Raw genomic sequence first — 1153433 nt, forward strand, 5'->3', positions numbered from 1 at the left:
ATGAGCTAAGGTGGTTTCCCGAGGTGAAGACTGAGCTGTTCAGAACACGAATATGGCCTTTGGGATATTTCTCTGAAATGAAATTGTCTTTCATTTCAGATCTTTGCCCCAATCTACATACACGTTCTCTGCCTTTGTACTTTCATTGTCCTCCACCTCTTATTCCTTTCTCTAGGGGGAAAAAGAAAGAAGCAGGTAGTGGTCGTGGTACTGCTGGGTTATGTGTGTTTTAGGTGGCTAAACGGACAACTGAGAAATACCAGACATAGGAATGAAATCAAATAGGTGAGCGGCACCATTTCCAGGGAACACTTCCACTGACCTTTCCTAAGGAGAGTTTTAGACTTATGAAAAATTTGTGGCGATAGTATAGAGTGTTCCTATATATTCCACACTTAGTTTCCCCTCTACTAACATCTGACCTTAGTATGGTACATTTGTTATAATTAAGGAACCAATACATCATAATTAACTCAAGCCATACTTTATTCAGATTACCTTAGTGCTTACCTAATGTCCATTTCCTGTCCCCGGATCCTCTTCAGGATACCACCTTACCTTTACCTGACATGTCTCCTTTGGCTCCTCATGGCCGTAACAGTGTCTCAGATTTTTCTTATTTTCAAAGACATTGACAATTTGGAGGCATAGTGGTCAAATATTTTGAAGAATGTCCCTCAGTTGAAATTTTTCTTATGATTAGACTGAGGTGTGGCGTTTTGGGGAGGGACGCCACCGAGGGAAAGTGTCATTTTCCTATGTCATATCTAGTGTAAGTACTATCAACATTTATTGCTTTTGATGTTGACCTTGATCACCTGGGTGAGGTAGTGTTTGTCAGGCTTCAACACTATAGTTACTTCTGTTTTCTGCATTTCTGTGCTGTGCTCTCTTTAAGTCACTAGGTGCTGCCCACACTTAAGGTGTGGGGAGCAGTGCTCCAGCCTTAAGGGTAGAGGATCTACCTACATTATTTAGAATTCCACACAGAGATGTGTCTCTTATCCCTCACTTATTTTCTACTTATGTATTCAACCATGGATTTCCATCATAATGAACTCAGGGTTATTTATTTTGTGCTTTGGGTAAGTGGCACCATTTCTTAGCCAAAGCACAACATTGCTTAATTTTGTTGCTGTCAGTTGGTTCCTGAGTCCCTCTGACTTTCCCCATCAATGTTTGAGTTTTTTAAAGCACTTCCTTATTTTTTTCACTACAAGATGCCGTTCCGCGCTGAACTTGTTTATCTGCTGCCCCAGGCCTAGCATTAGCCATTTCTCGGATGAGCCAAGGCTCTTTTCTTTGGAGAATGGTGTGAGAAACCAAGTTCAGGATGCTGGGGTGCTCCTTACGTACTGGGTGTTGTTGCATCTAGACCCTCTCAGCTGACAGAGCAAGGATTTACATGTGTGTGTGCGAACCTGTTTATATACTATAACTCTTTTGGTAGGCAACTGCCTGTATCTATATTAAGCTATATATGAGTTCATGCTGAATTCTCCTACTCTAATTCATCACCACACGGGCCGTTCTAGCCTTCTCTCCACATTTATCTGCCAGCTCCCTTTCCAACACTGAGAAACCTGCCCCTACCACCTGCCATTCTTTCACTTAATTGTTTAATTCCAGCGTGCATGGATAGCAGTATCAGGATTATTAGCCTGTACTTCTGGGAAAGAACTTTATCAATGGGAGTACAGGGCTTACGTACAATTTACTTTGCCTTTCCTCTTACAGACTGCACACATTTTCAGAGTTACTTAGATTGGCACTTTCTCCCCCTTCCCCTATGTCACATTCCCGGTTCCATCCTGGAATCTCCAACCTCTTAACTGATTAAAAAAAAAAAATTAGTGTACGGTGCTCGCTTTGACAGTGCACATGCTAAAAAAATTTGTGTATATTAAGGTTCACTGTTTGTGCTCTATTGTTCTGTGGTTTTGACAAACGCACAGTGTCAAAACCAACGCCAGCCATTACAGTATCATACACAATACTTTCACCATCCTAAAAAGTCGCCTGTGCTTCACCTAGTCAACCTTCCTCCTTACCTCCTGAACTCCTGGCAGTGATCTTTTTATCATTGCTATGGTTTTGACTTTTCCAAAATGCCACATAATTGTAATCATACGGCATAGAGCATTTTTATAGTAGCTTCTTTTGCGTAGCAATATGCATTAAGATCCATCCATGTCTTTCCATGGTTTGATAGCTCATTTATTTTTATTTTTGAACAATATTCTGTTCCATGGATATACCACTGTTTGCTTATCCATTTAACTATTGAAAGACATCTTGGTTGCTTCCAGTTGTTGGCAATTATGAGTAATGATACTATGAAGATTCACAGGGTTTTGGTTAGAAATAAGTCTTCAGATCAGTTGTGCAAATGCCTATGAGTGCAGTTGCTGGATTGTAGGGTAAGACTGTGTTTAGCTTTGTGAGAAGCTGCCAAACTGTCTTCAAAAGTGGCTGTTCCATTTTGCATTCCCATCAGCAGAGCCAATGAATGAGAGTTCCTGTTGCTGTTGCATCTATCAATATTGTCAGTTTTTTTAAAAAAGTAGTTATTCTATTAGTGGTAACTCATTGTTGTTCAACTCGGACTCACAATTTCCTAATGAGAGATGACACTGAACACATTCTCACACGCTTCCTTCCTTGTATGTCGTCTTCGGTGAGGTGTGTATCAAGATCTCTTGACTCCCTGATCAACTTTTCAGACTCTGATCCCTTGTTACTGTGGTCCTTGTCGAATTTTATTAATGGTAAAAACACCACGTTCTTGGAGATGTTCAGGATTGTTATGTACCTGATTGGAATGAGTGGGTAGAAAGAACCTGTTTGTAACCTGATGATCTGAAAGAAAGAATCAGTGCTAAAACTTAGTTTTTGGACCTAAAGGGAAAAAGGCTGTGGATCTAGGCTAGGTAAGACTTATGAAGATCTTTCAGTAATCCCAGTACCTTCTTTCCTCAGTCTCTTTCATTTTTGTATTCCATGACATTTATGTCTCTATTTGTCAGTTAGGGACTATTTGGCCATATATTATGTAGGTCAGGAAAACATCTCTGGGAGCCTATAATCCTGACTCAAGACTTAGGCAGTTCTAGGGTTTGAACCATCTCCCATGAGAAGCAGCCCAGCATTGAGACAATTATTTCAGAAGACCCAAGTATCATCCTTCCTTTTGTATTTGTAGAGATTCCAGTGTTTGGTACATTCTCACTTGGCTCTAGTTTGATGGATTGACTTGCTTAAAACCTGGCAGGACTATTCAAACTCCCTGGCATTGAGGAGGCTGTGGCTCTTCATCTAGAATATGGGCTGGTGGCAAAGGAAACTCTTGGCAGGCTGCTTCACTGAGACGTGTAAACAATAATTATGTGGACATATGCATCCTAATTCTGCTGTTTCACTTCCTTCTTTCAAAACACATAAAGGAGTTTTAGTTCTGGATAATAAACAGCAAGAATCATAGCACCCTGCATTTAAACCAAATGAGCTCAATGAGGGTATACAATTTTTGCAATTACAATTTTACTGTTTTGCCTATACTCACAATAGAAGAAGAAAACAAGGAATCACAGTTTTCTTGGTATGCTGGGAGCTGGGAGCTCTTAAAAAGCTTTGTGGGACCTCTGGTTGTCAGTTTGGAAGGCAGTCGACTCCGGCTCTGCCTGTGACTGGCCCTATAATCTTAACTTCCGACATTAGTCCCCCTGTCCAAGATGCGTAAGTGGAGGCAGATGACAGCTGATTGACCTTTGGGTGCAATATGTGATAACAGGACATCCCAAGACAGGTTGCGGTCTTCGTGTAAAGGGCAGAGCAGAAGAGCTGGTGCTGGGCTTGGATTCACTGCCTTATGAGACATGTATTGACTCTAGTGGCCACCAGGGGACAGCCGAGAGCACATCTACACAGTAGCTGATCCATAGGTCAGAGCTGTTGGTACATCAAAGTTGTTCTGTCAATTGAAACTTTCTTTCCTATTGGCAAAATTTCAGAGATGTGTTCCCTCAGAAAAATAGTGCCTCCCAGAGCAATACAAATGATGCCCAAGGATAGAAACAGCTTTAACAGCAGTATTTAAAGGGAACTTACTGAATAATATATATTTAATATTTTTGTGCCTTACATTAAATTGGATTTGTGGTAGGGCAGCAATTTTTAAGTTAATGGAAATAAATAAATTTAGTTTGGCTCTACATATTTTAATGTCTGCCTTGCTTTTATGCAAATATTAAATTGATACCTTTTTTTAAAGGTTTTTTAAAAATTGATTTTGAGAGAGACAGATTGATTTGTTGTTTCACTTATGTATGCATTCCTTGCTTAATATTATTTGAAAGTAAAATAAAGCTTAACAGAACCAAGATAACACACACATATTCATATATGCATGCCAACTTTCTGTAAAAGTACAAAATCTTAATTCATCAAACAGGTTTTTTGAAATAGGTTTAAAGTTTACTTTATATTGTATGTACTTTTTTTGACTAGTAAACAGGAAGTAAAAAAATAATTTTTATTGCTTGCTGGTTTAAAGTTAACATTTAAAAAAATTTATCTTTATTGTTGAGAGTAGTATTACCGATGTTCCCCATTTCTCCCCCCCATTTCCCCCTCCACTGGGCTCCTGCCCCCACCCAGGCCTTCCCCACCCTATTGTCTTTGTCCACGCACCTTAACTAAATGCAAATAAATTCTTTGGCTAATCTCTTCCTACCCGCCTTCCCCTTTCCCTCTAAGATTCCTCAGCCCCTTCCGTGCTTCCATGTCTCTGGGCTGATTTTGTTCATCAATTGGTTGATTCTTGTATGTGCCCTGACCAGGGATTGAACCCACAACCTTAGCATATCGGGCCAGCGCTCTAACCAACTGAGCTACTTGGCCAGGGCTGGGATTGTTATCTCTTAATAATATATGATCATTATACCATATTTACGTACCCCATCTCTCCATTGGGTTTAGTGCCCATGAAGGGCAAACAAGAAATAATGCATATAATCACAGAGTGACAAGGCTGAAAAAAATCAGAGATTATCAAATTTACTTATCTTATTGTACTGATGAAGAAACCAAAGTGAGACATGAAACTATTTGCACAAAATCATACAAATAATTACACTGAGTTGAAACTACTACATGTGGTTATTCTGAGGTCAATAGTGAGGAGCAGCAGCCTTGTGAAAGTAATAAAATACATGCGCAGTGGATGGAATTATCCATCTGAGGGAGCAAAGCAAAAAATGATATAGCAGGGCTGAGAAGTTAGCAAAAATCCGATCAGAGTGGCCTGCATGTCCCAGGAAGTAGGATAGAGCAATGGCTGTAATGTAGCAAGTGGAAATGTAATCAATTATATTTGAGTGGAGAAGGGTTGTAAGAAGGGAGTGGTCATAACAGAGCTGGGACAGAGAGCCATGAGCCAGATGTGTGTCCAGCACCTTCTAGCAGCAAAAATGAACTCTTAACTGCAGTTCCCACTTTCACACTGTACTCTTTAAGGAAGTCACCATGTGCAGCCCAGCCTTAAGGTGTGGGGAGTGACACCCCACCTCCTTGAGGGCAGAGGATCTACATGCAGTACTTAGAGTTCTGTGTGGAGATCTGTCTTCTCCCCCGTTTGCTATTTATTAGTGTGTCAACCACTGACTTCCATCAGTGGGGACTCATGTATGTGTTTTCTATCAGCCCTCAGCTTTCATCTGCTCCTCTACACTTGAGGACAGATGGCATCTGCGGACCCTTGCCCTCCCTCTAGCGTGATTGCTGCGGTGTCTTCCTCAGGCTTAGCCTCAGGGAGGGGTAGGAAGGGTTCCCGGTGGCCTTGGTCCAGCCTCAGGCTCACACGGGCCTGGTGCGCCTGGGCGTCTGGAGCAGTGCCCTCCCCTCATCCTGCCTTCCTTCCTCAGGAGAACTGAACTCTCGCTTGTACCTGTGGTTGGTCTTCGCCGGGAGTTTCCTGCCTCACCTTCAGCCACGCCAGACCTCCGCTTGGTGTAGGACTTTTGGCCCAGGACCGTTTTCAGTCCTTCCCTAGGGGCGGACGTCTCCTTTACCCACCCCCCCTTTTGCAGTGGTTCTTTGCCTGTCAGTCACAGGGCTTGCTCTCCCTCTCCCAGCCCCTTAAGGCTTTTGCTTTGTAAGAGAGAGAGGTCTGAGGAAGTGAAAAGGGCTTTGTTCCTGTCTCCCAGCAGCCCCCATCAACCCCCATATGAAGGGGGAGTCCCTGTGGCACCCTTTTCTATCCCCTATATTTCTTGTGAGTTCCCAGCAGAGGGCTGTGGGAAATAGCTTGCGAGTAAGTGGATTCCTCTTTTGTTTGGGGGTCCCTAGGTATCGCAGACTGACACTCAGTCTACAATTAGCCTTTAATGAATGAATTAAAAGTTTAGCTTATTAATTTTTACCCGCTTGTGTGGTGGCTGCCTCTTCTTTCCATGCTCTGCTGTGGGTGAGATAGTTTCTGTTCCATTTCTCCTGGGAGGAACCTCTCTCTCCTTGATCACTCATTGCCTTATATTTCATATCTGAAGATGGAGACAAAAGTGTGAAGGCACACGTCTTGGTTTTTATTTCCATGTGCACTTCCTTGTATTGACTCTAGTTGCATTAACAAATGTGATGTTCCCTTATATTATTATGATTTTCCTAAAGTATCTTCCACACTTGCCACTTTTCGGCCAATTGTGTGGAGGCATTTCTTGATTATTAATAGATTAGGTTTCATGAAGAAAAGTTCGTCTGCACTTGTACAGACTCACACACAAGGAAGAAAAAGAAATCCCCTTCGGCACAAGGTACACGGTGTGGTGTCTCCCCTAGAGAGTCACAGGCACAGAGTAGAGTGGGTATCGTGCCAGGGATCCAGAATTAAGGTGTCTGCTCCTTCTGTCATTGTTGAAAAATATTACCTGCTAAGTGCAAAGTAGATATATATTATTCTACTACAGTATTATATTTTCAAGCAAAGTCAGCTCACGAATGCATAAAAGTGAGATGAGGACTTGCATATAAGACGTAAGTTATTTTATATGTAAAGACATACGGGTTCAGGAAGAATGCATAGGAATGTGAGAGCTGGTCTGAGGGGAGGGTGTAGGTGGGGAATGTGATGGACAAAGATAGAATATGACTTCTCCTAGTTACGTAGATCAGTGGCAGCTATTGACCTGTTACCATCTCAGATTCTTTCCCCTGTTGTTACCCATCTTGACCTGTGAAATTCACCAGGGGGTGACATTGCCTGCTCTCTCAAAATTAAGGCTCAAAATGTAAACGGGTATAATGGAAAGATCATGGAATATAGGTTAACTGGGCTTGGATCTGCTTCCCAACTCAACCACTTTCTAGCTTATAACTCGGGTCAAGTTCCCTAACTTTTCTGAGCCTCTGTTTTCTCATCTGAAAATATCCCAACCCTGCGAGAGAAATGAATCAAATTATGGATGTGAAAAAAGCACTTTTGAGCTCTAAAGTTCTGTAAAAATTTTTATTTTTATTGTGGCATTGCATTCTGTTCCCCTGGAATAATGGGCCAGGGTAACAGACACATTCAATTTGAGAACAAATTTCCTTTCAGTGCTCAAATGGGCTCGTTCCCACAGTAAGCATAACACTTGGATCAGGAGCTTAGTTTGTTAATCTGTGTCTTGAGATATTTGCCTGACTAAGACAATTTTCTTTTCTTGCAAACTGAGAAATGGTAAATTAGAAAGCTGTGGGATCCCTGACTTAAAACAGTAGTCAGTGGAGGAAACATGAACTTAATATGGATACCACAGAGGTGTAGCAAAAGCTAGGCTGTGGGAAAGCAAGGGAGTTACAGCCTGAGAAGAAAACATATTTGTATATTTTCAGAAGAATTGCTGGTCCCAAATTTACCTTCCGGCTGAACGGTTTTAGAGTGAAGATTCATTTTCTCTGCTATTTTTAAGTAACTCTAGGGTTTTCATCTTCAACCCAGCTTCTTTCTGGTTGAAACTGAAATTCCAGCCTGCAAACAATCAGAACCGTGGCCACAAATCAACACTTCGCTTGAGGCGCCGGTGATGAGATGACTCTGTTTTCACAGCTGGAGCTGACAGTTTCCTTTGGTTATAATTCTCATGGATTCACGCTGATATCTGTATGTTCCTACCTATTCTTCCTTTTGACCAGGAGAGTATTAAAATTGAGACGTGTTTGCATGTACAGTGTGCACAAACAGCTGCACTGGGAGACAAAATCGGCATCAGTCAAACATTGAAATTCCTTGTTTTATCTTTTATTGGGACCCAAAGAACTTTGTCTATGTCTCAATATGTCATCTCTTAAGTTTACTTGTCTACCCCCCCCCCCCCCCAGAAAAGTACAGGAAAAGACTTCATCTCTTCAGTATACTGTCAGAGGACCTAGAAAAATTGCTTCTATATAGTAAGTGTGAGTTAGACAGTATGGCTATATAATTCATTATGCAAACTGGGGCATCTGCATCCATTATGAATTTCAGGAAAACAGAATCCGACACAGACCCTCTAGGGAAGATTGCAGTGTATTTTCACCCCTCACCAAGCATTTACTGATGTTAGACTCGACTCAGCAATGTGTGACCTCTATGATGGTTTCATGGCTATAAGGTAATAATTTCCTTGGGTGCGAGCTGTATTCTTTCAAGCTTCTTTCAAATGACAGAGATAGAAACTCATCTTTACCTCTCTTAAACATAAAAGGGAATTGTTTTAGTTCAAGTACTAGGGAATCCTACTAGCCCATAACTAGTTTCATGCAGAGCTGGAAATGGGTTCATATAATGTCAATCATTTTCTCTCTCTCTCTCTCTCTCTCTCTCTCTCTCTTTTTTTTTTACTTGTCTTTCTTTATCTTAGCATGTGGCCTAATTTTCCAGTGTCACAGTCAAACTGTTTTTATGTGGTAGGAAAGATGACCATCCTGTGATACCAAGCCTAAATTAAATACCTTTTGAGTTTCCAAAAAAAGATATAGTCTTTCCTCAGAATTTAGTGGAACACTCAACCTGGCCAACTCCTGGACTCCACCTCCACATCTGTATTTGATTGGAATAATAATGTCAACCAACTTTATTGAGTCCTAATGTGCCAGGATGATCTCATTTAATCCTCACTATGCCTATTTTCTTCTATCTTATAGATGATAGAAACTGAGGCTTAGGGATACTGAGTAAGTCCCAAGATTACACAGCTAGGTTCCAAGTGCTGGCTCTAGATTCAAACTACCCATGTTTGAATATCAAATACCAAATGGGCATGAGAACATAATTCAAAACTATCATGAGCATCAATGAGCCAATGTATTTCAAAGTTTTTGCAAATGGTAAATGATAAATGTGAGTTGTGTACCAATGTGTGGTCCATTGTAAGACATAGTGCTAGAACGGTGGTTCTCAATGGGAGGTCACTTGTCCCCGGGGAAATTTAGAGTGTCTGGAGACACTTTCAGTTGTCACAACTGGAGGGGGGGTTGCTACTGGCATCTAGTGAGTAGAAGCCAGGGATGCTGCTGTGCATCCTACAGTACACAGGTCAGCCAACCACAATAAACATAAAGAGTTATCCAGTCAAGAATGTTGAGGTTGAGAAACCCTGTGCAAGATGAATGCAGATAATATGTGGTCTTTGGCTTTTAGAAGCTCACAGTTTAGTTGGGGAGACAGACATGTAGACAGATATTAAAAAATACTATGCAGTGGTTCAGTAGATTTGGAGACATTTTGGCTAGAGAGAGAGAGAGGAGGGGCAGAGTCATCTTCATGAGCTGTCATGTGACAGAGGGAGACGTCTCTTTATGTGTAACCACAAGTAGAAGACAGATTTCAGCTCCAGAGAAGATGTGCAGATAAGCTCCTTGTGGGTATGGAATGAGTGTCTCCTTCACTGTTGTATATTCATGTCTAGAACAGTGCCCGGAAATGAAGTAAGGCTCAATAAATGCTTGTTGAATGGGTAAATAGATATATGAAGGAATGTAAGCATCTGAGGGCAGATTAAAAGTTAGAACCCTGTACCTGTTGGAGATCACTTGATTTAATGATAGTAATTGTCTAGGAGTTGGAGGAGAGAGCTCTTCTTGGTGGCTGGAGTAACCACGTAAAACTTTGAAGAAGGGGAGAAGATAGAGCCTCTCTTTGACATAAGATAACTTTGTGAGCAAAGGTGTGGGCCTTAAAAAGCAAGAGATGCTCATGTCTTCTAGCAAGGTGAGCCCTAAAGACAATTCTGGGGGTGAAAAAAAAAGGAAGGATGTCAGATGCATGACTCATGTGGGATGGGTGTCATAGTAGCCATTTCTCTCCTGCCAGTTTGTTTTCTGTGGAAACAGAAGCGTAGCTGGAATGAGCAATATGGAACATGTGTTCATATTAAGGGAACTGCTTTCTGTCATTAGTGCTATGATTTAGTCATTGTCACCAGGTATGGTAAATGGAAACCCTAGAACATTCTTTCAGCATTCACCTTTTCTCAAGTAATTATCAAACACAAGAACACAATGGTAGATTTATTATTTCATGGTAACAAACAAACATGGCGGTAGTTATAAAATCCACCTACTGGAATTACAGTATCGGCCCGGCTGGCGTGGCTCAGTGGTTGAGCATTGACCTATGATCCAGGAGATTGTGATTGGATTCCTGGTCAGGGCACATGCCCGGGTTGTGGGCTCCATCCCCGGGGTGGGGGTGGGGGGGCGGTGCAGGAGGCAGCCGGTCAATGACTCTCTCATCATTGATGTTTCTCTCTCTCTCTGTCTCTCTCTTCCTCTCTGAAATCAATAAAGACATTAAAAAAATTATAGTATCTATTTTTTGTAAAGGCATCTGGAAATGGTATAAAATCTTTGTTCTATACAATAGACCTGACCACTCTCTATTTTGCATTGTGGGACTTTATGATACCTATTGGTTACCCACTCAGCAGTGCCAAAGTCCCTGGTTTTCATTAACTTGTATCTTTGGTTTTGTTGTGAGTGTGTAGGGTTCTGCAGTAACGTATTTACAGGGTGTAAAGATGACTTGCTGATTCCCATGTTGAACAGTAGCCTCAGGGCATGCCAAACTTTGTTTGATGTGAAGGGATGTTTTCTGCACTGTGCAAGTTTCTGTAGTTTCTAAATGATCAAGATGGTTCTTGTCTTGCTCAGTGTGTGGCAGAAGAATGTACTTTGTTAAAAGATCAGAAGTAAACGAAGATTGAAACATCCAGATGTTTAACATGTTCAAAGAACAATGTGATGTGTGATTTGTGATCCCAATACAGAACAGGGTGTCATTACCTGCGTTTTATTGTTTATTCCATATAATACTAATAATACAATTATTTTTAATCTCGATGATGGTGGTGGTTATGATAGTAGTGGTGGTGATGGTGATGATGATGACGATGATGATGGTTGGTGTGGATGTTATTATTATTAGGAATTTAAGAGGAGACAGAAGCAGGCAGGAGAATTGTACTATCTTAGCGATATAAAGGAGCTGGACAAGTTTATGGTGAGAACAGTGGGGATGAGAGTGAGAAGTCAGGGAGATGGAAGGAGATAAGAACTAGAGAGAGGACCAAGAAATTTAAAGAAAGCTACTGACCCGTGTCTGAAATAACAAAAATCCTAGCATTGGTATGTTTAAATTACATGGATTGAGTTTTGATCCAAACAAGATGTCATAGACCCACTATCTTTGCTCTTCTCTGGTAACAACTACAGACCTTGGAAATGGTGCAAGAGACAACCAAAGCAAAACTCTGTTAGGTGGTAAGAAAAGGGTGAGCTTGTTTGGGACCCTAGGCTTGGAAGATCAGCACAGAGGTAGGTGTTTTATCTCCCTTCACCCACCAGGAAAAGGTCACCAGGCCTGAAATTTCCTAACTCCTGATGCAGCAACAGAAGACAGCCCAGGAAGGCTTTTTCCCCTGGATTAAATAAAAATCCCCCTGATAGCATCGGATGGGCCTGGCAGCACTTGCAAGAGGGATAGATTGAGAGCTCTGCCCCAAACAAGAAGCCACTTCTCCTTTCCCACCCGGGCTGGGACTCCCCTGTATTACCAAGAGATACAGAAGAAAGGTGGCGAGCTGGCAAGCAAGGCCCAGGACAGGGAGCTGCCCTTGTACTTGCACACGCTTTCCTCCCTGATCCCAGCACGCCAGGTGAGCCGGCAGAACCAGAGACAGGAACGCAGTTACAGCAAGAAGCTTAGTCCAGGCAGCCTTTTTGTCCCTAGTGACTCAACACTCTACTCTTTTGCTCAGATACACTGGGAGACTGGGGGACATTGGTAAGGGGATCCTGCTACACACCTTCTCCCATTAAGAAACACTTGGTGGCCCAGCTGGGTAACCTCCTTTTGCTCCCTTGGGTGGCACCATCAGGGACCAGAAGGAGCCCCCTTGTTACCAAATAGATCAAGCAGCCCAAAACATAACCATGAAGGCTCTGAAATTTGAACTGTGATTGAATCCACAACTCACAAAAATAAACCAATACCTGTGTGTTAAACCTACATTGGGTGACCATCTGCTAAAATAAAATAAAAAAAATTAAATAAGATCCAGAATCTCTTACCATAATAGACAAAATGTTCAGGATACAACCAAAAACTATCCATCATAATCAAGAATCAAGAAAATTGCAATTTGACTGAGAAAAGACCATTGACACCAACACCAAGATGACTCAGATGTTGGAATTATCTCACAAGGACGTAAAAGCAGAGTGAAAAAATGGAACATCCATATTGGTCTCTACCCCTGTTTCCTGGCACAGAACTCCTGAAACCCTTGCAGTTTCCTGGGTGATAGAAATATCTTTTGTTCTAATGAGGTGTCGCTGGGTGGGCTCCTGGATGGCTCCTGGATGAGGGCTACTCACCAGAAAGTCCAAGCCAGGATTAGGAGCTTGGGATTTTCAGCTCTGCCCCCATTTTCTTGAGAAGGGAGAAGGGCTGAAAATGGAGTTCATACCTACATGATGAAATCTCCATAAAAATCCTTAATTATGAGGCCCAGAGAGATTCTGGGTTGATGAATATGTGGAGGTCCTGGGAGAGTATCACTCTTTCAGCATGCCTGGAGGGGCCATGGAATGTCTGTGCCCCTTGGTGGGGAGATGGGAGTGGGTGTGATGAGGTGAGTGGGAAAGCGATGAGAGAGGTTGAGATCAGAATGGTAAATGAAGGACTGATGACAAAGACTCTTATATGCTCTGCAAAGGGTCTAAATTTTATCTGATAAGCAATAAATAGCCAACAGAGGTCTGAGTGGAGGGCAGGAGGCAGAAGGAGGTAGGAGTACACTTTGTGTGCCTGTCAATACAATAGCATGGACACCAAATGAGGTACTTTGACTTTCAAGTTGAACGATCTTGGGCAAGTCATTTCATCTGTTTTATGCTTTGTTTTCTCAACTGATTTGGATAAGAACATATCCCCATACTATTTAATAGGCATTGCGTGAGACTCAAAGACCATCACATGAACGAAAGCCTTTTGTTGGCTTCAGTGTGCATTTCTCATATATGGATGAATATTGTTTCACTGGTACATTTCCATGGTTCAATTAAGATTCTATTACATATATCAGACCTGACATCATGCATAATATGGTCATTAATAAATGATTTGATGATCTGCTAATCTATTAATTGGTTTCACTTAATTTTTAAAGAAGTGTGCAATGCCAACACACAGCCAATTTTGTTTCCCTCTTGTGATACTGGCATATGCAAGGGAATATTTGAGTTCAAAGAAAATTAAAAGAATTCATCACGTTTCTCCCTCTTGGCTGGAAAAGTTTCTCTGCTCAGATTTTTCACTTTGCTGCAATGAAGTTTCATAAGGGTTGCCCCATCACAGCAAATGTATGTTGCTTATTTCCACACATAACAGATATGCTTTCATTAACACTCCAGCTGCTGCATTTCTCTTTTTGCTTTTGAACAGCTATAAATTCATACCTTTACATGCTCTTATGGTCTAGATTTTGTTCCACAAGGCAACAGAAATGCAATCTGTTTTTAAAATTCCAAAGTAATTTTAATGTGGACAAAGGCATATCTAAGATAATTTTGCTTCCTATGTATTATAGTCTGCAGAGTTATTTTTCTTTAATGCAGTTGTGTCACTATGCTTGTCTCACACTCTCCACTCCTTCCCCATTTCCCATTTCTGTAAAATTAGGGGTTTTTTCTCCTTATGCTCACTTCATTGAGAATCTCAATTCCTTCTTCATGTGGATGGCCCTCAATCCTCCATATTCAGATCTAGCCTTTCTTCCCATTGTTAATCAGACGATTCCAACTTCCAGACATTTCTACTACATTTACATCAAATATACCATGAGACCCCATATCATACACAAAAATGTTCTCCCATCTTCCAAGCTTGCTTCACTCCTTTAAATGAGCAATGTCTCCCAGATCTTCTGCTCATTCAAATCTGAGGCATGAGAATCATCTTGGCTTGCTTCTAGCTTTTTCTGCCTGTCGTCATTATTTCCAATCATTCATTAAAGTCCTCTTGGTTCACCCTTCAGAGAAAATCCCCCAGCTCTTTGTTCCCTCAGTTACCATTGTTACATTAGTGCTAACATTCTTATTAACATACACTTGAACCCTTGTTGCACTGCCTTCCCAAGTCTGATGCTAAAAAAACTTCAAGGGATCTTAATTGCCTGGACCATAAATTTAAAATTCCCTGACTGGCTGTGATAGACTAGGAGCCTGTTTTCAAGTCTTCACAATAGGGTTATAAATCCCATGCATTGCCAGGTAGCTTTGCCTAACCTTTCCACGGGAGCAGAGTATACTCTCCCAGGGATCAGTGACCATGATGCAAACAGAAATGTGCTTGTGTGGCTTTCCCTTGCTGTGGTCTACTAAAGATAGCTGCTATCCCCTTGGCCTGGACCCCCAGAATGAAAACACATGAGTGAATCTGAGCCCAACCCAAAGTCTGAGGCACAGCTGCCATAGCTGAACCAAGAGTGAGAAAAAAATGAATTTGTTGCTGTAGAGTCCCTGAGATTCGAGGGTTGTTTGTTACACAGCATTATTGCAGCAATAGTAAACCGATACACTGATGCTCAAGGCCTTCTCAAATACTTCTCATCTTTTAAATACTCCAATATATAAAAACAGCACTGGTCAAGTGGTCCCTATAACACACTTTCTTCACTTTTGGGGATATTTTTTCTCACCTTTTATATTTTTACCTGTTCTTCCAAAGCCAATCTATTCTCTCTAGTCCCTTATTCTCTGATAAGCACAGTTCATTGGGAAGTCTTTAATTTTCAGACTACTTAGTATCCACATCTTTTGTTTCGCACCTCAAACTTGGTCTGTTGTTCTTAGTTATCAGGAAGCATATATCTGATTATTTCACTCCCCTGTTCAAAATGCTCCCAAGATATCTTATTGCCCTCAGGATAGGACTCAAGCTCCTTACTAGGAACTACAAAGCTCCAGCCTTCTTGATCCTTTCGCTCACAAACTCTGCCATAGCCACATTGAGTAACTTACATTCCCAAACACAGTGCACTCTCTCTCGCCCCCAGTGCTTTTGTATTCTCTCTCTCCTGCCTGGACCACTTTTCCTATCCCCCTCTCTCCTCAACGCATACCTGAATTCAGGTATATTGGACATTAAGTTACAGGGACTCTTCCTTAGACTCTGGGGCTAAATGAAGTTCCTTGTCTCAGTCAAGATTGTCTATGCTCTTCTGTAGGAACAAGTTAACACCAGAGTCGCAGTAGCTCTGCCAACAAAGGTGTATTTCTCATGCTTGTGTCTAACATGCCAACTGCAGGAAGGTGGGAAAACTGCTTCACACAGTCCTTGCAGGCCCAGGCCCAGAGGAGTTTGCCTTCTTGCAACTGCATCACCTAGAACACATGGCCTCTACCCTCTCTCTCACACTCCACAGCCTCATCTAGCCCCAAGATCCCAACCTGACTGCCAGAGAGGCTGTGAAGTTTAGTGAAGCATGTGGAAAATTTGGGGAGCACTAGCTGGCTCTGCCCATGCCTCCCATATGTGCGTCTATGAACGTCCAGTGCTTATGCCTTCCATAGGATCCTGGAATCTTATTATCTTGTCTGTATCCATTTGAACTTAAATATCCTGAGGGCAGAAGCTGTATCTGACTTCACGTCATCCATCCAGAGGTAAATGAATGCAGGACCTGGCACGCAGTAACCTGCGTAGGAGCACCTGTTGAACTGATGCTGAACCTTCAAGTCACCCTGCACTCTGAGAAGACCCCATGCTCCTTGATGACAAGAACCACCTCTTATCTCCCACAACATATAGTCAGCGTCTTCCAGAGAACAGACAACCAGTACACATTTGTGGCACCTTGTATGGTTGCTTAATGTAAATTTTAACAACTAATTATATGTGCCCGTTCTTGACACACATGTTTCTATGGCACACAATCAGACACCTTCCCTGCCTTTCCACGTGGCACCCTTGGAAGATTTTTAACCAAGTTTACTTTGCATGTCCTAAATGGGCCAGGAAAAAAAGAGAAAGGTTTGCTTTTCAAAAACTTTTTTATTTCTCAATGTACAGAGGTGTCTGGCACAGAGTAGGCATCAACCAACGCTCATTCAGCAAATGTCAGAGCTGCCTGCAGTTCCGATGGGAGCCTGTGAGTCCGAACGTTTCTCCTTCGCTCGCAGGAACTGACAAAGATCTGGACTGTGTATTTCTGAGACAGCATCGTGCTTGTCTATTTGTACTACATGATTTTCTGAGTTCATTGAATACGTTGTCACAGAAGATTTTTATTCTGCTTTGCCTTTTGTGACAAAAAGAATTGCAGTTCATTTTGTATTTGAAGACTATGGTAATACAATGTGAGGAGAATTAGAAAGAGTGTTTTTTTAAATTCTCTCATTTTAAATAAACGTCTGAGGCATCAGACCTTGGTTGCTACAAAGGAGTGTATTTTTCTAAGGACTCTGCTCTCTTGGTTATTTTGCGTTGAGGTGTAGGTGTTCCTTAGGCAACGGAGGGGGGAGGGGGGATCAAAGAGGTGGGAGTAAGCAGAGGAAACAAAATGCTTCTCCTGCTACCTATCTTCTTGCTTAGGGAACTTGCCATATTATATATTTTTCTCTCTGCACTTTCTATGCAGAGAGCGGCCCCCGCCTGATGGATGACGCCATGCAATTCGCCTCACTTGCTTTCTTCCCCCAAGAGGTGTGCGGTTTCGCCTTAATAGATTCAAGGGCAGCCTTTGCTGTGTCCGCACTGGCATTTGTAATTATTCACGGTGAAAATATAGTGGAGAAAGAGTTTAACTCTACTCCCAGATTTTACAAAAGTTTCCTGTGTTAATGTTCAGACACCCCCACCTGAGGAGCTCAAGCTCAAGCTCCGTTTGACTTCTTTATTCTGTATGATAATCATGTTTTCTCGAATTAAAAAAAAAAAAATGAGTGTGTGATGCCTTGTCATGTGCTGCACAGAACCTCTGCCATGAATGCTCGTAACCGTTCCTCCTCTGTTATTTTCCAAGCGACTGGATGTCCTCAGCAGCATTAATTGCACCGAGGTCTAACAGGTTGTAATTAATCTGCTCAGACCTCCCTTTGTGAGGCTGAGTCGGGCAAACAGTGGGCATGTCTCAGTGCAGAGGCACCGATGACAGCCAGGAGAACACATAGAAACAACCCGCAGCTTTTTCCACAATGAGCAACACGGTAGCCTGATGCCTGTGTGGACAGGCCATTTTACCTTCCTAGGCCATAATGTTCTGCCACCACCTTCCTTAACTTGTTTGGAAAAAACATAAGCATAGCTCATTTACAGTAACTAGAATTACTCCAGTTAGGCCGACCACCAACAGGAAGTGAAAAAAGAATTTCCTCCGTTGCCACAATGAGGATTTTTGCTTCGTGATGTGCACTTGATGCCGCTCTTGATCACAACGAAAGGGAATGGGTTAAAGCTTTAGCAAAAGAAGCTTAAGTGAGACAAAAGGCAGGACTTTCAGAACTGAAGTTTGTTAACGTCAGTGAACATTTGTTATTTTTCCAATCCCTGTCCCTCCTTTTTGGGTGAAAAACTTCCCCTACTTTTAGTTGGGGAACAACACCTCACCCACTCTTAACTCAAGTGACTTAACCTTGACCAGTCCCCTCTACTCCAGGGATGGCCCAGCGTGGCTTAAGCCAACGATCACACCCCCTTCCCCCGAGCATGCGATCGGCTTGGATGGGCAGACGCTCAAGTACGGCGGGTGAGCTTCACACCCGGCACTCATGCCTGAGCACTGTGGGGACAGCAGTGCTTTTTCCAATGGATGGCAAGCGGAGAGGGTGTGAGGTCTGGAGCTGTGGCAGCCATCTTCACACCAGGAGGAGAGAGACCCCGAGTGAGAAAGAAGTCACAGGAGGAAGAAAGCAGAGCTGATCTCGGAGACAGAACAAAGTTCTTGGGAAGCCATGTGAGCCTCTGTTTTAAGCTGAGTTTAAATATACTGCCAGCCCTAGAATTTCCTGGTTCAGAAGTCCAGAACTGTCCCTTTTCCTCAAGGAGGGTTCAGTTTTATGTTACTAGCAAAACAGAAGACTTCTAACTGAGTCAGGCACCAAGAAGACTGATGCTCACCCTCTGCAGTGGTGGGGCCCGTGTTTACATGGGCAGGCATCCGTCTGGCATGGCTTGTTTTGGACGACTTGGCAACCCAAGGCCTCTTTCCATGTGGTGACTTCTACCTCTTTTCTCCTCGCGATTGCAGTTTTGGACTTCATTCACTCTCTCATTGCGTTTTTCTAACTTTTATTTTTATTTTTTATACAAGTAAGTTCTGGTGACTGATTACTAATATTTCGCCCCCTGTTTATTTCCACCCTTTAAGTCTTACCCAAGCCTCATGTGAAAGGGGAATTTTATTTCAACACATTGTCCATTACAGTCTCTTTCCCAGGTCCAAGTTGCCCTGACAAATTTAATAATCGTCTTTGTGACTGTATTATAAATCTCCTTTAATGCTCTTCTTTATTGTAATACATTTAAATCTCTTTGCTTCAGGACTTTTTTCCCTCTTGGGCTAATGAGATTTCCCAGGTATTTAAAATGATTCACTTGCTTGACTAGTTTATTACCCACTACTCAATTTTCCCAGTTTCTGTAAAGAATCATAGCTCCTTATGGATATTGCCACGTTCAGATTCAGGCTCCTGTAATGTTGTCATGGTCTAAATTCTTCTGCATGTTGTCTCCAGAGTTCACACAACCTTGTAACAGTGATATATCAACTTGTGAACACTGCAAGGCCACCCCCAACACTCACACACACACACACACACACACCCCTCCATCATTCCAATGAGAAGTTTCCTTAGACAACTGCTCATGGCCTTTACCTCTTCTCCTTGTACCTGTGTGCCCACATGGTTCTCTCATTACTTATCTTAGACCTTCCAATCCATGAATGGGTCCTTTCTCTGCCTCTAGGCAAACCAGGGCTTAAATCCAAGAGAAGCCTACCTGCTTTAAAGAGCCTTCAGAAAAAGAAATCCAAAATCTCTTTTGTCTCTACTACCTCCCTCCATTAAAAAGCAATTTCCTCTCCTAATTTCTATGTCCTGTACCTGTGCATCCATTTCTCAGCTCTTCCATTGGATCCACTACTTTGGTTTACTCCTGAAATATGAGAGCATCTCCAGGACACAAACTACATCTCATTTGTAGAGGGCCACACCCAAACTTCCAACTGTCAATTGAATAGACTCAGCAGGGTATTTCATGGGTACCCCAAACTCAGTATGTTCAAAGAAGAACACATTGACTTTCCTCTCTCCTTGACCCTCAAAGATAAGTTTGTCTGCCCTCTTGTGTTTCTTGTTCCGGTTAGTCACCCCGCCTTCATCCTAATCACTCTAGCTGGACACTTGGATGGAATCTTTGGCGTCTCCACTTTCTGACACTGCCCCCTTATGATGTCTGATATGTACCAGGTCCCATCCTTCCCTCAAATGTCTTTCCTCTCTGTTCCCACCTTTTACTTAATTTTTCCTAGGTCAGGTACTCCAGTGCTGCTTAACTAGTATTGTTGTCTCTAACTTTTTGCTTCTCCAGTTCATCTTCTGTATTGTTGCAGCAGTGATCTGTCTAAAATATAGATCATATAATGTTGATTCCTTGCTCAAAAGGCATCAGTAACTCCCCATTGCCACAGACTAAAATCAAGCTTCTTGGCACGGCGTTCAAGGTCAGCGAAATTCGTCCTCAATCCTGTGTGGTGATTCTGACCTCTGCTGTCATAGAACTTGGTGCAGCTACGCAGAGCCCAGGCTTGATACCGCATTGACCTGAGTTCTGATATTCACTCCGCCACTTACTGATTGTCTGACTTGGGAAAAATCTCATAGTTTTTCTAAGCCTCCCTTTCCATAATATAAAAATAACAACTACCTTTCAGAATGATCATAAGGATTAAGCCACATGATGTCTGTAACGGAACAGCACAGTGCTGGATGCCTGCACAGCACTCAGCCAGCGGTCGTTGCTGTCACTGTGATTACTGTGGTTACTGTTGTGCAACAGCGTAGTGTAGGTGTTATCGGCTTGGCCTCTGAAATCAGTCACCCACCTCCACCTCCTACGGGCTGTGTGACCGTGAACAAGTCACTTATCCTATCTTTGCCTCTTTGCCTCAGTTTCCTCATCTGAGAAATGGGGAAAATAATTTTAACTACCTTATGGAGTCCTTGGGACAATTTAACTGTCTAATATGGAGCAGTGTCTGACCCATGGTAAAACACTGTAACAATGTCAGGGCTTATTCTTGTTATTTTTAAACCTGTCATGAAGTCATATTTCTACACCATTGTCTGTACTGTTCTGTGACACAGGCGTCTCTCCAGCCTCCATCTTCTGTCTGTCACAGGTTCCTAGTTTCCTTTGTGCCCTGGGCCCATTGGCATCTGGTGAAGTCTATTCCGCTTTTGTCAGAACAACCACATAAAAATCCACAATCTAAAATTCATAAGTTTACAAAGAAAGCCCATTATATTTTAAAATAGTTAACAAAATTTGAAAACTTCATTTGTGATATAGTAATGTATATGTTTTCTGATGGACTCAAACAGCAGGATCTACCATTTGGCCTAATAATTACTGTGATTTCAAAGGAGCGATGAACATAAATAGTGTTTCAAATATCGGTAATGTAGTAGCATCCACGAGGACACCTGTGATTTCTACTGGTGACAGTCCTGGGTTCTATTAATGCTACTGTGTATATCGCCCAGATTAGTAAGTGAAGAGAATGTTAAATGCCAGAGAGAGACGGATGAAAATAAAGATGTAATTGTTTTACCCACCCAAGGCCACTGACTTGGTCCAAGGGTCCATTGAGTTCAACTTAAGAGACCCTTAACCAGATCCTACTTGTATTTGAAAGCTTAGTTTAAATACGCTTTTCCAGAGTCTTCCCGGATTCTACCCAGTTGGAATTGACCTACGCCTTTTATCCACTAATGGCACTGTGACACTTTGTTTTCAGGGGCCCCTGTGTTCCTCCCCCGGCCCCCCTGTTATTGTTGGCTATATGCCTACGTTCCTCCGCCTCGGATGCCAGGCCCACGGGCAGTCTTCACACGGGCACCCTGCCTGTGCCTGCGGAGGCCGTGGTCGGGCAGAGCTGCGAGAATGCAGTGGGCAGCCATTGCTTCTCTCTATTTCCCTAACTGCCCATTGCTACATAAAGTACAGCATTTCTGAGAATGTAGCTCATTTCATTTTAGTGTTATTTACTACGCCGGTTCTGCCGCCTGGGCTGACTAATCACCCCTCCAAAAGGCAGGTTCTAATCCCATATGCAGTCCCTGCTCAATGGCAATTTATATGACAAGCTCTCTGAGTTTAGGCAAATATCCTGATATTTTAGCTCAGTTATTCTGACAACAACAATTTCTGCCTTATGGAGTACATATGTCACCAGAGAAAATCAGCTTCCTGAGCTTCCTGCTTGTTGCAGGAGCATAAATTTTCATGGTGAACTTGAAATGCAAATTATGTGCCTTGAGAGTCTCTGCAAATCTTTGCTTTGCAGCCGTCTTTACAGAGCTCTGGGAAACAGAAACGAGGGGGAAGAGAGAGAGAAGCAGAGGGGAAGAAGGAAGAAAGGAAGGGATTGAGGGAAGGAGGGAGGGAAGGTAGGCTTTATTTCCTGTCTTTCCTGGTACCCAGCACTGACTAGAAAATAAATTTTCCTGAGTTTTGTGTATGGTAATTTTAATAAAAGAAAAGAGAGCTATTCAGTTTGAAGGATAGCAAGAATGAATATCTTATATTTAAAACTTGTTTCAGCATTTATTCTAGCGCTAATTTAGAGCAGTGTCTCTCAACCTTGACACTATTGACATTCTGGACTAGATAACTCTCTTTGGTGGGAGGCTGTTCTGTGTTTTGTAGGCTGTTTATCACCATCCTTGGGTTATGCCCAGTAGATGCCATTCGTGCACCTCCCCAAGTGTTGACTACTATGTGTCTCCAAATATTGTCATATGTCCCCTGGAGGGGAAAAGCCCTTCTTCCTGCCCAATAAATACTCACTGATTTAGAGGATAATAGACATCAATTATGTGTCAGACTCTGGTCTCTAACTCATCTTGGTTATCTAACTCAATCTCTGCACAGTCCCAGGAAATGCTATTATTACCTCGAGCGTACAGTTGAGAGAGAAGCGTTAAGGAGATGAAGCCTGGTGAATAAAGAGGGAAAACAGTTTGAAGAGAGGGGAAACTAATGCAGAGAGGCAGTCACTGCCCGATGCGCTCTAAGGTGGCAGAGTAGAGGTAGCAAGTCTCCAATATTTGTATCATTGTAGTTCCTGTATGCGTAGCAGGCGTGACATGTCAATCTCAAGGGCTCTATCCTGAAGAGCCCAAAAACCTTTCATGTGGGGATTACCAACAGAGTAAAATTGGCAACGGAGGTGACTTTTTAAACCAAATTTGGTTAGGTGAAGTCTTCTCCAAAAATCAGTTTTTTTATGTGGCCTGATCTCTGTATTACTAACACAGAAGGAGGGCCTTTAACAGTGACCCTTAATATAATAAGTGTTTGCATAATAAACGTGTGGTGCCTGTAATCTCACCACTGGCTGAGTCCTGCCTTTGGATGCAACATTGCCATCTTTCTCTGTTCTCCTTTAAATGCACACTATAGTAAATTAAAAAAAATAATAAAATATATGAATGCATTATACTCTTAATAAATGTATTACCTGGGGGCGATGACTTAATAGTAACAGACTTATGGGACATTAGGAGGTCAAACCATGGAGATCCATATTTTCTTTGGCAGATGAGGAAACTGAGGCACAGAGGGGAGAATAAACTTTTTCAACATAAATTATGGACTAAATCTGGATAGAAAAGTAATTTCTTGAAATTAAGTCCCAGTGCTTCTTTTTACTGTATTACCCATCACTTAGCACTTTACAGTGGGCACATTATAGGCTATTTTCTGTGGGAAAGGGAGGCCCTTGGTGAACTTGAAAGGCATAGAAAGAAGCTAAGTAAGTAGGGCAGAGGGAAAAGAGTGCAGACAGGAGCAGGGAGACCCATGGAAATGCTTCCTCAGGAGCATCATTGGCTTGGGTTCAATTCAATTATTTCTTATGTCTTCACTTAATTTCCGTTTTGAATCTCTTGGAAGCAGATAAAAACATTGAAGTCAAAGACTTAAAAAAAAATAGGTCAGAGACAGACTAGTATTTTGAAGCTTTAGCAGCACAGGACAGAGATCCTCTGCATTTAGCCCTATTCTGTTGAAACCTTAACCCTCAATATAATTATATCTGGAGACAGTATCTTTGAGAGGTAATTTGGATTAGATGATGTTATGAGGGTGGGGCCCTCATGATGGGATTAGTGCCCTTATAAGAAGAGACGCCAGAGAGTTGCTCTCCCCCTCTCTCCGCCATGTGAGGATATAGTGAAAAGGCATCCATCTCTAAGACAGGAAGAGAGATCTCACCAGAACCTGGCCATGCTGGCACCCTGATCTCAGACTTCCAGAATGAAGAACTATGAGAAAATAAATTTCTATTATGGCAGCTTGAGCTGATTGAGACAATGTCTCACCAAATAGGGAATATTAATAAAGGGATATAAATGATTTAAACCAGAGGTTGCCATGGAGGTTGGCCCACAAAGCCAGATGTTTACTACCTGGACCTTTACACAAGTTTCCAGCCCCAATTTCTGTATTGTGCCTTGCCCCAAACACAGCATTAAGGACTTGTCACTTATTTTAAGAGCAAGGGAAACTAGTGAATATTTTAATTTTGGGAGGATCTTTCTGGCTGCAAGAAATAAAAGGCATATAGATAGTACATGCCCCAGTGGAAATTAGGGCCCAGTGAGGACTCACTTTTGTCTCCCAAATTGATTTTTCCTTTTATGTGGGAGATGACTATGTTATTAATTTATTTGTTGCTGTTAATTCCCTCAGTGCCTGGCAGAGTGCTAAGTGCTTAATCAATGTTTTGTGCTATTTAGTGACTCAGTAAGTAAGTGTTTAGCCAATGTTTGGTGCTTTTTATTGACCTTATGACAGTTAATGTTGACCACTCTTAGGAACTTATTTTATGGACACTTGACACCTGATCTGCTTTCAACAGCTTTCTCAACATCTCAGCCCTATCTTTAGCATGGAACATAGACCAATATAGTAGAAGCCAAGCCCTTAGCCAGGTTCCCAGGAGAGCCTGGAGAAGTGGGAATCTGATTCTAGTTCCTAGCATGGATAGAACTTCTGGAAGAAACCTCTCTGAGCTTCAGACTCTATCTCTGTGACACGAGGAATCTGGAACAGTTTGTCTTGACAGTTCCCCAAAGCCTGAGCATCCTTTTGTCCTGAGATTGCGCGAGGTAACAAAATGGGGATACACAACAAACCTCTGGCATCTGACTCAGCTCCCTGCATCTTTATTTTATGTAGATGGAACTCTTTACATATTGTACACAAACCATAGTTGAATTGAACACTGCAAAAAATCAACTCTACAGTCACAAAAGAGGTTTTGAATTATGCATTGTTTCTGATTTTACATGCTTCCGCTGCCTTTTATTCGTACATATAATTGAACATTACTGGCTCAGTCACAATGAGACCGACCTTGTCTACCAATTAGACATGATACTGTAGACTCTGGCTGGTTAGTTTGCTTTTCATGTCATGAGTTTGCAGTACTTGAATAAGCTGAATATTCAGTGAAGAGATGTTGGATGTCTAGAAGCTCACATGGCATATGGACATGCCACCAAATCCACAATGCAACTGAAAGAACGTGTTTTGAGGAAGAGGTGTGTAATGGTTTCTGGAAAAGGTTGCCACTTAGTGTACAGAAGGAAGACAAAGCTTTGAGGGTAATAAATTGTTCTGAGCACAGATAGGTTTTTAGCATCTCCTGGGCAATATGCCCGCCACAGAAGTGTTATTTCAACGCAATAAAAAAAGCAGTTCTAAGTTAAGCAAAGTGTCTAATGGACAGTAATAAAATAAGGAGGAATATTGTGAAGTCAACTCTAACATTTGGTGGATATTGTTGCTTGGCATCACCTCCCATTGATTGTCATTGATGGCATTCAATTGAAACAATATTTTGTCAACTCATGCTATATTGAGTGCTGTGGAGAACAGTGAGGCAGTGCCAGTGTCATGGGCATGTGATTTGTGCAGTCATGCAGGACTTCCAGACTTAAAGGACCCTGCTTTTGATTTAATGCTCTGATGTTGCCATCTTGAAATTATTAATAAATTTTGGACAAGGGACCCTGCACTTTCATTTTCATAGGACTGCAAATTATGCAGCTTGTTCTGTAGAGATGGTAGAGCCTGTTTTGTGCCTTAAGTTGTTTACAATAGTGTGTCTTAGAATCACGTTGGGACAGAATAGGAATTGATTGATTTTTCTGAGGCTTGCCCCCCCTTTGTATATAAAGAGACTGCACGGAATGTGGTCATAGGAAATAAACCAAACACTTAAAGTATTAAGGTGATTTTTCCAAAGTAAGCAGTAGAGTCAGGACACTGAGACTTCTTCCCTGACCTCAAAGCCAATGAGAAGGAACTTTGTGAGCAAAACTGGTTGCCGAGTTCAAGCTATGATTCAGCCACAGGCAGTGGCATCAGGTCTCCACTTACTAGAGAGCTCTTACTAAGAACACCTGCGTGTGTTGAAAAAGTGCCCAGTGGAAGGTAGTTGGAGATCTGGGCAAAGCTATGTTTGGACGATTAATCAGAAATGGGAACCAGGACGAGCAGGCAAACTAAAGGTCAGGTCTACAATACCATATTAAAAACTCCTGGGACCAGAAGTGTTTCAGAATTCAGAATATTTTACTTTTGAAAGGTAATATGTCTTATTCTCTATTGATTATGTAAAATCCCCCAGCATGTTTGGGCAGGACTTCATCATCAAGTGTGTTAATTTCTTTGTGGTGAAATGTATATTGTTTATACTAAACAATACAATTTAAAGCCTATGACTAGTTTTACATCAGCTCATGACAGGTTTTGCTGCCAAGTGTAATCAGGTCAAGTTTCACCTTAAATGGTTTACAGACTCTTGGTTTTCAGAGAGTTTGGATTTTGGGATTGTGAATAAATGATCATAGACCTTTGTCAAACAAGATTCAGGTAAATGAATCACCAGAACTCAGGAGAGAAGAGAGAGGCCAGGCATTTCCCAAGTGAGGCTAGGCCTAGAGACCTGCTCTGAGGGCTGGCTGGGAGGCCTCGAACCTCCTTCCCATGACAGTCCGGAGCACACGCGTTCTTTGCGCTGAAGCAAATGAAAGACCTGAAGTACAAAGCTGTGAGTGTCCATCCTTAGCCTAGCCTTTCTTTTAAGAGCACCGCTGCCCTCTTTCTCATCCCGCTTCAGCTTGACAGCGTCATGGACACATGGTCTCTCTGGCCATGTTTTCACAGTGGAAAATAGCACTTTCAGAACTGGCTGTCCCTCAGATTCATCTGTCATTTTTTCTCTCTGTTCCTTCCATGGCAGTTGGCATAAGTGGCTTGCTCTTCATTTCTGAGATGGGGATGAAAAACCATGGCCAAAAGCCAGCCTCTTCATTAGCACCCTTCTGGTCCCCAGACCAAATAAAGCCAATGAAACAGATTGATATTTATGTGGCATTTTCCCTAGGAAAATAGAAATGAGCTCCATCCAGGTTTAATATAGGTTTCTTATTTATTTGCTGCTTTGCTTGGACCATAAAATTGACCCAGTAGAAGCTGTCAAAGACCAAGCAAAACTAATCCTATCCTGAGGCAAATCTTGAGGCCAACTTCTATATTGAGGTAGAGTAGGGACAAATGTAAATTGTGAGGGGACTGAAAGTTATAATGTTTTAAGGGTCCTCTTGGAATGGGTCTAGTAAAATGAAGGACACTTACCTTTACAAGAAATCAATTTCTGTTTCAACCCCTGTTGTTAAGACTAACCATTTTCTAGCATCATGTATCATTCCTATGTGAAAACTTAATATACTGAAATACAAGAGACCAAGATTTCGGACATTTTTTTTGGAATCTCAAACCTATTTGTATTTTCTCATGGATACTACTGGCTTTAATGCAAGGAACAGATGGTTCACTTCATAAATTTGGCAAATTCCTTTTGTTATATCGCTATTAGCAGGTGTTGGACTTGGGCTGGTGACAAGTGGTTGTGCAGTTGAAATGAAATACTTCTGCAATATGACAGTGATTAGAAACACTTTGTCTAGACTCACCCTACCTAGATATAAGTCTTAGCTCACAGTCCCCCAGCTCTATGAATTTATATATCAGTCTTTTAATCTAGAAAACTAAGATGATAATAGTACTTATCTCAGAAAGATTATGTGAAAATTTATAAAAATAAGCCATGTCCAGTATTTCCTTACCAGGTATTTGGTAGATAGCTAGTACTCAATAAAAGTTGATGATGCTTCTTACCACCCCTAATCCTAGCTGTGTGATGTTAGAAAAGTAATTTCTTAGGCCTCAGTTTCCTTCTCTTTATAATAATGAGAGCATTAAATTGCTCTCATGGTGCCTGACTTAGAAATAAAAAATTCTATATTCTCACATGCCTGCATCTATATGTATTTATGAGGTCACGTGCTGTGTCAGTTTTGTTCATATTTATTTATCTAGTCCATTGCATAATGCCTGGCACACAGTAGCCCTTCAATACATATTTGAGTGAATGTTTGCAAATATTTAGCTTCTTAAGAATTAGACTCTATGGCTTATCCATGCAAACAACTGCACATGTGACATTGTAAGCAAACATTTCTCAGGAGAATATGGGCATGGTAAAGGAGAGCACTCAGTCCTGCTGTGTCAGAAATTGGAAAGGTGGTGTGGTTTCACTTTCATAGTGTTAACCTTCAGGGATGATCTAAACCGTACTCATTTCCAGCAGGAATCCAAGTCCAAAGTCTTGGGGACTCTGGAAGACAAACAATATCAACACCTCTTATGCTTCCTGTTCACCCTTTATTTGATAACACATAGCTTCATGTCTTTGTGACAATGTCATGGTCACTATTGGCTTTAATCCCAACATCAAGTTTCTCTTGCAATTTGGCTATCAAGGTGGACTTCCTCTGATATCTGTCACTCTACATGTGGTCAAGATTAATCCAGCCGATCTAGTTAACCAGGCTGACATTTTCTTTTTCTTTCCCTACTGTAGATGTTGGGGCCTTTACTAAAGATGACTTTTCAGAGAAAAGAGATTCCTTCTCTAGTTGAGGGTGGAACGTAGTAAAGTTGCCCTTAAAACCTTAAAGCAGGTCCTCAAGGCCCCTTGCCATGTCTGGAATGTCACAGTAGGCTGTTCACAGAGCAGTTCTGAGAGCGAAAGCAAGGACCAATCCATGGTGCTTCCGCAGCTGACCCCCATGACACTAGACTACAGTGACTATGAAAGAATGCCTAAATTGCTGGTCCTATAATGTGTGGAAGGCTTTTTATCTCTGAGAAGCAGATAGCCAGAACTCACTGATAAAATTCTACGGTCAATCTTATTTTCCCATTGGAGACAATACTGACATCGTCATGACAAGCCCCAGTGAAGCCTGGTTGCATCAGGAACAAACAGCTAGATATTGGGAAGCAGGCCACAAAATTAAAACTGTCCACCCACAGAGATCAAGCAGGATGCAAATCTCTCATTTCATCTCTGGAAAGAAGACCATGAAAGTAATGAGGTGGAGACAGACCCACAGGACATCCTCTGTGCCCCCACCCCACCTGTCCTTGCCTGGCTCTCCACCAGAAATAAATTCCCATTCATGATAATTTAACATTTTAAACAGGAATCTGATCATGTAACTCCCTCTTTAAATCTTTCAATAGTTTTTCCCTTAATATAAAATGTGAACTTCTCCCATGGCCTCCATCTATAGATGAAGTGTTTTTATCTTTCTTTTCTTGCCAGTTTGAGAGCTAACCTTACGTGTGGGGCAATGGTGTGATTCTCTTCTGTGAACCCCAGAATACTACAGAATTTTCTACCTGAAGCCAGTGATGCACTAACATAGCCCGCCTCTTGTCCCACCTGGGAGCCTGGCCCTGTGTCACGTACAGTCAGGAGGAGACCAGAACTTGTCCTCCTAAGAGGAAAAGGAAGCTGGGGAGCAGGCCATGCAAGCCCTGTTTTTATTGCAGATTTCTCACTGGGGAGGAGCAGGTTGAACAGCGTGTGGAGAGAGGTTAGATATCCACGTGAAAGGGCATCAGCAGTGGAAAGTCTGTCACCCCCAACAACACAGAGTCATGGCAGCACAGAGCAGATGAGCTCAGTATTTGAACAAATCCAGCGCAATCCAAAATTGCCTTGTCGGTTTCAACTAAGGCACGTTGTAAGTCATGCGATCTTTACCTCCCTAGCACTCCTTTCTTATTTGAGATGTCCATCCCGTCACTGGGAATCAGTGCATTTTCTCTCAGTTGATGTATTTAATTTGTCCCCTCTGTCAATAATGGAAAATAATGTTTTGGCTAGTATTAGGTTGAATTACATGAAATTGATGATATTCAACCATTTCTTACCCACCCAAAAAGGCAAATTTGCATCATTCAATCTAGAAAATATACTCAGAACATGTTGCAGAATATTTATAAGAAAAAGAGGGAGATAATGAGAATGAGTGCTTGAATTCTAATCAATTAATCAATGATTATAGATTATAGATGTAGGTAATAGATTAAGTAGGCATTGGCAAATCCATAGGATTACATTGTGGAATCAGACTTGAGGGGTCCAGGTTTTGGTCTTTGTGAATGTTCGGCCTGATTAGGAATTTCTGGTTGCAAATGAGAGAGTCAACTCAACTAGCAGGAGGGGCAGGAGGAAAGGGAGTGCATCACTGGGAGGTAAGGCACCAGGAGGAGGCTGGGGTCTGGGGAGGAGGGAGGAGGCCTGTTATATTTATCTGTGGCTGCCCGTTAGGATTTGGCTTCAAGCCCCTGTCTGCTTTGTTTACAGGCATAGGGGAAAAACTAAAAGGTGTTTCTTTCTCTGGAAAAGAATTTAAGACAGTGGTCATCAAAGCCTGGTCAGTAGTCCCCTAGAGGTCCCTAAGGCCCTTTCGGGGCTTCTGAGAGGTCAACACTCTTTTCGTGGTAACACTGAGATGCGATAGTCTTTCCCACTGGCGTTTGCACTGCTGCTGCTTTAGTACAAGTCAGGGCCCCCGCATCGGCTGCACGAGCCGTCCTCCTATTCTCCACAGCCTGCGTTACAGCGTAAAACATGCCAGCTCCACTTAGGAATGTTCTTGATGAAGCAGTAAAATTACTAACTTTATTAAATTTTGACCCTCGAGTATTATTCTGGGTGAAGAAAAAAGAAACACACGTGCAATATTTCTGTCCCAAACCAGGCATCACGGTGGTCTCGAGGGAAAGCGCGTCAGCAATTGTTCGAGCTGCGAGCAGAACGAACTGCTGTTCCCATCGAGCGCAGTTTTTCCTCGAAGGAACTGGCAGACGAACTGTGCTTATTTAGACCTGAGCACTTGGCAGGCATTTTCTCTAAAATGAACGAAGTGAGCTTGTTACTTTAAGAGCAACCCTGACAGCATCGTAGCCAAAGACAAATTCGAGCATCCGTGCGGACACTTAGAATTTAGGAAAACGTATCTGCCAACCTGAGTGCGGCAGCTTTCCAATGTTTGAAGCCTTTGTTTTTTCACAAAAATATGTCATTAGTGTTAACATGTCACGAGTTTATTATTATTTAAAAAATTAAAATATACTTTTTATATTTCTCAATTTTAATTTCAAATATGATAAATACTGAAAGATAGGGCTCTCATAAACAAGTGATTACGGGATCTTTGATGGTTTTTACGTATATGAAGATGTATTGAGAGCAAGAGAGGTTGAGAATGACTCATGTAAGAGCTATTTTTGCTTTAGATAAACTCCAAGACTCAGAGAACCCTTTTGCTAAACAACTTTTCTCCATTGTTTCTGAACTTGTCTCTCAGCGATCTCTTCCCTGTGTAGCTCTCACTGTCTCCTTCCATTATGAGCATTTAGGACTAGACAGTATATTTTTATGGTTAGATTAATGACAATACTTCTCAAAAAAACAATGTCCATTGTGCCTGGAGTTGTTCTATCTCCCTGGCTGAACAGCTCCCAGATAATTTCCGTCTCTTTTGCTGGTTCAGTTTTATGCTTTTGATGAATCCACGTGTAGGGCAGTAAAATGAGAGAACAGCGTTATAAACTTGTGTGTCAGGAAGAAGCCAGAGAGAATAAAAGCATAAAAAGCGATGTCAGTGAAAATAGAAGCCACATACACAGAATAACAAATGCAAGTACTAGAAGTCATTCTATTTTTGTAGGGCCCAGGATGGGTCCGTTTTCCCTAAAATATTTATTCTGTTATACTGGTGGCAGATTTGCTCTGATTACTGCTGACAGCTATGTCTGTGCGCAGACTGCATGGCAGAATGATTGCTTATGTGGAGGAGACACCTAAGACACCCGTGAGGAAAGTGACACAGGCCCACACACTGAGATTCTCAGTGAGTCACTGATGGCTATTAAATTATACTTTCTAAGTGATATTATTAGTAAGGCTGCTGAATCAGCCTAACAAGAATAGGTGATGTGGAGAAGGCTCTGGAGGCTGTTCTTTTAATAGAAACCCAGACTTAGGTCATGTAAAAACTTAGAAAATATTACATTTGGAGGAGATTAGCATTTCACTTTTCTCATGTGTAGAATTCGGCTGTGAGTTTTCAGGATCCAGTTCCCTCCCATATCTGGGTTATCCTCGCTTATATAAAATGATAGAGTTAGACCAGAGCAGTTGTTTTCAATCAGTGAAATCTTAACCTAAAACCTCAATATACAAAACAGAGAGAAGACCTGCCTGGATTAAAGAAAAAACAAGGAAGCGTAAAATCTCCCCTTTGACTCACCACGGACCTGCTCTGTCTGTTCAGCTTCTGTTATACTGCATTGAACCCTGGTGGTCTGGGGTACACAGTTTGAGAACCCTTGGACCAAGGATGCTATAGCTCCATGTGCTTGTGGAGGCCTTGTCAGAAATCTAGGTAATTTCTCTAGAGAACCAGTTGGCATCAAGTTTAGAACTAACTGGTCCCCTGGGTAGAGTTGGCAAAGATGGTGGAGATAGTGGAACCCTACTGCAGTGCTGTGAAAATTAAATAAAGTCACATCTGTGGCAGTCTCAGCAAGTTGCCTGGCCCAAAGGAAATGCTCAGTTAACAGTAGAAATACATTCAATGAAATGTCACAGGTCACATCCGGACTGTGGGGCTTACAAGCTGTATATTAGTGAGTCATTTCATCTTGCTAAGCCTCAACCTCTAAATCTGTAAAAATGGCTATAATGATGCCTTCCACATGGAATTTGGGGGAGAGGGTCCCATTGAGAAAGGAGCTATGGAAATGCTGAGAATTGCTATCCAACTATACTTCTTTTAAGGTCAGAGCCAGGCCAGGAGGAAATCTTTTCTTCTTGATTAGCTGCTGGCCTGGAAAAAGAGAAAGCATTATATCCATCCTGGGCTGGTCGCAGAGCTACATCGGGCCAAACATATGAAGGGGGAGTGAGAGGGTTCAGTGAGCAAGCACCGAGCAGCCGTGGCCAGGAGGAGGTGTGATGTAACATGAGCACGGCCGCGAGGACTCAGCTTTGAGTGCCGGGCCGCTGCAGAGGACAGCCGGCGAACAGCATGGGCCCCGGGGCCAAAGCTTGGGCTATTGAAGATTCTTAACTATCACCTTCCTTCCCTCCCACACTGTAATAGGATTTTCCATCCATCCATTAGCCGTATAACTTTTCAGCGCCTCCCACAGCGGAATAGACAGATTCTACAGCTTTATCCCGTCGACTTTGTATTTAATCAGCGATTCATTTTGGATGGTGGCAGGCTATTGGATATGTCATGAGCATAGCCTCAGTCGCTATTGCCATTAGCCATGAGGAGATCTTGCCCTGGTAGCTGCACTACCTTCAGCTTAGGTCACAAAGGACTAGCACCTGGGACAGACCCGAACCTGACCCACCTGGGACAGAGTCAACTCAACCCTCCAACCGATCCCTTTATATGTGAAAAATCAATGTTGGTGGTTGGGAGCCATTGAGATTTTGGGGTCGTGTGTTATTCAGTATTAATGTAGCAATAACTCGCGTAACACAGCAAGTTCCTTGACTTTAAATATCCTCAGTTTATAAATATCTTTCATAAAATGAAATTAATAATGCCTAATTATAGTCACCCAGTAGGACAGTTATCAGGAAAAAATGGGGTGATATGTTAAGTACTTAGCACAGTACTCAATGCCAAGCAAGAGAAGAATAGATGAAAGTTACTGCTCCCAACATAGTGGGTTAGGAAGAAATTTTTAAAAAATGTCTGCCTCACAGAGTTTCGGTTTATGCATATAAATACACTTACCCCACCTCTCTCTCAGGGATGCCCATAGGATCCCATGAGGTGATGGATATGAAAATACTTGCTGTCTGTAAAGAGCTATCCAGGAGCTAGGCATTACTGTTCTTTCTAATACAGAGAACCCTCTTATGCCTGTATTACTGATTACCTTCCCCAAAGTTACAGTTACAGGACAGTAGGAGGAGAGGCAGGAGGGCGTGGCACCAGGTACTAAAAAACCGGCCGCTCATTAGAATTAGTCTCCACTCACATATTCCTCTTTACTTGAAACCCCTCTCTTGATATCCACAAGGTTGTACCTTGGTTGGGCTACACTCAAACACCTGACAGCCCAGAACAAGGATATTGCAATCTGATTGCGAAGGGAAACTGCAAAACTCGAAAAAATATGCAGGATTTTGCAAAGATGAAAGGGATGATAGAGAATTTCTCTAATCACATGCAAAATGATTGACAAGTGAGGATCCGACAGAGCCGGGCCACTTAATAATTGAAGAAGAGAAAAATTGACAAGGATATAACATGATAGGCTTCAAAAGAAAATAATTTGATGGTTTGAATATCAAAAGATGCAGCGAGGCTTTGAGAAAATTGATGAAACCTCAATTCTTTTTGTAAAAAAGACCCTCCTTATGATTGCACACTAAAGGGTATTGTATCATACCTACTGTTACATAATTTCCTTGGAAAAGGAATTCAAAAGTTATTTAATTTTAATTATCAAATAATTACAGTATAATCTGTTTTATATTAAATATAAAATTAACTTATCTTAATACATTTTAGTTTTAGTTTTTCAAGATAAAATCTCAACAGTTTTTTCTCCTGTTTTCTAGGAAATTTTGGTTCCTATTTTCAGTTGTCTTTTCTGCTACCATTTTTTTCCATTTGTTGTTAGGATCTTTTCTACTTTTATTATTATTATTTTTCTTTCAGGCCCAGAGAGCCCTTGGGACCATTTCTTATCTAGAGATTTGGGGGGCTGAAGCTTCCAGGGGGTTAGTGAAAGCAGGAAACATCAGTCCAAGGCCCAGAAGGCTTCCCCGGCCACTTTGGGCTGAGTTATTTCATGTGACCTGGCGAATAACCTAAAAGCACCCCGAGTGTGGTAGGGCATGGCGTGAAAGCAGCGTTCTGTCACAGACTCGGTCTCTTTTCATAATTTACTTCTTTGTGACTTCAGCCAGGGGGCGTCTCTGAGTCTCTACAGAGGGACCGAAGGAGCTTTGCGAGGACTGAATGCGATGACAGACGTTTAAGTTTGCTGAACAGTGCTTGCCCAACAGACATTCAAAACACATGACTGTCATCATATCTAATACAGCCATGGTGACCAGTATTCTATGGGATCTTTTCCTTGCTCCCTCATCTCTAACTTTTCTTTTCTTGAGCATATCTGTGGACATAACGTAATTTTTCCTCCAGATTTCCCGTGTCCCCTGCTTGGCCCCACAAGATGTACATTCTGGCAGGCAGTGTTTTGTAGCTAAGTTTTGTTCTTCCAGTGGGCAGTGCGGAGGAAGACCTACTTTGCAATCTCACAAAAACTTGAGCTCACTGAAGGGATGGTGGGGAGGGGAAGGAGGGTCCAGTGGTGAATTCCAGCACAGGGATGCAGAAGGGAACTTTCTTCCTCTGATTTGTTTTTAATGTTCCGCAAGTTGACGTCTTTTCAATCTTTTGAACAACCACTGCGCCACATGTCACCAGCATGTCCAGAATTAATAGAATGTCTGGAAGTAGAATCAACCTAGCAGTGTTAATTTTGTCATCTGTGGATCTAACCTGACAATAACTATGAGCCAATTCGTTTGTAGATAAGGGAAAGGTTGAAAGCTAAGTGTGAGTGACTTACCCGGGGTCACGTACACAGTCAGGGTTGGAAGTGGGATCTAACCCTGCGGATCGCCTCCAGCACCCTCCCTTATGTACGACCGTGAAGCTCTACTGCTGTCAGCCAAGCGAGGGTGCCAGGGAAGCACCTTGAATTTTTATCCCTGGTGGACTGAATATGATAATATTTATCAAAAAAGTTGCATGGCTAATATCATTTTACCACTTAATTGGTCCCCGAGAGAAGTAAGACAGAAAGAATCTCATTTTACCAATGGGTTTATGTGATTTATCCAAGGTGTCCAATTTAGATAGCAGGAGAGTTAGGACTACAATGGAATACTCTGACCTCTTTCACTGTTGAAATGTGTTTTTTGTTGTTGTTGTTGTTTTTAAATCCTCACCTGAGGACATGCTTTTCATTGATTCTAGGGAGAGGGAAAGAGAGAGAGAGAAACATTGATGTGAGATGGAAACATTGATCAGTTGCCTCCCATATGTGCCCTGGCTGGGGATCGAACCCATACTCTGGTGCACGGGAAGAACTGAGCCACACTGGCCAGAGCTCACTGTTGAATTTTGTTTGTTTTGTTATTTCCCATTTCTTTTAGAGCACTTTGTGGTGGCTCAGAATCTTGAGGCTGTGTTTCAGGGCTGCCAGCTGTGAGATGGTATACCTTCAGAACAGATAGATGGCGAGGGGGAGCTCTGCCCTATGGGGCTGCATCTCCTCTATCCAGAGAGCCCCATCCATCACCTTGTCAGTGCCGAGCTCCAGCTGGTGCGTGCCCAGCAAGGGCCAGGATGTATGCATGTAATAGAAATCAGTCGGGGCCAGCTTTCCCCATCAGAAAGGGAATTGCATTTCTAGGCATAGGGGCCGAGAAAGGGTCACTGAGCATAAAACATTTCCACAAATGGGGTAGCGTAAAGGAGAACTCAATGCCTGCATGCTCAGAGAAGGAATCCTCTGACCTTAAACACAACCGAGTGCCATTTGTGCTCCTGATAATTTCATCCGACTGCCTATCTTGTTACAAGGTTGTGATTTGAACAACTTGGAGGCACTTACTTGACCCATTACCTGATATGTCGCAAGATTTTGAAGTTTCCAAAACAGATGTGAAATGTGAAATCAGTTAGAAGGCAATGGGCTGTTTCACCCTACATTTAGTCATGTCACTGGATGCTGAAAGATCAATAGTTTCATTTAAAGACGGTGCCCTTGAGCATTGAATGCTACTATGTCTGAGTAACTGACTAGTTTTTGTGACTGAGAGCAGTGGGTGGGAGGAAAAATTAGTAAATTAGTACTTGATATTTGCATAACTAACCTATTCACCAGACAAATACATGAAGAATCTAGAGGGTTTGCACCATGAGAGATTATTCAGAGCCATTCTGAGAGGGGCGTATGGGGGAGTGAGTGGCAGTGTTGATTTGAATGTAGACCTTCAGTTCCTGAAATCTAGCATTTTTAAAGTTCTATTATGACACCTCTCATCCTTCTCATACTTACTCTCATCAAGTTTACTTTTTATCATTACTTTCTTATGATTCTGTTCATATTTTCTTTCATCATTTGCTTCTTTTGTTCCAGCATTTTTTAACTGCTTTTATTTATTTTTACCTTAAATGCGACAGTTGCAATTATTTTCCTAAGTCTGTGAATCATTACTCAACAGTTCCCAGCTCAGTGCCAAATATATGATCATGTCCCAAAAATATATTTTTATTGATAGATTTGTTGGTTACCTGGTTCTTTTGTTACTATTGTTCCTATGTTTGGCTTTCCAAAATCATCGCTCATTTATCCATCAAATAATTCAATAAACATTAGTTGCGTGCCTACTGAGAATATAGAGATTAATCTCATGCCTTCTAATCAAGTGCAGACAGTAGATAGAGAAGATAAGGCAAGCCTCAGGGGATACAGTATAAGTTTTGGTGAATTAGAAGATAATACACTAAGCATATTTTTGTCTTATACCTATTTGAAATTCTTATGTTTTGCCCTAGTCTATTTTTTCTTTTTCAATTACAGTTTACATTCATATTATTCTGTATTAGTTTCATATGTACATCATAGTGGTTAGAAAATCATGTACTTTACAGAGTGGTGCCTCCGATGTTTCAAGTACCCACCTGGCCCCATACTAGCTATTAAGATATTACTGACTTTATCCCCTATGCTGTAATTTACGTCTCTGTGACTGTTCTGCAACTACCAATTCATACTGCTTAATTCCTTCACTTTTCCACCCGGAGCCCCCAACCTCTCCCTTCTGACAGTTGTCAGTCTGTTCTATGTATATATGAGTCTGTTTCTATTTTGTTTATTTATTTTGTTCTTTAGATTCATATATAAGTGAAATTACATGGTATTTGTAAAGGGCCACAAATGCAAGTTGAATTTTTACATTGTATTAACCAGGGTTTTCCAGAGAAACAGAAGCGTGTCTCTCTCTCTGTGTCTTTCTCTCTGTCTCTGTCTCTGTCTCTGTCTGTCTCTCTCTGAGTGTGTGTGTGTGTGTGTGTAAGAGAGAGAGATTTATTTTGAAGAGTCAGTTCGTGTGGTTGTGGAGGCTTGGTGAGTCCAAAATCTACAGGCTAGACAAGTAGGCTGGAGACTCAGAGAAGAGAGTCTGCTGGCAGAATTCCTTCTTGTTTGAGGGATCTCAGTGTTTTTACTTATTTATTTTCCTTGAGGCCTTCAACTGATTGAGTAGGCCCACCTATATTATAGAGGACAATCTACTTTACTCAGAGTCCACCAACTTTAATGTTGATCCGGTCCATAAAATACCCTCACAGAAGCATCCAGAATGTTTGACAAAATAACTAGGCACCATAGTTCATCCAAGCTGACACATAAAATTGACCACCACAGACATCCTTTAACAACACAGACTCTCTTGCATGGTACAGATTTGAATCCCCAGGGAGGAGAAAGAACTCTTTAGTCTTCCCTCACTCCTGCCACGAGCACCCTCCACCCTACTCTGCCAGTAAAAGGAAACAACATAAAAACACACCGCCATGAGAGTGAGTATGTAAATTGTGGATTTAAACGCTTCAGTGCAATTCAGTAGTTTTAAGTGAATGAAATGGAATGTTATTTTTTCATGTTTTAATAGGGCTACATCTCAAAATAGAATAGTTAGCTAGGGAGAAAGAGGGAGAGAAAGAGAGAGAGAACAACTTGCAGAAAGAGAGTATGATAACTTTATACACAAAAAATGAAAGTTTGTAGACAATAAGAAGAAAAGCTTCTATATCAGTGTAAGCCCCGCACTCGGAGAGTAAATACCTTGGGGAAAGAAGGTAGGTGAATGAATGGAATAGGTCTGGTACTCAGGAGCTTCAGTCAGGTCTCTGATGTTTCCTTTCTGGGCCTGCCCAATGGGCCTGCCACACGGCAAAATACTGAGTCTTGACACAATTTGTTAGTGGGTGCAAAGGTGTTAGTGCTATTATTCTGTAGGGATATTTTTTTTTAAATCCTCAGGGAGGGAGAGAGAGAAACATGCATGTGAGAGAGTCAATTGCTTGCCTCCTGCACTCGCCCTGACTAGGGCTGGGGATTGAGCCTGCAACAGGAGTACATGCCCTTGGCCAGAATAGAACCCAGGACCCTTCAGTCTTCAGGTCAACACTCTAACCACTGAGCCAAACCGGCTAGGGCTGTATGCATTTTTATATGCTTGAAACACTTGGTAGTAAAGTTAAAGCATCTCCTTTGTCTCTCAAGAGTCCCTGGCTAGGGCAGAATGTCCAACCCTCCCTCTCTACCACTGCTTGATTTGCCAAGGCCTCAGCCACACAGGAGAGTTCCTGAGTCTGTTCATGGTGGGGTGGGAACTTGAGCTGGAGCCCTTCACCAGAGGAAAATTCCATGCGGCCTCTGTGTATTAATCTATTTCTGAGCCTGGGCCCAGTCTATTTAGTGCTCAGCAGTCAATCTTGAACATCCCAACAGACACACTATGTAAATGTTCTGAGGAATAAGCTAGGAATACATAAGTAGCTGACCCACGTCTGCTACCTTCTAAAGGCCCAGCCAAAAATAGCTGCCATGCATCAGTAAGGAAGCCTTATTTATGTTTAGTAAGCAGAGTATTGTATAAATTACTGATACAACCACCTAAGCCAGGGTATACGATATTAGCCCTAATTCTACTAGTCATATGGAATTATGGGAGTTACATACGTAATTAACAGAAGATTGGAAATAAACCATCATCTTTGTAATGAACTACTATGTTTGTAACAATGCTGAATTGTGAATTGATCTTTCATAAAGTAGATTTAGAAAGAAAACACTAAATTGGAAAGGTTAAAAGGGATTTTTTTGATTTGTTTTGGTGCCATCTGCAAATTTCAATTTGTCACTCAGATAAAACAAAAAGGTTTGCATGCCTTTAAGATGGAAATGAAAAGGTCTACTTCAGAAGAAAACAATAATAAGGTAAGGCTCTAACAAAAGGCAGGCAAGTCACTTGGGACACTCCTTTAGCCACATGGGCTAGAAAGCTTAGTATCTACAATAGCCCTGCAGGTGACCACTGGTCTATTTGGGGGCAAGTAACAGTTCTTCAAGTAGAAAATAAAGGTTGATTTTAATCATGCACCTGGAGCTGCTGATGAGAGAAAGAATGTTAACTCCTAACAATAATACGGAATAACCATCTGTTATTCATTTATTCAATAAATATTTATTGAGTGCCTACTATATGCAGATACTTGTAGGGATTAGTGATAAGATGATACATAAAAACAGGGTTTTCCCTGCCCTGAGAGAGCATGGGTAGTCACAGAGCAAGTATAAAATTGAATCTCTTAAAAATTCTGTGAAGGAGAGAGGCACTGGGTGTATAATTCGGGAAGTGATCAGGGAGATGAGGGAAGACTTTCTGAGGAAGTGTATGAGCTACACCCTCAGATTCTGAGGGAACAAAAGAAGACCCTCATGACAAGAGCATACACTTAGTTAACTATTTATTAAGCATTTGTTATATGCCAGGCATTTTTCTGGCTCATTAGGATACATGAACAAGGCAGAAAAAAGATGGCAGCCTTTGAAGAGCTTATGTGTTTGGGGAGGGATTATCAATAAAAATAAACATAATAAATAAATGTTATATAGGATATTAGAAGGTGATAAGTGACATAGGAAGGGAGAGGGGCAAAGAGAATCATGAGTATCTCCCGGTTGGGGACAACTCACACATTTGAATAGAATGATTGAGGTGAGCATATTACAAAGGCAAAGAAGTCAGTGGTTGAGTGACAGCCTGCAGGTGAGGGTTTGAGCTCTATAGGTAGCTGGAGGAGAAGTGTTTCAGGCAGAGGGAACAGTCAATTCCAAAGGAGGGAGTGTGCTTGTCATGTTTAGGAAAGGGAGGAGGCCCACTGGGCTGGAGCAGAGTGGGCGAGGGGGAGAGTTCTAGGAAACAAGGCCAGCAGGGTCTGGGTTGATCCTGAAGGGCCTCCAAGGCCATTGTTGGACTTTGGCTTCTGGTCTGAGTCCAGCGGCCACTGGAAGGTTTTGAGCTGAGTCAGGACATGATCTGACTTCTGTTTGAAAAGGATTCTCTTACTGCTGCATTGGAAATGTGGGGGTAGAGGGCAAGGGTGGAGGCCAAGGCCAAGATGAGAGTCCTGCAGTGATTCTGATGAAAGATGGTGTAGCATGGGCCAGGTGGAGGCAGTGCACGTAGTGAGACGTGGTCGCCTTTCAGTGGCACTCTGAAGGTGAGGCACAGGATTAGCTGATGGATTGAAGGATGGGTGAGAACAGTCAGAAATTTCTGTAAGGTTGCCAGCCTGAGCTACCAGAGTGTTGGAATTGCCATCAGCTGATGTGAGAAAGAGTCCAGGGCAAGCAGGCTGGGAAGGAGAGAGCCGCGACTTCATTTCTGGACGTGCTGAGATGAGAGTTCTATTATATATCCCAGTGGAGATGTCAAGTAGGCAGTTGGATGGGTAGGAATGGAAGACTGTGAATATGGGCAGACATTTCAAAGAGTTTCCTTGCTAGGGAGAGCAGAGAAATGGGCCTGAGGCTCACAGAAGTGAGATCAAGAGAAAAACATTTTTTTTTATAATTTGGGAAAAACAGCAGCAGGTTTGTATAAAGATGGGAACGAGCGTAGTGAGTAAATGATACTGGGTAGCCAGCGGGAAGCCAGACATGTAGGCCCTCACAGACATTTTAAGAAATTGGGTTTTGCTGGAGCAGTGTGAAACCACTGATATTTTAAGTGAAATGGTTTGACAAGATAGAATTTACATTTTGAATGGCTGCAGTGGACAAAATGAATTGGAAACTAGCCACAGGAGTTACAGGTAGAATGCTGGATATGCACTTAGCGATGTGCTAAGCATGGCATATATCTTAACTTATTTAATTCTCACAACAAAAACTCAGGTGGGTGACATTCTTACACACCTGTTACAGGTGAGTGTGCCAAGGCTCAGAGTGGTTCAGTGCTTTGCCCAAAGTCATCTCACAGCTAGTAAACCAGTGACAGAGCCAGGGCAAGAACCCAAGCTGTTCATTTCCAGGATCCTGGTCTTTTTTGTCACTATATGCTATTGGCCATAGATTCATGGAGCTTTTAGTTTGGAAGGGCTCTTAGAAACTGCCTGGCCCAGCTCCTTAGGTGAACTGAATTTGTGGTGGTCAGAAGAAGTAGCTTGCAAATATACTCATGTATTATATACACTAGGGGGTGGTTGCTATTTAAAGTCCTACTCTGGGAAATCCTTTGTAAAGTCAAGAATCATTTTGTAAAGCAAATAATCCACTTTCCAATTTAGCTGTGGAGAAAAGATGTTCTTCAAACATCAGGTGTATCTATAACACTAAAAAGTGCCAGAAAAATGTTCTAATTATTCAGGGAGAGCTTCTGTGGCGAGGTGGCCTGGAGAGATGTGGGAAGAGAAGGCTGCCGGAGGACCAGCAGAGGCAGCCCTTGGTTTTGTGTGCCGGAGGGTACGCCAGCTTCCACGTGGACTTGATGTTGTAGTTCAAAGGTCTGCAGTCATTTCACCACTTGGGGCTCTTAGAATCCGCTCTGTGAATCTGTGAGCCATTGCGGAGAACATACTGCTACTGTCTGCCAATACTTCCTCTCACAGAACTGCTCCTCCGCCGTCCCATTCCCACCGGGGATTCTGATGAGATTGTCATTCACAAGACTTTGCCTGCTCCCTGGTCCCTAAACTGGGCACATGATGAGTTCTAGTCAACTAGAGCCTCCCTAAAATTTTTTTTTTTAATAATTTTTAAAAAATGTATCTTTATTGATTTCAGAGAGAGGAAAGGAGAGGGAGAGAGAGATATAGAAACATCAATGATGAGAGAGTCATTGATCGGCTGCAGCCTGCAACCCGGGCATGTGCCCTGACCGGGAATCGAACCCCGACCGCCTGGATCCTAGGTCGATGCTCAACCGCTGAGCCACGCCCGGCCGGGCCGAGCCTCCCTAGATTTTCGTCTGAGCTTTTTTCCTCTCTGGATTATGAGCAGTAAGTATTAAGTAAACACGGGGCTGCAGGTAGCCAGTATGTGTTCACATGGAGACAGGCTATGCATATCAATCTAGGCAGGGGCAAGTAGAGCCAAAATATGGAGAAAAAGTAAAGCAGAGCCCTGGTGGTATTGTCTATACCTGGATCCAGCAAGATTGTCCCCTTGGGATAATCCAGTTACATTAAACAATAAATTCCCTTCGTTCTGTGCCTCAGGTTCTCAACTCTACTTTTGCGTGTGTGTGTGTGGGGGGGGGGGGTGCAGTCACATTGCAAATAATACTATCTACCTCAGCATGTAGCAAGGATTACGTTAAGTAAATACGTGTAACGTATTTAAAGCACCACCTGGCATATATCAGTTAACTATTGCTACAAAACAAACTACCCCACAGCTAGTGACTTCAAATAGCCATCAGTTAAGCTCACAATTCAGTGGCTTGGCCATTCGGGCTGGGTTCTGCTGGGCGGTTATCCTGATCTGAGTTCTGCTCACTCATGCATCTGTGGTCAGTTTCTGAAATGGCTCAGTTCATCTCCACGTGGTCCCACATTCTCCAGCCAGCTTGCTCACACCCCTTTTCCTATGGTGGCTGGACAGAGCACCAAAAGGAAGAGTGGAAGCATGCAAGGCCTCCTGAGATGTAGGCTCGAAACTGGTACACTGTCTCTTTTGGTGCATTCTATTGAGCAAAGAAAGCATCGTGAGGCCAGCCCAGATCCGTGAAGTGGGGAATTGACTCTACTCTTTCATGGGGGGTGGTGCAGTCACATTGCAAAGAGTCAGAATAGAGGGAGAGCTGTGCATGATTATGGACACTTTTTCAATCTTCTACACTAAGTGTTTAATAAATCTCACCATATGTTGCTGTTAGTCGTATTAGTATTGCCTAAACTAGTCTAATTTACCCTCTGCTGATTGCTATAGATCATTTCTATTAGACTTTTGTAAAGAGTATTAATAATAGCTTGGCCATCACCTAAATTTCTTTCTTGTACTTCTCATTGAAACCCAGATATATTTTACTTCTAGAAATATCCCACACGGCACCCTGTTTCTCATTAGCAGAGTACTACAAAAGTAAAGGACTGTAATCCCTTGTGTTGTAATATTTTATCTGCTCAGCAAGACCTTGGAAATTACTAGGCTTTAATGATCTACTTTAAGCACTCTATTATTTGTTTGTAAGTTTATCCTCAATGGTTTTTGCTTTGTAATTATTTATATTTCTTCTTGGGTGGTTCATCTTTAATTGCGTTAGACTTGAGGGGGGAAATGTTGAGATTATGCAATTGTTCTTATGAGACCACAATATTTATTCTTTTCAGGAATAAATACATTGTAGATTTTCATGCTTATTAATTTTTGATTGCTGAGAATATCGTATTATGCAAGGTGTGCAGTGAATACATTTAAATTCATTACTTAAGCAAATTCTATCAAGAGTATTAATACTGATTTGATGATTTTCATTATTATGTCATTAAAGGTATTTCCAAATTTCAGTTTCTCCTGTTTCTAAATCCAGCTGAGGATTAGCATCAGCTTTTGCCTCTATTATTGTGAAGACAAGCAAGGTGGAAAAGATGTGGATTTTTTTGCAGGGAGGAGGTGGTTTTATTACAGAGTTATAGTGGTCTATATTGTGCTTGTTATATCAATATGTCAAGAGCAAATGTAAGCATTGCAATTTGCCTAGTAACTAGAAGGAAACTGACATCATTGCCAGCCAATGGTAAAAGCGTACTACCTGTGTATTTATAAGGTATGGCACTATTATCATTTACTATTAGCAGAATCCCTCCTTTTTATTTTTTAAACAAAACTACCTTTTGTTTATATTGGATTGAATATCAATGTCAGTAGCAACATTGTAGTTCTGGTTGATAATGGAGTACCAACTCTACATGTTGGGCTGTGTGTTAACTTGCTAAATACTGGATTACAAATTATTCTAGCATTCAGTTGCTTACATAATAATAATTTATTATCTCTTACAACGTATGTGAGTCAGGTGTTCTGGAGCAGCAGGGCTGTGCATTGCAGGCTCAGGTATCTCATGAGGTTGCAGTTAGATGTCAGCCAGAATTGCAGTTATCCGAAGGTTTGACTGGGGCTGGAGGATCCAGTTCCAGTTTGGCTCATTCGTCTGAATGATGAGTTGGTGCTGGCTCTTGGTGGGAGGCCTCTCTTCCTCTCCACATGGGTCCTTCTATAGGGCAGTTTCCTTGAGTATCCTTTTGACGTGGTAGCTAGCTGGGTGAACAATCCAAAAGACTGAGGCAGAGGCCACAGTGCCTTTCATGGCCTCACCTTGGTAGCTACACATCATCACTTCTGTATTCTATTTGTCACACATGCCATCCCTGATTCCACGTGGGAGGAGAGTACAAAAGGGTGTGAAAACCTGAAAGCAAGGATCATGGGTTGCCATCGTGGAGGATGGCCACCACAAACTGTTATCAAGTGACCATAGAATATCTACTAAGGCCGGCTTTATCAACCATCAGAGACTGGGTACATTTTTATAATGTATCAGCTAGGTGTTTCCTGTCCCATATATAATTAGGAGGCCAATGACTTATATCTTAAGGGTCTGTGCATGCTTGTGATTGAGTCCTACACTGTAATAATAATGCTCTTGTTATCTTCTCCAGAAGAGTCCAGACCTTTTCTGGTGCTCTCTGCACAGTCACGGTATCTTTTACACAAACAACCTTTTCAGAATCTTATGAAAGTTACAGAATATTTTTCAAGAAAAGTATATTCACACATGATTTTTCTTAGAGTTTTAGTAGATTTAGGAACAGCCCTTTCCATAAAGGGAATTAATACTTATTAGAGTGAATTAAGATTTTTTTCCAGAAAAGGTTAAGAGCCTGTCTATACAGACATTAGGGGAAAAAATTGTACACGCCTCTCTATGCCCAGTCTCACAACTCCCTCTCCCCATGTTCTCCTCTTTTCACTCATTTCTCCTGCCTTTAGGAGAAAAATTAGTTCTTGCCTTTTCTTTTACCCTTCTCAGACATCCTGCACCACCTTCTCAAGTCTTTAGAAAGCATTCCTCCAACAATTTTAAGTCTCTCTGCAAGGTGATGTCTGGTAGCAGGTGTTACGATAAAATGTTAATTTGCTATTAGTTACTATTAATTTTATTATATATTAACTATTCATTTAACTTTCCAACACTTTTTGTTATTGCGAATTCTCTGAAGCTCCTGGAGGTTCTTCATTACTTTTTCATTTTTCCTAGTTTTCTTACCAGAATATTCTAGATGAGGGTTACTGCAGACGATGTACCTTCCGTTAATGAAAGAACCAATTCTTGATGCATTTTAAAGATCTCTGCTTGTATCTAAGAGTTTCTTCTACTTCGTCCCTCAGGAAAGACAGAGCATAAAACCTGGCCCATCCTATCACAGATGTCGCCAGCCCAATTTGGAACCACAAACTAAAGGGATCACCAATGAAAAATTGCTCAAGGAAGGATTTATCTGAGAATCCTGTCAGCTTCAATATTAGATGCCAATTTGTACTCCCAGCCCTGTCTTCCCTCCTACCTGTTGACCACACTGTGCCTCCAGTGCCTAACAGAGTGTTTTGCACTGTGGCACTCAACAAACATTTGTTAAATGTGTTCATGGAAGAAAACATGCATTGTAACTAATGGGCTAGATAGATAAAGCTTTGGAGAAGCCATAAAATAGATATCCTTCTATCTGCTATAGCTCCCATACTGACTCCTGTGAGGGGTAACTCATCAGCTGGTCCCTTGGAAAGCAGGGTTGGAATGTGAACTGGCTATTTGTAGCATAGTATTTGTCAGGCACCCCAGAGCAATAGCTTCAGTTGATTCAAGAGAAACACTACCTCACTTAGTACTGTTTGTATCACAGAGCTGTCTGGGGAGCGGCTGGCACCAACACATTCATTCCAACTACCAATTCTGGGAAACAACCTTCCTTTTCTCCTAACATGCTTTTTAGTGAAATCTCGTGCATCGCCAAGAGTGTGAGGTGTGCATCTACTAGCGTGCCTTGTGTCACTTCTCGTCAGTGTGGCGTTGTCAGGTTTGATGAGGAGCTGGGGCTGGGGTGGTCATGGCCTCCCTGCTGCTGCTCACTGAAGTGACAGGCAGTCAGATGTGATTAGGGTTTGACGAGCATTGGAGGTCGTTCCATATCTGAAGAGATTAAAAAGGAAATGTAACTGTAAGACCACATCTGGGGAAAGAAGCTGGATCATACTCAGCCTCAGATAGGTCAGCTGCCCCTGTGTGTGGTGGGAGGACTTGTGCGATGGCCCTGGAAACCCCAGTCTAAAGGTTTTACCACCTATAGTCACCTGGGCGCTTCTGTGTCTGTGATGGGATCAGTTAGAGTGAGTATTACATGGTCTGTTAGTGACAGTTTCCCTCCCTCTCTACTTTCCATGTCTGAGGCATACACACATTATTCATTCATTCCTCACTCATTGATTCATTCATCCAGTAACCTTGTCTACCCTTCCCTGGGCCATGCACAGCACTAGGCACCAGAACTACAACATTGAAAGGCACAGGAGTGGTCCCTGTCCCCTTGTCACGTGCAGTCGAGACTGGAAGACAGATTCAGAGATGGAGGGTCATAAAGCAGGGCCGAAGTGCAGGGGCAGTAAATTTATGGGGCTCATGGAAAGAGCACATAACACAGCCTGTGGGAGACTCCCGGGGGTTACTGAGTTTCAAAAGACAAGGAGTCAAACAGGAGGATTAGAGGAGGTTGGCAGGAGGAAGGGAAGGCAGAGGAAGGATCTTCCAGGGGGAGGGCCCAGCGCCGGCAGAGGCTCAGGGAAGGGGGACGTTAGGGTGCACATGGAGACACACGCAGTGTGGAGCTGCTGTTAGAGGAGAGTGGTGAGAGATGGCACTCAGGCCAGTGGAGGAAACATGTAGTCCATGTAGGGCCTTGTAGGCCACCCTCCAAAGTGTGGACTTTATCTCAAAGGCCAAGGGGAGTTGCAGACGTGGCCTCCAGAGCTCATCCCCTAACATGCCTCTCAGATGGCAGCGGGTCTTCTCATGTCTTAACCCAGCTGGCTCGCTCCGACCCCGTAGTGCTAGGGAAGTGTGCATAGGCTGAAGGCTGCTGACATCATCTGTTCAAGGATTTCAGTCTTGCTGTGTTAAATCCCCTGGCGAGCCAGGCCTATGGGCTTGCTGTTTCTCTTCTCATTTCACAGCTAGACTCTGAGAGCCTATTTTACTTAGTGGCCCCCACAGAACTCCAGGCAGACTTCTGCAGGCTCTAAGTTCCAATTATTGTCCTAGGAAAAAAACAGACTTATCTTCTTTATCTCTCAGGTCCCCCTGCCCCCAGGATAGCATCTGTAAGTTACAACATGCCAAAGATTCCAGCCCCTCTATCCTAGCCTCTTAACATCTATAAAAAAAATGCAGGAACTTGTAACATCATTTTAGCAACATGTGATAAGCCTTTAGTTTATACCAACTTTCTCTGCCCACATTGTTGGGAACAAAAATCAATATTTTGAAAAACCTTTTTGCATATATGCCTTTGTAGTTTTATCACTACTGTTAATCGTGTTTCTAACTGTGGAAAATGTCATGAAGTCTTATATTCCTTATGCTATAGATATAACAGGATGGGGGAATAAAATAAAATTAACACTGAGAATGAATTCTCTTTGCTCCTGGGTGGTGTCTTGATGCTTTTCATACTGGAAAATAAAATGAACCCATGTTTATTGAGCACCTACTATGTGCCAAGCATCATGCTAGGTATTTTCATATGTGATCTTATTTAATCTTCCCAATCACACTATGAGGAAGATTTCATTATTTTCCATTTTTATACATAATACAACAGAGAATCGGAAAGGTCAGGTGAAATCTCCAAAGACCAATAGATCACTACTGAGTGATAAAGGTGGATTGAGCCCAGGTCAGTCTTAATTTCAGAGCAGACTAGAGGGGGAGCCTGAAGGTGGGGCAGAAGATGGGGGCTGGTGGGGTAAATTCAGGGAGTTATTAGCAGAAAACTCAATACAGGATCTAGTACATGAATGAACAATGGTTTCATATCTTTTTTTAACCTTGGTCAATTAGTAGTGGCTATGTGAGAACTTGATTAAGAAGCAGTGCTGAGACTGATTAGCTAGATGTGGAGATAGACGGTGTCTACTCAAATGCCATCATGCATTTGACATCTTAGTTTATTGATAGGCAGGGTATGATCACAGTGTGGTCACTGGGAGGGTATGGTGAGAGCCAGGGGACTGTTGTCAGAAGACCTGGCTGGATTCTCCGCCAGGGTGAAGGGGCTAGGAGAGCTGCCTTCCAGGGTTGCACCTACCAATTCCTTAAGACCTATTGATACACTAAATGGCAAAGTGCTTATAAATTACCCAGAAAGTATCTTTATATAGACATTTTTGTAGAGAACATATTTTAAGAGAACATATGCTTTTCAGTGCTCCATGCTCTATAGAGTTAGGTAATAAGCATTCAGCCCAATCAGGCTTAATGTAGAAAGCATAATAGTGAATCCGAATGTATAACACCCTCAATCCTATAAACTCTCTCATTTCTGAGCCCCACTGTTATTATCTACTGAGCACCTTTTTCTCTTAACCGCGTGGTTGGGGGAGTGAGTTCCGCAAACATTACTGGCTTGGAAGGCACAGCCAGAATGCTAATAGAGCCATCAACCCAGATGCTGCCTTCTTGAAATCCGACGGAGCAAGGTGAGCCGCGCAGCTCATACCTTGTACCTCCTCCTACATGATTGCAATTAACATTTTATCTGCCCTGTGTCTCAAGTCAAAGCTTTGGCACCATTCCCTGGAGGGTGAGGAAGGACCTTAATTACAGAACAGATGCACGTACCTCCGCCTGCTGTATCCTGATGTCCCCACCTCTGAGCTCCGGAGAGAGGTCAGGTGAATCCCAGGATGTCATGTATCTCAAATAGAATATTTTAATTTAGAGACTCAGTAAGTTGCTCCATCAATTAAGACTGGATGTACTTGCAGCCTTTGCTGGGGCGCAGCCAGGGGCCTTGGTTCATTTCATTTCTTACTGACCCCATCGCACAGTGAAGCGACGGCCAATATTTCAATGGGCGGTGGAGAGCTGCCCAAAGTTAAAGGAAGACTGGTGATTAAGGAAGATTTTAAAGGCTAGGATTGGCACTTGAAATGACAGCACATATGTCATGCTGGGTAAATGATGGCGTCGGGTGGGAGTCCAGGGACAAAAGGGGTGGAATATTTTATACTTTGTTAGTGACTAGTAAATGCCTCATCTCAGCCAATTATCACAGGACACGTTTGCTTTTCGCTCAGGTAAATTTCAGTACAAGTGGAAGGTGCCATCTCTCCTGATGCTGTTAGTTTGCCGCGTCCTCCAGGACGAAGAGGGTAGTGGAGGAAGGGGCTATGTTTTAGAGGGCGGGATTGGGGCCAACTCTTTGCTCCTTTCATCCTCAGGGCAGGATTAATCCCAGAGCCCAGGATGCACTGAGCCTGCAGAAGGGCACATATTGTCGGGGGGGCTGAGAGAAGGAGGTGGAAGGGGGGACGTTGGTAAAAGCACGGGCACAGATGTGGAACTCGAGTCAGGCAGCATCCAAACCTCTCTCCCTTCTTTCCCAAAGTCACAAGATCCTGCCCTGACCAATATGCAATGAGGTTATGAGCACTTCTCCCCTGTTCCCAAGTGTAAAAACCTTGCATTTCAACAGGTGTTCAGTCCATGGAGGCGGCTAACATGAGGCCTGTGGGGACAGTTATTTCTGGCAAGGGGAGCATCCCGATGGCTTCAGACGGCAGCTCTGGGCTTTAGCTAAAGGTAGGTCTTTGGAATCAATATTACACAATCAGCTCTTTTCAAAGGAGGCAGAGGCTAATGACTCACTCCCCGCGTTATTGGTCTCCGATGAAGCATAATTTAGAATAAAGTATTGTTTTAGCGGTGACACCATAGCTCCGTAAAATATGAAGCGGGTCTCATTTACATTCGCCGCCAGGTTATTATCTTGCTTATTTACAAAGAAAGTGGTGAGCAGTCACCCTGGCTTTCTTCCATCGTAAACCATGAATAATTTCTGTTAAAGTACGTACTTTGAATTTAAACATAACTGGGCCATTAGGGCTGGCTGCCAGCAGACACACACCTATGATTTGCGTGTCTAGATGAGCAAATCAGAGCCTCAAACAACGGGCGCCACAGGACAATCTGTTACTCTGCCTTCCTTCCACCTCTCAGGGACTGCCAGGGACATCGATTCATAACTAAATGCCTAATGGAAGACTTAGGACAGGGTAATACACAGCTGCCAAAGTGAAGTTTGATATGGAATTTAAATCTTGTCTGTGGCTCGAGATGCTGCAGTTGGAAACGCAAATCGTTCCCTTTATCACTCACTTGCCAATGGAAGGAGTGATCCCTGAGTTAATGGGCACGATGGGAATTTCACCCTCCCACCTGCAATTTGAGGCGCGTATTTATTATCAAGTTATGGGGCCCATGACTCCTCTTTTTGCTTCCACTGCCATCCCCAGCAAAGGGACTCTGTTTGGATTCCATCAAGTCTTTAAACGTACACCTTGTATTAACTCTGAGTGATTGTAGTAGAGCGTGCCACTGGCTGCAACAGGATTATTCATGAGTAAATGATTCTGACTCAGCTAGAAGAACGCCCAGGCTTCTGGCCCTGGTGACAGGAAACTGAGTCGACAGCCTGGCCCCTCAGGGAAGCACGTTTCGTGTGCCTTTATTCCTGGGTGCTTTCCCGGAGCTCTGACAACACAGCCTGCAGGGAACGGGGGTTTGGCAGAGGGCCCTGCTGTGGGCACTGCTGATGGGTGTATGTGTTCATTCATTACCATGCATTTCCCGGTGGCCCGTTTTGATACCCCCATGGGTACATGCTTAGGTATTTACAAAGTGGGGGTGGGTGTGCCTCCAAAATTTTCAATGGAAAAGTTTTAATATGGAAAAGAAAGCATTCAAGTAGCCTCTCTAGGAAAAGCAAGAGCTGTCTCGGACACTGTCATGCCCTTTTCCGGTTGAGTATTTGGGTTGTCATTGGTGGGATCAAAGTACATATGATAACCTTGCCAGTGCTGAGACTCCACACATCTTACTCAGATCCTGCCAATGGCCCAGCTCCACGGCATGAACCAGCGGCTGGTGGGGTGGCACCAGGAAAAAGGAAGGGCAGGAGTGGTCACTGATGAAGAACACGGGTCAGAGCCCAGAGGCGGAGCCCCTGTGGCTCCCCGTGTCACACTCATGCTACACTCGGTAAAACCACAGCACTGTGGAAGGGAAAGGCCCCTGCACCGAGGAGGTGGGATCTAATTTCTGTCTCTATGTGACATAAGACCTCAGACTGTTCATGACAGTCCTGTGTAAATAGGGAACCTGTCTCATCTGCAGCTTGTCCCATTTCCCTCCTTGGGCTGTGGTGAGGCTCTCTCGAGAGGGAAACTCTAAGAACACTTTGCAGAGTAAAGGATGTTTGACAGCGTAGGTAATAACCCTCCTTAGGAGTGCAAGCTAGACCCTCTGAATCCAAATCCTCCACTGCAGCAAATATAGAGGAGAGAGGCTTTCATTCATAGGCAATTATTGAAAAAATGTTTTCATTTTCCCTGTTACGTGCAAACGGATGTGACCTCAGACTTGCAGTATGTCAGAACAACTTCTGAAATGATTTAAAGATGAGGACCAGATAGAGACTAGGCTGTATCTGCTTTTTTGTTGGATTTCTTCTCTCTCTTTTTTTTTTGGCAGGAGGTTGTCTCAAAGGATAGTTGCAATTAATGGGGATCTGGTCTTTTTCCTATTTAGATGACTGATTTATGTGATAGAACAAATACAGACCTGGGCAGTGACGTCGTGACTTGGGGAAATAAATGATTTCAAGCCAGCAGCCTGACAAATGGTCAGAATAAGCATGCACCTGCTGGTAATTACAACCCTTATTATGAAATAATATTAAGCAAGTCCATGTTTTATATGATGCAGAAATTGTTAACCCACCAGAAACAGGAGGGATGCTGGGTCTTCAACTTCCCTGAAAAATTAAAGGAAAGCAATTAGGCAAACTTTTTTATTATGACCTGAGTAACTTGTATCTTCCTCCTTCTTAATATATATGGAAAACAAACAGTAGGGTTGGTCCCAGGTAGGAAGAAACCTTAGAGAGAAACCCATCCCTCTTTTTACACAGATGAGAATACTGTGGCTCTGTCAAATAGGGGAAGTAGAAAACTTGAAGAGATCTTGAGCTGCACAGCTAAATAAGTGTTTGCCACATAGTGGATGCTCAATAAATGCTGAATAATAAGCCTTAGGGACGAGAACCTTCCATAACAGAACACAGTCTAGTGAGAGAGTAAGACTTGGCCATGGCTTGTTGGGGGCCAAGAGGCCTGAGTTCTAGACCCAGTTTTACCATTAATAGCTTATACAAGGTATGTCATTTGCTCTAAGTTTCCTCTATTCCCATTGTAAATAGTATTTCCTTTAATAGCTGCCTTGGCTTAGTGCGTTAGAGTAAGTGGGAAAAGAAATACAAATGCACTTTGGAAATGTCAACTAGTCTGCAGCTAGTAGGCTTTGCAGATGTAGTAAGCTTTGTAGCAAGATCAGACTGTCTTTACGGTAAGACTTAGGAAGCAGCAGGAAACAGCAAAGTGAGACATTTCACTGATGATTGAAGTGAATGATTGTTATTTATTTCTCCTCAAATTCCCTGCCATAGGGGTGGACTTACTTGTCTGGGTCAGAGCTGTGGAATGGAAATCAGTGTGGGGCACGGTGACCATTAGGGTATACTTCTTATGAGCCTGTAAGATAGAATGCTAGGCTAAGGTCCAATTTTAATTTTCTAGGAGTTCAGAATCTAAGACACTCAGAATAATACTGCCTGGAGCAGGGGGCAGCAATAATAAGCCCAGCAAAGAGAGAGAGGAATCATCTGTTGTATGTTGTATTTAAAGAGTCCTCACTTTTCTGTCTCCTCTCAGAGCTTCAGAAGTCAGTGTCAAGCTCTGTTATATGGAAAAGCCAGATGTAACAAAAAGTTAATGGAGGGATGGATATTCATGTTTTGCCATAAAATTCAACCAAATAACCAACTGTGCTAGAGTATTTTGAAATATGAACATGTGTATTAAATTCTTACTGACTTTCAATAATTTAACAGTTGCATACCTGGCTATCTCTGTTTTAGTGGTATAAAAGTCCCATAAAAATTACTTAATTTTTTTCTTCTTGAAACAGGTCGGATAGCCACAGGTTTCCTTAAAGCAATTAATGTAGAAATAAAATAATTACCATGTTAGATTTATGCAAAGACCACTCTCTATGATTGGCAATGGAGTGAAATAGTTCTTAGTATCTTGTCTTCCGAGCATTATGATAGTTGGTCATGCCATCCATGATCACAGCAAGATGCCCACTTTAGAATTCAGCCCCATCTCCAAAGATAAGTTCCTTCTATAGGAAGGAAAACAGTCCACTTGACCACTGTGTGTGTGAACACTTTTACTGGGAATGGCTTTCTGAAGACCAGCATGATTGCCAAAGTCCCATTCATTTCCATCACCATTTCACCAGACCGAGACGACTCATGGACACTCACCGTAATTCGGTAGGAGATCCAGTTTTTCCAGGATAAGCCAGAGGTAACCCATGTGTCAGGACTGAAAATTTAACCCTTACCCCATATATTAACTATACTTTGTTAATGAAAGAAAATATTTATCTTTCTCCTTTTGCTCCCTCCATGTGTGGAAGGGGTAAATTCTGCCCGATATCTGGACTTCCCAAGCATGCATGTTTCCAAGAAGGAAGAATAGTTTCCTTAGTCCAGTGTTTGTCATATCGAGGTTCAGGAATTCCTTGCAGTAAAAATGCAGGGTCTTGGATTCTATCTCAGACCTACTGAATTAGAACCAGTGGGGTTGAGACTCAAGGGTCTAAATACCTAACAGACTTCTCAGGGATTCTTATGCATGTTAATATTTGAAAGCCACAGCTATTGGCTTTCATAGAGTCCCATGGCTATAGGGTTCCACGTTGCAGAGGAAATTGACGTTGGGGAGGGGGAGAGCATGGCAGGGGAGGGGGCTGTGCTTCTGTGTACTTACAGGGAGGACTTCTATTCTCTCTAGAGAGTTCTCTTTTGTTTGCTGGCCACCTTCTGGTCATACTTCCATTCAGGGAGCCGCCATCCTGATTGGTTGGATTGTCCCATTGCTGCAGGTGCCTAAGGGGTGTGTGTGTGTGTGGGTGTGTGGGTGTGTGGGTGTGTGAAGGAATGGGTGTAAGAAGACCAGCACTCACCTCTGGTTTCAACAGAGCATCACCCTTGCCAAGAATTCTCTTCATCTCGAGGCTTTACAATTGGAACATTCTCCTCTTGTGTGAAGACTCCCATCGAATGCGAGTGTGTGCCTTCTATAGGGGGGTGAGTGTGGCTGCCTAGTGTGCTAAAGTCCTACCTTAGCTTTGTTACACTACTTTTGGCTCTCACCCAACACAGATCCATCAAAACCTATTCTTTTCTATCCTCACTCACCCGTAGAGAGCTAGGGAAGAATCCCACTCCCCTTAGGAATGTTTTGAATCTTTTCTATTCCCCACTCAGAAAATGTGCGGGTTGATTACTCTGGTTGCCATGGCTGCAAGTCTATTTCCCTCCAGATCTCTTTTGGTGTCACATGTCCCCTATATATTTGATCTTTAAAGGAGCTTTTCAGAAATTCATCTAGTCAGTGTCATAAGGAAATAAGATATTACGACATCAAAGAAGGCTGTTTGTAAGCATAGTTTCGGAGAATATTTACTAGAATTCCTGATGGTATATTTTTTAAAAATACTAGAAAAATCCATCCATCTTCCTGAATTCTCCCATTCATTCTGTACACTTTTCTTTCTTCTTTGCTTGTGTATTTTCAGGTTTTCCTCATAGCCTTTATGGTTATTTTCTATCTAATAGGTTTGGTAAACCTCTTAAATGTTTCCCAAAGCATCTCATATCCACTGGCAGGTAAACTGTCTTCATTTTGATATTTCCTCTCCACTGAGATTTTGTTTTTAATGTGAGAGTACAGATTGTCTTTGCACTACTCAACGATATCCACTGTTAACAAAATATTAGCTGTTTTTTTTTAAAAAATTAGCTTTATTGTTGAAAGTATTACAGATGTCTCCCTCCCCCCATTCCCCCCCTCCCCCCTCCGGCCCCCTCCCCAGGCCTTCACCCTGCTATTGTCTGTGTCCATGGGCTGCTCATATATGCATATCAGTTCTTTGGTTATTATTAACTGCTTTTAAATTGCCATCTTCAGCCTTTGCTTTACTGAGGCAATCAAGTGGCCTAAACTGTTCAGAGGATTCCCTAGAAATTCAGTTAGAAACAGTGATTGCTGTACTGTGCTTTTATATTTGGTACAGTCTGGCCCTAATATGTTGCTTCAAAAACATCTCAGGTACTAAGAGAATTTTTGCCAGGGTTTCAACCCACTCGAAAAGTCAAATTTAGAAACACAAAATGAGTTGCCACTGCACACGGCAACCTTTCCGCGAGGCAAGGAGTTTCCTGTGATTTAGATACTTACCGGTTTTGTAAAATTGCTGCCCTTATTTTTTGTCCCTCTTTTAGTGGCTCATTTTAAAGAAATCATCCACGGATTTAAAAAGACACGGCAAACTGAATGGCAAATTCATGGGTGATTTGGGTTTGGGGTATCACGGAGGGAAGACGTGCTGCTGTCCTGGCCGAGTGGACATGAGATTCAGTTCTTTATGGAAAGATGTTTCAGCAAAGGTGCAATTGAATAATTAGCACAGTCATTTGAAAACAGCGCAGCCTTTTTTGAAGCTCACCTCGTTGTCCGTATAGATCTACCTATTCGTGCACTTGAGTAGAGCCAGGCTGACGCTTGTCAAACTATGAAAGGCATCCGGTGTAAGGCTTTTTAATGCTTGAGGAAACATGAATGCAAACAGAATAATATGAATAAATTCATGCTTGGGATGTGTAAATAAGTTCATTAAAATGCCTTGGATATTTAATTCATGTGTCCCTAATAGTACATGTTGATATGGAAGATGGTAAAGTGTAACGACAACCTCCTAAATGGCAGCAATTCCTAGGCGCTGTCATTGACGTGGGACAATTTTAAAAAAAAGGTTGGGTGTCAGTGGTTTATAATAAATATGCCATCCCCCCTGAAACAGTGTTTGATGGATATCACAGCCTTCTCTTGGAAAAAAAAACAGCTTAGTATTTGTAGACTCCTTAAATGCTGTACTTTTCCACTTTGTGAAATATCTTTTGCCCATTGTATCCACTGCAGATTTTTTAGTATCAGAATGTTAATTTTAAAAACAACCACAAAAATGTAATAAAAGAACTGTATTTGAGAAAATATCTGAAAAATGCAGCACACTAAAAAGCATAAAATGTCACTCTATGAATGAATTGATCCAACAACAAAGCAAATTGTCTTCCAACTCCAATTTTCTAACAACTCAACTAAGAAATTCAGCAGTGGTAGAAGACCTTAGCACTGTGGAAAAGAAATAACTGTAGTTGCGGAAACCAAAACCTTGTTCTCCCTGTGTCGATACAACTTTCTAGCTGAAAAATATATCTGAGTCAAAACTGAGAGAGACCCAGATGCTCCATCACTCTTGTTTTTTCAATGGCCGCATTGAGGCCAAGTGTAGTTGGCTTTCCAAGACTCCTGGATGCTGGCTGACCTTTTGCAGAAGCTTGATCTCAGGGGGCAACAAAATCAGAATAAAGGAATAATTTGGCTTGTTGTATTTCTCTGAGTTCCTTCCAGGCCCTGAGTCACACCAGAGAAAGTAAATTATCTTGAGTGTATTTAATTTTATCACATTTCTTTGAAAACTAGACATCTGAATAGGGGATAAATCTCTAGTTAATCAAAACATTGGTTAATCACAAGACTTGCTTTTGGGCCATGATGAAAGAAGAATTTCCCTTTGTGCTTTTGTTTCTTTCCCCCCAGGTATCTGCTTCCAGCAGGGACTTTCTTGTATTTTTTCATTTACTAACATTTACAGTGTTTTTTGGTTGTTTTGCTGGAGGGTTTCTACTTTTTCTCTTTTTGGGTGAGGAATTGTTGACCTTTTGAGTACACAGCATCTAATGAGGTTTCTGTGCTGCTAAATGAACTGATATCCAAACGCTGGCCATTCAGGTGCTTGAAAAGAGCTGTGCAGTGAGGCTCTGTGACTCAGACTCCAAAGAAATGGGTCCTCTGAAGGAACCAGAATTACTTCTGTGCGACTTGCAGTGTTCTTAAATCTAGGCCTCCATTCTGCATTGTGTCAGTGATATACTCTCTCTTTATAGTCCCTGAGATTGTAGAGATGATTGTATCTTAGAGCAATTCTTTGTAAGTTATTTGGGGAGGTAAACCAAAATAGAGGGGGGGGAGGGATCCTATTTTGTTTGTGGTTTTTGAAGTCCATACCCAGGAAATAGTCTTTGAAATCTATATTATATTATTGCTGTGTCTCACCATTCTCTGAAAGTACAAATCTATTGTAATGTTCTATATTATCACAACGGCTCAGACATACTCTGGGTCAAATTATGGCTGCTAAAACTACCTCCGTAGAAAACTCTTGTGTATTTACTTGGAAAGAAAATTGCTCTTTTTTCTTATTTTCAGAATTAGAAATGGGTTCCATTGTGCCTTATCAGAAAGAAAGAAGGTCTCTGTTTTAAAAACAGAACACTCCTTACATTTTATAATCTCTTTTGAAATAGCTGGGTGTCGTGGTTTCAGAGCTTCATACCTTTTCTGGAAATATGAGACTAAATAGTATCTATCCTTTCTAGACCACTTATTTTTTATGTTATCTTCTAACTAGGTTGCCATTTTGGATATTAAATATGCCAAAGACCCTAGGCTGATTAAAGGCAAACTAATCTTAATTTATTCAATAAACATTTACTGAGAGCCAAATGTCTGCCAATTTCTGAGCCATAAAAGCGGAATCAAAGAAAGCATAGTTCCTTTTCTTAATGAGCTTAGAGTGGAGATAAAATCAGCCAGTGGTGACAGTAACATGTGATGCGTGACAGTGGGAAGCACATGGGCCATAGAGAAGGGACGTCATCCTTTCTTGGTGAGAGCTGAGAAGAAAGGTCAGCAAAGGCTTCCTGCATGAACTGACACTTAAGTTGGATAGCAAAGAGCAAGTAGTGAGTGGTGAACAAAAGAGTGGAGCATGGGGCGATTTTGTGCAAAGGACCACCTGCTGGAGAATATATAGGAAAACACAGTGGTTCAGCAGGATTGGAGGGTGACTTGCCTTAAGGGGAACGAATGGTAAGCAGGGGCCACATCTTGATGATACTATTTTCTTTGCTGCAGAATTTGGGCTGTATTCTTGGGGCAATGGGAGGCTCCTGACAGGGTTTAGGGTAACATGACCAAACTTCTGTCTTCGAAAGACCGCACTGACTGGAATGAAAGGGGGCAGGATTAGAGGTGGGGAGACCATTAGGAGGCAAGAGATGATAGCAGCTTACACTGGAATAAGAATAGGTTGGATGTGAGGAAGCAGGGAAGGAGGGTTCCTAGGTGTTGACTAGGACATCTGGGTAAGTAGTTTGAGGAAACTTCATACTGTTTTCCACATGGCTGCACCAATCTGCATTCCCACCAACATTGCACAGGGTTCCTTTTTCTCCACATTGTCTCTAACACTTGTGATTTGTGGAGTATTAACCTCTTATCGGATGTATCATTGGTGAATATGTTTCCCATTTAGTAGGTTGTCTCTTTATTTGTTGATGATTTCTTTTGCTGTGCAAAAAATTTTTGGATTAATGTAATCCTATTTGTTTTCCTTGCCCGAGGAGATATGTCAGAAAAAATATTGCTAAGAGAAATGTTAGAGATTTTATTGTCTATGTTTTATTCTAGGATTTTCATGATTTCCAGTTTTTTTAGTGGTTTCCAGTTTTACATTTAAGTCTTTAATCCATTTTGAGTTTATTCCTGTATATGGTGTAAGAAAATGGTCTAGTTTTGTTTTTTGCATGTATCTGTCCAATTTTCTCAGCACCATTTATTGAATAGACCATCTTTACTTCATTGTATGTTCTTGCCTCCTTTGTCAAATGCTAATTGACCATATAGAAATGGATTTGTTTCTGGGCTCTCTATTCTGTTCCATTGATCCGTGTGTCTGTTTTTATGCCGGTACCATGCTGTTTTGATTAGTAAAGCCTTGTAGTGTTGTTTGATAGCTATACCTCTAATGTTGTTCTTTCTCAATAATGCTGAGGTTATTTGGGGTTTTTCTGTGGTTCCACATAAATTTTTGGATTATTTGAAGAACTTTCTTAATGATAAAAGAATTTCCCCTGTGTTTCTAGAAGTTATTTTAAAAAAATAGATTAATACATCACACACACAAAATAGAGCCATTAGAAATCTGTTCAAAACCTATATAAAGTTGCCAACAAATTTGGAAATATCATTTCCATCATCTAACTCAGTGGTTCCCAGAAGAGCAGAGTATGCCTCTGGAGATGGACTAGTCAGGGTGGGACCCCGGCTCCCCACTTACCGCTGTGTGCCCTCAGGCAGGTTTCTCAACACATCTGGGCCTCAGTTTTCTGCAAGATAACCAGGATACCTGGCTTATAAGGTCATTGTCTAAAGTACTTAGCAGCTGCCCCACACATTAGCCATTATTGTGTTTTTCTTTTTCCTAAACATGTATCCATGGAGAGGCTTTGGAAAATATAATTTCCTGATTTCCCATCCCCAGGATTTTGGTTCAGTAGATTAGAGGTAAAATACTACAGATATATGAACTTTCAAAAAACACAAACCAGTTCGGGGTCTAGTGCACGTTACGGATGAAGAAACTTGACTCGGAGATGTTAAGTTACTTATCCAAGGTGAAATGGAAAACTGAGATGGAGGCAGGTCCAGGAACCATGTCTGCTCACTGTGAGTGCTGAAATTCCCATACTCATGCCCACTCTGATCTATCCAAGCTACAGGAAACATTTTAAGTTTAAACAAAATTATTATGCATAAAACATAGAGACTGTGTTAAAGCAGTCATCATAAAAAAATCAATTTACACCCCTCAGAAAAAAATATGATGCTAGAAGTAATTTAATCCCAGGTGGCAAAAACATAGGTATAACTAAAATAGAAGAACACTATCAGAAAAGGCTCCCAAAGTGTGTAACAAGCTTAGACTGACTGGATAAATGTTAGTAATAATGCTAAGCGAGCTATGGAAGGAACATATTGCTTCCTGATAATACTCAATTTCAAGGCACTTTTCAATTAGAAATACCTAAGTAGAAATTGGGAGACTAACCATGTCTGTTATGACATTTACCGCAAACGCCACTCGTAAAAGAGAGTATGTGTTTGGTTTAAATTGTATGTATGTGCTAAAGTTAAAGCGGAATATCAAGAGGATTTTCTTTCTTTGCTTTCAAAGGATATCTGATTTCAAGGAACGCTTTTGACAAAGTTTCTGTCGATAATCCTTTGGATAAGGTGGCACATACATAGTAGATGCTGCTGTTATTCAGTGCGCGTGAGGCTATTTGGACAGCTCTTCCCACGAGGTGTTTCTGTCTTAGAAGGGCCCTGGTTTCTGGCGCATGATAGGAATTTATCGATATGTTTGGGTGAGTGAGTAAAGTTCATAACCCAACGAGTAAACAAATGAACGATGCCATGCCTTTTTGCCATTGTTGGCCTTTTCTTAAACAACGTAATCCATGGCTTATTTGACAATTGTATTATCTTGGGTTCTTTGTTTTTTAAGAAAAAGAAACTGACTTTGGCTAAAGAGATTTATTGGAAGGGAAAATATCAAGGCTAAGGAGGAGGACCTAGGTGAAGGCACAAATAGAAAGTCTGCCCCCGCTCCTCTCCTGGGAGGCATCAGCTCCTCCCAGCCCGCATCTCTGCTCAAGGCTCACATTCCCAGGAGAGAGCCCCTGATGCTTTCCCGCAAGGAAGCCACTCGAGTAACAGTCTCATCAAGACTACTCTATTGCGGGAGAGCAACTCTCCAAAACATAGTTGGAGTGCTTTATCAAAAAAAGGGGGAGTGGACACCGGGCAGGAAAAACCACAGAGGTCCAATACACCAGTGAGTATAAAATCCTGACTTTAAGCTCAAAGAAAAATTGAATTACCAAGTAAAGGTCGAAATAAATACTGTTTTTGCTACCGGCAATTTTCAAACATATTTAGAAACTTACTTCGCCCATACATGACTAGGAACGCTTTTATGGTGTTTGAAACCCAAATTCTAATGAGATCAGGGTCCCCACACATACAACAAACAATTCTGCAGACATGGGCAGGGTGTCCAGGAATTCAGCTCAGTTCTGACGCCATCCAGGAGAGAGCTTCAGGTGAAGGTTCAGGCCTGCAGGACTGCCCCCCCCCAAGCGCAGGCTGTTACCTGTGCTTCTGACCGATTGGCTCCACACTGGAGGCTTCAACAACCCCTGGGGCTCAGGATGCCAACTGCACCTCTGACTGAATGGTTCCCATGACCCCCTTTGTGGGTTTGATTAATTTGCCAGAGTGGCTCACAGAACTCAGAGAAACACTTTACTTACTAGAGAACCAATTTATTATAAAAGGATTTAAATCAGGAACAGCCAGATGGAAGAGATGCATAGGGCCAGTTATGGAGAAAGGGCCCTCTCCAGGGGAGCCACTCTCCCCAAATCTCAATGTGTTCTCCATCCAGGAAGCTCTTCAAGCTCTGTCCTTGTCAGTTTTTATGGCAACTTCATTGCATAGTCAGGATTGATTAAATCACTGACCATTGGTGATCCAGCCCCTCCCCCTTCCTGGGAGGTCAGGCCAGTGGGACCGAGGGCTTTAACCCTCTAATCACATAGTTGGTTTTTTTGGCCACCAGCCCTGCTCCAGAGGTGTGGTCCAAAAGTTGCCTCATTAACATAGCAAGTTATGTCAATAACTTTAATTACTCTCAATACTTAAGAAGTTCCGATGATTTTAGGAGCTCTGTGCCAGAAACCAGAATGAAGATCCAATATATATTTCATATTATAAATCACAAAATCACAGAAGGTAGGATAAAAACAATAGAAGTGATAGTCCCAGAGTCCCCTCAGTGGTCACGTTGTATCTGCTCTGCTCAGGATACATGCTGAGTTCTAAGAATAACATGATGACTTAGAGAACATCTGGGGGAATGTTTACCCCAAGAGTGAAGGACCAAGAATATGCATCACTTGAGAACATGTTGAAGACACCGCGCGTTGACACTGGATGGGAGGGGGAAGTGATCTGTCCAGGCAGCTGATCACAGACCAGTGCATTGAAGTTAAAAGGATTCAGGCAGGGCTTGGATGTGTCCCACCATCAGAGGCTCAAAACAGGGATGCAGGAATTTGAGGAGGGTTGAATTTAATGACTCCCGACGTCTTCATGACCCTGCAGTGGAGAAATAGGAAAATAATTTTAAAAAATACTTAGTGGCAAACTTTTTGGTATTAAGAAATTATTATTTGGAAAAGTTCTATAGGACATGGTCCCTGAGGGGAAAAGAAGTGCCTTCCACCATACCCTGCATAGATTATGTTTCTTGCTAGTTCTGGAAACAAGAGGAACCAAGCAAAGGATGGCCAGATTTCATCAGTTTAACCAATGCCTAATGATTAATGAGCATGGAATGAGAAAAGTAATCTATGAGGGAAGTAATAAATAATTGTGAATTTTTCAAATATGCTTTTTGGCAGCACTTACAAGGTGTACGTGATAAGCGTTAATTTTGTTTCTATCCCTTTACCTCTGATTATGGGTGATTCAAAGGCCCTGTTGGAACCTGAGGGGCTCAGCATTGCTGGTGAATGAGGCTGAACCCACACTGGGTTGCTGGCACTTGTGGTCATTTGGCTGTTTCTCAGTGTGTGTTGATGTGGAAACCATCGTTTCTCCACCCCCAGGGGTCCGTGGCATCTGAACTGAAGCCAAGGATTGTCTTTAGTTTTACTGCCTCCTTTTGTTTTCTTATGAAACACTGTAGGTGTTCAGAAGATTGCAGGGAATAGTAAATTCCTGTGTAATCATCACCCACATTCAATATTTCATTGTATTTACTTTCTCTCTCCCCCTTTTATTTCCTTAAAGGAATAAAAAATTATAGGTAGAGTGTGACCTACTTGGAGGAACACTTGTTGGCAACCAGAAATGAGAAGCAAAACCCAGTGAAACGTGTAGCTCTTTCAGAGCTACTTCAATTTCAGTGAAGGAAGAACATGCGTGTTGTAGAGCCCCTTCTGTAGATTTGAGACTAAGCCAAACTCACGTCTGTTCAGTGGCATGCTGGGAAAATGGCTCTCAGGGGAAAAAAAGAAAAACCCAAAGCCTGACTTGCAGTGTTTGTTGATTTTATAGTGTGTAAAGACTCCAGCCCTGGCTGCTTTTGAGCTACCAACAGTTTAACAGCTGGCTTGCAAAATCTCGAACATTTAACAATCTGCTCTCCTGAGCCAGGACAAGCTGGCTCCAGCGTCTAACCACGTGCATTCATTCGTTCATTCAACAGATATTTACGGGGACCTTTCATGTGCCGTAAATGTTGTGAAAATAGCAGCCTTTCTACTAGACTCTAGTCCTGAGAGATTTAGGTATTATTATTATTCCACACCCTTTTAGGATGTGGAAACAGGCCCCGAGAAGTTACGTGTTATAGAGGCTGTTATTGATGACATGCCATGTCCACTTGGCATTTACCGTATCCAGGCTCGCAGCCTAATTTACAGCCGCCTGTGCCTGTGATTCTCTGTGGCTCTTTCTGTCCACCTGAACTCTCTGTGCCCTTAAACAGGGCAAGTAGGAAAGTCTGGGAATTAACGTTCCCTGGGGGCTGCCTTCGTCCAATGGCTGATGGCAGTTGCTGGGAAAATACCCCATCTCTTCACCCCTTGAATGGGTCAACCGTGAAGTGCACGTTCCCCACTGAATTCCCCAGCTGGATTCCGCTCCCAGGAATTAGTTCCCCTCAGTGGCAGCTGGCTTCAAATCATTCCCTTTATTGTCTACTGTCCCTTTCTTGCATCCCATGCCCCTACCTGTGTTTCCTGCCATCGCCTCCCAGATACACTACTTGTGCTGGAATCCTTGCCTCTGGCCCTGCTTCTGGTGGAACCCAAACAAAGACAGGCTCCAGGTCGGTCAGACTCCAGAGCCATGCTTGCTTTTTCCACCCACCACCCTGCTTCCTAGAGCTCTTTCCTTTCCTAATACTTCTGCTTCACCCTGATATGCAAGATCTCAGTGGGAGGCGACGGCCCCGGAGAACCGACTTCTCCCCCTGGGACTCCTCGTGTGCCCCTATCCCCCTAGGGAGGAACCAGATTCTCCAGAGATAGAGACCACAGGACCCTGCAGATTTATTCCTGGTCCGTGCATATAAAATGGGGCTTCTTACCTGCTGGACTGAGCCCACCTGGAAAACCAAGGAGGGTGATGAAAGCGAGAATTAGTTTCTTACCTGTAAATCTGGAGCCCAGAGTCACCTTGAGGAGCCAGGCATTCTTCCATACTAACCATCCTCCCCCCTTTTCCACTGCTCCCTCCTAGCCCCACTCAAGAACAGAGAGCAGAAAGCACCTTCTAAACAAGAGGCCTACCAAGTGGATAACCCTCCCTGAGTTTTACTATTTCAAAGTGACTTTGCCCATATTCTGCTCTTGAAGCAGCAGCTACCTTTCTCCTATGGCACTTACTATTGTTTTAATTTCATATTATTTCTGTGCTTATTTAACATCTGTGTCCCCCCAACAGACCGAGAGCCCACAATGGAAGATCTCTGTCTGTTTTTGCTTTCCAGGGATCTTTAACATCTAACATGGTGTCTGGTACATAGTAAATGCAAAATAAATACTTACGAATGACTACATAGAAGAGGGAAAAAAGCAAAAAATAGCTCTGCTTGTCCTGTGTTCAGGGTGAATCCAGATCCTGACCTCACCCATGTCCTTGGTCTTCGTGTCTCCCTGAGACCTGCCCTTGGATCATTTGAGTATCAAAGAGCAGCAGCCTAGCACGATGTATTAGAGCAGGGACTCTAAAAAATGCCAAGGTTCCAACCCTGGCTAAGCTATTTATGAGCTGTGTGACCTTTGGCAACTTACTGGACCCCTCTGTTCTTCAGTTTTCTCATTTGCGAAATGAAAAAAAGACTCTCCAGCTCTAAGACTTGTTTTGAGGACTAAAAGCTCTAATATAAATACAATGCTTACAACAGTTTCTGGCACATAATAATAACATAGACAAAGTGTTTGCTCAGTAGCAAATACTCAGTTAACATGTAGCTATTATTATTTTTTAAAATAAAAAAAGGAAATTGTGCATTTTGTCTAAAGAAAACTCTCATGTGCTCTAGGATAAATTTCAAGCTCTGATCCCAGGGACATGATGTGCTCCTACCAGCCTCTTGGTTTTATCCGTCTCTTCTCTGCTGTCTCAGCCCCAGACACCCTGGCTGCTTTTCTTTACCTCACACATGGCATAGTGTTTCCTGTGTCTGAGCCTTGGTCTGCGCTGTCCTCTCTACCTACAGTGTTCCTGACTTTGCCTATATGAGCTGGTTCTTTCAGGAGTCACCTCTTCCGTGGGGCCTGTCCAGATCTAAAGAAGCCTAGTCCCCAGCTGCTCTATCTCAAAGCACTATGATTAAGTGTAACTGTCTAATTTAGTTAAGTTTCTCTCTCCCACAAGAATATCAACTCTATAGATAAACTGCATCCCTGAACCCAGGACCCAGTATCAATGCAAATGTTGAATTAGTGAGCTCTAGGGAACTACATTAGCTTGCAGATTCCAAGACCTTCCCTGGAACCCCATGTTGCTCCCACAGGGCCCTTCGGCCTTTCCCTGACTTCCTGCTCTCCAGCCAGCATCCCACCTCACAGCACTGGCCACATGCTCTGGCTGCTGCTCTCAGTTCCCAGCCGCCAAGCCCTGTGGAAGTCCTGTTAGCCTCCTACTTAAAACCCTCCACTGCCTTCTCATCACACTTATCTCCAAATGACAAGGTTTTTTATTTTTTATTGTCACTTGCCTTTTTCTTCCTCTTTCTTGCTCATTGTGTTTCAATCAGACCAACCTTCTTTTCTACCTCAAGCATATCAAGCCTGCCTCCACCTCAGGGCCTTTGCACTTGCTGCCCCTGCCTGGAATGCACGTCCCTTACCTCATACCCTAGCAGCCTCTTTCTCTCATCTTTCAGCTCAGTGAAACCTTCCCTTGCCTGCCCCACCCCCCTCCGTGTTACATGGTACTCCAATATATCTATGTTGTTACCTGTTTTATTTTCTTCATAGCTCTCAATGCTATTTGAAATCATCTGCTTTTTAAAAATCTGTCTGTCTATCTACATAACTCTTGCACTAGAACATACACTTGTTAGAGCAGGCAACTTTACCAGTTCTCTTATTTATCACTATATAGCTAGTGCCTGGTACAGTACCTGGCACACAACACATGCTTAACAAATATATGTTGAATGAATACATGAATGAGTGAATGAATGAAGGAATGACCAGATGAATGAACTAATGCCCTTGTCTGTTCCTTCTTGGAGACACACTGGCTTTCCTCATAAGCCCTGTTTGCTGGGTGAAGTCTCAGTTCCCAGCCTCTAAGCCCTGTTGGAGGCTTGGATAAAGCCTGATAAAGCCCTTGCCATTTGTAATTGGCTCAAGGCCAGGGTCCTCACTGGACTTTGCTTCCCTCCCTTGCTCTTTTTTCCTGGATGGTGTCCTGCTGTCTGAGTCTCTTTCTCACCCTCCGAGCCAACAGTTTTAGAAGGCAGCCCAGTATGGCGTTACACACTGGCAAATTTCTAGATTCAAATCCAGGCTCTTTCACTTAGGAACTCTGGCCTGACCAAGCCACTTCACCTCTTTGAACTTGAGCCTTCTCAACTACGAGTTGGTAATGCAGAGAGAAACAGCAGATAGTCATTGTCTCACAGGGTCACTGGGAAAGATGAAATGCAATAATATATTAAAGGGGTTGGCACAACAGCAAACGCACAGTAACAGTTTGACACTTTGGTAGTTGGCTACGCTTTTGATTTGTCTTATTTTCAAGTTCCTGCATCTTTTCTGCTCCATGAGTTTTCACCCTCCCTCATACCACAGCCTGGTTCCGCCAACCTCCTATACTTGCACTGACCAATGAATTAATGGCCATGCATCATTTTGAGTGACAGCCTTGCAGTTCTGCAGAAACTGTAAATGTGACCAAACAAATCAGTTGCTGGATCAGAGGGCTCAGAACTATAGCCTGTGTGTCATCTCATCAAAGCACCAACCTCAGAGTTCCCTCTCAAGGCCTCCCTGGAAGGGAGGGCATCAGATGCTGGCGAACCGGGGTCAGAGATGGCCGACTCATAGTGCAAGCCCATCTCTGATGATAAACGTGGAGTTTTTATAAAAATGTTCTGGTGAGATTATATTTGCTTTCTGCAAACCCATAAGGGAAAAAATAAACCCTTCAAACCTAATGACAAGGTCAAATAGGAAATATGGGTCTATTTACTTAGCAAGCAGGCCACAAGGAAGCTGAGACATTTTTTAACACCCAGTCCTTTCTAGAACTGAATGTGGAGACCACTCACCTGGGACACTGGGTCTCGCTTGCTCCCTTAGAGTTGTGTAAAGTGACTACTAAGTCCCAGACCATCCCACCTTCTCTGTCTTGATGTCAGTGAAGCAAAATCTTCACCAATTTCAGGTCCTTGCCTTTCTGAAATAAACTGCTATAATTCAGACCTCACACCATTCAAAGTGAATTTCTCACCCCTCACTTTTGAAGCAAGACCTTAAATATAAGTTAGAAAACTCTCAGAAGATGGAAGCAAGCACAGGAAAATGGAGTAATAAAATGCCTAAACATCCAGACTCATTAGGATTTGTGGAGAATATAAGTGGTTATTGCTTAGGGCATCTCTCTCAATTCATTAGGTTGGAATAAAAACCATGATGTTAAATAAACTATTGTTTAGGAATCAACAGTCACTCATTTTCTGTGCTGGCTAAAACCTTTGGAGGAGCTCGAGAGCATTTAGTAAAGCCATTTACCTGTCATTGGCCTCTCTTTAATTCCATGGTTAGGAGATGATGTATTTCCAAACATCCCATGAAAGGAAATTAGAAAGAGTCAAAGATGCTTTGTGTCAACAGGAAATAAATCAGACACATTCTGGAAACAGCTACATTGAGAATATCACAGCTCCATGCTAATTACTTTACTATGGACAAAAAGCTTGATGATTGAATGTTCAGGACAGTCCTTAGTCGGCATCGAATGCAAAAATCTCCTGCCTCTAATGACTTAAGAAATATTCCTAAAACAATGGAAAACCTTGTTTGTGAAAGCCCTTCGGCTAAATGCATCACCTAACTAGAAAGTGTACAAATTTCATGTTTAAAAAAATGGATTATTGCAAAAATTTTATTCTGACTGCTTAGGGATAGTCTTGGTGGAAAGCCCTTCCTCAACACCCTCACCTGCACAGTCATGTTGGCTGGTTTCCTGTGGGTTTCATAAGCCCTGCGGATGTGTACATGTAGGAACACTGCTACATTATCTACTGGTGTTTAACACAGTACCTACCCCCAAGTTAGTGACTTAAGCCAATCCACATTTACTATCTCACAGCTTCCGTGGGTCAGGAATCTGGGCATGACTTAGCTGAGGCCTCTGGTTCCTAACACGGCTTTAATCAAGGTATTGGCTGAGACTGCTGTTTCCATCTTCAGGCTTGACTGGGGGTGGACCCGCCTCCAAGCTCATCCAAGTGATGCCAAGGTTCCACTCCTCCTGGGCTGCTGGACCGAGGGCCTCAGCTCCTCACTGGCTGTTGGCCAGAGGACTTCCTTGGTTCTCTGCTCCGTGTGCCTCTTCATAGGCTAGCTTCCACCATGGAGCTTTCATCCTCAGAGGCAGCAAGCAAGATGGCAGGGCGGAATATAAGCAAGATGGAAGACATAGTTTTTTGCTACCTGAGCTTGGCACTGATATGCCATCACTTTTTCTGTATTCCGTTTGGCACAAGTCACTAAGTCCACCTACACACAAAGGGAAGGGACTTCCCAAGGGCATAGATACCAGGATCCAGGGCTCATCGAGGGCCGTGTTAGAGATTGCCTGCCACAGATATCATGGACAAAAATCTTAAACTATTATGAATTCATGATGACCCTCTAGATGCAGCAACACCGAACCACAGAGTGAAAGACAGCATACGATGGTGTTTTTACCCATAGACCTAGATGACACACTGATGTTGAAACTCTAACTCTGCTTTGCCCAAATTTAAGAATTTGGGAAAGATATTCAGTCTCTATCTATAAAATGGAGATAATTCCTACCTCACAGGGTAGGAAATATAAATTTTCAGCACGTTGCTCACTACATAGTAAGTAGGTACTAGTAATAGTCACAGTATTTTGTGTGGCCTATGTAGACCAAATTATCTTTTTGCCATTGACTTGCTAGTTCTATGAACTATGACAAATCACGTAATCTCACTGTGTCTATTGTGTCTGGAATGCATTTTTCTACAAGTTACAGAAAATTATAGTGGCTCAAAAAAAAAACCCCACAACGATTCTTTATTTCAAACAACAAGACATTTAGGAAAGGCAGACTAGGGTTGGTAGGGTAGGTTACCACTGGTATTGGGGACCGAAGCTTGCGTTTTCTTCTCAGTTTGTCTTCCTTGGCACGTTGGTCTTTGTGCTCTGCTTCTTGTTTGATGGGTGTAGAACTGCCACTTCATCTACATTCTCATCGCCATGCTTCCACAGAAAGAAGGGAGAAGGGCACCCCAAGACAATGGTAAGTTCGAAGTGTTAGAATGGCAGGCGTGCAGTAGGCCTAGACAACCACCTGTCCAAGTTCAAGGAGGATAGAAAGAAGGCGCCAGGATTTTTCCAAGAAAAAAGTCAGAACGGACAGGCTGCTTGATATAGTTGATGCACATTGAGAGGAGATTTATGGTTATGCTAGAAAATCAAGCAATGACTTACTCATATAAAGATCAAAAGCTAGATGGGCTACAATAACAAAAAGTGAGGCGCTGGTTATTTCCAGGGAAAGTAAGGGTTATCTAGGGAGGGCAATGCATAGAATACTAAAAGGACTGACTGTGAACACTGTTTACATTGCCATACCTCCAAATATTGGTTTACTATACAAGAAATGCAATGTAACTATTTCAGAATGATAGGGGGAGAGAAAATGTGTGTGTGTGTGTTTTGGGGGTGTCATGTAAAGGAGTCAAATGTTCATTTTTAAAAAATACTAAGGAGGTCAAATATATGGTGTCAGAAGATGATTTGACTTTGGGTGGTGGGCACACAATGCAATATACAGATGATGTATCATAGAATTGTGCACTTGAAACCTACATAATCTCATTAACCAATGTCACCCTAATAGATTTAATTTAAAAAGTCAACAAATAATGGAAAAAATGTAAAATCAACAACTAGCAGATAAGCGTGATAGACAGAAATGCAGAGGTAAACCTTAGAAGTTACAAGTGGTTTCCTGTGGGGAGTGGGCATCAGAGGTAAGAAAGGTTGCGTAGAGCATGTTTACTGGCCCTAGCTGTATCCCCACCTCAAGGCAAGAAAAGTGCAAGGATCTTGCTACAAATAGATGTGGCAAGGGGATAGAACTGAAAATTTAACTGTGCTATATTTTTTTGTTCACTTATGATAAAAGAATGAGAGCTATGTTTCTTTTCTTCTTCCCATGGGCTTCTCAGGAGAAAGTTAAATTAAGTATCCCTTTGCCTGAGAAAGGACGAGCTAAAAGAAATTTGGCCTTATTTTAAAGGGAGATTTAGAGTTTCTAAGACTAGACCAGGAATGTAAAGATGCCTAGTCTTGAGATTGATGTAGCCTGTTGTTCCACTCCCGTGCAGCACCCAAGGACAGTGTAGGTCCTCTAAGGTGGGGACTGATCATAAACTCTGCAGCATCGAAAGTTCAGTAACTAATCTGAAGATAAAAGGCCTACATGCTGGGGAATTTGAGGCCTACAACTTTAAAAGAACCAAATGGCCTTGATCAATAAATACTTCAGTGAAGACCAAAACACCTTTCCTTAAATTTCTTACACTGAATTTGCCTCTTTGGGATTCCTGATCCAACAAGGAGAGGAAAAGAGCCCCTCTGATGATCAACATTGGATCTCTTGTCAACCCTAGTGAGGGGTGTTCCAAACTGGGTTTAATTTTTTTTGGAAAATATCTTCGATGTGAAGTTTCTTGTGGATAAAATTTCATTGTACTGTATAATCTTAGAGAAGCATACATGAATCCAAAGGTGAGTATGTAAGAGGGGGATAGAAATAGGACTTGAATGCCAGCCTTGTAAGAGCAGGGAACCACTATTCAAGAACAATGAGTCCCAAAGGACCCTTTACGTAGCCAAATAAAACAATAGCTATGTTCAAAGGGTTAAAAAGATGCTAAAGTGTCACTAGAATATTGTCCAGAAGTTGGTGAATCTGTGAATTCAGAGTGGTCTAGATAGAGGTAAGCTCAGGACTGAGGTTCCTCTCTGCCCATGGTAGACCTTTTGGCCTCCTTGTACTCCTTCTCCCCCAGCACATACATACAGAATCACTTCTTTTCTGCCATCACAGAAGACAGAAGTTGGACTTATTTCTGAAGCTTTTTTTGCTTCCATCTTGTCCAGTCTCATTCCAAATGATCCAAGCGGCTCCTCACTCCGGACATCTGGTAGACCATCAGTGACGAGCAATACAAGACCTATCACGTAGTGGTAGATGATGGGCTATGAGGTGTCAGTTTCAAATTCAGTTTGAGAGTTTATGAAAAATAGCATCTACTCTGGCAAAGAGCAGTGAAAGCTTAAGCAATTTTCTAGTACATTCTGTCACTCCTCTTGGTCAACAAGGGTTATTAAAGTCAATTAGCTTCTTTCTTGTGGCTGATAGAGATAGCATAGTTAATAGCAGAGCCTGGAAAAAATGTCATTCAGATCTGAGATGTACCACAAATGATCTCTATGACCTTGGGCATATCACTAAAGTTCTCTGAGTCTCAGTTTCTACATCTGTGAAATAGAGATGAAATGGTACTAAAACACTAAGCACCTCTTACAACACGCTGAACTCACAATCAATATTTATACTATTAGTATTCCTCTTCATAATAACCTGTGTTCTTGGTTCTCTCCTGTCAATAGATGGATGTTGGCTCAGCCCTTCTTTTTACCTTGTCTTTGAAACCCAACTTTAAGAGAAGAAACATTTGTACAAAAGTAGAGTGTAATAAAAATAAAAAAATAAAAAAAACACACCAGGATGTAAGGTCATAAGTTATTGACTAAAGGAAAAAAATAGAATGTTTCCAAAATCTTCCTCCATCTAAATGTGATTCCTTCACCACAACTCTGGACTTGCAATTCCCCGCAGCTGTGCTCATGACTCTTGGCTCTAATGGGCTATTGACTCAAGCTTAATTTGCTTCCAGGGTATGGTTTGTGTGTATGATGTACAGTCTGTGAGAAACATAGGGCTGGTTTTGTTTTAGGAAATGAAGATTAATAATTAGCAGCTGGCCCATTAATAATCTTGGGTGTGTGGTACAAAAAAATTTTTTAGATAAATTTGTAATCCCATAAATATAGGTGAAGCAGTAAAACTTTTGATTCTAAATTAGTTAAGTTTCTAAGGCCATAAAACACTTTTTACTGCTCCATTCCTTTTCTAAATTATCCAACTAGGACCTTCAAAGAATAATGTCGACCATCTTCTTTGAAAACAGCCTTGTTTTTACAGTATTTTAGAGGATGGGTTTGGATGGATACTCTACCTCATTGTATTTGAAGAATCAGCATAAAATGATGACTGCAGAAGTGTCACCAACATTAACACAACACATTTTCTTCATGTACTTACCCTTTCTCAACTCTATCAAGTGTTGTAGAAGCTAGAGATTCAGCAGCAAATCATGAAGCGAATCCTTTCTTGTGTGGACGAGCACACTGTAAAGGTGACTTTTGAACAAAGACCTAAAAGAGGCATTGGTTAGGTATGCACCCATGTGGGAGAAAGTGCCGGCAAAGGGAGCAGCAAGTGCAAAAGCCCTGCACACACACACACACACACACACACACACACACACACACACACACATTTGGTGAGTTCAAAAAGTAGAAAAGGAGTCCAGTGAGGTTGGAGCAGGATGGATGAGGGGGGCCCGCAGATGAGGCCCGAGAGATGAGGAGGGACAAGGGGTGGATCACCTGGACGCAGAAATGATTTTTATTTTTATTCTTATGGCCATGGAAAGCCACTGAAAGATTCTGAGCAAAGCAGTGACATGTTCTGTCATCTGGTTTCCGAGGATCACTTGGGCTGCTGTGTGAGGTTGGCAAAGTGCAAAGATAGAAGCTGAGATGCCTTTGGCACGATTACAAGTGCAATAGTTGGTTATTAATCTGTGACATCAATTAGCAAGAAAACAAACTTTAGCAAAATAAGTCAATAGATTCTCCACAGGGGGAGGGATAAGCCACTTGAGTATGCTATCATATAATTTCTTTCTCTACCAGAAAGGAGCTTAATTGCACAGTGGCAGCTGAAGACCATTGTTAATCAAATAAGGAAACAGTTTCAATCAAGAGAGAGGACACGCCATGCAATGACAGGGTCAAGTTCTCACAGGGAATCTCCTTGGAAGCCAGACTTGCTGCTCTGCTTTTCTCAGAGCTGCCCTATGTTGTATGTGAAATAGAGTTTGTCTCTTACTGGCATGGGGAAATTGAAGGACTCAACTGAAGGACTCAGCTGGGATTTTAGGGACCTGGGCTCTCAGTGTGGCTGTGTCACAGCCTCATTAGGTGACCTTGGGACACATTGTGCAGCTGTCTGCAGGACATGGGGGTGGTAGTGCCCCTCCTGCAGCATTTCATCCCTGTGTTTGAGGGCCTCCTGAGACAGCACTTCTGCAAGTGCCAGCGGCCAAGAATGCAGACTTGTGCAGGGACATTGTCATTGCTTTCCCCTCAAAATGAAAAGAACAGTGGGTTCCACGGGGAGGGGGTTTGACAAATTGACAAGTGGAAAAAAGAAAGTGATAGCTTGGTATATACCTTGTTTTATACAGCAGGACAAGCACTGTCTTCTTATTGAGGTCCAGAAACATCACATAACACACATAAACCTATAAAAAGCACCAATTGAGAATGTCGAGATATTTCCAGCTACAAGTACGAATGAGCACACATGGAGGGAGCGCTGGGGGGCTGCGATGGACAAGTCCCTCCAGCTTGCCTGGAGGTGGGCTCTCTGGAAGCCACACTTGGGGTGGAACCTGAGCTGTGAGAGGAAGTCATGGTAGAGTCTCGGGGAGGGGCACTGAGGGCAGGGGATAGTTAGTGCCAAGGAGCACATGTCACTTCGGGAGTCGCATCACTTTAGGAGCCATGCCACTGATGTAAATGTGCACAGCAGCCATGAGATGATAGTGCAGCAAGTCAATAGAGATCCATAGAGAGAATGGAGGTGTAGCGAGGCAGATGCCCCTGTCATTGGCCTGCATCCCCTTGGCCCACTTCTCAGTTACCTGCAGAGAAGGGGGACAGTCCCCCTAACATGCTAAAAGCTTCTCACCTCAACTGCTTGCATCTGTCTGCTGCTCTGCCTGCCTGGCTTGCTCTCCCACAGCAGGGGGTGCTCCATCACTCAGGGCAATCGGAGGGGCAGGGGTGTTCATGCTCCTGGGCAGCCCTCAGCCAGGGCCATTGCCAGATAAAGGCCTCAGCCTCCCTGTGCTCTGGTGGCGTCGCTCTGAGTGTGTCCCCTGCAGTTTCCCAGAGGGTTCCCGGCAGGACTGGGCCCCACAGTGGAGACCCCTTCTTCATACACATGGTATTAGTTTCCTGGGGCTTCATAACAAATGAGCACAGGCTGGGTGTCTTAACAGCAGAAATGTTTTCTCCGGTTCTGGAGGCTGGAAGTCCAAGGTCAAGGTGTCAGTAGCGTTGGTTTCTTCTGAGGCCTCTCCTTGGCCTGTAGATAACCCTCTTCTTGTGTCTTCACATAGTCTTCTCTGAGTATGTCTTTCCTAATCTCTTATAAGGACACCAGTCATATTGATCTGTGGCCACCCATATGACCTTAATCACCTCCTGAAAAACCGTATTTCCAAATACTGTCACATTCTGAGGTATTGGGGGCTAGGATTCCAACATTTGCATGTTGCAGGGACACAATTCAGCCATAACACACCCTTTCTCCGCATTTCTCTCCTTCCTGTCTCAGTTTCCCCACTCCACTGCCTCCTTAGATCGTCTAGATCAACTGCCTGGATCCAAGTCCTTGTCTTGGGTCAGCTTTGGGGTAGGGTGGGTGGGGGGAGACCAAATTAAAACAATAGGAATTGGTAAAAAACTGTGGATAACTGGAGAGTGTAAATCCACCTAAAAGCATTTAAATTTAGTTTAGAAAAATAGCAAATAAACAAGCAAACAACACTGACTGGGCCATGCAAAGCACTTCCACAGTCCAGATCTCGCCTGTTTGTCTGTTTGCAATCTCTGTGCCAACTGTTACTCTATATGATGTGTGTGTATGTGCGTGTAAGGAGGCAATTCCCTGAAATGTAAGGCACTCACAATTTTCAATAAAAGGGGGTAAAAGTTATCTGAAATATAATTCTGTGCCCTGAGACTTTAAGGGAGCTCTTACATCCTAATCTGAGAACGTCACACAATGTTGCAATAATGCCCGTGGTTGATTGATGCCCAGGCAGACTGGAGTTTATGCCTGGGGATTGTTGCATTCACCATGTGGAAAGGGCTGTGAGGGACATCCCTTCTCTCTGCACAGCTTTTCAGGACATAATGCCAGCTTTTCCCACTAGAGGGCATTGCAGCTGCAGAAAAAAGAAAAGAGGTGGCTTTTTGGCCCAAAACTATTGAGTTAGGCAGCTTGCTGCACAGGGATTGTATTTCCAGTTGAGATCACAGACTTCCCTTTTGTACTTCAGTGTGAATTACACCCATCTTAGCCATGTGCGGGATGCTGGAACTGATGACTAAATTCATAACGGATCCTCACTGGGTGGAGAGTGTGCTTTTCAGAGACAGTAGGCAGGTTATATTGATGATATGTCTTCTTTTTCTAAGCAGTCTCTCCCCTAGTTACAGCTGGATACAATGAGGTGGGAAGGGGACTGGACATCAAGGCTGAAGATCAGGGTTTTAATTTTGGCTCTGACCCCTTTTGGCACCTTGAGTTTAAATAAGTGGTTTAAACCTGATGTGCATTTCCTGTTTCCTGATGTGCAGAACAGGAATAGTGAATTCAGCCCACAGAGGAGTTTTGATAAATCAAAATTTCAAGGATTTTGTAAATTTTAAAAGACTAGCAACCATATGGAGAGATGTTATTATTGGGGCTGACCACATTTGTCTACATGTTGTAAGAACCCTTCATGAGTGGTATACTTCTTTAAATTCTACTATTAGACATTCATTTCTTTGGGTTTAATTGCTTCTTTTTTCAATGAGCATATTCTCCTGGAATGACACATACACAGTAAGCAGTTATGAATCATCAACCTTTTGGTGTGTTAATTTTGGGGATTGGTACATTTGGCTGAGTACCTTTGGCTGAGAGCATATGCTGACTTGGGGTAAAGTAGGAGACATTCTACTATGGGACAGGGGTTCTCTGCTGGGCTAAAGAGTATTAGGCCTCTAAAACTGTGGCTGAAGAGAGGAACAAAGAAAGGGGGAGAGACCTAGCCAGAAGAAGATGACCTGGCCTCACAAGTTTGCCAAGAGTAGTCAGGTCTTAGAAATTTTCATTTATTTCTTTATTTTTTACTTTTTTTGAACCTCTAAATTCCTAATGCATAGCAAATATTTGAGATTATGTCTGTACAATGGCCAACTTATCATCACTTCAACTGCTAAGCATTTATCAAACATACCTTATATGCTATGACTAAGTTTCTGAGTTTCATCTTCATCTTCCTCATTTCTATACATTGACACATGGTAGGTGCTCAGTACATAAAGGAATGAATGAATGAATGAATGAATGAATGAATGAATGAATGAAACCGTATTAAGATGAGGGCTCTCAAATGTTCTTTGGCCCACTCCCATCAGAATCACCCAATCCTTTTCTTTAATAATAAGTACTTTCTATGTACAAGACACTGGTCTAATTACTTGTCATAAATTAACTCATTTAAGCTTTACTCAACCCTAGGAGATGGGTATTATTATCATCACCCTCATTTTACAGATGAGGAGACTAAGGTTCAGAGTGGCTAAGTCGTTTGCTCAAGGTCACACAGCTAATAAGTGGCAGAGATGAGATTTGCACTCAGTCCAGCCCCAGACTCAAGGCTTAAAACCACTTTACTGTGTTGCTTCCCTCTACTTAAAACCAAAAGAGATTTTGCTTAGGGGGATGGGCGCACGATGCAGTGTGCAGATGATGTTTTATTAAGTTGTACACTTGAAACCTGTAGGGATTTGTGAACCAATATTACCCCAATAAATTCGATACACAAAACAAATGAGACACATCAATATAGCAGATGAGAAACAGTCATCAACTTGTATTTTTAAGTGAAAAAAAAGAAAAGCAAGATACCAGCCAATGCGTTTAATAAGCTGCCATCTGTGTCCAGGGAAAAAGAGGCCCAGGTGTGCTTGTATACGAGAGACTCTCTCTGGAAGGCAAGAGAAGGCAGCAGGGCCCGTGGTGAGCTTGGAGAGGGGAGTCTGAGGGACAGGAATCAGAATGGGGAAGGAGACACACATTTTGCTGCATGATCTTCTGCAGCGGTTCCAAATTTTTAAATTTTATTTTTGTAAATTTCCCTTCCTGTCATGTAGCCTTAATTTATGCGTGTTTATTTATTACTTATATACAAATACTACTGTCAGTTCATGCATTATTCATTAGTAAAGTTTACTTCTCTGGGAGGAGGAAAGATAAATGCCAGTGGACTAACATTTTCCCCCCTGCATTCCTCTTGGCAGTGCATGCACCCCACTCTAGAGACGCCTTCAACAGTTAGGTTGCTGGGGGGTTTCCAACACTTACCCTCCCCCCACCCCATGGCCATCCCTGTGACCCATCCTGGACCCTCTCAATTACAACCTCTGGGAGCTCTTCCTGGGTAACTGGCATGGTTAACAAAGGCCAGGTGATGTTTTGTACCTTCATGTTTGAGAGCCTTACCCTAGTTCTGGGCCAGATAATTTAATTCCATTGGGAGGCTGAGGAGCTTTCCTACAAGTGTGTCCCCTCACCCACCTTTCAAGGACGTGAATTCTGCTGGGCAGACCGGAGGGAGATGGGCACAGCACTGGGGCAGCCTCTCTCTCCCTGTGGTTAACTTGCTCTCGAACCCGCACAGCAGCTGCATTCCACCCTCGCTCCTTCTCTGCTTCTGCATTGTTAAAGGACAAAATAAAAATTCTCTTTTTGTCACTGGTAGAAGTTTAACCGAGAAACTTGGAATATTGCCATTTGACCCTATTTTCATTTTGGGATTGTTTTATTTAATAGCCTCTCCTTGCATCTTTTGTGTGAGCCCCTTTTCATTTGTGAGCTCCATGGAGTGCTACCCATGGGCCCATGGTGGCCGCTTAATGCTTTTCCTCCTTTTACCCCTCAGGATTTTTTTATGACTTCAATATAACATTGTCATTTCTGAGGCCATCCTATTCAACCTACATTTAATGGGGGTGGGGGATCTCAGTAACTGCCCTGTCCAATATGATGGCCACTAGTCACAATTCCCCAAGTCAGACCAGCCACATATTAAGTGCTCAAAGCACATTGAGCTAGTGATTTCCATACTGGATAATTCACAATGCAGAATATTTCCATCATCACAGAAAATTATATTGGAGTGTGTTTCTCTAGAAACTTCCTATCCACTAACCTTTGCTTAAAAAAAAGTTTAAATCGGCCTTTTACAGCCAAACAAGAGAAGGTTCAATCTATCTTCCCTCATTTCTAGTTATTTGGGACAATAAATGGCATGAATCTCCCAATCCCAAAGCTTATTGCTCTTCCTGTCTCTGGTCAGCTCCTCCTTGTGGATTGTAACATGACCAGGACCTCAGGTGCCCTTTACTTTTACTTCCTTTGGAGACTGGATGGTTTTAAAGAATTTGAAGATATGCAATTTCAGGCATGAATGTTTATTTGCTGCATTTCTTAGGAAGTTACTTGAGGATGTACTTCCATAAAATGAAGGAGTATAGTAGTCATTACGGTTGTTCACAAAGATTCCCTTTCTCCTTTCTTGCACATGGAAGGACTGTGCTTATCTGCCCCCTTTACAGTTTGAATTAACATGTGACCTGCTTTGGCCAGTGAAATGTACTTGGAAGTGACATGTGTCAACTCTAGGTGGAATTTTTTGGAACCAGTGCATAATTAGCCAAGTTGTTTCCTCTGTAGGCAGCACGCTGGTCTGTCTGTCTGGGTCCTGGACCGAGGGTGACACGTGGCAGAGCTACCATCAGTCTGTGGTACACGTGGACACTCTGGGTTTTGAGCCACAGAGACTGGGGGTTGTTGTTACTTCAGCATAAAATAATCTACCCTGAGTGATACAGAGAACATTCCAAGGAAAGGGGAGACATGGGATCCAGAAAACAGTGAGTCCAGCACAGAAACAACTTAAAGGCAAATCCCAAATGTGCAGTAAACTTTTCTATTCAGGGCAGCAGTTGGAAAGCCCAAAGAGTCAACAGAAAAATGTGATGCAAAGAGAATCTGGGGAAAAAATAGACACTTGATAAAGGCAAGTAGAAATGAGTAAGGATAATGAGAAACTCCAGGAATAAAACATTAAAAAAAAATACAATAGTACAACCATAGTGCACAAATGATCTCCATGGTGAATAATTTTTCCAACGTATCAAAAAATACAAACATGGATTATTGATATGCAATTCTAAGATCAACCTCTAGATACAGCAAGGAAACTGAAATATAAAAGTCATTTAGCTGAACTGACCTAAAGTGGAAGTATAGGAGGCAAAGATTCAGGGTAGGAAAAGGGGGAGACCTGAAGGAAAGAGGAGGAATGTTTACACCATCATCTGATAAGCCATGGAGTATCCACCAGAGACTATCAGTTGTCAATAATCCTAGGGTATTATTAAAATTAAAAGGCAACTGATAGTCTAAAAATGCTGAAGTATCTAAATAGCGAAGGGGAGGCAGGAGTAGTATATGTTAGCTAGATCTCACCGTGTTATACTGGCAGACATTAATATTAACAAAATTTGATCTTGATTATCAAGTTTGGGCCTTCTGAAGATAACCACCAAGAGAGACAACCAAGAGTTGGAAATGGGTGTCTTTGCTGAATGCAACTGGGGTTGTAAAGGGTGAGCCAGGGACTTTGCTTGCAAGTAGTGTATTACTCTGAAACTTTTTAATTAACAACCTTAAGGAAATCTTTACCTAGGAGGTCACTAATTGATCCCTGCTTTGGTTTTAGTGAAATGAGATTCCCAGAGGTGTTTTACTTCCCTGATCTCTACTCATAGACAATATCCAGAAGGGTTCAATCTCTTATCCTCTCTCACAGGACAAAAGATAAAATAGGTGGACTGCAAGAGACCTTTTACCACTCACTCAACTTGGGCTCTTGAGTCAAATCACCTGGACTTCATTCTTAACTCCTTCATTGCATAGCTGTGTGATGTTGGACAAATCACTTCACTTCTCTGTGCATTGGTTTCTTTTTTTATAACATGGGAATGTAATAATACTCTCATGTATATTATGATTATTGAAATCATTCATTTAAAGTGACAAGTATAGCCTGGCCAGGCATCGCTTAGCATTCGAGAGTCAACCTAGGATCCAGGCGATTGGAGTTCGATTCCCGGTCAGGGTCCATGCCTGGGTTGCGGGCTCGATCCCCAGTCGGGGGCGTGCAGGAGGCAGCCGATCAATGACTCTCTCATCACTGATGTTTCTCTCTCCCTTTCTCCCTCTCCTTTCCTCTCTATGAAATCGATAAAGATATATTTAAAAAAATAAAGACTAAAAAGATAAAGTGACAAGTATAATAGCTGGAATATAGTGATCGTTCCGATAAATACTAGCTGTCTTTATCATCAGCAGCAGCAGCAACATCATCATCACCATTATGTTCAAAGCATTTTTCTGGGCCTTGGGATTTCAAAGGTAAATAAGAATCATTTGGTCACCATCCTCCCAGCAGTTAGAATCTAGTGCAGGAAAAAGAGCCAAATATAAAACAGGAAGGTAACTGCTCATAAAGACAATGCCCAGATTGCTGATGGGTGTCACCCCTTTGTCACACACTGAATACTCCCATCATCCTTCTACCTCAGGTTCGTGGCCAGATGACTGTCTTTGACATTCAGTGAAACAAAGAATTTCTTTAGCTACCTCCCACCAAGCATGTGTGGCACCTATAAGACCTGCCTCTCCCCTATGTGTATAATCTCAAATTTCCTGAAGCTCTCAGGCCTTTCGAATTACATTTCTGATGCTTCTCTAGACATGCACCGTTAAAAGTATTGGAATTTCAGAATAAAGGGCGAGCCACGGTGTGGCCCCTGTGAGAAGAGCCGATAAGCCCTTTCTGGACCTTTCATTGCATCCCATTTCAGAATGAATGCAGCCTGCTTATTTTCCAAGCCAGAAGCCACTTGCTTTGCATTTCCTTCAAATCTATGCACTTTAAAAATACCATGACATTTCACTCCTGAGACAAAAGTCAAATGCCAAAAGAAATCACCTCTACAAATGTGAGTATTAAAAACATAATTTATAAATGCAAACAAGATCAGCTGCCAAGATACCATCACAGCTACTTAGCTTGCAGACTTGGAGATCATGGGCAATATTCCTCATACCTGCTTGACATCTGCGTGTTTGCTGCCTTGTAGGGACTGAGAGAGCTGTTCCAGAAAAAAGCCTCCATTGGCCTCCTTTCCTGCCTGAAAGCTTAACTGCAGCTGGTGGGCTTGGGGTAACAGCTCTGGAATGTATTAGGAGGGACACAGGAAGCGAGATGGTGTTTGGGGCATTGGTGGTTCTGTGTGCTCACACACCCATGTCACTTGAAGCTGTCCCTCCTTTATTCCGTGATGTCTGAATAGGACCTTCAATCACAGTGTGCACCCCCCCCGCCCAAGGCCTCATGGGGGTGAGAATCTGGTTCAGAATGCTCCAGACATGGTGCCCCTGCCTTCTGGAAATAGCACTGCACACAGATCGATGGCTTATAAGAGCAATGGGTTTGTCTTGTTGGCCCTAGAACAGCGCTTTGAAGATCATAAGAGCTCAGTAAGCTCTTACGGGATGGAGAAAAGTCTCAGGTATTGGTTGAAAGACCGTCCGTGAATTTGGATGGGGACACTGGGGGGAGGCATCCTTTTTCCCAAAGGAGTTGCCAGGCCAGTGAGGGGTAGAGTTGGGCGCACTGGGAAGGACAGTCTGCCGAATACGTGGAGGTAGACGGAGGCAGGGCTGGAGGGAGGGACCGGGCCCCCCTGTCACTACCTGAATCTTACCCTGCCCTTCCTAGTCGCGTGACCCAATGAATTTCCTTTTCAGTTAAGTAGTTTGAAATACGGTGCCGTCATTTGCGTGTGTGTGCGCACGCAATCTTGCCTGTTCTTTTCATTCCTATCATCTCCACCGTCCAGGCCCTCCCAGGGAACTGGGGGGAAGGGACAGGACTGAAAAGTGCGTGTCCGAGCTGAGGAGGCAGCCGGATGGGCAAACACCTTCTTTCCCAGGCCTCTGGGCTCGGCTCAGACTCCCAGACGCGGCCTGTCACTCACGGGCGGTCCTCGGAGTGGACACCCGGGCTCTGTTCAAACACCTGCCTCCCGTACGGTTTCCCCGTTGTTTTTAATGTTCAGATAGGGTGTCTTTACTTATTCAATGGCTGTGAAATGTCCTCATAATTACAGAATTACCTTGAACGCTTAGCCTGATAGGGTTTCTATTTTTGTCTCGAAGTTCGCGAGGAGGATTATTAAAATAAGCTCATCTAAACCGGGCACTCGACACCTAAGCTATAAAAGCTGCCCTCTGTGTTCACAAGTCCCATGGAGTTTCAGTGGCTCTTACATCTATCATTGACCTGCCCCAAGTAGGCCACTAAAAATGTACTAATTTCATGGTTGGCTGGAGCTCCGTCAGCGAGGGCTTTGTGGGCAGACCCGGAGGCTCCCGATGTCACCTAAGGGCATCATAAAACATGACAGGATAGTACAGTTTCTGGGTAGGGCATTGCCTTTTAGAGCCTGGTGAGGTCTGAAGTCATCTCTCCAGATGCATTTGATTTATTTTGCAGGAAATACATCAATTCTTAATTATATGTTAGTGTAAAAAAAAAAAACAAAAAAAACAACAAGCAAAAAGCCTAGGCATGAGGAATTATTTAAAAATCATGAGAGAGTTGAACAAACCTTTTTTTTTTTTTTTTTACTTGATTTGACTTTTTTGACTACATTTCTTGCCTTTTAAGAAATTCTCTTTCTTGTCTGTGAGGTGGAGTAGAAAAGACCCAGCTAGGTTTCAATCACAGCAGCAGGCTCACTGGTGTCACCTGGGGAGTGCAGCTCCCCTGTCAGAGCGGCGGCTCCTTGTTTCCAGCCTGGACGGCTGCTCTCCAGTCCCTGAGGATAATACTTACCTTGGAGGACTGAGCAGAAGATTAAGTAAAAATTCTGGTTATTCAGGTGAGAAACAAAGGGCAATGCCATCGCTCCCTGCCCTTTCCCCTAACTTCCTCCCTCCTGCCTCCTCCCTAGGACTTCCTAGGGATACCGAAGTCCCTTTCCCCTGGGCTCTGGTCCTGTCCTGGGGGATGAAGGCAGACTTCCTGTGGTCACCTTCCTGAAGGCAGATTTATCGGTCAGGGGCCGGTCAGGGAACCTGAGCTTGCCTGCAACTCAGCCTCAAAAAGTAGATAGAAGCAACTAGTTAGATGGTTGCAGGGAGGGCTCAAACCCCAAATCGGATGGAGATACCTCAGAGTTAACAACTGCAGGAAGCCACTGTCAACCTGAAGCTTGAAGAGTGCATAGGGGAGGTAGTGTCCCCAGAGCCCCGGAGCCAGGGCCTCCCAGTGCAAAGGGTTATCATGGTGGAGGCACAGCCCTGCCAGAGGCACTGCCCAGCACAGAGAGAGGGAGTCAAATGCCTTGGCTTCTCCCACTGGAGCCTCACAATGGCTGAATGGACTGGAAGCCACTTGACAGGGAAGCTTGAGAAGTGTAGGTGAGGGTCAGCCCGAGCAGTAGACAGAAGAGCAGGGAAGGGCGAGGAATGGATGGGAAGGCACAAGGCCAAAGACTGGCAGACCGCCCAGGGGAGGTTGCTGCTTTATTTGTAGCCCCTACTTTATTTTTAACCTCTGCATCAGGTTAAAACCCCAATCAGAAAATTCTTCCCCAAAGCATCACTCTTTGTGAGACCCTTCCTAAGACACTTTTCCTCCTGAGTGTGTTGATGTAGGGTGCTGCCTGCCAGTGGGACAGCTGCTATCGCCAGGGAGCAAAGAACGGGGGCCTTGAAGGACAGGGATGCTGGATGGGTCAGTTTTGATGGAGGGGACTCTGTGGTCCTCTGTGCTGTGGGAAGGATGCTGTATGTCCTCTGCTGACTGAGAAGGTCCTGCAGTGGTGGAGAGGTGGTCCAGAAGCAAATATCATCCAGCTTCTTAATCAGCTCAGAACAAGTCCCGGCTGTACTGGGTAATCAAAGGAGGGGAAAAGAAGGGCCCATCACTGATTTAATCTACCTACTGTCCCCCTTGATTTAAGGCCATTCACCCACTATTTGTTGAGGCCCTGCTGTATGTTTTCAAGTGCCCCTCACATAGAAGTCAGCAACTCAGTCTGAGCTCTTGTTGCTATTATTAATTATTATATTATTAATAGTGTACAGTGAGGGTGTAGAGAAAGGACATCCAACTTCACCTAGGTGTGGTCAATAAAGGCCTCCAATGGTTCTGAATCTTAAAGCTGGACAGGAGTTGACCAGGCAACATGGCAAAAAACCTTCCAGGCAGAGAGAACAGCAGGCACAGATGCTTGGAGATGTTGTAGAAAAGATTAAAAACGTGTCAAAACTCTTGCTGCTTTCCAATAACTTTGGAGCTCATTGCTCACCCTGATTTTATGTAACCATAGTAGGGTTGTCATGGCAGGTAAATAAGAATACAGGGCACCCAGTGAAATTTGATATTCAGATGAACAACAAATAACGTTTTAGTGTAAGCATGGCCCATGGCATAGTTGGGACATACTTATACTAAAAGGTTATTTGTTGTTTGTCAGAAATTGAAATCTGATTGGGCATGCTCTATTTTATCTGGCGACCCTGAACCATAGGCTGATCACAGACCACCTTTTGCAGACCCAACACCTTAAAAAGAAGAACAAAACCGCAATTCTTAGCCTCAGATGCTTTTTCAAAAATAGCCCAACCAGATGGCATCTTTAGAAGAGTGGTTGACAAGCTTTTGGTGTGAAGGGCCAGATAGTGGATATTTTAGTCTTTGTGGGCCATGTGTTCTCAGTGGCAATCACTCAACTCTGCACTTGTCATATGAAAGCAGCCATAGACAATACATCGAGCGATGAGTGTGGCTGTGCCGAGATAAAATTTTATTTGCAACAATAAGCAGAGAACCCATCATCACAGTTTGCCAACCCCTATTTTAGAAGTAGGTTCAAAGTACAGCATAGGGAATATAATCAATAATATTGTAATAACTATATATGGTGCTAGGTGGGTACTAGACTTATCAGAGGGACCACTCCATAAGCTATATAAATGTCTAGCTACTATGCTATACACCTGAAGCTAATATAAAATATTATTAAATGTCTATTATAATTGAGAGAAAAATTTTTTTCTTTGTTGTCAAAAGCTATTTGAAAATCATCAACAACACAAAACAACTCAGTTAAAAAAATAGGCAAAGGACTTGAATATAGACATTACTCCAGAAAAACATAAGCAAATAACCAGTAAGTACAGATAAAGATGCTCAGCGTCACCAATGATTAGGGAAACGCAAATCAGAACCACAAGGAGATCCCACCTCACACCCATCAGACTGGCTGGTTTCCAAAAAACGAAAATGAAAAGCTGTGGATAAATTAGATCCCTTGTGCACTGCTGGTGGGATTAGAAAATGCCGCAGCTACTATGGGAAAGTATATGGTGGTTCCTCAAAGAAAAAAACAAAGCATAGAATTACCATATGATCCAGAATTTCCACTTCTAGGTGTATGTATCTAAAAACTTGAAGCAAGGGCGAGGACAGATATTTGTACAGCAGTTTGTAGCAGCATTTGCACAATAGCCCAAGAGTGAACACAGCCTAAATATCTACTAATGAATGACTGAGAAACAAAATGTGGTACACACACGCACACACACGCACACACAAACACACAGACACACACACGCACAGATATTGTTCAGCCTTAAAAAGGAATGTAATTCTGATATATGTCACAACATTGATAAACCTTGAAAACCATGCTAAGTGAAATAAGCCAGACCAAAAGGACAAATACTATGTGATTCCACTTCTATAAGGACCCAGAGTAGTAAAAATCATAGGCACAGAAAGTAGTGACCAGTGGCTGAGGAGGGAGGCGTGGAGGGGCACAGTTTAATACACACAGAGTTTTCAGTTTGGGCTGATGAAAACGTCCTGGAGACGAATGGTGGTGGTGGTTTCACACACAATATGAATGTACTCAATGCCACTGAAGTTAGTAAATTTGATGTTGTGTATATTTTACCACAGTAGGAAAAAACTGCTTGCAGAAGTTCACCTGAATAATCATAAGCTACTCGAAGATAACCAGTCATACGATATTCTATTTATTTCTAAAGTAGACACAATGGCACAGATTATAGCTACTTATAAAATTCCAGTAAATCTAGATATAAATAAGATGTGATGTAGCAAAATTTTAAATGTTGTTTTCCCAGTGCATAGACAGATTATGTCGCAAAGGCTTGCTGCAGAACTTTCTCTCTCAAATCCTATGGGAGGAGATCGTGACTTTGTAAACTGGCTACTGAGGAATCTGGATAGTTAACTCGTTTCTCCGTATTGAGGGGAGAAACGGTGTCCATCCAGTCAGAACGTCTGGGTCAAGGGCCACAGTAGATGCTGGAGATAGTGAAGGTTATAATTAGGCCCCAGCCCCTCCTCTCAAGGTTGTGCAGAAAAACATGCAAATGAATGCTTCTCTGAGAGACAGCTACAAGCAGTTGCCTTTTCATTACCGTGTCTGTCACCACGATGCCTCCTCCCCAACCACCACTTCTCACTTGCTTTCTAGCCTTTATCAATACTTAGAATTTTTTTGTTGATTTCTTTTTAGCGCCTGCCTCTGTCCACAAGAGCGTGAGATAAAATGGAAATAAAAAATCAAGGTCAAAAAAAGAGAAGCTTCGGAGTTCAGTGGCATCAGACACTCCCCACCCAAAGCAACTTATTATATGTGTCCCCCAAGTTCAGATTCAGTTTCTTTTGAAATGGAGGCAGTGAGAAAGTTGCCTTTAGTTCGAGCAAGTTTGATTTTCCAGCGGGTTGAAATTATTCAGAATCGTTGCTTTTGGCTCTTGCCTATGGATGAAGCATTGTAGATGGAATGTGGAGATATCATTATGTGAAAATGAATTTCACTTGTAGTAAATTGTCAAATAAGATAATCTGCCTTTGAGATATGCTAGATGCTTGAGCCGTTGACAGAGTCTTACGTGGACAGAGAAAGGCTAATTTGGATTTATTGATTTATTTGGCCAGAGTGCTCCCTATTATGTAATAATTAACCTAGCTATATATTACTGATGCCAGGAACACAAACAGCAAGCGCGCACACACACACACACACACATGCACACACACACACACACACACACACACACACACACACCATGTTTTCATTTTCATCCTATGCACAGTTACATGATGGATAGTTCTCAAGATATTTGTTCACTTGATTTTTACCACTGTCTTGACAATGAAAGCTTTTCTTTCTAAGAGAAATAAAGCTTTAATTGATTTTCAGCCATGGAAAACAAGAATTGCCCTATGTTTTGCTGAGTCCCTTCTCTACACATCTTGCCACCTTTTTTATTATCATCGCTGTGCCCTAGTGAGGGACCCCAGCCTGTCTCCCCTGCAGACAGCTTCCCTGCCTGCGAGTCCACACCTCCTCCAACAGGGCTGACGACAGAGTGATCGTTATAAAATACCCATCTACTCCTGCCACCCTCTGGCTCAATACAGGGCAATCTGTAAAGAATTCCTGATGTTTGCAGAATCAAGTGCCAAGCCATTGGCTTGTCAGGATCTGACCTTGGCTTGTCTTTCCAGGCTCCCCTCTCACCACCTTCCCACATGTGCCCTTTATCCATGCAGACATTTTCCAAACGTCCCATGCTCTCTTGCTCCATGTATTTGCTCATGCTGTTCCATCTTCTTGGAATTCTTTTCCTTTGCCTGTTCACCTGGTTAAACTCTAGGAGCACAGTGTAGTGGAAAAGATCAGACTCTGGATCTGGCTACACTAGCTGAACTATTTTCCTGTTGCTCAATGTTATATGCTTCTGGTTCTTCCATCTGCAAAAGGACCAAAACCACCTGCCTAGTTGGGACTTAGCAGTAGGTACTCCTAAACAATTGTTTATATCATTCATAATATTGCTAGTATTCATGGTATTAACATTTTTATTGATTATACTGCTCTTGTGTCACTTTTCTTGAAAGCATTTTCTGACATTTCACAACAGGATTAGTTCTCTCTCTTTGTACTTATACTATGACATCTCGTTGTATGGGAATTATTGGTTCACTTGTCTCTTTCCTTGCTGGGTAGTGAATACAATGTGTGAGAAGACTGTGTCTTCTCCGTAAGTAAGTGAAAGAATGCTCAGCTTCTACTGTCTTCCACAGCATCATCCAAAATGACTGGTAATTACTAGTCAGAAGTAATCTCAAAACCAATGAAATGTCAGTTTAGAGATTTTTATCAAACCAGGGAAACCATGAATGTGACAAGGAAGGGATTAGCTGGAGATGGTAGAAGGAGATGATGACTTCTTCATCCATCAGCATCTAGTCTTGTCTCCTCTAGTTAATTTTGCATTTGTGACATAATTTATCTATGCACTGGGAAAGCAACATTTTGAATTTTGTTACATTATAACTTACTCCTGTCTAGATAACTGTCATCAATGATAAATCTGACACCGGCAATCCCCTGCTTTAGACACTACTAGGGTTTCTTAATGCACTTAGAATAAAGGTCATTGCCACCTTCATCCCAGCTCTCACCACTCTCTACCCACCTCTCAATGTTCCAGCCACACAGAGCTCCCTCCAGGTCCTTATATCTCCTGGCCTTTGCACACAGCGTTTCTTCTGCAGGATGTTTTCTCACCGCTTCGCTGGCTCCCTGCACCTTACCCTCTGGCATTAGGTTCAACATCACTTCCTCTAGAATGTCTTTTCTGACGTGCGAGGCTAGTTTTGGATACACTTCTCCGACCCCACGTGCTATCCACTAAGGTATTCCTTATATACTTTCCCAATGACCATAGTCACTGCTCTTTATGGTACCTAATTGCTCAATGCCTATTCTCTTGGCTGGACTGTAATCTCAGGAAGACACAAATCAGGTCTGTCTGGTTCACCACTGGATTCCCTAACCTAGTAGTAGCTGATATATCTCTCAAACCATAAATGTTTGATGAATAATAAAAAAAAAGCTGGTGATTTAGATAGCAGTTGCTTGGGAACGCAGCCCTAAAGCTTGATAAACTTTGTTGGGAGATAAAAGTGCATTTTCAAACTCAGATAGTCAGCACATATTTCCTCTCATCACCCAAATCAGGGCCTCTGAGGGGCTCTTTATTCGCTTTGATACATGCCCAGTTCCCTGGAGACTAGCGCCAGGTTTTCTGGCCAGGGTGATGAATCAGCGGGAAAAGCTTTGGGCCCAGGATACTCGTCACGTGATCATGAGGGTGTACAAGCTTGACTCTTTGTAGCCATTTCCATGTTCACGCACACATCAATTAACAGGTATCTAGGGGGGATCAATTAAGGTAAACCACTTTTCAAATGTACTTTTTCTAGTTTTAGGTCTGTGTATGTGTGTGTGTGTGTGAGAGAGAGAGAGAGATCCTGATATAACAATGGTTTATTTCAATTATTATATAATTATATAGTTTATTTATTTTTACTATTCTTTATTTCCAAAAACATTTAAGATGGTTTTATATTAACAGTATCCACTCTGCTTCATAACCACAGATAACTGAAAAATACTGTAATGATACCTTCATGTGATCCTTTAGAATGATGGAGACACTCTAGATGATAGTCCTGTTTTTCCTCAGAAAATCAAGGCTCTTTCTACTGAGATGGTTCTTCCTCCTAGATCGTTCTTTTTGTTGGTACCAGAAAAATATTCCCAATTCATAGGCTTGCAGAAGTCACTTAATAAATACAAGGTTTGGGGCTCCCAAATACCTGTAGGATGAAGGCCAAATTCTTTAACCTAGAATTTAGGATTCTTTAGCTATATAAGCCCAACCTCCCGCATTAATTTCTGTTTTCTTTCACATACATGGATTGAGTGTCAGCTGTATGCAAGGCTGTGCGCTAGGGGCACTGTGATGAGCATGGCTATGGTTCCAAGTAGCTTACAAATTTAAAATGGGAGACAAAAACTGGGCCAAATAGATATGATCCAAGGAAGAAGAGGGAGAGATCATTTCTGATTGTGTGCATATGTGTGAGGGTGTGTGCTGACCAGAGGACACAGTGCCTGGCACATAGTAGGTGCTTACTTAATGTAATGGGTGCATGAATGAAAGATGGTATGACCCGAGTAAGTCTCTCAGAGGTTAATATGATAGAAGGAATTGCTGTGAGTTCAGGCTGGAAATAAAAAAAATAAAATATAATTGATCAAAGGAGATGCAAAGGGGTATGAAACTTGGGTGTCATTAGGGACTATCAGTGGGCACAGGACACAGGCAGTCACTAAGGGAGGAACTGATGGAGAGTCAACAGGGCTACCTAAGATGAGAAGAGTACAGTTTCCCATCTAGCACGAAGGTGCTCCCAGTATCAGAGAAAGGAAAATCACGAGGGGCTTTAGAAGAGCTTTATACAGCTTGACTTTGAGGACCCAGAGGGAGGAATATGCCAAGGGAGATGCCCAGTGGTTGTATGGGGTTTAGTGTAAAAATTTGTTGGAGTGGGATTTAAGTGACAAGTGAGAGTCTTTGGCATAGAAGCCATGGCTGAGCCATAAATGAAACTGAGATTGCTTAAGGAGAGAGTGGGAAAGAGAATCCTTTTCCTCTCATCTCATGGACCCCCTGCTCCAAGCCAGCCTTCTGTGTTCCAGAGCCTCTGCTTTGCTTTTGTGGTCCACCCCAATTGGATGTCTTTACTTGACTAAGTACACCTTAGGTCTGTTGAGTTCTCCAAATGTTTCTTTAGCATCAGCTACATACCTAGTTAGATTCTACAGGTTACAAAAAAGGAGCCTGAACCCTCCAGGGAGGTGTCTTTAAGATCTTTTCCAAGCCCAGCCCACACTGACCTTTCCTTCTTGTGAATCTTTGGAGCACATCCTGCTACATGTCTGACATTTAGCACAATGAGTCCTGGTATTTGTATTTATCTTGTTAGAACACCAAGGCATCTCTGCATCTAGATAACGGATTCCTTGAGAATAGACATTGTCATATTCTAGTTCAAGTTCCTTAAAGGCCTAACACAATGGTTTGCACACACAGTAAGTATTGTTTTGAACTCTATGTCACTCTACTTTTATTTACCATTATTCTTCCTCCCAGACTTTGATATCTATTGGCACCATTTCTTGCATTGTAAGTTTCAGTGTGATGACTCAAAAGTCTAAATAAAAACATGACTTGTTATGACTCACAAATTATAGAGCAATTTTAATAGAGAGATGCTTCGGCTCACCTTGTCATTCAAAAGAGCTACAGTGCTTTCTACATGCTATATATATGAGGAAGCTATAAACACTGCAGTGAAGAATGAAGTGATAATTAATACTTACCTAATTAACCACCCAGCTCAGTCCATGGTGGGTAGTTTGGTGTAGTTGCTATGTTAAAATAATTTTCATCTTGTTACAGTGACAGCACTTCAAGAGGAACCTAAATTATTTTAAATATTTCCATTGAGTTGGGACCATGGAGTCATCAATTTAATAGCTTAGAAGGCAACATCTATTTGTCTACTAAAGAGTAAATGTTTCCTTTTCAAGGGCCAACTGTGAGTAACTGGTAGAACATCCAAGACACTGTGGTTATTTTAAAATTGGGGCCACATCCTCATTCTAATGATGAAGAAACAGTCTTGGTAGAGCGGCCTGTTGAAAAGTGAACATTTATTGAAGCCTACTATGCAGTAGACAATTTACCATATAACATAAGCTTCCTCAACACCTACATGCTGTATTCAGAAGAACTGCTTCAATGGCCCTTGGTACAGTGCCTGTGGGAAAGTGCATTTACATCCCTCATGTTTTCTCATGCCCTAGAAGGAAGGAAAATACACTTATGCCTTTATTTTAAGTTTACCCACTTAGCAGACAAATTGATTGTTGACTTCTTAACCTACCAATCTAAATGTAGTCACTCTTCACACATTCTGATTTGCACAAGCCTTGAATCTTCCCCCAGGAATCACTTCAATCACAGTTTCAAATACGAATGTCTCTGACCAAGACAGAAATCCCAAATCTAGATGACTAATACTGAGTTTTTTGAATTTCAGAGTAAGCAGAGGCTAATTCATGAATTTGTTCATTTTTCTTTCTCAGCTACAAAGGGATGTGTAGGCAATAAGTCTTCAGTTATCTCTCATTTTCACATCCCTAGAGTGTCTTTAGTCTGGATATTAAATCGTCTGATGCAGATGGCCCAAGAATTCTGGCTTTAAATTTAAATTTTAGATACTTTAATAGGCATGGTCCAGGTATATAGCAATGTGATTAATGGAGCATCTGGAATTATCCATTATGTCCATGAAATTTAGGTGGGTCTATTTGTTTGGATCAATGATCAGTTATACCTGAGGGAAAGAACTCTGCCGAAGGCCCAAATTTGAGGCTAGGCTCTGTCTCTTAGCTACTGTGTGACTTTTGGAAAGTCATACTTAACTTTTGTTTCTTTACCTAGAAAATAGGGGCCATAAAGAAGCATACGTGTTAGGGATAGTATGAAAATTATTAAATATTGCAATGGAGATCACATCCAACAGCTTCTCATCTATTTTGGTCATCTGTTGCCATGTAACAAAGAACCCTTACTTCATAAATGAAGAGATTACCATGTAATTATCTTCCATGATTCTGTGGGTTCCCTGGGCTTGCCTGGGTGTCTCTTCTTCTCTCTGCTCTGTTGACTGGGGTCATCTGGGACCTCTTCTGGTATGAAACATCCAAGATGACTCCCTTCCTTGGCTGGTAGTTGATGCTTCTGTTAGTTGATGCTTCTGATGGGGCTGTTGAACAACCACCTGAATTTTGTGTGTGCCCTCTCCATGTGATATGGTTAGCTGGCTTCTGAGAAAGAGTATTGCAAATGCTCAAAGAGGGAGGAAGTGAAAGCTGCCAGTCATCTTGAGGCCTTGACTTGAAGTCCCCAAAAGTCACTTTACCATACTCAATTGGTCAAAGCTCTCACATGGCCAGCCCTGACACAGGGGCATGGGAAATAGCTCCATCTCTTAACTCGAGGAGTGACGTGTGTGAACAAGGAGGGGGAGGAATCTTTGGGGCTACCTTAGGATATTAATTCATTACTTCCTCACATATAGGATAAATCTAAAGTCCTCACCATGGCTTATTAGGATCAGCCCTCATCTCTCACTACACCCACCCTCTCTTCAACTTTCCCTTCTCTCCAACCACACTGATCATCTTTCTCCTCTTCAAATATGCAAATCTTGCTCCCACTTTAGGGTCCCAGCATTTTCTGTTTCTGGAATGTTCTCACCCTAAATTTTAGCCTAGCTCACTGACCTCATTCAGGCTTCAGTTCAAACAACTCCTCTCAGGGAGTTCTGACCCAACCATCTCACCAAAAAATGTTATGCACATCTCTCTTCTATCATAACATTTTAGTTTTCTTCACATTCTTTTAGTTTCTGCAAAAAGAGTTTGGGACAAGAATGTGTGGGGTAACTGAAGACTTTCATTTTCTTCCATTGTCATTCATGAAAGAACATTTAAATTTTTTAAAAAATTTATCTTTATTATTGAAAGTATTACAGATGCCCTGTTTTTCCCCCCATTGACCCTCTCTACTCCATCCCCCCACCCCCAGGCCTTCACCACACTATTGTCTGTGTCCATGGATTATGCCTATAAGTTCTTTGGTTAATCTCTCCCCACCCACCTCTACCTTTCCACTGAGATCCCTCAGTCTGTTCCATGCTTCTATGTCTCTGGATCTATTTTGTTCATCAGTTTATTTTGTTCATTAGATTCCACATATGAGTGAGATCATGTGATGTTTGTCTTTCTCTGACTGGCTTATTTCACTTAGCACAATACTCTCCATGTTCCTCCATGCTGTCTCAAAGGGTAAGAGATCCTTCTCTGTTACAGCTGCATACTATTCCACGTCCAAATGTACCATAGGTTTTTAATCCACTCATCTACTGGCGAGGATCTGGAGAAAGGGGAGCCCTAGTACACTGCTGGTGGGAATGCAGACTGGTGTAACCACTATGGAAAACAGTATGGAGGTTCCTCAAAAAATTAAAAATGGAACTGCCATTTGACCCAGTGATCCCACTTCTGGGAATATATCCTAAGAAATCTGAAACACCAATCAGAAAGGATATATTCACCCCTATGTTCATAGCAGTGCAGTTTACAATAGCTAAGATCTGGAAACAGCCCAAGTGATATGCTATTTTTTTTTGCTTACTGTCTATCTTTTCCACTAGAAATAAGCTCCATGAGGCAGGGACATTGTCTTATTTACTAAATATTTCCAGTGTGTAGCTCTGTGTCTAATCATACTAGATCTGTGTGTGTGAGCAGACATACATATATATATACATGTGCAGAAATAAAATGAATGAATGTGACAGGGTTCTGTAAACTGTGCAGAGTATTGTTATTGGTTTTGAATAAAGACACAATTCACTCTCTTTTTATAGTTGGTGTGTTCTTATTAATAAAATCATTTACTGAATTGCTAAAGAATTAATGTGGATTCATAACACTTGACTTAGAATTTCTTTGTTAGATCACATTATAAATGACAACAAGGTCTGGGTTGCATTCTCACAGAGAGTTTTTACTTAACTGTGCTCCACACATTATCCTTTTAAACCCCGCATTTCAACCTTGCCATTACATGCCAAAAATCACAACTTTGCAATCAAATGCCGAGTGTAGTTGTAGCTATATAAATTATCCTGGACTAGGGGAGATAAAACTACTATTTATTGAATATCGACTATGCCCCATGTGTCTTCTATAGCCTTTCTCTTTTTGTCAGCATGACAAACCTATGATGCAGAACTTACGATCCCCAGTTTACAGATAAGAAAACCGAGGTTCAGAATGCCTTGATTCTTTCATTGTTCTAGTGCCGCACATAGTATCTGACACAGAGGTGTTCAAGGAATATTTGTTAAATACTGAACAAAAGGCAAGCTAACTAAATTGTTTTTGAAAAATATCACCTAGACGGCAACAGACCTGAATCTGAACCCAGGCTGATGAGCTCCAAAGCCCAAAGCCAGTCATAGTGGTCTTAGTATCATCAATGTCAAGTCTAAAAATCTGAGAAGGGGAGAAATCTTAGAAGTGAGAGTTACAGATCCAGTTTGTAAGTGGGGTTGAGGCAGGAAGTAAGATAATTATTTTAACAACATTTTACATTAGATGCTACAGTTGGTTTGATGTGGAACATCTGTTTAACATTGCATGCAAAATAAAACTTTCCCTCTGATGTTTTCAGTTCTTGAGTCTCCTTGAAAATGCTGGGTGATCTACATCCTTTGAATATTAATGAAGCAAATTAGCTCCAAAAATGCCCTACTGTGTCTCAACTCCAGGAATCAACATTGCTCATTAGACTCCTGTTGATTAGAAATGTTAAAGTGGGTTTTCTTCCTTTTCATTTTAATTAAATAAAGTTGACAGGCTTTCTTGATTCCCAATTGGCCAAGACTCCCCAATTATGTAATGAGAGGAAAGTGGAACCCTCTTCTAAACAACCCTTGCTGGGCTGTGTTCAATTTTATTTTATTTTTTTTTAAAGGATGCCAGGATGTAATCAGAAAGTTTTAAGACAAATGGGACCCAAAGGTTATGTTCTTGGGAGAAAAGGGAGAAGAATAGAGAAAAATATTTTCTATACTATTGCAGATGAATGGGCATGGAGATTAATATGGGGTCAGGTCGGTTTACTTAGTGTTGCAATACTGTGTAAGTAATAAGCACAATTTTATTCTCAGCACCCGGCTGAGCCATACCGAAAGGCTGCAGTGATTCAAGGGCAATTAATTTTTCTATCTTGGCGGATTGATGCACAGCCATAGAGACCCTGTGCATGATCATAGCCGAGAGCTTTATCATCCAAGCTGCACAGAACCAAGGAAGACATATACTTTGATTTCAGGCTTCTATTTCCAGTGTCACATAAAAGCCTCCTAACCTTAAGTTGTACCATTTTTTGGTCAGTTTATAACCACATAAATAGCTTCTGGGAGTGCAACCAACAGGGGCGGGTATAGAGACCTGGAGCAGGACAGCTTTGAGATATGCAGGAAAGGGAAAGGAACTTGTCTTCACCTCGTACTTACTCTGCACGGAAACAGTAGCCAGTGGTGCCTGGACCTACTCACCACTCCTGCTGTCAGTGAAGCCTGCCATCAGAAGACTGAAGGGATTGAAAGATTAGTAGAAGCTCCACCATTTGAGACATTGCTGGCCTATAATAAATGAGTTAATTTATGCAACAACAAAAACTCCCAAAGTGTGTAATGAGGGGAAAGGACCCAGGAATCGATGAGTAAATTTTAAGACAAATGGGATCCAAAGGTTTGGTTTTGGGAGAAAAGATACACAGAAAAAAGGTATCATTTTCTCTACTGTTAACAATGAGAGGTAGAGAGCTCTGAGCTAAATTGGACTACAGAAGATCAGTTAATACAGTCTCCTACCTTCAGGCACCATCATCCCCATTTTACAGATGACCTAACTCTACTAAAGAGGGTAAAAGGGACTTCCTCATTGTCACAAATAAATAATTGATTAAAATATATTGAGTATCTGGGCCTGGTACTGGGTTAAATGCTATGGAAACAAAAAAGACATAACTACCTCCCTAAAGAACTACTGTCACTACTGTGTGACCTGGAACATTCAGTCCATCAGTTTACAATATTTATCCAGTTACTTCTCTGTGCCAAGAAGTAGGTCAAATCATTTCCTTCCCTAGGGCTCTGTTTCTTCATTCCTCTTACCCTCAAAGTCTATCTAATCCTAGAAAGAGCAGTAGGCAAGGAGAGAAGAAACTGGGGAGGGAGGTCCTTTCTCAATCAATGACCAAGTATTTAGCCACCTAGAACACATCCAATGCTACAGGAGGTTTGTAGAAAAAAATACAGAGAGAAATACAAATGATAGCTAAGCTATGCCTTTTCTCTGGAAAACTAGATTCTGGATTGTCTAGATCAGGGGTGGGGAACCTTTTTACTGCCAAGGGCCATTTGGATATTTGTAACATCATTCGAGGCCCATACAAAATTATCAACTTAAAAACTAGCTATGAAAAAAGCTCCTAGATTTATTGAATTTTGAGTCCTGCCCGCAGTTGCCTTGGCAGGGTCAGACCACATGATTTTGGCTGCCATATACCACTGGCTACATCCCGCTAGCTGGATGTCCCCTACCCACCATCTAGACCCTGGGCATCCCTATGGGTTATTTAATTCTATGGAAGCTATTTTACAATTGCTTACATACACACACTTCATTTGTAATGTTATGTCTGAAAAGTATTATGTTTAGATGACTCTCTTAATCATCTAGCTGGAACTCTCTAGATTTAGACAACAGGGATCTCTCTTTTAAATTTTGGGTTATAGGGTTATACATCCCCTTTTCTAAATTCCTTGCAGTAAACTTCCTCAAAAGCATATATAAATATTTTTAGGCTAGAGAATATAAACTTCCATGATTTTTAGAAATCTGGCCAGTCTGCCATGACTCTTACTGAAGGTATCAAAGAGCCCCCTTCCACAATGACTAGGTGGGTCCATTTCTTTCTAAGTGCCAGCTATTAATGCATACAAATAATTATAGGGTGTGATCCAGAGCCAGTGTGATCTGTAACTGTATAACAGGAGACATAATTAGCACCAGGCTTGGGAACTGTTATTCTAACGAGCGTTTGATATGAAAGGATCATTATTTTTAAAAAGTATAGAAAGAGAAAACTTAATATGTCAGTTGGTTTCTGTAGACCAGCTAAATGTCTCATTCTGTAGACAAGCTAAATGGCTTAATTATCACCATTAGGAATCAGGTGTTGAAACTGCAGTACAAATTGCCTAGGACTGAACTTTGTGCGCAGATGGCAGATGGGTGTCATCAGAGAAAAGAAGGAAAAGGGGGGAGCTGGGGAGCTGATGCATCCTGTGAGGTTCTTTTCTTATTTCATCTCATTGAACCCGCATGAGAACTTCATTTGGAGGTGGCAGAAGCAAGGAGTAAAGAGCATTCAGAGCACCAATGAGAATGTCATGGGGTTCTATGTAACAAGGGGTTCTTAGGGCTCCCCTGGAGCTGTGCCTGGTGATGGCCAGGAATAAGGGAGCCCTATGAGAACTAGTTACCCCTTCCCCCAAGCCCCACTGCTGCATTTAGAGCACTCTTTTCACACTCACCATTCATAGCCCACTTGCTACTCTTTACCATCTTCCTGTGGTTCCTCCAGCTGCTCTCTTCCTTGAATTTCCTGCCCATCTCTTTGTTACTTTAAATCCTAACTATTCCTCTTGACTCCGCTCATGTCACATCTTTACCAGGAACATTTCTGCAGAATTCTAGCTCACTGTGGAGCTCTAGATCACTTTTAGTCAGTCAGGGCTTGGTTCCCTGCGCTTAATTACTCGTGCATGGTTTCCTCACGTCAGCTCTGCCTCTTTCATTGAGATGCATAAGCCTTTTGGTATCCAAAACGGATTTAAGCAGGGAGGAATGCACCAGTTAGGTGAGACTCAGTCCTGAGTGACAGCAAACTCAAGGTGGCGATGGCATGCATAACAAGACATTTGTTTCTCCATCTAAACACAGTCTAGGGCTTCCAGAATTTTTGGAGACCCAGGTTCCTTGTATTTTGTTTCTCGAGCATCCTCAACATATGGGTTATATTATTAATTTTGTGGAAAGTTGGCACAAGTGAAGCCATTTTAAAATGGAGTCAGGGCCTCCTGTTCAGGGGAACTGCACTGCACATCTGACTCCTTGAGCCTTTGGAATGCTTGAGCTGGGCAAAAGAACCTCTGGACTGGGCCACAGCAGCATTGTCTTCCCAGCAGCTGTGTGTAAAGCTAACAGAAAAGCAGAACTGACTACAGGACTGAAAATTAAGCACATTCTTTAGAATTAGCACCACCGAGTACAGATAAAGAAGAATTTAGCCTATTTGGACCTATAGAAATTCCTTCCTGCTATTCATGTAATTATTTCCCTTCCCTTTCTTATAAAACCCCTTCCCTTCACCGTCTACTCTGAACATGTACTGGGTTCCGCCTGAGTCAGTGCTTCCCAAGTATCTATTCTTTGATCTCAAATGAACACTTATTGTCTCTCACTTTTTAGATTAACGGTTTCAAGATTCCAATTTATTTTACCAATTTACCCAAATAATGGCTGATATTTATAGAATAACTTACATGTTCCAATGTCTTAGCCCCTGTCCCCAACCCATTCCCTACTCCTCAAAGCAGAAACCAAGACAAAACTTGCATACAGGTAGTTTACTTGGGAATATGAATTAAGGAGCCAGGAGAGAGGTGCAAAGGGTGACTGTAATGGGGAGGCGAGAAAACCAGTATAAATTTGTGTTACACACACAGGCTACTGGTATTTAATCCCTTGGGACATTCCAACGAACTGTTAAAAGATAATTTTGCAAGTAGGATAAATCATGATTCTTATACAGACATAAAAAATAAATGCATGGTAAATATTTAGGTCATAATCCATAAGGGAACAAGACAGATATTTTACCTACTTCCAAAGAGGATCCAAAGAACAGGCACATTTGAAGATCAGCTTTGCCACAGTGGGAGGAGTCTTGGATAGGACAGAATTTCCTTGTCTACAGCCAAGAATTATTCTGCATGGCTCTCAGTCATTTATAATTTAGAACATGTAAAACAGTTTCTGTAGAATCAGCTCAGAGGGGTGCCCTCCAGGGTCTAGACAATCCAAGGTCTAGTTTTCTAGTGAAGCACACATTTTCCCTCCAAAGCTCCGAGGAAATGCTCAGGACTGTCACTTCCCCCCTCAGTCAAGGGTAACTTCCCAACTCAAGGTCGCACTCAGAGAAGTGAGTGTGGACTCAGGGAAGAAAGATTCATTTAATTCATTTGATGTGGACCCCAAGAAGGAATTTATCTCCTGAAATGGAATCATCATGGTCATCCAAGGGCCTAAATTTTATGAATAATAAGAGTCTAGCATCATTTGCTGATGGGTTCCTCATGTACCCTGTACCAGGAAGAATCTCAGACTGCACTGTTTCCCACACTGTGCTCCATTTGTTTACACTGAGTCAACCAGGGCAGGGCAACATTGGTTTAGTCTTTCTACCAATGGACTGGCACTTGCCCGGGCCAATCAGAACTGCACAATTTGGAAACCTCATTTACATAAAATAGACCTAATTGAGAACCTGGGTGGGAACTTTCTCTATGAAAGACGGCCTACCCTTAGTCTCAGGGGAACACAATGAGGTTGCTGCCTGAATCTGACCTGTGTCTCCAGGGGTGCAGCTCCTTTTGCTCAAATAAATGCTTATTATTCTTGATTATAGCCTAAAATTTATTTTGGTTTATATGTGAATGCCAGTCACTTTCCTGCACATGTCCACACCATTGTGGCAATGAGAAATAGGAGGCTAGAGGGACATGGAGTGAGCTTCAGGTAGCGTTTCTGCAAAGCTGGCCCCAGCTTAAATGACCTGTTTGCCTCAGCAGTGGCTAAAGTGAAAGGTGGGGCTGATAGTATTAGTGTTGGAGCTCTTTCCATGTGCTCTATCAAGCCTCCAAATAACCCTATTAGACAGATGGGAAAACAGGCTCAGGGGCTGAACTCAGCCTATGTCGCACAGCTAATTTAGTAGGAGATTCAGATTTCAAATCCACACGGTCTGACTCTCCAGCCACCATTCCTAACTCTCACATTCTACTTGCTAGTTGTTTTTTATTTGAGACCAGATCTCAACTTGAGCATTGTTTAGGGTAGAATCCTGGTGCCAAATGCTGATGATTGCCAGAGGAGATTTATCTGAAACAAAGAAAAAAAATCCCCCATGGCCAACTTGTAATACTATCAATGGCTCAGCTGGGGCAAGAAATTACCAATTGTTTGTTTAATGTCATTGGTATTGGCCTGATCTCAGAACCCTACAGAAATGTGTGCCACCCCCTTCCCACTCCCCACACACTTGGCCTTCACTGAACAGCTGTACTGTTTTCTCCTCTATTCACCAAAGCCAGACTGTATTGGAGAAGCAAGTTAGGAGTCCTTTGGAAAAAGGGAAAATTGCCTTACACAGAATCGCTCTGGAAATTTAGTAAGATTTGATGAAAGAGACACGTGAAAGCAACTTGGCCCCCACTGTCACCAGCTGCACAAATTATAGTCCCCACTTTGTGTGCAGTCGAGCTGGGATGGGGGCATGAGTGCTCAGAGGGCTACAGGACACTTAATCACAGCTCTCTGGGGATTGATAGCCTACGCCAGGGATGCATTTAAGCCTGATTATTGATTTCTGTGGTGTACCTTTGAGGCAGGTTTCATATACATATGTTCCTGTAATTGTAACTTTTTCTCTGGTCATCTTTCTGTGTCTAAAACTCCCTTTCATGCCCCAGTGGAATGCCTCATGTGGAGCCTTCAGCCAGGTTCCTTCGACAATAAATCCAGCAACATTTGTGAGTGCCTCTCACTTCTGCTTTAGTTTAAGTAAACACTAGTGATTTTGAAATTTATCTGGAAGAAGAAAGATGCCACCTGGAGTGTTATGGCAGGAAGAGTTTGCAGAGTTTAGTTCTCTACATGTCTCTCATCCCTTATAAGGGCTCTGTGATCTTAGACAGGTTGCTGAACCTGGAATGTCCACTTATTTCAAATGGTAAACAGTTGATAATTCCCACCTCACTCAAAGGGGCTCAGGGAGGGTGGAGTGAGGCAGATGCATTGGAATGTACCTTGTAAACTGTTAAGTGCCCTGCTACCTAAGATTCAGCAAATGCTAACATTTTTCTCTCTGACCTTCAGTAAAAGAAAAGCTGAGACTGTGAATTTCCATTCTAATTCAGCCAAGGTCATAACATAGGGGATAGGCCGATGTCATCCAGGTGTGTGCTCACGTTGTCCATGGCTAAATCTGGAGGAAAGGAGAGAAACTATGTCTTACTGCTTGTCTTGGGAACTAGCACATGGTAGTAAAGTCTTTTGGTTTTTTGCCATGGTCCACTTTCTATGCTAAGTGTTTTCCGTGCCTTCCTCATGCGTTTGGCCTGACTATCAGTATGAGCTGGAGGGGTGCTGGATGGAATGAGGAACAATCAGGAAGCAGACGTCGGTGAAGGAAAACAACATAGAACTTCTCTGCATTCATTCAGCTGACATTTGTGGAGTCCCTACTATGTGCCAGACAATATGCTGGGTAAATATAGATCTTAATGTTTGTTATTGAGTCTGTGGCATGACTACATATGGCATTGCAAAGAGAGGCAGCTGGGAGGCTATCTGGTAGATAAATTCTGGAACTAGCATATACTTCCTACCCTAGGCTGGGGGGCCTTGGCCTTAGCTTTGCACATCAAAACCCAGGCCAAGTGCTTGGAGCTGCTTAAAGACTGATCCTCAGAGATCACTAAAAGCTGCTCAGTGAATGTTCCCACTTTCCGTCTGTCCTCTAATCACAACCCCTGTGCTCCTTTTAGTCAGCAAGCTCCCACAGGGAGACCCACCTTTGCCAGCTCCTTTTTAAAGGCCATTTTCCAAAGGCTCCTCCAAACTCAGAAGGAATCAGGAGCTGCTGGCTAGGCCTCAGGCTCACAGAAGTAGCAACTGCAAGACACCATGTGGACTGCTCTAATTAGACCCACCAAACCCATTACCAAGGAGAGCCAGAGCGCTTAGGCAATTAGTGATGGCCTGGCTAGTGTCCACCATTGCCAGATGGCCTCTGCAAGTCCTTTACATTCTCAGGGAAATTACACATGGAAGCAATGCTGATGTCCTGTGAAGGCTCGGACAAAGTGAGCATCCTAGACTTGCAGTGGGAAGGTAAGATAATACTAAAGGCCCCAATCATAAATATAGGTACTACTTATTGAACTGAAACTATGTACCAGGCTTGGGGCTAGACATTCCACATTATCAATTCAATTCTCAACATCTCCTCTATGCAGTAGATGCTAAGATTTTCCTCATTTTACTTGAGAAAAAAACAAGACTTTGAGAGGTTGTCCAAGGTCACCCAACAAGAGCATTTAAAGCTGTATTCAAACTCATCTGTCTGGATACAAAGCACATTCTAAAATCACATACACCTTTTTGTGATAACTGGGAGGAAGAACTTGCTTAAATATATTACTTCCCCAGCCTAGATTATGTCCCCCTTGTATACGCTCTTATAACACATATTAGGCCCTTTATTTATATCCATAACTCTCATGTGCTTAATGCCTATATGCCTTATTATACTAAGTTCAACGAAGGCAAGACTTTGCTGTTTTCTTCTCCACATTATCAGCAACTCTTTGCACTGTGCCTGGTACATGAAAAGTGGTCAATTACTACTTGTTTAGTGAATTAATGAAAGCAAACAGTCAGACAAGAGAAAGAATGAAAGAAGACAGAACTCAGAGAATAGGGAAAGATCATTGGGTTTTATATTTACAAATATATAACAGTGGCATGTTGGTAAACTGGTCCCTAGGGGGCAGAGAGAGAGAAAGCACCCTAATTTGTAGCATTTGCCAGTACCCGTGGTATAAATATTCCCACCATGGCTATTTTCAAGCTACCAACATGATATCACTGAATGTAGACTTAAGAGAGGTGCAGTGTTTAGTGACTTTTGTCAAATCCAGTAGAACTTTCTCAATTTGTTTGGAGCCTAGAGAAAGTCAGTCTCCTCTCTGATTTTTCCCCATCAGTGGAATGAAGAGTCTGGACTAACTTCCACATTCTCTGTAAGCTCTGACTCTATGAACCTACATATGATGATGTCTCATGATTTTCTCCTCCCACTAGATTGGGATGATGAGGGTGAGGAGGAGGGCACGAGATGAAGGACTAGTCCCAGGAATACAGAGTGAAGGGCTCAGACCAATAGGCAGTTGTAGCCCATTGAGACCTTGCTTGCCTTTCTCCGAAACATCCCCCAGTGCTTTCGAAATAGGTCACTTTTTACATCCAATTGAAGGAATCAATCCATTTGCTTCCTGCTGTCCAAAAGTTTGCTTTCCAACGCTTTGCTTTTATGAAAGACCCACATTGGTACCTGTTTGTTTTGTTAACAAAGAAATCCGAAGAGGATTTTTGCTTTTAAGAAAAAAGGCGAAGGGCAAAAAGTAGTGTTCAGCGTTTGTTTTGTGGGGGCCCGTCCAGAGGCAGAGCAGACCCTGGGCAGGGAGAGCGGCCCCACCACGCCCCTTCCCCGGGAACTGCCCTCGGCCTCGCAGCCTCTCAGCATCAAGCACCACAGCTCTGAGCTGCATCTGGGAGCATCTGGGCTTTATCTCCGCTTATTCCGTGCATCTGTTCATAAGGTGCATCCTAAGGTAATTGCTTCTTCGCTTTACGCCATTTCAGCCTACAACAGCTTTCATAGGAATGCTCTGCTTCTGGATAGCAGGGGAAACCCATATCTCACCAATTTCAAGCACCAGTGAATTTTGGAAAGCTAGTACTTAGCATTAGAAAACAGCTAAAGATGAAGCACCCTCTCACACGTGTTGGAGAGGTGTAGAGGGACTTACACGCTCTATATTTGTGAAAGACAAATGGATGCAATGAGAGAATGAGACACCCCTATTTTACGCTCTTCTGCTTACTTGGCCAATCCTCCTTCCTTTCAACATTTACTTTAAAGTACACAGCTCTCCCTCCCAAGGTAAACGTAAGGTGACACAGAACATTCTAGGAAGAATAGGAAGCTGTTAGTGGGACTCTAATCTGCCAGAGCTGTATTTTTGTCTCCTCAGTATTTTCAATGTGTGGTTACTTGGTCTTAACATCTCAGCATTACAGGGTTGCTAAATCACTAGTTGAGTGTTCATGCTATAGAAAATTGAAAAACATAGGTTTCTATAAACAGAAAATATTTTCAAGTAAAGTTACTATAATTTGGTTAGTTCGCATAGCCTATTTCAAGAGGGTTAGTGATTTAGAGACAAAAATGAGCTGTAAGTACTTGTCCTCTTTCTGGGACTCCTGGGTGATTTCAGAATGCTGGCAGCCACCCACAAAGTCAGGCTAATTAGATCTTTCGCCTTGAAGTTTCTCTCCACCCCTTAGTCAATATGTATGATGTATTTATTTCCGATTCAGATGCAGAGAGCACTCGTTGAACCATGAGCATTTGCCAGGCATGTTAGAGGGGTGAGGAGAAGACATCAATAATGAAAACATAGTTCCATTCCTCCACGAGCTTTCAATATGGTATCAGAGGGCACAGTAGCCAAGTAGTAGTCAAAGAGGAATGTAATATGAATGGAAACAGATATATGTGGGAGAACCATAGGACTTTGGGGCATGTGGTAGGGAGAGAAGGCTCTGGAGTCAGATCAATTTTATTTAATGGCCATGAGACCTTAAAGAAGCTACTCAACCCAGTACGATTCAGTTTTCCTATATGTATAAAAGGGGTAATAATCATCATACTTATCTATCAAGTTGTTTTGGGGATTAAATGAGACAATGCATGTGAAGCACTCAGCATAGTCTCTGAGGTATAGTAAGCACTCAATAAACATCAGCTACTGATAGAGTTTCCTTTGGAGTAGCATTTGGAGTGAAATAAAGGTGAGTGATCATGAGTGGGTCAGGCGGGTGGTAGAGAAGGGCATTGTAGGCAGAGTAAGAGACAGGAAGGTGTGGAAGACCATGGTATATTTTGTTGATATTTAGTAGACCAAATTAATCCACACAGATATTGAGGAGTGAGAAGGGATGGAGTTCGAAGAAGACTGGAGCAAGCTTGGAAAGGGCTGATAGGCCTGGTGAAGGGGGTGGCCTCAGCATGAAGGCAAAGGAGACCCACTGGCATTTTTAAGGCAGGGGGCAAATCTGTGAATTAGAGTTTTCTCAGGAATGCAGTGAATTGGAAGGAGAACAGTTTGGAGGCAGGGAGGCCTAGTAGGGAGTTTTGTCTAGAAGTGCACATCAGGAAACCGTCGATGCTGGGCGGTGGCCGCTGACACCGTGGGGGTGGGGAAGGACTCTGAGAAACAAATGCAGGATGAGGCGAGTCAGTGGTGAAGGCTTAGGGAATCCCACATTTCAGGGATGGCAGAGAAACAAGCACTGACAGAGAGGAAAGGGATAGCGGGGGAGCCAAACAGAGCTGGGAGCAGAAAAGAGAGGTTGGCTTCAGGAAGACAGGGAAAAAATGACATCTCTGGGCAGGTTACTACTCACATGCCAAGAAGGCTGAGGCTTGAAAAGAGGCCAGGAGTTGGAGCAATTAGTGGTTCATTGATGGTCTAATTAGAGCAGCGTGAGTGGAATCTTAGCTTGCCGCTGAAAAAGAGAGGTTAGGAAATGAAATAATCACTGTATGCAACTCTTCCAGGAGCTGGAGGCAATGGATGAAGAGCCTAAGTTAATATATTGAAAGGTAAGGGACCAGGACCCAAAAGGCAGGGGACATCAGATGCTAGGGAATTTTAAAAGATTGAGATAGTCCAACTCTGGAAGGGGGAAATTTAGTTAAGAAAGAGGAGTTGAGAAGACAGAGAAGAGATGCTCACAGAGCCTAGGGAAGGGCAGGTCAAAGACTGCAGGCGGAGAAGTTGGTGTCTGATGGGGCGGAGACTGGGACAGGAGGGAGCAAAATACGACCGCAAAGGAAGAGCGCTCACCCTGGAGGTGGTGGCACACAGGCCTGCATCTTCTCTGGAACAGGTTTCGTCTTGCGGAGGGGGTGCAGGTGGAGCCTGGATGCTTGACCGGATTAGTAAACTTGGAGCAGCCCCATGGACAATGGGAAAGGGTGTGAGAACGCTCATGGAGAAGACTTGAAAGCATCGCTAGCACAGAGAACATGCTGTGGCAAAGAGGGCGCGGCTGTGATTCTCCCCAGCACGCGTGCGGATCCTGGGAGCAGCTGCAGAGAAAACATACGTATAGGATAGACCCGGGGTTGGGGCTGCAGAAAGCATGTGGCAGGAGGGCCATCGGGCAAAGGAGAGGGGACCGCCAAAGGATGCTCACTGAAATGGCTGTTAGTGGGACCAGGCTAGCAGGGGAGGAAAGAAGGGTAGGAGGGCCGAGAGGCTGCTTGTGGCAGGCCAAGAGGGCGTAGCTCAGAGGTCTGAGAGTGTGCCCCCTGCCACCGCCCCATCACTCTCAGGTCACCAGCATACCTCCTGCGTCTCTCTTTCCATCTGCAGTGGATGTAAGTCAGTAAGCAAGATAACTAATGCTGAGAAATAGTAGTGCTTCAGAGCATTCTCTGTTGGCCGAGGTGCCCATGTTTATTCATTGGGTAGCTTCTATGGTGGCCATTGGAACGACTGGAACCTTTTAGGGTGACACAGAGTTTCTGTGAGAATGGAGCAATCCCTGCATCCAATCATCTTATAATTTGATATCTAGTAGCTCTGGGGGGGGGTGTCATATCTTTTTATTTTCCTCTTCATTTTTTCCCCAAATTAGAAGAATATCCATAAATTCTTGCCAGCAAAATATTCTAGTTAGGTATCTTAATCATGGTCAGAGGAGGAATTTAAGTAATTTGGAAGGTGCCAGGGGTGCTAATTGGCTCATGCACATCTTTCGCCTTATCTCAGAAACTCCTCTAAGAGTAAGTTCCAACACGAGGCTCAGCAATATCCTCTCGCTGTTCAGAATTGGATGCGCCCGAGTGGAGTCATACCTCCATGCCTTGGTGTGAATGAGTTCATCAGATAACCTGTGGAAGCCAAGGATTATAGGCTTTAAATTCTTTGGCTGACTCTATTAAAGAAACATAATTGTATCTGATAGGAAGATTTGAGAATAATCCCACTAACAAAATCCTCAACTGCTGTTGAACTTGCCCTTTTTGGAAGGGAGAGGGAGGAGGAGTCCTATAAGTAGACTGTCCAGGAGGGGTAAAATCCAGCCTTACTGGATTTAATCTATGCATGCTTTATTTTTCTCTTTAATATTTACTATTTAATTAAAACATTTTTGTGCAATCTCCAAGGAGTATAACCTTTTACCACAAGGCTGCTATTCACAAAACTTTTTAAAAAGAATTTTTATAGGAAGATGCATCTGTTCATATAAACTATGAAATACGATTGTTTTGGAAAGTTAAATTTGCTCTCTTAGGTTACAAATGAACTCAAAGCCTTGTGGTGATTAAACCACCACTCTGAGTATAGACTCAACAAACCATAGTGACTGACCCACCACTATAGATATTGGTTATGTTTTGCTTTAAGGTAGCCTTTTTCTCTCTTGCTCCTCTGGGGAGTGGAATGATCTGGGGAATAAGAATTTAGTGTTGCCCACAGGGGACTTAGGGGTTGAAAACTGAGCTAGGAGTTAACAAACCTCCCTCTATGTACAACCTTAGATCTGGTAAGAGAAGCAAGTGTTTGGAGAGAACAGTGGATTATATCATGCACCTTTGAATAGTCTTCTGTCCTGAAAGTTCATGGGTGGGAAGACAGGGTTGGTTAGTACGAAGTCCAAACTCTTCACTGATCAGAAAGGCTGCTCATGATGTGGCTCCTGCACAGTTTTTCAATCTCCTTGGTCTGCAACATTCTAACCATACTGGTCCTTCTTCAGTCCCTCATATAGCCTACACATTTTTCTATCCCAGGACCTTTGGACATGTTCTTTCCCCTACTTCTGTCATGGCTTTCATTTCTCTTTCTTAATTTTCAGCTCAGATGCCACATCTTCAGAGTTGCTTTTGCTGACCTACCTACCTACCTAAATTCAGTCCACCACTGTTGTTTTATCTCACACAAACCTCGTTTGACATCTATATGGACTTACTACAAAGTGGGATTATTTTATTTCTGTTTGTTAACATGATGGGAGGAGTCTTATTTTTTTTTCCCTTTTACTACTGTTATCCACAACGCAGATCATGGCACACTGTAGGCATCCAATAAATATTTGTGAAATGAATGAAGTAATAGTAAGTATAACGATAACCTTTTATTGAACTGTTTCTAGGTTCTAGGCAACTTGTTAAAGTGCAATATATATAGTGATGTCAAGCAATTTGTCAACACGTCTTCAGAAAGTTATTTCTACTATATAGATTAGTAGGGAGATTAAGTTATTTACTCAATGATTTTTAAGTGACTAAACTGCAGTTCAAATCTGATGGTTGTGACATAATTTGGTGCTATCAGCCATGACTTTTTTTTTCCATTGCTATTTTTTAAGAATAGTAGATTGGGCCTGACTGGGCGTGGTTCAGCAGTTGAGCATCAACCTATGATCCAGGAGATCGTGCTTCGATCCCTGGTCAGGACACATGCCTGGGTTGTAGGCTCGATCCTCAGTGGGGGATGTGCTGGAGGCAGCCGATCAATGACTCTCTCCCATCATTGATGTTTCTATCTCTCTCTCCCTCTCCCTTTCTCTCTCTGAGGTCAGTGGAGATATATTTAATAACAAAAGAATAGTAGATTGGGGTGTCCAAATTTAAATTGCCCAGAATTCCTTTTAAACACATTATAATTGGTCAAGTATTTAAGTCCTGCAATTAGTTCTGTAATTTCCCCAAATCTGCACCTCATTTTGGGGTCCCTGAGCTGGAGTTTAATTATTTGGGAAGTTTGCTGAGGCATCTTTTCCCTCTGATTCAAATCCCATTGCTCTGTGGCCTCCATTAACAATGTACTGAGATGCAAACAATCACCGCAATGTATGTATTTTAACAGGTATTATTTCAATTGCGCGGAAGACATGTAGAACTCTGAGAAAACAGAATCCCAGCCTCTGCAAAAGCTAGTCACAATGGTCTTTCATCATCCCAGATTTTCCTTCCTCCCCAGGAACTCCAAGTCCCTGGAGCTGTTTTAATCTCGGCTCATTAAAACTTAACGCGGTTTGGATTGGAGCTGTTCATTTTGTGCCTGGACACCTCATTTACCCAGCTCAGGCTGGGTTCTGTGCACCCAGCCTACGTGGAAAGTGTGTGTATCCAACTTACCTTCAATCACATTACAGGCCCGGATGGGAGTAATCAATAGCTGATCGTTGATGAATGGTAATCGGTGCAACTATACAGATTCAAATGTCAGCAGCAGAATGGATGCTGGCTATTTGTTGTTGGGTAATTCAAGACTGTCAGGAGGTAGCAAAGAGAGATGGCTGGGCCGCCAGCATTCCCCAGCCCAGGGAGGGGTGTTAAATATCAGTACTTGAGCCCGGAAAGTATCAGAAACACGAAGGCCAGGCCAGGCAAGCTTTGTAACGGGGGAGGGGAGAGGGAGAGTTTAATAAGCCCACGTTTTTCAAGCACACACTGCAAAGGACTGTCCAGAATCCCCATCTTAAGACTTAGATTTATCTTGTTTGTCTCCCATAGTAAAAATTGGACAGAATTATGATCTGGAGAATGGTTATTCCGGGGTGGCGAGGTTGCATAGGGTTTGGAGAACATGGGAATAGGCAGAGCAGTACTATTAGGTTCAGGACTGATCTATTCACACAGTAAACAGCTTCCTGGGTGGTTACCCTCATTTCCTTTGGAACCCATGGTCATTTAATTGATTCTTTCATTTTTTTCACTCACTTATTTATTCATTTGTACAAAACAATCCACTGAGCTCCTACTATATGCAGACACTTGCTAGAATAGGAAGGCAAAAATATACAAAAGACTAAACTATGGACTTTGCCCCTAGGGTAGTTATACTCTATAAACGTGAAAGACAGATATCAGAATAATAGTTATTAAAATACAGTGCGATAACATCTATGAAATAAGTTTGTGGAGTTATAAGAACGTAAATCGCAGAGTATGTTTGGTGAGTGATAAGGGGGTGGGAGAAAGTGTCATATATGAAGAGATTTTTTGATATTGCTCTTGAATGATGAAACCTTCATCATTCACCAGGCGGGAAAGGTAGACAACGGTTTAGGAAGAGAGGGCAACTGTAAAGGCTGTCTGGATAGGAGCAAGTCCATTCGTTTGCTTGAAAAAGAATGGTCTGTGAGTTGATACAGTGAGAATTGAAATTGGGATAAGCATGGAATAGTACCATGCTGAGAAATGTTGTATTTTTGTCTTCTGCCCAGTGGCTTGCTCAGATTTTTCAGAAAGGGAGTCATCTATATGTTTCCATGTTTATATAGAGTCCTTTCTGGAAGTATATGGTGAATACATGGTAGAGTGGAAATATTTAAGTCTTTGAAGTGAGGACTTTTGTAATAGTCCGGGTAGGAGGTGTTGTGGGATGGACAGGAAGGACCGATGGCGGCGGTGTTCACTGACGTGGAGAACATCGAGGAAGAACAGGGGTGAGGCTGTGGACCAGGAGTCTGGGAAAAGAACCTGCTGAGTTTGAGAGCACTGCAGGAATTCCTGGGGAGGGTGGAAGAAAGAATTGGAGGGATGGGGGTAGAGCTTAGTAGAATGTCAGGCAGGGAGATAGGGTTTGAAACAACTATATAATGGGTATTCTGATAATTGGTACAATCATGAGGGCGAGGACTCATGGGTAGGGTAAAAGCACGGTGGATGTTCACATTGGGTGGCATGAGCAGGGGAGATGAAAATGTTCAGAAAGGTCAGAGGGCAACTTTGAGGGAAACCCAAATGAAGTGCTTTTGTCCAACAACTACAATAACAAAAGCCTCAGTGAAGAAGAACCTAAGTTGGTCCTTATAATGAATGTATTGTGTTAACTATTTGGCTTTTCAGTTTAAATTAATAGACTCTATTAAATTTTAGTGGACCATCTACATAATGTAATGGGTGATAATGAAACTTAATTGTGGCCCTGCTAGTAATTATTTCAGAAGAATGTAGGGGCGTGTTTGTAAATCAGGATGGAATAAACCTGCATCATTATTATGTGAGTGGTATTTGCTCCTCACATAAGGAGAAGACCTTGTTATCATACTTATTAAGGTGATGTGTTTTAATAAAACACTTTTTAATTAATGGTTCCCACATTATATTTTATAATTAAGCTTGAGCTTAAAACGGAAGGGAACACTTGTCTCAGTTTTACAGGTGGCCTATTGGTGCTGAGTCAAACATGTGTGTTGAGTTGCATGTATACATATTTCATAGTTGAATGGGGATGCTGGTTGAGGAATGTCTCATCTCTCAATACCTTCATTCACTCAGCAAGTATTTATTGGAGCTCTAGACTCTGGAAATAAGGCAGTAAAAACTAGTCAACATCTCTACTGGCACGGGGAAAGAAATGATCTATCACACAGTGAAATGTCAGCAGATACTGATAACAGCTTTGAAAAACTAAGGTGGAATAAGGGACAGAGATGAAAGAGAGCCTTGCATTGAAGAACAAAAGCCTCTGGGTCTCACACGCTGCGTGCTGTGTCAGTGGAGACTTCAGCAAGCAAGTTCCCTGCGCATATGACGCTGCTGAGCCCTGGTTCCCAGCAGAATCTTCTCTCATCCATGCTGTCTGTTCTGTTACTCGAACGAGTGGACTCCCATGGCCAACAGCTGGTGGATCCCAGGAACTCTCAAAGGTCCTGCTGTGTCTCCTCAGGGTCTTTATGGATCAACTGTTCTGACTCTCTGCTGCTAGACAGCTCTTCATCTGTAAACACCCCAGAGGGAGGACAGCTCCCCGTGGGCACTATGGTGCTCTCTAGCTGCATATCCTTGGCTACCCAGCTTTCTGGTTTTTAGTATTTATTTATGTTTTAATTTAAAATAGTTTAAGCAATTGTAACAGTAATTCATAGTGTTGTGGAAGCATTCAATATGAGGAGTACTAAAACGTATTTTTTTCTCTTACGCACTTTCCCCAGTTTCTCCAAGTTCAACCTACTCCCTGGAAGGAGTAACCTTCAAAAATGTTTTTTGTATTTTTCCTTCTGTGTAAGAGTAAGAGGCGGAGGCCCAAACCCCAGCCCTACAATAGGGAAGTATCTTGTCCGTCTTTTTATATCAGGATATAGACTCTACTAAGCTTTTGTCTCAATTGCTCAAGAAGTTCTTTGGGTGCCTGTGGGTAAGGCATCAGGCTGGAAGAGCAAACTATATACTAAGGACCCCATTTACCAGCACTGCAGTGTGAACCAACACACTGATAAGAGACCCAAGACATTTCAGAGAAGGAAGCAACAAGAATGTGCAGTCTTGTAGTGGCAAAGTTGATCCGGAAGTGGCCCAATTCCAGAACGCAGTGTGACATCAGTAGTTAGCTTTGTGCTTCTCACTGATCCCCAACCCCCTGAGGATGCTCGTCTCTGGAGCTGGGATGACTACCCGCGTTCTTGAGACAGAGTAAGCTCTTTCTCTATGGATATTGTCCGTTTTTACTCTAGGCCACTAAGGCTTCTAATTTGCATTAAATTAAATAGGCTCATTTTACATGTTTCAATTAATTGCTCCTTTTTAAAAATAAGTTTTTATAAAGAGAACTATATAAACATACACAGAAAATGAATGCACATTTTTATAAGTGGAATACAACCATAAAAAAGAAGCTCAATTACAAACAAGTAATATTATTAAATTTTAGCTAGATTCTGTTTCCTGCTGAGTGCCTAAGCCTACTATTTTTTTTCAAGGATGTGTTTATTGATTTTTAAAGAGAAAGAAAAGGGGGGAGAGATAGGGAGAGAAAAAACATCAATATAAGAGAGCAACATGGATCCATTGCCTCTGGTACATACCCTGACCAGGGATAGAACCCACAACCTTTTATTGTACAGGATGACGTTGATAGACCACCCAGATCTTCCAGATCTTCCTTCAAGAACTCGGGGATGTGAATCTGCGGAGAGTGTGTTCAGCTGGCAGCCTCCGGCTATCAGCTCCTTCAGGGTCTGTTTCAGCAGCAGAGAGTTGCCCTGCCCTAGTTCATGTCCTTCCCAGAGCAGCCCACACAGTGACTGAGGGAGTAAGGGGGGAAAGACCAGACTATTTAGGCCTGAAGAGAGATCATTCTGACACATTTCCACTAGAGCTTCTTGTCCAGTTGGCCAGTTCTTTGTTGTGTTTCATCATGGTTTGACCTTTCACTCTGCTCAACCTTAGTTTCTCCCCCTTTCTTTCATAGATGTTAATGTTCAGTAAGCATGCTGCTTGGCAGATTTTATCTCAGCATCTGCTTTGGGAGAATCCAACCACAGAATAGGATTTAATGTTATTAATATTAGGTCAGTTTCACCCAAATGCAGTTTGGTCCAACCAAAAAGATGGAATTTGGAGTCAGATAAACCCAATATAATGTTTGAGGTATCAGTATCTGAGGTGCAGAGGTTAAGCAAATGCCAAGGTCACACAGCCAGTTGGGGATAGAATCAATGCTCCGCCTCAGGCAGTCTTTCTAGAACTGCGCCCCTAGTTCTGCTTCTGTCAGTACTAGAGGCTAGAAGAAGGGATCAGATAAGCATATAAAGAAATCTGATAAAAGATCATGTAAAAAGTCTGATGGAAGGAAAAAGTTCAGTGGGAATTCCACAGAGCACATGGAAGTAGCAGGGCTTCCTCCTTATCTTACAGATGAGGAAATTTGAGCCTAACAGTAGTTCATTAGCATATCCAATTATTAACCAAATCCTGTGTTACCTGGAAGTAAGTGTATTGCACGAATCTTAGTATAGTCTCTCCAAAGTGGTGGCTATTGTTTTAATAATACCAGATTTTATTTTGTTTCCCTTTATCCAAGTGCTTCATGCACAAATGTTCTAGTTTGTTAAGGTTTCCACTTTGTTGAACACTTTTTATTAAGATTGTACTGTGCCAAATCATTTGCAAATTATATCACTGCTACCCAAAAGTAATAATTCAGAAGGTAAATATTGTAGTATGAGGAAAGAAAACTGTCACTCCTACCCATTGTACTCTATTCACTTGAGAATATGTGTGGATAAGAATGGAGAGATATTTCTGCTGAAAAAATGGGAGAATTTATTGCTCTCAGATTGTCATCTTACATCTATGAGAGTGGATTTTATGTTTTTCAAGATATCTTGCTCATGAAGATAACTAATTTACAATGCAAGCATAGTTCTTCTGATTATCTTGGGAAATATATCTGCAGATGTTATATGGAAACAACTGGAGACCCCAAGGCCATTTTAACACATAAACACTCCATCATTCCAAATGACATTATGTCACCCACAATTGTTCTAGTGACTTATTCCAATACTGAATGGCAGTATTTCCCAAAGTGTCCCCAAGGTTTCCTGTGGGGGAAATGAGTTCCAAAATCAAAGACATTTGGGAAATGTGGTTAACTGGTTGATTTACTCCAAATCTTCTCAAGGATTTTAATATGTTAACGTGGATGCTTAATCTATAAGGATTTACTTAAAATATTTGATCAAAAGCTTTACCCCCCCAACCCCTCTTTATTTTTATTTATTGAGGCACATTTCCTAGAACTAGGGTTGGCCTAAAAATATTAATTTGAACAACATTAAATTGCCAATATTTAACCACTTTTATCCTACAAAAATAGCAACATCATATAGCTCTACTTAAATACTTTGGGAACACGGAATTATAGCCTAATTCTGAGATCTGTTCAGTGATTTGTACTATATTTTAATTTCTGATTCACAATCCTTCCTAACCCTCACCCTTAACTTAATCTAGGTCTGTTCTGATATAAGTACTAATTCTGTTTGCCAGAGTGGCTTTGTAGGTATTGGCCCCTCATGGTGGGTGTCCCATAAGCAAGAGTAACTTTGTGATTATTAATATCAGATTAATTTAATTTTAGCCTCATACCTCTAATGATCTACTTTACCCGAAAAATAACATCCTCAGTGCTTGAGACAGTTAGCTGAGTATGAGCTCAATGATCCATTGATAGGTGCATTTAATTTACAGGAGACCAAAAATCTCAGTGCAAAGGCCCGTAGAGATAATAATTTGCAAGATATACAAAATAAACAAAAACTAGTGTTTACGTAGTTTTAAAATCTAAACCTAAGTCAAGTGTCACACGAAGGACTGTGATTTTACTGTTTCATGGTAAACAAGTCTGGATTGGATTTTCCGATGTTGGAATTTAGGAAATATTTTGATGGTCTCTGGATGAAAGTGTATAATGCTTGAAGTTGGAACTACTTCAGGAAGTCCAGCCTGTGTGCTCCCAGAGCTTCCTCTAAAGCCTGTGTGAGACCTTGGGAATGGCCCTGCAGTTCTGAGCAAGTTGACAGCAGGACCACGCATTCTGGACTCTCAGTCTCTCTATCACCAATTGTAGGATGTGTCTCCAGAGCCTTGCTCTACCTAACTCTACCTAACCCATCTATACTCTACCTATTTGTCTTTTGAGTCTCAGGTGAAATAGCCATTAATCTTTATCATATCTCCCTATCTCCCTGTCTTAATTCTTTTTAGAGTGCTTCTTAATTTCTTACATTTTCTGTCCTGTGTAGGACAAAGGTATATAATATGCACTCACTAAAAACTTGTTAAATTGAATAAAATCTTCCTTTCCTTGTTCACCTCCCTGTGGTTATGTTGTTAGCAGTAAATTAGGAAGAAAAAATGGAATTTTTTCTGAGGAAAAAAACAGAAATACATTACCCACATAAACAAGAAGAGGTGTGTGCGCTGCCTGCCTTGCCCAAATTGCTTCCCTAATCACCATTTTACTTAGCATGTGTTAGGGAAGCCTTAGTCTAACAAACTTCTAATAGCTTGGCTGCAGGAAACTCCTCCTTTTTGTCCTGATTGAATGGAGACAGTGCAGCTGTAAAGCCCTGGTCTCCGAGAGTTCCACTCAAGGAATCTATTACCACTGCCAAATACATGTAGTCATTGAACAATTCTTCCCGACTTTGATTAAAAACCTCATGATGCCATGAATAGATTTGCCTCAGAAAGTACTCTGCCAAGGTTTACAAATCAATTTCACTTGCAGAGTTTGGGCTTTTATTTGGAGAGGGGTTTTCAGTTTTTGCTCATTTTGTTTCTTCTTGGCTCCAATCTGAACAGCATCCAGGGAACAATGGTACACCTGCAAATGAGGACAATTAAAATAACTCTACAAAAATGATGGAGGCTCTCAGATGATTCACAGGCCAAGAGTGAAGTATGATGTCTCTGTTCATTCCTTTATCATCTGACTTACGGGTGGCCCTGGAATGCATTCCTTTGGAGCAATAGTACTGCATAGAGAAAGTGGATGCTATCCAGGACTTCGTGAAAGTGTGCCTGGAAGCCAGCTACCACGTGAGAAGGCTGATCACCAAGCAGCCCATGCTTTCCTGTCTCACCATGTGAAGAATGGAGGGTCCATGCCTAAGTTAGACCACCTGAGGAGAGCATATCTGCCTAATGGATATGAGGATGAGAATCAGCTCCTCGACTCACAGGATTGTTGACCAGGAGGTTGCCACCATTGTGGTCTAGATAAATAATGTGGAGTATTAAAGTTATATGTTGATTGTAGAAAAGAAAACAAAATTGGGATGCAGTTTAGGTATCAAGTGCTTTCAGCCTAGTTTTGAGTTGCACGGTTTGTCCTGGCTTCTTACTGAGACATACAGCTGTTGGCATGACCCCTAGTGTTGGAAGAAATGGGCCAGCAATGCCCCAAAGCAAGGTCATCTCTATCAAAATCGCATACAGCCAAATACAGGGATCTGCTCTTGAACTGGGGGCCACAGCTCAGGAGGAGTTATATGTGTATGTCTGTCCTAACTGTCTCTGAGGACAAAGAGACATAGCATGCCTAGTAGAAAGAGCATGATGAGCTACATTATTTGATAGTCCTGGATTCGAATGTAACTTTTGGTGCTACCATTGGGTTCCTTGAATCCGTTACTTAACCTCTACGAAATTCTGTTTCCTTAGACATGTGCTCCAACCTTCATGAGGGTTTGGCCTGTGGTGTTTTCCTTTCCACTTTACCTCTCCCTCTCCCTGACTCACTGTCTCTGCTATGGCTTAACTGTAGTGCTTCCAACAGGCTGAGGTCTCTCCTACCTCATCGCACTTGCCTGTCTTGTTCCTTTTGCCTGTCTTGTCCCACCTCTCACCTCCCTTCCCACCTGTACTCTACCTAACTCACCTATTTGTCGTTTGAGTCTCAGCTGAAATGGCACTTATGTACTTGGGTCTTTTTTGACACCTCCCTCCACAGTCTAAATTAAGTTTGCTCTCATTATATATTTCTTTATAGCTCCCTCACATTATATTGTCATGGCATTAATTATAATTCGCAGACAAATCTGTTTATATCGTAGTTGCCCACCACTCTTTATTATATCTCCCCCCTCCTTGTCTTCGTTCTTTTCAGAGTGCTTATTGTATACCTTGCCCAGAACATAAGCTTCATGAGAGTTTCCACCCCTGGTCCATGCCATGAGCCCCCTTTAAACAAAATCATCTTTGTGATAAATCATTAAAGTGGTTCCTTGATCCAGCGGTAGCTTGCTGTGCTGACCTTGCTGAAGCAGGCTGGCAACTCAAATGCCCGCAGGAGTCAGGCTGGTGAGGAATGTGAGCGATTCTGCAAGGTTTAAGGGAAAGGTTTATTTCCTCCTCAACTCAATTACAGTAAAAAAGAGTGTCCATTCAATGATAAATTGCAATGAACAATTGGCCTCTACGTTGGGGGATAATGGGTAATGGCAGAGATTGTGGCCAATCAGGACTGCATGCTTCACTGAGAGAAGCATCTACTATTGTATCAGCTAAGCGCTCCGAGAGGAGCTTGATGTTGTCAGGTCTTCACGTGCTGCAGTATTAGCTAAAAATCTAGATTTGAGAATGAGATTTCCCAATTTTAAATACTGTTGTCAGTTAATTACACTTACTTACAATGTTTTTATTTGTAAATATCTTTAAGTACTGTGAATGCTCTGGTGTCACGAACTCTTGCTCAGTCCCTGTGTCATTGATGTTGAGTCCAGAACCTCCACTTGTGCCTGCTGAACTTGAGTTCTTGTAAAAGAGGCCAACTGGCCCCACGTGAGAGCCAGGAGCAGTGCCGTGTCCCCTTGAGCGGAGGCTGCGCACACCGCTCACCGCTCAGGAGTGATTCTGGCCTAATTCACTTCATGCTGTTCCCACCAGTGTTCCCCCCACTCAGGAGGCTGGTCTGAGTCTCTGAGATGGCTGTCTCAGTGGGCAGTTTCATTCTGCCACCTCGAGGCTACGTTCCCTAAAATGTGGTGCCCACCTCCTGCCGAATGCTTGGATGCTCACTGGACTAGTCCAGTTCTTCAAGAATCTTCTTCAGCACCAGTGTTCTGAACGGTGATGCCAGGGGCCTGGCGTGGCACTGTTTTCATACAGGGTCCCGAGCATTCTGTGGGCCCTATCAGTCCAGGAACTCGTGGTTTTTGGTTCTGGATAATCTCTTTCCTCCAGATTTTTAGCCTCTTTCTAGAGCTCCTGTTAGTGGAATGTTGCGCTTGTTGGATAGGTCCTCCCAATATTCTTATTTTTCATTCCAGTTTTTCATCTGTCTTCCCACGTATTTTATTTTCTGAGAGATTTCACCATCTTTGTCTTTCAAGTCTTCTAATGGTGTTTTAAAATGTTAACCATTATGTTGTTAATTTTTAAGAGTTTTTACTTGTTCTCTTGTTCCTTTTTCCCCCTCTTGTTTCTCTTTAAATATAGCATGATATTCTTATTTCACAAATCAAGGCCTGTTCTTTTCTCTAACATGACCTTAGTTATCTTTTAGGTGATTTTGCCTCCCTGCTTTTTCCGCTTCATTGCTCGTCACTTTCTCCCACGTTACAGACTTGCCTTAAATGCCTGGCGGTCTTCTATTGTCTGCCCACATTAGGAGTTAGGCAAGAAAACAAAACGCAGCGCATCTCATGTGTGCAAGGGAGCAGGGTGAGGGGCCTATTGAAGAGTTGGCTTCTCAGTAGAATAATTAGGCAGGGGACAGCCTGCTTTATTAGGGAATCTCCAAAAAGACAGTTGGCTTTTTCCCTGGTAGGGTCCCTGGAGAACTGGCCCCTACTTTCTTGTTTGGCTTTCTTTCTCCCAGTGGCGATTGGAGGTGGGGGACATGGATGTGACTGGCAGTGCTCTTGGAGCTGAGTTGCAAAGTGCTGCTGAGGTTGTCATCATTCAGTGAGTGTTCACTTAGACCTCCTGCTTTCAGTCACAGGTCACTTTCCAGTCTCCACGGAGCTTGCATGTCAAAGTTCAGAATATTTCCGATTCAATTTCTCCGGAGATAGAGCTTCCAGATTTAGCCAGAGAAAAATAAGATCGAGGCTGCCTAGTGTATTTGAATGTCAGCTGTACAAGGAACTTTTGTAGGATAGGTATGTCCAGTGAAATCATCTGTTATCTGAAATTCTAACGTAAGCGGGCCCCTTGTGTTTTATCTGGCAATCCTGCCCTATCCTATGCACAGCCCTGGAAGAGAAGAGTATTGACCTGGTCACCTGGCTGCAGGAGGTGACAGGGATCTGGGTCCATAGTTCTGTTACCAACTCGCCACCTTTTCCCTGTCAGCCCTGCTCTTTACCCCCATCCTCTGGTACCTGGTGCCCCAAGTCCTCCGTCCCTCCTGGGGTTCTGCAGGGCAGCTCTGGTTTCTGCTCAGTGACACGCCCTCTGCAGACTTTTGGCATTTGGATTTCTCTGTGCTGCTCCCGTATTTCATTTCATCTAAGAAGAGACAGGTTATCGGGTGCACCATCCGTTATCTAATGAAATAGCAAAGAAGAAAAACGCTTGCCAGTTACAGTGGTAAGATACCACCAATGGTCAGAGTCATGTCCATTTCAGAAATGTTAAAACGGGAAAAATATGCACATTTTAGAATTGAAGAAACACTGTAATCCCTCCACTGTTTCTCAGTCTTCCTGAACTTGCTTAACGCGTCTTACTGACTGTTACCTCTTCTTCTCCCTTCTTTGTCCTTGCAGGCTCATTACTATTCCATAGAGGAACCTCAGGGGGTAGCAGAGATTCCTACACAGGTTTATGCCTCTTTGTTCCTCTTCTGTTCTTTGATTTGATGGACATTTCAGATAAATCTGTTGCTGGCATAAAGAGGCGCGAGCTCTGGCTGTGTTTCCTCTGGTTCCCATCAGGTGTTTTGGCAGCGTGGTGGGAGGGACAGTGAACAAAGAGCCCCTGGGCCCCGGGGGGGCTCCAGCCTCACCCGGCCCTTGCCAAGCCCCTGCCAGATACACAGCGGCCACAGCAGCCATAGCCCAGAGCAGAATTCATTCCCACCCCTCTCTGTCGCGATGTTGCAACTATTTCAGGCAGAACAGAACCTTGGAGACCCGAGCAGCTCATTTCAAAGGGCAGGAGGTCAGGCAATCAGCCCACATGCCAAGTGACACAGTGGGGGTGGCAGGAGCTATTCACCTCGCCCTGTTCTCTATGCACCCCCCTTGGAACCGCTCCGCTCCCCTGTCCTCTCCCCTGTGGCTCCCCCTTGCCCTTTATCTTTCGCAGCTGATCTTTCCCCTCCTGCCTCGTGTTCCTTTTGCTTATGTTCTTCCCCAGAGTTGGACCTTTGTTTTCTTTCTTTCATTCATTCAACTGTGTGCCAGCAACTGTTTGGGACACAACAGTGACCCAACTAGACACAATCACCACTCCTACGGAACTGATATTTGGGAGGGGAGAGGGAGGCAGAGAATAAAGAATAAATATGTGATATGTTAGAAGGTGAACAGTGCTATAGGGGGAAAAGCATGGAGGAGGGTGACCAGGTAGAGGGGCAGGGGGGTTGCTATTTGAAATAGGGCTGTGTAGGAAAGTGTCACCTAGTGAGGGACCTGTGAGGAAAGGCTTGAAGGAGGTGAGAGGGTGAGACAGGCATGAGCCCGGGGCATGGAGAGAGCATTCCAGGCAGAGGGAACAGCAAATACAGCTTTGCTGAGGCAGGGGTGTGCCTGGAAAGTTCAGGAAAGGGCAGGGAGGCCTCCTGGGTGGCTGGGGGAGAGTGGCTGGAGGTGAGGGATGGGGTATCCAGGTCAGGTGGGACTTTCACATCATCCTCATGTCTTGCCTGCTTCTACCTGAGCTGATGTGAGGAGCCTTCTGCCCTCCCCTCCCATTGCTCTCCCAAATGCAGAGCCCTGGGCAGAGAAAGGATGCGATGTGACCTGTGTTTCCTTAGGATCTCATGTAGGCCATTGCACCTTCTCTCACTTTTAAAAAAATCCTCCTTTCTAGTTTCCTTTGTAACATCCAGTCTGGTGTCATGACGTCCCTCATCTGAGGTCCTCCCTTTCAAGCCAAATCCATTTCCTCAGCCATGACTCTAAGTTCGGGATCTAGAACTGTGTCTCTTTGTTCAACTCAAGGATTGAGAATCATCAAAAGCCCAGACTTTGTTCTCACTGTTTAATTTTTAGCACAGGGATTTAATCTTACAAATGACCCTTTATCTCATTTATGACGACTGAGATTCCCTAACTTGCTCGTGAATGAAAGGGTAAGATAAAATATTTCTTTGGGGAGGAGTGAGAAGTTATATTACTTCCCAGGGTGTGATTGTTAACCGCAAACCTAAAGTAATCATCTAGAAAATGCCAAGGATAACCCCATATGTTTACAAACGTGAGCACATCTTTTTCTTTTTTATCCCCATTAGTAATCTCATACTACATGAATTGTTCTGAGACCTGTGCTTTTCTTTGAGACACTTCTGATTCAGAACATAGAAGTCTGCCTCTTTCCATGTAAAGATTCAATAGCATTTTATATTATGCACGTATCATATTTTATTTAACCACTTCCCTGCATGAACTATTCTATAATACCTTTCCTTTGTAAAATGAAACGCCAAGGGCATGAATTCTAAAATGTTATTTTGTATGTGCCTTCTGTATGTGCCAGCATTTTGCCTCTAGTAGTCAGGTAAGGTTACCCAGTTAGGGAATCTATTTATGAAAAGTGGAGGGGTTTCTTAATCAAAATTTAATGAAAACTTGTCTATAACACTGGACCTACCTTCTCCTCTGTGTGCTCTACAGATATCACGCATACACAGTAAGCTACAGCTAATAAACTAGAGGGCTTGGAATGGCAATTATTTCTTTATTAACTATTAATCTGTATTAACTAATGCGATTAACTTTGTTAGTTATTATTTATACGTTATTTCATTAAGTCTGGTTTCCCACACTTTGACAGTGAAAGGTATATGATTTTGTCTATATTGGATTGGGGTGTTTGAAAGCTCCTTTCATGGAAGATCATGTCCTGCTGGGAGTCAGAAGTGAAGACAGAATCCTTCACTGCCTAGAACTGGGGCACATTTGTATCATCATTAAAATTCTCAGAGACGAAGTCTCTGAAGTCTATTACTATTTCATCACTTCACACCTGACATCATGCTGCTCACATAGCCGGAGGCAGTTGCAGTTGGAGATATAATCATAAAACACCTTTCCCTGTATTTGCAAGATCTCCTTGTTTTTAAAAGACACTCAAAATCCATTTTAATCACTTTTCTTTTTCTAATTTATTTTATTTTTTATTTAATGAGGTGACATTGGTTAATAAAATTATATAGGTTTCAGGTGTACAATTCTATAATACATCGTCTGTATATAATGTGTTCACCACCCCAAGTGAAGACCCCTTTTTTCTCCATTTACCCCCTTTACTCTCTCCTACCTCCCCCACCTCCCTTTCCCTCTGGTAATCACCATCTTGCTGTCTGTCTATGAGGGGGGTTTTTATGGTTTGGTTTTGTTCTTTTGCTTAATCCCTTCACCTTTTTCACCCAAACCCCCTGCCCTCTGACAGCTATAAGTCGGTCTCTATGTTTTTTGTTAGTTTATTTTGTTCATTAGATTCCACATACTATATAAGTGAAATCGTATGGTATTTGTCTTTCTCTAACCAACTTATTTTTCTCTTTACCAAGGCAGTTTAAAAGTTTAATGTCTTCCATCAAGTGTCTCTGGAGAAGGTTTGTTTCACAATGATTATAGTAGTACTTCCTCACAGGGAGATGTGTGACTTTTTTGAATCTATATTGAGGTCCATCTACGATTGAAGGGAAGTTAGAAAATTTACAAACTGGGTAGAAAGGCCCAAAGCGGTTTCCTTTTCTGTTTGTAAAACGAAGCTCCAAGGGCATTGATTTAAATAGTAAATTAATTGAGAATGAGTCTGGATTTAGCTTAGTAGTGTTTGCCTAGCATGTTGGCTGGTCTAACATGTTGGAAAGTGGATGAAGGTACATTAGCACCTGGGTACCACTTAAGGTGCTGAGCTTCCTTGAAGGATGTGAAAAAGCTGTGTGCTCTTTTGGAATTTTCTGTTTAAAGACCCCTATGATCCATTCCATACATTTGGAAGGCCTTTCACCTTTTAAATCAGATTCAACATTGCACTTGAGCTCAATTGTCACCTCTTCCAAGAAGCTTTCCCTGACCATTCCTAAGGACAACCAGCATTGAGGCCTCGCCTGCTTTCTCTGTGCTCCCCTCACTCTATGCATTTCATTACCTTTGCACTCATCACAGTGTCCTAGAATCATTCACTCATTTATCTGTTTGCATCCTTTCATCTGCCCAACCTGATTGTAATGAGGGGACTGTCTCTTGTTTTTCTTTGTATCTGCCATTCATAACCCCATGTTCTATACTTCTGCAGATGTCCCCACATTGTTTAATGGATGAAGAAATAAATGCATGAATAAATTAAAAAGTCAGGCTGCAGTGGAGATACACTTATATTAGCAGATGTATCAAAGACTCTATACCATGTGTGAATGTAATGGAATTACACCAAGACATACTGTTGGGAGGGACTTTGTAATGAGCCTGTCTTAAGCCATGTTCTCAAGAGTTTGTTTAAATTAAGTTGCCTTATCCCAATTTCCTGTTCTCTGCCCACAGGCTGCCTAAGCAGTCGTGGCTGGTTCTTAGAGTAAGTTCAGATTATCAGCCAATTTGCCCTGACTTCCCATCCCAGGGTGGGCATGTCTGCCTGCTTCTCTTTGCTGCTTGAACTTTGCCCATGGCGTGGTTCTGTTTATTATCACTCAAATGCTTTCCCCCTTTCATTTTGGTGCGAAGTATTCATCAGGTTGGCACAGGGAAGTTTTCTTGGGGAAATTCTTCATTCCCTGTGGCTGTTAATGTGTTTATTTATGACTGTAATAACCCTAGAACTCCTCTAGATAATCCTTAAAAAGGACATTAGACATCAGGCTGTTTCCTGAGGTAGGGAACCATGAAGAGAACTCATTTCTCATATCCAGGCCTTCACATCCAAGGTGTTGGAGGGATTCAGTTTTGATCAGGGCCATTGGAAGAATCAGATGGCCCATACATTGTGCTGTTTGAAGATAATTTTAGAAAGGGACTATTTACAAGGCCTGGCCAAGGTGTAGGGACCAAGTGAGACTGGGTATTAGTCTGGGGCTAGGTTTGAAGGGGAAATGGGAAAGAATGGTTACTGATATCTAGAGAAAAAACCCAGAGAGAGAAAATGAGAGCTGTGTAGAGAGGGTTGCCCTTGGTTTAAGCCCATGGAGTCTGTACAGAGAGGCAGCTAAGCAAATAAGTGCCCTGACATGCTCTCCTCTCTTCCTCTGGCCTCCTGATGTGCTCCAATGGCCAAATCCAATCAGAACAGAGGAGCCTGAAGTCATGGTCCACCCTGCCCAGCCTCTTGGGGCACAGAGCACGATGGAAAATAGTGGAGACAAGATCTAGAAAGGCAAGTGGAATATACTCAACACAACCACCCAGAAGGAGTGCAGACATAACAGGTCCTGTAAATGGATGCCATGTTTCCCATAACTTCACTGCAAATTTTTTTTTTTTTTTTGGCGGGGGTGGGGGTGGGCATATTTTGACATTTATTTATGAATCTCCAACTGTTTATATAAATATTCCTTTATCAAATTCCTCATTGGCAATAGCCCCTTACTATTTTTTTTTATTTAAGGGCTATAACACTCTATAAAAAAACTACTACCGTTCTTTGGCCTGCTATAACCTCAGGGATAAAGTCCTCCTTTAGGGTGGCATTTGAGAATCTTCAAACTCTGGCTCCAGTCTTACCCTGTCTGGGTTGCCCTTGTTCATCTTTCAGTACTTACTAACTTGAAACTTGACCAATCGGAGAGTAGTTTCTAATTTCTTTGCAGTGAAGGGCAGAGAAATGCCCCTGAGGAACTCTTTTCCTTAAGGTTGAAAACTTCCTTGGGCTCTCTGACTTAGCTGATTTGTCAACCATCCAAGGCTCTTTGTGTTCACCAAGTTACAAATCATAGATCCTATGACTTTTCTACCAGCATAAGGAAGGAATTTAAAACCAGAATAGACAAAGTACTTTAGTACCCTAGAGATATACTTCATAACTTCCTTTACCTTATTCAAGAGAGACTCATATTTCTGATCTCATATTTTCCCTTCCTTTTCTCTCAAAGAGGGTACTCATAATATTTTGTTTCCACAATTGCAAATGTTAGATGGGTTTCAAATTAATTACTTCATCATTGTTCCTTTGAAATAATTTTTTCCTGTGAGTACCTAACTCGGAATCTTTCTGTATGATGGTTTCCGATTTGTAAGAGAAATCAACAGCCACAGGGGTGTTTTGAGAACTCAATGAGTTAAGATATATAAAGGATTTGCAATACTGCCTGGCACAGCCTAAGTACCCAACGTGTGGCCCCTACTGCTGTGGCCACTGCTATCTGTGTTGCTCTCACTCCTACCTTTAGTGCTCTAGGACCGTCTTGAACCATAGTCTTGCAGGAACATGAAGATCAATAGACTACTTTTGTAGACCAACTAGTAGGATGCTCTGTGAGAAGAGAAATGAGACTGCATTCCAGAAATTTCAGTCTTTGAGAGTCTTCCCCTTGGGAGCAGAATGATGAATATTTGGAGTACTCCAAAGCAGAATAATGAATATTTGCTTTCCCCCTCATTTCTACAATTTCCTGAGCCAGAAGCAGCAGTGGATTCTGCTGTCATTTTGGTATTCCCTAGATATTCCTGTGGGCACCTTGCCTGATTCAGTTATGCTTTATAAATTTTAAAATATGATTGAAGTCTCCATACTACATTATCTCTGAGTCTGAGAAATATAAAAATGAAAAATATAGCGGAAGCTATATTAGTTAAGATTAAATTCAGCCTTATATGAAAGAAACTCAAATAGCAGCAATTTAACTAAGAAAGGAGTCTTTTTCCTCTCATATAAAAGATGAGGGGTGGTTGGCAGTCCAGGGCTGGTATGGTGGCTCCAAATTTATCCATGACCTGGGCCTCTTCTCTCTTTCTCCTCTTTTAGTATGACTGTCATCCTCAAGGTTGCCTGATGGTCATGAGATGGCCATTGTAGCTCCAACCATCATGTTCATGTTCCAGGGAGCAGAATGGAGAATAGAACAGGGGCAAAGCTGTGATTCCCCACTGAGTGAGCTCCCTTTAAAGAACTTTGTGAGAAGCCCCACACAGCAACTTGTGCCTATTATCTCAAGGGAAGATGGGAAATTTGGGTTTTTATATAGATTTTTCTAAAAATCACTTACAATTTGGGGATATATCTATACCATCTGCATACCCTGACCAGGTCAGAGCTATACTTGCTCTTGTATTCCACAGTGGTGGGCAGAGTGGGCTGCGTGGGCTACAGAATGAGACCAATGTGGGTTTGGGTCCTGGTCTGCCCCTTACTCTTTGGATGTCCTTGGGCAAGTCAGGGAACTTCTTTGAGACTTAATTTTATCATCTATCAAATGGAGATAATAATAAAGCTTACTTTATAAGGATTGAGAGATGGCATATGGACATAAGTTTTTATCCAATTAATAATTTTTAAAATAAGTAGCAGTAATTTTATTTTTTAGTGCCCCTTATGGGTCAAATGTTGTGTCATCTTTTACAGATGTCCTATCTTACCCTCACCACAAGCTTGGAATTTTACAAATTAATACATCAGAAACTTAAAGAGGCTAAGTAACTTCACCAGCATTACACAGAATTAAAATCTAAGCCATCCCTCCTTGTTAAAAAAAAAAAAAAAAAAAAAAAAAAAAAAAGCCCAGATCTTTCTGAATCTTACAACTGTGCTTTTTCTTCTGAATTAGATTGTTTATTTCACATCCCCATTGCACTGAGATATACACAGTGCATACAGGTTTGTATAAAAACAAACTGGATTCTACCAGCATTTTTCTTTACTGATTATATTCATTCTGCAAATATCAGGTGTGGTCAGTGATGTGAATTGGAGCTTTAAGCTCAGACTTTGAACTGGTCCTATCTTGGGAAAAGAATAGAACCCTGATGTAGAAGAAAAATAGGAAAAATTTTTTTGCCTAAGAATTGTTTCAAAGTTTTGTTTCTGACTCTGTTGCCTGGTTACATACTACTCAGTTTTCAGTTGAACTAACCTGGTTGGGTGGCTGATCCCACTGTTCTCTGCCTCCTGATGTCAATTCAATTTGAAAAATTGAAATGGGACACCTGCTGTGCCAGGTGTAAGGTTGAGGTGGATGCACATGATACAACCCTGGAGGGTAGATACTAGAGATGATAAAGTTGCCATGATAGAGCAAATCTAGGATGCTGTCAGTGGTACAGAAGGTGTGACTGAATTCACAGGTGAGACTCAGAGCAGGGAAACAATTTATACATTAGAAACTGAAGGATAAATAGAGATTTGCCAAAAGAAGACAGACTGGAAGAGTATTTCAAGCAGAAGGAACAGCATGTGTCTTTGACTCTGAGCTCTGACTTCTGGATACCCATACTTTGGTTATTCCTACTCTTAACTTCTAATTTTTGCCTCGACTCTGCCAGGGCTGGCTTTCAGCCTCACCTTCGAAAGGCCTGACATCAACCGCTTTAAACAGCCTGTCATTGGGATTATGTCCACGTTAGGCCAATGTTAACAAACCATTCTACCGGATTGTTCTAAAACAGAGATGGCAACTAGGCTTCGTTTCCTGTGCCAAGGCTAATAGTTTGCTGGTGGCAGCCTGGACTAATTAAAAGGATATAAGGATTAGTGGAGGGACTCCCACAATTAGTGATCCTTCTCTAGGCTTAGAAACAGAGTTCTGACACTCAAGTATTGACATTCTTGGGTCCCGAACTCTCTTTCCCCTTTTCCATTATGTTTGAATGGAACTAAAAAAATGTCAAAGAAGCCAGGAAGCACAGATGATAACACCTTCTGTCTCTTGCCTGTAGCATTTCCAACCTCAGTGTGCAAACATGCCTTTGGTAATAATAAAAACTGGCTCCAAGTTCCCTGGGCCATCTCGATGGCCCCTATATTTGTGAGCTCCTTCATACACCCAGCTGCTGCTCCTAACATACCCACCAACAATAAAATACCTGCTGCGGGGTTGCTGCTGTACGGCTGGTGAGAGGCAGGCATATTGTCCCTAGTCACAGACTTGAGGTTGCTACTGGCCTGGATGGATTTAATCTTTATTTTCATACACGTTTCCTGCTAACCTACTGAGTAAACAAGCCATAGACAACAGTCTCCTTTGCAATAAGTAAATAAATTGACAAGTTAAAAAAATGATTACTCTATTTCCCTGCTTAAAACTTTTCATCAGTCCCATTGCCTGCTTGCCAACTGTTCTGGCCTCTCCATCGCATACTCTGCTTTCCAGCCACACAAACAACTTAACTTTGTTTCTACTCTTTGCCCCACTGTTTTACTGTCTGTGCTCTTGTCCATTCAGGCTCTTCCACCTGGAACCGCCTTCAGCTCCACTTTGTTCCATTAGCTGTTTCTATTAAAATTCCAGATCTAGCTGGAGTACAACCCTCTTTGCAACCCTAGCTCATCCATTCTACCCAGTTCACCTCTCCCTCACCAGCCACCTCTATGCTTTTTATGTACTTTTTATTATTGCACATGTCATGTTGGTGGTAACGATGAGCTTCTTGTGAGGAGGGATGGGATCTCCTTCATCTTCTAACGACATTTGAGATAGAGCCCAGTCACCCAGATGTTGAATTTAATTTAATCATTGGGAAAAATCACTAAAATGTTCTTTACAGCTATGTTTTTCACTGGGCTCTGTGCATGTCTGTAGGAGTGAGGAAACTTCTGGCTCATCAAAGACAGAGATGTATGCTTATTTCATTTGTTTACTCTTGGATTCTCCTATTTCATAGGTTATAATCAGGGCAAGGACAATAGAGATTAAAAAGTAGACATTGTGAGTTACTTCAGTATAATTTGGAAGGATGGGAGGCCATTTATTTTATCTTGGAATTTTTACCAAAGAGATTTTATTTTTATTTATCACAACAGGGTTCCAGACAATGTCTTGCCTGGTTATGTTAATTGAATTATTAAGATTGCTCATGAGCTAATATTGTTGTCTTATCTCATGTTTCCAGCTCATTAACTAATAACCAAAAACCAAACTAATTAAGGCATTTAGAAACTGCCATTATCTGCCATTGAATTTTGTCTTCCTGTTGGGTTTGTTGAATAGCTGGGTAGAAAGCACTTAACCCTTGGCTTGTATTACCTTCCTGGGGAATGGCCATCGTCCTTCTGGCTTCTTCCCAAATGCTCCTGGCTAGGTTCCTACACTGTGGGTTCTCAAGGCTTTTTTCTCATTAACTGTTCTGCTGTTTGGAAATGTGTCATCAGGCAAAGGATAAAAAGGGGAAAGATTGGGGGCTCTCACTTGCCCAAACTTGCATATTTGCATGCCTGTTTTCTCAAAATGTGATAAAGACAAATGTTAGTGTTTATCCCCAGTGCCCCAGACCCCATTAGCCTCCATTAGAGAATAAACTACTTTTTTAAAAACTATCAAAATTAAGAAGTGTGCTCTCATCATGTCTGACTGCTAAAAGCTCTGTCTTTAAAAGATTTGATTCCTTAGGTGTCTCTGAGCATCTGCAGAGAATGCCTAAATATGCCACAAATTCATCCCATTGGCTACTCCTGCCAGCTGTCTCGCTTGAGATCACTGCCGGGGTTGCATCTCATTGTTCTCAGGAGGGGCCAACTCAGGCTTGGAATTTCTCTGTCACTATGCCTGGACCTGGGCACAGCCTTTTTCTTAAAAAAAAAAAAAAAATTAAATTATAGTTAGCATTCAATATTATATTAGTTTCAGGTGTACAGCATAGTAGTTAGACATTTATAGAATTTAGGAAGTGATCACCCTAAGAAGTCTAGTACTCACCTGGCACCATACATAGTTATTACAATATTATTAACTATATTCTCTCTGTTGTACTTTACATCCCCATGACTCATGTTTTTATAACAGGCAGTTTGTACATCCTAATTCCTTAACCTTTTTCACCCAACCCTCCAACCCCTCTTCCATCTGGCAGCCATCAGTTTATTCTCTGTATCTACAATTTGGTTTCTGTGCTATTTGTTCATTTGTTTTGTTTTCAGATTCCACATATAAGTGAAATCATGTGGAATTTATCTTTCTCTGTCTGATTTATTTCATTGAGCATAATACCCTCTAGGTCCATCCATGCTGTCGCAAGATTTCATTCCACAGGCTCTTTCTTTAATTCCGTGTAAAGAGAGCTAATGTGGGGCAGTGAAGGCTCTGAAATAGTGGAAGACAATTGAAGCCCAGAGACTGAAAATGGATACCAGATGCAGCAGCTCTCAGGGTTCATAGGCCAAGGCTCCCTCTGGAAGACCTACTGGGGAATCTGTTGTGAGTTGAAGTGTGTCCCCAAAAAGATATGTCAAAATCTTAAGCCTCAGTACCTCCAATGTGACCTTATTTGGAAATAGGATATTGTACATGTAATCAGTTAAGATGAGGTCATGCAGGCATGATATGGATTCCTCAGTCCAACATGATTGGTTTCCTAATAATTGAGAGATACAGAAAAGAGAATGCCATGTGAAGACAAAGGCAGAGATTACAATGCTGGGGCTGCTAGCCAAGGAACACCAGGGATTGATGGTCACCACCAGGAGCTAAGAGGAGGCAAGAAAAGATTCTTCCCTACAGGTTTTTAGAGAGAGCACGGCCCTGCCAACGCCTCCATTTTGGACTTCTGACCTGCAGAAATGTGAGACAATATATTCCTATTGTTTTAAGCCACTTAGTTTGCGGTACTTTGTTACAGAATCCCTAGAAAATTAACACAAGGTCCCCCTTACAAGTTCATAACACTATAAAACTTTGCTCCTCTCCCTAGAGCAGCGTACCCTTGAGCTGTCCCTGCACATCTGAAGTCCAAGATCAAATTCTGGGGTCCTCCCTGTCTAGCCTCACATTTGCTCTGTCCTAGGATGACTGGTAGTTGGGATACCCATTTTCTTCAGGAAAATAATTAATCAAAGTCTTGGGTGGCTCTCCCCCAGGAGCTCCTTGTGATCACCACCAGCAGCAGGACAATAGAAGACAATAGGCCTTAGCACAGCAGTGGAGGTGGGCTTTGGGCATTATCAATCCAACTCCTTTTCCAGTCCTCTGGCTAATTCGCTGACACGCCCTCTATGATTCTTCCTTTTCTCTGATTTTTGCATAGACAGGAACATACTATGTTCTAAGAATAGACACTCATTTTTAGGGACAGTGAATAAATTAGGAAATGAATGTGTCCCTAGAAAAAGCACAATGCATAAAATGTTGATGCAGGGAAATCAAGTTGTCTTTGCCTTCTATTTCTTCATTCTAAAACTCGGCTTCACCTTTGCAGGACGAAAAGCCACAGTGAATGATTTTCCCGAAATAAAGGTATAGTTTTTCTTTCAAGGCAAATTCAAATTTCCACTTATAAAGTAATATAATAAATATTAAAACTGTTGAAATGCCAGTCTCCATTTACATACCTCATCACCCTGCTCTAGCCATGGAAGTTTTCAAGAAATAGAGATAGAGGGATAGAGAAATAGAGATAGAGATGATAGAGATAGAGATAGAGATAGAGATAGAGATAGAGATAGAGATATCGAGAGGGTGAGAGAAGAGAGACAAACAGAATATTCTCAACCTCTTAGGATCCAGCGTTGGCTGGACCTTGCCATTAGCTCAAGTTTATTTTAATTTTAGGATTTTAGTTCTTCCTACCCTATCTTCCTCCATGAGTAGTTGCTCTTTAGATTATACTTCTATACTGCACTTAGGACCAGAAATTCCATAAATAAAAGGAGAAATAGGTCAGGAGGGGTGAGATGCAGAGGGCACAGTGACGTACTGCACTGCTGTGATGGATTTGAGATGCCTGCCATGGGCAAGGAGGTGGAGATGCGCGGGGAGCATGGATTCTCTGTTCCTGCTCAGTCCAGGTCCTCTGAAACTTGTGCCAAAGTTGTCCTTTTTTTAAATCCTCACCTGAGGGTATTTTTTTCCATTGATTTTTAGAGGGAATAGAAGGGAGGGAGGGAAGGGGAGAGAGAAACATCGATGTGAGGGTGACACATCAATTGGTTGCCTCCTGTATATGCCCTGGTAGGAGCCAGGGATGGATCAGACCAGCAACCCAGGTATGTGGCCTTCACCAGGAATCAAACCCACAACCCTTTGGTTTGAGGATTGATGCTCTAACCACTGGGCAATACAGGCCAGGGACAGTTGTCCTTCTTTAGGTTAAAGTCTCTATATCAAGGATCAGCAAATTTGGCCTGCCACCATTTTTGTAAATAAAATTTTATTGAGTGCAGCCACACCCATTCATTTTCATCCTGAGGATGGCTGCTTTTATATTACAACGGCGGAGCTAAGTATTTGCCGTAGAGACTGTGTAGCCCAGGAAGCCAAGAATGTTTACAATCTGGCCCTTTCAGAAAAGGTTTGCTGATCTTTGCTGCATATGGTTCTGGTCCTGGGTGAATGCCCTTCTTGGATCTGTTAAGTGGACTGTTCCATTCTTTTGTCAATTCTGAGGTTAAAGAGGGTAATATGTGATAACTAGCCTGGCTGGGATTGTGGGTCTTTCCCTGTAGCAAGAGACCAAACCCTGGATAATATGGACCAGGGAGATGTGGTTGGTATTTTTTTCTCCCTAAAACATGAAGTAGTTGTTAATTTAATGGCTTTGTTGACTATGAATATAAATTAATGTGGCAGTGTGCCTATTTCAAATGTTTATTTTCCTGTGCACCCTTAAGTCAAATTCAGTCAATACTTTAATCTATAAATACTTTCATAGGAAGAAAGCTATAAATTCTTGTCCCATTGCCTTTTATTTGCTTAAAATAATAATGTCTCAAGATAGTACAGCCCTTTCAATTTGCAAAACGTATTCGCCTACAAGTGATCCTGGGCCCCACATCTCTTCACCTATCCAAACACATTGTAGAAGGGGTGTCAGGGCATTGACATGCTTGAAAGCTCCCCAGATGATTTTAGGTCCACTGATCTAGTCTTCCTGCTTGGCATCTCTGAACCTTCTAAGTGCTTGCCTGATCGGAGACAGAGATAGCTACCATCTTCTCTCTGTTTCCACTGCACTTTCATTGTGACCTCCTGAGCTATCTTGCAGCTGTTGATTTACCCATTTTTCTTTCACTAAACTGTGCTCCCTGTGGGCATAGACTCTGTCTTGTCCATTTCTGTATTTTTAGGGCTTAGCAGAGCACTTGGAACAAGATAGCTATTTGATAAATCTTAGCTGAATGAAACAATCTCACACCATCCTCTCAAAGATGCCATGATGCAGGCATTATTGTAATAATTTCTGTTTCCTAGAGTCAACAGCTGAGACTCACAGACATTAAGTGCTATGTGCAGAGTCTGACTTAAACCCAGAGCTTCTGACCCCAAGACCATTTTCCTTTCCAGAACATCATTCTAAATGGGAAGTACTGATACAATTGCTGTTACTTATTACTGAATCATATGAAATTGTGGGTTAAAAATAGTCAAAATTTAGCAACTTCATAGACTTAAACCTAATTTGTTGTGTCCTTTATTCAGGATTTGAAATTTTGTTAAAAGAGAGCAATACCCAGTAGTCAAAGCAAATGGGCTGAAAGTCTCTATGGGTTTAGTTTAGTTGGTCAGAAAAAATGTATGTAGAAGGCTGGAGAGTGGAAACTCAGAGCTCCTGGTTTCCCATAGTACAGACTTTACAATAAAGCCTTTCAGAAGATGGGTCCAGTTTAATGACTGTGTGGTCATCAACCTTCTGTACCGGGGCTTTTCTCAATCAGCTCATGGGGTCATGAGTTGGAAGTCAATTCCATCAACTCATGGAGCCATGGAATCATGAAGTCTCATTTCTCATGGAGTCAGATCATTGCATGAGAAGTTAGGAGATCTGAATTTAAGTCTCAGTTGAGCTACCCCCTTCCTGTGTGAACTCACCAAAGTCTTTGATCTCTATGAGCTTCACTTTCTTTATCTGCAAAATGGAGACACTAACTTTTATCTTACCAGATTACTCTAAGGTTAAAAAAATATATTAACCATGGAAAGCTTCACACTCTATAATTTAGTGTGCAGTCCTCTGATGATTTTTTTGTGGCTCTTCCCCACTTAGAAGGAAAAGGCCAGCAGGCTGACTAAATGCAGCATTGAAATATAAATACTTGAATGAAAAATCTAGATGTCTTTAATGATAATACATGAGCATCCTCTTTTTAATGTAAGGTCCCCTCTGGCATGAATAGATTGTTACAGCCAGGTCATTTCCCATCTTTCCAGCAGATTAACTGCTTGTCTGAACTGGTGAAATAGGAATGATGAGCCTCCGAGGAGATGAAGGGACTTCTGATTAACTCATCTGTTTTCATCTCTTGTAATGAGAAGTCACCACTCTGCCCAGAGTGTTCTGCTTCTCTGAAGGGCTGCAATTCTCATTTCACACACAGTGGCAGGTGGGCGCTCAGGCCAACAGTCTGATTGAGGAATTCACTACCTAGGACCTAGAGGAAGAAATGACATTGGGAATTAAGCCACCTTAAAAAATAGTACATTAATGGTGCCATCTCCCTCTTTGTATATTGTGGGCATTCCTGAGTACAACTTTGATAGTATATCTCAATGGTTCTCAAAATGGGGACTCTGGGCCATTACCATCTCTGTCATCTGGGAACATCCCAAAAACACAAATCCTTGAGCTGTATTCCAGACTCACTAAGTCAGAAACTTCAGAGGTGGGGCCCAGCAACCTGTGTTTTAACAAACTTTCTAGGTGATACTGATGCATATTAAAGTTTGAGAAGCATGATATATCTTTACTGGACAAATTCATTCCCTTTAAGTAAGACAGGGATATAGTAACATAGTAAAATAGCAGCACAGGAGTACTTGCAGTTAATCCTTTCCCTGGGTATTTATCAAGATTTCTTTGTTGACTATGCTCAATGGTGTTTGTGAGACTCTGTTAATAGGTGTATGGATGGAAAAAATTGAGTGAAACTATGAGGATCTAAAGTAATACAATTTTTTTAAAAGACATGTGATCTTTAGTTGAAAATAAAAATTCTGGAAAGTATAGATGGGACAAAAATAAAGGTATAACCAACACAGCCAAATGAACTGGTTCTTTCGGCCCCTTGTTGTTTAAGCCATCAATCCAGAGTCACTTTAGACTCATTTTCTTTTCTTCAATGGCTATATCCATCCATTAGGTGGTCTTCTCAGCTCCATTTCCAAAATATATTCTGGACTCATTCACTTTTCCAAGTTGATACCACCACTGCCAAATCAAAGGCATGATCGTCTTCCTCCTGGGCCATGCCTTGCCTCCAAACCAGTCCCCCAGCTTCTACTCTTGTCAGTCTACTTTGCACACATTCAGAACCATCTCAAACGTAACTCATGTCATTTTCTCCCTTAAATGCTCAGAACTCTCTAAGGGATGTTCTTTGAGTTTAGAATGAAAACCACATTCCTAAGCATGCCTGTTAGGCTCAGCAAGGTATGGACATTAACAACCCGACCTCATTTTCATTCTCTCCCCAACAATCTGCTTTGATAGCATATTTTGGGTCATTTTTTCAAGCATTCCAGGCTCTTTTCTATCTCCAGACATTTGCCTGTGCTAGGAACTCTGCTTGGCATGCTTTTCTTCCCACTCCTTCAAAGCTACCTCCTCCTGCATTAGGTCTCAGTTTAACTGGCAGCTCTTATTTGGCCAATTTGTCTCAAGTGAGTTTCCCCAAAATCAGTCACAACTTGACCTTGACTCCTTTTCTGTTCCATGCATAGGATTTACCACAATTTGAAACTATTGTTTTGTTGTTTTGTTTTTTTGCTCCCCTCACTAGGTTGTAAACTTCTCATAGCTTGGGCTAATGCATGTCTTGTTCAGTTTTATTTCTGCTCCTGCACCAATGATGGGCCCAATAAATGTTTGCTGAGTCAGCATCTTTGTGCTACGTGGTTCTTTAGACAGAAAGTTTTGCTTTGCGTTCTTCAAGAAATCTTGGTAAAGAATGATTGGTTTTAACTGAGGCGGGCCGTGCATTTATGCAGTGGTGTGCTAGTACCAGTTCATATTGGCTTGTGAGAGCAGATTTGAGCATCTCTTCTTAATTCCATGATTTCACATTTATACCTTGAAATCTGTAACGCTGGGCACATTCACACTATGGCAACTGATGAAAACTAAAAATCAGAGATTTTTTTCCCTTAGAAAACTAGTTGTGATAACCAGACACAGACCCATAAATGAGATTTTGTGAGAAAGTGATTTATTTGGAATTATTCCAGGAATGGCGGGATAGTAGGGAAGTAAGGAAATAGGACCAGCAGTGGAGAAAGACCAAACAGGAATGGGATATCAAGTCAGGTCCCATGGAGTTTTACTTTGGCTCAATCCCATGGAGAAGCTCTACAAACAGTTATCTGATCAGGAACTAAGGAAGGATCTGGTTGACTTGTAGTCTCAACCACCAGTCATTGGTTAAGACTGTCCCCTAGGGAAATGCATTCTCAGGCACCTCCTGTTTCTGTGTGCAAAGGTAAAGCAAGTTCTGGCATCTGAGGGCAGGGCTGTGACCACAGACACCGGTGCTGGCTGCTGGGAGTGAGAGAACCTGACAGTGGTAAAGGGAACCCAGGCCCATGTGCAGCTTGCTGAGAGCCCTGCTACAGGAGTGCCCCCGACCTTTAACACGCATTAATCACCCAGTAATACGTAGGTCTGGAGGATGGGTAGGACTGGGCCTGGGCCTGCTGTTCTGTTTGTCTACCATCTCCAGGTGGTGCCATTCACATTGCTCGTAAGTCACACCTTGAGGAGCAAAGTGCCACAACATGCTTTAAATGATTTTGTACAGGAAGATCAAGTTTTATTTGGTGTCTTCAAGTTTGTTTTCATGGAAACGTGGTTTACAGAAGAGTTTCAAATGGAACCACATCCCTAAGTCCCTAAGAGACACCCAGTCCCACCATTGAAAATCCCCAAACATTTTATCAGTGAGCTCAAGCATTTAATTCCAGTATTTTAGATTTGCAAGGGAGGCTTCAGATCCCCCAGTACCTTAGAAAAGATAGACAAAGACCACATACATGCCTAACCTTTTTTGAGCAAATCTGTGGTCCAGATACCAAGCAATGTTTCCCCCCCCCCCCTAAATCTTTTAGCTTCAAGTTCATTCACCCATTCAACAAGCATTTAATAATACTTTATTATTTGTAAATCACTGTGAAATGTTTTGTCGAGGACACAAAAATGAATCAGGTAAAAAGAAAACACAGGCATGTCTCTTACCCTCTGTGACATTAGAATCTCGAGTGTTGGCTTATAGAAATGTCTGGATGCTGGTTTTAATCTGAGCAACCATCTACAGAATTTTACTTCGTGGGCATTTGATGGGTGGGGCAGCTTGAATACCCGAGTTGCATTTGTCTTGTAAAACCAACTTAAAGAAGTGAAGTGGCTGCCTCTGACACAAGTGCAACAAAGAAATAAAGTAGAAAGTTATTTTTAGGCCTCATCTTTGGAGATGTGAAGGCAGAAATGTTTTTGTCATGCTAACTATGCTCTTTATTTTTATATTCCTCAATGAATGCTAATAAGACGTACCAGTGCAGACCGCCTTCGGCAGAAATAAACATTATGCACTTGCAGTAATTAATTTATGGCAAGTGTAAAGTGTATTTGTGAAATTGTCAGAGTGCTTGACAGCTTCTCATTGAAGCAGAAATAAAATGTAGTCAATAAATGGTAAAATGCTGAGGAAAGTGCTTAGTTATTACCACAAGGGTTATATTAAGTAATTTGGGGCACTTTGCTTTTCTACTCAACCCAGAGGTTATGCGTTCATGTTATTGCACCATGGATACAATATTTTGTAAACTGAGTGAATAAAGAATTGATTAAAGGGAAACTTCATAAAAGTATTCTTTGTAAATACCTTCTATCTAACAGTTATGCAAATAAGCTTCTAGATACATTAACCCTTATGTGGTATGCATGGAGCCCCCAACTCAAGTATTTTGGTTCAAATAGTATGGAGGTAGCAGCAATTCATAAAATTTCATTTCATAGATGTGCAAATGGTTTAGCAGGTAGATGCTGTTAGCATGATGATGGGCCCTGAGGTGTGATTTTGTGGGCGGTAATTCACTGTTTTAGTTCAAATTTCCCGAGGCAGAGCCTGTGATGGGGAACTTTGTGTCAGCAGTTTATTGAGGGAGTGCACTTCAGAGAAAGGGAATAAAGGAAAAAGCCAAACAAAAATATGAATTCAGGATAAGCCTGGCCTCAGCTAGGTTACAGAGGGAGCTCTGGAATGTGAATCATACTGTAGAGTTGGCCAACCTGGAGACAAGGGACCCAGCCTTTTGTATCCCGTGTCAGTTAATCAGGGAGTGACTGCATGTGGGAGAGGTGGATCGTCTCTCAGGTGACCATTTGGCCAAGCGCAATTCTTATTTTAAAGAGTTGGAGGAGGGGGCATTTGAGATCCAATATACACAGTAACTGGGGGGATGGTGCACTAGCCCAATAAGGGAATCTGGGTGGGGCACAGACATCCCCCACTATACTCACCTGAAAAATGAGCAAAGAAGAAACATGATAACTTGGCCTATGAACTTCAGTGCTGTGACAAAAATAATGACCTTGCACTGATTAGCAAGTTTTGGCTACAAGAATATTTTGTTTCCTGGTATTATTATTGGACGTGTCCTTCCTAAGCAAGTTAAAAGTTAATACAACAGTGATCTCACATTTATCGTTGATAAGGTCTTAGCGTAAAACATGGCAATAGAAAGTAAGTTGGTTGTTATAACATTGAGGGAAATTGACCAGGGAAGAATGGGTTCATGCATTGGATGAGAGAATCGGGGGGACACATTGTAGTAAGTAGACCTATCCTTGGTCATGCGTGTTACTAGTGTGGCGACCATTTCACTTCCTTTCTCTGTTAAGTCTTCTGCAAACCCTACGTGACTCCTCCTGTCTTCCTACGTGCTCCTTAGACATTACCTAGATAGTGACCAGGGTACTGAAAGCCCTGGGCAGGCATTACCTAGATAGTAGCCGGAGCTTTTAAAGTCCCCGGTCACTAACACTGGAATCTGTTCTCTGCCACAGCGATCCCGAGGAAGAACCTGGATGGTGGAAATATCCTGCCTGGGAACATGGGTGCAAGTTTAGAGGAAAGAAGGATTGATGACGCTTTTTTCTTTCCCCAATATCTTATCATTACCTAGGCATTTTTCTCTTTCAAAATCGCAAAGGGTTATAGGCACCTGTCTCTGATCAGTCTACAGGTGCAGGTCAGAGGGGTTGGGATAACCCTCTTCTATCCCTCTCGTTGGCTTTGAGGGCACCTAGAACGCTTACATAGACTAATCCTTTCCTCCTCTGCTTACCTTCTTTCTCCTCTCTCCTTTCTTCCCTATTTTCAGCCTTACCCTGTCCTTTTTCCCCTCCCCATTTCATAGGTCCAATCCCCCTGCCAGTTTCCCTCTCCCCTCTTCCCTGCTCTCCCTTCTTCTCTCTCTCATCTCATCTCCCTTCCTTCTGCTTACATCTGTCCTCTCTCCTTCCCTCTCTCCTTCTTTGGTTTTCACAGCACATCTATTGGTTCCCAGGCAGCCAGAATGTCTGCCACATTCAATCTGACTTCTCAGGCTCCAGTCTGACCCAGAGGTTCATTACAGGGACAGGGTTTGTTATATTTAATTCCGTGTACATCATACAACCAAACGTTCTAAAAGCCTGTGCTTAACAATTCCAGGGAATGCACCAAAAATGTGAGAGGCAGACAGTTCAGCAGGGCTCTGGACTTGCTTCCAAACTACTTAGCACAGGCTCAGTGGTACTGGCCCCTGACCTGCCAGGGTCCCAATGTTGTGGATGAGCAGATCTACCAGACTTCAGGATTCTTTTTCAGATTCCCCAATTCTCAGTTCATGGCAGAGTTCAAATAAAGTGGATGTCAGTTCACCATCCCACCAGCCAGCTTTGAGTAAGATCTGTCTTGACTGCCTCACTCTCATTGCGCAGCCCATCTGTCTCTGATGCTCCTTTGGCAGTCGAAGAGCTTGATGCATTATGCATTTCAGACTATTACAAAGATCATATAACCACCAGGCTATCAAAACCAGGAGACCAGAAATAACGAGAGAATCTCTTTCAAGAACTTTCTCTTCAGTTTTGATGGCACAGAGCATAATAGTATTGGTCAAGAATTTTAAGCAGGAATGAAAATACATGATCCCAAATATAAGCATACACTCACAATGTCAACAATCCTGAGCGTGGTTGAGAAAAAAGGAGGTATTAAGTATCTTTTAAGCAAGAGCCTCCCAGAATCATTAACCAATTTTGTGATTCAATGAAGGCCCATAAATTGCTAAGGCTATTTCCAGAGAGATGCGGTTATATATAAATAGATGAAAGTAGAGGATACTATATCTTCTATGGGTAGTTTAATGATATCTACAGGGCCATATATTAGCCACAGGAATTAGTATGAGCTGTTTTCACAGTGTTGATTTGCTAATTTGACTAGATGAGTAACGATTTTATGCCAAAATGCGTGTTGGTTGTCCTAGGAAAGCATCATGCCGTGCTGCACCTGGCTCATTGGATCATTCTAATTATTAGAAAGATTCAAGCAAATTGATTCACAAAGCACTCCTATTACCAGTGGGCATGAAAGAGTTAACTCTGTGAGGAGCTGACATATGGCAGATGTGATGGTGCAGAGCATGGAGGCCAGGAGCTCAGAGGAGTGGGCATCAGAAAACCTGACAGGCAGTGCCAAGACTTGGATACCCCAGGCACAACCCTAAAAACCCAGCCTCGTTACCGTAGATGGTTGCAAAACCTTTGTTTATTTGCTAAGTTTTATCCCCTGGGTTTAACATTCATGTGGTGGCTACGATTCAGGGATTTCTCATAGAATTGAAGCATAGCAAGTGTATGCGCTTTGGTCTCCTGCAGCACGGGAATGGCCCGAGGAGCCAACGCAGCTTCATTCTCCACCTTCCTCTGGAACCACAAGCTTTCTCTCCCTCTCTCTCTCTTTCTTTCCTACATTTACTTTCAGAAGGAGAAAGACTTGGCCTTCATTCCCACATGAGCCATACCCCCAAAAGGCCACCTTTGGCCACTGAATCCACATCATTTTACAAATCTTACAAATCCAAATGTTTCAGTCCGTCTTGACCCAAGTGCCCGTTATCAGGAGAAAACATCTGATTGGCTGCACATGGGTCATCTGTCAACCTCTCCCGCAATCAGCTATGACCCAGCGGTAGAGTCCTATGGCGCACACATAGCTTTGCTCATTTATTTGGTGGTGGTGGTGGGGGGGGAGAGTAGTTATCAGAAACATGGAAATACTGGGAACATCAAACGATGTGTACCACATTATTATAATATTCTAAAAGCCGAGATGAGGAACACCACCAGAATGATGGTCATGGAGTGGAATTATAAAAGATTAATGGATCTGTAATCATATCCTAATTTAAGAATAATGTTCTCAGGGGCTTTAAGCGCTCTACAAAAATATGAGGATTATACATAAATAGAAGTTTATTTGCTCTATAAGTGTTTCCTATATACTTATAGAAATTTAACACAGCCTTCTAGATAATGTCCCCAAAGGCAGAAATATGTCTATTTGGCATTAAAACAGTCAGTTTAAAGTAAACAAAACTATACGTTAGCTTTAAATGAATGTATATTGTTGCTTCACTGAATTAAATGTTTTTAACCATATTGAAAGAAGAACACTATTCCCAATTATTTACTTTTTCTCTTAATAGGGAAGTTCTTATTTTTCCAATATATAAGTTCAATGATTTCCTCATTCCCAGTCCTCCACTTTCCCACTGAGGGAAATGTGTTTAATCCTCTCCCTTCCAGGTTGACTTCTTGCTGCTTTGCGAGTAACATCTTAAATTACAACGCGACCTGCAATAGACCCGGGGCTATGTGTTGTATAGATACAGGGTAGATGTCTGTCGTTGCTGCGGCTCATTCAAGTGAACAAACCCATAACTCTTCCTTCTGCAACACAAGCCGGTCGGTCACCACGTCCTGCCAATTTCTTTCTCGATGTCTATGAGTCCATCTCCTTCAGCATCTTTGCCCTTCAGTCTTTCGTGGGCACGGCTGCTCCAGGAATATCCAGAGGCACAGTGTTGCCTTGGTCTTTCCTTTCTGCTCAAAAGACTTTGGACACTTCTCCACCGTTTTCTGAACCCAGTCTCCTTTACCCCCCTCCCGTTCTGGGATCTTCCTACCTCTCCCCCTTCACTCCTGTTCATCCCCAAACACGTCGGGAGGGAGAGTAGATAAGAAGAGGCGAAACCTGGTGTGGGTTACGTGGCCCGTCCAGCTAATGAAGCGAAAACCCCTCAGCCAAGTTAGCAGCAAGCTGATTTGGTGCTTTTTACCTCTTTACCAACATATTGGTCCCTGAAATGATTTCAGAGCCTCCCAGGAGCTTCCGAATGGGCCTCTGCACTGCTTTGCCTGCCTCCTTCTTAGGAGTATATTATTTTGCTTTTTTAGGGGATGGATCAGACGCGGGAGTGCCAGGTTTTATTTTAAAAACCTTTCTGATTCTGCTCTTAAAATTCCAGGTTCTATCGTAATTGCTAGTTTGCATTTGTTTATAAGGGTATTTTATGGAGGGGCTGCTTTGCAGTTATTTCATTATTTTTAAAGAAAATGACTATTGACACCCTTGTCCTCCTAGGTATACATTTAAAGATTTTTAAATGAAAGGAAAGGTAAACATGCAGAGAGAAACTAATATATAATAGAAAGGAGTTAGAGTCATAAATGGCCCCTGGCATCTGGCTCGTGGTGGGGACTCCGTTTGCTCTGGAGGCATGGCCCCAGCTAGTTCTGGCCCTGCCCTCTCAGTTGTGGGGTGCACACTCACTGTGCCAGCAACCTGTTTCCAGAAGTCCCGGGTCTCCTGTTGTCTTGATTTCCTAGTGTACAACTCTCGTAGTGTCAACAGTATCTACTGTGGATCCATTCAACTAATCCTGATATTGAGCACCTGGTCTGTGACAGTTACTTTTCTAGGTACCAAAAACAAAAGTGAAGATGGTCCTGGAGGACTTGAGCTGAAGTTTTACAGACTCATACTCAAATAAATACCAACTCTATTTTTATTTATTAGTTGGTCTTAACAGGTTGTTTAAACACTCTCGGTGCATCTGTGAACATGGGGAGTAGGATTAAAGCACTGGCCAGATACGAAAGGGCCTGAAACACAACATCTAGTCAAAACGTGACAGGCCTTCTGCCTTTACTTGTCCTGAAGTTTATCTATTAGTGCTAGTGCAAGGGAGACGCAGGTTGTCCCGGTGTCTCTCTAAAATGGAACAAGCATTACTGAGCCCCTGCCCTAGACCTGATATCACACTAGATGCTCAAGATACAGTGAGGAGCAAGACATAGACCCTTTCTTTAAAATGCTCACCATCTACGGGATGCAGAGGGCGGAGGAATGGGGCACCTACATTCACACATGAATGTGTGATCCAAGAAAGTCTCACCACCTTCCTCCTTTCCACTCCTCTCCATCCTTACTCCTGGGGGAGGTGGAGTGGCTTTTAGCATAATAATCCTTGGAGGTTATCATTTGAAAGGCGATCAATATTCCTATCACTTCTAATATGACTAATAATACTAATGATATTCAAACAAATAACCGCTAACATTTATTGAGCACTTACATGCCAGGTACTTTTCTAAATGTTTTGTGTATATGAGCCATTACCTCATTTATCATCATAATTACTCTATGATGAAGTAGGTACTTTCTATTCTATTCATATTAAGGAAGTTAAGACACAGAAATGTTAAGTAACTTGCTCAATAATTCAAAAAGAATTTGTCTTGTAAATGTGAGGCTCAAGCATTGCCAGCCCTGGGGTGGGGGTGGGGTGTTGATGAAGCAGAAACCTGGGTGAGGGCAGAGGGGTGGATTCCAGGAAGGTAAATGAAGGGAGAGGAGATGTGGTGGTGCCCATCTGAAGTGAGTGTGGTCTGGTCTGAAAAGGATTCCCGTAGAAACAGTAGAGAAATCCTTCGATTTAGATGCCACGTATATTTGATCTTGGCTGGAACTAAGAATCACTTCTTGCTGGTGTTGTGACACATGAGCTGTATGTATCATTCAGCATCTGAGTTCCCAAGATAGAGCCTTTCGAAGAGAAACACAAAAGGAAATAGTTTTACTTGATTGGGAGTCTGGAGATAAGAAAGATTTCTTTCTGTTTAAGCAGGGTCTTAGTAGGGAAGTATTTACCAGGCCAAAAAAAGAAAGGAAGAAGGATGGGGAAGGGTATTTCTGGCAAAGCAATCAGCATAGGCAATGCATATAAACAGGACATGCTCTTCAGAGGAATCACAAGAAGTTTAACTTGACTGGAGTTACCCTGCTGGGGTGATATGTTGGAGCAGCATCAGAGGAGGTATTGAGGGGGAGCTATTGAGGGCATCTTAGCAGAGGAATAACCTGGCCAGGCTTGGTCTATAAGGCTCAAGCTGGAATGATCCAGAAGCTGGCTGGAAGAAAGACATAAAATGCTTCTGAATGTCTCCCAAAGTCAGGGTCCACATGGAGATGCTATGTGTAGCTCCTATATCCCTTTAAAAATATCCTGAGTAGATGGAAGGAGAAAGATATCTCACACGTGTTTTTGTCCCTTTGAACTTCTCAGGAGAGTGACAAACTGTATATCGCTCATGGAGCAGATGGAAGATCACTTGTCATTTATATTTACACTGTGAGAAATCTTAAGGATTGAGCGGTTTGGTGATACTTCTGTCGTTCGTACTATAAAAATCCATCGGCCAAATGAAATCTCAGTGCTGATTATGAAAACAAAATGTGCTGCTCTATTTCACCATTTTTAAATTTAATTAACAAATATCAATGTAGTGTTTACCATATGCTGAATGGATGTGTTGTGCTATGCCCTGTAGGAGAAGCCAAGATTAATACAATTACTAACACTACTAACGTCAACACTGCAAATACTAATATTACTAACAAGATGGTAGGAGCCAGCATTTCTTGAGCATTTTGCCAAGTTCTTTACATGGTTACCTAATTCAATCCTTACAAAAATACTAAAAGATAGATAAATGTCACTATTATTTTTTAAAAATTTTAATGTTTTTTTAAATATGTCTTTATTGATTTCAGAGAGAAGAAGGGAGAGAGAGAAAAACATCAATGATGAGAGAGTCATTGATCGGCTGCCTCCTGCACACCCCCGACTGGGGATCGAGCCCGCACCCGGGCATGTGCCCTGACTGGGAATCGAACTGGGATCTCCTGGGCCATAGGTCTGTGCTCAACTGCTGAGCCACACTGTCTGGGCCACTATTATTTTTATTATACTGATGACGAAATGTACCCAGAGAGATACAGTTTGAGATTGGACAGCTAGTTAGAGATAGAGCTGGGATTTGAAATTTGTCTGACCCCACATCCTGAGCTTCTAATTTGATACTCAAAGAATTTGGATTCTAACTGGGGATAGGAGCCAATGAAATGGGGAACAAAAAAAATCATAAAACAGATACTTTTCTGAACCCATTTATATTCACTTTGTAAGTTGAAATCATTTAGTTTGGGAAGATCAGGGAAAGCTTTGTGGGGGAGAGGGTACTGTTTCAGGTTGGGTTTCTCTAGAAACTAACCAACCCTGAGACCAGGACTAAAGACTACGTAATTAATCCCAGAAAGTTGGCGGGGTTGTGAGCAGGTGGTAAGGGAAGGAAGACAATAAAGAACGTGTTCTGGAACAGGTCACCACTGCGGACAGCCGCGGTGTGATCCCACTGAGGACCCTGAGACAGCGCAGAACATGCTTCAGCGCGATACCCCCCGCCTGTGGGGAAGCTGAGGCGCTCATGCTCCTGTTCCAACCTTTCCTTGACCAAAGACTGCTCCTGGCTTCATGAGCAACGAACAGCATTCGCAGCCCTCGCCAGCCAGGCGCACGCCCCCAGGCAGCGGGGATCGGGGCCTGCGGGAAACTGAGGCTGGGGTGCGCAGCAGCGGCAGCTGCCTGGGGAGTGGACTGGGCCCCGCCGGCATCGGCCGTAGCGTTTGAATGCTGCCCACCCCGGATGCCAAGGAAGCAGGAGACGCAGCCTTCATTCTGGTCAGCTGGGCGCCCAGCTAAAAATCTCCAGTTCTCCTCCTGAAGGGGGAAAGCAGAGACGCAGGGGGGCAGCTCGCAGTGTCCGCCGCAGCGTTGCCTGTGGAGCGGTTCGTGGGGCACGCGAGCCACAGGAAATGCAGGCGCGATAACTGATGCGCAAGAGCCAGAGGTGGGGGTTACCCGAGAGAGCGTTAACTGAGCTGAGCTCCGAACCTGCTGCACTTCAGTACCTCCCCCCACGTGCATTTTACTTGAGCCTCGCTGGCAACCAGCATTACCCAAGAGCACTGAGGAGTGAGTGTAGTTATGAAAGCACATGGTGGGTGAGATAAATGGGCATGGTCTGCCAGTCAGCGCCCCTGAAATCATACCGGTGAGTGGTTACCTGTGTCCTTTAGGATCCATTTGGTTATAAAGAAACTATGACTCAGCTTGACATTAAATAGAAAGGAACTTTATCTTCCAGAGAGAGGTGTGTGGTCAGGTTCCTGTGATGAGGGCTTCGGCTAGTTCCCTGCTGTTCCCTCATCTCCTTCCTCTGTATCAACTTTGTTCTCAGCTTGGCTGTCTTCATGGTCACGAGTGCCGCAGTGACTCGAACAAGGTGCTGCTTTGTTCTAGTGGGAGGGATAATCCAGCTCCCCAGCTACAGGATACATGTTCTTCTTGTCAGTGTTCTTAGACCGACTTACGTACTGAGCCCACTCCTAGACCACTGATGATTACCAGGAGAGTTTCCAGGGCAAAACAGCTGAAGCTTGAACCCCGTCACCATCAGGAGGGCAGGAGCTCCACCACTGGCCTAGACCAGCAATTTTCAATTCATGTGCCGCAAGAATTTTTAAAACATGCAATACCTGACTACTTAATCAGGGGCACTGACCTCTTTTCTCTTACACTGCCAAATTAAAAAAAATGACAACAGCGAACACAATAGCCATCTGGTGTGACTGAATCAAAATTATACCTATATTTTTTTCAGATTGACAAAAAATATATTTTTTGGTGTGCCACAGAATTTTAGTATTTAGTTTATGTGTGCCATGAGATGAAAAACATTGAAAATTGCTGGCCTAGACTAATCAAGAATCACTTCTAGAGATGAAGATGTTGTCATAGTCATGGGAGTAGAGGGGATACCTGAAAGGAAGAATGATTTTGAAAGAAGGGAGAGAAGGAAAAATGATGCTGGGCTGACCACCAAAAATATCTGCTACACTACTAATTCCATGAGTTCTTCAAAATAGTCACAGGAAATGCAGGAGTAATAATTGATGCATTTCAAAGCATAGATTTCCTGAAAATAATCACCTAAAGCAACACAGATTCATCTGAGGTATGACAGATTCAAGCCTAGACTCTGCACTAAAATAAACACCTGTGACCAAGCCCAGGCTCCACCCTTTCCCAGATCTGTGATCTCAGGCAACTTAAATTCTTGGTTATTATTGTCTATACAGTGGAAACACTGATGATCATCTCTACCACAAAGAGTTGTGCAGCTGCTGAAATTAGATGATGTTTGTGGAAAACCTGGAACAGGATTTCTAGGGTCATGGCTAAGAAACCAAAAAATGTAAGCTGATAGTATTACCTATGTGCTTAATACAAAATGTTTCTCTGACACTTATACTAAAATAGAGCAAGAACCTATGATGTGATTGGGAATTTCTCCTTATAAACATCTTTGGGAATTGGTAAAATTGGTGTGAATTTTAAATGACGTCTTCTAAGTGTCCAGTTTACAAATCTTGGTTTTGAAAAGCAATATAAAGACATTAAAAAGAGCTTCTGTGGCATGAAAGCGTAACCAGGATATTAGCACTTCCATGTACAGACACATTACTGAGCCCCTTTAAGAAACAGATGGACTTATATATGAATGAATGAAGTGATAACCTAGGTATAATTAGTGGGAAGGGATCATGGCAGCGTTATTAGGCTAGGGGAGTGTAGAATTAGAGAAGGCTCCAAACACCTATCTTTCATCGCCCAAAAATCATTATAGGAGGTTGGGGCTGGGAGAACCAGGGACAGTTGCTTCATAAGGCTGATTCCACTGCTTATGCCAAAACACATCCAGCCATTTCATAGTTTTGCAAATCTCTCCCCTAAGAGAAGGAGAAGATAATTTTCAAGGCAGCTAAGCCCACATAACCACTAAAATGAAAATGGAATTAATGGAATAGATTTTATATTCCCTCTCACACTCATCTATAATAAATCACAGGCAGCCACAGCATTTCTGCATTTATCACACACATCGTCCCTTTCCTCCTAATGGCCATACCTCGGTCTTTAAATACCAGAGAGATCGATTGTTTGTCTGGAGCCTGGGAAAAGGCAATATTTGCTCATAAATAGTTATCAAAGAATCATGCCTGTGCTGTCCAGCTGGCATTTACTGTTGGGACTGCTGGGCAGGGAGACCATGTCCAAATAAGAGAAGTGCAGGAAAAGACGCCTCCTCCCTCTCTGTCTCCCTCCCTCCCTGCCTCCCTCCCTGCCTCCCTGCCTGCCTCCCTCCCTGCCTCCCTGCCTCCCTCCCTCCCTGCCTCCCTGCCTCCCTCCCTGCCTCCCTGCCTCCCTGCCTCCCTGCCTCCCTGCCTCCCTGCCTCCCTGCCTCCCTGCCTCCCTGCCTCCCTCCCTGCCTCCCTGCCTCCCTGCCTCCCTCCCTCCCTGCCTCCCTGCCTCCCTGCCTCCCTGCCTCCCTCCCTCCCTGCCTCCCTCCCTGCCTCCCTGCCTCCCTGCCTGCCTCCCTGCCTCCCTCCCTCCCTGCCTCCCTGCCTCCCTGCCTCCCTCCCTGCCTCCCTGCCTCCCTGCCTCCCTGCCTCCCTCCCTGCCTCCCTGCCTCCCTGCCTCCCTGCCTCCCTCCCTGCCTCCCTGCCTCCCTCCCTGCCTCCCTCCCTGCCTCCCTCCCTGCCTCCCTGCCTCCCTGCCTCCCTGCCTCCCTGCCTCCCTCCCTGCCTCCCTGCCTCCCTGCCTCCCTGCCTCCCTCCCTGCCTCCCTGCCTCCCTCCCTCCCTCCCTGCCTCCCTGCCTCCCTGCCTCCCTCCCTGCCTCCCTGCCTGCCTCCCTCCCTGCCTCCCTGCCTCCCTCCCTCCCTGCCTCCCTGCCTCCCTCCCTGCCTCCCTGCCTCCCTGCCTCCCTGCCTCCCTCCCTCCCTGCCTCCCTGCCTCCCTGCCTCCCTCCCTCCCTCCCTCCCTCCCTCCCTGCCTCCCTGCCTGCCTCCCTGCCTCCCTGCCTCCCTGCCTCCCTGCCTCCCTGCCTCCCTCCCTGCCTCCCTGCCTCCCTGCCTCCCTGCCTCCCTCCCTGCCTCCCTGCCTCCCTGCCTCCCTCCCTGCCTCCCTCCCTGCCTCCCTGCCTCCCTGCCTCCCTGCCTCCCTCCCTGCCTCCCTGCCTCCCTGCCTCCCTGCCTCCCTGCCTCCCTCCCTCCCTCCCTGCCTCCCTCCCTCCCTGCCTCCCTGCCTCCCTCCCTGCCTCCCTGCCTCCCTGCCTCCCTCCCTGCCTCCCTCCCTGCCTCCCTCCCTGCCTCCCTGCCTCCCTCCCTGCCTCCCTGCCTCCCTCCCTGCCTCCCTGCCTCCCTGCCTCCCTCCCTCCCTCCCTGCCTCCCTGCCTCCCTGCCTCCCTCCCTGCCTCCCTCCCTGCCTCCCTGCCTCCCTCCCTGCCTCCCTGCCTCCCTGCCTCCCTGCCTCCCTCCCTGCCTCCCTGCCTCCCTGCCTGCCTCCCTCCCTCCCTGCCTCCCTCCCTCCCTCCCTCCCTGCCTCCCTCCCTCCCTGCCTCCCTCCCTCCCTCCCTCCCTGCCTCCCTGCCTCCCTGCCTCCGTCCCTCCCTCCCTCCCTGCCTCCCTGCCTCCCTCCCTCCCTGCCTCCCTCCCTCCCTGCCTCCCTGCCTCCCTCCCTCCCTCCCTCCCTGCCTCCCTCCCTGCCTCCCTCCCACCCTGCCTCCCTGCCCCCCCCCTTCCCTTTGGTCCATTCGCTAAATGGAAGCGCACTGTTCTCTTGTCAACGCTGTGAGCAACGCCACGTTGGGAGAACATGCTGTTCATCTTTTCTGGCACAGCTTGTATTGAAAACCGAAGGCAGATGCATCAGGGGCTCTTGAACAAAAGTACATTAGTCCCAAAAGGAAAAAAAAAAGGAAAACCCCTCTAAGAACAGTAAGTATTTTTTGTGCGGAGATACTACTTTTTATCTGCAATCTAAAAGCACTTTGTAAGAGCACCACTGCCATTCCCAACCAGAGGCTAAGGTGAGCCCAGACACAGGATAATAGAATTCTCTCTTGTACATTTTAGTCTTTGGAGCCTAAACTGCCGCTTGTTAAAACTAAGCACAGGAAGAGGGTTTTGGACTGGGCTGTAAGAAGTGAAGTCATTGAAAACCGTGGTGTTGGCTCAAGGCTGTGCTTCCCTAACTCAGGGCGTAGGCTCCCTGGGGTCCTGGCCTCCTGTGCCTGGTGATTCAGGAAACCTCAGGATAAAGTCAGATCTATTGTAGTGGAACATTTGGTCCACTGCAGGGCCAGCATATCAATTAGGAATACACTGGGCTGCAATTAACACAAACAGTGGCTTAAACAAACAGGAGTGTAATTTGCTTACATAACTGGATCTCTTCCAACATTAGAAAACTGGTGCTTTTAGGGAGTACCTTTGCATCGCCAGCAGCCACCTTCCAGCCATCTTTGCGTACCTAACTCCCAGCCATCCTTGTAGCTGTTACTTCTTCTGAGAAGCCTTCCTGAATGGCCCATTACAAGATCTGATGACTCTACTTTTTGCTCCTTCAGCACCCTCTAGTTGCATTTAGAGTTCATTATCAGAATTGCTGTAAGTTATTCAATATACAGAATTTTTCTATCTCATCTCCCTTGTTGACGGCTTTATCCCCACTGCCTAGCATATTGCCTGCCAATGACTATGCATTCCTTAATTATCTGGATTTTTGGCTTGTTCCTAGTTAGTTGAAGTTTGTTAAAACACTCCCAACTCACTTATTGACTGTTCATTTCATTTTACATGGGAAGCTCTGTCCCTTCCCACAATGTCTGGACAAACAGACAAAATCCAGACATTGAGAAAGGGAAATAGTTGCCAAGTATCACCCCAGTACTGAATCCATCAGGAAGATTTAGCAGAATATGATAATTTTATTGCATCTCCTCCTATGAGAACTGCTTTTTTCCTCAATTAGGCAAGACTTTTATTTTGCTTATGGCTTTTTTTGTCAAGATACCTGTCATCCCATACTTAAAGCTTTGTTAATGTTCATTTTGTTTTCCTCCAAGGTTACAAACAAGAGTGTGGGGCCTAGAATACTTACTAAGCTGTCTTTTCTTCCCTGCATTCTCTGGTCCTTGGCGGGTCTTGTTACCATCTATCCCAGGCAGCCGGGAACATGGCACCAGGAAGGATGTCACCTGGGTGGCCCAAGGGACCACCTTGCTCTTGATACCTCCAGATGCATGGTTCATGTTTCAGAAGGAAGACAGGCAGAGAAAGGAGCTATGTGAGTCCCAGATGCAGCCATATGTGAATCTAGACACTCCCTTGGACCTCTAGGTGTGTAAATCAGTAAATGTCCTTTTTGCTTAAGCTATTTTGAGTTGAGATTTGGTCATTCACAAATGCATAATGAATATAGGATTTGGAATTGGAGTGTAATAGTTGGTCAGCTAAAAGTATTATCTTAATGCTTGTGGCCAATGATGAAAGGAGGCATTCTCATCTAAGCCACTGAACATTCTATGACCAGAAAAGAATGGAAAAGATGCCAGGAGAGAAACAAAAACCAAAGGTATTTACTTTTTCCATATCATATGCCCCCTTTTCACTGCAGCTTTACCTAAATTCAGGAATTGCCTTTATTCCTGAGACTGGAGCTTCCTTTGGGGTGGTGGAAGTGGACAACTTGCTGAAAATTAATTCTGCAAATGCCAGTTGGCCAAGGCTAGTTCACTGAAAACCAATTTGTCAAAAATCAATTGTAAATTTAAATTCAAAGTGTATGAATAAATCAAAATTAGCCAAAATACATCATATAATAAATTAGGATTAAAGAAATGTTCCCATATTAACACAGATTTTAGTTCTACAGGATAAACTATATTTTTCTAAATATTGTATTTAATAGCCAAAGTTGAACATTTATCCTAAAACTATTAACATAAATATTCTGTTAATTTTTATAGAATTACAATGAGCACACTGACACCACCAAATGCTGGCAAGGTTGTAAAGCAACAGGAACACTCATTCACTGCTGGTGGGAATGGAAAATGGCACAGCCCCTTCTGGAGACAGTTTGGTGGTTTCTTATAAAACTAAACATACTCCTGCCAGATGATCTAGCAATTAGGCTCCTTAGTATTTACTCAAAGGAGTTGAAAACTTATATCTACTCAAGAACCTGCACACAGATGTTTCTAGGGCCTTTATTTATAATTGCCGAAACTTGGAAGCAATCAAAATGTCCTTAAGCAGGTTAATGGATAAACTGTAATACATCCCGACAATGAAATATTATTCAACACTAAAAATTAATTAGTCATCAAGCCATGAAAAGACATAAAGAACCTTAAGTGCCTATCACTTAAAGAAGCCAATCTGAAAAGACTTATATGATTCCAATTATACGGCATTCTAGAAAAGGCATAACTATGGAGACAGTAGAAAGAGTGGTTGCTGTGGTTGAGGGTGAGATAGGGATGAATAGGTGAAGAATAGAGGATTTTTAGGGCAGTGAAAAGACTCTGTATGGCACAATAGTGATGGATACATGTCATTATACATTTGTCCAAAACCCATAGAGTGTACAACACCAAGAGTAAACTCTAATGTAAACTGCAGGCGTTGGATAATTATAATGTGCCAGTGTAGGCTCATCAATTGTAATAAATGTTCCACTCCGGTGCTGATGTTGATAATTAGAGAGGCTATGTATGTGAGGGGTCAGGGATGCACAGTACAGAAAATCTCTGTATGCACCCCTCAATTTTGCTGTGAACCTAAAACTATACTAAAATATAAAGTTTTAAAAAGGTGCAATAGCTCTGCAGATTCTCTCCCTGTCTCTGTCTCTGTCTCTCTCTCTCTCGGAACGTATATGGTGTATTTGGCCAAACGATCCTTGGGTAACTAACCTTTTGCCATTGACCTAGATCTAGAGTGATCCTGTGCTGAAGCTAATCACCAATCTACTTTCTGTTGTCAGAAATTAGTTTTGCCTGATGTAGAATTATACATTAAATTAAATAGAGTCATACAGTATCTACCCCTTTGTGTCTAGCCTCCACCTCTCAACAGCATGCTTTTTCAGATTCATCTATATTGCATGCATTAGTAGTTCATTTTTCCTTGCATAGTATTATATAAATATTGAACAATCTGTTTATCTGTTTTCCTGAACATTTAGGTTGTTTCTGGTTTTTGGCTCTTAGGAATATATCTTCTGTAAACATTTACGAACAGGTCTCTTCTGTGGGTATGTGCTTTTATTTCTCTTGGGTAAATGCCTCCCCTATGTTAATATAATTTTAAAGTTCTCTATGATTATCTTAAAATTAAAAAGAAAGTCCATTATTGTCATTTAGTTATTTTAAATGAAGGTATCATTATCATGACACACCCTTTCAAAACTCTATTAATTTAGAGCAAAATTTAAAGAAATATTAGTACTTTTGTGAAATTAGTTTCATCAAGGATAATTAATAATTTACATATTTATTAACAGTGGCAAGTAATCATATCAGCAAAGATTTATCATATATCTACCAAGTTAAATATATAGTATGAAAAACATCTGTGGGACACACAGAAGTTAAGTTATCTCTACCATGAAAAGCTCCACAATCTACATGGGGACAACAAATCAGTGTGAATCAGTCAGAGACTTCAAAATAATGAGTTGTGTGGCACACAGGAGCAGTGACTCAGGAGATCTGAGAGGTTGAGTGATGGACAGTGGTTGCCTGGGAAGCAGGTGCAGATTTCAAAATGGGATCACCATCGGGGAGAAGATCCTCCAGTCACTTTTCCCAGAGCAAAGAGGATTTGCTAATCTGTTTGGTCAGAATTAAGCTCAATTTTATAGGCCATTTGGACTTGTGGTTACTACATGTCAATACGGCAGATGCACATGAATCTTATTCTCCCTTCGTCGATGTCCTTCAGTTGATAAGGGGACGTGGGGTCTTACGTGAGTGGTCATCTCTCATCACATCCTCCTCCTGTGCCCTGTGGGAATAAATGAGCATTTCCGGATTTGTATTTGGGGAGGTGATGTAGCAAAATGTGCTTTTTTTCTCACGGCTAAGCTGAGTGCTCCAACCTAGTCTTCATCCGAGATAGTCAGTGACAGGTGATGACTTAGGTAATAATTGATATGGGTGTCTGATTGCCTCCTCTTGTGCTTTTTGTCTACCTCTGGCTCCTCATTTAAGGGAGTGCGTTTGCAGGATCAGATCCAAGTTGTTTGCCATACCACCATTAATAGGCCACCAAAAATGCACCACGTAAAGCCTGAAATTAGCTGAGAGGCATATTTTTAATGAGAAATGGAAATGAATTATAGATGTTTCAAAGTATGAAATGTTTAGTTCCACATTTACTGTTACTACTTGAGATAAAGCTATAAAAATAACAAATAAGGGAAAATAGGCAAAGCTTAAAAAAATCTAATGGGGTATCTTTAGTCCTAGACATTGGCAGAAAATTTCAGACTCCTTGCCTAGAATTTCTACAGTTGGTTTTATTATTTCTTAAAGAGAAGATGAGTGGCACCTAGGAGCATGAGGAGAGAGAAAGTTGAAGGAATCCCATCAAATATTCCCTTATCCTTTTTGATTTCCTTATCATTGATAAGGTCATGTTGTACCTTCCCCAATGAAGAAGTGGTTCCAATAGAACAGCAGGGATATCACTGTCTCTAGTTAGCAATTTAAATCTAAGAGAAGGCCCTGGCAGGGTAGCTCAGTTGGTTAGAGCGTCATCCGAATACGCCAAGGTTGCATGTTTGATCTCTGGTCAGGGGACATACAAGAATCAACCAATGAATGCAGAGATAAGTGGAACAATAAATCCATTTCTCTCTCTCTCTTTCTTTCTCTCTCTCATCAGTAAGTTAAAAAATAAAATTAATCTAAGAGAAGATATGACAGATATCTTTCACTTCTTACTTGAAATTCAATTCACTGTTAATGGCTGTCCAGGGGCCTAAGGTAATAAGGTGCCATGTGGGCTCCTGCAAAAAAGTGCTGCAATTGATTAGTAATGTCTGCCACTGGTGAAAGAGTGGCTGCATTTTTCACCCTGATCTGAGCCCTTTATCCTGGATGACAGCTTTCCTCTGCAGTCCCAGGAAGCATCTCCCTTTGGAGAAGTTCTTAAGAAGCATTAAAAGGGTAGTGACCATTTATTTTTTGAGAGTGTCAGAAATTTTAAATGCTGGTGAAGTTTATAGAAACCTCTAAGGCAAGCACTTCATAATGCTAGGCAGGTGTGACATTAGTCCCTCAGCTTGTACTTGCTTTCACTGTTGGAGATATTCTTTATTTCTCTCTTATGTGCCAGAAGAGCAGCAACAATATCTGGTTCAAACAGAACCTTTTTATTCAAAGGCCTCATACTGTAATGGGTAAAAACTTGGAAAAAGCCTGTGGGAAATTAGCAACACAATTGCTGACTCACTTTCAGCCCATTGATGTCATCCTGAACCTTATAAACCAAAGGATGCCTCTTTGTTTTTTGTTTTTGTTTTTGTTTTTCACAAGGGTCTGCTTCTATGTCGCTTCAGCTCTTAGAAATAACCAGAGAAAAGTAAACACAGAGCCTGGGAGGACTCCAGAAAAGTTTTGACCAAGATGCAAAATCAGTTAGTTATCTTCTTTAATCATCTTTATTTCCTTTCAAAGCCCGTGGATCACACCACACTGTTCTTTCTGCAGGACAGTGGGGAATTGTCAGTAATTGGAACTACTTACATTTAATGCCATTGTGACAGAAGCAGCTTTATTGTATTGCAGGGGGATGATTAATATGTGACAGGGATTAAAGATTGCATCCAGCGGTGGGCCTCTTGTCTGCTCTGTCATTTCACTGATTACAAAGACATGCAAATTATATAAACAGAAAGCAATTTTCTTTTATGCTAATTTTAACTAAGCCCACCTGTGCATTAATGCATTGTCAATTAACTGGTGAAAGGTGGATTACAATAGGTTCACCCAGGTAAATTTCTGCCTTGCGGGCGCACCCCTTCTGACACCAAATTTGGTTGTGTCATATTCTTATTTCAACCTTTGTTTTAGCCCCTTTTTTTAAATCCTCACCTGAAGATATGTTTTTATTGATTTTTTAGAGAGAGAGGAAGGGGGAGAGAGAGAGAAACATCAATGTGAGAGAGAAACATCCATCAGTTACCTCCTGTTTGCGCCCCAACTGGGGTCAAATCCTCAAACTTTTGGTGCCCAGGGCGATGCTGCAACCAACTGAACCACCCAGCCAGTCCCAGTCCTATTTATTTAAAACTTATTCTTTTTAATTCCTGAAAAGATAAATTTCAAACAAATAACTTACATGAACTATAGAGATTTAGATGTTGTGACAATTTGGGTAGGGGTTGGGTTTATCTTCTCTGAGTGCTGAACAAATGAAAGCAAAATTCTTGATTACTGTAGTATTTTTGTTTCCTAGAGTTGTACCTGTTTGCAAAGAATCTTTAATATTTTTAGTTGCACATAATATCAGTATCTTCTTTGCCTCTATCATAGGCCAGATCCAGATGCAGTTAGGATAAACCAGATTTAGGTTTATTTCCACTGGTGGGAGAATAGAAAATAGCATCTCCAGTGCCAACTTCAAGCAGTTGGTGGTGGTTTCCTGGAGCCCTATGCAACTAAGTCCAGATTCAGTGGCAAGATGATAGAGATCAATTAGTTATGTCTGCTGTGGGCAAGTGAAAAGCAATGGTCACTTGCAGTGGAATTACCATTCTTGCATTAGGATGTACAGTCTCCTATTAGGCCGTGAACCTCTGAGGGCAGAAACTGTATGCAACTCCATTCTGTAGCCCCAGTTGCAGGTACATAGTAGCTGCTTCACCTAATAGTTAAGGGGACATTGAGTCTGGAGTTGGACTGTCTGGGTTTAATGGCCATCTCTGTCACTTACTAACTGAGTGAGCTTGGCAACATTTTAACCTAACTTACTTCAGTGTCCCCTTCTGCAAAGGGGTATGCAATGAGTTCTTAATTCATAGGGTTATAATGAGGGCAAAATGAAATAATAAAATAATAACACATATATAGAGCTAAGCACAGTGCCTGCAACACAGGAGGTGCTCAAGCAATGCATGCTTGAATTAATAGAGGAAGGAAAAATGCTAATGTGTCTCTAGCTCAGTGTTCATTTTTTATTCAGAGCAAAGAAACTGAGGGAGAGATCAAAAATCGTCCTGCTAGTGTTTACAATTCAAACATCCTCAGTTGCTAAGATTTGGGTCACAGTCTTATTCTTCCAGGTTGTTAGTATATGTGAGGCCATTGCAGAGTTTGGAGTAAGAACAATAAAAGGAGAGGCTGAAGGAGTGGCTAATAAAAACTGGCTTCTCTGGGGAAAATGTTTTCCATGGTCATGCCTGTCTTTTATCTTCCATGCTTATTCCCCAATGTGACATCATTGTCATATGATGCTTTATCTTCTTTGACAACAGTGAGCCAGGACGAGCATGCCAGTGAGGGCTTAAACTACGACTTCAGGGATGGTCAATTCCTCCCCCTCCCCCCATAGCTTATTCACCCCTTTCACCAATAGGACCCTGCCTCGTGCCACACACCGAGCCTGCATTTTATATACATCATCTTGGACCTCTCTGCAAACCTGTGAAGTGGGCACGAGTACCTTCCTTTTATGAATTGGGAAACTGAGACCCGAGATGACAAGTCATTTCCCCTATTCAAGGACCTATTATTGCCAAGTTCCAAGTGGCTGATGGTTCCTGCCATAGACACTGGGAAGCAGCTGGTAGTCAGAGCTCTTGGGCAGTCAAAGTGAGACCCCAGACTAGGTCCCAGCTCACCTGGCCCTGTCGGCCTCAGCTTTGAAGACAGGCAACTTCTTCCATTCTAAAGTTTCCTGTGCATTAATTTTTTTCACTTGAAATAGGGATTAAGTGGATCAGGTGAGATTTTAAAGCAAGCTATGAACATTTGAGTACAGAACAGTTTTTGGAAGCTGGATTCTGTGGCTCAGCGTTGGATGTAAGTCAATGCGTCGCAAACTGTAACATGCATAAGAATCACCTGAGGGTCTTACTGATCGTGTGTTGATTCCAGAGGAGGTGGGGCCTAGAATTTTCTGCATTTCCCAAAAGGTTCTGGTGATGCTGATCCTAGTGAACAAGGACCACACTGAGTGTCAAGGCCTTAAGTGAGGCCTCCTTCTCAGCTGACTTGTACCCAAATCTGCTGCAATGAAGAGTCTGTGTCAGCGGGTTCGGAAGAGAGCAGGGAGATCTGCCTATTTAGCATGCATCCGGGTGGCTTGTGACATGAACAAAGCAGAGTTTCTCAAACTTGCCCCATCATTGGAATCACCTGTTGGTTAAACCCACAGGCTCGCAGGCTCCTCCTTCTAGAGATTCAGTTTTAAAGATACGGTTTTCTCCTGCTGACCCTCACAGCAGCCCAATCTTTGGCTCACTAGCGTTAAGCATTTTGTCCAGACTCACAGCAGGAAAGAGGAGTGCTGAGCATTTGTGTACACTAATGAAGAAGAGACAGAGGAGAAGTAGAGGGTGAATGACAGGTTGGGAAGGAACTGGAGGGGCCCCATCAGGAGGCGCCTGTGGGCTGCCCTAGGTGACTCAGTCCACTGCGCCTGCTTTGGAAAGCTGGCTCACCCTGCAGGACACTGCAGTGTCCTCTCCGCCGCCCGGGCCTCAGGAAGGCAAGAGACAGCCCTCCCTCCGTTTTCAGACAGGTGAGCTGAGGTGTAAGCTCCAGAAGGGACAGCCATGTGGATTCATAACTGGCTGGAGAGGGATCACAAATTGCTAGGGTTTCTAGTGTTTGTCATACTGGTCACCCTGGTCTTCGGTCCTTATTGCCCCAAAACAAACAAATGAAAAATCTGCATAAACCACATAACTGGAGGAAATGTTCTGAAATGTTACTCATAATAATTCCCTAGACGTCTTTATCAGCTTCTCTAGTCACAGTCCCTTTTGTTCCTGTCGGTACACACGCACGCTCGCGAGTGGCTGTGCGCTCACGTGCACACACACACATTTTTCTAATGTTATGATTGTTATTTCAGAGAAGACTTAAAGGTTCCAAACGAGCCGCAATAGATAGAAGTTATGGGAAGAGAGCTTTTTGTGGACTAAAGGATAATAATTTAAGATACCAACATGAGAATTAATTAGGCCAGAGATAGCAAAAATGCTTCACCTTTTCTGCTAACCCCGGTCATCTACCGGCTGCCTAGAGCACTGTGTGGAAAGGGTTCTGAGCTGACAACTGGACCTACGGAAAAGAGGGCTGTGATTGCTGAATGCTGTCTGTCCCGAGCTCCTGAGAGAGAGCCTGTGACACATTTGCTAGGTTAGGCTCTCTGACCATTCCACATAGCATCTGGTATTGCATTAACAAATAACATACGCAGTACTGTACATATTTTTTCATTATGAAAGTGCAAAACTGTGTGAGGATTGTCCAGTCCTTGACTATTAAGTTTTCTTCTGCATCATTTTCGTAGCCCAATATAGTATAAGGTAGGCATGGAAAAATTTATTTCTGTAAACATCCAGATAGTAAATATTTTAGTCATGCGGGGCCATATGGTCTCTGCTGCAACTACTTAACTCATTTTACAGAAAGAACGCAGCTGTCTACAATATGATGTAGATAAATAACAGGAATGGCTGTGCTCCGATAAAACTTGATGTACAGAATCTTGTGGTGGGCCAGAGATGGCGCAGGCACCGTCAGCTGACCCCTGGGGTAAAGGATTCTTAGGAAATTGCTCTTATTCTATGGACTGTTTAGACTTTGGGATTAGGAAGGTAAGGGAGTGATGCTAGGGGCGAGTTCTGCAGAGAGCCCCCTCAGCCTCACATCTTGCCTACAGCATGCAGATGCACACATCTCCACGGACTCCTGAGAACTGCCCTGTGGTTTCTAGATCAGGCACACTGTAAAAACGCAGTAGGAAAGAGTGTTCTGTCCTTTGGCTCTGCTGGTGGAGTTTTTCCTCAAACATCAGTGGTATCTGGTGGGCATGGAGTGAAAGCAGCAAATGGTTTAACTAACTGACTAATATGTCATTCACTTTTTAAATATCCAGCATGTCAGTCAACATAGTTTTGAGAGTGCCTCATTATTGATTTCTCTCTCTAGAGCATTCTTGTTTGAGTCTGACTGCAAATTTACAGAACAGAATGACTTTCCTTCCTATTTGTTTTTTTTTTTTTTTGCTTTTGTTTTGGGTCTTGGTGGCTTTATCCCCTAAGGCAGTTTAGAACTATTGTGTTTAAAGTGTTGTGGGGGTGGGTGGGAGGAAGGAGGGGGTTTGATGGCTCTAGTGGCTATTTTTATTGTTTACTAAGTTCTTAAAATTGACTTTCAATGAATAATTTTAACCAACTTTTACAAAAGACTCTGGTGGCCGAGTCATTTGTGTTTCCGAGTTGTTTTCTAACTGTTGCCTGAGTGAATGTGCACAGGATTCTGGGGGAATGTGTCCTGATGTGCCTGGGGATTTGGTGAGGAGGGTCCAGTTGGTCCTGCTTTATTATGAATCCTCCAAATAGGACTTGGTTCGTCATGTTAGGGCTCCGGGAGACGATGGCTATGGAGTTTAAGAACTGCAGGAGAACAAGCCCGGAGAGGACCCTACCACACACACCCTTCCAGAGGGAGAGCGGGCTTCCTGGCTGGTCTGATCCCCCATTCCCCACAGAACCCAGGGGCCCTCCACAGTACCCAAGTGACACTGAAGTCTCCATTGGTCATCTTCAACCCACAGCACCTACAAGGCGGTCCAGCATGTTGGTTAAAGTCCATGCCCTTTACTCTGTTTATCTGGACTCTCCCGGCTTATTCCTCCAGCCCCATCTCTCCCCATACCCCCCACAGGCCCACCTTGCCATGGTCATCCTGCTGCATTTGTCTAGTTAACTTGCTCACGCCAAAGGATGATTCAGATCTTTACACAAGTCAGCCCCCTAATTTCCATTTTCTTCATTCTCTCCCAACCTTCAACCCTATGCATGAGATTCTGGCACTCAATTATCTTTGCAAAGTTCTAAGTCTCTTTTATTTTTGACTTATGCAAAATTCAGATTCAACAGCAATTTTAGAGCTAGAGAGAAAACTATTTGTACTCTTAAACTTGACATTTCCCTATCTATGTACTCCTAATTGTATGAAGTCTAAAGTTAATGAAAATCTTTTCTTTGGGGCAATACAGAGACCTTAGGGTGCTTAAATTCTCATCACCTATGCACTAATGTACTAATATTGTTCAGTATTTGAATTTTATCTTCTTTTTTAAAAATTCCAGATCACTATTATTAGTTTACATTGTTAGTACTTATTTAGATTCACCCACCTATTTATAGACTTACTTTGCTCTTTTATTAGTTGTATTTCAGAACTTTCTGCTATAATATTTCTTCTTCCAAAAGTAACTATTTTAGAAATTCACGTAAGAAAGGTTTGTTGTGTTGATCTGCCTTTTGGTTTATCTGAAAACAGCATTTGATCTTTTTTAAGGTGTATTTTTCCTGGAGACATCATTTTCATCGAGAGTTCTTTTCTCTCAGACCTTTAAACTCGTTCTGCTGTGGCTGGCTTCAGTTCTTGCTGTAAAAAAGTCTTCTGTTAGTTTAATTATTACATTTTCTAGGTGATTTTTTCCCCTCTCTAGCTGCTTTCTTTTTTCCTTAGTGTTGTGTAGTTTCACTACAAAATGTTTAGCTGTGGATTTGTTACTGATTTTTCTTAGATTTCCTTTGCCTTTCTGAATCTGCAAATTCATGTTTATTTTTCTGAATTATGAAAAATTCTCAAGCATTATCTGTCTCTCTTGATGAATGGCCATGTTCAGTTGAAAGAAAAGTGTATAATCTTCTAAGTGTACAATCTTCTAAGTGTGTAATGTTCTTTCTTATCAGTTAGATCAAGTTAGTTAATAGTGTTATTTAATTCTTCTATATAACTACAGAATTTTCTGTCTACTTTGTCTATCAATCATTTAGAGAGATGTGCTACTCTCCAAGTATATTTGTAGATGTCTCTATTTCTCCTTTTAGCTTCATTAGTTTTTATGTATTTTGAAATTCTATTAGAAGCATACACATTTAAGATTTTTATGACCTTTTTATAAATTGTCCCTTTTTGTCATTATAAAAATCCTTGCTTTTTACCTGAAAATAAACCTCAACCCAAAGTCCGCTATATTGATTTTTTTCTATAGATAATCCAGCTTTCTCATCATTAGTATTTACATAGTATATCTTTTTCTATACATTTACTTTTAAGCTATTTGTGACTTTACATTCAAGGTGCATTTCTGGTAGACAGCATGCAGTTGGGACTTGATATTGATCGTGGCAACATATCTCTACCATGTGGAGTTGGCCCAAAGGGCGTAACCAGTTAACCAGTCTGATATAATCTCCTCATTTTGGTGATTAGGAACTTGAGGCTTGGAGAGAAAAAGTGAGTTGGCCAAGATGATATATTTAGTTGTTGTGAATATGATTTTAGATTTAGGTACCTGGTACTCAGTTATCCCTTTGTGACACAGGCTTCGTCTTATTATTTGCACTGAAATTGAGGGGGTCCTCAGATATCCTGCTTTGGGTTTGATTTCCGGAGAAGCGTTTCAGTTAAAGGGCGGTAGGATGAGAGCTGTTGCTCTGGATTAGTTCGAAGCCTTTGACTTTGCCTGCTTCAGGGACTTGCTCAAAATATCCAGTCCTTAGTGGAGTCCTTAGACAACTCCAAAATCTTTGTAGTGTAGAACTGGGTGGTTCCAAAGCCAAGTTCTCTTTTAAAGGGGCAGAAGAGTCCATCCATGTGCACACTTGGCCTCTGACCTCTTTGATGCCCCCTCTTTGATATTGTAGGTCCTTTTGATTCCAGCTTCTTCCTACTGATAGGCCTGCAGTAATTTCCCTTGAAGTCTCCATTCCTCATCACCTCCATTTAAAATGCCGAAACACTGTAAAAGTTCTTCCCAAACATGAGGGAGTCTGCCATTTGGTTTGGTTAAAAAAAAAAAAAAGTGATGGTGATGAAAATAAAAAAAAGATTTTTTTGCCTTTTTTAAAGTTAGAATTATAGAACTATTTAGAATTCAAAGAAAACTCATTTTATATTTTACTTAAATATGCATTAGCATACCTGAGCTACACACAAGTCTCATCAGTTATGCATACACATGGGTTTCAATTGGTATTGGAAAGAGTTCACTCCTAGGAGGAGACCTTTATGACTTCTACCTTTATGTTTGACTGCTAACCAGACATTTGACCCTGGACAAGTAACTTAACTTCTCTGATCTCACTGTCCGCATCTGTTAAATAAAATGTTTAGGGTTTACAGTCTCTGGACTTTTCTTGTTCAGCTCTATTCCAATGCTATTTAAATAAAGATCTGCATTTTTTTGCATAATAATTTCTGTGCAACATATAAATAACTGTACATTTTGCCCAAGCTGAAGTTATGAATTTTTCAGAATCTCCTCTATGATTTTTTTTATTCCTTTCCATGTAGCAAATTTTCTCTCTAAAGTAAACACATTGCTTTCATGATTTCATGCCATCGCTCAACTACTTTTACTTTGGGAATTTGTGTGTGTGTGTGTGTGTGTGTGTGTGTGTGTGTGTGTATATGTGAGTTCACATACATACTGATCTGCATGATGTTCAGAAAACATACTTACAGCTTGTGTTCTTTGCTGTGTCACTTATCTTTACTAATCACGTTGACAGTATTGCCCAATTGTCTGCACTGCATGAGGGGTGGGGGTCAGTGCCACATATAAAGTCTACCGATGGGAACATTACCCACAGGAAATGGAATCTGCTAAGGTAAATATGTCATGTACTTTGAAACAATGGCTTTACTTTATTATTTTGAAGGACAATCATGGTGGCAAGTATAGACTTTGAAGTGAGCTTTCATTTGAAACGTGGCTCTGCCACAAATTTGCTTTAGATGGAGAAATAGAGATTTGGTGAACTTGCTGGCCAATCATATCTCTATAGGGATGCAGAATTAACAAAATCTAATTTTGAATGATTACTGTAATGTTAAGTGACTGAATGTATCTTAAGGCATATCTCATGTCTGACATATAGCAAGTGCTCAAATCCTTTCACTTTACCCCTTAAGAAAATCACCCATGACTCTGGCCATCATTATGATTATCTGCAAAGCCTTCTCTTTCATTTTACAGATGGCTTACAGCTTTCGATGATCAGGTTTCTTCTCCTGAAGTGGTATCATACTGTTCAGAGACTATAAGAATGAGAAACCTGCTTGGAATTCCCCAAATAATGAGAATTTGGAGGCTACCTTGGGAATGATGCAGATTGTAACTGTATAAATATAATTCAACATCACAGGAGCTAGAAATGCTCAGGTGACTCCTTTCTCCCTGTCTTCTGGGCCGCCTGCTCTGTGTCGCTCCTTCTCTACGAGGCTGCTCTGTTCTCCTCTTTGCAGAGCTGAGTCGGACACAATGAACCTTCTTTTCTTCTTAACACACACTCTATTCTTGACATCCATGACACAGCTTTCTTGCTTTTTCCACCTTACCAACATCACAGTTTTCGTATTTTTCATTGCATCCTTTACGTCTGCCAGGCTTGTGAATGTTGACGTATCCCAAGGGCTTGGGCTTTCTTCTTATAATTCTCTGGACACAGTTTCCCTGGAAGATTTGATCTAGTGCTTTGCCCATTGCCTCTGAGAGTGTTTTCTGCACTCCCTGGTCCCTGAGCGGCAGACCAATATATCCAACCTCCTCTTTCATATTTATAACTCAAAACTCTAACAGGCCCCTCAAATTTAACAAGGCAAAATAGAACGCTCGGTGCCACCAGCCTGTTTCTCCCATGAAGTACCTCAGCGCACCAGTTTTCTCAAGGCAAATTCCTAAGAACCCCCTTACAATCCTTACAGGTCTCCTCTCTTCACCATCAGCAGCTCTTGCTGTGATGCAGAAATGTAACCTGAAGCCCTTTACTCCTTTCTATTGCTGCTATACTCACTCCTATGGATGACATTTTCATTATCAGTCACATAGGTTTTCACTCTGCACTCTTAACTTGTCCCCTCCTGTGCCTGAAACTCTTCAGTTGCCTCCTATTGCATTGAGAAAAACAACTTAAGTTTCTTATTCTAGCACATGAGGCCCAGCCTGATAAGATTTCTTCTGACTTCTGCAACCTGAAATAAATGGTCCCCTTTCTTTCCACATCATAACTCTGGTCACACTGTGGGCTTTCATTTCACACTCTCTCTCTTTTCTTTTTTAATCAGCTATGCTTTTTAAAGTATCAGAGCATATGTACTTGATAGTGTCTCTGCCTTGAATGCTGGCTCCCTGGGTCTTTGCAGAGTTGTCTCCTTATATCATATGAGACCATTCTAGAAAATTCTGAACACTGAAAGGATAAATTAAAAACTGATAAAATGATTATCCAGAGGTATGGTGTGAGGACATAAGTGTATAAATGAAACTACACTGACTTTATTTTTAATATCCTTACTTTGAAACATGTAAACTTAAAAACAGAATTTATGTCAATGACAAACGTAATTCCTAAAATTAAAAGCAAGAAGCCGCTAACAGTAAACGGTGGGGAAATGGGGAGGGGGGAAGCAATTATAAGGACTCCCATTTCCAGACCTGATGGGGTAAGGACAGATTCACCATTCCTCTTTAAATAACAAGACATCTGAAAATATGAAACAATGGTCTCATCACTGCACACCAGACAGGGCAGGGCTGTGCTCCCTGAGAGAAAAAGTTGGAGTGAGATCAGCTGCCTACAGGCGGCATCTAAGTGACAGCACGGATGGAATTCGGGGAGGCCCAAGCAGCGAGAATTTGTAAGGGCCGAGCACCCAACCAGATGATGCTAAGCAGAGCGCTCTGGTGATTTGCAGAGGCATTCCCTCTGGCCTCTGGCTGAGTTCTGGCCTTTGGCCGCATGAGAGGGAACCGCCCAAGGCCAGGGAGAGAACCGCTGGAAAGGAGTAGGCTGAACGACTGTCAGAGTTCCTTCTCAGCAGGACCAGTGTGGAAACCCTCCCAAAACATGGGGCATTGCTTCGAGTCTTCAGCAGGTTACAGCTTTAATAGACGGGATAAATTAGCCCTCGGCCAAATGCTGTTTTGGACCTTCACTGAGAAATCTTAAAGGCAAGCCTTAATAGATTCAGCTGATTCAAAGTAACTTAACTGAGTGCTGGAGAATAGTCCAGTACTACTTAAAGGAATAAAGCTAAGTCCAACAACTAACATAAAATATCTGATGTTCAGCATCCAATCAAAAACACCAGGCTCAGGACTCGGAGAGTTAATGTTCCAGTGACCAAGGCAGAAGCTGCATGACTTCGCATTGGAAGTCACATGGTGTTGCTCCCACTGTATTTTATTGGTTAAAATGGTCACAAGTCTGCCCAGATTCAAGGAAAGGGGACTTAGACCCCATCTCTTGTGTTTTAAAACTGTCATGACTGGAAGTATTACATAATCAGAAGTACTTCCCTGGGGTGATGACTAAAAATAAGCGTGCTTCCTCTTAGTCTTATGCAGACTTGCTGGGAGGCAGAGCAAACTTGAAGAAGGGCCGTCCTTAGCACGCCTTTATCTTTCTAGTTCTATTTTTTATTTATTAGTTCCTTCTCACACAGTGAAGGATAATATATAAATGTGCTGTTTTTATATCAGCAAACACACTTTTCTAATTGTGCTTTATTAATGGTGATGCCACAAATTCTGTAAAATCAAAGAGTTAAATGATTAACGGATCACTTACCAAATGATCATTGGATACTGATTCCTCCTGGCTTTAATGTTCTGGGGTTCTGAACTCACTTTCTTCAGGACACATTTCAAGTTGATTCTATCTGATCACATAACCTGGTACTTGTGCTATATATACATGGTCCACTCATGATGCTTCTGGGCTGTCGGCCTCAAGAAACATGAACATCCCACTGGGACTTTTCAGATTGTACTGGCAGTCCGGCCTAGTAAATTAATTATTGAACAGGCACTATCAAATGCTGTTGACGTGTGCAGTTTGAAAAGGCTGCTACAATGTCCACATCTTTCAGGAAAGTAATTCGGTAAGAAAATTGCCTGCAATAGAAGTTGTGGGACTCAGCCAGGTGACAGATATGTCATGGCAATCAATTCAGGAACAAAAAAAAATCAAATATTAATGAAAGATGGATTTGTTCGTGCACAGGATTGCTATTTTTTGTAAACGCCTTTTTACTTCCACTGTCTACTCTCCAGCCAAGGCTGGGTATAAGCTCACTGACACTAAACTCGAGGTGACAGTTCTCATTTCAATTATTTCCTAAAATGTCTTTCTCCTGCTCTTTCTCCCACCTCTTGTCAAGAACTGCAGGCAACGTAATGAAATACTCCATCAACTATGGAGTTGAGGGTCTGGAAAGGCAGGAGAGGGTTTTGTTGCGATTTCTGAATGTAGAATGCATCCTAAATTGAAAGTCAGCCTGAGGCTTTGAGGAGATGTTGGCCTAAGAAATAAAATATTATTAAGATAGTTTAATCTTAAAAGAAGCCTGAATTTCTAGTTAGCAAATTGTCTGCTAATTAGCTGTACATTGGAAACTTTCAAGATAAGAATCATAGGGATGGGTATCATAATAGCTGTACTTATTGAATAAGTACTTATGCTGGATATTGTTAAAGGATCTCTTGTTTTCTGAAGAATTGGTGCCCATTTTTAATCAATCATGTTTATGGAATCTGATAAACTTTTTGCTTAATTTTCTTCTTTTACCTGTGAAAGCAGCCAGAAAAATTCATAGAGGGAAAAAAGTAGTAAGAATAGCTATTTGGTGTTTCTTAAACTGATAACAGCTTATTGAACAGTTTCTAAATTCGTCATTTCAACCAAGTTGAACAATTAATAACTACCTGTCTTGAAAGGCTATCTAAAGAAACTGACCTCTTCTACTCCATTAAAACAAGTAGATGCCACCTATCTTCAGAAACATGGAGTACTTGCCATTTATTGACTTCGTGTTCTATTTCCCAGAAACTCCTAACATTAAGAAGTTTATCTTGGTTTGCAATGGATGATAATCATGCATTTTGGCATGGAATATGCCAGATGAAATCATTCTTTAAGTCTTTAACACCTAAAGATGGTATATTTCATGAATAAGAATGAATTAGAATTTGGACTGGTCATGGTATTTTGTTAACCTCAATCTGAACTCACAAAAACTCAGTTGAAGACAAGAGTGACCAAGAGATACAGGAGTTCATAGTGTTGCAATGAAAGGTTTCTTCTGTGAACCGAATTTTAGGTGGTAGCCTAGGATAAAAGGAGTGAGAGATTAGGAGGAGAGAATCGTTCCTTCTTTCCACTCCTCCCATCCCTTCTCCTTTCTCTCCCTGCCTCTGTGGTAGACCAAGTAATGGGCTATCAAAGATGCTCACATTCTAATCCCAGGACTTGTGAATGTTACCTTACATGGCAAAAGGGACTCTGCATGTACAATTAAGGATCTTGAAATGCTATGGAGAGTATCCTGGATTGTCTACGTGGGCCACATGTAATTAACCATAAGAGTCTTTATAAGAGGGAGGCAGGAGGGTCAGAGTTAGAGAAGCAGAGGTCAAAGTTATGCCACTGCTAGAAGGAGGCCAAGATCCAAGGAATGAAGACCGTCCCTAGAAGGTGGGAAAAGCAAGGAACAGATTCTCCCCTAGAGCCTCCACAAGAAATGTAATTCTACTGGCACATTGGATTTAGCCACTTAAGACCCATTTTTGGACCTCTCACCTAAAGAACGTGTAAGATAAATTTGTGTTGTTTTCAGCCAATACGTTTGTAGTGACTTAGTGCAGCAGAAGTAGGAAACGTAACTTCTGTCCCCTTTGTCTCCTCGTGTACACCCCTGCGTCCCTTACGCTCCCAACCTACACCCCCTTCCTTTCCCCTCCACTTACTCTTGTTCCTGTGCCTCCGCCAATATTTCTCCAAGTACACAATAGTAAAACGAAAGTTATAGCTCATGCTTTGGTGGGATGCGTGTGAATGGGAGAGGGGGGCCCATAAGGCAGAAAGCATGGAAAACCTCATGCAATTGCCTTGAAGGGACTAAGCAAAGGTCAGAGAAAATGAGGCTTGTGTGAACTTTCCAAGGTAGCTTGTGAAGATCTTATTAAGGAGGTGACATTTCCATGGAGATGCCAAAACTGAAAAGGCGTGACACGCAAAGGCGTTGTGTGTAGATTGGGGGGAGCAGTGGCTGATGACTGCCTGTCCAGGTAGAAGGGCCTGTAGGAGGCAGGGAGAGTGGGCAGAGGAGTTCAGGCTGCTTTCCAAGAGTAAGACTTGTCAAACTATAATCATTCTTTTAACCTCCGTGAGTAAAAAATCAATACCTCTCATACATGGGGTTTCAAGATCTCCTGTAGCATTTAGCTCAAGTTGTCAAAATTCTTGTTTTTCAAGAAATGGAGGAGGTTTGATTAATTGGTTTGGCCCCAAGTTCCATCCTGCATTGGGTAACAATGTCTAGTGATGTGAGGCTCTAAGCACAGGCTCGTGGCTTGGTTGGCTTGGCATTGAACCCAATTATTAAGGGGACTGTGGCTTCTAAGTGTACCCTGTTATCTCACACACGCTGTGTAATTAGGGACTCGATGGTCGGTGGCATTGATTAACTTTCTATTTATTTCTGCCTTTAAATTTTAGTTCTGGTTTGTGTCTGAAATCTTTGATAGAATAATCTTCATAAGAGCTCTTCTTCCAATTGTGACACCAGGTAAGGTCCCTGATGCCACTCCTCCTCTCTCCCTCTGCTCTTAATTCCAGTCCTCTCTTGTGGAAAGTGGGAGATTGAGGGGATTATCACTGATAATTCAAGCCACCGAATGCTTTCTCCAGTAACTGTAACCAACAGGCACCTTTTGGCTTGAATTACATGGATAATTGCCTTTTAAAAAATACCGTACTTGAGGCTTTGACTTACTGTGACAAAAGATAGTAAGGTATTGCATTTATAAGTGATAAAAGGAAGGATTGGATGACAATTAAAAATAAACTAGGTCATTGGCAATGTAAATTGGCATTAGAGAGTCATTGCTCTGTTTCCCTTCTCACTACAATCTTGAAGGTGTCCTGTCTCGTTTTTGAATTGTCAGTCTCACCGGCACTTACACCGCGACATCTTCCGATTTACTCCAACTGCTTTCTCAGAGGTCCCTTGTGTCCACCAAGTAACCAAATTCAGAAAGTTTCTGCCCTCGGCATGTTTATTTCTCTTATAGGTGACATTATAGACGTCCCTTCCTTAAAATATCTTCCACCAATAGCTTCTCTGATACTTTACTCCTGTGTATTTTGTTTTGTTTTGTTTTTGTTTATTTTCCCTCTTCCTCTAGGTGTTCCTCCTCTGGCTCTTCTTCCACCTTGAAACACAAGTATTCCACTAGGATTTGCCCTTGATCGTGGTTTTTTTAATGCTTTTTGGAAAATACTTTTGACCTGACCATCTCATAACATGTCATTTCTCTGTGTGCATCGTGTCTCCCAGGCTGACCTCTGGGAGGCATCCACGTGTCCTTCTGGTGCCTGCTAGGGGCTTGCAAAGGCTCTCGGTAGATCTTGTGAGTAGAGCTCAGTAGGTTTTCAGTCCCTGCCTCTTAATCAGGCATGTCATGCAGCTTAAGTTCTAGGACTCTGAGCACCATGGCCTGGTAGCTCTGCCACTGGAAGCTTCTTCTACAACAGTCCTCTCTAGTTTTATTCCTGGCAAAATTACTAGAGATGATTCCAGGAACTGTCTGATGTGAGTCAGACAGAGGCATATATTTACTATAACATAGTGGCCACTCACAATGAATGCATCATTGTAGTTGCAGAGGAGGGGCCGACCTTGCCCTGCCCGTCCTTAATGGGATGTACTTTCTTACTTCCCCTCTCTGCTTCAGCTTTCTTTGCTGCTGCTAACCACAGGCTGACGGAGAAGGCATGAAAAAAGTCATCTAATACTCCTTTATTTCCTCTTTTCCTGCTTTGTCTCTTATGAATGAAGGTAATTGAAGTTTCCAGAAAATGGGACACAATGACTTGGCCTTTGTGGACACAACATCATGGGAGTCGGGGGTGGGTCAGCCGGCTAGTGGGCCTCCAGCCATGCACTGCTTCAGCTCAGTGTTCTCCAAGCAAACTAACCTTTTTCTTTCCCAATAGGCTCTCTAAGTGGGTTCTTTATTTTCACCAGGGGAATCACCTACCATCCAATCACCCAACCCCTGTATTCTGCCACCGCTTTTGCTTCTGATTAGAATGCTATTGAGATACTATAGCCGTGTGGTGTAAGGAAGGATCTGTCTAAACAGAACTGAAGTCATGGCTGTGGGAATGGAGAGGGAGAGACAAATACAGAAAATAAATTAGACGATGAATTTAATGAGACTTTGAGAGCTCATTATGAAGTGAGGGCGAAGGAGAAGATAGAGCTGGAAAGCAATAATTACAAACATTTACTGAACCCTGATATGCTGAGCATCCTTCCAAGTTCTACCCATAGTATCTCCGTTAAGCTGTGAGTAGGTTAATGTTGACCCGACCCAGCTCGTGGTATGGCCAGTGCCACTCAAAGTCCTGAGTCATAGTAGGTCCACGGACTGGAATGACCCATGCTGCAATGAGCATGGAAATGGAAAGTAAGGGTTAGAAACTTTTATGGCAAGTTGCCTTGTAAAGTAACTTGTAATAAGAAATGTAATAATAAAATTTCGACTTCTATGCTTTACGCCTTTGCATAAATTCACTTTGGGGAGTGCATCTGGAAGCTGCCTCAATCCTTATTTCCTCGCTAAATTCAGTTTGTTTGTCGATCTATGTAGAAGTAGTTACTTCTAGTAATATTACCTCTTGGGTCTCATTTAAAAGGTTTATGCCTTTAAGCTCTTCTTCAGAGGTACCAAGCATTCCCACATTTTTTTTCCAAGAGAGATTTTCATCTTATGGACACTCAGAGCTGAGCTGGGTAAATGGGAAGAATGTGTTGAAAGTTGGCTCATGATTTGCCTGTGAGAAAAGATCTAAGTATTGAGGACTGGCCAAGGGGAATGCTTTCGTACAGCTTCTGTAGGGGGTCCAGTCACCACATTTGAGTCTGGTTACCTGGATTCCACACAGTTGAGTTCCCGCATGGAGATCCAAGTCCTGTTCCTTGATAAAGTATGTGTCCGTCTCATCTTGATTTTGTCCTGGGATCAGCTGCAAGGAGCTGGGATGACCCTTATGAAAAAGAAAGACTGGGAACTCAAACTCACCACCTGTCTGATGAAAATAACATCTGCTTCTATTGAGCGCTTAGTATTTATGGGCAATATTCTAAGCTCTCCGCCTGTGTCAGTTTCTTGCATCTCTGCAATGAACTTGTGCGGTTGAGGTGTCATGGTCTCTGCTTCATAGATGAAGGAACCGAGCCGTAGAGTTTAAGTTGCCAGTGGAGTCACAGATGGCAAATGGCAAAGTCAGGATTCCCACCTGGGCCACCTGGCCTCACATTCTGGCCCGTTGTACTTCTGAGGCTTTCTTGTGTGATTCATTTTAATTATGATTATTGAGAGATATAACTGACATATAACATTTATATTTCAGATGTACAACATGATGATTCAATATTTGTATACATTGTAAAATGGTCACCACAATAAGTCTAGTTAACTCCATCACGATACATAGTTACAAATGTTTTTTTCATCTGAGGAGAACTTTTAAGTTCTTTTAAGACCCCTTTTAGCATGTTACTCATTTTTATTGCATTTCATACATGTATCTGCTATGTTTATGTGCATGTGATATTCTTACAGAAAACACGGGGTCTCTGGATCAGAGCGCAGATTGTTTATTGCTCACAGATTATTTTAGCACCTGTTCCCTGAGCCCCAGTCCTCTTGGGGTGATACAATGAGGGCTGGGGGGAACCCAGCAATCATGAGACCTGGAGCTTATAGAGAGAGGGTGGCTGGCATTCAGCCCACCCTCCCCTCCAGGGAGGAAGATTTACTCTGGAATATAAATAAATATTCTCCAAGTTGGCAAGGGGATTGGGGCCTCTAGCTTCTGTAGCCTGGAATATAAGTCAGTGGCCCCAGCAGAGAGAAGTCTCTAAATCTCTCTAGAGCAATATACCATCCTCAGCTTCAAAGGTATGTTTGCCATGACATCATTCCTTAACCAAGTTTTCCAGTTTTCAGAAAGCTCAGACCAAGCAGAAATGTGAAATTAGCTCCCCATAGTATCAATCGGAGACAGAGGGGGAGTTAAAATCATAAAAGCCTCTCCTTTACAATAGCTTGGTAAGCACTAGCACGAGTGATCAAATAAGAAAATTAAGATGAGAAACCAGAGTTGGCGAGGCGCAGGGTGAGAAATTTGGTTTCGGTGACATTTCCTAGAAAGGGCCTCTGATAAGCTTCAAGGAGAGGGGAGCTCAAAACCAACTTCTGCATGCGATCATTAGAATATTTGAGATCAGGCATGTTCAGGGTGACAGGGCCTTACCCACTGGCGGCAGCTGAAGGTCGTGAAGGGGTTAAGAAACACAAATTGGTAGTTGCAGACAAGTCACAGAGATGTCAATTAGGGCACAGGGAATGTAATCAGTAATATCATAATCTTTGGGACCAGGTGGGTACTTGAAATATTGGCAGTGTTGGGGGGACACTCTGTAAAGTACCTGATTGGTTAACCACTGTGCTGTACCTCTGAAACTGATACAGAATAATATGGAATGTAAACTGCAATTGAAACAAAATTTAAATGTTATCTGAGACCAGAAAGAGAAGAACCTCTAGGGGACAGAGAAGAGGGAGAGAGGGAAGCGGAGAGGGGAAAGAAGAATGCGACGAAGTGAAACTCGGGGAAGCGCTGAGGTTCATGGGGAGAAGGGCGATCTTAAAAGGACTGTCTGGAGGTTAGGTTGGGCCTGTGGATGGAGCCAGAGGGGGTCCTGAGGACAGACTGTGGTTCAGCCGTTGTTAGGTGCTGCAGAGCAGTTCCACTGCTCTTAGCTGGAAGGCCCCCTCTCACCAGGCACCTTTAGACACCAATTGCAATCAGTTAGGCCCATGCCTATGAAATCCTCTCTCTTTTAAATGCTAATTCTTCTGGAAATGGAATGCCTGTCACAGCTAATACAGGTATACTTCAGAGATAGTGCAGGTTCGATTCCACCATAATAAAGTATTGCAATAAAGCGAGGCACAATCTTTCTGCTGGTGGAGGGTGTTGCTTTCAGTTTGTAAAAAATACAATGCTTGTGAACCTCAATAACGCAAAGTGCAATAAAGGAGGTATGCCTGTATTTAAAAATCTGGACTGTTCTCATAAATTTTTACATTTGTGGCTTCTTTCTGTCAAAAAAACTCCAAAGTAGCAGATCAGCCATACTAGATATAATTTTACTCTTAGATAGAGTTCTGTAACCTCCAACATACTCTCTCTCTCCCTGGCCTTAAACTAGTGTGAATATCACTCTTTCTTTCCCCCGGCTGGCTTTACCTATTCAAATGATTTACCTGGCCTCTGTAATGCACAATATTTTTCCCTAAGAGTTTTCTTTTGGAAATATACTTCGTATATTGAGAAGCATGCTAGTCCTCAAAGCAAAATTCGATGTTAGGAGCTGATCCAGTAAAGGTTTAAAGAGCTAAATTTCAAATTTCTACCCACTGACTAGTCGTGGCAGAGAAGGTGACTGCTCACTGGAGCTGATGGCCTGTGCTCAAAATAGTGAGTGTTTCTAGGCAGTGCTGTGCCCAGCCAGACATTGCATTTTTTGAGCTTATTTGCATCTAGATGGAACCATGTGATTTTTGCTGGAAATAAAATGTGGGAGGCAAGGATGCGTGTCATATCCTGACCTAGGAAGTTTCTAAGAATAGGGCTTGCTTTCTCTACACGTATTGCAGCTCTGTGATGCTCTTGTAGGTCACACGTTGCAGCCTTCAGCTCCATAAGATGCCCCTGACCTGTATCCCTGAGTCATTGCTTGAAAAAGGGCCACCCAATAGGGATGGACGTTGCTTGGTATCTGGAATACTTGGAATGGACTTCATTGGAGGAATAAATAGATGTTAATATGTTAAGTCACAGAGATTTTAGGATTGCCTGATAGAGCAATTAGCCTCTTGACTAAAACACCAGCCATATGACCTTGGGTGGATTAATTTAACCTCTCTGTGCCTCAGTTTCCTCACCTGTAAAATGGAAAGGAGAATACAGAATGCCTCATAGAACTATGAGAATTAAATGGGGGTAAATTGTGTAAAACATTTAAAAGAGTGCCCGCCATTTATAGGTATTTGAAAAGTGTTAGGTATTGTCATGTTTATCCTGGTGTATCTTGTTGCATAAATGTAGTTAAATCTGGTCTTCATAAAAATGGGACTCAGTCTATTTCTTCCCCATATATGGTCAGGTCATAGAGCAAAGTTAGGCAATACAAAATCCCCCTCTGAAATCCAAGTAGATTCTCCTGTCAAGAAGGAAATTCTGTTGTCTTTATTTGAATTTTGTCACACTTATCCAAATTATTGGGTAGGGCATTCTTAGAATGTCCATCTTCTCAATTCCTTATTTTTACTGGGCTGAGCCTAACCAATCACCCAATGGCCAATAAGGACAAATGGGGCAAATTTCACTGAATATGGATAAATCGAATTATTATTTTCATTATCGGGCAGGTACCGCACTATGGTGGCTATTGTGTTAACTCTCTTGTGCATCTGGTCCTCCTTGTGACAGAGACCTGCATCTATGGGACAGGGAACCTCAGTGTGCAAGACACTCCTACTGTAAAGCTTGATGGAGCATTGGGCCTCCTTGACTGTGGGTCTCATACAGCATCTTATAATCCCTCACATTCCACCCTGACACCATCCTCAGCAGCTTCCAGGATCCCCACACGTGTTGATGGGGATGGACCAGAGAACAGAACTTTGGGAAGCAGTATTTGCTGACATGTCCTCCTGTGATATGAGGAGATGCAGGAAGAGAATAGAGTAGGGATGTTTGGAGGAGACATACCCAAGAAACCTTAAAAGTTTGCAGGAATCTGCCCTATAGGGCAAAATCTACCAGTTTCCCCTGTTTAAGCTGTATCAGAGCTGTGATTATTTGAGCTCTGCCCCTCTTACCTGACTCACACTTTTCTTCCCCCAAGCAACTTGACTTGACTCCATGTTCCTGTTTTACAAATGCACTTTGCACTGCCTTGACTTAATTTAATTAAAAAATCAACACTGGCTTTACTTAAACTCAAGGGAACTCACCAGTGCCCCATTCATTCATTCATTCATTCATTCATTCATTCACTTATTTATTTATTTACCATGAGGAGCTCTCTGACCCTTCCTCAGGACCCAGGGTATGTCCTGGCATCCCCTCCCATCTCTCATGCTGCAAGGCAGCTCTGGAAGAAGCCTGCCAGCTTTGGGAAGGCAGCCGAGCAGATGCCCAGGAACTCAGGCGTTCACCAGCAACGGGTACTTGGAGTGCGGCAGTTCAAGTCACCAGATAGTTTGCTCCCAGCACTCAGCACAATGAAATACATTTTAATCTAAATTGCTCCCTAACTCCAATCCACATTAACTTAATAATACATATTCATCAGATATAAACACTTCCAATGACTAGAAAATTAATACAGATCCTCATTGGTTATGCTGATATTGGCACCTAAATCTATTTATCAGGGATGGCGATGGAAATGTTTTCCATGTGTGTTATCCACCCCCCCTCTGCCCAAATACGAATATGTAATCATCTGCAAGCTGCTAAGGGATTTACATATCGGCAGGGTTGGGAGGGCCTTTGAGGACTTTCCTTTGCCCTTCTGTCCCTTCGCTGTGACCTTCCCTGCTGCGCCTCTCTCTGGCCGGGGCGTTCCTTCCCTGTCGGGCCCAGCGTGCCTCTCCGGGCCGGCCTAGGCAGGCTCCGCGGCGCTCGCACTGGAGGTCGGCTGCCTTCTTTGTGGGAAAGGAGGGGAAGCCGAGGAAGTGTTAGCACCTTCTCACCGCGCAGACGGGAGGGCCACACAAATGCATGTCACACAGCGGACACTCGGGAATAGACTCCAAAATTGTTAAAAATAGGAAAAGCATCCTAGAGACCCAGCCTCTCGTTTTGCAGGCGGGAAAGCTGAGCCCCAGAGAGGAAAGGAGCTTAGTCAGGCAGAGCAGGGATCCTAACTCAGCCTTCCTGACCCCAGGTTTCAGGACACCCCAAATGCAGCTCCCATGCTGGGAAAATATTGTAAAGGACTTAAACTCACACACAACTAGAATGGCTTTTTTGTGGTTGTTCAAAGTAGTTTAGTAGCTGAAAAAATAATAAAAAAAGAAATTTGAGGCTTCCATACAAAAGGAAATGGTAGTGATAGTGGCAAAGGGAGTTTTAAATTTTTCTCTCTCTCAAAGTATAATTTAAGTAAAAACTTAAAAACATGATCCTGATATAAATATAATATAAACGTGTCAAATTTCCCTAACTCATTAATGAGGGAACCGATGAGATGGTAAAGCTGGTTGCAAAAGTGTTTGAGGAACTGGGCATTTACAGGAATTAAAACATGGTAGCCTACATTTGTCAGGTTGGATACAAAACTAAGTAATGTCCCGCAGGACAGTAAAACCTTACTGCTTTCATGTTTGGGGATATCTTTCTACTGGACATACATCTACACATTAACATGTAACTTCAGTGTGTGGGCTCCAATCAAATAGTAAATAGCAGTGTCAAACCCAGGGACAGTCTTCCAGAGAACTAAGCAGTCCTGAGTGCAGCTGGTAAGCAATGCCTCAATATGCCACTGATTAAAAATGACACTGTTCCCCACCCCCTCACATTGTTTCAAAAGGCTGGGTAATGATCAGAGCAGAGTTTCAAATGTTGGGTCATAATCACAACACAACTTCATAATCACTCTTTGCATTTTTCTAAATATATTTGTCCTACCAGAAACTGCCCCCCCAATGACTTACATACACATCTTCAATCTCTCTCCGCTTCCCTGGACTCAAAGCCTGCTTGGGTTTTAATCTTTCCTGCTCTTCTTCACTGAGTCCTCTCTCTTCCTTCCTCCAGCTAAGTTGTTTTTTCCATTTCCAAAGTTAGTTTCATAGGATCTCCAGGCTTTTATAATTCCTCCCATCATAGATCAATCTAGTGATCATTAAAGTCAGAAACGGTCCTGCTAGACGAAACCCGTGGCAAAGGTAGACAGATAGGCCAGACCCAGCTAGCAAAAGCCGAATTTTCCTTGGGGAAGGAAGGAGGGAGGGGGGAGAAGCTTAGGATACTCAAGCATTAGAGATCTGATTTTATCCCTTCCGACAATACAGTTCCCACCCAGCAGCAGGTCTCTCAGAGATTCATGGTTCTGAAAAATATACAAGGATTTGGCTTTTTTTGGCCAGCGGACCAATTCAGGGTAGCACTGACCCCTTCCCTGTCTGTCAGATGTACATCTTCTTCAGCTATCCTTGGAGTTGAAACTGCTTTGAAAATTTCCAGCTTTCAGTGAGAAATACTCGGAGGCATTGTTTCTCTCTCCCTGCTCTCTGTGTTTATTTTCGCGGCTATGTAATTATTACTCTACTAACCATCTGGCCTGTTTATTTAGGCACACACTTCAACTGCCATACCAGGTCCTAATATTTTTTCAAAAATTGTGTTGGAAGCTGACATTTCATTGGGTTTTTCAAGAGATCTGAGACATGGAATGCGTTTGCTGGGTATAAATAATTAAAGAGATTTCTGCTGTCAGTTGGAGTCAGTAAGTGCAGAGTTTGTTTACTTTTATTTTTTTTATTTTTCCCCTTTTCATTGAATTTATTGGGGTGACACTGGTTAACATAATTATGCTTTTAAAATAGATCAGAGCAGTGGGGAGAGTATGGGGCCAGAGGCTGGAAGACCTGAGTTGTCACCTGAGAAGTCTTACAGGTGGCTGTGTGGCCTTGAGCCAGCTCTGCAGTCCCTGAGTGGGGATGCGAGCTTTGCCTTGTGCCTGTAGTCATACAGGGAGCTAGTGATGAGGATGCCTGTGTGCATGCATGTTGCATGCGTGTGTGTGCATGTGTGCGTGTGTGTGTGTGTGTGTGTGGTGTGGTAGGTAGATGGAGTGGTAAGCGTGGCATGGTCACCTGCTGTCCTGTTTCCCTGTGTGTGGCTTGTTTGAGAATTTGCACATTACACCTAGAGCAGTAAAATCAAGGGTTATCTTAGACTTAATTTTTTTTGCAACATATTTCCAGGGCATAGGAATTTTCATCATTAACAGCGCTGCATTCGACTGATCTGCTGAGGTTCTGGGAATGGGCAGTGGGAGTCCCATCTTAGCATATCAGTATTCACTTTACATCTTGGCCACATCACAACTTGCTGGAGGGAACTACCCTTCCCTGTGAATTCTGTTAGTCTCCACCCCTAGAAATGGCTGCCATGAGCAAGGGGGCACATGGACTCTTTTCAGAAGCCCCTGAGCTCTAGGACTGGGTGCAGTGTTTGTACATGTTATCAGGAGCCTCCCCACACCAGGGTGCCCAGCTCCCACTGTGGATTAGTCTCCATTTAGAGAAGTTGTGGGCAGGGAATGTTGACATGCTCACTGAGGCTCCCACAGTCTCTGTAGCCCACATCTCCTGTCCCATGCAGCTATCACCACGGATGGCCTTTGAATACAGGTATTAGAACACAGGAGGTATCTACCTTTGAGTGCATTTTATGTATTTTTTCAAAGGGCTCAGTGCATCCCCCAGGAGTGTGTGTGTATCATCCAGGTAGAGCTCAAAGACCTGAGGCTCACATTAGGAGGCGATAGCATTGGCATCCACTTCTGCCCTGTGTTTCCTGATACTTTATTCCTTCTTTCATCCTGGACAGTCTAAGTTCTGGCTCTTGACCATATTTTGGCACTAATGGCACAAGGTTGCCTGTCCTTTCTCTGGCTGCATCTCTTATATGGGATAGAATTTGTACAGATGGGCACATCATGGCTGGGGAGTTCCATGATCTTTGAGACTTCTTACGAAAGGTTGAATGCAGGCTGCCATGTAGAGCCATGCTTCTCAAATTACCTATGGTGAAGGGTCAATTTTATTGTTTTTAAAATTTCAAATCCATTGTAGACTAGCACCCTTTTTAAATGCAATCAAAATACATTTAAAATTAAATTTAAAAGTTACACGCATTGCAAACTCCCTTTTTATATTTTTAGATTCAACAAGCATAAAATTATTCTCAAATCTTTACAAAGTTCCTGAATGCTCTTTTCTCAATTTCAGTATATTGTTCTAGACCAGCAGCAAGCAACTTATAGGTCAGCCCTGCTGGTGGCTCACAGTTTGAGTAGCTCTGAGAGCATATGTGGGAAGGTTCCCAGCACAGTCCTTTTGAATCTGTTAACAAAATATGACACCACCACCCCTCTTTATAATCATGGTGGGGGAGATTGCAGCTTTGATGATATTCTCAAAGGTGTGAGTGCCTCCATCCTACTCACCTGCTCCCAAGTGGCAAGGACCCAAGGCAGAGAGTCGGTTCTGTGTAACCAGAATGTATCAAGATGGTCTTTTTCCTAAAATCTAATCAGAGCTTTAAGGACTTGGGTTCCCTTGACATCTTCTATAATAAAAATAAAAGACCTTCACCATCCAAGACAGCCTTGATTTTAAGTTACCCATGACAGGGGTTTTTTTTGGTGAATCTGAGATTTTCCTAACCGAATTGGAGTTACCCTAAATTACCTTACTCATGATAAATGTGCATCAAGGTATGCATATAAAAGCCACTTCAATGAGGGAAGTAAAAATGCAGTTCCAGCAGATGATCTAAGTCTTCCTATGTTTTCCCAACATGTCAATTTGGGAAGCATCAAAAAGCGTAAGTATTGTTTAAAATGTAAAGAGTTCTGTGTAGGAGCCAGGTATTTTAAAATGAGAGCAATGAAGCCAATGACCTCAGCTAAGTGCTTAAGATAACAGCCTAAATTTTCCATGAAAGGCAGGAATGAGGGGAAGGAGGGAGAGAGAAACCGAGAAGCAAGAATCTGAAGTTTTGCAACAGCGGGTGCCCTTTAAAGAGGATAGATTTGAGGAATCAGCACCAATCTTTAGGTTCGGAAGCATTAGCATTTTTAACTACACAAGAAGCTCTTACATTCCTTTGTTACTCCGAGAGCACTTTCATGATAGTTAAAATATGCAGCGTCGCATTGATGGCATTAAGTGTATTTGTTCACTGCCTGAAATTGCTGCATCAGTCAGGAAGATTGCAACTGGCTTGGTATATAATTGGGAGAGAGATTTACTTCTGAGACTGGAACGGTGAAGACCAATTAAACGGAAAGATGGTGCCATTATCTGAAAAACCCCTGCAAAAGAAGCTACGACAAAGATGAAGTTATGCAAAGAGGTTTGGAGGGATATTCAGAGGGAATTTTCTAGATTGACACATTATATGTGTTGATTTTATCTAACCGGCCTTACCGCTTAGCAAGACTCATTAATGCTGGAGTGTATGATACCTACCTTGTTAGTGCTCTCACCAAACTGATAATCTCCCCCTCAAAGACATGATAAGAACTGATGCTATAAAATGCTCTAATAGAATGAAAAGGATCGAGTCTTTCAGTTGCCAGTTTTTACCAGGCACCAGGATTGCCTGGGCCGCCTGTCTGTAATGTAGACTCCAGGGTCCCAAGTCCAGATATTCCGAGTCTTCACATCTGGCGCCTAAACTGCCATCACAAGCACGCCAGGTGAGTGTCACACAGGTGGCTCCCAGAGCACATTTTCAATATTGATAGAACTTCCTCACTGTAAGAATGACGGAATGGAGACACCTTAGCTCTGTGACCTTGATGAGGTCATTTAAACTCTAAGGGGCAGAACCAAGGCTGGAACTCAGGGATCCAGTCCTACGCCCATGCTATCTTAGAACTGTCTGGGTCTCTGGCTGAATCATATCCCTGTACAACACCTTGGAAGCAAACACACCCTTTTTAATTGACAACTAGGAGGATTAGCCAAAACCAGGGTTAGCTCAGGTAAGTAAAGTTCATTGTAGGTCATTGATGTTGCTTCTAAAATTCTACCTCAGTTTTTATCGGATCTGGTGACTGACTGTCTGGGATCTCCGTAACCTCAGACGCAGCTTGAGGACATAGGGGACAGACAACCTTTGTTTTTGCTCCAGTTGGGGAATATAAAAAATTTCACAATAGGAGGTAGAAAAACTAAAATCTATACCCAGTCCAGTTACCAACACGGAAAGGAAGCCGCAGAACCAGAGCAATTCCCTTTTGCATCATTTCTACAGCAATTATCTGACACCAGTGAGGTGCTTTATAACTCAGTTCAGTTCTGACACTGGCTCTCCAGAGTTAGCACAGACCCCACTGGGGAAGGGTTCAGTCCCAAAAGACTCACCCTACTTCAAATGCCAGTCCTATGGTTTGCATGTCCCTAAGCCACTTTCAGTTCTGCTTGGCCAGCTGTGAATTTGGGGGTTCCTACAGCCCCCTCCAGCTTTGATAATTTGTTAGGACAACTCACAGACCTCAGGAAAGAGCTATACTTAAAATTATACTCCTGTTGTAAAGGATACAACTCAGAAACAGTGAAATAGGAGCGATATATAGGGCAAGGTACGGGGTTGAAGCTGCCGTGCCCTTTCCAGCTGTGCCACCCTCCAATGTGTTCACCTGCCTGGAAGCTCTCTGAGCCTCAGTGTTTCAGAGTTTTTACTGAGGTTCCATTAGGGAGACTGATTGATGAAATCAGTGGTCACATAACTGCACTCAATGTCCTCAGAGATTGAGGGGCTGAAAGCACCCATCCTCTAGTCACCTTTGGTCTTTCTGATGACCAGTCCCCAACCTGTGAGTCATCTCATTAGCATAAACTCAAATATGGTCTAAAAGGACACGCCTATCCCTCAAGAAATCCCCAGGGTTTTAGGTACACTGCCAGAAACTCCAGACAAAGACCAAACATGTTTTTTTTTTTTCTCCTTTATTCTTTATTATAGCACATCGTTCAATTTCGTTTTGAATAAATACTCCTGTCAGAGAAGGTCATTTGTTTTATTGACGAATCTATGGCAACGTGCGAGGAGACATTTACTCTCTGGGCCTGGACTGCTGATGTGTAGGAGTGTTGGAAATGATTATGTGTACAGTTTGCATTTTTTATATTACAAATGACGAGAAACAAGATGACTTTATAGATTATTTTGTAACTGCCTAAATGCTATTATGATGTAGAAGAGAGAAAAGATTTATAGCATGGTACATTACCTCGTTAGGGAAATTAGGCTATAGTAATAAATAACATCCAATGGCACTTTACAGTTTATAATGTACTTTCACGGGCGTCATAATAAACTGCTAACATTTATTGAACGCATCCTTGGGTCAGACTCTGTGCTAAGAACTTACATGCGTGATAACTCTCGCTTCTCTGCACCGTAACTCCTTTAGGTAGACACTGTTACTATCCCCATGGTGCTAATGAGGAAACTGAGTGTACACAAGGTTAAGAAATTTGCCGAAGGTCACAAATTAGCATTAGAACTCGCAACCTGGTTTATCTGAGCCCAGAGCCCTGCATTATACTTAAAATTCCTATGAGCTAATCCTGAGCTAACATCCAGAATGGCCTTTGTTGCCCAGACTGGCTCTTTGACCTTGGGCAGTTCACTTTGCCAACCTCTGATTTCTCAGACTTGGGGACTGGGGCAAGTTAGGGTCAGTGCTCCCTGACATTTTGAGTTTTTTGTGATCTGATGCCCGAGTGTGGCTTTTGCTCACGTTTGGTCCCTAACATTGCAGGAGGTGATGTTTTGTAAATCTAGGAACTTGTAGGGCCAGGGGCAGCTTCCTTGAGAAAATCTAGGGCCCGTTTCCCTATGGCCTTTAATGCTGTAATTCCTGGTTCCAACATATTTAATCTCAACATATTTATTATCTTTGCTTCTCTCTGGGTATAAATGGAGACCATCACACAGCTCCCTATGGACAATGTAAATGCAGGTTTCAAAGTAAACAGTGTCCTGGGAAAATGCCTTCATAATCCATGGGCTTAATGTTGCTCTGTCTTCCTGATGAATGAATGTTTTCCCTCCTAGTCTTGTAGAGTGTGAAGTTGTTCACCTAGGCTGGGGTTTTGCCTGCCGGCTCTCTCGTATGTGTAAGTCAAGCTGATCTTAGTCCGGTGGCTTAATGACTCTGAACCTCAGTTTCTTGATGTCAAATACTGACAGCACCCACCGTATGAGGTCACCAGGAGCTTTAGCATTATTGACTGAAATCCAGTTAGACCTGCGGTGTCCTTTGTCCTTCCACTTTCCTCCTAAGCTCATGCACAGCCAGCATGTAGGTCTGGGGCAGGAGCAGGAAGGCAGGGTGCCCTGCACTTGGCACGGCCTGTTTTATTTTCAAATCACCCCCCATGTGTCTCAGCAGGCTCCCATTTGGAATAATCTTGGGGCTAGGCAGAAAATTCCTCCCCTCAGTTCATAGACCGGCTTTATCTCCATTGTGGACTTTTCCCCAGAGCCTTGCAGTGGCCTCAGGACTAACAAAAGCTCTCAGGGGCCCTGATTAAACGTGGCTTTGAATCTTTAGTCCTTATGGTCATTGTGACCTGGGAGAGCCTCAAGTACAGGACACAGATCTGTGTGGCTCTGCAGGACGTCGGCCTCTGTGTGGTTTTTATCGCTGCAGGTAGGAGGAAGCCAGGAGACAGCCTGCCGTTGCTCCACAGAGATGAGAATGGTCTAGTGAACATTTGGATCTGAAGGTAGACTTGCTGGGTCCAGTACCTGGCTCTGCTGCTGGCTGGCTTTAGAAAGCCTTGGGCAACTTACTTAACTGTCCTATGCCTCATCTGTGCAATGGAGATAATGGTAGCCCTCTCATGGGGTCATGGCAAGAATGTCTGAAACTTATTAAACAAACATGTGCTTTTACTATTATTCTTAATCTTTGCATTAATAAAACGAATTAAGCAATTTTTTCTGTGACTCTTGGTAGGTTATTAATATAATGAAGATAACATTATTATCAAGAATCAGAAAGTTGGGACTACATCAGAGTTTGTCTAAGTTTCATTTAAATCAAAATTTCTCACAAGGTGGTGGGGGAAAAAATAGTTGTGAATGATACAAGGATAGGCTTTATTTTTCTCACTAATTTTGAATTTATTTTAATGTACTTGGGAAAACATAAATAACATGTCAAGGGCATAAGTACATGAGTTTACTTGGGATGAGGCAAAAGCCTGATGGTGTGAAAATAAGACTCAATATGTGCGAGGGACCTGAAATTTTTCTTTGGAGGATTTCAGACCATGAGATGTTCTTAATCTGAATCCGTGGCTCCTTGAGACCTTGAAACACAAGGCGCAAAAGAGCTGTATATTTTCGTTGACTTGTAATGAAATAAGATTACAGATAAAATTTGGTATTTTTAAATAATTTTGAAAAACACTTTGAGAAGAAACATGTCCACATGGTTTAATAGTATTAAACCAGCTTTCCCCCCTTGTTTTGTGTTTCAGCGACATGACTGATTTTCACCCAAGCCTGGTACTTGACCCACTTAATGGCGACTTCCCCTAAGTAGGAGGCCCTGTACTGTTGCTAAAAGTCTACTCCTGAGTAGAAATTGCCATTTCAGAGGGGGGAATAATGCAATTGTGACTGACTGGTGGACAGAGAAGGGTGACATTGCCTAGTGGCAGCTAAGTCTCCTACCTGCCTTCTCGTCATTTGCCTGATGGTAGCCCAGTTTGGGGCGTGCCATTATGTCCCGAAGGAACAGCCACCAAGAAAATGCCATCAGTTGTCTTTTTTGAGAGCTGTGACATAAATATGGAGAGCATGAGGGAGCCTGGGTCCTATTTCCAGTTCTGTCCTCTCTGAGTGCCTGCCTTTCGGGGAGTTGCTGTGTTCCCCAGGCCTCAGTGCTTAAGTAGTGTAGTAAAGCTAACCTGCGGCTCAGAGTCATTTGGGCCCAGTTTGGATAGTAGAGGAGCTTTTTCAATTTCACACGAAACATCTGTAAGTCCTGCTTCTGTTTGAAACTTGATAGATCCTAGGACCTTGATCCCGTGTTCCTGCGTGGTAAGACTTCACTGTTGTCCCCTCTAGATGTGGTCCTCAGGGTCCCACCAGTTCTGTTGTCTTGCACGAGCCTCTTTCATTCCGTTGTAGCACCTGCCTTGCCTCTGTAGGCATGTGTGTTCGTGCCTTTGAATCCTCTTTTGGTCGCTTAAATGTCTTTATCTCTACCTTCCTGGCTGCTCCTAGAATAGACTGGCCTTGTCAGATAGACCATTTCTGGATTTTACAAAAATTGCTTGTGTTAACTTTTCAGTATTTTCCACATATGCAATATTGATCTTCCTAGTTATGATCATGAATTCTAAGATAATTTCAGTTAGGTTTTGCTTATTCTTTTAAATCTGGAATTAATTCCTAAATCAAAATTGACTTTCCATTTTAAAGTGATTGGTTTTGATGTAACTTTGAAGATCCGAGCTTCCTTTATTCTATGAAATTATCAAAGGAATGAGAAAAAACTTAAAGAAAGTGAGGAGGGAAAATCCCTGGCATTCGCTGTTATTTGCTGGTGTGTCATCTAGCTCCTCTTCGTCATTAGGGAGTCTAGGGAAATATAACTGTCGGGGGAAAAGGCACCAGGTAGGAGGAAAGCCGAACAGATGAGAAAAAATAATATAAGCAGAGATTTAATAGTGAGGCATAAAATAAACACACTATAAATGTTTTATTTTGGACACAGAAAATAATTACTAGGACTCAAATACTTCACTCCCGAGCAGCTCTTAGGAAGTCATCTTGTCCATCTCACTTAAGCGGGTGTTTTGAACCTTTGTGTTTTTCACAGAGCAACACACAGCATCAGATGAAAACTGATTAGTGCTGTGTTTCCCATCGCTAGTCTGTCATCGAGATTTATGTTAGAGCAGAGCTATATTACATTTGTCCTTCCTTCTGTGACTAGAGACTGATTTAGAAGCTAAAATGGACCTGACATGATGATGGGGAAAGAATAGCAGGAAACGGGTGATGATGGCTTTGGCTTTGGGCATCTAGCTGGATAGTGATGCCTTTGCATGAGGCTGGGGCTGGGCGGGAGGAACCGATGGGGCCAGCGCCAGGGCCAGCGCCAGGGTTAGGGCCAGGGCCAGGGCCAGGGCCAGCGCCAGGGCCAGGGCCAGGGCCAGGGCCACGGCCAGGTGTGTATTTACTTCCAAATAGCTAGAGTGAAAGTCATATAAAAATTGATCAACCATCCTTAGTCTCCTCTGCCTAGAGTGTTTTTGTGCCTCTCTCTGTCTTGTGTTCTTCTCATAAGCTTCTACTCCTCTCTCCCGGCCCACATTGAACATCGCTTGTTTTTTCCTGCCCCTTCTTTGCTTTTCATCTCTTGTCCCTTCCCGTCCCCACCCCCTGCGCTGACGGCTGTATGCATTATCCATCGCCTTATCCCAAAAGGACCGAAGGCACAGTCTTGTGGCATCAGAGTGCAGATATTCTGTTCCCGGATCTCGGCTCACCCGCAGGTGGGAAACTCTCCAGTCCAGGAAGTGTGTGTGTTTGGCTCATCTTTTTACTTGTAGAGTTTATCAGTCTTTGTTCCAAGGAGGTGAATCAGATGAGTTGTTCAGATTTTTTTTCTCTTCAAAGGAAGAATATTCAAAACCAGGAGGGAAAGGGGAAGCATACTGGGGAAATTAGCCCCAGTCACAACCTCCTTTGTTGACCTTTATGTCTGTTCTTGCATCAGTCCTTGTCTGGCCCTTGCCTGACTCCCTTCTGTTAGAGGTAGGGGGGCCTACTGCCTGGGAGGTTTTATCAGGCTCTGTGTGAATCCTTCACTCCTACCCTAATCTATCCACCTCTGCTTCATTCATTCATCTGTCCATCCATCCATCCATCTCCCCGTCCATCCGTCCGTCCGTCCATCCATCCATCCATCCATCCATCCATCCATCCATCCATCCATCCATCCATCCATCCATCCTTCCTTCCGTCCGCCTGCCCGCCCATCCATCCAGTCATTCATCCATTCATTCACTTATTCACTAATTAATTTTCTCAATAACTCACTTCTTCATGTAGTGTTTATTAAATAATAGGCACACTAATAGGTTTTGGGAATATAGCAGGGAAAACACATTAAAAAATATCTGCCCTCATGAGAAAAACAGACCCAAAACCTGAGTGATGTTTTGTCAGTGATGCCCAGTGCCACGGTAAGTGAGGTCATTGACTTTCTTTCTCTCCTGAGCAAGATTTTGGAGGAAACAGGAAGGGGTATGGAGAGAAGAGATGGTTCTGGTGACGCTGGAAGGAAAAGAAAATGCTGATTTCTGGGATGCAGAGATGGAGAAAGTTGAATGTGTGTCCTTGGAAGCCATTGCTCAGAGGGACAAGATCTGGCTACCTTCCCATTACGGAAAAGGTGTATGGTGTTTCCCTTCCTTGGTATTTGAGGTTCTAATCTGTGGGGGAAAAACACCACAAAAAAAACAGGTTAGTCCTCATGATCTCTAAGGTTCTTCATTCTTTGTAATTCCTCATGTCACATCTATGGATAAATTGTGAAGTAAAAACAGAGAATGGTCTTACTGTGTATGTAAACTGATGCATTAGAAGAGGGCCTAGGAATCCTAAATATTCATAATTTATACTAAATTTAAATATTTACTTCCAAATAGCTAGCGTAAAAGTCAGATGAAAATTGATCAACTATCTAGTGATAAAACAATTAAGCTTAAAAAAAGTCCTTCTGCAGTGATGCAATAAAAAGTGAGATAAAATGGATTTGAAATTCATTGAGCATGAAACTAAATTAAGTAGATAAGTGCCTATTTTTTATTTGAACCTATATAAAGACTCCTATTTAAGGCATTAATTCTTAAACAAAAGGCTGCTGTCAGGGTCCTGAAATAAGTAGCGTGTGTTCAGAGGTAAAAGGAAGCCCGAAATTAGACAAATTGATCTAGAATCATCAAAGAAGACATAAATATGCATTTGCCTGCATTCTCTGAGAAGTGAGAGAAATGCCTCTGAGCTCTGAATCAAGAATATTGACATTCTCTATCCATTAATGTTAGCTTCAGTGTAATTTAACACTTTGCCCCTCATGATATAAGTCTCCCTATCTGTTCCTTTTACTCACTGAAGTTGTTTTCAAAATCATTCCTTCAAAAACAAATACACCAGGAAGCTTACTCTGTAATCATTTAGGGGAGTAAGAAGAGAACACTTCCAGGAGGAAAGCATAATGGAAATAATACTCCTTGTAAATGTGTTTCTTGGCGATGCATAACTTGTGATGGGAACCTTCACCCTCACACCTCAAGACAGTTTTTCACTTGACGTGACTTATTATGGGTTGGTGCCGTTCCCTAAAGCCAGACTGTCTCATCACCAGAAACACTATTATTTCAGGGCAGATTCCAGTACTTCACAATAAACGCTGAGGCGAACGAGGTCAAGGCTATTCTGTGAAGAGAGATTAAGAAGAGCAAGGTTGTGGCAGATAACAGAACCTACTTATGCTGGTTAAGTAGAAAGGAAATTAGCACAGAGCATTAGGCAGCTTAGAGAATTGCCAGGAGGGGCAGGAACTGAGCTTAGGTCTACATAACCGAGAACAGGTGGCCAGGAAGAATGCCCCACCCCACCATGGAATGTTTTGAATGAAACTGCATTCCTGCCCTCATGCCCCTTGGTACCAGTGACGTTGGGGACTTCCTCCCAAGCGACCCCAGAGGAACCTTAGGCTTTCCCCGTCACTCCTGACGGAAGCTCTGCGCGCTCTGCATTCTGCGACCTCCTCACACTGCTCATAATTATCTTCAAGCTCTCATGGGTGTGTGTCAGCTTGGCAGAGCCTAGGCCAACGCCTTGCGTAACGCCCTGCAAGGGCTTTTTGGAAATATAGTTTTCTATGGACAGGAAATCATGCCCACCAGGGGCTCAAGTGGGAACCATAGGAGCCTACCTGCCTCTAGCCAGTGGCTTTATCATGACACCTATTTGCAGATCCATCTTCCATTTTCAGGTTCTCTTTTGAAAAGTAGAAATTTGGCCCAGGGTAAAGGGAGCAACTAGGCAATGTTAAACTTTATGGTGATTAATATGCTTTGGAGACATTTGTACATACACTGTTAATATGAAAAGATATTAGGGAAAGTAATCACTTCTTAGAAATCACGGATTCTAGATCTAAGTATATCATTTTCTGGGTACTTATATTTGGCATCCATTTATTCAACAAATATTTGAAATTTTTTTCCAGACACCATCATTAGATATTTACAGATGAGCACAACACAGTTCTCACTGACTAGTGGAGAAAGTAAGTAAATACATAATTACATATTAGTATGATGCATGTTAAAATATGGGATAAGAATGTTGGCATGGGAGCATGCAGGTGGACACAGCTTGTGCAGCTTTTGGGTGCCAGGGACAGCTTTCTGGTGCTGTTGGAAGGTGTATCTAAGCTAAAACCCAGATGCCAAGGTTGAATGGAAGTTAACAAAGATGGCTTTTGGATGTGCTCTTTCCTGTCTCCAGAACATTCTTCTGGGGAACAGAAATGCCCCAAGGGACTGGAAACAGTATATACAGAAGCCTGATGTTGAGAAGAGTAGAAAATATTTTGAGGGGGAAAGCCAGCACATCCATGCAGAGTGTGTGAAATGGCCGAGGGGTTTAGGAGATGAGTTGAAAGGCAGTATGTCCAGTTCAAGGGGGACCTCTTACATTAGGTTATAGAGTCTACACTATATCAACTATTTAACCTCTCCCAAAACTAACCTTCATATTAGTCAAACCCTCTCAAATCAACCTGCTTAAAAAACCCAGAACAAAGCAAAACAAAAACATGGAGAGGGAGAGGGAGAAGAAGGGAGGGAGGGAGGGAAAGGGGGAGAGAGAGAGAAACAGAGACAGAGAGAGACAGAGACAGAGAGCTCATGGGGTCCAAGTTGAGAATTTAGCAGTAATAAGTAAGATTTGGAGACTGGAACTGGGATTAAAGATATTCAGGGCATAGATTCATATCCCTTTCTCTCTCACTCCCATGTGGTTTTACCTAATAACAGACTTTCCTCACATAGCAGGTTAGTTGGCATCTAAGATTGTGGAAATCACATCTTCCAGCCTAGAAATCTTATAGGAAAGGAAACCTCTTCTCTGTAATCTGTAAAACAATCCCAGGGAGACACTCTGATTGACCCTATTTGAGTTATATGCCCTTTGGGTTCACTCACTGTTACCAAGGGGATGGCCAACCCCTAACTGGCTCTACCTGGAACACATATTTTTCCTGAGGATGGGTGGGTAGTGTATTTTGTAGCTGACTGCTTCACTAACACCGTATTTGACAGACAGTTTCTTTCCCGGCGGGTAGCACGGTTGTTAATAGTTCTGTATTTATATACTTGTAACTTATTATACCCAGCAGATGTTATTAAAATACATGTAAGACAAGTTCAAAATATTTGCTATGAAAGAATTATATACTTCCTGACCCATTAATATCACGTTTGGCCAAAGGCCTTTTTCATTTCATTAAGATCATATTTGGAACAGGAAAGAAATCTTGGTTGTTGAAAGCCGTTGAAATTTTATTATAGCAGCATAACTGAACCTAAACTAGCAGATATAGACAACGTTTTTCTCTTCAAACACTTACGTATTAAACCTATGGAAGAACTCCCTTGGCTCTGCTGTCCAGATCTTGGACCATTTATCATCACTGAAGGGAGAGACGTACGACTGGTCAGCGAGGAGGTCACATGGAAATTCTTTGACCAGTCAGGAAACGTTTAATGACTGGGATAGGATATGGGATGTGCTCCGTGGGAACCATCAGAACTTTATTTTATGGGAAGGAGGGCAGCATGGTTCTCAATAGAAAGGAGGCATAGACTGCTAAACACAACACGGGCTGACTAGGACTGCCTCACGTTTAAAGTTCCAGAAAATTCTCCACCTGCCTCTTAGCATTTCTCGTTCCTCTCTACCTATGCACCGAAGGTTATGGACAGGTGGCACCGAAAAGGTTTCTGGGAATATAAAGAGAAAGGTCACTTTTTGAGGGGGTTGGGCTTCCTTGTGTTGAGAGGGTAAAAGTTTATTTTCTATGTCTCTCTCGGGACGCCAAAGCCATCCTGTTCTTCTTTTGATTTATATCAAAGACTAAGTGACTGTCTCACCGTATTTATAAACAGGACTCATCATTCACTCATTTTAGTTCCCAGAAGGCTTAATGAAAGCTAAAGTTACAACCTCAAAGAAAACAGAGCTGTGGATCTATCCCTTCATCTGCAAAAGTACAACTCGGCTTTGTACGCTGCTGCAGGCCGGCCTTTGCCTTGAGAAGGCCATGAGAGTGGATCCCCCTGGGGGAGGGAGCGTGTGTTCTCCTCCCACTGATGAGCATCGTGCCTCGGCGACCAGCACTCCCTTTAGCAGCTAGGCCTTAAGAGAAATCTGCCAGACTGACTTGGGGCCACTGGTTTGTGCTGACATTTGTGAGCAGGGAGAAAGTGTATGCTAAACCACTTGGAAACACCATTTTTAATTAAAATCTGGGCCCTTGTGACATAGGACTAAATGAACATCATCTATTATCTTGTATTGTTGAAGTCTAATGTCTAACAAACACATTTCCTTGGGAGCTGCCTTTGGAATTTAAAACCTGAATTGAATTATTATTGATAAAGTGTAAGTTGAGACTTTCCCCCTGCAGTTGAGCCCGCTGTCTATAAGATGTCTTTTTTCCTAGCAGCATCATACTTATTCTTGAGCACAGATGGTCAGATGACAAAGAGAATCCTCACTGTCATCTTCTGTCTAGTCTGAGATTGTTCCTTTTAAATCTTGGTGGGTCCATATTACTTACGGAAGGGCTGGGGCAGAGCAATCGAAATACAAGGTGGCATTTATCTTCTATCATTACTGATGCTAATGCTCAACCCACATGGAAATTAAATTTGAGGGATGGTGTTGCATGTCTACTTATTTTATCTACCTTGGAGAAATGAAACATGATGCATATGATAGGTTTTTAATTGTGCTTAATAGGAAACAGAAAAATAACTCCATATGCTTTATTTTACACATGGAGAAACTGAGGCCCAGAGAGAGAGAATGAATTTCTGCGTGAGGTGGGTCTGTGAGTTTGTAATGGTGGAGCTGGGGTTGCTATCCACTTTCTTTGCCTCTTCTTTCTTCTGCACCAACATTTCTCAAAGTGCGAGGCTCCTACCGGTGATCCTTCAGGTGGTTTTGGAGGATTCCATGCTGCAAGAGTCATTCCCTCTTCAATTCTCTGTCAGCCTTTCAGACTCCAGCAAGGAGAGGGTCTTCATTCCGTGTCAGACTCTACCTCTGTGAATACTTGCTAATCTTTGTGTAACAGAGACGGTGAGCCTCACTAAATGTTGCTAGATTTAATAACATAGCTTTGTTTCCATTGGATTAATTTTACAGTTACCTTCTCTGTATGGGAAGTGATATAGCTTTTATATTTGCAATAACTATAGAAAGTTGCTTTTTAAAATAAAGTGAGTTGATTTATAGAAAAGCATTAAGTTAGAAGTAGAGGTGGCATGAGGATACAGTAACAACTTAGTCTCCCCAGGTCTGCAGTTTGGGCAACATGGGGCTGGGCTACATTGCTCTTCAAACAGGCTTCAGAATCAGCTTGCCACCAGTTCTTACCACTGTCACATGCATCTTGTATATTTCCCTTCCCTTCCCTTCCCTTCCCTTCCCTTCCCTTCCCTTCCCTTCCCTTCCCTTCCCTTCCCTTCCCTTCCCTTCCCTTCCCTTCCCTTCCCTTCCCTTCCCTTCCCTTCCCTTCCCTTCCCTTCCCTCCCCTTCCCTCCCCTCCCCTCCCCTCCCCTCCCCTCCCCTCCCCTCCCCTCCCCTCCCCTCCCCTCCCCTCCCCTCCCCTCCCCTCCCCTCCCCTCCCCTCCCTTCTTTTTCTTTCTCTTTTATCTATCTATCTATCTATCTATCTATCTATCTATCTATCTATCTATCTATCTATCTATCTATCATCTATCTATCTATCTATCTATCATCTATCATCTATCTATCATCTATCTATCATCTATATCTATCTATCTATCTATCTATCTATCTATCTATCTATCTATCTATCTATCTATCTATCTATCTATCTATCTATCTATCATCTATCTATCCATCCATCCATCCATCTATCATCTATCATCTATCTACTTTCTTAGGCCATAGTCTAGTTTTTATTTTTATTTTTGTTCCTAATTGGCTGAATTCCATCTCTTGGGTTACTTTACTTGGTCATCTTAAGGGAAATCCCATCTGTATTGTAGAACCTTTAAAAGTAAACAAATAAGCAAGCAGATAAAGAAACTAACAAAAAACCCAACAACCTTGATATAGAATGATTTTGCTTTACTTAAAAAATTGTGCGTGCTCATTGGTACATAGAGAAAAGGAAATTTTGTGAGAAGAACCTTGCTTCCTAGGATCTGCATTTCTATAACTTTCAGGCATAGCTCCTCTTAGCAGCCCCCTCATCCCGTGGCTCTGCTGTGAAAGATGACAAGAGGGAATAGTGTCCATAGTCTTGAGCTCTGTCTGGTCTCCTTGAAGCTTTCAGAATGTTTGCACAGACCACTGGGAATAGAGGCAGCTCATCTGTGTTTAGTAGAAAAGGAGCGTTAGCCCCTGCAATAGTGCAACTTCTAATTAAGCCCTTGTAGCTACTGCTTCTGGAATGCTAACTGGTTGATATGCTCAGTGGTAAGCACTGTGCACGTGTAATTTTGTAAAATCCTCTCAACATCTCTAGAGGCTTCTATGCTTGTTTTACAGTGGTGGAAATGGAGCACCCCCTTGCTTATGACATTGGCTCTCCTTGTTTTCGAAGAACCACACCTTTATACATAAGTATGGCCACAGTCCCTAGATTCTGTGCTGAGAACTCACTTTCCATCCACATCTAGGCTCTCACTAGTTAAACAGTTTATTGAGCACTTACAATGTGCAGGTGAGCTGAGGATAAGAGATAAGTCATGAACCCGAACTCTCAGTGACTATCCAGCTGGTCCAGGAGACAGGCACGTAAACAGACCCATAATGACACTGTTTAGGGACAATTTGATAGAAGAAGCCAAATTTGACCTTGAAGAGAGAAGAAAGTAGGTCATATAAAGAACAAAGGAGGAACAGCAAGGGCCCCAACACATGCTGACTTCCCATACCCAACGGGCTGCCGCCCTGCTGATGGTGGTAACAGACGTGCTCTTAATGTCTACTACTCGGTTGGCCTAGCACGAGGGCCACTGCATTCTTCGCCTCATGTAAGGCTTTAACAACTATGGAATAGATATTAGCATAATAAATTTTAGAAGAAACTGTGTGTTGGATAAGGTGAGTCAAAGGAGCCATTCCAGAAAGAAGTCACACCTGGGTGGCAGCAAGGAGCTAAATTTTGTGTTACTAGACAATTGTTGATCTGATTGGATGAGAGTGGCTTTTGGAGTGCTCTGCGGAGGTGCAGGGTGGGCTGCGTCCCTGCTCTCTGGAGAGGAATGGCATGGTTAACTGGCATGAGTGTGGCATGAGAGCCTCAGTGTGACTGCTGTGTGATCCCAGAGTAAAGGGACCACATGAAGTGCGTGCAAGAACCGTGAACAAATGGCTCTGCGAGAAGTCAGAAGAACTGAACCTGTCTTGAGCCACACCCCCCCTTGCAAGCCTGACCTCTGACAAATCCCTCCACCAGTTTGTTCTTGTAAAAGTGCTGCTTTAACCATTTCATTTCCCATCGGCCACAAGCTTACACTACAAATCTGTGGCCCGCTTACCTTTAACTATTACATGTCATTCTCTAGTACGTTCTCAAGGAATCGGTTGCTTCTGAACATCTCCTCCCAATCACCATAGAAACACAAAGTCAAACAGGCCTTTTAAACATGATCATATAATTATCTCTTATTTCTGAAGGAAAGCTTTGGTTGCTCTTTGCCTTGATTTGACAGATGTCATTACCACCTTGATTGAATGTCTAGTCATTTTATACTTGCAATTTTCCAAAGGTGATTTCCCGTGATATTGGAGAAGATAGTGAATTAATTTCCATGCATTAGAAAGGAGTGATATGAACCATATCTTTCTGACTAATATATATTTCATCAACAAAACAAGCTGCCTGCCTCTGAGGGGCAGCTGTTAGCTGCCCGGGCCAGCCCAGCACAGGGTGGGCAAATCTGTCTAATGCAGGGCGGGAATAGGGAGCATGTTTGCCCGTGGATGAAAGCCGCAGTCTCCAAAGAGCGTTCTGGTCATTGGCTTGTTCTTCCTCAGGTGCCCTTCCTGCTCACCCCCTCCCTTACAGGGGGCCTGGCTCTTGAAGCTACATTTCCAACTGCGTTGCTCACTGCCTTCTGGCTGACACCGCGAGGATGGGCACCAGCAAGGTATTGGGGACAGGCGAAAGGGAGAAGCCAGGGTAGTTTTCCCTCTTCACTGCCTCAGTTCAGCAGACACACTTCAGTCCCAGCTGCTCCCTGTGGAGGTGGGCACCTTCCAGAAACTCCAGCGGCATTTTAATTTCTGCTGGAGGCACCATCTCCCGGGCTCCTTTAACACTGTCTCCTCTTGTCCCTCCAGTTCTCAGGGTGGTGGTGGCTTCCTCCAGATGCTGATCTCTGGATTGCTACTGCTTTCCCTGTTTGCTTTTCTAGCTCTTCTAAACACTGTTATGATAATTCCCCATATTGAATCCTCTCTATTGAGTTCCCTGGTAAGGGTTTTGTTTTCCTGCCCGGACTCTGATGACTATAGTTCCAAATTCAGGAGGGGGGAACAAAGGATTCTGAACATTTTATCAATAACCTGCAATACCATCAATATCCAATTCAAAATCCAGACCTTTCAGGCATGGCTTGACATCATTGACTAAATATAATTATAATTCATTTCTCATACCCTGGGCCTGGGGAAAAACGCATCGGACTAATGATATAAACATAAAATTGTAAATATACAAATACATCCATCTTGGAGAATACTCCTATAACTTGGTGAGAAGACCTGCGAGTCTTCACCTCATGTTACAGTCGCAGAAGCTGAAGCTCAGAGGGCTCAGTAACATGTCTAAGTACAGAAACGCTGCTAGAGTACAACCCTGAAGAGCAAAAACCTTGCTAGCCTTGCTTACTGATGTGTCCCCAGAAAATAAAAATATTTGTCCAGATCTCAGTGCTGACGAGTGGCAGAATGAAAATTCAAGTGCAGCCCACCCAGCCTCTTGGTTTACCGTTGATCAGTAGTCACCCCCCAAGGATCTCAATTGGCCAATGCTGAAGGCACATGGGTCATAGGAAACCTTCAAGGGATGGAGTATGAGAACATTAGACCAACAGCGGTGAAGTTACCCAGGGCTAGTTAGGGTGTGGTCGCCTGGGCAATGAGATACAGATGCCCTCTGGGTTACAATGCACTCAGTTTAGTCAAATGTGACCTTATAAAAATTTTTCCTAAGGGTGTAATAAAGAGAGGTGGAGAAGATTTGTCTCACCTAAAACACAAAGTAGACCAGAACACAGCTAAATATCTTGAAATTAAAAGATAATTTTGGAAGGCAGCTGAAAAAGGTGAAGGAATTAAGTACAAACTGGTGGTTACCAAACAGTCATGGGGATGTAAAGTACAGCACAGGGAGTATTGCCGATAATATTAGAATAACTATGGTGCCAGGTGGGTACTAGACTTATCGGGGTGACCACTCCGTAAGTTATATAAATGTCTAACCACTGTGCTGCACACCGAAACTAATATAATATTGAATGTCAGCTGTAATTGAAAAACAAAACTGGATCATTTTGGAGGCCATAGCACGGGGTGAACGCTTTTGTCTCATGTTATTTCCTTCGCTCCTTTTTGTTATTTCAGGATTATCTGTAGAGTTTGCTCCCTTTTGTTGCGTTCTAATCATGACGGAGGTGGCAGGAGGAAAGTGAAAGCTGAGCAGCAGCTCTGGGGTATAAAGCACGTGTCTAAATATCAAAGACACCATCACAATTCGGCTCTTCTGTAAGTTGAACTATAGTGAGGACATAAAAGAAAAAGAGGAAGTTCTTCCATTTTAAAGTCAGCAATGATAACAGCCCCCTGGGCCCGAGGAGCCTCGCCCGGTTCCCCTGTAGGAACTTTCTGCGCTGTTGCTCTAAACCCGCTGACCCTGCCTCCCCCTGGCCACCCCGCTGGGGCCTCCAGACCCTTCCCAGCACCTGTTCTCACTGATCAAGGCCCACGACACGTTTCTTGTTGAGTATATTGAATGTCATCTCTGGAGACCTTTTTATAAAAATCAGAACGAAATAATAATTGCACAGTAGAAATCTGGCTTCTACATGGTCTCTTGGTAGTATTAATTTTGCACTAAGAGTAGTGTTACAGATTGCCCCCCCCCACACACATTCATGTGCTGAACTCCTAACCCCCAGTGTGACTATATGTGGAGGTAGGGCCTTTCAGGGGGTAATTAAAGCTAATAAGGTCATAATGTGGGGTCCTAATCTAATATGACTGGTCTCTTTATAAGAAGAGGAAGAGAGAGGAGATACCAGGACTGGGTGCACAGAGAGACAAAGTCTGCGTGAGCCCAGTGTGAAAGACAATCATCTACAAGCCAGGGAGGATCACCAGAGACCAGTCTCCCAGCACCTTGATCTTGGACTCACATCAGATAAATTGCTGAGGTTTAAGCCACCCACTGTGGTATTCTGTTATGGCGGCCTTAGCAGACTAACACAAGTAATGAACTGAAAAGGGACAACCTGTTTTCTTTTCATGTTGCAAAGAAGCGTGAGCTCCTAGAAATAGCAGTCGGTCAGCCTTGTTGTGTGAAGGCCGTGCAAAGGCGATGTGGGTCCTGCGCAGCGCCTAATGGTGGAGACCAGCGTGATGCCAAATGCCAGGTGGCTGAGATACATTTCCTCCGAGTAGCTGATGTAGTTCTGCGTCTCCTCATTACCTGCATACCTGCATCCATCAAGTGTCACTCTCATGGAAATTCAATGATAGCCCTGGGACAGAAAGACGAATGACATATCCCACTTGAGAAGGAAAGGCCATCTTTGACTTCCTGATAATAGCCTTTCAACCCACGCTTTCACAAAGAATTCTTGACACTCCAAAATGTCTTGATAATTTTTTACACCGATTTGGCTTTATATATGCCAGCTGACATGTATTAGGCAATATCAGCATCTTCCCTGGTGTAGCTGCTCAGAGCTTTATCCCTCCCTTGTGCATGAAATAGAAATTGTGTGTGTAAATATATATTAATTTTGACATAGAGAGAGCATTTGCAGGCTGCAAGCCCCTGCTCTAGTTCTGAAATGAATCAAACGCTTGCCCTTTGGTGGGCAGTGTATATTCTGAATATTTAGAAGAATCGCTTTGCCACCCAAACATTCATCTGGGTAAAAGAGTGCATTCTTTTCATGTACTTTGTGGCACTTGGCCCTTTCTTCATGAGCACATTGACGCATCTTGATGAGGGGTGTAAATAATTTTCCCCAGTGTAGGCGCCAGAATCTGAATTCTAATGGTCAGACTAGACGTTTACTAAGTTAACTCTTTATGAAGGTGATAAAAGGACTCGTGGAAAAGGGCTGAATCCTTACTATGAAATCAACTGTGTATGAGTCATTGTGCAACATGATTATTTATCCACTTAACAAATGCATGTTTACAATTTCCTATGTGAAAGGTGGTGGAAACCTTGGGCATAGGACTTTCCTGACTGGATTTAGGTTTCTCTTTGCCTTCCATTGTTGACACTCTGCTATCCCTCCACCGTTACATCAGACCATTCTTGTGCTTTCTCATGTGCTCAGATGTCACATCCTTGAACTGGAAATCCGTTTCTCAATCTCAGTTTATTTACTTGCTCAAAGATCACTTTAAACACGTACTCTGATCAATCGTATTGCTAGAAAGAGTTGGCATTTTTTCTAGTTCATGCTGTGAAGTGCGGACTGCTGGGTATATATTTCATGGAAATGGCTTCTCTTTCAATTTGTGAGGGAATTTGTGAGTTTTACAAGACACCTACACCGAGGAAATGGTTATGTGCCTGTTTATTATAGTGAAAAGAGTAAGTTGAGATTGGATCTGAGCTACAAATATGTTTTCCTCTTGCTGGGCAAAAGCATTAGCACCAGGACATATGTGACATACTAATTGCATTCTGTCTAGTGACCATCACAAATCCATGTCTAAACCATGAAAATGGCACCACCTGGATTCCCCTACACTGCAGTCCTGGTGCCCACTGTCTTTTAACCAACAGATAGCTTGCTGTTCAACATATATTAATATATAGAGAGATCTTTTTTGATGTTTATTGAGTACATACCCTGTCCTGATAAAGGAAATGTGTTCCAATGTGTTTATAACACAAAATAAAAGGACAAAGAAGCCCTGGCTGGTGTGGTTTAGTGGTTAGAAAGTCTGCCAGTGCACCGAAGGGTCACAGGTTCAATTCCCAGTCAAGGGAATCGATTTCCAGTCAAAGGAATCAATCCCCAGCAAGTACCTGGGTCACAGGTTTGATCCCCAGCCCTGGTCGGTGCATGTGGAGGAGGCAACCAATCGGTGTCGCTCTCACACATCAATGTTTCTCTCTCTCTTTCTCTCCCCCCCCACCTCCCTACCTCCCTTCCACTCTCTCTAAAAATCAATGAAAAAAGTAACTTCAGGTGAGGATTAACAATAACAACAACAACAAAAAGGCAAAGAAAAATTGTGGGAATTAAGACTGAAAAGTTTGAGAGCAAATTTTGGAGAGTCTTGAAATGCGTGAGAGTTGTTATTAATATCAGTGTTTTTAATATAATGAAGTAATAAAGACATTAATATTAAGGGCATTTTCTTGGCCTTCACTTGGTTTGAAATTAGCCAATCAATCTGACAACTGTCAATAGTAACTGCATTTCTTATCTTGAGCAATGACAAACATCAATTTGGGCATATTTGCATAAAATGAATATTTGTGATTTTTGTATTTCAAGTATATGCTCAAGGAGAAGGCAGAGTTCTACATTAATTTTGCATCAGTAAAGCAATTTGTTTTATGGTTCGTCTTCCTGGAAATAATTGCAATTGAATTAATTTATGTTTAAATGAGACTAACAGGAAACAAAACAAAACTGACATGAATGTGATATAAAAATAAACTATCCATTCCTATGGGATGGAGTAACTACATATGCTCCTTGTTCAGGACCTTAGGCGACAGAGGCAGTCAGCTTAAAGAGGATTCAACTCTAAATTGTGAATTTAAAGTTAAAACTGTCAATAACACAATAGAAAATAATCTAGGTACTTTCCCCTGCAAACTCTGCTCGTCAAAGGTTTATGAGTAGGAAACTGACCTACTCCACATGATTTGGGGATGTCTGTCCTGTCTCTTCAACGCTACACTGTGAAGCCGAAACACACACATTCACAAACTGAATCAGCGCTGCTTTGGCACGGCATCATTAACCTAGGTCATTGAATATTACCTATTGAGATACTGATTCTCCCACTTGATCCCTGCGCTCCACAGGCCCCCATACAGTAGTCCCCTTTTACCTGGGGGGTGTTCGTCCCAAGACCTCCAGGATTGCCTGAGACCACAGAGAGTACCAAACCCTGTGTATATTATATTATGTTTTACCCTATATAGACGACCCATGATAAAGTTTAATTTATAAATTAGGCACAGTAAGAGATTAACAGCAATAACTAAGAACAGAGCAGTGATAATAATATAAGTAAAAATAGGGTTACTTGAACACAAGCAGTGTGACACCACGATAGTCCATCTGAGAACCTAGCAGCCTACTAAGTGACGAGCGGGCCGGCGGTGTATCCAGAGAGCACGGGCGTGCTGGGCGAGGGGATGATTGGGGGGGGGTGGGGGGGTCGGGATGGGGTGGGTCCACACAAGATTTCCTCCTGCTACTCAGAGCAGCACACAATTTAAAACTTACGAATTGTTTATGTCTGGAATTTTTTTATTTCATACTTCTGGCTCGCGGTTGACTGCTGGTAACTGAAACGGCGAAAAGCAAAATCGTGAATAAAGGGAACTCCTGTATGCACACATCTCTAGAATTGTGAGTCGGGTACCTCAAAATCTCTGCCTAAGTCCAGGTTTTCCACTTGTTCATGCATTTGTTTTGCTTTTGAAGTAAGAGTGATTTGTTCGGGGGTGGGTGGGTGGGGTGGCATCCTTCAGCAGGTTGAGAATATTTTGAGAGCAGTGGGGCTCTGACTCCTACTGTCGAGGACAGAGAGGTAGTTATGCAGAAGCAAATGCAGACTTTGGAAAAGGGGGGTCTGATGCTAATCAAGGAATATAAACAGCAGCTTGTTTGGGAAAGAGCCTGTGATTGATTTCTCCCCGTTGTACAGAGGCAATTGGCCTGCAATTTTCACACTGTACTTGGTTTGAATTGTCGGGGAAAAATGAAGTTGTTTATTGATTAGCATTTGAAGAACCAATTAGTACTTTGTTTGCTTGAAAGACAAAATAAGAGCGCAATGTCCGAACCAAATATAAGTGTTTCCAGCGCTAACAAGCACCCCAGGACTGAAAGGCTGGCCCGAATGCTGAAGAAACAGCGAGTGAGGTCATAGTTTCAGCCTGAACTCCGGGGCCGAGCCCACACTTCGGGAGCCACAGTGCCCCTTCCCCACCACGTGGCTGTACCGTTGCTGCATTATGCATGTTTCTTGGGGAAACAACACTTTTTTTGTTTGTTTTTATTGTAAATATATATTTTAATATCATCTTTCCTCTTCTAATCTCTTTCCTGAAAGAATCATGGAGAGAAAGTAGCCATGAACATGAGAAAAAAAATCTGGAAATTAGCAATTTCTAAAATATAACACATGACCCTGGCCAGACTGCTCAGTGGGTTGGAGCATCGTCCTGCGCACCAGAAGCTGCACGTGGGATTCCCGATCAGAGCACATAGCCATTCACGTACACATTTTTCAAAGTCTGCTTTTGCACTACAGAGCTGAGTTGTTGTGGCAGAAACCATATAGCCTGCAAAGCCTAATATATTTATACAGTATTTGACTCTATAGAAAAAGCTTGCCAACTCTTGCTTTAAAATTCCAGGAACTGGATCCCTAACCCTAGATATATATATTTTAAATATGTTTCTATTGACTTTGGAGAGAGAGAGAGAGGAAGGGAGAGGGAGAGAGAGAAAGTGAAGCATTGGTGAGAGAGAAACATGGATAGGCTCCCTCCTGCACGCCCCCTACTGGGGGTCAAGCCCACAACCTGGGCCTGTGCCCTGACTGGGAATCAAACCTGTGACATTTTGGTGCACGGGACAAAGCTCAACCAGCTGAGCCACACTGGCCAGTGCTAATCCTAGATGCTTTAAATTAGTAGGTCCACAGGCGTGTACCTGAGCACACGCAGACAGCCTTATATATGAGGCCTCTGCTGCGCCCACCCTCCCCATGAGTGCTCTCCCTTCGTTCTGCGTATCTGCCTTTCATTTTCCTGGAGCAGTTTCTCTCCCCCACTCCCTTTCGAAGGCGGGTATGTGTGATCCGGCAGCCCCTGCTGTCCTCTGCAACTGTCCTTTGGCATTTCATCTCCCAACTCCTCCCACCCTCCTGGTATTAACAATTCTTTGACTAGGCCTCAGAAACCTACACTTGCAACCCTCACCCATCTCCCACATTCCTTCCAGATGTTCAGTTTCCTAGATCATTCAAACGGAGTATATCCGAGACCAGATTCATCATCATTTCCCCCAAGCCAGCTCCCCCTCTGGGCCTTGCTGTTTGCTGTTATTGGTAACGTCAGTCTCCCACTTTGAGATCTTAGTTATCAATAATAATGATCATGTTTGTTTCAAATTTTACCTCGTGGCTCTAAAAAACAAATCTAGTTGAAATCTGGACCTAAGGACAAATTATGAAGGACAAAGCTGGCCTGATGTATAGGCCTTTATATTCCTACAGAAGAAACAGGAGGGGAGGGAATGAACTGGGGCCAGGCACCCACGTGAGCCAGGTGCTCTGCCAGCCAGTTTTTCTAAATAAGGCTGTGAGTAAGGGCTGTTAACCCTCATTTTATAGACGAGAAAGCTGAGTCTCCCAGATTTAGGAACCTTGCTAAATGTCACACAGCTGGTGGATTGTGGTACGGTATCTCGATCTAAGTTTTAAATATTATTTCCCATCCTCCTGCCGTATAGCAAACCCAGCTTCTACTTCTGAAAAATAGTTTGAGATTTTATTGATGTTTGCTAAATTTTCTTTTTTAAAATGTATATCAATCAAACCTAACAGTATGTTCAATGAACACTACTGTAGTTTTAAAGATCCATTTCTCTCTGGCCTTCCACAGAAACATTTAGTCATTTGCCCCAAATCACCCAGCTGGTTGACGGCAAAGCCTGGATTCTAATCCAGGTGTTTCTTACTTCAGGGTCTACACTGTGGCCCCTGTGCTATCTGCTTCTGGGTGCAGAAGCGAAGCTCCTAGGTGACAAGTGGCTATGCCAGGTCCCTCGGAGGGTAGACCTGTGCCAGGGCCCAGTGTTTATCCTTCTAAGTCAGTCTGCTGGAGGGAAAAGAAGGAGCCACAAACCTGTCTCACTCCTTCGACACATGTCCCTTCTAGAATATTTGCAGTTGTGGGGAAACTGAATGTATGTGTTTCTGGTTGTAAAGTCCTGAGGAGTATTTTTATTTTTAGCTTTCATAAATAGAGCAGACAACAAAAAGGAGGAAGGAAAGAAAGAAAGGAAATCTAACTTTTATTGTTCCATGCTCTAAGTGACCGCAAGTGGGCAGTGGAAAAGCACCTTCCAGGTCTCTCTCGATGCACAGAAGGGGAATTAACACCCTGATGATCTTGTCGTGGCTCCTAGCTGCCTGTCGGAGGCCCTGGCATGTAAGTGGCTACACTTGCCTGCCTTTTCTTCCGTGGCCCGCCCTTTGCCTGCCCTATGACCTTGGACACGCACCCGGCCTTCCTCACCTGAGCTCTAGCTTCTCCCAGCCCGTGCCCTGTACCCTGCGGTCTCCCTGGCTTTGCTCATGCCCTGTGCAGATAGTCTACATGGCCAACTGGTATCATCTTTCAAGGCCTTGTTCAATTACCAATCCTTACCCCCTACCCCAGTGAAACTTTCCCTGTGAAGTTTTCTTTTAAGTCTTGTTTGATGGCTTCCTTTGAAAGACATGAAAGAAGAACAGCAGGGGTTAGAGGTAGGTGGGTGGAGAATATATTGACGAAATAATCTCATCTCTGAGCGACTAAGTTATTGGTGAATATATTTAGGGTGAGTGGTTAAGTCAGCTTAAGTTTAGAATATAGAATCTAATCAAAGACATAATAATCACTTCAAAGGTTCAGGAACCCTCATTATATATAAGCATAGCCCACAATATAAGCTTTGTCTTTCTTGCTACTGTCCCCCCACTACAATGACTAAGACATGGCAGTTTCCAGGTTTGTATTCCCATGACTGGCCCCTGGGATCTTGTAACATGAGGGTGTGTGGCATAGTAGCAAGTGCCCTCAATTTGGGGTATGATTTCTAAAGTCTAAAGTCAAATCCTAGTTACAGTACTTATTAGCTATTAACATCAGTTTCTGCATGTGTAAAACAGAAAAGATAACGCTTACTTCACAGTATATAGGGATTTTAACGATTTTACAACCATTGGAGTGCTTTACCTTTGCTATCAGCACTAATTATTTACATTTTAGAGAATCCCATCTCTTAGAAATGTGGCTTCGCTGGGCTTGGTTTCATGGTTCTCTTGAACTCTCTCCTGACTGCCACAACAGGGAAAAGATAAGGAAGGACCCACAGTGGATCTAAGGAATGATCTGAGTCCATGAATGCACAATCTGTGTTGCTAAATATTGTAAGGCATGCTGATTTAATTTCATAGATACGGGCAGAATTATTGTAGCTGTGTTCATCTCCTTCAATACATCTTGACTTACGTACCCATGTTGAACTTGAAGATGGGGAGTCTGTGGCTGGACTTGGAGGGGCGGTGCTTTCCCAGCTGGTGAACCCATTTCCTTCAGCCTTGATGGTTTTGCAAAATATGGTTCTATGTCCTTTGTGACAATTGGCAGTTTTGTTTCATGCTGGTACGTGGGGTTGCCTACCTTGGAGTATGCTTTCTTCGAGCCATAAGCAGGAGCCTATTATGTCTCAGGAAATGAGGTTCTAGTCTCAACAAGTCTCACCAGGCCACTGGTAGCCTTGGAGTTAGTTGTTCAACTTGACAGTGTTTGTCCGTCTGCTGTAAAAGTGAAAGGATGGCTTGTGGGATCCCTTGCAGCTTTAATGCTCCATGAATATGCACCGATTTCCCTGGAGCTATGCGACATACGGTGCATGGCCAGGGGGTTGTTAGAGCTGCGAGCTGGCTTTTCCACAGCGGGGTCTCAGAGTGTCAGTGACACCATGTCCCTGTTTCACAGTGCTCATGAGGGCCCAAATTCAATCCTAGTGGATGAACACCAGGCTTGCAGTCCACTCTGACTTCCAAACCTTCTCCAACCTGGCTCAGTTATTCCCAACCGGTCCGCTCATCACCCGGCTTTGCTCATTTTATTTCCAGCATTCTGCCTATTTTGTATGTAGGAAGCATCATTTTGTCTGATTGTCCAGGATTACTAAATACTTTTAAATTCTAATTTTGTTCCCTAAGCCTATACTTAGGAAAACAGTGAAGGACCAGGTTTTTGTTTGTTTTCATTTCCAATCTATTCTAGACCTATTCTTGTGAAATCAAACATTCGGATGTTGTGGCAATTCCAGATTGCTATAAATTGTCTAAATGCTTGCTCTTAATTTTGTACATTTTCTGTTTTGTGTATACACACTGATCTGTTTCTGGATCCGCTAATTCTGTTCTGCTGGTCTACTTGTCTATCCCTGTACTAATTCTATACTGTCTTAGTTACTGTGGTTTTATAATGAGTCTTAAAATCAGCTAAGATGGTCCCCTTCTTCTCTGAGCCACCCTTCGTTTTCAGGAGTAATATGGCTATTGTTGGCCTTTTGATGTTCCATGGAAGTTGTCGAATCATCATGTCAAGTTCCACAAAGAACTGTGATATGGTTTTCAGTAGAAATTAATTTAATTCACTTATCAATTTAGGGCAAGTATGAACATAATTTGTTTTACTAGTTATTTAAACTTTGAATAAAATTTTATAATTTTCTCCCAAGAAAATTCTTGTATGTATTTTATGTTTATTCCTAGGTTGTTTAATTTTATTGCTATTACAAATGGTAACTTTATAAAAGATGTGATAAAATACACTTTATGATATTTTTGTGGCTATTTTATAAATGCACAGTTGATTTTGTTATATTAATTTCACATCTGGCAACCTTGCCAAACTCACTTTTAAAATAATTGTTTCATAATTCTTTTTGTTTTCCATATAGTTGTGACTTGTGGATATTACTGGGGTTCTTCCCAATCCTTATCTCTTTTATTTATTTTCTTGTCTTATTGCAAGTATATTAAGGGATCATATTCATTTCTTACAGGTGCCATAACAAATTACCACAATCTGAGTGGCTTAAAACAATGGAAACTTATTTTTTCTCATAGTTTGGAGGCTGGAAGTCTGTGAGTATAGGTAGGGTCCCTCTGAAGTCTCTAGGGAAGGATCCTTCCTTGTCTTCCAGTATCTAGTGTCCCCAACACTCCTTGACTGGTGGCAGCATAGCTCCAATCTTTGCCTCTGTCTTCACTTGGCTTTCTCTGTGTCTCTCTATATTCTCTCCTCTTTATAGGGACACCAGTCGCTGCATTTAGAAAACACTCTACAGTTGTTTTCATGTCGAGCATACTTCAATAAAGTGTTTTTTTCTTAAATATGTTTTTATTGATTTTAGAGAGAAATAAAGGGGGAGAGAGAGAGAAACATGGATCCGATGCCTCCTGTGTACCCCCTACAGGGGATTGAGCCTGCAACCCAGGCATGTGTGTGGTGACCTCTCGGTGCATGGGATGACAGTCAACTGAGCCACACTGGCCAGGGTTCAATAAAGTATTTTTTAAAGATTATACGATAAAGATAAATGATAGTATTCTCTCTTTTTATTGTAATTCTTTTTGTTTTGAAGCATATATACATTGGAATTATCAATCCAACTTTCATTAAACCTTGCCTATAAATATATCTACGCCTACTATGTTTTGTTTTTTTCTTTTGGTGGTAATATTTAAATATTTTTTCCAACTTTTATAATAGATATAGAACCGTTGAGTTCATTCTTTCTTTCCTGATTCAGATGCGTTAAATTAGTTTTTTTCTAGAAACATGTCCATTTTGTGTTTTCAAATTAGTTAGCATAGAATTGTTAATAAGAGTTGTTTCTTAGAATCCCTGCTGTATCTCTAAGGCTACTTTGGTGGTTCCTAAAACAGGTTTTTCTGTTATTTTACTTAATAATTACTCAGCCAGTTGGCCTGCTTTTTGCACTCTTTATCTGAACCGACTCAATGAGGATTTAGCTCATTTGTACCACTTCCATTTCTTTCTGATTTAGTAATTAAGCATGTTTTATTTTTTATGCCTAGATGTTCCTGTGGCAGTGTGTGTAATTTTAAATGATATAACTATTTTGCCTCTGTATTCTCTCAGTCTTTCATCCGTGCTCACCCTTTTGAGAGAAGTGGTTTGAGATAAAGGTCCTACCCTTTTGTTCTTCAAGTCGCTTCTCACAGGTTAGCGGTCCCGTCAGTCAGCGTAAATGACGGCTCCTGAATGACAGCCCCTGTTCCCCTCCCCCGTGTCTCCTTTAACCGTGGACCAAATGCCACTCTTACGCAGTCGCCGTTTCCACTTCTTCAAGAGCAGACGGTAATTTGAATCTCACTTGGCAATTCGCTAGCTCTGTGACTTAAAGCAAGTGCCTCACCTCGGCAGTGTCCTGATGCCAAGGCAGGAGCACAGTGAATTTCCCGTGATCACTGCAAGATTAAAGGGAGGTGCCAGTTGTTAGGGTGCCTAAGGCTGGCCCTCCACAGAGCAGGTGCTCAGGAGACGCTGTTTCCATGCCTTCGCCGTAAGTGCTCTGCCATCACAGCACACTGACTTTTCTGTTTTAAGACGATACAAATAACCATGTGTCATTTACCAAGAATTTTCTAATAACTTTCAACTTTTATAATAGATATAGAACCGTTGAGTTCATTCTTTCTTTCCTGATTCAGATGCATCGCCTAAGTTTATACCAATAAGTGGGCAGAGGTATTTCCTCTGCTTGGGCACGTATAGTGTCAGGCAGAAGAAAAATTATTTGACGGTGGCATTGTGAGAATCCTAATCTCTATCTTTCCCTCTCAGAAGAGTGGTTTATCGATAGTAGAGTGGTGGTTACCAGGGTCCAAGGGTAGGGGAAATGGGAAGATATTGGTTAAAGGGTACAAGCTTCCAGTTATGAGAGGAATAGGTTGTGGGGGCCTAATGTGCGGCGTTGCCATGAGAGCCTACAATACTATATTATATACTTGAAAGTTGCTAAGTAAGTAGATCTTAGATGTCTTCACCCCAAAAGGACGTGGTCGTTGTGTGACGTGGTGGGTGGGCTAGCTAACACCATGGTGGCTGTTATTTTGTAATATGTAATTGTATCACATCAACACCTGTCCACTTTAAACTTACACAGGTTATGCGGCAGTTATATCAAATAAAACTGGGGAAAAAGAATAGCAGTTCATCTTCACCTTCATGTCACAGACCCCCTCGAGATTCATGTCAAAATTGTGGACACTATGTCCCCCCAAATGCACATTTGCATATCCTTTTATATGAAATTCTGTATTTCATGTAAATTCCGTATTTCATATATCCTTCAAAGGCTAGTTATAAGTCGAGGGTTAAGAATCTCTGTTAGAAAAATAACTTTTCTTTAAGTGCAGCTGAATGCCATATATTTGATGGCGCTGATGTTCCGAGTCCGCGCAGACCAATACACCCTGAGTTGGAACATGAGTTTGCAAGCAACAGATAGGTTTTTGACATTGTTATTCCGTTGCCATCAGTCATAACGACCCCGAAAGGAAACCAGAAATGGCGTATGTGCTTAAAAACAAAGTGAAAACATTTGTCAGCTGTTGGATGGCCTGAGCAACGGGTCCCTTGTGAAGTCCCAATGAGTCTTCCATGGAATGCGCTTAAATCTTTCACAGTCATTTTCCTACTTTCCTTTCCTTCGCATTCCAAGTAATTCTGGGATGATTTTGTATTAAAGCAGCCACTCAAGCAAGACTGTACTTAGTATGTCAATAATAAGAGCAGAACACCCTTTATCTTTGTTTTAAAATCAAACAGATCTTTGGTAGGCAAAAAATAATTCCATCCACACAGCAAAGAAAGAAGGAGAGACAGAGACAGAGAGAAAGAGAGATAATAATAACAACAATCTTGACCTAATGCTCAGGAGTAGAAAAATGTCAGACTCCAAAATGCTCTCAAATAGGTAAAACGATGGGGTACATATAAGCAGGTAAAAGTCAGAAGAAATAAATTTGAAGGATTAAATTTTAGAAAATCAATAATGAATAAATATATTAAAAGATCCTACATTATAGTTTTGTGGTGAGGATTAGGTGAGGTGTTACATGCAAAGGCCTTTAGCAAGTACCTGGTGCATAGTTATAGAGCAGCCAAGATTGTTATGAATTTCTATCCTTTTTCTTAAGAATTTGAGCATTTATAAAGCATTAGGCTCAGCTTCTTTTGCTGCTTCTCAAAATGTATTTTGCCAAGTAAATTAATAGTGGAAATCATTTTGCTTGGGAGAGATGGTTAATCTTGTCAAGTGAACTATTTGTAGGATTTTCTAGAACCATCTGCATATGAATAGTTGTTTCCATAAATGGAATAGTTTTGATATGAGCACAAATCATAGGCTTCTTTAGTCTTCAAGGCTGGCTGTCAGTAGGATCAAATTCAGAGACGACCCAAAGGCAAAATTGCCCTAACTAGTAGAAGTCCAAAAGCTTGAAGCTTGGCTGGGGGTGTTGTCAAGGATAGGAAATCATGTACTTAACAGAAACGATCTCTAATTTACAAATATCCTTCCTAGACTCCAGGGTATTTAGAAGATGAAAAAAAAAAAAAAAGACAAGAAACAAAACAAAACTAAACAAAAACCTCATTCATGAAGGACTTAGATAAATGGTGGGTAAATTTTCTCACAATAGCTGCCACATTTGTCCCCAGCCACTAGGTAGTGTTGTGTAGACTGATGTGCTATAGACTGTTAGGCATTTGTGTCCTTAATTTAAGCAAGTCCCTAAATGATAAAGATTTTTATTCAGGGACTCTCTTAAAGGAATCGAGATCAAAAGGCATTATTGTGTTGTGACTAAGAAGAGGAACTCTGCTATCAAAACTGAAATCTAACCCTTGGACATTCATTTGCTGGAGGGATTAATTGAGGTCTGGACTTATCTCCAGGTCTGTTTCCTCACCTACCAATGGAGTTTAGAAGCCCTGACCTTAGAGAGTGACTGCAAGCTTTACATGAGGCTCTATATGTTTAAAGTGCTTAGCACAGTACGTAGTACATAGAAAACACTTGATGTTAGATGTATTGCTTTCAGCATTGCTCTTGATCATTTGACTATAAGGCTTCAGACCTCATGGAAATTAGTTGAGAAACACCAAATTGAGGGAAGAAAAATGTCTTAATGCAGTAAATATGCTTATCTTTAGATGTCTAAACAAGTAAACAGGAGCACGGAATAAAGTACTACACAGAGAAGAGAGTGAGATGCTCAGTGCAACGGGGTGAAGTGAGGAATGTGACAGTGAAGTTTTAAGGGAGGCCGGACAAGTAGGCCAGGAGGGCCCCCACTTCTCAGAAGGGGGCGCCAGCTAGGCATTTCCAGGGGGCAGTGTCAGCATGGACAGCCCGTGACAATTCGCCATCCGTTGGTTTTTATCAGAACTATTTGAGAAGCCACGCTGTATGATTTGGGTGACTGTGACAAGCAATTTTTAATGTCTTCTTCAAGATGTATGTAGTAGTATTTTTCCAAAGATCATTTATGTCATCTTAAGGGGCAAAACTAGGAAAATATATTGGAAAACATAAATGAGTCACTAATTCTCAAAGGCTAGTTGAGATAAATGTTTATATTGGTCATTTATTGTTCATTTAATACTCGGTGGCTTATTATATCCACATTTACTGTTATCTGCCATGTGAGTGATTTTTCTTAGCAGCTCACAGAGAGGGTGCTAATAGCAAACTGCTACGAGACATCTCTGCATTTTAATATGTGTATCCCATTAATTTATAAACAGTGATCTTCTGTGCTGTTTCACAGATAGTAGGCCCGCTACACCCAGAACCTACTAGAAAATAGCCCAACCTTAAAGGAATGGCGCTTTAAGAAAGTGAGGAATGAATAAGATAGAAATGATAGGAGGTAGCCTTGGGGTCATAATAGTCACTTTTACCTTCCATATATCACAAGCTTTGCCCCAAATCAATTGTCAGTTGGAACAGGCAGCAAGCCAGTGACTGCTTATGGAACACCCCCTGCGTCCTGGAGAAGCAGTGCCCGGTGAGCCCAGCGAGGGCAGCAAGCTTGCGGTCAGAAAGCGCGGAGCGCTGCGGTACGCAGTGAGGGCGCTGCGCGCGGGATATACTTGTAGAGGCGCCCAACTTGTCGGGAAGCAGCCAAAGGCGTGTTTTTCATTAAAGCAAGTAATTCAAATACTTTACATAGTGAAATCTCCCTCCGTAATTAAGCATCTTATTTTTATGAATCTTGAGAATTCAGATTTTCATTAAGTAAGCCACACCCATTACTTCCCTGGCTATTCTTGGTACCATTTGAGATTTTAGAAATCTTAAAAAAAAAAAATCACATCAGCCTGTGAAGATTTTTTAGGACCACATGTCTTTCTTTTTTTAAACCGAGTATTCCAGGAAATATCCATTTTTAAAAGATGATTCGCTGACACTTCAAATCTTGACTTCCAGTTGCTGATTCATGAGGTTTGCCGTTCGGAGAACCGCTTGCGGTTCCCGCTTCCCGGGCCGTAGTCGCGCTGATGTCACGGGGCTTGCAGCGCCCTGAGGGGCGGCGATTCCATAGTCTGCTGCTGCCGCGGAATGAGAGACGAGGGCGGCGTTAACGGTGGGCTGACAGCTGAGCTGGTATCGATTTTTTGTTTTTAAAGCTACCAATGATGTGCCTCATGCTGTAACTTCAGTCCAAACCCACGTAAATATGAAATTGCAGAGGGTCCAGGGACACGCAGAGCCAATGGGTTAGGAAATGTAGCCACCTGACGATGTAAACTATAAGGAAGCGCACTGATAGAATGAATAGATCCTTGAGGTAATATTGCCATGGTAGGTATTTATAATAAGCTTTACAATACCCTGAGGTGTGAAGAAAAACACCAGCCAGTATATGATGCGGTTATATTATTAAGTCATATGTTTGTCAATCAAACATATACTCTTGGGGCAATTTCTTAATAGTCCCTTACACCTAGTAACTATTTAAAACACTCTAAAAATGTAAAATTTACTATATTTTATATATTGTAAGATGGATATTTTTCATTTTGTTGTCTCTTAAATTAGTACTTGGGCTTCGTGTCTTTTGTAATTCTTTGTAAATAAAGGATGCAGAATTAATCCTGCCCCACCCATGAATAAACCAGTTTAAAACAATAAAAGGAAGGTTTCAATATTTTCTTTTTCAATCATTTTAATTCTGTTCATAAACCATCAGGTTGATTATCTTGGTAGTACTTTCACATCCAATAAACATTTGTTGTTCTATTTTGTTATTAGAAATATTAACTCATGCCCTAGCTGGTTTGGCTCAGTGTTTAGAGCGTCGGCCTGAAGGGTCCCAGGTTTGACTCCAGCCAAGGGCAGGTACCTCGGTTGCAGGCTCGATCCCCAGCCCAGGTCCGGGCACGTGCAGGAGGCAGCCAATCGATGTGTCTCTTTCACATCGATGTTTCTCTCTCTCTCTCTCTCTCATTCTCCCCCCCCCCCCCTTCCTCTCTCTCTGAAAAAGCAGTGGAAAAAATATCCTCAGGTGAGGATTTAATATAATATATATATATATTAACTCAAACATACATAAAGGTAAATAAAAGAAGATATGAGTCACCTACCCATAAGCAGTTATATTACTACAAGGGTGGGAAAAAGTGGGTTTGCAGTAGTGAGTACACGAAACACAGTTTATTCTTGTATTCTTATTTATTAATTATTGTATTATTTATCTTATTTTTTTTTTAAATTATTTCATATCCTTACTATGACTTACCTTTTAGGTAATGATGGCTGGTAATTTAACCTACTAGAAATAAAGCTTTGTACTTCAGCTAGTTTATTCTTTCTCCCTTTCTTCTTCCCTAAGGTTAGTGACTAGCTATCATATAAATTTTATGGATTTTACATAGAGCATGCCTTTATACTTTCACTCCATGCAAACACCTGAGACAATACAGAGTATTATTTTGCACAATTAAAAATTATATCAATGGGATGATGCCATATGCAACTTGCTTTTTCTTTGTTAATATTATATTTTTGAGATTAATTTATGTGGATGCATGCATTTCATTTCTTTATTATCATATAAAATTAAACTTAGAATAAACTTGTTTATTTTTGCTTTTCCCTAATAATGAGCAATTCAATTATTTTTCTTTTTTTCTTCTTCCTTGTTTCAATCATTTTGTAGTTAATATACTCACACAGGTCTCCTCGTGCACATTTGTAAGAGCTTCTCCAGGCTGTTCATCTAGAAGTGGAATTCGATTAGAAATTGCCAACTTGCTCTCTGAAGTGTTTGTGTAATTTAAACTCACTCCAACTCTGTGATTTCTCATCTCCCCACCTACTCATTTACAGGTGGCATTATCCAATTTGAAAAGGCAAAACAAACAAACAAAAACATATCCAGACTCATACCATCTTGACCATCAAGCAAAATTATATTTTTAAACATAAGTACTGGCAAAAACAAAGTCATATTAAATGTTATTAGGAAAAGCCCATCACTCCTTCTAGCACATCCCCCAGGTTGGAAAAAGCAATACTGTGTCTCTTACCTTTGGACCAAAAGCTAGGCATTGCTGGCCTTCATGCCTCCTGACATTCTGTAATCTCTCTTTGTAGCCATAATAAATATTTTATCTGGGGATATATTTAGCCAGTGCTTCCCCAACTTGTGATACAGAAAAACAGTCAAAGCAATTCCTCTGGAAAAACAAATTCTAGAAAAATGATACAGCTTAAAAAAATCTAACCCTTAGCAATGGGAACACACTGGAGAATACTCATGTAACCTCAAGCTGGTATTATCACGGAATTAAATATTAGAAAAGAAGTCTCAAATCCAGACTTTTGCCATTTATTGTTCTGTCATCTCAGACAAGATCCTGACTGTTCGTGAACCTCAGTGCTCTCATCCATAAAATTAACATGAAGTCGTGTTTGCAGATTGTGAGAACTAATGAAGTAGCCTGCGCATAGCACCTAGCATGTCCTGGCACATAGTAGGCACTTAGTGTCTGTAGGATCGCCCCTGTGCTTTCACGTTCCTGAGATGGCATGACGCACTCGCTCTCCATAGTGCTGCGTGCTGCCTTAAGAAAGGCAGACCTGCCCGGCCGGGCGCTGCTCAGTGCTTGAGCGTCGACCTAGGATCCAGGCGATCGGGGTTCGATTCCCGGTCAGGGCACATGCCCGGGTTGCGGGCTAGGCAGGAGATCAGTGACTCTCTCATCACTGATGTTTCTATCTCTCTCTCTTCCTCTCCTTTCCTCTCTCTGAAATCAATAAAAATATATTAAAAAAGACAAAAAAGAAAGAAAGGTAGACCAATAGCAGGTGGCCAGGCTGGAGTCTAGACCCTGGGACAGTAGAAGTCCCTGTGAGCCATCCTTGCTCTCCAATCCAATGCCGACTGCCTTCCTCTAACAGGCATTTCCTATCATTAAGTACAACAGACCCACATCTTAAGTGAGGGTTATATTTCTGGGTTTCTAAGGAAGCACAAGTACTATTGTCAAATCCCCTTGATAGCCCTTGAATTGCTTGTAAAATATATTACACATATTTGTTCATCAGTTAGAGGTTGACATAGTCTAAGAGCTCATTTTCCTGGTGGTAGTGGAGCTGATTGTGTTTCTCCATGAAAGTACCAGGTACATTTACTGGCTCACCTTTGGGGTGAGGTAGTAAAAATGAGCAGGAATCGACACTAACTATATAATAACCAACTTGAGGCCTAACTCATTCAGCGGCGTGTGTTCAGTCACTGAATTGGTGGGGGGAGAATCACAGCCAATGACCGTCAAAGTTACCTCTTTTCCTTTTGATTCCTGGGAAGCTGAGAAATAGTTCTGATTAGTAAAGTATATAAATAATATCACTTCATTTACCTGCTTTTGCATGCATTTTTCAGTTTACCACTTAAAGGCCAATCCTATTACATTTCCAGTTTCTTGAGGGGTATTGAACACTGCCTGCCACCAGAGAGTTTCTAGTGCTCATCTTTGTTATGTCTGTGTGGTGAAAAGGAAAACCTAAAACAGAGATTGTCCTGCGGCTGGGCCCATCCCTGCCAGGAAGTGGTCATCCCAAAGTTCCATTCCAAAGCTCACCCTCTTTCCATTGTAATCATGTTTTTCAAATTGGTTTTCGCGAAGTGCCAAAGTGTAACGGCTCTGCTGACATGTGCTTAAGGTCTAAAAAATACATCACTAAATAGGTGATTGATAGCGAGGGAGGGAGGAAGGGAGAGAGAAAGGGAGAGAGAGACTAATCCTGGTTTTAGTTACTGTAGGCTTTTAAAAAATGAGTATTTTGGTAACCCAGATGGTTACCTCCTAAGTGAGGGTTACCAAGATATATCAGAGTCCATGCTTGTGTTGTTGGATCCAGATTAGTGTCACAATGTGCCAATTTAATTTTTTAAGTTTTGTGGTGAGATTAAAAAAAACACAAAAACACAGAGCTGGACTTAATCAGAAAATTGCATCTTTCTTCCCAGTGAAGGACAAATAATATCATATGGTTATGAAAAGAGATTCCCCAGAAGTGTCTGAATAGAGAAGAGCAGTAGGCAAGTGAGGTCTCTCAGCAGGCCCTCCGGTAAAGGATGCCACACTCCCTCGGTTCTGCATCTCAGCAGCAAGTACCACAGTTCACTCTGTAGGCTCAAGTTGTTTTCCAGAAAACAACAGGATAATGTCGCTTTAGTGGGTTTTATAGTTTTGTTCTATTATCAGTAAATTTGATTTCAGGGTTAGACAAGTTCTAGAAACATAAGATGTTTACAGTCTTCTCTTTGTTCATATAAATGTCATGTTATTTCAAATACTTTTCCAACACTGGGTTGGGAGAATTCCATGATTTTTTTCTTTTTAAATAAGATATGGACATTGATTAAATGTAGAAAACACTGTGTATATTTGTTTTTCTGTTTTAGCAAAAACATATATAGCACTTTGCAAATATTACTAAATCTCATCAATTCTAAGATGTTCTCCCCCCCCCACACACATTTAAACTCTCCAAAATCAGTATGTAATTCAATCCCAATTTTCCTCTACTGGTATATAACATAGCAGTGCCTCCAGCATATTAGATTAAAAAAATATGTAGCTCATTTAATCCCCATATTGACCACTGTAGAAGTATTATTATCCCTACTTTTGAGATGTAGAAACTCAGCCTACTTTTGAGGTATGGAAACTCAGGCATTGAGATATCAAAGAGCTTGTCCAAAGTCAAATAGCTAATAAGTGGTGAGGTCAGTCTTCCCATTCTGGTAGTATAATTAGTTCATACTCTAACCAGTATACAACTACAATGCCTGCAATAAACAAACTGTTAATAATGTACAGATTAAAATTTGCCAATTGTTATTACCAAAGTGTTACCTCTTAGCAAATTACATACTAAATTGGTTCGGTTTCTGATCGATATCCCTTGACATTCTTACCAAATACTGCCACTATGTCATTTTAAGACTGAAAGATTGACAAGTACATGAAGCACATTGAATCTCAGAAGTTCCAACTGGGAATCGAGTTCCTCTGAATTCATAATGTGATGATAGAAAATGTTCTGTCTTCACTGGTGATTAATTCATAATAACTGGGTCCATTGTCACTTTCTCATTTAGATTTTTCAGTTTGGGAAAGCAGTGGAGTGCATATGACATGCAAAAGAGATTCTGAATAGCCTTCAGAAAGGTTGGACCACAAACCTTGAAGACCCACCAGAGAATTTCCAAGGGTGATAGATGTCAATACAGCATCTATTCGTGAGGACAATGGGAAAGGTTACAGTTTATTGTAAGGTTTCCGATGCTTCTCTTTTGTTAGGAACTTCCTGGCTTTAAACAACCGACCGAGACAGGAGGGCAGAGTGAGAATATGGCAGAATCAGATGTTTTCCTGTCCTACAGAAATAGCCACTTTTCTGAACCTTTGGAATGTAAGAATGCCATCATTTACTGAGTGAGATACAGCTTTGGTTTATGCCTATGTGTGTGGTGTTTAAGGAAAAAGAAATTCTCCCGCTTGGTCAATGTGGCCTATTCTTTCCTGTTGTTTTTTTTTTTTTATAGATATTTTTAACCAAAAAGTAATAATACCAGACATATATTATTATGTGAAAACAAAAGGTGTTTGTTCCTTGAGGATATTATACATTAGCTGCAAACGTGGTATATCAGTTAGCTTTTACTGTGTAACAAAACCCACCACTCTCAAAACCTAGCAGCTTTAAAATAATATCTATTTATTTAGTCCATGGCTCTGCAGATTGGCAATTTGGGTGAGCTTTAGCAGAGTAGTTATTCTGGTCTTAGCTGGTCTCCCTTATGGGCCTGTGGTCAGTTCTTGAGTTGGCCAGGGGCTGGCTTATCTCAGATGGCCTCAACAATGACAGCTCATCTCTGTTCCATGTCATCTCTCATATTCTAGCAGGTCACCCTGCAGTTTTCATATGGCAGCGAGGCAGGTTTGTAAGAGCCTGAGTGAAAGCTTGCGAGCTTCTCTAGGCTTAGCCTCAGAACTGGCACAATGATTTCTGCCTCATTGTTTTAGCTAAAACCAGCCAGAATACCAACCCATATTCAAAGGGAAGATAAATAGACTCCATCTTTTGATTGGAAGATCTGCAAATACACATTGCCAAGAAGAATACAAGAAGGGATGGAAGTCAATGACCCATTTTGCAATCTACCACACTGAGCTGTTCCTTCTTGGTGCCATTCTTGGTTTATTCTACCAGGGCATCTAGCATCAGATTTTGTGTGTGTGGCAGAGAGAGGGAGGTTGAAAAACACAAAAACTATAGTTTTCCAAATGAGGGACCCTTCTCACGATGCCTTGCTACCTAATGATATCTATGATTACCTGATATTACCAAGTAATTGTGCTGTGATTTCAAACTCTTCTTCCAATCCACCAGACTGGCTAACAGAGTATATGTAAGGACTCATTCAAATGTAATGGGAACTCTATAGAAGATAAGTTCTTGACATGACAAAGGATTGAGACACGTAAGATATGAAGGAACCTGAGACCTGGTAGTTCAAGGAAGGGATGTCTCAGAGAAAGTAGGATTGTCCCCAGACATAAGTTAGTCAAGGAGTAAATTGGTTTGATTTGGCCTCAAAATGCTAAGCTAGTACCAAGGGGTTGAAAAGCACAAGAATCAGGCTATTGATTATTACATTTAAAAAAGTATTTTAAACCATTAAGGCTTTTCAGAACTGAGGAGGGTGATATCAGATAGTGGTTAACAGCATGGAAAATCTGGAGTCATATTGATGTGAGATCAAGTCCTGTCTCTTGTGCTTAATATCCGTGATCTTGGACAAGTTAATTAACCTTTGCCACCTAAAATGGAACTAATAAAAGTTTTTACTTTGTAGCATTATTATGAGGATTCAATGATAACATTTGTGGAAGTTCTCATTGTAGTAGCTGGTAAGATAAATGCTCAAAATGGTGAATAATTAATAATAAAAATATCCACATGCCTGAAACTGACTAAAGGCCTCTGTAAACAATACAGTTGGTAGAATAGCAGGCAGTAAAGAACACTAGCACTTCCATGCTTCCTAAATGATGCCTGTCTATGCTATTGGAGATTTTCTGTTGCAATTACCCCTAGCAATTCAATAAAAAAATCTGCTTTTTCTTCTGTCTATAAAAACACATCATTACTATTTTGGTTCAGGCCTAATTACCATGGATTGTAACCTTATTTTCTCTTGTTGGAGTAATCAATAATTCCCAGTGTGCAAAGATGTCTACTTCTAACTATGACTTTATCTGAAAAATCATTATTTTAATGATCACAACAGCTCGTTTTCTTTCTCTTTGCAAGCATCATTCTTCACCAGACCATTGCTTTAGGTGACTTAGAAAAATCAATTCAAGGGAGAAAATGCAATGTCCCTGGGAGGTCAGACTAATGGTGGATGGTGCCCAAAGCAACGGCTTCTGATTGCCAATCTGCTGGAGTGGGTCTTGGGTTTGGAAACAAATCACTCAGCCAATGGCCACCTTATCAGTTTGTTTGTAAATTGAGGCTATTTGAGTTATGGGCATTTCAGAGCTTCAGCTGGGCTCCTGATGTGGTTGGGAGACTTAGTTGGAAGATGCTAATAGCATTACTGGGGAGCTAGGTCATTTGAGTGATTACCTGCTGATTTTTGTTAATGTAGGCTAGCAATCAGGAGAATTCAGTGGGAGGGAAAAATCCATTTCCTGTGTCCAGCTACCCTGATTAGAGGAAATACCTGTGAAAAGTCCTACGTCATACCAGTAAGAAGCCAACATACCACCATAACAACCTTTTGAATAACAGCTATTGTTCTGTCTATCTACCTATCTATCTATACACACACATACAATATATATACATATTGTATATATTATTCACATTCTGTGTGACTATTCTATATGGATATATTCTATATGCATCTATATTCATATATAAAAGAGATGTAGAATATGAACATGTTCATATTCTATATATATTATTTATTACATAATTCATATATATTAATAATAAACATATATATGAATAAGGTGGAAACCAATTTACAAAGGATGCTAGAAAAATGCCATAATATTACATCATCTTAAAGGTTGCTTATAAGAAGTAAAACACTAAAATTGAATTGCTTTAACATTAGCCAAAGGCTTGAATTTCCTAAGTGTAATACCTTCGCTCTAAGACTACTCACTAGCTAGAGCTGCACTCTAATAGCCACTAGCCATAGATGGCCACTAAGCACTTAAAATGTGGCTACTTCAAATTGAATAGAAAATGAACACTGGATTTTTTAGACTTAGTACAAAGACAAGGTTGAATATACCTCACTAACATTTTTATGTTGATTTTGAATAAATTAGGTTAAATAAAATATATTTCAAAAGATTATTTTTTACTTTTTATAATGTGGCTACCAGAAAGTTTTAAATTACATATTTGACTTGCATTTGTGACTTTTCTTTCTATTGTGTAGTGCTGGGCTAGAGTTTCAAAACGAGGTGTTCAGACCAAAGGCATCGGCATCCCCTGCGATTTTATTAGAAATGCAGAATTTCAGGCATTGGCCCAGACCTATTGAATTAGAATCTATTTTAACAAGATTTCTAGTTAATTCATATGCATATTAACATTTAAGAATCTTTGGGTTAGACTGCAGTGGAACTAGAATGAATTGATTCAGAGGAAAGGGTGTCTTGAGAGTTCTTAGTACCCATGTTTCATCTATAATGTCATCCCGACTTCAAGTTTCTTTTTATATATATAGCCTGGCCAGCATGGCTCAGTGGTGGAGCATCGACCTTTGATCTAGGAGATCACTGTTCAATTCCTGGTCAGGGCACATGCCGGAGTTGCTGGCTTGATCCCCAGTGGGGGGCATGCAGGACGCAACAGATCAATGACTCTGTCATCATTGATGTTTCCATCTCTCTCCCTCTCCTTTCCTCTCTCTGAAATCAATAAAGACATATTAAAAAAAATTATATATATATATATACACATATATGTGTGTGATTTTAGAGAGAGGAAAGGAGAGAGAGAAAGAGAGGGAAACATCAATATGAGAGAAACATCCATCAGTTGCCTCCTGCATGCACCCTGAACCAGATATCGAACCAAAAACATGGGTATGTGCCTTGACAGAGAATTAAACCCTCCACCTTTTGGTATATGGGATGTCTCTCCAAACAACTGAGCCACACTGGCCAGGGCCTGACTTTAAGTTTCTTTGGTGTGTGCAGACTATCATGGTCCACTTAGATCTTCTATCACACTCTGTCTATGATTTTATAGTGGAAATAAATGGAAAGACTGTAACCCAAGTAGCACAAAATTCATCTTATGGTCAACTTTTTAAGCGTAGCCTTTTGGAAAGCAGAATTTTTCTGTAGTTGATTTTGACTTGCTTTTTGTGAATGGTCCTGCTCCATGATAATCACAGAAGGCCAGGCCAGGCCTCCTCCCTTATCATTTTTCCACTTCCATCTTTGAGTCATAGCTCTGAGGTGGGAAAGGTCTTCCTTGACCACACCCTCCCTCTTCTACCAGCCAGTCTCTCCCCATCACATTAACCTACCTAAGCTTCCTGGCACTTCCACCTTGTTGCAATTCTTGTTACTTCTCTACATGCTTACTGTCTGCCTTCTTTGTTCCCAAGAACACAATTTCCAGGAAAACAAGGACTTTTTGTTCCCTTCTGCATTGACTCCTGATATCAACCATCTCACTTCAGGCCACACTTCACAGATGAAGGGCACAGTCCCCTCAAAACCACCACCACTTCAATACCAGCTATATGTTTAGGGGTTCCCAAGTCACCCCCACTTCTGACCAGCTGGCTACAAATTTGGGGGTCCCCACTATGCACTCAGATTTGGTAATTCTCTGAATGATTCACAGAGCTCAGGAAGGTGCTATACTTATTGTGAACAGTTTTATTATTATGATCGGATACAAATTGGAACTAGCCAAAAGAAGAGACACACAGGGTGAGGTCTGAGAGGGTCCCTAATGTGAAGCTTCCGTGTCCTTAGAGACATGTCACCCTCCTGGCACCTCAATGTGTGACAATATTTCAAGTATAATGCCATCCAGGGAAGCTCCCCTGAGCTTCAGTATTCAGAATTGTTGGGGTTTCATTACGTGGGCAGGGTAGTGTTCGCGCAGGTGGATAGATATTAATAAGGAAGCGAGCAAAGGGAGTCAGACACTGTTGTTTCACCGGGAAGCTACCACTTCACACACCCCAGGGGCTCACAGCATTGCCCTGCCAGGGATGAACACCCCTCCCTCCCCTCTCCAATCCCTGATGGTCAGGTGGCGAGTTGTGGGGTCAGAGAGTGGGAGCAGCAGGGAGAGGTAAGCACATGAGCAACAGAAGTCGAAACGGCACACGGGGAGGTGCTTGACCATAGAGACTTGTCGGCCTTGCCTGGGGAAATAATAGATTGCCCGTGAAAGCTTGGGAAGCGGATTGGTTATTTTGAAAAAGCTCCTGGTCCTTCCCAAGCCTGAGATAATATAATCCTAGGGAGCAAAGCGCTTTCTCTCTCTAGCTTGGCGACCCACCTCCTTGCACTCTGCGCTCTCCAGTGTTCTGTCCACAGTAACCAGGGGCCCTCGCAGCTGCATGGCCAATAGCCAGGGGACTCCAAACGCAGGCTCCAGGTGGGAACCCAAGCTAAGCTAGCCCAATGGTGAGAAAGGTTAGACTGGAGTAGCTTTACTATGACACAGGATCTCTGGACATTGGTCCTGTTTCTGGCCCTGATTGTCCATGTCCAGAAGGACAGAGATGGGACATTGGAAATCCAGGGGCCATGTACAATTTTCACCCAAGTAGATCTTACCACCAGACCTCATCTTCCTCTGTAGGTTCCCAAAAGTGCTTTTTCCTGCAACAGCACAAGAATTTCACTTCCACAGGCAACAATAGGGTGAATCACTGGCCATGAGGTTGAATTCACTCTCTACGCCCTTTCTTCTCTGCAGAAGTTAGCTGATATCATATGTCTCAAAGCCCCAGTTCTCACCACCCCCATTCTGAGTTGCTTGTTAGCTTAAACTATCTAGGGACCCATCACAAGATACGTTAACATAAGGTCAGGTGTGGTCCAAGGGGCCCACCATGAGTAATAAGGATACCCTTATCACATGGGAAATTCCATGGCATTAGAGGTACCCTTCTAGGAAATGGGCACAAAAACCAGTTAATTTCTTATGACACAGGACCCTCTCTCCCCCCAGTGCCTACAACAGTGCCTGGCAGATAGTGGATGCCCTTTAAATATGTGTATAAATGAGTTCCCAGTGTCTAGCACAGAACCCAGCACTGAGAGTTTAATAAAAAATTTGTTGGTATAATGATTATACTTTTAACTCTTCAATTAAACATACTGTCTCAGAGTTTTGCCAGAGATTCAACCTTCTTAGCAAGTAGCTCCCTAATGCCTCAGATAGGTGCAGCATTGTTAAGCAGAATTAATTACAATAATGGAGATGAAGGACATAAATCTTTTACTACTTCTAAGGGCAGTGCCGTGTTGGTGGCGGGAAATCAGCTCTGTAAAATGACTGCACAATGGTATCTGAGAGTTATTCTCTTGTAATTAATTAGTAACAGTTTACACTCATAACATTTCCAGGGAGAAAAAAACAACATCAATTATTAATGCTTCAAGGAAACTCCCATAGACTAACTTGTTTTTTTTGATGATTATATTTTGGTGCCATAAAAAAGAACACTGCTCTGTCAAGAAATGGTTGTTAAGTACTTCTTTGATCCCCAAATTGTTGGTCGGACTAGCAAAAGATGCTACATCTGTTTCTCAGCAGAAGCAGCAATGGGGGAGGGGGGCAGGAGTTTTTAGTTTAAATAAGATTTAAACAGGCACGAGACTGAATTGGGAGCCTCATGTAGGTTCAGCATCCTCAATGATTCCTGTGACAGGGAAGGGAGTTGGCAGAAATGAGAGGGGTTTGGGGTTGAGGATAGCATCGGCCACACAGCATTGAAGGTTTGTGGTCTGGGGAACAACCTTCCACTGCTTGTGAGTCTAGGTGAAACCTGTGATGAAGCTGAGGGAAAATAAATGAGCTGGTGCTTTCATGCTCATGAATCTCCAACCCTGTCCTAGTACCTGTTAGCTAAGTGATTTGGGGTGAGCTGCCTAACAACCGGACATCAGTTTCCTCATTGATAAAATGGGAAAATAGTTCCTATCTGCAGAGTGCATCTACCCACCAGGGTTGTCGTGAGGGCTGAGCAGGGCTGGGCACACAATGCCCATACAGTGTGTGGCACTGAGCTGCAGCTGCGTAAATGTCAGTGTCTCCTTTTTAATCAGCAAGTTTTCTCATGTCATGTTCTTTAAGCTTGAGGGATGGGAACGGGCAAGCAATTTTCTAGGAAATGTGTGGTTTCAGAGTTTTCTTGGAAGGAGGGACCAGTAGTCCGAGATGAAAGGAAGAGCAGGCACAGGAGTCACGGTCCCCTGTGGATTCTTTGATGTGAAAGGGTGCAGCCTTTATTTGTTCTCTTATTTTCATAAATGACCTTTCTTTTCCTTCTACACAGACCACAGTTAAGTTCAAGGACTCTGGAGTTAGGAAGAAATTGATTTACCGGTGGCTACAGACAGTTTCTTAACCTCTGAATCTGAGTTTCCCTGTCCATAGATGGGGATGATGGCTCCTGTCTTACCTGGTGTAGGAATCGAATGAGAATCTATGCAGAGTGTCCGGCCTGGCCCTCAGCTAGCTTGGAAAATGTCTCTCCTCATCAGCTCTCCTATCAAAGGAACCCAAGTTCTGGCTTGGACACTGGTAACTTTCCATTTCTTGACTCTTGAATTACACATTTAGGCAAAGTCAAGTTAATTGATGCTAACAGAAGCCACATATCTCATGATGCTTCTTACAGGGTCCATGACTCCCTGTGAAATACTTAGGAGACAACTTAACATCCACTGAGTGTAGGTTAGTATATTTAACTTAATAAATAGAGCTAGAATTTCGATTAAAGATTTGCACTCTACGGTGGTCAGCTAGTGTTGTTAGTAAAATACTCTAATCTAAAGCTGTCTATGCAAGGGCTTCAACTATCTTTATTTCTGAGTAACCCAAACATTTTGCCAATTAGCCTAATAAATGAGTTACTGGTGAAACTAATTGCTGTTAATCAGCATGATGGTCGGGAGAAATGTACTGTAATTTGTAAAATTGGCAGAATTCAAATCATGTGGCTTGAATAACTATATATATGACATTTTTGATATATGATATTTTTGCCAGAGTTAAATGTGTCTTGTCTCCCCCAGTTGCTAGTAGGAGTGGGATCCTCGTGATATCCCAAGATAAGGAATTTTCTGAGACTCGTACAGGAGGAAGAGATATGGTAGAAAGATTTCTTTCCATTGAATTACATCGCTGGGTTTCCAAAGTCCCATTTCTCCTAGTCCAGTCCTAGAAATGTAGCTGGGGTTTCAGTAGGGCTAAAATCAGAGCCCGTGTCCAGAGTTTCTGTTCCACGTTGGAGCCGGGTCCAGCACAGCATCGGGCTAGGTGCATGCCGTCCATTAGCCCGTTGTGTGCTGGGGTCTGCACGGCCGTGGCCACACAGGAGAGTGCCAGGAAGCCAAGCCTGAGCCACGAGCCAAGCTCGCCAAGAGGAGCCAAGGGAGCAAACTTCTTTGTTCAGGGGATGAAGTATCCCAAATCTCCCTGTGCTCGCAGTGCCCACACCCATTCTGGCGGACCTTCTCTGTCCCCAGGTGTGACTGGCAGACCAGTATGTTATGCCATGCCAGCTTTATTGGGTATGCGTCTATCTTCCCCTTGTTGGATCCCTGGGCAGTGTAAAGTGGTACCCTCCTGGTGATGCTGCCCAAATAGCATGCCTATGACACCTGGCCTTCCCTTTGCTCCTCCATTATTAATAACTAGCTAATTACAGTGGTATGAATACAATATACATCATATGATATTTCAGCCCAACGACATGATAGATATATAGTTCCAAAAATACCAATAGTTGTTGGCAGTAGGTATATAGGGGCTGATTAACTATTCCCTCTACATTTATATGTGTTTTTAAGTTCCCATTCAAAATAATCTAGTGAGGCCTCCACCCTGAATCCATAGGGAAGGTGTGAAATGTCCCTGAGTCCAGGCTCGGAAGGTTTCTGGGTGCTGATGCTGACTTTAGCTTGACTCATAATATCTCTGGGATATTGTCCTATCTGTTTCTAGTAAACCTTCACTTTACTGCGAGAGGAATTCTACTGGCAAGAGAAGAGCAACATCCCTTCACCCCTACTCAATGATGACATTTGATTATTGAAGGAATTTGTAGGGCATGAGTTAGGAAACATGAGAGCTAAGCTTCAGAGTGGTAATTATGTTTATGAAAATGGCAGAAGCCCAGTTCTCCTTGGGTTGTCAGTTTGGAATGAATGTATTATGTGGCTCCATTGAACTGAGTCTCCTTAAGTCCCTCTCTGGCCATTGATCATATTGGTCAATAGGGACTAAATGGGCTGAGGGGTAAAGATATTATGCCGATTATAGTAAGAACCTGCTCCTAGTTGCTTTTCTTCCACAAACATCTCACAGAGAGGCTAGATAATTTGTCAGAATGTTAGCTTGTGTTTTCTCTCCCTGCAGACCCCATTCTTTTATTCAATTCTTTTTGTTTCAAGAGAGGTTATGTTACTGAAACAATAGCATACATTACATGCCACTCCTTTCCCTTTGGGCTTTTTCCTCCCCAAGAACTAGTTCTTGAAAAGATTATCCATGACCAAGGGAGATGCTGCTAAATTTCAAATAAGCAAATGCCCCAGAGAAAAGAGCTAGGGCTCTGCAGAGCCTGTGGGCAGTGGAGAGCTGTGACTTGCTCCCTGATGTCACTCTGGGGAGATAAACAAGGCTCCTTAAGGAAAGGAAATTTGAAATAAGCAAAAAAGAGCGCTAAGTGATTCCAATGGAAAACTATGCATATTACTTTCTGGGTTAAATGATTCTCCCCTTTTATTGCCTTTGAGCTATTTTGCAATCCAGTAAATTGTAACTAATAGTAATGCAAAATAATTCTTGTCTATATACATGCAAATAAACTCTGTCCAGCGGGGGATCAGTTGACTTCTTTCCCCACCCCTTGCATCTATTTATAAATTCACTTTCATATTCCTTTACTCCCTATAAATGTACGCTTCTGTGACTTCTTCAAACTTGTAATATATTACCAATCCCCTCATTAATAGTAGATTAAATAACATCTTTAGCATGCCTTCATTTTATATCTGTTTAAAAGGAAGAGTCATGATTCTTCTACCTTATATGAAATTTTCCATTTAACAACAGAATGGGGGCGTGATACATCTAGTGAGTGGGTCTGGGCTGTAGGTGATAGAGACCCTGTTGCAAGCTTGCCTAAGCTACTTGAGCCACTTCATTATCATTTTATTTTGGTAAACATCTAATTGTCCCTAATAATTAAATGTGTGTGGGGGGAGTAGCTAGGCCCCTCCCCCACAACCTGGTTGCCAGGCAGCATGTTTTAGTGACAGCCAGCCCCAGAGAGAGTATTTTGCCCGTACAATGTCTATAAACACACACAAGAAGGAACAGCCAATTTCTGAAGGCTCAGTGAGTCCCCACTTGGTCTAGCACTCAGGAGCAGATGCACCAATATTCGCCTGGCTGGAGCAGCTGGCCTGCTTGGATTAGGGGAAAAGAGTTCTCTGCGAGTGAGGAGGGGTACAGGACCAAAGAGGTCATTCTAACCTGAGAAAGTACTCCCAGGTATAAAGCTATTGGCTCGCCAAGTCCTTAAATGTTGCTCATCAAGGACAGAAGTTCTGGTTCAATCTAGGCACCCATGTTCCCAGCACTGCTCATTTCCCTAAGAAGAGTTCATGTTTTCATCCCTTGTGCTACTCAGCCACTAGGCAAACCCTCTGCTGCCAATTTAGATAAAGGTATTAGAAACACTCTCCAGGGCTACCCTTGGAGTGTGACTTCCCCTTTGGGTCTTTCACATGTTGAGGTCAGTCCGGCGCGCACAGGCGCATCCCACGGTTTACCGGTATCAGCGAAGGGAAGCTGCAGAAGGATATGTGAGCAGAGGAGCAATATGACCGTTGTACTTTAGAACAAAGCTTGTGCTGCATTATTGACTATGTGAATCTACTAAGGGTTTTAATAAAACCTGGAATCTGATCCAGTCCTGGAGTGGGGCTGATAATCTGCAATTCTAACAAACTTGCAGGTGATGCTGGTATCAGCCGCGGGTCCCTGGATCACACTTTTTGTTGCAAAGGATTAAAACCAAAGGTCTGCCAAATTTCCGGTAAAGGTCAAAATAGTAGTTTCAGTTTTGTAGATCAGATGCTCTCTGTGGCTACTGAACTCTGACATTATAGTATGAAAGCAACCATCTACAATATGAAAATGAATGAGGGTGGCTGTGTTCCCGTAAAAATTTATTTAAAAACACACCACACAGACAAATGTTTGGATTAGGCCCACAGGCCATTGTTTGTGAATCCCTGCTTTAACTTTTAAAGTATCATTCCAGCAGTAGAGTGTAGATGGATTAAAAGGGTGGAGAGGATATTGGAGACAGCCCGTTAAGTGGATGAAATTTCAATGAAAGCTAATAAATGCTTAGACAAGGGCAGAGGGATGGGGAATCAAAAGTAAAAGTAGGACTGATAGGACTTGACAGGTATGGAGAAAATATGCAGAGTCGACATCAATATTGGATGGGCTTTTGGGTCCTCAGGTAATAAAATAAAGCTTAACTTTTCATGGGCACATTTGGGGAGAATTAGCTTTTGGTCTGTTGTTTCTGGGATATGACAGCTTTTGTTACTCATGTCCCTCCAGATTTAGACAGCTCTATGCTCCCATTAATGATGCAAAATTGGAAAAATTGTATATGAGGTTTCAATATCAGGGGGGGAAATCTCATTTCAATTAAGCTCTCTTTCTACAGACATATGAAAAGGTTTGTTTTTTACATTAATTGTAGATTTTGAGTTAAAAATTATATGCCAATTATTAAATAATTGAGTATCTCTTCTACTCTCCTTGAGGGCCTCTACTAGGTGATCGGGAACAATCAGGAACTATCAGCAAGGATTAGGTATCTGATAGGTATTTATGGTTATAAAGTGAACTGTACAGATAAATCTCAAACTTGAGGAATGTAGTGATTTTGGAGAAAGTATAAAGCAAAATTATAGGGAATAAATTATATTGAGATGAATCAGCATTGCACTATTTGAGTCCTACAGAATAGTTAAAAATCAGTGTGGCAATTAAAAATTCAGGGAACACTGCTTACCAACTTCAGCATTCAGAATAAAGGCAATGTCATTATCAAATCTATAAAGTGAAAAAATCCCATAATAGCATTTCATTTGCCTTTTACCTTCACATTTCCCCACTAGTCCCGGTAAAATCTTTTTGCGTTTGTTTTAAAATCAGGGTCTGATGAACTTTCATGCATTGAATTTGGAAGTTACCTCTTGTAGTCCAGTGTCTCAGGTCTAGTCCCTTGGACCAGCAGCCTCAGCAGCATCTGAAAACTCATTTCAAATGCCAGTCATCAAACCCCACCCCAGATCTACTGAATCAGAAACTAGAGATATGACGGAGCCCCTGTGGAAATGATCCTGAATCATGCTAAAGTTTGAAAAGTGCTGCTTAAGTGTAGTCTTGACTCTCAGTCTTGGGTTCATAAAAGCATCTTTTAAGAAGACTCAGTGGCAAGTGTACGCCAGGCCAGGTAAATTAGAACCTCTGGGTGTGAAATTCAAGCATCAGAATTTCCGGAGCTCCTCAGGTGTTTCCACTTGCAGCCAAGACGAAAGTCCCCTGCTTTGGTTTCTGTTCACCTTGAACTGTCTTCCTACCCTTTTATTTAATGCTATTGAATTTGCCTGTCGTAGTTGCCTTGTAGAAGGGCCCACAATGCATGTCCATTTGATTGTATGCATACTTTTTGCACCCTTATTAGCACCTGTCCCATGTCAAAGAAGTGAAAGTGATACATCTTGTGTCTTTGCTAAGACCTCCCTAAAATAGCTTTGGGCTTGAATATTCCTTGTAAAGTAAAGTAGATCATATTATAACATCTGCTTGTATTGTTTTTTTGTTTTTTTTTAACCAAGTGCGTCTCCTCTTTTCCACCTATTTGTTCTGTCTTGCTAGGCCAGATCGTTAATTCTGCTTCTCATTTCCGAGTTGATTGTTTGTGGGATGTGTCTTCAGATTGTGACCTTTCTCTGCTGATAGCACAGTCTTGCCCATTCCACTTACCTCATTCTTTGTCTGAGGCTGTGTTTTATTAGAGGATTTGGCTTCAGAATCTTATCTGGCCATCTTGTGTGTAGAGTGGAGCCTTTGTTCTCTTGGATTTTTTTTCTCTCCAGCCAGTCAGTATACATTTGCTTAGATGCCAGCTTTGATATGTGTCTCCGTGGCATCGGTCCTGACAGGTATACTGACTTGCTTTTTGTTTAGATTTATAGGACAAAGCCTGCATTCTTACAGAAATCTCCCAGTCTTCGCGGACTGACCCAGTTTTTTTCTTAACCTAGGATGCAGCAACTTTGTGATATTACGCAATGGGTGTCACCTGCGTTTGAAAGTAAATGAAGGCATGCATTTTACCGGTTTTTATCCACTAAAATGAAGGTAGTTGAATGTAATACAAAGGGAAGTGAGGATCCTCATGGGCCTCGCTGACTGATACTCATACAGAATTAATAAGCCAAAAAATTCTTTCTAGTCTTTCATAGTAATAAGTAGTGTTAAAGGATATTTTATGCACACAAAAAAGTGAAATCATGACTCTCATACAGATATAAAATGTGTTAGCGATTTTATTTAACTCATTATTAATAAGTGAACCAGACAGTTATTATAAGAGGCTCATAGAAGTCTAAAAAGTACAATTCTATGTGGAGTGAAGGAAGGCTGACAGGAGTGTGACAGTGGATACCAAATTGTTTTCTCCTTATGGGAAAAGTGATGAGGCCAACTGAATCTCTACCAAAGACTGTATTTGAAGTCTATGGATACTCTCTGTTTTCCAGCTTTGTCCATTATTTATAACTTGCAGAGCTATAATTCAAGGGCTGCGAAGAGCTAGAGGCAGGTATCTCAGAAGAGTGTGCTCAAAACATTGCAGTGTTCTCCATTGGAGACACTAGTAATTCTTGCTGATATTTCCACCTATTCTTACAAGAATAGCATTAGTCAGAAACTTAATGGCTTACAAAACACTTTAAAATATATGCTTTAGAACATCACCTCAAGCTTGTCAGGTAGGTTGGTGGCACCTTCTGATGGTTTGCCTCAGGGGGGTAAGCTGTGACAGTACCTGGCCTGGTGCCTGGCACAAGGTAGGTGCTCAGATGTGTGTAGTTGTGAGAGAAGCAGCATTGGTTGTGGTTAACAGTGAGGGGGGTGGGTTTGGGGTAGAAGGGGTCAGTGGGAGGAAAAACAGGGACACCTTTAATTCTTTCAAGAATAAAGATAAATTAAAAAAAAAGAGTGAGGACTCTGGAATCATGTGGATTGTGCCTCACTTTTTTCATCTATACAATGGGGACAAAGTAACACTGATCTCGTAGAGGTGCTGTGGAGAGTGAAAGAGCTCATCTGCAGTCAGTGCCGAGGACAGGGACTGGCTCAGTAAGTGCTGTCTCTTATCGTTACCTTGTGTGGTGTGCAGCTGTTACAGGCCAGGGCCAGAAAGGGCACCCAGTCCTCTGCCTCTAAGCCCATGTGCATCTCCCGCCAAAGATGGTGCACTGCGAAGGGTGACATATATTTTCAGGTTTGACAATTTTTTCCCCTTCTTCTATTTTAAGGATCAAGGTGGACTGTGGAGTGCAGGTTTCATATTTGAATCTGAGAAAGTTGAAAGAGGTACTTGAATGGTTATTTCATTCTGACTCTTTCATCTCTCACGTCAGAGGAGCACTTATTTTCCTGTATTCAGCCGGATCCGAGCGAGGCTAATGCCCAGTCCTCAGCGCTTGATGTCTACTTAGATGGAATCGGGAAATAAATACTTCTGAGCTTTCGGGCTGCCGCTCCAGCTGCATTAGGGAGACTGGCAAGAGCACTGCAGAATGCCAGAGTCGGGCCCGGGTTGGGGGCCACCGCGGGTGCTTGTTTACTCTCCCACAGCCACTGTGTGATGTGTGTTAGGTCCACGTACAGACGAGAGTGAATGTGGCCCAGGGAAGCTAGCTGAGCAGAGCGTGGCTTTGAATGCCGGTCTGTCTGACTTTAACACATGAGTCTGCGCTTTGTAGTAGATTCTAGATAAGTGATCAATGTGGCAAACAAGGGCTAATGGGGAAGATAAAGTTCTAGCTTTCTTCTTAGAGTAACTGGCTTAGTTGGTGGCGATGGGACCATAACTTGGGTGAGAGAGCAGGCTTCCATGCTGAGTGTTTTAAGTGTTGAACTGGAGCTTCTTAAATCCCTCTGGATCAGGAACCACCGAGGCCTGGCAGGGCACTGAGGCTGTCCGAGGAGCCAGCTCAGTCTTAGCAGAGCTTTCTGGAGGCAGGGGAAGCCCAGAGAGCCAGTCCAGGTTACAGAGCCTGGGGTGGGGAGTCGTCCCAAATCCCCACCATGCCCAGCCCCAAGCATGCCTGGAGCTCAGCAGAGCCCACTGTCATCCTGGCTCCTATCGCTCTGTTCCTTTTTTGGTGGGAGTTTTCGGACAGGGAAACAAATGGAAGATTTTCTAAGAAAGTGTGTTGTCGTTCATAGAAAACAGCACAAGGCATCATGCACTCTTACAGCCGGGGCTCAAACCTGGTGTGTCTGATTCCTGTGTGTATCTCTCTGCAGCATTCTGGCCCCCCGGATTTATTTCCTGGGGCTATAGTAGCAAAGTACCGCACTCAGGTGCCTTAAAAAAACAGAAATGTGTTGCCTCACAGTAATGGAGACTGGATGTTTAAATCAATGTCAGCAGGCCCAGCTCCCTCTGAGGGCTCTAGGGCAGGATCAGATTCTGAGAGCCCCAGATGTCCCTTGGCTCGTGGCACCATAACTCCAATCTCCGCCTCTGTCTTCACAGCGCTGCCTTCCCCCCGTGTCTTTGTATTCATGTGGCATTTTCCTCTCTGTGTGTGTCTGTATGCAGATTTCCCTCTACTTATAAGGACAGCAGTCATATGGGGTTAGGGCCCACCCTAGTGACTTCATCTTAACTTGATCATCTGCAAAAACCCTATTTCCAAATAAGGCCACATCTACAGGTCCTGAGGGGCAGGACGTGGGTTAGGACTTCAGCACACTATTTGTGGGAATACAATTCAACCCATAGCACCATCCATTCTTTTCTCAGATTTTCTTTTACTTGCAAGGCTTCAGGTTTTCACATTTGGAAATTGTTCTCTTATATATGCATTACCCTTCCAATTGAAAAAATATTTAGCTACTGTGTATAAAGCATTGAGCCTATAATGCTACATGCCCGCAGACAGGGATCCAGGCCTTATGCAACTTCTAGTTGAAAGAAAGAGAGAGAAAAACAGTCAGCAGGTGAATGTAAGAGTCTCACACTGTACTTAGTAATATTAAGGAGAGAAATAAGGGTTGAGACAGGGCAGGAGGGGTGCAGGTGATACTCCAGAGTAGCCAGGGAAGGCCTCTCTGAAGAGATACAGCTGAAGTGAGACTTAAAGGGTGAGAAGTGATGTCCATGGGGACCTGGAAAATAGTGGCCCAGACCAAAGAAACAGCAAGCACTAAGGCCCTAAGGCAGGGACCAGCATGGCACATTTGAAGAGCAGGCAGGTGACCGGTGTGGCCTGGGATTGGAGTAAAGCCAAAGACAGAGCTGAAGATTTAGGCAGAGGCCAGATCTTGCAGAGTCGTAGAGAGGAATTTGAATTTTAAGTTAGGTTCACAGCTGACCAACATGCTATTGTAAGACCAACACACTACTACTACTAATAATTCGGACTTTGTAAGCATCTACTCTGTGCCAGGTGCACAACCAGGCACTGCTCACATATGTCAGCTCATCCTCACCACAGCTCTGCAAAGGAGATATTAGTGGAGCTCTTAGAGCGTTTGCTTGCTTTTATAATTTATGGAGCATGTAGCCTACGGCAGGCAAAATACTGGGTCCTAAGGGTATGTGGACGATCCCTGCCCTCAAGTTGCATATAGCCCAGCAAGAAGCATCTGTTCACAGATGAACACACTGGGAGCTCAGTGACAGGGCTGCAACGTCTCAACCCCTCTGGGCTTCAGGTTACTGCCCGTGACAGCGGGGAAGTCACAGTTTCCTCCTAGCAGGGGGGTGGCGAAGACTAGGGGAGACAACAGGTGAGAAGTGTCCTGGACAAGTAGACACTCCATCTCTAGAAGTTAATATTCCAGCTTTGGTTGCGCTGTGAGTGACAGCTGCCCACGGTGCATAGCTGGTGAGAGAGAGCAAGGCCCCGCGGAAAGGGGGGCGGGGAGGCTACGAAGAGGAGGGCGAGCTGACCCTTGAGAGCCATGGGCGTTCCGCAGGCGCATGGGGAGGAAAATGACAGAACTTTGATTTCCGTTAAGCCTAACGCACTTTAACCCTTGTTATTAACATTAGGTGTGAGGAAGCAATGCATATGTGGTTCTAATGGGAAAAGGCTATACGCTGCGACTTGATGTCTAATCTTTGCATGATGCTTGGTAAGGGCTACCTCAGGATGCCAGTTACCAGTCACAGTTCTACATATAATGTTAGTAAAAATGAGAATTCTACAGCAAATACAGGCCCATTCAAGGGCTTTCTGTTTCCAAGAATGTAGTATTGTCATTTCTTTTTCAAAAAGGAACATGTCAACTTGCCCTCTAGTGACAATATTTTGTATTTCACTCAGGTTCAGGAACGGCTGCATGCTGGCCCTTTTCATAGTGTAGTGTTGTGTGTGTGTGTGTGTGTGTGTGTGCGCGTGTGTGTGTGTTTTATGAGACAGAGGCCCATTCTGAGTACAACTCTACTGCAGGAGCAGAAGACAGTGACATCTGTGAAGCGTCTTTATCCTGGGCTAATGTGGTCCCTTGCAGATGATAAGAGTTGTTGTCCCAGGGGGATAATAGTTCAGACTTTAGGCAAATTACCTAACTCAGCATAGGGGCGCCGCACCCAGGAGGCTGTGTATCCACTTGTCTGTTGCCCACTGGATGTAAGCGCCATGGGGCAGGGGTTTTGTGTGCTTCCCACCGACCCCCGGAGCTCAGACAGCGCTGGGTTATCACAGGGGCTTCGTGCACGTGGCGAAGGAATGAATGAACAGCAGTGAGTCCGAGGACTGAAAGCCATCCGTTAAGAAAGTCCCTAGTGTGTGATCCAACAATCCGCGGGTGCTTGACAGCAGGAGGGTGTCCCTCCTCATCTGGCTATTGTCACTTGTTTTTTATTTTGTCGTAGGCTTATTCCTCTGGGCCGATGCTTTATTTGGTTGTTTTGAGCAAAAGTGTGGAAGAGGCATAGAGAAGAGCGATTTCAAGGATTGGTCTGTTTTAGGCCCAAAAGCCAAGGAGACAGTTAGCAGACCCTTCCTTCCGGTTGACGACATTTCCTGCTTGATCTTGCCTATAAACCGCCCATTCATTTCTCTCCCTTGCATGCCGTGGGGCTAGGTCACGTGCATGTGGCACATGGTAAATCCTGGAGACCTAACCGTCTGTCTCACAGCTTCCTTTCCACTGTCCAGTGTCTAACACAGCGACATTCTGGGCTTCCAGGAGGGATAAAAAAGAAAATTCCAGTCACCCTATTTGTAATTGCTTTGTTCTTTGACCAGAGGGCTTATTGCTGTTTCTGCTGTGAGAGGCAGGGCCCGGGAGGGCTTGGGCATGGAGTAAATGGGACCACGCTTCTCCCTGGTGATGATGAACATGCTGCTGCTCGCAGTTGAAAAAGCATCATCATCTCCAGGTGCCTTTCAGGAGTGTTCATGCTACAGAGCCAGAGTGAGCCAGGAGGGGAAGGGGCAGTTCTTCATGTGTCTTTTAAAGTCTTAAGAGTATAAATCCTTCCTTAAATAGTAACCCCTTGGATAGGAGAGAATATATCACTAAAGTTCCTGCCTGACATCTAAACCCCTCAGACTCCTGTCAAGTCAGAGATGATGGCGGAAAGATACCCTGTGAGAGGCAAGGGGGGGAGAATGGATATTGATTTATCCTTTTAATCCATGATGTTCTCCAGCTCAGAAACAAGTAATGCTTCCCGTGGGCAGAGGGTGAAGTCAAACTCCTTAACCTCGCATTTAAAGGTTTCTGGAGGCAGGCACCAATTTATCTTTTTTAACCCCAACTTCCAACATCCTCTCCGTGGTGTTCCGGTCACACTGTCCTCCCCACTGGCCTCCAGCTATGCTTCGTGCTTTCCACTTTAATTGCATATTTTGGTTAGGGAAGAACAGTTTGGATGGATGGTTGAGAAATCTGAGAAGCACAAAGCAGAAGATGGCATTCATAATTCTGTTCAGAATCGATCCTTGTGGTAATTGTCATATTACTTCCAGTTTTCTAAAAATATATAAGTCTGTGTATAATTACTATGTTTTATATATTTTTAATTATAAAAGCAATATAGAAACTACATTCTCCAAAAGATAAAATATATTACAAATAAAAAATAAACTTTGTTTCACTGTCTTTATCAATCCTGATTTACTCTCATTTTCCCCAGAAGTGAACACCATTTTGGTTTGATTGCATATCGCTAACTTAATAATATATGATATTATTCTGTGTTTATGATAGTTCACATAAATAGCATCATCTCATGTATGTCATTTCATAAATTTGCTTTTTTCACTTAACCATATTTGTTGATATCCAGCCACATTGTTCTAAGTAGTTCAGATTCATTGTCCTTAACTGCTGCTCTCCACTGTATGTGCTGTTCATCCATTCTCCTGCTGGTGGGTATTTGGGGTGCTTTCACATATTTGCAACGCTGCAAAGAAAATGCATGTGATTTTTCACGCAGGTGTGCAAGCCTTTTTCAGGTGTGCTGATGGTACTGCGGGGTCGTTGTGTCTGCTCCCTTTCAGAGTTCATGGGAGCTGTTCCCTGTCCTTTCACTGCTTTACATGTCCAAATACAGAGGCAAACAGATAGATCTCTCAAATATCCTTTCTTCCCCCAAATTTCACAAGCCTGGGATTCTTCTCCCGTGGAAATCTGTGTATCAGGATTCAACCGAAATAACACATATTGGGTAGTCCTCTCGTTTGACATTTACTCTAGATTTTGACCCGTTTTGTGTACTTGCCCATGGCCCTGCACAGTGAGTGTGCAACCTTGAAAGGCGTGCCACCCACAGGCTCCTCTGCAGCCCCAGGTGCCCAGCCCAGGCTCTGGCCCATGGTGAGCGCCAAGTAGAGCAGAGTCTAGTCTTGCTTGAAGTTTATGTTCTAAAGTCGGGTGAAAGGTGAACACCCAGGATAGTCAAATTTACCCTGGATTTTTTTTTTTAATTGCCTGTAATAAGCTATCTTTAAATAAGGCATTTTTCCCCCCGCAGTAGTGCACCTAATCAATACTTCTTAGCTTGGTCAAGAGAGCAAGGCGATGGGCCCTACCTGTAATAAGTATATAGTGTAATGTTAACACGCTTCACTTAGCAAGTGAGATACATGCATTCCTATTGGAAGAGGGATGCAGAAAATGTAACTGATGGTGGATACAGCAGCTACATGCTCTCCTCTCATCCTCATATTGAGACACTTGTTGTGCTCATTGATGGGCTCAGAAGGAATCACCTGCCCTATTTAAAGTGTCTCCTCTTACTTTTGGCCAAACCCCAACACGCACACTTGTACTTGGTGAGCCTTGGGGTGTGATCTCACTGAATAAGTTAAATAATACTTGGACGAGTAGGCAGTCCATGCAGGGACAGGGACAAATAAGCTCCTGTCCCACTGTCTTTGCCTGACTGAGAGAAACCAGTGAGACTGAATCCAGCAAAGAGGACAGGAGGGTAGCCTTTTGGTATCAGTCTCCTATTCCTCTCCAGGATTTGACAGAAATAATTAGGTCCCAAACACTGTTCTAAAGGTCATTTTCAGTCTGCTGTTGTGGGGACCATTTTATTTAAAAGCTCCAGGATGCAGCCTTAGTGGGCATCAGTCATGGAGGGAAAAGTTGCCCTCAATATGTTCAGGCTTATTCCTCTGAGCCTCCGGCACTCATGGACCTAATCTGTTCTCACAGCGCAGGAGAGATTGCTCATGGTTTTAAAATACAGGTTTTTGTTTTAATTTAGGTACAGCAAGGCCTATTGATCAGGAGATGACTGTCATTGAAAGATAGTTTGTTACTCAGAGTTCCCAAGAAGAGTGGGCACACCTCACCACAGCGAGGGGGCCCCACGGGGCAATGCTGGGAGGATAGGACAGGAGGCTGAGGAGTGTGTGCAGGAGCCTTTAATGTGGTTTTTGAGGAGAGAAGGGGTGGGGCAGTACACATGCTTAGGACTGGCTCCTTTGAGTAATTTCAATGGGCTCTGGAGTGTAGGGGCTGTCCCTGGTTGCCCCCGGAAGTATTTAGAGAAGGTCAATAGGGCCTGGGAGGTGAGAGCCAGACAAAAGAAGTGAGTGATGGGCTTGTGGGCTCCCGTTGGTTGGCTTGAATCTGAAGGGCAGGTTTGTAGGCAGTTGTTTGCTATTTCTGGGAATGGTCTAACCCTGGGAGGGGCGGTCCCTCCACAGTCATGAAGCCCACAGATGTCAAACATCAGAATACAGAAAGTGAAAGACATGGTTAACTTAATGATATTCTTAATGATATTCTTTATGTGTCTTGGTCTCAGGTGTCTACATACTGTGTTTCATTTTAATATATTTATCAATTTTTAGAGAGAGAAACATCGATCGGTTGCCTTCCATACCTTGGCCTGTGCCCTGAACCTGTGCATGTTCCCTGACCAGGAATCAAACCAGTGACCTTTGAGTGCACAGGATGGTACTCAACCAACTGAGCTACACTGGCCAGGGCCACACACTATGTTTAGTACCTTTCTCTGAAGGGTAAAATAAGCTGTTCGCTAACGAGTGCTGTGGAATGCCACAGATTGAATGTCAGCCTTGGAGATGGAGGGGAGGCTACTGGAGGCCAGCTAACACCCTGATGCCCACTAAGATGCCCTCTACACTAACCTATCATAATATGTAGCATCACTTGCTCCTTGAAAGAAAACTAGGGATTTAATCTGCAAATTTGTGTTTACTTCTCGCAGATATTTGCATGTTGAATGCAAAAGCACCTGACCTTTGCCCTGAAATTGACTTTCTCAGTTAGAGTCCAAAGATTTGTGAAATGGTGTCACCATCCGCCCAGAGAGACAATCCAGTAATCTGGGAAACAGCTTTCCCTTGTCCCCCCCTCCCTTTTATATGATTTCTCACTAACTGCTGACTATTCTTGCTCTGAAATCGTTCTCATATCCATATGTTTGTCTCCATTGCCTCTTCGCTGGCTGACCTCAGCATCACTTGTTTTTGTTTTCATATGGGTTGTTACAGCTTCTAGACAGTATTTTCTCTTCTCAGGAAATAGGAGAGAAAGCACAAATCACCAAAATAGGAATGGAATCAAAATATTACTTTCAACCCTATAGAAATCAATAGAATGGTAAGTAAATGTTATGAAAATGTGATGCTAACAAATTAGACAGTTTCAACAATATAAGTAAATTCATAGGAAACCACAAATTACCAAATATATCTCAGGAAAAAATAGAAAATCTGGTTGACCCATAGCAAATAAAAACATCATATTAGAAATTGAAAGCAAACAAACTTTTCACAAATAGAATTCTAGGCCCAGATGGCTTTCCTGTTGAACTCTATGAAACACTTTTTCTGTCTTAAGAGAGAATCTTAATCCTGGACACACTTTTTCAGAAAGAAGAGAAGGGAACACTTCTCAAATCATATTATGATGTCAGTGTTATCATGATGCCCAAACCAAAGCCATTACAAGAAAACTACAGACCAATATCTCCTGTGAACACAGACACAAACATTCCTAACACAATTAGAAAATTGAATTCATCTCTATACAAAAAGTACTGTATCCCATGACCGAGTGGGTTTGCCTCAGAAATTCAAGGTGTTTTTTTTAACATCTGAAAATCAGTTAATATAATATTGATAGAGATGGACAAAAATGCCTGATCATCTCAATATGTGCAGAAGAAGCACTTGAAAAAAAGCCAACAGTCATAATCATAATTCTCTACAAATTTAGAAGGGAAGTCTTACAAATTGATGAAGGATATTTATGAAAAGACCACAGCTACATGATTTTTAATGACAGAAAAGTAAATACTTCCCTTAAAATCAGAAACAAACAACATTGCCCATTCTTACTACCTGTACTAAGCAATGCCCTGAAGGGTGTAGTCTGTTTAAAAAGGCAAGAAAAAGAAATGAAAGCCATACAAAAATAAAACTATCATTATTTGCAGATGATAATCTTACATGTAAAAAAATCCTAGGAGACCTACTGATGACTGTAATCGAAAAGCAAGCTTAACAAGGTAGCAGGATTCAAGATGTATAAGCAAAAATCTATTGTGTTTCTATATAGGGTGGGCAAAAGTAGGTTACAGTTGTTCATATGGAAAATAATGCAATAATTAATAAATAATAATAATAATACAAGAATAATCTCTGTGTTTTCATGTACACACAACTGTAAACTTTTGCTTCACCCTGTATACTAGCAAAAGAAATATAATCTGAAGATAAAATTAACAATTCAGTTCACATAGTATCAAAAGGAACAAAATAAATAGGAATAAATTTTTCAAAATAAGTGTAAGAACCATACACTGAAAACTATAAAACATTGCAGAAAGTAATTAAACATCTGCATAATTAGATATACCATGTTTACGGGTTGAAATACTCAACATTATTCAGATGGCTGTTCTCAAATTCATCTATAGATTTAATGCAATCACAACCAAAATGCCATCAGGCTATTATTTCTGACTAGAATATATCTTGGAGTTCATTATTCTTGGTTAAATTTAACAGTTATCCTGTAGGCCCTTTTAATATGTAGATTCAAACCTTCTTATATTTCTAGAAAGGTTGTTTATATTGTTTTAAATATTCATTCCATTTTATTGTTTGTTTTCTTGGTTTTTCTTCTTCAGGCTCAATTTAACTACTTTTAATTTTGTCGTATCTTCATAGCTTTTTCTCAACACAAACATCACTCAAACTCGTTTCCAAATATTTCTCCCAAGTGGAGCCAACTAGAATGTGTATGGCCCAGTCTCTGAAGTTTCCTTAGTTCATTTGCATATTCTTTTTTACTAGTAAATGACTATCCTAAAGGAGGGATCAGGGGTAATGGGGGATGGTATTTATAACCTCTCTTGAATGTATTAGACTGCTTGGGCTGCCATAACAAAATACCACCAACCAAGTCACTTCAACAACAGACATTTATTTTTTTTCGTATAGTTCTGGAGACTGGAAGTCTAAGATCAAGGGGTCAGCAGAGCCGCTTTCTCCTGAGGCCTCTCTTGTTGGCTTGCAGATGGCCACCTTCTTGCTGTGTCCTCTGTCTGTGCAAGCGCAATCCTCGTGTTTCTTTCTCTTCCTTTGCATTGGATTAGGGCCCTGCTTTTATGACTTCATTGAACTGTAGTTACCTCCTTAAAGGCTTTATCTCCAAATACAGTCACATTGGGGGTTGAGCTTTGACATATGATGGGGGGGGGGGCACAATTCAGTCCGTATAACACTAAAGATGCAAGTTTTCTGGTAAAACTCTCATTGTTCTTGACTCCCCTCACTTCTGTGATCAAAGAAGTCTCGAGTGCCGCTGCTCGCCTTGATGTTCCTCAAAAGGGCTCATCAGCATTCCCCTAAATAGCTAGCCTTTCCCCAGGTTTAAGTACATGCCAGGCACTGTTTCAAGCATTCTAAGTGTTCTAATATATTAGACCATTTTTATTAAGGTGGTTTTGATTTCTAGCCTTTCCTTTAGATTCTTTCTTAGTGTTTTCATCTCTTTATTCCCACTCCCCATCTGTTCTTTCATGTTGTCCACTTTTTCTATTAGAGCTCTTATTATATTTATCATAGTTATTTTAAATTCTCCAATAATTCCCACTCTTGAGTCTCACTCTGGTGATTGCTTTGTCTCTCAAGACTGATTTCTTCTGGTCTTCTGGCATGCCTTGTAACTTTTTAATGAGAGTCAGATACCATATCGAGAACTAGAAATGGAGGTAAAGAGGCCTTCACTGTGATGCTTTATGTTAATCTGGCTAGAAGCTGGGCTGTGTTTAATACTTTGTGAGGCTGTAGGAGTGAGAGGACTGAAGTTCCTTGTTTCGTCTTCTGTTCTCCTTTGAGTTTCCCTAGATCCGCCACCTTAGAGAGTCTCTGCACCTTGCAACTCTTCCAGCTATAATACACTATTGTTAAATCAGAGCCCTATTAGCGTGGTGATAAGCTGCGGGGAAAGGGAACATTCTACAGTCTTCTGATTGAGTCTCTGTATTTTAGTGGGCCTGTGTCCCTGGGCTGTGACTCTCACAAATATTTATTTAGTGGTATAGCTGTTCATCCCACCTTCATTTCCTTTCCTGGCTGCAGAGCTCTAAATTAATTTCCTTGAATCCCTGAGCCATGTGACTAAGGTTTTTAGCCCTTTGGAGAGACAGTATGGCTAGAGGGTACTTGAGAGGGAGAAATGCCCTCTTCAAGTTGGTATAAGGCCCTTAACATCTTTTCCCCTGAAGAAGATGCCTTTGTTACACACTCACAATGACTCTTCTTCCCCTCCCTCTGTCAGAGTCAGGAAAGAAGCTTGCTTGGACCTTCACCTTGAGAATCTTATAGGGATCCAGGAAATAAAGCCCCCAAAGTGTGTTCTTCCCTGAGGAATTAAAAAAACAAAAAGGCACACAAATTCTCACAAATAAATGTCCAGGCCCAGATGACTTCACTGGTGAATTCTGTCAAGCATTTAAGGAAGAAATAAATTCAATCCCATACAAACTCTTCAGAGAAAAGAGGAGAAATGCTTCCCAGCTCTTTTTATGATGCCAGTATTATTGTAATATGCTTGGCCTCCAGCAGTTTGTCAACATTACCATTTGAATGGTTCCTAGAGTTTACAGCCCCAGTGGCTTCTGCTGCAGGTAGGCAGGTCTTACCAATGACCTTCTGCATGTACCTGACTCTCGATATCAGGGGGGTGGTTTGCCTGCAACCTCTAGCCAATCAGTGGCAGAACAAGGCTTTAAATAAATTCAATTTATTTTCTTTTCCTGATTAACTCGCATAAATCCCCTTCCTTCTATATAACAATAGATCCACTCTATAAATTCCCCCTTTGATCACTGATACCTATTCAATGCTAACTTAATACAGTGGCATAGAGTAATTGCTCAATAAATAATGGAAGGGACATCTGTTGCTCTTACTATATAATTTATTCCTCACAGTGATTCTATGTGATAGTTTTCTACCTGCCATTTTACACAAGAGATAGGTGGCACCACAGACACTCTGATATAATTGGGCTAAGATGTAGCCTGGGCATCGCAATTCCTAAAAGCCTCCCAGGTTATTAAAATATGAAACCAAGATGAAGAAGCCCAGCTCTCAAGGCATGCTGCTCAGCCCTATCTCATTGGTGTCATGAGGGAGGAAGGACCCAGTATTGTGAGACATTTCTTTTTTCCCCAAAAGGAAGCTGGGAATTTGAATTACAATATGGCATTTTCTAAATTAATGTTGTCTCACATTTTTAAACAATAGAGACTGCTGGGAGCCCATCTCAGACTGATACTTTGCAGCCAATGTGGCCGGAATCAAGCTGGGAAATCAGTGTTGCCCGATTGGCTCCTGATTAGATTAGACCAGCACTTCTCAAAGTTGGTGGGATGGGCCCACAACAGCAGCATCTCTGGGGAACTTGTTAGAAATGCACATTCTCAGGCCCTGGCCCAACCCACAGAATCAGACATCCTGGGTGTGGGACCAGGGTCTGTGTTTCAACCAGCCCTCTGGGTGATGCAGATGCATGTTTAAGTTTGAGAACCACTGAATTGGATTACTTTATCATTTCTTTCTTCCATTCCATGGATAGTCCACAGTAGCAGAGAGGACCTATGGAAGAAAACAAACAAAACAGTCATCAGAGCTTTGAGATTCAACTCAGAAGTCTGCAGAAATGAGGAGCTGTGTGTGCAAGAGACTGACCCTTCCTTTACATCTGATTTGGAGTCCAAATCAGGGAAAGCTGTGCTGATGTCATGGCACTTTCATTTGTTTGAGTCTCACCTCTGCTATTTGCATCTTTTTTTTTTTAACCCTCACCCGAGGATATTTTTTCTCTTGCTTTTTTCAGCGGGAGTTAAAGGGAGAGAGAGAGAGAGACATCAATCGGTTGCCTCCCGCACGTGCCCCACCTGGGGCCGGGGATCGAGCCTGCAACCCAGGCCCGTGCCCTTGGCCAGAATCAAACCTGGGACCCTTCAGTCCACAGGCCAACACTCTAACCACTGAGCCAAACCAGCTAAGGCTGCTATTTGCATCTTGAAAGTTCCATTAAATCAGCCAAGTGCAGGATCTGCCTGAAGCCCCTTATCTTTTCAGCTATTTGAACTACAAAGGGAAGGAAGAAGGCGTGGGACTATGGGTATAGTAGGGAAGATTATTTATGCTATGAAAAGGCCAGCATGGAAAAGTGTTTTTACAAACCAAGTAATAAAATTTTAAAAGGGAAAGTGAGATGGAACCATGTACTCCATGTTCCATAGTTTCAGGGTATGAAATGAAGAGTGCTGACAAAATTAAAATAATAGTTTAGAATATTAATTGGAGACGGCTGAGGGAGTATTGCATTGGCTGTCAGAGCCTGGGGGTGTGGTATTTCATAGCAATTGACGACACATGCTTTTGATTCAGATAGCCCAGGATTTCATCAGGCTTCTTCCCTGGAAAGTACTTGGGGCTGGGCAGGGTTAGCACTAAGGATAATGCTTGTAAGTAACTTATTCAGGAAATACAGAGCTGGACAAAAATTACATGTGTACAGAGTGCTTTGAAATAGTGAGGTTGCTATGGGATTGCATAATGAGGAATGAATCACAGTCTAGAAGTGACTTGAACCTGAGTAAACTGAGAATTGGAGCAAGAGTGGGCATTAGGTAAGTCAGTGGTGAACAGTCAATCTCTCGGAGTACTTGTTAGAAATGCAGAGCTGTGACTACCTCCTGCCTCCCAACCCCCATCCCTAACCTCTGCCAACCACTAATCTAAAAGGGCAATAGGTGCTACACTGAGGTGTCACAGCCCATCAGTGTCGTAACCGCGGTGCTGGGTGCACTAACCTACGCATGGAATAAAATATTATAGGATGGAATACACACACACATACACACACCATATACACACACACTCATAACAAACATGAGGACAAGCAAAACGGGGGTGCAGGGAATCTGAATAAGGTGGCATCCGTATCCTGGTGGTGGTATTATGTAATAGATTGTGTTACCACTGGAGGACATTGAGCAGTGTACAGAAGATCTCTGTATCATTTTTTACAGTTGCATGTGAATTATCTACAATAATCTCTGTGTGCTTTGCTGGCTTTTGGGGTGATTCTAATATTTACCAAAGCATGAGAGGCATTAAGCTAGGTGATTACTGGTGGGGTGAAGTGGAAGAAAGCATCCCAGGCAGGAACAGTACCCATGAAGGCCCAAGGGTAAGAACCTGGTGGATTTACGATGTGAAAGCAGCCTGAATTACCGAAGATTAGGCTGGAGGAATGGGTTGCAGTCAATTTGGGAGCCTGATACCTGGAATAAATCTCTCTCGGTCATGGTGTATAATTACTTTAATCTTTTTTTTTGGATTCAATTTGCTAATAGTTGGCTGAGAATTTTTGCATCTATATTGAGGGACATTGGTCCGTAGTTTTCTTGTTTTGGTATTAGGATAACACTGGCCCCATAGAATGAATTAGGAAGTATTTCCCCTCTTCCTAGCTTCTGAAAGAGACTGTAGAGAATTTGTATAATTTCTTTCTTAAATATTTTGTAGAATTTAGCAGTGACCCATCTTGGCCTGGGTGCTTTCTGTTTTGGATGGTTATTAATTATTGACTCAAGTTTTTAATAATTATTGACCTATCCAGATTATTTATATATAAATCAAACCATTAAGCTGTACACCTTAAACTTATGTACTACTGCATGTTAATTATATCTAGTAAAACTGGGAGGGGGAAAACAAAAAAAAAAGTGGGTTTCTTGTAGACAATATATAATTGGGTTGTGGTTTTTTATCTACTCTGACAACCTCTGTATTTTAATTGGTGTATTTAGACCACTGATGTTCAGAGTGATTATTGGTATAGTTGGATTAATACCTTTCGTATTCATTACTGCTTTTGCTTTGTTGGCTTTCTTTGTTCCTATTCTTTCTCTGTTTTTCTGTGGTTTTAATTCAGTATTTCATATAATTCCACTTTCTCTCCTTCTTAGCATATTGGTTACCACGATTCTTTTTTTTCTTTTTACTTTTATCAGCGGTTGTCCTAGAGTTTGTAATGTATATTTACAACCGATTCAAGTCCACTTTCAATAATACTATACTTTACAGATAGTGTGAGTACCTTCTAATAAAAATAATACTGATTCCTCCCTCCTGTCCCTTGCATCATTACTCTCATTTATTTCACTTATGTATAACAATACATAAGGGTATGTGTACCTATATAAGATATATACATAATCAAAAACAGTGTTGGTATTATTACTGTGAACAAATTGTTATCTATTAGATCAATTATGAATAAGAAAAATAAGTTTTTATTTTATCTTTCTTGTTCCTTCTTAGATGCTCTTCCTTTCTTACTGTAGATCTAAATTTCTGACTGATATTTCCCTTCTCTCTAACTTCTTTTAATATTTCTTGCAAGGCAAGTCTACTGACAACACATAGCCTCAATTTTTATTTGTCTAAGAAAGTCCTTATTTCTTCTTCATTTTTGAATAATTCACACGACACAGGTCTCTAGGTTGGAGTTTTTTTGCTTTCAGCACTTTAAATATTTCACTCCACTCTCTTTGTGCTTGCAGGATTTTGAAGGAGAATTCAGACGTATTTGTTCTATAGGTTAGGTTCCCTCCACCCTGCCCTTCTCCCAGGCTTCTCTCTGAAACTTTTCTTTAGCTTTGATTTTATGTAGTTTGAAGATGACATATATCTAGGTGCAGGTGTTTTTTTGTTTGTTTGCTTGGCATTTACCCTTAGTGTTCTTTGAGCTTCTTGGAGCTGGGGTTGGGTTTTGTGGCCCCAAATGTGTTCTATCTTCATGAATAGTCCATGTGAGCTTGAGAAAAATGTGTATTCTGCTGTTGCTGGATGAAGTCATTTTATTTTAGGCTTTAAGTAAATCGGGCCTTTCTGTGGGTGTGCTAAGTAGAGGTTAATCCTTTTAGGTGATGAGTACAAGATCCTAAAGTATCTTTCCAAGGGGACTTATGCTGAGATGGGTGTTAAAAAATAAGTAAAATTCATTTCATTCTCCCTGTTGTTAAACTTTGCTCAGTCAAGTCACCCTGCTGTCTACTAAAAAGACCAGCTTTTCATTGGACTTTTTCAAAGACAGTTATACTTTGGTTCAATCAAGATGAATGTTTCCTTCTATGTCACAGCTAAGAACCTACTTCTTAATGGTAAATTTCCAGTTTCTTTAGTAATTGGCATGTAAGACTTTTAAATAATGATAACAATGTGTGGTTGGTGTTGGACACTAATTTGCGAAATTTTTCAGTCATTATTATTTTCAAATAGTTTTCTTTTCTGTAGTCCCATTATGCACATGTTCTTCATTTTATAATTGTCCACAGCCTTGGATATAATGTTCTGTTGTGGGGTTTTTTTTCAGTCTTTGGTCCCCTTGCTTTTCGGTTTTCGGCTATTCTATTACGATACGTCCTAGCTCAGGGGTTCTTTCCTCAGCCATGTCCAGTCCACTAATGAGCCCATCAAGGTATTTTTCATGTCTGTCGCAGTGTTTCCTATCTCTAGCCTGCCTTTCTGTGTTTTGCTTGGGATTCCCGTCTCTCGGCTTATGTTGCCCATCTGTTTTTACATGCAGTCTGCTTTATCCGTTGGGAGCCCTTAACATACTCACTATAGTGGTTTCCTGCTCCTGGCCTGGTAATTCCAGCATCCTGCCATGCCTGCTTCCGATACTTGTCTGTTTCTTCAAATTGCATTTATTTGCCTTTGTTACCACTTGTAGTTTTCTCTTGACAGCTGGACATGATGTAGTGGGTAAAAGGCACTGCTGTAAATAGGTCTTTGGTGATGTTCTGGGGAGGGAGGGGGCAGCACCCACAGTCCTGTGATTAGGTCCCAGTCTTTTCCTGAGCCTGTGCCTCTGGGCTGTTAACTTTGCAAGAATTTTTCAGGTTTTTCTCCCCCTTGGATGCAAAGGGGTGGCTAGAATGGGCTGGAGTGGGCTCTCTCCCTCCCCCAGGCCCCTGGGCTCTGGCTAATTAGTTTCCCCTGAGGGCAGCCCTTTTAAAGGAAGCCCAGGGCTGTTTCGGGGGATTTCAGAGCGGCTGCTTTTCCGCCCCACCTGCCGGGAGCTGGGCGAGTTTCTCCCCGGGTTTGCTGCGGGGACCTGGTCAAGCCCCTGAAGGTACACTTGGAGTAACGTCTGGGCTCCTAGGCCCGGGACCCCCGGGGGTGGCACCTCAGAGCTGTCTATACTGAGCCTTCAGCAATCCCTCCATCACATTTAAGGTTTTCTGGCCCTGGCGCCAGGACTTTTAACAACCCCAGCTCATCCTAACACTGTGCCCGAGTTGAGAGCCGATGTACCCTTCAGCAGGGACGTGGCTGGCCCAGGCGTTTGTTGGATAACCTGTGGCGGGGGAAGCGGCTGGATGGAGCGGGGGCAAGGGCGGAGGGGCGGCGCGTTCGCCTTTGGTCACTGGCAGGACTTAGTAACTGCCCGGAATGGGGGGGCAGGAGAGGCCCTGGGGGGAAACCTGACGGCCAGAGGGATCCTGAAGGCAATAGAGGAGCTGGAGTCGTGGGTGAGGAAGACGGTGAGAAAGATGCCCTGGTGACCAGCCACGTCCCGAATCGGGTGACAGGGACCAGGATGCCACCACTGAGCCCTCTAACTCCGGAGCCAGAGGCTGACATGGTGTCTTAAGGGACTTGGACAGTGCTTTCCGCAGACCAACAAGGCGGGGGCCGCAGCATGGAGAAGGGGCTCTATGAGCAAGCCTGGGGGAGAAGTGGGGTGCCCGGGGGACCGACGGGGACACTCAGAACAGGGAAACCTGGACAAGAATACAACTGTGAGGGGCTCATTATGCTAGGAAGGTGTAGAGCACTTACAGGCCGGAGTCGGAGTGGTGGCAACGGGACTGGAAGGAGGGGGCGTCGTAAGCGAAGCTACAAGGGAAAAAGCAGGACCAGGTGGCTTATTGAAGGAGCAGGGCCCTGGGGAGGAGGCCAGGGGACACAGGAATGGTAAGGACACCGGCAGGCTGGGCTGAGGACAGGCTGCCAGACAGGAAGTGGGCTTGGGCAGAAAGATGAAGATTGGGTTTGGGACATGTTTCGTTGGAGGTGGTGGTGATGAGAGGGATGAGGAGGGTGGAGAGGAGGGATGGGACGGTGCCAGAGGCTGGACAGTTGCAGGATGGAAGCCACTGTGGCAAAGAACAGAGGCTGTCGTTTATAAAGTGGGGCTTCAGTGAAGAAGCAGTCAGGCCGATGCCAGAGGCCTCTGGGTGCTCACTAAAGATCAAGGCCGGGTGCTGGTTTACGGAGCTTTTGCGCACCTGCTGTTTTCCTCATGGGAGCAAAACACAAGGTTTGGTCCCTCAGTTCGGGGATTAGCAAAATACAGCCGGTAGGGCAAATGCCAACCCAGCCCTGTTTTGATAAATTAAGTGTTACTGCCGTACAGCCGTGCTCACTCACGTGTACATTAGGTGTGTCTTCTTTTGTGTGATAGCAGCAGAGTTAATTAGATGCAACAGAGACTATACGGACTACAAAACCTATAATATTTACTCTCTGGCTCTTAGCAAAAATATTTGCTGACCCCATCTCTGTTTCATCAAAGTCTATACAGTGTGTGGATTGGAAAGTCTTTAACAACCGTATCGGCTACCTTCACCACCAACGCCCCAATATTCATCAGTTCGTTCTTGCTAACACATTCTTTGCTGTAAACAATCTTATTTAAAGTGATCTGCAGGTTAAATACCCCCAGCCTGTCTGCATGGAGCAAGTTGCTAGGCTCCAGCAGTCACGCAGCCTTTTCCAATTTGAGTGGGATTGACCCCAGCCCTTTGCCAGTGTTACTAATTTAGAATCAGCTCTTGGCCCATCAGGTTGAAGTTCAATATTTGAGGAGAGCAGAGAAACATCCTTTCTTCCCTTGTGTATGAATGTAGAAGGGTTTAGCCCGGGAACTGATGAGAAAACTCAGACTAAGCAATGAGGAAAATGGTGAAAGAATGTTAGAGACATTGAGCCATGGTTTCTAAACAGTCAGAAAACTCAGGTTGACCTGAATCCTGCCCAGCCTCAGGGCTCTATGGTTATGTGAACAAATAACATCATCGTTTAAGTCACTGTGGCCGGGGAACTTGGCTACTGGCAACATAATGAGTCCTAAATGGTCCTAGCACAGTTGCTTGTGAGTTTCTCCAGGTAATGAGACTCAGAACCACATCCCTCAGCCAGTGGCTCACAGGGGAGCTGGTGGCAGCTTCCCCACCTGGAGCCATCCTTGCAGTGCCTTTCCTGTGCTCCACTCTCTTACCATCTGCTTTGGCCTCCATCCCTTCATACTGACCAGATTTGCTGCTGGCTTCCATTCCCCTGTGTCATGGATGCTGGGGTTTGTTCTGGTCAGCGTTTGGATGCTCCTCCTGTAGGCTGATCATGTTGAACAGCTTAGGATCAGCTTTCATTGTTCACGTACTTGGTCTCCTTATGCAATTCAAATGCCTTTGTCAATTATTCTGTGGTTGTCAGGAACTGCAACTAACCCTGAATGTTTATTGTGGAAGGATACAGGGTAGCTCATATGAGGGAGGGAAATGTGTAATCATCAGAAGTTAGAAAAGACAGGATCCTGGCAACTCTCAGGGGCTAGTAAGCAGGAATTAGTGGATATTTTCTTTGGGGCCCAGCTACTGAGAGAATGCCACTCTTACCCAGTCAAAATTCAAGTTTCCAAAAGAAAAGAGACACCCAGTGTGGGTTACACATTCACCCTTTGGCTACCAAGGGAACAAGAGACTTTGATGGACAGTCTTATGACCATATGCACTTGGGAATGGGTTATCCCAAAGAAATCACCTATGAATACCGAAAGAGGGGAGGAGGGATGGCCCACAGGACATCAGTTGTCTTATCAAACTCTCCGTGGGTGCATAGAGGCCACGTTCAGTGGTACCTTTGTCACTTGACTTGGTAGTTCTCAAACTTTATCATGCATCAGAATCACCTGGAGGGCTTGTCGCAACACAGGCTGCTGGGCTCCTCACCTAGTGTCTGATGTATTAGCTCTGGGTAAGGACCAGAGATGCTGCATTTCTAGAAAATTCCTAAGATGATGCTGATGCCCAGACTTTGAAACTCAGTCTTATATATAAATTGTACTTTGTTTCTAGATTGTAGTTTAATTTTAATTTCTAGCAGTAGTGCATCAACACTTCTGCTCTGAAAAATCTGAGCTCATATCGCTTTTTATAACTCACAGCTGTTAACTCTGTCTTTAAATTGTGATGATCGCTGGTGTGTCAGTGGGGTATCCTTTAAATTGGCTTTGAATATACCTAACCTGACCTCCTTGAGGAAGTGCCGATGTCTTTACCCAATTATAAAGTTGATGCTAAAACCTATGGTGAAAATCAAATCCTGCGGTGTGCTGGAGTCTACTCATTCTGACAGCTGTAGTCAAATTCCAAGTAACTACAGAGAATAGAGGGGTCTTGCTCCTGAAAGTGCATCAGCATCCTACCCTGATAAGTTTCCCTTCAACCAGCCAGATTCTTCGCTACTGCTCATAGGAAGAGGGAAACGGGCAATGAGGTTGCAAGTGCTGCAGATGTTAGTGAATTTCAACTGCATGTTTGATTTCTAGAGAATACTGATACCCCAGGAAGGACTGCTGGACTTGGGTGATGTCATCCTTCGGAGATAATGTCCAGAGAGGGGAAGGAGCTTGGCCAAAAATCTTAGTGTCAGAAGGAGAACAGGATTCCATGTCTCCTGATTCTCAGCTCACACACTGATGGTGCCAAAAACAGTAAGTGTTTTTACTGTCGCCATTGTCATCCTGAGCCATGGTGCTGGGTACCACTTATTGTGCTTATCGTTTGTCTAGAATTATGTTAAATGCTTAACTTATATTCTCTAAGTCAGGGGTCACTGGGATGTAGTTATGCTCATGCGCATGTGGATTACCTACGGCAGTTTTGGGGCTACAACGTCAGAAAGAATCATTTTGACAGAAACCATCGGACCCATGAAGTTTAAAATATTTTAGACTTCACGCAAATTTTTAAAAAAAATTTCTTTAAGCCGTTCCTGGCATTGGCCTGTGGAGTCAGAATTATGATAGCACTTTACTGATGAGGAAACAGGCTCGGGGAGAAACATGCCCCAAATCAAATGGACCATTGAGATGGGATCCAAATTGAGGTTTGTCAGCCTCCAAACTTTGTTGCCTGCACTTCGTACCATTTCTGATGAATCTGGCTAATTGTATGAATCATATCTTATCGAAGTAATACAGTGGATTATATGTGCTGACCTTTTTTTCTCTCCCTTAAATACAATAAAATAACATTTTAAAACTGAATAATGAGAACTGGTCCCTACAGGATAATCACATCACAGTGGCATATTTACTTTTTAAAGTAAAGCATGATTTATGGCAATTGCTAAGTTAATGATTATACTACCAGCTAGGTGGGTTTTATTGTTCCCTGCTTTTTGCTGAACACCTGAGACTTGACTGGTGGGAAATGAAAGAATTGATTGCCCAGTGGGGATCTGAGCCCAGAGCCTGGACTCTCCTCAAGCATAGCTGTGTTTTTGCACGTGGTGCTGGTGAGCCCATACTTAATTAAGCAGGTGTTTTCTGTTGCTTTAACATTTCTAGTTTTATCCCTTAACTCAGCAGATCTCAATCTTTATGATGTATCACAATCATATGGGAGCCCTTAAAAATCAAAGGCCTGAGCCCAGGGCCCACTCCACCCCCATTAATTTAATTACTTTTTTTTTTTTTTAGCAATTATTTGGGTGTGTAGGCAGTGTTGAGAAAATCTGTAAAGAAATGACTTGATAGTTGAAGACATACACCCCTGGGTTACAGTCTCCCTGGCAGCAGGCAAACTGAAGAATTCCTTACTTGAATGAGCAACAAGGGAATCGCATATGTTACCTTGAGGTTTTTATTTCCCACTCTGTGCATCCATTTCTATGTTTTATCAACTCATCCACATTCACTTGATTGTCTTTAGAAAAAAGGACCCGATAGTATAGATTGATAACGTAAATTAGACACAGTCAGGCATTAGTTATCTGGGGGTGCAGAAAAATGTGGATAAGCCAAAACTCAAGAAAAAAATGAAATTTGTTCTTAATTTATTAGATACAGAACAGCTGCTTCAAAATTAGTGCGAGTCCTTGCAAGTTGCAGATTGCTGGGTCCTACCCCAGTTCAGAATTTCTAAGGAAAAGGCCCAGGATCCACATTTTTGAATGCTGTAAAGGTGGTTTGCATGCATGTTAAGTTGTGAGAATGGACTATATGGAGTCATATTTCTAATGACGTGTGGATGATCCTATGTTGAAACATAGAAGATAGTGGAAAGAGGCCTACAGGCATTTCAGCTGGCAGAATGGTCCGTTCATGTTTATTAAATGTTATATACATGTACAGTTACACATGCTTGTACATGCACACACGAGTGTATTTCATGTGGTCAAGCACAAGTGCACCCGTACATTTGCACTTGACCTCCCTTTGCCTAGAAGAAGCTGTTTATCTGACTCTTCCATCATTCAAGTCTCAGCTCAATGTCTCTTCCAGAAAGGTCTATCTTGATTGACTACTGTGATGATTTATTGAAAATAAGTTCCTAATTTTCATTCCTCTTTGTGTGTATGCCTTTTGCAATGTGACTTTGCAGCTGCTTTCATCAGGATGCCTTTTGCAATGTGACTTTGCAGCTGCTTTCATCAGGATGTAGTCTCTCCCTTCCCCTCGAAACTCAGCTGGCCATGCAAATTGACTTTGACCAATAGTATGCGACCCAAGTTCCAACGCGTTAGTTATAAACCTCAACTGGCCTTGCATGCATCTCTTGATCTCCTGGAACCCTCCCCCACCACATAAACAAGCCCAGGCTAGGCTGCTGGATGTTGAGAGACACATGGCTCAGTCATTTATTCAATCCAGCTGACAGCCAACCTCCAGGCTTGAGAGTTGAAGTCTTTCTATAGCAGCCAGCCATAAGCTCATCCTCTCTCCTGATTGCAAGTTCATGAACGAGCCCAACCTAGATCAGTTATGCCTGGCAGTGATCAGCAGAGCTGCTTAGCTTACCTCTCAGTTCATGAGAAATAATAGCTGCTATTTAAGCCTCTATATTAAGATGAATATTTGGTATTTTAAGTGGGTGCATTTGGGGTGCTTTGTTACACAGTGATAGGTAATGGATACAACCATCTTCTCAAAAGTTCTCACATCATTATATGTTGGTATATAGTCTTCTAGGTCCTTCTCATTTCCTGAAACTATCTTGTTTGTTTTGGCCTGACTTTCTCATAATAGCGTGAATGTATTAAGATTAGAGTTCTCTTTTTGTCTTGTTAGCTGATGAATTTCCTGTGCCTAGAGCAGTGCCTGGGCGATAGCAGGTACTTAGTAAATATTTTTTGACTCATTGAGTACATTGATGTAGGCAACCCTTACAGACTTAGCTTTCTAATCCCATACTCCTAAGGCTCATGTTAAAATTGACTCTAGGGAGGTTTATAATGGGAGCCAGTGAGATGTGGTTTACCCAGCATGCAGATGGGTTGCTGGGAAATGCAAGCTTGGGAGATTAAATAGGCTACCCTGGGTGCACAAAGCCTGTCACAATAACTGCCATGTACACATATACCTAGTATCCCAAGTGAGTCATGTCACATTTTGTTTTCACTTGAAGTCCCTTCTGCTGCATTGGCTGCTGTTAAAACTTGGGAGCTTGGGGAGACATTTTAAATGTATTAACTCTTTTAGACAGGGCTTCATATTTTCCAGGGAACTCATTGTCTGTGATAGTCTATCCATAGGTGATGTTTTTTGCTTCTTGTGCTTCGAGAAGGAAATCCCATGGTACAGCGTGTCCTAGGCAAGAACATTAAATGTTAGGCACTTATTCTGCTCTTTTCAGCTGGCTGAATGTTCCTGACAATGTGTCTCTTCTTTGGGGTGCCTCACTCTCACCTTCTCTTGCCAATCTTTCTTCTTCCAGAAGAGATGTAGTTCGGTGGTTGAGAATCTTTACTTTGGAAGATGACTTCCAGATCTGGCATACAACCTCCAAGGCCAATCATCTGTGTGACCTCACTTAGCATTTATGTGCTCCTGTGGGGTAACAATAGCACCCCCCCTTGCAAGGAAGGCTGTTGTAAGAGTAAATGATCTAATTTATGTCACTTTCCTACAGTAGGCACTATAAATGTATTAACTGATATTATTGGCATTCTTAGTCAAATAATTTTGGACAAAATTGGAAAATCAATCTTAGACTCTAAAGATTATAAAATTTCTATAGTAGGCTCATTAATAATTATTAACTTTAATAATCATGTTACCTACATTCAATGATTGTTTACCTTACAGTAGACTGGGTGCTAAAGCACTTTATTCATACCTACCGAGTCCGTGCCACAAGCCCGGGGAGTGGGCTGATTGTTGTCCTTTTGCCGATGAGACCATCCAGGCTCAGACAGGCTAAGAACTGTGCCCATGGTTGTACGGACAGTAAGCTGGAATGCAAACCTAGGCAAGCTGACCCATTATCCCACCCATTTCTACCTCTGAGTCCCTTAAAACAACAGCACCACAAAATGTAATAAAGTAGAAGTCACCTAACACTAGAGACCACTCTTATGGTATCATTTCTGTCGACGACTGGCAAACTTACCTTTGCACAGGACTTAGAGGAGTTTGTGAAATGTTGCCACATGTACATGTTCGTTCACTCCAGTCCTCACAATCATCTTGGGAGGCAAAGGGCCTCTTCTCTTCCAATGTGTAGGGAGCTGACGATTGGAGAAACTTGGTGACTTATTTTAAATTCTACAGCTATTAAGTGACAGCACTTGACATAATCCAGAGGCCCCAAGGCCAAGTCCTGTGCTCTTTGACAATGCTATGCTGACATTCTTGCATTGGCTTATTGATTTGAATTTCTCTAACTTTCAATCTGTGAGATTCGGGGCATGTGCTGAAAATAGAATTTTATAATTTAAAACAATAGGCATTTATAAAATGCTTATAAGCTTAAAATATCACTATAAGGGGAAGTTGAAGTTACTTAAAAGAACAAAATATTTTAGGATACTTTGGAGAACTCATTGCCTATATTCAATTAATATTTTGTAGAAATCGATTTTAAAATCTGTTAATGAGATAGAATCTCTAACTAGGTCCAAAGTCTACTTCTTGGTCACAGTCTGATTTCATATGCCATAGGGCCATATTTTCTAAAAGGCTGCTTAAAATAAGTTTCAGGTGGAAAATTAATATAACTTTATAAAATGTGGTATTAAATAGATTTTGTGCATATAATCTGTGAACTATTTTTAATAGGTTGTTCAAAACAAACAATATGCAACAGACTGTATGTGGGTAATAAAGCCTAAAAGGTTAACTATCTGGCCTTTCATGGGAAAAGTTTCTTTCACCTCCTGCTGCCTTCAGACAACAGTGTCACAGTGATCATCACGGCAGCTTGTCACTAAGATGGCTAGCGTCACCTCCTCACTCTCTCCTACATGGAGGTGAGTTGCTGGTCCAATGGTGGTGTCTCTTCTCCCACTCCTGGAGTCTGGGCTGGCCTGGGAGTTCTTTGAACAATAGACAATGGTGCCAATGGCATTATGGCCCAATCATTAACTAACTGCAGTTTTCGTTTTAGTCTCTCATGATCCTGAGGCACTTATAAAAATTTTAACTACCTTGCTGGAGAGATCGCATTGATATGCTGTAAGACTATTTGGAGAGAGTGACCTAGCCGATCCAGCCTTCCAGATATCCCTATTAAGATACCACGTGTGGGGAGAAACCAGCCTAGACCCTCTAGACCAGCCTCGATGCCAATGGAATATCAATAAGTAGCCTTTGTGGCATGGAGCAGAGTAATTGGTCAGTGGAGCCTTGTATGAAGAGACCCACACGATCATGAGGAAGAGTAAAATAGTGGATATTCAGGCTCCTCAGCTTGGGGGTCATGTGTTACATGGCAGTAGATGATTAGAATAGTCCTCATGTTCACCCACATTATCACCCCCATTATCATTTACAGACAATCTCTAGGACTGGCACCCCATGACTCTCTCTATGAGAACTGATTTTTTAATCCTCACTGAGGATATGTTTTTATTGATTTTTAGAGAGAGAGGTTGGGAGAAGGAGAGAGGGAGAGAGAGAGAGAGAGAGAGAGAGAGAGAGAAATATCCATGTGAGAGAGAAACATCCATCGATTGTCTCCTGTACGTGCCCCAACCAGGGATCAAACCCACAACCTAGGTATGTGCCCTGACCAGAAGTCAAACCCACAACCTTTTTGTGTATGGGACAACACTCCAACCAAGCCACCTGGCCAGGGTGAAAAGATCTGATTTTGAAAACAACTTTATCTTCACAGTTTAGTCTTTTTATTAATTTGCACATACCATTCCACAAATGGTGTAAATGAATGAGGTATAACCTAGTAATATAATTATTTTACCACATATCCTCATACACAGAGGACTAAGTAAGGCATAGTACACCTGCAGAGAAAAGATAGCAGCTCAGACCTCTGAGCTCCTTAATCTCGTATCTCCAGCCATATCTTGGAGCCTGTACTATTGCCTAGGAGTATAGATTATAAAGAGCTAAACCTCTGCTATCTAGTTGTAGCCAAATCTCTTTAGGGAGTCATAAAATCAGAATATCAGAAGAAAAAAGTAACTATGCACGAAGGCCCAGCACATCCTAGATGCTCAGTGATAGTATCTTGTGGGTGCTAATTTCAAATTCAGGAGGGCAACATTCCTTCGCTCCTAGATGGCTGATATTTTCTCCCTGGTTTCAGCAACTCTATTGCATGAGTCCTATATAAGCAACAGGTTAGCCCCGTGGCCTGCTCTCACGTATCACAGTCCTGATTTTAAGTCGTTAGCATCCCCACTGTCTACAGAGCATCACATTTCTTTAGCTGTGCTATGTGCTCTTCCACAATTCAGCTCTGTAGCCTGAAATGTCATGAAATTTTTTGTTGTTTCTGGAACATACTATGTCCTCTCATGACGAATGGCTATTCCCTCTTCCCTGAACATGTGTCCCTGATTTTCCACCTCATGCACATCTCACCATGGTTCCTCTAACTCCTAATTCATCTCCTCCGCAGAAGGAGTCCATCCGTCTGTCCAAGCATGACCTCTGCTACCGTACTTACCACATTGGGTTAAAATTTATTTTCTCTAAGCCCCAGTTTTTTTCATCTGTAAAATGGGAACTATTGCCTACCTGTAAGTTTGCTGTAAGAATGAGATAGGATGTCATACGTGTATATATAGGCGCCTGGCACCTACTAAGGAGAAGGCCCTCTGAATCCTTGCTGTCCTCGCTTTCTACTTGTTGAACTACTTTCCCCCTCCCCACCTCCTCTGTCCCACTCCGAGCTGCTCGCATCAGGCACTGTGCTGGTTACTGTCCTCACAGTGCCTGGCAAAGACTAGGTACTTGGTAGGTAAGTGTCGAATGCCTTGTTCTCCCTAATCACCTTACTTATCCTGAATTGTTACAGTTTCTTAGTTAGGACAGCTAGCCACCCGTGGAGGGAAATACTTAAATATAAAGAAAACACAGCTGCAAAAGTCCTCCTTTAGTTTTTAGGACATTTTAATAGGAAGAAAACAACATGCTAGATGCGGTCATTGGTCCATCCCTATTGGTGGTGACTGTGCCTAAGGCCATTTCTGCTATGAATTGTTCCCTTGGTGGAGAGCCAAGGACAAGTCTGGGCTCAGTCCCAGTTCCTAAAAATGACTTAGTGCCCTCCTTGCCACGAAGGAAACAGTAAAAACATAATGAACTCATGTTGCTTGCAGGTGTCAAATTTAAGAATCTTCACTTTGACTTACCCTTGCTTGCTATATCTCTCCAACTACATGGTGTATGTTAAAACAAAAGATTGAGAAACAGCTTCATTTAGATGCTCTTGCCTTCCCTGCTCATTGATTTTTGGAGTGCGATGTCTTCTTTCTTAATGTAATTTATTGTGAACTCAGCTGGGGTTTCATTTAGAACAGTTTGGTTCTCCATTGTCATGTGAAATGACTTGAGTGGACACCAGTGAGTCACTGGATGTGAGCTGGATTTGTGGCAGGCTGGTAGTTTACATGGGCTTTCTTGTCCCTTAACATCTTTCAGAGAGGAGTGTTTGGGCCAGATTGCATCTGGGTGCATGTCACGTGGCCATGCAAAAGCAGAAGAACCCTGCTCCCTGCTCTTCTCGCCTTTAATGAACCAGAAATGAGAGGGGTCTTGTGGGGCCAGGCGCGACAAAATTGCTTGGACCCCAGGCAGCAGAAGCTTAGGTGTCAGATATTTATGTAGTTCTAGGAGATACCAACTGCCCAGGCCCTGGAAACCTAGGTTAAAATATCCTGCAGCAGGGAGGCCCATTGCAGCAAGATGTCTGCTTGACGGGCTGCAGTCCCGTGGGAAGCTGAGTTTGGCTGTGGCCCTTTTAGGTAAGGTGGGAGCGCCAGGCTCCGGAGAGCTCCCTGCCAGGCAACCCAGAGAGAGAATCCGGGTCCTTCACTGGCCAGTCCTGCTCGTCGCCACTTGCCTTTTTGTTCTTGACTCTACCATTTGTATCTATAAAAGTGAGCAAGTCAGTAAAACACCGGATTCTGAAAACACATCACAAAACTCAGTCCAAATGGCCTATATACAGACGAATAAAATAAGAATTTTAATGCTTTATACCTGAAAGGGTACATGTAATAAGGATGGATTTGGAGAAGAAATCTCAATCTCTGAAGCACTCTCTTTTTTTATTTTAGTTTTACTGTTCAGAGCTATTGTATTGCCTTCAATTTCTGTGATGCTGGCACAATAGTTTATCGATATGGATTGTTGAATGTCTATGTTATAGAGCAGGAAGTTATTTCTAGTAGCAGAACATAAATAGTTGCAACACATACTTCCGTAAACCAGCTGATGGCAGGAAGGAGTATTAGCTCTAAATTTAGGGCCCTGTAGCAGAAGGTGTGGGTACTTTACCGATCGTCCCTGGGCCCTGCCATTCTAGCAAACTCCGGCTGACTTCAGCTGCCAGCATATGCTTCTCTGTGGAAGGAATTTTTCCAGTGGCCGAGCACACTCTGCTCCTGGGCATGACAGACAGAAGTACTAGAAAATAAATGCCTCCTGAGACCAGCCCCCAACCACTGAGTAATGGGGACTCCCTTGCTTATCTGCTGGGATAATTGGGGGGCACAATTCTATATGGGTTCTCCAAGTTTCCTAGTGAGATTATGTCTAGTTTCTCCTAGAGGTACTTTTTTGATGACATGCTCTCAGCTGTCGACCTATATCCTTCTGTCTTCTCCATCCATTACTGGATTCCCTCCCTATTTTCCCTATAACTATTTTCTTACGATATTCCACTGGAGGAAAACAAACCAAGACATGCTCAGTGAAAAATTATATCTGAGAGCCCATATGTGTTGGCAGAGAGCCCAGAATCTAAATAAATGAAGTGGAGAAATCCCATGAAAAGTTGGTGTGGCTAGGAAACACAGGAACTTCCAATGGTAGTCCCAGTATGCCCCAAAATATACCTATTTGTGAAGCTAGAAACTTTGTGGAATTGCCCAAATGGTGTTGCTTGGCAGGCATCTTGCCTTCCTTCTCAGGGCCTGCCTCTCACCTTGTGAAATTGCCCGAACCTTTCTTGTACCCTTGAACTCTGCAGTCAGAGGGCAGGGCACTATCTTCCCAACACTAAAGCCTCAGAGCTAGGCTGCACTGTGTACCTCCTTTCTGCCCCTCTTCAGCTCTGCTGGTCTCCACGGTACATATGGTGTTAGAATGGAGGTACAATAGACATTTTTAATTTTATTTATTTATATTTTTTAAATCCTCAAGGGTATTTTTCCATTGCTTTTCGGAGAGAGCGGAAGAGGGGAGAGAGAGAGAGAGAAAGAAACAGTCGTGTGAGTGAAAGACACATCAATTGGTTGCCTCCTGCATGTGGCCCCGGTCATGGGGACCGTGCCTACAGCCAAGGTACATGCCCTTGGCTAGAACAGAACCCGAGACCCTTCAGTCCTCAGGCCAGTGCTCTAACCACTGAGCAAAACTGGCTTGGGCAATAGATATTTTTTAAAGAGGCCATGTGCCGACTATTGCAGAAAGTTATGGAATTACAGAAACTCAGTTTTAGGAGGAAACGTGAGGGTCTTGCAGCCCCAAAACCCATCTCCTACCTTCATATCTCTCTGATGTGTTGTTATATAGGAGGCAATCAGTGATTATTTTCTATTTGAATTAATTGTGTCCTTCTGTTAAGCTTGAACACTGCTAATAATAGATGGCACCCTTCCAGGGCAATCTTCTCCATCCTCACACATCCTAATCAATCTTTCCTTCTGCTCTTTTATGGCTTTGGTTCATCCATTCTACTACTTAAAGCCATAAAAAAAAGAAATTCTGTGTAGAGCCACCCTTCAGTTAAACTCCCTTTAATCTTCTATTTTTCAAGAAATGCATTCCTCCACTGTTCTTTCAGGTGACCTGCTCATGGATCATTTTTATTGCATCCCTCTAAGCAGACCTCTTCATATTTATTTTCCCTTAGAGTGTGGATCCAGGTATTGAGGGGATTATACTAACCCATCCAGTGGTTTATAAAATGATATTGAAGTGTAGGAGTCTGCTGAAATCTGGACGGTGCTGCACATCTGCCAGATGTTAGGGTGCCAATTATACACTGCCTTTTCCAACAAGCCCCTAACTATGCCTTGCCATTTGGCAACTGTGAATCTTATGGAGGTGAATCAGTTATTAGAAACAACCAGCTAATGTTCTGAGTTAAATCTAATTAGTAAGGTAAACAATATGCTATAAAGATGTGTCTTTACTCAAATAATTGATTAATTTTTGTTTGCTGGCTTTAAAAGGGGTCTCTAGTAAAACGGTGTCTCCTAACTTCTGTCTTGCTCCTCAGAGATAACTGGAGGCTAAAAATGGCTATCTCAACCACATGCCACTCAACCAAGTTCATTACTTTTAATTAAGAAGATATGTATAAATGAAAATAGGATCGAAGCTTGTGTTGCTCATGACTCGTATTGATCTCCCTAAATCTCTTGCCATCCATGCGGAGTCCCCTGAGGTCTGTCAGCTGAGTGCACCCAAAGAAGTAAACTTGAGGACTGATGATTGAGTGGACAAATGGATCTTACATTCATGCCCTCCCCCATTAGCTTCTTTGGGCCAGTTTCTCTAATATCTATAGTAGTGGATGACTATTATTAAAATGACTCATGACTTCTCATTCATTCATCAGCCTTTGTGCTATGCAATGCTTGGTCTTTTCTTGCTAATATGCAAGGAAGGCTTGAAGTTATAATTAGCTCATGGTGGGACTTCACGCAGAAGAGAAAGTCTGGACTTGGATGTGAGGGATGAGGTAGAGGAAGACACAAAAAATGATGCTGGAATCCTGGCTCCTGGATGGTGAAACCATTCACCAGGGGAGAGAACACTGAAGAAACGCCAAGTCCAAGTGTGACATTGAGGAGTTTGATTTTGGACATGCTTGACTCTAAGAGATCTAAGAACTATGACATGTATTTGGATATATTAGCTCTGAACCTTAGAGGACAGGTCTCAATTGGAGAACTTTGTAAATCATCTCAGTAGGTGATATGGGTATGATCATTTAGGGATATAGTTTAAGAGTGAGAAGGGCAGAGGTCCTTAGACTAGGCCTTGATGAAGTCTTCACATTTATTGGCTAGGTAGATGAAAATTAACTTATAGAAAAAAATCAGGAAGGGATAAACAGGAAGGATAGGAAGAAATCCAGGAACTGTATCACAGAAACTAAGGGGGAGAAAAGGAGTGTTTTGAAAGCAAGGGTCTAGTGGGTGCTGATGAATATAGCTGAGAAGTCAGAGCCTTAAAGAATTCCCTTTGTATTTAAATGAAGGCCTTTTATAAACTGAATGGGGTCATGCTGGGGGGTGGGAGTGGGGGAGTGGAAAATCCCAAGCCTTTATGTAAAGAACTGCAGTTCTAAAATCCTCTAGAATCAAATCTCAGAGAAATTTCCTGAATATTCAGTCCATGGCAACCACATTTGAATCAAAATGCAAATGACTGTGATGATTATGTTGAAGGTGGGGGCTTTTGTCATTTATAAATTCTGGTGAATTGGGGAATTTATTAATTTTCTACCCACCCTTCCCAAATCACACTGGCCATCCCTTTGCTCAAAGGCCTCCCAAGGCGCCCTCTTGCTTACAGCGTGGCTTTATGTTATACAGCAACCACCAGGCTGCCGCTCCTGCTTCTTGCCTTCCTCCCAGGGGCCCCCAAACCCCACTGCGCATGGAGCCCTACGGTGCTCTAAACTCTGGGAATTTGTTCCTCTATTCATTTTGCTAGAAATGCATTTTAGGTTTTGCACTGCTGCTGTAAACAAATCATGATCAGTTTAGTGCCTTAGAACTATGCACATTTATGATCTCAATTTGTAGGTCTAAAGCCTACACACACCATGCCGCAGCTGCTTAGGGTCTCACAGGCTGAAATCAAGGTTTGGGAAAGGGTCCATTCCTTCCCAGACACTCCAGGAGTGAATCGGGTCCGAGCTCATTCAAGTTACTGGGCAGATTCAGTTGCTTGCAGTTGTGGGACTGCAGTCTTCATGTCCTTGCTGGCGTCAGCAGGGGATGAGTCTTTGCTCCTAGAGGCCACCCACTTTCCTTCTCATGCTTAGCTTGTTACATTTTCATGGAATTGTGTGATCTGTCGGGCAGCCACCTCCCCCCCATGTGGGCATGTGCCAGCACGATGCCACTTGATCCCACTCTCACAGCCGATCAGTACCTCCCATCTCTCAGGACATGGGATCTAACATTTAAAATCTGCCTTGGAAATTGCATTAACTGGTGTTTATGGCATAAAAGGGAGAGATTAAATTGTTTTACTTTTTTAGAACCTGTGTGCATAGTTTTTCGAGGAGTGCAACTAAAGGGATGTGCTGTTTATGAGTCAAGATTTCTCCCAGGTGAACACGAAATCCCATTGACTAAACTGGGATTAAGGAGAGAAGAGAGACTGAGAGTCTATAAATTGGATGCTTACCAATGCAATTTCTAAATAGTTTTCTTTTTTGTTGCATGTGTTCATTTTTTTTTTTTAATATATCTTTATTGATTTCAAAGAGAAGAAAGGAGAGGGAGAGAGAGATGGAAACATCAATGATGAGAGAGTCATTGGTCGGCTGCCTCCTGCACACCCCCAACTGGGGGTCGAGCCCGCAACCCGGGCATGTGCCCTGACTGGGAATTGAACCCCGATCGCCTGGATCCTAGGTCGAAGCTCAACCGCTGGGCCACACCCGGCTGGGTGATTTTTATATGCAGTCCTCTACTACTGAGAAATGGGCTGCACTGAAGGAGGAGGCAGGGGGCTAATTCTTAGAGGTGGTCTGTCACGGGCCAGTTGTCTATGGCCTGGGTTTAGGGAGATATGCATGTTATTAGTGCAGAGACAGAATTAGGTTCTGTCTGAGCTACGTCAAAAACACATACGATATGGGGGGTTGGACCAGATACTGGTCTTGGGTATTTATCACAGCAACCTTTTATTTCCCTGGCTTTTGTCTGTCTCTTCTTTCAATCCATTCCTGCTTCAAAATAAATATAATCCATTCAGAATCTATGCACTGATATTAGCGATGCTCAATCATGTAGAATTTTAATAGGTTTTAAAACCTTATCTGACTTTTATCCTGGCCCCAGTGTTACTGGTACTTCTGGCTCGGAGACCGGGGCTGCTTTGGTGTGTGAAGCAAAGGTGACCACAAACTGGGATCCCCTGGCTGGATTTGCCGCCCCTCACTTGCCCTGAGTCTTGCCCTGCTTCCTAGGGCGCTGATGTAGGCAGGGGCCACAGGCACACGGGTGAAAAGAGACCGGCCTGCTGGGCTTCCCAAGGAAAAGAGAGGCTTTTGTGAAGTAGGGTACCCCTGAGGAACTCAGTCTCACTGGAAGGATGAAGCGTGGCCTTTGGAAAGAAATGGCAGGGTTAGCACGAGCTTCGGGTGGATGTCGGGGGTCGCCCGGGCAGAGTCGGCCAGAGCAGGGAGAGCAAAGCTGTGGGCTTAGCCTTCCTGTCACCCGAGCTGCCTGGGAGGCTCCCCACCAGGCGGCACCCCGGGGCCTGTGTTGTGGTCCATTTCTCCCCCTCCACTTTCCAGATTGACCTCTCCCCACCCAGCTCCTCAGGACCCCCGATTCTTGAGCAAACATAATCTCTCTCCTCATGGCTGTTCTGGAATGGGACGTGCTCATTTTGAACTCCAGCTCTGCCCGGGGCATGGCTTTAGACCCAGGCCCTCCATTCCCAGGGAGGAAGAAATGCTGACCCTGATCTCAGAAGCACACGCTGTTTATCACGTGCTTGCCGCTGCCAGGCTTTGGGGTCGGTGGATCACAGAGATGTCTGCTTAATACTCATTTTAAGAAACCTAGGTCATGTGGACACCATTATCTGCGTCTCACAGGTGAGATGTGAGGTTTACTAAGCTTGGAGTAATTTACATGAGGTCGCACAAGTGATGGCAAAGGCGGGATGGGACCCCCACTCGGCTGGTTTAGAACCTGAGCTCCTGGTTATTGTGTTAGTTTCCTGTGACTGCAGTAACAAAGAAACACAAACTAAATGGCTTAAAACAACAGAAATGTACTCTCTCAGTTCTGGGGGCCAGGAGTCTGAAATGAAGGTGTCGGCAGGGCCACGTTCCCTCTGGAACCTGTAGGGCAGAATCCTCCCCGGCCTCTTCTGGCGTCCGGTGTCTGCTGGCAGTCTGGTGTTCCTGGGCATGGAGATTCGCGCTCCAGTCTGACCTCCTGGCACATGTCCCTCATCTCCCTGTTTCTAGGTCCGAATTTCCCTCGTCTTCTAAGAACGCCAGTCATTAGATTAAGGACCCACCCTATTCACTATGACCTCATCTTAGCTAATTACCTCTGCAACACCCTATTTCCAATGAGGTTCTGCCCTGAGGTACCAGGGTTAACACTTCAACATATCTTTTTTGGAAATGAAATTCAATCTGTAGCAGTTAGTATAGTTTTCAAACAAATGCCTACAGGGTTGTCATGAGGGAGAAATAGAGTTACACACATAGAGTATCTGGCATGTGGTAGACCCCAATGAAATTATTTTAGGAGATAGAACCTTAGTCCAAAATATGTACTCGAAAGGTATGAATTAGATACAAGGGGACTGGCAATTCAGGAAATAGTTTTGGGCATGGAGCCTTTTGGATCCCTTTATAACACAATTACACCAAGAAGGCAATGGTCTATTCGATTTTCTTTCACTTAATTAATTTAAGACACTGTAACCATTGCACTGCAAGCCCATTTCTCCTGTCTTTTTTAGCAGTTTCCTTGGTAAAATTAAAAAGGGGAGAAGTAAAAATGTAAACATTTTTCTTTTTCATTGATTTTTTTTTTTTTTTTTTTTAAGAGAGGAAGGAAAAATAACACTGATTTGTTGTTCCACTCATTTATGCATTCATTGGCTGTTTCTTGTATGTGCCTTGACCTAACCTGCAATCTTGGTGTATCAGGATGACACTCTAACCAACTGAGCTATCTGCCCGGGGCCTACTCTTTTCTTTTACCATATAGAGAAATGAAATTATCGGCATTCCCAAAGGGGGACTCCTGTGATCCAGTTTAAGTATAATTCCATGGTCAACAAAACATAACCCAAGAAACAAAAGATAATTATAAAATAATTTAAAACTTTCATCTGCATTTATAAATTGTAATCAAGGGGGTAAATAGTTCATTGCATTCGTTCTTAGAATTTTCTTTTTCCCCCATTCATTTCCCTTATGCCCAAGCCCCTCTGTTCCTTTGTCTTTCAAAGCCCGTAATTTCCTTCTCTCCAGCGGCTGGCCTTGTGCCTCCTATCCCCTCCTCCTTGCCTTTCCAGGTTTGCCACTTTCTTATGATTCTTCAGATTCTGCATCACAGACTCTCCAAGATCCAATATGACAAAGGCAGCACCCTGAGTAAAAGCTCTGGGTTGCAAGGAACAAATTGGGCAGTCCACAGGCTTTTGAGTAAGCAGAGAAAAGGACATGTTGAGAATAATCCTCATTCATCTCCTCATGTGTGATAATGAACGATCTTGGGGTGGGGATACTAAGCTTGGTTCATGAGTCAGTATTGTTAACTTCCCAGGAGGCTGGAAATAGTATCTTTGGGGCATCAACTTGGTAGCTGTTGGAGCATTTTCTCCATGTGAGGCACTGTGCTGATGACCCGGGAAGTCCAGATGCTTTCAATGCTGGCATAGCTGCTGGCAATCCACCGCTTGAAAGCACAGTGGGTTTCCAGAGCCACCCGGTGTGCCAGCTCTCGGAGGCAGCTTAGAGCAGGAGGAAACGAGGCCAATATTGAAGTCAGGTGCACGTTCTCTCCAAGATTCAGTGTTTAACTTGAAAGATGTCTTTAGATTTGTGTCATAGGGTCTTGGGTAAAGTTAGAGACTTTATGAATCACAAATGTATGGATGAACGGTTAAAAGGTTAGACATTAGAATCGGGTTCTAAATAATTTCAGCTAGCTGGAATAATGAGTCAGGTCTCAGAAGATTGCATTTCAGAGGGATGAGTGTCATTCCTTGGGTACAGAGCCATAGACAACTAAAGCCAAGTCCAGGAACAGGGCTGGAGGGCATCGTTTGGAAGCAGCCCACTGGACAGTGACATGGGGTTTTAATTTGCTGTTGACCCCCTAATGTTCATTCATTGGTGTGATGGCAGCACAAATGTAAATACTATCTGAGACATCCCTGGTACTCACAAAAACGGGTCTGCTACTTCTGGAATGTTTTGTTCAGTTCTTTGTTGTGCTTTGCTAGAGAGTCACTGAGTGGCAGAGACAGAACTGAGTCTGTGCTGAGAGAGGATAGCTTGGCCTGGAGAGGAGAGGACTCTGCTGGGTAGCCATAGGTCAGAGCGCACAGTGTGGGTTGGTGTGGGTCCAGAACCAGGACCAAGGGTAGAGGATGGAATACGGTAGATTTTAGTTGAGAAGGCAACTTTTAAAAGTGACCCCTATGTCAACTAAAATTTCCTGCCAATTTAAGTAGTTGGAAAACTTCCTCCGCCTGTGGAAATGAACATTCTCCCCAAATTTATATGCTTCCTCTTGCAAGGTACCAGAAAATTCACTTACAAGGCTTTTGTGTTTATAAAAGAATTTACTGAAGATTTTGAATGAACAGATTTCAGTTGCTGCATTTAAAAAGTATTTAATGTTCAGTATTACATATTTCTCTTTTTAACGATTCTTTAGTCTCTTTCACAACTCAGGGCCCAGTACCTCACCTGGATGCTCAGCATTCTTTCCTTCCCTACTACTTCCGTCCCCCTTGCACATGCACACACACATACACACACACACACACACGCATACACATACACACACATACACAGTGCTATTGAGCTATGTCTTGTCTTGGTTCCCACCAACTCCTGTCCAAAGGATCTCACCTGCCTCAAATAACTGGCTTATCAAGTGTCTCCATTCTGGCTGCTATAACAAGAGTATCGTAGGCTGAATGGCTTATAAACAACAAACATTTATTTCTTATAGTTCTGGGGCCTGCATAGTCCAAGATCAAGGTGCTGGCAGATTTGGTTTCTTGTGAGGACCAGCCTCCTGATTCATAGGTTCATAGAAAGCCACTTTCTCACTGTGTGCTCACATGGTAGAGTGGGGTGAGGGAATTCTGGGGAGTCTCCCTCATTAGGACATTAATCTCATTAATAAGGGATTCACCATCATAACCTAACCCCATGGGTGGTCTCCAGAATGACCATTAATTCTGACAGACTTTTACTTTCTGGTTAGTACTAAGTTGTGAATGGCTGATAATTGCGTGGACCATAAAACCACTTGGAAGAAGCCACTGTCATTCTGCTTTGAATTACTTATTCAAAAGTATGTGTTGAGTCATCTTATGTGCCTCTGATGGTGCTGGGATTGCAATATAGGGCAAACAAGGTGACATGCTGTCCTCATGGAATAAGAAGGTTGCTGCTATAGACTGACATGTGGAAGGTGGCTGAGAGGAATTGCAGTGTTCACGCACAGCGAGTTAACAATGCTGTGACACTCTTCCCACGTTTCCCTGTATCATTCCACAGCAAGGCTCACTCTGTGTCCACAAGCTTTCCAGAACAGAATGTGCAGCTTGCAGGGGATGAGTGAACGGATATAAGCCTGGGAATTGAACTTGGCAATAGTATAATGATACCTTTACATTAGTGTCATACTCCAGTAGTTTGCTGAGTGGGCTGAAGTGGGGGAATGATTGCATGGCTTCTGTTTTGATTTTGAAGGGCTCTCAGAAACCCTGATAAGGTGATAAGTTGAACTAGAGCAAACAAACCATTAAAATAAATTTTAAAATATTTTCAATCGTAGGTGATATAAGCAAAGACTGAAGAAATGTATAGGAATCTGATTTGATGGGGATGGAAATAAACTTTCTTTACTATATTTTTGATTAGTTTTGCCTCCATTTCGGATGGAAACATATCCCCACAATTTGGAATTACACTTCATTTTAATTTTGGTATAAGGCAGGCAACATGGAGTAAAGCGGGGAGGGGCAGAACTAGATCCATGCTCGGTTCTGCTCCAAGATAGTTTGGCAGGGAAACTGCAGCCCGATTTGGAGCGTCTCGTTGAGATTGCTCATGTGCTGGCAGCAGAGGCTGGATAGATAATTTGCCTTAAAATACGATTCAGAATCAGAGTGAAATTTGGGACAATTGTTACCCAGAGAGCACACAGGCTTCTGAAACAGCCTAATGACCTAGGCAAATGGATCAGAGTGGTCCTCGCCAGCCCTTATCGTTTCCTGCCGTGAGCTTTAGTTAAGCAGCTCTCAGGATGCTCCCCATTTATAGGCTCCCTAAGACAGCTTTAGGGAACAGCCTGCCCAGCCCCTCTGCTCTGTGGGATTCTCACTGAGGAGGCTTCGCCCAGAATCGGCACAAGTCTCTTTTTATCCTCAACTTGAACGTTTCTGGTTTTCTAGAATTGGATGTTATTTGGAGAGCTCCTATTGGTAGTGGTGATTTTGTTCTGAGTAGTTGCCACTATTTAGTAAGATGTCGCTAGAAGTAGGGAGAGTTTATATAACATCTTCTGGAACATCAGTTTGAGAGAGACTCTCTTCTCTGCCCAAATGCATTCCCAGGAATCTACTCCTCTATTCTGTTGAAGAGCACACCTCACAGAGAAGGCTTGGTGGCATGCTTGTGGCCAACAAACTAAGAACTTTTGGAGAAGGGGTTCACTTCCTGAATATAAAGACAAAGCCTCAGAAAGAGGTCTGTAGCTTTTTTTATTTGTGTGGGTGTAATGCCTGGAGGCAAAGCAGACATTATGTTGTGAATTTGAGGAGTGTGAGCAGGAGAGGAAAACAGACCCAGGTCTGACAACATCCTTGACCAGCTCTCTGCCTACAGACTTTGTTTTTGTTTCTTAAGAAAAATGAATCCCTATATGTTGAACTCTCTGTTGCTTTTGGCCAAATGCAACACTATTTGATACAGTTTGTTAAATATTTTTTAAAAATGTGTCCAGATTCTTCCTCTCTCATGTGGATACTCCCTCCATGACACAGCCCCTCACCCATTTTCCTGCATATCCTACCTACACACTGACATGTACATGGACCACTAACAAACCAATCCCCAAATCCTAACAACCCAACATTTACAGTTTTTAAAACATTTTTTTGTGTCAAGCATATAATTTAATTTATGTAATCCCTTAAAATATTGGGGAAAAGTATAATGCATTTAATTAAGGAGTTTTGTGTAATCCAAAATATGACTTAAAATTGGAAGTTAGATTTTTAAAAAAATGTAGTATGAAATTTTGAAGCATGTATTAATGGAAAAATTATGCCGCGAATGTCCATACACTACCACCTCAACACAACAATTCACATTTTACTGTATTTGCTTTATCACATAACTCTATCACCGTTTGGAAGCTGAGCTCATCCCCTACCTGGCACTTCTAATGGTTGGGTAGAATCCTGTGTTAGTAAGTGCTTTGAAATTTTTAAGAAAGATTTGTGTCCTGCTCTGCCAATTTCCCTCCAGAGATACAGACTTGCACTTGTCTAGACGTGAGACTGCTGAGCTTGGGGAAGGACATTGCTTTTCTATGTTCCTGCCCCACTTTGGTCCAGGGGCCTTCTAGAGCATTGTTCTCAAGGTGTGGGCCTGAGCAGGATCAGCAATGGGAAGTGGCTGGAAATGCAGTGCTTCTGAATCAGAGGTGCTGGGAGTGGGCCCACCCACCTACCTTTGAGCAAGCCTTCCACGGGAGTTCCGGTGCTCGCTCAAGTTTGAGAACCAGTATTCTCGAGGAATCAACTGCACAGTGTTGGGTGATGGTAGTTAAGGGCTTTTATTACACATGGCATTTTATAATTCATTTTATTTGAGATGTAACATATGCAATTTTTCTTTCTCTGAAAATGCCATCATAAGGGACAGTTTGTGACCATGATGTGAAAAAAGTGCAATCCTATTAGGGCCAGTGGATCTGTTACAGACCAAGTTCACCTCGACTATTGAGTCTTCTTGGATGTTGATTACCTACTTTAGTGTAATTGATTTGGCTGTCTACATAAAATGCAAAGCAACAGACTTGGCAAATTAATTTTAAAATTATTCCCTCTACATTGCTGACGAGCCGGGGACAGGTGTGGCATTCCTCTCCTGATGTGACAATTTAGGCAAATTCTTGCTTATGTATGATGTGTCTTTCTCACTTTTGAGTGTCTATGCAAAAAATAAATAAATGAGGAAATCAATTGTATGCAATTCTAAGATTCAGTAATATTTATATTCCAATTATTCAAATGTTAGAAACTTCAGTTTTGAAGCTTTTGTTCAAAATAAATGTATATATACCAGTGAGTGATACAAGTCATTCTTACTGTGGAATGAGAGTCTTTGGATAGAGAAAATACAGATGAGAGTGCGAATATGAGCAGTATTAAGGAATTTCTGAAAAAGATTTATTCGCAATTCTGCCAAGTTTTCTCTTGGGAGATAGAAATTGACTTGTCCAGCCCGGCCGGGTGTGGCTCAGCGGTTGGGCATCGACCTAGGATCCAGGCGATCAGGGTTCGATTCCCAGTCAGGGCACATGCCCGGGTTGCGGGCTCGATCCCCAATGACTCTCTCATCATTGATGCTTCTATCTGTCTCTCTCCCCTTCTCCTTTCCCCTCTCTGAAATCAATAAAGATATATTTTTTAAAAAAAAGAAAAAAAAAAGAAATTGACTTGTCCAGAATAGGAACCCCTGATCTGCATTTTAGATTACTGCCATTCGAGAGAGGAGCGGAAGGAGGACAGTAATATCAGAGTGAAACGATGAGTGGGTCGGGGTGGTGGGACCAACCTTCTCAGTTTGTCTTGGAGTGGCTGATGGACCAGGAGGTTGGGCTTTCAGTACTGAAACCAGGGAATTCACCCTTATTACTGTCAATTGAGAAGTTTGAGGTGCATAAAAATTGCTGTTTCCTAAATTTTTTATTTCTCTCTGATGGGTTTTTACTGTAGACATGAGGTCCCTCCAGCAGCCAGGATATCTGATCTTAACTTTTTAGATATCACCAGATAGAAGCACAGGATTGATGTTTCTACGTGGGACTAGCAGAACATTAGGCTGATGAAACCAAGGTCTGAGGCTTGTAAAGGAGAATTACGTTCTCTCTTCCATGGAGAAAACTTGGAGCTTTAATTTATCATAGATTCTTAACCATGAGAGGAGAAATAACACTAGAGGCCAAAGGGATCCGGGTGGTCTGCATCTCATTGCGTACGGCTCTGTTTCTCTTTCATAAGCACATGCAGAATCTTTCCAGCGCCTCCTATGGAGCTTCTGAGATGCCTTAGGAAGAATGCCTTATTTTGACTTCTAATGTCTAGATTCAAACTTTGAAAGCTCTGTCACTTGCTAGCAGTAAAACTAGTTCAGTTGACTTAATTAAGTCCATTCCTCCCCAGTTTCGTCTTCTGTCAAATGGGACTAGAAGCACCCATCCAACAGAATTGCACAACTAATTAAATGAGACAGCAAATATGATGGAGCTTTGCTAATTCTGAAGTCACTTATAAGAGTGTGGCTCAGCAGATAATCCAAGAAGCATGATAATCATGTCACTTCAAGCTGTATATGGGAAGACTGGGATCTTAGTTGAGACTGTTGTGTACATATTTTGTGTGGCCAAAAAGGCACTTAGGTGGTTGTCATTCTTGATACATGAAATACCATCACTGATCTAATGTTTTAATAATGTAATACAGTAATGAGCACTTGATAACCTACACCCAGCCCAATAACTAATTACCAATAATTCACATCTACCTATGTCCTTCTTTATTTCATTCCCCGCTTGTCCCTAGAGATAACCATGATCCTAACTTTTATAGTTTTCTAGGATTTACTTTTTTCACCTAATATTATGTGAAGATTCCTCTAAGTAATTTCATTGATCTCACTGAAGAATAATATTCCATCGTATGACTGCACTGTGGTTTTTTGGTCCACTTTTCCGTCAATGGATTTTGGACTATTTCCAGGTTTTCGTAATTGTGAACAGAGCGAATTACTATAAACGTGTTCTATGTGTCTCCTGGGCCACCTGTCAAAAAGTGCTTCTTGGGTCAATGCAGGCAGTAGAGCTGCTGGGTCACAATGAACACGAATGTTCAACTTTATAGAATGGAAATTGTTTGCCCAAGTGGCAGTACCGGTTAGTACTTAAATCAGCAACCTCTGATCCCTTTTACTCTTTTTTTTTTTACTTTGCTAGTTGGATGGGGTGGGGTGTAAAGCATTTCCTCCTTGTGACCTCAATTTTCTTTTCCCTGATTACTATTGAAATTGAGTATCTCCTTATATGTTTTATTAGTCTTACAATTTTCTTTGCTACCTATATACCTATTTTTTTTAGCATTGAGTTGTTTGCCATTATCTTACTTATTACATATATGTTATATATAAAACCTACTTATAAGATATATATTTAACATTTTATTTACATGTGTACCTTCCATGTATATAGTCCTAATATGTTGATATGTATATTCCATGTGCATATGTATAGTTATTCCTAATATATATATTTTAAATAGTTTTATTGATTTCAGAGAGAGGAAGGGAGATGGACAGAAAGATGGAAACATCAATGATGACTCACTGACTGGCTGCCTCCTGCACGCCCTCTGCTGGGGATTGATCCCAAGACCCGGGCATGTGCCCTGACCGGGAATTGATCCGTGATCTCCCGGATCCTAGGTCGATGCTCAATCACTGAGCTATGCCGCCTGGGCCTAAAATGTATTTTTAACATTAATCATTTGTTGCTGTATGTATTACAAATATTGTCTTACAGATTGTAGTTTTACTTCAACTTTCTTTAAAGTATCTTTTTTATGAATAGTAGTCTTAATTGTAATGTAATTAGAATTACTAATTGTTCCTTTTATGGTTAGTTCTCCTTCTGTCTTTTTTAAAAAAATATATCTTAATTGATTTCAGAGAGAGGAAAGAAGAGGGAGAGAGAGAGTCACTGATCAGCTGCCCGGGCATGTGCCCTGACAGGGAATCGAACCCCGATCACCTGGATCCCAGGTCGACGCTCAACTGCTGAGCCACGCTGGCCGGACTCCTTCCATCTTCTTTAAGAAACCATTTCTTACACAAAAGCTCAGGAAGATGCTCCTTTATATGTCCTCTTAGCCGCCTTCCTTTTTCTTTTGACCTATGAGCATGTGCTCCGAATGTTTTTCACATGAATAGTGCTGGCCCCGGCAAATTCTTTTCCGTGACAAAGATCGAATGCATTCTCCATTTCTCTCTGCTGTTCTGGCCCGTTGTGGGGTTTTGCGTCTGTTTGGTGGCCTGCGGGGGTCAGGTGTGGGCTGAGTGCTATGGTGTGTGGGGTGGTTCATCAGTATCCATGTAAGTCCTGATCCCGGTGTCTGTTTCTCTCAAAACCTCATTGTGAGGAGATTTCAAACTATTTCAACGTCCATGTCTCCCTCCAAAATTCATGTTTTAATTAGTCTGGCTAGAGCCTGGGCATCCCTGTTATTTCAAAAGCCCCCAGGAGAGTCTAATGTAAAAGCAGGTCCAGGAGAGCTGTCCTGGAATTTGTGCCCAGAGGTGATTTCTAGCAGGGAGCCAGCATCATGCTGTGCTGGTTTGCAGTCTTAGCAGAAACCCACAGGATAATTTTAAAACTACCTTCCCCCCAATTATAAATATAGTGCATCCTCATTGCAAAGGAAGCAAAAAGTACTGAAAAAAATTAAGAATAAAAAATTAATAATTGCATAACTCATTTTGTATATTATTTCAAGCTTTATCCTGGCATGTATATTTATGTAGTGGGACTCACCTTGAAAATGATTGTACGGACATTTTTTCTGTAACATTTCTTCTTCTGAATCACTTTTAATACTGTTTAATAGTCTATCATAGTATAATAATTCTTATTTTTTTTCATACATACACTTATCTGGTAAAATATTTCATTCTGGTTAAGGGCTTATTAATTTTATTCTGATTGCAATTGCGATTTTGGGATGAACAAAAAATCATGCTATGGGCATTATAATTTAGAATTTAATAGTATTGGTTCAGAGTCAGTAAGATCTGGGTTCAAATCCCAGCTTTGTGGCTTACTAATTACATGACATTAAGGAAATTATTCTACTATAATATCCTTCCTTTGGCTACTCTTTAAAAACAATACTAATTCCCTCCCATATAGAGCTGTTTGCAAAATTAAATGAGATGAATATAAATTGCTTAACACAGTGCTGAGCATACCTTAAGTGCCTGAAGAATGTCTCTGAGCCTGTTCTATGCACAGTGTCTGAGGAGCAGCAAGTCAGCTGGGCCCCCTTGGGACCAGTGCGATTTGCCTGACCCAGTTTCTCTGGTAGTCAGTGTTCACCGGGCAGATGACAGTCACCAGCATGGGTTCTGTCATTGTCCAGCTCAGTAGCCAGATGCAGCACTTGCTGGAGAGCTCTGTTTACTTAAAGGAGAAGGTAGAAATCATGCAGATCTCTCTAACAAGGGATGCTGCTAGCTGGCTGGCTGCCTCAAAGTTAGGATAATTGCTCCCTAGGATTCCCTTTCTTGTAGTGAATTGGTCACTCCAGTTGGGAGGCAAATGCAATTTCTCAACTGTGGAGCCAGGTGTGCACTCAGCTGGGGACCCGCCTGCTTGGATCTGCATGTCCTCCCGGAGCCCACAGGGCAGAAAATCATAAAGGAGCAGCAAGCACAGTCAAGAGTCAGCTTGTCCAGATTCCTAAGAAGATGCGAGGGGCCGTGAAGCAGGGCAGTGCAGGGAGGAAAGGGAAGCTCTGGGTGGCGTGTCCGCAGGGCCACTGCATGTTGTCCCTGAGAGACCACCTGCGGGTGAGACGCTAGGCATGCTCCAGAGTGCAGGCTTCCCCGGGCAGGCGCGGGCTTCTACCTCGCTGCTGTGTCCCGGGAATTCAGATCAGGCCTCGTATACATACAGCAGGTGCTCCCATCATCTGATGACTGATGCTCTTCCACTGCACATTATAGCACACACGGCAGGAACAGGAAGGAACTGCTGAACCTAATTGGGACCAGGTAGGAGGCTCTGGTGGAGAGGGAGCTTAGGGGAAAGCACGGATGCCACCTGAGCTCCTGAGCCAGGGGGTGGCAGCATGCACATAGCCAGATCGGCTGCCTCCTGCACGCCCCCGACTGGGGATCGAGCCCGCAACCCGGGCATGGGCCCTGACTGGGAATTGAACCCCAATCGCCTGGATCCTAGGTCGATGCTCAACCGCTGAGCCATGGTGTCTGGGCTGTTTTAGATTTTTGTGTTCAGACTTGAACACATTTTCATCATGGAGTTAACATTCCAGAACAAGTTCAACAATGGCCTGATTAATGAAAGACGGGAATCCATGTTCTATTCCCGTTGTGAAGCTGGAGACAGAGGGTCCCAGGGGTGCATGGATGGCCAGAGATTTCGCAGCCGATCGGTAGTGGAGCTCAGCCCTCTAACCCAGGCATTCCAGTTCTGAAAGGGTGCTTCCTGCTTTGCCCCCTCCTCGTGTCTCCCTCCCTCCTTCAGGTGACAGGCTTTCTGCTTTGGAATATCTAGCTATCTGTGTCAAGTTCCCACTTCACTTCCTAAGAAGGTGGTTCATTTTTTGATGAAAAGAAACCCCACGTAATAGTAGTAGCTCCGTCTTTTAGTGCCCAGGCTGAGTGTAGAGTGTTCAGTCTCTACTCTTCCTCTTGATTACCCGAGTCTTGTCTGTCCTGAAAGACCCAGCTCCAGTCCCTCTCGACAGAGCCTGCTTCAGCCACAGCTCAGGCTCCCCCAGCCCTCCTTTCATAGTCTAGAGCCTTTAACTTCATCCACCTGTTCTTTCTTCCGCTGATCCCTTCACAAATATTTACAGAATTGACTACTCCTTGTCGGGCACTGTTCTAAGCACTGGGAACTTGCAGGGAGCAAAACAGAGTGTCTTACCTGGTAGATGTTACAGCCAAGGGGACTGACGAAGTCAAGTAATGATATGTGCTGTGCAGAGAAGTAAAGCAGGTTATGAATTCACTCTGATGTGGCGCGGGCGACCGCCCTGTTTGAGAGGGTCCTAAAAGCCCCTCGACATGATGATGCTTAAGAAGAAACTAGAAATACGTGAGGAAGTGGAATCATGCAGATGTTTGGGGGAAAGAGTGCTAAGCGAGAGGAGAGAGGTGGGGGATGGTTGGTGTGTTTGAGGAGGAACAAGGGAAGCTGTGTGGCTAGAGGGGTAGACATTCACGATGCTGCCTTCTGTGGACAATGCTTTCTACTAGGCCTGTCCTGTGGCTACTGCCCACTTCAACTCAGCTGCTGCGCTGGTGATGGGGGCTGTGCAAGGTGCTAGAACTGCATTTTGAAGACTAAATTGATGCTTATAAAATGTACATTGTAATGCATATTATATGCATAAAGCTTATATAAAGTTTGCAATGTATATACATACAATGTGTTGTACATAGTGCTATAGAAGCCTTAGCTTTTATCCTTGTGATGATCGTGATCACTGTTAACCTCGGTTCTGCCCTGAGGATCCAGCCACAGAGCAAAGGTCTTTGGCAGCCTGCCCTTTCCAATCCTAAATGGAATTGCCTTTGCTATTTCCCCTGCACTCTTAGTTCGACATTTGAATAATTAGGATAGGCTCTTATGCAGCTTCTTTATGGAAAAATATATGTATATTTCTGTGACATGATCAGAAGGCAGCCTGGCTTGCCCACATGCGAGGGTACACATTCTCTCTCCAGGTCTGGAATGGGGAAGCACCACACACCTAATTTAATTTTTAAGACAAAATGTGACGACCGTGATGGGTGCCGATGCTGCTGGTAGTGGTGGTGGTGGCGGTCACAATAGCTAACGTATATGGCAAGTTAGCTGTGTGCCAAGCTCTGTCCTTAGCCCTTTGCATGGATTTTCTTTCCCAACCCTCTTAACCTTATGAGATAGGTAATAGTATTAACTCATTTTCCAGTTGAGGGAATAGAAGATTCAGGATATTTATGTAACATCCACAAGGACAGTTAGCAGGAGAGGGGGGCCAGGCTTTATAGTAGGTTGTTTGTCTCCACAATTTGAAAATGCAAGTAATCCAAAGTTCATTTTTGTTTCGATTTGCATTTTTCCCTGTGGTCTGTCATCTGAAGGGTGTTTAAGGGTCAGGGAAAACTAGGAGAGATGTTAGTGTTTCTCAGCCTGCTGTTGAAATGAGTTCCTAGTCTTTGCATACACAGCCAAGGGAGCTGAGAGACAGCAGGAAGAGGTCAGTGGATGCCAAAGGTGGAATCAGGCGTGGGTTTTATTAGTCACAGGAGAAAATTAGTCCTAGTTAGATGCACAGTGGGTCATTTAAATACATTATGGATTTTGGGAGTCCATCCCTGAGTGCTAACGACCAATATCACTCTGCAAATAGATATTCTTCTGTGCTTCTGACACCCAAGGTACTATGGATTAATTCATGAGGGTATTTCCTAATGTCGAGTTTTGGGAACCTCACGTCTTAGTCTTGCCTTCAACCACATGGCTGCCATATCTGTTTGGAAATACTGATAAATGCTTTATAAGAGTTATCTCGACTCACTTATGTCCTCTAGGTTTTGCAGAGATGTTTATCTTTTCACTAAATTGTCCCCAGACTGCTGTTTATTGAAGCTACCATTTCTTCTTTACTTTCTCTTTCCTCTGGCACTTTTGCTATTTTTGATAGGTAGCTTGCTGAGTAAATGTCTGAGGGTTGTCAGGTTTCAGCTTCAATCATGAAAAAACAAAATGCGTGGGCTTTGTGAGAGCTCCTTTCTTTGAGAGACCTTAGACCCCTGGGTTTTCACTCTGCCCCTCAGGTGCGGCTGTGGTGTGAGCTCAGGCTTGTTCCTTTAACAAGTTGCGTCTCCAGTGTCCTCTAGCTTCAGAGTTTATGAAGTTAACTAAAAGGGGATAAACAACTAAAAAATATCTATTGCAGGAAATAAAAAAGTTAACCAAAGGATTTTATTGATACATTCTTGGACAATATCACAGAATTGAAAGAGAATGGAAAGAAGGAAATTCTCAGCAAGGGTGTTTCCACTAAATTGGCACATAAGCAGCAAGATTAACGAAAGTACTTATTACAAACAGTAAAAAACATACATGCTTTTTTTTTAAAGTCCTTATCACACTGTTCAGTCATAGGGGGGCATGAACAAAACCTCAAGACGTGAAAAATCCATATTCTTTTCTCCAAAGAGCTTAATCGTTATTAAAATTATTGCAAAATATCCATATACCCTAAATAAAATAACAGGAGAGAACACAAATACAAATATCGAACATATTATTAACATGTACTGTAAAATACATTACTGGCATGCATTCCAAAGATCAAGACCTCTATTCAGTTCAGCCCATTCCGTCCTTTTGCGTGACCTATCGCATACGTACAATAGGCAGGTGGGCCCTACTTTTATCAGCACAGTTATTGGTCTTTAAGTATCTTTTTTGTCTTTAAAAAAAAAAATAACATGATTTGCAGTGGTACCATAATCATAATTATACAGTCGTGGATCTATGTGGTTTAAATTTATTTTTTAGTTTCCGCCGAGATCTAGTTAAAATTTTGTTTTAAAATTTCCCCAAATTTGTCACCATCTGGGAATAGGGCTCTATGAAAACAGGGCACTCGAAAACAAACGGTGAACCGAGGTACAACATCGGATGGCAAAGTGCAAAAGTCCTCACAAACTGTACAGGAGATTTCAAAACCTTGCAACCTGGAAGTACGTACGTAGAAAGACGGGGCAGCCCCAAAACAGTCACGGAGGCTCTCAGAGGTTCATCCTAGAGCCTGGGTGGGACTTGAGTCTCAACACTCCCTTTGATAGGGAAGGTCCAAAATTGCAGCCAAGTTGGCAGTGCTGATGCCAGTGACTTATTAAGCCAAGATAAAGTAGGAATATTTCATAAAGCAGCTGTGTAGGACACTTGGATCCTCTAACATTGGCCTCCCTGCTGGGGATGCTCCTCCAGTGATGGGCAGCAGGCAGGACCGAGTCCTAGGCCAGGTTGGATGACAAAATAGCTGAGGGTCTTCCTCCTCCGTGGTTCCATGGAGTGGAACAGCTTAGATAACCAGGTTATTATAACTGACATACTTCTTTTTTGCAGCAGGGCCTGAAAGAAAAATGTGAAAAAGTCAGTTGTGGCAGTGACCCCGTTTGCAAAAGTAGAAACAGAATTAGATCTCTAATGGCCCGGGTGCAAAGTCAAGATGGGACAATGCACCGCCGGGGAACACGCAAATCACTTTGGACTCCTGTGACTTTTTCTGAGGTTTTGCCCGCTAAAATCTGTCGTGCCCAGCAATTCTCCAACCATCTGGGCTTCTCTGTTCTGAGATGTCTCCAACCTTTCTGTTGATGTTCTATAACATTAGTAAATTTATCAATGGCTATCATGTTTTCTAATTAGCCAGCCTTAAGCTTAAAAGGCCCACTCATGTTGCACTGTATTTTGTTGTGTGATCTTCTCCCAGACCGTCTCATAATAAATGGCCTTTGCTTGGGGAGATCTGTCCCGCATCTCTGGAATTTACTTAGGTTGACCAGCGATGAGGTCAACCAAAGTGCCTTCTTCAGTTCTGATTCCCAGAGTCAAATGACTATAGATTGACTTTTGTGGCTTTAGCATAAGTTATATATAAATGGTAATTTGCAGAACTATTTTCATCAAGGTTTGAAGCTACTTAAATCTTGCAGGTGTCTCAACATAGCCTACATTTTTTTCTCCTTAAATGTAAAGTAAATTATTTTTCTGTTTGGCACAGTGATTCCACCTTCAATTATTCATTCAGCAGGTACGTGTTGATTGCCTACCGGCTGCCAGGCATGAGGCTGGGCACTGATGAGCAGCTGATGAGCAGATCAGACCCTTTCCTGCCCTTATGCTGGAAGCAGACACCAAGATCCCCACGTACGGCTCTGCTTTATGTTCTCATTCTCAGTACCAAGTAATACAGTTGCTGCAGTGTGACACGTTCTTTAGTCATTAAATCTTTGTAGTTTTGCGCCCGCTTCTGTTGAACTCAAGGTAACTGTCATGCAGCATTTACTCATGGCTTTCTTTTACTTACTGTTCTTGCATTCTAAACAGTACTGTTCACTTAACACAAACAAATAGCAAGCATTCTTCCAGAAGTCTTCAGCAGGGATTTATATGTGAATTTAGAGGCACAGAGAAGCCACAAGAACGTACTGAGGCAGACTTTGTATCTGAACTTTGAGCAATGCAGCCAGTATGTTACAGATGCGCATAGTGCACCCACAGGGACACTGACTGTGAGACTGGTCATGGTGCACCCTCATGAAATAAACGCCTGGCTTCAATTGTCACCGAGTCTCCTAAGGTTCCCTGTGTTGTCACAGCCTTCATTGTCTTCAATAATATGCTTGGTTTGCATATAAGAACAACTTTCTAAAGATTTTTTTTCCCTTTTACTCTGAAGGCTATTTAGTGTCACAGCTAGAAAACCCCCACCAACAGTTGCAAGAAATAGTCAGAGGGCGCCTTGTCAAATGCCAAGATGTTGATTATCCTCAGGACGAAGTGGGGGGAAACCAACCAACCCAGAAGCTCAGACTGACCTAAATATCTGAGACCACCTCTCTTGTGATTAATCAAGATTGTTTTCTATATGAGCATAATTGTCTAGCAGAGAAAGCAAAATATCGGAAATTCCTTAGACAGGTTACTTTAAAACACCCAACACTCAGGCAGTCTTTCTAAAAAGATTGGTGAGAAAATATTGCCTTTACATTGTAAAGCTGATCATTGGTTTGCATTAAACTATAATCAAGATGAGGTTATATTTTTGAAAATTAGAAATGATGATAATATTGGAAATTCACTGATGTTTGGCATGGATTATCTTATGTTCTCCAGCGGCCTTGAGGTGAGTGCTGTTTATAATCCTCAATTTACAAAGGAGGGGTTTGGGTTCACATACCCAGGTTTTTGTTTGAAATATGTCTTTATTGATTTCAGAGAGAGGAAGGGAGAGGGAGAGAGAGATAGAAACATCAATGGTGAGAGAGTCATTGATCGAGCCCGCAACCTGGGCATGTGCCCTGACTGGGAATCGAGCCGCGATCTCCTGGATCCTAGGTCGACACTCAACTGCTGAGCCACGCTGGTCTGGCTCACATACCTGGTTTCTGATTCAGCTCTGTCACTTACTTGAGGTGTGACCTAGACCAGTCCAATGACACTGAACTTCTCTGAGCCTTTGTGAAATGGGTAGAATGATCGTCACCCTGTGGGCTGTGAATGGCATGGATGTATGAAATTTGTGTTTCTCACCTGGTAGCATAACACACAAATGTGTTTTTAAGTTACAAAGTTCTGTGTGAATGATTAGCCTCAGTGCACGCTGTCTTCTCAGAATAGCTTAGGAGCATTGCCGCAGAATGGTAATGGAGTTGTGCACAGTCCTCGGATGGCAATTTATGTACTTTTCGGAGCAATGTCCAATGTATTACAGTGTTTCTTTTTAAACCATTCTAGCCTTATAAGTAAATAAAATAAGTACCTCTATGGTGTCCAAAAATTCCATTTATTTGAATAGCAATTTAGTTTATAGCCTAGGAAAGAAAATTGCTTAGCTCAAAATAGTTGTGCAGTAAAACACTTGCTAAGGAAATAGACTTTTTTGTTTTGAAATAGCTAGAATTTTTTCTTATGAAGTTACACGTTTTAAGGAGTAGGTGTGGTCCCTATTGAATTTTTAAAAGTTATCTGCATCAGTAGTTCTCGGAGCAAGGTCTGCTGAAGAGATGTTTACAATGAGGCAGGGTGTGGACACCGGCTTTTGAATTACTAATGTGCCTTTGCTACGTAAGAAAGCTCAGACATTCCAAGTTATTCCTGGTATTGGTCAAAATCAAACTCAATTTGACATTAACTTGAGTGAACTGGCTCTTTTCTCTCTAATTTTTTCTGAGACTTTTTGTCTCTCAAAAATTTTCATTTCTCAAAGTGTGGTCTGTGGAACACTTATAGGACGTTAAAAGAAACAAGAGAAAAGGGAAGAGCCTGGTGGATAAGAAACGTTGAGTTATGGGAAACACTGAATAAGTAAAGTTAAAGAGGGCTTTCCCCTTACCCCACATTTAATTTCTTTATTTTTTTAATAATAAGCAATTCTCTAGTTCATCAACATTATACTGTTTGTTTTCCTGAGCTCTTTTAAAAATAATTTAATCGTGTGTGTATAGATATATGCGTGTATACGTATGTATATGAAGTGATTCAAACAGCCATAAAAGTTGAAAACAATAATAATACATCACAGCCTGGAATATAACATGTTGATGTATTGGCATCTGTGCCTCAGGTGCCCCCCTGTCCATCTGGAGGAAATAAAACCTGGTGGAAACCCTTCCCACTTCCCCATCCCGCTGCCAATCGGCCCCCCTCCTCCGCCCACCAAAGCTATTATTCTGATGTTGGTTTGGATCCTTCCCAAGGTGGTTTCATATGCATAGTGCCTGTGTAGCTGCCATAAACTATAGCTAGTATCGCCTCATGGTTTTTTCTATAAAAACGGTATAAATCCATGCGTACCCATTTGCTATCTGTTTTTCATGTAACATTGTGGTTTTAAGATTTATTTCTGTTGATTGGTAATCATAGTTACTGTATAGTTTTCTTGTAAAAACACAGCAAAATTTATGTAACTCTTTTCTTACTCATAGACCTGACTTTCTAATTGTTTTTAATAACAAATAATGCTGGAGTAAGTGGTATCTAAAAAAAAGTGATTGATAAAGTTAAATGACAAAGCTACAGATCAGGAGAAATTACAGTATTGAAATCTATTTAAACTGGCAAAGAATTGATATCCAACATATTTTACACTAATACAAATTAATCTAAAAAGGCAACTTGTAGATGAGAAAAATGAAATGAAAAGTACTCGGCCTTATTGGTTAGAAAAATGAGAATTAAAACAATAAGATGGTATTTCATGCCCATACCATTACAATATAAAAGTATACTGATACTAACTATTGGTGAGAGTGAAAGAGATGGGGACTCTTAGGCCACACTGTTGGGAATGTAAATTGGTGGAATCTCAAGGGAAAACAACTTGGAAATATCTAGAAAAGCTGGTGATATGAACATATACCTGAGACACTTTTTCACATGTGCACATGGACATGTGGAGGACTTCTCAGAGCCTTTAATATAATAATGTGTTATTTGATTCTCTAAGAGGGAATTCTCTATAGGGGCTGGGCACATACTATAAAAGAGTGAATTGGGCCAAGTGCAAGATGTTAAGGAAAAGCATGTCTGCACTATAATTGACTACGATCTCATGGTGAATTAGAAAACACCTGCTCGCCTAAGCAGCGTAATCACTGAGGGATGTTTCCTCAATATAGTCAGAAATTCTTTTTTTTTTTTTAAAGAGCTGTTTCTGCATTTGTGTGTAAAATTTCATTTTCCATTTGTTTGAAAATGTCATTTCAAAATTCATGTTTCATTTATTGAGCATGTATTATATTCTGGGCATGAGGAATGCCTCTTTTTAGTGGATGATTCAAAATTGTATTAAAATATTTAGCAAGTCAAATGAAAGAGGCCAGACAGTTTCTAGGTTGTAAGTTTGCAACTCTTGTGATAATATTTGTACTGTTCCTCAAATTTATTTTATTCTATAGCTCCCCTTTTAAATAGATCTTCTTGTACTATATAAGAACATACTTCTTGAAATACATTGGTAATTTCTTAACTTTTATTATTTATTTACTTATTTACTTATTTATTTATTTGAATTTATTGGGGTGTCACTGGTTAATAAAACCACACAGGTTTCGAGAGTACAACTCTATAACGCATCATCTGCATACTGCATCATGTGCTCACCGCACAGTCAGTTCTCTTTCGGCCACCATTTATCCCCGCTTTGCCCTCTTCACCTCCCCACCCCACCCCCTTTTCCTCTGGCAATCACCATACTATTGTTTGTCTGGTTTTTGTTGTTGTTGCTTAATCCCTTAACCCAGCCCCCCAACCCTCTCCCCCCGACAGCTGTCTGTTCTAAGTATCTATGAGTGTTTCTATTTTGTTAAATTTTTGTTCATTAGATTCCACATATAAGTCAAATCCTATGGTATTTGTCTTTCTCTGACTGTCTTATTTCACTTAGCATTATACTCTGCAGGTCCATCCATGCTGCCTCAGGAGGTAAGATTTCTTTGCTTTTTACAGCCAAGTAGTATTCCTTGGTGTAAATGTCCCACAGCTTTTTGTATCTACCTGGCTACTGTTGGGCACTCAGGCTGCTTCCAGATCGTGGCTATTTAAATAACGCTACAATGAACATAGGGGTGCATATATTCTTTCAAATCAGTGTTTCAGATTTCTTCAGATATATTCCCAGAAGTGGATACACTGGGTCATAGGCAGTTCCATTTTTAATTTTTTGCAAAAACTCCATACTATTTACCGCAGTGGGTTTACCAAACCCTTGTTCCCATCAACAGTGCATGAGGGTTCCCTTTTCTCTGCATTCGTGCCAACACTTGTCATTTGTGGGTTCATTGATGATAGTCATTCTCACAGGTGTGAGGTGATATCTCATTGTGGTTTTAATTTGCATTTCTCTGATAATTATAACATCTTTTTATATGTCTACTGGCCATCTGAATGTCCTCTATGGAGAAGTGTCTATTCAGGTCCTTAGCCCATTTTTAAATTTTTTTGGTGTTGAGTTGTTTCAGTTCTTTATAAATTTTGGAAATTTACCCCTTATCAGATATATCATTGGTGAATATGTTCTCCTATACAGTGGGTTGTCTTTCCATTTTGTTGATGGCTTTTTTTTTTTTTTAATGCAAAAGCATTTTAGTTTGCTGTAGTCCCATTTGTTTAACTTTTCTTTTGTTTCCCTTGCCTGAGGAGATATATCAGAAAAAATATCTATAAGAAATTTCTGAGATTTTACTGCCTATGTTTTCTTCTAGGATTGTTATGGTTTTGCAACTTACATTTAAGTCTTTAATCCATTTTGAGCTTCCTGGACTTGTGTGTCTTTTTCCTTCACCAGGTTAGGGCAGATTCAGCCATTATTTCTTCAAGCAGGTTCTCAATCCCTTGCTCGCTCACTCTCCTACTTCTGGGGCCCCTATGATGTGGATGTTATGCTTGATGTTATCCCAAAGTTCTACTTTCCTCATTTTAAAAAAATTGGTAGGGTTTTTTGCTGTTCTGTTTGTGTGTTTTCTATTATATTGTCCTCTAAGTCACCAATTCGATCTTCTGCTTCTTCTAGTTTATTCTTCATTTCAGATATTGTGCTCTTAATTTCTGATTGGTTCTTTTTTACAGTTTCTATGTTCTTTTTCATGCTTACTATCTCTTTAAGTTCCCACTGAGATCATCGTTCTTCCCCTAAGTTCCTTGAGCATCCTTATAACCATTGTTTTGAAATCGGCATCTGGTATCTTGGATGCTTCCATTTCATTTCATTCTTTTTCTGGGGATTTCTCTTGTCCTTTTGTTTTGGGGCCTGTTTCTTTGCCTCCCCATTCTTTTGTTTGTCACTATGAATTATGTAGATCTGCTATGGTTCCCTAACTTGTTAAGATGGTTTTATGTTGGAGTTTTCTTGTGGGGCTCAGTAGTGCAATCTTCCTGATCACCTGAGCTAGGGGCTCCCAGAATGTCTCCTGTGTGGGTTGTGTGCTCCCTCCTGTTGTAGTTGAGTCTTGAGTGCTGTTGGCATGTTCTTGGATGGGGTTAACGTTCAGGCTGGCTGACTGTAAGGATAGGACAGATCTTGATCACAGTGTATGAGCTGCTTTGCTGGGGCTTCTCCCTGAGGTGGAGTTGTTTCCAGCAGGGTCTGGTGCTTGCCGGGATTTCCCTTTGGGTGTGCCACTTGTGTGGTTAGTTGGGTCGAGCTCTGGTGTGGTCTGAAGCCCACCACTTGTCGTGTTGGTTTTGGGTCCACATGGGTGGAGTACCAGTGCAGGTTGATGTCAGACACTCCCTATAATCAGTCTTAGGGTACATGTCTGGAGCTACCACACAATTTACTGTTTATGGCTGCCTCTACTGGGCCTAGGTGTGCATGGGAGGGGCCGTGTCATGTACAAGGGTCAGCTTCCTCCACCTCTGAACTGAGGGCAGATCAGTAAAAGTTCCAAGGCACCCTGAGGTCCGCCGCCTCCTGTTAGCCATACTGCTGTTCCCTGAGGTCACCTGGTCTTCCTTGTGGGCCTGTCAGAGAGAGACTATAGAGTGGGCCCAGGTTGGCTGCTTCCACAAGGCATGAACTCAATAGGGCGGGCAACTGGGATCAGAAAGATGGGGCTATCGGGTCTCCTGCTTGGGGGCAGCATGGTCAGGCACTCAATGGAGGGAGAGTGGCCCCTGCTTCAGAGCCATACCTCAGTCTCTGCTAGAGTCTCTGATCCTAGCTCCCCCAGAAGGAATGCACTGCAGGTTCAGGTTGAGTGAAGCCAGCTGGCCTCTCTGCCGGAACAAGCTCAGCAGGGCAGGGCCACCGGCACTTGGGAGGACAGATCAAAAGAGTCTCCTGTTGAGGGTGGCATGAGCTGAGCCTGCAGGTGGGGCAAGAATATCTTCTCCCCCACATGCCTCAACCACACAACCTAGCACCAGTCTCAGACCCTGACATGGGCCTCTCAGGGAGACATTCTCTGATGGTCCCAACTCTGCAGAGCACTCCAACCCCCATGTGGAACTCAGCTCAGCAGGGTGGAGTCACCAGTTGTTGGAAGGACCAGTCAAATGAGTCTCCCCTTGGGGGTAATGGTGTGGCTGAGCTGGTAGGGGAGACATGAATGGCCCCCATGCAGCTGCAACCGCACAGCCCAGTGCTCATGAGAGTCCTGGAAAAGAGCCTCCCAGAGAGATGCAGATCAGGTGGGAAGAAGAGCCCCAGTTCCAAAGCTACACAGCTCAATTACTGTCTGTCTCTGCCAAGAGCTTCTCCAAAGAAAGAGTGCCCCAAAGGCCCCTATTGGGTGGAACCAGCAGACCTTTCTGCAGGTCTTGAGCTTGGCAGGGTGGTGTCACCAGTAGTTGGAGGACCAGGTAGTATAGTACCCCAGACTGATAATGTAATAGTAGTTGTGCTTGAACCTGGGATGATGGTGTCTTGGTCTCTAGCAGATTCTCTTATCTCCCAAGCAGACTGAATCACCACTGAGTTTCACTGCCAAATGCTATGTGGGCTCCTCTTCCTGGTTCCAGTGCTCTGGGTTGAGGAACCCCAAGTTTCTGGGTGGGGGAACTTCTGCAGCTGAGAGATCCCTCCACCTTCTCCGCAGATGCATGTGAGTGCGGGGGCCAGCCCTTTGCACTTCTTCACCCTGCTTACCAGTATCTATGTGGCTTTGTCTGTAAATCCTTGGGTATAATACTCCTGTTCAGCTAGCCTTCAGTTGGTTATTCAGGTTGATTGCTTTATAATTTAGCTATAAATCCTGTTTGGCACTAGGAGGAAGTGAGTGTAGCTTCTACGTACTCCACAGCCATCTTGGAATCCTCCCATTTCTTTTGTTGTTTTGTTTTTTTAAGATATATCTTTATTGATTTCAGAGAGAGGAAGGGAGAGGGAGAGAGATGGAAACATCAATGGTGAGAGAGTCATTGATCGGCTGCCTCCCTCACGCCCCCAACTGGAGATCGAGCCTGCAACCGGGGCATGCGCCCTGACCGGGAATTGAACCTCAATCTCCTGGATCCTAGGTCGATGCTCAACCGCTGAGCTACGATCAGCCAGGCCCTCCCATTTCTTAAGGCTTGATCCTGTCTATTACTTTAGTCATTTGTAAAGCTGACCAAACTTTGGAATAGTGGTTTATTGCCTGATGAAACTTCCTCCAAACGGACCTTCCTATGAACCCATTCTAAGCAGTGTTCGTGCTGACCTTCTCCCACTGCTTCCCTGCAAGCACAGTGCGGAGCTGCTGTAGCTATAAATATTTCAGCTGGAAGGGATTCTTCATATTATGGTTTGCAGTTAGTAGAACTAAAGGGATACTTTTAGTAATTCTGTGATCAATGACCTGTTTCCTGCTGGTTGGTTTCATCAGTAAATTGTCCTTAGCTTATTGCTTAATGGCAAAAGAGTAGATGTTACCTTCGACTATTAGTTCCCATTCAGGATTTTTTTTTTTAAAGTAATTCATTTTGTAGTCATTTCTACTAAATCTTTTAAAAATTGACTATCATCTAAGAGTAGCACATTACTCAGCTAAAAAGATGCAGAAGAACATGAAATACCAAAAAATAATGGGTCATTCACAGTTATGCAGCTCACTCTGAAATAAAAAAGAGAGACTTTTCTACATCTTCTCAGCCTTATCCCCAACTCTGCCACCACAATCTACCAGGAGAATGCTACACTATTTGTCTTTATGTTAATTAGACTGCTTGACACAAGAACATGGCAGGGGTAGAAATGCAATCAATTGGTTAAATAATTCAGGATTCCCAATCCCCATTCATTCTAATCCAGTTGCAATCCACCCAAAATCTGAATTTCTGCCTGTATTCAGCCATCCAGCTAACAAAAATATTATTTAGCGCCAATTAAATCCCAGTTGCTCTAATGCACTCTAACCTTGCCAAACGGGTTTGGACACCTGCAAGTTGTTCGTTCCTTCCTCATTTACGGTACAGTCAGATTCTGTTTAACATTTATAGGAGGCTGCCATGTGCCATCTGCAAGGGCTTGGCATTTCCTTTGATTTATTTTGCCTTTCACGTAACATGAAAGGATAAGGCATGAAATCATAGGCTAGACTCACATGGAGAGGAAACCCCAAAGTAAACTGGCCCCCTTCACCAGTGTTGAGTGAGGGAGGCTTTTTAGTGGCCGATGGGGCATTGAAGCTGATGGGACCAGTCTACCGTATTTGCAGGCAGTAGTGATACAGTCGAGAAAAGAGAAAAGCAGAAGCCTAGAAGAGCTTAGGGAAAATGTGCCAAGTGCTTGCCCATTTTTACCAGGGACAGAGAAATGAGTCAGATGTGTCCCTGTGGCTTGGAACTTGTGTCCTAGTGGGAGAAATGATTACAGCACCTGTGATAAGTGCTTAAAGATACTGACAGGGGCTAATTCCTTTTGTCTTGAATGGCAATGTACTCTACTCAGCCTGGGAAGGCTTCTCGGTGAAATGGCACTTCCACATGGATGACAAAGAATGAGAGAGGGTGATGGAACAGTGTTCTGTGTTTCCAACCAGGTGTCTGGGGAGGTGAGTCAGAGGGTGCTGGGGCTCAGGCTGGCAGGGTAGGAGGGCCAGGCAATTACTTCAGTAAATATGCAATGTACTAAAGTCAAGGTACTGGAGATAAAGTGATGAAAAAGATACAATTCCTATGGTTATTTTGCTTCCAAATGGAGGCTCCTGAATGCTAAATGAAGGCAGTGTTACAGTTAGACCTCATTTTATGTTGTCAGTAGGTTTTTGGAAGCTGTGCTGTTAATGAAACCAACTGTAACTGAGGCTAGTTGACATAAACTAGAGTTAAGTTCCTAGGCATATTCTGGTCATGAAAACATCACTGAGTTTCTAAATAAAGACCCAAACCACTTCTAATATTAAACATTGAAATAAAAACAAGTTAGATAATGATTATCCAGCCCACTTATTCCAGTTCAGGGTTGGGTGGCTGGAGCCTCTCCTCATAGCTCAGGGCGCAAGGTGGGACCTCAGCCTGGACAGGCTGGGACCTCATGGGTGGGACCCCGGAGAAAATCCATGTAGACATGGGAAGGACATGTGAACTCCACACAGACAGTAGCCCTGGCCAGAATCACTTTTTCCCCTCATCTACATTTACTGAAATGAGTGAAATGATGTTATTCAAGGATTAGCTGTGGTTGAGAGGCCATGGAGGACCCAACAGTGGTTTGGAAGCAGAATCTTCACACTTGCTCCTCCTCGCTGCCACGTTAACTACCTTTTTCCTAACTGGGTACCTTCTGCCCCTTGCTCACTTGTAGTTTCCAAAGTCATTTGCCCCAGGAGCCTTTCCTGACCCCCTCCAGACAAGTTAGGTCTCCCAACTCCCCTCTCCCACGGCCTCTCTACTTTCCTTTTGTCATACTTAGCACAACCAGGGTGAGTTGCTTACTTCTCATGTGCACCCCCAACGCTAATGCTGTGTCAGTGTGGAAGAGGCCGTTTCCCCCCTAATGCCAGGAAGTGTGTGATGCATAGGAAATGCTTAATATTTATTGAATTTTTTGCTATAGAGGGGCTTCTGCTCTCTCATCATCAGCTCTTGGAGGATCTTAGGTGAGAAATAGACCACACCAAAAAAAAATACTTGGGAAGTGTGCCATCTTTTTTTCCACCCACGTTCCCCTTGGTGCTGTTGTACAGAGCTCACCATTGCTATCCCTCCTCAGATTTCATTTATTACTTTTAAACCACACATCCTTTTCTCGCCTTTTAACATCCAAGGAGGGTCCAAACAGCCTGGCAAACACGAACAAATCAATGTTCAATTCTGCCACGAAAGCAGTCAGTGAATGTTCTAGTGTTTCTTTATAAAAATCTAATTTGTGCTTTAAGATGTAAAGCATCAAGCAGAGGTTTACAGGGTTCTTAAAAGATGTATTTGAAGCAAAAAGACTGTATCTGTTTCAAAACATCTTTAAGCTTGGCCAAGTTAAAATCTGGGCAATTTGATTGAGGTCCTATAGGTTTTGCCTTGGAAAGGAAGGATGCACTGAATTACTGCATCAAAGATTTCTACTTTTTCTTGTAAGGCACTTTGCCTGGGCACTGAAAAGCTTTTGTGTAGTTTGCAAATTGAGTGTATTAGGGATGTGAGCATTTTGGAGCATATTATAGATGCGGTGCAATGATGCATCCAAGATTGAAGCTGTGCATCAAAGTCTGTCTTAAGGAGAATGTTACAAATAAGGCACATAGTGTTCCTGAAAGAGAAGCTCTAACTGAAATCCAGGCCTTGCTATTCTGGGCTCAGAGATTCACAGTCCATTCATTCATTCATTCCTTTATTCACTTATTCAACTAGTACTAAGAGTTTGCAATGTGCTAGTCACTTGGTTAAAAACTAGTGGCAGAATAGTGGGGGAAAATACTCTATACTTAACCAACTCCTGGTTCAGTGCCATTCAACACATTGATTGAGGACCTACTATGTGTCAGACACTGTGCTAGGCAGGGGGGATATAGCTGTGTTATATGCAGTACCACCCTGCTTTTATGGAGCTTATATTTTTCTGGGGAGAGACAGATCATTAAAAAAAGTAAATGCATCCATTGTTATAGTCTATTAATCAAGACATAACCTTGTTTTAGGTTATTTCTCTTTAAATGCTCCTTGTTTAATATATACCGCTGGTTCGTCACCATTGAGCTCACAGCAATAGCACTGTAACTCATGCCTGCACTAAGCTTATCTAACACATGGGTCTTCTGTAAGGCGCACTGCCCCTCTCCTGAAATTGAGGCACTGGACAGCACATCAGCACTGTGGGGGGCACTTTAAACAGCATATCACCAACAAATAGCTCCAAAATGCAAAACACTGTTATTAAGTAGACTGCAGAGCAACACAACCTATGCTCAACCCTATCAGGCTCACAATTGTTCCCTATTTCCCACCTCAGGGTTCTCTATAGAAACGCTTGCGTCTCTCCTCATACATATCACCAGTCTGTTACTCTGAAGGGAGCTGAAAATCCAGGTAGGATATAGTGCATTGATATTGGCCTTCAATGCGTACATTAGGCTCAAGGAGTTTAAGACTGTTAATACCTAGGGATATCTATAAAATTTCTCATTTTAAATTGATGGTTTATAGTCTTTCCTTAAATGTGTTGTGTCTGCCGTGATGATGTCTAATGGACCTCTCTACATTGACCATTCCTTTTTGTACTTGGGGTCAGAGCATTTGTGATGAAATTTGTGGGATTCTAACAAGACTGGAATTCCCATCGCTAGAATTCAGCAGGGCTCTGTGGAAGCGAGCACTTAGCTGGATTATAGGCACTGGGTCTGGAGAGACTGGACTGGGGAAGCAGAAGTGTTGCCTTCTATAAAGGGAGGTAAAGAGACTGAAGACATGAGCCCACAGACGGGATGTTAAATGACAATGAGAATTCCTTTGAACTGAGTTAGGAGTGACAATGATACGATGGTAATGTTGGACAATGTCTGTACTTTGCTCAACTAAAATATTTTGGAGTAAAGCATCATGGTGTCTCTCATTAACTTTAAAATGGCCCAAGACTAAAATACATAGATGAAGCAAATGTGGGAGCATGTTAACAGTTGCTAAATCTTGGGGGTGGATTCTACTACTTGCTCTTTCTATTTCTCTGAATGTTTGAAATGTTTCATGATAAACTTGAGAGTCCCTCTTTCTCGGAGCAAAATCTATGCTTCACACCTTTGCTGGGAGCTAGACCTATTTTGGTCTCATAATATCTGCTAGCAAGGAACAACATCCTCAAGTCAATCTTGTGTGTTTGACAAGAGATGAAAATAAATTGTGATAGTTTCTGTGGCCTGGTGTAGAACTCTGGTGATCCTAATTCAAGAGCGATCATCAAAACAGACACCAGAGTAAAAGACAGAGCAGAGGGAAAATATAGAAAAGATGGGAAGAGAGAAACACAGGGATGGCCACCACTCAGCAGTATGACCTTGGGCAAGTTACTTTAACTTTCTGTGCCTCAGTTTTCTCATCTGAAAATTGGACATAATAATAGTACCAATATCTAGGGTTGCTATGAGTATTAAAGGGGTTAATATATGTTAGACACTTAGAATGGGGTTCGGTATAATTTTACTCAATATTTTAGCTCTTATTAGCCTTCTTTCTGGATGCATTTGGAGACTCTCTCATATACACACATACAACACCTGACTTATTGTGTGTGCATATGCTCTTTCCTTGGAAAAAAAGGGTCCTTCCAAAGCAGAAGGTCAGGCTGCCTATAAAACAAAACTATATTAGTTGTTTGGGTTTGTGAACGTTCTTTGAGTGACAGCTTTCTTTGAGAAGGTGTAAGGAGTTATCAGAGCACCTAGTGGATTTCATCCATTCATTGGAAAGGAATCTGTGAAATCACTGTGAACATGTCCCCACTATCATCGTTAGCCACCAGTTCATCTCTGCAAGAGTGTGGTATTGAAATCCTGTGCTTTGAGAGCTTGTGTTAGGCAACTGGAGCTAAAGGGGGAAGCAGAAGGTCGGCCGTTTCTATTACAGCAGAAACGACAGTTCCTTGCTGTATGGACAGGCTTGTACACATAATCAATGGCTGCTGCAGTCCCCCGTGCAATCCATGTCATTTGTGCCACATTGGAACTGGCAGTCATGGATTCTAGGAGTCCTCATTGTAGCACTGTTATGTTATGTGCAAAATCAATTGCCGAGGTTTGTAAATATGCATTTATTTATATATTTAGCCTTTTTGATTTAATAAGTTGGCTACCTACCAATGAGTGTCGTGGGAATGTCAGTTAGATTAGTTGAAGAGAGTTATCGTCTATTTATTCGCTGGTCAATTTTGCAGTTATCCATTGAGCTGTGTCTGTACTGACAAAGCAGCATCAAGACGGGAGCAGCTACCAAAGGTGATTCTATCAAAGGGGCTGCAACCCAAGCCATCCAGGCATGTCTATGATGTATGAGTGTAGATGCACATTGGGTCCATATTAGCCAGGCTACTTACTAAAAATTCCATGTTTTCCATGTTGGTTATGTAGCCAACACCCAAAGCAATCTTCTATATCCCAAAGGGTGGTCTAACATAGACAATTTGACCAAAGACTGTGTGAGGTGAATCCTCATGGGAGTGGTCAGCATTGCTGAGATAACGGGGCGCTTTAAAACCTCTTTCTCTTGATAGTTCTTGTTTCCTAGAAGTTAAGAAATGTATTGATCCTGGATGAGGCATCAGAGTACAAATACTCGTGCTCTGAATGTAGTAGCATTTGCTGAAAACTTAAAATGTGCTAGAGACTCTGCTCAGTACTTTATATTCACAAACCCTTTCACCCCTATGAGGCAGGTACCAATATTATCTCTACTTTACCAAAGGGCATCTGAGGTTTAGAGGGATTAAAGAACACATCGAATGTCATATAAGATATTCCCACCTTTTCCAAAGGATGGTTTTTGATGAAGCAAGAGAGGACTAGGAGAGGCGGGGCTGACGTCAGGGGCCACAGGTATTTCTCGTTCAACAAACATTTTCCAAGTGTCAGGCAGGTGGACAGCAAGTTACAAGGAATCAGGACAACAGCTCTGCTGCTCACTGCTTTTCATCTCTAGCACCTCTCAGCCCTTGATTCCTTCCCTGCAATTCCACACCCAGTTCCCATGAATGTTCAGCTTGTTGCAGGAGCCAGTGAATGCCCCGAGGAGGTCTCAGGGACTGAACTGGCTGTCAGACACTCAGATTCCAGGGGCCGAGGGGCTCTCCCATGGGCAGCGATGTGCCCGACAGCAAAGCCTGGCAGGCAGTTTGCCACTGTTCACCATCACCTTCCTCTCCCCAAGCGAGTCTGTGCAGAACACATGCTTTTAAAGGCTTGGAGGGGAGATCTGAAGTAGACCATGTGATCACAGCCCAGTCTTTAAATTCAGATAAAAGGCTGTATATAGCTGGGGTAAAAGCAAAAGCTGAAGACCGTCCAGCCTTTGTCTTCCACCCAAAAAGAGAAAGATGGTATCGCCTAAGTAACTGATTTGGGAGGTGATGTGAAGTTGTGGTTCTCTTGTCAGCCTTCTGGGATTTCAGTTCCACCTTTTCTCAATAAGCTGTGATCTTGTAAGAGGTCCCTAAGCCTCCGTTTCCTTGCCTTGAACTTTTCTACAAAATCAGGATGGTGATAGTGGTGATGTTAGGAGGATCCAGTGTGATGACGTGTGTGTAACGTGTTTGGCACAGTGCTGGACCTTCGAGATATTTTTGTCATCACCACCAACGCCACTACCACCATCACCTCCGTCTCCTTCTCTGCTTGACCATGACAGTTATTATCATACAGGACAGTGGATTTCCAAACAACAGTCACATCTAAACTCTGCTGGTGGCCCTTTTGATAGGATGAATCCTTTTATAGGATGTCATTTAAACACGACGTTGATGTGAGACTTGGGAATGCCAGGTTTGCTATTATGTACTAGAAAGTTTTTACTCTGAACTCAAGCTTCAGTGCAATCCCTTAGCCCCCTAGGAGGAGCTTTCCAAATCCATGTTACAGTGTGTAAGGAGACTACGTATTTGCCAAGAAAAAACAGCAGTTAGAAGGTAGATTTCTATAGCACTTCAGGAGGTAAGAGTGGGTCTCTAGATGATAGAGTTTGGCTGAAGAAATATTTACATTTCTGGGAAATTATCATGGGTTTTGGTGACAGCAACGGAGACAAATTCTTAAATCAAGGGTGTCCTGAAAATCTGGACTATTGTGTTGCTAAGGAGAATAGCACTGTTTTTTTCTGACAAAGTACTCCTAAACCATTTCATTCCCTGAGATAGTTACTGTCCCCTGGGATGTGTCACCTCAAACTGTCCATAACATTTTTACCATTCCTGTCACCACAACTACCCATCTCACTTAGAGCAAAGGGTAAAACAGCAATCAATCAAATATTTACTAAACCCCTAACATGAAGAGCCTTCCTTTCCAGGTTCTAGGGTGGCGATGGGTGCACAAACACCTAAGCCATCGCCCCAGCCATCCCAGAACTTCTAAACTGGGAGAAAACCTAAACTACCTGACAACACACCAAGGTTGCCAACTTTTGCCAAATCGTCATCCAAGATCCTCTAAAGGCAGTCACTTGGGATCAGTCAGAGCTACTTGCCCTCTGCCCAGGGAGTTGTTCCCTGGAGCAGATGGAGACGCCAGCCTGCCACCCACCTCCCTGCCAGGGAGTCCAGGCTTTCGGCCTGGCCTGTGGTCCCTGCTCAGGCATCACCCCGTGAGGCCTGGTCTGTCTGGGTGGCTTCTGGCTTTTTTCACGTTCATTTTCATTCCCAGCCTCATTCTTGGTATGCCATTGGTGAGCTGTTTCGATTTCCAACTCCCTGGTGTCTGATGAATCATTTTCTCTTTTTTTTCTTTGGGATGCCTCCCATTGATGCCTTGTTCTGAGGTCCGACTCCCCTGAGGTTTGGGGTCACTCTTCTCTGTTCCTTTTAGTGTTGCCTTGGTTGAGGCCTTCTGTTTTGTTCCCTCCCTGCAGTCAGTTATTAAGGCTCTCTTAGGCATTGTGAGGAAAGTGAGAAAGAAGGACGAGCTGAAGTTGGGCAAATCTCATGGGCCATTAGAAATTGGAAAGGGAAGGGATTCTTTGAAATGAGTCATTAAAGAAACTCTGATTATTAATAGTAATGGTTAACATTTATAGAGCATCTCCTATGCCAGACATGACATCAAGCTTAAAAGATAGATCACCTCACTAACCTCCCGAGAAGGTGCTTCCATTCCCCTCATGTTGCAGATGGGAAAAGAGAGGCACAGAGAGGTTACACATAGCTCCCAATACCGCACAGCTGACGGGGCCCGGCTGCCTGACTCCAGAGCCCTGTCTGACCCACTAGAACCTGTTCTCTTAATTTCTCCTGTTCATCCACTCATCTTAGCAAATGACAATACTTTGAGGCAGGAAAGTGGAAGACATGAGTGAGCAGGGCTTGATGGCACCTAAGCACTTTCTGCCGGCGTGCTCTGGTGTACCTCTGATGTCACATGACTGGGAAAAAATAAAATATAGTAATAGATTTTGAAAAGTGGAGCGCAGAGATTCACTCATACTAAGCATCCTGGGTAGAGTTTCCTTTCCTGAATGCTTTTCTCTTTCCTCTGAAAAAGCTCACTCCTGGAAACAGCATCTCATTTCTGTCCAACACAGACCACCCCCCGTTCCTGCTGCCGATGGTCCACTGACCCCAGTGAGCTACAGGTTGCCAACAGATGTCCAGAACAAGAATAGATCAGTTTTCAATGGGATGGGAATATGGTTTATATTGGGCCATTGTATTTGAATCCAATTTTCCATTTAGCTTGTCATAATTTCTACATTTGAATATTATATCCATCGCTCCTCTAAAGTCTAATTAAGATAGGTGATGGGTTGAGACACCCATAACATGAAACAGCCTTTGGCTGAATGGCTGGCTCCTTTGGGTCTCTGAGGGAGAAAAATTGCACGAGTAGTTTCCAGACCTTCTATAGCTACCTGTAGATGTTCCTAATCACCCCGACTTCTCTTTTCCAAAGTTGGGGTCACCAAGAGGGTGCTGCTTGACCTCTTGTCTGCTGGCAAAGATATTAGTCTAATTTTAATATATTTTTTTAAGATCAAAGTTTTGGAAGTATTTTCTATCCATTTTTCTGATGATTTCAAAATGAAAACCCAAATAGTTCTATCTGTAATTCATCCATCTTTAAAGATGGGAAAGAAGAAATGAGTCATCATCATTTTGAAAAAAAATAAAAATGGAAAAAACGATTCCTTGTCAGGAAATTACTACATTCCCAGGGAGATATCCAGTGTTCTAGGCTTCCACACTGCAGTCTTTCTACAGTAGCACGAGTGGTCAGAAAAATTGAGGCCCTTTGGGAACTTCCACCAGAGCAAAAAAGATTAAATAATGCTTAGCATGCTTTACCAAGTAAACAGAGTGGAGTATATATTTTTGAAAATAAGAATTTCCACTTTAAGAAATGAAACAGAGAGGGTATCAGGTAACTCCAAGTCAACCAGAAAATTCAATAAACCTCAGGCACCCAATTTCCCTTGCTCACTACGTAATCAGAATGTTGCTGAAGTCAGTTTGAATGAATCCACTTACTTTTCAACTGACTTTTTTGATGCCCTATAAATGAAGCCCAAATATCAATTTCTGGAACTGAGCCAACTGTAAAAATATAATCATCCAGCAGCATCATTCAACCCACGGGACTGGTATGTCCAAATGGACCACATTATGTATTCAAGTTGGGCCTCGGCCGTTTATTTCATTCCATTCTGTGTCCTCTGTGGCACTCTGTGAGCGAGCTCAGGCAATCACCGCTCTGCCCATATTTTCTTGTTCATAAAAGCCCACAGATGCTTTCCACTCCTTAACATATGCCCCGGGCTTTCAGATGTTGACATGTAAAGTACTAAACGTTGGTATCACTTTTGCTGGAAATGGTATTGGATAATGGTCAGTTTAGAGAGACGGCTCCCTATTCTGAAAGTGTCATTTACCCTGTAGGCAGAATAAATGGAAATGAAGGCAATCAGTGTATCCCGGGCCTTGGGTGGGGATGGAATGAGTGTGGGGAACTGAGCAGGCGTTTCATGATGGGTCATAAGGAGGCAGCTCGTGTACCGGTGGTGGGATGTAAATGGGCATGGATGTGTCTATCCCACGTGTCCCTGAATGAGGAAAACATCCTCCATAGTGTGCTTGGGAGCTCTACTGGCCAAGGTGCCAGGCCTTTGAATTAGAACTTGGATTTTCTCAGATATTCCTTCACCTGGAACACATGCTGGGTTCCTTGAAAGGGGAAGGCCTGGTGGAGCAAGGGGGAGGATACTAGTCAGGAATCAGAGAAAAATGAAGCTGTGGAGGGGAACTTGACTTAGGGGAGGGTTGCTGAGTCCCTGCAGTCTCCTTGTAAGAGGAGGCGGAGTGAGCAAAGGGCACTTAATACGCACTTGCTGTTATTACGATGCTGGTCCCTGATATACATCCTCCATTTGTTGCCTCTGTCTCCTCCATTGCTTTCTTTGCCAGAGACACATTGAGAGACATGGTACAGAAATACATGAATTACGAGAAGTGCTATCCACTTAATAGGGATGTGCGATGAGTTCCTTTGTAAACTTATTTTGGAGCCGCGAGGGATTCCAGAGTCCTGGTTTGCTGACTAAGGGACTGTATCTTTTGGTTCGGGGCTGCTCGTCACTTGTATCCTCAGCCTTTGGCATGTCTGGTGTTTCCCTTTGCAGATTAAGCCACACTGGGGGTTGGCGCTTCTGCCCTGGGCAGCGAAAGAGCCCCTCTTAAGCATTGTCCCTGCAGAAGGAGGTGCTTGGTTGGAGCTCCATGGATTTATTCAGATGTGTTGGGCTCTTAGCTGTTGGATTTGACCTCTGGGGGTATCTGTAGGCTCCTCTCCCCCGACCCAGTGCTCCCCGCCTCTCAAGTTAGATGGGTACTATTTCCAGGTATCGCACAGGCCTGCAGATCCAAAGGGGGAGGAAACTGCCAGAGATGATTAGAAAGGTCAAGCTCAGGCGGTTTGGCAGCTGTGATTTCACTCCTTCCACAAGCTCAGAGACGGAGCTCACACCCCTCTTCCTCTCCCTTTGTTTCCTCTTCATCTTCCTCTTCCCCAGTGTGGCCCAGAGAAAATGACCAGGGGCTGCCGTCCAAGGTGGACAGCAAAGCCCCAGGTCTTACACTCTCTCGTGCTTGCTTCTCTGGCTGTGACACGAGCAATCTCCCATGTGCTTCAACCTCAGTTTTAGCACATGGGTTGGTGATAAAGACCCAGCTAGGAGGGGACAGTCGTGTTTCCCTGCTGTTTGGTAAGCTGCACACATATCTTAGGGACCTGGCAGGGAGTCAGAGGATCACCGTGTGGTCTCCTTTCTCACTCGCCATCACCCCATTTTAATTCCGAGATAAAGAAAAGACTCTTTCCTCCATGATCTTTAATTGTTTTTATTTAAATTATGGTCAGCTAAGTCATTACCCCTACAGAGAAAATGGTATTTTCTTGTTACAGTTCCTTAAGCTGAAGAACATGCAGTACCATCTCTGAGCTCAAGTAACACTGACGTTGGACGTACGGTGTATCGGGCTCTGAGAAGCTTAAGATGCCTCCTTGGAAATGGATATCGACTATATTTAATGTGCTACAATCGCTCAGCAGATAGAGCCACTAACTACTTCAGTAAATTTTATAATGGCTCCTCGTGGGACTCTTACACCTAAGGAAGGATTTACTGCCACAGAAAACAGCTGGGTCATAAGCAAGGCTTTTATGTTCAGAATTTCTCAGACATTCCTTAAGATTTCAAAGGAAGGGTATGCAACAATTGGCTAATTCCCTCAGGTAGAGGTTTGTTGTATAACTCCCCCTCCCCAAGTCCATTTTCTTTTATCATACAAGGAATATTTCTCAAGAAACAATTCTCATCAATGTCTTAAATTTGCTAACTTTTTTTTTCTCCCCAAAAACATTGCATAAATCAGTAACAAAAATATAGAATGGAAACTGCAGGATTGATAACAAAACAAACAGAAAGCAGACTCAGTGCTTACAGACACAGTAGTGCCTAAGTTGTGTGTGTTATGCTCAGTGATAGAGATGCCTCGGGCTATTGGGGTTTAAATACTGAATGCACGTGCTCTCCTGACACAGTCCATAGGAAAATCAGAATGCCACAGTAGGGGGAGGGACTTCTAGACATCCATTTACTTACTATAAACCAGTTCTGACGAAAACAATTCATGTTCTCTGTGGAGTAGGAGCAGGGGACTAGTCATGTTGGAAATCAGACTGCCTTTAACTTTTAGGTGTGTGTTTGCAGAGATGTTTGTTTAAAGTCCTCACAGTGAGAATTATAGCTTGGTCAATGGAAAAAGTGTCCAGTCTCAGGGGATTAGATGTGAAGCACTTTGACCTGCGAATCCAACTCAGGCTTGGCTCAGATATTGGTAGCTAGGGCTGCAAACTTCCCTGTGGGGCCACTCAGCGAGGAGTCCTATAAAACCCACAGAAGCAGAAGGTGAGAAAGATGGACTGTTTCTCTCTGAAATCAAAGGCATGTTTGTGGTCCTAGGAAGGGCCTTGAATGCCAGATTTTTGGCAGAGAGGGGCCTCGGTTCTGCCACTGCTTTGGCTGAGAAGAGAAGCCACCAGCTGGGTGGCTGTCCCTTTGTCACTGGCCTGGGAACAAGGCTGATTTAGTATTTTCCACCTGCAAGTTTTCAGAGGTGGGAAAGCCATGCTCCAGTTCAGAAGCTCCTCAGCACCGTCGCCCCCAGTGGATTATGTTAGCTGTGGCTTGTGCTGGTGTCTGTGGACTTAGGAGAAAATGGACTTAGTTATAGGCCTTCAGGATCCAACCAGTTCTGCAGGAGAGGATATTCTGCACAGAGGGAGTGACGTGTTGGCGGCCCTTGGCTGGTCCAAACAGCCTGCTGAGTAGATACACAGACACATGAGTCAGCATGAGGCAGATCGGGAGAGCACAATGGTGCCAAAGAGCGCTTTTCCAACCATAACGTGCCTGTGAATCACCTGGAGGTCTTGTTAGAATGTAGACTCTGACTCAGGGAAATTGGGATGGAGCCTAAATTTATGCATTTCTAACAAACCCCAGGTGCTGCTGCTGCTGGCCCTCAGACTAAACATCGAGTACAGCAAGGCGTTCAGGACATTTCTAGAAATTTATAGCACTGTCGAGTTCTGTTTATCACTCCTGGCCTTGACGCCACACTCAATTAAAAGGAGAACTGGCACTTTTACAAGACTATTCAAGCCGTAAAAGTTGAAATAATGGAAACAGACCCAGGTTGGATGTTGTTCTTTGGTTTGAGATACTGAAATGCTGGCCTCAGGTTTCCATTACTTGCTGCATATGGTTAAAGAGAGCTTGTGCAAACATTTTCTCCCCAAGTCAAAATTGTTTACTAAAGCATTCGGAATAACCAAGCTTTCAGGATGGCACAGATTGGTAGAGTGTTTTGTTTTGCATTTCCAGCTACATTCACTAGATAACCTTGGCAATGCATGCTCATTGAAACGGGATTCAGAAACACCTGCCTTCCAATTCTCCATCACAAGACCGATAGCAGAGGCTCCCTCTGCTCAATTCCAGAAAAAAAGATGCTAGGGATGGTCTTGAGAAATGCCCTTCTGTTTATACAGATCAGATCAGCTTCTTAAAAAAAAAAAAGTGTTTATATTGATTTTAGAGAAAGAGGAAGGGAGAGGGAGTGAGAGAGAGAGAAACATCAATGAGAGAGAAACATCGATCCGCTGGCTGCCTCCTGCATTCCCCTACAGGGATCAAGCCCACAATCCAGGCATGTGCCCTGACTGGGAATCAAACAGGTGACCTCTTGGGTGGATGACACCCAACTGAGCCACAGCGTCCATGCAGATTAGCTTTTTTACCAAGTATGCACTCCTTCCCAGGAGCCAGGCAGTGGGTGGGGGTGGCTCAAGGTGAGCTCAAACCTCCGCCAAGGAAACAGCAGTCATGGCCTGTGCTACCCACACAGCCCAGGGACCAACTCCATTTTGATAGCTTTCTTTATTGAACAGTTTTAATAATTGGTATGCCCTTAACGAGTTATTCTAAGAACTTTATTTAGCACTTATGCCTAAACTAGCCTGTGAGCCAGGTATTTTACATATGAGAAAACTATAGATCTGGTAACTTGTTCAAGGCCACAGTAGAAATCAAAAGTAGAGCTGGAATTCACACTTGTGTCTGCTCCCAGGTTCTTAACCATTAATAAGCATTTGGGGTTTCACAAGGGACAAGTTATGGGTTGAATTACATCCCCCTCAAAAATGATATATTGAAGTCCTAACTCCTGATACCTGTGAATGTGACCTTATTGGAAGTAGGGTATTTGGGAAGGAGGGAGGGGCAAAGAAAAAAGAACGAGACGGGGGAGATGCAGAGGTAGAGAGAGACTGTGTTGTCCTAACAAAATAGGTCATTATGCTGAGTTCAGCCCAAGGGGTCACCAATTTGGGGCTACAGAACTATGTATCCAATAAATGGTATCAAGTCTAAACACTCTGTAAGTACTATTTCATACAATCCACACACACACACACATGCAATGTGAAAGATATCTTTCATTTTTCATTTTATAGATGTTAAATCTTGAGACCTAGAGAGGTTCACTTTCCCAAAGCCACCCAGGTAGTAAAAGGTGGAGCCCAGAGTCCATCTGTCTGATGCTCCCATCTCCTGTGCCTAAGGCTTGTGCCACTTGGGGAGACTGAGGTTGTCTTGGAGAGCCCATTTGTGACAGAGGAGCTGTGGGTACAGTGCCGTTTCCTGGAGCCTGGTCACATGTCAGCATGACAGAAATCCACATTTTAAGGACATCACTAACTGTCAAAGGCTTGCACTAGTCTCATGCACCTGCTCAGTTATTTAGTTGCCATGTAGCTCAAGTAGGTGCAGAAAGAGCAAGAATGACATGGACTGTTTTGTTCTTGCTGTATTAACATACGGAAAATGCCAGAATGACTTGTCAGTTTATGCTTTTCATGGACGTACTCACTTAGATGCATTAATCTTTGAAAAGCGATGTGATTTCATAGTCATCGACAAGGGCAATGTTGGTCCTGGTATGTGACACACAGTTGACGCAGCAAGAGATCCCGGGAAGGGTGCTGTGGCCCAGCGTCAGTGGCCTGGTCACTGATTCAGCAGAATGTTCCTGAATGCCCTCTGTGTCTCTGAGGCATCTTGTCTTTGAGAAATCTTATTCTGAATGGAGAGTCAGCGATCTTTCAAGTCACATCACACTCTTGATGACACCCTTAGAGTCTGGGCTACCACGTGCTGTGCTCTAACCTACAGCTCTGACCTCACTCCCTTCCACACTCCTGCTCCCTCATTACACTTGCCGTCTTGCTGTTCTGATGCCCGCCACCTACCTCAGGACCTTTGCACTTATTACTGTATGCTTGCTGCACCCTTGATGCATTGAATGCCTTTCTAGAGCTATTTGCATGGCCTTTGTCTTCTCTTTCTGCCACATCTCATATGTCACCTCCTCAGGGACACCTTATCTAAAATAGCAACCCCTGGCCACACTCTATGCCCTAAGTGATTTTCTACAAATGGATCTTTTATTTTCCTTTCTTTTCCACTCAAACATAAGCCCTGCATGAGTAAGGATTTATCACGGATACCATTGTGCCTGACACCTGAGAGTCACTCACCAAAGATGGGTTGTGTGAGTAAACGAAACTGGGCAACCACAGAGAAGTGAGAGAGGCAGGTCTGGGCTGTGGGAATGCACAGGAGGGACATTCCAGTCTTAGGTCAGAGAAGTGCTCAGAGACGGAGACAGTAAGTGGGGTGCTAAAGCCAACATAAAGTTGAGGTTGAGATGAGGGAAGAAGGAAGGAAGGTGCTTGGCAGAGAGAGAGGTGTATTTGAGGGGATAAATATTGTTCAGCATGAATGGGGTAGAGATTAGACATTGGGGATTGGAGAGATGAATCTAGGACAAGATCTTTCAAGAATTTTGTCTACCAGGCTGATGAATCTGGACAACTATACCCTATGCGGTGGAACAAAGGCCTGAGCCAAGTGAAGGAAAGAGCAAAGCATCTCTTGGTATTTGTCACTTATCTAGGCAGGACCAACACCCCACCTGTCCTCCACCCTATTATTACCTAGGTAGATGCTGTCTAGCCTGGAATATTCAGTTAGGCCTCAGATTTCTCCTCTGGTTCTGGGACTCTGGTTGGCTTTCCGATTTACTCCGTGTGGCACTGTCTGGCAAGGTCCCGGAAACCTGAGTGACAGGGCAAAACAGGGCACCCTGAAATTACCTGTAATGAAAATGACTGGTAATCTCCCATGATTACCGTGTCTGTGAGTGACAGGTCTGCACTTGGTACAAAACCTTTTGCTGCAGCAAAAGTGGGTCCTGTCGGGTTTTCAAGTTTGAGAGGTGGTGGTGTTTTTTAATGAAAATACCTTTGGCAGCATGAATTTGTTTGCCCAGATAATGAGGCTGATTGTGGCTGTTTAATGTACTTTATGATACGCTAAACCTCTTTAAAAAAGTAAACTCAAGTGAGAATGGATGCAATCGTATAATTCTTATACCACAGTATGGAAGGCCAGCATTTAGGTCCCAGAGGTCCCATCCCACAGCCTGTCTGAATTCTTAGAACACCCACAGGGCACATGGAAGAAAGGGGGCTTGGGTCAGGTGGAGGGAGCAGCTAATAGCATCCCAAGGCTGGATCGTGGGAGTGGGAGTAGGAGCCAGGGTAGTTGGATGATCCATCTGCACTGGCCTTTGCTGTCCTCTGTGGATGCGGCTCCCTGCTATGGAGAAAAGGGGTACAGGGATCGTGAAGAAAACTCCTCCCACCTAAAGGTCTCCAAACCAATGCCCGGGTTTGAGAAACACAAAGCTGCGTGTTGGAAGCACACGTTTTCAAACTTGTCCAGAACCCTAACTCAAATGAACCCTGCTTGGCAACCCAAACACACAACAGATGAAGGAGAAGTTGCTCTGGTTGATAGAGGGAGGAGCCCACTGGGCCACCCCAGCCCTGTACTCCCTGGGCCACTTCATGATGCTCCGATGTCATTTTTAAAACATGGTGCATAAACTGGATGCACACAAACATCTAAAAATTAAACAGGTTAGATGCATTTATATATAATTATATTTTCATATTTATATTTAAATGGATTTTCTGAGACGGAAGTCCAACCTAATTTACACCTAACTGCACACTAACCCACTTCTTGCCCCTGGCATTTTCATACCAGGCTGCTGAGTGAGCTGGGGGATATTATCTGACCACAGATCATCAGGCATCATACTCTCACAAATGAATTGTTTCCACCCTCCCCTACTGCCCTCAAATTCTCCATTCAAATCAGGCCTGGTCATCTTCCAGGCAAATTCCTCTGCTCCTGTGAATGGAAGTTTGGGCCAGCTCTCTAAATTCCCTCAATTTCCTGTTCCTGTAGCTATGAACTTAAATGTGCTATTCTTAGCTGCTTTCCCTCTCTCTTATCTGACAGACTGCACTCCTACCCTATCTACTCCTAGTCGGTGTTTGAGACTCAAATCCCATGTCACCTCTCCCAGGATGTCTTCCCTGACTTCCCCAGGCAGAATTAGTTCCTTTCTCCTTTCTGCCCCTATAGCACTCTGCACTCCACACAATCAACCATCCTACCATCTTTTTAAGTTGTTGCCATATTTGCTTAATGACTGTACTATTACTTGTTCACTGCTTTCTGCATACCAACTTAAAAAAAAACTAGGGCTTATTCTCGATAACATTATACATGAAAGTGTGTGTTTAAAATTAAACAGACTAAAGAACACCAACACAAAAACTAGATATGTGTTATTGGGATTGAAGGTTACAAAAAGGAAATCAGATTTGGTGAGCAAATAAAAAAGATAGAGAAGAAGCTTGTTGGATCCTATGAAGTCTTATAATCATGTGAAATTATCCAAGATGAGTGCTCCCTGAGATTCCCAATTTTCTATTATAAACACCGAAACTTCCATTTTCTGAATTTGGAAGTCAATAAAAAGCTTGCTTTACAAAGTGTGGAACATAAGAAAAATTGAAACCTATACAGCGGTGAGCTCTTACTGTGGTGCTACAGGGACTGTCTACTCTGCAAAGAATAGTCAAGAGGCAGGAGGGTGGAACCAGGAGCATGCGGCCCAGGGGCCCACAGTCAAAGCACTTACCCGTGGTTCTGTCTTGGCTAGAGAGCCTGTAAGGGACAGAAAAGATCAACTACTCAGAATTTCTGTAGCAGAGGCAGTGAGTGTCAAATTAGCTCCTAGGAATGCTTCAGAGGCATCTGGCCTAAGTGATTTTGGAAATTTCTGGTGGCCGTAATGAGTCCACCATCTGCTGGGTGTCTTGCAAATAATATGTTCATCCTGATTTAAAATAGATGGCTTCAATAAAGGAAATAGATGGCATAGAAGCAGCTATGCCAACTTAACATGGTGCTCTCGATTATCACACCATCATTTAGGCATTATGTCAAGTGTCGGTCTCCATGGAAACGGCTCAATTTTTCTGAATGGCAAAGGATATGCAGTCGTCCTGTTAAACAGGAGACCGTCCGCCTCTCGGTTTCCTTGCGCTGTCTCCTCAGGTAGGTGGAGGGAAGACCATAGCGTCTGGCCGGTGACCTGACTCAGTGGGCAAGAAAGAGCTAAACCAAGACGCCTAGAACTTGGAGAAAGACTAAACTGCTGAGATGGAGACCAGCTTCCGTTTTAGGCAATCTCAAAAATCCACGTTTCTCCCCAGATGACCACAGGGAGTAGGATTTTGAGTCCAGCCAGGGAGAAAAGAGAGAAATTCTTAGAAGCAGCTTTTTAACCTAACAGGTATAAAGCTAGTTGTGGCCATGGTAGAATCTGACCTGGGTTCATTTGATCTGCCGCTTATAAGAAAAATAGCCTATTTCTATAACCTTATACTCCCACTTCAGTGCAATACTGACTGTAACTCCATTTCCACTATTGGTCCATAAATCATCAATTTTTTGATGTCATTGGAGTACTATGTAGTAAAAAATTTAACCTTGCCCCCAAAGATGTCATTTCATGCATATAATATGAAATATCTGTCCATGGAAGCAAGCTCAAGTTTTCATGAAAAAAAATTGAAAATGTTAGGGTTTTTAAAAATTTCATTTTAATTCTCATCTGAGGATATCTTTTCACTGATTTTTAGAGAGGGAAAAAGAGAGAGAGAGCAGGCAAAACATGGAGATTCCTCAAAAAATTAAAAGTGGAATTGCTGTTTGACCCAGTGATCCCACTTCTAGGAATATATTTCAAGAACCCTGAAACACTAATCAGAAAGGACATATGCACCTCTATGTTCAGAGCAGCGCAATTTACAATAGCCAAGATCTAAAAACAGCACAAGTGCCATCAGTAGATGAGTGGATAAAAAAGCTGTGGGACAATTATACCATGGAATACTACACAGCTGTAAAGAAGAAGGAACTCTTACCCTTTGGGACAGCATGGAGGGACCTGGAGAGTATTATGCTAAATGAAAGAAGTCAGTCAAAGACATATATCACATGATCCCACTTATAGGTGGAATTTAATGAACAAAATAAACTGACAAATAGGTCAGAGACATAGATGCATCAAACAGCCTGGCAAATCTCAAAGGAAAGGGGGGCAGGAAGAGAGCAACCAAAGGGCTTATATGCATATATGCATAACCCACGGACACAGATAACAGTGTGGTGAAGGCCTGGGTGGGGGGGCAGGAGTGGGACAGGGGGGGATGGAGAACATCTGTAATACCCTCAACAAATAAAAATAAATTTAAAAATAGACTTTAACGTTGGACTAGTATTTGCATTAGTTTTGCTACTATCTTCATTTGAACTTTTTAATTTTTGTATTGTCATAGTGACATGAAAAACAGAAGTGGTTTTGTACTCAGACTGTCAACGATGTCGCACACCTTTCTCCCCCTGATTATTTAGGAGCCGACGTACTGTTAGCAGCTAGATGAAAATCTGCAGTCTGCAATTAAGATCAGTATCTATGACAGTGTAAATGGGGCTTGAATACTTCATTATTTGTCTTTTTATTACTTTAGGTGCTTTAAGCCATTGCACTTGCAAGAAAACCTAAAATACCTGGTAAGTGAAATTACAACTTGCCATATTTTTGTGTTTTCTGCTGAGACAGACACACCTTCAGATAGCACTGGCCAACTGCATTATGCCAAGTGTTCACATTCACTATGTAATTCAATTCTACGATGACTCGGTGAGGTCCGATTAATGTGCTTATGTCTAGTGGGCTCACATTTCTCACAGGAGCCAGATTTTAAAGTCAGCGTGCCCGGGGAGGGCTGGGCATGGTCCGAATTCTCCTTCACAGTCTATTCAATCCACATTCTCCAGAGTGGGGTCCAACACCCAGGAGCTCCTTAGAAATGCAGTGTCTAAGCAGCCCAGTGAGCCCAGGCCTCCATTTTAACAAGCCCCCGGGTGATCAGGTGGATATTAAAATTTGAGAAGCGCTGCCTCACATTGTTCATTAATCAGGAAGGCCTGCAACTATGGAAGCTGAAGAGGCCAGTTCCTCCCTTGGACTCTGCATTTTGGCTGGGGCCTCACTGTCCCCTGGGGGTGGAGGCCTGGCTCTAGGCTGGCTGAGCAGGGAAAGCAGGAAGAGCAGTCTCTCTGCTTCCCTTCCTCGCCGCCTCCCAGCCTTTTTTCCTGTAGAACCCGTGGGTTTGAGCTCCTGTTAGTTGAAAATGCATGCATCGCCACTCCTACGGTATGTTATACGCCAGCTCAGAGAGGGATTGCCATCTACCTGGGCCAGGGACTGTGCCAGGGGCTGGGGATACATAGTCAAGAAGGGAAACCCAGCTGCCATCATCATGGAGCTTGGCGTCGGAATATGCGTGATTGGACAGGATAACTGGCAGGCCCGCGTGACAGAGAGAGTGCTGCGCTCCGATCAGCGTAGGGCTCAGTTCCCAAGTAACTCTAGTGAGCGCCTTCTGTTGGGAATCCCTGCAAGCTGTCCAGGCTAAGCGGGCACCTTCGGGGCGAGGCTCCTACCACCAGTGCAGCCTCTCCTCCAGCTCTCGCCGAGGCCAGAAGGGGTGGGTGCCGTCAAGGCAACCGGCGCCAGGCCTCCAGTGGCCAAGGAGAAGCAGTGGCGCTGAGAACGGAAGCATCTTCTGGAAAAGGCTGGGCAGCGTGCCAGGAAAGGTCCCGTTTGCTGCTCTGCCAAAGCCTCTCACTACTGCACAGCCCCAAGCACGTCTCGGGCTGCTTCTGTGCCAACCCAAGCTCGGTATCAGCAGTCCCCAAATAGTCAACAGTGTCACGCTCCTGTTCCATGCAGGAAAGGGGGTGGAAATGCTTCACTTTGCTGCCCCCCTGGGGCTGTATCAATTGCACTTTCTGGCTGCTCCCTTTCTGTTCTGTTAACATCTGTCTTGGAGAAGAAAGCCTCCTCACTTCTGAAGGGAAGGAAGGAGTCACCCATGAAATGAGGGCTCATCACCTAACCCTGTGATGCGGATTTCTTCCTGACATCTTATAATTACTTACATTCACGCCAGCTGTTTGCTGTCCTCAGCACGCCACAAGACATTGCCGCGCGCCCCTTGCCCACCCCAGCGATGCTTGGCAGGTGTTCGGGGTTTGATGTCTGCATGCCTTTCATCAGCGCCCAGGCGGAGCTTCCTTGGCTGCTCTGCCGCAGGGTGGCTGCTGTCTAATGACTTATCATGTTCAATCAGAGTTTGCAACTTGCCTCCGAATAACAGGACAAAGCCCGTATTACAGGCCATTTATGACTAAATCTATTTACTATTTATGAAGAATCTAAAAGCTTAGTAGTCTTCTTCAAAGACAAACTGTAAAGCTTGAAAAAACTCCAGCTGTTTCAAATTTCAAGTCATTAGCGGAATGCCTGAGCTAGACGTAAGCGTTCTACTTGAGTATCTTTTTTTAAAACAAACCTGTTGAAGACAATGTTCTCTATTACGTATTTTTCCCACTACAATGCGAGCTGAGGGCCTGTTACTCCCAGGAGAACTGCTGATGCAGAGAGACTTGGCTCCCACCGGGGCAGCCTCCGGTCCTCCCAGCTGTCAGAGGTCACAGTGCGATGGGCTGTGGGGGTCAGATTTCTGCCTTGAGTTGAGGGAGGGTCATAAAGTAGCCTACAATGAAGGTAGATTATTTTCTTATCTGCACACAAGAGTTCCAAGGTAGGTCTGATCTCCCCAAAGTCCAGAATGATCCTCTTAAACATCGGATGGGAAGGGATACCAATTACTGAATGTGAGCCACGGATCAGACTACATCCTGAGACCTCAGCTTGTGCCATCTCACTCAACCTCAAAAGAATGTGGTTGATGAGGGGCTTCAAATCGCCCTGTTGCCAGATGAGGCAGCCGCGATAGGACAATGTTGGTGTCAGTTATGCCATGTCTCATTCGAAAGCCCTTGACTCTGACCCTAGGCTGGCTATTTGTCAGAGATGCATTGTTTTGTTTGTTCTGGGATCATAGAACTTTTCATGGGCAATCGAGTTATTCTTAAGAGAAATCCACCTTAAAAACTATGATGTTGGCCTGGCTAGGCGTGGCTCAGCGGTTGAGCATTGACCTAGGATCCAGGAGATCGAGGTTCAGTTCCCAGTCAGGGCACATGCCCAGGTTGCAGGCTTGATCCCCAGTAGGGGGCATGCAGGAGGTAGCTGATCAATGACTCTCTTATCATTGATGTTTCTATCTCTCTCTCTCTCCCTGAAATCAATAAAAACATAGTTTTTTAAAAAATAGAAATCTCTTTAAGGACTTCAGGGCTAAATAAATTCAGAGTTGTCCTACTGGGTAGCTTGCGATAATTGCATAAGTATGCGTCAACTCTCTTTGCCTACAAAGGCCATGACCCATGGCCCACTGAATACAGGAAAAAAGAAATATTCACCCAGCTTTTTATTTGGTGGTGTCATGGAGATGCAGGCTTAAACAAAAATGGTGCTATGTTTTCCGCTCCAATAATAGAGTTCAGCAATTAGCATCATCTTTATTTAGTCTGCAACGCCAGTCTGGAAGTTCTCTTGAGAGAAGACCTTGAAATAGCTTCCCACAGTGCTAGCAGACAGACAGAGATGACTTCCTGGGAACGTGGTGAATGCTTCTGGTGTGATAAACCTGAATGTACATTTTAAAAAAAAACAGTCTTTTAATATCCTGAAAAATACTCTGCAGCGTGATCGCCATCACATCAACACCATATTGCGTGTTGATTATCAGGCAGGATTTTCAACACAAGTTCCCAACCCTGGGTGTGCATCAGAATCCCTGGGGAAGTGAGTTCCATAGGCATGACATTTTGATGAACACCAGGGTGGGGAACAAAGGATTTAAATTAGACCAAAGTATAAAATCAAATGCATTTCAGATTTCTTCTTGGCACATTTCCTGCATAAATAGGATTTTAAGATTGGTCCTTGGTATTTCCTTACGTATCTGGTACTAACAGGTGGTAGTAGTTGAACGTAACCTCGTTGTGATGGTGAACACGCTGCTGCATTGATGCCTGAAGTCAGGGAATATGTGCTGGCTTATGAAATTAAATGAAAGCTAAGTGTGTCTAAATGTGGTTTCCCAAGTGGCTCCTCTGAGAGTGCAGTAAAACTTTGACTTTAAGACACTGTTTCTCCACAAAATGATCAGTACTAAACAGATTGAAGACTAGACAGGAGAGGTGTTGATATTTCAACTTGAGAATCCTGCAGGGTTTTTCAGACAAAAAGTCAGAGGCAGATGGGTTACATGACACTCTCAGACTTTATTGTGTATGGTACAGAAAGAGAATGGGTACAAGGGATCGCAGGGCAGAGGATCAGATTGGACTCTCCAAATTCTTCCCTAGAGGGAACACAAGCAGAAAAATCCAGTTAATTTAGGTGACACCGTAACAACACTGCTGCCTAACACTGAACACCTACTGCGCCAAACTCTGGTCTAAGTGTTCTGCTTTTCATAGTCCCCACAACTACCATGATAGCCACCATGTGTCCTGAGGCACAGGGAGGTGAGTCAGCATTCAGTCTGCTTGGCACAAATGACAGAGCCTCAGCAGCCCATCGCCCGTTTCCCTTTGCTCTCCTTTACATGGGTGTCAGGTAGGAGCCCCCATTAGTATTACTGTCCCTGCTACTTGCCCCAGAATAGACTAAGAATTCAGTGCTCGGGAGGAGACTGGCTTTCTCAGGGTTGCATCACAGTAGGAATCTCTGCCCAATTTGGTGGCATCGATATCATTCTTAAAGCCCCAAGGAAAGGTTCCAATGGGCCAAGATCCCAGGACTTGCTTTAGTGTAATTTTTCATCTCGGAATATTGAGAGGACATTGCTGGTACTTGATGAGGACCACCCAGGACTCAGCCCATCCTGGAAACTGGACAAGGTTTGTCCCATTCACTGACTGCACTGGTGGGCTGCGTAGCAAAGCCTCCCTAGGATACTCGGAAGGGTGCAAAAAGATGACTTGCCTTGGACAGTCGCCTGCCGGGGGCCCAGCGCAGATGGTCGGTTGTGGTTGCACTTTTCACCTGAATGGAAACAACAGCTCAAGTCTCAGTCTGGACTTTGGCAAACCATGGGAAATTAAAATGCAAATGAAATTTGAAAACATGACAAAAAATGAGGGAAGGAGGAATTAAGTTCCGAGAACAAAAGCCTAGCTTTTTTTATGCTAATCCTAGGTGGCCAGCCTAATCAAATTTTTAGCTAACACACATAATGAGCCTCGTGGCCAGTTTCTTTATCCAGCTTTGCTAGGATGAAAGCAGAGAGGAGAAACAGGTGATGAAGCTGTGGTGGGGACTAGCTTTTCACATTTATGTGGGGGAAAGTGTCATTTTTAATGCTACCAAATCCTCTTCTGAGTTCCATGTTCTTTGCTTAGGTTCCCATGGCAAACTCGATCACCTTACGCAGAGGTGGAGTCTGCTTATAGTCATCAGTATATGACGATTTGTGATCTTAACTGTGAACTGGCTACACTCAGCCCTGGACCACCAGTAGGCCTCGATTACGTTTTTCAATGGATTTCAATGAATTTTCAATAGTTAAACATTTCCAGCTCTAGAAGGCCTTGTTCTTTGAGGCAGGAACTATACTCTTTAATTTTTCAGACCTTCAAAAGAATCCAAGAGTAAGTGAAACAGCATCAGTAGCCTTATCATTTGCGGTATCATGAAGGCAGGAAAAAAAGGAGGGTCCTTCTCTCACTCCAAAATGGCCCTGAAATCAGATGATGATTTTCAACATGAAGCCCTGGAGGGCCTTACTCATCCTCAGAAATCAACTGATAAGGACAAGAAATGCCAGTCAGATAGATTCTGTAGGCTGAAACATTCTGTCCTGTTCGACTCAGTTTCAGGAAGGCTTATTAGAAAGGACTCTGGCCACAAGACCCGAGTTCAGGCACCCACTGTGCCACTCATTGGCGTGTGTGTCCGGCACCTGGCTACACAGCTCTGAGCCGGTTTCCTCTGATGGGAAGTGGGGACAGGAAGATTTGTTTAATGGATGACTGAGCACTTTGTAAGTCTGTAACAATAGGGATAATATTGGGCAGTTACCATCATTGAGATTGGTATTGTTGTTATTAAATTTCTCTGAAGAACCATGCCAGGCCCTTTGAAGACTGACATGAATGAGCCTGGCCCTCCATGGACTTCCCTATTTGAAGGAAGCTTGAAAAATACCAAACTTCAAAGTGTCCACGAAGATCTCTGTGAGGTTTTGTTAATTGATTTTGTTGTAGTATCCTGGTCTCGAAAGGAAACCAAATGTGTTTTCACAGGCAAAGATTAAGGGACTCTATTGCACTCAGTCATTATTCTATCACTCAAGGCATATCCCAGAGCTGTTATTTGTACTCGAAATGCTCTTCAGCTTGCCAGCCGGCCTGAAGTTACCTGTCGAAGCTAATCACATGGAGTGGTTCATATATCAGTGGTATGAGCCTGGCTGTCCCACAGCAGCCTGGCTGAGTGACTGATGGCCTGCTCTGTCGATTTCACCAAGACAAAAACCAATTAATGAGCCATCACAAGACCACAGTGAACCATCTCAAAAACAGGGCTGGTTGTACAGCTAGAGGAGAGGTCACCTGACTCCATGGGCAACCTAGATGTCACCCTTTCCAACTCCGATGGCTTATGGTAGACAATAAATTAACCACAAAAACAGGAGAAAGGAAAGCCAATTAAAAGAGACAAGCAGGGACTAACAATGCTGCCCTGTGTCCACACAGCCTTTTATCAAGGAGGGCTTTCATGTATATGTTCCCATGCCATCTCCATGGTATCCCATCAAGGACATTTGTCCCTACCTTATCCAAGAGGAAGCTGAAGATCAGAGAGAATGTGACTTAGAGGCCCATGAGCCGATGAAGCTATGCTACCCCGAGCATCAGAGCCAGCGTCAGCACCCTGATGCAGTTTTTCTTATTCCTTAGTGGCCAGAGAAAAGAAACAGGACACACAAGGTCATAACTGACACTTGGGCCAACACTTACAGCAAGTGGGATTACTGATCCGTGTCCTGTTCTCCTAAGTGCTTGGGTCAGCTCAGCAGGAACAGGCTTTGAAGACATGTCCCCAGTCCTCTCTATGCAAAGCTGGGGTCCTGTGAGGTCACCCTGAAAGAGGGCAGAGATATAAACGTAATTCAAAACTAATTTTAAACTTGAACAGGAAAAAAAATAATGAGAATATTCATGTGGATCATTAAGAGAAATAATGATTACCTTTGATTCCTAGAGAAAGTTATTTTATAAAGCATCCAAGTTCCAGTGCACAGCCAAAAAAAGAAAAGAAAAAGAAAATCCGCGAAGCTGAAACATGTCCTTAGGAGGCAGAGATAAGAGTCACCATCACTTGAGTCCAGAGAAGATGCTCATTCACAGTAATTGGGAGGAAGAAAGATTGTAGAGATTAACTGACCTTGGTTTAGGACACACAGTTTCTTTACAAATGCAAATGACACTTGGGGCCTAAAAGACAAAATCTGTCTTTAGTGCCAGCCTCAGAAAATGCATGTAATAATCAGAAAACCACCATTGATAGTTTGTTTTTACAGAACGAGAAGCTATAGACATTTCTAGTGGTAACTTTGAAGTTCTCATGCCCTTTGAAAGAAAAATGGTGCAGATATTCATGGTCCATAACAGAAATAGGCATAAAACTTGGCTGGTTTTATACCTGGGGTTTGCTCATCAAAGGAGACATGAATTACACACGTGCAGATGCAGCACTGACGGGCAGTTTTCAGAGTTGGACATAATCACTGCAGCACAGAGATGAAGCCTGTGACATCAGGGTCACATATTGCCTTCTCGGGGCAGTGTTTGTGACCCTCGAGGTCTGATCTAGAATACAATTCCACTTGCTGAAGCTGTAGACTTAGTATTTTCTTATTAATAAATACTCACTTATTAGATGTTTACAATGCATGCAGTACGTTCTAGGTAAGGCTGTGGAATGTGAGGTTGTTCCCCGTTCCACGTACATTTTCCGAGAGCCTAGTATTTGCCAGGCCCTATACTAAAGGCGCAGGGATGAAGGCGACTGGGTCCTGCTGTGCCCAGGCTGCTTCCTGTGTGTCATCCCCTGAACCTCTCTGCCTGAAAACCTAATACTTCAGCCGCACAGAGCTGCTTCCTAGCCCTAGGACAGCATATTCTTATGTTCTGCTGCCAGTTGGTTTCCTGAGTTTAGTGTCCTTTCTTGATGGCTGCCTGGAATCCTGCATCTTTTACGACCAACTCAAACACCACCTCCTGGTGATGCCCTCCACACGTAGCTCAGTAGCACTTGGTACAGTCCTCTCCTAGGAGCCCCTGTCACTCTGAATTATAACTGCTTACCTTGAAGTCTGTCAGACCTGGGCTCCCTGAGGGTATTGTCCACTTCTGTTCCCAGCTCCTAGTCAGTTCAGGGCTGGCCCAGAGGAACAGGGCTCGACAAATGTTTCTTTGACCCAACTTACGAATCCTGGCCAGATGGTGCGGTGACATGCTTACATGTAAAACTTGACACAGTTTTCACGACTTTGGCGTATGGTGTGTGTGTGTTTTTATGCTGAGAACTAGTAGGAATCCCAGCCACGTGGAATTTCATCCCACTCTTTAAGTTCAACTGAATGGCAGAACAGAGGTGGCAAATATTAATTGGTTTTTGAGGCTGCTGAGATCTCAAATCCCGATGAGAGAAATGATGGTATTTCACAGAGCTATTAGGCAGAAAGAAATATGCCAAAAAGATTTATAGCTGTGTTTATTTCTAAAGTGATTTCGTGTCAGAGGTCAGGTAACATATACTTTTTGCTATGCTGTACTTAGAGCTTCAATATGGGTTTTAAATTGAGGGAGTCTCCAGTTAACACAGAAATACCACCCTAAATGTTAAAGAGGAGAGAGAGTCTCAACATGATACAAAAAGCTGGATTGTACAGTTCCCAAAACTTAAAAATGTGAAATGACCCCATTATAGCAATTATAGAAAATGAGAGATTAATTTTTTATAAAACTATTTAATAAATTAATGAAATGTCAATAATATTATAACCAGTGTACTTGCTTGGAAGAACATACCCTGTAAAAAAATATACTCAGGGCTGTTAAATGTCCCTATTTGCTGAATTAAATTCTTAAAGTTTTTAGAACACCATCCTGTGGTTTGAAAATTTACCTCCTAACAAAATAATCTGTTTTCTGACCTAGTATGATACCAGATTAATTGGGCTTTTTTTTTTTTTCTTAATTACATTTAAAGTAAATGTGACTAGATTGATAACACTGGGAAGTTTTAAAATTTATAAACACTCAGACAAAGGATGCAGGTGGTGTCGATCTTATGGCTGCCAGGCCCACAGTGCTTGTCAAAGACACGTGCAGGGTATGGGATGCGTTTTCCACCCAGGTTGGGTCCTGTTCTGTCTCAGTTTGAACACGCTTCTTTCCAACCCCAACAAGCAGGAATTGATTTGTCATATAGTGTGCCTTTGTTGGAGCATGGGGGCTGAAACTTAAGTCTTACTAACACAGTAGTATGAAGTTTACTCTTGAACCTCTAGATTTTCCTTTACTGTTTTGTCTCCCTGAAAACAACCTTGTAGAAATGTGTTTGAACACACAACATGAAGCTTCTTTCATTGTGCTCCAGGCTTTCCAGTCTCATTGTAACCCACAGCAGGTGGTGCACTCCCTTCTTGGAATAGACTTAACTTAGAATGAAGTTCCATTCCCCATTATTTTTAAGTAGCTATGTTAGATGTTTCTCATTAATTTTTAAAGCTGCCTTTAAATGGGTGGAAAAGGAGAGCACCTAATCAAAACCCTTGAAACAAGACAATCCTGGCAAAAAGTTTACTTCTAAATAGCACATCCTAAAAGTATTTTTTAACTGAAAGATTGACTCAGAACCATTTTCATCTTACACCCTTTAAACCCAAAGACACCAACTTAGAAGAAATCTAAAGAGAATTTTTAATGGATTGAGATTAAATCTATCATTTTTACCCAGGGAAAATTCCTTCTCATTTATTCCGAGGCAGCCTCCTGGAAAATGACTATTAAAGTGATGAGCTGCAGTATTTTGACAGGCACTTGTACTGCAAAAACTTGAAATCTCACTGGAATATGGTTATATAGTCACTGGGAGCAGAGAATGCCCTATTTAAAAACTAGGACAGATTGTGTTGATATGGCATAAGGAAATCACTATGTGAACAATACATCCCAAATTAAAGACTGAGCTGCTGGCATCCATCTAAAATCAACAGAAAATGTAATTACTCTTTGAAAGCACTCTTGTCTTGTCTTACAGTGCTAAATGGATTTAAAAGAACAAGATATTATTTGTACGCAGAATACCATTTCACAACCAAAGATGGAAGAAACATAGCAATGATCTAAGTTCCATGAGAGCAACATGGAAAAGAAGGACCATCCCACATAAGAACCAACGTTCCCCCACTCCCATGATATGACCTCTGTGCTTTCTCTCTGGGAATCCCTCCAGGGATAGGTCTATTTTATAAGCTCAGTAGGAGGCTTAGAGGAAATCAAAAGGGAATCTTTTATTCAAAGCCACCACATGATTTTAGTAACTTGACTCCAGGTTTTCCACTGTTTATCTTCCCACAGTTTGGAATAGCCTGCCTGCAGCTGGACAGGGCCGCTTGCCGAAGCAAGTGCTGTTTTCCACTCTGTTGTAATATTTCTTAGGCTGAAACAGGGAGGTAATAATACGAATGCTAATATTATTGCGTCGTATAGATCCTTTAGTGAGAGTCCAAAGTAATACGTAAGCATCAATGGCGAACCAGTTATTATTCTTATGGCAGCTCATTCCATGTCCAATTCACACATCACACCATTCACCGTTTTTTAAAAGCCATTAGTTTGAATACCATTGATATTTATTGGTAATTCTTGGGGTTGACTAATGTTGAAACTCATTTTTAGACTCTTGTAGTCTTTTATTGAACCTTTCCCAGCTCTGTGAAATGACCGAAGTGGGCTCAGTGTTTTTCTAAGGCAGAACTATGGCCACAAATCATCTTCCATACCTGGTCAAGCTCAGCCAGCAAACCTGTTTTCCTTTCTTTGCTGCAAAGAACAAATCAGGACCATTTGGGGTTTAAGATGGTTGGGATGTTCATTGCTTTTTGAATGAATACATTTCTGGGGGGGTATACATTTCTTTGAATGTATTTAATAAAAATAAACCAGAACAAAGATTTTGACTGGATTTGTAAAACATGCCCCCCCCCCCCCAAGTTTTTGAAATTGCCTACTAAAACTAGAGTGTGAAAAGTTACATTTAAAAACAACCTTCCACCATGGGTAGCGTTAAACTAGAACATATATCAGAATCACTGGCACTGATTCTGCCATCGCTGGCTACCTCTTCAGGAAAGACGAATGCGCACCCGCTCATACGGATGATCTCCAGAAAATGCACCAGGCGCATGACTCAGAGCAGGCCCCGTACCATGCTTAGCTAACAGATCCTCTTTGAAAACACGCTTCTTCATGTAAATCGATTTACAGGTAGTCATGCACAATTTTCATGGGAACATTTCTAATTCTCAGTAAAGACAAGAACACACAAATAAAAATTGGATTTTTTCTTACCTTTTGGAAAGCAGGCAAAAGCTATACTGTTGGTGGGATAGTGTACCAAGTAACAGACTTTTGTACACTCTTTCTTACTGGTGGTATACAGTCTACAGGAAAAGTAAATATATAGGTATGTATAAAATAAATGTTCAAACAATATTCCTTTTTATTTTTATTTTTTCCCCCTTTTGGAGAAGAAGCTGCAATAGAGACCACAGGCATCATGCCCACTCTCTGAGTGGGTTCAACAGGCTTTGGTAGACCAGTTCACCACAATTCAGGTACCTCTGAACATGGGGGTACCGGTGCCCCTTGGCTTAAGGCAGTTTGGTTTTGACCTGCTTGAGGAGGAGCCGCTGCGGGAACCAGCCCCCAGATAAGTTATCTGCCTGGTCAGAGTCCTTTCCCTCCTGTGCCGCCCCTTTTCCTGCGGGCCTGCTCCAGGCTTGCTGACAGCCTGCGCGGTTAGTCCGGGGGGCGAAGCAAAGAACATAATGCTGGGAATGCCAGGGGGCCAACAGATGAGCAGCACAAAAACGAAACAAAGACCATCACAAGCTTGCACAGCACAGCCACGCGTTCCAGCATTTTCTAGGCACGGTTAGTCAGGGAGGCTCAGCGCACATCCGCTTTCCAGCAGTTTTCTGCGTGTGCTTTTAAATCAAGTATCCTTACAATGACAGTTCAACTATTTTATGTAATAATTGCCTTCTTTGAGCATAGCACAAATTATTTATATATTTTCCTTACCACGCATGCAAAGATGGTAGTAAAGAAAAACAGCAGCAGAATACAAATTTATATGTAATATATCTCACTTTGACTTTTCTAGCTTGGACGCAAATTCTTCTAAAATAAATAAAGCGTGCTTCACCATACAATATGCTCACCGGTGTAAGCTAGTCTTTTATGCGGTGTATGTGTCCAGCCTGTATCTCAGGGACATTTACTCGGTCACACACCCCCACATTCAGGAAGGGAGTGTGTCCCAAGCTGCCCACCTGCCTGACATCTCAAGTTGCCACTGACCTTCCAGAGTAAACTAACTCTCAAGAGCCCAGGAACTTCAGCAGCTTCTCTGCTCTGCCTGGGATGTTAGCTTAGACAATGGACGGTAGTGTAGGACAAAGCTTAGGGCTGCTGATCACGATGCACTGACATCGTCTACAAGGATAGCACCCGACGAGAGGCTGAGTCACGGAGCATCTTCTGGTTCTGACCTGTCCAGTGAGGGGTCGTTATCACCCACTCATCTCAGTAAACTCACGCTGCCTCAGTTACTAGATCCATCCAACTAGAAAAGGGTCTTCATGGCCATCGATAAGCTAAGTCCCAAGCACAGTCAAGTCCTCCTGCTTATCTGGCATCTATACATTTGCCGTGAACATACATCTGCCGAGTCAACAATAGGAAGGCACCTGGCACCATGCCCAGTTCAGAATGCAGAGCGAGAACCAGAGTTCAAGGTTGTCTTAGAAAGGAGTGTGGAGAAGGCGTCACGGTAACCGGGCCTAAAGCTATCCAAACTGGGCCAGGCTCTCCCCAGCCTCTAGCAACAGAAATCTTGTTTGTATAAATAAGAGTTCCGTAAGTTTCTGAGCTTACCCCTTCTACCCCCTGCTGTTTTGCAGCCAGTGCAGAAAACCAACAAGCATCAGAATATCTAATGTTCCTCGTAAACAGATCCTCTTTGTTGATTCCATACAGAGTTTTTCTTTCAAACGATGGTATTTTAACTGAAGATGTAACCTAAGAGGAAAATTGAACCCCTTGGGGGGAAGTCAGGCTGTGCCAGGGCAGTTTTGATTTCTGTTCATAGGGAGCCAAAAAGCGAATTTGTTTGTTTGCAGACATGTAGTTGCAGTGTGGAGCTGGGTGGGTAGAAGCGCATGCACCAGGTGGCAAGCTGCAGTGAGGGAGCAGAGCTGTCAGAAATGAAAACACTGAAGATCGAAACACATCGAGACTGTGTTCAGAGCCACAAGGAGCTAGGGTAGATTTCTGTTTCATCATTTACTTTGTAGCTCATTCTATCAACTGGACTCTTCCAGTCCCCTCCCTCGGAGAGCAGTGTGCAGACTGTCCCCTTTGGAAGGACACATTGCTTCTCCAAGGGCCTGGGCTGTGCTTTTGTTTCTGTTTAACTAGACAGCTTAATTTCAGGAACTAATTTATTTGAGATAATTTGCGCTATACTGTCATTAAATAAAATATAGTAATAATGTTCCCTTGCACAAGAATAGTAACCTACATTCATTAAATGGGTTTTTCACTAATGCTCTTTCCCTTCACATGTACATTTTTGCCTTACTAAGGGCTGGTTTTCCAAGTATAATTGCTCCCTATGATATCACGGTTTCCTTATTAGTGGGTCCTTCTGGATCATTTAAAGTAAGTGCATTTTGGTCTCAGGTCAAAGGTTTCATTTCTTTAAATTAACTTTGCTTCCAATCAGCATCACTGCTAAAATTTTGGGGTGTATTTCCAAACTGGGCTCAGACTGAGTGTCCTAGAATGAAACCTCTGCTTGTTAAAATATGTAGTTTCTAGAGCTGTGCTGTCTGATATAGTAGCCATAGCCACAGATGGCTGTTTAAATTTAAACGCTTCAAAATGAAGTCAAGTTAAAAGTGTCTTTCCTCATTACATGGCCATATTTCAAGTGCTGAATAGCTACACGTGGTAGAACATTGCCACCACTGCAGGGAGATCTGTTGACAGATTTGTCTGGACAAAGTCTTTAGACTCCTTTTTAGGACCTTTGAGAGCTGGGCCATCAGAAACCCCAATGTTTGGAGGTACATGAATCTCCTATGGTTCAGCAAATATCTAGTCAAATTCTTTATGGTGTTTTGGGGAGTGTTTATTCAAAAGAACTAAATCCATTTTTCAACATCTTTTGGATTATGAGATAAAGGAGCTATTTGATTTATCTTTGGGTAGATACCAAAACAACAATAATGACAAACTCAAAACTTTTTCAAGCGAAAGGCACCAAATGAATTCCAAATGGGATAGTTATTGGGACTGATGTAAGTAATAAGCTATTTGGATTTTCGAGTTAGTAGGATGAGGTCTCTACCTGGGCAGCCTTCTTTGAGCGCAGGTTACTCCTGTGTTTATCGGCAACACTGCAAGCAATAATACATCTCACAGCACATTTAACTAAAGAGCCTGCCACAACACATATTCTTCATATGCAAGCGGTATTACCAAGTGAGGAAGCCGAAAGATTCATTAGTGTGCTGGGATTACGACATGCCACTCACGATCCAAGGAACAGCAGCAAAGAGAAACAAGCATGGATCGGGGAGTCAGACCTGGGTTTCAGTCCCGCCTCTGCTGCTAACTAGATGTGTGATGTTGGTAACATCACTTAATCTTGATAAGCCAAGGTTTCTGCAGTAAAATGGGAATTATAACCCCAATTCTACAGTTATGGTGAGGAGTAAGATAGTCCACAAACAGCATTCTGAATAATGCCCACTTCAAAGGACAGTTGATGTATTATTATTAGCAGTAATGATATTAGTAGTAGTATTAATATTAGCATTTTAACAACCATTGTCATACCCCAGGCAGCTTCAACAGGGATAGGACCTAATCATTAAAAGTTAACAACAGTAAAAATGTTGTTTCAAGCTAATTATTTTAAGTAGTTTAGTACAGAATTAATTGTCTGTATTAAAAACTTCTAATTTGTTTTTTTCAATACATATAGACTTTAGACCATATTTTTTGCTTATTGGTTTTGGGCATATCTCGTGTGTGTGTGTGTGTGTGTGTGTGTGTGTGTGTTTACAGATATAAATGTAAATCTGTTATTAGGATGTCTCCTGGATAAGGGTTTTGTGAAATGCAAATCTGACAAGGGGTTCTAGAATAAAATTCTACAGAAGCATAAATATGCAGGTATATTTATCAATACAGGTATACACATAAATAGATATACAGGTATGTTCATGGAAATATTTCCTTTTGTGAATTAGTTCCATCTATTTCCAGGTGTTCAGTACGCCTTTAACTGCACCATCAGGTCTATGTAATAAAACACACTGACATGTACTTTTGGGCAAAGACTTTTGTCTTTTAGGAATGGAAAAAAATGAACACTTAACTGATCTACTGGTTTCTAGGTGCATGATATTTTCACACACTTATGACATGGATATTATTTCCATTTTATACATGAAAATGTGGAGCTTTAGAAAAGCTCACTGATTCTCAAAGTGACACAGCTGGTGAGTGAGGGGCTTGGGTTTGAACCCAGGTCCGTCTCCACCCGAAGCCTCTTCCTACATCACACTGAATGCCACAGCAATCTGCCATCCGCTTCTCCTCTCCATAGACCATTTGTTCTGAAAACCCAAGGACAGAGTCTGTACACCCATTCTGCCCATTCTGGTTCTCCCTCCTCTCAGGTGATGCTTCTCCCTCCTCTCCCCTTGCCCTGGAATCTCTCCTATTGAAAAGCCAAGGTGAAGCCCACCATGTTGTTGATGAGCCTTTGCCGCCTTGCCTACGTTTTCTCAAAGTGTAGCACAATATTCACTCAGCCAACTATTTAGAAATAGAGATGGGCCAGGTCACAGATCTCTGTATAGTATTTGTCAGGATCAAACTCCATTGCCTCCTATTTTTTAAAGATCTCTCTCTCTGCAGAGCATAAAGGGTTACTTCAGAGTATTTAGAATAAAAATTCTTTTTGCTTGGCAATAAGCCTTGGAATACAACAAAATCAGCTCAGAGGTGAAAAAGGGTGTGTCTTGAGTGACTTAATGGACAGCCTGAATCCCTCTCTACTTCAAAAACAAAGTATCGTGAACATTTGCACCTACTTCATACTATGTGAAACTGATCCACATATTGCCAGAAAACAAACTCTAGAAGTCTCATTTTTTAACCTGAAATTTACTCTTACCACCAGTATTAGTAAAATTAGCAATTGGGAATTCTATGAATTTAACTTCTGGATAATTTCTTATGCGCATCTTCTTTGGGGTCATTTGCACGAGTGAACAGAAGCTACCTAGAGGTTACAGATATGCCCTGTAGCCTATCAAATTTGACATTTAATCATAATTCCACCCTTAATATTTAGTTTTTCATAGAATGGAACTCTCCTGAAGTGATGTGGGCCATTGCCATGTGGTGTCCAGGCCTGTATATTTGGATAAAAGTTTGCCAAAGTTTTCGTGTCTAGAAGGCTTGCTTAGCAAAGAATCATAACCTTCTCCACATTCATGTTCCAGGGAAAAGAAGTTATGATTCCAAAATTCTTCAATATTCTAATTTCATTCCTACTGCTAGAGTTCAATCAGGTGTTGACGTTTTCCTTCACAGGAAGTTGTTCCCCTAACAGGAAAGGTGCAACAAAGGTGTTTGTTGGGAGGGGTTGGGACCCAAGGACACGGGGCAAGGGAGGTTTCCCGCTTCTGAAGCAGTGCCTCTAACGGCTTCTTCCCAACAGGGCGAAAAAAGAACATGGGGGCTAGAATAAGGCAGAACTTGTAAGAGCAAATGTTAGCATTGGTCAAGGCAACCCAAGCAATAAGACAAGAACGGTTACAGTGTTTCCTCAAAGAAAGGCAAGCACAGGCCACATTTCCGAGAGCTTCCAGATGCAGGTGAGGGGATGAAAGGAAGGAAGAGTTACTCACTGTTTGGGTCTACGTTTTCACAGAGTTCCGTCTTTGCCTCACCGTTGGGTCTGTCACTAGGTTTGTGTGACAGCCGCGATGACATGGTGGCTGCTGTGACTACTGCCTTGAAGCTTCGTTTCCGTTTCTGGACATTGAGTTCAGGGTGGAAAATGATGATGTATACTTTCGGCATGTATAGCATCCCCAGCGCCACTGACGCACTTAGGTTCATGGAGATTGTAAGCGTGGTGGTTTGTATGTAGAGCTAGGAGACACAACACACAAGACACTATTACAAATAAAATGACCGCAGAGGGAGTCTGAACACTTAACGCGATGTCAAGAATGACTACGGCTAGGAGAAAGGCATAGCAATCTCCAGGGGTTTTTGATTTAAAAAAAAAAAAAAAAGCAAGATGTAATGATGAAACATTTCCCGGAGAATTTTGCATGTTTTTATTGTTTGAATTGAATGCCATTGGGAGAATCCATATGCATGCTTGCCCTGGAGAAGTCTCCTACGTAGAAGTTCAGGGTAGACCTAGAATCAGATGTGAAATTCATTCAGTCAGAATGGCAATTGGATATGAAGATCATGGGAATTTGTAAAACCTTGAGTAAGGGGAATTTTTTGTCCTCCGTATCTACACATAATGATTAATACTACATGCCCTCTTGATACACAGAGACTCCGGGACCTTATTTGAAAAGTCATTATGTCAATATATGTCTCTTGTCTGGTTTTTCAAAAAGGGTTCACATCTACCCTACCTACAAAGTAGTGAGTTGAGTTTCTCTGGAAAGTAAGCCCTTCTTGCTTAATCCTGATTTCAAAAACACTCATGGCGAGGGACCAAGATGTAGCAATGTTGTCTTGTCCAGTATCTTCACACTGATAAATTGCTAATAGGGTGCAAAGTCTCCTTCTGACATTGCTATTTGTGGTTTGGGGGGTGCCTATAGCATCCTTGTCTCATGCTTCCCTGAGAAATCAGAGCAACCACTCACTGATTAATGTGTTAAATCTTTGTCTTGCCTGCTTTTGAAAAGATGAAGGTTGAAGGGTGTAGGGAATTGTCAAGTCAGTGAGGGGAAAACTACGCACAACTTGCCTTGGTCCAGTTGCGTTCGTGAAGTGCCCTGTCATGATCTAAAAGCACCCCTTGCAATACATTTAGGTATATTTGTGTCTTACATGACTTGGAAAGGCTAGATGAAATGTGAGGTGATGGATGTGTTAATTAACTTGATTGTGGTAATTATTTTGCAATGGATCTTAAATCATCATGTGGCATACCTTAAATATCACGTTATATAACCTAAATATATACAGTTTTTGTCAATCGTACTTCAATAAGGCTAGAAAGAAACAATTAGGTAGGTGAATAAATAAATTTTAAAAATATTTTTTTAAACAAAGTGACTAGCTACCATGGTCTCCATGTCAGTGGAAAATCTAGTTCCTTGAGAACATAATAGGTCATGGTTTTCCACAGCTTTGCCTTTGCATTGATCTGAGGATAAAAATCCCCATCTTTAATGAATTCAACAAGGCCCCACCTGGCCTGCCTCCTGTCTACTTTTGAGACTAATTTTCCACCAGTGTGCCCCCACCTTCCTCCCCAGGGCACCATCTGTAGACATAATCCTTCAGGTCTTGAAGATGCTGTGCTCCCTCAACCACTGACCCTTCACACATGTGGTTTTACTTAATTCTTGTTTTCATCTGTATGGAATGTTCCTCCTGTGCTGCTTAGAACATCCATCCAGGCTGCCTCAAGCCTAGGCCAGCTCCTTAACTTGCATGCCCTCAAAAACCTGTTTTCTTTACATCATTGGTCCCCATTTGTAATTACACTCCCACTACCTTGATCATTTGAACATCTGTCTCCCCAACTAGGCCATAGTTATACAAAGGCAGGAGCCTGTGTCTGTGGTGCAATTTGTGTCTGCAGTGCTGGCAAACAGTAGGGTTAATAAATATGAGATGAATGAGCCAATGCGTTTGTATGATAGACACTTTTTCCTACCTATGACTGAGTAGTCAAACACCCTTTCTCTAAATATACAGCAGAATTTCCATCAGACCTACTGGCTGCCTGGACCTTTCTGATCTTATTTCTTCAAACTGAGGCCCAGGTGAAAAAAAAAGAAAAGAGACTGCCATCTCATCTGTAGGGAATACAGTTTTTCCAGCAAACATTAATTTGAATCTGTATGTCTCTGAATGGCTTAAAGGAGCTGCCAGCTGCTAACTGTATAATACATAAGAATATAAACTAGAAAGACAAAGAAAACATTGAATTAATGATCCTTTTGGTTGTGAATTAGACCATCTTTTAAAAGCTCATCTTTGCCCGGCCAGGTATGGCTCAGCAGTTGAGCGTCAACCTAGGATCCAGGAGATTGCGGTTCGATTCCGGGTCAGGGCACATGCCCGGGTTGCGGGCTCGATCCCCACCAGAAGGCGCGCAGGAGGCGGCCGACCAATGAGGACTGCCTCATTATTGATGTTTCTCTCTCTCCCTCTCTCTCTCTCCCTGAAATCAAGAAAGAGGTATTTTTAAAAATAAAAGCTCATCTTTTCCTATCAGAATACCTTTAGACTTTCAATGCCATTCTATCCTGCCAGTCTATACTCACTGTTCATGCTCACAGGGCTATATGAACCTGGGCAACTTGGTTTCCTTCCCTCGTGACCACTGCTGTCACCCTTCTCTTGAGAGCTTTGCAAGCATGGATTAGCCAGTCCCAGAAAAGGGGAGAAGAGGACATGTGGGATCTTAGGTTGTTGTTTCTCTTCTTCTGCTCAGAAGCAAATTTTGCAGTTGAAGGAATCATTCAGTTTTTTTGTTTAGTTTATTATTTATATATAACTATAGATTATATATGTATGTATGCTTATGCATATACATATGTGTGTGTGCATATATTTCTTAACAAAGACAGCTTAGCAATGTAAGGCTCAAAAAGCTATGATACTTGTTTTATGGATTGCTTCACTTCATTATTCTCAAGCTAGAGCCCACTGAGACTTTGCTATCTTCTTTTGAAAATATTACAGCCTCTGGTGACACTTCAGAAGTATGTGGAAACCAACATGAATGTATTGACCAAGTTCCCACTCCCCCAAATCCTCTTTACATAGCATAGTGGTTAAAAATGAGGAGGTTATCTGAGTTCAGTTCCCATTTCCTAGTTCCGTGACCTTGGGCTAAATACTTCACCTCTCTGTGGGGATGATCATGTTTGTACCACCTCATGATGCTGTCTTGATGATTAAATAAATTACTATTTGTAAAGTGTTTAGGATAGAGCCTAGCAGGCAGTAAGTACAGCAAGTCCTCACTTAATGCTGTCAATAGGATCTGCGACTAAGCAAAACGAAATACAACCAAACCAATTTTGCCATAGTCTAATTGATAGACACAAGAGTTCAGTGCCTATGGCATCTCATCAATGTTATAACAAAACAGCATTGAATGAAACTCTATTGTTTGAGGACCTGCTACACTATAAAGTGCTATAAAGTAAGTATAAAGATATGAAGGCTCCGGCCCTCAGGGATCCCAGAGGTATTGGTCCACAGGGATCCAACCCCATTAAGCCCCAAGAGGGAAATTAAGTCACTGTTTCTTTACTATTCAATGGGAAGCACACTGTTCAAGTCCTGAGTTTTCATCCCAGCATCTCCTTTAGTACATTGTTTTAGCCAATTGCAACCCATTTATTTTTAGTCTCATAGCTGTTCTGATGCTTACTGTAAAATGCTTAACTCTGTCTCATCTTGGGTATTTCACACCATTTTATTCTATCTTCCTTATAATTTCTTTAGTGATGCGCAGTCTTTGGTGATTGTTACTAGACCCTTGCATCAGAGCCCAGGAGTTTTCCTGAGATCAGGCCTCTTCCCAGGCTGGCCTTGAGCTGAGCCTCAGACCATCACCATCTTAGCTGTGTCAAGCCCGATGGCTGAGGCCTGAGGGAGGGATGCCGACTGCCTTGTAATCTCTGAGTTTTGGTGATTAGGCCTTAATTTTATCGTCAACCCAAATGGATCCAGCTTCTGCTGCTTGGCTGAAGGTGGCTTTTCTAAGGCTCATCATGTATAATCCAGCTTATAAAACCAAAGAGCATTCAGGCAAGGGGTTCAGAAGCCAGCCAGCCAAGAGCTGTGCATAACATTCTAGAGTGGTTTCCCTAACATCTGATGCATGGATTTCTTGGCTCTAAATATTTTCTCTGTCTCTCTGTTTCCTTATTTACAAAATGAAGATAATAATAGCTCCTAATTCATATGGTTGTTTTGAAGATCTAATTAATATACAAAGAGTGCTTAGCAGAATGCTTGGGAAATAAGTCCCTGTGAAAATGTTAGCTGCTAATATTTACTTTCTGCTTAGTATTTCTTTATTAGGTGGTTGTGGTGTAGATCTCAAAATAAGGCTTCCTCTGTACCTACCTTCACATATTTTAAACTTTTTACATGTTTTATTGATGAACTAGGCTGTAGTGTCTCAAACACCATAGCTATCCCTATCTTGTCTGATTGAGATGCAGCAGCACATATACTATCAGAGTACACACACAGGCATGTGCTTAATTCAGTGCCAGGCGAAGCCCTCCTGAATCTGCTCCATGCATTTCCTAATCTTGGCCTAAAAGTTCATTGTCAGATAAAATGTGGACTCATATCATGAGATTCCAAGGTTGCTTTGTAAGTAGGTGTAGCACTTAGGGTTAGTTGAGTTCTCCTTGTCTAACTTTCAATTTCTAAGATACTAAAGAATACGAAAACTTGTTAGATAGTACTCATGAGCAAACTTTGAAATCTGCCAATTCTTCTGTGTAAGTTTCAGAATCAGTTTAGTTGATTATTTTGAGAGATTTCAAGGCAAGCTGACAATAGTTGTAATAGTTACAAATTTTAAACTTTGAAAATCGGAGTATTCTCACTACTGTCCAAAGAAAAATAAAGAAATTGAAGACAAATTCACAAGACACATAGATATGAAACTAGAACTATCAGGAAAAACCCAATTTCAGATTTATAGGTTCATCAAAATAGTCTCATCATTACTAATGATGTCTTTAATAAGAAGTATGTACTATAAAAATGAACCAACAATGTATTTATACTAATGAATTACCACATTGAACCATATAAAAATTCCATTAGAAAAAGTTCTGGGACTATTTGATGGTGTCAAACCATTACTGTAAGAGCTAATTGACTCATGACCCATGCTGTTGATTTATTGTTAGTTGTATTTTCAGACAGGCTATGTGAAACATACCCTATTTCACCACTATTTGTGCATTCACCCACTTATCCATTCACCATTTTTATTGAGATACGTCCAAGTGACTGCACTTGCCCAGGCTTTCAGCACACCATTGTGAAGATGGTAGGTTTGATTTGCCTTGAAAATGTAAATTCATCCTGATGAGATTGATAGATTAGGGAACAATTTGAGTACAACACAAAGTTCATGTTTGCAAATGTGTGATTTCTTCTGTAAGAAACACTCGATGAATGCAGTCAACGGCACCAGCGGAACCCAGCTGTGTGGGGATATCTGAAACGCACACCCACACCCGTGCCTCAAACATCTGCCAGCTGCCCCATTCCGCAATTTCACCATGAATCACAAGCAATAATACTTTTGGCACCTGCTCCCATGAGCAAACTTCAGGGCTTTTTTTTTTTTTTTTTAGGTAAAGTGCCACACTTACTGTGATATTTATACACTTCGTAGCCATTTAACACGTATAAAACCATGCCACCATTTTTATTAGATTCCTACCCCTTTTTAAATGTCACTGGTGATGTTTCTGAGCGTGTGTCCCTAACCCAATTTTTCCCGTAATTCCTATGTTTATAGCACAATATTGCATAATGTGGTGATTTTTAAAAACACGCATGTCACATTATAGCAGAGCTAACTGGATAAATAAACATGATGTCTGCCACAAAGTATGTGCTTATTAAATTCTGGATGAGCAGAAAGTTCTACACTTGAAGCTAGTATTAGGCATGATAAATATCCTTGGCCTTCAACATTGTTTTAAGAAAAGCTCTTAGTCTTTTGTTGTTGTTGTTGTTGTTGTTGTTAGCTATTATTTGTGTGCCTCTGTTCCTCATTTCCAGAGTGGAGATAACAATACCTATAAGGTTGTTAGAATCAAATGGGCTCACCATTGTAAAATATATACAAAGGTGCCTAGCATGTAGCAATCACTCAACCACGGGCGTGTGTTAGTATCACTAATTTATTTGTTGGCTATAATATAAAATAACTTGTTTTTATGCTGTTTTTAATAGTTTTAATACATTTTATTTTATTTTTTAAATATGTTTATTGATTTCAGAGAGAGGAAAGGAGAGGGGGAGAGAGAGAGTTGAAACATCAATGATGAGAGAGTCATTGACCAGCTGCCTCCTGCATGCCCCTTACTGGGGATCAAGCCCGCAACCTGGGCCTGGGCCCTGACCCAGAATTGAACCTCGATCTCTTGGCTCATAGATCGATGCTCAACCGCTGAGCCACAGCAGCAGAGCATCTTAATACATTTTAAAATTATGATCTTTCTTATGGCCTCCACTGTGAATAACAACCTGTTTTAGGGAAAAACATCTCATTAAGTTTGCTCCCATTTTGTTTGAAAGTGTAGTCAAACTGTTATTTTGTCTGTCACTGGTTATTTTATGAGAAATAACCAATTTTCTGTTCCCAAATGATGGTTGAGAATTGTGACAAGAAGGCTTTATGCAAGCTTTAGGTGGTATGGGAGAAATTTCATAACTCTCATGACATCCCAAAGTCTATGAAACAAAAATTAAAAATGGTCTGATGCAGTCACAGTAAAGAAGAAGGGTACAATATACTAGTACTTGACAAATGTTTGGAACATGCACATGACTACATTGAAATGAAAGTTTCTTGCAGTTAAGACCATTGTTTTCTCTCCTTACCGCCTGTACCTCTTGCTTCCTAATTAGAGTAACCATATTTCTGAGAAATAATGACACATGGCTGGGGGACTGACAGGATGTTTGAAATTGGACTTTCTCAGTCATCCAGAGGATCAACATACTGAAGGCTTTTGCTTAGTTATGGAATAATACATGATGATAAAAAGATTCAGCATAATGATGGGGGAAATGTTTTTTCAGGGGAGGAAGACGGGTGGTGTAATGAACAGGAACTTTGCTTTGAGAACTGATTTCACATGTTGGCCTTGGATTGTTGGTGGGTGACTTTGGGAAGCCACTTCAAGTGATAGGGTGAAAATCCAAACCCTAGCGATTTGTTACTAGAGTGTTTGATACAAAACCCCACCTCATTCCATCACTGCCATGGAGACTTTGAAAATGGAAGGAAATCATGTGAAAATCAGTTAGTGCAGTGCCTGGTACATGGTGGGTGCTCAGGAAATGCAAGAGTTTTTATTAGAGTAGATGGTCCCTTGATCTGCAGCTACTTTTCATGCTATTGTTTTAGACCTGCTATCTTTGAGTAAGTGACATATAAATAAATAAATAGACAATATACATAAGTGGATACACACATCAAATATGATGAGACACTCTCTGTGGACAAGATGTCTGGCATAAAATTACAGATAATGGAGGAAACTAGATTATTGGACAAGACCTAGTTATGCTGCGTTTTGTTTTTCTCATTTAGTATCTCCAGGCAGACTTGATATTAAGTCTTACATTATTTACTTGGATGGATATAAGACAAGTGCTCCAGGTGAATGCAAATTAGTTCTGGAACATGAGATAAGTGATTCTGTCAAGCTTGAAATCACCTACATCTCAGTTCTTTGCTCTCTTGACCAGAAGCCTGAGGCTGTGCGCATTCCCACACAGCATAAGCTGAGATGCTGCTATTCCAGTGGACCCCTCATCCCTGGGAAGTTGAGAGTCCACTCCCCATGCCAGCCACCCTCATGAGCTGCAGGCCATTTTGATAGACAGTTCTTCTAGGCAAATCACTTCCGATTGTTCAGGGCACATACAAGCCCAGCCTACACACACCGATACTCAGAATTTCTTTCCTCCACCAGCCCTCTGAACCTTCAATTTTCATTTCAAGTTTCCCCCCTCCGACTGTCAGGTAGGAGTTTTACTCTTTTATATAGCTAATACTGGCACTATTTGCTCTGCTTTGTTGTCTAAAAAGTTATTTACTGTTCCTTCTGGTTGGAAAGTCCCACAAATGTTAGGTCTCTGCCTTTAGTGATTTAACATGAAGGCAAAGCACTCCCCCCAGCCTGGGGAGACGCGCTCCGCCGGATTCCATTGACCACCTTGGAGTCCTTGGCCATACTCATCAAGACGGAGTCTAATGGCCTTTTCGTAGGAGCCAATTTCCGAGTCTGTCTTATAATGTGAAAATGCCGGCTTGTTCCTCGCTGGGGAATATACCAGGCAATGTGCAATGATGTTCTATATTACTTTGCAAGTAAGCCAGTGGATTTTTTTTAAAAAGTCGAAACTTACTCTGTTTCTAAAGTTCTCACTTGAAATATTCCATTTGGATAAGAGCAGAGCTGTCTAATTTCGCCAACTTTTAAAGTCACCTTTGTAGTTCTAGTAAGTATTAAAAGACAATAATCACATGAAAATATTGCTGTCAAATTAATGGCTAAAAGAAAGAGACAGCCTTTGCATTTCTCAGGCATATTCATTGTGTTTTCAGTTGGACTTGTATTTGTTGGAGCCGGACCCCAGAATGTTATTGACAAGAAGTCAATGTCAGTCCAAAAAGAAAGCGTGCTCTTATCTCAGCTTTCAAAGCCATTGACGGTGGCTTTTGGATGAACTGGGACAGGTTTTGATCATCATGTTCAACCAGCTTTCTCTTTCCTCTTATTAGCTTGGCTGTTATTTTCCCTGACCTTCCTCTGCTCTGTTTGGTCTGTATCTTTCCCATCTTGCCAGCAAGCAATGGCAGCTCCCTTCCTGTCCTTCAGAGCCTTCCTTTCCCCTTCATGAGCTCATCCTTTCCCCTGGATCGTCTTTGCTCCCCTGCTTTTCTAACACTAGGGCTTCCACGTGTGTGTGGATGGAGGCAGCCCCCCAACCTCTGCCTTGACTGCAGAGGGTGCTGTGGTCCCCGTTAGTCAGTGGGCTAAGTGGTGCCCTGGCTGAGGGGCCAACCACAGCAACGGCTGAAAACTGGGCCAGACGACTCGTCCATCCAGTGGTAACTGTGTGTTCTGACTCCTCACCAGGACCCCCGGCTGTGTAATGGTTTATGTCTGAAAGGAGCGAATAATTGCAATGAGACGCCTCAGAAAATTGTAGACAAATGGTCATTCAGCCTATGCCCCTAAATGGAACAGTGAGGGCCCTGAAATTGGGCAGGGAAATAACAGTCATCCCGCCAAGGGAGACAGAGGGAGTGAGCCTGGCCAAGGAGCAGGGCCGAGGGGCTCACGGTTTTGCCTCCATCACAAGACCCATTTTCCTTTCATTTTTGCTTCCAAGGCCTAAAAAGTTGCACCTGCTACCCACTCACTCTCGAATGGCCTGCAGTCTGACTTCTATTTTACCTCCTCTGTCTTTACTTTAAACCTTCCTAGACTCTTTGCCAGATGTGAAAGGCACTGTCGAGGTCTCATTTCTCCTTAAACTCAATGCTGAGGATGACAGTATTGGGGGATCTAGCTGTCCCACTGCATTAGCTCAACTTCTCATCACACTTTGGAAGAAGAGAAAATGCTTGAGGTGGCCAAGGAGCTCTGCAGGGCCCCCTCTGTCCTCTCTCTCCTGCTCTAAGTCTCAAATGCACAGTGCTCTGCCCCTCCTCAAGGCTTTCGCAAATCTGTGCCCTCTGCCTTAGATGCTATTCCCACTCACCTTTACCTGGCTGTCTCCTACCTGTCTTGCAGGTCTCAGTCTCACTTCCTCGAGGAAGGATTCTCAGACCCTCAAGTGTATATTATGCCTTTTTCTCTTGCTTGCTCATAGAGCAAATTATTTCCCTTCATTAATCACAATTTGTGATTATTCATTCGAGTGTTTATTTAACAAGCACGGCTTCACTAGACTGTCCGTATTGGATACGGACCATATCTTTAGACTTATTGGAGATGGCTCCTGGAACACATTAAGTGCTCAGTTAATTCACAGCAGCTGCACAGATGAACGAGCACCATCGAGGAGGACCCACTGTGCAGCCAGGGGTTTCTGAATGTTTGGCACGTGCGCTAGGACTGCTTCGGTTCCGGACAGGGGTGCAGGCCCTGCTGCTTGCTGACAACCGGGGGATACTGTGCCCCTAACTTATCCTTTCGAAGCCTGGATATTGATACTTAGGAAATGAAGCGAGGGATGGCATGTACGTCCCAGAGCACTAGCAAGGAAGGAAGGAAGGACTCGTAAGTGGCTGGGTCCTCCTTCTTAAAATCTGAGGCCCTGGTCCAAATGCTGTGCTGGTAAGGTTCGTGTCTGTGCGGCACCTGGCAGGGTAGCCATGTGCTTTGGCTCTGAACAACCCTAGTTTCTTTCCATTTTTCAGTATTTTTTCGTCTAGCCATTTCATTGGTTTCTCTTCATGCTCAAACACTGTGACCAGGATGTTCCTCTGGTCCAGTCATGGCATTCAGAGATAATAAAGGAGACAAAGATAAGTGACCCCATTCTGGGACTGACCAGAATATTTGGTGGAAATCAGCACACTGGCCTCTTTCATGTCGCTTGAATATGCCATGTTGTCTTCTGCCATAGGGACTTTACATATGATTTTCCCTTTCCCTGGAACGTTCCCCCACCCGATATACCTTTCTAACCACAACTAGCTAATACCATCCTGTTATGAGCACTCTGAGCAATCATCATGATTCATATTTAAACGTGTGTGTGTGTGTATGTGTGTGATTTGTATCTATTTCCCCTACCAGGAAGCATGTGCATTTAGCTCACTGTTGCATCCCCAGAGCCTAGCACTCTGGGTGGCAAATACAAGGGACTTAACTGATACTTTAAAGGAAGGAAGTCTTAGGCACACGGATTCCATTTGTAATCTTTTGCTCTATCCCTGCCATTATCCCAGAGAATAAAGTCAGAAGGAGAAAGAGTGGGATGTTCCTGTGAATTTATATTCCCTGTAGGAGCACTTCCCCAAATAGTCCAAGAGAGGAAGGGACTGTGTTGTCCTGGGGTTGCCGCCTGCATTTCCTAACCCCTCTTTCAAGTGCTCATTAAACATAAAGCATAACTATTAATAATGACTTACTTAGAGCCTGAAACAACAATAAAAATCAACAGCCCTGCCCCCTTTGGAGGAAAGGAAGCTTTTCTTTCCAAAACCTTGGGCCAACACCCAGTTTAGGGCCCAATTGTCTCCTCAATGGAAATATGAAATGGTTGCTATGACAACTCAGTGAAGAGTTCAGGGTGTTTAAATTTTTTTTTTTTTTTTTTTTTTGACAAAAAGCTGCTGACTTTGACTTAACTAAAACCATAAATGCATTCTGTTTTACAATTCCGATCCTTGCAGGAGTTTTTCTGAATCAATAAATATCCCTTTTAAAAAAATCACCTTCTTTGGAAAGTGACGGCTCAGACTAGGGTAATGGCAGTGAACGGGGCAGCAGGTGAGAGAGATTAGGAGGTGGAGCTGACGCGTGGCCGGGCTGGATGGGAGGGAGGCAGGGTAAGAGAGGAACCAAGTGATCATTCTACACATCCCACCTCCTTCTGTGCAAAGTCCAGGGTATCATCCTAAATCACATCAGCACTGGACAAACCCGAGTGGGTTTGAGCTCTCCTAAAAAAAGTGTTTCCACCCTGCTCCAAGCAAGGGTGGGCCGGCTAAAAATCTTTGCGTGCAAAATGAGTTGATATGAACACAGCTGGCTCCTGGGCCCCCTTCTAGAGGGCTAGGCCCAGAAATGTATTCCAGCTTCACCTCCCCGAACCCCAAGGAGCCCGGATCCTAACCTAGCCACCACAGAGCCAGTTCTTCACCACCATTTACTTCTATTGCTAAGATTTTCTCTCTTCAGGCCTCTACGCTGCATCAATTCCTATTTGGAATTCCTAAAATTCCTAACCTACCCTTCTTTAAAAAATTCTCCTTCTTATACAGTATGAAAGAGATCCGTGAAGTGGTAAAATAATGAGCACCTGAGTAAGTTGCTGTGTCTCCATACCCAGAAAAGATTTGGCTCATATACAGAGTCCTTATAACTTAAGAAAAACATTCTTTGTTAAAAGTCTATTGTTTCATTTGACTCTTGAAATGAAACATCAAACTTTGATATAATTCTAAGAAAAATGGATAAATGAGTCTTAAGACATAATCTTAAAGGCACATTCTCTATTCAGTCTTGGCTTGCAGGATCACCAGACATTTTTTATGGGAACACAGATAAATTATGAAAGGTGTTCTCTCTAGTGTACTCAGTGATGTCTGTGGAGATTTCAGGCCCATGCATGAGAGAGCCCTGCAGGAGGTGGTTCTGGGAAGGTTATTCTCATTTACCTGCAAGTAAATGCTTATTACCATGGGGACCATCATCTTTGCTAACCTCATAGGGCTGCTGAGACCAATAGGCATCTCACGTGACATTGGAAATGGAGCTTCCCCTCTGAAACCTGCCTCCCCACTAATTTTCTATTTCCCAGGAGCTGTTACCTCTATCTAGCTCAGTGCACAAAATGGAACATCAAAGGCTATTCTTGAATGCTTGCAGTTCCCTCACATTTTACCCTTTATATCCAGTGTGTTACCCAGTTAGCGAAACTTATTTATAAAATATTTCTGTAATATGTCCCCTTCTCTTCCCACTGCCCACACCCTAGTCTTTAATATGTTGAACCAGTTAATACACATAAGAACAGAGAATGGTGGATACCATTTGTAAATTCTCAAAGTTTAGCTATTATAATTATTATTATTACTCACTTTCACATTGTTTCTGAGATGCTATAGCAGCATCCTAACTGCTTCATCAATAGCCCCCCTCTAAGCAATTCTGCACAGAGCAACCCGAATGATCTTTATAAAAACACAAACCCATCACGCAGTCCCCTATAATCTTTCAAAGACTTCCCACTGCCCTACAGTACCTGGCCCGGCTACATTTCCAACTTCCCAGCCAGGCCCTCTTGAGCAAGACACACATGTGCTGGCATCCTTGAGTGTTCTCAGGGGCGTCCAGCAGGCGGCCTTGGCACACACCTTTCTCCCTGCCCACAGTGTTTAGTTCTTTCAGAATTCTTCACCCAGCTAACCCCTAACTCACCTTCTGGGTCCCAACTCCATGCATTTCCTCTGACAGAATTCATGTGACTATATGGCTCCACCACCTTGAATTTTCTCCTTCCGAGGTGCTGTCACATAGCAGCCTGTTCTTTTCAGCCACAGTACGTGTAACCATGAGTGATGACCAACATAGCCTTGGATTAGTTTATCTCAACTCTTACTCTCCTACTAGAATCTAAGCTTTTTGATGGCAAGGATGCTCCTATCACAAAGGGCAACTTCAAAAATTCTCTTTTGAATAAATAGCAGTTTCAAAAACATAAATTCTAAAGTAAGGTACAAATATAAGCATCTTAACGTGTAAAGTTGATTTTCTTTTTGAGATGTAAGTACATTTGGGATAGGTTTTGGTTTTTAGATTAAATGCACTTATAGACTATTAAGTCAACATCCTGAGTTCCAGAAAGCTCACATGAGTTGTGCAGAGTCACAGAAATCAGGGACAAAGCTAAGATGTAAATTGGGGTTTTTTGCTCAAGCTACTACTGCACCGATATGCACATTCAACTTAAAAGCCTATTTAATAAAAGACTAGCTCATAGAACTGTTTAATTTTTCATTCTCCAAGGCTTTAATTGCAGATGCTTAAAAAAAAAAAAAAAAAAAACAGCTCGAAATATCTATAAAGGGAACTGACAGAAGAGTCCCATTCTTTACCACGATTTGCATGTTTGTGTGTGTCTTATATTTAAGCCCATATTTCCTACTAAAAATAATGAGAAACTTTTTCTGCCTATGATTCAGACTGTGTCCAGTTTCCTTGCCAAATCCAGCTTCTTGTCAAGAGGATGTAGTATTGCTACCCATTCACCCAACTGTGCGCATACCTACACCCAGGCCGGTGCCCCAAATGATAGGAGGTGCGCTGCAGCGGGCAGGAAAAAAGGTGAAAAAGCAGCAATATGCAACCAGAACGTAAACACCATCTGAAGCAAGAGCAGGTTGCGGTGCCTAATGGCTCTGCTGCCGGGTGTTTATGATGCTGACTGACTGATCTGAGGTCAAGAGTAGACCAAGGAAACCAGGCACGGAGGAGGAGAGGGCAATGAGGCCACATCAGGAAGGGAAACTGGAATTCTTTGATTTTCAAGTGAACATTGTGTGGTAGGGTAGGACAATTCCCTCCATTCACTTTCTAGCTGTTTAGCTTATATATAAAATGCAGTAAATAAAGGGCACCTGGCAATTCCTCTCCAAGCAAAGACTACTTGTGCATAATAATGCTTGAAGAGAGATGCTGAAACGAGACCCAGCCCTGCCGTGGGAGAGGTGTGATCCCTTTATGGCTACAGGGAATGGATCTGAAACATGGGCTATCCATGTCAGAAGATGGGGGGACCAAGAGCTGGCACTCTGGGAAAGTGAGCCAAGGGTGTTAGGAAGAGCACCAAACGGGAGGCTTTCCCTAGGAACCACAACAGAGAGGTACCTTGGGGTGGCCTCAAATGGAAATGCCTCTGCCTGTCAAGGAGTTGAGTTGAGGGAATCAGCTGACTAGGGGATAGGAAACTCTGCTTGTGTTGGGAAATGTGGCTGTAATCTTAAGGAATGGACCATTTCTTCATATTTCTAGACTCTGGGAGTCTTGGCTAGCTGATTATAGGGTGCTAAATAATGAACTATCCCACTTTTTCCTTCCACTATGACACTGTAGTATGGAGTTTACACCCATTAGTAGTGTTTCAGGACAAGCTTCCTTGACCTTGTGGTCAGAAAAGCATGGTCTTTGTGTTGAGACTTAGGGCTAATAGAACAGATACATTAATGGTGTAGGAATAAGGTCATTGGACTCAGGTGTCAGAAACCCTGAATTCTAGCTTCTGCTCTGCCACTTAATGATTGTGGAATTTGGACAAGGCCATTTGTAAATACCCTTGGGCTGCTATCTTCACCTCTGAACCCCAGAAAGATGTGTCTACTTTCTCAGGTGAACATTTTTTTCATAAAACCCACAGTCTCCATATCATGCTATGAATTGAGGAAAATTAAGCAATAATTTAAAGAAAATTAGAATTTTGAAATAACTGGTATTCTCACAAAGTATAAAAGTGATGAATGATTATATGCCAATTATTTTATAAGCATTATAAACAATTAGGCATAACTTGTGCAAAAAGTATTGACAATGTATAAAAGAACCATGAACCATCCCTTGGGTCTATATTTCTATGAGGGTTTTTTTTTATGTTTTGTTTTGTTTTGTTTTTAGATTCCATATAACAAGTGAAACCATAAGGTATTTGTCTTTTTCTGCCTGCTTACTTCACTTAGCATAGCGGGGGGATAGTTGACAAGGAAAGGGGAATACACTGAACAATATTGTGACAAGTTTCATGGTGACAGAGAGCTTCTGGGTGCCACGCTGCACCACCCGTTGGCGTTCCCCTTTAGGACTGGGGTTTCTTCCCCCTGATGCTGGTGACATCAGCAGTCCACAGCTCTCAGCCAGTGGTCCTCTTGGGGATGCCTTGGCTGAAGAGTCTCATACTGCCAAGGGTGCCACCCCCTTCCTCGGGGCAGCCCCCAAAGAGTCACTGGGAGATGCTGGGGTAGGAAGGCTCAGCCCTTTGCCCCAGGAGGGGACAGCTGTGAAGGGCAGCTCCAGAGCTCCTAAGGGGCATGGACTGAGGCCTTGAGCGTACATCACAGCCCAACTTCTGTTTGGCCCAATCCTGTTTCTTCCCCTTCTACCTGTTGGTGTTGATACCAAGGACAGACACCCCAATACACCTGCGCCTGTGCTCCCTGGGAGGCTAACCTGGGACTTGGCATATCACTTGGAACTCTTAAGAGCATCTCAGTTCCAATAAAAATCAAGACTGTTCTCAATACAATTTGTTCTATAATCCCTTTTGTAGCATGTACCTAAAAGGTCGACTGAGCACCCTACAACTGTTATAGAATGCGTTTGGCAAAGTCAGCGTATCTCAGAAAAAGTGTATCCGCTCCCAGAACTCATTTCTATGAACCAAAACTTTTCCTTCTATCATTTTTCACATACAATACATACTTTCTTCCCAAAATTTTATTTGAAAACTTACAAATTTTCAGAAGCTTTGACCCAGGACAAAGAACATGTGTACTGTCCTCATTGAGATCTACCTCTTGTTAATATCTCACCACACTGTTTTCTCCTCTCTATTTCTTTTGGTTAAGTGATTTTAAAGTTACATACATTATACAGTCTGGGGCAAAAGTAGGCTTACAGTTGTGAGTATGAAAACCACAATTTATTCATATATTATTATTTATTAATTTTTGTGCTATTTTCCATATGAACAACTATAAATCTACTTTAGTCCCACCCTGTATTTCATTCTTTTTTATGTCTGTAGGCATCACCTAAGGAAATGGATGTTTTACTACATAACCACAATACTGTTATGACAACTAAGATATTTAACACTAATTTCATAATATCATCTAATACATGATACAGAGTCAAGTTCACCAACTTTCCTGAGTCTCATATGATTTTTCTCCAATCCAAAATTCTATCACGGCTCATGAATTGCATTCACTTATGTTTCCTTAGATTCTTTTTTTTTTTCTTTTAAATATATCTTTATTGATTTCAGAGAGAGAACAGGAGAGGGGGAGAGAGAGACAGAAACATCAATGATGAGAGAGTCATTGATCGAGCCCGCAACCCGGGCATGTGCCCTGACCGGGAATCAAACCCCGGTCGCCTGGATCCTAGGTTGACGCCCAACCGCTGAGCCACGCCCTGCTGGGCTCCTTAGATTCTTATAAACTAGAACAGTCTCCCTGACTTGGGTTTTTAAGTAGCTTTATTGATATAAACTGCATGTATTTCAAGAGTAAAATTTGATGTTTTTATACCTGTCTGTGCCATTGAAATCATCACTACAATCAAGAGAGTGAACATATGTATCACTTTCAAAATTGTCCTCATGTCGCTTTTTAATCTTTACCTTTCACTCTTCCACACCCCCTTGATTTCCTTTTGGTCACTGAAAATCAATTTGCATTTTCTAGAGTTTTATATGAATAGGATCATATAATGTGTACTCTTGCTTTTTTTCTTCAGCATAATTATTTTGAGATTCACCCATACTGTCGAATGTTTCAATAGTCCATTCATTTTTGTTGCTGTGAAATATTCCATTGCGTGGATTTACCACATTCACTTAACCATTCATCTGTCAGTGGACACTTGGGTTGTTTCTAGTTTGGACTATTATGAATGTCATACACAAGGCTTTCTATGGTTATATTTTCAATTTTATTTTGGGTAAATACATAGAAGAGAATGGCTGGACCAGACAGTAGATACATGATTCAAGTTTAAGAAACTACCAAAGTATTGTCCAAAATGGGAATATCATTTTACATTCTTAGCAGCAGTGAATGAGCGTTTCAGTTCCTCCAGGCCCTCTTCCACACTTGGCATGGTCAGTTTTTTTCCTGCTGGCCACTCTATTACGTGTGCCGTAAAATCTCATTATCATTTTAATTTGCAATTTCCTAGTCGTCAAGATATTCAGCACATTCCACTGGGTTGTTTGCCATTTGTATGTCTTCTTCGGTGATGTCTGTTCAAATCTTTGCCCATTTTTTTTTTTTTTAATTGGATTTTCCTCCTATTGCTAAGATTTAAGAGTTTGGGATTCTAGATACAGGACCTTGATCAGATAGATGCTTTGCCAAGTTTTTCTCCTAGTCTGTGGATTATCTTTTTATTGTCTTAATTACGTCTTTTGAAGAGCATTCATTTTTAATTTTGGTAAAGCCCAGTTTTTCAATTTGTTCTTTTATAGATAGTACATTTGTTGTGATATCTAAGAAGTCGTTGCCTAATTCAAGGCCATGAAAACTTTCTCCTGTCTGTTCTAGAAGCTTTACAGTTTCATGTTTAAATCTATAACCCACTTTGCATTAATTTTTATATATGGCGCTGGTATTGTTCTAAGTTCCTTTTTTGGCTGTAAATACCATTCTAGCACAATTTGGTAAAAACGTACACCTCACACCCTGCATTACCTTTGTGCTTTTGTGAAAAATCAGTTGTTCATGCACATGTGTTTATTCATGGGCTCTGTTCAGCTCCATCGAACTACTGTCTTTCTTAACCCAGTATCATGCTACAGCTTTATAATAATTCTTAAAATCAAATGTTCTTTTTCAGAGTTGTTTCAACTGTTCTAGGTTTTCTGCATTTCCATATGACCTTTAAAACCTACTTTTCAATTTCTGTAAGAAGTTTGTTGTTTTTTTTTATTTTGGTTGTCACTGGATTGAATTTATAGACTAATTTGGGGGGAATTCATATCTTACAATATTGATCCTTAACCCCATCAAAAATGTATATCTTTCTACTTAAGTCTACTTTCATTTCTCTCAGTAATATTTTGTAGTTTTCAATAAATACATCTGTTTTAGGTCTGTCATATTTTGTTGTTTTTCAAAACATTGGCTTTTCCTTTTATTTTTGTCTTATTTTTTAAAATTATATTTCAATTACAGTTTACATTCAATATTATTTTGTATTGGTTTAAAGTGTACTAAGTATAGCAGTTAGACAAACATATACTTTATAAAGTGTTCCCCCTGATCTTTCCAGTACCCACCTGGCACCACACATAGTTATTACAATATTATTGACTATATTCCTTATGTTGCACTTTACATCCCTAGGACTATTAATCTCTTCATTTTTTTCACCCAACCCCTCAATCCCCCTTCCCTCTGGCAACCATCAGTCTATGCTCTCTATCTGAGTCTGCTTCAATTTCATTAATTTTGTTCTTTAGATTCCACATATAAGTAAAATCATATGGTATTTGTCTTTCTCTGGCTTATTTCATGTAGCATAATACCCTCTAGGTCTATCCATGTTGTTGCAAATAGTAAAATTTCATTCTTGTTTATGGCTGAGTAATATTCCATTGTATATATGCACCACTTTTTTTATCCATTCATCTGTTGATGGGCATTTGGGTTGCCTCCATATCTTGGGTATTGTAAATAACGCAGCAATGATCATAGGGCTGCATATATTCTTTCTAATGAGTGTTTTTGGTTTCTTCAGATATATAACCAGAAGTGGAATTGATGGGTCATAAGGCAGTTCCATTTTTAATATTTTTAGGAAATTCCATACCATTTTCCAAAGTGGCCGCACCAACTTGCATTCCCACCAACAGCACACGAGGGCTCCCTTTTCTCCACACCCTCACCAGCACTTGTTTGTTGATGTATTGATGATGCCCATTCTGACAGGTGTGAGGTGGTATCTCACTGTCTTTTTAATTTGCATCCCTCTTATGATTAGTGACACTGGGCATCTTTTCATATGCCTATTGACCATCTGTAAGAACACTGTGTTTTTCGAGGATCCCACGCCCACGCCAGTATCTTTCAAAATACCCACATTCTGATTTCTCTGGTTTCTCACAATTAAATTCAGGTCAGATGTATCTGTCAGGAATAGTTCCAGGTGGTGTTGTAGGCACCCAAGTGCATCCTTTTAGGAGGCCACAAATCAGGGGGTCCTGCTGCTGCTGGTACTCTTTGATCCCATGGTTAAGGTGGTGACCAGCAGATCTCATTATTACAATGTCACAGTTTACCTCTGTCACTGAAAAATAATTTAGGAGTGATGCATTGAGAGAAAAACACTTTTTGAAAAGTCAATTCATAAGGTTGTATTTAATACTTTTGCTCTGGCGTGATTGTTTTTATCTATTTTCTTTCTTGGTGAGGAGAATTTCAATTTTCTCTGTAGATTAGAAAGACTATGCTAATTTTGCTCTTGCCCTCCTTTTCAGAACGAATACACCACTAGGAATAATAGGCCACTAGGACATGTTTCCCTGACAGTGACTGATTAGGGGTGGAGCTCAGTCTGGAGGAAAACTGAAATGAGCCCTCAAGACAGCAGGATACAGGAAAATAAAAGTCTTACTCTTTTAGAGAACACCTTCCAAAGTGTTGACAACACAAATTTGGTTCCTGTCTTAGTGAGATCTTGTCACTATGGAGCTGGCCAGGTTTTGATCAATTGTATAGGTGTATAAGCTATGAACCAATCTGTTTGATAGGCCCTCAGGTGTCTTGCTTACGTAATGGTGTGGGCTGTGTGAACAGGTGGGGCTTCCAATAGGTGATCACTTTACTTCCAGATAGGATGCATTTTACTCTCTGTGAGAATTCACGCCTATTGATAGTCTACTTTACATCAGGCTTAGTGCTGTGGAACATTACACATGAGCCCGAGTTAAGATAGGCACAAACTGGCTATAATTGGAGTCACAGAAGATGCTTCTAAATGGACATTAGACTCTCTGCTTTGATCCAATACATCTTTCTCTCTCCCTCCTAGGATCTCATATCCCATAGCTATAAAGTATATTTCTGTAAAATATTATATCTTTCAAGCTGCATGCGGTACAGTGTACTCCACCCTGCAATGTTCCTCATTCCTTTGCATCCTGAGTAAAAAGGCGTACTGCAAAGTATGGGGAAGCAGAAATATTTATTTTTGCTCATGGGGAAAACTGCCAAGACTCAGCAAGTTTCAGCTAATGTTCACCTCATTTGGCTTGACTCAGAGCAGGTCTTGAAGGGAGACAGCTAGACAGAAATATGAGCAGTTCAGACAAAAGAGTTTTCAATTACTGGGTGGAGGAAGTGCAATTACTTGAACTATAAAACATTTTGGTTTGCAGAAACTTTAACATCTTTGCTAAAAATGGAAAGAAATGTTTGATATTAAATGCTCCAACATCATATTAAAAATGTTAGTGTTAATCTTTTAAAAACTTTCATAGCTTATTATTTTTTCAGAAATTAAAAACAGCAAAAGAAAAAAAGGTGAAATTCATGTAAACAGAACTGGATGGGAAATTGCTGGGAGAATTCAGACTCAAATTGAATCTAGGTCACATATTTTAGAGTAACTATTTGATGATTTCATTTTATTTGGTATTTGCCATTCTGTGGACTATATTATAAACAATGATATGGATTTTCCTAAGATATGTTATTACTATTTACAGAATCCTTTCCCCTCCCAAATGTCTATGCAGCATTTATCACAGTGGGCATTATTAACTTTCTTTACATCAGCCATCTCTTTAAAAACTGGCTGTGAGTCACTTGCACTGGATTTCATACATTTCTGCTCCTTGGGAACTCTTGCCGTTTCTCGCTTTTATTGAATGTCACGACGAGATAAGATGAAGCCAAAATCATTGCCAACTTCTATCCGGGCAAAAGGCTACCAAATATGGCAGTGGAACCAGTTTTCATTTCTCAAAACCAAACAGTTCAAGTCTCACACAATCAAATGTTTTCTCTCCCCTGCTTTTTAGAATATTCTTTATTTGAAAGATGCACAATGTGTATTTACTGGGGGCCTTGCTATTCTAATGTCTAAATTTATTAGGAATTCATTGAGCTAGGTTTATAAAATTCACCATGGGACCCAGCAACGCTTAACACTTCGAAGATTCATTTAAATTTTGGGTGTGTTCCTATGGATGTGTACACACATGCACTCTTCTTGCCTGCGGTCATAAGGAATGCCCTTTGGTGCACATGAGCTTGGGGATTATAGAGGAACATATCATAAATAGTGTTTTTCATCCTTGACAATTCTGGCTCAGTTATTTTATGGTTGAAGTCCTTGGTGACCTAGCAGGTGTGGAGGGATATACCTGGGGGCGGAATGGTTTCCCGGGCCTCATTTAGTTGTTTAGTTGCAGTGATCTCTGGAGAAAGGAGTAATTGCTGTAACTGCCAGCCTGGTGGATATATTCAGGCCAGTCCTGCTCTTCTGGGTCAGGGGTGTCCCTCAAGGGCCAGCTAATGCCACGTTTTCCTGACTTTCCCAGGCAGAGGGAGGCACCCCGTCTACTATAATCAACATAATTAACGGTGTATGTACATGCCTCCCTTCCTTTCCTACCCACCACCACACTGGACTTGGAGGTTTTCTGAAGCATATGCTATTCATTCTGGAAGACCATCCCCTTAATGTTAATAACTGGCACAAGGGTGGACACTCACTAAATATGTTAATTTTTTAAATGGAAGTAGTTCTTTTCTCTTTGCCTTGATGTTTCACAACTCTGCGTTTCCTCAATGGAAATTAACATCAACTGGAACTCTCCTCTTCCAAAAGCATGTTCTAGCTGCTTTCACACTTGCCTCCTTCTATGGATCAGGACAAAGCAACACGTGCGTATCACAAACGAACCTGCCCATATGTTTATATCTGATAATAGAGTCATCATTTCCATTGGCTTTTACCCAGGCTGTCCGGACACCATGAAGGCATGACCCAAATAATCACTATTCCTTGATTACCTTCTATTGCTCTGAACTGTAGCTATTTTCTTTTCTGCTTTCTTAACATTTTTCTCATTTAGGGAACTCAAGTGACATTAGAATGGAGGACTCCAGAATGACACTCCCATCTTCCTAGCAGTGCAGGGAACTGTGGACTGAACAGCAGCCTGTTCTGGCCAGTATTTCCGTGGGTGTAGGAAGCATAGAAAACAGGCTTGCTTTTCCTACACACGAACTTGCCATTTTTTTGCCATTTGTTACCTGGTCAGACACATTAGTTTACATAGAAACATTGTAGATTTTCTCTGTGGATTTCAAAATATCTTTGTTTTCGCCCAAAATAAATACTTATATTTCCAGTAGCCCAAGTGCTCAAGTGGCACCAGTCGATGTGAATTCACTTACCAGTTCAATGGCTAGGAATTGACCATTTAAAAATCACCTATTTTAGGTGCACTAATACTTCAGTTGGTAGAGATATCCTGATATATTAAGGCAGAGTCTGAAAGCTCCAATTATTTAATTTGTTTTTCTAGGACCTCTTCTTGACTTTTTCTTTAATGCTCCACTTTTCAAATGACATTCCTTGGGTAGGTGGTAATTTACACTTTTAAGTGGAGGCATCAAGTAGCTTGACTCAGGCATAAATGAAGGCTGATGTTCCAGGAGATGCGGTTTAACCTGCCTGTGACAGAGCACGGAAAACACTACCTGCCTTTCTTCTGTCTGCCACCTCATGCTTTGTGCATGTCAGTTTCCATGTGCTAAGGAACACACATTTAATAACACACATATGCACACTTTAATTTATGGACAGGATGAAAACAGAATCTAAAGGAAAGACACTACCCATGCCCTGGTGGGCCACCAAACAATCTCTCTTCACATTGCCATCATATGCCAAGAACAGTGATAGTGCCTTTTATATTAGTATCACTTTAATCATATTTGGGATTGGAAATCGAGGTTCTTTATGTAACATGGATATGGCTGTATAGCCTGTAAGTGGTGGGACCCAGATCTGTCTTACACATGGTTCCTTTATAAAGAAACCATGAACACAGATACAGTTATTTTTGGACATTTTCTCATGTCCAAAATTTCTGAAGAGGGCAAGGATGAGAAAATTTCTATTCACAGTGAGTTGTTCCTCCAGTTGGAACCCAGATGGTGCTTTGGGAAAGCAGAAGTTCATTCTTAGTCTCTTTCCTGTTATGAATTCTTGGTATCTAACAGTTGTAACAACTGGCAAACCTGAACTAAGGTGATAATCCCCCATGGTGGACATTCCCTTTTTCAGTGAGGCATACAGGTTCATTCTCAAACCAACAAGAAGCCATTCGATAATTGGTCAGTGGAGGGGATCAAATTGTGCTCCGACCCAAAATAAAGAGATATATTTGAAACCCGTGAAAGTGACCTTGTTTGGAAAAAAGGTCTTTGCAGATGTTGCATATATTAACATTGAGGATCTCAAGATGAAAATATCTTGGATTAGGGTGACAAGTATCCTTAAAAGATAATAGGAGAAAGCACAGAGCAGGTGCTGTGATTACAAAAGCAGAGATTAGAGGGATGTGTCTACAAACCCAGGAAGCCAAGGATTTTGCTTGCAGCCAACAGATTCTAAGGAAGAGGCATGGAACACACCCTCCCCAGAGCCTCTAGAAGCAGTCAGACTTGCCAACATCTTAATTGAGAATTTCTGGTCTCCAAAACAGAGAGAATACATTCCTGTTGTTTTAAGCCACCAAGTTTCTGATAATTCGGCAGCCCTAGGAAACTAGCACAGCCAGTCTGGAGGCTCATGCAAACCCTAAGGGTCTTCATGAACACAGCGCCACAGGGGCTGTTTTTTCTTTCCACCCCTCCCCTCCCTTTTTTCCTCTCTGCCCTCTCCTCTCCTTTCCTCACCAGCTCAGGATACCATAACTAAATACCATATATTGGGTGGCTTAAACAACAGGAAAGTATATTTCACAATTTAGGAGGCTGGGAAGTCCAAAATCAAGGTGCTGGCATGTCGGTTTCATTCTCAGACCTCTTCTCTCGGCTTTGTAGGTAGCCACCCTGTCACTGTGTGCTCACATGGCCTCATCGGCGTGTGCACAGGAAGAGAGCGAACTCTCAGATGTCTTTTCTTATAGGGCACTAATCCCATCATGTGGGTCCCACCCTCAGGACTTCATCTAACCCTGACCACCTCCCAAAGGTCCCATCTCTAATCACCATCGCTTTGGGATGGGGGTGGGGAATTATCACTTCAATGTAAGAATTTGGGGAGAAACACGAACATTCAGTCCATAACCCTCCCTTTCCTCCTCCACCCACTTTGGGTCAACTTTATTGAGGTATAATTATGGACAATAAAAGTCACCAATTTTAACTGCACAATTGCATGTTTTGGCAAATATATTGTTATATATCTACCACTACAATCATGATATAGAATATTTCCATCATTCTACAAAGCTCCTTCATGCCTCTTCGCAGGCAGTTCTCTTTACACCCTGGTAAACAGTGATTTGTTTAGTTTTGTTTTAATCATGGCAATGTTGCCTTTTCTATAATTTCATATAAATGGAATCATACAGTATGTTGATTTTGGTGTCCAGCTCCTTTCATTTAGTGTAATGCTTTTGAGATTCATCCATGTTCTTGTATCAGTAGATTGTCCCTTTTATTGCGGATGAGCATTGCACTGCATGGATATATGGATACACTGTCATTCACCTGCTGATGAGCGCTTGGGTTGTTTACAGTTGTTGGCTCCTATGAACATCTCTGTACAACTTTAGGCAGACATATGTTTTCATTCCACATAAGTAGATACTTAGGAGTAGAATTGCTGGCTCATATTATTTAGTTTTTTAAAAATTGCCAAAATATTTTCTAAAGTTGTTGTTCAATTTTGCATACTTAGAAGTAATGCATAAGTGTTCTACTTGCTCCATGTCCTGGCCAACATCTGGGATAGTCAGTCTTTTAAATTTTAGTCATTCTAGTGGGTATGTAGTAGTATCTCACTGTGGTTTTAATTTGCATTTTTGGGACAGATTTCATATTTCTAACCCTGTCTCCTTTCAATCATTTCAAGGAACAGAACTGCATGTTTCATCTTATTCTTAGAATAAGAGTTGATAACTCTACAACTTTGAACAAATACAATGCAGGAAAATAGATGTACCAACCATTGCACATAATGTCCATATACTTATTAGTAGCACTTGCCCACACTGTCATCCTGAGAACAATTCAGTCGTACTTGTTAAAGTGGGCTTCTGATTCTTGTGGACAGGGGGTGCTGGGTGGCACACCTTTCTCCTTACTAGACTTTTGTGTCCCTATGTCTAACATGAAAGGGTTGGTCTACAGTTGTGGTTCTTAAATATGCATGCATACAAGTTATCCAGGATTGAGTTAATAAAAATTAAATGGAAGTTCATAAAATGAAGGTTCACTTCTAGCCTCCCTTTAGTTCAGTGCGTCTGGAATGGGAGTTAGAATTTTGTATTTTTAACAGTTCCTATAATTTCTAGACTGGTGGCTCTTTGGTGACTATAATTTGGAAGCTGTGTGCCTAGATGCTTTTAGGTTTCCCCTAACTTTGATATTCTGTGAGGAATATGAGATAATCTTGACCTGTTATCAGGCTTTTCCTTGATTTTAGAAAGGAACTACCTCGTAAATAGGAGGTGCTTAATAAATACAGGCTGAAAGAAATCATTGATGGGAAATCAGTTTAAGTAATTAAATCATTACCTCCCTTGGGCTGGAGCAGTCATCCCTAGGAAACCAAAGTGTCCATAAAAGAGAGGGCATTGTTCCTCTTCAGTCAGCTCTCTGATTCCCATTAAGCATGGCCTGGCATCTTTCACCCTGCTCTGTCACTATTGCTGTTGGGCCATGCATGGCCAAGTGACTGAATTTCTCTGAGACAGTTTCCTCATTGCAAATAGGTGTGAGGGTAACCCTCATTATTATTAGGAGGAATGACAATCTCTCTTTCCCCTTAGCTATTACAGCTTGCTTCCCCACTTCTCATGCTCTCTTACAAGGCTTATAAAGAGAGAAAAGAAATAACCCCATTTACTCTGCACAGAGCCAAGGCACAGAAGCATGTGGAAGGGGAGGATGCTAACATGACTAGGGCTTAACTGGTGATGCTGCAGATATGAATCTGTGAGATTTACTCTTCAGAGGCTTTGGAAAAAACTTCCAGGAGATATGGGGGTGATTCATTAGCAAGGCTGAAGGAATAGGCTTGGTCTTCACATCTCAGGGGATTTTGAATAAAATTTTCTGCTCCTGTGCATCAAATTTAACTATATATTTCCCTTAGGTCTTTATCAATAAGCCAAAGCAAAGATACTGTATTTTTGTGTGTGTGTGCGCAAAATTTTAGCATCAATTGACTGAGTTTTTTACTTTATTTGAAATAACCTACCCTCATGTCCTTATGGTTGGAAAGTCACAAGCTGGGATTGTCTTTAGCCAATTTATTTATGTTAAATGAGTTATTTCACAGAACTGGAACTAGAGACAATTGAGGCAACTGGCAAGAAAGTCCCTATATAAGTTCACTGACTTCTTATTACACTATAAGAGGAAAGGATAAAGATAAAGGTGGGCAAAACAGATACATTTCTAGTGTTCTTAAGTAGTGGAGATGACCATAAATAGCACATAAATGGGACAACACTGTGGGATTATTTTCTACAGAATTGGGAGTAAAGTAATGGACAGTGTTCCATAGAAACAATAAATAATTCATGGCTAGAATGTTTGAGCATTCACGATGAGCCAGGCACTGTGCTCTATACCTTAGCTCATTTCAGTGCCACAATATCAGTCTCAGGCAATTCCCATTTCTGGGGATGAGTCCCACGGGCTCAGAGGGTGGGGCCAAGGTCACATAGCTGGTTAATGGAGGAGCTGAGCCTTAAACCCAGGGCTTCCCAGTCCCAAAGCCCAGGTCTCAGCCTCTTCACTGGATTGGAAACAAGCTGAAGTAATGAATAGAAGTGTTCTTTACAAAACAATGCCACACCAGTGACTACTCCCAGAAAGAAAGCTTCTGGTTCTCTGCTGACTCCTTTTTAATTTAACACACAAAAAAGTTCCTAGGGCCATTCATTCATAAGCAAAAGACAGAGTGAAGTAGAAATAGCCCCTAAAGTTGGTGATGTTTTCGTTGTAGAGACTGTGCAAGGGCTAAAGCTGTCTCCCAACAGATGTAGGAGTGACAGATGAAGCCAGTCCCACGGTCCTTTGTCATCACTGTGTTGAGCAGGCAAGCTTATTGAAAGGACAGACTGGAATGCGGGTTCTGTGGTATTCGCACAATGTTAATTACCTTGCAACTTACTTATGTGTCCTGTGTACTCCACAAAGGTCTTTTTCCAAGATGTTTCAATAGGCATCATGAAACTGAGCTTACAGAAAAAGACCAGAAAACAGCAAAAATAGAGGAAGGGAAGAGATGGTCCGAAGAGGAACCTAAGGAAGTGAGCATTAGCTATTAGCTATGAGCATTGGAGCGTGATTCTGAGATTCCTGGCAGAGAATTCTAGAAAAGAGAAGCAATGTCCTATCACGGTGATTTAAGGAAGGCATGTGGAAGCAGCCCTGGTCTTAGAGCCCTGGCCTCATCTATTAGGTGTGTCTTTCTCCATCTATATATATTCAGAATAATTCAGCTGTTGGTACGCTGACCTAGACTTCCCCTGCCTCAGGTAAGTGCACTAACCTGCAGGGATTTATATTTTATTTTTTTCTAAATATTGGTCAAAATGTCCTATTAAGATCTTGTCCAGTTCCAAAGCGATGAGAGGCAAGAGAAGGGAAACAAGATCTTCCATATATTTACCAATGAGGGCAGGAGCCCTTAGGTTGAACCTTATGCCATACAAGTGTGCTTGGTCAGAGGGTGGGACTTTCTCTCCCCACCTCCATTCTTGTTTTTCCTGGCTGGAACTTTGCTTATGCTATGAACTTGCCATATGACGACTTCTTGTTAAGCCTCCCCCAGTCTCTGAATTGCTGTGTCTCCTGTAAAAGTGAAAGGTTGGGCTCCGTTATCACAAAACCCCACAGCCACATGGAGTGAGCACCTCTGTCCTTGGTTGAAATTTCCTCCGTGGAACCAAACAGCGATTCTTTGCAGAGCCAGACAGGGATTCTTTCCAGCAGAGGAGATCTAATGAGATGCATGTAAATGGCGATCCCCTTCCAGCTCTCCCTGCCACCAGCCTCCTCAATTACAGAGCAGGAGCTTTGCCAGTCGCCTGACTTTTAGAAATTCACCTCTCTGGTCCAGCAAAATAGGCATTATGAAGCCTATAAATAACCGTCTTATTCCCACATCTCTGCAACCGCAGAGAGGCTGGAGCTGCAAACAGATAAATTGGCAGTTCGTAGACAATGCAAATGAATATTGAAGGGCGATGCTTCCAGGGTGCATTTGGAAGTAAAAGCAGCAGAATCTGGGGTTTTGATTTTTTTTTGAGGACCAAAAGACAACCCCCCTTCTTTCTCTCCCTCCAGGGTTAAGCTGAGGCTTTTAATTCCTACCCTAGCATGAGATCCATGGCTAGGTTTCTCTTTCAGATGCTGAAACTAAATTCTAGGAAGGAGAAAGAAACCCCTTGGGTCCCTGAACTGTCATTTATCAGAGCAGATGCAAGCTGTATAAACACCCTGAGCTATTTTAGTTTCCTGTGCTGAATGAATGAAACTGCCTTCTTCCCCCATGCCCTGCCCTCGCCCCGTTTTCTCTAAAAACACAGGAACTACAGCCAGAATCTGGGGTTGGGACGAGACCAGAAAACACTATGAATTTTCATTGGCATCCTTGCTGCAGTGTTTTAAGGACCCTCTGACTGTTTTGTTGTTTGTTTTCTGAGGAGGCTGAGTATTGCTATGGATGTTGAATTTTCTCAGTCTACTCTTAGAAATGACCTCCGCTGCCTACTCCTTTAACACAGAAGACAGTGCTATAGTAATTAATCCTTTTCCACGTCTGAAACCGAATTAGGGCCAGAGCCTCAACAGGTGACAAAAAGAATGCCTTCTGCAAGGTGCCAAGGGATACTCTTTACCAGCAGAAGGAATTACTTAGAAATTTCTACATGGCCCGATATGAAGAATGGTCACCTTTCTGATACAAGAGCCAAGCAGCACTGGTCCTGTTGAAAGGACGAGGCTCTGCCCAGGGCTCTCTACACAGTGTCTCACTCGGTCCCTGCACACCTTCAGAGAAGGGCGCCAGCCGTGCCACCAGGGGCCAGAGGAGGAGGGGTGGCTCGGGGACGGCACAGGGTGTTCAAGGCTGTAGGGCCAGGGACTGGGGCCAGGTCCGCCTCATGTGCTTACAGCAGGCAAGGTCTCGAGCAACTCTAATGTTACTTAATGTCACTGGCTCCAAAATATCATTAAATCATTTTCAAATTACTATATTTTCCTGATGTAGGATAAAAGGTTTCCTTTCTTTACTGAATAAGCTGGAAATGCAGACATAAGCATTCAAATCAAAATAATGGAGGAAAGAACATAAAAACAAATAACTCACCCTATAATTATGTCCTCAAATTTTCCATTTGAAGCCTAGATAATGATGGGCTGTAATCATTATAAAAATAACAATCTATTATCACCACTATGAAATTAACAATTATCACAGAATTCATACTGGCTTCCAAAGCCTCTCCTTGTTGAAGTGCCATCTTCGCCCTCCCGCCGTGGTTGAACCCGCAGTAGAAATGTTGGTGTGGAAAATCACATAGGCCATGTTATATAAGTAGGCATGGTTTGGGAAAGGAGGCCGGTAAGCAGCCAACAATCATCTTTCATCTAAATGTCAGTACTGTTCATCTCCTCAAAAGGACAGACTGACTCTTAAAAATGTGATGGCGTAAAAAGTCATTTCACGCAAATAAGTGAGGTGCTGGGGTGATAGTGCTGTGTCCACATGCCTTGGGTACCTTCAACCACTTAGCAAAACAAAACATTCGCCATCAACAAGAAGACAGAAAACTTGTCTTTTTTCAAAGCTTGACCAAAATAATTTGTTTTACCACTCTAGTCAATTGAAACGCACAGTAACTTGAAGAGAACCTATGTCATTCAAGGCAAGGATCTTCCTGAGGAGTGAACTTGGCATCCTTGGGGATACACACAACCCCAAGTGGCCGAAGTGACTAGAGTAAGTGCCTCCTTTATTGTTCTTTGAACCAAAGACCCAGGCCACTCTGACTTTGAGTCATGGGGGATCTGAGTGTGAGTGTGGTCTGGGAACACCATACTCTGGCTTTCACCAACTCCTCAACACGTACTTTTTGCTAGTGTCACTAATCCTGTCACCTTGGAAGAAAGTGTCCTCTGTAGAAAGCTAATCTTAGCTGCATCTAAGACCTTTTCATATCTTCAGAGGCTGCAACTTCTCTGTCCCGCTACAGTGGGAAATCTAGCTCTTCTTAACCATACTGTGTCCCACATCTGTTTCTTTTCTCTATTAAAATTTCCCCCTTTCTATCTGCATCCCCCTAACAACAAAAGAACTATTTCCTATTACAGAGATCAGAAGTAAAGTAAACCATACATAGTTAATCATTTAAAACCATGGTCACATTAAAAAAAAATAAAGGATTTTCTCCTTTCTTTCTTTCTCAGAGTTCCTCCTTTGGGAACTCCAAAAATACTTACACTCAAAGGAGAGAGAGAAAGATTACGTATGGCTTTGGAGAGCCTGCCATACAGATAAAGCTTTGTCCTATATTATTTCTAAGTTGGCTGTGGAGCAATCGGGGCATTGTTATAAAATGGCAGTTAGGCATAGAGAGCTTCAAAGGCCAAATAACTCCCCTCTTGAGGACATGTAGGGCTAATATTTTGGCATATTTCCATTCATTTATTTTAAATCGAGATAAAATTGACATACAACATGTTAGTTTCAAGTGTACAACATAATGATTCAGTCTCCCTATGCATTGTGAAATGAACACCACAATAATTCCAATTAACATCCTTGACCTTACATAATTGCAAAACTTTTTTTTTCTTGTGATGAGAACTTTTAAAACCTACTCTTAGCAGCATTCAAATATGCAACACAGCATTATTAACCACAGTCCCCATGCTGTAAATGTCATCCCTGTGACTTAACTATTTTATAACTGGAAGTTTGTACCTTTTGACCCATTTCACCCACATGCTATCTCTAGCAACCATCAAACTTCGATTTATGAGCTCTTTTTCTCTTTTTAGTTTTCACGTGTAAGTGCAATCATACAGTATTTTTGTCTTTCTGGGACTTACTTTACTCAGTCTAATGCCCACAAGGTCTATCCATGTTGCTGCAAATGGTGCGATTTTATTCTAATATTCCACTGGGTACACGCCGCATTTTCTTGACCCATTCATTCACCCATGGAAAAGGTGGTTTCCGCAACTCAGCTGTTGTAAATAACGCTTCTATTAACATGAATGGACAGATATCTTTCTGAGTTTGTGTTTTTGTTTCCTTCAGATAAATATCCAGAAGTAGAATTGCTGGATCACATGGTAGTTAATTTTTTGAGGCACCTCCATACTGCTTTCATAGTGGCCGCACCGATTTACATTCCCACCGACGGTGCACAAAGGTTCTCATTTCTCTAAAGCCTCCCAGCATTTGTCATTCTTTGCATTTTTGGTAACAGCCATTTTAACAAGGTGAAGTGATATTTCATTATGGTTTTGATTTGCACTTCCCTGATTAGTAATTTTGAGTACCTTTTCTGTACCTGTTAGCCATTTGCATGTCTTCTTAGGAAAACTCTTCAAATTGCCCATTTTTTAAAAACTTTGTTTTTCTGCTATAGAGTTACATGTTTATATATTTTTCTGTATATTTATACATGTATATGTTCTTGATATTAATCCCTTATCAGTCATATGATTTGCAAATATTTTTCTCCCATTCTTTAGGTTGCCTTTTCATTTTGTTGATGGTTTTCTTTGCTGTGTAGAAGGTTTTTAGTATGATGTAGTCCAATTGTTTATTTTGCTTTTGGAGTCAGATTAAAAAAATATTGCCAAGACCTATGTTAAGGAGTTTACTGCTTACTGTTTTATTCTAGGAGTTTTATAGTTTCATGTCTTACATTCAAGTGTTTAATATATTTTGAGTTAATTCTGTGTATGGTGTAAGATTGGGGTCCAGTTCCACTCTTTGGCATGTGGCTGTCCAGCTTTCCCAGCACCAGTTATTAAAGGGACTGTCCTTTCTCCACTGTATATTCTTACTTCCTTAGTCATATATTAATTGACCCTATATAGGTGGATGGGGGGTTCTGAGCTCTCTATTCTGTTTCATTGATCTATGTATCTGTTTTTATGCCAATACCATACTGTTTTGATTACTACACTCTTGTAATATAGTTTGAAATCAGGTAGCATGATGCCTTAAGCTTTGTTCTTTTTCAAGATTGCTTTGGCTATTGGGGTCTTTTGTGGTTCCATAAAAATAATAGGTTTGTTTTATTTCTGTGAAAACTTCCATTGGAATTTTGATAGGGATTGCACTGAATCTGTAGTTCACTTTGAGTAGTATGGATATTTTAACAATATTGAGTCTTCTAATCCATGAGCATGGAGTATCTTTCCAACTATTTGTGTCTTCTTTAATGTCTTACAAGTTTTCAGCATATAATTAGTTGAATAAATTTAGTCCTAGATTTTTATTCTTTTTGATACAATTATAAATGGGGTGGTTTTCATTTATCTTTCTAATAGTTTATTAGTGTATAGAAATTAACAGATTTCTGTATATTGATTTTTCTATGCTGCAACTTTGCTGAATTAATTTCTTAATTCTAGCAGTTTTTTGGTGGAGTCTTTGGTGTTTTCTATATATATCATGCAATCTGCAAATAGTGACAATATTTCTTTCCAACTTGCATGCCTTTTTATTTTTCTTGCCTAATGCTCTAATTAGAACTTCCAATACTTTGTTGAATAAAATTGGTGAGAATGGGCATCCTTGTATTATTCCTGATGTCACAAAAAATGCTTTCAGTTTTTCATCATTGAGTATCATATTAGTTGTTGGCTTGTCCTATACAACCTTTATTATGGTAAAGTATTCCCCCTCTATATCTAGAATCCTAAGTGGTCTCCATTTTCACTCTTGCTCCCTCTACAAGGCAGAAAGATTTTTTTTTTAACTTTAAATTAAATTATATAACCCCAATCCTTAAAATCCTCCTTTGGCTTTGCACTAAATTCCAGACTCCTCAACATAGTCCACACCGCTTCTGTACAATCTGGCCCCAGCCTCTTCTGCTATGTCCCGAAACATCAGCCTTTTTGTAGTTTCTCCAAGAATTCAGTCTCTTTTCTGGTTGAGTAATTTGGGCAAGGAGGCTCAGGTGGCTGTGTTGTGTGAATGTATTTTGTCAGCAAGGTTAAAGTAAAGTGAACTGCTTTCTGATAAATGGGAAGGAAGGAAAAGATGAAGTGTGTGGACCCATTTTCCCTAAGACCAATGATGGAGCTGGTTCAAAGGTGACCATAAATAGTTGGGCCGTAATTAGTCAGGGACCTCTTGATGTGGAAATGAGAGAAAAAAATCTATACTGATTCTTATAGGACAGATGTCCACACCCACCGGGGTTATTTACTTCCATCTGTGTAATCACCCATCCATCCACTTGGTACACTGTCATTGAGCACTATGGGTGGAGAGAATGAAATGCCAGGGAAATAAGAGGGCAAAGGAAGGATACAATGGGCAGCTCACCTTTCAAAGTAAACTGTAGTCATGCAGTGCTGAGACTAGAGCCCTTTCCTGGGTGTCAACCCTTGAAAATGAACTCTAAAATACAGACTTTGCATGACTCCCTGAAGGAATGCCACCCTAATAAACAGTTAAGCTGTGGAATTACACTTTCTTGCTCTGGAGAAGCATATTTTTAAGCAGAAATTGTTTTTTAATCCAGAACCATTCACTTTCATCAGAGGTTCTAAGTCACCCTCCCTCTTCTGATTATGCACACATATGCACAACATTCTCCCCCCCCCCCCCCCCCAATCATCCTGAAGCAGAGAGAGAGGTGGCTGCTTTGTCAGGCACTGGAAATCTGGCAATGACTATTGACAAAAAACAAGCATGTCTTTGGCCCCACATGAATTTCATGACACTAACAGGGCCTATCAAGAATTTGGATATTGGATCTGACAGGACTAACTGCCCTGTGATGGCCTGAAAGTAGACCATGGTCCACCCAAGCACACACATTTGAAGAAGGAAAATGCAACCGGCGTGACTCCATGCGGCACGGGCCTTGCAGTGACACAGACTTTCTCTTTGCATTAGATTGGGGACCTGCTCATTAGATTTAAGTCTAAACCCAAGCAAGGAAAAAAAAAAGAGATATATCCTGATATTTAAATGTGTTCATGAGAGCTTAGCAAAAAGAGCCTCTGATTTAAAACAACCAATGAGATCTCCGGAGACACTGAGAAAATGAAATAGCTTATTGATGCAGGAACTGGGTGTGATAAATTCGGTCTCCATGTACTCCTAAATAGCAGGAGACTCTGGACACCGAAAGGAAAATTGGGGTCAGATTGGGGAAGATTACCACCTGCAGAGGCTAAATGTAAAGGCTGATGGCTCAGTCATAAATAGGCCCCCAAGTACTCATTTCCAATTCTCCCGCCCAGCAGCGCACACAACATCGCCGCTGCTTCCAACGTTGCGCTCCAGGGGCCGAGTTAAAATTTCATGTCTTATGACGCGGTGCCTGGTGGAGGTTGGCTCGTCAATTGGGCTTCGTGGGTCTGGAAGACAGAGGAGGCAGACTTTTTAATTTTCTTTTTCTAGGGGCTGGCTGCAGGGAATTGAGTTTCTTTGGAGTCAGCTTCATATAGTCTCTTTGATCCATCCCTAGGAGTTGAGGGAGTTTTGAGGGTAAGGGAAGCTGTCAGGGGTTCGTGAGGCGAGGTCCGAGTCCTCCCTGCTGCCCGCTGTCCTGAAGGGCTCATCTGGGGACCCCCGTTCTCATCCCCCACTTCCAGGCTGAGTCCACAAGCAGAACAGGGCTTGTGCAGGAAGGTGCTCGGGTGAGAATGAAGCCACCGCGGGAGTCCCAGGGGACATCCAGCCAGAAGGTTGATTCGGGGAACTCAGCAAGGACCAGAGAGGTTTCTACCCTCCGGTCCGGTCCTCACCCAGAGGGAGAGGAGCCAATGTGAGTTCCTCTGGGAAAAGGAGAGAATTTTCTTTGCAACCCAACAAACTGTGTGGACTACTGATAGACTGGCACAGTGTTGGGGGCCACTTCCCAGGGTGCATGGGTCTAAAAAATTACCTGTGTTAAATTTAGATAACTGAGACCGAAGAACTGTCTATGGTAAATTATCAGGAGAGAGGGTTTGCGCTCTCATTTCCCCAGCTGGCCTTCCAGAAACTGTGAAGTAAGATACTGTTTTACAATATTCAGCATGATGAAGAATAAAGATTTAGGAACAAAGAAGTATAAAGCATTGTTCCTGAGTTTCTGTATCTTTTAATATTCTGGGAGCTTGTCTGGAAGGCAATTGAATTATGTAGATAACTTTACATAAGGAATAAAGAAAAATCATGTCAGTCTCTGATATATATCAAATGGTGGCCAGGAGATAACTGAGGGGTAAGGTCTGTACTATTCAAACTATTTCTGCAAATTATAATACTAGACCTGTAGTTATAGACACGTGTTCAGGCACGTCCATGGTTTCATCTCAGTTCTTCTCTTGTGTTCTATTGGTACATCGGCATTACACATACTTGACTCTGCTTTAGAACCAGGACAAAGGAAGGGATGTTCTGCATCTACTGTCAGCGGGTAAATGGACTTTAAAAGGAAATAGGCCTCTTTCTCTCCTCCTCACCATGTAAAACACTTAGGCACTGGGGTACAACAATTACGATGATAATTATATTAATACGTTTATGTTTATAATTTATAAAGTGTTTTTACTTGCATAATCTCTGACCCCTGCCTCACAATCTTACATGGTAAGTGTCATTAGCCTCATTTTACAGTTACAGGGAAACACACACACACACACACACACACACACACACACACACACACACGAGGCTTTAAAACCCAGTTTAACCTGGTAGCCAGTGGAGAGCTCCTGACCCACAGAGCAGAATGCACATGTTCAAACATTCTCGATGAATTACTTTCACTTAAAAGTCTGAAGTATTCATTTAAAACTCTAGGTTTCGAAGTTCTCTTTTGAAATCTCAAGGCCTGCTCACCACTTTTCTACAGCCAGGTAGGAATGACCCTTCATAAACAGGATGAAATGTATGGGTCCTTCAGGGGGCTTGCTCAGAATGTAGTTTCTTAGGCCCAAATCTACATTCAACAGGATCTCCAGGTTACTCCTATGCACATGAAAGTCTGAAAAACCCTGAGTTAGGTTCCTTGTTAACAGTTCCAACTCACTTTATTGGGGTAGTCATTTCCCAGTAAATACGTCTATCAAATAATCACATTGTACACCTTAAACTTACACAATGTTATGTCAATTATGTCTCCATAAAGCTGGGGGGAAAACAGTTCCCAATATATGGCTGTTTTGGTTTGTAGGTTTATATTATAAGGACCTTTAGATGCAGAAAAGCTAGGCCGTAGGAAGTAGAAAGTGTTGAGGGTATCTACACCCTGACCTGCCTGAAAAATGTTAATGTTTCTAATGATATCTTCCCCTTCTTGGTTTCAAGTAATCATGGTGGGAAGTATGGGGCACATAGAAAGCAGGGGAGAAATACATTGCAAAAAATGTTCTTATAACCTTTGGGTTTTTATGTAATCATAACATTAGACAGAATTTTTTCTCTATTACCTTCATTATGTTGAAAGCAGTGATTCTCAATTTGGTTTTACTTTCGAATCACCTGGAGAGCTTTGAAAACCACTGTTTGGCATCTCCCCACCTCTCTTTTCCCAGATACCCTGATTTAATAGGCATCTTACATGGCATCAAGGGTTTCAAGTCGCCCAGGTGATTCTTACGCAATCAGGGTTGAGAACCATTGCCCTAGAAAGCCCTCCCCTCCAGCAGCCGTCAGTGCTTTAATTGTGTCATGGTTTTATACTTTACCTGTTTCTCTCTTTAGTTTATGAGATGATATGTTTTTTAGCTCAACTCAGAACATATTTGAATTCTTTGAATAATATTCTAAGTTCCCTTTCATTCCTCTTCTCTCTCTCCTTGTTAGTTGCAATAGATAATTGAGATGACAAATTCCAGATAATTTATTATTGCAGTGGTAAAGGGTTGGGAAGTGACAGAAATAATAAGTTCAAGAAAGTTCTGCTGAAAGAGCTTAGGAAGCAGCAGCAAGAGACTAGGCTTCCTGCTTCATTTGAAACAGTCACTAGTGAAACTGAGCTTTTCACTGACTAAAGTGGTTAACGGTTAACCGAGTAAACTATTCAGGTAGATAGACTCAAGCGGAGTCTTGACAATAATTACCAGAGAGACTCCTGGAACCTTCCTTCCCTGTCATCCCAGAGTCTCGAAAACTCTACTGTTGAACAGTTGCTCTATTATTATTCCTCTACGGAGTCTGAGGTGCTTTGTGAATGGACAAAGGGGCTGTCAGAGGCGGGCACACATCAGGGTCATCGTTGTGATGGCTTAGTTAGAGTCAGAGGTCTTGATACTGCATTATATAATCCTGACTTCAGCTTAGAGACAAAGGGAAATATCCTTTCCCCACAAAAGTAGATGACGTCACTGCAGGAGGCTCTGCTGAATAATTTTCCCAGTTTTCTGTGCCCCATTAGATGGTCATCCAGTCCTAACATTTTAGAAGCTTGAAGTACTTCGTGCTAGCTATTGCTTTAAATAGTATTTCTCAGCCTTCCTTTAGATTCACTTTTATATAAACTAACAGGGCAAACGGAATACATTTTCCTTCTAAATATTTGCTTGAGTGGCATTCAGACTTTGAATCCTTAACCTCATCACATTCCATTATTCAAGATCAAAGAGAATTTCTGACATTTCTGTGTTCATAACATCCACAGGATCCAGGGCACAGTAACCTATCCCAAGTGTATGCTCATGTCATAATGCAGCATTTCACTAAACATGACAGTGAATGTTTGCTATCAATTCTCACAATTTAATAAGCTACTATAGGCACTGTTCTGCCTTCCTCTCTACATCATGCTCAATAAACCTACCATCTCTATAAAATGCCTGTCCGGGGGGCAAGCAGTTTCACACGGGACCTGTTATCCTGCTTATAGTTGGTCTCTAAAGTCCTCAGGTGACTCAGGAAAGGAATTGATTATTTGCTCAATATAATCCAACAAATATACATTGTTGTCAACTATACATAAGACTGGTAAATCAGTTGCAAATTTTGTGCATAAGAGATTTGTCAGGGTGGGACAAAAATGATACAGAAAGGCAAGAATTTCTTAAAAGATGTGGAAACAAAGTGCTCTAGGAGTTTCGCACTATAGTCACTCAATGACAAAACAATCTCAAAAAAAAATTTGAGCAAAATAATCCATACACAAGAGTACATACTATACAATTTTTATGATGTTCAAGACCAAGCAGAACTAATCTATGATAATGGAGTCAGAATAATAGTTATCGGAGATGAGTACTGACTGGAAACACACGAAGGGAACTTTCAAAGTGATGGAAGTCTATGTCTTGATATAGATGATGGTCATGCAAGTGTCCACATTTGTCGAAATTTATCCCAAATATGCCTAAGACTGTGAGTTTCACTTGTTTTATATATACGTATGTATTTGTAGGTATATATGTATGTATGCACATATGTATTTTTAAATGATGCTACATATACATAGAGTTAAAGTAGTTGAAAGGAGAGGTGGCTAAGTAAACTTGCAAAGACTTAGAAGGGGTGACGTTGAGATGGCCTTGAAGGATGAATAGCACTTCTATGGGAAGGAAGGAAGAAAAGGAACTGTAGGGACATCCACCGAAGTGGGAGCAGCTCAGTGAGCTTGTGTTCACAGGGCAGCTGGGGGCTTACAGTTACATCATCGGGTAAACGGGTGGACGCTAAATGTTTGGCAGGCAGGGAGAGGCGGGATTGTGGCTGTGCTTGGGCAGGCGGCGTCTGGCCACAGTGTGTTTATGGTGGGAGAAGGGGTTGACAAAATGAGTTAGGAGGCTGCTACTTTCTAAACAAGCAAAAATTGGTGCTAGACCTATTGAACAAGAGTGAAAAGAACAGGGGGAAGGGACAAGCTTAAGAAGCACTGTGTAAAAATTGTCTTTGGGGTGTCTGGATGCAGGAGATCAGAGGTTTTCAGTATGGCTGGTAGGAGGGGCCAGCCAGTGAGGAAACGGGAAAAGAACAGGCCTGGAAAGGAGTGTTGGGCATCCTAAGCTAGAAAAAAGCAGGCTAGTTAGCCTATTTTGGATACATAATGAATAGTCAGTGATGCTGAAGAGCTCAGATCACAAGGCTCTGAGAGAGTCTGCCAAATCATTAGCTCTGCAGTCCCCTTGTGTTGACTTGTAATCCTTGACTGAGCCCTTGGATACAACTGACACAGGAAGCAAACAATAGTCCCATCTTTTGTTTCAAGATTGTGTTGAGCTGTGCTCCCTCTTGATATTATGAAGACTCAGCTTTCAAATTCTTCAAGGCAATGCAAACATTCCTTCAAGGAGCATCCCCTGAAATGGTCTTCCATCTTGATTTTGGACTTCCATCTTGATTTTGGAAAGAGTCTAAATTCAGTGTTAATGGCATGATGATCGCAGAAAAACTGAGACATCCAAACACCGCGTACATATTTTACTCAGAAAGAAAAGGGGGGTATCTTCCTGGGAGCCAGCACTGTAGGCAGGTGGGTTTTGCAGGACAGAAAGAATCTGAAGAACCAGTGGGAATCCCCCCTCTGTACCTTCAAGTTGTGATCTTAGGCAAATCTTTTAGTTTGAGCTTTATCTTCCCCCTCTGAAAAAGATAATGATGTCTACCTTAGAGAGTTATTTTGAGTCAGAATGGATTATGAACTGTAAATCACTGAAGAAGACTGCGTGGCTGTTATTGCATTTCATAATGGTGAAGCCCCTGTATCTGTGGCGCCTCTGCTTCCCCCATCATTGAATGTGTTCCCAGGACACCTTGAAAATCCATTAACCTTTGCAGAGATTAATGTGTGATTCTGGAACTTGATCTTACCCTGTGCGAAAAAGATGTGAGCCTAGTTGAGTGAAGAAGTGCAAAAGGGTTGAACTCATAACTGAATGCTCTTTCGGGGGAATTTTCTCTCTTGCTTTCGCATCCTGTGTCTCAGTTCTCTTAGATACGCCAGAGAGATGTTACTGAGCTTTGCTCGAGAGGACGCTCCATATCTGTGCATTATAGTCCCTGTGGTGAGCAAACATGGCTTTTGGAGTCTGATGAGGGTGGTGTCAGAATTGTCAGATCAGGTTCCATGGCTGCAGCCTGTGACTAAAGACTGTGACAGTGGCACCCATGGGAGAGGCTGCTCAGAAACACAGCCTGCCAGCCTGTGCCTTAGAGTTTCACCATGCTGCGGTGACAGGGCAACACCATTGTCCAGGTTGACCAAGCTTGTCACCACAGCAAGCGGTCCACCATGAGCGTGTCCCTGGTCAGCTGCATTTGTGTCAAATGAATTCAAGTCCCGATTCAACATCCAGGTGTGCCCCCTTTTGACCCGATAGGCGGCATGCCCCTGCCAAGCCATGTGAGAAGGCCTGTAAACCACATCCTACTTTCCATTGCTTTCCTTTGGATCTTTGGAGACGCTTCATGTCTGACTGATTTTTTAATAGGGGTTGATGCCTGGCACTTAAAAACTGCTGTTCTCAGGGAATGCTACTCAAGAAAGGAAAACCATGTGATCATTTCTGTTGTAGGAAACATATCGTGATCAAGACTCCTTCTAATACATTTTTCTAGTTTAAATCTTCTTGTTTGGGGAGTGGGGCATGTCTACAAATATCCATCTTCCTAATCTCTCCATGTCCCCTATTCATGCATTTCTGCTAACCACTCCTTTAAAGCCATTTGGGGGGAAAAAAACAAAAACAAAAAAACAAGAAGTTGGGCTTCCTCAGTTTATGTAATATCTTCATGCCTTGGCCACTAAAATAAGGGCTGGTTCCATAATCAAGGGGAAAGACCATTTCAGGTATGCTCTTTGAGGAAATTATTCTCACAGAAACTGTTGGTTTTAGTAGATAGAATGCACAGTGTTTTCATATTTGCCAGACACCCCGACAGATCTGCAACCTGAAGTAGGGCTTGGTATTTACCATGGTGCAGTGGGGGATCTGAGGTGCTAAGAAGTGTGTACAGGATCAAGTAGTTGGTCAGTACATGTGCTGAGCTGAATACCTAGCACTTGTATCACCATGACTCTGATGTTCTTTCTCTCTGCACACACCTACTGTGTGGGGAAACATTCTATGCTAAAGGGGTATCAGTGATTAGGGGGCTTTCCAAAGCATCTGAACATCTCTATTTTGAATGCCAAGGGGGTCTACTACATATTTTTAAAGATAAAAATGCTGAAGAATATTTATCACAACCTGCATGATCTGTCTCTCTAGTGGCTGTCCTGATAAAAACAAGCATATATCTGATTATTACCTTCACTGACACCCTACCCTTGGAACTGTTCTACCATGTTTCGCGTAAATGTTCTCAACCCAACTCCTAACTTTTAGAATGAATATGTATTAATTTATCAAACATGTACAATGTGCTTATGGTGTCCAGGCACCATTAGACCCTCAGGAAAGCAAAGATGAAAGGGACAGAGTCCCTGTCTTCACTTAGTTGAAGTCCAATGGTAGACAGAGACAAGGACAGTCACTCCTGTACCCCTGTTATCTCACCATGGAATGTCTAGGACCGCACAGTTTTCTTCAGTAATTTGCAGTTTATAATGCATTCTGAAACAAATTAACTGAAGGAATGTCTAGGACCTGGGAAGTGGGGCAAGAAAAGGTGTTATAAAATAAGTGAGGCTCAAGTTAACTCTTGCCTGAAATACTTTCTTCAAGACTTAAGTATGCATGAAGATGAACAACCTAGAGTTAAAATTTTGCAGAAATCCCCACTCTAAAATTTGCTAGTTGTGACAGTGTGGCATATTTTCAGAATGATGAAGAGTCAGATGTACTTTTTGTGGCAGAATGAATTAGCTCATGTGGGTTTGCAGCAAGTCTAGCTCTTTAGATCAGAATGGTGTTACTCAGAGGATTCGGGACCTTAGGTCAGTGTGAACAACTCCCAACAGGGATCTAAGTAATTGTCTGCTGAAGACGCTACACGCAAAGGTAGCAGGGCATTCTATAGCTTTCTTTTGAGAAATAATGAATTTCAACGTAAACACTAGTGACCATATCATCTAAAAAATTTAGTTAAAGTGGCCATTTCATTAAAGGGTTACGCTGGTGGGACAGCCACATGCCTGAGAGTTCTTGATGGAACACAGCAGTCAACATCCTTCAAGTTCTGCTTGACTTTAGTTATTGGAGAGATTTAATTCATGTACACTGCTGTGTCCTTTACATGATTCTCCTAGTGCCTTCTATTCACTGCCAGTTATTGTTTTAGGAGTAATAAATTCCTGGCTTCTTCCTCTCACTTTTATTGAACAAAACTATTAATACCTCTGCTGAGCTATATAGTAGTCACTAGCCAGATGTGCTATTTACATTTAAATTATACTTAATGAAAATTAAGTATTTTATTCCTCAGGTCTATCAATCACATTTTAAGTGCTCAACAGCCCCATGAGGCTGTGGCTACCATATAGGGCAATGCAGATACAGAACATTTCCATCACCGAAAATCTATCGGGCGGTGTTAATCAATGAACACCCATGATTAATTCCATTTACCCATATTATAAGATTATAAGGTTATGCTTCTCAAGAGGTCTTCTACAAAGTATTGGTTTCTGGGGATAAAATATTCAGCGGGCAGTGCTAATCAATGAACACCCGTGATTAATCCCATTTACCCATATTATAAGAATATAAGGTTATGCTTCTCAAGAGATCTTCTACAAAGTATTGGTTTCTGGGAATAATATATTCAGTCCGGACAATTTACCAGTAACCTTGAAAGATCTGCACATTTTCTTGAAAAGTAAAAGGGCAAAACTGAATCCTCAGCGTTTCCACCTTTAGTGAAAATTTGACAATGTGTTTAACAGCATATTCCTTCAGTTTGCAAACGGGAGAAAGACACACCCATGTTTTCGTTGCTGTTTCTTTAGGAAACAGGTTTCTAATCGACCCAGGAAAGAGTAAGATGACAGGTGACAATTTAGTTGATTATAAGCAGCTGGTGGTGGTGGTCAGATGAGACATTTGGATAAACTGCCTGGGACAGAACAAGATGAGTTATTCAGGTCTGAGCTGAGACCCACTGTTTCTTTCAGGGGATGACTCCGTTGTCAGCCAAGTCGTCCAAGTGCCACTGACACACAGGGTGAAGGGAAACAGGAGATGGACTTTTTGGGTGTGATGTTGGAGTTCCCACGTACCTGGTTTTATTCCGGGTGAAAGGAGATGCACAGTGCCACTGAGCCCTGAACCAGCAGCTGCTCCGTGAGCAGAAAGGAAGCATGACACAATGCGAACTGGGACATTTTCTCTCAGGCTGCTGGCAGTGTCTACCGTTACACATGCAACCCGAGGTCAAGGAGCAGGACTCTGCTAATTAGCAAAGAGCCCTACTTACCGGGATGTAATTAAGTTGATGAGGGTGGCTGTAACAAAAGCAGCACAGTAAAATAATTGGGAAAAGGTCAGCTCAAAGGGGGCTTGTTGATAAATACCGAGAAATGTAGTAATTGGGATGCCTTGCAGGAAAAGAGTGTCAGTGACCGTTTTGGAAATTTTTGTTAGCATCTCCTAATAGGCTGTTGTGCATCACACACAACATGAAGCTAGTTGGTCTGGTTTTTAGAAGCTGTCGGTGGTGGAGGCTCAGAAGGGGTTTCAATATTGAGGCGCATAGAAAGTCCAGGTGTGCTCCTCCCTCCGCCTTGTCCGCAGGCGCCCTGTTCTTACACCAGCTCCACTGGCCTTTCAGCCCTGGTTGGCCCATCTCCCTGCTGTTCTCATTTGCAGCAGTGTATTTTAATGACGAAGACATAGACTGTGAAACACAAGTGCCAAATTTCAAATCCTGGGCCCACCCTCACTTGCTGGCTCTGTATCTTTGGACAAGTTAGTAAACCTCTCAATCCTCGGCTTCCTCATCTCTACAATGCGGATAATAATAATGCCAACTCGATCAGGTTGCTATGAAGATTAAAGGGGTAATGATAATAAATGGTTCCTGGCATATAGTAAATGCTGCCTGAGTTCAGCCCTCATTAGCAAAATGTCCCGTCTTCAGTCAAGCATCGTAGGGTAGTAGCAGTCCACGCATTCACTCTTTGGTCATATGATTATGATATAAGGCAAATCTCTTCGACTCCTGCATTGGCTTGGACCATCTAGAGTTTGATGCCCATTGCATCCCAGCACTGAGCATGCACCTTCCTCATACTAGGGACCAATCCATACCTGTGCATGACTCACTGCTTGGCTCCACTGTCTCTGGCTGATCAATCAGGACTCTTCCATTTTGATTATCCCTATCAAAGTATAATCCTATTTTCTGTGTGTGCCTTGGGGTCATTCTGTGAAAGGACTGGCTATCCATTGCAGGTTTTTCTTGTTTTATCATTAATTTTCATTATTAAGTACAGGCTGGGGAACAGGTTGTAGACTGATGGTGGTTAAGAAGAACAGGAGAGCCCAGCCGGCGTGGCTCAGTGGTTGAGCATCGACCTAGGATCCAGGAGATCTCGGTTTGATTCCCAGTCGGGGCACATGCCCGGGTTGTGGGCTCGATCCTCGGGAGGGGCGTGCAGGGGGCAGCAGATCAATGACTCATCATTGATGTTTCTCTCTCCGCAAAAGGCTAGTGTAACAATTGCTTACTTCTTCCTTTTTCATAAGAATTAAGGATTCTAAGGGCAAATAATTCTAATTAATATATATGTAATTAAAACTACTTAGAAGTAGTAAGGATGAAAGGAAACAACTGTGTATGAAAAGTAGATAAGAAAGTAAAATGACTGGTTGTAATAGACTGAAAAAAATAGGACAAAATCTAAATGGATGTAAAAAAATAGAAGTTTTGTGGAAAAGGGGACTTGGGAAAGGAATTTTATATACAGTCAAGGTGCCTAAGGCTAGAGTGAATTTATTTAAGGTTTAAAAAATACATTTTAAAGTCAAATGTACTGTTACAAAATTAAAGTTGGTTTTCCCTCTATAAAGGACAAAGTTTTCTTTTGGACCCCTGGAAAATCTGAAAGGATTTGTCTCTACCTAGACAAGATATTAAAATAATTTGGTTTATTTGATATGTTAAATTAAATAATGGGATGCATTGTCAAATAGGAGTGATGTTAACTTTAGATTATATGTGTAAGGGTATATGTTATTATAATACTTGTTCTAGACACTGTAAGAAATTCCTAGAAATCTGATATGTCCTAGTGTTATCAGTCATAAGTCCAGTTATCTTAAAATGTTATAATTCACAGAAATAACCAAATTTCCTTGTCAATTGCATTATAATGAACTCTCATCATTTCTTTAACCATGGGTGTTTTTAAGTCTTGTGTCATTTGCAGATAGTTACTGTTTTGCTCTGATGCTTTTGCAAAACTGAAATTCCTGGGAAGGACCCTCCCAGGTATTTTTTTTTTTTTTAATATGCTTTTATTGATTTCAGAGAGAGAGAGAGAGATGATGAGAGAGTCATGGATTGGCTGGGGATTGAGCCCACAACCCGGGCATGTGCCCTGACCAGGAATCGAACCCCGATCGCCTGGATCCTAGGTTGATGCTCAACCGCTGAGCCCGGCCAGGCCCAGGTATTCTTGACAGGACTGTTAGATTACAAGGTATCAAACTTTGGGTGCATATTGCACAAGTGATGAAGACTCCACCTGACATCTGGTCCTGTGCAAACACTGGAGACCTCAAAATCAAATTGACTAGGAAGAGAAGTAGCTCACTTCGAGGTAGACAGCTTCCCCCAAGAAGTCAGATCAAGAACACTCGTTTCCATTCCTCCTTCCCTCTCTCAACATTATTTTTACACGATGAAGGGTCTTTTGTCTACCTTGTGCCTTGATCTGACCTGGAAAGGTAATGCCATTTTTCACATATCTCAGGCACCTATCCACCCTCCAAATGTCCGTTGGATTTACCACAATACTGGTGATCCTGTAGTTTTGCTTGTGCTGTGGCCAATACCACTTGCTGTGCTTGAATTGACCCTTCTGGGGACGGTGAGACTCAGCTACATGAGATCACTGTAAGGCAGTTGGCTTCAAAAAGTGACTCCTATGGGGTCCTTCTTTGACTTCCTTGATTCTGACTGGTTTGGATTTCGGAGACCATGGCTCTGAAACACACTCTAGACCTTGGGAATTACCCTGCTTGTGGCAGTCTCCCTGGTGCGCTGTGTTCTCCCAAAAGCTTGAAATTCATGTTCATAGCCACTAACCACCAAGCAAATGATCTCCCTAAAACTAGAACATCAGAAAAGGAATGAAGAGAATGTAAACCTGACCTGATGTTGTGACCTGTGATTACCACACACAGACTCAGAAAAAGACTGCGAGGGCTGCAGAGTGGCAGCTGGGAGTAGCCCTGAGGCCGTACATGTTGATCACATGTCATAGTTAAGTCTGAGAGTCTGATCAAAGGGGAGGAATTGTTAAACACAAGACAACAGGGCCAACATGGAGTCACTTATGCTAAGCCCCATGTCACCAAACCCAGATTTAGCTTAATTACAGTTTTGACTCTTCTAGAAATGGAATCTTAAACCAGTTCATCAGGAGTTGCCTGATCAGCACTAGTTAGGTATTCTGCCTGGTCAACCCCTGCCCTTCCCTAAGGACAGTGACTTTGTAATAGCCAACCCACTTTCTTGCCTAGTAGAACTTCCTTGTTCCCGTTGCCTAGAAAAGTGTTTCATTTTGTACAGCTCCTCTGAGCTCCTTTCTATCTGCTAGATTGGATGCTGCCCCATTCATGAATCATTGACTAGAGCCAATAAGATCTTTACATTTTTACTCAATTGAATTGTGAGTTTGTGTGTTTTTTTTAAACAAAGTTAATAGGATTTTTCCTGATAGCAATAATTAAAGTAATTATGTCCATAACTTTCTTTGAGAGTTTTGTTTGTCATTGGAATTAGGCTTTACTTAAGTATCTCAATCTTCATTAATATGTGTTTAAGGCTTTCTATTTTGATCATGATTTTACAAATTGGAAAGTAGTCCCCAAAGCAATAGTAACACGAATCTCATCACTCAGCCATTTTAATTTTGTGCCACCATCATTATTTCTTCTATTGCATTACGGTTAGGTTTTGCTGCCCACTAATTTCCCTGCATTGATGGGGTTCTTCCATACTGTCCTTGGCCCTCTCTTCTTTTACTTTCTACCCCTCTAATCACCTAGCGTAAGTCAAACACGCAAAGGACCTTCACACGATAGAGCGAGAACAGGAAGGCGGACTTACCCTCCACTCGGATTCATCCATGCAGAATAGAACCTCTGCAACGTAGGGGGACATTTGTTGCTTTTAAAATGTAAGCCAAGTCATATCGTCCTTGAAATTCACCCGTCTTCCTACCACAATTATAATAAAATCTGTACTCCCATCACAGTCCCCTAAGCCCTTCGTGATGTGACCTTTGTCTCCCTCTGGCCCTGCCACTCACCCTAGCCTGCTTTAGTTCTATGACTGGGTCAAGCTCTGTTCCTACTCTTTCTGGAACCCATCCTTAAATATCTCTTTAAAGAGATTGTCCATAACCATCTAATCTAAATCCATTCTAGAAATTTTTCTCTCAGCTAGTGCCACATTTGTTTCCTTTGTGATACACACATTCTTGGTTCGTTTTCTTTGAGCTGGGCCAAAATAACCATAAGAAATTTTGCCTGTCCCCCACCTGGGGGATATCTGGCAATGTCTGGTGACAGGTTTGGTTGTTGCAACCAAGGGAAGTAGGTTGCTATTGGCATCTAGTGGGTAGAGGCCAGGGATGCTGCTGTACATCCTACAGTGCCCCAGGTCCATTCCCCCTTCCCACACCAACATGGAATTATCCAGCACAAAATGTCAATAGTGCTGAAGTTGAAAAACCCTGGCCTACTTCCAACATTACACTGAAAGCTTCATGAAAGCAGCCCCGTTCCTGGCTTGTTGATCACTGTTGTCCCAGAACCTAGCAGATATCCCGTGGGATGAATGGGTGAATAATAAAAAAGGGGGGCAAAAGCCTGTGACATCTCGAGGCTGTATAAAGGCAGAGGCCTCAGGTTCCACGAGGAGTCCCATTCTGTTTGGGATGGTTCCAGTGCCATAAGCATCCTCAGCTGGGCTCCTCTAACATTCTCCTTGCAGCTAGTTCTGCCTGAGACACCCAGGATCCCTCTGCTGAAATCCTTGTCTTACACAAAGCCAGAGGCTGGTAACAGAAACAGACTTCCCCCCAGGTGAGGGTTGCAGGGCAAAAAGAGAAAGCACAGTGGGCCCTGGCCGCTGTCTGTCCCCCGGCGGTCCAGTGTGGTACCAACCTTCTACAGTTTGTCACTGGAGGGGCCAGTTATAACTGCAGCTGAAAAGACAATGGTCTCTGCCCCGGCAGCCAGAATGTCGGGCAAGCACTCAGCTCTCAAACAGACCACAGCTCCAGAGGGGGCTGGAATGGCAACTTCACGGTAATTTCCCCTTTTACAACACCCAAGGATCGCAGTGGTGATTACATTTGTCATTTCTAGAGAAGTCACATTACTATTAAGCAAGGAATTCCCCCTTCACCTATGGCACTGGACACTTGGTGGCAACACAGATGATTCAACAGAGATGAGAAACTAGCATGCATCAAATGCCCCTGAATGGGAAGTAATGTCGCATACACAGCTACACACCTGAGGGTCAACCGTTTCCCACCAAATTCATGTCTGAGATTGGGAAATGTGTCATGTGCTTAACTGTTCTTGATACAGTGTCCAGCGGGCCTCCTATAAAGAGGCTGTTTGGCTTCACTGATAATGTCAAATGTTCTCACTGGAAACACAGGTCAGCTCACGGAATTGGGGAGGTAGGATGAGGCCACCTTCCAGGGAGTCAAGGGACAAGCTAAATCTGTCTTCCATGGGCCAGTGATTTCTAAAAGCCTTCAGCAGTTTGAGCACATTCTTTGATAGCTGCAGTCTCCTCCTCCCCTTCCCTGGATCTGGAAGAAGTGCCCCTGGCCATGCTGTCAGCGTGGTGGGCGAGCTCCACTGAGCCTCAGATCACCACGGAAACCTGATTCCACAATGAACAGCCTTTTGTAAATGTGCACAGCACTGCCCAGGTGCTGAAAATATTGAGGCAGCTCAGTGGGATCTGTTGTCATGCTTCTCTGTGCCTGATCAAACATCTCGGGGAAGCTTCTTTAGCCAGACAGAACAGAACAGATAGAAAACTCCTACGCCTCCCCCCTGCAGCCTGTATTCCTAAAGGGGCGTTCTCCCGTGAGTCCCCCCCCACCCTCAAGTTATTTAACCTTGGGCTTGGAAATCATCCTTGTGATATGTCTTGGCGCTAAAAATGTGTCAAATGTCAAGCTTAGGTGTGACTGACTGCAGCTCAAGCTAAATTTTACGTGTCGGGTTATGCTAACAATATGTAACTTGCTTTAAATATCATCTAATTTCTAACTCTGAAGAGGGTCTAATGATTAAATTAAACTACTCCAAAGCCAAAGTGGTATGTGTTATAAAACATGGAAGTGAGCTGGCTGAACAATTTTAATTTCCCCTACTTATTAGCTATCTGTTCTGGGAATAAATTGAAGGTGCTAATTTCCTGGGTTTAAAAATCTATTTTTAAATGCACTAGGTTGAGAGAGAAAAGGAATGTAGAATAATTTTCTCATCTTTCAGACAGATGAAACTTGACTTTCAGAATGGTGCTGGCTTTTGAGGTACCATTTTAGAGTTCATGCGAGCTCTGGTTAGCTGGGCCATATGACACTTAGAGAGCTTTAAGCACTGCCTTCTGCTATCAACTTATGGACTAAATTGTCCCCCCCCCATGCATATGTTGAAGCCCTAACCCCCAATGTGACTTTATCTGGACATAGCACCTTCAAGGAGGTAATTAAGATTAAATGAAGTCATAAGAATGAGCCCTAATCACAAGGGACTGATGTCCTTACAAGAAGAGGAAGAGCCAGCAGATAGCTGGCTCTCTCTCCATGCACACACTCAGGAAAGGTCACATAAGGACACGGCAAGAAGATGGCATCTGCAAGCCAGGACACATCTCACCAGAATGCATCCCAGCTGGCACCTTGATCTTAGACTTCCAGCCTCCAGAACTGTGAGAAAATAAACGTGTGTTTGAGCTACCCAGTCTGTGGTATTTTGTTATGACAAGCAAGCTTATATCCAATCTACCCAGTTCTCTACTTTTGATAGTGTGTTACAGTGCAATCTCATTTATAAGATGTGTTTCTCGGGCAATTGTATTTACTTGGTAAATCTGATATTAAATAATGAAAACAGCTGTCCCAAAGTCCATGCATTTTGAGCAGTGATAGTCATTTCCTTCCTTAACGGAGCTTTTATAAATAACATCTATTAGCCTATTAGAATCCTCCTGTCTGCTCTAGATTATAGCAAGTTTGAGGGATAGGGTAGGTACAGATGTGGAAAGTAGACCCTAAACAGGGTAGCAGTAGTAGAAGGTGAACAAAAACAAAGAACCATCACTAAAGGCCAGTAATCAAAGGTGATACACAAGGAAGTAGTCACTGTAGGGTCTGAATAATCCCTCTGCAGATTCCTGGAGGTGAGCAGACTTGGATTCCAATGCCAACATGGTGGCTGTGACTTGGCCCAAGTTTGAGCACACGAGGTTTGCTATCATTTCCGATCCTTCCACTGCCCTAAATGCCCTCAACTAACCCTCACTTGATGATGAATCTCAAATGCTTCCTCCTCCAAGAAGGCCCTCTGATTCCCCAAGCCTGAGTTAGACATAGAATTATTGAATTGAAAGTACCCTTAGAGATTCACAATCCAAATCACATTATTTTACATTTAAAGAAACTAAGATGAGAGAGGTTGTTGGCAATGATATATAGGACCAGGACGCCTGGCCTAACACTTCCCTCACCTCAGTGCACTGAAATATTTATATCCAAATAATTTTTAATATGTAATTGGAAGGAAGAAGGAGACCAGTTTGTAATGAGTGCTAACTAAGTGCTATGTACTGAGGATACAAACGTGAAAGATAAATGGTTCCAGTTCCCTCTGAAGCCATGGCCTGGGCAAGCTGGGAAGTATTCTGGAAGCTATTAGAGTAAGAACTTTATCTGAAGATGCTGATGCAGCCCCTGGGCCAGCACACAGTAGGCCCTCAGCAAAAGCATGTTGAAAAAATTAGCTAATATCTATAATATCGTCCAGGTATACACCACCTGTTTTAAGAGGAAGAAAAGATGGCCCCAACTATCTTGATATTTCAAGGGAAAATTGCCTCAATTTTTATAAAAATCTTTGGAGCTGAGCTTTAGGGTTCTAAAGTAAAATGATAGATACATTCCGCCTATGAGGAGGACATGACTTTGGAGGGGTCAGAGGGCTGAGTGTTAGGGGCTGAACTGTGTTCCACAAAATTCATACGTTGAACTTCCAACCTCAGAATGTGACTGTATTTGGAGATAAGGTATTTAAAGAGGTAATTAAGTTAAATGAGGTCATTGGGGTGAACCGTCATCTAATATGACTGGTGTCCTTAGAAAAAGAGGAAATTTGGGCACCAAGGTAGGCTGCACAGAGCGAAAACCATGTGAAGACAAAGGCAGGAGATGGACATCTGCAAGCCAGGGAGCGAGGCCCCCAAAGAAACCGAGCAGCACCTCGATCTCAGCCTTCCCGCCTCCATAACTGAGACGGTGCGTTTCTGTTGTTTCAGCCGCCCAGTCCCTGGTATTTGTTATGGCGGCCTAGCAGACCAAACAGTCGGGGACACAGACCTTGAGGTCCACGTTTTCCAGCAAGCTATGGCAACAAGCTCTTAACTCTGACTAGCGGAGCTTTTGCGGTTGTAACACTACATGAATATCTGTCATGCTGACCTTTCTTCACCGACAAAGGAACGTTTCTTATTGTCTTATTTTCTTTTTTCAATAGAGGATAATTACTTCCTAAGATATCTAACTTTAATAAGCTAGCAAGAACATTTGAGACAGGGGACGTGATCTCTGTTCTACATCCACGGAAAGCTAGAGCATTAATCTGTACTTCAGGTAACATTTTTTGAGACTAATTTGCCAGCTAAGGCATGTGCTTGATTTCAAACATATGTTGACCGATAAGAGAGAAGAAAAAAAAAAGACTAGTTTTTCTTTTCGTCTATATTTATAAACTTGAAGTGATAAAAATAACACTGAGTGTGCTGTGGAGCTTTTCCAGTCTCTCATCGCACTTCGTTTGATTGGAACCACAGTCCTCTGACTGGGAAGAGTGAAGTTCCGATTTAAGGATGGAGAGGCCCAGGCTCAAAGTCTTCCTCAACAGCCTGCTAATGGTTGAGGAGGGACTGCAGGCCAATGATCCGTCTCCCTACAGTACTGACCTTTTAAGCCAGCCAAAGAAAAGGAACATAGCTATTATCTCAGAGTTTCTGGAAAGTGAAAGATGAACGGAGGTGTTCCTACAGACTTTTTGACCCGGGCTACTGTAAGAACGTAGGACTCTGACAGGACAAAGCACTTGGACCTTCTGATGGGTGGATTGTGTCCCTCCCCCTCTAATGCATATGGTGAAGTCCTAGCCCCTACTGCCTCAGAAGGTGGCCTTGCTTACAAATAGGGTCACTGTAGATGTAATTAGTTAAGATGAAGTCATACTGGAGCAGGGTGGGTCCCTAATCCAATATAACTAGTGGACACAGACACAGAGGTAGTGCCACGTGAAGATGAAAGCAGAGTGTGAAGTAATAAAGCTTCCCCAAGGAACATCAAAGATGGGCAGCCGACCACCAGAGCTAGGCCAGCGGCATGGAACAGGTTCTTCCTCAGACTCCAGAAGAGAGCAACCATGATGACACCTTGATTTTTCACTTCTAGCCTCTAGAACTGAGACAATAAATTTCTTTTGTTCAAGCCAACAAGTCAGTATTCCTTTGCTAGAGCAGCCCTAGCAAACCAATAGAGTCCTGTTAGCTAAGCTGCCCAGCTGATGATGTTAGAGCCAGCGGAGGAGCTGTCAGTGTCCGGCCCAGGAACTGCAGGTGTCTTCTCGACATTTCATCCTGGAGGATGCAAGTGATCCATGTAGCCCATAGAGCTTCAATCTACCACGTAGAATGGTGAGTTTCTATCAAGTACCCGCTAGTGAGCCACACTGTCAGAGTTGGCCCTGGGAGGAAGGGACTGGGCTCAGACTGCCCAGAGAAGCCAGCTTTTGACAGGAGCCTCCTTTACTTCCTGTGGTCTAGCCTCTGGACCCACTACTGTCCTAAAACAGCTTTATGATGCCTAACAAGGTGCTTCCCACATTCCTCAAACAGCCCTTCTCTCAACAATAACAATATATAAGGTGTGTCTTCTCCCCTCTGGGGCCACTCCCTGTTCTGTGTCAGCCCTGTGTGTTTGCTTACCCTTCCCTCTGCTTTCTCCCTTTGCTGATATTGCCAGCGAAATGCCTTGATGCAAATGGCCCTCCCGCCTGGCCTCTCTTTGGAAGTCCTAGCACTTGAACTGTCTACAGCACATTCCCATTTGGATGTCCAGTCATTGCTTCACTCTAAACCTAGAAAGGCAGCGGGTGCAGAAGCAGACAGAGGAGGCCTTCCTGTTCTAAGTTCTTTATCCCATGAGTTGTGTCTTAGCAAACCAATTTTGAGCCTCAATGTTCCTCCTATCCAGAAAAGAAGCAAATGGTTTATAAGGGCTTGTTCAGATGTAAAATTCCGTTATTAAAAAAAGGAACCATCCAGCTTTTTTTCTAGAATTTCATTACGTTTTTTCTTATTCTCCACACTTTGAACTTTGGGTTCTTCTCATTACTGCTTTTTTCCAGCAAATCATGTTTATTTCTCTGAAAGGCCCCCTGCAAGCATTTGGCTCCACATTCCAAATGCAGCACCTCAGAGCTGGCTCTTATCACAGTCTGACAGCGACTGGCGGCTCCCAAAGAGTTTCTCTGTCCTGGAAACTGTTCCCATTGCCCACTGTCTGCAATGATATAAATAAACTGCCCTTCCTATAGCTTTGCTTTCCTTGCATGTTCAAATCCTCCCAAGGTTGCCAGCCAGGTGAACTTCAAACTTTGAAAAAGACACAGTGGACCAACCGAGAAGATTATCACCCATCTCATGTAGAGTAAGATTTCTAAGATATGTTAATGTTCATTGAGCCTCTAAAACAATTCAGACCCTGAGTTAGGCAGTTCCCATACTTTATCTCCTTAAATCTACATAACAATCCAGAAACAGATTATATCACATTTAGTACAGATAATTATGTTAATAGCCAAATCGGTAGCCCACAAACTGTTCTAGCATTTTCTATACATTAACATTTTGTAGAGTTTGAGAAACATGTAAACTGGACTCAATGTATAGGTTATGTTAGAAAATGTTATTAGAACCCAGGCCAGTGTGGCTGGGTTGGTTGGGCATCATTCAGTGCACTGAGAGGTTGCTGGTTCAATTCCAGGTGAGGGCACATACCTGGATTGTGGGCTCAGTCCCTGGTGGGGGGTGTGCGGGAGGCAGCCGATCGAATGTTTTGCTTTCACATCAATGTTTCTCTTTCTCTCTCCCTCTCCCTTCCTCTCTCTCTCAAAATCAATAAAAATCTTTTAAAAAGGTGTTATTAGAAATTCCTATATTATCAGATACCAGAGCACTCATATTCAATCGCAATTGCATAGTTATTCCAAAGCTAAATATAAATGATCTGCAGTTTTTCAGTTTCTGAGAATGTTACACAGGTACAATTATGATTTCCTATGTAGCGTCCTGCTTCAAATGCTTAATTCCTAAAGTCCACATGGCATCCCTCATTATACGATGCCTTCTCAGAGAGACCTTCCTCATCCGTAAATCAGCAATGACCCCACTCCGATCCCTCAACCTGCTTTATTTTCCTTCATAGCAATCACCAGCTTACTTTCTACATCTTTGCTTGAATGTAACCTCTAAGACTATTGACTTGGTTTGGTCCATTGTTATATCTAGTCCTCAAAACAACCTTAACAGATAGACATTGTTACCTCTATGGTATAAAGGTGTGACCTTCAAAAGGGCTTTAGTGACTTGTGCCAAGATTCTAACCCTAATCTGATCAACTAGGCCCCTGGACACCCCTCCCACTGTCCCATAAGGCAGTTCTATAAAGTTAACAAGTTCTGCTCTGTGGAACTCCAGCCAAACCAGGTTCTTGATTAGAGCGGACTCTCCTACCTAGGAAATTTTGTACCTTGCTCTTCCAGGTAATTTGGCTTCTACTTTTGCCCAGAGAATACATTTATGCCCGTCTTGTAGGGCAGACGTCTCCCTTTCTCTGGAGTTGTGGATCCTGTGGCTCATTCTGTCATACATGCCATACTCTATTGCTTAAAAGTTTCACTTGCACACATCTGTTCATGGAGGATCATGCTGAGCCCTCATTTTATGCTTGGTCTTCCCTCCCAGGCATGCCCTTGGTACAGGAGATGCGTCAAGACAGATGGTTGGCTTGATCAGTAGTCAGCCAAGAGAGCAGGTTGAGTTCATCAGCCAAACTCACTGGTACAAAAGTCAAAGTTTATTCCTTCGTTATGTGCAATCCGTGAACTGAATTTGGGGTCACTCAGCTTAAAGGGGCTTTTATTCCATTTCACCTTGGCCTAGCTTTATGAAAATTCTGATGAAGGGATTCCAAGATAGCACTTAATAAACTGTAGTATGTTATTTGTAGCAGCAGAAAGTAAGGTACGTGAAGCAAGGCTCATTCCCCCAAATCTTCAGTGAAGACATCAGATTGGTAGACGAAATCACCTCTGAGAGTGAATGGTCCTATCTCCCTCTTGGATTCTGCACACTGGCCTCTTTCAGTTTCTCAAGAGTCACATGCCATCCTCCATGCTAAGGCCCTGAATAAGTCATTACCTCTACTTCTCACGTCCCGACTTTGGAAGGTATCAACTAGCCTTCCCTGGATGTTTCCAGAGCACTTATCACCATTGCAATTTTCCATTTATTTGTGGGGTTATATCAAGAATGGCTGCCTCCCCTACCTGAACACAGCCCTTGAAAGCAAGGGCCATGTCCATTTCACTCATTGTTGCACCCTTCACTCACTGCATGTATTTAACTGATATTTATTTGTGGGATGTATGAGCATGAAGCAGATTTGTCCAAAGCCAAGGTGGTCTGCTGCATTTTCAAAGGAAGCGCAACATGGTACAGCTAGAAAAATTTGGAAAGGGAAGTTTCATAGCTAGATGTTGCTCATCTTTTGATCCCACATGCCTACCACAAGGTAGATGCTTCATAAATACGTACATTGAAGGACTGAACACCCTGACACCTTCTTGTCCAGCCCTGAGCTATTTATGAAGCTCTGCTCTACAGTCTTGAGAACAAGAATGGCCCTGGGATAGCGATTTGGGGTAAATCATCTTACCTCCCCAAGCCCCAATTCTCTTGTCTGAAATACGGAGATCACCACACCTTCTTTCCAGAACTGTGACTATTAAGAAAGCTAATGGATGTAGACATATACTTACAAAATCTGATGGGGAGAAAGCATTTCCCCAGTGCATAAGCAGAATTTAACAACCCCTTCCTACTTTATCTCAGTTCAATCTATCATGCCCTTTTTGCCTCTCTTGGTGAAAAGCCCACCAGGATTTCAGCTATGTCAAAACATAGCTGGGCTGCCACAGTTATGCTCATCTCAGCTTTTTTCATTATAAATTTCTATTTTCAAGAGCTCAGTGTGTTAGTGGAGACTCTGTGGTTTCATCATTTCTGTAATTGTTGTGAGCCACCACCTCCCTCCCAGGGTGTGGGTAAGAAAGACATGTTTGGCATATACGACTAGCACTTCAGCTCCCTGTCACCCTCATCAAACAGGACTAATGCCATCCACATTTTACAGGTGCATTCTGGTAGATGCTAATTCCATCTATAATTCTTTGGGCAGGGTCCAAGTTTGTGTTTAATTAACTAAATGACTTGAGCCATCCAGTTCTTGTTGCCACTAATGTATCACCATTAGAGCAAACGGTACCCATGGAAACCAATGGCTCTGTCATAATTCCTAAAACAAGGACGGCTCACTTCTGAGCCCATCAAATTCACGACTCTCCATAGCATTCGTTTATGGTTATTGCTAAATGGGGATTTGGTCACTTTGGAACGTAACACGCAGCTCCTCATTTCAAATGGATGTCATTATGAGGAGTCCGTCATTTCACTTATGTTTGCCAAGTTCCAATCATCCCCAGACCCCTCATACTTATGTTCAATTAGGGAGGTATTGCAGGCCATAAAAACGGATATGAACTCACTGTGGGGGTGGGGCAGTGCATCCCTTTTCCTATAGTATGAAACAGAGACCATAAAAATCTGTTGAGCTAAAATGATCACGACCTTGAAATTAATTATTCACCTCCTCTAAGATGGGTTCTCCCCACTCCCTTGTGGCAAGAGTATTAGTTTGGGTAATTTTACCACCAGGGTCTCTGCTCCACCACTGGAACGAAAACAGGTGCCCTGCTGAGATTCTGGGCAGAGCTGCTGTAACATAGCAGCCAAGGAGATGGATTCTGCTTCTCCCAAATAGAAGGTGCTGAATGGTAGTTTACAAATTGGGTCATTTTAAAGCAATTTCTATACTCTATAACCATATAGAAAAATAAAAAGAAAAGTAAAATGCTACATTCCTCTACTAGTACCTAAATCACTTCAGAAATGAAGCCAATATATGTTTATGGGTGCCACACATATAACACTGGGGCTGGCCCCGAGGGCCAGTGCGTGGCCCTGTACGCTGTAAGTATAAACTGAGCATGCTCCCATTCTACTCACTTCCACAGCTGTTTCTGGAAGGAAATTATGGTTTTAAGTCATCATAGTTCATTGAGACAGTCATTTAATTATCTAAAATCCTAAAAATAACCTTCTTTCCCCAAAAGGTGTTTTACTTAGCTGAGTTGCCAGATAAAATAAAGGACACCTAGTTAAATTTAAATTCCAGATAAACAACAGATGTCTTTTTAGTCTATGACCTAAATAGTGCCTATTTTATTCTAAAAATGGTTCCTAGTTTATCTAATATTCAAATTTAATTGGGCATTCTGCATTTTCATTTGTTAAATCTGGCAACCCTGGAAGCAAAAGTTTTGTAATTTCTTTTCTCAGTCCTGAAACACTACTAATAACGTTAAAGGTCTCTCTCTTTTTCCACTTCTTCATACTAGTGATGAATCCTCAGTTGTCCCCAGAAGCCGGGCAATAAGGGGAGTGGGCAGTGACACCTGGGTGAAGGGAATCTAAAGGCCTGTGAGTCTTTGTGGTCTGTAATCAGTTGGCTGCCATTTCTAGACGAGGGCAAAGACAGAATTTTAGGAAAAGAGGCACTGGGCTGCAGAAATATTTTTCCAACAACTGCCTCACTCATCAAGCACAAGCAAGGCCAGATCTGATGGAAGCCAAGGGAGGTAAACTTAGAATATCAGACGTGAAATGTTTTGAGACTATTTACAAAACACAAGGCTTTGCTAAACATTAGTCTGGGACTGCAAGCCACCTGTTCCAAGGGGAGAACTTTCTGATAAGAAGATGCCTTTTAAAGATCTACCTTGAGTAAGCCCTCCACACATTGATCCCACCATAAGCAGGCACGTGTTCCATGGACAGATTTGCTTCCTTAACAAGAAATCCCAGTGTCAAGTACAACATAGGGAATATAGTTAATAATACTGTAATAATTATGAAGGATGCCAGGTCGGTACTTGAATTATTGGGGGGATTACTTCATAAATTATGTAACTGTCTAACCACTGTGATATACACCTGAAAGTGATATAAAATAATATTGAATGTCAAAACAAAAAGATAAAAATTAAATTTTAAAAAATCACGTGTTTGCACTTAAAAAAAAAAAAAAAAAAATCACTGGATAACGTCCATGTTTTATTGCTCTAGACCAGAAGACCTGCGAACAATACAGCAGAGGACAGTGATCTGTGCAGGACTGACCATTTCACAGAAGCTTTTGAAGTCACCTCTAAATTATTCACTTTGTTCCTAAAATGAACTCACTCCACTAAGTCACACTGTGTAGTACAGAGGCCCCGGGGATCTTGCTTTTGGTCTTCGCTGAACCTCCTGAGACCCGTCAGGCCTTTCTAAGCAAAGGCTGACGTCTTTCTGAAATCCAACCACTTGTTCCTCGCTTGTAAGAGCCCGCAGGCTGACTCAGAGCCACTGCACGGTCCAATTTAGACTTTTATTGACACCTGACATTTGAGTAATATCCCAATTCCTCAATTTCATCAATTAAGGCCAATTTAGTCTTCACATTATGTTGATAACCTAAATTGTTAGCAGGAGCTGTGTCATCACTAAAGAGGATCAACTTGTCGCCAAATTACATTTAATTACCTTCATTAAGGACGACAGCACTCCCTGCCACCCTGTCGCAAAGTGGGCAGGCTAAAATCAGCCAGGAGCATCTCGCCCCCCGCACGGCCGGGTTCCTTCCGCCCGGCCGGCCTGCTTCTGCCACGGCCCCCTCTCGCACTGTGGTCAAAGGGAAAACTGCCCAGATGCTCTCCACATTTCCTGAAGGTGAATCCTCTTTTTGATCCCTGGACCTCTGATGATAGAGACTTTTATAAAGCTACACTCACTAGAGATTTGCATTCTCCTAAGGGGCTGAAAGTGGGTAATTTCTGCTTGCAGGTTGGTGCCCATGGTCAAGAGAGCTGGACTGTCCAACGGCTTTTCTGAGTTATTTTCAGGAAGAGCCTGTCGACAGGGCCAGCCCACTGCAACTCGTGCCCTTCGAGCTATGTTCTCCTAAATTAGTGAGTGGATCGAGCAGTTGCCTGACAGCTTCTGGGAAAGAGATGGGGCTCTGTGTCGGCTACTCATGCAGAGGAATCTAGGTTACAGTGAAAATAGACTTTTTTTTTCCCCAAATTATAAGAGAAAGTTTATCTAGAAAGTTACAGAGGAGTAGAAGTGAGCCTGCTGGGCTGCATAGGCTCAGGAAACAAGTTACAGAAGCAAAAGAAGGGCCCTTGGACATAGGAGAGGGAAAGGCACAGGGGTGCTCCCAAGAGGGAGAACCTCAAGGTAGGCTTTTTGAAAGAATGTCCACCCAGACTCAATTCATAGGGTCTGCTCTTACTCTATGTGTGGTGTTTGATTGGGTCCTTTAACTTAACAATTGGCAACAGAAAATAAACTACTTGGGCCTACATTAACTAAACAGTGACGAAAAAACTTGCTCCTCTCTCCCACCTTTGTTCTGACCACTTAGAAAGTGGTCGCATTTCCTAAATGTTCCTTTTGACATTTAGCACGCAGTCTGACTGCTGCAGATATTTTTGGCTAGATAGACCCAGTATCTGGAAATAATGTATGCCACTCAAGTTCCAGAGGCCAAAGTGCTTTCTAAATATGAACTCATTTAAGGAACATGCAACCCTACTATGCAGATGCTACGATGTCTCCATTTTACAAATGAAGAAACTGAGGTCAGAAAGGTTACGTGATTTACTCAAATTACCCCCAGCTCCTTCATGCAGAGATGGGTTTTGATTCTTAGCTCTACACGAGAGAAAGGATGAAAGTAGTAACTACAGCCCAGCTGGAGTGGCTCAGTGGTTGAGTGTCAACCCATGAACCAAGAGGTCACCAATTCTGTTCCCTGTCAGGGCACATGCCCAGGCTGTGGGCACAATCCCCAGTAGGGGGCATGCAGGAGGCAGCCAAGCGATGTTTCCCTATCATCGATGTTTCTCTCTCTCTCTCCCTCTTCCTTCCCCTCCCTCTAAAATCAATAAAAACATTTTTTTGAGTAGTAACTGTGTCAGCCAACAGTTACAATGCACTTGCTGTGTGCCTGCCGCTGGAACTCTTGACAATTCCATGTGGTAAGTATTCCTCCCCTCTCCCCCTCCCTTTGCACATGAGAACACTAGAAGGCACAGGAGGGGTGAAGTCATTTGCCCAGACACAACAGAGCAGGACCAGCACTCTTAAAGGTGACATTTGGAACCCTGCTCCCAGCTACCTCTCCGCCCCAATGTCCTAAGGTTTACTACTAAATTGAAATGGTTTTAATTTACTTAAAACCAAACCCTTATTCTTCAAAACGGTCCACATTTGGAATCCCTTGTCACAGAGGCTCCCCTAAATCTCCTCCAGACTCTCAATCTCCAGTAGGTTATGAAGTGTCTTGCTGCTTTCGCTGTCACTGTTCATGTGACTTTGCCGACCCTGCCCACTCTGTCTCAGAGTTGTTTGTTATTTCACTGGTTTCCCTCCCTTTGATTTATATTTTTCCTTGCTTGCAAGAGTTCTTTGTATTTTCTTTTCTCTTTGGTTTGCTAACAAGATTTTTGTCCATCCTGTCAATCTCCTGCTTTATGGTTTCTGGGTTATTGTTTTTTTCTTAGAAAGTTCTTCCCATTCCAGTGTTTTTAAAATTTATATTATATATAGAGATTTTTTTTTTTCCTTCATCTTAGCTACTTCATCTCTTTCCTGTTTCCTTTTGTGTAAGATGTGAAGTATGGATGGAAGTATTTTTTCCTTCTATGATGGACATCCAGCTCAACCCACATTATGACGCACTGAGCAGAACACCTTTACTTCTTCATTTGCAATGACATTATTATTATAAACTCAAATTTCCCAATATGCGAGTCTTGTTCTGCACTCCCTACTATATCCCATCGAGCTCTTTACCCAACCTTACAACAGTATCACAGCATTTTAATTATGTTGGCTTTGATACAGATCTTGCCATGTAACCTGGAGAGTCACTAACACTACTTTTCCAAACTTATCTTTCTTATTTATTTTTTTCTTCCAGATTACCTTTAGAATTGGTTCATCTACTTCCATGAAAATTCTTATCAGTATTACATTGAATCTATATGTTAATTTGGAACTGATAGTACTCCCCTCCAAAAGCCTCTCTCTCAATTCATTAAGCCAACCTTTAATTTTTTAAACCACAGAAGTCATTAATTCTGGCAATAAAACTGAAGTAAACCTATCACCTAAGGTAGGTTTTCTAAATTAATCAGTAACTTGCCCTGCCAGGCGTGGCTCAGTGGTTGAGCATCGACCTAGGATCCAGGAGATCATGATCCAATTCCCAGTCAGGGCACATGCCCAGGTTGCGGGCTCAATCCCCAGTTGGGCGATTACAGGAGGCAGCTGGTCAAGGCCAGTCAATGACTCTCATCACTGATGTTTCAACTCTCTCTCTCCCTCTCCCTTCCTCTCTCTCTGAAGTCAATAAAGATGTATTTTAAAAAAGAACAAAAAACAATAATCAGTAACTTCAGGATTTTTCTTTGTTTAGATCAAATGATTTTTGAGGTCATTTTATAAGTCTTACCTACTCCTTAAGAAGTTTATTATAAATATGTAGGAGAAACCAAACTATACATATTTGCTAAGGAAAACAAAACATACAGAAAACAAACACATGGTCCAGTAGCTAATGAGCTCTAGATGGTAGCAGCAGGAAAGTTCTGTGGCTGGAGTCAGGAAAGACTGATTATCTACACAGGGGATGGGAATTTTAGCTGGGTCCTGAGACCTATTGAAAGTTTTGAGCAGTGAGTGAAATCACCAAAGTATTAGCTTACATACATTCTGAATTAGCATTTTGAGATTTAAAGTTTCAAAGATAGTCTGTTCTAAGCTGTGAAGAAAACTTTATTTTCTTTGGGGTAGAGGGCAAAGCCTTTGCTGTAGAAAGAGCTATACCCTTTTAATTTTAGAAGAGTCAAAACTCTGTGCAAAATGTTGCCAGCAGTAAAGTCTATTAGCATAAGACATTGTATTTTCTGCTTAGAAAGTAAACATTCTTTATTTGACCTTTAAGTAGTAGCTAAATACAGTATTATTAGAAATTACAGTTCAGGGCACTTCTGCTAATGGCATATTAGGTCCCTCATTTCAACCCTTCCACTGAGGATACCTAGAAAAATTGAAAAATGTATCTATCTGTCCGTCTATTTATCTAATCTAGTTAAAGCACAGAAGAGCTAAAACAAGGGAAGAATTATAGGGACTTCTGGGATGCTAGAAATGATTTGATGATTAATTCGCATGCTGGTTATCTGGATGGGTTCATTTTGTGAAAATTAATAGCTGTACCTATATGGTCCAGGGATTTAATCTATCAGCTAGTTAATTTTTTAAATTAAGGATTTCTACTAGTTAACAGTAGGATTATCAGAAATTTTAAATACAGGGTGGGGCAAAAGTAGGTTTACAGTTGTTTGTATGGAAAATAGTACAATTAATAAATAATAATACAAGGATAAACACTGTTTCACGTACTCATAACTGTGAACCTACTTTTGCCCTGCCTTGAATAAAAATAAGTTTTCCCAGACTTTCCCAATACCTGGACTTAGGTACCGTGTGCAGATCAGTCAAAATATCAAAACGCGAGGTCTTGATGTCCGAAGTTGAGATGTACGATTAGCATCATCTAAATTAATTCAGAAGTTACTGTCCCACAGCTTTTGCCTGGAAGGGGCCTTGGAGAGGAAACTGAGGCCCAGCTCGGCTCCTTCCCCAGGCGGAGGCCATGTGTTTGGGAGAACAGGGAAGATGTTCTTTCTTGAGAAAGTGAAACGTCCACATTCTTTAGCTTCTAGGGAAAGGCATCAGCTCTGTGCGTTGGGGCGACGTGGACATTTTCTTCCCCACTTCCCTGGCCTGGGGGCAGCAGTTGCCTTATGTTTATATTCGGGGTGCCAGGGATGAATAATGCCACATATTTAGAGTGTTCATCAAATGTCCAGTCACCATCTGGGCTAAAATCTAGCTGCCTTTACAAATGTTCTGTCAGCTGTGATTGAATCGTGCCGAAACGCGCCTGACGGCTGCAATGCTCAGGGCACAGGGTAAGTGTCATCTTAGTGGAGGACAGTATGTGTTACTGGTAAAATAAACCAAATACTTCTATCTGTCCCTTTACCATCTAAGCGAAATCTCATCAACCCGGCAGTCACTGATTCCAAAACCACCTTCATTCAGACGAAATGAAACAGGCAGAATTTAACTCGGCCGATGAAGAGTTATTTCCCAGGCAAACTGAAAGGGTAAATACATCGCGAGATTGTTTTTAAGGTCTTCGCATCCTATAAATGTGTTTAAAAAGCCTTAGAAACACCAATTATATATTCATGTTGCTGATAATTATATGTTCACATTACCTGTTCATTAAAGCAGCTCATTAATTTACTCTGAAAGAGTAATTGGTCCAAGTTATTATGCATATGTAAGAGACATGAAACTCTGCTTCCTTAAAGATAAGCAATGGCTCTTTCACTCCATCTAATTGGTCCTCTCCACAAACTAATTCAAATTCACACAGTTTTACTGGAGTTTTCTTTAAGAATTCTTCCTTGGTGCCCAAATAAATTACTCTCTCTCTTCTAAATCTAAGCCTTCCCCAATATTAACAAATCTGAATGTCTAGTTCCCAAATCTTTAGTTGTTGTCCATCCAAAACCCCTTCTAACCTTTATCTTAATTCTGCTATTATGTCTCTTTAGTTGTCTTACTTTCTCCAAGTTAAATATATTCCATTTCCTCCCAGAGTTAGAGCTCAGTTTTTCCATGTTCCTCTTGACTTGGCCACTCACTCTAACTCCAGACCTACTCTGAGCTGAACAGTTCTAGGGGTTTCAGCCCTCCTCAAACGCTGGGGCTACTCTTTGACTTGCACACATCTTAGCCCAGGGCCTGGCATATGAAATACGTATCATTCAGTGGTTTTAAACACTTTATAAATATCATCTCAGTTTCATTCTGAAAACAAACTAAGGAAGGAGCTGCTATTATTTGTATGCCCAGTTTATAGATAAAGAAAATGAGACACAGAGAGGTTAAATAAACCTAAGTATTGAGCTAGTGTTAGGGCCTTTGAAGCCTGGCTCTGGAGCTAGGCTCTTGACCGCTAAGCTACTCTCTAATGAGCCTACCGTGCTGTATTATTAATACCATGAACACAGATTTACAATCCAAGACTGTCAGAAGGGTGTAAGAAAGCAATCTAGCAAAGCCACACAGATTAAGGAATGAGCCTAAGAGAAGTCAAGGGACTTCAAGGTGACAAAATTAACATTAAAATTCCAGGATATTGCCATTAGTCCAAAGCTCTTTCTACAATATTCTTCAAGAAAATTGTAAGTTTCTTTAAAAATTATTCATACCTATTTATTAATTAGTGATTTCTGTTCTATCAAACTGTGCATTAACTTTCTAGTCCCACATTTCTAGGCGTATCTTCTCTTCGCAAAACTAGATGCATAGAGCTGTGCTTTTCTACCTTTTCTACCTTTAATGGGCACATGGAGATCCCTGGGGGTTCTTGTTAAAACAGATTCTGATTCAGGAGGTCAGGAGTCAGGCCTGAGATCATTCTGCATTTCTACAAGGCTCCCAGATATGCCAATATTATTAGTTTAAGGGTCTGGATTTAGGAGCAAGGATATAGCTGTCCCAGTTCTTTGGGCTCCATTTTCCATTTCCAGTCATTGGAAGACTTGGCCTCATGAATCACAAAGACCCCACTGGGCTCTAGTAAGTCTATGACCATTTCACTTATTTCCCCAGGGCCTCTCTCTAATTTCTTTAAACCCTTGGCGGACTCTCCAACTTGTCCTATGGAACTGACTAAGCGGAACACTGATCTACAGTGACCTGGAGGCAATGACTGAGAGCCACTCTCCATAGCACAATCATGGAGGGCTTCCCTGATGAGGTGACTTTTGTGCTCAGACCTGAGGTGTCAGAGGCACTTAAGGAAGAGAGTGCTGTACTGATTAGGAGGTCACATAGAAGTGAAGTGTAGCAGCAGCTGAGCATCACATGTTTCCAGAACAGGAAGCAAGCTTGGGGAGGAAGACAGCACACTGCGTGAGCGTGGTTAACAGAGGCAGGGCCCTACCCAGTGCGTCCTGGCGGTCTTTAAATCCCAGACTTTCTACAGAGTAGCGGTACAATGGGAAGTTACTAGAAAGTTTTAATTGGTTAAAAACAGTCCCCTACATTTAAAAAATCATTTTCACTCTTTTTGTGGAGAAGGAATGGCCTAAGGATAGAAGAGGAGAGCCCGGTCCAGAGGCTGCCAAGGTGCCCAGAAGGGATGGAGGTGTGGGTTCAGGGGGTAGCAATGAAGCCCCAAGAGCCTCAGGCTTACAGATATATTTTGAGTAAGGATTTGATCAGGGCCCATTTCCTCTTCCCTAAAGGGTCTTCCACACCCCCAGACTTCCTTCCTAAATTCCCTCCTTCCTCCTCACCACACATCACACATTCATCTAAATATCATACAGAGCTCACTATTCTCACTATTGCCCTTCTCTACCTAGTTACATGCCCCTTGATATAATGATTTTTCTATAATGATTTTCGGTCACTACTGGCCAGGCACTGTTCTAACAGACTTAAGTGGATTAATTCATTTAATCCTCACAATAATCCAAGAAGATACGGGCTAGGGGCATATCTACTTCATAGAGGAGGAATATGAGGCTCAGCAAACTTACTACGCACAAGGCTGGGAACATTCATACACGTTTGCAGAATTAGACTAAATATGACCCATGGGAAATGCACAAGGCTTTCTCCATATTCTCTAAGATTGCTTTGTACACAAGTGCTATATAAATACTTGAGGGATGACAGTACTCCACTGGCTCAGCTACGTCTAGGGAACAAAACACTATTATTATACATTAAATATCTTGTTAATGACATTTGTGTTTTAGCTGCTCAGACCACAATGATCCAAATAGTTTCAGCTCACCGTGTCCACTGGGTTATAATCTCCCATTCCAATGCATGTGTGATGACTGCAGGAGAACACGAAAAACAAGAGCAAAAAGCTTTCACCTCTAACAACATTTGGCCCTGGGGATTATCTGGAGGCTGGGGAAGGCGAATATTTAGATGCTGCAGGGACAATGGAACAGGCCAGATGTAATGACCTGAATCATGATGAGGAACAAAATCCCAAGATGCTTCCTGTGCCTAATCCGTTCCGTCACCTTTGCAATAGCTGACATGCATTTTCCTGTTTCTTCTTTTTGTTAGGCCAATTACCCACTGGAAACGAAAAATGCTCCCCAAATAGACAGGAGGCCATTTAGTTCTTAGCAGTAATGTCATGGCCATAGCCATGTATTTTAATAGAAATTAGAACATAAATGAAAATGCCTTATGACATTGCAAAGATTTATAAAATGCAATCTGGCTCTTTCATCTGTAGGGTAATTGTTTCATTGGACTAGACTGAAACCAATGTCAGCAGCCCTGCTGGAAATTTCTGGTAATGGACTGTCAAGTCAACTGGTATTGGAGGGGTATCCAAATTACTTTGCAAAGCATCTCTATTATGACTAATTCTTTATTCAGTAGACAATTCATGAGTGGCTTGCACAGTTTTAAACAAATAATTCCTTCAGGTAACTGCCACCACCAGGGATCAAAATCCTACACTATTTTAGACTTAAAACCAGAGCAACATTTTAGCCTAAGGTAGTTAGCCAAGAATTCTTCCAAGCGCTTTATATTCAATAGGAAAAACGTTTAATCGTACTTTGTGAGTGATCACCCTTCTTTCTAAAAAGTTAAAACATAAAAATCAAGTATAGGATTTCAATAGTTGAGTCTATTTTATTTAAGTAAAACCAAGTCAACCAAGAACCAGTGTAAAAGGACTGGGGATTTATTTGGCATGAATGCCCAGGTTTAAGTGGGACAGCCGTATTCCAAACTCGCTTCCTGTCTGGCATCGCTTGTTTTAGTTTTCCTTGTTTAAGGGAGTGGTTCTCCAAGGGGATTCCCCACATTGGCTGGTTTCACTTTAAATTCACCACCACTCACTGCAAGTGGGGTCCTGATGTTACCAACCGTCAGACTATATTGCCAGCCCTATGCAGTTCCAGCTCTCAAGGAGACTGTTTCATACACTGTCTTCTGTCTTTAAAACCTCAGCACCTCCATTCCTGACCTTCATTTGATGACTTTGCTTTCCATTTCATAGAACAGAAGCATCAGAAAAGCATTTGCCTACTTAGAACACCTGTGCCCATGCACTTTGCTTCCCTCCTTATAGGTATGAACTACCCTCCCTCAGTTCAATCAACTGTTCCACTGGTTCTCTAGAGCTCATCTACTCACCCCTACTCAAGAGTATAGTTCCAGCAATCCCTGCCCCATCCTGCACCATCAATTTCTCCCTGTCTACTAGACTATCCCTATTTACATGCACATAGCCTATCATTTCTCCCAGCATTCAATTTTATTTACTGGCCCCACTTCCCTCACCAGCTAAAATCCATTCCCCTGCTTCTCTAGTAGTTTTGGAAATCTAGATCATTTCTGACTTACGCATTTTTGTTTGTTACTTAGCAGCTGAATCTTTGAACCACGTAAATGAACATGTTCATTCTTGTCTTTTGGAGAAGTTGACCAGGGGCATGTGTGGTGGGAGAGTTCAACGTGGTTATGGTCTCTGTGAGTCTATCAAAATGTTGGTGTTGTTTTGTCTCTTTTATACTCTAAATGTTACATTCTTTGCACTCATATTCTTTAAACTTATTGAGGACTCAAGGTGGTTTTATTTGCAGATTGTATAACTATCAATATTTACCATGTTGGAAATGTAAAGGAAGCCATTTTCACAATGCCTATATAGTGATTCATACAAAGCTAGTAAAGATGAAAATAGTGCATATTAATAACAGCTTAGTAATAGTCTAAAGTTGGTTTTGACCTCGTGACCCTCTGAGCCACTTTGTTCCAGGTAGAACATGAAAGAGCACAATGACTGACACAACTTGGAGAGTGAAATCTATTTCTCTTGGTTTATAATGCCTGAATCTGAAAAGCTAATAATGTGTTAAAGTATTAGCAAAGCTTCTTCAATATGATTGGACTTATTTTCTTCATTTATTGGTTAATGCCTTCAGCTGCAATATGAAGAATTAATCTTTTTTTCTGTGTAATCTGTCTAGATAACAAAGATTTCATTTTATCAGAAAACATTCTGTTTCATGTTGATTTTATTATGCCCTTGATTATTAAGAAAACAAGCAAAGTTTCCTCACTTATAAAAAAGCTAAATTCCTTTACAATTGTATGGCCTTGTAGGCTTACTCTTGTGTTACGCTATCACATCTTAATCAAGAGTATAAATCACATCTGATAATTACGATTTTTTTGCTCTTCCCAAATGAGATTCTTAATGTAGGAAAATATGAAAACTTTCAGGATATCTGTTACACCTAAAATTGTCTTGAGAGTTCATAGAGGACATATGGAATCACAAAGATTTGTTCTTTTACCTTATAAACAGGGAGGAAGTAGAAGTAATTAGTTCATTTATGTTATCGCTTATAGGTTGCATGAGAAAAGTCAAATTAGATGAGTTGCTGAGCCTTCCCTAGATTTAACTTGTATGGGATAGATGTTATTAATACAATATTCAGAAATTATATATTTGCCTTATAGGAAGTTCCTAGAGATTCGGCAGTGTCCTCACTGCTTATGTTTCCGTTGCGCAGTCAGTCCTGGTTATGGTTTCTCTGACGACAGTAGGCAACACAGCACAGCGGAGGTGTTGGTCCATGTGGTCCACAGCCTGTCTCTATAAATCAAGTCTTACAGGGACACAGGCAGCCCATTTGTCTACATATTGTCTATGGTTGTTTTTGTACTATAGTAACAGTTGAGTAGTTGTGACAGAGATCTTATACCCCATCCACCTAAAGATTTACTCTTTGACCTTCTACAGAAAAAGTTTTCCAATGGCTAGTATTTTATCATCCCTAATTTCAGTTATTATTTAAAGTGCTTATTTGGCCACACCCTCATATCTTTTATTTAAATCTAGTATTTCCTAGGGCAATAGATTTAAATTAGGGATACACATCAGCCTTACCTATGGGGTTTTATAAAAATGCAGATACCTAGGGCCTACTCCAGACTTAATCTCACTACTTGACATCTTACCATATTCTTGCTATGCCATGGGCATCCAATGCATATTATGTCTCAGGATTATTATATGTTATCTATCAAGATGCTTTCCTCTGTAAAATTATTTTCATGTATTTTTTTTATAAATGACACATAGCATCTCTTCTCTTCTTTGAAAGTAGCATTAATCATGATTCTTAGGGACATCTGCCTAAAACATTTTTTGGATTGGCTTTATTATCTCGTTTTGCATGCTACAGAAACAACCAAATTTCTTTGTGAGCTGCATTATTCTTGATATGAACTCTAATCAGACCATTTGAAAATGGCTCGTAATAAATAACCATGGCCATTGAAAGTCTCTTTTGGTTTCCTCTGACTCTTTCCTAAAGGCTTTGCAATCAGCCACAGACCCTCTCAAAGCCCCGAGGAAACGGACTGTATCGGGCTTGGATGGCGCCATTCAGACAATACGAGGATTTCCAGACCCTTTTTAATAAAAAAATCAAACTGCTTCAGGAGACTGCTACCCAAGAGTACAAATGGAACAAACATTAATTATCTAGAACTGAATGAATTAATGAGGAAATTTTACTGTTATTTTTTTGATTTTACTGTTATTTGTTATTTGTTTAATTTTACTGTTATATGGCTGATGTTAGCCTCATGTCCTATTATTTGAATAGATAAGGAGCCCGTTTTCTTAAGCTATCTGCAACTCAACAACGCAGTAGGCCCTGCTTTTGTAAACTGAAATTAAACATCTGACTGATTTTCACTTTACTCCCCCTCTCAACCCCAGTTCAGAAACTTTTATTGAATTTCCTTACTTTATATGACTCTAAGTTTGCATAGATTCAATATTAGTCTGTCTCCCCCTTTTACCAAAATATAATAAGAAATATTGGTCATGTAACCAAAGCCTTGCCTGGTGTATCAGATTTGAGGATGACGTTCATTTAATCAGGAATGGCTAGCCACTTTTAAAGAAGATTGACTTTCACGTGGGATATAAAAACTGAAGTTAACAAATGAACAAACAAAAACTCATAGACACAGACAAGAGTGTGGTGGGCTGGTAAAGCGTAAAGGGGGCCAAATATGCGGTGACAGAAGATGACTTGACTTTGGGTGGTAGGCACACAATGCAATATACAGATCAAGTATCATTGAATTGTACACTTGAAACCTATATAATCTTATTAACCAGTGTCACCCTAATAAATTTATTTTTTTTTAAATTGATTCTTAAGGAGCCCTCATAAGAAAACTGGCCTGCTACCTGATATAATAGGGTCTCAGCATTACAGGTAGTAAGGAGTGTCATTTTCTCGCAGGGCAAAAATTGGAGAAACTTGAGTAGAGAGAAATTCAAATTGCTAGATTCTGCAGGGAAATCTGGTAGAGTTTTCTGGACTTGGCCTTCTAGCCTCAGAATGGCAAATGATAAAGACCTTGTAAGTCCAATCTGAGATTATTATGAAACTTTCCAGCAAAGCCAACTTAGATAGCTGTCTTAGATAGCAAATTAATACTTGCTGACTCTATTTAAATAACCCAGACCAGCCTACTGAGGCTGGTCTTATTTTACAATCAAGGTTCATCTCTCTTTAGTTTACTATTGGTCAAAAGCAGGGAAGACTATAAAAAATTTGGGAGTAAGCACAATGATTACTGGTGTTTCCAATGGCAAACTATGTACCTTTTAGAGCAAGGCCTCCTAGATGACTTGATCTGGCCTTTCAAAGCCTTTGAACTATTTCACTTAACTTAAAGTTAACTTAAAGTTAACTTAAAGTTAATTCACTGGAATGAAAAATAATCCTTGTCTGTAGTCAGATAAAGTTTGTCTATTGTGACCAGGAGTCTAATTGCCCCCCCCCCCCCCCATGGCTAAAGCCAGCTTTGTGTCTACCTGCATGTTCATTGCAATTTGTCTGTATTCCATATAAGCTCATGCTTCCTTGAATTAATCTTGGAATTGGTTATAAAAAATCCTCCTGGTGTCCTCATTAACAGTGTTACGAGTTATATAATGAAATCTTAAACATGTATATTAGCATTTTTTAAATAATTACCTGCAAAGTTGGATTTTTTCAATAGTATCAACTTCACTTGCATGCCGCCTCCCTAGCTTGATTGAAACCTATGACAAATGCGGTAGCGAGGAGAAAACAAAATCCCACCATCCTAGAACTTACATTCTAAAGGAGGGAGAGGAACATTAATAAAATAAGCGTGTAAGTCATATAGTGCATTTGAAGGTGACAGCCCTATGAGAGCTATACAGCGCACCATCTCTATGAACTGCTGTTCTGGAAATTAAACTCACTTGCACAATTTTTCTCTGGGAGGTAACAAAACCTAGAAAGATAACTTTTAGAATTCTAGTTTATTTATGGCTTATCAGAAGTCCTGACCTCTGTCACATATATCATAAAACAGTAGAAATTTTGGGGCTGAGGCACTTAGAAAAACAAAGAAATAAAACCAACAATTTCCAATAAGGGACATACCATGTCAACCAGTGATAACCTTCCTTTCCCTACGTTATAAAAGGCAGCACCAGATGTGTAGATTAGAGTTTTGATTTGGCAGATAGATTGATTTTTTTTTCATTAAATAAGTAAAGGTTTGCTCTTGAACATATGTATGTCCAAGTCTTCGGGAAAGAAACACGAGCTCTGTTGTACTAACTGAAAATGGACAAGTTTGATTGAAAAGCACATATCTGGGTGTTAGTGCAGCATTCAGTGGTGGTAATAACTAGACAGAATTTCTTTCTGGAGCACAGTCTACATCACAGGTTCATAGGAAATCAAATGGCTGTGATTTTATGTCTGATATCCCAATACAATGAGTTCACAAGGTATCCCCCTTTTGGCAATAGGTGCTTTGCTTATCAGAGTAACTTACAACTCTTAAAAGCTCTACGTACTAACTCATGCCCAAACGCCAGCAGGCCTCGGAAATAGTGTAGGGGGCTGGATTATTCACAGGTGGTAAGGTTGGCAGAATACCCTGATTTTCTACTAAAAACATCAAAGCATGAAACTTCCAAGCTTCAGAGAATTTCCCATTGACTACCAGCCTACATTAGAGAATTCTAATTTACAAAAAAGTAATTTCATGTGAAATAACTTTATGAAGATGCAATTTGCCTGCTACTGTTGGTAATAAAGATTTCTATTCCAAGAGCTCAAATCTCAGGAAATCAATGGAAGGCTAATTATGCATGAGTAGTCCCTGATGCTGAAAGCAAGTGGGGACATGAGGGACAGTGCCAGAGAGATGTGAATTGTTACCTCTGTGAGATAGTATCTCCCTCTGGTAGTAGGCATATGAATCTGTCAGTAATTGCAGGGAGAAGCATTCTGACATTCACGGGGTTTTTTATCTCTTCTGTAGATGATAATCAGAGATGGATACCAAATGAATACGAAGAATAAAATAGGAGAAAACAGAAAGGAACTGTTAAAGCTCGGTGTTCATTTTGCAGCCTTTCTTCCTCAGTGCGTAAGGCCCATTCCCGGTGTGCGCCCCTGCCGGGGGGAGGAGGGTGGGAACTCGCAGGCGAGGAATCTGCTGTCTCCCCTGCATGCGAAAGTCCACTCTCAGGCATCAAAGGCAGTCTGCTTATAAACACTATCTCCTTACAGACTGGCTCTCCCCTTATCTTCTTTTCCAGAGATAAATGTTGAACAAACACAGTGATGTTTTTTCCTGCTGATACGTATCCTCTGATGAGCCTCACCAAAGAGATGGGTGTCCCTGACCCTGCTGGTTGCCTCCCCAACATTTCTCCCTTCCCACTTCCAGCACGGCTTATTGGCTGTTCGTTTTTTAAAATCCTCACCAGAGGATATTTTTTCCATTGATATTTAGAGAGTGTGCAAGGGAGGGAGGAGAGGGGAGAAAGGGGGTAGGAGGGAGGGGGAGAGGGAGGAGAGGGAGAAAAACATCAATGAGAGAGACTCATTGATCAGTTGCCTCCCGCACATGCCCAGACCTGGGCCAGGATCAAACCTACAACCCAGGTACATGTCCTTGACTGGGAAATGAACCTAAGACCCTTCAGTGTGTGTATGGGGGGGGGGGGGGGGGGGGCAGAGCTTTAACCACTGAACCACACTGGCCGGGGCTGTTTGTTCATTTATGAATTTTCCCCACTTGGGCTGCCAAGATGGATACTGATCAGTCTTATCCAATCAACATGTGCCAGTACCCTGGCAGCCACTAATGGTCCAAGGAATGACATTAATTCTAACTGGGCTCAATGAAATGGAAGGCAAGACTCTATTTCCTATGACTGCTCAACAGAAACAGAGGACATGGCCCCAGTTGCCTCTGGTGGCATCTTGTGAGCAGGACAGCAGACAGCAAAAGAGAGAAAAAACCTGAGTTCTGGAAGACTCATGGAGAGACTGACCGCACGATACATGAAGCCCGACCACCGCTAGACTTCATGAACAAGCATCTTCTTGGTATTTAAGCCACCTGGAGTCAGGTGTCTGTTCTTTGCAGTCCAAAATATTTTAATTAAATACAAGGTTTAATGTACCTCTTCTCCAATCATTGAACTTCAGCAGGGTATGTCAAGTAACTAGATCTTGGAATGAAGGCTTATCATCTCCAACATTCTATTTTTGCATTTATTCACTCAGCACCTGCAGTCAGCCACAAACTTGGATACACAAAGCCAGATATAACTCCTGCTCTCCCTAACTTATGGCCTAAGGCAGAGGTTCTCAAGCTTTTAGGTACCAAAGGCCTCTTTGGCAGTCTGGGGAAATCTATGGACCTGTTCTCAGAGTATCACCTTTAGTGCCTAGTATAAGATACATAGCATTACAAAGGAAGCCAGATATGTTAACGTATAGTTATCTAAATGCTTTTTAAAAATTGAGACATTGTGTATGTATGTGTATACACGTACACACACACACTTCATTATTAATGCCTTAAATAACAAGATTAAAGCGGTGGGTTTAACAGACTGCATACTTTCAAAGTAATAATGAGAATAAATAACAGTTTGAGGTAGCTGCAACAAGTATAGTATGATTTGAATATGGCTGTGATTGTTTTTAAACATGTGCAAAGACCCTGTGGCAGAACAAAACGTGGACAGTATTAGGGACTAAAGCCAGTGTGCCTGGATCACAGGGTGATGGAAAAGGGGGATATGAATGAGGCTGTTTTGGTGGAGACAGGTTGCTTCCCTCCCTCCCTCTCTCTTTCTCTCTCCCCCTCTCTCTCTCTCTCTCTCACACACACACACCAAGATTACTGTAATAAGGATATAGCACATGAATTGGCTGAAATATCACATGAAATAGCAATGAACTAACTATAGAAAGGAAATTGCTGATGTAGTTTTTGAGATGAATGGGTCTATTCTATTCATCAATTCAGTTAAACAGGAATTTTCCCCAACGACACTATAATCCATAGTTGATTATAATCAAAAGCTTTGGTTGAGAGGATATCGGCAAATTATAAGACATTTTCCCAGTTTACTGAAGAATCACGGGCTTATGATGACGTTAAATCCATTTTATGGGTGCGGAAGCTGATGCACAGAGAGAAGAAATGATTGCTGGAGGCCACACAGGTAGCTGGTGGCAGAGCTAGACCCGAGCCCTGGTCCTTTAACTGTAATCACTACACGCGGCTGCTGCAGAACACGCAGTTCAACAGGACAGGCGTAACTAGGTCATTTGTGTTGCTTACCAAGAGCTTTTATTGACAACTACGAGCTCTAAGGAGAAATTCAAACAGAATTATCAAACTCTAAACTTGTCCGACTGCCAGCCCCATCTCCCCACCTCAACCCCTGGGATCAAGAATGAGAATTTTATTTGGTGTCTCTCATCTATTCCACATTACTCTGTGACAAAGAAAATCCATTTCCCACTAAATTAAAATTGCTTTTTCATCCTAACAAACACTATACCCCTGGTACATACCAGAATAAAAATAAATTGATTTTTAAGTATCCACTGAAAAAAAACCCACCAACAATAAGCAGCATAAAAATCATGGTGCCACTGTGTGCCTTTTGAACCACTTAGCTATGAAAATGGGTTCCTTTCCTGGAGACAGCAATCGTATCTCTATGATGGCAACATTTCTGGGCTGCTCAGTAGCTTAGTCTTCCAGGTATTTTGCATAAATGATGCTTAAATGACCTGTGTGCTTGAATTGTTGCTAAGGTGATAGGACCATTAAAGGAACATACTACTCTGTCACTCAAAACAGAGGCGCTTTTATAGGGTCTCCACAATCCCTTTCTCTTCACTGCAAACCCTCCACCCATGTATGTTAGGGTCTGAAAACTCAGCACTCAACAGCAGGCAAGTGACAATTTTATCTAGGGCTACATGGGTTCAGGTTGCCACTAGTTCACCCAGATCCTGGGTGGGCTGCTCTCTGACACCCCTCCTCCATCATGAGTTACATCAAGATTGCTTCCTTACGCAACGTGTCGCCAGTCATTGAGCTGCATCCCTCCTTTGATACTGAAGAAGCAAAGACGTCCCCTGGACTGAAGAGCACAGACAAGCTCCCTCACCACATGTTCATGCAAAACCTGAACTCGAATATTCTGAGGAACAGGATTTCTCATCACTCGCCAAGACACAGGAACTAACGTTTAAACAGATGTTCACGATCTATCACCAAACAGCGCACTGAAACTCCCCGTGGATGCACACCAACCGGTGTGAAGGGAGCAAATGCATTTTAGTGTCTTGTTAAAAACAAAGAGCAAAAGAATATTTAAAATTCCAAGTGTTTAAAGTTGTATGGTAAACATTAATTTATAATAAAAAAAAATTCAAGAATCACCTCTAAGAATAACAAAAAAGCCCATGTGTACAGATACTGAACTCTTCTCAGTGCATTATGGGAAACATAATTTACATGCATCCCATCAAACGAAATCCATGCTGCCACTGACTATGGGCCCCTAGGCAGGTCACGTCAAATCTGAGTCTCTGTTCTCATCTGTAGAATGAAAGGGCTGAACTAGATTATATCCACAGTTCCTTCCGATTCAAATATCCTGTGAGTGGGGGTTCTCTTCCAAGAGGCATATATGAAGATTTAAGGGGGGGGGGGAAATTAAGTCCCTGCACCTTTGCCCTTTGCTCTCATTAACTCTAGATGTCCTCATTGCACTCAAGTGTTCAGTCCTTCTGGAAAGACAGATTCACGTTTCAGGTCATCACTACTCCACTTTTAGTCACCGAAGTCCATTACCGATTATATCACAGCTGATGGAAATGCTTACTTTTTTTCACCATGGAGCAACCCTCTGCCCTACAGAGAAGCATCTGTTTCTAGCCCACTTTGAGGTGCGCCTCATTAAACCCAGGATTGCCAACAGGATTCTCGGAAACTTGAGCAAAGTCACAACTTTTTAAATGGATTTTACAATTGTTCCAAGGATTAAAAAGTCCTGTATGATTTAATGTCATATGAAGGTCAACTTCAAGACCCTTGTAACCAAAGCTCATGATCGAGACCGCTTTTATGACCATTGATACAATTGTTTTAAATAAAGTTTATTTCCTTTGTTATAAGGGTTGGGGCCACTCTGACTTTACTGAGGAGAATTCAGTATCAGTGGGTGGGGTATGTGGGCTGAACGTGCCTGTGTAATTAAAGGACAGGCTGTTGGTGACAGTGTGTGCTGTGGCAGAGACAGTGCTTACCAAATGTCCCTGGACTCCCCTACATCTCCCAGACGCTCTCACTCCTCCCCTGCTACTGAAACCTCAAAAGCCATGTTCTAGAAAGCATAACTAGTGGATAGTGGAGGGCTGCCCAACCTTCATAACACTTCACCTTGTCACCAGCCACTGGAATATGGGGATTTGTCTTATTGCATCGTACCCTCGCCTGCACTGACTAATATATTGACATCCACCAAGGCATCGTGTGGCCAATGCTCCTCCCCGCTAAGTTCTCCAGCTTTGTGTTCCTCATCTGTGATATGTTAGATAATGGTGACTGAGGAACTCAGTCCTAAGGTCCAGAGAAAGTTCTGGCTTGCATGCAAATTTCACTGCTTACCAAGGCTCTAATTTCCACATGTCTGGTCAAGGGGAATTTGTCCTCTGGCCTTCTAGAAAATGAAGCTCTCTCTCTCTCTCATTGTCTCTGTGCAGGGGATTAGGAAGTGGAAAGGGAAGGGAGAGCCTCACTGTCTCAGATATAATAAAGAGTCCATTGTCCTTCCTACAACTTCCCCTTTCTCTTATCTGAGATATGTATTGCTTTCTGTCCTAGCTTTCCTCCACTACTGGTATCTGCCAGCATTATAGAATCTATTTTGAAAGTTGCAATTCTAACTTCTAAGTCCATCCATGGTTCCAGCAAATAACATGCTTTTAAATCTCATCCTCATGAGGAAAAAAAATAGAGTGAGCCACAGGAAGGACAAATGGATCCTGGATCAGAAGCCTTACTATGTATATCATTCATTGGATGGAGACACCATACCCTCCACATACACAAAGGTCCCAGGAATTGATATTGCTAAAATAGTATATCCAATTCTAGTCAAGGAAGATAACTTAACAGTCCAATGGACTGCAGGGGTAAGCAAACTAAGCCCCTGGGCCAAATCTGCCCTGTACTCACACTGCTTCTTGTATGGCCTGCAAGCTAAGGATGGTCTTTACATAAGGTTTTAGAAAACAAATAAACAACAAGCATGCTACTCTAATGATGATCCCTTCAGTCTTCTACTTTTTTAAGTTTCCTCTCTGTGAGATCATTGTCTTCACTATATACATATTTAAAGACACCCTTCCATCACCCTAGAACCTCCCCCACCTACCACTTGGGGCATTATAGCCACATTTGAGGCTTTCTTTTTTTAATGGATACAGTAAAACCACTTGAAAGCCTTTACCCTGCTCATTGGTGCAACTTTCTCTCCTCTGTTCTCTTTTGCATCTACTGCAATGCAGCTTTCCCCTTTGGCACTCCACCAAACCACTCCCCAACATCTCCAATGGTGGCCGCATTGCCCAATCCAATGGTCAAGTCTCAATTTCCATCTTACTAAATGTCTCAGCAGCATCTGACTTTCTCTCCTCCTCCCCAGCCTTTTCTCCCTTGGTCTCTGGGAGGTGGTTCTTTCCTGGGTCTCCTCTCTATCTGGATGCTCTCGTGAAGCTCCTTTTCTTCCTCCTGCTCCATAGTTCTAAATACTAGAACATCCTCAAGATCTTCCCTCTGACTTATTTTTGTACAGTCACACCTAAATGATCTCACCAAGTCTCAAGATTTAATGTATATTTGATAACCTGGTAACTCCCAGCACCTCTCCTGAATTCCACAATTGTATATCCAACCTCTACCTGACACCTTCACCATCTTTCAGAGGCCTCCCAAAATTAACATGTCAAAAACGGCCCCTCCCTTCACCGAGCCTGCCCCTCCCCTAGAGTCTTCCATTTCAATAAATGACATTGTCATTCATCTGGGTGTTCACACCAACAGCCATGGAGTCCTCTGGATTTCTCTTTTTTGCTCACTGAAGCCTTCCATGGCTACCAAATCTGAAGTAGATTCGGTACTTTCTCCAGCTGCTCTCTATTACCATTTGCCTGTTTTAGTTTCTTCAGGACACATGAGACTGTCTAAAATTATCTGTTATTTTCTCTCACTAGAATGTAAGTTTCATGAAAACACTAACCTTGTCAATTTTGTTCTCTGTCCCCAAGGCCTAGACAGTGCCAGCCATAAAGATGACATTCCTAAATACATATTCAATGAATCAATTACAATTGACTAGATTATTTCCCTGAATACGAAGGCACCAGAATACATAAGATGAGAAAATGTGAACCACATCAGAAACACACACATGCACGTGCGCACCGCATGCATCACACTCACATACACACACACACACACACACACACACACACACACAGAAGGTCAGGAACTAGAAGGTGACTTTACCCCCCTTCCGCAATGATGTTGAGTTGACACTGAACCCCATGACAGGTCGGGAAGTTCACCATCTGCTGGTTTTTCCTGGGCCATACATTTCACCTTGCTTATGGTGTGAGGGCTCTGAGCATTGAGGAGAGCCTGCAGATGTTTCAGCAGAGGCCCAGATGGTGCTCCGAGAAGTGTCTGGAATCTCAAATCAGCCTTGGCTGCAGCTCACCTCTGCTACCTGCTTTGATCTGCAATGCTTCTGATAGGTCTCCAGAATAAACACTGCCAGAAGCTTTCTGGGAGACAGATTTAGAAGTTTTGCCTTTTTAGAAACACACACTGCTGTTAGCCTAGTCACCTCCATTTTTACATGAAAGATGTTGATAAGTATAGGAACTTATTTGAAAGATAAGACACGGTTCATTGCTATAGTCTAGGCTCTTGGTTAACTGATTTTATCTCCATCATCTCTATTCGCAGTGCCTCGCAAAGTGGCAACCTACTGGGTACAGTTGTCTGAGTATGCACTGGACAACTCTATGAAGTGGCATTCTAATCTGCCTTGGTGAACGGCAGCCCCTGGCATTGTGCAGGATACAACCGTATGGCCCTACACTGTGGTCCTGATTCATGGTATATGGCACGTCAAGGTGCTCGGTAAAATGTGCTGAATAATTAGGGAGGAGGAAAACCTGGGAGGCTCATTTGCTTTCTGGGAACTATCTCAGATGGCCACTGGGCAAGTGGGTGGGGCCCGGAATACCCACATCTTTTTGGAAAGGAGAAAAGCATTAGAATCAGTAGCCTAGGGACACTGCCTATAGGATTTGCCTACTTCAGGGAAGTTGTAGAACTTTGCCTACCTAATTGATTTGATAAAATGGGTTCCCCAAAGATGGGAAAATGTGATGCTTATTTTGTGAATAAATGCTCACTATCACCACACTTCCATTCATCAGACTACTGGAATTCCTAGCCCAGCAATCAGACAAAACAAAAAAATAAAAGGCATCCAAATTAGCATGAAAGAAGTAAAACTCTCATAACTTTCTCATAATACCATATAGAGAAAGCTCCCAAGACTCCCGTCAAAAAACTCTTAGAATAAATGACTTCAGTAAAGTTGCAGGATTCAGAGTCAATATACAGAAATATGTGCATTTGTACACACCAACATCAGATGATCATTTTTTTTAAAATTAAAAATTTCATTTACAATTGCATCAAAAAGTTTAAAATATCTAAGAATAAATTTAACCAAAGAGAGGAAAGACCTGCACTCTGAAACTGTAAGACATTGAGGAAAGAAATGTAAATTGATGCAGCCACTATAGAAAACAGTGCGGACTCTCCTCAAAAAATTAAAAATAGAACTACCATATGATCCAGCAATTCCACTTCTGAAAATATATCCAAAGGAAGCAAAATCACTATCTTGAAGAGGTATCTGTACCCCATGTTCATTGCCGCAGTTGGAAACCACCTAAGTGTCCATCAATGGATGAATAAATAAAGAAAATGTGTGTATATACAGTGAAATGTTATTTAGCTATAAAAAAGTAACCCTGGCAATTCCAACAACATGGGATGACTTTGAGGGCATTATGCTAAGTGAACTCAGTCAGATAGAGAAAGACAAATACCATATGATCTCACTTATCTGCAGAATCTAAACAAATAAGCAAGCAAGCAAGCTAATAGAAACAGACAACAGATTGGTGTTTTACAGAGGCAGGGTTTTGGGATTGGGTGCAGGGGGTCAAAAGGTACAAAGGCCCAGTTAGAAGATAAATAATTTCTGGAGATGCGATGTACAGCATTGTGACTATAGTTAACAATACTGTATTGTATATTTGAAAGTTGCTAAAAGACTAGATCTTTAAAGTTCTTATCACGAGAAAAGAAAATACTTGTAACTATTTGAGTTGAAGGATGTTAACTAAACTGACTGTGGCAATCATTTCACAATACATGAGCATATCAAATTATATGTTTACCTTAAACTAATACAATGTTAACCATATCTCAATAAAACTGGGAAAAATAAAAATTGATAATTTAAAAATTTAAAAAATCCAGATTCAGAAAGAAAAAGGATTTGATCAGTTTAGACATCCATTCGCAGTTCAGAGTATCATCCCTTTACCCAGGCAGTCGCTATCGTGTGCATTTGTCTGGTCCGTGTGGTCTTTATAGACATACTCCTCCAGCAAGACTGATCTTGCACTTGTTGCTATGATTCTACTTTCCTACGGTTTTATACTCTAGCACTTTTAACGGATATTCGTTTCCATGCCTCTCTGCACTTTTAAACTATTTACTGACGGCAGGGACAGTATCTTACTCCAAAACAGATTCATTTAGTCATTTCATTCATTCATCTCACAGAGATTTACTGAACACTTACTAAGGCCAGTCACTGGTTGGAGCCCTAGGGATCCAGAGATGAACCAGAAGGACCAAGTGCTTGCATTCAAGGTACTTACATTTATGAGGAGGTGCAGGCACAAAGCAACTAGCAAAACAACAGCGGCCATCAGTTAGGTGGACAATGACAGTGGGAAACAGGATGTAACTGGGGCGCAGGGAACTTCAACTTGGGAGGGGAGTTGAAAGTCTCCTCTGTAAGCTGAGATCTCAGCGATGAGAAGAGGCAGCACGGGGCCTCCGGGTGACAGGGTCCTAGACAAAGGGCGCATCTGGGCAAAGGCCCGGGAAGGAAACGGCCTCCGAGAGGAAGAAAACTGCAGGACTGGAGAGGGTGAGAAGCGCAGCGATGAGGGTCAGAGAGAGGAAGGCACCGGCTCCTCTCAGGCAGGCGCAGCCGCCTTCCTCGGTAAAGGTTCGGATTATCAGTGTTTTCGGCTTCGCAGGCCTTAACTGCCACAATACTCAAGTCTGCCCTTGTAGCCTCAAAGCCGCCATTGGCAGTATGTTAATGAATGAACATGGCTGTGTTTCAATCAAAATTTATTTATAAAAACAAGCAGCTGATTCGATCTGACTAGTGGCTCATAGTTTATTACCCTTGATCTAAGTCTCACAGGTTTTTCGAGGTAACAACAACAACAACAATAATAATAATATCAACGGGAAGCCACTGGAAGATTTCTTTTTAAAAGGGAGGGATATGATTTGCAGGTGTTGAAATCCACGTGCCTGGCATATAACAGGCACTTAAAAATCAGCTGTTAAATAACAGGGGCTATTAAAAAAAAAACACAACTATTTAAAAACTCTCCCAGAATATCTAGCTCAAGGATGGCAGGCCACTGGAGAGGAAAAAACATGTCATGATGGGGAACAAAAACCTTTTATATTTACTACTTCAGTGTATCTACTAACCTGCTTTTTTAAGACCTGTGTGATGGGAGGCACTGGATCAAAAAACTGACTGTTGGTTATAAGCCAAGCAATCAATTGGAACATAGAGCTGAATGGGAGAGCACAAGACATGTTAGAGACAATTTTCCACTTTAGACACCTGAGGACCAGTTCCAGAAGCCAGTGCTTCTGTATCAGGCAGAGGGATGGCCAGCATCACCATTAATTAATCATTTCCTTACATTTTCTTTTCCCAACAGCTGTAGTGGGAAACTAGATTTCTGCAAAAAAATGAAATGACATGCCCTTCCATTTTGCAGAGCTCTTTATGAGGGCCTTAAGTTTAATGAGCTTGTGTACCAATTATCCACATAGCTCTCAACCCTGGAATCAGTCGGTGAAGTGACATAGGCATTCCTAGAGTTTTCAGTTCAGTCCCTGTGTCAGCAGTTGGCTTCTATTTGTTGTTCTCAGCTTTTTATGTCAGGTTTTTGTATTGGGAAAGCTGAAGATTCTAGCCCTATTCCCCATTGCACTGTAACCAGGAAATGTCCCAATCTAAAAACTAACATAAAAGAGCCAAGGTCTTAAAAAACACATGCCTCTATCCCTGTCCACCCATCCAGCAAGGATTCTGAGAAACAGGGATTAAAAACTGAATTAAATTTTACTATACAAATTAGAAACATCTAGGTGGTTCCTTGCCTCTCAGTTCAGCATCTTCAAAGGATAAGCACAAGAAGCTTTAAGGTCTGAAACATTAAACAAAGAGGGAACGATGTGATCGCTGGGTTAACACTAAGTACTGCACTCATCTGGTATTTGGTCCAGCACCAGGCAGCAGCCCTGGCCTCATCAACAAGGCAATTTGGCCATGGGGTTTCAACCTAGTCACTTTGACAGGACACTGGGAAGATTACCAGACAAACACAATGGAACTGAAGTACTGGAAGGCGGATTTAGCCAACCTAAATAACCGGTCTTGGATGCTAACACCCAATCATTACAAACTAATCTGGGGCTTTGGGTCTGTTTGCCAGAATTTCCCAGGTGTGAACAACTGACTCCTTATATATAAATCAAGTCTCTTTGGAAACAACATTAGCTCCTTGCACGTGATAAACCAGAAAAGTGCGATCATATCAATGGTCTAAGTGCAGATTAGAGAGCCTGCAACACAGGAAAGGATAGGGGACTCCATTTCAGTCATTCAGTTGCCTACCAACAGATTTTTACTCTCCTCCTGTAGGTATATAAAGACCTTTGAGGGCCTCAAGGAACTGCTAATTTAGTGGCATTGACTTTTACATCTCTTGCCACAGCATACTCTCAACCTTGCCTAACAATTTCTCTGTTGACTACTTGTGTTCCCTTCTCTTCTCTAATACCTTCATGCACCTGAGACTTGAGTGGGAAAATGCAACTCTTGTTCAATCAGAGAAATTCCACAGGAGTCCTCCTTGAACTGTGTAATTGGATTATCATTTATTTAGGTTCTGCGCTTCCCTGACGCACTGACTTATCAATGGCTTTATGTCCAACACGGTCAGATCTGGAGAGCCAAATGTGGTGCTGAGCTGGGGTGGAGAGCTAGCAAAGGCACAGGTTAACCAGTTGGGCAACTGGAGGGTACATAACTCCATACCAGATGTCACACACCCTGCATTCTCAATGCCCAAGTGCCAATCAGCTGAGAGCAGCTGTATTCATTAGGAACTACTTATAGTTCAAAAGCCAAGACAACCATTATCCTTGGAAGAAACCAAAGCAGTGGCAATTGAAAATAGCTAAATCAAGGGAGACTGTGTACAAATAGTATTGCTAGTATATAGATACTCTTCAAAACCATCTCTAATACCCATAGTATATATCGCTACTGCTGTGTTGCAGTCTCACCCGTGGGCCCTTCTGTACTTGGGGAGGGAGGGTATAGATTGAAGGCAGTGTTCCAAAGCCTTCTCCCTACCAATGAGCTTGTGGAGCAGAATTTTACTTCTCAGATTCCCTCTAACATTCTTTGGTATGGGAGGTTTGCTGGCCCCTTTACTGAATAGGTAGAGAAAGGGGGTACAGTTGGCTACCCGCTCTGATCCAATTTTTTTCCTCCAAGAAACTGCTCTCACTCCTCCTCATCCCTCCAGTTCAATATTGTTATGGATCTAAAAGTCTGAGCATAGGGAAAGTCCTAAATCATCCCTGTTAACCACTGTCTGTCTTCCAAGGATAGAATTTCACATATTAACTATAAAAGATTCTGCACCCCATTCTGATGTGTGGGGAATTTTCTCCACTCCACGGCACAATGGTGTCACCTGCATGTCAACTCAATTCTGACACTGTTTACCCAGACATAGCATCAGATTCCACAGGCTCAGGGCTCAGTCCCACAAGACTGCTCCCCCACCCAACTTCAGATGCCAACTACAAGTCTAGATTGTCACCTGTGCCTCTCACCTACCAACTATGAATTGGAGGTTCCAATAGCCCCTTCCTTAGGTTCGATTAATTTGCAAGAGCAGCTCACAGATCTGAGAGAAACATTTTACTTACTAGATTGCCATTTTTTTTAAGTAAAACATGTAACCCAGGAACAGCCAGATGGAAGAGATGCATAGTGTATATAGGTATGGGGAAAGGATGCAGAGTTTCTATGCTCTCCCAGCCTACTATCCTCCCCAAATCTCCAAATGTTCACCAACCCAAAAGCAGCTTAATGTTTCCTGTAGCCCAGTGCTACCAGACATCTTCTAGAACAATCAGAATCAGTGAATTCAATTCCTAAAACTCTGTGTCATTTTCAGGTTTTTAATGAGTAAATTGTATCCCTGAACTTCCTGAAAAGATTCATAGTCATGACTGGAAATGGATAGAAATGACAAATGAAATGGTAGAACATATATTGTCAAATATGCATTACCAAAAGGCTCACCTATAAAACAACTACAGTTATTCCTCCCTTTTATATTCCTTAAGAATACATTTATAAGAAATGGATTTAATGTTTCTTAACCCATTGCATGGGGAATTGTGTTTGTGTTAATAAGAAAATAATTATTACCTCCACAGACATTGATGATGTATATCATGCCCCATTAAAAAGTTCAGTGGTTATCAACTTACCAGCACACATTTGGAGAACCATTTCCTTCTTCTCTCTGTTGCCTTTCACTACCCTAACTCATATTTTACTATTCCCTGGGCCCAGTGAAATTCAAGCTGGTTTCACAAGACAGTAAACATGCATTATGAATTTAAAACATACTATTAGAAACATACTATGCTTATTGAGCACATATTTTAGAAGAACCTCCTTCAAGAAACTTTATGACTAAAACCATAATCTGGAAACATTCACTGTCCTTGGCTTTAGAATTCTGTGTGGTTTCATGAGATATTCACTTAAAAATACAGTCTATACTTACAGCTTTTGAGAAAAACAATGTAGGTAAAAGACATTTTTAGTTGGAAAACCAGGAAAATTCCATTAATTATTTATACAATTAAACAGAGATTGAACTAATAAAAAATCAGATCCAATAGGTTAGTAAATTTTTAGACAATCCCACTTCAATCCTTGTTTTCCTCAATTAGAGAACTAAGACCCTAAGTGTTTAAGAGACTTCTCCAAAGTAACGTGGAATCAGACTAGACACCCAATGCCCTAGTTTCTAATCAAACTATACCTATGCTTTCTCCTACAGTGTTCCAGTTAGGATTCTAGGTCTCAGTTCTGGCTTCAGCTGTCCCGATGTGCCAGAGCTGCCTACCGAGTGAAGGACACCACATCTTATTAAGATCAATGCATTAAGACTGCTCAATTTGCATATATACGCTATAGCCAGATGGAGTGGGTACAGAAGTCACATGTATATGAAACACATAGAAAATCATGACCTAGTATTACCATATTTGCATGCATTTCAAACCTACAACTGGACATATATGAATTGCATTAAGAATCAACACACTAGGGCGACCTAACCTACAAACTCATAAAACTTGTAATTATATGTGGGGCTCATGTGCAGTAACCATATTTAAGACTAACATATTAGGGCCCACTAATTATGAAAAATGAACTTTCACAGCTTGATAATACTTGCTCTACAGTGAGAGTGTGTGTGTGTGTGTGTGTGTGTGTGTGTGTGTGTGTGTGTACTGTTGCTCCCTCTGCTGGAAAGTTGAGTCTCTTGTATTCTGAATCACTTGATGTGATTAATGTATCTAACGATACGCTTCTTGGAATGTATCCCCACTGTTAAGAGGCACATGATTATAAACTGTGTGTGTGTGTGTGTGTGTGTGTGTGTGTGTGCGCGCATACGTGTATCTCCCCATACATGCAGTTGAACAACTCTAATATTTGGAATAGCTCACATACTAGATCCATTCCACAGTGATAACCTAAACAGCCACTAAGAAGAGAGAGGAAGAGCCAGTAATGACCATCCTTATCCTGGGGATGAGGAACTGTGGCCCTCTTCTCCTGTCCCTAAGAAATACGTGTGTAAATGGACAGGTTGGGGAATTAATTAATAGATAATCTCTTGTTACATTAAATACTTCTACAATAAATTAACCCAAAAAGGCTACCTACCTCTGGTTGGTTTCCCGTGGAATAAATGCAGCAAAGTTCACTGAGGATTGCAGACTTTTGTAGCATTGGTGCCTGTTCATGTTGGATTTCTCTACTCTTGGGAATACCATTGTGCATATATAAAATCTCTTGCTCTATACAATTAATTTGGTTTCAATGTTTACACAAAGGAACACATTTGAAATGCATAGTGTGGTATGCGTTTTCACTTACCTTTTCCGCTGACTGAGCAGTGCCAAAAAATATGGGAATGAAGGCAAGCCATACTATACACGTGGTGTACATAGTGAATCCAATGGGCTTGGCTTCATTGAAATTCTCTGGGACACCCCGAGTCTTGATGGCATACACAGTACATGTGACCATGAGAAGAATGCTATATCCCAACGAGCAAATGATTTGGAGGTCCGTAATGTCACATTTGAGGACTCCCCTGGCCTGCTCAGGGTTCATCGTCTTATGTTCATCATAGTCTACGATGATGTTGGGTGGGTCAACGCCAAACCAAATGAAAACACCTAGGAGCTGAACCGATATTAAACTCGAAGTGATTGCCAGCTGTGATGTGGGGCTTATGAGTCTGGGAGCTGTCACTGATTTCTTGCCCTGCTCGAATATGCGATAAATCCGATTGGTTTTGGTCAGCAGGGCTGCGTAGCTGATGCACATCCCCAAGCCCAAGAACACCCTCCGGAAAGAACACACCGCCACGTCGGGCTTGGCGATCATCAGGAAAGTGATGATGTAGCAAAGGAAGATGCCCGTCAGCAGGACGTAGCTGAGCTCCCGCCCGGACGCCCGGACGATGGGCGTGTCATTGTAGCGGATGAAAGTGGCCATGACGAAGATGGTGGCGACGATCCCCAGCATTGCTAAGAAGACAGGGATGACGGCCCAGGGGGAATGCCACTCCAGCTTGATGATGGGGATATCCTGGCAGCCGGTCCGGTTTTCATTGGGCCGCTGGTCGTAAGGGCAGTGCTGGCAGGTCATCTCATCAAACTGGTACTGGTAGCCGTCGCAGGGCTCACAGGTCCAGCAGCAGGGCGTCCCCTTCTGCGTCTTCTTCCTCTGGCCAGGTTTGCACGGCAGCGTACACACGGAGTGGGGGATCTCCCGGACGCCTTTACCCCACTGCATGTCCTCGATCTGCAGGGGAAGAGACAAGGCGCAACGGGCACATGAGTCAAGAGAAAAGAAAAAGAGCACCAACCAGCGGCAGTGACAGAAGCACCTGGCACCCGACGGGGCGTGAAACTCACGCAGCCAGTCAGGGCGACAGCCAGGACTTCAGCCTCTACCCTTTCGCTGCGGCTTATTTACCCGTCACCGGGGGGGGGGGGGGGGTGTGCTTGATTCTGGGAGTTCCCTGCAGCCACCCCTAAAATGACAGATTCCTTGTCCGCACCCTAGTCCTGCCAAATAAGAATCTCCTGAAAAAGAGCCTTTGGATCTTTATTTTTAACAAGTATCCAGAGGATTCTTATTAGGTAAGTGGAGAAATGTCAACATGCCCTCTACTGCCTTCAGCAGGAAAAGTGTAAGTCTCAAAATCAAGGTAAAAAAAAAAAAGCACAAGAAACTCTTAAGTAAAAGCTACATTCATCTCCCTTATCAGGTGCTTTTAAGGAAGTTTTAAAATTATTTTAAATGCTGTAGGCCTCGCTGCCGTTCTCAGGGAGAAGTTTCGCAGCAAAGCGAAGCTGTCCTGTTCTTTATGGCGCGGGAGCGGGGGGCTCGCCGCCGAGCGGTCACCCTAGCAGGAGGTCAGGAAGCTTTCGCTAAGAACGGGACACAGTCTGGAAACCTTTCAAGGCTCGCCCCGTCCCTATTTGGAGATGAAAACTGAACTAAAACGCTATAACTTGGAGAAGGACAGACGAGCATTCGCTTCATTAGAATACTGATTTTCTGGCAGGGGATTCAAATCAAGCGTTCTGAGAAATGGCTTTAGAAACAAAACGCTTTGCTCTGGGGCTGGACTCTCAGGGTGGCGGGCCCTGCTCGTCTTTGTCAGCACGGCAGCTCCCTCGCTCTCCTGGCATCAGTTCTCAGGCCTCTTTTTACGTGTTTTCTGTGAGAGGAAAGTTGCACTGAGGCTCTGGGGGCAGCACACAGGACACGAGCTCGGCCCGTGGGTACTGCAGTGCTCCAAAGGCTGTGCGTCAGGATCGCTTGCAGGCTGATTACAACCCACACTCAGGTGCTGGCCTTACACTGTCTCTAATTTTTGGATGGGACCTGAGAATGTGTATTTCTAACAAAATTTCAGATGATGTTGCTGGGGATTCTCTAGGGACCACACTTCATCAAGCACTGAGACATTCTCCTCTTATCCACAGAGATTGGGTCGGGGGTGGGATTATTCTGGAATGGCACAGGATTTAATTTCATGTTTTTTTTACTGAGATTGTACAGGTTAAAAATCTTTGTTTTTGTTGGACTTGCAGTTTCCATCATGTTAGAGATGCTGATGCTTATGGCTACAGGAAGGAAGAAGTTTGTCAGAAAAGGAAGGGAACACAAAGGAAAGCAACCTATTGAGCCTGTTTGAGCTACTGGATAAAGCTGTGCCTGAAGCAGGAATTCCTGAAGCTTTGTGGATAATTAAGCCAGTAAATTCTGCTATACTGAAACACTTTAACTTGCATTTCTATCACTTGCAACCAAGAGTCCTGAAAAATATAAATAATAAATAATTTCAGGATCTATAAGTTGTAAAAGATATACCTAGCAAATTAATTAAAGAAGAAATTAAATTCCAATGAATAAATTGGGCTGATATTCCCCATGTCTAGTTAATTGAATTTTTAATACAGTTGAACCAAAAAATAGGTTAGGAAGATACGAGACAGTCTGAGGCTTTTTTTTACAGATAAAAATTATTTTAAGAGATAAGAGGAAAAGAAAATTAATTCATAGCTCATCAGAATTTCACTGCAGTTAAAACCAGATGTAATTTATAGGGGGGTGTGATATTTCCATCAAAACTTGAATGATAACTACATTCAAAATCTGAATCAATGGAGTCAACTCTGAAAAAAAATAGCTCAGGGATTAAATTTCATAAAACATCATAATCTTTTGAGAGTTGAATTTAAACTTTAACCAGGGACCCAAGAATCTTCTGATGACTCATGTGAAGTCATTTGCCTGAGTACAAAACCCAAGTCAGCACTAATAAATCCAAGTATAAATAAAATAAATAAATATAAAACATCATTTCTTTCTTCTTGACATCATCATTTTGGCAGAAGTAAGTCACCACAGCCATCCCAAAGTCATAAAATTAAGTAAATAATTAGTAATAAGAGGAAAAGATATGCATTAACTTTACCGATGTCAAATTTTGAGAACCTAGAATCTAAAAAAATTTCTATTATTAATACAAATGTTTTCAAACATCAAATTAAAAGGTCCTACTCATGGTTAGTAAGAGAAATTTAAAAACTAAGTGAATTTTATTAGCTAAACTTGAGATTGCCTAGTCTGACACAAGTGGATACTAACATGCCATGATTAAACTGGATCTATGGGAATAGGCGCAGGGCTCATACAAACATAGAACAAATGATCATGATGTCATATTCTACAGTCAATTTCAAATGTTGCCAGCTCACTATTCTAAGTTCCCTGTGGATTAAAATAAAATGCCAATAATGCTGAACAGCTTTTTTTGCTCAACTTACCCAAATATGCGCAAGTTGTAACTACAAACTGTGCATTGACAGATTAATTTGTTTTCAATTTTCATTTAAAGTAGATCTCAACTCAATTTAATTGTATATATTAAACCAACAAAGTTGCCTCTTGCTCCAAATAAACAACAGTCTAACTTACTTTCTTTGCCAACAGAAATCATTATTGATAACACAGGGTGGGGCAAAAGTAGGTTTACAGTCGTGAGTATGTGAAATACAGTTTATTCTTGTATTACTAATTATTGTATTATTTTCCATACAAACAACTATAAACCCACTTTTGCCCCACCCTGTATAACCTGTGTACCATGAATTTTGTTAAAGCAATGCATATGACTTGTGCATATCTACACCCACCCACACGAATTCAGCGCCTTGTTTCATAGGAAGGAACAGTCATCTGCAAATGCCCATAGGCAGCTATTTAAGAGAGAAGGTTAATTTAGGGCGATGAAAAGTCAACCATGATGTTAGAGGGCTAGGACGGATGCCAATTTCAAGTGTTTAATGAAACTGTTTCTGTTAGCTGGAAAGCCTAACATAAGGGGCAGAAAGAATAATTTTTAAAAAAAGGGCTAGGACATTTAACATCATTTTCTTTAGAAGATATAGTTCTAAGATTCTCTGATGAGGATGCATTTTCCTCCTGGACACCAAAAATTTATGGTTATTGGATACTGGATCTGCTTAGTAGCTGGCTTATGAGTAATGACTATTGAGATCCCAGCTCTTGGCAAGAGACTAAAACTTCATAGCTAATACCATCTGTTAACACCATGCACGGGACAGAGATTATACGGATAGGTGGACTAATGTCTTAGGAAAGAGAAAATTATGCAGTTCTAGTCAATGAAAGCAAAAGTAAGCCTGTTGTGAAGGCCCAAATCTTCCAGAACTCCATGCTAACTGCCCCTGCATTTGCACATGTGATCCATGAAGTCCTATGAACTGTCTGGGCCTGTGCAATAAGACTATTATACCAGATGATGTGATCCCAATGAATATGCATAGTCGCAGATGTGAGTTTTATCCCGTCTCCTTTCTGGTTGACCTCGAGATAAAAGCTTTTTCTTTTCTCAAAAGCTGGTGCCATAGCACTGACTCCTATTGCACTGGGCGATGGATTTTTGCTGGTAACACTACTGCACCGACTCTGCAAAACCTCCTATGGATTTTTTCACCTCCCTTTCCTTCTGGGCCCTTCCTCATTCAACTTGTTGCCCTACAGCCAGAAGGATCCTTTAGCCTGCAGATTAGATCAAGTCCCCTTTTAGCTTCATCTCCTCCTCAGCTCTCCTGGCTCTTAAACCTCTTAGATGAGCCTGCATAGTCTGGCGGGGGCACTCATCAATTAACTCTCCTGGCTTCATCTGAGTTTCATGAAGCTTCGTCCCTCATATGGGTTTTGTGCTGCATTATGCTGCTCAATGACTCTTTAGTTCACCAAATCCTGCTCAGGAAGTCCTTACTCCCACTAGATTGGGTCCTCCTTTTATAAACTCTCAAAGAACCCTCATCAAAGAAATAACACAATTAGTAATTATGTAAATATGTGACTTCATTAAAGTCTACCTCCCAACTCATATGTAATCAGACGTAATGAAAGGGTTCATAATTACTTATGTGAGTCTCATCTGTTTTCCGGTCATTTACTACATGTCTATAGAGTGAGAGTTTACTGTGGAAAAGGGAATTAAATACGGAGCACTCAATTGCTAGGTAGGGAGAAGATGAACACAATTAACACACCAGGGAGAGGAAGAACAACAAGCCACATACAATGTGCAGCCAAGGACAGAACTCTATGTCAATAGGTCTCCGGTTGTTACTTTCTCCATCTGTAAGCTTAGCTACAGTTCAAAACAGGAAGACAATGAACTGGGAAGACAGGCACTGGGTTCAAAGCCTAACTTCATCATCTCCAGAGTGTAAGCCCAAAGTCAACCTGGAACGTCAGTTTTCCAACTTCATTTGTTATGAAGACTCAGTTAGGTAACATGTGTGAGGCACTAACATGGTGCTCAAGACATATTAGCTGCCTAAATAATTATTAATTTTTATTATAACCTTTTATGGCTTTCATGATCAACTTAATCCATGCCAAAAAACACACAAAAACGTTAAGGTGATCATTCCCAATTCTCCCCACTCCCCTGAGCTCTGATTTACCCAACTGATGATCACCAGAAATTAATGCCATAAAGGCATTTCAGACTCTATGCATCTAAAACCAACATATAATCTTCCTTCCCTTTCTCTAGATCTTGCCACACACCCTCCAACCTCTCTTGGTACATCACAGAAGTTAACACCATGAGCATTGGATTCAGATGGACATGAGCTCAAATCCTAGCAGAGTGACAGTGACCAGGTCATTTCAGCTGACTGAGCCTTGTTTTTTCCATCTATGAAATAAAGATAGTAATGATTACATCCTTGACTTATTGAGAAAGTTAATATCTGTGAAACACTTTGTCTGCCACATAGCAAATGCTTAATGAGTTATCTCTATTGGAATTACTATTCCAGACAATACTGTCATCTTTAACAGCCTTCTTCTCTATCTTGCTCCCTTCAAAAAATATCAGTTGCATGGTCTGTCCCAGTCTTCTTCCATAAACCCCTTTCCTCTTTGTCCCCATTGACACGGATCTATTAAAGTTATTATTATGCCTTCCTACTGTTCTCTCCGATTTTATGTCTTCCCTTGTCTTATTCCTTTACTATTTTCTCTTCATTGCAGCTACTCTCTGAACTTAAACACCTGGGTGTTTACCTCTTTGTTCATCTCCCTCCATCTGAAGAGAGCACATCTGTTCACCCTGTGCCCAGAAGGGTGGCTCAGAATGGCCAAGAAGTTGTCAGAGTGCCCTGGAAAGCAAGTGTGGTCTTCCTGAACCCTGGATTAAAATCCACTGCCCACTTGAGACTGGGAAGTCACCTCATCTTAGCATTCATGTCACTCCCAAGCAGAACTCTGACCCTTCACTCCAATGTTATCCGCCTCCCCCCACCCCACATACCCATCACTCTTCTAGCAAACGGTAGTGCTTATGAGTCCTTTCAATATTCTTAGATGTCCTATTTACATTATTTAGCTTACACTCATCCCCTTAGTTGTCATGCTTTCCCCCTAATTCTTCAACAACCAGCCCAAATGCCCCAAATCTTCCCTGATGCCTTTAAACTAGAAATGCCCTCTCCCTTTGTTGAAATCTCTCAGCATTTCATTTGGACTCTTCTCCTACCTCTTCTACTTATACTTTGAGAACTGTGGCCACTATATATATTTTTTAAACCGCTCAGAACCTAAAAGGTGAAGTGTGACATAGGCAGATTCTATCCCAAGAAAAAGTTTCCAAAGTTAGGCCAAAAAGAGAGAAAATCCTTAGGATAAAAATACCTTCTTTTAGTGCCCTTGAACTTTCCTATTCTTGCCTTTTGTTTCAGCCTCCCGTGTCTGACTTGCTTAAATATGACAAACTATACAAGCCAGAATGATAGAAGTGCTCATATCACTGCTACGAAACCTTCTTTTGTAACCAGCTCAGCCATTCATCTTAGCTCCTTGCACTCTGGACAACTTGCAAATTGCTCTGCACCCACTCACCCGGTCATGCTCTTGGCCAGGTAGGTGGGCAAGAACGCTGATCAGTCAGTTTACCATCTGAGACAGGACGGCTCTTGATTTTGAGTTTTTTCTCTCCTTTCTATTTTGCTAAGCCTCTGACTCTCTTCCCTTTTTTGAACGTTAGAAGGGAAACAGCTTTTATACAGATTACTTAGGAAAGTTACTCCACATTTCATTTGGGTGAAGACTAGCCCTGCAATGTCATCTTCTGAACATAGAAAACACCCTATTCACTATGGCCATGTCAGGGAGACCCACGGTGCACACTAGTTTATTAAAGACCCTGAGAAGTTTTGCTATTAAGGGGAGATTATGCCTTGGTAAGCCATGGTTTCTAATTCATTTGAGTACAGAACCGTCTTTCCCCTCCTGTAACATCTATTATCTCATCATCCTGCAGAATCTGTATCCCTCCAATAACACTGGAAAACAGTGACACTAGGTAACTAATACTTTGATTTGGATTCTAGCATCACCTTCCAGGACGTTTTCCTAACCTGTGGGGTCATGGGATGTCAGAGAATATGAACTGGGTTGTCAACTCTTGAATACTAGCTGGATCTATGGCTTCTTTGAGACTTAATTTCAGCACCAGTAAAATGGACTTACTTATTATAGGAGAATCAAATAAGATTGTATATGAGTGTTTTAAAGACAGTAATATTTAATCAAAGTAACTATTTCTTTCCTTTTTTATTATAAGAAGAATAAACTATTATTTCACATGGTTTTCTGTTGCTCACTGCCTCCATGCCTTTCCACAGCCCCTACAGACTGGCACACCCACTCCTGCACATGGGTTAGCAAGACTGATCCAGATATGCCCTCCTGGTGAACACTGGGCAAGCCAAACTAAAATGCTGTCCTACATGTTACAGGGAAAGGGGTTGCAGCCCCCTCCAAAATGAGCATAAGTCAACAAGTATTGACTTTAAAGCATGTATTGTCCAATGATTAATTGGAAAATCTTTCTCTTTATCAGACCCTTCCACATTCAGCCAAGGAAACAACTCCAACAGTTGGAACTTTAGGCTCAGTTGCCAGCTCAGAGGATGAGGTAGTGACATATTTGGGTAAGAGGCCTTTGGTATCCTTCATGCTACATCTAAGTAGCTACTTACTGCCACTGAATTCTTCCTGTGCCCTAATGAGGATTGCTGGAGGCTGTTGAGATGTATGTGTGTTGATGTCTATGTCCATTTGTATATAAGTAAAGTAAGATAGACTATTTAAGAAATTAAGCCTACTATCTTACACCCTATAAATCCAGAAAGCTAAGAGAGAAGTGGCCTCTAAACCTGACGGCATCTTCTATGGACTGTTTGTGTCTCCTCTAAATTCATGTGTTGAAACCTAATCCCCACTGTGGTGGTATGAGGAGGTAATTATGTCACAACGGTTGAGCCCATGTATGGGATTAATGTCCTTATAAGATCCCAGAGAGCTCCCTCACCCAATTAGTTATGTGAAGACACAGTGAGAAGACATCTATGTATGAGCCAGGATGCATGCTCTCACTAGACACAATCTGCTAGTCTTGATGTTGGATTTACCACTCTACAGAACTGTGAGAAATCAATTAATTTCTTTTGTTTATAAGTCACCCAGCCCATGATATTTGGTAATACTCACCTGAATGCTTAACTAAGACAGCACATTTGTTTATTTTTGCATTGAGAAACTAGGTCATCTTCAGAAAGTGAGACAAATGAAGAGTTTACTTGATTCAGCTTATCTCCCAGGAGTGCTAGAAGACTAAAAGGTTATAAAAAGTACTTTTTCATCGAGAAAAGTGTCTATGGGACTATAGGGACTATGATGTCCAGGAAAGACCTTATATGACAAAATTTTCAACACTTAGACACGGTGATCTTGAAACCATCCTCCTGACACCACCTTGTATTTCTCCTGTCTCATAATTCCAAAGCCATTCACTAAGCAGTTCCTACACTCTAGCTGTAACAATACAGGTACATATAGGAAACACCTAGTTTCTTTTCCTCAATAGCATCTTGATGTCATACTGGAAATTTGCATGTAAATCCCAATAAAATCTAGTATCACTGAAGATATAATTGTGGCCCAATTAGTCCTTAAACTGTTTTTTCTAAGATACTGAAGCAAGGTCTATGAGAATGAATTTGCATTCTTTAGTGGAACAATAAGGGGAAAAAGAGAATTCAGGAAGAGTGAGCAGCTTGAACCAATGCAAGAAAGCATGAAAACACCCCATTCAGGATGGGAATGAGAATGAAAGGCAATACGTGGTTTAAGTGGAGCTGAAATATAGAGTGCAGCCTGGCCAGCATGGCTCAGTGTATACCCATGAACCAGGAGGTCACAGTTCCATTCCGGTTCAGGGCACATGCCGGGGTTGCCAGCTCGGTCCCCAATAGAGGGCGTGCAGGAGGCAGCCGATCAATGACTCTCTCATCATTGATGTTTCTCTCTCTTCCTCTCCCTCTCTCCCTTCCTCTCTCTGAAATCAAAAAAAAGTATTTTAAAAAAATAGAGAGCGCAAGCAAGGAAGAAGATAACATGAGAGACAGACACAGGTAGGCACTAATCATTGAAAACCAGTTTACTTATTTTTTATTCAACAGCTATTTATTGTCCATCCAGTACCCTAAGTGACGTTTATTTGGATGCAACTGCTGAACAAGTTGAATATGACTCCTAAGCTCAAGAAGCTTAGAGTTGGTGAGACAAAACACTAACAATACAATTTAATAAAATACATATTATAACAAGTATTAAGCAGGAGATAAATAATCTGCTAATGCAAGAAAACACAGGGGCAACTCCTTTAAATAGAAGATGAAAGAGGCAGAGTTTTTGAAAGCTGTGACCTGAAAGGTGAGGGCATGGAAAGTAACAAGGCAAGGGCAAAGGCTCTGAGGTAGGGAAGACTTGGTGCAGTAGAGCAGAGCCTCTCAAACTTGAAAGTGCAAACAAATCCTTTGGAAATCTTATTAAAATGCAGATTCTGATTCAGTAAGTCTGGGGTGGACTTGAGATTTTGCATTTTTAACAAGCTTCCAGGTGATGGCCCTGGTCTGGGGACTACCCTTTCCTAGCAAGGTGTTAAAGAAACAGAAGTCAAAGATGGTGTCCAGAGCTTAGTGGTAAGTGTAACATCACTGCACATGAGAGTGGGAAGGAAGGCAGAGATTAGCTCAGGACTGTCACATGGCCCACTGGGAAGGATGTGGTTATCACAGATCTACAATTCATTCTTATGGGGTAGAGGGAGGAGAGGGTGAATGTTGGGGTGTCTTCCAGAAAGAAGAAAGATTGCTGAGTCAAATTTTCTTTTACTAACAACAGACCTCCTGACAAACAAATGGTACAGGATAGCTTGAGATTTCTTATCTGTGGAATGCTTTTAGTAGGGTGTACCTAGTCGATCTGAGATTTCCTATAGTAAACAAGTCTGGAATCTATCAATTTATAGGTTATGATCTCCTGAAAAACATCCTGTAAGCTGTGTATCTCTCTAAGTTTAAAATAATGATGTTTCATGGCCCAAACAGCTCTCTTTTTTGTATGCAGCCACATAAATTACTTATAAACCTAATATATTATCCTGGTTCAATTTAATATCCTTGACCTGAAGGCACAAAAAGATCTGGGGAGTGGTGCTGGTACTTCCAGACCTCTCCTGACTTTCCCTGTGTCTCACAACCATTTGTAACTCTGGAATTAGAGTAAAGCCTGTTGCTGGGTGTTATGGACTAAACAGCGTCCTCCCCAAATCCATATGTTGAACCCTAGTCCTTAGTGTGACTATATTTGGAGATGTGGCCTGAAAGGAAATTATTAAGGTTAAATGAGGTCATAAGGGTGAGGCCCTAATCTAATAGGCCTGGTTAACCTATAAGAAGTGAAAAGACAGCAGGACTGCTTGCACACACAGAGCCAATCCATGTGAGGACATAGCAAGAAGGTGGCCTTCTGCAAGCCAGCAAGAGAGGCCTCACCAGACACCAGCCCTGCTGGCACCTTCATCTTAGACTCCCAGCTTCTGGAACTGTGAGAATAAATTGCTGTGTAGAAGTCACCCAGTTTGTGGTTTTCTGTTATAGCAGCCTGGGCTGACATACACTGGATAGGATCACTGATTTGTGCAAATCAGGTTTGACAACCTAATCCAGCGATTTTCAACCTTTTCATCTCATGGCATTCATGAACTAATTTCTAAAATTCTGCAGCACACTAAAAATATATATATGTTCGCCAATCTGTGTATCCATTCACAAAGAGTAGCTATTGTTGTGTTGGCTGTTATTTTTTTATTTGACAATCTAAGGTATTGCATCTTTTAAAAATTCTTGTGCACACCAGTGTGCCACAGCACACTGGTTGAAAATCACTGGCCTAATCCTTCATGCCCACTCACCTTTGCAGAGGAGTGGAGAAATGACCCTGTGGAGTGACTGTTGGTTTAAAGCGGTGGTTCTCTGCCCAGGGCATGTTGGGAGCTTTGAAACATATCTATGTCCAGGCCCCACCAAGAGGGGCTCTGATTTAATTGGTCAGGGAGGGAGCCTAGACATCATCAGTTTTAAAGCTCCCCATATGATTCCTCTGTGCAACCAGAGGCTGGAAACAGTGGGCTAAATTATGCTTTTAAAAATATTTCTGGAGCCCTGGAGGAAGGGGTGGAATATAAGATGTCTCTACATAAACAGGGCACAAACGTGACTTTGCCCTTCTGCAGACCTGAGAGGTAACAAACAAGAATCAAAGTTTCCCCTCCCTTCAAATGTCCAAGTTCCCACTGTCAGAGCATCTGACTTTATCTTGGATGAGATGCCATGTAGTTCTGTAAGGGTCACGCATCCACCGGGGCCCTGAGCACCAGGCCTCTCAGTAATTGCCCATTTTAATGGAAAAAGTAACTGTTAATATATATGCATGATTGGAACGCACTCTCCACTCCTTTTCTGCCAACCTGCACATTTCTACAATAAGCCATTTGTTCAGAGCTCAATTATTTCGTGATGTCTGATTAAACAAAATCAGCACCAAAATAATTCTATTAGGGTTAATTGACATCATTTCACAGGAAAATTAACCACTTTGCCGGTCATGCTTTTAGGAACAAGCTTCCCAGGTGTCAGTGGCCATATCTGAACACAATTCTTGAGGGCTGCTCTACAGACAGAACACAACCTCGCTGATTGTTTTCACAAAGGAGCCACCACTCAGCAGTTATTCAGCCTTCAAGGTAGCATTGTAATATTCATAAGCCTTGGCAACTAGGATTTAACCAACAAAGCCTTGTAATTAGTTCTTTAATCCAGAGCCTGAAAGTGATAATAGTTTAATGCCCAGACTATGTCAATAACATTTAGGCAATACGATCCACTGAGAAATATGAACCCCCAATTCTCTTATTAAATATATGAAGTGAAGATGGAATTAGCTTGCTTCTGAATCAGATAAATAAGCTTTTTGCATATAATAATCAGCTTTTTTTTTTTTTTTTTCTATTATTATCATTTTGTTTTCATCTGTCCCACCAGGATGCTTGGGCTAGAATAGTAGAATTCTCCTGCAGCCCAGAAGCACATCATCAATACTGGAGCCTTTCCCTTCTTTTCTATTTCTTTTTTCAGGTCAGTATTTTTACTTGCAAAACCTCTTCAGACTTAAAACAGCCAGAAAAAGTTTTATTTAGTAAAAGCTGAAAGATTTATATGATCGAAGAGAAACCAGAGTATTTACAGCCTATCAAAAAGGACTTTTATTTTTCAATGATACGATTACTATTACTGAACAGTCACTCTATGCCAGGTATTAAATACACACCCTCTAATCCTCATGAAAAACCATGCAAGGTGAGACTTATTCCCTGTATTCTGTGAATGAGAGAACTCGGGCTCAGGTATTGTCTGGGTCCATAATCCGGGTCCATAATCTTTCCAAATACATCTTGGTTGCTTTCAGGCCACACAAGTAATGGACTTTTAAAAATGTATTTAGTTACACATCTTCTAAAAATTCACGGGCTACAGAATCATATACTATGTGAAGTCAATGTCCTTTTCATTCTTGCAACCAGCTTCCCTAAGCAAACACAATGACCAGCTTCTTGTGCATGCTGTAGTGGATCTGTGCAAAATACCTTCACTAATAGTACGGATTATGTTAATTTTCGTGTGTGTGTGCGAGCGCTTGTGTTTCTAGGTGTGACAAGAAGAAAAAGAAGTGCAAGAGCACCAAGGGGTTCAAAACAGCAATCGTTAAATACTGAACCTGCTTATTTCTAAAAATTGTGCCCCTCCTCGCCCAACCCTGTGACCCTCTGAGGTTATGCTCAGATGTAAAAGGAGCTGCCTTATTTGGAAATGGCTGGCTCAAGGGCACAAAAAGGAACTTTGCCGATTCATGCCCCTGTTCAGAATATTTTTATTAGTACTAATTATAAATTATTTTAAAAGTGCTAATGAGCTCAAGTCTTTTACTTTTACCAAGTACGTTTAATTTGATTTTTCATTACTGTTTTCATGGGCAAGCTTAGGTCTGTAAAGATAACAGAGCTCCAGCAGCTCTTATGTGTCTTCGCACACCCCCTTCCTTCTCTCCTCCTCAGCATCCTCGCTGCCTGAACCTCTCCATCCCGAAGAGGTGGGGCCAGGCCACACCTGCCCCAGTGCATCCTTGACCCTGGCTGGAATGAATCCCTTTTCCTGACCCCGCTCAGAGCCCTTCATGTCCAAAGGCACAGAGAAATCTCAGCCCTCTTCCCCTGTAGACCCAGTGCATCTTGTTTACACCTCCACTGTGGGGTTATAATCATCACTTTCCTAAAATTTACATTTACATTTTTCTATAAATGCCCTGAGGGCTGGAATCCCATGTTATCTCATGTAAAAACCAACATAAAAATAGGTACAGAGGAAATCTTTTGTGGTAGAAAGCTTGAAGTAGGTGTTGGTTTCTACAAATCTGCAACCAAACACATCATGATTTTCCTAATTATTACTTGTGTGTTTGAGGCTGGCTACTCAATCTTTTGGGACCTTTTTCTGATTCGATCAATGAGGTCAGTGTCTGCCTTAGAAGGTTTCTAGAAAGATGAACCAAAATAAATGAAAAATAAGTTAAAAGCAACTAATATATGTTTTTTGAATCGACAAATATTGCCATTCTAGTTATAAATTTAAGTTATATTAATTAAAAGGTATAACCTCAAACTTAAAGACTAATTTATGATCCCCCACATCTGACACTGTTTCGTGAATGGCATGACTATCCAAGCAATTTAGGAAATCGGAATCCTTAGAGTCTCCTCCACACTTCCTTCATCTCATCCTCCAGATCTGATCCATCACCAAGTTCTGTCAACTTAACTCTCAAAAAGTGCCCATCACAGCCACCTACATTTTCTTTCTCCACCTTCATCCCCCAGACACTGAGCTCTCATTTCTTGTGCAGCCCTGGACTCTGAGAAGGGCCTCTCCACTCTGATCCACACACATCCTCTCAACTCCACCCTCCAGATACAGGGCTCTTTCCAAAAGGCAAGTCTAATCTCGTCATTGCAACCCCACTCCTCTCTGCTTAAATTGCTCTTCAGTGAATGACCGTAACTCTCACTGAGGCCTTCAAGACCTGCTCTTTGGACTCATCCCACATGCCACAATCCCCTTGGCTTTCTTCAGATGCTCACCCACATCCGAGTCCTTCCAGCACGTTCTGCTCCCTCTGTCACTGCTGCTCTCCCCTAGCCCAGGCCAGCTCCTGCTCACCCTCCAGCCCTCAGCTCCCAGAGAAAGCCACTTCTAATCTCCCTTTTCAGTGAAATTCTCTTAGAATGGACTGATAACATCATTCCTTGTCACAGATGCAGTTTGACATTGTATGTGAGAGAGCATTTGATTACCATCTGTCCCCTCTACCAAGTGGTAAGTTCAGTGAAGGCAGGAACAGTGTTTGGGTTCACACCTCTGTTCTCGTCAGCCAGCACAATGCCTGGCATAAAAGAGACAACCAATAAAGATCAGTGAAATCAGCCCCAAAACTATCACTATCTACCGTAGCTGATAGGAATGGCTCAGTGCTCACTCAGTGCTGGTGCTTTGTCTGGGTCCCACTGGATCTTTGTAACAAGTATTAGCCTCTTGAGCCCTATTTTATAGAGGTGAAAATAATGAAAATATAGAACTTAATCTACACTAGTCATCTAAAATGAGAATCTCCTTTAAATATTTAAGTTAGAAATTAACTTTAGGAAGTTTAACAGTGTCCTTGCCCTTCATGTAGAGTGTATGTTGTAGGGAGGCAGGCGGAGCAGGCTTTGGACAGCTTAGTGGGCCAGCCAAACAAGGGACAGAGTATGGGCCAGGCCTACTGAGCACAGGAGGGAACAGTCAGCCCACCAGTGACTTGAGGGGCTGCGAGCTCTTCCATTGTGATGAGTAATGATTCTGCTCCTCAACTCTAATTGCCTTGAATATAAGAGCCAGTAAGTAAAAATATTTGCCAATTCAATATTCCTACTGCCCAACACAAGCCCTGGAATTCAGGCAGTCAGAATAACATTTTAATTATCCATTTAGAGGTACATCAACTGTTAGGACCAAAGGAAACCTTGGAGGAAAGCTAGCTGAACACATCATTTTACCAGAGAGGAAAGCCACATCGATTTGCAAAATTTGAGTCAAAATGATAGCTGTGCATCTGCCCAGTCAGAGTCCTGGCTGGAAAGCAGGTAGGAAGAGCCTGATAAAGCCAGGTCAAGGTAAGGGAAGGTTGTAGGCGACTCCAGTACTGTTAGCAAAGGACCAGGTGAAACATTGCACTGACTGGGAGTGGGACAAAGAACAGCAAAGAGACCACAGTATTTTCTGCCACCCTGGTCTAAAATTCAAATTCCTTTGGGTCTTGCGTTATCATTACTAATGACAACCACAATAATTTAACTACACTGTTGTACACAGAATAAACCAGTCAGACCCTGTGCTAAATGTTGTTTATGGAGTATATGGGTGATTTCATCTTATGTCTCACAACCACTCTATTGTCATCCCATTTCACAGCTGTAAAGAGTGAGGAATAGAGACTGAGTCACTAAACCCAAGGCCCCCAGCTGGCAAGAGCCAAGACGAGACCCAGGCAGCCTACCCTCTGAACCTGCATTCCTAACCAAAGGCATTTCCTGAGTGATGCCATCCCTGCCCACTGTTCTCTGCTGCTGTTTCCCTTGTGGCAGAAAACAACTAAAGACTCTTCTAGGCACCCGGCTGGGCCACGTTTCCAAGTCTCCCTAGCATTTAGGCAACCTCTGGGTCAGCGGGAGGACCAGTTATATTCACAGTGACAGTAACAGCCAGAGTTGCATGCTTTGTGCTGGCTTCCTGAGCCCCAGTCCCAGGGGCCATGTGAAGGGGGTCAGGTGGCTGCTGCGCACGCCATGGGCTGCATTGCAAGTGAAGAGCTTGAGTTTCGCAAACCCCGGTATCTTACAAGACCCGCATGTAAACCTGTCCGGCCATCACACACAGAAACATTATTTTTATTAGCCTGCACGAAAACAAATCTGTCCTCTGCTCTGTAAGGAGAAACTTATCTCTGTCTTCCACAGGAGTCACTATATAAATATCCTTGGGGGAAAAAGTCGGGAACAAAAGCTGAATTCATTTGTTAACAAAACATGCTTCCAGACACTTGACAGACCCACAAAGTGGCTTCTTACTTTATCAATGTGATGGCAGGCCCAGAGTCAGGTCTGCCTCTCTGTCTGTCTGTCTGTCTCTGTTGTACCCAGCTAACTAACGACAGCTACGAAGATGGGTGAGGATTCCAACCCCGGCCTGGCGAGCTCTGCGAGCCTCTCTGGGACACTGCAGAGCACCACACAGCTCGGCCTCCGCATCCTCCCGAGCAGCAGGCCGGGGCTTCGGGAAGTTCAGGGTTAAGTGAATTAAGGCTCAAGGAGGTTAAATGAGGAGCTGAGATTCAAGTTCACACCATCCAACCCCAGACCTGGTGGTCTCACCAGCACACCAAACCCTCGACCAAACACCAGCACACATGAGTTTGCTGGAAACTTGGGCGAAGCAAAGAAAGGTGAGGAGAGGGTAGGAAGCAGTTTTCTCAGGGGAGGTGAGGAGGCCCCATGGGGTGAAATAAGAGGGAGGGAGGGAAAAGGGAGGAAGGGGAAAGGGGAGGGGAAGGAGGAAAGAGGGGAGGGGGGCAGGGGGAAGGGAAGGGAAGGGAAGAGAGGGGGAGGGGAGGGGGAAGGGGGAGAGGGGAGAGGGGAGGGGGGGAGACTGAGACCTGACCTGAGTTTGGAGGCTGGTTATTACCTTATGCCCGGCGGGCTCTGCCCAGCCATCTGAATCCGAGGGCGCTGTGCGTACCCAGGTGGACCGACAGACGTTTCAGGGACCGACCCGCCTCTCCTGTTCACATGAGCCCCTCTGCTGGAACCCTCTACGTGCCATTGCCACAGGCACTGAACGCTTAGCATGAGGATGGCAGAAGCAGCAGACAAGCGGGTGTCACCAGCCTGGGAGCACGGGCTCCGTCCAGCAGGCCTCTGAGGGCCTGTGTGGGCTCTAAGGGAAATGAACACCCCGCCGAGGAAGAGGAGGGAGGCCCACGAGTAGGCGGTTCACTGGAAACAGCAGAAAGGAAAGGGAAGGGTTTCTAGTCACAGCAAAGCAGCTCAGTGGCGCTCAGAGTGAGTGCAACGTAAATTCAGATCCCGAGGAGACACCATCGCTCAGCTGCCAGGCCAGCAAAACCTAGAACTTGGACCAGTCACTGGAGCTCAGCAGGCTTCGGGGGGCAGGCACGGCTTAGGCTGCTAACATTAGAAAAAGCTATTCCTGCCCGGCCGGCGTGGCTCAGCGGTTGAGCGTCGACCTGGGATCCAGGCGATCGGGGTTCGATTCCCGGTCAGGGCACATGCCCGGGTTGCGGGCTCGATCAATGACTCTCTCATCACTGATGTTTCTATCTCTCTCTTCCTCTCCCTTCCTCTCTCTGAAATCAATAAAGATATATTAAAAAAAAAAAAGCTATTCCTGCAGCATTATATACAGCCAAGCTCTGGACGCAGCCAGACGTCCAACGTTTAAGTGACTGATTAAATAAATTAGAAGCCCTTCATATTATGGCACGATCTTCAGCTATTATTTTCAAAAACAATGGGGGAGCTCTCTGTGTACTCATATGGGAAGATAACCACTGACTATTATTAATGGGAAAAGAGCAAGTAAGTATATTATGTGAACTTCTGTGTATAAGAAGGAGGGTGATGGTGGTAAAAAATTTTATTTACTTGGATATGCCAAAGAGAAAAAAAAGATACATGAAAAGAGCAATAGTAATACAGTGGCCTGGGGTGTTAGGAAGGTGGCAGTTATGTTCACTACTTAATTTTTTATACCTCCCGGTTTTTTGGACCATTTGAATTCTTTTTACTTAAAATTAAACTTAAAAATGCAAACACTGACTATCTCTTCTGCAAGATCAAGTCTCAGGATTGGGAAAGTTGGCCTTGAATTTCTCTTGGCAATTTCATAATCTTTTGGCATCACTGTCACGTGTGAAAACAGAATGGACTTTCCCTTTAGAAAACAGAGCATGGATTCCACAGCTAGTCGCTAGATTTCTTTTCCCAGCATCTTGCCATGTTTGAATGAGACACTGAGAGAAGTTTTTTCCCTCTGCACTCGGTTTTCTAGCAACTTCTGAAAATTCTAACCTTATCTCTGGCACTGAGAAGAGCAAGCAGTCCCTGCCCTCTCCCATGGTTTGCAAACTGTCTTTTTGGTGGGAGCACAATAAATTTTTACTAATTACTACTTCAGTGATTTATGGGTTTTACTTCTGTTATTTCTGAACTTTTGACAACAACCACTTCTCTGAGGAGGGAGGAAGCTTTGATTTGTAGCATTTTGTGATTTCCATGCTATAAATACTCACCGTGGCTGATGCCGAGTTGCGAAAGTGAGCCAGCGGGCAGCACGCAATACAGTTATATAGTATTTCCACTCTACCAACTCAGCACACACAAATAACCCCAGCACAGAGGTTACAGTAGAATGGGGTAAAATAATTAGGAAGTAGGAGTGGTCAGTGTTTATTTCTCTGGGTTTTCATTTAATATACGTAATTGGAAGTTTTTGTCATTTAATTTAAATAATGGTTTTTTATAGACTACCTAACAAACTTCCCACAATTTTAAGTCAGCTCTTGTGAGCCGACAGGAGACGGTGAGAGCCACGTCCACTGTGCCCTGGCCAAGGCCCTCCTCGAGGCTGCCAGCTCCCCGGCACGCCTTACCATGCGAACCTTGGAGCCACCGAACAGCATCCCGTGCATCCCACACAGGCTGGCGGGACAGCAACAATCGCCACCCCGGATTGGGCCCTACGAGGTTCCAGACACAGCGAGAAGTGCTTCCAGCCACGATTTCATTAAACTGTCCCATTAAAGTTACAAAGATTCAAACATTGGTTCCCATGACAGAGTGCGGCTGGGGAGGCTTGTTCTCAGAGAGGAGACCTACATACCTGCAGCTAGAGCCAGGCCAGGCCCATGCCCGGTCTCGAACTGTCACCTCACACTCGGCTTCCAGACACGGTTTAAATTGAGTGGGACAAGGAGAGGTTATTCTAAGCGGTCAAGGTTGGGCGAAGAACCAAACAGATCTTTAGATTGACTAACAGGCGGCCTTGCTTTCCAATTTCTGGAAAATGTTCTTTGCCTTCGGTTTTCCATTGGGTTTCTCTGGGAAGAGTTTTCTCAGCCATGCTCTGGCATGCTGGCTGGAATCCTTTAGGACCCAAAGATGACACATCTGTAACTTCATTTTATTCCCTTGTCCCCCACCCGCCCCCCACCCATCTCCACCATTCTATCTTCTTCAGGTGTCCTTTTGGGGTCTACAGTCTGACCTTTATCTTTTCCAAACCAGCTCTTCGGGAAAGAATCGGCAGGTAGCCAAATCTGACTGCAAGTGAGCTGTACTTTCAAAAGCCAAAAGCGTGACACTTCCTACAATGTATAAGTGGCTGCTGCTGGGGGAGGGGGGAGGTATGCTTGTATTTATTTGTTTTAGCTGTTTTGTTTGGTTGCTTTTTTTTTTTTTTTTTGTACATGGGTCAGTGGATGAGGTAGTGTTTGCCAAACGTTGTACCTCTGGGGATTTGCTAATCCTCTGGGGAATCTTTAAAAAAAAGTACTGATGCCAGGGTCTCACCCTGGAATTCCTCATTTCATTGGTAGGAGATGGGGCCTGGGCACTGGGAGTTTTTGAAGAGCCCCCGGTAATTCTATGCACAGCAAGGTTAGGGACAGTCCCAGCTATTAACAGTTCACCCTGTAGGTGGCTGTACTAAGGAAGGCCATTCTCCCAGGAGCTTCCCCATCAGCCTGGTACAGGACAGGTTCCTTATTTACCACTTCAATTAACTGAATTTTCACTGAGCCTCCCCCCTTCCTACCTTAGGCCTTGGGGATGGCTGAGGATTCAGGTCCCTGAGATTTAGTCTGATTTAGTTTCCTAGGGCCTCCTTGCTTTCAAACAAAATAAAACAAAATAACCTCTCCCCTGACCCCCCAAAAGAATTGCTTGCTAAATAGACTGTAACTCAGCCAAGGAGAAAGCCTTTCAATGGCTTATTAAGTTGCTTTAAAAGAGGCATTTATATGTAAATAATTAATGGACCAATTACAAATTATTTGTTTTTGTTCATTAAAGCAGAACCACGATTTACTCAAGCAGGGACCAAAATGAATGCTCTTCTTGTACAAATGATCCATAGTCCTCATAGAAAAATTAAATATAGAAATGCAGCCTGTCTGTAAGAGAAAAATAAGTCTAGGTTTTCAGTATCCCGCCAGCGGGAAATATGACTAATTCAAGGTCAGTGTTAACTCATGAATTTAGGAGCTGTTGTGGAAAATTTACATCTTCTGCTGCATATGCTCTTGACCAAGCCAAGGTCACTCAAAGGCTTTGTTTTTCACTTGCTTTTGCTAGGACACAGTAGCCTCGAGCTATAGTATCTCCATTTCCCACAGCAAGGTCTTTCCTTTATGTACTGCTGAGAGGTATGGATATAAGACCTTAATTATTCAACAGGAAACAACACCATTCCAGTAAATGGAGCTGGGACATCTTCTGGAACTAGCACTATTGTATTCCTTACAAAGTGTCTTTCGCAATCTCCATCACAGGGCCACCATGGCCAGGTCTCTAGCAAAAGGTGTAACTATGGTCTGAGTGACAGGCAAGTGGATGGATACGTGATAAGGCGAATCTAGCAAAATGCTGAGTGTGGTAAGTCTATGAGAGTTCACTGTAGCATTCTTTCCATTTTCCTGTGTGTTTGAAAATCTTCAAGAAATGTTGGGAGGGGGGAGTCCTTATCTTACCCTGTTTCCATATGTACACCCCCCTGCACATGAACTAACAGTGGCTGACACTGTTGGCATGGTCTCAACAAATGTGAGCTGAATGCGTAATGATCACAGATAAGACTAATTCATAATAACTACTGATCAGTGAGCCAGACTCTGTGCTAAGTGATTCGCATTCTAGATTTTATTCAGTCCTCTCATTGCACCTGTGAGGTAGGTGCTACCTACCTCTTTCTGTTTTACAAAGAAAGAAACCAAAGCTCAGAGAAGAAAAGCGATTTGCCTAAGCAACTGCCCTCAGAAGGCTCAGGCCTCACTCTCTGGCTTTGTTATTCTAGCTTTTAATTGAATTATCATGCGCATCCAGAAAAATACACATTATTATCAATGTACAGCTATGAATTATCACAAAATGAGCACATCCATATCATTAGCACCCAGATCAGGAAATCAAACCTCCCCAGAGCCCTCAAAGCCCCTTCCTTCTCCCTCCCTGTGACTGACCCTCAGCTCCAAACGACCCCCTCTCCTGACTCCTAACACCACGGATTCTCATTCCGATTGTGTCCAAACACAATACCTTCCGGGGGGGCCAAGTTCTCCTTTTGCAAAATAATAGCAGTCTCATCCCAAAGACTTTCTGGTTAAAAAGAGCGAGGTGAATAAGCTGGAGCTGAATGTGCAAGGTTCCTTTCTCCTCTGCCTACAGAGGGCTTCCAGGCAGCAGAAATAAATCACTTCCATTTATCACCGGACTCCTGGAATTGTTCCAACCAAGGATGAGTGAAGCTTTGCATTTTAATTGTTCCTTGCACGTGTGCATTCATTAAACAGATAACGGACATGGTAGGCGATGCGGAGCAGTGGGCAACTGGCATGGATCCTCAACGTGTCAACAGCAGGGTTAGATATCAAAGCATAAAGATAAAGATATGAAATCATTTTTATAGGTGTTACTGGAAGGTTCAGATGAGTTTTCAGAAGTGGGAGCAGATATATTTTCCTACTTGCTAGGTAGCAGGCATAAGACTAGAAAATTTCCTGACATTGTTGTCAGTTAATCTTCATCAGTTGCTTCTTCTACCAATTACCCGATAAATACTGTATTTCTTATGCCCTATGTGCTGAGGATACTATTATAAATATGACTGACCAGTGCTTCTGGCTAACCATAACTTAGAGTCTGGGGCATGCATTCTCAACAGGGGGCAATATTGCCTCCAATGGGACAGAATAAGTTCTTGGGATGGGGGCAAACAACTCTATCCCAATGCTTTTGGCCTTCCAAAAGGCAACAGCACAGAATATCTGGGGTATCAAAATATGGGGAGGGGAGAACACAATTGGAAAAACAACATCCAAAATACTCTTTACGGAGCAGTAATGAAAAACAAGGTGAGAAACACTCATCTTGGGGGAGGAAGAACAGCAGCACAGTAATAAATCATGAATATTAGAGTAGGAGAGACACAGGGACCCATGAGAACAGATAGCAAGTTCCTCGTAAATTAAGACTTAGAAGTGATCTCAGGTTGCTGCCTCCTGAAGGGATTCTTGGAGCTATGATAACCTTCAGTTTACAGCTGAGACACAGGGCTTCCATTGGTAAGGATCTAAGATCTGCAGCCTGGTAAGCAAGAGGGGGTCTGATTTCAAATCCAGGGTCCTTCCCTTCTGATTTAAGCCCAAGAGTGTGAATGCTCTCTGGTCTTACAAGTGGCAGAACTAGGAGTCTAGAGCAAGCCTGTCTTTTCTGGACACCAAACACTGAACTTGCTCTCCTGGCTGTAATCAACTAAGAGCTTCATGTCTAGACTTCCTCTTGAGGTAATTGTAAAATTCACACAATTGCCTTTTAATAGTGCAAATCTCTGATTTAAGAAAAATTGAATGTCCCTGACAAACTGCACAGAGGCTCAGTTTTTACTGGTCAGCATAAGCCTGGGGAGGAATCCATGCCTCTCATTTAAAACTAACTCAAGTGCAGCACCATCCTCAGACCTGTACTTTGTTTTCTGTCCCTTGTGGCAAGTGCTCACCATGGCTAGATTGGGGGGTTGATTTATTTCTTCCTAAAGATATATCCATAGAATTTTCTACTGTAACATTCTGGCCAATTTTCTCTTCACAGCCTCTTACTAAATTTTCCTCCATAAAATAAGAAGTGTGGATATTTCCCAGTTCCTGCACTGTAATCTTCTTACTTCAAGGACTTGAACTATTTCTGTAATGGGAGGGTTCCTAGGCCTGCAGCCTGGTGGCAGAATTACTGCCAAAGTAATTAGCTGGAGGTGCTGGGGAAAGCGGAAAGCACACCCCGCGTGGCCTCGGGATAACGCTGTCCTCCTGGTTTTCCGAGCAGGCGCGTGAGCTCGGGGAGCCAAGACTGGTCCTTTGGCAATTTCCTGGCAGACCCCAACTTACATCTTTGCTTTTCAATAAATTCCCACTGCTGCCTCCACGACCTATTATGCCCAGTCTTCCTCCTCCTCACTTATTAAGCCGAGGAGGTACAGTGACCAACCCGTTTTCCAGACAACATACCAGAGATCTGGAGGAGTCCAGTCAAAGTCACAGGGTAAGTGGTGGATTTGAAATGTCTGTCTTATTTTAACCCCTCTGCTCTGACCCCTTTATGTAAAACCGACTCCCTGAAAGAGACATGTGTTTTAGGAAAGACTCACCATACTCTCTTTCTGGACAAAAACTTAGGATACCTATTGTGTTCCTAAGCACTGTGCTCCAACTGAGAAGCAAACAGTCTAGATTCTTGCCCTTCTTAGAGTTTATATTTGGGCAAAGGAAGGTGAGGGGCAAAAATACTAGTTAAATATTTGCAAACTGCTTTATTTATAACTTAATTATCACTATCTACAAATTGCTATGAATATCAGTGAATATAGTGAATAGAGAATATCAGTGAATAGAGAAAAAACAAAGAGGGATAAGGGTCTGCTTAAGAGAGGGTGGGATAGGAAACACATTTTACGGGGGGTGCTATTTAAAACTAAGACCTAAAGTCAGAGAAGAAGCAAGTCATAGGAAGCTTAAGAAAGTGCGCTTCGGGTTGAGAGTAATATGTGCAAAGACCCTGTGGTAGAAACTAACCTTGGATGCTCCAGGAACGGAAAGATCAGAACAGCTGATTGTGGGAAGACAGGCGTTAGGTCACAGACGCTTGGACAGGTCTTGAAAGACTTTTGTTATGAATTGAATTGTTGGAGTCCTAACCTCCAGTACCCCAGAATGTGCCCTTATTTGGGAACAAGGTCCTTGCAAATATAATCAAGGTAGAATGAGGTCATAATTGATCAAGGTGAGTCCTGTTCCAATATGATCTGTGTCCTTATAAGAAAACAGAGACCGAGAGAGACAGAAACACAGGGAAACGCCGTATGACAAAGGCAGAGATTGGAATGATGCCCTGCAAGCTGAGAAAATGCTAAAGACTTCCAGCTACCGCCAGAAGCTAGGAGGAGGCAAGGAGTCTGCCCAGAGTCTTAAAGGGAGCATGGCCCTGTTCACAATTTGATTTAGAACTTCTAGTCTCCAGAACTGTGAGCAAATAAATTCCTGTTGCTTTAAGCTCCCCAGTAGGTGGTATTTTATTATGACAGCCCTGGGAAACTAATACAGCCTTGCACATGTCAATAAGGAATCCAGGTTCCATTCTAAGTGATTGAAGGGGCCAAAGGAGAGGCTGGTGGAACACTGGAGACTTGCAGTAGCCAAGGGAAAAAATGATGGTGGTGTGAATTAATGTTTTCACAGTGAAAATGGAGAGAAAGGACTAGCTGGGGTTTTTATATTAGAGCCGTATTTCTATGTAGGACAGTGGAAAAGACACAAAAACTAGAATTCCTTAAGTCATGTTGGGTAAGTTCTTAAAAGTAACCCAGATGTCCTCTGTAAAGTATGGATTAGAGATTTGTTGTGAAGACTTACAGAGTCTGACACAGGATAAACATCTAATAAAAGTTAGCTACTTTTGCTAATGTCAATATTACCGTTTTTTTCCCTTTCCATAAGAACCTAAGAAAACCTGGTACAAAATCTGGACCCAAAAAGTGTGTAGTGAATTAAATTTAGTGTGAGGAAGTTTGAATCCAAATCCCATTATCCTATTTACCTTTTTAAAGAGGTTTGACTAACATAAAAATGCTGATATTTGAAGATTTTGACCAGGAAATATTGCAATTTCATGTATCACCCAAAGATTATATAATATTTGCATACAAAAGAATACATAGAATAAACAATGTAGCATAATAAATTCTAGCACCCTTGTCACTTAAATTTAACAACAAATTCCTGTCTTCCTGACCCCCTATCACTATAATGACTAACCCTTGGTTATACTTTAAATACACATTTATTTTTTAAAACATATTTGCATTTGTTTGTTTCAGGCCTTCTAAATATATTGAATGACCTCTAAGTATTTTTCTTCAACTTGCTTTATTTTTTACCTGAATATTATGTTTCTGAGACTCATCCAGGTCCTTATCTGTAGCTACAGTCATTTTCTTTCACTGCTCTAAACTCTGCTACTGTGTGACTATGCTGCATATTTTTAATAATACATTCTTCTTCCAATGGGCATCACTTGCAGATGAATTAAATTCTGAAAACAGTTCTAGATGGTGATGTTGGAAGATCCTAACCTCACCTCCTCCCAGGGACACGCTCAGTCTACAGCTACATAAGGAAAAATTTCTTCTTAAAAAAAAGTAAAGGCTGGATGAGTATTGACTATGCACCGGGCAAATGAGAAGAAAACCCCATCAAAGTGGGTAGGTAAGGCTGGGACACAGTCTTACCATAACACCCCCTCCACTTGACCCCAGGGTGACAACCCACCATTGGAGGGGACTCAAAACCCAGAGCTTCTCCATGAGGGGAAAGGGTTGGAAAATTCTAATTTTTAAAACCTGCACTCGAGAGACCAACTACCAAAACATCTAATTTTGAAAACCAATGTCATGTCCCAGGACCCACAAGCCATAGGAGAAAGGAGTCCTAAAGGGCTGGGATATGCTCGGGCTCACCCGCCCCAAGCCCCACTCTGAGGCAGCTGACGGTGCTCAGGCTTCCAGTGGAGAGGCTCACGGGCTTATAGGAAGGCGCAGGCCTGAGGGGCAGGCTCCTCATTTCACAGGCGCATCTAGGAAGCTGCTAGAACACCCTCCAGGGGCAGAGGATGACGGGCCATTTGCACTGTCCCTCTGCTGCACTCCAGAACACAGCGTCTCCCAGAAGGGAGCGTCTACACGCGCCTGGTGCCCTGATTTTGCAGCTGCTGCCAGGGGACACCTCTACATGGAGGAGTCTGGTGGCCAGTGGGGCTTATCCTCCTGGGTCCCATAGAAATGTAGCCAATAAAGAAAGAGCTCAGTAAAGGCTGCCACCTCCAGGGCACAGCAAGAGACAACGGACCAGGAGCTCTGTCCTTCTGTGACAGAGGCCTCTTAGCTTACTGTCATGACTGCACACGCAGTATGTTCTTAGCTCCTTTGTTGTAAATTAATTGACAATATATGTGTGGCTTCATTCCTAGGTTCTCTATTCTGCTCCATTAATCTATGTATATACAGGATTGGCAAAAGTAGGTTTAAAGTTGTTCACATGGAAAATAATACAATAATTAATAATCATACAAGAATAAACTGTGTTTGCATACTCACAACTGTAAACCTCCTTTTGCCCCACCCTGTATTTTTATGCCAATATCATACCATTTTAATTACTATAGCTTTGTAATAGATTTTGAAATCAGAGAGCATGATACCTCTAGCTTTGTTCTTCTTTCTCAAGATTGTTGTGGCTCTTTGGGGACTTCTGTGGTTCCATACAAATTTTAGAATTGTTTGTTCTATTCCTACAAAAAATGCCACTGGAATCTTAATAGGCATTGCATTCAATATGTAGATTGCTTTGGGTAGTATGGAAATTTTAACAAAATTAATTTCCCCAACCTTATCATCAAAAAAAATAAAAAGGTGACCCATCAAATGGGAGAAAATATTTGCAAATTATATATCTGATAAATGGTTAATATCCAAAATATATAAAGAACTTATTCAACTCAATAGCAAAAGAACAATTTGATTAAAAATGGACAGATCTGCGTAGACATTTTCCCAAAGCAGACAGATTGCCAACAGGTACATAAAACAATGGTCAACATCACCAATAGTCAAGGAAATGCAAATCAAAGCCACAATGAGATTTCACCTCGTACTTGTCAGAATGGCTATGATCAAAAAGAAAAAAAACAAGTGCTAGTGAGGATGTGGAAAAAAGAGAACCCATGTGCACTGTTGGTGGGAATGTAAATATGTAAATTGGTGCAACCACCGTGGAAAACAGCATGGAAGTTCCTCACCAAATTGAAAGTAGAACTACCCTATGATTGATCCAGCAATCCTATTTCTGACTATGCAAAGAAAACAAACATTAACTAGAAAAGATATATGCATCCCCATGTTCACTGCAGCACTATTTACAATAGCCAAGATATAAAAGCAATCTTAAGTATCCATCGATAAATGAATGGATAAAGAAATTTGGTATATTTATATATATTACACAAAATAGAATATTATTCAGCCATATAAAAGGAGGAAATCCTACCATTTGCAACAACATGGGTGGAACTCTAGGGCATTATGATAAGTGAAATCAGTTAGCAGAGAAAGACCAATACCATATAATTTCTCCTATATATCACATTTTTAAAAAGCCCAATTCATAGATACAGAAAAGAAATTGGTGGTTGCCCAAGGCACGGGGTTGTTGGGGGGTGGTAAGAGAAATGAGTGAAGGGGGTCAAAAAAAGAAGAAATGTGACTTAATATGGTTACAAAGTTGTATATACTATAATCACTAATTCTAAAACATTTTCATCACCCCAAAGGATATCCCATACTCCTTAGAGTAATTCCCCATTTTCCTTTCCCCCCATCCCAGGCGATCACTATTATATTTTCTGTGTCTATCAATTTGCTTCTGGACATTTCATTTGAGTGGAATCATGCAATATGTATTTGTGTGTGTGTCTAATTTCTTTCTACTAGCATAATATTTTCAAGTTTCACTACTGTTCTAGCATGCAACTGTATTTCATTCCTTTTATGCTGTCAAATAATATTCCACTGAATGGATATACCACCATTTATTTATCTACTCAAGAGATGATGACGATTAGGTTGTTTCCAGATTGGGGCTGTTATGAACAAAGCAACTATAAAAATTCATGGATATGTTTTATGTGTACATATATTTTCAATTCTCTGTGGACATACCTAGGAGTGAAGCTGCTGAGTCATCTGGTAACATTTTTAACCTTTTGAGAAACGGAAAAACTCTTTCAAAGTAGCTGCTTGAGTTGACATGCTCACCAGCAATGCATATGGGTTTCGATTTCTCCACATACTTGCCAACACCTGTTGTTGTCTCTCTTTTTTGATTACAGATAGTTCATTTTAAAAATAGGAATATAATAAGAAAATCCATTTTGAAAAGTTATTAAGAGGAGCAAATGTGATAATAGATTTGAGAATGCTTTCTAAAGCAATTTTCTAAATTGCTAGTTGTCCTTATTACACTGATAAAAGCAAGGAATGGAAAGAACATGAAGAGAATATTTCTTTAGTGTGCCTCAGAGACACACAAGATATTTTAAAGACTAAATAAGACAAGCCATCTTTGAAATTCAATTCAGTGCCAATGTCATTTACAATTCTAATGAACTCTTAAAGCTGAAAGAACCCCAGCAATTGAAGCATTTAACCTCTCCTTCCAGTGGCCTGCCTTTACCAGGGTGTCAGGGACCGATGAGGGACTGGCTTTAAAGAAAGCAAGGAGAATTTCAGCAAGACACTTAAAAGAACTTCCTCATTCTAAAGCAAAAAGCAACATTTTCTATGTCACAGAATTACCCACATGGTCTGTTCTAGGGCCATTTTTCCCAGAGTCTTGCACAAAGCCCTGCAGAGGTGGGGGAGTAAATGTTGGGATTATGGAGACAGCTCGGTAGAGAATGGTATGTTCTCCCCAGCCATTCTGCCCTCCAGTTCTCTGCTGATCTGGGCACCGTGAGTCACCTCAAAGACATGTTTCTATGGCCTCTGAGTATTTGGAATCCCAGATCTCATCTATAAGAATCAACCATTTGAAAGTTAATTTTATAGGTCCATGAAGAGGAACCAAATTTTGCATCATTTGGCAAAGGGACAGTTAATTTTGGGGTGGAGGCTGCTGTGAGTTCCTCTCTCTGTAACACAGAGGCACAGTGCAGCAAAATTTCTGTCTTTTCTTTCCCTACCTGCAGTCAAGCATAAAATCACGTCGTATCAGCCAAGTCCCTGTTCTGATAACCTGCTTAGTAACCCAGGTTTATCTGGGATTTATTCGCTTGATTTTATTAGAAAAAGAACAAAAACATATACGAGATCCATGATAAGTAATGCTCCTGAAACAGCCCATACTCCTGAATCCTCAGAAATCTACGAAGCTTTGTTTAATTGCAGGTTAGTTTTATCATGGTTTTTTGGTTGTTGTGGCCCAGGAACTGTGCATTGCCATGTCAGCCCTCAATCTGACAGGAAGCTGGCACCCATAATATTTACTGATTTGAATATAATATTATTAATACTTGTAAAACTGCCAAGATGTTTATAAGCTTTCACCAACTAACAGAGCTGATGAAATTAAGCCTTGATATTTTTCAGCCCTATGGAAAGAGAGAGCCTTGACTAATACAATTGCTCCAGCCGGCATGGCTGCTCCTAGCCCAGAGGCAGTAACAGCCCAGCGGGCCACAGGAAAAACTCGGCCATCAAAATGCATGAGTAGCATAGGGAGAAACTCTTATTTTAGTCATGGAACCAGCAGAAACAATAGATGACAAGCTTAAACCCAGTTAAACTTCGGACACTCCTATGCGGCACATTCCTTCCAAATACTGTTTTCATTCTGCCAAGACTATTCTATCAACAAACTCCGCCGAAGCTCTGTTTTCTGCCCTGTTGATCCATATTGCAGACCATACTGGCCTAGATCAGTGACTCCTTTGGGGGCCTGTAAGAATCTGTCAAAAGAAATAGACTTCCTCTGCTAAACATAAACAACTGCGTGCTCACTAAAGCATTTACACCAACATTATCTGGGTCCGATTTCTTACTAAAACAATACTCTGTTACCTTTAAACTTCCCCCTACCTTTCTTCAAATGGATTCGAGTTTCTATTTAGACACTCACCCTCCTCCACTCGCCTCTTCCCTGTTCAATGGGTCCTCTAATTCAGTATGGTTGTCCCATCTCCTGGGCCATTAATAGCTTGGGGGTGGGATATTCTGCAATTCTGGCTGAAGATACCCTGAGATATATGGGGAACATCTGGGAAACGTTTCTCACTTTAAAAAAAAAAAGAGACATATAGAGATCGGATATCCTATGGGTCATGGTCATTTCTGAATGAAACACCTGATATTCCTCCAAGTGCCCTGTAGGACAAGTGCCTGAGGACAAATGACAAAATGAAGGTGGGAGAGTGGAAAGAGGGAAAGAACTGCAGCTGGATCCTTATACTATTGAGATGCTGAATGAACCTGCCCTCAGACCACCCTGCCCATGCTCTTCACAATATATGAGGAAATGCGTTTCCTATGGTTAAGTAGATCTGAATCATGGATTTCTGTTGCTTAAAGTCAAGGGTGGTTTACATTCTTTACCACCTAAGCCATGTCTGGATTCCCACATACTGTGTTTTGTTTCTACTTGTTCTATTGTCACCAACTAGAGCATAAATTTTGTAAGGATGAGTACTGTATTTTCAGATTTATATCCCCTAACGTACTGAGTACAGTGCTTTATTCATTGTAGCTCCTCAATAAATAGAACAGATGGGACAATTGAAATTTAACTCATACTTTGAAGGAATTTTGAAGGTGAAGTGAAGCATGGGGATCCTTTTCTTAGCTGTGTATGGCCTGCAATGTCATTTCTGAGCCTCTGTTTCCTCATCTGTGAAATGGGAGGTGGTAAAGACCAGTGCATAAACACCCAAGATGTGGAATTAGCCAGACCTGGGTTCACATCCTGCCTCTACAATATTCTAACAGAGCAAGTTTCTTCACTTCTCTTTGCCTTAGTTTCCTCATCTGTAGAATCAGACAATTACTTGCATCTCAGTGGTAGTAAGGCTTAAATTAGATAGCATATTTAAAATATTTATCATTTTATTTGCCATATATTTAATACTCAGTTAATTAAACACTTGTTGGAGTTATTGTGTGGGTGTGGTAAAAAAATGCACTCATGATGCCTGATGTATAGTAGGAACGCAGTACATCACTATGGGAGAAATTGCAGGTGCTTGGCTGTGAGGCTGAGATGGCCCAGCTCTTATTACCCTTTGGAATTGGGAGAGGTTGGCAGTTGAGTGTAGGTCATGGAAGTATCTCTTACCCACGGGAATTAAATATTGATTTCATTTTCACTTCATTAAGTCTCCTATTGATTTCAACCTGGCAGAGTGGAAGATGGCAGTCAATCACTAAACAGACGCTCGATAGATATCAGGAACATTTGCTCTTCCTTCTGGATTGGGGCTTCCTCCAGGTTATGACAGTCCTCTCGAGGCCTCATGGCTTACTCCTCAGGGCAAGGGCAGAGAGATGAATCAGCCATCATAGTTGCCCTCAAAGACCTAATGTCTTGTGGTCTCCTGATTTTCAAAAGCAGCCTATTTATTCCCTAGGTGAAGGCTTTTGAGAAAGTCCATAATGGTTTTTTTGTGTGTGATGCCAGAATTTTACATCCTCAGGACAGGACTGGGCAGAAATACCAGGATCAAGAGTTGGATTAGACAATAAAGATGGACAGCAAGAACCGTGTGTCAAGCAAGCAGGTCAACCCTGAGCAACAGGCAGAAGTTTTCGGAGGTTCAGGGCACCACGTCACCAGCGGGCAAGGAAGCAAGGTATGGGGAACTCAAGAAAAGTCTGGGAAAAAAGCATGGAGCAAGAAAATCGATTGGGCAATATGTATACATTAAGAGTCTCTATAATGTTAATGACCCTGATCCAATGAGTCCACTGTTGAGACTCTGTCCTAAGGAAATAATACTTAGATTGACTGGGTTGACTTTTGCCATATCATTCCTATAGGGAGCTGTCAATCACAGCCTTCCTACACCCCAGGAGGTGGTTGGCCATGACACATGCTGAGCCAGTCGTGGTGACCCATTCCCTAGCAGTAGCAAATGGGCATGTGACTCACACCAGGACGGAGATCTCCCTCTGCATCCCGCTCTACCCCCCTTCCTTGCCCCAATTGTGGAGCTACATAGATAAGGACATTTCCCCCCTTAATGAGTTTCTAAGGATGTTAGCCTGTAGCTGCTAGTGACCAGGTCTCCAGACTCAGAAAAGATGGTCTAACAAATGAGAAAGGAGATGAGGCTTGGAGAGAAAGAGACACAAGAGGATGGAGTCCTAGATAGCAATGATGTTGAAGAGGCCACCTCTACCTGTCCCCCAGTTCCACTATACAAGTCAATAAATCTGCCCCTTTTAGCTTGAGGTGGCTTGAGTTAAGTTTCTCTCATTGGCAGTCATAACACAGTAAATGCATAAAAATATATGAAACTCAAGAAAAGTCTTAAGCACAAAGATGTACGTTGCTGCAGAGGTTTAACTAGGGGGTGGATTTTGTCATATTTTAAGATAAACTATAATGCAGCTATTAAAAGTCTTTGTTTTTCTTATTAAGAACATTAATGAGTGCCTATCATATACCAGACACTATGTGACCGGCTGCCTACGTGATGACATTTAAACCTCACACCCACCCAGTGGCAGTGATTACTCTAGGCTTATTTGACAGAAAAGGAAATGAAGGAAATAAAACTAGAGATGTAGAAAACAAACCCAAAGTTATACAGGTAGAAGCGGCGGCAAATATGCCAACCTAGGTTTTTCTGACTTCCAGAGCCTGTGCTCTGAACCTCTGCTATGCTATTTATCAAAAATATGCAAGAGCAGGTTGCTATGTAAAGTTAAGTAAAACAGAATGGCAGAACATGAAGCCGCACGCACAGAATGACAGTAACTATAGAGGATGCATGCGGCAAGCAGACTGGGTAAAAGATGCCAAAAGGCATTCCGAGGTGGAATCGGGGTTATTTTAGAAGCTCCTTTCTTTTCTTTTCCTTCCTTCCCTCTCTTCCCTTCCCCCCTCTTCCTTTCCCTTCCAAAATTCCCAGAGTAAGCATGGGTCACAATTACAATGGGGAAAAATGCATTGAGAAAGAATTTCACTTGATTTTCAGCTACAAACTTCTGAGGTACAGCCTCTGTATAAGTTTTACTCCATGGTTCAAGTGGTCTTTGATTTTGTTCCTAGGGCTCGGCCTGGGGAGCGGGAGTGAAAGCAGTACCCAGCAGCATCTGAGATTTTATTCACCCTCTTTGCTTCCACTGGTTTACACCCCTTTCTTGAACCTCTTAAACTTGAATCTGTGCTGCAGCACAGGATCGCTTGGAGAGACCTTTGGAGAGCTGGATGGGGGGCAGTCAGATAAGCTTTAACAGAAGACAGAAGCTCTCTCTTAGGACCTCCTGCCACTGCTCATTCCTCTCATCCACTGTCCTGCCATGAATATCCTGGGTGACTCTAGGATCTGACCCATTTTCTCACCTTGATGTCACTCCAACCCAGCACCACCTCCAGCAGTTCCAGCATTCCCTCCCACCCCAACCCCAATGCAAGTGCAAATTTACAAACACATGCCGATGATTCATCCACTGCTCTGGCTATTCTTGCAATGGGCATGCAGGGCCCTAGGGAATGTCTATTTTCCACCTCATTCCTCTGCCCCTTCCCTGCCTCGCCCCCTTCAGTGCCGCATTGCCGTGCCAAATCCCCAAACTGGGTGGGTGTGTGAACGGCCGGCTTGTCAGTTAGCTGGACAGATAGATTCTTTCATTCAGAAGTACCTCTATGAACCAGAAGATCTCTTTTGCTTTTTTTTAACCTTCAACAAAGGATATTTTTTCCATTGCTTTTTAGAGAGAGTAGAAGGGGGGAGAGAGAGAAAGAGAAAGAGAAAGAGAAAAAGAGAGAGAGAGAGAGAGAGAGAGAGAGAGAGAGAGAGAGATTGATCGGTTTCTTCTGGCACACATCTTGACCAGGGCCAGGGATCAAGCCTGCAACTGAGGTATGTGCCCTTGGCCACAACTGAACCCGGGACACTTCAGTCCATGGGTCAATGCTCTAACTACCAAGCCAAACCAGCTAGGGCAAGCAGATCTCTTAAACATCCCTGCAATGAGCATTAACTGAACACTATCCTGTGTCAGGAACCAGGCTACACTTCACTGCAGTAATTACTTTGTGACTACTAGAAGCCAGGTGCTGACCAGACAATGGAATTCCCTGGATAAAGAGCTCTCAAACTTTAGTGCATAAAACTTTTCCAAGACTCTTAAATTCAGTTTCTCAGACCTCATTCCCAAGATTCTGATTCAGTTCAATTTGATTGACACCAACAAACTGCACCTGAAATAACATCACCAGAGGACTGCAACACATATGGCCCATGGTCTACCTTTGAAAAATAGTGTACATTGGTTCTGGGCATCATCTGGATTTACTTAGGACCTAACCTACCCTGGATCCAACCCACAGGTAGACTTGACAATCTCTAGGGAGCAAGACAGAAAAAGAGGTGCTTTTCCAGAGACACCTGCATTTTATTACCTTGGAAAAGCATCGTCACCAAATATAGAATCCTATGCTGAGATACCCTTATAGTTAGTTACCCTTTATTTTTCTTAAAGTCAGGATACATTTCTTCTCCCCACCGCTGCATTGCCCTGACTAAGCCTTGATCCCCAGTATCTCCACAATACACCCACCTGCTAACGTGACAGCAAGTGTGACAGTCACGGAGGCAGAATTAGATGACCTGCCTTTCTCATCCAGTTGCTTTATCAGGTCCCGGAGAATTCCCCCATTTCCCATGTCTTCCTGATCATACCACTGTCAGGAAAGCATTCCCCTTGTAGTTTTCCCAGATTGGCTTATTTCCTTCAAATTTCAAAGATGCAAAGTGCACCTGCAAAGTGGCCTTGCATGCACACAGTGTAATGCAGCAAGAATGTCCCTGGCTACCAGCTCAGAGGTGCTTCGCTCAACACACTACCCTTGTGAAGCCCAGTCCAGCAGAGTGGAGTGCCCAGTGCCAGCAAAACACGTCAGCGGGCGCAGGGGCTCCATCTGTTCCAGGAAACAGGCAAGTTGCTTAGGTGAGGTTTCAAGGTTTAATTAGCGATAAAGAAGAGAGGGGAGGGTTGGATCATTTTATGTTGGAAAAAACTCCTGTATGTCATCGACTCCTTCCCCTTCTCTGACCTACGTCTCTGTTCAAAGGCACTATAGGAAAGTGGTGAATGACTGAGGCCCGTTGAATTCCTATGTGTCCAAAGTGGCCCACAAGGACAACTCAGTGTTTCTTTTATCCCTAAGGCACATGGCAGCATCTTAGAGAGGCCAGGCCTGAGTATATCCAGGAATGAGGCTCAGGGGACGGGAACCCCCAGGCAGGAAGAGAATTCTCTGTGGGGGACAGGGATCGAGAACTGAGGCCACACCCAACCAGCCGCCAAGGCTGTGAGGTCAGCGTCCAGATGGCCCCTGGGAACCTGGGAAACGATGGGAAGCAGGGAGACCCTGGCCTGCTGAACATCAGGTTCCCCACCCAGTGGGATGGGGGCTCACGCTACAAGTGGGCAAGTTTACTCATTCAAACACAATTCCTTGCACACCCGAGTCTTTGGCCTGATAATGCCATTCCCCACCGCTGGCTAACCATCCTCCCTCAGCTTGACTCCCCCCTCGCCCCCCAGCTCATTAGAAACAATGAAACCTGGGTCAGACCCACCTGTGACTCAGACTTTGAGGTGTGTAGGTGACAAAGGCAAATAAAATCTGGGATATATTTGGAAAGGAAATCGCTAAGTTTTAATTATGTTGCAGGGAATTACGTTGCAGGGATGTGCGGTCCATCTGTAAAAACTAGCACTGCCTTCATAATTACGTGTGATACTAGGAGCTGACAGGGGCATTTCCGACGTCCCACTCCGGAAAGTAGGCCATGTGGATGATTTCCCCCAGGGAACGGAATCTGTTTTAAATGGGAATCTGAATGCTACAATTACAGCTCAATTGTCTATGGAACTGCATTATGAGCCTCAAACAAGGGCAGGCTATGAATGGGGCCCCACGAAATGCATTCTCCACACCCTGATCTGCCTTGAGAAATAAAAGGGAAATAATCTGTAGAATGTGAGTTTGTCTTGGGGTCAGAGCCAGCTGATTCTGGGCTTTAGATGTCTTTTATCTTAATGGAGAAATGTTAAGGGTCCCAGTGGTGTTTTATCACAACCAGAGTGTCACTTGAATTTGGGAAGTAAAGGAGATAGAACTTAAGGGAGCTAAATGATTCAAAGAAGACCAGAAGTTAGAAGGTCTAATAAAAAATGTAAAATGGGATTCATGTGCCTAAGTCAGACACATACCTGGCTGACCACAAAAATGGCTCTTAAAACTTTTAATTCTTCAGGAACTTGTCTGCCTCCTCTTTGTATTCTTGCCTTTCCTTCAGGGTTCTAACCAGGGATAATCAGATTACGAGTCTCTTAGGGGAAGGCAATGGGTTCCAGACATGGCCCACCCTACATCTCTTAGATGTGATTGACACCTTCTCCCTCAAAATGTGAGATGTTTGTTCCGTCCTCTTGGATCTGGGTGGGAACTGTGATTGCTCCAGCCAACAGAGCATGATGGAAATGATGCTATGCTTCTTTCCAAGGCTGTGTCTTTGGGCTTATTTTCCACCTGTTTCTCTTGTTCTCATTCTTAGTGCTTGCCGTTAGCAATCTGCGACCATACCATGAGGAAGCACAATCTAGTCCACAGATAGATCACATGGATAGAACCCTACGGAGTAGAGCTGAGACCCTCGGCCAGACACTGGAATCAACCCACAGCTGAGTGAAGGAGGCTTGGGATGATTCTAGTGTTTGCCTTTGAGCTGCCTTAACTGGTGGGAAGTAGAACACAGATGAGCTAATTCCCACCAGTCTGCCCAAATTATAGATTCATTACCAAAATAAATTTGTCTTGTTTTAAGGGTGATTTTTATAGTGTTAGATACCTGTTACAGATGATCAATATTGGTAAACAATTTTGTGCTCCTCCCCCCAGTGAAATAAGTCAGTCGGAGGAAGACAAAGACCTTTTCATTTTGCTTATATGTGGAATCTAATGAATAAACAAAAAAACTGAAACAGACTCATGGACACAGAGAACAGACTGGTGGTTGCCAGAGGGGAGGGGGCTTGAGGGACTATGAAAAAGAAGTGAAGAGATTAAGAAGTACGAATTGGTCCTTAAAAAATAGGCACAGGAATGTAAAATACAGCATAGGGAATATAGTCAGCAATATTGCGATAACTATGTATGATGCCAGTTGGATACCAGAAATATCAAGGGAAACACTACATAAAGTATATGATTGTGTAACTGCTGTCCTGCACACCTTAAACCAATCCAAAATAATACTGAAATTAAACTATAATTGAAAAATTAAAATAAAACCTTATTTTCTATTTACTAATTTCTATCTGGATGGCTATGATTTTAAATTTGCCTGATTTCTCAGAGTTTGATCAGCTGGTGTGAGGCTTTTAGGGAAAACAGAAGCTACAGAAAACCAGAGCTGGCAGCTGCAGTATTATGATTTTGAGGTTTGAGAAATTCAGCCAGTTAGAGGTATTTTTCTTAGCATTTTACTTATTTATTTCCTTATTTAAGAATAGTCCACTGAGTTTTAGAGCAGGCGGGAGAGAAACAGCGATGTGAGAGTGCGACATGGATCAGCTGCCTCCTACATGCCACCAATGGGGACTGAGCCCCAACCCCCGGCATGCACCCTGACCAGGAATGGAACCTGCGGCCCCCAGGTGCACAGGATGATGCCTGACCAACTGAGCCACACCTGCCAGGGCTTTCTTAGTATTTAAATATCAATGAGTTCCTAATGGCTCAGTGACAGGAGGAAGGTAAAGTCAGGAAGAAGCAGCTCTGACCTGGACTATTTCCCTAGGAAGGAGGAGATAACCCTGTGACCCGCGCCTTTTACACTGTGTCAACCTTTCATGCCTGAATTACGTAAGGTAATGAGGAGCACCCTTGCCAGGCCAGGCAGGTTGAGGAAGCTTCTCTGTGATGCTTTCAGATGCACTTTACACAGACTCCATTCAGTGGCACTAACTTGGAACTCCCTCCATCCTGGGTTTGATTTCACAGAACTTTCCTTGGTATAGTTAGAAATCCCTGACCCCTTCAAAATGCTGCCGAGGCTTCCTGGTCTTGCTGAAGCAGGAATCCCACCGCAGCTGTTCTCTCTTGGGGCTTAGTTGCAGGGGTCCTGAGCCACCTTAAATCTGCACTTTGGGCCACAGTTCAAACCCCGCCTCCTCTGTCACATGTAAGCTGGGTAAATTGTGGGGACTAGTTAACTTAAAATCTGGGGACAAAAGAAGTTCTGAATTGCCCTAGCCAGTGTGACTTGGTTGGAGTGTCGTCCCTTACACCAAAAGGCCCCCTGTTGGATTCCCAGTCAGGGCACATACCTAGGTTGTGGGTCCATTCCCTGGTCGGGCATGTAGGGGAGGCAATCCATCAATATTTCACTCATCAAAGTTTCTCTCCCTCTCTTTTTCTCTCTCTCCCTTCCTCCTTCTAAAATCAATTTAAAAAACATATCCTTGGGTGAGAATTAAAAAAAAAAAGAAATTCTGAATTAGTAAACCCTTATGAAGATGAATTAGGATAATTCACGTAAAGTGTTAATGCCTGGCCCATATCAGCCCTAAAAACAATCAGCACCAGGTGTCAATAAATAACAAGACCTATTAGAAAAATTGAATCGAGCACTCTTTTTTATACAAATAACATTTATTCTTCATTCCATAAATGTATATTAATGTTTACTAATTGCATCTAAAGCAAGAACAAAGCAACTTCTATGCAATTACAATAAAATCAAACAAATGACAACAAAACACTTCTGAGCTTGCACCTCTATTTTACCAAGTAAAAAAGAAACAGGGCAGTTGGGGGGATGGGGGTCTCAGTGTGATTTAGGTAGCCCCTTACTTGTGTCACTGTCTCCTGTCTTGTCACGTCTTGTGACCATGATATTACTAGAGTGAGTCAAAGAGTGGAAAAGATGCATAGACCCACTTATGAAAGAAATTTTGGACAGGATCAGTGCACCCTAGGGAGGTTGGCAACAGAGTGGTCAGTGTCCTAGGCGGTGGGTGATGGACGGGGTCTGCAGAGAGGTGCCTCTCCAGAAACTGCATTTCGGGTTCTGCTGTAAATACACCAGTTAGATTCCTACAGAGATTCACAAAGCCATCTCAATGCAAATAGCAAAGATCTCAGTCTAATAGGACCAGATTAAATGTGAGTTAAAAAATGCTGAAATGCTGAGTCACCAAGGAGAAAGCGTTGTCAGCAATGGAAAGAAAGAGAAAATCAGAACGCCGGGGCAAATGTTGGCCATACCCATCAAAGCACTTGCAAGTACTCAGCGGCACACGTCTGCATCAGGCTTTGGTGGCTTGATGCCATCGGCCCTCGGTGCTTTTCCTCAAACCCCTTGTTCTTACTGCATGCTCTCCGGGTGACCTTAGTCTATGGCATCCCCTGCAGTTGTAGTAATCACCCGGCTGGTCACATCAATCTGAATAAAGGTGTTCTTGACAGTTTCACTTCTCTTTACAAACTAATAAACCATCCAATTTTTACATCGGTCCCAGGCGAAGGTCACTGCCCCCTAGTGTAGGCAGCAAGGAGCATCTAGCCCTAGCTCAGTAAGAGCTGGGATGCTGAGCGAGCCCTCGACGGCCTTTCATGGCCGAGAATCTAACCCTTTGCTGTGGCGAAGTCGTCAATCACTTGGGAGTCTGCCCGGTCACAGGCCTGCCTTCCTTTGCTGAACCTTAACAGCACTATCAGACTTCCCCCCACAGGCTGGGGATTTTCTCAAACGCTACCCATCATGGCTATGTAATGCTTTAGTTTCCCTTTTGACTCTATTTGTTAAAATATTGGCAAGTTTGTATTTCATAATTTTATTCTACCAGCTAATACCTTACAATTCCAGGCAAAGAGCTAGGGGAGCAGCTCTCAATGGGGTAATTTTTGGCACCCAGAGGACATCTGACAATGTCTGGAGACATTTTTGTTGTCACAGCTGGGGGACAGGATACTGCTGGCATCTAGTGGGTAGAGGCTGGGGATGCTGCTAAACCTCCCATGATGCACAGGACAGCCTCTGCCTCCCCTCGCTTCCCAAACACATACACAAGGTATTATCAGGCTCAAAATGTCAACAGTCCTGAAGCTGAGATACCCTCAGTTCAGAGAAAGTGTGTTTCTTTTTTTTCTCTGTCTAATACTGCACTTGTTTTGAAGGAACAGAAACTAACTCCTCTTGAGCACTTTGCAAGTATAATAGGTGCTTTCATGTCTATTCTTAATTCTCATAACACCCTTTGAGGTACAGCAGGTCCTGGAATAATGTTGAGATGATGTAGGAACTTAACTCTCCTTTACATCAGTTAGGCTGTGGTAAAACTGGTTCCCTTGTACATTGTTTCACTTAAAGTCACAGAACCTATGGACGATATTAAGTGAGCACTTAAACTGTATTTATCAGTATCCCCATTTTACACATGGGGAGACTGAGGGTGAAAAAGGTGGACCAAGTTCAACCAAAAACAAAATTCGAACGCAGGTCTCTTAGATGCACTAGATTATTTTCTGTGAACTAAGATTCCTAATTTGAATTCAGGAAGAAAAAACACACAGCAAACACCAACTGAGTTTTCAAGATAATAAAATCGGAGAAAAGTTTCAGTGGAAAGGACTCCAGAGAAGAAAATCAAGTGCTAGTTAGTGTCTTATGGAAACTCTTCCACCAAGCTGCACAGCAGGGAGGGGCAAGTTGGCTCCTTTAATCATGGGATATACACTTAGGCCAACTTCAGGCTCACTCTGGACTGAGGTTACACCTCTCGATGACTTATGTTAATTGTTAAATTATGCAAATGTGATGGCCCTATAGTTCTTATGGGGGAGTCTTGGGAGCAGTGCCCAAGAGCTGAGAAACCAGTTACCTTCACGGGAGTGGACAGAAACAGGAGAGGGATGCTGGCTGGCTACAGCCACATCAGCCAAGGCCCCTTTGACAAGAACACTGAACACTGGCATATGAGAGCCTCTATCCGGGCTTTACCACATAGTAAATTAGGGGTTGACTTTTTTTGACCAAAATTGTCAAAATGTAGCTTTCATCAGAATCACCTGGGAAGCTTATTAAACGTACATTTTGGGTTCGATCCCTGGGATTCTGATTCAACAGGAAATCTGCAATATTAACAAGCCCTTCAGGCAGCTCTGCTGCAATGGGTCCTTCTAATTACTGCCTTAAGCCAACCTGCACTGAGAGTCACTCAGAGGGAGCCTCTCTCTCCAGACTTATTTTTGTCTCTCTCAGGGATTTTTCAATAGGAGAATTATATGTATTTTTGTACGTGATGTGCTCCGAATTATTTCTTCAAAGAAAAGTGACAAGATTATAATAAAAATAGTATTAGCAGCTTCCATCTTTGAGCTCGAACTACATAGCAGAGCTTTCGCTGGGAGCTGCGTTTGAAGTAACTCAGGGATACTCACACCAGACACTACCCTCACTCCCTTCTTACAGCCCAGGAAATGGATTGATCAGCCACTCGAGGTGCGCAGTTACTAGTCAGGAGCGAAGTTTAGCTCGTTACTAAAATGAAGTTTAGCTCTTTCCTGAAACGCCCTTGGGAACTTTAGGCTAGGTGAAAGATAAGGATGGCAATAACTGTCTAGAAAGGATTTAGAGCAGCCATAGACAGACTCCTCTGCCCCAGAAGCTGAGACTCCCAGGGAAGGGATCAGGTGAGGGGTGGGCTTTGAGATGTGCACGCCCGGAGGACTGCGTGTGGCCTTCACAGGCTCAGTAAGGGAGGAAAGAGCGAGCGACCTGTGAGTCCAGTGCAGGGTAGACGGGCATCCATTCCACTAATTCTTCAGGAAGACACAGCCCACGAGTAGAAAAAAGTCAGCTTAGAGGCGAGAAGCACTTTTAACCTGGTGGGGGTTGGAGGAGACTCTGGTGGGGGCAACGACCATTCTGAGCGCTCATCCTCCAAGTGACACCAGGAAGGAGGTGAGAACATGGAAACTGATGACACCACTGACGGCATTGTCCTAATGGAAAACACCACTGTGCAGACTTTACAGGTAATTTGTTCTCTGTGCAACAACCTTCTTAGGCTGAATTCCCAAATGCTTTCCTTGCAATGCTCCTAGGGATGAAAAGCAATTCCCTACTCCCTGGACTCATTTATTTTCTCCAGGTACTGCCCAGCAGCCATCTGTAACTGTAAACAATAGCTCCATTTGGGACAATTAAAATTGATTTTCTATTATGCCAAAAACACTTAATTAGCATTCCAGCCTTCACCACATTGATGAATTTGTTCAACAAGGCGACTGCCTCTATTGCTTGGGAGAGGGAAGGACATCCTCAGAGTCCAGACTGGCCAGTCCCAGGCCTCCCCTTCCTACCTCCCCTCCACCCTGCCAACAATGACCGTCTTGGCTTCTCAAAGCAGCAGCCCAAGTGTGTTCCAGGTTGGGTAAAAATGTTTTCTTCAGCACCAACTGAGCATTTTTTAAGAGACATTGATTTAATTCCATATTCTTGACTTGAAGGAACAATACCCCAAAACACGCACCAGTGCCTCACGTTCCCATGAGACCCTCCTCAGCTCAAAAATAATCCAAACTAACACAGAAAGATTAACCACCCGCCTGCCACATGTCCTCCTTGTTCTAAAAAAGATACTTCCCGGAACTCAGAGTTAAGAAAAATAAAGGGTGAGTCACAGAGCACACTCACATCAAGGCCGTTTCTGCCAAATATTTTACATCATTACATGCAACACACACACACAACAAACGCACACACTCAGGCTCAATCTCTAATCACTGCATATAGACTCAACAGGAGTTACATTTCTTTCAGGGGAACTTTGACCCTCACATTGGAAGGTAATTTACCAACCTCTTATCTATCACAGTTACCTTTCTTGGTAAAATTGAATTTCACATTTTTCGGCCTTGGAAATTACCAGTATTTCCTTACTCTGCCTTCCATGAGCCTTGCATTGAAAACTGGTGCTCATAAGCCTTTCCTTGGTCACCAATTGGTGCTTTGTAGTTTCATGGCAATAGCTCCTGAGAGTGGAGGCTGGACACCCTCTGAAAATTGAGGCCATTAAGCCCCATTCTTCCTAATCCCACCTTGGTCCACCTCCTAGACAAACACTAATTCCTTTGGAGTCTCAATAAGACATCTCCAGTTTAGCTTCATTAAAAGGTGATTTACATCAGTTCTGAAACTAAACTAGGAAAATGAAAATAAATTAAAAAAAAAAAAGCCCCTGCTTTCCCTGGTGCTCAGCTACCTGGGCATGAGGTGGTGCATCGCTGGGTACGATCATCTGGGACGAGATGGAGCCGAAGAGATGAAAATTGACATTTCTGATGAATGAGAACACACTCTATGTTGAGGAGTCCTCTCAATCTTAATGACAAGAGGTCACAGTGTCAGCTGTGCACCCACCACTGCTCAGCAGCCTCCAACTGTGACTAGGTAGATCACAGCTTCTGTTTTTCTTTGGAAGGAGAAGGGAACAGGCTTAGCTATGATTTTTTCTTGGCATCACAGGTCAAGCACTGTAGTTCACATCTGGTCTTTTTGCTCAGTTTCTATATGATGGGGACATTAATCAAGGTTCCCTCCATTGCCATCCCTACGGTCAAGGGTTGGGCATGTCACCTAAGTCAGGCTGCTCTGGCTCGTTTTTTCCTGGAATTTGAAATGGAGCTGAATGAAATAAGAATGGAAGTGAACAGATTTGCTCTGCTGGCAGTCCCCTAAATGACAATCTCTTCCTTCCTTCTACCTAGATTCCCAATGGTACCCTGGTTTCTGGATTCCCGGAGTTCTGCTTGCCCAGCTTGGGCTCTATGAGCTAACTTGGGGGTTGGCAAACTTTCTCTGTAAAGGGCCAGGTAGTAAACATTTTAGGTTTTGCTGGCCATAGGGTCTCAGTCACAACTACGCCTCTCCGTCCTTACAGCGCAAATGTAGACATAGGAAATGCACAAACGAGCATGCCTGGGCTGCCATGAAACTTTACGTAGGGACACTGAGATCTGAATTTCATGTAGTTTTCACATCATGAAATATTGTTCGTGTTTTGAATTTTTCAACGATCTGTAATGTCAAAATGATTCTTAGCTCGTGGGCTGTACAGAAATAGGCAACAGGACTGATTTGTCCTGACCCCTCTCTATCCCTGAGCTAACCCATCTCCTTCTGATAACTTCCTCCCTTTTACCTGATCTAGCCACAGTCGGTGGCTGTTGTTGGCGAGGGAAGAAGTCTGACACAATGTGTATGCAGTTCATTTATGTCTAAAGGACACTGGCTACAAGCGTCCGCAGCCTTGTAGCTCCTTATCTGCTCATTCATGCATTCAGTCTGTGTCGAGCACCTTTCATGCTCCAGGGGCTGGAACAGGCACTGAGAACGCAGGTATAATTTAGGCCAACACCGTCCTTCCCTCGGGAGGGAGCGTTCTGTGTAACAGCCATGACAATTCTGATGAGAAATACAGGCAGGAATTTAAAGTATCACCTGTGGTGTCACAGGACGCTCCCTGGGGAGCTCGGGTATTCAAAAGTCATGTTCAGAGGGGGGGGAAATCACAAGAGCCAGGGTGATAAGAGTGGGCCAGGACAATCGAGCTCCTAAATGATCCTTGTAGGGAGGGAAAAAGGGCTACAAAAAGGAGAATTAAAGCTCTAGCTGAGAGAGCAAAAAGGGGAATAGGCAATTGAAATCTCAAAAATCAATGCAAACAGGATGTATTCCGTTCAAGACATTTTTATTGGTTAAAGAAAGAAACAATAAATATCAGAGATGGCACCGCTTCCTTTCATCATCTGCCAGGTATGGATCGAGTCCAGCTCTCTCCCTGCACAGCGACAGGTAATTAAACCGGCAGCAGCGCTCTGGCTTTTTAATTCCTCATTGGTGATTCCACATCCTGCCTCTCCTTTGTTCTTTATTTTAATCTCCTGATACTTAGGCTTGGGAGGTCCTTCTTAATATTAAAAAAAAAATTTATCCAATGGGAAATGTAAGCCTGGCCCAACTTGTCATACCCAGAGGAAAGGAGTTGGGGTCACCTTCCCTAGCAAGCCTTTCTGAAGTGCCGCTAAGGAAAGACTGCTCCCCGACTGACCTTATGACTGTCATTTTCAGGGCTTAATTAACTTGGGTGAGTACCCTGCCTGCCAGTGAAATTGTAGGCAGAGTTCATCATAAAGCGGCTTGTCAGCGCAGTTTGGGTCTCCGGGACCCGCAACGGAGAGGTCCGAAGGCCGGCCTGTCTCTCTCTCCCCCCCTCCCCCTCCCTTTCTCCCTCTCTCCCCCTCTCTCCCCTTCTTTCTCTCTCCCCCCCTCCCTCTCCCCCCCCCCCTGAGAGCTGAAGCGGGGCTGGGGCTGGGGACAGGGCTGGGCCCGCAGCAGGGCCTCGGGAAGAGCCCGACAAGTGAAAGCAGCCCCAGCTGCCTCTGAGGCGACATTCTGCGGCCTTCCCGAGGGTTCTGTAAACTCAACTTCCCGTTTCCTTTTCCTCCCCTTCCATTCTCAGAGAAAATGCCACAGAAGCTACTTTTTTCAAAACAACTTTTGAAGCTAATGAAAACTGGCCAAAGACAGATGGCTAAGAACACCCTCAGAAGTGCATCCCGGCTTCATGGTGGCGCTGCTCACGGACCAAAGTCAACAGCGGGGGACAGTCATGTAGGAGTTCAGTGCACCGCGCCACCAACTAGCCCCCCATGCAATTCCGTGTACAACGCCACACGCCATGTATAGTATCATAGCCACGCACACACAGTTACATATAGTACAGTTATTATAAAGATATGCAGACACACATGTGTGCGCATGGATACATATGTCCATGCAGATACTCTTTAGCGTATAAATATTTAGTGTAAATACTTGCTGAACACAAATTCCACACATTTAAGTACAAGAATTAAACACCACTTGACATTTCATGGTACAGATCAGTCAGTGCCTTCCCTCCAATATTTCGACTGTTATTTCTTGCTCCCTAGTTTAATCCTTGCTTTCTCTGTATTTTCCCCACAGGTCTAATTACAAATGTGATTCCGCTTCTAATGCTATTTTGTTCCACAAAGGCTGGACTGCACATTCTGGTTTTCACAGTCTCACTGCAGCTATGGCCCTTGCTCCTCTAGTCACTGGATTGACCAGGATTAATTACTTGACAAGTGTCTGAAAAGAAAAAAAAAAAAAAAAGCAAAAACAGCCCAGGTTAGAGCTTTCAGTCCCTAGACATTCAAAATGTTGCTTTGGTTTTTCAATCTTCTAGGTAAGAAAATAATACACGTGGTCTGTTTGCAGCCTTCAGATACTACAAATGCATTCTTGGAATAAAGATATGGGAATAGGAGGGTTTGCGCAAAGAAAAATATCAAGGGGGATGGAAATAAGTCTCGAGCAAGCAAATGCTAACCAGGAACTGTGCAGCCTTTCAGACAAAATTGAGACATAAATGTGGTAAAAATTCTACCTTGTTTAAAACGGAACCCTATGTTATACACTGTGAATTCTTTAAAGGCAAAATAAAATACACTGAAGACTGAAAACAGGCACCATTTTTAAGAATCCAAACAACTGGAACAACCTAGTGCTCTCTCAATTGTAATGAACTATCAAGTAATAACCAATGCAAGTTTGCTCCCTCTCTCCCAAGTAGCTAAAAGTAGTGGAGCCAGGCCAGTTCTGCAACTGGACTAGGCATTAAGAGAGCTCTGGGCTTTAGCTTTTAACTGCTGATAGGTTAATTAGCTTGCACACCTTATCAGAACCCTGATAGTCTCTTCAATGCAACAAATCTTTGGAGTACTGCAAGTGTTATACTGGAAGCGGCTTTCCCAATAAGGCAGATACACGATGTTATAGCTGCTCTCTCAGGACTTAGCTTGATTCCCATCTGCTCATATTTCTCTATATGGAAATAAAACTTCTGTAAGTGTCCAAAGAAAAAAGATGGGGTTGGTGCTTTTCACTGATCCCACCAGCTGTGTCCTGACCAGATGGTCCCTGCAATGAGCCACCGCCTGTCTTTACTGCTTCCAAGTCCTCTAGACTGGACTGTTTCCTGCCTGTTTCCAAGCCTGGTTCTCCAATCTCACAAGAGAAAATTCTATTTAATTCTCCTTTGTTTAAATTAACCAGAGTCCATTTCTGCTGCTTACAATAAAATATCCTTATCTGACAAATCATTTAGCCAACTAATGTTTCTTCGATGCCCACAATCTGTCAGGCACTCGCGGTTCAATGATGGACAAACACCAGGTCTCTGTTCACAGGAGCTCACCTCCTAAAAGAGGTTACTATAAAAATGTCAATGAGGACTAGCTGGTAAAAGCAGGGGTAATGGCCCAGCCGGCGTAGCTCAGCGGTTGATCCAGGAGATGGAGGTTTGATTCCCTGCTGGGCACATGGCCAGGTTGCGGGCTCGATCCCCAGAGGGAGGCGTGCAGGAGGCAGCCGGTCAATGCTTCTCTCACATCATTGCTGTCTCTCTGTCTCTCCCTCTCTCTCCCCCTCTTCCTTCCTCTCTCTGAAATCAATAAAAAACATATTAAAAAAAAAAAAAAGAAAATACAGGGGTAATGCGAGGGGTGGTGTTTCCCTCGGATGTGATAATAGAGGGATGAATCTCCCAGGATAATTTGAGAGCTCACCTCTAACTAAAGAGAAGGAGGCAGCACTTTGAAGAGCTTGGGGCGAGAACATCCAACGCAGACAGAAGAATACGTACAAAGAGAGAAAGAACAAAGAACTTGGCAATTCCAGGGGGGGGTGTTAAATAACTGATCCAGTAAGTGGGCCCTGCTCTCTCCTTACCTCCTTTCCAATCACTGGGGCTTTAAAATCCCAGGGAGGCAGCCCTGGTCCAAAAGTGATAATTCCTTTCTCTAAAATTATTTTATCATAAAATAATATTTATTCTCTACTTGTTTCATACACCTGAGGTGTGTTTGTCAATAAAATTATCAGCCCTTTCAGAGTTGGGGACATGTCAGGCACTTTGTTTATATTCCCATATATTATATACAGGGTAGGTACCCCATAAAAGTTCAGTGATTGATATTCCAAGTGCCTGTCAAGAACGGATTGTTGTTAGTGTGGCTACCAGTGTCGCAATAATGCCATAAAGGTGTTGCAGCATTTCTCTCTATGGGTTGCCTTATGTCTGCATTCATTAATTAAAGCAATTAGAATGGAGATACTTTATATATGCAGTGTAGCCCGAGAAAGCCAACAGTTCAATTGGATTCATCAGCTAAGTCCCTAAAGTTACAATCTCTTATAATTAGCAATTGACTTCAGAGGATTTAACAAACAATGACAAACGTGCAGGCATTTCCAATTCCTTCCAACACAGAGATAATCATCTTTAATACACTGTATTAGCACCACACACAGAGTCTGTGCAATACTCTACCATGTTCAAGAGCCACTCCGTAGTGGGTGGTTAAAACACAGTAATGTTTCTGGCACAAATGGTTTTTTAAAAAAGAATAATCACCAGAGACATGCCAAATGGTGGGTAAGCGATTTGTCTGGAATGATTCTGGAAGTCAAAAGAACTGAAATAGATTGCAGCTCATGCAATACTCAGGGATGTATTAACATTTATTCAGCTTATTTATCCTTGAATAATGCACTTGTTTTATTAGTTGGTTTTGCTTTGTTTTATATGTACAAGGAACCAAAAGTTGACCTAATCTTTTAATGTCAAGAAACTGAGGCCCAGGGAGAGGAACAGACTTGATTAACAGTTTTGTATACACCCAGCTAGCACTGACAGCCACCTAGAAGGTGTTCAATTCTGTGGTATTTTTAAGAGTAATGTCTTCAAATGAGGATATCTCCAGGTGAGAATGAACAAGATGACAAGGAGACTAAATGTAATTCCTTATAAGATGGTAGTGACTGTCACTATATGATTTACTGACAGTTTATTGGGATAAGTCACTGAACTAAGAGCTTTAATGCATTTTCACTCTTGACTCTCCCTACAATGATTTGAGGTCAACTCTACACTTAAGATTTATGGATAAAGATACTGAGGTTTAGCAAAGTGACATAGCTTGCCCAAGCTCTTGCGTAGCAGGCAGCAGAGTCAGAATTTCTGCCCAGTTTTGTTTGACCTTGAAGTCAAGTGCTCTTTACCACTATGTCACGCTTGCATTTTCCATCAAATGAGGCGACAAGTTCCATAGGATAAAACACTCATTGGAAGTTACACATGAAACCCATCCTACCCTGTGCTCTTTGGTCATATGGCACCAGAATCTTGGCTTTCTGATACCCAGAGCTTTCCAATTATTCACTTCCAGTGTACTGCACAGTGCCTGACACATATTATAGTCTCCATAAATATTTGTTTAAGAAACAATTACCAAAGTTGTTAAGACCACATTTGAAATTCAATTTTTCTACAAAGAAAATGGTTGTGAATAAGAGGGTAAATCATATAGCAAAGAAATTGACGCTATAATAGGTGGCTCAGTGTAGTAGATAAAAAATCTGGTACTGTGCTTAAATTCTATCTTAGTCACCTACAAGCTACATCACTACAAGTACATTACTTAGCCCCTCTGTACTTCAGTTGTTCATATAGGAAAAAAAATCTAGTAGCCACCCCAGATGGCTGTTGTGCAGTAACTGATATGATCAAAGCAGAGAGTCTGGCACAAGGAGTCGATAAATGCAGCCTTGATCTCTGGTCTTCCCCTGCTAAGACTAGGAGAGTAGTTTCCAGCATGACTTAGCAAAGACCTGCTCTTTAAAAAGCAGAAGTCATCAGTGTTCGCCAAGAATTTCAGAAACACCTGCTTTTCTGATCTTAATAAGGATTTCCAAAATCCACCCTGGTGCCTAGTTCAAAAGGCTAAGTTTTGGGGGTTTTGTTATTGTTTGGTTTTGTTTTTCAAAAGGGTAAGTTTTGATGAATTGTTCTAATGATTTTCATCAAAAGCAAAGTCTCTAAGACTCTAAAATGAAGGTAATATTATCTTCTTTACAGGCTTGTTTTAGAATTAAGAGAGTTAATACACAAAATATGCTTAGTGTCTGACACATTTTAGGTACTTTAAAATAATTTAAAAATAGTCAACACTACTGTGATTCTGGCACACCGATTCCAATGTATGGTTGCTGTTCCCCTCCTCCCAAGCAATTCTTTGACACCAGCTAGGCGTCCTACAATTCAAACTCAACTATGACACCAAACCATGTCTCTGTTTCAGTCACGCTTGCTAACAGTCCATTGATCAAAGCAGGCCACGTGGTCCAACCCCAGCCAGTGAGGAAGGGAAGTGTATATCTGATCAAAATGGTGAGGGACAGAAAAGAAGATTTGATAAATAGTAATCAAATCCATCACAGATGGATTCTAAGTATTCATGAATTAGATAGACCAATTTAATCAACATCACCCATTATCAAATGAGCTTCCTTCCTGGCCTCCGGACAGCCCAACTCTTAGGATGTGAGTGGTTGAATAAGAGCAGGTTCAAGTCCCCCTCCAGATCTTTTCCTGCAGACCAAGTTGAAGAAAACTGGCTCCCTGGCAGCAAGGCTGCATTTGGGATTCCAAAGAAGGAAAGCTAGAGCTTAGGGCGCTGCACAGTGAAGCCAAGGTCAACCGCAAACCCGTATTACCATCTAAGGGGGTGACACCTTCAATCTATCTCAAAACAAAAGCAATTTCCTTTCAAATCAGATGACGGCTGGTCTGTGAATACTGTGCATTTGATGCCATATAATATTTAATATACAGTGAACAAAAAGGCTTAGAGCCAAAGAGACAAGAGCTCCTGTGAGTTTTACAGTGAATTTAAGGGGACACTGAACCCTAGTTTGTCAAGACAGGTTTGTAAAAATAGCCCATAAAGCTCGATGTGAGAGTTAGAATCGAAAGGTTGAGTGGTAGAGAACTGAGAAAGTACAGTGTCCAGGCCCAGCTCTTCAATTCAAGTGTCTGCTTTTGGTTGAATCCCTGCTTTCTCAGCCTTAGCAGTTTTATTTTGTGTGTGGCCAATAGTTGAACTTTAATTCCTAACTCTGTCTGTACTATCTGTGTAATCTTGGGCAATCTCAGATTTAGTTTTCTCATTTGAAAATATCCACCTACTCTTACAGGCTTTTGTAACTCTCCATAGGTCAAGTGTTTAAAGTAGCGCCTACTAGAGAGTGATCTCTCATGAAATAGCTTTTATAGAGTCAGCAGCATTATCATTATTACCTTCATAATGAGACTATAAAGGGATTTACTCCTCAGGGATCTTTAAAACAGGATCTCTAGATTACAGGGTGTGGTGGTTATAATAGGTCTGCAAATCCATTGACCCTCAAGAGGAAGCCTCCGTGTCATCTTCCAGGGAAACTGGGCATGCCTTTGTGTCTTGGAGGGTAGAATACTGTGGAATCTCCAGGTGATTCCTGACGCTAGGGTAGACAAGGCCTGCAGCTTCTAATTCCTTGTGAGACTCTCTCTGGGAGCCTTCAGGTGCTCAGTGATCTTGAGGCTGCTGTGTGGAAAGACCACACCCCAGGATCTCATGGAGAGTGAAAGATGCCTGAGGTGTCCCAGCTCTTCCAGCCCAGACCCAGACACAGAACAAAGAAGCCTTTGAAATCTCTCAGCCCCATCTACCATGTGACTGTAACTCCATGACCAAATCTGAGTAAGAACTGCCTCACTGGACCTAGTTGACCTCAGCTTCAGGGGGAAACATCAGTGACTGCTACTGTTTTCAGCCACTGTTTTCCTGTGATTTGTTATGCAACAGAGGATACCCAGATCTTAGGGATCCTGTAGCAACCCCAGGGGAAGGAGAGAGCCAAGGTAGCCAGAGAGGGTGGGGCTCTGGCCTTTCCCTCTCTTTATCAATCCAAACAGCTCTTTCTTGCATTGGAATTCTGCACACTACCTTATTAGTTTTTTAACTTGGAAGGAAAAAAGGCTTCTATTGCTAAAAGGAAAACTTTGAAGACTATTGAATTTGATAATATCTCAAATGCCTTCTAGGTCCACAGTTTTATAAATGGATTTCACATGAAATAATAACACTTGATATGCATGGCAAGCCACACACACTGTGCAAAGTGCTTTATGTACATTGAATCATTAAATACTCATCATGACCACCAGCCCCAAATCAACCAACTGTGAAACAGCAGAGCGGAGAGAAACCAGGTATTCTGATCTCAGCGTCCACAATTCTAACAAGAACACAAGAGCTAAAGGGAACTATTTTGCTTAACATTGTTTCTTAATGACAGATGTGAACAAGGACCACATCTACCTATAAACTGAGTGTTAGCTACATGGCACAACTGGCTTCTAAAATATTGTTCAACCAAAATAACTGTCCCAGCTCCACACTCTCTAGGGTAAAGACACTGTCACTGGGAGAGGTAATTCATTAAGTCCTTCTTATACAGTAATTTTTCTAGAGAACAAGAATTACCTGTGGGGACCCAGATAATAAAAGAAGAGAGATAAGATTTATTGGTGGGAAATGCCAATGGAGATATTTTCTCCAAGCAAGATACAGAACCTCAAAAGACCGTTTTGAGTGTCCTGGGAGAGAGGATGAAGAATCCAGGAATCTAGGTGATGACCAGCATGAGGAAATCTGGGACTAATGGGATCAGAAGAGGTCTTCAAAGACCTAGTTCCTTATTGATTCTTTGCAAAGGATCAGCCTTACTGGAAGGAAAATCAATAATACTAATATTGATTATTAATACTATTTATTGAGTCCCCAACATATACAGTCACCTTAAATGCATTATTTTTAGTTCTTACAGTCACATGATGATGTGGGCATTAGTATTTGCATTATGCATGTGAGAAAACTGAGGCTCAGACTGTTTAAACACTTGCTCAGTCCAGAGAGCTAATAAATGGGAGAGACAGAATGTAAATCCAGGATTCAATGACTGATTTCAAATCTAGGCTGTTTGCTTAGAGAAACAAGAGACATCACTTACTGGTGATATTATCTCCCTTTAACTGTACACAGAAAGCTCATAAATATACCAAAACCCCAAGTCTTCCATCTCTTCTATAAGGGACACAAAAGAAAATTACATGAGATGGGACATGTGGACCCGCTCTGTAAACTGGAAGTGCTACCATGTAATCCGCTAAAAATGTGACTCGAGAGAAAAAGATAAATTTAGCCAAGCACTGAAATCTATAATGTTGGTAGAGACAGTGGCTTCATGACAAAAATTTAGGATCAAATCAATTGGGAAGGAAGGATTTATGAGGCATAACAGATCCTAACAGGTGGGTTTATGCATCATAAGAGACCTATATGTGGTTTCCAATACACGAAGAGAAATCTTGCCCTGTTTCTTACTTATGGCCTCATGTACCTAAACGCCTCTGAAGCACCTTGCTATTTATCTACTGCGGTGACATAAATTCCACACGTGTCTGAAAGTAGCTCATCCCACACTATCGAACTTACATAACAGTTTGAATAATCCAAAAAACTTCATATACTAGTTAACCACTTTTTAATATTTTGCCACATTTTTACCACATCCTCCATTTCTCTCTCTGCGTGTGTGTGTGTGTGTGTGTGTGTGTGTGTGCGTGTGTCCCTTTATACTTCAGTGAATATTTCTTAAGCATGAGGACATTCTCTTACATAACCGCAGCAAAGTAAGCAAATTGGGAAATTTCACTGTGATGTCCTTCATGACATTGTCATTTTTTAAGAATATGGGCCAGTTTTTTAAAAAGATAGATGTCCCTCATTTTGAGTGTTTCTGATGTTTCCTCATGATGAGATTCTGGCTAAGCATCCCTGACCAGAATACTACACAGGTGATACGTCCTTTCTTATCGCATCATGTCAAGGGGCTCATGGTGTCCACCTGTATTTGTTGATGATATTCACAATCAGTTTAGATGTTGAGTTTCTCCACTGGCTAGATACTGTTTCTTCTCTTGCAATTTTTAAGTGATCTATGGGGAAACACTGTCTTAGTACTAACCTTTGATTTCATGTTTAAGGGTCTCACTCCCAACAGCCTATAATTCTCTGCCCCAGAAATTTCCACATTTTCCCAAGTATAAGAAAGGTGCAAGATGAGCTTTGTAATAAACATTTACATATTACTTGATATAAAAAAATGTGGTAAGAAAAATGCATTTATATTTCCTCCCTAGACTAGTTCACAGAGACCCAGATTCCCCCTGCTAAGCACAACTATCAACTCTGGAACTTGCACAAGAAACAACGAAAGGAGAACTCTGAAAGGTGACCAGGCGGTGGTCCAGTTTGGGAACCCAGGGCTGGAGGAGAAGCACAGTGGCAGAGCATCTTGCATCCCCTACCCAACAGCAGGGCATCTTGCACCCCTCATCCAACAGAAGGGTGTCCAAGCTCAGGGCTTTCTGACTTGTAATCTAGGAGTAGAAGAGCATTCAAGTAGGCTTATTTCTCCCCCAGAGACAGCAGGGGTGCCTCTGAGACCGGGTGAGTCCGATACCACCGGCACAGGACATCTTTTAGTCAGGAGTCCCCCCAGAAAGAATTAGCCAGGGAAACAGCCTCAGGGATACTGACATGAACAAGAAAGACCAGACTAGCAAGAGGGAGTTAGCTGTCGCAAGGGCCCAGTACAGGGAGCCTCTCTCAACTCAGGACCTGGGACTATTTTTCCTCATTCAGAGATACTGGGATGGGCAAGGGGGTTCCCAACTATAGAGCTCAGCCCGGTTCAAGGAGCTTCTTTGTCCCTGGCAGACCCAAGGCTCTCTCCTTCCTCCCTTCCCCAGAACCAGGAGGAGGAGGGAACAGTAGGAGGAGCTCACCACACCCCCTTCCACCAAGCCACTGACAGCCTGGCCTGGGTCAGCCTCTGCTGGGCGCTCAAGTAGCACCACCACGGGCCAATGGGAGACCAAACAGCATGTGACAAACCAAGCAGACCGAAATAACACTGCAAAGACTGCAAAAATTAAACTGCCATCGAATCACAGTTCACAGAACTAGGCCAAGACCTACATGCTTAACCTTAATGTAGTAACTGCCTGGCTGGCAAAATAAAAGATTCAGGTAAGACCCAGTCTCAAAACAATAAACAAAATGTCCAGGATACAAGTTAAAATCATCTGTCGTACCAAGAACCAAGAAAATCACGCCCTGAATTAGATACTGGAATAATCTGACAAAGATTTTAAAGCCACTACACCATAAAAAATGATTTAACAATCAATTACAGATACTTTTGAAATAAATTAAAAAATAAGAAAAATCTCATCAAGGAAAATAGTAAGCTATAGCAAACAAGTAGAAATGACATAACTTAAAATTACCATAGTAACAAAAAAACACTCAGTGGATGAGCTCTGGAAAAGTAGAGATGATAGATGATAGAACCAGTAAACCTGAGGATATACCAATAGAATTTACTCAGTTTGAACAACCAACAATAGTCTAAAATAAAAATTAACAGAGCCTCAGTCACCTGTGGGATAATAACAAATGATCCAATATTTTCATTTTCAGAGTCACAGAAGGAAGAAGAGAGTTAGGCTAAAGAGCATTAGAATAAATAATGACTGAAAATGTCCCAATTTTGGTGAAAGACACAAGCCTACAGTTTCCAGAAGTTGAACGGACCCCTGACAGAGTAATCCCAAATAAACACATGCCAAGACTCATCATGTCTTATCATGGAAGACAAAGACAAAGTCTTAAACATCGCTTACTTACAGGAGAATGCCAATTTGAACGACAGTAGATTTCTCGTGGAAATTATTAAGGCCAAAGAGCAATATTTTTCAAGTGTTAAAAGAGGAGAACTTTCAACTGTAAATTCTATATACAATGAAACAACCCTTAGGAATAAAGGAGTAATAGAAGCTTTCCCAGATGAAGAAAAACAAAAATAACTTGTTGCCAGTAGATCTACTCTGAAAGGAAGTCCTTCAAACAGAAAGGAAATGATTAAAGAATTCTTGTAGCATCAGGAAAGAAGTAACAACAGAATAGAAATATAGGTAAATACAATAGTCTGTAATTTTCCTCAGATGTTTGAGTAAATCATATTTGATAACAAACAAAAAGTAGAATACTGCCTGATACCTAAGATAATGATATTTCAAAGTGGGGAAGGTAAATAGACCTAAATGGTAGGGAGGTTTCTAAACTTCACTCAAAGTGGTAAATTGTTGATTCCAGAAACTGTTACAAGTCACGTATGTGTATTGTAATACCCTGAACAACCACTATGAAAATATATAAAAGAGATACAGATGGTGGATAGTGGAGAAGAAAATGGAAGAGAAGGAAGGGGATATCATTTATTAATTCACAATATTTTTTAAAAAGTGCAATAGAATAAATACTATGCTGTGTACGTGTGTGTGTGTGTGTGTGTGTGTGTGTGTGTGTGTGTGTTGTGATATAAAATGTGTTTCTTACTATGGACCCCAGTCAAATAAGTTTTAACAAATATACCTGTGGAGACACTTTAATACTGTGAAGATGTTATCAATCCCTACTTCATAGGGATGTTGTTAAATGAGTTTAAGCAGTTAAAGTACCTGAAGCAACACCTGCAGAAGATAAGAAGATAAATAATTGGTAAGGGTTAACAGTTATCACTAGTTGTTTCAGTTATTGTTGATAGCATGTGTGTACAATTTAAAATATTATATTACAGGAAAACACACACACATAATTCTGATGCTACTGTGCATTCGACCTAAAGAATCTGGCTGTCACAGGAAGATGCCAGGAGTGCTATCTGATCTGCATTCTAACTCCACTTGTGTACATGTGTGCCTTCTTCACAAGAAAAATAGAAACCTTTCTAGATCAGTGGTTTCCAGAATGTGAAACAGCAGCCAGCAGTGGGGAGAGGAGTCTGAAATAAGACAACCACCTTTTTATTTTGCTAAGAACATAAAGAAAAAGGTTCCTACTTTTTATCACCATTGCCACCACCTCATCGTCATCATCGCATAAAAAAGACAAGAATTCTTAAATACAAATAAAAGAAGAAAAAAATCCCAGAATAAAGGTTATCACATAAATTTAAACTTATAAAAAATCTTATGATATTTTACTTTCACTTCCTTAGAGCAAAAGGAAAGATATTCTTAGATCAGAATCAGTTCAAGAGACATCATTTAAGAACCACATTCTTGCCTGGTCCTTGGACTCTTAACAACTTTAAAGCATATGTTCAACTTCTATGAGACTCGATGGCTATTTCTGGTGGATTTGATCGCGTTACTACATCTATGTGCACTTACTTATACATTCACTTAATGTCTTAACACGCTACAGCTTCTACTGATACCTACTCTTGAATTTCTGCAGAAAAACAAATATTTAAGCACTTCCAGTTTTCAGCCTCATTTTTACACATGGGCAGAGTCTGAGAACCCAGGTTAATAATCTGTGCCATTAACTTTCTATATAGTGACACCCAAATTTCTCTGTGTTGTACCAAGAGACGGAAATATGAAATGACTCCTAAACGATATATTTTCTGTAATCTCTGAAGAAGCAAAAATTGCGATAGCCAAAAGGCTCTCTGGGAAAACTAGGACTACTCTCACCAACATCAGAAATTCTTGAACTCCCTTAAATAATTTGATACTTTGGGATGATTTGACGTTTATCCTGGCTTCAAGTTCAAACGTAAAATATTTTGTTTAAATTTCTTCAAAGTATGTTTTCCAACTTACTCAAGCAGGAAATGGCATGTACAAACTAAAAGACACATCAAGCTACCACGAACCAATTTCTCTCCCAGAAACTTAAGGACTGGTGATCTGAGAACTGCGCCCCTCAACCTGCTCTACTGGCACAGTTCCCCAACTAGACGTGTCCAAGGCGCTCTCAGTAGGTGAGGAGCTCATTCAAGAACTTTTCATTGATAAGTTCTCACACACCTGAGAGTGTGTACATTTAAAAAAAAAAAGCTGAACCTATGGAAAAAGACGCCTATTAGTTATCTACTGCTGTGTAACAAATTACCCCAACAGGTACTGGCTTAAAATAACAAACACTAATTCTCTCACATATTCTGTGGGTTAGAACTCAGGACACAGCATAATTGGGTCCCCTGGCTCAGAGTCTCTTACTTTGCCACAGCCAAGGTGTCAACTGGCCTTGAGTCTTAAGGCTCCAACAGGGGATGGTCCACATTCAAGTTCACGACGTGGCTGTTGGCAGGATCGTTTCCCACGGCTGTTGGACGAAGGGCCACATTCCTCTCCTGGCCGTCAGTGGGAGGCCTCAGCTCCTTGCCATGGGGTCTCCTCAGCGTGCAACTCACCACCTAGCAGCTAACTTCTCAGAGCAAGCAACGGGGAGAGTGAGGGGCGGCACCCAGGATGGATGCCACTGTCTTCACATAACTTAGTCTCAGAAACAAACAGCTCAAGGCCTCTGCTATTTTATCTGTTAGAAGTGAGTCGCTGACTTTGGCACACCAGGAAAGGAGTACAGGAGCATGAATCCCGGGGGTGAGGAGAACTTGGGGCCACTTAGAGGCCCCATCATGAGAGGTTAGAAGGCTCTAGCTAATCCTAAATTTCCCAACATTAGAAATCAGAAAAGTAGAGTGATAAGGAAATTGTAAAAGCATACTAATACTGGGAGTATTATTTTTTTTTCTGATTTATTCTTACTGCATCCCAGTTTTGAGAACAGTGCCTGGCACATAACTGAGTGAAGGAATGCGTGAGGATGCACATGCCGTGTGTCCTGTCTGGGCTTTCCCGTGCTCATCTCCACAACCAGACGCAGGAAGAATGCCATCTCCACTCTCTTCTTCCAGCTGTGGGAGCTGGAGGAGACATATTTGCACACATAAACTGCTGTTAGAGCCAGATCTTTCCATCTTTATATCAGAAGGTGTTAAAGCAAATATTTGGTTTTTAAAAAAATAATGAAGCACATTCAATTACATACTCTCACTAAAATATTAATAGAGTTTTTAATAGTAAGATTCTAGTGAGAGCAATATTTTATTTTAAATGCAATAGTTCATTTAAAATGTGTCTTTCCTCCTTAGGAATGTCTATTTTGTGTGTCTCGTAATATTCCTAAAAAACAGTACGGTCGTTTATATGTAATTTATATACAATACATATTTTATATACACATATAAATATACGTATATGTATAGATATAAGCACATACATCTATATCTTTTGACTTTTTTACATATATAGGTACGGAGAGAGAAAATGGGGGAGAGAGAGAGAACTCTTTGGGATTTCCAGTTGAGAGACTTTATAAACCGCCCTTCTCACCTGGAATAAAAAAAAAAAGTGTCCTAACTGACTTCCCTACTGCTCTATCCCCTACATCTCAATCTCAGTCTTCAAACCACAGCTCTAACTCAGATTATATCACTTACCTCATTAAAATTCCTAAAAGGCTTCCCATTGTACTTTGAAGAAAACCCAAACTCTTTCCAAGGCCAAGAGGCACTGACCTTTGCCTACCACTGTCCTTGTGACCTGTCCCTCTAAGTCTTGTTCACCTTTTACCATCCCAGTGTCTGCTTTCAGTTTCCAGGACACAACAGGGTCCTCTGTCCTTGAAGACTCTGTTACTCTGTTGCTTTCTGGTAGTTCTCCCAAGCCCATTCTGCCTCGCTTATCACTCCCATGTCAACTCAACCGTCACCTCCTCAGGGAGGCTTTGCCTTCCAATCCAAAGTATCCCTCCGTGTCACCCTCTTTCATTTTCCTTGTGGCACCTGTGGCCATCTCTTCACTTACCAGCTCATTGCTGTCTCCTGCACTCGAGTGTTATGCTCCACATGAGCAGAAACCTACTCCCTCTAGTTCAAGGCAGAATCCTCAGTAGTCAGAATACTACTTGGCACACATCAGGCATCCAATGTTTCTCTACCGGATGGGTGAATGAATTACTGAAAGGTGCTGGGAAGAAAGTCATGCTGCTCATTTCCTTAGTTACAAAATAGGAATTAAAATATATACACTCAAGTTTTATGGAGGACATCGAATGAGATGATATAAGGCAATTTTCAATTGGAAGGCTGACACATAAAAGGCATAAAATAAACGCTAGTTCTTCCATTCTCTCCCCAGGAAATGTAAAATTCACTTAATATCACTTATTTAAAAAAAACAAAAAACCACCATATGACACAACAGGGAACATGAATCCTCAGAATCGGAGGAACCTCATCCTTAACCACTTTCCAGAACACTTCTGAGACCCCCTTGCTTAACCTCTCACTAGTAAAGTCTGCTCATTCTCCCCCTTCCCCACTTAAACTTCCTCTACAAAAACCTCTATTCCTGGGTCAACTTTCTTCCAGAAAAAACACACACGCAGATGCCCTAACTGGATATAGAGGGTTTTTCACAACTGGACACCAGATTCGGCCTATCCATAGCACTGTCTCCTTGGCATCCTCAGCCTCTCAGTCACTGGCTTTCTCCTAAATCAGGGGTGCTTCCTGACTGCCCAGTTAAGGACATGTTGGTCCCTCTTGGCACTGGCTTCCTTCAGGACCTAACTCACGTATTGACTTATTGACTTTTCTCAGTTCTTCCAGGCAGAGTCACGTAGTTGGCACCTTAATGGGAGTTGATTACCTATATATCAATTTCTGCTCCTATTTTAAACAAGGTGGCTAATTATCCTCTGGTTCCATGAGTTTACTTGGAAGCAATAAAGAGACAGTTCCTTGGTCTAGAGCAGTGTCTTTGGTATTGAGATACAGTCAATCAAACTCACTAGGTTGACAGGACCCAACTTGCCTACTATGGTGTGAAACGCTAACTTCTAATTAGCAAAATGCCTTGGACTCTGAAGTGCGTTCATACCTTCAGTGCTTTCTGCAGCTTACGACAGGCAGTTTGCACAATCACTCCCAGATACTCAGCCCAGCTACAGTGAGAATAATTCTTCCATATTCTCTAAGAACCTTGAATAGGCTTTGTGCATATTCAATATTCACATTAATAGACAGGAATCCTTTTCCCTCCCTGAGACACGTTCCTTCTACCAAATAATTATAAAATGCATTCAGGGTTTAGTCGCACGCAGTAATAAAAATCATTACTTACCCTTAAAATAACCCTGCTAGCTGGGTGTTATTCCCCCTCTCCCAACTGAGGAAACTGAGGTCCAATGAGGCCAAAAGAGTTGCTCAAGTCCTGAAACCCATGATTTGACGGATCTGGGACCCAACTCCAAGTATATCTTGCTAGCTGCCTACCATTTGCATCCAATGAAAGGATGAACCTGAGCTTGCTTTGAAAGTATAAAGACTGGTGCACCCTGAAGCCTGACGCCCTCACTCATGCCCACCACTCATCCGTATACTATTGACCGCTCCCATCTACGTAACCATCCTGGATTCTAAAATACTTCAGTTTCTAACTCATTCTATTCATTGCCTGCAGCTCAATCTTGGATCCAGTGTTAAATAGGAATTGTGGGCCAGGTTTTCCAAGTGTGGAGCACAACTGATCTACATCAGAATTACCTCTAGCACTAAACAATTTTGCTTCGGTGGAATCAGAATTTCCAAGGGGGCAGTGGCTTCAGGTAATATCCGTTTCGGCACCGGCGCCAGTGACCTGAACACATGGCAGGTTCGAAACTCACAGCTCTGAGCTGTACACGTTTAACATCCCTTATCCCCCGCTAGCAATGCACCTGCAGTACTCCCAGTGAATGACTACTCCCAAAGTGCAGCCAAGGAAAGAAAAGCAACATTTATGGACCATCATTTTGCTCGTGTGCCTTTTAGTTAACCTTGTAACACACTGGCGAGGTGGATGTTCAGGGGCCAATATCACACTTTGAAGTTCAGACCCTGAGTGGTTAAGTCATTGTTAACCCAGCTCTAAACCCAAATCCCAATCTGATTCCAATTGCTTTGAGGTGTGTTTATACGTAGCCCACTTTCCCTGCCTTAAGTAGGGAGGTTGATCCCTTCCATTTTCAAGCACAACACTCCCCCTGTGACTTCTTTTTCTCATTACTTTGCTCTAAATCTTCATTTTCACCGGCTGGAACCTGGAAAACACATTGTAGGGGAGGAAGGTAAGCTGACTCTGCCAGCGGAAGGGGACTGGCTGAGTTGTGCATGGCCAGTGTTCATTTCTGCACTGAGGTGGGAACCTCTGGGCACCTGTACTGGCTGGTTAGACCCCGTGATGGATGGGACTGTCTCCCCCTCATCCTCTGCGGCTCCCATCAGCTCTGAAAGAAAGCTGCGTGCACGGGGAGCCTCCCGTAAACGCTCCTGACCAACGATGGCATCTGTCTGACAGGCACGGCGTCCTCTGTGCACTGCAAATAAATAGGCCGGGTCTAAATTACGAAAAGTGTCAAGTCCTGTATCCCAAAGGTCTGAGTACAAAGTAAAGATGAGGTTTAGAGTTGGTTAAGGTGGTTGTGAATCTAAAAATCTTTTCAGTCAATTTTTCCCCATTTATCCATAGAGAGGCATGATCCACAACGGTGATGTGTGGACTATGGAGCCAGAACTGCCCGGGCTTATTTACCACTCCCACTTATTACCTTGGTTTCCTCATCTGTAAAGCGGGCATAAAAATAGTACCTACCTACTAAGTTAGCTCTAAGGGTTACATGAGTTAGCATGTAGTATAGTAACTGGCATACAGTCACTCTAAGTGATCAAAATGTTATCTATCTTAATTAGTAATCAAATATCCATTGAGTAGCCCCTTGGCATACATTATCACAGGCGTTCTGTGAAGGTCTTTATGGCAGATGTCTGTGCTCCACTCATACCTCCTTGGCCCAAATTGGAGGTCCCCTTGGGGACAGCTTCAGTACATGCTGAATACTCCCCAAACTCTGGTAGGCCATTCTTTTTTTTTTTTTTTTAATTGTAAGTATTACAGATGCCCCTCACCCCTACTGATCCTCTCCACCTGGCATGCACACCCCGCCCCCAGGTCTTCTCCACACTGCCGTCTGTGTCCAGGCCCAGTTAATATTTGACAAAGGAGGCGAGAACACACGATGGAGCACAGATAGTCTCTTCCACAAATGGTGCTGGGGAAATCGGACAGGCACATGCAAAAAAATGAAGCTAGACCACCAACTCACACCATATACAAGAATAAGCTCAAAATGGATAAAAGACTTACATGGCAGGCCATTCTTTGTCACCTGCCTGAGGGTGTTTTCTAGCCACTGTCAGGCTGAAGTGCTGGGGAGACAATGGCCCAGGAGCCACCCTCAGCCTGTGAAGTGTGGTCCTTGTAGGCAAGTCCCCGGCTTTCTTGCCACAGCTCGGAGGCCATTCTAGACACTCAGTCAATCTCCAGTGGGATTTAGCTCCAGATGCCCACAATGCTAACTTGTTTGTCAGCACTCTGCACTGGCCCTTCCCTTTCTAGACTTGCTAACCTCTCCCCTTACATGTTTGTGGGGATCACCTCCCAAATGTTTACCATCAAATCCTTGTGTCACCCTTTGCCTTGTGGAAAACAGACTAGAATAGCATTCGCGTTTCTACTCTACACGTGAGACCAGAGAGGCTAAGTGCAGAGCAGACGTCATGCTCTTTTCTCTCCATGATATTACCACCTTCTGGTCCTTAGCATATGCCTTTCAGTACCACAAAGTTGTGGTTACAGTGCTCTGGGGACACTGAGTAGGAAACAGTTGGGAATTAGGAAAGGATCTGCAGAGAGAGTGCCACGTGATCTGCTCCTGCAAAGATGTGCAGGCAATTACCTACCTGGGGGAGGGGGCAGGGACAGGACTAATGGGCATTCATACACACAGAATGGTCTTGTGAGGTGTTAAAATACTAAAATGCTCTCGCCCAAGTTGGTGAGTAGGACTGTCTCCCTCCCTCCAGTGCTCCCCACTCACTGCACCCCAACCTTCCTGTAGGAAGCCCTGGGTTTACCTACAATCCAGCAACTCCTGGGTTAACACAGTAGGAAGCTTTCAGGACTCTGGGCCAGCAAGAGCGGGGAACTGTCCTGATGAGTTGGTCCCTGGACCTTACTGGTTATTAAATATCTGTAATAAACCCTCTTGGCAAAAGGAAAAGCACAGAGATATTTACTGATTAAATCCCAGGTTCTTCTGTCCCCCTTCCTTTTCAAAGGCTACACTCATCTTACAGCTGAAAAATAAATGTCTACTTGATACATTGGCTGACATAAATTTTTAATGCCGTGAGCAATTACCCCATCAGCACCTTCCCTATAGCAGGAGAGCTGATGAAACCGGAGCCCAGTGCTTAGCAGTGAAGACTTCCACGTAAGACGGCAGAAACATATGGTCTTTCAACAGGCCAGCAGTTCCCCAGATTTCCCAACAGTTGGCTGGGGAAAGACTAAGCCTGCAAATTCATAGTTACAGAAACGCGCTGTCAGGGTGAGGCTCGGTGAGCTGGGCAAAGGAAAATGACTGCAAGGGAAGTCCAAGCACGAGAGATTCGCAAGGGCTGCCAAGTCCACCGTTCAAGTTGGAGAGCTGTGTTTTTCACATTAATGAAGTCCTCTCTTCTGACACTTTGAACTTGTTCTTTTAGGAGGAAGGAACATGGAGTCATGATTACAGATGGGGAGTTTACAACTTAACAACTGGACACCAGAGCTCCCTTTATACCAGACTCTAGATTAGAAACTATACCAGGCTCTAGATTGGAAACTGCCACATCTCATGGTATTCTGAGTATATTTGTATGCCATTGTATTTTTTAATTGGAAGATACAGGCTGTGCAGGGAGAGAGGGAAATCGGCAGCCCCGTGAGAAATGGCTGCAAGAAGGGACTCAAAACTATTCAAATTAGATTTCAAAAGGCATATTTAAACGGAACGTATATTGATTTTTGTGTGTGTTGATCACAATGAAGACTGAAAAAAAAGTAATAAAGATACATCTCAGAAAGAAATAATCACCACGAGAGGCAGGCAGCCCCAAAGTCATGTCCTCTGGTTCATTCTTAAAGAAGTTACCTGGCACAGCTAAATCTGTTACCCCTCCTTGGCCACAAACCCATGGATGTCTTTTTGAAAACAACCACCTTGGATAATAACTGGTTTCCACTTCTCTATTCTGAAAGCCAGTTGGCATCAGGGAGTTAAAAAGGTAGATGTCTGAAGTATGCAGCAGAATTGGGAAGGGTGGGAGAGGGATGGTTAAGGCTTCCCTAGTCTCTGTCCGCAGACTTCCCGCACCCTCTGAATCCTCTCTGGATGTGAGGTTCTGGGGGTGCACTGCTCTGGGCAGCTGGGCACCTTGCCCTGTTGAGCATTTTATGAGCTTGGGCCAGAGGGGCTTCTGCCAGCTCCAGTAATGACCCTTCTCTCCACACTGCAAGCACAGAGCTCTGGCATAAAGGAAGCCTGTTCTGTAGGAGAGATCCAGTTTGAATATCTTCACGATTTCATTCTTCAGCATCAGTTCAGGACCTAACATTGTGCTGGGCCCTGGCTCGCCCAGTGCCACTGAGATCTTCTCAGAAGTAACTAGAGAAATGAAGCTGCCATTGGGGGAGGGATGGTCCCACTCTAGGGAAAGAAGGAGAGGGGAGGCTCGATGTGGGGCTTCCCAAGGAAGCAGGAATGTGTGCAGGGGCCAGTGTTCAGTGGACTAGGAAATTTCAAGGGATCCGACAAGATACAGAAACACCATGGGGGATGTGACAGATTCCAGACACTTCAGGGAGGTCTGTGTAACAGGAGTGTGGGGCAAAGCAAAGGTTACCAGAGGAGGCGGGAGCTGGGAGGAGTGTCCACCCCGACCCCTGAGGGAAGGGAACGTGGTGGGAAGGTTGGACACAGAGGAGTGACAAGGTCGATTCTGGTTTTAGGAAAAGCAGCAGCAACAATAATAGCAGTCCTAGCAAATATTTATTGTACCTGCCCCTGTCCTAAGTGCTTTTCATGTAGCTAATCCTCATAACGATTCTATGGGGCAGATACCAATATTAGCCCCATTTTACAGATTGGGCGACTGAGGCAAATTAAGTGAGATAAGCAAGCTGAGTGGTAGCACTAGAAAGTGGGAGACTCAGGATTGAAGCCAAGACCCCCGAGGCCCATGCTGTTTAACACTATGTCACACTGCCTCTTCATGACCCATGTTGACATATACTTGTTAACACTGACCAACTCGTTCCTCTCTACTTTTCAAATGAAAAAATGAAGGCGAAGAAAGCAGGTTTGATTCTGGAAAGGTCACGCAGAAATCAGAGTTTTCTGTTTAAAAAAAGAATCCTCTCAGCCATTTTAGTTCCAGGTGTCTTTAGAAACGAATGTAAATATAGAGCAGAGACCAGGAAAAGGCATTTCAACACGAGTCCCTAAATCTTAAATACTCCATTATAAAAATGCTCACAACACTGCCTCTGCCTAATAAGATGCCTCCAGTGAAATGTGCGAGGCAGGGGGAAATCTTCAATAGGTTTGCCACAATGTTGCAAGCTAATGACTATCGGGCGAATCAGTCCTGTGCTCAAACCTCCTTTCACTCTAGGCAGTCCTCTCAAGTGGTGATGACACTCATTTGTGTAACAATAACAGTGATGAGAAAGAAGAGCCATTCATTCCTCCCCTTTTCGCCAGACTCCTGACAGTCTAATCTGGCACCCTTGATTGAATCCTGTAAACTGACATTTATAGCCAAGGTGATCTATACCTTTAATGGAAAAAAATTAACTATCAGGAAATATGTGCACAAATCATGTAACTGACTATTTACCAACTTCAGTGCTAGCTTCTCACTGAAGCATAAACGATTTCAGGGCAATTTCTAAGAGCCACTTACCTTTCCAAAGCACATCCATCAACGTGTTAAAGCGGCTTCCAGAGTGGGGTTTCCAGTGGCAGGCGTCTCGTTCCCGCTAAGATAAAGGCCCTGCTGGTCTCCTACTCAGTCATTGTGAAGGCTCTGTTACAGTATCGCCACACAATACATCAAGAATGCATTTGTTATTTATCTCATCTTTTCTGTATTCCTTGTTCTGAGCTTGTTGCTTCTTTCTCACTGTCGCATTTGGGAGGACTGTTAAGTAGGCCAATTGAACGCACCCCCTACATCTGAAGGGTGCAGTGTTCGTGGAGAAGGTTCTAAGTGATGAATGCCTGTCGGCCAGAGAGTCTTGTTTGAATGGCAGGTGAGGCAGCTCCAAGACGCAGGACAATCTGGGTAGCTGGGGAAACATTTCTAGGCTCCTCACTCCCCTTTTCAAGAAGGACAGAGGTTTCTCAACGAGGGAGGGTAAGCTTTGGGGTCAAAAACTCACCGACACCACTTTTATTCTTAACAAAGGAAAATTAGCGGTGCAACTGTGCAAGGCCCAGCCAGAACCTGTTCCCGGGCGTTGGAAACAATTACAAATGTGCACAGCCGAGGAATGGAGGGGACTTTGCTCATTTAGATGTTCTGGGGGGAAGGTTTTGCTGCTGTTGATACTGTTGTAATTAGTTATTAATAATAGGAAAGGAGCAAAGGGAAGGCCAGGCATTATGGGCATATTCCCTGCAAAACACTTGGGGAAGGGGACTGGACAAAGGGAAGATAGAGACATGCCCAGTGAAGTTGGGATGACATAGGGAAGATATTTATCTGCCAATCACACCTGGGGACAGAGAAGGTCGGCCAGAATGGGTGTGGGCACTGCGAGCACAGGAAGATTTGGGATACTTAATTCCTTGAACAAAGAAGTTTGCTGTCTTGGTTACTCTTGGCGAGCTTGGCTCGTGGCTCAGGCTTGGCTTCCTGGCACTCTCCTGTGTGGCCACGGCCGTGCAGACCCCAGCACACAACGGGCTAATGGACGGCATGCACCTAGCCCGATGCTTTGCTGGACCCAGCTCCAACGTGGAACAGAAACTCTGGACACGGGCTCTGATATTAGCCCTACTGAAACCCCAGCTCCATTTCTAGGACTGGACTAGGAGAAATGGGACTTTGGAAATACAGGGATTTAATTCCACACAAATAAAGATCACTCGTTTTCCTGTGCGAGTCTCAGAAAATTCCTTTTCTGGGGATATTGCAAGGACTCCAGTCCCGGCAGCAACTGGGGGAGACAAGCCAAGCGCCCCTCCGATAGCACCTCCTATAAGGCTGGCTTGCGCAAGCTACTGGGGTTGGTTGGGATGACATACAGCTCAGTGCTTGTGCTACTTTTGTTCTGAAGGTTGTGGGGGACTGGTAAAGGCAGGTAAGTTTGAGTTATCACCATGGCCCGTGACATTTGAGCAAGAATTACCTCTGAACATGGCTAGAATCGACGTCACAAAACACCTCTGAGGGCAACTGCACACAGTTGGTTGACCGTAGACTAAACATTCTACCTTGGTCCACAACTCCTCCAAACCACCTGCCTGCCAGCACCCAGGTTCAAAGGGCCAAGGAAACGAAAGCTTTCTACCTTAATACTGATTTTATAATTTGAGACATTTCTGCCCCACAAGATAAAGTTACAAATATAGTTATGGTTTATTTCAGGAACTTCCTGAAACAACCCATCCCTTTGAACAAGAGATCACCCCATTCTCAGAAGAATAAATTGCCGTGTGGGTTAGTAGTACTTTCTCAGGGTCACTTATCATTCAACTGGCCCAAGCCCTCTAAACCAAATGACTGTTTACCCAGAAAGACTTGCTTCAAAACCCCTCCTCACTGGGTCTACCAACAAAACACTGAAATATTACAGACTTCCCCCAATTCTGATCAAGCTTCCCCCTTTGAAAGTGGTACTTTAATCCAGACCCCCAATTATATACATATCTGCCCTTGACCTCCCTCTCCTGAGAAGTTCCTAAGACTCTTTTCAAGGTGGTGGTCTCCTTTATTACAGTAAATGATAAACACGACTGCTGCAGCAACAGGCTATGTGGGGGGCTTGGTCAGGGAGTTATTAGTCAACACCCCAAATTCCAAGCTCTTAGGTACTGTATTCTGCTGCTTCACAGCCTTTCACAGAGCAGAGAGAGTCAGAGGTGGGTATGCACCTGGGAGTGGAATTGCTCTTTCATGTGACAACCTCCTGTTCAGCTCTTGGGGAACTGCCAATCTATTCTCTTTCTCTGCATTTCGGCTTTGTCATTTAAAGAGAATAATGCATCCGAATCAAAATACTCAGGAATTTGGGGGCTAACATGGGAATAAAATATTAAAGGAATGAACCTTTTAGATTAAGACTGAGAATTAATAGAAATTAAGCAACTAATTGGGGTAGAATCACTGGGAAGCATAAGTTAGCTAATGAAAAAGGAAAGTGGGTTAATATAAGGCATAGTCTCAGCTCTCACCACCTCCTTGGGAGTTCCACTCAGTTTCAGCAGCCTGGGCCATGTTCTCTGTGGGAATCTGAGAAAAAGTTGGAGTCAACAGAACACTCTCCTGGGGCTCATCTAAGTCTCCTGCTGGGCCGGCATCCCGTGTTCTTCCTGCCTTCTCACTCGGGGAGGAGGAGGGGGCTGATTCTGTCTGCTTATCATTAATCCAGGGTTCTTAGTTCTGAGTTCTTCCCCAGACTTTTCCAGGAATATGATTAGAACATTTATCAAACAAACAAATTAGTCCAATTAGACACCAAAGGTACCTAAGTGTACCAAACTGCATTAAACTCATATCTGTTTAAACAAATATATTAACTCTCTAAAAATAATGGGAATTTCATATAGATGCTGTAGAATGACTAAAAACCAAATAGTAAAGGACTGTGGTAGGCAAAATAATCTGCCCCTTCTTTACCCAAACCCCTCCCCCCCCCAAAAAAAAAATTCTACATCCTACTTTCTTGAACCTTCGAACATTACATGGAAAAGGGACTTTGCAGAAGGTATAAGGTAACAGATCTCAAAATAGGGAGACTATCCTGCATTATGCAGGTGGGACCAGCATAATCACCTTCGCCCTTCAAAGTGGAGGAAGGCAGGAGAATCAGTGAGAGAGAGGTGACTATGCAACAAGAGACCAGAAGCAAGAGAGGGGTTCCGCCTGCCATGGCTGGCTTTGGGGATGGAGGAAAGGGGCCACGAATCAATGCATCTAGGCTGCCTCTAGAAGCCGGGATCAACCCCACACCTGGCAGTTAGCAAAGAAACAGATACCTCAGTCCCACAACCGCAAGGAACTAAATGAGCAAGAAAGAGATTCTCCCCTGTAGCCTCCAGAAAGAAGCACAGCCCTGGTGACACCTTGATTTTAGCCCCATGAGACGCGTATTGGACTTCTGACCTACAGATCTGTAAGATAAGTCTGTGTTGTTTTAAGCCACTAAATTTCTGGTATTTCCCGCAGCAATAGGAAACTAATACAAGAAACATGACCATATCTCTCATATACTTTCTTTTATCAGAGAGATTACCGCAATTCATTCTCAAAGTGTCCTTGTGAAGTAGCTTTTTTACTTGACCTGATCTTATTTTAAATACATATGGGAACTGCTGTTCAGGTGGCATCAGGTGGCAAAGGCAGGACTCAACTTGGGCCTTCTGACACTGGCCCACTTTATAAGACTATCTCACAGTTGTTTAAAAATAGCTCAAATCAAATCCATACATATTAATTTTAATATGTCATTCTAGAATTTCTGGCTTCCCCAGGCACAAAGTTAGGCAGAGGGTACATAAGCTCATCTCATTCCTTCTATAGTTTTGAACTGGCAACAACTGGTAGGAGTTCCTATTCCAATAGCTAAGTTCTCTAACTCATCCAACTGATTACCTCTCCTTTCAAATGTACTTTTTCTTGAGCCCAAAATGCAGATAGTAATGAAACTCAACAATTTCCCCACAGAAAGCAGTTGTATATTCATAAACATCAAGTGATTTGCTTGAATGTCTACAACACAAACAGAAAATTATGGGGATTTGGGCTTCTCTAATGTCCATGCTTATGGAGCCATACTGATCATTATAAATTCTATTAATCTTCCAGACATTCATAGACAGAACATAGTTATACTCCGTTGATTAGTAGAAGAAACGCTGACAACCCAAGAGTGATCTCGCTTCTTTCATTTTCAGGATGTTTCAGAATATGTACAAATACACATCTCCAAACAGAAGCATTGTCTTTACCAAGGCTCACAGATCTGGTAACTGGGCTGTGCCGTGATCATAAGCCCTCTCTGGCAGGCTGATTTTATTGACCCTTTAAGTATTATTACATACTTATGGGTGTTTTGGGTTATTAATACTATTGATATATTATTGTTTGTTTTTATTTTTCAAATATGTTTTTATTGATTTCAGAGAAAGGAAGGGAAAGGGTGAGAGATAAAACATGAATGATGGAAGAGTCATTGATCAACTGCCTCCTTCATGCCCCCTACTGGGGATTGAGCCCAACCCCTGGGCATGTGCCCTGATCGGGAATTGAATCGTGACCTCCTGATTCATAGGTCGATGCTCAACCACGGAGCCACACTCGCTGGGCTGATTGTTCACTTTTAGAAAATAATTTCCAGAGACCATAAATTCAGGCATGTGGTCAAACCAAATCAGTGGAAATAAGTTAGCATTTACTCTCTAAGTCTAGATTCAAGTATTCCAAAATGCCTACAGGAGTAAGGGGGATACTGCGTATTGGGCAGTAAGGAACGGTGGGGTCTGCAGTAGCTTGGAGAACACACACCCTGTTTGACGTGCAAAGCTGCTACTTAGATCCAGCTACTTGGGCTGCAGGGGAAATGACACATTATTGCCAAATCTTCTGATTTTTAAAAGAGAAGCAAAATGTAATTATTAAATTTCTTCATTCTTAAAATACTGGCAAGTAATTAACTTTTTAAACCTAACTGCTGTGTGTTTTCAGTTTGGGACTTCTCATCTCAAGTTAGCTGACAAATGGGAGGCAGTGCTTACTGTTTTGAATCTGTAAACATCCTTTGTAGAACATCACAGATTCAAAGATGATGACAAATGGAAATAACTCTTGTCACTCTGGTTACAAGTTAAAAGCCATCTTTTCTGAGAGGCCTTTCTAGTCCTGGTTCACAGATCTGGTAACTGGGCCGTGCCGTGATCATAAGCCAGATTCACTTGATCCTACATCCTTGCTGTTTCGACTCTTCCTTTTTTGTATAATTTATAACAGAATTCAATTGTTTGTCTGCTCATCTCATTTAATTAATATAGAACAAGCCATTTTTATATGTTCAACATTATGGTAGGTGCTGGGGTGTAAAGAAAAATATTCTAGCCAAGCACTAGAAACTGACATTTTGAGGAGTACGGATGATATAATAAGCTAAAGATATTAAATTATTATTACTGTTGTGGCTAGCATCTACTGAATATTTAGTAGGTACCAGGTGCTTTTTTACATACATTACATATATTGCTACATTTAATTCTAACAATAACCATATAAAGTTGGAACTATTGTAGTCCCGCTTTACAGCTAGTAAGTGGTGGGGCCAAGGAGACTCCATCCATTTAATTGTACTTTTAATTACTAACAAGGCTATAAATGATAAGATAGGAGCCCTTCACTATGATGACCAATAAGGTGAGTCAACAAAAGAAGCCTCACATCGAAGCTAAAAATGTACTAGATTTTGACAATTTATAGATTTTTCTCTGTCAGCACTGTTTTGACTATGGTTATCCATTTCCCCATAGCTCAGGGGAAATACACTGTAAATTATGAGTGTGATTAAATAAAATACTTTTACTGTTGCAATTATGAAACAATAGAGCGATTAGTAATTTTATAGGTAGATATAAATATTGATTTTGAGATACATAATTTGATTAGTGATTTTTTTGACAATGAACCATGCTTTTTATATCTTTAAATGCCTGAGAGAGCCACAATTCTAACCAATGTGAATGATTTAATATGTAATAAAAATAATTTCTCAAATTAATTTTTTAATCACTTCAGTTTAATAAAATCTGAAAAAAAACAACTGCTTATTGAGGTTAGGCTGGCATTCTTCCTTTTCCAATCTGGCGTATTAAAACAGAAACTTTTTTTTTTTTCATTTTTGATTGCTACTGTGAATGAAATTTTAAGTAAAGCATAACCTACATCGCCTTATTTTGTTGATAAGGAAACAATCCAGAAAGCATTGTAAACAGCTTCCAGTTAGGGTTCACTAGGACAAAAATGATGTGACCTAGACCTAGTTTCTCTCTCCAAGTTTTGACTCCTTTCCCCTAATGCTCACCCTCTGTGGCCTCCAAATGGCCCAATGTGACTCCTGGGGGCCAATTTCCAAAAAGAGCACCATGTTGTCCAGGGTTGGCCCCCAGACATCCAACGGTTCATCCTGATTGGACAGACTTAGTGTGACCGCCAGCCCCATCCCTACGGCCACGGTGACTGGCTTAGGTCCTGTGCCGGGACTTGGCAACTATTTAGGGCGGATTCCATAGCTAAAAGGAAACGGGTGCTCTTCCCAGAAAAAGGAAGAGTGACTGCTTGCTGGAGGTAACGTACATCATTAAAAAGAACTGATGTTCCTTTTACACAGTTTCATATATATATTTTAAAAACTACTGTGTGGTAGGTATTGTGTTAAAAGGTACATAAAACAATGACTAAAACATGTATTCTACCTTCTAGGAGCTTGCGGTCTCTAGATGGAAAGAAAGTTCAACAATGAATTAGAGTGTCAGCCCACACACCAAAGGGGCTTAGGTTTGATTCTCAGTCAAGGGCAAGTACCTGGGTTGCAGGTATGACCCCTGGCCTGGGGGGGAGGCGACCTATCAATGTATCTCTCTTGCGTTGGTGTGTCTCTTTTTCTCCCTCTCTCTCTCTCTCTCTCTCCCTCCCTCCCTTTCACTTTCTCTAAAAGTCAATGGAAAAAATATCTTTCAGTAAGGATTAACAACAACAACAAGTCACAGGTTGGACTACCCTACAGAATGGCAGATGATTCAGTTTCCAGAAAAGGTTAAGTAATCTTCATTCAGAGTGTTCTATTTAAGAGAGTATGAAATTCACTGCAGGAAGCTGCTCATTAAGAATAGTTGTGTGTGTGTTTTTAGCTTTAATTAACATTTTGGTATTTTAGAGAATTTCAGTTATTTGAAACATTAACATTTGGGGTATATCTAAATTTCCTACTAATTGCAAATAAATAAAAAATGACAAAAACAACCTTTTTTTCTAATACACATAATATAGTTTATTTCACATCATAAATTTAGATTTTTTTAAAGCATATATATTTCACTCCCTGCCTTTTTCCAACATACTTCACTATCACTATTTTTAAATAGTACTGCATTGTTCATTTTAAAGGATTTCTTTTCTTTTCCTCTTCTCCATCTTGGGAACTACTACTTATTTTTCAAAGCCCAGTTCAAATATAACTTTTTGGTAGCTTTCCTTAAATCAGTGCCTACAGGAGTCCTTTAAAGGCCCTATTAGAGATCCTTCACCCTGGCCTGTGAACCTGTCCCCCGTTTATCCGGCATCTCCATCAGCTATCACCCTGCCTGACACAAAGCAGACAACCAATGTCTGATTGTCGCATTACCCCTTCTCCTGCTTCTCTGCCAGGAATAATGTTTAATGGAAGCTCAGCTGAGTAGAATACAAACCTGAGAAAACAAACCAGGGTGATTTCTGTAGGGGCTGTAACCGCGAGAGTAAACGGCTTTGCTAGTTGTGATTTCCCTCCCATCAATTCTTCACACAGAAATATTCTAGTAGCAAACCATGTGGTTCATCCCTTGGCCACAGAGGTGACAGGCCCAGAGCTCCTCTGGCAGGCAGTGTGCACGAGGACACCCCCTAACAGACAGCACACTCCTGGCCACAGATACTCCGGAGAGCCGGATGGGGACAGCACAGCAGCCTGGTCCACAGCACTGGGATTGTGAGACCCCAACTCTGATTTCTGGGCTAAGAAATTCATTTGCAATTATTGACCGCAGAGAAAGCTCTCCTGAAATTTTCATTTGCTAGACATGACATAACTGGGGATTGAAAGTGTACCCAAGCCTGTTTGGGCGTGGCTCTGTGGTTGAGCGTTGACCTAGGATCCAGGTGATCTGGGTTCGATTCCCGGTCAGGGCACATGCCCGGGTTGCAGACTTGATCCCCAGTCGGGGGCGTGCAGGAGGCAGCCGGTCAATGACTCTCTCATCATCGATGTTTCTATCTCTTTCCCTCTCCTTTCCTCTCTCGGAAATCAATAAAGATATATTTAAAGAAAAAAAAAAAGTGTATCCGAATCTTTGTAAATGAGGAGACATACACTCGTTACTTGAAGTGCATTGTTTTGTTCTATTGATGAGAAGAAAGCAAACCTACAAAACTCAGTTTGCCCAAATTCCACTCTCGCAGAACTTTTAACGAAACCAGAATAATTAGAACAAAAGGAGCATCATGGGCAGGTGATGTTGGGTAGGATACCAACCATTGGATAAGCCACAGGCCCTGGCTCTCCAGGCGAGCGAGTGCAGTGTCCTCTGGGTACTCTATTTACTTCCTCTTTTGTCTCTTCTTTTTGATTCAAATTCAATTTAACAATATCCTGAAGGACCCATAAAAAACATGAACAGGGTGACCTCCTATCAAGCAAGGCCTGTTGTCTCAGTGGCTACTCTAGTTGAATGAACCCAGCCTCTCACAGGTCTAAACATGGCCCTGTTCATGACCCAGCCATTCATGCCTTTAGGTTCCATGCAATACCAAGCACCAACCACTGGATCCACCAGAGGATTCAAGTGTCCTGCCTGCTCTTCTTAACACACCGCTCTCAGCATGACCACTTAGAACCAAAGATGTTCCCTCTGAATGCCAAGGCAAGCATATATCCCAGGTCTAGTTTCCATAAACAAAAACAAAAATCCGAAGTATACGGTCAGCCCAACTTTCCAAGCATCTCAAATAGAATATTTTAAATTGGGCAATATCTGGAGTAGTTGGAATGAAACTTATAATTTTCTATGAAGTTTTCAAGGCCTTGAGTTCTCTGCTATTCTCTCTTCTCTCTCTCCAATGGATGCAAAGGCTTTATAGGTTAACAATTTTATTAAAAAACAAAACAAAAAAACTATAGCCCCAAACTCTTTTCTGAGCTACAAACATATATCCATTTCACTTTGCCTCTCATATATTTAAGGAAATTAAATTGGGATTCTTAATTTTACCCTTCCCACTCACAGCCAAAGTGCCATCAGCATTACTCAGGGGCTCCTTAGAAAGGCAGCTATCTGGGCCTCTTCCCACCCCCAGACCTTCTGGATCAGATGCTCTGATTCAGGGGTGAGGTCAGTGGTCTGTTGTCAGGAACCCTCTAGATGATCGGGCCCCTGCTGAAGTTTGAGAACTCCCCCACTTAGCCATCCTATTCCAGCTCCATGACTGCAACAGACTCTTACTTGGTCTTTCTACTGCCACTATTGCCCCTTCCAATTCATTACCTTCCCAGCAGAGTAATTTTTATTCCTAAATTTCATCCAGTCAATCCCTTGATTAATACTTCTAATGATTTTTAAATGCACTCAAAATAAAATTTAAAAGATGCATCATGGCCTACGAGGGACCACATGCTCTGGCTTTTGCCTACTGCTCCAGTTCTTCCTGCCGCCCCCTAGTAATGCCATTACCCTCATGTCGGCCTTCTGACCTGCTGGGTGGGTCCCTCACACTCCTCACATTGTCCGCTGCTCATCCAGCAGGTCCCTCTCCACCTCTATTATACTCTCTCCCACTATGTCTCTTATTACACTTTGCAATTGCCACACACATATCTGTTTGCTTGTTTGCCACCTAACTCCACAGTAGATCATGGAAGATGGTAGGACAGGGACCACATTTGTTTGGTTCTCCCTTGTGTACCCACTGCCTCTCACAACGCTTACCACAGGAAAGGTAATTTTAACAAAAACAACAAGACACATGTTGAATGGCTACCATACAATTCTTATACACATAAAATACAAAACAAGCAAACAAAAATTAAAATCAGTGTTGATGGTGGCTCTTCAAACTAGTTTGCTTTAGAACCGCCAGGTGATGTTTGAAGTTGGTGAAGGCTGGTTGGGAGTCCTTGTGAACATGGACAAATTACATATGCCAGAAATCTGCCACTGGTGCAGTGCTTGCGCTAGAAAAGATCGATGTATCATTTAGTCTCCTGGGCCTTGCAACAGCCCTGAGCACTTTACTTCTCACCACAGACCGTGATCATGGCCTTTGGTTCTGGCTGACGCGTCTTTGTATCACTCAGGCAGCGCCCGATACGAAAATGCTTCGGGTATGTCAGCCAGGTTATGCTGCTCTGACTGGGCTTTTGATTACTGCCCCTTGGGTTTACCTGTTAGGTTTTGGTTGGTTGTTTTGCTTTTACTTTGTTTTTATGGGAAAAGCGCCTCGAGTTCAGGATGCTTTCAGCTTCTTGTTTGGTTTTGGTCTCAGCATGCATCCCAGCCATGGCCGCCGGGTGCTGTCCGGCTCCATCCATGCTTGGATGCCGGAGCACAACCCTCTGGACCCAGCCTTTGTGTCAGCTCACCTGGAGGGTGGAGCTCAGAGAGGGACAACTGGGCAGGTGCCAGCAGAGCCAGGCAGGCGATGAGCAAATAACATTAATTGGCTCGTAGCAACTTCACTGACCCCCTGCCCCCTTTTGCACAATCCTCCATTAGAAACTATGACCCAAACCCATTGCCCCCAAGACATCAATTCCATATGCTAATCACAAGAAGTCTTGCTCTCAGAAATTTCCATAGCCCATGGTAAGGTGTAGACTGATAAAAGCTGCTGATAAAGACATAATTTCCACCTTTGGAAGAGACGTTAGAAGGAATGGGATAGGGCCTGTGATGGTTCATTCTATGCGTCCGCTTGACTGGACAATGGGCTGCCCAGATATTTGGTTCAGCGTAACTCTGGATATGCTTAACATCTCCTTCATCCTGAAGACCCCAGAGTTCTGCTGGTAGAAGCTTGTCCTCTATTCAGCAAGTTAAGTAAACCTAACCGTGTTTCACTTCAGATGAGCTCCTGATGGTCTCTGCCAGGTGGACTTTGACCTAACCTCGCACAAGGACGTGGCTGCTTACTCAAGGTCACATTTTACAGAGGGAGAGGTTATGGAAATGGCTAAAGCCGCAGTTACTCAGAGAGCCTCAAGAGAAAAAGTGACTCACAACAATGCATTAAAGGGAAAAAATACATACCACCAAATAGGAAGAAGGGAGGGAGGGAGATCTGACCAAGAGAAGGATCTTGTGAAAAGTATTAGCTAGTAACTTGATTGCTAAGCAACCCAAGTCTCAGATTCAATGAGACCATTCACATAAGTGCCGGAATAATGTCTGGTAGACACTCAACAGGCGCTTCCTATCACCGTCTGTATCATCGTGGACATCGTCACTGTCACTGTTACATATTCAGTCCCCGCCCATGACTGTTAACACGTTGCATGTTCGCTCATGTATGCACAAGCGGACACCATCATTTGCCTGTTGAGCAAGTTAACAGCCTGTTCATTCATCACATAAGCGAAGGAAGGGTGCTAAACAGGACTCACGTTGAGCTGAAGTTCATCTGTCCACTGCCCGATCAGACGGTAACCAGGGTTCGTGGTGTTTGTCATCTGGTACTGAAAGATGTCATACCGCCCGGGCGCATCTCCATTCTTGTTGAACATTACTGGGGTGCCCGCACTGCCTGCGGGGAGACAAGAAAGTGACCGAGTTTAGAGGTGAGCAAGATTCCTTCTATATCTTGCGCCACTGGTCATGGTCTAGAGACCCTCTAGTGACCCAGGTAGCTAGTACATAACCCCATTGTCCAACAGGTTCCCCCAAAATGGTCTTCGAGACTCATGGGCAAGTGGTACATCGCTATGGCCGACAGATGCTGTTTAGGAGGTGGGAAGACAACCTGCCTCCTTTTTTGAGCTGTTCTGTTTAACACTATTTCTTAATATTTTATTCTAATCTTTTTATTGAGAAGAATAAAAACAAAATAATTACTCTCTGGGCTACCTTAAGTTTATTGATATTAATTATATTTTAGCTTCCGCCCACCTAAATTGTGGTCAGTAAAGAATCATTTATAAAATAATAATACATCAACTTAAAAAGAGGCATGCTGGAGAATTAGGAAAAAAAAGCAAACACGTAAAAAAGTTCACTTAAAAGGTACTTGGATAGTGATTGCATTTATAAATATTTTTGGCTGATTATTTCAAAATTATGATATATGATAAACAGTCTAAAATGCTTACAGTGTGCCTGGTATGTGTTTAATCAGTAATAGTTTCTTTCCCAACCTCCCATTTGGATCTCAAGTCTTTAAAATGTTCATCTTAAGAGGAAACCAATTATTTCCTCCAGTTAGACACTGAAGTTTATTTTAAAAGGCTAATGAATTTGAGGGTATGTTAGAAAGATAGAAAAATAGAGAGAGAAAGAAAGAAAACGATACATATCTTTGAAAGTTGGACATGAGTGAAAAGTCCCTTAATATTAACCACATGGAGCAACTGGCAAACCACATACAGAGAATGAAACTTGTGAGTTTTGGCTAGTTTCAGCAATAGTTACAAAGAAATCACCGAAAGTTTGGTAACTGAGTACAATTTCCCTCCCTTGGGTCCCTTGGAAACAGGGTAGATATCAGTGGTCTCAGGGTGTGAGAACGATCTCTGCTCTGCCCTGAGGTTAACGCTGGATCAATATTCCTTGTACAAAACAATGCTCTATTTTCTGTCTTTTACAAGGAAGTTTACAGATAGTTTACAAGCCGAAATAGAACCACTGGGAACAGAAGTTCATTTTGCTATTTTGGGAGAGGAAGATGAAGCACTTCTGTGAATTCTGATTGTAAATTTAAGACTCATGGTGGCAGAGCTCGGCATCTGGTTAAAGGTCATTAGCCTCTGCAGAACTTGGGCCAGTGTGGCATTTACATTAATGATCTGGATGAAAGGAAAACAAAAGCATGTCAACTGGAGGGAGAGAGTATCCCTTAAACAGTGGAAAACGATGCCAGTGCTTAGGAAGTAGGTAAGATGGTGAAAGGGGCCCCTTACAAGTGATCACTCAACACAGGGAGTCAGAAAAAGGGTCCTGTAAGAGGCAGACAAAGTCGCAACCCTGTGCTGAAAGTTACACCCGCTGGAAGAGGGTTCGAAATTATGGGCAGACGCCGGGCCGGGCGTGCTCAGCGGTTGAGCATTGCCCTAGGATCCAGGAGATCGAGGTTCGATTCCCGGTCAGGGCACATGCCCGGGTTGCGGGCTTGATCCCCAATGACTCTCCCATCATTGATGTTTCTGTCTCTCTCTCCCTCTCCTTTCCTCTCTGAAATCAATAAAGATGTATTTTAAAAAAAAATTATCGGCAGAACACAAGGGCAGCTAAAGAACTCCACATCATCTTGCAATTGTCAGGCATAGGATTTTATGACATTTCTGGTATTAAAATGACCAAAAAAAAAAAATCAGAGTTGGGGTAGGCTGAAGAAGAGCTCCCCAAATACGTCCAAGTCCTAATCTCTCGAACATGTGTATGCTACCAAGCAGGGCAAAAGGGATGTTGCAGTGAAGAAGTTAAGGATCATGAGGTGGGTGACATTGTTCTGGATAATCTAGGTGGGTCCAGTATAATCATAATATAATAATCCTTATAAGCGAGAGGCAGCAGAAGTCAAAGAAGGAAGGAGATGTGAAGATGAAAACGAGGTGGGAGTGATACGCGGCAGGGGTCGCAGCCAGAGAGTGTAGGTGGCCTCGAGAAGCTAGAAAAGGCAAGACATTCTCCCCTTGAGGCTCCAGAAGGAACAGCCCCGCCTTCACCTTAAGTAAAGCCCAGTGAGATCTGCCTCAGACTTCCTTCAGAACTGCACAACTATAATAAATTTGTGCTGTTCAAGCCATTCCATTTATGGTTCTTTTTAAGGGCCTCCATAGGAAACTATACAGAGCTGGAGGACACACAACATTGAACCTCCTAATATTACAGATATAGTACTTAGGTTCAGAGAGGGGAACCTACCTGCCTCAGGGACACTCAGCTAATTAAACTGGAATTGTGTTTAGTAACTGGCTTTGGAATCTCCTAAAACAGGGGCGACCTACATTCAATTATTCAATCTCCCTCTACATCTGGTTGTCACTAGTGATATTTTTCTCATAGTGTTAGTAAGGATTAAATGCAGTTATACATATATATGTGTGTGTATATATAATATATATATGTGTGTGTATATATTATATATATATATATAATATACACACACACACACATATATATATAGTGCTTAGTTCCATTCCTTTTACATAATAAACTGCTCCATAGATGGTAATGATATTTTACAGTTTTTATTTTTATCAATGTTTTACTTGCTGATATCTCAGGACCAAAACACATGCCTTCAGATATCCAGACTTCCCAATGCACCCAAGCTGACTCTCCTAACAGGATCTAATTTCAATTTCCCTTCAGTGCATGCATGTTATTTTCTAAACAGCAGGCTAAAGCCCACTGTGAGAGGGGGCACTCATCTATGAAAGGTGTAGGTGTGGTCTCACCAGCAGGAGTCCGTGGCTGAATCAGTGCGGCCAAAGGCACCACATCAGTTTGATTCATCTACATTGTACCTACATGCTATCCCCTAGCCCACAAAGCCACCTGGTGTGTCCCAATGGGACCCCTGGAGCCCTCTCCCTATAGGAATCAACAGGAGACTTTCCAGTACAGAGAGAGAGAGAGAGAGAGAGAGAGAGAGAAATTAACAAAGACGTTTTTAATATTAGCTTTCTACTTTCAGCGAGCCTTCCAAGTATACAAGAAGAACAAACAAAATCCGCATTTTACATGCTATTAGCAAAAAGTAATCCTATCATTTTGCAGGAAGACATTAATATTCAGATACTCACCTTCCTTCTCTTTCACATTGGGTACTAGGTTTTATGTTGTGCTTTGCCGTGATTGCACACCTCGAGTCATTAAATAATTTGACTTGAGATTTTCCTAGTCTTTGACAGGAGAGTAGAATAGTGGAGGCCAGGGGCTCGCGAGCTAAATATTCATCAGAATGAGACACACTACCTAAGCGTTCTACCTTCCTACAGTCTTTGTTAGGAGAAATGACTCTTGTCCTGCCCTTTCCATCCTCATTAAAGTTCATGCTTTAAAAAGATTAAGACAGAAGAGCCGAACACTTTATCTAAGTGATGGCTTGTAATAGCATATGTGGCTTTGACCTTTCTGATGGATTCTATAAAGAAAATGGTTTATTGTTTCCAGTTATTTTTTCCCCAACACGTCTTTAACAGCATCCCTGAATTTCTTGAAAGAGAAAAGAGGGGGCTATGTTCAATGAAGTCTATCCAGGGGTAGGCAAAAGTAGGTTTACATAATATGAATAAATAATAAATAATTAGCCCTGGCCCAGTATTTCAGTTGGTTAGAGGGTCCATCCCCATACACCAAGACTGAGGGTTCAAACTCCGGTCAGGGCACATACAAGAAGCAACCAACGAATGCATAGATAGGTGGAAAACAAATCAATGTTTCTTTCTCTCAAATCAATCAATAAAATATTTTTAAAATATGATAATTAATAATAACACAAGAATAAACTCTGTGTTTCATGTACTCACAACTGTAAACCTACTTTTGCTCACCATTGAATTAAAACAAATGATCACAGCAGCCCAGACAAGAGAAAGAAGTTATCATAGGAGAAGTGATCACCTGCAGAAACGTCTACAGGTATCAGGGCTGGGATGCAGGTGCACTGATGTAAAGGACACAAGGCCGCTTGACAAGGTGGGACACTGAGAGGACATATGGCAGCACGTACTCAAGTCTGAAATCTCCTCTACTGGATCAGAGCATCTGAATAAAGTCCTTTCTTCCTGGGTAGAGAAGAATCTAGGATCTAGATTGCTCAAATGACCAAACAGTCCTCGGCATCAATGTATTTACAAGTCTCCTCTTCTCATTTTCCCACCCGAGGTACAGATTTCAGAAACACTGCACTGATTTGTGTCCCACTTATCAAGTGCTGCTCAGCAGACTCCTAAAACTCCATGCTCCAAACAATGACAACCCGTATTTTGCAATTTGGGCAGGGCTTGGGGACAGCACCTCTCTGGTACACTCATGTCAGCTGGGCAGCTTGAAGCCCACATGCCTCACAGTTGATGCCAGCTGTCAGCTGGGCCCTTAGCTGGGGCTATGGTCAGAACACCCCCATGTGGCCTGTCTTTCTGGCCTCTTGGCTGCCTCCCAACATGGTAGCTGTGTCTGCAATACGAAGTCCCAAGAGAATGAGGCAGAAGCCTATTAACCTGTGTGCCTTAGAAGTCACATGGTATCACTTCTGCATTAGTCACAGGCTCACTCAGGTTCAAGGGGAGAGAAGAGAGATTTCACCGCTTGATGAAGGAAAGCTAATCTCATGTTTCGAAAAGAGCACGAGCCCTGGCTGGGTGGATCAGTGGGTTGGAGGATTTTCCTGTAAATTAAAAGGTTGCAGGTTTGATTCCTGGTCAGGGCACACACCTAGGTTGTGGGTTCCATCCCTGGCCCGGGTGCATATGGGAGGTAACGGATTGATGTTTCTCCCTCACATCAATGTTTCTCTCTCTCTGTCCCTCCCTTTCTTCCTCTCTAAAAATCAATGAAAACATATCCTCTAATGAGGATTTAAAAAACAAAAAAAATACATGATATGTGTCATCTTTACAAAATATACTGCAATCCAGCTTGTCTTCTGGAAACCAGTAGATCTAGGTACAGACACATCTCAGATTGGACACATCATTATATGGCAATTCTCTAAGATTTTTGTATCCAAGGCAACAAATTTTTTCAATTTACACTTACAAGTATTGACATCTGGTTAGATGGGCCAACGGAGATATAACTAAATCAAATTTAGGCTCAGGCCACTGCATTCATTTGGGATGCAGAGAAAAACATGGCTCGAAGTGATGAAGATAAAATTAGTCATCTTTTCTCTTGGCGCATCATAAGAAGAGGTTAAGTGCTTGGTGAAGCTGTAGCAATACTTTCAGGGCATTCTATTATCGTTTCCCAAACTGATGCTTCGGTAAATATGAGGGTCAGAGTTATTAAACTGTGCTCTATTGGTCTGGAACAAAACTCCTAGTGGTACAGAAAATGTATTAAAGTAACAGAAGAGATCAATTAGGCTTATTGAAACCCCCCCCAAATCAAAATTCTATTAAAATATGCTAAAGAAAGGCTAAATTTTCCACAACAGACTGGAAAGAGACTTGGTTTCCAGACCTGTCTCTGGCATTTGCTACCTGTAAAATCTTTGACAAATATTTTCTCCTCTCTAGTATTTGATTTCTTTATAGAAAAATCAGGAAACCGAATGCATGAAAAATGTCAAGTTTCTTTTCATTAATAGTTGCTCACAAGTGACACAGAATCCGCTAATTAAATCTAGCACAGGCTCTGTGTTTTAGAAAAGTCTTGAGCTCAAGACTTTCCAAAAATCTTGACCGTCAACAAATGTCAGAGTGCCCCAGGAGCCAGAGGTCTCCTGGCTGTCCATATGGCAGAAAAAAATCCTCAGAGAAAAGGCGATGATGCTGACCACGGGGCAGGATTGCAATGATGATGGGGAGAAAGACAACTGATGCCGCCCGTGACCTCCCGGAGCAGAAGCAGGAACGAAGCAGGCAGCCCTGCCTGTCAGGCGCTCACGGGGAGCCTGCGGAGCCGGGTGCCTCAGGCACCAGCGTAGCATCGGCACCAACTACCGAGATGCGTGGTTTTGAATATGGATATTTCCGATTCTCAGTGAATCAGTTTCCTTACCTTTTTTAAAAAAGGGTACATAATTGTACCTGCACCATGTTGGTGTTCTAAATGTTAAATAAGCCAACACAGGTTGGTAGCACACTTTTTGGCACACAGCAGTCATTTTATACACACCGGTCCTATGTCTCATCGGGAGTTCAGCCTCTCTGGCTCATCAATGGACATGGCTGTTTTGACAAAAGGAGGTCTACACGCAGTGGAAGACGAATGAGGGAAGACTCACCGAGAACATTCTCGAAACTATAATTTTGGTCGCTCGTGTAGGAACGGTGATGCTCATTTACGAACCAGAATAGAGAGCCCAAAACTGACCCAGCTAATGTAATTTAGTATTTGATAAATAATGCAATTTACATGTGCTTGATTCTTGGAAAATTTGTTATATATTTTAGGAGATTCTGTAAGATCAGGAATAAACTACAAAAAAAAAAAAGATAATTTATAGTTAAACGACTTTCTGATTTTTAACATAGTCATTTTGTCTCCATCTAAACTAGAAAACTGTTGATCCCCAAATTGGATATGGCTCCTCTTCATCTAAATACTAGATAACTCCTGAAAAATTGATATAATACTGTGGGTTTAAATGGATTGTTATTTCTAAGCAGAGAAGCAAGAAGGTTTCCTTTAATCCTGATGTGACTATCTGAGCCAGGAAATTAATATTGCTTTAATACTATTTAAAACCCATCTGCACATTTTATTAGAATTTCTCCATTGTCTCACGAGCGTCCTTTTTCTGGTGTGGGATCAATTAATTTTCCCACATTGCATTTAATAGTAATGTCTCCTTAGTTTCCCCCAGTCTGGAATAATTCCTCCATCCATCCTTGTCACGATGTGAATACTTTTGAAGATTACTTGCCAGTTATTTTGTAAAGTGCCTGTCAATTTGCATTTGTCCCCTGTTTCTTGTGATTAGATTGAAGCTCTATAGTGTTGGCAATAAGACCTCAGAAGTGGTGTTGTAACCTTGCCCCATGTTAAGGTCGTCTAAGTCCCTGTCTGGGGCACCCACGTCTGAGGGCAGGAGATGTCTCAGCTCAGGGGAGGGGAGAGCGAATCTGCCCTTCTTCTGCCTTCTGGGTCCATTCAGGCTCTGGGGGTGTTGGATGAAGCCCACCCCCCCGGGAAAGCCCTCTGCTTCCCTCAGTTCACCCAGTCAAATGCTAATCTCTTCCAGAAACACCCTCGTAGACACACCCAGAAATACTGCTTCACCAGCTGTCTGGGCATTACTTTGCCCAGTCAGGTTGACTCATAAAATTAAGCACCACAAAGTATAAAAGAAAATTCAATACAGTCATAAATAAACCTGACTATATTACTAAGTAAAAACAGAGCCACACTGAAGAGGGTGAGGAAGAAAAAAGTGAATGCCAAGTAATTTTTGAAGACAGTATTTGAGTAAATACTCTAAGACAATACAAAAATAACTGTATATAGTGTACAGTAACTAATAAAGGTGTGTGTCTTCTCCCAGTTCTGGATTTATATTCCCTGAGGAAGAATTTGACTTCATATAAAAAACAATTTTAAGGGAAGGACGACAAACTATACCCCTTAAATATTCATTCATTCATTCATTCATTCATTCATTCATTCATTCATTCACTCACTCATTCACATATTGATTCAATCCTTTGAAATTACATGATCAACAAGGTTTTGACACACACTCAAGAGTAAATAATCATCCGATATGTAACTTAGGAGGCGGAATGCCAAGAAAGGACTCCTAAAAGCAGGATGTTTGGAGACTCACCGTTGAAGTTAACGTTGCGGATGTACTTCAGCAGCTTCTTGCCCCCGGCTTGCTCCATCTCCGGGCAGACGCCCCGGTAGTCAGCACAGAGATCCTTGTTCATGTGATGCAGGGCATGCGCCATGGCGTAGACCGCGTCAATCACGAACTGGACCTTCCCCTCCTGCTCATAGTTGGAATCTTTTCCAATTCTCTCCTGCCCTGCACATGAAAACCACACACACACAAAGGCCAGGGTTGAGCAGAGCGCCTACATTTGTATTTACTTTCAGCTACGCCTAAAGCAAACGCTGTTTTGAGGAACACAGTGCAAGCCACCTCGCCACACGAGATGACCCTGTTAGGCAGGTTCTAGTAGTTGACCCTGGCGCATGTCGCACTGACCTTTCCCATTAGTGTTAGACAAACTTTAGAAGCAGCCAGTACACCCTCCAAAACACAGTGGCCTCACAGAACGGGGGGATCACGGGGTTAGAAGCTGGGCTGCCACATTCAAATGTGCAAAGCTCGCCTACTCTAGAAAGGTGAGGGGCCCAAAGGAAGGTGATGGAAACAAACGGAATTCCACACCAAACTCATTATGTTCCTCGCCTCCTGCGTTGCCTGTCACAGTTATTGGTGTTTCTGGGAACTCAGATGCTTGGGCTAGAAAACCTCGTGCATTTTTCATTGTCCCGTCTCTTCCCCCCACTCCGCGCGCACGCACATGGAGCTGAGGAGCAGCCGAGTTCCGCCAGCTCTGCCCGGGGAACACGGAACAGCTTCGGCCACGCCGCCAAAGCCCTGCTGGGCCCCTGCGATAGGAAGGGCTCCTGACAGTTCCACATTCGTAGACTTCTTTACCAGAGAATTTTCCAGAGCATTTACTATTATAAAAAAAGTATAATTTCCTAGATGAAAATTCAGAATGTCCCACATTTACTTGAATTTTATTTTTCCTTTTTGGAGCGCACGTCACTCTCTCATATGGCAGACACCTTGCATTGTCTGTCTCTCCGATTTAAATACCAACCAGTCTATGCTCACTGCTTGTCCTTTGACCTCAGCCTTCCGGCGTGTTCAGAACAGGATCCTTCGTAAAGATAAAATTCCTCATGACTTCCTACTGCTACTTCCAATTCAAATCCAGGACTACAGGGTATTCTCTAACCTCAACCCTCACATACTCTACCTCCCTTCTTTCATGAAAAAAATCTTCATTCTTAATACACCATTATGATTATTTACTCACTTTATTCCATAGTATGCAGGAAACATTTTTAGAATAACAGTCACGTCTAACAAATAGTCTAAAACTTGTAATGTAATGAGCACCCTTGTGCAAATGTGTGCTGTTCAGTTTTTGTCTGAATACAGGGTGTCCTCCCAAAATGTATAGACACTTTGAATAATTATGAAAGTAGTGTTTATTAAAATACATTTCATTTTCAAAATGTAATAGAAATCAGCTGTTCAAGTGTATATACATTTTTGGGGGACAACCTATATTTTGATACTAGATTCTGGGAAGTGGGGTTTCTTTGTTAAAAGGTAAATTCATATGTATTTCCGCTAACTGGCAAATTCCCTTTTAATGGGTTTGCACCGTCTTGCTTTCCCACAAGTCAAAGATGAGGGTAAGAATTTCCCTACCACCTCACCACCCAAGTATACTGGCAAACTTGGATTTTCATCAGTCAGATATCTGAAAAATGCTACCAGTGTATTTTTAATTGCATTTTTATTATTTTAGGGGAAGTTGAATATCTCCGCTAAAAAAAAAAATTCTATTTCTTTTTCTGCAGTCTGTAAACTAGCCAGCTGTTGCAAAAAGTTGGTCATGTCCTTCTCTTTTAAAAAGCTTTTTATTAATTCAACATATTAACTCCTTGAGATGAAGTTGTAACTATTTTTCCCAGTTTGTCATTTTTCTTTAACTTTAGCTATATCTTTTTAAAATAAAATTATATTAGGTTAAAACTTGTTCTTCTAAAAAACATTCATCAGTTTCTTTTTTTCTTACTGCTCCTGAACTTTCAATCATGGCTGGAAAAAATGTCCCCAATCTCAGAGTAAAGAAGATCCATGCTGTCTTCTAGAACTTGTATTTTTAAAAGTTGTATCTTCAACCCACTTAAAATGTATTCTGGTGTGCAGTATGGGAAATGAATAAATGTATCTTTTTCCATATAGCTATTCAGTTATAACACTTAACAGTTTATCTTCTCTCACTGATTTGAAGTGCTGCCTTTATAATATACTAAATGTCCATGTAATTTGGTGCATTTCAGTAGTTTAAAAAGCTGTTGCATTGTTTGGTTTGTCTATTAATGTACCAATACTAGAGTTTCATTTATAAAGGTTTTATAACATATTTTAATAACTGGTAATTTAAGCTTCTCTCCCACCATAACTATTCATTTTTTCCAAATTTTCCTGGTTATTTGTCTTTATTTTCTGAAATAAACTTTATCAACAATTTCTCTAGCTTGAGAAAGAAAAAAAAATGGATGGTGCATTAATTGGGTTTATGTTGTATTTATAAACTTAGCCAGAACAGAAATCTTTATGAAGTTGAATCTTCTTATCCGTGTCTTTCCATTTGCTCAGGCTTAGCTTTGCTTCCTTAAGTAGGAAGTTATTTCAGTTATTCTCACATAGGTTTGAGTATTTCTTGGGACGTTAGCCTAGGTATGACGTTTATTTTTGCTAACATAAGTACGATCTTTTTTTGCTTTGTATCTTCTCACTGGTCCTTGTTTGTATAAATAAAAGCTATTCTTTGTTTTCTTGTGGTTGGTTTATTATTTTTCAACTATCACAAAAGATTTCAAATATAGTGCAAAGCTGTGAACCCACCATCCAGACTCTCACATTAACATTTTACTATACTTATTTTACAAGGCAATTCATTTTCCAATATTCATTTTAAAACCTGCTACTTTACAAATTTCTCTTATGATTTATAGTACTTAAAAGAGGCAATCTTGAAGGCATTATGACCACTATAAAATATACACTATGAAATGGTTTCAGACTAATAATTCAGGAGAGCAATTTCTAAACTGCATTCATAAAGACATTCATCCCAGAAAGAATGCCTTGAAGAATAATTGCAATATTTTAAATAATGAACTGTTTTATTATTTGTGAAACACTGCTGGCTTTCTCCCTCTCTTGGAGAGTCACGAGGTGCCTTAGCATATTCAAGGCTCTAAAACTTAGGGGATTTGTGCTTGGGGCCACCAGGACTGGAAAAATGTACCCTTATATCAAGAAAATCATAATTGGGCAGTTCATGAAAAAAATAATAACTTTGCTTCCCCTACTGTGGCAGACACAGCTGTTTGCCCCTTCAGAGCCTTTGCTTACTCCCTCACCCCCTGCCCTTGGTCCCCTAGCGGGACTCTGGGTCTCTAGGTATTGGCGGCCTGCTGCAGGAGTGAGAGGCTCTAGGCCTCTCTGGAGCCTCACAGAGTCAATTCTGACTTGTGCAAGCCAATCCGATTTCCTCCCCAAGGGCTAACTTAGGAACAGGCATGCTGCACAATTCTAGCCAAGGAGATGGAAGAGAGGAGTTTACTGGGAAAGCCTGAAAAAGTTTATTTGCTCTTAAAAGTAGATGGACTCGATGGCATCAAAAGAAACCCCCCCCAGCAGTTGCTCTAGTCACTTTGTGTCCTGAGGAAACCACACAGCATAAAAATGACAGGATGCAAATGCATCACAGATATGAAGATACAACTGAGCTGTGAGTCCAAATATTGTCCACGTTTATCTGAACCCTACGCTTCTTATCCATACACCACTTTACAGCATCCTAAGGGACCAGCATTAAGCATGACCCACCCCCACCCTCACCCCCACTCCCACCCCAAAGTCAGAAGTGAAATGCAGTTTCAAAGGCGGTGATTGTGCTGCGAGGATGGGGGTGGTGAGAGGATATAGGGGAGGTACCTAGTGATGGAAAAATAAAACTAAATACAATTAAATACATGTATGTGTGTATGTATATTAACACAGACTGAAGTAGGGGGAAAAGCATTTTGCTTGAATTCTCAGTGACTAGCTCATTCGTTGGATCTTTCGGATTAACTGAGGTGCCCTCACATTCTTTCCTTGGACAAAGGTCATCCTTTTCATCACGTTTCTCAGGAACAAGCCTGAGGTTTGGGGACAATGAGGTGAACTCGGAAGCACTGTACTTTACTTCGGCACACAAGGAGGCCCCCCTTTTGACGTCTCCCTATTGTCTGCTCCATTGCTCTTTTCACCCAGAGAGCCCCCTTCTTAACCTCCTGCTGAACACACTGCCAGCTGAGCTACAGGAGAACAACCCATAAACTCACTGCCATCGGCTGGGGAGGATTTCCCCGGGAAAGACCCGCTTCCTTTGCAGTTTTAACACACTGCTTTCCCAGAATATACGCCTTAGTCCATATGCATAAGACAACTATGGGGGGGAGGCATAGAATATGCAAGAAAATGTGGATTTGAAGTTATTAATATACATATTTCAATGGGGAAACCTGAAGGAGAGAGGGTGGGAGGTAGTCAGGAAGCACAGGAATGAGGTTTGCAGATGCTGACTTGAAAACATACCAGCACGGCCCGGCAGGTGTGGACTGGCCCAGTGCTTACCATCTGTTCCCAAGGAGGGAAAATGTGTGATTTTTACTTGGATTTCATATATTAATCGAAGCTGAGTGCTTCGGAAAGACCTCTGTGAAATTATGCATGCTTGTGCTGACTGTGCTTTTAAACCTTGCATTCAACTAATTTTCTTTTTGTGAATATAAAGCCTCAGTCTTAAGTATTTCTTGAGGCTGAAGTCCTGAGTGTTACTGTATGTAATTAACTAAGATATTAATGCTTGGATCTATTGCCAATGACAAATACCCCTAATCAACAGGCAAAGGATATGTCATAAGGGATTGAAGACAGAGCCAGGGCATATTTTGGTTGTGACAAAACTGCTAGATTCTGGGTAAAGAGGAAGCCGGGCCAGCAGGGTGGACATCCGGAGTGCTAGAGAATGTGGCAGGGTTCTGGAAAATGCTACGGTCACCAGGCAAGCCTTATTAAGATGCTACTGCAGTCCCTCCCATAATTTAAAAATAAGTAAGTTTACTGCATAACTTTTCCCCCTCATGGGTATACATTTCTCTTTATAAGAGGAACATTAATAGCAAAATAAGATTCTGTGTTTACAGAAGTTTACTTTGTCGCCATTTTTTATAGTGACCGCATTTATAGAACCTCAGAGTAGAAACCCATGGCCTGCAAGGAGCATGAGGAGAAGGGACGTCAGAAGGTCTGGGAAGAGTCAAGGAGCCTGCAGCGTTGCCGGGCCTCTGTTTATGGATGAGGCACGTGTGCGCGCACATTTCCCGTGCTCCAGGCTCTGGGCTAAGAACTTCGCATAACTTAATTTTTAACCCTCACAGCACTCTCTTGGGTAAGTACTATTGTTTTTTCCACTGACCACCCATTTCGGGCCTCTCTACACATTATAGACAATCAGGTAAATTGTTCCTTTCAGGTCTGCACCTGGAAAGTGATAACTGGGATTTTTTCCACTTCGATTCCTTTTATCTTCAACATAAGTTTAGAGCCCAAAATCATGACAAAATTCACGCTAGCCATGATTTTTACTTCGTCGTATACCAGCCGCAAGGAGAAAGTAGATGGTTACTTCCCTGACCTCTCTTCCAGTGGAAAAGTTAAAACCCAGAAAAATCAGCCAAAGGCTGGCAGAAGAACAAAGAAAACAGGGCAGAAATGCCAGGTGACTTACCAACGGGGCCCCCACCTCAGCGATTTTCAGCCTTTTCAATCTCATGGCGCACACAAGCTAATTGCTAAAATTCTGCGGCACAGCGAAAAACATATTCTCTATTTTGCCAGTCTAACAAAAAATAGGTATAATTTTGATTCATTTGCACTGGATGGTTATTGTTGTGTTGGTGGTGTCATATTTTTATTGGACAATCTAAGAAAAAAAGAGCTCAGTGCCCCGACTAGTCAGCTATTGCATGTTTTAAAAATTCTTGCAGCACACCGGTTGAAAATAGCTGCTCTACCTTGATGACCAAAATTTAGTTGCAATTGAACCCTTAACAACCTAATGTTCTGCAGTGGATACACATTGACTACTCTGTTATAAATTCAAAAATAGTTTTACCAAGGGAGCGAAACAATGTCTAGCCACAGGCCCTCATTTCTAGCCATTTTCTACCTGGAGAGCTACTTAATAGTTACTTACCACTGAGTTTTCTTCTGCTCTTCCATTTTCAGTTTCCAGGTTAAGTGCCAGTGAGGACAATAGGCAGAGTACACGGGGCCGTGGTGGGGTCGGTTTCGTACAATGCAGAGGGCGCTGGACTGAAAGGGGGGAATGTCTTAGGCCCAGTGTTCCCGCCTCCCCCAGAAGGGTGGAGGGAGTCCTGAGACTCGACCAAGGCCAAAGGCGGCCGCCAGCCAGCGGGCAATGCCAGCCAGCTCAACAGAGGTAAGAGCAGTGCTTCTGAAACCCGCAGGAAAACTTGCTCTGGCAAACAAGAGAGAGATGTGCTTTCTTAAAGGAGGGCATAGATTCAGTTTCAATTTCCCACAGATTTTCTCCCCTCCGATTCCTTACGCTAACTTTCTGCTTGTCCAGTGTTGGCTGCTGCTTCCCTGCAAACTGTAAAGTCATCGGTGAAGCATTCTTTCCAGAACTGACTTAGTAAATAAAAATGTAATAAAGATTAAATAAAAACAATACTGCTATAGATGCCTATCCTCTTAACCCAGGCTTCAGCCAAAACCCCTTGAAAATGGGGGTGTGGCCTCTGAAGTTCTGTTTAGGCCCTTCCAGGAGTTGTATCCAGCCGCAACTTTCAGAATATTAATGAAACAATTTATTCCAAATGCTTCGAGATGCCAGATGTAGTAATGTGCCTGTGCGATCAGCAAATGGCTGCTATAGCCATGAGCTGAAAGGCTGGAGGGAATTTTATAGTGAAAGGACCAAGTCAAGAGCTCTAGAGCCCTTGCCTAGTCTTTTCCTTTCTTCTGTTTCTCGCCTGCTTCAATTCTCCTCCTTTTGCTTAGGACATTAGCAAGTAACTTAATTTAGAAAATTGAGACAGAAAGAGAGAGATGGAGGGAGAGAGAGGGGGACCTGAACCTGATCAAGCCTCTGGGTCTATGGACTAATTTACAGGAAATACAGAAAATAGAGAGACATGCAAATCAACATTTTGGAGATGCAAACAGCGAAACCCAAAAGTGAGAAATTCTACAGAAATAGTAATAAGCTGTTTTCTTTAACAAATAATTGGCAAGAATAAAAATAAAAAGGAGCATTTTTAGATTAAGAAAGACTTAGATATATCAAAAAATGTTGTGTACGCACTTTGTTTAGATCCACATGTGAACAGACCAACAGCATAAACATATTTGTGAGGAAAGTCAGAGACTATCTGGTAATAATTCGCCACTGCTGGTTTCGTGTGTGTGTGTGTGAATATTTTTAAGAACACTTATCTCTTAGAGATGCACACTACAGTATTTAAAAAAAATAAATGTTGATGTTTACTTTAAATTGGCCAGTAGAGAGAGAAAACCCTGTGGGCCGTATGTGAAAAGAAATTGGCCATATATTGAATACTCTGTGGTTCATTGATGGGTCCATGGGGATTCATCATACTGTTCTCTTGGCTTTTGTGTTTGTTTGAAAGATCACATGATGCTAATGAAAATAAAACAAGGAGGATGCAGATAAGAAAAATGGAAAAAAACAAATAAAAAGAAGAATATTGGGATGAAGATGCAGGGAAACAGGCAGGAAGACAGTAGAGGGGATGCAGTTGCATTTAAGAGACACCTGCTGTGCACCTGACACCCTAATCTAGGCGAGTGATACAGGCACAAACACGGAAGGAACCCTTTCAGGCTCTCACATGTCGCGGCTGTGGGAAAGCAGAGCTTCCACCTCTCACCCCCGGTCTGACAGTCATTCTGCTCCTCAGGCACGTGCGGAGGGGCGCACGCATGGCACATGCCACGGCACGCGGGCGGGGCCTCCCGACTCCCACGGCCGGCCTACCGTCCCTCCCTGGAGCAAGGTGGGCATGTCGTGGGGGTGGAATGGTTTCACCTCTCTGGCACTAGGACTCTTTGCCTCCTGACACACAGAGAAAAGGTAAAAGGGAACTCATCGCACTGGAGGGTTTGAAAGGACTTCTCAGAACCATCAGTCCAGTGAAAGCTCATAGAAAAAGAAAAAGCCATCGGTTAGCTGCATTGAGCTGCATATCTAGTTGCAGTGACTGCGAAGGAGGGTAGGAGATATACCTCATGTATATGCTGAGTTCCCCGAGGCAAGTCTCGGTCTTCAACACTGCTCTGTGCCCAGAACCCAAAACAGGGCCTGGGATAGAGTGGACATCCAGTAACTGAGTGTTTAATGAAGGATGAAAGAAGGAATGAATGGCTTGGAAAGGGAAATAAAGTAACGAGCAAGTAGCTTCCGTAAAAGCGTAGAAAAGAAAGGTTACAATTCTTCACCCTGGGTGGCTGATGGCTGAGATGGAGAGTTTAATTCAGGTGATCAGATAATTGTAGGCTGAGATTGAGAGAAAATAGCCACACACCAAACCCTGATATTTGGGACCATTTTCTTCAACTGGGTTCTTATGTGGCTAAAGGCTCTATTTATTGCCTCCACTGGTTTCCACTAAGTTATTCAAGTTATGGTGAAAAGAATATTCTGTTACCTTTTTTTTAAAGTCAAGATTCATTTTACACTAAAACATACAGATGAATGCATACCTCTTCACCTATACTTTTGACCATTTAGTCACGATCACTCAAAAAATAAAATAGTTTCCTTCATATTGAGCCCTACCAATTCATAACTGATGAGAGATGGTGTCCCTGTGATTCTCAAATAAGAGTTTCTGAAGACTCTGCACTTCTTAGAATGTCACTTTCCACCTGTGTTAAATATAGAACAGCTCTCCTGACAGGGAAAGATTCTTAACTCCTAACCAGAAGGCTGAAGCTGACAGTTCACTAGTCAGAACACACTTGGTAATTTGCCTGTAGAGCAAGTAGCCACAGCCTGTTACCTGTGGAAGAAAAGTAACTAAGTGGTATTGGAGTGGAACCCTCCACAGAACAGTACAGAAGAAGGTTCTTGATGCAAAAACCTCAAAATCCAGACCTAGTTTAGGTATGAATGAATTGGGGAAAGGTCCTTCCATCTCTCCTGTAATTAGCTCAACCGTTGCACAAGAGTTTGCTGCGTGGGGGCTGGGAGCAGACAAACCTGGATTGAAAGTCTGCCTCTGCGAGCATTATGCCTGTGACTAAAGGGAAGTTATATAACCTCTCTAAACTTGTTTCTTCATCTATAAAAAAAAAAAAAAGTAGTCATTATGAAAGAGAAACATAATATTCCCCATGTGGCTAGAGATTATATCGCTTGCAGTGCCTCCAAGCACACAGTCAGGAACAGGCTACCAAAACCAAGGTCAGAGTGGACCTAACCACTGCCGGGACTGACAGTTTAGCCCGTAAGCTTCACTTCCACAGTGCATCTGAATCTTCATAGGCTCAAGCGATCACCCTCCTCCAGACCGTTCTCGGAACTAAATCCTTCGCGCCTCCCATGCAAGCCTCCCAGGACACTGCCCACCACCAATTCTTTTATGTTCATAAATCCTTTGACGGGGCTTCTCTCTAGAACTCCTAATCCACATCGATCACTCCTCAATCTAACCTTATCCCAGTTTTCAAATACTTCCTTGACTTAGCTAGAACACTGATTTTCCTGAGAACACTGCTTAACTCTGTGGCTCAGTTAAGGGGACCTACTTCTTTCCTTGCATGACCCATGTAAGTCAGTGCCCTTCTTACTCCCCAATACAATTTGCATCCTCTAATTTATTGTTCCTCTTGTAAAACACTGCTCCATTGAGTTTTACCCCTGCAGGCCTTGACTCATTTGTCAAGAGCTGTAAAGGATCTAAGGTTTCACCATTCCTGTACGCCTGCAAGTTATCCTGCCACAGGTTCATGGAAATTGGCAGGAGACAAGAGACTCGTGGGTCCGAGACAAGGGCTTTATTTCTCACAGAAATAGTGGGAGTCAGAGCACCAGCATTTTCAGGCTTTGGTTCCCCAACCCCCAGTTCGCACTGGGTGACAGGAAGATGACCAATGGGCCATTCTACAGGAGAGGAACCTAGGGCTTAGGGAACCTGGTCTTTTATACTGACAGTAAGCATGCTGTGAAGAGAGACACCACCTCTATTTTCCAAGGTGGTTTGCTCTATAAACATCCTTGAAAAGACAGTAGTGTCTGTGCTCACATGACATGCAGAAACCTGAGAGACCCATGGAAAATTTCCTTCCAACAGTATTCACTCTTCTCATTACAAAGCAATCTCCGGGTTTCAGACCCATATTTCCTTATTGCTCACATGTACTATTTCCTGGGCAATCCTATTCATTCATAGGATGCTAGCATCTACTAACAAGTCTACATTTTGTTCCTCCACCACAGACTTCTGACTTGTAGACATAGACACTGAATTGCCATCACCTTTCTAGACAGATGTTTTAATGGTATATTGAACTAAACATGTCTGAAATTAAATTCTTGCCCTTCCCACTTTGCAGATCTTGTCTAAATCCATGAAGATGACGCCTGCACTGGACAGGGTCTCCCCAGATCCACTCATCACCTTTCTCTATGCCCGAAGCTCACTTTGACAGACAGAAACGAAGAACTCTCTTGACTTTTGATATGCAGTTGGTTTGGCCAATGGGAGTCACTGGCAGGAGACCGGAGGCCAGGAGGATGGTTTGGTCTTGTTTACTGGTCTGGCTCTCTCCTCCTCAGATAGTCACTCTTCGCAGATATTCCACCAAGACATTGGTACCCTCCCCCCTCAGGCCCCTGGGTGCACATTTAGTGTGGGAGAGATCATGGTTCTCTGTGTTACGAGGCCAGAGGTGATGCTCTATCCTATGCTGCCTTAAGTAACTGCTCTGACACCTTTGCAGGTTGTCTCTTTATGAAACACTCTTTAAATATTTCCAGATTAAAACACAAGAGTAAAACAAACTCAAAATAAAAATCTTAAGTGTAAAAAAATCACAAAAAGCTAAACTTTGTGTTCATTTAGATTTGCTTCCACCTACTTGTTTGCAGGATGAAACAGTGTCATTTAAGAAAGAACCGAATAAACACGGACTGTTTTATTATTGTTATTACTATGGTTTTAGCCCTGCACCTAATTTCTTCCTCATAGCATATAAAATACAGCAATTCTTCAGTTATGAGAATAACAGTAATCAGTAGAGGGAGGGAAGGACACCGTCACAGCTGGGGGGCTGACACATCCCCTAGTCCTCTGTTCCTGTGAATTTTCCTTTTTTTGCAGGAAGGAATGGCTAATATATTACAGTTCATTGGATTCGGGGATTTCCACATTTTTACTTAAAATGGAACACTTGTCAACTCAAAGAAGTGCAGAACTTGCTGTTTTCTTTTTGTGTCTTGTAAAAATCAACATACTGGGCTTAGGAGCGATTTAATATGTGCAGCCCAATAAATCCTACAAAGCCCCCGATTTAACCCATTGGCCGAGGTTCTGAGTGAGAGATTCTGCTTCAGCGCCTGCAAGTGCAGCATCCTGGGCCCCTGAGGAAATCACAGGCAGCCCCTCTTCTCCCAATTGGATCAACTGCGAGGAATGTTTCATGCAAAGTTGATTTTTGTTTTAAGCATGGGAAGTAAAATTAATTTCTCAGCAACTCCTTGTGAAGCCCCTGCTCAATGCCTGGCCTGAGCTAGGCCTGGGCACGTGGAGAGAGGCAGAAGCCTGGTGGCCCCGAGCGTGCAGCTGAGAACCGGAGGGAGGCGTTCGCCGAGCACGCACGCTAACGGGACAGCATCCCGGCCAGAGGCAAGTGCGCAGCAAGGCACCTGCCCCAGGTCAAGGTGACGCATCAGCAGAGACTCTCCAAAAGAGGTGGCTCTGAGACGTGAACAGTGAATGACTGTCAGTCAAAAGCTGTGTGGAGGAAAGGGAATTCCAGGCAGAGGGAACAGCACATGCTGGGCCCTATGGGAGAGAGCGCCCAGGTGTCTTTACAGAAAGGGGTAAGAGATGAGAGCCCTAGAAGTGTGAGGACCCCTGCCAGAGGGGGCCCTAGGGACCATGCTGAGAGATTCAGTCTTCTTTGTTTAAGCAGGTATTGAAGCAGGATAGTGAGAAGCTAGGACAATACCTGGGCAAGAGGAAAGGGGAAACTGAGACAAGAAAATTAAACAGGGCCAAGCTGTTTGGGCAGCTTGCAGCCAGCTTATGGATTGCAAGGCCCTGTCTCACCTGACCAAGACACTTGAGAGCAAATGGTTTATACTCTCCTAACCAGAGAAGACATAGCTTAAATCACCCTGGCCTGGGGAAACAGAGCAGAGACCCAATTTATGCCATTTGTGCCAGCTAAACCCAAGGACAAATGAAGTTGGGGAACAAATAACACAACTATTAAAGCCAGACAGACCTACGATAACAGTAAAACAGGCCAAGAATAACCCAAACTCCCCTATTCACTCATTTTAATGCATAAGCATATTAAAAATGCAACTGGAAAGCTGATGAATATTCTACTGAAACCCTCCCCTAAAATTCTCACATGCAGGAAAAAAAAGGGGGGCAGGGTTATAAAAAGCCCTTAGGACAAAGACTCAATGCAGCTCTCTCTAGAGCATGCCCATGCCATTTCCCGGGCATGAACTTTTTATTTCTTCCCCAAGTCTAAGGGTCCCCACAGGACTTGCAACCAGGGGAGCAGTGGGCAGCAGCGGCTGGACCGACACTCACTCCCGGATCCTGTCTCCAAGGCCCTGCTACTCTGACTTCCCAGTGAGCTAAAGCAGCCCCACCCAGGCTCACTTCTTTCCTCTGACATTTCTAGGGAGCCAAAGCAGAGCACCACCGAGGCTCCTCCCTGTTGCCTCTTCTACCCCAATTTCTTCCTTTGTCTCGCTGTCCCCAGCATTAATAAACATACTCTCAAACCCATCTGGACTCCTGTTACAAAATCTTTCCTGCACGGAGTCAAGAACCCACACACTACAGGCTGGCCTGAGGCAGGGCCGGCCCCTGTCCGGTAACACTGTGACCATTAAAATGTCTTAAATATAGAGGGTAACACAATTCGCTCTGTGTGCTAAAAATACCACCAATTTAGGTTTTGAAAAGTTCTTGAAACTCAATAACACTTCTGCAATCTCACCATTTGTCTGAGGAAAGAGAGAATCTATTGAAATACATAGTCTGTGCTAGAGGCGTGATTTATGTAGTAGTCACCTTAACAGCCAGGCTGTCAGGCATTAGAAGTCCAATAATTATTTATCCCAACGATTTCTGTACACTTGTGTTCACATCAAGGGAACTGCTCCAGCTTGGCTCTTAGCATAGTTTCCTTTTTATACTTTGGTGTTTCTTTTTAAATTGAATTCTAAAGTGTAACCTTTTGTTACAAACTTATCTGAAACTTGCGAGTGACAGTCGCATTTTTCTCAAATGAAAAGGCAAGAGCATCCTGCAATTCAACATTTCTCTTCCTTAGTAAATTGGCCGCCTCTGCCAGCACATGGGACCACTTGGGTAGCTCAGCTTATAACCGCTCCTCCAAATTGGCAAGCTCTTCCTTAGAGGTGTTAGTTTGTACTGCCTGGGTTTCTCACCGGGTTAGTCCCGACTGTTGGCTTAGATAAGGCTGCAGGCATGTTTATTTGCCCCGTCCTAAAATGACAGTCCCATGGGATGAAAAACAGCCAGAAAATATTATAGCTGTGGCTGCAACTCCCTGTTGTACAACTATGCTGCCTGTGAGAGGAGGTGTTTGAATCCCGTGTCTTTTCTCCTTCTACAAGCTACCAGCTTTTCATCAATTTAGCAAAGTTTGAGGGTAAATGGAAAATATTGCCCTATTTTGAGTTTAGGAGAGAAAAAAAGAAATGAGGTCAATTCTCTTGTTCGCTGCAGCTGTTGATAAGTGAGGACCAAAGAATCAATGTAGGATCATTATCAATTATGTGGCTGAGTGTCACGACGTGAGGGGACTGCTATAGAAATGAAAGCGTGAAGTTTCCTCCAAACGAGAAAGGGCCTATTCACATTCGGTTTTCTAAGCGTCTCGGAAGGCAACCAAGCGTCAGAGGAAAAGAGCACAGGGAGAAATCGGCAGTGTTTATCATTTGGACCATTCATCTGAGTCACGATTTCCTCATCTGTACAATGGAAATAATAACCCCTCATGGACAGCCGGGGCTGTTGTGATAATCCCTGCTGACTGCTTTCCTAGAATAATTCTCTACTGTTGTTTTCCAGCTCAGCCTCTCGTTTCTTTCGCAGCACGAATCACAATTTGTAATTATTTATCTTCCTTTGGTTTTCTCACTGCCTCCCATGCTGGAATGTAAGTTCCCTCCAAGCAAAAACCTTGTCTGTGCCTCACGTCCAGTACAGGCCCTGGCCCAGCTGGCCAACCACATTTGGTAAGCGCCACAGTGAGTGACAGAGCCATGAGCAAATGAAGGCCTGCTCTTAGTTAATGGGTTTATAGTTTTCTCATCAGCAGCTATGTTATCATGTAAGTCACAGAATTTCTCCAAATTTCAGGGTTGTCCTGATACGCCAAGACTGCAGGTTCAATCCCTGGTCATCAGTGCACATACAAGACTCAACCAATGAATGCATAAATAAATGGAACAACAAATTGCTGTTTCTCTCCCTCTCTCTCTGAAATCAATTAAATAAATAAATAAATAAATAAATAAATAATAAATAAGGAAGGCCAGGCAGTTTGAGCCACGGATTCTCTTTTTCGTTTTTATTTTTATTTAGGGCAATGGTAACAAAAGTCCCACCAACAATAACCCCATTGATGGCCCCTGAACCCATTGAACACTCACTATTTCCAAAGGGCACTGTTCTGTTTAACCCTCGCAAATGACCCCATGTAGTAGGGACTATTGTTATCCCATTTTACAGATAGGGAAATAAGGGGCTAAACATGTTTCAATAACTTGCCCCAAAGTGACACATGAAGTGAAAGAGCTGGGGTTCAAACCCAGGCAATTGGACACTTCAAGTCTCAACTGCTTTCATGAGTCAACCAGGGCACCTTCAGCAAGCAGCCTGCCTACTGTGTTTCTCAATAATAGAAACTCCTTCTCCCAGGAAGGTAAATAATAAATAACAAATACTATCTGAGGGCGATGGTGCGGATGACGAAATGGGGAGCCTTTCCACGCGTCCACCCACGTGCTTGATCTGCTATTGGAAACAGTGAGACGAAGTTAGAAGTAGCCCTAGAGAGTTCTTACCTGGGTTCATATAGGGTCGATATTTATCTTGTGAGCACATATGCTCTAGAAAAAGGAGTACAATGCACACACTGTAAAAACCCCAAATGCTTTTAGTATCCCTACTTCTCTTTGCAGGAGAGAAAGGGAGAAAAAGACAAAACCTGTATAACCAGAAACTCTTCCTGAGAAGCTATATTCCACTCCGGCTTGCTGGATGGTGCTTGGTAAGTCATTCAACAGCCCTTTCTTACACCTTCTAAATGCACTAAGCATCCAATTGATAATACTTACATCGTTTACAAGAGGCACTTTGTTTACAAGGGCTGTTGCTGAGAACACACATAGGCATTAATTCCCCTAATTCAGGAATTCCTTCTCATTAACTGCCTGGCCCGATAGACTTTCCGATAATGGAAAGGCCGTAACTCCCATTTTCCAAGCCATTGCCCGTTGGAGTTAATGAGAAAGAAATGACACACGGTTCAAATAATTATGGCTTCTAGCATTTATGGAACAATTTTGCCTAGACACCCCTGGGCTTTCGACTTGGGGTTCCACTGCCTGGAATGACTGTGCACAGAATTACACTCAGCTCCTGTTGGTGCCTTGGTGAGCTGCGTGGCAGGAGGAATTTGAGGAAATGGGGCCTGAAGTAAAATGTGTGCTGTGGAGGCCACTTCTTAAACTTTGCAGGGTTGGTGGCAGAAAGAAGAATTCATTTACCGTAGGGTCCATCTCTAAACATGATTTAGTAAGGCTGAAGATGGCCAGCCCCTACCTTAGACATATGGTCAAGATTTGAACAAACACAGTTTAGCGCTATGTTTGTACCATTTAGTAAAGACAAGGACCTGGCCTGCCATCTATGACTGTTTTCCTTTGGTTGTACTAATATAGTATTGAATGGTGGTATTGTTATGTAATAACATGCTGTCTTGACACAATCTTACATATTCTCATGTATGTGTATGTAAATAATCTTGTTGCTCCATCCTGCAGCCTTGGAAGCTACAGAGCTTGAATCTGTGGCTTTAGGAAAGGAGGTAATAACAGAACACAGAGCAGAAAAACAACAACGACTGACTTTTGAGTTTTATGTGGTCAGTATTAATCTGAGCTCTGGAAGCTGAGCGCTGCAAGATTCAAGACCTACAGTGCACGCCATATACAAAGGGCTTGGAAGGAGACGACTGGATCGAGACTAGTAGTAAAGGCATTCGGGAAAGGGGATGAACAAGAACAGGCTGGGGGGGCGTGGACGTGACATGACAGTAGATGCCCCCCAAAAGGGTCCCAGGCCCTGCAACCTTCCCACCGTGGTCCGGGGAGGACTGTGAAAGTAATCGGAACCGGAGCCGAGCCTGGAGAAACCTTGAGGCCGGAACCAAGACCCCACGCTGTAGTCACCATGACACCTCAGTGTTGAGGAGAGGCGCAGACAAGGCCATTCCTGGGGCTGGACTGGGGGGCAGCAGGGAGTCATGAATGGGTGCCAGTGGCTCAGAGCAAATGTACCCCATGAACACCTCCAGTGTCCTGGTCTTTAATACGCCCTCCGTAACTAAGCTTCAACCCCACTGACCAGGTGGGGTAACGGTTTCTAAAAAGACTGATTAAATGTCTATAAACTGTTGGAATCTAACGTTGAAAAACTGAGAACTTGCCCAGCCGGGCGTGGCTCAGCGGCTGAGCATCGATTTAGGAGCCAGGAGATCGAGGTTCGATTCCCAGTCAAGGCACATGCCTGGGTTGCAGGCTCGACCCCCAGCAGGGGGCGTGCAGGAGGCAGCCCATCAGTGTTTGATGTTTCTCTCACCATTGATGTTTCTCTCTCTCTCCCCCTCTCCCTTCCTCTCTCCGAAATCCATAAAGATGTATTTTTAAAAAAGAAAAGAAAAACAGAGAACTTATAGAATCAAAAGTTTTATGTTTCCTACTACTGGTTTTGTGGCCCGAGAGACACCTACTGCAGTAGATAACCATAGAAAAGGTCATAGGATTCTTGCTCTCAGAAGCAGCCCTGTCATCATAGCCCTTATCGTCACTAAGATTTATCCCGTGGAATAACTGACAAAGCTGGTGGCTTTTTGTTTCTAAATTTCTTTATAAAGAGAACTTCATTGGTTTTAAAATAATACAAGAAGACGAGTTTTCATATCTAAGTGAATTAAAAGCAAAGCCACAGAATTAGCATGGCAATTAATATGATTTAATGTTCCACGAAGACCTTTTTTTTTTACTATTACATGTGGGAACCCAATGTCTAGAAACAGTCATATTTTTTTTATGGACATAGGATTTTTATTCAATACTTCTGTGACACAAAGAATTCAAAAATTTCCAACAGCAATAAGGACTTCATTTGTGCCAGATAATTTTAATTTGGGGAATACTATATTAATTAGCATCTTACCTAAGTTCTATTACTAAACTCACCCAAATAGTTACTGTAAAATGCTATCCTAAATTCACAAAGTGATATACCTTAGCCTTTCGTGATGATTCTGAGATTAATACTTATTTAACACTCAATTTTTAAAAATAAAATGTTTAAAAAATAATTTGGCACATACAATTTCAGTTCCCACACAGAGAGAAGCCAGTTGACGAGGAGGGAGGTGGGGGAAGATCTAAGGGTGATTGTAACAAGAGAAACATCAACCAAGACTCTGAGATTGAGAAATGGCTCAGAGAATAAAAATTTTAACAAAGAATCATATTCACACAGTCCCATAACAGAGACTCTTATAGAGATTAAATTATAAATAATCAATGTCAAACCTTTGCCTAAGAAAGGTGTGAAATGCATTTTAAATTGCTTCTCATCAAAATGGCTTCGAAAAGTCTTAGAGCACCAAAGGGCTGGCCATTACTTATCCGTAACTTTTGATCAGGAGTCTTCAATCGTGTTGAATAAATTCGGTGTCTCAATACAACAATTATGACGATGAAAGGTCAATTTAGAATAGAATAATAAAATGACAGGGAAGACTAATTAGCATGGTCATGAATTCTTTCCATACATATTTTCTCAAAGCACTTGACGTAAGTGTAATTCTTTGCCTTGATAGTCCTGTTAAAAATTTATATGGGCTTTGATGGGCCTGGATTCCAGGTTAGAATAACAGACTTGAGCAATACATGGTTTATTCACTAACGGCATTTCTTATCAGGCTTTTCTTGGCCCCACCAACAAAGTGACCTTTATTTAAACTATTAGCTTTGAAAAGTGAGGTGTAAAGAAAACCCGCAGCTGAAGACTCTGACCTCCCCAAATGCGGGCATTTATCAGAGTGTGCTCTTTAGCCCCTGACACTTCCCACAGTAAATGCTGGTTGATTAGGGACTTAAATCAAAAGTGGATTTGCTTACTGTGTGACTTGAAAGCACTAGCAATGGAATATAGTGGCTTTTCACACAAAAAGTCACCAACGTGTGCATCCTCCGTCATCGCAAAAGGAAAACCAATCTCTGAAAGGCAAAAAATGTCCCTTCATGGGGTGATGGGCTTCTACATGCCAAGTTCCTACTTTTCAGCACAGAGGTAACTCTGATGAATCAGTATCACAAAGTAGCACTTGACAGAATAGTAACGTTAGCTAAACAAATGTACCATGTCAGTGACAAGATATGACAGAGTGATCATTTTTATGGGCTGCCATAGGCAAGCACATCCAGATTCTCAGAACCTCCTTCTCAGTTTAAAGAATGAGTTTGGGAGCAAAGGCCTTGGGGATGTTACTAATCACATAAAGATATAGCACATCAGGGACAAAATGGTACAAAATTGGAACATGAGGGGTCGGGCAAGCCCAAGACCTGATGTAAGACAATAGGATCTTCATGAAACCCTCACAGGCAGCTGCTTTCAGCCCAGAACAGAAGACAGCTGTTGGCTTTAATGAGCTATTACTATGGGCTAGTTTGATTTTAGATCCTTTACTTGAATTTTCTAATTTAATCGCCACCACAACTTTGGGTCTAAAGTTTTATCACTCCCATTTCAAAGTCCAGGGCAGGCTTTTAGAAGTTAAATCATGTCCCAGCTCTCACACGGTACTCAGGAGTAACCTCAGGACGCAAACCCAGGTCTCTTTTAGGTCCAAACCCATGGCATCTTAACCAGTCTTTATCCTCAGTCTCTTTTTCAGAGACCACTTTATCTCTGTAGTATTCCTTCTTTTCTTGACCATGGAATCTTCACAAAAATATAATAGTCTTTCCAAAGAGATCGCACTCTACACTGGTCTTTGTGTCAGGGAGACACCTGCAAGTCTTAAGCTGGAACACATGCGACAAGTGATGTGGAGGCGGCAGAACATAAACACTACTTGAAAAGCAATCACATCTGACCTTTCTGCCCACGGATGACAAGTACTATGTGCTGAACTGTCTAGAAGAACTTCCTTTATTGCGTGTGTAGCTAGCACCATCTCTATGAGAAAATGTAGCTCTACCAGAAAGGCATTAGTATCTGTCAAGTGTAGTTTGTGTTTCCTGTGAATACCATTAAACCATCAATAAACTTGCTCCACTGCGTGATTCCTTGGGGGATGGCAGCCTAGATAACCCATGAGCAGGGTGGGTCACTGCCAAGGTTTCATCTGTATCAATGGAAATTAGGCCACCACACAGGAAGGTAGGATGGAGAATGTCTAGCTCTCAGGGTTGGGGGATCTTTGGATTGGGTACCAAGAAAAGTTGTGATATTCTTAAAATCCTGAAGAATGGGGTAGCTTTGTTGGTTGAAGGAAACTTTAAATGCATGTGGATAATTTATAAGAATAAAGATTACATGGTTACTCAGGCCATTTTTTTATAAGAATCTATGCATATCTAGCCCCAAATTAAGTTATGAAGTATACATGGTTTTTAAACAAAATTTTCAACAATTGTTCTTTCTTTCATGACTTTATACCCTCTCAGGTTTTTAGAACTCATTGTTATTCTCTGACCCCAGAACTTTGCTCTCTCCAAGTAGCCTGGGTCCCATATCTCATCTTCAAAACTTGTCTTGCCAGATGGCTGATTCAATGACAGTCTGCTTAGAGCTAAAATTACTCCTTATGTCTAAAAAGCCTATACAGCCCAGAAAAAAAGTTTACACTTTGATTTGTGCCTGAATCTGAGAAACAAAAAATTTAAGATTTTCTTATTCATTAGTAGAGCCCAGTCACAGGCAGATCCATGAAGGGGTCTGCTTTCCTCAATCCTCTGATCAGAGCCCCCACGATCTCCATACAGCGGCTGGGCAATGCCAGACGACTCAGCTAGCCTCTCATCTCTAGCTCCTTCCCAATGTGCTCGTTCTTTTCAGGTTTCAAAACCTGGTTGCCAAAACAGCTTTCCCTTCTATCACCATGCTTCCCTCTCCCCTCCACTCTTTTCCTTCATTAAAACTTAGTTTCCTACCACAGTCTGAAGAACTCTCATTAATACAATGTAATCTGCCACTTCTTCCCATCACTTCTTTTCCTCTAGTCTGGCAAACCTCAGCATGCATTTCTGCCATTTCTCCACTTCTCAGTTGAGGTATACTTAAATGCTAAGCTTTAAAAAAATAGTATTTTGGTAACATCTCCAATGCAAAATACAAGTTCAGTTTGCTTTGGGAGAAGTACTAGAAAGAAAAACACACAACTACCCGTGTTCTCATATCCAGTGATGGTAAGAACAAGAGACATAGTGAAAATAATAGTATTTACCTCCACTCAAGATGGTGCACCTTATTACAGCAGAAGTGGAAGGGAAGGAATAGTGTTAGAGAAGGTGATCGAGAGGATGTGACTGCCAGTTGATCCACGAGCTGGACCCAGGCAGTCAGAAGCTCCTCGCACCCTCCCGTCCTTGGAATGTACACCCGGCCTACCGTTCCCACAGCGGGAGCTGTTCAAGGACATAGGAGGCAGTAAGGTGTTGTTGAGACCATCTGGACTGTGTACGTGACTGAACCCAGTTAAGGCCTCTATATAGACTTTTAAGGTTCTAGTGGGCATGTGCAGAGATCTGCTTGTCTTGGGGCACCCAAAACAAGCCTGGTAAGTTCCCTTGCTTATTAAACCTGCCACCTACCAATCTGGAGTGGCCCACTTCTTTCCTTGGTCTCCCCTTACCCTCTGTAAGTACAAGAGCCAGTTTAAAAACAGACAAAAGGGAAAGGAGAAAATATTCAAATAATTTGGGACCACAGGTAACTTAGTAAATGTGATCAGAGATTTTTCACACATTTAGAGCATGATATGAAAACACAACCACTTCTGTTTCCATTTTTAAAAGGTGGTGGTTTGGATAATGAGCTTACTTGTTTTTATAAACCCAAATTCTTAATGATCAGCACTAACATGTGATTACAGATAAAACAGCTTGTGTTAAAGCATATAAAAAGACCAGGGCTTGACCTCAGGTGGAACAATCCTCATGGCCACGAGACGCTCTACAGAATATTCCATGTCAGAAGCAAACAAAAACCTGTCATCCATCAAGTGAACACTTCTAGTATACTTGGATGTTCCTTGTCATATAGACAAATTATCCAGACATCAAACTAATTTTTTCAGTTTCCACTTGAAAGCTTTGTGTCACCTAGGTCTAGTCAACATTGAATTAATTTTTTCCTTTTTCCCCAAGGTAAGGATATTTCTGAAAACACTAATGCTATACACCATTGTGTAGAGAATGTGGTTAATAGGATATTCCAGTTAACCGAGTTATACATTCAGTTATGCCTATTAATCTTGTATCATTGTTTTAATCACATCTCTGTTCATATCCTATCTATTTTATAGAAAAATTCTTGAGAAAAAGGCCTAAACTTAAGCATCTTCATATTATGATGGTGTTTTTAGTATGCTTTTTAAAATGTGTATATATGTTTTTAATGTATCTTTGATTTCAGAGAGAGGAAAGGAGAGGGAGAGAGATAGAAGCATCTATGATGAGAGAGTCATTGATCAGCCACCTCTTGCACGTCCCTGACTGGGGATCGAGCCCGCAACCCGGGCATGTGCACTGACTGGGAATCGAACCCTGATCACCTGGATCCTAGGTCGACGCTCAACCGCTGAGCCACACCCGGCTGGGCAGTATCATGCTTTAGATACGTTATTCCTGATCAGTGGATGATTTTGGATTGGGTGTTCAAAGAGCTATATTGGAAAAATAAACTAAACCAAGAAAGTGTGTCCAGCATGAGTGTGCTTTTCCTCAGCATACAGAAGGCATTTCAGTGCTCGATGGGACCTCAAGGTCACCGTCACAAATGCTGAAGGCAACTGAAGTAAGTACAGTACAGAATTGGGGAATGCTGTTCTTTTGTTTGGTTTGGTTTTTTGAAGGATGTTTTCATTGATTTCAGGGAGAGGAAGGGAGAGGAACAAGAGAGAGAAAAGCATCAATAGCAACAGAGAATCATTGATCGGCTGCCTCCCGCACCCCCCACCTACTGGGGACCGAGCCCGCAACCCAGGCATGTGCCCTGACCGGGAACAGGACCATGACCTCCTGGTTCATGGGCCGACGCTCAGCCACTGAGGCGATCAGGTAGAAGACCATGTCACACTCTTGCACAATTTCTAGTATTCTTAGGATAAAGACCACATTCCACGTACATCCCAACATGACTTAACTCTTGTCTATCTCTCTGCACTTGCAACCTGGCCTCACGCATTCATTGTGTGCTGTGCTTTAGTCATATTTTTCTGTTTTTCACATCCTGAGAGGTACCATCATGCCTCCTGCTACAAGCCCTTTGCCATGTTATTCCACCATCAGAAATTCTCAATCTGTCCCTCCCCTTCCTTCCCCAATCAGTCAATGAATACTCATCCTCCTGGAAGTCTTCTGAGACAGTTTCTGTCACCAGTGACTGAAATCCCTTGGTCATATGCCCCGATAGCCCTCAGACACTTATTGCAGATTGAAACTGTGCTTATAGAGAGATCACTGGAATAAGGTAGATTTCCGCTGACTATTTTCTAAGTGGCATGAAAGCAGGGTCCTTACCAGATTTGCTCACCATCAGATCACCAGTGCCTAGCACACTGCTTCGCAGAAAGGAGTTGCTCAATGAACATTTGTGAATGAGTCAATGAATGAATATGTAAATTTCCTTTTTACTAATATATATATAGATATATATAGAGATATGGCATACACACATGTGTTTTTAATTTGGAATAATTATGCAAGGTTACATATGAGGCTGGGTGACTATTTTTAAACATTTTAAATAGCAGGTGAGTCATTCATTTTGATGTTATGAAAACCAGTTGAAACTCTCATTACTCTAAACGCAAGTACTTTGTTTCCTTAATCAATTAGACCATCCGTGGCAGCAGTTAAATTGGATGCAGAGAGGGAATTTGTCAGAGATTTTTGTCTATGTGAAAATAACTTCATACTCCTGACTACAACATGAGCTAATATTTATCAGCGAGAGCATTCGAAGCAACATGACCCCTTTTGAATTCAAAGAATCAGTGAAAATGTCAATTACTGCTGGATGGACAGGCAGAAAAGAATGATCTTGTCTGTACTTTCCTTGCTCCACAAGACTTATGCTCCTGTTCCATTTTTCTGAACAATCTAGTAAAATTCAATTTAGTTTTTCAATTTGTCTCCAGCCAAGCTTCCTTCTGTCAGCTTTGCAGACATTTCGGCTTGGGCCATGTAGAGTAACAGGACAAGGAGAATGAAATTACCTGTGCATTTGCGATCTGTGTCTTCTTTCTTTGACCCACTAATCGTCAACTTGCAGTTGAAGTTTTCCTCCCAGTATTCGGCGAACCAGACGTTTCTTCTGTTGTTTTCAAGCGTGCGGGTCGTAAAATAGGCATCAAACCCTAAAGAGAGTTAAATGAAAAGGTCATTGCTTGCGGGGCACTGCTGGAAGGTTTGAAAATAAAAATACCAGTTGTGGTTTTTCTTTGTTTTAGTAGACAGGATGCTCTCTGGTGTCAATCAAAAGAAAAAAAAAATCACCAGAAGAAAAAAAAAATTCTAATATTAACCTGTACTTATTTTTCTAGATCTGTTGGGCAGATGTGTGGCCTATAAATGATATTTTCACAATAAATTCTGCATTAGAGACTTTAGGGATGTCATAGCACTCATGACATGCTTTGCATCTCTGGTGAGCGAGACCAGGGACAAAGCATCACCACCATCGCCACCCATTGCCATTAAGAGAATAACTGATACTTTTAGTGTTTACCCTGGGCCAGACTCTGTACATTACATGGATTCTTTTACTCATTTCAACAACCTGCGCAGTAGTTACTATCATTCCCATTGGCTGATGGAAAACAGTGGTTTAATGAAATAATAATGTGCCCAAGGTCAACAATTTTACCATATCCTGCGTCTCTCACCATGTGAGCTACTGACCTGTGAATATCATTTTGAGAACCCTCTTTCATTTAGGACTCGGTATGCAACTGACTTTCTAGTCAAAGTAGAATTAAATTACTGAAGAAGCCACTGGTAAATTGAGGCCAATATTAGCTCAATGCTACTTACAAAGAGTTTGAGATGAGTAGAGATTTGAAAGACCAGGTCCCAAGAAATCTCTAGCTACCTCACTAGGATAGCGCCTCTCTAAATATTCCAATGAAGCCATATGGTCTTGTGAGAATCGTATTGGATTCAGTATCACAAGGCCTAGGCTTGAATTCCAGCTCCGCTAATCTCACCAAGTCATGGAAACATGAAAAGTACACACTTAACCTTTCTGATCTTCATTTCATCTGTCTGCAAATGTAAAGATGGCACGACCTCCTTCCTCAGTTTCTTGTTTGTAATAGTGAGTAGCAGGAAGAATGGAACTTAGAGATTAAGGTCAGGACCATGGAAGAAGATGAACTTACTTTCACATTATTTAAATTATTCACTTTTCCCTTAAATTTAGGGCCATTAAAAAGAAGAAAAAAAAAGCTCCAGACTGTAAACTCCGTGAGAGAACGTCAGGTTAATTTAAGTCACCACTACATTCCCAGCCCTGAATTCATGGCCTGACATGATAGTAAGCCTACTATAAACAGAAAACTTGAAGTAAACAAGACCGTAAAAAAGCAAAGGGGGGGGGGAAGAAAAAAAACCCCATAAAGTAAAGTAAAGGAGATTATATAGCATTGTAGGGAAAATAAAAAAGCATATTTTATGTCTCTCAGGTCATTTCCCAGGCTATCGTCAGGACATAAGAGACAATGATGTCTCGACCAGGTACCCAGCCAATTACCTTTTTATAGCCACCACCTTAACTGATTTAATAGTAATTCGGCTGTTGCATCTGATCTCATTCTGATGTCAATACTGATTGATCAACCTATCTGGCTGGGAGCCGACCTCCCACCTCACTGTCCTCCCACAACCCTGCCTCCAGACAACACTCAGTAGAATAACATAATACTCTCAAATAAAGGGGAACCTTTGGGGAAAATATGAGTCTTCTATGTTTCCAAGATCACTACATGAATGCACTTGACCTTATACGTGCATACATACACTTACACGTAATGACTAGTGACCAACTTTCATTTTTTTCCCTCCATCTTTGCCCTGTACATGGGCTGGGTACGTGGGGTGGAAACTTGGGGTGGGGGGAAGCAAGGGTGGTGGATGGTGACATACGTGGCCCCGGATGGTCCAGCCCCTCTTGTGCGCTGCGTTATCCATGGGACACTGGAAGGGGCAATGCAAGCGCGCCCTAGAAACCCTGTGCCCCCAGGGCCTGTCCTCGCAGAATTCTCCTTAGAACCCAGCTGCCGTGACGGAGAGGTCGGACTGGGAGGCGTGAGGTCATGGGCAAGAGAGCAGTCCAGCGACACCCCAGCCCTCAGCAAAGCCATTTTGCCCAGCCCAGCCACCCCTCTCCCGCTCCTGCCCCAGTGGGACTGCAGCAGAAGCACTCAGCTGAGACCAGCCCTGGTTAAGGAACAGGGACACTACCTTTTAAGCCAGGACATCTCAGGCGGTTTGTTACGCAGCACAGAGAGCTGAACCCCCCTTCGTCATCACAGCCCCCAGCCCCTCTCCATCACCACCACCACCAACGCACTCTTAGGAAAAAGGGTCCGCAGAACACAAAGGGCCTTCAGAGACGAACTCGTCGGTCGCATGCCACACGCAGGCTGAGCACTGCTCTTGCTTCCCAAATGCCACAGGTCTGCACCCCAAGCCAAACTCGGAATAAGAGCCATGGCAGTGGCTCAAAGGGTAGCCTGGACACATGCATGCTCCAGCTCAGAAGAAAACATCGTTAGAGGAAACCCCATCATTTTAAAAGTCTATCACCTCCAATGCCTCTCTTTGGCCTGTGCCTGCTGGACAGACGTGCAGAGGGATATTAATGAAGGAAGGACTGGGTTGCTGCTAACATGCCTGCAGGTAACTGTGGGGCATTTAAATGAGAAAAGGGAAGGAGAGCAGCAGTCACCTCCGCTTCCCTCTGTTCGAAGTGAGAACAGATCGATTTCTGGAAAGCGAGCAAGCACCGCGGAGGCTGGCGGCCGGACCGCGCAGGGCACGGGCGAAGGGCAGCCTTTCCCAGCCCAGCCCTGTCCTGTTCACTCACGCGTCTCACGGGCGCCGCTTCCTCCCCTGCCGCCGCTGGCCACCCCCACGCGGGCTGAGCACTGCTCTTGTTCCCCAGATGCATTTATATATGAATTTCCTGGGGCTCCCACAAGATGCAGATTTTAATTCAGAAGACCTGGGGTGGGCCGAACAAGTTGAGGTTTTAACAAGCCCCAGGTGACGCTCACACTGCCCACACTTTGAGAAGCAGGGTTCTGGAGCGAATCCTGAATGTCAGCAGGTGGGGTTTGAGCCATTTCAGCCCCACTGGTTAGAGATCAGCACTATCACCCTCTCAGCCTAAAGTTTTGCCTTGGTTCAGATCAGAGGGTCTTCGTAGTTGAGGCTTTTGCTTGGTACCCTGCTCAGTGTGACAGGAGCCCTGCCTTGCCATCCTGCAGCCTGTAGGTGACCCGGGAGAGGAAGAGCGTGCTGTTACATGCTGATGAATTTTTCAGGGGTGCTGGCTCTATACTCCCCTGAACTTTGCTGCTTTGGGCCCCTTTGTGGCCTCAAAGGCTGCTTCCCTCCCCTGTGTTTCCTGTTATCACCACGGGCTCTCCACCCTGGCATTTCCATCTTTGTGCTGTGTCTTGGTGTTTCTAAGAAGGTGACCTGAAAGAGCCCTGTCTTCTCTACCTCCCCCGAAGGTCCACCGGCCTTGAGGGGAAACTCCGAGCCCTCAGCCAGGCACCGACACCGCACGCAGGTTATCTCCTTTTATTGTGCCTCATTGTATTGGGATTCATAGATGCTGCATTTTTTACAAATTGAAGGCAAGACCCTCCATCAACAAGAGGATTACAACTCGCTCTATTATGATCCTTAATTTGTTATGGTGGTCGGGTCGGGAACCGAACCCACAATACCTCCGAGGCATGCCTGCACATGTAGGTGCTGGAATGGGCGAGTCAATCAAAAGGGTAAAACTGGCTACACGGGCTGGCGGTGCTGCAGCGAAAACCAGCTTCAGAAAACAGAGCTCTGAGATAATTCAAAGCAGCAGAAGCGAGGCCCGCTAGATGTGATTCCATTTAGTGAGTCCGTGCCGATTTCCCGCAGCTGAGTCACATTCCTCTCAGGACCTAACTAACAACTTGTTTACTTATTTTTAGCTGGGGTATGGCAAGAGATAAATTAATTCTTATTGGTTCCTTCGGTTTGCTTTCATTCAAAAAGAATAAAATTGTCCATGGGATATTTAAGTTTTCAAAAGAAACTTCGCCACACAGTCACGCCTTGGAATATACCTGACAGCCTCCGCGTTCAGGCCCCCTTTATACCTCGGCTTTATTAGCAGATCCGAGCTTGATGTGCGCTGGGCCAAAGCTTCCCCTGGGGCTTCAGCCACTAACCCATTACTCTCGTCCTGTCATTATAGTTCCTATTTTTTCTTAGCAACAGGTGATTTAATACAAGTCACCAAGGTGCAACAGAGATAGAAGCAAAAATCAGAATGACTCTAAATAATCTAAACGAATGTGTGTGTGTGTGTGTGTGTGTGTGTGTGTATTACAGTGAATTCAGACTTTTTCTCATTCCTGCTAGAGCTCAGAGGACAAGTGACCTGGATACACAATTAAGGTATTATTAGCTAAATTATCAGAGTTTTTCAATGTAACCCAAAGGCATCAATACTAGGATTTCAGTTCACAGGAAACAGTCAGATTTATGGTAAAGATTTATGGTATATGGAGCAGGTAAAATTCTTATAATGAAATTGCTCCTTTGGTGGGGGGGGGGATTTTTTTAACTTCAGAAATTAATCTCCAGATGGTTCTGAAGCAAATGTCCCATTGGGTACACGTTATGCAACATTCCTATAATTTTGGAAGTAAGCTTAGAACAGCGTAGAGATAACAATCAGGTTTTAGCTGACAGTATGACTGTACTCACCTGCTTCTTTCCTCTTTTAACTGGGGTGCTGCCCTTAACCACCCCCCGAAATTTATGGTCGAGACAAGAGCAAATTCACAGACACATAGTTCATCCTGGGCAGTGAGTTTGGGAGGCGACCTTTCCGGCTGAGAAGGAATAAAGCTCTCACGAGTGTGTGGTATGAAAGGGAAGCTCTCAGAGTCCAGAGCGGGTCAGCTGCCTGGTGGCCAGGGTGGAGGGACACCGACAGGTGCTGTGTGGCTCCACGCGGCGCCCGAAAGTTACCAGTAGCCCCGATCCAGGGTTAAGCCACACAGGTCGTGCACTGAGGCTAGAGCGCCCCTGTCAGCCTGAAGGGCAGGGAGCACCCAAGGCTTGCTCCTCACCAGCCTCTAACGGACAGGCTCTTAGTTCTTCCTGGCCTGCTCCTGACTCGTGTTTCAGAAACACGAAGCTCCTGGCACATCACAGGGACGCAATACTAACAACACGCGAGTAAATCAGTGGGTGAAAAGAAGAGGGAGAAGACAGATGGGAGGGAGGGAGGGAGGGAGAGAGAGTGGGGAGAATGTGAGAGTGGAGAAGGGAGTGGAGAGGGAGGAGGGGAGGGGAGGGGAGGGGAGGGGAGGGGAGGGGAGGGGAGGGGAGGGGAGGGGAGGGAAGGGAAGGGAAGGGAAGGGAAGGGAAGGGAAGGGAAGGGAAGGGAAGGGAAGGGAAGGGAAGGGAAGGGAAGGGAAGGGAAGGGAAGGGGGCGAGCGAAGAGGAAAGGGAAGGGGAGAGAAGGGGAGACAGGGACACTCGCGCTCTCTGCTACTAGGATGATGTATCAGAACAACAATTTTAAAAACAGGTCTGTGTTTGTTTTATGCCCTTTTCTGTTTGTATGACATAAGTCATTTGTAGTGGGTTGAACTGCGGCCCTCCAAAAGATGTGTCCATGTCCTAACCGCCTGAACTTGTGAGTGTGACCTTATTTGGAAAATAGATATTGTATGACAACAAATTGCAAATGTAATTAGGTTTTGGATCTCAAAATGAGATCATCCTGGATTATCTGCGAGGGCCTGAAATCCAATGACAAGTATCTTTATAGGAGGCATACAAAGACACGGGGAGAAGGGGCCATGGAGAAGTCATATGAGTATGGAGGCAGAGACTGGAGTGATGCCACCATAAGCCAAGGAAACTGGAGCCACCAGAAGAGGCAAGGGAGGACCCGCCCCTAGAGCCTTCGGAGGAAGCATGGCCCTGCTGATATCTTGATTTTGGACTTCAAAAATCAAGACAATAATTTAAGATAATGTAAAATAATAATTTCTGTTGTTTTAAGCCACCAAACTTGTGGTCCTTTGTAATGGTAACCCCGGGAAACTAATACACCCATAATAAGTAAAATAAATCCTGTGGTAATATAACATTCTATAGCTTCTGCCCGGTCTGAATGACAACATTCATTTCTCATATGTTGCAAAGTGATAACCTATGGACAAGTTCATGTTCAACCTATGGACTGGTCCTTTCTATTTTGTCCCAGAGTATTTTTAAAATGAATTTAAAAACTAGGAGACTTCACTTGTAAGTCCGTATTTCTGGCTTTACATACTTGTAACATTGGTAGACCTGGTCACACGGACCCTATTCCCACGTGGCAGCTATCAGCAGGTGCTGAAGAGCGGCGCTTTCCTTCAGGTGGGCCTCAGCTCTTTCACCCACAGCATTTCCCCACCACCTCTGATGGTTTCAAAATTTGTAAGATGTGTGCGGTTGTCATGGTAGACAGTGGTCTTTCCCACCATCAAGAAATGCATCTCTTGTACTTTAATTCACCTTTGCTGAAACTCCACTGAAATGAGAAATGCTAACCCAGGCCCCTAAGTATATATTGTTGAAAAAGCTACTAAAAACATAGCAAAGTTGGGAAAGCAGTAGGGAATAAAATTGACACAGATAAATCATCTACCTTCATATACACAAACAAAATCATTTAAAGAGGTAGTAAGATCACAAGTAAAAGAGCTACCAAGAACTACCTACACGAGAACAAACTGAGTCAGTTTGACTTTGGTCTTTGAGTAGTTTTAAGGTTTCCCTTATGCCCATTCCCTTGAAGCTAGTTTGTAAATTTTATGTCATTTTAATAAAAATACTAATCTATTTCCCTTAGAACTAGACATGTTGCTTTTAAAGTTCATATAAAAAATTGAGAGCCAGTGGAACCGTGAAAAAGAACAGCGAGTGTGCATGAGTGCCTGGAGCTGTTGAGGAAGGGAGGTGAGGAATAGGAGGCCATGTCCACCAGGTATGATGTAACAGCAGGTGCAAATTCTCTAGGATTAAAAAGCAATTGTCCTGACACAGGAATAAGGGGGTCAACAGGCCATTGGAGTAGAACAGAAAGTCCAGAACTGAACCCAACTGCACCTGGGAATTTCCTATCACAGACTATAAAGGTAGCATTTCAAATCACTAGGGAAATGCTACCCTTTTAATAATCATCTAATAAACAGCAACCTGAAACTGGTGCTGGTGCACAGAGAGCAAGGAAAGACCCATGAAAGAGTCAGATCGGTAGGTGGCAGGTTTAAAAAGCAAGGGAGCTTGCTTACCGGGCTTGTCTCGGGTGCCACAAGACAAGCAGGTCTCGGCACGTGCCCGCCAGCATCTTAAATGTTTATACAGAGGCCGCAGCTGGGTTCAGGCGCGTGTTCAGTCCAGGTGGTCTCAACAGCGCCTTAGGATCTCAAGGCCACTTCCTTTACTTCCAGCGCACATTCCAAGGACAGGGGCGCAGGGGGAGCCTCTGACTGCCTGAGCCCAGCTCGAAGGTCACCTGGAGATCACGTATCAGTGAAGATCTTGTCCGACATAACTGAATAATGGTCTAGTTGGATCCCAGTTAGAAATTTAACTGGACATTAGCCCACAAGATAATATGGGAAGCACTACACGGACCTAACCACAGTAAGTGAATTTGGGGTTTCTAGTCTCTGCGAGGGGATGCATTTTGTGCGTATGGAGGAACCAGGGGATCCTTCGCCCGTGGGGCCCCCTGCTGCCGGAGTCTGCAGTGGGTGCTGGTGCCACGGGCGTGTGTCCTGTACCCTGTGCGTGGGCCTGACCCGCACTGTGCCGTGCTGTGGGCAGTCAGTTCCTCGTCCGCCTCTCTCAGGAAACTTGGGGTCCTGGAGGACAGAGACTGTGCCCCACTCCTCTTTGCCTTCCCAGCTCAAGTTCCTGTAAACATTTATTGAAGCAAATTGAAGTTGGAGACACGTAAATCAGTTTGGCAAGAAAATCATTACTGATCTAGCGGGACAGATCTAGGCTCTCAGATGCACCCACAAATTTGCTGGCTGTACAGCCCATGGATGAGAGTGGTGGAAAGCAGCCATTACTTTTGAGAAAACAAATAAGAATTATTGCAATGGAAATTATTCCACAAAGAACAAAAATCCCATAGGAAGTGTTTAGGGACGAGGTAGAGGGATAACGCTTGCAATATTATTCAACAAAATGCCTCCGAAGGGATGCTGCATATTATATAAGGCCAGGATGTGTGCCATTGTTTCATTCCGTTCAAGTGCCTGGGAAACAGAAGGGCATTTTATGTCATCTGAGTGTACTTACATGGAAACGAATATGGGTATAAACAGTATATATTACATTGACACTTTAATAATTAGAAGGTTAAAAGCAGACTCTGAAGCTGGAATTCTAAGGTGCCATTTCTAGTTTTGCGACTTTGTTAGATGACCTTGAGCAAATGGCCTAAGCAGCTAAGTTTCTCAATCTCTAAAGTGGTAATGACAATAATATCACCTCCACAGGATTGTTATGAGGCTTCCATGGGAGAACACAGGTAGTGTTTAGAACAATTCATGGCACATAGTAAGAGTATAAATATTAACTAAATTTAAAGAAAGTTAACGCAGACGTGTGGCAGGCGAGACAAAGAGAGAAATGTGATAGATGGTAGGGACTATCTTTATAGGAAACTAAGAATATTCGAGTATGTGGCAAACATTGTTGATTGATTGAACAGTGTCTTTGGTTTGATCTTGTTTGTTTGCATTATAAAGATTTTTTTTCCTGTAGAACTTAAAAGTTTAGAATTTTTTATCACTCTCTACTGGGTCACCAAAGGGGCTTCCAGTGGGAGGAAAAGTTGAAAGAAAGCATATCCTGAATTCCATGTTACAAACATGCTCACACACACACAGACACACAGACACTTCACGGTATTGCACCCCTACTGCCATCAGGGTTAAAGCCTACCTTGTGCAGATTCTAGTTATGTAGAAAGCTGACCTTAGTAGATTCCAGGGCAATTCCTTCATTGCTTTGGTTTTTTGATTTTTGTTTTTTAAACCAGGCCTTCCAGAATCAGTCATCTACCAGAGTTTCTCTTCTCTGCCTCCTGAGCTCTAGGACCCCATCTAAGCCTCTATTACTTAGCCAACATCCAGGAAGAAACACAACAGTGAGTTCCCAGATAGGCTACGGGCCCAATTACCTAGCTGGAGATCATGTGAAATTCAAAACAATCACCGAGGACCTGCCAGAGAATTTCCCAACTGAGATCTGCTTTTCATAAGTGATGGCCTTTCGATAATGGAGGAGGACTTGCCAAGGGCTTATGCCTGCAGAGGCATCTCCCTCGGACTGTGCTATAACAACCCATAAACACTCATGTGTGTGAGTTCCTCTCCCGAGAAACTCTTCCTCGGCTCTAAATGAAGTATTTTCAGAATATCTATGTCTACAACAGTAGTTTATACCCATGGCTACACAATGGAATTAGGTATGAAACTTAAAAAAAAAAATACCTCGACTCCAAGCCAGGCTGATGGACTTAGGCATCACATATTTCTGCTGATGGGCCCAGGCATCAGTATTTTTAACTTTCCAGGTGATTCTCATGCAGTCTGGGTTGACAACATCCACTGTAGAATATTAAGCAATTTAACTACTTACATATCCATTTTGCACACATTTCTAGCAGAGTTGTCCAAGAGATACTAGAAACACAGAAGACAAGGTCCCTGAACTTGAACATTTCAATTCTTAGTATATATGTCATGATTACTCAGATTATATCACATGCTTAAGTGCCTTCTGAAACATAAAATAAAGATTGAAATATGTTCTCATAATTGATTGCAACTCAGTGCTATTCTTGGAAAATTGTTATTCATGATATGAAAAAGCTTTACAAAATTTTAATTAATAATACTCTGCTATGGAGAGAGTATACATATGTTTGTTCAAGCTTGCCATCCTAATGAATGTAGGGTCAGAGTTATGTTTCCATCGTAAATGTTGTAAACATTTTCCATATATAATTTTTTTGTGCAGAAATGTTAAAAAACTTTTTGAATCAAAATAAATGATCATGATTACATTCGAGTGTGTATATAATTTGCCAACAATCATAATCTTACAAAATAATTATTTTAACCCATAGAAAGTACTGAACAGTTCAACAAATGGAACCTACCCATTTTTCGAGACAATGACAGGAAAAGCCAGACAAACTTGTTGGTGATTAGCCTGCATGGAGGAAGCTTCGTGTTTTATTCTTAATAACTGTATAAGAACCACGTTGCCTGGTTACCATCTTCGGTAGTTTTGTACTCCGATCTAAAAATGCCTCAGCATCTCAGCAGCCAGAAGTTTTCAGTGTGTTCAAAACCTAAACTTATATAATCAAACATCTCTAACAATCTAGAAGAAATTTTACCAAAATGACATTTCATTTTCTTTCTAATCACAGAATCAGCCACTGCCTAAAGACTAAAAAAAAGAACACACCTAACATTTTGATGGAAGGACTTCTCTTGTGTGGGTCTAAGAGAAAAAAAGAAAAGACTAAAAAAAAAAAAAAAAAAGAAAGAAAAAGGAAGTGTGAAACAATAATGCAAGTGTCTCACATGTATAATCATTTGCTACTTGAATTCCCATAGAAATATAAACAAAGAAGAAAAAGTTTTATGGAGACCAAGAAAAGCTTAAATTGATATTTAAAATATCATCTAATAATTTCACGGCACGTGTTACTTTATTTTGTGGCATTTTCAGGTTTTAGTAACACTGTCCCAACATCTTGGCTTTCCGATCCCTATTCCAGAAAATCCTAACACAGCACAATTTTGATGTATGTTATTTCTCTGGGTAGTATTTAATGAAGACATAATACTTTCAGAAATGTAAAGACAGCTGAGAATAGATTTCCCATGTAAATAAGTGTCTTTATGTGAAGATAAGTTCAGGAAGCAAATTAAGACCACTTCATTCTTTCATCACCCAAGGTACAGAGATATTTCTGAAGTAAAGACATTGCATTAGGTGCTGTAACAGGAAAGGTTATTTGTTCTGAATTGTTCTCTCTTCCACTTTTGGGTAACTGCATCCCATTTTCCAGGAATGCACTTCCACAGGCATCTGGGTGTGCTAGGCCCAACCCAACTGGGTCAATCAAATTACCCTCCTTGGGAACCTGAAATTGGATATAATAAAATTCTAGTCTCAACCCAGACTGCTCGCTTTAATAGTAAAGATGTAACCTCAGGAACTGCTGATAGCAGCCATGTGGACTGGGAAGGAGAAAAAAGCACGTTGCTTTCGGAGAGAAGAATGCGCTAAGCAGAGGCCCAGGGCGAAGAGGCTGGAGGGAAAAGGGTCCTGCATTTCCTACTGGGCTCACGTACCGACTCCAGTCTGTTTCTAGGACGTGAGTATACTCTTTGCCCTTGGGTTCTATGAGACCTCTCTTTATATTAAATCATCCCTCTTCCTATATGGGTAGGTAAATCCCAATGGACATCTACCGCTGATTGGCAATTATAAGGGCTGCAACTAATATTGATGTGAGATAAATCAGATATAGATCTCGTTTTCAAGGAGATTGCCAAGAAGTAGCATAGACACGGATTATTTTAACAAAAGGGAGAGGGTGTCAGAAGTTATAGAGATGAGCTGATAGACAATTTCGCAGGAGGAAGCAAACATTCCTGGCTCGAGAGAAGGTGGATCAGGAGTATTTCAGAGCAGTGATATCCAGTCAATGTATTTGAAAGTGTCTAGAAAGTTTGCACCTTGTGTGCACCATACACCTACTGATAACTTTCTCTTCCTCTAAGGAGCAGGTGACACACTGAGTGCTACAGGAGAGTTTGGTGACCGTTACTAGCAGAGCCTGTGCCTGCCACTTAGGCCAGTGACATTATTCAAAGAAATACAGTCCTACTTTAGGTGCCAGAGACTGCTTCTTCGTCATTCAAATTTAAAGTATCTTGAATGATGTCATAAAAAGGCATTATAGGGCAGAAATTAATTAAAGCAAGACGCCCCTGGTAGGGAGACTATGAAAACATATAATGTGCAATCCCTGCCCCCAAGGTACTTCTAGTCTTTGGGGATAGATAAGAAAATACAAACAATAATAACAACAATAATATGGGCTGTTTATTGAAAACGAACAAATAAACTAGGTTAAGAATGTTAAATGTGTTATTTCAATCCCCACAAACATCCTGCAAATTAGTCTTTATTATTATCCCCACTTGGTGAATGAATAAACAGACTTATGTAATGTAAATAAGTTGCTCAAAAGCTCATAGCTAATGAATGGAACCTAAACATAATCTGCCTGATTATAAGGGTAAGCTCTTAACCTCAATGAAAGAAGAAATAAGAGAACAAAGCCATATAAAATTTTCAAAGGTACTTTAAAAATGATACGAAAATTCAGGGGATAAAAGGGAACGCCAGGCTGGGGTTATGCGCATTTACACCATGGCAGAGCTATGATCTCAGTTCAGTCTTGAAAATGCAGAGTTCACATAGACAGGAAGAGCTAAGGATAGATAAAGATAATAGCAAGAATAAAGGGAGGGGGTGGTTGAACCTGATCTGTTTCTGGGGGACGACTAGGTGGACTCGATTACAATGGATGCTTTACGCACAGGAGAAGCTTATGTAAAGGTAGGATGGAACCAGATCGTGGAATGTCTAAAGTATAGAGTTGGGATATCATTTCATGGGCACTGTAATGTCACTGATGTAAGTAACTTAAGTAAGTTCTCACCAATGAATACCATGATGACAGAAGGACTTGAGGAAGAAGGCACTAACAAGACTGGGAGGAGGGTTCATATTCTGTGAGTGGCATTGTGATAGAATCATTCATCTATGTGGTCTACTTTAATTCTTATAAGACACCGAAGTGTAGAAACTACCATGTCTCTACTCGAATGTCAGGGAAGCTGCCTCTTTCAAGCTCCCAAGATGGAAAAAGTAAACACAATATTTTAGTCCTACTCTGTTTACTTGACAATTCAATATGAAAACCACTAAGCAAAGAGACACTGCAAAACTGTAGTAATAGCAATTAATATTATTGAGCATTTACTATTTCTAGGTTATGAGTTATTAATGAAATAACCCATTTAAAACTTGCAACAGCTTTGAGACAGGCACTACGTTATGCCTATTTTCCAGATGAGAAAAGTGATGCACAGATAAGGTGGGTCATTTGCCCATAGACAGGGACAAAGCATTCTGTCATTATTGGAGCAGATGAGATTTCATTCAGATTCTCTGCTTCTGCTATGAGTCTCTCAGTTACTACAACAGTTGACTAAGAAATAACACATGTGAAAACTAGAGTAGGAAGTCTTACAAGGACAGAAAAGAAAGGATTTCAAGGCAGAAAAAAAAAACAAAAAAGGAGATTTAATGATTGAATCTAGAGTTTGGGGGAAAAGGTTGAGTTTGGGTTCAAGAATGGGCTGAGGGAATGATTTTTTATTTTACTTTTTTTTCTCTTTTTAAATAGAAAGATAGTATGATTTCCAAATAACTGAGCTTTAGGTGAAGGTTGAAGCATGGAGAAAAATGCTCTGAAGTGTAAAGCTATAGATTTAGAAGTCGAAGAAATGTATGCGATGCCTGGAACTGAGTGGAAAAAATAAATAAAAAAAACAAATACAAAAAAGAAATAATGTATAGAGAAAGGATGATGGCACATGAAGAGATGAGTTATGAGAAATGCCACAGTTAAGGATGTCAAAGAGAAAAAAAGGAGCCATCAATGGAAATAGTGGGGAAATTGTCAGAGAAATAAAGAAGCCATAGGATACTTGCAGAATTCCACAGCTCAGTAAGACCTAGGGTTGGTTTCCTGCACATGTGACCAGAGGTTCACCCAGGAATCCAAGTTTAGATTGGCCCCGCACTTTGGTTTAATGCTCTCATGTCACCATCTTAAAATTCGTAATCATTTTGTTTTTTTCTTAAATATGCCTTTATTGATTTCAGAGAGAGGAAGAGAGAGGGACAGAGAGAGATAGAAACATCAATAATGAGAGAGTCATCGATCCGCTGCCTCCTGCACACCCCCTACTGGGGTTTGAACCCACAACCTGGGCATGTGCCCTGACTGGGAATCGAACCTCAGTCACCTGGATCATAGGTCAATGCTCAACCACTGAATCAAGCTGGTTGGGCCATAATAGTCTTTGAGCAATGTTCTTTACCTTTTTATTTTGCACTGAACCCCACAAAAAAACAGAACCATATCTAGAATGATCTCAGGAGTCACCATTTCCAATTCTCCATTGAATGATAAAATTTTCTTTAAAAATTTCCCAACCATAGACTATCAAATTTCTCTATAAACATATCCAATCACAAAGAACTTGACATATCTTGGGGAGAGCCCACTGCATTCTCAAACATATAAAGTTTGAACAGCTCTTCCTATAATAAGCTAAAATCTATAATTTGTATATATTTGTCTTGGTCCTACCCTTGAAGAAACATAATTATGCTTCCATGTTATTGCTAACTTACAAGATTTACCTGATTTCAAACCTTTTCTCCCATAAACTCCATAAACTGTTCACTGCCAATTGCCAACAATGTGGTTAGCACATAGTAAGCATTCAAAAAATACTAATGAATTGGAGTGATTCTGAACCATATATCGTAGGTGGTTTCTCACTTTCAGAAAAGATTGGAGAAAAAAAGAATTGGGCCAAGCTACCCAATTTAAGATTTCTAAATCTTAAATTTTAAATTCTGAATCATTTAAAATTTAAGCCCCGCTGGGCATGGCTCAGCGGTTGAGCATCGACCTAGGATCCAGGTGATCAGGGTTTGATTCCCGGTCAAGCACATGCCCGGGTTGCAGGCTCGATCCCCAGTCGGGTGCGTGCAGGAGGCAGCCGATCAATGACTCTCTCATCATTGATGTTTCTGTCTCTCTCTCTCCCTCTCCTTTCCTCTCTATGAAATCAATAAAGATATATTTTAAAAATAAATAAATAAAACAAAATAAAATAAAATTTAAATTAATTCCCACATGGTAATCCTGAACAATTTTAGAAGGCAATGGTCATATTTACATAGAATCTTCTAATTTTCTTCAACTTTCCCTAAAATTTGGGAAAATGTTTCCTCATCACCTGGGTTAACTGTAACTTGGGTATGTTCCAGATTTTTGGGTCTCTGTAAAGCGGGGTTCTCAACCTCGGCACTATTGACACTGTGGCCAGATCACTCTTTGTTGTGGGACTGTCCTATGCAATGTAAGATTTTAGCAGCATCCCTGGGTTCAATCCACTATATGCTAGTAACATCCTCTCCACCCCAAATTGTGACAAACCAAGGTTTCCAGGTGTTGCCAAATGTCTACTGAGGGATGAAATCACCTTTGGGTGAGAACCACTGATTTAAAGTGAAAAAATGCTACATGATCACTTTAAGTGAATGTATGTATTTGTTTCACTGAACTACAGGGTTTTCTTATAATTACATTGAAAAATGAATGTGAAATAAGTGTGAAGTTTATGATGCAGTGTTCTTTAAGTAATGAATGAATATCGTGATGCTGGGAAGGAAGGTAACCAAAATTTCAATATGGGCAAACTTCCCTGGGGGATGAGCTCTAGTTTCTTCTTTGTGCCTCTTTTTTTTTTGTTTGTTTAGTTATCTCTTTACACTTTCCATACTCTTTAAATTGTTAACAATTAGAATGAACAGTTTTTATAATCAGAGAAAAAATGATGTTTTCATTTTGAAATCAAGTAATGATCATGTGGGTGGCAAGGAAATGGAGCCTGTGAGTATAAACACGTTCCAGAAGGTTCATAAGACAGGCTCCTGGGCCTGTAATTTTCCCTTTTGTTTCCCCAGAACCCATATCCTATAGTTATAGAAACTGTGAATAATATTAGAGTCCATGAGGCTCTTCTGCTTTATGATCCAAAACTATTTTATATACACACAGGAAAAATAAGCTGATGCAATAAGCCAGGGATAGTGCTTTGGAAGGAACAAGTGCGATCATACCAAGGCACAGCTGCTCCTAAGGGGAGGAGAAATGGGGCCGTTGGCATCAGATGACACGCACAAAGGGGGCTTGGGCAATCCTTATGAAATAGGCCGCCGAACTGAGTTCCTTTTATACATCTGCCATCCAAAACATGCTTCTTAAACAGCTACTAATACAGAAAATTAATAAATTAAGCATAAGACACTCTTCTTACAATTCCCAAAGTTTTATCTAGGCATTCATACTAAAACAGAGCAACACATATAATATACAGATAAATCTGAAAGTTTCCAACACAGTAATTCACATGCAAAAGAGAATCTATTAAATTTTAGGGTAGGCCAGCTGATGAAGATTTAACAGCCATTGTTTTCAGTTTGAAATAAAAAAAAAATTAAAACTAAATAGCAAGTAAAGAAACAGTTGTTTCCCCCACCCCCACCACATTAGATATCTCTTCTGAGATTTCTTTTTTTAGTTTGTGTGGCTGCACTTTCATTCCATTTCAGCTTAAAAATATAGGTTATATTAAGCCCAATATGTGGTTATAAGAATATTTTAAACATTATTACTCAGAAATTCTTCATTTTATCCAAAAATGGCTCATAAGCTTACTTGAGTCTCATCGATGACCTTTATATAATTTTGACCAACATGGGCCCTCTCAGAATTGAGAATCCTAGATAAAAAGAAGCCATGATATTTTGGGTTTAATCTCTTTTTCTTGAGTGGAAAAATGGGGAGGAGAGATGCTATGTGACGTTAAACTCCATGCTAGCCTTGGGAGAGAAAGAGGGCAAGCGAGAAAAGTGATGTTCAATTTATTCTGAGAACCAACATGCGCCCTTTTGATGAATGTGACGTAACGCAAGTGAACGACATGAAAAGTAAATGGAGTGGTTCTAGGTCTATTTTGAACTTTTACATTTTTATTCAAAGAAAATTATTCTAGAAGAAGAAAATAATTTCATAAAATGGGGACGAAACTCCAACCAGTTGAGGGTGGAGTAAGAGGGGATCTTGTCATTGTTGGTAAGTTCAAATCCAGGTTCGAACCAATTATACTACGAACATGCTGTAGGACTACAGTCAAAATTGATGATAATTATAAGAATTAGAATGGGGGCATAAGATCTCACACAGAAACGTGTTTTCCCTATTTTAAGAAGGAAGGGCAAAGGAAGATGAATTATGGAAAGCCTTGATGCCATTTTCTGGAAATTTTCTGTGTATTTACATAACAAATGGTAGGTGAATGCAATAAAAGAATGTAATGGTGGTTGAGAGAGAGGTACTATGTCTTGACCAAAACAAGGTGTCATCAAATTACTCTTTCTATGACCAGGCTAGATTAGCAGACAAAAATTCTAGAACACTTTATGTGTCCTCATTGGACAGGTTTATTTCATTACCATCTTTTTCAGACCCTATGAACAAACAAAAGAAAGGCTGTGTGAATCTACCATTTAGAGAGACATGAGTAGGTGGACTATGGCTGGTTGGACTAAAAATTGTTGTTGTGTAGTGGTTCAAAACAGAGGAGAAGGCGAGGTGGAAGGGAGAAAGGGGCACAGTTCTTGGAATCAGAAAAATCCGGGTTTACATTGGGGATTTATTCCCATATAACTCTGTTACCTTGGTCATGTCATTTAAGTTCTCTAAGCCTGGGCTGGTTTATCTCTAAGATGGGTATAACCCTAATATCTTAGACAGGATTTAAAATACTAATAATTTGCATCAATATATAAAATATGTAAAATATGTACAGAGTGCCTAAGCTGAGGAAATGTTACCATCTGATTAGTGTTATAACCATCACTATTAATACTAATATTACCATTATTACTGCAATCGAATGGGAGGCATCCAAGTGGTATGCTACAGAGACCTCGCCCTGGCCCTGACCTTTTCATAGTTTAAACCAACAGCTTCTTGAATAAAGACATAGGAGATGCATATTTTTACCAAATTCCTATGTAACTCAAAATGTAGAAGAAAGCTAATAGTGCGAGAGGAGACACAGCAGTCTGGAATGAATGAGACGGTGAGTGGAGTAAATACGCAGACACACAGAACCATTTAAATTACGGACTGCACATGAAGAAAAGTAGGTAAGACTTGGTTGTGTGGGAGAAGAAACGTTTCTAAAGCAAGCATCCACGTCATCAACCAGGTCAAGAGAGAACACGCAGGCCTCCAGAAGCCACTCCTCTGCCATCACACTCCCAGCCCCTCACTAGATAATTGTTATCATGGTTTTCATGACAGTCACGTCCACAGCTTTCTTTATAGCTTCAGCACATTGTATACAACGCTAAACAGAATAGCACAGTCTTTTGAGCTTAATATAAATGAAACCATACTGCATGCACTTTTGTACCATGTATGTTTGGTCAACATTTTGTTTCAACAGGAACAGTCATTCCTATTGCTGCATTCCAGTATAATGCATTCATTTTCATTGTTGTATAGTTTCCAGGACATGAATATATCACAGTGTCTATCCTTTCTATCATTGGTGGGTAATTAAATTGTCTCCAACGTTTGGCTTTTGGCAACAAGGGTGATATAATATTGTTGTTCATGACTTGCAATGTGTTTGCGTGCACCTGGAAGAGTATTCTTGAAAACTATATTAAAGTTACCATTCAAATTATTTTTCTATTTTCCATTGCTAAGAACAAATAATTTAATTCATTTATTCTTTTGACACTTCTATATATAAAAATATACGTAGAAATAAAATTTAAGAGACTTTAATGGTGATAGCTTACCATATTTTATATAAATTAAGTTTCAGCAATATAGTTTGGCTACAAATAAGTGCTTTTTTTAAATCAATGTCTCACAAATTCCTTTCAAAAAACATAAATTACATTAAAATATATAAAAGTCACATTCTATATGGTCAAATGGAACCTGATTTAATTTCCTAGAAATGCATTTTCCCCTATTTTGATGAGAAAGGATTTTTAAGATATTGTTTGCATTTTTAAAAGGGAGGCTGTAACTTCTTTCTTTAGTCCTAAGGGGAAATATGAGCTCTGAATATTGTTTGAGGTTTTACAGATGAAATGTTTTTCATTTTAAGGCAAATGGAAGGTGAACTGTCCTTTTTTATTATTAGTTACACATATTGTTTAAAATCTATTTACAAGAAATGTGATCTGCATAGGGCATCACTTAATTTTCTTACATTTATTGGGCGGTTGAAAGTTCTGATCAGGCAAAGGCTGTGCCTTCCTAAGCGCTCCCTGGTACTCGGAGGAGCAGTTGGAATTGAACTGTTTCGTGACTGCACGTACCTACTGGCAATGTCCTACTTGGTAGCTGCCAGCCAAATGTGGCTACTGAGCATGTCCATGGGACACAGTGAAATTCTGGCCCCTGTGCTGAATCTTCATAAGCTGGGCCAGTGCGGAGGACACCTTCCTTTAGTTACATCCAACTTTGCTTCTTCAGGCAAGTCAGTACTTTCAACATTGAGCAGGCCTTGAAAAATGGAATTTCACTACTTAGGTAGGCCAGAAGAGGCCTGGGGTCCTCACCACCTCCCTTTTGCTCTCCTTGGTGCCACATCTCTGGGCTGAGCTGTGATAGTTCATTGCTTTACAAAGCTAGATGTTCATGCTGTCGATGTGTTCTGCATGCCAAGCTGGAGAAAAGGGAACAGAGAGGTTGGAAGCGAAGAAACGTGCATAGATTTACCCTGAGGATGTGCAAGCTGGCTGTCCATCAGGAAATCTGGCCACCAATGTCTCAACCCCAGTCGATTTGGGGAGGGTGTTGAACAGAGTATAATGTGTTCTGAACAGAATTCAATGTGCAGGGTAAAAGTTCTCTCTTTTCCTCTTGTCCCAAACTAACCTCATAGCCTCACCAGCAAGGATATTCCACAGTGGAATGTTACTCCTTCAGGCTGTGTCCAAAGTAGGTCATTCAAGCCATTGCCTGCATTCTTGTGGGACACATCCACGACTTCTCTGAACAAGGCTTTACTTCTCTTGAAATGTTACCGGTGTTCATGTATTTTTTACAAGTGAATATGGACGCCCACATTTCAAGCCATGCCAGCTTTTCCTGCTAGTTCTTCAAGTAGCTTTGAATAGTTTTAAAATATCTTGTAGAGCTTGAGTGGAACAAAAATTAGGTGCAACCTGCCTAATTAGGTGCAAGGGCCGTTTGTTAGTGGGAAGGAAACAAGGGCAAGAGGATGGTTTGCAGAGCTGGAGACCCAGGGGGATAACAGAAGGGAAGGCGGCAAGGCTTGGGGTTGCAGTTAGGAAGCAGGAAAGGAAAAAAATCTGCTTCAGCTTCTATGGAAATACTGTGTACTCTGTGCAACTAATGCTTCAGAGAGCCAGCAGGGGCCGACTGGGAGATGCCGAGAAGGGATGGAGAGCGACCTCATATTCCTACGTACAGGAGAAACAGATATATAACACAGTCCCCAAAATGGTTTGCTTTAAATTTTAAATCACCACTTGTACCTATTCCTCCTGAAAATGGACATACTTGCATTTTTTACAGATTTATAAAACATTTGGTCAATTTCACACCAAAAAGAGAGGTAAAGAAATCTAAGAGAAACTAAATAATACTATTCTTTTGTAATTTCTAAGAAATTAAAAAAGAAGAAATTACTAGTTAAGGTTTAGGAAAATAAAGGAGGCAGTATTGTTAGCTGTCTAGGGCTTAGGATATTGAATTTGACAGTTCTTAGGTAAGTCACTGAGCATCTCTAATCTTTAGAGGTTATGACAACACATGTAAAATACTCAGAAGATGCCTAAGACATAATATGAGTTTAATAAGAGATTAGCCAAAGAACATAAACTCATAACTCACGGACACAGACGACAATGTGATGGTGGCCAGAGGGAGGGGGAGGGCTAGATGGAGGGGGGGAAAGGTGAGGAAATAGAGGCATCTGTAATAGTGTCAATAAAAATAAAGAATAAGTAAATAAATAACCTTTATTTAAGTGCTATATTACAAATATTTTTTTTAGCCAATCAGGGAAATTTGATAATGAACTGGATATTATTATTGTTTCTGTTAGATGTGAGAATAGCATTATAATTGTGTAAGAGGATATTTCTAACCCTTCGAGAATAAAAAAGGTAGATGAATTAAATGTGGCAAAATCCTAATACTTGTTGAGAGCAGGCAATTTATTTATGGGGATTTATTCTCTCCACTTTTGACTCAGTATAACTTTTTCATTGAAAAATAAAAGTTTAGCTATTATTAGTTAATATGTTAGATTGTGTTTTATTGTAACATATGATATTGTGATTTATAATGAGAAATACATACTTGGTCGTCACCTCTGTTCCTGATACGGAGCTCCTGACCCTTGGAATTTCCTAAGTGGTGAGTGCCATAAAGGTGTTTTGTTATGTTAATGAGGCTTAGTGGCTGTTCTTAAGAAGAATCAACCTTGTGCTTAAAGGGTTGGAACTTGCAGGCCCCACCCGTCTCCCAGGGGTGGAGAGTGTTAGGAAGTGGAATAGATTGCCAGTGGCAAATGATTTCATCAATCACGCCCATGTAATGAAGCCTCCATAAAAAATAAAAAAAAAATGACTGAGTTCAAAGGGTTTCCAGGTTGGTAACCATGAGATTTGGGGAGGGTGGTGAACCTGGTGAGAACATGAAAGATCCATGCTCTTTCCCCATGCCTTGCCCTAGGCACCTCTTTTCTGGCTGTTTCTGAGTTATGTCCCTTTATAATAAACTGGTGATCTAGCAAGTACGATGTTTCTGTGAGTTCTGTGAGCCCCTCCAGCAAATTAATGAAACCCAAGGAAGGGGTCATGGGGACCTCCAATCTATAGCAGGTAGTCAGGTGACAACCTGGACTTGCAACTGGCATTTGAAGCCAAGGTGAGGGGCAGTCTTGTGAGAATGAGCCCTTAACTTATGGGATCGGATGCTATCTCCAGATAAATAGTGTCAGAATTGAATTGATTTGTAGGATTTCTTGTTGATGGCTGAAAATCGTTTTGTGGTGTTGGCAAAAACCCCACACAGTGGAATGGGTGCTCAGAATCGGTGCAATGTATATTTTATTATATTACTATTTAGTTAATATTAGCTAATACAATATTATTTAAATATACAACTGGCTTTTAAATGCCTCTCAAATTGTCCTTGTCACAATAGCATTCTAATATAGGAAGGATGCTGACATTATTTATAAGAAGAAGTTCAGGTGGTGAGAGGCTCATTTTAGCAGTTGATCCATCTGGGTGGCACTGAGCCCCTTAACTCCAGTGTCTGATACGATACATGGGAATTCTTTCTCTCAAGGGGTAACCTGTTCTGACTTAAACAAACAGAAAACGTCTTACTTTATTTAAGTTTATACGTCCAGGTGTCCAATGACTTCCAGGTTTGGCAGATTCAGGGCACAAAATATCAGAAAGGATCCATTTCTCTCTATTTTTCATCTCAGTCTTTTACTCTGGAGTTTCAGACTCAGACTTCACAGGGTCATAATGATGGTGGCAACCCCAACCTCTGCAGCCTCTCAGGCTTTGGGACGAGAGGATACAAGAGAAAGTCTCTTTCTCTAGAAATCCATGTGTCTATTGAGTCGACCCTGGTTGTGCAACCACCGGCCCCCAGTCACCAGGAAGCTGCGTGAAACGCTTAGTCTTGACATCACGTGCCCTTGCCTGGAACTGAGATTAGAGTCAGCTCCACTAAAACTAGGTGAACTGGGATGGGTGGGAACCTTCCCAGAAGGATGTAAAACTCCTGGGAAATGAGAGCAACAGTCCTTCCATGCAACTGAGAACCACCATTTTATCTACCACACATACCCTGAAAGATTACAGATTTGTGTGGAAAAAAAAAAATGTTAACACTGTTTATTTAACTAAGTAGCAATTTCTGATGTCTTTGAGACTCTAAATACAAGATTTTCGTGTTCCGTTAACGCAACTAGTATTCAGTATTTTTAACCCTTCTTATATAATTTCTTGTTATGTAAGTATAACTATTTGGCTTTTAGAGTAGCTGCTTGAAGAATTAGACCATGTCTTTCTCAAAAGACCTAGATCACATCTTGTAGGGGATAAAGGCATTGTCTTCAAACACACAGGCATAGCAGGGATTCCAACATCTAAGGCCCCTTTAATGTTTCTCAAACCCTGACACATTATGGTTTTAATAGTTCTGCCACTCCAGGTGGTGCTCTGCACATACCAGTGTTTTCCTTCTTCCCTCCCCCTCCTCCCCCCTCTCCTTCCACCCCTGGATCTCTTCCTCCCCCTCTTTCTTTCCCGCCTCCCCCACCATCAATCTCATCATTGCTGCTCCTTGAATGCTCACTAGGTGCCAGACAATGTCCTAAGTGCTTTATGTGAACATGATGTTATTTAATCCTAACAACATCTTACAAATGAGGAACTTCAGGCTCAGAGAAACAAATTAATTTTCCCAAATTTATATAGAGCTTGTATATTGACAATGCTCAAACTTAAACTCAGTTCTTCCAGATGCCACAGTCCGCGCTCAGCGCACTATGGTCACGCTGCCAGCCCACGTATGCTATGTGACTTGAACTTCTGGTTGAAGGGTAATACTAGGAACTTGACTAGAAAATTTTCAGTATTTTCCCCTGCTGATCACACAGGTAGAGTGGATTGTCCTTAAGTCACTGAAATTTGTATAACAAGTTTTCCAAAGGAAAGGAAGTAGGTGGAATATCTGACATCTTTACATTTTTCAATAATTGATTTGCCCCTGCTGTCTTCTAAAATGTACTTGGGTCTATTTTGTCTAGAACAGTCTTCTCAACTGGGAGTCATTTTGTTCCCCAGGGCACATTGGACAATGAGTAGATACATTTTTAGTTGTTACAAATGGAGAGAAGGTACCGCTGGTACCTAGTGGGTAGAGGCCAGGGGTGCTATATCCCACATTGTATAGGACTCCCCCCCACACACACATCAAAGAATTATTATTCCCCAAATGACAATAGTTCTAAAGTTGAGAAATCTTGCTCTGGAACAGAGATTAGATTTTTTTTTTTTTTTTTCTGTAAAGGACAACATAGTGAATATTTTATACCTTGCAAGCAATAGGTCCCTGGTATAACTACCAGCTCTGCTGTTGCAGTGTGAAAGTAACCATTGATAATCCATAAGCAAATGGGCATGGCTGTGTTCCAATAAAACTTTATTTACATAGACATGTATACAAGGCAGTGGGTCAGATTGGTCCTGAGAGCCATATATGTCTCCAGCCTCAGGTCTAAAGTGTGCCTGAAGCTGCCAAGCCTTAGCCCGTAGTTGGCTGAAAGCTCTATTATAAGTACTCTCAGGAAGACTCTATTTTCAGGTAAGGAAGCATCCTGTCTCAGGTTATCAGGAAATCCTGGCTAGTTTGACATCTTTCATTATATTTTCCTTAAGGACCCCAAACCATTTTGCACGGGAGGGGGGAAATCTATACATGGCGTTTATTAGGAGAACAGCCTGCCTGAGGGTTTTAGCATCTATGAGTGAGAATCAGAGGGGAAAAGAAAGATCCTACCTGAAATGGAGTTGTCTGGCCCACATGGTGAGAAACATCCAGACATCTAGAAACACGGGGAGTGAGCTGGTCATCGTGACACAGACACCAGGCCAGCAGGCGGGTTTAATAAAAACTCTCCATGTTGTACCTTTGGAGAACTGCGCCACTTTGGAAATGCTTTCACCTACGTTATCTCACAGAACCCCTGGACATCTCATCGTCCCAGCAAGCCTTTCTGCACTATAACTAACAGGCATTTGGGTTACAAAGGTAAGTGAGACTTGCATTTTTCTTCCAGGGAAGACAGACAGAGACACTACATATTCAGTTGTCAGTGAAAAAGATTTCCATCTGGAAGAGTGGTAACAGCCTGGTTATGGGGTAAGGCTAAGAAAAGAATTGGTCACCAGGTGTGCCCAGGTTGTCTTGCTTCAACTCAATGCTCAAATAAAGAGAAGTCAATCTAGAAATAGGAGTAGGAAGGCAGGTGAAGAGAGAGGGGCCAGATGAAGAATTAGTCAATCCAGTGATGGGCTGGATGGAGGTGGAGGGAAAGAAAACATTGTGGGCACCGGGAGAGCAAAGTCATGGAGGTGAGAAATAGCAGGGCCTGTGGCATGTGACAGAGAGACGGCACGAAGTCTAGGGAAGCCTGAGATTATCTTTGAAGATAGAAACATAAGAATGGATGTTTAAGTGAGAGCCAGTTCATGGTTTGTCCTTGGATGCCATTTGGAGGGGTACAGCCTTGATCCTTTAGGTGACAGAGAACATAGAGGTCAAATTTCAAAACTCAAGTCATGATACAAAGTTCCTGTTTGAGGAGAGTGGAGGTGAGGAGGCCTGGTAGGAGCTGCTGTGTATGCCATGCAGAGGTGAGGCCTCGGTACCGGGAAGGAGGACGGACACTGACTCAAGAAACAGGAGGTAACAGTTTCACAATCTGCAAATCCCCTCAGATAGGCAGGGCGGGAATTATCATCTCATTTTATCAATGTGATAACGAACTCAGAAATCTTAAGGCATTCGTGCACTATCTCACATGCGGATGCTCGGGGTTAGTCCCAGGCCTCTAGCTCATGCTCTGTCTCTCATATATGTGTGTGTGCATGCGCACGTGTGTGTATACACACATATATGTATGTATGTGTGTATATATGTGAAACAAAATCATTTTTACTTTTATTTTAAAATTAATTTTATTGGGGTGACAGTGGCTAATAAGACTATATCGGTTTCAAGTGTACGACTCTGTGCTACATGATCTGTGTATCGCACTGTGTGCCCACCACCCGAGGTCCAATCATCCTCCATCACCGTATATTTGGTCCCCTGGACCCCTAACCACCATCCTACCCCTTCCCCCTGGTGACCACCATGCTGTCGCCTCTGTCTATAAAGATCAGTTTCATATTTTTGAACTAATATTTACAGGGTGTCTATGTGTGTTAGACCTTGAAAAAGCCTGTTTCAACGGTGTTCTGTCTTACTGACGTCTCGCGCAAGGAGGCGTGCTTACTTGGCTTTTTTCCTAGCGGAGAAACTGAGGTCCAGGGCCGTCTGCCACGTCACGGGCCTAAGAGCCAGGATAACGCCGACGGAGGCTGGGTTTCGCCGCGCCGCCTCTCCGAAAGCCCATGCTCTGACGTGGCCGCTCTGCAGCAACGCACGTCCTTGACCCAATAGCTCCTGGTCACATGTGGCTACTTCTGTTTAAATAATTTAAATACAATGGCATTTCGAGTGCTCTGGGCACACAAGGCTAGTGGCCGCCGCAGTGCCCGGCACACAGGGAGACGGTTTCATCGCGGTAGGAAGGTCTGACTAACGCGCAGGGGCTCCTTCCGAATATGAAACCCCGAAGATTGGTGCCAGGTTCCAAAACCGTGAAAGTAGAAAACTGGGAACAGGCTCCTAAGTTCCGAGCCCAGAGGCAAGAGGGATCCGCTGCCACTTTGTTTTCTTTCTCTTCATTCCTCAGGAGCAGAAACCTACACAAGGGCTGCGCCTTAGAGCACAGAGAACGCGAGTGTGAACAGCAAAGAGGAGCTTAGGCCAGACGCCCTGAGCTCTCCTCGGGAAGGACTGGCTTCCTGGCGCTGCGTTTATGAACGCTGTTTAACGGGAACTGGGATTAGCTCGAGAAGACCGATAAAGAAGGTCTACCTACCGGGCATTATACGGGGGATTAAAGCTTAGTCTAAACATCCATATAATCTGATTTCCTTACAAGCTCCTGTGTACAGAAATAAAATAAAATAAAATAAAATGGGCCAAACTCATATCACTCGGGATACTACAACAGAGAAACTTGGACTAAGCAAATTAGGGATTTCAGAAAAATTAATGATCCAGCTTCTGGGTATCAAGCATAAAAGTAACTTGTGATTCTGAAAGAAAAACCTAGCAAACAGGATTTAGAAAGCAGGGTATCAGTGGGAGCCACGATAAGGTCCCACAAATAATTAAGGTTTTATAGCAGAGAGAGGCAGCTTTCCTTTGAACTATGAGACTGTGCGGAGTGACCTTGAGAGGAATAAAACAGTCTGAGTGCCTTCAGATTTCTTAAACGGCTGGATCACAATATTCCAAATCCCAGAAAGGTTTCAAGCACGCTGCTGCTCTAACTAACTTTCCAAATGGCAATTTGAATTGTGTTGGCTTAGTGGCACAGTATATAAGGCTTTTCTATCTTCAAGAGAAATATATTAACTAAAAAAGAAAAATATAACTGTCCTCCACTGCCCAGGATACGTTTCCTTGAAAATATAAAAATAAACCTTTTTGCTGTTTTCATTCTTTCCTTACCCCTTCCTTAACACACTCCTCTCACACACACTATACCTAACGTTTGATGCAGGTCAAAATTGCCATGGTAGCATATAATATGGCCTCAAATAAAATGATGGGGACTTCATTGCCCTTGACAAAGATCACAGGTATCCAGAGTTGCCTGCTTTGTACCAAAGTGCAGAATTCGAAAACACCTGCTACTTCTTGGGAGCTTTTATCCTGAGTCTTCCTGCCACACGTGAGAAGAATGATTAGTTGTCAAAATATTACAGTCTGCTCTGTGACCGAAATGACTGGCATGCAAGTAAGGGCTGCAAAATGTTCTGTAGGCTTGTGGCCCCAAGGCTAATGGGGGGCTAATTTGGGGCAGGCAGACCACTTTCTACAATTCTGGTTCTTAAGGCTGGCTAGCCTTCAAGATAAGGCTTGACTTCTAAGTCCACATATGAATTTCCCAATGTTTCGGGAACATCACTAGCTTGTATACAACCTGAGGACACCAGATGAATATTTACAGCACCCAGGACTAGCTGACGAGTCGGGGAGCTTGAGCCAATCTACCTATACAACTCCACGGGATCACCCTGTTAATATTTGAAACCCAGCAAATCCTAATGGGAACATATCTTCTACCCCAAACCGCTCCTCCTTACCTAGTCATCCCTTACCTAGTTAGCAGCAGCAGCAGCTCCCTCCCACAGGGCCAGCTCCTGCCCACCTTTCCCCTGCTTCTATAGCTTCGTAGCCTTAGGTGAAGCCCTTATGGACAGCCACAGAGTGTCTGCCTGGTGTCTCCTACCCTCAGGCTCTTACATCTCCCACCTGCCCCTCCTCCAGCAGACTCAGTTGCTTCTCTCTCCCTCCTGAGCATCTCCCACTCCTTTAGGATTATCCCCAACTGTATGCTCAGGGACCTCTGTTCTGGAACACTGGTCTACACCCATCAAGCCCACTAACTCACTGATTCATACCTTTGCTCTTTCTGTTTGCTAAATCTGTTAATAACTTCTTTCCTTTTCAAAATTCAATTCTCGCTTCAAAGCATTATAGCAAGGAGGTTAAGCTTGTGGGTCTATGTATTTGAGTCAGACAGTCCGACCTGGGTGTAAATCCCAGATCCACTTATTACTAGTGTGTGAGAGGTTGCTGGGGTGGGGGGGGGGAGAGGAGATGCAGGAAGAGACAGAGAGAGACAGAGACAGAAACAGAGAGGCACATACAGATACATACCTATATTTCTCTATAATTCTAGGTTATCAATAGTATCCACCTCCCTGTGCATTGCTGAGAACTGAATGATTCTATACATGTAAAAAGCACTCGGTATAGTCCCCAGCAATCATAAGCAATGAAGACTTATTAGCTACTACTATTAATCACATCTAGCTTAATCAACCTTCATTTTCATGCTCTCTTTCATTCTTAGATCGAATGTAATAAACCAATTACCATAATTATTATCTATTTTAGTTGTGAGTTGTGCCTAAGACCCTCACTAAGTTGTAAGCTTCTTGAGGGGAGGGAGAAACGCTCTCTTTTCACATCTCATAGATCAGTGCTGTGAACGCGTGGTCTGTCTGCAAACAGCTTGTATGGTCCACAGCAAGGTGGCTTCAGAACATGAGTCAGCTTTGAGAAGATTTTACAGCAACGTGCCATGGCTACAACGTTTTAATTTAATTTTAGAGAAGTTTGGGTCTGCAATGGATTAAATTCCTTTTGAATAGGGCTTTATTACAGATTTTGAGTTGCACTGTCCTAGACTATGTAGCCCATGAAATGTCCCACACTAGGTGCTCAATGAATGTTGAAGGAAAAATATTCAAAATGGTGTTTGACTTGGAACTTCTGCTCTTGTTCAAGTGAGCAGCATGTATGGGTATCCAATGAGTGAGGCTTCTGAGATGAAATTCAAGAATTAAGAGGATTTAAGCATAGATTCATTTGTTGAGTTCTACATTTCAGAAACTCTTCTTTAAAACTTAAGTTGAAAACATCTTCTACCACGTGGAAGGCATGAAGAATGGAAGAGGAAATGTGAGCTGTGGTTTTCATTTTCTAAGGTCTTAGTGAACCCTACTGTTGTTGTGCGTGATTCTCTCTACCAGAGAAGGTGAGGTCTGAGGGCACAAAATAAGGGGAACCTTATCCGGTCATATTTGCATCCATTCTACTGTTTGCCTTTTAGTTTCTGGTCTTTCTGGAGACGTCTTTAACCTGTCCCTTTCTTCCAACCTGGTCCCAGATCACGCAAGCTTCAGAGGTTCCTGGAGACCAGAAACAAGTCTAAGGAGATGTTATATCAACATTCGACACTGATGGACTTTGAGAAACTTATTAAAGCACTTTCGATTGACTAATTTGGAGAGAAAAATTCCCTCAGTATCAGCTATTTAAGTCTTGGCTTCAAATACCAAAAAAAATCTCTTAGTTTTCTGAGAGAACTAATTGGAAATTTTTATTTTTAACCCAGGAAAGTAGGGCCTTTGACAGAATTTCTTTTATATAATATGCAGTCATCCCATAGCTATGTGAGCCTGGGTGTGTAATCAAAGCTTGCCTTGCTGTTGTTTTTTTCCAGAGAAATTTCCTAAGAGAGATGCTCATATCTTTTCAGCTACTTCCTTTATGTAAGAATCCTCAGTTAATTCAGAATAAAGATAAGGAAAATAGTAGACAAAAATTGTAAACCAGAAAATAGTGATGCTATTTTTTAAAAATGCTCTTTTACCACCTATCACCAAGAGATGCACCATGATTCTGTGGTTATTCATTCATTTAACAAATGTTAAGTGAGCACCTATTATGCTTTGGGGTCTACAATTAGTATTAGTGATAGAATGATAAATGGAACATTTATGGTCTACAAAACTCTAGACTTTAATGGGGAGGGAAACAGAACAAAATGAATTGATGACTACTATTCAGGAAAAACTAATATCAGAGGGAATTACGAAAATTCATAACTAATTGTATCCTGACATCTATTTCTACTCTTTTAATAGTACAACTCCCAAGTTTTAGCTATAGACATGGCTACCTAGATAAAAATGACATTCCTGGCTTCCCTGTAATTGGTTGTGGCCATATGACAAAGTTCTAGCCAAGGGAAGTGAAGATTGCAGCTCCGGGAGGGGATGTGTCCCCCTCATCTGTACCCCTTTTCTACCCCTTCTGACTGAGTTCAATAACTGCCCGGATGTGGAAGACTCATGTTGACTGCATTAGCGTCAACGCACCTGGCCTGACCCACTTCCCTGTGTCTAGTTATGTAGAAGAAATAAATGCTTATCTTGTGTAAGCTGTGTCATTCTGAGGTCTCTTTGTTACAGCAGCTTAGCCTACAGCTTAACTAATAGAGTGTAGCTCGGGGCACTTTACCAGGTGTGGGCACCTCAGCGTAATGGAAAACAGAACATGCAGAAGCTTTCAGAGATTGGAGCATGAGACGGGAGAGGTGCTGTATTAAATCCCAAACGTATGTAAGAAATTAGACCTTTCTGTGTTGTCTTACTACTATGCTGTACACCTGAAACAAATATAAAATTAAAAAGAAAGGCATTTGGACTTGATCTTACGGTCAGCGTGTAACATGATTATGGTTGTTCTTAGGAAAGGTCTCTCTGAGTGCACTGTGCAGTATGGAGGGCGAAACGTTAGGAAAGAAGAGTCAAAGTAAGTGAGAATGAAAGGTACATAGTTAGAACTTAGTAGAATTTTTAAAAAGTAATGGGAAAATATTGGTAAATTCTGAGTGAACATAAAAAAAACCGTTGATTACTATCATTCACATTTATATTCAACACATTTTACCAGATTACATGCTAAGCACTGTGTTTGATGGGGAAAATATAGTTGGAATCAAGAATATAGTCCCTGCCCGGCTGGCGTGGCTCAGTGGTTGAGCGTCGACCTATGAACCAGAAGGTCAGAGTTTGATTCCTGGTCAAAGCAAGTTGTGGGCTCGATCCCCAGAGGAGGCGTGTGAGAGGCAGCTGATCAGTGGCTCTCTCTCATCATTGATGTTTCTCTCCCCTTCTCCTTTCCTCTCTCTAAAATCAATAAAAACATATTAAAAAAAAAAAAAATATATATATATATATATATATTCCCTGGGAGCATAAGGCTACTCCAGAGCAGTTCTACCCTGTGCACTGCCCATCTGATCCTCATTACAACCAAACTGTGGGGCTTATTATCAACACACATTTACAGATTAGAAGGACAAGGCTCAGAGGATTTGTAAGTACCTTGTTCCAAATCTGGCTTGTTGGCTGCTAAAGCTCATGCTTTCTCAGCTAAATCATGCAACTCCCTAAAGAATACCATAACACAATGTAGGAAACAGATCATCTCTATTTCAACAGCAAACGCTGAAGCCATGTAAGGGCATGAGTTACATTTTTAATGGGAAATAATTATGTAATGTAAATTATCCATAACTACGAATGGAACAATTATGTGACTCCCATTCTACCTGTTGCCAGCTCACAGACCCTAAGAACTTCACCACTGACCTTATGTGCATATATGCATGATCCATGGACACAGACAATAGTGTGGAGAAGGTCTGGGGTGGGGGGGGTGCGGGGTTAAAGGGATCAATGGGGAAAAAGGGGCATCTGTAATACTTTCAACGATAAAGATAAATTTAAAAAAGAGCAGTTGTGATAGCTGAGTAGTGGTGGGCATCATTATGTCAATTAATTAAGCCAGATGCATAAGCTAACACATGATAGGCAGACCACATAGGCACTATCCTGAATTTAAAATAATTGGCTGTGAAAAAAGCAAAATATTTTCCAAATGTTTCTTAAAAATTTTACATCTCACACCAGTATCACTTTCAAATTCTGTGGCGGTAATGCCCAAAGAACAATTATTTTCAAGCACGGTCATTTTGTCCCATTTTGTTTTTCAACAAAAATTACAAATATATTTAAACTCATTAATATCTGACAGCAGATTTTTAAAACTAGACTATATCTTTAATGATGGGAACCTGCTATGCTGTGTTTTAAAAGGTGTTCAAAATAATTATCGTGACCTTGTTCCTCACTTCCTGCTGGAGTGCTGATAATATACAGTTTCAACTTTCACTCTCTATGTCCCTATGCACTTTAATCATGCTGTTACAAATGGCTCAAAAATTACTATTTTAAAAAAGGTATTTCAAATACACTGGCATGATATAACTTTCCATTTCTAGTTTTACTCTTATCTCTTGGTGCACTGTGATGTACGGAAGTGTTGTATTATGACACTACCATCAAAGCTGCGACCTAAGACTTGAATAAGCTAGTTGTCAAACACTGGTCTGATATGTGCCTGATGTGTGAACATTGATTGGAGCCTCTAAACCTTTAGAATCAGGAGAAATTCTCCCTAGAGATCCTCTAATTCTGTAGTTTCCAATCTTGAATTAATCCTGCACATCAAGGCTCTATGTAAGTATCATCTATCCAAACCTTTCTTCCTTCCTTGAACATAAGGTTTTGAGAACCCATTTGGGGTCAGGTACATGTCAGCAGCCTGGATGAGCTGTCCTTTTGGAGTTTTCCTCCCCAAATCTATGAACCACATACCTTTAATATAATTTTTTTCTTCAATTAGCATGCACTGGTTTCTGTTGTTTGCAACCACAGAATTCTGAAAAATACAGAAGTGTTTGAGTGGTTTCCCAGATTCCAGAAACAGGACAAGGTAGCCTGTGGGGGTGACTGGAACCACAATACCACAGATATGTGGATTTTCGTCAGAAAGATTTCAAAATCTAGAAAACAAAATAGTGGCTCCAAGTACAAATAACAGAAATTTGATCGAGCACAGGAAATAGCTAGACAAGAGGGGTCAAGAGCAAACTGGCCTGCAATAGAGTAGGGGGTGGGTGGGGAGCAAGAATGGCTCTGAGCGATGTTAGATCCAGACTTGGAACTTTTAGTCGGCTGGTGTTCAGAATTCAGGATACTGGGTGCATATGGGAGAGGTGGCTACTGGTAAAATTCAGAAAGCTACTTTCAAAATTAAAAAAACATCCTAGTAAAAACACGCACTTATTATTTATAAGTCTGAATTGGTTATTTAGAATGCCAAATCTCTGTTTGGGTCAGAGACCAGATAATAAGAAAATTAAATAAAATAAATTAATAAGCAAATAAACAAATAAGTGACCAGTAGCACTGCTGATATCATGGCCCTTGCAAGGCTTAACTGGTTCTTGAAATCATTACCAGAACTTTTGAGACCTTGCTCCCTATCATATGTCATCAGTTTGGTTCAAATAAACTCTTATTAAAAAAAATTAAAAATCATTAAAAGGTATTATTTCTAGGAGAGAATTTTAGGGTTAGGCATCATGACAAGAACCACAGGTTAGACCGAGAGTTTCGGAACTCCTCAAAAAGCATGCCCAGAATGGAACTGTCTTTAAACATGAATGCAGAAAGTCAATGATATTGCAAAAAATGGGCTCTTACAGTAGAGAGGGAAAAAAACCTTTAGGGACTAGTGATTTAGCTCAACCCAGTGTGCTATGCAAAAATTCTCACATTTGACGATTATTTAGCCATAATTAGCCTATACACTTCTAGCCGTAAAAGTCATCATGACATGCCATGCCATTTTGTCCAACAGGGGAACTCTGTGAATATCACTTCAGTTTCAGCATCCTCGTGACAAACAGGAAGACAAATCCCTGTCTCGAGGAGTTGATATAAGAATAAATGAGGTCACGTGTCTTCAGTGATAAGAATTTAGGCTGATGTCCTACGGAACTCAGAGATTACCCTTCAAATTTTATCATTTAAATATATATATAAATTCTTTTATTTTGACTTTGATGCCTTATTCCAGAAGGAGTTTTCTTATAATGGAATCCATATAATATAAAATTGTTCACATCACTGGGCATGCTCTGGTTCATTATATTGGAAATGTCAGAACATCATCAGGGAAGACCCTAAAACAATCTCAACTAATGCTAGTTTGGGGTATTACCAAGTTACATTAAAAGAAGGAAACAATCAGCCAAAGAAATACATAGTTAAGGATTACTGTTGGTGATATTAGCTAAAAGTGATAAGTATTAGCAACCTTAAAAAAGCTTTTTCTGTCATTTTAGAAAGCAATACACTACATGGTTATATTGTAGAGGAGCAGTGTGAGCACTTAAAGGGTAAAGTAAACTTCAAACAACACAAACGACATGTCCTTATGTTCTTGCACTGGGACCAACAATCCCACGTATGGCCTCACACGCAGATTAAATAAGGGCTGTATTTCCAACAATACGCTCTGGAAAGCTACAAGATGATTCAAAAAGTAGCTCTAAAGATGATAAAAATTAGACTTGATGCTTAGGAAACATGTGAGTATTATTTTATGAAAAGAAAAAGAAATATGCTGATGTCATTCTTTATATGAATTAAAAATGTAGATTAAAATATATAAATATACATCCGATTATTTCACCTACACACTTTACAGTTATATATACAATTGACCAAAAATAAACCTTTTTGAATTGTGTTATTTGGGAAATGAAAGGACATTTTATATTGGGGAATAAATAATAAGTAGATAAATCTGGTTCATAAAGAGATGATCGTTCCCTATACCATGGAATGTCCCTCAGGGGGCCAGGGCCAGCCACGGTAAGGAACTTGCCTTATTAAGTTGCACAGAGCCAGGACTCACGGGGAAGTTGCGTTTCATCTACTTTGACACCACAAGTTAAAAATCATCCCCTCCTGTGTGTGAACACCTTCAGACTTGCATGCCAATGAATAGCAGTGCAGAATGCATGTGGAGAGGCCACATTCAAAATTAGAAACGGTCACACTGAGCTTGGGGACAGCTAGCTATTACACCCCGAGTTCTACATGACAAGCCCATCAGCTGGGCCGCTTTCTGCTAATAGAAAACAAGCTGACATTTTACAGCACCCTGCAACTAAAAGTTTGCAGTGGCCGGTCCCTTAATGAATAGAGAAGGAAATTTATGTCAGGCAGTAACCACATAAATGATGAAGAAAATCAAACGACATGAAGGGGAAGAAGGAATAAAAATGTCCACTGTGAGGAACTAAGCTGACAGAGGCAGTGAAATAAACTCTAAGAACCTGTCAGATTGCATTCTAAAGCATAAGCTATGAAAATCAGGTTATGGAAGACAGTTTCTTTAAAGGGCCACGGTCACTTTGACTACCTATGTTTTATTTTATTTTTTTAAATATGTCTTTACTGATTTCAAAGAGAGGAAGGGAGAGGGAGAGAGAGAGATAGAAACATCAATGATGAGAGAGTCATTGATTAGCTGCCTCCTGCAGGCCCCCGACTGGGGATCGAGCCAGCAACCCGGGCATGTGCCCTGACAGGGAATCAAACCGCGATCTCCTGGATCCTAGGTCGATGCTCAACTGCTGAGCAACACTCGGCCAGGCTGTGCAAACAGATTTTTAACCCCACAGTTTCTGATTCATTCAGTACATCTGGGATGAAGCCTTACAATTTGCATGTCTAATAAGATCCCAGGCGATGGCGATGTTGCTGGTATAGGAGGACCACTCTCAGCGATGGGGGAGCCATGTGATGAGAGGAGTTTGGAACCTAGACTCACTGTGTGGATGAAAGTCCTCTGTGTATTGTGGATATATGCTTCTATTATATTTACAAGATCATATATTTGGGGGTCTATTTGCTAGAGCATCTATCATTACTTTAACTAATAGAGAGAACAAATGAACAAAGAATGTCTAAAGATGATATGAGCATTTAACTGGGACTCGAGAAAAGTACAGAAGGGAAGATATTTTAGCTGATGTGGAGGAATAAATATAAGCAAGGAACTAGTTGTAGGACAAAAAAAGGAGCGAATTAAAGGTGAGAATGGAAATAGAGATCCTGGTGTGATTGGGATACATCAATCAAGAGAGGGACTTCATTGGAAGAAAGGATTAACATTAGCAAACATTGGGGATCTAAATCTCAAAAATATGAAATGATGTCCCTGGTATATAGCCTAGAACACCAGATTGAATAGAACATTTAACTCAAATGGGAAAAACAGAAGGAAGTTCCTAAGCAAGAGATTAACCAGGCTGCTAAAAGTTGCCACCTAAAGGTCGACTGCCTGAAATTTAGATTAGAGCCTGAGGGCGTGGACCCCAGAGAGCCATGGAGAAGCCTGTTTCCATCACTCAGAATCACACAGATTTAGTTTTAAAGATGATGTTATGACAAAGTCACTTGATCAATCAGAGCCTCAGTTTCCTTATCTGTAAAATAAGACAAATGGCCTCCCAGGTTTTATTTTATTTTATTTTATTTTATTTTATTTTATTTTATTTTATTTTATTTTATTTTATTTTATTTTATTTTATTTTATTTTATTTTATTTTATTTTATTTTATTTATTATTTTTTGTTAATCTTCACCTGAGGATAGTTTTTCCATTGCTTGTCAGAGAGAATGGAAAGAAGGGGAGGGGGCGAGAGAGAGAGAAACATTAATGTAAGAGGGATACATCGACTGGTTGCCCTGACCAGAGGTGGGGAGCGAGCCCACAATTCAGGTAGGTGCCCTTGACCAGGAATGGAACCTGGACCCCTCAGTGTGTGGGCTGATGCTCTCACGACTGAGAAACACTGGCCAGGGCCTTCCAGACTTTTTTGGTAAGGATTAAATGCAAGTGTGTATGAAAAGTGGTCAGCACAAAGCTTTGCCACCAGCCGGCAGTAATTATTAGCTATGAGGCTGGAACTGAGATGGAAACAATGGAGAGGAAAGAGTAAAAACCAGAAACAATATCCAAGAAGCACTTTGAGGGCTGTGTCACCAGAAGAGAAGGGATAAGTAGGCCTCAGATGGAAATTTCTCACCTATGATGCCTCAAAAGAGTGTGACAAGAGCTGAAAATGGCAATGACAGGAAGACACAAGAGGCTGAAGGGTTGCATTTTTGTTTTTATTCCTTTACGTTTGGCTCGCATTTCGTCAAAGGTAGATTTGTAGAAGCCCTTGAACAAAATGGGCACTGAGGTGTTTGGATGCTGCAGCTCTCCAAACAACTATGGCAAAAATTAGCCATGGTTGGCACACTTACTTGAAAGAAGGACTCATTGCATGACAACCTGGACTGGTCTACGGCAGGAAGATTTACTCTGAATTAAACTGGGGTACTGGGGAGAATATTTTCCAAGCCAAAATGACTCACTCCCAAGCAAATCTCATTGCCATATCTGCAAGTGCTGCAGGTGACTCAGGAAGGGCCCAGAACGTGCAAGGATCCATTTCTGGATTAGTCTGTTGCTGTACAGTAAGCCCCAAATATCCATTTACTCAAGAAAATGGAAGATGTGACAGAAATCTAGGCGTGTTGTCTTAAACTTGTAAGGCTAGCCTTGAAATATTTTTAAATGTGTTGATCGCACTGTAGCAACAACATGCCCTTTAAATTTCGGAGCCATCCTTCTCACTAAACGTACTTGAAGGCTTCGTTGGAACTGTGCTAACATTTGATCGATTTCACTAAGTGACCTGGATTGACTGAAAACTTGGGGAAGCTTAAAACACTAAAATTTCCTAAGGGTGTTTTTCCCTGGTGGATGTTCTGTTTGTTTTTAATACAGTGTTTTCTCTCCGTGACCCATCTGCCTGACCATTCTGTCTATCTGGTTTCCTTTAGGGAGTCTCAGTACAGCGTGAGATCTCGCTGGATCTGAGCTGAACTCAAAAGCCCCAAAGTAGGTGTTAGGGGCTGTCAGACAAGTTTAAGATTTCTTGTTTGAGACTTATGGTCTTTCTTAGTACCAGAGCTCACCTAGAATTCCCATCTTACTAGAAAGCATTAGATGAGATACAATAGATGTGACCTAATTGATAAAATCCAAAGAACTGGGAAATATATATATATATATATACATATATATTTTTCTTCTTTATTTCTTAAAATAGACTTTACTATTTAAAGCAATTTTAATTTAACAGCACAATTGAGTGGAAGGTATGAAGATTTCCCATATACTCTCTGCCTCTACACATGCCTAGCCTTTCCTTTTCTTAACAGGTAAAGATATTTTTTAAATGAAATATATTTTGTGCCCTAAGCTTATTAGTGATGCATTTACCAGTGGGTGCTATTTCTTACTTAATAATAGAACAAAAATAAAGGAGAGTAAGGTAAATATGAATCTTATAATTACCCATTTCCAGAGGAGAAATAAATGAAAATACAGTCTCTCTTTTTCTTTCACACCAGTGTAATTGTATCTAGACATTCCTGGGAGTAATTGTTCTCTATGCATACCCACAGAATATGATTTTTCTCACAAGAAAATGATTCACTGAAGAAATCAAACAAGCCATCCCAATGAAATTCATGGTATTTTTTCTTAGTATGCCAGTTACTGGCTTAGTTCTAAAGAAGAAAACCATGTCATCTCCTCGCTACACAGACTGAAAACATGAAGACCTTCTACGGCTCTTGGAATTCATAAAACCTATCATTCAGAAAAATGAGGTGAGTTATTAAAATTGCAATGGTTCATGCTGGAATGCATCTGAGTTGACATGGTATAGACCACTTGCAGACAAATACATTGTTAAAACCTGAAATCAGTGCTTCCACAGTGTTGAAATCATCTAGGCATACAGACAATGGATGATAGAAAGCACAATAGAAGCATGTTCTCACTCAAGTATGTCATCGTAATCTAATTAAACCGCTAGGTACATAAATGGCTAGATGAGTGGCTAATTATTAATTTGTAGCTTTTGCAGCTTGTGGTCAATACATTTGGGGGAGAAATGTATGATTTGGTTCAATCTATAATTACTTCTTTGTAATGATATTGCTAATCATGATAACATCCATACACTGCATGAAAGCTGCAGCTGTACCTTACATCAATACATCACCATTTTTAAGATTTAATAACAATTTTTTCCAAATTGAACTGGATTTATTTTTTGAAACTGTGTATGACTACACCTTACCTTAGCCTCCTACATGTCTCAACTTCACCCAATAGCTACAGGAATGAAAAATGAGTAGCACTGGGAAGCAGAGTTGATTTTCACTCATTATAGTAGCTAGCTATATGCTCTAATCAAATAGCTGACATTTAGCATAATACTCTCCAGGTCCACCCATGCTGTCACAAAAGATAAGATTCCCTTCTTTTTTGCAGCCAAGTAACATTCCATTGTGTAAATATACCACAGCTTTTTTATCCACTCATCTACTGATGGGCACTTGGGCTGCTTCCATATCTTGGCTGTTGTAAATAGTACTGCAGTGAATGTAGGGGTCCATATATTCTTTAGAATTACTGTTATGGGTTTCTTCAAGTATATTCCCAGAAGTGGAATCCTTGGGTCATAAGGCAGTTCTATTTTTAAATTTTTTTTTGAGGAAACTCTACATTGCTTTCCACAATCGCTGCACCAGTCTGCATTCCCACCAACAGTGCAGGAGGGGTCCCATTCAGAGAAAGACAAATACCGTATGATTTCTTGTACATGTGGAATCTAATGAGCAAAACAAACTAACAGCCCTGGTCTGTGTGGCTCAGTTGGTTGGAGCATCTTCCCATACACCAAAAGGTCGAGGGTTTGATTCCCAGTCGGGGCACATGCCTGGGCTATGGGTTCAGTCACTGGTTGGGAAGTATGCGAGAGGCAACCAATAGATGTTTCCCTCTCCCCGTCTCTCTCTCTTCCCCCTTCTTTCTCTCTCAAATCAGTTTAAATAACAACTAAAAAAACTCTAATAAACAAAAAGGAAACCCACTTACAGCTACAGAGAACAGACTGACAGCTGTCAGAGGGGAGGGGGCAGGGTGGCTGGGTCAAAAAGGTGAAGGGATTAAGCGGAGGCTGGGTGGGTGTGGGGGACAAACAAACTCCTAGATGCAGACAACAGTGTGGTGACTAGCAGAGGGAAAGGGGGAGGGAGGGGAGAAGGAGAGGGTAAGTGGAAGATACATGGTTACGGAAGGAGACTTGACTTGGGGTGGTGAACGCACAATACAATATACAGATGATGTGTTATAGAGTTGTACCCCTGAAGCCTATATAATTTTCTAACCAATGTCACCCCAATAACAATAAAAATACTGACATTTATTCAAGTACTTATTATATGTTAGACATTGTATCTGAAATGGGCTGCAAATTGTCTGCTGGTCACCAGGAAGTCAGAATAATTGCAAAGACCTGAGACATGCTCCGCAATCGCGAGTGGAAATCATTATCATTATTTTATAGGCAACCTCATTTAATGAGTTTGGATCAAGTCCAGACTTGGATATTTATAATGGAAATGCCACTTCTATAGTAGATCAACTTCTCTCTATAACAATCACCCTGTCTAGATTTTCCATCTCTTCCCCCTTTATGCATTTTTCATATTTTTCAATAGACATGATTTGGCGAATAGACAACCAAAAGTATGTATATATTTTTATGTGACTACCCTCACACATAAGTGAAAAAAAGCCTTTGCTGATGTGAGTGTCCTGGTTTTAGGTTAAGACAAATAGCCAGCCCTCTATCTGTAGCCTGTTTCAGGGCCCGGCTTCCCGCGCCTCTCATTCCGCGCTTGCGCTGTGCAATCCGTAGCCCAGGGGCTCAGAAGGGATGTCACGGCCACCGCACAACAGTGGACACGTGAAGGAATGGGGAAAGAGCAAAGTCATTCAGCTGACAGACTTCAATCATCCTCAGGAGAAAGGCCAGTTACAAACCAAGCCGTGGTCTGGTGAGAACACAGTGATTTCAAAACCCTCCCGGCCCTTCTGAAGAGCAGCGCCCTGCTCTCCCTTAATAGGGGCAAAGCTAAAGCAGTTTCAGCCTTGGGTCCTTCTTCCCTGTGACACATGTTTTCTTTTTCTCTCATCATCAGTAACTGTGCCCCGGTCTTCCTCTCTATGTGCACCAATTTGACAACCAAAATACCCAAACAACTGGTAACATACAGTCTGTCAACAAATATTTCAACTGAAAATGGCCCCTAAAAGAGCTGTAAACGGATGTAACCTCTTACATCTTTGCGTCTCCTGCTCCTTAAAGAGATCACATGCCAGATAGTTATCATAGGTATGAATATTAATTCCAATAAGCCGAGCATTTGAGTACTTGCCATGTACAATAACCACAATAAACAGACAATATTAGCCAACATATTTTAATAAACTTACTAAGTTCCAGCCCTCTTTTAAGCATTTATTTGAACTCCGTTAATCCTTACAATGACCCCACGGGGGGTGTTACTGTTACCGTATTTTACTCATGAGGGACCCAGGAGTTTAATAACTTGTCTAAAGCCACAGACCTCATAAGTGGTGGGGCTGGCATTTCGCAGTGATCTGGCTCTGGAGCCCATGCTCTCAACCATGATATTACTGATTAAACAGCAATGGTTCTCAAGGCCTGGCCCTGTCCCAGTAGCATCAGCATCACCTGGGAAACTGTTGGAAATTTTTTGGCCCAGCCCAGACATACTGAGTTGGTGGGCACTCTGGGGTGAAGCCAGAAAATTGCTTTAAGTTAACCTTCTGCACGTAATTTGGGGACAAAATAAAGGCCGAGAATCACTATTATAGGGAGGAGAGACTGAGCAGCATAGATTGTGCCTTCAGTAAACTCTTGAGATGGGAATAGTATTAAATCTCTTGGGCCCACTGTACAAGCTGCGTGGGTCTCGACCATGGACTTGGACTTGGGAGGACGGGCGAGCAGCGTACAGAGCGCATGCATTTCACCCAGAAACGTTAGTGGTTCTAGGACGCTTGCTGTTTGCAGGCCAGTTTACAGGTCTGTACTGAGGGCCCACCGAAGGAAAGCACCTGCAGTCAGAGTAAGTAAAACTTATACAGGGTGCAGAAAAGGTAGGTTTACAGTTGTGAGTGTGCAAAACTCAGTTTATTCTTGTATTCTTATTTATTAACTATTCCATTATTCCCCATACAAGCAACTGTAAACCTACTTTTGCCTCATCCTGTAGGTTTCTTGAAAATCACCATGCAAGGGAGTCAGGGAAAATGTCCTCTCTGAGTCCCTCAGGCATCGCAGTGTCACTTACAGCAAATAGTTGATTCCATCATCTCTCAGGGAGGTAAGACAGAGACCCAGCAAGGAGTAGATTTGGGGGCTAAGAATTCCAGGCAATGGGGTACAGTAAAAGAATGCTGTTTCTCTTATATCTCATATTCACATGTATTTATTGTTGAGGAAATCCCAGTGCCTAGTATTGTCTACCATTCCTAAATGGTCCTCCCATCCATATGATCTATAATTTTAAATTTACATTCTGTGCACATAGCCTTGTCTCCTCAGTGGCATGGGCAATAGATTAATGGCTCATAGTATTGGTTCTCAACTCAGACAGCCTGAGTTCTGATCCCTGCTATTCTTTTAATTTGCTACACAAACTTGAGCCAGTTATAAATCTTCTTCTATTTTAGTTCCTTCAGTATAAGATCCTAACCAAAAGGTTTAAACAAAAATTAAACACATGCAAAATACATAATAAACAATAAATATTAGCCCTCTACATTAGACAAGGAGCTCATTGTTGGGACAGACACATCTTTTGTACCCTGCCAAGTGCTCTTCGAATGGATTCAAAAATACAAAAACTTTTGGCTAAAGTAGTTTGGCTGATCTAATCGATATGCACAGTACGCTGTGTAATAAAGTTTACCTCTAGCTAGTAGACTGTAAGCTCCTATAAGAGAGAGACAATATTTTATGAGCCTTTGCATTGGCCTAAAGCATAGTGATGAATAAATGTTTGTTAAACATGGAAGACATGATTTGAATTTTACCGTTACTTTTGATTTATCTCTATAACCCCTGCACAGATCACAATCTCCTTTAAATGATATTCCCCTTTTGTTGTGTAAAGTTAGATCGAATGAACTTTCACCCTAATAGAATCCCTAGAAATGCTCTCAAATCTGTGGAAATGCTCTTTTCCATAGCATCAGCTGACTATGGCCTTGGGCTTTCACTCGGAGATATTGCATATCTTTTTAGCAAATGATTTTTCTCTGAAGCTCTTGTTCTCAAGTCAGAAGTTGCTGCAGCATTAGCGATGCTCAAGAACAAAGAGAAGCATGGTTTGTGTGATCTTTCTTCATTTCCAGCCTGCTTGTGCGCGCGTCTGCTGCAGAGAGCCCTGGGGCGGCGGGCTGCCTCTCCTGGAGCCCGGCCTCGGCGGCGGACACCCACTCCCGCCCCGGGCTGCCCGAGCTCGCGGCAGGGACGGCTGGGGCGTCTCCCATGACAGGGCTTTGGTTTCACCTCAGGCTCTCTCGGTCAGAGATTAACAGTTACTACCTCTTCTTGCTCGTCATGGATATTTATTTTCCTTTCTTTAGGGGAAAAAAATAGTATCAATGACGAAGCCAAAGCTGAGATAATATGGTTTAAGGCAAGGGCTTTCACTTCTGGGGATGTTCACCTTCTAACCAGGATGAAATATAAAAGCACAACGATAGACGTTTATAGAAAATGTATATATTCATGAGGTCCTGACTCTGAGCACTGTAAGGCATCCAAAGTGATGACTATGACACCATTTTTGCTTAGAAGGAGATAAAAAACCATCCTAGTTCCTATGAGACCACTTACTCAATGTATAAGGTGTCCTGAATGTTTGTATTAGAAGAAATATAATCATATTTACCTTAGCCTTGAATATTCAAAATTATCTTTAGGAAAGTAATTTCTCGGCTTCACAAGGATCCAGACTTTTGGATAATGGTCTTTAGAGCCCAAGATGTATTAATTCTCTGGCTTATATTTCCCCCCTTCTGCTGTCCTAATGGACACAACTATCAGCAGTCACTGGAGTCATTTTATACTTGGTAGAATGTGTTTGAGCTGAGCAATGACTGTCCAGTTATGCAGAAAAAACAGTCCCACTCTCGTTTCTTTCAACACCCAGGGAGCGCTCAGCAAAGCTCTTCCGTTTACCCCTCCCACCCTTACTGAGTTCTGACTGACTTTGCTCCTTGCTTTGAAGCAGTCCATCGGTCTTTTTAGTCAATTCCTTTAAAACATGGAACCTGCACATCAGGCATGCTAATCTTTAGGCCCTGCCTGCTTAACTATCCTTCCAGCTGATTCTAAAACCCCACGGGGGCTGGAGGTCAGAGGAAGGAAATTAACATTCTCCTAACTCAACAGGGGTTGCTAATCTTAGACTCTATCAGAGACCAGTAAATCTAAGACACTGTGTTTACAAGAAACACCCATTTTGACTGAAAACTTAGACTCTGTGGCCAATCATACTTTGTACTTACTGAAAAGATGCACTCCCCAGATGACTTGAGCCTGCTTAAGAAAGCAAAAAGGTGGCAAGCTAGAAATGGAGCATGAGTTGGTGCCTACTAACTGTCTTGATTTTTGTGCGTCTGGTTACTTTCCAGTCTGTTATAGGTCTACCTGCTCCCCAAGTGGCCTCTGAGCCGTCACTGTTACTTTAGCAATTCATAAAAGGGGAAATGGATTTCTCCGGAGCTTTTCTGCAGAGAGATTCCAAATGTTTAAATGATATCCACTCATAGTCCATGCTTGAGATAGAACTTTTATGATCCAATTTGTATTATCAGATTATTGCCAAGTACAATTTTCTATGGCTTGAGGATTTTTGGTTTTTAAAATGTTATTTTATATAGTTTGATGGTTTTTTCCTGAAACAAATGTGAAAAGATAATATTATGAGATGATGATGTCATTTAGAAGTTTTTTTCCTGGCCTGGGGATTTAGGCCAAACTATTTCTACAATCATGAAATCAAGCAGAGGGAATTTGCTGATTTTAATATCCAATTGTATAGATTTGCTCAGAGGACAATGATTAACCATTATTTCTATAATCACATCTCAAATAAAGAAAGTTTGCTAGTTTTAAGACCCATGGATCAATGATCTCAAAAATACAGATATTTTCATAAAGCATAGTGAAATTCAAAAGGCAAATGTTCTCTCTGTGGCCATGAGATGCTTTTTGGATTACCTAGTCCCACTCATAGCTGCTTACCACATCTAAAGATTCATGTGAGGGAAATGTGTTCTTAATTGAAGGAACAGATCTTTCAGGTCTTTGTTGTTATTGATTCTGTTATAGATTTATACATGACCCAGAGGGGAATTAGGCAAAGACATAAAGCCAAGGTTTTAAAGCTTACTTATGCTACTTGGAAAGACTATTTGATACAGTGAAAGCAGTTTATTGCCTGGCTCAAGATGGATTGTTTTGACCATAGCTTAGTTCCTTCTGTCCCAAGAGACTGTGTGGAAACAGAAGGCTGCCATACAAGTCCGACCCTCACTATTAAGCACATGTGATCTTAGTTCTACTTCTTTCCCTACAAATTAGATGAACTGTAAATCCCCTCATCTCCTTTCCCCACACAAAATAGTTGGGAGGACCACATTATATAATGAGTGGGAAAGAGCTAAATAAGCTACAAACATTTGTACAAACCCAGAGTAGCAATAATAGTAACTCATGGGACACTGGGGTGACCTTCATTTTCATAGCATCATAATGTCACTGTTATTTTACTTAGTGCCACAAGGATTTGAAGTCCACTTTAGACAAAAGGAAAACCCTTATTGGATACACCTTCAAAATGTATCTAATCTGACCTCTTTACCATTACCTCTGATGCTATTCTAGTATGAGTCATCTTCATCTCTTATGTGCTTTACATTTTAATATTCTTTTCCAAATACACCCAATGGGATTGCTTGAGGTTGGGCGACTTGTCTATGTTGTACTGCATGGGAACCTTGACCAAATATCTCCAACATTGAATTCTTTAATTCTTCCCTAATTCTTGAATGCCAGAGCTAGTGGGGCCCTTAGAGAGCTACCTCCGTGCTCTTTAACATATGGGGAAACTGAGGCTCAATGACATAAGAGACTCCTCTTATCCTATACAATAGTTATGATGCACAGGATAGACACAAGGAGGCTTGTTCTGTTACAAAGCAAAGGCCCCTGGCGACACCTCTATGACTCCAACTGCAGGGCTACTGGGACTTCTAGCTGCAAGTACCATCTAGGCTGCTGTCTCACGGAGATTGGTGAGATGTCTGCAGTAGGAAACAATGCACCATTCTTTCAGAGTGTGATATTTTGTCTCTTAACACATTAACCTAAATGGCAGTGTGTCCATGACGCCCCTGCTTCTGTTGCATTTTCAGAGTTTTCCCAAATGTGTCTCATTCTTTTACCTGGAAGAGATCATATGATTCTCTTCTTCAAGGCAATTCCCCATTCTTCTAGCTCTACCTGTCAAAATTCAGGCAAATTCCTTCTCCATCATCATAATTCTTTCTGATGACCTCATCAGACATGCTTACTCCACTACATAATGTCTGGAGTTTTTTTGTTTGTTTTTGTGTGTGTAGCTGGGCATGAAACATCATGTCTGCTTTGCGTTCACTCATTTAAAAATGTGTATGGAGTACTTAATGTGTACCAGAGCTTATTTTTTTAATTTAGTTCAGAGGGGAGTTGGTGTTAACTAAGAAAGGCATAAGATGGTCCCTGATCTTGTAAATTTTTTGTTCTAGTGGAGGAGACATGTACTAAACAAGTGAGTATCTAAAGTAGTTTTCTAACAGTGATAAGCGCTGGACTAAGATCAACAAAGTAAGTAATATAAGAGTAAGCTTTTGCAAAGACTCAGGGTAGAAGGAGATTCTTTGGATGGGGTACTCAGGAAAGTCTTCTCTGAAGAGGTGACAATTTAGGTAAGAGCCGAATGACCAGGAGAAATCCGCCCTATGGAAATAGGGAAGGAAGATTCTAGGCAGAAGAAACATCCTGTCTCCAGGTCCTAAAGTGGGAACAAACATGGAGCACTGGAAGAAAGGAAAGGAATCCGGTGCATGCAAAGGGGCACATTGCAGAAGGCTAGGACGCGAGGATGGAGGGCACCTTGTAGCCCTTGTAAACAAGCACAGAAACTTGGGTTTTCTTTCAAGTGGGACAAAAATCACTGGAGTGCATCATTGAGGCTCTTCTTGATGTTAAGGAATCCTTGTGCATATTAGAGATTTTTGTGCCTCTAACAGGACTACGATAGTGCCTTACAAATAGTAGGGATTCAATATAGATTTCACAAACTGACTGTGAAGTGCGATTTATGAGAACCGTTGAGTTCATTTAGGAAGGATTTCATCTATCTGAACTGGATACTCCATGTGTCAATCTTGTGATTGGGTAACATGTTACATAATCACATTTCTTCCTCCCAGTGGTATTCTTGGAGTTGAGTCACTGGAACTATCCATTGTTTCCCAAACACTAGTCATTCATGCCCCACCTTTAACATTTTTGTTAACTCCATGTATCATCTGTACCACTGAATAATTAATATATTTCTTTTAAAAAAGCACTTTTTACTTAAATAAGCATAAAAGGAAATGTCTGCACATGTTTGTATATATGCGTGCATACATACATACACATATAAACACACATTAAGAGAAAACATAAACATACACATACACGTATATACAACACTACTGAGTATCCATGAGTAGCCAATTAATCAGATTCGATATGCTAGAATATATTTTTAAACTACAATAAAATACACGATTATGGAAAGGAAACAAGAAAAAGAAAAAACAAAAAGAAGAAAAAAAATAAAGAAAAAAATAAAAAGTAAGTAAAAATAATAAAAATGAAGCAAAGAAAAAAACCACTTAAAAACAATGCTCACTTACATACACCTAAAATCACTTCCTTGGTGGTATGCATATCAGCCTTTCAGAAACTATGGTCTAATAGAGTCACCTGGCTTTATTATGAAAGTCCTGACTCAACTCCTTAGGACAGAGCAAGGAGAAGAGTAGGCAACTGACAGTTTGGCTGCACACACTGGTCATAAATAAGAAACCAGGCTGCCGCTCCTACATTCTGGCCATGCAGTCGTGCCCACAGTGGGTCAAGTAGCTTGTCCAAGGCCTAATGTGAGTGGGTGGCAGGGTAGAGCCACTTAGGTCAAGCACAGTTGAAGAGACCCGCTTGTCGAATGATGGATGGAGCAGTTTTCAGCTTCTCTGTTCCACTTAGAATGAGCACCTTGGGAGCCTGTTTCTCTCCTAGTGGAAGTGGTAGCAAAATATCAAAGTACAGAAGAATATCTGTCATCAGAATGTTCCTCTGATGACTTGTGGCCTTGGTTCCGATACTTTGATGACGTCTTTTGTGGCAGAAGGCAGGTTATGATTAATACTAATGCCACAGAACTAACATCCTTAACACAGGTTATAAATATAAGAGGGTCTGGGGTCTGGTTTTATTGAGGTTCTTTATCAAAGCTAACTCTCAGAGAACTTTATGTTCAGAAGGAAGAGCATCTGAAAGAGACTAACAGGCCCAGAAAAATGGAAGGTAGACACGCTAAAACATCAAAACAGACATTATACGCACTCATCCCCACAAAAACTTGGTGTTTCTACCATTAAAAACTTAGTTCTAGGAACCATCAGAATAAATCATAAACCTGACCTGCGAAGGATTTACTACATAGCTTGCTATATCTATCAAAATTCATGTCAGAGAGGAATGCGTTTAGCTAAAGTAATAGAACTAATGAGTAACAGGACCATAGACAGAGGGGGTGTATTTTTATTTTCTAACGAGTATTCTGAAAACTGAAGTGTAGGGCTCAACAATGTCATCAGAGGTCCAGGCTTCTTTTAAATTCCCACTCTACTGTCATGACCATGTTGGCTTATTAGCTCCCAGGGGAAAGATGGCAGGGCCAGACATCACATGTTCACGTGAGGCACGAAGACGGGTCATGTGCAAAGGACCATGTTGCTGTTTATAACTTATGGATCCTAACCCAGTCACCTCTAAGCAGCAGGGAAGCCAAAATACTGAGACATGGACTAGCAGCGAGGGATTGGGAAAGGCTTGGAAGCACGCAAACCAATAGTTTCTGTTGCAATCAAATCTTTCTGAGCCAGGCTACATGATCTGGGTGTACGCTGTGCCAATTCGTTTTTATCAACTAGCACAGGACACCGAAATTATGACAGTTAGTACACTTTTCGTCATCTGTTATCCTCAGTGAGTCAACCATGTACATTGCAAGTCTTTTCACAGGTAACCTTAGAGCCTGGATGAGCCACAGCCATTGCATTTTAGTGGCAGCTCTGCAGTGGAGAGTTTCAGCACTGGAGAGCTCTGCGTTCAAATTCTATTTTTGACCCTAGTTGCTAATAGAGCTGGCCAAAATCACACCCTCTCAAAGCCTTACTTTCTCCAGCTACAAAATATCACTTATCTTTTCAAGAGTCTCTTGTAAAACTTCTAAGGTTCTTATATTCTTATGTATTATTTAGAGTCGTGTCTGGCTCAAAGCAGATGCTCTGGAATTGGACGGGAGTTTAATGTCAGTATGAGTTATATATCAGGGTCCCCTGAGGGATTTGTTAAAAATCCAACTATTATGACATCCCGTTAGTCCGGGTTCACCAGAAATTCAGGTGAAGGGCTCTTTTTTCACAGAACTTGGTATAAAAAATCCAGAGGTCCACTGTCTTTCCATTGAAGAGATATTTTCTACAAAGGAATAGCAAGATGATTTTCGAGGTTAAATGTAGAAAGAGAATTTTGCACTTATATAATACTAAAGGTAGAAACTTTAAATATATAAGTGTAAATGTGAATATTGTAGTTTACAATCAGTTTTTCTTCATAAACCCAAATCAGGTTTTGTATCATAGAGTTATATTGAAATTGAGGGGGAACTTCTTTCTTTCTTTCTTTCTTTCTCTTTCTTTCTTTCTTTCTTTCTTTCTTTCTTTCTTTCTTTCTTTCTTTCTTTCTTTCTTTCTTTCTTTCTTTCTTTCTCTCTCTCTCTCTCTCTCTCTCTCTCTCTCTCTCTCTCTTTCTTTCTTTCTTTCTTTCTTTCTTTCTTTCTTTCTCTTTTTCTCTCTCTTTCAATGAGTTTTTCCTTATTTGATAAAATATAATTTGAGCAATTAATAATATATACACAGGCATGATCAGGAATAGTTTTGGGCCCAGAGATATTGAATGGTACAGAACAACATTCTAATTAATTAACCAATTTATCTCTTTAAAAGTTTCTTAAGAATCTATATGTTCAGGACACCATGCTAGTCATGAACAGAAGAGATGCAGTATGTGTTCTTGTGAAACTTAATGTCTGACACAGACAGACATTCAACAAATATTTATGTAAACATATTTAAATGGCAACTATATTGTGGTGAAGAAAAAAATATAGGTCCCTTTGAGAAATAACAGGGTGAGGGTGGGCAAAAAAGTTGGGAGAAATACTGAAGTCAAGGGAAACATCATGAGCCAACGCTATCACAAGCAAATGTGTAAATAGGAAGACTTGCTGTCGTGGAGCCAGGAAGAAGTTTGTAACCTATAGGGTAAGGCAGTGCATCTAGGGCTCAGTAATTCAGGGAGAGGGTCCATCTTTGGGCCAGAGAAGAGGCAGGTCAAAACATGCGGGGCTCTTTTGGTCTCGGGTGAGAAGGAGTCCAAAATATGACACCTCTCTTCTCAGCGACTTTCATGTCCCAAATCAAATGCCATACAAATTATAGAAAGGAAGAAAAAAATATTTCCCCTTGCCCAAAGCAAAAGAAATGACAAAGATTTCACAATTTTGAATGTGTAAAATGTATTTCAAATCCTATTTGTTATGTACGTGTAGAAGGATGCATGCTAGACAACCAGCCAGAGAGACAGAGACAAGAAAGACAAAGGAAGGATATTCAGAGAGATGTGCAAATACGCAGGGACATGAAGGACAACTCGAAGGGCGGATGGATGCAAGGATGGTGGGGAAGTGGGTGCATGGTGTAGTAATAACTGTGATGTGGGGGTAACTGCACAATGAAAATAATGTTTGATTGTTTTCTTTGTGCTAGATGCTGTCCTAAGCAGTTGATATGAATGGACTATATTCATATTAAACTAAAATACTGCGTGAAGCAGGTTACTATAATCAGGTTAAAAAACAAAACAAGAAATACCTACTAAACTAATGGTTCCCAAGTCCCCAGTAAAACTTCAGTATAATGGACTAATTCAGGTGAGGGGTTGTCCATTAAAGCTGAAAGTCCGCTATATAATAAAGGAGGTTTTCCAAATGCATATGTTAAAAAATTGACAAATCAGTTAGTTCACCTGTTTTCACTTATGTAGACACATTTGTGTAATTAGAATTAAATATGTATGAAAAGTACAATTTCACAGAAAAGTTTTCTATATGTATTACTGTAATTTTAAATTTATACTGAACAGATCTAGTAAATGCGTGCATTCGCCAGTCACCTCAAGTAAACAAAAGCACTTGGCTGGGGTGTGGCTTAGGGCACATGGGAACATCAGACTGGCATTAAAACTGCTGCAGAAAGTCACGCCACACGACAACAGGACCAATCACCTCTCCCGATGTGGTGTGATCACATGCGAATCATTAGCCGAGCATTGTTTATGAGCGGTGACTCTTGGATTTAAATATATAGACTATAGTTGTAGATATGTAATATTTATTTATGTTGGCAAAATTACTATAGTGTTTTGTCCAACAGATGGTCTATTAACTGAAATTTGTTAAAAATAACAGTGAATTAATAATAATAATAAAAAAACCTGTTAATTTAATTATAAGCAAATCTTGGTTAAAAGCACTTTAAAATGAACAGGTTGCTAATTTTCACATATGACATATGAGCCAGAAATTTTGTCCATTAAATCTGAAGTCCATTTAATTGAGGTCTGCAAACTCGAGGGTTTACTGTATCGTTTCTGCAAAGAGCTGCCTGGAAGAACCCATCTCTCTGCCTAAGTGGGGCCCAGCCCCCTCCTGACTGAACAACAGCACTGTGACTCCTGAAGACCAGTGTGAAGCAGCAGGACCAAGCTAAGGAGCATCTCATACGGTGAGGCAGCCTCAGGAGAGGGGGGTTCATAGGATCTCTGCCTCCCAAAGCAAGTTCCATACTAACCGGGAAGGTCTGCACTCAACATGTAAAGGTTAAATATTATTCTCTTTCCACCCGAGCCATTTGCCTTTGCTGATTATGTTGCACTGCAGCTGGGTATATAATGTAGATTCACTGGAAAGTTCTTTGAAAGCGTAGGCACCCACGCCCCTCTTCCACCCCACAGCACCTTGAGCAGGGTCTGGAGCTCGTCTTTACTTTTCCCACCTGAGTTTGTTTGTTTGCCTTTCCTTTCTGTCTGTCTTTCTCTTTGTTTCTTTCTCCATGCATCTCTCCCTCTCTCTTTCTCTTTCAGTATCCTCCTGCATCTGCCCCACCCTCACCCTCCTAGGCCCTCATCTTGATGTCTCAGCCCCCCTTAGTCACCCTGTCTCCCTGACCTCAGTCCCAATCCCTCCCTCTGTATGTCCTTTACTTCTCAATGTCTCTTCCTTTCTCCCTTGATACACAGAATGCTTAATTAAATCTCATCATCTAATGATATGGCCATTAACTAACAAAGATATTGCCTGGAAATGTGCTTTAACTTATGCTGGAGTCACTTACTATGATGCCCCATCATCTGCAGTTAAAAAGAATATAATAGTAACTCACCTACAGTTACATCTAATAAATTTTCAAGATGAAACTAACCCAATACCAACAAAAAGGAGACTCCTATCTATAATTACCATTTGAACTTTGAAGAGGCCTCCTTATATGAAAACACATGGTTAGGCTGTTGGTTTCTCCAAAAAAAATTGATTTTTTTTGTTTTGCCTACTGTTGTTCAACAGATATTGTCACCCTTTATGACTGTAGTTGTCATTCAAATCTAATTTCAAAGCTCTTTTCACTTTACTAAGAACCAGGTGGTACTCTTGCTTGTGGGAGAACAGAAGGGGTAGTTTATTTTCCTTAGATCCGTCAGATTTCGTTTTACTATAGAGGTTCCCTTAATCAATGACTCATTAGGATGAACACATGCTCAAGCATGGCTTCTGTGTTGTTTCTTACTCAAGAACTGGTGTAGGTAAATATTTCTTCCTTGTGGGGGATGTGGGGAAAGAGAGAGGGAGAGAGGGAGAACATTATAAACTAATTAACTTGGGAGACAGCCCAGAAACCCACAAAGTTTTGTTTACATCATTTGAAAGAATAAAGGCATCCACATTGATTTTTCAGTGCTACAAATGTTTTAATGACATGATATATAGAGATTCTTGTAGAAATGTTGTTCTGAAATAAATCTCATTTGATCAGAGTGGTTATTTCAACACTATTTAGAATCAAGTAGCACTAGCTGTGCTGGGTGGCCTGGTGTCCCCTCAGGTTCCCTTTATCAGGCTCTTTATCTATCTGTGAGTTGTGTGTGGGCTGCTGCCCCTTTCCCCTTTCTCTAGAGCAGGGCTTCTCAAAGTGTGGTCCCTGGACCAGCTCTATCAGCATCACCTGGGAAAGTAAAATGCAAAACCTTGGACCCCACCTCAGACCTGGGAAATCAGGAACTCTGGGGGCCCTTCAGATGATTCTTATAAATGCTTAAATTTTGACAGGCATTTCTCCAGAGAATTCTATTTAGGTCAAAACAGAAGCTAACAAAAGAAGTTACCACCTTTTTCCTCCTACCAATGGAACTTGGGATGGGGATATTTTAGGAGATACAATTCAGAACCTTTAATGCCCAGATCCCCCTAAATCCTCTGGTCCACTCCTTTTCAGAGGAAAGTGGGGAACTCTGGCTGGAAGATTCTGAAAGAACACAGACTGAGGCAGGTGGCAAGACGGAGACAATGCTGTGGTCTCCTCAGGATCCGCCTCCCCTCCTTTTCTGATCACTGGGAAAATAGCCAGGATGGAGTCTCAGGTTGGACCAACTGGGAAAGCACTAAGTGAGGAGAAGAACTGTATGTTGGAAAATCTGCAGGACTCAGCTAAAATATACTGTTAGGAACTGGGACAGGATGTTGGAAAGTTGAGCCTTAGGGTGCTGGCTCAAGGGAAAAGCAAATTTGTTAGTCACTCTCCTATGACTCCAGATTTGACACCTTGACAAGAATTCCAAGGGCCTATTCTTCTTTTTTTTTTTTTAAATGTATCTTTATTGATTTCAGAGAGAGGAGAGAGAGAGAGAGAAACATCAGTAATGAGAGAGTCATTGATCGGCTGCCTCCTGCACACCCTGCACCGGGGATCGAGCCGGCAACCCAGGCATGTGCCCCAACCAGGAATCAAACCTCGATCTCCTGGATCCTAGGTCAATGCTCAACCGCTGAGCCACGCTGGCTGGGCAGGCCCATTCTTATAGTATTATAATGGCTCTTGGAAGTAGAGGTGCTAAAATACCACAGCAGAAAGTGGTATGTGGTGCGTGGCTATTGATCTGACTGATGCCATTGTGAATAACCTAGTTATTAATTAACTGGAAAGGAGTAAAGGGAAGGCCAAATACATATTTGCCCAGTAAAGTCTGTGTGACACAGAGAAGGTCAGTCAGTCACACCTGGATGTCCGTCATTGGCCAGGATAGGCACAGCCACTGTAAGGGTGTGAAATCTGAGATACATAAGCTCCTAAACAAAGGAGTTCCCTCTCTTGCTGCTCCTGCCTTACTCTTGGCCTTTAGGGCTCTCACGCTCTGCACTTGCCCACGTGGCCCACAGCCATGTGGATTCCACACACGGTGGACTGATGCACTGAACTAGCCTGATCCTATACTGGACCCAGCTCCACCATGGAACGGAAACTCTGGACATTAGCTTTGCTTTTAGCTCTGCTGAATCCCCAGCTGCACATCTTCCAGGACTGGTTAAGGGAAATGGGACTTTTAAAATCCAGGGATGTGATTCCACACAAATAAAGCCTTTTACCACGTCTCATCCTCCCATGGGGGCCTCCGGAAATGCTTATTCCCACGGTACCCCAAGAACTCCACTCTCACTAGCAACAGAGAAATTCCACCCATGCATTTCCCTAATAACATGACCAATTAGATTTTATTTCCCCTAATTCCCAAAGAGGAAAGAGTATTAGGAGCAGTTTGCTTCTGTTTGGGAGGGACAACAGTGCACAGCAACACTGCCCAAGGGTTAAGATAATTTTCCTACTCTCTGCCACAAGTAATGATATCTTGTTCATCAGACATGTGGAGCAATAAGTGGCAAGTTCTCCAGACGTCTTAATAAGACAGATGTGCACCAGATGGTAGGAAATACATATTACAAAGATATGGGATCCTGCTATGTCAATCAAGTGCTTGGGATTAATAGTTTGGGACATGTCAAGACTAACTTCTCAAAGTAAAATAGAAGTTTGCACCTTGCCCCACCTTACTCCTTAAAATGATGCACAATGCATGCCTAATGCTATACACTGGGCCAAATTTTATATGTTAAATTATAATCCCCTTTGTGATGGTTTGGAGGTGGGACCTTTGAGAGGTGGTTAGGTCTTGAGGGCAGAGCCCTTATGAATAGCATTAGTGCCTTTGAAATAGAGATCCCATAGAGCTTTCTCTCCTTTTTCTTCTTGAAAGGACACCATGAGAAAAGGGCCATAAACCAGGAAGGAAGGGAGTTCTCACTAGATGCCAAATCTTCCAGCTCCTTAATCTTGAATTTTCCAACCTCTACAACTATAAGAAATAAATTTATGTTTTTATAAGTCACCCAATCTGTGATATTTTGTTATAGCAGCCCAGATGGACTAAATACATGACAAACAGCTAATGATTCACAGCTTACTCCCTTCTGCTTTAGCTAAACAGGAGTTGACTGTGAAGTTATTTATACCCCACCCTTAGGGGCTGCCTGCAGCTAATAAATAACTGACCCGGAAATACAAATGTCCATACTTCTTGCCTTGTAGCAGGACCAAATCTTTGGATCAATTCATGTTCGAGATCTCCATAGGATCAAGCTAGATCTATACTCTAGCAGCAGTCAAGTCTTTACTTAGAGCCCTTCCCTTTCTAATCCAGCTTTCTCCCATGGTAGTTCTCTCCATAAAACATATGCACCAGCCTGACTTAGGCTCTAATTGTAAAGAACTCAGTCTAAGACATCGATGCCATTAAAATGGGCACATTCTTAACATCCAAATGACCCTTTCAATACTTTACCATATTTTTCAAAAAGTTTAATTTTACACACCAGCTGTTAAGTGTTCACTCTGCTAAATAGAGTATAAAATAGTAGAAAAAAAATGTTAGGAATCAGATAGGTTTTGTGGTAAAATCAATTTCATCAGATATTATTTTATGCAACTTTGGGCAAGTTATCTAATCCAAACATCCATTTTTTTCATGTATGAGATGTGGATGAAAAGAGTGCTTATTTTTAAGGTCGTATTTCATAGCACCTGGCATATTACAAGTGTTTAACAGAAGTGCATTCACTATTAATGCCGTTCCTGTCATCATCATCATCATCAACATCATCAACATCATCATTGGCATTGTTCTGATAAATATCTCCATAAAGAAAAAGAAAAAAAAAAAACGAAAAAAACAAAAACCCACCTCCCCATATTCATCAAAAAAAATATTTACCCAGCTAATACAGGGAAATCCTGTTTTTATTTCATTATTGACTATGCTTTTAATATTCCTGGGTTTTTTCTTGGAATCAAACACTTATTTGCTAGAGGCCATTCACACTGACATTGACATATGGAGGCCAGATAGAACTTAACCATAGCATAAGTCGCCAATATCTGCATGAGTGATGCTGATAGTTGAAATAATCAATTCATGACAAGGACATTTTTCAGAAGCCCATGGTACCCAAAAGTATTGGATAAGTGCCAGCATGTTGTGCTTCACTGGCTTATGTATAAGAAATTCCATAAACCTTTTAAAAAACATCAGAGAGAAAATTTTAATGCTCAATTATTCCTAAAAAGCAAATGCCCTGAGGTTAGAATAAATTAGTGCTCCAAATGCCAGTGTCAGAGTGATTGGCTTTTGGTGAGCTGGTATTTGATTTTAATAAAACAACTGCCCTGAACTCAAGACTGTTAAACTGTGTACTGAAACAGGAAAAGAGAACTTTTGTTTCACTTTGCTTTGTTGTGTAAAGATATAAAAAAATAGAGCAGAGAGATCATACATAGCTGAAATATTATGTTTCCTAAGGGAAAAAACTATGTGATTAATTACTTTTTGGGAATGGTCAGAGGTTGGTTTCTATATTCAACAAATTCACCAAATAATTGATCTTCTTACTTAACACACATTGCTATGTACACACACAGGTCATGAGGCAATTGAGTTTATAGGTAGAAATACAAATAAAAACCTTATCCAAATTTAAAGCCTTTTAGTATCATCATTAATCTCAGAACCTCAAGAACTCTGTCATGTTTGTGTGACAACTCAGGTTTAGATTACACATGATCCTGTCTAACCGTGCCTGCATTATATAGCCACAGCTCTCTGCATTCTCCGACTTGCCCTTCCACTCACATATATTGTTTTTCTTTGTGACCTTCTGACTGCACTGAAAGCTCATCAAGGAGGCTCAATCCCAGTACGACAGGAGACAGTGAAAGAAGAACTAGGATACTTTGTTAAAATGGTACATAAGCTGAAAAACGTGCAAGCACAGAATTTACCCTGTAAGACATGTTCTTCCAAAAAGTAATATAAGGTAATGGGGATATTTGTGTCTTAATACACTCTTTGAGCTTGAAACCAGAACTATCAGGAATTACACTGGCAGAGCATCATAAAATAAATGTTTATGATATATCAATGGATAAACACATTGGGATGTATTTGCATAATGGAATATTACATAGCAATAAAAAGAAAAATTACTGTTATACGTAACAGTAAGGATCGAGTCCCAAAACATGAGTCAAGAAACCAGACAGCCTGGCCAGGCGTGGCTCAGCGGTTGAGCATTGACCTAGGATTGGGGTTCGATTCCCAGTCAGGGCACATGCCCGGGTTGTGGGCTCGATCAATGACTCTCTCATCATTGATGTTTCTATCTCTCTCTCTCTCTCCCTCTCCTTTCCTCTCTCTGAAATCAATAAAGATTTATTAAAATAAAAAAGAAACCAGACAAACACACACACACACAGAGTATGATTCCATGTATGTATATATAACTCTATAAAATTTAAACATAAGCAAAATTGATCTACTGTGAAATAAGTAAGCATCTATTTATATCAGTGAAAATGAAGACAATATTAATCTCTTTGAGGCTGGGAGGATTAATGACAAAGAATGGAAGTAAGAGAATTTATCTATGATGAAAATATTCTGTCCTGACTTGTGTGGCGGTTACCTCGGTGTGTACCTACATAAAAAGCCACTGAGTGGTGCATTTAAGATCTACATTAAAAAAAAAGCAATAGGATACAAAACTAAATCAGGTTTTTAAATCAGGAAATGCATCTAAAGAACAGTAAGAAGACAGAAATGACGTACTGTAGGTCAGTGTTTTCTTTAGTCCTGGTGTTAAGGAATTTTAGCACTGTGTAAAATATGTTAGTACGCTTCAGGCAGGCTGGACCTAAATATTTTTAAATAGCAAGTCAGTCCTGGACTCTGTTGCTCCACCATAGGCATCCTGGTTCTCTTAGGATAAATTCTGGTGTCCAAAAGATACCTAAGAAAGATCAGTCTCAGCTTTACATTGATGTCAAATCCTAGAATCCATATTACAAAGATAAAGATTGGTCCATTTTGCTATAAGTTCTCAAGAAAGCAGCCCAAGGGGCTGCTTTTGATTTGGTTCTTGCCAATTTCTCCGCCACTCATCCAAACTCCTTCATACTCTCTATTTCTAACATGTTGACATACTCTTTGCTACTGTTTGTCCTTTGTAAATTCTGTCTCACTAAATGGAGTCTCTCCACCCCTTATTTCATAGTCAGCTGCTCTTTGTTCTTTAAGGGATTAACTCTCAAGTCACCTGTTTTTGTCAGTTAATGCCCTCTAACTATTGGCATTCAAGCAAGCCTTTGAACTTACCTCTATTATCACAACTGATCCTCTGATATTATGAGGCTCTAATATTTTGCGTCTGATTCGCCCAATACACTGTGAACTCCTTTAATATAGGGATAGTATCTTATCTCTTGTCCCTAGAACTTATTAGAAATTTTGGGCTATATTCAGCTAAAGTTTGTTGAAGATATGTTAAATAAGGGACTTCAAAAATTCAAATAGACAGATTATGGCCTAGAACTTCTGGCACTTGCTAAAATCCAAAATGACTAACTAGTATTTTGGCATGAACTGTGAATTGTAGAAAAAAGCAGTGGGCCTTTTTAGCAATATTAAGGCAAATAGAGCATTAAGAGGTTAAGGAAGTAATTTTCTAAAATTACAAATAGCACAGTAGACTTAGTTCTTAGGAAACAGCGTGCAAAACATCCTCATTTGCAATTGACGAAGGAAAGAAATGTTTCTATTTAAAGTTAGAAGAAGGTCATTTTAACTTTAAAATTCCAATTAACCTAATAGCACACATCTAATATCATGAACATACTGAGCCTGAAAAAACCATCTCTGATTTGGAGGGCTTTTCTCCCCCTTATCCAAATAGGAAAAGATTATCAAGCATCTAATTTTTGTTAAAGAACATTAAAGAAGCCCTTCCAACCTCCCAATTTTTATAAATGATTTTTCTCCCAGCCATCCATTTGGCTAACTTAATGGCCCTTTAAATTCTCACTACTGCTTTGCTTTCATAGTCAGCCCTGCCTTTAATGGTTTCAAGTGCTCTCTCTTATTGTTCGTACCCAATCCAAACTAATGACACTTTTTAACTCTTCTAAGTGCAGCTCTTCACAGCCCACAGGTGAGTTTGTGGGGTCCTGGGATGACCCAGGGCTGGCAAAGAAGGGAAGCCTTAGTCTCAGTCTTGATTTAACTACTTTCTTTCAGGCAAGGGATCAAGTTAACGTGAAATGGTGAAAACAGATACAAGCTATTTCCTTTTCCCTGTGATAAGGCAATAAATAGCTAATGTTCTGGAAAGAGTAGAAAACTAGGTTATGAACAGGTCATTTTCTCAATGGCAGTCTTGAAGGCCTGAAGACGTCAGCCTGCAATCCTAGGGTGAGACTGAAGTACTTGGTTCTGGGGAGAGTCAAGCAGACATTAGAAAACTATTGTGTTTCTCTATTCTAACTTTTTGGGGGGCTGCTGAAGGATTACAACAACACAGTTGTCCCTGTTTTGCCTAAATTATAACTCATTCAGGGTGAAAAAAAGTAAAAATTGTTCATAAACATTATTAAAGTGAATGAAAAATGAACAGTTACCTTGAACAAGAGATTATAATTTTAAAATACAATAGACAGTCTAACGCATGGAAGGAGAATCTGAAAAGAGAGTTTCTTTAGGAAATTAGGACATTGAAAAGTATCTGGGTTTATAGGCAAATGTAGAAAGCCACACATAGATCCATGGCAGGATGGATGTGCAGAAAAGACCTGAGGAGCCCTTAATTGCTCATCTTTGGCTAATCTCCACTCAGCACAAACAGGAAGTGAAGGCTAAGGCAGAATTATATACAGCCTGGTTAAGACTGAAGGACTACCCCAGAACAGAGTCAATCCACAAAGACTGAGAGTCGGCTGTTGAACTGAGTCCCTCTCAAAATTTACATATTAAGGTCCTAACCCCCAGTACCTGAAATGTGACCTTATTTGGAAATAGGGCCATTACAGCTATAATTAGCTAAATTGAGGTCGAGTGGACCCTAATCCAATATGACTGGTATTCTTATAAAAAGTGAAAATTGGGACAGAGAGACAGACAGGAAGAACACACAGGGAGAACATCTTGTGAAGATAAAGGCAAGCCAAGGAAGTTTAAAGGTTTTCAGAAAATCATCAGAAGGTATACAAGAAGCATGGGGCAGACTATTTTCTCATAACCCTCAGAAGGAATAAGCCTCATAACACTTTGATCGTGGATGTCTAGCTTCTAGAACTGTAAAACAATAAATTTCTGTTGTTTAAGCCACCCAGTTTATGGCAGCCTTAATAAACTAGTATATCATGATATATATTTTTCATTTTTTGTTTTAGCTCTTAGTGCTCAAGGAAATTGCTGTCAAAACACTAGTTGAGTACAGGTCAATAGAGCAGGCACTTTAGTGACCACACATAACAAGGAAGACAGTCTTTTCAAGTTTGGAGAAGTCACAAAATAAACCAACAACCATAGTCTTCAATAATCAAGAACATCAAACCCTGGTAAGGGAGCAGAATATAATTTCCACGGTTATCACATTATAATATCTAAATTTTCAATTTTTAATAAGAAAAAAAAGTCACAAAACATTAAAAGAAATAAGAAATTATAACATATTCCAAAAAAATGAAAAATACAAACCATCACTTAGGAACCACAGACATTGGATTTACTTAAAAAAGACTTTAAATCAACTGTCTTAAATATGTTCAAAGAGATTACAGAAACCATGGACAAAGAACTAAAGAAAATTGTAAAATAATGAATAAACAAAATGTGAATATCAATGAAGAGATATAATTCATATCACCTACCATCTGCTAACATTCTATATTATTTGCTTATTTATTGTGCCTATTTATTATCTGTTTCCCTCTGCTAGAACATAATCTCCATGAGGGCAAGAAAATTTGTTTTTTTAGTTATCAGCACACAGCCAGTACCTGACAGATAGTAGACTGTCAACATTTGTTAGCTTACTGAAAATAAATGGCCTCTTCCACATTCAACAACCCATTACCTGTAATTCTGTGATATAAAGAAACATTAAAGAAAATGTGACAACAGTGAATATAATTTGGATTGGGTAAAAGAAAAGGACAGGTATATTTATGACGTGGAAGTTTCTGAATGTGATGACTCAGGGAGAAAAGTTACTGGTGACACAGTTGAACAATCTGTAACCCTGAGCACACATTGCAAACCCAATCAGTTCTCAGTTGGACAAAGATTACATAAATGTCATGATTTATATTAAGGAAGGAATCTATACAGTGTAGGATGTGGTAATTCAGTGGAATCCCCAAACAATATTAGTGGTGTCTTATTTCCTAGGACTGAAAAATGTTTTATTAAGAAACTTTGGCATTCTGCTTTTTTAATAAAAATTAAAATTAGGTTATAAATATTTATACATTTCAAATTTCAACATGATAGGGTATTTGTTTAAAATATTAAATATATTCATCTCTGTGTCTCTTTTTTTTCTTTACAATTTTGGTCAATCAGTGAATCACAAGCTGTACTAACTTCACGATTATAAAATAAGGGCATTCCCTAGCTTATATTTTTCCTTTATAGAAAATATTTGCATCAATATTTTTATATAATTTTTAATTCCTATAAAAAGGATTATGAACTGGCTTCACTTTTAATAAACTTTTAACAAAATATTACCTATGGTGATAAATATAGGCATATAAAGTGAAAGTAAACATCTTTCTTGAAGCTATCTGAATTTTCATTCAATGGTAATATGACTTACCTTATAACCTACATTTGTTTTTTAAAAAACATATATCTACAAAAAACCTACAGTTAGTGTTATATTTAATGGTGAGAAACTCAAAACTTTCCCTTAGGGTGTTTTCTCTCACCATTCCTTTCCAGCATCAAAGTAAAAGTCCTTGGTAATGTAGTAAGGTAAAAACAAACAAAAAAGGGAAGTAAAAGTTATATAGATTGGGGAGGAAAACATAAAACTGTCCTTGTTCTTAGATGGCATGATCACCTATGTAGAAAATCTAAAAGAATCAACCAAAAAGCAAAACAAAACAAAATGCAGAAACTCCTGAAACTAATAAGCAATTATAGCAAGGTTGCAGGATGCAGTTAGTATACAGAAGTCAATTGTTTTCTTATATCACAACAACGAAAAAGTGGAATTTGAAATTAAAAACACAGTAAATAACATGTATTAGTACCCAAAAAATGAAATACTTAGGTATGTATCTAACCAAACGTGTATGGTATCTATATAAAGAAAAACTACAAAATGTTAATGAATGAAATCAAAGAAGAACTAAGTAAATGGAGAGATAGCCAATGTTCAGGAATAGGAAGACTCAATATTGTCAAGATGTCAGTTTTGTCCAACTTGATCTATAGATACAATGTAATCCCAAACAAAATCCCCACAAGTTATTTTATAGATATTAACAAACTGATTCTAAGATTTATTTGGAGAGGCAAAAGACACAGAATAGCCAATACAATATTGAAAGAGAAAAACAAGTTGGAGGACTGATGCTATCCAACTTCAAGAATTATTATAAAACTGCATTTTGCTTTCCACAATTAAAAATGAAACTGCCTTATGACCCAGCAATTCCACTTCTGGTTAACCAAAGAAACTCAAAAGAATATATGCACTCCTATGTTTGCAGCATTATTTACAATAGCAAAGATTTGGAAGCAGCCCAAATGCCCATCAGTAAATGAGTGGATAAAAAAGCTCTGGTACATTTACACAATGGAATACTACTCAGCCATAAAAAAGAAGGAAACCTTACTCCTTGAGACAGCCTGTATGGACCTAGATAGCATTATGCTAAGTGAAATAAGCCAATTAGAGAAAGACAAATACCATATGATTTCACTCATATGTGGAATCTAATGAACAGAATGATCTAAAATACAAAACAGAGACAGACTCATAGATAGAGAGCAGGCTGACAGCTGTAGGCATTGGGAGGTAATGGTCGAGGGACTGAGTAAAAAAGAAAATCAAAATAAAACAGCTATGACAATCAAAAAATTACTATAAAACTACAGTAATCAAGACAATGTGGCATCTGAGAAGTAATAGACAAATAAATCAATGAAATAAAATAGAGGGCTCAGAAACAGACCCCCAAAAATATGGTTAACTGATCTTTGACAAAGAAGCAAAGGCAATACAGTAGAGCAAAGATGATCTCTTCAACAAACGATGCTGAAATAACTGATTATCCACAGGTAAAAAATTGAATCCAGACATAGACCTTATACTCTTCATGTAAATCAACTCAAATGGATTATAAACTTAAATGCAAAACACAAATTATAAAGTTCCTAGAAGATAACATAGGAGAAAATCCAGATGACTTTGGGTACAATGATGCCTTTTTAGATATAACACCAAAGATACAATCCATAAAATAAATGTTTCATAAGCTTGACTTTATTAAAATTAAATACTTCTGATCTATGAAAGAAAATATCAAGAGAATTAGAAGATAAGACACAAATTGGGAGAAAATATTTGCAAAAGAAACATCTGATAAATGACTGTTATCCAAAATATACAAACAAGTCTTAAAACTCAACAATAAGAAAACAAACAATCTGAATTTTAAAATGGGCCAAAGATCTTAGCAGCCACCTCATCCAATAATATATACAGATAGTAAATAAGAACCTGAAAGATGTTTCACATCAGATGTCGACAGGGAAATTCAAATTAAAACAACAATGAGATGCCACTATTAGAATGGTCAAAATCTGGAACATTGGCAGCACCAAATTATGCTGAGTGTGCATAGCAACCAGAACTCTCATTCATTGCTGGAGGAAATAAAATGGTACAGCCACTTGGGAAGAGAGTTTGCAGGTTCTTATACAACTAAACATGGCCTTACCACAAGGTCCCATAATTGTGTGTCATGGTATTTACCCAAAGAAGTTGAAATCTTATGTCCACAGAACCCTGCACAGTGATGTTTATAGGAGCTTTATTCATAATTGCCAAAACTTGGAAGCAACCAAAATGTTGTTCAGTAGTGAATGAATTAGTCAGCTGTTATACATGCAGACATGGAGGAAATTTAAATGCATATGACTAAGTGAAAGAAGTCAATCTGATAGGGCTACGTACCACATGAGTCCAATGATCTGACATTCTGGAAAAGGCAAAACTATGGGAAGGGTAAGAAGTTCTGTGGTTGCGGGGCTGGGGCTGGGGGGTTGTGGCAGAAGAGAGGTGGTGGAGAAGAATATAGGAAGAACACAGAGGAATTTTAGGGTGGTGAATATACTCCGTATGACCTTTTAATGATGAATATACGTCGGTATACATTTGCCCAAACCCATAGCATGTACAACACCAAGAGTGAACCCTAAGGTAAATTATGAGCTGAAGGTGATTAATATGTGTCAATGTACATTCATATTTGTAAAAAATACACACACGCACAAACATACACACACATACACACACTCACACCCTGGTGAGTGATGCTGATAATGGAGGAGGCTATGCATGTGCATGTATATGTGGGAACAAGGGGCATGTGGAAATTCTCTGTGTCTGCCTCTCAATTTTACCGTAAACCTAAAATTGCTCTAAAAAGTAAAATCTTAAAGAGAGCAATATTTTGTATAATCCATTTATTCAACAAATATTTTTGGAGAGTCCATTATTTTATAGGCATTATTCAAGTACTAGGCATACAGAAGTGATGAAGGCAGATGCACCAGTAAGGACATCTTAGGTGGGATGTAACAAAATAACTAACTGAAACATGGCTTAAAGATAAGGGGCAATGTTTCTCACAGAAGAAGAAATCCTGAGGTAGATGATCCAAGGACCGGCTCAATAATTTAAGCCAATCATTTTGGGCCCAGGCTCCTTCCATCTTTCTTCTCTGCTCTCCTGTCTTGCTGGCATTCTCCCTCTCATTGTTAAGATGACTGCAACGGCTCCATGTATCCTGTCCTCACAAGATATCATGACAAAAATACGACAGGAAGGCAGGGGTTTTCCCCTTGGTGGCAAGGGTGACCACACACCCAGGTCTGCCTGGGACAATCACAGTTTATGCCCTCTTTTACTTCTAAAGTGTCCTGGATTGGACAAAAAGGATATATCATTGCTCTAGTAATATCCCTCACCCCTCTTTTTAACGCAGAAAAGCACATCCAAGAAGCTCCTTCAGAAAATGTCCTAATGGTCCCAGTGGTCAGGATTAAGTCACCTGTTCATTCTCTAACAGCAGGGATGTTTGGCTATATGGGCATTTGGCATTTTAAGACTTCATAGCAGAAGGAGGCTTCTGCTGGGTCAAAAAAAGGGAAAGAGAATGGCTGTTGAGTGAATGGTCAATAGCATTGGTCACCAGTGACCATCCTGCCTCCTCATAGAACTGGGATTTGGCCAAGCCCCACAGACACTTTCCACGTGGCTCATGCAGAATGAGGGTGTCACTCACATTGTCATGAGCAAGCCTACTGAGTAGCTTCCTACTTTCTAGGTCTTATTATATTCCTCTGGGCATTTTCTGGGCACAGTGGCATGGCCAGGGCTCTGCCAAACACTATGTTTTCTATGGACACTGGGATCCCTTGCTGTGCACTGTTGCCAAGGCTCTGCTCATGATTTCAAAGCTGCTCAGAGGTCTGAGGGCAAAGTAGGAGAGAATGCCATCCCCAAAGCATTGCTGTTCGTGTCCCAAGAGCTGACCAAGTGTTTAGCCAGGTGCAGTTGGAGGTGGACATGAATCGGGTTCCCCTGTATTCAGCTCTCCCTCATTTCCAGGCACAAGCGCCCTCACAGAGAAATCTTGGTCCTGGCCAGTGAGGTGAGAATACAAATAATGTGCATCCCTTTCCGATAAAGGCATTTAAGAATTGTGTGCGTATCTGCCGCTCTCTTTCCTTCTGGCAGCGTAGCACAGAATGTCCTGATACCGAGGTGACATAGCAGGGAAACGGCCTAGAAGGAGGTCCACCGCCCTGGAGTGACTCCTGGAGCGGCAGCAGATTTACGTGGGGAGAGATCTTTGCTTGTTGAGAGCTTTGTTACCACAGTAGAGCCCAGTCTATTCTCACTGAGATTCACTTTTAGGAATGGTCTGCCTGTCCCCTGTGGAGCTCATGTGTGACTTCAGTGGGTGCTGGCCTGGGAAGAAGGAAGTTTGTGTCTTCCTTCTGACAAAGGTTTTCTTACTGGGTGAGTCCGTTTGTATTCCTTCCTTTAGAAATTCTCTCAGGGGACTGCCTGATTTTCAAACAATTAGCTTTAGGGAGGGTGATGTGACAATTCATTAGCGTTTCCCAGGTATATTTAAGTTCCTATCACAGACTCTAGCTGGTGTTCCCCTAATGGAGAAATAGAATAAGTGAGTATACTTGAAAACACCTCATAAGCAGAATGGACTCTATGCCCGAGAGGGTGAGTTAGGAACAAGGCTGAGGGGTGAGGGAAGGAACTCATCACAGGGTACAGGAGACCCAGGGTGGGGTTCAGAGAATGTACCGTTCTCGTGAGAGGGATAAAAAGGGAGGAAAAGGGACAGGGGACCGTCTTTGGGAGGTAAGTAGTGCTTGGAAAGGTTGTAACTGGGAGAGGGTTAAAGGGAGAACAGGGCGCTTAAGAGGCGGCTGGCCTCGGAGTCGAGCATTCTTGTAAGTCATCTGAGTGCCCATTCTGAAGGGTCTTATACAAGTAACAGAGTCTGTCAGTTTATAAAGGGGAGAAGTCCAGACTCAGACTGAAGGTTCAGGGGGCTCAGGAATATCAGTGATGTCTTTAGATTTGGTGCCTTTCTCTCCAACATTCAGGTCTTTGACGTTTTCACACCAGCTCTCTCTATGAAGGTGTGCTCAAGCTTGGAGTTAATACCCTTCCCACATAGTAACTTGGTGGGGGGGGGGAGATCACATCTCTTTCTCCAAGGTTTTAGTGAACTTTTAGGGATTAGATAACACTACCATGGTCCACCATGAGTCGTGTGCTAGCTCCAAATCAATCTTTATGGTGGCCAGGGGTGTGACACAAAATGAGCTCTAGGCCGCTCCCAGAGCCCCAGATTTGAATCAGTCCCATCTGAACCACATGGGTTGACAATAGAGTGTGGAGCTCTCAAGGTGAAAATGTGGGGCTGTACCAAGAAGAGGGAATGGATGCTGGGTTGGCAGAAATGACAGATAATCACTCTTAGAATGTTCCTCCTGGGAGGGACTTGAGGGGTAATCTAGTTGAAATCTTTCCTCTACAGGCGAGAAAATTAAGTCCTAGAAAAGGAGAGCCCAAATGAAAGTACACTGGAAATTTTATAATTAGAAAATTAGTTAGTTAATCAAAAATTTCTATCTTAGTAATGAATCATTAAAAATGCATAACTACATTAAATGGTTTAATTCAAAATACAAACACACATTCAGTCACTCGTCAATCTTCCCATAAGGGATCAAGGTATTTCTTGTCACAAATGGATCACCTGATTGGCCTCCCTGTCATAATATTGAAAAAAATCAACTATAATAAAATTCACTTTTGTGATATTTAAAGTGAAATGAAAGCTTACAGGTAGTTGCACAGTAATCTAAGTGCAATATTTTATAGTGTTTATGAATTCCCTCCAAATTTACTCTTGTCTTTCCCACAACTAATAGTGACTAACTTTTACTAAATATTTCCAAAGTATTCAAATTTATTTTCATTGAAGTAGCATTTCTCTCTTTCTCTCTTCACTCATTTCATTAACTTATTTAAAATTTAATTACATTAAATAATTACAGTAACACCTACATATCACTAGAATAAATAGATTAGGATTAAAAATAGCTAGTTCTTGGTAGCCAAAAATTCAAGCCAGTGGGATATGCTAGAGATCAGGCCATTAGCTGTGAGTCTTCAGTGTACTGGGCATCGGACAGTACATCTTCCAAACAGAATAGATATTTTCTTGCTGGTTAGGAAATGATTGGTGGCAGGTTAGGTGAAATCAGTTAAGAGAGCATCTATACTGCGAGATAAGAGATGGCATGGCTCGAAATCTGGACTGTATGCAAATAAAACAACTCCAAATTAACTGTTCTCAGATCTCCTTGAATATCTAGGTTGCAGATTTCTGTTTACATTTCTTACCACTTGCTCAAGGTCAATAATCTCAAGTTTAAATATGACAAGATTAAAAATAAGATGCTATAATTCTTCACGCAGATATTCTCACCCTTCTGATCTGCTCGCCCTCCTTTCCTCAGTCCATTCTATCCATAGGCGCAGCATGGTCTGGAAAGACAGTTCCCACCGGAATGTCTAAGGCAGACAGAGGCAGCCTTATCTGCACTTTCTACTTCCTGGGCAGTCAGGGCTGAGGCTTTCTTTGTATGTTTGTGACATTTCAGCAAGTCACCTAAATGAGCCATTGAGCCAGGCCTGTACAGGAAGTCCCTCCAAAATTGCAGAGAAAGTCAAGATGAACAAAGATGGCAAGAGGTACTTCAAAAGGAAACAAAAGGAAAAGTGAACAAATTCACATCTGAAATTTCAGGTGAGATGCTGAATTGGAGGGTTAAGTGCATCTTTCTACTAAATGCCTTAGAACAAAAAGTCAAAGAGACAAACCATTTTGGAAGAATATTTCCCCATCCTGAGAAAATGTCAAATTCATACAAACATTCAGTCCTTTGCATATTTCGGTATTATAGATGCATTCAGATAGAATAGACAGAAAAGTTAATTTTAGCTTTTTAAAAGCTTACTACGTGATAAGTCCTCTAGTGAATGCCAAGGGTGTGGGAATGAAGATGGAAAATCGCAGGGAACCCACAGGCTGGAGGCACTGCCCTCGAGGTTCGGAATCCAGGTGTGGGTGCCATGTGCGAACACGAGTATGACAGGCATTTGCTGTAAAGGGGGAACGTGGCACATTCTGGACTGGGGGAGCAATGAGCTTGGTTTAGCAGAGTAAACTAACTCTTTGGGGAAAGACAGAAAGTCTTTTGAAAAGATTAATGATTTGATACATTTTGAAGAAAAAATTTATTTTCCAGATCAATAAGAAATAGGAAATTGGGAAACCTTGGTAGACTTCAGGCAGTGAAAGGATCTGGTGTGAGTATGTGCCTGGAATCTAGAACAGGCTGCAGAGGCTGGAGCTAGTCATCTGCACCCCTATCCTTCCCATTTTTACTTGGACCTGAATTAGATCCTGGCTGCCTGGCCTCTCTTCTTCCTGCATATCTCCATAATTTACAAGCTGGTCTTTAAATGAATGTAATTTAAAGTAATTATCCTAACATGGTATTTTCTAATTTATATTCTTTTTGATCACTTGCCACCTCCACATTAAGACAGCAACTTCATGAGAGCAGGATCCTGGTCTAGATTCTCACCTGCTATGTCTCAGTGTTTAAATTTGTGCCTAATATGCTGCTAGAGCTTATAAGCATTTATGAAAGTCTCAATGAAAGAAACTGTCTTGCCAGTGGATATGCAGTCTTCTAACAGCTCTCTCATTAAACAAGGTGGTAGGTCTAAAAGGCACATGCATTGCTTAGACATAGTTCAAAGCAATATTTTCTTTCTTGGCATTTTTTCCAATTCACCTAACAAAACCACTTGACATGTGTGAAACATTCTGGGTAATCAAGGAAGGCTAAAGTAGGACATATCTAAATTGGAGCCAGAAACATTTCGGCTCAGTTCTTCATAGCTTTGATCTTGCTGGTTTTAGGAAAAAGAAAGAAAGCATTCATGTCAATCTTGAGTAGAAAAGCATGAAATAACCAACCCTTGTACACCAGGTCCAGAGCACTTTTTGTGTTTTCCCACATATATCACAGACATAGTTCAGGTACCAAGCTGTTCCAAAGACTTATTTGAAAACCATCACTGATTGACGGAGCCATTACAGTTAGCTTTGAAAATTCGCCCTTCATTACACTAGCTCCCTAATGTTAGTGATTGTGGCACAGATGAAAAGATGCTGGCCCATGATCCTCGCTGGCCGTAATTAGAGGAAGCCCACTCTCAGAGAAGTCGAGTGCTTTGGAAGACAAATTGTTAAAGGCGACTTCGGCATGTTTTGCTCTGTGGTCATGTTGGGGGCTGGAGAGGGTAACTGAGAGTCCTAGTTAATGAGGCAACAGAAGAGAGGAATATGCCAGTGATCTCTTGGCTCATCAGATAATGCAGACACTAAAAATTACAGAATTGTTTTGGCTTAGGAGCTGCAGAAGTGCTGCCAAGTTCTGGAGACATTCTGAGATCTCCTGTGAGCACCGGGCAGCCAGCAGGGCCACGGCCAGCCTTTCTGGGCACAGTTCCTACCCTCATTAGATTGCAAGGGGACTGAACGACACCCTTGACTAGCAAACACGAAGGCCCTTTTTCCTATAAATGAAGAATAAATACAGATAGAAGATAAAACAAGATGAACCTACTCTCACAGAAACGATATAGTTGCTAGCACTTTGGCCTAAGGCAACTGATTGTTAATTATTCATGCAGATACAGAAAAGACCAGTAAAAAATTCAGATGTTTGCAGTACATGCTCAAAATATGGATCTAAAGAGAAAAAAAATGTTGATTATCAAATAGCTTTTTCCCATTCCCATTTGAAGTTACAACATTATATAACACAAAGATAAAGGGATGTAGCAATATTATGAGTATTTGGGTTATGTTCCACCCCATTAGAATTCAATATGAAACATCCATACAAAAGGAAAAAATAGGCAGAAGAGAAAAGCTTACTTGCCCATTTACAATGTGCTCCACTTATAGTTTCGTTTGAGATATTTCATAGTTTTGTTCAGAAACCCTGGTGCAATCAAATGCATTTCTTTTTTCACTTCCTAAGGAGCGTGAAACTGTAAATGCAGAGCCATGATCTAGATGTTCCATCTTCTATGTTAGTGAATAAATTTTGGCTGTACTTTGTAGTAATACAGCCAAGTGAAAATCTTCATTATTTTTTCTGGGTAGGCGTGGAAAATTCTGCATGAAGGTTTGCTGCTTCAACACATCCCAATAATATTTTTATTGATAACAACATTTCTCTCCCATTTCAATGTGTGGGAGCACATTTTGTGGGTTTTTTGTTTTTGTTTTTGTTTTTGGCAGATTCAGGATGTGGTTTTGTATCTGATTGAAAACTTTGTGTATCTCTAAATGTACATGGAAAATAAATTTTGTTTCAAGAATTTATAAAACTTTTGAGATACTAATTTCCTAAAATATCTGGAAACTGGGGCTAGTAATCATGGAGTGTGGGCATTCATGTCTGTGTGGTACCTATAGCTTAGGGAGAGAGGACCTCAGTAGAGACACTTTAATCTGTTGCTTCGCTTAGATCTTCACCCAACTCTGCCATGCCATCCCTCCACAGAGTCACCTGAGTGAGCTTTCCAACCCCTTCTGATCACATCCCACTTTCATCCACAGATGCCGTTCAGGCTTTCAGAATAAAGGGCAAATTTCATCGGGTAGATTCCAAGACCCTTCACAACCCAACTCTGGCTCACTCCTGAGCCATGCTTTGTGCCAGGTTCTTATGTGGTCTGTGATGCCTCCATCCAGCCAGGCATCCAACCACTTAAAAAGCTGTCTGAGCACCTGCGGTATCGCAACCAAGATCCAGGGGCTGAGGGTACCGTGGTGCATAGCACGTACATTTCCAGATGAGACGAGCATAGAGGCGCTGCAATGGCAGGGATTATGTAGGATGCTGTGGAAGCAATAGACTTGGCTGGGTGGACTGGTCACAGATGGCTTGCAAGGAAAATTAATGTCTAAGCCGACACCCAAAGGATAGAAAGGAGTCAATCAGCCAAACAGTGCATAAGCCGGTACTCTAGGCAAGGGAGGCGTTCTCCCAGTGCCCTGTCAAAGGGGACACTTTTAAAGAACTGGGAGAATGTTAGGATGGCTATGGCTGCAGGGCTCTGCTGCAGAGTGAGCTGATTACAGTTGCCCCAACGTGCCCTGCTTCTTCACTCCTCTGTTCCCATCTTCTGGGCTGGCCGCTCCTTCCAGGCTGCTTCTCATCACCTGCCCGACGAGATCTAAGCTGTCCCTTGGTGTTTCACCTCCTCTCGGGAGTCCCCCCCAGCCACGCCACCACCACCCCAGAGAAACTTCCACTGCGCCTCTGTGCGCCCGGGCATCTATTTTGCATTATGCGGGGGTGTTTCACATACTACATACTCATGACTGTTTTCTGTCATCTTTTTAGGTCTGGAAACTCTGGGGGTAAGGATTTTGTTCGTCTTGCTTTGCCAGCTTCACAAAGAACAAGGCACGCCGCTGACACTCAAGTTTTTGGGGTGAAAAGGAGTGGAGGTAGTTAAAATGTCTTATACCCTTGTGCCCATCTGCAAATGTATTGGTCTGGGGTGTAAGGTAGGCAATCTCCTCCAGACACGCATCTGGAAAGGAAATTAGTTCAGAGCTTCCCAGGGCGCATGTGGGCGACTCGTGGGATATTTACCTCCCCAGACAACAGAGAAAGGCAAGTGACGGAACCACAAGGCAGCTTGCTTTAAAAGGCCTACACGGACACTGCAGGCTTCTGGGGAAAATAATTAATTAGGTTGGAGTGGAGACAAAGTAGAAAGAAATGCAAATATTTGATCTCTTCTTGAGGGAGAAGATAGAGTTCTTTTTAATGTGCAAAGCGTGTTTTAGGGAATCTTTGGAGACCTGGCCCATCAGAAAAGAAACACAAAGCAGGGTACCAGTGGAAGAGTTACTTTTCTTTGCAGTGTCTTCTTTTAGAAATAATCTTTCTTTTCAAATTAAAGGGGAACATAGATTGTAAAAATGCCAAACTCTCAAAGAGACACAAACTTTAAACGCCCTACATAGCACCAACCCCTTTCTGAGCATATCAGAAGACTGACAAAACCCCTACCTTCCACGGTCGCTCGCTTGGGCTGAATGGTGATGGCTCCTTCAGCGATATCTTCGTGTTGGTACAGTGGGTTTATTTTGGACCCCCAGCTGTCTGAGCCCACCCAAAGAAAATGGCCCACTTGGTCAGCTCTTTTGGCTGCTGCAAGGATCTGCCTGCAGAAGGAACAGGAAAAGGTATGTTAGGATAAAGAGCAGCTGTTGAATGTATGCAAATTAGGAATCAAGCAGAAGGAAAGCAAGCTACCATTTCTCAAAGAGTAAATAATACAAAAAATGCAAGCCAAAGGAATTATATCCTTAATATAAAGAGATTTTGTAAACCAATAAGGAAAGTCATTGAAGCATTTTGAGGAAAATTGACAAAGAGTATTAAAAGTCAACATAGAAAGAGAACCAATGACCAGTAAGCTGGTCATTCACATGCATTAGAAAGGAGGGAAATGTGGGTTAGAACAAGGTACCAAATTCACTGCTTGTATTGGCCAGAATGTTTTGTTTTGTTTTATTTTGTGTTGTGAGTTTGGCATGGGGCTGGAGAAACAGCACTCTCATTCCCTGCTTGGTGGTAATGTCATTCCTGGAAAGCAATACGACAGTCTCAACGAAAGGTCTTTAATTGTTGATTAAAACGTACAGAACTTCAGGTTAAGTGTGGACAATGTACAACCAATATTTATAAGTAAAAATCATATATATACATATTTATATATAATATTCAAATATCTTGTTGCCCTTGTTATATATATATTTGAATATTAATCACAATTTATATCACTTAATTGTAGAATTTAACTTTCATATGAAAAATATGTTGTCCTTGTTACTTATGAAAAAAAGGTAGGTTTGTCACGGAAAAAGAGCTAGTTTAATTAAAAACAAAATAAATTAGGAACTAGTTGTTTACGAAAAAGTTATAATAATGTTTTTGGAAGAACAGAGGATACATAAGCGTTAACTATGTTAGCGGAACAGAGAAAGCTACCACTAAAATAGCATTGGTCCATACTAACAAGAGAAATAGCTTGTTTGCCTTTCAGGACTTGGGGGTACCAAGCACCACAGGGGTACATGGCTATGTTCAGTAGGATTAGTTGAAAGATTATGTATAGAATGGCAAAAACCAAACCAAACCAGGTTTTCCTCTCCTCCCATGTAGGATATGGAATGGTAATTTTCTAATAAAAATGTAAGAAACAGATTCTGATGCTGTGAACACCCAAACAGCAGAGGGTTGTGGGTGAGTGATCATGAGTTAAACATGGGGTGGTGCGGGTGGGGGAAGGAGTTAAGGTTACCCTCAAGAATTAAAATGATAAGGCCCTCTATTAAATTTACACAATTCTGGACACCAAGGATGTGTTGCCCAGGCAGAAAACAGCCTTTCTGGAAAAATCTGAACCGCCCCAGGACAAAGATCCTAGATATTGACACAGCGAGATCCTCTAAGGAAGCTGGGCCAGTCCACTGCCAGCCCTAACACTGGACATGTACAAATAACTTTTTATTATGTTAACCAAATGGGATCTGCTAGAAATTACCCATAATTGTGTAAAATCTCTAAGAAAACAAAAAAAAGTTTAATGGGAGAAGGGTAGAAAGAAAGAAAACTGTGGGTTGGGGCAGAGGAAACATGTGAAAAAGAACAAAAAAGCAAATACATTTAAATGAAAATTATCATATCTGTAATTAAGAGAAAGACAGAAACCAAGAAATAGGCTAGCTATTAAACATACGAAATTCAAGTTACGTTAGAAGATAAAAGGAAGAAAGTTCTGAAGAAAATTCTCCAGGAAGCAAAACACAACATGAGGGTAGAACATAAGCAGAAAAAGATAAATTTTTTAAAGAATGAGTCCAGGAAGACATACATCCAATTAATAACATTTCCAGAACAACGTGCAGAGAAAATGAGTGAAATGTTTTTGTTTTTCAATCTCTACCTGAGGATATTGTTTTTCATTGCTTTTCAGAGAGAGTAGAAGGGAGGGAGGGAGGGAGAGAGAGAAACATCGATATGAGAGAGAAGCACCCACTTGTTGCCTCCTACAGGCTCCCCGACCGGGGGCGGGAAGCGAACCCCAAACCTAGGTACACGCACTTGACCTAGAATTGAACTCATGACCTCTACCCACTAAGCCACATCAGCCAAGGCGAGTAAATTTTTAAATAACTTTAATGAAGAAAATCCAAGAAATTGAAAGTATAAGTTTCCATATTAAAAAGGCTCACCCAGCATAACATAGAGGAAAAAGTAAGCATGTCACAAAATTTAAGATTTCTGAAAATAATGAGAATATCCTAAAAGCTTTCAAGAGAAAAGTCAAGACACATGGAGAGAAGTAAGAAGCAGAGAGAAAAAATGATGAATAATGGAGCAATATCTCCCAAATGCTGAGGAAAATTTAGTTCGTAATCTAGAATTCTAATATGCAGCACATAAGGAATTCCAACACAAACCGAACCAGCATAATCAGTGAATGTGACAGATTCGTCCGTCCACAATTAGAACCTCAAGCTCCCTGCCTGTTACTAATCCTATAACTCATCAGTCACCAGCGCTATTTGCTGTAACAGTTCTGCGCCAGGTATGATGTATTTAAAAATAAATATGCGTCCAGATCTTACATTCCCAACTACTAATTAAGTGTGAAGGCAGAGTAAGAACATTTTTAGGCATAAAAGGCAACAATGTTTTTCTTCAATTTGCCTTTTATTAGAAATTTTTTGGAGGATGGCTCCAGCAAAATGAGAAAATAAACTATGAATAAAAATTAAAAAAAGAGAAAGAAAAAGTAAGATGAAGATTTTAGGAGGGAGGTAGCCAAGAAAAGTGATGAAACTCACAGGTTATGTTATATATGGACAATACTGTACACTGACTTATATTAAATGAAAATCTGATAGAATGATATTGGGAAGATAAGGGAGAACTAATTGAGCTAAATTCTACCTAACATAAAAGGAATTAAAAGGTAATATTTAAAATTAATAATTCAAAAATTATTTTAAAAAATACACATTATCTTCATAAAAATAAAACACAATCCATTGTTTGTACTTGATCTAGAGGTCCCACTTCTACTGATCTACCCAAAGGAAATAATCACATATGCTGTCAGAATTGTAAGTTCATTACTGGAGACAACTAGAGTGCAGAGCAACAGGGAACTGGTTAAACAAATGACACTACATCCAGAGGATGGGTGGAGAGCAATTAAAAATATACTTAGTGTAATTTCCTCAAAGTGTTGTTAAAGAAAAAATGTTCAAATTTAAAAAGTGAAAAAGAGTGTTCAATTCTTATATAATGAAAGCTGCCCCAAATTTGCCTGTATTTGTGTATATATATGCAGTTAAAAAATAGGGTCATATGAGAGCACAAAAAAATATGGATGCCAGAGGCAGGAGGTAGGGGTGGAAAAAATGGTGATAATTTTTAGTTTAAATAAATTGAAATACATATATATATGAGAAAGTATCGATAACACACAATCTGTTAACAACCATTCATTGAGGAGGTGCTGAGGAATTCTGAAGCGGATGAAAAGGTGGGGAGAAACCAAGGGAGGCAAGGAAAAAGATGAAACTGGCATAAATACAAAAAGCAGATGTACAGCTTAACATATTTATGTAAAAGTATGGAGTTATTTACTAAGCTAAATAGGATTCAACCATTTAAAAATACTTATGGCATAAAAAGTGAAACGTGAATTGCAAAAAGTAAAACATAAAATTCAATGTGATCCTGATTCTGTTGGGGAACGCTTATGTATGTTTAGAAAAAAATTATCACAACCATTAATCTAGATTTTGCTAGCGGTTATCTCTGAGTGCTAGGATGGCAAGTTTTATTGGAATTACATAAAATCATAGTTTGCGATGCTTCTCTCTCACCTTCAATTTTTCTAGATAATCAGGAGGCAAAGTAAACTTAAAATTCCTATTATTAAAGAGCAACAGCAAGAACTCCTCCACATTTTCCAATGGGTTTAAAATAGCCGTGTATTATTTTATTATCAGAACAAATTGTTCCAGAAGAATAATCTACTCCTGTCTAAAATCCAAATTATTAGTACCCATGACTGATTTAGCACTTATCTTAGTTTCAAAATCTAGACCTTAATGTCCTCTCACTGCTATTCTCTGACAAAGTATTTGAAGTTAATGTTCTAAGAAATCTCAAAATTTCCCATCTACAGTGCAAATTTCCTGAAAACAGAAATCACATAACATTGTAGGTCATTAATACTCTTCAGACATCAGTGTGTTTAAGATCATGCTTGGGAAGAAACTTATATATGCACTGACTTCTATTACTGTGCTCAAGAGCTATTACTGCTATCATTACTATAAATCACAGCATAAAATAATAAACAGACAAACAGGCCCCAACACAAACAGAATGAGCACAGTTATTAAGAGGATTATATGCATTTTTATATCCCAAATTAAAACCTCACACTACCTGAAAATCAAGAGTATTAAAACTAAATTATCACCATTGATATTTGCAGTAAAAAATTTATGTGCTGTGTACAGTATATTTAAAAATAAACACAGCCCTGGCTGGTGTGGCTCAGTTGATTGGAGCATCATCCCATACACCGAAGGGTTGCAGGTTTAATTCCCGGCCAGGGCACATACTTGGGTTGGGAGTTCAGTCCCTGGCTGGGGCATGTAGAAGGCAATTGATCGATGTCTTCTCTCTCTCACATCGATGTTTCACCCTTTCTCTCTCTCCCCCTTTCTCTCTCTCTAAAACCAATAAAAAACATGTCCTCAGGTGAGGCTTAAAAATAAAAAAAAAATTAAAATAAACACAAAACTACATCTTATCAATGTATTACATATTTTTAAAATGTATAAAACAGGCACGAAAAAGATTTATGAGACGATTAAAGAAGGTATCAGCAGAGTTGAAAAAACCTGGAGCAAAGAGACAGGGTAATATCATGAAATCAAAATTCTCTTAAATAACTAAATCACAAAGTGTGCTTATTCTATAAAAGATAAATAATAAGGATTCTTGGTCAGGGTGGCAGAGGTCAGAAAAGAAAGCAAAGGATGTCTGTGTTCTAGAAACATTTTAGAAGCTCACTCTGCAGGGCTTGGCCAAGAAGGCAGCAAATGCGAAGAGGAAACCAAGGTGGCAGTCAGATTCTTCACTCCGACGGGGGAGGTAAGGAAAGGGGGGGAGTAGACTGAGAATGTAGAGCTATGACAAGTGTGGTTTTGAACATGCTGAGTCTAACGCTGTAGAGACACAGCCAGAATTATGACATTTTTCTTTTACATTAAGAGGAACATTCTTTGGATAAGAGTCTGTTACGTTTGGGTATATCTTTTAATAAGAGAAACTTGGAAAGGCCTAGTGGTTTTCTCTTTCTGTAAATAATTGAATACACTATTTTGCTAACGGGCGGGAAGCACAGGACAGGAGAGCAACACTGCGGCTGGCACGGTGCACGGCGATGCTGCCTGGGGTAGAAAGCACGCGCTTGGCACCGCCTGATGCCAGAGCTGATTCTTCGCTCTCTTCGCCCCTTTCTCTGCCAGTGTCCTGGTCTTTCTGTTTCCTAAAGCTGCCGCATGCATGTTAACAAATGTCACCAGGCATCCTTACTTGATATCCTCATCGTTGGCAAAAATCACGACGGCCCTGGAGTTGGGGGTGTCCAGAAGCTGCTTGATGATCCTGTCAAAGTCGATGGTCCTGTCTTTGCGCTCCTGGGGGATCCTCACGGACTGGGCAATGCAGAGGCCACCTGTTGGAGCAGAGAAAGCAGAGTGTCAACAGAGATCCTGAAAGCATCCCCAGCAAACCGGAGGAAGCAACTGGCGACGAGGGGATTTTGGATTCCGTGTGCACAGCACTTTCTCAGGGATGTTGCTCAGTGAGGAGGGCGTAAGGCATCAGGCTGAGGTCCCGGGTTCCTGCTCATTCCTGGTGCACCTTCCATGGCACTGCACAGCCTCTTCTCTGCGTAATGCACTTATTTGTAAATGGCAAATTATGCCCATTTTGGGGAGGTATGTCTAGCTTGACTAAGTGGGTTGGAGGTTTAAAATGAATGAAATATCTTACAATAAAGCTACAATAAATAATAATAATAATAGGAACAGGTAAAGCTTATGTTTATCTCTGCGACTTTTCTAGAGTTTGCATTCCAGGATTTTATTTTTTTTCCTTCATACCCATCCTGATTTTTAAAACTCAGGGCCAATGTAATAAATCTAAAAATGAAACAATGACAAAAACACCACTAACAACTATTATAATCATAGTAATTTTTATTAACCATGTACTATGTGCCAAGCCACAACTGTTTTATGTATCTTATTTCATCACTAAAATCTTATAAAATAGAATTACCCATTTTATGCTAGAGGATAAGGGGATTAAATAAATAAATTTATAAATAAATAAATAAATAAATAAATAAATAAATAAATAAATAAATAAAGTTTACTCCAGGCTTCTCAGAGTTTTAATTGACATAGGAATTTCAAGACAGGGAAATATGCAGCCATTTCCTAAGTAACTGACCTACTCGCCACAGCTCCACTCTTGCTTGTTAGCAGCGCCCGGACCTAGCATTCTAAATCACCCGTAGGTCAAAGAGGAGGTATCCAGGAAAATTAAGAAAATATTTCTAACTAAATGAAAATGAAAGTGCAATGTATTAAAATTCATAGATTATAGCTAAGGTGATATTTAGAGGAGAATACGTATTATTAGAAGCTTATATTAGAGAAGAAGAAATCCCAAATGAGCAACTGAAGCTTCTAGGTCAAGAAATAAGACAAAGAAAACTATAAACATCTTTATACTAATAAATCCAGCAATTTAAATGAAATGAATTTCTTGAAAGACACAATGTACCAAACTGAATGAAGAATAGATAACCAAAATCATCTTATATATATTAGAATACCAAATACATAGTTTAAAAAACTCACAAATGTAATATCCAGGCTCTAATGTTTTCACTGATGGATTCTACCAAACAGTCAATAAATAAATAAAATATAATCTCCACAATCTCTTCCAGAAACTAGGAGAGAAAATTTCTCATTTCATAAGGTAAATATTACCCTAATACCCAAATCAGATAAAGATATTACAAAAAAAAAAAGAAAGACATATCATTCATGACCATACTTGCAAAAATTCTTAAAATAAAATTACCAAAACAAATGCAGCAATACATAAAAAAGAATAATACATCATAAACAAGTGGATTTCATCCAAGGACTGCAAGGCTGATTCATTATTCAAAAATCAATTATAATTTGTATACATTCAGACTAAATTAAAAAACAAAAAAATCACATGATCACCTCAATACATACAGAAAAAGCACTTAACAAAATCTAATATACATTTATGTTCAAGACTGTAAACTTGGATTAGAGAAGAAATTGCTTAGCCTAATAATAGGCGTCTATAAAAAGTCTACATATAACAAACACTTAATAGTAAGAAACCGCATGTCAAGATTGCCGTCTTTTATCATTTCTACTCAACATTGCACTGGACGTCATTGTCAGAGGAACAAGGGAAGAAAAAGAAACAAAAGGAATACAGCTTACAAAGGAAAAGATAAAAGTGCCTCTACTTGCAGATGGCAGGATTGTCTACATCGAAATCCCCCCAAAAGAAACGGCCCCAAAACTCTTAGAAGTAAAAAGTGAGATAAGCAAGGGTGTGGGATATAAATTCAAAATACAAAAGTCAATCATATACCTATACATCAGCAATGAACAACTGGAATTTTAAACTAAAAGTCACCCAAAATGTGGTGCTTATTTATAAGTCTAACAAAATATGTCTAGGCCCATATGTCAAAAACTATAAAATATGGCTAAACAAAATTTTAATATAATTTGAATAAATTCTCCCTGATTTTATCTATAGATTCAAGTCAATTGCAATAAAAATATCAAGCTTTTTAGCCCCCCTGGGTGGCTCAGTTGGTTGGAGCGTTGTCCCCTACACCAAAAGGTTGCAGGTTCGATTCCTGGGCAGGGCATATACCCAGGTTGCACATTTGATCCCCAGTTGAGGCATGTGCAGGAGGCAACCGATCGATGTTTCTCTCACATCAATGTTTCTCTGTCTCTTTCTTCCTCTCTCTTCCTCTCTCTAAAAAATCAATGAACATATTCTAGGAAGAAAAATCTCAAGCTTTTTCAAAATATAGCAACAGCTAATTCTAACATTTATACAGAAAGTCAAAGGAACCAGAACAGTCGAAACAACTCGGAATAAGAACAAATTGGAGAGCACAACCCAAGTACAAGACTTACAATCCAGTTACCATTATCAAGACAGTAAGGGATTGGTAAAATGCTGGGTACTTATAGATCAATGGAACAGAAAAGAGGTCCAGAAATAGACCAACATAAATGATGTCAACTGACGCTGGCAAAGGTGCAAAGGAAATCAATGGAGAAAGGAGAGTCTTTTCCACAAACGATGCTGAAACAACTGGGTATCCACATGTAGAAATAATGAATCTTGACATGTACCTCATCCTGTATCCAAACATCATCTCCAAATGGATGGCAGACCTAAGCACAAAGTTAGAAACTAGAAAACTTTTAGAATAAAATGGAAAATCTGTATAACTTTAGGTTTGGCAATGAGGTTTTGGATATAACAACAAAAGCAAAATCCATAAATTGAAAAACTGATGAATTGGATTTTATAAAAATTTAAAACTTCTGTTCTATGAAAAATTGCATTAAGAAAATGAAAACATAAGCCAGAGACTGGGTAGGAGGGATTATATGTCTAATGAAGGACTGTATCTATAATATATAAAGAACTTCTGCTTGGCCAGTGTGGCTCAGTGGTTGAGCATCAATCCGTGAACCAGGAGGTCACAGTTCTATTCCCTGTCAGGGCACATGCCAGGGCTGTGGGCTCGATCCCCGGTGGGGGGGCGTGCAGGAGGCAGCCGGTCAATGACTTTCTTTCATCATTGATGTTTCTATCTCTCCCTCTCCCTTTTCTCTGAAATCAATAAAAAACATATTTAAAAAAATAACTTTTAAACTCAGCAATAAAAAACCCAAACAACTCAAAATGGGCAGAATATCTGAATAGACACATAGAAAAGACATAGAGATGGCAAGCAAGCACATGTAAAGATGCTCAATACCAGTCATTAGGAAAATGCTAATTAAAACACAATAAACTATCACTACATACCTATTAAAACAGCATTTATTTATTTTTTTAAAGCTGACAATTCCAAATGCTGGAGAAGATGCAGACTAACGGGAATGCTTGTTCGTTGCTGATGGGAATGCATAATGGAACAGCCACTTGGAAAATACTCTGGCATTCCGAAGATGTCAAACAGAGAATTCACATGGCAAGCAGGAGTCCACTCCTAGCTGTTTATCCGAGTGCACAGAAAACATGTTCACCCATGTAGACCCACAAATGTTTATGGCAACTTTATTCATAATCACTAAAACTGGAATCGGCTAAGACATCAGTCAACAAGTGAATGGATAAATACACAGGTACATCCACACAATAAAATACTCCTTAGCAAGAAAAAAGGAACTACTGATTTGTGGTAGAATATGGATAAATGTTAAATGCATTTTGCCAAATGAAAGAAATAAAATTAAAAAAGACTGCATAATGTAGAATTCTATTCATTTGATGGTCTAGAGAAAAACAAGGCCATAGGGGTGGGAAGTACTAGATGGGTGGATTCCAGGGGTTGGGAAAGAAAGGAGGGGTTGATTAAAAGGGACCACTCAAGGGATTTGGGGGTACGGGAATGTTCTGTGTAATACTGTAGTGGTAGACACATGACTCCGTATACTTGTCAAAACCTTACACACCACAATAATTCAACCTTACTGTTTGCAAATTTTAAAAAATCAATCAGGATATCAAAGGCCCTAGAATGGAATGCAGACTGTGACAAATGAAACAAGTGTATTAAAAATATATGAGAAAATTTCACTGAAGAAGATGAATAAAAAGAGTTGACCTAAATAACTTCAAAAAATAATGTTTGGAAACTCTAAGACTCCATGACTAAAGGCAAAAAGAAGTGTAGATGAAATGGTTCTCTGATTTGTAAATTTTTACAGGGATATGGGTTAGCAATTCTGGATCTACCTTGCACACTTGAGTTGAAAACACAGTAGATAAATTGTAGATAATGAGAGCCAGGTTTCTCACTGTTAGGGAAAGGATTTATATATAAGCAAAAGAGTAAGCGTAGGATGAACCACACGGTGCTAGAGTCAGAAATATCAGTGTAAACTCGTGTGTATGTGTGTGTGTGAGAAAGAGAGATAAGCTTGTATATATGGGTTAGTATATAGTACATACATATGTATAGGGTGTCCCAAAAAATGCATACACACTTTGAATAATTATAAAGGCATTTTTATTAAAATGCATTTCATTTTCAAAATCGAGCTATCAGCTGTTAAAGTGTGTATACATTTTTGGGACACCCTGTATCTATCCTAGCACTACCCACTGAGACAGCCTAGAAACAATGACACCCCACAGCCACCGACACACCTCGTGCCCTGATGTTGGTTTTGAAATACCATCTTTCAACCAAAAGAACCAAATCCCTTTAGAGAAACGGCTTATTCTAAGGCTGGGGCAGGGCACATAGAAAATGAGATTGCAGTGTCACAACACCAGAAGTACACAAAGAGGAAAAAATCAGATATGTCAAATGGACAGAGGAGCCGCCTGAAAGAGCATCCAATGAACAAAGCTAGGACAATATGAACAACAAATTAAGTGGGTGTTAAATGATTGTCCAAAGAATCCAACACACACTTATGAACACACACTGATACAAATAAATGACTGAACAAATTAGAGAGCAGGAATGAATGTTACTTACAAAACTCCAAATACTAAATGCAGAACAAATGAGGAAGACAGCATGTCACCATTAGAACCATATAATAATTGCTACACATAAGATCCACTGATGAATGCTAACTCAATGTGGGAAACTATATGGACACACTGAACATTTATCTCCCCCCAAATATTGACTAGTTACCCTTGTGGTTTTAACAGATTCCTGCAAATTCTTTGCTACTCTTCCTTGAAGAGATGGAGATTAATTCTCCTACCCTTCCTTGATTTTAGGCTGGACTTAGTGCCTTGCTTTCAAATATGTTTAAAAAACTAAAAGAGTAACTTAACAGTGGGGCAATCTGGCAGATGTTATTTTAACCAAATCACTAATTTAATAGCACTGTTGATAAGTCATGTTGATTTCCTGAGCCCCCTCACCTGATGTGATGATAAGGCACTCCGTTTGTGTTCTATTCTCCCCAAATCCATAACCCTCATCGAAACGTGAGAAAATATCAAAAAAACCCAAACTGAGGAACATTCTATGAAATGCCTGACTTCTGATCCTCAAAACTGTCAAGATTATGACATAAAAGACTGAGAAACGGAAAACTGAATTGGATCCTGGGACAGAATAAAGACATTTGTGTAAAAGCTGGTGAAATCTGAATAAATTCTGTAGTTGAGTAAGTAGTATTTATCCATTGCTAATTTCTCAGTTTTGATAAGTGCACACTGCTTATTTAAGGTATATATACATTTGTGGTAACTTGGAGAGGGGTATATGAGAATCCTATTTTTGCAACTCTTCTATAAATCTAAAATTATTTTAAAATAAAAATTTACATTTATGAATACATATATTTGTACACATCTATCTACCTACCTATCTAATCTATCTATCTATCTATCTATCTATCTATCTATCTATCTATCTATCTATCTATCTACCTACCTACCTACCTACCTCTCTATGTCTTACCTCTAATAAATTCTTATTTAGTAAGCAGTAGAGCAGGCCCAGGAATCTGAATTTTAATAATAGATTTAGGTCAGTGCTTATCATGCATTAGTTCACCTGGAGGACTTGTCAAAACACCTATTTCTGGTCCCACCTCATGAGATTCTCCTCAGTGGGTTTGGGTGAAGCTTCTCAATTTGCATTTCTAATAAACTCTCAGGCGATGGTGATGCTGTTGGTCTGGGGACCACATTTGAGACCACTGCTCTAGGTGATACCGCTGCAGGTGGCTGGGGGAAATTTTGAGAAACATTTACTTACTCTCTCCAAATTGGTTGCAGCCAGCTCAGGTAAAAGCAGGATTTATGCATGCATATTCTAGCCAAACTTATTTAGGGACCTCTTAGGATGGATCCTTGCGCTTTGTTAGAAGATTTAGAATATTGCAGAGAGAGAGAGAGAGAGAACACCTGGAGAAATAGCCCTGGGTAATGGCGACTACAGTCTCAATGCCATGATTCCTCCCAGTCTAGAAAACCTCACAGAGCAGAGAGGGACATAACCATCTGCAGACTGTCCTGGGCCTGCTGAGAGAAGAAACAGCTACTTTACCACATTCTGGGCAGAAGGGGAATAATTCTGGATGGAAACCCAGCTTCCTATCAGGATTCAATTACAGCTGAGTGATTAAAGGAATTAGAGCAAACTCCATTTGGAGATGTGATTAGCAGAGGGACAGTCCTCACTCATAGATTTCGGGCCCACCCAGTGTGCACTGGGGGGGAACCGAAGCACAGAGTTCTGTGATTGCAGAAGTGAGAGGCTCACCTCCTCTTATAGACACCTGCACACAGGTGGGTGAAATCAAACCACTCAACAGAAGAGAGAAATTAGCTATTAACATGGTAATGGAGACAAACATGTTCATAAAGCTAACATGTAAAAAAGAAAGAAGATTGGAAAGCAGAGGATGAGACAGAAACATCAGAAACATGCTGTTTTGATCTGCTCTTGGAGGGCGTGAGCGGTACCTGCTGCAAAGATAGTCACTTGATTTGCCTCTGATCCACAAGAGCATGCGGCAGGTTAAACATTTGTGGATATGGTACATAGAAGACTTCAACTCAAGCATTCTGTTCACACCAAGTGTGTAGTGACAGAAGTGAAGCATTGTGAGAAGATAAGGCAGGTCTTGTTTGTCTTCCAGCAAGGAATGGAGTGGTCCACACACATGCACACACCACACCTGGTCTCCGGATATCAGCCAGCCTCATTCTCAGTAACGGTGACAACTCAGCACACTAGTTTCTCCTCTGACACACAACCATATTTCATAGCAAGATGTTGCCCTATTGAAGCAGACTTTCCCTTTATTGTCTGTGCTCCAGCTCAGTCGCCCGCAGTGGATTCAGCTGCCTGCTGGCGTATCTCTGATGCCACCTGGTCAGCACAGTGCATGCACAGCCTGTATTGAGCAGCTTTCGGTTCTACATCAAGAGCTCAAGAATATAACTTTTCATTCTCTGACTGGCTTATTTCACTTAGCATAATACTCTCCAGGTGCATCCTCGCTGTCTCAAAGGTAAGATGCCTCTGTTACAGCCGAGCAGTATCCCATGGTGTGAATGTCCCACAGCTTTTTTACCCACTCACCTACTGATGGGCACTTGGGCTGTTTCCAGATCTTGGCTATCGTAAATAATCTTGCAGTGAACACAGGGGTGCATGTATTCTTTCGAATTAGTGTTTCAGGTTTCTTTGGATAATGCAGCTCCATTGTTAATTTTTTGAGGTAACTCCATACTGCTTTCCATAGTGGCTGCCCCAGTGTACATTCCCACCGACAGTGCAGCAAAGGAAAAGAAGAAAAGACTCATGGGCCCAGACAACAGAGCGGAGATTACCAGGGGGCGGGGCGGGGGAGGGAGGAGAGGGTAAAGGGGGGGGAGTGGTGGCGGAAGGAGCCTTGACTTGGGGTGGTGAGCACACAACACAATACACAGATGGCGTATGGTAGAATTGTATATCTGAAGCCTGTATAATTTTATTAACCAATGTCACCCCAATAAATTCAATTAAAAAAAAGAAGTTTTGAGGGGCACTTTATTGGCATGTGAAAGCTGAATGGAGTTTGACATTGCCAGCTGGCCTTGCCATTGCCAGATTAACTCACACTTCTGTCGGGAGCAAACATGTAGGAAAAATTGGACAGTATCATCATAAATGTTGCAAACGAAGAGGCATGTCACAGACAGGACAACTCCATTCATGACGGGTCAGCCTTGACTGAGAAGCCTGCTGTCAGTGGTTTGAGTGGATACAAGTCACCGAGGTAATAGAAGGAATTTCTGAGTCCCAGAAATCAATTTGCTCCGCAATTTGGAGCTGAAAACTGGTCAGTGTTCTGTCTGCCTGCGGTAGCTAGCAATCTGTAACAGCAAGAAGAGCCTCAGGAGTCTGACCACAGATTGTTTCCTGGAAAACTTCTTTTCTCTCTGAAATGATTATGGATGTTTTTCCGTCTAATAAGCAGAAGCAATAGGAAACCATTTAAAGTTTGTAACTCAATTCTGTCAGAGCCTATACACAATACAGTTCTACTGATTATTTGGTCTATTATTTAGACAAGCCAATTCAATTTTGCAAATATTTATTGAGACTGTATTATGTGAAATGCTCTCTAGGATTTTTTTAAAAGAACAATATAAGGAAGCAGATGAAGGGAGCCGTAGAAATAACCTTACCCAATTCCTCAGTACAAGTGGGAAAACTGAGGCCCAGAGAGTTTAACAGAGATAATATTAATCATAGTAGAAGGACTGGCAATCACTGAGGCCTATGTGTAACGTATCATTTTGAGTGCTTTATGTCATTCACGTAATCAGTGGTCAGAAAACCCTATGGCCCTGTGACCTAGGTCTGCAAATATTCCCATTCGGACGGGAGGAAATGGAGGTATCTGAAGTTAAGTAACTCATCCCAAGTCACAGACTGAATGGCAGTGGAGTGCTAGGACTTTCACCTTCCTGTCCTTCATGCCAAATGGTAAGGCGGCACTCCTGTCTTCATATGCTTTACAAACAGAGAGGAGAGTAGGACAAATGCTGTACAGGCGACCATCGGCAGCCTTAACCCGTCTTGTTAGAGGAAACACCAAAGGCTTTACGGAAGGTGTTCAGTCTCAGACGGGTCATTTCACATCTGTGGAGGTTGCTAGTGGAAGGCTCAATGGAGAGAAGAGACAGGTCAAGGAAAGGTCATTTTGGATGAGATTGTCCAACCCTCCCTCCCCCCTGCTTTCCCTGCTAATAGATTCCTGGTTTTGCTAAGGGTGGTGAGGTGTCCACTCCCCAAAAATAGCCTATCAATGATCACAGTCTGTTCCCCAACCTCCCAGCCTCTTTTCAAAGTAGGAATGACCATGTTATCTGTGAAACAGGTAGGGATTTTCTGGGGACAGTGCTAGAAAAAAACATGTTCATCTGGGGACAGAGAGAGACAGACTGGCCCTGTTCTTCCTCCAGCCTTGTGGATGCTATGTCTGGAGCTCTTATAGTCCTCTTGGCACCAGTGGGCCACCAGCAAAGTGATAAAAATCAACACATTAAAGTGGTAAAATAGAAAGACAGAAAGAACCAGAGTCCCTGAGGCCATGCAACACTGAGCAGAACAAATAGCTCCAGCAACCACTTCCTGATATTCGGAAAATAAACTACCTCTTTATTTAAACTACAGGCAGTCAGCTTTCTGTTATTTGCAATTGAACACATTTCTACTTTGTCCTGGCCTTCAAAGAATCCCAAGTACAGAAGGGGGAGAAAATTCCTGAGAGTGAAAGAATTTCAAGGAAAGCAGAAGAAAGCCCTGGAATTACCCCTGCAGTTGGGACGCTGGGGAAAAGAGACTCATTAGTACCTCCGTGGATCTGTGGACATGGGAGCCTTCTGGGAGAGGGAGACAGAGTGAAAGATAATATGGAGCTTTATGGAAATTAGATAAATAGGTGGAGGAAGGTGAGAAACAATTTTGGTGATAGGAGTTTAGGGCTTTTGATTTTTCTTAGTCACTAACTCTGCATAATCTTTGACATATCCATGTCCCTTTCTGAACTGACAAGGGAGAGGAAGGAAAGGAGGAAGGTAGGGAAAAGGAGATGAATGAACAGCTCAAGAAAATGCTCAGCAACCAGCATTTAAATATCATTTTGGGCAGCATGGAGAGATGAGCTTGCCTACAAAAAATATATAATAAAATGTAGTCATTAGACTGGAGGGGTTGGGGTTGGATTGCACAAGACTTCGTAAGACAAACCACAAGAAACTAGTCTTGGCAAGAAACTTTCTGCTTTATGCTCTGCTAGTGGGACCCCATCTCTCCTTGAGAGCAGAACTCATGCACTCTCTGCCTGTGCTAATCAGAGGTTAGGCCACAGTATCTTTCAGGCAAGAAACATTGCACAGCAAGTCTAAGTTAAACATGTTCGGGAATTTCAGTGGCATCATTTTGCCTGTGAAGAATTTGCACCATACTTTGGGAAACATAGGGGCTTAAAGCAGTATTGAACCGAGCCATGTATATTCTAGCTGACTTGATCATAGAACCTAAAAACTGAAATAACACTTAGCAAACCCTCTCATTTTAAAAATGGTGAAAGTTGTCTGGAAAGGAGAAGAGACTGACCAACATAGCTTCAGAGCTGATATTCTGAAATTAGACTTTTTTGATTCCTAATGTGATAATCTTTCAGCTGGTGATGTTAGACTGTGAGTTGCTTTCTTGGCCTTTTTTTACATCCATACATTCATTCAAAAAAATCTTTGCTAAGCATCTGCCATGCCTCAAGCACTCTTTTAGTTGCTAAGGATATAGAAACCAACACAAAAGATGAATGTACTACTCATTCCTGTGGGAATATCTACTTAGAAGGCTTGTTTCCTTTTAAATTCTCTTTCGAAACTGGGATGGCCTCTGCTGATGCTCTCAATTTACTTTACGACCAAAATCCCAGGACGGAACATGAAGTTCTTCTCAACAGCTGATATCTGGGCAGGTCATGAGTGGGTTAATCAAGGATGTGCTCTGATTCAGGAAACCTTCAGAAGGCAAGCTGCTCCTTTCCCCAGACAAGACCTAAGAAACTGGCTGATTTTTTACAGTCAGTGTATTCCCTGTGGCTTGAGCAGCGTCGGCCCTCAGAATCAATTGTCACTTGTCTCTAAGCAGCAACTCTGCAAGTGTGTTCCTTTATGATCCCTGGACAGTAAAAAGGAGGCCAACTCAGGAGTCTAAAATGTGGCTGATATTTCCAAACTACTGCTTGCATTTAGTCAGTTCTCACCTGGATGTGTGTGGGGAAAACAGAGCAGGCCTTGTTTATGATTCACTTTAAATCTTGAAAATTAGGGGATAATAGGGTACTATGTCTGTGTGGGAATCCACCCAGAGAATTCAAATTCAGTGGGCGTTTAGGGCTGGCACATGCATACACATAAAGAAAAACAATTCCATTATATTTCAAGGGCAGTGTTTCTAAAGATGTGCTCCTACCTTTGTGAATTCTCCAGTAACCTGGGTGTCCATTTCCTACAGTAATTTTAAAAGGCATTTCCGTATTATTTCCCCTGAATAAATTAATGTGATTTATGTCATTTTTCATTGGGTCTTTTACTAAAGCCATATCTTTCCCCATAATGGCCTCTTTTATTGATCCAAAACTATTTTAATTCCTCCATTCTTATTTTAATACTATCAAGTACCAGAAGGGGCGGGGAGAGGTGGGGAGAGCCGTCCCTTTGACAGATGAGGGGACAGGAGCTGGGAAATGAAGCTGGCTTACCCAACACTATATAGCTGAAGACGGAGAGCTCCTGACCCGCGACGCAGTTGTTTCCCTTAGGGCGCTTGGGGACCCTGCTGAGATCTCCCCAGTTGCCCCTTGCTCTCTCCTCCACCACATTCCTCAGGGAACCCACAGAACAGAGGAGTGGAAAGCTTGAAACTCCCCAGGCCATCTAGGCTATCGAACTCTTCCGAATCTGCACAGTTTTGTTAAGTCTTCTACAACAGTATCTTCATTTCATGAACCAGTGCCAGATATTTTAACTCAACCCCTGTAAACAAGTCTAACTCTCTGTAGACCTGTAGAGGAAAAATAGAGAGTCTCCATCCTGTCACTAGAAAAGGGAAAGTTTGTACTCAGATCTCAGCTTGTTCTCCATGGTTGATGGAATGTTTAACACAGAATTCAACTTTGTAAACAGAAAAAGAAAGTGTTCCTTTCATACGATTAATGCTATCAGTTTGGATAACAATTTGCCATACAGGATATCAAAACTAGAACGATATGATGTGACAGCTATCATTGAAACGGTGACCTCTGCAAGCTAGAAGAGAAATGAAGTTGACTTTCAAGAATCGTTCCATTTTCAGCATCTTCTTCTCAGCTCTCTTCCCTTTCCCCTTCATGTCTCTGCTAAGATATATTAGTCCTGCAGCAAACTACTGTTCTCTTCAGACTTGAAAAAGTACACATATCAATAAAAGCCATTTTAAAGAATTCGAGTGTTTATCACTGTTTAAAATACCTTGCTATTCATCAGTGTGTATGTCCCAAAGCAAAGAAGTGGAAACAAATGAATCCTGCATTGAATGGTTTTAGAAACATGTCACCTTCATCATTTTCACAAGCTCAGAGAAAATCCTTCCCCTCCCTCTCTGAGGAGTGTAGCAGTTAAGGCTTTATGCCAGCTGATGCATATTTTAAAACATACTTGTCTTTTATGATATAGTCTTATGATTTGATGATGGAAATAAGTTTTGATTCTCAAACACGGAGTATTATTTAAAAAAGAAATAAAATAACATTTTAATGACTTTAATATAAATTTCATCAACCATTTGAAAGTCTTGAAAGAAAGAGGAAGAGACATGTATGTAGATATCCTCAAATTCTGGAAAGAGACACGAGTAATTGAGTGATTGTATAAAACATGGTGAGCTCTAAAATTTTAATTAATCTATTAATCTATTTATTTATTTATTTTATTGATATCAGGGAGAGGAAGGGAGAGGAAGAGAGATAGAAACATCAATGATGAGAGAGAGTCATTGATCAGCTGCCTCCTGCACACCACCTACTGGGGATCGAGCCCAAAACCCAGGCATATCCCCTGATCAGGAATGGAATTGTGACCTCCTGGTTCATAGGTTGGCGCTCAACCACTGAGCCACACAGGCCAGGCATGACTAACTTTTAAAGCTGTATGTGTTTCGGGTCTCTCTCTCTCTCTCTTTCTCTCTCTCTCTTTCTCTCTCTCTCTCACACACACAATACACACAAAAAATAAGAGAGCATAAGGCATGATTTTCATCTTTGCATACTCAAAGGGTTATTGAAATTAAGTAAATGAAATAAAAATTAATGAGAAGGCTATGTTCCATGTGTAAAAATAAAACCAATGCTTTTGAAGCAGCTGGGCCTGCCAGTCAATTTGCTAGTATCAGAGCAACACCCACAATGAAAGAATGAGATAGAACAAACATTTGTAGGCATCACATGATTTCTATCCAGAGTATAGTAAGTCAGCAATGACACGAATCTAAGATTTACCAATTTGCCCAAAAACTGCCAAATTACATCTTGAAATGTGATTACACAAAATACAGTCTAATCATCAGGATGTAAATGCTTAATGCAAAATATTAATAAAACACACATAACCTTGTAACAATGAAGAAGGGTTTTAATTTAGGTTGAGCCAGACAATCACCTTTGTGATTATGTGAGCTCTAAGCACTAAGCTAGCTATGGCAAATACCCTTCCCTAGAGGAAAAGGCACACATTTTGTCTCATTCAAACACCTTAATTAAAAACTAGGATGAGGTCTGGGTTGATACCTTTTTGACAATGTTGTGAGTTAAAGGAACAAAAGGAATGTATATTATCACCCATATTCATACATTGTGTGGATTCACCCTCACATTTCCTGCTAAGCATGCTATATGGGCTTAGGCTCCAAATCCACACTAAAATAACACTTAGGCTTCAGAAATTATTCTAAGAGACAAGTGGGAAGAAGACAATTCCATAGGGAAAGATGGTAACTATAAAGGTGGCCATGCATAGAGAATCAAGAACCCTTTTTTCCTCTCAGAAGACAGTTAGAGCTGTCCTATCAATAGGACATGGACATCACACTGCAATTAAAAACAGCCAAAGTACTATCAGGAAAGTCAAAGGATCGGAAATTTCAGCAGGCCCTGGAATACACACTGAGTCCAGCCGGCCGCTTGGGGGTATAGGAGTTTATATAGCGGTTGTGAGTACAGACACATATGCCAGTTCTACTACTTGCCCATTTTGAACCACCTTCCCTTATAATTTATGGTTTTATGCTCTTGGAAGGGAAAGCACACTGACAATCATGAAAGGTATTTGGTATTCATACGTGATCTTCATTCAGTAAAATCACATAACAAAACTACAGGTTGACTCAGAGGCACACTGATATGGGGGTGGCAGGAAGAGTCAGGCAATAAGGTGCACTGTCTAGAAAATTTTTTAAAGAAACAACAGAAAGTCATCTGCTTTTCATCACAACCATATGCTAGCAATTCTAAACAACACAGGTAAAAAATACTCTTTTTCCAACGATTTTTTGTTGATCTAAGTCAGAAGTTGGCAAACTTTTTCTGTAAAGGGGCAGATAATAAATATTTTAGGCTTCGCAAGCCACATGGTCTCTGTCACAGCTACTCAACTCTGTTGCAGCGTGAGAGCAGCCATCTTCCCTAGACAATATGTAAAACTTGGTCATTTCAAAAAAATGATTTATAAAAATAGGAAGCGGGACAAATTTGGTCTGAAGTTCAAAGTTTACTGATCCCTGGTCTAAGTTCTAAACAATTGTTGCAATTACTGCTGAGTTTTATTAATATATGCATAAATTTTAAATTAAGATTACTAATTTTATCCCTTGTTCTTAATCAACGTTGTATTCTACCTGGAAATGAACTCAGAGAATCCCAAATTAAGCAGCCGGCCTCTGACGCATGTGGATTCAGTTACACACATTCATTTCAAGTGTAAGTTCATAACAGGAAGCATTCAAGCTCATGTCAAGCATACTTCCTGCATCCAACTCCTATAATATTGCCTATTCTTGCATTTAAACAATACATTTGCAAAAATCAAGGAAGGTGTTACAAATTATATTGTATAATAGGCATTTAAAATAAATTTTTTGACAAAGATATTTTAAGGCAAATTTTCCAAATGTAGAGACATCTGAAAATCAATCCCAAAGAAAAAGAGACATGTGCGTCATGGCAATTTCTGAAAGTTATGATGAAATAGGAATACCAAAAATATAAGTGAAACTTATGCTCATCTTTGTTTCTTACTAGCATATCTATTGCTTCATGAGGAAAAAAAATATTTTTGAAATAAAATTAATTAAAAGTGTTCTTTGCCTGTCCATGTGGCTCAGTGGTTGAGCGTCGACCCATGCACCAAGAGGCCACTGGTTCCACTGGGGGCATGCAGGAGGCAGCCAATTGATGATGTTTCTCTCTCATCAGTGTTTCTCTCTCTCCCTCTCCCTACCTCTCTCTCTAAAATCAATAAAAACGTAGTTTTAAAAAAGTGTTCTTTGATCAACTTTGAACAAATATAGATCAACAATTCTGGCCAAGTTGTCTATTGAACATTGATAGGAAAAGAACATCAATTTTTACAAAATAGTTGACAAATTCACAGAAGTTAAAGCCTCCAAACAAACTGTTACATTGTTATTTGTTACTGCAACAGGCCAACCAGTGGAGAGGTATAATATTGCCCCCTTTTGAAAAAGGTAATGTATTTAAAGTTTACCTCTTACCATATTTCTATTTTATACTGTAATTTTAATTTGTATATTTATTTATAATTTTATTAAAAGCATGAATATACAGATGAAATACAATGAGATTTTTACCACTCCCCCCCATTATTACTATTATTATTCATTTCATTTCACGCTAATTATTGTAAATAATTTTGTCATGTAGAGTAAGGAGTTGTAAAAAGACTATTTCCTTTGAATGTCAAATAGGTTAAGTATGCCCTTAAAGCAATCAATACTTTTGTTTCATAAGTGGATGAAAAGGTGAAAAGATGATTTGTCCAAGATCAGCCAGGAGGTAAATTAAGGTTGATTTCAAAACTAGGTCTAATTATATAACACAAATATCCCACTATGTCTGGATGCAAACCTGAATTAGAACATGAAAAGCCAGCCCTAGGTTTCTTAGTCAGTATTCTACTGAGAGTTTATTAAATTCAAATTGGACTAAAGAGGTAGGAAAGTCACAACCTGTAAATTCACTGGTCTAATATTTTCCATACTAGATCTCCCTATTCAAAGCAGATGGCATTTTCCATCTTATGAATTATGTGAGGTAGTGCTTATATTTTTTAATTTATCTGTCCATTTTGACTGTTAGCATCAGTCATTGGCACTAGTGTGCAGATCCAAGAGAAAGTGCACGTATACACACACCACACGTCATACACATCACACACATGCACCATACACACACAACACATACCATGCCACACACATTACACACACATGCATACACACAACACACTCCACACATACCACACCACACACATCACACAGACACATACATATACGCCACATGCCACACATGCCATACCACACATACCACAGACACCCACACACATACATCACATACCATACCCACCACAAATGCACCACACCCACATGACACACGCCACACATACCACGCACCTCCACGTCACACACACACCACTCACCACACACTCCTCACTCCTGAAGCCCAAAACTCTGCTACATTAGTAATCAGCATTTTGTAAGTAGGTGTATCTGTGATTATGAGCGTTGCGATTTCTACTTAGCTAATTAAACCTGGGGAAATTAGTGTGTTTCTCTCAATTTCTTTCAAAGCTCATATTTCTATCACAACTTAATTGAGTTATTAGGCGGCAACAGAAACAAATTATGATTCCCAATTATGTTTTCCTCTCTCAGGAAAGATATTGATACTATAGTTTCTGATATATTTGAATTGTTGCTTTCCAGAGGTATAAACAGTGCTTTTAATTAAAAGACCTAATATTCTGAATTACTTTGATTAATATGTTGTTGGAATTAACTTTCATATACAATTGGTTTTATTAGAATTTTAAAATAAAACATCAGGTCAAGAAACCCACTTATTTCTTTAAAAAAACTCCTGAAGCATTTTGTGTGCCTATAATTCTTTTTTGTGAACTTTTTAACTGCAGCTGAAAATCCATGTGTACAACTTCAAAGAATCTCTCAGTGATTTGGCTGAAGCTGGCTACATTGCTGTATTCATCTGAAATACTACGCTTGATAAAAGTACTTCTACTCTGTAATGCCCCAAAGCCTTTAAACGCAACTCTTGCTTATCCAACAAAACTCCTCTCCCAACTCTTCTCTCTGATTTGCATTTAACAGTAAATCTTACCTTAGAATTCCTTCAATTTTTTAGAGTCAAAAGACTCATATTCATTAAGTCAACATCCCATGAGAAACAAGACTTATCCTTATGCTATTTATTTGTTTATATAGGACGTTGGTGTTTATTTTCTAATAATAATTTTCTAATAATAATGATGATGATTATTATAACTGAAAATAAAACTCTCATTAAACTTTTATGAGTACTTAAATGTGCCAGTCTTTGCATCAAGTATTTTATGTGTATTATCTAATTTAAGATCACATTTTTATGAGGTTGACAGCACTATTGCCTTAATTCATAGAAATTTTGATTATGGTATGTTTTAAGGCAAGGGAAAACTAAAGTTGCAGATGAAATTAAGGTGGTTAATCAGCTAACCTTGAGATGGGAAAATTATCCTAGATTATCTAGTGGGCCCATAATAATCACAAGGGTCATTATAACTGAAAGGGGAAAGTAACAGAGTCAGAGTCACAGAGAAATATGAAGATGCGACCCTAGCGGCTTTAAAGATAGAAGGTGGCCAAGAAGAGGGGTCAGCTTCTAGAATCTGGAAAATGCAAGAACTGAATTTTTGAGTCTGCAGAAGGAATACAGCCTTGTAGACACCTTGATTTTAGATCACCGAGACCTGTTTTGGACTTCAGACCGCCAGTACTATAAGAAAATACATCTTGTTTTGTATACTGTTAAAGTGCTACTTTTATTATTTTTTTAATATATCTTTATTGATTTCAGAGAGAGGAAGGGAGAGGGAGAGAAAGAGATAGGAACATCATGATGAGAGAGTCATTGATCCGCTGTCTCCTGCACGCCCCTGACTGGGGATCGAGCCTGCAACCAGGGCGTGTGCCCCAACTGGGAATTGAACCCCGATCGCCTGGATCCTAGATCATCGCAATGCTCAACCGCTGAGCCACGCCGGCTGAGGCTAAAGCACTACTTTTAAGGTAATAAAATTTGCTGTTATAGCAGCAAATAGGAAGCTTATACATCATTTTTCTTGTAACCCTTATTGTCAAATTTAGTTTTGGAAATACTGATCTAGTCCGTCATTCTGTCTTGAAGAGACACATCTAGAAAGCTTGGGAAAGACGGAACTCTGATGTTTTAATGTAGTGCTTCTCAAATTTTAATGTGCACAGGTCTTGTGTGGCTACATTTAAAAAATCCAGATTCAGGTTCAGTACGTCCCATAGGGGTGGGGCCAAAATTCTGCATTCCTAACAAAGTCCCAGGTGATGCTGATGCTGCCAGTAGGATGTTCATGTTTAGAGCAGAAAAATTTAAGAATACCTAAAAAAATATATCCAGCCTTCTTAGGAAAACTTTAGTAAAAGGAAAACCATGAAGTTCCAAAAAGAAAATGTCTGGCAGCAGATAAATAATCATGAAAATAGATGTGTAAGTATTACCCCATCCATCAGTGTTTATGACACAAACATTTTTCTGAAGAAAGGGGATAGAGGAGAAAAGTCACGATTCATTGAAGTCTCCCATCTCTAACAATCTAGAGAAAAATCTGACTCACTAATAAGACAGCAGAGATATGAAGCACAAAAGGAGGCTTCATGAGATATTCTCAATATGATCACAAAGTCATATAAAATACCTGTTTTAGTACCACAAACAGAATTAGATTTACATAGAATAAAATGATAAATAAAACATAAATCTGGGGATTTCTGCCTTGATCTCTTTTAAAACCTATATTCTAAAACAAATTTTATTTCCAATGTTTCATATTGCTTTAGAAACACCCGAATGCATGGAACCAGAAAGTCTCCTCAATGATTTTACCTGCCCTGGAGGGAAAAGAGCTTAAGTAAATTCTAGGGGTGCCAAAGAGAACCTTTTCTACTACCCCTGCCAGCACAAAAAGAGCAGGTGCTTTTTTCTCTTTTCTTTTCAGGAAAAAAATAGTGTCCCTGAAAGGTGCCAAGACAAATCCCTAGAAAGGAATGCATTCTCCTTACCTGCAAGTCTGGAGATGGTGATAAAAGCTTTTCATATACCTGCTCAGTCCCACAAGAGAGCTCATTTCTAGACTATTTCTACTCAACCGGTCCTTTTATAAGGAGATGAAATTACAGACTAAACTATTAGCAAGCCATCAATTGTAGGTGCTTTACAAGATTAACTCAGAGCCATCGTTCTGTGCCACTAGGAACCTTTGTTTCAATATCGCCACGTGTACAGTGCTGCAGACTTTACAAAGCACTGTTTAAGAGGAAGCACTTATTGGACATAGTTTGCTGAGTTCTTACTGTGTGCCTGGCACTACCAGCCTTTGATTCAGTGCTTTCTGTGTTTTATTGTGTTGACTTCTCAGGGCAGCCTATAAATAGTTTCCATTGATATTTCAATTTTGCAGATGCACAAGCTGAAGCATAAAGTCATCACATACATCACATATGTTGCCAACAGTCACAAAGCTAATTTGTAGAGGAGCCAGGGTTTGAATCAGAAGACTGGTTCCAGAGTTCCCTTGTTTAACAATTATGTGACATAACTGTTGTCACAATTCCAAGAAGTAGAAAATTGCACTTACCAAATGATGAAACCAATACCCAGGGAGCATGATATGACAAATGTCATCAGAAGTCACATTTAAACGTAGCTTATTGCCTTCAGAGACCAAGGCTTTTCCTTGGTCAGACATAAGGGCTCACTGAGTTTTGCTAGTATAGATAAATTCAACTTCACCCACAAGAATAGAGAATGGGAAGCCTTTTCGTGGTTAAGGGAGATATAAAATGCTATGTATTTCTGGCTTTCTAATTAATCAATAATTTAGCTTTTATTTTAACAAAGCAAACATGCCTATACTTATAGAAATATGTCCCAGGTCTTGGAAGACATTCGTACTGGAGAGGTTCCTTTGTGATCACCAGTCTCCCCTCTGACTCCCAGCCCACGGTGAGGTTTTATAGGGAAGGGCAGGGGCCACTGATTTTGGAGCCAGGAGAAACGGTCCAAATATAACCATGAGCTTGGTAAAGCTGGCTCCCAGCCAGAAAAAAATCATAACCACAACTCCACTGGCATTGCAGAGCAGCAGTTCTCTGGGTTTCGATGAAGGTAAGCCAACTCAAGCTTTCTTTTTCTCTCACACACAGACACAGATGGACACGCACACCAGATGGCATGTGCGCCATGGACAGTGCCCACCTGGGCCTTTCAGGAGTGGCGCTGGAGAGGCGTGATGGTCTCAGGAAGCTACTCCTCACCTCCTCTTCCCTTCAGGTCTCACCCCCATTCATCGGATGTACTACACGCCCTCTGCTTCCTCGCGGTGGCTGTGGTCCCAGCTCTCAGAGCCGAAAACAGGGCTAACTGACTAGCTCTCAGTACGGTTTGGTCAAAGGTTTACTGCTCATGCAACCAGTTGTGCAGAGATAAAAAGGAAGACCATCCTTTGCAACAGATATTTTTTTCCAGTTATAGGGTTATAGTTGAAGTAAGAGGAAAGGCTATGTGGTCATGCCAAATTTGCATATCCCACCATAGTAAAATTGATCCAGGTACACCCACACTTTTATTATTTGGAATAAATGGAGAGATACTTAGGATTTAAGGCTTTCAGGTAATATGATTTTATACCTTTGCTTCACAAATAACTCCAATATTTGATGAAACTCAACACATCCCTTATATCAACTCCGTTGTGAGTAAACCTGTAATATAATGTTTTCTTATCTATGTTGAAAAACTAAAGCATTTATTACATAATATTTAATGTTTGCACAAAAATGGATACTAGAATCATAAATTTTCAGAGATAATGGAACTATAGAAATAATCTATATTGGACCCTACATCATTTTCCCAGGACCAACGCAATGAGGTTTTGATAATGTTGAAGTTTCTAATCTGTGACCTACCAAAGAGCTAAATGATAATTATGTTGATGTTTTTTATCTGCTTTGAAATCATTCAGTTTGTATCTTGGCCATTCAGTGAAGACCTAGGAATCCCCTGTTCTCCCTATGCTATTACAGATTCAATCCCATACTTTATCATGGCTCTTGTCATATTTTCTAAACTTGCTGATATAGTTGTCATATCAGCTGGATAGTGAGCACCTGATAGCAGGAATCTAATCTTCCTCATCATTAAGTTCTTAACCCCAAGTAAATACCTGTTGTAAATAGGTGCTTAATAAAGATGGTCAGGTAAACAAATGAACGAATTAAAAATTTACACATTAAATAATCAGTAAATAAATTTAAAAAGAACAGAAGAAACAAGATAGTCTTTTTTCTTAAGAAGCTTAACAAGACAATGACATCACTATTCAAATGATACTATTCTGATACTAATTAAACATATGCTTTCATTTACATAAGCACTAATTTGCTCAAATAAAGCAAATTGTAAAGTTTGGGCTTTATCAAATTTTTATTTTTAGCTTAGATTTAGTTTAACTGTGATAAAACAAAGCAAAGTCAAAATAAAACTGAGGAACCAATACTAATGCTTAATAAATTAAGATTTTGTATTCAGAAATAGCTTCAAGGCATCTTCTATTAAACATGGACTTACAGTCTTGAGTGTATCTTAAAAAAAGTTTTCATGTATCTCATTACTAAGAAAATTTTTATTATGCTACCTAAATCAAACTCCCCATAATACAGAAATGCTACTGTAAAATTAATTTAAAAATCAAATGCCAGCCAATGGAAATTGAAAGGCAAATATTGAAAGGACAAGCTATCAAAGTGAGAAGCACATCCTCAGCAACAGCACATGACTTAGAATTCTTAATGTCTTCGAAAGTCATCATTATTTAGTGGCCTAGTGACTTAAGTAAGAAGTTGATTCAAAATTTAACCATTAAGTGCCACAAAATATCTTTCTTAACCGATACCTACGAAAAATTAAAATGTGCCAATAGTACACCTCCCTGTTCTTTTTCTTCTGTCTTCACCTTATTTTCTATCATCTGCTTTCTTTCCAATGTATCTTATTAAAAGAAAACTAAGAACACAGACAATGCAATAAAATATTTAAAACATACAGGAATAACCATGCCTCCTTAATGTATATGCGCAGGCCCGGACAGCTAGGTTGGCGCTGTATGGGCCTCTACTCCAGACTACTACTGCTTGGCTCAGAACGGCCATCTGGATCAGCTGTGGCCAACAAGAGACACCCATCTCTTATAAAATAACACAGGTAGTAGCTAGAAATGGATTTTGTCTTGAACGGTCTTAGCAAAATAAAGCAATGCCAACCTTATAGTTGCCCATACATTTTAGTTTTCTTAGCAAATTGCCTGGTCTATGAAATCTAACATGCTAGAAGTCACTTACCCAGCTCAGTGTGGAGGGACAAAGTCTTCCTGAGAGAAAATAGGTTAAAACTGAACCCCAGGGTTGTGATAATTACTTTTATGTGTCAACCTGATTAGGCTCTGGGTTGCCCAGACTAAACATTATTTCTGGGTGTGTCTATGAGAGTGTCACTGGGTGAGATCAGCATTTAAATCAGGGAACTGAGTGAAGCAGATGGCCCTCCTCCGCATGCCCAAGGCAGGCGGGCCTCTTCTAACCCACGCAGGGCTTGAATAGAATAGACAGCGGATGAAGGGAGGACTCGTGCTCTCGGCCTCCCTAGGGGAGCTGGGACACTGTTCTCTTCCTACCTCTAAGTTCAGACTGGGACCCACCCCAGCAGCTCCCCTGGATCTCAAGCCTTTAGACTTAGAATGGAACTATACCACCAGCTTCTCTGAGCCTCCAGCTTGCAGATGGTAGATCATGGGACTTCTCAGTCTCCATAATTACATGAACCAATTCCTTAACATAAATTTCATAGATATGGATATAGATATAGGTGTGTGTATATATATAAAGATATATATGGACATCTATGGATATATGTGTGTGTGTGTGTGTGTGTGTGTGTGTGTGTGTGTGTGTGTATGTGGAGAGAGAAAGAGAGAGAGAGAGAGAATCTCCAAATCCAACTGGGACTGTTTCTCTGGAGAACCTGGATTAACACAGGGCTAAAGTAATAAGAAAGCATCAGTGATGATCCAATCAGTGAGGTGATGAATTAAGCAGCTTTTCTTTGACTAAACTAACTACCAAGTAACACTGATTTTATTGTTTCAAGTTCAAAATAACCAACCCTTGTAAGAAAAACCTAACTAAGTTGGAAAGGAGTTGAACGTTCGTAATAAACCAATTGTCACTGAGTGTAATGGTAACAGTGTGCAATATCACTATATCTGCAAAGCACTTTTCTATAAGGACACTGTGCATGTGGTTCTCACTGTACAACAGGCGAAAGACAAATAAACCACCCCCACCCCAGAAAAGGCAAAGAGACTTAGGTGCCACTCATCCCGAGGGCTAGAGCTGTATCTTACTAGGTTAAAAACATGAGTTAGTGATCATCTGGCATCACTCTTGGTTTCACATAGTTTGAAAAATAGCCCATGAAGATAAAGAACCTCAGAATCCCAAGGGCGTGGTAAAGTCCCATCAGTCATTGATCATGCAACAATTCTCATCGAAGATAATTATGGAGTGTAGGCTAATACTAAGTATACTGGCCTAGACAGGAATAGAAAGTACACAAAAATAATTTTAAAAAAACCACCACAACATATCCTCAGGTGAGGATTAAAAAAGAGTAAGTCCAGTGTGCGCATTGAAGAGCCTTCTGCCCAGGCGACGGTGCCCTGCCCTGCCTCTTTGAGCAGCCACTGCTATCTTGGCAGGGCATCAAGGGGGCACTTAAACCAATCAACCTTTTGCAATTAACTGGGTCTGAGATAGAAGTCATAAGTTTGGAAGGTATGTAGAGGTTGAGCATTTCCTCCTAGATTAAGGCCATGGTTTTACAATACAGGGGCAGGCAATTTTATACATATCTCCCACCAAAGAAGCAGTGGTTAAAAGGAGAAACATTTTCCGCGTGGTGTGGGGGGTGTAATCTGCAGTCGCCTAAATCATGCCCTCTCTCATGAGGACTCAGGCTCGGCAGGGGCTCAGGGGGCGGTTCGGGGGAACTTCTTATTTGCAGAGGAAAGGCTGCGGATTGCGATCAGAATATCCCAGCCTCAGCTGCTCCTGTGGGAAGTGGGCATCCGCGCGCCTTGGCCTGCATCATGAAAGCCGAGACTCCAAATAAGATGATTTACATAATAAAATAATGTTGTACAAATAACGACATTGTCTAAGAACATGAGAGGAAGGGGGGAAATGGTCATGAATGAGAGGGAGAAAGAAAGGGGGAGGAAGGACCAAAAAGATGACAGCTGAGAAGGAAGATGAAGATGGACCGCAGGAATAAAGGGATATATCCCAACCCACAGAACAAGATTTGCACAACGAAATGTGTGTGCGAGTTAAAGCTCCCCGAAAGGTCTTTCTTCTCCATACATCTGCCACGATAATTCAGATTTCTGTTTCCTTAATTCTCTCCGATTGGGCTTGCGAAGACCCTGTTGAAACAGACAGTGATCTGTGAGAGAGCCCACGCGGAGCAGTTATCAGCAAGAGTGCGACACAAATGCATTGATGAGATGTGACAGGCGCTCGGCTGAGAAAGCCCTGAGAAAGCGGGAAGCAGCTAGCGCAAGTAGCATTTTTATTTAATTCAAAGGCAGAATAGACTGAGGATGCATTTAGGGCAACAGAAAGACGAGTGTTTCTTACTCTTTAAGACGCAGAGGAATCAGCTGGGGGGCTTATCAAAAGCAGTTCCGACTCAGTGAGGCCCAGGTCAGGCCTGAGAGTCTGCATTTCTAACAAGCTCAAGGTGAGGAGGAAGCCACTGGTGCTCAAACCACACTTTGAGGACAAATAAAGACTATGCAACTTGGAGAGGGACCCATTCTTAAGCCAAGCTGAGGTATCACAGAGAAGACTCCCAGATGGCTAGAGGATATAATAAATAATATATTGAGAATTAAGAAAAAATAACTCAAAGGAAATGGTGAGGCGCTGAGAAAAAGTTATATTTTCAGTTGAATTCTCAACAAGAAAAACTTATCCACCATTCAGTATTTATGTGCCCACCATTCCATGCAAATCCTATGGAAACTATGTTGCACAAAAGACCATCTTTGTCCTCCTGGGGCGCAGTGTAGGAAGCTCTAGTGGAGAGCCAATCAGTTATCAAAAAGATCGAAGTAGAAATGACAACAAGCTAAGATTTAGAGCAGTGGTCTCAATGTGTGACCCCAGATGAGCATCATCAGCACCACGGAAAAACTCGTTAGAAATGGAAATTCTCTGGCCTTACCCCACATCCACTGGATCAGAAAATCTGGTGGTGGGACCTAGGGGTAGGTGCATTAAAGGACCTTCATGCTGAAGTTCGAGAGATATTTTTACCTAAAAAAAAGTGTAGGCGTTAATATGCAAAAGATTGGGAGGGGCGTAGGAAAAGGGAAGGGAGGGTGTGTTTCCAGTTGAAGAGATGGCAAGAAGTCTTGGATGTTGAGATGGCAGCCCCAAGACTGAACTTGCTTGAGTCCTACCTTCCTGAGCCAGCAGAAACTTAACTGTAATTAGGATGAGTCGGAGGAGCAGGATCTTCATGCACTGACGTCACCAGCCTGGCCCGCAACGGGCTTTGGTAGTGCAACCTTGGCCTGATCATCGCAGGAGAAGTGGTTGATGTGTCGCGCCCAGCTATTTATTTCAGTAGTTCTTAGCATGGCTACATATTAGAATTACCTACGGAGCTCTAAAAACGCAAGGCGCAGGAGGTGAACTCAGAACAATTACACCGGAGCTCTGGGGTCGGGTCCAGGCATCGGGTTGGATTAAAGCTCACCTGGCAGTTCCAATGGGCAACAAGGGTGGTCCGAGCACCGCTCAGTCTGAAAGGTAAGTGTCAGGAAAGACCTGGTTCTGGTAGAATTTCTCTGAGGATGCTTCAGGCAGGGAAGAACATGGGAGCGTCCATGTTGGCTTTTCAGTTCAAATCCCTCTGTTCGTATTGGAAAGGTTTTCTATTAAACTGTAGGTTCATTTTCATGAGCAGAATGGATTATGGATTTGAACAAAAAACGGTAGTGCACACTCTTTCCTTCCACGGGAGACTATGCCTGATTTAGAGAACATGCTTCCTAATTCTGATCCGATGGGGGCTCTGTCATTTCATCATATTTGAGCTATTACAGCTCTATGCGTTGTAGATAACTGAGAGCACTGGGAAATAATTCTTGTGGGAAGAAAGGCACATATATTCTGTCTGATGGAGGTCCAATTGATTCCCATTTCCCCAAGCCACTTCTGCATCCATTTTCCAATATGTTTCTATATCCCTGATCTATCAATGTGTCTGTTCTTTGGATTTTCCTCTGCACTGGTTATAATATCTCCCCGGGTTCCTTAATTAATAATTAGTTAAATAAAAAAGATTAATGGGTCCATTTTACATCTGCATGAGAGTCATTATTTTACTTTTCTTGAAAAATTAAATTTTAACACAACCTTGATTCTAACTTAGCGCTGAAGACATCGGAGAGATGTAGAGGCATGATAGCGTCTCTCTCCTGGGGCTTCTGAAAAGCAGCCAGGGTGTCTGCAGCAGGAACTAACGGAGTTCCTACTTCATTCTTTCCCTGGGTCTGCAAAACTAGGCTATCAAAAAGTACAACCCTAACCCTCTGCTCCCCACTCCTCATCAGAATGCCGATGGATACAATTTTCTCATTAACCCATTCCAGTTAATCAACAACATTTCACGAAGGTCTTGTGGTAACAGCATGGTTTCATTAGGGAGACCGAACATCCTTGCTCTCATTGGATTTTTTTGCTAATAGAGAGAGAGAAACAAGCTTTTTCTTTTTGCCGGCCAAAGATAGTGAGTTGTAACTAATCACTAATTTCCAAAATATAAAACACATTCAACTTGGAGCTTTTAAGGTCCAGTAATCAGTATCAATCAGTGCATTTCAATTTCAGTTTTCCACAAAGAAACAATTTCGACCTTTTTTTTTTTTTTTTTTTTTACTAAAAGATGCCACAAATTCCAAATGGACAGTAATAGTTACAATGAGCTTCCCTGAAACAACAGACAAAAGCACCAGAGGACATTATCAACAAATATTCCCACCCTGTATAGAAAACTACCAACTGCTTTTCCAGATCAAATAAATGGCCTCCTGAGATACCAGAGAGGCCACCTGGCAACGCCAAAGGCAAAGGGCCTGTTTGGTGGATGAAAAATAGCTCAGAGTTACATTTAAATATAGGTTACAATTTATTTTAGAATATTTGCTTAATTACCTCTGTAAAAAAGTGGTTATCCAAGTTTAAATAGCAAATGTAATTCAACAGTTGTAGGTTCAAGTACATTCAGCAACTTCAAATGTGATCAACTCCACAGTTTCTGTTTAGATTGTCATAAATAAATATATTTTTTCTGGGTTATATTGAATTTATACCAAAAATTCAGAGCTGAATGTGTTTGCTGAGTTAAAAATATAAAATAGAAATCATTTTGTTTGGGGGAAAAATTAAATAGATACGTACGTAGCACACTGTTTTCCCTATATGAGATTCTCAAGGGTGAGTAATAGCAGTGCTCAAGCATTGCTAATTCACAGAGATTTGTTTGTTGCATGTAATTTCTGGGTACAACTCTGGTCGCACACAAACAATACCTCCTGATGTCACCTGGGCCGTCTTGCAGAAAGCAATTTCCAGCAACCCCTACTTACCCTGAGAGACTGCACGTTCCATGACATGATTTTATTTTTCAGGACCAGTTCTTATAATTTCATGCAGTAATTTAGGTGATTGTCAAGCATGGTGTATTCAAACAAAATGCTTTCTTTTGAAATGTAACACTTGGCCATACTGAATCCATCAATTTCTAGCCAGGGAAAGTGAGTTTTAATAGCATTGGCTTTAACACGTACTTTGGATTTTTTCTTTTTACTTGAACAAGGGACGAATAGTTTTTTTCTTCTAGTGTATTATTATACCTGTCACACATCCATTTGGTCATTTCATCATGGTGAGGAATAGCAGGGCTTTTTTTCTCCTTTTTAAAATATTTTTTACTTCATTGTTGTGGAGACAGAGTCACTCTGGGGCTCAGAAGATCACAAGGCTTCTCTGAAGTCAGAATGAAGACCCCGCCCCATGCCCAGCACTGACCACTGTCCCCTGAGTGGTACCGAAGAAGCATCAGATGGCCTCCTACCCTTCCTGACAACCCCACCAGCCCGCCTGGCCTCCCAGAGCGCTTAGGGAGATCAAGGAGATAATGCCATCAAAACACTTGCACCTTCTCGGCAGGGCCATCTCTAGAACACGAAAAAGAAGCCAGGTCAGGCAGCTTGGAGAGAGAGGGAGGGAGGGAGGCGGCCTGGCACGCTCTGTGCTGAGGCAGACCGAGAGCAAAGCGCTGCTCCAACAGGACAGGAAACAAGAGGACCGTCTCCCACATCGCCTGCAGCTCTGCTCGCCCTCCCCACCCCCAGAGAGCAGTTTGCACAGGGCCAGACTTGGTGGCATCTGTGCTTGAAACGTCCTTTCTCTCCAGTGCCTTTATTTGCGTCTTGTGGATAAATTTCAGTGGTGTCCCTTTCTCTTTGCACCAAATACCTCTAGATGTGGGAACCTTGACCTCACCTACAATTTTGCTCAACGTCATGAAATTGCTTTCCTCAACGACAGAAAAATAAAGTTACTTAAACCTTTCTTTGCCACTGATGCTAATGGGTAAAATGTGAGTAATAATAATAGCTATCTCATAGGATTGTTATGTGTTATGATCTGTAAAACTCTTAGAAAAACAGCTCAGCCCATGGTAAGCATTCTACCTGGTTTTTAAATAAGTAAATTACATAAATAGATATAAATAGATATTTTCTTCAAAGTTTTACCCTTAAAGTCAAGTCAGGTCAAAAGTCTGAACTGAAAAGATTTCCATTCAAAATATGCCTAAAGATATTTAGAATATTAGATGCTAGTAGAGAGGGAGCTAGGCTGTATCGTTTCTGACATCCTTTAGAGCATAAGAGAAACTTGAACGTGGCCCTAGTCCTTGGGAAAGAATTCACAAAGGTCCACCTGCCCATTCACCCAGAAAAGGAAAAAGTGCCTGCTAAGGAGTGTACCAGGGATTTGAAAGTTAAATTTGAATATTTGCCTCTCCAACAACCACTAAATACATATCCTCACTGAGAAAGATGCATGCAGATCCAATAAAAATAAACAAGCTTATTAAGTTAACTAATAATTAAGCATTCACTGACTACTAACTTAATGGCAGGCTTAAGTAAGGCAAGCTGCTTTCAATACATTTTCTCATTTCACCCACCTTTATTTCACAGGAGACAAAACTGAGCCCAAAGGAGCGGGCTTAATATGTTTTAACTCTCGCCTGATGCTAAGCGCTCTTCATGTGCTCACAAACTAAGTCTTCATAGCAACCCTTAGCTTATAGAACAGCGCACTGTACTCTTAACTTCAAGTCACTCACCTAGTGACTGGTAGAGTCTGAATTTTAGTCTCTGAGGCTCCAATGCCTATGGTATTTATAGCCCGAGCATACACTTGACCACAGCCCTAGAAAGGCAGACAACCAGATTTGGGCCTTTCTCATGGCAACTCAGTCTCTGAGTCTCAGCTGTTCATCAGCCAAATGAGATGAACATACAGAGCATCTCAAGGGGCCTTTGTGACTGTTGGAAATCAAAATTGCTCGCCAGAACCTTCCCCAGGTAAAACCGTGAAGGAACAGTGTTACGGGGTACTTCCCCAGACAACTCCCCCACAGGCTTCCTGCCCTCAGACTTTCTCCATGATCTCCCCTCTGTAACCATCATGTGAGGCAGATGGCTCCTCCCTGTGGCTTGAGTATTTTTAAGACCTCTATTGCACAAATTAAGTAACATTTTAAAATTGCAAAATTTATCAAGCCACCAATGTGGGCTTTAGAATTCCAATTACCAGTGTCAGCTTGCTGGCCAAATGCACTAGCAGAAAAGATACAGAACAGAGTCTCCAAACAAGTGTCTGAAAGGCTGTGACCACAGACAGACCTCGGACATGGTCAGCTTGGACTGCTCCGCCTGGCGCCACACAGCCAATGGACACAGCCGGTGCGTTCATTTGGGACACACTGCGGGAAGCACGCATTTCATGCGTACCTTAAGTGAGCCTTGTAAAGTAGTTTCACAAAACCACTGGGGTTTTCCATACTCACCGTGGGTCACCACATTTCAGTATCCTTTCCCTTCTGCTCCTTCAGCCTTGGATGCATGTCCACGACCACCACCTCCCCCAGCCAGCCTTGGCCACCTTCCTTTCCTTCAGATTCTTCACAAGCTATTGGGGTGCCAACGATGCACTCAGAATTTACAGCACACGTTTCTTGAAATTAATCAGAAGGAAAGGATGGACTGTGGCAAACATCCCTAGGCCTACAGTTCAAACTCAAAGTGTGGACTAGGGGCCTGATGGAACCTTTGTTTTACACTTTGTTTTAGAAGATTTAAATTAGTGGCCGCCATTTAAAAAATTGGAACTTTCTCATAAGAATCTGGATTTTGGCTTTCTTTGGAGAATCAGAGGATTTAGCCACAGTGGGCCCATCTGTCCAGGACTGAATAGCACCTTCCATTTTAAGAAGGATGTGTACCCTCCAGTTGTTCTCTGGAGCTTTTATATTTGATCTGCTTCCCCCCCTCCCCCACCCCCCAGTAATATTACCCACTTAGATTCTAGTCATTTGGGGTTTTGCATTTTGGCATGAAGGCTACTCTCTCAACCTGATCACCCATTTCACTCTACACTCTAGGTTTAAGCATGTTTCTGTCCAACTCCCAAATGACCCTAGAAGACGTGATAGGAATGGAGTGAGAAGAAAGAGAGCAAGTGCAGAAACAGAACAGTGAAAAGACAGAAAAAAGACAAATAATAAGGTTTAACCCTGGAGAAGGAAGCTGGCAAGGAAACACTATAATGGTGAAATAATGGAATTTGGAATCGGGGACTACGTCACTCACCGGATGTGAACTGTTGTATTTCCCTAGGCCTCCACTAGGAAAAGGTATGATGCAGATACTACCTTACTTGTAGGGTTGGAGTGTAAAGATGAAATAAAATGCTTAGCACAGCACCCAGTGCGTGGGTGCTCAGTCAATGGAAACTCATTAAGTGTGAAAGACTAAAAGGAAGGTGACTGAAAAATACCCACTGCAATTTCTTATGGGAATTGGGAAAACAAAGGGTAACAGAGAATGACCATTTTCCCAGACATTAATCATTCAGTATGGGGATCTCTTCTGCAGGCCAATGAGTGAAGGTTAAATAAAAGTTCACAAACTCATGGTGGGATTTATGCAATGGCTACTGGTGGACGTATGAGGACCTGAAAGTCCGATTTATTCTAATAGGAGCTATTTTGCAAAAGCACTCATGTCCTTAGTTAATTATGAGTTAGGAATAAATGTGCTTGCTATTTGCTTGCTGTCTACCAAGATCCGTTGAATAGAATAATAAGTTCATATAATAGATGTGAGCAAACTATACTCATGTCTCAATTCTTATGGTGTGTTTCTGGGAGAAAGAGAAAGGAGCAGAAGCTAAAGTAGAGCAAAAACAGCTTTACTCTCTAGCTGCCTTGATCCTTGTGAGGTACTGATCTTTCTAAATTGTTCGGCATGGGCTAAGCAGACGTTAATGGCCATTCAGAGATATTCCTCTGCTACTTAAAATAGGTTGCTCTTTATCAAAAAGACTCTTTTGATGTTGAGAGATCAAGTTATCCCCAGAGAATGCCTTTATGGTTGGGTTTGGGGATATAATACCCACGTGCAAACAATGGTGTAAAAAAAAGAAAGGGGTGGAATATGGTCCTTTAGAAACACATCCTTGCTGGTAAGAGGGCCCCCATAGTAGTCCTTATAAGGCCCGTCATCTAACTTTCCCATACCTAAAACATCTCCCTCATTAGGGCTTCAAGAAAAGAAACAATTTGAGGGTTCATTAGGGGGCAATTTGCCTTACTCAGAAAGGGAGGGAGAGTTAATTCCATGTGTACCTCACTTTAGCATGGCTGAGCCTCCGCTTCAGCAGATCCCTCTCTCTAAAGTGGCATTCTCCTCTTTCCTGCCTGGCAAGTTCTACTCACCTCTGGAGACCTAGCTACCTAGTCAAGGCTTCTCAAATACCCCTGAGAAACTTCATCACTCTACCTTAGGGCCTCTAGAAAATTTATCAAATTGCAACTTATTTATTGAACTATCGCTATCATTTACTAACTGATGAATTCCTCAAGGACAGTGCCAGGTTTGTTCGTCTTCTCATTTTCAGGACCTAGGATATGCCTTGGGATATAATAGGTGCTCAGTTAATGTAACCTGAGCACTTTCCTTTAGAGACTTAATGGTATCTATGTCTATGTTTGTGTCTGTGTCTGCGCCTGTGCTTATGCCTGTATCTATCTAGATCTAGATCTAGATCTATATCTATATCTAGATCTAGATCATCTATATCTATATCATCTATCATCTATATCATCTATATCTATATCTATATCTATATCTATCTATCTAGATATGGTGTCCCCCCAAAAATGTATATACACATTTTGAATAATTATAAATGCAGTGTTTATTAAAATACATTTCATTTTCAAAATTGAGCTATCAGCTGTTAAAGTGTGTATACATTTTTGGGGGACACCATATATATAGAGTGTGTGTGTGAGTGTGTGTTTGCACACCTGTGGCTGGGAAGTCTATCGTTTCACAGCTAAAATAGCCATCATATTGCCTCAAGGGTGGTCACCTCACTATAAAATCTCTGTGACTTTCTTACCAGAGCATAACAGCAGAAAGCCACAGAGGCCCTCTAATCACCACCCAGCACTTTCCCTGATGCTGAAATCATAAGGTGTTCTGCTTAATTAAATATCTGCTTTCAGACAAACTACAAGCAGAAATCATTCCTATTCATCTATTTATTTATTCACCTAACATGCATCGAGCTGTGTTCTAGGGACTGGACTGGACATGACAATCTCCTGTTTCATAGTGATTTCCTTCTAGCAGGGAGAACCATAAACTAATGAATAAAATAGAGAATTTCCCAGAGCAGTTAAGTGTCACCTGATGTTTGAGCCGATCCCTGAAAAATAACAAGGACGAAGCACGCAAATCCCCAGGGAAGTATGTAGATGGAGGACATCGCTGGGCAGGGCTCTGCATGGGGATAAGCACCACGTGCTGGAGGAACAGAGAAGGGGCACCATGAGTGAGGGACGGGGCTCAGGCAGGAACATCAGCGTTAGCCCGACGACCTGGTGAGAGATGCGCATTTCATCTAAGTGCTAATGGAGCACTTAGCAGGGGAGTGGCGCGGTCTAATTTCTAGTTTTAGAAGGTGATTTGTGCAGCTCCGTGGAGAAATACACTGCCGGGAGCAAGAGTGGAAATGCAAAAACAGGAGGCTATTGCAGTAATCCAGCGGGGGGCGGGGGGGCATTTTATTGCTGGTCAGTGTGTCTTGTGGAATCCAGATAGAACCTGTGTTAATTATAAGAATATTACATAGTTCTCATCAACATTGTCTTCAAGGGAGAAAGCAAGCTATTACTATTAGAAGTTTCTCCCAGCCAATTTCTCTCTACCATCCTTTATATAAAAAGGGAATATGACTTACACACCTTGAATGAACAGAGCGATTGTTTTTAGGCCATTTTTGGTTTGTTTTCTTATCTGAAAATATTGGAGCAAATAAACTGTGTTGCCAAAGCATATAATTAAAATGGGAACATTTCTGAGCAGCCTGTTTTTAAACACATCAGCTTTAATTCAAAGTCATGTTTGGATTGTCAAGGCAATGAGTTATCCCTGATTTTATGCACGAAGAATTATCAACCCAGCAGGAAGTGGGCAGATCATTTACTCTCGTTGCTGGAGAGGCAGTGACTTCTCTGAGACTCTATTGAACAGCACAAGCTAGAGACTAGTGGAGGCAGGATTTAAACCCAAATGTAGATCCAGAGTCTAAGCGCTTAATATCTACACCATGGAATCTCTCTGGTTTAAAAAGGGCCTTGTTCCTGGCCAGGTGGCTCAGTTGGTTGGAGCGTGGTCCAGTGAATCAAAAGGTTGTGGGCTCAATTTCCGGTCAAGGTGGGTACAGGAGGTAATCGATCCATGATTCTCTCTCACATCAGTGTTTCTCCCTCTCTCTCCCTTCCTCTCTCTCTAAAATCAATAAACATATCCTTGGGTAAGGATAACAAAAAATAAATAAAAATAACTAAGTAAATTAAAAGGGCCTTGGATATTATTTTAGTGCAGCCTCTTTATTTTACAGATGAGAAACTGAGGTTGAAAGTCGGTAGGTCCTTGAACAGAATAAACTGGGCCTTTTGCCTCCTGGCTGACTAGTTCCAGTGAACAGGGATCCTCTATGAAGGCCAAGATCACTACTTCCTTACAGTGAAGATTTGCAAAGGAGGGTGGAGAAAGGTTGTTTACTTGGGACAGTTAACAGAATAGTTGCTCTTCTCTCAAGCCGGATTCAGCGAAGGATTTGATGCAATTGTCTCCTATGTGTTTACCGTCTGCAGGATGCATGGAGCTCAAGTCAAGCAGTTCATAGTAAGGAGCATGAAAGTAATACCTACAGTAGTGCAAGGGGTGACCATGTGTTGAGCTCTGCTAAGCGTCTTTGATTCATGATCTCATTTAATTCTCACAACCACCCATGAGGAGAGTACTTCTATTATCCCTGTTTTACAGAAAAATAAACTGAAGCTCAGGAAGGGTAAGCAACTTGCCCAAAGCCACAGGGTAAATGGGGTAGTCAGGGTTGGAATCTGAACCTTCTGACTAGAGCAAGGATCAGCACACTACAGCCTGTAGGCCAAATCCAGCCCACTGCACATCTATGTAGATGAAGTTTTATTGGAACACAGCCATGCTCACTCCTTCCTCTATTGTCATGGCTGCTTCCACTTTACCAAAAATAAAATAAATAAAATAAAAATAATAATAAAATAAAAATCTGCTGATCTACGGCCTGTATTCTTCACATTCTTTAAGAGATACTTACTGAGTGCTTACAGTGTGGGGTGCACTGTTCTGGGTATTGTAAGATCCAGTAAACAGAACAGATAAAGCTCCCTGACCCTGTGGAGTTCTGCCCTGAGACATGCTGCCTCTCGATCAGGACTGCCTACATAATTTGTGAGACCAATGCAAAATAAAAATGGGGGTCCTTTGTTAAAAAAAGTTTCACATGGCAACAGCAGAGCATTAAACCAAGCAGAGGACCTTTTCTTAGTGTGGGGCTGGGTGGGACTGAACAGGTTGTGTGTCCACAAAGCTGGCCCTCCTCCTCTATATAGCCTTGCTGACATAGGCTGTGAAACAACTGTGCCCGGGAGAGCTTGACACAGTAATCTTGATACATAAGCAATGAACCTTCTGCTCCTTCCTGCACTTCCCGATTGAGGTGACCTCCTGGGATGGGGAGAAGGCCCTGTATCCATCCACATGGATCGCACCCCACAGGGGTTCACAACATACAAAGCTGTGCGTCTGGGACTCGGCAGTGTTAACTCACTGGGCTTCATGCTTTTTGAGCAATACTTATGCAGCCATCATTTGCTGGGTCACAGAAATACCAAAGAATTTCTGTTTTCATGTCTAATTTAATTACACAAGAGGATGATGAAACAGCTCAATTTTTATTTCCATGAATATCTATTTCCTGATGAAGTGAGGGTTTCCAAAACATTCCCTAAGAGGGTTTTTACCCGGTGTCAAAGAGATCTTTGTGGGGTACCTTGAAGAGGTGATTTCATCAATGTAGTCTGAAATTTGGGCACAGTCCATGGATATATGCTTGAGAGGTCATTCAGGATAGTTTAAAGCCACACCTCTGGAGTCCACATGCCTGCACCTGAATCTGTACTCTCCCACATCCTAGCACTGTGACCTTAACTTCTCTGTGCCTCAGTTTCCTCTGCTATAATGTGTGAATATAAACAGTACTTATTCATGGGGGTGTCGTGAGGTTTAGGTGAAATTAAATGTGAAAAATGTTTAGAACAACATCTGGCAAATGCTGAATACTTTATAAGTGTGAATATCATCATCGTTATTATTATTTCCTGTGGATGGAGTTATAAGCAAGAGATCATGTACTAGACTATCTACAGAGGCCAGCATAAGTTAACAAGGGATACATGTATGTGAATAAAGTTGCTATTTTAAAATAGAGAGTGGTGAGCAACATCTGAAATGAGGAACACATGCCTTATGGAAACCTGTCACCCAGGCACCTAGCCAGCTGCTGCCATGTCCAGCACTATTCCAGTGGGACCAACTCTCTTTTTCCAAGGAAAACCAGAAATCTGAATATTTGCAGGAAACCTCCCAAGGTTTCAATGTTGACAATAAATTCAATTTCATTTAATTATCCTGGGTAGGTCAAAGAACATCTAACCTCATCCTCCAACCAAACATTTTACAAACTTTGTTCTGTAGCTTCCACTAGATTCTCAAGAGTGTAGAGTGTGAACCCCCAATAGCATAAGAACACAGACTCTAGAGCATCGTGGAACATCAGCAAATCTCTTCCCAGAGCAGAATATTCGATTTTGGAAGGTCTTCTGAGAAATTGTGGAGCGCTGGGTCCAAAAGGACTTGTGGTCAATTGGGGAGAAAGGGGGCAGGGTGATCAGAGAAATAAAACTTGTCCACTTCAAGGCCACCACTTCTATTCCCAAAATCATAACCGTATAAAACCCTCACCTTAGAATATGGGAGGTTGGAATTGATGCACTTGCCTCTATAACAATATTTATTTCCTCTGGTACCTGTCTGGAATCTACTCTTCCCTCTTTCACTCTCAAAAGTCCCAGGAAAGAGTTATAATTAAATGTGAAAAAAGTCAGTTATCTTCCATTTCCCATGATTGTTTCCCGTTTTTGGTGGTGGTGGTGGAGCGCAGGTGGGTAGGTAGGGAATGGATTCTCTGTGTCCTCACTCCCAGTTTACATCTATTACTTCCAATAATTGGGAGGAGAAAAAGAAGGCTTTGTCCTCTGGACAATGAAGTTCATTCATCCATTTTGAACATCTCACTTCCAGCAATAAAAAGAGACTAGTAATAGCTAATCCATATAATTTGCTCTCCATGGCAGGTTTTCCACATGAATTTAATGCACACACGGGACTTAAAGGGCCTTCAATCCCAGTTGCCAGGGGACATTTTGAGGGAGTCCTTAGAGGGTCTGTTACAGGACTGGGTACCCAGGTTGAGTCACTGAAAGGACTGGATGTCTTGGAACTGAACCACATGATGGCCAGTGTGCTTTGGACATTTTTGCACTGCTGCCACCTGAACCAAACAGTGGCCCTATAATGACTCTTTGTCTCACAAGTACCACAATTAAAATATTTAAGTTTCATTACAGCCCAACACAGTACTTTAGTGTAATTATCTACTATTTGCTTTATTATAATGATATCATAGCACTGATTCAGATTACTCAAGTATTGGTTATTTGAATGGCATTTAGTATTTTTTTTCATGTATTTTCATTATATTCCTACACTATCTCTGTGAAAAAGATAACGATACCCTCACAGTGACACTGAATCCTTAAAAAATAAATGATTTAAGGTCACGCATTTGGGAGAATAACTTAATTTTCTTGACTTCTAGCCCAGCACACTTTTCATAGTACATAAGCCATTACTCCCTTTTGCCTGCTTTGAAAGAATTAAAATTCTTCCTGGTTATTCACATTTAAAAAATAAATAAATAAAAATCTTTATTTATTTCAGAGAGAGGAAGGGAGAGAGAGAGAAGAATCAGTGATGAGTCATTGATCGGCTGCCTCCTGCATGCCCCCCACTGGGGATCGAGCCCACAACCAGGGTATGTGCCCTGATGAGGAATCGAACCCCGATCTCTTGGATCATAAGTCGATGCTCAACCGCTGAGCCACACCAGCCGGGCTATTCACACTTTTCATAGCCCTTTGCTGAACTGCATCAACTCTGGCTACATTCTTCAGTATACCATTAGTGAGGAATTAATAACATAACATGCGTTCACCTTAGGACTCCCTACTGCTCACAGTCTCACCCAAGTCAACCTCTCCACCATCATAATCTTCCACCTTCTACTCTGTACTTTCCTTTTGATCTCTCCACCTTTCTTTTTCTTAAGCTTCCCTAATTGGTTTCTCTCGCTCATGATCAAGTGCATTTTCTGATGCATTCTTAAATGAACTAGACTTACTCCCAACTTCCTGAGTGTCACCATACGAGGGTTTTAAAGTGTTTTTTTCCCCCCAGTCTGCCAATTACTTTTATTTATTTTTATATTGGTGAATGTTCAGTTTTCACATGAATGCTTACTTATTAACACAAGTTATTTCTACAGTTAAATAATATCATAAAATAAATCCACTTTTAGCTACTTCTAAGTATGTTTTCTGCCAAAGTAGGAAAAAAAAAAGTTATATCCACTGGCTCCTTAATAAGAGTCATTACCAATCATATAACTCTTGGAAAGAAATTGCATAAAGGAAAAGGAATCTTCTGAGTTTTTATTTTTCTCTCTGTAGCTTTGATTCTTTATGGATATCTAATTTTAAATTTGCTGTTCCATCAATATCTACTCGCCCTTTTCTGAAGAATATTTAGCTGAGCACTTGGCCAAAAAGAAAAATGTAACTAATTTCTGGCCAAGAGATAGAAGAAAGATAAAAATCATATACATGTTTTGTTCAATTTATTACTACGTGTTTTATTTTTTTATGTTACTTCAAAAGGCACTTTTAATTTAAGAAATGTACAAGTAAATAATTCCATTTACTATCACTATAATTTGTACTCCTCATATGTTATAAGCCCCCAAATACATTGCTATTATTTTTGCTTTGACTAGTCAATTGTAATTCAAAGAATTTAAGAAAACAGTGATTCCTGTTCACCCACATATTACATTTCTAGTCCTCTAGTCTTCTTCACTCCTTTCCAAAGATCCAAATTTCCATTAGGTATCACTCTCTTTATACTTATAGAATTTTCTTGTCGTCTTCTCTAGTGCTTGTTTGTTGAGGTTAATTCTCTCAGCTTTTATATTTGAGAATGTCTTTAATCCATCTTTATTTGGAAGGATACTGTATTAGTCAGTAGTCAGGGTTTTCCAGAGAAACAGAATACATTATGAGAAATTGGCTCATATGATTACGGAGGCTGAGAAGTCCCATAATCTGCCATCTACAACCTGAAGGCCTGAGAAAGCCAGGGGTGTAATTCCAGCCCAAATCTGAAGACCTGAGAACTAGGGAAGCCAATGTTCTAAGTTCTAGTTCAAGACCAAAGGCCCGAGAACCAGAAGCACCAACATTTGAGGGCAGGGGAAGGTGGATAGCTCAGCTCAAGAAGAGAATCAGTTCTCCTTCCCTCCACTGTTTTGTTCTATTCGGGCCCTTTTTGGATTGTAAAAGGCCAATCCACTCGGTGAAGGCAATCTTCTTTGCTCAGTCCACCAAATCAAATGCTAATGTCTTCTAGAAACAACCTCACAGATACAGCCAGAAATGTACTACCAACTTTCTGGGCATCCCTTAACCCCAGTCAAGTTGACACATAAAATGAACCATCACAGATATTTTCCCTGGATATGGGTTTTCTTATCTTTTTCTCTTTGCCAATTCAGCATTTTAAGAATAATTCATTGTTTCCCACAAGAAGTAAGACATTGCTTATCAGTTTTTTCTTTTTTTCTATCTTTCTTCTCTTTACTTTAAATAAGTCTCATTTTCTTTGGTTTTCAGGAATGTGACCATGATGTACCTAGATATGGTTTTCTTTGTATTATCCTGCCTGTGGTTCAGTCAACTTCTTTGATCTAGAAGTTATTGTGGTCATCATTTTCAGACATATTTGTCATTATTTATTGTAATATACTTTCTGTCTCTATTTTTAGCTCTCCTCCCCATTTGGGACTCCAAATTGACATATGTTAGGCAACCTGAAGTTATCCCACAGGTTATTGAGGTTTTGTTCAGTTTTTTCAATCAATCTGGGCTTCAATTAGATTTCTATTTACCTTTCCTCAAGCTCATTGATCAAAGAATATGTTGTGTCCAACGTGCTATTAATCCCATCTAACAATTTGTGATTTCAAATATTGCATTTTTCAGTTAGATTTCCATTTAGTCACTTTAAAGTTTGTTTGTTTTTTACATCTCTCCTGAATATAATGTAACAAAAAAATCACAGTGATATAAAAATCAGAAAACCTAGGTTTTAGAACACAGAGGACATCTGCTATTTTTACCAGCCATCCATTCTCCATTTTTTTGGTAATTGTTTGTAATTTTATTTTGGGGAGTTGCCTTTTTCCTATTAAATTTAGGCTCACACTGACACAAAGGTAAATTACACAACCTTAGGTTAAGGCAACCAGTGAATTACATTCTCCTGAGCACACTGATTGGTTTAGTGTTGGGTTTGTGTTCCATTCAGAACCAATGAGATGTCTGAAGAATTTCTATAGGAATCCTGCATAGGCACTTCTCATTGTTATAGGATTTTAGCCTAAGAGTCTGAAGAGTCTGGAACTGCTGAAATCATCTTGCCATCATGAGATTATCAACCTCCTGACAGTGGAGCCAATAATATACAGTAGATAAGAGCCAATTTGAGCTAAGGAATGAAGATATTTGACATGAAGCTTGATCCACAACATCAAGCCTCAACTTTTTCTATAATGAGGCAATAAATACCATTTTACCTGAAGTCAATGCAGACTGGGCTCTGATACTAGTTGAGTTTAGCCTAGAGCTTTGCAAATGGTGTATTAGGGAACATATCATAAATGAGTGAAAAATATGCTTAGATCTTAATTGTTCAGCCTTCAGGAAAACCAGGAAATATCCACAGTCCCTCAAGTCCCTGGACTGGTCAGCTATAGCCACTGACAGCCTCAAAATGTTACACCAGCTTGTCATAAGCAAGTCATTATCTTCCATCTGTGCATTTCTGTGAAAATGTTTGGAAAGCATTGCCTTAAGCAAAACCATGTACTCTTTCTGAACTTCATCTTTATCATTTGAAAAATTTCAAAGCTGTAATAGGTTATCTTTAAGAGATTTTTATTCTATGCCATTTTATGACTCCACATTGTCAATTTTGGCTGCAAAATTCCAGTATCAAAGTCCAAAATCATACTGTACACTCATGAGGGGAAATGGGTTATATCAACACTGAAAGGAAAAAAAAGTGGAAAGGCATAATTAACAAACGGAGAGACATTTAACACACAACCCTGGAACATATAGGGCACCAGAGATGAATTTGCATAAAAACAGTTCTAAAATGGATCAATTCCCTTCATCTGAAACCTAGATCGTTTGTGGTAACACCCGATTTTAAGAAAATATTATATCCAAAACTCCAAACATGCCTAAATAGATACAGATATTGATTCTAAAGGTCCTACCAACATTACAGTTTCTATCATTTTACTAATACCCACCAATTTTTAATATTGCATTCACATGTGCAACACAATTATTTAAAGTTGCAATAAGAAGCAATGGCACTATTCGATTACATAAGGCAAGGCGCAGCTTGAATGTGGGCATGTGATATTTGCATTACACTGGAAGAGGTCTTACTCATTCCCTAGTCCAACTCCATCATTTTAAGGATAAGAAAGACCATTCTAAATCTGATCATTTTCTGATTAACCAAATAGGTTCTTCTGCCACATTACTCTTAACCATGGTTGTTAATTTGAGGTGCACACCCTGCAACAGATCTCATATTATGAACCCATGGGCTCCCTGGGAAGTAAACGGCATGTGCTATTTCTCTGGACCATTTAGCTCTGGCCAATCAGAGCATCATTATTTAAGTTGACATCTTTGTTTAATCTTCTCCGGATGCTAAGATATATCCTGCAGGGAACCAGATGAAAAGATTTAGCACAAAAAGGGTTTATAAGCTAACGGCTCAGTTGGTGGTACCAGTGCTTGTTCAGTTTTCTCAGAGATAAAGACGTTTCTATCCAATTTTATTGAAGCTATAAAAAAAGTTCCATAGGTAAAAACTAAGAATTTCAGCAGGGGACACAGGAAAACAGGTGTAGCTATTGTCACTGTATGCCAGCGTTGTTGAGAAACTTGCTCCAGGGGAGCGATGACAGAGCTAAGACCCTGAAAACCTGGCAGATCTCTGAAATGTTCTAACAACCAATACACACATCTGCACATACATGGAAATCTGGAGAAGTGCCCTAGGAAGCTGGTTAGAGGGACCATGTGACCTACTCAGCTGGCAAACCTTAAGAGACCCACCAGCTCCCTAAATCTCCCTCTGTTCACAGGGATAGGAGATTGGAATGGTCTTGGAAACTGAGGATTACCTCTCATCTGTTCACCTCCTTTACTCACTAGCCACCCAGAGCGTGTAGCCTGGTGTTTAGCCAAGCATCTGGCTCACAGCAGGTAACCAGTACATCTCACCGAGTATGTTTAACGTGAAAGTTAATAGTCCTTCCTTTAAGTTTTCCTTTTCCCTACTTGACCTCAGGTTTATGGGATGGTCTTACTCAGTTATTTTACAATTTTTAAAAGCTCCTGACTTAAACTTTAAAAAGTTAGTTTCTCTATTAATAACAAACACTGCCAATTATGAGAAATGAATTGATATGTGTAAAGCACTCGAAATAGGGGTTGAGGGGATTAATGGGGAAAAAGGGGAGGCGTCTTAATATTTTCAACAATAAAGATAAATTTAAAAAAATAGTGCATAGCCCATAAATAAGCAATGACTATTGTTACTGTTTTTATTATTATTATTATGACTACTAGTCAGATGTTTGTAACCCATATAGACACATTTATTCACAATCCGCACAGAAATCAAAATCAAACATTCTTCATCAAATGCAGCCATGCTGTGCTGTTCAGTGATTAAGGCCCTCTAAGTTTGAGATCAAGCAAGGAAGTTCAGGGATAAAGTAAACTTCGGCTAAATTATATTTTACTTAATTAATTCAACTCTGTATATTGTCTGCTCATTTATGTGCCAGGCACTGTGCAAAGGACCATGCGAGAGGGAATGACTGGGGAATAAGCAGCTGGGTGAGACTGCAACTTTCCTGAAAAGCAATGGAAAAACCCAGCAGACCTTTTCATCCCGTATCAATGTTACAAGTGGGAGACTTAGGTTGCTGATGTATATTTACAAGCTAGATCCTCAACGTATGCCAACGTTTAACCACATACTAGCAGTTATATAATTCCCTCCTTCATATTTCAAACTGTGTTGAGTGTCTTTTTGCAAACATAAAAACTATTTTAGAGACCACAAACTAAGTCGGTGGTCTGAGTTAACCCCCAACAGGCATATTTATTGGGTGCGTATTAAACTGGGAACTTTCAGGTTTAAACGATTTCGTATGTCCAGAGCGCTTTAAAAAATTGCTGGATGTGGCAGTGTGGGGCCCTGCCATTCCTGCATGTTCACAGACACCTGGGGAGGAATCTCAGCCGCCTTCTTTAAAAAAGGTTTGTCTTCCACAGATGTTAGGGCCCCTCCACTCACCCCATGAAGGTGCATGTACTTAGCTGACTCCACTTCCTCGCAATCCTCTGAGGCACCGGAGGGTGTGGCCTCTGCCCTCCGTCCGTGGATTTCAGATACACCCCTAGATGATGAAGATGCACTGCAGAGTTCATGCAGCTTTAGTCCAGGGCTGCTCAGTAGCATAACTCCTTGCAGGGCCTCCCACCACCACATTGAGCAAGTTTCGGTCCCACACCACCTAGATCTGCCTCTGCTCTCTCTAACAGATCGCCAAACCCCGATGAACTCAAACCATGAGAGAAACAAAAACAAAACAAAAAAACACACATGCTCAAAGATAGCTGGCAGTCCTGAATCATGATGGATGTCTGGTGGAAATCCACTGGGGAGGGTAGATATCTGCTATTGTTGGAATTATCTCCAGTTGGGTGTGGAGAATTAATTGATAAAAATGAAAGAGTGCCCTTACTTTCAGGACACTTGTTAAAATCTGGGGGACTGCTTGCAGCCATAAGTAATTGAAAATGTGATAGAATGTTACAGCCAGAGGACAGTGTGTGATGCTCTGATTTCAGAACCAGGGCAGAGCTAACTAGTGAATTAAAGCCTGAGAGAAAACCCTGATGCTAGGAAAAGCAGAAAAGCCTTAACCCCTATGTTTCTTGTTCCCAGACTTCTGCTTTCAGAAAACCAGTTAAATGAGCAGTATCTTTTGAGAGTTTTCAGGAAAATTTCCAGACCAAATGTCTCTCTCTGCCCATAGTGCCCAGACCCTGGAAGTGTGTTCTTAAGAGACAGTAATGGTGAGTCAGAGACAGTTAGGAGGGTCTATGTAGGAATGGCACGTGCCAGAAATCTCAGGAAGGCTCAGCCCCAGTTGAGCTCCACAAAATTTGAAAATCAAGCCAATGCAGCAAGAATCCAGAATAAAGACAAAACTGACATAAGACAGTAACAGAGGTTCAGCAAGCCATGCCCCATGGGCCATTTGCCTGTCTTTGTAAATAAAGTTTTATTGAAATAGCCACATCCACCCATTTACGTATAGACTTGGCTGCTTTTGCATAATAACAGCAGACCTGAGTTGTGGTAACAGAAGTTGTATGGTCCTTTGAGAAAAAATTTGCCCATATAGAGTCCTGTTCAGATCATTGTTGGACTTGAATTTGGACAGGAAGGAGAAGGGACAATGATGGAAGAAAACTTATTCTATTGAGGGCCTGTAACACGCTGAGTATCCTGCTACATGCCTGATGGGAGTTACTCATTTGGTACTCACAACTGCTTTGCAAGGTAGGCGGAATTAGTCATATTTTACAGGTGAACACACCTTCATCAAAAAGAAGCACCTTTCCACAGCCTCCTAGATAGGAACCAACAGGTCAGGTCTCTCTTTCTCCAAAGCAGAAAGTGTTTTGCTGCATCTCACTGTGACTCTGAATTAGAAAGACCTTGTGGAGGGACTAATGTTGGACAAATTCTTACCTTGCCATGAAACAAGTCAAAATGCTTTGGGCAATTCCTTCAAAAGATGTTTCCTGACTTATTTCTGTGTGTCTAGCCTGAGCACAAGAAATGAAGATGAAGCAGTGAGCAAAGTAGATAACACTCACCCTGCTGGGGTTTATTAGCGGCAGAAGACAAAAAAGAAATAAGTTCATTGGACAGTGTCAGACGGTGAGAAATGACCTGAAGAAAAGAAAGTAATGGAAAGTGGTAGAGAATTTTGGAGGGTTGGTTTTGAACAAGGAAAGCTTCTCTTGGAAGGTGGGTTAGATTTTGGGCTAAGTGAGGAGAATCATGGGCCTCATAAGGATCTGGGCTTGTTTCCATGTAGAGAATGGGATGACAAACCTGATGAATCTCAAGCAGAACAAGGGAGGACCCACAAGGAAGGGAGTGTGGCCAGTGCTTGCTGCAAAAGAGGGTGAGAGTGGAAGCAGAAGTCAGGGAGGAAGGTACAGGAGTCTGGGTGGGATGTGAGCTGCAATGAGAAGGGTTTTCTGGAATGACGGTCACATGCCTTGAAGAGTGCTGTTACTGACATTTTTGGAGAATCCTATGGTGCATGAAATAAGTCCGTTAAATCTTTGGGGTTTGATTTTGAAGGAAGGAATTGGGGTTTTGTGTGTTTCTACTACCCGGGGTAGATCCAAATGCAAAGGATAGAAAAAAGAGTATGTATCTACTAAAATATTCTGTAGGATTCCCAGAGCATCCAATTGTAAGAACTGTTTAAAGTGGAGGGTTTGACTAAGACAACTGCTAAGCATCAACATCAGAAGAGGATGGGGGCAAGATAAATTTCAAAAGGGAAAGAGCACAGGCTTCAGGCTTGTGCTCCAGTTCTGCTCATCAAGCCACTTGATGTCCCACTAACTTGGTTCAAGGCACCTCGGCTAAGCTTCAGTTTCCTCATCTGTGAATGGAGATAAGATACATTCCTCTGATACTCACAGGATTGTACATCAAGAAGCATTTAATCATTTCTTTTCTTTTTTCAATTTACAGCATCAGTGCAGCGGGTGACTGGAAGAGAGGCTCCTACATTAGATAGCTATTGTTGTCTAACAATCTAGCCCAGAGCCCAGTGGTTTGGATCAGTGTGCACATATTGTTGCTCAGTAAGGGGAGTCCTGCTGATTGGTGATCTGGGCCAGGCTTGGCTGATCTTTTAGGGCTGGACCATGGGTGTATAGTCAGCAGGTCAGAGGCAGGGGCTGTATATTCTAAGAAAGTTATCACTCATATGCCTGGTGGTTGGCAGGTCCTTGGCTGTGGCAAGGGTAAGAACTAGAACCTGGATCTATTGTCATCCACTACGCTAGCCTGGACTTGTTGCCATGGCGCCTGAGCAGGGTTCAAAGACAGAAAGTAAAAGTAGCCAAGGCCTCTTGAGCAAGATTAGGAACTTGCATGTTGTCTATTTCTACCACATCCTCGTGGTCAAAGCAAGTCACAAAGACAGCCCATAGTGAAGCAGTAGGGAAAACTCTAGTTACATTGCTCAGGGCATGGATATAGAAAGGCATGAAAAATTAAGACCACAATTTATCTACCACAGCTCTGTCTTTAAAAAGGGGGAAAACAATATTTCTTCATGTTTGTTTCAAACATAACATTACACAAAGTATTTAAAAGATCTAGAACACTGTTTGTCACAACCTAGGCACTAGTAAATGCCGGTGCTTTTATTGTATTAATCTAACTTATGTATTATACTTCAATCAAATCTTTTTTTTTTTATGGGTTGCATTTCTTTCAAAGAAAAAGTGAACTCCAGATAGACTTAATTTTGGATGAAGAATAAATTATATGTATGTTATATTCTTCAAACCTAGTTTAGAAATAATGAATGTTCTCTGTGTAGGCATCTCAAAAATGTGTTTGCACTGTGAGTTGAATGCATTTGCATCTTTTCTGTAACATGTTCAATAGAGAAGCAAGATATAAATGCATGATGAGGGTTCCTTTGTCACTCACGATGAAGGATCTTCTGGGTGACTTAGGGCAAATGTCTGCAGGTGGAAGTGTAACTCTGTACCATCATAGCCCTTGAGGGCTGGAGACAAAGCTCAGTCCATATCTGAGTATTCTGAGAAGCTCAAGAGTGCTTATCGGTACTATAGAATCAACATAGGTGGTGGCCAAGTTACCAGGATACACAGGTCTCTTTAGTTAAGTTTAAGAAGCAAAAGACTTCGTACCCACCCATGCACAGAAAATGTTGTACCAAATACAATGATGGACTTAGTTTATGTACCAAGAGCTGAAAAATGCTATTTACAGAAGCAGAAAATTGCAGGGCACAATGCATGAAGGACTATGGACAAACACTCTGGACATTCATGTGGAAATAGAAAGGAAAACACTGGCTGTTCCTACTGGTTAGTAACTGATTGATCAGTGATAACTAGCAAGATAACAGAAGTTTAAGGTAAAAAAAATTAAAACCTGGTTTTCTAAAGTCAAGACTGAGAACTTTAATCTGATGAGGGGAGTGCTTAGATGATAATTGGGTATAAAAATGGCTCCTCAGAGGGGTGACATGAGTTAAATAGAGAGTGCAGTCTCCTTACAGACAACAAAAAGATAGATGAGCATCACACTACAGAGGCCTATCCTAAAATGGGTCAAAGAAAAAACTTTAATGAGTTTAATAAGGGAAGCTTTGATTTGGCATCTTTCAAGAATATTAAGCGGTAAAGCAAAGCATCATCTCTAACGAAGAGTATATTCTGGAAAAATGACATTGACTCTTTTCCTTATCTTAACTGTTATGTTAACAAATTATCTCTCAATAACAGTATTTTGCAACCTCAATAGTATTTTGTAAACTGATGACCATTCCCCCCAAAACATAAAGAAACTATTTTCTTTAGGGGTTGCTAGAAAAATATGTGGAAAAATGTAACTTTTCAAAAAATTTTTCTGAATAAAGATTAATCACATAGTGTCATCTAGAGAATCAGCCCATCGGCATGGCTCAGAGAGTGAGCATCAACTTATGATCCAGGAGATCGAGGTTTGATTCCCAGTCAGGGCACATGCCTGGCCTGGGCTCCGGGCTCGATCCCCAGCAGGGGTGTGCAGGAGGCAGCCCATCAATGACTCTCTCATTACTGATGTTTCTATCTCTCTCTCCCTCTCCCTTCCTCTCTCTGAAATCAATAAAAGTATTTTTAAAAAATTTAAAGAATCACTCCTTGGGTGAAATACTAATACATGTCTCATCAATGGGCATTTGTTGAGTGAAGATTTTATTGAGTGTGTTTTTATGAACCAGGCCCATTGCTAAGTAGTTTATGAACATTATCTTATTACAATCATACAACAATCCTATGATGTGGATACTATTATTACTGGTTACAAAACTGAGACCCAGAGAGGTAACTCACCCAAAGCATTGCTGAAAGTAAGTGGTGGAGATGGGAACCCAAACTCTGCAGTTGGAATCCACCTTAACTAGAATCCTCCTTTCCCCAATTGGAGGTAATTATAAAGAGGCTCACATTTTCTAATGAACTCAGAATCCAAGTTAAAAGGTCAAATTTGGTTTTCATTTATGAAAGTTACCTTCTTTTTCAATATTTTATTTATTGAAGCATCGTTGCTGTGTAAATATGTGTCATTTCATTTTTAAAAATCCCATTACAATTTGCTTAAGAATTCCTTATTTTGACTAATACAAAGGTTTAGATTTTAAATATCTAAAATTGTGTTAAAGACCTTAAAGTATGGAGCAACTAAAGTGAGAACCAATCGTAGAAACTGTAGAAAGAAAACCTTTGATGTTCCAAACTATTTGAAAATGCTATGAGCTGCTCTAGGATATAAGAAACTAGCCATGGTGAGACGGATTCCAGAAAAGACGAGGCAGCCTCTCTGAAGGAATGTTGAGGTTAGAAGGTATTAAACCGCAGCTGGGGAGTAGGTGGATTAGAGGGCCTCCTTTCCAGCCTAGAGAGCCCATGGGATCCAAAAACTGAGTTTACTCACTGCAGTTTACAGTCATGGTGTAAAGAAAGACCCTTATCTGTTCAAAAGTCATCCTATATGTGAAAGCTAAACAGAGCGGTTCTAGTTATCTAGCTCACTGTCTCCCACATCATGGGTATTTAATATTGTAATATTGCTCAGAGTTGGTGCAATTACAAAAAGACCATATAGCCTTTCAAAATAGTAAAGGTTTTTGTTCTCTGTGCCCAAATTAAATAAGCCAGAAGGCTTTAGGAAACCTTAGTTACAATAGCTGGTACAATCTGATGTCACTGTCATAACTTTATATCATTCTTTGAATCCTTATTTCTGCATTTTCCAACAATTATAGCAGCAGTTACTTCCTGCTGTATTAGGGGATTAGTCACTGATGTTTAATCAGTGAAAGGATCATAATTAATCAAAGGGCCTATTTAGAAGAACTTGCCAGTGGTCGAGAAGACTTTTCGGCCTTCTGATAAATCCTATCATGGAAAGCTGCAATAAGCAGATTAAATAAATTGGGCTTTCTTAATTCAAAATGTAATTTCATAACTTCAATTACAAGTTTTCCAGAATTCTAAACTAGGACATATATATTCTATTCTCTATTTCAAGAACATATCATCAGTTTTTGAAGCCAAAAAAAAAATCCTTTGAAGGAAAAAAAGAATCCCAACCAAATCTTGGTAACAGTTTTAAATTCATTCAACATGAACTATTTTAACATCACCCTCCCAAAAGCCATGCAAATAAAAAGGAATCTGTATTCAGCCTCTCTATTTACACATTCCCATCATAAGTATCCATATTCACTAATATCTGAGATTCACAGAAGGAAGTCACCTAAAAGGATCATGGTAAGAGGGGCTAAGGCAATGTCACGAGGCCTCAAAGTTCACCTTCCGCCACCTGAAATTGAGTCTATCAGATCCGAGTTAGAATTTTAGCTCCACTTCTTAGCAGTTGTATAAACTCCATTTGCAAATGTTGCTCATAAAAGTAACTACTGCACTCGGGTTGAGTGGACAAATTAAATTAAAGCTTGCAAAGCCCTCAGCACAGTGCCCGGCACATAGAAAATGCCCCCGAATATTAAATAGTCTTTCATCACCTACTGCAAGAGCCTCCTTGCATCTCTTAAGAATTACAAGAAGTTCGAGAAGAGGTTGACTGGCCACGAGAAAACGTTTCCCCTCTTTGCGGTTCTCCACCTGTCATCTGACTTTGGTTTCTTTCTGCCACTTCCACATAGAGTTTTCTCACCTGGCCTGCTCCAGGAGGGAGTCTCTGGTGGGCATCAGTGAAGGTATAAGCTCAGAGCCTGCCTTCCCGCTTTGTATCATATCTCTGCCCCAGCTCAGGCTGTGATGACGGATTCGTGCCACCACCCATTTGTGCAAACACTTAGAATGACAGCACCCAGAGCCAACTCTAAGGTAAACTATGGACTCCGGGTGACAATTGTTAACGAAGGCTCCACTCTGGTGGGGGGAGTTGATAATGGGGGAAGCTACGCATGTGTGGGGTATATGGGAAATCTTTGTATCCCCCTCTCAATCTCTGCTCTAAAAAAGTCTTTAAAAATTAAAGCATTAATAAAACAAAACTAAAGGAATGCTGGGGAAGGGGTGCGGGGGCAGGCAGATGAGGAGATGGGGGACAAATATTGGTGGTAGGAGACTTGACTTGGGGTGTGCAGGTGATGAGCTGTAGAAATATGCACCCGAAACTTGTATTATTTTGGTAACCAGTGTCACCCTAATAAATTCAATACAAAGAAAAAAAGGAAAAAAAGCTCAGTCTGCCTTTGAAAAGTTGACCTATATTTTAAGAAAAATTGATCTATATTTTGAGTCAATCTAGAGCCAACACTGTGAATTTGAATTTTTTTTTAACAAGATCTGAGTGAGAAAAGACTTTGGGAGAGAGTGTTCCCATATATAGGAGAGAGCTGTGCCGTGCCCTGTGCTGTGCGCACGCGCTATTTCTCTTCCGTAACATCCCTTCCCATCCTTTGTTGAAACTGCTGCTTGTACATCAAAAGGCATCTCAGATGTGGCTGCATCCACAGAATCTTCCCTTTTCTGCTACTTCACGGGAGTTCATCACTTATTTCTCCATCCTACCTGACTAACTTTGGTACATGTCTGTTCAGTGCACTGTGTGTAGTTATTTGTTCACACCCCTCTGCCCCAGCAGTTCCCATGGGTTGGGACTCCACCACGTCACTGGCATCTAGACAGTGCCCCCCATCAACTTGATCTTGGTAAACGATGAACTGAAGCACTACTCCATTGGAGGGAGGAAGTTAGGGGCTGCTTTACATCTGGACTGCCTCATTAAATCTAGATGTGCCTCTTCTTAAATGGGGTCCTTGAGGCAATCCGTCAGACATTAAAGACCTTCATTTCCTCATCTGTAAATAATCATATATATCTCATAGAGCTGATATAGGATTAAATCAGTGCATGGAAAGTCCTCAGGTCAGTGCCTTCCACATAATAAGTGTTCGGCAAACGCCAGGTGTCATGATGATGGCTGTTGTTATCATTGTTACAGTGATTTGTCTCCGGAGATGTATCATGTCACCACCCAGGACATCCCAGAAAAAAATGTTTTTATTACTGAGGCTTGGAACTTAACTAATATGAAGAGTGTGCTGGAGGAAAAATAAACCACACACACACACACACACACACTCCCGGTTTTAAAAAATTCAGATAAAAATACTTTAGAATGCCATCTGTTCATATGTTGGAGGTGGCCAATGTGATAAGTCCAAAGAAACATATTTAAGTGCTGACATCATACTACCGGATACCTTTTGATTGGGTATTAAGTTTATTAAAATAATCTTTGTAGAGCACATGTTCTTTGGATGGATTATGTGCACAACAAGAAAACTGACTGGAGTCTAGGAATCACCACCTCACATGCCAAATGCGTAATTCAGTGCCCAGAGCTCACTCCCAGAACCTTCTAAGGAATGAATGACAAGCAGACCAAGCAGGGCTGCCAAGCAGAGCCCTTCTCTCTTCCTCCAGCTATCTACCTACCTCTCCTCCCTCCTTCCTCCCCATCACACACACACACACACACACACACACACACACACACACACACACACACACACACACACACACGGTTTGTAACAGCTCCAAGTTTAGGAACTTAAGCCTGTTGGGTGGGCAGTTTTTCAGTGCTCCCGTGAATAAGCGAATGGATGGGTAGGTGTGAATGCTGTTCCTTGCGGTCCAATTGAGGTGGTAATGGCCTATATCACTCTGCCCCCACTGCAAGATTCATAAACACACCAAAAGGGTCTTATGCGATAGCTGCTCCCCAGAACCACTCCTACATCCGCAGCCTCGGTTCGCTCCATTATGTCTTCCCTGCGGCATGCTTAATGCTGCTTGCAAAAACGTCTTAGCACATCAGATTTTAAGCCTTTCCAGATTGTCAGTTCACAAGTGCTGTTTGGAAACACACACACACACACAAAACACATTTCTTCTTATACAAACAAAATCTCCTTGAAAGCTTCTTTATGTCACTGGCTCATATCCTACATCTAGTCTATGTCCAAGTTTCTCCTTACCTTCCACACTGTTCCCTGTGAGTTCAGAGGCATCCTGGACACTTACAAGAGAAGAATCAGTTACAGCAAATGCCTCTCTTATTTAAAAACGGAACCTTCGCTCAGAGTTGAACGCTAAGAAAGAGTTGCTGGTACATTCTTAATTAGATGACTAGAATTCAAGTAATTTCTCCATGACAGCAACCTGTTGACCCTTGACAGATGGTGTGAAAATGCAGCAGTAGATAATGATCTTGCTTACTCTTAAGATACATATTTCTTCAGAATGATAAGCATCTCCAGGGTGCCTTTTTTATTTTCATGTTTAATTCCTTCCAAGTGTTTGGTATGAAATTATGTTTGCTTCTGTTCTAAAACGTGTGTGAACATATATTTATTTCTCTATTAATTTAATCAATCTGAGGAGGTAATTTCATTCCTACATAAGAGTTCAAGTAGAAGATGGGAAATTGCTGATCCATAAAGTCTATAAACATAAGGAAACATTAAACATCTGTCAACCGGGAAAAATGCATCTAGGGTGAGCTGAGCTGAAGGAGAGAAGCTAATTTGTTTCCTGTCTCTCCCGCTGTCGTTTTTCTTCCCCGGAGAGTATTTCCCATTAAAGCTCATCTACTCTTCAATTTTTTTTTTGCACAATATTCTATCTCAACATTTTTCTAACTCCTATTGAGTCTGCTAAACAGGCTAATGGGGAAATGAGTGGTATCTTCACATGCAGATGAGAGGAAATTTAACAAAATACTCATATAGTGCTTGGGTTTGAATCCTACTTCTACCACTTTTAGATATAAGATGTTGGAAAAAATTTTCAACTCTTCTATGCCTCGGTTTCCTCAGCTATAACAAGGAAATAATAAAAGAACTGACCTAAAAAAGTCTTTGTGAGAATTAGGTGAACTAATACATGGCGGTGCTTAAATCAGTACCTATTACAAAGTAAATGCTCAAAAAGTTACCTAATGATAAAAATATTTCTGTAAAGTAACATGTTTGTCTCTCTCGCCTATTTTATTGTCACGAATTAAACACTGGAAGGTAGTCATATAATCAATCACAATGGACATCAGAGAAAGTATTCATATCTACATACCCTAATCCTATGATTCTTTCCACTGCAGGATGCCATGAGGTCTTAAGAAAGAAAAAAAAAAACACCTGATTTTTTTGCTTTGTGTAAAAATATACTTTCACTACTATGTCAACATTTGTCCAATTATTATCAAAACTAGTAACATCTCACCCAAACAACTGGTGGCTGGCCACACAGTCATCACATCATTATTAAAGTCACTACCCTTTCTCATTCTGGAACCTAAATCACAGGTACCAATATTATCCACACTGAGGGAGCCAAGGATTGGAAACACTGACTAACGTGGGTAATATCACATACTTGGTAGCAGACCCATGGTGAAAACCGAGAACACTTGATTCCAAATTTCATGACTCTCTTTTGGAAGGGGCCCTACAGGAGAATGGAGAAGGTAGCTACAGAAACCTCTCTTATTCTTGCCTCTCCAACATCCATTTCCACTTCTAACAGCTCCTCGGATTTTGATTTGAGAAGTGGCCCCTCTCCCACTGGACACATTCTTAGTAGGAATGCTGTACAAGGAACCTTCACAGTTCTCCCCACGCCTGTGAAGCGGATGGAGACATGGCTCAAGATAAGCACATCATGCACTCTTTCCCTACAACGTCATTCTTCTTTCAAACAATAAAAAATTGTGGTAAATTCCCAGAGATTCTTTAAGCAAGAGCCCAAGATTGTGTCTCTGAAGATGTGTCCTGAAATTCCTGAATTCTGTTTCTCCACCTGTTTTCTTGGATTTTATTACCAAATCTCTATCCTTCGAATAAATGTGTGGGGTTTTTTTAGCATTAGCCAGAATCAATATCTGTTTCATACCACCAAAAACTATAACATACATCAATGAGCATTTACCTTAAATGTAGCTGTATTGAACATCTGCTGTTTCATTTATTGGTGTAATACCTAGCATTGATCCTTTCCCCGTTATGATATCAGCACTTTCCCTCACCCATTCTCAGTCCCTGGATGTCCATTTGGATTGGCCTCACCCACAAGTCCTGGGGTTGGGCAGTCCTAGCACTAAACTCCCCCAGCACAGTTATAGGCTCAGTACATGATATAAGTTGTTAACATCAGAGCAAACCATAGGTATTTCATAGAAACAAACTGGGAAGGAATCCCTTGCCGGTCACTTTGAGGGAGGCAGTGACTGAATGAAGATTATTCATTCATTAAAGTAGATACAAGACAGTGAAAGAGATCTACCTCTGACAGGGTTTGAGCCCAGGAATCCAACTATCCCTAAAGCTAGGAACCCGGATTTTTTAATCATCTAAGCCATTATGCCACCTTTCTTGCTCCCTTATGAGTTGTATTACATTTCACTTGCAATGAAAAGTCTTATCCAATGTGACAGCCAGTGAAAATTTCTGTCACAGTTTGGTTCTAATACTAACCAACACATGGCGGCGATGCTGTCCTTTTATGCCTTTTAGGAATACAGTAGACCCCCTTATTCAAGGGCCATACGTTCCGAGACCCCCAGGGGATGCCTGAAACTGCTGATACTGAACATTACATAAACTATGTTTTTTTTTCCTGTACATATATATCTATGATAAAGTTTAATTTAGAAATTAGACAAAGCAAGAGACTAACAGAAATAACTAATGATAACATAAAACACTATAACAATAAAATTAGGTTACTTGAGCACAAACACTGCAATACCATGACAGTCAATCTGGTAACTGAGTTGGCTACTATGTGAGTAAGGGGCAGGTGGGGTAACCAGCGTGGATATACTGACAGAGAGATGATTCACTTTCTAGATGGAACTGAGTGGGACAGCGTGAGATTTCATCATGCTACTCAGAACGGCGCACAATTTAAAACCTACGGATTGCTTATTTCTGGAATTTTCCATCTAATATTTTTAGACTAAAGTTGACCATGGGTAACTGAAATCATATAAACTGAGGCCACAGATAAGGGGGTCTACTGTTACTGCAATTTGAAAATAGCTCCCACTTGTTAAGTCCTTACTAAGTGTTTTTCTGTGGTGGTGAGCATTTTATGTTTGCCATTTCATTCAAGGGTAATAACAGCCACACGAAGAAGGTAGTGTTATTATTCCCAGTTTGCAGAAGAGAATTTCAAAGAAGAGAATGGTTAGGTATGTTACCCAAAGCAGTACTGAAAGAGGTGGGCACCGGACCTAATCCCAGGCCTCTATGAACCCAGTGTTTCTGCCTTCCATGGGGAACATGGTGAATCAATTGAAAAAACAATGTCAAGCACAGTAGGGTAGGCACTCCAGAGGCAACAGTCACTCCATTATCTGCTAGGACTCTAATAACCAGGTGATACAGCCTAATTATTCTAAAAGAAATATTGCCTTTTATTTTCTAAATGCCTGAACTATGAACACTTATTCAAGAAGAATTGAATTCTTTTAATTTCCCATGGATTCATATAAATGGTAAAATTACAAATCACAAAGGCAATCCAAAATTAAATTTCATCTAGTATAGAAAATTATTAATATATAATTGAGACTTTTATAGTTAAACAGAATGCATATTGCAAGAGATACCTTAATTAATATTAAAATAATTTAAATAAAATTATAACCAGATATTCTGGGTGAAATATACATATTTTCTAATTTCTAAGTAATTCCTTAACCTCTAGCAAGTCTAAGCTAAATCAGAATGCCCTTTGAGTATGCTTAATGGCAAGTAAAATTTATTTATGGGAACAAATTAGAGCAATGCCACTCTTAGGCTTTGTATGGTTTGATCCTGAAACATATGTTTGTGATAAAATTAAAAAAAGAAAACCTTAAAATAGAGTTTTATTATCATGCAAATTCCCTAGGAGCAGATAACACAGCTCAAGGACTTTCACAATGGCAAAATAAAAGAGAGAATCAAACATAATAGAGAACAGGGCAGGGAGCTTGTTTTACACAGTTAGAAATAGGCAATTCAGACTTTTCTGATTACCTTCTGTGGTAGACACACCCTAAGGTGACTTAATGATCCATGCTTTGATTTAATTATTTCTCCTTGAGTGCCAGTAAATCTTGTGACTTACTTCTAACTGATAGAATATGGCAAAGTTAATGGAATATAACTTCTATGATTATATTATATATTATATTATATAGGACTCCATCCTAGTTGACTGAAGTTAGGCTCTTCTGCTGGCCTTGAAGAAGCAGCAGCCTAGAGAGGGCAACACAGCAGGAACCGAGGGAGGCATCCAGGGCCTAAAGTGGCCTCTAGGCCACCAACGCCAGGCAGTCAGTCATACAGCCACAGGGAAATGAATTCTGCCAACAACTTGAATGAGCTTGGAAATGGATTCTCCCTTGGTCAAGACTTAGTTGAGACTCTAGCCCAGGCTGACACCCTGATTGCAGCCTTGCAGCTTTGCACTGACTTCTGACCTATAATAACTGTGAAATAATAAATGTGTGTTGTTTTGAAGTTGTTAAATGTATGATGATTTGTGACACAGAAAAAGAAAAATAATACACTTTCTGTTGTGAAATGTTCTTCCTTATGTTTGATGAGTCTCAGGACCTGTCATATAATAAACACACAATAAATATTTATTGACTGAATAAGTGAAATTCATTTTGCTTGATGACAGAATTGAGAATACTACCTTAACCAATGGAAGGCACTAATATTCTTTTTTCAAAAAAAAGCCATGAAGATCTGTGGGCATGATCTAAATCTTCTAAACTGCTCACAACAGATTTTGTTACTCTCAGAGACACCCAGATAAACACTCATTACAAGTGGATCATCAGATGAGGTTTTATATTGTAGGTACAATATGCAAACTAGTGTTTGAGTTTAGAAATTCAGTATTTCCCCTAAAATAGTTTATGGGACATTGCTATCTCATAAATGAGATAAGTAAATGTATGTATTAATTCTTTAAATCCATTCTACATCTTCTTAATTTACAAGAAGACTAATAATATGCTAAAAAATAATCACTTTGGCAACCTGGATATGTCCATTTCTAGTTAATTTGTTTAAAGTATAAAAGAAATTGTACCCAATGTTGCTAAATTTGAGAAGAATATACTAGTCCATATTGCTGAAAATGTTATAAACTGGTAAAAATATTTAGAAAAGCAATTTTGAAAGTACAAGTGAAGAATTTGAAGGTAAAGTCCATACCCTATAATACCTTAGTTCTATTCTTTTTAGAAATACATGTAAATAAAAATGTCAAAAGAAACATTAAAATAAAATATTCATTCCAATATTTTCTGTAACAGCAAAGAGACTAAACAAAGAAAATGTGAGTCAGCAAGGAAGTACTTAAGTATATTATGGTGTACAAACTAACCGATATTATATTAAATAGCTATGAAATTATAATTATCAAACCTAAAGAAAAACATTACCAATGTTTAGTGCACAATATGAATTATACCAAAGCACAAGAGAAGGGCATATACAGAACGATCAAAGCTACTGAATATGGGATTTATAAAATGTTTCGTATCTGGGAATGGATGGTGACTTAGAAATATGTGTCCAACCTTTTATATGACCTGTACCCCTATCACCACTTACACTTACTGCATCAAATACACTTCTATCATTCTGTCAAAACTTTATAAGCATGATCAAGGGACGATAAAGTGAGAAAAGGTGCTCCATAATTGTTGACAATAAAAATATGTGTTACATTTATCCTCAAACTTTGAGATATTTTGCTAAGAGTGGTGGTTTGAAGAATGAATTTAAAGAAGTATGATACGCTCAGTGAACACCCTCCACTATGCTCTCCCCTTCTCTTGCACTTCTTAAGTAGGAAATGAAACACTGAACATCAGGGTTAGCTATAGTATCTACAAAGACCACTATCTCTGAAGTATGTTTTCTATTCTAGAATAACAGCTTTTGAATATAGTTTCTCTAGGATGATCAAGGGAAAGAAAGACATCAAAGAGATAGCCAGTAAGTATTTGGGATAATCCCTGAGTCAAAACATAACAGCAACAGAAAAGAGATCATAAATAGCCAAACTGTATTAAAGAAATGGTGACCAGGTGAAAGAGAAAATTAGATGATAGAGCAGACTCACCAACATAAACAAAGAAACCATAAAGAAAGGAAGTTTATTTGCACAGAGGCCTGTGGCTATAGCTTCCTCTTCACAGTATTCTAACTGGAACACTTCTAGAATGGTCATACATATTTCTATTATTTAGCTCTCCAGATTAAGGTCAAACAAGACAATTCCATGAATATCCTTATGGACATTCATATGAACAAAGGACATTTTCTTACCATTTTTGTAGAAAAGATTGTGTTAGAGATTAATAAACAGAAAATATCCTAAGTCAATCATGAAAAGTTTCCATTAAAAAGGAGAAGGAGAACATATTACTCAAGTGAAAGAAGAGTTTATTTTGAAAAAGAAAAATCCTGATGGAGGTAAAAAAGAACGTTAGAGAGAACATAACTCATGATTATAATAAAATTATATATAAGGCAGAACTTGTGGAAGGAAATAGACATGCAAGTCCAGGAAGAAAAGAGAGATGACCTGAAAGAGGCCCACACCAAGACATATTAAAATTAAAATGCCAAAGGTTAAGGACAAAGAGAGAATCTTAAAAGCAGCAAGGGGAAGGCAGTTAGTAATGTACAATGGCACTCCCATAAGATATCAGCTGATTTATGAATAGAAACTTTGCAGGCCACAAGGGATTGGCTGAAATATTTAAAGTGATGAAAGGCAAAGACCTACAACCAAGACTGCTCTACTCAGTAAGAATATCATTTAGAATTGAAAGACAGATAAAGAGTTTCCCAGACAAGAACAAGCTAAAGAAGTTCATTACCACTAAACCAGCTATTACAAGAAATGTTAAAGAAACTTATTTAAGTAAAAACACAAAAAAGATTAAAAATAGGGACCAAAAAATATAGGAAAAAAAATTCTCACTGACAAAGTCACACTTAATAAAGGCAGTGGATCAACCAACTATAAAGCTAGTAAAAACAAGAAGTAGGACAATCATGTACAATGACAACAATAAATTAAGGGATACACACAAACATAGATACACACAAAAAGTCAACAATAACTACAAAACAAAACATGGAGGGGGTGATTTAAAACTGTAGTGACTTCAAAATGTGATAGAACTTAAGCAACCATCAACTTAAAATAGAATCCTATAAGCATAGCTTGGTACATATGAAGCACATGGTAATCACAAACCAAAAATTTATAAGAAATATATAAGAAATAAAGAGCCCGGCCGGCGTTGCTCAGTGGTGGAGCATCAATCTATTATCCAGGAGATCGAGGTTTGATTCCTGGTCAGGGCACATGCCTAGGTTGTGGGCTTGATCTCCAGTAGGGGGCATGCAGGAGGCAGCCGATAAATCACTCTCACATCATTGATGTTTCTGTCTCTCTCTCTCTCCCTCTCCCTTCCTCTCTCTGAAATCAATAAAAACATATTAAAAAAATAAATAAATAAATAAATAAAGAGAAAGGAATCTAAACATAGCACTATAGAAAATCATCAACATACAAGAGAACAAGAGAATTAAAAAAAAAAAGGAGAACTACAAAAACAATGAGAAAACATTAATAAAATGGCAGTAACAACATATCTATCAATAATTATTTTAAATGTAAATGGGCTAAGTGCTCCAATCAAAAGACGTGGGAGGATGACCACACTATTATAAGTGATAAAAAGAAAATCACAAAATTACAAGGCGCAGCATTTAATTATTTTAAAGAGAAAAAATTTATATATAAAAAATATATATATAAAATACTCCCTATGTATATATGAACAATAGTTATCTCTGAATTTAGGAATTTTAAAATATTAAATGTTTTTATGTTATAAAATTTTATATCTTATATATACTTTCTTATAGAAATTTTAAAGATTTCACAAAGTGCACCTATTACTTCTACTGTTAGAATACATGTGTTTGTGCAGACAAGAAAAATTCAATAAAACATGAACAAGGGACTCTGGGTAATTGCTTTTCTCACAGTTTTCTTTATTATCATTGAAATGCCTTTTAAATGAAATAAAAGTATAACAGCCCTGGTGATTTGTAATTTTTTTCTTCAGATTTTAGGTTTGGATAATCATTTCCATGTAAAAAGTCTACAGTCAGAATCTGAACCTGGCTGGAAAAAATCAATTGTAGGTAATAAAGCTGAAGAGACCGGCCAGGAAGCGCAGGGAAAGCACAAGCCCACTGGGGCGGCTGCGTGGGCCGGGGCTGGCCAGCACGCCCTCCAGTCAATGGGCTGTCAGAGCACAGGAGTCCTTTGCCCGACTGGCACCGCGGGCTCCCTGCTGGGCCGGCTGTCACCCTGCAGAGCCTCATCACCTCCTTTCTCCCCCGGGCATCATAATCCCCCATTCTTTCAAATTAGCTCCTCTCCCTCCAGAAAGGCATTTTGTAGTTCTGTTTATTTTTCCCCTTTCTTTTAATCTCAGCAACAGTGAAGCAGACAAATGACCTTAATGGCACGCCAGCTCACCTAAAGGAAGCAAACCATTGCCTCAGGAAGCAAAACCCAAGTGATGTGATTATATAAATTACTAGAAAACTTTCCATTTAGCTGACTGCAGCGATGCCTGAATGACATACCCGAGACAGACAGACGCCCGCACTTACACGAACACCCTACAATGCACTGATGTAGCGGAATTTAATAGAGGCACATCCAACACCATCTATAAAGCTGTCAGTTGGGTCACTGTGTTTCTAATGAAAACAACACCAACCAGCAGGGAGAACACACACACACACACTTAGAAAACCCCCGAACATTCCTGGGTGTGCACTTTCAACTCGAGCAACAGAAACATTTGCTAACAAATTTTTGGCAATAATAGAGAACAGTTTATTTGGGGCATTTTTAGGGAGAGCGAGCGTAGCAGTACTAGCAGCCTGTGTGTGTAAGGACACGCACACAACAGGTGTGTTACTTTCCGATTGTGAATACACCTCTAATGCAATCTCAAATCCTTATGCATCAGGTAGAAATGAGACAATCTCATCTGTTCACAGCGTTAGCAAAAACGGCATTAAAATACCCTGTCATCAAGTTAGGTGTCACTTTATCATTTCGAGCAAATATAAATTACAAAAAATATAAAGAATTCCCCACTCAAAGCTTATCTCTTTCACACCCGCCCCACCAGCATCCATTTCCTCTTTATCAATTAACAGTAGAGTACTATCATTGTTTATATAATTATACAAAAATATGTTTTCTATGGAAATTCATTCCTTTTCTTTCCCCAGCTTCTGAATTACAAAAATACAGGCACAAAACCACGTGTTCCACCAGGTATGTTCCTGCGAAGTGAAAGAATTAGAAGAAAAAAAGTAAGTTTCCAGGGCATTTCTAAAATCCTTTGGAAATAAAAACAATAATGTTTCAAAATAATGAAACATTTTACTTCATTATTTGTAAAAGATCAGAAAATTTAAAAACCGTTACACAGAGATAGGACTAGATTGTTTTTATACAGGGCAAGTCTGATAATTCTTATTCCAGTCTTCTGACACAAAATACCTTCCTTTTCCAGAAGGGCTTTCCAAAGATGGACAACTGGGTGGGAGAGCCCGGGAGGCACCTAAGTATTCACAGTGGGAAAGTCCAGCTCCTTCTAATTTTCCAAAAGGGCTGTGTCGAGGGTAGTGACTAAGAGAGGGGCCTGTCGAGCTCTTCAAAATTTCATTCGCAAGGGCATTTGCCTAGCCTTTAAGATTTATAAGACACTTTAATGCACTTACTTCCTTTTACTTCAGTAATAATTTTACTGCAAATTACAAAGCAGGTATCGCTCACCTAGTTTCTAACACCTGAAAAAGCATATCTACATGCCCCTTGCCTCTGATCTTTCCAACATGTTAAACAATTTTCAATGGTAAGAAATGCTGCATGACAAGGCGTTGCCCCAGATTTTCTATATTGAAATTTTGGGGGATGCATCTTAGGGAAATATATTTTTTAGCAAACTTTCCAAGTGATGCTTATATGATACAAAGTATGTTACCACCTTTTTAAATTATTTCCCCATCTTTGTGGAGGTTACGTTTTAAAATACATAATAAATACATAGCTTCATGAAAGATAAAAAATAAATTTTCTCATTTTGAAAGAGGTCTCCATGGGGGGACATATCATTATTTGCAAACAAGGCTTCTAGGTCTTTCTGAGCACTAATCTTAGAAAAATCCCGGAGTGTATAAAGAATCCAATGTTACAAACTCTGCAACCTTTTTAGGAAAAGTCTGTAGTTGTCTGAATAACTATGGCAAGAGAATGGGAACAAAACATAAAGCCAAGATTATTATTCCTAGTGACTAACAAATCATACTCTTGTCTTTTATATGCATTATTTAAACCCTACAGAGCTTCCTTTCCTTCTAGTCCACCTCAGGAAGGTTTATGAGATCTCTGAAATCTGATTCAATATGAAATCTTTGTTGGGCAATTAAATATTTAGAGGTGTGGAGTTTGAAGTTCGGGTGCTTGTCTACATGTGTAGAAGGGTCTGTTACTTGTTTCATTCAACAAACATTTATACACGCCAGGCATGAGGCAAATCACTAGATAGATAAAGAAAAATGGAACATAGCTCTGTCCTCTAGAAACCCATCCACCATATAGGGGGGAAGAAATGAAAAAAAGAACAGAATGACCTGTAACAATGCTGTTATAAGGGCATGACTCTTAAGCACCCAGCATATTGTCTGGGATGGACAGGGGCTCGATAAATATTTGTTGAATTAAGATCTCAAGAAATAGTTTTAATCCAATCATCAGCTGTTACTAAGAATTTTTAATTGCATTCTCCCTTTCCTCTAAATACACATTTGTGACCTCTCCATTAATTACATTGCCTTGTAAGTGATCTTCCAAAACTTGGTTTAAACAGTATGTGAAGTTTTCAATTGTGGGGTCCTATTCCCAAGAATCATTACAGGGTTAAGCGTCTTTCCCTCCTCTTTGCTGATTAGTCCAAATGACCTCTGTAAGCGTCCAAAACTAACAAATGAAGCTTTTCAGGCAAACGTATATTCTTCAACTAGTACTTTTGTATGAAATAAAGAAACTGAGTCATCACCCAGATGACTTAGTAAGGCTTCAGATATAAGCCTCTTTGACCCTCATTACTGGAGGATACTTTTTTATGAAATTCCCCTCATCCTATGTGGTGGACACTGTAGTGAGCTCCCTGGATCCCCCGCAGGGCCAAGGCCCTCATTTCCCCAGCTGCTAGGAGTGTTGGCAGCTGATGGCTCTCCTAGAATTGCCCTTGTCCAAGCTCATGCCCCTTCCCCAGGGCAGCCTACATCCAAAGATTCATCCAAGTACCTCAAAGCAGCACAACTCTGAAGAGCAATCCCAGCCCAGAGTCTATCATGGGGTCTTTTCATATCAGGGTGACACAACAATACCTTTTTTCTTTGTCTTCTAGAAGAGACTCCTCTAAGAACTTTGTTTCTGATTCACTGAGCTGGTATCTATAGAAATATTTGTTCCCTCCCAGGGACTGAGAGAACCAGCTAGGAACTATCTTACTTGGAGCTCATCGACCGTATGGTGAAGTAAACATAAAAATGGAGCAGAATTAGGTTGGTAAAAATCTGAACAGGCATCCAAATGGTTAAAAGTTTTGAACAAGGTTCTGTAGTGCAACAGCAGTCGTTGCTGCTATAATGCTACTAACAGCCTTCCGACCCCTCAGCACCTCTCCGTGGACATGTGCTAATTTGTACTTGTCCCTCTTTCGGCCTGTGTCATATTTACAGCGCCTCTGTTCTATAATAACATTTGAATCACAATGTTTCCCCCAAATTCGTTAGTTCCCTGGCATGTCTTCTTGTGGGTCAGGGTGGCTCGTCTTGCATCTCTTCCGTGGGTGTCCTGACGCCTTTCTGACTCATTGGATGGAAGACTCTTCTCGGTGTGGAACAAGCAGCATCAGCCCTCAGGAACCTTCCCGTCACAAGGCTGTGATTTAACTGTGCCTGTAAAACGTGACTCTTTGCAGTCGACGTGCTGGTTTCTGCTTTACTCTTCAAGTCTGGCCTGGGGTGTCCTGGGCCTCCTTTCTTCTTTGTGGGTTCCCACTCCGCTGCAGCAGGTCAGTCTTCCTTGTCCTTCAGCTGCAAAGAATCTTTCTCTGAAATATCATCCTTCATCCGTTCCTGTACTTTAATGACATCGGGTCCCCCAGTTAGGGATTTTGCAGTACTCTGGACATTTCTTCCTCAGCGTTCAGCACAATTTGCAAGTATATATTTGTGTGGTTATTTCACTAATTTTTAATCTTTAAAGTGCCTACCAGTTAGACTCTTCCCTTTTTGTTTTGTTTTGTTTTCCTGTTATATCTCTGAAAATTATCAGAATGCCTGACCCGGAGCTTGCACTTAACAAAGACTTATTGTATAGGTGGAAGGATAAATGAATGGATGGATGAAGATAGAGGGAGTGAATGGAGAGACAGAGATGAGACCGAAAGGAGAGGGAGGGTGGGGGGAAGGAGAAAATGAGTATCGGGGAAACCAGGTAGGTATTTCAGTTTTCCTGCCATTCGGTGGAAATGAAGAAGCAGAGGAGGGTCTAAATCTCAGTGCAAGAAGAAAAACAAAACAGCAAAAACAAGGAAAACCCAAAGAAATGACCGCCGCTAGAGAGAGTTTGGAAAGCACGCTTCATTCAGAAGGGGTGGACTTATCCCATGTTCAACATATAAACAGTATTTCAAGTGGGAGTTGTGTAGAATTTGGGGCTTGGTGACATCCAGACTCGGGAGGTAATTCAGGGGGAGATGTGCAGGCCTGTAATAGCCGCTCCTGTTTAAGGAAGAGGTGAGCCTCAGGGAACGACATTTGGTAATTGTGGAAGAAGTGCCAGAAAGGAAACAAACAGAACAGCAAGAGGAAGCCACCCAAAAATGGTCCCAGGACCAGGGAGACTGAAGACACTGCGTCAGAGGTATCAAGAGTGGTCTGAACGGAAGCAGCCACGATTAGTGACGTCAAATGCAGCAGAGGGGTCAAGAAAAAGAGCTGGCTCCCTTACCCCCGCATTAATAACTCGTTCTATGATCCAACGTGAGATCGGAAATGTAAAATGAATCATATCCAGGATCATGCTTAATGTTTATCATCTCTGCTCTCACACCGAGATTCCTGAGCACTGCTAGAAAAAGACAAATTGCAGAGCAATATGGCATGATGCCACAATTTGGTTAAACAAAAATAAAATAATTTGTTTCATAGAACTACGATCAGTGTAACAGTGGTCATCCTTGATGTCCTGAATCCCCCACAGAACCCAGTCCCGTCCAGGGACAATGGGACGATGACAGCTAGTGTTTACTAGCTGGGTGAAAAACATGCCCTGGGACACGGCTCCCTCCTGTACCTCCATCATCCGACACTCTGTCCGACGCACAGAAAGGGCTAATGTAGATTTGGTAAATAAATCTGTATCTCGCAGATGAGTAAACTGAGGGTAAGAGAAACTGCCCACTATCACATACTAGCCAACAATGCCAACCTGAGGACAGTGGCTCTAGACCACTCTGCCTCCAGGCAGTGGCACTGGATTCACATTTTTTGTGTCACCTCATTGCTGACAACCACTGAGAAGATGTTAAACCCATTGTGGGCCAGGGCCATGTCTCTTGTGCTCTCTCTTCTAGTATCCCTGTCATTTGAAAAATAATGGAGTAAATAAATGAATGAGTGAGTGAATGAATGAACAAACGGATTTTTGGAGAGAGATCAAATGTGGGTGTGTGTGAAATGGTTATCCTCTCCGATTTGAGGCATAACTGAGGCTGAATATGCTGCTGTGGAAAGTACTCATGCCTTTTTCAAAGTGCCTTCTCAGTTTGTCTTGCCTGCCACATTGGATTTTAAGGCAACTGTGCTAAATATAGAAGGCCCAGTATAACCAAGTGACCTATTTAATAATATTTCTCCTTTGTGCTTCAGACATTTCTTTAAAAAAAACAAAACAGGGGTGAGTAAATAAATCCATTTTATGGTTATATGTGAAGAGGCATTTGAAAGATAAAATGTGTCATTTTCATCATGTTTTTTGAACAGATATAGCAAAGTTAGCATGATCTGGAAAGATAGCTACATATTCTGAAATTTATGCTAGGAATGCCTTAAAAATTTTAACTATCTCCCATAATTTTTACTGTTTCCCATTATAGAGTTTAATGTTCTACACACTTAGGGTCCAAAGCTGAAGCCAAGGAGGGCAGATCCTCTATCTGACATAGAAACCTTAATTTATGGAGACGCTGTTATAAAGAATTTCCTTTTTCAACTTGGGAGTTGGGATATTTTATCAGCCCATTCAGGTCTCTGTTGTGGCTGATATGATGTATGTGGGAGAAATAGGGAGATGGGCAGGACATAAAAAGGACAGCACCATGAGAGAAGATGGAATTAACATTGTTTGCAGGTAGTTTTTATCGCGCGCTCTACTACCAGTCAACGTAAAACGTATAAATACGTTTCCCGCATACAATGTGTTAAGAGACATCTTCCTACTCCAGAGCAGTAGTCGGCAAGCTTGGTGGTGTATTAGAATCTTCTAGGCCACATTAAGAACTCCTGATGCACAAGCCCTGCCCTAGACTGATGAGCTCAGAATCTCTAGGAGCTGAGCCAGGCACCCGCATATTCTCAGAATCCCCAGGTAATTCCGAAGTTCAGTGAACCACTGTTCTCGTGTCTCTGCTGCAGACAGATGACAGGAAGCGGGGGCCCAGCAGCTCATCCGGGCCATGCTAAGTGTGCTCCTCCATCCCCTGAATGCTCCCAAGCAAACCTTTGTTCCCTCTGCCTTCCTTCTCTTCCAGGTGACATTGAATTTCTCAGGCTAGCTTGCTTCATTGCTGTCCCCTTCTCCCCCTCTGAACAGTCCCTATGCACATGACCAACCTAAAGTCCCACTTCACTTTGCATATATATCTTGGTCATATTTTCAACCCAAAACCTTGGCTGGTGCTGAAGCAGTCCCCAGCACCTGGGGCTCTGATTCTATTACAAAGCCAGCTGTTTGGAAGCAAGCGTCCATCCATTAGAGCACATCAAATGGCGAGGGAAGGCTGAAACGGCTTCCCATTTCCTTTACATCACCCTGTCTTTAAACCAATTATAGTCACACTATCACAAGCTGGTCCCCAAAAGCCACCAACACCTCTGACTTTTCTCAGATGCTATCTCTCCTTTCGCTTTTCTTGCAAAGGTTTAGCAGGTATATAGATAGACTGTCCTGTCTTGCACCTCAGAAATAACAGGGTTATTTTTTTTCTTGTCCAATGTGATTCAATGTTATACATCTGGGATAATAAATGAGGTTGGCTTTGTGAGGTTGTGGACCTTGCTTTATTAAATTTGAGTTTTATTAAATATACAATACTTGATTTCTTTCCAGCCAATTTTTCTAAACCTTGGGCAAACAAAAAGCACATTTGATATAATTTAGTTGTGCAATAAATTGGTTGGCTTAATTTAATGATCAATTATTAATGAATTAGTAACAGATAAATAAATTCCATAGATTATCCCTAAGCTTCCTTTTAGCTAATAATGATAGCATATTTTTCCACTGAACATGTAATAGGGGCTGCTAACAAGTTGCAAAATTAGCAGATTCAAGTTTCATTACCTTTTGATTTCCCTATCTGCCTTCTCTAATGAGAGATCTAATGAGCAAGGAAGTGGCCAGGAGGAGACAGTGAAAAAGACAAAATAGAAGCAAAAAGACTAAAACACACAGATCCAAGAGCATTTCTGCCGCTACCACGTCACATTGATAACCACCATGGCAGAGGCCCCTCTATTTATTATAAGCCTTTCGTGTGTATTTGAGCTAGAGCAGGAGTAGTGACGCAGTATCATGAGCAAAGGTGAACATAGCTAATGTGCTGAGGTACCTGGAAGAAATTTAAGAACTGTTTAAAGACACAGCATGATTCTATTCATTCCTACTTTAACCGAGATGTTTCAATAAACATAAAAACTTAGACCTTTCTTGGATGTGGTTGAAATGAACAGCTTATCAATATACACTCTTTTTTTAGAAAAAATCTTCATGGCCAGTTTATGAGTAGTATGTGAAAATTATGATTATTACTTTATGCTCACACCTTGGTTTTGCCTCTCCTGCCTTCCTGCATGTGCCATCACACCGACATAATCAACCATACACTGTGCTGCATGAACTTGCTGTGTTTACAAATATTAAATCCATCTTCAAAGGAAGATTTACCACCTAAGAGAATATTACAGCCAATGAGTCTTGCTACTGGAAAGCAATTTCAAAAGGAAACTTGATGCAAGACTATTAAATAAAAGTAACACAGCTCAACAAGCCCACTTTGTGCGTGGCTCTAAACAAATTATGTGCCTCTGAACTGAGGGTAGCCCTTGAAGGCCGAGATTCCATTCCCTGGTGCCACCAGCATATATGTGACTTGGTTGACCTACCTATGGAGTTGAAGTGAACTGTTTTACGGTTCTTTCTAAAGATCTTTTCTAAAATGTTTTAAAGATTTTTTTTATTGAATTTTAGAGACAGAGGGAGAGAAAGAGAGAGGGAAACATTGATGTGAGAGTGAAACATTGATTGGCTGCCTCCCACACTGGGGATCGAACCCACAACCCAGGCATGTGCCCTGACCGGGAATTGAACTGGATGGCACCCAACCAACTGAACCACACCGACCAGGGCCTTTTCCGAATTATTCATTCAAAGTTATAAGGTGCACAAGAAAATGGTGGCACTAAGTCTAATGCACCACCATAGGTAACCCTAGAGTCCCAAGATCTCCAGCCTCTTTGATATTATTATCATTTTTAACATGGTTCTGAAAACCAAGAATCATCCATTGATATGAACACTGATGTGAACCTACATAAAACCCTGATCTTCACATCCTCACGACTCACTCTGACTGTATGGATTACACTTAGTCACTCTTCCACATGGCTACCTTCTTTCTGTACTTATTTTTAAAAATAATACTTAAACAAATCACCCAGGAAGCAAATTGATTATTAATTATTTACTTATCTGGAGCCAAGCCTTTTCCGTTTTTACTAAATTACTTATTTATAAATGAAAAACAGCACAGAAATCCCCACCATAGTGACCCAGAGCATAAATTTTACATCTTTTTCCTCTTACAAAGCTAGTTTTAATATGAGTAATTATTAATGCATTCATTTCTAAGTGGAGTGGAAAAAAACAACACTGCTCTATAATAAATGTAGCACTGGGCCCAGCGTTTTCTACTTCTGTTAAAAGCGATGGACTGTCCATCATTCTCAATGGAGAAGTCAGAATGTGATGTTTGGTGCAGTCAAGAACACGTCTAACTCTTGGCCAAGTCTTCCTTCCTATCTCTGGAGCTATCTGCCAGCCCAGCAAGCCAAGCACCCATTTCTCCAGTGTTTTCATGCCTGTTTCCATCCTTCCTTACGAGGTAGCGTGTGGACTTCAGGGACAGCTTACCTAACCTCTGGACCTGATTAGCCTAAGGGGATCCTTCTTCCCTTTCCCAGAGATGGGCTTGGGAAATCAGCCTAACATCCAATATCTAAACTTACAGTGAGTGGTAGGATTAATAAACAGACACAACCATCTATTTCCTGTGTGTCTGAGGATAAAATATTTTGTCTAATACGTAAGAAGACTCATAATTTTTTTTAAAGAAGTCTGGACTCAAAATGCAAATACATTCTTTTAAAATCCTCACCAAGGATATGTTTTTATTGATTTGTAGAGATAGAGGAAGGGAGGAGGGAGGGAGGAAGAGAAACCATTGATGTAAAGAGAAGCATGGATTGGTTGCCCTGACCAGGGATCGAACCCACAACCTTTTGGAGTACAGGTCAATGCTCCAACCAACTGAGCCACCTGGCCAGGGCCTCAAACACATTTTGAAAGTAGACTCCAATACGGATCAGTTTCTAAAATGCCAATGGCCTTCTAAACAACCGTAGCTCAAAATCCAGACTGTGAAAATGAAGGTTAATGTAGAAGCTTAAATTTCCATAAACATAAAAAATAGTTTCCTATATCTCTTCCCTGGAGATTTCTGACTTATATGGTCTGGGATGTGTTTAGGGCAGATGATTTTATCTTTGATATAGTTGACCATCAAGAGTAATATTTTTTAAATCAGTGAAAGAAGCTTTGTATGTGTGCTCTTGTTTTAAAAATAGTTTGTATATTTGACTTGGGAGTAGGAAACTGAGGAATAGCAATAGCAAAGGGCTGCTTAAAACTTTACCTGAATACAGGTATTTAATGAAATAAGATAACAGGTGACATGGAAAACATTTATCTCCTACCTGTACCATAGAGTAAAAAACAAGATAAGCCCTGAACATGACATTTGATTTGAGATGACTGTAAACTTGCTTAACTAACCATGCCAAAAGCCAAAAAAATCACTACTAGAGAACATATTGCTCAAAAAGCTTCAGATACGAATACAAGGGTAAGAAGAACATACTAAAGTTCTAATAAAATTAAAAAGAAAACCTGGTAAAGTGATAGTAAAAAACCTTCAGTCATTGCTATATACAGTCAAGGCAATAGATTAAATCTTGCTCCAAAGTACAGTCTTTACTCATTTTATAAAGAAATAATTTCATTTGAAATATTGCTTTACATAAGAATTATTCTATTTTTTAAATCCTATTTAAATCCAGATGCCCTTATCTTCTCCTTCTATCTGTTATCCTATCAGTTATCCATCAGACAAGGTGAAAACTCTGGTTGATATTAACTAACTATGGGATCATGGCATTTATCTTAAACTTGGTATGCATTAATTTCCCCATCTGTGCACTAGGATAATAGAACCTGTTTCTGAGGGGTTATCTAGTGTATTACATTAAAGAGCACTTGCAAAGTGTTTACACAATGCCTGGTACACAGCAAAATTTCAACAAAGTTTATCCGTGGTCATTACTATTAATGTCTTATCTTAAATTGGCATCAACATCCAACTTATAGCTGCTATAGAGAGTATAAATGCATAAACTCACAAAGGACTGAGAGACTGACTCAGGAAGGAAACATCTTTCTAAAAAACAAACCTTCTGGTTCTAGTATATAACCTGGGAAAGATGTTAATAAGCATAAAAATCTCCCCTATTCTTTTAAAGTTATTTGATTATTTCAGAATAAATTCAGATTAAACCAATTATAAAATTAAATGTGTTTTTCCAAATTACCCATGCCCCTCTCTCAAACTCTAGATAGTCTAATATGATCCCCTAGGCAGTGTTTCATTAAGTGTGGTCCTAGATCACTAATATTAGAATAACCTCAGGTGACACAATTTATTAAAATGCAAATTACTTGGTTCCCAATGCAGACTGAAGGAGGAAACATGGTGGGGGGTGGGGAGAGGTTTCAGAAACTTCTCTTTTGCTGTCTCCTGAGGTAAATTTTTATTTACACTTAGATATGCAAAATACTCATCCAGTGCATTGGTCCTCAAAGTGTGATCACCAGACTAGCAGCAATAGTATCACCTGGAAACTTGTCAGAGACACAAATTCTCAGCCCGCATCCTAGACCTACAGAATCAAACTCTGGAGGTGAGCCCAGTGGCCTGTGTCTTCCTGGGGATTCTCATGTAAGCTAACATTTGAGAACTGCTCTGGAATCTTGCTATGCCAAGTGTGGTCCAAGGAGCAATGCTTGGGCACCACTAGGAGCTTGTAAGGAATCAGAAATTTAGGCTTCATTCCAGTTGAAGTGAATCAGATTCTACAATTTAACAAGACACTCAGATTATTTCTATGCACATTAAAATTTGAGAAACACTTGCCTAAGGCAATGTTTTTTAACTTACACAAAAGTAAAACTATAACTTCCCAAACCCCTTCCCTGGAAATTCTGGTTCTGAAGGTCTGGGATGAATGCCAGATAAAGATAATCATGAATCTCAGATAACTAATATTATTAATAAAGTTTAGGAAATATGGCGTTGGGGAAAAATTCCTGGGCACCCAAGTGATAAATCATTGCTCTATATCAGGGTCTCACAAACACTTGTGGCCGTATAATTCTTTGTGTTGGGACTGTTCTGTGCATTGTAGGATGTTTAGCAATGTCTCTGGCCTCTCCCCACTAGATGTCAGTAGCAGTCTCTCTAGTCATGACAACTAAAAATGTCTCCAGACACTGACAAATGTCTCGGGGAAGAAAATGCCCCTCTCTTCTCTTGACAGCCATTACTCCAGAAGACAACTGTTGCAGTTATCTACCAGTGTGTGATATACTGCTCTAAAGTTTGGGAGCTTAAAACAATAACCATATGGATTTTGTTTTGGAATAATTCAGGGGAGGGTTGACTGAGTTGTGGTTTTGCTCCATGTGCCATCAGCCATGACACTCCCTCAGTTGCCTTCAGTTCATGGCTGGACTTGAAAATCCACGAATACTTCACTCACACATCTGGTCACTCAGAGCTCTCTCTGTCCAAGTGATGTCTTGGCATTCAATGGTCCAACCCAAGCTTCTTTCCAACATGATGGGTGAATTCCCAAGAGAGAAACAGAAGTTCCCAGGCATCTTAATAAGTAGGCCTAGAATTGTCACAGTGTTATTTCCTTCAAATTTGATGGATCAAAGCAAGTCATGAGGGCAGCCCAGAGGCACGCAGATGTTACACACTTACAGGAGGGAGGGGTTGATGGCAGTCACCTTTAGGGACTATTTACCACAATAAGCCTTGCTGATACTGTCCACTTAAACAACAGAAATGGCCATGCCCTGTTTACACATCTCATTAGACTTGCCTTTTGTTTTTGTTTTCTGAAATATGCATTGTGGATAGAATTTTTTCTGGCTTTCCAATTTCATTGTCTCCATTCTACCCCCCCCCCATTGGGGTAGTAAACTTTTTGAGTTAGAACACATATACTATAACGTATACATAACTAACTTGTAAGCCTAGATGCGTTTTTACATCCTGGATTAGGATACAGAAGGTTATTAATATCCCAGAAGCCTCTCAGTCATTACTTCCCTCCAAAAGTAACCACTGAATTCTATCACCATAAATTAGTTTTTGCCTATTTTTCAATTTCCTATAAGTGGAATTTTAGGATATGATCCCCTTTGTGTTTGGCTTCTTTTGCCCAACATCCTGTCTGAAGAGTCATCTGTGTTGTTGCACAGAGCCCGACCCTTTTGACCTCTTCTCAACAGTGTACCAGGCTTCTACCTCTTTTCTTCCATTTCACCCTTTATTCCTTAGCTACATTAATCTTCTTTAAAAGCTGATTCTGTAGCTCTTCTGATGAAAACTTACCATCAGCTCCTAGATCTATACAATTTCCACAGTAAAACATAGATGTCCAGCTTCCACAATCTAATATCAATCTATTTTTCAAATCTTATGTTATTCAACAACCAGAATACCCAACTGGATTCCACTTAATCTTTAACTTTCATCATATTGTCATTCAGCCTTAATGAGATCCTATACTTTTTTTTTCTTTCTCACTTCAGTTGGTTGGACTTTTAATTACGTTTTTAAGCACTAATAACTGTATACTCAGCCAACTGGTCAATAAGAGATCACATAACACAACAAAGTTGAAATTATTTCTGGTTTAATAGGTTTAAAAAAAAAGAAAGAAAGGAAAACATTGAGGTAGAAATATTTATTCCTTCAGATATTATCTCAATTAGAAGCAGGAATTCTCAAATATGAAACTTGATTGATATTTCAAACATACACACTGATTAGCAACAAGTGAAATTGAAAAAGTTCAGTAAAACAATTGAACTCAGGTCTGCATTAATAGAGATACATTATCTTGATGAATTAATCATCCTTCTGTGCTAGGAAGATGTCAGGATAAAGAGCACTGAGTCTAACAATCACAGGTTTAGAGTTACCATATATTAAAGAACTAAAGGCATCAGAGAAGGCTAAGGGTCTAAAAGGGAGTAATTAGCATGGAAAGAATTGTAAATCTTTATTTTGAACATGAAGGAATAGTGGAGATTAAAGATGTCTTTATTTGAAAGAATGTTAAATCTGTCTCCATTTAGTCAAGAACTGAATCTAATTGTAAATCTTTATTTTGAACATGAAGGAATAGTGGAGATGAAAAATGTCTTTATTTTGAAAGAATGTTATATCTATCTCCATTTAGTCAAGAATTAAATCTAGTCTGTGGGTGTCAAGCTGACATAAGTAACATTAGTAGACAACGAATTTCCATCACCAGAAGCAGGAGTCCTGACTTTGGTTAAAGTCTGTCTAATATAGGTAGTTCCCAGCCCCTGGTTTATTAACCAGAAGCATCAGAGTCTCTGGGACACATTTTAAGAAAGAAAATGCTCTAGTCCCACTCCCTAACCTACTGAATCACATGGGATACAGTGGCTAAGAATATGCATTTTTAAGCAAATGCCTACTTTAAGAGTACTTTTAATTCAAGAAATGTCTACCTCTGATAGCAAAAGGTGTACTAAATTGTTTCAAAATGTTTTGGATTTCTAAGATTAGCATGAAAAATATTTTTTGCAATTATCTGAAGTTCTATCCATTTTTTTTGTTCATTTAATAGTCACCAGGTGGCTATTACATGTACTGACAATGTTGAACACAATGAGTCAGGTTTATGAACTCATGGGGCATTCAAATTAAAAGGGAAACACGCATTAAACGAATCAATACAGAAAAAAAATTTATAATTACAAATATGTCAAGCCATATAATTGCGATAAGTATAATGAAAGAAATTATACAGCTTGATGTGAAGATTCCGATAAGGAGGCTTGGTTGAGACCGGAGATCAGGAACATCTCCATTAAGGAGATTCCGTCTAAACTTAGAATGAAGGATAGGAAGGACATTTCCAGGCCATGGATGGAGGGCTTTCCAGGCAAAGAGAACAGCATCTGTGAAGACCCCAAAGTGGGGAGAAGAAATGCATGTCTGTGAGGAACTCAAAGAAGGCCTGTATACTGGAAGTAGACGAGTGGTCCAAGATCAAGGTGATAGGCAGGGGCCAGACCATACTCAGTATGGTGGTTAATTTTATCCTTCAATTTGTCTGGGCCATGGTTCCCAGATATACGGCGAAACATTATTTTGCAGGCTTCTGTAAGGATGTTTCTGGATGAGAATAACATTGAAGTAGGTGGACTTTGAATAAAGCAGGTTGCCCTCCCTCATGTGGATGGGCCTCATCCAATCTACTGAAGGCCTGAACAGGGAGCAAAAGACTGACTCCCTCTGAATAAGAGGGGGTTCTGCTAGAAGATGGCTGCTTTCAGGTCTGAATTGCAACACTGGCCCTTCCTTGGGTCTCCCATCCTCAGGCCAACCACACAGACTTGGGGATTGTCAGACTATTATATATGCACACATATCCTATTGGCTCATTTACTCTGGAGGACCCTAGATAATACAACACACCTTGGAAATTTTATAATATACATTTTATTTTGCCCAAGATAAGAATGGAAAGCCACTGCAGAGAAGTGTCATTAGCAAATATTGGTCATCACATATTTAGTTCTAATAGATACTTTTTTTAATCCCAGTATCTCAGGCTAGACTTCTAGAATGGGCTACCAGGCTCACTGTCTCCCCCTAGCTCCTTAATTTGTTTAATATTCCTTGTTACGCATTTTATATCTTTCCTTTTTCCCTATTTATTTAATAAAGTCCATCCTCACAGTTTCTGCAGCTCCCTGCTTTAAAGATTTTCCTGGGGAAGTCATTAAAATAAAGCAGCTTTGACGCCAGTTTAACTCTATAGCCCCCAGCATACCAACTACGTATTCTTCCCAAATCCCAATTGTCTTTCTCTAGAACTTGCACACAGAATGTAGTTGAATGCCAAGAAAAATTCAGCTCAGATCCCCAAGTTACAACCAACGTCAATTTATTTTCCTTTGCAGAAATAAATCTGTGAAGAACTTTCATTGAATTGGGGTGCATAGAGGGGGGGTGTCCTGTAATTTATTTTCATGGCTCCCTTCCAAGGGAAGCCACCAAACTAAATCAAGTGAGACAGAGGCAGCCTCTCCGGCACTAAAGCATGGAAGAAGTTCAGAATTCTTTTCAAAAAATTCACACAGTTCAGAGAGCAATAGCTCTCAATTTTCTCACTATGCAATGCCTACATGACTTCTGTTTTTTAAAAAGTCATGTACAATATTTGGCCTTAATCACCACACTTATATTTTGATAACCAACTATGCATAATACTATGAAAATACTACTATTCACAATACTATGTGTTAGGCTAGGTATTAGGGGTTGAATGCTTTGATTGTATACATCAGTCATTTATTCATTCATTCAACAAAAACATGATGAATGCTAGGCCGTGTTGTAGCTCTGAGGATACAGCAGTGGACAAGACAATGTAAAGCACGGATCTTTCCTTCTTCCATTGGGTCCTCTTTTATTCTGGAGGGGTGAGCGAGACTACAGTAAGATAATTCAGAAATATAATTTCAGAAAGTAACAAGTGCTGTGACTATAATCACACACACACAAACATTTAATATATATTTTGTGCTAGAAATTACACTAAGCACTTTGCTCATATTAACTCATTTTACCCTCGCAACAACCCTACAAGACAGGTACTATTACTACCTCTGTTTAACAGATTAGAACACTGAGTCCTCAGGTTAAGTAACTTGGCTGAAACTCAGTACAGCCAGGATTTGCCTCTAGGCAAAACACAGATGCCTGTGTGTCTCACCTCCATGATAAGTTGGATGTTGTGGGAGGAAGGCAGTGGCGGTTCACTTTGAGTGGGACAGTAGAAAAATACCTCCCTGACGACTGATGTTAGCTCTGGGCATGACTAATAAGGAAGATCCAAAGATTCAAAATGTTCTAGAACTCAAATGACTTAAAATATAAGTAGAAATAGACATCTAAAACAACACCATCATCTAACATTTTTGGAACGCTCCCTATATGCCCAATGCTGTGTTAAGCACACTAACCATATGCTTTATTTCATTTAGTTCTCGCAAGATTCCTATGAGGTAGTGAGAAAAAGTATAACTTTATATATATATATATATATATATATATATATATATATGTGTGTGTGTGTGTGTATATATATGTATATATATATGCACACATACACACATATATATATACATATATATATATATAAATTCATTGTTGAAAGTATCATAGATGCCCCCTTTTATTTCCCCATTGACCCCTTCTGCCCTGCACCCACCTTTTTAATAAGAAAAGAGGTCTTGGGCCAATAAGGTCAGATGAAGACCAGCTCTGCCCTGAGGAATAGGTATCCAGGAGGTTACTGGAAGGTTTTGTCTGTGACATTTCAGTACAAGGTTGAAGGTGAGAAACTGATTACTGTGTGTTGAAAAGTGAAGGGTAGACAGAGTAGAAACTGTAATTGGAGATTATCTACTTGAGGAGTTTGACTGTAAAGAAAAATAGAAAAGGTGAGTAATAAAAGGGTATTCCAAGTCAAAGGAGGGTTGATGGTAGCAGATGGAGGGGACGAGCACTTTCACAGGCTGTGTGGAAGGAGCCCTTATAGAAGGAAAAGTCAGAAATACAGGAGAGACAAAGCAGGGGATCAGGCGGCGCTCGGATCAAGAGCACAGAGGCGGGGATAGGCGAGCTTTGAAGATAAGGCGTACCTCTTCCTCGGGCACTAGAAAGAAGACAATAAAATTTGATGCCACTCCATATTTTTAAGTATAAGAACAGGAAACTGAAGGAGAACACATCTAAAAATGTTGTTTTTCTAGGTGACACAGGCAAGGTTTAACTAACTACTAAGGGAGTGAGGTGGAGAGCTTGAGGGCTGTGCAGGCAGGAGATGTCTCTGCTGGAGAATGGCAGGGAGGCTAACCAAGGCCATTTAGAATTGTTGGGTGGACACACAAGAGTCGCTGGATTTGACATTAATTTAATAGCACTCTCCCATGGATCACCTGAGTTCGATTCTCCTAGGATCCTTGCAAACAATGCCAATTTGTGAACTCCATTTCTGACCTTACTAGGTCTTCTGAATTGATTCTGGTGCTCACTAAAGTTTGGGACCACTGATCTAAAGCAGTTTCTCAAACTTTTTATTTCCCCAGGATCACTTAGGCTCTTGCTACAATACAGATTATTAGCTTTTGGCCAGATCTACTGAATTCATCCTCAACAGAGGGTTCTGGGGTTCTGGGCTCTTAATGAGAGGCTTGGCTGTTTCTGATGATCAGTCAAGTTTAAGAACACTGATCTGAAGTTTAAATGTGATGAAAACTGGTCAAGTTCACAGAGATAATTTTTAATTTTTTATTGTTACAACTAATATATAGTAAAATGGACATTTTTGGTGTTTAGTTGTATGAATTTTAGCACATGTAAAACCTCTATAATCACCACTAAAATCAGAATACTTCCATCACCCAAAAAAACTGCCTTGTGTTTTATAGTTAAATTCTCCCCAATCACTACCATCTGGCAACAACTGACCCATTTTCCATCACTATATTCTTGTCCTTTCAAGAATGTCACATAAATGGCACCATGCAGTGTGTAACCTTTTGAGACTGACTTGTTTTATTCAACATAATCTTTGGGATTTATCAAAATTCTTGCTTTTATTAATACTTTGTTTCTTTTTATTGCTGAATAGTATTCCAATATATTGGTGTACCACCATTTGTTTACATATTTGCCCTTTGAAGGGCATTTTGGTTGTTTCCAGTTTTTGTGATTATAAAAAATGCTGCAATGAACATATGTGTGTAGATTTTTGTGCTAGTGTAAGCCTTCGATTCTTTTTTTAAGGAACTTTTAAAAAATATGTTTTTATTGATTTTTTTAGAGAAGAAAGGAGAAGGGGGGGGCAGAGAGAGAAAGAGAGAAACATTGATGAGAGAAACATCAATCGGCTGATCTCCTACTGAAGATGGAGCCCACAACCCAGGCATGTGCCCTGACCAGGAATCAAACTGGCAACCTCTCAGTGCATGGGACAGTGCTCAACTGAGCCCACCGGCCAGGGCAAGCCTTCAGTTCTTTAATGTAAACAGCCAGGAATGGGATTTCTATAAAGATGATTTATTAATTTCTTAACAAATAATTATTGATCAGTCATTATGTATAAAACAAAGTTTTAACTATCTAGGTGTAGAACAATTATCACAAAGTTAAATGAGATGCAGAATGACCTTCTATATGAAGTAGAGGAGACGGACATATACACAGTTATTACAAAGGAGTGAAGGATGGGGTGAGGGGAAGGAGCTCACTGGGGAAGTGCTGACTGTGGGTTGAATATCAACGTACTCACTTCAGCGTTGATAGGATAACATGGCAGGGTGACTTTCTCCTCTCATTGCCATGGTTAATGTTATAGAACCCTGTGTGCTCCACAGCAAAGCAACAACCAACTTCAATAAAGTAAAAAAAAAAAAAAGCTTTAATAAATATTGTTTACTACTATATCACAAAATTGCATGAGTATGCAGTTGGCCAGTGCTTGGTAAATAATGGAGTCATGTGTATGTATGTATGTTGTGGGCCAGAGGGCATGAATACTTCAGAGGAGGTGGATGGGTAGTAATACAAGTTGTTAGTGCTGTAGGAAATAAGATCAGATGCGTTTAAATCATTCTTTATGTTGTGAAATCATGGTTTGGGGTAATGAGAAATAGGTTTCCCATGTACTGGTAGAGCTTTTGCAGGATGTCTGTCTTACCTCTGGCTTGGTGAGCCAGGGGCTGCCCCTGTCCGTCTTCAAGCCTACTAGAATATTCATCTCAGTGACATGTGAGTTGAATTGCAGATTCAGCTATGCCCATGCGCCCTGCTTAGGGAGGTGGGGATCTCATAGTGAAATAAAATGCAACAAAAACAACAACTAGTAAACTGCTTGCAGGAGAGGTAGCCACGAAACGAAAACAAGCTTGCAAAATAATGATCTCTAGAGCCTTCCCCCAAACCAGAAATCCGAAGAACTGGCAAAAACCAAAGCAGCATGTTCCTATGAGTCAAACTCTCTATGAGCAATTTAGCAGATTAAAGCGAAGTGGTTCAGGAAGGAAGAGGGAAAGGACCAAGGGCTGTCAGACCTTGTTTCCAAATTGGAGCAAACAGACTTTAGAATCTCCCTGGGCTTTAAAAATAGGCCAGGAAGTCCATGTCTCTGAAACAGACACACATCTGTTTTTAAATCTGCTTCTGCATCTTTATTTTTGATGAAGACAACATCCACTTGGGAACATTTCCAGAAGAGAATCTGTATGCAGATTATAACTAATGGATGGCCTTAAGGTGGTGGAGAAATAACTAGTCTTACTAATGTGACATGAACACAGAATGCCTGCCACCCTGATCAACATGTTTCTAAAGCTGTTTATACTAAACAAGACTATTAAGAAAGCACAGAAAGGGGGTATTTGCAAATAGCATCAATGGATGTCTTACTTGACTAGATTATAACCACAGTCATAACCGTGGCTCCCAGCTGAGGACAGGAGACAGCACCAATTCAGACATGAGGTCTCTATTATTGTTCAACAACCTCTCAGAAATAGACAATTTACTCACCGTGTGCTGTGGAGTGTGTGTGTGTGTGTGTGTGTGTGTGTTACTAGTCTCAGCAAAAGGGGTGATGTTTAGTCATTCTAACACAGTGCTGGAGGAATCACTCTTTATTCCTTTTTCTGCAGTGTTACATTTCTATGATGTTTACTTTGATTTGTGACCATTTAATTCCCTAGTCTCGGTGAAGAACACAGGTGACAAGAATTATTTTTATTGCATATTTTCGATTTAACCTGCAAGCCAGCTCTTCCTATCTTCCCTGGGTTCATTATTTCACCATATAAGACAAAAGTTGGAGATTGTTTTGCTTTGAGTCTCTTTTCCATCTATTCATGGTCAGCTGCTGCTAAGCCCTGTAAACATTTCTGGGAATATTTTAAGGACATAACAACACTGATAGTGATAGCAGCAAGAATTACGGTCAGCTTTTACTGAGCAGTTGCTATATGCTAGGCAGCAACCTAAAAATGTTACATCATTAATCCTCACTACAAAGCCAGGAGCAGATACTCCCCATTTGATTGATGAAGAAATAAAAGCATTTTAGAAATGATAGCATCTCACTCAATATCATAACTGGAATGTAGGAGAGCCGGGAGTTGTAGGAAAAAGTAGAGAAACCCAGATAATAGAAAGTAGGAGAGATCCAGGCTCTTAGTCTCCAAATCCCTTGATTCATGGCCTCCTCATAAAAACGTGTGTGTATTTGCATGTGTTCATAGGTATATATGTACATATATGCATATATGCATATACATGTATCTTCATATATATCTTTAAATATATATCTTCATTTGTGTATATATGTGTGTGTGCACATATATATAGATATAGGGTGGGACAAAAGTAGGTTTACAGCTGTTCATATGGAAAATAATACAATAATTAATAAATAATAATACAAGAATAAACTGTGTTTCCTATACTCACAACTGTATCCTACTTTTGCCCCACCCTGCATATCTTTACTCATTAATCTCTAGAGAACTGCAGGGGCCAGAAATTTTTTCTGTAAATGGCCAGATGGTAAGTATTTTGAACTTTGAGGCCATAAAGGACCACTGTTACATATTCTATTTTATTTTTCTTTAATAGCTCTTTAAACTGTTTTAAAAATTCTTCACTCAAGGGCCATATAAAAACATGCTGTGAGCTGGATTTGGCCTGCAGGCCATAGTTAGGCAACTATGACCTAGAGTATTGTTGTCAGGCTGAAATTTTAATCACAAACTGTATTATATCACATAGGCTCTTTGGATCCATCCTTCCCATTTTATCAACATAAAGTTTTCTCCTAGCTCTGTGGCTCTTGCCTAGGCTGGTGATGCTGACCTCTCATCTTACCACCAGCTATCCTTGAAAACAAGTCCATTTCTTCATTCTTTTTCCCCATACACACCTTGCCCCATGTGTGAACATCCCTGTGCAGCACTTCTCTATGCTCCTGGGCAAGTTCATGGTCAAGTACAAGACCAGTGAGCCAATACCTACTCCATGTCTTTCCTCCTCTATAGATTTTAACCAGGGAACTCTAATCCTTCTAGGCTTGCCTTTCTTCTGAGCTCCGGAAAGGGGAATTCTGCATCACACTACATAGTTGTATTCTCGGCAAACAACTCTGTATCAGTTATTCTACTAGGCACTGAGACTATAACAATGCATATGTCACAGCCCTTGCTTTAGGGGAATTTATGGAGGACCGAAAAGACAAGAAGGCACTGATAATACAAGGTTATAAGTGCTAACAATGGGAATCAGACAGCTGCAAGGAAGCACATGGGAATAGTTTATCTCGTGCCATTTTAATTTTGTTTCAAAGGTACGTCTTGTTGCTAGCTACAGCAAAGGAGAAGATGGTGTGTGTGTGTGTGTGTTTTGTCCCCTCATGCTGTGTGGTGATCACATTTCAGAAGAGCATTCAGGCCCTGGCTGGTATGCCTCCGTGGTTAGAGTGTTAGCCCTGGAGAACTACTTGAATAACACTAGGAAGCCTAGACACCATCTCATGTTGAACAGCACTGCTTTTTAATGGGCTCATCTTCAATGGTTAGAGGCAAAGCAGAAATCTAATCAATATGTCCAAGCAGAGGTACCTAGTAGGATCCATCTGAAATTTGAGGAAACCTGGCCAAAATGATTATTTTCTTTTGGGCAGAGATTGTCTTGAGTTCTTTGTGGTTTTTAATTAGTTAGCAGGCAAAGATAATATTCTGGACATAAAACTAAGTATACAAGCAAGGCCAAAAAATATACCATTTCTCAACCTCTTCCATGCAGTGGCGCTGTGGCATATGACCAGTTCCAAACTCCCTCTGAAGGTGAGAGAACTCATTTGGGAAGAGGTGAATATCATTATATTTTTGTCTGAACCCATAGAATGTACAACATCAAGAGTGAATGTTGATGTTAACTATGGACTTTGGGTGATTATGATGCACCAATGTAAGATCATCACTTGTAACGAAGGTACCACTCTGGCGGGGGCTGTTGATAACAGAGGGGGCTACGCATGTGTGGGGAAGGGGGTACATAGGAAATCTCCGTCCCTTCCCTGTAATTTTTCTGTAAACCTAAAATTACTCTAAATTTTATCTTAATTTCTTTTTAATTTTTAAAATTTTAATTTTTAAATTCAAGTTATTGGGGTAACATTGGTTAATAAAATTACATAAATTTCACAGAATATTTAAAAACATGAGGTATAGGGACTGGCACAGTAAGTGTTCAATATTCATATTTTTCTTCTGATTATTACTATTATTGCCAACTGAGTGAGCATAAGCATCAATAGTTATAAACACAGGAGTAAAGTGGAAATGGATCAACAACAGAGGTGCTAAGGCAGAATGGGACTGTCAGACAAGTAAGGTGGGGTGTCTGCATCACAGCATGGTTGTAAAAGCAAAACGATTTGAATCTATAAATATTTATGGAGAGCAGATTGCTTAGATATATTAGAGTTCATGTGACAGAATACCATACAGTCATTACAAATAATGGTGTAGTTCTAATTTATTTACATGGAAAAGATACCGTGATACATTGAGTGAAAAAAGAAAGCAGTTTATAAAATAGAGGAGAAGCACATAAGAAGAGAGAACACAGAATTAGATCGGAATGAATCTATCACATTAACAGTGCTTATCATTGAACAATAAAATAATTAATGTCTTACTTTCCAAGCACACATTTTTCTGTTATAAAGAATAAACAAATGGATGTCTGCCACATAAAATCATACACGGCTGCATAAAACAGTCCATTTCCCTGTGGACTTCAATAACGGAAGACAGTGTCAGTGAAGGTTTCCCATTGACTTCAAGGTTAATTCTTTGACCTTGGACATGCCTTTTTTTTCTTTTTTTTTTTTAATCCTCAACTGAGGATATTTTTTCTATTGCCTTTCAGAGAGAGTGGAAGGAAGGGAGAGAGAGAGAAAGAGAGAGAAACATCTATGTGAGACACATCGATTGGTTGCCTCCTGCAGGTGCCCCAACCAGGGTGGTGACCGAGCCTGCAACTGAGAGGCCTGTGCCCTTGGGCAGAATCGAACCCGCGACCCTTCAGTCCGCGGGCCACCGCTCTAACCACGGAGCCGAAGGGGCCAGGGCAGACACGGCGTTGGATTATTGGTGAGATTAGGGAAGGCTTTTCTTCGGAAGGAACGCTCGTTACAGCAAGTGCGCCTCTTCTGCGTCAGGCCTGGGGGTGAAGCAGACAGACGGGGCCTCTTTGAAGGAGGCGGTGCCGCCTCCGAGCCAGACATAAACCCAAACAGTGGTCGTTTTGTCATTTCATCTCCCCCCGTCCCCGAGATTTTTCTTCCTTTGTTACTGGGTAACAAAAGATAACAAATAAATAAGTAAGTAAATAAATAAGTAAATAAATAAATAACACTAAACAAAAGCGGTTCTTTCCAAAAGATTTCTGTTGACGCTGTAATGTTTGAAGGGTATCAGAAAAGATACGAAAGGCTGAGAAATCTGCACACTGTGCAAAAGAGCTCATCGCAGAACAGCCCACGTTATAAAATACTGCATGAGGCACATCGAAGGGTGAAAGGCCTGAGGCTGGGCCAAGGGGAAAAGGTACGGCAGCTCTTTCATTTAGTTATGTTTTGCGTGATCAGTAAGTTCCGAGAGAAGTGTGTTTTTTTATTACCTACATAATTCTCTGGACTTGAACGCTGAAGGAATGTAAGAAGAGCAGAGTTAGTGAGAAAAAGACGTCGAAGTTGAAAACAGTTATAAGCAAGACAAGGTCACGCCATTTCTGGCCTGCGCTATTCTTTAGCCCCGAAGTGGAAAGAAAAGACCTGAGTGGCATTGTATCGAGGCCATTATTGCTAGTTGGACTTATATACACATATATGCATTAAACTAAATCCGAAGTTTTCTTAAGTTTTGTGTAATTTAATATTATTTTAGAAGCTGAGGCAAAATGTATTTCTTCTTTATGAAACAGCACAGTATACAAAACAGAGCTTTGCTTTTGTTGCTACTTTCAATACTTTTTTAAGAAACATGAGAATAGAAGAAATTAACAATTATCTAGGCAGTGAGGATCAAAAAATGAAATCTTGACTTTTAAAAAGCTGCTAAGGCTTCAAAATGATGGGTTCTCAGGAAAAGAAAGCATTAAGACTGGGAAGAATGAATCTGCACTGAAGAAAGACAAATCCAACCGAAGGGCTCTAAATTAAACCTGAAGAAAAGCGTGGGGGGGATTCAGCATGACAAATGTGAGAATGCTGCTTGTGTAATCATTGTGGACACAATCAAGTATGGAAGGGAAAAGGGCACCAGTTTAAGAGCTCTGTCCCTCTTCTCACTGTCTACCCGAAAAATTCGAAAACATTTATTACAAAAAGATACGCACCCCTATGTTCATTGCAGCATTAGTCACGGTGGCCAAGACATGAAAAATAACAAACTGTCCTTCAGTACAGGACTGGATAAAGAAGATGTGGTACATGAACAATGGGATACTACTCAGCCATAAGACAAGGTGAAATACTGCCATTTGCAACAACATGGGTGGACACTGAGACTATCACGCTAAGCAAAACCAGTCAGACAGAAAAAGCTAAGAGCCATATGATTTCATTCATAAGTGGGGTATAAAACTGAAGGCAACAAATAAACAAGAAAAACAAACAAACAAAAACTCACAGACACAGACAACAGTGTGATGGGGACCAGAGGGAAGCGGGGGAGTAAAGCGTAAAGGGGGTCAAATATATGGTGACAAAAGATTTGACTTTTAGTGGTGGGCACGCAATGCAATATACAGATGACACATCATAGACTTGTACCCTTCAAACCTACATAATCTTATTAACCATTGTCACCCTAATACATTTGAATAAAAAATAAAAAGAGCTTTGTGGTAATTTTTAATGGAAAATTAGAAATAAATTTGAAATAATATTTAAGATTATCCATGGTAGCAAATACATGCTCAAAACATAGGTAATAAGTAGAAACAAGTAGAAGGGAAAATATTCTCAGCAATCATCAAGACTTTGCTGAATGGAAGTCATTTTTCTTTTTAATGATCATGGGAAGTTTTTCCCAGTGAAAATCAAAATAATTTGTTAGAAATAGAGGTTAAGTAGTGGATGCATTAAGGATAAAATGAACTGGCTTAAAATTAAAAAAACAAACAAACAACTCAGGGTAGCAAATATGATAGAAAAGTTCAATAAATATAATAGGAGCAAAAAAGTGTTAGATGCAGACTCCTTGTCAGAAGGAATATTTCTTTCTCTCTGACAGGCATGGAAAATAGACTTAAAAGTAATGGAAGATGTAAGTTTGTCAACCACCTGCTAACGTGGTTCCTTGCCAAAAAGAAGTATCTGTGAACACTTGGCCTGACTTGGGTTATTTTAGAAAAAAGAATTTGGGGCTCTGGATTTGAACTCCAGCTCCTTGAATTTGAAGCTATGATGTGAACGAAATATCTGCCAGAGGTGACTCTGTCATGTGTCTGAACTGCATTTCAATTGCTGGGGGACATTTAAAAATAGATCACTCTGAGCGCTCCACTGGCCTAGTGCAGGTCCACAGAGCATTGTTTGGAAAGCACTAGTCTGTTATGAGAAGCAAAAGAGAAGAAGCGGAAGCCTCCTGAACGTGATAAGAACACAATGCGCATTAACGACCTCTTTCCCCCCCAAGAGTGATACGGAAGTTGTTTATTGTCAATCCTGGCCAAGGTTCTAGTACAAATTCACAAGAAGGTGATTTGTAAACATCTTGAAAGAAAAGGATGGTAGTGCCCATATTCCAGTCTGGCTTGTTACTAGCAACTTTTTGCAAACAAATTTCTATGATAATTTGTTTTAAAATCAATTGCTCATTGCCTGAATGGTGTTGGAAAAACAGGATATCCACATGCAAGAGAATGAAGTTGGAATCTTTAAGTTAGAACATAAGCAAAATAAACTAAAAATGTAACAAAAACCTAAACAGAAGACCCCAAACTATACAACTCTTAGAAGGAAATCTAGCTTAATGAGATTATATATGGCGACGGTTTCCTAGATATGATACCAAAGCATAGGCAACGAAAGTAAAAATAGGCAAATTAGACTAAACCAAAATTAAAAATACTTGTGCATAAAAAAACACAATCAAGAGTGTAAAGTCACCCTTCAGAATGGAAGAAAATACTTGCAAATATATATCTGGTAAGAGATTAATATCCAGAATATATACAGAAGTCCTAAAATTCAACAAAAACAGTAAAAAAGCCCTATTAAGAAAAATGTGCAAAGAACTTGAATAGACATTTCTCCAAAGACGATATACCAATGGCAAGATCCATCTGAAAAGAGGTTCAACATTAACCATTAGGGAAGTGCACATCAAAATCACAGCAATATACCCTTCACACCCACTAGGGTAGCTACAATAAACAAAACAAAAGCAAAAAATAAAAAGAAGAGTTGGCAAGGATGCGGAAAAGCTGGAACACTTGTGCACTGTTGGCGGGAATGTAAAATGGTAAAGTCACTATAGAAAACAGTATGAGAATTCCTCAAAAACTTAAAAATATAATTATCATATGGTCCAGCAATTCCACTTCTGGGTTCATACCCAAAAGAACTCAAAGCAGAATCTTGAATTGATTTTGCACACCCGTGTTCATAGCACACTATTCACACAAACAAGAGATGGAAATAACCCAAGTGTCCAGCAGGGATGAATGGATTAACAAAATGTGGTCTAACCACACAATGGGCTAAGCACTGAGCTATTACACAGCTTACATGTAGATCTGCATGAATGTGACATATCTAACAGAAGAGCAAGATCATTGGGCCATTTAAATTTCAAAATGCAGAGAAGAAGGCAAACTCTGGGAATGTAGTGTAAGACAAATATAGTGTTGTAAATCAGGAAAAGAATGGCAGAAATAAGGCGTTGAAGAAGACTAAAAATAAGAGGGTTTCTAAATCAGTTTTTATCTTGGTCTTTGCCCAATACTTTAGAGGCACTGCCTTTAGAGTAATTTCAATTAGTTAATGTTCTTTGACAGTCTGTCTAGACTTTCTGATGCCATGATACGACTTTGGTTTCAACAAAACACAGAAATTATTCTCTTAGAAGCCTTGCTTTCACATTAGCTCAAAGATATTCTTAACCAAAATGTTAAATTCATTAAAGAATCATCTTCTAATTAATCAGCAAACCTGAGCAAAAGCAAGAAAGAAATGAAGAATAAAACAAGCTAGTTTAACATTTAACACAGGACTATATACTTTGTACAAGATGCAAAAGGAATTATTTCTGGGAGGCAAAGAACATGACTAATTAAATGAAAATTTTTATTTCTTAAGTATTTTCATCTGTGATAGGAATTACATGAAGTTGAGGCCTTATTAAGTAATAGTGAATTATATATAGGTAATGATAAGAAAGTGTCACTCTTGGATCCTAAGAGCATACATTAAGATTTAATAAGTAATAGTATTAAAAACACATTCTATGACCACATTCTTAAGATTTTTAAACAAAAAGTACATCATTTCCTCTTTTCTTCCCTCTCTCTCTTCCTTACTTCCATTTATTTTAACTAATAAAAACAAGATATGAACGGGATACCTAAATGAATCTGACACTGGTTTTTCTGTATTTAAATGTGGAGACAAAAGAGATATTAAGATGACTTAAACATAATTACTATATCCTCAAGCGTTCATGTTCAGGTATTAGAAATAAAGCCAGTGCATAAGGTTAGTAGAAAGTGGTACCTCTCATTCTAGAAAAACAAAAATCTCCATGGTTGTTCAGAGAAGAGATGTGATTATCACCTTGATATTTCAATTTCAAAGACCCCTAAGAGCTATGTATTTGAGGGCCTTTTTTAACAATGAGAAAGCCAAGGATTCAGAAGTTTAAACACCCTGCTCGATGCTCTGCTGCGAACTAACAAAGAAACCTAAGCTGGAGTCAGAACCCTGGGAACACACTTAAGAATTCACCCTCTTTTCCCAACACTGACTCGCCAGTACGTGAAGAACTGGTTGGATTATGACTTGGATCGATTAGGAGTTAAGGAGGAAGAGCACAGAATAAGCAAATAGGGATTCAGGGAAATTTGGACTTGAACTTTGATTTCACTGAACGGCACTAGTTGAAAAGTTAGGGACAAGAGTAAAACTTGATCATAAGTTTAGTTTCTGTTCTACCGGTAACAGTGGGTCATAGATCTCGTGAGTGGTATGCACGACGGTGATTTATTAAGTCACAGATATAAAATGGAAGACTGTATGGGTTCACTGGCTATTGTAATAGTTGAGGTAAGGACATCAATAAAGACAGAGAGGGTGAGAACAGAAGAATTGGTTGTGACAAGATGTGATTAACCGAGAGCCTTGGCCAATAAAATGGTTCAAGGAACCAAGGAAGAGACTTGAGTGGGAAAACACCTGTAACGTTTACAGTTTGAAGACCTGGGGGTGGGTGGGTGGGTGATTTTTAAGTATTTATCTTATATTTCCAGAAGTCATTAAAAATTACTTAATATTTCTTAATATTTAATACTCTTTAAAGGAAGAGTATATTATTCAGTTTTTGTAGGTAAATAGAAGGTCAGTTGCATTTGTTTTCTTTTCTGAGAGTATAAAAGCAAAAGGATGAGCTTGCAAATTGTAATATGAAGTATTATTTATTTGATTTTTTACCTAAACTACAAATGCAAACCCATCTCTCTCTAAGTTTTCCATGTCACATGGTATCAACTTAGTCAAGCCAAAGTCAAAATCAGAAATAACATAGAAAAGTTATATATTTCCCTGGCTGGAGTAGCTCAGTTAGTTGAGCAACCTCCCACGCACCCAAAGGTGACAGGTTTGATTCCTAGTCAAGGCACATGCCTGGGATTCTGGGCTTGGTCACCAGTAGGGGGCGTGCAGGAGGCAACAATATTTCTCTCTCTTAAGTCAATAAGTTATTTTTTAAAAAAGAAAGAAAAGGTTGTATCTAATAATGCAAGTATAATCTCTTTCAAATATATGTATATGGAAGGATAGATCATAGATAAATAGATATAGACAGACAGATAGATCAGACCGACAGACAAAAAGATTAGCCAACAATGAAGGTATCACTTCCATTTTCAGTAACCACTGAAGTCAGTAAGCTGACTTCTCTGGTAGTATTTTTGTTTTCCTTTTGGTGATGTTTACTGGTAAAATGTAAAATTTCAAGTTGGTATCCACCATTAAATTGTTTTCATATTTATTCTGTGCACTGTGTTAAGCACTAAGTAAGAAGTGATATAGCAATCTCTTCCACACTATAAACAAAGTTTAATAATGTTTGTTTGTTTCATCAAGACACTACAGTAACGTCAGCCAATCTTAAAAAATAATTAACTCAGAAGGTAAAATTGCTAAAGATTATAAAACCATGGCAATCTTTGAATACCTCACTGTGCTAACTTGGTAGATCTAGGACTCTGATATTTGCATAGACTGGGACTGCTTGAAACAGCTGCTGGCTGCATTGAAGGGCTGTCTCTAGCTGAATGTGGAAAAGTTATCATTTTCATTCAAGTCCTCATGCATTTAAATACATGTTTCAAAAGCAAAACTGAAAACATCAATTTGGAACCAAGTTTAACGCACACATTTCTTAGTTTCTCTCTATTCCTTGTATTTTCTGCAATCCTCAGTGCAGTTTAGATCCCGATCTCTCTCCTTAATCCAAAGGAGTGGATCTTATGTTCTTGCCACTATGCTGGGACATTGCATGAACCATTCCTCCTTACACACATATCAATATGTTAGCTACCATTGCCATCCTCCCTATACTGAAAAAGAAGTTGTGGTCTCGCAGATGGGGCAAAATTGGCCGATTGCCCCTCTACCAAAATTTCAGAATCTTCTTTCCATCAGGTGAAGCTGTCCTGAGAGGCAGCTACTAGGCCAACATATTTCTCAGCACCCTTTGCATCCAGGCACGGCTATGTGACTAGTATTCACCTATAAAAGGTAGAGCAGAGCTTTTACAAAGCAAGAAGAACCTTCTGCCCTAACTGATCCCCCTTTTCCAGCTGAACATAGAAAACTCTGAGAATTTAGGGGAATTGTAGAACCGTCAGATAAAAGGAACAAAGACCGAGGACTGACCATGGGTTCCCATATTGTACAGCAGCTAGAAATACATTTTATTTCACTGAGCAAGTGAAACTCCAGGATTTGCTTGCTAGAGAAAGCATTTCCCTAACTCCTATAGGGCTTAAGTATAATTTCAAAGGCCAAGCAGCAAGTTAGATGAAAGCTGGGATGGAGACCTAATATGTCTGATTTTAAAATACTAAATTTTAAGTACATTCCTGTCAAATAATTCTTCCTAAATCACTATGTTATCACTTCCATCAATAATGTGTTCAGTGGTTTCTCATTATTTAAGGAACAAATATATGGCTCATTTTTGCCTTAGCCTAATTTTTCAAAATTATCTTCTGATATCCCCTATTCTTCATCCTGTATTTGATTAAACCTACGCAATTCATCAGTTATAAACATTGTGTTTTTCCGTCACTAAGATTTTCATGTGATTTTTGCTACCTGGAAAAACTTCTCACATACTCCCACCCCTTGTCTTATTTAGATCCCAGTCACCTTTCAAAATAAAGATTAAATGCCACCTTCTCAATGTGGCTTCCTTGCTGCCTCAATAGAAATATTTCTTTTTTTCTGGTCATTCAAGAGAAATTCAGCAATTTAACCACATACGATTTCATACTGGACACAATGGTCACAACAGGAAACAAGAGAAAAAAATCTTATGTCCGTAAGTTTGCATTTCAGAGGAAAGAGACAAAGACATAAATAATAACCTAATAGCAATTGGGACAAACACTAACAGAAGTACAAGTCAACTGATTAAAGGGAGACCTGTACCAGTCTGGGGAAAGAAGTTGGATTTCCAAGGGATAGTGAAATTTGAGCCATGGTGTGAAGGGTGGTAGAAATTTGCTTGGCAAATGCACGGGCCATGGTGCTGGGGGAAGCCAGGGAGAGTCATTTGGCAGAGGAAATAAGATGTGTTTACACTGCAAGTCTGCAGCATCACAGCATGTTTGAGGAACAGAAAAGGCAACACAGAGGGGGCACATGGCACCGGCCTCAAACAGGCAGGCGCCAGGTCACCTAGAGCCTTATTAACATGTTGAGGATTGCGGTCCTCACTCGGTGCGACAGGGTACACCACTGGACAGTTTAGGAAAGAGTGATGTATGCCGCGCGTTTCCTAAGGTGCTGTGGCCACCATGGGGAGGATGGGCTGGAGGACGAGAGGAGGTGCGGAAAGCAGCTGGCAAGCTCTGGCTGTGGCCCATTGCCACCGTCCAGTGTAACGTGACACATTACACTGATCTGCACCAGGGTAGCGCCAGCAGGAATGGCGAGGCGTGGTTAAACACAAGAAGGCTGTGAGTGGAAGGGCAGGACACCTTGATGGTTACTTTGGATGTAGTTGGCTATATTCTTGAGGTGTGTGCTTAGTCATACTTTTGGGAGCCATAGGGAATTAAGTCAGGGGCTAGGAAGGCAAACTAACTGGCAATGTTTAAATATGGGCTCTGTCACTTCCTAGCTCTGTGACCCTGGGCAACTTACTGTGCCTCAGTATCTTCATCTGGAAGATAGAAAAACTAATAGTACCTACCATACAAAACTGTTCTGAGCATAACATTATGTATATATATGTGTGTGTGTGTGTGTGTTAGTATTACTATTACAGCATAGATATGTATATAGTTATCGTCCCCTGGTCAACAACCACTTTCCTCAGGGTGGGACTGGCATAGAGCATAGTATCTGCATCTACTAGACAATCAATATGTCTAGTAAAAATCCATAGTTGCTACATATATCATATTTTAAAAACTCAGTCTATTGGTACCACTGAGTATAATCCTTCAAATTTAGTATCTGTTTTCAAGTACAACACCAAATGTTTATCATCATGCCACCGAATACTCAGAACTTGTTCTTTCCCAAAATATAACAGCAAACATTATGTTTATAGCCATTGACACAATGCCCAATGATGCAATTTGAGGATCAATATGGAACATTATATGACTTAATGTGTGATTGAAGACTATGTATTGACTTTCACGATATCCTGGTGATTGCGAGCTGCACAAGATGTGAGCATTGTTTTCAATGCTTCTAGCAAGAAAAAATAGGCTAGTTCAGCTTTTAAAAAATAAGCAAAGATTATCGAAGTTGTTCTTGTCTGGATTCAAGGCCACAGTGCCATAGAAATATGACTGGAAAATTATCTATTTCATTTATCTTTAATATAACGATAGCTAATGTTTAAATATTAGAGGAATGTGAGAACAGCTATTTCGTTTAGAATTTGAAGTGTCCACCACATCACTTTGCTAATTTTCTCCCCAGATCTAGCCCTCAATTTTGTTAGTTAAAAAAAAAAGTAGAGTTCTACCATTTTAAACTCCAGAGGGCATCTCATCTATTCCTTTGCCAAATTCTCTGGCTGTTGAACAATTTATGTCTTACTGACACTGTATTGTTTTGAAAAACCTGCACTAAAAGAGTGAATGTGGAAACAGAGCACACCCAGCCTCAAATGCCAGCACAGAAGTCCTTTTCCCACCTAAGTGCTGAGATACATATATTTCCAGCAAGAATGTGTTCTAAACCTGCTTCTGCAGCCAGGAAATAAGTGCACTGGGAACACTGCATGCTGTTTTCCCTTCGTTGCTGATGTATTATGTTCCTAGGGGAAGCTGTAGAGAGAATGATTTAAACTGTGAAACTTCCTGACTGCACATAACCCTCGCCCAGGAACACGTGATGCACTTGGCATTCACTTGGTGCTGGTGCTAAGGGAGGAGGCAGCTTTCCCATTTTCTAAATTAGAGTTCTCACCAAGCCATGCTTCTCTATCTCATGGCCCACATGACAGAGGCCGCACAATGCAGACTGGTATGCAGGGTGCTGTTTATTTCACACATACACACTGGCACCGCTGAGGTGCTGGCTTTGCCTCTTTAGGGCGCATGATCTAGTGGTGGGGATAGACAATCACATCCCTGCATAAATAACGGTAATGCTAGAGCTTAGTATATTCTAAAATTGGAAACCTATGGCACAATAAAACCAATTACTATGGATTGAATAGTGTCCCCCAAGTAGAGGTACATTGTAGCCCTAATCCCCTAGTCCCTCAGAATGTGACATTATTTGGAGAGAAGATCTTTCTAGAGGTAGTCAAGTTAAAATGAGGTCATTAGGGTGGGCCCTAATACAATAAGATAAGATTTCTTAGAGAAAGAAGAAATCTGGACAGACACACACACACACACAGGGAAGACTGTGTGCAGAGACATGGGGAGAAGATAACCGTCTACAAGCTGTGGAGAGAGGCCTGGAACAGACCCTCCCCTCAGAGCCCTGAGAAGGAACCAGCCCTGCCCACCCCTTGATTCCGGACTCCCAGCCTCCAGAGCTGTGAGACAGCTCACTTCTGTTGTTCAAGCCACCCAGTCTGTGGTACTTTGTTATGGCAATGAGGGAGGTAGGGGAGGGTCACAGGAGGAGGTGACAATTGTGCTGAGAGCTGAGCATTAACTAGGAAGAAATAAGGGGGACAACTGCTTCAGGCACAGGGAACAGCATATGTGAGACTAAGGACAACTGACATGTCTGGAGTTGAATGACCAGGAAGAAATGAAAGGTAGGATGAGGCTGGACACCGACACTGAAGCCAGATCATAAAGGGCCCTGTAAGTTCCACTGAGGATTTTCTTTGTAGTTCTATCTTTTTCTCACGTCTTCTCTCAATTGATAAGACAGACCACCCTCAGTCTTTTCTTCTGTGTGGAAGCAGCCAAATAGCTGTAAAACTTCCCTGAAGTGGCCATGTCTTCTATCTGCTCAGACCCTTTTGGATAGTCTTGCTGAGTATGAAGATATACCAAGGCTCCTCAGTGGAACGCACTCATCTTCACATCTGATGTATAAGTGTGTGATAAGAATCCACTGATCACATTTGACTTGGTGACAATTTGCTTCAAAATTAAACAAGTTGAGGAAGAAGGCTGTGGACAGAAACGTGGGGAAAACAACCTCACATTCAGGGGTGGTTGTAGTTTTCAGAAGTGGCATGGATATTGCCAAAATTCCAGTTACAGCAAAATCATGTTGCTGGCAGTTTTGAAACTGTAGCCGGTATCCCTTGCTCAGCCAGGTCTTGTTACCCATGGAGTCATCAGGCCACTTGCATGGTGTGCTGGGTCATTGTTCCTGGAAAATTGGCCTCCAAGGTGATTCCCGAGGAAGTACCCAATATCCATTTAGTAGATTGTTTCTACCTAAATAGCTAAAATCTGCTTTATTTCTCATTAAGAGTCCTAATAACTGACTCACTCTCCTAATCACCCCTGGGGATGGAGAGAGCAGCCCTCCATGATGCCTTCACAGATCCCTATGTCACTGGTTCTCAGAGCTTGGTCCTCAGACAAGCAATACCCGGGAACAAGTTAGAAATACAAATTCTCAGGCTCAGCCCTAAACCTACTGAATTAGAAACTCTAGGGATGGGGCCCAGCAATGTGTTTAACAAGTTTTTTAGGTGATTCTGATGCAGCCTAAAGGTTGAAATACATTGTCCTATGTATACCTCGATTTTTAATATTTTAACAGGTGTTAAAAATATCTTCCTTCCATCCAGACTCTGAACTCTCTGGGGAAACTACTACATCTTATTCAGATTTAGATCCTCAGTGTTTAGACTGGAGTGGCATAATAGTTTAATGCCTGGCAAAGAAATGTCTCTGTTTTTCTGTTCTCTTCGTTAAGATGGGCGAATCACTACCCAAGAACCCTTCTATCCTGTCTGTGTCATCAGGGAATGAATGACAATAGACCTTCTTCCCAAGGACAATAGACACATAACAATGGTACAGGAATCAAAAGTGCTATGTAAGATGAAACTCACTTACAGCTTTACCTGGGATTCCACCGACCTTCATTGCTATCTTCTACTGCCTTATTCAACGTTCAAAGCTCAGGTAACATTACACTGTGCATCTCTCTCAGTAATATGTCTCTGCACTGTCCCACATCCACTTTTCTGCCTTGTTTTGCTTTCTGGTTGGTCTAGAAGTCTAAGGACTCATGTGAATAATAAAGCTTCCACTAAGCAATCCCGTGACAGAAGCACTGAACTGAAGCTGGGAATCCCACTGCCTCCTCAGCTCTTCGTAACCCTAGGGAATTAGGCGGGCAAAGAGTTGGAGTCACAGTGTTGACTGGATTTGGAGTCACAGTGTTGACTGGAATGAGTCACGTTCACCAACTGAGATGAAATGTACCAATGGATGCCCTGAGGAGTATCACAGCAGCCAGGGGAACCTTTGGTGTTCCTGTACTTCCACCCCCAGGGAGAAAGCCTCCCAGGAAAGAAACCCCACACCTACACGGACAAGACTCGCTAAAGGAGACCTTTGAGTTAAACTTCTGGCAAAAAAAACAAAAGGAAGAAAGAAACCAGTTGAAATGTCAGTCAAAGGCAAGGTAAAGTACAATAGGTCCTGGCAGGGGTTTGGTGGGAGTGGAGTCCTGAATACAAGGTATCGCTTTATAAGCAGTTTATAAAGTTTCTAGATAAATAGATATAGATAGATATAGATATGAATATATATATATATAGATTTTATCTAGATATTTAGATATGTAGTCTAGATGACATATAAACACATACATGTATATAGGATGTGTATATGTGCATATATGTATGCACATATAAGAATGTAGGTACTTTTTCTTTCCTGTGCTCATTCCTTTAGTCCTTTATTTTCCAGAGGTAATGTAGAGGTGATTAGATTGGAGGTTTGTCTACCATACGCTGAATATCAGGACAAGATAAAACCCTACCATGGAGAGGCTGACCATTGCCCCTAGGTACTCTATAGCAGGGGTGGGGAACATTCAGCCCATGGGCCGTATTCAGCCCTTGACATCATTTGGCCTGCCCCTGCCAAGGCAACCGCAGGGGGGACTCGAAATTCAATAAATCTAGGAGATTTTTTCCTAGCTAATTTTTAAGTTGATAATTCTGTATGGCCCCCAAATGATGTTATAAATATTCAAATGGCCCTTGGCAGAAAAAAGGTTCTCCACCCCTGCTCTATAGCATCACCTCTGAATGCAGTCTCTGGGTATAGCTCTATATTTTCTCACAACAGAAAAAGGCAAATAAATGTTTATTTGGATCATGTTAACAGGAATGTATTTGAATGGGATGAATAATGACAGCAATGAAAATTATATAGCAGTTAGCAAAATAATAACGAAAATCTAATTGCACATTTACGAAGTCCCAGACACTGTGCTGAGTGTTTTATGTGAAAAGCAGGCTGCTTGTATATGTTGAGAAACTAAAGGGGTGGATTGCAGGAGGCATTCTTGGCCTGACTACTTAGCTCACAGTGATCCCTGCCCTCTCTCGGAGCTGCCACCGTGATCCGGATCTAAAAGTGAGTATCAGACTTTAATTGGGCAGGTTCTCTCAGGACTATGGATTTTTTTAAAAAACAAGCCAATCGTTGGAGTTGATATGGCAGGATTCTAGATAGAAGATTCATGAGGACCCACCACTGAAGGGCATGACTGTCTTGATCTTGTCTTTTCAGAGGCTGCTCATTCTAATCAGCCTTGAATGCTATGACACAAGCAAATGTGTTTTCAATAAAACCAACATTTCCCCTAAGCTAGTAGAAATTAATCACTGCTATTTGCAACCCAAGGACTCTTAACTGACGACAAAACAGCACTCTGCAAAGGCGCATGTAGGGATGAGTGAAAAGCTATGCTGACCTTCACTCCAAGGTCATCATCGCAGTACACTGGTCAGAACTAGTGTCCCAGGCTGCACAAGAAAGAAACCAATGTTTCCAAATTAAATGCTTACTCTGTCAGGTTAATGCAAATTTCACTTATTAGGGCTGGTGTTTCTTATTTGGGCAAAATTAAAAAAAAAAAAAAAGAGACACTGCTAGGGTATTTTTGCTTAGAGTGCTGACCAGAAAATAATTTGATTGATTGAGAAGGAAATCACTTTCTCAAGGTTCCATCACCAGTAGGCTGGTGAATAATAAAATACAAAGAGCCACGTTGTCTGTGTTATTAAAATACTATTCTATCTTTCATCACTTCATTGGAGGTATAATGAGCTCCTATCGCGTTCAGCTGGGCAAAGCTTACCACATCTCATAATAATCGAAATATAATAAAATGCCAAGGTTGTCGTGATTTACAAGACATTTCATTTAAACACAGTCAAATTTTTTACTCCCTTCCTAAAGCCGGATAAACGTCAAGGCGACATGGGCATTTGTTATGAACAACGCAGTAAGCAGGAATCCTGAGACGATGCTTACGGCAGTGACTTTGGCACTGCCCGGGGACTGATTCAAGCAGAATCATTTTCTCTGATGGATGTCGGTGCCATCGAGTGACATCTGTTTGTTAATAAGCAGCTGCCCTGGAACTGGCTTGGAAAATGCAGGGATTTGGTGGGCATGGTCTGGTGGTTAGAACAGCAGGCCGAGTCTCCATTTCTGGGCTAGAGTCCCAGGTCTGTTACTGCCAAGTCAGGTGGCCTTGGAACGAAGCTCAGTCTATATGACACTAAAACAGTCTCCTAATCCGGGTGGAGGTCGTGGCTGGGGGGGAGCAAGGGAGGCTCACACCAATTTGGCAACCCTAGAGAAAGCATTTCCTGTTAATTATTGGATTTGTCATTCATCAACTCACGTGGGGGGCAATTCTAACACTGAAAGACATCAGTGGCTACTATCCAAAATGCTCCTTCAGGCTGTTGGCTAACTTGGGTACGTAATTCCTCCGCGCGGAGAAATATTACAGCGTAACAGGCATAAGGATAGGGAAAGGAATTCACCTAGGCCACTGTCAGATATTCAGGAAAAACACGTCTCTGTTTAAACCCAGGCCTAGCATCTTTTCTTAAAGGGAAAAAATTTCATAATTTAAATACCAGCTCAGTACTTTGTCTTCCGTGTGGAGAGACCACTAAGTATAAAATTGTACAAGGTCTCTTTGCCCATTTCTTTAATTCTAAAATGGGTGATGACGACCCTTAGCCAAATCAATGAACTTTCCAGATAACATATTATAAATTAAGAAAAAGAACAGTTAAATTCATACTGGTGAAAGTCAAGTTTTCCTCTTTAACATTAAAGTAAAAATGTATTTTCAGATCTTGACCATTTCAACTACTCTAAAAGCAAAATTGAATTTGCAAATACTGAGAAAATTCATTGAGAATAAAAAAATTAATTGGCAATGTCAAATAAATAATACAAATGTTGGCTTTAGAATGTACATTTGGAAAACTAGATGACTCAACTGAAATTTTAAATATTTAGATAGAGCTTTAAAGAAGTTTATCGTTAACATATGTTTTTAATAATATTTTTAAGTAAAATTTCCTGAAGAGACTTGTGGTAACCAATATATTTTTTTCTTAATGTCATGATCACAAGAATTTAAGCCCCTGTATTTTGAAAAGCTGTTTAGATAATGAATTTACTAAGAATATTAGTTTGAAATAATTCAGTTATAATGCAATTCCAAAGTTACTTTACATTAGTGAAAGATTTTCTTCTCTGGTGTGCCATTATTATAGAAAATAATATGGCATTTTGAACTAAAAATGTAAACCACACATGGTCCATCTGAAAATATACATTGAAATATACTTATATACTCAAACAGTACAGTGAGTGGAACACCGAAAATAACATTTCATTCTAAATTACTCTGATAGTTTAATTTTTTTCTCTCTAATTGTTTCTTCCCTGTCATACATAGTACCACCAGGGAGCCAGAAATTGGCCAACTATGAGCAAATCTAGGTTATGATTGCTCTGTACAGTGCACTTAATTCTGGAATCAAATGCGGCCACCTAAGCAATAAATGATGGGATGGGCCATGGGTGGTTCATTAGATAGCAGAGTCAGAGATAATGAAGAAAGTGGAAAGAATGGAAACCTAGAAACCTGGAAAATGCTACCGCAGTATCTCAAGTGCAGGATTCATTCTCATCTCTAATTTGGCCTGGTGTGTCTGTGATAAAACAGGTAGTGCTGGTGGGGCAATCAATACCGATGTCGTCTTCCCACTGTGGGAGGAACACGAGTCCTAAGACTCATTTTTCTGTCTTTGTTTTTCTTTCTTTCTCTCCCCTCCCTCCCTCCCTCCCTCCCTCCCTCCCTCCCTCCCTCCCTCCCTCCCTCCCTCCCTCCCTCCCTCCCTCCCTCCCTTCCTTCCTTCCTTCCTTCCTTCCTTCCTTCCTTCCTTCCTTCCTTCCTTCCTTCCTTCCTTCCTTCCTTCCTTCCTTCCTTCCCAGCTTGTTCTCATTACACTGCTACTGACTGGTGATGGGCAAGGAACCCAATGGGGCCAACTGGGACCCCTCTCCAAAATTTTTCCATTGAGTCAAGTATTACAAGGACTGACGATATGTTTGAATTTATTCATCCCAATAATAGGACCAATAAGAAGTGGGTGTCTAAAACTTTCAGGTGCTTATCAGCTACTTCACTCCTATTGCTCTCAATACATTTTTTACATTTAAATCAGTAATAGTTTAACACTGTTGCTTACAACCAGACAATTCTGTCTGATTCCTAGAATAACATCAATGGAAGGGGATATGGTCTAGCAATCAGTGGCACTTGAAAGGGAGAGGTTAAATGTGGCCCCACTAATGTTGCCGCTGGAGACAGAATTAGGGATGCCAGGTGAGAAAGGTGTCTTGGGGCGTGAGTGATAGCTGACTATAGAAATGCGCTTTGAGAGAAAGATGTGGTATTCTTTCTTTCTTCACCCTCATAAGTGTCCAGAGGAACAAGGAGGCTCATTTTAAGTCTAGGTTGAGATTTTGTCTTCTGGTAAACAATGAAGGGGTATGATCCAAGGGGTAGCCAGCTGAATGTTTACCACTCAGGCGGTGAAGAAGCTTTCTGATAGGAAAGCTGTCAAGATGACTTGAGCTCAGGAAGAAAGATTATGCTAGTGGCCCAGGAATTATTCTTTTGCTTCAAAGATTCCATAAACTTCTTAAAATAGGATCAAAGGAACTTTTTAAAGAAAGACATTGCCATGATCTCAACGAAATCATTCATATAATGAGATCCTTTGAAGGTAATAAGACATTCCTACCTCAAGCTCTTTAGACATTACTGTTCCCTCTGCCTAGAATAATTTCTCCCAATTCACACAGCCCAGTCCCTCACTTTATTCATCTATCACACATCTCTTCCTCAAGAGGCCTTCCCAACCGTCCTACGTAAAATAACACCAACATAAACCCTTTCAGGCTTTCCCCTTAATTGTCTTTATTTGCTCATTGTTGATGATCTTCACTTACTAGTATAAATGCTATGTGGACAGCGATTATTTACCACTGATTAATCTAAACCTCTAACAGTGACGAGCATAGAGTAGACAGTCACAAAATATTTAGTGAGTGAATAAATGAAAAGACAATCTCTCTTTTTTTGTGTGTTCTGTGCTTGTTTTCTTCAAGAAAAGAAAGAGCTGCTGGTTACACTCACTGAGCAAGATTCCTTTACATTTCCATTTAAGTAGGATCAGGAAGCAAGCATTCCTCAATAGTGACACAAAGCCCCTGGCTGCAGTGTTTGGGGGACCTGTCTGGCCACCTCTGCTGACACCTCCGTGAGCCTGTTCTAGGGCAGTATATCTGGCCGTACTATTCATGTGGCCTGGACCTGCACAATAAGCTCTTTGAGAGACAGGCCTGGATGGTTTCGTATGTGCATCCTTAGCCCGATATAGTCCAGAGCAGCAGCAGCAGCAGCAGTTTGGAGAAGAAAGATGAGAAGAGTAGGGGTATAAGGAGGGGGAGGAGCTAGAAGAGTAGGGAGAAGAAACATGGGAGTAATGGGATGGGAGATGAATGTAAAAAAATAAAATCTCCAAAAATGCCTTCCAAGACTCCCACAGCTCTAACAGATGTTTTTCTTATCTCTATTCTTCCACTCCCCTATTAAGTTTTTGGCTCACTTTGTCCAATTTCTCGCTTCCCATTCTTTCTTGAACTTATTCTATTCAAGTTTTGACCTCACCATTCCGTCAAAACATATCTTTCACAGCCACTGATGACCTCTGTGTTGCTAATTCTAATGACCAAATCTCAACCCTCATCTTTCTTAATTTTCAGTTCATAATCCCTGCATCTTGATAACTTTTTAAAACCTGGTCTCTAGGACACAACACTTCCTGGTTTTCTTTGTACCTCTTCAGGCACTTCTTAATTTATCTTGCGGGATTCATCTCCAATTCCAGACTTCTAGATATTCTGTTGGCTCAGTCCTCCAGCATTTGCTCTCCTAAAGTGATTACATCCCATCTCATACATGGCATTACACACCATCCACATGCTCATGACCCCTCAAAGTTAGATCTCCATCATGGACCTCTCTGCTTAGTTCCAGATTAGTACATCCAAGTGTCCACTCAGCATTTCCACAAAGGCATGTTGCAGGCATTTCGAACTTCATAAGAACAAACTAGGGTTCTTAATTTCCACTCCACACCTCAAACCTGCTCCTCACACCTCAGTAAGGATCATCACCATCCAATTAGTTGTTCACAACAAACGTGTCTGAGACATACTGAATGTGACTCTAACTGCATAGCCAAGTAATTAGCAAGTCCTACTGGTTTCACCTTGAAAATATAACCAAGCATTTGTCACCATATCACCCCCATTCATCCTGTTTTAGACCATTTAGGTCCCCACTATAACATAAGCATCAAAAATTAAAGGACTTTCACAAACTTCACTGTTGTATCAACTCCCATAATTTCAAAGTTGTGATGCTCATGTGAATGATATTTGGTAGAATTTGCAACTGCTGCACTGTGGTATGAAAGTATCTATCTGTTAATTTTATTGGTTATAAAGTCACTAGAACGGCTCTTACTACTACAGTTAATTGTTCATATTTGTAATCAAATGAAATCCTGAATTTCAGTTAGAGGTTCATGAAAATAAAGATGCATGAGGGGGGAAAAAGATTGAAATGACTTTGTCTTCATTCTTCACTGATAATTGCCAACACTATATGGCTATTTTTTTTTTTTTTTTACTAAATGCTTATCTCTCCAGAATGTACAGGAAAGGTAGGGATTTATCTTACTCACCCCTGGCATCCAGAATCATGCTTGACAACCAGCAGACACTCAATAAATATGTTAAATAAATTAAAATTAGAAGTAATAAAAAAGAAAGATTTTATTATTATTTTAATTATCAGAATTATCATCAGGGTAATAATTGTTATAACAGCTAATGTTTATGGAGTATTTATGATGGGCACCATGGTAAGCAATTTTATGTATTGGATTATCTCATTTCTTTCACACAAAATCCTTTTAAGGAAGAAACTAGTATTAATTCTGTTTTAGAAACAAGGGTATGGAATCTTTATGAGGATAAGCTACTCACACATTTCTAGAATGGGCAGAGGTGGGTTTGAAACCTAGGTACATCTGACTTCCAGCCATGCTCTTAGCCATTATAAAATGGGGATATTCAGGATATTGGGGCAAGGGGATGAAAAAAGGAAAGAAGAAAGGAAGAGAGGGAAGGAGGGACAAATGGGTGCCAGGTATTGAATATTTCCCAGCTCCTGGTGGCAATTTCTGTCCCTCCTCCAAAAACCTGGAACAAAGATGATCTTTCTCTCAGGCTGACCTAGTTCGCTTTGGAGGAAAATAAGAAAAAGGGAGTTAGTATTACCCTGTTCGCTTCTCTGGTGAATCTATTCGGACCTTGAATGATGCAGAAACAAAAACAAGGTAATAGTTCTGCCCTATGGGAAATATATTTCACCAGAAACTTAGTGGTTTATTGTTTCTCATGTCCACATGGGTCTTCTTAACTTAGGAAAAAATACTAAGTTTTGATCTCCCAACTCAACAGAACCAACCTGCCTTTATTTTTTTTCAGTTCCAACCATGTATCAATTGTCTCTCTGTTATAATCTTAATCTTTTTTCACAAACAAACAAACAAAAAAATCTATGAAATCTATTTAATGTATTAAATGCATAAAAGAAACCCCTTAATCTAGGGACAGAATTAGTTTAAGCTTCAATTTATAAACATAATTGATTAGGTCTTTAACAAACTCAACAACAATGAAAAAAGGAAAATCACTAATTTTACAGTCTCAAGCCTAGTATGATCATTGTCTAAATTTTCTAACCCATCATAAACTTGCAACTAACCCAACCTTAAGAAATTAGGGAACACATGTTTCTCCATCAGATTGCCAGGGAGGTTTGTCCGAAGTATAACAAACAGGGAGGGAAAGGCTCTCTAGAGAGGTGAGATTTACAGAACGATTTAAATGAAAAGGGCAAGTCGATTTATGAATTTTAGAGGCCCGAATTTATTTCACTACATAAAAAAATGTTTATTTAGTGTTTAATATTCCATGGGACTGTGTTATAAGCTCTGGCCAGCACCAGGACTGGGGGAAATGCCCAAGAATTTTCAGTTCCTCTTCACCATTTTTAACATCTGTAGCTGCCCTTAATGAGTTCATAATCTTTCATGTCATAACAGTGAAAAAATAAAATTAAGTATTGCAACAGATATATCCAGAAGTGCCAGAAACAATACACAGGGGTGATGATGAAGAGAAAGAACATATTAGAGAAATTTTACTAGGAGAGGGGTTTGCCAGGCATCTGGGCTTAGGAAGGAATACTCTAGGCAGGGGAAACTAGTTGAGTAAAAGCCTAGGGAGAAGCAATGTTTGGTGTTTGGAGGCTGGCTTGTCCAAGGAAAATATAGGACAAAGAAAACTCACAAGTGGTCAAACAGAAGCTAAGAGAAAGGAAAACAGATTTAAAGCAGAATGAAGGGTCTTTAATGCCCATTCTCCGTGTTAGCCTACTGGTTCGTAACAGAATAACCCACATCTAAGTATTCACATTTCAGTTATATGCTTTAAATGCTTATAACTATTTACATCTTAGAAGAGTGAACATATGTGTCAAATACTACTCTTTCACGAAGTTAGCATTTTCTGGTTTTACTAGAAACTTTTCTGTCTGCAATGGTCTCCCACGCAGTTTTTTAAAAAGTGTTTTATTAGGCTCCATGGCAAACACAACCAGAAGCTTCCCATCCCTCTCCCAGCATGCAATGGGCTCATCAACCTCTTTCTCAAGGAGTCTCCTTTTTCCTGAGTTTAAATACATAATGTTATTAAGCTCATATCCCTGCAGGAAAGAACTCAGGCACTAGGCCTGTCTACTGCCACTTATATATTTCAAAGAAAATTTGTTTACTCCCATTATCCAAAACTCACTATTGTGGAGGTTGGTTTGGAGGAATTCTGAAATTGTAAAAAAATGAAATAATATTTCTTTTTCCAAGATGCTCAGCACAAAATGAACAAAAGCCATTATTATATAAAAATGGTCCATTTGACCTCTACCATTAGAATGAGTGCTCAGATGCTGTGGAATTTTCCAGTAGTGGGGAAAAAACTACCCTGCCCAATTCTCAATCATGGGGTAAGGTAGGGCTAATTGGATCACCTGATGATGGAAATCTGATTCTTAAGAACCCCATCACAGATGTAAGCTTGGAAAATTACATTTCCTATCACTTTAGAAAGCCACTGGTTTGAGGAATTTTCTACAAGTATTTAAAATTATAATGGTTTTTGATGCTCTATCTGAAGGAAAAAGAAAACTGCTCTTACTTCAGAAATATAACAGAATTGCTTCAACTAGAATATTCTGCATTGCTATTAATTCTTCCTTTTCTCCAAGTGTGCATGGAAAGATATTAAGAGATAAAGATGTATATCTACTATATCACATTTATGGTAATACATATTCCTCGCCAGCACGTTACTCCTACTAGTCACTTTTTGGATATTAAGATCTGATGTTTATCTTAGATGTCTACAACAGTTCCAAAAATACTGGTAGACCTGTCAATCAACTTCCAAGGAATGTGCACATGATCAATGGCAGAGCACTGAGGTGCTCTAGAGCTAAAGGCCTAAGTGGAGTTTGAGCTGATTCATCCCGCGGGTGGTGCCCTGAAGAGTCAGTTCTTCATCTCCTGCTTCTTGGATTAGGGATAAGGAGAGTACTGGAGTAGCCTTTTTTTTTTTTTTCCTTGCCTTTTCCAAGCTTAGATCCTTGGTCTGGCCTCTAATTCCTTGAGTTGCCTCATAACCTTACTAAAAAGTTTACTTTTTCTTAAGCACTTATGGTTGGTTTATGTTGATTAAACTCTTTTTTGTTTTCCTTTTTGGCAATTCTTAAATTTTTTTGACCCAATGATATAAATATCTAATTATCACTAAACAAATAAAAACAACAACAAAACCACATAATTAAAAACAATTACCAAAATACTAGGAATTTCCCTATCATAACTCACAATACCAGCTCTGCTTTTCTAGGGCATAAGACAAGGTCATGATATAAACATTATGTGCTCATAATTTCACTGTGAACTAATCCATGTATTTTATACTTTGGAGGCTGACTTCAAGGCTAAAGTTGTTTTATGTACATATTCAACTGTAACATGCTTTTATGCTTCCATATACTAGATATAAGAATGAATTCCTCCCTTAAAAGGAGTGGGCACAAGTCAGGTAGCAAATAATAATTATCAGCCAAAAGCCATTCAAACTTGGAATCAGACAGCTCGTTAGAAGAGTCTTATGGTATTGATGCAGACTGCCGACCAATGCCATTACTCTAGGGTGACTGCAATAATCCAAGGCTGAGTGAATTTTTTCAGAGAAAATAAGCTACAGCTAAACCTTAGATCACATTGTATAAGGGAATGAAAATTTACTTTGTTCAATAACATTAAGGAAACACCTTGGAAAATACTGTAATCCAAAGAAAATTTGTAACAAAGAAGTTTATAGTGAAAGACTCTCATGTCTTAATTATTCTCTGCCCGATGGCCTTCCCTCTCCTTAGTGTCCCACAATCTTGACTGTATTCTAGTAATTTTCACCACTAATGGTTAGTCTCCAACCAGCACCTCCTGTCTGCTCTTCTATCTTCCCAACAAGATATTTTATTTATAAGTTTAGAAATGTTTGGGAGAGAGCATTACCATTTGGTTGAGTGCCTTATACTGACTTAGCAAAATAGAAAAACATAACGCAGCTCATCTGATCAAGGCCAAGTCTCTAAGCAGGCAATTACTTGGTTAACATATATATTTTCATTACAAAATTTGCTTGTTCTATTTCTCCCTATTTGGATTTAGTTTTCCCAAGTAAAATACATATTCTATTTCTTTAAAAATAAAGTGGGAGGAGTGCTGTCAGCAACATGGCTGAATAGGACATAGGACATCTCTTGTCATATCTCCCACTCGATAACAGCAATTTGGCATCCATCCACAGAAAAACTACCTTTGTGGGAGCTGTGAGATCCAGCACCATTCACCAAAGCACTCAGGAGGAGTCTTGCCCACTTATGTATCCAGTAATAGGCATGGGCCCTGCAGTGTCCTGTGAACTAGATACAACCCCTCTTGGACATCCATGACAGAGAGCCTTTGTGGAAGTTCAATATTCCAGTGAAGTTCAAGTACATCACTAGAGCACTATATAAAAAACAATTAGACTTTACTTGCATTACTTCTTCAGCCTGCAGTTTCTCCCAGGGAGAAGTGAGAGCTTGGGAGTGAATGTTTGGCTTCCCCACCTGTGTGGGGCATCGTTGCCTAAAAGGCCCATTGCATACAGATTCTGGGTCATAAGAGGTATGACTGGGGGCAAGAGAGTCTGGGACAGAGGCACATAGGACTCTCAGAAGGCATTAAAGGAATGCAGATTCTACTAACTACATCATGAACTCTGGGGGACACCTTGCCCACAGATCCCCTCAGCTGGCTCATGGGTACCCACAGTGCTTCATGCACCTCACCCACACACTCCTCCAGCCTATGACTAGCTCTCTATTCATACGTGGTAGCAAGCATGAGCTTTGGCAGACATCTAACAAACATGTGCAGAAAGCCAATATGAATCTATAGTCCAGGGAGAGATCACAAACCTGAACTTTAGCTCCACCTTTGGGAAAGCAAAAGGGGAGCTTCCAACATCTGGCATGGTCCATTAAAGGATTAAAAAAAAGTAAGGAAAGAAAAAAAGACATAGAAACTTAAGAATTTCGACACAGAGGCAGCAAGAAGCATGGAGCAGGCATATTCATAGAAGGACTGAAAATACCTCAGACTCCCAATCAGCACTGAAGGAAAATATTTATTTCTAAAAGTAATTTAGTAATGAATAGAGGAGGTGACTGTTGTTGCAAAAGCAGTAATACAAGACTTCAAGGAACATAAAAAGACTAAGGAAACAAGACACCACCAAAGGAAACGGGTAGTTTTTGTATGCAATTTAAGTTAAAGTATCAACCTAAAAATATATAAGATGTTTTATGTAAGTCTCATAGTAACTGCAAAACAAAAAACTCCTATAGTAGATAAAGAAATAGGAATCAAATAATACCACCACAAAAAATCATCAATTCACAAAGCAAGGCTTCGAGAGAGGAGGAATGGAAAGCAGGGAGAGAGGGTGAAAGGAACCTGGGAACTACAAAATAGTCAGAAAACAATAAAATATTTGTAGTCTTTACCTATCAATACTTAACCCTTAATGTAAATAGATTAAATTAGCCTATCAAAAGGCATAGAATGGTTAGATTGGTAAAAAATAAACAAACAGAAACAAAACAAGACCGAGCTATATGCTGCCTACAAGAGCCTAACTTCAGTTTTAATGACACACAGAGGCTCAAAGTGAAGAGATGGCAAGAGATATTCCATGCAAATTAAAACCAAAAAAGAACAGGGATTACAATACTATATCTAACAAAATAGACTTTAAGCCAAAAACTATAATAGCATGCCTCAAAAGCTAGCTACTATTAAAGTGAGGGCACTTATATTGAAGAAATGATATCCTGAAAATTGGAATGGGGATATGTAGGAAGACCTCACAGAGCTGAGGATATTGAGTCCCTAAATTCAGATGAGTATTATTTTACCAATAGAAGCAATCTTTTCACTCCTGTCTAAAGGGATTAGCCCTGCATGGAAAACCAAAAATTAAACAAGAGATAAAAAGGCCATAAGATAATAAAAGGGTCAATTCACCAAGAGGCTATAAAAATTATATATATACACAGATAAACACACACATATCCAACATCAGAGTAGCTAAATATATTAAGCAAATACTAACGGATCTGTTGGGAGAAACAAACAACACTGCAATAACACTAAGAGACTTCAGTGCCCTACTTTCAATAATGGATATATCACCCAGAAAGAAAATCAGGGAGAAAACACTGGACTTGAACTATGAACTAAATGAACCTAAAAGACATACACAGAACGTTCCTCCCAATAGCAGAAGGATACACATTTTTCTCTAGTGCACATGAAACATTCTCCAGAACAGATTATATGATGTCATCAAACAAGTCTTAGAAAATTGAAGATTGAAATCATACCAAGTATCTTTTCCAACCACAATGGATGGCATGAAGCTAGAAATCAATAAAGGAAGAAACTGGAAATTTCACAACATGTGGAAATTAACATACTCCTCAACAACCAATAGGTCAAAGAAGAAATCAAAAGGGAAAATAAAAAAATATCTTGAAACAAATAAAAATGGAAGCACAACATACCAAAACTTATGGAATGCAGTAAAAGCAGTACTCAAAGAAAATTTTATAGCACTAAATGTCTACATTAAGTAAAAAGAAAGACATCAAATAACAACAATAGAGACCAGAAAATAACAGAAAATATCAACAAAACTAAGAACTTGTTCTTGAAAAGATAAATAAAATTGACAATACTTCACCTAGACAACTAAGAAAAAAAGAGAGAAAAAATCAATTAAATAAAATCAGACATTAAAGAGGAGGCAATACAACTGATGCCATATCATTAATACACGATAATTACAGACTACTGTGAATAATAAAAGTATCAACAAATTGGATAATCTAGAAGAAATAGATAAATTTCTAAAAACATACTACCTATCAAGACTGAATCATGAAGAAACAGGAAATCTGAACAGGCCAATAAAGAGGAAGGACATTGAATAAAACACATCCCAACAAAGAAAAGCCCAGGACCAAAGGTTGCCCTGGTGAACGCAGCCAAACATTTATTGAAAAATTAATGCCAAACCTTCTCAAATTCTAAAATATTGAAGAGGAGGGAACACTCCCAAACTCGTATTAAAAGCCCAGCATTACCCTGACGCCAAAGAAAGGTAATAATACTACAAGAAAACTACAAGCCAATATCCCTGGTGAATGCAGAATAAAAAATTCTCAACAAAATATGAGCGAGCTGCATTTAACAGCACATTAAAAAGGTCACCTACCATAATGAATTGGATTTTTCCCTGGGATGCAAGAATGGTTCAACATGTACAAATAAGTAAATGTGATATACTACATTAATAGAATGAAAGACAAAAAATCATGTGATCAGTTCAATAGATGCAGAAAAAGCATCTGGTGAAATGCCACATCCTTTCATGATAAAAACTCTTAACAAATTGAATATAGAAGGCATATATTTCCACATAATAAAGGCAATATATGACAAGCCCACAGCTAACACAGTCAACAGTTAAAGGTTGAAAGCTTTTCCTCTACAATCAGGAACAAGACAAGAGTGCCCATTCTTACTACTTCTATTCAACACAGCACCAGAGATTCTAGTCAGAGCAATCAGGCAAGAAAAAGAAATGAAATCCAAATCAGGACAGAAGAAAACATGTGTTTGTTTACAGATGACATGATCTTCTATATGGAAAATACTGAAGACTCCACACAAAAAAAAACACCTGATAGAACTAATAAAGTCAGTAAGGTTAAAGGATACAAGATCAATATAAAAAAGATGTTGTATTTCTACACACAATGAAATATCTGAAAAACAAATAAGGAAAATGATCCAATTCACAATAACATCAAAAATGAAATACTTAGGAATAAATTTAACAAAGGAGATAAAAGTTCTGTACCCTGAAAACTATTAGACTTTGATGAAAAACATTGAAAAAGACACAGATAAAATACTCCCCATGTTCATGGGTCACAATGATTAATACTGTTAAAATATCCATACTACCCAAACCCATGTGTAGATTGAATACAATCCCCATCAAAATATTAATGGCATTTTTCACAGAAATATTAAAAAAAATCATAAAATTTGTATGAAACCACAAAGATCCTGAATAACCTAAGCAATCTTGAGAAAGAAGAACAAAGCTGGAGACATCATACTTCCTGACTTCAAACTGTATTACAAAGCTATAGTAACCAAAATGGTATGGTTCTGGCATCAGAATAGACACACAGACCCATGAAACAGAATCAAGAGGCCAGGAAATAAATAACCTTGCCTGTACAGTCAACTAATATTTGACAAGTGAGCCAATAACATTCGATGTGGAACCCAGCTGGCATGGCTCAGTGGCTGAGATTGACCTATGGTCCAAGAGATCAAAGTTTGGTTCCCAGTCAAGGCACACGCCAGGGTTGTGGGCTCATTTCCCAGCAGGGGGTGTGCAGTAGGCAGCCGATCAATGATTCTCTCATTATTGATGTTTCTATCTCTCTCTCTCCCTTTCCCTTTCTGTCTGAAATCAATGAAAACATATTTTTTTAAAAAATACTCAATGTGGAAAGGATTATCTTTTCAATAAATCATACGGGGAAACTGAATAATCTTGCAGAAGAATGAAATTGGAGTTCATCTTACAAAATGACATAATTTAACTTAAAATAGATTACAGATTTAAACAAAAGACCCAAAACTGTAAAATTCCCAGAAGAAAACAGAAAAAAATGTTCCTTCATATTGGACTTGACAACAATTTTTTTGATATGACATTAAAAAGTACAAACAATAAAACAAAAATAGGTGGGACTACATAAACAAAAAACTTTCTTTACAGAAAAAGAAATAATCAACAAAATGAAAAGGCAGCCAACAGAATGGGAGAAAATATTTGCAAATCATATTTATAATAAGAGATTAATATCCAAAATATATTAGGAAATCATACAACTCAATAACAAAAATATAGTTTTTAAAAAGGTCTGATTAAAAATGTCTTAGAAACATTTTTCCAAAGAAGAAATACAAATGGCCAACAGGCACATGAAAAGATGCTCAACAACACTAATCATTAGAGAAATGTAAATCAAAACTACAAGATACCACCTCACACATGTTAGATTGACTATTATTAAAAAGAAGAGATATGAGTATTGGCAAAGATGTAATGCAAAGGGAATCTTTGTACATTGTCTGTAGGAATATAAATTGGTACAACCACTAAGAAAAACATTATAGAGGTTCTTCAAAAAGTTAAAAATAGAACTGCCATATGATCTAGCAATTATACTTCTGCATGCATATATATATATCTCCAAAGGAAATAAAATCAGGATCTCAAAGAGATACCTGTATTCCCATGTTCACTGCAGTATTATTCAAAATAGCCAACTTATGTGTCCATCTATGAGTGAATGGGTACAGAAAATGTGATAAATATAAATATATGTATGTGTGTATGTATTGTATAGTATACCAAATATATATGTGTGTGTGTATGTATGTATGTATATATATGTGTGTGTATATATAGTGTCCCCAAAATGTATACACACTTTGATAACTGTAGATTCTATTACATTTTGAAAATGAAATGTATTCTGCCTTTATAATTATTCAAAGTGTGTATACATTAAGCCATTAGAAAGAAGGAAATCCTGCCATTTGTAACAATAAGGATGGACTCGTGGAGGGTATTATGTTACATGAAGTAAGTCACACAGAGAAAGACAAGCACTGTATAATATCACTTATATGTGGAATCTAAAAAAGCTGAATTCAAAGAAACGAGAGTAGAAAGGTAACTGCCAGAGGCTGGTAGAGATGAGTAATTAGGGGATGTCAGTCAAATGGCACAAACTTTTAAGTTATGAGTAAGTTCTGGAGATCTAAGGGACAGTATGGTGACCATAGTTAACAGCACTGTATTACATATTTGAAAGTTGCTAAGACAGCAAATCAGATGTTTTCACCACAAAAACCAAAAAGTAATTGTGAGGCGACAAGTGTTTCCGAACCTCACTGCGGCAATGATTTCACAGTCTGTCAGTGTACACCGTGACACAGGCAGGCACAAAGAAAGAGGAAAACTCAGGTTCAGCATGGATGGTGGCACTGGGCATTACAGCCCTGCTGTGTCCTTTTGCTTTACGTTTTGCGTGGGGGTAAGAAGAGGAAAGAATGGGACGGGTTCAGGGTGAGGGCAACTGTAATAAACCACAGCAAGCCGGCAAACAGATATAGGATGTAATATTTTTGACCCACAAATCACAAAATTATAATAAAAAAGTATATATAAGGACTTCCTTTACATGCTATTATCTGAAAGGTAAAGGGAAGCCCTGGCTGGTTTTTCTCAGTGGTTAGTGCATCAGCCCTGAAGGGTTGTAGGTTCGATTCCCGGGCCCGGTCGGGGGTGTGTGGGAGGCAACCAATAGATGTCTCACACTGGATGTATCTCTCTCTTTCCCCTTCCACCTTCCCTTCCTCTCTCTCTCTAAAAAAAAAAATCAATGGAAAAATATCATCAGCTGAGGATTAAAAATAAATAAATAAATAAATAAATAAATAAATAAATAAATACATACATACATACATACATACATACATACATACAATAAAAGGTGAAGGGAAAAATACAAATTTTCCTCCTCTCCTTCCCCTAACAAATATTTATCAGATTCCTTCTCCAAGCCAAAAATTAGGCCACATGGCGGAGTCACAAGGCGAAGTCCTTGACTTCAAAGAGACTGCAGCAAGGCAAGGAAGATTGACATTTAGTACAATGAAAGAGAACGCTGCATCTGTGGAGCAGAGAAAAGCAAAGAATTCTTTAATGAGAAAGAATCCTCAAGCAAACGCAACTGGTTCCTGAGGTCTAAAAGAACTGATGCTGCAAAATAGTTACTAATATTCAGTTAAACCTTCACCTAAGAAAAGAGTATTCTCAGTCAAGATAAAGTGTTAAATAAAAAGAAATTTTATCTGAATAATAATGAAATTTACTTTATAAGGCCAATTGAAATAACTATTAAATGACTGGCATGAAAAACCAAAAGGATAATTCACATGTTCTCCCAGGCTTTGAAAAGCTGACATGTGTCGTGATACCATGGACGTAACAAATCACTACTATTTGTGAAGCAATATTCATGGAATTCTTCTGAAAATTGTCTGGCAGATGACAAGAGTCACATGTAATTTCCTTACTATTATAATCCTTGAACTGAATTTGGTTCAAAATATCTGGAATATATTAGTGCCATATGCTATCATAAGCATTTACTTTGACCCTTACTTAGGAAAAAAGAGTCTTTATGTCTAATTTAGACTATTTAGGCTATTATGTTGACCTGAATTTAAAGCACGTTGGGAATGAATATTCTCTAATTCTCTGCAATATTAAGCAATAAATTGCTTTTGGTAATACTGCCTGTGCATCCATTCAGAAAAAACAGGGCAATTTATGCAAATATAACTGTTCTACAAAAATCTCATCATCTGAGAAAATCATGTTACAGTCCTCTCTAAAAGTTCAACAAGGATCAGCATTCATGCATATTTAAATCTCCCATGACTTTACATGAGAGAAGAATCATGGGTGTTTCCTTTGAGACTTTAGAGAAATTGTTACATAGGCCTCCATGTTCCAAACAAATTAGATAGCCTCTGTTGAAAGATGGCTTTCTCTGACATCATTGTCTTTTTTTTTTTTTTCTTTCAAAATATGTTTTTATTGATTTCAGAGAGAGGAAGGGAGAAGGAGAGAGAGAGAGAAACATCAGTGACGAGAGAGAGTCATTGATCGGCTGCCTCCTGCACGCCCCCTACTGGGGATCGAGCCCACAACCCAGGCATGTGCCCTGACCAGGAATTGAACCAGTGACCTCTTGGTTCATGGGGCAACACTCTACCGCTAAGCAACACTGACCAGGCTTTTTAGGGCTTCATAAAGACAATTGTTAATGAATCATACAAATCTCAGCATAACACTAGGCCAGAGTTAAGATTTATTTTCTAATCAGAAAGTTTCTAACTGAATTACACTAAAAATACTTCCCTTAGAAACATAGCAGTTGGGGCTACAGTAGTAAATGAGGAAGACAAGGTCTCTTCCAGAGTCTAGCGAACAAGAAAGAAAACAACAGCAAGTTAGACTAACACGGAACAAGTGCTGTGGGAAAAGACACTGGAAACACATGGTCATGTCAATGCAACCAAGGAACTGCCATGTGTTTGTTTGTTTGAACTTAGGAATTACTTTTAGGATAAGACCTGTTCATAATTAGGAGCTACCAAGTCAAACGAAGAATGTAAGGATGACCCAGCTTTCCAGTGAATTTTTGAAATTAGAGCTAATGATGAGGCACTGAGTTAAAATCATAGGGTTTACAAGTCAGTCCTGCGCAAATATGCCATCTATATCCTGAACCATTGTATATGTAAGTATATCTATAGTCTGATAGTCCAACATTACAGTCATGGCTTCGGAATTTATGGCATCTTTTCCTCATTATAAGGGCTTTTGTTTCTATTGCCTTGCTTGTCTGTCTTTATCAGTAGTCAACTATTCTGATCAGTAACAATTTGTATTAGATAAAACACTTACAAACAAAACTAAGGACCTGACTTAAGCATAGGAACTGTACAGGAATATCAAGCACACGTTTTCTAACATATATATTTACTATATCCAATATTTCCAAGTAAGGAAGCCTGAATATTTATTGTAAGGGTTCCTAAGTGTAAAGATTTTGTCTCATTTTTCAAAATCTGCCCAATGGAGGACAGCTGGCCAAACATTTGAGCTCATTACTTCCAATTTGAATTAAATAAACAAACATAAAAGAATCTTGTCCAAGTACTACTTAATAGAACTATCTTTCTCAAAATAATCTAATATTTCAAAGACTATTTGTCTAAATACATTCTCCTACCTAAATAATATATTTAATTTTGTTTTGGGCAGGTCAGCCAGAACCATCACTGTTACTCATCTCCAAAGCAAAGTACCACCGTGATTGGGTTCTCATAATTCTAAACAATTCTCCCAGTATTAGAGAGGAACAGAGAAAGAGAGCATGCATTGAGAGGCACATTTAGCCACATTTTCTCAGGTTCCCAAATATAAGCAGTAATCCACACTGTTATCCATTACACAGAAGTAAGATATCAATTTTGAAACATATTTTCCTCTCTGCATTTCTTCCACTAATACTTTAAGGGCCTTGGGTTTCACACTTTTGAAAATATTCTCTTCAAAAACAACAAAGTGCTATAAACAAAGCCTTTCCACATCTACTCATAGGCAGTGGGGAATGTGAGAGTAGGTATATGGTGATTATCTCTAGTGTCGGTGTCATGAAGTCTGAAAGGAACTCTGTAAGCCACAGACATGTGAAGAGGGTCGTCTTGATCATTGCAGTCGCTTCCTACCTGCCTCTTTGGAAATCTGCATGAAGGATTCCACACCTTTCTCTCCATAGCTTCCTTCAGACGCGAGTGTGGACACATAATTCCAGCCTAGGGCCTTCACAATGTCTACCATGGCCTGGGCTTGGAAGGAGTCGGGAGGGACCACGCGGGAGAAGAAGTCATAGCGCCGGTCGTCACTTAACTCGGGTGCCGTTGATGCATAACTAATCTGGGGGATCTGTAAAGACAAGAAAGCACCGCATGAGAGCAAACCACCGAGATGTGAGGGGCTCGTTCCTACTGACGACAATTCACTCAAAACACAGGACCTGAGTTCCAAAGAGGATGTGTGTTGCCAACACTATATTTAACTGTAGACCACCTAAAAATAAATGCGACTGACAACTTCTTAAAAGCACAAAAGCACCTGCTTCTGTGCCTTGGCCTTTTGTTTTCTCCTCTTGGGAGGAAGGAATGAGGACTGCATGGGAATTACCCGGGTTATGGTAGTTAGGAGAAAATAATTTATCATTATTGTGGCTACCATTTAGAATCAGGCTTTACTTCTCATAAACTAATAGAAACAAAAAAACACAACAGCTGTCCTGGCTAGTTTGGCTCCGTGGTAGAGCATCTGCCAGCAGACTGAAGGGTCCTGGGTTCGACCAGCCAAGGTCACATACCTCAGTTGCAGGCTTGAGCCCCAGCTTCGGGTCGGGGTGGGTGCGGAAGGCAACCAATCGATGTCTCTCTCACATTGTTTCTCTCCCTCTCCCTTCCACTTTCTCAGAAAAGCAATGGAAAAACTATCCTCTGGTGAGGATTAAAAACAGACAAACAAAACAAAAAATCCCCACAACAGCCTAACTGGAATGTGTGTAAGTTTCCCTTTGGGTGCTGGGAAAGGGCTGAGAGGACCTATCTGGGAGGAGCCACATGGGTCTCTGATTCCCATTTTCTTTCTCTTTAGACAACTCTCTGACACTCTACCTCACATGAGATTAACCAGGTTCTCCAAGGAGTTCTAGAACTTGTGCCTTTGGGAATCATCCTAGAGCCTCATAGCAGAACCCTGGTTTCAGGAGGGGCGCCTAACAAGCAGATTACTCCCCTTGGCTGGCATAGTATTTATTTCTTAGAATTGTGTGAGATTAGACTAGCTGAGTAATCTTGGCATGCTGATTTTAGCAAAATCAAACTATTAATAAAGAAAGGGGTCTTGAAAAAAAATATTTGCCTGGGGTCCTAAATACCCTGGAGGAAGCCCTAAAGTAGTCATAGATGAGGAACCTGGCTTAGGGCCTAACTTTTACAATGCGCCACCCCCTAGTTCTTCGTCTTAACACAAGGATGCAGTAGACTATAATTGGTACAATTAATATACCTGTAAAAATGGTCAACTCCTACAAAATTCTGCTTGCAAACTCTCTCAGGGCTTACCCCTGCTTTATCATAAGTGTTCCTCTGGTACCTAAGAGCCAGTTTTGATCTTTGCTCAGACAAAGCCCAACTGTCCAACTCTTTGCCCCAAAGAAGCCAAAGCTACACTCAAATTGAGTCAACCCTGAAAAATCTACTCAGTATCCTATTTTTCTCCTTCCAGTGCAGCAAACCTAAAGTTTACCCATTTGCCATTGTTTAATACTGGTTACCATTTCTCCACCAACCTTTTTAGGTCAGCATTACAGACAAGTGCTCGCAGCCCACCCCTGGTGCAGTTCTGCTCGTGACCAGTAGGGGCAGGCTCTCTGTCCCTGACTCAAAGTCCAAAACAGAGTGAGAAAGGCTCAGTCACCTGGTGGGTCTTTACCTGAGCAATTCAATTTGAGAGGCAGTGAGGTGGAGGGGAAATAAAACTGGATTTGCTGTTGACAAGATGTGGAGTCAAATCTTATGTTTACTTTGGTGACGTTATTTCACCTCAATGAGTTAGTTGCCTCATTAGTATAAGATTGTTTTGAGGGGCAAGAATATGAATGTGCACTGCTTAGCATGATGCCTGTGACAGGGGGGGCATTTAATACATAGGGGTAATGATCATCAAAATAGAGAACAGCATGGGTTGCCCTACTAAGTTCACCCATTCCTCACAATCGACTTCCCAAATTCTCTGTGACACGTTATCACAAACCTTCCCCTCAATATGCTAGGAACATATGTTCACATATTTCTATCATTATTGCTTTAGAAATAATATTTTATTCAACTCTTTATTATGTGCCAATCATGTCCTAAAGTTTTTATGCATTACCTTACCTAACCATCAGTAAATATTCTTTACTGTACTGTATTATATTCTCCTGTCATTAGCTCATTTCACAAAAGAGGAAATGAGACTTGAAAGCATAATCCGAGTTTGTCTCAGGCCGTAATGTTGCAGGTCAGAGAGCAGTACTCAAACCTGAAACTGTCCAAAGCAAATTTAACCATCCAAAACTCTTAACTGTGATGCTTAGATGGATTGTTGCTAAAACACTTCAATAATAAGCATAAAACTAAGAAGGACCATAGATTCCTGGAGTCCAGGCCAATTTCTCTGACCACAGCACTGACTACTGATACACTGAAAGTTACTTTACAGTTCACTCTTAGGCTGCTGTCCAAACATTTTTTAAAAGGCCTTTTAAAGCTTATACAAATATATTAATAGAATGAGTTCCCTATGTTTTATTTATAGTTCTGAGGTTATAAATTTTAGGTAAAGAAAATACCACCTGAATAAAGTCTTTGGGCAGAAAAATAAAAGGAAGGAGGGAGGGAGGGGGAGTGGGGAGAGAGAGACAGAGAGAGACCTTTTCTTACAAGAAATAAAAAGGAAAGAAGCCAAGCATATCAACACATTTGCATCAATTTCAACCTGTGGAAATGGAAAAGCTTCGTGCAATTGCACAGCTGTCTTCCTTGCCAAAGTCCCTTTCTACCTTTGAAGGACTGCTAATAAAGATACGCCCAGCCTTCTCCTTGAATTTGCATGTATGTAGCTGCTGTAAAATATCAGAATTGTGAACTGTCCCAATGCAAATGCACTTCTGAAACTGTGCCCCAAAATTCAGTAATGAAACTCCTGGGGAAGCAGATTCCTTTCCTCACTACCACGCGCCCTTTGAAAACGGCTGCAATCTGCGGTCTGCCCCTTCCACTCTAAACAAGGCTCGTATGTCCCTTTAAGCACATATACACATCCTATATCCAACAATATTTATTTCGACTCTATGCGTAAATAATGCTAGAATAAAGAATGAAAAACCAAATGGATTTCATTTCTGAGATAAAAATACGCATCGCTGCCATAGGAATATCCCTCCGGGCAATAGAGATGAAGAACTGGAAGAATGTGTGTAACCTGTGAAATATGTTTCTGTGCACTGTTAGCAATTATGCTGCATATTTAGTTACCTGCTTTCAAACTAATGTTTAAGCCTACAGAGTAATTATTTTGACATGCATGTTATAACTGGCACCTACAACTGACCCAATTATTAGTTACCTTTAGTGATTAACGTCCACGCTCCTTGATCTCCAGCTGCACTTTCCTTTCCTGCTACTGAAACTCTCCCCTTGCCGCCTCCTGTGGCAACGCGGGAATGATCTTTTGATGAAGAGACATTAATATAACACTTCAGCTATAGAAAACTCGGTGGTCCATGTCTCTTTGAGTCTTCCTTTCTCCAATTTAAAGAACGGAAACCCTTTTAACCTGTATCATAAGACTAAATTTTCATCTTGTTCTATTTTATTAGCCTTTATTCTTACTTTGTAAAATTTGCCTATCACACAAAAATGGTGTTATTGATGAGTATAGAATAGAATTAAAAATATCTTTAACCTACCATATTTGTCTTACAATGAGTTGGTACTTTTATTTAGGCAAAGAATAATACATATTATGTACTAAAAAGTAGAGAAACAAAACAAGAAAATAACTTTAATGCCTTCATCCCTGTTAACACTTTATCATTTTTGTGTGCATGTGGGCATGCACATAAATATTATTAATTATAAAAGCATGAGTTTTCATCTTTCCCCCCACCCCCATTTCTCTTTCTCTCTCTCTCTCTGGTTGCATAAATTCTATTAAGCTAAGCATAAGATAAACCTAACCTTCACTGTTAAATGTTTAAACATATTTCAAGTTTTCATTATCACTAGAAGTTAAAAAATATCCTGGCAGTTCATTCAAGTCCTTGTGGACATAAACGGGTATTTTCTTAGAAACCTCTTTCTCACCAAACTGACAGAAATGTTTTGGGTTTACATTTAAATATTTCCCTATAAGAAAATTACTTGGGGTTGTCCTATGAGGTAAACCAAACACCTACATTTTTTCTTCCACATGGCTAACTACTTACGAGCACCATATATTAAACACTCATTATTTACCAATAGGAAAGACCATCTTTTGTCACATATTAACTCCTTTAACTACATTTGAGAAATTGGGGTATATTCTCTACTTTTCTGTCACCAGAGTCCTGGGCCAATGTTTTACTATTTTCATTTTTATAGACTTACAGTTTTTGGGGCTATATTAATGAGAACACATTCTCTCTTCATAACTGTTATTTTAAAAGGACCATGGGGAATCACCCATATTTAATTTTTCAGCTGAACTATAACACAAATATTTCAATTTAACACAATAAAGTTGCATGAAGATTATGATGAGAATTAGATTGTACAGGGTGTCCCCCAAAAAGTATATGCACTTTAAGAGCTGATAGCTCAATTTTGAAAATGAAATGTATTTTAATAAACACTGCCTTGATAATTATTCGAAGCGTACGGTATGTTTTGGGGACATGCTATATTTAGAAAATAATTTGGGAAGAATTGATATACTTACAATATTTTATTTTCCCCTACAGGAAAATATTTATTTTCATCCATTCCATTAGTCATTCTTTTCTCTTAGTAAAAGTTTATCATTGTCTCCATGTAGGTAACTTTATTTCTAGATAATTATTTTTATTACATTATGAATTATATCAAATTTTCATTTAATTTTCTATTTGTTGCTGGTATGTAGGAATCTATTAATTTTGTATATTTGGTTTATGACTTACACCCTTGTTAAAATTCATATTGGTTCTAATAGCTTTCCAGTTATTTTCTTGGGGTTTCTAGGTAAGCAAAGCCACATTATAAGAATTCATTTAGATTTTCTTTTCTAACTACATCAGCTAGAATATTCAGGAGAACAATGATAGTGACAGAAATAGTCTGCCTTTCCCCGTTTCTCTGCAGTGAGCATTTAAAGTAAACTAACATTTATTCTAATTTCTCATCTTAAAAAATGTGTAGTCAAACAAAGAATTAAGATTATCAGTTAAAATTTTATTTTGCCAAAATACAATCTTAACTAGACCTTATAGCACTATGGGTCTTCAACTAGTTGCAAAGTATTATCCTTCAACAATCCTCTTTTGCAAAGGAAGTCTCAGGCGTTCCAATTACTTCCCCTAAGGTGTGAATCAGGCGATGCTGATGGCAAGATGAAAAATCAGTTTCACGTGACCAAGTTTTTGAAGCATAGTAGTTCTCACACCTCAGTCATCGTTTAAAATTTGTGCAGCAGTCAACTTTTCTGACTCTTTTTAAACACTGAAAAACAAATGGAGCCCTGGCCAGTGTGGCTTAGTTGGTTGGGCACTGACCCATGCACCAAAAGATTGTGGGTTCGATTCCTGGTCAGGGCACATGGCCAGGTTGAGGGCTCAATCCCTAGGAGGGGGCATCAGGAAGCAGCCCACTGATGGTTCACTATCACATAGGTGTCTCCCTATCTCTCTCCCTCTTCCTGCTTCTCTCTCTAAAAATCAATAAAAAAATATTTTTTAAAATAAGAGATAAACAAAAGGAACAAAAACAGCAAAACCATCATTCTCCAAGTCATCAGATGCAACATTTCCCAAAGCTATTGCTTACTCTTAAAATGGGGGGAGGGAGGGAGCCCAATTAACTCTGTTTCTAATTAGCCTTTAAAATATTTATGTAGATTTAAGGCCCTAAGAATTCCTGTAAATCTAAGAGAAAGAAGACTAGGGGAAAGCCAATTTCAAGAATTAAAATGGACACTTAACTAACTCACATCCTCTACATCTTATAGAAACTTCCAAGTCAACAATAGTCACATCTCACCAATACAAGTGGTTGTGGTGTGTGAATTCTTTTGGTGGACTAAAAAAATAATCACAAGTAAAATTATATCTAACTAGTGGCTCACACTGGTCACTAGCAGGAGCTCAAGGCTCTCTCCTACCTCTCCCATGATTGCCCTGGAAAGCATGAGTTTATACGAAGGTCATTTGGTCAGTTCTTCTGGAACACTGTAGTTTTCTTTGGTAATGGGTGTCACATTGTCATTAAACAATTATCTGGAAAATTATCTGTTTGTCATTCTTTCCTTTCTGGGAGAATACGTACCCTCCTGGAGGGCAAGGACACTGTTCATCATTTTATCACCACTGGCTAGCACTGTACCCAGGACAGAGCAGGAACCTGATCAGTATTTGTTGAATGAACAAGTGAGCCAGTAAGTGAACGCATAGGATAATCCTGAGAGAACAGGGTCCCCTGTCCGCGTAGTTGGCGTGGCTTCCGCAGCACACGGACATTACCCCTGCCCTGGGCAGGCCCGTGGCGGGCAGCCGTAGGCAGGGTATAAACACTCTTTCTCACCTTTCTCTACCTTGGCATGCTTTCCCCCGGGATTTCCTTCCTCATCGCTGAAATGCAGAACAAGCTGATGCTGCAGGAGCCTTCAAAGGTACAGGGATCTAGGGAGTCATTTACACTTCTCAGGGTTGTTTCTCTCGGGCCCGAGACCTGGCAACTCCGGGCAACATACACCGCAGTGCCGGAGTTCAGTCTAACTTTTCAAGACACGTTCGGATTTATTATTTTAAGCAGGGTAATTCTGCCCTGCTGTCTCCTTAGCCTTTCTCCCTCCTGGAACCAAGCTTGGTTATAAGATGCAAGATGGAATTAGTGTCCTTGGTTCCAGTTAAATGCCTTTGCTTTATGTTAATATTGCTATTACCAAATCAAAGTAGAAGGAAAAAAGAAAGAGAGACAGAGAGAGAGAAGGAAGGAAGGAAGGGAGGAAGGAAGGGAGGGAGGGAGGGAGGGAGGGAGGGAGGAAGGAAGGAAGGAAGGAAGGAAGGAAGGAAGGAAGGAAGGAAGGAAGGAAGGAAGGAAGGAAGGAAGGAAGGAAGGAAGGAAGGGAGGAGAGAGAAAGGAAACTTAATCTAGAGAAAATAATTCTGTAATTTCTAATACAAAATCAAATATGATGAGTATGTGATGCAAGTGTTGACAAGATTGAATGCTTCTAAATTTATTTTTTTCTTATAATCACTACAGTCGAACACTAGGCTAAGGGATCTCATGAGTTTGGAAACACACCCTTTTAGTCATCCTTGTGTCAAGATAACTAGAGACCCAAGTCCAGATATGGACTAGATTATATTATATAAATATCTTTAAACTTGATTCTCATCAAAATAAATTTCTAAATACTCATAAAAAGAAGAAATCCGTTATTTAGAAAAAATAACCCTCTTCCTCTTCATAGTACAAGGGCAGTGCCCACAATAAGGTCAGTCGCCTGGGAACTTCTAACTCCCAGAAAGGCGAACGGTTCCGGTTCCACGCTCCCAGCGAACCCGCACAGCCGGGAGAGGCCACACAAAAGCACTAACACTGTTCCAGGGGCCAGTTCCCACAAAACTTACAGAAGGCAAGTTTTGGAAGTATCATGTGCAATTAAGATAATGCTTCAGTGTACCTGTTGAGATATTAATGAACTCCCGTGGGGCATTATTAAGTTCCCAGTTAGCAGCAATTTCACTCTTAGTTCTTATTAAGCTTTATTGATATGGATCCCCCAAAAAGAGAAAATGGTTGAATAACCCTTTCTGGCTCATTCTTGGAAGCATCAGTCTCTTTAGTTTGTACTTACCTGTTTCCTAGATAACATCTCTGCTCATATTAGGATGGCTGGACTTTAATCCTAATTTTTGGTAGTATTTACTTATTTCAAACCACTGAGTAATGATTTTCAATTAGTTTAAAATCTGGAGTTTCACTCAACTTTAAATTACTCATGACAGAGATTACCATCGGGTATTGCGGCTTTTCCCTTTGCCTTTGTATTTCTGTGTGTATGTGGTCTAGGCGCTCTGAGGCCTCTGTAGGTTGGAGAAATACCTCCAACCATATCTCCACAGCATTTAACGACAAAGTACAATAGAGACCTTGCCCTCCCAATAGGAGACCATGGAAATTATTAGCATATACTTTTCTAGAGGAATGGAGAGATGGAAAAAAGGAAAATTATTTTTATGACCTTTCAGGGTCCTTCCTAATCCTACATGTCTATGAATGATCTCTGGCCAGTATCCCTGTAAACCACCACACATTAAGAAACAAAAAGTAATCAAAGAAAGCGTTTCTTTAATATTTCTCATATTTGTTTAATATGACCCCGGATCTCTCTCAAGCCTCCAGGGCCAAGGTGTCACGCCTTGAGGTTTCCCTTTCCAAACACTAAGGACTGACTTCTGAGGTATTCCACTAGCAATAGAGATGTCAAATCTCTGTAGAGTGTGGGTTCTCGACCCTGACACCACTGACATCTGTGTTGTGGTGGGAGAGGGGCCATCCTGTGCAGTGGAGGATGGTTAGCAGAGTCCCTGACTCCTGTCACTAGATGCCAGCAGCACATCCTGCATCTGTCACTGTCAAAATGACTATACACAATGCAAAATATCTATGGGTCAGGGGTGGGTAGGATGCAAAATTGTCACAGTTGAGAATTACTGAGCTAGAGGTGTCCGTGCATAAGGACACTTGCATTCATAACACCGTGGTCACAAAGTGACAATGAAAGGAGCAGATGTTTTAATGTCTCGTACACTATACTTTTGATATTTTCTCTATACGTTCCATATAGTCCTTCCCACTTGCCAGTCTTTCCCAGTTATCAAAGCTCCCTGTGTTTCCCTGGCACCATCACTCAGCTGGTCTCTCAGTAGAAGGCACAGTGACAATGCTGCCCAATGCTCAGTCCTTTCCAGGGACACAGCCAGGAGCTTCTAAAAGCTAAGGAAGACTTTTCCCAGGAGAAAAAGAAATTAAATCCAAGTTTATTTTCTCTCTTAGAACTCCTACCACCTTTTAAAGTATGTGGTATTCCAAAAATCTTGATAATTTAGGATGGTTGGAAATGGAGAGTTACAGTTCATTGAATACTGTAGTAAACCACGTGCCATGCTCTACGTGAACTCCAGTTTCCAAAAAGCTAGAGCACGATCCAGTGCACTTAGCAGGGATGCTGCTGAGCAGGATCTAATCTTCGCTTAGTGATTCAGAAGCCGCTTTGGGGGTCGGGCAGGGCCGCGGCACGTTCGTTCTCATTGGGTGAGGCTGCAGATGCAGATGCTCTGAAGGTAAAGTTAAATCTGTGCTGATCCTTTGATTCCCTGAAAGAGGCTTACTTGACAAAAAATTCTTTATTTACTTCTTTGCCTCTATAAAGAGGAGAGAAAGCGAGGCTGTTTAGCTTTATGGGGCTCACATTTCAAGTAAACAAGCATATCTGTTAAAACAAAAGAGACGACTCATAAGATTTCTGCCTGATAAATAATTCTCTATCACTTGATTCAGATAATACAATATTACATGAGTCGTGTATCACCTGTTTTTCAAAAATCTAAAATTGAGAAAGTGCAGATACAATAATTAATGAGCTACCAGCTTTAGAGGATATGCCATTCTAACACACACACACACACACACACACACGCACACACCATGAAGAAAACAAAACAGTTTAATAAGAAAATGACTTATCTGGTACTGTAGATAAAGTACCAAGTAAAATTTGAGTTAAGTGTAAATTAACAATTTAAAGGCTCCAAAAAATTCTAAAGCACATACACATACACGCACAAAACATTGAGGTTATTCCAAAATATATCTGTCATTTATCAGACCGGCCTTAGTTCTGTAGGGCAAACCTATTTACCTCTCCGTGGCCGTTTCCTGTTTTGTATAGATCTGGACTGTCTACTTCATATCTTTGTGTATTAAATTCTAGTAGTATTTCTTCAGGATCCATATTGATTACATGCAAACTTCTTTGGGGAATTTGCCCTGATTCTCTCCAGCTAAGCAAAGGGGCCCCTCTTCCTGCTGCTCATCACAATTTGGGGCTTGTTACTCGGCTTTCATCTCATTCCTATATCGTCACCGTGTGTGTGTGTGTGTGTGTGTGTGTGTGTGTGTGTGCGCGTGTGCACTACAAGGCTCCTTGAGGAAACAAACAGTGTCTAAATTTTCTTTCCTGTATCCCATCATTGTAGGACTATACAAATGTTGGAGTTTTCTTGGTACTTGAAAATCATGAGTGAGGATACTTTTGGCTGTAGGTAATATGCTACTCAATTAATAGTGACAGATAATAAGATCCACTAAATTAATGTGGGTATAGCTGGTCTCCAGATTGGTTTAATGACTGGTCAATGCCAGGGCATTGGGTTGGTTTCTTTGAGGTTCTCTTAGCTCTTGTGTCAGACTCAAAGGTATTTCCTGGTGCTCTGTGCACTGTGCCTCACAGGGCATCATTAAAAAGGAAAGGGGGGGGGGGCGGCTCTGGTAAACAAAGGCTTTCTCTTTTTATCTAGTGGCTTCTGGTCAAGAAGGAATTTTATTTTCTGAAATGTCCTCCTCCTCACCACATTTCCCTGACATCTCAATGGCTGGAACTGTCACCGTATCTTCCCTTCTCCAAACACTGTGAAACAGAAATAAGATTGCCATGACTGGCTTGTGATTCAACCTCTGAGGATGGATTCCCGCCAGAAAGAAAATAAAATTCTGGGTTCTCTGGGAGGGAACAAGACAGGTGAGTAACTGACCATTTGGCCAACAGGTAACCGTGTCTGTGCCACAGCAACTGTGTAGTCACCACTTTGAATGAACGAGTTTGACAGGCTTGTAGGCATCTAAGAATTATTTAAAGCATGCATCAATAACCCCATGAGTGCACCCATGAGTTGTCAACAACCAAATGTGGGGACACATCTGTGGCTTTTACGAAGTATATTTGGTCCATAATCCTTTTTTCCCCCAGAATCTTTATTGTAGTCTTATATACTTATTGTTCCTCAGAAACCACCTGGTGGGGGAAACTGTTCTAAATAAATTACTGAAAGGTCACTGAGGAAAGCAAAAAACACAAAACTGGAAGTTTGGAGAAGATATGACCAAGAGTAGTTTAAACTAGAGAGAGGATAGGAGGCAGATATCCCCTGGCAAAGAACCAAAGGAAAGCCTTTCCTGGGCAGAGAGTGGTGGAAACAAGTGCAATGAGTAGCTAAGACGTGGGTTTGGTTGAAGAAAGTAGAGACACATACGCGGCTTGAAGATAGAATTCATAATTCCACTTGATTTACAAGTAGAGAAAAGGGTAGGGCAAGATGATGAAATAAAATTAATACCTCTCTAAATTAATTTTGTTTCTTCTGCTATTAACTACCCATAAAGAATAATAAAACATACAGAATCTTTCTAACATCCATTGCTGCACTCGTGGAAGAAAAGTTAGGTGACGCACAAACAGAAATCCTAATAGCTACTAAGTCCCAAATACCTCCTGAGTAATGAGAAATGAAGAGGCTCCTTCACTCTGATACCAGCATCACTCGACAATGATTCAATTAGGTAAAGTGTCATTGATTCTCCAACAAGGTCTCTGCGACAAAAGGTTTTCATGGATTCATCTTGGGCCTGAAGCACGCTACGCCCTGCTGTCAGGGGACGTGAGGAATTGCTCACTTTGTCACTAAGGACCCCCCTCCCCCCGCTGCCTGCAGAGCACAGACACTGGTGGAAGAAGCAAAGCTGAGCATTTGTCTAGTTTTCTTTCAGTCTTTCTTCCTAGTTCCTAGATGGGAGTAGAATAGACAAGAGCAAACAAATGGTAAAGTTTGGGGAAGGGCAAAGTCTTAGCCTGTGGTCCAAAGGTTAGCGCAGCTCATCCAGGATTAACAGGTCTTGATATAATTGTGAAATATTAGAATTTTCATTAAACAGAACTGGAAACTCTAAGCCAGTAGAGTTTGTTTTGGCTTCTGCACTCACGCTTTTCATTAGCCCAGACACTGCCCCTTCTAGAAAGAAAGGTTTTTTTACCCATCTCTATTTTAGCTGCAGTTTTGGGGACTTAGGACCTGGAGTCTGTTCCTTGGTTAAGGATGCATGTGAAAAAATACCTCCTGTTAAACTGCCAAGGTATTTTTCAGGCTGAAGCAGCCTGGTGGGTTCTCTTTACTGCACACTGTTGAAAATAATGATTTGTTCTAGAATTTACCATTTTTAATATTCCTTCCCGACATCCTGCAACTTCTGCTATCACATCCCCTGACACCGTATCATCTCCCAATTACCACGACTGCATCGTTTTTCACATGTAATTGCATTTTTGGTTGACTGCTTCCTGTGGAGATTGAGGAGGAGAGAGAATGTCATCAATGGCAGCACCATGAGCTGTATTTTAACTAGGTTGCTTTGGGAAAGATTTTGAGATGGAGCTGCTAATCCCCTCCATAATACACGGATTCCTAGTAGAGGCAAGTCTTGGCAGGACTTGGGCACTTTTCCCTCTTTCAGATCTTATCCTTTAGATGCCAGGTTGCAAGGATGAGGTATCCTGAGTGGTCAAGGATGGGATGTTAGTGCTAATGGAGTCAGATCTCCACTTTTACAGAAGAAACAATGCTCAGGGAGGGAAAATCATTTACCAAAAGTCACAATGCCTTAATATTACTGAGAAACATCTAGAATCATGTCTTTTGACTAGATCTTACAGTGATGCTTCCCCAAATCCATACTGTTCTAAGTGTGCAGTTCCCCTGCATATTACATTTCAAAATTAATCTCGTTTTATTTTTAAGCAATATCAACTATAAACTGATTAGGTTGCACATATAGAAAACTCAAAAAAAAAACATGTTGCTCAAAAATAGATTTATTGCTGTCACATAAAGTAAGTAGATAGTTAAATAGTCCAGAGCTGGCACAGTAGTCCCATGGCCACCAGGGACCCAGGCTCTTTGTATTTCTCTACCATCCTAGCATGTCAATTCTGTCCTCAATGTCACTTAATATCCCAGATGCTGTCAGAGCTCCAGCAATTATGGACTCATTCCAGGCCACAATATGGGAGATGTGGAAAAAGAGGAACAGATACATTTTCCAGTTGGTTGAAGTCCTTCCAAGGTAACTTCTCAGCTTTGCACACAGCACATCCACCTATATACCCTTATCCCAAACACTCTCATGGTCACACCTAGCTGCAAGAAAAGATTTTTGAAAAATGTATTCTTTTAGCCATGTACATTTTTGCCCCGCCCCCAATAAAACTTAGGTCTACTACTAAGGAAGAGAAAGAAATAGAAACAGAGTGACCATCACCTGCTACAATCTTGAAGGACAGAGAAGAGTTGGCCACAGTGCATCTCTGGCTCAGGGAATGGGTGAGTAGATATACAGCTGAAAATTTAGATCTGATTTAATCAATCTTTAAAACAATTGTATACAAGGCAAAGAAGTGACAGCCAGTGGTCAATAATTCCCTAATAGAATATTAACCATATGGAGACCCTAAATGATAAATGATGTAGGGAGTAGACTTTCATTAGGATTCTCCTATAATCATTCCCAAACAGTACTCCTACTTACATGAAAATATTCTAGGCACTAAATTGGTGTGCTTCTAATGGCATGGGCTTTATAACTTCCCATTGCTTCTGCTATGAACAAACATCCATAAAAGTTCACCCAAGAATTTCTCCCACACAAGACTTTTTAATGTTTTTAATGTGGGCAAGTATAATATTCATTTTATAAAAATATCTCCCAGTTTCAGCTCACAGGCAACTTTGTTAACCTAAGTTTAAACTTAGGTTAAGTTTCCTTAACCTACTCCACCTTGAGCAATTAAGAAGCTACAATTCTTGATTTCTCTGCTACCAAGGGCAGGAAAAGACCTACATCTATAAACTAGCATCCCAAATAAAGAACCCAGGAAATTCAAATGTGATGATGACCAGCCCATGCATCTTGGAGCAATGTTCTATGGCTGTTAGGTGTCTGGTTTCCAGCACTCAGACTTTAGTCATGTTTATATTCATGCACAGAAAATACAATAGAGTGAAAAAATAATTTCCCAGCTAAAATGTCAAGCAAAGCGATGAAGATGCATTTTATTTCTTACAGTGAATGAATATATTCTGAAAAATAAGTCACAATCTCATTGAACTCAAGGGGATCAATACTCTAAATCATTTTTCTTGAGCGTGGAAGAACCTCTATGCCAAGTAAAGAATTTCTTCTAACTCCTACCCAACGGTTGTCATTTTATTTTATATCTGCCAGAATTTTTTTAAACAAAGGACCCCATACAAATATTTAATTTCAAGCTCTTCTTGTCTTCCCAGAGCCATCCTGCACCTTTATCTCTCTAAAATGATATTGTGTGTGCTCCCTACTTAAGAGAATCCTATTGACTCAGGCAGGCACTATTGTACCTAGAGAGGAGGGTCCACTTTTCATTCTGATCTTAATTTATTGCCACAGGAAAATCAATAAGCATATTAAGGAACTCTGATTTCTCTACTTCTAACAGAGAATTCACCTAAAATGTTCCAAATTCGAAACTGATCATTTGGGTTAGGCAAATAATACTGAAAGGAACAAAAATGTCAGAAAATTCCAAAGTAGTTTCTTCTGTGTTTTGACATATTTATTTTATTGATGTGCATGTACAGTATATTTGCTACATTATTTTATGCTGTACTGTTTTATACTGTACTGTTTTTATACTGTCCACAATTCCTATACTATATATGTTACTAATAAAAATACTACATATATGATGCATAATTTAAAGGATACATATTCCTAGTTAGTATTAAGAAGAATAAACCTAAAAACCTTTCCACATCCTAAGGAATACTCTAACGAGAAGCTTTTCTGGGGATTACTGACACTGCAGTAGAAGGCAGTCGCCTTGAATTCAAGGCATTGGTGACAAGGAAAATGGATGCTGAGACATTAACTCTCATTTGTATCAGACGCCACGGCACTGTCCTTAGAGTTAGATGCTCTGGTCCATTGTCTTTGCAGTGGTGGTGCTTTCTCCACGTTGACTGGCCTGATCCTCTCTCTGATCCCTTCTGTGACCCGAACATGTCAATGGAACCATCCTGTGGAAGATGGGAGGGACACAGAGAGGTGATCTCTCTTCAGGCATTTAGAAGAGAGAACTGTGAGCTTGCAAATCTATAGTAAAGGTGGCTGCTGTCTAGACTTGCAAAGAAGAATATCTCTCCAAACATCTCCTTCCACCTGCCCACTAAAATGCCAGTGTCGGCCCGGCCGGGCGTGGCTCAGCGGTTGAGCATCGACCTAGGATCCAGGCGATCAGGGTTCGATTCCTGGTCAGGGCACATGCCCGGGTTGCGGGCTCGATCAATGGCTCTCTCATCATTGATGTTTCTCTCTCTCTCTCTCCCTCTCCTTTCCTCTCTCTGGAATCAATAAAGATATATTTTTAAAAAAAAAATGCCAGTGTCGGATAATTTCATAAGAGACACCACTTTTTAGAGATGCGATGAACTCTTTGAAGACGGGCATCGTGCCAGTTTTCAGTATTTTTTGGCTTCTGAACATTGCCTACCTTTGTATAAGTTCTCTGAAGTAGGACATTTAGGTAACTGAGGTTTACTCAACCTGTTAAAAGAGGCCTGTGTGCATCTTGCTCCCAATGTCTCTAAGAGATAGTGTCAAAATATATATTTTTTAACAACTACAAGTTCCTAGGCCATGAAAAAAAATATGGAGGGAAGTCACAGAGGTAAGAGATACACTGACAGAAAAGGGAGAGAGACTGCAGAGGACAGGGGTACCCCAAATCATTTTTTTTTTTTTTAAGAGACAACATTTTTTATCTTGGGATGTTTAACTTTTTGTGAATTAAGGATCTTTTTAATTTCCCCATGATGCAAACAGTAATTAACTCAGTTCACCTCCAAACCCCACATAAGCCTGGAAACAGCGAAAGGATGTATATGACAAGCAAGATGCCCGGGCATTTCCAAGGCTAATCATTCTTTCAACCACCCAGCCAGCCCCCTATCAAAGCTGACTGGCCCTCAGAGTTTCATTTGCGTCTGGAGGTTTCCCACAGCCATTTAAAACAAGCTGTGCTGCCCAGAGCCCGGCAATTAAAGCCTGGGGGCTGGTTTGCAGGTCACGGCTCTACGCGGGAGTGCTGCACACTTGACCTCCACTGCCTGCTTAACTGGGAGTCTGGCTGCAGAGTTACGGGAATAGACGGTCCTTTCAGAAACGTAATTTCAAATTTAACAAAGTACCTGAGCACCGTCGTATTTGGGGATAGAAATCATTGAGCCCACCATCAGTCAAGTTCACTTAAGGATAGAGGCAATTTGAACCACCCGAGCAGCCTTCCCAACTAGAACATCTTCACAGCCGGCCAGCACCTTTGGGCTATTTCCAGTGGGACTTTCCTTGGCGCCCGGCCTGCCCTGATCCTGTTTGCTTTGCCAGTAAAAGAGATTCTGTTTTTCTATTCTTCTATTTCCTGACACTGCACAGAACAAATTATAATTAGGAAACCACCTGAGGGGAAGGTGACGATTCAGTTGTCAATGTTCACGAATGAATCCTATTTCTATCTACACAAGCAAGGCAAGCCTCTCACCCTCAACATACAGACTTGGGGTGTACTGTCGTTAGCTGGCTCACTGCCCTGAGAAGGAAGCAATCATCACAAAGATGACAGCAACTGCAACAGCAACAGAAAATGTGACCCATGAAAAAGAGCCCTCTCACTGTAAATATTTTCACTGCCAACAGGTCTCTAATATGATATGGAGGCATGTGAAACAGCCATTTGGCAAAACACCCCTTATAAGGCCAACTAAGAGCGGTTGTGTCAGCACGTCGAATGCAGCTCAGTGGGGCACTCAGAGGTACGCGAGTGCCAGCGTTCAAGGGCAGGAAATAAACCCATGTGCAGCTTGTGGTGGGAATGCTGGTACAGCCCAGCCTGGGTGTGAGGCCTTAGCTCTGAATGGATTAAGGAGCGGTTATAACCTTCTTATCTTTAGTCATTTGTAGGGAAGGTCTAAAAATCTGTTCGTCAAATTTACTTGTTACGTCTCCGATTAATTTTTCCCACAACGAGCTATCTTTATTTTATACATGCTCTGTGAAAAATCCAGAGTGAAACACATATGCCAAGGGGTGGGATGCAACCAAAATAAAGGAAATATTCGAGATAAAAAAGTATTAATCTTAGGCTAGCATGGTATGTTTTAGATACAAGAGCCATCATTATCCTGGTTGCTGTGGCTCAGTCGTTGAGGGTCCTCCATGAATCAAGAGGTCACTGGCTGGATGCCAGGTCAGGGCCTGGGTTGCAGGTTCTATCCCCAGTAGGGGGTGTGCAGGGGCAGCCAATCAATGTCTCTCCCTCATCGATGCTTTTATATCTCTATTCCTCTCCCTTCCTCTTTCTAAAATCAATAAAAAAAAACACAACATTTTAAAAAGGGTATCATTAGATTAGTCTGTGGGACTGTAACATGGATATATTTAATTATTATCTTAATATATTATGTTCCTCTTCTATATATCTTCTTTCTCTTCACAAAAGTTGTTCATTTTGACGGGAAAGAGCCCTGAATAAAAGTGAGCCTCTTAATAAAGACGGAACCATCTCCCTGTTATTAAGAAAAAGTGTAGTTTGTGTGATCTGAGAAATTGAAAAAGAGTTAAATTTTGCTTGTACCTACCCTGGAGAAGTAATAATATTTTATCAATTATTAGTTAATTTTAATCAAAATTATTCTGAATTAATCAGATTCTAAATCTTGTTTCTAACCTCCCCAAGTCTTGATTTTTCCATATAATTCTAGATTTTCCATAGCTATCTTCTTTAGAGGTTAGAGGCATTACCACAGTTCTTCAAATCTAAACATTCTATTCTAGAGTTCACATTTTAATTTTCCTGACATTGGGATGATTTTTTAATTATGATGTTGTCAGGACCTGGGAGTATTGTTACTGGTCAGAGTTCATATCTTCTGGTTTAATATCTTTTGTTTCAACGACACCCTTAGCACACCATAAAACCAATTGTATCCATGGCAGCTCCATCCCAAGTGGTTATGTAATACACCAGGGAGTAAGCGGTAACAGATTACGGGTGTGGAGAAAGGAGAGAAGTAGACACAGAACTGCTAGATTAGAACAGACAATAGGTCATGATAAGGTCAGACAGCAGGAAATAGAATTGGGCCCAGGACATAATCCAGTTAGAATGGACCAGGAAAATACTCAACACAGCCCTGAGTGAAATGGAGACCCCCAAACTCAGGGGCAGTGGAGCTGGATAGAAAATGGATCTGCAGGAATTGATGACTAGACCAAAGGACCCGAAGGCAAGATTTAAGAGGCCAAGAAAGAGTTTACCGACGAGGCAAAGGGAGGCCTCAATCCAAAGGCATTTATATCGTTCTTTTAAAGGAACAGGCGGATCCAGGAAGCACTGATTCCCAAGGCTGATGCTTGAATTACTGGGAAGCCCCCATTGGAGTGGGCGGTGAATGAGCCAGAGAGAGAATCTCTAATGCAGGATGTTCCAGAACCAGGCATCCACTTTCTTAAGGGCACGTGACTGCCATTCAAGCAGTGAAACTGACCACCATTCAAATTTGCCAACTTCCCTAAATCATCTGTAATCCTCATCTAAGCAGCTAAAAGAAAAAAACAGAAGAACGTATTTAAAGCTTTTTGGCAAACATCCCCGTGATGATAAATAGAAGTAAATTTTAATAGAGGAGGAAGAAGAATTGGAAGAAAAGAACACAAGATGGGTAAATCATTTGCGTGAACTGCGCACTCACCACGGACATCCTCAAAGATAAGCCGCTCCTGGTTGTAGGGATTTTGATTTACCAATTTCACACAGAGCAAAGGTGCCTAATTTCCATATGTGTCTCAACAAGGAAAATGGAGCTTCTTCAATCCCCAGGGATGCTTTTTTATAGCTACCAAGTCATTCCTGCTGATATTCAAGGTTAAACAGATGACTTCCCCATGATAACATTTTTGTTAAGAGCTTATCAGTTGCTTTCAGTATTTGAATTACCTTAGACTTAACAGCTATTATTTTTGAAGTGGAATTTGTACCTAATAGCAGGTATCTACCCCAACAGATGTTTGCTAAATAACATGTGCTAGATGCAGAAAATGTTCTACTATTTTCAATAATTTAAAATGTTAGCACTAAAATATCTCTTGCTCACAAGTATTTTCAAAGTAGAATACAGTTAGATAATTATTGGTAAGTCAGGCATGGTTTTTACATCATTTTACCACCATTTTCAATAAAAGTCATCCTGGTGAAATATGTAGTTTTACAAAATCAGTTTGTATAATTTGAAGAGTTAATCATATTAAAACATAGATAATAATATTTTGATTAATTCTTAATATGTGTCTTAACAGTCATTTTTTCTTTCAGAATAAGGGTTTCTTTCTTTTTTAATCTGTTTATAGGCAACTTATAAATTTATTATATACAATACTCAGTGCATTTGAAATCATCCCTTAGCTTTACAATTTATGTGTTTTGTTCTTTATGTCCTTTTACTCGGTTAGTCATGATAAAGAACTACATGTTTTGGGAAAAACGTAGTAATTATAGAATCAGATTGCAGAAATGCCTGCCAAGATGTCTGCAACTGGGCTGCTACACCTCACCTTCCAAGCCCTCTACACCCACAGCTTCGCATGACATGTTCCTCACCAAGCTGAGGTTTGCTCACCACTTTTTGGTATAGAGATTATTTTCAGCATTATCCATAAATTCCACCTCTGCTCCCTCATTGATCTTTGTACTATAAGAGCCATAGGTGCCCCTATGTCCACAAATGTTCAATGCATATTCAGTCACTTTCTGGGACGAATTATGTTTCATTGGGATTGGGTGGGAGACAGGAAAGAATCCGAAGCAGATGGAAGAGTGGATCTAGTTGGAGTGTTTGTTGTAAGGCTCTCTGGGGAGCTAATTTCATGCGTGAATACTTTCTGTAGAATGAATGTTTGTGCCCCCACCAAAACTCATATGTTAAGTCCTAAGCCCCACCATCATGATATGAAGTGTTTGGGCCTCTGGGGGCTGATTAGGTCATGAAGGCAGGGGCCCTCACAAATGGGATCAGTGCCCTTATTAAAGAGACCCTAGGAGCTCCCTCGCCCCTGCCTGCATGTGGCGACACAGCAAGAAGACAGCCTTCTATGAACCAAGAAGTGAGCAGGCCCTCGCCATGCACCAGATCTACCAGCACCTTGATCTCAGACTTCTCAGCCTCTAAAACTGCTAAAAATAAATTTTGTTATTTGTAAGCCATCTAGTCTATGTGTTCTGTTATTGTAGCCTGAAGAAACCAAGGTGGTACTTAAATACCCTGGAATAGGGCATAGGTTTAACAAAGAGTAGATCATAAAGACTTTAAGAAGGCAGTCACACATTCATTAACAAATCTAGTATGTGACAGGCAAAGGACCATGAACATAATTTTTTAAATGGATGGATGGATAGATGGAAAAATCACACAGAGTCTGAAACTATAGAAAACGTCAAATGCTTCTGCTTTCCATATATGCAGCTGGGACTCATGGTCATTTAGTCACTTCCTTTTAATGAAATCTGCCAGAGGTACATCGAGTCCTTGGGTCAAGACCAAATGAATGTTACTGGCAGTAGTAACTGAAGAGCCTTACGATAATACTCTTTCACCTATAATTCAACCCCATGATATTCACTGAAATGCACGTGTCAGAAATCCTGCTAGGGCCTGGAGCCTCATGGCTAAGGTGCTGAATATGTGGATTTGGAAAGAGGAAAAAAGTCATATTAACAAAGCACGATGAATGTTGTGATGTGGTAAGTGCATGATGTTAATGGGGACACAGTGGAGGGAACATGGCTGGGACACAGCTGGTGACCATTTAAGATTCCCTTCTACTTGAGTTTTATAATCCAACTGTCCTAACAAACGACGACTCTGTTCTTGGAAATTATAAAGGTAACCTTACTGGAGCCTGAACATGAAACTGGCTCCAGGCATGCAGAATGTTTGAGAGTTTTAATGTTATGGATCCAATAAATACTTTTGATCCAAGAAGTTTATGAACTTGAGATTTGGGTTGGTTTTAGAAATGGAAAATAGCCTTTGGGCCACACGTTGCTGAAAATGTTTGCATATTTAATGTGAAATATAATTAATCTGCAATACATTTAAATATATACAGTAGAATCCCAATATAATCTTTATAATCTTGCTTAATTTGCTCTTGGAGTCGAATGTTGCTCAGATCTTACCATGTTCCCACAAAACTATAAAAACGTGATAGAAGATGTTTAGTACCTAAGTGTATTCTTCACTTGTATAGCAACAGAAGTATGTTGTACCATCCATAACATTAAAATTAATACTGACTGTAATTATGAGAGTACCAAAATCTTTCCAGCTTTTCACTCCCTAAACATGTTATGTAAATTAAGGTGGAGTTTGATGACTAGATAGTATGTAAGTGTGAATTTGAGAGTTTGAGATCTTAGATATACAGAACTCTAGCTCCAATACCAAAATCTCAATTTTTCCCCCACTTAACAAGGAGGTTTTTATTTTCATTATAAGCTTTCTGGCAAATAAACATTTCAGTCCCTCTGTATATCAGTTTTTTGCAGCCCTGGTGATTTGGTTACATTTTTTTTTTCCTTCTTGTTTTCCTCCCAAGCCAAATATCTCAAAGATCATCAGGGTTTTTAAATGTTATCAGAGACATTTTTGCTTGTTTATTTTATCTCTCAGTCTCCTGAGATTTAATTGCAGGACTATGAAAAACAAAGCCATCATTTGCTACCTTATTGCAAATTGTCCTGTCTAAAAAAACCCTATAAGAAAGAACCATAATTAATCAAAGCAAGATGAATGTCATGTAAACACATTTTACAATGGAAGGAAATGAGCTATGAAAACTGGAAGCCCCCATAATTTTAAAATGTAAGATGACATCATTTTCTGAGATATTGACCTGATTCTATTTGGAATAACTCTAATCTGAATTCATCTATACAAATGACGAAACTGTGAGCGTGTAAACACTTAATTACTGATTCTAACTGGAACAGAAGAAAAGCTCACAGAAACAATTAAGGCAATCCTTTAATATACAGGATTTAAAATAACATAAATGACTACAAGGAAATATCTAGCCCCAGATTATAGATGTTAGAACATATTTCAACTGATCCACCCTGAATTTAACTCTTTAGCCCAAATATCTAATGGTGAAAACTAGAAAGGATACATTTGAGAGTGAGTGTTTTTCTTTCGGCCAAGCACTTGTGAGGTTTCACAGTACACATACCACCAGTTCAATCACATATGTGCAATCCCAGGAAGGCCCAAGGACCACTATCAACAGGCAAGAAGAACTTGCCGATACCTTGCAGGTGCACAACTTCAAGTAGAACATGTGCAGTAAAATCACTTTGCTATATTTTTCAAGGGAATCGCTTTGAAAGGTTTCAGGGAAGTTAAAAAAAAATTATGGCCCAAATCCATTGCTAAAAATGTGAATATCACATGGGAAAATGATACTATTTTTAAGAAAATATGAGAGAATATTAAGCAAAAGCATATATAGGATTGAAATGCAAAAATAATCTATTGATCTGATTGGTTAAACAAACACAGAGTTTCCAATAAGATAAAAACCAAGGAAAGAAGAACTGGGAAATTTAACTGATTTTTTAAATGAGAACTCTGCAAGGAAGTTGCTGCTAGGTTTTAAAGCCAAGAAATTGGAAAGCTCCTACTTTTTTCAAAAAGAAGAAAATAGAGATTAAGTATTGTTTAAGGCAAGCCGAGATATGATACTACATGTTACATGTCCAAGATCTATAAGTAACCTCAGTGTAGACAGATGTGCAAAGACTTAGGGAGGAGGCATGCTGATCTTCTTGGGATTGAAAAAAAAACATTTACTTTTTTTCCCCCCTCCATGTTTTACTATCTAAACAGCCAAAAGCTATCTCCAGGAAATTTCCAAAGGCACTGGCTCGCTGTCTGTAGGTAGGCTACCACAGAAAACACATAGAGATTTTTATCCCATTAGAAAGAGCTCAAGGTTTTTTTCATTTTCTTATTTTTTATAGGAATTAAAAGGGCTGAACTGGTCCAGCACCCAAATTAACCACCTATAATGCCTCAGTGCTACATAAAGCAAACTACTGTATTGTTTTCTGTAGTTTGTCTTTTGTGAGAGAGGGCCAAAGAAGAAACTAGAATAAATTGTATTCTTCATCTCAAAGAGGTATTATATCATGACAAACTTCTCTATGGCTTTTTATAGGCAATTATTCATAAGAAAAATATTTTTCTTATGAATATATTTCTTTACTTCTGTACCACATGGTGAACTTTCTCTCCTGTGCTTTTTGGCTTTATGAGGCTCAGGACCTTCTGGGATCTGACTGAAGATGGATTGAAATGGTCCCACAGGTCTGCAGGTGGTAAGAAACTGGGGTTTTAACTTCAGCAGGGAAAAAGGAAAGGACTTACTCCTGAGTGACTTCTATGAGCCTTGCATTTTGAGAATGAAACCTCAATCACTCTTTACTAGAAGCATACAAGGGATTTGCCAGTGCTTGAGTATACAATGATGTCACTGAGGCCTGGAGTGACTCGGGGTTTGCCCACCTTCACACTGCTGTAAGGGATGGATTTGGGATTCACAATTAGGGTTTCTTATCTGATCTATCACGTTATTTCCTCTTTGTGCTCTGAGATGACTGAAGAACTGACTGGGAAACATGAGGACAATTGGTAGTGGGCCTTAGGCTCAATTTCAAGTCTTTTTTTTTATTATTATTGTTCAAAGTATGACAATCGGACTGATGAATTTCGTCTTTTGACACTGGGAAGACTGTAGCTTTAAGGGTATAGCTTGGGCCACCGGAGGAAAGCTTCGAATATCAAATATCACCTTCCACTCAGAGCAAGTTCTACACGGAAATGTCTTATTAAGTGATCCATGGCTTCATGGACACAAGTGGGTTATAACAGGTTCCAAAGAAAAGAGCAAAAGGTGAAAGTCTTGGTTTAGCATTCTATTGATCCCAAGGGCCTTTGGGGGCAAGAACTGTGCTGTTATTTCCTCTTTTCAGATACTGTTAGAAAAGAAAGGGAAAGAAAAATGATCAGGCATTTTTATTTAGTGTTGTTCCCTCCACATCCAAGTCATGTGACTATGGAGATCCCAATGGAAATGCTCAACACAGCACCAAACTGAACACCATGATTCTCTTCCTTGCAGAGCTGTTGTTCGGTGTTCTTCCACCTCCTCAGCTGGACTGGAGGCTCTTTCAGGACAGGCATTTATTTCTCTCTGTATCCCTAGAGCTGATCAGGCTGCCTGGCATGCGATGAAAGCAGTGGTCATGCCCACTGCTGGCCCATCTACTCTCAATTCCTTCTTACAATTTCACATTTACCTGCAAAAAGTCAAACTGCCTGAGCCAAAGCTTTGTTCTCCAACTTGGGTTCAAGCCCTAAACTTATATAACAAGTAGTCCAATATTGCTGAGGAAGGCAAATCATCCATTTCCACAATCACACGCAACTGAAATTTCACTCTTAGGGGGAACTCATTGCCCAATTCTTTTTCAAAAGGTGCCCAAAGTACGCTTAAGTTTGTGTTTATGAAGTTATTTTACAGCAAAATGAGCCTCTACGTTTTTTTAAAGGAAGATAAGAGGATGTTTGGATTTTGCCCCCAATGACCAATGCCTGCAAAGTATAACTACAGAATTATTTTTCTTGGTACCATTCCAAGTCATTCCTTTCTATTTGTTCCAGAAGCTATTGTCTACTTGTAATAGCAGAGAAACCATTATCAATTCTTTACAAATACAAAGGCAGTTGGCTTTTTAAATAAGAGTATAAATACAGTTAGACGGCAAGAGACAGTGATGAGGGATTTAAGTTTCAGAGCCAGACCACCTGGATGCAAATTCCTGGTTTTTCTTCTTATCAGCTGCATCTCTCTATGCCTCAGTTTCCTCATCTGCATGAAGCTATGATGACAAACTATTGTATGTATTCAATGAATAAATACAACTCAAGAGTCCAGAATGGTGCCTGGTACATAATAAGCCTTGCATCCACGTGAGTTGTACCTCACTTGTGATTCAGGATTTTCAGCTTATGGCGAATTTGGCAGCCCCGAGAGACAATTGTGATGATCACCAAGAGAACAGCTACCAGTTCTAAAAGGGGGGGGGGGAGTATTTTTGCCACCAGCACCACACTCTGTTGGTATGCTCTTTGAGTATCCCCATCAAACACAGCTGATACCAAGTCTAGGAGAACAAACCTCAGGGCTTATAACATCTTTAAATCCTTATCTGTAAAGTTGCCAGTTTTACTGCGGGGAGCCTTGCATAACAACCTTCTGAAGAATCTAAGTATTCGGAGTAGCCATGATGAGGCATGGAAAAGACAATTATAAACAAGGTAATTTCCTAGGCCTTGTTTTGTGCCCAAAAGAAGAAATGCTAGGTTATTAATTTGCAAAAGCTAAATAGATCCAGGATATTGAAAGATTCCTTTCAACCCTAGGATATGGATACATTTATTTGTTCAAGTTCTCTTACGAACCCTTCCATTTGTTCAAAATAATCAGAAATTTATCTAAAAAGGGATAGATGTATTACATGCCTTTCTGGGCTCTCTCCCTGAGTAGTTGGGACTTAATTAGAGGATCTAAATGACACTGCTACAGCTACCTGTCCTGAATGACTTCACAAAGCAGTTTCCAGGAAAGACTAACATTTGTAAGAGATTAGCCCTTTCCTAGGGCTGGAAAACAGACATGAGGTCATCGTCCATTGGACTTTCATAGACCCTAACATGAACAAAGGCTCTTAGAAATATTCTTTGACATCCATCTGTCAGATCATTGTTGGCACGAAGGACAAAAAGTCTTAGCTCTGAAGAAGGTAAGTTTTGCTGGGAACCATACCCAAGAAAGGGGCTTGGGGGAGAAGCTAACATGTCTTCAGCACCTCGGATTTTCAGGCTCTGGTTCAGTTGTTTAGAATATTCCTAAAAACCTCCAGCAAGTCTGTTATTGCTAGTTTTATGGGCATGGAAATTATAGCACAGAACAGTTGAGCAACTAGCAGACTGTGAACGCAAACTGTCTTATTCTAAAGTCCACACCTTTAAAAATACAACGTAGTGGTTAACATCCCATGCTTGGAAGCCTGAAAGAGAGAGGTTCAAGTCACCCAGGAGCCATGTCCTAGCCGTGTGACCTTGAATCAATGACACAGCCTCTCAGTGACTTACAATTCACATCTGTGGACTGGAGTGATGACTAAATCACAGTAACAGACAGTGCATATAAATCACCTGCATTCGGTGCCTGGCACACAGCAAGTGATCATCAAGTGCTGGCTTTCATTACCTCATACAGATTCCTTCTCATGAACAGCCACTTACAGAGAAGCAAGGGGAGACAGCATGCAGCCACCAGGACAGGCAAAGCATGGGCTGAGGGCAGTGATGATCTCCAGCTGGGACTGAGATAACCAATGAAAGAAATCGCCCTGAGATGGCTGTTAAAACTGATCAAACTTGGTCCAAGCCTGATTCTTACTTTTCCCCCAGACCCTCGGTCTTATGCTCAAAATGATTCTAGTTAGCGATACACTCTGAGCTTTGTGAAAGTGCAGAGAAGGACATGACTTCCTTGGTGATTCCAGCAGAACCAAGTAAATTGGGGGAGGGGGAATCTTATCAATTGACTCTTCTTGTTTTTACCAAAACAGCAGATTAGCTGGAATGATCCTTTTTGTGTCCTTAGCAGAGAAAAGAAGAGAATTATTTCTTCTCCTTTGCACAAGGAGTCTGCATTTTCTATGTGTGCACATTTTTATTTCTATAGAAAAAAAAATACGTAAATAAATGTATTTTGTTTACATTAAATTTTATTTATATAAAAACGTCATTCTGTTAGGTTTTAGAACAAAGCTCCTAAGTTTATCAGGGGTCCACCAGGTGTGAATGTATAAACAAGAGCTTAACTCTAGCCACATACTGGAAATTAGGTTCTAGAACCTTGCTGACTTCACTGTTGTTATCCTTATTATTAACAAAGTTGGCTTTGAAGTGAGGTATGTAAGGAATTGCACATTCTCTGAAGGGGCTGCATTTGTGTGATAACCTCATTGCTCATTAAACCATTAAATGTTAAGTAGTCAGACAGTGAGTTCCATTTCTTTTGAGTATGTGCTAGTTAGTGGTTGCATCTGAGCTGGACTGATTCAAGCATTACAGAAAACAAACTTCTGACCATTGTCATTCCAATAAATTTAATAATAATTAAAAAAAAGAAAATGAAAAAAACAAAACACTTCTTAATGATTTGTCTCCAGAGTTTTAAGCATTTCTTTCCGTGAAGTTGGATACTTAAATTTGCTATGACAAAGCTGAATAGAAGAGATCCTGGGATCTACTGACTAAGAGGCAACGTGCCTAATAGCTAAATTCAGGACAATTGGAATAAACAGGTGCGATTTCAAAATTCATTTCTAGGGCTGTAGGTGGAGGTAGAAGAGGGCATAGAGGGGATAAATGGTGGTGGGAAAAATGAAATGAAATTTTGAAAAATCCATTTCTGACAGTAAAGAGCTGTCAAATCTTTGGCAAGATACTTAATCTATAAAGTGAATAATTAGATAACTTATAGAGATGATAGCCTTTAAAAATAACACATGTGAGTCACTTATCAGAATATGAGGTAATAAGTACTAGGATGTCCATTGCCGTTTTCCCTGTGGCCACCATCATGAGCTAAGGTACTGTTGAGGGCTCCACAGGGTTCTGGTGGTGGCTCCACAGGATTCTAGTGATGGCTTATGAGCTGGGGGTGGGGAAATACATTCTATTTCATTACATTTGACAGCATCGGCTGTAAGATGCACCATTTTTTAACATACCACTAAAAACAACAACAGTAAAACAATGTAAAATATCACAATTAAATTGTGGTACAACATGTTCTTATCACTTGGAACTGTTTTGAATTTATATAAGAATTATTTTACATTTATCGAAACAAACATTTTAATCACATAATATTTTTTTTTTTTTTATGTGTGCTCTATAGTGTTAAGAAAAATGAAGTAGTTAAGGTATTCCTAAAACTTCGTCACATTCAGGATGCAACTCTTCTTGCTTTCCCCCCTGGGAACCATCAATGTCTGTGCTCCATTAATTTCCACAGCATTTCCATCCAAGCTCAGTTTGTAAGTTTTGATGCTAACACTCTCTTGCCTGATTACACTTGGCTTTGTCTCTTCCTCTACCAAGTCACGGGCCACTGGAACGGAAGGAGCTGCTATTCAAAGTCAGCAGGGAGCTACATTCCATTGTTTGATGTTACCAGCAGTCCTGCTGAATCCCTCACATCAGCTCCTGGTGGCTGACATTCCTTTCTTCCATTGTAAAGAATAGAACAATTGCTCCTGCCTTTGGTGGCACTGCTTAGCGTGTGGCACCAACATGTGTAGTACCAGCAATGCACATAACTCAACTGAGGTAGTGACCATGGTTTAGACCAAGTGGAAGCACGTCAGGTCAAAGACGTCTGAGAGCTGCCGCATGCCGGGCTGATAGTGGTTGCAATCCAGCATCCTCTACTATATATCTCAATGTCAGAGATAGACTTATGTGAAAGAAATGCAGTTTTAAAATGATAAAGTATGAAATCTCAATTGGCAAACTATTAAGGAGTAACATATCCCTTCCATAAAAATGGCTAACCAGGTCCCTTCTGTTATCAAAGCATGAATTAACTGCATAACCCTCACTTTTTCTGAGATCTGTTCTTTACTGTGTACAGTATGAACAGCATCAATAAATCTCTCGCCTTTTGCACTCCTGCCAACTTAAATCTCAACTTCATCAATTTTTTCCCCTTGCCAAAAATGCTGGGTTGCCGGAGAAATAAATTTTTATAGAAAGTTGATCTTAGGTTTAATGTTAAAAGGCCCTTAAATGGGGCTTGGAGGGTGGGGCTAGAAATACATTTTTCTTCTTGATCCAAGGTGTTGTTTCCATAGGTGTGTTCACTTTGGAAAAAAATGAAGCTGTACATACATGGTAAGTTTATGGCTCAATGAATTTTTTGCAAAGGGAAAACAACTAAGTAGCTCTAATATGTACACTTTTCTACATGCATATTATAATTTAATTGGAGTTAAAAATAAAAACGAAAATAAATAAAAAGGCATTGACATATTCTAAGGAAAATATAGGTAAAAATACATGGTAATAATCTATTAGCAAGTCTACCTTATTGTAGGATATGTTAATTATATAGATTATTTAAACTAACCTCTGTTCCTCTGAATACTATTGTCAGAGGCAAAGCCATCACTTAGCCACGTAGGTTAGAAATGGGCTCCTAATACCTTCCTTCATTTTCCCTTCTCAAGTTTTGCTGACTTCACTTCCTAAATGCATCTTGACTTGGTCCCCCTACACCTAGTCCTAGTATCAGGCCCCCACAACTTCCTACCTGGACCTCTACAATTTAATGACATTTAGAGCAACTCTGGCCTGTAGTTTCGCCTACTTTCAAATCCATTTCGACATCATGTATCCTGAAGTGACAATTCAAATGTGTGTCAGGCCCTATGTCTTCCCTGATTAAAACTCTAGTGACCCATCCCTGGGACAGGCTCAGCACCTGAGCATAAGGTATAGGTCCCTCCCCTCTCTAAGGTGGCTATGATCAGCCACACAGCCTATCTCAGTGTCGCTTCCTGCCTTGCATTTCAATCTCTGACACACGTGGCTGCCCCTACACCTGGCCATCTCTCCACCCTGTGCCTCTGCTCACGCTGATGCTTTGACTAGCAGCACAGTTCTTTTCCTCACCTCAAACCCTCTCTCTTCCCCTCTCCCCAGGCCCCCAGCCCTTCTTCTCAGGGCTCACTCCCTGTACTTCAGCTTGTACCTTAGACATCATTTTCTGAAGCTTCTTTCCAGGACTCCCTCCGTGCACACTGTGCGAATGATCCTCAACTGTGTTCACTTTCATGGTGTATGCACTTCTCCTCCAGGTCTGGTCATAGCTGTTGCCTATTTGTACATTCTTCTTTCCTCCAGAGTCTCCAACAAATACTCCTATACATCCTGGCACTCTCAGCCTAGCATCTGGCACTTAGTAGGTGATCTGTTAATGTTTTATGAACTAAAATGAACGCCAAATGACTCACTGAAATGGGAGGATGCCTCTAGCAATAATCTAACTGCAGGAATTAACCTGAGGCTAAGTAAGCGACTATAATTAACTATGCATTTGTGAAAATCCCGGCATGTTTCTTACTCATTTCTGTAAATCAGTGTGATAAGTTCCCATAAGGAATAATACATAATCAATACTCATACAATACGAATTGCTTGAGCATCTGGCATTAAAGTTTTTAAAAAGTTTTCACCATAATTAAAACCTATTGGAAATTTGGGTAGTGTGTTAAATTACTTGGTAACAAAATGATTTTCCATAGTCAATGGATTGAAGTTTTATGGCTTCAGTGTTTTAAAATAAATAATGAGATTTAGTCTCCAGGTTGGAAAAACCTCACGTCCCATATAATTTCTTTAAAAAGAATATATATTGCTATTTACAGTCGGAGAAGCATTGAAGTACATTTGTATATAGAACAGTTTGGCTTTGATTTCTGTTCATCTAATTTAAGGGAAGCTAAACAGATTTAATTTAAAAGTGGGAGATAAAAACATAAAAAAAGGAAAATCAATTCTAGACGAGATTTCATTTATAATGGAGTCATGGGCATGCTCTTCACAACGGTGGGCAGAATGGGGGTATTGTAATAATTGCTTGCAATGGCATTGCTTTCCTCTAAATTGATATTACCTGTGTATTACTTCCAAAAAAGAGAAATATACAGATGCAAGTTCCCTTTTACTGGCAAGTGAATTGATTCATTTGTATATCAGCCTTTATTTTTAGCACATAAAGTTGAATGTAGATGAGATGGAAAAGAGTCCAACCTCCTCCATGCTGAACCGGAACAGCAGATGAGAACCTTAGGGGGCCCTCCAGCTAAGCAGCACCATATGTGGGCCACTGTTTGCCATTCCTGAGCAGTAGGTTTATTGGCAATAATAATTTTTCCTATAGATAATCATGAAATAGCTAACAAAATAGCCGAACATGACAACTTGTAAGATTTCATTTACACCCATGTCGTGGACCACAGTTTAGTAGAGTGGAGGGAGATGGCACAAAATTTGGTAAAATCAATAGCCTTTATCAACATTAACATGACATAAATTGTGCAAAGTTAAAACAAGGAATACTCTTCAGCTTCTGATTTCATTTTATATTTATTTGTCTTCATAACTTTTCTTGCTTCAAATTTCAAAGTAACCACTTCCTTGAATTCAATCTTTCTGCTGAGTTCTGGTTCTCAGACATATGGTCAACCAAAAGGGAACACGACCACATCTCAGCAAACGGGAAAGGTAAGACAGAAAGAAGATGGGAGTGCAGCTTCCTTCTCATTCCACGTCAGCCTCTCTTGTGTTCAGTGTTTGGCCAGAGACATTAGCCTGAGGAATCTCTCTACTCAGGCCTTCATCCTCAGAGAGAATTTTCTAAATTAAGAAAACTGAACATTACTCTTGGGACAAGAAGACATTACAAAATCTCCAACTGCATGCTACCTCTGAGACAAATCTGCTTATGAGTCCTGCTACTGCACAGAATCTTATCACGCTATGGAAACTTGGGATATTTTATCTGCATTGAAATCAAGTAGCTGACACGATGTCAATTTCTTTCTGAGAAAAATAACCCTCGATGTTCCTTCCACAGAAGAGGCCTTTTTTGTATGGTGTGTGACTTTATTATTTTGGTCATATTGGGTTGGACTGGGAAGCTCCTTCCTTGCCCAAAGTAACTATCAGGTCCAGTAGTCTCTAACCTGGCCTGGCATAAAAAATCAAATGAGGATCATTCACAATGGTGGGGACCTACTGCACCAATTTTCCCCCTTGTATTATCTTGAATATGGGACACAGAGAAAAGGAAGTGCAATAATCAGAGATCTCAAGGGGACATGAAACAAAGAAAAAAGCAGAAAACAAGAATGACTGAATCCAAGTTGCAGCAAAGTCACAGCAGAAGCAAACAACTGCTTCTAATGGAATACAAGATCCCTGGTTCCTCAGAGCCACATTAGCGGGTCTATACTCAATGACAAATCAGTATTGTTCCAGTTCTCTGCAGAGTCTGGCCATACATGCCCAGACTCCTCCATAACGCCCCCATCACCTATGGCCACCTGACCTTATCACTTCTTTTTGTAATCAGAGCCCAATAGAGTTCCCTTACATGGTTACTGACAGTCCATTCTTACTCTGAAATAGATTGTAGAAGGCTATGTGCTCTGCTGAATCCTAAATCAGGCAGCACTTATTAAACAGTTAAACGAGCCCCAATCATATCACAAACACAATTTCTACTAAAAATGGCATTACCCAGGCAAACAACCCTACTGCTTGGTGTAATGAGTAACAGCAGGAAAAATACTATCCCTATAGGGCTTTGCACATGTTCCCTTTCCCCCTGCACTCACATTGGAGTTCTCTCTGCCCACCATGCTTTTATAATATCCATAAGCATCTTATGATACTCAAATACCTACCCCTGCTCCTTCTTTGTCTTTTACTCCAGTTCTTTGAAACTGAGTCTTTCACAGTATCTTGTTACTCAAACTGCCGCAGTAAATGGCCAAGTAACTCCTAATTCGCCAAATCTAGTTTTTATCTCTTTAGTTCCCATCTTGCCTGACAGTAGCATGGTAAAAATGACTACCCTTACTTCTTTGAAACTCTCCAAAAAACTGTTAACTTCTTTCCTACCTGGGTGCAATTGAGTGCATTACGAACTAAATTTCACTGACATCTGATTTTACTGGTGTCTCCTGTTGAAATATAAAACTTCAAAGCCACTGGCTCTACTGGAACTTTGGGCTCAGCATCTGTTTCATGATATTTATGTGTGATCAGTGCTATTTCCCAGGATGTTTTTTTCCCAGGGTTGGACTCTGCTGTGGCTAATGTCCTGTCTGGCAATCATTTTTGTTGCATCACTCATGACCAAGTGAGTGGTAATTGTCATATTTGTTATCCTTGAGAAGATCTCCTTTAAAGAATGTTTATGTGCCCATCTGGCTCGTGTGGCTCAGTTGGTTGGAGCATCCTCTTGTGCACCAAAAGGTGGCTGGTTTGATTCCCGGTCAGGGAACATACTCAGGTTGTGGGTTTGATCCCTGGTCAGGACGTGTGTGGGAGGCGACCGACTGATGTTTCTCTCTCACATCAATGTTTCTCTCTCCCTCTCTTTCTCTGTCTCACTCTCTCTCCCCCCCTCCTGCCCTTCCTCCCTCTCCCTTCCTCTCTCTCTAAAATCAATTTTAAAAAGAAGAAATGTAAAAAAAGAATGTTTATCCATATCATAGATTTATGGGACAGGACCACTTGACATAGACTTTGCTATAGACTTTGCTATAGAATCTATTACATGAATATTCACTCAGCAAGCATATACCCATCTCCTACTGGGTACCCTGTGGACATTCAGTAAGGGCATAAGTAGAAAACATACTATGTGTTTGCTTTAGGCCAGATCAGCATTCCAATTCCATCCCGCAAAGAGTTTGTCAAGTGTCTGAAAGAAGCAATGACAAATGCAGGTGGAACTAGGTCACTAGCAAAATCAAATGTGGTCCAAGTGCCAGAACTAAAATGGACTTCACGCCAAATTAATCCAATTGTAGCCTTTGCTTCAGCTGGATCATCCCCTGTTTTTTTCCAACTCAGCTGTTGCCATTGTTCATTTGTTGATTGCTGCCCCATTCTTGGAAATGCACAGGCATCCCATTCATTTGGAGCTTTGTTTTCTTGAAAATTATCATCCACATTTGCATTTTTTGGTAGCTTCCTAACGTAGCAATCTCCAAGAAGTTTGAAAACTTGGCATTTGATTAAAAAAGAATTAGACCATGAGTGGGGTCAATAGGGAGCAGAATGGTTCCAAAAAGCAACAAAAAGAAGAAAAGAATTCTTAATTACTTTATTAAAGTTTTTACTTACCTTCTCCAATATCTCTTCTAATTTAATCATCTTAAAAGTCTGAATTTTGAAGAAAATACCTAATACTTTATTTTAGATCTAAATCACCATTTTCAGTTTAAAAGCAATGTCACTTGGTAAACACTGGTTGAACAAATGAATGAACAGAGAAGCAAACAACTGAATTAAGTAGGAATTAGTTGCACGGGCAACATAAAGCCTATGTACATTTTCCAAATAGAGTTTTTGAGAAGTTAATGATCTTCCAAGCAGGATTATGCTCTACAATTTGAATTGTGAGAAAAAGTACCAATAAATACTACTATAAAGTCCAAACAGGGCATTTGGAAGCAAATTCAAGTTATTATACTCAGTACCATTATTGAGTATACAAATATTTATAATTACATTTTTGCATATTGTGCATATTTAAGAACAACCAAATTCTTCTATTTAAAAAAGTCTTAAATACTATACATAGAGAAAATCATTTAAGTTTATTCCCCGACTCCATCCTAATTTTTTGTCTTAATTTTATAATTCTACCTATATCACAAAATATTTGAAAAAATGCAAAGCAAACAAAGATAAGAAGGTAAAGCAGATGTGGCAGCTGGTGGAATTAATGAATGAGAATAATCAGCATTTTCAAGATGAAAGAATAATATCTAAATAAGTAAGGAAGAGAGTAGTTTCTATAACAGAAATCTTTGAACAATTTAAGAGAGAGGCTGTTGGTCCCTACCACTGTAGATATCTGATTAATTAAGTCCATTAAAGTAGGCAGAAAAACCCACAGAAAACCATAAAGAAAGATCTAACACTTAACAAATATTCCTATGGAACGGACTTAGAACATTTGCTAAAGTATGACTTGGCTCATGGTGCAATTCACTGAGCTGCAAGATGAGGAAGACGGTTAAGACGGATAGACCTCAAAATAGGCAAAACTGTCACTAGGTCTCTTAACTTTATAAATGGATCCCTAGATAGATGGTTACAGATGCAGGATGTCAGTGATTTTCATTCACTCTGGAAAATCAAACAAATTTGCCAGCTTATTCTAGGCCAACAGTTGAGTTCTTGACCATTCTAAAATAAGAAAAAGTCTTCACTTTCTATACACATTAAGCATTTTATTTTCATTACTACACTATGATGAAAAATACTAAGACAAATTAAACAATATGCAAGGATCTGAAGTCTGGATATTTCTAAAGTATGAGCCCAAGTAAAATGAAATATATAAGTATTTATTGAGAATCTCTTATGTCTACTAATCAGGGAAAATAAAATAATGTCTTCATACTTAGGGAACCAATTATGAAACCATACATTATTAAATAAAAATACATTAAGCACTGACAACAGTGTCTGGAACATAAGAAATATCATTTAATTATATATGATTATATATGATTATATATGATTATATATGATTATATTATATTATATTATATTATATTATATTATATTATATTATATTATATTATATTATATTTTAAGTTCTGGACTCTGGGTCAGACAGATAAGGCTTTGAATCTTAGTTATGCCACATTTTATTTCATTTAACTTTGCAAAAGTAGCTTCATCTGTGAGCCTGAGAGCCTCCATTTGTAACACAGGGAAAACAACAGTTTCTACCTCATAGGGTTGTTGTAAAGATCAAATGAATTAATGTTTTCACAGGGCCTGATGACTGATAATGAACATGTTGATGTTGGTAGCAGCTAGCAATATGGGATGCTTGCTAAATGCCCAGCATGAAACAAAACAAACGTTCAAAAATGTTTAGCCAAAAAATATTCTAGCCATTATTATTATTTGTTATAATATATAGCTAACAATAAGTAACTACATGCAAGCAAGTGTTAAATGAGGCAATATAATGATTGACGACATTTTGTAGAGTTTACCGCCGGGGTTTACATCTTTGCAGTGTTTCTATGTTTCTGTGTATATCCCTGTTGTTATGTCTTACATTATCTAAGAGGTTATGCTGGCATAATCAATCATCAAAAAAAATGAACAATTCCTTGTTAATTGTCAGCTAAACCTCTTAGAACTCAAAGGATGGTTAAAATATTTTGTCTTTACCCTTCCCTTCTAAAAATTTTCAACCCAATTTACATGAATTGGATGGGCAAGAAATAAATCATGTAGGATTGTGATAAGTCACCAACATTTGGGAGTTGTTTCTGTAGCACTGATCAATGGAAACAGATTGACAGAGCAATGTTCTATAAACAGAAAAAAATAATAAGCAACCAGATTATGGAAGTAGAGTGTATTAGTAATCATAGGCTGCTGTAATAAAATGCCATACTGGATGGCTTAAGTAACAGAACTTTATTTTTGCACAGTCCCGGAGACTAGAAATCTCAGATCTGGTGCCAACATATTTGGGTCTTGGTGAGAGCTCTCTTACTGGGTTGCTGACAGCCACCTTCCCACATGGCAGAGAGAAAGGGAGAACAAACTCTCTGGTGTCTCTTGCAATGGCACTTATTCCATCATGATTTGTCAACCCTCATGACCTCATCTACACCTAATCATCTCCCAAATGCCCCCTCTCCAAATATCATATTGAATTAAGGCCTCAGCTTATGAATTCTGGGGTGACACAAGTAAGTCCATAGCATGAAGATAGGAGAAAATGTGAAGTTAGACAAAGGTAAGAACCCAATGTTGAAATCCAAATAGTTGTAGCAACAAATCACAATTGTGGGGTGACTGGGTATATTGAAAATGCTGGCCACAAACAATCTTAACTTGGTGGTCTCTGGATTCACAGAGCAAATTACAATGATAATCACCTCTCAAAAAGGAAAGAAGAAAAGACCTAAGACTAATGATCAGCACACAGCATGATGTGAAGAAGCTATGCAATTAAATGTTAGAATATATTTGATTGACTAGGTATGGAATTGAAAGGTGGATATGGAGAGAAAAACTTACCTTATTCATCTATATTCCCTACAGAAATGGTTTATTAAAGGACTGCTCATCATGGACTCAAGATGGGTAGGCAATTGGTGCTCCAGACCATTGAATGTTTACAGGCAAACATGGGCTTGATTCTATTTAAAACTTTGCCTCTTTAATCTATTTTTGTTTCTTCATTTCCTTAACTGGGTCTTGATCTCACTTTGATTTATTTAATATCTCTTTTCCTCTGGCTGAAGTTCTTTTCATTCTCAACAAATAGTTTCACTTTTTTTTCCCCCAAAGGATAAATAAACAAGGGATTATTTTACTTGTTAAAATGCAAAACTGAATGAAGCTTGAGCTCTCAGGCATCAAGTCCAGGAGGACTGTGCTCTGAGTTTAACCACTTCCCCCACAAGAGCACTTTAAAATGTTAAGAAGATAGAGATATAAGCTAACAGGCTAACTGCATGGCACATGTTAGGAATTAGACTAGTCAGAAACTAATCTCTAGAAGAACTAAGTTATAATGACCCCCATAAAGCTGGTTCAGTCGCAACTGTATGTCCAAGAATTTATTCTTTCATTAAAAGAGATATGCATTTGATGTTTGAAACATCCATGATCATGGCAAGGACTTGGGGAGGGGGGGAAAGCCCCAGGAGATGGCAAAAAGCTGGAATTAGAGTGAAGTTAATTAGAGAGACATTACACAGTGAAAAGTTCAGTCTCTAGGTTAACAAGTCACCTCAGGAAAGACTTGCATAACATTAATTGCAATAAAATTATATGATTTAATCCTTGGTAGTTGTTAAGGATTTATCAGTGTCAAAGCTAAGGCTTAGAGATTAATTTTTCAAAACTATTATTCCAGTAGTGGCAGAGTAGTTTCTGTTGGACTAAACCCTCCACAGATAACAATTATAATATCTGGACAAAATACTAAGAAAAAGACTATTTGATGATACTATTTGGAGAGTGACTAAAACCAAATATAAACTAGAGAGTGTTACACCACTGTAAGAATAGAACTACACTGGTTAAGACCCCTTGTTGACACGGTTTATCATCTGAGGACACTACTCAGTTTGTACTGAAGAACAGCTAGAGGTGTCAAAAAATGGATGTCAAGGCTCCTAGATGTCTGGAAAATGAATAGGGAGGGTGGTGATTTCAGGAAATAAAGGGATAAGTAGCAATCAAGAAAGTTTCCAGTCTGCATAGTTTTATAAACATAAGAGAAAAGAATCCAGATTATGGAAAGTAGAGATAGAAAAGATAAGAATGTAGAAAAGATAAGAGCACAATGTTGGAACTCAAAAGCCTGTTGCAATCAGACCAGAGAAGAACAATGTCCTGGGGTATTGGAAACATTTGCCACAACCACTTTATTATGGAAGTTAGAATCCTTGTCTACCTGAGAGCTAAATTTATGTGGAGTAGACTCCGAAGATCCAAGGTGAAAGCAATAGCTGGGAATTTGAAAAAGGTGAGCAGTGATTTGAACTTCTGCACATTATAGAGCAGGCAGAATTCAGAGCTTAGATTCTACCAAATACAAAAGACTTCTTAAACACTTTAGGATCACTGCTCAGGCACAAAGGCTAAGGGCTCACCCTAAGACTAAAAGATAACATTGAAACAATAAAGCCTCCATAAGTTCATGTTAATTGGCCACAATTTTTACTGGCATGCTAGAATAAAAATTCGTAGTCTTAAAAGATGGATAATAGAATCCAGAGTTCCTACAATGTAATTATTCTTAATTTCCCCTATAATTTTTAAATTAAAAATACAAAGATATGAAAATTTGATCCATAGTCCATAGAAAAAATAATCAATAGAAACTGGACACACATTACCCAGTTGTTGGAATTAACAAGGAAAGTCTTTAGAAAAGTTATTATAAATATATCTAAGACTTAGAGAGAAAGCTGGTCAAATGAGGGAAGAGATGAATCTCAACAGAGGAAAGAAAACTCTATAAAACAACCAAATACAAATTCTAGAACAAAACAAACAAAAAACCAGTATGTGAAATAACAATTAGTTTACTGGACTGCCTTAAAAGAACACAGCAGACATGCAAAGAAAGAGTAATTGAACTAGAGGACAGATACAGTTGGCCATCTGCATCCTCAGGTTTCACATCATCAGAATCAACCAATTGTTTTTCAAAAATATTCAGAAAAAATCCTAGAAAGTTCCAAAAAGCAAAACTTGGATTTGCCACATACCAAGCACTATGCCAAATCCACATGAATAAAGTGATGGGTAGGCATACTGTGCTGTAGCCTCTATGCAAATACTGTACCATTTTAGGTAAGGGACATGAGCATCTGTGGATTTTGGAAACTGATGGGGGTTGGTCCTGGATACCAAGAATAACTATAAATAGACTTTATCCATTGTAAAGAAAAAAGAGATCAGAATATTGGAAATAATAATAATAATAATGAGCAGAGTCTTCATAACCCAATGGGACATCTAAAAGAGTAAAATGTGTGTAATTAGAGTGTCAGAAAGAAAGTAGAGAGAGAATGGCATGTAAAAATTTATTCAAAAAATTACTGGCAGAATATTCCCCAATTCAATGAAAACACCTTAATTTAAAGATCCAGGAAGGTCAACAAATTCTACATAGGAGCAATATAAAAAAACTACTCATAGGTATATCATAGTAAAAATTCTGAAAACCAAAGATAAAAAGAAAATCTTGAAAGCACCCAGAGGAAAACAGCACATTATATGCAAATGAACACTGATCTGAAGAAACACTGAATTGTCTTCAAAACCAATGGCTGCCAGAGTACAATGGAACAATATAATTAAGCCGTGGAAAAAATAAATTTTTAACTAAAATTCCACATTCAGAAAACATATCCATATAAAGGCAAAACATATACTCAAACAACAGCAACAAGCACCAAAATAAAACATTATCAAACGAGTGAAAGCTAAGACAGTTGGCAGTAGAACTGCATACAAAGAATGTTAAAACAAGTTTTTTTTCAGGCTGAAAGCAACAGGAATGAACAGAAACAGAAACTGTAAATTTGTGAGTAAAGACCATTTTTATATAATTGCTATAAAAGATAGCTTAATATTTAATGGAAACAATTTTAACACTGTTGCATGGGACATATAGTATATGTAGATGAAAAGAGTTGACAAAAATATCACAAAGGATAGAGCAAGTTAAGTGAATTTATAATTTTTCAAGTCTTTTACATTTTTATTTCAAGTGGTAGAATACTATCTCTAAATGAACTGTGATAAATTAAGGATGCAGATTGCTAACCACAGAAAAATCAATGAAAAACAAACAAAAGTTATAACCAAAGCCATGAAATCAATTTAGCCAAATGGAATAAAAGGAAGCTAATAAATATTTAATTGACTGGCCCAAAAGAAGGAATGAAAGAAGTAGGAACATATATATATGATACATATACTAATAAGAAAATGATAGACTCAGCCTTATCAATGATTATATTACATGTAATGGTACTTAACACTCAAATGAACTGAGTACAAAGTAAAGAGACTCATATGCTATCTACAAGATCTGTATTTTAAATATAAAGACAGTGAAAAAAAAAAGATAAATCATGCAAATAGTAAGCATAAGAAAGCTGGTAGACTGAATTCCTATCTGACAAGTCTTCAGAGAAATGCAAATTACAACCAAATGAGTTACAAATATACACCCATCAGAAAAACTAAAATTTAAGAGATTGGCAATGTCAAAAATAGAATAAACTATGAAGCAACTAGAAATTTTATGCATTGTTTGTTGGAATGAAAAATAGTATAACTACTTTGGATAACAGTTTGGGAATCTTTAAATAAAGTTAAACATAAAGCTTATCCTATGGCCTAGAAATTCTACCCCTAAGTATTATGCCCTGAAAATGAAAACATTGTTAACAGAAAGATTTGTACAAGAATATTCATAATTTTTTTTCACAATACAGTTGACCCTTGAACAACATGGAGTTTAGGGGTGTCAACACCCAAAGCAGTCAAAATTCCTCATATAACTTTTGATCCCCCCAAAACTTAACTACAAATAGCCTAATGTTGAGCTGAAGCCTTACTGATAACCTAAACAGTTGATTAACACATATTTTGTATATTATATGTATTATATATGTATTCTTACAATAAAGTAAACTAGAAAATAGAAAATGTTATTACTAAAGTCATAAGGAAGAGAAAATACATTTACATTATTTAGTTTAACAAATCCATGAATAAGTGGACCCGCACAGTTCAAACCCATGGTGTTCAAGTGTCAACTGTAATAAAAAAACTGGAAACAACATGAATGTCCATTATCTGAAGAATGGATAAACAAATTCTGGTATATCCATAAGATGAAATATGTCTCAGCAAGGGAAAGGAACAAACTAGTAATATATGCAATGATACAGATGAATCTCAAAAACATATGTCAAGCAAAATAAACCAGATGCAAAGAGTACGTAGTGTATCATCACCTTATATAATTTCAAGAACAGGCAAAACAAATCTATTCTGATAAAAGTCAGAACATGACTCTGCCTCTAGGGTGGGGATTGATCAGGAGAGAACACAAAGCTTTTTGTGTTTGATGGTGATTTCTATATCTTCATAGGAGTACTGACTGGTTATCTTAATAGGAGAAATAGTTATGTGGGTGTATACATTTATCAAAACTCATATAATTGTACTCTTAAGATCTGAGAATATCACTGGATGCAAATTTTTTTTAATGAGGAAAAATCACATTTCCGAAAAATGACAGAGCTGGAATTTTAAAGCTCATCTAGATTCAAATCTCATGGTTTTTTTCACTATTAACAAACTACTTTCATTCACATTAAACTGTGCCAGGGATTTTAGACTATGATTTAGGTTGGTATTTTGGGCTTATGAAAAACGATACTGTTTTTGTTTTTTTTAATAGCAACATCTTCCCTTTGTACAATTTTCTTTCTGTAGGAGAAAAAAGAAGTGATCCCCTTCCGAAGCTGTATCAAGCTCTTTAACACGGCACGGGGGCCAATTAACACAGTTTCAGGAAGTGTCTGAACTTAAATCCCAGAGAGACAGTCACATATTTATCCAGAACAGAGTCCACTAAACGCCATGTTGCTTTCTAACACTGATATTTCAACAATCATCTAAAAGAAATGAGAAGTACACAAAAATATAAGAGTTCATGAGGTCAGCATGTTATAAAAGTTTAGGTTCTTTAACTCTATCCCGCCTTTCAATTACATTTTCTAAATCTACCTTGAAGATTTAAGTCAGTGCCTACGACCTTCTGTGAAGAAAGTAAAGAATAATTTTTTTTTCTTCTGCAATGAAACCCGTGAACTTTTCTGGGCCCAATGTCTTTCTCCATTCCATGCTCATGCATTCCACCATGCGTTCAATCAGAACAGTTAAAACTATTACTGTGAAAGAACATTAAGCTGGAAACAAGGTCCAGAACATGTAAGATACAGGTCCTGGCCTTAAGCGACTCATAGTCTAATAGCTGTTAAGGATAATTAAAAAGATAACGCAAACACTTTGTAAATTCTGGAATAAAGAAAGGCCCATGAGCATCGAGGAGCATATTTCATAGCAATTTAAGTATGCTAGTGCTTGTATTTATTTCTCAGTGGGAGAAATAAAGCATTGTTCATCTAACATGTATATCCACCAAGTCTCAGCTCTCCCTTAAACGGAAAACACATCATATGAATAGCCCGTCGCCTTGAGGAGCCTAAATAGACTGTGACGCCTTCTTGCAGTATAAACAAATGAAGTCCATTATATGGTTAGTTACTGACCATCTGAGATGTTTTATTTTTTAATGGCAACTAAAAATATTGCCTAACAGTTTTCTTTACCAGAGCTATAATTATAGTCTTACTAAAGAGTAAATCCAAAAATCAAGGACATATAGTTTCAACTGGGAGTTCTTCTTTAGCTGATTTCTTTCTTGCTATTTAGTAGACTACATAAATACATGGAACATATAACGTGAAACTAATACACAGATGAGAAAGAAATCTCATATCTGATTCTAAATTTTAGGGTTGGTGGACATTTCTTAATGACATCATGTTCATTTGTTTGATAGTGGTGACTCTAGAAACCACTAGTCGATCCATGGAAATGTGTTATGTAACATGAACGGTGAATTAGATATTCAAGGTAATCAAATTAACCCTTCTAGATTTATAGGTGTAGGTTTCACTGTTTATTTTAACACGAAAATGATAAAACAAATAACTATCCACTAGATTTGAAATTGTTAATTTATTTGTCTAGTCATCAGCTGTTACCGGGAAAATAAGGGAACTGTGTAAAAATTTAAAAATCATTCTGGGTAATGTTTCAATATTGGAAATTAAAAACTGCTTTGAAAACACAAAATCCATACATTGCAGGCTTTTATTTTGCTTTTGTCCCTTTGCCATTTTAAAGTTGGCCATCAGGTTCTAACAGCTGAGAATTCCAAATATATTGGACCTTCATCAATTATGGACCTCTCCAAATAGATTCAATGGCTCCCTACTGACTTCCATATGTCATTGGTATGGCAAATTCAAATAATGCTGGGTAATAGTTAAAAGAGAAAAAGTTCCAATAAGAAGGGGATGGTTGCAAATGTTCAATGAGGCAGAGCAGTCCAGGATTTTGATATGTGAGACCAGGCCGTGGAATTTAGGTCTGTTTAGGCCAATTGCAAAGTTCTGGTGACCTCTCAGATAAGTTTTTAGTAGTGTCAAGAGTATGGAGACTAAACTGGCAAATGTAATGAAGAGAGGGAAGCAGTGAGGAGTACTGTTTGTTCATAATATTCAGTAATGTGAATGGGAAATCCTTCATTCCATCACCCATTTTAGCAATCCCAATTCTTTTGTATTTCACACCACTATATTGACACTTAATTATTAGTGGATGATTTCAAGCTGTCCTCAAGGCTTCACTGAGTGGAGGACACCTGTACACCATTCCACAGGAGAAAGAAATGTTTTAGGGACAGTTTGCAGTTCCCCCCATAATTCTCCCTGCAGGCCAAGGTTGTAGGAGTGGTGAATCTGACTGAACAAAGAGGTTAGCATCCAAAGATTCATGTTTTTCACCTTGGTGGATTGTTACTTCATTGAAAAACACAGTAGTTACCGTTTTCTGGTTGTTTCACATCCTGTCAGACATGCTTATGTGTAGGCACAATGTTCACCTGGATTGTCCATCTAAGTGGCGAGGGGATAGGGCTCCCACCAGTGTCTGGGGTAGGTCTATCTACCATTCTCCTTTACCTGTCACTGGGTAAGTGATCAACTTGGCTTTGCCCTGAGTGCATGGGTGGCTTCGATGTAAGAGGGAAGCTGTGGTGACACTCAATTAGGACTCAGATTCGTGTTGTATCTTCATCTGTTCCACATTTACGCCTTTTGTGTTTCTTATTAATCAGTTATAATTCAGATGGAAGGAGGGGTAACAGAAGGATGCTCCACAAGTCCACTATTAATGTTCACTTGTTTTTGCCTTCCTTTCCAAAGTACAGGATGATTTTGTATAATAAAGGTTGTATCTTGTCTTTCACCCTGGTTCCTAGGAAGAGCTTTAAAATCCCTTCCCATTTCTTGAATGATAGCAGTGTATCTATTATGCTAATGAGTTGACTCTTGGTAGACCCCTAAACAATTTAAGGATGGAGGTTGGTCAGCAGAAAGACCAATAATGTGATTAAAGAATTAGAAACATTAGAGCACCCCAACCTCCTAAGAAGGGGATGACAGCTCGAGACTGAGTTCAGTCATGTGGCCAATGATTTACTCAATGAGGCCTATGCAACAAAACCCCAGTAAAAGCTCTGAACATCAAAACTCAGTGGAGCTCCCCAGTTGGAGAACACACCAATGTACCTAAAAGATGATGCACCCCCAACTCTATGAGAATAGAGCATGGAAGCTCTCTGCTCCCTTCCAGACTACCCTAAGTGTGTCTTTATAATAAATCTGTCATCTTAAGTATAGCACTGCCTTGAGTTCTGTGAGTCATCCTAGCAAATTACTGAACCTGATGGGGTGATGGGAACACTTTTATTTATAGCCAGGATGTCAGAAGTGTGAGTGACCTGGAGACACTCCATGTGCTGTTGGCATCTGAAATAAGGGCAATATTGCAGAAGACAGCTTTAACTTATGGGGTCTGTGCTAACTAGGTGGTTAACATCACAACTATATGGCTGTACACCCAGCTGGTGCTGGCCAGTGGTGTAGGTACAGAATAGAGCCTTAATGAGCCAACTGGCCGGAGGTACCTCTAGGGTAAGGGAAGCCAGAATATTTTTGTAGGTGTAATAGAAGTTTATAGAGTAAGCACTTGAAAGAGATCCATAAAGACAACTGATTCACATAACTATAAGGTTAATACATTAATAGTCTTAATTTCAAGCAAGAGAAGCAATAAAGCATGAGTGGATGTGTACGTATATATGCAAAAGTGCTTTGTATATATGAAATTTATATAGTATATGTATATTTTACTATATATTACATATGTATATGTGTGTGTAAAATGTGTGTGTATATACATACACATATACGCAGACACACATTCCTGGATGTATATGCATATAACTACATATATGTACACATATACACAACCATACATATACATAAGGCATTTATATACTCACACATATATATTTTAAAATGTTATAAAATATTGACTAAGTTTTAGAAATGGCAAGAAAGCCAGAGAGCAGGGTTTAGAAAACACACAGTTAGAATTATGTCAAAATGGGGATAGATCTATCCCACGATAAATGCTATCAACACCTGCAAAGAATATCTTTCGCTAGCCTCACCACCAGCATAGAACATAGGTGCCTATTACTATGATCACAACTGACCTTGGAAACTAGGTGTTGCTGTTAAAAATGAAACCTCAAGACAATTTTTGATTCATGAGCTTGCAATTCAAAGTCTAGGATTGGATGAGTCTAACTGGCTGAGCCTTGTATTCATTTCCAAAAACTGCAGAATCTTCACTCAAACTGCAAGGGACTCTCTTTTGGTTTCTTTCTTTTTTTTTTTAATGTTTTATTTATTGATTTGAAAGAGAGGACAAAGGAGGGGGAAGAGACAGAGGGAGAGAGAAATCAATCTGCTATTGTGCCACTTATTTATGCATTCATTGATTGATTCTTGATTCTTGCATGTGCCCTGAATGGGATCAAACCCGAAATCTTGGCACATTGGGATGATGCTCTAACCAACTGAATGACCCAGCCAAGGGTCTTTTGGCTTTTTTAATGGAAATCAGGCTTTGCTTTCCAGAGAGACTCATGGGCTTTAGAGTTCCCTAAACATAAATGAGTGTTTATTTGCCAAGCAGCCAAAAATTACAAATCTCCATTTCATTTGTCAAGCAATTTTTTAAGGTTAATAAATAGTTGTAATCAATAGCTTCTGAATTCATAGTTCTCTTGAAATTCAACCCCTTGTTAGTTCCTGATTCTCTAGCTTTATTCCATACATTCCCAATATTTTATTATGGCCATTTTCAAACATATTGCAAATTTTAAAAAATGTTACAGTGAACACCCATATATCCATTATCTAGTTTCTACTATTAGCATTTTATTATATTACTTACATCCTTCTACCCATCCATCAAAGTTATTTTTTTCATGCATTTTATGGTAATCTGTAAATGTCAGTACACTTGTCTCTAAATACTTCAAAATGCATATTATTAACTAGTGTTCAATATTTTTAAAAATTTATGTAAGATGCATATACACTGCAAAGCACAAATCTTGAGAGGCACATCCAAAGGGAGGTCCCAGCAGGCACCAGACCCTGCTGGGGCCAATTCTACTTCTGGGGGTCAGACCCCTGCCCCTTCCCCACACAGCAGCTTGTACATTGTGGTCAGGGTCAGTCCTCATAGTCAGCCAGCCTGAAGGTCAATCTCACTCATTGTTGGGCCAATAGCAATCAAGTCTCAGCTCAAGGAGGGCTCATATAACATATACAACGGACATTCCTGGAGCACATAGCTCAGGTGATCAGGAAGATTATGCTACTGAGCCCCACAGGACACCTACTACATAAGGCCACCATACGAAGACTGGAAGACATAGAAGATATACCTAATGCTAATACACAGAAAAAAAATACAAAGAGGCAGCCAGAATGAGGAGATACTTGTTGAGCTTTGACAAATACATACACCTGTATAATCCAAGAGATATAACATTACAATCACACCAACATCATAATACTCTCCCCAAAACCCCAGAAGCAACCATTAGTCTGATCATAAGCATACATTAATTTTGCACATTCTAGAGTTCTATATTAAAAGAATTACACACTATTTACTCTTTTTAGGTAAGGCTTCTTTCACTAGTAATTTGGGTTTTTAATAAGTCTGCTACTTTCCCTGAGAACATGTACATCTTAGTGGGTCATAAGAGAAGTTGGTAAAAAAATAAAATAAAAATTAACCAGCAGCCAAAAAGAAGTATAGCTAAGCGGACACAGTACAGAAAATTTCCTCTGAAACTAAAATGCTCACCCCATTCCTTGTGACAACTGCATTTTTATCTCATCTTTGTATTCCATGAAGATAATAAAGAATATATTTCATATGAAATATGAAAAATGTCCATCCAGATAGAATAGAAGCCACTGACTTATCTGTCAAGCAATAGTGGGAAAAGATGTTGTTTTGCATCTCCCAAAGTCCCAAGCTTTGTGTGCACACATTGTAGATAAGGTCTTGTGCAAGAGAAACACTCCAAACAGTAGGAGAAAAAGCAAAATGACTGACATGAAACTTGATCATTTCTTAAAGAAAGGGCATCAATTTGGTGACAAATTCCTCACTCAGGAATGCTTTGAAAAAGAAAGTAGGAAGTATTAAATTAATGAGTTTATAGATGAAGTCAAGTGACAGTCATCTGAATAGAAGAGTAGAATAGGGAGACTCCTGGTTCTGTTCTCCATCTGTTAGATAAAGTTATTTACTTTCTTCTGAGAGGTTTAGGGACAATTCATAACTTCTTGGAGAATGATTATGGTGAAAACTCCTTTTACATTCAGCAAGTCTTTTCCTTACATTTACCAGCTTGGGCATGACTGTAAATCAACACTAGAGACCAAGGGATTCTGCTACGGCAACCCAAGGACATACTGTGGGACATGGACAAGAAACTAAAGCAATAGGTACGAGCTGGACTTCCCAGATTGAAAAACAATATACGTTTTGGTCGCCATTGAAGTATTACTTTTCTCTCTTCATCAAACACTGATAAATATGTTCCCTATGTGCTAAATACGAAAATGTACTTATTAATTAGGAGTCCTTGAATAAATCTAGATCTCACAATTTTTAACATTATTCTGTATGAGGTTATGGCTTACATGTATGAACTCATTTAATTTCCAAAATGTATAGCATACCTAATACATTTTATCATCTCTACTTTATAAACCATGAAATGGAAGCTCAGCCAGTTTAATTATTTTGCCCCAACTTGCATAGCTAAGACGGAGCAGAGCCAAAATATAAACTCTGTAGCCTGAAGTTTTAATTACATTGCCTACAAAAGCTATTTAAAGTTTTTCATGTGATCATTAAGTTTAGGCAAAAGTCTAGCCCAGATGGGAGTCCATCTGGTGCAGGGAAAAGAGTATCGTATCTGGGAGATGGGTGACAATACTTTGAGCCCAGTTTTGTCACTACCTGCCTCTTTGGTCTTGATCAAGCTAATTCTTAGTTTTCCACCTGTCAGCTAAGAAAAAGGGCCTGAAAGACCTCCTCAGTTTCTCCTTGTTCTGGGTTCATTCTCTTTAGGCAAAAGCTATCTCCCATGTGAAGTGAAATTATACCATAATTTGGCACAAATTGCGCCTGAAATTTCTACGATCAGTTAGGCAGGTTGGATGTAGAGCATTGAACAAGATGATCTTCCATACTTGCTCTGTTTTAAGGAATTGTGCTTTTCTTAGCCTGTGTCATTTGTCTACAAAGCCCTCTCCACTATCTGACATTGAATCAATTATCTATTTGTTTATTGTCTGTCTCTTCGATTGGAATGAAAGCTCTTTGAGGGGAACAGACTTATTTATATTATTTCCTGCTGTATCTCCAGCATCTAGAATAGTGTTCAGTGGACATTTAATAAATAGTTGTTGGATAAATAAATGAAAAAAGATAACCATTAAATAATTCAATAATAAGATGGTGAGCTAAGAAGTCGAATTAGCATATAGCAAGAAAAAGATGTGTATAGCTGCATTCCATAAATATAGTTTTTTAACTCCTATGTTTGAGCTTATTACTAGTTCTCTGGTTTTTAGTTTCTATGTTACTTTTAATGGAAAAACATAGATAACAGCATCTACAACAGCGTCTGGTACATGGTAGGTGTTCAAGGGGTTCCATGAAGCTTAATATGAAACTCTCTACCTGTAGAGATGATGTATTATAAAATTGTTCCCCAGAAACTATGTAATTTTATTAACCAATGTCACCCTAATAAATTCAATAAAAAAACTCTCTACCTGGTTCCAATATCCTAGTTTTAAAATGCAAAACAACTACTTTAACAAAGAGTATAAGGATTCGCTCTTTCTCCAGACATACAAATACACACACACACACACACACGCTCACTCACACACCCGTATCATCAACACAGTAATATTTACCTTCTCTATCACTATCTGTCTTCATGACTTTGGAAAGTCAATTAAGCAAACTGGGCCTTAATTGCCTCACTAGAAAATTAAAAATATTTTAATTGCTTCAAGTCTGCAAGCAAAGGAGCATGACTGGTACCATTCTACATGTTCCCTCCTAAATCACAGTTTTAAAATTAAGTAATATATTTGAAGCTTAATATTGGGAGACAATAGAAGAGGGCTCACCTTTCTGGTCAACCCCAAATATTCCAGAGCCTTTTGTAAACATAACTACCACCCTTCTCACAGATGTTTACAGTTCTTCTGATGTGGGTAGTTTTCAGAGCCCCAAGGCTACCTCAGGATCCCAAGTGATTTATGAATGCACTGGGCGCCCACATTGAAAGATTATTGCAACTGACAGCATCAACACAAAGAATAAGCAACAGAACCTAACGTTTGAATGCTCACTAAGTTTCAGTCATCACCCAATCATTTAACATACATTATCTTATTTAAACTTTCCAATAAGCCATTTTATAGAAAAGCAGAGGTACAAAATGATTACCAATTGTCAAAGAACACAAAATTAGAAAGTAAGATCCCAGATTAAACCAAGATGATGTAACTAAAACTTCTGCTCTCAACATTATGGGTAGGATGACAAAAGCATCTAATTTTAGATCCAGTAAGAAACTATAAATATTAAGAAGGTCTGTCCTGATGGTAACTAATCAGTCATGAAAAAAAGTTGACTCAGGGACTTGTAACTAGATTCTGATCTGATGTATAATCGTATCATTGACCTCTTTAGTTTATGGCTTAAAATAAATCTTCATTTTATTCAATGCTTTCTTCCATTTTACAAATGAGAAAACTGAAGTTCCAAGTAGCTTGAGTTTGATAATTGCAAACTGGTCAGGAAAGAGCTTTCCTACTGTGTGCTGATGCAAAAACTTTACATCGAGTATAAAGTAACCTAAAGTTATTCTGAGTTTTTAAATTCAGTTTGTACCATATTGTCAAAGGCACTCATTCATTCTGACATTAAATGCCTGGCTTTAAGTTATTTATATAGGTTTTATGCCAAATGTGTTTTCTGTCAAAAAGTTAGAACGTATCGAAAACAAATTGTGAGAACTTGCTGTTAACCACTGCATTTCCCCTCCTGTGCATAAACGATTTAATGAACTAATGGGACTCTGGATGAGAGCACAGATCTGAAAGGGAGCCGACGCTGCCAAAAAGGTCATTTCTTGATGCCTGTAGCAAAAGAAATTTTCAAAATGGACTAGCGTAAACACACCGGGAGGCCCTTCATAATGCGCTTGGCAGCCATTTATACGTTATTTTATAGGTTGTGTTTGATGAAAATACTAAAGATCTTATATCATGTGGTGGAAACGCTGTTTTGTGGTTCTGCTGCCTGTAGAGGTATCTCTTTATGTTACTGGAGAAACCTAGAGGATGTTTAGTCCCAAGACAGTGCCTTTATCAATGTTCAATGAATTCATTGGTGGTTCTGTTGTAGGTCCTTTTGGCAGGCCCACAGATAAATCTTTCGGATACATATTAACCTGTAAAATTCTTCTACCCTTATGCAGAGCTTTAGAATTCACATCAATTAATTTGTACATCATGTAAATTCCAAAGAATGTTCCAAAATAGGAAACATACAATATCAGGTATCTTGGGACAAATCAATCATTACAGACACATTCAATAGATTAATCATTTAGAGCCAAATTTTTAAAGTTCATCTTAGTGTGTCTTCACTATTCAAACATATTTCTTAACCTCCATGTAATTTTTTCTTAACCAGTTGTTTGAAAAAGCTCTGTAATGGGACCCCATAATAGTTTAATACTTTTTTAAGGAGCCAAGTTATTTCTTAAGCACTTTAAAAACTTGTTGCTGACGTGGAGTTAGCAGCCCGGGTAGGACACGGGATCACTTTCTCGATCTTAGAGTTTCTTCAATTTTTTTTTTTTTTTACTTTGTTGCCTATCATTGGTTCTCAGCCTGAGTCTCTTAAAGATATTAAATGGCAGAAATAAGAGTTCTCTGCATATAGGTTAATAAAATCTAGGTTTTTAAAAAATATTTTGCCTGGAATAGTATCAACTCTCTGTGGTCACAATAATCAAAAGTTTTAACTGCCTACTGACATTACAAGAACAATTGGGCGATGCCAGTGAGTGAGGCCGTCAGCAGAGCCGGTGGCGGTGGGCATGGTCTTCGGCTGAGGAAGGAGACGTTCAAGGCCCCCAGCAGTGTCAGCGCCGGGAGCACTTCTGCATTTTGAAAGAACACCACGTTCTTGAAACTGTTCCTTGTTTCATATGTCTCTGTCCTTCCCCTTTCTAATGTCAATTCCTCAAGCCAAGATTACACCCTGACAGCGTCCTGACACCTCTGTATCTCCAGACTGTTCTTTCCTTAGTCCACGATTTATGCAGACACACCCAGCAACAACCCAAATTCTCGTTAGAGTGTTACCATGCTCAAGCTTTCCTTATCACCTGGCTATTCACAAAAAAGTAAAATTCCCACTGCCTATCGTCCATCTCTTTTTAACTCAATATTAATTTAAGCAATTCGTTTTATCTTTCATCATTATTCCGTTCAGGCCTGTCTCTCAGCATCCCTTGAAATGCAGCTACTGCGGTGCCTCGGTTTCCGAAAGGGATCGGCTCCGGAGACGGTTCAGGTTCGGAAACGTTCGGAAACCGAGGGATCACAGCCCACAGCCAGGCCTCAGGATCCTGCCCTCAGCGGGAGCCACGGGGCTTGTTCCACTTCCGAGGCAGGTTCGGAAACCCAAGCATTTACTCCGGGTTTACGGCGATCGTAACCCGAAATGCTCGTCAACAGAGACGTTCGAAAACCGAGGCGCCACTGGATTTTCCAACTTCCATCCAGCCTTTTCTTGGCGGGGGGTCAGGGTGGCGGTGCAGATCTCCCCCTTTCTCTGCAAACCCAAACGCTAGGTCTTCAAAGGTGCAGCGGAGGTCCCAAATTCTTGAACAAAATGTCCAGGTCAGTCCCTGCTGGCACCTTCCCTCCTGAATGTCTGTATCAATCACGGCCTATCCCAACTACCCGAGGGCTCACTCACTGCCTCCAGTTTTACTTTTCCTGTGCTTAAGTTTCCCCAAACTCTGCCTGAAAAACAAAGATAATAAATACATTCTTCTGCTTCTCCCACAGTTCAGAGTCTACATTTTGGCTGAATGAGTATTATTAAGAATAAATATATGTTTGGAGAATTATGGAAGTAACACCAACAGCTTTAAAAAGAACTGGGTTACAAAACACCCTATTTTCTCTTCTCTAGACTTTATGCTATCCCTTTCACTAATGAATTCTGTGAGGCTATGGGTGAATATTTTAAAATAAAGTAACTCTAGCAAATGGAATTGGAATTACTCAGAAGATATACTCTTTACCAAAACCATTAAAAACTGGGAAGTTCAACCAAAGGTGAAGAAAAGCACATGTGTATTTTTTAAAACTGGCGTTTGCTTCTGGTTGGGGAAAGCTAGCCTTTACTTTCTGAGGTTGTTGCTTTGAAGAAAATAGCTGTATGTGCACACTGAGCTACATCTTCTCAGCATGTCATCTCCACAAAATTGTAAGTTTAGACCCTTTAGAAAAGTCTTAACTAGGTTCTTAAAAAAAAAAAAGCTGTTCCATGCTCTACACATTGTCCTAAGAAGTGATTTTCAATCCTTCAGTCTTTCCATCGAGAGTCTGGGGCGATGGGAGGGTGTCACGTGAACCGCCTGGTCTCGGCATCCCCCCTGGCAGCATGGATGCTCCTCTGGAATGGAGGAAATCAGTAAACCTGCTGGATCCACCGTAGCTTTGGGTGACTTTTAGAGGTGGAAAGATAAACAAAGAGGTTTATTCACTAACCCACATTCAGTGTTTAAATGTAAAACTGTAACTATGAGATTTCCAAGGCCACCCATTTAGGGATCACTGCCCCCTATCATCACTGGCACAAAACACCTCATGCTGGGTAAACAACCATTTATGATCAATGTGCCATTTAGTCATTTTCACATTTCATTTAAATCTCAAATTCTTGACTCATAATCCATTTGAGTTTCCTATTTATAGGTGTTTTGATTTGAAGATTCTCTTAGCTTCCCCTTCAAGGTATCAGAGAGCAAATGTCCCTCTTGGCAGCCACTGTCCCACACGTCCCAGATTTTGGCAACCAGGAAGAAAGGAAGGAATAACTTTTCCTTCCAGCAGGAGTCCCTTCTGCAGGGCAGTGCAAGCCCATGGCCCAGGAGTGGTGAAAGGATGCTAAAGCCTTGGCGACTGGACTGAGTCATGGCGATAGCAGTTATCTGCTATGAATCACCACAAGTTTATTGCTAGATACTCCACGTTAATCTCGCCAGTCTGACTGTTAACTAGAGGTTGGCATGATTATTTTAATAGCTATGAACAGTGAGGGTCAGAGATGTTAATTACTTTGTTCAAGGACACACTGTTGAACCCGGGCTTGTCTGACTGCAGAACTTGTTTATTCCATTGTTTTGCACACTAACCATGTTGTCTTTCATAAGTATTAGCCAAGGTTAGCCCACTAGTAGAATGTTTTCATATCAATACTAATAAAGTAATTTTACATTTATATAATAATTTAATTCCCACAACCTTTAAAATAGGTAGGCAACGATGCCGTTTGTATGTTGCACATAAAGAAATTAATTTCATAAACCCTAATGCTACAGAGTTCTTGTACTACATCCATAAAACTTCTTGCCTAAGGAAACTTGCAGCTCTGAGATCATTCATTTGCTCACTTAATCTCTTTCATCTCGGTGCCCAGGGCTTTAGAACAAAGTATCAACTTATAATAGTGTTTAAAATTTTGGTTCTGTAGATCAATTTAGCAGGAAACAAACATATTTTTCTGAAAAGTCCATGCCTTTCTTTTCCCTCTCTCAAGTCCCTAGATCCTGAAAGTTCTCCTCTCTCGGCTGTAAAGAAGATTGTCTTTGTCCCAGTTACCAGCTGGGAAAAGGCCATGACAGTGATGAATACGTTTTTAGTAAGGGTGAAAAATTCGAGTGCATTCCAGCAAGGAAGCTATACATTCACCTAGCAGAGAGCTGGATACACATCAGATATAATCATTAGTTGCATCCAAAAACTTAATGAAATTAAGAGAACTGTTTACTTGGGGAAAGGGAGGAACACGCCCCACAGAGCTTAATTTTCCAGGGAGATTATTTCATCTAGCAAACTTAGACTAGCTCTCTTGATAAACTAAATATCTTAATTATTAAATAGATCTCTTAATCATAAGAAGAAAAAGCATGCCTACCGATCAGATAGTTGGGCTTATTTTTTAATGACCCCTAAACATAAAAGAGTTTTCCATTTTCTTCCATTTATTTGTATTCTGTCCCCTGCAATGTCTGCCTTTATTTAGCACTCATCGCCTCATCCAGGAAAGTGTCTGTTTCATGCGCTTATTTACTGCTGGAAGGAAGCAACAGAATGGCAGCAAAACAGACTGGAATCCTGATTAGCCTCAAAAATAGCAGCACGGGCTCCTATCTGACCAGCCACCAGCCAGAGAGTGACCTCTACGTGAAGCAGAGTTTCCACTCCTGAGTTCTTGGGCATGGATCTTTCCTTTCCTGTTTTACCTTTATCTTGCACGGGCTAACAAAAAGGGCAAAAATGAGACAACCCTTTATTTCCTTCAGTTCAGTGACACATGCTCAGGCCTTGTAGCTTTCTGTTTTTCTACCTGGCTAGGCTCCTTGGTAGCTTCTCTTTTGGAAAAATGAAAAAAGTGTTGAACAGGGGAATATTATCCAGTGGCCAGCACCAAGACCTTCATCTCAAGTTATCTGCACAGAAGTCAGCAGGGTATTGGGCAACTATCACAAAGCATTTGAAATATTTCTTTGGAAATATTTCCTGTTTTTATATATCCTTTGCTTTTGCCTTCTAGAAACTCAATGTTCTCATGTATTCCTCTATCTACTTTCACAAAAATCTCATGATTGCTCAAATCTAACTTGGTTTGATTGACCTATGGCTAAAAAGAAGACTGCTACAAACGTGTTCCTACAGGGTTTTTTAAAATTCTAAGACATACATTTATAAACATACAGATTATATAAATCTATAACATACAGTCTCACATGCATATTTACTTATCCTGAGGAAGTGCCACTTGAGACGATCACTCTTGATAAATTCAAAACCTAAGCAGGTGTAAACAGTAGGACATTCATTCTGTAGAGTCAGTTTGGTCCTGATGAGCATAACTAGGACCCATCAGTTGAAGTTAAAAAAAACAACAAAAACCTGCATTGGCTCAATATAAAGGTCTGCCTAATAAACAGGATGCTTAAGAGGTAGATTCCCCATAACTGGAAACAGTAAGAAAGAATTCTTGCCAACAACATATCAGGAACGTTGAAGAGAGTGTTTGAAGAGGATTGGCCGAGATGGTCTGGTGGGTTTTCTTACCTTCCTAAGATCCTACGATTGTGTCTCTATTTGGATTTTCCTAATAAAGAGCTGTGGTTTTCATTCCCATTTAACATTTAAAGAAAGAGTTTAGTAGCAATGCTGACAAACTCAACCCTATAGTGGCCAAGCTAATACTCAGTTCCAATTTTGTATGTTGTTTCACCAAAAATATCAGGTATCCCCTTATTACTTTGCCCAGAAAAACTAATATATTCACTGTTCAACTGAATGTTAAAAAGAAAACACATTGCTTTTAAGGGTAACCTATTCTATGTTTGTCCTCACATGGGGCATGTGTTTTTTTAAAAGAAAAGTGCAATGTAAACTATACATACTGACAATAAAACGTGGAGAGCAGTAAGGAAGCACCATCTGTGCCAGAAATCATCCAACTTTACACTGATTGTCTCTTTTCCTTCTGAGCTGTAACTTAATAAAACAAAATATGTTTAGCCACCTCAACAATATATACTATGTGGGTACACAGACACACTTGTGGGTGTGTGTATATAGATGAGATGGTCTGATTCTTATTTATAATATTTATTTAGCTAAGGCTGTATATTCAAAATACACATCACACAAATATATATCATATGCACTTTTATAATATGTCTATATATAGATTTATTTATAAATTTATTACTTTCCTGCCCAACATTCGTGAAATGATTTTATTTTACTTTAAAATTACTTGTGCCTTCGACATTAGCCTCTTTGTCTTCACTATAATTTGGGCTCTAATACATTTTTTTAAAGTAAATTATATTTCCTCCATGTTGAGAGATGATTTTTATTCATTTTGAGTATAATTCTATTCCTGAAAATTTTATCCCAAGCTGAAACATGGAATTTCGTAATATTAAAATACATCATTATTATCCCCTGCATAGATATAATCACGATTGTACACGATAACTATTTTACACTTTGTAAAATGATTTTGAAGATGTGTTTAGAATAACACCAAATACCTATCACTGTAAGGTGATATTTTCATGAGTATATATCAAATCCATCTTAATTTTTCTTTCTAACGTTTCTTTGTTCTTGTTATGTAACCTCCATAAGCGCCCCAAATGAGCCTTGATTCAGGCAATTTCAGGCTAACGTGTGTTCTCTAAAGTGTGCTTTGTTACTCTAAATAAATCAATCAAGAGAGAGCCTGATATTGTGAGAGAGTTTGTAAGAAATACAATGTAAGATACCACCCTCTCTTTTTAAAGATTTATTATTAGCAGTATCACTATCATTTGAAACCTTTATCTGACTTTTGGGTTATGACGTTTATGAAACCGCAGAACATTTCCATAGCCCATTGTCTGTGCTAAACGCCTTCCAGCTAAAACACCAGGGGTTAACGTCTGACATCTTATCTCTAAAACCAAACACTTCTGCCATAGACGCTGTTCCCATTTCCCACTAAACTTAGAACTGTGCCTTTTCATGTCCAGAGAAGTAGAGACATGCATGGGACGGGTATGCAAAACATATCCATCACCCAAAGCATTTTCATAAACGCCACTTCCACATCTCACTGCACATCAAATGACAGTCATCTATCAGAGCAGCTAATACGAGGCTGGAGCAGCACCGGGCTAAGCTGGGCGTGAGTGGAGATGTTACAGGGCTCAGCACAACACAGCTGAAGCGCACACGGGGATGACCAGGGACTACGGGCACTCACAAGCACGCGCCACTGACAATTACTAGACATCTTAGGCTCGGTGGATCTTTCTTCAAAGAAACAATTTTAGCAAATTTTTGACTCAGGAAGGAACTGTATCCTAACTAACTCAAAGCCATGTCATTAGGGTCCAAAAGTTTGTCATAACAATTTTTATCATGTTATGATAATATTAATTATTCCGTTAATATGAATTATTTCATTAAGATATTTAAAATATTTTGTTAGTTATTTTATTAATGATTTGTTACTTAATTATTAAATATCACAGATAATATTTTTATGTCTGATTCATAAATTTGCATCTTTAAAGTATGGTGACACCTCTATTGGGTTTAAATAAGCTTTAATGATTTTAAACAAATAAACAAGATCCATGTTTCAGGTGACTGGGTACTTGGCACAGCTAGATGAGAAGGTAGATATTTTGGCCAGCTCTATGTCTCCTCCGTTAGAAGCTCAAAGGGGCCACTGAAGCCCCCCCCAAAGGATTTTTAACTTAATAGTTACCACCTACTATGCCAACTACTCAACCCCTACTTAGGAACTCAGCAAAAAAAAAAAAAAAAATTAGTTGCACTAAACAAATCTTTGTTTAATTTCCAAGTAACCTAGGATAATTAGCTCTAAAGTTCATTTTAGTTTCCAATACCTTCTTCTAAGTTTGCTGCTACTGAAATTCTGGAGCATTGCCCAGCCAGGCGTGGCTCAGTGGTTGAGTATTGACCTAGGATCCAGGCGATCAGGGTTCGATTCCCGGTCAGGGCACATGCCTGGGTTGCGGGCTGCAGCTGATCAATGACTCTCTTATCGTTGATGTTTCTCTCTCTCTCTCTCTCCCTCTCCTTTCCTCTCTCTGAAATCAATAAAGATATATTAAAAAAATTCTGGAGCATCAAAATATATTAAAACTACAATTCAGGACAGAACTATGCAACTACTCTCCTTCATAATTACAGAATAAAGCCACTACTTTAGATTATTAATTCTATACCAAGTTTAAATAAAACTCACTATCCATTATAAATTCAGGCATAGTGTTCGTTGAAAAATCACCAACATTTGATTCTTTAAATAGAAAGAAAATATATTTCAACAAATGGAGAAATTGGATAACACGGCACATAATTAAAGTATCTGAATTTCATAAAATAAAAAATTCTGTAACAGCGGCCAATATAACTTTGAGCTTAGGCTGTTCAAAACTAAATGGATTGGTGCAAATTAGGACTAGCAGATTCTGCAAAGGTCTAATGTAAAACAGATTCACAGACTATTAGATCCTTGATAGTATCTCCATAAAAATGCCACCCTATGAACATTTAAAGCAAGCCAGCCCCTCAGCGAGCTATTAAATCAGATACTATCTGAGTATATGAAATGCTCATGACACCTTTGTCTTTCAAAGTAATAATGAAATGATTTTACTTTCTGGGCTCATTAAAATACACTTAGTCATTTAAGAGATTCTATTAGGTGATTTACAGCATATGACAAGTTGAACGAATAGTCTTGGGAAAAATTTAAGGATTCACTTTTCCTTTTTGAGCTAATTTTAAAACCGCTGTCCCAGATAGTTCTTCTAGTTTTACTCCTTGAATAAAAAATCCAGAATAGCAATGTATCAGTCTCCGTATAACAACTTAAACAGATTTATTCAACAGAAACAGAAGAACTCCAGACTTAAAGACCCGACTGCCTACTCAACAGCCTCGCCTGGATGCCTAACAGATAAGAAATGAGTATGCCCAGCACTAAAGTGACCCCTATTTCAACTGCTCCTCCCAGAACCTGGGGCAACTTGATTCCACCGGTTTCTTAGTTCAAAAACCTCACTATTATTCTTTTCTCACAATAACCTCATGTATAGTCATCAGTCAATCCAATTATCTCTAGCTTCAGTAGACAGCAGGAATCTGACCACTTCTTACTGCTTTCAAAACTATTAGTGCCCAAGGCTGGTCATTCTCAAAGGTTGGTGAGCATCAGTATTCCCTGGAAATTACAAGAGATTCCTGGGCCCCATCTACCTGTGGAGTCTCTAACGCAGAAAGTTTGCAGGTGGAGCGAGGATGGGGTCAGGTGATTGATACTGAGAACCACCCTTTAGAAAGACCCTCATACTAAGTCTCCATTACATCCTGCCTAGACTACGCCATACGCTCCTCTCTGGTTTTCTTTTTCAGCCCTTTTTCCCCTTGGGTTTTCCCCCAGAAAGTAGCCCTGATTGTTTTAGATCTAGGTCAAATTATGTTCCTCCTCTGCTTAAAACCCACCCACAGTTTCCATCACACACAGAAGGGAATGCCTAGAGTCTCTCTAATGACCTGAAAGACCTTAGACCACTGACGTCCCCTCCTACCTCCCTAACATCACTAATTTTTCTCCAGCTGTGCTGGAGGACGCCCCAAGAACATCCAAACACATGCCCACCTCAAAGCACTTGGCCTGCTAGCGGTTCTGCCTGCAGTTGTCACCCTCCACATTTTGGCCTGATATAGTCCCTCGGCATGCTCAGATGGCACCTTGTCAGAACAGCCTTTGTTTTCCCTCTTGGCACTCACAGTGAGTATATTTGAAATCCAGTAAATGTATTTACTGTCTCCCCTATGAAAACATAACTAATCACAGAGTGGAGACATAGCCCATTTTGTTCAGAGCTGGATTCAGCACCTGGAACAGTGTCTTGTATAAAGTGGCTACTTACACGTTATTGGATCAATCAGTGAAAAGTATAAATGAATAGAATCCTAGGAAAGATTTGATGAGTTAACATAAGATCATTTATTGTGGTTCTACATCAGACAGTGTGGCAGACACTTACTAGGAGATATCGTTGCTATCCTTACAAAGGCTCTACTGTAGCTGATTTTGTAAATCGACTAAGATGACAAGAGGGGCCCTCAGAGAAGATACATAATTACCTGACATAACACAGGTGTGGGTGGGTGCCCAGGCATCCAAGTCTATTCTTTGTCACTCTGTACCTTAGCCTATGCTTGTTTCATAGAACTAGATGAATTCATTTGCTAAATATTTTGAATGCCAATGATAAGTCAGGGCTTATATAGGTAGAGGGCACATAAGGACAATTTTAAAAATAAGAAAAAAGGCTCCATTTACAGGTTGGTAGAGGGGAAAGGTAATATATTTAAGGTCTAATTACAAGATGAGCTAAAGCTAAAATGGAATGTTATAGTCGTAAGAGAGTACAGTGTATAATGAAGAATAGTGTACTATATATTCAGGAATTTAGAGTGGGCTTGTTACAAGCCAGTTGTGTATAACACAGCTACGGAAAGATGTAGAATAAGCAGTACTGAGAGGTCTACATTTTGGACTTGTCAGCGGATAGTTGGTCAATAACTTCATGACTACAAATGACATTTCTAAAGCAAAGAGTACACAGTAAGGAGGGAAGAACCAAACGTGACAAAGGGAACCTGATATTTCAGAGTCCAAAGGAAAGGTGTTTGTGAAGAGAAAAAGACTTAACAGCATCCAAAGAGCTGAGTGACTTAATATGATCAGGCTTCAAAAAAATGTCTTTGACCTTGAAAACACCAAAGTGATAGGTGCCACTTCTCTCTCTCTCTCCCTCTTTTTTTTTTTTTTTTTTTGAGCTTTGTGGAGAAAAAGGCAGTTTGGAGAAATCTGTGCAGTATGCGGGAGGGGAAGAAATAGACACACTATGAAAATATGATAAAGGGCCAGCTTAAGGGTGTGCTGAGCAATGATTTTTAGAAGCGTGGCTGTGACGGGTAGAAAGCATCAGGGTGGCTGCGTTAAGGAATCTATAACTCTTTGTTTCACATAAATGCCATTCATTAAATGAACTCTGGCATCAGAATTTCCAGCTATAAGAACAAACAGATAAACATTTTTGAGCACTTGCTCCATATCAGAAATTATTCAAGGTTCCCTCATTCCTATGGCCACTGGGCTTCTCACAGCACTCCGGGCACAGTTATCAAAACCATTAAGTCACTTAATTGTGATTACTTTTTTTTGTAAATTACTTCCCAGAGCTTCTATTCATCATGTTTCGCCAAATACCTGTTCTAACAACCCCTCCAAACTGCCCTGTGATCCCAGAGTGATGTATCTAAGCCCAGATCTCTATGCTCGTCCAAGCCCCTGCCCCTCACGGCCCTCCCCTTGGTACTTCCACTCAAACATCAACTCGAAGCCTGCTAGTGTAATGTTTAACCACCCCGTCCTGAGTCAACTTGGATTCATTTTTTTTTAAAAGAAAAATTGGGAACTGTGTCATTTAGACCATTCTCCATTTTTGCTGCCTGTTAAAAAGGTTGAAAGGAAATACTTCTATTTTAATGCGATGTTGGATTTATACAGTGCCATTCTTTCAAAGCGCGTGGTGACCTTTATCATCTGTCTTCACAATTTCTACAGAAGAACAGGCATTTTTCTTTTAACACCTGACCAAAGAGACACAGGAGGCGAAGTGAATCTGTTAGACTATGTTCCCTCGTACCTGGCTTAGCAGTGACCTAAAAATGTAGCCGTCTTTATAGAATGTGTACCCCTGAGAGAGAAAAAGAGGTATTCAAGCTATGGTCTGGACCATTACTTTATCTTAAACCAGAAGGTCAAATTCATGTAAAAAATGTAATTCACTTTATTATCACTATACTTCATGTAACAAACACTAAAAGAATGCAGCACTCACATTTACTTAAATTCTGATTAACTAAGAATAATGTTTTTTGGTTTCAGTCTTTTTAAAGAAAGGTATCTCTATACCTTTTCTACCTCAAAGATAGAAGTAATCCCATTCTGACAATACCTGTTAACTCTACCACAACCAAGCAATAAAAAAATTTAAAAAGGCCATGATTCTGAAAGGACTAAGAAAATGCCAACAGCCCAGCCGGCGTGGCTCAGTGGTTGAGCATTGACCCAGGAACCAAGAGGTCACTGGTTCAATTCCAGGTCAGGGCACATCCCCGGATCATGGGCACGATCCCCAGTGCGGGGCGTGCAGGAGGCAGCCAATTGGTGTTTTTCTCTCTCATCAATATTTTTATCTGTGTCTCTCTCCCTCTCCCTTCCTTTCTCTCTGAAACCAATTAAAACATATTTTTTTAAAAAAGAAAATGAGAACAGAAGGTAAGCCTGTATTTCTCCCACTACTTGATTTCACGCAAACACTAATTCATTACTGAGAGGACAACTATGACTTACTGGTTAAACCGTCTGCAATGACCCTAGTATATAGTGTATGACTAAATCCCACTCATCAAGGGCACTGCCACATAGAACCTTCCTTAACCCCATCAGGCTCTGAGCTCCCTGAGAAGTCCTAACACAGGTACTGGTGAGCAAAGAATTGAAAGGATGATTATTATAGTCCTAACATCGTGGTAAGTACTTTAATAGTACCATCCCAATTAACCGTACATCTGAACAACACCTATGTGTTAAGACACTATCACCATCACCATCACCTACCCCCGTGATTCCCCAACTATGATGAGCAAAATGAAATACCCTGAGGAGGCTGTTAAAATGTAGATTCCAAATCTACAGACCTTGGGCAGGGCCTGAGATTCTGCGTTTCTAACTAGTTCCTAGGTGGCGCCTGCTGGGACCTCACTGAGCCAACCAAGGCTCAGCAAGTTCATATAACTGGCACATTGCCACACGCCTGGCGCGGATACCAGAATTCATCACCAGGTATGATCCCCAAGGCTGCGTTCTTAATCAGGGTTCAGCAGGCGACAGCCACAGGTGATAGTTAGGAACAGCCAGCCCCAGCTGTTTAAGTGCACCGCTCGTGGCTGTGTTCGCTTGTGCTGCTGTTGGCAGAAGCGAGTCGGTTGTAACCAAGACACTACGGCCTGCAAGTCCAAACATATTTACTATCAGGCCATTTTAAGAAAAAGTCTGCTGACCTCTCTGCCCTTAATCATCACAATATAATGTCATATTAATTTGTTTGTTTTTAATTCCCAGAGCTGGATGTATAGAGACTCCTGTGAGACAAATGCTTAGAATCTAATCCGTTTAAAGTAAGAGCTCCCATCAACTCCTCCCTATCAATTTATCTGCAACTTTTATGATACATAGTTTTTTACTTTGTGGTGTATTTACCTAATACCTGTATGACCTCACCTTTGAACAGGGGTCTTTACAGTGGGGTACACTTGCCTAAGAGTATTCCACAGGCTTATCAGGGTGCGAGAAGGAAACAGGAGAACTTCTGTCTTTATTTCATCTTCCTCTGTTTGAACTTATACGTTCATATACGCTTTAGGACTATTCCTGATGTGTTCTACAGTGACCTTCCCAATAAATACTGAGTAAGTGACCCATACTTGTACTCTCCCTGTGCCCAGTAGGGTGCCTTGTCCACAGCAGGCACATGGTTCATCTTTACAAAACAATCATTCATTTAGTCTTTTTTTCCTACTTTAAGATCCTAGATGTGATTCCTCTGGTCAGGGTTTCAGAATTCAGGCTGAAGGGATACCGCCAGAAAAAGTCGTTTTGAAGCATAGAAGGGGACGTCCTATCTTCCAGGCATGGGGCACAGAGGACTGCTGAAATAGGTTGGCATTTGGACAAGAATATTCTATGAAAGACTCCTTCTAAAGTAATCTATGCAAGATATGTGGAAATTCAGGTCTTAGAAGCAGGATGTTTTACGGAGGAAAGAGAGATCCAGAGGAAACTAAGGAGGGTGGAGAAGGGGCGTCCAAGGCACAGAAGCTACAGAGAAGAAAGGCCCCAAAGACCTACCTGCACATCAGGTTGAAATCCCACAAGCCTGCGGTGAACGCTGCCTCCCTGCGGCTCAGAATCCTCCCCCGACTGCCTTGAGGGGGGAGTCCTGGGACCGGGCACCAGGGCCTTTCCTTGAACGGTGGTAACCCTCTAGGGGCCCGAGTCATCATTTTACAGCAACAATTTTCATGTAAACTACTGCAGAGACTGATCTAAATCCATCCAGACTCCAATTTGCAAAATTCTTTTTGCATAAATTCCTAACATGGACCTTTATAAATCTCACTTGCCTCTCTCCCCTAGGATCAAAATACAAAAACAGACAGGCTGACGGAGGCTCTTCTGGAGCCCGATGCAATAAAAACGCTGGTAAGCAATTCTTGACTTTTTTATCCCTACGTTAACCTATTTTGCTAGGTTTGATTGAAAATCTACCATGTGCTAGACACAGAACGAGATGCTGCTTAATAGGCTCCTGCTTTTTAAAATCAGCAACAATCTTACTAGGTAGATATTAAACCCATTGAAAAAATAACTGAAATGAGTAGAAACCAGGGTGGTCTTTATTCTACATTAGTCATTCTCAAACTATAGACAAAAAAATACCAGTTGTTTGTTTTTTTTAAATGTTCCAATCTGGTATTATTTCTAGAACACACTAAAAATAAATTCCTAGAAATATGTCATTTAAAAAGTGAAAAATACAAGCTTCATTTTTAAATTAGATTCAACAGATATGAAATTACTGAGGGACTGTCCTGACAGTTTTAAAGTGCTGACTCTTCAGATTTGTATTTATTTTGCCACAGGACGGTAACCGGTCCAAGTGGCAGAAAGCACACTTTGAGGAGTGCCGTCTACATGGCGCAGATGAGAGCGCGTTCTACACGCCACAGCCCACAGCGAACGTTTCCTCTCTCCTCCTGTTGGAAACCTCTGCGAGGCTCGTGATTCGGGCAAAGTGAATTTAAGTGCACGCTGGCGCCTGCGGGGCTGACTGGCTCTGGATGTGACTGGCCCTGTCACACGGCGGGCACACATGTGGGCACGTGTTTCAACCTCTAAGCCTCAGTCTCCCTGGGCTACCAAATTGGGAAACAGCTCCACAGTGTTATTCTGAGGGCCGAACAAGCCAATGCATGTAAAATTCTCGGAACGCATTTTAGTCCATCAGTACCAGATATGTGTTGCTGCTCTTAATAACAAATGTAACAACAAAAATATCTGTATCCTAGGCCTTCCCTCTCGCCATATGTATTTCCTGAAAGGTTTACAGCACTGTTTTGCATGGGAGCACTATCTAGTGCTCTTCCTCTGTAGTACCCACAGTTTCTATTCTTATTTACATATCTTTGTGACTTAAAAAAAAATCCAACAATAAAAGACATCTGTGGAATGTTTCATCTCAACAGCATCTCCTTTCCGCTCCCCCAGGGCACCTAGGTAGCTCTCGTGGGAGACAGTGAGCGGGATCTATTCTCCAGTCCGTAGCCGCGGGCTAGGAGCCCATGACTGCATCTTCTTCCCCTGATCACAAGGACCCACACAGCCTACACCTCGTCAGAACTCAGTAAGTGCATATTGAAGGAAAGTCCCAATACCCAGTCAAACCCGGAAATTTTAGCATAACACACAATGGACCAACATGTAAGTTTGACAGAACTCAAAACAGCAACAAGTGTTCTTATGTTCAATGAACACAACAACCTGGTTCCTTTACCTCCAATCGAATGTTTTTTGAAATTTGACCTGATAATCAACTATTAGGGGAAGATTACAACTGCTTTCTCTTAACATGGGAAAGGCACAGTTCTGCCTTAAAACAAGAATAGTCAGACACTCTACATGAATTCCTCTGAGCTCAGGCTTTAATACAGTATGTGAACGATTCCTTTCAGACTTATGGCCACTAGCAAATCAGCATCCATTTTGACAAGGCAACTGGTGTGGCAAAAAGCAGAATTATTTTGAGATATAAGAGGTAAAGTGGGTTTTTTTGGTGTTTTTGTTTTTTTTTTAAATATATCTTCATTAATTTCAGGGAGAGGACGGGAGAGGGAGAGTTGAAATATCAATGATAAGAGAGTCATTGATCCACTGCCTCCTGCACGCCCCCCGCTGGGATCGAGCCCACAACCCGGGCATGTGCCCTGACCGGGAATCGAACTGAGACCTCCTGGATCCTAGGTCGATGCCCAACCATTGAGCCACGCCCGACTGGGCTAAAGTGTTTTCTTTATATCTTGGATCCATTCAACTATTTTATCATCCTATCAGTCTGAAAGGATCTTTACCACATTGGCCATGCATTTTGTGTATTTGTCATTAAAATAAAAAATAGTAGCACTTGACCATTTGTTACATGGAAACAAAGAAACATATAAAATAAAAAGATTTTCTGTAGTCCTTTGTATCATATGAAAATATATCTCATTCTCATTAACTCCCTTAAAGAATGTAATTAATAACAGGGTCACTGGTTTCTGTGTTTTGAACCCTTAAATCCTTCTTACAGGCTCTCCACAAAAGTGGTATGACAGCATGCGCATTGAGGAGTGTTCAATAACGTGATCTAAACTTAGTCAAACTTAAGCTAGAATGACCTGATTCGGTAAAACAGCAGGCCCTCCAACAAAGGAACATATTTCCAAAATCCCACAAGCATCAATATCCTTTCACAGAGTTTCTAAACACATAGGGTTCAGGGACATTTACAACTTAAGTAACTTGAGGTGAGGACTTTACATATGACATAAACTGACAGATAAATGTGATGCCATTGTAATTAGCTAGTTATTAATAATAGGAAAGGAGCAAAGGGAAGGGCAGACATTATAGGCCTGCTCTCTGCAAAACACTGGGGGAAGGATCCAACAAAGGGAAGACAGGTGCATGCCCAGTCAAGTTGGGATGACATAGGGAAGATACTTGCCTGCCAGTCAACACCTGGGAAATGAGGTCATTGGCCAGAATGGGCATGGGCACTGCAATGGCATGAAGATTTGGGATATACAATCCCCTAAACACAGGAGTTCGCTCTCTTGGTTCATCTTAGCATGCTTGGCTCACGGCTAATACTTGGCTTCCTGGCATTCTCCCGCGTCCCATTGCCATGTGGACCCACAAGCAAGGGGCTAATGGACTGCAACTAGCCTGATGCTGTACTGGACCCAGCTCCAACATGGAAAGGAAACTCCGGTCCCTGACTCTGATTTTTAGCCCTACTGAAATATCATCTACATGTCTTCTATGGCTGGACTAAGGGAAATGGGACTTTTGGAAACCTAGGGGTGTAATTCTACACAAATAAAAATCACTTTGCCCGGCTGGTGTGGCTCAGTGGTTGAACGCTGACCCATGCACAAAGAGGTCGCCAGTTTGATTCCTGGTAAGGGCAAATGCCCAGATTGTGGGCTCCATCCCCCGTAGGGGGCGTGCAGAAGGCAGCCAATCGATATTTCTCTCTCATTGATGTTTCTCTCTGTTCCTCTCTCTAAAATCAATAAAAACATATTTTTTTAAAAATCACTCAATCTCCCATGTGAGTCTCAGAAAATTCCTTTTCTCGGTATATTGCAAGGACTTCATCCCCAGCAACAACCGGATAAGACGAGGCATATTTTTCTCCAATAACAAACGGGCATACAGACGATAACTTACCAAAAATATTTAAGGGTTCACTGCTCACAGAACCCTATCTTTGACAGATGTCCTTTCCAGCTCCACTGTGAGAGTATGGGACAGCTAATGGAGCCAGAGAGAGGTTTCTACACCTACACCAAAGCCACCCACGAGAGATGCTGAGGTTACTCCTCCACAGGAACTGAGCATCTTACTGTCACCAAGAGTGATTCAGGACTAACAGGGGGAGCAGGTCCTAAGACATAATATGCATTTATCTACGGAAGGGGAAGACAGACTTCTTCCTTTCAGTGCAGTTGTCATGGTAGCAGTGGCACTGCATTTAACATTTTACTCAGGCAGTTTTTAGTTTGTTGTTGTGGGGAATTTTTTGGTAGACATACTGAGATGAAAAAATACTAAGTATTAAATAATATTATAAATCAGCAGTGATGCTGCTGTAGGTTAACATGACCAAATGGAATTCATTCCTGCAGGATTATAACACTAACTTCACAAATCAGCTCACTGTAGAAGAATATTATTTAGCCACTGAATGATACCAAAAATGATAAAGTAATTTTCAAGAAAGTAAATTTGGTGTGATTTTTGAATCAATAAATCTTTTACATACTTATTGCAAAAAGACCTAGCTTCACTAATATATTCATTCTTGTTTTATAGTGTGTTTTTTTTTAACTGATTGTTTTAGAGAGAAGAAGGAAGGGAAGGAGGAAAGGAGGGAGGGATGGGGGAGAGGGGGAGAGAGAGAGAGAGAGAGAGAAACAGATGTGAGAGAGAAACATTGATCGGTTGCCCCCTGCACTCGCCCTGATGGGGGGTTGCACCCACAACCTGGGTATGTGTTCCTGACCAGGAATCAAACCCACCACTTTTTGGTGCACTGGATGACACTCCAACCAACTGAGCCACCTGGCCAGGGCTACAGTTCCTTTTGTGACACATTTTCTACCTTCAGTGTTAATTCAGTTGTTAATTTATTTATTGGATGTTGATTATGGCAAAGATAGTAAGTCATGGGAGCATCTCAATAATTGAGGAGCAAACATAAAGAAAGCTGAGTAAGATTGTTTAAAAAGTAGAGAAAAGTGTTTCCTCACCTCTGGAATGGCTAGAGTATGTTCTTTTATTTTTAACTGAATAAATGTGACATGGAACATTTTATAAGTTTAAGGTGAACAGCATGTTACTCTGATACATTTATATATTGTAATACAATTGCTAATGTAGCAATATTTATCATATTAAATCCTTATAGTACAATATTGTCTATATTCTTTATACTGTGCATTAGGTCTCTATGGCTTATTTACCACTTGTTATAGTTTGTACCCACCATCACTCTTATTTCTCCCTCCCACTTTCAAACATAAATATATTCTTACATAAACAATTCTAATAGTCAAAGCAATCCTGAAAAAAAAGAACAAGGCCGGAAACATCGGACTTTCATATTTCAAACTATACTACAAAGTCATAGTAATACAAAGAGTATGGTACTGGCACAAAAAAAGAAACATCATCCAATGGAACACAATACAGAGGCTGGAAGTAACCCCCAGCATACAAGGGAGCCAAGAATACTCAATAGGAAAATAACAATGTCTTCAAAAAATGGTGTTGGGAAAACTGGAGAAACACGTACAGAACAATAAAATTGGGCCCCTATCTCACACCACTCACAACAGTTAACTTGAAATGGATCAAAGACTTAAACATAAAATCTGAAATCATAAAACTCCTACCAAAAAACATAGGGAAGAAGCTCATCAATGTTGGCCTTGGCGATAATTTATTTTTTTGATCCTCACCAAGGATATTTTTTCCATTGCTTTTCAGAGAGAGTGGAAGGGAGAGAGAGAGAAAACAAAACAAAACAAAACAAAGCACATCGATGGGAGAGAGACACATGGATTGGTTGCCTCCTGCACGTGCCCCGACTGGGGCCAGGGATCAAGCCTGCAACTGAGGTACGTGCCCTTGGCTGGAATCGAACCCAGGACCCTTCAGTCTGAGGGCTGATGCTCTAACCACTGAGAAAACCGGATAGAGCTTGGCAATATTTTTGCCAAGAACAACAAAAGAAAACAATCAACGGATGGGACTACATCAAACTCAAAACTTCTGCACAACAAAACAATTAACAAAATAAAAAGACAACCTACAGAATGACAGCAAATTTACAGGAACCATATAAAAAATAAGGGGTTAACATCCAAAATACATAAAGAACCCAGCGAACTCAATAAACAATTTGACTTAAAAACGGGCAGAAGAACTAAAAACAGACATTTTTCCAAAGAAGACACCAAAATGGTCAGCAGACCCGTGAAGAGATTCTCAGCATCACGAATTGTCAGGGAAATGCAAGTCAAAACCACAACGAGGTACCGCCTCGCGCCTGTCAGAATAGTTATTATCAAGACAAGAAACTACTGATGTTGGTGAGGAGCATGTTCTTTCTTAGGAACCTGGACAGGACCGGGACGTTTTTTCCTGATGAAACTAGTTAGATTTCTTAGTTTTGGATGTTCCTTTGAGAGGGGTTAAAAGTTACGCTAAGAGTCCCTGAAAAAAATGTCACCTACTTCATCCCCATCAATTCTTTTTAGGTTTTACTAAGGCTGAAATGCTCTACTCCAAAGCAAAAAACATCTTAAAAACAAATACCCATACAGAGATGAATTGCCCCAGGTAAGAATCAGACAGAAGAAAGCCACAATCCCCTGCTAAGCTTAACGCTAGAGGGACCCACTAAACGAATTTTGTTCACAGCAGAAAGGGAGGGTGAGTTTTGTTTTTTTAAAAAAGAACACACTGTGAGTCTTCTTTTATGGAAAATGGACATTCTGTCTCACCAAAGGATCTAAAATGGAAAACCCTCAGCACTCTTGAAATGGTAAGTCTTGGACAACAATTTTAAAAAGCAAATTAAAGGGGAGGAAAGAGCAGTCATTTTAGAGAAGCTGGACAGGTTGAGCACCACGCGGCAGGTGTCCTGGCTCCTGTCTGAGGCACCGCACTTGCATGAGCCGGGACCGTATTTCCCAGCTCTTCCACCCCTCGGCCGTTCCAGCCCGCATCCTCGCAGTGCTAAAAAGAAATTATGAGCAACGGGCTGTACTGACATTCAAAAGCTCTCTCAAGGTACAAATTACTGTGAGGGAAGAGAAGGGACATGGAGGGAAATCAGCTTGATGTCCATTTTATACACATTTTAAAAGAAATTTTGTTCCGTGACTTTTTCCATCAAACCCAAGGAACAGATCCTACATGAAAACCAGTTTAAGTTCTCACACTAGGACAGTATTTACAAAGGACTGCATGTTTTTCTGTACCATTAACTGTTCAATTAAAATGCACTTGTTAACAGCAAATTATTTCCATTTTTATTATTCAGTTGGAAATAATACAAATCTTCCTTCAGCTGGGAGAGAAGTCTTAGGTATTTAGGGCGTGGATTTAGATACTGCAGGGCCTAAAGCAGGTTGTTTATCTTTCTCCTCGGGTCGCTTTCTCCATCGCCGTCGCCTGCCTACCCGTTAGGTCATGGTCCAACGTGGCCACCCACTTGACACTCACCACCATGGAACAACAGGCTCTGAGTTAAAATTCTTGACAGAAGGAAAAATAATCGATATGAATGGATCTGATAAATTAAGATGGTGTCTGATTCAGCGAGCCTTGCATATCAAGCCTTAATTGGGTCTTAATTGCCCTTGGATTAGTGATGCGTTACTCTCCAGAACAATTAATCTCAACTGGAGAGGCTGCAAGATCTATACTCCCGCATCGGGGACAATGTTTAGGACAGGCCACCGTGGACAAATTGGCAGTCGGCGGAGCTAACTTTTTGCTTGCGCTACTTTGTGAAGAGGGCCAGGAAATACACGCTTCTAAGCGCCCTTTCCTCAGTGTGGCTGCCTGGCATCCACCAGGGCTCCCAAACCACCAGCAGGGATCAGATGGTCCCTTGGGCCATTATAGATATGACTTCTTTCCATTATAAAGTGTCAGCGTGGTTCTTCCAGGGACATGGCTGTGCATAAGCTATTCCTCTCAAGGAGCTATTTCTCTAGGAAGAGGCACAGATAAAATAAATACTTTGCGAAATGATCCACATTTGCAAGTTTGTTGATGACAGTCATCTAATGCAGACATAGGTCATCTCCATTCTTGCACAGATTAGTAATTTAGCTGAATATAGATGTGAGAAGACGATGTATATAGACGAATATAGATGTATCAGACAAGCATGCAAAAAGCCAGCTTTTTACTTGGAATTCTCTACTGCTAGTTATCGGGATCTGGGCCCCATGTCTTCGAACGGCAAACACCCTGGACTGACTGGCACAATGCAAGGTACTGGACTACAGAAACCACATCTTATATTTCTTTGTACTCATTCTAAAACCTGGCTTAGTGCTGTATATACAGCAGGTATTATGTTTCTTAGTCAATTTATTTTGATTCTCTCTTCTTAAAATGAAATTCACCCTTTTTTCTTGACTCTCCCTCTCTTTCATTTGTAGGTGGGTGCACTAAAATTCAGCTCTCACCCTACTCTCTGCCTACAATGGCACAGTATCTCCTTCAAGTCCAGCCAACAGAGGCAAACTCCTCGATATAATGCTTTCTCATGTCCATTAACTACCAGCCTCCTGATTCCCACGCCTTTCTTCCCCCATGTTCTAAGATCCTTGTATTCTGGACAATTCAAGATGCTTGATTCTTACCACGTTGATTTCTGTTAGTGTTCCCATCCCAGTCTCCCTCCTACAAGAAACTTGGAGCATGCCGGATAGATAACAATGGGGGAAATCTGCTATTTTGTATTTAAAAAGACCAAGTTCAAAATCCCAGCTCTTATACTTCCTCTTAGTTTGACAAGAAAGTGACTGAACTTCCCTGAGCTTCTGCCGCCTTGCTTTGAAACTTAAATGATAAATACTATATTGCTGGGTATTTTTGTTTTGGGGAGAGGGGTGCTAAGTGAGGATATTTATGCGAAGTGCTCAATATGATAGCTCCTGTTCCTCTCTTTCTCTGGCAGGCTTTGCTTACTCCATCTAGCACCCAGATCAAATGTCACTCTTTCTTACTAAATCTATGCTTTATTATTTTCTTTGTTGAGGTATCTATTTCATGTGTATGTCTAGTCTTTTCAATATAGGAAAGCCAACACATAAAGCTTGTCTTCTTTCTCTATCGCAATCCCTGGTCTTAACTGGGAGGTACTGTTGTGTAGTAGCTACAGTGATCAACTCCCCATTTGAATACCAGATTTACTACCTGTGGAAACTTAGGCAAGTTACATAATATTTTGTCCCTTTTTGACTCATGTGTAAATGAGGGTGATGTTAGTGACCTACCTCATACATCTTCTATGAGGATTAAATGAGTTAATATAATGTTATGAACTTGAACCGTATCTAACATAGCAATGGCTCAAAACATGTTGGCTATAACGGTTACTGTTAGTAATACTCTTATAGCCATGTTTTATAACCAAGTCATGCTGCAAGTACCTAATAACAATTCAATCAATATGAGAGGAATGCATCATATTGTGTTGACTCCTCACGCACGGCCTTATGAGAGTTGTCTTCTACGCCCCCAATCCTAACGTGAGGGATGTGATTTTCAGAAGTCTGCTCCACATATAAATCTTAATATTTTTATGAAAGCACATCACAAGATGCTTGAACTAACACAGCAGTGGCTTCCAAATAAATCTTAAAAGGAACTATACTACAGTCACAGAAATAGCTTGGGAGAAGGCTAATAGATTCAATGCCAATGTGTTCCATGAATCAGTCACCCCGTGTGACAGTAGGCACTGTGAACAGGGATGATACAGCTCATGTGAAATGGGAAAATTGCTTGAGAGATAAACAATGATATGCCTCATAAACATATGCTTCAAAAACACCACCTTTATCATTCCCCATAACATTTTTTTCTTTCCTACTTTTCACAATAAAAATAAGGCTATTTCTTCATTTATAGACACAGGAAAACATATCTAGGCAGTAAAATAAATAAGCATATTATTTTTATTTGACATGATTAATCCAAAAAGCCATTTGAGTCACTGTAATATTAGTGGCTGCATCAAATAAACAGCAAAACTGGAGTGGCTCACATGCAAAGCCTTATATATCATTCTTGCAACAGTTCATTAAGGAGGGTCCTGATTCATGAGCAGCTCTTGTCTCCAAAATAATTCTTTCTACTCTGTAGATTGGTGATTCCTACGGCACAGATTCCTTTACACAAAGAGAGACAGGGAAGGTAGAAAAGGTCATCTGATTCTTACCATCTTGTCCCCACCATGACATACCCTTTCCACTATTACTGGGTTGACAAAAACTAGTCCTGTAGCTTCACCCAAATGCAAGGACACTGGGATGGTTCTGGTGGCAGCTGTGAAGTTATTACCCTGCTAGATGACTGTTTCCAATGGCTTTATACCAAACCACAGCAGAGGGAGCCTGGATCTTGGTAGGTGCTAGTCTCTTTCTGCCACAGTTATATCGGCTAGGTACGCTGAAGGAGATACTTGTGATTATACACCCAAGGATCTTGCCAGTTATTTAAAGACATTAATTCTAAAAGACAGAAGCACAGTTTAAGTGGAAAGGATCCCCTAAGAAACACTGATCCATCTTCTTAGAAGCTTCCCTTCCTCCTTCCCCCTCCTCCCCTCAAATCATTAAAGGATACAGGGAGGCTGAATTTCTCCAAACATATGTCTACTCTACCCCCTCTAAGAATAAAAAAAAAAAAGGAACTATTTTAGGAAGATTTAAGTGACCTTTCCAGAACTCTAGTAATCTTCTGGGGAAGATTTAGCACCAGTAAAGATCAGCAGAACTAATCTAGACAAATCTTTTAATCTTTGGAGATGTCCTTTTTCTTATCTTATGGTAAAAAGATTGAATTGAAATTTTCCTAAAGGTCTTTCTAGTTATAACCATTGTGAATTAAACAGTGGTGGGGAAGGAAGGAGGACTGGGTAAAATGTGGTAGTATATTGGCTCTTTAGAACTGGTTCATTGCTATGAAAACTTGTGCTTTGAAACATTCAAAAAATAAACCTCAGTATCTCAATCCTGTATGGATTCATTTTGTCCTACTTAAAATATTTTTACCAAAACACCAATAAATAAAGATAAACTCTAACCCAATAAGTAACAGTATTGCCAACAATAAAAACTTCAGTGCCATCAGCACCTAGAAGCATAAAGACATGAAAAACAAAACTCAGTGGAACAAAACAGCCAACTCTTTCCAAACCTAAATATTAAATATCAATCGATGTGATATTCTAAAGTAACCAATTAACACAGAAGAAGCAGCTTTAATATAACATTTGTATTGGACACTTCCAATTGTAAAACACATAGATCTGTAAGTAGAAAATTTTGCCTAAAGAAAGAAAATTCAAGATGACCAGTTATTCCACAAAGGCCAAAAATCTCAGGGCCCAGATTTCAGTAAAACGCCACCTGAATTTACAAAATGTAGAACGCCTCATGTATTTATACTGGTAGAAGTGGCCCCGGCCAGGCGTGGCTCAGCGGTTGAGCATCGACCTAGGATCCAGGAGATCAGGGTTCGATTCCCGGTCAGGGCACACGCCCAGGTTGTGGGCTCGATCAATGACTCTCTCATCATTGATGTTTCTATCTCTCTCTCTCCCTCTCCTTTCCTCTCTCTGAAATCAATAAAGATATACTTATACTGGTAGAAGTGAAGATCTGAGTGCTTCACTCTAATTCAAACAAAGCTATCATAATATCTCCAGGAAATTTAATTAGGTCACAGAAGGGAAACTGACCAAATACTAATGGAATGTTTAGGAACTAAAAGTCACATATTATACAAAACATACTCTATCTACATATCTGATGAATCTATGGCCTTACTATGTATCCTTCATTTGCCTGAGCAAGACAACTGATAAACAGAATAACATATGTTGAGGTGCTAAATGATGACATAGTGAAGTATTAAATCACAAACTATGCTGCCCATCCTAAATTCTTATTGAGCCTCAATCCCTCCAGCTAGAAAATTCAAATTGGAAAAGATTTTAGAGATCACTTCATCTAACTCAAACATTCTGGTATTCTAAAGCAGGTAAGCTGTAGGCCATACATTCTCTACAAATATCACAGTATTTTTTCTTTGCAAAATGCAATGACTTTCCAGTATTCGATTATGAAAAAAAATGTTTGATTTGTTAAAAAAGGAAGCCCTTGGCATTTTTATCTGCAATATGGATAAGAATTAATTGTTTAGGGAAAGGTTATAAAATTTAAAAAAAAAAAAAAAAGAAGAGTAAAATAACATCTAAGTAAGAAAATTTAGATCACCCATATCCCTACCACCTAAAGATAACCCCTGCATTACTTTTGTGCTATACTAATTTAGAGTAGGGGACTTTAAGTGAAGGCTTATCTATAAAATAAAAGATATGTATAAATACTGGAGTAAACAGATTTGAGGTAATATGCGCAACTATTGTAATTAAATTAACTTTTCAAACATTCCCTAAAGCGCTTGAGAAATCTTTATTTGCATAGAAACAACCCATATGTTAATTGAAAATCATCCTAATCTCCTAATTCAAACAAGTTTCCTAGAGGTCTATCACAGACAACACTCACTTTGTCCGCCTAGTTTTTCACACCAAATGGCCTTGAACGTAGTCGAATTTCCTTTAATATTTTCATTAATTCACAAGGCATTTATACAGACTCCCCCTACAAAGTCCAAATTAATGTTTAATTGTACTGTAGAATGAATTAGAAAATTAAATCAGATAGAAAAAGAAAATGACATTTTCAAAACCTTATAACTAATAAGGACATCTATGAGGTCTACAGTAAAATCAAGTACTAAATTATAATATTGATATAATAAAACAATTCAAAATCAAGTTAAGGATGTGTTGAAATATTATACTCATTTTAGGAGGTACAAAAAGATTTTTGTCTCTTTGTTATCCCACTGTTTGAAAATAGGTACAAGATTTTAGCCAAATTTGGATGGTATGCCTAATAAATAAAGGTAATGTGAGGCACACACACGTTTTTGGGGGGTATTTTTGGAGACCCTATAATAATGAGATTAGGATGGTAAATAGATTTCAAAGAAATAAGCAATCACCTTCCAGAGTAGCTTCAAATGCTGATCTACTCCTGAGCTGCTTCTCACTTGACCAACTGCTCAAGTTTATTCCAAGAAAAGTAGCAGTGGAGCTTTACCTAACCACAGCTAATGATTCTCCTGATCACCAAGGAAAGTGCCATGAGTGTGCTTAAATGAAGACTATATAGAGACTTGAGCTCCTAATTTTAATGCATAAGACAGATGACCATTAGCATAAATTCAAAAAAATGTCCCTCCACCTATAAAAGAAATTATTTAAATAAAAATGCACCCAGCTTGTTTGGCAGCCTAAGGATAGTTATTAGTACTGCAAACAGTTTTGAGAAATAACTAATGACATGCAATAATCCTCCCCACCTGAAAGAAAGAAAATACCAGTGTGTTGTTTGTTTATTAACTAGAACCTTAGAGGATGAGTCAAAACATCACTCAAAGACTATAGGAGATTTGCATTTGGTCATCTGGCCCAAGCCAAAAACAAAAACACAAACAAAAATCAGAAAAAGGGCAAAAAAAAAAAAAGGTGATAACAAAACCAATAAATTAACTTCTACTTTAGGGTCATGAGGGGATAACAGAGACCAGAATTATACTTTACATACCCACCTTAAACACCAGAAAAACTAAAATATATATTTATATAATCCATATGAACAGATATGCACATGTATGTATATAATACATATGTGTATATGTATATATGTGTGCGTGTGTGTTCAAATATTGACTACGAGGCAGGAAGGAGATAGTATCCCAGAGAGATGGCAAACAAATTAAACGAGCCCTACAACCACCGAGCTCTTTGCCTAAAGCAATATTCTAGGACATAGCATGGGGAGGAGAAACCTACGCAGAGCTTCCTGGGTTGAGAATTAGAGTCTGGGCTTCAGGGAGTCCCAGATGGCTAGAAATTTAAAGACAGAAAAGAAAGGAGTTGGCACAGAGAGGGAGATGCACCAAGAGAGAGAAGTTAAAACTACAAGGAGTTCCTTGAGTCTTTGGCCAAATAATGATCTGTGCATGTATGTATGGAAACTAGCCAGGCTGTGGAAAGTACTACAGGGAGGAAGCAGATGGGAAAGAATTCAGAGCTTATAACAGGACTGTGGGTCATTTGTGTTCCCACTTGCACAGGGCATCCACTTGCATTCACAGGAAAGATTTGCTTTATTAGAGTAGCTAAATTAGCCCTAGACTAAAGGCTACTCAGAACCTGACCTAATAAAGCTTAAAAGCAAACCTCAAAAGAATCAAATTGCTTTCAAGTAACTTAACTGTACACCAGAACAAAACCCTACACTGATCAAAGGCAGAGAGCAGATCCAGTAACCAGCAATGTAAACTGCGGTGTCCAGCATCCAAACAAAACTGGAAAAAAAAAAAAAGTAAATATAAACAAACAAGGGAAGTTGATCTAAAATTAAATTGGGGAAAAAAATCAACAGAAACAAATTCATAAATGATGGATCTAGCAGACAGGAAGGCACCTGTTACAAAGTCAAGGAAATATCTATTATAATTTCCACATAGTCAGAAAGGTAGAAGAAAGCAAGCCCACAAGATTTTTAAAAATGGAATAAAATGAAATACATCCAGGGAACTTCTATAGATTAAAAAATACAATATCTGAAATAAAAAGTACACCAGAAGGAAGTAAAGTATGTGAAAAATAATTGCTAAAAATGAACACATAGTAATAGAAACTGTCCAAAATTAAGCAGTGAGAGAAAAAAGGGTTTGAAAAAAGTGAACAGACTATCAGTTAGCAGTGGGAAAACATCAAGCAGTCCAACCAGTAATCAGTCTCAAGTAGAGATGACAGGAGGTAGCCAGAAAAAAATAAATTTAAATAAATGATTAAATAGCCCTGACCAGGCACTCAGTTGGTTAAAGCACTGTCCTGATACGCCAAGGTTGCAGGTTTGATCCATGGTCAGAATGCATACAATAATCAACCAATGAATTCAAAAATAAGTGGAACAACAAATTGGTGTTTTTCTCTCTCTCTCTCCCTTTCTCTGTCTCTAAAATAGATAAATTAAAAATTTTTAAATGATCAAATAACTTTTAAGTTTTATATAAACTATAAAATAGAGAACCAAGAAACTCAGTGAAATCAGAATAAACAAACAAAAAAGGCATATCATCAGAAAATTCCTGAAATCTATGGTTAAAGAGAAATTTATTTAAAGCAGTAGTAGGAAATAAAAATGTACATTACATACAGAAAAACAAAATAAGAATGACAATAGTCTTCTCTTCATAAACATTGCAAACCATATGGTTACTGATCGAAATCTTTTAAAATACAACACTGGTGGTAGGGGAAGGAGAAATTTTATACCAGGCAAAAATATTTTTTAAACTAATGGTGAGACAAAGACAGTAAATTTGAGACATTTCATTCCCTAGGCCTGAACTTCAACAGGGACAGAGGAACAAAGAGCACTAGGAATGGTAAATGGGAGAGTAAATGTAAAAGACTTATTTCATTATTTAAACTTTCAAAAGGTAATTAGATGTTTAAGGCAAAATGATGTTTCAGTAAATTTAAAAAGCTTAAAGTCATACAAAGTTTATACTCTGAATATATAAGAAATTAGAACAACAACAAGAAAAAATAAACCACAAAGAAATAACTGTAAAATCCTCAAGTATCTGGACATTAAACAGCACATTTCTAAAAATATACTGAGGTCAAGGAAGATATCACAAGGGCGATTTTAAAATTCCTTAAACTAAATAAAAATGAAAAGATAGTCCTTACAAGTTTGAGGCATGCACGCCAATAAACTAAAGCTTGGAGGGGAAATTTATAGCATTAAACACCTATATCAGAAAAGAAGAAACATATCAATTTCAGCACCTAAGTTTCCACCTGAAGAAACCAGAAAACAAATTAACCCTTTCCTCTCAAAAAAAAAAAAGGAGAAAAATAATAAAATCAGAGCAGAAATCAATGAATTTAAATGGAGAAAATTAATGAAACTTAATGCTTGTTTCTGCAGAAGGTCAATAAAATTGATAAGCCCCTAGCCACGCTGAACAGAGAAAAGAGAGAGAAGACAGAATTACCGATATTAGGAATAAAACAGAAGATGCCAGTGCAGATTCAACAGACATTAAAAGAGTAATGAAACATACAACAAGCCCACTGAATTATAAACTTTAAAGGAGTGAATTTTATGTTTTATGACTATATCTCAATAAAATTACTGTAAGAAGGAATGATCAACATCTTGATGCCAACAGTTCAGAAAACTTCTATGAAATGGACAAATTTCTTAAAGAATCCAAACTCCCAAAATGCACTCAAGAAGGAACAGACAGCCCGAATATCCCTACAACTAAAAACGAAAATAAACCTACCCTCAGCCAGGCTCTGGTTCTACATGTAGGGAACTTGGAAGTCACCACTGTGTCGTAATAAGTAAAAATCGGAACAGCTGAAAAACTGACAATTCTTCTTGGATAAGAAAGGGGAAGACACAGGCAAACCCACGCTCTCTCTCTCTTCCACTCTCTCTGAAAAGCAACGGAAAAAATATCCTTGGGTGATGATTAAAAAAAAACACACCAAAAAACTGGACAAAAGATCTTAACAGATACCCCACCAAAGAAGAGATATATATAGATGGCAAGTGAGGATATGACAATATGTTCTACATCATATGTCATCAGGGAAATGCACATTGAAACAACAATGAGATACCACTAGACACCTATTAGTGTGTGAGCAAAATCTGGAACACTGACAACATCAAATGCTGGTGAGCATGTGGAGCAATAGGAACTCTCATCCATTGCTAGTGGAAATACAAAACAGGAGGGGTACTTTGGAAGGTAGCTTGGCAGTTCCTTACAAAACTAAACATACTCTCACCATATGATACAACAATTGCACTCCTTGGTATTTACCCAAAGTGGCTGAAATTGTATGTTCACACACACACACACACACACACACACACACAAAACCTGCATGAGGATATTTACAGCAACTTTACTCATAATTGCCAAAATTTGAAAACAACAGCCAAGATGTCCTTCAGTAGGTGGATCAGCAAATTTTGGTACATCCAGACAACAGGATATTATTCTAGGTTAAAAATAAGTGAGCCATCGGGCCATGATAAAATATGGAGGTAACTTAAGTGCACATTACTAAGTGAAAGAAGCCAATTTGAAAAGACTATCTACTATATAATTCAAAGCATAGGACACCATGGAAAGAGTAAAAACGTGGAGATAGTGAAAAGGTATATGAATGGCAAATAGGCACATGAAAAGATTCTTAACATCATTAAACCTAGGAAAATAAAAATTAAAAACACAATGAAATACCACTACATACCAACTAGAATGACTAAATTAAACAGAGACAGCAAGCGCCAATGGAGCAACTGGTATCCTTCTATAATAGTGCTGACTGAAATACAAAATGATACAGCCACTTTGGAAAACGGTTGAGCAGTTTCTTACAAAGTTAAACATACACTAACCATAAAACCCAGCAGTACAATACCAGGTACTTACCCGAGAGAAATTAAGACGTTATGTGAACTGAAATACTTGTTCAAGTGTTTAAGACAGGTTTATCTTAATAGCCCCAATCGTAAAAGAACCCAAATGCCCATCAACTAGGAATACAGAAACTGGCGTATCAGAAAACATGTAATAATTTTCAGCAATACAAAGAAACAATCTTCTGATATTTGCAATAACATGGATGAACATTCGAAGTATTAAACTAAATGGAAGAAGTCAGACACAAAGATGACATGCTGCTTGATTTCATTTATAGAGAAGGCAAACCTGTAGCAACAGAAAGCTGGCCAGTGGTTCTAGGGTCTGTGGACAGGAGGGGGAGACGAAACTCAAAGGAAGTGCCACACAAAGAAATTTGGGGGGTGATGGGAAAGTTCTAGATTTCCGTTGCGATGGTGATTTGGCTTCTCAAAGCATACTTAAGGTGATGAGTTTTGTATGTCAATTAGACTTCAACTCAACTAATAAAAATAAAACAAAAAAATCAAAGTCTGAAAGTTAATGTTCTTAAATGCTTAGATTTGGACAATTTTCAAAAAGTCTAATGAATAAATTATTACACGAAACCTCTTTTTGGTACTGCTGTTAAGCAGGGCATGATTGTTCCGACCAGCAGGTAGTTCTGACCAGCAAGGGGCACTTAGGTGATGACGTTTCCAGATTAAAAGTCCAGCCAACGGGAGGAAACAAGATGGCGCGTAGGTCACAGCTGCACCCGCCGCCTCCACACCCACATCAGAACCACAGCTAAACACAGAACCACCCGCACTCAGAGCCTCCTGAGGTCCGGCTGCACAGAAGCCCACAACCAGGGAGCTGAGGAAGCACCGAGACCAGAGGAGGGGCGGAGACACGGGCGGATCGGGGCTGAATCCCGGAGACGCGGCCGCGGGCCCACACCCAGTGCCGCGGTTGAAACCCGGGAGGGAATCTCGGCAGCGGAGGTTTCCCAGAGGAGGGAGGGATCCCAGCCCCACAGCAGGCCCCAGCCCAGGGCTCCAGAGCTGGGAAGAGACGGCCCCACAACTCCGGGCTGTGAAACCAGCGGGGACTGTCCCTGAGGGTCGCGGAGGCTGCGGGAGCCCCAGCAGCTCCTCTAAAGGGCCGGCACGGACTCACTCGGACACGCTCCCTCTGAGCCCAGCACCGGGCAACAACTGGAAAGGACCTGGGACACTCGGGGAGGAACTAACCTGCCTGAAGTCGGGGCGAGAGCTGGAGGGGCGGCTTCCTCCCAGGCAGAAGGGCTGGCGGAGGCCATGGCTCCTTTGGCGAGTCCTCCCCGCACACAGCCGGCAGGCGCCATATTGGAATCGCCAGCACCTGACTCACACCTTTGGCCCCGCCCCGTTTTTCCCTGAAGGCCCCGCCCCTTCCTACCTGCAGGCTCATCCAAGCCGTTTCCAGTGACTTTGCTATGCAAGTGGCCTCTGGAGCCTCATGCTTAGGACTTTCCTAAAACCTCTCAAACAAGCAGCAGTGGGCCCCATACAGCTTGATAAGCGGCCCCAGGCCTGGCACTAGCGGCAGCCTGCATTGGTTCATGGCTTGGCCTCTCCTGGGCACCGCCAAGCCCAGCACAAGGAGCAGCCAACTATGGTTTGCTGTGTAGCTCATGCTGGGTGGCCCTGGGCAAGGCACTGGCACAGGCTGACTTTGCACCTCCCGGGAGGCCCCAGAGACAGTGCACCTGGTGGTCAGACTCGACCACGCTGGATTACAACCCTACCACAGCCACGAGTGACACTCAAGGGGCGCACTTGGTGAACACCAAAGCCCCACTGAAGTAAATCCTGCTCCATAGGGGTGTCTCCAGCACAGCAGCTCTCTGGCTGTAGTTGCAGCTGGTCCTCACAGCTGATTGGCCTGGGGGTCAATTCCTCCCAGTGATGCCAACAGCAACCAAGGCTCAACTACAAGAGGACAGTGCACACAGCCCACACAGGGAAGCACCTAGAAGGCCCAGGGCAGGTGACTGGGGAGGCTGAGCCACTGGACCCTACAGGACACCTACTACACAAAGCCACTCTACAAACTCCAGGAGACATAACAGCTCTACCTAATACATAGAAACAAACACCTGGAAGCAGCCAAAATGTGGAGGCAAAGAAACATGTTACAAAGGAAAGAACAGAAGAAATCTCTAGAAGAGGAACTAAATGAAGTAGATCCAAGCAAGCTAACAGATACAAAGTTCAGAATTTTGTTTATAAGGATGTTTAAGCATACTGTTAGGGAAATAACTGAGAAAACTGATAACATAATAAAGTACCAATTTGAAATGAAGGATACACAAACTGAAATGAAGAATCAACAGTAGAGTAGAGAACACTGAGAATCAAATCAGCAATTTGGAACATGAGGAAACAAAAAACACCCAACCAAAAGAGCAAAAAGAAAAAAGAATCCAGAAATATAAAAATAGCATAAGGAGCCTCTGGGACAACTTCAAGGGGCCCAACATTTGTTTTATTGAGGAACCAGAAGTGGAAGAAACAGAGCAAGAAATTGAAAACCTATTTGAAAATATAATTACAGAAAACTTTCCCTACCTGAGGAAAGAAATAGACTTACAAGTCTAGGAAGCACAGAGGGTCCCAAACAAGAGGAACCCAAAGAGGCCCACACCAAGACACATCATAACTAAAATGCCAAAGGTTAAAGACAAAGAGAGAATCTTAAAAGCAGCAAGAGAAAAGCAATTAGTTACCTACAAGGGAGCACCCATATGACTGTCAGCTGATTTCTCAACAGAAACCTTGCAGGCCAGAAGGGAGTGGCAAGAAATATTCAAAGTGATGAAAAAAATGGAATTACAACCAAGATTGTTCTACCCAGAAAAGCTATAATTTAGAATTGAAGGTCAAATAAAGAGCTTCACAGATAAGAAAAAACTAAAGGAGTTCATCACCACCAGACCAGCACTACAGGAAATGTTGAAGGGTCTTCTTTAAGAAGAAGCTAATGAACAAAAGAATCTGATGAACTAAACAGATCCAGAAATAGTGATGCAGGCAACAGACGATCATATTTCAGAGGGAAGGGAGGTGGAGGGTGGGAAGAGATTAACCAAAGAAGTTATATGCATATATGCATAACCCATGGATACAGTCAATAACGGGGTGAAGGCCTGGGGAGGGGGTGGGAGCTCAGTGGAGGGAGTCAATTGGGGGGGAAAATGGGACACCTGTAATACTTTCAACAATAAAGATAAATTAAAAAAAAAAAAAGTCAAGCAATTAAACAATAGGCCAACATTCATTCATTCATACATACATTTTGGTCCAAATATCATGCTACTTCTTTGTAATTAGTAATCTCCAAAATTAGACACCTGGAGCAAAGTATAAGCAAAAAAAGAGATCCCTGGCTGGGTGGCTCGGATGGTTGGAGCACAGTCCTAAACAGCAAAAGGTTGTGGGTTCGATTCTCAGTCAGGGCATGCACAGGAGGCAACCAATCAATGTTTCTCTCTCACATTGATGTTTCTCTCTCCCTCTCTCTCCTTCCTCTCTCTCTAAAATCAATAAAAATATGTACTCCAGTGAGGATTTTAAAAAATTAATTTAAAAAAAATGCCACAGACAGGACCAGAGAAAACAGATACATTTTACTCATAAACACTTCAAAACTTTGAAAAAATAGGAAATCACCAGTTTGCATATTTACAAGAGCCCCTTGGCCGTGAAAGACAGATTAGTAACAACACATCAGATCTATAGTTAGCGGCACAGAGTTCAGTTTTTCTAGGAATTCTCTGAGTTTTTTTTCTGTTACTCTGCTAGAATATTCCAAGAATGACATTTCCCCTAAACTGAATTTCAACTGTGTATTGATTGACACTCCCTAGGTGGAAAGTATGTGTCTCTGGTTTCCTCAAATCATGGCATATCCAATATTACACATGTAACATGCATTGGCTATATTGTCATTTTTGCAAGTAAAATGATGCCACCATAAGTTATTAGCATAGGAATTGCTCTAATCCCTTGAAAGGGATTAAACTGTCACAAATGCTCAGGATAAGGAAGGTAAGTCACTCCCCACTTCAGTGCACTTCGTTAGAGAAATAAAGACATAAATGGAATTTCTTAATCCATAGAACACCTGTCAAAAACATTAAAAAAGCCACACTTTCTCATTTAAGACTAAGCCAATTTTCTCCGCGTCGCCTGCCTTCCTTTATAGTTAGCATCGTTAAGTAGGATGCTACAGCATGACAGGTATTTGGAAAACTTGGGAGTCTTGGGTTTTCCCCAAGTTTTTCTTCACAACTTCTTTCTTCAAAGGAACCATGCAAATTTCACAATCACAGGCTAATAAGAAAGCCAGAAAGTTTAGTTGGGTTTATGAAGCCATTTTTTTCTGATACTTTCAGAGGGATACACACACACACACACACACATATGTATGTGTGTGTGTGTGTGTGTGTGTGTGTATATATATATATATATATGTATATGCTTTTTTTTTCCTCATGAGGCAGTGTAGCATAAAGCAGTGGTCCTCAAACTTTAGCCTGCACCAGAATTACCTGGACAACTTGTTGAACACAAATGGCTGGACACCACCCCAGAGTTTGTAATTCAGGATGTCTGGGATGGAGCCTGAAATATCAAATTTCCAAAAGATGCCATTGCAGGACTCTGGGGACCCCATTTTGAGAGCCACTGGCATAAAAGTTAAGAATATAGGTGTTGGTATTTAGAAAAAAAAGAAAGAAAAGAGTGTGTGGGTCTCAACTAATCATCTTCTGATTGGTTTACAATCCCCTTGAGCAAGTTATTAAGATTCCCTAAGTCTCAGCTTCCTCATCAATAAAGTAATAATAATTGTATCATGTCTTTTTACTGATGAGAAATTATATAGAGTAATGTGCTTATAACAAGTTTATCTTTGCATGCCAGACTCTAGACATAAATAATCATTACCAACTCATTGTCACTAATAGGAGTTAATCATATAGGCAGGTGACATTTTGGGAAGGGTATCCTAGGTCTTGTAACCAGGCAAGTATTTTCCTAGCTCCTCACTCTATAAAACTCCCCAGTTTCCGTGAGCTCTGACCCTCAAAGCCAAGGGTTTTCTTAATCAGTGGCTAAATCAATGAGCTTTGCTTTTGCTTTCTCTCACCTGTTGACAGAATCTAAGTGCAGTGCCAAAAGAAACGGAAAGGGGAATTAAGCAAATCTGTCAATATTTTCGGGATAGCAAGAATCTGGGGGTAGAGAAGAGATCCAGGTTCTTAAGAAGACAGACCTGTAAGGCCGTGTGTTAATGCATACACCTTGGAGCCTGCCTTGTGGGTTGGCGAATGCATGGAAACTGGTCAAGCAAAGATCTTTCCTAAATATGACCCAAGAGAGCTGAAGATTTTAATGAATAAATAAATAAATATCCTCAACATGTCTTAGGGGCACCGCACAGAACAGTGGATCAACACATCTTTAGTGAACAGAGGGACTTCTATATGTGAAAAGAAAACTTCTATTAGTTTAATAACTTTTTATTGACTGAAATGATACCATTTATTATAATTCATCAGAGGAAAAAAGAGTGGCAAGTTGATAAAAATAGTGGCTATCTCTTTACTCTAGAAAGCAATTTGACTTCAGCCAAACTAGTAGAGTAGAGATTGAGTACTTTACGTTTAGAATACATTTGCATGTTTATTAGGTCTCAGTTTATTATTTAATAACCAGAGACTTGGAAATCTGCTTGGAGTATAATTTCCCCTTGGTGGTTTCTATGACTACTCTCCTCTTTATTTAATGAACTCGCAGTAGTCAGATGTGTGGCTATTGCTGCAGTAACAGGTTCTAGTTCTTGAGGAAATTAAAATATTTGTACTAAATATATTTTTCCTGCTCTTAGAGGCATTAGCACAATATTGAATACGTCACATGCTTGTTGGCTTCTTTGTTCTATCAGACATAGTATGTTTAAAGTTCTTTTCAGTTCTTCAAGAGGTGTGGAAAATATTTTATGTCTCTGTAGAAAGGCATCTCAGTCCCAATTAAGGTGAGAAAAGTACTACCAAGTAAATTACAGTTTCTTTTTCTTTAATCTTCACCCGAGGATATGTTTTTATTGATTTTAGAGAGCAAGAGAGAGAAAGAAGAGAGAGAGAAACATGGATCGGTTGCCTCCTGTATGTGCCCCAGCCGGGAATCGAACCCACCACCTTTTGGTGAACAGAACGACGCTCTAACCAACTGAATTGCCCGACTAGGACAATGCTTTTTGTAATTTAAACTTACTTAATCTTTAAAACAAGCCCCGGACATAGAATCATCATTCCTATTTTTAAGAGGAGGAAACTAGTAAGTGACAAAACCAGGTTCTAAACTCACGCAGTCTGGTGTCCTGATTCCTTCATAACTTTGCTATAATAGAGTATGTTTCTTCCAGCCTGAGAGGTGTAACTCGGTTCTCAATGAAGGCCACGCAAAGCCCATCAGCAGCCGTGGACTGAGTCAGCTAGTAAACTACAATGCAAAACATCAATATCTCCCTTTCTGGTTTGGGACAAATACATACAGATATTTAAATATTTCTAGGAATTCACCCAAGGCCAGAGGTATCCCTAGGTACCTGGCGAAGCCTCGTTAGAAACATGAATAAACAGTCCAACACTCTAAGACACTCATCTACCGATTACTCATGCTGGTAATTTTCTCTATTTCAGAAAATTCAGGGGGCAAGGTGCTTAGCTTCTTTCATAGATGGAGATATTGAAGACTCGAGACAGACCACGTATTCTGTCATGGCCTCTTTGTTTCTTAAACTTCAAGAAACACTGTGGTCAGACCCATTTTGTAGATGGAGCAACCTGAAACACAAAGTGTACATGATTTCCCTAAATTTTATTCAAAATGTGTGACTTAATTTATAACTGCTATTCAGTGTGTTAAAAAGCAATAAAGATGTTCCAAAGTCTTTAGAAGAACAGTGATTTAAACTGCAAAAGAAAATGAAGTTTGATCAAATTTCCTTAATAAAGACATTTAATAAATAAGGAACCCTTTCTAGACATTCAGTGAAATTAAAGTATATAAGATTTTATAGGAAAAAATCACTCCAATGAAATGTCTATTTTATAGTTCAATTCATTCTTCATTGAACTGTAATTGTATTATACTCTACCTTCTCATCTCTCCAAAATGATATTTTTAGTGAATTAGATGTACAATTTACAGATTACATAGTTATCTCTAATCTTGGTTGTCTGGATGCTATTCTGAAAATTATGACCTCCTGGGCTCCTCCCATTTTCCAAATTTTCATTCAGGCCATAATAATAAAAAATAAAAATAAAAACACATGAGGCACATTCTCACTTCACAAAGTAAGTAAAATAAATTCACTCCCATAAATAAAACTGGCCTTGGAAATTACATTTTCATGCCATCGCTCTGTAGCACGTTTCTTCCTCTTCCCTTCTCTTCATAATCCTGCTCCCAGCCAATGGCCGTGCTCAGTTTTCAGCCCCTGCTTTACCTCCCCTTTGCAGGGATATTTACTACACAGCCTATAAATCATAATACAATAACCTCTACAGCATGAGCTAGATGAACGATTGGGTTGGAGTTGGACAGACCTAGATTTACACCCCAGTGATGTCCTTCTCTGGCTCCCTGACCTTGAACAAGTGAATTCATCTCTCTCAGTCCCTGTCTCCTCATCTGTAAAATGGAGTAATAAAAACACTCTCATGTGCTGTTAAGAATAAACTAAATGATGCAAGTTGAAGGGTAGCAGAACATGCCACACAAAATATGACTGTAGGAGTTCAGGACACACCACCCTAAAGTATGTCACTATGGCATATTGAATATTTTGAGCTGCGGTCACTTGAAAAACAGCAAATGCAGGGAAAGGCCTTCTGTGAATTTCCCTTGTCTGCCTAAAGATAAATCTTCCAAAAGGAACTCAGTTGTCATAAATCTCCTCCCCAGGAGTTCCATCATTGCAGGAGAGGAGACTGGAAGTAGACACCACAACCAGGCAACTTTGTCACAAACTATCATGCCTTCCATTGATTCTTCTAATGGCTCATTCACCTCGTCTAAAAACCATTTACTATTGCTTAAGAGGCTACCATCCATCGCCCCCTTTCCCTATTAAGATGGTATTTCATCCTGCATTCTGAAGTCACCTCTTAGAGTTACTCTCTTCCTGGGTATTACCCATGCATATGTGAGGTGTGCATGTTAACAAACTTCTACTTGTTTTCCCCCCCTTGTTGATCTATCTTTTATTACAGGGATCTCAGCTACAAACTCAGAAGGAGACAGGGAAACTTTCTTTTTCCTCTCCTTCAAAGTCATAACTTTAGCAACAGAGCTGGGCACATAGTATATGCTCAATAAAAGGCTAGTGAACAGAAAAATACCAAGGCAAACTTAAGCCACATTTGTGTCTTAGATAGACTAAAAGAACACATGAACACTTCCAAGGAAAGAGGGCAAAGAAGGTCACTCTGACCTGCTGGCAAGGGCACATGCCCGGGTTGCAGGCTCGATCCTTAGTGGGGGTTGTGCAGGAGGCAGCTGATCAATGACTCTCTCATCACTGATGTTTCTCGCTCTCTCTCTTCCTTCCTCTCTCTGAAATCAATAAAGATATATAGATATATATTTTTTAAAAATGTCACTCTGGGACTTGTCTCTAGAATGTCCCCACACCCTTGACACTTCCTCACTTTCACATGTCTATAGGCTCATGAAAAGGCAGGTCATTGTCTTATCTAATATCTCCTTTTAAATTCTACCTGAAATAAAAAGTGCCGTGCGGGCTGCTTCTTGCAGGCCGCAGCCTCCTTAGGCAGCTCTTCATCCAGGTCTTAAAAGGGTGCTTTCTGGCCTCTGTTTTCCTCTGAGCTTGTCCTACTTTCCCTACCCTCAGTGTAACTACACTGCATCCCAACAGGAATTCTTCCTAAGTGACTGAGTACCTGAGATGCCCTCTCTCCTAACTGAGCAGCAAGAAGCCCTAACTTGGCTTTTCTGCTTCCAGTTCTTCAGCCATTTGGGCATCTCAGGTCCTACAGGTCTCTGATGCCTAAGAGGAACCTTCTGTCAACAGGTGCCTGAGGGTAAACCCAAGGCCCCCAGAGGCAGAGGGCGGTGAGGCTCATCCCTCCACCTGCTCTCCTCCTGCCAACCCCGTACAGGCCTCGCCAAGGACCCAGCAAACGCCAACCGCCACGAAGCCATGTTCTCCATCCAAGCCTGACCCATGCAGCCTGTATCTTCTGCCTCCTTTTCTTTTCTCCTGGGCCAGATTCTTTCGGAAAGTTTGAGCAATCCCTTCATGCCGCCACCCTGTGGCCCAGCCACCATCACAACAATGTCCCTCCTGAGCCGGGAGAGGGAAAGGAATCAACACAGACTTCAACTGTGTGCAGCTGAAGTGGACTCGGCCAGTCACCCCTTACTCACTTTGGGTTCTGGTTACTGTACACAGATCACTTGACATTTTATTGCTCTTTATCACAGCATCCACTCCTGGTTCCTGAGTTTATACCTGCTGAAGCTCAGAAAAGAGCATAATTTGTGATGGATTTATAGTTCTCAAATTACATGACTACAAAAGTGTGGAGGCAAGTCATAACATTCAAGGTTTATTATCATCTGTATGCTTCATCCTGGAGTATCTGTAATCAAGTAGTGGTGCTTCTATTGGCGAGACTTATTTGTCCAGTCAGTGCTTTGGGGACGGCCCCTTTTTGATCCTTCAAAAGGAAGCCAAATATTTCAGTGGTTTAATTGAAACCCAAACTTGGTTGATTATCAGAATCACCTGGGATAGCTTTTCATAAATGCAGATCTCTGATCCCCACCAGAGACCTGTTTAACTTTTGGAGATGAGGTCAGAGAATCTTTTTTTCCCCCCAAAAAAATGTTCCCCATGGGATTTGGGTAATGAGCCCAATGTAAAAACAAATGAGCAATGATGGAATGAGATCATTCAAGGAACCTGATATAATCTTACCCTGAGGAAAATCTTTCCCTTAGCCTACCCTTGGTCAGTTCCCACATTTTTCTATACGGTTCTTCAGCGTAGCAGGGAGCAAGGTGTATCTAATCAAATCGAACATGACTATTAGATGAGATATTCAAATCACACATCCTATACGTGGGGCCTGAGCATGGTAACAATATATTTCCAGCTGACTTTTCCCTAAGTGTGACAGGAATGATTATAAACATTTACTGAGCACTTAGTAGGTTCTTACTCAAATAAGTGCTTTCTATCTATTATTTCTTTTAGTCTTCATACCTTATGAAATTGAAATGAAATATTACAGAGTTGCCTACCTTTACTACTCATGTCCAAATAACTCATAGGATAAATTCCAGGGCATATAAGCACAATTTGGGCTGAAAGCCACAATTTCCCACAGCTACTTAATCAGTCATGCGTTTGGGGATGAAGTATTGATTCTACATTTCTCTCCAGCAGAAGGCCTACATACATTTTAGAAGCAAAATCATCATTTAAAGTATAAGAACATATTGTCCCACAAGCTGGCTTACCAAATTAGCTCCCATAGTGCTGACATCTATGTGAGATGTCTTTTACATATTTTAGAAGATCAGATGCTTCAAATGTAATATTCATCTGCAAATCCTTCCCTTAGACATAGAAGCATTGATTACCATTTCCCTCAACACCTGGTCAATGTTGGAGGCTAAACAGGTTAATGGAGAGGGCACAGGTCAAAAGAATTTGTTCATAGTCTTAAAATAAGTGTCTCTGGCCAAGTCACTTACTTCTCTACATCTCTGATTAATTTATTTTCAACATATTTACTAGATGCCTGTTTTCGCTAGGCATTGTGCTCCACACTAGGGACAAATTTGTGAACAAACTGGAAACAAAGCATATGGTCCACTGGGGAGGCAGAAATTAAACAAATAAAGTCATATAGTTATATGTTACTATTAACACATTGATACATAATTAGCACACAATATTAGCAATGTATAAAGGAAATGTATTTGGAGTAACATTCTAATAGAGGGTACAGAATTCAGTGGTATTTAAGGAAGGTCACTCTGAGGACATGAAATTAACATCCAGCCCGGCTGGGTGTGGCTCAGCGGTTGAGTGTCAACCCAGGATCCAGGCGATCGGGGTTCGATTCCCGGTCAGGGCACATGCCCGGGTTGCGGGCTCGATCAATGACTCTCTCATCATTGATGTTTCTCTCTCTCTCTCTCCCTCTCCTTTCCTCTCTGAAATCAATAAAGATATATTTAAAAAAAAAAAAGAAATTAACATCCAAACTAAGTCAAGGGAAAAGCCTCCTAGAAATATTAGATGGGAAGGAACTTAGCATTTTGAAGGAAGCTGAAGAAGGCAAACATGCCAAGGTTTAAAAAATGAGGAAAAAGGCCCTGGATGAAGCAATTTATTTATTTTTTTTAATCCTGAGTTTAATGGGCAAATATCAAAAATTTTAAATCTATAAAAACAGGACATGGGTATATATTTCAGGTATTTCTTACCTAAGGAATAATGTGATGTTTATGGTTATGCCTTATACGTGTCATACAAAAGAAGGCAGTTTTTACTACAAGCATATATTTTTTTTCAATAACACAACATAGAGTCTCTTCTTTATTGTTTCAAGAATTGTCCAGAGCACTGAGAGAGGATGGTTTTACGTTACACTTCCAGAGAGAGAGTTTTGGGTAAACCTGATTCTGAATCATTTGCTTCTAAATAATAGATGTTAGACAATTTTATGGCAGACATATTAATTATTCATTTGGATAATTTAAATTGATTTCAAATTACACTATATCATTTTCTATTAAATTTCAATCAGACTGCAAGGAATCCATTAAATTCCAAATCATTATCATTAATTTTCATTAAGATGCATGGACACTAAATACATTCCATCTCTTAAAGTCAATGATTTCAAGGATCCATTTGATCAAATTACTGTGGCTATGAGTCAGGTCCTGGCTTGTGTCCTTCATAAATAACCGTGGCTTTTGGATCAGAAGGCCAATCTACACGTGCAGATATTGTTGAATTACTATTGTGTTCAGTATACTATTGTGACTCACTACTTAAGAGCCTTTATTTCCGTATGATTGATATACAGCAAACTACACATAAAGTGTTCAACTTGATGAGTTTTGACATTAGTATATATCTGCTAGAAAATCACCACCATCAAGATAATGAAGATATCCATCATCTCCAGAAGCTTCCTAGTGGCTCTTTGGAACCCCTCCACCCAGACTAGATTACTGCCACCCCACTGCCCCCATCCGCCTCCACAAATCTGTAGGCCATCACTGATCTGCTTTTTGTCATATTGATTATATTGCATTTTCTAAAGTTTTCTGATTTTTTACTCAGCATAATTATTTTAATAATCATCAATGCTAATGTGTGCCTTAATAGTTCATTCATTTTAATTGCTAAGCACTATATATATATATATATACACACATATAGTGCTTAGCTCTCTCTCTCTCCCTCTCTCTCTCTCTCTCTCTATATATATATATATATATATCAATCACAGTTTATATATCACAGTTTGTTTATCCATTTATATTGATGGATATTCGGATTGTCCCAGTATTTGTCTATTACAAGTAAGACTGCCATAACATTCATGTACAAGTCTTTGTACAGATGTATACATTTTTTCTCTTGAGTAAAAGCCTAGGAGTAGAACGGCTAGTTCATATTGTAAGTAAATGTCTAACTTTTTTAAAAAATATGTTTTTATTGATTTCAGAGAGAGGAAGGGAGAGGGAGAGAGAGAGAGAGTCAGTGATCGGCTGCCTCCTGCATGTCCCCTACTAGGGATCGAGCCCACAACCAGAGCATGTGCCCTGACCAGGAATTGAACCATGATACCCTGGATCATACATAGGTCAACACTCAACTGCTGAGCCACACTGGCCGGGCAAATGTCTAACTTTTTGTGGTAAAATATATGTAACATAAAACTGACCACTTTAACCATTTTTAAGTGTACACAGTTCAGTGGCATTAGATACACTTTTGTTTTACAACCATCAACACCATCCATCTCCAGAATGTTTTCATCTTCTCAAAATAAAACTCTGTATACATTAAAAACACCTCCTATTCCTCCTCCCCCAGCCTCTGGCAACCACCATTCTCCGTCTTTCTGTATGCATATGACTACTCTCAGCATGTCATATAAATAGAATCACACAATATTCGGCCTTTTGTGTCTGGTTTATTTCACTTAACATAATGCTTCAAGGTTTATACATGTTGACCACGTGTCAGAATTTCATGTACCACATTTTACTTATCCATTCATCTGTTGGTGACATTGGGGTTGTTTCACTTTTGGCTATTGTGAAGAGGACTGCTGTCAACCTTGATGTACAAAGGTCTGTTTGAGTACAGGCTTTCAATACTTGGGGTATACGCCCAGAAATAGAAGTGATGAATCATGTGGTAACTCCGTGTTTAGGGGAACCACCATATTGGTTTCCACAGAGGTTGTAACATCTTATACTCCCAGCAATGTACAAGAGTTCCAATTTCTCCTGAATGTCTAACTTCTAAAAGACCTGCCAAACTGTTCTTTTTTTATTGAATGTATGAATGTATTGAATGTCATTTTTTTAATAAAATCATATAGGTTTCAGGTATACAGTTCCATAATACACCATTTGTATGCTGTATTGTGTGTTCACCACCGCAAGTCAAGTGTCCTTCTGGTTCTATTATTGTAAGTTCCAACTAGTACTCCCCGTTTCTCTGTATCAATGCCAACAGTTGGTATGATCCTTTTTTCCCCCCCTACATTTAAATCATTCTAAGAGATGTTAATAGGTGTGTAGTGGTATTTCACAGTTGTTTACTTTTGCCAAATGACTAATTGTTTGAGCATCTTTTCATGCATTTACTTGTGCATTAAGCTGACACAATCATGCCTTGTTTCCCATCCATGAGGAATTTCTGCCCTTAGTTGCCTGATTTTCAGTGACTTAAAAATAGTAATAATTTTTTAATGCCTTTTTCCAGACAAGAGGATGAATCTGGTACCTATTAATTTATCTTGGCCAGAATTGGAAGCCTGGATTTACTAGTCATAAGCCAAGGTTGTTATTATCTGAAAGCTCTAATATTAATATAATTAATACATTTTCTCATCCTGGCCGTTTAAATCCACTCTTGAACCAGTCTATAAACATACTGTCAGGTGTCTACTAAATGTCTATAAAGAGTTAACTGCTTTGTACTTTTTGTGTTTTCAAAAAATTAGCAGACAGGTGTTTACTTATAAGATGCTTATAAACTCACTGTGAAGGAAAAGCAAAACTATAATATGACATTATAAGCCAGGAATGAGGAGGAAGCATGAGGGTAGTCAAGTCAGTCCTAAGACCTAAATGATGGGGGGAAACCAGCCAGGGAAGATATGGAAGAAAAGCCAAAACATTATTAACCCTTAGACAAATGCAAATGGAAACCACAATGAGGTATCACCTCATGCCTATTAGAATGGCTATCATCACAGAGACAGGAGATAAATGCTGTGGAGGTTGTGGCCCAAAGGGGACCCTTATGCACTGTCTGTGGGAATGTAAATTGGTGCAGCCACTATAGAAATAAGTATAAAGGTTCCTCAAAAAATTAAAAATAGAGCAACTATATGGTCCAGCAATTGTACTCTAGATATGTATCCAAAGGAAATAAAATCACTATTCAAAGAAATATCGCACCCTCATCTTCACTGCAGCTTTGTTTACAATGGCCAAGATGCAGAAACAACCTAAGTGTTCATCAAGAGGTGAATAGAAGAAAATGTAGAGATACACACACACACACACACACACACTCACACACACACACATATACACTGGAGTATTATTTAGCCATAAAAAAGAAAATCCTGCCTTCTGCAACAACATGGATTGACCTTGAGGGCATTATGTTAAGTGAGAGAAGTAAGACAGAGAAAGACAAACACCATATGATCTCATTTATATGCATAATCTAAAATCAAACAAACAAAAACTCATAGAAAAAGATCAGATTCCTGGTTACCACAGTGAAGGTGAGGGTGGGGGAGGGGGAGTTGAAGGAAGGTGGTCAAAAAGTACAATCTTCCAGTTATAAGATAAATAAGTACTTGGGATATAATGTACAATATGGTCAGTATAGTTAACACTGCTCTATAGTATATTTGAAAGTTACTAAGACAGTAACTTCTAAAAGTTTTTATCTCAAAAAGACCATATTTTTTCTTTTTTTATATATGAAAGCATGGATGCTAACTAAACTTACTGTTGTGATAATTTCACAGTACATGTAAGTCCAGACATTATTCTGTACTCCTTAAACTTATACTGTGCTTATGTAATTATATCTCAATTAGAAAGGAAAGAAAAAGATTTGGAAGAAAAGCAAATGTGTAAGTGAACGACTTGGCGTGTTCAAGGGAGAGGAAGAACAACGTGATTGACACATAATGAGCAGCTGGGAGGAGGGTCTCAGGTGAGGGAGGCTGTCATAGGAATAGGGCACTTCTCCAAATTCAATGAAAAATCTTGGGGGGGGGGCAGTAACTAACAGAGTGATAACCACCTCTTATTTCTGTCATTCATTTTTTCCTTTTTATTTTTTTAATTTTTAAAAATTTTTTACTCCTTTTTAAAAGATTATCACAGCTTCTATGCAGAAAGTGAATAGTAGGCGGGAAAAATGAAGAAGAAGAAGGAGGAGGAGAAGGAGGAGGAGGGGGAGGGGGAGAAGGAGAAGGAGAGAGAAGGGGGAGGGGAAAGAGGAGGAAGAGGGAGGGGAAGGGGGTGGGGGATCATGAAGAAGAAGGAGAAGGAGGAGAAGGAGGAGAAGGACAAAGACAAGAAGAAGGACAAGAACAAGGACAAGGAGAAGGAGAAGGAGAAGGAGGAGAAGGAGAAGGAGAAGGAGGACGAGGACAAGGACAAGGAGGAGGAGGAGGATGAGGACAAGGACAAGAAGAAGGAGGAGGAGGACAAGGAGAAGGAGGAGGACGAGGACGAGGACAAGGAGAAGGAGATGGACAAGGAGAAGGAGGAGGAGGAGGAGAAGGACAAGGAGAAGGAGGAGAAAAAGGAGGAGGACAAGGAGAAGGAGGAGGACAAGGAGAAGGAGGAGGAGGACAAGGACAAGGACAAGGAGAAGGAGGAGAAAAAGGAGGAGGACAAGGAGAAGGAGAAGGAGGAGGACAAGGAGAAGGAGGAGGAGGAGGAGAAGGAGGACAAGGACAAGGAGGAGAAGAAGGAGGAGGACAAGGAGAAAGACAAGGACAAGGAGAAGGAGGAGGAGGAGGAGGAGAAGAGATAGGCCAGTCTGTGGGCTACAGCAGAGCCCTTGGAGAGACAATAAAAGAACAGACATGAGGAACGCTTGCCGAATATCATTAAAAGGAAATGGTGTGGTCTTCAGCAAACTAAAAGACCTATTTCTACAAATGGTTCTAGCCAATTGTTGCCACTTTAAATAGAGGCCCAGTGTTGCCAGTTGTTAAAATTTTTTCAAGGGTCCAGACATAAAGATTTTTAAGTTATCCTAATTCTAAATGTGTTGTGTTGTTGTTTTTTTAAATATATCTTTCTTGATTTCAGAGAAAGGAAAGGAGAGGGAGAGAGAGAGATAGAAACATCAATGATGAGAGTCATTGATCGGCTGCCCCCTGCACGCCCCCGGCTGGGGATCGAGCCCGTAACCTGGGCATGTGCCCTGACCGGGAATCAACCCCTATCACCTGGATCCTAGGCTGACGCTCAACCGCTGAGCCACTCTCAGCCAGGCCTAATTCTAAATGTTGAGTGGATGCCTCAGAATGTCCGTGGAAAAGGTTAACACTGGGGACCAAGAGTTTGTAGTCCCAGATATCCACAGGATGAGGGTGGGCACCTGCGAAGAGAGGCTGAATGTTAAGTGTTGTGACTGGGGCTGAATAAAAGCTCGAAGGAGACAGCTGATGGGCTCAGGATGGCTTCATGGAAGAGGTGAGATGTGTGCTGGCTTTGAAGACTGTGTGTTCTAAGGGAAAAAATATAATGAGGAGGGTGTTTTAAAGAGACAGCATGATATGAGCCAATGCTGTGAGTTTTGAAAGCTCGAGAGATATTGGGGGAAGATGAGTCATCTTGCCAGCACCAGGAGTTTGATAATGGGGCAGAAGTTAATCAAGCTGGGAAGGTAGACTGAGGTCAAATACATTAATTTGGGCAGCTTTGGAATCCAATCCAGAGATGCTGCAATCAAACCCCATATTTTCTGGTAAGATATAGTCAGGGAGTCGTGAGTCAACAATTTTGTTTTGTTAGAAATCGTTGCATTAGGTATCTAACTTCACTGAAAGAAGGGCAAGACAGAACTTACTGGAGAAAAGTTGAGTTGTTATGATCAGTGATTATTCCTAATGGGCATAATTTCTGGGTATGCATCTTCATACGTGAACATTTTTCCCCCTCTCCCGAATGCCAGGAGGAGGTTTCTTTATTAGATCGGTGCCACGATACTAAAGATTCCAAAGTGCTTTATGACAGGCGATTTTAATCCCTTTTCAAAAACATAGCAGAGAATACTCCCAGTCCTTGATCTTTCAGTGCCACAAATCCTCTTGTCCTAGTAGCATTTATAAGCAGGAGTAAGTGAAGGGACCTAAAATAGGCATGTTACTCAGGATTCAGTCACCCTCCTTGGACTATGAAGGTGAAGGCTATCCATGTCATAGTATTTCTTCTAAACAGCAGAGATCTGTCAAGCACTGAGTCATCACAACGGGTCCTACTGTCCACAAGGTGCCTGGCAACTTGGAGACGGCCCTAATACATAGCAACCTCACCTACTGTCCACAGTGCAACCCATCTTGTCTTAGATGAGGTTGCATAAGTCATGTTTCCCAAGTCCCCAGGTTATGTCAGGTACCATATGCCCTCTGATGGGACTGATGGGACCCTGTCATAATCCATTCCCTCTGCATCCACCTGCTTTGCTTGGGGTATGAAGTAAGTGATCAGTCCTGAGAAGCTTCAATTTAGTCATTGTCAGGGGGTGGGAAGATGATAGTCACAGGTAAGCCACCTAGCTGCATTCTCTTAGCCATGTAAGGCTTTATAAGGTAGGTGGACATGAAATATAAGAGATATAAATACATTGCTGCATTAACTCTGGTGCTGGATACTCCTACTACTTGTACCTAAATAGTAGCTTCCTATACAGAGTGGGATTTGCTTTTTAAATGAAAATTACAGTCATGGTCACTTGCTAATCTACTCTAACCACTACATCTTTGGGTAATGAGGCTTCTAAAGGAGTGCAGGAAGCCGATGATAGATGTAGGCAAAGCAAGTCATCTCTCTCTTTCTCTCTAGCATGCCCACATCTTTCCCCAACCCCTTCTTTCCCCAGCTCATGCTCTCTCTGAAGCACTTGGAACCTTTCCCCCTAACCTTTCCCCAGGCATGTATATCCTTGCTTTCTTTGAAGACTGAGATTGTAGGTAGAATTAAGGTTTCTAATCAGCTGACCTTGAGATGGGGAGATTATCTTGGATGATCTGGGTGGACCCAATGTCATCTCAAGAACCTTGTTAGGTGGAAAAGGGAGGTAGAAGAGAGTGTGTTAAAGTGATACAACGTGAGAAAGTCTGGACCATCCATTGCTGGCTTTGAAGATAAAGGGAGCAGGGGGAGGGGGCATGATCCAAGGAGGGGGGCAACCTCTACAAGTTGGAAAAGGCAAGAAAACAATTCTTCCCTAGAGCCTCCAGAAAGAAACAGCTCTGCCAACATCTTAATTTAGCCCTTTGGGATTCACTCAACTTCTGAGATCCAGACCATAACATAGTAACTTCATGTTGTTCTAAGCCAATAACTTTGTGATAGTTACAGCAGCCATGGAAAACACACACACTCTTGCTTCTACTGATGGGCATGTACATTATAATGTCAGTTTTATGTCATAAGTTTCCTAGGGCAAAGGTTCTTCTAGGGAGAGATTTTCAATAAATTCTCATATAGAGTAAAAGAATGTCTAACAGTCCCCTCTCTAGGCTCATTTCTGGTTCTGCCACCCAATACAGTCTGGACTGTTATTGTGTGAACACATCATGTGTCATTACATTCTAGGTCTCTATTCACACTGTCCTCTCTGCCTGGAATGTCTTCCCACCCACTTGCTCCAACAGTTATCTCCCTGTGCCCAGCAATCTTCAATGTGTCCTTGAAGGTCCATGCAAACACAACCTCTTCTGCACTGGGATAAAGATTAATGTATTAATGTTATATGTTTAAATATTTTCCTTAACCTAAAAGTTTAGTGTTTTTTTTCCTTCTGATTTTAAAAGAAGTTAAAAGATTTTCTTGGGCTCCTAAAAGTATGTGGACTCTGGGGATGGCACTTATTCCTATCGAATAAGTCAGTCCTGGCTGCCACAGAACTTGACAAAACTGGTGCTCTTTGAGCTGGGACAGTGGTTAGTGACATCTCCATACAGTACATGGTTTTATTTTGTTTTTTCATTTTCTTTTAGATTGTATTACATTTGGCTAAACTATACAGTTAGCACTGTGTATAATTTATTTCTATATGAAAGCTCCTTAGTATTATAATACATTGGACAGTGCTGAGGTCACACCAAGTGCCAAGCAGTGCTAAATGCTACAAAAAAATATCACGAATTGTAGATGTTCCACAAATAGTTGCCCACCATATTAACAAGCAAAAAAATATGCATTCTTTTTCTTAAAACCTTTTAAGGTAAGTGTTGCTCTAATATTTCCCAGGCTGGATTCACCTCTTTAATTCATTCACCAGGAATGTTTTTCCTCCCGAGAGTCCTGTTAGGGACTTAGACTCAATAATAATGCCCCACAGTGTTTCTAGTTGTTCACCTTCTTGACTTTCTAGCAGTTACCACCCAAATGACCTTAACTTGGTTAAGGAAGGCATTTCAATCACTCAGAATCTAGGAAAAGTTAAAGGTCATTCACTTAAGGTTCTTTTTGATGTACTCAGTGGGCAATTATGAACAGGCTACATCTATCCCCACCCCAAGGCGGAAAAATATGAGATTAAATCAGTGGCTTCTCCTCCATTAAGGTGAACTTACTCTACTGCATATTATAGGAACATTCCTTGAGTCAGCTGGACAACGCGGGCATTTATATACATTGCCTAAATGCCACTGAGAACACATAATGAAAATAGAGAACTCATTAACTTAAGGACCATATGTTTGGGAAGGGAGAGAAAACACATATATTTTTTAGCTTGCAAATAAAGATTTGTTCATTATTTTCATATGCATATTATCAATGGATCATTTTAAAAAGTGTGTCTAGGAAACACAATCTGGCAGGTTTATTAAGGTGATCTGATCTAACCACTTTGCATGTGTCATTTTAAATACAGATCTGGTCTCCTTCCTCCCTAAATGGTCCCATACAGTCATAGCCAGGATGCCCTCAAAAAAGATTAGAGAACTAAATAAATGCATAAATGAAACACAAATAAACTAAAGTTCCATATTTACATACAAGATCACCAGAATGATGCGTAGAGTGTTGTATTCAGCCTATAAAAGGAGGTTTTATAAACAGATTTCACAGTTGCATTCCTTTGAATTGTGGTTCTCGAACTTCAGTGGGTTTACTAATTGTGTTGGTAGCTTATTTAAAATTCAGGCTCCTGAATTTCCTCAGAAATTAGATATATAGCTCCACACTCTTTCCCCCATACCTTGCCCTATATATCTCTTCCACCTGGCTGTTCCTGAGTTATATTTTTAAATAATAAACTGATAATGTAGTAAATAAACAGTTTTCCGGAGTTCTGTGAGACATTTTAGCAAACTATCAAACTTGAGAGGGTTTAGGAACATCCGCTTTAGAGCTGGCTGGTCAGTAGCACAAATGACAACATGGACTCAATGTGGACATGTGATTGGTGACAGTCTTGTGGGCCTGAGCCCTTAACCTGTGGGGTCTATGCTGACTGCAGGTGGTTAATCTGTTGGAGAATTGCTTGATGTGCGGAAAAAACCCACACATCTGATATCAGAAGTACAGAGAGTACAGTGGATTATGGAAGAGGTTTTTTTCTTTCATCAGCTAAGTAAAATATATTATTAACATCAAAATCTTACCTGTTTGTTTTTACCTTTTTTAACATAGCTACTAGAAATTTAAAATTACACTTATGTTGGACAGCACTGTCATCAACTTCATGAACTATCCCATATCCTTTCAGAAAATTGCCCCACCCCTTTAATATTTGTGATTAGAATGCTTGGAATCAAAGGACCTAACTGGTGTTATCTGCTAGGCCAGCAGATAAGAGGTGACTATGTAACTTTTCATTTTATCTCCACTTAGGCTCATTCAACTAGCCGACAAGAGAAAAATTCTGAGATGTCCCAAAAACTAAATTACTGTCGAAAAGGCTGGAGGGCAGGAAGGAGAGGCAAGAGAGGCTGATCAGCTAACAGAGCCCACAGGCGAGCACCTTTCTAAGGAAAGCCTGCTTAGTTTCCGAATGTATGCTAGAACTCGCTCTGAACTAACTCCCAAGGGGCCGTTTCTGAGAGTGTCTAGCGAGAAGAGCCGACCCCCAGAAGCCGCCGCATCTTGCTTACCCGTGAACCTCACAGATTGCTGCCCACAGCCAACCCAAAAGCAGCAAATATATCTCCTTATGGAACATGGACCTATCCCAGAGCTAATCCCACTTCACCTTCTCCCGCCCCTTTTATCGGTACCAAATGTAAATTATTTCAATACAATTTACATCTTTCCCCCCAAACTCACCATATAAAAGAGGCCCATCAGCCCCAAGGCGTAGAGCAGATTTGTCTTCTCCCCCTCGCCCTGCTGCTGGTGGTTTAGGCTGTGCCCCAGGTCCTGGTCTTTTTCTGGCTGGCACATAGCTCAGCAGGCCCTTTCTGCCAGGAGAAGTCCTAGCCTGGAGACTTTTGTTGAACGTAGCAGCGTTAACTGAGTAATCAGGGAGCACAGGGTCAAATCACAGCTCACATTTATTCTTTCGGTCAACTCTGGTTGCAAATTAGACCTATGTGAGCAGCGTTTTAACAAATTCTGGTGACGAAGCCTCACGAAGTCCAAGTCAGTCAGTATCTCTGAGGGTTAGGCCCAGGCATCAGAATTTTTTAGGAACTTCCCAGATGATTGTAATGTGTAGCATGTGGAGAATCAGGAGACATATGACAGTTAATGACAGACTGTGAGAGTATCACTACCTTCCACATAATTCCTTCTGAGCATCTAAGGCTATGGCATTTTGCTCAGTTCCTGTATGATGCTGTTTGATATTGATTAGCAAGGTTGACTTGTTGCTCATAGGTACCGATACTCAACAAACTTAAACTATAAATTTCATTCTCTCCTGGGTGTGGAGAGGACTTTTCCAAACCCCTGTCTTAGTTATTTATTATGAGAATTATTAAAAGTACACTATAAAACTGGCCCCTCTTTATAAAGTTTGAACGGTTCTTCCTGATTTTGTTGAAAATTGTCAGGGAAGGAGAGATGTTAAAACACCAACAATCTCACTATAGTAATAAGTCAAAAATTTCATTTTCTTTTATGTACATATCTTTCACATGGTTATTAGGTGTACAGAATTTAGAACTATTTTAATGATGAGAAGTTTCCTTGTAGATAGCAGTAGCATAGTTTCTAGAAAAAGCTTCTCAAATTTTAATGTGCATGTGAATCAGCTGGGGGGCTCTTGTGAAAATGTAGGTTCTGCTTTCCTCAGTCTGACCGCAGCCAGAGATTCTGCTTTTCCAACAAGCCCCCAGGTGATGCTGATGCTACTAAGCCATAATCAGGAAATTGAGGGGCAAATTTTAAAGCCCAGGATATAGATTGAAATGCAAACTGCCAGAATCCGAATTCTGTCTCTACCAGTGAATGACCTGGGACAACCCCCTCAATCACCCCATTCCTCATTTCCTCCTCTCTAAAACAAAACAGTAGTAGCTACCATGAGGAATGAGAGGTACTTTATGTGTTTCATTTAGAATGTCGGTGCTATAGTAGGTACCCAATAAAAGTTACTTTTTGTTTGATCTTTTTTTAAGTTTCTTTTTTTTTTGGTCTATTTATTCTTGTTTTTAAAGTTCTATATTTTATTATTATCATCATTATAGTCTAGTTCAATTTCATACATTTTCAGCTGTCAAAAGTGCAACCCAAAGGAGGAAAATAATTTGCCTAAAATCACATGTTTACCTCTTAGTAGAGCTAGGCCAGATTTTAACCCAGATTTCTAAATCCTAATTCACTGCTCACTCCTCTGCAGAGGCATTCCAGTTACTTCTAGATCACTCTGGACATCTCTCTACTAGAGCCTTTGCTGTACTCTATGTTTATTATTACTTGTGGTGGTTTAAAATACGTGCAAAAATCTTTCGACACTTTCTCCAAAAGATGTAGCCTAATGGTTGAGTGTGAGCTGGAATTAGCGACTCATTTCTAATGAATAGAATAAGGCAGAAGTGACAGTGGATAATATCTGAAACTGTCATAAAAATTTGTGGGCCCAAGCCTGTTTGGCTCAGTGGTTAGAGTGTTGGCCCATGGACTGAAGGGTCCCGGGTTTGATTCCGACCGAGGGCATGTACCTCGGTTGCAGGTTTGATCCCTGGCCCCGGTCTGGGCACGTGGGGGAGGCAACCCGATGTGGCTCTCTCACATCGATCTTTCTCTCTTTCTCTCTCTCTCCCCCCCTTACACTCTCTCTGAAAAGGAAATGGAAAAAATACCTTCAGGTGAGGATTAAAAAAAAAAAAAAATCACTGTGGCTTCTCCCTCACTCTCTCTATGACCACTCACTCTGGGAGAAGTCAGAGCCATGTTTGGAGGACACCCAAGCAACTTTATGGAGATGTCCACAAGTCAAGGACACCCAAGCACCTTTATGGAGATGTCCACAAGTCAAGGACACCCAAGAAACTTTATGGAGATGTCCACAAGTCAAGGACACCCAAGAAACTTTATGGAGATGTCCACAAGTCAAGGACACCCAAGAAACTTTATGGAGATGTCCACAAGTCAAGGACACTTAAGCAATAGCTGGCTAGGAAATGAGGATTCCTGCTAACAGCTCCCCGAGGGACCTATTATGGCTATAAACTTGTATTTGAGGAAAACATATTAATCGCCACCTCCTGAGAGATTCTTTGCTGCAACCTACCCAGTTAAGTTTCTCTTGAATTCCTTACCCACAGAAACTATGTGAAAATAAATTTTTGTTATTTTAAGCTGCTAAGTCTTTGTGTTAATTTTTTGTGCAACAAGAGATGACTAACACATGATTTACATAGCCGTGTTCTCTAATAGACTGAAAGCATAATGTAGACAAAAAGAGGGAGGTTCTATGGAAAGTGACCTCACAGGATGATCTGATCATAAATTCCTAACTGGGCAGGTCACTTTGGGAAGTCACACCCCAGGCCTATAACTTCTTTAGTGAAAGGGCTATCTTTACCTTAAGCAAGCCCTGTCCATTGTTTTTGTGCATCTAAGTTAACACACTTTTGAAATAAGCCATAATCACCTTCAAGAAAGCTCATAACCTTGTTACCTATTCTGCAATCTAATCCCTGCCTTGTTTTTTCTCACCTCCGTATAATGTTCCTTATGTCCCCCTCCTTAATCTCAAATACATAAAAGAAGCTGCAAAACTGTTATTCTCTGGAGCATTTGGGATTTTATTCCTCAGCATATGTCCTCAGTTCGGCTCAAATAAACTCTTCAAAAATTCTCCACAGGTTTAGATGTTTCTTACCTTGAGAATAGCATGTATTAGTCCATTTATTCATTAAATCTCTCATTTATTCTCACATCCACCCATCTACCCATCAAATATTTACCAAGAACATACAATGTGTCAAGTGTCCCTTCTAGATGGTGGGGATGCAAGGGTTCGATGTGATGCAGTCCCTCTCCTTAAGGAGCTTACAGTCGAGGCAAGTCTTAAGAGGAACAAATATTCAATAAATATCTGATACAGGACTTGAGGCAGAACATGGGAAATAAACTAAAATCTTAGCTTATATTAAATGTTTGAATTCTATTTTGCTGATTTAATCACACTGAGCCAAACTAGACCTACTCCCTTCCCAAGTGCAAGGCAAGCAAGAAAGTCTAAGGCAGAGTCAAGCTAGTAATGGCAGTTCCCAGAGTTTTTTTGCTTCTTTTATCCTCTATTAAATAAACAGATATAAGTAATGATTATCAAAGGCTGTAATATTACTAAAAGACAGGCAACAAAAATCACAATGGTTATACACATATTCTTGCAAAATAGACAAAACAAAACAAGCAAACAAAAATACCAGAATTTGGTTAAAACTTTGTATCATTGATATAGTGAAAATTCAAGGGAGGGGAAAAAAACACATTAAACTGAGACAGGCTAGTAAGCGAGGACAACTGGAATAGGGAAACTGAGACAGATAATTAAATGGCCAAGCAGTTCACAGCCAACTAGTTCATTGCAAAATCCTATCTTCCCTAACCAAGGGCACTTAAGAGTAAATGGTTTATACTTCTATTCCCCAACCGGAGTGTAAATAGCTTAAATCACCCTACTCGGGGAACTAGATAACAGCAATCCAATTAATGCCATTTGTGAGAACCACACCCAAGGACGGCTGCAAGTCAGGGGAATAAATCTCATTTTGGTGCGTCAGCATAAAGCTGATGAATATTCTACCGAGGTCCTCCCCTAAGACCCCAGCCCCTAAACTCCCAGCCTTTAAAATCCTCAGGGATCCAGCAGGCTCTCCCTCTCCAGAGCACCTCTGTGCCTTTCCTGTCCCCCTTTCTTCCCCCTAGGGCATTACTTTTGCTTTCTTGTCTCCTAAGCTCCAAGGGCCCTTCTTTCTCTTCTGTAACTTGTTTCCTGAGCCTACGAAGCCCAGCTGGCTCACTTCTACTCTTCTGTAACTTTCTAAATAAACATTCTCTCATAAATTAAGTTCCCAGCTCTGAATTCTTTCTTCGTTGAACTCAAGAACCGAGGCCCAATTTCATCGCCAACATTACCGGTAACAAAACACCACCACAAAGAGCAAAATCTAAATTATGGGAAAATACACAGGGAAAAAAAAAATCCAGTTTATTCAACAAGTTAATTACAAGAAAAAGAAATACATAAAACAAGGAAGAGACTAGTAATAGATTAAAAGATAAAAGACTTTCAAGACATAGCAACCAATTGCAAAATATTGACTCTGGGGCTCTCAACTCAAACAATTCTTAAAAGAGAGGGGGGAAAATAGATATGTATTTAAACCACTAAGAAAAATTATGAAAAGATTAGGAAAATTTGAATACTGACTATATATTTGATAATGATGAGGGATTATTATGCTTATGTTTTTTTAAGAGTGACAATTAGAGAAATCTACTAAGATTATTACAGATGAAATAATATATCTGGAGTTTGCTTTAAAGAAGAGGAAGGAGTAGGACAAAAAAAGAGCATGAATATTAATAAATTTTGAAGCTGGATGATGGGTATATGGGTTTTACTAAATACTATATTCTGCTGTTCTATGTAATTGGAAGATAGTGAACAGTTTTTTACATTGGGAGATTTCACACAGAATTCCAGGTTTTAAAATCCAAGCATCGGACAACAAGGAATTGGAGCTGAAGGCCGAGACCGCTCCTTAGACTGACCACCCTGCCTCAAGCAGACCATGGCCCCAACTGCTTTCTATTATCTTTGCTTGATATTTTCACTCTTGTACTGTATTTCCCTGGGCACGCAATGCGTTGACCTGTAGGAAAACTCTACTTCTCTGCAGCACCAACCTGAGAACCCAGAGTGTGCTACAGTTCTCTAGTGGCTGGGGAAGAAAATGCAGCTCAGGAAACTGCTTTCTGAGGTTAATTCAAAAGCTTTATTTTAGAGGAAAGCTCTCTTCTAGGAAACTCCATTTGCAAAACAAAGGACAGAAAAAAAAAATCACATATACCCAAATGACTGATTTGCTATTTCCTAAAGCTTCTATAGAAACTCAAATATAAAAAATACCTTTCCCACTGTTTTATTACAAATTCACTTAATGCTTCAATATATCTTTTTAATCCTTCAAGACTGAAGAGATTCCCATTATCAAACACATGGCTCTCAGTATAGGTAACTGTCTTTTCCTGTTTCTAGATTTGCTTTCAATTGTTAGTCAATTGGAATAAGTTCTTGGTGTTATTAAATGGATTCCATCTTGGATAAAACAGTTTGCACTGCTAAAACCATTGCCACTGAGTGACAGCTATGTAAATGAAGCTAGGAGATAATTACTCTGACTCTGTTCTCTGAATTAAACTGGGGGAAAATGACTGCAAAGACTAAAAATGACTCCCCAGAGTCATGGTGATCATATGCCACCAAGAAAACATAAAATGATCATTTAAAAACGAAGGCATTTAATGGACCAACTTATAAATGCTTTTAAAAAGAAAACTTGGCACTAAGAACATTAAACTAGAGATTGATCAATTAACTCATGGAAATAAGGGTTATTTTCTTATATTTATGGATAGCTCTTTTATATGTGGGGCTTCAATTATGTCTACATTAATAATATTAATTATTATTATTATTGATAACATTATGTATATGCCAGATATCATTGCAGGCATGTATATCGATCATCTCATGTAATTCACATAACAGTCCTAGAAATTAGTTATGGTTATTACCCCCTCTCCCTGTAACATTTTTGATAGATAAGAGAACCAAAGCTATGAGAAGTTAACCTTCAAAAACTGTAGAGTTAACCAGAAGGGTAAACCTCACTCTAGAGTCTGCCTGTTTCTCTTAAACCAGGTATCAACCAGGTGATTTGAGGGGCCTGGAAGACCTTTCTCCCCCTGATTCTGCTTCTCAATGATTTTCCTGACTGTCCAATGTAACAAGGGGGGAAAAATGTTTCTTTTTTGTTTGTTTTTGGGGGGGTTGTTTCTTTTTGCATTTTCTGGCATTTCTATTGTCCCAAGATAACCATAATCTTGACCAATAATTCCTCTACAAAGAAAGAGACTTAGCAAATGAGCCTTGGAAAAATATTTCCTTCCCTTCCAGTCTTCACCCCATGCTGCAAATCCGGGTTTGCAGGTACAACTGGAAACTAATTGTTTTTAATGCTGACTCTAGGGAAGGAGTGCTCTTTTTAAAGATCAAATTGTTAGATGTAATTTAGACTATCTTTTTGGTCCTAACATTTTGGAGTCAGATGTAAGAGTCTGTAAACTACTCATCTACTACATGTTGCATTAATTTCCAGAGATTTCTCAGATTCCCAAAGCCCATCAAAAGACTGCTCCATATACACTGTCCAAAAGATGACAGCCATTTCTAACACCTGAAGGCAGGCAATGTTGACAGGGTCAGGCAAACAGAAGTAGGTATAGACCAGGCTCTGCCACTTACCAGCTGTATGACTTTGGACAAGTTCTTCTACAAATTCCAATTTCCTCATCTGTAAAGTGGTTTTATTATTAGTTCTTTTGCCATAGTAATTAGATAAATTAATTATATTATGTAGATTAATGCTGAATTGAAAGTAAATACTCAATATGTTATCGAAATGGCAGAGATATGGTGATACAGATATTATTATCAACATGGCATGATAAATCTTAATAAAATAAAGGAAAATATGAGGAAAAGTTTAGGCACCAGTTGTTTTATTTCTGAGGACAGAATGGTAGGAAAGTGGCTTAATCAAATAAAGAAGAATCTACTTGCCTTGGGATAAACAAAGGCCTTCATGACAGCAAAAAATTAATGAATATTGAAATAATTTCTTTAAAGATGTTACTAGGTCCTAGTAATAAAGATACAATTTTGGGGAAGGTCCTTTTACATTCATTATCTCATCTAATTCTCACATGAATTTTCTGAGGTTGTCAGTATTACCACCTGCACTTTTATTTAAATTCATGCTGTTAATGTGCTGCACAGTCAGAACGTGAGTCTATTCACTGGTTCTAAACTGGAAGGAAGGAAGGAAGGAAGGAAGGAAGGAAGGAAGGAAGGAAGGAAGGAAGGAAGGAAGGAAGGAAGGAAGGAAGGAAGGAAGGAAGGGAGGAAGGAAGGGAGGGAGGGAGGGAGGATGGGAGGGAGGGAGGATAGGAGGGAGGGAGGGAGGATGGGAGGGAGGGAGGGAGGGAGGGAGGGAGGGAGGGAGGACTAGGACCCTAGAGGAGATCAAAAGATAAGTCTACTGAAGCTCTGAAGGTTATTTCTGGCTCTAAAATAAAGTTAAACAAATGAATATTTCATTTTAAATTGTAGATTTACTTGGATTTGAGGGAAACACAAAATCATCATCCAGTAGTTAGTTTGCTTTTTCTTTCTTTGCAAACCATTTTCCTTTAACAAGATGGTATTTTAATTTTGCTTCCTGTTTTTTTTTTTTTTTTCTCTTGCTGTTGGAGGGATGCACATTTCCAAACAACTGAGTTTCTCATTCAGCAACTTTCTCCTGATTGAGGAGAGTTTTCTTAATTAAATGTAAACACATTTGGCAAATCAGTGTAGTAAGTGTCTAAAGGGCTCCCAGGATGATGTGAGCTGTCATCTCAGTCCCCATCAGTGCTGAGTGTTTGCTTTGAATACCAAGTGATTTCCTTAAGGACCAGCCCCCAAACACAGATGAGCTTGAATTCTCAACAGGATCAGTAGGCTATCCTTGATAAAGAAAATAGACAATTGGAAAGACGACTTCCATAGACGCTTCAAAGCCAATTAGCACTGTAACTACTTCTGGATTAGACAGGTAGGTTGTCACTAGGAGAGAATCCATTCATTTTAATTGAGCTCAATAAAAGGGTGAAAAGACCCCTATGGATAGCATACTTATTTTAAAAATTTGCATCCTCATTGTTATTTACAGACATCATCCAAATGAACACTGTACCATCTTGTCATGTAGCAGGTCTGTAGTGTCTTTCATTTCCTTGTTAGATGTTAGAACGTTTTGCTTTGAAAACATTATGACTGCTCGGCAGGGTGTGGCTCAGCGGTTGAGCGTCGACCTAGGATCCAGGAGATCTCCGTTCAGTTCCCGGTCAGGGCACATGCCCGGGTTGCGGGCTCGATCCCCAGTCAGGGGCGTGCAGGAGGCAGCCGATCAGTGACTCTCATCATTGATGTTTCTATCTCTCTCTCTCCCTCTCCCTTCCTCTCTGAAATCAATAAAGATATTTTTTTTAAAAAAAGAAAACATTATGACTTACCTTAATTTCAATGCAGGACAGAAAGAGGGAGAGTTCAGGAACAATTTTTCCTAGTCCTAGTTCTGCAGAGAGTTGGGCCAAGGACAAATGTCCTTGGTGTCAACAGTCAGTTAATGGGTGAATGGCCTATTTTCTAATACTGAAATCTGTCTAACCTATGTGCACTTTCAGCTGGATTTTATTTGAAGTTATTGCTAATTACTGTATGTCACATATTTAGTGCCTGCTCCCTCAAGAAAGGAACAACCTATAGTTGAACTTGAACTTTCTGTGGGTCATCAGATCATTTTAAACTCTTTCATTAATAATATCAAAATTCCTACTATGAGGAAAATATAAGCCCAATTGTCCAGGACAGAGAAACTCAAACAAAAGTTGGTAATTCAGAACTTTTTATTTTAGACCATAAGGCTACTTCCAGGCACAGGTACAGTGGCTGGGAACTGAGAAAGTAGAGAGCATGAGGTAATTTGTGCCCAGAGACCTTGAACTATGCCAAATATTGAGAGACATTTGCTAATAGGCTTCTCTAATCTCTGTGAGTTAGCAAGATAACAGATATTACCTCTCTTTTTGAGATGTAATACCTGCTACAGAAGAGTTAAGAGTACACAGAAAATCTCTAAGGCCGATGACAACATCAGTAACTAATGCTTGTACTGACGCCTCCTCTATTTTACATAAACTGTAGCATCTAGTCTTTGCAGCCACCCTGTAGGTTAGGAGCCATCATTCTTATTTGATTGATGGAGAAACAAGCTCAAAGGGCAAAGAAACCTGATGAGGGACACACAGCAGCTGCTAAATGGCAGAGCCATAAGTCAAAGAAGCTCACCTGCCCCAGTTCTGAGCTTTCTCTTCCTAAGCCACTGTCACTAATCATTTCAGAAATCCAATTTAAGCTGGAGACCCAAGTAGAAATACCTCTGACCAGTATACTCAATTTATCCAGAAGTAACAGTCAAGTTAGCTCTATCAAGCTTTCTGTCAAGATTTATTGTTATTCTTAATAAACAGACCCTCTTATACCCCTTGAGATATTTTGTACTGTGAAGTTTTTTACATGTGCTTCAAGTATCAGTGTTATTTGTTGACTCTTTCAAAGGAGAGTCACCTCTTTATTACCCTTATATCCTTCAGGTCCTAACCCATAGTAGGTTCTCAATTAGCGTCTGTTTAGCTAAATTCACTAGAAGTACTTCAAGTTTGTAAATGAAAATCAATGTCCTATTTGTCTATATACCCATATATACAGGTATAGATACATACACACACATATATAGTCACACTATATGTATATATTCACACACACATGGTTATATGTAATGTTACATTTTTATAAAATATTTTCCAATTATGAAAATTAATTTAATAAAAATTTTCTAATTTCTACTCCCAATATGATTTAGTGAGGCTCATATTATTATTGTAAAATTAGACACTAAATAACAAAGTTATGAGGAACGGGAAGAAAGATGTAATAGCCACAAAGGCTACTATTATTGCTATGGCAAAGAATAACTTTTCTTTGAGCTTCCCTGTACCACTTTTCCAGAGTAAAAAGGCAAAGACAATTAGACAGGCAATTTCTATGATCTGATGGAAAGAAGCATATCAACTCATCAAGAAATGCTCTTCACAGCAGTTTATCCTGTGGCGTTCATACTAAGTGGCTCTATGGATTTCTTAGACTGTAGTTCATGGCAAATACAGACATGTTCTGCACACACTTTCTGGTGATCTAATCAGCGTGACTTTGAAGCTCAGGATACCTACTGAGTTTCAGTAAGAATTAATGAGCCAATTAATTTGCTATCTGTTATCCTATCAACGATAAAGGTTATGATACACAGTGGACCAGTGGTTCCTAAATTCCTGGGGAACTCTCTCAAAATAAAGATCCAAAGCTCTGTTCCTTTGAAATTCAGGCTAGCAGATAGAATGGATTTGGAGGTGGGAGAGTGGGAGGGTTAGCAAGTATCTATTTTCCCTTCTGATTAGAGTATCTCATTTGTCCTTTGAGGAACTATGCCTCTCCTATATCTCGGCAATGTTGTTTGAATGGAATTGGCTGTATATCCTTCATTCCATGAGTAGGCAGGTGATACAGTTCTGGCCAGTCAAAGCATTTCTATCCACTGACCACGCTGCCTGGCTCAGAAACATAGAAATAACCCACCGCGGAGACTTTTGTTAGGAGATAGGCACCCTTTCTGTGCTAAGCATAGTGTGAAGATAGGAAGTAAGCCTGCTACTGCCTACAAATAGAATCCGCAGAGAGAAATGCTAAGTGCCAGCAAATGTCCTGGTGTCATTTTTGGTGCTCCTAGATTCTCCTCTATATAAAGTAATTCTGGATTTCAAAATTTAAATTGAATTATTGGTACTTGCTATTACAAGAGTTATAACTAACAAGGCCTAACCATCAGGATCTTTAAATCACAACAAACTTTCCCAGATGAGTTTCACCATTACCTGAGTTGGAAAACTACTGTGGCCCTGTAACCGTAGCGTGGCTCAGCAGATGAGCATTAACCTAGGATCCTGGAGATCGAGGTTTGATTCCCAGTCAGGGCACATGCCCGGGTTGCGGGCTAGATCCTCAATAGGGGGCGTGCAGGAGGCAGCCGATCAATGACTCTCATCATTGATGTTTCTCTCTCTCTCCCTCTCACTTCGTCTCTCTGAAAGCAATAAAGACATATTTTAAAAAAGAAAGAAAACTACTGTATAAAATGTTTTCATGAAGCACATTTTAATGTATCTTCAAAAACCCAAATTATGAATGTGGGTTGCCCCATATGGACAAGGTGGACCATCAAGCTTGTCACAAGCCTGGCAAATAGCTAAAGTGCAGCCTGTAGTGGGGACCCTGTGTGGGGATGGCAACTCCAGCCCAGCAGCCTGAAATTTAAGTCCTCTTGTATTTGTCTATTGATTTGTTTATTGTCTGATGTATTTTTTAGAGATATTTGTCTGATTTTTTTAAAAGCAGAAATTCAAGCTCCTCGTAGGATTCCTAATCTAACTAACCCAGTGCATTTTGTAAATTAGAGTTTCATCATTATTTTAAAACACTTGACATGGAAAAAAAGTTGATTAAATTTTAAATCTATTCACGTTATCACAATAAATTGAAAAGGGAGAGCTGTTATAATCTTTAAACATAATTTCATATAATTTTAAATGGGTACAAAATGATTTTAAGTTTTTATTATCTACTTTGTTTCTTGTCAAAGATGCTTACCAAGATTTGGAAGATATCATCATAAAAAAGTACTGTTCATAAATTTCATGTAACCATTTCAAGCATAAAACTAGTTTTTAAAACTAGTTTTGTCCTCAAAGAAATGTTCAAGTTTCTAATTAATAACAAGTAGATTTTCTTGTAAAGTTTTACCCAATTTAATATTTCATATCTGTCCTGCTACTTTTATAATTCTAACCAAAATTATGTAATATTAAAAATTAATATTTTCACCAAATCTCATTTGAACACTTTCAATTCCTTCCTATTTGTCTCAGCGCACTATACACATGTGACTCTTATTTTCCCTTTTACTATGGTAGCCAGCTCTAAGGTGGGGCCCAATTAGCCTCTCCTCCTGTTATTCATTCCCCTATTCGGTCATCTTCTTCGTTCCATATGGCTGACCTAGACAACTAGGAGATATTGCATAAAGGATGGGGTGTGACTTAACCTTAACTTCTAAGGTTGAGTCATAAAACTCTCTGTGGCTTCTGCATTGAGCCCTATGGGATCACCTATTCTGGGGGAAGCCAGATGCCATGATGTGAGGACACTCAAGCTTCCCTACATCGTGGTCCAAAAAGCAAGTAATTGAAACCTGTTTCCTACAACCAGAGCTAGCTCGGTAGACGTGTGAATGCACCACCTAGGGAGTGGTTCTCCCCTTTCCAGTAGAGCTTTCAGTCCTAGTTGGCATCTTGACTAAAACTTCATGAGAGGACTTGAGCCAGTTAAGCAGCTCTAATTATTCCTGATGCACAGAAACTGTATGAAATACTGATGATGATAATAATAATGATGATGATAAACGTTTACGGTTGCTTTAAGCTGCTACATTTAAGGGGAAAATTGTTATAAGCACCGTTGCATTACATCACTACTATAGTACTACACTGCATTAATTACCACTATAGTAGCAATCATCCGGCACTTAGCTAATATTGCAAAATAAAACAAGACTGAAGCATGTGCTTGACATAGACCTGGACTCGTTCACATGGCTCACTCAGTGACTCATTTCTACATACGCCGCAGTGAGCAAAATTCACAGTAGTTTCCCATCAACATCTCAGAGTTTTGTATAGTATGAGCCCGTGGGCCACTCCAAAATGTTAAAGCGTTGTACAGCAGTGGTCTTTCTTAATGCCTCTCCCATGAGACTAGGGACCACTCCTGTTTGTGCACATCTCTACATCCCTAGTGGCTAGCAGGGTGATCAGGATAAAGTAGGTGTTCAATAATATTATTTCATTTACGCATTCAAAACATAGCTAAGCACCTCATATGCAAATGTTAATAATTCTTTGTCACTAATCGTCATGTTTAAATGATATGTAATCTGTTTAATGGCGCATACTATAAAAGCGATGCTTTTACGAGTGACGTTATTTCCTGGCCACATTAGCTCCAATTTAATTACCAGAGCAACCCTCCCATTACCCCATTTTTCAGATGAGGATCTGGAGTCTAACAAAGACAATGCAGAAGTCCTCAGACACAGATCTGAAAAGTTGTAGAGTGAGACTAGAAATGAGGCAGGTCTGTCGGGGTCAGGGCCCGTGCTGCTAACGACAATGCCCTCAAGATAATAATAGCCTCCCTTCATAGTTCTCAATGATCCAATCTTCAAATAGAATCATTTGCCTTTTCATACTTGACTTAAAAACAAATAAATAAAACAACAGATATGTGAGTAAGTCTCTCAAATTGCCTGGAATGTTTCTCATTAATTAAAATAAAATAGTGAGGCTCTAACTTAAGATTATTTCCACCATGCATCAAAATTATATACTTAAAGATTAAAATAAATTAAATATCTCAGATAAGTAATTGGCTGGGAGAACTTAATGCATGTGTACTGAGAGTTCATAGAACATGAAGCAACATGTGGACGGGGTTCCTCCTGGAAGTGGTGTATAATTCATGTTCATTGCAGAGGAAAGTTGGATGCAGAGCCATAAATGTGAAAAATAAAGTTTTAAAATAACTGTTTTTCATTCAAAAGAGTCAGTCCAAAGCCAAATTAATAAACAAAACTTTCATTGAACACATTTTGTTCAAAAATAAATTAATTTCAAAGCCCTTAGTTGAGTTTTTAAAAAGTGAAAACACTCTAGTAATTCAATTTATTTGTAACTTACTCTTTTATCAACTCAATTTAAAAGTTAATCTTTTTATATTTTTCAACTCTGAAACAAGCTGTTCTTTATATGTGGGAAGAGCCTATTTTCCAGCTTAGAAATACATATGTTTTTCATTTGGTCTTAACAGATATACAAACAAGTTCATGATTGACTAGTTAATCTATAAGTTACATACACATAAAGTTAACATGTATGCTCCCCCAACTATACCATTTTCACATGCACACAAAAACAGCCTGCATAAAGCTTTTCATAAATATAAATCCTCTAAACGTTATTATTATTATTATTATTGTTTTATTTTGGATTATGTTGGAAGACTAGTTTATTAGTTACCACCAACCTGACTTTAGGACTTTCTCTAAGAGGCCATTATGCACTGAATGTCTTCCAAGTAATACCACTGAGGCACATTACGTTATTTCCAATTACTGTTTCCCCCTTTCTTCTCCATTGACATGTTGACGTTCATATTGGAGGACTCCTGTCAGAGTACATGTCCCTGCACCACTGTTACACTCTACTATGTGACCTGCTCTGGCCAATGAAATGTGAGCAGGATTGCCACAGGCCATGCTCAAGCAGAGGTCTGGCTTGTCCCTTGCTCTCCTCACTCCCCGATGGTAGGTCCCAAATAGTTGTCCCAACTAGCAACAAACCCTTGAGCTTGAGTCTCAGAAAGAGACATGGAAATGCATCTGTCGGTCCACAACAGTTATCTTTGGCATATACCTATGGTTGCAGTGCAGTAAGACTTGAGGATTGTCCATTAAAGCAGTTGATTGAAACAATCATCTTCCAACAGGACTGCTGTGCAGCCTAAATGAGATATCTTTGAAGACAAGAGACATGAACATTTATTGACAGCCCACTATCCCATTTAATTCAGACAATGCTATGTGAAGTAAGAATTTGTATTCATTATGCAGATAAAGAAACTGACAGGTTCACAGAAATTAAGTCGCTCCAAATCACAGAGCAAGGTGGAAGAGATGGAAATTAAACTTAGTTCTAACGGACTCAGCTTCTAGTCCTTGCTTTTCCTATTACACTTGGAAATCTCAGAATGTAAAGACTTTGGAAAATGTCAAATCTTGTATCACTGCTGCAGCTACATTTATGTCGATGAAAAAAGTATTATAAAAAAATTTAACATAAGGGAGAACAAATTTGAAAACTATTATGTCTACTACATCCATATAGCATATAATAAATTCAATGCAATTTATTATTAAAAGTACACCTTATGTTCTGAAGTTTGATTTGAAAACAAAAGCAATACTTTTTTATATTTCAAAGAAAGTAATCATATTTTCTTGTTATTAAAATATTAAGCCAAATTTTATATTAAAAGAAGATAAAATAAATTATCTCTCTGGAAAGCAACCTCAATCATGGCACCTGCCCAAGAAAATATTAATTGTCCAACATAGCTAATAAAACCAGCTTTAATTTTAAAATGAAAAAAAAAAAAAAACCCACACAAACAAGAAAACCAAAACCAAAAGAGCTATGGAATAATGAATTACATATATTCATCCTCAATTTTTACTCTCACATACAGTGAGCAAAAAAATAATAATTAAAAGTAGGATTCTAAAATTATTAACATATCTGGTTTTGCTTTTCAACCATAATTTCTTCCTATGTGGAAGGGACATGATCATTTTTCCTTCTGAAGCATTTCACCTGGATTCAGACTGTGGGTCAGGGAATCAGGAGGGTAATGTTCCTTCTAGGCTGCCTCTGTGCTCTTCTCTTCCCCAGATTTGTTTGCCAGGGATTTGAGCCTGGTGAGTAAGACCCTCTCAGCTCCCATAAAGAATCCTTGGCTCGGGCTTCTGTTTGCACTAAGCAGGAAATCAGCCACAACAATGACAGGCCAGAGATAAGACACAAAGGCTGAAGAGACAAACTGTGAGGACTGCAAATTTAGCTGAGATGCCCCCACTGCTAATGAGAGAAGATTTGGCGCATATGCTCGCCAAAGAGATATCCCATAGTTGTGAGGCTCACCAAGAGAAGCATTTTTTTTTTTTTTTTTTTTTTAAGAAAATAAGGGAGTTCAGGAACCAGCTCACAAACACAGCATTGCACAGGGAGTTACTGACTGTTTCACAGAAACCTGACACTGGCTGATGTAACAATCACACTTTACAAATCACCCTTGAAGCCAGACTGTGCATTTATTAGGTAACATTTCAGAAGTGATTTTCCTCACTTTAGTTTTTTGAATAATTAGTTTTAAAAACTGTCTATTGAAATGTAACATATATGCAAGAAAGGGTGCACGCTGCAGATATACAGCTGGATGTATTTTCACAAAATGAGCACATCTATACAGGACGACTGTCCCTGACTTTGAAAATAGAGAATTACACATTTCCTAGAGCCTACTTTTGCTCTTTCTAAACCTCAACAATTATAATTTAAACTCTACTTTCATTTGCATTAGGGTTCATGTGATATGGAAGAATTCAGAAAGCATGTTCCTGTGGACCCCTGCCTAAACATAACTTTCCTGGGTAATATTACTCTAGCCGTCGCTACAGATTCTCAAAGAGGCTTTCTTTTGGTGTTTTTTCCTATGTTTTTCAATTTTGAGAAAAATTTCTGAATGTATGACCCATTTTTTATTAAGTAGTTGTCCTAAGTAGATTTTATGTCCGTATTTCTCTAGATTCCTGACATGACTCAGTCAGATTAAATAAAGACCTGAACTCAAATTGAGTTTACATGGTCCAATTTTAACAAACATTCTCACAGAGAAGCATACATTGTCACTGCTTATCTTCAGCTCTCAAATCGCTTGATCAAGTGTAGCAGTAGTTACATGAGACAGTATAGGCTCAGTTATGCCGCCATAACAACCTCAACAGCTCAGTGGCTTCCAGCAGGTGTCAGTGAAGCATGGCCCACGGGCTGAATCTGGCTGCTGCCTGCTATCATAAATAAAATTTTGTTGGAACACAGCTGTGCTCATTTATTTACTTACTGTCCGTGACTGATTTTGTACTACAATGGCAGAGTTGAGTAGTCGTGATAGAAACCATATGACCTGCAAGGCCTAAACTATTTATCACCCCGTCCTTGGCAGAAAAAGGTTGGTGACTATTGCTTTTAGCAACAGATTTTGTTTCCACTCATATCTCATGAAGAGCATAGGTTGGCTGAGAGATTATGCTCATTGGAGTCATGCAGGAGTCCAGGATGAAGGAATCTTCCTCTGCTTCCGATGGCAACATGGATTTACCAAAGCAGGAAAAGAGAGCATGGAGAACTGTACACCAACTCTTTTTGTTTGTTTGTTTTTATCTCCACCTGAAGACGTTTTTTATTGATTTTAGAGGAAGGGAGAGGGAGAGAAACAGAAACATCGATGTGAGAGAGACAGATATCAATCGGTTGCCTCTTGTACGAGCCCCAACCAGGGATGGAAGCTGCAACCTAGGTATGTGCCCTGCCGGGAATCAAACCTGCAACCAAAGAATTTCCTTCCAAACTGCTTTTTAAACATAGAAATGCATTCACATGATCTCTCTTGATGTGTACTCCACAGACCACTACTCTAGAAGCTGTACTTAAAAGGGGTCTCCTGTCAATTTGCTTTAAGAAATATGGTACAGTCTATCCACCCCTTAGAGAGAGCCTCATAATTCATTTATATTATAAAAGAATTTAAGAAATCCCATCCTAAAGAAAATGAATTCTGTTTAACTTACCATTAAAAAATGATAGAAAATCAGAAACTTTTCTGACAGTAATACCTATTAATGTCTCAAAAATCAACATGCGCCTTTGGAAAACACTGCCTTAGGAACACTTATTTACATAGCCTAAGAATAATCCTACCTCCGGTGTGTATGGAGTGAAGAAATAGGCAACTTTCATGATGGTTTTGCAATTCAAAAATAGAAAATATGAATGATTTGGAACTTATAGTTCAAATGAAAAATTTGGCACAGTATGACTATATGCTGTTTGGAAGATTTACAAATGAAAATTGAATTTTAAGACCTCAGTCTCTAGTGCCTCCATGTGAAATAGGAAATGATATGAAATATCATGAAGTTCTGGTATGGAAAAAAAGGAATAAAATTTAAAAAGTAAGTATATTTCACAGTGTATACCTGAGCTAGAGTTGCAAAGTATTGATTCTCTAAGCTTTTAGATTTAATAATTACAAAGGTAACATTAGACCTGCCATTGTGAGACTCAGTCAATAGGAAAAGAAATACAGTGCTTTAAGAAAGATAATTCCCGCCCTGGCCGGTGTGTCTCAGTTGGTTGAGCACTGTCCTGTGCACTGAAAGGTTGCTGGTTTGATTCCCAGTCAGGGCACATGCCCAGGTTAGGGGTTCAGTCCCCAGTTGGGGTGGGTACAGGAGGCACCCAATTGATGTTTCTCTCTCACATTGATGTTTATTTCTCTCTACCCCCTCTCCCCTTCCTCTATAAAATCAATAAAAACATATTTTTTAAAAAATTAAGAAAGATAATTCCCTTAGTGAAGGAACAGCATTCTTAGAGAACACTGGGTCCATCTGGTGCCTGCTGGAACTCCTAATGGCCACCCACAAGGTCCAGCTGTTAATTCCTGAAAGAGTGTCCATGATGACCTGGGAAAGTTGGAGTTGCTGAAGCTTCCCTGGGCACCAGACTGATTCTCAGGGTCAATTCATACAGGGTACGTACAATTTAACTCAGTTCTGACACTCTCTACCAGAGACAACATCAGATTCCACAGGTTGAGGGCCCAGTCCTACAAGACTGCCCCTCCTCATTTCAGATATCAATCACAAGTCCAGGTTGGTGTTACCTGTACTTCTGACTGACTGGTTATAAATCAAAGGTTCCTAGGGCACCCTCCTCAGGTTTGACTAATTTTCTAGAGTGGCTCACAAAACTCAGAGTAATATTTTATTCACTAGATTACTGATTTATTAAATAAAAAAGCTCAGGAACAGTCAGAAGGAAGAGATGCATAAGGCAAGGTTTAGGAGAAGGGCACAGACCTTCGATGTTATCTCCAGGCTCCACTCTCTCAGCACCTCTACTTGTTCACCAACTTGGAAGCTCTGAGAATACTGTCCTTTCAGAATTTTATGGAGGCTTCACTGCATAATGCTCATTGATTAAGTCATTGGGCATTGGCAATCGATTTAACCTCTAGCATCTCCTTCCTCCCTGGAGGGGGGTGGGGGTGGGTACTGAGAGTTCCAACATTCTAATCACATAGGCTGGTTCATGTAGCAGTCAGTCCCATATCTCACTAAGTGGAGATCTTTGTAATTTTAAAAAATGGACTGATTATTCTGTGATCTCAACAGGCAATTAATTAATTTCTATATCAGGATGCTAAGTTGTTTGACTTTGCAGCTATTTTTTTAAATTTATTTTTTAATTATAGTTGACATGCAACACGAGACTAGTTTCAGGTATACAACATAGTGATTAGACATGTATATACCTTCTGAAGTGATCACCATGATGTCTAGTACCTATTTAGCAGCATACCTGTTATTGCAATATTATTGACTATGATTTCTCAGCTATTAGTACACACCACTGAGATGAACATGCTCAAGACAAATCTGCATGCATCACCATGATCACCATCAGCCCTGGGAATGTGGTTGTTGTATCAGAAAGTTTACAAAACATTTGGTCGTTGAAATGTTTGCCTCTTGGTTTCTGAGGCTCATGGTAAACATCTGAGATACCAGATGTGCTCCTCTACCCATTGTCAGAAAAATCTTGGCTCTCAGGCAGCCCAGGCAGTTCTTCCCCTGGACATAGTGTGACTTGAGATCATGACTACTGGCATGCCCAGCTGCCCTGCTAATGTTTAGATCAATGTCCTTATTATTAGATTAATAGAAAACAGGGGATTTCTCATTAGAAAATCTTAAGTGAAATGGTGGGTCTTTTTGGTTGATTTTACTGGGAGATATTTTAGCATAGATACCTGCTAATCAATTAGGTGTTTTTTTGAGAATGCAATAGGTATATTGCAGCAATCTGTTTTATCTCCACACTTCCTACTTGGCTGAGAGGCTACTCTGAAACATGTATACGCTCTCCCAGCAACTTCTGACTAGAAGAACTGGGGAGAGTGAAAAACAGTTGTGTGAACTCTTCTCTCTAGGTCTCCTTTATTTTAAGCCACTAACAAAGATAAATGATTATTCTGGAAGCATTTGGAAGTCTGCCTTCCCAACTTAAAAGAACAATGCTAAACAAATTATAACAGACACATGAACTCTGGGCTAATAAGTTTCCACTTGTTAACAATGCCTTTCCCATTATTTTTAAGAAGAAAAAGTGTTCTAAGAGGTCTTTCCATCTTCTGCCGTGCTACTGTGTTTTCCTCTAATGGAAATAATGCAGATAAGTTATCCTTTCCCCCACTCACCCCCATCAAGGAAAGCAGCAATAAAACATTCTGATTCTGCAGTTTCACCTAACCCAGCATTCATCTGACTAGATAGCATCTCTGCTCTGTTCGTAGAAAATTATTCTGGAAAACAATGAAGCTCGGTGTCCAATAGCAATTTAACTGTTGGATCAAGTAGGGGAGAAAGTACTGAAACAATCATTAGCATTGCCCTTGCTGTATTAGTTTCCAAATGTTGCAGCCAGACAAATGGAAAAAAAAAAAAATTTACCAAATACTCAGTAGCTTAAGATAATAGAAATGCATCCAGTCATAGTTCTGAAGGCCAGAGTCCAAAATCAAGGCGTTGCCAGGGCCATACTCTCTCCAGAGCCTCTAAGGGAGAATCCTTCCTTGACTCTTGCAATTTCCAGTGCTTCCAGGGGTCCCTTGGCTAGTGGCAGAATCACTTCCTCTCGGCATCTGTCTTCACCTGGCCCTCTCTTCCCTCTGTGTCCCCCTGCTGTCTGTGTCAAATCGCCCTCTGTCTTTCTGTCATAAGATGTTTTCCCTCATCTCTGGATTTAGGGCCCACCCAGATAATCTAGGATGATTTCATTTTGAGATCCTCAATTATGTTTGTAAAGAATCTTTTTTCCAAATAAGCTCACATTCACAGGTTCTGGGGGTAGGGACATTGATATATCCTTCTGGGAGCCACCATTCAACCCACCACTCTTGCTCACCTGGGGCCTTTAAAATAAAAGTTATTAAGTTTATTAACATAGAATGAGAGAGAACTTTATTTTCCCAGTTTATTTTTACAGAAAAGTATTTTATCTTCCTGGAGTCACTCAATAATACCATGTAGGACTACTCTAAAGGACACTTTTGCGAGAGTTTATAGCTCTTTGACTCACCGAGTTGTGTTTGAGTCCAGCATTTGGCAGTGTCCAGATATTTCAGTCCAGCTAATATCTCCCCTGTCAGTCACTATCTTGGCTCACTCTAGTAAAATCTACCAAGGTATTTATCCACAATATAAAGAATAAACATTGGATTGTCTTCTAAATCATTTTTGTGTTTAGTTTGTTGGTTCTCTTGTTTGTTTTTGCTTTAGTCTGTGGGTTGGGTGGTTTCTCTCGGCTTAACGGTGGATTGCTATTGCTGAATCTAAATTCAGATGCCTCATCTTTCTGCAACCCTTGACATTAAAGAGAAGAAAAAATTTGGAGTTTATAGTGATGCATAATAGAATAGAGTGATCTTAAAGACCAGTTTAATCATTCATCCTGTATGAAGAACACATACACACACCCACCAGCTTAGTGTCGCCATTATAGGTATGGGGGAAATATCCCAGCACAAAATAAAGAATAAAGATTAATCCCAGACTAAAAGCACTCTTCTGTTTCGTAAAGGTAATTTCTAATCTCCCTTGCTTACGTGCGATGCTGGCAAAGCAGCAAAGGGCAGCAACTAGCTGCAGACCTTCCCTGTAGCCGCCTGCTCGGCCAGCAGCTGGTTTCTCCAGCGGGCCCGGCCCGCCCGCCGCGGGGAGATCGATGAATAGACGGCCAGGAGTCACTGCAAGTCGGAGTCCCCCAGTCAGTGACTATAGATTCATTCATGCTCGCCTCACGCCGGAGCCCCAGCCCCCGCCTGGCAATCTGGGGGTCCAAGGATCTCTCGGCTGCCTTCTAGGGGCCGGATTACCTCACTTTTGAAAGAGACAAAGAAGTCAGAAGTAAGAGGATTGATCCCCGAGAGCCCGAGGCGATTCCCTGATGGACTTTATTCCCGCTGTTGGCACTGTCCTTCTAAATAGTCCTGTAATTTCTCTCTCCCATGTACTCAGGGCTTGGGCTAGGTTTTGTTTGGGCACACTTGTGAAAGGAAAAGTAAACTCAGGGATGTGAGGATGAAAATGCTGAATTAACAAACTCAGGACCCCGAAGGTTTAGCAGTCTGGACATATATGAACACTTGTTGGTGAGCATGAGGGGAGTTCCTTTCCTCAACTGCCCAACACGGGGACCAAACTCACAACCACTGATTTCAGCGTTGTCCCTAAAAAACAAATAAAAATAAAAATATTAATCTATAGATCTCTATTAATGATCATATAAGTTGTTGTCCAAACAGGGACTTTTAGGGTGAAAGGGTAGTGTTACTGACAATTACACTTGAACGACAGGTGTGAACGGAGACTGTCCCCGGAAAAGTGAGATGCCTGCCCTCTCCATTTATAGTCAGTATTTTTTTTCTGGTGTCTGACTTTCAACTGGGTGCCTGATTTCTTTTTTATCCATGAGAAGTCTATGCTCTTCGTTAAATATTTTAAGTGGATTATAACATCCGGGAAGGAATTCATTTAAAATTTATTTTTTCTATACAACTTCTAGCATAATATTGATCATAACATTTACTGCTTAATAAACATTGACTTATTAAAATTTAGTTAAGGAGGCGCCTCAGTTGGCATTGTTCTTAGACTATAACAGGGGTGCAAACTTGTATCCTTGTGGTGTTAGAGGTTGGGGCCTCAATGAATAAGTGAATCAAGTGTAGGGAAATAAACAGACTGGAGAACTCAAGGAGGGACTAAGGATAGGCACGTTAATTCTTCTATTTTTTCCCCTCTAATTTAGATTTAATTACCCCATTTTAAAACCTTGGTAACTAACTTTTTTTTTTTTTTTAGAGAGAGGAAGGGAGATAGAGAGGAATATCTACGTGAGAGCAATACATCGATTAGCTGCCACCTGCACACCCTCTACTGGGGATCAAGCCCACAACCCAGGCATGTGCCCTGACCGGGAATCCAACCGGCAACCTTTCAGTGCAAGGGACGACATCCAACCAACTGAGCCACACTGGCCAGGGCGGTAATTAACTGTTTAAAAAACAAAATCAGCCTATCATCCAGCTCCAGTTTCTGATCACATATCCGTAATATGCTTGCTGTGATGGAGATTACTTTATCCCTCTGACTCCAACAGTGCACAGAATCTCATAATTAGAGATTGGGAGACACTTACGGGGGTGTCTTTTAAAACTGTGCTTTTCAAACTGTGGCTCATGACCCAATAGTGGGCTGTGAAACCTATTTCACAGTCATATTTGCCAGGCTTATAAACAAACTAACTAAAATACATTAGGACAAAATAGATTAGCGCAGAATAGAAAACCTCAGAGAGCATCATATACAGTATAGGAACGCTAAACACTGCTTTTTAAACGTTGGTTTTGCAAGTACGCGTGTGTGTGGTGTAGGCATGTGTTAAGTGGGTCATTATGTAAAGTGTCTTATGGAGAGTTGCGATCAAAGAAATGTGAAAGCCCAGATTTTATCTAATTCCTACAAGTTATAGACAAGAAAACAGAAGCCTAAAAAAGTGAATTGATTTTCCAAATCCTACACAGGTGGAAAATGAGAGAATTAGAACTCAAGCTGAAATTCATTTCAGTCTCCTCGAAAGTCTCCGACTAGATTCTTCTTTCAGAAAGGAGCTATGATCAGAGCTGTTCCCCTGGGATTTTTCAGGTTAGGGTTTGAGAGCTTCTGGTAAATTTCATTCTCTTTCTCTTTTCTTCTCAAATCTGAAGTCCTTGTTCCACCACCCATTCTCCGCTCATGAATTTTTACTGAGTAAACAGAAGACGTCGGGGAGTCTCCACACATTTTCCCATTGCGGTTACTCATCTACATGCATTTATACCATCGAACTCTGTGTTCCAGGAGATGCACTGACTTTTCCCCTAATGCCACCCCCTCTTTCTACATTAAATCCTGCCCCCCTGCTTGTTCAATAATTCCTCTACTAAAAATGCCTCCGTTTTCCCCTGCAGCATGATATCTGCCTCTATCGGATCAGACACATCAACATAGACGCATGCTCTAATAGTTCCCAATGTGTCCCTGAAGCGTGATCATCCCACCAGTTCCTCTGCCATGGCCTCAGCCCCCCTTTCCAGAAAAATGTCCTCAAATGACTTCTCTACACAATTCCCACTTCTTCGCCTCTTCTTTTCCATAAAAACAACAACAACAAAAACAAAAACAGTTCAATCCAGTTTTCACCTTATTTCCCACTCCTCCAAAAAGCCCTTGTCCTGGTCACAAAGTAACTTCACTGTGATAGCTCTGATGGGGTGCTCAGTCCCCATCTTGCTTGACGTGGCTGCAGTTCTTAACATAGCAGATCACTTCCTTACCCTTGAAATACCCCTTTTACTTCCCTCACAGGAGGCTCCTTTTAGTATCGTTCCCTGATTCCCCCTCATCCTACAGACTGCTAAATGTTGATGTCCAGGGCTCAGTCCCTGTAAATCATCTTCAGCACAGGCTTGCTCCCTGGATAATCTCAACAATTGCAATCTTAGACCATTAAATGCCACCTGTAAGCTGGTGGTTCCCAAACTGATCGTCTCAGTTGGGTCTCCAGAACTCTATCACTAAATTGTCTATTCAATGTTTCCACTAGAACGACTAATAGAACATCTAAAATTCTGTCCCAAACTGAGCTCCTCATCTTTCTCCAGAGACGACTTTCAATGCCTCCCAAACATGCTACTTATAGCACCTTCTCCCACCTCTGCAAATGGCTATTCTTCTTGTTGTACAGGAAGCCATCCTTGCTCCTCTCTTACTTTCATAGTTCACATTCTCTCCACCAGTAAACACTGCTGACTTTACATTAAACGCATGTCCGGAAACCAATCACATCAAAGTTAAAATGTGCGCCTTCGTCTGAGCTACGATCATCATCTCTCTCCTGGGTTTCAGTAGGCCCATGTAGCTGGTCTCCCTGTTTAGCCCTTTCCCTCATAAAGTCCACTTTTGACACACTGGTCCATTGGATCATGCCGAACTCTGCTTAAATTCCTACAATGACTTCCCTGCTCATCAATAAACACTGAAGACTTCACGATGGCTGCTAAGCCTCCATAGGATCTCCCTTTCTGACTTCATCGCCCTTTACACTCCCTTTGCTCACTCACTTTACCCACATCTGATGCCTTGTTTCTAGAGCATTCTAGGCATACTTCCACCTCAGGGCCTTTGCAAACTTGCTATTTTGGTTGCCTCCTGGTTCCTTTCCTAAATAGTCTGACGATGTGCCTTCACTTTCTATCTGGCTCAGATTTCACTGGATCACTGAGATCTGCCTTGACCGCCCCATGTAATATGAGACCTTCATTCTTCCTCCCATGTCTTACTTTACTCCCTTCCAGGTCCTTATCGCCACCTGACATATCTGTATTTATTTTTTTATTGTCTATTTGCTCCCATTGGCTTGCAAGCTCTTTGTGAATATGGATTTTGCCCGATTTTCTAACTGCTGTAATCTCAGTGCTAAAAGGAGTGCAGGACATAGTAAATGCACAACTAAGAGTCACTCAATTGATGAAAGAGCGCTATTTAGAGACAACAGCAGGAATAACAGAAGCACAATAAAATCTCAAGGCATCCATATATCCCACAATAGCATCTGCATTAGCTCATGTTTGCCTTCCCACCTCTCTTTGTGGTTGATACACATTGCGTTCTCATTTCACACCGAAGGGAAGCAAGGTTCAAAGCGCCACAGCCAGTATACAAAGAAACAAAAGCTGACAACCACGTTATCTGGCTCTACTTCCAGTTCTAGTTCCTCCTGAAATGTTCCGTAAATGCACTGCCCTGTGGCAGACACGGAAACTGGCCACTGATTGAAATCCCCCCCGCCCGCCGTAATGACTTGCTGCCCAGCAGCAAGGAGAGGGATTTGCTGACAGCCTTGCTGCTGGCTTCGTCGGGATCCTCTCAGCTTTTCAGATGAGGTCAAGCTCTCTTGGGGGCCAGTGACTGAGCAAGGAGGTAGCACAGGTGCCTGGCCCTTGCTGCTAGACACACGATGCTTCCAGGTGATCGCTCACCCTGGCTCCAGAGCTGCCCACTGGCCTGGAAGAGACGTCTTCTGATCTCAGCCACAGTCTAAGGGCTCCCCCTGCCCGGTCACGCTTCCTTTCTTTTCCTTTCACAGGTTCCTCTGTAAGAGACCATTCGCATTACTGTCTGCATCTCAGCATCCACCCCCAGAAAATCCACACCACCAGAGGATAGCCAGGGGACCCTAGGGATGGCACTGGGCTGAAAGCGCGTGAAATGAGGGACCTCACCAGCTGTGCTCTATCATATATTTCTGACCCACCCTGCAAGGGGACCTTTTATTTTTCCTCCTTACCTTTATCTTTTGTTTTCTATCAGAAGACTTAGGGACAAGAAAAAATCAGAACTCTCTCCATATAGAAAAACCCCAGGACTGCAGAAGTTTGAGAAAGGGCCTGCGCATTCAAAATCTAACTCAGAGAAAAACCACTAGAGTCTTTCTGTAGCTGAGCGCCTTCCTGCCCTGGGATGTCAAACACACTTCGAAAGGAAATGGCACTGTGCATCCTGATATCAGTGAGGTGAGAGAACACCACTTAATACAACCCAAACAGCCTCAGGAGTTTGTGCCAATACTACAAATCTCCCTTTTATACATGTAGCTGGAGATGATGACAGATACACAAAGACCCCAGCTACAAAACAGAGACAATGACAATAATAATGCCTACTTCTTAGCTCGTGTGAGGATTAAATGATACAATTCATTGTAAAGGTCTTCACACAATGCTCAGTGAACATTACTTGCTATTATTTTTAATTCTACACTAGACAAAATGCAATAAAAGTTGTCCTTTGAAATCATATTTATTTCTAAGTTTTACTTTATTTTTAGTAAAACACCTGCGATGAACTCTGTAAGAAGTTATGTCAGTGTCCTGGCTTTTATTAGGTGTGACTTTTATTCCTTTGTGGCTTTAAGGGGTTTCCTCAGCCACATTATCTCTGTCTCAATGAAGTAAATGAATGAATGCAAAAACTTAAGTGTGCAGCAAGAAAACAAGCAGCATTCGAGACTACATATGCACACAGGCAAACATGAAGCTGGTATTAATCTGCCCAAAGTGTATCCAAGTCAGACGTGTTGCAATACATGATCCCAAACTAGGTATTTTTTCCTCTAAAAGACACCTTTGGGACAACTGGTGAAACTTAAATTGGGCTTGAGGATTAGACAGCGGTAATGTTGCAGTGTCAATCTCTTGACTTTGACAGTCGTATTGAGGTCTTATGGGAGAAATGTCCTCGTTTGTAAAAAAATGTGCACTAAAATCTTCAAGCTTGAGGGGTATCAAAAAGGTAAACTCATTCTCAAATGAGTCAGGAAAAACTTCTGCAAGTTTGGAATTGTTTCAAAATTATCAGTTAAAATATCAACCAAATTTTTGCATTTTCCTTTGTTGATACACATGGTTTTAAGCCAATGTTTTTAAAATATGCATCCAGATCAGGGCCAATTAACAAATTGTTTTGTTAGTTTTGATGTTTGTTTTAAACTCAAGCCATTACTTTTGGAGAAAAAATAGTAAGTTTGAACACAAGGATAAAACTGGGAGGCCTAGCTTTCTCTGGTTTGGTGGGTTATCAGCCCCTAATTGTTCTGCAGACATTCAGACATTAGTTCTAACCTATAGAACAGAAGGGAAAGTCTTGGAGCTGGTCAGGGAGGGGTGATGGTTCTGAGCTGAAAGATGTCCTAAGTCCCTGGTGGCTAGAAACCAGGTGGTACAGAGACAATCTCCTTTAGAAGATGTATCTAGAATTGCAATTTTACAACAGAGGTACCTGCTAGCCTCGTGTTGGGGGAGGTGTGTGTGTGTGGACGGGGGTGTCTGTTGTGCTCCTTCACACCTCAGGCAGGAGAAAATTGCTTGTACTTCTTAGGAAAGAACACATGCATTTTCTGCTTCACACACTCTGAAGGTGGCATTAAGGAAATGGGAGTTGGCAATTCCCATCACATCCAGCCCTTGCTTTGCTGGATAACTCCCTCCTGCTCTAGAAAATACAATGTGCCACAGCTGGGGATGCACACGTACGGTGCCCCAAACCACCACCACTACCCTCTATCTTCAAAGAGCTCAGTGTGGGTTGGAATTGTCACCTCTCCAAGAGAAGGAGTGGTCAGGGTGAAACCATGGTGATGTCACACAGGTTTTCCATGAATCCTCATAAACGGATGCATTTGCTTTTCTCCAACCCTTTCATTTATTAATTCATGACCTATTGTGTTAGGTCAAAAATACAAGTCTTGCAATCTATGATATTCCCATTGCTCTTTAAAATTTTCTAAATATGAAATGAGACACAGTGGGCACAACACTGGTATAGAGTTAAAAGTCTTGGGTTCAAGTCTATATTCCTAAATTCACTAGCCATTCATGAACTCTGTGACCTCAGGCAGTTTCTTCATAAACCTCTCTGAATAATGAATGTCTTCACCTGTACAGTAGAGAGAATGGTGACTACCTCCCATGGCTACTTTGAGGTGAAAACAGATTATGTAGGCACAGACATTCATCTGAATTGCCAAGGGGCTATATTTATATATAATAACCTACTTCAGTCAGGCAAGCATATACAGTTCTTATGACATTATTATAACTTACTACCTACCCTGCGCTGACGGGGCCAACTTTTAAATTATAAACTTCAGAAATTCAAAAACAAGAACAACCATAAAAAGAGAAGGATTGTGCTTTAAACTGTGAAATTTTGGCTCACCAGAAATAAAAAGCAAAAACAAAAACCAAACCCAGACATATACAGAAGGGAGACAATTGAAGAGACACAGGAGAAAACGATGGCCATTTGAAAGCTAAGGAGGGCGAAGGCTTCGGGCGTGGGGGGGGGGGGCCTGCCTGCCAACACCTGGCTTCCAGATTTCTGGCCTCCAGAACATGAGCCAACAATACATTTCTGTTGGTCTAATCAGCCCAGTTTGTAGTGCTTTGTTACTGCAGCCCTAGGGAGCTAATACAATAAGTTTCAGAGACGATAAACAAGTGGTCTTTCCTCAAGTAGCTATTCAGTTCTCAACTTGGCTGTCATGAGTTTGTTTCTGTTTTTTTTTTTTTAACAAATATTGATGCCCTGATCTTCCTACCGCCCCCCTTCCCCACTCAGACACTGACTGATGGCCTGGGGTGGGACTGACAGGGAATTCTGATGGGCAGCCAGGCGTGAGAACCACTGTAGGAAGGGGCAGAATGAGGCTCCTAACTCATGTCTGCCTGGCCCCCACACCTGGCATTGAGATAATGAACTAACGCTCTACATTTTACATAGGACAAACAAGATTTTATTTTGTATTTGTCCTACACCAGTATCTAACCTCATCCATCCTAATTGGATAAAAAATACTCCCCCTCCCTAAACTATATCCCTCCCTGCAAAAACTAAAAAAAAAAAATAAAAAAAAAATGATGATTTATAATATATGGTTACATAAACTCATTTCAACTTTGGTAAATAAAGTGAGAATACATTTGTGTATAACAGTAAGTCACTTCATTATAGGAAATCCGGGAGAGCTTGTTAAGATCTTATAGTCGAGCAACCCAAAGCAATGCTTATAGAGGTTACCAATCTTGGTTGAGAGCCAATAAACACCCTCAGTGTGTGTACTACAACGCACTCACACATCCAATATTATTCCATCAATTCTAATCCTCATTATAATTTTTAAGCTATTATTATTTTCTTTATTGGTGAGATACTTGAAGATGAAAGAGGTTAAGCAGCATGGCCAAGGGTCAGATAAATTATAAATGGCAAGGCCAAAATTTATACCCCCAGATCTCTTCTCCAAAACTCTTGTTCTCACTGCATCTGGGCTTCATCTATTTTGTTTATTAGCAATTATGGAAACTCTCTTGCTTTATAGATCCGTTACTGCCACAGTTTCCATATCTGACTTTAAGGATGTCCCTCTTCTCTTTGACGTGTTTTTCACTATGGCTAAGTTTGGAACTTTCTAATAAATGTACTGATTTATCACACACATTGAACTTAAACGGGGATTTTGATTTTTAAAAGTGTCCTGTAGGATGAATACAGGGAAATGGTTGTACAAACTCTTTACTGAATCAAAGCTAATAAGCAATCTTTGGAAAGTTCACCCATTGGTAAAATCTGGCTCTGCTCGCTAAGAATATGTATTCATTGCAAGAAATGCATAAATATAGCTTCTCTTTATAGCTGGACCCCCCAGAAAACCCCCACCCTGGAAGGTCACTGTGCTGCTCGTCCAGCTGCGCATCCTTACATCTTTCTCCTCCGAGGTAAGGTTATTCTACTCCGATCTGCAGAAGAGAAGAGCCAGTTACGAAGGAAAATTATATTGTCACAATTCTTTCACCTCCTGCCTACTCTAATTATGTGGTCTGATAGAGAAGGAGATTAAAATGATGCCATTAAAACACATAAAATAAATTCCAGAAGTACTAACAGTTCCCTGAATCTAGCTAGTCCTTGTGGAATCATAGTAAATTCTTCTTAACATCACAGGAACCTGGGCTGGGGGGGAACCTAAAGGGCATGTGATAGAACCACCAACGATATTTGCCTTTTCTCTAAAAGACTCCTGCAAAATAATTCTCGCAGCTTTGAAAACCTTTCAGACCGCCTTGGTGCAAACGACAGGACGTGGTGACACAACTCATAAGAAGCCGGTTCGCCCAGTGGGGACAGTGCTTCCCGACCCCCGTGTGGCTGTGAGTAGCTGCAAAGCTCTTTCACTCCCTTCTCATTTCAGTCCCTCAGCAGCAGCCCCTTGGACTGACACAAGCACAACTTAGTGCCCCAGAAAGCAACGAAAAGCAGCTGTTCACAGGCAGTAACATGGATGAGCCTGAAGAACATAATTCTAAGTGAAATAAGCCGGACAGAGAAAGGCAAATGCTGCATGATCTCGCTTATATTTGCAACCTAAAAAAGTTAAACTCTTTTTTAAAAATTTATCTTTATTGTTGAAAGTGTTACAGATGTCCCCATTTTCCCCCCATTGACCCCTTCCACCCCGCCCCTGCCCCCTGACCCAGACCTTCATAAAAACAGAAATAATAGATGTTACCAGGAGCGGAGGGGTGGGGAAAATAAGAAGATGTTGGCCGAAGACTACAAACTCTGAGTTATACGATGAATAACCCGAGCAGGTTTGTGCAGTGGTCAGAGCATCAGCCTGCAGACTTAAGGGTCCCAGGTTCGATTCCAGCACATAACTCGGCTGCAGGTTCGATCCCATCGGGGAACACGCAGGAGGCAATCAATCGATGTCTCTCTCACATTGATCTCTCTCTCCCCCCCTCCCTTCCACTCTCTGAAAAGCAATGGAAAAAATATCCTCAGGGGAGGGTTAAAAAAAAAAAAAAAAAAAGATGAAAAAGGTCTGGAAACCTAATGTACAGCATGGTGACTATAGCTAATAAAATGTTGTCTACTTGAAATTTGCTGACAGTAGATCATAAGCATTCTCACTACTGAAAAAGAAAGGGAACTGTGAGGCGATATGTTAATTAGCTTGATTGCGGTACTAATTTCACAACGTATATGTAGGCAAAACACCATGTTGTACGTCTTAAGTACATACAATTTTTCTTTGTCCATTATAGCTCCATAAAGCTGAAAAAAATTAAATTAAAAATCTAGCTTGTGATTGACAGCGAAACCTCACATCTTTGACTGCAAATATGGAGTTCTTTTCATAAATTGTTCTTAAAAGTTTTTTAAAGTTGGCTAAAAACCTGATAGGGCTTGAAACACAAAGACGCTGACATTTTTACACAATCACGTTTGGCATCTAGAAAATTACAAAGAAAGTGGCGTTAGCAGCGTTGAGAAGGCAAGGGGAAGGGGCCCACCCCTTCTCTGACTCAAGGCTCCCTCTGCACCCGAGATCAAGCTCATCACGGCTCTTTCGCACCAGCTGTCCCTCCAGACTTCTTGTCCCTCCCGCAACACCATCGCCCCCCTCCTGTCGCCCAGTGCCCTTCCCCTTTGTGGGCGGGCGTGCCACAATTCGGTTCAACTAGACCAACGGCACTAACTCCTACGTGCCAGACCCGGAGCTGGGCCCTGCCTCCAGGAGTGCCCCGGCTGGCTGGTAGGGGGGAGGGGAAGGGGCCTCGCGCTCCTTCTCTGGTACCCAGATTTCCCTGAGGGTGAATTGGTCAGAAGCACCGATTTGGGCCAGAGAGGTGACAATTAGAGCAGAAAGTGAAGGCCAGGTCAAATAGGCATTTGGGAGAAAGCACCCAGGGGCACCCAGTGAATAAGCTGCCATGAAGTCAGGGAGGGAGAAAGGGGGTCACAAAACCCACACCGAGGTGCTGAACGCGGCACCGAGCAGTCCGGAGGGCAGCTGGTAGAGAAGCGTGATGGGTTTGTCAGCTGATGTAAAAGCCAAGGCTGAGAACGGTTGGCAGACAGACCAGAGACCAAGGGAAGGAAGTGGCAGGAACCAATCTTCAGTGAGGCTACAGGGGAGGGAGAGGCGCGGGTTTACTCGGAGAGCGAGCTGAAGACTGGATCTTAGGACGGCTATATTGTGGAGGGGTGTGGGGGAGTGGGGTCCCCACAGGAGGCACCAGGAACGGAGGGGAAACGGGAGAATCACATAGGGGGCGAGGCGAAGGCTGAAGAGGAGGTGAATGCTTAGGAGTGTCAAAAGCTTTCAAGAGCCTTTCTTTTTTTAAATATATCTTTATTGATTTCAGAGAAAGGAAGGGGAAGGGAGAGAGAGAGAGAAACATCAATGATGAGAGAGCCTCCTGCACGCCCCCGACTGGGGATCGAGCCCGCAACCCGGGCATGTGCCCTGACTGGGAATCGAACCCCGATCTCTTGGATCATAGGCTGGTGCTCAACCGCTGAGCCACCCCACCAGGCATGTAAAGAGGCTTTTAAATTTGCTGATTAAGAAGCTCTTTCTTCCATATTTCACAATATATACAAATATGAAATTATTATGTTGTACTCCTAAAACTAATATATATTGTATGTCAATTATACCTTAATAAAAAATAAAATTTTAAAAATGAAATTTAAGAGGCTATTATTGACCTTGAAAAGACCAGCTTCACTTAAGCACAGCATAAGGAGGTGGAGGTGACGCTGTGAGTCAGTAGTGAGGACATGCAGGTAGTAAATGCAGATGGTCTTTTGCAGAAGTGGTGAAATGAAGCACTGAAAAGTCCAAAAAAAAAAGTCTGTAGAGAAAACTCCAATAGAATTTCAGCTTAGCAAAATCTGAGGTGCCCAATGGAAATTAAAAAAATAAGCTTATATTTTCTTATTCATACTGAGACTACCCTTAATGTTAGTGTTTATTTCATCCAAGTTAGGGTATCATCCATGTAAACCACACCATTCTTTTATAAAAGAAAGGAAAAAACACTATCAATTACACTATGACCTGCATCAATTGTTAAGCTATCCCCTGACTACAGAAATGCTAAAATGCTCATGGATGCCGTTTAGCATTAGGATCACCACTTTTATTCCTCTCCAGGGGTGTATTTCGTGTGCAGTGGTCCACCCACACAGCCCTGTCATGTTACAGCTCCAGAACATCTGGATCCCGGCAGTGCTATTGCGCAGATGCTGTTTTCAATTATAAAGTAGGTATTGTGAGGTTGTTGAGCTCAAGAAAACAGAACTATCAGCCCATGAACATTCTTAAGTGCCTCCAACTCTTGAGTTTTCTACATGGCCCCATTTTGGCAAATAATTTGCTTCTCTCCTAGCAAAACTGCAGAGCTTCGTGTTTATGCTGAGGCAGCAGGTATGCCCACTTTGCAGAACACTAGCCACCCGAAAAGTATCTCCAAAGAAAATAAGGGCTCCCCGAGATGATCGAGAGTCTTTTTAATCTTATTTATAAAAAGCTGCAATTGCACATTGCGGAAGAACGAAGTGAACTGGGTCCTCTGGCAGCTTCCCAGGGCTGAAGGAAGCTTCCCCTGCGTTTAACCTTGAAGTATGCTTCCTCACGAGCACTTCATGATTGATAATAGCTGGAGACGAGGAAGCAGCTTAAATTTTAAAAGTAAAGTGATTACAGCATTTTTTTTTTTAAAGGAAGAAATCCTCTCCACTTTATTTTTTATTGGTTTGTTTGTCTTCTTGATGAAGTCTGAACTCCCCCCTCCACGACTTGGGGGATGTCATCCATGCCGCTGTGGCGCAGTGACTAGGAGCAAGAATCCTAGTTAGTTCTGGGTTTAAAGCCCGATCTTGATCCCACTAGTTCCGTGACCCTAGTCAGATTACTTGTGCTAACTGAACCTTGTCGTGTCCATTGTCCACTGAGACAGTGCTGTGAGACCAGTGGGAACACTTGCGCATTTTTCACAAGGCACATTCTACTCTTTAGCCTCAGGGATCGAGCGGGAGAAGAGTTAGAGTAGGGTTGCAAGGAAAGCAGGACAGATGGAAAGGGGCAAAGGGCTTGAAGGCAGAAGCAAGGCAATGGTTATGACAAGGACGGCAGCGATTAAACCGGTAAGGAGCAGCTGGCCTCAACGGGGGTTCTCAGAGGTCTGAAAGGGGTCAGCAAATTGAAAGAGTGCGAGTATTTGTGTGGTACTGAAAGATAGCGGGTGGCTGTGGGAACGTGAGATGCTAGCAACTGAGGTTTGGGAAATCACCACCAACTTATTGATGGTGATAAGTTCTAGGATGTGTCCAAAGGTATGAGACACTGAAGCTGGGTGGAAGAGGAGATCGCCAAGTGTGCAGAGTCCGAGGAACTGAGAGAATGGGATTTGGGCAGGTGATCCATGTGAATTCTGAAATTCCAAAAACAGTAACAGGAATGGTGACAGGCAGAAGGCTGCAAGCAAAAATATTCAGGGAATGAATGCGACTTAACAGACGATTAGGACAACCAGGGTAGTACAGTTGTTGACATTGCTTCAAGCAAGCTGAGTTTTTTGAATTAGAAGAAATGTCTTAGAAAGAGCAACGAGGGGGAAGGAGGATGACAACCTAGTGTACTCTCAAAGCCCTAGGGGAGGTAGGGCGGAGGAGGAAGGGTTCTCTTAGCGGGCGGTAAGGAAAGCTGTGCATCAGCAGGGAAGTCCGTTGTTGTTTTTAAGTTTATTTTAATTTTACTTATCAATTACAGTTTACACTCAATATTATTTTGTATCAGTATTATTTATTTAAGCCGGAAGATGAAGGAAACAGTAAGAGACGATATTGAAGATTGGAATTTTGGTAGTAGCTGATTATATGTTCCAGAGGATACCTAGAAAGTATTTGGGAAATGAGGGATTGAAGAGAGATGGGAGAAATGTGAGTTTAAGAGATGTAAAGGGCTCTGGAGATAAAATCTGGGTATTTAAAGATCCTGGAATGCTTGGACTTTGGTAGTTACGGAGTAAAACGAAGGAGCAAAGGCATGAGGAAGTTAGGTCTGCTTCTTTTGGAGGGAGATGTGAGAATGGAGGAGATGCCGAGAGAGGATGACTTGTGTTGGTGGAGTGTTGATTGTACACCATGCTTCTCAGGCTTCCAAAATGCTGCCGGTGAGGTCATGGCTCAGGGTGGGGCAGCCTACACCGGGACCACAGGGATTCTTCGGGCATTTCTTAAATCCAGGAGAGGGAAATATATCAAAAAGTGGGGAGATTGGGAATCAGCCAACAAAAAGAGGTCAGAGAAAGTCAGGGAGCGGATTGGGGGAAGGCTGACCTTGAGTCACTGCCTGGAGCTAAGCACTCCTTAAGAGAGCCGTGGAGTCCGCGCCTGACTAATGCAAAGCTAGAATTAATTACTTCAAGCAAGATGCGTTTAGGAATGTAGGAGTCTATCACTCACAAGTATGAAAAAAAATTAACCCCCCCCCCGTACAGGCACCAGGTTTTAAAGTTGCCATAAGGAAGATGAGCGTTGATGGGGTATGATCATGGGCTGATGCTCCATAATGCATAGAGTCATAAAGACAAATGGATTGTGAATGGGTCTAGTAATAGGTTCTATTTATAATCCTACTACTACTTATTAAAAAACTATGGACTCGTTTGACGGATATATGTTCTTTGCAATTAGAGGTGATAACCAGGCCCCTTAATGAGCGCATATGGGATAACACGTTGTCTAGTATTAGCAGCACGCTCCTGCCACTTTTTTTTTTTTTTAAGCTGGGCTTGTCTGTAATTTTAATGCAATTGCCTAAATTCTTGCTGGGTTCTTGGAAATGGTAGGTTTTGTTTGTTTGTTTGTTTTTAATACTCACTCAAGGACAAGCTTAGAGAGAGGGAGAGAGAAATATCCATCAGTTGCCTTCCATATGCATCCCAACCAAGGATCAAACCCACAATTCAGGCACGTGCCCTGACCTGGAATTGAACCCGCAACCTTTTGGTGCATAGGATGACACTCAACTAACAGAGTCACTTTGGCAAAGCATCTTGCCACTTTTCAGGAAGCACTGTTTGCTAGAATCTTTTCATAGTCTCACAGGTAATCATGAAGTGTAATGTAATCATTGGAAATCATTTACAGAAAAACTTCATTTACTTGGTATGATTGGGAAATAAATGTTTCTACCTTAAGTACTATTTTAGACCACTCAACATCTCCCTAGAGAATCCAAAATTTAAAGAATTATATCTGGCTTTAATGGAATTCTTTTAAAATGTACTATTTCTTTAAACAGGATAAAATAACATAATTTAATCTTTTCTTGATTACTTAGACTAAGCAGGCTAGAGTCAAAAGCTATGTAACCAAGGCGAAGTTATAAAACTTCTTAGCTTTCCTTTTCTTTTCTGTAAAATATACCCATACCTACTTTATAGGGTGATTACTAGAATTTAAAGATCTAATTCATAGGAAGAGCTTAGCTTTAATTCTAGCACATAGAACACAATCAAGGATACCTATTAATATTAATAGCCTCATCATATTAGTATTTAATTAGCAATTTTGTCCCCATGTTTGAAAAAAAATTGCTCTACTTTAATCAAATAATACGATAAGGTTCTATGACCTGGACAAAATTATCCTAGATTACTGAGGTTTTGAATTATAATTTCATATGTATCAGTATCTTCACTCTTTGCTGTGGTGTGTGTGCCTACACATATCTACACTGATTTTTTTCTTCAACCACTGGATTTTCTGCTTCTTATGTACTCTGCTATAAAAACATGGCCCCTGACCCTGGCCAGTGTGGCTCAGATGGTTGAGCATTGCCCCATACACCCAAAGGTAACCAGTTCAATTCCTGGTCAGGGCACCTGCCTGGGTTGTGGGCTCAGTGCCCAGTAGAAGGCATGCGGGAGGCAGCTGATCGATGTTTTTCACATCAATGTTTCTCTCTCTCGCTCTCCCTTCCTCTCTCTCTAAAAAAAAAATCAATAAAAACATATTAAAAAACAAAACAAAACAAAACATGGCACCTGAATTTACTAGAACTATATAATGTTAAGTATAAAATGATTTTAAATGAGAGCCAGAGGGACTCTGTTATAAGCAACAGCATGGATTTTAGTGTATGAAATTGGTGACACCCATATTGGTTATTGGTAAACACTTCTTGAATTTATCTCAGCTTCTTTTCTGAAATATTTGTCAGGCATCTGTTATATAAGGTCTAGGTCACTGTCATAGCTGTGTATTCAATTTGAATGTGTTCAAGATGGGCTACCATGCTAAGGTAAGTATTAGGGGTGCAAGGATAAGTAAGATAGGCCCTACCTGTAATTAGAGATGTTAACCAGAATCTTGACCATGGTAATAACTTAAGATTGGTATGGAGTATCAGGCTGAAAAGTTACTTTACCTAGATGTGACCATTTCCAGGAAAAATGATATTTAAGTTGATTAGGTAAGAGCTGACAAATAGCCTGGCAGGTATGGCTCAGCAGTTGAGCATCGACCTATGATTCAGGAAAACACAGTTTGATTCCCAGTCTGGGCACATGGCCGGGTTTCGAGCTCGGTTCCAAGCAGAGGGCGTGCAGGAGGCAGCTGATCAATGACTCTCATCATTGATGTTTCTCTCTCTCTCTCCCTCTCCCTTCCTCTCTTTCTGAAACCAATAAAAATAATATTTTAAAAAAGTGAGTTGACAAATAAATGTGAAGACAGGGACACTGAGAGTGTAAAAGTCAAGAGGTGAGAAAGCACTTGGCAAGTCTGATTACCTCAATAAAAGCTCATTATGAGTGAAATATAAAATGGAATAGGGGATAAAATAATATGGAGTCATAATGCTAGAGTGTGCATTAAACAGAGACACGGCTCTGCAGGCATGCAAAACCAAGGTATACACTTTAGGCTTTATTCCACTATTATGGGAGGCATTAAAAGGTTCAGTCTGTAGAGTGAAACACTCAGGTTTACATTTTTGAAGGTCATATTGTCTTAACTGCAGATAATGGGTGAAGAGAGCAAGTTAAGGGATGGGGGACCAGTGGTCCAGGGGAGAGATGGCAGTGACCTATACTTGGGCATTGTTAGTGCAAATGGTAGAGGTTTTCATGAGGGGAAACTGTAGGCATTAAAGAGGTGACAAGGGGGCAAGTGTCAAGGCTGGCTTTAAGTGTTGCCAACTACGAAAATGATGATGCCATTTACTGAACTAAAGAATACTGACAGGGGACCATATTTGAAAGTAAACATCAAAAACTAAAACTAAAACCTGCCAAATATCAGGTACCTTTGAACTAGACAGCCAGCTGGCAAGGGACCAACAGATGTCCCAACTCTTCTCCTTCAGAGACTCATTTCTATGCACGCTCTGACTTCTTGTGCTGTTCTCCTGCATCAGTCAAAAGTCCTGATACCATGTGCCAGCAGTTCCACTCCCAGGGAATTACCCACAGGAAATGAAAGTATAACGTCCACACAAAGATTTAACAGACAAGTATTCACAGCAGTTTACAGATCATAGACAAGACTGGCAATAATCCATCAGCAGGTGACAAATAAATCCTTACAGTGGAATACTATTCAGCAAGAAATAAATAAGTAAATAAATGCATGGAGCAGCTACTGATACATGAGTTAATATGGATGGATCTCGAAATCATTATGCCGAGTAAAACAAGCCAGGCCAGACAAAAGGGCACATGCTGCCATTTTTATAAAATTCTAGAAAATGTAAACTAATATGTAATAAGACACAGAGGGATGGAGGAATTGCAAAGGGGCATGAGAAAACATTAAGCACGATAACAATTTGGTGGTGTGATTGTGATGATGGTTTCATGGGTGTGTACATATATCAAAAGTCATATAATTTAATATACTTTAAATATGTACAATGTATTGTATATGGTATACCTCAATAAAATGATATAAGTGACCTGTTATCCCTCAATCACCTGCTTCCAAACAAGAGGAGCTCTTCTTCCTCGCCCTATGTCCCATCAGAACGCTTTACGTTTATAAAATGCATGCAGTGTGTTTTCTAATGGGTGGCATACCTGTTTGCCAAATGTCCGCCTTCCTCTCTGCATTGTCAGCTGCATGCAGAGAGACTGTGCCCCTTTTGTGCAGTGTTTCCTCAATGCTTAGCACATTCAATGAATGGATGAAGCACTGATAGTCTCCCATGTGCTGGTAAGTATCTAGAAATAAATCTCCTTTCCTGTCAAGTCAGATCTTTGAGGACAGAGCAAAAGGGGATGGATCGATGGTGAATGTGAGGAAAGGTGTCCACTTATCCTGCCCTGCTATGCAGGTGGGAGATGGGAGCAGGAATGGGGTGGGGGTGAGATTGGCAGGAAACAATGACTTGAGACACACTCAGAAACCAGTAAAAAAACAAACTACAGCCTGGCTGGGCGTGGCTCAGTGGTTGAGCATCGCGATGATGTAAGATCCAGGCGATTGGGGTTCGATTCCCGGTCAGGGCACATGCCCGGGCTGCGGGCTCGATCCCCAGTCAGGGGCATGCAGGAGGCAGCCGATCAATGACTCTCACATCATTGATGTTTCTATCTCTCTCTCTCCCCCTCTTTTCCTCTCTCTGAAATCAATAAAGATATATTTAAACAAAACAAAACAAGCAAACAAACTACACTGCCTGGCTGGCGTGGCTCAGTGGTTGAGCACTGACCTATGAACCAGGAGGTCACGGTCAGGGCACATGCCCGGGTTGCGGGCTTGCTCCCCAGTAGGGGGCATGCAGGAGGCAGCTGATCAATGACTCTCTCATCATTAACCTTTCTCTCCCTCTCCCTTCCTCTCTCTGAAATCAATAAAAACATATTTTTTTAAAAATCTACACTTAAAAATATCCTATGCAAGATGTTCTGCCTTTGGGACACCAAAGAATAACAGTTGTATTTTATGGTCAGTGTTGGCAATGCAAGTACAGAGGGGGACTTTTATGCCTATGCAGGTGCAACCCTCAGGGAACACCCATTTTGGAATGAAGAGATGTCACACATCACATTGGGCTTCCGCCACCATCCAGCTACATTCTGAGCTCACTGTCCTCAGAAAGCTGGCAGGTTAGGCACCTTAACTGGGATGGAGAGCTCTGAGTCCTGAGAAATATTCCTGCAGCTGAGAGATTAACTAAATGGAAACAGCTCGTGAAATAAAAGCAAGAGTGAGATTTTATGAAAAGTTCTAGGGTGGCACATGGTGGCAGTCCCAAAATATAATACCAGGGTCCAAAGGTTACACTAAAAAGATGCTCATAGTGTCACTTAAGGCATCTGGAACGCCCTTCCATGGGAAATAAAATTCTAGTGAGCAAACTCTTACACTATATGGGTACATGTAAAGGGAAAGTTAATCATCTAGCTATTTTTAGATATTGGGTTGGATGCAAACTTGATGTTATTCTCAACAGCACTTTTATAAAGCCATCATTGCATGTCACTCTAATTGAATTTGTATTTACTTAGCCAATGTGTTCAGTACCACAGAGTTGCAAGTTGTAATTATATAATCAATGCCTGCCTTCAAGAATTAGCCTCTCCCTTCAAATAGCATTCCCTGCCCCCTACGCTACTCGACCAATCATAGTAACATCCTTAAATAATATGAAAGAAATTCTGTGATTTAACACTTAACTGAAAGATATGAACATCGTTTCAAGGAGTTCAGAGAGAAGAGAGATCTATGTGGACAGTACTGAACAGGCAACCTCTTAGATAAAGTTGGTATCCCTGAAGGATTCTTAGAATAGGAGGAGTGATGTAAGATAGAGCATCCACAGGGAAAGAAAGGGTGAGAGATACTAGAGAAAGCCCCAGGTTTCTTCCTTGTTAAAAAAAAAAAAAAAAAAATTCTTATGGTGCCTGAGTTTGTTCCAAGTTTCAGAGAAAAAAGATGTGAGGGTAGCAGGGCTCCTCTGTAATGATGCAATGATCTCATCTGAATTAGGAACCACCACAGAATAGAGGAGGGTTAACAGGGGCACCCTCCTCCCTCCCCCACCAATACTCAGGGTAGACACTGTTTACACACTAGAGCCCTTGCTGACTGCAGACCTCAGACTTGGCCTGCCTGGGAATACCCTGTTCCATGGCATAGGCTAGTTTGATTTGTTTATAAATTTATTTTTATGCTATTCTAAACTTTTGTAGTGAGAGATCCTCTAGCAGAGTATTAAATTTCCAAATGGAATTAGTCTTTAGTAATGATCTTAAAATAAACCTGGGGTGGGACTGATAAAATCATAGATATTAATGAGAGCAATCCATGTCATCTCATGTGTTTCAGAAATGTCACCACAAAAATCCAGCAATGGGGCTGGGAGGGCTGTGTGGGTGGGGAGAGATTAATCAGGGAATTTGTATGTTTATGGGTATGGCCCATGGACCCGGACACTGGTGTGGGGAGGGCCTGGGGGTGGGATGGATGCAGGGTAGAGGGGACCAGTGGGCTAAAAGGGGGACATCTGTAATGGTCTCAATAATAAAGAAACCAAACAAACAAACAAATAAATCCAGCAATGGTCTTCTTGCATAATTCCAGTGGCCAAATCCTTGAGGAAAAAGATGTCATTCTATTCTTAAATAACAATAATACATGCAGTACTACTAGTTACAGCTGCTTGAAGGTTTGTTTTTTAAGTATTAACTATAGTAGGCCAAGGAGAAGGCATAATTTAATTAAGAGGAAGGTCAATTAGCCTAGAGCCATAGATACTATCAATGAAAGGACATAATTTTAATATATTCTGGGCAATTTTACAAGCTCTAGACAAGGTTCTTTGTATGTTCACACACTTAAAAGCATTATATCAAGCCTGTGAAGAGAATATTACCGGCCCCATTTTATAGATGAGGAGACTGAGGTTGATCGTGATTAAAAGCAAAAAGAAAAAGACTATGTATGTAAATTTAAGTCATCCGATCTCCATGCTGATATTCTGTCTATTATACTGCCTCTTTATAATCATGCTGATTATAATAACATGCATTAGGTATTTACTACATGCCACTTCTCCTGCTAAATCTTTAGTATGTATGTTATTCCTCATAATGGCCCGGTGGAGGACTGCCACTGGCTAAAATCCACAGGTCGGAAGCAGGTTGCTCAGGCAGTAAGCACTGGAGCTAGAATTTGAACTCTGAGTTTAGAACCAAAGCCCTTGATTAATATTCATCGCTGCCTCTTACAGGGTGGTGAAATGCAGTTACAAGTATTCAGACCTTATTTAGCTGATGCCGATGTGATACGGAGAAATACCCATTCTCTTGAAGAACCAGGCAGCAAGCGCACATTGAAACCTTACCAGAAAGGTAGTTGCAGAAAATAACACAGGTTTAAATTTTTCAAAGTATCATCACCCTCCACAAGAAGCATACTTCAATTTTGCTTGATATCCTATCTTTAATTAATAATAATGAGAGTCTCAATATGGATTGCTTTTTATATTGCCTGACACCATGCTTAGCACTTTACAATAAATATCTCCTTTAGCTCTGGCCAGTGTGGCTCAGTTGGTGGGGCATCACCCTGTGCGCCAAGGGCTGCTGGCTGGACTCCCAGTCAGGGCACATGCCCAGGTTGTAGGCTCCCATCCCCAGTGGGGGGCAAGCAAGAGGCAGCCGGATGATGTTTTGCTCTCACATCTATGTTTCTCTCTCTCTCACTCTCTTTTCTTTTCTCTCTAAAAACAAAACAAAAACCAAAAACAAACAAAAAATATCTTTAAAATACATATATAAATAAATACCTCATTTAGGCCTCACAACCAAGGTGTAGTCCACAAAGCCTGAAGAACTCCAACAGGCACCAACCCACTTAGTTAGGTGTAGGTTAATAGGTTAGGAGTAGTGAGCAGAGCAGTTCTGGCCCACAAACATCTTGGAAGCTAATAATCTTTTCCTTTCATGTGAACGCCACATTTCTGAGATTATTCAGCAGTAACCTGGTGATGTGGAAGGCATGGCTGTGATTCAAATGTGGGGAATGTGCTATGGGAAGACTCCCAGTGTGCAAAAGAAGCAGGCTCCCTGGACAGCCTGAGCGGATGAAACACAAAACAGATATTTAGGCTGCTGTCCGTGATCAGAGTTGGAGAGGTGGGGGAAAAAATGAAGCAAACATCTTAGAAGGAAATAAAAGGTCACAAAGTTCCTTGTGTTTGTCAAGAGATGGTGAGCAATTTAGCAAAGAGCCTGCTTCTTTCCACTGTGTAAAGTTGTAGCTAGATGCTGGCTTGCCAGGGCTGCTTGTTTCAGCACCTCCCACGTCTAGATCTTGCTAATGAAAGGTAAGCTGAGGTCAATGAATGTCACTTTGGGGTTGAGGTGATTGAGAACAGAGCCTTATAGACCCTCTTCTCCTCTGTTTTCCAGCTGTATTCTAAAGGCTCTGAGGCCCTCTAGGAAATGGCAGAGTCAGGACATAGAAGAAGCCAGGTCCCTAATTCACTGCATGGAGAAACGTCATCAGCAAATCGGAAACACCATATTGGATTTCTATGTGAACAAGAGACAAACCTCTGTTGTTTATGTTAAGTCACTAACAAATAAAGATTTGTTGTTATACCAGCTCTCATTACCCTCACTAATACAGGGTAGAAATGTGAATCTTCTTTATTTCATTAAGAACAGATGGTGTATTGTGCAGCCTATTATCCATTGTCATTGGAATTTTGCATCATGACTGCACTGAGGAAATCCACAGGGAACCGTGAAACTTCATTTTAACCATGAGAATGTGGTAACAGAGCAATAGAGGAAGGAACGTCATATGGTGCCATTAATTCAATTCTGCATGCTCACTACTCCTAATTCTAGCTAAGATGGAATACTGGAATACGTGATGAGGACTTGATTCACCCTCCTATTCAAAACATTAAAAAAAGGAAGTAGAGGGAGAGACAGCGAGAGAGACAGAGAGAAAGAACAAAGAAAGAAAACCGGGTAAGATGTATGAAGCAAATTTTCAAGAAACTGAGTATCGGGCAATGAAGGTCAGTGATTCCTAAGAGATATTAAACAAATGTGGTGAGACCAATGATTGCCCCAGCTGAATGAGTTGGTAGGATTTTCAGACCACAGAGCAGGGAGGGGAAATAAAATGATGACTGGCAGTCTCCTTGAGTTAAAGAAACAGAGCTGAGGCGGGGAGAGATAAGGCTGCTTAGCTGATAGAAAACTAGAAAGGAGTGATCTTCAAAGGGGCCTCCTCGTATGTTTAGCAGAGTATTGATTAGACCAGACCTGTGAAGAAATCATTAGAAAGCAGGAAAAGAACAGTGAAGGATTAGTGGTAACAGAGCCTGGTACACACAGGGTAGAATAGTGCCAATTCCCACTACCCAGGCTAGAAAACCACATAATTCATGGGATACTGGGTACATAACTCAGAGGAACGTGCCTCAGTTGGGTGGAATACTTAGCCCTACACTAATAGTGACCCCAGAAAAAAGCACAAGAATATCTGAAATCTAAGATATAAAACAGACTGGAGCAATAGAAAGCACTTGGCAAGGTATTAAACCTAATGACATTAATAATCATTAATAAAGAAAGTTGAGGGGTTTTCAGCCAAAGTGGATTTCAGAGCACAGAAATTTCCCAGGGCTAAAAAATGATCATTTCATAATGATAAAGGGATCAATTTATCAAGCGGACATAATAGTCCTAAATATCTAATGCACAAACAAAACAAAACAAAACAAACCCATAGAGCTACAAAAGACACGAAGCAAAATAGTCAAAAGAATAAAAAGAAAGAAAAATCAGTAAGGATGTATTAGATTTTTATAACACTATCAACTAACTTAACCCAATTAACATTTATCAACTAACAAGACCTAAATAGCTCTTCGCCCAACAATAGCGGATAATACACACACGGAACATTTGTCAATATAGATCATATTCTGTGCCACAAAAAAACACACAATAAAAACAACACAAAATAAGCCTCAAGAAATGATTCAAGTTCTACAAATGAGAAATCAATAACAGAAAGGTCTCTAGGAAAACCTCCAAATGCTTGTAAATTTTAACATACTTTTAAATAACTGATGAGCAAAAGAAGAAATCAAAAGGGGAATTAAAAACTATTTTGAATTAAGTTTCAATAAAAACAAAAGTCATCAGTATTTGTGAAATGCCACTAAAGCAGTACTTAAGAGGAAATTTATAGCAGTAAATGCCTATATTGGAAAAAGAAGAAAGATCTCAAATCAATTACCTCAGGTTTCACATTAAGAGACTAGGAAAAAAAAAAGTGAAAATTATACCCAAAGTGAAGACTCCCAAGCTCACATTATTAGGCCAGCATTATCTTAATTCCAAAATCAGATAGAAAGTACAAAGAAGGAAAATTATAGGCCAATATCCCTGATGAACATAGATATTAAAATTCCCAACAAAATATTAGGAAACTGAATTCAGCAATACATTAAAAAGATCACATTCTGTGATGAAGTGGGATTTATTTCTGGGACATTAGGTTGGTATTATACCTGCAAATTATTTAATGCGATATACCATGGAAACAAAATGAAAATGAAAATTATATGATCATATCAATAGATACAGAAAAAATCTAGCAGCCATTTATGACAAAAACTTTCAGCAAAGTAGGAGTAGAGGGTACATATCTCAACAAAATAAAGGCCATATATGATAAATATACAGCTAATATCATACTCAATGGGTAAAAACTAAAAGCATTTTCCTTAAGACTAGGAACAAGACAAGGATGTCCGCTTTCACCAGTCTGATTCCACATAGCACTGGAGGTCCTAGCCACAGCAATCAGACAAGAAGAAGAAACAAAAGGCGTCCAAATTGGAAAGGAGGAAGTAAAACTGTCATTATTTGCAGATGACGTGATACTGGAAATAGAGAACCCTAAAGACTGTGCCAAAAAAACTATTAGAACTGATAAATAAATTCAGTAAAGTAGCAGGATACACAATAAATATCTAGAAATTGGTTGTTTTTTTATGCACCAATAATGAACTATCAGAAAGGAAAACTAAGATAACAGTACCATTTACAATTACAGACAAAAGAATACCTAGGAATAAATTTAAACCAAGGTGGTAAAACAAAACAAAATGCCTATACTCAAAAATTATGACACTGAAGAGAACTGAAGATACAAATAAGTGGAAGCATATGCCATGCTCATGAATAGAAAGAATTAACATCATTAAAACATCCATATTACCCAGAGCAATCTATAGGTTCAATACAATTCCTATCAAAATACCAATGGCATTTTTCACAGAACTAGAACAAATAATCCAAAAATTTATATGGAACTACAGAAGACCCTGAACAGCCACGGAAGTCATGAGAAAGAAGAACAAGGCTATAGTAATCAAAACAGCATGGTACTGGCATATAGACACATAGATCAATAAAACAGAATAGGGAGTTCAGAAATAAACCCACAACTATATGGTCAATTAATATTTGACAAAGGAGACAAAAATATACAATGGGGTAAAGATGGTCTATTCAATAAATGGTGTTGGGAAAATTGGACAGATACATGCAAAAAATGAAACTAGACCACCTTCTTACACCATATACAAGAATAAACTCAAATGGATTGAGGACTTAAATGTAAGACTTAAAACCATAAGAATCTTAGAAGAAAACACAGGCAGTAAAATCTCTGACATTTCTCCCTTCAGTGTTTTTTATCATATATCTTCTCAGGCAAGTGAGACAAAAGAAAAAATAAACAAATGGGACTATATCAAACTAAAAAGATTTGCACCGCAAAAGAAACCATCAACAAAACAAAAAGACAACATACTGAATGGGAGAACATATTCGCCAATGATACATCTGATAAAGTGTTGATATCCAAAATTTATAAAGAACTGATACAACTCAACAGCAAAAAAAACAAACAATCCAATTGAAAATCGGGTAAAGGACCTGAATAGACACTTCTCCAAAGAAAACATACAGATGGCCAACACATATGAAAAGGTGCTAGATGTCACTAATCACAAGGGAAATGCAAATTAAAATCACAATGAGATGTTTCCTCACTCCTGTCAGAATGGCTACCATCAAAACTCAACAAATAAAAAGTGTTCCAGAGGATGTGGAGAGAAGGGAACCCTCGTGCACTGTTGGTGGGAATGCAGGTTGGTGCAGCTACTGTTGAAAGCAGTATAGAGGTTTCTCAATTAAAAATGGAAATACCTTATTACCCACCAAAAGCAACCTTAAAGAACAAAGTTAGATAATTTTTATTATCTGACTTCAATATTTGCTACACAGTGACAGTAACTAAAAGAGTGTGGTATTAGCATAAAAATAAACCAATGCACCAAGGAAGCAGAATATAGAATCTATAAATTGACCCACACAAATACTGGAAGCAGATTTTTGACAAAGGCCATTCAATGGAGAAAAGAAAATCTTCCCAACAATGGTGCGGGTAAAACTGGATTTCCGTACGCAAAATAATAAACTTTAACCCATCCCTCACACAGTACAAAAAATAACTATATATTATTGACCTAATTGTAAATCATAAAACTATAAAACCCATTAAAACATAGGAGAAAGCCTTGGGACCTTGGTTTAGGCAAATATTTCCTAGACAATACACATAAGACGTGAACCATAAAATTAAAAATAAATAAATAAATTGGACTTTATAAAATAAAATTAAAAAATCTGCTTTTCGAAACGCATTGCTAAAAGAATGAAAAGATTATCCATAGCCTGGAAGAAATATCTTCAGAGCATACATCTGACAGATAACTTGTCTCTAGAGTATACAAAGTATTCTCAAAAACCCAACAATAAGAAAACAACTTAAAAGATGGAAAAAGATTTAAACACACTTAATCAAGAAAGAAGTCATAATGGAGGAAAGATAATAAAAATCATTAGTCATTAGGAAATATGAATCAAAAAAACCTCAGTAAGAGATCACTACATATATATTAAGATGGATAAAAATTGAAAAGGCTAACTATACAAAGTCTGGTGGGAGTGTACGGTAATTGAGACTCTCCTACACAGCTGGTGGAAATATAAAATGGTACAATCACTTCTGAAAATAGTTTGGCAATTTCTTAAAAAAGTTAAGCATACCCCTATTTATGATACAACCAATAATCTCCCATGTATCTACCTGAGAGAAATCAAAGTATACACCCACACAGAGGCTTGTACTCAAATGTTTGTAGCAACTTTACTTCAATAGCTTAAATAACTGGAAATAAGCCAAGTTCCCATCAATAAGTGAATGAATAAACAAAGGGGTACCATCCAGACAATGGACTGCTACTTAGCAGTTAAAAGGAATCAACTATTGATACATGCAATAACACGAATAAATCTCAAAATAATTATGCTGAGCGAAAGAAGCCAGACAATAACTGAATGCATGAGTCCTTAATAATATTTTAGAAAATATAAGTGAATCTATAGTAACAAGAAAAATGCATGAGAAAACTTTTGTGAGTGTTGCATATTTGTGGTAACAAGTTTCATAGATTTATACATAGGTTAAAATTTATCACATTCATTTAATTACGTGCAGTTTATTTTACATTATTCCAATTATACCTCAAAAAGCTGTTAAAACTCAGGCTTTTAAATGCATTATTTCTTTTAATCTTCACAATCTTACTGCCAATAATTGAAGCAGTGTTACCACTTTACAAAAACAAAATCAATACTTCTAGGGAAAGAGAAAATAAGGAGAGATCATAAGAAATAGCTGAAAATATATAAAGAGAAATAACTAGAGTTGGCTGTATGCAAAGCATCTAATGAAACACACATAAAACGAAAGTGATTAAGACAAGAATTGTGCCCTTAAAAGCACCCTCTCGATTAGACGAAGTTCCATCTTGGAACTTTGTTCTACAAATGTTCAAATACATAACGAAAAAGAATGAGGTAATTATCTCCCAATATTCTCTCCATATGACCATTGCACAATAATTGTGTTATTCTCCATGACTCCCCACAAGTCGGGAGAGCCCTCAAGGTAATGGTAACGCCTTTTTCACCTTTCTAGCCCAACACCTAGACCCAGGTGTGGAGTCGGCAATAACAAATGCTTCATGAATATATAAATGAACACGTAAGTGGGTTACTGCGTGAATACAAGTATGAATACATGAATGGAGAGGCTGAAGTAGATACAGAACGAAAATGTCATTTCCATATCAAGGCAACACAAGCTGCTCTCTTTAGAATACTTTGGGGGCTTATATTTAAATATGGCTGTGTCTAAATCAGTTCAAAATCATTCAAATCATAAAACTAAGTCAAGTGATTAGAGGTTAAAAAATACAGGGAAAGAAAAAGTTTGTCTATTTGGACTCATTCAGCCTCAGTTTCTCTCCATAAGCCCCTCTGGCGTAGGCAAAGCAGCAAACTTGAATTACCCCTTTTTGTTCCAAGTGTGTTACCTTCCTGCTGATTATCTTAAACCAAAGACAAAACATAAATTTGTATTTTCATTATGAAAAGTCTGTTTTCACCTCCTGTGAGGCTGCAGTGTTAGTCTAGATAAAGAAAGTAAAACAGAGAAGTTTGTCATTTCGGTATTACTTTCAATTTTCTGCAAGGCTGTTTTAAGTCTCATATTAAAGCACAAGGGCCCGACCCGTCCGCCTAGGTCCACAGTTGTGAATCTAATATCTATAAGAGGGACATGTGACAATGATCCCCTCGGTCCTTGGGGCTGCCAGGTGAAGCCTGGGTCACCCAGAACCCCTGCAGCGATTCGCATTGTTTCCCAGGACGGTAACTCAAGAGAGACAGAGTGATAAGAGGTGTCAAAAGGGGTCCCAGAAGGCAGGCACAATAAAACAAACACACAAACACACACACCCATGGATCCACCACAATTGGCTCAACATTCAACAAACTGGGCATCAACTTCTGCTCCAACCAGCTGCAGAGCACACGGATGCTCACAGTGACCTCGGGGCTGCCGGGGTCACCAAAACAGCTCATGTCCCAGGGCAGAGGTGCAGCCGGCCAGGGGCGGAAGTTCAGGGCGGGCCTGCCAGCGCGGTTTTAGGTAGTTGCCCCGCATCTCTGTCCTCACATCTGCCTAGTAGACGCGGGGCCTTTAACACACCTGTGCCCCCCACCATCATTTTTGTGACATACTCATAAAAGCAACAACACACTTGGATTGCATTCAGTCTCATACATACGGTCAGAAGGTATTTCAATGATTTTTTTCCTGCATGTGAAAGCAAGAAGGAACTAGGTTCTTTAAAAAATGATCGACTTGTAAATTTTTGAATGGTTGTAAAAATGATTAAACATTTCTTGTCAAGGGTGATTACCAAAAATTGGAAGATGATATTAAAACATCTCGGTTAGAATTATAGTCCCCACTTAAAGTATAAGATTTAATTGAAAAAAAAATACATTTCTGGAAGCAAGCACAAATTTCCCTTTAAAAAATTTAAAATATTATTTGAGAAATTAAGTATTTAATATTTTCCCCAATACTTTACTTTTTATTATAGTTGTTTATTATAGTTGTTTATTATAGTTGTTTATTATAGTTGTTTATTTTTTATTTTATTTATCTTATAGTTGTTTTATTTTTATTATCACTGTTTAATATAAAGAAAGATATATAATTTTTCCCAAGCTCGATTTAGCTCTCCATTTTACCCTAGTGTGGCATATAAATATTTTATAAGTGTGCCATGAAGTGAAAACAGTGAGCAGTGATGCCCTAGTATATGAGCAACATATTAATATTCACAGCCAGATACTTTGTTCTAAATTTAAAGGGGGCAGAAACCAGAAGTCACCTTTAGCCTGTTCATCAGGTAAATATTCAATCTAAGATTATATATTCCCTAGACAACACAAACAAAAAACAAATGCCAGCATAGTGATGGTATTCGAGATCTGTAATTTCTTCTGGCAACGCAGCCCTAAGGGCAACGATTGCTGGTGTGTTGTGCATTAATTGCCTACCATGGAGCTTTTTGACACAGAATAAAAATTAATTTCATCGAGCTCACTATTGTAAAACATATTTTTCATGACACATGCAAAATCTAAAGATTTATAAATATGGAATAAGTATGCTTTCCATTTAAATGTGGTATCAGTCTATTGCCCTGAGCTCAAAATAACAATGTGAATAACTTTGGTTATTTTTTTTTAAATGCCAGATTTATTTAATTTTTGCTACTATTTGTTCCTTCATTGACTTTTAAAAAATTCTACTCTGTGAAGCCAAGCCAATATATTCTGTATTTGAAAAATCAGATTTGTTGATTGATGGCGAGGTGGATGAATCACAAAATTAGGAGGTATGACAAGCGGGTATTTATGGTTACAACTCCTTTACAGATTTTTTTGGTTGAGTATGAATCACATCATCTTTTTTATTTTAGCTGGAGTTTCCTCATCTCTAGAATGAAGGTGTGCATTAAATATTTACTGAGTTCCCTTGAGCATCATGTGATTTTGTGATCCTGTTCAACTTGTTGCAGAAACTAAATATTAAAATGTATAGAGTCCTAGAGTAGTTATTTTAGCCACAATTCAAAGACAGTGTGGCTTTGAATACCCTGAGTTATTTTGATTTTTATGCCATGCTGCCTACTAATAAATCAACAGCAAGTGCAACTGTAACAATTCTATAATATTATGGCATATCAATAGATTTTGGGATTGGGAGATTGGACTGGCCTTCCCTGTTCTTTAGACACAACTTTATGATTTACTATCTGCTTCATCTGTTATTACCTCCTGTCCCCTTGATTGGTTTGCCAAAAAATTTTTAACCCTGAGCAAAACTTCCATGGTACAGAATTCTCCAGAAGTGGCCCACATTTAAACAGTAGAATTCCAATTAAGAAACTTGAGAATGGGCCACATTCACAGTCCCTGCTGGCCCCTCTTGACTGCCTTGTGATTAAATTGATATTTGTCAATGATGTCAATGCCTATCACTCCTAGGGTGTCTTATTATTTTTAAATCCCCTACAAGCCCACCACATCGATCTGGCTCTTTGCACGTTATAGGGGCTCAAGATATATTTTCAAGCCAACATCTCTCTCTCAATTTCTCTAGACTGTAGGTCCTTAACTGCAGTCTCTAGGACACATGGGAGACACAGGTGTGGAGCAACAGCTGGCCTGGAAGAAACTGTACAAAACTACAGACTCTTGCCTTCGCAGATTCGCATATTAATTTTGGAGAGGCTCATGAGAAAATGTCATGCATGTGTTCATTTGTCATATATGGAGATATCAGGTGGGAAAGAGTTGATAATAGCTATGCTAAATCACATAGCACTATAAAATATGATAAAGGCAAGCAATTCAATTCAAAATGGTGAGTTAAGGAGGAAAATGCAGTCATTTAATTTGATAATACCAGATGATACATTAAGTCTCTCAGAGACTCCATTGAAATCAAAGCTGAAAGGACTTGCCTAAATGGGAAGGAAGATTCCCTTTAAGGTCAACTATTCAATTTATTTTAGCTCCTAAATATGTGGGAAGCAGTAAAGCATAGTGCTTAGGCCACTGTACTCACCTGATCTTGGACTCAGGCAGTCTAATTTGGCTGCACAGATGAATAACTGTGTGATCATAGGCAAATTCTTAACTTTTCTCTTCCTCAGTGTCTTTAACTGTAAAATGGGGATATCATTGGTGCTTACTTCTTAAGGGCTTTGTGAGTACTAACTAAACTAATCCATGAACAAGAGGTATGTTGTCTACACAGTAGGTGCTCAATAAGTGAAAGTGATTTTGCTGTAGATGATAGTAATCGTGACAGCAATGATGCCACATGTCTGCTGTTATAATTATGTTGTGATTATACATAATATATGTTACGTCTTGTTCCGAGATTAGCACAGCCTCTCTTGCAAACCAACAAATGGCTCACTAAGTACTAATATTTCCACCAGCTCATTTGGGAAACATCTACGAGCAAATCGGAAACAAACACTGAATTAAGATGAGCACTCTCAGGAGCACGCCTGGTTCTAGAAGGGATTGTCCCCATGTGCTTCCTGGTGGGAGGGAGTTTTCCACGGCTACCAATCAGGATCTTTCCCTAGTTGGGTCTAACCTGAAAGAGCCTCAGCAGTTCAGGTACATTTAGCTCAGTGTCTGAGACTGTTTACACCTGAGATGCAGTAATCTCAAGAAAGCAACAACTGAACCAGTGGTGTGGGGTTTCCAGCGGAAACCACAGGGGTGCTTTTTCTGGAAGCCCAGGAAATCAGCCAGGCTCAATTTGTATAAGAAGTTCATGTGAACACCGCTTTCTCAGAACACTCTCCCTTCCAAGAACAACCAAGAGATTCTGAATCATGTACTTCTTTCCCACTTACCATTCTTTTGATGAGGTGGGTTCCCCAATTGTAAAACACAAGGAAGACATTCAATCAGAAAAACAGCTAGAAGTGATTTAGGATAATTGATATTTAACGGCTCAATCTCAAATCTAGCTTCAGTTCTTGTGTTACACGAGGGATTTTTCAGATTCCTGCTATGAAAGTTTGGCAATAAAAACCATGATTTTCTCACTTTTTCCTGATGTTTCATTATAACACTAAGTAATATGTTCAACATTCCCCTGGAAGTATATGATGCGCTTTACCTGGTGAGTGCATCATTTGCCTCTGACTAAAATGTCCAAATGACTAACTTAATTGTAAGGAAATCATGGATATGAGCAAAGGATGTTAGTTAATTGTAAGGAAATCATGAATATGAGCAAAGGATGTTCACCAGAGCACTGCCTAGTATTTGGAAAATGAAAACCTCAGACACATATACATACAAACAACAGCAGTTGAGCATCGACCTAGGATCCAGGAGATTGAGGTTCGATTCCCGGTCAGGGCACATGCCTGGGTTTTGCCTCGATCCCCAGCAGGGGGTGTGCAGGAGGCAGCTGATCAATGACTCTCTCATCATTGATGTTTCAACTCTCCCTCTCCCTCTCCCTTCCTCTCTCTAAAATCAATAAAGATATATATGTATTTTAAAAAGAAGTATCTACAACTATATGGGCTACTGTGCAGCAATTGAAGTAATGATGTAGAAACTCCTAGAATGTTGTGAAGAGGGGCTTATGGTTCTTTTTAAAATTGAAACAATAATACACACACCAATATTAGATTCAATAACTTATCATTTATTATTCTAGCTCCAACCAGGAGAGAGAACAGTGTAATTTGAGCATCAAAATTTTAACAAAATAATTAACTATGACAGGGGATTAGTTTAATGAAAGAATGGCCAGTGACAAGTAAAGTGAACTCTAAAAAATAGAGAGAGCAGATACAAGGAATAGCTACTAACTCTGGAGCTGAGAAAGAAGTCTCTCCCCGACCCCACAGGACTGAGGCTCAGCCCTGGCTAGAGAGAGCAGGGCTTACTGGATGGTGCAGAGGTGCTGTGCTTCCTGGTGGTGAAACTTTCTGGAAGTATGCCCTCTGTGACATGCTGGAAATACACCTCCTAGGGTTCCGGGGAAAGCTGCTCATAAGATGTTTCTCACCGGAGACACTCTACTACAAAACTGCTTGATGGGAGGTGCTGGGGAAGCTGTTGGCCGCTGTGTGAGCTGAAGATGTCTTGGGAGAAGCGTGGGCACTGGAGGAGGGACTCTGAGGAAGCCCTCGGAGCTGCAGGAGCTGGTGCTGGAGAAACCCTGGGGGCTGGAGAGAACGCATGCATTGTAGAGCTGGGTGCTGGGGAAGTCAGGGATGTTGCAGAGCCAGACACTGGAGAAGCCAAGAGGGCCCTCCAAGCAAGCACACCAGCATCTGGACAAGCCCTTCCTTCTGTAACATCCCTCCAGTGCCACCTGTTAGTAAAGCCAAATATTACACCGGCGACGTAAGGAAAAACTATGTAAAGGGCCCTTACATATTTTCACAGAGCAGGTAAAAAATGGGTGAATTTAGATGTGATAGGCAATAAATAAAAAACTGGGACAGCGAGTACATATTAAAAGGCTAACAACGGATCTTTGGGTGGGAAACTGTAGGTTAATTTCACATTCTTCCTGGAGCATTGCCATATTTCCACAATTAAATGTAAATAAATAGATTTCCTTAATTTTTTTTAAAAAAACTAACAACTCAGCTACCCAAAAAACTTAATATTCATTCAATAACTTTTACTTTATATTTAATTACTCACAGTAGAAAGTGTAAGCACAAGAGCGATGTGGATGCTGCACATTTAACCTCGTTTTGTGGGATCAAGAGCAAAGGATCATTGACTTTTCTCTCTCAAGTTCCCTTCCGTTCTATCACCTAAAACCCTCCTCTACCCAGAGGAATAATGCAGGTCAAGTTCTAGTTCTCCAAACCACCCATGTTTGATGTATATTTTAGGGGTGTTAGTAGGTGCTTCTGGGGAGAATGGGTACAGGTGAAATAAGTGTGGGAAATGATTCAAAAGTGAAAAGGTTTACATATTACTGAGCTTCCCAGAATGTTCAAAGCGTGGATGTGCACTGAACCTTGAAGAGAGGTGGGTTGCCTCCTGACTCTTTTCAATTTAAATGTACCTGGGAGGGAGAAAGTGAGGTCTAAGCCTTTTAAGGAATGATGCTCTAAGTCAGTGGAGGAAACATGAAAGAAACTACCACAAAGCAGGGGGCTAAATTAATTGACACTATCCTTTTAGCTATATTTCAAGTATAAGGTAGGGAGATAGGGTGAGCAAGGGTCTTTACATGACTTATTCTAAGGGGTTGGGTAAGGACATCTGGAAGGGATGGGGATGGGTATATTGTCAGGCCTGCAAGAGGAACAAGAACAGAGAAGAGAACACTGCTGATCGCATTGCCGATTTTATGATCGAGCATCTATCTATGGATGCTATACATGGTGTATGAAAATATACAAAAGACAGACCTCTCTGCTTAATATTACATTCACCTTTGAGCACTTCAGGGAACAAACTGTATTCGTTATGACAGTTTGCCTGTGAATGTTTCTGGAGTGTATCTCCCACATTCCTTATCATTTCAGGCTGGAGTTTTTCCACACATGGGGGAAAAAGGCAATTCGGGGTTCAGATGCCAGGTTTGTAACCCATGTGGCAGAGGAGGGAGTTCTAAGAATGGGTGTGACATCCGAAGGTGGCGGATAGGCACTTAACACGAGATTCCCTTTTAGAGCAGATTCCTAAACGTCAGTGTGAATTACGGCCGTCAAGGGCCTTGTTAGAAGGGAAGATTTCCAGGCTCCCCTTGAAGAGTTGATGGTGGGAAGAACTGGAGTAAGACTCTGGTATCTGTCATTTTTAGGAGCATGCCCAGTGATTCTGATGCAATGGGGCTCTGAATCAAATTTTGAAAAGTTCTTCATAGGATGCTGTAGGCAAGTGCAGGCATGTCTGTCTAATAGAGGCTACCTGTTCCTAGAATAGCCTCTCCCCCTCCTCTGTCCCTGCGGTTTGGTGGGCACAGCCATGTTTTTGTCATGCTCCTAGCTGCAGGTGATTGGGCCTGACCTGTTGAAAACGAGCCCTGGGGCATGTGGAAGTAGGCCTGGGTGGTCCCATACCAGTCTCACTGTTCTTTTGAAAGAAGAGACACACTTGTAAGTGATGGCAGTTTTTACTTTCTATCGTGTGCACAAAGAGGCAAAGAAATTCAGTGCAGGCATGAAGCCAGCATGCAAGGAGAGTCCTAAGGAAATGGAGAGAGGATGCTCTGATCCCCGGAATCTGTAAGTTCCTGATATGTGGATGCATCGATGACCTTGGGTTTTTGAGACAGCCTCTGTATCCTTATATTTAAACTTCTCTTTTGATCAAAGGGAAAATCAAAAGTCTTAACTAATATGAAGAGCATTCTTCCTATTTATTGACTCCATTCACTTACTTCCCACTCACTCTTCTGGCTCCTAGACATTGCTGAATCCAAACAGCTATCACCAAGTCCAATGACTCCCCAAAGCCAGCAGGCATTTTAGCTCATCTTCTGGCTGCTCAGATGAGGTGCACTGTGGACATCTCCTTCCTCAGGGAGCACTTTCTTCTTGACGTCTTTCACACCACTTTCCCAGTTTCCCTTCCACTTCCTCAATTACTGCCTCAAGGTTCATTTGCAAGCTTAATTTCTGGAGCCAGCTATGAATTGATGGAGCTCATCAAATTACAGTCCTGTTCGTTGTTATTGGGGTTTTTTTTTTTTAGTAATTTTATCCATGGCCCCAACTTGGGCTAACTCTTTGTTGGATTTTGCACGTGGAGCCTCCCGTTGCTTTACTTCCCTGCATCCTGCTCTAGTTTGATCTGAGGCAAGTCGGAAGATGCATTTTACATCAATGGCCTCCTGTACTCCAAATAAAACAGGGGCTGCAGATGGCACTGAGGTTGCATAAATTCTTCCACTTGAATGTAAAGCGCATTGGATTGCTTTCATCTTAGAGTAAGCAGCATCCATTTGATTTAAGCACTATTTCTGCATCTGTCAGTACATGACATACAGCTCCAAAGAGAACTGCAATCATGCTAGGATCCAGTTAGTGCCTGAGTATGATCCTGCCTTACCGACCCAACAAGAAAACTCTTCTTTGCTCATGATTTGAGTCAAGGTGAATGAACGTGTTTTGGGGAAAGTTTAGAGTCTTACACAAGGCACTACAGCTCTCTCAAGTGCTGTAATATAATTATAAGAGCTTTTTTTTTTTTTAAATTTACTGTTGCCTTTCAGTCTTCCTGCCTATATTTTATTAAACTCCATCTTATTTGAAATGTGATTTAAGGAAATGTTTTGCCCCATGCTTTCTTAATTTATCCCTCCCTTCCTTCCTCTGTGTCTTATTAAAAAATAAACAAATGATCAAGCCAAAAAACTTCAGCTTATTCCAAAAAAGGCCTCAATTGCAAAGGGGCACGTTACCTCCTGCTACAATCAATACAATGCCTGACAATTTATCATTGAAGACGTAAGAAAGTTGTTGGCGTACCTACAACTATCGTTTACTTTAATTATCCCTTGTTGTACTAGTAATGACTTTTCCTTTATTATTCCCAAGTCACAAACTTAAATCTAAAGAGGCAAATGCAATTTCACTCCTCTGCATCAGTCCACGTTCCCTAAGTATAGGAGATGCTTGAGACATTTTCTGCTTAAAATTTCAGAAGATTCATGCTCACGTAGTCCACATTGGCCCTTTGGAAAATGGACCAAGAACTTCCATCAAGGCCCCTGGATACATCAAGTAAAAGACAGGATAGAGGGTCAACACCAAGAACATCCTTAAGGGAAAAGCCTAATTGTGTGCCTTCCATAGGCAAGATATTCAATATATTTCTTTTAATATGCTTTTGCAGGCAATACTATAGGTACATGTGAATATATCTGGCATCTGGTTTTTTAAAAACTTTAATGGTGGAACATATCCTTCAAATAGCGCAAGTTGCAGGGTTTGATTTTTAAGTGGCAATTTTGTGGCGGTCCATTTGTACTCCTTATTTTTCAAAGCCTACTCTTAACGTCACCTCTAGGAGGTTTGCCCCCACCTGTCCCCGAGCCCAGGCTGTGGTATTCCCTTCCAGCCGTATTTCTGCTGCCACATTGCATCATAATTAGTTGCTTAATCAACTTCCTCCTTCACTAGAATATGAGTTCTCTGAAGCCAGGATCCCTGTTTTATTAAGTTTGAATCTCTAAAATTTAGTGCATTCATTGTTTCAACAAATGCACATTAAATGTCTACTCTCTCCCCGAGGTGTGTGCTCGGTACAAGGTGACTAGTCAAAAAGAGAGAGATGGTTCTGGAACTCATAGAGTTTAGAGGGAAACAATAAATACACAAGGAAACATCCCAGCAAATCATTGCAAATTTACATAAGCCTCATGGCCTAAAGCAGGAGGCTATGGCCACATGCAATAACCCGGGGGGGGGGGGGGTTGGTAGGCCACGCAGGGGAGGTGGCCCTGCAAGGCCGCGTTGGGGTGTGGGGTGCTTAGCAGAGCATCCGGGCTGAGGGGTGCAGCGTGTGAAGTTTCTGAGTCAGGAAGGACTCAGCGGGAATACATGGAAGATGCAAGCAATGAATAAGTGGTCTGGAAATGAGCTGTGCAGCCACATGACGGGAGGTGGCCACATTATTCCCGTCTCCAGAAAGGTCACCGAGGACAAGGAGCTTGAGGGAGCCTGAGAAGCGCTGTCCTCTCAGTCCCGCGCCATCTTCCTGTTTCTGCCCTTTCTTCTTCCACCAGGGCAGACGCTGCCAGGCACTCATGGCACCCTGCCCCCAAGCCTAGCCAGAGCCGGGCATTTCTCTTAACTCGGTGCTTCTGGGGGCCACGACCAATCTCTCCAAACAGGACTCAAGATGATACCGATTTCCTCTAAGTGGTTAATACCATTCTTATCTAATGGGTAGGTAAAGAAAGGGTTTGGTATCTGTTTGAGGGAGACAAGAGCTAGCAAATGGAGCGCATTTATATATAAAGCAGTGAGCACTGTAATGGATATGAAGCCTGGGTTCTTATAGGTGCTGAATTGATAGGAGTGATAAATGGTGGTGGTGGTGAAGGTAATGATGGTAGAAAAATATGGGTGTTCCAGAATCTGGTGGCAGCTAGCAGTTGAGATTAGTGGGATGGGAGATGATCCAGTGGGATGCGCTGAGTGCCCTTGAGTGACTTCATGGTTTTTATTTGAGACAGCAGAGCCGTCAAAAATACACAGAAAGACATATCCTTTCACTCAAGCAAAGAAGACCACCTGAAATGGAATACGCAGTTGGAAATTAGCATCTCGATCTGACGCTAGTACATTTAGAAATGACCACCCCGTCCCATTGGCTTTGCTCACTCCACCCCCTTGTCTGTGCACTGAGAGCAGAACCCCGGCAGGCCAGAGTCAGCCAGCCTAAGACATTTATTTCCTCCCTACCTGCATTGAGCAAACCATGCATCTTAGGTATAAAGTGATAGCATTTATAATTTAGTAAGAGCTAGACTCAGAAGTACTCTAATGCATTATTAAGCTTGAAAAATCAAACACTCAGAAACCAAAGAATTACAAAGGTTTAGTTCTTCTGATGACATTAATTGGAACTGTGTTGCCGACAGTACACGTTGTGAATCTCCTTGGCTATGGATTGATGTCTCGAGACCCAGCCACACAATCAGTTGAGACTTTGCTTACTCAGAAGTTCTTCTGAATGAGTTTTTATTATATATTGTTTCACTTCAGGACTGCCTACACTGGAGAGAGTGTTCTCCCTGAGTTATAGTAACGGTCACCACGTTGAGTGTCTGTTTCATGTCAGCACTAGGCCTTTTACAGATACTGTGTATAATGCAGACGATAACCCAGCAAGGACTGACCCTATTTCCACTTGATAGACAATGCAACTGCAGTTCAAAGAACTTAAGGAACCTGTTCAATTTACATAACTAAATAGATGGTAGGGTTGGGATCTTAATGCAGGTCTCTCTCACTCCAGAGCTCATATCATTTTTACTACCCTTTGCTTGCCTGCGAATGAGCTTTATTTCATTGCACAGCCACACAAGGGTTTGGGAAAATTAGGTGATCCCTTCGGACACAACATTTGCAGGGGCCTGCCTTTTAGAAGGGGCGAGAGTGGCTTGTCTGTGGGGGAGAGTTGCTCCCATCTGACGCTAGAATGATCGAGGGCTCATAGACTCTCATCACACCCAAAATCACTCTGACAGCACCAGAGCAAAGTGTGTGATCAGCACCTCCCACCGTCCCTATGGCTACTCATGATGCTAATCAATTTTTATCTTCTTATAGACGCTCATTTTAACAAGTCTCTCTCTGTAAACAGGCCAGATGTAGGGCCCATTTTCTGTTCCATTCACCTTAATGATACCAAATGCTTCATCCATAGCCTTCCCTAGTTTCATCTCACAATTATTGACAATATCTGTTCTCTCTTCCCTGGAAAAACACACACGCACGCACCTGCTGGGTGATAATATGGCAGGCAGTCTGCTGTATCATCTTTCTAAACAGGGTACCACAGTATAATTATTCAATTTTAGCTCATCCACCCTTTCACTAGGTTCCTGATTCTCATTTTATTTTGTGCGGCTCAGAAAAGACTGATTCATTTTTGCAGAGACCAGGCCCTGGGCTCTCAGTGCTGTCTCCGGTAGATATTCCAAAGCAAGTGCAGAGAGGAGCAGCTGGCAAGATGGGGGAGGCGGTCAGGGAGGCGGGGGCCCCAAACAGACTAGCCATGGGGCGAGGAAGGAGAGAGGAAAGGAAGCCCTGTGCCTTACTGAGGATGGACATGGGCCCTCTTGCCAAACAGATGCACCGTCTTTCCAGAGCTGAAATGAGCCCATTCCCACCCCTCCCTACAGTCCCTGGAATGCTTTGACTCGGATTTTTCTTGGCAGCTCAGCATGTGCTATGATAACCGTATCGCTCCGAATGGAACAGACCGACAGCGCTGCAGCTCTCCCCGGCCCGCGCCAGTGTTTCCTCAGCTTGGCGAGCAGGCTGGGGTCCCGCTTCTCCACTTGCCAGCGGAGGCCAAGTGCCACAAGACGGTAACCGAGCACCAAAAGGAAGCGCCTCGCAGGAGAGGCAGGTAGAAAATCACCTTAAAACGCTGTCACTGGTGTTTTATGCGTCAGTTCAAATACGGGGGAACCTGATTACTGTGCAAGACAAGCAAGTGCTCGCAAACCCACTGCTTATTGGCACAGTGCGCTCCATGGAAGAGGCAATTTTCAAATGGCAGATGCGGCAGGAGGCTACAGTGACAGCCTTGCAATAACGGCCATCCGTGGGAAAGCTCTGAGTGACGAACTGAGGGCAAGAGGGGAATGCCACCGGCTGCACCACGCTTCCATTGATCCTGTCAAGTGGTTTGCCTGGCAATGTCCGGGCTATGATGAAAAAAGAAAAACTCATTCCCTCATCTAAATATTGTTAATTAAAAGCCTTCATTTTTAAAAAAAATGTTTTTTTTTTTAATTTTATTTCAGAGAGAGAAAAAGAGAGATAGGAACATCAGCGATGAGAGAGTCATTGACCGGCTGCCTCCTGCACGTGCCCTGCTGGAGATCGGGCCTGTAACCCCGGCATGTGCCCTGATTGGGAATCGAACCCCGAATCTCCTGGATCCTAGGTCAATGCTCAACCACTGAGCCTCGCCAGCTGAGCACAAGCCTTCATTTTTGAAAGGTACATGGCACTTTGGCAAAAAAGGATCTGCTTAAGAACTACTAATTATAGTAAATAAGTGATATTTATAATTTACATAATTATTTTTATATTCAAATACTTCCGCAGATTTTGCTTCCTCATATGTTGTGATGCATATATGGAATGTCAAGGCAACTTCACTGTGCAAGTAAAGCTATGATATGATATTCCTGTGAAAGCAGCCCCAAATAGTAAGCTACGATAGGAACATTGTGGGGCTTCATCTTGTCTATAGTAACAAATGTTAACAATTGAAATTGCATTTTTTAGTACCTGAGGAGGGGGCAGTATTGGACAACTAGCTGAGGAAATCTGAACTGACTGTGGCAAAAATGCCCAGTTAATGAAAAACTATGTAAAAGTGTTTAGAGGAGGCAGAGAAGTGAGGCAACAAGATTAATGAGGGATGTATTAAATTAAAATATCTATCTATCATCTATATCTATCTATCTATCTATCTATCTATCTATCTATCTATCTATCTATCTATCTATCATCTAATGAAAAACTATGTAAAAGTGTTTAGAGGAGGCAGAGAGGTGAGGCAACAAGATTAATGAGGGATGTATTAAATTAAAATATCTATCATCTATCTATATCTATCATCTATCTATCTATCTATCTATCTGTCTGTCTGTCTGTCTGTCTGTCTGTCTGTCTATCTATCTATCTATCTATCTAATCTATCTACCTATCTATCTATCTATCTATCATCTTTGTAAAAGTGTTTAGAGGAGGCAGAGAAGTGAGGCAACAAGATTAATGAGGGATGTATTAAATTAAAATATCTATCTATCATCTATATCTATCTATCTATCTATCTATCTATCTATCTATCTATCTATCTATCTATCTATCTATCTATCATCTAATGAAAAACTATGTAAAAGTGTTTAGAGGAGGCAGAGAGGTGAGGCAACAAGATTAATGAGGGATGTATTAAATTAAAATATCTATCATCTATCTATATCTATCATCTATCTATCTATCTATCTATCTGTCTGTCTGTCTGTCTGTCTGTCTGTCTGTCTATCTATCTATCTATCTATCTAATCTATCTACCTATCTATCTATCTATCTATCATCTTTGTAAAAGTGTTTAGAGGAGGCAGAGAAGTGAGGCAACAAGATTAATGAGGGATGTATTAAATTAAAATATCTATTTATCATATCTATCTATCTATCTATCTATCTATCATCTATCTATCATCTATCTATCTATCTATCTATCTATCTATCTATCTATCTATCTATCTATCTATCTAGATATTATCTATCTATCTATCTCTATCTATCTATCTATCTATCTATCTATCTATCTATCTATCTATCTAGATATTATCTATCTATCTCTATCTATCTATCATCTATCTATCTATCATCTATCTATCATCTATCTATCTATCTATCTATCTATCTATCTATCTATCTATCTCTATCTATCTATCTATCTATCTATCTATCTATCTATCTATCTATCTATCTATCTATCTATCTATCTATCTAGATATTATCTATCTCTATCTATCTATCTATCTATCTATCTATCTATCTATCTATCTATCTATCTATCTATCTATCTAGATATTATCTATCTATCTCTCTATCTATCTATCTATCATCTATCTATCTATCTATCTATCTATCATCTATCTATCTATCTATCTATCTATCTATCTGTCATCTATCTATTATCTATCTATCTATCTATCTATCTATCTATCTATCTATCTATCTATCTATCTATCTATCATCTACCTACCTACCTTTCAACAGAGTAAAGGCAAAAGAGCAAAACAAATAAAATAAGTTAACTGATATAACTGTGAATGTGAAGGTCTGAATTTAGATTTTTAAAAACTGTGTGTATGTGTACAAGTTGGATTTTTGACCTAGTAATTTGCAAAAATTTACCCTAAAAAGTATAACTTGAAGAAGTCGCAGAAATTTATGTGAATGGCACTGATTAGAGCATTATTTGTGAAAAAGAAAACTTGAAAACAATGTAAGTGTCCAACAATAGGGGGTTATTTAAATAAGTGATCCCATATGTTGAAATATGTAGCAACTTGTAAATTATCCAAATGAAGAATATTAGCTCACATGGGAGATAGTCATGATATATGCTAGGTGAAAATGTATGAGAAATAAAAATTATATAAACAGTACATCTTAACCCTATTAAATAATGTGCGCACAAAACATTAGTGTATGTAAATATATGTGCACATATAAATACATATGTACATTTAAGTGGGAAAATGTAGAAGCGAGAAAGATAATTAACTCAAAGTCCTGGAAGTATATGTATGTTTATTTTTTCTTTTATATTTTTTGTGTTTTACCGTCTTCTACAATAAAGTATTAATTTAACTACTATATATTTTTGAACAATTCTATTTTTTACATTTGTTTTTACATATATAATGGTCAAGTTTTTGCTTAACAGCATGAAGTGTATAGGCTGTTTTTGTGGGCCTGATGATGTTTGCAAGGCTAAAACAAGTTATAAAGCCTCTAAGTCCATTTTGGCCCAACAATTTCATATTTGTCTAGCAGTTCATCATAAGATGAACAACAACTGGATGAATACACTGTACAAAAGACGTTTGCTGCCACCCTGTTTCCAACAGGGGAAACACGAACCGATATTACGTCTACCAAAAGGGGGTTATGAAATGAATTGTGGTATGTCCATTGCATGCACAGTAAGCCCTTGAGTTTGCAGACCTCAGTATAGCGGACTTCAGATTTAACAGACACAATTTCTGGTCCTTATGTCATATGTGAAAATTAACACCCTGTTAATTTTAAAGTGCTTTTAACCAAGATTTGCTTATAATTAAATTAACAGGTTACTTTTTGTTATTAATTAACTTATTTTTAACAAATTTTAGAGACTAGGCCATATGTTGGGAAAAACACTAGTAATTTCGCCAACATAAATAAATATTACATATCTACAACTATAGTCTACATATTTAAATCCAAGAGTCAGGGCTCTTAAACAATGTTCGGGGAATGATTAGCATGTAATCACACCGCATGGAGAGTAATTGGTTCTCTCAATTACTGCAGCAGTTTTCACAGGTGCCGGCCAACGTTCCCACGCCCTACTGTGTGCATTTGTTTATTCTGGGTGACTGGCCAATGCACGCATTTACTAGACCTACTCAGTATAAATTAAAAATTATAGTAACACATATAGAAAGCTTTTCTGTGAAATTAAACTTTTAATACATACTTAACTTTAATTACACAAATGTGTCTATTGCATGAGTAAAAACAGGTAAACAAATTTTTCAAATTTTAAACATATGCATTTGGAAAACCTACTTTATTATGTAACAGACTTTCAGCTTTAACGGACAACCTTTCCCCCGAATTAGTCTGTTATATCAAGATCTTCCTATAGTACTGCAGCTATTAAAATACTGATGTTCAGGGAATGCAAACTCAGCCTAGAGGGGCTGTTCTTACAGATTCTCTGTAAGAAACAGGCGATGCTGATAACTAAGTGCACTGGAGAGCACTGCCCAGTATAAAGCAAGCACCTGAAACTGGGCTTCCAACACATCCATGTAAGGCCACGCACCCTCATTACCAGGGTGTCCAAGAGGAGCTGCAAGATGTCCAGACTTTTCAAACTCTGGGCAAGTCCTGGGCGAAAATAAGATGTCTGTGGGCTGAATTCACCCATCAGCTAAGAGTTTACAAACTTTGGTGTAGAACTAAATTTATAGCTATGTAATAATGTCCCATATTTGTATTAAATTTTAAAAAATAGGTTTAAAACACTATTTTTATTTAGGTAAAATGTATTAGGCATGTGTGTGTGATGTTCACACAAATAAACACACACAAAATACAGGAAAAGAAAGAGAATGATGAATGGATCTGAAAGAATTATTCTGTATTTTTATTTTTGAAATAAGCATATTGTGATATAAGAATTACACTTAATAGAAATGTAGTTTTCCGTGTGTGTGTGTCTCCCTCTGTCTCAGATGGACCATGACAGGAGCACTAGATCTAGTTCTTTGCACTCCCTTTTGTGGAGTAATTTTAGAAAACAAAAGCAAGTGCAAACATTGATAAACAAGATGGTGATGGGCCTGTACATACTTTCACAAGATTAATAGAAAAAACACGGAATATTTGTCCTAAGAAAAGGAGATTTCAGTTATGTGATAATAGAGTACAAATATCTAGACCGCCAACAAGCGTACTTGAAAGGGAAATATTTTTCTCCGTAATTCTATCAGGTTAAATCAATGGGTGGATGCTTCAGGGAGGCAGATATAAGAAAGTACTTGACAGAAATTACAGCTACTCATATCTAGGATGACAACTCACCAACTCTAGCATTCAACTCTTTAGAAGTGCTCAAGGTGAGGCTAGATGACCAGAGCCTACTTTAATCGAGTAAATGTTTACTTTGATTTCATAGAAGATAGTCAACTTCTAAAATCAAAGCCACCCGGCCGGGCGTGGCTCAGCAGTTGAGCGTAGACCTAGGATCCAGGCGATCGGGGTTCGATTCCCTGTCAGGGCACAGGCCTGGGTTGCGGGCTCGATCAATGACTCTCTCATCATTGATGTTTCTATCTCTCTCTCTCTCCCTCTTCTTTCCTCTGTCTGAAATCAATAAAGATATGTTTAAAAAAAAAAAGGCAAGGTCATATTTCCCTTTGAGACCTAACAATGGAACAATATAACCTTGTCAATTGTGGTATAAAGCAGGTGATTGATTTGAAAACGATACTGAGTGTGGGGTCATGTTCGTTGATTCACTGATTCGATAAATACTTACAGAGGGACTGTGCTAAGTGCCTGGGATCCCACGGAACAAAATGCTGGCAGAAGTGAATCTCTTTAACGGAACTTAAAATACGTGTAAGAAAAATCATTAAATGCTTGCATAGAGTAGAGCCTGCAATGTATCCTGAAACAGGAAATACAGCTGCTTCTAGGGCCAGGGCTTGCTCGGGAGCAAGTCTTCCCTAAGTGGCTACTTTTGCTTTTTCTTCCTTTATTGTCTTCCCCACTCGCACCTCTTTCCTTTCTGCAGTGACAGATATTTGTCCTTTCCACTTCGAGCTGAGAAGTTTAGGTGTCAATTTCCTATAGAACTGTGGGTCCCTATATCACAAAACAAGAACCAGGGCCCAATGAGCTCTGATATCATGACCCCCAAAAGGGTTACAAGGGTTCTTCAAAAATTTCAGTAATTCGGGGGTCTTCCCTACATCTTGCCCAATGATCCAGGTATGGAGGTATCCATATCACAGGTCTAGAATCCCTTCCACTACGAAGCGTGCTGGAGATGGAGCTTTCATGCTCACATACTATAAGTTCCTTTAATTAGTGTCTTGCAGCCTCCCCATGTGTTTGATATGTATTATTGGTTATCATTTAAAAAGAAAAAAAGTCCCCATTGCTACTCAGCCTCATGGAGCCGTCTGTGTAAGAAGCAGAATTGCCATTAGAGTGCCCACTTTTGTGCCATAGTATTTTAACAAATATAGCAGCTCTTAATCCTCACTGTGTATCAGAATCCTCCTCTATATTAGAGTTCTCCAGAGAAATAGAACTAATAGGCTATATACACATACATACATATATATGTGTGTATACATAAAGTAATATATGTAATTACCTTAATATATGTAATGAATATTAAGCATGTATTCTAGATTGGCTATTAAACATATATGTATATTAAATGTAAGCTGCAGACCCAGGGAAGTTAGTGGTGCAGTTCTGAGACCTGGAGGGCAGGGGAATACCGATGTTCCAGCTCAGGCCGAGAGGCCGAGAGAGTGCACGCTTCCTTCTTCTGCCTTTTTATTCTACTCAGGCCTTCAACAGATTGGATGAGGCCCCCTAATTGGGAGGGCAATCTGCTTAGCTTCATCTTCTGATTCAAATAGTAATCTAATCTAGGATCACCCTCACCGATCCCCAGGAATAGCATTCACTCAATTTTCTGGGCAGCCCACGATCCAGTCAAGTTGACACAATATTAACCATCACATTCTGCAAATTTTAAAATACACCAATGCCTGAGTCCAACTCCCCAGATATTCGTGTTTAATTGATGTAAATTACAACCTGGGCATTAAGACTTTTAACAGTGCCCCAGGAGATTTGAATGGATAGCCAGAGGTAAGAACCATTAATACCACAGATCACCTTTCTCTTGATGAGAAGTCAAAATGCTTCTCACTTCATTTTAGTTGTGGATACTCTGGGAGGTATCTGTCCACCTTTTAGAGGTGCCTTTAGAGTGTCCTGCTCTACTCCATGTAGTCAATATGTTCAAACAGACCATTGCAAACATGTGCCTCCAATTCTGGTGAAAATAAATTCAATTATTTTCCCCAACCTTGTAGCAGATGGGCAGAATTTCTTTTACATTTACCATATTGTATGATGGGCATAATTATTCCAATATAGAAGGTGAACTGAGATTCAGAGAAAGGAAGAGAGGAGCGCATTGCCAAGAAGTCAACAAATTTAAAAAGTTAGGAAAAGGCCAAGTTTTCTGACTCCAATTTAAATTAATATTAGGTATCATTATTTTATTTACTCTAAGACACTACTGGCATGGGTGAGCAGAAAGAAAGCAAATGAATGGAAATGTAGTGGGCCCGTGAGCAGGAAAATAGCTAGCATCCTTCATACAAAAGACCTGCTATGTGATCGGCCATTAGAGAGGTTTAGTCAGCTGTATTTACAGTCCCATCAACGGGAAGCGACATCATGACAAAAGGAAATTCCATGAGTCCAGGGAAAAAAAACACATCAAATTAAATAAATAATTCATAGACAGAGCAAAGATCACAGAGTTGGCCCTGATAACAAAGCATCTAAAATAAGTGTTGATGTGGTTCTCCAACCACCCAGTCTGCTAGTCCAGGTGCAGAGGGGAAAAATAAAACTATTATAGATCTAGTAAAAGTTAAACAGACAATAAAAACCAACAGTGGCGATGAATTCTAAATTGGCGATTCTTTGAACAATCCTCTCAAAAGATTTCATTTGCTATGTTAATGCAATGTCAAGGCCGTTTTAGAAATAAAAGAACGTTTTTCTTCTTGCTTGAGTTTAGGCATAAATCCTCAAAACGTGTTAAATCAAGATGCTTCTAGAATCACAGAACGAAAGATCATGAAGGACTATTAAAGAACTATAGTCACTCCCTCACTGACAGGTAAGAAAACTAAGGCAGTGAATGATTGTGTGATGGGCTTGAAGTCAACATTATCCCTGTCGGTGGCCACGACGAGATTAGAATGCAGGTCTCCTATTTCATCTTCACTTAATTATTCAATGTTCTCTACCCATTTGAGCACAACTAATGCACTGCTGTCTGAAATCCGACAATTCCAATGGCAGTCAGAACGCCCTGTTTCAACAGTGTTTCCATCATCTTACAACAGAATATTAAATAACTGGCAATCATGTTCTGAACTTCTTTCCAGATGAATTATGTGTTAAGCTCTGTTTCAATATTGATTTGTAATATACTTTCAAGAATGTTAGTCTTGGCCTGTTCTCACAGTTCTGAGCTACATGCATTCTAGAGTTCCTAAATGTTGTGATTTTTCTGAAGGGTGTGACTTTATCTACCATGCCCAACAACCTAGGAGTAGTCACTTCCTATAGCTAAAAAAAAAAAAAAAAAGATAAATTTTCAAGTAAAATTCTATATTCATTTCCTTTGTGGAAAACAGAAACTTGTTTGATTTAGACTCTAAACTCTAGAAGCACACATAGGACTTAAATAAATACGTGATTCTTATATGGAATATTCTAGTCTTGGAGAATTCTAGTCTATTGAATCAGCTGAAGCACATCATTAAGTTACTCATGGCCACTAAAAGGTGGAAGACCTCACTTGAAAGAAACATGTGACTCTCTTAGCTAATGGAAATAAAGTGCATTTTAAGCTTATTTATGGTTGTTCATTTCTATCCTGAACTGTGGTCTGTTTCTCAGGACATCAGTATAAAAGGCAGATTGGCCGGTGAGAAGGAATAAGTTTAATAGAAAGGTTAAAAGCATGGGCTAGGTCACATGGACAAGTGACTCGGCCTCTCCAATCTTCCCTTTGCACATCTAATAAACCGGGAATCAAACATGTTACAAAAAGACATGTTTCTCCTCCCAACATGCTTCAACCTTCACATGTTTGAGAAGGAATAAGAGACCAGGTGCCTCCCCTCTCCACCCTACTCCTGGAAAAGGAATTGCTAATGTTATTGGTCAATCACCAATGAGTAGAGTTATTGCGTTGGAAACCGACAAACATGTCCCACAGTCTCTCCCAGTTATCTCAGCCTTTGATTTAGAGAATAAAGCATGTTAGCGTAAGTGTGTCCTGTGATCTAGTCATCTGTGATTTGGAGGAGAGAGAGAGAAGGCAAAGGACTTCATTTAGAATTCCAAAATGAGGTAACAGGGGCCAGCTCACTATTAATGAATAATACTTTGGTCTTAAGTGGCTATTTTTCCTTATATGCAGAGGCCTTGGCAGGAATCAAAAAACACCCACGTCAGAGGTCTGTTATTAAAAAAGATCCAATATGTAAAGCACACAGCGCAGAGCCTGGTACACAAAGTTGTTGATGGATAGTAGCTAGATGGCCTTGAATCTGTACTTAAACAGTTGTTGTTAAATCAGTTTGTGTGGGACTGGGCGTCCTGAGCCTCAGGATGAAATATATCCCTGTGTTCTCATAAATGCAAAGCTCTTTGAAATTCTAGCTGGCAGGTCGTGTTAACTCGGGGAAGTAGAAGCTGTGCGCCGGGCATTCCCTCAGGACTCGGGCATTGACTGAATGAGCACTCAGGCTGCAGAAGCCAGCTTGGTGGTGGATGGCAAACCAGTGCCTGGGCACAGGCTACCTCCTGTTAAGCAGAAGGCTCTCATGCAAATTGCTTTCTGAATCATTAGCTGTCATCTACCCCCACCTCTCCTCCTGCAGCTGCTCTTTCTGATTCCACCTGCACACTTTTCATGTTGGGCTGGCTCCCAAGCCAAACAAGTTGCCTCTTGGCAGCCTTTTTTCCTGCTGGGGGCTAGAACTGAGCCACCCAGACAAGCCAAAGTAGGGATGCAGCATGGGCTAAGGCACTTGCCGAAGGAAGTCTCCTCTAAATTAAGGTGATGGCTGCCTTTGGAAGGAATTTTCATTCTGGTTTGCGTGAGAATGTCAGCCAGTCTCCAGAAGTTATATGCTGCTATTTAAAATTCATCTGTCACTTTAGACTTTTCTAAAGCTCCCATCAGCTGAGAAGTATCTTTAGATCATGTTCTTTCTATTGGCAAGACACATGCTGATGACATTCTTGGGAATATATGATTCTTGAGACCATGTCTGGGTCCAATCAAGCGAAATGAAATGAGATGTGACTATAATAGGACTGGGGCTTTCACATATGAGTAGCACATGAAAGGCAACTCAACCAGGTTGGGGAAACAAAGGGAGAAACTGGCCCAGCTCTAAGTGCTGGGAATCATGGGTATTAGAGTGATTGAAAGTAAGTGGCCACTAAGCCTGGCAACTCATGAGAGGCTACAGTAAACTAGTTTAATTTGATCCACAGAAACATTATCTTACAAATTTGTGAGGAAAGTCATCCATCTCTAGTTTTCTTGATTTAAGGATTGGCAAAATTTCTTTATTGCTATGTCACTAATTATAGTTCAGTAATTTCAGATATCTTCTCTAAATAATGAAGAGTGTGCATGTATTTAAATGAAAATAAACAAGAAAACTATGCTTTACATTGATGTCATGCTGTATAGCTTTTAGTGGCTATATATTATATATTAAAAAGGTATATGCCCTGGCCAAGTAGCTCAGTTGGTTAGTGTTGTCCCTGATACGTCAAGGTCCTGGGTCCAATCCTGGATCAGGGCACATACAGGAATCAACCAGTGAACGCTTAGATAAGTGGAACAACAAATCTCTCTCTCTCCCTCTCCCTCTCCCTCTCTCAAGTCAATAAAAAAAAAATTAATTGCTATGGCCAAGAAATAGAATAAAGTTTTGTCTGACTTTTACGCATTGTATATATTCCCTTCTGTAAAAGCTTATAATGTGAAAAGGCATGGAGGGAACTTAACTGCATATTAGTGAGTGAAAGAAGCCAATTTGAAAAGGCTACATAGTGTATGATTCCAACTACATGACAGGAAAAAGATCAGTGGTTATCAGAGTTTAGAGGGGGGAAGGGTGAACAGACAGAACATAGAGGATTCTTAGGGAGTGAACCACTCTGTACAATGCTGTAATGTTGAATACATGTCTTTATAAACTTGCCCGAGCCAACACCAAGAGTGAACCCTAAGGTTAACTATGGATTCTGGGTGATAATGAAGTAACAACGTAGGTTTACTGATTGTAACAAACGTACCACGGTGGTGAGAGATGTTGACAGTGGGAGAGACTGGGGGGGGGGGGGGGCGGGGACAGAGGATGGGGTGTATGGGAAATCTTTATACTTCTGCTCAATTTTACTGTGAACCTAAAACTGCTGTAAGGAAATAAACATGTATATATGTAAAAATTCCTAGCATCATGAGTAAATAAAATCATGTATTTTTATATTTTTTTAAACTTCAAAAAAAAAGTCACAGTAAATGTTTGCTGAATAATCACAGCTTTGAGTAAACGAAATCAGCAGAAACTAACCTTCATCTCTGAGTGTAACCATTCAACTACTTGAGAAACTCAAGGTGAAGCACGTACGAGTTCTCTTTGAACAAGTTAAGGTACAAGAAAGGAAAGGAGGGTGTTTTTATAGAATCCTAATTTCTTACTATGGGTCTGTATAGTACGTACCAGGGATGAAATAATTTAGAATCTTCTAAAAATCACCTTTGTCTGTAGTACCCCCCTAAAGTTGAGAGTTAGCATATATCTAGATCTAGTAGGAAGAGACTTCCATTGTCTTATATATGAAATTAAACTTTTAAAATGTTTTCTTCAGAGTCTCTTTGCCTGGGTGCAGAGGAAAAAGTAGCTGCTTAGTGTATCAAAAGGTAAAATGACAAATAATAAGAGAATGGTTTTCTACATTTTTGAATTAAAACTCTGAAATATATCTGTTTCCTGCTATTTATTCCCACATAACTAAAGAACTAAAATTAAAATTAAATTATATTACAGCAGAGGGACAAGAGTTTCTAACGGGTCAATATAGTAAGGGCTGCCTGATATGATGGCTGAATAAAATTACCAGTCCATGTCCAGACTCAGCTAGAAAATTAGAGTGCTGTGATCACTCGCATGGAGAGGGATCATGGAGACTGATTCTATTTATACATACACTCATATAAAACAAGTTAGAAATCCCTATGCCACATTCCATGCTTATATAACCCTCATTTAATCTTTACCAATGAACTCTGTGAGATTTGTTTGATAATGATTCCTATCTTCAGTATGTGGAAACTGAGGCTGAAAGTGTGGTGTGTCTGTCCAAAGTCACAATATATGTCTCCAGTCTTTTCTCTTTCAGCTGTCATCTGGGTCTTTCAGCTTCTCCTAAGGTCAACTCAAGCCTTAACTCTAAACTCTCCTCTGCTATCCACTGCAAGATGCCTTCCAGCCTCCTGGAGGAATTAACCATTCTCAGCACAGTATTTGATGCATAGTAGGTGCTTTATTGAGTGAATAAATGAACATATGCAAAGCTATCAAAATTGCCATTTAAAGAAAGGAGAAACAAGCCCTGAGAGGTTAAGAAACTTCTTTCGAGTAAGTGATGGAGGTAGAATTCAAATTGTAAAGGCCATGTGATCAACCATCAGAACAGTTGGAGTCATCTGCACCAGGGGACCTCACTAGGCCCTAAGTAGCATGAGGGAGGTGCTAAGTACCTAATGCACTTCATTTTGCATAAATAAAAAATGTATGCAAAAAAGCACTTGAGAAAAGATGGACTGAAGCCTTAAGCTTTCCCTGCTGAACTTGGAATATCCCTCTGCTCCAACCCTTGTCTAACTCACTGAGTGACCTTGAACAAGCAAGCAGCTTTCCTTTACAGCCTCCGTTTCCTCTTCTGTAAAATGCTCTTACCAGGTCTTGTTCTACCTGCCTGAGAGAGATGCACATAGAAAGCACCTCGGAAAGTATGAAGCTTTCTTCAAAAGCAAGGAAATATTTTAAATGTCATTGCTGTAGGATTCCTTGAAAAGAAACCTCAGCTTATCAACTGTGCAGCAAAACCGTAAAAAGTTTAAGGCAAAAGATTCATGATAAATAGTAATTCCAAAGAAATCCCACTAATGGTTAAGTAAAGAGTAGGCACATTTCTTCTCCGTACTATTTTGATTTCAGACGAAGGACATCCCTTAAGAAGTTGAGGAAGTTTAGACACAGAGCCTCGAACTCTAGATTGCAATGCGATGTATTTTCCTGAACTTCTGTTGCCAGTCTTGCCATCAGTTCAGTTGCAATGTAATATATTATTACATTTCATTTCTAGGCAAGAACATTATTTGCTCACAGGAGAAATACTTTTCTAAGGGAAGATGATTGTCTTTGGGAACTTTCAAGGACATTTGAGAAATGCTTCAGCCCAAGCCATGAAATCATGAGCATTTGTTTGTGTCTCTCTGTTCCCAGGGAACATTTTTTAAAAATCTTCCATTTAAGTTTATTGCAAACATCCATCTTCCCTTTCCAAAAAATAGCAATTAACAAAACTATTGATTTCCAGTTTTCCTAGGTGTCATTTTCTAATGCATATATTTGAAGCAGTTTCTATCATCAGTTTTGCCTCTTTCAACATTTTCCTGGCTCTCTCTCCGAATTTTGGCCTCGTGTGGAATTTTTTATTTATCGCTTGCAATTTACTTTGAATGAATATGATTGTCGACATTCATCATTGTTTAGTTACATTTATTTTCTTCAACTTCTAATTTAGTAAACTATAGGCAAAAAATGCCACATAACTGCAATAGTTAATATTTATATAGAGATTATTTGCTGGATATAGTCGTAAACTCTTATCAATTCCTCACAAAACTCTATAAGGTACTATTAACCCGGCCATTTGACAGATGAGAAAACTGAGGTATAACGTGGTTAAGTAATCTGCCAGGGGTCACACAACTGGTGACTGGCATCACTGGGATTCTTCTGAATAGAGTCACTGGGCATCTCTGCAACCCCTTCCCAGGCAAAAGGAGACAGCCAGGTCTGAACTGGGGGAGATCCCGAGTGCTACTTACAGTGGTTTCCTTAAATCAGCCTTGTTTTGCCATGTTCCCTGTCGCCACCCACCTGCCACTCCAGATTTTTGGAATTCTTTTTTTTCCTTATAGCTCAGGACTGGGAATAGTATAGGCACATAGCAGGTTCTGAATTAATAAAGTTTCATCTCCCTGCATCGCTCATTTCTCAAACTCTCCCAGTCGCTGCCACTGTTCGGGTAACACATCCCTCTGATCTCAGTTCCGATGGCACTGCCACAGGGGAGTCTTTCTTGGACCTCCTGAAGATGAAAATATTGGATCTCCTTTTGCTTGCCCCCTTACTATCATTACACTCATTTCATATGCGTGTGTGTGGTTGCTGAACTGGTTCTGAACCCCTCTTCCCGCTGGTGCTTTTAGTCCTGGGCGCCTTCGGAAAGGTGAGATCTGTGACTACACGGTGTGTCTGATCTGCTCAGCGCTGCAGCTTCAGGATCTGGGTCACGGGAAGTATACGGGAAATACAGGCCTTTGTAAGATCACGTAAATAAATGACTGATCGATACATATGTTTGATCATAACATAAACAATGATGCCGCCTGTTAAACATTTACCCTGGGTTAAATGTGTATACTGGAAACTCTAACTGGGTTCCCGTTTGCGGTCTGCCCTGCCCACTGGAACAGAGAAAGGCCAGTCAGGGTCCCACTTTGCCATTAAGCATATAGGCTGAAGCCGGCACGTTGGGTTGAAAGATAGGATGCTTTAGAAATAATTCTGCTGCTGGCTGAACTATATATATATATATAAAACCGAGACTTAGTTTGAAAAAAAATCTACGTTTAATATGTTCGAGTAAAGAATGAAGATCATCAAGCACATTAGTTGTGGTATTTCATTCTATTGTCCCATTTCCACATTAATTTCCATGAATTTTGACGCCTTTTGGTCAAACTCGCCCAAGCATTTATACCACGTTGATGAATAGTGAAATGTCAACGGAAACACAGAAAAAAAATTCCTAACTTTAGTAGAGAACGCATTAGCATGAACTTGTAAATTTAACATTCGGCTTCATCGGCATGCATAGAATCAAGTGACTTTTGTTGACGATGGAAAGCTGATGACTGTGTGAGGAGATGAACATTTGAGAAAGTGCTTCCTATTTTAAAATCAGGAAATTAAAAATGTTTCAACGAATCACATTTCTTCATATCTGGCATCCAAGTAATAGTAAAATTCAATATTTATACATGAGGTTTTAAAAACATTATGCATATGTACACTATAAAATATAAGTAAAAGTAGCCCCAATTATCTCCAAAATATAACATGGTATAAAGCAAACAGAATGACAAAGACAAAAACCAACTGTCATGATTTGGATCTTTTTAATTGTAAAATGAGCCAATTATACAATTGTCATATTCATAAAAATTAAAAATAAAACTTTGAAAAAAATTGTACTCTAAAAAGTATTTTAAAATATTGGGGACCATTTTACACAATTCATCATAAAATCCTAAAAGCGCAATTCTACACTGTATACGTTTAAGAATACAGTCATGATGTGGGAAAAGGAGTGCACGTGACTGTGCATATTTGCTCAGGTCTTAAAACATGTAGAATTTTTTTCTTGCATTTCTGTCAAACACATCTGACCAGCTGCTGTAAAAGAATAATTTTGAGCAAAGAGAGAGAGGACCCACACTTGTCTTGAATAGAGACAGGTAGGATCGGGGAAAGTTTCCTTCACCTTCTAAAATGTCCAAGTCAAGTTTATTGAACACTCACTAAGTGTAAAACAAGGCAGGGCATCAGGGGAGTGGAAAAATCGATAATGTATACTTAAGGTTTCAAGGAGCTGACACTGCCAGCTGCTAATGTCGTAGAAACATTAAACAGGTAAAAATAACCAACACAATGAAGAATATTATAGGGTCATTTTAGATAGCACTCAGTCAAATAAGTGAGTTAAAACATAGTTCTATGATAGCAATATAGCTATTATTAATAAAAGTTGACTTTATTTGGACTGAGGGGAAAACTTTGTTGAAGGAACCTATGACCATATTAATGGTTTACTGATTGATTGATTTACTGATCCTGGAAAGGATAACATTTTCTTAAGGCCAAAAAGTAAAGGTAGTAAAGTAAAGGCCAAGTAGGATTTAGGACTGTGAAGAATTTGAAGGGACTTTCTAGGTAAAGGAAACTGGGCTACCTTGGAATATGAGAAAAAGAAAAGAACTTGTACTCCAGATAACTGAATGCAGTCAGATGAATAGATATTTAGTGTGCAAAAGAAAGAAGTGAGGAGTACATCTAGAAGTAAATTTGGGGGGATTAGAGTATGCATTATCTTGAATGCCAAGCTAGAGAACTGAGATCTTCTCTGGCACGCTCCTTTTGAGCAAAAGAATGGCATGCCCAGGAAACCAAGGTTGAGAAGTAAACTCTAGGATAGTTATAGATTCAATCATTTATCTGGTTGTCTATCTTTCTGTTGTTGGAAGTTGCTGAAAAGAAGTGTTGGGTGGCCCAGCCAGCGTGGCTCAGCGGTTGAGCATTGATCGGCCCATGATCCAGGAGATCCCGGTTTGATTCCCAGTCAGGGCACATGCCGGGTTGCGGGCTCGATCCCCAGTGGGGGGCGTGCAGGAGGCAGCCGATCAATGACTCTCATCATTGACGTTTCTCTCTCTCTTCCTTTCCCTCTCCCTTCCTCTCTCTGAAATCAATAAACATATATATTTTTTTTTAAAAAAGAAGGGTTGGGTGGAAGACTGTGCTGGTTGAGGACAACCTATCCTTAGCTTTATGATTAAAACTACTGAAGCTCTAAACCTTGAATGGAACAAGCTTTGGGCCTGACTAAGATACCACTTCACAAATAAAAGATGAAACCAAAAGATTCATCAAACAGGGACCTAGAAATGAGGAGGTGATGAAAGGCCTGCAAATAGTCAAGAATTCAGTATTGACTAGAGAATTAAGGTTTCCAGAAAGGACTGGAGGAAAGAACGAACAGAGAAGAGAAGTTCATTTGGGAAGTTCATTACACCTATTTTCACATAACAGGGGTTTCTTGATATCCAAGTATACTCATCTACATCCTTGTGGTTTTAAGCTGCATACATATATATATATATATATATATATATATATATATATATACACACACACACACACACACACAGAGGCAACTATTATATATAATTTAATATATAATACATATAATATAATATTATATATGATTTTTATTATATATAATATAATTTCTATTATATATACAAATAAATAATAGAAATAAATTTCAAATCAATTGCAAAGTGAAATTCTAAATCATGCAGATAGAGTGCCATTAAGCCATTGTAAATAATATCAGAAATCTGCTAGAATAAACATATAAAGCCATTGATAAATGAGGATTTGGCAGAAATATATAGTTAACAATTCTAAGATAGAAAGGGACACAATAAGGACTGCAGAATAAATTTATTTGTATATCAAATAATTGAGAAAAGGCCTTAGAAAAAATGATGAATGCCTTAGATGAATTTTTACCAGAATCATCCTGCTTGACTGAGCTGTTAATATTGAACATATAGCAAAGGGTAGGGCACTGTGCTATAACCCAGTTTTGCTGGGGAAATCACTCAAAGCAACATGTAATTCTTTTTTCCATTCTAGCAGTTGTGCATCGTTTAGCCTAAAATTTATTAGACAAAAGAGAAAATTCACTGGTTTTATTCATTTAATGACAACCTATTTCAACATAGATTTCAAATCAAAATTATTTTAAAATTATTTTCAATTAAATGCTGGTCACTAAATGTTCAAGTTCTATTGAAATGTTGTTTGTGAATTTGAATTGTTTTTGTTTTCGGGTATAAAAAATCATTAAAAATTAAAGATTCTTTTACTTGAGTAGGATATGTCTTAATCCAGAAATCAGATCTAGGTCCAATAAACAAAAATTTTAAAGTGAAAATTTTCTAATAGTAAAATGCACTTTAAAAGTTAAAACTTTCTAACAGAGGAGCATTCCAACTATAGAATCAGCTGAATATTCCTCCAAGTCCCAATGAGCCCTATAGCATGGATAGGGTGTAGATTCCCATATTAGAAAGTGGATAAGCTTATCTGTGGGCTCCTTTCAAATGCTATGACTTCAATGGGCATAGCTGAGGCTAGAATAGCATTTTCTAAATTCTAGAAATAAGAATCCTTTAAGACTTCCACGGACAAAAGGTTGTGTAGCCAAATAAAGTTTAAAAACAGTTCACACCAAATTCTACTTAACATGTAAATTCACAGGGCACATTACAGCTCACTCCACATCTCAAAAGTCCCTGTTCAAGAAACATGTTTACTTTTATTGAATAGAGCATTTTTCAAATTTATTTTAGTACGAAAACCTTTTTTTTCTTTCACTTAACAGCAAGTAATTTCCCATGGAAGCATATTCAAAATATTTAACGAACTTAGGATGAAGACACTAAACAATTAGGTGGCTGTCTGACTAATGAGAATGGCTGTGAAATCACGTATTCTTTGGAACGTATTTAGGGGAAATTCTGGTTTAAGTCTGAGATCTTATTTAATAATCTAGTGACATTAACCTGAAAAATTGCCATAATTATGAGATTTATTTTTTGCTTATAGTTGCTGAATTTAAATTAGCTGAGATAATGCAAATCATTTCAAAAAGGTCATAAGCACGACTGTCACATGTTCCTCGCATCAGAGCCATTTCAGTAAATCTAAAATAATCTCCCTTTAAAAGAAAAGAAAATTTGCCTTGAAAAATTTAGTTCTAACCTTTAGAAACTTAAGATGATTTTCAAAACTAAACTAAAAATTTAAAAATAAATGAGTAGAAGAAGTTTTTATTAGCCATGAAATATCTCTTCTTAAATCTGATTTTTAAAATAAATAGCAAAGATTGGATATTAGATTATTTTCCCTGGTGACCACCACCTGCTTGAGATGGTATGAGCATTAGGTAACTGTGATGTTGTGATTTATAATAAGAAATATATGTTTGGTCTTTGTCCTGTTTCTGGCACTGAGCTCCTAAAACCCTTGGAATTTCCTAAGTGATGGCTACAATAATGGTGTCTTTTGTTATGTTAATATGGAGATCTTTGGACACCACTTAAGGATGGGGGCTGGTGGCCTGTGGAGTCAACTGTGTGATTAGAGGGTTGGAACTTTCAGTCCCATCCACCTGAGATCCAGAGAGGAGAAGGGCTGAAGACTGAGTACAATGGCCACTGGCCAATGATTGAATCAGTCATACCTGTATAATGAAGCTCCCATAAAAACCCAAGAGGACAGAGTTCAGGGATCTTCCAGGTCGGTGAACACATGGAGATTTGGGGAGCTGGCACACTCACAGAGGGCATGGAAGCTCCATGCTCTTTCCCCATATGTTGTTTCTGAGTTATATCCCTTTATAATAAACCAGTTAACCTAGTAAGGAAAATGCTTTTGTAAGCTCTGTGAGCTACTCTAGCAAATGAACCAAACCCAAGGAGAGGGCTGTTGAACCTTCTGACCTACAGCCCATGGGTCAGAAGCACAGGCCACTGGCATCTGAAGGAGGGGTAGTCTTGTGGGACCAAGTCCTAAACCAGTAGAATCTGATGCTACCTCTCCAAGCAAAGCTTCAATGTCAGCTTAGTGTCCTAGAATTCAGCTTAATTCTGACACTATCTACCTGTGCTCAACTGTGACTGAGACAGAGATGCATTTCATTTTTCTCTTCCTGGACACACAGAACAAGTGCTTCTTCTATGAGTCCACCACTTCCAGGCCTGCCAGGAGACCTGTTCCTTTCTGTTGTAATTTGGGAGGTCATGTATTAAAGACAAGATAGAAGTGGTATGGGTTCTTGATTCACTACTTAAAGGCAGTCTGCTAAGAAAGAATTACCTGATCCATTGGCCTCTGACATGGGAAATAAAGATTTGTTGTCCATTTACTCTACCTACCAGAAATAATTTTTCACATACTACTTGATGACTCTGCAGGCCAAGAATTATCCATTGTAGACAATCTCTGTCTCTTCCTCCAGCACAACTAACCAATAAGGAAGCTGACACTATCCCTCTATATCAGCTATTTTCAACCAGTGTGCCGCAATAATTTTTAAAATATGCAATATCTGACTATTTAGACAGGGATACTGACCTCTTTCCCCCGCTTAGATTGTCAAATAAAAAAGTGACAATAGCCAACACAATAGCCATCCAATGTGAATGAATCAAAATTATATCTATTTTTTTTGTCAGATCAAAAAATATATTTTGGTGTGCTGCAGAATTTTAGTAATTAGTTATGTGTGCCATGAGATGAAAAAAGTTGAAAATCTGCTGCTCTGTATAGACATCTGGCCATGAAGAGGTCCCATCTAGAAGGGCTCTGTTCTGCAGCTTTTAGCTTATTTTGCTGTACCTTTGGTTCACATGTTGGTTTAAAATAAAAATTGATATGACTTTTGAAAGAGGAAGCTGAGGAAGCTGAACCTAATCTCTATAAGTAATTAGACATATTTTTCCTCTGAAGCTGTACCAGGTCATTTCTTGAAAATGAATTTTTCTATTCTGCAAATCTATATTTTTACGTAAAATTGGCTAGTTTTCCTAATGTCAATGTCATGGATAGAAAATAGAATTGTTTCTGTTTCTCAGCTCAAGTCAAACAGTAAAGAATGGTTTATACTATCCACAAGGCTCTTGAGGTCATGTCTACACCCAAAGAGAGAGAATGTCATGACAGATTATCAAGTACTGTAATGAACATGAGAGGGGCAGGTGGTGGCACATGGACTAGACATTTATTAGCCTGACCTAAGTCATTTCCTGGTTATAGACAGTAAAACTCACAATATTAATTTAGTTATTTGTGGGCTGCAAGACATCAACAATCCACCCACCTACCTACCTGACATTTTTGAGTACTTAACCTGTGCCATGGATGGTGCTATCTATCTAAGGCAGTGAAAGATAAGATGCCAGGTCTTTCCTGAGGGAGCTCAAAGAGGAAGACTTACTTATCCCTGAACAATAACTGACACGAGATAATGGCCCAAATGGGCCGTTTCCTATATAACACATTTGAGAGGCAGAAAATAGAAAAGTATCTCGGAAGAGTGGGACAGCTTTATCATCATTGATTTTTTGAGTCACCACCAATCAAAGGGCCAGCTAAGCAGCTAGAAATGCTAAAGACCTCGTTAAGTGATTGCAAAAGCCAGACACTTTCAAAAGTTTTCCCTAACCTCAGTTTAATTTTCATTTCATGGAGAAACAGCTTGGGAAGCCGAAGGTCATGTTCTTGCAGGTCCGCAACAGAGATGATTTAATGCGCCTAGTAAGCCACCTACTGGACTGCCACCTAAGGTCATAAGAGTTTGAATCATAAGAGGATTTAATGACTTGGGCAACTTTCTTCCCTGCAAATATGTGCAAGCTGGATGATGAATAGTACTGAAGTATATAATATATGATGCTGATCACTCATTTAAATCCTCTAAGAAATGGAGGAGAAACAATTAGCAAAGGGCATTCTTGACTTACCTGAGCAGCAATGCATCTCTGACTCCCGAGGCACTCATTTTAGCAGTCAAGCCACAAGACATATCTTTAATTTCTGCAAAATCTCGTTCTAGCTGGAACTAATGAGAACATGATCGTAATGGATGTCCCTTGTTTCTCGGGCAGCGTGGCTGTGGAATTTTATGGGACAGAGTCAACAAAAAAGGCTGCTCCTTTTGTGCAGCCTTCCTTCTGTTTGGTCACTCTCATCGTTATTTTGCTGTGATAATAAAAAGACATTTCAGGGACGGTGTGAGGACAGGTGTAGTGCATTTTTGCAGTCAGAGTGGACCAGTGAATGGAAATTATATCAGAGAGGAGGAGGGGATAGGGGTGCTATTCTTGGCTCTGGCATCATTTCAAAGAATAACCTTGGCTGAATCAGTTAACCTTCTTGAACCTCAGTTTTCTCATCTGTGAAATGAGGGAAAGAACTACGTGCCCCTTTGTTCCCTCTCAGGTTTGTTGGAGAATTAAATAGGTTAGGGCTGTAAACTGAAGTGCACTGAGCCCATGAGAAAAACGAAGACATTACCTAAGTACATTGCATTCTCTTCATCATTACTAATTCTGAAAGATGAAGATAACCTTGTAAAAGAACTATGTAAGCTAATTGTTTTGTTTTGTTTTGTTTTGGAAACAAAGGCCCAACTGCCATCCCTGAATTAGAAAAGAGAGCTTTCCAAATCTACTTTAAGACAGAAAAGACCAAAAGGTCAGATTCTGCTGCTATAATATTTTCTTAGTTATTATCTTTTGAGAAAACATATGTTATATTTAGGGGTTTTGCTACTGCATTGTTAAACATATGTACGGGAATTTTCTTTCTAATTCATTAATAGAAAGGGAGTAAGGGAGGGAGGGAAGAAGAAAGGAAAAGAGGGAGGAATAAACAAGAGAAAAAAACACAGGGCTAAAATAAACTGATCTGAAAAGATGAAACAAATTCATAATTTAAAATACTATACAACACAAATGAAGTCAAAGATGCGTTTACCCAGAAGAGGGTTGACTGGAAGTGGATGGATGTGATTTTCTAGATAATGTCCTGTATTTCTCCTCCTTAATGAGACATAATCTTTGAAGAGCTCTATCTGCCAGGAAATTATAAAAGAATAACCTTCATCGTGCCACGATTCCTTAAAATCAAAATGGCCTTATTCCTTCTTTAAAGCAATTTATTCTTCCTCTAAAGGAATTTATTCCTCTCTCTCAATTCTTTCTTTTCACGGTCAAAGTAGGAGAACATAACATTCTGAAACTACTTGGAAGTAAATAGAGATCTTTCAACGATTCATAAATTTTCAGGTTCCTCATATGAAAAATGTGAAATTGGAACCAATGATCCTAAATTTTTCTTTAGTTCTAAATATAGTTCTTTGATTTGTGCCCATGTTGTTAGAGCAATATTTTTACTTTTTGCCAATATATTTTGGATCTGAGATCAAATTTTTATTTACATTCTTCAAGATAATCCCTCAGTGGTCAAATATCTCCAAGGACTTTTTAGAATCACTTTCATCTTGTAAATATTTTTAAATTGACATCTTAACTTTATAACAATTTTCCCTGTGAGGGTGAGAGATGGGTAACAGAAAGTTTTTCCTCCTTACTTTATATTTTTTTAAAAATTTTTCTTCAAGCATTGATTACTTTTTAAATTAAAAAGAACCCAGCACAAGAATTGTACATGTCTTCAGTCCACTTTAAGTAGCTATTGGTTATATAAAAAGTGTATCAAGGTAAAAGTCTAATGTATACTCAAAAATACCATTTTTTAACCCTAGAGACACTTTTCAATAAATTTTAGTTCCTTGTACAATGTTTGCTAAAACACAGGGAAAATGTTAATAAGAATAAGTTGCGTATTATGTCCCTTGAAAATGCTTGGTACACATATGGGTTTACAGCCCACTGTGAGAGCAAAGCCTTCTGAACATCCTCAGTGCATGATGGGAACCACTTGTACAAGACTATGTGATTTAAAATCTAATACTAATTTCTATTCCTTCAATTCATTTAACTATCTTAAGCTAGAATGATGGGGTTAGAGTCTAGTAGAAGAAGAACATCATACTGAATGGGGACAATATTTAAAAAAATTATAGTCAAATCTCCCTTATAAAATAGAAACCCAATATCTGACTACACTATTCCATCCAGTTTTAAACTGTATAAAAAACATTTTGATAGGATGTTTAAAAAATGAAACACCTTTCCTGCATTCTTATTCCTGGGTCACCCACTTCAGCACTGACTCTGGGCTTTGGCATATAATTTGCTCTAGACAATGAGACAATAGCAAAGAAGTGTGACTTCAGTGGGCGTGGACTAGCCTATTAGGTTTAAAAATAAACTGATGAGGCCCTCCCACTGCCCAAGGCAACCACAAAACATGAGTGTGGCTCTTTTTGACCAGCTCTCATTCAGCTGCTTCATCAGCTCACTGACCCTGTATGAAATGAGACCAGATAAAACCAGAAGACAAAAAACTACCCAGATGAATCTAGTTCCAAATTGCCAAGTGATTGCTATTTTAAGCCACTAAGTTTTGAGGTAGCTTGTAATACACCAAGAGCTAACTTCATATAGTTAAGTGGGTTTATCCCAGAGAATGCAAGGTTGGTTCGATATCAGAATATCAATCAATGTGATTCACTATATTAATTAATAAAGAAAGCAAATCATATAATCATTTTATTAAATGTAGAAGATAAAAAGCATCTGATGAATTTCAAAATCTATTGGGTGGGTAACATTTTATGAACTAGAACCAGATAAAAACTATCTTTCCTTGATCAAGTCTCTATACCAAAAATAAATGGCTCATGCATATATTAATGAAAATGATAATTCTAATAATCTTTTAAAAACATTAACAGCTCCAACAAGGGTTAATAACCAAAATATATAAAGAACTCATATAACTCACACAAAACAAAACAAGAAAACAATCCAATTAATAATGGGCAGAAGACCTGAACAGACACTTCTCCCAAGAAGACATACAAATGGGCCAACAGATGTATGAAAATATGTTCAACTTCACTAGATATTAGGTAAATGCAAATCAAAACTACAATGAGATACTACCCCACACCTGTTAGAATGGCTGTTATCAAGAACACAAGTAACAAGAGTTGGAGAGATTGTGGAGAAAAAGGAACCCTCATTCATTGCTAGCTGGAATGTAAACTGGTACAGCCACTGTGGAAAACAGTATGTACACTCCTCAAAAAATGAAGAACAGTTACCATATGACCCACCAACCCCTCTTCTGGATATCTACCACCAGCCCCCAATTTTTTTTTTTCTCGCAATTTTGCTTTTTTGTGTTGTTGACACTATTACAGATGTCCCCCATTCCCCTCCCACCCCTCCATTGCTCACCTCCACCTAGCCCCCGGCCCCCCTCTCCTGCCCTTCACCACACTGTCGTCTGTGTCCATGGCTTATGCATATATGTTTTTGACTGGTCACTTCACCTTCTTTTATCCAGTCCCCCCAACCCCCTCCCCTCTAACATCTGTCAGTCTGTTCCATGTATCCATGTCTCTGGTTCTATTTTGTTCATCAGTTTATTTTGTTCATCAGTTTATTTTATTAGGTTTCACATATTAGTGAGATCATATGGTATTTGTCTTTCTCTGACTGGCTTATTTCACTTAGCATAATCACCTCCAGGTCCATCCATGCTGTCTCAAAGGGTAAGAGATCCTTCTTTATTTACAGCTGCATACTATTCCACTGTGTAAATGTTCCACAGCTTTTTTATCCACTCACCTCCTGATGGACACTTGGGCTGTTTCCAGATCTTAGCTATTGTAAATTGTGTTGCTATGAACATAAGAATGCAAATATTCTTTCTGATTGTTGTTTTGGGATTCTTAGGATATATTCCCAGAAGTGGAATCACTGGGTCAAACAGCAGTTCCATTTTTAATATTTTGAGGAAACTCCATACTGTTTTCCACAATTCTGCACCATTTTGAATTTCCATCAACAGTGCATTAGGGTTCCCTTTTGAAAACATTTATTCACAAAGATATATGCAACCTTATGTTTACTGCAGTGTTGTTTACAGTGGCCAAGAGATAAAAACAACCAAAGTGTCCTTTGATAGATGATTGGATAAAGATGTGGTACATATATACAATGGAATACTACTCAGCCATAAGAAAAGATGAAATGCTTTCATTTGCAACAACACGGATGGATCTTGAGAATATCATGTTAAGTGAAATAAGTCAGATAGAAAAAGTTGAGAACCATATGATTTCACTCATATGTGGGATATAAAACTGAAAGCAACAAATGAACAAACAAGAAAAACAAACAAACAAAAATTCATAGACACAGACAACGGCATGGTGGGGCCGGGGGTGGTGGTGGGGGGAGTAAAGAGTAAAGGGATCAGATACATGGTAACAAAAGATTTGACTTTGGGTGGTGGGCACACAATATAATATACAGATGATGTGTCACAGAACTGAACACTTGAAACCTATGTAATTTTATTAGCCAAGGTCACCCCAATAAATTCAATTAAAAATAAAACTAACCCAGAGCTTGTATGCATATGTGCACAGCCCATGGACAAAGACAATGGTGTGGTGATGGCTTGAGTTGGGGGGGTTGGGTGGGGGGGTACAAAGGGGGGGAAAAGGGTGAACATCTGTAATACTGTCAGCAATAAAAAATTAATAAAATTAACATAATAATAAAATAAAATAAAACAGCAATTGCCTTACGGAGAGATTCAAGATAGAGATTTCCACAGTACATTATCTTTTAAAACTTCCCCCCCAAAAAAGTGTATATAGAGAGATAGAAAGAGAGACAGTTTAGAAAAATATAGATTACAGTATCATATTTATAGATTGCTTTGATCATTTATTTATTTGCAAAGTCAGGAAAACAAATATGTTATCAAATCTAAGAAAGGAGCTCAACATAGTGGCTAAAAAAAAAATCAATATACTACAGTCAATTGTATTCCCCAATTGCAACAATAACAAGGTAAAATACAAGATATATTTGCAATAGCAACAAACACTACAGCATATAGGAATTTATCTAATAAATAATGCAAAAAGTCTGCATAGTGAAAACTTAAACTCTATCAGAGGACACATGAGTAAAAGAAATATATGTGCCAGTTATGAATGAGATGACATAACACTACAATAATGTCAATTTTCTTATATTAATCTATAAATTAAATGCAATTCCAATTAAAATCCAGCTTTTTTTGAGGGAGAGCATGCAAAAAGTGATTTTAAAATTTATATGTAAGAATTAATTTCTCTATACAGCTAAAGCAGTTTTTGAAAATGAGACCAAGATGGAGAACTTGCCCTACTAGATATTAAGATTCACTGGGAAGTCGTGATGGGTAAAAACAGTGTGATGCGTGATGCTGTTGGAAGAATTGGCAAACAAGGAAACACACCCAAGCAGGCGGCCAAATATAGATGGGAGTTGGCAATGAAAAAAACAGCTTCAGAATCTTGTGGAGAAAGTTGAGGTACAGCTTTTGGGGAACCAGGCTCACTATATAAAATTATATCAAACTCGATCTCAACTTAATGATACCACTTGTACAGAGGTTGGCAAAAGTAGGTTTACAGTTGTGAGTACTTGAAACACAGAGCTTATTTGTGCATTATTTAGTTAGTTATTATTGTATTATTTATTATTATTAACCTACTTTTGCCCACCCCTGTATTGTGCTCAGTACTATAGAGCTCGCTTAATCTTCATAAAAACATCACATGAGGCATAAGCTATTATCCTCACTTTCCAGGCGAGAAAACGGAGGTGTGGGAAATACAGCGACTAGCCTGAGAAGCATGTGGCAGAGCTGTAACTTAAACCCCGCAGTCTATCCTCAGAGCTCAGTCTCTTCACCTTCATATTGTACAACCCCACACCACACATAAAACTCAAATTCAATAGGTCTAAGAAGTAAATACGGAGTACAAATTGCCAGTTATAAAAACAGTCACCAGGATGTAAAGTACGGCACAGGGAATATAGTCAATAATATTATAATTATGTATGGTGTCAGATTAGTACTAGACTTATTGGGGTGTTCACTTCATAAGGTATAAAAATGTCTAATCACTATGTTTTACACCTGAAACTAATATAATATTGTATGTCAACTGTAACCGAAAAATAAATTTAAAAAATAATCTAAAAATGATTTAGAAAGAACTAAATGTGAAAGGTACAATCTAAAAGAAAGAAACTACAAGAGAATATATTTATGATTTCAGGGTAAAGAAGGAAACAGATTAAGAAAAATCAAAAACCCAGAAGCACATATTGTATAAAGCAAAATGAATGAATTTGACTACATTAAAATTAGTGCTTTGTATACAATAAAGGGCACCAAAGTCAGTGTTAAAAACACTGGGTAGAAGGCATATGCAATATCCAAAAATCAATAATGAATTAATGTCTGAATACAAAAAAACTACAAATCTAAATAAAAGCATTTTCCTCATGTACAAATGTTCAGCTTGCTTTTGGGCTAGCTGTCATTAACACACACACACACACACACAATGTGCAAAGAACTAATGCCTTTTGCTAGAAGACACAATTTCCCCTGGTTGTGCAGTAACACAGGCAATGCCATGTACTGGAAATGGGTACTTTCTAGTAGACATTAATCTGGAGGGTAAGAGCTGGGTGGTCTTGTTGAAATGTGTAAATTATTTCACATATACATATAATGTTTACTTACTCTGTGACAAAGCCTTTACCTTTTCACTTAAAAATTAGTTTTTCTTTCCAGTTTAAGCCCAAGGGGACCCCAATACATCTTGCCTCCAAGGAGCAAATACGAAGAATTTTTAAGCCAGAAAAGTTTTCATTAAATGGGTAGAAAACTAGAAACATAAGAACTAAACAAAAACATAGAAGTAGTCTAAGGGAAAGGCCAACAAACAGTAACTTAGGAAGATTTCACTGAGATTGCAATCTTGAGAAAATAAATTCTTTCCAAATGAAAAAGTCAATGGAGGTGGTAAAGATTAAAACCGAAAGAAAAAAATAAAAACAAAAATACAAGTCAATACGAATTTAAAAACTCATTAATTTTACTTCTTAAAACCCCTGGATTGCCAAAAGTACACATAAATATCACAAATTAAAATAAGACAACAACAAAAATCCCCAAAACCATTTTCTTCTAAATTGTCCTACTAACTGCTTATTGTTAAAGTGATAGGAAGAAAAATTCTCTTCAAACAATTAAATCTATGCTTATTTATAGTTTTAGCTCTTAGGTGTATTTTGCTCTATAATATATATGATTTCAAAAAAATTGTTAGTCGATAATTAAATTTGGCATCTGCCATGCAACTCAGGTTTAATTGCATAAATCACCTCAGTAAAAATACAAATATAGTATGCTTCATATCATTAACTTAGACCTCTAAGAATTGGAAAAGCTTGGTCTGGAGAGTAAACTTTAGTTTTATTGAATGGAAACTGCTTTCCAGTTTAGGAGAGGAGGAATCATCCAGTTCCAATAGAGGAGGCAATCACGAAAATACAAACAGAATGATCCTTGCTATTGCTAATGCCAGAAATACTGTGAATGTTACACTGGCTCATGTAAAAATAGCCACTGTCTGGCACCCACAGGTCTGGGTCGTGGTGTGTTAAACAATAATACCTTCCCCTGATGGAACTCCTCGGGGCCAAAAAGCTTTCACCTGTATTATTCCATTAACCTCACTGCATTTTTATGGGAAATGTGTTTATTTTTTGAAATGACATTGAAATATATCCTTAAAAGAACACTTTAGGTCTCTACAAGGTTCCCGTCTTCTTAAACCAACACATTACCTTTTAAAAATCAATAGTCTCCTTCGCTTGAAATTATCACATTTCAAAATTATAGCAGCTAATAAATGTTAATACAATTTTCCAAAATGCTATCTCTCTACATTGCTCTGTGCTCATCTTTACTTTGCCTTCTCAAGGCAAAGGTTATCTTTCCATTCTTTATACTAGTATCAAAATTATGGATTTTGTTCATTGTTAAAGTGCTATTTATGAACATGAATTAATGTAAGTGCAGAAGCACCTCCTATTACTCCCCAGCTGACTGACTCACCCCGGTGCCTTTCAGTGGCTGCTTCAGTGCCCCCCAATCCATCCACATCCAGAAATGCAGGTCGGGACTGACGAGGCCCTCTGCAGGGCTTTCCTCCTAGGCCGCAGGCCACAGGCGAGCCTCATATTTTATTCTTCACTTGGTGCTGTTGTTCAGTCTATAAAATCTCTCTCGAAGGCTCTCAAACTGCTTGCAATTTAAACTTTTACTTTTGGTGACTCGTCATTTTCCAACTGCCAGCTCTCACCATCCCCCCTTTCCAGTCAGATTTACACATTCTTTTAACAAATAATTGCTTCACTTTTTACCTCTATTTCTGGATGCTTAGATTAGCTGTTGCATCAGGATTCTTTATTGCCCAAATTATTTTGTTCTCGGGCAGTTTTCCTGGAAAATAAGTCCACGCTATTTTCGACAAGCAAACATTTGACTGCTAAAAGAATACAGAGCCGAGAATTTCAGGAATGGCTGTGTCCCCAGCGCCCCGTGACCGTGCGGCCCTGGGTAAAACTTAGCCCCTTACCAGGCAGGTGCTCTTTTTCCTCAGCGCTACAAGGAGCTCAGTAAAAGCATGAGCCTCGCTGTTGATGCTCTTCAGTCTCAGATGGGTCAGTGAGACTTTCAAAAGTTCATCAAATTGTCATTACCTCTATTATTGGTCCATTCGTCTAAAATAAATGACCATTCATAAAACCAGCATTTTCCTTTATGCTGACATCCAGTCGTTACAAATGTTTCCCATGGACTTATTCTTAGACGGCCTGTGAGTAGCCGGGATTCTTCCTGGGCTCCCCGTTTGCAGCCTTAGCAGCTTGGCTTTCTCAAGAGCTCCCTGAGAGAGCTTCTGGCCCTTTCTTGGTACCCTTCTTGACCTCCAGAGCCCACGGAGCTTTCAAAGGACATCACGACAACACTGATACTGCCATACACTCTCTCAAAAGCCCCAGCTCGTTTGTGCCTATTCTTTAAGTTAACACTTGATCAAAAGTTGCCCAAACTGAGCACTATAAGCACAGGTCTTTCAGACATTTGACATGCCCCGTTAGAAGGCCGGCAGTTTCATTAAGAATGAACTTTCTAGTCTATTTTTCCTCTGATACTTGCCTCATGACTGAGCTATCAACTGTCTCTTGCCTATAGCGAGCTAAAAGAGAAGAAAGCTAGTTGAGAAAGGATACTTAAAAGAACTAGCACAGTGTCGGGCACATGACAAGCGTCCCATGGGTGGGAACTACAGTGGTGCCTCAGTTTCCGAATGTAATCTATTCCAGAGGCGGTTCAAGTTCGGAAACGTTCAGAAACCGAGGTGCCGCTGTATTATCCTCATCATCACCATCATCATGGCATTAGTTGATGTGTGTCAAGAACTCATTACTAGACTCAACTCTTACTTCCACGTTTTCCAGTGGACGCGCAGAGCAACCCCTCAGGAAGCGGCACTCTGCCCCCGCCCACAGGCTGGCAGCCCGCACCCTGCAGGGTTTAAGCACCTTGGCCGCAGTCACACGGTCGAGGGCCGAGCCTGAATTTGTCACGATCGCTGCGCATGCTTTGACGTGACAGCATTACCCGTCGTTTACCCGGCTTCACCGAAGTATTACCAAGCTTTCTATCTTCCCTCTTTTTCTTATTCCACCCAGGAAAGTTCACTTTTACTCTCCCAGTCTCAGTGAAGGACTTAGGAGATGGAAAAGGGGGGGAAAGTGAGCTTAACTTCCAGCTTCCATACACCCATTCAGTGCTCCAGGCATCCACAAAATAACTGCTACTTCTATCATATGCATTGCTTTTTCTTGTCTTTACTCCACTGCTTTTTCCCTACTTACAATGAATCGCTCCCTTTCCCTTGGTTCTTTACCAATTCTTACTCCACACTCTGCGTTAAAATCCAAACCTTCACGTACTTGAAATAATGGGGGGACCACTCTGTCAAGTATATGATTGTCTAACCTCTATGCTCTACATCTGAAACTAATACAGAATAATAGCGAATGTAAACTGTAATTGAAATAAAATCCAAATCTTCCTTTACGGTTAAACTTAAATGCTGCTTCTGCCCCAAAGCCTCCTGGACCTGCCTAGTCAGAAATAACCACTTGTTCCTCCCCGTTTCTCCGATGATAGTCACGATAGAGTGGCAAGTGACTTGACAGCTTGCTCAGCACCCGTGGGAAATATAGCCTACGTGCCCGTCCAGATCCTTTTTCCGCCCAGCCCTGCGCTAGGGCTGGCCTCCATGGACCGCCTTCACGTGCGTCCTTGCTCTGGCTCCTCTTTGGCTTCACCAAAGAAAAGCAGCAACAGGAGACTGTAGACAATGAAGGAGGAGATTGAAGCCAAGATGTTAATCCCTCTGGGTCCCTTCCTGCCAAGTTACTGAGGGTTGGTTGTCCCCCTCAATGTACAGCTTCTCCGAGGGTGGTCACAGCTTCCACGGGGAGGCCCTCCCTCCCCAGCAATGCCTCCCTTCTCTTTCCCTTCCTGGCCTAGATGATAAAGAAGCCAAGCGTTTACTGAACCCGGGGTGCTGCGCCATCTCCTGTTTCTTACATGCTGCTCAAATTATCCTGCGGAGACCCTGTCTGAGGAACGTCTTACTATGCTCTCCTACGCTGTTGATTTTACAAGCCACGTTATTTACACTTATTAGAAGAGTGTCTTCAGGATGAGTCAATAGGCTCTGACTGAGGATAATGGTAACAGCCAGAATTTATTGAACACATACCATGTCTTGCTCACTCTCTTGAGCGTATTGCATGTATTAGTCTAATTTAATTAAATCACTATTAGCTAAGTAAGGCACAAATATTGTTTAGAAGCTGCCAGAAGTAACTTGCTCATGGTCACCCCAATGGCTTAGTGGAGCTTAGGACTCATTTCCACCTGAAGCCTAAACCTTAAGTTCTAGGCCTAAGCCGGTGGTTCACAAACTTAAGTGTGTATCAGCATCACCCGGAGAGTTTGGCAAAACAGAGACACTGGGCCCACCCCCAGAGTGCCTGAGTCTGTAGGTCGGGAGCAGGGCCCAAGAGTTCGAGTATTAACAAATTCCCGGGAGAAGCTGGTGTGTGGGTCTGGATGCCACACTTTGAGAGCCACTAGTTTAGGCAGCAGTGCTTTCCATGTACAGTGGCTTAAGCAGCTCTTCAACAGTATGAATTACACACATTTTAGGCCTTGTGTCCAGCTGAATTCCTAACTGCAAGTCAGAAGTTCAAAGGAACATTGCCTGTGTATTGTCAATACAATGTGATCCCATTCAGCCAGCATTTTAGGTGGTAGAATAATTTTCCGGTGATAAATGTCAAAAAGAAATGCACCAAGGCCAGGTGGGTACTTGAATTATTGGAGGAATGACGCTGTAAATGATATAATTGTCTAACCACTCTGCTGTGTACCTAAAATGAATATAAAGTAATATTGAATATGAACTGTAATTGAAAAATAAAATAAAATAAATGCACCATGATTAGGACTTCATTCTGATCAAGAAACCTTGAGTAAACAAATAAGTATAATACAATATGATGACTGTTAACTGTTTTAATCGAATATATATGTGTGTGTGTGTGTATCACATCAGTGGAGCACATTTGAAATAAATTCTCTTTATGGGCAGGTAATAAATTCCTTCTGAAAGAGGCAATAATGGGACTAAATATTTTTAAAAGCGTTACTCTACAGGAAACAGATAAGAAGATGTCTAAGGACAGGAAATGCCCTTTTGAGAAACTTGCAAGGGAAATGAAGAGCAGTAGTAACGTAGCAAAAGTTCTGGCACCGAATGTTCCCAGAACACAAGTGTGGGTTCCCTGCCTCTCTAAATCCAGACGCTAACCTTTGCTCGCCACACACACATTATCTACACAAGTGCCTACTTACCGAGTACCTCTTAAATGCTAGACATTGAGCTCAGCAGCAGGGTTACACTAATGATGCAGATACAGTGCCTGCGAGGAGCCTGCATTTAGATTATGCACCTCAGCTAGATACACTGCCTTGTGGATAACACATTCGGTTCAAACTTAGTCTCAAGCAAAATATATTCACAAAGATGATCCAGGAGTCAAATAGCAAGAGACCTCACCTCAGAATCAGTGTTCATTTTATTAACTGGTAGTTCAAAATTATTTTACATGCCAAGATAAGTTTTCCTTAGAAGACATAATAGTCCCTCATACATACTATATGAGTGAGATTATAAACATGTGACTTTTTCTAAACGGAAACTTCCCTTCTTTCCCAGGAAGCAAGAAGTAGGGGTCATGGGTGGAAATACTTTCATCACAGGCCAATCTCATTCCAACTGCTCAGCACAGCTTCATTTCACACCCTTCTGAATGGCTTCCAAACTAAGCAATTTAACAAAGGCAGGATGAAAAAATGGCCCATTAATCTTACGCTGGGTGTTATAATTTAACTCTGAGTTTAGCATAGGAAAAAATATTATTTGCATTGATTAGAAAGATGCTTTATGGCTGCATAGATTATCAACCCTGAACATTTTAAAATTATTGGCTGAGCTGACATGATGAACTACAAGGGAGCACTTCTAGATGGCATCTCAATGTCATTTGTTACTCATATCATATTGGTCTAGGAATAAATATATACTTCACTCAATGTGAGATCTTGTTCCAGTCACCAAATATGCCCATTTCTATTCAATGGTTGTAATCATAAAACCATCAGCTAAACATCATTTAGAAAATTCAATGAAAGTAAACTCTAGTATTAACTACCCAACTATTATCATGCTATTTCCCCACTTTGCTAAACCTAACATGATGATCTGGTCAGTCTGACTATGAGGACTTATTTACTAATCCATTAAAATGCTCTGAGGCATATTCGGAAATGTGGTCTGTAGAAGCTTACGAAAGAGTGCAAATTTCTCTCTTATTAGCTGTGCGAACTTGGCCAACTGACTTGGGATCTCTGAGCCTCATTTTCCTAACCTGCAGAATGAGAATAATAATAAAACTCAAGTTGTAAAGCTGAAGAAAAATAAATAAATGTGGAAATGCGTTTTTGGTAATGTATTCTGGCATAAAAGAGGAGTTATTCCAATGGTTTATTATGAGTATGGTTGCTAAGATTATTGGAAACCTGTTGTGCATTAGGCCCTGTTCAAGGAGCTAAAATTTTAAGATTGTTCCCCACTCTTATCCCAGTTTTCTCTCTGAAGTTCTGCCATACACCAGAGAAAGCATACTGGCGTTTCGGAGGGGTCCACTGAGCTGACATCTTGGTTGCACCAGGTGTGTAAGGTTTACAAAAGTTGTAGCATATCTTTGGAGCCCTTCTTTGGAATTATAGTTACCTTTTACTAGAACGAGTCTTGACATCCCCCTTGTAGATACTTATGACAAGGTTGATGACCTGGCACCTTCTCTGGCTCATGGGCAGAGGGCAGAAGCACAGGAAGAGATGCCTTTCTTTTCGCTCCTGTTACTAAGAAGCCGCTTGGATAATGACCATTTTAAACACTGTTGCATGTCATAGACTCAAAGCACTGTGCAAAGCAAAGAGCACTGGCATTTCACTTGAGATCCGCCTTTCCAGAAATGAAGCAGATGTTTCAGTGCTTTCCAGGTACTAAAATATTACTCTTGGGCAATCTCCGTCACTGTGTGCTAGGTCATACTGTTCCCTCCAGATAAAATGCTATTCCATCAAGGTCAGAAGACCAGTGAAAATGCCTGATTTTATTCTACAGAGAGAACCAAATAAACTCACTGAAATCCTTCCCGGGTCACATTCTACCTTCTCTGAGAAGACTGCTGTGAGGTCCTATGTTGAAAACAACTTCATCTTCTTCAGAAATTATACTTTACATATAAACACATGTATGTGTGTGTGTTTCTTTGTTACATTAAGTTGTAACAGCTGTGTCTTCTCTTCCTAACCAAACTGGACCCCTTATAATCGCAGTGGTCATATACATCATTGTATCTTCCAAAAAAACCCAGAATAATGTCATAGGTTTATGGTTAATGAACTACATTTGCATTAGTAAACTCACTAAGAAGGACGGCTACTAAAAACTACAACTTGAATCCAAAACAATTAATTTAGTTTATTAGTCCCCACTCCGTAGCATTTCTGGATAGGGTTAGGAGACGTATAAATTTCTTTTCTGCCATAATATAACATCACCTAAGGAATGATACTTTATTAGCTAGAAATAAGATTTGCTTTTGCTATTTTTGTATATTTGATAACATAAAAAAAGTCTAGATTTTTTCTTCCTCATGTGACTTTGACAGCATTTCCATCTAAAACTTACTTTGAAGATTTAGATCAAATTAAAAATTCCTTAGACTTCTTACTATGTGATTCCACTAAGGATTTTAACATCAATATAGAAAGAAAGAAATGAGGGAGAGAAAAATAAAATAGGTGTGCTTGGCACCACTCTCTACTGATGAAATTCCATGGAATTTTGTGGGAAGTTGTATCTATAAGTGGAAAGATTTTCACCATGGAACTTAAGGTGTTGAACTTTACAAGGAGAATTTTTAAAAAATGTGTTTGTTTTTACCATAACCTAAATTTTCCATTTTCCTCTCCTTAGGTTGCCCTCAAGAATACAATTCATCCTAATAAAAGTCGCTCACATTCACTGAAGGCACAATAAACAATTTAAAGGCCATGCTAAAGGCGTGATGTGAAGGTTAGCCCGCATCCCAGCAATCAAAAAATACATGTACGTTTTCCACTCACTACCTTATTTTCATGATTTGAGAATAAGAGTGTAGAGCCTGATGAGTTTGTCATCAGCCTATAGTTATTAGTGTTATTAAAATAGAATATAAATACTAAACTACAGGTAAAAAGAGCAAAAAGGTGAAGGGGAGTGAGAGGCACAAATTTCCATTTATAAAATCAACTAGGCCCTGGCCAGTGTGGCCCAGCTGGTTGGGAGTCGTCCGTGCACCAGGAGGCTGCCAGTTCGATTCCCGGTCAAGGGCACCTGCCCGGGTTGCGGGTTCGATCCCCGGTGGGGGGCGTGCAGGAGGCAGCTGATCAGTGTGCTCTCACATCGATGTTTCTCTCTCCCCCTCTTCTTTCCTTTCTCTTTAAAAATTCAATACATTATTCTTTAAAAAACAAACCAGTTAGTCACAGGGGTGTCATGTACAGCACAGGGAATATAGTCAATAATATTGTAGTAACTCGCATGGTGTCACATGGGTACTAGACTTGTGTTGACCACTTATTCTTGTCACACAGAGGAAGCTGCCTTCCAAAGAGAGGAACAACGTAGTGTGAGGTGACAAAGACCCGGAGTGAAGCCTTTCGCCTCCCAGGCCGTCCGGGGAACAGCTCGGGGCCTCTGGCGGCAGCCTGGGTTCACCCCCTTCTCTGGGACAGGTGAGAGGACATGGCGCTTAGCACGGGGCTGCGACGCGGAACCGGCTTAACTTCTTCCTTCTCAGGTCCTTGTGGCCACGTTCAGGTGTTCAGGGAACCGTCCCGCCCCCCGCCCCTGACAGGAATATGCTGCCTCCGCCTGGCTGCGGAGGTCGCCGGGTGTCAGGGGCGCTCTCACCTGCAAGCAACAGGAATCAGAGGTGGCTGGTTCGAGCAGAAAGTCTTTGAAAGGTCACTGGTTAGGTCCCAGTAGCTAGAAGCAGGCTCAACTCCCCGAAGTCGAGGCCATCCTACTGGAACTGTGCAATCAGGCCAGAGTGACGCCACACGTCCCGCCGCCAGGCTGACCAGGCCGGCCCAGGGCAAGGAGGCCGCCCAGGCGCTGCGGAACCGGCTCCTCGGCTCACTCGTTCCTCATTCAAAATCCAGGCCGCGGGCGTGGTGGCCACCCCCAGGTCACCTGACTGCCCCCCGCTGCAGGGGAGCCTGAAGAAAGGAGTAAACCACGGGCCTGGTGTTTTCAGCCTGTATATTGGGAGGAAGGCTCTGTTTCTCACCAATACTCACAAAGTGGAACATTTTTCAAATAAAGAAATGAACTTCAGATCGGATGCTCAGAAGTGAAAAACAGCAATAACAAAGTCAGATGTGGAACTATAGGCATTAAGTAGTTAAGAGCATCTATGTGGAGCGTTTCAGACCTGAGTTTGTATCTTAAGCAAGCTGCCCAGTCTTGCTGAGCTTCAATTTCCCCTGAAGAAGAAAATGTGGCAATAATGCCTTTCCCACATTTGCACCGGGCATAAAATCCATTTACATTTCCAGGTGTGTACCGAACCGTCACCTAGTTCCTCATCACCTTGGAGTCATCACAAAAGCATCACTTATTCCATTAATATAAATGATCTAGGCATAGAAGTGAGGTATACATATAACACCAGGGGAGTCCAAACAGCTTTCTCAGTTGCCGAAGCTCTCCACTCTCAGAATAAATTTTAGAGTTCCTGACATTAAAACACACACACACCAATGTTTGTAAATAACATTAATGACATCTACGATTAACCAAGTAACTACTACAGGCCAGGCTATCTACTAGCCACTTTATAAATATTGCCAGCCATCTTTCTGCAGTCCTTCAAAGCCTATAATATTGTTTCTATTTTATAAAAAAGAAAATTGTGTCCAAGCAGGTTAGTGATTTGTCCAAGACCACAGAGCTAGGCTATGAGACAACAAGGACATGAGTTTGTTTGTTTGTTTTATATTTAGGCCTTTTATTAGTAATTTTTTGGTTATATACAATTTCTCACTGAAAAATAACTTACTGAATATGTGTTTCTTTCTATACATAAACAAGAGTTTTTCTTAGGTATTTAACAAAAGGTGAGATTGCTCAGTCACAGGTTACTTTCACTTTCTGTTTTGATTTACAACTTATATTTTGAAATTTTTTTCAATTTAAATTTATTTTCAATTACGGTTGACATTCAATATTATATTAGTTTCAAGTGTACAGCATAGTGGTTAGACACATAAAAGGACATGTTTTAACGGTCAAAATGGTGATAAATGTCATAACCAGAAGATTATGACTAATCAAATAAAAATATTCAAAACTACCCTAATATATTGTTAGAATTTCTTTAGGATAACTTGGATGCCCTAGTAAATACACTATTTATGAAATTATAAATAGTCTCTTTAATTTGAAGATCATACAAAACTCTGGGTGACAAGAAGCTAACTACCTGATGAGGCAGCTCAATTTTGGGGCCGCTCCAGGGGTGAAATAGGGTGATATCTTACCGCCTACAGTGTTCTACCTGGGGGAATAAAGCAGAGCAGGCAACCGCTGTTCTTGACAAATGGATACAATTTCAGTTTTTCAAAATGTGAGTGTCAGATTCATTCATTGTACCAGACAGATCTGTCAAATGGCTTTGCCCGTTTTCCCAATAGATGGCACACCGCAAAAACACGTCGGGTCACTCAAAGGACTAAATGTCACCTCATTGGTACCGGCATCAATATAATTTGTGTTGTCATTTTGTGTCGCACTGACTTTAAGGGCTATGGGGGCCCGCTCCACGCCTGCAGACCACGGGTTGGTCCCATCTGCCTGACAGTGCTCTGCTCATTTCCAGGTTCAAGGGGGCACCCTTGAACTTCTTAATGCGCTCCCGCACCTGACAACCCCTACTAGCGAGGCTCACCGGGTCAAGACACCCAAAGGGTTTGAAGTCCTAGTTGTTTTGGAGGGGACAGGGGTGAGCTCCCACTCTAGTAACCCTCCCTTCTTGCCACTAGCCTATCCTAGGCTGTTCTTGCTAATATTAGCATTTCAGTCTAGAAAATTATTTTTTCTTATCTGATAGCAAGCATACAGCCTCAACTGCCATTTTTATAAATTAGGTTACCACCAACGGAGTATGATTTATAGACTTTTCTCCTCTACATTGTCTAACCCCCTCTAAAATCTCCCAGGACTGCTTTATGAAGGCTATAACCCCTCCCACAGGGAACAGACTCTTCCCAACCACATGAAATAAGGATTTACATTCCCATATTGCCCAAAAGAAAATAAACTGATTACAGAATGCGAAAGAATGACTAATCATTTTCCCCATGTCTGTGCTCATGAAAGCGCTTTGAATAGGCTTGATTACACTGAACAAGTTGTACACACATAAAATAAAAATTAGTACATTAAGAGAAAACAAACTCTATTTGTAATAATACAGCAAAGTAAACACATCAATATAGAAAAAGTTGTTATAAACTGAGAAGAAAAATGAGTCGAGGTCATGAAGTCCCCAGAGAAGAACTATAAATAGCTAAGAAGTATATGAAAATATGTTTAATCACACTATTCTTAATCAAAGAATAAGACTATTCTTTGATTAAGTCCTGGGAGATTTTAGAGGGGGTTAGACAATATATAGTAAAGTCTATAAATCATACTCCGTTGGTGGTAGCCTAATACATAACAATGGCAGTTGAGGCTGTATGCTTGCTATAAGAATATTCTTTGATTAAGAATAGTCTGTGTCATTTTTTTATTCATCAGAATGAGGAAGATTTAAACACATTGATAATGATGTTATTGAGAGAGTAAGGAACCACACAGGATGTTAAATTTCTAGTAGAAAACTCAGGCATCGTAAGCCCTCTGCAAGACAGGATGTCAGTGTGCACCCAAACTGACAAGCAGCCGTTTGCGTTCTGGAAATCCATTCTAAGAAAAAAATAAATGAACAAATGCTCAAAGACATATGAGCCAGGACGTTTCTCTCATTGTTCAGCGGAGCCAACCAGGGATAATCTAAATGTTGAGCATGAGAAGACGGGTTCGAAAAATAATAGGAGGCTGTTCGACCATGAAAATGATACAGATTTTTATTAGGTGATATGGAATCGTACTCATGATATATAGCAGAGTAAAAATATGTTACAGAACCATTTTATAGTTTGACCTAATTAAAGATATTTTATGCTTGCATTGTGTTTGTATGCACCTCTCTCATGAAAGAAAAAAAAAAAGAGTCTCAAAAGAAATCCTCAAAAATATTACAGAGATGACTTGTCAGAATGGGCTTTTGTGCTTATTTTTACTATTTTTCTTTACATCCTCTCAATTTTTGGAGTTTCTGCAATGAGTCTGCATTACTATTACAATGAAAAATATTTTAATTTTCAATAAGAAGGCTTAGGGTTCTCTAATTTTCCATTTATTTTGCATCATGGCGCAAAGCCTTTGTGTAAAAGAAAAATCAGCTTTTTTCGTATCAATCTAAATTTACCTCCTACAAATTCATTACCTGAAATTGGTAAGAGTTGCACAGAGTAATACTGTTAAGATTTCAGTACTGTATTACCTTTCAAAGCACTAGAGATTTCAGAATAATTTCTTTCACAGTTTTCATCTGATACTGAGCTGGGGGTGAGGGAGCAGGATGAAGGGAAATAGATAGTAGTGATCTTGAACTAGAAAAGAGGAACAAGAGGAAATTGGGTCTGTAAGCTTTTTACAAGATAGAAGCCCCAAGTGTGAGCCTATACTAATGCACATAGACTATACCTATATGTGTATGCACATATACATGTGTGTGTGTGTTTAGCATATGACTAAAGTATACCTTTATATGTGTCTATTTATATATGTGTGTGTATGTGTGTATATATTCTCTCTCTCTCTGTCTCTCTCTCTCTCTCTCTCTCACACACACACACCCACACACACACAAACACACACACACTGCCTTAGGCTAATGACCAACTGTTGACGAAAGACTCTGGTTAGCTCTCCAGCTTGTAGAGGCATCACTAGAACCGAGCCAGGGACAACATTCCCCATGTCCACGTGCATCTATATCCACCTGTGACCTCATTACTGGGGTTTTTCCCCAAGGAATGTGACCAGAAATGAGGTGAATAGTTTATATTTGAAGGACAATAAGTTGATATTTGAGCTTGCAACTTTCTCTCCTCTACTTTTTGAGCCGAACGGAGAAGCCGTATGCTGAAGGAAAGTGGGTCCCTGAGTCACATGAGCAGAGAGCTGACCCCCAAGCCACCGAAGAGCTTACTGAAGTACTGAGCAAGAGGTGAACTTCCAGTGAGTTACACTGTGGCAATTTAAGGTTTATCTTTTAGGGCTTAACTAATGAATCTTTTTCTGTAGACCTCAGCTGCCTTATCCATAAAATGAAATATTTGAACGTGATCAATTCTAAGTTTCTTCTAATGCTTATATTTTTATCTTCTTTTTTAATTCTCAGAAACACCCCACATATTGCTTACATTTTAAGCTAATCAGTAAAGTCTACTTTTTCTCCCCACAAAATCAGGCTCTTCAAGTGATGGAGAAGCCATGGCAGGCTGTTGCTTCAGTTTGAAATATGAGTCCAAATATGAGATGAGAAGGGGTGAGGGCCCAGAGAAATGCGTTTGACAAAGGGGACTGAGAGATAGCATGCTGAGGAATGTTTAGCAATAAAGAATTCAGACAGGGGGAATGGATGGCTGATATCTAACAGATTTGTTCAAAGGCATTTTGGAAAGAAAAAATTGTGAAAATGTAGAGAGAGGGGAAAAAATAGCAAAGACATGAAATGCCTTTTGGTCCCTAAATGGATTTTGTTTCAAACAGATTCGCATCGCTTATACGTGTACCATAAAACTTCTCTGTCCACTTCTTCCAGAAATTTCTAAAGCCTGCCAGAACATCTGCAGAGAGAGGACGTCATTCCAGGATAATCAAGAGCAAGTTACTAAATTAAGATCAAAATGTCCTTAACCTTGAACAGTTTTCAAAGAGTTTTTAGAAGAAAGAAGCTCTCTAGGGGGTTAGTATAATTATATAATTGTACCCTTTCTAAGAGGCTATTTACAGATAAGTAAACTTTCCTTACCATTCTTTAAAGTAAAATACATGAAATAAAATAGTTTGGGGGTATTTGTTTGGGATAGTGGGAAGGAGTCCGTGCAGACACTGTTAGCTGCCTCGTTAATAACCACGCTCGCCTTCCTTATTTGCAGCAAATAATTTGCTCTCTGATTTACACCCTTCCTTCCACCCTCCCTCCTTCGCTCCCTCCCGCCCTGCCAAATGGCTGGAACACTGCTGGAGAGTCAGCAGTCATCTTGCAAGGAGGGGACCACAGGGACACGCTAGAGATGTGGGGGCCTGAAGATCAAAGGCACCTATCTGTTGTTGACATTCTTCAGCAGCTGAATTAACATTAGAGGGACCATCTCCAAACTTCTTGTTGCATGCAAAAAATGAGGAAAGTCTTATTCACTTTCTGTTAGTTCAGCCAAACTCGTTACCAACAGATACAGAATTCTAGCCTCAGGTGGCTAGAACCCTGACTGGTATCCCATAGGCCTACCCCTGTTCTAGACCCCTGATAACCAGACTTGCTAAGGGCAGATGTGTGGGGTGGGCAGGTTCCTCTGGAAGCCCAGATATTCACTCACTCCTCCAAAAAAAAGTGAGTAGTGTCCTTAACCTTGAACAGTGGACACATATTTATGTCCACTCATCCTTCTATGTACACTCAGAGGCCAGGCCCCCCGGGAAGCCTTCGGTGACAACCTTTCGGTTCTCTAGAAGCAGAACCGTTAACAGCATGGGCTCTGGACCAGACTTCCTAGGCTTGAATTCCTAAGCTGTGCCATAGCAATTTAGGACTTGACCAAATTAATATTTTCTCTGGCTCCCCATGCAAAACGGGGACACTTAGTAGCACTTGCATTCCTTATAAAAAGGGTTAAGTCAGCTAAAGTTCTTGCCATCTCTCTGGGGTCAATCGGTTCTAGCCACTGTTATTACCTTCAGCAATTTAAGGTATCGCCCCTTTGCCCTCCTGTGGTTCCCTGTGCCCGTCTCATTCATGACATGCACAGTCCCAGGCTGTAGACTCTCAGAAGGTGTTTTCCAAAAACAAGTGGCTCTCAAAGTGTGGTCCCTGGGCCAGCAATGTCAGCAACATGCAGAGAATAGTGAGAAGTGTAAACCCACTGATCCAGAGTCTCCGGGGGGGGGGGGGGGGGGGAGCCCGGGAATGTGTGTTTTAACAAGACTCTCTGACAAATCTGATGAACACTAAAAGGTTGAGGACAACTGAGAACATTCATCCATCCATCTCAGACTCTCCTGCAGAAGTTCACCAGAAATGAAGTTTCCAGAATCTTAAGCCTGTCCAAGGGGAGAAAGGGGCCCAGGAATCTGCCTGGTTTTCGTGCCTGCCAGGATCCTTCAGCACACAGTTTGAGAATGCCTGCCATTTTCAATGTGTGTTCACTGGTCTGTTTTCCCAGTGGACTTTACTGCCTTGCAAGGAACGTCTGTGATGATGTGTTGTTGTGTGTATTATTATTATTATTATTTTTATTATAGAATCTCTAGTGTATAAGTGCACTCTCAGACACAAAGTAGCTGCTCACTAAACAGATATCTCGAAGGTCTTAGTAGAGCTTCAAGATTAATTTCTTCAGAGAAGAAATACTACACATTCACAAAAAGCACCCCCGAGCCCAGCCAGAGTGGCCCAGGAGCCAATAGGTCACTGGTTTCATTCCAAGTCAGGGCATATGCCCAGGTTGCAACTCATTCCCCAGTATGAGGAATGCAGGAGGCATCCGATCGATGTTTCTCTCTCATCGATGTTTCTCTCTCCCCCCCAAAAAAAATCAATAAAAATATAAATAAAAAAGCACCTTTGAAAGTTTAATTCTTTGAATTTCCTTGCCATTTTCTTAGTTTTGATCATTTTGAATAATACCTTTTTAATTTTAACTTTCTGTGTTTCAGTGTTTGTGATCTTCAATCACACAGAAAGAAACAGATAAATACAATTAAATGTTTATTTTTCAAACCTTCACAAAAGTAAACAGGTGTAAGTGAAATTTAAATAATTAAACTTTCAAATGAGTTGTTGCTCTGTTTGCAATTCCATACTTCAGATGCTATTAAAGATTAAAACTCTACTAAGACGTTTCAAACATGCTGTATGGGTATTAAATGAATTCAATTTTGTGTGAAGTGAAAGAAATATTTCCTTCAGCAAATACATCTGCAGATATAAAATAATAACCACAAATCTACAAAAAAGCAAGTTACTTAATTAAATCTGTTTGACTATTTTCTTGGGTGAATGTGTGTCTGCTAATAATTTCATTTGTTACTTGCTAGCAGAAGTAAAAATTTATGTATGTATACATATTTCCTCAATTTAAAATTATTCACACATAATTGTTTATATATATGTAAACAATTTTAAATTGAGGAATATATGTATAGAATACATTTTTCATATATCTGTATATAAGCAATTTTAAATTGAGGAAAGCATATCCAGTGGCCTGCCTTTCCCCATGAATGGTAAAGGAACACTATTTTCTACTCTTAGCAGTGGAATGTTAGTCTACCTCTTGGGTCATTTAATGAGCATTCCTTGAAAAACCATTTGTTTAGCCAGTGATGTACTTACTGGGGCACGCTAGGCTCTACAGCCTTCCTCAAGAGCTGATCCATAGGAGGGACAAGAAGGGACTTGTTTAGTTTGTAAAAAGCGGGAGTAGTTGGGGATGGCAGGTAGCTGCAGGCTGATGATACATGATTTCCATATATATTACCAACAAGCCCATGATTGCACCCGCTTCCCATATCAAAACCCAAAGCCTTTCTAGCATTAATTCCAGGCAAACATAGTGAGATCCAAGTGCGCTGCTGTCCCATGACGCCAAGATGCCTGTAACTAATGTGAGGATGTCTTGGTTTTGTTGGTGTAGGACAAGATAGGACAAGACAGGCTCTCAGCACCAAACCCCTGCCCCATGCACGCCAGGCAAGCCAGCGTAAGGCTTCTCTGACCGCTGCAGGAGACTCTACGGACAGGCACTCACTTTACTATGATGGTTCCTTGTACACAGTGGACATTCAACACATGTCGAATGAATGAATGAATGAATGAATGAATGAATGAATGAATGAATGAATGAACTGGTGTCATAAAGCAGACCTCATACTTATCTGAAAAAAATACCATTCAATAGGCTGAAATTCTTCCCTGTAAGTTTGAAATCAGACAAACAATTGTAAAATGTTACAGTTTAGAAAATTATAGAAACTATTTAATGTACTCCCAAAGAGTTATACAACTTTAATTTAATGGGAAAAATCACTGATTTGGGAGTCAGAGAGACCCGAGTCCAAGCTCCACCACTACCATATTTTAATGAGCAAACGATCCCTTCCGAGGCTCTGTTCCACATGTGCATTAGAGGGGATCATAGTAACACATATTTTTACCATATGACTACCAAGGGATTAAATGACACAATCCATTTACAATGGCCAGCAAAGTACTTTGCACCTCGTAAGCAAGCACTCAAGACATTAGCTAATTAATATTAATAGGGAAGAGATGAAAACGAAACTCAGGGGACTGACTCTCCTACCCCGGTGGTCCCAGTGGTCATAATGACTGTCTTTCATTCAACCTACTCTCTTCCCAACTAAGACTAAAGAGAAGAACATGAACAAATTAGGATAAACACTTTGAAAGTGGTTTCATACCTGCTGAATGCATGGATTACACAAATAAAACAATTGATTACTTCTGCAGAAATATGAAAAAACTCAAGTTCTTTATGCTGTTTCTCTAGAAAGCCAACTAATAGCTCTAAGATGCACCTTCCCACCCAGCCCACCCCTGCCAGGATCAAATGATATCATTGTAAATGGTAATGTCACCAACACATAATCAACAGCCTAAGTTAAATGCCAATGAAGCCTCATAGGTTTGATAGAGAAAGCTCAGGTTGATTATTAAATGTTAAAATAAGGTAATATGACGTACTCAACCTAAAAAAATTACCCAAAGATCCAGAACCTCTCTAACAATCCTAAAAAATAACCAGCTAGAGATTCATTTTAAGTTTTTCAATAAGCTCAATAAAAGGGAAAAAAAATAAAATAAATTAAAAGTCTTCCTTTACAAGAAAGCACATTTCTGTAAAACTTTTAATGTACTGTTTGTTGCTGAGCACAATTCAACAAAATTCCAATGAGTAACTGCAGAAGGCCCACGCCACACGCTGCAGGAGATAACTGAACTTCAGGATGAGTAAGACACTCTACTTGACCTCAAACAAATTAACATTAAATAGAGTGGATGAGTCATGTACAGAACGTAAGAACCCAAGGAGGCCGAGGTGAGCGCCTAAAGGAACGCGCTGCGATTCTTAAGAAGAAAATAAAATTTCAGTTAGCTGATTCTGGAAAGGTGGAAGGGAGTAGGTTCCTTTGGGCCTTTGAAAAGGTCCCATTCTCTCCCTTCCTGAAACTAGGCGAGGGAGGCAAGGGGAATAGAGGGAAATTAAGATCAAGAATCTTCTCTACTGGCTGGAAGATTTTCTCACTCAAGTGTGGTATGGTAATACAGGGGTTGGCAAGAGTAGGTTTACCATTGTTTGTATGGAAAATAATACAAGAATAAACTGTTTCCTGGACTCAAAACTGTAAACCTACTTTTGCCCTCCCTGTATTTAGGGGCTCCTGAGGTCAGAGAAATAGGGGTTTGAACGCCCAGCTCCACCTCTTGCTATGTTTCAAGTTGCTTATCTTTTCAATACTTCAGTGTCTTTATCTGTCAAATGGGGATGATGAATGTGCACCAACAGAATATCTGCATGTACAGGGCTAAGTTTGGCGCCTGGCACACAGAGTGCTCAGAGTAGTGTGACAATGACGGCAGTGCTGAGCGGGGCGGTGGTGGCATGGGTTCCGCCCCCCAGAACTGGCTGTGGCTGGAGTGCAGCTGAAGAGCCCCTGGGCTCAGGAGGCTCTGCACACAAGCAATGCTTGATCAATGTAAGCTGCCGTCCAAATGATTATGTGCCATCTGAGAAAAGAAAGGGCCTCAGATTTGCTCAATACTTAATAACATTAGCATAGCAGCTAAACTATTAGGTGCTTATTGTATGCCAAATGATGTGCTGAATGCTTTGAAAGAATTGCTCATTCATTACTCACAACGATGCGTAGTAGATTCTAACAGTATAACCCCTTCCTTTTCTGACGCACAGTGAGGCTGAGAGTTGACAGTAAGTCCCTACGATCGCACTGTCAGCGGGTGATGGCAACCAGCTCAAGCTCAATCTGTGTGGCTTGTTAACCACAAAAATGTACAATGAAACTTTTATCTTTTTGCCCGATTCTCCTTCTGAAGCTTCAACACTTCACTTTTCCCCTGGGAGAGACCCTGCTCGGCCTCAACATCCAACTTCCCTTCTCAAAACAGGAATTATTTAAATGAGCAGTAATTACTGGTGTGTCCTGGTAAAGCCACTTTGATGACTAGGGGCCAGGTACCGGTGGAAGCAATGCTCTGTCACAACTCTACCCTTGCACAGAAACACGACAGGAATGGGGGTTGGGGACTAATGGCATAAGGCACAGGAAATACAGCGCTAGCGCCTGGGGTGATGATGATGACAATGATAATGACGACACCATGATGAGCAGCCCTCACTCTGCTCTAGGCCCTGGATTAAGTGCTTGGTAATGGTACCCTCATTTAACCTTGAAAACAGTACTATGGGGATGAAATACCATTATGATCATTTTACCAAGGCCCAGGAAATCAGGTAAATCGCCCAAGCTTACATGGTTAGAGAGTGGGGAGCAGGGATTCGAACTATGCTCAGCACCTGCAGTCTCAATCATTACGCTACACTACCTCCTGAAGACAGAGAAACTCAAACCATCTTTCCCCATAACCCACTCCTGCACTCCAAACTTAAATAAATCCGGGACTCAACGACAGCAAGCTTGGAGAGTGGAGCTCAGGGAGTGCCCGTCATCTCTGCACAATGTTCTTTGCTCATGAGATGCAATTCTTGTGATGACTCTCAACCAATTACCAAGAAACAGGAGGCAAAGACTGTGTGTCCCTGTTGAGGAGGAAGGTGGGACAGCATGTTTGACATTGGGCTTAAGTATTTCGGAAAACGTGGCCCCAGTAGGCATACCTACTAGTAGACTTTCCCCACCTACCAAAGGCAAAAGCAACATTTCATTTTCATGGCACTTTTCATAGTTCCACTCTTCTCATGCCTGTGATTCATGCTCTGGCCTCTTCCTTTCTCCAGTTTGTACAGAAAGATGATAAATCTCTCTGTGTTAGGAGAGGGAGTCATGATGCCTCAATGTTTTGTATTTTTTTATCGTAATTCTATTATGCAAACTCTACTGAATTTAATTATAATGAATACGAAATTACACAATTCTGTTCTTCAGATGCTGTATTTTGATAAAATTTACTACATGCTGCTCCCCCTGCACACTAGAAATAGATGTGTTGATATAAAATTTGTTATAATTACAATTAAAATATAGTTTACATAATGATAGTGTTAAAATGAAATTGTAGATGTGCAGAGACAACGTGGTCATGCATTTCTTTTTCTTTTTTATCCTCACTGGGAAAAATGTTTTTCATTGATTCTAGAGAGAGAGGAAGAGGGTGGCGAGAAAGAAACATCGATCAGTTGCCTCCTGTATGTGCCCCAACTGGACTGGGGATTGAACCCACAAACTGTGTATGTGCCCTGACTGGAATCGAACCCGTGACCCTTTGGTGCACTGGATGATGCTCCAACCAACTGAGCAACACTTTCCAGGGACATTTTTAAAAATATATATTTTCTTTGATTTTAGAGAGAGAAAGGGAGGAGAGACAAACATCAATGATGAGTCATTGATCGGCTGCCTCCTGCTGGGGATCGAGCCTGAAACTCAGGCATGTGCACTGACCAGGAATCGAACCACGATCTCCTGGATTCCAGGTTGGTGCTCAACCACTGAGCCACACCGGCTGGGCAGGGCCTTTTTTTTTAAGTATAAGTACATGTTTACACAAATAGCTGGTAGTCAGATGAATATGGACAGAATTTTGGTTTAACTACAAAGGTTGTTTAAGGACTTGCAAATATCTAAAGGGAGCTCAAACCCAGTGAGTAAAAATTTCACTGCCATGCTTTCTATTGCAAAGGGCATGAAAGATTTGAAAGCCCTGGTAAAACTGTTCCAAGAAGCTATCCATATGGTTAGTATAAGACAAGCACATTATTTTTCCTGCTTAAACTCTGATGTATTTCAGGGATGCAAATTCTCCACTGAGTTTGATGAGGCATAAAATAATATATATATAATTGCACTGAACTAGATTCTTCACAATTACTTGTAATTAAAAAGAGATGCCCTATTGCAACTAACTTAAACCTCACAAAATGTGGGTGTGGCTACAATATCAGAGTGAAACGCAGGAGATTGGAATGTTGACTCTAAATATTGGCAGTTAGGGTGTTTTGACTGAAACAAGTGTGTCACAAACACTATTAAAATAATGTGACTCCATTTTGTTCAGTTTTACTGTGAAAGCAAACTAGGGTTGACCCTTGAATAACTCGGGTTTGAGCTGCACGTTTCCATGTATAGGCATATATTTTTCAATAAATATACCCTTTGTATCCAGGTATTTCACATCTGCAGATTCAACCAATCATTGATCGAACACAGTATTTTTGATCTGCAATTGAGAGTCCACAGAGGCGGAGGGCAGACTATATGCATTGTTCTACATCATTCTGTACAAGGGACTTGATCAGCTGTGGATTTTGGTATCTGCAAGGGACATTGAGTTTTGGGGAGTCAGAAGTCATATGTGGATTTTGGACTGTGCAAGAGCGTTGGCGCCCCTAACCCCCATGTTGTTCAAGGGTCCATTATACAGGACTTTTCTCACTTCAGATAATTATTCTTAGCTAATTCTTATTAAATGTTTTGAGAACACACAGTGTTAATCACATTATTTCATTTAATCTTTATAATGACACTTCCATGTAATCGTTCTTAGTATCTTCATTTTATTAAAAGGTATCCTTAGTCTATCTAGACCTTTCTTCAGAACTCCAGACTTGCACATCCAACTCCATATTCAACATCTCTACTTGGATATCAAGAAAGCATCTCAAATTCTCTCTCTCCAAAACTGACCTTCAGCCCCTCAGATGTATGTTTCCCTGAGTCTCTTCCATCTCAGGCGACAGTAACTTCCCCTGTTCAGTGGCCCATTACCCAAATCTTGTATTCGCCCTTGTCTTGTTTCTTCCTCTCATGTCTCCATTCCATTCCTCGGAAATGCTGTCATGACCTTCCAAATCTGCCATTTCTTGGAACATCTGCTGCTAATATCCTGGCACAAGCTACCAACATCTATCTTGCGGACGTCGGTAATCGCCTCTTGAGATTCCATGTGATCCCACTCTTTCTCCCTGTGCTCAACACCCCAGGGAGGCTTATTATTTCCAAATGAGGGACAGGTCGTGGCACACCTGTGCCAAGGTCCTACTATGGGCTGCCTGCATTTAGAGTAAAAGACAAAACGCTTAGGATGGCCTCCAAGGACCTACTCATCTACTCCACGACATCTCTGACCCCAAGCCCTCACGCTGCCCCTTCCTCCCCACTGACTGACTCAGACACCATGGCCTCCCTGACCTTCCTCTAGCCTGCCAGGCGTTATTTCTGCCTTAGAGTTTTGACACTGGCCGCTCCTGCTTTCAGGGTGTGATCTCCCTCAAATCCCTCTGACAAATCCTTCACTTCAAGTCTTTGATCATATGGCACCTTACGAAATCTATCCTGAATACCTTATTTAAAATTAGAGCCCACTTGTATTCCCTACAGCACTCAGAACCCAACACTCCTCAGCGCTCCAGATTCCTTTCCTCAGCCTATAGCACTCATCAGCTTCCAATGTACCATAGGACTCATTTATACACTCATCTGTCTCCACCTGACAGTGTAAGCTGAGAGGGAGAGGCGGGAGGGACGAGGGAGGGAGGGGGGAGGGAGGGAGGGAGGGAGGGAGGGAGGAAGGAAGGAAGGAAGGAAGGAAGGAAGGAAGGAAGGAAGGAAGGAAGGAAGGAAGGAAGGAAGGAAGGAAGGAATCTATGTATTTATTCACTGACAGGTCCAAGCATGTAGGAACAGTGCATATGGGGATGCTTAATAATAAATATTTCTGGAAAAATATAGATGAGGAAGCTAGCAGTAAGGTCAAAAAGTTTAAGTAACTTCCTCAAGATTCTGTAGCTAGAAAGGGTCACAACGAAATTCAGACTTGAGGCTGGCCAACTCCACAGCCCGCCGCTCTCAGCCTCCCTGCTATCTCAGGTCCACAGGCTTCATGATTTGCTTTAAGCAGTGCCATGGGAATTCTCATTCCACTCAGTAGCATCACTAAAGTGGCCGCTGTCTCTCTGTGTGTACATTTTCCATTTAAACAAAAGAAACAGAAAAGTGATTATTATAGCAATTTTAGAGCAAATCTGGCAATAGTGACATTTAAGCAATAGTGACATTTAACGATAGCATAATAAATAAATGATAACTTTTAAATGTAGGCGACACTTACAACGTGCTAAACTCTATGCTAAAATATTTCCATGCATGTTCTGTGCAACCCTTACAGTTATTCAATCAGACAGGTACATTTTTACTATCCCCATTTCAAAGCGTAGGAAACTGATGAGAGAGGTGTGGTCCATGTATGATCACAGTCAGACAGGTAGTAAGTGGTGTGAAGTGAAATTCAGGTCCAAGTCCAGAACTTTACGCTTAACCCCTACATGAAAATTCTGATAAGTCCTTGACAAGTTTTCTACTAAAAAAAAAATCCCCCATTATATCTGCCTATGCTAATACCTTCAGAACATAATCCCTTTTAAACCATGCAAAAATGTTAAAATGGTATTTTAATAAATGGACATATTTATATCTAAACGATAATGCAGAAAAGCAGTCTGAGCCCTTGGAAGTGGCTTCCTTGCTATGTTCCATCAAGACTAAGAGAGAAAAAAATCAGCAGCCGCACAAAGTAGAAAGCATAACACCCGGAGATGGAGAATTCTGTAAATGACCAATTATAAAACTATTACACTGCGGCACTTTTATAGCAACAGGCGAAATAATCCATTACACTGAAAATTCTCCTGCTCCTCACTCTGCGGCCCACACAAACACTAATGTTGCATTTATTAGGATGTATTTCCTGTGCTCTTCAACTTGACTTTCAGCAATTGTATTAATACAATCCTCTCACTTTGCACATATATCTGAATGATGGATTTCCCCTCTTGAGGTCTGTAGAAAGAGTGGAGTGAATGAAATAAAGTTTAGGAAGAGCCATCATAAGCCATAATGATGGGCAGTGAATCAGGACAAAGAGAACCATCTTTTCTCGTTATTTGATTGAAAAGCCTACAGTATATTTATTGCCCGCACACGGGGCTACCTGTGGAATGAGGAGGAGGCAGCCTCTTTCACTGGGGGTGAGGATTGCCGTGCTCAAGTTTCTGTGGGCCCACAGAGTTAACTTTGTTTTAGGACTGAAAATATTATATCTTTCTATACACAGATGTGGTTAAGCAATCAGCAACTTTGATGTCTTTAAGCCACTGTAATTCCAGGGAAGGCAAGGCTATAATCATTTTAAGCATTTCTGCATTTGTACAACAACTGAGCAGTATGCTTAGTGGTTAGCAACCTGGGTATTGTCAGAAAAATTGGAGTTTGAATCTGCTCTTTGACACTTACCTGCTATGTGATTTTGGGTTATGAGAATCACTTTCTTCAGCTGTACAACAGGGATGAAAACATGCCCTTTGCGGGACTATTGTAAAAACTAAATGAGAGGAAGTATTTACAATACATTGCAGAGTGAGGGCTCAATTATTATTATTATGGTCGCTAGTACTATTATTGAAAAGAAATGAGAGCTTCTGATCTCCTAAAATAAGGTATGTGTCCTGCATCACTATAATCTCATATATTTTATTTTCGACCTTATAATATCGATCCAAGAAACATTTAGTAGTAAATATAACTGAAGGGAGGTTACTTGTCAAACATGGAAATAACATAATATTAAGTGTGTTGGCACAATACTCTTCTCAGGTAAATATTTACTTGTAAAAAGATTTTATTGTTTTGTGTTTTTATTGAGTGTATAAACCATATATGTTTACTCTGCCAATTGGCACAAGGTCCATTAATTAATTAGTCTGGCTATGCGTTACACAAATGTCCTCTTAAGTAGCAATCTCATATGTGCATGTTAGTGGCTGGGAAAATGTGTTTGCCACTTTCCTTTTTTGCCTTCAAGTAAAAGAGGGTGAGGAGTGGAGTTAGGCTTGATGCCTCCTGTAGAGTGACCCAGGAGTTTACTGGACTCCGTACTCCATTACGCCATAAAAATGCCTCTGTGCCCTGGGGACATCAACAAAAGATTTGTTTTAATGAAGGAAACCAAGTATGATTCTAAAGCTTCCAAATGGAAGGCGTACAGGCCACAGTTTATATCAGAAAGTGCCTGCCCTCTCTCTCAGCTGCATCAAGATGGGAAAGATGGGAGTGGGGAAGGATGCAAAGCTTTGAATATCCCAAACCTGAGCTAGAAGAATTATATTAAAAGTAAAGAAAATATCAGATATCATTTGTCACTTGATTTCCAGTCAGCGGGCCTTACATAATAAACAAAGGAAACTGGCTCTTGTAGCTATGATGCTTTCAGTTGCTTTCAACGTGGCTGAAAGGAAATCTTAAAAAACAAAACAACAACCAAGTATTAGAAATTCAAGGATGCAGTTAGAGTGGGCTGGATTTTGGGAGTTCCAGAACACTGACAGAGCTCCGGCTCTCTCCATCCCTCAGCCCTGCTTACCACAGCATGACTTTTCTCTAGAGAAAGTCTCTTCTTGTGTTGGATGACCACTGGGAGTCCCAAAGACTTATCCCTCCAGCTTAGAAATTCCAGAAGGAAAAGACAGTTTGATTTTTTTTTTTTTTTGAAAGGAAAGCCTTGGGGAAGATTCTGATAGGCCAAGCCAAGGTCAGATGCCTACACCTGAACCAACCATCCCTGGGGCCAGGGAGGAGGCAGTATGTCATTATTTGCAGTTTTCCAAAAGAAAAGCCTGGTATTTTTGCAGGATGAAAGGGGATAGGACACTGAATAATGAGAGCTGCATCTGCTGCCTTAAACTCCACCATTCTTACTCCCTGGCCCAGCTCATAACCAGGCAGTAAGTTGACCTAGGAGTTCTTTTCCTCATCACTAAAGCCTTAATATATATCACTAAAGAGCACCCTGGTAAAATAATAAGAGAAAAGTCTGAATGTGGGAAATCAGCTAGACTAATATTTACTAAGATGGTTATGTCAAAATTTATCCTTAAAATGTCCCCCCAAACTCATTCAAATGTTCCAAGTGGGAGCTAGAAATATAACGTTATGAGGTTTTGACAAGAGCAGGTTTTCTCCAAGCTAAACTATGACACAAAGAGATTCAAGACTTATAGAAATTACATTTTTTAAAGAAAAAAATCAGATGAGAAAAAGGAGGCCTAGAAAAATTAAGTGGCTTATTCAAATAACACAGCTAATTAACGGCAGGGTTGAGGCTAGAGCATACTTTGTGTAATCTGGCTACATACAGTCTTTTAAACCCATGATGAGACCTATAGATGCAAAAAATAGAGCATTTATGATTGGTTAAATTCTAAGTGTTTATAAAGTTGCATTAAAGGCATCCACTGTTTCAATGATTCTTGACGAAAAATGTCCAAAGACATCCTGATTGGATGAGTCTGCACACATAAAATACACGTGGAGGTAGCTTCAAATATAGTATGTGCCTGTCCCTCTTCCTTCCCTCTCTGCTCTTTTAAAAAATGTCCCTTTAAAAATTTCCCACTCACCATCTGTTAGGTAAATGTCCTGAAACACAGTAGACATGGAGGCAGAGATTGTTATAGAGGCTATACCAAAAGGCACTGACACCGATATTTATGAAATTTTAAAAAGAGTAGGTTAGAATTGCCTTTTAAAAAATCCACTATAGTAACACCACGCCATACCAGGTATCCAGTTCTATCCAATTACAGATAGATGATAGATTAGATGATAGATAGATAGATAGATAGATAGATAGATAGATAGATAGATAGATAGATAGATAGATGATAGATAGATGATAGATTAGATGATAGATAGATGATAGATAGATAGATAGATAGATAGATGATAGATAGATAGATAGATAGATAGATAGATAGATAGATAGATAGATAGATAGATAGATAGATAATAGATAGACAGATAGATAGAAACAAGGAAGAAAGAATACTAGGCACTTATACATAAAACGTTGCCCCCAAAGTTTGAGATAATATTCAAGCTTCAACAGACAAAGAAAACATTTACCGCTTTGCAAATGCATTTCATTTATAGTATAAGGGCCACAGTATAGATTTGCAATATGCCCCAACAAGGGTCCAGTGAACCACTTTTTCCATCCAGTTGCTTTTGAGGGAACAAAACTGCAACAGATGCCATTCAATTCCCAGTCTATAGCTCAAACTATGACACTACACATGAAATATTGTTCATTCAGAGCCAGGATGTAGCAAGAATAATTTATACTCTCAGAGTATTTTTGCTCAAGTCAATAACAGAGAAGCCTTGAATAAAAATGCTCCCATTACTTTCCACTATAATATATCTTACTTATAGCCCGTGAAACAGCGGTCAGGGGATTTAGCCTCTGGGCACCGTATTGCATAAGCTCTCCACTTTTAGCCATCCCCATTCTGTGATTATTTTCAAAATATGTTACTCATAGTCAATATTAATTTACATTTAATCTTTCTTAGCATCAGAGAGTATTATTTTGTACAGGCTCAGAAAAAAATCTCCAGAAATTCCTCCCCGATGCTTCTTTCAGGCTGAAAATGCATTGCAGGGCAGTTACGGTGACTTAATTGTAGTTGGCAGAGCCCTGGCCACACACTAATTTCATTAGCCTCAAATTCCTGGATTTGAAAGGCCCACTGGATATGATTCCTGTCCTCAGACATGTCACTTACTAACCGATTCAGTGTGCAGCTAGAGGAGAGAGGAGAGAGAGGCTTGCTCAGCTCTATCTCTGGTCTGCTACACCAGCAGGCAACTGAGAATCTGGAGTCGCAGACACCATTTACATCTGAGGAGTCATTCTTGCCCAGGTCCTAACTGTCAGGGAGGAACTTCATTCCAGGCTTCACTGGCGGCAACAGCATTTGTTTTGTTGCATCTGTTACTATCTCATTACTCCCTCCTGGCCCTCAGTGCTTAGCAACCCCCATTTAAGTCACAAAGTGCCCTTCCCCAAGCCTAGAAGCTTATCTCACCTTACATTTCCACCTTAAATGATGGGTCCGGCATGGTCCCCACAGCAACCCACAGGGACTGGGGAAAAGAGAATCAGAATCTCTGGAGAGCTAAGAATTCCATAATTTAGAGGAGTTTCTCTTTTACAGGGCAGTGTTAATTGAGCTGAACCCAGCAATCCCAGGAAGATTCACCTCCCGTGCTTTCCCTCTCTCCCTAAATTAACTGTGCGTTTGAAAAGTGGGTCTGCACACCACTATTCTCTCCACTTGCTTTGCAGGCTCACCTGGTCTGGGGGTCTGGGGGCCTGGGGATTGGACTGCGTGCGTGCCAGGAGCCGCTAAGGTCACATGCAAGAGAGGCCGCTATCTATTCCAGCGTGGGCAACGTTTACGCAGGATGCCCACGCCGCCAGTTAGATAACTGCTTGCAGCACAAGCTACAAGTTGGTGCATTCCTCCTCCTACCAGCCTCTTCTCAATAAATGCAGGTGAAAACTGGGGGCTCTCTTCCCCTCAGCTGTTCAATCCAGCATGAATAGCTGCAATTTGCAAATTAGAGGAAAATGACAGTGTTTTCTCTGAATGGCTCTGCTCCCAACCCAACTGCTCTCACTGGCATTCGGTTCCTTTCCTTCCCAGCCCAGGGAATGGAGGAACCAAGTGTCAGGCAAGCTGTTCCTTCCCTCACAAGTGCCTCAGGTTCACGCACCAGAAGAGGAACCAGCTCCCCCTGGCATCTTTTCCGGCAAACACAGTCCTTCCACCTAGTCCGCAATCTCTCTCTTGACTTGAACGGTTCCCTCTTTTTTCCTGACAGGCCCATCTGCAGTACTGCCCTGCCCTGAGTGGAGACAGAAACAGGCAGCGAAATAATTTAAAAATGCTAAACACCAAACACACCTTCAACCCCTGGGCTCCAGAAAAGCCTGGGAACTGCCTGGGGAGTCTCAGGTGACCTCTGACCTCATCCTTTCCGCAGCGCAGGCCCCTCAAGTCCTCTAGCTTTAGGCTCAGGGGTGAAGGAAGCACTCGCTTCTGGGTTTTGCTTTGAACGACCCCAGCTCTTCCTGAAAGCCTCGCCTCAGAGTGAAGGCTGCCCCCCAAACACTTGGGGTTTGCAACCATCTAGGGGTGTTCCCCATGGCATCCTCAGGAGGTGCTGGGGGGGCTCAGACATCAGAGGCCACACCAGGCTGTGGCCTCGGAAGGCACCCCTCCTTCTGGCACAAAAGCAAACTTCACACTGGTGGGACCTGAGGTGGTGACAGCCTCAATCTCACAAGGAGTCCCCTCCAGAAACCCAAACCCTTAGGAAAAGCCCTGGAGAGGGAGCCAGTTCTTTAACAAGGGAGCATTAGGGGCACCAGAGTCAGCGGAACATCTGGAGAAGGGGTTAACTGGGTCTGGGAGCTGCCAGGCGGGGAGAGCGCTGTGCATTAGGAAACGGTCGTCTCAAGGCGGAGACGCACAAAACCCGGAGGTGGGGGCCGAGAGGGGAAAGAGGGGCAGAAAGGGAGGGAAAACAGAAAAAAACAACAAAGCAGGGAGAAAGGCCAGGAAAGTGCACAGGGAGAAACACGGGGAACGGGAAGGAGGGAGCCCGTATTCACGCAGACCCCGAAACTCAATTTCTTAACCCGAAGCCATCCGTTCATAGCCAAGCAGCAGGGGAGCCGCGGGGCAGACGCTGCGGGAGCGGCCCGCAGGGAGCTCTGCGGGGGAACGCCCCCCCCGCCCACCACCCGCGGCCCAGCGGCCCCCGCCTCGCTCCCCGCCGCGGGGCCCTGCGCGCCCTGCGCCCGCAGCCGGAGGACCGCGGGCCTGGCCCCGCGCGCCCCCCGCACCGCCTCGCTCCAGGCGCCTCCTCGCCCGGCTCCGGGAACGGTCCTGGGAGCGGAGGGCTGGGGTCGGGGGGTGGGGGGTGGGGGGTGGGGGGGTGCATTAGGGGAGGGGTCTTGGGAAAGGACGGGCTGAGGAATGAAGCAGCAAAAGCGATTTTTGTTTCGCAGTTAGTATGAGCTCATCTCTGGCTCTCCAGCGGCAGGAGTAGAAAGCTGGTCGCCCAGCTCCTGCCAGGGGCCGGACTGCAAATGCCATTTAGACGGTGCCCACACGGGCTCACATCAGACCCCCGGGGGGTCACGTCTGTGGGTGGCATCTCCCCGCTCGGGGAGCGTCCCCTGCCTTCCGCCTCGCGGAGACAGGCTACAGGTCGGGGAATCCAACCCGGGAGAGGTGGGCCATTAACATCCGCGCGGAGGCGACGACCTAGCCCTCGGTTTAAGTGGCGGCTCCCTAGCTCCTCTGGAGAATTCCCAAGGCAGCCGCGGCGCGCCGGCCGGCCGGCCGGGGCTGGGAGGCTGGGAGTTGAGAGATGCCCAGGCTCCAGGCGTCTTCTCATCTTTCACATTCCACGCGCCTCACCGGCTCTCGCAGGAGCCCTGCACTTTTTACAAGCCTGGTTTTCGGACCATATTTCACTCTAATGCAAACCCATTTAAATCATCGCCTTGTTTTTCGCAGGTTGCTTCTTGCAAATGGGGCCATAAATCCAAGATGTCAAGCCGGATGGAGTGGAGCGCGGACAGGGGAGAGATGGAAGGGAAAATGAACCAGGCGGGGAAGGCACCTCCTCGGGTGGGGTGGAAGGGATTCGGCCGGCGCTCCAGGGTGGAAATGTGCGAAGGCTGACCTCACCCCGCACCCCCGGAGTCCAAGCCAGCTTTTTAGGATAAACAGCGCGGGAGGTACGGCGCGCTCTGCCCCAGCGGGAGCGCCCCCCTACCTGGAAAAGCCTCAGGATGTTGGCTACCATGATGGAGACAGAACTCCCCGAAGCCCCAATCACTCCAACTACTTTCTCCGGCTTGACGAACACCGGAGGCTCGCCGTTGGTGCAGCGCACGTCGGAGGTGTCTTTCTGGATGAGCGCCTGGACGAAAGTGAGCGACTGTTCGAGCGCGTAAGTGTCCCTGGAACAAGTGTCCAGGATCCGCGCGCCCAGCGTCACGTTGGGCAGCAGGTTGGGATCGCTGTTGATCTGGTCCAGGGCGTAGAGCATCGCTTCCAGCCTGTGGATCCCGTTCTCCCTCTTGATGTCGCCGCAGGGCACTCCGCTGGGACCCTTGGCGTGCACTGGGAACAGCCCCCCGAGGGTGACGTCCCCCTCGATCCGGATCGAGTGCGGGGCGTACATCTCCTGGCCGCGCGCCGCCGCCGCCAGCGCGCACAGGAGCACCTCCAGCACGCAGCAGGGGAACTTCATCAAAGTCAGGACGCGGAGCAGCTTCCCCAGCTGGACCATGCTGCTCGGGCGGCTGCGGCGGCGGCGGCGGCGCTGGAGGGTCCGCGAGCGAGCTCGCCGGGGTCCGGGCTCCTCCGGGCGAGCTCCTCGGGGGAAGCCCAGGGGCTCCTGCTGGCACCGAGGGTGGGGGCGCCCGGGGAGGGGCGGCGGGAGAGTGCGGGGGGTCCCGCAGCGCCTGCCAGCTCGGGGCGCCGCGCGCTCTCGGGTTCGCCGGCCGGCGCTCCGCGCGGGCGCTCTCGGGCTGGCTGCTCGCGCTCTCCAGCAGCCCGGCGCTGGGGAGAGGGCACGGATTGCTATCGCTTTAAATGGTCGTTCGGCTCCCTCTCCTCCTCCCACTCCCTCCCTCCCTCCCTGCCTCGCCAGCTCGCGGTCTCTCCCCACCCTTCCCGGCGCCCGCCCTCCCCACTGGTTTGCATCATCACGCAGGGAGGGGCTGCGTGCTGGGGAAAGGGGGGGGGAATGGGTGGGCGGCTGGAGGGGAGTGTGGGGGGAGTGCCTGCGACTGGGAGTTTCTCGGTCCCCAGGGAATCTAGGGCTCTCAGGTCGCCGGCGAGGGGTGAGCTCTTGCCCCCATCTCTGGAGAAGCCTCTTGATCCCGTGCCTGCGCCCACGCGCGCGGGTGGCACCAGCCCCGGGATGGGGCGGGGATGGCTGGTGCGGACAGCTCCCAGCCCCGAGGTCCGGAGCCCCGGCCGTCAGCTCCCGGAAAACGCCTGGGAGTCTCGAGGTGGAGAAACCAGTGAGGGAGGGCAAGGGAAAGACTCCTCTCCATTGCTGATCCGTCTGTAAGAGTTTTTCCCAAGAAAAACGTACAGGCGCCCAGGATCCTGACTGATGACTTACAGCACCTCTACCCCGAGCCTTCCCCGGGGCCAGGCACCGGCTAGCACGCAGGGAAACACGCCGAGAACCCTTGGGGATGGAAGTGCTTTCTTGGTCTTCAGGGTTTACTGGGGCCAGGGCCAGACGAACCGACCGAAGTACCACTGAAGCTTTGGTGGAAACCTCAGACTGGCCCATTTCTTCTTGAACTCTGCAGAGCGCACTTTCTTCTCCAGCGCTGACAGGTGTTTGGCTCCCTCCTACCCATTTCCAGAGATGCTTCTGGGCTGGTGACAGGTTTTGGAGGGCAGGAAACAGCAGAAAAGAGGTGCCAGGAGGAGGAAGAAAGGGGACCAGACAGAAGTCTGGGTGATTCCAGATGCCACTCTCTCTTTCTCTGGCACAGATGTGGGGGTAAAAGGATGCCACAGCAGGTTGCAATGCAATTAAAAAGCTGTTTTTTTTTCAAAGATGCCCCTGCAGGCCCAGCACAAACTTGGCCCATTAAAGCAACAAGTGGCCCAGTTCCTATATAAGGAAAGGTGATGTCTGTCCTTGGGGACCAGAGTGGACTTAGGAAGGTTAACTCCTCTCTTCATGAGGCTTTCTGTTGGAGTGCAGCAAAACTGCTGGGCACATACAAGGGTGAGAGAAAACCAGAAACAAGACTATAGTTTTTGTTGTTGTTAATGTACTAAAGAAAGATTACCTTGTACAAAACACACACACACACACACACACAACCCCAAAAGTCAGCAGACAGGCAGTTGGTTGTCCCTGCCACCAACTATGTGCCCCCTGGCATTTCTGTTCCCCTGCCTAGGTTTTAGTTTCCCCATCTGTAACATGATGAGATTGAATTGGATGCTCTCCAAGTTATCTTTTAACTCCCAAATCCTCTGTTAAAATAGGCCGTGAGCCTTTGGCCATGGTGCTCTTTTGAGGCCAATTTACTCCGTTGCTTTATATTTAGGAGACCGGTTTTTTGATATCCAAAGAATATTAGAAACATTTCCTGGTATAGAGGACTTTATTATTTTTGCCCACCATCTATTCCTCTTTCTTCTAAGGACAGTCGAGTCCATCAATTTCTTTTTGGATCTGCCTATTTCCATACTTAAGGTCTGAGAAAAATAGCACTTTGCATAACCCAGGCTTGGCCAGTCAAAGCACGGTACCCTTCTAGCTATAGTGAGGATGAGATTAAGGAGGAGAATGGAACTCATGGAGAGCCAGCCAAGGCTAGTCCCTGGATTTGCTGAAGTAACTCAGCAGGTAGAAACGCAGTTACCGCTGTCCAATAGACAGTCTGCACATGAGTTGGGGAAAAAAGGGGTCCCCAGCCTCAAAACACTTTCTATCTTTTGGGCAATGTTGTACTATTCTGATTTTGTAAGAACAACATTTTACTGCCATCTTCAAGAAAACAGTGCTGTAATTAATATACTGATCTATCCATGTATACAATGCGATTATCGATCGCTTTTAGATGAGATGCCCTGCTACATTATCGATCCCTTTTAGATGAGGTGCCCTGCTATACCTTGTGCAACCTTATGCTGTGGAGCTATGAGGATAATAGGCCTGTAGCTGGGCCAGGGGCTTCCACATCAACAGGGAGATATCTGAGTCCCATCACAGGAGATACAAGAGAGGGAAAAGGAAGGGAGGAAGGAATGGGGGTAGAGATAAGCAGGGGCCTGATTAAAAGATTTGAACTCCTGGATTCAGCCTTGCCTGAAAGACTGCCTCGGGATTGTTTTTTTCCAATTATATAGTATTTTCTTTCTCTTGTTTGAAGACAAAAAGACCCTCTTTTAATTCACCTGTTCCAGCGCACCGGGTCAGAAAGGGTGCGACAGCTGAAATAGGTAACTGGTTAAGGTAGCATCAGCTAACTTGGAAATATAAAAAAGAGCAAACAGAGCAATAGAAAGGCCTACTTGGAAACACAAGTACTATGATCCTAATATTTAGGCATCAGTACTTCAGGCTGTATTTGACAGAGACTAGATCCTTATTAGGTTTTAAAGTTAAGGCTATTTATTAGGAACCCGGTGACAAAAATATTTCGAGAGCGGGGTAGCAAGCAACGTCACTTGATTTTTTTGCCTGTTTACGTCTGGCCCATGCTCTGCCCTTCCGTTTCCATTTCATACCTTGTGACTGCTCAGTGAACAGATCATGGCTGACTTCTGAACCCGCCCTATTCTCTGCTCTCTCTGCTCTGTTCATTCTCCCCAAACATCTGGCAGCGATAGCTCTCCTCTCTTCTTTGCAGTCATCTGTGAGCTTGTCTTATTTCCCCTGCCAGGTTGTAAGATCCTTGAGGGTAAGGGCTGGGTATTATTTATCTTTTCTACTGGACAATGTTTAGAGTGCTGTTCTCTACCCAAGAAGCACTCATGCGTTGGATGAATCAGAACTGGTTTCGCCATTCCCCGTCGCCTTCATTCGACGGTGACTAAAATATAAAGTGGCAGAGCAGGACCGATGGCAGAGACATTGCTGTCCTCTTAGTCACAGTACGCAGTTTCTGGAGCGTAGAGGATGAGTAGATTTACTAACAACTTTGTTTTACAAGAACTGCGTAAGTTTGAAATTCTCTAACCTTAAAGCTCTTGATGGACTCTAAAGGAAGGCTCCAAGTGAGGCCATTCCTGAGGCCATTCCTGGGCCAGTCCTTGGGGACATTACCACGGACAGGCTGAGGAAGGTCAGAACCCAGGCACTAGCACCACCTGAACCAGGCGGAGAGAGAGGCCTGCAACCAGATCAACGGGAAGATGATGCCTAGGACCTGGAACTTAATAGGTAAAAGTATTGGGGTTGTTGTTGTTGTTTGAGATTATATGAATGGAAAATCTTTGGGTGAGAATCGCTAACCTAAAGCTGGGCCATTGTTCTAGTGTTATATTAATTGGAGGGAAATCTAGTTTTAGGCACAACAATGATACATTATTATAAAATGTGCTCCCAGGCTGGGTTCTGTGTAGTCAGTCATCTGTCCTTAGAAGGAATTCATGAAAATGTGTAACTACAGTTAAGGGTGCGGTCCTAATTCATGTTCTTAGTATTGTGCTTCCTTAATCATCTCAGTTTTATTTCCCTCCTTTGTTGATCTCCCCTGCCCATCATCTTCTGCAGGAAAGGTTTCAATTTCCAATTTCCTCTCTATTTAAATCCAATCTGTGGTGAAACAGGTGTCCTCCTTTATTGCTGTGACGCCCGTGGCTGATATACTCGGGCTATTCTCCCGCCCTTCATGCAGATCTTCATCCATAGACACCACCACCGCGCCCCCCCCGCCGGGGCCCACACACACAATCTTACATTTGACTTGCACTGCTGAGTGGAGGCCACTTTTTCTTGGAGCGACAGAAAGAGAAAAGATTTTGTGGTTCATCTGTCATGTTTTCCTGTCATAGTTATTTGTAGCAGACATCTTGTGTCACTTACCCAACATCTATTTCCTGGTCCCATCTTGTTAAAAAACTCTAATTCTCTACATCCCCCAAGTTGGTAGGGAATGAAATGCTCCTGCTCTTCCTTTGGGAGCATCATCGGTCATTCCTATGGGAAAGAACCCCTCTCAGTGTCCGTGAGTTGAGATGGAACCGTCAATATCAATGCCTCACACACCCAAACTCAACTTTAGGCACACGTCAAGGGGTGGCGGGGCTGGTCACTTCCCCTGCTGGGGCTGAATCACGGAAGGGTAGGTAGAGAACCTGCAAGCTGATGTATTGATGCTTAAAGAAGGCAGAACTATTCCTCCTAAATTCTTATCTATGGGGATAGAAACTGGGGCTTCCAGTAGCTGTCCTCACCACATGAATAAAGCCGATCTGAGAATAAAATCAACCTTCATGGAAGCAGGTCAGAGGCACAGAGAAAAGTAGAGCCCTGATGAGGCTGTCTCTCACCCTGGATCCAGCAGTGCCTGAAGCTGCTTTGCCTTTGAACATTACGTTTTGACACCCAAATATATTCCATTCTTTGCTTACACTAGCAGTTCATTTAAGTAGGGTCTTTCAAACTGAGGATGCTGATTTAGGTTGTTACTGCTAAAGATAAGCAGATAATCAAAAGAAAAATAGGTACTACTTTCTGGATTCCATGAGAATGAACTATAAAAGTTTTAAATTCTATGACATAGAGTGTAATAGACTTAGAGTTAGCGCTTGATGTGAACCCAGACCTTGAGCGCATGATATCAAATGACAGTGACTTCAAAGGACCAGTTGAGTGGAAAGTAAAATTAAAAATTAAGATAGTTTGAGTATAACTAATAGATTTTTAAAAGGTCTTGAAAACACAATTTACATTGATCTCATAATAACAAGTACAGCAATAGCATAGGTTTTTATACGTATATAAGATACATGAACTATATAGGGTGTAATATTTCACCCATATAAAAGTAGTTCTAAAGCAGTAGAGTTTGCTTTATCATTGGGAAGACTCACACCACTTTATTCGTGAGCCCTGCTTGTCTATGGGCCGTGGAGGCATTTGAACCTGCCGGTTGAACCTCATGATTTCTTGAACTAACCATGACCAATATGTGAAGTGTTTTCTTTTGCAATGAGCACCTACTGTCCATTAGGCACTAGAATGGGCAGTTTATAGGCAGTAAGTAACTCATTTAACTTCTGCATCAAAACCTATAAAGAGAGACTATTATTGTTCTTAATCCTAATTTTACACAAGAAATAATTATAATAGTGAACACATCTGGCACTTACTGCTCTAACGGTTGGCACATGCTGATTTTTTAAATCCTCATAATAAAGCGATAACGTATTTAATCCCCAGCTCATATAAGGTACATATTATCTCATCACATCTATTTTTCAGATAAAGAAATTGAGGCAGAGAGTTTTAAGAGACTTGCCAAGCACATAAAGCTAGGAAGCACCAGAACTAGAATCTGAAGCCAGAAAGTATATCTCCAAAGTCTACATATTTCAACCACTCTTTCGCCCAGCTCACGGGCACAGAGGCAGAGCTCACACTCATGTCTAAGCTCAGTAACCATGCTTTTAACTCCTGTATTCTGTTGCCTGTCTGTGTATTAGACCCTGATCCCCAACAGCAGAGTGTTTCTAGGGTTATTCCTCCTAGGTGAAGCATGTTCAGGGCATGTCCAGTGAATAAGAGGTACTCACTTGTCCGATGCCTGCTTTCTTCCCCTGGCCACACTCATGTGCACAGTACATACTAGAGTTAGGGTGTGTCCGTTCTCAGCCAGCCATCTAGGTCTTTGTGTGGCTATAGATACCTCTACTGTACCTCACAGTCTTAGACAAGCTGCCTTGTCTTTGCCAGGACTCTCTCCCTATGCCATATCATATTGTAGTTACTGAGCTGTCACTCCCAACCAGATGGCTTCCTACCCCTAAACCCTGAAACTGCCAAGTACAGTACGTACCTGAATCAAGTTCAAGTTCAACACCTCATTTGGAGTGAGCCAAGGGCATATCTTCCTTCCTGGTTCCCAAGTATCTCTTTCATTATGGTCTCAGTGTACACTTTAGCCCGTCTACTGAGGTATGCTTTGATTTGGTAAATATTAGTTGAGTATTTTTTCTTTTATAATATCTCTATTTTCACCATATCTGAACATGGCCATCCAAATGAGCTTCTGTGTCCTTCAACATAGTCAACGGAGATGTCATAAATTTATTGTAAAATGTTCACCATATTGGACAGTTCTCTGTCTAAATATGTCTTATGAGACCAATTCCACATCTCAGTAATATTCAAACAATATTCCGTACGGTAATTACTCGTGTTCTTTGCAAGCCTTGATTCTTTGTGATGTGGGGGGATTTCTCATGATCATATCTACCTTGAAATTATGTAACACAAGTTGACACTAGTGCCTTAGCCATGTAAGTTCTTTATCCTGTAAATATTCTGATTTTTTGGTCCCTCAGGACACTCTTCCCCCCTCCTCCTCCCATGAAAAGCACACCCATAAGTCTCATTTCTGTTGGGAGAAGGTAGCAGCTAAGCTTTTATAGACATTCATTCAGCCAATCAATCTTGATTGAGGACCTCTGCTTCTAGCCATGATGGAGTAATTGGTCCCAGACTTTCCATCTCATTGCCAATTATTAGAAAGTTGGACAGAATATAATTAACAACTCTTTTAAGACATTGGGAGCCAGCAGCTCAGGACGGTGACCCTTGAAGAAGGAGAACTAATGAGGAGAGCTCTGTGAATGTCCTCACTTTCTGCATGGTGCTATTTTTCAGACCCAAGCTGAGCATGGTAGATTGGCTAATTTGAGGAGACAGAGATCAGAGCCCAGGGAGGCTAAGGAGGGTGTACTTTGCAGGGAAGAGTACAAGCAAGGAGTTGCTCGATGAAAGAGGGCCAGAAATCTGTATGAGGGTCCGGGAGTTCTGGCTTAACAATAAACTGTGAAAACATAGGATGAGGAGCTGGGACCCCAGGCATGTAACAACTATTGGGACAATGCGACACAACTTACAGAGTTGGGAGACACTGGAGTTCTGACCCTCCAGAGGGGACAGATCTTGGTGAATACTACGAGCATTCAGCAGACACCCAGAAAGGTTTCATTTTAGTAGAAAAGCTAAATATCAACCCTTAAAAGTCTTAAAAACAAACCTCCAGTGGATCAAGCTGATCTGCAAGTAACTTAATAACTGCCAAAATAAACTTGAACACTTTTTAAAGGAAGTGAAATGCAGGATCTTCACCATGTTACATCTGCCCTGTGTCGAGTCCAGTAAAGATTATAGGGTGTTTTGTGAAAAGGCAGGAGAAAAAGTAGTCCATAAAAAGAGATATAACAATGACAGATTTTGGAATCAGCAGACAAATACAATAAAAACAGTGTGGTAGACAGGATTCCAAAATAGCCCCCATCATCATATTACATTACACGGTGGAAGGAGTTTTGCAGATGTAATTTAGGTTATTAATCAGTTGACTTTGAGAGAGATTATCTAGGTGAGCTTAACCTAATCACATAAGTTCTTTAAACACAGAGAATTTGGGGGGCTGACTGCAAAAGAGTAGGTCAGAGAGATCCTGAATGTGAGAGGGATTTGACCCCAGGGAGGATCTCTATTGCTGAGAGGGAGGGAGCCTTATGGAAGGACATGAGAGGAGCCCTAGTGCTCGATGACCGCCAGCAAGAAGACAGGGGCATCAGTCCTACAGCTGCAAGGAACTGAATTCTGCCTACAACCTGAATAAGCCTAGAAGTGGATTCTTTCCCAGAGCCTCCAGATAATAGCCCAGCCCGGCTAACATTTTCATTTTAGCCTTGTGAGAGCCTCAGGAGAGAACGGAGCTGAGCCCACCCATACTTATGAATAACAGAACTGTGAGATAAATGAGTGCTGTTTTAAGCCACTAAATCTGTGGTAGTATGTGACACTGCAATAGAAAACTACTGGAGATAGTACAGTAGTTTGCGACACAGCAATAGAAAACTATTGGAGAGATTTTAGCTAGGGTAGATATGTTCAAGAATTTGAGGGAGCCCGGCCAGGAGTGGCTCAGCGGTTGAGCATCGACCTAGGATCCAGGCGATCAGGGTTCGATTCCGGGTCAGGGCACATGCCCGGGTTGTGGGCTGCAGCCGATCAATGACTCTCTCATCATTGATGTTTCTCTCTCTCTCTCTCCCCCTCCTTTCCTCTCGCTGAAATCAATAAAGATATGTTTAAAAAAATAAAAAATAAAAAATAAATAAAAAGAATTTGAGGGAAACGTAAACACAATGAGAAGTAGAATATATAAAACAACCAAATGGAATGTCTGGAGCTGAAAAATACATTGTCTAAAATTTAGTGAACGTGTGTAATAGAGGTTGCACACTGCAAAAGATCGATGAACTTGAAGAAACATAAAACTTTGATCAAGATAGACCATATATTGTTCCATAGACAAGTCTCGATACATTTTAAAATACTGAACTCATTCTGATAACAATGGCATTAACTTACATATCAGTAACAAAATGAGAACTGGAAAATCCCCTAATAATTAAAAATTAAACAGTACGCTTCCAAATAGCACACAATTCAAACAAAGATATCCAGATAAATTAGAAAATATTTTGAAATGACTGATAAAAAAGAAAAACCAAGCTGCCAACTATTGTTGAGTGTAGCTAAAGCAGATCTTAGGGAGAGATTTATTGTTTAAATCCTTATGTTAGAAAAATATATATTTAATCCAATCATCTAAACTTTGCATTAGAGACTAGAAAGATAAAAGAAATTAAACCCATAGTAAGTAGGAAGGAAGAATAAAGAGCATAAATCATTGAAATTGAAAAGAGCAAAAGAAGAGAAAAATCACCTAATACCAAAAGCTGTTCCTTATGTAGATTAGTAAAATTGAAAATGTCTAGCTAGCTAGATTAAAATAAAAGAAAGACGACAGAAATGCGCAATATAAAAAGAAAAAATATATATCACTCTAGATCATACATTCTTGAAAAGATAATGTCATGCAAAATTTTATATAAAAAATTGATATCTAAATGAGGTGGACAGATTCCTTGAAAGACACAACTTATGAAAACTGATTCAAAAAGAAAGAAAAATATAAGAAGGTTTATATCTGTTAAATTCCCATTATGATTAAAAACCTTCCCATGGATTGCATGGGGCTAGTGGTAGAAATTGAAGTTAATTGAAAATAGGCATAAAAAATCTTATTAGGGGAATAAAAGTGCTCTAAAACGAATTTATGTTGATGGTTACACAACTTGATAACCAAATTGCTAAAAATGATTAAATTGTACACTTGAAATTGATGAATTTTATAAGAAAAATGAATCTAAATAAAGCTGTTTAAACAAAATAATGTATAAAAAAGCCTTCCCACAAAGAAAATTCTAGGTCCATATGGCTTCCCTGGAGAATTTAATAAAAAATTTTAGGAAAAATATCAATTTCACACAGACTCAGAAAATAGAAGGTAGCACAAATAGAGAAAATTACACAAAACACATACTTGATAAATGACTTGTATATAAGAAAATTATATAATACACACACAGAATAAAGAATATATATGTTCCTGAAGAAGATACACAGAAACAGGAACATGAAAAGATGCTCAACACTATTGGTTATCAGGGTTAGGCAAATTAAAACCACAGTGAGACCCTGTTACCTATTAGAATGGCTAAAATTAAAATGATTGACCATTTTAAGTGTTGGCAAGGATACAAGGCCACTAGTATTTTATACACTGCTAGTCAGTGTACAGTGGTGCAACCATTTTAGAAAACTCTCAGTTTCTTATAAAGTTAAATATACACTTACCATGCAACCAACATTTCTGTTTCTCTACTCAAGGAAATAAAAATGTACATCCACAGAGATTTCTGTGTAAATGTTTATGGTGGAGTTATTCAAAATAACTATAAAATAAGATAAAACCCAAATGCCCATCAAAAGGAAAAACACATTGTGGTATGCTTAATTCAGCTAAAAGAAGACACAAACTACTAATACATACAACACAGATAAATCTCAAAAAATGTTATACCAAGTAAAAGAAGAAAGACCAAGAAGAGTGTGTGTCATAACACCTTCTACATGAAATTCTAGAAAAGTCAAAGTTAATGTATAGTAACAGCAGGTCTGCCTGGGTCTAGGTATAGTGAATGGATTGAGTAAGTAGGGGTATGAGGGACCTTTCCAGGGTGAATGAAATGTTCTATAACTTGACTGTGGTGTTTTTATTATATAAAGTTTTAAGCTTCATTTATGTATTAATAAACATGGCAATCTATACACTTAATATGTGTGCATTTTTGTTTATTTAAATTATCTCAATAAAGTTGATAAAAAAGGTTAAAACATCAGAACCCAAGCAAATTACTGAACTCTTACCCATTTTTATCATATATAAACTGAAAAGATGTTTTTTACTCATGCCATGATCTTTATAATTATTGTTAAAATGTAAACTTGCATAATAACTCCTCATGAACTTTTACACATATTTGTGTTGCTTCTTATAAAACATTATTTTTCTCATAAACCTAACAGTGATTAATATTATAACTAATACTTTCAAAAAGCCGTTGACATAAGCACTATAGAAACCTCTCTTTCCAACACTAATGTAAAGCCTTAATTAGGATGTTAAGATCACGCCTGTCTCACTCCTACTTCAGGTCCACTCTTTCCTTAGAAACCTTGGACTATGAAATACCACTTGATTTTCTTGTTTCACATTCCGGCTCTTCAGAAGGTGCTATCCCATGATTTTATCCAAAATGGTCTTCTCTATGCCAGATTGGTCTAAGTCATGTCAGGCTTTTTCACATCTTGTTACACTCCCAACAGTTACAAAGGAAGCTATCGGTGCCTTGTGATTTTTTAAAATATATTTAATATATTTCCTTTTCTGAGGAGATTTGTTCATCCTCATGTTTCTACTTATGGCACAATATTCATTCTTATGTTTCTACTTCTGGGACAAGATTTTTAAGTCCATGGAATGGTAAGGCTGCATTTCCTAGTTACTCCATTCAGGGAAGATCTATGAATGATAGACAGCCAATCTATGCAAGGTGGTCCGGTAGAATCAAGTGTAGTTAACAGCACAGCTATTTATTTTTGGAACGTCTCAACACTGTGTGATATGTCTACTAGCGCTGGGGCACTTCTGATTCAATTATAACTGAAAGGATTCTTTAAATCAAAAAATTTAATTAAGAGAAGTTAAAACTTTAGAAGGTCGATGGAAATGTTCAACATCTTGATTGGGATAATGGTTACATTACCTGTTAAAAGTAATAAATTCATACACTTAAAATGTATGCATTTTCTCCATATAAACATACCTTGAATAAGTCAGTAACCATTTTAAAAGAGTAACTTTAAGTTGGAGAAATATGTCAAAAACTACCTCAACCAGGTGATCAAGGTTAATATCAACTGTGATAAGCCATGTTAATAGTATAAACCCTTGATGTGATGTGATAAATTTGGCACTTTTGCAGTTTTCCTCCCCCAAACTCATGACCTCACTCTAATTGTGAGAAAAGCATCAGAGAAATCCCAGTTGAAAGACATTCTACAAAATATCTGACCAGTACTCCTCAAAGGTGTCAATGTCATCAAAACTAAAAAGACCACCCGGCCAGTGTTGCTCAGTGGTTGAGAGTCGCCCTATGAACCAGGAGGTCATGGTTCGATTCCTGGACACGGCACATGCCTGGGTTTTGGGCTCCATCCCCAGTAGGGGGCGTGCAGGAGGCAGCCAATCTATTACTCTCTCATCACTGATATTTCTATCTCTCTCTCTCCCTTCCTCTCTCTGAAATCAATAAAAACATATTTATAAACACACACACACACACACACAAAACAAAACCAAGAAAAGACTGAGAAACTGTCACAGTTAAGAGGAGCCTAAGGGGACATGACAATTAAATGTAGTGTGGTGTCCTGGCTGGGGTCCTGGGACAGGAAAGGGACATTAGATAAATCTAAGGAAATATATGTAAAGTATAAACTTTTGTTAATAATGTATCAATGTGATAATTAATTCTGACAAATTAATATAAGATACTAATAATAAAGAAAACTGGGCGTGGGGGTACATCAGAACTCTCTATTAACTTTGCAACGTCTCTATAAATCTGAAGTTCCTCACATAAAATTTTAAAAATGTTTTTTAAATCATTTTGAATGCAAGACATGTATGTAAAATATATGGGAGTTCATATATGTCCATGAAGGAGGCAGTGTTCCAATGATCATATATTTTACTGTCCCCGTATGCCATTTTTTTTTAGTAGAAAGGGATATTATTAATAATTCTATCAGAACAAGAGACATAAACTGAAATGTATGGTCACCTTAAGTACAGTCATATTAAATATTCAACACTTCCTGTGTTTCAGCCCAGCCTCTGCCACGTGCTCCTTGGGCACATTATTTAACCTCACTGAGCACTATCTGAATTTGAGAAAGTGAGTAAAATTTACCTGATAAAGTTTGGGAGAATTAAATGAGATGATCACATACCTGGCACATAATCAATACTCAATGATGATAGATAGTGTTTGAGCACATATAGGCGTTAGTGAATTTTCCCAAAGCAGGCCTATGTAATTACGCCGAATCCTCTGCACTAATGTGTCTTCTCGGTTTCCATCCTAACCTAGTGGTGACCCTATGGACACTTATGCTTTAATAGTTAGCTCAGATGTCACCTAACTGACGACACAGCTCCCTGTCCTTTAGACAACGCTCTCGCTCTGCCTTCTCTTCATGGCCCCAGCCTCCAGCTGCAGCGTGGAACATGGAAAAGGCTGAAACATCCTCTTAGATACAGAGATGGGTCCAGAAACGAACCTGAGACTAAAGCAGCGTCGGTCAGTGTCATTTGGGGAAGATGACATTGGACTCATGACTTCTAAGGATGTTCGCCCAGAGCTGCCAAGGCCACACTGTGGAAGGACATCCCCTGCAGACAGATACAGCCGGCTCAGAAGCACACAAAAGCAAGAGGCGGAGAGAGACAGCTCTGGTGCCAGGGCTTGGTCCCAGGAGTCCAGCTGTGCCTGAAGGCACCCCACGCGAGCTTTCCCCCTCCTCAAGCTAGTCTGACTAGTTTCTTCTCTGTCACAGCGAAGCCACAGGCAATAGAGAGCTTCCCGGGTGCTTCTGCGCTTACCTACACTGCAACAGCTATCATCCCCTGCCTGGTTTCCTGAAGTTTCCTTCCTCCCTAGGCCACAATCTCGGATAGAGACTGGAGTTCAGAGACTTGGTCTTTATCAAGTCAGAATCCTCCCTCTTGGGTGATGATTTGTAAGAGTCTGTTGAATAAATAAACTGCATAGTTCTCACATCAGTGAGTTGAACTACTGGTCCTCCATCATCAGAATGTGCCAACAGCAGGTGACTACAAGGACAAAGTCTCTGGTTTGACCTCGGGCACGTTTACCCTCCCTTACCGCCTGTTTCAAGCCGCGAGGAGGTCATTTCTCTCCAATGCCTTGCTTGTCCCGGGAAACAGGACTGAGGGAGGACTTGCACGCTCCCTTCCGCTGTTCCCACTCCTGCAGCGGGTGCACGAGGCTTTCCACCCTCGTGGTTTTACTCTTGGCCTTCGTCTCTATAGCTGTCACGTTGCTATGTCTTTGCATTTGCAATTCGCAGCCCGCGTTTGTTAAATGGGAATATTCACTATGCTCAGCAGACCTCTTTCATTTGTAAGTGACAGAAACCTAACACAGGTTATATGAAACAATCAGAAAAGGGTAATTTTGTTGACTCTTGTTGCTGGATGTCCAAGGGGGGGAATCTAGCTTCAGATATGACTTGATCAAGGTGCTTGTAGAAGTCTTGGGGTCTTTGCCTTTCAGTACCTATTTGCCTTTATATTTCTCTGCTTGCTGACTTTGAGCTCTCCCGTTGTGGCCCAGGCTCTTTGTATTGGCAGGCAAGACAATCGCAGTCCCACCCCCCTTACCGAATCTTCAAAGGTCAAAATCCAAAAGTAAGAGATTTTTTATGCCAATGATCACAACAAATATAAAAAATATCGTAAAAGTAATCTGACTGGGCAAAAATGCGTCATGTTTTGCATGAACAACTGATCAGCCACTGTGGTTGAGAGAGTAATTCCACACTGGAAATAGCTGAATACAAAGTAAAAACAACTAAAATATAAACCAACAAGTAAGTCCCTTTTGCTGTAACTGTGGGAAGCTGATTTACAGATCTCCTTGGTTTTGGTAGTAAAACAACAGGTTTAAGACGGAAGTTGCATAGAATGCTGTAGGCCACTCTTCAAGACAGCCCTTTCTTCATGACTTTTTCCATTTTCCACTCCAAGACACATCCAGGGATCCAATTAGCAAGCATTAAAGAACCCAATCCCCATCACCATGCTCTATGCTAGAGTTTGACTGCCTCGCCCAGACATCAAAGACAAATATTTAACTCTTTTCTGCCCATTATTTGTGGACCACAAATAGAAGTTGGCAAGAACTGAGTTATCTATTAAATGACGATACTGAATATTTTTGTTGACTCACCGCACCACACCCACCAAGCATACAGTCAACTCACATGCAGCCCACCATCTTTTTATTCGAAGCCTTGACTCCCACACCTGCCTCACTTTTCACAGCTCCAATCTTTTCCCTTAGGGTTTCCCAAATATCTCAATGTGCTACTTAAAATGTTGGAACAAAGGCCCATAAACAAAAACTAACATATGGTAAGATACGTCCAGTTAGGTCTCTCAATTCTGATCTAGATTCTACATTAGCTAGATAAATGGTTTCAACCAGGGATGATATTGCCCCCCAGTGGATATCTGGCATTGTCTGGAGACACTTTTGATTGTCGTGACAGATACCTCTCTGGGTATCTAGTGGGTTGAGGGCAGGGATGCTGCTGTACATCCTGTAATACACAGGAGAGCAAACAGCAAAGGATGAGCCAGCCCCAAATTCCAGCAGTGCTGAGTTGAGAACCCTGATATACATGAATAACCTCATGCATCTTAGACAACATTTTATTTTATTATTTTAATTCTTTGTTGCTTTCAATATCCATATATACTCAAACAGGTGTAAAAAGAATTATATAAAGGCAAAATTCAGAAGTCAAGGATAATCATTGATGATCTCAATCCTCTTTATAAGCCTTTTCTTTCATTCTCTCAACTGTTTAAGCCATCATGTTCTATTATGGCATTCCAGTTGGGTTCTCGGATCTTTAATAGGATAGAAAAGTGAAATAAAAAGCACTATGCACTAAAACTCAAGAAACCATAGTCCTAGTTCTAATGATATCTTTTACTAGAGCTATGACTTGGGAAAATCATTTTGTCTCCTAGGAACTAATTTTGCACCTTTTCAATATGGAAAATTTAAATTGTTTTAAAATATTTTTCAGTCTAATAAAGAAGACCACAGTGCAAAAAGAAACCTGAAGAAATGCTATGGAGGAAAAAACCTGAGGAACCAGGAACTCTACTGATTCAGCTTATTCTTCCCACCAAAATGGCCCTGGAACTGGGATTCTTCTAAGTTCCTTTCACTGAAGTCAACAGCAGCCCTTTCCAGCTCTGATGTTTAATGACTAAAACAAAATGGATCTGTCCTAAGCCCCATTTTTATAATACTTTGCTCTCTATCAAGGATTAAAGCTTGACCAAATAAAATCATCAAGTCTGTCCTCTTAGATCTACCATCAGGTAGTAACATTTCAGAGACAAACCCAAAGAAAGCTCTTTGGGAATTATTCTAATTCTTATAATCTCCAGCATAATGCCAATCTAGGGCAGGTGACATTTTCTGTGAGGGTAGCATTTGGCTTCTGTCAAATTATATGAGAAGATGGCTTATTCAAGACTGGCCTAAGAGGGACAGCTCTAAAATGCCAAACCACACACCATGTTCCAGAGACGGGACAAGTGAAGGAAGATGACTCCCGACAAATTCCTTCCAAGCTTAATAAAAAAATTTTTAATTATAAGACAAAACTTTCATTGTTAACCAGTGCATTCTTCTCACAATGTTTATACCAAAATTTTCTGATAAGATTTGGAATCCCAGAAAATGAGCAATAACGTAAGACCAGCAAAGGTACTTACTAAAAATGTACCCATCTCTTCTACCTTCTCCAGTTTCTTGGTGTATCGTTAGTCACAGTAGTTTCTTAAGTTCCTTTGCATAATGTGGTATTGGTTATAATGTCTCCTCTTTAATTTATAGTTGTGATGAATCACCTCTTTTTTCTTGGTAAGTCTAGCTAAAGGTTTGTCTATTCTGTTTATCTTTTCTAACCAATATCACCCCAATAAATTCAATTAAAAAACCAGCTGTTTGTTTTATTGATGTTTTTATTGTCTTTTTACTCACTGCTTCATTTATTCCTGCTCCAATCTTTGTCTTGCTTTATACTAACTTGGGGCATAGTTTGTTCTTTTTCTAATTATTTGAGGTATAAAGTTAGGTTGTTTATTTGCAGGCTTTTATTTTCTCCATATAGGCAATTATCACTATAAACTTCCCTCTCGGAGCTGCTTCTGCAACATTCCATAAGTTTTGTACGTTCTGTTTTTATTTTCACTTGTCTCGAGATATTTTTTTATTTCTCTTTTGATTTTTCCTTTGGCCCATTGGTTGCTCAGTAGCCTGTTGTTTAATCTCCACATAACTGTAAATTTCCCAGTTTTTTCTTGTAATTGATTACTAGCTTTACACCATTGTGGTCAAGGAAAAGTACTCGATAGGACTGCAATCTTCTTGAATTTTTCCAAGGAAGACATCGACATGGCCAACGGGTACATTGAAAAGCTGCTCAGCATCACTAATCATCAGGGAAATGCAAATCACAGTCACAGGGATCAGGGCACATCTGTTAGAATGGCTATCGCCAAAACTGTAATAACAAGTTTGGAGACGACGTGGGGAGCAGGGAACCCTCATGCACTGTTGTGAGACTGTAAATTCATGCAGCCACTATGGCAAAGAGTGGAGGTTCCTTCAAAAATTAAAAACAGAACTACCATAGGACCCAGCATATGGATATTTATCTAAAGGAAATGAAACACTCATTTATGCAGCATTATTCATGATAGCCAAGGTACGGAAACAATATAAATGCATCTCAACAGATGAGTGGATTAAAAATGTGGGGATATATAGATATAGATTGAAAGATGAGAGAGACAGAGATAGAGATAGAGATAGAGATAGAGATAGAGATAGAGATAGAGATAGAGATAGAGATAGAGATAGAGATAGAGATAGAGATAGAGATAGAGAGAGATGGAGATGGAGATGGAGATGGAGATGGAGATGGAGATGGAGATGGAGATGGAGATAGAGATAGAGAGAGAGATACCTATAGGCATCTATAAAATTCAGCCTAAAAAGGACATCCTGCCATTTGTGAGAACATGGATGGACTTCATGCTAAACGAAAAGGTCAGACACAGAAAGACATATACTGTATGATATCATTTATATGTGGATTCTAACCGCCCCCCTCCCCCAACTCATAGAAACAGAGACTAGAATGGCTGGTGGATACCAGGGGCGGAGGGATGAGAGAAATGGGGAGATGTTGGTCACAAACTTCCAGTTTTAAGATGAGTAAGTTCTGGGGATCTAATGTATAGCATGGTCGTTACAGTTAATAAAACTGTTCAATGTATTTCAGAGTTGCTAAGAGAGTAGATCTTCAATGTTCTTACCACACACACAAAAATAGTAGTTATGGGATGTGAAGATGTGTGCTAACCCTATGGTGGTAATCATTTTTCAATATATAAGTGTATCAAATCAAGACATTGTACACCTTAAACGTACACAATGGTGCATGTCAATTATATCTCAATAAAAATGGGAAACAGGTATTTTTTTATTCCTGCTCTTTCCTTCTCTCTCTGTTGGAGTTAAATATCTTGCTTTTAATTTTTATTCCAAAACAAAATGTGACGTGTGACTGATACAGAAAATGAATCCCAAAATGTACTCTTAAAAAAAATTTTTTTTTAGAAAGTAGATGACCAAATACAGCCCCTTGTGGATATTCTCCATTCCCACCTGCCAAATAAATTTTCTGAGAAGTCCGGCAGCAAAATTACCCTTTTAAATGGTTTCCCCAAGATATTTCACAACTGAACTCTGCCCCTACCGCCTCCTTCGTATTTTTCACGTACTAGCAGTTGAAAGCTGTGAGGTTGGCAGAACACATCCCAGGGAATGCTGGTCTTTCCTTTGTATCTCCCTTCCTTTCCTTTTTTTTCAAAATCTTTTGCAATCTACCCTGTGGTCCTTACTATACTACTTACTTCCTCAGCAGCAAAGGGCTTTTGCAAGAATCTCCAATGTTTCTGAATTTCTGATTTCAGTGGTGTCCTCTAAGTCTTCATCTTAACTGGGTTTTCTGCAATGATTATGAAACCACCTGTCACTCGCTACTTGATTCTCTGTGTCCCTTGATTTTCAACAAACTGTTATTTTCTGATTCTCCTGCATGCCTCTTTCCCCCCTGACTCTCTTTGTATCGCTAATAAATAAGTTTCTACTAGGAGTCCATCCTTGTTCCTATCACTTCACTTGTTTTATTTCTTTTGCTTGTGGGATCTCATTTACTACATGCCTTCAGTTTTAACAGCTGGATGCTAATGACTCTGAGCTCAGCATCTCCAGGCCAGACTCCAGGCCTGAGCCTGAGCATCAAATTTCAGTGGTCCCCAAACCAGAGTTTACACATGTTTTTGTGGGTAGGAATTTCGTGTTCTGTTCCTTTTTTAAAAAAAATAATAATTTTAAAGCTCAGCACTTATCAGAGTGCCTTCATCATTACACATACTTAATGCATGCTGATTAAATCAGTCCTTTGAACCAAGTAAACTACATGGCTTAGTAATACATCTAAAAGCTTGAAATCATTTTAACTTGCCATTGGTTAAATCACATAATTTCTTTGACTGTAATTTTCATTTGAAAATTGGAGAAAATGGACTAGATAATTGCTATGGTTCTTAGTAGCACTACGTTTCTATTTCTAAAATTCTCTATTATGTCTCTTTAAAAATGGAAAACATCTTGTAAGAAACACTTAAAACAGAGAAGCCTCAACTAAAGAGTTATTTCACCTCAAATGCATTAATTTAACAAATTTTTCTGAGTGCCAAATATGTGTCAGGCACCAGGCTAGCAATTATATTAAGACGAATAAAAATTACTAGGTATAAGCAGAAAGATAATTCTAACGTATGTGATTTGCATTTCCATTAAAAGTCCTATATTCTTTTATGTATGAGCTTAAAAAATGTCTCACCAAATCTTAATCAAAACCAAAAGGAGTTTGGAAAGTGACCTGAAAAACTACTAGATTCACTGTTAAGGGAACCGCAACAGACACGTTGAATGCTAAAATATTTTCATAATTTTGAAACTGAGAGTAAAATTGATCCTAGTTAAAAACACTTAGAAAGCTGTCTTTTTTTTAATCCTCCCTAGAGGACATGCTTAGAGAGAGGGAGAGGGAGACACAAACACAAACACAGACACACACACACAAACGCACAGAGAGACAGGGAGACATCCACGCGAGGAGACATCGCGACCGGCTCCCTTCTGTAAGGCCCCGACGGGGGCCGCACCCGCAGCCGGGCGTGTGCCCTGCCTGCGACTCAGACTCGAGCTGGCAACCCTGGTGCACAGGACGATGCCAGCCTACTGAGCCACTCTGGGGGAACAGTTGTCTTTTTTTAATTTAATGGTACTATGTTAGCCATTAAATAAGTATTTCATTTCGTGTTTGCTATAAAGTTTGAAAAGATGAGGGGAACTCAGAGCGAAAATAATCGTTGCTCCCAATCAAATATCAATGCTGGAACCCAATCATGACATCCACTTATTCTCAGAGTCAACAGAGGCTGGGGACGAGGCATATGCACGCAGCAGTTCCCTGGATGCCGTCCTGAGCCACATACGCGCATCAGAAACCTCAGGAGATTGAGAAAGATGTAAACTTAACCCGCCTCAAACTGGAGTGAAGAACGTTAAAAACATTAATGACTGATGCAGACTCACAATTAGTGATGAGGTCGCACACTTTTATCCAGCTGTTTTTGTGTTTTTAAAACCTACTCTAAATTATGCAGTAGAATATCTCATCAAGTATTGGAAAATAAACTGACATGAAAATTAATAATGTGGGGCCTCTTTCCAATAGATGAAGCCGCGTATTTTCATTTTCGTGCTTAGTGAGCTTTCACACACAAATGACGGAGGAGCGTGTACCATCCCCCTTTAGACCCTCATTGCATTCAGGGTCGAGGCCTTGTTCACCTTGGTTTTCCCAGTGCTGCCCTGAGCATGTGTCCATCAGGAGGGCTCCAGAAGCTATTGAATTCAACTAAGCTTAAAAAGAAAAGAAAAGAAAAATACATAATATATGCGTGACTGGTATTTCTGTCCCCCAAAAATGTTGTGCAAATATGGTAGGAGCCCCTTTAACTGGCCTACACTTAACTAACCTTTTGGGTTAACTAAGAATTTCAATTTTCTTTGCAAAACTTATAACTTATGTATATATCACCCAAGGACTGCTCAAGGCTACTAAATTATGGTCTAATAGTCTCCATTTCTGCTGCCACCAGATAAGCTTTGTGCTTACCAAGAATAATTTGTGTTTTTAAAAAATCTATTTTTTTCAGGTGTACTTTTTATTACTTCTTTCATTATTTATACCACCTGATGGAATATGAGCATGAAATGAGAGCAGTTCTTTTGAAACTATGCTTAATGGTTTCAAAATACTTAAGCAAGTTGCAAAATAGAGTCTTGAATTATGTATAGGAAAACGCAAATAATAAAGATTGGGTGGGAAATGTAAACTCTACGAGGATTCTAGTCTTGGGCTGTTTTGCAAATATGTTTGAGTTCTCATGTCACTGAAAAAAGACAACCTGGAAAGAAAAGCCAATACATTATAGTTTATACGCATAAGGAACATAGCTCTTTGATCAGCAAAGTCATGCTAAAAAGTAAAACGAAACAAAAACAAAAGACAAAAACAACAACAAAGTGTAGCCTTACTTCAAAATATTGGATGGAAAAATGGATGACAGTTAAAATAGTACATCTATATTAAACCTTTAAAAAAGTTATTTTGTCATTAATTGACCAATCAGACCAGTCATGGTACATAGAGGACTTCTATTCTATCCAAACCTAGCATAAAATGTAATACCAGGAGTCTATTTTTAAAACACTTTCCCGGCACCTCCTCCTACTGGTAAGTCAGCTTCTCTCTTTGTATCCGATCTTCCATGGAGACTCGGTCTCGAAGTTCATCATCTCAAGTGACAATGGGGCCAGGTCAGCCCAGAATAACAGTCACTGCTCAGCTTCGGGCCTCAATGTTGCCTTTTCTTTCCTACGGAGAAACTTAGCTTCCTACTCTGCCTGTGTCAACAACAATACCAGAATCTCAAAGTTCCAATGAATTTCGTACCTAACAAGGTAGAAGGCGGCGTTGGATTTCTTAAAAAACCATATGGATTAGGCGTATTTTAGTTAGCAGCCTCATTGTCACTTAAAGGTAACCTTTAAAAATATTTTTTTCTTGCAAGAGAGGTACCTAGGAAACGTGTTTGCTTTAGAGGCCTGCGTTTTAAATCCTGCGGTGATGCCTCTTCGCCTGCTGAACGCCGGCAAAGTCCCTCCCTCTGAAAGGGATCTGCTCGTGGTCCCTGGCAGCCGGGGACACAGAGGGGTGCGGCCTGTCCGAGGAGAGCAGACAGGAGGCAGCGCCAGGCCTGCGCAGGACGGGGGAGGAAGGCAGGCACCCCACTCTGCCTCTGGCTTGCCAGGCCCCCCGACCCCACCGTGAGGGTGTCGCAGCGCCGCCGCGGGGGCCTCGACTTGAGCAGCTCCAGCCAGGGCCTGGGTGGCGGCACTTCTGGGGCTCGCGGGCTCTGGAGCATCACTGAGGACCCAGGTGGAGCCAAGTAACTGGGGAAGGCAAGAGCCCGGGAGTGACACCAGTCTCAAGACACGCCGGCAGCAGGGGAGCAAAATGTGCAACAGTGGCTCAGTCGAGTGGAGGTGAGTTAGGGATCGCCCAGAATTTGTTTGAAGCCAGAAAGAGAAGGGCATGCAGACCGGAGGCCCCTTCCCCGAATCTATGGGCACAGGGGGGCATCTGCGCACCTGGAGCAAAGGGGCCTTTGAAAGGGGAGGGTGGAGCACCCTTTGAGATGGGATCAGCAGTGTTGAGAGTAAGTGTGGACTGTGGCCGACCTGATGGCTTAGCCACCTCATGATGAGTTACTTTCCCTTAGGAAGTTCAGGTGTCACCGAAATTCACTTATAGATAAAGAAGGACACCATATTTTATTCTTGCCACATTTGAGTGGGAGTGTATACATTTTTTTGTTTTACATATACATGTAAACATTCAAACATACATACATGCAAAAATTAGAATAGAAAACAAAAGTATCTGGGAGGAAAACCATGTTGATCTCTGTGCAGAGAAAGTAATTTGTTCCATTGATCCTATGAAAATGGCAATGAATGAAAATGTGTAGTTCTTGTCTTTGCTTCACTTGCTAAAATGACTCATGAGCCATTCTGAAAAACAGAAACTCTTTAGTATACGCCCTCAGAATGGTTTTAGACAGTCATAAGAATTCATGCCCCAGAGTTAATTATTCTGATATATGTAAATATCAATAGCCTAAAAACATATGGAAGCACTAGAGCTGTGGAGAGTTATTTTATGTGTGAGATTAATTTTGGTCTCATTTTCTCTCTTTTTTAAAGCTCACAGCTGATGAATCAGGCCAATACATTTAGTAAGAATAACACCATATTATAGGGAGGCCTTTTATTGAAAAGTTCTGTTTTTGTTACAATGTGTCACATTGGTCCTAATGAATCAGACCCTGGCTTTACGTGAGCACTAAAGTACATTTTAAAGACCATATATTTGGCAAATCAACAGCTCTATCATCATGGTACAGAAAATATAATCTTTCCCTAAAATTATTTTCTTTTTGATTACCTATTATCTGAAAACAAAAATTAGATTTTATTCTAGTGTCGGAGGAAAATCTTCCATGTTCAAGTCCCCAGCTTGGCTTTCTTTTTCTTCTTAAATTACCCACTGATTTCCTCCAAAAACATCCCCCATATAATACTGTCAGAGAAAGGCAGCAATGATTTGAAACAAACTCAGAAACTGGAGAGATGTGCTCCTCTTTTAGAAGAATCTCTTGGCTATAATCGCTTTCTCCTCATAGCCTTTATTTTCATAGTGCTGGCCTGTTTTCTAGGAGATAATGTAACCCCGAGTCAGTTACATCCTATTTGGCATAGTGAGAATTCCAGATTAATTCCAGAAAAATCCAAAGGAAGTAAAGCCCTTCCAACCAAGTCAATTTTGCTGGAAGGAATGGTCTTTGTATTTTTTATCAGTCATCCACTTTTCTAGACAACAGTAGATACAACATTCTCTAGTTTAAGTTTGAATTTATTTCCAAACACACTTTATTCCTTGATCTAATATGGAAATAAAGGTTTACCTTTTCACTAATACCACATTTCCCAGGTAGTCATAGTCTCCCCGGCGGTCACTGGGATAGCACAGAAGTACGGCTTGTTCTATTGACTTGCTTCTCACTATGACAGTTAAATCCAATAATTCCTTTTCTTTTTTCCCACCAGAAGTTATACATTCAATTTCCCCCACTTACTGTTTCTTCACCCTTGAATAAAATGAAAACCATTCTGTTTCTTACAGAGCTTACATTCTAATAGAGGAGAGAGATGAAAAGATGTAAACAATAAATAAAAGTAATTTCTCATTTTAATAGCTCGTAGATGAAAATAAGAAATTGGGGCAGATAGTACTTGGGGGTGAGACAGGAAAACCTATTTTAGTTGAGGTGGGCAGGACAGGACAAGCATCTCTAAGTAAGTGACATATCAGGTGGGACCTGAAAGTGAGAAGGGACTAATTACAAAAGGAGAAACAGAGATAGAAAAATAGAAAAGAAAGGGAGGGAGGGAGGGAGGGAGGGAGGGAGGGAGGGAGGGAGGAAGGAAGGAAGGAAGGAAGGAAGGAAGGAAGGAAGGAAGGAAGGAAGGAAGGAAGGAAGGAAGGAGGTTGCCTTCTAAACTACTAGAATCCTCTGTCACATACTTCACTCTGCCCAGTTGATGCCATTCCTACCAACTGCTAATAATTCAGATGCCCACGGTGCAAGCACTGCAGAGTGTGTTTTTTTCAACCAGTAGCATCGTTATCTTCAAGAGGCCCGAGAACATTCGGAGGTGCAAGAACCTGACATATACAGTTCACCAGATTTACTTTGGGCCACCTACCTCCAGATCTACTCTACCACTCTCCTAACTGGGGCCCATAACAGTCACAGGCCCTGGGTTCTAACAACACGTTTCGCTCCTGTAGTGGTAACGACTGTTTCTGTATCAGTCTTTCTCCTCTGTTATGAACTCTGAGTCATGGTCCAATCTTCCTCCCTCTTTGAGGTAAACTAACAAACCTATTTTATACTCTAGTAATGATTTTTACTATTTTTTTCATCCTTCCAAATTTCACTTTCCTAAAGCAGAGATTATTAAATTACATTAAATTATTGTCAAGAACCCTCAGAAATAATCGTGTTAATCAGAAACTTTTAAGTGGAATTCATTTCTGAGGAATATATAAAATTTTGGTCAGGGGCAAATCACGATGAGTTCATAGAGTGTTTTGCAAAAAATCTGGCATGTAATGAACTAAATTAGAGGTTTCAACCTGTTTCTGAGAAAAATAAAACAAAACAAAATGCAATAACTGCAACCACTATTAAATCTTATGGTTCATAAAAGTTCAATCAACCAAGGCTTTCATCTTTATTTTATTATCATTATAGATAATTGTAAAATACAGGGTGAAGCAAAAGTAGGTTTACAGTTGTTTATATGGAAAGTAATACAATAATTAATAAATAATAATACAAAAATAATCTGTTTCTCATACAACTATAAACCCACTCTTGCCCCCACCCGTATATGAGTCTGAAAGTCCTTTGTATTTATTAATCATATTTACATTTAATAAGCACAGGAGCTTAGTACTATGTATTTCATTAGGTTACTTTTGTTTTGTTAGGCCAGATTACTAAAAGATGAGTGAGGTAGCTGTAACTTCTATTAATGGAGACATTTAGTTTTTGGAGACAGTATCTCTCATCCTTTTTCCTTCAAATGATTTGCATAAGCTATTTTCCAATGTCAGATAAACCTTTTCAAAGTCTTAACTGGGTCAAGATTCACCAAACAGTTTCATTGCAGATGTGCAATAAAGAATATGTATTTGAAATTGCCAGTAGAGATAAATTAAATACAAACAGAGCCAACAGTAGACAGAGCCCAGAAAGTGTACCTGTTCTTTGCCTGTGTTGTTTTTGTCTGTGCCCAAGTCTATGGGTCTCTGTACAGAAGATTTCTAATAAATTATGACATAGGTTCTTATTATTCCAAACAGTGCAAAGAGCAAGGGATTACTGGTGTCAAGAATTACAAAACAGGGAGGGAGGGAGGGAGGGAGGGGGGGAAGGAGGGGGGAGGGAGGGAGGGGAGGGAGGAAAGGAGGGGGGAGGGAGGGACACTACTAGAATCAAAGTTTGGAATTCTTAACACGCTCTCTCACTGTGATTCCCCCCAGGAGGCCAATGTGTGCTGCATGCCTAGACTTGACTATAAGCAATTATCTCTTGGCTGGAGTCAGGATGGGCAGGGATCCAGGTGTCATGGCTATCTGACACTGAGAATTGAGTGACATTTGGTGACTGAATCAAGCAAAGCTCTAGCCTTTGATTCGTGGTTCTGTCACATATCCCGAGAGGAGCTAAGAAATTCGTGTGTTCCCTCTCATTTGTTGAAGGGAGTAGCCAAGTCCCTGTGGGTGGTTTTCCATTAGGAACTGGGAAATTTCCTATTCACCAGAAATGTGCAGCCTTCCTCGATTTTTTGCAAGATAAATTAACTTGGACAATATCATTGAAACGTCTGCCTGGGATGATTCAAAGTTAATGACAATTTGAATCAAAAAGTATAAGTCCAAGTGTATTTGAGTTAGAGACCTCATAATCACATATAATCTTTAAAAAAACATTCTTTGCTTGCAAGAAAGGTGCCTAGATTTTATGTTTTATCTGAAGTTGTCTTTCTAACTAGGTTGTAATGCCCCTTTGCCTACTAAATACCCTGAAAATTCTTCCCTCTGAAAAGGATCTGCTAGTAGTCATTTACAATTTATGATTAATTAAAGTCATTACATCTTTTCAACCAAGGGAATACATGCTTGTATTGAGAATACATTTAAGAATTTGTTTTCTAATGAGGAAGCCATAGAGAATGGAAAAGAAAAAATGAAATATAAAAAGGTAATGGAAAGAAAGAAGGAACAGGGTTGGGAGGGGAAGGGAAAGGGAATTCGGGGGCAAAAATAATTGTTTTTTGAACACGAAGTAAGTGACAAATGTACTGCTATCAACTTCCATGTCCTGATGCCATTGGTCCCCCAGCCACAGGTAGTGTCTCAGATGAATTCTGAGGGATGACCTGAGATTTCCTCACCCTGAATTTCCTTTTTGCCCAGGGATCCTTAATCATTTGCAACAGCAAAAACTATGGAATTAGTGGCCCAGCTGATAATATCAAAATAGCTAGAACATCCACTCCTATTTTTTGAGCTTCCCAGTGCATTTTTGTGATTATTTTCATAAAACAGTGACTTTGAGAGAATCGAGTCAAGTTCCTGGTATAAAAATAGATTTAGAGGAATCTTTACCTAATCTGGTCTAATCCCAAGAACAATGGAAGGAAAACTTCTTTTTCATTGTAGAGAACGTTAGGATTAGTAACTGGGTTGGCTCCCATTCTGGTAAAGTCGCCCAGAGTCCTCCGGCCCTGTGCCATGCTCAGGCAGGAAGCGGGTAGAATAATGTGAAGTAAGATTTATCATTCAACCTGCACAGGCTATTATTAATTATAATAACATTTATGTTGTCCTTTATTTCAGTCTGCATAAAAAGTGCAGTGCCATTAACAGGCAATTATGCCAAAATGCCATTTATTTTTACTATTATGCATTTAGTAATTATGGGTTATAATTATAAGGGAAACATAGGGATATTTATAATATTCTTCATTTGAGAATTCTGGACCACTTAATAAATTATTGCCACTCTCCCATGTAAAATAACACAACCTAACAGTTATAGGTAATTCGTCCGTGATACAGTCTCCTTTTAGAAACACCTACCTTGGAAAAAAATTAAAACTCCTTCCTAAATAATCTTAAAATTTGCCCTCACATCACACCTGTGAAAACCTTTATCTTCTATTTTACTGAAAATAAAAATGTTCTCATCACTCTAGCCCTTAGAGTTTAAAATTTTACTTTAATTCTTTTAATCTAATTTGTCTTCATAATAACCATATGTTTGGCTGACCAGGCACTGATATTTCCACTTTCTGCATGATAACCAAGAGGCCCCATGTGCTCTTCTCAAAGGCACAGGTGCACCCTGAGGAACTAGCAGGTTCAAGTACAGACTGTGGGTCTCTGTCTCCAAGACCAAAGGTTTTTTTCTATCAGATCATAAGACACAGAAGGATTACACGACTTGCCCAAGGCAACCAGCAGATCCAGAACGGGGAGGGGGGGGCACTTTAGATTTATTTCACTGGGTCTTATGAAAAATGCAAATTGCCAAGCTTTACCCCAGGCTTTATAATTCGGTAGGTCTGGCTGGGGCCTAGGAATTTGCTTATGTAACCAGAGCCAATCGTTTTTGATGGTGACAGGACTGCAGACTGCGCTCTGAGAGACAAATGGCCCCACCAGTAAAGTTGTAGTTTATGAAGCAGAGAAGCGGATGTACTGTGGACCCTAGAAGGATGCCATAGGGGCCCTGGACAGCCACCTTCACAAGGGCTTTTCTTTCACAAATATATAACTATACTAAATATATAACTATACTAAATTATGTACAAAATTACTTACTTATGAAAATTAAATATATGCAATATTTTTGTATTACAGGTATCCCCTACTTTTCGAAAGTTCGCTTTATGACACTTCACTTTTACAAAAGAGCAGCATTGACACCTGTTGCCGCTAACGGAAAGAAATGAAGATTTTTGCTTGGAGGGAGAAAGGCAGAAAGCAAAATTAGCATTTAGGGTTTGTTGTGCTGGGAGCCCTTAGAGAGCTGGGGGCACCTGAGCTGGACTGTGGTCCCACAAGCTCCTTCGCTGGGAAGGATCCCCGGAATCTCAGCAGCAGACCCTCAGGACGGGGCGCTGGGCTTTGTCTGTGCATTGTCTCGGTTTATGCTGTACATCCGCTCACAAGATGTGTCCTAAGGTCATTGCTTCTTTGCTTTATGCTATTTTGGCTTACAGAAGCTTTCACAGGAATGCTCTCCTTTCAAATAGTGGGGAAAACCTTATATATACATATATTTGCTGAAATCAGGTATTGTTTTCTTTGTAGAAATACAGGTTAACATGATTTGAGCACTATGTGCTTTGTAAATATTTCACACTATATAGAACTGTTTGTAGTATTTAATTCTTACAAAAGCCCTATGAGGTCTGGGCTGACATTACCCTCATTTTACAGATGAGGAAACTGTTCAGCTGTTTGAAGGAAAATGGTGTGCTTGTGACCTACCAGATCATCCATAAAGGCAAGAGGTTATGGTAAAAGAGGGAAACTCAATGTTTTTTAAACACTTCTATTTAGGCTTGCCTTAATTGAAATGAATAGAGAATATCTTTCCTCTTTTGGCTTCTCCTGAGTTTATTTCACTACTAAACAGGACATCAAACTGATAAACATACACCATGTTCAAAGAGGAGTGAAGTGACCCCCGCATCTCAGGGAGACTGACTGACGCCTCGGCCCCTTACACCGGGAAAGGGGCGGTGGACACATCTGTCTCATTGTAGTAAAAAGGATTCTGGGCTTGAAATCAAAGACGTGGCTTCAAACACCCTTGCTGATCAGATTTACAAACTTCAGCAGGACATTTTTACCTCTTCGAATCTAATTCAATAAATGGGGTTTTGGGGACTGGACTGAATGACAGGTAAAATTTCTGGTGACAGAGCTCACGTTCAATAAATGCTCCTTAATGCTGACTTCAACCCTAGGACTCTATTGATTAAGAAATGACATTTTAGGAATAGAGAAATCACTTTGCTGGTAAAAGATAATTCCAAGGTAGACCTTCTGAAAGCAGATTTTGTCAGAAAGAGATTGGTAATCCACTGCTTACAAAATAAAATTGATGTTTAACTTTTATTTTCTCTGAGAATTTGTGAAGAATCACTTACTTTGATTATTTTCTTCAAGAAATCCTTGGGTTGTAGGGACCGTATGCAGCTCTCTTTCCATCACCAGATATAGCTCTTCAAACTTTACAATTTATCACACCACATACTTCTCACTATTACCTTGTGAAACAATAATTATTATTCCAATTTCCATAGTGTAAAAAGCTGAGGTTCAGGAAAGTGAGATGACTTTTTGACATCAAAGTTTATGCTCTTTCCAGTCCACCCTGCATCCCGGGCTCTGAAGCCTCCACCACGCAAACCTTTACCGGTTAATTTGAGCGGAACATGATTCATTAAGGGACTGCTAGCTTTCCAGGACTTCTGGGGGGCTGGCTATCCTTGCCGAGGACTTGCCTTACAATACTGTCCCCTCTCTGTGTACCCATTAGTCCCCTCAAACATGAAAAGGACTTCGGGCCGTATAATTTCTAGGTCCATTCCAATTTCACCTCCTGATAGTCCTGTTTAGTCTGCTGCTTCAGTTCACTTACTCTTTAATGTCCTTGAAACTCTGAAATTTCACTCTCAGGCCAGAAATAAGCATCCAAAGGCAAAAGCGGACATTTAGGCTCTATGTCTATTATGCTAAAGTTCCTTCTATCAGCTGCACAGGTCCCAGAGAGCCGGCTGCCTCCGTGTCATAAGCATCCCTTCCTCCTCCCAGGACCACCCATGGGGATGCTCCCTGACCACCAAACAGCAAACATTTACTGTAACGACGTGAATGTGTTTCGGTTAAACAAACCATAAAGTTGAGAATCGTTATTAAATATTAAGCTCATCCTCTGAAAAATGCCTGGCACTTGTAGTCACTCAGTAAATATTTGTTGACTCAATGAATGAATATGTTAATTCAAGAAGGGACAGAGTGTGACACTGCGCCTTCCCACGTGAGTGCCGGTTCCCATGTGGGCGCCGTGGGAAAAACATTCTCTGCTGCAGGCAGGGTTCTTGCTTCCTGGAAGGACAGATGTGTTACCTTTCTGAGGGGGAGGAAGATGGGAATCCTTACGGGGGAAGCCAGGGGAGGGAATTTGTTTGAGATAAGAACAGGCAGGGTATGTGTGTGTGTGTGTGTGTGTGTTGTCTGTTGTGTGTGTTGTGTGTGGTGGGGTGTGTGTGTGTGTTGTATGTGGTGGGGTGTGAGTGTATGTGTTGTCTGCTGTGTGTGGTGGGGGGTGTGTGTGTGTGTTGTGTGTGTGTTGTGTGTGTGTTGTGTGTGTGTGGGGGGGATGTGTTGTCTGTTGTGTGTGGTGGGGGTGTGTGGGTGTGTGTGTATTATGTGTGGTGGGGGGTGTGTGTGGTGGGGTGTGTGTGTGTGTATTGTGTGTGGTGGGGGGTGTGTGGTGGTGTGTGTGTGTATGTGTGTATTGTGTGTGTGTGTGTTGTGTGTGGTGGGGTGTGTGTGTGGTGGGGTGTGTGTGTGGTGGGGTGTGTGTGTGTGTATTGTGTGTGGTGGGGGTGTGTGTGGTGGTGTGTGTGTGTGTATGTGTGTATTGTGTGTGTGTGTGTTGTGTGTGGTGGGGTGTGTGTGTGTGTGTGTGTGGTGGGGTGTGTGTGTGTGTGTGTATTGTGTGTGGTGGGGGTGTGTGTGTGGTGGGGTGTGTGTGTTGTCTGTTGTGTGTGGTGGTGTGTGTGTGTGTGTGTGTGTGTGTGTGTGTGTGTGTGTGTGTTGGGGCATAAGAGAGGCGGGAGGCTGAAGCAAGCTGAAACCAGCTTGGCTGACTGCAAAGGCTGAGAGAAAGGAAAACGAAAGGACTGTTTGTGTGGAGGTGACGTAAGAGGGGAATCAGGAGGAAATTTGGATGTTTTTATAAAGTTTGGCCATGAGGGGTCTGATATAGACTGTCTCTCATGGGCCTTCATGAAGCAGTAAAATATCCATTTCTCTCTAACACAGAGGTGGTTGTTCCTAGAATATGTCAAAACGCCGAGGCCGGCTTCTCTGAGGTGGGGAGACAGGAGCTTGTCACGTTCTGGTTACAGATGCTAACAGTGCTGTTCGCTGCAGGCTGTCAGGCTCATGTGCCTTTTATATCAGCGCTTTTGATTTTTAACTTTCTGCAACTGGGAAATAAAAAATCCCAAATCACCCTCCCTACCCACTTCCACCCTAACACACACACACACACACACACACACACACACACATTTCAGTACACCATAATAATAAACCAACACATCCCTAATGGAACCAGGTTGGTCAGGAAACACAGAGTTTTTACATAAAATCTGCTGGATGTCAAAGAAATTCTAAATAAAATAAGGTGGGGAATGTGGAAGACTCATCTGAAGAGAGTGTTTGCTTTGAGATTTACACTTATATTTTAATCTTCTGTATATTGTCAGTCCAATGCTTGAGCTATATGTTGCTGAAGAAGCAATGAGCAGTTTATACACTTTGAAAATAAAATACTGAAAAGAAAATTGTAGTAGTTATTTAAGAACACTACACTTAAGTATGTGTAAATCGGCAGCTAAAGACGAATGTTAACATGGTAAGTACAATAAGTTCAAATTAAGTCCACCTATATACTTGCTAGCCAATGGTCAATCTGGTTAACTATTCCAAATTGTTTAAACACGTCTGAAATGGGACTGATGGCAATTATTTCAGATATGAGCTAAAGATAATATTTTTTTTAAAGCAGATTTATTAGATAATCTATAAGAACTTCATTTCACAAATGGGCAGGCAAATCCCTGCATTTATGCAATAAATTTCAAGAAAGAGAGTCCTTTGGGTGGTAGCATTAGCTTTATCATTTATGAATTAAATAAGATTTATTTGAAAAGTATATTTTAGTTTAGCCTTTCCACTAATCTAGATTACTATTCTTTTTATTTATTAACTCATCATAAAATTTAACTACATGTGATTGCTTAGGCATAATGTTTAGTAGTGATAGTACACAAATAAATAACTCCTGCTTCTTAAATTCACTTAAGAGCAGGGTAAACGGACATTCACAAAACAAACAAATAAAAAATTCATAAATATGAGTTAAATTCCTTCTCTGTGCCAGATACTATTCTACATATTGGGAATCTAATAGTTAATGAAATACAAATATTCTGTTCTCATGAATCTATGACAAAGAGGGTTTGTAAGTGCTAGCATGGAGACATGTGCAATGCATTATCAAAAACAAAAAATAAAAATGCTTTATTTTCTATGTAGAATATTATTAAAATCCCTGTTGGAACTCTTCAACAACTTCAGTTATTACTATAGTATCCCAAAGGATATTTGGCAATGTAACAGGAAAGATGCTGATTAAGAATGAGAACTCAACTTCGACATTAACTCTGTGAAATTAGGTAAGTAGTTTAAAATAGTTAGGTCACTTTTTCTTCATCAATTTTATCTGTAAAGTGAGAGGATGGGTCAAATATCCTCTAAGATCTCTTTAACATCGAAACTCAGTGTTCCTGAAACTAGTCTTCATCCAGCCCAGGGATGTTTGCTGGGACAACCTCAAATAGTAAGGGAGAAAGGTGGGTAGCTGGGTAATATTAAAATATATTATTTCCAGAGGAACACTGTTAATAAAGGAAAGATGGGTCTTCTGCTGTGGCTCTTTACCAAGCATTTCCTATTTTCTTCATTCTTGGCCTATGCTCAAACTACACTTGAAGTCAGGCCTGTGGGTGACTTGCTTAGGCCTATAATGTAAGAGTAGGGGTCTTTATGAGCTGGCATACAATTTTTTTACCTTTCCTTGCATTATCCAAGGTGACAAATGATATTCCAAATAATGGAGGGTCATCAACTTGTGCCCCTGAGTGAAGACAATGAGAAGCAGATTCCTGCTAACCCAAGATGTACTTACAAAACCTAGAAAGACTTTTGTTGTTTTGAACCACTGACATTTGTGGGATGTTTGTTAACACAGCATGACTGTACCCATTCTGACTGGCATGAGAACTATATTAGCAAAATGACTATCTTACCAATAGTCCTGTTCTTGTTTTCACTCTTCTTTGAATATAAAGCTCTAAAGCTTTACTCCCACTAGTGACTTGGCTCTTACAGAAAAGGGAGATATTGACCTTATTCTACACACAATTTGCTAGAGGCTTATTTAACTTTTCAAACTGAAAATTGAATGTTCTTTTATCCCTCACTCTTAAACTAAATTTGGTTGATTTGGGTAGATTTCACGAGCAGTATCATTTAAACATATGTACTCTGAAGGTATAGCCTAGGTTGTAAAAGCTCAGCAGTGATTTATTGTTGATGCTGTGCCCTGCTCTCCTGTTTTAATCCCATTTCCCTGTCATGAAGACTGAATTACCCCTTTATGATATTTTCCAGCCCAAGTAGAGACCCTTTTAGATGTAATAATACTCCAAGGTCCTTGAGAGTTATCGTTATCAGTCATTATTATCTTTCACAAGTTTCCTCAGTCATGTGAAAATGCTAAGCCTGCATGAGGCTGACTCACTTGGAATCTGTCTGTTCACCCACCACCCACCCCTAACACGTGGAACTCCAACACCAAGCTGGAGGCTCCCACACATCAAGTCATGGCTTACAAAACCCAGCCCACAACACGACACCTGCCAGCAACAATATTATGACTGTAACTCACATTGTTCAAGCGCTGACCACAGCACTATGGAAAGATTCTATTTTGTAATATTTTAATGACTTATTCTGAAGCAAAGGAAGGGGAGGGAAAAAAAACACACCCCATGGATGGTCACGAATTGCTGGTAATTGGTCTTTTCTGATCTGTTTCCAGTGTTTGTTCGGACCTGAGACACAATTCACTAACCTGTTACGGAAAGAAATAATTATACCATTCATCAGCCCTCAGTAATAATTCATAAAGTCTGAACTATGTTACTGATCATGTGTCTTTTCATGCCAGCTTTATTTCTGCTGGTAAATAACAATCCGTTTAATTACAGAAATAAATCTGCCACGCCATCACCATGAACTTGAAAATGATAAAAAAGTTTAATAAAATAGGCCCCAGAAATAGAGAACTCAATTAAATGCTATTCTTTGGCCTCAACATCATTTTATTTTAGTTCTTAAAAGGCCTCCTCACCCCCCTAATCATGGCTGCCGAGCGGAGATAATTGCTAGTCATCTCATTAGTTGTTGCCTCTCAGAGTTCTCTTTGTTATAACTACTTAGTCTCTCATTAGTTCCCAGGCTCTTTGTCAGCAGCCTGAACTCTTGCCTATATTCTATATTCTTTTCTCTTGCCATCTATTACCTTTTTTTTTTTTTTGCTATGATCTCTTGTCCTAGAAAAGGTAATTTCACACATACTGACTTATTGCAATTTAGGTCAAAGAAACCAGGCACCATGAAAATAAGATCCTTATTTAGAAAAAAAAAACACTTTCTGATCTATTTCTGCTGTTAAGCTTGTGAAGAGTCTCGCCTTCTCTTGTGTTATGGACATTGCAAAAAAAAAATAGATATTTTTAAAACACCTTTTAAAAAAAAGTCCTGAGTGGCACCAAATATACAGTCTTTCCATAATGCCGTCCAGGATAAGAAAGGCTACCATAGGAAACAAGGGGCTCTGAGCCTTCTCTTACTATCATTGGTAAACCTTCTGTGACTTGGTTCAGCCACATCTGACCTGCCTTTTTATGCTAAAGTCATGGGGGAGTGTAGTGGACCGTGATTCTACTCGCTTTGGTAGTTTGTGAGGGTTTAGAAGATTATTTTAGAGAGTTAAATTTTATCTTGCATTTGCTAATAAATAATCATTTATTATTTGTGGCGAGAGTGTATATATGCTCAGACACTATGCTGGCACTGTTCCGAAGCTTTGCAAAGATTGTATTATCTTATCAAACACAGCAATCTTATTTTGTAAATGAAGAAACTAAGATTTTGAAAGTTCAACCAAGATTACACCTGCTGGGTGGCTCAGTTGGTTAGCTTCCTTCCCCTACACAAAAAGGGTTGTGGGTTCCATTCCCGGTTAGGACACACATACCTAGGTTTCGGGTTCTATCCCAGGTCAGGGCATGTGCAGGAGGCAACCGATCAATGTCTCTCTCTCTCCCTCTCTCCCTTCTTCTCTCTCTAAAAATCAATAAAAGAGACATATCCTCAGGTGGGATTCTTTAAAAAGTGCTATTGTCAGCATTAAATACTCAAGGATGAACAGTGGGAACTTCTAGCTCCATTACTTCCCCCCCACCCCCCATGTCATTCCCTACCACCAAGTGACTCAAAAAAAAAGTTGGTGAATTCAAGTTTCTAGACACTATTGAAGGTCTTCAATGGGCAAAGGACCACACCAGAGGCTGTAACACACACGGGATAAAAAGACACTCACAGTCCAGTAATGGTGGGTCTAATCTTACCTTCATCAGAGGTCTCTAAAGAGAGAAAACTAAACTGAACAAAGAAAGCTCTTTTTTCTCCTTTTTAGTGACAACCTGGTCCAGCCAAATGTTACCTTTTACTCTGAAGGTTTATTCCACTAACTGAAAGACGAGATGGTTTGCTAGATTGTATTATTATTATTATTATTGCTAAATTTTAGTCAGACCTTTCTATCAGATGCCTCAAGACTCTATCAAGGACTTATGGCATGAAAATCACCTTGAGAGATGAAGGCTTTTTAAAGGAAAAACATCTCTATGGGACATATAAAAAGAAAATGTAAAGAAGAAAACAGATTCTGAATTAAACTCATGACCGTTGCCAGACAGCAGGCAATGCTGGTGGCTTCACATGTATTTGAGTGTAAATGGAGGCCTCGAGATCTGTGTAGGAGACTGATCCTGGTGCTGCTCTGATTACCGTTAGATGAGAAATCCCTTTCCCCAAACGGCAGCAGCTTTAATCCTTTAATAAAAATTAATTGACGTGCCTACTGTATGCAAATGTCCTGAACTGAGCACTGAGGATTCCATAGGGAAACACAGATTCCTCATAGTCTCCTCAAGGAGCCCCGCATTGGTGCAGGAGACAGAAGTTAAGTATATTAATGCACAAATAAAAATCTAATTACAGGCGATGATCAGGACTATCATCAAAAGTGCTGGTGGGAAGTGAGGAGCTGGTGAGAATGAAGAGGAGAAACTCCTTTAGGTGGGTGGGTCAGTATCTGGCTGCGCAGCCACGGCCGCACCTGAACTTCTCTTCCCCCTTTCAGGTGATGACCTTCACCAACTAAGTGGTGACATCTGGGGCCAGGGCGGCCCGGCCGGCGTGGCTCAGTTAGCTGAGCGATGGCCCAGCGCGCCGACCGAAAGGCTGCCGGCTCGATCCGGGTCAGGGCGCGTACCTGGGGTTCGGCTTCAGAAGGCAACGGATGGAAGCTTCTCGTTCACATCGATGTTTCTCTCTCTCTGCCTTCCTCCCCCAGGCATGTCCTCGGGTTTTTGATCTGTGGACAGGGTTTAGCCATATCTGGAATCTCCACCACTGGGCTCATGACAGGGTGCTTCAGATCCTTAATCTGAGAGTCTGAATTATGCCAATGAAGACATATGTTTACTTTAAAATTCCCACTTATTTATATACAACAAAACATAAATTCACTCTACTTAGCAAACAATATCAATCTGAGCATAGTTTAAAGTATGTAAGAAAACTGCCCTGGCCGGTTCGGTTCAGTGGTTAGAGCACCGGCCCTCGGACCAAAGGGCCCCGGGTTCGATTCCGGCCAAGGGCACGTATTTCCATTGCGGGCGTGGCCCCGGTGGGGGCCCGAGCAGGAGGCAACCACTCCATGTGTCTCTCTCACGTTGGGTTTCTCTCTCTCTTTCTCTCCCTTCCACCCTCTGAAAAAATAAAGTAAAATCTTTAAAGTACATAAGAAAACTTTTAAATAATGTCTTTCACTACTCAGCCCTTGAATTTAGAACATATTCCATTTCAAGTCTCTCACAGCAAATCTGAAGCTAAATCAAGAACAGTTTAAGTATTTTTTAAAGCCAGTGATAAAATTATGGTGTCCAAATCCTATACTAATATATACATAAATGTGTATTTCATCACATATTTAAAAAGCATGTTCTCTGTCAAGCCTATTCAGCCACATCATGTACTTATTTTAGTACAATACGGAGAAAACAAACTAACGGGGTAATTATCAGTCATTCTCACGATGGCAGTGGGCAGACTGGCTCAGTAAGAAGATGCGGGAATGACATCACTTTCTTACTATTTTGTGACACTCAGAAGCCTGGTAGCTAAATCCCTGTGTGTCGGACTCTTCTTCTAGAGCAAAAATTTAGAGAACAATGATAAGAAGGGAATCAAGCCCGACCAGACGTGGCTCAGCAGTTGAGCATCGACCTGGGATCCAGGCGATCGGGGTTCGATTCCCGGTCAGGGCACATGCCTAGGTTGTGGGCTCGATCAATGACTCTCTCATCATTGATGTTTCTGTCTCTCTCTCTCTCCCTCTTCTTTCCTCTCTCTGAAATCAATAAAGATATATTTTAAAGAATAAATAAATAATTTAAAAAAAAAAAAAGGGAATCAAGAATGCAGATTCTTTTTCCCTTAACTTCAATCAAAGTTGGGAAAATGTTAACCCTTCTGGCAAAATCCAGGAAGCACTTGATGTTGGTGAAATAACCAAGAATGGCATGATCAACAGTGTTCTATATTTTCCTATTCTGAAGTTTGAGGGTTTTCCACTTAATAACAAGATTACACAAACTCTTCCTTGTTTTCATTAACAATAAAAGCAATTAAGACAAGAAAGAGGAGAAATTTCCAATCTGGAACTTATCCTAAATTACACAGTTCAAGTTGCAATTTTCAGTAGTGTCTGTGTTTCATATTAAGGGCACAGAACTAAAATCTTGATGGATAATAATATATCGGGTAGCTATGGACAAAGAATGAGACACTTCCATTGTGACTTCTGAAAACAGCCATTAGATTGGGGGCCTTCCCCACATGCCAGGATTAATCAGAATTACTGTTTGACGTTTGCTACAGCTTTAGATAGGGACACGAAGTCTTTTAAATTCACGATTCACTGTTCAACATTCTCGATGATTTTAATCACATCCCACACAGAAGTACTTCAGTCATCCAATATTTCCCAGGGGGCACAGTGTCGATTGCTGTCGCTAATCTTTTTAGAGTACCCTCTTCCACTACTGATCATTAATTAAACATAGTTCTGCTGGTGCTTCTCGTCGCTGCTGCAGATCCTAGAAGCTGCCCAAGTGACTGTCATCACGTTGTGTCCTTCACTGCGACCACACTGGTTCATCACCAATTATTTTCCTCTCTCAGAGCTATTTTTCTCCTAATATTCTTTGATGACTCGATAAACCTTTACAATCAAATTCCACCTCATTTATTCAAATGACTACTCTTCAAAGGCACAACCAATCTTTCTTTGTAATCATTTCCTTATTTCCCAGAGGAGTTTAAAACTTCAAAATCAAGTGCAGACATACAAAAGTAAATGCCCAGAATAAAGAGTACATTTCAAGCCAGGAGCCAAGTTTGACTCCAAAAATCAGTGTCAGCTGGGAAGGGGCAGAAATGAAAGTGATAATACCAATTTATTCATTTATTTTCACTCACCGAAAGTATTCATTCAATGGCAAATATTTATTAAGCACCGATGTCATGTCAGACACTACGCTGGACACTCCGGTGGGCAACGACCAAGTGGCATTTTTGGCAGATTGTACTTTTCAATATGGTCACACCCACATACTTTTCTCATCATGTAACTTGAGACTTCCCCTATAGAGAGACGAGGGGCTATATTCTTGCCCCATGAAGCTGCACGGGTTTGAAATTAATGTGATTTGAATCCTGAAGCTAGATCCAAAAGAGCCGCTCAGTTTCTTTTGTGACACTCACCTAGGAGCCCTAAGCTACTGTGTGAGTCATCTGCCTGCCTAAGGCAGCCTTGCTGTGAAGAAGCCCAAATAAACAGGGGGCAGGAAATAAAGGCCCTGGCTTCGGTCGAGCTCACTGCCAGCTTGCCAGCCCTCTGAGTGAGCCACCTTGAAAGTGGAGGCCCAGCTTCTGGTCAAGCTTCCCCAGGGACGCTTTATGGAACAGAGCAAGTCATCCCCATTGAGCCCCGACCAAACTGCAGATTCAATAATTATTGCTGTTTCAGTCACTAAGTCTTGGAGTGGTTTGCTACTTAGCAATAAATAACTGATACATCCAAGATTGAGCACCTACAGCTTAGAGTGGAAGACAGAAAATGTGACCAACCTGCATTTATATTACATATTATGAATGCACGTGCTTTTATAGAGTTCATCATATTTGGGTTAGTGGGTAAGAAAAAATGCCCCAGGAAGCCACACTTCCAATGGAAACAGCACCTTTGTGTGAATCAGAAAGAGCTGTTCCTTCCTCGTGTACTTACTTTACTGCCATTTACTGGAACACGGGATATAAATCTAAGATCATCATAAGCATAAGCACATAGAGTTGTGTGTAGTGCAGTTATGGCCTAGGCCAAAACTTGGAGTTCAGAAAGCCCCAAAATGTCAGCAATAGAGTCAGGGAGGCCAGAACCAGAAACCCAGAAAATGATTTAATCCCTTTGCCAGAATCATCTTCAAACTAAACCTTATTAAAATCTTGAGCTACTCATCAAACTGCTGGGAACCTTTCATTTTAACTTACAGGTCTGGGTTCTAATAATAATAATGATATTACTACTCTACTACAACTACTTCTATGAATGCATTCATTGATCAGTTATTAATTTAAATATTTTACTAAGCATTGTATATGTATTTTTTTCTCTTTTAATCACCTACCAACCCTACAAGATAAATGCTAATGTTACCAACATTTCACAGAAAAAGAAATTGAAGCTTAGCGAAGTGAAATGCCCACAGCCATACCACACGTGAACAGCGCTGTTGTGTTTGAACTCAGATGGCCTCAGTCTGCAGCCGGAACTCTTTTTTTTTTAAATTTTTTGTTATCCTTACCCGAGGATATGTTTATTGATTTGAGAGAGAGAGAAAGAGAGAGAGACATAGATGTGGGAGAAACACTGATCAGTTGCCTTCGGTACTCGCCCGACTGGGAATCGAACCCACAACCTTTCGATGTATGGAATGATGCTCCAACCAACTGAGCCACCCAGGCAGAGCCACAGCCTCCCCTCTCAGCCAGTAAGCACACTGTCCTCTTTAAGGCCATGGCAATGCCTATCATTCTCAAATTCATCATCTTAACTGCCCAATTGCTGGCAAGTTCCTGAGGGCAAAAATCAAGTCTCAGTCACTATTTTATCTGGATAACCACTAATGAAGCGTCTGGCACTGTGTGGTTGGTGTTCAGTAAATAGATGATACATAAATGCATGAAGGAATGAATTATATAAATCGCTTCTCCCTGGAAGGTGAGGATATTATAGTAGATGGTCAGGAATATATCCCTTAGGCCCTGGGATTCTACAATTTTCTGACCTGAACTGCTCTAAGTGAAGCTGGAACTAAGGATCTTCATTCAATGGTTGCCTATCCCCAGACTAAAAAGAAAAAGTTTCACAGGGTTGGACTGAGACTGGCTTCTTCTTTCCTTAAGTTAGGGACTTCCTGCCCGGCCGGGCATGGCTCAGTGGCTGAGCGCTGACCTAGGATCCAGCCGATCGGGGTTCGATTCCCGGTCAGGGCACATGCCCAGTTGCAGGCTCGATCAACGACTCTCTCATCATTGATGTTTCTATCTCTCTCTCTCTTTCTCCTTTCCTCTCTCTGAAATCAATAAAGATATATTAAAAAAAAGAAAAGTTAGGGACTTCCTGTGCTGCTCTGGTAAAACAGACCATACACTCCAGATTCCTGAGGGACACCAGCTGATAGAGTCACACCTACGTTTCTAGTGACAGGTGGGGAAATAGGAAGCTCTTCAAGGCCCACAGGGCTTGGCAGTTCTTAGGGTAGACAGAGGTCAGGGCTGGGATGACATTATTACTTTTTGGGGTCTCTTTGTTCCTCAGGAGTAATCCACCCAGGACCTGCTCACCACGTGAGGCACAAATACGAGACGTGGGAAGCTGAAGCTTCTCTTGCAAGGCAGCGAAATGAACTCAGCTTTGCATATCACAGTCCTTGAGAGTTGATATGTAAACGCTGTGCAAAGCTGAGTGGACGTTAGGGGGGGGACGATGGAGCTCTGTTACCTCGTCTAACTTTACAGGTTTGGTGTTTTTTTTAATTGGGGGAAGAGAAGCGTGATATCAAATTGATTGCCAAGCAAAATTACTCAGGGCAGCTCTCCCCCTTTGAGTTCTCACAAATGAGAGGCGTGGATCTCTGCCCCAGATTCTTTGCTCCATTTAAGTGTCATAGTCATCATATCAAAGTCTTTTTTTTTTTGGCTCAGAAATGCTCACATTTCCCCCACTCTGCAATCTATTGACTATTCTACACTGAATCTACTTACAGTAGTAGGTAGCCCTCTTCTCTTTATATGACAAATACACATCTATCTAATCGCTAAGTTTGTTCAACTCCTGGGATGTCCACCTCTGCGATGAGCCTTCCCGCCCTCGCTCCCAGGCTCATCTCACTGCACGTTCTCACGGGCCTTTGTAAATATGGACCCTTTGTATCTGTTATTACAACAGTGACAGGCAAGCAGTTGTGCACAGCTCCCAAGAAGACTGGTTCCCCCAGGGTCACCCAACTGCCACGCTCGCTTTGCACTCTGGATGTCAGCCAATTTCCTCCCCACAAAGGCGGGAGATGACCGACCCTTGCTTGCCGGGCTTCTGCTTTTCTGTCCCTCCTTTGTTCTTTGACAAGAGCATCTAATGACCACACTCTCTCTCCCCTGTTTCCATGGCTAGTAACCCCGAGGTCTCGTTGACTCAGAGTGTTTCTTTGAGACGAACATTAGGCAGACAGTTAAGAATTCATGTATACACAGCACGGCACAGGGATATGGAGGAAATTGGAACGACGGCCGCCCCCTGTCTCGGGTCTTTGGTTTCCCTTGTTGCCTCAGTCTGCCTCCCTGTGTGGAAACGCTGGGCCTCCTGCTTCTGTCTAAGCTTCAGGCATTGGACTGGTGAACTACTGATTATCTGCAGTAAACCTCCTCTCAATAGAGTGTCATGAAGAATTACAGAATTTTTGTAACATGGGGATAGCCTCTTACTGCTTGGCCTCCCTCCCTCTTTCTTCCTTTCATCTATTTACTCATTAAACATTTATTGAGTGCCTATTATGAACCTGATATTGTTCGACACACTGGAGCTAGCTTGTTCAAAAAAAGAAATCGGATCTCTGGTGTGTATATATTAGGAAGGCAGAGAAAGGAGGGACCAGAAAAACACAGAAACGGGATAATCATTAATCGTGATAAATTCTCTAACAGCAATTATAAAAGGTAACGTAAGAGAGAGCAACTGGGGGCAGGCAGGACTGTCAGAGAAGGCTTCTGAGTTGAAAAGATCGTGGTAAGAAAAGGAGCTAGCCACGCAAGCTTCACAACGAAAGCATTCCAGGCAAAGGGAACGGCATATGCTGTGATGTGACCAAAATCTGGCTTGACAAAAGAACAGAAATAATGCAATAAAGGTGATAAAGCCACACTTGAGAGCAAGAAGAAGGCATTGCATCTCATCCATGTTACCAAAGGTTAAATAAAAAGTGAGTGATGCCATTCCAAAGAGGACATGATCATCTCTTTTCTCTATTCATTTGTTTCAATGATACATGACAGAACTCAGATTAACCCATTAAATACGGAACTAAAAATCTGTGCAACTGCCATCAGGTAACCGATTCAGTATATCTGGTTCTATTATGTTATTTCAGCTCTTCCTTCCCAACTTTTTTTCATGAGAAAATACCTTCAAATCCTACACAAACATGAATGCCTGATAGGACGCCCAAGTTTGAGAATTAGGAGATGAAATACATGTACGTGTCTGCCAAGAAACAGGTGCAAGACCATATAGAGCTGCACTATTCATAACAGTCAAACCACTAAATGCTGTTCATTCTATAATAGATACATTTTAGGATATTTGTACAGTAGAATAAATTGTGACATATATACAATAAGATGAAAATAACCAAAGTAATACTACAAACAAGAATGTGAATATCACAGATGTAGACTGGTGTGAAAGAAGACAAACAAAAGCATACATACTATTATGATTCAGTTTATTTGAACTTAAAATAGACTAAAACACATCATTTTTGGATGCATGTGAATTTGGTAAAACTAAGGAAAAGGAAAGTGTAACCATGACCGGAAGAGGAAAGGCCATGGGGAGGTGACAAGGAAGCAGTTGGAAGCGCAGGTGATCTATTTCTTGACCTGAGTGGCATTACATGGATATTATTTTTGTGATAAATCACTGACCCATATATCTCGTATGGCAGACTCATCTATGTGGCTGCTAAATTTCGCAATGAAAATATTGGTTAAAAATAGAGAATAACATAGCTCCTGGCACACACTAAATATTACATTTATTAAAGCAGATGGTATTATGAGTTTTGAAAAGACATTTCTCTTCATCTGTAAAAGAAAGGATTAAGTGAAATGTTGTCTAAGTGCCCTTCTAGCTCAAAGAGGGGAAAATCTATTTTAAGAAACAATTTACCCTAACCTATCGAGTCTCAAGTCCACTTGGGACTCAGTTTGCTGAGTATAACATGAAATACAGACTTATTTTTGTCCAAACTAACATTTGGAAACAATAATTAATAAATAAAAAGCATCTGTCAACGCTAGGATAGTGTAGGTCTTACTACACCATGTGGCAGAGCCACTGAATTCCCATCTTGCCTTTCTTTACATGTATGTAATTAATTAATTCATTGCAATAGTTTGAATTATGTCTAGTTTTCCTGCCAGCCTAACAACTGAATGGGCTTCAGGCAGTTTCTCGTCTTGGTTACGGCTGAGTCCTGGGATCTGCTGTGTCTGGCACACAGCAGGCTGTTAGGTTCTACTAACCGGAGTCATCCCGCCACGGAGCTCACGGTGCTTTAGTAAGTTAAGGTAATATTAGCTGTTGGAACAGATACAGCCAAGTCCTCAGTGATTAACAATGGTTTTACTGGCAGGGTCTGGAGTCGTGGTGCTCCCATGTGGTCATCAGGGATGGAGGCTCTGCCACGACATCTACGTGTATCCCAGGTTGAAGGGTTACTGATACCCAGTTGGCAGAGGAGAATGAAAGAGGCACATGGGAGGTCATACTGGAAGATTCTGTGGGACAAGCCTGGGAGTGGCATACTTCCCTCTGCCCACAGCGTGGAAAACCCTGCAACATGGCACCTCAGAGATGTGAAGGGGGCTGGGCAGTGCAGTCCTTGGCTGGAAATAAGACCTTCTGAGAGATTTGCCCACAGGGACTGTGGCGGACAGCTGGGTGAGCCAGCTACATGACTATTCAGTTTTTTACCCGACCTTCTATACCCACCCCCACTAGCTAGAGTTTAAGCAGGAAAAGGAAGAGAGACTGGATTGGTTTTTCAAAGGATTTTAGTTTCCTCCTTTCCAAGCCATCCTTTGGTGTGACTGATGTTAATTACTTTGTGTTTTAAAAAACTAGAGCATGAGCAAACATGTTATTTATGTTTTGCTCAGTTGTGAGGATCTAAATGTAGGTGCGAGGGGGGAAGAGAAAGAGATTGCTCAGAGTTTTTGAGTTTTTTGGTTTTGTTTTTGAAAAATATATCTTTATTGATTTCAGAGAGGGAAAGGGAGAGGGAGAGAGAGAGAAACATCAATGATGAGAGTCATTGATTGGCTGCCTCCTGCACGCCCCTGACTGGGGATCGAACCCACAACCCGGGCATGTGCCCTGACTGGGAACCATGATCTCCTGGATCCTAGGTCGATGCTCAACTGCTGAGCTACGCCGGCCAGGCAGTTTTTGAGTTTTTGAGAGAAATGTCTCAAAGCATTCAACATTCAAAAGAGAGAACAATCCTGCTGGGAGATTAATCTTCATTCTCATGTAGTGCTGGGTGAAATTTGAAATTACAACCTCAATTCCTAGAATCACATCAATAAAGGAATGTTTCCAAGTGCTCCCTTTCACATCGAAACCTTAATTTATTGAAACAAACAATATCCTTCCTTTTGTATATGCTTATTACTTTTCAAGACTAGTCCTAAACTGTATGTTCTTTCTTATTAAAAGTCCGCTATAGACACACTGGCCATTCAAGACAGGAAATTTTGAAAAATTTCATATCCTAATGGGCTACTGGAAAGTGTTGAATGATCACCAAGAATTAGAAATTATGGAAATTCTGCTTCCTTCGGTGATTCCAAATCAGAGCTCACAGAACCTCTGGCATAATTAACATTTAAAATAGCATCACAGAACTGGGGTGACTAAAACATGAAAAACAGGTGCAGGTAATGCAGTTTAGGACCAAGTCACCGAAGTAGTGACGATTAAACGGAATTAATGAATATTATTCTGCAGGCTCCATAAATGAGCCAACAAATATGCAGCAGAATCCTGAACCGCAGCCTTGAAATGAAGAGCTTAATGCAATTCAGTGCTTATTGGTTGCCTAGAAACTAAGTTGGAAGGGGGTTGGGGAGGGAGGACTACAAAACATGAAGGGTTCATAGGTTTAATAAAGAAATTATTAACTCTGAACTGCTTGGGGATGTGATATATGTGTTCTGCAGTGCTCTCCTCTCCCAGGAGCTCCTTAATACATCAGGAGAGCAAGGCTGGAGCACACGCAGCAGGGCTGCCGCAGGATGGCAGGCCGGTGGCGAAGGCTCCAGCAAGGCCTGGTGGCAAAGGCCATCACGGGCAGGCCCGCAGGCGGCGCACGCGGGCCCCCCGCAGCCTGCTGACCAGCCGCACCTGCCGGAGCCCGCCGCCTTCCCTTCCCCGAGCTGCCTTCCAGAGGCTTAGGGCCTGGGGCTTGACCACTACACACGACCTTTTCCCATTCGTTAGTCACTAAGGATGTTACATTTTTAAAAATTAGTTAAGTTAAAAAGGACAGGCAGGGATCGGGGTAGAGAATTAGAAGCCAGTTAAATAGCTTTTATATTAAGGGAATTGAATGGGCGGAAAAGTGGAGCACGCGTCTTCGTCTGAAAGCGTTTTACAAGAGGAGAGACCGGTTTTTAAATTTTAATTGCAAACCCCAATGCATTTAGGGGTCATTGATATTGCTCATGTCAGAGCCCCGCTGCGAGTGCAGAGTCTTGTTTTCATTCAGATAGGGAAACCGAGGGGGCGATATCTGGGTGGCATTTCAGGCAAAGTGGCATTTTTCCATTTCCTCTGAAACCGTTAAATAAACAGCCGCTCAATCCGGTCCCAGTGCAGGCACAGGAGATGCTGCGCTTTAGCATCTTAGCTTGAAAGCGTGGCTTAGGGAAGACATATTTTATCCTAATTATTTTTGACAGGAATTAGGTCAGATTAATTAGTTTAAAATTCAGCTGAACAACAGCATGTCTGCTAATTACTTCAGGGTGTATACATAATTCATTTACAATAGGGAAAAAGGGAAAATACCGGGGGAGAGTGCTACCCAGCCTGACCCCTTTGATGCATGATTCATGAAAAGACGACCCTTGGTGACCTAAACGGGGACATGGGGACAGATATTTTTATGTCAACATACATATTCATATACTTACATGTTTCTAAGTATGCATATTTAAAATATTTTTATGACATGTCTCTCTCACATAGACGTTTCTCTCTTTCTCTCCCCAACCCCCAGTCCCTCCCTCTCTTCCACTCTCTATAAAAACAAACAAACAAACAAAAAAACAATGGGAAAAATATCCTCAAGTGAGCATTAACAAAAAAATAAAACTAAAATATTTTAAAACAATTTTACAGATATATTTAAAAACGACAGTAGTTTAGAATATAAATGTCAGTGTGGTGATAGAAGAGGGTATAGAGGGGTTAATGGTGATGGGAAAACAAAATTTAAAAAAAGAAGCACACACACAAAAAGAATATAAATGTCAGAGTGATACAGAGTAAGAGAGTGAGTGGTCGAGATTGTGGGTTTTTGAGAAAGAATTTTCCCAGCTCGACCCCTTGCAAGTTTTGTGGCCCTGGGCCATGCACACGCCTCGGTGAGGCTCAGGTTGTTTCTACCTTGTTAAACTAATAATGGCATTTAGCACGTCCTTCCTGGCTTGTTGTGAGAATGAATGAGATACTACACGTAAACTATAGCACCTGAGAGTAAGCATTTAATATTCACTGAGTACAATCATTTCTGTAGTAGCATAGGAATAAATAAGTGTTTGCCACACCATCTATACACTTTTAGGTTTGGCTCAAAATTACCTTTCAAATGAATTATAAGTTTTGGCTGGATTGTATTAGGAAAGCATCTTTAAATTTAGATTTAATTTTCTACATGGGGGAAAAAAATGTTTTAAAATTGGATTAAAATATTTCAGTAGATTAAATATCCATTGACACTAAGCAAAAGCCAAAAGTGACCTGGGGCACCCGAGCAAGTAGGAGAGTATAAGTGTGTATTCCTACTCAGATCTAAGACAGCATTTCAAACAAAACCTTTCCTTTATCAGAGAAGCCCAAATAAAAATTTTTATTAAAGAATCCCCTGATATTTATATGCTTGCTCACAGATAACTTAAAGTCATATTATCACATTGATTTCTATTAGTTTAAGAATTCTAGGCCAAATTATGGGTGAATTGAGGACCTATAATTTCCATATCTATAAACTGATGACTACTTTTGCTGGCATACCAGACTAGTTTCCGTCTCTGGCATTAAGAATCACGTTAAATTTTTTTCAAATTCTAGAACATATTTACAGCTTTAAAAAATTAGATGGAATAGAAAGCATTAAATTTGATGACATTGAAGAAAATAGTAGAAACATATTTTCAAATGTAGACCCAAGTTGAAAATACAGTTTGTAACACCATCTGCACCAGTGCCATCTACTTTGTTGCCTAACATATATGTTAACACGATTGTCACTATTTTAATTTACACATCTCCCTCCATAAGTCACTGAGTGCTGAAGGGAATCCATGTGTCCTGAGGCATATGTCGCGTTAAGTCCGAAGGTGATGATCTCCGCTGTGTCTGAACACTACGACGGGCCGTCCACAGTGTTTCATTAACTGTCCTTCCTCAGCAACTGATTCCGTATTAGAGACATGCTCTCTGCTCGGGGGAGACTCTCTTGTTAATGCTTTAAAACACCCTAATACATGAGTGACTGAACAACTGCCATCAGAGAATAAATTTTTTTTAAAATAAATATATCTTTATTGATTTCAGAGAAAGGAAAGAAAAGGGAGAGAGAGAGAGAAACATCAATGATGAGAGAGTCATTGATCGGCTGCCTCCTGCAGGCCCCCGACTGAGAATCGAGCCCGCAACCAAGGCATGTGCCCTGACCGGGAATCGAACTGCGATCTCCTAGATCCTCGGTGGATGCTCAACCGCTGAGCCTCGCCCGGCCGGGCAAGAATAAATTCTAAAAAACATAGTCTGCAGCATTATTAAAAGATAAAAAGAGCCCAGCCGGTGTGGCTCCACGGTTGAACATCAACCTTTGATCCAGGAGATCGAGGTTCGATTCCCGGTCAGGGCACGTGCCTGGGTTGCGGTCCCCAGTCGGGGGCGTGCAGGAGGCAGCTGATCAATGACTCTCTCATCATTGATGTTTCTATCTCTCTCTCCCTCTCCCTTCCTCTCTCTGAAATCAATAAAGACATATTTTTTAAAAAAAGATAAAATGAGAAAGCCTATGTATTAAATAAATCTACCCGGACAAACTGTGGAAAGTGGCCTTTGAGTATTCTAGGGCAAAATTCACCTATTAAAGTAAGAAAGGACCCAGGAAACTCTCTTGCTCCTTCCACCATGTGAGGATACAGCAAGAAGATGACCGTCTATGACCCGGGAAAGAGGTTCTCACTAGACACTGAATCTACCAGCACCTTGATCATGAACTTCCCAGCCTCCTGTGAGAAATACATTTCTATTGCTTTTTTTTTTTAAAAGAAAGGAAGGAAGTGTGCGCTGGGGTAGGGTGGGGGGAAGGCTGCAACTCTCTTGAACTGCAGAAGAGCTGACCGTAGCAGTCATCAGACATAGGCCATTCCTGCTCTTGACCCTTCCCTCTGCCGGAGCAATAAAAACTCATAAGGTACTGAGTCTGAGCCACATCTCAAGAGATTTTCTAGTCTCTGTATCAACCAGCTGTAACTGATATTATCATTCCCACTGACCATGCACAGCGGGTAGTTAAGATGTAGGGGTGGAGCAAGAAAGACATAGCTGAAAACTTTTCCTCTGACACAGACCGCCTGAGATCTTTGCCTACCTCACAAAACCATCTCAGCATTTAAGTTTACATAAGAAAGAGTTTAACAAGTGTCCAGGTATACTGTTACTCTAAATTAAGGAAAACGTTATTTTGGTATTGTCATTTTTACCCATATTAAATAAAAACAATCTAGTCCTAAATTTAAAGAGGTTTCAATGTGAAATAGAGAACAGTAACATGGAGCATGACCAAATGAGAAAAACTAATCAATTTTATGAATAAAGTTGCTTTGCAGTCTTTGACTATATTCCTGAACATTTTTATTATTATAAAATACGAATGCCTGCAATTTTCTTGAATGCCGATTCTGGTTTTAAATGTGCTAGGTGCTTTACACATGCAATCTCATTTAATTATCACAACATCCCTCTAAGGGAGGTACTATTTTAATCTTCATTGTAAAGATGAGAAAGCGGAGTTTAATTGGGGTTCAAGAGCATTTCCAACATCCCCTAGCTGGTGATCCTTCAGCTATGACAGCAGATGCTGATATCACAAGTACACGGCAGGATGTAAGGACTTCCATTCTCCTGCCCCACTGGACCCCTAGGACACCACCTACACTGGTTTGGGCATACTTAAACCAGCTGTCTACTGTTACGGATTTGCAAGAAAGGATAGAGGTGGAGAGGCAGAGGATGTGATGGAAAGGGCAGAAAAAACTCATTTCCAAGTTCGGTCCATGTATCTAGGCCACCACTAGGGGGCAGGATGATACTCAGACTTGTTTCAATAGTTTTGGGCACAACCGCAACGCACAAAACACAAGGCAGCACCTCACTTTGCTCCCCACTTTCCAAAGGAAGCACAGCTCGTTTTCCTTCTAGGCCAACTAAATGAATGCAGTTATAAATACATAAAAATGGAGTATGAGCTTTAGTAAGGCTGGGGTGGGAGTGGGAATGGAAAACATTGCAGCCACTTTAGAAAAGTGATAGTTTCTTAGGAAGTTCAACATGAATTTAATATACCATCCAGCAATCCCACTCCTAGATAAGCATCCTAGAGAAATGAAAACATACTCTTAGGTACGCATTTGCATGTGGGTGCTCGTAGCCGCACCATTCATGAGTGAAAGTCAAACAGTGGAAATGAACCAGATGTCCCTCAGCTTATGAACTGATAGACAATAGGTGATATACCCATAAATGGAAGACAATTCAGCAATAAAAAACAAAATACTAAGTCGCACAAGCCAGACGCAAAACCACGTCATACAATGTATATAGAATATGTAGAACAGACAAAATTACGCAGACAGAAAGTACATGAGTGTCTGCCTGAGGCCGGGCATGGCGCTGCGGGCATGAGGGGTTTCTTTGGGGCGATGGAAGTATTTCAGACTGGAATGTGCTGAAGGTTGTACACCTTAACTTTATTAAAAGCCATTGAAATGTACACTTCAAGTGGATGAATGGTATAATATTTAAGTTATACTTTAATAAAACTGTTAAAAAAAAAAAAAAAAGACCAAAAAAGTTGGGGATGGAGCGTGTCAGTGGGAGCAGACTCGAGCAGCTCGCTTCCTAGAGCGCTCGCCGGCCCCCTGCGCTGGGCTGCAGCAGCTCCTTCCCTCCCGCCTCCCTTCCCTCCTCCCTTCCCTCCTTCCCTTCCCAGCCTGGCTTCTTTTAAAAGACTTCGTCTCGGCTTCCTGCCTCTTCCTCCCCATCTCAGATCCAGCCCTCGGCCCACTGCAATCTGGCGTCAGCCCACATTATTCCCCTGCGACAGCTCCTGCCAGCTTTGCCATGGCCTCCTTTCTGCTGCGTCTGGTGGGGTACTTCAGTCTCCGCCTCTACCTCTCAACACTGCTGACCCCGTGGGCCGCTCCTCCTCGTCGCCCCCCCTCTTTCCAGCGGATCTGTGACACTTTATCTTCCTGGGCTGCCTCCAGCACCTCTGGTTACTTCCTCAGTCCCCTTTCTGGGTTTCTCTCCCTCTGCCCGTCTGCTGGGTGCTGAAACCGCTCCGGCTTCCACGCAGGATCTTCTTCCCTTCTTACTCCAAGATGAGGCCAGGGGACCATCTAACTCAACACAATGGGACGGGATCCACCGTGTCAGAAACGGAGGCGTGTGCGCTGCACCCCACACCCACTCAAGGAGACACTCTGGAGTCGGCACCCCGGATTCTGAATTTTATCAGGATTCATCTGACCCCAAAGTTAGACAGTCGTTCGTACATATCTCCCCTGGGTGATGCAGTCCACTTCCCTGTGTGCAGCCACTATCTCCCGGCTGAAAACTTTAGAATTTATCTCTCTAGCTCAAAATCTATGGATCCAAATTTCCGCCCGCCACCTCATTTGGACTTCCAGAGAAAGAGAAAATGTTCTGTGCCCCAAATGATGTCATTAACTTCACTTTTTCAAAGCTGTTTTCTCTTTGGAAGTGGAACCCAGCTACCAATGTTGTAGATTTCAGAAATCGACTTAGCTCCTCTGACCACCCCCCACCCTTCCACTTGCAAACGTCTCGGAAGCCCTCTCGATTGAATCCAAAAATGTGACGACTCCAGCTGCTTCTGTCCATCCGCTCAGGGGCGTCCCAGGTCATGCCGACAGCGCCTCTCACCCTAAGACGGGCCCCTCAGCCTCCGGTGTTGCCGTCCTCATCTGTCCGTGACCTTTTCTTCACAATAAAATGACTTTTCTAAAATCCAAACGTGACCAGGCCGCTTCCACATTTGAAACCTTACCGTGGAACCCAGGGCTCTTGGAAGGAAGGCCCAGTCGCTTATGATGTGAAAGGACCTTCCATGACGCCACCCCGCTTCCCTCCTCGGCCTTCGCTATTACCCTCCATTCCTGTTTCACCCTCACAGGAATTCTAACTTCCACTCACATCAAACTTCTCTTCGCTCTTCCAAGGACCTCAGATCCTCTTCTGCCTCTAGCCCGTGACTGGAGGCTTCTCCTCCCTCCAGCTCTTTACTTGGCCGACTTTCACTAATATACTAGGTGTTGTCTTCCATGTCACCTTCCCTGGGAACTTTCTCTGACCCCCCCCTTCCCAGCCACACACACGCACACACACACACACGTTCAAATAAGATAATCCTGCAAAGTATGATCATAATACTCCACACTGACCCCATCATAACACAGATTATACTGCATTTGAAGTCTCAGTTTACCTAACTTTTCCTCCACTGGTTTTAATGGAGAATGGAACCAAGTGGCCTGAGCCTGGAATGTACCAATATATACCTACTGGATGGTTTGACAGCTGAATGGCTTTTCAAAAATAAGTCACAAACTTTAAAAACATGTTAAAACCTTACCTTTTTAGCTTCCATATAATTAGAATTAAAATCAAGGCTGGAAAATTATATTCTAATTTTTTGGATGAAACTATGCATATTATTTTTATATAATATTTGAATGTTTAAGGATGGATAAGTATTATTTAAAAAAGAATGGAGAAGTATAACTTTAGTAATATTTTAAGGAAAAGTATCACAGAAAGAGTGTTTACAATTTCAGAGCCACCTCAGTATGAACCATCATAAATTACACGAAAAATTGTTTTCACATATTTGGATACAAGAATGCCACTTTAAATTTTAAGCTATTTAATAGTGCCACAAATGGAATAAAATTCTTATTTAAATAGACATGAAAAAGAGTCTTATTCAAGGCCTTTTATCCCTGTCGATTCGCCTTCTCTTAATAAATGGCATTTAAGAAGCTATAATGGATAGCTCCTTATTTTAAAACACATTTTCCTCCTATCTAATGCATATGCTTTTTACTCTACTCTGTAGATTTTGGGGTGATCTCTTCACTGGAAATTTCAAGGTACTTCATTTATTTGCATGCTGGCTTTGAAAGCAGAACCGGACCCCTTTGAACCTCTGTATTTGGAATCCAGAAGGCAAATTCTCCTGGGGGGTTGCATCAGGTCTCCTCAGCCGGAAGCCTGGCCTGGGTATGCATAAAATCAAGTATTCAAAGCCTAGGAGCCTGTCTCATGCCTGCTCCCTCAGTGGCCATCCTGATGGCAAGTTCAGCTCTGGACCAAGGTGCGGGATGCATTAGAACCAGTAGTCAATCCAATTCAAACACCACTTACACATTATTTGGGGCAAAATGTTCTCTAAGCCCCAGTGTTCTCAACTACTAAGTGGAAGCAATACTACCTCCTTCGCAGGGTTATTATGAAGATTAAAGGACAGGAGGCACATGCAGTATTGAGTCAACACTGGCACGTACAGTAGTCAGTAAACTGACAATTAACCTGGGGGTTCCCACCGTCTGATGTGAAACCAGGAAGGGACCTCCTGACGTTACAGTACTCACATGGGTTGACAGAACACTTGGCACTGGAAGATGAGGTGCCAAATTGAAAACTGCAGGTGCCCAGGCACTATTCTTCTTCTCAGGCATAAATCACTTGGGCTGGGATGCAGATTCTGCTGAGAAAAATGATTACAAGTTCCACCCTGTCTGTTCATCCTGAAGGAGTCAACGAAAGCATAGCCTTCTCAGACTAGTTACCTGCCCAGGCCAGTACCAGTCCCCAAAGGCTGAGATGGGGCACCCTGAAGGCAAAAGTGTCCTCACGCCCTCCGACCTCACAACTGTGATGTGGATGTGGATTCTGAAGAATTCTCTGCATATCCTATTCCTTCAGGAAGGTCACAGCTGACCAGATTCCTTCAAGGCAGCCTCGACTTCACAGACTTCACAGGCATTTTGTATGAAGCCCCCGAATCAGACGCGCTTATACAGCCAGGAAGTAGCAAGGAAAGATTTTTATGCCCCAAGACTCCCAGAACATGGGCTCCAGGTTAGATCAAAGGTAGCTCTTTGGGTGGGAATTGCAAATATGAGACTGGCATCTTCAGCATTATTTCGGGACTGCTCCAGCAGCAATGAGAAACCACATATAAAAACAAATACATTAAAACAAAAGACCCTAAAAAATAACTAGCTGGTTTGTGAATTATGTAAGAATGTGAGATACGACTCAGTGGACTAGCATGCTCCCTGGTCATACACTGTTCCGACTAGCACCAATGGCTCCCCATGACAAGACGTCAAACTGCCTGGAGGAAAGTGCCATCATATTAAACAACAGGGCAGCATCCCACCAAGTAATACTGAATGTTTTTTATTAAGGAGACAGAAAAAGAAAAGAAAGTATGAAATAGTGGCAGTTCCTTTGCACAACAGCCGAGTAAAAACTGTTAACCTTCAGGGTAGAAAAGTTTCTTGAATTGGGAAATCATACCCTGAGCTGACGGTCTGGGACGTTTGTTCACAAACCTATTAACTTTTCTATAGCTTCACATTAAACAGCACAAGTAGTTTATTCCCTTACCATCTGGGCCAGTGGGCCAAGTTCTGCCCTGAGTTTTTCATCCCTATATTCCCTTCGGCTGCTTTTGCTGATCTGTATGCCCTTTCTCATCAAAGAGCAGTCTCCTTCCTAATTTTCAGGAGGCATCCTTGTGATCCCATGACCTTTCAGCGAGAGGTGTTCAGCCTAAAAACAACAACGACAACAACAACAAAACTATGCAAAAGCACACTGTCCTCTACACAATGCGGACAGAGCGACGCCGACGATAGCGCAGGTCCCTGTCTTCAGCAAGCTTATTTATGAGTGGGATTCAGAGAGAAAACGGCACCATGAAGATAACCGAACAGAGCAGTGGAATACAATCGGGGTGTCTCGGAGACGCTACACTAGAACTGGGAAAGGCCTTTCTTAGTGGCATCTGTGCTCTGTCCCGAATGATTAGAGGTAGGAGGCATGCACAGCTCTCAGAAAGGTGACCCGCAGGCAGAGCAAAGGTCCACTGGAAAGCCGAAGGTGGGAGAGTCAGCTCCGGGCAGGGGTCAGAAAGATCTGCTCTCAACAATGCATGCGAATGATGTGACGAGAGGGAGGTAGACAGGAGCCAGATCACATGGGACCTTCTAGGCACGTTAAGATTTAGGTTTATTCAAATCGCTCTGATCAGTAATTTGGAAGGCTTTAAACATGGGAGTAATGTAAGTTGCTTTCTAAAACACGTTACTCTGTGTGTTATGTGTGTCTAGAATCCGGGCCTTTAAATTCTTACTTCTCACATCTCCCCTCCTCTCTCCTGACGCCATTCCATTCATCACTCCTGTCACTACAAAGTTCATTTTTTTAGTCTGTTTCCTCTCCCTGAACACTTGAAGCAATTCAAGTTTATGATAAGTTGTATTTTAGAAACAATTGTGTTATATTTTCTGAATATAAGTTAAAGACATGTTTTTAAAATATCAGAATAGGATAGATGATAAAGAACATATGTAATCCTACCATGTCAAGAAAATCACTTTGAAGAGCATTTTGGAGCCTGCAGTTCAGGCACTTATTCCATACCTACATAATCGCATGTTTTCTTCTCATATCATTGAAATTACTCCATAATCTCTGTTTCAACCTACTTTTTTGATTTAACAACATATTTGGACTTTTTAAATTAATATATGTTAATCCTTTATGGTATTAACAGTTATAAAATATTCATTTGAAGAGTTTCAGCACAATTTACTTAACTAATTCCCTTTGATGGACACTTAGTGGTTACCAAATGCTCACTACTTTAAGCACCAGGGCAACAAATGTGTTTGTACATTGATCTCTTTAAAATGCCCCATTATTTCCTCAAGAGAGATGTTGAAGGACTGGCCAAGGATTATACTCATGGAAATTGGTGATACATACTGCCATATGATCACCTATAAAGATAGTTCCAATGACATCTGCATCGCCATTATCAACGTGAGAGAGAAAAGTGTGAAGGCAGAAGACTGAGAATATACTGAAGGAAGGAGAGAAGTGACAAACACCAGCTGGGAATGAAAAGGAGAGGGCCCTGGCTGGTTTGCTCAGTGGTTAGAGGGTCGGCCCATGGACTGAAGGGTCCTGGGTTTGATTCCAGCCAAAGACACGTACCTCGGTCGCAGGCTTGATCCCCTGCCCCCGGGGCTGGGAGAGAGGCAACCAATCGATGGGTCTCTCTCACATCGATGTCTCTCTCTCCCCCTTCCACTCTCTCTGAAAAGTGATGGCAAAAATATCCTCGGGTGAAGATTAAGAAAAAAGAAACGGAGAGAAATTACTTAGGTCGGGCTCATACCCAACTAGGAACCAAAAGCTAAGAAACCTCTCTTTTTTTTTTTTTTTTTCATATTTAATTAAAAATCTTAATTTAAACATACATGAAACACATTTCTACTTTATAATATATATTTTTGTATAGGTATATAGACATTTACACATATGTTCTTTTACTCACCTGTAGATCAAGATTTCTTATTAGTATTAAAATAATCATAGTCATTTTCACAGGTCCAAAACTCAATCTCATTGTTTAACATGCAGCTTTTGGATTATAACACAGACTGTCTATACTGTAGAGACTTTAAATAGATAGCAATATTTTCCACTCCTCCTCCTTCTTGTGAATTGTCAAATGACCATCTTTTGCTTTTGCACATTTTTTCACTGTATTAATTTAAATATTATCAATAACCTGCAAAAGCTCTTTATATATTACGTATATGCCCCTTTGTCATCTATATTGTCATAGTGATTACAACCAAGATTATTTTTAACGGAACCTCAAGGCAAAATTTAATTATATCCTATGTTCTCCTGCCCTCTGTATTTACTACAGCTATTCCTGTATGATTTAAACTGTTTGGGTTTTATCATTCTTGACCAAATACTTCAATTAGGTAGAGCATACCAAGACTGAGGGGGGTAGACATGATTTTTAAAAGCTTCAGAGCCAACTCCTAGTCTTAGGTAAACACAGTGCCGTGTTCCTAAAAAAGAGGACTGTGACTCGGGACAAGGAAGCCCACTGGTAGAAAGATCACTCACTGCATCAGTCTTCGTCTTCCTAGCAGGCCACTTTCACCTTTGCACACAAAAGATGACACACCATCACTGAAGACCAGTGAGGAAAATATTTTTAAGGCTATAGGTTGACAAAATTCAGACACTAAACTCTGATAAACTAAAATAATCAGATGTTGTCAAAACCATGTTATTTCCGTGGTCACAAAAGTCTTCATGAATAGCAAAGCTAATCATTTAAAATAATTATCAGACAAAATTATAAAGTTTTCAACTTAATAGGACTCTGGACTTAAAAAAAAAAAAAGCCCCCCCATATATACGTGTGTGTTTTAAGAAACCCTAATAATGAGGAATAGTTCTGTTATTTTCTAAAAATTTATGTACAAATTTCATATGCTAGCAAATCTGAATACATCTGCTATTAAAAGCACAAGTGTGCCCCCTTCTGAATAAATGAAATATTGAGTCCTGTATTTGCTCTTAAAATGACAAGCTCCCTCCTTTCTGGACCAAACTGAATAAATGCAGATGGGTAAATGCCAGCAGCAAGTTTTAAGAGCACTCTTTTCCAGCAACATTTATGATTGGAGACATTTTAAAAAATATATTCTGATGTTATCTGATTTGTCTTTTTATATGTGTTTGTCTTTTTCCATAGCTGGAATCTTCTAAAATAAAACACCCAAGGAAAAAATAATCGATCTCGTCCTGGACAGAAAATCAAAGGCCAGGCTGCTATCTAACCCAGAGTAGAGTGGGAAGAGCTGGGCAGATGGTTGGCAACTCTCTCAGAAACGGAAACAGTGAAGATGTCAGGAAGAAGTGAAGTGACATTCCACGGAGGCAATTCAGTCATGTTTTGAAAGACAATGGCACCATGAGCTAAGTGCTTGCGTTGCCTTCATTCTACCCTGCTCTTTCAGTTTTCCCGCTGAGGAAACAAAGGCTCCGGATAATTAAGTGGATTTTGGATAATCACTTAATGATTAAGCCATACTTTCCCTCAATCCAGTGTTCTACCTACCATAAAACACAGTCATCCAAATGAACTATTCTGGTAATATATGGAGGATTCCATCTTTAAAACAATTAATTTCAATCCAGATGCTCCCTTTCTCTCTCCGGTAAATTTAGAACCAAAAGCAATTTTTTTCACCAAAACATGGTAGCGTGTTTGATTTGACTATCTTGGGCAACGTGCAATTTGGCTATTATAAAATGCTATGGAAATGAAATGCTGATGATGGCAATTAGAACAGCAATAGTTGTGATAATGAAATGATAATAAAATAAAATATTATAATAATAAAATAAAATAAAATAAAACATTATAATAAAGTTCTAACATTATTCGATGTTGACAGTTAAATGATATCTTAAATCATAGTTAAGTTAGAATTTAAATCACTCGAATGAATGAACAGATAAACTTAAAACTTAAGTTCCCCAGCTCATAGCAGAAAATATGGTCCTTTGCTGTATATTTGTTGTTATAGAGGCAAAAACAGCTTGTTTCTTTCAAATACAAAGGCAGGCCGATGAAGCCAATAACTACTGTGGTAGGTTTCAGTGGAATGGGCAGCTCCGTCAATTACCTTCCTTCACAAATCCTATCATATCAATACATTTAAAAACAAAGACAGATATTGATGGGATTTATAAAAATATATAGGATTTTCTCTCTTTAGCAAACTCCATCACTTCTTGGCCATTTGACTTACGTTGAATCAGCTTTTTCACATAGTACGTTAGAATCTATATTCTCCATATAAATAGATCCTTATTTTCTACCCCCCCCATTGCACTTCCAGAAAGCACCAACTGCTGACGCTATCAGAACCCCGAAGGAAACAAATACAGCTCGTTGAATGGAATGAGCCTATCCTCAACTTTTAACTCGATCCTTTCATGAAACTACAAAGGTTCTTACACAGTAGGACATTCTACACAGTAGGACATTCTGCGCAGCAGAATCTCTCCAGCAATGGACTGTTACTGAGTGAAGCCTTTAGGACCCTGTATTAAAAACGTACAGGATGTTGCATCTTTAAATTGCTGTCCTCGCGCATAAAGCTGATAAAAGCGCATTTGTACGTGCCAGTTGCCGTATGGCTTCCCTGAGGCTCATGATCAATCCCGAGATTAAATCCGTGATTGGACAGGTATCACGAAACTGCGGAATGGCCGCACCGACTCCCTTATCTCCTCCCGGCCTCGCATCGCTAGCTCACGCCAGCCCGTGCTCACTCCTCCCCGCTTCGAGGTTCAGGCTCCTCAGCTGCCTTTAGAGTGGCAACCTATCAACTGGGTAATATATTCATTTGCAGAGAGCCCTTATTGAATCAACGTATGTAAAAAGCTCTCTGACTGAATTAACAGGTATTGTACATCCATCGCCAAAAGTACGTTCTCGGAGAAAACGTACCCTATGCCATCCGCTCAGTCAGCGCTGGTTATTCATAAGTTCAATGAACCATTCTGTAGAGTAAACAGCCTTCATAGTTCTTATTTAGAGAAACTTTAAAACATTCAGGCTAGTAATTACACTGAATAATAGCTTAATTTAATTTGTGAAAGACCTCCAGTGGGTCGTTTATTTCTTCTCACTCTGTGATGTGTTTCGTACAGAAAGGAGCTACACATACTCATGAATGAATTGGCACAACAAGGAATTAATTTTGAAAATAAATGTATTTTATCCTACTTTTCTTAAGTTGTAGAAATTAAGCCCAATACTTCCACAGCCACTTATTCCAACCTCCAACTCCATACGTACACCACCTCTCTCCTTGACCTTTCAAACAACACCACATATTTTCATCTGAGAATTATTTAAATATGAACACTCCTTCTAATATTACTATATTTTTGTCAGGAGGGCTTATCTTTTGTGTGTCTGCCTGATGTGTTTATCGCGGTATCATCAAATTCTCTTTCTTAGATAACAGCAAATCACTTCTCCTTTGCAAATTTGGTAACTGCAGGTATCTCCCTATCTTCTGGTCTGCTTGAGTGACGGGCCTCAGAATGGACCTGAGTAATAACCTATTCCATCCCTTTGACCACATAGATTGGTACAAGGATGCACACGAATTAAGACGGGTCCAACCTCATTAGGAAATTACAAATTAAAGCAATGAAATACCACTACACAGTTTTTAGAATGGCTAAAATCCCAAACACTAAAACAATAAGTACTGGCCAGGCTGTGGATAAATGGGAACTCTCATTTATGGAGGCTGGGAATGCAAAAACGGTACTGGGAAACAGTCTAGCAGCTACAAAGCTAAACAAAATCTTACAATATGATCTGGCAATTATACTCTATGTTATTTGTCCAAATGATCTGAAAACTTACATACACATAGAACCTGCACACAAATATTTAGAGTAACCTTATTAAAAAATGCCAAAACTCGGAAGCATTCAAGGTGTCCTTCAATCAGTGAATGGATAAATAAACTATGGTATATCCATACAATGGAAAATTATTTGGCAGTCAAATGAAATGGGCCTTCAAGCCACAAAAAGACATGGGGAACCTTAAATATATTTTGCTAAAGAAAGGAAACCAGTCTGAAAAGGCTAAATACTCCATGATTCCAACTCTATGACATTCTGTATAAAGGAAAATGGTCACTGGCTGTCAGAAGTTCAGCAGGAGGGGGGAAAGGACAAGTAGGCATAGGGGGGATTTTTAGGGGAGTGAAACTATTTCTTATGATACTGTAATGGCAGGTACATGGCACTGTGCACTTGCTAAACCTTATATAATTGTACAACACAAAGCATGAACTCTAATGTAAACTATGGGCTTTAGTTAATAATACTGTGTAAATACTGGTTTATTCATTGTAATAAATGCCCCACATTAATAAAAGATATTAATAGGGAACGCTGTGTGTAGGGGGAAAAAAGAGCTCTGAATTTTCTGCTCAATTTACCTGTAAATCTAAAACTGCTCTAAAAAATAAAGCGTATTAATTAAAAACAACAACTGGTCCAATGAATCACAATTCTAAATGTGTTACTAGAAAAGAAAAGCAACTTAAAGACTATGGGGGGCTACCACATGGAGAACACCTGCCCATAAATAGAGCCAAAGCCAGTCAAGTGAGGTGAGTGGCAGGAAAAGAGAGACAATGGGAGATGGAGCCTCGCCTCTCTCAGCCTGGGGGCCAGCTGTGCTTGACCCTGTGCTACAATTATGTCACCCACCAGAATACCTTTAGGTGAGATCGATTTGGGTTTTCTGCCACTTGCTTTAAGACTCCTGAATACTACAATTCTACAGGCACAGGTCGATACTGCAATGCTAGTTTTTAGACTGAGTTAGAATCAGAGGGTATTTTTAGAGTGCAGAGGGAACATTTTCAGATAACTTAATAATAGATATCCAGAAATTGAGTCAAAGTCAATCAAAAAGGTTTTGTCTAAGCAGCTTTTTGTGTGTGTTTAAATATGTTTTTATTGATTTCAGAGAGAGGAAGGGAGAGGGAGAGAGAGAAAAACATCAATGATGAGAGTCATTGATTGGCTGCCTCCTGCAAGCCCCCTGACCAGGAATCGAACCAGTGGCCTCTTGTTTCACGGATTGACGCTCAATCACTGAGCCACACTGTCTGGGCTAAGCAGTGTTTTTTACACTGGATATGGCAAAGCCCTAGATGGTCAATAGAAGTTCCTCAGCAGCTAGTGTGGAACAAGCAAAGGCAACGGGTGGATATAGACAATGGGCAGACAAGCCTCCCAAACTCAGCAACAGCAGCTCTTCCTCTTTATTTACTGGCATCTTTGTAAGTACTTCTTTGAACTAAAGATTGTTCAGTCAAGACGAAGTGTGATAACACCTAAATTTGGAACATGAGTAGTTCCCAAGTTCAGGCCATGCTCAGTTCCAGGGAAGGCCTCCAAGGGAACCAGTGGGCAGCACTTGAAACTCCTGAATGATTACCTGGAAATTAAATTTAGGAATGACCTGTTACAACAGACAAACTGGCTGGATCAGAACAACCTGCCAACTTTCTCCGAAGAGACAATCAGCCTCCATGAGCATCCGGGAGCTGGACACCTTGGAAGATCCACTTGATGTCATAACATAGTAAAATAAAGGGAGAAAAGGCATCTACACAAAGGTGATGTGAGAGCAAGGACCAAATGACACTGATCACAGTGCACACCTTGTAGACCAGGACTCTGGTTTGATGAAAATTCTCTCAAGATGGTCTTTCCAAGTTGCTGTTTCTTTCTAGCACCTTTTCTTCCATGGTACTTTCGGAAATAAACAAATGGGTAAGTGGATCCCCTAGAGTTTGTTCAAACCACTGACCCTGCCGCTGTCCCACTGACACCAGTAGTCTCCTCTACACATTACCTACTCTTACGGGCGGGCATTTCAATGTCAATGCCAAACCAGTAAAATGGCCTGCTAGCAACAGAATGCTCAGTCACCTCAGATCCCCTCACAACCCCAGACTACCCCTTTCCAATCTACCTTCAAGTCATCATTACCTACTCCAAATTTTCTCCAGGCAACTTCTAAAATGTTTAATTTAATTTTTTAATGTTAATGTTCATTCGTGTTGAACAAAACTCTTGCTTTCCGACAAACTTTTTTGTGTCTGTTAAAAGGCTTATACCAAGCTACAAGAATATAATAAAAAAACATGATAATAATTATTATAATAAGCAGTTTACTGTTGAGCTACATTTTACTTCCTAAAGACTTTGAAATGTATCATCCCATTTTAGGAGCTTCTGATTTCTAAATGAAACAGTGACTGACTTCTCCGAGGTGTCCTGAGGATTCCTCCCGCAAATAGCTGTCTATTTAACAGGTACAATTGGCAATTCTGCCAACTGGGATTCCTGCTGCTAATGTGGTTTCCCATATTGTCGTGTAGGAAGCAATCGTGACACCAGCTTCTGAACTAACCATGGAAACAGCAGATCTCACACACACCTACTCTCCACAAGCCATCATGGACAGTTTTCCTCTTTCATCTTTGTAAAAGAAAAAAGAAAGAAAAGAAAGGGGGAGAGCAGATGATTTTTGTTACTCGAGGGGGCGGAGATATAAATTCTCTAGCTATTTCTTGCATATCACAGCCACGGAAAAGGCTTCGAGAAAGAGAAGTAGAAATGAATAATTTTGGACTCAGATCTTGCCTCTACTGCTCTCTCAAGAGGGGCACATAATAAGAATGTTTTTCTTTTTATCTCAAAGTTCGGGCAAACGTTTCTGAGGATGATTAATCCATTCGCTGAGAAACTGCTTTTAGTCATAAGAAACAGGGAAAGCAATTTTTATGAGCATTCTGAGTAATTATTTTTATGTCAATAATGTTAAGGATGAAAAAGTAGCAAGTAGATCTCTAGTTTATTTTTAATTAGCTGCATTTAAAGGCCAATGTAGCTTTTATGGAAGCACGCATACTTTGATAAATGCAGGCCCTTAAAGAACGGTTTCTCAGAGATGGGACTGTACGAGAATGCTGCTATGGGATTCCTTCCTCACTAAGCAATTTTATGTAATTTCGAACATGTTTATTCACCATCATGCCGAAGAGGTAATTCATGTTGTAGCTCAGTTTTCACCTGTAAATTTTAGCTTTTAAGATAGTCATTTGCAAGTTTAAATAAGGTCTTGTACAAGCCTCAAGAAAAATTGCAAGCAGCTAGCCCAGGCTGTGCCAAGTGTTGGATTTAAATCCTACGCACATAAACTTCATGCCCACATGCATGAGTTCAAACACATTTCCCTACACAGATGGACACTAGTAGTTTCAACGTTGGATGGAAACAAGAACATGTTATATAAGAAAAATCCCTAGGCATAGAGTCAGGGGCTCATGTTGTGACTGAGTAAGATACAAGACTGTCACCTTAGAGAGACATGTCCTGATGATGTCAAATAAATCAGGGCTAATTGTAAGGCAGCGAGACGGGTATTTCTTTTTACCAGCTAAACTAGCTCCACATGGTAGAGGGTGCCACCAGTTTCCAGTGGACTTGACTCACCAGTTTGTGAATGATAAGATTCTACTTTCATTCTGGGAAATTTTCCTTATTCAATTTTTATACATAAGGTAAGACTATTTTGATTTCCTTAAGTAGCTCAGTATTTTATACTTGCATGGTTCAATTTATAAAAATGTGACTATACCGTAAGAGAGCGTGAGGTGCCCAGCACATGGAAGATTCCTTCACATGATAAATCTGACCTTTTGCTGTAGCCACTGTCATTTATGTTCTGTGACACGATGTCCTGGCACACATCATGAAGGAGAAGTAGACGAATTTTATACTTAAATAAGTTATATGTATTGCCCTTGCCCCTGATAATTTATATTTAATTTATCCTTTTGGCATCAAGCTAACCATGTGTGACCCAAACAAAACAGATACTTAATTGTTATTCCTAACAGACGGCCCAGAAGGGCACCCCGTCTACAAGGGAAGCTCCACATACTTCACAGTTCACACATTTGTTTCAAAGAATGACTTTAGATCTGTGCACTCCGAATGCACCTAAAGAGACATGAAGAATCATGGAGCCCTAGGACATTTTCCTTTGCTATTCTGAGCTCCCGAGGAAGGACTTCAGAGATTATACAATATAGCCTATCAGTGTCACAGTTCACCGTCCTCAAACCCAAAGTAAGCGTAACTGCCCCCCAAAGTTCCTAGTCCAGTGGGCGGGAGCCCAGTCTCCTGGGTCCTTCACGCCACACGGCTGGTGTGTGTCCTCCTGCTTAGTTGGCATTAACCAAGGGGCACACTGTATGGGGTCCGATGAGAGACGTGGTAGAAAAGGGCAGACTCACGGGCCGTGTTGTGGTCAAGATCTTCTGATCCAGAGCCAGGTCACCTGGGCTTGACCCCACCTCTGTCAGTCACTAGCTGAACAAGTTACTCAACCTAACTCTGCACCTCTTAAGGTGCAAAATGGCAAGTTTAGAACCGACCTTTTAGGGTATGTGGTGCGAGGACTCAGTGAATGTGAAATGCTTAGCAGAGAGAGTGCTCGATAACACTAACCACAGTGGCTAACATTTATCATTGTCAGTCCAGCCTATTTCTAAATAGTCTATAGTAGAACTTTCTTCAGAATGTTTTCTTCCCTTTGTGTAACTTGCTAGTCTTCATTTCTTTCCCTTTCTTCCCCCAAATGAAAAAATAATAGTCTGAAAAAATATTGTATGTCTAAATTGCATGGGACTAAACAGTGTACTTTCCAAGGAATGTGCATGGGAATTTAATTGCACAACATCCAATAAAACCCATTCAGGAGAATTAAGCACCTAATGTAACAGGGGGAAAGCACCCAGAAAGAAATGACCAGAAGATTTCCCTCACCGCTGGATATTGATTTTTCTCAAATGGCTTGTGAATTCTCTAGGAAAGTCCTGGCAAATACCTGTATTAATGATTATTAAGTTTCCTCTACAGTGGAAATACTATCAAATACTACAACAAGAAATGACAAAGCCATTGTTTATTGTTCTGAAAAGGAGAGTTTTAGAACCCTCTAGGGAAACGATTTCCTGCAGAAAGTGATGGTTTCATGAAATACTTAAGCAGGGATTCAATCAATAAAATGCATATCTCAACAGAGGTAATAGAGTAAGTGGGAAGTTGTTGTTAACCAACTAATATCTGCAAATGAAAAAAACAACAACTGCCAGTCTGTATTTTTCATGTAGTACAAAAAATGTTGGGGTCTCAAAAACATAAATTTAATCAAAATAATGTACTTTTACCACACACTTCAGCACCAAGTTTTAACCCATAGTGTATTATTATTCATATGTAATATATATAACACAACACATATGCATGCTAAAATTTAAAAAACTGCTGGGGTTGTCCGTTTCTCATTGCTTTTTTATTACGCCTGCTTGTTTTTAATAAAACCCCCAATTCGCCTTGTATTGTGTACAAAAAAGTGGGAGAAAAATGGTGGTACAAAGAGAAATCAAAGTAATGGATAGTTATTAGTTAAATGACTGCTGACTTGTGAATTATTAATATCAATTCTTTAAAATGTAAGGAATGTCCTTACTAACCAAGTCACTTACTTCCATCTCTCACAGGCATAAAATTTTAGAGCGCAGGGCTCCAGGTTCGGGCCCTAGCTTCTACTCCAGTTCAACTACATTCTAAATCAAAGCCTCAGTTTCTCATCTTTAAAGTGAGGTCAATAATAGTACTATATATATCTTGTAAAATGCTTAGCATAAATGCCTGGCACATAACTAAGCACGTAAATACATATATAGTATTTTTTTTCTAGGCAATGTTCAAGTGGTATTTATTCAGCTAAAGTCAACTGATCTTAAAATTAGCACAAACCAATTATTTTTTCTGGATCTGAGTCCCCTTGGTCAAGCCAAGTGTGAGATTTTTCACACAGTAAACATTTAACGTTTAATTCATTAACCTTATTTTTGCTCCTTTATTTAGACACCGAGAGTGAGCTTATTTGTTTGTTTGTTTTTACTTTTCTGCCCCCACTGTCCTCGCTTCTCCGTTTACTCATATACATCCTGGGGACGGGGCTCCGTTTTCTCTCTGAGGTGCTGCTTTCCCAGCCTCGGGACTGTCGCTGTTGGGTGCTGGGTGAGCCTTCGCGGGCAGCGCCGCTTGGTGCCTCATCGGATGGTTAGCAGCATCCCAGGCCTCTACCCACAAAATGCCCGTGGCACCCCCTCTGCCCCGCTGCGACAATCAGCAATGTCTCCAGACACTGTGGGATACCCCCTGGGAAAAGCTGTCCCCAGCTGATTGGTAACCATGGGCCTCAGAGTGAGAAAGCCCTATCCCCTGGTTTTGACGACAGCAGGCATTAAACAATAACTGGTGACAAAAAAGGCTGAGAGCTATAAAAAATCGTTTCACCTCTTCGGTCCTTAGTTTCTTGGTCTCTAATATGAGAATAAAAACCTATTTTCAAAAAGTCGTTTAAATGGCCTATAATGGGATTTAAATGAAATAATATGTCAAGTACTGGGTTGAGGTTGGGTATCGGAAGCAGAAATCAGATGGAGCTAAAGTTGCAAGGATTTCATGAGAGGAAATGACTGTGAGAGAGAGAAGGGGACAGGGCCTGGGAAAGGGGAGTCCTGGGATCGAGACGCAAGCCTGGCTCGGGAGGAAGGCTGGAGGACAAGTGTCCCTAACAGCTGCACAGTTAACAGCCTCAGCAAGTGTCAGCTAGACACAGTCAGCCACTCAGAGTCCTGCCTGCCTCAGGATCCCGGTGCAGCCTGCTCTTCGCTGAGTCGTCCTCGGGGCATGTGGCTTCAGTGCAACCAGGGCAACGGATGCCAGGCCAGGGCAATGGGTTCCAGGCCAGGGCAATGGGTTCCAGGCCAGGGCAATAGATTCCAAATGAGGGCAATGGATTCCAAATCAGGGCAATGGATTCCAAACGAGGGCAATGGATGCCAGGCCAGGGCAATGGATTCCAAATGAGGGCAATGGATTCCAGATCAGGGCAATGGATTCCAGGCCAGGGCAATGGATTCCAAATGAGGGCAATGGGTTCCAGACCAGGGTAATGGATTCTAGACCAGGGCAATGGATGCCAGGCCAGGGCAAGGGATTCCAGGCCAGGGCAATGCATTCCAGACCAGGGCAATGGATTCCAGGCATCAGACTCCGGGGCCCTTGACCAGTTATGCTCCTTGTCATTGGAGCTGTGCCAGGTGCACGCTCATGTACTTTGCGCAATGCTTCAAATAGATGACGGCCTTATTATTGTTACTACCATCTTCATTATAATTGCTACTCTTATTCATGTGCCACCTACATGTCCTCGGCCTTCTTCTGAAAGTCCATAGCACATATTGTTTGCATCACCTTACTGGCATCCATTAGATGTGTTTGTAATGACGTCTAGTAAGAATCCCACTATTAGCATGTCCGAACAACATACTCTCAGTTCCCCCTACCCTGGCCCGTCTCCTTCCTTCCCTGTCATCGCCAGCTCAGAAATGGGCGCCATCATCCACCTAGTCGCTCAAACCGAAACTCCTGGAGTAGTCCTTGACTCCTCTCACACGTCACATTCCATCCATAAGCAAATCTTGTCACTCAGCCTTTAAAATACATCCTAAATCCAAATACTTCTCTCTTCCATGTTCTGCCTTCATTCTATCTGAAAATCATCATTTCCCTTCCTCTCCTTTCCAGAATAAATTTTGCATGGAAAAATAATAAACAAGTTGCATGGGCCTAAGATCTAACATTGTTGCCTAGGCCAGAAGTTGGCCAACTTTTTCTCAAAGGGCTAGATAGTAAATATCTTAAGCTTTGCAGGTCAAGAGGCAAAATCAAGGATAGTATGTAGGCACGTATATAACCATTTAAAAATGCAAAATCTATTCTTAGCTTTCAGACTAAACAACAAAAACAGTTAGTGGGTTAGATGTGGTCCTGGGCAGTAGTTTGCCAAACATTGGTCTAAACTATCATCTCTCAACAAACAGGTCACCTTTCTTCCTTCTAGATCTCCACTGTTCTCCACAGGAGAGCCAGATGACTCTGTTACACTGTAAATAAAATTATTTCCCTCCATTTCCCTCAACCTTTCCATAGCATCCTGTAACCACTGTTAAAAAAGTCAAAATCCTTACACTGTTCTACAGGTTTCTGTATGATTTGTCTTCCATATCACCCCATCGCTCTGATTTCATTCCCTATCACATCACCTCTTGATTTTCTCCAGGAGCCACAATGGTTCTTGGGGTAGTTCAAATGCTGTTCACATGCACTGCCTCAGGGCCTTGGCACTGGTGATTTCCTCTGCTGTTCTCAGAGAAAGTCTCCTCTTTGCTAAAATCTCTCCGAGTAGCCTCTACTTAATGCCTTATCTGAAGTGTCACTGCTCTGTCACCCTCTCTCTTACCCTGCATTGTATTTCTTTACTACTGCCAGGTAGTGTGTTCATGTTTGGTAGCCTGTCCCCTCCACTAGAATGTTAGCTGCAGAAATAAAAGGATTTGATAGTTCAGAGGGCGTCTCCATGCCAAGAGAGTCCCTGACACTGACTAGAAAGGGCTCCAATATTTTTGAATGAATAAATAAATAAGGTTTATGACTTTTTAATCATTCATTGAATGTCCTGTCTAGCTTAATGCCAAGCACCTTAAGGTTTGCATCCCATCTTTCATTTCTTTTCAGTCTGTCACTCTTATGACTTATAGATAACTGGTTCTAAATGTTTATCACCATCAAACCTATATAATATCTCACATTTATGTCCTTTCTTTGAGTAAAATAGATATGATCCTTTTGTTCATTTTGTCAATAGAAAAACAAGTCTTTATTGTTTTTCTGACAATAAAACAAAACTAGTTCATATTGGCAATTAACAAAAAGCATAGATCCATTTTGTTCATCAGTTTACTTTGTTTATTATATTCCACATATGAGTGAGATCATGCGGTACTTGTCTTTCTCTGACTGGCTTATTTCACTTAGCATAATACTGTCCAGTTCCCTCCATGCTGTCCCAAAGGGTAAGAGATCCTTCTTCTTTACAGCTGCGTATATAATAAACAAAATAAACTGACGAACAAAATAGATCCAAAGACATAGAAGCATGGCGCAGGTTGAGGTATCTCAGAGGGAAGGTGGGGTGGGGGAGTGGGTGGGGAGAGATTAGTCAAAGAACTTATCTGCTTATATGCATAACCTATGGACACAGACATTGGTATGGGGAAGGCCTGGGGGTGGGGTAGATGCAGGGTAGAGGGGATCAATGGGGGAAGAAAGGGGACATCTGTAATACTTTCAACAATGAAGATAAATTTTAAAGAACAAAAGTATAGAAAAATATACAAAAATAGAAAATTCCTGAAAAATCTCAGTTCTAAGAGATAACCAGTGAATTGGCTTACCTAAACCATTAGTATTATGATGCACAAACTATACCTTTTTTAACTTTAAGAAAAATACGCTCACACTCTCCATAATGCCTTAATGCTTTCTGATCTTCTTAAAACACTAGGTGTTTGATATCTCTCCATGCCAAGAATTTATAATTTGACATTTCTCTTTGAAAAATAAACGAGGAAATAGAGACAGGCCATTACATAGTATACTTTTAGGTTAAATTATTGCAGAAACGACAAGTGAGGGATTTTCAGAGAGCAAGAAAAGATGACATCTGGGAGGCTGGATGGGTAGACGGTGAAGTCTAGACAAAGTTGAGAGCAAAACCTCTGGAGGCTGACGGACCTAAACGATGCAGCGAGCAGTCTGAGCTCCTCCGCAGCAGGATAACAAAGGAACACGGAGCAAAATTAGGCCAGGGCAGTCAAATGGATTGCTTTTCGGCAGTAATTGCGAAAGGTCTGGAAAGGAGAAAGCGGGGGCAGCTAGTGGCTGCCACATAAAGAGAGAATAAACGAGATTAAGTAGCTCAAGTTACAGCATGATGATTTCTAACAATCTGAAAAAGGTTTTGAGGAACATTTAACCAAAATAGATACTTTATGTGCAAAATTCAGGTCAGAAAACGGATTCTCTGGTCAATACGAACACACACATCTCAAATGCAGTGCTATTACGCTGTGCAGCGTGGGCCACTTCATGGCGGGGACACGTCTGAGCAATGCGTCGTCAGGCACCGCAGGCCTTGTGGGAGCATCGTAGGGCGGGTGGGCCAGCCTGTCGCTCCTAGGCTACCGGCTTGTACAGCATGTCACTGTGCTGAACACTGCAGGCGATTATGCCACAATGGTAAGCATCTGTTTCTAAACATAGAAAAAGTACAATAAAAATACGGTATAGAAGATAAAAAAATGGCACACCCATATAGCGCGCTTCCCATGAATGGAGCTCGCAGCGCTGGAAGCCGCTGGGGTGAGGCAGGGAGCGAGTGGTGAGTGTGCGTAGGCCGAGGACACTCCTGCACACGACCATAAACCTTAACAACTGCCCCACAAGCCCTCTCCCGTTTCCTTCCAGCGAGGTCAGAAATGGAACACCAAAGCTACCAGTGCAGCTTCATGAACACGAATGTGGCTGGATCGACTGGAGGCATCAAGGAGAAACTGGTTCTCAGGAGGCAGTGAGAGGTGGCTTGAGAATCAGTTGCAACAAGAAGTGAGGATGGAGAGAGAGAGGGACAGAGGCGACTGTCATGGCAATGTGGGTTGGGCGGTTGTATGTTGGAGCAGTGGTCAGATCAAGGAACTTTGTGGTATTCATAGAAAAAGAGAGAGTGTGTGTTTAACATGGAGGAGGTGTAGAATTAAGGGCTGAATATTCTGACTTTGGAAACTTGTTTTGGGTTCCACTGACCCTATCGGGCACAAAGGGCTCCCCGGCACTGCATTGATGGGAGAACTAAAACCTACCTATGCTTTACATCACTACGACCTGAAAATATTTCCAAAGTACAGGGACAGGCTGTCTCCAGGCAGTCACAGGAAGCTTTTACTAAAGTTGCAATGGCACTCAAAGCTTGTTATGGTAGCTCCTGTGGTCCTGTGTCCTTGTATAGGAGGATCTTAGGTCCCCAACAAAGACTTTACAGCAATGTACTCTGAAAACCATCAAGCCGGATCTGGGGGGCTGTAGCGCCCTCTGAATAGGTGGCGCTGGGGGACGGGCTCCTCTGTGCTGAAACAGGGCAGTGGCTGACTGATCCCGATGTCACCTGTGCACTCAAAATGAGGGAACTCACAGCCCCCACAGACACTGTTACCATTAGACACACACACAAATTCCTCCTGAGCCACAGATCCTTCCATATTTTACAGGAAATTCAGCTTCATTATAATCTTATGGGAGCACCATCGTATATGGGGTCCATCATTGACCATAATGTCACTATATGTTGCATAACTGTATAAACTAATTTATTATTGCTATTATGTTTTTCCAGGACCCTTAATTTTTCATTAGCTGTGTCAAATATTTTCACTTGTCAGAAGTGAATTAACAAAATAAAGTAATATAAAATGACTTTGCTATTTTTTAAAAAGGGATTTTTTTCATGTGGAATCATTTCTTGCTTTTATGGGGTTATTAGTGTTTACACTGACCAATCTTCTTGCAGTGCATTTTCTTTCCACTTTCCAATTGCTTTCCGCTCACATATTGAGTTTCCAACTTGATTCCTTCTCTGTTTGGTTGTGATTCTCAGTGACTCCAGCATAATCCTTTGAGCCGAATGCTATTGCTGCTATGACAGCACTTGTCATATGCCCGTAGCACCTGCTTGAGATGTGGCTGCTTCTCTTCATTTATTCCTCCCTGGGCTGTTAGAGCTGTGATGAAACACTGAGTGTGTTTAAATGAAGGCACGCTTAGCATACACAGAATCATACATCACTCTTTCCAGCACAGACTTATCCGAGGCCACTTTATGCTCTGGTGCACGACACCTTATAAACGCTATTAATTTCCCTAATTTCACTCTGTTTACCTTGAAATTGAAATATGTTCTCAATATGTCATCTAAATGGGTTTGAGGGTAAAATAAAGGCAAAATATATTAGCTTAACATTCATATGTCTAAAATATCCTCACCCTGAAACCCTTACATTTCTCAGTGGTGATCATGGCTTTTGTGGGTTACCGCCTGAATTTCAGGAATCTGATTTATAGGGAACCTGATTTTAAAGAGAATCCTAATCTGTGGCTATATATAATAATTATGAATGACATTTATGCTGTGCTCAATATAGCTGAGGCACTATTTTAAGCACTTCACACATATTAATGTAAATCTTTAGAACAAAGATGGATATTATCATCTCCATGAGGAAAGTGGGACTCAGAGAGGTTATGTAACTTGCCCAAAGGCACACAGGTAGCAAATGGCAGAACCGAGCAATCCTGCTCAGCAGTCCATTCTGTTAGTCATTAAGCTCTATCGTCTCTTATTAAATCAACTGAGTTTATTGGTCACCGGCATCCCTATAGATGCTGCAAGATTATTAATGCAGAATTAAGAAAGGACTAATGCGCAGCACGAGGCAGCCAGAGACTGGGCCCACCTGGAAGATAATCTCAAGGCATCTAGGATCAGTTCCTTTGAGGCAACAACTGCATTTAATATTACTGCTGGATGGCCCAGGCAGGAACACAAAGCGGGGGGATTCCGTTCAGCTAACAAGTATGCACTAAGGGCTTGTTAATGTCGAAGCCCTGTGCTGAGATGCTATTAATACCAGAGTGGATAAAACAAAGGACGCCTCTATCTTTGAGGGGTTGGCAATCCCAAGAGACCAACAATAAATAGAGAAAAAATCCACAAGCCAGTGTCAGTGTGTGATTAGCTCTATGAATGAATGACACAGGGGGATTGATCTGAAAGGGTTTGGTGAGACTTAAAAGGGGGTGCTTAGAAATGGCCTCTGGGACGAGGTGACATTTGAGCAAAGACCTGAATAGCAGAGAACTAGTCTCAGAGAAGTTAGGCAAGAGGGTTCCATGCTTTAAAGAGGAACAAGCCAGCCCTGGCTGGTGTTGCTCAGTGGTTAGAACACCAGGCCTTGCACTGAAGAGTCGAGGGTGCAATTTACGTACCTGGGTTGCAGGTGTGATCACCAGTCCCAGTTGGGGCGCGTGCAGGAGGCAACCAATCGATGTGTCTTTTTCACATTGATGTTTCTCTCTCTCTCTCTCTTTTACCCCCCTTTCTCCCTCCCTTCCACTCTCTCTCTAAAAAAAAAAAAAAATCGATGGAAAATCGATGGTAAAATATCCTTTGGTAAGGATTAACAAAAAGAACAAAAAAAAAGAGGGGACATGCCTGGGACATGCCTGAGGAAAGGAATGGATGGAGTAACAAGTGAAAGAAGGAATAAGTTATTTAACTGAGAAATGAACATGCATTCAGTGTCCATGGTGTGGTCCACTTAGAAGGAAGCTTTTTAAGAACCAACACATTTATTTTCTCACCTTAGCTCTATTTCTGAATAGTTGTGTTTCATTTAAAATTTTATTTTTACACTTAATTAAAGATCCTATGCCTCAGTTTCTTTTTTTCTCTTAAAACATGGGGAGCCCAGCCGGGCGTGGCTCAGGGGTCGAGCATCGACCTGGGATCCAGGCGATCGGGGTTTGATTCCCGGTCAGGGCACATGCCCAGTTGCGGGCTTGATCAATGACTCTCTCATCACTGATGTTTCTCTCTCTCTCTCTCTCCCTCTCCTTTCCTCTCTCTGAAATCAATAAAGATATATTTAAAAAAAAAAAAAGTGGGGAAAAAATCATTGTCTTGCTTACCTTCAATGGGTTACATGGTGACTGCAGAAGGCATTAGGCATAAAAATGCTTAGAAAAGATAAACGTGGCTATAGAATGCATAGCAGTAAAACTCATTATGACCGATAACTCCTCTTACCTTTTGTGCTCCCAAAATGGCTTCTCACCACTTTTCCCCCCAATATCTGAGCAGATATGATCCAAAAGAATAAGATCTTTTCAAGTTAATGCACTTCCTAGAAAGCTTAGTGATCCTGATAATCAGCAATGATGAGAATAGATGCCTTCCCAACGTGTTCAGAAGAAGTCTCGTGGAGACTGTTGATTTCATTTTCTCTTGTCACTTAGAGTCTCATTAGCATGTCCCTTTATCCATCAGCTTCCTCGACAGGCCATGACAACAGAATAATTTACAGCAACCCTTTGTCTGACTCACAATGAATTCAGATTCGCTGGAGGCATTTCATTCAGCTCGTGTCAAAAAGGCTTCTGGAAGCCTGACCCAAGAATCGTGCATAGTTGGTTACCTTACGAATGACACTTTACATCTGTAAATCCCTTTAACCTTTGTAAGGCACTTTCTGATTTATTTGTTCAATTCAATGAAGGCTTACTATGTGCAAAGCACAGAGTCGGGGAGATACAACAAAGAAAACAAAACAGAAACAAAGGAAGCATGGTCCAGCCTAACAGGCATCTAACCAGCAAACGCCGAGGCAGAAGTGCCGAGCGGCGGCACTGACAGTAATTCTCAGCGTGGTCCCCAGATCAGCAGCATGGACATCACGTGGATAAGAAAAGTTAGAAAGGTGGTCTCTGGACCCCACCTGGACTAACTGAATCCGAATCTTGGGGAACAGTGAGGAGGGGGGCAGCAATCTGTGTTTTAACAAGCCTCCCAGGTGCCTCAATGCTCGTAAAAGTTTAAGAAACATAAAATATAATAATATCTTCCAAATTGAAAGCTGTAACTATTCGCTCAGGTATGGGACTCCTTTTAAAAATGGGGTTATTCAGTTACAATGGCTAAAAGACAAATACCTTTCAATCAGAGGTGATTTTGTTACTGTCGTAACTCTCTAGTTATTAATATGAAATATAGGAGGAGAGCAAAGGAGAAACCAGACATTTATAATAAGCATGGCCATCTGGGCAGCTTCCCCAGCAACAGCACCTCTACACTCCCTAGGGAACGACTGGTCCATTCCCTGCAGATCACGGGGGAAGGGAAGATGGGTGCATGCCCAGAAGTCAGGGTGACAGAAGGAAGGGATTTGCCTGTCAGTCTAACCTGGGAACAAGGATCATTGGCTGGGGGGAGAGCCACTGCAAGTGCATGAAATCCTGAAGGGATAATTGGCTAAGCTCCTAGTTATAACCCCAAGACAAAGAAGCTTTCTCTCTCCTGCTTGTTTGCTCTCACGCTCCTGTTTCTCAGTTGCTCCGTGACCTGCACTCGCCTGCCCTCCCTCCATAGCCATGTGGCCTTAGAGGCTGCATGACCCATGACCATGCAGACCCCACACACACTGGGCTGCAGCTGGGGGCACAGGCTAAGCTAGCCAGGCGCTGGACTGGACTGTGCTTTGATATGGCGCAGAAACTCTGGGCAGTGGCTTTGATCTCAGCCCTGAAGAAAAGGTTGGACTTTTTCCATTGTACAGAGAGGTGGGACCTTGGAGGGGAACTCCCTTAATGTTACCTCATCAGTAAAGCTTTCCACGATGCCTCATCCTCCTGTGGCGGCCTCAGGAAATTCCTTTCCCCTTGGCACCCCAAGAGCTCCACTTCCACCAGTAACAGGTGGGGACACAGAGAGCTCCCCACCAATAACAATTTTGCTCCCCAGGGAACATTTGACAGTGTCTGGAAACATTTTTTGATTGTCACTATTAGGGGAAGTGGCTGCATCTATGGAATAAAGGCCAGAGATGCTGTTAAACATCCTAAAATGCAGAACAGTCCCCCAAAGGCTTCTCTGTTCCAAAGTCAAGACCAAAGCTAAGACCTTCTGAATCAGAGGTACAAGCAAGGGCATTGTGGGAGCAGAGAGGAAATAATTCATTTTAAGGAAGTTATTCAGGAAGCTGAAATAAAATCAGGGGTGGGGAGAGGGTTCTTGGACTGAACCCTAAAGGACCAGACATTTTCTGAGGTTAGAGAAGGTACTGTAAGGTGGATGTGGGGAGAGCAGATGAATAAGTGTTGGGACAGGAATCCTAGGTTAAGAAAACCACCTGAAGTAAAGTCAGGTAAGTAACAGAAGGGATTACTATAGAAGAAGCCACAAGAGAGCCTAGGCGGGACCTATCTCTCAGGGAAGTCAGAGAACAGGGGGCCTTGAGGACAGGTTCAGGGGATTAGCCTGGGACGAGCTGCTGCTGTCCATTGCTCCCCTGGCTGCAAGTCTCCTGAGGTCCCTTCGAGTTTAGGAGATGCCTGCCTGTGGGGGAAGAGGAGGGGGAAGGGAGTATCTAGAGCACGTGCTGGGTCCTTTGTCTTGAGGCTTTTGTCTCTCTCTGGCAGGTGGGAATCTTAGGGGAGGTCTCAAGGAAGGGTTTCAATGGATATTCATCAGCTTTCCAGGTGTCCTCTTGCAGGTTCATGGTCTCTACTGATTGGTCGGTGCCAGGGCAGAGGGTCCTCAGTCACTGCAGCTGGTCTTGGCTTCACCTACCTGGTTTTGCTGCTTTTCTGGGCCTGGAGCTGAAATACAACTGAGGCCTAGCTGTTATCTCCAGGGAAGTAGCCTTCTCTGTCTGGCTGTAAATGCCTCAGTTTGTTCAGCTATCTGTCTCAGTTTCCCTGTTCCACTTGCCCTGCTTCCCGGCCTGTCTCAGTTGGGGAGCGGTCCTAGTCAGACCTCCCTCATCTACAGAACGTTTCTGACTACTTCTCGAAGATGTATAGGGAGAGAGTATGAGCCCACACTTGCACAGTTTGAAAATGCCCCCTTAAGTCCACACTTGCCATGACCTTCATACATGAAAGGGCAAACAGGACAGCCGAGCGTATGAATTCTTTTAAACATCTAATATGTGTGTGAGCCAGTGCAAGTGGCTTTTAATATTATGTTCTGAACACTCATTTGTGCAAAGATTTGTAAAGTGAAAGAGAATACATTTCTATTTTAGTAGATTTACAGTGAATATGTTTTGTTGAATTATAAGTAACATATACAACCTGATGTTTGTTATGATCACATTAAATTTTTGTTTTATACATGGGGGTAGCCAAATACCCACAGGGAAAGGATGGGGGAAACTGGATTCTCCTGGCAGGCCTATGAAGAACTTGTGGCCTGAGCAAGTTACTTTCTGCTCTGGGCCCCAGTGTCTTCTATAAAAGGAAGAGGTTATGACTTCTTAATACTCTTTCAGCAATATGTCATTATGCATGACATGATATGAAGTAAGATGTAACACTCAATGACCCTAGAATCAGATAATTAATTCCTTTCTTTTCTTCCCTGTAACTCAGTCTCCATTCCTCCTTTCCCTAATAAAATTCTCATTCAAGATATGAATTTTGGATGATGTTTTAGAAAACACATTGGGTGTCTGAAAATTATGACCACTTGGGATTTCTCCACATTCATTATTTTAAAAAAAATCTTGACCATAGAATATTTATTTTGAGATAGCTGTTTTTCTTGTTAAGGACAGGGGATTTTGGTGGTGGTGTAGTAGAAAAGCAAATTGATGTCACAGTACAGTAATACACACACACTACAGCTGTCTGCTAAACAGGGACAAAAAGCACAAGCATTTTCTATGCTGTAATTGTCATTTTGATAGTGATTGTATTTGAAAGACAATGTGAAGTGTCTTATGCCTGAGTGGTGACTCGACTCCTATCTACCTCGATTTATTTTTTACATGAAGAACAAATGGAAATCTAGATGGAATGTTTCAGCAAAACTTACTGCTTTCTAAAAATCATTCAAGCAATGGTTTCACATTATCTTCTAGTTCAACTCTTTTAAAATTATTTTTTCTCCATTTTGGACTTTTCTAGGAGACTGAATGCCAAAGACAAAAATGTCTTTGGAAAGGAGAAATAACAAATTCCTGGCTTCTATATCCAGGGTGGGGCAAAAGGAGGTTTATGGTTATCCGTCTGGAAAATAATACAGTAATTAATAAATAATAATACAAGAATTAACTGTGTTTTGCGTACTCACACCTGTAAACCTATGTTTGCCACACACTGTATTGAACATTGACAGATTTCAAAACTATTTTACACATCTTCTTATGTTTTCACCTTTATATAGCCCCAGAAATAGTCTTTGAAGAGAATGACAGTCAGAGAAGGGGTTAAATAACACATTTCTTTCAAACCACTGATGCTCATGTCAGTGAGAGACTATAGAGGGCCATATAAATCAGCGGTCGGTTTGAGTTATGGGAAGGCGTTGGTCTTGTTTATATATCTTAGATATCAATAAAACGGTGGAAAGGAGGCGATCAAAGTCACCATTCCAGTGATGATATACTCGCCACAGTCTAGTCTCCAAACCCCATGCCGTCTGCTTGCCTCCCCGGGCAAACAAATCGAAAAACAAATCACAAAGGAGACCTCTGAAGCCACAAAATTGCTCACATGTCTCCCCTCCCCGGCCATCAATCCTTCCCCAGCCCTCACATACAAGCCCTGGGAAGGTGTCTAGGATCTGACAAAGGAACCAGAAAGAAGGAGTTCTGTGTTTAAGTTAATGACCGCAAACACTGAGAAAGAGCCTGCGGGAGATGGCCAGCCGCAGCAAGAGAGGAATCCCCGTTTGGGTCTCCACAGAAGCCTGCAGCGGGGTGAAGAAAGCCAAAGAAAATGAAAGACAAAGAGGAAGGAAGCATATTCCTTTGATACCCAGCTTCACTCCTCCAGGCTGTTCATCAGGGTGGAAACTGTGGCTGGGAACTAAGACCCACTGACGACACGGTAATAAACGCTGGGAAACTGTTCAGAGCTGTGTGTCCCACGTTTAGATGGACCAGTGCCCCCTCCTGATTTTGCTTTACCTACATACTGTCTGTACTATTGTCACTTATTAAAAAACTGGGCCCATCCTTCTTATTGATTTAAATAAATATATTTAAAGAAAGACACTTCCTGTCTTTACACACTTCATTACTGTAAAGGCCCCACCAGTATCATTCTGGCATAAATGAGACTCTACAGTTAAAGGCAGTGAGAGGGAAATGCTGCTCGGAGTCTACCTGCCAGAGAAGGCCCTGAGCCCCGGGTCCCAGTCCTTCCAGTCCGGGGACCCTCCCTTCCCCGGGGATGTGCTGCTGGCTGATGCTTAACCACCTCGGAGGGAGGGGGGTGACTCGCAGTACTTGTATTTCTGTGGCGTAAATACTCCGCCCATGGCCAATTTCAAGCTCCCCAGGTGACGTGTCTGAACAAAGATGACAGGAGATGCAAACAATCAGCTCCTGTGACATCTTGCAAGGCAGCTTCCACACCACTGCCGGGGAGTAAACACAGCCACCAACAGAGCACTGAAACGGGAACATTTTTCTTACTATGTTTCCATGTAATTTAATCCCAGTGCAGCATGACACCGGAATGAAAATATATGTCCTAGGTAATCTCCCAGGCTACTTCTTGAAAAAAAATTTTTTTTAATGATTGAGTCACTCTAATAGTAAGATCGTGCTATGGGAAAGGAAGTATTTTCTTCTATTTCAAATCCTGATTTCACGGGTATAGCTGCACGGGATGCTAGCTCCACGTGCCCTGATATACTCAGTTTGCTCCATCTGTAGCCAGTACAGAAGGACCGAGATACGGATGTCCTAGGAATCAGCGCCCATGCAACTTTTTGAAATGCAAAGTAAACACACACTAAAAAGGGAAACTGAGCTCACGTCTTCAATCCAAACGCTTCTTCTATGGGAAGGGGGTGGGGGGCGTTCTCCAAATATCCCACCACGTTGCCATGAGACAGAGTTTAGCAAAGGCGTAGAATAGGCACGGGTTTTGTTCTTGCTCAGTCCCTCGCTTATACTGTGCATCCCCTTTAGGCTTCTTTGTTCCCCTTCCAGCTACTTATCCTATTGTTCTCGGACAGAAAGTTCTTTTCAAGAGAATTTTGTTTATTTTGATGCATCCTGATGGCATTTTTCAGGCAAAAGAAACACAGGCACCAAACAACACAGCTGAGAATGTGGAGGCTCTCACATTAAATCAAAAAGGCTCAGGATTTCATCCTAACAACGCAGATTCAGCAACTAAGATCTTGAAAGCATCTGTGTAGAATTCAAATGTGTCCAAGCAGAGACAGCAAACGCCCCGGATCTCTTCAAAATGCCGCATCAAGTCGAACAGAAAGAGAAAGACTCGATTTCTATGAATCCGATGTTCTTGTAATGGATGAAGGTTCAGTGATGTCTGGAAATGAGATGTGAACGTTGGGAATATCGGGTGAGACTCTGTCCTGTCACTTCCATTTTGTGAGTTGACGTGGACACTGAATCATTACAGGCTGCGCGGCTCCCGGCCAGTCCCGCAGGAACAGAGGGCGGTTGAGGGGCTCCTTTACTTGGAGGGGGGCACCATTTGTCAGGGGGCGCTCTTTCGCCTCTTTATTTTCTGTAATGCTCAACCCAGCAAGTTGCAAGGCTTAGCTGTTTAAGGGGAGATTTGGGATTTTAAAAAATGGGGCAAGGGGCTGTGAAGGATGGCATTTAGCTCCTGCTCCCCCACTTATCTCCTCTGTGCCGTGAATGTCCCCTTCCTTGCCGATCACCATCAAAACCTGGTTTCAAGCTGGAACCCCCGGGACCCAGGGCCCCACGCCTTCTCTCCACAAGATCCCTCTGCAGACAATGTCCCCGCATCGGCATGATTTCCAGGTGCCTAAAGATGACGTTCAGGGCCACAGGGATCTGGTCGCTGCCTGCCTCTGCAGCATCTGCTCTTGTCTTCCTCCCTTGAACTTGGTCCTACAGCAGAACTGTATTTCTCTCCGTGTCTCTGTGCCCTCACTCCCGTCACTCCCCTGCCTGCCCTCCCCTTCCTTCTCGGCCCTACTTAGTCATAAGAATAATAATAACTTACATTTATACTGTATTTACTACACTCCCGGCATTGTTCAATTACCTCACTGAATCCGCATTCAACACTGGCGGCCTGGGCTATGATGCACCATCCTAAACAGAGAGGCTGAGCAACCTGCCCATGGTCACTCAGCCAGCAAGGTGTGGATTCCGGGGTTCAGAACTAGCGCTTCACCAGCAGGCAGGACTCTCTGTATTTGCCCCAGTTAAGTTTGAGTCATCTCTTCAGACTCAGAATCACCATCTCCAGCAAGATTTTCCCTCGCTCTCCACGCCCCTCATATAAACCTTTCCATAAACTCACTCGCCACACTGCGTTACAATCAAAAACCCATTTATCTCTCTATACTTCTAGATGGATCAGTGACCATGACCCATGTATTTATTTTTATCATGTTTTATTGAAATATAGTACAATAAAATATTATATTAATTTCAAGTGTACAACATAGCGATTCAGCATTTTATACCTGACGATGTGATGACTGCACTAAGCCTAGTAACCATTTACTTTTATATACTAATGTCTGTCATTCAATAAATGTAATCTGAACGTAAATGTAAATAAAGATTTTACATTTCAGCAAAATGCCAGAAGCTTATAAGGCATTTCAGAACATGTGGCTCTCTCTTCCACTATCTTCTATACAAATATCCCCAAACTACATACGCCCAGAGCTTCAGTAAATATTTGTTGAGTGAATGAAAAGGTCCATGTTGGAATTTTAATGAAAACTACAATCTCTGTAGTCAATATTCAGGCTGTTCTAAAATAAAGAAGTAGAATGGCAAATTAAATCAAAATAGATCGGAGCCTCTGGGTTAGATATACCTTGGGTATAAATTAAATATTTGGAGGATTCATTAGTTGACCTATGCGAATGGGCAGAGGTCAACAGTTCTGCTTCAAATGTATAAATAGGTAAGCCTACAGGAAACGATGGCTTGACAACTGCAAGTTAGAAAAATTTTATCTTGAATTTTTCATGCCTGAACTAAGCATAAAGGGGCCACCAAGTCAATGGCGAAAGAACTGATGACTTTCTGACTTAGTCTACATATTTTGAAAGCGTATCTGTAAATTCAGTGTGTATATTAGTCTCTAAAAAAGTAAATGGAACTATTCTAATACACAAAATAACGTAACACTGAAGGTTTTTTTTAATTGATTTTTTTTGAGAGAGAGAAGGAGAGGGACAGAGAGAGAGAGAAACATTGATGTGATAGTAGAACATCGATCAGCTGCCTCTTGCACGCCTCCTCCTGGGGATCAAGCCCGCAACCCAGGGAATGTGCCCTGACTGGGAACTGAACCCGTGACCTTTCAGTGCACTGGGCAATGCCCAACCAACTGAGCCACACGGGCCAGAGTGTAATATTAAAGTTTTGAAGAAAAAATTTATACTGTTTAAGTCAGTATAAACTACCTGTGTGAAGTGTCTTCTACAGTTCTTTCACCTAGGTTATCTTTTTTTTCTGTACCTTTTTTGATGGGTAATACATGCACATGGCATATTGTCAAACTTCACAAAGTATACCACAAACTTGGTCATTTGGAACAAAAGAAATGTGTTGTCTTTTGGTTCAGGAGGCCAGAAGTCCCAAATCAAGGTGTCCACAAGGCCAGGCTTGCTCTGAAGACTCCAGGGGAGGGCGCGCCCCGGCCTCCTCCGACCTTCTGGGAGTCGGGCCAACCTGTGGGGCCCCTGAGGCTGGAGCCGCGTCTCCAGTCCCTGCCCCCGGCTTCACACACGCCTCTGTGTGCCTTTGTCCAGGTTTCTCTCTCGTAAGGACACGGGCCTTTGGATTAGAGACCACCCTCATCCAGTGCGACCTTATTTCAGCTTGATTACACCCGCGAGATCCATTTCCAAGTAAGGTCACATTCACAGGCACCGGGGGTGCGGGTTTGAATGTATCTTCTTGGGGGAACACAATTCAACCCACAGAACCTTCTCTATAACACGAAAGGCCTTTTGCCCCAGTTTATCCTTGCCTATATTAAAATCATAAACTTTAAAATATGTGGGTTCAGTAGTGAATAAGGCAAACACAGAGTTTATTCTTTTATTATTATTTATTCATTATTATGTTTACTCGTATTACAACTGTAAACCAACGTATGCCCGCCCTGTATATACAACACTACAGGCACTGCTTTGTAATACAGTCTGAGGCTCTTTTTCCCCAATAACTGTATCCCATTTATATTAAAAATATATAATTCATGCTCATTCCAGCATCCTATGTTATGTTATGCGTTCTCTTTTATTGCTTTGTTTTTTTTCTGTGTTCTGTATAACGTCGTTGCTTGTTTGTGTGGGGGTTGGATAGGTACCTTTCCTTTGGAAATTTGTTCTCCTGTGCTGGGTCATTTTAGTGTTTAATTTCATGCCCACAGCAGCATTCAGCATCCTTGATCTTCCGTTTCGTGGGAGGCACTGACGGAGCGCCAACTGCTTCTCTCCGACAAGCAGCTTGGTAGACGCTGCTACACGATTAGCTACTCTAATGCTTACCCTACACCGTAAACCGACGCTTTCAAACCTGTTCCGTCGCCTGGCACACATACACTAATTACTAAAATTCTGGGACCAAAAATTCGTTCACCCGGATGGCTGTTGTTGTGTTGGCTGTCGTCACAGGGGTCAGTGCCCTTGACGAAATAGTCAGGTTTTAAAAATTCTTGTGGCACACCAGCTGAAAAACGCTGCCTTAAACTATGCCCAGTCCTCAAACGTTTTAGATACACGTGAAATGTTTTCAATTACCGTTTCCTTTCAATATTATTTTGTATTCGTTTCAGGTGTACAGCACAGTGATTAGATAAACAGACTTTCCAAAATGTTCCCCAATACTGCCAGGACCCACCTGGTACCACACAGAGTCATCACAATATTATTGACTGCATTTCCGATGCTGTTAACTATCAGGTATAAAGGAGGCTTTTAGACTTCCGATTATGAAAGATGAAACAATATTCTACACAGCTCTGATTTCCATCCCAGCTTTCCCTAGTCGCATTGTTTTTTTCACTATCATTCAATTCACAGTATTCACAGGAACTGTGTGTGATTCCAAGAATTGTTTCTCCTTTAGTTTTAAAGTTAAATGGATTTAACACCCCTGTTCTTTTGTTACCCCGTTTCTATTCCACTGGTGTTCAATTGAGGTCTATTTTTAACGGTTTCTCCAAAGTGGATTTATAGGAAATACATTCTTATAATGTGTCTATGATCAAAAGTAACTGCTGCTGCCTTTCAATCCCGACTGTTCCTCTCGCAGTGACATTTTGCTCATGTTTTATTTACCGCAGCATTGTGCATCTCCCTCCAGTTTCCTCAGGATGTGTATTGTATGAACTCTGAGGCCAGCCTGATACTTCTCTTTTAGAACTTATTTCATCTTCTTGCTGGAATGCCCCCCAAATTATATTATCTTTGAAATGCATCACCACCTTACAAGGTTGTGTTTCAGTTTTAACCATCCCTTACTAATTTTTCTTGAGGCATGAGGTGGTTTCAAATACTTTACTTTTAGAACGTATTCTTGAATGATATTTCAGAACACATTTTCAGTTACCACCTTTGTGGTTGTGGTGTTTTTTTTAAATTTGAGGATGCTAAATGTATTTTGGCGATCCTTTGGCTATTTTCAGTGTCTCTCTCTTTTTTCCCTATAACCCTATTTAATTTATTATGCGTTTCTGGTTTCTGTGCTCACTTTCTTCCATCTGTCCCATCTTCTTTTTTTTTTTTTATTGTGTTTTAAACAGTCCCTAAGGGGTTTTGTTTGCGTGGTTTTGTTCTGCTTTTTCTAATAGGGTCTTCGTTTTTTGTGCTCGCTTTACTCTTCTGTTCCAGCTTTTCCCTGAGCTCTGCCTACTCAGTTTTCCTCTGTTTCTGTTGAAACATAGTCATAACGTCTTACCTGCAATCATGTCTCTGCACCAAACTCATGTTAGAAATTAGGATTATTTCTTTGAAACATTTGACTTCATGGCAATGCCTTTGGTCACAATATTTCTTCCACCCCATGACAGTAGTTTTCTGGGTTTGCCTTTTGCTTTTCTGGCTCCATTCCTTCCTCTTTTTATTTTTTTGGAAAATATATTCTCATCGATACACAGAGATGCCGGTTCCTTCTGAAACATTGTTCGCTTTGAACTGGGTGAGTCCCTTCTGGGTCAGCTTTTTTCTGGACTTTGATGGAGAGTTCCTGCGAGACGTGCAGTGCGCCTCCGATTCAGAGTGGGGTCCCCCGGGACACGCGGGCGCACGAGTGCACGTGTGTGTTTGAGAGAGAGAGAGCAAGAGAGAAAGCGAGGGAGGAGGGAATTACTTCAGCCTTCACTTAGCCCTGACGTTCAGAAATTTGCAGCCTCAGGTCTGCCAACAATTCCAAATCTTCCCTCCAGACATTACCTTAGGGACAGTCCCTGCCCTGTTACCTTACCCAACCCCCTCACCCTGTCCTCCACTCCCTGCAGTTCTGTGGTGCCAAGGTGCCACACAGAAAGCTTCGCAGGTGGCTTCGTGTCTGGATCTTTTGTGACAAACAGTACTGCTGTCTGGCCCCCTCGGATTTGGGGGCTGGGTGCCGTGCCAGCTTTTGCTGCCTTAAGGATCCCCTCCAGCGCCTTCCCGCAGCCCAGGGATCCTTTCTTCCCAGGGCCCCCCTTCCTAATCCCGGCTGATTTTTGTCACTTGAGATTTTCAAGTACCTGCTCGTTTGGCTTTTAGCCTCTTTGGTTTTCTGAGCTGTTTCAGATGGAAAAAGATGGAGGTATCTTCACTCTGCCATCTATAAATTATCTCACTGCAGTTCTGTGTCCACCGCCCCAACAGTTACCGAGAGCCCCCTCCAAGCGGGCACTGCACTAGCCGGTGGGAACCGAGCACTAGGAAAAAACCAGCCAACCGACCAATGAAAATGACACATACCCCTGCCCCTGGGGACATAAGGAGCAAATTTAATTACATGAAGCCCCCTGCCCTCCTCGTGTCTGGCTTGGCCTGCACAGCATGTTTTCAGTAAAGAAAACTTTACAAACACACCAATACCAACAGTCCACCCAAAATACTGTAACAGCCTCCAAATGAATATCCCTGACTCCAATCTTATCCCCCCAAAAATCCATCTTTGAAATAACAGCCAGAAATACGTTATCCTGCAACTCATTTCTCTGCTTAAAATCAAATTTCAAATAATTTTCAAAATTGTATTATTTCTTCCTGAGGGAAAAATCATAAGAGATAAGCAGCAAATAAATAATGCTTTTAGAAACAAAAGAAATATTCCATCATCCTCTTTTTCAATAGTTTGAATATGTATCTTCTAGTTTTTTTTAGACCAGATATTAATGCACTTTATTGATTTGTCACCTGAAAAAGCTTTAGGATACAAAAAAGCCCATTTAGGTTTCTCTGTGATGATTTCTCAAGATTTTGTTTGCCTGCTATTATTTCTGTTTCCTGCCAGGTAGAAGGCTGGCTGGAGCTGAGGCCGTTGCTGAGCTCCAGGCAGCTCCTTGCACCGTGCCTGGCCCAGGGATCCGGGTGGGAGTGAGCGCCCCGGGCATCTGACCCAACTCACATTCCCCCCCCTCCCCCGTCTCTTTCTCCTCAGACAACACGCAATGTGATTTTTGTTTGCTTCTGTTTCTGAGAGCAGCATAGCAGCGGTGACTCTTGAAATTCAATCCCCTTTCTACTGAAATCAAAAAGAAAAAAAAGAGTGGAAGTGATTTCTGACAGAAAATGATGCCCTTTGGAAGCATGGCCTAAAGAGCAGAGGGTGGTAGGGAATTTTTTTCCCCATCAGTGCCAGGAACCTGAAAATTACATGTTAAGTAAACTAAGGGTCCCTATAACCTGATTGTCTCCTCTCTCCCCACCCCTCCTCTCTCTCTCAGATCATGAAGATATATCCTTGGTAAGGGTTAAAGCAATTGTCGAACAAACTTTAATATAAAGAGACAGGAAAAAAACATGAAAATCAATAGGAAAATACTACTGATACAAATACACACACATCGCACTGGTACAGGATATTGCTTCAATACTGCTAATTCCTAAGAGAGAGAAAGTTATTTAAAGTTTAGATAAAGATCATAGTGGACCACAGCATCCACTGAAAACAGCTAAGCTGCCCAAATCTAGATGATGCACTAAGCCTGGCAGTGAAAGGATGGGAAGGGAAGGGAGGGGAGGGGAGGGGAGGGGAGGGGAGGGGAGGGGAGGGGAGGGGAGGGGAGGGGAGGGGAGGGGAGGGGAGGGGAGGGGAGGGAGAAAGAGAGAGGGAGAAAGCCTATGTCAAAACAACTGAAGTAATAAATTATGCACTAAATAGTCATCAACATATTAATATTCTATTCACAGGACTGGTGATGTATTATAGAATTATACACCTGAAACCAATATAATTTTATTAACCAATGTCACCACAATAAACTCAATAACTTTTTTTTAAATGACATTTACTGAAGGGGGGTGTGTGTGTATTTCCTTCATGAGGTTAAGCAAGTGCCTTTCTATTCCCCATCTGTGGAAAGATTTTTACTATGAATTGATGTTGAATTATATTAGATGTTTCCTCCCACATCTATTATGATTATCCGATAGTTTCCCCCCCTTTAATATGTTATTGAGATAAATCACATTAATTGATCTCTAATATTAAACTAAACTCGCGGTCCTGGGATAAACCCATCTGTTATATTATCTCTTGTATACATTGCTTGATTTGCATACATGTCCATGGTTGCGAGAGGCTTGCAATTTTCTTCTCATTTGCTGTCCTTGCTTTTGTTATCAGAGCTGTGTTTGTCCTTTAAAGTGAGCTGTTGAGGACACATTTCTTTTTGTTTGTTTCTATTTTCTGGATGAGTCTGAGTAACATTACAATGACCCCTTTCTTACGTATTTGGGAACATCTGCCTCTGGATTTCTCTGGGTCTAGTGTTTCTCGAGAGAAGTTTTTAAGCTATCGATTCCATTCCTTTGCTGCTTCAGTGTTTTTTGGTTTTCTGATTTCTCTTTTAAGATACATTTGGTAAGGTGTCATTTTCCCCTGGGGAAATGTGCCTATTTAATCTCAGTTTTAAAAATCGCTGGCATAACTCTGATCGTCTGCCCTTTTATTGTGTAGTTGTGGCTTTACTCTCCTCGTTACTGCTTATACCTTACTCTGTTCTGACATAAGCATGTAAGGCCATCCATTTCCCTTTAAATGCCACCTCAGTTCCATGCTGCAGGCGTTTCTGTGTGCTATTTTACCTTGCTGTCAGTGCTAAAATTTCTCTAATATTCATTAAAATTCATTTTTCACCTATGGATTACTGAACAGTTTCTTTTAAATTTTCATATATATGGAGTTTGTCTAGCTACCTCTTTAACTTTCTTATTAAGTTAACTTCATTATGAACAGAAAAAAATATATATTCACAGGATGGAGAGAAAAATAAAAATACTAAAAACAATACTAAGTCTAAAGACTATATGCTAATTATTTCCTGATTAAGGAAAAAAAATCTCTCAGCTTATAAAATCTTTCTGTTTCTTAATTTTTTTATTGCGGTAAAACACAAATAACATAAAATTTAATATCTTAACCATTTTTTAGAAGTACACAGCTCAGTGGTATTAAGTACATTCTTCAATCTCTTAATCTAGATAAAGTTGAAATGAAACAACTTACTTGGCAAAAACGTAACTTCCACAAAATGGAGTATTATTAAAATTAAAAATTAAACAATCCCAGCAATAAGGAAATAGACTGAACAAATTACTAGTAAAACTGAGACTTAAAAACCCCTGCCTAGGAACTGTCAGTGTGACAGGAAACTACAGTCTGGTCATTTCTGCATCGTACACTGTGGGCTGTTGCCACCAAACTCAAGCTTAGAACAAACGAGCACTAGCTATCTATATTCGTTTTGCCTTTAATAGGTTAAGTATAATATTAACTTTATAATATCTTGACTCTTCGTCTCCGTGGTGGGAAAAGGAAAGGAGAGGATTCTTCCAGGAGGCCCTCGAGCAGCCCCCTTTCCAACAGCACACATCTGCCCCCTTCCCGCTCCGCACCCTCCCTTCTCCTCCCCCCTCTCGGAGGAGCCTCTGCTGTTGCACAGACACACTAGCTTGTTCCCTTTGTTTTCTCGTGTGTTGCTCTCTGTGTTATATTCCACATATGAGTGAAATCTTATGGTTCCCCCCCTTCCCATCTGATTAATTTAACATAGCATAATTCTCTCAAGATCCATCCATGTTGCTGCAAATGGCAATATTCCATCTTGTCTGTGTGTGTATCTGAGGAGGTTTCCTAGTAATACATATGCACCAAATCCTAGTTTCTTTAAAAAAAAAACACAACTAACTCATTTGCTTTTTGTTTGTTTTTGTTAATCTTCACCCAAGGATTTTTTTTCCCATTGATTCGAACCTACAACCCAGGTACATGCCCTTGAATGAGAATTGAACCCGCAACCCTTCAGTGTGCGGGCCAATGCTCTAACCACTGGGCAACAGTGGCCAGGGCAAAAAAAATCCCACACAACCCTTCTTTGTTAAACTTGCCAAAAGTGGTTTCAGTAGAGTGGAGGAGGCCAGCTTCTCTGGCGGTTACTGAGAAGCAAAGAAGGCGTGAGTGAGCGGGGACAGCGTTTTCAAGGACCTTTATCATAAAGCAGAACAGGGAAATGAGATAGCAGTGAGAAGAGCTCGTGGAGCTTAGAGTGGGATTTGTTTTTAAACACGAGAGGTAGTTCTTCTTTATGTTTGTATGCTGATAGGAGGATAAAAGGAGTCAAGAATGAGAGGCCACAGCATTCCTTGAATAAGCCAGTGGGACAGGAGCAATGTATTAACGGTGTCTTTCCGTGGGGCAAGGCGAGGAGAAAGCCACCCATTAGAGCAGGAGGAGGCAGGCGCCCGGGCAGAGCTGGTGAGGGGGCAATGAGGTCGAAGTGGAGGAGGTGAGGTGCAGGAGGAGGGCAGAGAAGATACCGGTTTGTCTCCAGAGAGCAGGTTACCATCAGGAAAAAATGTGACATCTAAGGACGCAGTTGAGACCCACAGTGGAAATTCAAATGACATCAGTCAGCCAAGTTGCTCACTGCTCAGCTGCAGACGCGGAGTAAGGAGGAATTTAGACGTAATGAGGGTTGGGATTTTGCTAGAACACGGCAGAGAAGTGCAAGGGAATGGCAGGTGTATGCAAAAGAAAAAAGCTTATTCTGACGGGCCATGAAATCTGCACTGAAAAAGAAGGAACAGAAAACACGAGGACCAGCTGCAGAAGCTTTCCAAAAACTGCTGGGAAGATGGGGCAGGTGCTGTCCTGGGTTACATTCCCTTCACAGGAAGAAAAAAAAAGCGGGAGGAGCAGGAGTTTTGAGAGGAAAACACGGTCTAGTTGCAGGGCAAGGAGAAGGGAGAGGAGATGCACCCCCCTTTCAGGTCCCAGGCTGTAAAAAGGTGGGAGGGAAATCCATCACAGCAGAGGTCTGCGGGGAGGCAGGCGCCCAGGGGAATGGCAGGTGGCATTCAGAGTCAGCCAGCGTGGAGGACAAGCAGGCAAGGCTTCTGGCCCAGCGGTGCGGCGGAGGGGCCTGGGGTGGGACGCCTGAGAGGAGTGGAAGCTGGGCCTGAAAATAATGTTCAGAGCTTACAACCTACCGTTGCTCGAGCAAGCTGCGTCAAGAATTGGGCGCACTCTTTAAAAACACTTCAGTTTCACTTTATGCAACAAATGCAGTTAGGGATAATCCTTTCCAGGTTTCTTTGGGAGCTCTGGGTTCGCAAACGGTGCTGCTCTACTGTTTAATTAATGGCAGTAAGGCGCAGAGAAGGCCCTGCCATGGGAGCCTCCTCGAGTGCCTGAATGCCACCACTTCTATACATTAGCCCACAGCTTGGCTGTTCCGCAGGTCCTCCCCTCGGACACGAGCCACTGGGGGCACAGGAGTCTCCCTGGAGAGAGAGATTCACATCTGATAGGATGTGTGGGTGCTGGGTAGTCTCCCAGAAGGGTAGAAGAGTATTATTTTGAGTAAAGAACAAAGGCATAATAAATTACCTTTGGTGTTCTCTTTAGTCTTTCTCCTGCCTTAACACGAACAAACAAACAAAAACTAAGAATTAAGCCTATTCTGGAGAAAAGAGTCACCCTTGATTTTTGCGAAATGCCCAGTATAGTTTTCATTGTTTTAAAAAAAAAAAGAAAACATTAGACATTGTTTCTTCCCAAATTTAATAAAAATTAAAATTCACTCCTAATTCCACCAACTGTTCTACACAACTACTGTCATTTGGGGGTGACATTTTTATCTATTTTCTCTGCATAAACTATTTTTTTAATTGGTATTATAACTGTAGACAGTTTTAATTGTTTTTCATATTTTACTTTGCAGCTTTATATTTTTAATCTTGACTCTGTGTACCATTTCCCAGGTCGGTTTTTAATTTTTCAATTACTGTTTACATTCAATATTATTCTGCACTAGTTTCAGAGAGCAGGGTGGTTAGACAATCATGTACTTTACAGAGTGGTTCCCCCGCTATTTCCAGTCCCCACCAGCATCGTGCACAGTTATTAGAATATTATTGACTATATTCCCTGTGCTGCACTTTACATCTCTGTGACTATTCTGTAACTACCAATTTGTGCTTCTTAGTCCCTTCACCTTCTGTTCCCATGTTATTTCTTCTCATCAGACTCATAATGTTTAAGGACAGTGGAGCTTATTGTGGAGAATCCATATTCTATCAGTTTCCTGTTATTGGATGTTTTACTGTTTCTAATGTATTTGATATTATATATTTTTGAAAAAGCCACAAAGAATTTCTTAACACATCGCTGAGTGTGTGTCTCTGCGATTATTCCTCTGGGTGACATTCCTGGAAGTGGGATTCTGAGGTCATGGAGAGAAGTACTGTCATGAACACAACTATTTCTCCTCTTGCTTTTCCTATTTTAAAGTCTGCCATTGTTCCTTAAGCAGGTGACTCCTATGGCTCCTTCTGCTAGCTAAAAAAGCAGCACCGTTACTGGAAATTACTTCCACGGGGTATGAAAAATAGATCTGCACACATGCCCATTATATCTATAACGAGTCTTATTTCAGCAGCTCTTAAGCATTGGAAGAGCCATGTCTAACTCAGAGTTCAGAGGCCAATGAGAAAGCTTGTTCTCTAAACAAAACCCGGTAAGAATTAATTCAAGTAAAAATGGAATCGCTATTGCACTTAAGGAACGTGACCCCAGCTAACCTCAAAACATTATTTCCTTTTGTACCAGATTTTTTTTTTTCTTTTTAACAACAAAGGTTTTGCTTTTAGGACTCAAATAAGACATTCACTGTTCACGTAACCACTTACCTGGTGTCAGACAAGCTGGGCCCAGTTGCAAAAGGAAATTAATGACAAACTTTAATTTCAGGCAAAGCAAGGCTCCATACGTAATTATGAATGTTGTTTCAAAAAATCACACAAAATTAAAATGAAATAGCATCTAAAATTTGAGAACCCGTGGGCACAGTAAATCTTAGTTATAGGAGAAAATGAAGCATCCTGTGATAAGATCAGGTCCGATAAGATGTAACAAAAACACGAAGCATGATGCATAAGGCCAGAAGGATCAGTGTGAAATAGGAAACGGAGGCACAGATTACACAGTCCTGCTCACCCAACGTATTGGGAGGTGACAGGGGAATTAGATCGCAGGTAAAGTTGAATATTAAATGAGTTTGAACGTGCAATGCATCGTTCCGAAATCTAGCTCGGTGTTCCTGAAATGTGTGTCACATTTTCCCTGGAAATAACTAAGATCTAAGCCAAGGTTAAACACAAAATGAAGTGAGAACACAGACGTCAGGAAATTCAAACCACGGTATGGTGTACACAGGAGGGGAAGGAGAGGAGGTGTGCTGTTTGGCAGCCGCAAAACACAGCTAAGGAACCAGCAGACACTTGTGCTCGTAAAACAGTCTGACTGACTGACACACTCTCACGCCCAGCCTTGAAGTTATTAGGGCAAAACCCACAGGAACTGGAACTGCCAAAAATCCACTGATACTGAACCATACGGCGGCATGACATGTACCCCTCACACCCCTAATTCACGGAACTCTTTAACGAGCAGGGAGGTGCCTTTTTAAATTTGTTTAAACATTCTCTTAGTAGTACCAAGCACCTCAGGGACAGGAACGGCTCGGCAGCTCGTTATGGCTGGGGCTCAGTTCCGTCCCCGCAGCTTCCCAGTCTATGAGACGAAAACATTTCCAGAGTCCTTCAGGCCTCGGTTTCCCCGTCTGTGGCTCAGGGGTGAGTCTTGCCGTGCACGTTACCCACGCTAAAGCATGGAAAGTTACAAGCCCTCTCTGTCATTAGATAGCTTTCCAAAAACTGTTAATTTTATTTTTTCCTGCCACTCAACCTCTGGTGGCTCCAGAAATATGAATTGATCTTAACTGAACAGTTTTTATCTTTAATTTGTGGTTAAAATCAGTCTCTGGCCCCGCCGGCATGGCTCAGCGGTTGAGCATCGACCTAGGATCCAGGAGATCGGGGTTCGACTCCCAGTCTGGGCACATGTCTGGGTTGTGGGCTCGATCCCCAGCCGGGGGCCTGCAGGAGGCAGCCGGTCAATGACTCTCTCGTCACTGATGTTTCTATCTCTCTCTCTCCCCCTCCCTTCCTCTCTCGGAAATCAATAAAGACATTTTTTTTAAAAAAAGACAAAATTTAAAAATCAGTCTTTGAGATGAAATGCAAAAGCGACGAGGAGACCGTGACTAGAGATCTGATTAATGGTGCAGGCCCCTGAGAGATTGCAGGACACTTTCCAGGCGCATTGTGTCATCCTGTGAGGACTGAGAAGGGGTAAGGTGACGCCTCCCTCTACATACAAAACCCGAGGCCCTGAGTGACGACAACTTCGAGGCCAGTGTCCTCCTTTTCTAGGCCTTGTCTGCCCGACAGGATTTATACAGAAGAAATGCCAAAAGGAAGACACCGCTGACATTCAAAATTCAGGAGGCCGCCCGCCTTGAAAACCGGGCTATTGTCCTCGTGAGAGATGTGCTAAATCGTTTTCTGTCTTCTTTGAGCTTCACAAGAGTGACCTAGTTGGACTCACTGCAAAAGTCCCCCATTACGTGGAGATCAAAGTCTGCGAGTGGCACAGCTCCAGGAGGCCCCGTCCTCGCCGTGTTCCCCGGCCCTCTCCAGGGGACGCCGTGCCACAGAATGCAGTCTGAAGAGTGCGCGACAAATAGTTCTGCCCTCCGCTACATTCAGCTGCAGTCAAGGAGTGGCAAACGATGAAAGGGGAACAATTTCCGCTGCCCCTTGGGTGGTGCAAGTGTCAGGGAAGGTCGAGGGAGGAGAGCGTGTGAAGCGCTCGAACAGATGTGGGCGTCCCGCTGGGGAAGCACGTCTAATAATTCAGGAGATCGTGGGGGGCAGGGATTCTCGTTCTGCTCCCCACTCATTAATCGGGGAGGCGGCTGCATCCTGGGCTGCGCCCGCATCCATGTGGAGAGCAGAGGGCTGCTGGGCGCTGGTCCCCTGGTTTTCTCCTGCAGCAAAGGACATGTGCAGAGCCGCCGAGCATCTGGCTGAGATGTTGGGCGCAGGAGTTCACCTTAGGGGTTCTGCTCCTACAGCTGCAACTCAAAAGGGATTCACGGTCAGACAATCAGGCTGGGTGGCACCAGCAGGAGCTCAGGTGGTGAGATAGCCGGGAAGCATCGCGTGGCCCTGTGCACCCCCAGAGGAAAGATGCTAACAGCTCCAAGATGGGCAAAGGGCACTGCGCTGCAGGCCAGGGTAAAGGAAGGTGAGGGGAAGCCCACGCGTCCCTCTCCTTGCACCCAGACAGCATGTTTAGGAGAGAAGCAGGAGGTGTGGGGTAGAGCAGTCTTGGGAGGAGAGTAGGAAATTATATTCAAATTATCTAAATAATTTGAAAATGTCTTAGATGACACATTGGGTAAGTTTTTAATTAACCTGTGGATGGGGTTGTAGGAGGGAAATACATAGTTACAGACAATATATGAAAGTTACATTTCTTTCCCCTCTTATACCTAAATCGAGTGAGAATTAAAGAGAAACGCAACTACCAACAAGGTGTACACAATTTACATTTGCATGTCTCCTAGAGTTTAGAAAATAGCTCCAAATGCATTTGTATTTTCGATTGAGATTATCAGGCTAGAAAGCATGTTGTGGATTTTGTCAAGAGGTCCGGGACTTCAGAAAGCCAGAGAAGCAGGAAAGGAAGATACATGTACCAGGCCAGTCATAATAATCCTGAAGCGGCAGAATAATGGCTGGGATTTTGTCCTACTACATATGGAGACATCATGAAGCGGCAGCAATTACATCAGTTCAGGAGTGAAGAGGAAGTGAGACATCAGGGTCGCACATACGCAATGACATCCCGTCGCTTTTGCTGTATGCTGAGGGTTAGAAGCCAGGAAGTCACCAGTTCTATGCGCACTCACAGGAGTCACATGAGGTCCCCTGAGGAGCATTTGCTACGCTATCCGTATCCCACTGAACTCAAAGTCAAGCTCAAGTCACAGCCTTCTCCCTTGATCTCAAGTGCTAGAATCCAAGTATAACAGAGCTAAACATTAATTTATGGTGATATTTTTCGTCATTTGTCATGTCCTGTAAAGTACACCCCCCCCCCCACACACACACACACAAACACACATGCACATCCCACATTCATTTAGGGCTAAATGCTTAATAGGTGTTGCCTGAGATTCCCCTAAGCTTGAATCTTGGATATATCTGCAATCTTATGCTAAAACTTCCACACAGACACTTAGAATCCCAACTTCCTCCCATTCATGTGTCTTCAGTCTATTTCAAACCTTAACTACATAATGTCTGAAAAAGCCTCTAGGTTGGGCTTCATGCTTCTAGTCTTTGCTAACTCTGCTGAACCCTATCCAGGCCACTCCCGGGGACTATGACCACATTGTGATCTCCTATGGTTCTCATGGCACAGGCCACCTGCCTTATTTACTTAAAACATTTGAAAAGCACTTAAGTATTTCGTATTTCAACCACCAGATGTATAAAGACTAAGAATAATTTATGTATCTTTTTTGGCTTAGATAACAAATAAAAAATTAAAATAAAATTTCCAAAGAGTCAAATAAAACAGACAGAATGCCAAGGACATATCAGATAAGGCAAGTTATTTATGATGAAATATGAAAATACATAAAACTTTGTTTGGAAGACATCAAAAGACTAGTGTGAAGCTTCTTGTTTTAATTTTAACTTTTGTCCAAATTAATGTGTGTAAGACACCCATATGTGTGTAGATCATTGTGTGAAGCACGAAAAACTACTAAACAACTGGGTGTCACCTACAATCAGCTGTGAACTAAAGGGGTAAACATTCTACTCAGTGGGTCGTCCCCAAGGCTGTCTGATGAATCTGACACAACTGAAGTCAGTCCTCGACGCCAAGGAAGCCCATCTTAACCATGGATGTTATGAAGTTCAGTAATTAGAATAGTTGAAAATTAAATCCTAAAGGGGCAAAAATATCATCACAATGGGATCAGTGATGGCCAAGACCTTCATAATGCAACACAGTGCACAGACCTATTATATTCTTCCATTTACTTTTGGGGCGTTGGGCTTTCCTAATACTTTCTAAACATGCAAAGAATCTACACGTTACTACCTTCAAAGATGTGAAAAATATGGAGTTATTTATTCTTTTATTAACTAACTGCATGAGACTTATCTTGGCGCCTTGCTGAATTTTGGGGAGTCAAACAGGGAAGTTCAGTATCCTCATAATTCCCAAACACCCACTTTGGCGACAACAGTTTATTTAAAGCTAAAAAAAAATAGGAGGTAAATTTATTAACAAATTAGTGTGCCCAACCCAAAGAACTACACAGAAATAGAATACCTGGCTCTCATTCTTCCATGGTTTAAACAATATTTTATTAGCATTCATTATTAAATATTTCAAACTACTGATTGTTACATGCAATGCTAGCATATGACAACAGCAGAATTTCTTTTCAATAGAAGAAAAAGCAAAATTGTCTTACAGATATACTACAAAACTGCAGCTAAGTCTTTCTGAACAATTAAAAGTGTTCTTTAATGGTCAGTAAATGTATATATGCATGTCAAAATTGCTTTGTCTAATGGTATATCCTAATTAGTTGTTTGTGTGTTCATTGTATTTGGCTTTGTTTGCCGTGCCATGAACAGTATTGATACTGTACCATTGTTACATAAAGGGCCATTCTTGGACCAGTGTCTTCTTTTAATTAAATTTAACAGTATTTTACAGGAAGTGACCAAAATTCTCATTAGATGTTTCCTCTGACTGGACCATTAATATAGTGCCTAATTTGGTTTATTTCCTGGGTTCTAATTATCCGATCCTCAACAAGAACCAGCAATCACTCTTTTCAACAGAACTGCTGAAATAAGTAAACTACTAAAATGTCAACCAATCAACCAGAGTAAGCCAGGGCACCCATGGGCATCATCACCAACCTCCAGATGCCATTATGCTTTCTCGGGCCACACAGGTCTTGGGGGCAACTGCTCTGCCTGTCCTCCTCTTGTTTGGTGGCCACATTGTGTACCTTGTGACTCAGCCGACTCCCTGGCCTCAGCTACAGAGCTGAGGTGAGCAGTTAACAAAAGATGAGCTACCTGTAGGTTGATCAGCCAGCATCTGAAAGAAATAAAGGTGGATTCTCTGATCACCTCCCCAGAAATCTGAACTAAAAAACAAAGGAATCGAAACAATTTAAAGGAAGAAAAAGACATAAAGGAAGAAGAGTGAACAGAAAATACTCTTGAAAACAGAAAACAAAAATTCTGAGAAAGCCATGATAAGCAGGTAGCTTGTCAAGAAAATAGAGACACTCCATGGAAAAAATCCACCTGTGTCCTGAGAGAAAAGTGAAGAGAAGAGCCGGACATAGAACTGTTAGTTCATTTCTGCAGCTTCCCACCTGTGGGTACCCTCACAATAACTTTTTTCCTCCTTTGAAATTTCTTGACTGTCTCCATTGCTCTCCATATAATATCATCATCAACATTCACTTAGATCCTATTGTCTTGATGTGACAGTCAAACTATTACATAATCAGTGCAAGGGGCACTGACCAGCCTGCATGGATGCTGACGATACACATTCACTATTCGCGCATCCAGTGGCCTGGCCAGAACACTCACCCTGATAACTCCGTGCAACGTGTGCATCTCTAATTCAGTGTTGGTGACACTACGCAAATCAGCCTGTGCTCACCTTTGCTATGAGTGCAAAACCAATCATGAAGTTCAAAAGTAGCAGCAGGATCTCAACCTGGGCCTCTCTGACTTTAAAGCCATAGCAATTCTAATTGGAGATTAGGTTCTAAAAGCAGGACCTGCTGGCATTTACTGAGTGCTTAATATGTACCAAACACTTTGTTCAGTCTTTACAACAAGTATCACTGTACCCATTATAGAGATGAAGAAACTGAAGAGTTTGAACAACTGGCTCAAGGTCATGTAACTAATATATTTTAAACTTAATTTTTAATGACAATTCAACTTTTGAAACAGTTACCATTTTTAACTGTGACACTATCCTGCTCCTCACTATAAGATCATTCCATGGCCTCCCAGTCGTGATAATTTTATGTCACTGCAGTAGCTACACAAGGTCATCAGGGAAGGCTTTATCTGCATCATTTCCTGCTCTTCTCAAATCAAGAGTAAATATTAATGTCCAAGTGCACAGAGAACCTAGCTTGGTGTTCTTCCTGGGGCCTATGGTTTGTGGGACGTAATGTTAAGACATAATGTGACCAGATGACTCACCTGCCCCTGAGCCTCTCAGAAACTGAGTCATTAGCTACCCTAAGTCACCTAGAACATCTGACTCATGAGTCTAGAGAGAGCAATGAGAAGGGCAGAGCACAGAGTGGAGGGACTGTTCGGGAAAGCCAAGGAGCAACGAAAGGCGGGCTTCGGTGGCTCTGCCACAATAAAAACTGCTTTTCTCCAGTAAGCTGTTCCTGTAGTTCTACGAATTATTACAGGGAGTCTCAAAGCATTAAGACAAAGATGGTCGGGAGATAAATATCTGCGATAAACCAGATAATTACTTCAGCACTTAATAAAAGGAACTTACTCCGCTTAAATACATAATGATGCTCCTGTGTGTAATATTATTCTTAAAGCTCATTAAGGAAAAGGTCAACTTTTCTTTTCCTTACATTTTGATATCCCAAGGTCACTGAACAGATTCAGCTTGACAACCACCCAATGAGCCTTGGCCATCTGTGCAGCGACGTGCTGAGGGCCGGGAAGATGCAGTCGTCACACGCACGGGGCCTGGCTGTGGCAGCCCGCACCCAGCCCGCACCCAGCCCGCTGCTGGGCCTCGGCGGCTCCCAGGAGAGAGCCTCGGCGGGGTTCACCTGCTTCCTCACGCAGCAGCCCGGGAGTCTCCTCTGTGTCGCTGGGGGGAGAGTGAAAAGCACCAGAGTTCAGAGAAAAGAAGAACTGGCAGGTCAGTGAAAAATATGGAAGAATCAGTGAGCTACCTGGAAAATCTGAACTATCTGCTTTCCTAGACTCATGAAGGTGAGAGCTGGCCCAGGTTAAAGGAATTCCACCAGGGGCCTTTCGAAATAAGGGGATTCTCTCCTATGGCAAGGATCACGGTCCAGCGTGGGAGACGGTCCAGCTAGTCTACGTGCTAGTTATCCCTGGGGCCTTGGCCCTCCGGTTGGGTTATATTTGGACTGGTTAGGCTTGATGAGGCCAGAACAATAAACTGCCACACTGTTAATGACTAAAATATCACTGAAGCTTGGGGTATGTTGGACGTGAGAAACTCTTCGTCTGCATTAACTTGGCTCACAGCATCCATTTGGTCAGGTTATGTTTGCTCATAAAATTATATCCTAATTCTTCATGCTGGCATGGAAATGTCCCGTTAACCTTGTCCATTCTTCTGCTTTGACAGTGTTTCTCCTTCCGTGCTCCATGACATGGCTGTCCCTATTAGCGCATTCAATACTCAGCAGCGACGGACTAAACTTTTTCATTTTCTTTGCCCTTCTCCCGGAATTGCATTCTGGTCCTTTGTTCCTTAATGATAGTTCTCCATTCTTCCTTCAAAATCAAACCCCACTTTGCCCTGGCCGGTTTGGCTCAGAGGTTAGAGCCTCAGCCCGAAGGCTGAAGGGTCCCAAGTTCAAATCCAGCCAAGGGTACGTAACTCGGTTGCAGGCTCGATCCCCGGTCCCAGTCGGGGTGGGTGAGGGAGGCAACCAATTGATGCGTCTCTCTACATCGAAGTTCCTCTCTCTCTTTCCCTCAGAAGCAATGGAAAAAATATCCTCAGGTGAGGATTACAAATTTAAAAAAAAAATAAAACCCCACTTTTTTTTTTTCAAAAATAAAGGATTTCCCAGACTACTCTAGGTTCTGTCAATCTCATGGTGTCATCCTGTATCAGCCCTTCAGGTTTTTGGTATATAAAGCTCTATGTAGCAGCTGTCACAGACTGAATGTATGTGTCCCCCTTAAAATTCATATGTTGAAATCCTGACTCCTGCAGTGGGGAGGTGGGACCTTCGGAAGGTAACCGGGCCGTGGGAATGGAGCCTTCATGAGTGGGGTGAGTGTCCTAAGGAGTGGAGACGGAGAGCCTGCTGCCGATCTCTGCTCCTGCCACGTGAGGGGACGGAGGGGACAGGCACCTGCAAGCCAGGAAGCAAACACCGGATCTGCTGGCACTTGGACCTGGGACTTTCCGGCCTTCAGAAGAGTGGGAATTAGTGCTTGTTGCTTAAGCCCCTCGGTCTATGGTATCTTGTTATAGAAGCCCGAACTGACCAGGACAGTAGCACACTTCTTTCCTGTGTTTACGTCTTCATGCCACAAATAACAAGTTACCAGAGAGCACTAATACTGTGCCTCTGCACACACAAAAGTGGACAAAATTTGGTCACCAATGCTAACGTATCAACACTTTATGATCTGGAAGAACATTATTAAATTACTCCATCAGCTTTCTCTTCATTAGGCTGAAAATAAAAATCGTAATGACTTTCCTGTTTTGTTTTGTTTTCTTCCCAAGACTAAGTTGTGGCTCTCTTACTAATTAGAAAGCAATAGATCCTGAGGCTCTGAAAAATATTGTAGGGGGGAAATGTCTTAGCAATGGAATATGCTATCGGAATAGCAATACTAATCACGCCTGGGGAGGAAGTGGGAGAAATTTCAAGGTTGACAATTTTTGTAAAATTAAACCCATATCTGTTTTGACTTTGGCCTGGAGGTAAATGCTCTCTACTAATTTAACTTTTGAAAGAACTCATTAGATTATATAGGCAAAGCACCAAATGAGAAGTGAGCGAAAGTTGCAGTAAGTTCTGCCATGTACTATTTACAGGATCTACCCAGGGCCCTTTGCAGCAATTAGGACTGTACCACATAATCTCTATGATTCTCTTCTATTATGAAATTTAATGATGGCATATTTACAACTGTTAAACCTCATATATTTATGGTAATGTGGAAAAAATCAACTGAAAATCATATTAGTTTATACTGATCCTCTTCTGCAATCTTTTTTCTATTGTGGTATAAACACTTCACATGAGAACTACCCACTTGACAAGCTGTTAGGTGCACAATCCGGTATTGTTAACTACAGGCATAATGTTATACAGCAGATCTCTGTAAGCTATTCATCTTGTATAATTGAAACTTTATAATATTGAACAACAACTCCCCATTTCCCTCTCTCCATCCCCTGACAACCAGCATCTACTCTATTTTTATGAGATCGACTATTTTAGATACCTAATATCAGTGACATCATGCTATATTTGTCCTCCTGTGACTGGCTTATTTTACTTAGCATAATGTCCTCCAGGTCCATCCATGTTTTGCATATGGTAGAATTTCCTTGTTTTTAAAAGTTGGATAACACTCCAGTGTATGGATATACCACATCTTCTTTACCCATTCATCTGACTATGAACATTTAGGTTGCTTCTATAGTTTGGCTATTGTGGACAATACTGTAGTGAACATGAGAGAGTGCAAATATCTCTTCAAGATCCTGATATCAGTTCTTTTGGATATCTACCCAGCAGTGAAGCTGTTGGATCATATGGTAGTTCTCTTTTTAATTTTTTGAAGAATCCCCGTACTATTTTCCATAATGGGTGTACTATTTTATATCCCTAAGAATGGTGTACAAGCATTCCAATTTCTCCACATCCTTGCCAAACCTGCTATCTTTCATTCTATAAAAATTTTTGGTTAGCAAAAACCCTTAACTAATATTTAAAATCTTGGAGTAAAAGCTTCTACCATTTAACTTCTTTTAGGCCACCTCCCCTGTTAATACACAGCTTTTAATAAATGAAGGTAGGTTAATTGACTTGCTTTTCTCAAAATACATTTTCCAGTAACAATCTCTATGATTTCTTCCACATTCTAGACTCTAGAGCAGTGCCTTGTAATCCCATTCTAAATCTAGAACAAGTCCAATACTCTGGAAAACTTAATGGACTCCTGCTCTATATTTTAGTTGGTCAATATTAATTGGGTCTCATCGTGATGTTGAATGTATCTTATCTTCTAACATGGAATCCAAACTGTGTACAACCCGTTTCAGTAAATGGAGTTGTAGCAGTTAGCTATGATGCATAATAAATCATCTTATAGTTAGTGATTCAGTGGCCATTTCTTAAGCATATGGAAAAGCACCATTTATTGAGCATATGATTCTGTAAGTTGGCAATTTGAAATACATGGTTCATCTAGTCTTAGATTTACTAATGGGTATGGGATCCACTTTCAGCTCAGTTGAGACTGGATGAATCTAGGCACAGCTTCCTTCCTCCACATCATTTCTCACCTTCCAGAAGGCTACACTAGAATTGTCCACCTGGCAGTATGCAGGGATCCAATACAGCAGGGGAAACATGAAAGGTCTTTTGGATGGTTAGGTTTAGAATAGGCCCACTGTCACTTCAGCCATACTCTACTGGTCAAAGCAAGTCCCAAGACTCAGAGCCAGACCAGATTCAAGAAATGGTGAAATTAACTCAAATTCTTTTTTATTGATTTTTAGAAAGAAAGGAAGGGGGAGAGGGAGAGAGAAAGAGAGAAACATTGATGTGAGAGTGAAACACAGATTGGCTGCCTCCTTGCACACCCCCTTACCAGGGATCAAGCCCACACCTCAGGCATGTGCCCTGACCAGGAATCAAACAGGCAACCTTTTGGCACACAGGATGGCACCCAACCAACTGAGCCACACTGGCCAGGGCAAACTCTAATTCATAACGGGAGAAGTGAAGAATCACATTGTAGACAGCATGGATACAGGGATGCAGAAATAATTGTGGCCATTTTTATAATCCATCTCCCATCACACTCTTTTTAAAATTTTATTTCATGCCTAAGATCGTATTTCTTGACGCTATGCTCTGAGAGACTAGTTTCTCCTGCAAAATGGCCATGACTCAATCTAAATATAGAAGTCAATCCTCCAAACCCAGTTTCCACGGTTTGCTTCTTACCACTTATGCCAGCCCTTTCAGATGTCAGGTTTTTTACCTGATTATTTCCCATCACTGCATTCTCCTCTAACTGTGCTCCACATACCTACCTGGACTCTAATAAGACTCAATGAGCCGGGTCCAGTGATCTTCCCCAACACAGTAGTTTTATTTATTCTCTGAGTTTCAGTCATGTCTTGTATTGTCCACTTTATCCTGGTACTAACAGAACAATAAATGACTGTAAAATGGTTTTGACACGAAGAATGTACGAAATAATAAGCAAAGAAGTCAGATGGAAAATAAAAGCAACGGCTAAATAGTAACAAGAGAGTAAAATGCAGTAGAATCTGCATTATTAAGTCCCCGGGAGGAAAAGAAATCATGAGATAAATGTGCTTATATCTCTACCGCCAGCAACTATTTCTAAAATAAAATGTGAGGGGGAAAAGAGCCTGATAGTTTGATTCCTTTAGTAACCCCCATGTCAAGGCGAGATGAGCTGGTGCATAGTGACCTGGAAGAAAGAATCAAATTAGCCTTTGTGAGTGCCAAGCCAGTGATGATGCTTAATGGAGGATTTCTTTGGTCAACACCCAAAAGAATAGATGTGATAAAAAATTGGATATTGCATTTGTAGACTGTATAGCAGATGTCAATTCCAATATGGAAAGGTAGAGAACTGGGAGCTGTGAAAAGCAGCTGTTTTATATGTATAGATGGCTCAGAAGTGTGAAAAAGTCAGGTCTAATTATATTTTCATCATGGACTCACTTTATCAGAAACTTATGACCTGAAATATGCCTGCTTAATGGATTTATCATAGTGAACCAGAGAGTTGTTTTCAGCTGGACTGGAGAATCATTGATGTGAGCTTCAGGGATACAAGTGGATTTTTATGTCACTTATTACCCAAAGAAGAAAATAGATTTATGAACAATTTAAAGAAGAAAGTTGCTAAAAGGAGGGGCTGCAGCTTTTCACTTTGAGCAGTGATGACTGGTTGACATGGTTACAATTCAGAATTAAAATCAAAAAAGTGAAACTTCTAAATGAAGACCCAGTCAGGAATCAAGATGGTCAAGATGATGCAGGCAAGCCAGAGTCAGAAGGATGGAGGTCAAAGGGAAAAGAGGGGAAGGCAGAAACTGGGAGGAGAGGCAGGGAGAAAGTATACTTTATTGCCTAGTTGGCGTGCCTCAGCGGTTAAGCATCGACCTAGGATCCAGGAGATCGCGGTTTGATTCCCGGTCAGGGCACATGCCCAGGTTGCGGGCTCCATCCCCAGTAGGGGGCGTGCAGGAGGCAGCCGATCAATGACTCTCTCATCACTGATGTTTCTACTCTCTCCCCCTCCCTTCCTCTCTCTGAAATCCATAAAGATATATATATATATATATATATATATATACACACACACATATACATATATATATATATATATATATATATATATTTTTTTTTTTTTTTTTTTTTTTTTTTTTTTAAAGAAAGAAAGTATACTTCATTGACTCCTAGGAGAAAAGCAAATACTTCTCAGTCCACAACTCTTCATGATCAGTAAGAGTCAGGGCAAACACTTGGCCTGCTCTGAACTCTTGGACAGTAATGGACATTGGTAATTTGTGGAATTAAATCCACCTAAATGCCAACTGTTAAGGCACAAAGTTATTTAAATAAGGACAAATGAGACTCTGAACATAGCTAATATGATGTGTAAATGTGTTTAGAGCTTATTTATTTTAAACACATGATTATAATATGATGCAACATTTAGTTAACAGCTCTTCTAAATCATTCATAGTTTTTATATAAATCATCTTACTCTTTTTTTCATTTAATAATCATTAATTATTTAAGAAAGCTCCAAGATTTAAAAATAAATGAGACCCTCCATCTCCTATTTTCACAAACACTTACCTCTCAACCTAGCACAGTGGCATGCCCCATTACCTTTCCATTTGGTACACTCATGGGAATTTCTAGGTCAGGGCTTTGTCCGTCTAGAACATCCAGTACTTCAGAGAGACTGCTACTAACACAGGTACTCAGGCCAAACCCATTCCCAACTCAGTGACAATAAACTATGACTACTGGGGAAAACAAAGTTTTCAGCTGACTACAGAATTTCATCAGATTAAAAAGTATTTTGACACAATTCTAACTTCTGGTGTATTATGTATGTACGTGTATATGTGCTAGCTGACTAGAATCATGTTCTGGTGTCTTAATTTATTTCACTGTTTGACTAAATACTGTGTGATGCTAATAGCCTCTAAGAAAAGGGATTTTCTGGTCTTTTATCGAATAATTGGTTTCAGTATGTGACTATAGTATGCATAAGCAGACAGGAGAATGGTTGGAGGGAAAAAGTTCTAAATATGATTTCATTTGAAATATTTGTCACCATCATGTCTCTCTTACTCTTTGTTCTTTGTCCGGAATTGAATAAAAAATCCACTGGAAAGGGAACCTCTTGTTGGCTAAGTACTGAGTTCATGGTTGAAAAGCATCCTTTGTGTCCAAATATATAATGTTTGGGTTAAAGTTTTTCAGACACTGTGAGAAAGACATGATATTCTTAGCCTTTATAAATTTATGCTCTTTTGTCAAAATGGTATGAGTTTATGTGCTTATGCAAAAGAGCTAGAATAGAATGCATGAAACCAGAAATTATCCATGTGTTAGAATGGTAAAATTAGTGGGAAGGCTTTTCTCTCATTTGTCAAACCATTTCAAAAGTCGTTGGAATATTCATTTTTACATGGAAAATGAACTCTGTAATATTACTGAAAACTCTAAAAATGTTTTGTATAATACATATTATTTGGTATAATACAATTGTTTTACAACCATAAGTAATTTTCCATACTAAAAGAAAACGAGCAGCTCAGTGTTATATTGCTAAAATAAAATGTGTAGGCTATGTGTAATGAGAAAGCGTGCAGAATTAAGTTGTATATTCATAAGTATATGTATATGAAGCACGTTTAACAACAAATCAGATTTCTAGCAACTTCCATATAATAAATTCCCAAATTCTCCAAAATAAAAATTGACTCAGAGCCAAAAGCTTGCTCTGAACTCCTGTGTTAATGCCGAAGGCTTAACTCTTTTACTTAGAGTCTATTATACTCAGGGAACGTTCTTATCTAGTTTTCCAATCCACGGAAGATCAGGAGCACGAAAGGGACCAGAAGGATTGGGGGAAGCAACATGAGGTGAGGGGAATGATGAAAAACGAAAAATAAAAATAAAAAAGCAACAGCTGACAGTTTGACAGACAGGTAAAGACAGAGTTGGGCTGTATATTAAATCATAACCATACAAATAGCAACAGCAATTGTATTTAATATGTACTGCATGTTTCTCTTATACTATATGCTGATATATTATATACAAGGACTAAGTAGTTTGCATAGATTGTTCTATCCCTGTCTTCATAACACACCTGTGAGATATATATTATAATTACTTCCTTTCATACATGAAGATTCTAAATGCTCAGAGAAGGTAAATAAAGTGCCCAAGCTCACAGTGTTAGCAAGTTAGAGCTCGAGTCTGAACCCAGACATTCTGACATGAGAGCCTGCGGTCAACATATTAATGGTATAATCGTGATGAATACCTTCTGCGCAAGGTACGCAGCCCAGCTGGCCTGGCTCGGTGGGTGGGCATCGACCTATGAACCAGGAGGTCACGGTTCGATTCCTGACCAGGGCACATGCCCAGGTTGTGGGCTCCATCCCCAGCCGGGGCCGTGCAGGAGGCAGCCGGTCAATGACTCTCTCTCATCATTGCTGTTTTTATCTCTCTCTCCCTCTCCCTTCCTCTCTCTGAAATCAATAAAAAAATATATTTTTTTAAGAAAGTATGCAGATGTCCTTTTATACCAAAATTATTTGGGATGAAAAAGTAATGTGTAAGGGCATAAGGCTTAGACATCTGGAAAACCCACACATGTGGGAGCACATTTTCGAAGCATCAAAGCACTGCCATTTCTCTCTACTTGCTCACTAATTTTTACTTCTAAGTTACAACTCAACTCATGTTGAGTAAAATCAAATGAGATTTTCAACAAAATGTACTTACAGTGCCCAGTATTTTTTCTTTCCAGACATTTTAAACTCTTTTAAAAATTTCCAGAAACACGATTATGGTTCTCTCAAGGGTTTTTAATAAAGTCTAAGTAGATGTTCTGGTATTAGCTTGTAAAATGCTGAGTCAAAGACTAAGGGTAATTTAGTCTTGAGAACTTTTAAAAGAGTTATACAGTTAAGTCACCTCGGGGCCATATCCTATCTGCTAGTTCTATTTTATCACAGGGTTTTAAAGAAATACAGCGGCATTTTCTCTCCTCAGCCATATACAGAAACTGGTAATAATAAAAGCATGGCTGTATTAGTGCAGCAGAGGGCTTTTCAAGCACTAAAGCTTTCAGAAGGGTACCCGCCAGACGGGCCAAAGCTCTTTGAGCGTTGGTATGGTTGTTAAAAGTTAACCAAGGGGACTCTTGAGTGCCAGGAGTTCAGTCATCTTATCGGAGTTAATTAGCTTCATACTTTATTGTGTTGAACAGGTAACATTTCTAAGATGCCATCTGCCCAGAGTTTTCTGCACTATATACTGACAACTGTGCAACCAAGTGGCTTAGGTCTGTTCTGAGTATCTCCAGAAGAGCAGTGGTTAAAGGATGTCTCCTTACAGAGAGGAACGTGACCTGGGCTCCACACTCCCAACCAATTCCCAGGCACTACTAGGAAGACTTCAGGCTGTTTTACTGGTGGAATCAACACAGTCAGATATGTAGGATTCACATACATACTCATATGTCTTATTTCAATTGGGTCCAACATCCAATTGAAACAGGTATCCACCGCCAAAGAAATATAATGGAACCTGACCTGTAAGGACATTATCTCATACCTGAGAGGGAAGAAAGATGGACAAAAATAAAAGAATTTAGTGTTAGCTTTTGAGTATTGTTGAGGTCATAAACTGAGCTCACTTGGTTATCAGAAAGGCATGGATACAAGACATTACAAAGTCTGCATTGGCTGCCGCCATTGATACTCATGTTGAGATTAAGGTTACAGTTATTACATGCGTCCTGTAGACAGAGCGGAGCGTAAGAACCATGTGCCCTGACTCTTGAGCTTCAGGTACTTCATCTGCAAGTCCAAGGACCTGGACTACTTTGGTGGCTTAATTTTTTTTCTTGGCATCAGAAGTCTTCTTTAAAATGAAATACTATGTGGAAACAACAATGACAACAATAAAACAGGTTACATTGGAGCTGCTTGATTGAACCGGAGTGGAGTTATGGAACTCATCCTACCTAAACACCAAGGAAGCCTTCCAAAAAATGAGGCACAGAAGAAAACCACTAGACTGGATAATCTCAGAGGTTTATGACTCTGTCCCTTTCATTGCTGTCTGTTATATTGATCTGCTGTGATTTTAAAACCAGACTTCTGCACAGGAAAAAAACAAAGTTTGCCACAGGTAACTTGTACTACTAAAACAGGTAGTTATTTCAATTGCCACTTTGGAGGCCCCATAATTCTGGGATTGAATTTTCCTTCTGGGCCATAATCTCAGTTAATAAATTTTAAATCGTTTGTTTAATTTAAGAAACTACATGGTTGTTGTTTTGTTGTGGGTTTTTTTTTCCAGTTAATTGACATCATGGCACACTATCAAATATCGAAATATTATCTGAGTTTTCTCGGAGCACTCACGCTTGGATTCTCAGAAACTTTGATTCAAAAAAGAGATGCTTTTGCTGACCACTTAAGAACCTCTAGGGAAAAGTGTAGATCTCTGAACTGAAAGGCACATTTTAGGATCTGTTGGAAACAAAGAGTGGTGCCTTGGGACTACCTCAAAGAGATTTCAATCCTCATTTGATGCTTATTAGAACCACCTGGGGCTCCTTTAAAACATACATGCACTCAAGCTCCACCCCAGGCAAACCGAATCTGAGTCTCCCAAGACACTGGTGGTGGGGGGGGGGGGGGGGATGTGGTGTGTGTGTGTGTGTGTGTGTGTGTGTGTGTTTTGTTTGTTATATAACTTTTAACTTTAGAAGAGTGTACATTTACAAAAAATTTCAAAGATAATTTAGAGAATCTCTATATACCCCACACCTAATTTCCACTAGTATCATCTAACATCAATAGGATACACTTGTTACAATTAGTGTACCAAAATTGATACATGATTATTAACTAGAGCTCATGCCTGATTCAGATTTTCTTGGTTTTTACCTAATGCCTTTCTCCTATTACACAGGATACAATACATTTAGTCATGGTGTCTCCTTAGGCTCCTCCTGGCTGTGAGTTTCTCAGACTTTCTTTGTTTTTGATTATTTTAATAGTTTTGAGGAGTACTGGTCAGGTATTCTGTAGAATATCCGTCAGTTGAGATTTGTCTGATTTTTTTTCTCATGATTGAACTGAGAGTATGAGCTTTTGGGAGAAAGGCCACAGAGGTGAAGTGCCATTCTCATCATGTCACATCAAGAGCACATGCATTAATATGCCATCACTGCTGATATTGACCTTGACCTTGACCTTGGCCGAGACAGTGCTGATTGGGCTTCTCCACTGTAGAGTTACGACGTCTTCCTTCTTTGATATGCACTGATTAAAAGGAAGTCTATGTGCAGCCCCCACTTATGGGGAAGGTCGTTATCTTTCACCTCCTTGATGGGGAAATAGTTACATAAATTATTTGTAATTCTTCTACTCAGGAGATTTCTCTATGCTCTCTATTTATTTACTTATTCAATCGTTTATATCAGGATGGCCTCATGGATATTTATTTTACACTTTGGGTTACACTCTAATATTACGTTATTTATTTTGCTGCCCAAATTGTTGCAAGTGGGCTATTGAGAGCTCTTTTGGCGGTTCCTGTGCCCACTTTACATACCCTATCATTTTGCTTTTTGAGCTTCAGGCTCATTTTGCAGACTTGCTGTCCTAGCCTTAGAATCAACCATTTCTCCAAGGAGCCCAGGTTCCTTTTATTAGAGAATGGTATTAGGAATCAATATCTGGGAACTTAGTGTGCTTGTTGCTTCTGACGTATTGTTGCTTCTAGGCCCCTCAGAGGACAGAGCTAGAAAATATGTGTGTATTGCTACCCCATAAATATACATGGAGCTAAAGTAAATTCAACATGAGTTCATATTAATGTCTCCAAATCTCACCCATTACCCTGTGGATCGTCCTGGCCTTCTCCTCTTGGTTATCTATAAGTTCCTCCTCCAGCAGTGAGAAACTTGGCTCCAACCATTAATCATCTATTTAATTAATTGTTCGATTTCAGCATACATTTATAGTGGTTTCAGAATTGCTAACCTGTGTCCCTACAAAAACTGATCTAACCAAATAGGGTGCAGGACTTACGAACAATTCCTATTGCCTTTAGTCTTTCATGTCTACTCAGCTCCATATGCCTAGCGCAGCTCCCTTTTCCTCCACTCTGTCGGTGGGATTACACATTCATAATGCAATTACACTCTTTGTTTGCAGTCTGCATTCTCTCCTGGGATTCTCAGAACTTCTAATTGACTTTTTAAGTTTGCGTATGTTAAGGTTCAGTGTTTGACCTATAAAGTTATGTGGGTTTTGACAGATGCACAGTGTCAAGTATCCACCAGCAGAATACCATACAGAATATTTTCCTACCCTAAAAAGTAGCCAGAGTGTTTTTCTAAAGCTCACCAGGAGATTCTAGTGCACATCCAGAATTAAGAACCACTGGACCTTTTGGTTAAGGTGGGTTCTGGTATCCCCATGAGCTGAGTTCTAGACTTCTGAGCTCAGAATCTGGAAGACTGGTGTGTGTCTCAGAGTGGCATCCCCAAGTTAGCTAACCTCTCTGTCTCACCTGGTGATGTGGTCCCACATTAAGCATTAAACATCTACCTCAGAGTTGTTGGAGGATTTCCATGGATTATTGACGGTCAAATCCAAATTACAAAGTTGGAAAGGAGCAGGTATTTCGTAAACGTTAGCCATTATAATATTGTTTTCATTATCATTGGTTTTTTAGGAGTTACTCCAATCCAGGTAGTCAATGTCTCCATAGCTCCTTAACATGGCTGGGGGGGGAGAGAATCTTTTCTTTTTGCATTTTAGTTTTTATGCATCTAGATCAGGCATTAACTAGGTCACTGCCCCACAGAATCACTTGGGGGTGATATAAAACTTCTGCTGGCCCGTCTGCCCCAGAGTCACTAAACTGGAATCTCTGCTGGCGATGGTGGGACAGAGATGGCCTCAGTGCTGTGTAATGATGCCCCGTGACTTCAGTATGCAGTCAGGCTGGGGAGCCTGGGAGCAGAGAGGGGGAGCCCCTCTGCCCAACCCCGCAGACGCCTCCGACTCGCCTTGAGAGGAGGCTTCCAGGCTTCGGAGAGGGACCTCCAAGGGCAGCTCAGCTCAAGGCACGTGATCAGAGAACCGGTGACAGCCGCGGTGAGGAACTCTCTAGAAGCCTGTTTCCAGCCGCAGTTCTCGGCACTGTGTTCCATCGATTACTAAACGCAGTTAAGGCCTGTGCCCCTCAGGTGTCCCGGCTCAGGCGTCCTCTCGGCCTCCTCTCGCGGGGGCGGCGGCTGCCCTAAGGACGTGGCCCTCACAGCGACCGCCAGGGCCCTGCGTTGGGCCGCATCCCGCCGCCTGGGTCGCGCAGACATGGTTGTTGCTTTTCTTGTTCTTGGTTTGCCTCTCTCTCACCCCCTCCCTCTCTTCTATCCCTTTTTCTCTCTCTCCTTCCTTCCTTTGCCTCAGCAAGCCCCAAACTTTTTTCAAATAACTTACTTTAATGTGAGATGCTAAGAGATTTTGAAAAACAGTGCCGCCTTAATGGCTTTTGGAAAATACTGTATCCTCTCTCCAGCATCTGCAGAGCATTAGCTTATGGAAAACAATGTTATGTTCTACAATGATATAAATCTATTTATATTAAATTGCCAAATATATATATATATAATTGCCCAGGCATATTTGATAAGGAACATTTTGGAGAGTGATGGGAGAGAAATGCACACTTTTAAAAAATATATGTTTTTATGGTGGTTGTTTTTTATGGAGGGAGGGGGAGAGAGAAACATGGATGAGAGAGAAACATCATTGATCGGCTGCCCCTGCGCCCTTCCTGGGGATCGAGCCCACAACCTGGGCGTGTGCCCTGACTGGGAACGGAACCAGTGACCTCAACCACTGAGCCACACAGGCTGGGAAAAATGCATAGTTTTTATAAAACTCTCTAGTTCATGATACAGAGTAAAAAATGATTATAGAAATACATAAAATACATAAAATAGTATCTTATATAATTCTCTTCCCTCAAATGGTGCAGTTCGGTGTCACTTAGAATAATGAAGGCAACTTTGTTATACTCAAAAAAAAACTATTCCAACCTACTTTTTAGAATCATGTTTTAATTTGAAGAGCAGGTTTAAAGGTTCATATTCAAAATTTAGTAAAATGTCATCTCATTAATTCTTTATATTAACCCCATAAAAATTAGCCACGTATAAGGTGAGGGTTGGGGGAAAAACTCAGAAGAAATAAAATGTTAGTCTGAACCAGGGTTCTCAACCTTCACACCATTGATATTTTGGGCCAGATAATTTTTCGTTGTGGGAGCTGAACTGTACCCCTGGCCTCTACAGATTACATGCCAGTAACAACCCCCTTCCCTAAGCTGTACAAACCGGAATGTCTCCTTTCACTGCCAAATGTCCTCTGTGGGCCAAAAAGCCCCATTAATTGGGAACCATTGGGTTAAACCCACACAGCAAATAAAATAAGAAAGACAGTGTTTCCAGTTTCTTGTCTAGACACTTAAGCTGCTTCTTATAGGTAATTCCTTTATGTTTTAAGAACCATCATGTGTCCTTAATTGTCAAGCCCTTTCTAAAAAGCCACTATCTTTCTTGCACGATGTATGACCTCTTATCGGTGAAACCAGCTAGTCCAAATGAGTCCTGTCTTGGCTTCAGCCATGGAAACAGGTAGGAGCCATCAGCTCCTATCTTGCAAATGTGTGGCATTGGTATAAATAGGAGTGTCCAAATGAGTCCGCATCCTCAGGAAAACAGATGGTAGGTCTGTAATTTTCTCTCTAGATGTTCAGCATATTAGTATTGGAGCTCCACAGTGTAATAACCTCCCAGTGTAGGTGCTATTTTTCCAGAAGTGGCATCAAGTTTTTGTGCGTTTCTTTAAATCACTATTAAATCCTTCCAACACAATCATGGTGATTAGATTTTTATTTATCTTCCTGGCATTTGGTTTTCATCTTCTAAATGTTACCCAGATAACTGTTTCATAGATCCTTCTCACGCTCAATTATGGGATTTCTCTCAGTTCTGTAATCTCGCCACAAGTCCATTTCCCTAATCTCATCACCTGCATCAACTTCATCTTTCCTTTCAAAGTTCCCATTTTCTTTTATGGAAAAAGAATCCCATATTCATTTATTTTTGTTCCTACCAATAGGTTCTTGTCCCCTCAATAAATTATTTCATTCCTTCCTCTGAGAAAGCTGAATGCCCAACTTCCACCTTCCCCCATCAGGCAATAACCCATCTTAATGTCCACATCTATAAAAAGATGGATGATAGATGATCGATGATTGATAGATAGGTAGATAGATGATAGATAGATGATGGATGGATAGATAGATAGATAGATAGATAGATAGATAGATAGATAGATGGATATAGATAGATGATAGAATTCCTTCTTAAGTGCAAGATATGAAACGTTAAGGCAACATCCTTCAGTTCTCTTGTTCTCAGGAGCTGTCCAGGAGAGTACAGAGCATCAGGCAGCCCTGGAGCTGAACTGCCTGAGCACAAAAGATTTTCACTTGGCATAACAGGAAGGTTTGCCTCTTTCAAACTCTGCACACTTTTACAGGGACTGGAAATTCTTTCCTTTTAGTTAAGAGAAAACATCCTCAAAATTCATCAATAGTTAGATTACTAGACAGAAAAAGGTAATCTTCTATCAAATAGTATTTGGGGAGTTTAGAAAGTTGGCTACACCTTGCTTCTCCCTACTCCGTAACTTCCTTAAAAACCTCCCCCTAATACCATTATTTGTTTTCTTAAAGATTCATTCCTTGCTTCTAATAAGCATCGAGATCTCGGAAGTTCATAGCCAGAGGGAAAATAAATTTTTCTGGGACCATTTTAAAACAATCATTAGGTATATTTCAGGGTAGTGTTTCTTAAAACTTTATCTTAAAAATAAGCTGCTTTAAAAAAAAAATTTCAATCCCAAACTGTTAAAAGTATGCGGTCACCCTTCTCTATTCCATATCTGATTTATAAGAATTTCCCCCTGGGCCTCTCCATCCCCATGGATCTGTGTATTCAACAAATCCTCTGAGGTCTTGAAATTCATAACCAGGTTTGAGTTCACTGCCGTAGAAGATTCCATGACTGGAAACGAACCTCTGGGACGGGGACTGGAGCTCCAGTGCTATGGGGCCAGCGGAGAGGGCCTAGAATTTTGCTAATCTCAGCATTTGCCTAGCACTGCACCTAGTACATATTAGGCATCCAAGAAACATCTGTTAAATAGTGAGACACTAGCATGAGCAGAACACAATCAAAGCAATAGCTTCACCTATTATTTAGTTAGGTTAAGAAATAGGGTAAAGGCTTCACATACTTATTTGGTGTCATCCCTCTAGCAGTCCTCCCCCCCAGGGAAACAGTATGGGTGACTTACATCTTACAATGCCGATAAACAGGCTCAGAGAGGTTGTAAGCACTGCCCAAGGGCACGCTCGGGCCAAGCCTGCCCGTCTCCAACACGCGTGCTCTGGCTGCCTGCTCTGCGGCGTCTCTATGTCTCCCTTCCACAGATATTTATCGAGCGCCTCCTAGGTGCTGTGGCTACAGCAATAAGATGGTGCAAATAGTCCCTCTCTTAAATCCTAATGTGAAGGGAGAGAAAATACCCGTTGAACGTAATAAATATGCACATGATGTGGCATGTTAGGAGGCGACGAGCATTTTGGAATGAAGCTGGAGCGGGGAGGGGAATGGAGGAGTATGCTGAGCAGGTAACACCGCTGTGCGTGAACTGGTCCGCACGCACACACTGAAACAGCGGCGCCTTGACAAAGAGTTGGAGAGGGAGCGGGAGGAAGTCACCAAGGTATCGTCTGAAGAAGAAGCAAGGTTACCTAGGGACACTGTAACCCTTAAGGTCTCATTGTATTGGGCTAAATTCCCATAAAAGAGAGGCTATGTCCTAGATTTACAGAATCATACAACTAAACCAGACTATTATCTGAAAATTTATGTCACTTAGCTTCTTAAACGTGGCAAAAGTCTATTACATACCACCCTCCTTATCTCCTTCTACTGCTGTATTTTCTCCATAGAATTCATACCATTTGCTATATTATATATTTTACTTATTTGTTTTCTTTCTGTGCCATTATAATGTAAATACAATGAGGGCAGGAATTTATGTCCACTTTGTTCACATATATCTCCAATTACCCAGAAGATTGACTGATAAATATTAGACCCTCAATAAATATTAGTTAGTAAGTGAGTCCCATTCAGGAAAAGCTGACAGCTTCAGATACTTGCTGAACACCTTCCCTGAGGGCGGGTTCACAGTCTGAAAAGGCATGGCACTGCACTGATGATGCGTTAAAGCAAATGAAAGCGAACAAGCCCCAAACCTTCCTTGCGCTGCCTCAAGGTGTAGGTGAGAAGCGAGGTGCCCAACCCAGAAGGACGCGCAGTGTAGCTCTGTCAGCATGCACGGTCTCATTAATCACCATCACATGCACTTGTCACTGTCCCCATTTTACTGAGCAGAAACCTTTGTCAGTCACTCGGGAATCTAAAAACCAGAGATGTTTAGAGTCAAAGCATGAGTTCTCCAAGAGTGAGAGGTAGAGGTTATGTTCATCCCCAGAACCCAGCTCAATGACTGAATCCCGGAATGAACGCTAAAAAGATAACTGAATGGGCAAAATCGGCATTTTGTCACTCTTAGGGATAAACCTTGACACCTCACTGGCTTAATAAAATTAACATTTATTTCTGGTCACATAAATTTAGTTGTGGAATAGGTGGTTTCCTTCCATCTCTGTGCAATAATGAGGTTGATTATGAAGATATTGTTTGGCTTCTTTCCCAGCATCCATTCTCCCCACTTCTTTCAGCATTGTGAATCTCCATTGGTAGAGAAGCCATGTAGTTTGGGTGGGACTGGCTGTTCTGCCAAATAAAGGGGTGGACTCTAACCAAAAACCTAAAGTAAACCAATGCATCCATCTCCTCGTGATGGGGACCATAAAGAGCCTGGCAGTGAAGTACATGATGCAAATAAAGAGTGGGGTATGGAAAGTGATGCTGCCCTTAATGAGATTTTCGAACCACTAGATCAAGCCTTACCTGAAGCTTGACTTATATTCAGACCACTAATTCACAGGGGTCATTAGTTCCTTTTCTGTGTGAGTTTGAGTCATGTTTTCTGTTGCTGGCTGCAGAAACAATCCTGACATAGATGATCTAACTGACATAACCGCCAAAGTCCCTTTCAACTCTAAAGTTCTGAGCCTCTATTTGTCTCCTGATTGAGGATTGTCGAGAATTAAGAACAAAATAAATTTAGAAGGGCTGCCAAAGACAGAACAAGAGTACTCCAGAGAGATGTGGCCGAGGTGAAGAAACCTTGGCAGAAAGCCTCTCGGAAGGCACATTCATCTGAGGGGAACTGATTTATGTCAGGCTCATGTCTGCAGTATTTTACAACTGTAATGGCCAGTAAATAAAAAGAAATTGTTTCTGTCGGCTTACCACCTTTCTTATCATGAATGGAAGAAGTGAAAGTGTCCCATCTTCTAAAAATTATGTGAAGGTCCACCGGGGCCCCCACTCAACCTTCTCCAAGGAGAAAAATAATTCTGCATTTTCAAAGCAGGATGCAGCATCCTGTCGACATCCCTAACTGATGCAGCAGTGCTCAGGGCTTTCAATAAGCCTCAGTGTGCACCTCAGCCGTGCTTCACCATGACGATGTTTTAGATATAAAGATACTCAACTGCGTTCCTTACTCCATCTAGATGAATCACTACAACACTTCCTAAAACGCTGTTAAAAACAAAACTCCATGCTAACTGGAGGTATCTCTTTTACTCATTTTAGCAGCAGATTTTTATTTTATTGATTTTTTTACTGAGCCAGTTTCGCTGCAAACCTCTTCATTAGCCCAGTGCTACCCATTCATTTTTTACTTTTTTTCAATTAAGTAAAACTGAATTCTGGTTTCTAAATGACTTCCTTTAGTTCACAAAGAAATATCTGAGAACCCTGAAAGAGGAACACATCAGAATAGTGCAACGTGTGAGCAGTAAATGGAGTCCTTAAAAAAAATAAATTCTGAAGCCTATCTTCAAAGGCTGATTCTACCAGGAGCTGTGTGACTTCACCCCTCTGTGCCAATTTGCTTTATTTACAAAACAGGGAGATGTCAACAGTGGCACAAAGGGCTGCTGTGATGATAAAATGTGTTAACATGTAAAGACATTGAGCACTGCCGGGGCAGCTATTGCTGTCCTGACTCCTGATGCTGCATTTCTGCCTGTGGCTGGTTTTCATAAATTTACTTCACTTAACTAAAATACAATTATTGTGAGGAAAATGTTAAGTGGACACTCATACAGTGGTATGTAGAAATGGAAAAATGTCAAGTGCCATCTTGTCGGGAAAGAAAATAATAAAAGCACTTCGGAACCTGAAGAGCAAATATTAAACAATGATATGGAATTGACGAGAAGACAGGCATTTTATGATTCAGGATGTGAAACACATTCCAAGCATGAAAAACAAAAGGTAATTCAAATCTAGGCACATTATTAGAGACACTTCAGAATACCTCATGGATCTTAAAAAAAAAACAACCAACCAGAAAAAATCAAGTTGAATTTCAAAGGCAAGAAAACTAAACTCATTTCAGACTATATTATAACTGTGCCCCCGACACCCTGTGAATCTTCAACACCCACTTAATGGTAACAGCAGCAATAAAATCAAAGAGATCGATTCGGAAAACATTTTTAGGTAAAATACCAGGATGCTGTGTCTCATTGCCTGAAGAGAGTGAACATGGGAAGAAAGGGGCCGACATGACTGCGGGGTTTGGGGCCCGCACAGCCAGGAGGGAAGCAGCGTGGGGCTGGAAAGCTCCCGAGCGCTTGCAAGAGCCGACGTGTGTGAGGAAATCTATGAAAACCCCAAACAAAAATGTTTTATAAGAAGGAGAAATTACAGCCTGAAGCTAAGTTGATATGTCCACGCTTTAGAAAACATCTAGTTTGAGCTGCGAGGTAAATGAAGGCATCAAGAAAGCCCAGCAGAAGAGGAAAGGACCACAGAAGAAAAGCCTGGAGAAAGCCCACAGCAACGCAGGGATGCACAGAGGAAGCAGCAACCGAGGCTTCAGGAGGAACAGCAGACTGTGTCCTGTGTCACAGAACCGCACGGAGGTCAGTCCTTTAACTGATTATTTAAATAGCTTCAAAATGGCAACAGCTTGAGTTCTGCAAAATCCCTCCTCTGCCGCCGTCGGCATGGGAGGGTGCGTTTCAGATGCTCCAGACGTAACATGTCTACGTGATGACGCCCAGCAGCAAAAAGGCGCGTTTCATTTATGTCTCTTTTTATTTACCGAAAATCTCCCCCAGACACAATACCCTCCGCTGCCCCGGTTCCATTTGTTCCACTGCTCAGTGGCCATGACACAGTCAAATGCTTATCACCCAAACCAATGAGTAGGAAGAAGAGATGTCACTAGGAATCACCTCAACTTGATAAAGAGCCATCATCTTGTCTGGGCACAAGGTCTAGCAGAAGTGAACCAAATGGGGATTCTGACAAAAAGTAAGTTTGGAACAAGGAAAGGTTTCAGGTAGGAACCAAGAGTGTCTGCTAACATGCTCAGCGGGCTGGGGTGGCGAACACACGGTGCAATAGACACATGATGTATTACAGAATTGTCCCCCTGAAGCCTATATAATTTTATTAACCAATGTCACCCCAATAAGTTCAATTAAAAAAACAAAGGGAGGGAGACTGGTTCATGGCCTCCTTTTTTTTTTTGTGTGTGTGAGAAGTCTATAAAACCTCATCATTAAAAAGTAAAATAAAATGAAATGTAAAATAATAAAATAAAGTAAAATGGTCAGTAGGATTAAATGATACACAGAAGTAAAATAAGTTAGAAAGTATGAAGAACCCATTGGGCTGCTTCTCTAGACAGATGTTATTTGGATTCCTTTGATACGTTGTGAAGTGAGGCTGACGAGGGAGAGAGGGAGAAGGGTCTGGGGTAACTGTTCCCTCTCTTTCCTCCCTCCAGGGTGACCTAGAATACTTGTTTTCACATTGTGTCATTTCAGCTGGATCTGCATTGCACCCTGCCTGGCTGCAAGAGAAGAAATGGATGGTTCTAAGATTCTTTAATAGGCAGAGAATGTATCTAAAACACTACATATTAATGTGGTGCATGGTGTTAACGCTAATTATATGGTATTAAGATGGTGACAAAAGTTAATTTATAAAATATTTTATGGAGACTCTTGTGTTGATATGTTTCACCAGTCCACTGGTCTGGATACATAAATATCTTTTACTGCATCATACTACACACTGCTAAGAGCTCATAGGATTCTCCAAACACTTTATGTATAATTATGTCATTAAGGTAAATATTATGATAGTGGTAACATTAAATTAGGAGGAGCTAACACTGTTTTAAAATAATTTTCAATTAACTTACATTGAATTTGTTTTCATTTTCATTAGTTTAATTTTATTGGCAGAATACCTACAACGAAGTCAACTGGCTTTAAATTGCAGCGGACTTCATAATAGCACTGCTGCACCATTTTATTTGTGTAATGTAACATTTTTAATGAAAGTACCATTCAAATAAGACTCAGATCCTCCTGTGTACAGACTAGGCACTAAAAGTAAATCAGGCAAATTAAAATATTTTCTCTACCAAATTAGGCTGATATCAAATTTGGGAGTTTGAGGAAGCAGTCTGGTTTATCTGCGAAACGTGTAAATAAAATTGGTAGATAATTTCAAATGTCATTTTGGCCACTTCAATCAATGCTCTTCTTTCTCTATGGTTCCTGCAAGTGGGTCCTGGATAGTTGATACAATTGTATAAATATTTCAGATTCCCATAAACTCAACCATCGACTGGAGGAAAAGTGGGGTTTTGCTTATGTTCTCCGAATTCACTCTTTAGATCGCCGTCTCCCTGTGGCCTGCTTTAGCCAATGGTTATGGGCAGATTACATTCCAATGGTATGAGCAAGGGAAGGGTTCACATAGATGTGCATCCTTTATAACCCTTCCCGTCCTAAGCAGGCCCCACTCTGGAGCGTTTTAGGCAGGCTCACTGCCCTTTGCTTTGGGGGATGGTGAATCCAAATACTTTTTCTTAGAAAGCTTCTTGTAATTTCAGAGTTAGGGAGAAGAGGAACAGGGAGGTGAGAAGCAACTGTAACTTAATGAAAAACCTTATGTATGGTTAAATACTACATTTAGCAGTATTTCTTTCAACATTGTCTATATTGGCACTAGAAGCATTTACTAGAGAGAGAGGGACGGAGGTACATAGGGAGGGAGAGAGAGAGGGAGGGAAGGAAGAAACAAAGAAAGGCCATTTGCAGAGACTGTTATGGTCAAATGATAAAAGTACTTTTATGTCATACAAAACAACTCGAGTTTTCATCCTAGCTATATTTTTAAAAGAATTGCAACTTGTGAGGATATAAACTTATTTGTCTACTCTTAAGATAAATTAATCAAAACGCCATGATATACATATATACACAACATCACAACTAAAGCATTCCGAAATATCTTCCCAATTAAGAAGACAGAACTTAAATAAGTATTTCATAGAATGTTACTCTGCATTGAACCTAATCGCTCAAGGTTTTGCCTGCAGTGTCTCCAAATTGATTTTTATTTTCCTCGAACATAATCATTACTGTGTCCTCTCTCTGCCTTCCCTTAAGTGGTTTCCTGGGATATTTAGAGCAAACAGAAACCAATTTAACCTGCCATTCAAGGCTTCCCATGTTTCTTGTTTCCTCTGTTCCTCCTACCTCCTTCCTCCCCCCCTCTTTATCTCTCTGCCCCCTCATCTCTCTCCAGTGAGCTATTACGTCCCTGCTATGTGGTAGGCACTCTTCCATAGGGAACAGCAAAGTCAAGGCCATTGATCTCGGGGATGAGGCAGTATATTTAATAGAACTAGAGAGGCTAGCCTTAAGCCAAAGCAGCCCAAATTTGAGATTTAAGAGCATGATTTCTGGAGCCGAGTTTCAAGCTTGGTTTCATAACTAATAAACGCCTGACCTTTCATAAATTACTTAATCTCCCTGAGGCTAAGTATCTTTCCTGGTCAGGCAAGAGATAAAATAATAATATGATAATGATGATGGCGATGAAAATGAATAATAACTGCTTTATAGTTTCACTGAGAAGACTAATTGAGATAATATTTTTAACTATACAACTGGATATTGTAAATTTTCAATAAATGCTATCATTACCATTAATATTACTGCTGTTGTTAGGGTTTGGGCTAAATAATACATTCGGGTTTAAGGATTTCAGCTGGACTTGAGAACTACCAAGCATCTTCCTATGACTCATAAAGATAATGGTTTTTAATGAACAAAACAATGGTCCCCTGGAATCTAACTGACTTGGAAAAGGTAAGGAGAATACCCCAAAGTGGCCAATAGAATGACTTTCCTCCCAGTGCCTTTCCATATTAAGGGGGTGAGGGCGATTCTATTATAAGTCAGTATGTAACCTAATGTGCTCGTACGAGCTACTGAGAGAAGAGGAGCAATGCCCGGGCGTGAGCCCGCTGCCCGGGGGCCAGGTGGCATTCACGCCACACACTTCCCAGCTCCTGCCTGGCCAGCCGCCTCCTCTACTGCTTTTCAACATGACAGGTCGATGCAGCATCGCAGGGAAGAAAGGGGGTGCGCAGAGTGATAATGGCAGCGAAGGAACTGAGAATCTTGAGTCACACTTCAGTCTGGTGAATAAAGGACAGACCATTCATTCTAGGACATGCCATTTATGTTAAGGTCTAATTACTATTATTATTGAAACCCATGCAAGAAGGAACCTACCAAGCAAGGGTTACAACTTGGCTCATTGTGAGATCATCAGTGACACCGGGAACGAGAATGGGGGAAACAAAGGATAGTTTGTGAAACGAGTCACTGCGAGGTCTTCTGTTGGTGTTCCCTGAAAATTTTTTTGTGTCCAGCTCCTTTGATACTCATTACTGAAATTACAGTGAAAAATAAGTGAGCTTCAGGATCACCATGGTTATTACTAAAAGGAAAATGATTTGCATTTCATTGTAACAATATAATGATTCCATTAACATAAAAAGCAAAAAATACATATAGGTCCCAGAAAAAAAATGTCTTCGTTTGAAAGGGACAGGCATGTAATGGAAACAGCCCCGGGCCAGCAATTAGGAATCCAGGGAGAAGTCTGAATACACAGGGTACTCCAAACAGTTTGTTCTTGTGTTAATTATTAATTATTGTATTATTTTCCATATGAACAACTGCAAACCTACTTTTGCCCCGCCCCATGTCTCTAATTGGAAGCACAACCCTAGGCCACTTGCAAAATAAGCCTCTGACCCCCAGGGAGCCTTTAACACCTACCTCTTATTCCCTGAAAGTGACTTGTAAGCGCTCTAATTTTTTCCTGACAGAGTCATCACTTCTTCCATCCCCTTCTTCACCTTCTGTTCTCTTCTCTACGTTGATTGTGATAGACACACGCTGAACGCTAGCCCCTCTCTACTTCAGGCGCGCAAAATATAGGCCAGAAATGCACAACACTGGTATCTATTGTTAGAAATGCAGACTCTTGGGCTCCCCAGCCCCACTGAATCAGACTCTGCATTTTGACAAGATTCCCAAGTAATCCCTCTGCCAAGAGCTCTGAGGAGCACTAATCTAATGCCATTTAACTCCCCCCTGGGCTGAGAATCAGCATTTGTTTCCTATCCGGTTGCTGAGATAGGAGATCGCAAACAAAGATTACAAGCTCTGAAACCTGACAGGGCCCCCCCTAGTCTTCTCCTCCAGACACCTCATCTTCCAGTCAGAGGAACAGTAATCTGCCCAAGGTCACATTCTTCCTAAACCAGGAGCAGGATTCAATCTGCGGGCTTGAGTCGCGGGTACTTTTCAGCAATACCATGTTAGCAAAAATTTACTCTGGTACTGAATTTTTCTATTTTCTCTCTCCAGACATAACAAAATTAATCAAAGATTCCCCTGGTACCTTGTGGTCTCTGGACAGTCAGGCTCCTGTGTGTGTGTGTATTTATCTATAGTAGAAAACTGTCATTAACCTCTCATTGCAGACCAAGGCTCTCCGAGTAGCTGGACAAGCAGCTTGGCCAACTCACCACCCATTGCCTCTGGCTCCCCGATTATCAGGTAGGAGATGATTCATCTCTGTGGACGCCTCTGAAAGTCTCAGCTGAACAGCCTCTAAGGAGTAAAGCGGTACCTGCCCTACAAGTGAAAACGACACCGTTCTCGGAACTCTCTCACTCTATGGAACTGAAACTAAAACTTCAGCAGCCGTCAAGGTCTAAGCCATACACTAGCGCACAGTTAATTCCCACGGGCACCGCCACAGTTGCTTTGCAGATCGGCTGCTCTAAGAACTTGCATCAGTGGAAGTAACAGTATAGAAAGAGCAATAGATTTGGTCTGGGTTTGAGTCCCAATTCCTCCACTTACCAGTTGTGCCCATTTAGGCTGTTACTCCTATTCTCTGGGTTTCTTTTCCCCATTTAAAATGGCCTTAATATTACTATAGCACCAGATTCTTTTTTAACTTGCCCTTGCTGTTGACACTCTGTCTTTTCCACGTGCCCTTGCCCTCAGAGGAATGATCACCTTCCACTTTCCCAGCATTCACACCTTTCCCCCCCTTCCTAAGACCACCCGTTTTCACGTGGGTGTCCACGAGGCCCAGGCGAGATGGCTGTACTCTCAGCTCCTCCAGCAGACGATGTGACCACGCAATCCAATGAGTACACTCGCTGCTCTCGGGCCAGGATGACTGGGTCAGCAGTGAGCATGTGAACCCACGTGCTGGCCCAACAGCGTCAGTCCCAGGGCTGCCCAGGGGACGCTGGCCCAGAGCTCTCCTCCTCTCCACTGTGTGGAAACCACACGGTGTGCGAAAGTGCGATGCCCATCTGCTCCCAGAGGTGCCAGCCTGAGAACAGGCCTGACCCACTGGAGCTGCAAAGCCAGGAGAACGGCTGAGCTGTAGCCCTGAAGACGCGAGAAGCTTCTGGCTGAAGGCACACCCCATGCAGACTAGCCCTGTGCTTTTCTTACCTGGGCCCACTCCTTTCATGGGTAAACTAGTTTGAGTCTGGATTTCTATTTCAGGAAATCCAGTCACCCTGACATAAATGTCTTGGTCTCAACAAGTAAGTAGCCAAGTCGTTACATACTTCCCTTAAATTACATGCAATTTGCCCCATTCCAAAAGTGTAGAATGTGATGTCTGAACACGGTTCTTTCAACGCTGGGGTAAAATGCATACGTGTCAGTGTTTTGCAAACTGAGAATTGCTACAAAAATATAAAATACTATTTTTCACAGAGTAGTGAGTCATAAGGAAACTATCTGATTGGTGATTGTTTCCTTATTGGGGGTTAAGAGACTAATGAAATCTGTGGCCCTACAGGGCAGGGCAAAAGTAGGCTTACACTTGTTCATATGGGAAATAATGCAATAATTAATAAATAATAATTCAAGAATAAACTTTCTATTTTACATACTCACAACAGTAAGCCTATTTTGCCGCACCCTGTATTGAGTGTACACATAGAAGCAATTTTCACATAATTTCAGAGAGTTTATAAACAAACTACACAGGACATTTTTGATCTTTCCAGAACTGATCTTCTAGGATTGGTTCTTAATTTGTGGTCCATGGGCGCAGGAGTTGCCAAAAAGGTTAAGAACCACATACTAGCTTAAGCACCTCAGGGCTCTAAGAATTTTTCTACTGAGTATATTCTATCAGGAAACTCCCACACCTAAGCTACATTAGAATTCAGACAAAGCTCCATTACAGTTAATGCCATAATTAGAGGTGTTTTGCCAAAGTCAATTGTTCCACGTTTTCCTCCTGAACTTCATTTACATCTCTCTTTAAATTATTTCATGACACTAGAGATAACAATAAAGGAAGACTGTTTTTCTCTCATGGGAAAAAAAAATCTTTGGGCTTGGCTCCACAAAATCAATTGGATTGATATAAAGTTCAATATTTGAATATGAAAATGTAATTATACAGGGGACGGCTGGGACATTTTTGATGGGAATCTAAAACACAGATTGAAATGGAGAAGTCTAAGATAATTGAACTCAAGATCTCCCTTGTGGTATAATTTTTATATCCATTAAGAAGTAGCTCCAGAGATTCCTATGGCCTGTGGGAATCAAACCAGAGAAAGGTGAGGGAAGCAGGGAGGTAAGAGGAAAGGAACCAGGAGGCAGGTGCAATCTGGTGGGGAAATACTTCCATCCATTCCCCACCTCAAACGCTACGAACCTTAAGTCAGAAATATCGTTGGCACAAAAGGGCAACAATGTGTTCATGATCCAACCTTGTGGAAAGAGCAGGCGTGTGAGGGTCGGGACAGTCTTGGTTTGAATTTCAGTTCCGCTCCCTTCTGGCCATGTGGCAAGGAGAATTTACCTAACTGATTTCTGCTGTCCACGCTTTTACTCTTGCCCTCACTTCACAGTCTATTCTCAAAATCCTCCCCACTGCCACGCCTCCCTAGCCACATGCAAAGGCGCTAGCGTGGTCTCCCCAGTGGACTCTCCGTACCGGCCTTCCCCAGGCACACACAGGACTTACTTCCTCACCTTGTTCAAGTGTTTGCTTAAATCTCTCTTCACTGAGGTTGCCCCGATGAGCATATTTAATGCTGGAAACCTGGCCCCGCCCCACTCCTTCATGCTGTCCTAAGGGTTCTGTTTTTTCTTAGCGTGTATCATCCTTACACAACATGTGATATTAATATACATGTAAACATTATGTTTGCTGGACTTCTCCCCACCAGATTATAAACTCTGCAGAAGTAGGAAGGTTGTATCTGTTTGGTTCTCTGACGTATTTCCTTCAACTAGAACAATGTCTGGTACATAATAGGAACTCAATAAATATTTGATTTATATTAATAAACAAGTTATTCTCTGTAAGTATTTTCATCTGGAAACTGGACAGAAAAAATAGGTTTTCGAAAGGTTTTCTACACATTAAAGGAATATATTCTTTCTGCCTAACAATGTCTACCAAATAGTTGGTTAATAAGTGTTTTCTTCTCTACCCTCCCCTAAGTGCCTTAATGAAGATTTGACAGAATGCTATTAGTTACATTTTAGTAATGAGATTTTTTCTTCACTGCCATCTTTAGTATTTGGGCAACCAAAATCCCACAAGATCAGGTGAAGAGCGGTATGAGATCTTGTGGACAAAGTTAGCATATGGGTATTTCAAGGGACAAGCATGCTGGAATATTAACATAAACGCAGATCTGAAATGGGAAGACCAACTGAAAAAAGGGAAAAGTGAAAATGATATAAGTGCTTTAAAAGGATATACATGATACCTGACCAGTATTTAAGCAGAGCCCCCCGATTTATGTTTTTCCATGAGGAGGAAAAATGACAGATAATCAACTAAAATGAAAGAAACAGCCGCTAGAACCCAATCTGGGTGCTGTCTGGGTCTAGGGTTTCGTTTGAGGAAATTTCATTACTGGCAGGATAAGACTCTATGGCTTCTGATAGATACTACCCATGTTTACTTTCAAGAGCAAAGGGAGCTTATGCATAACAAATCTGATGGCATATTTCAAAATCCTGGCTTATCCACTGCGCTGAGAGTTTTAGTTGTGATAAAGCATACATAATGCAAGAGCGAAGGAGTTAGGAAGTTCAGCAGAAATCATCTGAACTCCCGTGAAGAGAGCGCTCCAGCCGGCTGTCCTACATCACACCGTTAACACCTCATTATCATTAGCTCTCTTTGTCAGTTCTAACAATTTTCTTTTCATCTAAACACCACTTCATTCTCTGACCCGACCAACGCAATTTTGACCTCATTAACCTGGTTGGTGTTAACCTTGGAATAATAACAAGTTGAACTACTCTCCGTGTGCACTGTGAGCTTGACTTTCTTTTATGCCGGGTAGTCGAGTTTCCTTGCCACGGTCGCAGGCTGTACCTTCCAAACAGGTCAGCCAGCATGCCTTGGGCACCCAGGATCTGGGCAAGGGCATAGCAGTGAGTCAATGGATCTGCAGTATTATTCTATAATAAAAATATAGAAACAAACGCTTCTTTTTTTCTGTAATAGAAAGAGCTCTGGCTTAGAAAATAAAAGATCCAGTTTCTAGTCCGAGCTCAGATATTAATTTATAATTGGACCTGGACAAATCACTCAGTCATTCTAGATTTTCATTTCTCTGGCAGTAAAATAAAGGTTTTTAATTGGAGGGTCTTAAGTACTCTCCAGTTAAAGATGCTAGTAGATCTCTGGTGTCCTGCCTGGACCTTCTTTTCAGACCCTTATCCCATCCTCCAGATGACCTGCAAATTAGGCTCAAATCTGTGATCTTCTCTTGGCCCTTGGCCAAGGAGGGAAGATGCCCCTTGGGAGGTTATGCCAGTCTCCTCTCGAAATGCCCCCTCTCTAGGCAGCCTACGGTTACTGGACACAAAGCCCAGCTCCCCCCTCAAGGTGGAACACCTCCAGCACCGACTGTTCTCGAGTACAGCCCCTCAGCCCCAGGGCATCAGACTACCTCCAGGCTTTCTGCGAGACCACATAATTTCTCGGATTTACGTCTCTATTCTGCTTTCTTCACTCCCTTTAAGGGTTTTCCCCGAAAAGCACTACTTCAATAATCATAATGCACCCAAATCCCTGCCTCGGGCTCTGCCTAGGAAACTTAAATGAAAAAAGACTCTATACTTTGCTGACGATTTGCCAGAATGAACATTTCAGAGAAAGGACTTAAATTATTTCTCTCATATATAGGTTTAGAGATCAATAAGACATTTTGGGCCATGCAGTTCTGGGCGGTGACTAATATTTAGGAAAGATCAAGGTCAGATTTCGCAAACAAATGATATCGAGCTGACTGATAAGCGTGAGTTCTAGGGGAAAGGGCATGCCAGGCGGAGACGGCAGCATTTGCAACGAGAGGCATAGCAAACGCATATCTGTTCCTGGAGTGGAGAGGCAAGACGGTAAATAAACTTAGGAAGTCCAGTCAAGTGGCAGGAGGGAAGGCAAGGGCCAGGTGATTATGAAAATGGCATTGCATTCTATGACTACATTATGAAAAGGACATGGCAGCTAATATTTTTTAAGACTTTACTGTATGCCAAGCCCCGTGTTCAGTATTTTCAACCTACCAACATATTTCATTCATTCAACCACCAGAGCAGGCACATATATTAGACAGTATTATTGTTTTCATTTTACAAATGAGAAAACCAAGTCACAGAAAAATCAACAAAGATCCCACAGGTAGGAAGTGGCAGACGGCTGAAATGTGATGATCTCCCATAACCACTTACCCTCTATATACTCTTAATGAATGTGCAATATAGTATGTAGCAATGTAGTATGATTTTATGCAGGCTGGAAAAAAATCATCTTTGTTGCATTTTTTTATTAGAAACTTTTATGAAACTAAATGGAGAACGAAATAAAAGTAAAGAGACTGGGAAGCTGCTGAGGATTTTAGCCTCAGAGATGATATAGCACGTCTTAGTCTGCTTGGGCTGCAATAACAAAATACCTTAACTGGGCGGCTTAAACAACGGACATTCATTTCTTGCAGCTCTGAAGGCCAGGAGTCCAAGATCAGCATGTCAGCTGGCCGGCTTCCTGGTGAGGGCCCTCTTCCTGTCTGGCAGGTGCCTCCTTTTTGGTCTAGCTTCACATAGAGGAAAGAGAGAGAGCTAGCTCCCTGGTCTCTCCTTATGAGATACTAATCCCATCATAAAGAGCACAACTTCATGACCTAATCTAACTTTATTTACCTTCCAAAGACCCCATCTCTAAATACTATTACATCGGGGGCTAGGGCTCCAGCATATGAACTGAGGGTGGGGGGACAAAAATTTAGTCTGTAACACAACCTTAACAAAATGCAGTAGGGATATAGAAGAAGGGCCAGATTTGAGGGTAGCTATGAATTTTTTATTTCTGGTGGAAGCTTTAATTAACAGCCATGTGATCATAAGGTGATCATATTTATTTAGCAAATAAAGACACAGAATTCCCAGCTATGTTTGAATTTCAGATAAGCAAATAACATTTTTTTAGTGTCTTTCCCATGCAATATTTGGAAAATATTTCCACTAAAAAATCTACTTGTTTATCTGAAATTCAAGTTGACCTGAGAATACTGAATTTTATCTGGAAGTCCCAGTACCTGAGTCATGTGTGGTTTTAGGATTTGGGCAGCTTCACCCACACAATTATCTGAGTAAGGGTAGAATAAGCTCTCCCTCTTCTACCACGCAGGAAATGTAATGCACACACACCATAACAGACACCATCCACACCCACACATACACCCACACATATACACCATGCCAACCTCTCCATGAGTATAAGATAGTTCTATTGAATAATGTAACTCTGTATTCCCAATATTCCAGCATCTGCCAGACTTCCAGGGGGAGAACGGAAACCTACCTATAAAATAATGATGTTTTGGTTTTTCCAGCCTAGTGGAATATGTAGTCCTGATGTTCACCAAATGATATTAATGAGAAATAGGCCACAATACTGTCTCCCTTGAGGTCCGGTTAGTATTGAAAAGGGAGAACCGTGACATTTTACAGCTGGAAGGGATCAAACGGTAATTCCGTGCAGTGACCTTCTTTTCAGATGGACAACAGGAAACCCCAGGCAGTTAGGGGACTTATCAAAGGTCACCCAGTGAGTGGTACTGATTCTACGACACCCACAGTGCTAAGTCAAATGTAAGCATTTTATCACTTAATCTTCACCACAACCCTGAGAGGTAGTGATGTCATCACACTTTTATATATGAGAAAAGAGTGTCCGCAAAGTTAACTAATTTTGCTTGAGGAAGCAGGCAGAAAATAGCAGAGCTGAGATTTGAAATGAAAAGTGTCTGCATCCTGAGGCCATTTTCTCTTGATCTTTATAAAATCTCTCTTACACATACACACACACATGCACACACCATAAGTGTATCATACATGCACACACACCATAACACACACCATACATGAACACACATATATACCGTGCCAACCTCTCCATGAGTATAACATAGTTCTATTGAATAACGTAACTCTAAAGGGGTCAAAAGTATTGTGGATTTCTTAATACAAATTCAGGGCCAAGACAAAAGCAACCTGAGATGGGCAGGAGTACCATTCCCACGAAGGTGTACCAGGCTTCCGTTCTGGAGGACAAGGCCAAGGCTCGCCTGCGACTTCTTCCCTGGGACACTTGTACTGTTATGCATTTGCTAGTTCTGACTTCCACCTCATTAGCGAAGTTTTCAATAGAGCACTTGGATTTTAATACTGCCTGCATTTTTAATAGACTTTGCTTTTTAGAGCATATTTAGGTTCATTAAAAAAAAATGAGCAGAGAGTGCAGAGATTTCCCATATTACCACCCCTCACCCCCGTCAGCCTCGCAGCTGCCCCCTCTTCCCCCTCCAGAGCGGTATTTTTGTTATGATTGATGAATCTACATTGACACATCATTATCACCCAAAGTCCAGGGTTTACATTAGGGTTCACCCTCGGTGTGCATTCTGTGGAATTTGACAAATGCATAATGACACGAACCCATCATTATAGTTACTGCCTGCATTTAAAGTCTATTTCTCAGTGAGCAACTGCAAATCTGACTGGAATTTGTCTTAGAAGATAGAGCATCTTTACATGGTATCAAAAATCTTGGGCCGCAATAGAGTTAATGAAATATTTGAGGAGGAATTAATAAAAATTCATAAAAGCAATCAGTACTAGCCAACTAGTACCTCTGACAACCACCAATAGATTTCTAAACATAATTTGAATTTTTAAAATTTGCTTCAGGAAATGTATATGATGTTCCAATATCAAGTACACACACACAAACATATAAATAATGAGTTTTCCATGGGCATCCAGAGTGAGTCTAAATAGTTTCTATGCTAAATATTAATATTAATTTGTTTTAGTAAATACCATTTTGTTCACTAGAGACCTGTGAACATTAATATAGCAAGAAATAGAGTGAATTTTATATTGGCTACAAATGGAAGGACGACCTTTTCATTATGCTTTCTTCTTAAAAGTAAAATGATTCAAGTAAGGAGGTTAATTTGCAGCAAAGTGATCTTAATTAATCTAAAATCTCTTGTGCTAAATCACTTAGGCAGAGCAATCTCTCACGCTCACACCGGTCAGCTCAATTTGAGTATATGAATATAAAAAAAGAGACAACTTTCTTGGTACTGGCATTAAGAAAAGAAGGAGGTTCATAATTCGATCAGATCTTTATAAGGAGTTTTAGTTTCTGGAGCTCCTTTTTCCCTCCTAAAACATCCAAAAAATGTTATGGACTTGAACCAAGTGTTTGGGATATTTGGAATACTCAAGAACTTTAAATAACCCTGGATCATGTTTTATTGTGTGTGATGCAAGATTTTTTTGAATAAATGAAAGTGATGTAACTATAGAAGGGGAATGCTGGTAGAATTAGTGGTGTTCACACTATCAGCCCAATTATTAAGAGCTACACCCAAGCCACTGACAAGGCCTATTGGTTACCTCACCAAAGGATAGCTAGATCTTTCCATTTGTTTCCATTATCACTTTCATGGCTCCCACTTGGCCTGCAACAGCCTCCATCCTAGCTTCCGCAGCCCCTCCTAGCCCATCTCCCCTTCCCAAAATTTACCTCTTCTATGATTTGCTGGGAGTGAGAGCTTCCTAAAATACATTTTGGATCCACTGCCTACCTTCAATGGCTTCCCATTACCCTTAGAATGAAGTGAAAAATCATCCCCTGCCCTGTCAGCCCCTGGACAGCTCAGCCCTGCTTGCGTGCGCTTGACTTTTATACCTCAACCAGCTCATAGTCCTGACTCCACCCACACCGGCCTGCTCTCTGAGCCTTTAACTCAGGATCTTTTCAGTCTCGAGGCATGTTCTCCCTTCTTCCTTTCCTTTATCACCTGGTTAACTTGGCGTATCCTTCAAGTCTCAATGTCTCTTTCCCTAAATGTCTCTTTCCCAGGGTGTCCCCTTCTCTTTTCCCTGAAAGTAAATGTCAGTACCCATGCTGCAAGCTCTGATAGCGCCCTGAAGTCTTCCTTAGTAGCACCTACCACATTTTTTTTCAAACAATTATTACTGTGAGTTATTTGTATAAAGTGTTTCTTCCTCCACTAAGCCCCCTGAAACCAAATTCATGTTTTTAATCACATGGTGTTCAATCTTGTCTGAAAATGAAAATAACCAGAAAGATTTAAAAAAGCTTGATGCCCAGGCCGTGCACCAGATCGATTAAATCAGAAGCTCTGGGCAGTGATCTATCAGTATCTTCATCAAGCTCCTTGGCATTTTATTTTTAAAGTCCTAAGGGTAATTCAAATGAAATTCGAGTTTAAGAACATGTGGACTTCACATAATATTTGGTATAAAATAGATGCTCAAGAAGCATTTGTTGTATTAAGGGAGGACTAGATTAGGAATATGAGATAAACACAGGATAAGGGGCTCACAGAAAAGCGAAACAAGGAATCAAGTTTAAATGCAATACAAGTATTTTTAAGGACCTTCTGTGTGTAAGGTTGAGCTTTGGTCTGAAAGGTGGAGATAAAAGAAAAATTAATCACTATCCCTATCCTCTGAGAAAACGCAATCTAAGTGCAGTTATACTTGACAAGAAATTAAAGCATAACCACAAGAGAGAAGGTGAAAACACTTGTTACAATGAAAAGGGTCATCCCCCACCAGAAGAAATGTTTTGTTTGACCGGAGAGCAGTAAGGGTTGGAGAAGGAATTACAAATATCTTCACAGGGGCCATCTGCACCCAGAAAGCTAACGGGATTGAGAACCGAGAACACTTCTGTCAACGTTACTTAACCATCTGCCCCGTGGCAGTGTTGTCCAGGAGGAAGCTAAGAGTGTAAACCCATCGACACCTTCCCTGTTTCCTTCAGTAAATTCCTACAAACCCATATATCTGAACAACCGTTTGCTCATCTGGGCAAGTGGTTCTCGTATTTGGGACATTAGCTTTGTCGCGTAGGCAAAGTTCGTTTGTCAAACTCACTTCAAGGCTCCCATCTTGCTGTGATTGCCAATAGTAGACTCCTGTGTTATGAGCTTTGTCTTAATTAGTTTCCCACCGTAAAACACACACACACACACACACACACACACACACTTCAATTAACAGGATAATTCTCTATAACAGTATTTCATACAGGGAAATTATAAAATTCATTATTAAATAAAAACTCATCTGATGATGGGGTTTATGTGTTCATTCAACAACATTTTATTGAACACTTTTTCTGTACTAGGCTATCCAGCAAGAGCTGAGCACTAAATTTTGCCAAACTCACCCATCACAGCAAAGATATATCTACTCCAGAGTAGCAAATGCTCTCATATCACCTGCTGGATGACTCCTATGATGTTTTTTAATCTTTTTGTGTTTATTATTTTGTTTCTTCTTAAAATAATAAGCTAAAAAGTATGCTACCAAAACAGTAAAAATGGATTTTCTTCTAGGGAAAAAACAAAACAAAACTTTTTTAACTGTTGGCTCCTAAAATAATTTCTCTTTGCCAAGGATGTTGCTCTTTGCCAAGGATGTTGGCTTCTAGGCTATTCACTTGGAAGGTTATAGTGCAGCCTAATAGGAATTCAACTAGGTGAGTGCCATGGGGACGAGAAAGGGTAAGGTAGAAAAGATGGAGTTGTTACAGAAGAACCAGGTTTTTTTATGAATGAGAGATTAGACTTTTTGGACTGGATAGAGATGGCTGGTCTAAGATGGAGAGGGTGCTGGAATAGATGTTAGCTCACTAGTAGAGAGAGCATTCTGACAACTGATGAACAACTCAGTTTAGGGCCAGTATGACTTTAACACTATATTCTTTACAACAAGGAGAGTGCAGTCCTCAGGCTCAGAGTATCTAATGAAGAACCATAAATCACTAGAACATAATCACGTTGGTTTGTTACTTTCATATTCATTTTGTAGCCTTACCTTTTATTTATGGCAAATCATTCTAAATTTTCTTTTATGACAGCATTACAAGTTTTGCTCTTTAATAAGTTTATTTGTATACAATGTGAGATGATTTTAAAATATTAAGTCAATAAGAGTAATGGTGGTAACGGTTATGGCAAAAAATACAAAGTAATATTCAAATAGTAAAGTTTGAGAAATGCTGAACTAGAGTATAAATGAAAGTAGCTTATTTATAAAATTCTAAAGCTCAAAGTGAAATTTATTATGCTCTAGGTGTGTGTGAGAGCGATATTTCTATTGGTCCCAGTCCTTAAAAATTTACAACTTACATGCACATGTAACACAATTCGATTAATTCAATTAGCAACAAAATAGAAGCTGGGTTCAAGTATATAACCCAAATGCACAAAGTATTTATATATTTAATTGGAGAGAGTAATACTTCCTATAACTTTTCCCATTTGTAAGCATTCATCAAAAGTGATTATATATGCTTCTTACAGAAATAATGAGACTTAACACTTTGCACAAATATGTCATACATAAACAAAATCACAATAGTTATTTGTGACTAATTAGTAAAATGATACCCTGAGGAAGTTAAAATAAGCTAGCTTAATAAAAAAATATTGTATAGAATCTATAACAGTTAAGTTTCTCCAGAGAAACAGAAGCAATTGTGTGTGTGTGTGTGTGTGTGTGTTCTAAGGAAGTTATTTTAAGGAATTGATTCATGTAATTATTGAGAACTGGCAAGACTGAAATCCATAGGGCAGGCCAACAGGCTGTAAACTCAGTTGATACTATAGCTGTGAGTTAGAAGTTTGTAGGGCTGGTTAGCAGGCTGAAAATTCAGCAAGGATTTCTGTTGCAATCTTAAAGCAGAATTTCTTCTTCTTTGGAAAACCTCAGTGTTTATTCTTAAGGCCTTCAACTGATTGAAAGAGGTCCAGTCACAACTAATTGTAGACATTAGTCACATCTACAAAATACCTTGACAGCAACAGCTGGACTCTTGCTTGACCAAGCAACTGGGCACCGCCGCCTAGTCAAGCTGACACATAAAATTTAACCATCACAGGCTCTTAGGAGAGTATTATAAATTTTTGAAAGGGGAATAGATTAGAGCTAGGGCAAACACTGCCTTCAGGCAGCTCTTGTTCAGTTATCAAGTTTGTATAACCTTGAACAACTGCTTAAAAATCTTAAGACCTGTTACTTCATCTGAAAATGGGAATGTACTATGTACAACTGGTGAAGAGGTTACATGAGAAAGTTTTTGTAAAGTGTGAAGCATTGTGCCTAACACTTAGCAAATGCTCAATAAATAAGGATTATTAAGAACCAATATGTAGACATTCCTTTCAACTTGCAAGAGCTTTTTTGACATCTATATAATCAGCATTACTCTGAGTGGGAGGAAAAGTGCTCTGGGATTATTTAGGATTTAACTCTTAAGCAAAAACCTTGGTCATTAATAGAGTACTAGCCTGGTTTCTAATTTAGTAAAACCTCATTTTAATCCACAAGTGGTACATATTTGCTTACTACAACATAAATATTTCAACAGAGAAATGTTAAAACTATAGTGTTACTTGGAGTGATTATGTTGTATATATTCTATATATTTATGTTATTTTACACATGCTACCTACATCTGAGTTTATAATCCATTTAGGTCTTGAGAGTTTTTATATTTTAACTGGAATGTACATTATATGCATTTCATTAATTCAAAAAGATTTGATTATTTAAATATTTAAAGTAGGTATTCATGTAGTATAAATCTATTACATTTTTTAAATAGCTTTTTTTGTATTTTTAAAAATAGCTTTTTTTGTAATAATACTAAAATAAAAAGTAATCATGAAAACAAAATGCAAAAAAGTAAAAGACAACAAAATCCTTTTACTTTAAAAATTATCAATATCATTTACATTTCAGGTCTTGCTTATGCAAATACAAAAATAAATAAGTTAATTTATATATTGCAAGTGAATGGATGTGTATATAGTGCCTGTGAATCACTATATGGAGAAGTGGTAAATAGATAAAAAAAGAAAAAGACACAAAGAGATCATCAAACAGGTAAAAATGGGGTCATTCCACAATGATTTCAGAGTAAATTTAGTTTTGCTTGACTTTAAGACAATATTGAAGAGAGGATGCTGAACTGTAAATATTCATCACAAGAAATAAACTTTCTTAAAGCAACCCTCTAAAGTTAACAAAAATGTGATTTAAAACAGCAAGAGGTGGAACCTCTTCATTTTTATTAATACCATATAATTCATTATTGGAACATACCTGTTCATCCAGTGAACTGGGCAAGAATGGTGAGTGCAGAAGATCAAGGAGCATTGCCTACCTGTGTCTCAAGTGCATGCTTTGTCTCTCTGGCACGTAGTAGGTGCTGGTTTCTTAGACTGAATCCGTGAGCATCTGGATTGTGGAGAGAGGAGACTATTGTAAACTGTACATAGTTTTGTTAAGCTGATTTTTTTACACTTAAATTGACCTCTAGGACTGACTTACCTTAGGGGTTCACTGTTATAAGTAGTTACCAACATGGTATAGAGGGCAGAAATAGCTTGAAATTTAGGGGGTTTATCTTTTTTCCTACTATTTTATACACATGTGACTTTGGGTCAATTCACTTAACTCATTAAGTGAAAATTCCCTCAACTTCAAAATGAGGATTATTAAGAAATAAATTATATTATAGACCTTAGAACAAACTCTACAATATAAATAATTCTCCATAACTATCATTTTAAAAGAGTACTAGGATGATCTGAATAAGTTAATATCTTTATAACTTCATCTATGAAATACCGTAAGATAAAGTTCTATTATATCAGAAAGTGTAGGCTTCTCAATAGGCCTTTTGAATTATGAATTGGGTGAACATCATGAATAATTCCAACTGAAATAGACTCATTTTTCTCTCCACATTGGGGATCAAGAAGCGTTTGTTAAAACAGGTAGGCAAAACCTCAGGATCCTACAAGTAACTATGTTTTAGAATTGCTTAATATAAGGAATTTATTACTTGAACATTTATAGACGAATTCCCTCTGGCTACTCTGGCATTTTGCAAATATACTGGCAACTGTCAGCAATTTGCACGTTAGAGATATTTTCTTTTATTTATATTATCAAATAGTTTGATTATGAAATTATACTGTCCACCTTCTGCAAAGGCTTGGCATATTTAGTTTAAATAGGAGCTACAATTTGAAAAGTACCTTAAAAATCTAGACACAGCTTATATTTTCTGATGTTAGAAGCTGTGGATGTAAAAACATTGTCAGGCATATGAAAAAAGTGAAAAGTGTCACAAGATCCTTTCCCTTGGGAAAAAAAAAAAAAGGTTCTATTTTCCCCCCTGCTAATGACCCATTTACAGACAGGCTTCCCGGTGCCACATCCCTGGGCCCCACCCGCTTCCTGAGAAGGTCAGAGGAGCCCAGCGGGGCACCATGGGCCAGGGGAAGGAAGGGGGGAATGACACTGACTGCACAGCCCGGACGCACCGAGACCTCGCTCTGTAATCCCCTGTAATCTTCACAAAGAACTATGAATTTCTCCAAGGGACAGGCAAGGAAAGAGAGCTCCAGGAAACTGAATGACTTGTGCAGAGGCAAAAGACCACTATTCAAGGGACTGAATTAGCACTTAAGTCTTTTAACTCCTTCTGATTCAGTGCCCTTCTTGCTATCCTGCTCTGACTCTCTAACAAGAAATGCTACTTAAGCCATGGCTACCTGTGATGATAAATAATTAAGAAAATAACCAACCAAATGTATTTTCCCACAGTTAATAATTTATGGAATCTGGATTTGCTTGTAAATCAAATCTGGCTGATTGTAAAGCCTCATGAATGTATTCCTGTGTTCACTGTTGAATCTCCGGTTCCTAGCACAATGCTTATCATGGAGTTATCGCTCAGGTAAATGCAGATGAAATAAATATAAACCGTGGAGGACATGGCATCTATGGGTCCTAACTCGGAATGGGTTAATGTGTTTGATGTAATGTTGCTTATAGGGATCTTTACTTTGGTTGGTTGTTTTTCTATCTATCATCTATCTATCTATCATCTATCTATCTATCTATCTATCTATCTATCTATCTATCTATCTATCTATCTATCTATCATCTATCTATCATCATCTATCTATCATCATCTATCACTATCTCTATGATTATCTCTCTATCTCTCTGTCTCTCTCTCCCATTGCTTTCCAGCCCACAGGCCAAGCTGGTTCAGGATCCGGAGGGGAGGAATGATGCTTAGGCTCCCCTGGAATCCCAACCCAAATGAAACAATAAGCAACAGGGAGAGGGCGCCCCATTGTCAAAATAGAGATTCATTATTTGTAAAGCTGGATTTGAGAATGCACCTTGGAGCATGGCCAAAATTAGGCTTGCCACATTTTCTTTACCCTTAAATCCAGAATCCTGGGATCCCTTCCGGAGCAGTGAATCCGAAGGCTCCTGGAAGACTCTGGCCTGCCTCTGTCAGCAGGAAAGGGCATGAGTCTGAATCGAGTCCACCTATAAGTACTTTGATACCATGAAGAGCGGGGCAAGAAGAGAGTGAGGACACTAGTGAAAGTAACTTTAGAGGGGCCACCAAATGATTCTCACCAGTATTATTCATTCCTGTTCTATCAGTGGAAAGCACGAGGGGTGGAATGCACAAGGGGTCAGATACCTCTCTCCAATGGGAAAGAGTCAAAATCCTGTCCCTTCCATGAGAACGAGGGGAGGGAGGTACTAAGTTTACCATGGTCTACAGTGATATGAGATGAGAAACACCAGAAATGAACAAATGTGAAAAGAGAGCAACAGAGAAGGCATATGGCTTATTTTAACTGCCTTTTATAACTAGGTGATTTGCACATGTCTCTCAGCTATATCCTTTAGCTATTTTTGCCTCTTTTGTCATGTGAGCTAAGAAAAAGATAGCATCTCAGAGCTCAGATCTATCTCAGTAGCAGAAATTTAACTAGATGTCTTCAAAACTTCCTGTTCACTACGATTTTTGTGATGCAGTGGGCTTGAAAAGCCAAATACAGCAATCCCTCTAATTTACACCAAGTAAAATGAACAGATTTTCAAGTGCAGCAGTTTGGGCCTATGGGCAGGCAGACAACCTGAGAGAAAGGCAGAGATAAGACAACGGCAGCTAGAAAGGCATCCTAGAGAATGTCTCTGCCAACATAGCCTAAAACCAGGGAAATAATAGTCTCAGGGGAGTCTAAGTCTCAGACAGAACTCAGGGGAATCAGGAGTGATTATCAAAATAACAATCTTTTTTGTTGTTGTTGTTCCATATAAATTTTTGGAGTATTTGTTCTAGATCTGTGAAATGTGCCATTGGTATTTTAATAGGGATTGCAGAGGATCTATAGATTGTTTTGGGTAGTATGGACATTTTAATGATGTTGATTCTACCAATCCATGAACACAATATATTCTTACACTTTTTTATATCTTCCTCTTTCTCTTTTTTTCAACGTCCTATAGTTTTCCGTGTACAAGTCTTTTACCTCCTTGGTTAAGTTTATTCCTAAGTATCTTAATTTTTGTTGCAATGGTAAATGGGACTGGTTTTTTAGTTTCTCTTTCTGAGAATTCATTATAAAAGGGAATGGAAATCTTTCCACAGGAAGTGGGAGCACAGGAGTAGTGAAATTGGCTCTTCAAATGATACACAGCCCAGCAATTGTTCATTGAATACAGTGACAAATGGAGAAGGGCTGTGTCTTGCTGGTGTTATTTTTTAGCTTAGTCTATTTTTTTCTTTAAGGAGGGGCATTCACAAATGGTTCTGAGTTATTTCTAAAGTTCCTTCCCTAAAATTTCTGACTGAATTCATGACCATTTCCACCGATACCACATTATTTACAAGAGGGAACAAAAACAAACTAATGAAATCAACCAGGCTTGCCCACTAGTATGAAAAAAGTCACACAGCACCAGCACCTGAAAAGAAGAGTTAATATTGTTAGTGAGAATGCAGACTGGTGCAGCCACTATGGAAGACAGTGTGGAAGTTCCTTAAAAAATTAAAAATGGAGCTGCCATTTACCCCAGTGATCCCACTTCTGGGAATATACCCTAAGAATCCTGAAACACTAATCAGAAAGAATATATGCACCCCGATGTTCACAGCAGCACAATTTAAAGTAGCTAAGATCTGGAAACAGCCCAAGTGCCATCAGTAGATGAGTGGATAAAAAGCTGTGGGACATTTACACCATGGAATACTACGCAGCTGTAAAGAAGAAGGCTCTCGTACCCTTTGGGACAGCAGGGAGGGAACTGGAGAGTATTATGCTAAGTGAAATAAGCCAGTAAGAGAAAGACAAGTACCATATGATCTCACTCATATGTGGAATCTAATGAACAAAATAAACTGACAAACAAAATAAATCCAGGGGCATTGAAGCATGCCACAGACTGAGGATTCTCCGAGAGAAGGGGCGAGTCTGGGGGCAGGAAGAGATCAACCAAAGAACTAATATGCGTATATCCATAACCCATGGACACGGACAGTAGTGTGGAGAAGGCCTGGGGAGGAGGGGGCTAATGGGGGGAAAATGAGGGGCATCTGTAATACTTTCAACAATAAAGATAAATTTTAAAAATTAAAAATCTAGTTAGAAGATTAGCATAGAATTGACAAAAGGAAAATTTATGAATAGTTATTACTCAGAAGATTTTCTTGTGTTATCTACTTTATTGTTCAATTCTATTTGTTTGTATTTGATGTATTTATTTTATGCCTAATAGAAACCCAATACATGGTTGATGAGTAAAGTCTCGTCTCCAACCAGAATTCATCTTTCCCTTACCTTATGCCCAGGGTACCAAGTCTGCAGCTGTTTCAACACTACTTTCTGTGTGGGGATTCTGGGGAAGACAGTAGGAAGGTATTCACAGAAATAGTGACTGAAGAAAGGGACAGATTGGAGAAATTCCAGGGGGAAGAATCAGAGCCAGGATGAGCTGGGTGGGGGGTAGGGGTAGAATTTGAGGGGAATTTTGGATTTTGGATGGGTTCAATGAGGATGAAGGTAAGTTAGCAGATGACGTCCAGGTCTGCCTTGAATAAATGGCTAGACTATTAATTCCCCCAATTGAGGGTCATCTAATCAGTAATGTCTGGCTAACCCCTTGTCACACAAAGGTGCTCAATTGCTTGAATTGTTTTGATATTAGTGCCAAAAAGGGAAATGTAATTAAAAGCATGTCTGTAGTAAGAGGCAATGGGTTCAGTCTTACACATGACAAATTTAAAGTTCTTATGGAACCACTAAGTGAAGATTTCCCATTGCTTCTTGGATATGTAAAAATGGAGAAGATGGGAGACACAGCCTAGATATGTAGATGAGGTGCTAATGAGCATACAAATGGTCACTAAAAGCAACATGATGGTACCATAATGGGGACAGAGGAGGAATAGCCAGTGATGTAGGAAAAAGTCCAGGGTAACCTGGCTTCATAGAATTCGAGGGGAAAAAATCATAAAGAATACTCAACTGTATTTCGCTGGAGATAAATTATACATCAATAAAAAACATTAGTTCCAGAAACCCTTTACTGATTCATTGTGGCCTGGATTATTTTGCTTGTAAAGGTTCACTGCCTCAGGTGGTGAGCTGAAACATCAGCAGCCTCTAGTGGTTATGACTGTGGAGAACTCTAGGATTTTTGGACTAGATACTGGTTTTTGCACATAGTACATGCTCAGCAAAAGTGAGTTGAAATAAATCAACTGTTCTTCAGTCACAAGGAAACAATTGCTTTGTGTAATGCTCTCTTAGGGCAAATAACTAACACTGACTTAAAGTAAACAGCCTGGCTTTAAGACAGCCAAGGCAGTTTGCTTGAAATACTGACACATGTGCTATCATTGTTTGCCAGCTGCTGGGGCATTTTGAACTTGACAAGATTAGCATCTTTGTTCCCCTTCCCTGCGATTTACTGTTGTTCTGATAAGGGGATAGCATGCCAAGAGTTATGCTTAGGTCTGAGTTCATGATTAGTTCTTTCTTTCCGTACAATAGTTTTTCTTAAAGAGCCAAAAAGTATATTTTTGCCTTAATAAACCTTCAGAAAGTTGCCCCTAGTCTGTCGTTATCAATAATAGTCCTAAATTTCTATTTCTACTCTACCTATCAGGCTCAGCTTCTTCCTTTTTGGCTCTTACCATGTCCTCATTCAATGAGATCATGTTTTTTTCAGACCCCAAGAATCTTGAGAACTCTATTGATTTCACAACACCAAGCACTGGGTCTTGTAGAAACACATGTTTAATAAATGATTGCTGAACCCTCCTCATAGTGCTAAGTAACTGCTTGTTTCCATTCACCAGATTTCAGAGCCTTCCTGAAAGCCCATCTCCCCCGTTACATTAAGCCCCTCCCAACGCCACTTAACTTTTGTCAATGAATGACTCCCTGCTCCCTTCATCTCTACTCCCCATCTATTCCACTGGGGAAAACGGGTTTCTCTACATTCTTCAAATATCTTTGCATCATCCAGCCTTAAGTCTAGTGATTTCAGCAAAAGCAAATATCCTGAAAGCGAGGGGTTCGCCAACAAGGGAGAATTAGGACCACTGACATTATATTTTGTGTGTGTCTTTGAAATTCCAAATTCATTTTCCTTTACAGCTCTTGGTTATATTACATGATGAAGTGAAATATCAACATATGTAAAAATATAATTTTGCATTTGGACTAAATATAATTTACTGAGGTTAAATTTACACACACACACACACACACACACACACACACACACACACACACACACACACACAATGGGTTGCCCAAATCTACCATATTGTAGAAGCATGCATTTTTATATTGATAGCTACATTACCCCTCTGTTTTATTTATTTTACTGGGAAAAAAGGAAAACCCTGCCTTCAGGTTAAAGAAAAGCTAAATTAGAAAAAAATGTATTTTAAAATAATAAAAAGATATATCAAAAGGAAAGAAGAAGTCTTAGAGGTACCCAGGAGTTGTGGGGCTTTCTCCAGGTCCACTAGGGCAGGTAGAATGGGCACTAGATGCTACTTAGGGTCCCCACACACTATTCCTAGTTCTTCCGTGATTCGCAAGGATGCTGTCAGGACCAAACAAGGCACCGTATCTGAAAGTGCTTTGTTTAGTGTCGTGTTCTCCCCAAATCACAGTTAATGGGAATTATTTGGATGGTGTGCAAACAAGTATATAAACCAAGCTCCAGAAGAGTTTTTTTTGTTTGGTTTTCTGATCAGGTTCTATACTATAACCCCACTCATTACATAACCCCCAAATGCTCTTACTCAGTTTAGAATATGACTGAGTACTTTTGTTCAAAACCAAATCATGTTACCCACCTAACTATAACACTTCAAATATTCCGCAACTCCAGAGCCTTTGGATGGAATACTTACCCGAGAATAGCGCTGGCATTGGTGCTGGCATCTAAAATGCCGGCAAACACGGCATCTATCCTGCTTACCCTTCTCGTCTTTACCTAGCAAAGAGCCAACACAGGGTGCCCTATGAATATACTAATTTTGACGGCATAAATAAATGGATGAATGAATGAACAAATGCAGGAATGGCATGCAGAAGTGAAGGCCCCTTTGGGAATGAATGCCTTGGGTGATGAATATGCATCATTGGTTGTTAACAGTCCTTTAAAATGCCTGCCTCACACTTCATTATCTGGAAAACTCCTACTCGATTTTGAAGGTCCAACAAAAATCTAGCTTTCAACAAAAACCTAATTTTCAACTAAAAAGCTTCTTTAACCGCAGGTAGAAAGGAAGTGCTTACTCGGAACCGTGTGTGCATTTCCCTAAGAGCACCCAGCCCTGCCCGTCAGCCAGCTTTGGCAGGGGCGCCGTAAGGCCCTGGGCTCCTTGGACGGGGCGCTGTGCAGCTCTGAACGCAGATCCCGCGCCCTGCCTGACACGCAGGAGGCCTTAATAAAAAAGTAAAGCCGGTTGAATAAAGAGGGCTTCGAATTTTATTTGGATTCCTTACAGAATAAAGATATTAATAATTTTCTTTTTTGGAAAAAAAATAGACAGAAGAAGTAAACCCATCAGTCAAGTAAAAATCAGCAGAGTTGCCAAGGAAAATAGTCAAACAGGCAGCTTTCGCACACCTGAAAAGCAGGCGCGACCATTTATGTTTCTTGTGCATTTAAAACATTCCAGGCTGCCATTCCCAGTAAAATCACCACACACATTTTCATTATGTAACTTGCAAAGCCAATTTGTGGTTTCTTTCTGTAATTCTTAAAAAGGTTAGCCAAGAAAGCCCATTCAGTGGACCACCCCAAGCCTTTCTTCCTAAAACCATAGATTCCCAGTTACCGTTTAGTACGTTGCTCTAGAACACGGGTACTAGACTATAGCTAAGTTCCTCCCCTTCTCGCAAAACAGAAATTCTATGTGGGCAGGGGTTTCTTGTCTATTTTGTTCACTGCTCCTTCCTTAGCATTTCGAACTATACCAGGCACAGAGCAAAGGCTCAATAAATAAACCATTGCTTAAGTGACTACATATTTAATAATAAAGTTATGAATTCTCTCCTTTAAAAAATCTTTGTTTTCCATTCTAAGTATCTGCTGTTTAAAAAATATGTTTTTATTGATTTCAGAGAGAGAAACGGAGAGGGAAGGAGAGACAGAAACATTAATGGTGAGAGTCATTGACTGGCCACCTCCTGTACGCCCACTGCTGGGGTTCGAGCCCACATCTGGGGCATGTGCCCTGACAGGGAATCAAACCTCGACCTTCTGGTTCATAGGTCAACGCTCAACCACTGAACCATGCCAGCCGGGCAGTATTTGCTTTTTTTGATAAGATAGTACCTAAGTGCAACCACAGAAAAATAAAGAAAGGTATCTATTAAAATTTTGTACATGTTCTCCATTGATTCTCTTTATTCCAATTTAAATCTGAAAACTCTTATCAAGTAGCTCCAGCTATCCTAACTAAACTCAGGAAAATGGAGATCATGTCTTGAGCTTTATTGATTTTAAAAATCAATGTGTGACTTGACTAAGTTTGTTTATAGCACTTTTTGTTGAACTGGAAGTTTTGAGCATATTTCTTAATGCTTCTATTATGCAGCTTAACTTTCTTTACTGTAAACATATAAAAATGTAAATATGCAATGATCCATAAATGATATGAGTTCTCTTAGTTCACTTAGCCTTCCCCAGATGTGTAATCCCCTAGCTCTAACCTCTGAATTACATTCAAACCAATGCTGATAAATAGAAAAGTCCTGAACTTAACCATGTGGCTACTGAAGAGCTTATGGAGGTCAGTTCTGGGTGGCGATTTTAAATTGTGTGTTGCTGTCATAGAAGATATTAAATACAGGGGCAATTTACCCTCTTGTCGCCATTCCTTTCACAGGGCCGCTAAGATAATGCATTGCAAAAACAACTGCGACGGCAATGTTTAAATTTCTAAATGTTTGGAAAATACCAGAAGTTACCTAGGGAAAAACGTAAATGCATATTTCCATCCTCCCCATGGCACAGCTCCCCTCGGCCAGATCTGCTTGAAGACGCTTTCTAAGGACTTTCTGTGCGCGGCTGCTCAGTGGTACCCCCCCCCATCCCTTCCCGGGGCGCCCGCTCTCCCGAGTGCTATGCTTACCATTGCCGTCTATATTGTTGTTCCTTTACAAAATTATTTTTCCCTGAGTGATATGCTGTAACGCTGTACCTGTTACTTTAAATTTTACAGAAATGCATTTACAATATGCCCAACCACGAACAAGCGCCCAGTAAGTGTTGTGACTCTCAGTTGTGACTCTCTTTGCGGCGCCAGCACGCTTTTCTTCCCTCTTCACATCGCGTTTGAGATCCCGCACGTTAAGGCAGGTAGTTCTGGGCTCTCCTGGACCAATGTGCCACACGCCGCCCCAGCACTTTCTGCCTGAAAGCTCTGGTTTCTTTCTCTCCCCTAGAGACACGTGCCAGCCAGCCACCAGCTCGGGGACGCCCTGCCCACAGCCAGCCCCTGTGACCTGCTTTCTGGTTTTGGAAAAGACTGGGGTTGGTGTACTTTTTTTTCTTATAATGGAAATAGGCCCAGCATTGTTGGTTCTAGTTCTTGGACATGAGATAATTTTGAGGTTGAAAATGATTATGTGTGCAGACCATGTAAGCCAAATAAAGGAATCAATGAAAGAACAAGTAGAAAAGACCTTCTAATAAACATATGGGCTGTATTTAATTTTTAAGACGAATAATTCCACCATGAAGCGTGTATATGTTTCCTTGCTCACATGTTGGGGATTTTTCTTGGATCATAGCTAGTAGCCGAGCAGCTGGGTTGCAAAATGTGTAAAATTTCACTTACTAGATCCTACACGACTGCTCTGTAAATTGGGTTTAGCAAGCTCTACAGATGACAATAGGGCCTAAGAATTTTCCTTGCCGGACATCTTTACTAGGCTTGGTACTGTAAGAATTTGAAATGCTTTGCCAGTCCCATAGGTGTGGCGCGTTACCTGCTTATTTCACAGACACGTCACCACGCTCTAGTGAAGTTGAGCACCTTGTGGAGCATCCACTGGTCCAGTCTGGAACTGCCTGCTTGGGTCCTTTGCCCACTTCCCTATTAGTCACTGTCCTTTTTGTGCTCACATGTAGGAATTCTTTACAAATCTGAAATATGGATCCTATGCGATTTATACATGTTACAAATATTTACTACCAGCTTGTGAGTTGACTGAGTGTTCTTAGTGCTTTTTGTTGAACATTTTCTTAATGTAGACCAATATATTAACTCTTTTATTCAAAGTTTTTAATTTTATATCTTATTTTAAAAAAAAAAAACCTTCCCTATTTTGAGTTTATAAAAAAAATTATCCTACATTTCCTTTATAAATTTTTAATGTTTTCTTTACATAATTAGGTGTTTAACTTACAGGCAATTGATTTTTGTGTGTTAGAAAGGCATGGGTTTAATTATTTTCTATGTGGATAACAAAGTGTCCCCAGATTATTTATTTACCAGTCTATTTTTGTTGTCGTTGTTGCTGATTTGTCATACTCTGTCTCTATTATGTGTCATGTTTACATTCATGTGCAGCAACAATTTTTTCCTGGTTTATAAAAATCTACATCAAACAGATTGTTTTAGGTAGCTCAGGTTGCCAAAACAAAATGCCATAGACCAATGCCTTTAAAAACAGACATTTGCCCTGGCGGATGTGGCTCAGTTGGATGGGTGTCATCCTGTGTACTGAAGGGTTGCTGTTTCGATTCCTGGTCAGGGCACATATCTGGGTTATGGGCTCAGTCCCCGGTAGGGCGTGTGCAGGAGGCAGCCGATTGATGTTCCTCTCTTACATCAATGTTTCTCTCTCTCTCTCTCCCTTTCTCTCGTTAAAAATCAATAAAGAAACAAAACAGACATTTATTTCTCACAGTTCTGAAGTCTAGGAAGTCCAAGATCAAGGTGCCAGCAGATTCAGTGTCTGGCAAGAAGTTTTCCTGGCTTGCATATGGCTGCCTTCTATGCTTACATGAGCTCTCCTATCTCTTTTTCTTCCTATAAAGGCACTACCTTAATCACAAGGGCCTCACCCTCATGACCTCATTTAAACCTAATTACTTCCCAATGACCCCCAGCTCTAAATACCATCACACTGGGGGTTAGGGTTTCAACATGAAGATTTGGAGCAGGGGCACAAACATTCAGTCCAAAACAAGTGCTTGGTAAATGGTGTGTCATTTTTATGTGTCTAAAAGTAATTTAAACCTTTGCTCCAGCAGCTTATCATTGAAGCATCTTTTAATGTATCTCTTCCCTCTATGAATATAGAACTAACCTTACTTATAGAGAAGCCACATCACTTGTGCATTTACCATGCAATATTCTAAGTGTACATTTTGGGGACACACAGAGAGAAGGGGGAAAACAGGAAATGAAGTAGCTTGAGTGACTCTGCCTGCCCTTCCATGAACTGGTATCACCAGGAGGGTCGTAAACGGGGAGACACAAATTAACTGTCAGGCCCTGGGAACCTCTCTCAGCGTGATTATCTTGCAGGGTGTGCAGAGTGTGATTCTAGAGTAAAAATATGCATTTCTCATATACGTGTTTTACTGCATAGAGTTGTACATAAATCTGTACTTTATGTCCAACCTAATGGATTGCTAAGGGCAATTTTTACTAGATACGGTTTTCACCCCAACTGCTGACTTTAAACCCTAATGGCTGCATCAGACAGGGCTTCTCCGTGATCAATGTGCCAGTGGACTCTCAACATACTGTTCTACTTTATACAAGAGGTTCAGGTGAAAGCAGCCTTTTGTCTCTATGCATAAGCCACGTGGAAGCAAGAGATGAAGGGATACCAGCCTGCCTTGGTGCCCACGGTAAACGGCCCATTCCAGGAAGCTGAAGGCTGAAAGCAGAGGCCCTGTTTACCCGCAAAGCCTGGCAACAGCTTGCCCCTTTCTCCTCAATGAACAAATGACCTTGTTGACACTGTGTTTGTTTCAAGAACCAGAAAGTGCCAGATACTCTAAAGTCACGGAAATGAGCTCAACGGGTTATGGTGTAAGTTTTTCTCAAATGACATCACACACATTGAATATAAGAGCTTGGCGGCGAAGAAGTGAGCTGCTAAAAGCTAGAAAGACTGACTTTCCAGGGACAACGACATTGTTGAGTGGGTGATCCCTCTGGGAACACTGTCTACCAAGCAAATTTTTGCTGGTATTTGCTACATCTGCCAATTCTCTGAGTGGCTAACTTCTGATAATTTTTTTGTATTATTTATTAGCTTATTGCCAAGACAACCTATGCCCCATCTGAAACACTTCAACGGCTTATCTCTTCAATGGTAAGTATAATTAGAATAATTCTCCTGACAATTTATTCTACTATAATGATTTGTTTACCTGAGGAGCTGAGAGTACAATGCATTCGCCAATCTCTAAAGCATGATTCCTTTCAGAACCAATCACAGGATTTTAGCTGTCTCCGAGGCATCTCAGAGACTCCCAAGTTCCACAGTATGGCCAACGATCTGAATGGTAGAGGCACCGAGTAGCCCAAGGTCACTCTGCTGAGAGGCAGAACTTGTCTTGAACATAGCTTTCCTAAATCTCAGCTCAGCATTTGCATCCATAAAGCCAAAAGCCAGAAAGCTAATCAGGACCCTCTCAATTGCAGCTATTTCCTTGCTAAAACAATTTATTACTTCAGGAGATTAGAGAGCTAAAGTGTTATGTTCCTAGGAGCTCAAATGGAATGACACGAGAAAAAATGATGGAAGTGGGATTATCTATACTGCTCTTTTTTTTTTTTTTTTTTTTTTTTAATTAATGGCCATAATTCTTGTCCACTAACTGGGTTTTCCTAGGGTCAGTTACTACTTCCGAGAGTACCAGGCTTTAGTGGGAGATGCAGTCTCAACCTCAAGAAATGCAGATGTACATTTATTTCTGAAGCTCATTAAATTAATGACAATAATAACACTGATAATATAATGGCTAGCACTTACTGAGTGCTTACTAGTATTTAAGTCCTAAGTAGTTAATATGAATAAATCACTTTAATCCTCACAATAAACCTATGTGATAGATATTATTTACCTATAAGGAAACTGAGGCACAGAAGAATTCTATACCTTGTGGAGAAACAAATCTGAACCCAGGAACTACTCCCTAGAATTCACACTCTTAGCCATTCCTCATTGAGATGACAAGGAGATGAAATAATACAAAGGTAAGGAGATGCAATACAGAACTGTCACTTTCAGGATTTAGAATTTTAGTCCACTAAAAATGTGACTTGGTAACTGCTGTGCTGGTACCCCAAAGGAGCTAATGAAATTCCGTGGCAGGTAGTGATTAGCAATCTGGAAAAATGTGGCCCACTATGTACAACGTGGTGAGCAAACAAGTTCTTTCTATTGAGGTGTTGAGGTTGACATATTACACAGCATCCTACAGATAGCAGCATCTGTATAATGTAGTCAAAATAAATAAGGTTTTGTGTGTATGGGAAAGATAATCACATATCAATTTACACACAGACATAAACTTGTCTACTGTATATGACTGTCGCTGCTCGAGTTCTCAAAGAAGAGTTATTTCCTAAAAGCATCCATCTCAGCCACTAGCTTCATCGTTTCAAATATAGCTGTTTCTCTCTGGGGTGTCGGAAATGCCACCAAGACTAACTGGACCTCCTTCAAGAGGAGATCAATAGATGGTCAGTTTTCAAAAGCTCCCCATGAGCACAAGATGGTCCACCCAGTGTATGAAGGTTGAGAGGCAGTGTCCATTCTCCTTAAAGATGGCTATTCTAAAACAACACATTGTTAGAGAGTTGCTGGTGAAAGAGTGGTCACAGCAATGCAGATAAGGAACAGAGCCTCGGGGCTGTGTATCAGATACCTTCTATTATTAGGAATCAATAGTAAAGATATGATTCTTTTTTCTTTTTTTCAATCTATCTGAAGGGTCCCAGGTTTCATTGCGGCCAAGGGCATGCACCTCAGTTGCAGGCTCCATCCCCAGCCAGCCGGGGTGAGGGAGGGAGGCAGCCAGTCGATGTGTCTCTCTCACATCGGTATTCCTCTCTCTCTCCCTTCCACTCTCTCTGAAAAGCAATGGAAAAAATATCCTCACGTGAGGATTAGAACAAAATGAAACGAAAAAAAACAAGCAACACTTAAAATGTGAATACTGAGACGTAATTAGGATTGCAACTGCTTTGCACGATGGGCTCCCATTTGAAGAACAAAACTTTGGAAAAGTTCCTGTCTAGCTAAGACAAGAACAACTCACGTTCAAAGACTTACTCTTACAGCACAATTACAGAAAGAAGAGGTCTGAATGGGTACATGGCAAATAACTGCTATTTAGAGAACGTAATAGATATGCTTTTGCTGCGATTAATGTAATCATAGGTCCTTTGCAACAGAGCGTTCTGTGGTGATAAAAATGTCCTATATCTCCATTATCAAATAGAGTAGCCACTAGCCATTTATAGCTATTGAGCATTTGTACTGTGGCTGGTGTGATTTTAAAAAATGAGCTTTCAATTTAATTTAATCTAATTGAAAGTCATATGTGACAAGTGGCTACTGAATGGGACAGCAGCGCTATAATAAGTAAATTGAAACCAAATACTTGGCTTTAATTTTCAAGTTAATAAAGTTGTACCTACTAAACAAATAAAATAAAATTCCACTCTTTGGTGTCCAGGGCTCCCTGTCTGAAGTGCCTGGCTACTGTCCTTAAGACCTGCAAGGCTCCCCATTTCCTCCCTAAGGGGAGAAAACTGACTCTGCTTATACTTTCAAATGACCCTGCTGGTGAGCTTTACTTTCAAATGGAGCAACTACTTCCCAGTTAAAGGGGCCTTTCAAAAAGTCTCAAGGTTTGCTGTCATGAAAATGTATGTTTTGCCACATCTTTCTCTCTCTTTTAAAGCAATAACATACTAGAACTACTAGAAAGTTATTTTTCTTTAAAATAGTGGGGTGATAACCACAGTGTCTCTTTAAGGCTCCATAAAGCTAGGAATTTGAGTCTATAATGCCCAGCTTTCCAATCAGTTCCTATGCTGCTTTTATTCTAGAATGGACCCTTTCTCTGCTCCCCCCCTAACTTTCCATAAGCTGCTTCCCTCTCTGTATCTCTCCCACATTTGGACAATTTCACGTAGGCCTTCAGAATGCAGAGCGTAAGCCTCCCCAATGCCTTCCACAACCCTCCCCATTGGACTTTGTCTCCCTATATGACCTGCTCTATATTATGCAGCATTATGGAGTAGTTATGATCCTTATTGTAACTCCCATTTCATTTTCGGTCTTCTTCACAAACTATAAGCATACGAGGTCAGAGGTGACGTCTTACTCACTGTACACGTAAGGAGTTTATTAATATATGCTGCTAGAATGAAAACAATAACTCACAGAGGTCACTAAGTCAACAGCCATAGAGAAGTGCAAAACCAAAGGCACATTCGTTTGAATTCTTTTGATTACACACATAAGCAGCAACAGGCTCCTCTCTAGTGCCCATGGCACGTGTTGTTTGAGAGCTCGCTCAATTTATAATGGAGAAGACTGTGATTATGTACGTGGACTCAAAAGAAAGGACTCAGAGACAAGAAAGGAGTGATAGGTTGCAAGCCTGAGGCAAAAATGTAAGAGCTGAAAATCGGAGACTTACAAAAGAGGAATCTTTTGGATGTTTGTGTGTATAAATACCTTCAGGCGGAGCAGGGGTCTGCGGAACTTTCTCTTAAAGGCCGCGTAGGAAATACCTTAGGTATTAAAGGCCATACTGTCTCCTTCACATACTCTTTGTTTTCAGGTGTTTTGTCTGTCTGTCTGTTTTTGTTTGCTTTGTAACTACCCTTATAAAGTGTAAAAACCATTCATAGCTCATCGGTTATAGGAAAATAGGCTGCAGCCTTGATTTGGTTCACAGATCATTGGTTCCCCACCCTGATATACAGGGTGGATACTATTCATGTGACATCTAAGTGATCTGCTGTTCTTTGCCTCAAGGATGAACTTGGCACCTGGAGATAACAGTTTTGCATTTGGAATTCTACTTTAGAAAGCCATGGCCAATTCTATTGTAGAGTCAGTTTGGAAATGCTATTTTTGGGTAATGTTGATCTAAAACTCAGATACTCCTGTGAATGTGAGTCTTCACCTTCCATGGTTAGGAAGGAAAATAGTCAAGATAATTTAATCAGAATGACATTGGCCCAGTTACAGATGTGTTGTGTTTATAGATGGTAATCTATAAGAAATGGTCTGATTAATAAGGCCTGACATTTGATTTTACCAAGAGCCCAAATTCCATAGAATGCTGAAACTATCTAAAGAATGCAAATTGCAGGAAAGGACACTTTCATGTAGGAGCAAGGAGCCTCATTGAACTAGAAGAACCCTTCTTTGGAAAGTTTCATCACTGCTGCTGGCCATGAAGATATCACACCCATGTCCAAATGTTGTTTTCTTTTATTTAGCTACTCTTCACAGCAGCGAGATGAATACTTTAAAAGGGAGGCAAGGTACCTTTTCTTTGTTCTGCCTCTAGAACTAGTGAGTGATTCTCAAAATGATGTAAATTAATAGATATTTTAAAAGTGAACACCATGTTATACCTCACAAATGCCAAAAAAGGTAATTCTCTCTCCTCTTTCTGGCTTATTGAGTGCATTATCCATTTACATGTTCTTTATAGGTGCATCTTGCAGGCTTAAGGACATCAACTGATGAGAAAGCACTTAAACAGAATGGACCTATTATCTTAATACCTCCAGACAGAGCCAGAACTTATATACTTCAAGTACAGAACAGGCAGTAAAGAACTTTACTTTAGGAGTAAAGAACTTTAGTTTTTCAAAAAACACTGCAAAAAGGTTCTAAAATAACCCCTTAATTTTGAGAGAGGGAAATGTCTAAGAAAAAAAACATACAGTATTACCGACAGAATAAAAAAAATAAAGTGGCTAAACAGAAATCAATCTTTTTTTTCTTTTAGATTACTGAAATTGCTAAAGTGCTCTAAGTAGTATATAATTTTTCTTTTTGAAGAATTTTGTCCAGTCTGACAAGTAAATAAATGTTTAACTCTCTTTCTCTCCTTTTATTGCTGCAGAAACAAGAAGAAATGGAAAATAACTGCAGCACGTTTAGGACACATTAGTTTCTTTCTCTGCGTGAAACACACAATGAGAACACTTTGTAGATGAATTGTGCCTTCGACTGAATAGGGAACAGTGGACTGGCTTTGGTTATGTGGAATTGGATAATTTGTCAGAGTTTCTGTCCCTGGAAAAGTGACAACCCAAAGGAAAACTATAGAAAAGAAAGGCTTTTTACAAACTAGTGATAACATAAAAAACTGATATTTTTGGTGCTCATACGTATTTCAAAATAATAATTTTTTTAAAAAATCACTAAGTTAAAAGGAAGGCTGTCATTATCAATGAATGCCTACAGAATTTTATGCTTCAACACATACAATTTCTCATACTTCAAGCATCATTTCTCATGCTTTTTATTTACCAAAAAATCATTTTGTGATTGCTTCATGGTTATCACACTCGCATCTGACCACCTATTCCTCATTATTCCTTATCATATCATTGTTATTACTTTTAAAATAAATATTACTTTTAAAATATATATATATGGATGGCATTTTCCTCTCATACCTGGCAACCAGCACAGTTAAACAAGTATTTAAATATCAATTGCTCCTATCACATAAATGGAAAGTACAAGAGGCTAAATTTCCCCAAACCTGAGTAGAAGAATATGGACGTTGACTAATGTCCATTTGTGGAATTATCGCAACAAATCCAAGCCAACAATTTTAGTTAGGTTATTAAAAATATATTTTTCAAAAAATATAAAAAATGAGTCTGTTCCAGATTGTTGCTGACCAGTTCTCTAAATTTGAATTTGAAAGTGATGCCAAAAGTCCTATTTGTTTTTTTCTTCTTCAGACAACAGCACTGTGCCATTGGTGCTCTTTCTCAGAGGTTTAAAGAAACACTTTGAGACGCGTGGCTTTGCTTTCAGTACCAGTTCAGCCGGAGAGGACATTATGGTGGATCTTGGTTCAAGAGACTGTCTACTTCCCTCTATCCAATAATTAAGTAAAATATTAGAATACAGGCCCTGAAAGGTGTGAGTTTGATAAGGGAAGGTTTCAGGATGCCTGTAAACGAGCCGTGCTTATGATGCATCGGCTCAGCGAATTTCGACCGGGGCGCCGCAGGGATTCTTCAAACCAGCAGCATCTGCCTCCCTGGCCAGGGGCCCGGGCCTCTTCCCTTGGACTGTCGGAGAAGAAATGACGGCAGCTGCCCGGCCGGCGCGGCTCAGCGGCTGAGCATCGACCTGGGACCCAGGAGGTCGGGGTTCGATTCCCGGTCAGGGCCCATGCCCGGGTTGCGGGCTCGATCCCCAGTCGGGGGCCTGCAGGAGGCAGCCGATCAATGACTCTCTCATCACTGATGTTTCTCTCTCTCCCTCTCCTTTCCTCTCTCTGAAATCAATAAAATAGATATGTTAAAAAAATGACAACAGCCAACACAACAATAGCCATCCGGTGTGAATGAATCAAAGTTATTCTTTTAGTAATTAGTTTACATGTGCCCTGAGATGAAAAGGTTGAAAATTGCAGCACTGGACTATTTCAGTATCTTCGAGAGTTGCCACCTGGGAAATTTTTAAGAGGAACATAGTTTTTATTACTACATTTGAAATTTAAAGATGAGATATATATTTTTATAATATTCTTTGACTTTCTTGGTCTCTGTCTCAAAAGCTAATTATGCATATGCACACTGATTAAACCTACACCCATCTAGAAGGAAAAACTGACATTCTATGACGCCTTCAGTGCTCTTTGGATACAACTCACTGTCTAATTTTCTCATTGCTCAAATTAACCCTGGGCCATTTCATTGCTGTGAAGATTAAGATTACTTTTGAATATATTCCCCATGTATTGTCTACATTTAGGAAACACAGTCAAAATCATTGATTTTTTTTTTTTTTTTTTTTAGTACAAACCATCTTTAAGTATATCTTGGTTCTCATTATCAAACTACCCACTTATGCCCTAAAGAATGCCATTGGGAAAACTGCTGTAAAAATGTTAATTTAGATCAGCAGATACTGACCTGGGGTCGTTTGCAGGGAACTAGGTAAGCTGCCAATTATTCTCTCCTCACAAAAGGCATAGGGACATAGGGCATAGCTCACATGGGAGGCCAGGCACCTACTCTGTTCCAACAGCAGCACCAGGGGGTTATCTTTAGAAACCTGGAACTACTTTTCCTCTGTGTTCTCAGTCTCAAAATTTAGGCTAGATAAGCTCCTCTTCTTCCAGAGGAGCTACAGGCTCGGAGGCCTACAGAGAAACAAAGCGCCCTCCCCTCTTCATCACCCGTGGGCTGGCCTGGAGCCCGAGTGCTGGGAACAGAAAGAAGAGGTGAGACCACCTCTTATTTCTCCCTTTCCCCAGATCCTTCAAATACAAACACTTTGCTATGTTACTTTAGTCAACTTAGGTGACTGCTCTTTTGGGGACAGGTTAAAAATAAATATGGCAGAGATTATTAAAACTGAATCATAAACTGGACATCACCCGGTGCAATCTTCAACGGGGAGAAATTTTCCATAAAACATTCATTACGGGATTGAGACTCTCTGGACATTCTGAGCAATGGTTTAATTTCTCCTCGTGGGAAGCAAACAGGATTGACCAAATGTGACTTTTTTCCCGAAGGAAGAAGCGCATGATCTGACGTGGGTTCACCTTTCTAGAGAGAGACCTCATGTACTGTCCCCAAAAGAAAGAACACGTAAGTTCTGTGGAATTCCTTTCATTAGAGATGTTTGCTTCCTTTTAAATTATCTCTCATACAGAATGAAGAAAAATCTGCCTCTTAGGACACCAAATGTGATAAGAGAGTTGTGACCCTTTATCATCATGGGTCTTTTGAGAACTGTAAGGAACAGGGTCCCACCTCTTTGCCTTTGACCTCGGAACTGTACCTGGAAACTAGAGGACATACAAAGACTCCTTTGCAAGGCAAAGCCACCGACCTCTATGGTAGCCACCTGCAATCATCAGAACAATGTAGTTTTGCAGCTAAAGTGGAAAATAGTACAAGGTATCTCTCCTTCAAGCAAAGAGCTTATAGGAGTATGAAAATACCCATTTATTGCTTGGTGCTTTATTTGAAGAGAATGAAAAGTCAATACAAAGTGTAATCTAATATAAGGAGGGGAGGCAGCCCCAAGTTTCCAGAAACTAAACACTTTCTCTTTCACAAGTGAGGAAACACAAATGGGAGGCTTTGTCAAGATAGCTCCGTATCTCGAGTCTAGTCCATAATCTCTCAATGACAAGAGAAATATTTTGTTTCAGAATTGCTCAACAAATCCCCAAAATGGAATCCCATTCTGAAGAAGCAGGTTCAACTAAGATGTTTAAAGCTAGCACTTTGCAGATGGTAACCTAAGATAGATGCATAGTGTTCCAATGAATCCAATTTTTCTACACATGATTGCTAAATAACTACAACCTGAGACTGACATAATAGAACTAGAGGGTCAGGTTCAAGGGAGACTAGAGTTACCCTGTTCTGCATGCAAATAAGAACACACCTAAAAGGCAATATGAATCCAAGAAGCAAATTATTAGAAACAGAACTTCCATTCTTATTCCAGCCCCAAGACCTTCTCTCTCACCCCAAGTCTTTCCTACCTCAGGTAAGGACAATCGTATCCATCAGCTATTCAATCCCTAAACCAGGCAGCATCTAATTCTTCTCTTTCTATCCCCATCCACCCCAACTCTAAGAATAAGTGTTGTGTAAGACTGGAGTTTACATTATCATGATGTCAGAGCAAAAACAGTGGTCACAAACTCATGTTACAAGTCTACTTATGCAAGTGGTGCTCATAGATGCCGTAAGTGCATTAGGTATACTATTACCAAACCTATGATCTTCACCACTTCCATTTTGCAGGAAAAAGTCTGTTTTCATCCATAATTCCTCTCAAATAGTAACATTTCACATTCAAAATTTAACTTATAAGGTATTAAAACGTCTATGAAAAAAAATGCCAGGCTTGGCATAGTATTTTGAAAATGTATTATAAAATAAGTGGTAGATTAATTTAGTCTTTATAAATTAATTGTGCCTTACTGAATGTTCATGATTTAATATTTTAAATGTTAATAACTTACACACTAAATGATAGTCTACAATCAATGAATGTCATATGATTAAGAAAAGTGTTTACCCTGTTACTGGCCTGGAAATATTAGAACATTATGTTTTTTTGTTATGAATCACAATTTTCTAAATATTTAAACTGCACTTTTGCCAAAGATACAATGTTTGTTCTTAGTTGTTTCAGTGAAGTCTGTTTTCTTCCTCTTTGACAAGACAAAAAATGAACCACTTCAATTTATGAGTCAGAGCTAATTGTTCTTAAAAATGATAAGTTTAGAGTGAAGCTTTAAGTAGGTTTTCTCTAAAAAACAATGAGTTACAATCTCTCAGAACCTTTGTCACTGAAGTATATGCTTCTGAGAATAGGAGGCAGCATGTACATTTGCTTGGAAACACTTGGTGTTTTTCCTTACCGACAAACTAAATCTGTCGTGCATGAGTGTCTGAAAGTTGACTAAAAGGCGTGTAGAAGCTCAAAGACTGGTGATTAGAACGGCTAAGAAATGTTCCCTTCCACCTGGGAGATGCCATGTTCTTGGTGCCGTGGTATAATTCTAGTCAGTTGACTTCTGAATTCATACTTGTATTGGCAAAATACAAGTATTTTGTATTCAATAGTTACCTGTTTACAAAGTATTACCTGTTTCACATAAGAATCCAGAATTTTCCAGGGAACCTGGCATCATATGAAATGAAAGGTGCCATAGTCATGTTACCAAATATAGGATTTGGGAAACAAAACTTGACTACAGTTCCCATGAAAAAGGCATGCGGTTCAGTATGAGCCATTGGTGAGAAGTGATTTGCAAGACAAAATAAAACCACGACTCTCACGCAGATATAAAAATGAGCACTTGTTAAAAATGTCATTTTCCTCACGTGCTATGAGTGAACCAGACAGATGTTCTAACTGGTGCAAAGGAAAAGTCAAAAAAAGCAAAAAAAAAAACACATGGAGTAAAAGAACGTTGAGCTCAATTGCAAATGAGGGCAAAACTGGTTTTTGCCCAGGAGAGAGAAAGTTAATTAAAATCACTATTGGATACAGAGGAGTTTGTAAATCAATCAGTTACCTGCGACTTCCAAAGAGTTGCAGAGTAGCTCAAAGACAATGAATAGAGCTAGAATCTAATAATTAGCAAGGGTAACCTAAGGAGCAGGCATCATTTTTTCATTTAATACAATTTTTTTCTACACACGACTGCTAAACAAGCAACTGCAACCTGAGGCTGATAGAACAGAAATAAAGGCACAACTGCGTGTGAGCACAAACACACCCAAAACAAAATGTGAATTGGAGAAGTAAACACGAAAAAATCCATTCTTACCCCAGACTCCAAACCTTCCCTGTTGCCCCAAATCTATACAGCTACTCAAATTCCCAAAGAGGAAGCATCTGATTCTTCTCTTTCGGTCACTATCTACCCCAACTCTAGGGAAGGAAAATGCATCAGCAAGTCCTGGCAGTTGACGAACTTACCGGAATTGGTCCATTTTCAACTCCACTGCATCAGCCCTAATTTGAAGATTATATCTGTTCTGGTTCACTGGATAGCCCCTCACTAGTCTGCACTGTCCACTCTTGCTTCTCCAAAACACATTGTCCAGAAACCAAGCCAGTTTAATCTTTTTAAAACTGTAGTATCATATCATGTCCCCCTATGTTTAAAACCAATAGCTACCATTAGGATTTACAATAAAATCAAATCCTGCACTGTAAGGACCCATAAATCGGTCCCTGCCGATGTCTCTAACTTGGTTCTCCCCATTTGCCCCTTGTTAAACTTAGTCCATATTTACTGGAATTCCCTTTATCTTCTGAACACACCACTCTGGTTTCTACATTTACACTAGCTTTTTCCTTTATTTGGCTCCCATTTGCCTCTGATATTTTAATGTCTGGCTCCTTATTTGTCATTTAAAGGCAACTTCCTCTGGGAGGACTTATTGCCCCATTCACTGTAATATAATGCTCCAGGGAACTCTTTTATTTTACTTTTTAATTTTTATAGAAAGTTATTGCTGAATAAAGGTTCAAATTATTTAATTTCTTGACCACCACCTGCCCTAATATGCAAATTACTTAAGTAAGCTCAGCGATCTTATCTTTTTTTGTTCATGGCTGCCCATAAACACACAGAAAAGATTATAATGCTGTCAATAGTAGTTGAATGAATTAACTGATACATTTTTTTTCCCCTCAGCAAAGTAAATAAACTACATTTTTCTGGAGGAGGATGAGTTGAAAGTTGTAGGATTCATGACAGATAGATTCAGACCTATTGAGGGAAAGTCTGACTTAGAGAAAAAGGGAACTCGGGAGAGCTGCAGGTACTGCTAGCTTCAGGGCTGTTGAAGCAAAGCAAGTGGAATTATTTCCTTAGGTCTAACAGCATCCAACTCAAGAAAGAATAGCAGGAGTTCAATTTAAAGGGGTCAGATTCAAATCCATGCTGGGGGAATACTCTAGGTTTAACACTGATAGTAAGAGAAGCCACCATGCATCCCAGTGAGAGCTGGAATTGCTGATTACAGTCTAGGCTTAGTACATCTGAGAGAGAAACATCAACTTTCTGATATGTAATCTGGAGGTAACAGCTCATATTCTTACTTACATTCTATTTATTTGTGCAGATATAAGGAGATTATTCATGAGGATGCACTTTGAGAAATGAAATCCTGAGCCAGCATGTGATATCATTGCCATCAAACTCAACACTTCACCTCTTGATCTCTGTTTCCCCATTTAAAAAAATCTGTTTCAAAATACCTCTCTCCCTGCTTTGTGAGTAAGACGTACGTGAAAAGAAGTTATTTTGCCACTGTGGGAGCTATACAGGCTGCATTATAACTGAATGGGATGGAAGGATCCTGCTGATTTGCTTTAACACTGCAACAGAATCCACAAATGTGCAGAATATCCACAGAGCCGGAATTTATGTTGCCAATTAACAGTAATAAGGCAGATTTACTTTACAAATGATATTTGGGGACTTCAATTATTGTCAAGTTATGTTTCCAGCCAAAGTGTCATTAAATTCACTAGAATCATTCACATGTCTACGGAAAAGATTTGTTTCATCCATCCTGCTAGATTGACGGCTCTCAACCCACCCTAACCATGATCACAAACCATATGTTGGTTTAGGCAACAGTCGACCTTCATAGCTCATTTATTGGATTCTACCTTACCACAAATCCTTATTTTTCTTTGTTTCCAACAATAATAACACCCCGCATTGTATAAAAATAGTTACCATAGATTGAATGATTGCCAGGTGTCAAGAAATGTGCTAAAAACTCAACAAGCATTAATGACAATAGCTAACATTTGTGACAGGTGCTATTACCAGTGCTTTGCAGGCATTAGCTCACTCACTTCTCAAAAAAACCCCGTGAGGCAGATATAATCTTCCCCAATTTACAAATGAGAAAACTGAGGCCCAATACTATTCCAGAACACAACCACATTCACAGATCTGGGAGGCGGAGCTGGGATCAAAGTTCTTAAAAGTGTTGCTGCAATGCTGAAAAGTAGGTATTGTCCTGAATATAAAGGTATGAAGATTAAGGCTCAAAATGCTGCCCAGCTGGTGTTGCTCAGTGGTTGAGCATTGACGGATGGACCAGGGGTTTACGGTTTGATTCCGGGTCAGGGCACGTGCCCAGGTTGTGGGCTGGATCCCCAGTAGGGGGTGTGCAAGAGGCAGCCAATCGATGATTCTCTCATCATTGTTGTTTCTATCTCTCTCTCCCTCTCCCTTCCTCTCTCTGAGATAAAACAAATAAACAAACAACAAAAAACCCACACATATTTTAAGGCTCAAAATGCTTCAGTGACCTGCCCTATTGGCATAGTCAAAGGCTACTTGAGAGACCAAAGACTCTATTACAGCAGCCAGAGTAGGCCAAAGATGGAGTCACTCATACATTAGCAAAACCATAATTTGACTATGTTTCTGTGCTCTGCTCTCCCAAAAAAGGAAGGTCTAGGTCAATCAATCACTCTTTAATTGCTCAGCACAAGTTACCCCTTCTCCCCCAATTCAGCTCCAAGACTTCCCTTTGCTCCATGTAAGAAAAGGAACCTTGCTTTAACCAATTTATCAAATGCCAGGTATAAATTCCTTGTTCTTTCTTGCTTTTCTCTATTGAAATCTCTTCTTCGTATAGCTCTCTGGATCTCCTTTTCATTTGCTAGACTGTATACTGCCTGATTCAGGAATTGCTGAATAAAAGCCTACTAGATCAGTAAATTGTCTGTGGAATTTTTTCTTCTAACAACTCTGAGATGATCCTTTCCAAATTCATGGTTTGGGCTCTTCCACATATCTCATGAGCTTTATAAGAGGACACCTTTATATCCGCCTCCCCAGGAAAGTGGCTCCCTTCTGCTTCATCCTATCATAAGGGAAAACAGAGCTAGAATCAACAAGCACAGTATCAAACAGGAGAGTGTTTTCATTCCAGCTCATCATTCATTTTAATTACTAAATTCTCAGGGGCAAATACTCAGCAGGTTGGATGGGAATGACTCACACCAGTTCCATTAAAGCTACCGTAGGATCGGGGGAGGAAACCCCCCTCCCTGTAAAACAGTTCCCCTGCCCCTTCCTCTTCCAGTGAGCACAGCATGTGAGGGGCTGCTCAGCCCTGCCTCCGCACTCCTTGGGGGGGGGGGCTTACAAAAAGGTCCTGGGAATAAGGCTCACAGACCCCCAGGGTACCTAAGAGACAGGAAACACAGATTAATGTAATACAAGGGTGGGCAAAAGCAGGTCTACAGTTGTGAGACAAATAAATAATACAATAATTCATAAATAATATTCACGAATAAACCATTTTGTGTACTCACAACAGTAAACATACTTTTGCCCACCCCTTTATGCCATCTGCTTTTTCGTTTTCCTCAGCGTTCATAAAACTTAAGAGTTCTCACAAATAGAACTGAATATCCAAACTGATATTCTTGAATCACATCCCCTTATGAAATATACATGACAGAAGGCCCACTTGTGTTTTTGTCATCAATAAAAACTCATCAAATCTTGGGGTAGTTATATTTTATTTGTATTCTAAAGATGTTTTCTGATTCCCGCACAACCACACACCTTTCTAAAAATGGCCCTCCCTTTTTTAGAGATGACCGCTAATATGTCCATGTTTCAACATTATAGCTCATGCCCTGCTGGTTCATGCTCGTTTGGACTGGACTAAGGAAGATGAAGCCTTAGCCTAGCAAAAGTCTATGCTCTGTAAAGGCTGGTTCAAAAACCAGGCCTCACCAATCGTATCTTTCCCTGGGATTCTAGAAGGCTGTAACTGAGAGATTAGATAGTTAGAAAAGGTAATAAAAGAGTGTTTGAGTATAAAGGCAATAATTAACCTCAAGACCCTTCATTTTCCCTATGGCAGGATTTTCCCACTTTGGCAATACTGACACTTTGGCCCGCATAATTATTATTTTTAAAGTGGATTGTTTTCCCGTGCATCATGTGATGTTTAGCAACATCCCTGGACTCTACCGACTAGAAGACAGTAGAATCTCCTTCCCAGTCCGACAATCAAAAATGCTTTAAGGCATTGCCAAGCGTGCCCTACCTATCAAATCACTCCCTGTTAAGAATCACTGCCCTATGGACCTTGAACCAGCAGATCAATATACACAGAAATCAGAAGGGAAATTTTAATAGCTGTCATTCTAGTAAAAACAGAATATAGTTTGGAACTGAAAATCAAGATTTCACTTTTCTCAATGAACTGAAAGTTTTGAGAAACAGAGAATAAGAAAATGTGAATATGAATGAATGGTGAGTGATCAGAAGCCCAGGTCCCAATTTCTTCAATCATTTTGGTCACATATTCGCAAATGAAGGAGCTGCTGAGAAAGGGAAAACACTTTCCTTTCCCCAACAGAGGCAAGGTTCCTATTTTACAGATGATATCAAAACACAAGTTAGAGAAAATGTGTGTGTGGAAGACAGGGGACAAAAATAATCTAGAGAAAATAAAATATGCAGATGAGCAAGTTGGACAATGAAGATTAGGAAACCAGAGTAAGAAGACACGCTCCATAGGCTGGAATAGGGTTTAGAGGGGATGGACTCAGAGCAAGCAAGACTCAGAGCGGCTGAGAAGTATTTGTCTCTATGCCTAACCTTCCAGTTCCAGTCAAAATCCCTACATCTATTACAACAATAGCAAAACCAGCTGTTCCCTGAAATCACTGGACTGAATTTTTCCTCCTTGCAACCAAACGGGCCAGATTCAAACATTGACACTAGCACTATATGTATTAAAAAAGCAACTAGTCAACATCAATCTAAATTTAAACCCATGTCATTTTCAAAAGTTCAATTTTAATAGCTACAAGGTAGCCTTGATTTTCTTATGGGCTTTTACCGCATTTTTGAGAGACAAAGAGAGAAAGAACACATGATATTTTGCATCTTTCCTGACATCCACCGAGACCTCAATCAGCTATAAGACCAGGGGACAACTTCCTTTCCTCCACTGATGCTTCCCTTTCAGTTAGATGTATTTATAAAGAGCTAACTACCTTTTTCCATTACATTTTTGTGAAATCTGCTTTTCTCTGCCAGAGACTCTATGTATTCCTACACCTTTAAAAGGTCCTATTATCTTCTAGATTTTTCAGCGTTAGAACCTTTGCTGAATTGCAGCACTATAATCAAGGTTTCTAACTGTAAGAAACAAAAGGCACAACAAACAGGCCTCAAGGTTCACGTTTTTAGAACAATCGCTAGCTGTGACCCTGAAAAACCCCATTGATATAACAAACTAAACTAAGAAAACTTTTTCCTTTACCCCCCAAAATGAATGCAATGTACCATTCTCACCTCTATTTAAATTTACTTTTATTTTTCAGTTACAGCTGACATTCAATATTGTATTAGTTTCAAGTGCACAGCAGTGTTTAGACATTTATACGACTTATAAAGTGATTACCCCCAATAAGTCTAATACCCACCTGCTCCATCCATAGTTATTAGAATATTATTGACTCTGTTCCCCATGCGGCACTGTACACCCCCTGGCTAGTCTGTAACTGCCAATTTGCACTTCTTAATCCCTTCACCTTTCTCACCCAGCCCCCCACCCCCCTCTCATCTGACAACCATCAGCTTGTTCTCTGTATCTATGAATTTGTGTCTGTTTCGTTTGTTCATTTATTTTGATTTTTAGGTTCCACATGTAAATGAAATCATATGGTGTTTGTCTTCCTCTGTCTGACTTATTTCACTTGGCACAATATCCAGTGAGAGATCACCTCACATCTGTCAGCACGGCTATCATCACTAAATCAACAAGCAAATGCTGGTGAGGCTGCGGAGAAAAGGGAACCCCATGTACTGTTGATGGGACTGCAAACTGGTGCTGCCGCTATGGAAAACGTTACGAAGGGTCCTCAAAAAATTAAAACTGAATTACTTTATAGCCCAGCAATCCACTTCTGGGTATTTATCTGAAAAAAAAATCCAAAACACTAATTCAAAAAGACACATGCATCCTTATGTTTACTGCAGCATTATTTACAATAGCCGAGATATTTTTTCTTCCTTGCATTGCCTAATTCACCTTTTATGGCTGCAAGCATTAGGCAAGTCTTTAAAAAGAAAATCTCTTTATCATTTGCCATCACACCCCTTAAACAATAGGTCATCTAAAGGAGTGAGCAGTGCTGCTGTTTCAAATCATCACTGAAAATCAGAAGCAAAGGAAGCGAGACTATAAGCCTCAGAATTTTAAAAACCTGAGGAACCTCAGAGATAACCCAGTCTGTTTCCCATTATTGATGGAACAAATAAATCCCAGAAAACTTTGCTCAAGGCCAAACAATAAGTTCTGAGAGATGAACCGAGATCATTTGACTCTAATGGTGTTCACTGCTCTCTGCCTTTACCGTAATGACACACCGTCTGTACATCTTTCTGCACTGAGTCACCCGTAGCCTTCATATAACTAAAAAGCCTACCGAAGTGATTTAATTCTTCTATCAGGCAGGTTCACAGTGAACTTCCGTAGGCATAATGGGGGGGGGGGGGGAGCTAATATGTATTACCTACTCTGTGCCAGGCATTCGGCTACACAATCTATATGCAAGTGTCCCATTGAATCACTAAAATAATTGCAATCTATGAAGTAGGTACGAATAGTGTCTTATTCAGGGTTCAGTTGTAGAGAAGAGAATCTTTTCCAGATTCTCTTGTGGGGGTGAAGCAGTGGGCTCTGGACTGAGAGTCTGGCTGCACCAGGTCGCTGTAACAGCTGCTTCCTTTGCCTCTGCACCTTGTGTCCTGAGCCTGTGCAGCCCAGCACGCTCACTTCTTCAATGGCTCACTCCTTCTACCTCTGTGACTTTCTAAATAAACTTTTGCTTGTATTTGGGTTATTTGGCTCTGAATTCTTTTCCTCGCTGAACTCAAGAACCGAGGTTGCTAAACTGAGGTCCAATTCTGCCGGTTAACGCCTGGCACCATGTCGCCACTAAGAAACCAAGGGCTAATTTAAGATGCTTGAAATATTGGAACTGTTGAATAGGTACATACCTCTCTCTTAAGCAAGCCCTGTCCATTGTTCTTGTGCATCCAAGTAACACACCTTAAATGCCACAATAATCTTCTTTTTCAGACCCCTAGGAGGCGCAACCACCCTCAAGGGAGCACGTGATCCTGTTGCCTGTAAACCATCCCTACGCCCTGTAAATGTTAAATTGTAACTATCTTGTAGCCACCAGTGTAAAGGAAATATATCTCTCCATTTTCCTTTTTGTCCAATCAGGGATTTTCCTGCCTTTTTAATCTACCACCAATGGATTTCATGTAATCTTCCTTACTTTCCCTCCTTTTATTCCAAATATATGAAAAGAACTGCAAAACTGCCATTAGTGGAACATTTTTGAGAACTTGCTTTCCAGCACGTCCTTAGTTTGGCTCAAATACACTCTTTTTTAAAAATCTTCATCCAAGGATGTGTTCATTGATTTTAGAGAGGGGAGAAAAGGGAGAGAGAGAGAAGAGGATTTCTATGTATGAGGGAAACATTGATCTACCGTTCGCACACCAATTGGGAATTGAACCTGCAACCTACCTTTTAGTGGATGGGGTGATGCTTCTACCAACTGAGTCACACGGGCCAGGGCACAAATACACTCTTGTAAAAATTTTTTTATATAGGTTTGGACGTTCTTACATTGACAACTCTTAATCTAGGGGATCTGACACTATATCCAGAGCTGAGAACTGTCTGATGGTGTGGGAAATACCCTTTCCCAACACACACACACACACACGTTGAAATTGGGTCCAGAACACTTAATCACTATTAAAACAAAACAACGAAAATTAATTTGAGGACAAGATCAGTTTGAAAGTCAAGGGAAGAGAAGAGAGGCTCTCTAAAAAATTGTAATCTGAAAAAAAAAAAAGGTGTTTATTTTCTGCGCTAATGTTATAATATTAAGTCTGACTTCTGGAAGTGACTTGCAATTACAATCATTATCATTTTCTGCTTTTACTAAAATGAACTTAGTAAGAAGTTAGCGTTTGGGTAGCTGCCATCCACACTAAAATGAACAGTAATTAAACTTGTTATTAGTGTTTTTAAGGGCATGCTAATGTTACTCATTAAACACAGGATGGATTGTTTTTCAGCCCATGTTACATGGTGATTGCATTTTAATACGTGGATGTTGGCTGGGATGCTGGCAAATGACAGGGACTGTCCTCCCTGAATGCTCATGGAAATGAAATGTGTGTGCCCTGAGGTGAGCTGGATGAGCAAAGCCTGGAGTTCAGTGAAATCAAAAAGAGCCTGTTTGCCAAGGGTGACTCTAAGTTTGTGTAAATGTCCCTAAGCTCCACGAAGACGAGGAGGTCATTTTACCACCAGAGATTTTACCCTTGGAGGAGATGATTAAACACCCCTGGGCTGCGGCTCTCATTAAGAGAACAGTCTTACTCCCATCCTTGCAACAAAGCTAAGGCCTACGCTTCATTAGGGAGTCTGTGGTGACCAAGTGATGTTTCATTTGCTATTCTACCATCCAGCCCAGGGTTTAGAATTTTTAGTTCAAAAGGAGCAAAATTCACTCTTTCAAGTGACTTCTAGTTTACTATTTAGTGTGTGTTTGTTCGGCACTTTTCCCAGTGGATTTCCTACTGGGAGTTTATGTTTCCAAAACTCTTTAAGACTCATCCTTGAATGAAGATTAGTAAAAAGCCACTCACATTTCCTCCAGTGAGTGGCTATAAGATGACAAGTGATGGATCCTGGAGCTCAGATTATTAAATATTAAATTGTCCTTCTGAATCATTAGGAGGCTCATATCACAGCTTGACAGGAACAAACTTAGCCTATAAAAGCACCCAGTTCCTCTGGTGAAAGCTGTGAATCTAGTTTTACAGTATATGTAAGAATTATCAATTTTCAATTAATATTTAATTTCATTTAATCAAATTATGTTTAAGTCTCAGCCTCAAAAACCTATCGGGCTGGTGGAAAATTCCCATCTTTGCCATTACTGGGCATGTCACTTTCCCTGTGTCCCCCATCACTTAGGACATTTACAGAGAAATGGCCTCATCTTGCCGTCTGCTGTGGCCTTAGCTGACGCCCTCCCCGTACAAGCCCATAATTGAACGGCTCTTTGATTTATGTCATGAATGCACATGGAATGTATGTGCTGAGATGGGAGCCTCTAGATGGCCACCTCCAAACTGCTTCTCATTCCTGCCAAAATCCAGCCTCTTCCTAAAGCGCACCCTCCAAAACCCCAGTCCTCAACACAGACAGACCATCATCTTTTCAGGATGCTCAGCCTTTAGAAACCAAAATCCGGAACGGCAAAATGACTTACAGGAAACTTCTGCGTTTAGCCCTGAAATACAAACCTGCCCTGAGACAAAAAAGTGTAAAAGGTGCTTAGATGCTTTTGTGAAAAGTGGCAGGGGAGAAGATACAGAAGGAAAAAAATATATACATTTCCCTAAATTATTCTTCAAATATGATTTTATGGGCTGCGAATACTGTGTTTCTTTTTTGTTGCCTGGATACTTTTAACAGGAACTTTCCTGTTTCTGTCTGTCCCTCTCTCCGGGGACATTCGCAAATACTGTGTTTCCAAGGATGACACTAACTTGCACAACAGCATCTTGTAAATTTGATGAAATGGTTTTCCTTCGGGTGGACAAAACACAACAAGGGGCACTCTCTGGGTTGAAAATCAATAAAATGTGTCCCTTTCTTAGGGACGCACATCTCAGCTCCCCCCAAGGGCTTACAGTTTGATGAGCAGAAGTGGGCTGGGTTTCAGCTCTCGCTTGCACCCCTTTGTCCTAATCTTCACATTCCTTTTCTAGAGTTAGTAGTAATCGCCATCATCACGTTGTCGCCCCCATCCTCACCGATAATTTCTGAATCCTTACGGTGTGCCAGGCACTGTTTTAAGTGCTATATCTGAATGGTCTTTACTAAACTCTCAAGATGAGTCCCCAGTGACGAGTAAGTCAAACATCACTAACAGGTGCCAAGCATTCTAAGCACGTTTTAAGTATCATGATCTCACAGAATCTCCTAATAATGCTATCAGATAACAACTGCAATGGTATGAGCAGATGGAGAACTGAGGCATGCAAAGATTAAGCAAGATGTTGAAAAGTTGTCAGCAGATCTATATGAAAGTGTTTTGTTTTGTTTTTAATGTGCCATTGGCCTTAAGCACTTAGAAACTAAGATAGGGTAAAGGAAATTGTTTCCCCTTTATTTTATTTTTCCCCCATCACCATTTATCCCCTCGTATACCCTCTTCTACCTCCATCTACCCCCTGCCCCATGCAATCACCACACTGTCTGTATCCATGAGTTCTTTCTCTCTTTTTTTCGTTTTTGCTCAATCCCTCCACTCCTCAACACCTGCTCCCACCAGAGCTGTCTGCCTGCTCTTTTGATCTGTGAGTCTGTCTCTATTTAGCTTGTTGGTTCACTTTGTTCACTAATTCCACACAGGAGTGAAGTCATATGGTACTTGTCTTTCTCTGACTGGCTTATTCCACTTAGAATAACATTCTCCAGGTCCATCCACACTGTTACAAACAGTAAAATGCTCTTCCTTTTTAGGGCTGAGTAATATTCCGTTGTATAAATTTTTTTTAAATCATTAAGATAACGATTTTCAAGTTATACAGGCTCTGTGTTCAAAGCATACAGCTCATCTGTGCCAAAGGATATGTGTGATACTGTGATTTATAATAAAAATATGTATTTGGTCTTCATTCCAGTTTTCGACACAAAGCTCCTAAAACCCTCGGGACTTCCTAAGTAATAAAAGCCATAAAGGTGTCTTGATATTCATACCAAGCCTCTTTCAGCCACACCTGAATTTATACTAATGAGGAGACTTTGGGAAAGCAGCCAAGAACGGGGCTGGTTCTCAGGAAACAACCGTGTGAGTAGAGTTGGAACTTTCAGACCCTCCTGTTCCCTCCCCCCACCTCCGGAGGCTTAATGGACTGTCAGTGACCAATGACTTAGTCCTGCGTGTGCAATGAAGCCTCCATAAAAACTCAAAGACTGGGGTCCTGAAAGCATTCAGGTTGGTTAACATGGAGAGATTCAAAGAGCCTTGCACCCAGAGACAGTGGAAGCTCTGTGTCCTTCCCCATACCTTGCTCTACTCACCTCTCCCATCCTTTTATAACAAACCAGTGATCTAGTAAGTAAATGTTTCTCTGAGTTCTGCACGCTGCTCTAGCGGATTAATCAAATCCGAGAAGGGTGTCATTGGAACCGCTGATCCATAGCATGCTGGTCAGAAGTACAGACGACAACCTGGACTTGCATTTGGCATCTGACTGAGGTTGGGGGGCAGTACTGGGGAGCTGCGCTCTCAGTACTGATGGGCATGAGCGACAGACACGTGAAAATGTGATGGGAGACAGAGGGGGCCTTCTGGCGTTCAAAGGAGGCCAGGTTCGCCCCGTGAATGGAGGTGTTCACAGACATCGCACGCATTCACACGAGGCACGTTCAGGAAAAAGGGGAGATCACTGTGGCCAAAATAGAATTAGTAAACCAGAGAAGCATCGGTGAGCTGTCTCCTCAGGATGTTCATACAGACTTGCATATAATAACCTAAAGAGTTTTAAAGCTTTGTGCTAGAAGATGGCTTACAACAGGAATGCTCACTATATGGTGGAGTTTTTTGTGTGTGTTTTTTAAATTATAGATTTCCTCTGACAATGAGGTCAAAATCTGTGTACTTTCTTCCTAGAAAATTGTACCAATTTTAATAAAAGAAACAAATACTGAAATCAACCTCCATCCTTCAGTTCATGGCCACACAAGTCCTCACTAGTGTAAGTTTCTCAGGCAGCTGAGCAGCCCCGTAACTCAGTTACACTTTTCTGTCTGTCCGCAATTCCTCACCCACCCAGGCCTGTTCATTCCATCCGTCCCTGTGGATTGGCAAATCTCTTCCTAGGCTTTCCCTTGCTTCTTGATGCCTTTCCCTTTCTTCTTGCAGCTCTTAACTGCCCACTGTTCTCTGCTCTCCAACCGGGGTCCCAGAAGAAACCAGCCTATCCCCTGGCCAAGCTAATTACCGTTGTTCTGATCACTCTTCCTCATGGCCCACCTCCTGAGGCCCCAGCCAGTGTGGGACAGTCACCAGCCTGTGACAATCAGCGCTCCTTTCTGCATGTGGCAGCCCGGCATCCTGCGCCTGAGAGAACAGGTGCTTTGGCTCCAAGAGGATGGGAATGTAGCCTGCAACTGACAAGTCCAGGAAAACAAATACTCACTAAGCTGAAACTGTTCAGCCCCACCATCCCATGTGTGCCAAGTTACAGCTCCCGGACTTCAACCCTTCCCCTAGTGAGCATCTTTCAGGAGTCCTGCGGGGACAGAGAAAGAAATGCAGGTGAAGTGTAAGTGACCAGATATGAGAGGCGGGAATCCCTGGAAACATAGCGAAGCTTGATGATTTTTCCCAAACTTCCCCACTCCTACAAATACTCCTGTTTATTGCACCAGGGCTTGGCTGACATGGAGAAAGTAAGATATAGAGGGGTTGGCACAAGTGGGTTTACACTTGTGAGTAGAGGGAACACGGAGTTTCCTCTTTTGAGCTGATGAAGCGACTGTAATCATCATAACCCGCGTGTCTTTTTCCACACGAACAATTGCAAACCTACTTTTGCTCACTTCTATATATAAATATGCAGTTACAGACAGAGGAAAAAGAAATGTGGCCCTACTTGTGGGGTGGGAGCATTTGCCCTCACTTTATTTTTAACGATAAAATTTTATGTTTATTTTTATTTATTTTGTTCATTTGTTTTACTCCTTATACCCTGCTGCTTGGGGGACTTTCACATGAAATGTCTGGGGCAAAAAGAGATTTTCAATTTTGTTTCCCTGATTCTGGATGAGTAGTGACCTAAAGCACCTTCTTATATTTGGACAATAGTGTTTGTGCAGCCAGTGACCGTCACCGTATGGCTCCGGCATTTGGATGCAGGCTTTCTCTTGGTGCTAGTTTGTGGGGAGCATAAGAAATACATTATTGCATTACCAGGTAGAGTTAGTGTTTCTTCTTTCAGAAGATAATTTTACTTGTTAGCACAGAACCAAGTCTTTCCCATTGCTGTCAGAAAATAACTCATTATATAACAATTACTTTGTTGTCATTTCTTATCTGACAAAAGTGTTATATTAACATTAAAGTAAAAAATGTGTTTTTTTAAAATTCATTTATATCCTTGCAATATTGAGATAAACATCATAGTTTCCCCAACAAAGAATACCACCGTCCTTGACAAACGCATTCTATTTTTCTGCTAGTGTGTGAACATTTATTCATAAATATTTGATAGTTTCAATGTATTCCGAATGCTCATTCAATATTTATATTATGCATTGTGATATATGTAATATAGGTCCATGTTCAAATCAATACAACTTTCAATTGAAATAAACTACCTGCAGGCCTCGTCCAGGAGCTTTGGTTTTATAGATTGCCAATTTAAGAGGAAAAATCTCAGGCTGTTTATGGATTCGCGAGTGTCATAAATTTCGCCAGGAAGAACTCTTCACGGGCCTCCGCCTGTGGAGCTCGTGGTTGGCCTGCCCCGCACCCCCTGCGGTGTAACCCCCGCTGCCCCCAGGCTGCCGCTCAGAGGGGCCTGCACGGAGCCTGTAAGCCGACCCTGAGCTCTGCTGCGGGCAGGCGTGTAACACGAGGCTCGTCCTCACACCGGACGAAAGACACTTGTGTGAGCAAAGGCGTTTATAGGGGTAGGGGAACTTCAGTGTTGACAGGGTAGTAAACCTCTTTGGATGACGATCCTGGGGTCTTCTTGTTTTTATTTTTTGCCCATTTTTGTATCATAACAGAATTCCTTATTCTCTCTTGGGAACACTTTTCTCTCACCTCTCAGTCATGTGGATTATGTGCGACACCTACAGCCTACCCCTGCCCGCGGCTCATGTGACGGAGGCCAGGCCAGTCAGGTCACCACACCCATGTTGATTAATCCTGGGTGCTCACTTCAAGCAAAACCATTGAAAGCCTAGAGAATTTTTTTTGTAATTTAATTTTTCGAGATTTATATACCATTGTGCCATTTTTCATTAACTTCAGTGGCTGAACCCTGAAAGTTTATAATGAGGGATGCCTGAATCACAGAGAGCCAAGGCTGAAGACAATGGTTATTCCAAGTGCTTAATGATGTTGGCCACAGTTGGAATCTGTGGAAACAGGCTGATAAGATATTATAGGGATATAAACAACACGATTTGATGATTGTATATGAAAAGTAAGAAGGAAAGCATACTCGAAAGTGATTTCAAGTTTTTATTTGGGTGAAATATGGACGGTTTTAACTGTCACCCAACAACTTGGTCACATCAGAAAGAAAAAAGAAAGGACATGCCCTTACCCGAGTAGCTCTGATATCAAATGGTCAAGGAAAGTGGGAAAGGCAGTTACATAATTGAGGCTAATTCTTATTAAAAGAACCAGGATTCTACAAGAATCTGATACAAAGGGGCAATTCTTCACTGAAGGGAAAGGCTATCCTTCCAAGGAGAATTTATTTCTTTTCCTAAAATATCAAAGTGCAGTAGGATTCTCTTCTAAGGTGGATTTTGAACTATTAGGTTTCAGGGAGGTCAAATCACAGGGTTCCTACCAATAAAACTTGCATTCTTTGAAGAAAATGCAAACTGAGACGAGCTGACAAGAAAACTTTTGATTGATCTAAGGGTATTAATAATTCACCCAAGTTGATCTGTAAATCAAAGCTGTGCCACACAGCATTCCACTGCTCTTCATCAGCACTTTTATACATTACAAAGCAACTTTTATCCTGTGTTGTCAATAATCAAATCTACTGATATGGGATTTGGTTGCAGTTTCTAAGAACAGAAACCCATGTGTGGTTCTAAATTATTAAATACATTTTTAAAATGCAAAATATTCATTTTTGTTCATTAAAAAAAAAAATCTTTGTTGAGAGCTAAGTGGATGGTATGAAGGTTACAAACTAACATTTCAAAAACAGGAAAAGCAGATAGCATGTATCTACCACTTATCTGGTGGTTAAAGGAAAAGCAACCAGGAGAGAGGGAATGGAGTACTCCCGAGTTTAGGGCTCATCAGCCATCTGTTGGAAACAAGCAGTCAATAGGCTATAGGACTCTGACAAAGATGGGGAACATTTGGAACCATTTTTTCACTCTTTCGTAGATGAATGGCATGTGAGCAATGGCGTGTGGGTTTGTATACTTTCCAATGACCCAGAGATTGAATTAAGTAAAAAGAAAACCCATTTGTCCTTTTTAGGAGCCTCCAAGTGTGTATGTTCAGAGGTGGAACTGTAAGAAATAAATTATCACGTCTTTACTCAACACTTTAATTTTTTTAATTGCATGCTTCCAATAACACATTTGTTTGAACCATTTTTTCAAATTGCTGTTCTTTTCAGTATTATTTCCTTCCCTCACTAGCAAGATTCACTATGGAAAAATATTAACTATTTCTCATCTACTTCCTACCTTATTTCATGAAAAGTCTTCAAGGGTGGTTTTGGGGCCAGAAATTGGTTAAAACACAGCACATCTTACTGCATCCAATTTCTCTTCCTTACCTCCCACTACCTCATAAAGTCAGGAAGGAACCAGCAATGAGGCAAAAAGAGCTGTACCCCACAAATTCACCCCCCCAAGATTGCTGTTAAAATACCTAGTAGAGCAGGTCACACGTGCATATCTTCACATCTTTTGGAGACAACTATTAAAATATCCTCAGAACAGAAGAAATAGATTTGGGTTCTGAGAACAATCTTTCCTTTGAGATTCAAGTAATTAATTTAATTATAGAACACACCCAATAAAGGTGACTTCAGTATGAACAAATTTAAGTTTATGACCTTTCAAGGATATTTGAGGTCCACAGACCAATACCGATTTCTGAGGAACAAGCTAAAAACCAATTAGGAACCACATTTCTCTGTCCTTGCTATTTCCAAGAAAAATAATTCCTTCAAAAAGATTTATTGAGTTTCTAACACATGCCAGAAACCCCACTAGAAGCTGAAAATCTAGCAGAAACGCAAGAGAAAAGTTTTCTCCTGTCTTGAAACTTACCAGCGAGCACAAAGCAGCCTGAGCACACCATTTGCCGCTCTCCACGCATTCCCTTTTTATCTCTGGGAAGGCCGGTATCTATAAGAAAGCCCAAGGCTGCTCAGCAAATTCTCTACGGTATCGTCATAATTAGATCCAATCGAGAAGGAAGCCTTGGGAAGGAGTTTTAAAAAATAATCTACTTGGATACTTCCGCTTACTGGCAAATGGAATAGGCATATTTTCTCTATTAATCCTGATAAATACAAATAAAATCCTGGACAGTGCATATAAAACAAAAATGTTTCAATTCTGAAAGGTGGAGAAAAGAACACAGAGTGGCTGGGGAGTTAGGGACCTGAAGAAAACCATGGCAATAATTTCCCTGGGTTTTCTTTCTGTGCTATTATCCTTGACTTGGCACCCAAGAAGGGAGCAATCCCAAAATACCAACAGGCATAGACAAAGAAGCCTATCAGGGCCTGTCCATCTAGCCAAACTCTAACACAAGGAAAGCCTAGAAAGACAGAAAGCTTTTAGACAAGAACTTCTTTTTTTAAAAAAAAAAAATATCTTTATTGATTTCAGAGAGAGGGAGAGAGAGAGAGAGAGAAACATCAATGATGAGAGACTTATTGACCTGCTGCCTAGCACGTTGCCCTAACCGGGCATCAAACCCCGATCCCCTGGATCCTAGGTCGACACTCAACCACGGAGCCACGCTCAGCCGGGCTAGACAAGAACTTCTTTACTTCCATCAAACACCATGTAAAAACTGTGGCCCTATCCACACCCACATGAGCAAAGGAAGAGTGGGGAGCGTAGACTGTGAAGTGCTGTTAAGCGGTACCCCAATACCCTGCAGGGGGAGTGTCAGAAAAGGTCAACAGGGTGGCTGGCCAGTAAAGATCACCCCCTTATAGTCAGAGGGAAGAACCTGGGGGGGTCGGGGCTTGTGCTCTCTCTCCCACTGTGGTATTATCAGAGGAGGACTGTAGCAGAGAGAGAATTTTCACCATCACCCAGCAGTGACAAAGTGGCTGCTGGCCCACGGCCAGCGGAGACCGTAAGAGGAGCCCCACTCCAGCCTCCGCCCTCACGGTAATGAGGAGCACCCTGCTCTTGTATCAACAGAGACTGAGTGAGAAACCTGGACGTCTACCCTAACACAACACTAATGAAACACTGTCCTCTCTGCGTTCCCTCATGGAGCTCTATTAAAAATCTAATGCTAGCAGAAGGTGTAAATAAGATCCAGAGGCTTTGTAAAAAGCAAAATGTCCAGGTTTTTTTTTAAAAAAAACCACTCATACCAACAGCAGGAAAATCTAAAATTTAATGAAGAAAGACCCTTGATAGATGCAAACACTAAGATGACACAGATGTTAGCATTACCTGATAAAGATTTTAAAGCTGCCATGACGAAACTGCTTTAATGAGCAAATACAGGCAAACCTGAAGGAAATGAAACAAACAACAACAACAAAAACAGAAAGAAACATATAAAATCTCAAAAAACAAAAGAGACAGTATTAAGAAAAGCCAAATAGAAATATTAGAACTGAGAAATACAATAATGGAAATAAAAGGCTCAGAGTGTGGGTTCAATGTTAGAATGAAAGAAACAGAAGAAAGGACCAGCAACACTGAAAGATAAAACAGAACAACCTAATCTAAATGACAGAGGAAAATTCATTGAAAATATAAACGAACAGGTAATCAGGGAATTCTGAAACTATGATAAAAGATCTAATATTCATATCATCAGAGTCCCAAGTTATAGGAAAAAGAGGTTGGGATTTAAAAATAAAAGTAACCTGGCCAGCGTGGCCCAGCAGTTGAGCATCGACCTAGGATCCAGGAGATCCTGGTTCGATTCCCCGTCAGGGCACATGCCCGGGTTGCGGGCTCGATCCCCAGTTGGGGGCGCGCAGGAGGCAGCCGATCAATGACTCTCTCATCATTAATGTTTCTCTCGCTCTCTCTCTTTCCTTTCCTCTCTCGGAAATCAATAAAGATATATTAAATAAATAAATGAATAAATAAAATAATAAAAATACAAATAAAAAATAAAGGCTAAAAACTTCCTAAATTGGCAAGAGACATAAAACTATAGATTTGAAAAGCTGAGCAATTCAAGCAGGATTAAACCCAATAAATACGCACACAAAACTTCATAATTAAACTTCTGAAAGCTAAATACAAAGAAAGAGAACCTTAAAATCACCCAGAAAGAAAAAAATTAGACCACCACCATACTTCTAGGGAGAAAACAATTTAAATGGCCTTAGGTTTCTCATCAAAAAACAGGGAGGCCAGAAGAAAGTGGCACATTTTTCAAATACTGAAAGAAAAAAACTTTCAACCCAGAATCTTATACACTGTGAAAATAGCCTTAAGGATAGACGAGAAAACCAAGTCATCCTCAGATGAAGGAAAATTAAGAGAACTTGTTGCTAGCAAACCTATCCTGCAAAAACTGCTGTAGGAAATTCTCCAAACAGAAAATACACAAAAGAGCTTGAAACATAAGGATGAAAGCACACTGTAAGCAAAAATACAAGTAAATAAGATAGAATTTCCTTTTCCTACTGAGTTTCTAAATTATGTTTTATGGCTAAAGCAAATCTAAACTGTCTGATGGAACTCTAAGGGTATGCAGAGGAAATAGTTAAGATAATTATAAAGAATGGTGAAGGAGCCCGGCCGGCGTGGCTCAGCGGTTGAGCATTGGCCTATGATCCAGGAGATCGCAGTTCGATTCCTGGTCAGGGCATGTGCTCTCTCTCATCAATGATGTTTCTATCTCTCTCCCTCCCTTCCTTTCTCTGAAATCAATAAAAATATATTTAAAAAAAAAAAAAGAATGGTGAAGGATAATAAAGGGAAGTAAGGTTCCTATACTTCACTCAATCTGGTAATACTATGATCCCAGAGGCCTGTGATGACTTACGTATATAAAATTTAATATTGGGAAGTTGGGGAACAGTCCACAGTGTGGCTCTTTCTTCTAACACCATCTACAGGGTCCAGGAATCCCCCAAATCACTCTCACGTCTGAAACCAATAATAAGGATAGGGGGTCCCGAAGATTACCCTCAAGTTTGATAATTTGCTAGAAAAACTCATAGAAATCACTGAAGCTGTCATACACAGTTTATTACAGCGGAAGGACACAGACTAAAACCAGCCAAGGGAAGAGATGAAAGGGGAAGAGATTAGGAAGGTTCCAAACATGAAGCTCCCAGGTGTCCCCGTAGAGCGAAGTCATGGGCAGTGTTAACATCTCACCTGCCATTTCTTTCTGTGCCTCCGCAGACTTCTGAATGATGCCCACTAATCACTTCTCAGAAAGGTGATCAAGGTAAAAAGGGAAGGAAAGAAAGTCTGAGAGCTGTGATTTGGTACATATAGAATTAAATAATTTCAATTTAGTAAGTGTTTGTTTTCTTAAACTTGTCATTTACATGCTATGTTCCAAATCGCCTTGTAGCTCAAGGAACCGTTTGCTCAGGCAAAACATACTGGGCTACTTCGTGCCAAAAGGAGCACTGATCATAACAGGATGGTTGCCGCCCTACGGTGGCTGGCGACCTATGAGGTGGACCGTGAGGAAGAGCTCTCTCCAATAAGCAGAACAGTGGTAATTAGCTTGGCCAAACGAATAGACTGGTTCCCTCTGGGGTCTTGATTGGAGAGCAGAGAAACCGGACAGTCAAGAGTAACAAGAAGAGGAAAGAAGTCATCAAGAAACAAGAGAAAGGCTAAAACTGGACTTGCACCCCCCTCCCCGGGACTGACACAATGAACAGGCGTCGATGGGTAAGGGGTTGTGGACAGGTACACAAGTGTTTGTAAGTTATGGAGCTGCTCAGCTTGTTTCAGAAACTTCCTTTGGTTGGAGATTTAGAACAGTGATTTTACATCAGTTACAGTTCATGTGTAGGCATGAACTGAAGGATAGTGTTTAGTTTTAATATGTGTTTCTCCTTTTATTTAAGATCTCTAAATCTTGGGTTTCTTAAGGACCAGTTCTTGGCTTACTTTTCTTTTCTATTCATAATATTTTCTTAGTGATTTAATTTTGTCTCAGGGTTTTAAGCTTATCTTTTCACTAAGACTTTTCAAATATATGGCTCCATCCCTAACCCCTACTCTGAGTTTCGGATTCCAATATTCCCCTGCCTGCCTGATCTCTCTATTTGGATGTATCACTAACACCTCAGGTTGAATATGTCTAACATGGAATCTTTGACTCCCATTTCATCTCTCTCCCATTCTAAAATTAAAAATTAAAAAATAAAATGCCACCATCTTCTTAGCAATGATGCCAGAAATCTAGGAGACAGGCTTAGCTCTCCCTTTTCCTCAGGTGTACATTCACTGCTGAGCTATATCTGGATCCTGTCCACTTCTCTCCATCTCTTCTTCTACCACATTAGGTCAAACTAACATCATCGTCTGGGACACCATGATCGCTTAACTAGTCTCTCTAGTTTCATTCTTGCCTCTGTACTTCACCCATGTGCCCCGCAGTACCCAGTGCTATAATTTAAGAGATACCAATTGTCACATTTAAATCTTATCTCATTTAAATTAGACAAAGCCAAGCCATTCTCTTGCTTAAAACTCTTCCATGCACTTCTATGACATTTAGGATAAATATAAAAGTAAATAAAAGCCCCCTCAAAATCTTATATGAATTAGCCACTGTCTGCTTTTCCACCTAAATTCCTCAACCCCTCTCTTGCTACTCTCAAGTTACGCAAGTCTCTCAATTTCCAGAGCATGTCAAGTTCTTCCAGATGCAGCTCTTTGTGCCCATATTTCCTCTGGAGTCTTGTTTTCCACACTCTTTTCCTTACTGGTAGCTTTCATTTTTTCAGCCTAGCTTCATTATGACCTTCTCTGCGAGCATGCCCTGACCACTCCATCTGAAATAGCCCTCATTTACTCTCAGTTGCAGAACCCAGTTGACTTATTCCATGGTTCAAGGCATAATCAGTAACACTTCCATTATTTGAACATCTGTTTTGTGTCTCCCACACTGGTATGCATATGCATGGTGAATGCAGAATTGTGTCTGTCTTGTTCTTTCCTCTCCCCCTGACTTCTCAGAACAGTGCCTATCACCCAGCCCAGTAGGTGCTTAGTGCATATTTATTTGTTTAAGAATTAGTCAGGGTAGACCAAGAGCTAATAAATCATCCCCAAATTTCAGTGACTTAACACAGAAACAGATTTATTCCTGGCTCACATAACAATCCAAAGAAGATCAGTAGGGACTGTAGAGACTATGATTTTCAACATGTAGCTGCCAATTTTTGTTTAGGAAATGACACCTAGCTGGCTAATGGGGGGGAGGGGGGGGGAGGAGGGAGGAAAAGGCATACTGTCTCTTCAGTTCTCCAGGCAGAAGTGGCACGTGTCCCTTATGATTACATTCTAACATGCAGAGCCAGTCACGTAGCCCCCAGTAGACGCAGGGGTATAGAAATACCACCTAGCCCAGTATCCAGGGGAAGACGACAGCTTTGCTGAGCGGCAGTCCCCTGCTCTGCACTGTGGCTGCGTGCCGGCTCACGTTTGCATCCTCAGTCTCCATCGCGCCGTGGATCCTCGGACCCTCGGACGTCAGGGGCCCTGCTTCTGTCCTCTACGTACCGCTTAGGCCAACAGGGCATAATGCTTCTATTATAAACCTAGTAAGTCCTGTTGATTAATTAATCAAATGAGTATAACAAGAGTGACTGCATACTCAGCTTTCCGGCAAAGAAAAACACTGGAGTAATCCATATACCTGGTCTAAATTACTGCCTTTAGTAAATTCTACTTGCTATGTAATATTGAGGAAGTAAATTTGCCTGAGCCTGAATCTCATTTCTTTTCCTATTGAAGGGTTCTCATATGAGCTATAGTTCTCAACAAATTAATGGACTTTAATGACTTAAAGCATGATTTTAAGTATTCTAGGCTATGCAAATGCAAAGTATTCTTCTAAGCTTAATTTAGAGCCAGTATGCATAAACTGTTCATCTCTGAACAAAAGCTGAAAGACTGTTTTTATGTTGTGTCCATTATTTACACAGAAAAATAGTGACTGAAGCTTCCGTAAGGATGTCTTAGAAACAAAATAACTCACTCAAATAAAAAATTAAACTTGTGTTTTGACACTGAAATTGTATTATTTTATATTTGCTCATATATAAGATTTTTTCAGGCAAGTTTTGCTTCATTTGAAATAAATTTGATGGAAATCCTCACTGTTCACTTTTCCCAATAACTGATAGTTTTCATGCTCTGCCTTTTGATCTGAGAAGGGTTTTAAATACTGAATGAAAGTATCTTCTATTAAAACAACACTGCTTAATTGGTTTTATTATTATTAGCATTTCTGACGTAAAATAACACAATAGCTTTTTCTGTTCATTTAAACTGCTTTGGATTATTATACTAGCCTGTTTTATTTATATCATTATAGGCACCATTTACATGAAAGTCTCAAGGCAAAGACCAAAAAATATGTGATTCCCAAATTTCAGATGGTGACTTTCTATCTTTAACCATGCTTGATAAGTATGCCTGAAAGGTTTTATACTAGAAAAATAATATAGATTCACAGGGTAACTTTTAATCTTATAATTTACTGAACATTCACATGGTACTTCTTTTGATCCTTACCAAAACCCTGCCTTATGTGGTATATACAGGTAGTACAATTTCCCCGCATCCATTTTACAAATTAGGAAAATGTCGCTCAGAGAGAATAGATGTTTGCTCTGTATTTTAGCATGTAACTGTGTTAGCTATTATTGTGTAACAAAATGCCCTAAAACTCAGTAGCTTAAAAATATATTTTTTTGCTGCCCTGGCCAGTTGGCTCAAATGGTTGGAGCATCACCCCCTGAGCCAAAAGGTTGCAGGTTAGATTCCTGGTCAGGGCACATACCCAGGTTGCAGGTTCAATCCCTGGTTGGGCATGTATGGGAGTCAACCAACTGATGTTTCTCTCTCATATTAATGTTTCTCTGTTGCTCCCCCCCCTTCTCTCTCTCTAAAATCAATAACCATATCCTTGGGTGAGGATATGGGCACAGCTGGGCACAGCTGGTGGCTCTCAGCTTTGCTGGGATTACTCACAGGCCTGCAGTCACAGGTAGGCTAGGAGGCACTGCATAGAATGCAATCTTATGTGTACTCTTTGGTGTTGCTGCATACATCAGTAGTCACTGTCTGATAACTGCTAATGAGTATTCCATCATATATGGCTATGTCAAAATAGGTTCATCCTTTTATATATGGCTATGTCAAAATAGGTTCATCCTTTTATATATGGCTATATCAAAATAGGTTCATCCTTTTGTCTATTGATTGGCACTTGGGTTGTTTCCAATTTGTGCTATTATAAATTTAGGGACGATGAACGTTGGTGTGCCTGCCTTTGTATGAATGTACGCTTTCTTTTCTTGTGGATAAATGTCTAGGAGTGTAATGGCTGAATCATATGGTAGATATAAGTTTAACTTTTTAAGAAACTATAAAATGGTTTCCTATAAGGTTGTATGATCTTATATGCCACCAGCAGTGGAAGAAAATTGCAGTTGCTCCGTATCTTCCCCAATTTGGTTTGGTCTTTTTTTAAAAAACTTTAGACAAAATGGTTTATAGTTCTTTCTCATTGGGTTTTAACTAGTGTTTTCCTAATAATGTTGAGCATCTTTTTATTTGCTTATGTGACATTTATATATTATCTTTGGTCCACTGTCTCTTTATAGGTCTCACCCATTTTTTATTGGCTTGTTAGTCTTATATTAAAGTTAAAGGCTCTTTATACACTCTAACTAAAAGTACTTTGTGAGATAATTGGTTTAAAAATATCTGACCTTACTTGTTTCTCCCAGTCTGTGGCTTGCATTTTTATTTTATAACAATGACTTTTGAAACACTAAAGTTTTAAATCCCGTTGAAATGAAAATTGTGGTGTTTTTCCCCTATTATCATTCTCACTATTTATACCTTATTGTAAGAAATCTTTGCCAAATGCAAGGTCACTTTGATTTGCTCCTAAGTTTTCTTTCAGAAATATTCTACTTAGTGCTCTTAAATTTATGTCTGAAATCTGAGTTCATTATTGTACATGCTGTGAGATTTTAAAACCACCCACATAAATAATCACATTTATTCAAGCAAGTTTATAATTTCCAAATAAAAGCCAGAGTATCAGACTGGATAAAATGATAAGAATTAATTATATATTATTTACAAGAAAGGAATTTTAAATATGAAAACAAAGTAAAAACATAGAAAAAAAGACATCATGTAATTAAGGGATGTATAAAGATGAAATAAAATAGTTTAGGACAAAAATTATTACAAGAGATAAAGAGGGATATTTCATAATATCAACAAGACATGACAATTCTAAATACACCTACTAACAGGGTTTTAAAATATATTAAGCAAAACCTGGCATAATTAAAAGAAGCAATAGACAAATATGCAAGTATAGTTAGATCTTTCAACACTCCCCTCTCAGCAACTGATACAAAAAGCAGACAAGAAATAAGAAAGTGCTTAAAAAACTTAAACAACATCATCAAACAGTTAAGTAGACAGAAAATAAGTATCTAGAATACTTAAACAATACCAACAAAATTGAGTTAATTTATATAACTAAGACACTACACTCAACAGTGGCAAAATTATGTTGTCTTTTCATGTGCACATGGGATTTCATATGCTGTGACATAATATAGATCTTAATAAATTCCAAAAATATTGAAATCTTACAGAATATGCTTTCTGCCACAACATACTAAATTAAGATTCAATAAAAATGAGATATTTTGAAAAGTACCAAACATGTAGAAGCGTATAAAACAAAACACCTTAAATAACCAATAGATCAAAAACTACCAAAATGTCAAAAGATATTATCAAGAAAATTAGAAAAATATTTTGAACTTAATGCAAAAAATAACACAAGTTATCAACACTTGTAGAATGTAGCTAAAGTTGTGCTTACAAAAACTTTATAATTTTAATGTTATATTAGAAATACAAAAGACTAAAACTGATGATTTAAGTTTCCAACTTAATAACCTATAAAATTAGGTACAAGGAGGTTGATGATACAAATAAAAAATAGTAAAATAAAAACAAAAAGATAAACAAAAAGGTCAATGAAGATAAAAGTTACATATTTTCAATTATTAATAAAATTAATATATTTCTAGCAAGATTGATCAAGAAAAAAGAAAGAAAATAACAAATAACCAATATCAGAAATGAGAGATATTACCACAAATCCCACAGACATGAAAATGATAATACAATAATACTATGCACAACTTTATGACAATGAATTTGACTATATACATGAAGTAAAAAAAGTTCTTGAAAAATACAACTTACTAAACCTGCCTTAGTAAGCCAAGAAAATCTGAATAGCCTATATGCTTATTAAATAATTTTAATATATTAAAACCCTCACTGAAAAACAACAGCCCCAGTTGTTTTATTATTGATTTTTGTGAATTACTTGTGAAAAAATAGCATACTAATTTTACACAAAAATTTTTAGAGAATAGAGAAGGAGGAAATACTTTGTAATTTATATCATGAGACCAACCATAACCTTTATATTAAAACTGGACAAAGGTATTGCAACAAAAGAATATTACAGGCCAAAACTCTCACTAACATTGGCAAAGAAAAAATTATCAAATTAAATCCAATAATACATTAAATATTACATCATACTGAAGTAAGGTTTATCTCAGGGAAGTAAGATTTAATTCTTATTATAAACCAATAAATGGAATTTACCACAATAAGAAAAAAGAAAACCTATATTAACGCTGAGTAGAAGCAAAGGGAACATATAACAAAATCAACATCCATCTATGGTAAAAGAAACTTTTAGCAAACCATAAATAAAAGATACCTTTCTGTAACCGATAAAGGCTATCTAAAATTGAACCTATAGCTAAAAACATTTTTAATGGCAGAAACAAATGTTTATTTTTAAAAGATGGATCGACACAAGAGTGTCAATATTTACTACTTCTGTTCAACTTTGTAGTGGAGGTCTGGACCAGTGCAATAAGGCAAGAAAATAAAAGCATATAAATTACAAAAATAATAATAATATTATCTTTATTTATAGGTAGCCAACATGATCATGTACACAGTAATTCCTGTGATATCTACAAAATATATATCAGACCCATAAGTAAGTTTAGCATGTTCATAGCAAGGTTCACATATAAAAAACAATTGTGTTTCTATATATAAGTAATCAATGAAAATGAAATTAAAAGATAGGCTATTTACGACAGCATCAAAAATTAAGAAATAGAAACAATTTTTAAAATTTTTTAAAAATTTCATTTATTAAGCTATAATTGACATACATTTAATTTTAGGTGTAAAACATGATTAGATATTTGTATATATTGTGAAATGATCGCCACAATAAGTTTAGTTAATATCCATCACCATGCATAGTTTTACACTTAGGTTTTTTTTAATTTTTGTTCAAAATATTACAGATGTCCCTTTTTCTCCCCAGTGACCCATTCCATCCCGCCCTACATAGTTTTAATTTTTAAATTACAGATGTCTCCTTTTTATCCCCATTGATCCCCTCCACCCCACATCCATCCCACTCCCAGGCCTTCCCTATACCAATGTCTGTGTCCATGGGTTATGCTTATAGACATGTAAATTCTTTGATTAATCTCTCTCCACCCATTCCCCCTCCCCACCTTCCCTCTGAGATCCCTCAGTCTGTTCCATGCTTCTAAGTCTCTGGATCTATTTTGTTATCAGTTTAGTTTGTTTATTATATTCCACATATAAGTGAGATTATGTGGTATTTGTCTTTCTCTGGCTGGCTTATTTCACTTAGCATAATACTTTCTAGTTCCCTCCATGCTGTGCCAAAGGATAAAAGATCCTTCTTTTTTACAGTTGCATAGTATTCCATGATGTAAATGTTCCACAGCTTTTTTATCCACCCATCTACTGATGGGCATTTGGGCTGTTTCCAGATCTTAGCTATTGTAAATTGCGCTGCTATGAACATAGAGGTGCATAAGTTGTGACTGGTATTTCCAGTTTCTTAGGATATATTCCTAAAAGTGGGATCACGGGGTCAAAAGGTAGCTCCATTTTTAATCTTTAGAGGAAACTCTATACTGCTTTCCATAGTGGCTGCACCAGTCTGCATTCCCCCCAGCAGTGTACTAGGGTGCCCTTTTCTCCACACCCTCACCAGCACTTGTAGTTCATTGACTTGCTGATGGGAGCCATTCTGACAAGTGTGAAGTGATACCTCATTGTGGTTTTAATTTGCATCTCCCTGATGATTAGCAACATTGAGCATTTTTTCATGTCGCTTAGCCATTTGTATGTCCTCTTTGGAGAAGTGTCTATTTAGGTCCTTGGCCCATCCATTAACTGGATTGTTTGTCTTCCTTTTGTTAAGTTGTATGAGTTCCTTATATATTTTGGATATTAACCCTTTATCCAATGTGTCACTGGCAAATATGTCCTCCCATACAGTGGGCTCCCTTTTCATTTTGTTGATGGTTTCTTTTGATGTGCAGAAGCTTTTTATTTTGATGCAGTCCCATTTGTTTATTTTCTTCTTAGTTCCTCTTGCCCTAGCAGATTTATCAGCAAACATATTGCTACAAGAGATGTCTGAGATTTTGCTGCCATGTTTTCCTATAGGATTTTTATGGTTTCATGTCTTACATTTAAGTCTTTTAGCCATTTTGAATTTACTTTTGTGTATGGTGTAAGTTGGTGGTCTAGTTTCATTTTTTTGCATGGACTTGTGCAATTTTCCCAACACAATTTATTGAAGAGACTGTCTTTACTCCATTGTATGTTTTTGCCTCCTTTGTCAAATATTAATTGACCATAATGGCGTGGGTAAATTTCTGGGTTCTCTGTCCTGTTCCACTGATCAATATGTCTGTTCTTGTGCCAGTACCAGGCTGTTTTGATTACAGTGGCTTTGTAGTATAACTTGATATCTGGTATTGTTATCCCCCCAGCTTTGCTCTTCTTTCTCAAGATTGCCATGGCCATTCAGGGTGTTTTTTGGTTCCAGATAAATTTTCGAGGTCTTTGTTCTAGATTTGTGAAATATGCTGTGGTATTTTTATAGGGATTGCATTGAATTTATAGATTGCTTTGAGTAGTATGAACATTTTAATGATGTTAATTCTTCCAATCCATGAACATGGTATATTTTTCTATTTGTTTATATCTTCCTCTATTTCTTTTTTCAGTGTCCTATAGTTTTCTGAGTAAAGGTCTTTTACATCTTTGGTTAAGTTTATCCCTAGGTATCTTATTTTTTTAGTTGCAATGGTAAATGGAATTTTTTCAGTTTCTGAGAGTTCATTATTGGTGTATAAAAATGCCATTGATTTCTGCCTACATAGTTTTAAATCTTTTTTGTTGTGATTATAACTTTTAGATTTACTCTCCTAGCAACTTTCAAATATAGAGTATTATTAATTGTAGTTGCTATGCCTTACATGATATCTCTGTTACTTATTTTTTAACTGGAAGTTTGTACCTTATGATGCCTTTCACCTATTTCACCCATTTTCCCAAACCTTCCTAGGGCAACAACCAATCTGTTCTCTGTATTTTTTAGCTTGTTTGTTTGATTGGTTGTTTGTTTTGGATTTCACATATTTAGATAATATGGTAATTTATCTTGCTCTGCCTGACTTATTTCACTTAGCATAATACCCTCAAAGTCAACCTGTGGATAGTTGCAAATGTCAATATTTAATTTTTTTTCGGGTGAATAATATTCCATTAGATAGATGATAGATAGATAGATGATAGATAGATAGATAGATGATAGATAGATAGATAGATAGATAGATAGATAGATAGATAGATAGATAGATGATAGATAGATGATAGATAGATAGATGATAGATAGATGATAGATAGATAGATAGATGATAGATAGATAATAGATAGATAGATAGATAGATAGATAGATAGATAGATAGATAGATAGATAGATGTAGATAGATAGATGATTTCTTTATTCATTCATCCATCAATAGAAACTTAGGTTGTTTGCATATCTTACCTGCTGTAAATAATGTTGCAATAAACATGGGAGTACACATATCTTTTCAAGTTAGTATTTTAATTTTAGTTTTCTTCAGATAAATATTCAGAAGTGGTATTGCTGGATCATATGGTAGTTCCATTTTTAATTTTTTAAGGAACTTCCATACTGTTTTCCATAGTGACTGCACCAATTTACATGCCCACCAATAATGCATGAGAGTTCTTCTGTTTCCACACACTTGCCAACATGTACTGTTTCTTATCTTTTTTATGATAGCCATTCTGGTAGGTGTGAGATGATATTTCATTGTGGTTTTGATTTGCATACTTAGAAATAATTTTAATAAAATATTTCCCAGATCTGTACACATAAAACTGAAAATATTGCTAAGTTAAATAAGACAAACAAAATAGAGATATAGGTTGAGTTCAAGGATTGTGTTCACTAATGTTATTTTTCTTATACTGCTGAAGGATAATTTCACTGGAAAGAGAATCTCCGTTGTGTATTTCTTTCTTTTTTGCATATTTTCTTATCTGTTTTAACACTTTAAATATTCCCATCACTTTCCTCTTGCACTGATTATAAATTCATTCTCATATATGCTTGACCTGAACCATCACAACTGCCCTCCACCACATTCCCCTCAAAAACTTTGCAAGACACATTATAGTACACATATGTACCTAAAGCCTACACCAACTTCGAGAAAGAATATCACACTCATATCCCTTGGCAGTGGGAGTGAAATATTTATGATCATCACATTCATCTTTTATCAGTTTGGAATCTGACATTTCTATCTCAGAAGATCCTTGGAGGTAAGTAAGCTCTCCACTAATTCTGAAACCCTCTTCTCATGATAGTTCAAAAACATAAACTTCATTAACCAAAAAGAGAAGAAAATGAGATAATTGCTATACTTAATATTTGTATATAATTTATTATTATATGTGTTCATAATGTAACTCATTTTAGAGTTTAATTAATCCCACTTAGTGGTTTAAGTATCCTATATATCTGCCAACAGGAGTTCAATTTCTAGCTGCTGTTTATTAGCAAGATAATTGGGCTTATTACTTAAGCATGGTGCGTCCCTGGCATTCAGCCTAGATGGGATATTTTATGTGCATTATATCTGGAAAAGGAAAGGATACATTTCCTCAAAAGCAGATGTTGAAACAATACTAAGAACTTTAAATTTTTCAAAGTACCATAATGCACCAATAGTTAAGACCACATAGCAAAAGAAAATACATTAAACTCATAAACTAGAACATGTTCTTTTAAACCGTTAAGTTTATATTTACTACTGTCTCTCAAAGAATTTTAGAGTTTTATTTATATACATAGATGTAAATATTTCTAAAAGTGTTTTACATATCAAGGCTTAGAGGCTGAACACATTTTTTGGCCTGCTTGTATATTTTTTCCTAAAAAATAATTTTCAAACTTGGTGAAAACATTTTTGCTGGAGACTTGCCAAGTTTCCAATTTTTAATATAAATTTATTTTAAGAAATATGAAACAGAGTACCAGAAAGAAAAAAATTCCAACTAAATATTAAGAAAAACATGTGCCAAATTTTAACAATAGGAATTAAAAATGGATTGACAGATCAGCTGTATCGTTTCTTCATTGCTAACCTCATTTCAACAATTTGATGACAAACTGGGTTTTGAAATAAAGCTTGAGATGAATTTATGCTAAAAAATGAAGGTACAGGAGTATGAGATTTGAATATTCTTTATTGTAGCCCACAAAAATCAGGGCAATCCTGTTAATCCTAAGTAATCCGAGGAGAAAAGACTTTAGAAAGGCTGTGTTGGGTCGACATTTAATTGTCAAAGGAAGGGGTCGCTTTTCACAGATGTTTAAGTCCTACAAGATAGAAGACAAATTATTCACTTTTCCAACCCCAACAAGCACCTCTTATTAAGCCATAGACTGTTAGAGGATGGGAAATAATTAACTCAGTGTTATAGCTGCAGCATTGAGCAAAATGTCATGTTTCTGAAAGAGATTTACCAAACGATTGCTGAATGGACAGAAAAACAAATGATGGAGGGGCTGATAAATATAGCAGCGGCACATTAAATAGACATTATTTTCAATGTTAACTAACTTGCAGTAGAATTCAGGTCACCAGAATTAATGTCATTTTTACCATGAAAAATGAAATCCTTTTACTTGTATAACGCCATAAAATTGTTTTAGAGAAATAATGAGAAAGGCACATTTTCAGTATTATGAGGTCTCAAAACATAATAGTATGCAATCACAAAATTCCCACTGCAATGTTTTAATGATTTTCATTTTTTAAGATATCTTTTTATAAAAACCTACTGTAATATTGATGAGCTGGAAATAGAGCTTGGGAAAGAAGTTTTTTTATCTTTTATTTTAAAATCCACTTGCCCTTATAATGGGATTTTTTTTTTTTTTTGGTCATTGTGCTGCATTTATATGTATCCAAGAAACAGGCTTCAAGGAGAAAAGAAAAATATATCTCTGTTCTCTCCTCTTATCTTCTTTTTTTTTTTTTTTTGCTTACTTCCGAAGCACAGGAGATAAATATAACATAGGAGGTTAGAAAAAAAATGTCTCCCTAGGACTTCGAAAACACTTCATCAAAATGAAATAGAATTTTTCTTATCCAATAAGTGTTTCTTCTCTTCTTTGGCTTCAACTTTATTTTCCTGTGTCCCCATTTCTACATGGTTTTTCCAAAGCACTGAAAATATCAGTAAGAATCTGCATGACACTTACAGTTTAAAAATACAAATGGTAACGGTACATTTTCCTTAAAGCATTTTTATAGACCTTAGGCTTCCAGATTCTGTCACATGTGCATAGATTCCTACCACACACAATGTTGTTTTATATCATCAGTCATCTTTGATAACATGTAACAATGTGTTTTTGTAAGCTGCATAGACCTATCCAGAAAGTAAATAGGTTGACTATGAAAAACAGGGACTGGAAGGTTCAGACTAGACTGTGAAGTATTAACGGGCATCAAGATTAAACTTCCCAATAAAGGTAAGGCCGCTGGACATCAGAACTAAATATAAAATTGATATGACACATGACTGGCATAAAATGCCAATGGGTACCTGCTCTTGCATGGGCTATAGGTTTGGCTGGTTCCTTACTGGCTTCCTTAACCATGTCAGCGTGTGAACACGGATGGGCCATGCCATGGAACGCCAATATGAAATGCCATTATTGGAAGAAATCTTGGTCGCTCACTCTGTGCACACAGATATACCATTGGCTATTTATATTTGCAGATTAACAGTTTCCATGTCATGTCATTTGTGGCCATCACACCTTTAAGTCCTCTCTTTCAAGGGGCAAAGTTCTCAGAATAAAAAGATGGCAGGCTTAGCAACTTCTGATAGATCAACCTATGCAGAGGATAGTACCAGTAAGAATGGAAGTGGTTATGTTAGGCTCAGGCATCACTCACTGGGATTGTGTGTAAGTCTATAAGCCTGTTTGCTCATCTGGTCGTTATTAAAATAAATTTAAAAATATACAAAAGTGGATGTAATAAATATTTAAAACCTCAGGTTTCAACATTATCAACTAGCAGTTATTCACATCATGAAATTTAAGAATCTACTAATCTTAAGGTATCCGGTATGTCGGGAACAAAGAATCAATTCGAGTTCAGAAGAATCCTTTTCATCGGGAGAGAGCATTTGCCACGTGGAATGACGAAAATGAAATCCATGCCACAGCATTTAAATGCAGCCCTATTCCTCCAAATTACAGCTCCGAAAGCCTAGCAGCTGCGGAACAATCTTCCCAGCAGCCTCCCAACCGAAAGCAGTGGTCAAGACGGGCACGAACTACACAGCTGCCCTGGCAGGGGAAGTCGTTTTCTTCCAGTTGTGTTTAGGTTATTTCGATAAATACGCTGCAACATTATTGTTATTCTTATGACAAATAACACACAGTAACATAATCCACCAGCCGCGCTGCTGCAGAATAACTTATGGGCGTCACAGCGCCCGCTTCAGCGGGAATAAAGCTGTCGAACAGCGTATGGAGAGAGCTCTTTACATTACATCGTAAACATCTCACTTGCATTAAAACTGTTATTTTCATAAATGTGATCAATTGCAAAAATAAACTTGGGAGACAACTTTAGCGTCTCTTGAACAACGTTTTCCTCTATGTGGTCGTCATGTCATGTTCTTATTTCTTGCTTGCTCTGGGGTTTGCCTTCTTGACATTCCGCGCTATACTCTGTGACAAATAAGACACTTAACCTCTGAAATGCTACAAAAGGGAGCCAAGTGAGTCTGCTTATAGTCCAAAGAGCGGGTTTTAATGTAAGGATGGGGGCAGTGGCCCGACAGCTCCTGATGGCGGTGGCGGAGGGGCGACCCCTCGGTGCGCGTGGCGGGCAGGCACCCAGCCCCGGCGGGGACAATGGCAAAGTTTTTCCTGGGCCAGAACATGCTCCGAAGTCCCTGGGGCCAAGTGTTCCCAATCCCTAAAGCAAACATATCTTGACGGGAGACGCAGTGGCCCGGGAAGGGACCCCTGACCAGAGGCTCCTGTCCCGGACACCCCTGAGCGCCACCAACAGGATGCCCCGCCGCGCCGCGCGACTATTTCCCGCCAATGCTGCTCACCCGGTGCACATCCTGGAGGGTTCTACTGGGGACCCACGGACCCAGACCATGCCCACCTTCCCCTGGAGCATCAGCCACGCCCGCTGATGGCGCTGGAGGACCGATGTGCTGACTGTGTGAACTCTGGTAACAGCGGCTGGACCGAAATCCACCCGCGAGCTTGGGCCTCCTCTAGCTTATTGGGTGTCTCCAGGGCTGTGCAGGGATTTGGTCTCACCCGGTTCAAAAGCAACGTGACCAAGACGATGAAAGGTTTTGAATCCATCTTGGCCAAGCTGCAAGGTGAGGCCCCTTCCAAAACAAACCCTTGTTGAGGCCGCCAAGGAAGCCAAGGAGAAGGCAAAGGAGACGGCACTGGCAGCTACAGAGAAGGCCAAGGGCCTTGCCAGCAAGGCAGCCACCAAGCAGCAGCAGCGGCTTGTGTAGCCAGCCCAGATCCTGGTGCGGCAGGACACCAGACACGCGGCTGCACTCCCCCTGCCCTCTCCCCTTGTATTTTATCATTAAAAGTCAACTTCCG

General features: G+C 41.0%; 1 protein-coding gene and 1 pseudogene across 1 annotated transcript; one reads left to right on the forward strand and one right to left on the reverse strand.

The window, feature by feature from the left end:
- Window positions 1-320421: 320421 nt before the first annotated feature.
- On the reverse strand, window positions 320422-957548 carry GRM7 (glutamate metabotropic receptor 7). The gene is made up of 13 exons (XM_087825010.1): window positions 956979-957548; window positions 731204-731420; window positions 612915-613056; window positions 607290-607444; window positions 533256-533396; window positions 509196-509396; window positions 501148-501287; window positions 421784-422719; window positions 332731-332977; window positions 327086-327177; window positions 322694-326557; window positions 322463-322585; window positions 320422-320486 (listed from the first exon to the last, which is right to left on the reverse strand). Exons 1-10 carry the CDS (start codon window positions 957495-957497, stop codon window positions 327107-327109), a joined length of 2769 nt encoding a protein of 922 aa, XP_087681136.1. The 5' UTR covers window positions 957498-957548; the 3' UTR covers window positions 320422-320486; window positions 322463-322585; window positions 322694-326557; window positions 327086-327106.
- Window positions 957549-1152707: 195159 nt separating this feature from the next.
- Window positions 1152708-1153339, forward strand: LOC107534693 (PRELI domain-containing protein 1, mitochondrial pseudogene; annotated as a pseudogene).
- Window positions 1153340-1153433: the final 94 nt, after the last annotated feature.

Source organism: Miniopterus natalensis, chromosome 15, assembly GCF_054644295.1.
Source record: "Miniopterus natalensis isolate mMinNat1 chromosome 15, mMinNat1.hap1, whole genome shotgun sequence".
Classification (NCBI taxonomy): domain Eukaryota; kingdom Metazoa; phylum Chordata; class Mammalia; order Chiroptera; family Miniopteridae; genus Miniopterus; species Miniopterus natalensis.

Bases quoted from the DNA above. Each gene is read 5' to 3' on its own strand.
- GRM7 (XM_087825010.1), bottom strand. From the start codon at position 957,497: ATGGTCCAGCTGGGGAAGCTGCTCCGCGTCCTGACTTTGATGAAGTTC. The intron at 731,421-956,978 runs GTAGGGGGGCGC...TTGTCTTTACAG, and splicing joins ACATCCTGAGGCTTTTCCAG to ATCCCCCAGATTAGTTATGC. The intron at 533,397-607,289 runs GTAGGGGTTTTG...AACTCTCTTTAG, and splicing joins CAAGCGAGCGACCGTGGAAG to GGTTTGATGCCTATTTTACG.